Below are 1,140,726 nucleotides of genomic sequence, written 5' to 3' on the forward strand. Positions count from 1 at the left end.
CTTCCCCATGAGTGTGAGCACCCGTTTCTCGATATCAGTGATGTCGCTGATGACTGGTGGCCCCCCACCCGTTCGCCTCTGCACGGACCTCATGGTCGATAGCTCCTTCTGTAAAAGGTAACAAGACGACATGGCATGAGATCATTGCGTGATATCATTGCTAGGTACTGTCACAGAGACTGATACAACACATAACTGATAGATGTAATCATGATTATTATGAAAATGATCATTCTTTACCTGAAGACGTACACCATGAACGCAGGCTTTGAGTCCAACATTCCCGGTAAAAGTGAAAGACCTCACATCTGATTATAGTCACTCATGACTCTTAAAAATCAAATTATATAAATATATAAGTACATGTAAATAAATGTACTACTTACTCTTGTGGATCCAGCAAGGTCGTTTCATTGCTTGCGGCATTGGTTGCCCTCATGCATCAGTTGGTCGCCAACGAGACCACCTCTGCTATCTCGGTCCATATCTTCTGGTAGGCCTTTGGGGTGGGCTTCCCACGCCCTCCCTGGGTCAAATCACCTCAGCGTAACTTAACCTCCTGCAGGAGGGAGGCATTTGCCTCGTCCGAGAACCTCCTCGCTCTTTTGCGCCCTCCAATGTGCTCCTCTCCCACCTCACTGCTCTCGCCAGTGTCAGTCTCCATCGAGTGCTGCGTTACCTCCTCCTCTCCCTTCATTATAGGCACCAAATTCGGGAAAATATCTGACTGGTAACAGCTAATTTTTTTTTCCCCACTTTGCTATAAAGCTCGAAACTCTCCCTCCTTCCTCCCAAAGCAGCCACATCACACACACCTTCACTCCCTCTCACCTACCTCTCTCTCTGTCTTCTCTTATTCGCATGTCATGATGACCCTTAACCTCCTGATTCACTGGAATTGAGTGTTGCCGTGCCGTTGCTAAGGACTGGAACACTTTACGGCAGAAGGTGAGAGAGATTTAATGCTCACGCCCATTTCATATCGCTTGCAGTAACGCCCAATTTCAAAAATGAAGACTAGGGGCTTTTAGAATGGGCGACAAGCCAGCGAGCTGAAAACCCATTTTTACTGCCCACGCCAGAAATAATGCCCATTTTTGGGCGATCTGCACAAAAGTGTAAAATCTAGCCCCCAAACTTCTACCACTCTTTGTATGTAGAAGTGTTTCCTAATTGCACTCCTGAAAGGACTGCCTCTAATTTTTAGACTATACCCCCTAGTCCTAGAATCCCCAACCAGTGGAAATAGTTTCGCTCTATCTCCCCTATCTGTTCCCCTTAATATCTTAAAAACTTCAATCAGATCAACCTTTCTAAATTCTGGGGAATACAACCCTAATTTGCATAATCGCATGGTGGATAAATCCTAATTAGAGCACAAAGATTTTTTTAGCAGCAGCAAATTGAGATATCTACAAATTAATCAGAACATTGTTTAAACTTAAAATGCAGCACCCAAAGCTCCATACAGCTATGTGGACCACAAAAACAAAAGATTATACACCCCTCTTATATTCACCGGGGCTGTCCAGACAACCGAAGCTGTGCTTTATGATGCCTATAAGCTGTTTGGTAATGATGGCCTCTTCACTCTGCTATCTGTGGCTATCTCAATGATGTCATGAAGCAGGACTGAATGTGGCAGCTTTTGTTTCCTAAAAGCCAAGCTATCCTTGCTCTCTGCCATTTCCTTCAAATTGCACAGACATATTAGCAAGACTGACAGTATAGTTTTTGGCCCCTGATTTTCACTCTGCATCCTTGCCACTGATTGCATTCCCTTTACTAGCCACTCACTCAATATGAATCAGGTCATGTGAAAACTTGACATCCTGTTCAACTCACAGTATTTTGGGCTGGATTTTCGGCTAATTTGCGCCTTGGTTAGCGCCCCAGCGGGGCGTTAAATGCTGTTTTTAGGCGTTATGCCGGGCAGCCAGGATTTAGCACCTGGCCATAAGATTCGGTTATTGGTTTGCGACGGTGCAAAAACTTACCGTCCCACCCTCCATATTCAGCGTGATTATGATGTCAATCATCGTGCAAGGCTGCGCTAACGCCCCGGATGGAACTTTCGGTCTTCATGCCTCATTTAATGCCTGAAAAAAACAGGCGGTTCCAGGGTGCAACAGGCGCTATTAGCAGCATATTTAAATGGAGGCTGGAGGATCTTATATCGCAGTTGTCAGTGACTGCTACGATTGCACGCAGAATGTTGCATGAGGCTCCAATTTGCAAACTGCACTTTTATGTGCCATGACACTTTGCTTACAAGGGCAATGAGAGACTTCAAAGGGGGCAGTACTAGTTCACCAGCGTACATGCTCGTTGCTATTGGCAGGCGGCTTCAAGCTGGAAGAAAGATTCTTGGCCATGTTGGGCCACGGATTCGAAGAGGTCGCAGACGTATGGGGAGGAGGTCTTACCCCCCACAGGTTTACAGGGTACATCACTCATACCTTCACATCTCTGAGACACAGTGCGTTAGAAGGCTGCGCTTCCAAAAAGAAGTGCTGACAGAGATATGCCAGCTCCTGCAGACAGACCTACAGACTACCAGCGCCAACAGGACTGCACTGCCTGTCTTTGTGACGATGACTGTGGCGCTGGTAGGCTGTAGCAGGGGACATATGCAGCATCTCTCAGCACGCTGCACATTGCTGCATTGTCAGGTTATAGGGGCACTGTACACATGCAGAATGGACTTCATAAAATTCCCTATGAGCAGGAACAGGCAAAATGAGCGGGCTTTAGGGTTTGGGAGAATTGTAGGCTTCTCCAAAGTTCAAGGAGCCATTGACTGCACACACATCACCTTGTGAGCACCATTACACAAGGCAGAGGTCTTCAGAAACCGAAAGGGTTACCACTCCCTAAAGGTACAGCTGGATTGTGACCACACGCAGCACATCCTCACAGTGCATGCCCGCTATCCAGGAAACGCACATGATGCTTTCATCTTGCGTGAGAGCATTGCCTCGTGCATGTTTCAGTGACAAAGACAAGGGCAGGGTTGGCTGATTGGGGACAAAGGTTAAAGATTAGCCACCTGGCTCAAGACCCCCTTCCGGAATTGCACCACAGAAGCTAAGCAGCGCTACAGTGACAGCCATGCAGCCATCTGCAACATCATCACACAGACAATTGTCGTGCTCAAGCAGCACTTCCGTTGCCTGGACTGCTCTGGACGAAGCCTTCAATACTCCCCTCAACAGGTCTCCGAATTCATTGTGATGTGCTGCATGCTACACAACATAGCCATCATGAGGGGACAGTCATTGCCAGTGGAGATTGCAGGACCACCTCAGGAGGAGGAGGCTGAAGAAGATGAGCCTGGCGAGGAACCCATTGCGGATCCACCATAACCACAGGGCAGGCAGTGTGGAGATGTGGCCGCAACAAGAGCCTTATGGCACCAGCTCATCATTGACCAGTTTGCTTGAATGGGGAAGGTGGGGTTGCAGCTTTGACTCGCGACTCTGTGCCACCATGACGGCTCATCTACACTGAATTCTGCAATGAGACACAAGACACCAATGGCAAAGGTGCAAGAAACATTTTAATAAATATCAATAATGAACAATGCCCCCCCTCCCCCCCACCAACAACCCAAAATGCTACAATCATAAAACAAAACTAAATAAACACAAAACTGCTTCCTGCAGCAAGTCAATGCAAATTAACCCATTTCTTAAGATACAATTATTTACAATGTGAACAATTCCATATGAGCTCAAACTTGTGCCAGGCCTTAATGGCTCTCAGACACACTTCACCCCCACCCCTACCCTTCCCGTCAGCCCCCACCCACATTTGCTGCTTCTCCTCAATGCGTCCTCAGTGCCGATAGCAAAGCTGCTAGAGGGCTGCTGTGTTGGGCGGGTGGGCGGTGGGGCGGGGGGGGGGGAGACAATGCAGACGACGTATGACGATGCCCTGGACCAGCTTTTGGCATGGAAGGCCTGGCTATGGACTGCTGCACCTCATCATCGGCGGAAAGTCACTGGTGGCTGGGGTGTCAACTGTGTATGGTGCATGATTGGCAAGTCACTGATGGGAGCCAGAATGCTGTCATCCTGAGGAAGAACAGCACCTTCCATTTCCTGGGAGCCACTGACTCTCCGACTGGGCTGGGTCTCAGCATCTGGAGCACGATGTGTCTCCACAACTTGCCGATCTGCTTCGGCACTGTCCCTTCCCTGTTGGACAGTGGGGAACGCAGAGAGAATGGCACCAGTCATCGACTGCATCATGTCACCAAGCTGAAGCATAGCTTGTGCCTGCGATTCATGCGATGCTGCAACGTGCTCAAGGGCACCGCCACACACAATGAAACGCTTCTGGAATGCCACTGTCGCTGCTCGAAGCCTGTGTGTGTGGGCAATGATGGTCTCGCTGGAGTCCTGAGTTGCATTGACAATCCGCGACACTGCCTCTGCAACAGTCACAGTAAGCTTGTCGATACTCGCTGGGATCCATCCCAATGCATCCATAACCTCACGGTGCATTCCTGTGTTTTCCCTGGACAGTTCCACCAAATCTAGTTCCATGTCTGCCTGTCGTTGAGCAGACTGACTTCTCCGACTCACCCTCCGGAGACCTAGCCTGTGAGATTGCCCTCTCTCACTGCGGTGCTGTAAGCAACTGGGGCCAGGAGCCTCTGAAGACTCAAACCCCTCAAAGATCTCATTGCCGCCAGATGCCAAATGTACAGAAGGGGCAACTGGTGGGCTTTGCAGCTCAGTTATGTTGGTTTTGTATGCAACCTCATCATCACTGCCATGGCCTGAGGTTGATGCATCCGGGGAAGGCTGCCGCGATTGTGGCTGATCTTCTGCAAGCACAAAAACACATACGGTGGTTAGCAGCAGGGGAGGGGGCAGGGTGACATGAGGAAGGAGGCTTTGTACATGTTCATTTGAAGGCCCACCGCCACTTCATTATACGTCTCAATGCAGTCTCTTCAGGCCCCCTATCCATTTACATACCCTCACGACCTGAAGGGGGCTCCGCATCACCCCCAGCAACTGCCTGAGCTGCTGCTCCAATGAGGGCCGACACCCGTTCCTCGACATCATTCAGCTCCAGTATTTGAGGCGGCCCCTCCCCCGCTCCCCCCACCCCCCGCCTGTGCGCAGCTGCTCCCTCCTGTTGTGGGAGTGCTTCAACTGCAAAGAGAAAACTAGGAAGGGTTCAGAAAGGATTTCTCTCCTGTTGTGGCACATGTGCCTACCATAGTAGAATAGGCAAGACTGTGTGAATGTTCCAGTGGCTTCCATTCAATCTGTTTCGATGTTGCATGAGCTTCATGAGCAATTGCTAGGATTTTAGAGGGATGTAACATAGGGGCTGCAGGTGATCTTTCTGAAAGTCATAGCAGCAGTGGGAGTGTATTGTGAGGAAGGATGTAAATTAGTGAGTTCATGTACATCGATCGTTAGAAGGCAATGGATGCAGAAGTAAGCCTTCATCTTTCTTATGCATTGTGAAACCCACCCCACAGACATCAAGACTTTTGAGAGGGACCATATGCATGAAAGAATTTACATAGTGTATGAGTTTCTTGTTAGAAGGAAAGGAGACATACATAAATGTGTGGTATTCACCCTGACAAACCTGTTAAGGTCGTTGAACTTTTTTCGACATTGTGTCCCAGTTCTGGGCACTGTGTCTGCAGCAGAGACCTCCTGTGTAATCTCCCTCCACAACCTCTTAAACACAGGTGGGAGTGGTCTGGCTCCCCCAGCAAGCTGGAGTGAGGACCACGTCCTCTCCACAGCGTGGACTAAGGCCTCACTCACCTCATTACTGAAGCGCCTGGCACGCTGCCTTCTCTCCTGCTCCTCCATCTCTGCAGAAGTGGCTGAAGTGGGGTGGTTTATATGCGCATGTGCACAGGAAGCTGCCGCACCTTGCATTAGTGTTTGCAACCGGGGGAAAAAAACACTGCGCATGTGCAAAATGGCCACCTCCTTTAACGACACAAGTTTTGGCTCTTGCGCTCAAAATCTGTTGTGCAATGCCTGACTTAACGCCAACACTCCTCCAACTTACTTTTTTGCCAAAACTTGTAGTCAAAGGCACAAACTATTTTCAGGCGCTAACTTTAACACCCCGAATTCCAAAAAGCCCAAAATCCAGCCCTTTACATATTAACTCCAAATCATGCCAATCAGACAAAGTTGCGATTTTAGTTGCTGTCAAGTGTCAAAATCAAAAAGATTAGCAGGCATTTGCATGAAGTCAACAATATTTAGACATCTGGCGGCCGAAATTTGGTCGTGGCCCACTTTGGGACGCTAACTTTTAAAAGTTGGAAAAGTTAGCGCCAGGCGCAAACGATTGTTAACTTCTGCTAAATTGGGCTTTGGCGCCTCAGGTAGGATGGGAGGGGGGGAGGTGGCGGTAAATGAGGCGCTAATGACCTCAGTGGGGCACAGTAGTGGCGCTAATGGTCGAGCACCACCCAATTTCAAGTGACATATATTCAGCAATCATCCTTCAATCCTTCACACTGGCTGTATATGGTCCACGTCGCTGAGCCATACAGGAGGGCGGGTATCACCCAGAGACGTGGACCATATATAGTAGGCACCTCAAATCGCTGGAGAAATACCACCAATGATGTCTCCGCAAGATCCTGCAAATCCCCTGGAATGACAGATGCACCAACGTTAGTATCCTCGATCAGGCCAACATCCCCAGCATCGAAGCACTGACCACACTCGACCAACTCCGTTGAGCAGGCCACATTGTTCGCATGCCTGACACAAGACTCCCAAAGCAAGCACTCTACTCGGAATTCCTACATGGCAAGTGAGCCTCAGGTGGGCAGAGGAAATGTTTCAAGGACCCCCTCAAAGCCTCCCTGATAAAATGCAACATCCCCACCGACACCTGGGAGTCCCTGGCTAAAGACCGCCCTAGGTGGAGGAGGTGCATTCGGTAGGGCGCTGAGCACCTCGAGTCTCGTCGCCGAGAGCATGTAGAAAACAGGCGCAGGCAGCGGAAGAAGTGTGCGGCAAACCAGTCCCACCCACCCTTTCCTTCGACCTATCTGTCCCACATGTGACAGAGACTGTTTTCCGTATTGGACTGTCCAGTCATCTAAGAGCTCACTTTTAGAGTGGAAGCAAGTCTTCTTCAATTTCGATGGACTGCCTATGATGATGATGATACTGGATGATTCCAGCTCTTAAAGGGGAGGTTATATCAAGCTCCACCTGCTCATTTTGAGCATTGCTGCATTTGAGGCAGAGCTGTGAGCTACTGAAACAACATTCTGGAATGGTTGCTGGAAATCTTGCTGCAAGGGAGAGTGCAAAATGATTCAATGATGTAGCATTGGAGGCATTGGTGGGGGCAGTGGAGAGAAGGAGGGATGCGCTACTCCCCGCATCTGGAAGGAAGCCATTGCCAGAGGTCTTCAGGGTCATGTGGAGAGAAGTGGCCGAGGCAGTGTCAGCTAGCACTGTAGTCGATTGAACCTTGATACAGTACCGGAGGAAGTTCAACAACCTCAGTCGGATGGTCAAGGTGAGTACATGCTTTCACACCTCCTACATACCAGCCTCTGAACCTCTGGCTGTGTACACTGAGCAAACCACCACTCCCCCACCACTCAACCACCAAACATGTGCAGCTACTGAAACTCACATCCTCATCTCATGCCTTGCCTACATTCACAGCTATTCAACAGTGGCAGGCAAATCTCCCACATACATAGCTGGACATTTTACTCACACAAGTTTCTTTGCTTTGCAGGCCAAGCTGGCACATAATAAGAGGGAGCAGCAGAGGACTGGCAGGGATGAACCTCAACTGCAGGAGCTGTCTGACCTGGAGGAGCGAGTGCTGCGACTGATTGCCCTGCAGGTGGTGGGCGCTATGGCCGGTGGAGATATCAACCGCGCTGGGGCAACAATGGTATCTTTATCCCCAATCCTTTTCTCATCCCAGTTCCCCATTGACAGGAAAGCTTTTTCACTTTCCAGCTACTGATACTTTCTGCCTTCCTTGCTCCATTCCAGCCCCCCTGACCTCAACTTAACATGAGTCTTGTGCCATTTATGTTTTCAGATCATCAGCAAGCAGATGTCCAGCCTATGCCTGAGCCCCTCCATCACACTGAAAATGTAGAAGAGGAGGAGGACCCAAGCACTGCGACATTGCATCTCTCACCCGTAGGCACCAGCTCAGAGACTGGCAATATGCGGTCCTTAGAGGTTAGCTTAGCAGTGGGGTCTGCACTGGGTGATGCACCAGGGCCTAGGGAGCTGCAGCAAGGTTAAGGGGAAAGGGTACCTTGGGAGCCAGCTCCCTGGAGGGAGAGTTCACACGCTCAGATGAGGACCTGGATGGGGAGGCATTCACAAAAAGGGTGATGGCCATGCACTCCAAGATGATAGGTGCAATGACAAGGGTGCCCAAGAGCCTCTCCGCTATGGTAAGGAGCGTGGAGGAGTCCGCCTCCAACATTGCACTGAGCTCTGCGCACAACATGGAGCCCATCATTTCCAGTCTGCAGACAATGGTGGACTCCCAGAGAGACCGTACTGATCCAGACCTCATGACGCGTGTCATGGGCGATGTGGCAGCTTCTATTGCAGCACAGGCGGAAGCAATGCAAATTCTTAGTGCTGTAATGCAGAAAATAGTTGGTGGCATCGAAGGTCAGACAGCTCTCATGCAGTCTCAGCTCAATGCTGTGCGTGGTCTTTGTGCTATCATGCAGTCAATGACTGTTCTCTTGCGGTCTCAGCTGGATGCTATGCGTGCTCTGATTGCTGTCATCGGCACTGGGTCCACCACGGTCCACCGGTGATCTCACGGTGTCGCAGCCGGCCACCAATCTGTGCTCCAGCAGATTGGTGGGGGTGCTGAGGTGCTGCCCCTGGGGAGTGGCAGTGGGTCAGTGGAGCACGAACCTGCTGTCCTCTCTCATGACAACAGCATTCCTTATCCCAATACTGCCACTGCCATTGCACGTGTCACTGCATGTCACCCAGCCATCCAGACTGCCGCCACCCAATCTGAGGTGGTGCAGTCTACAGCTGGGCCTTCCAGGCCCAGAGCTGGTCGAGAGTGCCTGCAAGGCCATCTGTAGTCTCTGACCCTGACACACAGCAGCCTTCCACCAGCCATGCTGCAGCCACAGGGGACACATTGCGGAGGAACTGTAGAATAGTTCAACCAAGTGTTAAGAGGGAATATAAGGAATTGCACAAGGGTGATTGTTAAATATATTTGTTGTTTATGATACTCTTAAATTTTATGAGATAAACTTTAATTGGAATGTTGCATCTTTGGTGGTGTTTCTCATTTCAATTTTGGGGCTGTTGTATGGAAGGGGAAATAGACGTGATGGGGACGTACAGAGGAACTGGGAAATGGGATGGAATTCTCTGGAACCAAAATCTGATGAGACGGTGTCGGACCGCTTTGCAGAATCGCAATTGAATGGCTGCCTCCTCTATCGCTGGTGTAGATGCTCCGGCTCCTCCTCCGCTTGTTCCTCCTCCTGCTCCTCCTCATCCTCCTCCTCTTCCTGAGGTGGTGGAGCTATGCCTGGTGACAATGGCTACAACCTCATGATGGCCAAGTTGTGCAGCATGCAGCAGATAATGTCAAAAAGGGACACCCGCTCAGCTGAGAATTGGAGGAACCCTCCTGAGCGGTCAAGACAATGGAACCATTGCTAGAGCACTCTGATGGTCTGCTCAATGATGTTCCTGATGGTGGCATGGCTCTCATTATCTGAGTGCGGGGGCAGAAGTGTTGGGGTTGCAGAGGGGACTCATGAGTCAAGTGGAGAGCGGATAGCCCTTAATTCTGACCAGTCAGCCGCGAGTTTGATGTGGTGGCTGGAAGAGAGTTGGCACACTGGTCTGGCACAAGATGAATGCATCATGTCTGCTGCCAGGATTCTGCATGTGTGGTCGCACATCAACTGCACATTTAGTGGTATCCTTTGTGGTTACCGAAGACCTGAGGATTGTTATGAGGTGCCCACAAAGTGACGTGTGTGGAGTCAATGGTGCCCTGCACCATGGGGAAGCCCACCATCCTGGCAAAGCCACATGCACGCTCCAGCTGTTTCTCTCTGGTCATGGGGAAGGAAATGTATTCCCTTCTCCTTCTGTACAGAGCATCCATCACCTTGCGGATGGAGCGATGGACGGCAAACTGGGAAATGTTGGGGATGTCTCCTGTTGCACACTGGATCGTTTGGCATAGAAATTGAGCTGGATTGTGACCTTGACTGAGAGTGCCGTCCTCACCCGGGTCTGAGGCTCGAGGTCTGTTTGTTAAGATGGCAGAGCTCCGTGACCATGTCCTTGCTGAAGTGCAGCCTTTGAATGCACTGTTCCTCAATGAAATTGATGTAGGAGAACTACTGCCCTAATACCATGGAAGGGTAAGGTCTCCTGTTGACAGCCCTGTTGGGCTCCTCCCTCTGGCCACATTTTGCTGCCATTCTCCCTGCCTTTCTCGCTGCCTAAATTGCCTCTGACGGTGAAGTCGGAGCAAGAGTTCGAGTGCCAACATAACCCCCATGAAACAATATAAATGTTGTCATTTCAAATATTTTCTCAATGAAAGACACAAATGTTTAACAGCCAGAAAACTCCTTCAACTGAAAATCGCTGAAATCTGTCAAACAGCCTGTCTGCCTATGTGGTAGTCGGCTGCAAACAGTAATGGCCGACTAAATGTTTTTCCAAAGATGGCATCTTTGAATCATCATCATCAAAGGCAGTTCCTCGAAATCGAGCAAGACTTGCTTCCACTCCAAAAATGAGTTCTCAGGTGACTGTGCAGTCCAAAACGGGAATTACAGTCGTTGAAGGAAAGGGTGTGTGGAGAGTCGGTAAGACCGAATTTAGCTTCTGGGATCTTCACCTGGCACAGCCGAGCGGGGCGCTACCTGTTAGCGCCGCTGCAAAGCCCCGACCCAATTTAGTGGGTGGTGCTGGTTTCGCCGCGCCTGGGTGAAAACTCATTTGCGCCCCTTTATCGCCCCCTGCAGGTGCTAACAGGAGGTGCAAAGATCCCGAATTTCACCCCTCAAAACCCTACCTTGCAAGGTATGAGAGCTGATTTTAAAGGCTTGGCTATAGCATGAACTTCCACGACATAAGTTACTGCACAGATCGCTCATTTCTTTAATTCTAATGGGAGATCAGAACTCATTGGTCAACTAGGCGTTGCATTGTGACAATTAATGAAAGACTATTTCATTCATATTATCAAGCCATGTAAGAGATACATTCTAGGAAGGGAATTATAACCCCTTTTCAATTTTTTATTATAGTATAATATAATCTATGGGTTCCATTTTCCGAGTACGCAATGTACCTATTGAGAAATCATTGACAGACTGCTTGCCAATTCGATATGTGCATTGGCGAGGCAAAGCTTCTTGCCGGCAGCATGTACTTGAAAAATCAGCCCTTATATATCTTGCTTTGTCATATCTTGGTTCTCAACTGATGAACAAATATCACTATTAAGGCTAGAAATTCAATTCATTTGCACCTCCTGTTGGTGAGTTTGTGATCGGGAGTGACGCTGTTAACGACTCCTGCCATATTGGATTGGAGTTCAGTGGCGGCGCTATGGCTTAGAGCCCCAATCTCCTGTGCCCGGAGATTGTGACGCCATCGCCATGCGCATCGCCCCAGACCCGAAATTGACTTTCGTCCCCTGCAGCAGCGCCAGTCGAAAACACCGGTAGCTGCATGAGGCATTGAGTGGGCGGCTGGCCACTACCAGGGCGAAAATTAAAGGCGAGGTGGCTAAGTCAAAAATAAAAAAACTTACCTTCGTTTTCCCGCTCCTTATCTGGTTTCTTCACGGGGTCGTAGCCGCGATCACTCAACCGAGCACTCTGCATGAGTGCCGGGCTGATCGCGTGGCACCACCACTCCCTGGTGGTCCAGGTAGGGCCCTTTTTCTATTGCAGAGCTGGCAGTGTGGGCCCTTCCCTTTAAGAGAGGGAAGGGCCCCTCGGACATGGCAGCGCTGTGTGGCTCAGTGCACAGCGCTGATGACGTGTCCACCCCGTTAGCGCCCCAGGAAGGAAGTGGAGCGCTTGACTTCCAGGCTTCCTTCCGGGCACGTTAACTCGAATTTCTGGAGATAGGCAAGACTTCAGCACCTGGCATGAAGTCTCGCACCTTCTGACTGTTACCGCCCCCAAACGGGGTAATACTGAATTTTTCCCCATTAGTTTTAGCCTGAACACATTCATCTGATGGTGTTTGCTTACTGCATTTCAGAGAATACAGGATGAATTGGAGGGTAATTCATGTGATCTCCACTCTCCAGTGCCCGATATACCATTAGTAGAAAGTAATTTTTTAAGTCTATGGTATACTATCCCACTCGCAGCACATACAAGGATGAAGGTTTAATTTCATAGGAGACTTGCTCTGTTGATGGAAATTGCCTTTTTGCCTGACCACCAAAGAAAAGTGTTGGGAGAAACATAACAATCATATGCCTGCAGCCCTGAAATAATAGAATAGGATAGTTATGAGTGTTATATAGATTCAAAAGCAGCTCTGGGTTGATTTGAACCAGTTTATGCACATTGTTGATGCTACAATTACTGGTAAAAATCCAAAATCAAGAGACATCCTGGACCATCTATTATTTCTAAAATCACATTTCATACAAATTAATTATTTTTCTATTGATAATTTGGACAGAGATTGGGGATAGGATTTTTTTTGCTTGTGGACTTTTAACACCAGTCATCCTTGTGGCCATCCTACATTACATTACAAGAGTGACTACGCTTCAAAAAGTACTTCATTGGCTGTAAAGCGCTTTGGGATGTCCGGTATTCGTGAAAGGCGCTATATAAATGCAAGTCTTTTTTTCTTTTAACCTTAATAAGGCTGCCAAATTTGTGCCAAATTATGGGCAATTCTATTCCGTGAACATTTGTCCACAGAAAGTGGAATGATAGCAGCTGTTAGAAAGAGACTTTCATCTGATCATTTGGAGCAATATTCAAACCCAGTTTTAGAGGCGAAAGGCCTGCAACTCAAAATACCATCATGCGAATTTTCTTTAAACTGTTTTATCCAGCTGGTCAAGATGAGTTCAAAGAGGTAAGTAGGTGATTTGTAATAAAAAAAAGGATTGATACTGGAGCTACAAAAACACAATGAATATATCATAAGTTTAAGCATATTATGCCAATGCCACTATATGCAAGATACAAAGAACAAAATGGCCACGTTGATTTTTCCAATATACATCAGATTCATTGCAGAAATAATTATAATATTTGCTCCAGTTTCAGCCAAGATACTAATTTTACATCCATGGTAACAGCATCATTATTGTTTCAGCTAGAGTGGAGAATTGGACAGCCATATCAAGAGACAATCAATACTTTTTGTGCTGTGCTCTACAATTTCCCTCTAAGCAATGGAATCAAAGGCTGATGATTCGAAAACCAAATGAGAACTGGTATTAGTACAAAATAATGATCACAATAATTTATGAAAAATTGTTTATGCACCTCCACACCATGAAAGAAGTTCAGGTTAATTTTTTTCCCTTAATGTTTTGGATTTTATTTTAGGTCTACAAAACAAATTTTGGTTTTCACCTTTAATTTGCACCAAACATCTAATTTTATATCCATTACAATTGTTGGCACACAGTAAAAGATATGCTTATTTACAGTCAATACTGTTTACATATATTAAAATTAACAGCTGTTACTATGCAGTTAATACAGTTTTGAGCCCGAGCACATGGCATCAACACTTAACCACAGAGCATCTGGTCACCTCGATGGCTGCCCAGATGGGCCCTCCCTGCAGGAGTCTGTGTCATCAGTAATGGCATCTCTCAGAGCTGCACATATTGGGGCCATTGCAGTTCTTGGCTCAACCTTGAACAGGCTGGGAGAGTGAATGGGTAGGGGCTCCAGGATATCCTAGAGTCTGGTTTTTTGCACATCAGTAGGTGTGCTGAGCCACAGCTCAGTCACGGCTACAGTTGTGAAATGGGAATGGAACAAGTTGCTATCTCTCAGGATGACATAACATCTCCACCCCCACAACCACCTCCACCAAAGCCCACACTATTGCTAGAATGCCAGTCTGTCCAGAGTGCCCCAACAACTGCCAAGATGTTGCAGGCTGCAGCTGGGCCTCTCAGGACTGAGTTCCTAGTTGTTGCTGACCATGAGTATCTGCAGCTTTCACCTGAATCACAGTAGCCTTCCATCTCCCATGCTGAAACCATTGAGAAAACATTTTATAGGAGTAGTAAGAGATTACTTCAGAAAGACACTACAGGCTAACACCTGCATGATAATTATTTCGATGGATTTTCCGCTAGCTAGAAAAATTCTAAAGCATTTAGAATTGTGTGTGTGCAGAATGTTCCGATAGTAGCTGACCCTAACCCTGCAACGTTAGTCAACATCTATATCAATGTTAGTCCTCGGATGGAAATAATTTACTGGCGGGTGTAGGAACTACATGAGATGTTGGATGTGATTGTTAATGTGGAGGAGGAACAGGGAGGGTGAAACATAGAAAATGGGAGCAGTAGTAGGCCATTCGGCCCTTCAAGTCTGCACCACCATTCAATATGATCATGGCTGATCCTCTATTTCAACACCATATTCCCGCTTTTTTCCCATACCCGATGCCTTTTATTTCTAGAAATCTATATATCTCCCTCTTAAATATATTCAGTGACTTGGCCTCCACAGCCTTATGTGGTAGAGGTTCACCATCCTCTGAGTGAAAAAATTTCTCCTCATCTCGGTCCTAAATTTCCTACCCCGGAAACAGGGATTGTTCAGCTAAAGTGCTATTCAATGAGCAGTTGCTGAAGAGCTCTGACTGCAGGCTGGTGTTAGTGACTTCCTGCTTCTTCACCATCCTTGACATAATTTGTGTTGACTTTGTCATCTGGTTGAAGGCCTCATTCAATGGCTCCATCTGTTGTCCCCATGGCACAACAAAGTTATGCAGCATACAGCAAACCACAATACAGGGCATTCTGTGGGCTTCTCTTGGGGTAGCCACCAGACTTGTCCAGGCAGCAGAAGTGTTGCTTGAGTATTTTACTGGTCTGCCCTATGATGGCTCTCGATCTGGTTGTAGAGCAGTTGGAATGTGAAAATGGGTTTCTTAGAGGAGTGAAGAGCCAAATATGCAGGGGATAGCCCTTGTCCCCATGCAACCAGCCTCTAACATGCTTTATAGAGTAAAGGAATGGAGGATTGGCGCAATGGAACAGAACTGCATGATGAAAATGATGCCCATCTTTGCCAACTTTTTCTTTTCCCAACAAAAAGAACCCAAAAAGTTTGGTAATTACTTTTTGTCATTAGCACAGTGCCATTTAAGATATATCAGAGTAAGCAGTGAATACATGGCAGCAAAGGTTTCTTTAATAATGGTGGGTCCTTTTTGCTTCCGACCTTCCTGCTCTATTGCAGATAAGTCTCACGCAGCAACTCCCTGAACTCCTGCCAATTGCAGCAACTCTGAGGTGATGTCAGTGAGCTGGACACGATGATCTGATTGGTTGCAGCCAGCGCAGCGGCTGCATCGGCGCGCAGTGCTGCTGTGAGCGCGCGCGCGCGCCGGAGCTTTGCTGGTGCGTGGACGCGCGAGCTCTGACAGTCTCCAGCTGGCACTGAGGGGTGTTGCTCAGAGAAGACAGACTGGCAGAGGCGAGCGGAGCGAACCTAAACCCAGCCAAAATAAGACTCCGCTTTCTGTCGAATGTAGAGCTTAAGCAGTTACCAAACAAACGGGAAAGATGGAAGAGTTTTTGCAGCACACCAAGTCCATTCTGGTAAGACTGTCCTCAGATTCTCAGAGTTTTTACAGTAGTGAGGGGGTGCAGCACAAAGCACCTACCCTATTTGCACTGGCGATCCCAACGAAGTCTCCAAAGTGTTACTCCAGTGAGAAATGTCATTTGCTGAGGATTGGGTGGGTTGCACTGTGGTTTTATGATTTGCCTTTTTGCAATTAAAGTCAATTCAATCCTTCGTGCCTGTCACAGCCGGGCATTGCTGGCTGCATTCACGGGTTGCTGGCCACTTTATGTCACTGTGTATAAAACCAACACCTCTAATTCCACCAAACTATCAGCAACTTAAAAAAAAACTTGCTGATAGAAACCTCCATACAGTGCATTACTGCAACATGTAAAGCTTTTTATTTTTCAGGGTTTTATTGAATTCAGCAAAGTTGACATACTTTCTTGGGTTATGGTATATCACATGTACAGACAGTGATAGTCTTAGAGTTCAATATATTTTGGCACATTAGTTATTGAAGGTTAAGAAGGTCGTTTTTTATTTAATATGAGGGGAGGGGTTTGGGAGAGGCGAGGCAGATTAATTTGGAGGAGGGAGGGAAGAGAGAGGGAGTGAATGCAAGATTTGGGCAGAATGCTGCCTCTTGAGGTATTGGTAATGAATTAACCCGCTGCAGCCTGTAAACTGAGTGGTGAGAAGACCTGACACTGCTACACCCCTGTAATATTTGCCAGTGGACCGTGTGATATGCAGATTATGCACTAAAGTTGGGAAGCACTGAGTGTGGACTTCAGTTCTGTGGGTTTTCCCACAGTCCCTGGACCCCTTCTCAGTAGAAGGGAGTGGATAGTATCATACTATTTTTATTATTGGAATATAGTTTTTTTGATAAATTATTGTTGATATTTTCTTTGTGACTAATGGTTTGATTGGGGGAGAGGGGTAAACCTATTTAAGAATTGTAGGTTGTTGCTTACTGCTGTCTATATTGTGCCGTTAGACTGATTCAATTTGTGAATGCAAAACCATGATCAATATTAAACCTATCAGTATTTAATGAATTTTAAATTCAAAGTTTATTCCTCAGAAGTGTAGGAAAAGTTTCAAATCCCATATTTTACTGTTAAGATTATTTTGAGTCTTACAAAATAATAGAATTAAAAATTAAGATACTGTTGTGGAAGTCAGAAGTGTCAGTTTTAGGTAGATTATTTTCTCACTAAAGTAAATATTTTTACAGTTAGAGAATAACCAGAAGCTTCTGTTAGAATATAGTTGTGAATGTGAAATCTTGCAGTTATACGATACGTTTCTGTGAGCAGACATAATGCATAAACAGCAAGTTTGTTTATTTGGTGCTAGTGCTCATGCTAATAATCAAACTAAGTGTTTTTAGGATGTTGACTTCAGTGTTGTACTAGTAGGGTGAAGATTACCAACTTGTTGTCAGGTTGCACTTTGAACCTCAGTGAGCTGTTGCCTTGCTTGTTTTGTAATAATACAAGTAGGTAAAAGTGACTGTCTCTGTCGTTATTTACTTTTAACAATGTTCCATATGAAATGGGATTGAGCTAATGGGATTTTAATTCAATGTTATGTACCTGTTGTCCAGGCATGAAACAGGCACAATGGTAACCAATTTAGAAGGGCAGAGGCCAGTATCTGATCTGCACAGGCATTCAGGCCACTGCTAAATTAGTCAGGGCCTATTATTAGGTGACCCTGGAAGCTGCCTGAAATGAAGGTAAGCCTAATTTCAATATTGAAATGAGGCTCCTCTGTCCATTTCCGACCCAGATGCCAACATTTGCAAGCTCTGACTGCAGATCTTAAAGGGACCATTGGAGAACGCCGAAAAAGAGACCCCAAAACTTTGAAGTGTCCTTTTTGTGGAATTCGAAGCCCTATCTCCACAAAACAATTTTGGGCTGCGGCTGGCCCACCTTTGACCTCCTTCCCGGACTTATCTATGGGTCTCGGTACTGACCAAAATTGGTTCAGCCCCAACAGATGAGTTGTGTCAGGGTAATAAAAACAGAAAATGCTGGAAAGCTCAGTGGGTCAGGCAGCATCTGTGGAGAGAAGCTGAGTTAATGTTTTTGGTCGATGACCCTTCATCAGAACTGCCGAAGCATCATCGACCCAAAATGTTAACTCTGCTTCTCTCCACAGATGCTGACTGACCCACTGAGGTTTCCAGCATTTTCTTCTTTTATTTCAGATTCCAGCATCTGTTTTATTTTGCTTTTGCATTAGTGGTGTTGGGGTGCCTGATTGGTGCTCTCAGCTGCCTGAACTATGTGAATTATGATGATGAAACCCAAGGAGAAGTTTAGGATGGACCGCAAGCTGCCTTGTTCTAGCAATGGAATTGTTCTTTATGCAGACTATAGATATATTCTCTGTGTAGTCACTGTATCGTTGCATAAGATGGAGACTTGTTACCTGATGTACTGTCAATAAGGTCTACACTGTGTATATACTATGCTGGCACCACTAGAGGGTGCAACTGCTAGAGACTGGGGTTTCCTGCCCCTGTGACAGAGGCTGTCCACCAGAGGGCACTGCAGTGGGAGACCTGAGGGTCACCTGCATAGGTTCGCAGGGCCCAGTATAAAAGGCTGCCCACCATGCTTGTACCTCACTCTGGAGTTAAAGGACCAAGATCACTTCAGTTTGAGTACAACAAATTGCTTTGTGGAGTCATTCATAAGTGCATTACAGACATAACAACTGGCGACGAGAATACAGACTTTCACACAATTTTAGCTACCTTTGGCACACTAAAAGACTTCGCAGAGGGTGATGATTGGAATGCCTTCACGGAAAGGCTTGAGCGATATTTCGTGGCAAACGACCTGGCAGGGGAGACGGACACATTGGCGGAGAAGTGCAAGGCTATACTACTGACCAGTTGTGGGCCTGAGGTCTACCGCCTCGTCAGGGACTTGCTGGCACCCACGAAGGCCAAGGATAAGACATACGATGAGCTGACTGAACTAATTCGTGACCAACTAAAACCAAAACAGAGCATCTTCACAGCCAGGCACAGATTCTACACTCACCGCAGACCTGAGGGCCAGAAGATTGCAAAATATGCTGCTGACCTCAGGAGACTTGCGGCACCATGTGATTTCGGCACACACCTCAACGAAGCTTTGCGAGACATCTTCGTTATAGGAATTGGCCACAAGGGCCTCCTTCACAAGCTATTATCTACCGACACCACAGTCAACCTGCAGAAGGCCATCGACACCAGTCAGACATTCATGACCTCGACCTGCAACACCAAGCAAATTATTCATCCTGTGGACTCAAACCCGGCAAGTACTGTACACAGAATGGTGCCTTTCACAGGCAAGACTGTAGAACATGGTTCTGCCCAGGGCAGAGAGCACAGACCTCAAGGTTCCAGAACTCAGAGTCCGCCGAGGGGTGCTAATCGAGTAGCACCATGCTAGCGTTGTGGAGGAAACCATAGGGCTCAACAATGTCAGTTTGCTGAGTACGTATGCAAAGCCTGTAACACGAAGGATCACCTCCAGCATATATGTAAAAGAAATACAACTCACCGCCTAGCAGAGGAGTCGGTAGATGACTTTGAATCCAGCAGGGAGTATGATGTTTTGGCCAGGGAGACCGCTCAGAAGAAGTGTATGGAGTGTATACCTGCACCACCGATTGTCCTCCAGTGAAGATGGAAGTCGAGATAAACGGCGTTCCAGTCTTCATGGAAGTGGACACAGGAGCGAGCCAGTCAGTGATGAGCCAGGATGCCTTTGAGAGGCTATGGAACGAAAAATGACTCGAGCTGATTCCAGTACAGGAAAAGTTGCACACCTACACCAAGGAGCTGTTCCCAGTCCTTGGTAGTGCAGATGTAAGTGTAATCCATAATGGCGTGGTGCACAAGTTACCTCTGTGGATTGTTGCAGGTGACGGTCCAGCGCTATTCGGAAGAAGGTGGATGGGGAAGATCCAGTGGAAATGGGAAGACCTCTTCACTCCAGCAGTCGATGTCCCTCATGCTCAGAGGCAGAGCAAAACCTCACCTTCGCTTGGGCCAGGCACAAGAGAACAGACCAGCGCAATACCTGAGCCACAGACCGTCCATCATGACTGCATGGCAATGATCTGACCGGAACAACCTAAAAGTACCTTCCCGGCTCCAGTGGCAGGACTCCTGGGGAGGAAGATCGAATTCACTGGCACTGTTTCAGTTTTTGTGGTAGAATTGCAGGAGGAAAGGATCAAGGCAGTCTACTCAAGGACGGAGGCATCCCTGCTGCAGCGAGGTGCAGCGTGGCTGAAAAAAAAGATGGCTGTGGCAAAACCACGAGGTGCAACGCTGAGGGACCAACACGTGGGGTCTAACAAAGGATTTGATTGAGGTAAAGCCAGCAGGGTTTTCTTAAAGGCGACCTGCAACCAACTGAACGTAGAGACATTGTATGCATAGCAATCAATGTAACAAACCGATTAAGATTGTGAACAAAATGTTGTTGCGAGATGTCGGTACTAGTCCTAATGTAAAGAACAAAATATTGTTGCGAGATGTTGGGAATAGCATGTCCCCAAAAGTAGCAAACTAGCGAATTCGGGAGGGTAAAGGCGCTGATCCTGATGCCCTGCCCCAGGTGTCCCCACAAGTTATAGGCCAGTGACATCAGGAGGGTGAAGGCAGTGATCCCGATACCCTGCCCCAGGTCTATCCCATGCTGCAGGCACCCGATGGCACTATTCGCCACGGACCTGGAAACAAAAACGGTGTCAATACGTGCAGTCGTCCGCGGTTGCCCACCACCCGGGTGGATACGGCACAGCCCCCAGACCCAGTCGCTACCTCGGCTATGTCCGGGAGCGAAAGGTCAGAACCAACAAGTTCCCCAAATGGGACTTGGAACAGCCAGGTTCCCAACACCGTTGGAGAGCAGGCAGAAGATTCTGCAGCCCCCAAAGGAGGACAGGGAGGCTACACACATCTGTGGCTCTACCCACCATTAGGCAACAGCAAAGGCCCTGAGTCCTGACTTGGTGAGTGAAGCAAGCCCACCCCACTAGCAGGGAGCGCAGCGCCGCTATCCGACTAGGACCCCGTCTGGTTGCTCTGGAACCTGCGTTCTCGCACACCTGTACTGCTACCTCAGTACTTAACATGACTGAACCATGAATGCAATCTACCCAATCCGGGTGCACGACCACAAAACGTACTGAATGTAAGTCACTGAACCAAGGTGCCATGATACAAACTGTAACTTCCTTTCTTTGTACTTGCACTGTGTCTGATCCTGTATGTTAATGTAACGGGCCTGCTGCATGATCTCACTGTGTGGGGATGGGGGGAGAAAATGGTGTATGTAGCCATGGACACACACATGGATTACACTCAGAACCCACTGGAACCTACACTGCATCATCGAACCACCCAAACTAGTAACCACTACCCAACGTTGTGGCAAAACGACTTGGGGGTTAACAGGGAGAGAGCCAAGCCAAAGCACAGCCACGGTGCAAGGGCTATTTGCACTTAAGTCTGGGGAGAGCTAAGCCAGAGCACATAGTGCAAAGGTAATCGGCACAAAGGACTTGGGGAGAGTGATGTTATATATGCAGACTATGGATGTACTCTGTGTAGTCACTGTGTGATTGCATAAGATGGAGACTTGTTATCTGATGTACTTACAATAAGGTCTACACTGTGTATATACTATGCTGCCACCACTAGAGGGTGCAACTGGTGGAGACCGGGTTTTCCTGCCCCTGTGGCAGAGGCTGTCCACCAGAGGGCACTGTGGTGGGAGACCTGAGGGTTACCTGCATAGGTGCGCAGGGCCCAGTATAAAAGGCTGCCCACCATGCTTGTGCCTCACTCTGGAGTTACGAATATCGGACCAAGGTCACTACAGTTTGAGTACAACACATTGCCTTGTGGAGTCATTCAGAAGTGCACTACAGACATAACAGGAATCGTGCTCGGTTTCAGACACTAATGAATTTAGGCACCAGTGGGACCAAATGGGACTGTTATGTTTTTTGGAGTTTTTTCACTTTCATTTACTTTAGATTTCTTTTTGGGTTCAACACCATCAATTACTCCTAAAGGCGAGCCTTTGCTCCCTGTATACCATAGAGTTCTTTCACTTCCTCAGCTTTCTAAGTAAATTTATAGAATGCCTTGGGATTGAATAACCATCTTTTTTTCACTTTACTGGTTTTATCACGTATCCTCATATGATCTCCCCTGGCTTCAGAAGGTGGCAGAATAACATTCCCATAGACAATGACATTGGCTTTAATTGTTAAATCTATTAAACCGTAAAAGAGAAAGTGAGCAGTAGCAATGACATGACATTGATTTCCCGAGTAATTAATAAATTTAACTGTATTCTCGAGTAAGTAGAAAATAATAAATTTGTATAATTTAGATAACTATGTATTTTAGATAGTGGTCCTTTTTGCTTCCTCGCCATTTACGGATGATATCTGGCCTGACTGTCACACACAAAGATTTCACTCCCAATTTGAACTAGTGAGTGAGCCTGAGAAATACTTTCCAGAAAATAACTAGGCTTAAGCAGATTTAAATAACTCTCTGTTAAAACAAAAAAAAATCTGCCAATAAATGTAATTGGAACTAATCCCAGATATTGTTTGTATTTGAATTAAATGGTTTGACCCCATCTTCAGACAACTGACTAGTCAGTTGTCTGAAGAACAAAATGTCATCTTTTTCTGATCCTGAAGCTGGTTTTTAATCCCTTGTATTTACTGTGATAGAATATTATGCATCTTATACAGAATGCTTCATATTTTCACTGTGCCATTGTACTATTAAAGACAGATTGAATATAATTGAAATTAATTCATCACATGAGTAAAAGACTGTTTAATTTTGAAACTAAATCATATCTAAGTGTTTTCCTCTTACCCCTCATAACTGAAGTGTTGAGGAATGATGATTGACTCCTATAATAGAAAAAGTAATGTTAAGTTTCTCAGTGGCTTACTGGGAAATATACTGCCAAATTTAATATCGAAACATGGATTCTAAATTTGATTCCTGAGTTGGTTAATCTCAACCAGTGCCATAGAAGAGAAATTACAGTTGGCCTTGGACAAGGAGGGAAAATATCAGCCAGATTCTCTGCTCTTTATTGCTATCCAGTAACCCCCTATTGTATAAAATGCACATGTGTGATTGGCTGAGGACAGATTCAGGCACCTGATCCTGCCATGATGCTCCCCTATAAAATAGTCCACCGATACACTTCTGGTCTCATTGTAAAGAGTGGCCATTTTGTTGGCCATTTCTTAAGGTACTGGAGGCTGCCTGGCACCCATGAACCATCATCTTCAGGAGAGAAAAAAAGATTAAGGGGGAAAACAAGAAAAAAGGGCAGAGAAGGTTAAGGGGAAATTTAATACAGGTGTTTAACATTATGAGGGGTTTTGATAGAGTAAATAAGGAGAAACTGTGTCCACTGGCAGGAGGGTTGGTAACCAGAGGACACAAATCTAAAGTAATTGGCAAAAGAACCAGCACTAGGAAATATTCATGTCTGGGAGATAACAACTCCCTGCATAAAAAAAGTTATGACCTGGAATGTATTGGCTGAAAAGTGGATGAAGCAGATTCAATATTAACTTTCAATACTTAGAAATGGAAAAAAATTGCAGGGCTATGGGGAAAGAGCAGGGGAGTGGGACCAATTGAATAGCTCTTTCAAAGAGCCTGCACAGGCACTATGGGCAGAATAGCCTCCTTTGGTGTTGTATCATTCTATGAAAAAAGTAATAAGTAGTAGTTAAATGTGAAGAGTAAAAATCTGTATCTTTATCCAAAATTGGAATATTTCCAAAGACAGAAAATTCTCAATCAGGTGTTTAGAATTTCAGACCATCTGTAATAATTAATAGACATTTATAAATTAACAGACATTAATATTTCCTCGTACTTTTTAATACTTTAAGTGCCTCTTTTATTAAGAAATCTTTTCAAATTATAATTTCCTGTGGGTTATAACACTATTTACCTGAAGTGTATCTTTGTAATTTTGTTTAGTCATTTTATTATTATGATGCCATCCCAGTGGAAATTGGATTTTATTTTCACAAGAGTGAGGCAGACATACCTAGAATTCTCTAAGGTACTGAAATTACAAGTTTTTGTGTAACCCTTAAAGGGGAACATTTCTGCAAGGAGATAGGGTTCAATTTTCCCCAGTACTTGCACTGTTTTTTTTTGGAGTAGGCTACTTTTTCTGGCCGAACTTAAAAATCCCCAGTTTCCCCAATCAATTTGCACCAGTGTAACTCAGTTAGTTACGTTTTTTTTAGGTACTTTTTTTCTCAAAAGGGGGCGTTACCAGCCACCTATGCCAATTCTGGCCATTTAGGCAACTTTGGCTAGCTAATAGTTACTCCATTTCTACTTAGGCCAGCGTATGTGGCCTCTCGAGAAAACCCTTGCAGAGAGTTAAAGAAATCGGCGCAGGTAAGTACATCAGAGGCGGTTTGGCCTGGGCTCGGGGCGGGAAGCGGAGCGGACCTGGACCGGCACCGAAATTGGGGGCCACAGAGTGACAGGAAGGCACCGGAGAGGCTCGGTGGAGGAGGGAGCGAGCTCGAAGTACAACCCCTAGTAAAATGGAGAGTTTACAGACAGGAGAATTGTTCTTGCATAGTAGGACATCACTGTTGCTTCCATTTGCAGTGAAACTCTTTAGACTACAAGGAAATACTTCACTTGCAGCATTAGGTTTGCATCACTGATCTTTGATGGTATTGGGTGGTAGCTATGAGTTCAGTCACTTGAGAGATGCATCAGTTGCCTGGTATTATAATCGTGATGCCGTTCCTCTCTCAAATTTGTTCTATTCGATCTCATATTCTCCCTTTCTCTTCCACTAAACTGTCAGACTTATTTCCTGTAATGCTTTCCTGTGATTGAAATTCTCATCATGCCTGCTTTCCATCATAATTATGCTCCCTATTCATTTTACCTACATCTGACTTGAGTCCTTTAAGCCCGGTCTCAAAACTAGATGGTGATGTTACTTACTTACTGCTGAGCAGTCTTGAAGGAACTAAAATGAGTCCTGTGGCCTGACGCTGACTGTCCATTCCCTGTTGTCACCTCTCATGGCTGCCGTCCACAAGCCAACACTGCCTGCCATTCATCTTTCTCTGAGCTCTACTGCGCATGAGCGGAGCGACGTCAAGAATGTCATATTTTTTCCCCATGCATGCACAGAAGGCCCAGCTCCTTTTTCCAGTGCAGACCGCAGGGTCCACCCCGAGGTGACTGGCCACACTGCGCGGCTGCAGATTAGAGGCCAAACATCGAGGAAACTTCAGAGATTTTTTTGTGGAGCATCTATTTACCTAATTAAGCAGCGCAAGTCAGGCAATACGCCAGAAAACGGGCACGGGGAAAATTGAGCCCATAGTCTGTAACAATATTTATAGTAGTTTATCAGTTTAGAATCAGTTGGCGAAAGTAGACTGGAAACACAGACTAAACGGTGGCACAATTGAGGAACAGTGGAGGACTTTTAAGGAGCTCTTTCATAGTGCTCAACAAAAATATATTCCAATGAAAAAGAAGGGCGGTAAGAGAAGGGATAACTAGCCGTGGATAACCAGGGAAATTAAGGAGAGTATCAAATTAAAAACCAATGCGTATAAAGTGGCCAAGGTTAGTGGGAAAATAGAAGATTGGGAAAATTTTAAACGACAGCAAAGAATGACTAAGAAAGCAATAAAGAAAGGAAAGATAGATTACGAAGGTAAACTTGCGCAAAACATAAAAACGGATAGTAAAAGCTTTTACAGATATATAAAACGGAAAAGAGTGACTAAAGTAAATGTTGGTCCCTTAGAAGATGAGAAGGGGGATTTAATAATGGGAAATGTGGAAATGGCTGAGACCTTAAACAATTATTTTGCTTCGGTCTTCACAGTGGAAGACACAGAAACCATGCCAGAAATTGCTGGTCACAGGAATGTGGGAAGGGAGGACCTTGAGACAATCACTATCACTAAGGGGGTAGTGCTGGACAGGCTAATGGGACTGAAGGTAGACAAGTCTCCTGGTCCTGATGAAATGCATCCCAGGGTATTAAAAGAGATGGTGGAAGTTATAGCAGATGTATTCGTTATAATCTACCAAAATTCTCTGGACTCTGGGGAGGTATCAGCAGATTGGAAAGCAGCTAATGTAACGCCTCTGTTTTAAAAAAAAAAAGGGGGGCAGACAAAAGGCAGGTAACTATAGGCTGGTTAGTTTAACATCTGTAGTGGGGAAAATGCTTGAAGCTATCATTAAGGAAGAAATAGCGGGACATCTAGATAGGAATAGTGCAATCAAGCAGACGCAGCATGGATTCATGAAGGGGAAATCATGTTTAACTAATTTACTGGAATTCTTTGAGGATATAACGAGCATGGTGGATAGAGGTGTACCGATGGATGTGGTATATTTAGATTTTCAAAAGGCATTCGATAAGGTGCCACACAAAAGGTTACTGCAGAAGATAAAGGTACGTGGGGTCAGTGGAAATGTATTAGCATGGATAGAGAATTGGCTGGCTAACAGAAAGCAGAGAGTCGGAATAAATGGGTCCTTTTCGGGTTGGAAATCGGTGGTTAGTGGTGTGCCACAGGGATCGGTGCTGGGACCACAACTGTTTACAATATACATAGATGACCTGGAAGAGGGGACAGAGTGTGGTGTAACAAAATTTGCAGATGACACAAAGATTAGTGGGAAAGCAGGTTGTGTAGAGGACACAGAGAGGCGGCAAAGAGATTTAGATCGGTTAAGCAAACGGGCTAAGGTTTGGCAGATGGAATACAATGTCGGAAAGTGTGAGGTCATCCACTTTGGGAAAAAAAAACAAAAAAAGGGAATACTATTTGAATGGGGAGAAATTACAACATGCTGCGGTGCAGAGGGACCTGGGGGTCCTTGTGCATGAAACTCTTTTGAGTTCACCTGTGAAAACATAAAAAACAATAAACGGTGCCACCCGACCTGGGTGACACTCCAGACATTTTCAAGGCCCTTTTTTTCCCCCCTTTTTTTTTTGTGTTTTTCTTTTTTTTTTGTTTTTTTTTTTTTTGGGCACTAAAATCACAATTTTCCCCAGTGCCCCCTATAAAAGGGAAGGGGGACACTAAAAGCACCGGCAATTAAAACAAATTAAACTTTAAAACGTAAAATCAAATTAAAATTTGGTTGCCGGGCGTGATGATGCACTCCAGTCCCTCCGGTGCCCACCTCTCGCGGAAGGCCGCGAGCGTACCGGTGGACACCGCGTGCTCCATCTCCAAGGACACCCTGGACCGGATATAAGAGCGGAAGAGAGGCAGGCAGTCAGGTTGAACGACCCCCTCGACCGCCCGCTGCCTGGACCGGCTGATGGCACCCTTGGCCGTGCCCAGGAGCAGTCCTACGAGGAGGCCTTCGGACCTACCCGCTCCCCTCCGCACAGGGTGCCCAAAGATCAGGAGAGTGGGACTGAAGTGCAGCCAGAATTTCAGGAGCAGCCCCTTCAAATAGTGGAACAGGGGCTGCAACCTCGTGCATTCAATAAAAACATGGAACACGGACTCCTCCAGACCGCAGAAATTGCAGGCGGCCTGGGAGTCCGTGAACCGGCTTAAAAATTTATTGCACGGCACTGCTCCGTGCACCACCCTCCAGGCCAAGTCCCCGATGAATAGTGGGAGGACCCCTGCGTAGAGTACCCTCCATCGGGGACCCCCGCCTCCTCCGGACGGCAAGATGGTACGCCATGGCGTGTCCGGACGGCCGGCGAGGATGGCAAAGTTGAGGGTGTGCAGGAGCAGCCCGTACAGGAAACCCCTCCGCGCGGAACTGAAAGGCACGGAGGGGATTTCCCCGAGGCGGCTCAAGTTGTGAGGCGCCGGCCCCCGAGGGAGGTTCCGGGGTTTGGCGCCGATGAGGAATTCCGTCCGGACGGGGGTCAGTTCGGACGGGATCTCCCCACGTGCTTGAGCCTCCTCGATACACCTAACGGAGTCAGGGCCCAGAGCTGTTTTTAGCGACTCGATGGCATCGGCCGCGCGGCGGACGTTGGCAGAATTTAGGCGCCGCGCCAGCGTGACTGGCGCCATCCAGCCCGCTCCTCCGCCATCGAGCAGGTCCCTGACCCTGGTCACCTCACCAGCCACAGCCCTCTCTTCCGACCGCCACATAAAACCTCGGCCGTGGAGGTACGGATTCCCGAGCAGCGGCTCCTGCAGGACGGCCGCCACTCCAGCCGGTGGAGAGCTGCGCTTGGTGGAGACTTTGTTCCAGACCCTGATGAGTTCCCTGTAAAAGACAGGCAGCTCCCGGAGGGCGGTCCTGGCACCCCCCAAGTTCACAAACAGGAGCTGCGTGTCATAATTGAGGTCGAGCTGCTGGCGGAAGAAATACCTCGCCAGAGCACACCACCTAGGAGGGGGCTCGACGTAAAGGTATCTCTGCAGGGTCTGAAGACGGAAAGTCGCGAGCTGGGCGCTGACGCACACCAACGACTGACCGCCCTCCTCAAGCGGGAGACTCAAGACCGCGGCAGAGACCCAGTGCTTCCTGTTGTTCCAGAAGAAGTCCACCAGCTTCTTCTGTATCTTGGCGACAAACGCAGGGGGAGGGGTCAAAGTGACCAGCCGGTACCACAGCATTGCGGCCACCAGCTGGTTTATAACTAGCGCTCGACCCCTGTAGGACAGCACTCGGAGCAGTCCTGTCCAGCGCCCTAGGCGAGCGGCGACCTTGGCCTCCAGCTCCTGCCAGTTCGCCGGCCAGGCTCCCTCGTCGGGGCTAAGGTAGACTCCCAGATAGAGGAGATGGGTCGTGCTCCAGGCAAAAGGCCTGAGCTCCTCCGGCAGGGAGTCCACCCGCCACTGACCCACCAGGAGTCCGGAACATTTCTCCCAGTTGATCCTGGCGGAGGACGCGGCCGAGTAAATCTCCTGGCACTCACGCATCCTCCGCAGGTCAGCGGGATCCTCTACCGCGAGGAGCACGTCATCGGCGTAAGCCGAGAGGACGACCTCCACGCCCGGCCCTTGCAGAGCCAGTCCCGTCAACCTCGTCCGCAAGAGGCGCAGGAAAGGCTCCACGCAAACGGCGTATAACTGGCCGGACATGGGGCATCCCTGGCGCACCCCTCTCCTAAAGCGAAGGGGCGCCGTCAAGGACCCGTTAACCTTAATCAGACACTCCGCGGCGGCGTACAAAAGTCGGATCTGGGCGACGAAATGCGTCCCGAACCCGAAAGCGCGCAGAGTTCCGAGCAGATAGTCGTGATCCACCCTGTCGAACGCCTTCTCTTGGTCGAGGGATAGGAAGGCGACCGACAGACCAGCCTCCTGGGAGCAATGGATGAGGTCCCGGACCAGATGGATGTTGTCGTGGATCGTCCGGCCCGGGACCGTGTATGACTGGTCGGGGTGGATCATGTGGTCCAGCACGGCACCAAGGCGAGCAGACATCGCCCTGGCGAAGATTTTGTAGTCCGTGCTGAGGAGGGAGACCGGGCGCCAGTTCTTAAGGAGGCGGAGATCGCCCTTCTTAGGCAGCAGGACGATGACTGCCCTGCGCCAAGAGAGGGGCATCTCCCCGGTCGCCAGACTTTCCCCCAGGACCCGCGCGTAGTCGCTCCCCAGGACGTCCCAGAACGCCCTGTGGAACTCCACGGTCAGCCCGTCCAGCCCCGGGGATTTTCCCCTCGAGAGCCGGGCGAGGGCACCGGTCAGCTCCGCCAGGCTTAGCGGAGCTTCCAGATTTTCGGCGCCCTCCGGGCTGACCTCCTTGTGCATGAATCCCAAAAAAGTTAGTTTGCAGGTGCAGCAGGTAATCAGGAAGGCAAATGGAATGTTGGCCTTCATTGCGAGAGGGATGGAGTACAAAAGCAGGGAGGTCCTTCTGCAACTGTATAGGGTGTTGGTGAGGCCGCACCTGGAGTACTGCGTGCAGTTTTGGTCGCCTTACTTAAGGAAGGATATACTGGCTTTGGAGGGGGTACAGAGACGATTCACTAGGCTGATTCCGGAGATGAGGGGGTTACCTTACGATGATAGATTGAGTAGACTGGGTCTTTACTCGTTGGAGTTCAGAAGGATGAGGGGTGATCTTATCGAAACATTTAAAATAATGAAAGGGATAGACAAGATAGAGGCAGAGAGGTTGTTTCCACTGGTCTGGGAGACTAGAACTAGGGGGCACAGCCTCAAAATACGGGGGAGCCAATTTAAAACCGAGTTGAGAAGGAATTTCTTCTCCCAGAGGGTTGTGAATCTGTGGAATTCTCTTCCGAAGGAAGCAGTTGAGGCTATCTCATTGAATGTATTCAAGTCACAGATATATAGATTTTTAACCAATAAGGGAATTAAGGGTTATGGGGAGCGGGCGGGTAAGTGGAGCTGAGTCCACGGCCAGATCAGCCATGATCTTGTTGAATGGCGGAGCAGGCTCGAGGGGCTAGATGGCCTACTCCTGTTCCCAATTCTTATGTTCTTACGTAGAATAATGTAAAAAAAGCAAATATCAAAAGTGCACAACAGATCAGTTAGCATCTGAAAAAGAAAACTTGGGTTTCACCAAAATGTGAACCTTTCATTCCAATGGTTAACACATCTTCAGAAGCTGACTGACCTGTGCATTTCAAGCAATTTCCGTTTTTACATTTCAGATGGTCAGCTGATTTAAAAAAAAAATCTTTAGAATGATAATTTGTTGAACTCCTTTATAGAATTTGGCAGATATTTCTGGGAAAGTAGATGCACTCTGATAATATCAGACAAGGGTGTCCTCAGAGACCATGGTTGCTGATTGCCATAGTTGCTGAATAATTAATATGTTTAGAGAGTGGCCAGGATGACATGTTTCTTTACTTTGATAGTAGTCCCTGAAAGTTTTTGCTGTGTTCTCAGATAACCCACGGCAAAACTCCAACAAATATTGATTTTAAAAGAAAATGCTGCTCCTCGCCTGAGATTGGTATCTGTACTATTGTCATGTTCAGCTGGCAGAATGTAATTATGTTGCTGCTTGCACTTTACTGTACTTTGCACTTTCCCCAGTCAGGAGAGAGCTCTGCACATGAGTGTTTGATGCATAAATGTGCAGAGCTCTGCTTCCAGGCAGTTAGCGTTTAATGCTATGAGAAGTGGGCGAGAGCAATAGTCATTTAACATTAAAAAGATTTTATAATAATTTTAATGAATAATCAGATGCTCCAATGCACTGCATGGACATTTTATATTCTTCATTTTTTTCTGTACTATACCCATTGTGGAATCGAATTGGTCTGAGACTATTTCTTGCTTGAGTAAAATCAGGATTCAGATTGATGGTCCTGCTCCTGATTTCCATTGATACTTTTGCATTGATGTGTACCTGAAACAGCTTTCCATCAACACAAACATAATAGATTTGTGACACCAAGTGGACATAATGCTTACAAATGTTTTTACCTGAAATCACCGTCCCGCCTGAGCCCCCATACTTGACACCCATTTCACTCTCTCCCCGAGCCCCCATTACCAAAGTCCCATTCCCCAGTGTCTCTCAACTTCATTCAAGCTATATTCCACCAACCGCCAGTCTCTTTCTCTCCACACCGATACTCATTCCCTAGTTTCCCCGCACCTCCAGCTCCCAGTCTGCTGTCACTTTCTTTTTTTCCCTCCCTGCTCAGCCATTCCTACCCCAATCCCCAGTCACTCACTCCTACTCCACCCTCCCCCCAGTCGCTGATTCTCTTCCAACCCAGCTCTGCGCCTCGTTCTGTTGTGTGTCTCTGTATTCCCTGCTGAAGTCGTCATATATTTATTTTTCATCTCCAGACTTGGTTACTCAAATGATCTCCTTGTCGGCCTTCTATCCTCCACCCTCCATAAAGTCTAGCTTTATCTAAAGCTCTGCTGCTCATATCCTAACCTGCATGAAGCCCTGAAAAAAAGAAAGACTTGCATTTATATAGCGCCTTTCACAATTTCAGGTTGTCCCAAAGCACTTTACAGCCAGTGAAGTACCATTGCAATGTAGGAAACGTAGCAGCCATTTAGCGTACAGCAAGCTCCCACAAACAGAAGGGCGATGATGACCAGATAATCTGTTTTTAGTGATGTTGATTGAGGATAAATGTTGGCCAGGACACTCGTATAACACCCCTGTTCTTCAAAATAGTATCATGGGATCTTTTACATCCATTTAAAAGTGCAGACAGGGCCTCAGTTTTATGTCTTATCTGAAAGATGGAACCTCTGACAGTGCAGCACACCTTCATTATTGCACTCGAATGTCAGCTAGATTTTTATGCTCAAGTCTCGAGTGGGACTTGAACCCGCAACCTTATGACTCAGAGGTGAGAGTGCTACCAACTGAGCCACAGATGACCCTGCTCTACCATTACTCCATCTTCGCTGCCCTACATTGGCTCCCAGTTTGTCAACACTAAATTTAAAGTTCTTGCCCTTATCTTTAAATTTCTCCATGGCTTTGTGCCCCTCCCTTTCTCCATAAGCTCCTCTAGCTCTATAACCTCCCCGGACTCTTCATTCTTCTTGCTCTGGCCTCTTGTGCATCCCCTCTTGCTTTGCCCCACATTGACAGCTATGCCTTTACTTACCTAAGCTCCACTCTCTGAAATTTCCTTCCTAAACCCTTCTCCTTCAAGAACCTTTCTAAAACCTGCCTATTTGACCAACCTCTTCATCACTCGCCCCAATCTCTCCTTCTTTGGCTTGGTTTTCCTCATGCCGCTGTGAAGTACCTTGAGGCCTCCTTTTATGTTAAAGGCACTATATAAATGCAAGATGTTGTTATACTGTCGTTCTTGAACATCCTGTATCCTACTCTATTGTATTCACCTCTCATCTTTTGAAATAAGCTACGTTTCAATAATTCCTATCACATCATTTTATCCTACTGCGACAATAGCCTCTAGGATCATAACATCGGAATCATAGAATCCGATGTTATGATCCTAGGTATGTAAAGAGAAAAAGGTTAGTAAAGACAAACGTAGGTCCCCTGCAGTCAGAACTGGGAACAAAGAAATGGCAGACCAATTGAACAAGTACTTTGGTTCGGTATTCACTAAGGAGGACACCAACAACCTTCCGGATATAAAAGGGGTCAGAGGGTCTAGTAAGGAGGAGGAACTGAGGGAAATCTTTATTAGTCGGGAAATTGTGTTGGGGAAATTGATGGGATTGAAGGCCGATAAATCCCCAGGGCCTGATGGACTGCATCCCAGAGTACTTAAGGAGGTGGCTTTGGAAATAGTGGATGCATTGACAGTCATTTTCCAACATTCCATTGACTCTGGATCAGTTCCTATCGAGTGGAGGGTAGCCAATGTAACCCCACTTTTTAAAAAAGGAGGGAGAGAACAAACAGGGAATTATAGACTGGTCAGCCTGACCTCAGTAGTGGGTAAAATGATGGAATCAATTATTAAGGATGTCATAGCAGTGCATTTGGAAAATGGTGACATGATAGGTCCAAGTCAGCATGGATTTGTGAAAGGGAAATCATGCTTGACAAACCTTCTGGAATTTTTTGAGGATGTTTCCAGTAAAGTGGACAAGGGAGAACCAGTTGATGTGGTATATTTGGACTTTCAGAAGGCTTTCGACAAGGTCCCACACAAGAGATTAATGTGCAAAGTTAAAGCACATGGGATTGGGGGTAGTGTGCTGACGTGGATTGAGAACTGGTTGTCAGACAGGAAGCAAAGAGTAGGAGTAAATGGGTACTTTTCAGAATGGCAGGCAGTGACTAGTGGGGTACCGCAAGGTTCTGTGCTGGGGCCCCAGCTGTTTACATTGTACATTAATGATTTAGACGAGGGGATTAAATGTAGTATCTCCAAATTTGTGGATGATACTCAGTTGGGTGGCAGTGTGAGCTGCGAGGAGGATGCTATGAGGCTGCAGAGTGACTTGGATAGGTTAGGTGAGTGGGCAAATGCATGGCAGATGAAGTATAATGTGGATAAATGTGAGGTTATCCACTTTGGTGGTAAAAACAGAGAGACAGACTATTATCTGAATGGTGACAGATTAGGAAAAGGGGAGGTGCAACGAGACCTGGGTGTCATGGTACATCAGTCATTGAAGGTTGGCATGCAGGTACAGCAGGCGGTTAAGAAAGCAAATGGCATGTTGGCCTTCATAGCGAGGGGATTTGAGTACAGGGGCAGGGAGGTGTTGCTACAGTTGTACAGGGCCTTGGTGAGGCCACACCTGGAGTATTGTGTACAGTTTTGATCTCCTAACTTGAGGAAGGACATTCTTGCTATTGAGGGAGTGCAGCGAAGATTCACCAGACTGATTCCCGGGATGGTGGGACTGACCTATCAAGAAAGACTGGATCAACTGGGCTTGTATTCACTGGAGTTCAGAAGAATGAGAGGGGACCTCATAGAAACGTTTAAAATTCTGACGGGTTTAGACAGGTTAGATGCAGGAAGAATGTTCCCAATGTTGGGGAAGTCCAGAACCAGGGGTCACAGTCTAAGGATAAGGAGCAAGCCATTTAGGACCGAGATGAGGAGAAACTTCTTCACCCAGAGAGTGGTGAACCTGTGAAATTCTCTACCACAGAAAGTAGTTGAGGCCAATTCACTAAATATATTCAAAAGGGAGTTAGATGAAGTCCTTACTACTCAGGGGATCAAGGGGTATGGCGAGAAAGCAGGAAGGGGGTACTGAAGTTGCATGTTCAGCCATGAACTCATTGAATGGCGGTGCAGGCTAGAAGGGCTGAATGGCCTACTCCTGCACCTATTTTCTATGTTTCTATGTTTCTATACAGAAGAGAAGAACATAAGAAGTAGGAGCAGGAGTTGGCCGTTCGGCCTTTCAAGCCTGCTCTGCCATTCAATGTCATGGCTGATACTCTACCTCAACCCCACAATCCCAGACTGCCCATATCCTTTGATTCCCTAAATATCCAAAAATCTATCTCTGTCTTGAATATACTACATAAGAAATAGGAGCAGGAGTAGGCCATACTTGCTCTGACTGAGCATCCACAGCTCTCTGGGTTAGAGAATTCCAAAGATTCACAACCCATTCAATGAAGAAATTTCTTCTCATCTCAGTCCTAAATGGCCGACCCCTTATTCTGAGACTGTGACCCTTGGTTCTAGACTCCCCAGCCAGACGAAACATGCTCCCAACATCTATCCTGTCAAGCCCTGTAAGAATTTTATATGTTGCAATGAGATCACATCTCATTCTTCTAAATTCTTGGGAATATAGGCCTAGTATCCTCAATCTCTTCTCGTATAACAATCCTCGAATCCCAGGCAGCAGCAGTTCGTGAGTGGGAAGTCGAGGATCGAGGCCTATAAAAGGACAGCAGCGGCAGTTCAGGAGCAGGAGGTCTAGGATCAAGGCCGATAAAAGGCCAGCAGCGGGAGGTCGAGGATCGAGGCCTATAAAAGGCCAGCAGCAACAGTTCAGGAGTGGCAGTTGGGAGCGGAAGGTCGAGGATCGAGGCCTAGAAAAGGATTGGTGAGTATTTTATCTCCTTTTTCTATTTCTTTTTTTATCAGGAAGAAACCTTTGGCATTGTTGCCAAATTAAGTTAATTTAAGGGTTAAGTCATGGCAGGAGAGCCCAGACCCATGTCATGCAAGTGTCCCTGACTACTGTGTGTGCGGGAAGTGTGTCAAGCTGCAACTCCTGTCAGACCGCATTGCGGCACTGGAGCTGCGCATGGATTCACTCTGGAGCATCCGCGATGCTGAGGATGTTGTGAATAGCACCGTTGGTCACACCGCAGGTAAAGGTTACAAAGGCAGATAGGAAATGGATGACCATCAGGGAGAGCAGGTGTAGGAAGCTAGTGCAGGAGTTCCTTGCGGTCATCTCCCTCCAAAACAGATATACCGCTTTGGATACTGTTGGGGGAGCTGGCTCATCAGTGCAAGGCAGCAGCAGCTAAGTTCATGGCACCATGGGTGGCTCTACTGCACAGGTGGGCAGGAATAAGAGTGGGGATTCTATTGTAAGGGGAATAGATAGGTGTTTCTGTGGCTGCAATCGAGACTCCAGGATGGTATGTTGCCTCCCTGGTGCAAGGGTCAAGGATGTCTCGGAGCGGCTGCGAGAGAACTGCTCCGCAGGTCGAAAAGTATGAGAGCTGGAGCGGCGGGCCCTGGAACATCGTGGCCCCCTGACCTGCGAGAGAACAGCTCCGCAGGTTGGCAAGTAAAGAGCTGGAGCGGCGTATCACTTCAACCTCCAGCGCAAGCTGCTCCAAGTGTGCAATGATTTTGAGATGAGCGACTTGGTGGCATCATCAAAACCTGGTCGCCGTTTTGGAGCATGGGCAGGAACATCGGCAGGGCCCAGGTAGAGGAGTGGGAAGGTCGGGGCGGATGAGTGGAGAGTGTTTGTGGCGAGATGCGGTGAATGTTTATGGCGGAGGAGCGGCGAGAGATCGTGGCAGAGGTGCGGTGAATGAGGGTACGGGGTCCAGAAGAGCTGAGGGCCCAGGGCCAGCCCGCTCTACGATTTGTGCGCGCACTTGGTCCGTGCAGAAGAGTAGGTCTCCAGTCGTCCTAGTTAACCTTTGCCACTGGATAAAGGCCTAGCTTTGTCAAGCCCATGTGGTGGCTGATGTGCAACGGATACCACACATTTAAAAATAATCCACGCACAGGCATCTTCCATCCTTCAATTGGAGTTCAGGATTGGAACATTGGGTCCTTCATGAAAACACCTGTGAACTTGTGGAAGCAAGTCATTCTCATTCGAGGGATCGCCTATGGTGATGATTTGATTTGAGGTACCAACGATGTAGGTAAAAAATGGGATGAGGTCCTACGGGCTGAATTTAGGGAGCTAGGAGTTAAATTAAAAAGTAGGACCAAAGGTCGTAATCTCAGGATTGCTACCAGTGCCACGTGCTAGTCAGAGTAGGAATAGCAGGATAGTTCAGATGAATACCTGGCTGGTGAGTGGTGCAAGGGGGAGGGATTCAAATTCCTGGTACAATGGAACGGGTTCTGAGGGAGGTGGGACCAGTACAAGCCAGACGGTCTGCAACTGGGCAGGACCGGAACCGATATCCAAGGTTGAGTGTTTGCTAGTGCTGTTGGGGAGGGTTTAAACTAATACGGCAGGGGGATGGGAATCTACGCAGGGAGGCAGAGGGAAGTAAAAAGGGGGTAGAAGCAAAAGGTAGGAAGGTGAAAAACAAGAGTGGAAGGCAGAGAAATCCAGGGCAAAAATCAAAAAGGGCCACATTACAACATTATTCTAAAAGGACAAAGAGTGTTTTTAAAAAATAAACAAGCTTGAAGGCTCAGTTTCTCAATGCAAGGAACATTTGTAATAAGGTGGATGAATTAACTGCGCAGACAGCTGTTAATGGATGTGATATAATTGGGATTATGGAGACATGGCTCCAGGGTGACCAAGGCTGGGAACTCAACATCCAGGGGTATTCAATATTCAGGAAGGATAGACAGAAAGGAAAAAGAGGTGGGGTAGCGTTGCTGGTTAAAGAGGAGATTAACGCAATAGTAAGGAAGGACATTAGCTTGGATGATGTGGAATCTGCATGGATAGAGTTGCGGAACACCAAAGGGCAGAAAACGCTAGTGGGACTTGTGTACAGACCACCAAACAGTAGTAGTGAGGTTGGGGATGGCATCAAACAGGAAATTAGGAATGCGTGCAATCAAGGTACAGCAGTTTTCATAGGTGACTTTAATCTACATATAGATTGGGCTAACCAAACTGGTAGCAATACGGTGAAGGAGGATTTCCCGGAGTGTATAAGGGATGGTTTTCTCGACCAATATGTCGAGGAACCAACTAGAGAGCTGGCCATCTAGACTGGGTGTTTTGTAATGAGAGAGGATGAATTAGCAATCTTGTTGTGTGAGGCCCCTTTGGGAAGAGTGACTATAATATGGTAGAATTCTTCATTTAAGATGGAGAGTGACACAGTTAATTCAGATACTAGGGTCCTGAACTTAAAGAAAGGTAACTTTGATGGTATGAGACATGAATTGGCTAGGATAGACTGGCGAATGATACTTAAAGGGTAGACAGTGGATAGGCAATAGCAGACATTTAAAAATCACATGGATGAACTTCAACAATTGTACATCCCTGTCTGGCGTAAACATAAAACGGGGCTAACAATGGAAATTAGGGATAGTGTTAAAGCCAAGGAAGAGGCATATAAATTGGCCAGACAAAGCAGCAAACCTGAGGACTGGGAGAAATTTGGAATTCAGCAGAGGAAGACAAAGTGTTTAATTAGGAAGGGGAAAATAGAGTATGAGAGTAAGCTTGCAGGGAACATAAAAACTGACTGCAAAAGCTACTATGGACACGTGAAGAGAAAAAGATTAGTGAAGACAAATGTAGGTCCCTTCCTGTCAATCAGTTGAATTTATAATGGGGAACAAGGAAATGGCAGACGAATTGAACAAATATTTTGGTTCTGTCTTCACCAAGGAAGACACAAATAACCTTCCGGAAATACTACGGGTCCGAGGGTCTAGTGAGAAGGAGGAACTGAAGGAAATCCTTATTAGTCAGGAAATTGTGTTAGGGAAATTGAAGGGATTGAAGACTCATAAATCCCCAGGGCCTGATAGTCTGCATCGCGGAGTACTTAAGGAAGTGGCCCTAGAAATAGTGGATGCATTGGTGGTCATTTTCCAACATTCTATAGACTCTGGATCAGTTCCTATGGATTGGAGGGTAGCTAAAGTAATCCCCTACTTTTTTAAAAAAAAAGGAGGAAGAGAGAAAACAGGAAATTATAGATCAGTTAGCCTGACATCGATATTGGGGAAAATGTTGGAATCAATTATTAAAGATGTAATAGCAGCGCATTTGGAAAGCAGTGACAGGATCAGTCCAAGTCGGTATGGATTTATGAAAGGGAAATCATGCTTGACAAATCTTCTAGAATTTTTTGAGGATGTAACTAGTAGAGTGAACAAGGGAGAACCAGTGGATGTGGTGTATTTGGACTTTCGAAAGGCTTTTGACAAGGTCCCACGCAAGAGATTAGTGTGCAAAATTAAAGCATATGGTATTGGGGGTAATGTACTGACTTGGATAGAGAACAGGTTGGCAGACAGGAAGCAGAGAGTAGGAATAAACAGGTCCTTTTCAGAATGGCAGGCAGTGACTAGTGGGGCACTGCAAGGTTCAGTGCTGGGACCCCAGATATTTACAATATACGTTAATGATTTAAACGATGGAATAGAATGTAATATCTCCAAGTTTGCAGATGACACTAAGCTGGGTGGCAGTGTTAGCTGTGAGGAGGATACTAAGAGGCTGCAGGGTGACTTGGATAGGTTAGTTGAGTGCGCAAATGCATGGCAGATGCAGTATAATGTAGATAAATGTGAGGTTATCCACTTTGGTGGCAAAAACAGGCAGAATATTATCTGAATGGTGACAGATTAGGAAAAGGGGAGGTCCAACGAGACCTGGGTGTCATGGTACATCAGTCACTAAAAGTTGGCATGCAGGTACAGCCGGCGGTGAAAAAGGCAAATGGATTTTGGCCTTCATAGCGAGAGGATTTGAGTATAGGAGCAGGGAGATCTTACTACAGTTGTACAGGGCCTTGGTGAGGCCACACCTTGAATATTGTGTACAGTTTTGGTCTCCTAATCTGAGGAAGGACATTCTTGCTATTGAGGGAGTGCAGCGAAGGTTCACCAGATTGATTCCTGGGATGGCAGGACTGACATATGAAGAAAGACTGGATCGAGTAGGCTTATAGTCACTGGAATGTCGAAGAGGGGATCTCATAGAAACATATAAAATTCTGACAGGATTGGACAGGTTAGATGCGGGTAGAATGTTCCCGATATTGGGGAAGTCCAGAAGCAGTGGTCACAGTCTGAGGATAAGGGATAAGCCATTTAGGGCCGAGATGAGGAGAAACTTCTTTACTGAGAGAATTGTGAACCTGTGGAATTCTCTACCACAAAAAGTTGTTGAGGCCAGTTCGTTAGATGTGGCCCTTGCGGCTAAAGGGATCAAGGGGTATGGAGAGAAGCAGGAATGGGGTACTGAATTTGCATGATCCGCCTTGATCTTATTGAATGGCGGTGCAGACTTGAAGGGCCGAATGACCTACTCCTGCACCTATTTTCTATGTTTCTATAAATCAGTTTACTGAACTTCTGTGCACTCACTCTAAGGCAAGGGTATCCTTCCTTGGTTAAGGAGACCAAAACTGTTCACACTACTCCAGGTGTAGTCTCACCTGGACCCGAGATAATTGCAGTAAGACGTCTTTACTCTTATACTCCAATCTTTTTGTAATAAAGGCTAACAAACCATTTGCTTTCCTAATTACTTGCTTGCAAGGACCCCCAGGTCTCGCGAATACCAACATTTCCCAATTTGTCACGATTTAAAAAATATTCAGCTTTTCTATTTTTCCTACCAAAGTGGATAACTTCACATTTCTCCACATTATATTCCATTTGCCATGTTCTTGCCCATTCATTTAACCAGACTATATCTATATATTAATCATCATTTAGAAAGGTACAGATTAGTCAAGGACAGTCAGCATGGATTTGTTAAGGGAAGTTCATGTCTGACTAACTTGATTGAATTTTTTGAGGAGGTAACAAGGAGGGTTGATGAGGATAGTGCTTTGATGTAGTCTACATGGATTTTAGCAAGGCTTTTGGCAAGTTAGACTGGTTTGAAAAGTAAAAGCCCCTGGCAACCAAGGGAAAGTGGCAAGTTGGATCCAAAATTGGCTCAGTGACCTGAAGAAAAGGGTAATGGTCGCCGGATGTTTTCGGTGGGTTCAGTGGGGCTCAGTACTAGGTCCCTCGCTTTTTGTCGTATAAATCAATGATTTAGACTTCAATGTAGGGGGCATGATTAAGAAGTTTGCAGATGATATTAAAATTGGCTGTGTGGTTGATCATGAGAAAGAAAGCTGTAGACTGCAGGAGGATATCAACGGACTGGTCAGGTGGGCAGAACAGTGGCGAATGGAATTCAATCCAGAGAAGTGTGAAGTAATGCATTTGGGAAGGGTTAACAAGGCAAGGGAATACACAATAAAAGGTAGGATAATGAGAGGTGTAGAGGAACAGAGGGACCTTGAAGTGCATGTCCACAAATCCCTGAGGGTAACAGGACAGTGAGATAATGTGGTTAAGAAGGCATACAGGATACTTTACTTTATTAGCTAAGGCATAGATTATAAGAGCAGGGAGGTTATGCTTGAGCTGTATAAAAAACGAGATAGGCCACATCTAGAGTACTGCATATAGTTCTGGGGTCACCACATTACAGGAAAGATGTGATTGCACTAGAGAGGGTACAGAGAAGATTTATGAAGATGTTGCCACGACTGGAGAATTTTAGCTATGAGGAGAATTAGATAGGCTAGGTTGTTTTCTTTTGTAACAGAGGAGGCTGAGGGGAGACTTGATTGAGGTGAGAACATTGAGGGTCCCAGATAGAGTGGGTAGGAAGGGTCAATTTCTCTTCGCAGAGAAGTCAATAACTAGGGGGTAATCATCAGCAAGATTAGACGGGAGTTGAGTAGCACTGTTTTTGAAGATGGTAGTGGGGGTCTGGAACTCATTGCCTGAAAGTTTCTGCCTCAACCATCCTATCATCGCATTTAAAAAGTACTTGGATGTGCACTTGAAGTGCTGTAACCTACAAGGTTACAGACCAAGAGCTGGAAAGTGGGATTAGGTGGGATAGCTTTTTTGGCCGACACAGACATGATGGGCTGTAAATTTCTATGAATCTATGGGCTAGAATTTCCTATCCGCCTGCCAGTGCCTGATCACCACCCAAAAGATTAAGACTGGGAAGATTATCACCGGCAAAAACTTTCCCCCTAAAAATAAAAAAATCCGCCGAACGAAAAATATGGGCCATGCACCCCATTCTGAGTGAAAAAGTGCAATTTAGGGTCGATTGGGCGGCTTGTAAACAAAATAGGCGAAAAATTAAAAAACAATACAAATTTACCCCGAGGCCGAACACCAGAAAAACAATAAAAATAATTTTTCAAAAAGCATCAACTAAAAAAATCAAAAAAACATTCCCAAGACACTTCAAAACTAAATCACTACAACACATTTTAAAAATAATTGGTCAAAAAACAATTGCTAATCTTTTTCTTGAAGAGCTACTCGCCTACAACTGGGGACTGCAGGGAGGATGAGCAAACTGAGCACAGCACCGTAGGACAGGGGGCTATTCAAGTGGGGGGAGTAAGAAGCAATGTTGTAGTGGCAGGGGACAATATCATTAGAGGGATAGATAAGGTTCCCTGTAGCCAAGAGCGTGAAGGCTGTGTTGCCTGCCCAATACCAGGGCTAAGGACAGATCTTCGGGGATAAAGAGGGACTTGGAATGGGAGGGGGAAGATCCAGTTGTCGTGGTCCACGTGGGTGCCAATGACATAGATCGGACAAAGAAAAAGGTTCTGCTGAGGGAGTATGAGCAGCTAGGGGCCAAATTAAAAAGCAGAACCACAAAGGTAATAATCTCTGGATTACTACTTGAGCTATAAGCAAATTTGCATAAGGTAAATAAGATCAGAGAGTTAAACACGTGGCTCAAAGACTGGTGTGGGAGAAATGGGTTTTGGTTCGTGGGACACTGGCACCAGTACTGGGGTAAGAGGAAGCTGTTTTGTTCAGATGGGCTCCACTTAGACCATGCTGGGACTAGGGTCCTGGCGAATCAAATAACTAGGACTGTAGAGAGGGCTTTAAACTAATTAGTGGGGGGGGCGGGGGATGCGCGGGGGGGTGGGGGTGGGCGGGGAGGAAGGATTCAGGTGAGTGAAAATTTTTAAAAGTCAAAGAATAAGGACAAGGCAATACAGCAGGGTAGCACTGGGGGAAATGAAAACCAGAGCATGCCAGGAAGGGACGGAATGTATAAACATAAAGGTGAATCAGAAAGTGGGGTCAAAGCAGGAAAAAATGGTAAAAAGCAAATTTAAAAGCTCTTTATCTGAATGCACGTAGCATTCATAACAATAGATGAGTTGACGGCACAAATAGATACAAATGGGTATAATCTGATAGCCATTATAGAGACATGGTTGCAAAGTGACCTGGAATGGGAACTAAATATTCAGGGGTATTTGACAATTTGGAAGGACAGACAGGAAGGAAAAGGAGTGGGGTAGCACTGTTAATAAAGGATGAGGTCAGTGCGTTAGTGAGAAACGATATTGGCTCAAAAGGTTAAGATGTTGAATCAGTTTGGGTGGAGATAAGGAATAATAAGGGGAAAAAGTCGCTGGTGGGCGTAGTCTATAGGCCCCCTAACAGCAGCTACACTGTTGGATGGAGTATAAATCAAGAAATAATGGAGGCTTGTTTAAAAAAAAAAGGAATGGCAATAATCATGGGCGATTTTAACCTTCATATTGATTGGATAAAGCAAATTGCCCAGGGTAGCCTTGAGGAAGAGTTTATCGAGCGTATCCAGGATAGTTTCCTTGAACAGTACATTGTGGAACCAACCAGGGAGCAGACTATCTTTAGATCTGGTACTGTGTAATGAGACAGGATTAATAAATGATGTTCCAGTACAGGATCCTCTAGGAATGAGTGATCATAGCATGGTTGAATTTCAAATTCAGTTGGAGGGTGAGTAAGTTGGATCTCAAACCAGTGTCTTAAGCTTAAATAAAGGAGGCTAGAAAGGTATGAAGGCAGAGTTTGCTAAAGTGGATTGGGAAAATAGATTAAAGAATGGGATGATTGATGAGCAGTGGCAGACATTTAAGGAAAGATTTCATAACTCAACAAAAATATATCCCAATGAGAAGGAAAGACTAAGAGAAGGGATAACCATCCGTGCCTGGCTAACTAAAGAAATAAGGGATGGTATCAAATTGAAAACAATGGCATACAATGTGGCCAAGACTAGTGGGAGGCCAGAGGATTGGGAAACTATTAAAAGCCAGCAAAGAATGACTAAAAAGAATGATAGAGAGGGAAGATAGATTATGAAAGTAAACTAGCATGAAATATAAAAACAGATAGTAAGAGTTTCTACAAGTACATAAAAAGGAAAAGAGTGGCTAAAGTAAATGTTAGTCCCTTGGAGGATGAGACTGGGGAATTAATAATGGAGTAGAGGGAAGTGGCAGAGACATTGAAAAAATATTTTGTATCAGTCTTCCTGGTACAAGACACTAAAAACATCCCAATAGTGGATAATCAAGGGACTAAAGGGAGGGAGGAATTTATACAATCACTATCACTAAAGAAGTAGTACTCGGTAAAATAATGGGACTAAAGGTGGACAAGTCCCCGGGACCTGATTGCTTACATTCTAGGGTCTTAAAAGAAGTGGCTGCAGAGATAGTGGATGCATTGGTTGTAATCTACCACAATTCCCTGGATTCTGGGCTGGTCCCAGCGGATTAGAAAACCGCAAATGTAACACCCTTATTTAAAAAAGGAGGCAGACAAAAAGCAGGAAACTATAAACCAGTTAGCCTAACATCTGTCGCTGGGAAAATGCTGGTGTCCATTGTTAAGGAAGCAGTAATGGGACATTTGGAAAAGCATGATTCAATCCAGCAGAGTCAGCATGGTTTTATGAAGGGGAAATCATGTTTGACAAATTTGCTGGAGTTCTTTGAGGATGTAACGAGCAGGGTGGATAAGGGGGAACCAGTGGATGTGGTGTATTTGGATTTCCAGAAGACATTCGATAAGGTGCCACATAAAAGGTTACGGCACAAGATAAAAGTTCATGGGGTTGGGGGTAATATATTAGCATGGATAGAGGATTGGCTAGCTAACAGAAAACAGAGAGTCGGGATAAATGGGTCATTTTCCAGTTGGCAAACAGTAAGTAGTGGGGTGCCACAGGGATCGGTACAATCTATATTAATGACTTGGATGAAGGAAACAAGTGTAAGGTAGCCAAGTTTGCTGATGACACAAAGATGGGTGGGAAAGCAAATTGTGAGGAGGACACAAAAAATCTGCAAAGGGAAATAGGCAAGCTAAGTGAGTGGGCAAAAATTTGGCAGATGGAATATAATGTGGGAAAATATGACGTTATCCACTTTGGCAGAAAAAATAGAAAAGCAAATTATAATTTTAAATGGAGAAAAATTGTAAAGTGCTTCAGTACAGAGGGACCTGGGGGTCCTTGTGCATGAAACACAAAAAGTGGGAATGCAGGTGCAGCAAGTAATCAGGAAGGCAAATGGAATGTTGGCCTTTATTGCAAGGAAAATAGAGTATAAAAGCAGAGAAGTCCTGCAACAACTGTACAGTGTATTGGCGAGGCCACACCTAGAGTACTGCATACAGTTTTGGTCTCCATATTTAAGGAAGGATATACTTGGAGGCTGTTCAGAGAATTTCATTAGGTTGATTCCAGAGATGAGGGGGTTGACTTATGAAGATAGATTGAGTAAGTTGGGCCTATACACATTGGAGTTCAGAAGAATGAGAGGTGATCTTATTGAAACATATAAGATAATGAGGGGGCTCGACACGGTGGATGTACAGAGGATATTTCCACTCATAGGGGAAATTAAAACGAGGGGACATAGTCTCAGAATAAGGGTCTGCCCCTTTAAAACTGAAATGAGGAAGAATTTCTTCTGAGTGTTGTGAATCTATGAAATTCTCTGCCCAGAGAGCTGTGGAGGCTGGGTCATCGAATATATTTAAGGTGGAGATAGACAGATTTTTGAGCTATAAAGGAATAAAGGGTTATGGGAAGTGGGCAGGGAAATGGAGCTGAGTCCATGATCAGATCAGCCATGATCTTATTGAATGGCAGAGTAGGCTCGAGGGGCCAGGTGGCCTACTTGTGCTCCTATTTCTTATGTTCTTATGTTCTACCGCCCAGTTTCGCTGATCCTCGTGGGCTTTTTTTATTAAACTTACCTACGGGTCACCGCTCAGCCAAATATCGTGCCAGGGCGATCCCAGGACAGTGCACGCTGGCGGTCCGCTCCCCAGACCTACCTCAAAACCGCCAACGTAACTCAGGTAAGGACATTTTTGCTCACCTGATTACCGCCCACAATGGCCAATACTGCTCAGAAACTGGGCGGTAAGCCATTGGAAATTCCAGCCGATAATCTCTTTGCAGCCTCTTTGCATCCTCCTCACAACTTACTTTCCCACCTCGCTTTGTATCATCAGCAAACCTGAATACACTACATTCAGACGCTTCATCTGAGTCATTGATGTAGATTGTAAATAGCTTTGTGTCCAAGCACTGATCCTTGCGGTACCCAATAGTTACAGCCTGCCAACCCGAAAATGGTTTAATTTTTCCTTCTCTATGTTTTCTGTCCTTTAATCAATCCTCAAACCAAATGAATATATTACCCTCATTCTCATGAGTTCTAATTGTGTGTAATAACCTCTTGTGTGGGACCTTACCGAGTGCTTTCTGAAAATCCAATATACAATACATCCACTGGTTTCTCCTTATCTACCCTGCTAGTTACATTCTCAAAAAAACTAATAGATTTGTCAAACACCAGTTCCCTTTCGTAAATCCGTGTTGACTCTGCCCAATCATCATATGATTTTCGAAGTACCCATGTCCAGGGCTAGAATTTCCACTGGGATCGCCGATTACCGCCCAGTTACTGCCCGTTTTTGCTAAAAAGGCAAATTACTGCCCTGTACCACCCGTTTTACTGCCGATTTGATGCCCGTTTTACTCCCGATTATCGCTGGCGGCAATTTTGGCCTTGGATTACCGCCAGCATCGCTGCACATTACCCGCCCACGTTTCCCGCCAATAAATCGAACAAAATTCCTCTGCAGCGATAATTTCCCTAAACATGTCGTTTTTACCGCCCGTTATCGCCCCGGATCGATACCGCCTATTTTTTTAGGTACCTACCTTGCTTTCTCCCAGCATTATGCCTCCATGTTGTTATTTTTTCTCTGGGGCGGGGGTGGGGTGGGGCGGGGCGGGGGGGGGGGGGGGGAGGGGCGGGGGAGGGAAGGCTGCTTTCACTCCCATTAAACCGAATTAGCTGTTCTAACTTTCTATGTCCGCTTCTTGATATTGTCCAGGGCTATATTATGTAAGTACATGTCTCAATATAGATGCTTAACAAAATAATGGTAACAATTTACAACATCAATAGCAATGATATATATTTACAAAATCAGTATAAGACATAGACCAAGCACTCTTCTCCTGCTCCCGCCCGCCCCCCGCCTTTCTATTCTGAAAATATTCAATTTTGCTGGACTATGACACTGCGGGTACAGTGAACCGTCTACTGCCTCAGCTAAGAGGACATTCTCATGTGTAAGCCGAGATAATCAGTGTTTACAGGCTATTTGAGCATTGGTGGGTGGGGAGGAGTTACTGGACACGAGTTGAAGGATAGAGAACAGGTTGGCAGACAGGAAGCAGAGGGTCGGAATAAACGGGTCCTTTTCAGAATGGCAGGCAGTGACCAGTGGGGTGCCGCAGGGTTCGGTGCTGGGACCCCAGCTATTTACAATGTACATTAATGATTTAGATGAAGGAATTGAATGTAATATCTCCAAGTTTGCAGATGACACTAAGCTGGGTGGCGGTGTGAGCTTTGAGGAGGATGCTAAGAGGCTGCAGGGTGACTTGGACAGGTTAGGTGAGTGGGCAAATGCATGGCAGATGCAGTATAATGTGGATAAATGTGAGTTATCCACTTTGGGGGCAAAAACAGGAAGACAGAATATTATCTGAATGGTGACAGATTAGGAAATAGGGAGGTACAATGAGACCTGGGTGTCATGGTACATCAGTTATTGAAGTTTGGCATGCAGGTGCAGCGGGCGGTGAAGAAGACAAATGGCATGTTGGCCTTCATAGCTAGGGGATTTGAGTACAGGAGCAGGGAGGTCTTACTGCAGTTGTACAGAGCCTTGGTGAGGCCACACCTGGAATACTGTGTTCAGTTTTGGTCTCCTAATCTGAGGAAACATAGAAACATAGAAAATAGGTGCAGGAGTAGGTCATTCGGTCCTTCGAGCCTGTACCACCATTGAATAAGATCATGGCTGATCATTCCCTCAGTACCCCTTTCCCGCTTTCTGTCCATACCCCTTGATCCCTTTAGCTGCACGGGCCATATCTAACTCCCTGTTGAATATATCCAATGAACTGGCATCAACAACTCTCAGCGGCAGGGAATTCCACAGGTTAACAACCCTCAGTGAAAGGAGTTTCTCCTCATTTCAAATCGCCTACCCCTTATCCTAAGACTGTGTCCCCTGGTTCTGGACTTCCCCAACATTGGGAACATTCTTCCCGCATCTAACCTGTCCAATCCCGTCAGAATCTTATATGTTTCTATGAGATCCCATTTCATACTTCTAAACTCCAGTGTATAAAGGCCCAGTTGATCCAGTCTCTCCTCATATGTCAGTCCAGCCATCCCTGGAATCAGTCTCGTGAACCTTCGCTGCACTCCCTCAATAGCAAGAACGTCCTTCCTCAGATTAGGAGACCAAAACTGAACACAACATTCCAGGTGAGGTCTCACCAAGGCCCTGTACAACTGCAGTAAGACCTCCCTGCTCCTATACTCAAATCCCCTAGCTATGAAGGCCAACATACCATTTGCCGCCTTCACCGTCTGCTGTATTTGCATGCCAACTTTCAATGACGGATGAACCATGACCCCCAGGTCTCGTTGCACCTCCCCTTTTCCTAATCTGCCGCCATTCAGATAATATTCTGCCTTCGTGTTTTTGCCCCCAAAATGGATAACCTCACATTTATCCACATTATACTGCATCTGCCATGCATTTGCCCAATCACCTAACATGTCCAAATCACCCTGCAGCCTCTTAGCGTCCTCCTCACAGCTCACGCCGCCAGCCAGTTTAGTGTCATCTGCAAACTTGGAGATACTACACTCAATTCCTTCATCTAAATCATTAATGTATATTGTAAAGAGCTGGGGGTCCCAGCACTGAGCCCTGCGGCACTCCACTACTCATTAACTGCCATTCTGAAAAGGACCCGTTTATCCCGACTCTCTGCTTCCGATCTGCCAACCAGTTCTCTATCCATGTCAGTACATTATCACCAATACCATGTGCTTTGATTTTGCACAACAATCTCTTGTGTGAGACCTTGTCAAAAGCCTTTTGATAGTCCAAATACACCATATCCACTGGTTCTCTCTTGTCCACTCTGCTAGTTACATCCTCAAAAAAATTCCAGAAGATTCGTCGAGCATGATTTCCCTTTCATAAATCCATGCTGACTTGGACCGATCCTGTCACTGCTTTCCAAATGCGCTGCTATTTCATCCTTAATGATTGATTCCAACATTTTCCCCACTACTGATGTCAGGCTAACCGGTCTATAATTACCCGTTTTCTCTCTCCCTTTTTTAAAAAGTGGTGTTACATTAGCTACCCTCCAGTCCATAGGAACTGATCCAGAGTCGATAGACTGTTGGAAAATGATCACCAATGCATCCACTATTTCTAGGGCCATTTCCTTAAGTACTCTGGGATGCAGACTATCAGGCCCCAGGGATTTATCGGCCTTCAATCCCATCAATTTCCCTAACACAAATTCCCGCCTAATAAAGATATCCTTCAGTTCCTCCTTCTCACTAGACCCTCAGTCCCCAAGTACATCCGGAAGGTTATTTGTGTCTTCCTTCGTGAAGACATAACCAAAGTATTTGTTCAATTGGTCTGCCATTTCTTTGTTCCCCATTATAAATTCACCTGAATCCGACTATAAGGGAGCTACGTTTGACTTCACTAATCATTTTCTCTCCATATATCTATAGAAGTTTTTGCAGTCAGTTTTTATGTTCCCGGCAAGCTTCCTCTCTCACTCTATTTCCCCCTCATAATTAAACCCTTAGTCGTCCTCCTGCTGAAAGGAAGGACGTTCTTGCTATTGAGGGAGTACAGCGAAGGTTCACCAGATTGATTCCTGGGATGGCAGGACTGACATATGAGGAGAGACTGTATCAACTGGGCTTGTATTCACTGGAGTTTAGAAGAATGAGAGGGGATCTCATAGAAACGTATAAAATTCTGATGGGATTGGACAGGTTAGAGGCAGCAAGAATGTTCCTGTTGCTCTGGAGTTCCAGAACCAGGGGTCACAGTCTAAGAATAAGAGATAAGCCATTTAGGACTGAGATGAGGAGAAACTCCTTCACTCAGAGTAGTTAACCTGTGGAATTCTCTACCGCAGAGAATTGTTGAGGCCAGTTCGTTAGATATATTCAAAAGGGAGTTAGATATGGCCCTTACCGCCAAAGGGATCAAGGGGTATGGAAAGAAAGCAGGAAAAGGGTACTGAGGTTGAATGATCAGCCATGATCTTATTGAATGGTGGTGCAGGCTCAAGGGGCCGAATGGCCTGCACCTGCACCTAATTTCTATGTTTCTATGTTTGTCAAATTGTTAAATCACTGCAAATTTAACAAATGACAATCTGCAGATGATTACCAGAAAACACTACACATTATGAAATAAAGAAAGACTTTTTAACATTTTTCAGTTCCAGTGAAGGGCACACATCCAAAGCATAATAAACTATTTTTTCTCGTTGCAAATTTTCACTGACTATTGTGTTTTTCCCACATTTTCTGTTGTATTTTGGATTTCCCCCTCTCCCCACTGGTGGGTTAGTTTCTAATAGATGCATTAAAAACTTAAGATGTGGCAAACAGTAAAACCTAAAGATTACAGTTACCAGGGACATCAGCAATCACACATTTAAAGTTGTGTTACCTAAAAGTTGTAATATGGGACATATTGTCCCCTGGGAAATGCCTATGTTTAGATTATATCTATACATCAGGAAAATTTAAATTGTAAGACAACGATGGGTCATTGCAGTTACGAGATTCAATTAGTTTGCAGGCAATGTATTTTTTAGTAATTTTTATTGATTTTGAGTGATTTCTGGAAGTAGTTAAGGGATTTTGAATATATTGTGGATAATTGCTTTAAAACAAATGGGGCCTGTAGTTTCAATGCCAATATTGCTGATTGTTACTCATAATTTCCCAGAAGTGAGCGAGACACAGTACAAGAATGGTTTAGTTGAATAATTAAAAAAAATAAAAATTGTGATTTCTATTAAACTTTAACAATGTAATAAAATAAAATAATTCTTCTGAATGAAAATTTTACAAAACACATTATCAACAACAACCAGCAACAACATCAATAGTAAAAACAACACACAAACTACCCCTGCACCCTCCAACAATTCTACCTGCGGCCACCTTTCCCAATGCCTTTCCTCCCCGATTCCCCCCTTACTCTTGGCCCTGACCTCCTCCTCCTCCCGCTATCAATACACCTGGCTCTGCCAATGTCGGGACCAGGACATCGTGTAGCAGAACACCTCGAGCGTGCCTGCTGAGATGGGGGGTGGTGACAATGGCAGCACTTTGTGTGGGGGCTCTGGAGAAGCTGAGGGTGCTGAGGACCCATCTTCAAAGTTGGAAGAAACCAGTTCCTCCCAATGATCAGGTGCTGTCACCATCGGTGGAATGGCACCTTGGGGTGCAGTGCCATATCCCACGACCATCGATTGCCGCATAGCATTGGCATTGACAGCCTGGGTATTCTCCCTCACCGCCGCAATCAGCTCCGCCATGTCCTCCGATTGATGGGCTGCTAAAGCCGCGATGTTTGAGGACAATCCAGCAATGGCCTGGAGAGCTCTCGACTCAAGTCGATGCTCATCCTAGACAGTCCCACCATGTCCAGATTCGCATCTGCCTGTCTCACAGCACTCCCACCTTGCCGGGTCAGCCGCCGTGGATTCAGCATGGGGGTCGGTGTGCATCACTGCATGCCGCTTGGTCCCACTTCCTTGGACCGGAATCCAGGAAAGTTGGGTTCCGACAAGGAACTGGTGGCCGCAGGTAGAAAGGAACCTTCAAGTCCCGTCACCCCTCCCTCCTCCTCCACCACCACCTTGAAAACATTTTGAGGCGTGTTCTCCTGCTCCTCAACCATCTGTTCACCACCATCTCTTCCATCTCTTCCACCACCGTCTCTTCATTACTCATTCCCTCCAATGACTCCTCTCTGTGCGGCTCCACCTGTGCAACTGTAAAAACATAACATTAATGGTTGCGACAGGAGAGGGGAGTGGTCAGAGGTAACATGAGATCAATTCACTTTGCGCAGGCTTATGTGAAGAACAAACATATATTACTGAGAATCATTACATGAAACTATCATAAGCAAAGTAGACAGAAACTACATGACATAACAAAATTTGAGTCCCAAACAGTATGTTGCTTTCCAAGTGGTAGAGTGTGATCAACCAAAAATTCATGTCAGAACTAACAACATTTCATGCTCCCAGCATTACATTACATTCTACATTATGTTGGCCCAGAAATCCCGTTTTTTTTTTCCCACAGGCGTTCGAATGCAATCTAGAGAAAGGATGCGCACCTACCTGAAACTGCTGCAGCCAAGAGGGATCCCGGTCCGGAGACTGCCCCTGACTGCACGTTGCAGCATGTGCACATTGGGACATGCGCAGGCCTGGAGCTGGAGTCACATGACTCTAGGCAGCCAATCAGATAGTATATTTGTAAGTTGGAGTTCCTATTATTATGAATGAGAAACAGCCCCAAAAGACTAATATGCAATAATAAAAGTTAGAAAAAATGCACAACATATTTTTATTAATTTAAATTAGTTATTTATGTATTTTTAAAAAATTATATATTTTCCCGATTTAAAAAAAAAAAAGTTTTTTAAATTATGCTTTAAAATAAACTTACCATACTGGGGAGGGTTTTCAACAAGAAAATGTATTTTTATAACTTTATTTAAAAATTTTTTTGTGTATTTTAAAACTCTTCTGCCTGTAAAAGTAGGCTATGCGCCTGCCTTTATTAGGCGCAAGAGTTTTGAGTACATTTGCTAGGCAAGATATGCGTAAATCCCGCAATCTTGCCCTTGCAAATGGCCTCGCTCCCGATATGCATGAGATCTGTCAAGACAGAAACTTGACAGATCGAAAAGCTGGTTTTCAGCACATGCACATTGTGCGCTGAAAACCGGCTTTTCCGATGTCTTCCCTGGTCCGTAGAAACTTCGTACTGACTCGGGGAGGCCGGAATTTCCATGCCGTTGACCACCATTGAATTACATGACCGCAGTACAGCCCAGGGATTATGCAGACTTGCCCTCCGTGAGAACCGGTTCGGCACCAATACATGTGGCGGCGCGATCATACGCTCCCGTCAGGGCTGCAGTGCGTTCTTCTTGGTCTGTTAATTCCAATGTCTTCGGTGGACCTCTGCCCTATTGCCGGCTAATTTTTTCTGCAAAGATGACAAAAAATATGTGTAAACTAATTTCACAGCAACTAATACGGAACATACATACATACATACACAAATACATATAGGTAGACATTGCCAGTTAACCATCCCGAATCCTTTCGTCAACGAGTGCACCATTTAAGTTCTGTTGGCACGCAAGTGTTGCTTGATGAATACATTAAACTACAGAGGACGAACACAATGAGATCGATGATGGAAAATAAAGAATGTCACCAAGCTTTACAACATAATAAAACGTGGAACTATTTAAGAGTAATTCGTCAGTGCATGATAAAAGTTATTATTTACTCTCGCCAACCCAACGATGTCATTCCACCATTTGCAGCACTGGTTCGGCCCCCGCATCATGGGCGCGATGAATGACACCATCTCAGTGATCTCTCGCCATGACCTCTGGTACACATTTGGTGCAGGTTTTCCTCACCCACCCCGTGTTAATTGGTCTCAGCAGGCCTCCACTTCGTGGACCAACAATTCCTGGGATTCGTCGCAGAAACGAACGGCCCTCCTCCTCACACCTACCTCCCTCTGCACTTCTATAGCTTGTTTTTCCATCTTATTTATAGATTTTTATATTTAAATTTAAATCATTATTTATTAATTATCATTATTTTTTTATGATGTACTATTATCAATAATAATAACTTATATTTTCAATTGATACTGAAAATAATCTTTCAAATCCTTTTATAAACAAATCTTCAATAATTCTTACCTCGCACAATCGATCTCCACCTCTGCACTCTCAAAATGCCCAACACTCACCATTCTCTGTGCAGGGTCACCTTTGACCCCGAAATCGCGGGAGAATGCCCGCACATGTGCAGAGAAAAGAAAAATGTGTGTTTCTAAGGCAAGCAGATTGCTGACTTTTAGGCACTTTGCCATCGCCTGTTCCGGCCCGCTATGCACCACCGAGAATCGACCATCAAAAAAGGCTCAATTCAGTATTTCTCCGAGTTACTAATTTCTTGTTGATCTGTTGGCTATCCTCCATTATTTCCTTAATCTTGCATGGGACTTTTCACCCCAGTCTGCCCTCCATTTATCCTCTAACTTACCATTCAGTTTAAATGTGTTATCATGGCCCTCTGTTCCTCCCAAGTCTCATGGTTTTAGCTCAATTGAGATGCAGTCTTTCTTTTCCAAACCATTTCCTTATATTCAGAAGACAGTCCCAGTTACTTACGAAAATTGTCTCATTATTACACTTTTTTGTTCAATTCATCGCATGTTCGGTTACATCTCAAATTGTTAAATTTCAGTGTCATTCTCACATGTTTGATTTCCTCTATGATTCCGCCCTCTATTGTTAACCCCTGTGCAAACTTCCACTGTCACTGGCAATGCTTCATTGCAATTGACTCTGCTTCTATTTCTTTCAGTAGCCCTTCTATGGGCCATATTTTCGCCACAATTGTGCGCCATTTTTTGGTGTGAAATACTCACTTTCCAACTTTCGGCAAAGTTTGGATGCCGGTGCCGACCATGTGCGCCAGTTTAAAAATTTTAGCCACAGGCACGAATCAAAACGGGATCGGCCGTCGTTTTTCTGGACAATCGATTTTGTCCATCCATGACTTTTTTCAGTGTGGCGCACGCTGCCCAAAAGCCCCGCAAAAAAAACATACGTTAACTTAAGGAATCAGCACAGGGCACAAGATGACAGGAGCGAGGCAATAAGAATACACGATAAAATTCCTTTTTTTTTTCCACAGGGAACTCTATTTGAAGCAAGGAAAGAAGACTTCCGGGTTTTCAGAATGGCAGGGAGTGACTAGTGGGGTACCGCAAGGTTCTGTGCTGGGACCCCAGCTGTTTACATTGTACATTAATGATTTAGACGAGGGGATTAAATGTAGTATCTCCAAATTTGCGGATGACACTAAGTTGGGTGGCAGTGTGAGCTGCGAGGAGGATGCTATGAAGCTGCAGAGTGACTTGGATAGGTTAGGTGAGTGGGCAAATGCATGGCAGATGAAGTATAATGTGGATAAATGTGAGGTTATCCACTTTGGTGGTAAAAACAGAGAGACAGACTATTATCTGAATGGTGACAGATTAGGAAAAGGGGAGGTGCAACGAGACCTGGGTGTCATGGTACATCAGTCATTGAAGGTTGGCATGCAGGTACAGCAGGCGGTTAAGAAAGCAAATGGCATGTTGGCCTTCATAGCGAGGGGATTTGAGTACAGGGGCAGGGAGGTGTTGCTACAGTTGTACAGGGCCTTGGTGAGGCCACACCTGGAGTATTGTGTACAGTTTTGGTCTCCTAACTTGAGGAAGGACATTCTTGCTATTGAGGGAGTGCAGCGAAGATTCACCAGACTGATTCCCGGGATGGTGGGACTGACCTATCAAGAAAGACTGGATCAACTGGGCTTGTATTCACTGGAGTTCAGAAGAATGAGAGGGGACCTCATAGAAACGTTTAAAATTCTGACGGGTTTAGACAGGTTAGATGCAGGAAGAATGTTCCCAATGTTGGGGAAGTCCAGAACCAGGGGTCACAGTCTAAGGATAAGGGGTAAGCCATTTAGGACCGAGATGAGGAGAAACTTCTTCACCCAGAGAGTGGTGAACCTGTGGAATTCTCTACCACAGAAAGTAGTTGAGGCCAATTCACTAAATATATTCAAAAGGGAGTTAGATGAAGTCCTTACTACTCGGGGGATCAAGGGGCATGGCGAGAAAGCAGGAAGCGGGTACTGAAGTGCATGTTCAGCCATGAACTCATTGAATGGCGGTGCAGGCTAGAGGGGCTGAATGGCCTATTTCTGCACCTATTTTCTATGTTTCTATGGAAAGGACTGCCCCCCCCCAATGCAATCCTGGGCTGAAAGGACTGCTCCCTACCAGCTGGACCTGCTGCAATCCTGGGCCGAATGGGTCCCCGCTCAGTCCCGCTCATCCTGCGAGTTGAAGTTCAGGAGTGGGGGAGCCATTCGTCCAGGGATTGCAGTGGATCCAGCCAATAGGGAGCAATCCTTTCGGCCCAGCATTGCAGCAGATCCAACCGGTGGGGAGTAGTCCTTTCGGCCCGTGATTGCAACGGGTCCAGCCAGGGGTGGGAGGGGGGTGTTGGAGCGGTGGCCGTGGGTCCAGCTGGAGGGGGCGCAGTGGCCGCGGGTCCAGCCGGGGGGTACGGTGGCCTTGGGACCAGCGGGGGAGAGGTCTGTCGTGGTCCTTTCAAGTCCTTTTGGGGAGCGGGCTTTAGCTTGCTTCAGCGTCTCTGGTTGCTCTGGCAACTTCAGCTTTTTGGCAAACCCAGAGTTTTTATCGCAGACTTGAAACTCCACCCCCAGACTAACTTCGGAGAGCGCTGCGCCAAATTCAAATATATCTTTGGTGAAAGTCCCGATTTTCTTCTTTGCCGCAAACGTTCACAAAACAATCGTACGTTAACATGCGTGGGCACCAAAAATCCAGCAAGTGGAAAATAGAGGCCGATATTTCTCACAATTTGCAAAGTTTTAATTGCCAACATATTGGCCTGTAGGCTTTATCTTTCTGACACACATGCCTATCCACTTTTCTTGGCAATCTCCGACAGCTACTAACAGAATGGATCGTGTGATATATTCAGAGCACAGCACATACAGCTTTCTATACTGGCGGACAGCATCTCAGAAGTTCCGGAAGCTTCTGGTCAGCTGACTCATTTTTTCACCTTTAGTTGCAGTAACACAATATGTCCACATCCACAGTGTGGAACATAAGATCATAAGAACATAAGAATTAGGAACAGGAGTAGGCCATCTAGCCCCTCGAGCCTGCTCCGCCATTCAATAAGATCATGGCTGATTTGGCCGTGGACTCAGCTCCACTTACCAGCCCGCTCCCCATAACCCTTAATTCCCTTATTGGTTAAAAATCTATCTATCTGTGACTTGAATACATTCAATGAGCTAGCCTCAACTGCTTCCTTGGGCAGAGAATTCCACAGATTCACAACCCTCTGGGAGAAGAAATTCCTTCTCCTCAACTTGGTGGAGCTACAATATTACAAGCTTACAAACATTACACTTCTCCCTCCTTTATGAAGAAATTATTATAACAAACATCATACATATCTTGCATGTTTATATATTACAAAGGATATGGACTTATTTTGGCATATTTACAAATTTAACTTAATCATTTGTTTTCTGTTTCGAAGAGGATACCTTCGCTCTCAAACAGAACCTTCCAAACATGGTCTTGAATTTAAACTCATTTGAGGCTCATCCTGAGGAACCTTTTCCTCCAAGGGATTTCCTTGATTTTCATTTGAACTCGATCTAACTTCAGACTGTTTGTTTCCCTGATTCGGGCTCAGACTTAAATTCTGATTTTCTCTTGGAATTGTTTCCAGTACATTGGATGTAGGATATGCTACTGGTGTATCAAAACTCTGATGAGTCAGAAATAATTGAATAATTCCCTCCTTCAACTCCTTCCATGTCTGTAGGTAAAATATAATTATTGTGAACAAACTTAACCTGTCCATTATCAAACACCTTGACCAAATATGTGCAAGGACCACATATCTTCTCCACTCTTCCTAGTAACCACTTTACCCATTTATAGTGATGGTTCTTCACTCTCACCTGATTTAATTTCACACTACTCTCTTTTACTCTACCTCTATCATGATTCTCTTTCTGTCATAATTGTGTCTCTTCTACAGACTGTGCCAAATTTGGTTTTAACAATGAAAATCTGGTTTGTGACTGTCATTTGAGAAACAACTCTGCTGGTATTCTACCAGTAGTTGTATGAGGAGTATTACGATATGTAATTAGAAAATTAGCCAATTTGTGATCCAATGATAACTGTTGTTTCTTTGGATTTGGATTTAACATTTGTTTTGAGGGCACATTTTACAATTTGCACAGTGCGCTCTGCTGCATCATTCGAAGCAGGGTGGTATGGTGGAACCTTGGTATGTTTCACACCATTTTTGCTCAAACTGTGCAAATTCTTCTGAACGAAATTGTGGTCCATTATCCGAAACAATTTCTTCTGGGAGACCAAATGAAGAAAATAAACTTCGCAAAATGTCTAATGTTTTACTTGTTATTTTCCACATTGGAAACAACCATTCGAAGTGGGTCGAGGTATCAGTCACAATGAACAATTGTTGCCCTTCTAGCTCAGCAAAATCCTATGCAGCCTTTGCCACACCCTGGGAGGCCATTTCCATGGCTGTAATGGTACTGATGATGGTTGCTTGCTTACCGATTGACATGTCGATGTACACTGACTGACTATGTACTCTATATCTTTATCAAGTCCTGGCCTCCATAAGTAACTACGTGCAAAACTCTTGGTCAAGCACATTCCCAGGTGCTGATCATGGAGGTCTCCTAATAATTTGGACCTGAATTTATTTTGTATAATCACTCTTGCACCCCACATGATACAATCTTTATCGACTGATAATTCATTCCTACGAATGAAGAATGGATGAATATCTTTGTCTGTTACATGGTTTGGCCATCCATTTGCAATATAATTATACACCTTTGACATCACTGGGTCACGTTTGGTTGCTCTACCAATCTCTTTAGCTGTGACTGGCAGTTCATCAATGTATGAAAAATAAAACACTTCTTCCCTATCGGGTGTAACTTGTGATGGGGAAGGCAATCTAGACATTGCATCAGCATTACTCTGATCAGCTGATCATCTGTATTCAATATTATATGTATATGCTGACAAAATCAAAGCCCATCTCTGCATTCGGGCTGCAGCTAATGTTGGAACTGGGGACTTTGGATGGAGGATTGCTGTTAGGGGCTTATGGTTCGTAACGATGGTAAACTTATGATCATACAAGTATTTGTGAAACTTCTTGACCCCAAAAATTAATGCCAAAGCTTCCCTTTTGATTTACACATACTTACTCTCACTGGCACTGAGAGTACGAGAAGCAAAAGCAATTGGTCTCTCCTCCCCACTACATAATACATGAGAGATTTGTTATATATGTAAATTTGTATTTACTCTGTACAGTCACCAGAGGGCTCATCCCCTGGAGTCCCAAGGGATTCCATAATCCTTTGGGAGCACAGGTGTTTAAGGAGGCCTCATAGCTTGGAGAGGCACTCTGGAGACCTGCAATAAAAGACTAAGGTCACACTTTACTTAGAGTCAGACTGAACACTGAGCTCTTTCTCCATACATAACATGATTACTGCCCCAACTCCATATGGAGAGGCATCACAAGCTAGGTTGATCTCCTGAGATACTTAATTGTGAACTAACCTGGTGCTCTCTACCAATTTACTTTTACACTCCTTGAATGCTGTATCGCATTCTTTTGACCACTTCCAATGGACCTGTTTTTTCAATAGTTCATTCAGTGGATGTAATACTGTAGCCAAATTTGGTAGGAACCTCCCATAATAGTTCAAAAGTCCCAAGAATGAACAAAATTCAGTTACATTCCTGGGAGTGGGTGCATTTCTAATTGCATCCAGTTTTCCCATGGTTGGATGTAAAGCACCTTTGTATACTCTGTACCCTAAGTACTCTACTGAGTTTTGAAATAACTCACACTTAGGAGCAGACACTCGTACTCGGTGCTTCTCTAGTCATTTGAGGACTTCATTCAATATGTTATGAATTTGTCTATTTGGTGCTGAAATTAACATACTACATTAATATTAAATAACATAGTACCCCTTCAATACCTTGCAAAATCTGGTTCATCACCCCTTGGAATATGGCAGGGGCGGAAGACACTCCAAACAGTAGCCGATTAAATTTATATAGGCCTAGATGAGTATTTATAGTCAAGCATGACTTGAAATTCTCATCTAGTTCAAGCTGTAAATAGGCATTTGTAAGGTCCAGTTTTGAGAAGATCTGACCACCTGTCAGTGTTGTGAAGGAATCTTGTCTATTCGGCAATGTATTGGGGACATTACCCTCTAGAACCTGGTTTACGGTTACTTTATAATCACCACACAATCTTATCTTACCATCGGACTTGGGTACAACAACAATGGGTGTCGCCCAATTACATCAATCTATCTTAGAAATAATATTCTCAGTCTCTAGTCTTTTGAGTTCTTGCTCAACTCTCTCCTTGAAGCATATGGTACAGAATGTGGCTTGTAGTAAACCGATCTCGCATCCTTCTGTACCCTGATACTCGCCTTGAAGCTTTGGATCAGACTGCCTGTTTCGCAGAACACCTTCGGATAACTCTTGATAACATCATCCGTTGATGCAAATCTCGTTTCAACACGCAAAATCTCACTCCAATCCAGCTTCAGTGATCCCAACCAATTTCTTCCTAGTAAGGCAGGCTCGTATCCTTTCACTATTAGAGGCAAGTTCTGAAATTGATCCTGGTATTTCACCGGTACGGTGATACGACCTACCTCAGGAATGTTCTCTCCTGAGTAGCCTTGCCGCTCCATCTTGGATTTCTCTAATCGGAACTCACCCAATTTGTCGGGGTATAGTGACTCCGGTACTGCACTCACGGATGCACCCGTGTCGAATTCCATTGGTATCTTGAATCCCGCAATCTCTCTGGATTTTGATACTTTTCAAATCGCCGTCCATTAACCTCGTGCTCCTGATGATGTGTAACTCTAACATCTCCACATCCTGTTGTTGTTCTTCCATACTATGTAGTCTCTGGGGATTTCTACTCATACATCTTTGAATGTTGGACTCATACCTTTGAAAGCTGGTTTACCCTTCAGTCGGCATGCCCTGTCTCTCTGCAGAAGAAACACTCTGCCTTCACATATGAACAACTTTGATCAATGTGTTGTCCCAGGCACCTATAGCACGACTTTGGTGCTCTGTTGGAATTTCCAATTTCTGAGACTTTGGCCCCCACCGCCTTTTACTTTGAAACTGCAGGCGATTCACCTCAGTTGACTGATGACCGTAATTATTATGAAATTCTCGGGAATATTGATCAGCCATACCCATCGACCTTGCTTTCTGACAAGCAATCTCAAAATTCAAGTCATCTGTTGTCAATAACTTTCTTCTCATCACATCATTTTTCATCCCGCAAACAAAATGGTCCTGCAATGCTCGGTTTTGAAAGTTTCTGAAATTACAATGAATAGATAGCTATTTTAATGCTACAGTGTACTCACTGATAATTTCATCAGTCTTTTGATTTTGTATACGGAAACAATAGCTTTCAGCAATTTCTAACGGTTTGGGGTTGTAGTGCTGCTCCAGCTTCGTTTAAGTCTCTAAACGTTGTGTCCTTTGGCTCGTCAGGCACAAGCAGATTTACCAGGGTTTCATACAATTCAGGACCCGCTTCCGATAAGAAGATAGCTCACTTCCGTTCCAACACAGCCCGGTTCTGATCTGCATTCTCTGGAACTTCGATTATATTATTTGCAGTGAAATACATTTCTAGCTGGTCCACATACGCCTTAGACCTTTGCTGGTTGCATTTATATTCATCTAAATGACCCATTACTGCTATGGATGCCGCCATTTTGTCTCTGCAGTGCAGACAGTGTGGTCGTTCTTTTTTAACCTTGGATTTTGTAGCTATTTCCAAAAACAGAGAAGCTTCCAATGTGTCTTGTCGGCTGGCTGAATCCTTCAACAAAATTTCAGCTTTAAATCATCTGAAAAATCCCATCTCACGCCAAATGTGATATATTCACAGAGCACAGCACACACAGCTTTCTATTTTGGCAGATAGCATCTCAGAAGTTCCAGAAGCTTCTGGTCAGCTCGTCACCTTTATTCATTTATTCACCTTTTAGTTGCAGTAACACAATACGTCCACATCCGCAGTGTGGCGCTACAACATTACAAGCTTACAGACATTACAGATAGCTAGCTGGCTTCAAGACAAAAGCAGAGAGAGGGGCAAAAGATAGCTATTCACAGTGGCAGAAGATGGGTAGTGGTGTTCCACAAGGATCAGTGCTGGGACTGCTGTTCACAATTTATATTAACAATTTCAATTTTGGAATCAAGAACACAATTTCTAAATTTGCAGATTACACCAAATTGGTGGGGGTGGGGTGGAGGGGGCTGGGGGGAGGGAAAGATAGTCAATACTGAGGAGGACTGCAACAAGTTACAGGGGAACATTAATAAACTTGCAGATTGGGCATATAATTGGCAAATAAAGTTCAACATAGATAAATGTGAGGTAGGAAGAATAGGGAGGTCACTTATTACTTGGAGGGTGCGAGTCTAGGTGGGGTAGAGGAACAAAGGGATTTCTGAGTACAAATACACAAATCATTAAAAATTGCCACACAGGTTAGCAAGCCTGTATTTAAAAAAAAACAAGCACTAATGTTTATTTCTAGAGGTATAGAATTGAAAAGTAGGGAAGTTATGCTAAACCTGTATCGAACCTTGGTTAGACCACACATGGAGTACTGCGTGCAGTTCTGGTCATCATATTATAAAAAGGATATAGAGGCATTGGAGAGGGTGCAGAGAAGATTTACAAGGATGATACCAGAAATGCGAGGGTATACATATTGGAAAGGATGAACAGGCTGGGTCTCTTTTCTCTTGGGGAAAAAAGCAAAGGCTGAAGGGTGACCTAATAGAGGTCTTTAAAATTATGAAAGGATTTGATAGAATTGGTACAGAGAGAATGTTTCCACTTGTGGGGAAGAGCATAAGTAGAGGCCATCAATATAAGATAGTCAGCAAGAAATCCAATAGGGAATTCAGAAGAAACTTCTCTACCCAAAGAGTGGTGAGAAAGTGGAAGTTGCTACCACAGGGAGTGGTTGAAGTGAATAGTCTCGATACATTTAAGAGGAAGCTCGACAAGCATATGAGGGAGAAGGGAATAGAGGATTATACTGATAGATTTAGATGAGGAAAGACGGGAGGAGGCTCAAGTGGAGCATAAATGCCAGCATGGAATTGTTGGGCCGAGTGGCCTGTTTCTGTGTCGTGTATATCCTATGTAATCCTATGTAACTCCCTTTTTCCTCACAATTTGCTGCCTTGCCCCTCACTTATTTTCCTCAGACATTTTTTTACTTTCACTTCATTCTGACTTGTACCTACAGTGAAGGCTAGAATTTGATCATGGTAACCTGCCGTGACCTATTGAGTCCAGCACAACCTATATCATCTTCCTCCAAGCTGACTTGTATTGGTTCCCCTGCTGAAACCATTACTAACCATTCCCCATAGAATCATATAATAGTACAGCACAGAAGGAGGCCAGTCGGCCTATACAGTCTGCGCCAGCTCTTTTGAAGAGCAATCCAGTTAGTCCCACTGCCCCCCTCTTTCCCCATGTCCATACAATTTTTTCTCCTTCAAATAATTCAATTTCTTTTTGAAGACTGCTATTGAGTGGTGAATACAGATTCAATCAGGTAGTGCATTCCAAATCCTAACCACTAGTTGCGTAACAAAGTTTGTCCTCGTCACCTCTGGTTCTTTTACCAATCACCTTAAATCTGTGTCCTGTGTTTATCGATCCTTCAATCATTGGAAACAGTTTCTCTATTCTATCTAAACCCTTCATGATTTTAAACACCTCTATCAAATCTTCTATCTGTCTTTTCCCTAATTACCTAAGTGGAGTTGAGGTAGAAGATCAGGCATGATTTTATTGAATGGGGCTGTATGGTCTACCCCTGCTCCTATTTTTTATATTCTAACCTAAATTGGAAGGTTTTGTGAAGTTGTAGATAGCTTTTCAATAAGATTTGTAGGGAGTGGTGTTTTGGTCATGTTTCTCTGAATCCTTGGTGTTTTCGAGGCGTCCCACACCCTGGATTCTAGACTGTGGACTGATTTGGGGGTTGTGAGAAACTGAGACAAAGTCAGTTGGGTAGGATGCAAAACTGGTTTTATTGTGTTCAAACAGAGTAAAAGGGCATGTTTTTAATAATCACAGTAATCATGTACAAATAGGGAGAAATGTTAACTCAAATGCTCTATTTTTTGGAAGAACACATAACACATATAACACATTAAAAGAACACAGTCCTCCCACCTCCCAAAATACTTGTACACAAAACCTGGAAGGGGAAAACACACAAGAACATCAACAGGTAGGAACAGTAAGAAAAAACCCAAACTCCCAGACCCACTATCTAGCTAGGTTAGAACTCTGGGGTTTCAGGGACAATGCTCACCAATTCCATTTTGACAGTTCCAACTTCGGGGTTCGCCTTAGTTGTCCTGGTGCTGTTCCAAACTCTGGGGTTTGCCTTAGTTGTCCAGGTTCTGTAGTCTGTACCCCGAACTTCGTTGGGGACTTCAACCTGCGTCACTTCTTCGGTTGGGCTGAGTCCGCTGATGCGGTAAGGTGCGTATTGGACTTGTGGGGTGAGCATTCAATTTTCCTTAGTCAGGGTAGTCTTAAAAGTTCCGTTAGGTAATGTTTTACCCCTTGGTAGCGTAGGACCAGCTTGTAGAGTGGAAAAATCTTCGGGTTTTCTTTGGTTTTGTTGGGTTGGTTCCAGTTGACTGGTCGCGATGGTCCGAAACTTTCCAATGCTTGTTTGCTGTTGTGGTGCTGTCCTTCTGGGTTTTAGAGATTCCTTTCGCCGATGTTTCGGGGTCCCACTTTTCGAGGCTTGTGTTAAACTTATACAATGAGACTGCTACCTTAATAGTGTCTCTAGAAGCACACCTAACTGCCAGAACAGGCCTTCAATTATACTAAAACAGGCTTCCTTATCTTCGCGCCAAATCAGTTCTTGGGCTTTATTTAAATTGTTCTGTCCATTGATTTTCAAATGACTCCTTTGTCAGTGTTTTTGGTGGGCTAGTCAGTAGTAACTTGATTAGGGTGTGATAATGTGCTATCACTGGTTTTGAATTGTTTTAGGATTGCCCAGTTTCCTGGCCATCTAGTTGGGCCCATGATTTCCATAGTGGTTGATTGGGTAATTGGCTTCTTGCATATTTTGGATGAGTTCTGTAGTTTAGATAATGGCTGGTAATTTGATTATCTCTTAGGAGGTGAGTTGGTGTTGCATAGTTCCCCCCAGACAGCCTGGGATCCTTAATACACGAATTTGCTTCACAGAGGTTAGCTCCACCTCCTGTATTCGGTAACTCTCTTTCGCAGCCAAAATGTTGTAGAATCTTAAAATTGATATGCTCCTTCCCATAGATGTTTAGGGGATCTCAGGCTTCTGTAATTTAGGTCTATTTTGAATTCTCTTTTTTCAAAAAGTCCAAACAGTTGTGGGGGGGGGGGGGGTGGTGGTTCCATGAGGTTGGCCCCATTTTGCCTTTTTCCTTTTAAAACTTAGATCTCCATTTGAAAAATCCAAAGCTCATTTTTAACAGTCCAAGAGGAGCTTTTCTTTAATTTTCAGGGAGAGGGACTCATGGGAATTTTTGGGAACCCTTTAGATTAGAAGTCTAACAGATGAGTTAACTCACTGGCATAAGCTTCAAATCACAGAGAAGCACAGTATAACAACAGCGAATGATACTAGGGTGGTTACATCTGGGAACTGAAAATGATGGGCAAAGAAGGAAAACAATAACCACAGACAATGGCTTGCTGCCAATGTTCCCAGAGGTGGACATAATATCCCAGAAGAAAGCAGAGCTGTTGAACACTACAGTAGCCTACAGGTCAAGAAGACTTTGGGCTAAAATTCGGCAACCTTGCGATTGGTTTTTCAGCGATATTTTGCTGTTTTTGGCGAAAAACAGTGCGGCGGGAAATTCCGAGATGTCTTGCGGCGGTGCTTTTCAAATACTGCTGGAGAGAGGAGCACCACCGTGCAAGACTCGAAATATTGCTTTGTCAAAAATTTGACTGAGCGCACCTGTATTTAGGATGAAAAAAACGTCAAAAAGCTGCGTTGCAGCCCTTGGATCAGCGTTAAATATTAAGACCTGCAAAAAAGCCAAGTTAAAGTTTTTATTTTTTAATTCTTTTGCAGCGATTTGCCAGTTAAGTGTCTTGTGAATGTTTTGTGTTTTTTTTTAATTTTTTGTTTTTGGCAATTTAATTTTTGGTGTTTTTCCCCCTTCCCGAGGCCCAACTCGCAGCGATATCGGCCTTGGACTAAAGTTGGCAAGGATTGTGGTTTGCACCATGAATCTTCATGCAATGTCGATTTTTACTGCTGTGCAAATTGAAGCTCGAATTTAGTGTCTCATAGCCATAGCATTGCCACAACGATAATTTGGGCGAAAAAATACAATTGTTGCTGAGAACCGAATTTCTAGCCCTTTATGTTCATATCACAAAGGGAGAATCTTAAAAGTAGAAACTTACCAGTGATATGTTGAATATAGACTGCAAAGTTAACCTTGCTAAGTCTGTTTTATAACCTTAGTTCTCGAATGTATATTTTGACAGTTATAAAATGAAACCCACCTATGGTTGGTATATATAGTTAGCATTACTGTTGCGCTTATGATTTAGATTGTGTTGATTGATATTAAGGATCAGTTTACTTTTGCTGTAATCATCAATACTCAACCTTCTGATAGTATTAATTGTGTTATCATAGATGTTATTAAATAAAGTAGTGCTGGTCAATATAATTATGTAACTCAGCCATAATTATGTAACTCAGCCATTGGTCAATATAATTATGTAACTCAGCACTTGGGCAGGACTGGAACTGATGTCTTGGGGGTAACATTTGCTAATGCAGTTCGGGAGTGTTTAAACTAATATGGCAGGGGGATGGGAACCTATGCAGCAAGACAGGGCGAAGTAATCTGGAGTCAGAAACAGATAGTAGAAAGGTAAAAAGCAATAGTGGAAGGCCGAGTAAACAAAGGCAAGAAACAAAAAGGGCCACACTACATCATAATTCTAAAAGGACAAAGGGTGTTAAAAAAAACAAGCCCGAAAGCTTTGTGTCTTAATGCAAGGAGTATCCGTAATAAGGTGGATGAATTAACTGTGCAAATAGATGTTTACAGATTTGATGTGATTGGGATTATGGAGACGTGGCTCCAGGATGATCAGGGCTGGGAACTCAACATCCAAGGGTATTCAACATTCAGGAAGGATAGAATAAAAGGAAAAGGAGGTGGGGTAGCATTGCTGGTAAAAGAGGACATTAATGCAATAGTTAGGAAGGACATTAGCTTGGATGATGTGGAATCTATATGGGTAGAGCTGCAGAACACCAAAGGGCAAAAAACATGAGTGGGAGTTGTGTACAGACCTCCAAACAGTAGTCGTGATGTTGGGGAGGGCATCAAACAGGAAATTAGGGGTGCATGCAATAAAGGTGCAGCAGTTATCATGGGTGACTTTAATATGCATATAGATTGGGCTAACCAAACTGGAAGCAATACGGTGGAGGAGGATTTCCTAGAGTGCATAAGGGATGGTTTTCTAGACCAATATGTCAAGGAACCAACTAGGGGGGAGGCCATCTTAGACTGGGTGTTGCGTAATGAGAGAGGATTAATTAGCAACCTCGTTGTGCGAGGCCCCTTGGGAAAGAGTGACCATAATATGGTGGAGTTCTACATTAGGATGGGGAATGAAACAGTTAATTCAGAGACCATGGTCCAGAACTTAAAGAAGGGTAACTTTGAAGGTATGAGGCGTGAATTGGCTAGGATAGATTGGCGAATGATACTTAAGGGGTTGACAGTGGATAGGCAATGGCAGACATTTAGAGACCGCATGGATGAGCTACAACAATTGTACATCCCTGTCTGGCATAAAAATAAAAAAGGGAAGGTGGCTCAACAGTGGCTATCAAAGGAAATCAGGGATAGTATTAAAGCCAAGGAAGTGGCATACAAATTGGCCAGAAATAGCAGCGAACCCGAGGACTGGGAGAAATTTAGAACTCAGCAGAGGAGGACAAAGGGTTTGATTAGGGCAGGGAAAATAGAGTACGAGAGGAAGCTTGCAGGGAACATTAAGACTGACTGCAAAAGCTTCTATAGATAAGTAAAGAGAAAAAGGTTAGTAAAGACAAACGTAGGTCCCCTGCAGTCAGAATCAGGGGAAGTCATAACGGGGAACAAAGAAATGGCAGACCAATTAAACATGTACTTGGGTTCAGTATTCACTAAGGAGGACACAAACAACCATCTGGATATAAAAGGGGTCAAAGGGTCTAGTAAGAAGGAGTTACTGAGGGAAATCCTTATTAGTCGGGAAATTGAGTTGGGAAATTTATGGGATTGAAGGCCGATAAATTCCCAGGGCCTAATGGACTGCATCCCAGAGTACTTAAGGAGGTGGCCTTGGAAATAGCGGATGCATTGACAGTCATTTTCCAACATTCCATAGACTCTGGATCAGTTCCTATGGAGTGGAGGGTAGCCAATGTAACCGCACTTTTTTAAAAAAGGAGGGAGAGAGAAAACGGAATTATAGACCGGTCAGCCTGACATCGGTAGTGGGTAAAATGATGGAATCAATTATTAAGGATGTCATAGCAGCGCATTTGGAAAGAGGTGACATGATAGGTCCAAGTCAGCATGGATTTGTGAAAGGGAAATCATGCTTGACAAATCTTCTGGAATTTTTTGAGGATGTTCCCAGTACAGTGGACAAGGGAGAACCAGTTGATGTGGTATATTTGGACTTTCAGAAGGCTTTCGACAAGGTCCCACACAAGAGATTAATGTGCAAAGTTAAAGCACATGGGATTGGGGGTAGTGTGCTGATGTGGATTGAGAACTGGTTGTCAGACAGGAAGCAAAGAGTAGGAGTAAATGGGTACTTTTCAGAATGGCAGGCAGTGACTAGTGGGGTACCGCAAGGTTCTGTGCTGGGGCCTCAGCTGTTTACATTGTACATTAATGATTTAGACGAGGGGATTAAATGTAGTATCTCCAAAGTTGCGGATGACACTAAGTTGGGTGGCAGTGTGAGCTGCGATGAGGCTGCAGAGTGACTTGGATAAGTTAGGTGAGTGGGCACATGCATGGCAGATGAAGTATAATGTGGATAAATGTAAGGTTATCCACTTTGGTGGTAAAAACAGAGAGACGGACTATTATCTGAAGGGTGACAGATTAAGAAAAGGGGAGGTGCAATGAGACCTGGGTGTTATGGTGCATCAGTCATTGAAGGTTGGCATGCAGGTACAGCAGGCAGTTAAGAAAGCAAATGGCATGTTGGCCTTCAAAGCGAGGGAATTTGAGTACAGGAGCAGGGAGGTGTTACTACAGTTGTACAGGGCCTTGGTGAGGCCACATCTGGAGTATTGTGTACAGTTTTTGATACGTCCTTACTATACAGTATAAATGCACACGAGGCCCATGCTTGAGAGAAGGTCAGTCTGTGACCTGTCCTTTATTCCATAGCACTCAAGTGATGGAAGTGGGTGGAGCTTCCCCTTTTAATATCTGAAGGTCCAGGTTAGCAGTGTCTCCCACAAGTTCACCACCTACTGGTCATTGTTCTCACAGTGTACAACTTAGGTCAGATTATACATGGGTTACAATGCTGGTTGAATACATGACTGTTTTGGCCTCCTAACTTGAGGAAGGACATTCTTGCTATTGAGGGAATTCAGCGAAGATTCACCAGACTGATTCCCGGGATGGCGGGACTGACATATCAAGAAAGACTGGATCAACTTGGCTTGTATTCACTGGAGTTCAGAAGAATGAGAGGGGATCTCATAGAAACGTTTAAAATTCTGACAGGTTTAGACAGGTTAGATGCAGGAAGAATGTTCCCAATGTTGGGGAAGTCCAGAACCAGGGGTCACAGTCTAAGGATAAGGGGTAAGCCATTTAGGACCGAGATGAGGAGAAACTTCTTCACCCAGAGTGTGATGAACCTGTGGAATTCTCTACCACAGAAAGTTGTTGAGGCCAATTCACGAAATATATTCTAAAAGGAGTTAGATGTAGTCTTTACTACTAGGGGAATCAAGGGGTATGGCGAGAAATCAGGAATGGGGTACTGAAGTTGCATGTTCAGCCATGAACTCATTGAATGGCGGTGCAGGCTCGAAGGGCCGAATGGCCTTCTCCTGCACCTATTTTCTATGTTTCTATGTTTCTATGTTTCTATGATGCCTCTGGCAATTAGAGGCTAAGTTATACTTCATTCAATGTTGCACTGCAGTTTTGGTGTGTATAGACCCGATTTGGAGAACTACCAATATTTTTTTTATGTTGGATAGCTTGAAGTGACCTAATTTAGGCATCGTATATTAAACTCTACAAATAAATGATAAATCCCAATACAATTTTCTGATGTTGGAGAAAGGGGGAAGATGCCCATCTTTTAATATAGATAACTAATAATGGAATTTCAAATACAATATTTTTAGATAGTGTTACAATCGAGTCGACAGCACATAAACAGGGCATTTGGCTGAAGTGGTCTATGCTGGTGTTTATGCAACACATGAGCCTCCTCCCACTCCTCTTCATCTAACCCCATCAACATAACCTTCTATTCCTTTCTCCCTCATGTAGCTTCGCCTTTAATCCATCTATGCTATTCATCAAAACTACTCCATGTGGTAGAAAACTCCACATTCTCACCACTTTCTGGGTAATGCCCCGCATTAGCGTTTGCGACCGGGAAAGAAAAGTAAAGAAAAACATGCATGTGCAAAATGGTCGCCTCCTTTAACGACACAAGATTCGCCTTGGGCGCACAAAGTCCGTTGTGCAACACCTGACTTAACGCTAATGCTCTTTCAATTTACATTTTCATGAAAACTTGCATACAAAGGTGCAATCTATTTCCAGACGCTAACTTTAACGCCCCACTGCAATTAATGCCCCAAAATCCAGAAAACCCAAAATCCAACCCTTTGTACCTTGAAAACTTCGTTAGGAATTCAAAATCTGTTAAAAAAGCAGAAATCATTAGTAAAACTGCAATCTTTTTATTTTAACTTTTCGCTTTTTCTTCAAAAACGTTTCCAAACTTAAGATTTTAGAGTGCATTCAAAATGTTTAACAAGCAAAATTACCTCAAATGTCTCAAAATTCCAATTCCAATACCGCCAATTATTTTTTTTTAATGTAAGATCCTCTTGTACGGAACAAGGAACTCTCTCATAATTTAAAATAACCAGATTTTCACTGTGGTTGCAATATAAGTTGGGTTTTTACAATTAATATTTAACCTGAATAAGGTGGGGAGTGGGCATCTCAGACTTGCAATAACCAAATTAAGAAGATAGTGCTTTTTAAATTATTTAATTGATTTAAAACAAGACCAAGCATTTTTAATTTAAATGATATAAGACAATAGCAATTTTTTTTACTGTATTCCAATAAAAAGTACTTTGTAAACGATCAAATTCATTTTTTGTAGCAGACACCATGGCAACTGTAATTGCAAGGCTGAAGCTTACCTTTTGTAAATCAAACTGCCTTTTGTGCATTTCATAGCTACGTAAATCATCGTCAAAATAAATCTGCACCTGCGTCTTTAAATTAAAATGTAATTAAATTCTGGGTACACAATCTTAACTTCCAACATCCAGCCAAGGCTAAAAAAGGGTTAAATGGCTTTTTGCTCTGTGCACAGAGAAGTGGGTGGAACTAAAACAAACATAATGGACACTTTTTTTTTTAAAGACAAATTTTCAAACAAAAAGGAATACAATAACTTCGTAAACATTCATAATCCGAGAAACGTCCACACTTTAACATATACTTTCTCACAAACTGAAATGCCAGCATTTGTTTAAGGTTCTTTTCACTCAGCAAATCTTGTTTTATTTTTCTCGGCACAAAAGCTAAAACTTTGTGTCGGTTTCATTTTATTTTGATTGTCATCTCAGCAACGTATTCTCTAATTCCCAATTTTTTCCCCTTCCATTGCTGAGTTCTCAGATGGGTTAGCATGCAGCTTAGATCTTTCACCTCGTTATGTCCAACTCACTCCTGCTCGTTTCGACTGTTTGTGACTTTTCCTTGATAATAAGCACCGCCATTTTGTGTTGGGTTTCACCTATCTGATATACACCCCATCTCTCTCTCTCTCTCTCTCTCTCTTCTTTCAGGGAGTAAACTACTCAGTCTAAGCCTACAACTCCTAACACTGTGAATCCCACTTCTGACACCACTGCAAGATTAGGACCAAAGGGTCTTGGGAGTTATAAGGCATTTTATTAAGGAGCATAAGTTCAAATATAGTCAAACACAACACACAATCAGGATAGACGCAGTAAACATACGACTGTGACAAATAACTGATATTAGTCCCGATCGGACAGATGGCTGGTGGCACGAACAGCTTTGCTGTGCACTGCTTGCCCTGAAAAGCCCGATAGGTCTTTCTTTTAATCTTTTTAGGGGAGGACTCCATCCCTCTCCCTAGCATCTGTCTGAGGCTGAACCATACTGATCGCAACCTAGGTGTCATGTTTGACCATTGAAATGAGCTCCTGGCCAGACATCCGCAGCATAACTAAAACCGCCTATTTCCACCCCCATAACATTACCCATCTCTGCCCCTGCCTCAGCTCATCTGCTGCTAAAACCCTAATCTATGCCTTTGTTACCTCGAGACTTGACTACTCCAATGCACTTGGTTGGCCTCACACATTCTACCCTATGTAAACTTGAGGTCATCCAAAACTCGGCAGCCCATGTCCTAACTTTTACCAAGTCCCACTCACGCAACACCCCTATGCTTGCTGACCTACATTGGCCCCCGGTTAAGCAATACCTCGATTTCACAATTCTCATCCTTGTTTACACATCCCTCCATGGCCTCACCCCTCCCTATCTCTGTAATTTCCTTCAGCCTCACAACCATTGGCGATGTCTGCGCTCCTCAAATTCTGCCCTCTTGTGCATCCCTGATTATAACTGTTCAACCATTGGAGGCTGTGCCTTCAGCTGCTTGGGCCCTAAGCTCTGAAACTCCCTCCTTATACCTTTCCGCCTCTCTACTGCTCTTTCCTCCTTTAAGACGTTCCTTAAAATCTACCTCTTTGACCAAGCTTTTGGTCATCTGCTGTAATTTCTTCTTGTCTGGCTCGGTGTCAAATTTATTTGTTTTGTCTTATAACAACCTGTGAAGTGCCTTGGGACATTTTACTATGTTAAAGACATTATGTAAATACCAGTTGTTGTTGTAAAGCAGTTTCTCCTGAATTTCCTATTGGATATAATAGTGACTATCTTATATTTATGTCCCCCAGTTCTGGTCTCCCCCCACAAGTGGAAACATCTTCTCTATGTTTACCCTACCGAATCCCTTCATAATTTTAAAGACCTCTGTCAGGTCACAGCTCTGCCTTCTCTGTGCTAGACAAAAGAGCCCGAGCTTGTTTAATCTTTCCTGATGGTTGTAACCTCTTGGTTCTGGTATTTTCCTTGTAAATCTTTTTTGCACATTCTCCAGTGCCTCTATATGATTAATCATTCATATATTCATATAACTTATGTTCAAGAAGAAATTCATGTCAAGAAACGAAGTTAATAGTAACAGTAATGCCAACTCTCTCGATTTATTTACGAAACAGGTGATTTATAATGAAAAAGCACCTCTACTTGCGATCTCATAAGAACATAAGAACATAAGAATTAGGAACAGGAGTAGGCCATCGAGCCCCTCGAGCCTGCTCCGCCATTCAAAAAGATCATGACTGATCTGGCCGTGGACTCAGCTCCACTTACCCGCCCGCTCCCCATAACCCTTAATTCCCTTATTGTTTAAAAATCTATCTATCTGTGATTTGAATACATTCAATGAGCTAGCCTCAAATGCTTCCTTGGGCAGAGAATTCCACAGAGTCACAACCCTCTGGGAGAAGAAATTCCTTCTCAACTCGGTTTTAAATTGGCTCCCCCATATTTTGAGGCTGTGCCCCCTAGTTCTAGTCTCCCTGACCAGTGGAAACAACCTCTCTGCCTCTATCTTGTCTATCCCTTTCATTATTTTAAATGTTTCTATAAGATCACCCCTCATCCTTCTGAACTCCAACGAGTAAAGACCCAGTCTACTCAATCTATCATCATAAGGTAACCCCCTCATCTCCGGAATCAGCCGAGTGAATCGTCTCTGTACCCCCTCCAAAGCCAGTATATCCTTCCTTAAGGTGACCAAAACTGCACACACTACTCCAGGTGCGGCCTCACCAATACCCTATACAGTTGCAGCAGGACCTCCCTGCTTTTGTACTCCATCCCTCTCGCAATGAAGGCCAACATTCCATTTGCCTTCCTGATTACCTGCTGCACCTGCAAACTAACTTTTTGGGATTCATGCACAAGGACCCCCAGGTCCCTCTGCACCGCAGCATGTTGTAATTTCTCCCCATTCAAATAATATTCCCTTTTATTGTTTTTTTTTCCAAGGTGGATGACCTCACATTTTCCGACATTGTATTCCATCTGCCAAACCTCAGCCCATTCGCTTAACCTATCTAAATCTCTTTGCAGCCTCTCTGTGTCCTCTACACAATCCGCTTTCCCACTAATCTTTGTGTCTTCTGCAAATTTTGTTACACTACACTCCGTCCCCTCTTCCAGGTCATCTATGTATATTGTAAACAGTTGTGGTCCCAGCACCGATCCCTGTGGCACACCACTAACCATCGATTTCCAACCCGAAAAGGACCCATTTATCCCGACTCTCTGCTTTCTGTTAGCCAGCCAATTCTCGATCCATGCTAATACATTTCCTCTGACTCCGCGTACCTTTATCTTCTGCAGTAACTTTTTGTGTGGCACCCTATCGAATGCCTTTTGGAAATCTAAATACACCACATCCATCGGTACACCTCCATCCACCATGCTCGTTATATCCTCAAAGAATTCCAGTAAATTAGTTAAACATGATTTCCCCTTCATGAATCCATGTTGCGTCTGCTTGATTGCACTATTCCTATCTAGATGTCCCGCTATTTCTTCCTTAATGATAGCTTCAAGCATTTTCCCCACTACAGATGTTAAACTAACCGGCCTATAGTTACCTGTCTTTTGTCTGCCCCCTTTTTTAAACAGAGGTGTTACATTAGCTGCTTTCCAATCCGCTGGTACCTCCCCAGAATCCAGAGAATTTTGGTAGATTATAACGAATGCATCTGCTATAACTTCCGCCATCTCTTTTAATACCCTGCGATGTATTTCATCAGGACCAGGGGACTTGTCTACCTTGAGTCCCATTAGCCTGTCCAGCACTAACCCCCTAGTGATAGTGATTGTCTCAAGGTCCTCCCTTCCCACATTCCCGTGACCAGCAATTTTTGGCATGGTTTTTGTGTCTTCCACTGTGAAGACCGAAGCAAAATAATTGTTTTAGGTCTCAGCCATTTCCACATTTCCCATTATTAAATCCCCCTTCTCATCTTCTAAGGGACCAACATTTACTTTAGTCACTCTCTTCCGTTTTATATATCGGTAAAAGCTTTTACTATCTGTTTTTATGTTTTGCACAAGTTTACTTTCATAATCTATCTTTCCTTTCTTTATTGCTTTCTTAGTCATTCTTTGCTGTCGTTTAAAATTTTCCCAATCTTCTAGTTTCCCACTAACCTTGGCCACCTTATACGCATTGGTTTTTAATTTGATACTCTCCTTTATTTCCTTGGTTATCCATGGCTGGTTCTCCCTTCTCTTACCGCCCTTCTTTTTCACTGGAATATATTTTTGTTGAGCACTATGAAAAAGCTCCTTAAAATTCCTCCACTGTTCCTCAATTGTGCCACCGTTTAGTCTGTGTTCCCAGTCTACTTTAGCCAACTCTGCCCTCATCCCACTGTAGTCCCCTTTGTTTAAGCATAGTACGCTCGTTTGAGACACTACTTCCTCATCCTCAATCTGTATTACAAATTCAACCATACTGTGATCACTCATTCTGAGAGGATCTTTTACTAGGAGATCGTTTATTATTCCTGACTCATTACATAGGACCTGATCTAAGATAGCTTGCTCCCTTGTAGGTTCTGTAACATACAGTTCTAATAAACAATCCCGTATGCATTCTGTGAATTCCTCCTCCAGGCTACCCTGTGCGATTTGATTTGACCAATCGATATGCAGGTTAAAATCCCCCATGATTACTGACGATCCTTTTTAACATGCCTCCATTATTCCCTTGATTATTGTCCGCCACACCATGAAGTTATTATTTGGGGGCCTATAAACTATGCCCACGAGTGACTTTTTCCCCTTAATATCTCTAATCTCCACCCACAATGATTCAACATTTTGTTCATTAGAGCCAATATCATCTCTCACATCTGCCCTGATATCATCCTTTATTAACAGAGCTACTCCACCTCCTTTCCCTTCTTTTCTATTCTTCCGAATTGTCAGATACCCCTGTATGTTTAATTCCCAGTCTTGGCCACCCTGCAACCACGTTTCTGTAATGGCCAGCAAATCATACCCATTTGTAATGATTTGTGCCGTCAACTCATTTACTTTATTTTGAATGCTGCGTGCGTTTAGGTAGAGTGTTTTAATACTAGTTTTTAAACCATGATTTTTAGTTTTGACCCTTCCTGCAGCCCCCTTATATTCATACATATTGTCCCTTCCTATCACCTTGTGGTTTACCCTTACCCCAGTGCTACTCTGCTCTGTTGCCATCTGCCTTTTGCATTCTTTCTTGGGGTCCTGTTCATCTGAGCTCTCACCCACTCTAACTGGTCAGAGCCCTCTCCTGGATTCCGAATACTCCTCGCATTGAGGCACAGAGCTTTCAGGCTTGCCTTTTTATTACACTTTTGACCCTTTAGAATTTTGCTGTACAGTGGCCCTTTTTGTTTTTTGCCTTGGGTTTCTCTGCCCTCCACTTTTCCTCATCTCCTTTCTGTCTTTTGCCTCTGTCTCCTTTTTGTTTCCCTCTGTCTCCCTGCGTTGGTTCCCATCCCCCTGCCATATTAGTTTAACTCCTCCCCAACAGCACTAGCGAACACTCCCACTAGGACATTGGTTCTGGTCCTCGCGATTTGAACTGCGAAAACTTAGTTTTCTTTCTGCTGTAATATCTTTATCAGTCCTCCTGTGATTGGCTGCTGCTGGTACATGCAAGTTCTCAATCGGGATTTCGAGGCCCCTTAGGGGTCCACGAATTGGTCTGTCCCGTTCGTAGTCTCCCCCGAATGGGTTTTCTCATCAGAAGGCTCTCCTGCTCCCCTTTGTATTTAAGACGATTGGAATAGTCTCAGATACAAAGACACTGCATTCGCACAATTGGGACACCATTTGCAACGTGTTTTAGGCGAGTTCACTGGCTTGAGGATTATCTTGGTAAGATTTTATTTATTTGGGATTTAGAAAGTAAACAGATGAAACACCATTTGTCATTTGCATAATAAAAATTAAATTTTAAAGGTGATATTTTAGGGAGGGAAAGAGCCTGGATGAGGTCACTTTGCTTTTGTTACAATTTGCCACAAGTATAACGATGAAGATTGTTCAATGTGATGCTATTTTAATGATATTGTATTAGCCCTGAATTTGCAGTTGGTGGCCTACCTCCGAAGCCACCTCCGACCCACAAAACATCTACGAACTTATTTCCTGGCTCCAAAACTAGGGGAAAGTTTGGGTCCTAGGCCTGCAGGTGGACGACAGCGTGAAGGCACACGGACCCCAGGGACACAGGCGGTTCAGAAGAGTCCCTGGGATCACATGGGCCAGATCCTCCAATGAGAAAGGAGGATTCCATTGCAGTAATTTCCGAATGGAATCCCCTAATTACATGCACGAGAATCCACAAATAATTAATCAATTTAGACAACTTTAATAAATATAAATGTTGTCATTTTCAAATTTAATTAAAAGTCCCTTAATTACACCAAATACAATAAAAAATTAAATTAAAAAAGAATGTAAACATTTTAATCCGGGCAAATATTTGCATAAACTAATTTTATGGGGCAGAAATCCTGGCCTCCCGGGCCTGTATGAAGTTTCTACAGACCCGGGAAGGCATCAGAAAAGTATCTTTTCCGATCTGTCAAGCTGGAGCTTAACTGATCATCCGCAGTCGGGAGCGAGGACATTTGCTTGGGCAAGATTGTGGGATTTACCTTGTCCAGCAAATGTCCTCAAAGTTCTTGCACCTGATAAAAGCAGGCGCATAGCTTACTTTTACAGGCGCAAGTGTTTTAAAACATACATAAACACAATAAAAATAAATTAAATAAACACATTTTATTGTTAAAAACTCTGCCCACTACGGTAAGTTTATTTAAAACTAAATTTAAAAATCGGGTAAATATTTTTTTATATAAGGCATTAATAACTTTAACTTAAATGAATCTTAAATATATAGTGTATATTTTCTAATTTTATTAGTGTTTTGGGTGTTTGGAGGGTGGGGGGGTCCAACTTACGGACCTCCCAACGTGCACGAGCTGCAACATGCAGGGAGTGAAGGCCTCAGGACCGCGATCTCAAGTGGGTGCAGCAGGAACAGGTAAGTGCGCATTTTTTTTCCTTTTTTCAGTTGTTTGCCCGTGGGAAGACCTCGACCGAGATTTCTAGGCCTTTTTGTTTGTGCATCATTTTTATCTGAAAATGTTTAATTTAAGATTTATATTAACCCTTAAGCTACTGAAAGCAAAAGAAAAAGAAAGACTTGCATTTATATAGCGCATGTCATGACCTCAGGACGTCTCAAAGCGATTTACAGCCAGTGAAGTACTTTTGAACTGTAGTCATTACTGTAACGTATACATAGTCAACGTATTTACTGAGGCATATGAAAGCATGGACCTTACGCTAAACATCCGTAAGAGAAAGGTCCTTCACCAGCCTGTCCTCGCCGCACAGCACTGTCCCCCCCAGTCATCAAGATCCATGGCGCGGCCCTGGACGACGTAGACCATTTCCCACACCTCGGGAGCCTCTTATCAACAAGAGCAGACATTGACAACGAGATTCAACACCGCCTCCAGAGCGCCAGTGCAGCCTTCAGCCGCCTAAGGAAAAGTGTTTGAAGACCAGGCCCTCAAAACTGCCATCAAGCTCATGATCTACAGGGCTGTAGTAATACCCACCCTCCTGTATGTCTGAGACATGGACCATGTATAGTAGACACTGCAAGTTGCTGAAGAAATACCACCAATGATGTCTCCGCAAGATCCTACAAATCCCCTAGGAGGACAGATGCACCAACGTTAGCGTCCTCGACCAGGCCAACATCCCCAGCACTGAAGCACTGACCACACTTGATCAGCTCCGCTAGGCAGGCCACATCGTTCGCATGCCAGACACGAGGCTCCTTCATGGCAAATGAGCCAAAGATGGGCAGAGGAAACGTTACAAGGACACCCTCAACGACTCCCTGATAAAGTGCAACATCCCCACCGACACCTGGGAGACTCTGGCCAAAGACCGCCCTAAGTGGAGGAAGTGCATCTGGGAGGACGCTGAGCACCTTGAGTCTCATCGCCGAGAGTATACGGAAATCAAGCGCAGGCAGCGGAAAGAGCGTGCGGCAAACCTGTCCCTCCCACCCACCCCTTCCCTCAACGACTATCTGTTCCACCTGTGACTGGGACTGTGGTTCTCATATTGGACTGTTCAGTCACCTAAGGACTCATTTTTAAAGTGGAAGCAAGTCTTCCTCGAATCTGCGGGACTGCCTATGATGATGATGCAGGGAATGTGGCAGCCAATTTGTGCACAGCAAGCTCCCACAAACAGCAATGTGATAATGACCAGATAATCTGTTATAGTGATGTTGGTTCAGGGATAAATATTGGCCATGAAAATTGGGGTAACACCTCTGCTCTTCTTTGAAACAGTACCATGGTATTTTTTTATGTCCACCTGAAAGAGCAGAAGAGACCTCGGTTTAAATTATCCTCCGAAAGACGGCACCTCCAACAGTACTGCACTAGAGTATCAGCCTAGATTGTTGTGCTCATGTCTCGAGTGGGAGTTGAACCATCAACCTTCTGACTCGGATGCGAGAGTGCTTCCAACTGAGGCACGGCTGACACTTGGGGGCCCTACGCTTGCTTTTACCAGCAGTAAGAGTTTTATGGGCAGTTGCTGAGCAGTAGTTGGGCAAATAGACTCTACGCCAGTGAAAGTGATTTTTCAGTTGACTCGGTAGCTCATGGTGCACCATGACCAATCGCAAGTTCCAGATTTTCATGCGGAAACCCGGAACTTGTGGGGCCTGAACAGAAGGATAGGACAGAGTGCTCAGCATATGCCATTGAAGATACCATAAATTCTGGCCCATTATGTTTTGATATAGTTACAAAGTTCCGCCAATTTTCCAACAGCAATTATCTGCTTTTAAAAACTTCGTTAAATTATATTGAGGCACAGGTGATTGAAAATTTTTTTTAATATATATCAATGGTTTTAATTTTTCGATAGTTTTAAGCCATTAAATAAAATGTTTTAGCTATTGGTGTTTGGAATTTTTTTTAATGTCACTGAGAAGAGCTGATGTTCATGCTGAAGCCAGAGGGGAATATCTGTGAAACACTGATGCTGAGCTCTGGCATTGTGACGATAATTGCAGTCAGTCAGGCATGGAGCACAGCGAATGATCGCGTGTTCAAGGTGCTGCTCATTGTAAAAGTAATGGTGGGAAAAACCTCCCAGGTATAGTGATGTATCAAAAGAGCTTCAGCAAGAAGTACAAAGCCAGTGTGGGGAGTAAAAGCGTGGAGAAAATAACTTCTACAATTATGCTATGAGAAAAGGAAGGGTTTATAGAGTGAGGAGGGAAGAATAAATAAATAAAATGCTTGTATTTTAAGCAAATATTGGAAACCCATCTTGGGAGTTGGAGCAAAACATTTTGTAATGTAAATAATTAAGTGTAGGTTTTTTTGAAGAACAAAATTACCTGCATTTTAAGAAAAGTTTGTGAAGTGGTAGGTAAATAATAAAAATATAAAATTAAAATATCAGACGCTGTACTTTTCAGAAATCAGTACAGTCTGTAATATTTTTAACTCATGCCAGTCATGTGATATATTACTTCTATTACTTATTTATATTTATTGATTAGCTGTTGCATTTAGGCAGTAGTGGGACTGGTAAACATCAGAAACTGTCAGCTTGGCTGGGCGTGGCACTCTCGCTTCTGAGTCAAGGTCATGGGTTCAAACATTACTACAGGGCTTGAGCATGAAATCAAGCCAAACACACCAGTGCATTACTGAGTGATTGCTGCATTGTCAGAGAGTTTAGGATGAGCCATTAAATGAGGGGCCCGAGAGTCGGGAGGAGCCACAGGAGCGGGAATTCCAGGCCCAGATAAAGGGGCCCGAGAGTGGGGAGGAGCCAGCTGGTGCAGGGACAAAAAGTAAAAAGAAAATCGAAATCTAAGTGTGACGTCACAGCCAAGCGGGTAAGTGATTGTCTGGTGGATTGGTGAGTACTTTTCTTTTTCTATTCAGTAGGAAACCTTTGACATTGTTGTAAGTAGGAACTGCAAGTTAATATACTTGATCTTTATTATCTAAGGAGAGCTAGATAATTAAATCGACTGTTTGCTGAGTAGCGGCTGGGTGTGTTGTGCTAAGGTTTAGAGTTTAGTTCTACTTGATAGTTGCGAGTGTAACTAGAGGGATGGCAGGGCAGCTCAGTCCCATGGATTGCACATCCTGTGGCATGTGGGAAATCCCAGATGCTTTGCGCAGCCAGGGCGACCATGTGTGCAGGAGGTGTCTCCAGCTGCACCAATTTGAGCTCCGTGTTTGTGAGCATGAGCGACAGCTGGGGTCACTGCGGTGCATCCGTGAGACTGAGCAACATGGATAGCACGTTTCTAGAGGCGGTCACCCCGCAGAAGAGTGTGCAGGCAGAGAGGGAGTGAGTGACCGCCAGACAGAAGAGGAGGACTCGGCAGGTAGTCCAGCAGTCCCCTGAGTCCACCTCGCTTTCCAACCGGTACTCTGTTCTGAGTACCGATGAGGGCGATGGTGGCTCTGGGGAGTGCAGCCAGAGCCAAGTCCACGGCATCACAGGTGGCTCAGCTGCACAGTAGGGGAGGAAGAAGAATGGAAGAGCTGTAGGGGATTCGATAGTCGGGAGCAGACAGGTGTTTCTGCGGCCGCAGACGTGACTCCAGGATGGTATGTTGCCTCCCTGGTGCCAGGGTCAAGGATGTCACTGAGCGGCTGCTGGGCATTCTGGGGGGAGAGGGTGAACAGCCAGAGGTCGTGGTCCACATCGGTACCAATGACACAGGTAGGAAGAGGGATGAGGGCAGGTAGAGTTTAGGGAGCTAGGAGAAAGATTAAAAAGCAGGACCTCAAAGGTAGTAATCTCCGGATTACTCCCAGTGCCACGACCGAGTGAGTACAGAAATAGGAGGATAGAGCAGATGAATATATGGCTGGAGAGATGGTGCAGGCAGGAGGGCTTTAGTTTCCTGAGGCATTGGGATCGTTTATGGGGGAGATGGGATCTGTACAAGCTGGACGGGTTGCATCTCAACAGAGCCGTGACCAATATCCTTGCGTGGGGGTGGGGGTGGGGGAGATTTGCTACTGCTGTTGGGGAGGGTTTAAACTAGCTTGGCAGGGGATGGAAATCTGAAAATAGATTCAGTAGGGAGGGGAGTAAAACTGGAAGTGGAAAGCAGAAATAAAGAAAGTGAGTTTGAAGGAGAGAGGAAACAAGCAGGAAAAAAGGGTAAAGAAACAAACTTAAAGGCACTGTGTCTAAATGCACATAGCATTTGTAACAAAATAGATGAGTTGACGGCACAAATTGAGACAAATGGGTATGATCTGATAGCCATTATAGAGACATGGTTGCAAGGTGACCAGGACTGGGAATTAAATATTCAGGGGTACTTGACAATCCGGAAGGACAGACAGAAAGGAAAAGGAGGTGGGATAGCTCTATTGATAAAGGATGGAATCACTAATAGTAAGAAACGATATTGGCTCAAATGATAAGGGTGTTGAAACAGTTTGGGTGGAGATAAGGAACAATAAGGGGAAAAAGTCACTGGTGGGCTCCTCGTAAAAGATCCTCTCGGAATGAGTGATCACAATATGGTTGAATTTGTAATACAGATTGAGGATGAGGAAGTTGTGTCAGAAACGAGTGTACTATGCTTAAACAAAGGGGACTACAGTGGGATGAGGGCAGAGTTGGCTAAAGTAGACTGGAAACAAGGACTAAATGGTGGCACAATTGAGGAACAGTGGAGGACTTTTAAGGAGCTCTTTCAAAATGCGCAACAAAAATATATTCCAGTGAAAAAGAAGGGCGGCAAGAGAAGAGATAACCAGCCATGGATAACCAAGGAAATAAAGGAAAGTATCAAATCAAAGACCAATGCGTATAAGGTGGCCAAGGTTAGTGGGAAACTAGAGGATTGGGAAGATTTTAAGCAACAGCAAAGAATGACTAAAAAACAATAAAGAAAGGGAAGATAGATTACGAAGGTAAACTTGTGCAAAACATAAAAACAGATAGTAAAAGCTTTTACAGATATATAAAACGGAAAAGAGTGACTAAAGTAAATGTTGGTCCCTTAGAAGATGAGAAGGGGGATTTAATAATGGGAAATGTGGAAATGGCTGAGACCTTAAACAATTATTTTGCTTCCGTCTTCACAGTGGAAGACACAAAAACCATGCCAAAAATTGCTGGTCACGGGAATGTGGGAAGGGAGGTCCTTGAGATGATCACTATCACTAGGGAGGTAGTGCTGGACAGACTAATGGGATTGAAGGTAGACAAGTCCCCTGGTCCTGATGAAATGCATCCCAGGGTATTAAAAGAGATGGCGGAAGTTATAGCAGATGCATTTGTTATAATCTACCAAAATTCTCTGGACTCTGGGGAGGTACCAGCGGATTGGAGAGCAGCTAATGTAACGCCTCTGTTTAAAAAAAGGGGGCAGGCAAAAGGCAGGTAACTATAGGCCGGTTAGTTTAACATCTGTAGCGGGGAAAATGCTTGAAGCTATCATTAAGGAAGAAATAGCGGGACATCTGGATAGGAATAGTGCAATCAAGCAGACGCAGCATGGATTCATGAAAGGGAAATCATGTTTAACTAACTTACTGGAATTCTTTGAGGATATAACGAGCATGGTGGATAGAGGTGTACCGATGGATGTGGTATATTTAGATTTCCAAAAGGCATTCAATAAGGTGCCACACAAAAGGTTACTGCAGAAGATAAAGGTACGCGGAGTCAGAGGAAATGTATTAGCATGGATAGAGAATTGGCTGGCGAACAGAAAGCAGAGAGTCGGGATAAATGGGTCCTTTTCCAGTTGGAAATCAGTGGTTAGTGGTGTGCCACAGGGATCAGTGCTGGTACCACAACTGTTTACAATATACATAGATGACCTAGAGGAGGGGACAGAGTGTAGTGCAACAACATTTGCAGATGACACAAAGATTAGTGGGAAAGCGGGTTGTGTAGAGGACTCAGAGAGGCTACAAGGGGATTTGGATAGGTTAAGCGAATGGGCTAAGGTTTGGCAGATGGAATAAAATGTCGGAAAATGTGAGGTCATCCACCTTGGGGAAAAAAAACAGTAAAAGGGAATATTATTTGAATGGCGAGAAATTACAACATGCTGTGGTGCAGAGGGACCTGGGGGTCCTTGTGCATGAATCCCAAAAGGTTGGTTTGCAGGTGCAGCAGGTAATCAGGAAGGCAAATGGAATGTTGGCCTTCATTGTGAAAGGGATGGAGTACAAAAGCAGGGAGGTGTTGCTGCAACTGTATAAGGTATTGGTAAGGCCGCACCTGGAGTACTGCGTGCAGTTTTGGTCACCTTACTTAAGGAAGGATATACTAGCTTTGGAAGGGGTACAGAGACGATTCACTAGGCTGATTCGAGAAATGAGGGGGTTACCTTATGATGATAGATTGATTAGACTGGGTCTTTACTCCTTGGGGTTCAGAAGGATGAGGGGTGATCTTATAGAAACATTTAAAATCATGAAAGGGATAGACAAGATAGAGGCAGAGAGGTTGTTTCCATTGGTGGGGGAAACTAGAACTAGGGGTCACAGCCTCAAAATACGGAGGAGCCAATTTAAAACCGAGTTGAGAAAGAATTTCTTCTCCCAGAGGGTTGTGAATCTGTGGAATTCTCTGCCCAAGGAAGCAGTTGAGGCTAGCTCATTGAATGTTTTCAAGTCAAAGATAGATAGATTTTTAAGCAATAAGGGAATTAAGGATTATGGGGAGAGGGCGGGTAAGTGGAGCTGAGTCCACGACCGAATCAGCCATGATCTTGTTGAATGGCGGAGCAGGCTCGAGGGGCTAGATGGCCTACTCCTGTTCCTAATTCCTATGTTCCTATGGGCGTAGTCTATAGGCCCCCTAACAGTAGCAACTCTGTTGGTTGGAGCATAAACCAGGAAATAGTGGGGGCTTGTAAAAAGGGAACAGCAATAATCATGGGTGATTTTAACCTCCATATTGATTGGACAAATCAAATTGGTCAGGGTAGCCTTGAGGAGGAGTTCATAGAGTGCATAAGGGACGGGTTCCTTGAGCAGTATGTAACAGAACCAACCAGGAGGCAGGCTATCTTAGATCTGGTCCTGTGTAATGAGACAGGATTGATAAACAATCTCCTAGTAAAGGGTCCCCTTGGAATGAGTAATCATAGCATGATTGAATTTCAAAATTCAGATGGAGGGTGAGAAACTTGGATCTCCAACCAGCGTACTGAGCTTAAATAAAGGAGACTATGAAGGTATGAGGGCAGAGTTGGCTAAAGTGGACTGCGAAAATAGATTAAAGTGTAGGACGGTTGATGAACAGTGGTGTACATTTAAGGAGATATTTCACAACTCTCAAGAAAAATATGTTGCAGTGAGGAGGAAAGGGTGCAAGAGAAAAGATAGCCATCCGTGGCTAACTAAAGAAATAAAGGACGGTATCCAATTTAAAAACAAGGGCATGCAAAGTGGCCAAAACTAGTGGGAGGACAGAAGACTGGGAAGCTTTTAAAAGCCAGCAAAGAACGACTAAAAAAAATGATTAAGAAAGGAAAGATAGTCTATGAAAGTAAACTAGCACAAAATATAAAAACACATAGCAAAAGTTTCTATCGGTATATAAAAAGGAAAAGAGTGGCTAAAGTAAATGTTGGTGTTCAGTATGGAAGAACTCCATAAGACTGAGTACTGTGAGCTAAAACTGATGTGACCTTAGGCACTCGAGTTGCATTAAAGAGACTAAGCAGCATGGCAGACAACCTTTTATACTCCCTTACACGAGGTGTGCAGGTGACCCTTGGGCCTCCAACAGTTGCGCCCTCTGGTGGCAAGTCTTACACAACGTCTTTGATACAAATTATTTGCAAGTTGAGATGATCCGGGGCCCTACGCTCCCTGGTTGATCGCCTGAGTTCAATTTCTGGCATTGGTGAGTTGGTCGGACCATTGCTGCACTGCGGCGTGGCTGGTCTGACAGGACTGTTGGGAATGGTCGGTTCATCCTCTTGATTGACAGCGAGGTCGATTGCTGGTTGGGTGTGTGTTGGTGGATTGATGATGGTGATGTCCTCTTCAGGTTGTTCCTGGTTGTCGGTGAACTGCAGTTTAGTCTGATCCAAATTCTTTCTGTACGTTTGTCCATTCAATAGTTTGACTATAAACACTCTATTCTCCTCCTTGGCCAAGATAGTGCAAGCAACCCATTTGGGACCATGACCGTAATTAAGGACAAACACGGGGTCGTTAACATCAATGTCACGTGATACTGCCTCGCGATCGTGGTACATGTTTTGCCGGTGATGCCGGGTTTCCACATGATCATTTACATCCGGGTAGACTAGGGAGAGCCTGGTTTTGAGTGCTCTCTTCATTAACAATTCTGCAGGGTGAATCCCAGTGAGCGAATGGGGCCGCATCCTATAGCCCAGCAGAACCTGAGATAAGCGGGTCTGCAAGGAGCCTTCCGTCACGCGTTTCAAGCTCTGCTTGATAGTTTAGACTGCCCGTTCCGCTTGACCATTGGATGCGGGTTTAAACGGGGCAGACCTGACATGCTTGATGCCATTGCGGGTCATAAACTCGTTGAAATCCGAGCTGGTGAAACACGGTCCATTGTCACTGAAAAGGATGTCGGGCAAGCCATGGGTGGCGAACATAACCCAGAGACTTTCAATGGTGGCAGTGGATGTGCTGGATGACATGATTACGCATTCAATCCATTTAGAGTAAGCATCCACTGCAACTAAAAACATCTTTCCGAGAAAGGGGCCAGCAAAATCTACGTGGATCCTGGACCACGGTTTGGAGAGCTATGACCACAGACTTAATGGAGCCTTCATTGGTGCATTTGCTCAATTGTGAGCACGTGTTGCACTGGTGTACGCATGACTCTAAGTCCGAGTCAGTGCTGGGACATCAAATATGCGACCTGACTATAACCTTCATAATGACTATGCCTGGGTGGGTATTGTGTAGGTCACGTATAAATGTTTCCCTGTCTTTTTTTGGCAAAACCACACACTTACTCCGTAAGTGACAATCTGACTGGATGGACATTTCATCTTAGCGTCGGTGAAATGGCTGAATTTCATCTTGCATTTCCCCGGGAATGGCCGACCAGCTCCCATTGAGAACGCTACTTTTTACAAGTGATAGCACAGGACCAGGTCCTGATCTGGCGAGCAGTGACGGGTGACCCCTCGCTCTCATAAGCATCCATGATTAGAAGCAAGTCTGCGGGCTGCTCCATTTCCACCCCGGTAGTGGGTAATGGTAGCCGACTGAGGACATCAGCACAGTTCTCCGTGCCTGGTCTGTGGCGGATAACATAGTCCTCGGCGGACAATGTTAGTGCCCATCTTTGGATGTGGGATAAAGCATTGGTGTTTATACCTTTGCTTTCTGAAAACAGCGAAATGAGCGGTTTGTGGTTGGTTTCAAGTTCAAACTGAAGTCCAAGTAGGTATTGGTGCCTTTTTCTTAACCACATATACTCATGCTAACGCCTCTTTCTAGACCATACTGTAGGCTCTTTCAGCCTTAGACAGACTTCTAGACGCGTATGCAACCGGTTGAAGTGTGCCTGATACATTGGTTTGCTGTAACACACAGCCGACCCTGTACGAAGATGCATCACAAGCTAGCACTAATCATTTACACGGTCATACAGTACAAGTAACTTATTAGAACAAAATAGGTTTCTGGCCTTCTCAAAGGCTGTCTCTTGAGATTTACCCAAAACCCAGTCGTCACCCTTACGTAGCAACATGTGCAATGGTTCCAGCAAAGTGCTTAACCCGGGTAGAAAGTTACCAAAAAAGTTGAGGAATCCCAGGAACGAATGCAGCTCCGTCACATTCTGTGGTCTGGGTGCATTCTTGATGGCCTCTGTCTTTGAGTCCATGGGTCTGATGCCGTCTGCCGCAATCTTTCTCACCAAAAATTCGACCTCTGGCGCCAGGAAAACAAACTTGGAGCGTTTCAGCCTGAGTCCCACTCTGTCTGTCTAGTTGACTGAGAAACCCTTCCATGATGTGCAGGTGTTTGGTGGTGTCACGACCAGTGATCAGGATGTTGTCTTGAAGCACAATGGTGCGCGGAACCAATTTCAGCAGACTCTCCATGTTCCTCTGGAAGATGGCGGCAGGCGAACGAATCCCAAAAGAATCCCAAATAGTCCTTTGATGCACGTCAATTTTTTCAAAGATTCAGCCAGCTCCTGTGTCATGTAAGCAGAGGTTAGATCCAGCTTGGTGAACGACTTCCCCCCTGCTAACGTTGCGAACAGGTCCTCCGCTTTGGGTAGTGTGTACTGGTCCTGTAACGAGACTTGGTTGATCGTTACCTTGTAGCCTCCGCAGATTCTGACCGTGCCATTGCTTTTCAACATCGAAACAATCAGACTGGCCCACTCATTGAACTCGACTGGCGATATGATTCCTCTCGTTGAAGTCTGTCCAGTTCGATCTCTACTTTCTCCCTCATCATATATGGAACTGCTCGAGCCTTGTGATGAATGGGCCTTGCGTCGGGGACTAGATGGATCTGCACCTTGGTATCTGTGAAGTTGCCGATGCCTGGTTCAAATAGCGACGGAAACTTGCTCAGCACTTGGGCGCACGAGGCATCATCCACTGAAGATAGTGCTTTGATGATGTCCCAGTTCCATCAAGTCTTTCCTAGCCAGCTTCTGCCGAATAGCATTGGGCCATCGCCTGGTACAATCCACAGTGATAAATCATGCACAGCTCCATCGTATAATATCTTAACTACCACGCTGCCAATGACTAGTATGAGCTCTTTGGTGTAGGTGCACAGCTTTGTTTGAATTAGGCTCAGTTTGGGCCTTTGAGCCTTGTTGCCCCACAGTTTCTCAAAAGCCTTCTGGCTCATAATTGATTGACTCGCCCCCGTGTCCAACTCCTTTGATACCGGAATACCGTTCAATTTGACTTTCAGCATGATAGGAGGGTATTTGGTGGGTTCTTCCTCGGGTTGAGTTGCCTCTGTCGTTTGTTCTGCGTGATCCATGCCGGATCGATCATCCTCTGCTGACTCTGCCATGTGGTGAGTTGCAGCACTCTTGCACATTCGCTGGAGATGCCCCATTGTTTCACAGCCTTTGCACACGTAGTGCTTGAATCGACATTGATGGGCTCGATGATTACTCCTGCAGCGCCAACATGGTGCTAATGGATTTTCATTCATGCCCAATGGCGGACTCTGAGTCATCCTAGGTCTTGCAGCTACAGACGTGTAGGCCCTGACATATGCAGTTCTGCCTGCTAGCGATGTTATTTTATGCACAGTACTTACTGGGAAGATATGACTGGTATTACCACTCGTGGATATGAATGCCTGGGCTATCGTGATGGCCTTGCTCAGGTCTAGGTATTTGGCGGACTGCAGCTTGCGAAGAATGACCTCGTGGTCGATGCCAAACACAAAGTCCCGCAGCATTTCCCCCAAAAATCAAGCAAATTCGCAAGTTCCCGCAAGGCGTCTCAGGTCGGCGACATAACTCGCCACGTACTGGCCCTCGGAGTGGTGGTGCGTGTGGAAGCGATACCTGGCCATTAAGATGCTCTCGTTCGGCTTGAGGTGGTTCTGAACCAGCGTACACAACTCTATATGTCTTCTCCGCTGATGCTAGCAGATTCTTGATGAGGCCGTATATTGTGGACCCACACACGGTGAGGAGAATCTGCAAGCGCTTGATTGCTTTATCGTCCCCATCCAGCTCGTTGGCCACGAAGTGCTGGTTGAGATGCTCAATGAAGGCTTCCCGATCATCACCCTCTATAAATCTCTCCAAACTATCAATGGCAGTCATGGCCGCATGAAAGTTCGTAATCTTCTACTCGTCGCCAATTGTTAAGTATGGAAGAACTCCACATGACTGAGTACTGTGAGCTAAAACTGATGTGACCTTAGTCTCTAATTCAACTCCAGAGTGCCAAAGCAGCATGGCAGACAACCTTTTATACTCCCTTACACGAGGTGCAGGTGACCCTTGGGCCTCCAACAGTTCCGCCCTCTGGTGGCAAGTCTTATTCAGTTACAATGTGTACATACATAACAGTTGGTCTGTTAGAGAATGAGACCAGGGAATTAGTAATGGGGAACATGGAGATGGCAGAAACTATGAACAAATATTTTGTATCAGTCTTCACGGTAGAGGACACTAACAATATTCCGACGGTGGATAGTCAAGGGGCTATAGGGGGGAGGAACTTATCACAATCACTAAGGAGGTGGTACTCAGATAATGGGACTAAAGGCAGATAAATCCCCTGGACCTATTGGCTTGCATCCTATAGTTTTAAGAGAAGTAGTGGCAGAGATTGTGGATGCATTGGTTGTAATTTAGCAAAATTCTCTGGATTCTGGGGAGGTCCCAGCAGATTGGAAAACTGCAAATGTAACGCCCCTATTAAAAAAAAAAGGAGGCAGACAAAAAGCATGAAACTATAGACCAGTTAGCCGAGCATCTGTGGTTGGGAAAAGGTTGGAATCCATTATTAAATAAGCAGTAGCAGGACATTTGGAAAAGCAAAATTTGGTCAGGCAGAGTCAGCATGGATTTATGAAGGGGAAGTCATGTTTGACAAATTTGCTGGAGTTCTTTGAGGATGTAACGAGCAGGGTGGATAAAGGGGAACCATTGATGTGGTGTATTTGGACTTCCAGAAGGCATTTGACAAGGTGCCACATAAAAGATTACTGCACAAGCTCAAAGTTCACAGGGTTGGGGGTAATATTAGCATGGATAGAGGATTGGCTAACAGAGAACAGGAGTCGGGATAAATGGTTCATTCTCTGGTTGGCAACCAGTAACTAGTGGGGTGCTGCAGGGATCAGTGCTGGGACCCCAACTATTTACAATCTATATTAACGACTTGGAAGAAGGAACTGAGTGTAACGTAGCTAAGTTTGCTGATACAAAGATGGGAGGAAATGCAATGTGTGAGGAGGACACACAAAATCTGCAAAAGGACACAAAAAGGCTAAGTGAGTGGGCAAACATTTGGCAGATGGAGTATAATGTTGGAAATTGTGAGGTCATAGAAACACAGAAAATAGGTGCAAGAGTAGGCCATTCGGTCCTTCGAGCCTGCACTACCATTCAATAAGATCATGGCTGATCATTACCTCAGTACCCCTTTCGTGCTTTCACTCCATACCCCTTGATCCCTTTAGCCGTAAGGGCCATATCTAACTCCTTCTTGAATATATCCAACAAACTGGCATCAACAACTCTCTGCGGCAGAGAATTCTACAGGTTAACAACTCTCTGAGTGAAGACGTTTCTCCTCATCTCGGTCCTAAATGGCCTGCCCCTTATCCTTAGACTGTGTCCCCTGGTTCTGGACTTCCCAAACATCGGGAACATTCTTCCTGCATCGAACCTGTCCAGTCCCGTCAGTATTTTATATGTTTCTATGAGATCCCCTCTCATTCTTCGAAACTCTAGTGAATACAGGCCCAGTCGATCCAGTCTCTCCTCATATGTCAATCCTGCCATCCCGGGAATCAGTCTGGTGTACCTTGGCTGCACTCCGTCAATAGTAAGAACATCCTTCCTCAGATTAGGAGACCAAAACTGAACACAATATTCCAGGTGAGGTCTCAAAAAGGCCCTGTACAACTGCAGTAAGACCTCTCTGCTCATATACTCAAATCCCCTAGCTATGAAGGCCAACATGCCATTTGCTGCCTTCACAGCCTGCTGTACCCATGCCAGCTTTCAATGACTGATGTACCACGACACCCAGGTCTCGTTGCACCTCCCCTTTTTCTAATCTGCCGCCATTCAGATAATATTCTGTCTTCGTGTTTTTGTTTCCAAAGTGGATAACCTCACATTTATCCACATTATATTGCACCTGCCATGTATTTGCCCACTCACCTAACCTGTCTAAATCACCCTGCAGCCTCTTGGCATCCTCCTCGCAGCTCACACCACCACCCATCTTAGTGTCAGCTGCAAACTTGGAGATATTACACTCAATTCCTTCATTTAAATCATTGGTGTATATTGTAATTATCTGGGGTCCCAGCACTGAACCCTGCGGCACCCCACTAGTCACTGCCTGCCATTCTGAAAAGGACTCGTTTACCCCGACTGTCTAATTCCTGTCTGTCAGCCAGTTTTCTATCCACGTCAAAACATCACCCCGAATACCATGTACTTTAATTTTGCACACCAATCTCTTGTGTGGGACGTTGTCAAAAGCCTTTTGAAAGTCCAAACACACCACATTCACTGGTTCTCCCCTGTCCACTCTACTAGTTAAATCCTCAAAAAATTCCAGAAGATTTGTCAAGCATGATTTCCCTTTCATAAATCCATGCTGACTTGGACCGATCCTGTCACTATTTTCCAAATGCGCTGCTATTTCATCTTTAATAATTGATTCCAACATTTTCCTCACCACTAATGTCAGGCTAACCGGTCTATAATTACCCATTTTCTCTCTCCCTCCTTTCTTAAAAAGTGGGGTTACATTAGGTACCCTCCAGTCCATAGGAACTGATCCAGAGTCAATAGACTGTTGGAAAATGATCACCAATGCATCCACTATTTCTAGGGCCACTTCCTTAAGTACTCAGGATGCAGACTAGCAGGCCCTGGGGATTTATCGGCCTTCAAGTCCATCAATTTCCCGAACATAATTTCCTGACTAATAAGGATATCCTTCAGTTCCAACTTCTCACTAGACCCTCTGACCCCTAGTATTTCCGGAAGGTTATTTGTGTCTTTCTTAGTGAAGACAGAAACAAAGTATTTGTTCAATTATTCTGCCATTTCTTTGTTCCCCATTATAAATTCACCTGATTCTGACTGCAAGGGACCTATGTTTGTCTTCATTAATCTTTTTCTCTTCACATATCTATAGAAGCTTTTGCAGTCAGTTTTTATGTCCCCAGCAAGCTTCCTCTCATACTCTATTTCCCCCCTCCTAATTAAACCCTTTGTCCTCCTCTGCTGAATTCTAAATTTCTCCCAGTCCTCAGGTTTGCTGCTTTTTCTGGCCAATTTATATGCCTCTTCCTTGGATTTACCACGATCCTTAATTTCCCTTGTTAGCCACGGTTGAGCCACCTTCCCCATTGTTAGATCTCTTAATTTTCAATGAAATGCGAACTCCGGTTGTAGTTTTAATGTAATTTTATTCTGGCAGCAGCAACAAGCTTTTGGCTTTAAGCCAGGCCTTTGTTCTTCTGAGACCACATGGCCAAAATGGCTGTACTTATACCTGGCTCAGTTTACAGAAAAGAACGCGCCTTCTTTGACCTGATTGGCTCAATTGATAGTCTGTTAATCTTTAATTGGCTCGCTACCAAAGGTCCTAAAATGTCAAGTTGATTGATGACTTAATGCAACATGCTCCCACTTAAGTAACAACTCTGACGTGGAAGTCTGTGAATTCTCACAGCCTGTCTAAATGCAGCCTGTTTGAATTCTCTATCAACCATTTTATTTTTACTCTAGACCAGGATGTACAATTGTTGAAGTTCACCCATGTGATCTTTAAAGATTTGCCTTTGCCTATTGACCATCAACCCTTTAAGTATCATTTGCCAGTCTATTGTCCCAATTCATGTCTCATACCATTGAGGTTACCTTTCCCTACATTCAGCACCTTAGTCTCTGAATTAACTGTGTCACTCTCCATCTTAATAAGGAATTCTATCTTATTATGGACACTCTTTCCCAAGGGGCCTCGCACAACAAGATTGCTAATTAGTCCTTTCTCATTGCACATCACCCAGTCTAGGATGGACAGCCCTCTAGTTGGTTTCTCAACATATTGGTCTCGAAAACCATCCCTAATACACTCTTGGAAATCCTCCTCCACCGTATTGCTACCAGTTTAGCTCAATGAGAGAAATTAAGGATAGTGTTAAATCCAAGGAAGAGGCATATAAATTGGCCAAAAAAAGCAGCAAATCTGAGGACTGGGACAAATTTAGAATTCAGCAGAGGATGACGAAGGGTTTAATTAAGAGGGGGAAAATAGAATAAGAGAGGAAGCTTTCCGGGAACATAAAAACTGACTGCAAAAGCTTCTGTAGATATATGGAGTGAAAAAGATTAATGAAGACAAATGTAGGTCCCTTGCAGTCGGATTCAAGTGAATTTATAATGGGGAACAAAGAATTGGCAGATCAATTGAACAAATACTTTGGTTCTGTCTTCACGAAGGAAGAAACAAATAACATTCCGGAAGTACTAGGGGACCGAGGGTCTAGTGAGAAGGAGGAACTGAAGGATATCCTTATTAGGCGGGAAATTGTGTTGGGGAAATTGATAGGATTGAAGGCCGATAAATCCCTGGGTCCTGATAGTCTGCATCCCAGAGTACTTAAGGAAGTGGCCCTAGAAATAGTGGATGCATTGGTGATCATTTTCCAACAGTCTTATCGACTCTGGATCAGTTCCTATGGACTGGAGGGTAGCTAATGTAACACCACCTTTTTAAAAAGGGAGGGAGAGAGAAAACTGGTAATTATAGACCGCTTAGCCTGACAGTACTGGGGAAAATGTTGGAATCAATTATTAAGGATGAAGTAGCAGTACATTTGGAAAGCAGTGACAGGATCGGTCCAAGACAGCATGGATTTATGAAGGGGAAATCATGCTCGATGAATCTTCTGGAATTTTTTGAGGATGTAACTAGTAGAGTGGACAAGGGAGAACCAGTGGATGTGGTGTATTTGTGCTTTCAAAAGGCTTTTGACAAGGTCCCACACAAGAGATTGGTGTGCAAAATCAAAGCACATGGTATTGGGGGTAATATACTGACATGGATAGAGAACTGGTTGGCAGACAGGAAGCAGAGAGTTGGGATAAACGGGTCCTTTTCAGAATGGCAGGCAGCAATTAGTGGAGTGCCGCAGGGCTCAGTGCTGGGACCCCAGCTCTTTACTATATACATTAATGATTTAGATGAAGGAATTAAGTGTACTTTCTCCAAGTTTGCAGATGACACTAAACTGGATGGTGGTATGAGCTGTGAGGAGGGCACTAAGAGGCTGCAGGGTGACTTGGACAAGTTAGGTGAGTGGGCAAATGCATGGCAGATGCAGTATAACGTGGATAAATGTGAGGTTATCCACTTTGGGGGCAAAAACACGAAGGCAGAATATTATCTGAATGGTGGCAGATTAGGAAAAGGGGAAGTGCAACGAGACCTGGGTGTCATGATACATCAGTCATTGAAAGTTGGCATGCAGGTACAGCAGGCGGTGAAGAAGGCAAATGATATGTTGGCCTTCATAGCTAGGGGATTTGAGTATAGGAGCAGGGAGGTCTTGCTGTAGTTGTACAGGGCCTTGGTGAGACCTCTAGCGAAGGTTCACTAGACAGACCCGGGATGGCGGGACTGACATATGAGGAGAGACTGGATCAACTGGGACTTTATACACTGGAGTTTGGAAGGATGAGAGGGGGTCTCACCGAAACATATAAGATTCTGACAGGACTGGACAGGTTTGATGCGGGAAGAATGTTCCCGATGTTGGGGAAGTCCAGAACCAGGGGACGCAGTCTTAGGATAAGGGGTAGGCCATTTAGGACTGAGATGAGGAGAAACTTATTCACTCAGAGGGTTGTTAACCTGTGGAATTCCCTGCTGCAGAGAATTGTTGATGCCAATTCATTGGATATATTCAAGAGGGAGTTAAATATGGCCCTTAGGGCTAAAGGGATCAAGGGGTATGGAGAGAAAGCAGAAAAGGGGTACTGAGGGAATGATCAGCCATGATCTTATTGAATGGTGGTGCAGGCTCGAAGGGCCGAACAGCCTACTCCTGTACCTATTTTCTATGTTTCTAGCCCAATCTATATATAGATTAAAGTCGCCCATGATAGCTGCTGTTGTCTTATTGCATGCATCCCTAATTTCTTGTTTGATGCTGTCCCCAAACTCACTACTACTGTTTGGTTGTCTGTACACAAATCCCACGAGCGTTTTCTGCCCTTTGGTATTCCTCAGCTCCACGTTTACAGATTCCACATCATCCAAGCTAATGTCCTTCCTTACTATTGCGTTAATTTCCTCTTTAGCCAGCAACGCTGACCCACCTCCTTTTCCTTTCTGTCTATCCTTCCTGAAAAGATCCGAGCAGAAAAAAATCAAAGACGAGTTATTATTTAAATAGAGAAAGATTGCAAAGTGCTGCAGTACAGGGGACCTGGGGGCACTTGTGCATGGAACACAAAATGATATTATGCAGGTACAGCAAGTGATCGGGAAGGCCAATGGTATCTTGGCCTTTATTGCAAAGGGGATGGAGTATAAAAACAGGTAAGTCTTGCTACAGCTATATAAGGTATTGGTGAGGCCACACCTGGAATACTGCGTGCCGTTTTGGTTTCCATCATTACGAAAGGATATACTTGCTTTGGAGGCAGTTCAGAGAAGGGTCACTAGGTTAATTCTGGGGTTGAGGGGGTTGACTTATGAGGAAAGGTTGAGTAGTTGGGCCTCTACTCATTGGAATTCAGAAGAATGAGAGGTGACCTTATCGAAACGGATAGGATTATGAGGGGGCTTGACAAGGTGAATGCAGAGAGGATGTTTCCACTGATGGGAGAGACTAGAACTCGAGGCCATGATTTTAGAATAAGGGACCGCCCTTTTTAGACAGATGAGAAATTTCTTCTCTCAAAGGTTTGTAAATCTGTGGAATTCTCTGCCTCAGAGAGCCGTGGAAGCTGGGACATTGAATAAATTTAAGACAGAAATAGACAGTTTCTTAAACGATAAAGGGATAAAGGGTTATGGGGAGCGGGCAGGGAAGTGGAGCTGAGTCCATGATCAGATCAGCCATGATCTTATTGAATGGCAGAGCAGGCTCGAGGGGTCGTATGGCCTACTCCAGTTCCTATTTCTTATGTTCTTATTATTAGAAGAGCAAGGAAGTACCCTGGCGTCCTGGCCAACCTGTATTCCTCAACCAACACCACCAAAAGAGAATAGCTGACCATTTCTTCTTGTTGTTTGTGGGACCTTGTGTGCAAATTGACTACCGCATTTCCCTACATTGCAACAGTAACTACACTTCAAAAGTAGTTAGGGATGTTCTGAGGACATGAAAGGCGCTGTATAAGTACAATTTTTTCTTTTTTCCAGGTCCTGGCTTAGTCATGAGCAGTATCACAGGAGATGTACGAGTAAAATGAAAAGTCTCTGTGTGCTCTTTCAATGTATAGAATTTTCATATTGAATGTGATTAATATCTCATGAAAGAAGCACTTTCAGAAGCTATTCTTTTGGTGTAACCTTGTGCTCAGTATTATGCAAATGAAGTTAACTATGTTACCAGAGTAATGCAAGACTAAATGGAGAATTCACTGGAATTATGTGATTTGTCCCATATTTTTTCAAATGTTCATTATCTCTTACGTTTTAAGGATAAATGCCACTGTTATCCTTAAGTGAGCTCATTGGAAAGTGTATTTTTAAATGTTCCCGAGCCTGCATTCTGGGTATCCATCAGCTACATAACTGTATGCGTACACCAGACACACATTGGTTTGTAAAATATGAAACTCCTTTGGAAATGTACTGAACTAATATGAATAATATTTCACAATGTAAATTTTTTCTGATACTATACAGTGGAAAGTGGCACACTTTTGTCATTTTAAAATTTGCAACACATTTTTAGTACAAGTTATATAAAGAATATTTCAGTATTAAAACCATCTGCTGAACAATAACAGTTCAGATGCAGAACAGTGCAGATTTTATTTTGACTGCAGCATATAGTGCAGGTAAATAATATGTGAAATCATAAAATGGCAATAAGCCATATTAATATACTGAAAGGTACAGGTTCTGTTCTGCCTGCTGTGCAAAATATTTTTTTTTCTTTCAATGTGCTGAATTTGAAATTTGGCCAAAGATGGCAATGAAATTGACTTTAGGCACAGGAAGTTAATCATGATTTCTCTGCTGTGCAGTAATAAGTACTGATATCTTCCGAGAGAGCTTCCTGAATTAATGCAGTGCTTTTGCTGAATAATAAAGCAGGCATCATCAGTTATTGCACCAGTCTCTGCAAACTAATTTCCTCTCTAATGGTTGCAATATTCTAAAGTTCATGATCTATTATTGGACAAAGGTATTGACTGGTATGCTGTTGATCCTTTTAACGTAACTATGAAAATAAATGTTTGTTGTGGGGGTGTTTATGGATCAGACGTTGAAACATTGAAAGCCATTGTTTCCAGGAAAGTGTTTGGCAGAATCTTTTTTTGTTTGAAAAATTACAATGTACTAACATAAGCTGTCATTAAATCATTTATGCAAATATTGTCATAAATAAATAAGCTGTTCTTTCTCTCCCTCTGCAAACAAGGATAGGTTTGCATAATATTTGTTTTTGAAGATGATGGCCTTATAAAAGACTACATATCTTTTTGAAATTCGATCAACACGTGTCCTTGTGCAATAATTTAATTTTATCGTGAATATTGTTTTTATCAAGATGCAGGATGTCATTTTTGGGATTTAGAAAACTTTCTTTTTACAATATAGTTTTATAATTAAGTCATCATTGGCTATGTATGGAACAAATTTGATATCCATTGCAGTACTACAACAAAGCTCCTTGCTCCAAAGGTATATAATTAAAAGTGATGCAGACGATTCCACCCTTAGGAGTGTTAAACTCTTCGTCTGAAAGACAGCTGGTTGCCAAATTGTAACAGGGAAATGGAGACAGAATTGATAGTGGGTGGACCCATGGGGTGTTGTTTTCAGCACTGAAAACACCACTGATGAATTTTTCATTCCCAGCTGTAAAGCTTCTGCAACATTGGGACAAGGCTTTCGCCCAACCCTTGGCTGTGCCACTGACCTAGGCTGATTGTCTATGCAATTTCAATAGACTCCAAGCAGTATTCCAGCCTGCACTGCTATCCTTCACATCACAGCAACATTCAACCTAGTATACAACCAGTGAGCCCCAGTAAAACTGAGGTCAAAAGGAGAATTTTCCAGTGTTTGAGTCATTAGTAATACACAGGAAGATGCAACTAGTTGTCAGAAGCCAATTGTTGCACAGTTCCTCAGGGCACTGTCCTTGGAACAACCCTCTCATCTACTTGATCAATGTCCTTCCCTCTGATGTAAGATCGGCAGTGTGTCACTTTTCTGATACTACAGTGTTCCATTCATGACTGCTCTGATAATGAACTAGTCCATGCCAGCTTGCAGTGGGATTTGAGCAAAATCTTGGATAAAAATGGCAGGTAGCAACCCATACCATGAGAAGGACAAGAGCAGCCTGATCATGGGAATATCATTACTGGAAATTTCCCCTCCAAGTCATGCACCATCCTGACTCGAACCTATACCATTGTTCTTTGGTCATATTCCTGCAACTCCTACCAAACATCCTTGTGGGAGTACCATCACCACAAGGACTGCAGTGGTTCAAGAAGGATTCCGTACCATCTCAGGACAACTAGGTATGGATAACGATGGCAAAGATGCCATTTAGGACCGAGATGAGGAGAAATTGCTTCACTCGGAGGGAATGAGATTCAAAAATAAATCAGAGAGCAGAAGGATTACTTCGTCAGTAAGGGATACATTTAGAAGACCTATAGAATATTTATATCGGAGATTATACTTTCGGTTAACATAACTCATGAGTGACCAATTGGCCAGCAGCATGTTTAACTGAGTGGTAAGTTGTCGAGGAGGAGCCGGTGCGGGTGTCCGGGAGCGGCCTATAAAGGCCCAGCGTCCGTGAGTCGTCGGGAGTTTGTTGTCGAGGAGGAGGCGGTGCAGGAGTCCGGGAGCGGCCTATAAAGCCCAGCTGGTGCAGCTGCAGCAGGGAGAGAAGGCAAAAAAGAAGTAGAAAGAAATCAAAAGGTGACGTCACAGCCAAGGGGGTTGGTGATTGGTAAGTAGTTTTTCTTTTTCTTTTCGTTATCAGTAAGTAACCTTTAGCATTGTTGTTGCTAAATTAAGTTTATCTAAGGGTCAAGTCATGGCAGGAGAGATCGGACACGTGTTATGCTCCTCCTGTATTAGGTGGGAAGTCAGGGCGCTTCTGGTGTCCCTGATGACTAAGTGTGCGGGAAATGCATTCGCCTGAGCTCCTGATGGACCGCATTGCGGCACTGGAGCTGTGGGTGGATGAACTCTGGAGCATCCACGATGCTGAGAATGTCGTGAATAGCACGCTTAGTGAGTTGGTCTTACCGCAGGTAAAGGGTACACTACCAGATAGGGAATAGGTGACCAACAGGAAGAGCAGTGCAAGGAAGGTAGTGCAGGGGTCACCTGCGGTCATCCCCCTGCAAAACGGATACACCGCTTTGAGTACTGTTGAGGGGGATGACTCATCAGGGGAGGGCAGCAGCAGCCACGTTCATGGCACCGTGGGTAGCTCTGCTGCACAAGAGGGCAGGAAAAAGAGTGGGAGAGCTATAGTGATAGGGGATTCAATTGTAAGGGGAATAGATAGATGTTTCTGCGGCCGCAACCGAGACTCCAGGATGGTATGTTGCCTCCCTGGTGCAAGGGTCAAAGATGTCTCAGAGCGGGTGCAGGGCATTTTGAAAAGGGAGGGTGAACAGCCAGTTGTCGTGGTGCCCATAGATACCAACGATATAGATAAAAAAACGGGATGAGGTCCTACAAGACGAATTTAGGGAGCGAGGAGCTAAATTTAAAAAGTAGGACCTCAAAAGTAGTAATTTCAGGATTTCTACCAGTGCCATGTGCTAGTCAGAGTAGGAATCGCAGGATAGCTCAGTTAAATATGGGGCTTGAGGAGTAGTGCAGAAGGGAGGGATTCAAATTCCTGGGACATTGGAACCGGTTCTGGGGGAGGTGGGACCAGTACAAACCTGATGGTCTGCACCTGGGCAGGACCGGAACCAATGTCCTAGGGGGAGTGTTTGCTAGTACTGTTGGGGAGGAGTTAAACTAATATGGCAGGGGGATGGGAACCTATGCAGTGAGACAGAGGGAAATAAAATGGAGGCAGAAGCAAAAGTGGAGGGCAGAGAAACCCAAGGCAAAAAACAAAAAGGGCCACGATGCAGCAAAATTCTAAAGGGGCAAAGTGTGTTAAAAAGGCAAGCCTGAAGGGTCTGTGCCTCAATGCGAGGAGTATTCGGAATAAGGTGGACGAATTAATTGCGCAGACAGCAGTTAATGGGTATGATGCAATTGACATCACGGAGACATGGCTCCAGGGTGACCAAGGCTGGGAACTCAACATCCAGGGTATTCAACATTTAGGAAGGATAGACAGAAAGGAAAAGGAAGCGGGGTAAAAGAGGAAATTAATGCAATAGTAAGAAAGGACATTAGCTTGCATGATGGGGAATCTGTATGGGTGGAGCTACGGAATACCAAAGGGCAGAAAACGCTAGTGGAATTGTGTACAGACCACCAAACAATAGTAGTTAGGTTGGGGACAGCATCAAACAGGAAATTAGGGATGCATGCAATAAAGGTACAGCAGTTATCATGGGTGACTTTAATCTACATATTGATTGGGCTAACCAAACTGGTAGCAATGCGGTGGAGGAGGATTTCCTGGAGTGTATTAGGGATGGTTTTCTAGACCAATATGTCAAGGAACCAACTAGGGAGCTGGCCATCCTAGACTGGATGATGTTTAATGAGAAAGGAGTAATTACCAATCTTGTTGTGCAAGGCCACTTGGGGAAGAGTGACCATAACATGATAGAATTCTTTATTAAGATGGGGAGTGAAACAGTTAATTCAGAAACTAAGGTCCTGAACTTAAGGAAAGGTAACTTCGATGGTTTGAGGTGTGAATTGTTTAGAATAGACTGGCGAGTGATACTTCAAGGGTTGACAGTGGATAGGCAATGGCAAACATTTAAAGATCACATGGATGAACTTCAACAATTGTACATCCCTGTCTGGAGTAAAAATAAAACTGGGAAGGTGGCTCAACCGTGGCTAACAAAGGAAATTAAGGAAGAAGTATATAAATTGGCCAGAAAAAGCTGCAAACCTGGGGACTGGGAGAAATTTAGAATTCAGCAGAGGGGGACAAAGGGTTTAATTAAGAGGGGGAAAATAGAGTACGAGAAGAAGCTTGCCGGAAGCATATAAACTGACTGCAAAAGCTTTTATAGATATGTGAAGAGAAAAAGATTAGTGAAGACAAACATAGGTCCCTTGCAGTCAGAATCAGGTGAATTTATAATGGGGAGCAAAGAAATGGCAGACCAATTGAACAAATACTTTGGTTCTGCCTTCATGAAGGAAGACACGAATAACCTTCCAGAAGTACTAGGCGACCGGGGGTCTAGTGAGAAGGAGGGCCTGAAGGACATCCTTATCAGGTGGGAAATTGTGTTAGGGAAATTGATGGGATTGAAGGCCAATAAATCCCCGGGGCCTGATAGTCTGCATCCTAGAGTACTTAAGGAAGTGGCCCTAGAAATAGTGGACGCATTGGTGATCATTTTCCAACAGTGTATCGACTCTGGATCAGTTCCTGTGGATTGGAGGGTAGCTAATGTAACACCACTTTTTAAAAAAAGGAGGGAGAGAGAGGTAATTATAGACCGGTTAGCCTGACATCAGTAGTGGGGAAAATGTTGGAATCAATTATTAAGGATGAAATAGCAGCACACTTCGAAAGCAGTGACAGGATCGATCCAAGTCAGCATGGATTTCTGAAGGGGAAATCATGCTTGACAAATCTTCTGGAATTTTTTGAGGATGTAACTAGTAGAGTGGACAAGGGAGAATCAGTGGATGTGGTGTATTTGGACTTTCAAAAGGCTTTTGACAAGGTCCCACACAAGAGATTGGTGTGCAAAATCAAAGCACATGGTATTGGGGGTAATATACTGACATGGATAGAGAACTGATTGGCAGACAGGAAGCAGAGAGTCGGGATAAACCGGACCTTTTCAGAATGACAGGCAGTGACTAGTTAAGTGCCGCAGGGCTCAGTGATGGGATCCCAGCTCTTTACAATATACATCAATGATTTAGATGAAGGAATTGAGTATAATATCTCCAAGTTTGCACTAAACTGGGTGGCGTTGTGAGCTGTGAGGGGGACGCGAAGAGGCTGCAGGGTGACTTGGACAGGTTTGGTGAGTGGGCAAATGCATGGCAGATGCAGTATAATGTGGATAAATGTGAGGTTGATGCTTTTGAACACCTCTATCAAATCTCCTCTCAATCTTCTCTGCTCTAAGGAGAACAACACCTGCTTCTCCAGTCCATCCATGTAGCTGTAGTCCCTCATTTACTAGAATCATTCTCGTAAATCTTTTCTGCACCTTATCTAAGGCCTTCACATCTTTCCTAAAATGCGGTGCCCAAAATTGGACACGATACTCCATTTGAGGCTGAACCAGTGTTTTATACAGGTGGTTCATCATTTCCACGCTTTTGTACTCTATATCCCTAGTCATAAAGCCCAGGATGCCGGAAGCTTTTCTATCAAAATGTACTACTTTGCAATTTTCTGAATTAAATTTTATGTGCCATGTGTCTGCCCATTCCAACAGTATGTCGATGTCCTCTTGAAGTCTATCACTATCCTCCTCATTGTACACTATACTTCCAAGTTTTGTGTCTGCAAATTTTGAAATTGTGCCCTGTACACCCACATCCAAATAAGAACATAAGAAATAGGAACAGGAGTAGGCCATACAGCCCCTCGAGCCTGCTCTGCCATTCAATAAGCTCATGGCTGATCTGATCATGGACTCGCGTCCACTTCCCTGCCCGCTCCCCATAACCCTTTATCCCTTTATCGTTTAAGAAACTGTCTATTTCTGTCTTAAATTTATTCAGTGTCCCAGCTTCCACAGCTCTCTGAGGCAATGAACTCCATAGATTTACAACCCTCTGAGAAAATAAATTTCTCCTCATCTCAGTTTTAAATGGGCGGCCCCTTATTCTAAGATCATACCCTCTAGTTCTAGTCTCCCCCATCAGTAGAAACATCCTTTCTGCATCCACCTTGTCAAGCCCCCTCATAATCTTATACGTTTCGATAAAATCACCTCTCATTCTTCTGAATTCCAATGAGTAGAGACCCAACCTACTCAGCCTTTCCTCATAAGTCAACCCCCTCATCTCCAGAATCAACTTAGTGAACTTTCTCTGAACTGCCTCCAAAGCAAAGTATACACTTTCGTGAATATAGAAATCATTAATATATTTCAAGAAAAGCATTGGTCCTAGAACTGACCCCTGGGAAACATCATTTTACATCTTCCTCCAGTCCGAAAAACAACCGTTCACCACTATTCTGTTTCCTGTCACTTAGCCAATTTCATATCCACGTTGCCACTGTCCCTTTTATTCCATGGGCTTCAACTTTGCTGGCAAGCCTATTATGTGGCACTTTGTCGAATGCTTTTTGGAAATCCATGTGTACCACATCAACTGCATTGCCCTCATGAACCTTCTCTGTCACTTCATCAAAAAATGCGATCAATTTGGTTAATCACGATTTGCCTTTAGGAAATCCGTACTGGCTTTCCTTAATTAATCCACACTTGTCCAAGCTACTGTTCATTTTGTCTCTGATTATTGTTTCTGAAAGCTTCCCCACTTCTGAGGTTAAACTGACTGGCCTATAGTTGCTGGGTTTATCTTTATACCCTTTTTTCAACAAGGGTGTAACATTTGCAATTCTCCAGTACTCTGGCACCACCCCTATTTCAAGGGAGGATTGGAAGATTATGGCCAGTACCACCACGATTTTTTCCTTCACTTCCCTCCAACGTCCTGGTGACCTATCTACTTTACTTTAAGTACAGCTACCCTTTCTTACTCATCTTTATCAATTTTTATCCCATCCAGTATCTCCTCTACCTCTTCCTTCACTATGTCTATGGCAGCATCTTCTTCCTTGGTGAAGACAGATGCAAAATACTCATTTAGCACCTCAGCCATACCCTCTGGCTCTATGTGTAGCTCTCCTTTTTGGTCCCTAAATGGTCCCACCCCTATTTTTACTACCCATTTACTATTTATATGCCTATAGAAGACTTTTGGATTACCTTTTATGTTAGCTGTCATTCCATTCACATACCCTCTCTTTGCCCCATTGATTTTCTTTGTCACTTCTCCTCTGCCCTTTCTATATTTAGCCTAATTCTCAGATCTGTTCTCAACCTGACATCTGTCATGCACGCTCTTTTTCTGCCTCATCTTACTCTCTATCTCTTGCGTCACCCAGGGAGCTCTGACTTTAGTTGCCCTATCTTTTCCCCTCGTGGAAATGTACCTCGACTGTACCCAAACTATTTCCTCTTTAAAGGTAGCCCATTGTTCCACTACACTTTTGCCTGCTAATCTTTGATTCCAATTTATTTGGGCCAGATCTGTTCTCGACTCACTGAAATTGACCTTCCACCAATTAAGTATTTTTATTCGAGATTGCTCCCTGTCCTTTTCCATAACTAATCTAAACCTATAATACTATGTTCACTGTTCCCTAAATGTTTCCCTACTGACACTTGTTCCACTATGCAGCACCAAGTCTAATTTCTCTTGTTGCAGGAATTTGTTAAATCTTATTCATTGGAATTAATTCTACTACAAATTTATGTTGTACAAAAGCAGTGACACAGGCAAATGTGAAGGTGACCAGGAATAAAAATATTTTGTATTCTATGGACCTTCATATTAATTATGGCAGACTGTACTCTGTCTCCCTGCATTTTTTGGCAAAATTAAAAATATAACTGGCAGACTGTAGACTGAGGCAAAGAAGAAAATTCAGATCTGAAATTCCTGGGCCTCCTCTCATTTTGCGCCTGCTTTATTGTGTTATGTGGCATTTTGTACTACATCTGAAAAGCATTCTAGAGATGTGATAAGGAGCACATACAGTGACAGACTTTTGACCAATATTCAACATATTTGTGCAATTGAATGTGCATCATGCTGCTAGGATGTGTTGAAAATTTAGAGAATCCAAAGTACACCAAACAATGGCGGGAATCTTTACCGAAGCATCGGGTGGGTGCGTGCGAGCTGCATGGCGGGGTACCATTTCGAACTTTTCAACAGTGCGTTTTGCACTGCGCATTTAACTCCATTGCATCAATTGAAAAAGTTACGTGCATTTCCTGGCCCAATTAAATGGAACGGGTCTGATGATGTCATAGTTTTCAGCGTGGATATTTAAAGCAGCTTTGCACACATCTCTTTTGAAGGATGCTGTAGGAGAGATCGAGGTTTTTGGAAGAGCTACAAATTGCTGGACAATACTGAGATTTCTGTGGGTCTTGGAGTCACACAGACCAAAGGCTGTGCCAAGATTCCCAGATGCCTCCCTGGAAGTGCTGGTCCAGGGAGTTCGAGCAGCAGGGAGGTCCTCTTCCCTTTGGATGGCTGAAAAAAAAAAACACCAGCCAAAGAGACTAAGAGGGCATGGCTAGAGATTGCAGAGCAGGTCAGCAGCAAGGATATGTGATGTGGTGAGGTGTACATTGATCTATGGCTAGAGAAGATTCAATGATCTCATGAAGTCAAGAAAGATGAGGGCAATGCCACATTCACCTACATCCTGATGTGTGTGTAACCCCAATGCTATCACTCTGCCTTCCCAAGTCCACACCTGCACATCATTCCCCTCACCAACCTACCTTGCAGGTCCTTCTCTGTCGATGTACCCAGTACACTCACTCAAACTTATCATCTTTCCCTCATTACAAGAGAAGATAGCCTACAACAACAGGTAGAAGCAGAGAACCAGAGGTGGCCCTCCAATAGTCATGAATTTCACTCCAACAGAGGAGGAGGCACTAGAAATTTCTGAATTCGCAGAGCTACTGGCAGTGGGAGATGGAGAGGGGACCTCCCAGCAACTTGGTGACAGAATTAAATCTCATACAGCTACATAGCATACATAGACAGGGGCCGAGAAGAGACGAGGGGCAGCACGGGCCAGCCCACACTGCGATATGTGTGCGCACTAGGTCCTTGCAGCAGAGCTGATCTCCAGTTGTCTTGGTTAATCCTTGCTGCTGGACCAAGACCTAGCTCTGTGAAGCCCGTGTTGTGGCTGGTGTGCAACAGTCACCACACGTTAAAAAAATCCAAGCACAGGCATCTTCCGCACTTCAAGATTTAGTTCTGACCTGGAATTTTAGGTCCTTCATTGAAACACCTGTGAACTTTTTGATGTAGAAGCAAGTCATCCTTGATTCGAGGGACTGCCTATGATGATGATGATGTATCTACTCTCATCCCCATCTGTCTAACCATCACTGACACTTGCCCTCATCCTCATATAATCATATCGAGTAACACCACAGAAGGAGGCTATTTGGCAATGTCACGCCTCTCCCTCAAAGTCACCCTCTACAGATGTAGCCCATCCATTCCTTACACTCATTCCATCACTTGGTAGTCTGTCATATCCAACAAAGACGTTAATGTGCTAATCATAAAGGCATGTGTCTTCAAGTGGCTGTATAGGCCAATTCTGGATGCACATAGTCTCTTGCATGTCGGACAAGGGAAGTTCGATGTGCCTGATGCTGACAGTACTGCCACCTGATGTCGTCTATCTCTAGTGTCCCACAGGCGTTGACATCGGCTTTCTTCGAAGGTCTGGCAGGCAGTCCTTGTGAGGGTTTGCCACTGGATTTTATTAGCTGCTGTATTCTCGAGGTCCTTTGGTCGGATACCACAGTACTGGAGGTTAGCCTTGATGCAATCTTTGTAGTGCTTGCGGGGGCGCCCCTGGTGTCTTCGACCTTCACAGAGCTCGCTGTGAAGAAGCTGACGAGGGATCCTTGACTCATCCATGCGGATGACATGTCCAGCCCACCGGAACTGGGCTCGCATGATCATCACCTCGATGCTAGCTGATTGTGCTCTCTCCAGAACCTCAAAGTTTGACACCCGGTCTTGCCAGCGTATGTGGAGTATAGATCTGAGACTGCGCACATGGAAAGCTTCCAACTTTTTGATGTGACGCCTGTAGGGTGTCCAGGTCTCACATCCATAAAGGAGAGATGAGAGAACGACTGCTCTATACACCAACATTTAGTTGACAGTCGGATGTGGTGGTGACTCAACACCTTAGTGTGCAAGCGACCAAGTGCCTGGCTGGCTTTACAGATCCTTGCATCAATCTCCTTGTCCAAGGACCCATCACTTGATATGGTGCTGCCAGTAAATATTTAATTTACTTAGAAAATGACTTTATCAATGAAACTAGTAAATGGTTTGTTATAATTTTTAATTTTTAAAGTCAATCTCAGAGATTTAAAATCAGATTCTTTCACAGGTGATGGACCAGACATTCTTATTTTTTATGATAAAACCAATTGCAGCTGTATTAATAAAACTGTTCTTAAATACATTAAGGAATATGTTTTAATGCAAGGAAAAAGAACAATTGATTCTCAAATGCTGCTCAATTACACGTGTTCACGGAAGATTTTACTTTTGTGATTATGCAAATGAGTTTAAACAGAAACTTGAACCATAACTTCACTTTGGAAATCTAGCACAATTTGTACGCAGATTGGCGATCGCGCCCAAAGCGAAAACCTTTTTTAAAATTCATTCACGGGATGTGGCAAGGCCAGCATTTACTGCCCATCCCTAATTACCCTCAAGAAGATGGTGGTGAGCCGCCTTATACAACTGAGTGGCTTGTTCGGCCATTTCAGAGGGCAGTTAAGAGTCAACCACATTGCTATGGATCTGGAGGCACATATAGGCCAGACCGGGTAAGGGCACCAGATTTCCTTCCCTAAAGGAGATTCGTGAACCAGATGGATTTTTAACGACAATCTGGTCCTTTCATGGTTACCATTACTGATACTGATACAGATTTATTTAATTAACTGAATTTAAATTCCCCAGCTGCCATGGTGGGATTCATACGCATGTCTCCATATCATTAGTCTCGGCCTCCAGATTACTAGTTCAGTACCATAACCACTGTGCTACTGTACCCTGTCACTCTACCCTGATGTGTTTAAATGCTGGGGTAGTATTTGAACCTGATTTCTGATTTAGAGGTGCGAGTACTACTATTGAAACAACCTAATAATTATTCAATCAAGTTGTGGTTAGTAAATTTGGTGTGGAGGCTGGTTGGCATGTTCAAAAGCTTGTACACACAGAGTAGAATGTTGGAAAATAGCAGCCTAAAATGTTTGGTTTGTAAAAAGACTTGCATTTATATAGCGCCTTTCATGACCACCGGATGTTCCAAAGCACTTTATAGCTAATGAAGTATTTTTAAAGTGTAGTCACTGTTGCAATGTGTGAAAACGGCAGCCAGTTTGATGACAAAAGAGTCATCATTATAATCTGCAAGAAATGGACATTGTACCAAAGATTGACTGATTGTGGATGACTGAAATTGGCATGAAATAGGATAGTTTAAAAGATTTGAATGCAAGGCTCGATTATTGGGGAGTGAAAAAACTGGTGCGGGTTTCAGAAGTAGTTGACTGCTGATATTTAGTCGACTGTATTGCATTATTACTCATACTGCATAGCTGCATTTGCTCTTATTATGCATCTGAAGAACTGGAACATGTAAAGGTCAGTTAGTGATTACTTTTCTCCAGGTAGGACCCATCAAAGCAGTGACCCTTTCTTCCAAGGGTGTCACGAGCTTCAGATTTGGTGGGCCTCCTCCTGTTTGGGTTCTTTCTCGTTTGTTGTGCACCACTTTCCTCTGCAAAGATGAAAACATAACTTTTTCGAGAGGGTGTCTTTCTGCTGGGTGGCACATATACAGCTGGTCACATTTAAAATTACAATTGCAATCAATAAATGAAAATAGTACTTACACTAATTACTTGACCAAGGTCCTGCCACTTCTTATTATACTGGCCTCCAGATCTCGTGGTGGGCAGTAATCTTCTGCAACTTGGTTCCAGTGTTTCTTTTCTTTGGGTGGAACTTTTATGTGACCTCTGTTGATTTCCAGCTCCTGCCATCTGGACAGTAACTAGTGCCTCCACTTCATCCTGTAAGAAATTCTTGGTCCTTGCATCACGTTGCATCCTGTATTGCTGCAGCTCTGATTTTTTTCAGTGTTCCCACACAGCACTCCTTCTCACATACAAAGCTGCCTCTTTAAAAATGGCTGATTGCCAACTCTGAGCTGCACTGCGCATGCGCGTCCATTGCAATGCCGTCAGAAACCTAATTTTTTTCCCGCGCATGCACAGAAGGTGCGGCATCATTTTTCGGCGCAGACAGCAGACTCCACCCCTCAAGGCGACCGGACACGCTGTGTGGCGCCAAATTTGAATTATAGATTGGGGAAACTTTGGCAAATTATTTCGGGTGCATTTCTGGCCTCAAAAAACAGGCGTAACTCTGGCAATATGCCAGAAAACTGGCTTGGGCAAAATTGAACCCTATAATCTTACTGGGTCAATATTCCTTCCACAATCAACATCACAAACAACTGTAACTAGTCATTCATTCCATTTGCTTTTTGTGGGACCTTGCTGCTTGTGACTGGCTGCTGCATTTGATTACATAATCAACAGTGGCTGCACTTCAAAGGTAATTCATTGGTTGTGAAATGCTTTGGGTCATCCTGAAAACATGATAAAGTGCTATGTAAATGCAAGTTATTTCTTTTACTGAGTCAAGAAGTGCATTTGTGTGCCACGTGTTTGTCAGTTTAGCTTACTTTTGGCATGGTATGGGCCTCTTGAATTAAATGTGTGATTTCTAAACAATCCTATTTCATTAAAATTGCAATGCTGCAGCACAGATTTAAAAGTTTTAGTATTTACTTAACATTCTAGTTGAATGAAACTATATCTGCTGTAGTGTACCAATGCAGAAACTGGAAAATGAGAAGGTTAGAATAATTTTCTGGTGCTGTTATAAAAGATTAATGTTAGTACTCTGTCTTGATTGTCTTTCTAAGGCTGTTTTCATGGTTTAAAATAAATGAATAATGTGATTTTTTTTTTGCAGGTAGTGTACTGTTACAAGAAATGTATTGCTCATTAATAACTTGTATCTAGACATAACATAGTTCAAGCACTAACCGCAAGATTCAAGGAAGCAGCAGCTGACATCCATATTCTTAATTGATTTTTTTGATTGCTGTGCTCCTTCCATTTTTCTGCAGTTATCTGGTTAAAATTGACGCTGGATCTTGTTCAGTTGTGGGAAGCATTCAGATTTTAATGGTGAAATTAGTAGTAGATTTCATTTTAGTACAGTTTTGAAATATTTTCTTTAAAATAATTTGCATGTTTAACAAAATAATTTTTAGTTATGGGGAAAGGCAATTCGGCATTACAATCCTTTTTTGGAAAATGTATCGCACTTTCTCACCATATATCTCATTTCCAACGCTCCCCAAAAGTGCACCTAATTGCCTTTTCGGTTGCTTTAATTTTAGCCATCTTAATTTTGATTCCTGGAGACTTAGCAGCAGCATCATCATCATAGGCAGTCCCTCGAAACGAGGATGACTTGCTTCCACGCCAAAAAAAAAGGATGAGTTCACAGGTGTTTCGAATGAAGAACCCGAACAACATCCTGAAAGGTGGAAGATGCCTGTGCGTGGATTTTTTTAAAGTGTGGTGGCCGTTGCACACCAGCCACCACACGGGCTTGACAGAGCTAGGTCTTGGTCCGGTGGCAAGGATTACCCAAGACAACTGGAGACCTGCTCTGCTGCACGGACCTAGTGCGCAGTGTGGGCTGGCCTGTGCTGCCCCTGGGTCCCTGGCCCTGAACTCATGCCTCCCTTGCACCCCGATCACATCCCTCCACATTCGCTCGCCGCTCCTGCTGCATCTGCCCATGCTCCAATCATTGACTTGGATCTTGCTGACATCACTGTTCGCTGCCATTGTCCTCCTGCACCAGCTCGCGCTGGACCTTGTAGTGGCATGCCTCCACGCTGCTCCCTGGGCTGCACGCCGCTCTTTTTATGGTCCTGACCTGCCGCTGATGGTCTCTCGCAGGTCGGGGCCTCCACACTGCACCCTGGGCCGCATGCTGCTCCTTATGCAGGTACAGCAAGTAATTAGGAAGACAAATGGAATGCTGGTCTTTATTGCAAGGGGGATGGAGTATAAAAAGACTTGGCATCCATGAGTTGGCTCCCAATGTTTACATGACTGTTGCCTTATCCTGGGAGGTCTTGTAGATCCACAAAAGATTATGGGTGTAATTTTTACATAACCTGCCTGGGAGGAAATGGATGGGATCAGATCGGCTGCCCCTTTTACACCCAGTCTCCTACTTTCCATAAACTAATGTAAGGGTGGGTGTAATTTGCATTCCTTCAAGAATAGCCAAGGACAGAGGGCCATTTTGCAAATGAGATGTTGTATATGCTTTCCATGTATTACAAAGACTTTTGGGCTGGATTTTCGGTTGTCTAATACCTCAGTTAGCGGCCAGATGGGACGTTAATGGGAGCCTCAGAGGTTATCGACTGAGTGCAGCTTTAAGCACCCTGTCCGAAAATTGATTACAGGCTCATCAGGGACGCAAACCAGTAGCGCCTGCTGATGATCAGTGCGATCCTGACATCAGTCCTGGTGCAACGCCCAAGCTTGCGCCCCAGTCGGTAAATTAGGTGCGGCTGCGACCGCCAAGAACAATGTCTGGAAAAACAGTCAGTACAGGCTTGCAGAGTCGTTAACTGGTGGCTACTTAAAGGGATGAGGAAGCGCTTCCCTTGGAGGTCACAGTCACATTTACACACAGCATGGTGTACGAGCTTCTGAGTTTACAGCGGCAGACAGACATAGCAGTTCAGCTTGAAATAAACTTATTTCTAAAGATTTAATAGGCATTACTAGTTCGCCAACGTCGCATTCTACATGCTCTAGCAAGGCACCGTGAAGAGAGAAGGGCTGTTGGCTATGTCTGCGGCCAAAGGAGGAGAGCCCCTAGACGTCGGGGCAGGAGGCCTTACCCGCCCCCCCCCCCGTGGCTTTACCAGTGGCGACGCTCTTACCTGAACCTGTCCAAGGAGCAATGGGTCAGAAGACTGCACTTCCGAAAGTTGGTTGTTAGGGATATGCCATCTCCTGCAGGAAGATCTGCAGCCTCACATTGGCACCAGCACTGCTCTGCCTGTTGCAGTGAAGGTCACGGTGGCACTCGCCTTCTATGCCTTCAGCTCCTTCCAGGCTGCATCAGCGGACAGATTGCTGCACCTGTTGAATGGATTTCATTACCTTCCCGATGACCAGGGAGAAACAGGATGAATGCATATGTGGGTTTGTCAGGATAGCGGGCTTCCCGATGATGCGAGGAGCAATTGACTGCATGCACATGGCCTTGCAAGCACCATTCCAGAATGCAGAGGGCTTCAGAAGCAGAAAGGGATACCATTCCCTAAATGTGCAGCTGGTGTGCGACCACAGGCAGCACATCCTCGCAGTCAATACTCGCTATCCTTGAAGCACATGATACTTTTATCCTGCAGGAGAGCACTGTGCCTCGACTGTTTCAGCCACCACAGCAAGGCTAAGGCTGGCTGCTTGGAGACATTAGCCTAGACACCTGGCTAATGACCCCCCTCCACAACCCCACCACAGAGCCGGAGGAACGCTACAATGAGAGGCATGCTGACACCCACAATGTCATAGAGCAGACACTAGGGGTGCTGAAGCAATGATTCCGATGCCTGGACCACTCTGGAGGCAGCCTTCAATACTCCCCTCAACAGGTCTCACTATTCATTGCAGTGTGCTATATGCTGCACAACTTGACCATCATGAGAGCCCAGGCCTTACCAGTGGGGATCACAGGCCTCCTCAGGAGGATGAGAAGGAGGGGAGGAAAAGGAGGAGGAGGATCTGGAACCTGCTCACACATCGAATGAACAGCAGCCACTGAGGAGGCAGAATGCCAATGTTGGTGGCGAAAGGGCTATTCGGTGACGGCTCATAAGGGAACACTTCGCTTAAATGGAGCGAGCTGAGGGATGCAGTTAATAATGAGCGTGTTTTATGGCACGATAATGACACCTCTGTTACAAGTGAAGAGTTATACACCAGAGGCTGAACGAAAAGTTCAACGTTACATTTTATTGCAAACACATCCCTCAAACAACCCCAAAAAACGCACCCTCAAAGAAAACACAATGGGGCACCCGTCCCTTCAAGTAATACAACAGATGAATAACATTTACACCTTTTTTTACATAGGGTCCATGGCCACACCTTTCATCAGTGGGTCTTGCGTAGGCATTTTCCACCCCTCTGCCTCACCCCCCTCCCTTGCCTACTGCTCCTCTTCAATGGGTCCTCAGTGCCTGCAGCGAGGCCGCTTGAGGGATGCTGTGTGTCTGAGGGAGACAGGACAGATGGCCTAGCACGACGCCCTGGGCCTGGAAAGCCCGGCTGCTGATAGCCCCGCCTGAGAATGGGCGGAGACTGAATTATGTCCTCGTGAGAGAGGATATCATGTTCCATCTCGTCCGATGACCCACCACTTCCCCGGGGCAGAGACTCAGCATCCGGAGCAATCTGGTGGAGCGCAGTTTGCTGGCCTACATTGGCACCGTTACCATCCCGTTGGACTGATGGGGCCCCAAACACGTTGGCAGCAGTCAGAGCTTGCGTAGCATCAATTTGACCCTGCATCAGAGCAGACAGTGCATTGATGCCAGCATGCACTGACGACATGGCAGAATGCAGGTGTTGTGTGGTTTCGGCCTGCTGTTCAAGGGCTACTGCCACATCAGCCATGGCCCACGCCAAAGTATCTTGGACCCCATGATCACTTGTGGCATCCAGTATCCATTGTAATCGACCAAGGCTGGGCTTGCTGGGCCTCCGAAACGTAAATGCCAAGGTTGAGGCAGCCTCCGCCACATTAAACGCAAGTGCATCGATGCTAGGTGGGATCCTCGCCAATTCACCCAGGAGCTCACGGTGAATCTGCATTAACTCCCTGGACATCGCCTCCAAGTCCAGTTCCTCATCTGCCTGTCTGTGAGCAGGACTCATGGGCCGACTTGCTCCCCGGAGAGCAGACCCCCAAGCATCCCCTTGCACTGGGGGTTGCTGCAGGCCACTGGAGCCAGGTGCCTCCAGTTCAGCCAAACCCGTGAAGATGGCCGCTTCGACCGAGGTGTTCTCCCCACATGCAACTGTGGATGCCTCGTCCTGTCCCAGCACACTGCTCTCTAATTCCTCTTCCTCATCATCTGAAGGCACAGGCTGATGGACAGGCTGGCGCTCTTCTGGCTCATCATCTGTAAGCACAAAGCAACAGAAGTTGGCTATCAGCTGGGAAGGGGGCAGGAAGACAAGAAGGTGGAGGGCATTGTTATTTTGGTTGCAACATCTTGCAAGGCTTGTGGCCTCAAGGCTAAGGGGACTCTCTCTCAAAACGCCCATCTCATTCACTTAGTCACTGTCGAGCGGGGGCTCTGCCTCCCTGCCCTCCACTGCCACGACTGCAGTGCCCATGAGGGCGGACACTCACTCTTCTGTGTTGGTCAGGTCCTGGAGGTAGGACTGGCCCTCTCCCGATGATGCAGCTCGCACATATTGTGCGCGAGTTTGACCTGCAATGGCAAAAATAAAAAGTTGTTAGTGGTTGTGCAGGTGCTGCTGTGCCACATGTGTCTGCAGTAGGTTATTCGTGAGTAATATGGCGAAGATTGTATATCGGCATTTCATCCTGCGTGGCATCGCACAGTGGATGTGTGAAAATGGGTCTGGGGCTCAGGACTCGGACCGCATATGAAGAGTTGCAAGGTGCTGGTAGGTGGACTGAGGCTGAGAAAGGAGCTAGAAGGTGAGAGACACTTGGATGGGCAACGTATGTCTGGTGAGGCAATGGAGAGGTCTCGGGCTGGCTTCAGCAAGGAGGAATATGGCCTGGTAGACATAGAGAAGGAATAGGCACCGCAAAGTGTTTATATTGTGTGAGAGAGTGAGGTTCACATGTAGGCATTGGAAGGTGAATGGAAGGGTACGCACCCTGACGACTGTAATAAGGCCATTGAATCGATTACGACATTGGGTTGCTGATGTGGGCAACACGTTCCGGGCTGTAACGTGCTCAGCCACCTCCCTCCGGAGCCTTCTCAAATCCTGAGGCGCTGGCATTCATCCCCCTCCAGGCTGGAGGGCACTGCCTCCAGCAAAGCATCACGAAGGTAACACTTTACTTTAAACTCAGTGTTCAGTCAGACTCTTTATTCATATACAACAACTGGCGACGAGATACAGATAGCGAACCCAAAGATGCAGAGATCAGTGAGCATTCTGGAGAAATTCTTGGAGGGAGATGATTGGGAAACTTTTGTGGAGTGACTCGACCAATACTTCGTGGCCAACGAGCTCGATGGGGAAGAGAGCGCTGCCAAATGAAGGGCAATCCTCCCCACCGTCTGTGAGGCACCAACGTATGGTCTCATGAAGAATCTGCTCACTAGTGAAACCTACGAAGAAATCGTACGACGATTTGGGCACACTGCTCCGAGAGCATTTGAACCCGAAGGAAAGTGTTCTGATGGCGAGGTACCGGTTCTACACCTACAAAAGGTCTGAAGGCCAGGAAGTGGCAAGTTATGTCGCCGAACTAAGATGCTTTGAAGGACATTTGAAGCACATGCTCAGAGACTTTTTCGTACTTGGCATTGGCCACGAAACAATATTTCGCAAACTTTTGACTGTAGAGACCCCAACTTGAGTAAGGCCATAGCGATAGCCCAGGCGTTCATTGCCACCAGTGACAATACGAAGCAAATCACTCAGCACACAAGTACTGTGAATAAAGTGATGTTGTTTTTGAATCGTAACGTACAGGGCAGGTCACATATACCTGCAGCTACACGTCCGCAGATGTCTGAGTCCACCATCAAGGGTGATGAATGCAAGGCCATTAACACCTTGTTGGCGCTGCGGGAGTGATCATCATTTCCATTCATTCCGATTCAAAGACTACGTTTGCAAGGGCTGTGGAACAATGGGACACCTCCAACGAGTGTGCAGGCGAGCTGCAAAGCCTGTTAAACCTGCAAACCACCATGTTGTAGAGGAGGACAGATCCACGGAGGATCACGACGAACCAGAGTCTCAGATCGAGGAGGCAGAGGTACATGGGGTGCACAAATTCACCACGAATTGTCCCCCGATAATGCTGAATGTTAAACTAAATGGACTCCCGGTGTCAATGGAGCTGGACACAGGCGCGAGCCAGTCCATCATGGGCAAAAAGACTTTCGAAAAGTTGTGGTGCAACAAGGCCACAAGGCCAGTCTTAACTCCAGTTCGCACGAAACTAAGAACTTACACGAAAGAACTGATTCCTGTAATCAGCAGTGTTACCGTAAAGGTCTCCTACGATGGAGCGGTGCACAAGCTACCACTCTGGGTGGTACCGGGAGATGGTTCTCTGCCGCTTGGCAGGAACTGGCTGCGAGAGATACACTGGAACTGGGACGAAGTCCGAGCGCTATTGCCCGCTGACGACACTTCGTGTGCCCAGGTCTTAAACAAATTTCCTTCGCTGTTCGAACCAGGCATCGGAAAATTCCAAAGAGCAAAAGTGCAGATCCACCTAATTCCGAGGGTGCGACCCATCCATCACAAGGCGAGAGCAGTACCGTACATGATAGGGTAGAGATCGAGCGAGACCGGCTGCAAAGAGAGAGCATCATTTCCCCAATCGAGTTCAACGAGTGGGCCAGTCCTATCGCCCCAGTCCTCGAGGGAGACGGCACCGTCAGAATCTGTGGCGATTACAAAGTAACTGTCAATCATTTCTCCCTGCAGGACCAATACGCACTACCAAAAGGCCGACGACCTCTTTGCAACGCTGGCAGGTGGAAAGACATTCACGAAGCTGGATCTGGTTTCAGCCTACATGACGCAGGAACTGGAGGAATCATCGAAGGTCCTCACCTACATCAACACGCACAAAGGTCTTTTTGTTTATAACAGATGCCCGTTTCGAATCCGATCGGCGGCGGCGATATTTCAGAGAAACATGGAAAGCTTACTGAAGTCGGTCCCGCACACCATGGTCTTCCAGGATGACATCTTGGTCACAGGTCGGAACACAGTCGAGCATCTGCAGAACATGGAGGAGGTTCTTAGTCGACTCGACCGCGTGGGGCTCAGGTTAAAATGCTCGAAGTGCGTTTTCCTGGCACCTGAAGTGAAGTTCTTGAGAAGGAGGATTGCGGCGGACGGCATCAGGCTCACCAACACGAAGACTGAAGCAATTGAGAACGCACTGCGGCCACAGAATGTGACGGAGCTGCGGTCATGTCTGCGACTCTTTTGGTAACTTCTACTTTGGTAACTTCTTACCGGATCTCAGCACACTGCTAGAACCACTGCATGTCTTACTACAAAAAGGGGACGAATGAGTTTGGGGAAAAAGCCAAGAAAATGCCTTTAAAAGCGAGAAAATTGTTGTTCTCAAACAAATTGCTTGTGTTTTATGATCCATGTAAGTGTTTAGTACTAGCATGTGATGCATCGTCATATGGCGTCGGATGTGTATTGCAACAAGCTAATGATTTCGGGAAACTGCAACCGGTTGCTTATGCATCTAGGAGTCTGTCTAACGCTGAGAGCGCCTACAGCATGATTGAGAAATGTTAGCGTGTGTCTATGGGGTAAAGAAAATGCATCAATACCTGTTTGGGCTAAAATTCGAATTGGAAACTGACCATAAGCCACATATCCCTGAGAGTAAAGGGATAAATACCAACGCGTCGGACCACATCCAGAGATGGGCGCTCACGTTGTCCACATACAACTACACCATCCGCCACAGGCCAGGCACAGAAAACTGCGGCGATGCTCTCAGGCTGCCATTGCCCACCACGATGGTGGAATTGGCGCAGCTCGCAGATCTAGCCATGGTTATGGAAGCAATTGAGAGTGAGCAATCACCCGTCACTGCCCGGCAGATTAAAACCTGGACGAGCCAGGACCGCTTATTACCTCTGGTCAAAAGCTGTGTGCTTCACGGGAGCTAGTCCAGTGTCCTAGTGGAAATGCAGGAAGAGATAAAGCCGTTCCAGCAGCGCAAAGATGAAATGTCTATACAGGAAGACTGCCTTCTGTGGGGCAATCGAGTAGTGGCCCCCAAGAAGGGCAGCGACACCTTCATCAATGATCTCCACAGTACCCACCCAGGCATCTTAATGATGAAAGCGATAGCCAGATCCCACGTGCGGTGGCCCGGTATCAACGCGGACTTAGAGTCCTGCGTTCACAGATGTAATACATGCTCGCAGTTAAGCAATGTACCCAGGGAGGCGTCGCTAAGTTTATGGTCTTGGCCCTCCAAACTGTGGTCTAGGGTACACGTCGACTATGCAGGCCCGTTCTTGGGTAAAATGTTCCTTGTGATTGTGGAGGCTGACTCCAAGTGGATTGAATGTGAGATAATGTCGGCTAGCATGTCCGCTGCCACGACTGAAAGCCTGCGGGCCATATTTGCCACGCACTGCCTACCCGATGTCCTGGTGAGCGACAACGGGCCATGTTTTACCAGTGCTGAGTTCAAAGAATTCATGACCCGTAACGGGATCAAACATGTCACATCTGCCCCGTTTAAACCAACGGTCAGGCAGAGAGAGCAGTGCAAACCATCAAGCAAGGCTTGAAGAGGGTAACTGAAGGCTCACTGCAGACTCACCTATCTAGAGTCCTGCTTAGCTACCGCACGAGACCCCAGTCACTCACTGGGATCCCACCTGCTGAACTGCTCATGAAAAGAGCACTTAAGACAAGGCTCTCGTTAGTTCACCCGAATCTCCATGAACAGGAGAGCAGACGGCTTCAACAAAGTGCACACCATGATAGCGCAAATGTGTCACGCAAGATTGAAATCAATGATCCTGTATTTGTATTAAATTGTGGACAAGGTCCCAAGTGGCTTCCCGGCACTGTCGTGGCCAAAGAGGGGAGCAGGGTGTTTCGAGTCAAACTTTCAAATGGACTCATTCACTAGAAACACTTGGACCAAATCAAACTCAGATTCACGGATTATCCTGAGCAACCCACTTTGGACCCGACCTTTTTTGATCCCCCAACATACACACCAGTGGCAACCGGCACCACGGTTGACCACGAAGCAGAACCCATCATCCACAACAGTGCAGCAGGGCCCAACACACCAGGCAGCCCAGCAAGGCCAGCTGCACAGCAGCCCAGCGAGGGCCCAACAAATGATTCAACAAAACTAGCATTCACACCGAGACGATCAACCAGAACAAGGGCCCTAGATCGACTCACATTGTAAATCTTTACACTATTGACTTTGGCGGGGGTGGTGGCATGGTGTTATATATGTATACTTGTATTTACTCTGTACAGCCACAAGAGGGCTCATCCCCTGGAGTCCCAAGGGATCCCATAATCCCTTGGGAGCACAGGTATTTAAGGAGGCTTCACAGGTTGGAGAGGCACTCTGGAGACCTGCAATAAAAGACTAAGGTCACACTTTACTTTGAGCTCAGTATCCAGTCAGACTCTTTATTCATATACAACATTATGTAACGTAGTATCATGTACTCTGTCATTTCACAGTTCATTGTAGGAAGTGGAGAATTCAATTGGAGGTAGTGAAGAAGATTTTTGGAGATTGTCAAAGATGGACCCTTTTGCCATTTTGAATAAATACTAGTCCCCTGATACTGCTTGAGAACAGATACTGTGTTACCCTGAAAATGGGATATTCTGTCTCTTTTTCCTGGACATAAGGTTTCTCATTTATTTCCCCAGGTCCAGTAGGTCGTTCAAAAGATACTAGAAGACAAATCACAAGTCACTGTGGTAACCATTGTGAGTCTTGAAAACTATAGTTCTTGGACATCATGGCAGAATATGACTGCTTCCTAGGAGATGTCTCCTTTCACAGTTATGTTTGGGGTCAAATATTGCATCCAACTCTGAAGACATCTGGTTTTCCCCCATTATTGAAAGATGATGTCTGTGAAATTATGGTGTTCTATCCCTGTTGTTGGATACCATGATTAATTCCTACCTGGGATCCACTAATGGACCTTGTAATACAAAATGGAAACAGTTTGTGCGATGGTATGTTGTGAAATTGGTAAGTACTATCTTGTGTGATGTGTATCTTCAGCATCTGTTCAACATTAGTTTAAAACCCTTGTTGTATCTGGATTCATGTTATGGCCACTTCAGTCTTCCATGGCTCATTGATGTCCCATTTAATGCAAGCTGTTTGGAAATTGTCCTAAGTTGGGCCCTTGCTACAATTTGAATCCTAACTGTGACCTCATTTTAGTTTAACACAAGTTAGTGTACCCACCATTCAAACCTTTTTGAATGTGGGAATTAAAGTTTTTTGCAAGGTAGACTGCATTATTGTTAGGCAAAATACTTTGGATGCTGGAAATTTGAATTATAAACAGAAAATGCTGGAAATACTCAGCAGGTCAGGTGGCATCTGTGGAGAGAGAAATAGGGGATGAAATTTGCCTCCTGTGCACCTGCCGTTAGTGCCTCCAGAGGGCGCAAAAGGATTTATTGCCCAGGCACGGCGAGAACAGTGCCCCCTGTGGAATTGGGCAGGGGTTTTGTGGAGGTGCTATGAGGTAGTACCTTGCTCCTGCCAGAAGTGGCCTGCTTGGCTGTGCCCGGCGATGATGATGTCATTACTGTGAGTAGCGCTCCGGAAGTGAAAATCGGCCCCACACCCTCATTTACTGCCTGGCAGTGACAATGACCACTTCAGTTGTCTTGTTGAAGTTGGCAGTCGGCTAAAGGAGTGCATGGGAACACTACCACCTCCAAGCTCCCTTCCAAGTCACCTTGAAAACAATTTTTTGCCGGCCATTACTCTTTGCAGCTTACGAACACGTCGCAGAGTGGCTGGTGGACAGATCACAGCGATTTTGACTTCATGGATTGTTCTGCCTCCTAAATATTACCTTGCATCATTGAGGGCAAATTTGAATTCTTAACATTTATCTCGTTTCATGGGGGCTATGTTGGGACTCGACTTCCCGGTCTGATGTCGCCGTTAGAGGCTTCTTGGGTGAAGACAAAGGTGAGACAAATGCATCGAGAAAGGCATGAAGCGAGGCACAGGGAGAAAGACGAAAAAATGTGGCCAGGGGAAGAAGGACCAATAGGGCCGGCAACAAGGAGACCTTACCCTCTCCGGGTATTCTGGCAGCAATTCTCCCACATTGATTTCACTGAGGAACAATGTTGTTCGAAGGCTGCGCTTCAACAAGGACATGGTCACAGCTATGCCATCTGCTGCAACCAGGCCTCAAGCCTCAGACCAGGGTGAGAATGGCTCTCTCAATGGCAGTCAAGGTCACCATCGCATTCAATTTCTACGCCAATGGATCTTTCCAGGGAGCGACAGGAGACATCTCCAACATCTCCCAATTTGCCATCCATTGCTCCATCCAAGAGGTCATAGATGCTCTGTACAGATGGAGGAGGGACTTTGCGGGCACCGCATCACAATCCTGAGGTCTTCTGTAACCGCAAAGGCGTCCACTCATTGAATGTGCAGCTGGAGTGCGATGACACACACACGCAATCATCACCGTAAATACCCGCTATCCTGGCAGCAGCCACGGTGCCTTCGTTCTGTACTAGACTGGTGTGCCAGCTCTCTTCCATCCACCACATCAAACTTCTGCCTCATGACGCCCACCCGCAACCCCAACACTCCTGCCCAGCACTCATACAATGAGAGCCATGCTACCACCAGGACCATCATTGAGCAGACCATCGGAGTGTTGAAGCAATGGTTCCGCTGCCTTGACCGCTCTGGAGGAGTCCTTCAGTATTCACCTGAGCGGGTGTCCCTATTTGTTGTCATCTGCTGCATGATGCACAACCTGGCCATCATGAGGGCACAGCCATTGCCATCAGGCATAGCCACACCACCTGAGGAGGAGGAGCAGGAGGATGAAGGGCAGGAGCAGCAACAACATCGGCAGAGGAGGTAGCAAATCCATCGCGATTCTGCAAGGGTGGTCCGTGACCATCTCATCAGCATTCGGTTCCAGTGAATTCCATCCCACGTTCCGGGTCCTCTGGATGTCTCCATCACCATGTCAATTTTCTCTTCCATACCAAAGCACCAAAATTGAAATGAGAAATACCAGCAAAGATTAAACATTCCAATCCAAATTTATATCATACCAATGAATGCTTTCATAATGTATTTAATAATCACCCATGTGCATTTCCTTATATCTCCTCTTTGCTTTAACTATTCTAGTACTTCCCCATAGTGTGTCCCCTGTGGCTGCAGCACAGCTGGTGGAAGGCTGCTGTGTATCAGGGCCAGTGACTGCAGATGGCCTTGCAGGACGCCCTTGACCAGCTCCAGGCCTGGAAGGGCTGGTTTTAGACTGCACCACCTCAGGCTGGGCGGCAGCAGTCTAGAGTGGCAGTAGTGGGCTCAGGAATGCTGTCATCGTGAGATAGGACAGCAGGTTCCTGCTCCATTGACCCAGTGCCACTCCCCCGAGCAACACTTCAGCATCTCCACCAATCTGCTGGAGCACAGTTTGGTGGGCTGTTGCGATACCGTGAGATCCCCGGTGGACTGTGGTGGACCCAGCGATGATGGCAGCAGTCAGAGCTCGCATGGCATCAAGCTGAGACTGCATGAGAGCTGTCTGAGCTTCCATGCCACCAACCATTATCTGCATTACTGCACTAAGATGTTAAGTTGCTTCCACCTGTGCTGCAATGGAATTTGCCACATCGTCCATGACACACGTCATGAGGTCCGGATCCATACGGGGTCTCTGGAATCCACCATCGTCTACAGACTGGCAATGTCGGCTCCACGATGTGCGCAGAGCTCCATGCAATGCTGGCGGCAGACTCCTCCATGCTCCTTACCACTGCTGAGAGGCTCTCGGCACCCTCACCATTGCACGTATGATGTCAGAGTGCATGGCCATCACCCTTTGTGTGAATGCCTCCCCATCGAGGTCCTCATCTGAGTCCTGCAGAGCAGAACTTGTGCGTGAACTCGCCCTATGGGGAGATGCCTCCTGAGGTTCCCTTTCCCTTTGGCCCTGCTGCAGCCCGCTAGGCTTTAGTGCATCACCCAATGCAGACCAGCTCTACTAGCCTAATCTCTAACGAATGTTTCGTGCCAGTATCTGAGCTGGTGCCTGCGGATGAGAGAAGCAATGATGCAGTGCTTGGCTCCTCCTTCTCCTGCTCTTCCTCTGCTTTCTCTCCCTCCAGAATCTCGGGGTGGGGGGGGGTGGGGGCGCTCAGGTGCAGGATCAACATCTTCTGCCTGGTTATCTGAAAGCATAAATGGCACAAGACTTGCATCAACATGAGGACAGTGGGGCAGAATTGGAGCAAGGAATGTAGACAGTATTAGGAGTTGGAAAGTGATAAAACCTTCTGGTGTGTGTGGGGTGGGGGGAATAAAGATACCGTTATTGCCCCCAGCAGGGTCAACGTCTCTGCCGGCCATGGTGCCCACCGCCTGCAGGTCAATGAGCCCCAGTCCTCGCTCCTCAAGGTCAGACAGCGGCCCCAGTTCAGGTTCCCCTCCTCCAGTCCTCCTGCTGCTCCTGTCTGTTGTGTGTCATCCTGGCGTGCAAAAGAAAGGGACTCTTGTGAGTAAGAATCTGTCATGTATGTACTTTTGGAATCACTAGCCCCTAGATGGCGTCACTGTTGGAGGCCATTGGGCTGCACGCATGTGTGTGCAACCCAAGTATAAAAGGCTAGCCATTTTGTATATTAGTCGCTTTGGGCCTTAATAAAGCAGAGCCAAGATCATACCTCTTGGAGTTAAACAGTACTCAAACAGTTATTTCATACACAACAGAGTCCATCTATGTATGTGGAAGATAATACTGCTGTGGTTGAATAGCTGTGAATGTAGGCAAGGCGTTAGATGAGGATATGAGTGTGAGTATCTGCAGATGCTTGGTTGAGTGGTGTGGAAGTGCTGGTTTGCACAGTGTGCACAGACAGAGGTTAAGAGGCTGGTTCGGAGGAGGTGTGGAAGCTTGTACTCACCTTCACCCCGCCACATAGGTCGTTGAATTTTTTCCTGCACTGGGTGAGGCTTCTCTGCACCACAGTGCTGGCTGACACCTCCTGGGCCACCTATTCCTACATGGTGTGGAAAACATGCGGAGATGGCCTCCTTCCCAATGCAGGGAACACTGACTTTCTCCTTGTCTCCAGTGCCCCCACCAATGTCTCCAGAGCCACATCGTTAAATCATGTGGCCCTCTCCCTTGAAGGGAGATTAGCAGCAGCCATTTCACAATCTTCCTCAGGTCCAGAGATCACTGACTGAAGTTCAGCAATGCTGAAAATGAGCAGCAACAGGTTCAAATGACTTTCCTTTTAAGAGCCAGATGGAGCTGGAGTCAAGGATTGAAGGCTGATTGCTGAATGGAACTCAGCTGAAATTGGGTAAGTGGCTGTGAGTTTTTTTTTTTGGGCACTAAAATTATAATTTTTTACAAGTGCCCCCTAGTAAGTGGCTGTGAATAGGGCCCCTGCAGTGCCCAGCTGAGCCCATTAACGCCTCACTTACCACCCCCCTTCACTCCTGGGACGAAAAACCGAATTTCACACAATTTGGCAAAGCACCTCGCCGGGCGCTAAATTTTCTAAAAGTAAAAACTTATCGCCACAAACGGGGGACTACCGAATTTTGCCACTATAGAGTTAACATTTCAGGTTGGTGGCCTTTCATCAGACCTGAAAAAAGTTAGATATAACAGACTTTAAGCAAGTATAGCTCTTCTAGACTAGAAACAAGAGATGGGTCTAGAGGAGCTATACTTGCTTAAAACCTGTTACATCTCTAACATTTTTCAGTTCTGATGAAAGGTCGCTGACCTGAAACGTTAACTCTGTTTTTCTCTCCATGGATGCAGCCTGACCTGCTGAGTATTTCCAGCATTTCTGCTTATATTGCATTATTGTTAGCATCAGTTTCAGCTTGTGGAATTAGTGAATTGTAAGGCCTTTTTGTAGATTAGGCATATTTGATCTGGCAACCAGTTATCTGGCGTTTTAAACCTGAAGTTACTCTCCAGTTTCACTTGAGTTAAGAAAATGTTGTTCATTTGTTTTATCTGAAGCCACAAAAGTGAAAACTGGAACATTGGCATAGAAATTTGTTTAGACCTGTTTTCACACCTGAAATGGTTGGTGCGCTAAGAGCATGTGTCAGAAGATGGAGGTCTGAGGCTCACTTGATACTGGGGCTCAGGCCTCATCAACGTAAGCCACTGAAGGTGTGCCATTCATGGACCAGATTTCATGTTTTGTTGCTGAAGGGTAAAAAGATCCTTCATCTGTTGGATGTGTTTGCTGGAATTTTGCATTTCAACTTCCTGCAGGAGATTTGCATAAGAAATGCAGGTCGGGCATATTTGCAACAGGCTGGCACAGATGCAGTGAGAGAATGGTAAATTGCAGTTTGAATTCTTCTACTTTGATCTCCTTCCTTCTTTGAAGAACGCGCTGTTAAATAATGGGCCTGAATTTGCGGTTGGCATCAAAGCTAAAGAGTACGCCTCCAAGATCGCAAGTAAATCCGCACCTACCTCGTGGAATATCCCCCTGCGCGAACTTCCTTTAAAGCGCTGCAGAGTTCCGCACTGTGCACGTCCCCACTGAGCTGAGGAGCACACCGTTGTGTGTATGCAAATCTAGGATCACGTGGGGAGGTGGTTCTTTTACTTCCTGTTTCTTAGCCTGCAAGCTATTCATTCAGGTCTCGCCGGCTTTAATGCCACTTGTAGCTGGTATGTCTGTGCTTAGCTTCAGCTAGCAGCTGACTAATGGCAGAAATAAACCAGCACCATGTCATTCATTTGCTAAGCAAAGTGACTGAAATAATCATTGCCCTAGCCTGTATTGGCACTGTGATAAGCTGACATTTACTAGTGTTTCATACAGCAACATATTCTGCAACAAAGATTTGTCGATGCACTGACCAAACAGCTTTATCTGGAACTGCATTAATCATCATGCTTCACTCTTGAGCTGGGATAGGAAACGAGTTCATGGTCTGACTGGGAGTTAATGTCTGACTCAAGAGCATTCTGTGATGTGGTTATGTTACTGCAGATCGCGAGACAGTCACTGTCTTTGGTGGCATATATTCTACAAAATATCTAGGTCAATTTCCTCCATAATTACAACACTAAACATACCATCTGGTTGCACATGTTCAGGACATCTAAAAATAAAAATGCATCTGTTCTCATGATTTAAGTTAAAATAAAAATGGCAATCTACAATGATTGTTCTAAATTTGCATTTGCTGCATGTAAACCATTTTCTTGCAGGATACACAGCCCAACACTGACAGTTTGCTACCATGCCAACTGCAAATTCAGGGCCAATATGTGACACCTGAGTGTCACTTGTTTTATTTTTATTTTGTTATTTTTTTTCATATTACTTTAGCAAAACACTGGAGTGAGATGCTCTGAACCATTCAGTACTGCACATTATGATTTCTTCTGCAGGTGGCATAATGTATTTTCGACTATTTATTCTAGGCAGCACATCATTGAGTATAAACATCCTATACCGGTAGCATAGTATATAATACCATATCTTGCGTTGGAAACAGTTGAACTTAAAATTATGAAGTGACCACCTTAATTCTGCTCTCATCCATATGTTCAAATCATATTAGTTTCTATGTTAAGTATCCAACATTCTTAAGAGTATAACTCTTTTGGGTTCACTAGGAATATTGGCCCCAAGTTTCCACATGATTTGCTCCTGATTTTTTAGGAGCAACTGATGTAGAACGGAGTATCTTAGAAATCGGAATTCTCACATTTAGTTTTCTGCAGTTCTAGTCAGGTAGAACAGTTTCACTTTGGAACTGAATTTTTTTTCAAAAGGGGGCGTGTCCGGCCACTGACGCCTGATTTGAAAGTTTCCACAGTGAAAACGTACTCCAAACTAACATAGAATGGAGCAAGTGAAGATTTTTGTACGCTTGAAAAAACCTTGTCTACACGTTAAAAAATCAGGCGCAGGTTACAAATTAGGCGTAGGAACGAGGTGGGGGGGGAAGGGAAGTCATTTAATTCTACAATCAATCCTTAGTTCTACTTATACAGATATTATACAAATAAATCCAACCTGAATAAAAATTTATAAGCAAAGAAAAGATTAAATAAACCATGTTCCTACCTGTGTGAAAGTGCTTCAGGCAGGCCTTTCAGGCAGCGGTGTGGCGTCAGTGTCTCTCGACGGCAGGGGCAGGCAGCAAGCAGCCTTCAAGCTGCGGTGCTTGAGGCAGGCCTTCATTCCCCGCGAAGATGCAGCACCCGGACGGACTTGAGGCCATTCAGCCATGGGATTGCAGCGGCGTCAGTGGCTGGTCGGGGGGAGCAGCAGCAGCCTTCGAGCTGTGAGGGGGACTGACTGAGGCCATTTGGACAGGGAGAGGCAGCCACATCGACATCTTTATATTTAAATTTGCAGAATCGGTGCACCACATATTGTGCAATGGTTTGCTTCCTCATGCAAGAAATTCCTTGTTCTTGGTGGAAGTTGATCCATTGCAAAGTTGAATTGCCACTTTTATTTCTCCAAATACACAGTCCTTAATTTGCAGGCACCGGTTCTGCAAGTTTAGCAGTGAAAAGCTGAACTCACTGATTTCAGCAGGTGATTTATTCAGCAGTGCTGCTAAAAGCACTCCCTCACACACAGAAATATCAAGAAAATTAAAATACAAGCCTTTGCAGGGGTCCAAGAAACAAATCTTCACTTTTTCTGCAGCACTTTTAAAAATGGCAGAGTGCCAATGTTTACTTCAGACTGCGCATGCACGAACGCTCCAACGCGCACGCGCAGGGTTGCCGGTGCCAAGAAGCCTCATTTAAATTGTACCCGCCCCCTCCTACTTACAAAATCGGCGCGAGTGGTAGGCTCCGCCCCCTGTGCGCCGCGCCAAGCAGACATCGAGCTCCAAGGAGCTCGAGAATACCGCATTTTTTTTCAGGCGCCGTTTTCGGCGCGAAAAACAGGCGCCCAGCTCTGAGGTGCGCCTTTTTTGCCGCGTGTGGAAACTTGGGGCCAATGTATTCAAGTCTGATACATCTGTGGACATTGAGTGAGGACAGTATCAGGAGTGGAAACACCAGCTCATTTTTTCTCTCCTTCAGGGCACTGAGGCCAGTTGTAGTACCCGTATTGCTATCATGGTTGAGATCAGCTGACAAAATATAAACCAGCATTGAGCATGGGACGTCCTTGGTCTCTACAACTCAGCTACTAACTGAAAATTTAAATACTAATGCAGAATGTTCATTAAATTTACAGATAATGACCATCTCTTTACAACACAGGTTGCAAACTGACAATTTGGGTGCCAAAAATTCAGATTAGAATGATGCAGTGTAGCAGAATATAACAGCCAATTCTGATTGACATGACACAGAAACTTCACCTAACTTGTAAAAATATAAAACTATAGATTTCCTGTCATAAAGTTATGGTAGCACAAGTGAACAAACTTACATTTATATAGTGCATCTTATATCCTCAGGATGTCCAAAGTGCTTCACAGCCAATTAATTACTTTGAATCATAGTCACTGTTATAATATAAACAAATTTGGCAGGGTCCCACAACTGGATGTTCCCTCTGGCTGCGGAGTCTAGAACCAGGGGTCACAGTCTCAGTATAAGGGGCCGACCATTTAGGACTGAGATGAGGAGAAACTTCTTCACTGAGGGTGGTGAATCTTTGTTGTTCTCTACACAGAGGGCTGTGGAGGCTCAGTCTTTGAGTATATTCAAGACACAGATCGATAGATTTTTGGATATTAAGGGAATTTAGGGTTATGGGGATAGTGGGGTTGAGGTAGAAGATCAAGCATGATCTCATTGAATGACTGAATGGACTACTCCTAATTTTTATCATAGAATCATAGAAATTTGCAGCAGGGAAAGAAGGCCATTTTGGCCTATCACGTCCGCGCCGGCCAATCAAGAGCTATCCTACCTAATCCCACTTTCCAGCTCTTGGTCCATAGCCCTGTCGGTTATGACACTTTAAGTGCACATCCAAGTATTTTTTAAATGTGGTGAGGGTTTCTGCCTCTACCACTCTTTCAGGTAGTGAGTTCCAGGCCCCCACCACCCTCTGGATGAAGAACTTTCCCCCTCATATCTCCTCTAAACCTTCCCCCAATTACTTTAAATCTATGCCCCCTGGTTGTTGACCCCTCTCCCAAGGGAAACCGGTCCTTCCTATCCATTCTAACCAGGCCCCTCATCATTTTATGCACCTCAATCAGGTCTCCCTTCAGCCTCCTCTGTTCCAAAGAAAATAGACCCAGCATCTCCAATCTTTCCTCATAGCTGAAATTCTCTAGTCCAGGCAACATTCTTGTAAACCCTTTCCTGTGCAATCACACCTTTCCTGTAATGTGGTGACCAGAAATGCACACAGTACTCCAGCAGTAGTCTAACCAGGGTTTTATACAGTTCACGCGTAACCTCCTTGCTCTTGTATTCCATGCCTCGACTAATAAAGGCAAGTAGTCGATATGCCTTCTTAACCACCTCATTAACCTTGCCCTGCTTCAGGGATCTGTGGACCTGCATTCCAAGGTCCCTTTATTCCTCTGCAGTTCTGTGTCCTGCCATTTAATGTGTATTCCCTTGCCTTGTTAGACCTCCCAAAATGCATTACCTCACACTTCACAGGATTGAATTCCATTTGCCACTGTTCCGCTCACCTGACCAGTTCATTGATATCTTCCTGCAATCCGCAGCGTTCTTCTTCATTATCAACCACATGGACAATTTTAGTGTCATCTGCAAACTTCTTAATGCCATGTGGGACCTCAGCAAAAGCTTTGCTAAAATCCATATATACTACATCATACACACTGCCCTCATCGACCCTCCTGGTTACCTTCTCAAAAAATGCAATCAAGTTAGTCAGACATGACCTTCCCTTAACAAATTATGTTCTTATATAATTGCAATGAGGTAAAAGACTTGTTAGAATTATGAAAGCTTTGGTCTTGATACTAATTGGTTACAGTGAATCTTTTATTAGTACATACAGTAGTTAGCAGTTAGTTACAGTTCTAAATGGTCATTACCCGTTCAGTCACTAGACAGAGTAGCGTGCATCGTCATCTTCTTTAGCTAGTTAGGTGTTAGGCGTTAGCCAGCATTACGTCCACCTACACAAGCTCGACATCCCTCATAGATTTTCTATCACTTTGCTTGAATATTCGCAAACCCTCTTTTATCCCCCAATGTTCTGATCATATTTAGAACATTAAAAAGTCCAATTGTATTTGTCCACATAATAGTTTAAATATTATTTTGAAATTACTTGTCAAGCAATTTCTGCACACCTTGAGTTCAGTTGTAGCAGAATCCCTTAACTGTCCTTCATCTTTGCACAAATAGTTTTAGTTAATAACAGGATGCATTCAAGGTCAAAGCTTATTCTTGCACAAAAATATTGCTCAGCAAATGGCTGTTAACTTACAGACTATATAATCTGTTTTGCTGATATTGGTTGTGCTGGTGTTGGCCAGGACACTGGGGAGAAATCCTTGTTCCTCTAATAGTGCCACAAATTTTTTTTATACCCACGAGAGGATAGATTGGGCCTCTGTTTAACGCCTCACCCGAAAGATAGTGCCTACAACAGCACAGCACTCCCTCAGTACGGTACTGAAGTCCCAACCAAGATTATGTGCTTAAGTCTGGAGTGGGGCGTAAACCCACAACCTTTTGACATGAAAGTGTTTCCACTGAGCCAAGGCCGACACTTAAACCAGTTTTCCCAATAAAGATCAGCTTCCGCTGAAGGGGACAACTTTAACAACTTTAAATGTACTGAGCAAGCACTGCAATGACCAGCTTCTTTTCCTTATTCTATATGGCCATGTTCCAAATTTTCAATATTTTTAATTGGTTCCCTGAAGAACAGCAGTCAATGCACACAGTGAAGGAAAAAGCTTGGCTTGCATTATTTATAGTTTTGTAGCAGTTTTATTATTGTTTTTTTTAAAATAAGTAATTGATTTATCTAGTGATTTTATTCACTCAATCCTTAAGCAGAGGGTATTTATTTTATAGAGATGCTTCCTTTTTTCTCTTGGCCCTTCTAATTTTAAATCTATAAAAGCAATGGGCTCAATTTTCCCAGGTCATTTGCGCCGATTTTTTGGTGCGCGCCGTTTTTTCTGGCATAATTATTTAATTCAAAATTTCCCCCTGGAATCTGCGCCGGCATAACTGATTTAGTTATGATTTTTCTACGTTAGTTTTTTTTTACGTCATGTCTGCGCCAGTTTTCAGCATTTTTCGCAGTTTGTCCAAAATATTTTTATCCTAGGTCGGCGTATCTGGCCACTCATGAAAAACCTTCTGCTGAGTTAACAGAAAGCAGTGCACATTGAAAAATCGGCGCTGAAAGACGCCATTGATTTTATCGAAGTTTTCGAAGGGAGTCTCTAACACTTGAAATATCCATAATAAAGTTCAACTTTTTAAAAATCTTTCAACAGAGTACATGAAGTTTCTTGGATTTCTGAAGTTTTCATTTTTTTTTACTCGCGTGCCACCACCGAACGTCTTCAAGCAGGGCTGGAGGGGGGCTCATAATGTCGACTGTCAGAATTGTCCCCGAGCCCGGACACAGGGGCTTGGGGCTCGGCTGGAAAACAAGCCCGGGGGGGAGGGGGTAGTGGCGGTGGAGGGAGGAAGGGTTCTGCACTGAGCCCAGGGAGGGAGATGCCGATCGGAAGGTGTTGCACTAGGCACAAAAATGCAATGAGTGGTGGAGAAGGGGAGACGTCACAAGACTGCAATGATTTGGGTGGGGGGGGGGGGGGCTAGGGGAGAAGTCACAAGACCTGGATGTGGTCCATCCATACAGACCTTGGGGAGAGAGAACAAAGAACCTGTCCTGCCTGTTGTGTTGGAACAAATAATGAAAATGATTCAGATTTAATGTAAAATATATTTTATTCCAAAGTTTAACAGTTCTTTGTACTTAATAAGTTTACATAACTTACAAAAATCTTTTAATTTGAGACCAATAGTTACAACACTAACAATAACAACAACAACAGCAGCAGCAAAGAAAGGCTGCACTCATCTCTCCTCCACCTTATTCTACGACCGCCCGCCGTGCTTGTTCTTGGTGACTCCACCCCTGCCTGCAGGCAGTGGCGCAGTATTTCTTGGGTTGGCAGGTGGCAATGTGGAGGGCCCAGGTGGCAATGTGGAGGGACCGGGTTGGGGCTCTTCAGAGGCTGGTGTGGGGATTGGAGTGGGGTCTGGGTGTGTTACCTCATTGCAGGAGCTAACTCCAACATACTGTCCCTCATGCACCCTGACAGTATCTCAGCAACCTGCAACATTCCCTCCTTCATGTTGAGCAAAACTGTCTCAACTACCTGTGACATTCCCTCCCTCGTGTTCACTGACAGCGCATCAGCTACCTATGACATTCCCTCACTCATGGTCCCGAACCTCGTTCCCATTTCTCATGAGATTGCTGTTACTTCTCCCAACAGTCTCGCCACCTCATCACCCGCCCCACTGATGGTGTCCAGGAGTGATCGCGTAAGGTCAGTGCTCTCCCCACTCATTGCCATCATCTGAACCACATCTGTTAGATCCTGCACCTTAGGAGAGTGAAGTCGAACTGTCCATCCCCTCCTCCCCAGGGGCGTGGCTCGCACCCCACCCCTCGGATCCACAGTCTCAGAAGGTGGGGCCCCGGGTGTGTCTCGCTTCACCCCACCACTGGGTCCCGCAGCTTCGGACGTTAGGAAGCCATGGAATGTCCCACCAACACTCAAACCACTAGTCACGGAAGGGGCTGGCAGCTCAATGGGCGGCACCTGCACTTCCACCAAAGTCAGTAAAACAGTGGGGGCTTCATCCATCTCCACCCAATCCCCCTCCCCCTTCCCTTCACACCCATGCTCTTGGGGTTCTCCTCTTCAGGCTGGTCCTCTTCTGAATTTTCTTCTACATCATCAGGATCGGCCTCAAGTTCTGCAAAATATAACAGAACACAAACAAATGGTTAGCAGCAGAGGAGGGGGCAGGGTGGGTGGTATGAGTAGGCTCACACAGCGCAGGCAGCAGGCTGATTTGAAGGACCACGATGAATGATAGCACATTGCATCAACCAAAGCGTAGCTGACGGAGACATCCCCATGAACCGAAGCATGGCTAGCCTGCGCAGTACTTAACATTTAGCAAAGCCAGACTCTGGAATTTGCAGGACTTGCCCTTTCCCTCGAGTGTGGGCCCAACTTGTACAGTGGTGATTGCTTTTCTCCAGGCAGGACCCATCAAAGCAGCGACTTTTTCTTCCAATGGTGTCGGTGGCTGCAGATTTGCTGCGCCTCCTCCTGTTCAGGTTCTTTCTGGTTTGTTGTGCGCCACTTTCCTCTGTGAAAATGAAAACATAACTTTTTCGAGAGGGTGTCTTTCTGCTGGGTGGTACATATACAGCTGGTCACATTTACAATTGCAATCAATAAATGAAAATATTACTTACACTAATTACTTGACCAAAGTCCTGCCACTCTTTACACTGGCCTCCAGATCTCGTGGTGGTCATCATTGCGCAGTAATCTTCTGCAACTTTGTTCCAGCATGGTATCCAGCTCCTGCCATCTGTTCTCAATCACAGTAACTCGTGCCTCCACTTTTTCCTGTCAGAAATTCTTGGTCCTTGCACAGTGTTGCATCTCATATTGCTGCAGATCTGATTTTTCCAATGCTCTCACACAGCACTCCATCTCGCATAACTGGCTTTTTGAAAATGGCCAATTGCTGTACTGCGCATGCGCGTCCATTGATATAACGTCAAAAACGTCATTTTTCTTTTTGTCGCACATGCGCAGAAGGTGTGGCATCGTTTTTTCGGCGCAGACAGCAGGCTCCCCCCTCCCCGCCCCCCTCTGAGGCGACTGGACAGGCTACACGGCGCCAAATTTGAATTATACATCGGGGAAACTTTGGCAAAATATTTCTGGCGCATTTCTGGCCCAGAAAACAGGCATAACTCTAGCAATATGCTAGAAAACTGCCTTGGGCCAAATTGAGCCCAATGTTGTCCCTTATCTCAAGAATATTGCTTTTTTTAAATTGTCCCTCTACTGGTTTCAATATGATTCACTAATTAGTTAAATGTATTTACCTAATTGGTGAAATATATTACTGCAATTAAAATCTTTAGAGATCAGCTATGCAAATAAAAAGAGGAAGTTTTTTGTAAAATTGTGAAATTTCTCCTGTAAAGTAGCGAAGTCTAAGTAAGGTAAGGAGAGTTAATAGATTTGGTATATGATGTTTAAATAATAAATTTCCTGCTTATTCACACAGTAACAATTGAAATTATTATCTACAGTACATTACTTGAGACCAATGAACTGGTATCTTTAATGGATGAAGAAAATTAGTAGGATAGAAATGTTTAACGAGATGTAGTGTGTTAATCATCTTTATTGTAATATGTTTCTGTCTCTAGATAGTAGAAAAAATATTTTTCCAATAAAATGCATTGCAGTATCAGTGCTATAGAGAAATCTTTGGATTCATAATTTAAAAAAAATAAACATACAGCAATTATTTATTACGTGTCCTAAAGGCAGTTGCAATCAGGTATATTTACTAATCTTTCGTCGGGGGCCACAATCCTATTAGTTGAAGTGCAGATTGTGGACTACACATAAAGCAGCTCCAGATGGTTATTTTAACTTTTTTGTTTTTGAGAATTTCTCTCACTCTCAATTTCTAATCTCAGCTGCAGGAGGATCCCAGTACTTATGAGCTCTGAATTCAGGTCCACTGAGGGCCACACAGTAGGTGGAGATGGGTCATAAGTGGCCCTGGTAGATTAAGAGTATTACTGCTTTGAATAATTCACTTTAAATTGCATTATCGCTATGCTATCCTAATTGATACTGTAATTTCATGGTCCGGAATCTCTCTCTAACATAGATTACTGGAATAGCTGCTGTCACTGTTTCATATCATTTAAAATGGGATAAAAAGAACATCGTACTTTATCTTTTGACATTTACATGCTTTGCAATAATGTCAGGATGTGCAGATTATTGTCGTCTTGCAATTCTAACATTTGTTCTAATTTTGTTTCCATTCTTTTTCATTACTAATGGTTTCTCACAGCTGCATATACCTACATAAGAAGAATTAGCAGTAGGACATTCGGCCCTTTGCGCCTGCTCTGCCATTCAATAAGATCATGGCTGATCATCATCAACACAACGTTACCTTCCCATAGTCTCCCTTAGTTCCCTTAGTATCTAAAAATCTATCAATATCTGTCTTGGACATAGAAAACAGGTGCAGGAGTAGGCCATTCGGCCCTTTGAGCCTGCACAACCATTCAATAACATCATGGCTGATCATTCACCTCAGTACCCCTTTCCTGCCTTCTCTCCATACCCCTTGATCCCTTTAGCTGTAAGGGCCATATCCAACTCCCTCTTGAATATATCTAACGTACTGGCATCAACAACTCTCCGCGGAAGAGAATTCCACAGGTTACCAACTCTGAGTGAAGAAGTTTCTTCTCATCTCAGTCCTAAATGGCTTACTCCCTTTCCTTAGACTGTGACCCATGGTTCTGGACTCCCCCAACATTGGGAATATTCTTCATGCATCTAAGCTGTCCTGTCCCATCAGAATTTTATGTTGCTATGAGATCCCCTCTCATTCTTCTAAACTGCAGTGAATACAGGCCCAGTCCATCCAGTCTCTCCTCTTATATCAGTCCTGCCATCCCGGGAATCAGTCTGGTGAACCTTTGCTGCACTCCCTCAATAGCAAGAACGTCCTTCCTCCGATTAGGAGACCAAAACTGAACACAATATTCCAGGTGAAGTCTCACCAAGGCCCTGTACAGCTGCAGCAAGACCTCCCTACTCCTATACTCAAATCCCCTAGCTATGAAGGCCAACATACCATTTGCCTTCTTCACCACATGCTGCACGTGCATGACAACTTTCAATGGCTGATGTACCATGACTCGTTGCACCTCCCCTTTTCCTAATCTGCCGCCATTCAGATAATGTTCTGCCTTCATGTTTTTGCCACCAAAGTGGATAACCTCACATTTATTCACATTATACTGCATCTGCCATGCATTTGTCCACTCACCTAACCTGTCCAAGTCACCCTGCAGCCTCTTAGCATCCTCCTCACAGCTCACACTGCCGCTCAGCTTAGTCTCATCTGCAAACTTGGAGATATTACTCTCAATTCCTTCATCTAAATCATTGATGTATATTAAAAATAGCTGAGGTCCGAGCACTGAGCCCCGCGGCACCCCACTAGTCACTGCCTGCCATTCTGAAAAGGACCAGTTTATCCCAACTCTCTGCTTCCTGTCTGCCAACTAGTTCTCTATCCATGTCAATACATTACCCCCAATACCATGTGCTTTAATTTTTCACCAATCCCTTGTGTGGGACCTTGTCAAAAGTCTTTTGAAAGTCCAAATACATCACATCCACTTGTTCTCCCTTGTCCACTCCACCAGTTACATCCTCAAAAAATTCTAGAAGATTTATCAAGCATGATTTCCCTTTCATAAATCCATGCTGACTTGGACCGATCCTGTCACTGCTTCCCAAATGCGCTGCTATTTCATCTTTAATAATTGATTCCAACATTTTCCCCACTACTGATGTCAGGCTAACTGGTCTATAATTTCCCCTTTTCTCTCTCCCTCCTTTTTTAAAAAGTGGTGTTAGATTAGCTACCCTCCAGTCCATAGGAACTGATCCAGAGTCGATCGACTGTTGGAAAATGATCACCAATGCATCCACTATTTCTAGGGCCCCTTCCTTGAGTACTCTGGGATGCAGACTATCAGGTCCTGGGGATTTATCGGCCTTCAATTACAGCAATTTCCCGAACATAATTTCCTGCCTAATAAGGATTTCCTTCAGTTCCTCCTTCTCGCTAGACCCTCGGTCCCCTAGTATTTCCGGAAGGTTATTTGTGTCTTCCTTCGTGAAGACAGAACCAAAGTATTTGTTCAATTGGTCTGCCATTTCTTTGTTCCCCATTAAAAATTCACCTGATTCTGACTGCAAGGGATCTACATTTGTCTTCACTAATCTTTCTCTCTCCACATATCTATAGAAACTTTTGCAATCAGTTTTTATGTTCCCAGCAACCTTCCTCTCCTACTCTATTTTCCCCCTCCTAATTAAACCTTTTGTCCTCTGCTGAATTCTAAATTTCTTCCAGTGCTCAGGTTTGCTGCTTTTTCTGGCCAATATATATGCCTCTTCCTTGGATTTAACACTGTCCCTAATTTCCCTTGTGAGCCACAGTTGAGCCACCTTCCCCATTTTTTTTTAACTCCAGACAGGGATGTACAATTGTTGAGAAGTTCATTTAAATGTTTGCCATGCCTATTCACCGTCAACGCTGTAAGTATCTTTCGCCAGTCTATTCTAGCCAATTCACATCTCATACCATTGAAGTTACCTTTCCTTAAGTTCAGGACTCTAGTCTCTGAATTAACTGTGTCACTCTCCATCTTAATAAAGAATTCTACCATATTATGGTCACTCTTCCCCAAGGGGCCTCGCACAACAAGGTTGCTAACTAGTCATTTCTCGTTACACATCACCCAGTCTAGGATGGCTAGCCCTCTAGTTGGTTCCTCGACATATTGGTCTAGAAAACCATCCCTAATACACTCCAGGAAATCCTCCTCCACCGTACTGCTACCAGTTTGGTTCGCCCAATCTATATGTAGATTAAAGTCGCACATGGTAACTGCTGTACCTTTATTGCACGGATTCCTAATTTCTTGTTTGCTGCTGTCCCCAACTTCTCTTCTACTGTTTGGTGGTCTGTACACAATCCCACAAGAGTTTTCTGCCCTTTGGTATTCCGCAGTTCTATCCATACAGATTCCATATCATCCAAGCTAATGTCCTTCCTGACAATTACATTAATTTCTTCTTCAACCAGCAACGCTACCCCATCTCCTTTTCTTTTCTGTCTATCCTTCCTGAAGATTGAATACCCCTGGATGTTGAGTTCCCAGCCTTGGTCACCCTGGAGCCATGGCTCCATAATCCCAATTATACCATATTCGTTAATAGCTGCCTAAGCAACGACTGAGCATCTACAACCCTCTGGGATAGAGAATTCCAAAGATTTACAACCCTTTGACATAATTTCTCCTCATCTCAGTCCTAAATGGCTGACCCCTCATTCTGAAACGGTGACCCCCAAGTTCTAAACACCCCAGCTACTGGAAACTATCTCCCAGCATCTACTCTGCGAAGCCCCATAAGAATTTTAGACATTTCAATGACATCACCCCTCATTCTTCTAAACTCCAAGGAATACAGACCTAGTCTACACAGTCTCGTCTCATAGGACAATTTCCTCCCTCCAGGAATTAGTCTAGTGAATCTTCGTTGCACTCCCTCTAAGGCAAGTATATCCTTCCTTGGGTAAGGAGACCAAAATTGTACACAATACTCCAGGTGTGGTCTCGCCCAAAGGCCTATATAATTAGAGTAAGACTTCTTTACTGAGGAAGTCGTGAATAGCACATTTAGTGAGTTGGCCACACCGTCGATAAAGGTTACACAGCCAGATAGGGGATGGGTGACCAACAGAAAGAGCAGTGGAAGGAAGGTAGTGCAGGGGTCCCCTGTGGTCATCCCCCTGCAAGATGACTCATCAGGGGAGAGCAGCAGCAGCCAAGTTCATGGCACCGTGGGTGGCTCTGCTGCACAGGAGGGCAGGAAAAAGAGTGGGAGAGCTATAGTGGCAGGGGATTCTATTGTAAGGGGAATAGATAGAAGTTTCCGTGGCCGCAGTGGAGACTCCAGGATGGTATGTTGCCTCCCTGGTGCAAGGGTCTCAAGGATGTCTCGGAGCGGCTGCAGGCCATTTTAAAGGGGGAGGCTGAACTGCCAGTTGTCGTGGTGCGTATAGGTACCAACGATATAGGTAAAAAAACAGGATAAGGTCCTACAAGATGAATTTAGGGAGCTAGGAGCTAAATTTTAAAAGTAGGACCTCAAAGGTAGTAATCTCAGGATTGCTACCAGTGCCACGTGCTAGTCAGAGTAGGACTAGCAGGATAGCTCAGATGAATACGTGGCTTGAGGAGTGGTGCAGAAGGGAGGGATTCAAATTCCTGGGACATTAGAACCGGCTCTGGGGGAGGTGGGACCAGTACAAACCGAACGGTCTGCACCTCGGAAGGACCAGAACCAATGTCTTCGGGAGAGTGTTTGCTAGTGCTGTTGGGGAGGAGTTAAACTAATATGGCAGGGGGATGGGAACCTATGCAGGGAGACAGAGGGAAGTAGAATGGAGGCAGAAGCAAAAGATAGAAAGAAGAAAAGTAAAAGTGGAGGGCAGAGAAACCCAAGACAAAAAGCAAAAAGGGCCACATTGCAGCAAAATTTTAACGGGGCAAAGTGTGTTAAAAAGACAAGCCTGAAGGCTCTGTGCTTCAGTGCGAGGAGTATTCATAATAAGGTGGACGAATTAACTGCTCAGGCAGCAAGTAAAGAATATGATATAATTACATCACGGAGACATGGCTTCAGGATGACCAAGGCTGGGAACTCAACATCCAGGGGTATTCAACATTCAGGAAGGATAGATAGAAAGGAAAAGGAGGTGGGGTGGCATTGCTGGTTAAAGAGGAAATTAACGCAATAGTAAGGAAGGATATTAGCTTGGATGATGTGGAATCAGTATGGGTGGAACTAGGGAATACCAAAGGGCAGAAAATGCTAGTGGGAGTTGTGTACAGACCACCAAACAGTTGTAGTGAGGTTGGGGACAGCATCAAACAAGAAATTAAGGATGCGTGCAATAAAGGTACAGCAGTTATCATGGGCGACTTTAATCTACATATTGATTGGGCTAACAAAACTGGTCGCAATGCAGTGGAGGAGGATTTCCTGGAGTGTATTCAGGATGCTTTTCTAGACCAATATGTCGAGGAACCAACTAGAGGGCTGGCCATCCTAGACTGGGTGTTGTGTAATGAGAAAGGATTAATTAGCAATCTTGTTGTGCGAGGCCCCATTGGGGAAGAGTGACCACAATATGGTAGAATTCTTTATTAATATATAGAGTGACACAGTTAATTCAGAGACTAGGGTTCTGAACTTAAGGAAAGGGAGCTTCGATGGTATGAGACGTGAATTGGCTATTATAGACTGGCGAATGAGAGTTAAAGGGTTAATGGTGATCGGCAATGGCAAACATTTAAATATCACATGGATGAACTTCAACAGTTTTACATCCCAATCTGGATTAAAAATAAAACTGGGAAGATGGCTCAACCGTGGGTAACAAAGGAAATTAAGGATACTGTTAAATCCAAGGAAGAGGTATATAAATTGGCCAGAAAAAGCAGCAAACCTGAGGACTGGGAGAAATTTAGAATTCAGCAGAGGAGGACAAAGGTTTTAATTAAGAGGGGGAAAATAGAGTATGAGAGGAAGCTTGCTGGGAACATAAAAACTGACTGCAAAAGCTTCTACAGATATGTGAAAAGAAAAAGATTAGTGAAGAAAAACGTACGTCCCTTGCAGTCAGATTCAGGTGAATTTATAATGGGGAACAAAGAAATGGCAGATTATTTGAACAAATACTTTTGTTTCTGTCTTCACGAAGGAAGACACAAATAACCTTCCGGAAATACTAGGGGACCGAGGGTCTAGTGAGAAGTAGGAACTGAAGGAAGTCCTTATTAGGTGTGAAATTGTGTTCAGGAAATTGATGGGATTGAAGGCCGATAAATCCCCGGGGCCTTGTAGTCTGCATGCCAGAGTACTTAAGGAAGTGGCCCTAGAAATAGTGGATGCATTTGTGGTCTTTTTCCAGCAGTCTATCGACTCTGCATCAGTTCCTATGGACTGCAGGGTAGCTAATGTAACACCACCTTTTAAGAAAGGAGGGAGAGAGAAAAGGGGTAATTATAGACCGGTTTGCCTGACATCAGTAGTGGGGAAAATGTTGGAATCAATTATTAAAGATGAAATAGCAGCGCATTTGGAAAGCAGTGACAGGATCGGTCCAAGTCAGCATGGATTTATGAAAGGGAAATCATGCTTGACAAATCTTCTAGAATTTTTTGAGGATGTAACTAGTAGAATGGACAAGGAAGAACCAGTGGATGTGGTGTATTTGGACTCTCAAAAGGCTTTTGACAAGGTCCCACACAAGAGATTAGTGTGCAAAATTAAAGCACATGGTATTGGGGATAATGTACTGACGTGGATAGAGAACTGGTTGGCAGATCGGAAGCAGAGAGTCGGCATAAACGGGTCCTTTTCAGAATGGCAGGCAGTGACTAGTGGGGTGCCGCAGAGCTCAGTGCTGGAACCCCAGCTATTTACAATATACATTGATGATTTAGATGAAGGAATTGAGTGTAACATCTCCAGGTTTGCAGATGACACTAAGCTGGGTGGCGGTGTGAGCTGTGAGGAGGACGCTAAGAGGCTGCAGGATGACTTGGCAGGTTAGGTGAATGGGCAAACACATGGCAGATGCAGTATAATGTGGATAAATGTGAGGTTATCCACTTTGGTGTCAAAAATATGAAGGCAGAATATTATCTGAATGGTGGTAGATTAGGAAAAGGGGAAGTGCAACGAGACCTGGGTGTCATGGTACATCAGTCATTGAAAGTTGGCATGCAGTACAGCAGGCGGTGAAGAAGGCAAATGATATGTTGGACTTTATAGCTAGGGGATTTGAGTATAGGAGCAGGGAGATCTTACTGCAGTTGTACAGGGTCTTGGTGAGGCCTCACCTGGAATAGTGTGCTCAGTTTTGGTCTCCTAATCTGAGGAAGAACGTTCTTGCTATTGAGGGAGTGCAGTGAATGTTCACCAGACTGATTCCTGGGATGGCAGGACTGACATATGAAGAGAGACTGGATCGACTGGGCCTGTATTCATTGGAGTTTAGAAGGATGAGAGGGGATCTCATAGAAACATATAAAATTCTGATGGGACTGGACAGGTTAGATGCAGAAAGAATGTTCCAGATGTTGGGGAAGTCCAGAACCAGAGGACACAGTCTAAGGATAAGGGGTAAGCCATTTAGGACTGAGATGAGGAGAAACTTCTTCACTCAACGAGTTGTTAACCTGTGGAATTCCCACCGCAGAGAGTTATTGATGCCTGTTCACTGGATATATTCAAGAGTGAGTTGGATATGGCCCTTACAGCTAAAGGGATCAAGGGGTATGGAGAGAAAGCAGGAAAGGGGCACTGAGGTGAATGATCAGCCATGATCTTATTGAATGGTAGTGCAGGCTTGAAGGGCCGAATGGCCTACTCCTGCACCTATTTTCTATGTGTCTATGTTTACTCTTGTACACCAATCCTTTTGTAATAAAGTCTAACATACTATTTGCTTTCCTAATTGCGAGCTGTACCTGCTTGTTAACTTTCTGTGATCCATGTACAATGACACCCATATCCCTCTGAACACCAACATTTCCCAATCTCTCGCCATTTAAAAAAAAATTCTGCTTTGCTATTTTTCCCTACCAAAGTGGATAACTTCCCATTCTTCACATTATATTCCATCTGTGTTATTGCCCACTCACTTAACCTGTCTATTATCCCTTTGCAGCCTCTTTGCGTCCTCCTCACAGCTTAGTTTCCTGCCTAACTTTGTATTGTCAGAAAACCTGTGTAATAACCTCTTACATGGCACCTTATCGAATGCTTTTTGAAAATACAAATACACTATATTCACTGGTTCTCCCTTATCTACACTGCTAGTTACAATCTCATAAAACTCTAATAGATTTGTCAAACATGATTTAAAAACATAAGGACATAAGAATTAGGTGCAGGAGTAGGACATACAGCCCCTCGAGCTTGCTTCACCATTCAATAAGGTTATGGCTGATCTTCGACCTCAACTCTACTTTCTGCCCTATCAGCATATCCCTTAATTCCTCTGGAATCCAAAAATCTATCTAGCTCAACCTTGAATATAATCAACGACTGAGCATCTACAGCCTTTTGGGGCAGAGAATCACAAAGATTCACATTACTCTGAATGAAGAAATTCCTCCTCATCTCTGTCTTAAATTGCATACCCCTTATCCTGAGACTGTGCCCCCTAGTTCTAGACACTCCAACCAGGGGAAACAACCTATCAGCATCTACCCTGTCAATCCCCTTCAGAATTTTTTATGTTTCTATTAGATCACCTCTCATTCTTTGAAACTCCAGAGAGTATAGGCCCAATCTGTCGGGGGGGAGGGTTCAGGTGAGCAGAAATTTAAAAAGTCAAAGAGCAAGGAGAAGGCAATACAGCAGGGTTGCACTGGGAGAAATGATAACCAGAGTGTGACGGGAAGGCACAGAATGTATAAACATAAAACAGAATGTATCAGAAATTGGGGTCAAAGCAGGGGAAAATGGTAAAAATACTAAATTAAAAGCTCTTTATCTGAATGCATACAGCATTTGTAACAAAATATATGAGTTGACGGCACAAATATACATAAATGGATATGATCTGATAGCCATTACAGAGACGTGGTTGCAAGGTGTCCAAGGCTGGGAATTGAATATTCAGGGGTATGTGACAATTTGGAAGCATAGACAGAAAGGAAAAGGAGGTAGAGTAGCTCTGTTAATAAAGGATGAGATCAGTGCAGTAGTGAGAAATGATATTGGCTCAGAAGTTGAAGATATCGAATTAGTTTGGGTGGAGATAAGTAATAATAAGGGGAAGAAGTCACTGGTGGGCATAGTCTATAGACCCCCACTGTTGGATGGAGTATAAATCAAGATGGAGGTTTGTAAAAAAGCAATGGCAATAATCATGGGCGATTTTAATCTTCATATTGATTGGGCAAATCAAATTGACCACGGTAGCCTTGAGGAAGAGTTCATAGAGCGTATCCGGGATGGTTTCCTTGATCAATACGTGTGGAATTAACCAGGGAGCAGCCTATCTTAGATCTGGTACTGTGTAATGAGGCAGGATTAATAAATGATCTATTAGTAAAGGATCTTCTAGGAAAGAGTGATCATAGCATGCTTGAATTTCAAATTCAGTTGGAGGGTGAATAGGTTGGATCTCAAACCAGTGTCCTGAGCTTAAATAAAGGAGACTACAAGGTATGAAGGTAGAGTTGGCTAAAGTGGACTAGGAAAATAGATTAAAGTGTAAGATGGTTAATAAGCAGTGGTGAACCTTTAAGGGGATATTTCATAAATCAACAAAAATATATTGCATTGAGAAGGAAAGACTTTAAGAGAAGGGAGAACCATCCATGGCTAATTAAGGAAATAAAGGATGGTATCAAATTGAAAACAATGGCATACAAAGTGGCCATTAGTGGGAGGACAGAGGATTGGGAAACTTTAAAAAGGTTTCAGCAAAGCACGACTTAAAAAAAAATAGAGAGAGACAATAGATTATGAGAATATAAAAAATATAAAAACAGATAGTAAGATTTTCTACAGGTATATAAAAATGAAGTGAGGCTAAAGTAAATGTTGGTTCCTTAGAGGATGAGACCAGGGAATAAATAATGGGGAACAGGGAAATAGCAGAGACTTTGAACAAATATTTTGTATCCAGCTTCATGATAGAAGACAGTAAAAACATCTCAATAATGGATAATCATGGGGCTATAGGGAGGAAAGGACTTAAAACAATCACTACCATTAAAGAAAAAGTACTTGGTAAAATAATGGGATTAAAGGTGCACAAGTCCCCTGAACCTGATGGCTTGCATCCTAGGGTCTTAAAATAAGTGGCTGCAGAGATAGTGGATGCTTTGGTTGTAATCTACCAAAATGCCCTGGATACTGGGGAGGTCCCAGCGCATTGGAAAACCTCAAGTGTAACGCCCTGATTTAAAAAAGGAGGCAGACAGAAAGCAGGAAACTACCAACCAGTTAGCCTAACATCTGTCATTGGGAGTTCCTTATTAAGGAAGCAGTAGCAGAACATTTGGAAAAGCATAATAGTCAAGCAGAGGCAGCATGGTTTTGTGAAAGGGAAATCATGTTTGCCAAATTTGCTGGAGTTGTTTAAGGCTGTCGAGAGCAGGGGTGGATAAGTGGGAACCAGTGGATGTGGTGTATTTGGATTTCCAGAAGGCATTAGAAAAGGTGCCACATAAAAGGTTACTGCACAAGGGTTGGATGTAATATATTAGCATGGATAGTGGATTGGCTCACTAATAGAAAACAGAGAGTAAGGTATAAATGGGTAATTTTCCGGTTGGTAAACGGTAACTAGTGGGGTGCCACAGGGATCGGTGCTGAGGCCTCAACTATTTACAATTTATATTAATGACTTGGATGAAGGGACTGAGTGTAATGTAACCAAGTTTGCTGATGATACAAAGATGGGTGGGAAGGCAAGTTGTGAGGAGGACACAACAAATCTTCAAAGGGATATAGATAGGCTAAGTGAGTGGGCAAACATTTGGCAGATAGAGTATAATGTGGGAAAGTGTGAGGTTATCCACTTTGGCAGGACAAATAAAAAAACATTATTATTTAAATGGAGAGAAATTACAAAATGCTGCAGTACAGAGGGACCTGGGGGTCCTTGTGCACGAAACAGAAAAAGTTGGTATGCAGGTATGGCAAGTAATCAGGAAGGCAAATGGAATGTTGGTCTTTATTGCAAAGTGAATGGAGTATAAAAGCAGGGAAGGCCTGCTACACTGTACAGGTTATTGGTGAGACCACACCTAGAGTACTGCATACAGTTTTGATCTCCTTATTTAAGGAGGGATATACTTGCATTGGAAGCTGTTCAGAAAAGTTTCACTGAGTTGATTCCTGAGATGAAGGGGTTGACTTATGAGGAAAGGTTGAGTCGGTTGGGCCTATACTCACGAGAGTTTAGAAGAATGAGAGGTGATCTTATAAGATGCTGAGGGGGCTCGAAAAGATAGATGCAGAGAGGTTGTTTCCTCTCGTGGGGGAATCTTGAAATAGGGGCATAATTTCAGAATAAGTGATAAACATAGAAGCTTAGGGCCCAAGTTTCGAGCCGTGCCTAGAACGGCGCAGCCCTGACCTGGTCGCCCATTTCTCGCACCACAAAGTGCGCCTAAAAAAAACTTCCAGATTCTCCAGCTCCCTGCTGGTCCTCTGGCCCTCGGCGCAGCACAGCAGGAGCTGCAGGGGGCGGAGCCAGGTCCCTGCGCTGAAAACAGTGCCGGGACCTCTGCACATGCGCGCTACAGTGGGCATGCATGTGCAGTAGCTCCAGGCGCCCAAAACTGTGTGGGAGGGGCCGAAGCACGCAGCCCCTAGCCCTGGCCGAATGGCCTCACTGGGGCTGTGTGAATAAGGCTCCTCCCACGGTCAGCTCCTGCTTCCTCCCGACCCGACTCAACTCCCGCTTCCCGCCTCCGGACCGGACCCGATAGCGACCCGACTCCCGCTTCCACCCCCCTGCCCCCGGACCGGACTGTACCCGACCCGCGCTCCCCCCACCCCCCGCGTCCGAACCGGACCTGACACCGACACCGGCCCGACTACCGCTTTCCCCCCCTCCCGGGCCCTTGGACCGGGACCCGACCCCGACCCCGACCCCCCGGACTGGACCCGACCCGACTCCCGCTTCCCCCCCCCCCCCAGCACCTGCCTCCGGACCGGACCCGACACCGAAACCGACCCGACTCCCGCTTTCCCCCCCCCCCCCCCCCGCCTCCGGACTGCCTCCGGACTGGATCCGACCTGACCTCCCTCCCCCCGACCTGACCTCCCTCTCCCTCCCTCCCCTCGACCCGAACCGAATCGACCTCTCTCCCACCACCCCCCCGACCCGCGCTCCCCCCAACCCGACCCACCGCCACCTACCTGTAAATCTGGTGCTGGGGACGGGCCCTGCCCGATGTCTCGGGCCCGGCCAGTTCAGCCTCCCTCCCCCTTCTCCTTCCCCCCCTACAATCTCCTTCTCCCCCCCCCCCACAATCTCCTTCACCCCCCCCACAATCTCCTTCACCCCCCCACAATCTCCTCCCCCCCCCCCACAATCTCCTTTCTCCCCCCCCACAATCTCCTTTCTCCCCCCCCACAATCTCCTTTCTCCCCCCCACAATCTCCTTTCTCCCCCTCCCAATCTCCTTTCCCCCCCAATCTCTTTCCCCCCCCCAATCTCTTTCCCCCCCCCAATCTCTTTTCCCCCCCCAATCTCTTTCCCCCCCCAATCTCTTTTCCCCCCCCAATCTCTTTCCCCCCCCCCAATCTCTTTCCAATCTCTTCCCCCCCAATCTCTTTCCCCCCCCCAATCTCTTTCCCCCCCCAATCTCTTTCCCCCCCCCAATCTCTTCCCCCCCCAATCTCTTTCCCCCCCCCATCTCTTCCCCCCCCCCAATCTCTTTCCCCCCCCAATCTCTTTCCCCCCCCAATCTCTTTCCCCCCCCAATCTCTTTCCCCCCCCAATCTCTTTCCCCCCCCAATCTCTTTCCCCCCCCAATCTCTTTCCCCCCCCAATCTCTTCCCCCCCCAATCTCTTTCCCCCCCAATCTCTTTCCCCCCCAATCTCTTTCCCCCCCCAATCTCTTTCCCCCCCCAATCTCTTCCCCCCCCCAATCTCTTCCCCCCCCCAATCTCTTCCCCCCCCCAATCTCTTCCCCCCCCCAATCTCTTTCCCCCCCCAATCTCTTTCCCCCCCAATCTCTTTCCCCCCCAATCTCTTTCCCCCCCCAATCTCCTTTCCCCCCCCAATCTCCTTTCCCCCCCCCCAATCTCCTTTCCCCCCCCCAATCTCCTTTCCCCCCCCCAATCTCCTTTCCCCCCCCAATCTCCTTTCCCCCCCCAATCTCCTTTCCCCCCCCCAATCTCCTTTCCCCCCCCAATCTCCTTTCCCCCCCCAATCTCCTTTCCCCCCCCAATCTCCTTTCCCCCCCCAATCTCCTTCCCCCCCCCCCAATCTCCTTCCCCCCCCAATCTCCTTTCCCCCCCAATCTCCTTTCCCCCCCAATCTCCTTTCCCCCCCCAATCTCCTTTACCCCCTTCCCCCATCTCCTTTACCCCCATCTCCTTTACCCCCCTTTACCCCCATCTCCTTTCCCCCCTTCACCCCTTCTCCCCCATTCCTCCCCCATTCCTCCCCCATTCCTCCCCCTTCTGCCCCTTCTCCCCCATTTCTCCCCCTCTGCCCCCCTCTCTCTCCCTCTATCCCCCCTCCTCTCCCTCCCCTCGCTGTCAGAAACACAGACACTGACAGACAGAGAATGAGAGACTCACACAGACAGACAGAGATAGAGACACTGACAGAGACACACTGGGGGGGGGGGGGGGGGGGCATCCCAGCACGCTGTTGGAGGGCTCCCGGTGCTGCAGTCGGTAAGTAGAAAATGTTTTATTTATTGATTTAAAAAAATATATATTTCTTAGTAATTTTTTTTGATTGATTTATTGGTTGATTTATTGATGTATTTATCATTTATTATTGATGATGGCTCTTTATTTGTAAAACTGAAGTGTTTAATGTTTGTAAACTTCCCTTTAAACCCCACCCCCCCCCCCATTCCCTATGCCTGATTTGTAACCTACGCCTGATTTTCTAAAGTGTAGACAAGGTTTTTTCGAGCGTACAAAAATCTTCACTTACTCCATTCTAAGTTAGTTTGGAATAAGTTTTCACTGACAAAACTTTGAAAACAGGCGTAAGTGGCCGGACACGCCCCCTTTTGAAAAATAAATTCTGTTCCAAAGTGAAACTGTTCTAACTGACGAGAACTGGAGCAAACTAAATGACGAGAATTCCGATTTCTAAGATACTCCGTTCTACACCAGTTGCTCCTAAAAATCAGGAGCAAATCATGTCGAAACTTGGGGCCATAGAAACATAGAAAATAGGTGCAGGAGTAGGCCATTCGGCCCTTCGAGCCTGCACCACCATTCAATAAGATCATGGCTGATCATTCCCTCAGTATCCCTTTCCTGCTTTCTCTCCAAACCCCTTGATCCCCTTAGCCGTAAGGGCCATATCGAACTCCCTCTTGAATATATTCAATGAACTGGCATCAACAATTCTCTGCAGTAGGGAATTCCACAGGTTAACAACTCTCTGAGTGAAGAAGTTTCTCCTCATCTCAGTCCTAAATGGCCTACCCCTTATCCTAAGACTGTGTCCCCTGGTTCTCGACTTCCCCAACATCGGGAGCAATCTACTCGCATCATACCTGTCCAGTCCCGTCAGAATCTTGTATGTTTCTATGAGATACCCTCTCATCCTTCTAAACTCCAATGTATAAAGGCCCAGTTAATCCAGTCTCTCCTCATATGTCAGTCCAGCCATCCTGGGAATCAGTCTGGTGAAACTCCCTCAATAGTAAGAATGTCCTTCCTCAGATTAGGAGACCAAAACTGAACACAATATTCCAGGTGAGGCCTCACCAAGGCCCTGTACAACTGCAGTAAGACCTCCCTGCTCCTATACTCAAATTCCCTAGCTATGAAGGCCAACATATCATTTGCCTTCTTTACCGCCTGCTGTACCTGTATGCCAACTTTCAATGACTGCTGAACCATGACACCCAGGTCTCGTACCTCCCCTTTTCCTAAACTGCCACCATTCAGATAATATTCTGTCTTTGCGATTTTGCCCCCAAAGTAGATAACATCACATTTATCCACATTATACTGCATTTGCCATGCATTTGCCCACTCACCTAACCTGTCGAAGTCACCCTGCAGCCTCTTCGCGTCGCCCTCACAGCTCACACCGCCACCCAGTTTAGTGTCATCTGCAAACTTGGAGATATTACACTCAATTCCTTCATCCAAATCGTTAATGTATATTGTAAAGAGCTGGGGTCCCAGCACTGAGCCCTGCGGCACCCCACTCGTCACTGCCTGCCATTCTGAAAAGGACCCATTTATCCCGACTCTTTGCTTCCTGTCTGCCAACCAGTTCTCTATCCACGTCAGTATATTACTCCCAATACCATGTGCTTTGATTTTGCACACCAATCTCTTGTGTGGGACCTTGTCAAAAGCCTTTTGAAAGTCCAAATACACCACATCCACTGGTTCTCCCTTGTCCACTCTACTCGTTACATCCTCAAAAAATTCCAGAAGATTTGTCAAGCATGATTTCCCCTTCATAAATCCATGCTGACTTGGACCGATCCTGTCACTGCTTTCCAAATGCGTTGCTATTTCATCTTTAATAATTGATTGCAACATTTTCCCCACCACTGATGTCAGGCTAACCGGTCTATAATTACCCACTTTCTCTCTCCCTCCCTTTATAAAAAGTGGTGTTACATTAGTTATCCTCTAGTCCACAGGAACTGATCCCGAATCGATAGATGTTGGAAAATGATTTCCAATGCATCCACTATTTCTAGGGCCACTTCCTTAAGTACTCTGGGATGCAGACTATCAGGTCCCGGGGATTTATCGGCCTTCAATCCCTCAATTTCCTCAACAAAATTTCCCGCCTAATAAGGATATCCTTCAGTTCCTCCTTCTCACTAGACCCTCGGTCCCCTAGTATTTCCAGAAGGTTATTTGTGTCTTCCTTCGTGAAGACAGAACTAAAGTAGTTGTTCAATTGGTCTGCCATTTCTTTGTTCCCCATTATAAATCCACCTGAATCCGACTGCAAGGGGACCTACATTTGTCTTCACTAATCTTTTTATCTTCACCTATCTATAGAAGCTTTTGCAGTCAGTTTTTATGTTCCCGGCAAGCTTCTTCTCGTACTCTATTTTCCCCCTCTTAATTAAAACCTTTTCCCTCCTCTGCTAAATTCTAAATTTCTCCCAGTCCTCAGGTTTGCTGCTTTTTCTGGACAATTTATATGCCTCTTCCTTGGATTTAACACTGTCCTTAATTTCCCTTGTTGGCCACGGTTGAGCCACCTTCCCCAATTTATTTTTACTCCAGACAGGGATGTACAATTGCTGAAGTTCATCCATGTGATCTTTAAATGTTTACCATTGCCTCTCCACCGTCAACCCTTTAAGTATCATTTGCCAGTCTATTCTATCCAATTCACGTCTCAAACCATCAAAGTTACCTTTCCTTAAATTCAGGACCCTAGTTTCTGAATTCACTGTGTCACTCTCCATCCTAATAAAGAATTCTATCATGTTATGGTCACTCTTCCCCAAGGGGTCTCGCACAACAAGATTGCTAATTAGTCCTTTCTCATTACACATCACTCAGTCTAGGATGGCCAGCTCCCTGGTTGGTTCCTCGGCATATTGGTCTAGAAAACCATCCCTAATACACTCCAGGAAATCCTCCTCCACCGCATTGCTACCAGTTTTGTTTGCCCAATCAATATGTAGATTAAAGTTGCCCATGATAACTGCTGTACCTTTATTGCATGCATCCTTAATTTGTTCTTTGATGCTGTCCCCAACCTTACTACTACTGTTTGGTGGTCTGTACACAACTCCCACTAGCGTTTTCTGCCCCTTGGTATTCCGCAGCTCCACCCATACCGATTCCACATCATCCAGGCTAATGTCCTTTCTTGCTATTGCTTCAATTTCCTCTTCAACCAGCAATGCCACCCCGCCTCCTTTTCCTTTCTGTCTATCCTTCCTAAATGTTGAATACCCCTGGATGTTGAGTTCCCAGCCTTGGTCACCCTGGAGCCATGTCTCCGTGATGCCAATTACATCATACCCGTTAACTGCTATCTGCGCAGTTAATTTGTCCACCTTATTCCGAATACTCCTCGCACTGAGGCACAGAGCCTTCAGGCTTGTCTTTCTAACACACTTTGACCCTTTAGAATTTTGCTGCAATGTGGCCCTTTTTGCTTTTTGCCTTAGGTTTCTCTGCCCTCCACTTTTACTTTTCTTCTTTCTATCTTTTGCTTCTGCCCCCATTCTACTTCCCTCTGTCTCCCTGCATAGGTTCCCATCCCCCTGCCATATTAGTTTAACTCCTCCCCAACAGCACTAGCAAACACTCCCCCTAGGACATTGGTTCAGGTCCTACCCAGGTGCAGACCGTCCGGTTTGTACTGGTCCCACCTCTCCCAGAACCGGTTCCAATGTCCCAGGAATTTGAATCCCTCCCTTCTGCCCCACTCCTCAAGCCACGTATTCATCTGAGCTATCCTGCGATTCCTACTCTGACTAGCACATGGCACTGGTAGCAATCCTGAGATTACTACTTTTGAGGTCCTACTTTTTAATTTAGCTCCAAGCTCCCTAAATTCGTCTCGTAGGACCTCATCCCTTTTTTTAACCTATATCGTTGGTACCTATATGCACCACGACAACTGGCTGTTCACCCTCCCTTTTCAGAATGCCCTTCCCCCGCTCCGGGACATCCTTGACCCTTGCACAAGGGAGGCAACATACCATCCTGGAGTCTCTGTTGTTGCCGCAGAAACGTTTATCTATTCCCCTTACAATTGAATCCCCTATCCCTATAGCTCTCCCACTCTTTTTCCTGCCCTCCTGTGCAGCAGAGCCACCCATGGTGCCATGAACTTGGCTGCTGCTGCCTTCCCCTGATGAGTCATCCCCCCCCCCCCCCCCCCAACAGTACCCAAAGCAGTGTATCTGTTTTGCAGGGGGATGACCGCAGGGGACCCCCGCACTACCTTCCTTGCACAGCTCTTCCTGTTGGTCATCCATTCCCTATCTGGCTGTGTACCTTTTTCCTGCGGTACTGAGATGAGGACGAATTTCTTCTCTGAGGATTGTAAATCTGTAAAATTCTCTGCCCCAGAGAGCTGTGGAGGTTGGGTCACTGAATATATTCAAGGTGGAGATTGACAGATTTTTGAGCAATAATGGCATGAAGGATTATGGGGAGCAGACAGGGAAGTGGAGCTGAGCCCAAGAGAATGGCGGAGCAGGCTCAAGTGGCTAAATGGCCTACTCCTACTCCTCCTATTTCTTATGTTCAGTTTACTCAATCACTCCTCATAGGACAACCTTCTCATCCCAGGGATCATTCCATGACTCCGTTGCACCACCTTTAAGGCAAGTAAATCCTTCCTTTAATAAGGAGACCAATCATATTATGATTTTTGAAATGCCCTGTTACCACGTTCCTAATAATAGATTCTAACATTTTCCCTGCCACTAATTTGGCTAATTTCTTTGTTGTTCCCTGTTTCCTCTTTCCCTCCTTTCTTGAATAGTGGGGTTGCATTTGCTACTTCCAATCTGTGGGGACTGTTCTAGAAACTAGGGAATTCTGGAAGATCTGAACCAATGCATTCACTATCTCTATAGACACCTCTTTTAAAATCCTGGGATGTAGGGCATTAGGTCCAGGGGATTTGTCTGCTTTTTTTGTTCCATTAATTTCTCCAGTACTATTTGTTTACTCACAATAATTGATTTAAGTTCTTCATTCTCACTAGACCATTGGTTCTCCACCAGTTCCAGAATGTCTTTTGTGTCGTCTTCCATGAAGGCAGATAAAAAATATTTGTTTAATGTCTCTGCCATTTCCCTATTCCCCATTATAATTTCTCTTGTCTCTGCCTCTATGGGACCCATGTCTACTTTTGCTCATTTCTTTCTCGTTACATACATATAGAAGCTTTTACAATCTGTTTTTATATCTCTTGCTAATTTTCTCTCATTCTATTTTCGCGCTCCATTTTTTGGTCATCCTTTGCTGAATTCTAAAATCTTCCCAATCCTCTGGCATACTACTTTTTTCGACAATTTTATAAACCTCTTCCTTTAATCTCTTTAATTTCTTTAATTTCTCTTGTTAGCCACGGTTGGACCATTTTCCCCATTTATTTTTTTAATTTAAGGGCATTTATATTCATTGCAAATTATGAATTATTTCTTTCAATGCTTGCCATTGTTTTTCTACTTTCTTACCTTTTAATCTAGTTTCCCAACCTACCTTAGCCAACTCGCCTCTCATAGTGACGTAGTTTGCTTTGTTCAGGTTTCGGACCCTTGTTTCAGACTTGACTAAAGCACTCTCAAACTCAACATAAAATTCCATCACTGTTCCTCAGAGGCTCCTTTACTACAAGGTTATTAATTAACTGTGTCTAATTGCACAGTACTTGATCTAAAATAACCAATTCCTTCGTAGGTTCCTTGACATACTGATCTCAAAAACTATCTTGAATGCATTCAAAAAAAAAACATAGAAAATCGGTGCACGAGTAGGCCATTCGGCCCTTCGAGCCTGCACCACCATTCAATGAGTTCATGGCTGAACATGAAACTTCAATACCCCATTCCTGCTTTCTCACCATACCCCTTGATCCCCCAAGTAGTAAGGACTACATCTAACTCTTTTTTGAATGTATTTAGTGAATTGGCCTCAACTACTTTCTGTGGTAGAGAATTCCACAGGTTCACCACTCTCTGGGTGAAGAAGTTTCTCCTCATCTCGGTCCTAAATGGCTTACCCCTTATCTTTAGACTGTGACCCCTGGTTCTGGACTTCCCCAACATTGGGAACATTCTTCCTGCATCTAACCTGTCTAAACCCATCAGAATTTTAAACGTTTCTATGAGATCCCCTCTCATTCTTCTGAACTCCAGTGAATACAAGCCCAGTTGATCCAGTCTTTCTTGATATGTCAGTCCCGTCATCCCGGGAATCAGTCTGGTGAACCTTCGCTGCACTCCCTCAATAGCAAGAATTTCCTTCCTCAAGTTAGGAGACCAAAACTGTACACAATACTCCAGGTATGGCCTCACCAAGGCCCTGTACAACTGTAGCAACACCTCCCTGCCCCTGTACTCAAATCCCCTTGCTATGAAGGCAACATGCCATTTGCTTTCTTAACCGCCTGCTGTACCTGCATGCCAACCTTCAATGACTGATGTACCATGACACCCAGGTCTCGTTGCACCTCCCCTTTTCTTAATCTGTCACCATTCAGATAATAGTCTGTCTCTCTGTTTTTACCACCAAAGTGGATAACCTCACATTTATCCACATTATACTTCATCTGCCATGCATTTGCCCACTCACCTAACCATGACTCTTCCTCTGCACTATTTCTGCAAATTTGGCATGCCCAGTCAATATGAAGGTTAAAGTTCCCAATGATTACTATATTTCTCTTGTTACATGCATCTCCAATTTCCTGATTTTTCTTCTGCTGACACCACAACCACTGTTAGGGGGCCTATAGACTAGTCCCAGTAATGTTTTCTGCCCTTTGTTGTTACTTGACTCCACCCAAACTATTCCACATTTTGCTTTTCTGAGCCAAAATCCTTTCTACTGTCTTCATTCTCTCCTTTATTATTAGGGCTACCCCTCTTCCTTTTCCATTCTGCCTATCTCTTCTAAAAGTCAAATAGCCTGGAATATTTAGTTCCCAACCTTAGTCGCTCTGCAACCACGTCTCTGTAATGGCTATTAAATCAAACCCATTTGTTGCTATCTGTGCTATTAATTCATCTCGTTTGTTGCAAATGCTTTGTGCATTCAGATATAGTGGGGCCGAAATTGCCTCACTCCTTAAGCTCCATTACCACGGAGCAGATAAGCCTTACCGACTGGGGCTAGATGGATTAGCCGACCTTTCCTATATTGCCCCTGAGCCGCGAGCGGCGAGAATGGGTTTCTGCGCTCCCTGTGCTGCCGCCCCATTGGGCACGCTCCGCCTCCCTCCCGACCGGTGGCGACCCCTGCGGGAAATTGCTCCATGGGAACAGAGCCGTCGCCAGTCAGTACCACTGACAGCTTTCAATCATCACCCTTTGCTTCCTGCCTCTGAGCCAATTTTGGATCCAACTTGCCACTTTGCCCTGGATCTCATGGTCTTTTACTTTCGTGACCAGTCTGCCATGTAGGACCTTATCAAAAGCCGTGCTAAAATCCATATACATTACATCAAATGCACTACCCTCATCGACCCTCCTTGTTACCTCCTCAAAAAATTCAATCAATGTAGTCGGACACGACCTTCCCTTAACAAATCCATTCCCCAACACTAAATACGGAACTGCCCCCCCAGCTCTTGTTGGGCTTGCTGCATATTGGCTAAAAGAGTTCTCCAGAATGCAATTTTGGAATTCTGTGCCTTCTGTACCTTTTACACTGATGGTATTCCACTTAATATTAGGGTAATTGAAATCACTCACTATCCCCCTGTCATTCCTGCCCTTTTTTCAGCCATGTCCCAGTAATGGCTATAATATCATAATCACAATGTTCTCAGGTTCCCATTCCCCTGCCAAGCTAGTTTAAACCCTCCCCAATGGCACTAGCAACCCCCGCCCCCCCCCTCCCCCCCCCCCGTGAGTTTATTGGTCCCAGTTCTTTTGAGATATAACCCGCCTGGCTTGTACAGGTCCCATATACCCCAGAAACCATCCCAATGCCTCAGAATCTAAAGCTCTCCTTCCTGCACCGTCTCTCCAGCTATGCATTCATCCCTTCTATCCTCCTATTTCTGTACTCACTAGCACATGGCACTGGGAGTAATCCGGAGATTACTACCTTTTTTGGTCCTGCTTTTTAATCTCTCTTCTAGCTCCCTAAAGTCTGCCTTCAGGACCTCATCCCTCTTTCTTCCTTTGTCATTGGTGCCAATATGGACCATGACCTCTGGCTGTTCACCCCACCACCCTCCTCAATGTCCTGCAGCCACTCAGTGACATCCTTGACACTGTCACCAGGGAGGCAACATACCATCCTAGAGTCACGTCTGTGACTGCAGAAAAGCCTGTCCGCTGTTAAAAATAACCTCTCTATGGCTATCTCTGGTCACTTTAAATAATCAAGTTCAAGTGCAATATAGTGGGTATATTGTGTTTAATCAGATTTTAAGACAGAATATAACACATTAGTTATACAGCAAAAACATATGACCATGACAAGTGGTACTGATCCGATCGGACAAACGGTTGAATTACGTGAGCAATTCTCTTCCTTTCGTCTAGAGCCTTAGGGGTCAAAATTGTCCCTTTTTTTGAGAGACATTACTGCCTCAGAGGTGGCAATGATGCAGAAACCACTCACTGCTTAGTCGGCACGGAGGGGCCGCCATTTTCTAAATTCACCTCTATTTTTGAAACGGTGTACGGGACTGTCCTGGCCGCCTTCCCGCCCCATCGAGCACCTGCTGACCCCATACTGACCGGTGGCAACCTCCTTTCCGCCCCACGAGGGAAATTGTCCTGTGGGAGCGCCCCTGACAGCTTTCCCCGGCAGGAAGCTTCTTGTGGATATGCGGTGTTTATGCCCTTAAAGGGGTGGGTGCACTGCTGCGACAGCCATTTTATTTTAATTGTCTGCTGACTCAGAAGTTGGTCCGACACTGGCAGCCACGGGTTCAGCCGTGAGCCTCCTTTTCTCTCTCTTCCGTCTGTGTGCCTCTTTCTCTCTCTCTCCCGTCTGTGAGTACAAGCTATCAGAGGTCACTTTTAGTCTATTTTTAGGTGTGGGTCTGAACTTGGATATTGACAAGACCTTTTGGCCTATAGAAGTTTCGCTAAAAACTTGCTATCCAATGCTGTATCAAGTTCTTTGTCTCAATTCTTGTGTCAAAGCCTGCCCTAAAGATAGCACATGATTTTGGCCACATGTTTTGTTATTTATACTTTCCCGAAGATGCTTTCCTGTGGAATTTGTTTTATCTCTTTCTCTCTCGTCCCTATTCTCTTGGGTACAGTCCCTACAAGGCCTCATCCTCTAGCCTTTGCACTATAAGGCCCAAAGCAGAGCTTTCTCATTCCAACTGGTCAGTACCTTCTTTACGACATGTTTGCGTTAGATCCTACCAACTTCCTTCCATTATCTTCGCAAGCAGTTCTGTTAAGGTAGCTTAACATTATACATAAAATACATAAACAAGGTTCATGTATCAACTTAAAAACAACAGATAATCGCTTAGCAACAGGGAGATTGTAGATCCCTCCATAGGAAACCAAAACATTAGCACTTCTAAGCATCTTTCTGGTCCGAGAAGACTTTCTGTTTGTAATTCGAGTATAACCATTTAAACACAGCATTTTTCACGTCATGGTTTTAATTGCATAATCATATCCATTTTTAGGCATCTTTATTTTCTAACACTGCTCCCCTAACTATCGAATCCCCTGCCATTATTGCTCTTCCACTCTTCTTGATGTAGGGTTTTATCAAGAAAAATATTGATATAAAAAGTGTCACAGCATTTTTCATGTCATGGTTTTAATTGCATAATCATATCCATTTTTAGGCATCTTTATTTTCTAACACTGCTCCCCTAACTATCAAATCCCCTACCATTATTGCTCTTCCACTCTTCTTGATGTAGGGTTTTATCAAGAAAAATATTGATATAAAAAGTGTGACCTCAAAATCAAGACAGAAAACATGATTACTATTGACTGGAAGTGCACACCATATCCAGAACATAAACATGCTATATAAACTGTCAGTACCATAGCAACTTGACTACTGATTGAAAATACAGTCTTTTCTGTTTGGATGATATTTCCACTTTTACATTTGAGGACAAAAATGGACAATTTATAACTCTATGATGCTCCAGCACTAATCTGACACAAACAACCAGAGATAATCTTGTGCATGGTTATAACTAATAAATATGTAGATTTGATGAGTTATTGACCAATTACCTTTTAGTATGTTGTCAGACCAGTGGAGCATTCTATATTGAATAACTATATATTGCTTGCAATCTTAGATCAGTCCTGAAACAACGGCTTTCAAAAATTATAATATTAAGGATAGGCAAATTGATTGAAGGCCGCAACTGCAGGTTGTGAAATTCAATTGGCTGCATTTCCTCAATTTTGTGTTACTACAAATGAACAGTGCTGCTGTATCGTGTCAGCTTTTAACTTTTGCTCAGTTTCCAGTTTTTCTGTATTCATTTCTAGAGACTGATGGAAAAATTGAAAAACATGCTTTTGAAAATAATAACGGAGACTGTGATTGAAGAACTATAATGGACTTTGTAATGTAACTGCACATTTTAAGATTGTCCAACTGATTGAAGGACTGAGCTACAATTTCTAAAGATTCCAATACAGAGCAACAGACCACCCATCATTATTTAAACATTTCATTAGGATTGGTAGAAAGTGTAATGCATCTGATGTACTGCTTCAGTAGATTTAGACATGTGTTTTCATCAAATACTAGCTCATGTCAATTTTTTTTAACAAGCTTGAGGCAGTAAAAGATTACATGTGTCAACAAATATATCATTTGGACTTTCATTGAGCTACTGGAAGATGGGTACAAATTTTGTCTAAAACCTGACTACTCAAAAATGTTTTCCCCAACAACCCTGCCTTTGTAGATCATGCTTGCTTGTTAATTATAATCATGTACAAAATCATCTCCAGCTACTAATTTAATTTGATAGTTCAAACGTATCTATTGTAAATTGTTATTGTGCATCAGATTTCCAGTGCTACTTGAAAGTAATTACATTTTATTGAATCTAACATTGCATGACTCAAATATTAATATTTTCAATCAAATTGTTTAGTATGCTGCGCTGCAATACTTTGCATGAAAACATATTTAAAAGACCTTTATCATTACTTTCCTTTATTCCATTTATTTCTGTTATATGATTCACAATTTCCCAAGTAAGATAGTGGAAAGGCAACCTGCTTCTCGGCTCATATCAATACCATTGTAGTAAGCATACAAGAGTGACTATGGTCAACTCACCCTTAAGCTATGTGTTCCCATTTGAAAAAAAGCATTTTTTTTTCTGCATTCAATGCCTCTCTCTAATGGCACTGTAAAGATTGATGAATCAATGATAAAAATATGCTTCCAATCTCTTCAGGACATATTGCATTGGATATGCAGCAGTTTTGAAAGAGTGAGGAAGGAGGTAAAGGGAGATAACAAGAAGCAAGATATTGGAAACTAAGAAGGCAAAGCAAAAATAGGACTAAGATAAGCGAAAGGAAACTTAGAAATGTTAGGGGACAGAAGAGCATGAATTACAGGGAAGAAATAGCAGCAAGGAGATAAAGAAGTGCAAATAGCTGTTGAACAAATGTCAAAGTTGCATGCAAATATCACAAACACTAATGTATCCATTGCTGTAACACATGCTTACCATAGTTAGAGTTATTAAGAACTACTCTACTGTTAAAGACAACTGCAATCATTCGTCTGTATGCTCATTTTTAAGCTTTTCACTGTAGCTGAGGCACTTCTTCGAAAAATGAACATTATTCATGTGCAATGTAGCAAGCTACCAATCTGCATTTACCACTTACTGGCTTTCATGAGTTAGCAATCCAAATTTAAGCAACTTATGTTGAGTTTAATGGATATCTGGCTAAATTTTTTATGTCTGTATGACATGCAAATGATGCATCATATATTACTTTCTTCCGTTTACAGCAGAGTACAAATACTGTATTGTGCTTGTGCTACTAAACCAGGGGTGGAGTGGACTGTTAATCCAATACCTGCAATAATGCCATCAATGTTTAATTTCTAATTTGAGCTATATACGCCTGAGCAGTTAACACATGGTGCATAGCCAAGAATAAGTGTTCAATTTTAAAATAATTGCACTTATCTTAGAACCCAAATGGTTATGGATTTCCACAAGGTCAGAGTGTCTGGAGAATTTATTGTGACTCACTCATCTCAGGAAGGAAATGGCCTCAATACACAATATCCCTGAACTTCCTTGCTACTGTCATCCATTATTATGCTGTTATTGCACTAAAAATAATAGCGCAATAACAGCATAATATTGCTGAGGATGAAAATGGCAGCGCTGGCATCAAATCATCATTGCACGCTGAGTGACGTCACTATCTGCTTGCTCTACATACTCCCGGCGCACGTTCCTAATGCCTGTCCTCGTCAAAATGGCTTTTGGCACAGCCCGCACCAGAAGTGTGTGCGCGCTGGAATGGCGCAATTTTTGACACAAACGGCACCAATACTGCCGAAAAATTGGAGTCGAATTTCTAGCCCACTTTTAACACATGCTGATTATGTGATGTTTATGTGCTAGAAGCGATTTTCCTCGATCTTTCTGACAGTTTTGACAATATGCCTGTCCAAGCCCCATGGGGCTCATTTGCAGAGGAACAGCCCTCACCTGGTGGCACTGTGCCTGAAAATTTCCTGCTTGTATGCCAGCACTGCTGTCAGGGAAAGTTAAACCGATGTAAAACAGGCATAGCTGCTCAGTCACTGATTTGAGCGAAAGTGAGGAGTTTGAGAGCTTTGAAGAGTCCTCAGATTTTGCTTGTTGATTTTTAGCTTCACAGACATTTTCAAACTCATTTTAATTTTGCTCATTGAGAAAGATAGACTTGCATTTATATAGTGCCTTTCATGACCTCAGTCCGTCCCACAGCCAATAAAGTACTTTTGAAATGTAGTCACTATTGTAATGTAGGAACTGCACCTGCCAATTTGTGCACAGCAAGTTCCCACAAACAGTAACGTGATGATAACCAGATAATCTGTTTTGATGTTGATTGAGGGATAAATATTGGCCAGGACACTGAGGATAACTTCCCTGTTCTTCTTCGAAGTAGTGTCATGGGATCTTTTACGTCCACCTGAGAGAGCAGAAGGGTACTTGGTTTAACGTCACCTCTGACAGTGCAGCACTCCTTCAGTACTGCACTGGAGTGACAGCCTAGATTCTTGTGCTCAAGTCTCTGGAGTGGAACTTGAACCCACAACCTTCTGACTCAGACGCAAGTGCTGCCAACTAAGCCACAGCTGTCACTTGCATTTGATCCCTGCCCCCACAGTGATTAGTCTCAGCCCACCCCTACATTTTTTTAACCCCCAACCCATCCAGCCTTGCCCACATCTGTTCTTGCTGGTTCCCATCTTGCTCTGGATTTTATATTCTTGCCGGTGAATGATCTCTGCTTTAATGCTCTCTGCTTGCTTCCTGTGTCCACTGGCCTTGTTATCCCCTGTGGCTTCTACACTCCCATTGTCTCAATCACAGACTGTTCTGATCATTCCGACCACAAGCCATTCCTGATCATCCACACCCCCTACCACTTTCTAATCCTAATTCCTTTTTTGTCCACTCTCGGAGGAAAAAACTCTCCCCTAGTCACTTACAATTGCACTTTCAAACTCCTTTCAAAAGTATTTGACCTTTCACTCACCATTATGCTTTTGCAGCCATTTTAGTTTTGTGGCAAGGGCAGAAACCTGATTCTGCTCAACTACCAGTTCACTTCCAGCTTTGATGCCTCCGTCCCCAGTTAAACCAAAACTCTACCATCCTAAATATTCAACCTGATATGGTTCCTGTCTTTGTTCTTCAAGTCCAAGGACACAGTGTATCAGGTACACATCTATCCCCCCCGGGCATCTTTTCACCACAATCATCCGTCTCCTTAAATCCCTCTCCTCTCTGTGAGGAACTTATGGACTTCATTGTCATAAAGATTGACACCATCTCTTCTTCTGTTTTCCTCCCTTACTCTTGTCTACCAAACCAAACTTGCTCTAGCCCTGATCTCTCATATTTTCCTAATTTCTCTCTTATCTCGCCACTCGTGTCCTTTCCAGGCTCACCTTGTCATACTGTCCTGGTAAACTACCACCCAATCTCCAATCTCCCTTTCCTCTCCAAAATCCTTGAACATGTTGTTACTTCCCTATTCCGTGCCCATCTTTCACGTAGTTTCATGTTTGAATCTTTCCAATCAGGTTTCTGCCCTTGCCACAAAACTAAAATGGCTCTAATCATAGCCACAAATTACATCTTCTGAAACTGACTATGGTGCATTTTTCTTCCTCATCCTGTGCAGTTCTTCTGCAGGCTTGATATGGATGACCACACCAACCTCCTCCAATTCCTCTATGCTTGTCCAGTTTAGTGGAGCTACCCTTGCTTGGTTCCACTCTTACCTCTCACAGCCAGAGCATCACCAACAATGGCTTCTCTCCCTGTCCCCACATTGTTACTTTTGGCATTTCCTTAGGATCTATCTTTGGCTGTTCCCTTTCCTCATCTACAGGCTGCCAGTGCATATCCTCCCCATCACAATGGCTACCTACTTCTACCCCCATAATATCACCCCCCGCCCTGCCTCAGACTATCTGCTCAAAGGAGCACAGACTTGAGTATATTAGGAGCATAACTAAAACACTCAGCCATGCCTTTGTCACCTCCATACTTGACTATTCCAATGCTCTCCAGGCTGGCCTTCCATGCTCTGTAAACATATCCAAAACTCTGCAGCCCATATCCTATCCTGCACCAAGTGCCACTCGCTCATCACACTGTCCTTGCCGACCTACATTGGCTCCTGTTCCCCTCAAATTTTCATCCTTGTGTTTAAATCTTTTCATACCCTTGCTCCTCCCTATCTATGTAACCTCCTCCAGCCAGACAACTCCCCCCCCCGAACTGTTCGTACTTCTGACTCTGGAGTTGTGTGCCCCACTGAGTGGTCATGTCTTTAACAGTCTAGGGCCCACACTCTGAAATTTCTTCCCTAAATCCAACTCTCTTCCCTCCTTTACGTCACAATTTAAAACACACCTTTTGGATCAAGCTTCTGGTCACCTCCACCCAATATCTCCTTTTCTGTGTCAGGATCCATTTTATCCTCTATGAAGCACCGAGGAGATTTTTTTCTATGTTGACATGCTATAGTTGTTGTTCTGCGCATCTGAATTGCTATTCTTTGACATATTGTTGCACTTTTGGACTCCTACTAATAGCAACAAGCAGTTTCTATATAGCACAGCTAGATGCATAGTAAATATTTCTCTACTCTGACCCAATACTTCGATGCTGGGGATATTGGCCTGAGCAAGAACACTAACGTTGGTGCGCCTATCCTGCCAATGGATTTGCAGGCAGCGGAGGCAGCATTGGTGGTAATTCTCCAATATTTTGAGCTGCCTGCTGTACATAGTCCATGTCTCTGAGTCATATAGGAGGGTGGGTATCATTACTGCTCTGTAGACCATGAGCTTTGTGCAGGGTTTGAGGTCCTGGTCTTCAAACACTCTCTTCCGCAGGCGACCGAAGGCTGCACTAACACACCGAAGGTGGTGTTGGACCTCGTCGTCAATATCTGTCCTTGTTGGCAGTCGACTCTTGAAGTATGGAAAATGGTTCACGTTGTCTAAGGCCTTGTGAATTTTGATAACCAGGGGGCAGTGTTGTGTGGCGGTAGGAGAGCGCGGCAGCCCAGGTTCCCCACCCACCCGTTCCTTCAACCATCATCTGCCTTACCTGTGACGGAGACTCTAGATCCCACATTGGACTCTTCAGTTACCTGAGAACTCATTTTTAGTGTGGAAACAAGTCATCCTCGACTCCGAGGGACTGCCGAAGAAGACTCTGCCTCAACAATGTGCCTCAATCCAAGCTTCAAGAGCACACCCTATTGCAGCAGTGTGATGTTTCCCACATAAGTCATCCTGTGGACTTTCAAAGTGAAATTGGCATATTTGTGCTAAAATCCAGGCCGTTTTGTTCTATGGGTCCATGCCCAACTCATTTCAAATTGCACTATTTTAGCCATCAGACTAGAGAGTAATTCATCTCTTCAGTCTAGACTAGATTGAAACCAAGGTCCCAAAAGTGCGACACCAGTCTCTAAACCTCTATGTCACCAATCCCCCAGTCTTCGATAACTCTTGAAAACACAATCCTAATTTCAACCAGTTTAAGAGGTTGAAATTCAAATTGGGATTTTAGAGATAATATCAAGAGTTTATACAATTTTCAGTTTACAAATGCACAAATTTCAGTAATATTATTTGCATGAGAACATGTCATTATGTCAATTTCATTGTAGAGAAAATCAGCAAGCAGCTGTTCGAGTTCTTCTCCCCACTAAACAATAAAAGGTTTGCCAAAAATCTTTTCACAAAAACAGTATCCTCTTTAAAAATGTTCAATTTAATATACTGGTGGACAAAAGTTGACAAATAAATGTCTTAAAACCTACATCTTAACATCATAAACTAGATATGTTTATGAGTAAAATCTATGTGCAACAAGACAATAATAAAATCACAGTATTAGCTGTTTTGCTACACATGTCTAGTTAACACAGTCGTAATTGCACTCATTGGGATTGATGAGCGGGAATTCCCAATGTGTAAATATCTTTAAAAAATTCAGATCTCTTCTCCAGTCCTTTGAACAAAGATGGGTGGAAAAGCAAGTTGTGGGAAGGACACAAAAAATCTGCAAAGGGATATTGATAGGCTAAGTGAGTGGGCAAACATTTGACAGATGGAATATAATGTGGGAAAGTGTGAGGTTATCCACTTTGACAGGAAAAATAAAAAAGCAAATTATTATTTAAATGGAGAGAAATTACAAAATGCTGCAGTTCCGAGGGGGTCCTTGTGCATGAAACACAAAACGTTACAACAAGTAATCAGGAAGGCAAATGGAATGTTGGCCTTTATTGCAAAGGGGATGGAGTATAAAAGCAGGGAAATCCTGTACAACTGTACAGGGTATTGGTGAAGCCATAACTAGAGGTCCAGGTCGGTGAGTGGAGCGTGGACAGATGCAGCAGGAGCGGCGAGATCGGGGCGAAGGAGCTGTAAGAGACTGTGGAGGGATGTGATCGGGGCCCAGGGGAGCTGAGAGTTCGGGGCCAGGGGCCCAGGGGCATCACGGGCCAGCCCACACTGCAATATGTGTGCGCACTAGGTCCGTGCAGCAGAGCAGGTCTCCAGTTGTCTTGGGTAATCCTTGCCACTGGACCAAGACCTAGCTCTGTCAAGCCCCTGTAGTGGCTGGTGTGCAAGGGTCACCACAGGTTAAAAAAAATCTACGCACAGGCATCTTCCACCCTTGAGGATGTAGTTCGGGTTCTTTATTCGAAACACCTGTAAACATAGAAACATAGAAAATAGGTGCAGGAGTCGGCCATTCGGCCCTTCGAGCCTGCACCGCCATTCAATGAGTTCATGGCTGAACATGCAACTTCAGTACCCCATTCCTGCTTTCTCGCCATATCCCTTGATCCCCCTAGTAGTAAGGACTTCATCTAACTCCTTTTTGAATATATTTAATAAACTCATCCCTTTTTTTTTTGGCGTGGAAGCAAGTCATCTTCATTTCGAGGGGCTGCCTATGATGATGATGATGACCGAGAGCACTGCGTATTCTAGGTATGGCTGCCTGAGGAAAAGAGTGTTTGAAGATCAGGCCTTCAAAACTGCCACCAAGCTCATGGTCTACAGAGCTGTAGAAATACCTGCCCTCCTAGACATGGCTCAGAGACATGGACCAAGTACAGCAAACACCTCAAGTTGCTGGAGAAATATCACCAATAATGTCTCTGCAAGATCCTACAAATCCCTGGGAGGACAGGCGCACCATCATCAACGTTCTCGTCCAGGCTAACATCACCAGCATTGAAGCACTAACCACACTCGATCAGCTCCACTGGGCAGGCCACATAGTTCGCATGCCAGACACGAGACTCCCAAACCAAGTGCTCTACTCAGCTCCTTCACGGCAAACGAACCAAAGGTAGGCAGCGGAAACACAACAAGGGCACCCTCAAAGCCTCCCTGATAAAGTGCGACATCCCCACCGACATCTGGGAGTCCCTGGCCCAAGACCACTCAAAGTGGAGGAAATGCATCCAGGAGGGCGCTGAGTACCTCGAGTCTCAACGCCGAGAGCATGCAAAAATCAATCGCAGGCAGCAGAGAGAGCGTGCGGCAAACCAATCCCACCCACCCCTTCCCTCAACGACTATCTGTCCCACCTGTGACAGAGTCTGTGGTTCTCTTATTGAACTGTTCAGCCACCAAAGAACTCACTTCAGGAGTGGAAGCAAGTCTTCCTCGATTCCGAGGAACTGCCTATGATGATGATGATTGTGTACAGTTTTGGTCTCCTTATTTAAGGAGGGATATGCTTGCATTGGAGGCAGTTCAGAGAAGGTTCACTAGGTTGATTCCTGAGTTGGAAGGGGAAGACTTATGAAGAAAGGTTGAGCAGGTTCGACCTGTATTCATTGGAGTTTAAAAGAATGAGGGATGATCTTATTGAAACATATAAGATACTGAGGGGGCTCGACAAGGTCGATGCAGAAAGGATGTTTCCCCTCATGAGGGAACCTAGAACGAGGGGGCATACTTTCAGAATAAGGGGTCGCCCATTTAGAACTGAGATGAGGAGTAATTTCATTTGAGGATCATAAATCTGTGGAATTCTCTGCACCAGAGAGTTGCGTAGGCTGGGACATTGAATATATTTAAGGTGGAGATAGATTTTTGAGCGATAAGGGAGTGAAGGGTTATGGGAAGCAGGCAGGGAAGTGGACTTGAGTCCATGATCAGATCAGCCACAGAAACATAGAAAATAGGTGCAGGAGTAGGCCATTCGGCCTTTCGAACCTGCGCTACCATTCAATAAGATCATGGCTGATCCTCACCTCAGTACCCCTTTCCTGCATTCTTTCCATACCCCTTGATCCCTTTAGCTGTAAGGGCCATATCTAACTCCCTCTTAAATATATCCAATGAACTGGCATCAACAACTTTCTACGGTAGAGAATTCCACAGGTTAACAACTCTCTGAGTGAAGAAGTTTCTCCTCATCGTGGTCCTAAATGGCTTACCCCTTATCCTGAGAATGTGTCCCCTGGTTCTGGACTTCCCCAACATTGGGAACATTTTTCCTGCATCTAACGTGTCTGGTTCCGTCAGAATTTTATGTTTCTATGAGATCCCCTCTCAGCCTTCTAAACCCCAGGCGATCCAGTCTCTCCTCATATGTCAGTCCTGCCATCCCAGAAATCAGTCTGGTGAACCTTCGCTGCACTCCCTCAATAGCAAGAACGTCCTTCCTCAGATTAGGAGACCAAAACTGAACACAATATTCCAGGTGAGGCCTTACCAAGGTCCTGTACAACTGTAGTAAGACTTCCCTGCTTGTATACTTAAATCCCCTAGCAATGAAGGCCAACATGCCATTTGCCTTCTTTACCGCCTGCTGTACCTGCATGCCAACTTTCAATGACTGATGAACCATGACACCCAGGTCTCGTTGCACCTCCCCTTTTCCTAATCTGCCGCCATTCAGATAATATTCTGTCTTCGTGTTTTTGCCACCAAAGTGGATAATCTCACATTTATCCACATTATACTGCATCTGCCATGCATTTGCCCACTCACCTAACCTGTCCAAGTCACCCTGCAGCCTCTTAGCATCATTCTCACAGCTCACACCGCCACCCAGCTTAGTGTCATCTGCAAACTTAGAGATATTACACTCAATTCCTTCATCTAATTCATTGATGTATATTGTAAATAGCTGGGGTCCCAGCACTGAGCCATGTGGCACCCCACTGCCTGCCATTTTGAAAAGGACCCGTTTATCCCCACTCTCTGCTTCCTGTCTGCCAACCATTTCTCTATCCACATCAATATGTTACCCCCAATACCATGTGCTTTAATTTTGCACACCAATCTCTTGTGTGGGACCTTGTCAAAAGCCTTTTGATAGTCCAAATACACCACATCCACTGGTTCTCCCCTGTCCACTCTACTCGTTACATCTTCAAAAAATTCTAGAAGATTTATCAAGCATGATTTCCCTTTCATAAATCCATGCTGATTTGGACCGATCCTGTCACTGCTTTCCAAATGCGCTGCTATTTCATCCTTAATGATTGATTCCAACATTTTCCCCACTACTGATCTCAGCTTAACCGGTCTATAATTACCTGTTTTCTCTCTCCCTCCTTTCTTAAAAAGTGGTGTTACATTAGTTACCCTCCAGTCCATAGGAACTGATCCAGAGTCGATAAACTACTGGAAAATGATTACTAATGCATCCACTATTTCTCGGGCCACTTCCTTAAGTACTCTGGGATGCAGACTATCAGGCCCTGGGGACTTATCTGCCTTCAATCCCATCAATTTCCCTAACACAATTTCCTGACTATTAAGGATTTCCTTCAGTTCCTCCTTCTCACTAGACCCTTGGTCCCCTAATATTTCCGGAAGGTTATTTGTGTCTTGCTTTGTGAAGACAGAACCAAAGTATTTGTTCAATTGGTCTGCCATTTCTTTGTTCCCCATTATAATTTCACCTGATTCTGACTGCAAGGGACCTACGCTTGTCTTCACTAATCTTTTTCTCTTCACATATCTAGAGAAGCTTTTGCAGTCAGTTTTTATGTTCCCAGCAAGCTTCCTCTCATACTCTATTTTTCCCCTCCTAATTAAACCCTTTGTCCTCCTCTGCTGAATTCTAAATTTCTCCCAATCTTCAGGTTTGCTGCGTTTTCTGGCCAAATTATATGCCTCTTCCTTGGTTTTAACATTATCCTTAATTTCCCTTATTAGCCACGGTTGAGCCACATTCCCTGTTTTATTTTTACTCCAGACCGGGATGTACAATTGTTGAAATTCATCCATGTGATCTTTAAATGCTTGTCATTGCCTACCCACCATCATTATTTAAGTATCGTTCGCCAGTCTATTCTAGCCAATTCATGTCTCATATCATCGAAGTTACCTTTCCCTAAGTTCAGGACCCTAGTCTCTGAATTAAATGTGTCACTCTCCACCTTAATGAAGAATTCTACCTTATTATGGTCACTCTATCAAAGCTAATGTCCTTCCTTACTATTGCGTTAATTTGCTCTTTAACCAGCGACGCTACCCCACCTCCTTTTCCTTTCTGTCTATCCTTCCTGAATGTTGAATATCCCTGGATGTTGAGTTCCCAGCCTTGGTCAACCTGGAGCCATGGCTCCGTAATGCCAATTATATCATATTCGTTATAAGCTGCCTGTGCAGTAAATTCATCCACCTTATTACGAATACTCCTCACGTTGAGGCACAGAGCCTTCAGGCTTGTCATTTTAACACACTTTGTCCCTTTAGAATTTTGCTGTAATGTGGCCCTTTTTGATTTTTGCCTTGGATTTCTCTGCCCTCCACTTTTACTTTTCTCCTTCCTATCTTTTGCTTCTGCCCCCATTCTACTTCCCTCTGTCTCCCTGCATAGCTTCCCATCACCCTGCTATATTAGTTTAACCCCTCCCCAACAGCACCAGCAAACACTCCCCCTGGGACATTGGTTCCGTTCCTGCCGATCTGCAGACCGTCCGGTTTGTACTGGTCCCACCTCCCCCAGAACCGGTTCCAATGTCCCAGGAATTTAAATCCCTCCCTCTTGCACCATTCCTCAAGCCACGTATTCATATTGGCTATCCTGCAATTCCTACTCTGACTAGCACATTGCACTGGTAGCAATCCTGTGATTACTACCTTTGAGGTCCTACTTTTTAATTTAACTCCTAGCTCCCTAAATTCAACTTGTAGGACCTCATTCCGTTTTTTTACCTATATCGTTGTTACCTATATGCACCACGACAACTGGCTGTTCACCCTTCCCCTCCAAAATGTCCTGCAGTCGCTCCGAGATATCCTTGACTCTTGCATCAGAGAGGCAACATACCATCGTGGAGTCTAAATTGCGGCCACAGAAACTGTCTATCTATTCCCCTTGCAATAGAATCCCCTATCACTATAGCTCTCCCACTCTTTTTCCTGCCCTCCTGTGCAGCAGAGCCACCCACGGTGCCATGAACTTGGCTGCTCCTGCCCTTCCCTGGTGAGTCACCTCCCCCCCCCCCCCCAACAGCACCCAAGGCGGTGTATCTGTTTTGGAGGGGGATGACCGCAGGGGACCCCTGCACTACCTTCCTTCCACTGCTCTGCCTGATGGTCACCCATTCCCTATCTACCCGAGTAACCTTTAGCTGCGATGTGACCAACTCACTAAATTATCTTATTAAATGGTGGAGCAGGCTCGAGGGGCCAAATGGCCTACTCCTGTTCCTATTATTTTTTATGAACGAAAGAGGAATCTCTATTTTAAATGACAAGCGTAATTTTATTTTACGACCATGTGAATTAATAAATTAATCTAAAACGCATCAAGTATTATCAATTTTATTATGTTTGAATTGTAGAAATAATTAACTCGTACTGAAGAGAGTATGATTAGGCATATATTTTGCTTCCACTAAAACATGCCCTCACTCATACCTGTAACTTTCTACCTTCACGCGCTAAATTTTTTATTTATATCTTAAATTGTGTAAGTAGTAGAAGATCCTTTATCGTGTTTGTTGCAACGCAACAGAAAAAACTGGAAACATTCAGCAGGTCAGGTAGCATCTATGGAGAGACAAGACAAGTTAATGTTTCTAAAACTTCCCAAACAAGACAAAGCCAACATTGAATGTAAGGAGAGAAAAACAGGGTTGATGTTTTAGGTTGCTGACCTTTCCTCAGAACTAACGAAGAGTCATCGACCTGAAACATTAACACTGTTTTTCTCTGTCCACAGATGAGTATTTCCTGAACTTCCTGTTTTTATTTCATATTTCCAGCATCTGCAGTATTTTGCTTTAGTATTGAATTTAATTACAATAACTTTTATTTATATAGCGCCTTTAACGTAGTAAAATGTCCCAAGGCACTTCACAACAGTGTTACAGACAAACAGATGAATTTGACACCGAGTCAGAGAAGAAATTAAGGCAGATGATCAAAAGCTTGTTTAAAGAGGTAGATTTTAATGAGCGTCTTAAAGGAGGAAAGAGAGTTAGAGAGGCATAGAGGTTTAGGGAGAGAGCTCCAGACCTTGGGGCCCAGGCAGCTGAAGGCACATCCACCGATAGTTGAGCAATTATAATGAGTGATGTTCAAAAGGCCAGATTTTGAGGAATGCAAACATCTTGTGGGATTGTGGGGCTGAAAAAGATTACAGAGATAGGGAGGGTCAAGTCCATGGAGTGATTTGTAAACAAGGATGAGCATTTTGAAACCGAGGCGTTGTTTAACTCTGAGCCAATGTAGGTCAGAAAGCACAGGGGTGATGGTGATCTTAATCTTATCAGGTGTTGTAGTTGTCAGCTGGGCAAATAGGATGCATTTGAAGTGTTTCCAACATATTTCTTTTTTGGTTTAGATATCCAGCACATGTTTTTTTTTCCTTTTTATTGACACTGTCTGGTGGGTCTGCCTGTCTTTGGGGAGAGGGGTGATAGCACTGAATAGATATGGAAACAAATGCATCATATGTTAATGATGGACAGAAAGCCAATGATAATATTAAGGAAGGCTATGGCAATGGATTCTTTTGCAACTAAAATAATATACTGATCACCTAAATGGTGAAGCAACTATTCAGATCCATAAAGATATCACAAAAATAGTACTAGAATGATAGAATTTTACAGTACAGAAGGAAGCCATTCTGCCCATTGTGCCTGTGCTGACTATTTGCTAGAGCAACTGAAAACTAATTATACTGCCCGTCTCTCACCATACACCTGTATTTTCCTCTGCTTCAAATATGTATCCATTTTTTCCTTAAAAGATGCAATGATCTTTGTCTCAACCACTTCCTGTAGCAAAGCATTCCATGCTCCAAGAATTCTTACCATACCTCTAAGATGGTAAGTGGAAATTTTAAATTGATAACCCCTCAGCACTGACTTTCCAATTAGAGAAAAGTTCTGTCCCCATTGATCTTATCAAAACTCTTCTTCTTTTTATAACATCTATTAGATCTCATCTTGGGCTTCTCTGCTCCAGAAGTAGTCCCAACATCTGAAGTGTCCTCTCATAAGTAGAGTTTTTCATCCTTGTGAAACTGCACTGTACATCTCTATGAATTTAAAATCCTTTCTATAATGAGTTGCTGAAAACTGCACACAGGCTGTGAAATTCGGTTCCTTAGTGTCGATACTTTTGACCATCTTGACGTCTGCCTAGCTTCCGCTCACTTTTGTTGTTCGCCATCTTGGTGAGGGTGATAGCGTGGATGGTACGTACGTGTGGTGGCAGTATGCAGAATAGGCAAATTTTGATACTGACTTGATGCGCGACTTGCCATTTTGCACATCGCCGTTCCATTCAACGACATCTCCTAAACACGCACAGCTGAATATGCATTTGCACGAGGGACTCCCCACCAGCGCTTCTTAAAGGAATACATCCACCTTGCAGGAAGATGATTATTGCTTTTGTACCGGCTCTTGCAGAGTTTTTACGAGTACTAGGTTGCTGGAAGAGATTTAAAAAGTTGTTAAAGTGTGCAGAGAACGATGCTAGATGTTGGGAAGGCATTGGCTGCTACAGGAAAGCCTCTGAGTATACCACTTGCTCTGGTTGCAGTGTCCCTAGTACAACATGACTGGGAGATGAAGCAGGATCGGTAAAGAAGACGAGCTGCTTGACGAGGGAGGAGTCCTTACCCACCTTGGGTCTTCAGGGAGCACTTCTCCTTCCTGCACCTAAGCCAGGAGCAGTGTATTCAGCTGATCTGGTTCACCAAAGAGGTGGTCACAGAGCTCTGTCACCTCTTGAATCCAGACTTGCAGCCTCAGAGCAGTGAACCTCAAGGTGATCATGGCCCTGAGTTTTTTCAGCAATGGATCCTTCCAGGCTGGAACAGGTGGCATAGCAAACATCTCTCCGTTCGCCATCTATCGCTGTATCCAGGAGGTCACAGAGGCTCTGTACGCTAGGAGAGGGAATTGCATTGTCTTCAGGAGGAGCGCACATGTGACTTTGCCAGGATATCAGGCTTCCCCTTGGTGCAGGATGCCATCGACTGCACACGCATGGCTTTGCAGACGCAGCATCGTAATAGTGAGATGTTCCGTAACTGCAAAGGGTTCCACTCAATTGGTGTGCGCCCACGCCCAGCACATCATAATGCCCGCTATCCTAGCAACCGTCATTATGTCCTTGTCCTGTGCCAGTCCGCTGCGCCAGCAATGTTCTAGCTGCCATGTCAAACCCAAGAGTGGCTGCTTGGCGACCAGTGCTAGACAGTCTGCACCTGGCTGATGACTCCCGTCCGCAACCCCAGCACTTGTGGCCAGCACTCGTATAACGAGAGCCATACTGCCATGAGAAACGGTTCCGCTGCTTTGAGCGCTCATGAGGAGCCCTCCAGTACTTGCCTGAGTGGGTGTCCCAATTCGTGGTCAGCTGCATCTTCCACAACCTGGCCATCATGAGCGTGCAGCCCTTGCCACGGATTCTGCGACCAGCTCAGGAGGAGGAGGAGGAAGGAAGGAGGCAGCCTGCACATCCACGTTCCGAATGGGCTGTCACTGAGTGCATCATCAGACTCCGGTTTCCCTGAATGAAACCCCAGATTCCTATGTATAGAATCATAGAATGTTTCCAGCACGGAAGAAGGCCATTCGTCCCATCGAGACTCAGCTCTCAGCTCGACCCACTCCCCTGCCCTTTCCCCGATGCCCTGCATTTTTTTTCCCTTCAGATACTTATCCAACTACATTTTGAAAGATAAAATTGATTCTGCCTCCACCACCCTTTCAGGCAGTGCATTCCAGATCTTAACCACTCGCTGTTAAAGAAAGTTTTTTCCTATGTCGCCTTTGGTTCTGTGGCCAATCACCTTTAATCATTGTCCTCGGGTTCGCGACCCTTATGCCAATGGGAACAGTTTTTCTCTATCTGCTCTGTCCAGACCCCTCATGATTTTGAACACTTCGATCAAATCTCCTCTCTGCTCCAAGGAAAACAACCCCAGCTTCTTCAGTCTATCAACATAATTGAAGCCCCTCATTCCTGAAATCATTCTCTTAAATCTTTTCTGCACCTTCTCTAAGGCCTTCACATCCTTCCTAAAGTGTGGTGCCCAGAGTTGGAAACGGTACTCCAGTTGGGGCCGAACCAGTGTTTTATTCAGGTTCATCATAATTTTTTACGTCATATCTCTATTTATGAAGCCCAGCATCCCGTAAGCCTTTTTAACTGATTTCTCAACCTGCCCTGCCACCTTCAACAATTTATGTACATATACCTCTGTTCCTGTTCCTGTTCCTGTGACCCTTTAGGATGGTACCATTTTGAAATGTCCTCTCTTCATTTTTTCTACCAAAATGCATCACTTCATACTTTTCTGCATTAAATTTCATGTGCCATTTGTCTGCCCATGTCACCAGCCTGTCTGTCTTCCTGAAGTCTATCACTCTCCTCCTCACTATTCACTATACTTCCAAGTTTTGTATCATCTGCAAAGTTTGAAATTGTGCTTTGTATACCCATATCTAAGTCATTAATATATATCAACAACCGACCCCTGGGGAACACTATACCTTCCTCTAGTCTGAAAAACAACCATTCACCACGACTCTCTTTCCTGGCACTTAGCCAATTTTGTATCCTGCCACTGTCCCTATTATTCCATCGACTTCAATTTTACTGGCAAGCCTATTATGTGGCAGTTTGTCGAACGCCTTTTGGAAATCCATGTACACTACATCAACCGCATTACCCTCATGAACCCTCTCTGTTACCTCATCAGAAAAATCAATCAAGTTGGTTCAACACGATTTGTCTTTAACAAATCCATGCTAGCTTTCGTTAATTAATCCATCCCTATACAAGTGACTGTTTAATTTTGTCCCTGATTACTGTTTCTAAAAGCTTCCCCACTATAGATGTTAAACTGACTGGCCTGTAGTTGCTGGGTTTATCTTTGTACCCTTTTTTGAACAATAGTATAACATTTGCAAATCTCCAGTCCTCTGGCGCTACCCTTATATCTATGGAGGATTGGAATATTATGGCCAGTACCTCTACGATTTCTGCCCTTAATTCCGTCAGCAACCAAGAATGCATCCCATCCACTCCTTGTGATTTATCTACTTTAAGTACAGCCAGCCTTTCTAATACCACTTCATCAATTTTTATCGGATCAAGTATCTCTACTGCCTCCTCCTTCACTATGTCTATGGCAGCATCCTCTTCCTTGGTGAAGACAGAATACTCATTTAGTACCTCAGCCATACCCTCTGCCTCCATGAATAGGTCTCCTTTTTGGTTCCTAATCGGCCCCACCTCTCCTCTTGCTACCCTACATCAGTGTGGCATAAAGGAGCCTTAGTAAAACTGGAGTCAATGGGAATCGGGGAAAACTCTCCACTGGCTGGAGTCATACCTAGCACAAACGAAGTTGGTTGCGGTTGTTGGAGGTCAATCATCCCAGTCTCAGGACATCGTTGCAGGAGTTCCTTAGGGCAGTGTCCTAGGTCCAACCATCTTCAGCTGTTTCATCAATGATCTCCCCTTAATCATAAGTTTAGAAGTGCGGATGATTGTTTCGACTGCAGTGTTCAGTTCCATTCGCAACTCCCTAGATAATGAAGCAGTCCATGCCCGCAGGCAGCAAGACCTGGATGAGATTCAGGCTTGGGCTGATAAATGGCAAGTAACAATCACACCACACAAATCCCAGGCAATGACCATCTCCAACAAACGACAATCTAACCATCTCCCCTTGATATTCAACAGCATTACCATCACTGAATCCCCCACCATCAACATCCTGGGGGTCACCATTGACCAGAAACTTAACTGAACCAGCCACATAAATACTGTGGCAACAAGAGCGGGTAAGAGACTGTGTATTCTGCGGCGAGTGTCTCACCTCCTGACTCCCCAAAGCCTTTCCACCATCTACAAGTCACAAGTCAGAAGTGTAATGGAATACTCTCCACTTGCCTGGATGAGTGCAGCACCAATAACACTCAAGAAGCTCAACACCATCCAGGACAAAGCAGCCCGCTTGATTGACACCCCATCTACCACCTGAAACATTCACTCCCTCCACTATCAGCGCACCGTGGCTATAGTGTGTACCATCTATAAGATGCACTGCAGCAACTTGGCACAGCTTCTTCGGTAGCACCTCCCAAACCTGCGGCATCTACCAGCAAGAAGGACAAGGGCAGCAGGTGCATGGGAACACCATCACCTGCAAGTTCCCCTTCAAGTTGCACATAATCCTGACTTGGAAATATATCGCTATTCCTTAATCATCACTGGGTCAAAGTCCTGGAACTCCCTCCCTAACAGCACTGTGGGAGTACCTTCACCACAGGGACTGAAGCAGTTCAAGAAGGCAGCGCGCCACCACCTAACAAGGACAATTAGGGATGGCAATAAATGCTGGCCTGGCCAGTGATGCCCACATCCCAGAACGAATAAGGAGGAGGATTGTGTATGAGCATACCGTCATCTGAACGTGAATTGGGTCTGTGGTGGATCTGGCTTGCATGTCATCGTGAAGGATGGTGACAAACATTTGGGGGCAGCCGAATTTGAGGAGGACGCTCCATAATCCCTCATGGTTGACAGTGTCGAAGGCCTTTGTGAGGTCAGATAAGGCCATGTACAGGGGTTTGGTGCTGTTCTCTGCATTAAAATCCACGATGAGGCCTTGGACAATGTGGATCATTTGCCATACCTTGGGAGCCTACTGCCAACAAGGGCACCGCTTTCAGTGTGGCAGTGCAGCCTTCGGGCGCCTGAGGAAGAGAGTGTTTGAAGACCAGGATCTCCAATACGGCACCAAGCTCATGGTCTGCAGAGCAGTAGTGATATCCGCCCTCCTATATGCCTCATATATAGACTATGTACAGCAAGCACATCAAAGCACAGGATAAGTACCAACGCTGCCTCCGCAAGATCCTGCAAGTCCATTGGCAGGGATAGGTGCACCAACATCAACGTTCTTATTCAGGCCAAAATCCCCAGCATTGAAGCACTGATTATGCTTGATCAACTCTGGAGGGCCACATCGCCTGCATGCCCGATACCAGACTCCCAAAACAAATGTTCTACTCAGAGCTCCAACATGGCAAGCAAGCCCCAGGTGGGCAGAGGAAACACTTCAAGGACGTACTCAAAGCCTCCTTGAAAAAGTGCAACATCTCCACCGACACCTGGGAATCCCTGACCCAAGACCACTCAAAGTGGAAGGAAAGCATCCGGGAAGGCGGCGAACATCTCGAATCTCTACGCCAAGAGCAAGCTGAAGCCAAGCATAAACAGCGGAAGAAGCGCACGGCAACCCAGGCACCCAACCCACTCATTCCTTCAACCACCGGCTGCCCCACCTGTGACCGAGACTGTAGATCCCGTATAGGACTCGATCAGTCACAAGAGAACTCATTTTTAGTGTGGAAACAAGTCATCCTGGACTCCGAAGGATTGCCTAAGAAGAACCATCATCTTCAATGGTTTCAGCCTTGCTGATCGCCATGACTTCAGTGACAGCCCTCCAATAATGTCAAGGTCGATCTCCTCCAGCAGGCTCACCTGTCCCCTGCCAGTTAGCTGCTGCTGTCTGCTGCTGTGATCCACCTTGCTCTAAAAAGAATGAGAAGTGTGTCTGGTGCAATGTGTTTGGGTGATGTACCTGTCATGGTTGAATAACTGGCAGTGTGTAAAAGAGGTGAGATGTGCGTTGAGACGTGCAGCAGTGATAAGTGTGTGAGGGTAAGGTTAAGCTATGAATGTAAGGTATGTGTCATGATTGCTAGAGATTGTTGGGTAGGTGAGTGATGGGGGTGTGGTGCATTAAACAGTGTATGAGGCTCGTGGTACAGCTGGTGGGAGACCGCTTTCAAAGATACATGCACTGACCTTGACCACTCGTGTGAAGTCATTAAATTTCTTTCGGCAGTGAATCCAGGTGCTTGGGACAATACTGCAGACAGTGACCGCTTCAGCTATCAGCTGTCCCTGCGTTCTCAGAGTCCGTAGGGTCTCCTGGCCCCCTGCCTGTCGAGGACCAGTCTCCTCCATTCTACCCCTTTCACTAAGGCCTCCAGTGCTGCATTGGAGAACTTAGGTGCCCTTTCTCTGCCCTGTTGAGAGCCACAACTGACTGATAGTTGCCTTGACAAGCAGTTCAATGAGCTACTGAATGCAAAATGCACCTCCCCCTTCAAAAGTTGCAGACTGCATTTAAAAGTGGAGGCTAACTTTAAACAGAGCTAGCCTCGCATGAACTTCAGTCCCCTGCTGAGCGCTCAGTCACTCAGCAGCGCTCTCAGTGCTGGGATGCACACACCAATAATGTTAATTACGAGGCAGCATGAATGTCGCATGTTGCCTGCACTACTTTTAATGGGCGCAGGCCGATTGCGCATTGCGATCCCCGCACCCATTTTCAGGCCTAATCGAATTTTTGGTCCATAGTATTTAAACTGTAGCCTAACCATAGCCTTGTACAAATTGATCAAACACTTTTTATTCTTGTAGTCCTTTTATTTATAAAAACCCAAATATTATTGGCATTATTAACCTTCTAGGTAGGTGTATTTTAGAATCCTATACATTAATATGATGATTTGCATGCTCATAGTGTCCCAAAGCATGAATTTCATTCCAGTTTAGATGAATTTATTTGGTGCTGACAAGTATACAGAAGTATACTTGTTTATATAGTATCTTAGCATGTGTTCAGGACATCTCAAAGTACTTTACAACCCATGGATACTTGTGAAGCACAATCACTATTCTGTAAGAAAACACAGCAGCCGATTTGTAGACATCAAGCTCCCACAGACAGTTAATGAATGACAAAATACTGACCAAGAATTTCCACTTTGGGTGCAATCAGCATTCCAGGTGCAAATTGTACACAAAATGTTCTGAATTTAATTTAGTGCTCAAGATACGCCGCTTTGGGTACTGTTGAGGGTATGACTCATCAGGGGAGGGCAGCAGCAGCCAAGTTCATGGCACCGTGGGTGGCTCTGCTGTACAGGAGGGCAGCAAAAAGAATGGGAAAGCTATAGTGGTAGGGGATTCTATTGTAAGGGGAATAGATAGGCGTTTCTGTGGCCGCAATCGAGGATGGTATGTTGCCTCCCTGGTGCAAGGGCCAAGGATGTCCTGGAGCGGCTGCAGGACATTTTGAAGGGGAGGGTGAACAGCCAATTGTCGTGGAGCATATAGGTACCAATGATATAGGTAAAAAACAGGATGAGGTCCTACAAAACGGATTTAGGGAGCTAGGAGCTAAATTAAAAAGTAGGACCTCAAAAGTAGTAATCTCAGGATTGCTACCAGTGCCACGTGCTAGTCAGAGTAGGAATCGCAGGATAGCTCAGATGAATACGTGGCTTGAGGAGTGGTGCAGAAGGGAGGGATTCAAATTCCTGGGGCACCGGAACCGGTTCTGGGGGAGGTGGGACCAGTACAAACTGGGACGGTCTGCACCTGAGCAGGACTGGAACCAATGTTTTAGGGGGAGTGTTTGCTAGTGCTGTTAGGGAGGGGTTAAACCAATATGGCAGAGGGATGGGAACCTTTGCAGGGAGACAGAGGGAAGTAGAATGGGGGCAGAAGCAAAAGATAGAAAGAAGAAAAGTAAATGTGGAGGGCAGAGAAACCCAAGGCAAAAAGCAAAAAGGGCCACATTACAGCAAAATTCTAAAGGGGCAAAGTGTGTTAAAAAGATAAGCCTGAAGGCTCTTGCGAGGAGTATTCGTAATAAGGTGGACAAATTAACTGCGCAGATAGCTGTCAAAGGTTATGATGTAATTGGCATCATGGAGACATGGCTCCAGGGTGACCAAGGCTGGGAACTCAACATCCAGCGGTATTCAACATTCAGGAAGGATAGACAAAGAAAAAGGAGGTGGGGTGGCGTTGCTGATTAAAGAGGAAATTAACGTAATAGTAAGGAAGGACATTAGCTTGGATGATGTGGAATCGGTATGGGTGGAGCTATGGAATACCAAAGGGCAGAAAATGTGAGTGGGAGTTGTGTACAGACCATCAAACAGTTGTAGTGAGGTTGGGGACAGCATCAAACAAGAAATTAGGGATGCATGCAATAAAGGTACAGCAGTTATCATGGGTGACTTTAATCTACATATTGATTGGGCTTACTAAACTGGTCGCAATGCAGTGGAGGAGGATTTCCTGGAGTGTATTGGGGATGGTTTCTAGACTAATATGTCGAGGAACCAACGAGAGGGCTGGCCATCCTAGACTGGGTGATGTGTAATGAGAAAGGACTAATTAGCAATCTTGTTGTGCGAGGCCCCTTGGGGAAGAGTGACCATAATATGGTAGAATTCTTTATTAAGATGGAGAGTGACACAGTTAATTCAGAGACTAGGGTCCTGAACTTAGGGAAAGGTAATTTCAATGGTATGAGATGTGAATTGGCTAGAATAGACTGGCGAATGATACTTAAAGGGTTCACGGTGGATAGGCAATGGCAAACATTTAAAGATCACATGGATGAACTTCAACAATTGTACATCCCGATCTGGAGTAAAAATAAAACGGGAAAGATGGCTCTACTGTGGCTAACGAGGGAAATTAAGGATAGTGTTAAATCCAAGGAAGAGGCATATAAATTGGCCAGAAAAAGCAGCAAACCTGAGGACTGGGAGAATTTTATAATTCAGCAGAGGAGGACAAAGGGTTTAATTAGGAGGGGGAAAATAGAGTATGAGAGGAAGCTTGCTGGGAACATAAAAACTGACTGCAAAAGCTTCGAAAGATTAGTGAAGACAAATGCAGTCAGATTCAGGTGAATTTATAATGGGGAACAAAGAAATGGCGGACCAGTTAAACAAATATTTTGGTTCTGTCTTCATGAAGGAAATACTAGGGGACTGAGGATCTTGAGAAGGAGGAACTGAAGGAAATCCTTATTAGGTGGGAAATTGTGTTAGGGAAATTAATGGGATTGAAGGCCGATAAATCCCTGGGGTTTGATAGTCTGCATCCCAGAGTACTTAAGGAAGTGGCCCTAGAAATAGTGAATGCATTGGTAATCATTTTCCAACAGTCTATCGACTCTGGATCAGTTCCTATGGATTGGAGGGTAACTAATGTAACACCACTTTTTAAGAAAGGAAGGAGAGAGAAAACGGATAATAATAGATCGGTTAGCCTGACATCAGTAGTGGAGAAAATGTTGGAATCAATTAAAGATGAAATAGCAGCGCATTTCGAAAGCAGTGACAGGATCAGTCCAAGTCAGCATGGATTTATGAAAGGGAAATCATGCTTGACAAATCTTCTAGAATTTTTTGAGGATGTAACTGGTAGAGTGGACAAGGGAGAACCAGTGGATGTGGTGTATTTGGAATTTTAAAAGGCTTTTGACAAGGTTCCACACAAGAGATTGGTGTGCAAAATTAAAGCACATGGTATTGGGGGTAATGTACTGACGTGGATAGAGAACTGGTTGGCAGACAGGAAACAGAGAATCGGGATAAACCGGTCCTTTTCAGAATTGCAGGCAGTGACTATTGGAGTGCCGCAGGGCTCAGTGCTGGGACCCCAGCTATTTACAATATACATTAATGATTTAGATGAAGGAATTGAGTGTAATATCTCCAAGTTTGCAGATGACACTAAACTGGGTGGCGGTGTGAGCTGTGAGGAGGACGCTAAGAGGCTGCAGGGTGACTTGGACAGGTTAGGTGAGTGGGCAAATGCATGGCAGATGCAATATAATGTGGATAAATGTGAGGTTATCCACTTTGGTGGCAAAAACACAAAAGAAGAATATTATCTGAATGGTGGCAGATTAGGAAAAGGGGAGGTGCAACGAGACCTGGGTGTCATGGTACATCAGTCAGTGAAAGTTGGCATGCAGATACAACAGACGGTGAAGAAGGCAAATGGTGTGTTGGCCTTCATAGCTTAGGGGATTTGAATATAGGAGCAGGGAGGTCTTACTGTAGTTGTACAGGGCCTTAATGAGGCCTCACCTTGAATATTGTGTTCAGATTTGGTCTACTAATTTGAGAAAGGACGTTCTTGCTATTGAGGGAGTGCAATGATGGTGCACCAGACTGATTCCTGGGATGGCAGGACTGACACATGAGAGACTGGATCGACTGGGCCTGTATTCATTGGAGTTTAGAAGGATGAGAGGGGATCTCATAGAAACACACAAAATTCTGACGGGACTGGACAGGTTCGATGCGGGAAGAATGTTCCCGATGTTGGGGAAGTCCAGAACCAGGGGACATATTCTATGGGTAAGTGGTAATCCATTTAGGACTGAGATGAGAAGAAACTACTTCACTCAGAGTTGTTAACCTGTGCAATTCCCTACCGCAGAGAGTTGTTGATGCCAGTTCATTGGATATATTCAAGAGGGAGTTAGATATGGCCCTTCCGGTTAAAGGTATCAAGGGGTATGGAGAGAAAGCAAGAAAGGGGTACTGAGGTGAATGATCAGCCATGATCTTATTGAATGGTGGTGCAGGCTGGAAGGGCCGAATGGCTTACTCCTGCACCTATTTTCTATGTTTCTGCTCAAATTCATTTGCATATCGCCAAATGAAAATTTTTTCATGAACCAATGCAATTGGGTAGCTTTTTAGATGGTAATTTAAAAAAAAACATTAAAATATATTTGAGTGGTAACCTTGTGCAGTTTTATTAATACCACTGAAAATAGGATTAACCACGACCCCCCCGCCAAATAAGCTTTGCCTTGTCCATTACCTGTGAGTAATTTGATTTTATATTAACTGAAAAAGTCTTCAATAAACCATTTATTTGTTACATTGGTTTACAGTAGGCAGTTTATTAAATTTAAAAAGAACTAAAAGCTTTTAAAACGTGCCTATTATTCCCCTTGCGCACAGAAGAGCTCAATTTTAACATCCTCTTCGAAGGCCCACAAATGCACACAATTACTGGAAACTTGCCATGGTGAATAATTTGATCTGGGAATGTGGCAAGTTTGTGGGCGGGGCCGGCTCCTAGTTTAAGAAAAACTAGCACAACAGATCGCGGAAACTAAGTTTACGTTGGACGTAATTTGCGCTTGAAATTCCTTGATCTGTTGCGCTGGTTTGGCTGGTTTTGGGTGAAATGTGCTGGAAATACCAACTTAACCGAATGGGAACCCAGGCCAATGTGTTTTTTGTGGTATTGGGTAAATAAGGAATGCTGGAAGAGCACTGGGAAAACTTTCAACTTGTTTTTTTGAATAGTGCCATGGGCTACTAACCCAGTTTAACTTCAGGCTACAAAACCAATCTTCGCCCGTCAATGAGGGCCCCAAACGGGATGCTATGCAATTCTGCCCCCTCTAGTGTCCAATTTATCAGAGGGCTATCTGGTGTTCAGTTAACAATATGCAATTACCATACATACCAAATTGTACTGACTTTTTAAATAATTATTACATGGAATCTACAACAAAAAAGCAGGTCAGTCGGTCTAGCTGGCTTTTGCTGTAGTTTATGCTCCATATGAGCCTCCTTCCACTCGTATTGCTTCTTCCTGCACTGTGCCAATATCCCTCTATTCACTTCTCTCTCATGTAAGAACAAAACTTCCTTTAAATATATCAATGCTGTCTGCTATCTGCATTAAACATTGGCCCAGATTTTCCTGCAACGGCAAGGTCGGCGAGCTAGATCATTAATTTCACCATCTGGTCCGCAGATCTTTCAGTTGATAATTTTCTATGTATTTTTCTGCATTTCTAATTAGATCAAAGCTGAGCATGGCAGTAAAAAATAAATGGCAAAGGCAATGACCAAAGTATTAATCCCACACTTAAGGGGCCATTTCTTTATCATGATGGTAAAATTCTATAGTGTAATCCAAATTATTGGAAAAACCCCTGAGCGACAGGGTAAATCTTAATTTGGAAAGACATGGATTAATCAAGGACAGTCAGCATCGATTTGTTGAGAGAAGTTCGTGTCTGACTCAATTGATTGAATTTTTCGAGGAGGTAACCAGGAGGGTCGATGAGAGCAGTGCGTATGATGTAGTGTATGTGGATTTTAGCAAAGCTTTTGATAAGGTCCCACATGGCAGACTGGTCATGAAAGTAATAGCCTACGGGATCCAGGGCAAAATGACAAGTTGAATCCAAAATTGGCTCGGAGGCAAGAAGCAAAGGGTAATGGTTGATGGGTGTTTTTGTGACTGGAAGGCTGTATCCAGTGGGTTCCGCAGGGCTCAGTGCTTTTTGTGGTATATGTCAATGACTTGGACTTAAACTTTTGGAGTATGATTAAGAAGTTTGCAGATGACACTAAAATAGGTTGTGTGGTTGATAATGAAGAAGAAAGCTACGGACTGCAAGAAAATATCAATGTACTGGTCAGGTGGGCAGAATGTACTGGTCAGGTAGGCAGAACAGTGGCAAATGGAATTCAATCCGGATAAGTGTGAGGCAATGCATTTGGGGAGGTCTACCAAGGCAAAGAAATACACATTAAATGGTACGACACTAAAAAGTGCAGATGAACAAAGGGATCTTGGAGTGAAGATCCACAGATCCCTGAAGGTAGCAGGCCAGGTAAATAAGGTGGTTAAGAAGGCATATGGAATACTTGCCTTTATAAGTCAAGGCATGGAATATAAGAGCAAGGAAGTTATGCTTGAACTGTATAAAACACTGGTTAGGCCACAGCTGGAGTACTGGGTGCAGTTCTGGTCACCATATTACAGGAAAGATGTGATTGCACTGGAAAGGGTGCAGAGGAGATTGACAAGAATGTTGCCTGGACTGGAGAATTTTGGCTATGAGGAAAGATTGGAGATGCAGGGTCTCATTTCCTTGGAACTGAGGAGGCTAAAGGGAGACCTGATTGAGGTGTATAAAAATTATGAGCAGCCTGGATAGAGTAGATAGGAAGGACCTGTTCCCCTTGGCAGAACGATCAACAATCAGTGGGCATAGATTTAAAGTAATTCGGGGAGGTGTGGAGGAGATATGAGGGGAGATTTCTTCACCCAGAGGGGGTCTGGAACTCACTGCCTGAAAGGGTGGTAGAGACAGAAACTAATATGTCTCTACTTAGCTGTAGAATTACTCCCCGAGTCCGAGTGCTGTGCTTGAACTGCTGTGACCTTAGTCTCTTTATTGTAACTCCAGAGTGAAGCAGCAACGTGGTGACGAGCCTTTTATACAGCTCCTGCCTGGGCCTTCCACAGTTGCATCCTCGAGTGGTACCAGCATAGTATACACAGAGTATACATATATGACAAAAACCCTCACCACATTTAAAAGATACTTGGATGTGCACTTAAAGTGCCTTAACCTACAGGGTTACAGACCAAGAGCTGGAAAGTGGATTAAGCTGGATAGCTCTTGGTCGGCTGACACGGACATGATGGGCCAAAATGGCCTGCTTGCATGCTATAAATTTTTATGATTCTATGACAACTAAGTTCTGGCAATTTGAGATTACTCGGAATTGTTTTTCCATATTTTTAGATTTTTTTTTAAGTTCATTTTCTGTAAAACAAATAAAATATAGATGTGTCCACATAGAGGCTCTGTCCTTCTGTATAATATTAGTATTAGGCAGTCCCTCGTATTAAGGATGACTCGCTTCCACACCAAAAAGGGATGAGTTTGCAGGTGTTTCGATGAGGGACCTGATATTCCAGGTCCCGAACAACATATTGAAGGGTGGAAGATGCCTGTGCGTGGATTCTTTTAATGTGGGATGGCCATTGCACACCAAGCACCACACGGGCTTGACAGAGCTAGGTCTTGGTCCAGTTGCAAGGGTTAACCAAGATGACTGGAGACCAAGCTCTGATGCATGGATCTGGCATGCACACATGCTCCTACTGTCCATATATCGCAGTGTGGGCTGACCCGTGCTGCCCCTGGGCCCTCGCCTCTTCCAGGCCCTGAACTCTTGCCTTTCCTGGGCCCCGATCATGTCGCTCCTGGGCCCCGATCTCTCCGCCACAATCCCTCGCTGCTCCTCCGCCCTGACCTCGCCACTCCTCTGCTGCTTGCCGCCTCTCCTGCTGTACCTGGGCCCGCTCCGATGGTCCTGCCCATGCTCCAATCGGCGACCTGGATTCTGGTGATATCAACCCAGTCGCCCTCCTCGAAGCCGTCGCCCTCCTGGGACAGCTCGCGCTGCTACCTGCAGTGGCTGGCTCCAGCTCCTTTTATCCCTGACCTGTGGCGATGGTGGTCCCTCGCAGATCGGGGGCTGCTCTAGTTCCTGACTCTGCTCCAGGGATAAAAGGAGTTGTCCTTCTGTATAAGCGATATCTAAACGAAGGGTCTTAGACCTGTTAACTCTTTCTCTCACCACAGATGCTACCTGGCCTGCTGAGTGTTTCCGGCATTTTCTGCTTTTGTTTCGGATTCCAGCATCCGCAGTATTTTGCTATTATATCAAAAATAGCCCCTAGTTCTGATGCGAGGACATTGACTTGAACTGTTAACCCTACCTTCCTCTCTCCACACATTCTGCCTGACCTGCTGACTATTTCCAGCATTTTCTGTTCTGTAAGAGATATGGAACCTGTTTATGAGAGTGTTCAGGTGACTTTAACCTGAATGTATCTGAGGCAGATCATCATCATCATAGGCAATCCCTCGGAAGTGGGTATTACTACAGCCCTGTAGACCATGAGCTTGATGGTAGATTTGAGGGCCTGGACCTTCGAACACTCTTCCTCAGGCAGCCGAAGGTGGTGTTGAATCTCATCATCAATGTCTGCTCTTGTTGATAAAAGGCTCCCAAGGTATGGGAAATGGTCCCCATTGTCCAGGATCGCGCGTGGATCTTGCTGCAGATATAACATTTTTAACAGCGAATAATACATTGAATGTTTTAATCTTTCCGCAGACCACCTGAGCACGTTGTAAACCAAGTTTGTCACCACACTGGGTTTACGCTCCATGCGGTGTCAAACCAAAGAGATCTGAGACTGCTGCCTTCAGGGAATCAAACATCATTCTACTCTGAAGCCAGCTTGGGCCCTCAATATGCATTTATGCTACCAATTTCATATCAAAGTGAAATGAAAATTGCTTCTCTCCAAAGCTAATATTGTGTAAATATGCTCTTACTGTAAAGTAACCTCATTTAAAATTTCCTCACATAATGCCAGTAGGGTAAGTCAGCCTTCGGCAAACTCAGGTTAAAAGCCACTTCTTTCCGTTTCTATAGGTGTCACCACAACGAGGAAGTGTGGTTCCTGCGACACTTTAGTAACACTGGGCTACATTCCCGCCATTTGGAAATTTTAGCAAGAAAGTAGACAGGAATAGAGAGTAAAAACAGGAAATGCTGGAAATCTCAGCGGGTCAGGCAGCATCTGTGGAGAGAAAGCAGAGTTTCAGGTCAACGACCCTTCATCAGAACAGAGTGATGGACACAGTTACATATTTACATCTATTTTCTGTTAAAGTTAAAGAATGTACCCAATTAAACATAGAAACATAGAAAATAGGTGCAGGAGTAGGCCATTCGGCCCTTCGAGCCTGCATCGCCATTCAATAAGATCATGGCTGATCATTCCCTCAGTACCCCTTTCCTGCTTTCTCTCCATACCCCTTGATCTCTTTAGTCGTAAGGGCCATATCTAACTCCCTCTTGAATTTATCCAATGAACTGGCATCAACAACTCTCTGCGGCAGGGAATTCCACAGGTTAACAACTCTCTGAGTGAAGAAGTTTCTCCTCATCTCAGTCCTAAATGGGCTACCCCTTATCCTACGACTATGTCCCCTGGTTCTGGACTTCCCCAACATCTGGAACATTCTTCCTGCATCTAACCTGTCCAGTCCCGTCAGAATCTGATACATTTCTATGAGATCCCCTCTCATCCTTCTAAACTCCAGTGAATAAAGGCCTAATTGATCCAGTCTCTCCTCATATGTCAGTCCAGCCATTCCTGGAATCAGTCTGGTGAACCTTCGCTGCACTCCCTCAATAGCAAGAATGTCTTTCCTCAGACTAGGAGACCAAAACTAACACAATATTCCAGGTGAGTCCTCACCGAGGCCCTGTACAACTGCAGTAAGACCTCCCTGCTCAAAACCACTAGCTATGAAGGCCAACATACCATTTGCCTTCTTCACCGCCTACTGTACCTGCATGCCAACTTTTAATGACTGATGAACCATGACTTCCAGGTCTCGTTGCACCTCCCCTTTTCCTAATCTGCCGCTATTCAGATAATATTCTGCCTTCGTGTTTTTGCCCCCAAAATGGATAACCTCACATTTATCCACATTATACTGCATCTGCCATGCATTTGTCCACTCACCTAGTCACCCTGCAGCCTCTTAGCGTCCTCCTCACAGCTCACACCACCACCCAGTTTAGTGTCATCTGCAAACTTGGAGATATTACACTCAATTCCTTCATCTAAATCTTTAATGCGTATTGTAAAGAGCTGTGGTCCCAGCCCTGAGCCCTGCGGCACTCCACTAATCACTGCCTGCCATTCTGAAAAGGACCCGTTTATCCCAGCTCTCTGCTTCCTGTCTGTCAATCAGTTCTCTATCCACGTCAATACATGACCCCCAATACTATGTGCTTTGATTTTGCACACCAATCTCTTGTGTGGGACCTTGTCAAAAGCCTTTTGAAAGTCCAAATACACCACATCCACTGGTTCTCTCTTATCCACTCTGCTAGTTACATCCTCAAAAAATTCTAGAAGATTCGTCAAGCATGATTTTCCTTTCATAAATCCATGTTGACTTGGACCGATCCTGTCACTGCTTTCGAAATGTGCTGCTATTTCATTCTTAATGATTGATTCCAACATTTTCCCCACTACTGATGTCAGGCTAACCGGTCTATAATTATCCGTTTTCTCTCTCCCTCCCTTTATTAAAAAGTAGTTTACATTAGCTACCCACCAGTCCATAGGAACTGATCCAGAGTCGATAGATTGTTGGAAAATAATCACCAATGCTTCCACTATTTCTAGGGCCACTTCCTTAAGAACTCTGGCATGCAGACTATCAGGCCCTGGGGATTTATCGGCCTTCAATCCCATCAATTTCCCTAACACAATTTCCTGCCTAATAAGGATATCTTTCAGTTCCTCCTTCTCACTGGACCCACTGTCCCCGAGTACATCCGGAAGGTTATTTGTGTCTTCCTTCGTGAAGACAGAACCGAAGTATTTGTTCAATTGGTCTGCCATTTCTTTGTACCCCATTATAAATTCACCTGAATCCTACTGCAAGGGACCTACGTTTGTCTTCACTTATCTTTTTCTCTTTACATATTTATAGAAGCTTTTGCAGTCAGTTTTTATGTTCCCTGCAAGCTTCCTCTCTTACTCTATTTCCCCCCTCTTAATTAAACCCTTAGTCCTCCTCTGTTGAATTCTAAATTTCTCCCAGTCCTCAGGTCTGTTGCTTTTTCTAGCCACTTTATCTGCTTCTTCCTTGGTTTTAACACTATCCTTAATTTCTCTTGTTAGCCAAGGTTGAGCCACCTTCCCCATTTTATTTTTACTCCAGACAGGGATGTACAATTGCTGAAGTTCATCCATGTGATCTTTAAATGTTTGCCATTGCTTATCCACCGTCAACCCTTTAAGTATCCTTTGCCAGTGTATTCTAGCCAATTCACGCCTCATACCTTCGAAGTTACCTTTCCTTAAGTTCAGGACCTTAGTTTCCGAATTAACTGTGTCACTCTCCATCCTAATAAAGAATTCTACCAAATTATGGTCATTCTTCCCCAAGGGGCCTCGCACAACAAGATTGCTAATTAGTCCCTTCTCATTACACATCACCCAGTCTAGGATGGCCAGTTCTCGAGTTGGTTCCTCGACATATTGGTCGAGAAAACCATCCCTAATACACTCCAGGAAATCCTCCTCCACCGCATTGCTACCAGTTTGGTTAGCCCAATCAATATGTAGATTAAAGTCGCCGATGATAACTGCTGTACCTTGTTCTTGTAGAGTATATTAAAAGTGCTCAAAGTTCTAACTGTGCAAGAAAATTAGAATTAGATTTTTAAAATATAAATAGGATTGTATGTGTGCTTAACCTTACAGTTGTAGCGAGTGTGAAGATGTTTTTGTTGAAGTCAAAAGGTGAATACAGATGTTGACGACCTTTTGGTGTATCTTAGTTCATGCATCCTACAATCACCCATCACCCCATCCAACAGACTCTTAAATTCCTCGAAAGTTTTATCCTCCACTATTCTTCCTGGAAGTTTATTGTGCATTTTGATTGCTTTATGTGAAGATATTCTTCCTGACATAAGTCCTAAATTTGCCTTTCCGCAGTTTGAACCTATGTCTCCTAGTCCTATTGTCTTGTTGAACCTGCAGTAATGCTCTGGATAAACCTTTTTGTAATGGCCCAAGTGCTGATACTGCAAATTAGCTTTCACTGAACTGTCTCAAAGGCTTCAATGTTACCAGTGTGTCTTGGTGACCAAACATGGACACAATAAGACTGAAACATTATGCAGTTTTAGCATAACCTTGAAAATAAAGCAAAATACTGCGGATGCTGGATATATTAATTTCTGATGAAAAATCAATGATCTGAAACGTTAATTCTGTTTCTCTCCACAGATGCTGACTGATCTGCTGAGTATTTCCAGCATTTTCTATTTTTATTTTAGAATAACTTCCTCTGACTTGTACTGATTTAGCAAAATAGTTTTAACATTTGTTTTCTTTGTCAGCTTATGCTCCACCATGCCGAGCCTATTAACGTCTCTCGATCTCTTTCAACTCTACCTTTAGCTATTTCTACACCAGTCGCCGAGTATCTACTTCTGCCATTTTCCTTTCAGTACGTAATGTTTAAGATGTCATAATACTCCTATTGCACTGACTTTGCAGTGTCTGATCAGCAGACCCTTTTTAAGATCAAAGAATTAGGAATTACATTACTGGCACCCTTTAGTACTGCTGAGTTCAGCTGTTTTCCTTGGAATAGTTTTGTTTAAAGTGTGAGTACAGATGATATAATTGGGGGCACTGGCTTGGAAGGTTTAATGAGCCTGATAGTATGAAGGAGCTGAATGCACAGTTGACTCTGAATCATCTCTGGGTTTATGACTTCATTTTCACTAATGATAATTCAGTTCTCTCTCCGTCTGCCTCAGTAACTTCTTTGTTCTTCTGTTGCTCTGCTGAATTTAAAAAAATCAAACCTTTACAGAACTGGACAGAACAAAACAAAAGGATCATGATGCTAATCATAATATCTGCGATTTTTTTTAAAGAGAGATTCTAATGATGAACGTCCCCCTGGATCCATCTACATTTGTAAACTTTGATGCTTTTATGTCATAAACCAAAAATGTATTGTCATGCAAGAAAATAATTAATTAAAAAAAGAAAGTTGATAGTTGCATGATTAATGGCACCAAGGCTCATTTGCATCAGCATGAAATTGTAGTCCTGTATAAGTAGAGAAGTCTCCCACTTTGAGAAATTTGCAACATCCTTTAAGGGGTTGGATGCCAGTTTGATTCTTGCATTGTATTACAGTTTAAATCATGTTCTGTTGATAAGCCTGGATCCTAATTATCTTAATTAGGGTTTGCATCATTGAGAGCTGACAAATATTTTAGTTTATTAATATATATAGCACATATTTGTGTGATTACAAACAGTAAAAAAAAAAATCATTTCCACCCTTCCTCTCTTTTCCTACAGTTGTTAACTTGGTGAAGTATGCGTCCATGGGTGCTGCCTGCCATCCAGGATCTCATCCAAATGATTATTCTTTGTGTGAACCTAGATGGTTTGCAAAATACTCAACTGTAAGGGGCATCACTACAGATTCCAGCCCTGTATTTTCTAGAAGTCCACAATCGCAAACTTCTAGTTAAGTTAACTCTGCATCGGCACGAGATCAAACCTCAGTCCTTCCTGTTCTGTATGGCATGGTTACTTTGCTACCTTAATCAGCTCAGACAGTGAAAGCTCACCTTTTTTGTGTAAGTGGCATGTGTTAGTGGTTTCATTACAGTAGCAGCAATTTGCATCTTCGTCAGAGATTCTTGTTTTCATAGAATAAATCCACCTTCATATTTAGAAAAGAACATTTTAAGGAAATTTAATGAAAATATTTTTTTTAATTTTATTTAGTTATTGGGTGGGATAGTGGGTTAGAACATGGTCCTTCTAACTCATTGCACTTTATTGTTTTGAATCATTGGATTGAAGAAAAATATTTTCTCCCTGTTGGCTGTAAGAATCCTTTTTATTTGGGCAGCATCAATTCAGTTCCTCGTGGGTGCACCGCCACAGCACAAAAGCTGTTCCTAATTTGGTACAAATTACTCACCATTTAGTTAGCTACACCATAGAAGGGATTGCTTTATGGTCAAGTTGGATGCCAAAAATGGGGTTTGCCTATCTATTCAGTAGACAGAAAATGAAAAATAGAATATTCAAGGGCAAAGAAAATCAGACTACATAAAAGGACTTATCCCATATAGGGAAACAATCCTCTGAAAATCATGTAAAAACATTTTTAAATACATCTAGTTGTGAGAAGTATTTACAATAGTGAAAGTCCACAGCAGCCTCATGGAGATCCTCTGTGTTGGGCAATGGTTTGGGGGCAGCCTTGTTAGATAAATAGGGTTGTCTGGAATCTCCAGGAATTAAAGATGAATTTCATAGACACTGTTGCAAGAAACGACGAGAAAAATCATAGGTGCATTAAAAATTGTGTGTTTTAAAAATTTTCTTTGAACATTTCTGTTTTATTAGTTATAAAAATATTGGAGATTTTGAAAAAAGGCTGTTTGACAGCCAAGAATTGTCTAGTCGGGCAGCAGAGTCTGTTCACTGCCTGGCAGTGTACCGTGAGGATGGATATGTCAAGCGATCAATGGCAGAAGCGTAGGGGCAGAGCACTTGGAGGTGGGAGGTCATGTGATGGTAAACTCCACAAAAGCCAGGAAGTTATGCTAAACCTATATAAAACACTAGTTCGGTCCCAGTTGGAGTATTGTGTCCAATTCTGGGCACCGCACTTTATGAAGGATGTGAAGACTTTGGAGAGGGTACAGAAGATATTTACTAATGGTTCCAGAGATGAGGGATTACAGTTAAGTGGATAGACTGGAGAAGCTGGGTTTGTTCTCCTTAGAGCAGAGACGGCTAAGAGGAGATTTGATAGAAGCATTTCAAATCATGAAGAATTTGGATAAAGTGAAACTGTTTCCAATGGCTGAAGGGTCAATAACAAGAGGCCACACATTTAAGATGATTGGCAAAAGAACCAGAGGCGACATGAGGCATAACTTTTTTATACAACGAGTGATTAGGATTTGGAACACATTGCCTGATAGGGTGGTCGATAAAGATTCAATAGTGGCCTTTAAAAAGGAATTGGAGAAAAAATTGCAGGGATATGGGGAAAGAGCGGGAGAGTGGGGCTAATCGGATTGCTCTTTGAAAGAGCCAGCACAGACTCGATGGGGCGAATGGCCTCCTCCTGTGCTGTAATAGACTATGATTCTATTCTATGAATATGTCCACCAGAGTTGGCAACCCTTTGTATAAATCATCTGAGTGGATCTTTCCAGCCAGGTATTGTCAAGGCAATTGTCCATGAGGTTGATTGTGGATTTGTAAAAGTAGAAAAATCTGCACCAGAGAAGCAGATCTAATTGCCTATTTTGAATTTTGTTTTTAAGCATCGAAAGTATTATTACCCCATCGTCCAGAGTTACAGCCTCTTTAAAGTAACACATAAAAACTGTTGTGTTTTGTTTATATATACAAAGGACTGGATTTTCTTTGTTGGCAACGACCGTGGGTTTGAAACTTTAACATTGTTTCATGGTTGTGGTGGCCATTCTTCAAATGTAACAGCTCAGAAATGCCCGAATCAAAGCAAACATTGCAGATGGATTTCTCTTTAAAGGAGCCTTTGAGTTCTGTACTATTTATTGATTTGATTTGTTATATGCTGGCTCCAAGAAAGCTGGACAGCAACTGATTTATATTTTAAAAAGTCATTTAATTAATGGAACAAATTCTCTACTGCCCCGCCTACCACCCCCACAACCCACTTAGCCATCACTTTTAACCATTTACACAAAGCAACCCCAAAGCACTGTGGGTAAATGATGTATGTCATTTAAATGCAATGCTTCACCATCCATCTGGTAATGTAAAGATGCAGAAAACATTGCCGTGCCAACTTGCACCACAAAAAATAGCTAAGAAGCAGAAAATTAGTCTGTTAAATAAAGTAGAACCTCAGACTTGAGGATACCTTAGGACTAAAGGTGTCTATGAAATGGGTCATTTAGCTGAATTGTTAGTGCATGTAAAATGAAAATGATGCAAAGCTATTTTACTTATGTAAACAACATGTACAAGCTTATTGATTTTATATAAATATATACACACATATATATTTTTTATATTCGTTCATGGGATGTGGGTGTCACTGGCAAGGCCAGCGTTTATTGCCCATCCCTAATTGCCCTTGAGAAGATGGTGGTGAGCCGTCTTCTTGAACCTCTGCAGTCTGTGTGGTGAAGGTATTCCCACAGTGCTGTGAGGGACGGGGTTCCACGATTTTGATGCAGCGACAATGAAGGAACGGCAATATAAGCTGGTGTGTGACTCGGAGGGGAATGTGAAGGTGGTGGTGCTCCCATGCGCCTGCTGCCCTTGTCCTTCTAGGTGGTAGTGGTCGCGGGTTTGGGAGGTGCTGCTGAAGAAGCCTTGGCGAGTTGTTCTGGTGCATCTTGTAGATGGTACACACTGCAACCATGGTATGCCGGTGGTAGAGGGAGTGAATGTTTAAGGTGTTGAATGGTGTATCAATCAAGCTTTGTCCTGTATGGTGTCGAGCTTCTTGAGTGTTGTTGGAGCTGCACTCATCCAGGCAAGTGGAGAGTATTCTATCACACTTCTGACTTGTGTCTTTAAGATGGTGTAAATGCTTGAGGGAGTCAGGAGGTGAGACGGTCGCTGCAGAATACCCAGCCTCTGACATGCTCTTGTTACCATAGTATTTATATGGCAGGTCCAGTTAAGTTTCTGGTCAATGCTGACCCCCAGGATGTTGATGGTGGAGGATTCAGTGATGGTAATGCCATTGACTATCATGAGGAGGGGGTTAGACTCTTCCTTGCTGGAGATAGTCATTGCCGGTCACTTGTGTGGCGCGAATGTTACTTGCCACTTATCAGCCCAAGCCTGAATCTCATCCAGGTCTTGCTGCATGTGAGCATGGACTGTTTCATTATCTGAGGTGTTGCGAATGGCACTGAACAATGAACATCAGCGAACATCCCCACTTCTGACCTTATGATGGAGGGAAGGTCATTGATGAAGCAACTGAAGATGTTTGGGCCAAGGACACTGCTCTGAGAAAAATCTGCAGCTATGTCCTGGGGCTGTGATGATTTTCCTCCAACCACCACAACCATCTTCCTTTGTGCTCAGTTTGACTCCAACCAGTGGAGAGTTTTCCCACTGATTCCAATTGACTTCAGTTATACTGGGGCTGCTTGATGCAACACTCAGTCAAATGCTACCTTGATGTCAAGGGCAGTCACTCTCACCTCACCTCTGGAATTCAGCTCTTTTGTCCATGTTTAGGCCAAGGCTGTAATGAGGTCTGGAGTCAAACAGTCCTGGTATAACCCAAATCGGGTATCGGTGAGCAGGTTATTGGTGAGCAAGTGCCGCTTGATAGCACTATCGATGACACGTTCCATCACCTTGCTGATGATTGAGAGTAGACTGATGGGGCTGTAATTGGCTGGATTGGATTTGTCTAGCTTTTTGTGGAAGGAACATACCTGGGCAGTTTTCCACATTGTCAGATCGATGCCAGTGTTGTAGCTGTATTGGAACAGGTTGGCTAGAGGCACAGCTAGTTCCAGAACACACATCTTCAGCATGGCAGCCAGGATGTTGTCGGGGCCCATAGCCGTTGCTGTATCCAGTGCGTTCATCTGTTTCTTGATATCATGTGGAGTGAATTGAATTTGCTGAAGACTGGCATCTGTGATTGTGGGGAATTCAGGAGGTGGATCATCTGAGATGGATCATCCACTCAGCACTTCTGGCTGAAGATGGTTGCAAACGTGCTGGGCTCTGCCAGTATTGAGGATGGGGATATTCATGGAGCCTCCTCCTCGCATTAGTTGCTTAATGGTCCACCACATTCACGACTGGATGTTGTAGGACTGTAGCGCTTTGATCTGATCCTTGATTGTGGAATCACTTAGCCCTGTCTATGGCATACTGCTTCCTCTTTATAGCATGCATGCAGTGCTGTGTTGCAGCTTCCCCAGGTTGGCACCTCATTTTTAGGTATACCTGATGGTGCTCTTGGCATGCTCATCTACGCACCCCATTGAACCAGGGTTGGTCTATTGGCTTGATGGTAATGGTAGAGTGAGGGGTAGGCCAGGCCACAAGGTTACAGATTGTGGTAGAATACAATTCTGCTGCTGCTGATGGCCCACAGTGCTTCATAAATGCCCAGTTTTGAGCTGCTAGATCGGTTCTGAATCTATCCCATTTAGCATGGTGGTAGTGCCACATACCTTGAACAGTATGTTGTGGAACCAACCAGTGAGCATGCTATTTTACTTCTGGTACTGTGTAATGAGACAGGATAAATAATCTCGCAATAAAGGACCCTCTAGGAAAGAGTGATCATAGAAACAAAGAAACATAGAAAATAGGTGCAGGAGTCGGCTATTCGGCCCTTCGAGCCTGCACCACCATTCAATAAGATCATGGCTGATCATTCCCTCAATACTCCTTTCCTGCTTTCCCTCCATATCCCTTGATCCCTTTAGCCATAAGGGCCATACCTAACTCCCTCTTGAATATATCCAATGAACTGGCATCAACAACTCTCTGCGGTAAGGAATTCCACAGGTTAACAACTCTGAGTGAAGAGGTTTCTTCTCATCTCAATCCTAAATGGCCTATCCCTTATCCTAAGACTGTGTCTCCTGGTTCTGGACTTCCCCAACATCTGGAACATTCTTCCTGCATCTAACCTGTCCTGTCCCGTCAGTATTTTTTATGTTTCTATGAGATCCCCTCTCATTCTTCTAAACTCCAGTGAATGCAGGCCCAGTCGATCCAGTCTCCTCATATGTCAGTCCTGCCAACCCGGGAATCAGTCTCGTGAACCTTCGCTGCACTCCCTCAATAGCAAGAACGTCCTTCCTCAGATTAGGAGACCAAAACTGAACACAATATTCCAGGTGAGGCCTCACCAAGGCCCTGTACAACTGCAGTAAGACCTCCCTGTTCCTATACTCAAATCCCCTAGCTATGAAGGCCAACATACCATTTGCCGCCTTCACTGCCTTTTGTACCTGCATGCCAGCTTTCAATGACTGATGAACCATGACATCCAGGTTTCATTGCACCTCCCCCTTTCCAAATCTGCCACCGTGCAGATAATATTCTGCCTTCGTGTTTTTGCCCCCAAAGTGGATAACCTCACATTTATCCACATTATACTGCATCTGCCATGCATTTGCCCACTCACCTAACTGTCCAAGTCACCCTGCAGCCTCTTAGCGTCCTCCTCACAGCTCACACCGCCACCCAGTTTAGTGTCATCTGCAAACTTGGAGATATTACACTCAATTCCTTCATCTAACTCATTAATGTATAATGTAAAGAGCTGGGGTCCCAGCACTGAGCCCTGCAGTACTCCACTAGTCACTGCCTGCCATTCTGAAAAGGGCCCGTTTATCCCGACTCTCTGCTTCCTGTCTGCCAACCGGTTCTCTATCCATGTCAGTACATTACCCCCAATACCATATGCTTTAATTTTGCACACCAATCTCTTGTGTGGGACCTTGTCAAAAGCGTTTTGATTGTCCAAATGCACCACATCCACTGGTTCTCCCTTGCCCACTCTACTCGTTACATCCTCAAAAAATTCCAAAAGATTGTCAAGCATGATTTCCCTTTCATAAATCCATGCTGACTTGGACCGATCCTGTCACTGCTTTCCAAATGCGCTGCTATTTCATCCTTAATGATTGATTCCAACATTTTCCCCATTACTGATGTCAGGCTAACCGGTCTATAATTATCCGTTTTCTCTCTCCCTCCTTTTTTAAACAGTGGTGTTACATTAGCTATCCTCCAGTCCATAGGAACTGATCCAGAGTCGATAGACGGTTAGAAAATTATCACCAATGCATCCACTATTTCGATGGCCACTTCCTTAATTACTCTGGGATGCAGACTATCAGGCCCCGGGGATTTATCGGCCTTCAATCCCATCAATTTCCCTAACACAATTTCCTGCTTTATAAGGATATCCTTAAGCTCCTCCATCTCACAAGACCCTCGTTCCCCATTATTTCCCTAATCATCTTTTTCTCTTCACATATCTATAGAAGCTTTTGCAGTCAGTTTTCATGTTCCCAGCAAGCTTCCTCTCATACTCTATTTTCCCCCTCCTAATTAAACCCTTTGTCCTCCCCTGCTGAATTATAAAATTCTCCCAGTCCTCAGGTTTGCTGCTTTTTCTTAATTTCTCTTGTTAGCCACGGTTGAGCCACCTTCCCCATTTTATTTTTACTCCAGACAAGGATGTACAATTGTTCAAGTTCATCCATGTGATCTTTAAATGTTTGCCATTGCCTATCCACAGTCAACCCTTTAAGTATCACTCGCCAGTCTATTCTAGCCAAGTCACATCTCATACCATCGAAGTTACCTTTCCCCAAGTTCAGGACCCTAGTCTCTGAATTAACAGTGTCACTCGCCATCTTAATAAAAAATTCTACCATATTATGGTCACTCTTCCCCAAGGGGCCTCGCACAACAAGATTGTTAATTAGTCCTTTCTCATTACACATCACCCAGTCTCGGATGGCCAGTCCTCTAGTTGGTTCCTCGACACATTGGTCTAGAAAACCATCCTTAATACACTCTAGGAAATCCTCCTCCACCGCATTGCTACCAGTTTGGTTAGCCCAGTCAATATGTAGATTAAAGTCACCCATGATAACTGCTGTACCTTTATTGCATGCATCCCTAATTTCTTGTTTGATGCTGTTCCCATCCTCATTACTACTGTTTGGTGGTCTGTACACAACTCCCACTAGTGTTTTCTGCCCCTTGGTATTCCATAGCTCCACCCACACAGATTCCACATCATCCAAGATAATGTCCTTCCTTAATATTACATTAATTTCCTCTTTAACCAGCAACGCCACCCCACCTCATTTTCCTTTCTGTCTATCCTTCCTAAATGTTGAATACCCCTGCATGTAGAGTTTCCAGATTTGGTCACCCTGGAGCCATGTCTCCGTGATGCCAATTACATCATGTCCGTTAACTGCTATCTGCGCAGTTAATTCATCCACCTTATTCCGAATACTTCTCGCATTGAGGCACAGAGCCTTCAGGCTTGTCTTTTTAACACCCTTTGCTCCTTTAGGATTTTGCTGTAATGTGGCCCTTTTTGCTTTTTGCCTTGGGTTTCTCTGCCCTCCACTTTTACTTTTCTTCTTTCTATCTTTTGCTTCTGCCCCCATTCTACTTCCTTCTGTCTCCTTGCATAGGTTCCCATCCCCCTGCCATATTAGTTTAACGCCTCCCCAGCAGCACTAGCAAACACTCTCCCTAGGACATTGGTTCTGGTCCTGCCCAGGTGCAGGCCGTCCGGTTTGTACTGGTCCCACCTCCCCCAGAACCGGTTCCAATGTCGCAGGAATTTGAATCCCTCCCTTCTGCACCACTCCTCAAGCCACGTATTCATCTGAGCTATCCTGCGATTCCTACTCTGACTAGCACGTGGCACTGGTAGCAATCCTGAGATTACTACTTTTGAGTTTCTACTTTTTAAATTTAGCTCCTCGCTCCCTAAATTCGTCTTGTAGGACCTCATCCCATTTTTTATCGATATCATTGGTACCTATATGCACCACGACAACTGTTTGTTTACCCTCCCCCTTCAAAATGTCCTGCACCCGCTCAGAGACATCTTTGACCCTTGTGCCCGGGAGGCAACATACCATCCTGGAGTCTCGGTTGCGGCCGCAGAAACGTCTGTCTATTCCCCTTACAATAGAATCCCCTTTCACTGTAGCTCTCCCACTCTTTTTCCTGCCCTCCTATGCAGCAGAGCCACCCATGGTACCATGAACTTGGCTGCTGCTGCCTTCCTCTGATGAGTCATCCCCCTCAACCGCACCCAAAGCGGTGTATCTGTTTTGCAGCGGGTTGACCGCAGGGGACCCCTGCACTACCTTCCTTCTACTGCTCTTCCTATTGGTCACCCATTCCCTATCTGGCTGTGTACCCTTTACCTGCAGTAAGACCAACTCACTAAACGTGCTATTCACATGATTCTCAGCATCGTGGATGCTCCAGAGTGAATCCACCCGCAGTTCCAGTGCCACAATGCAGTTTGTCAGGAGCTGCAGCCGGATACACTTCCTGCATATGTAGTCATCAGGGGCACTGGAAGCGTCCCTGACTTCCCACATAGTACAGGAGGAGCATAACATGTGTCTGAGCTCTCCTGCCATGACTTAACCCCTAGGTTAACTTAATTTGGCAACAATAATGCTAAAGATTACTTACTGATAAAGAAGAGAAAAAGAAAAAACTACTCACCAATCACTTACCCCCTTGGCTGTGACATCACATTTCAATTTCTTTCTACTTTTTTGCCTTATCTCCCTGCTGCAGCTGCACCAGTTGGCCTTTATAGGCCTACACATCCCCAAACCTCTTGCTGTGACATCACATTTAGTTTTCTTTTGCTCCCAGGTCAGGGAGTCAGCACTGGTGGAGAAAACAAGACAAAGCAACACCTCCCATTTCCACTTACCAAACTCTTACCTTTGCACTCTGACCTGCCACTGCACTCCGAGCAAGACTGCACTAAGCCGCCTCTTTTTATACTGTTCCTGGCTGACACTCTGGCCTATTTAGGGAACCAGTTTTTACTAGCTGCCCAATTAACTAAGCTAGCTTGCTTGTTTGTCTCTGCTTAAACCTACAAGAATCCTACCTGTTTAATATTGCAGTTTTACTTAAACTTATAATCTTATTTTACCTTTAGAAGCTACTAGAGATTGTCACTAGTAATTTACACCAACCTTGAAATGGTTTAAAAGGGATTAACCCTTAAAGTTCTCCCACTTACCAAACTCTTAACTTTGCACTCTGACCTGCCGCTGCACTCCAATCATAGCATGGTTTAATTTCAAATTCAGTTGGAGGGTGAGAAAGTTGGATCTCAAACTATGTCCTGAGCTTAAATAAAGGAGACTGAAAAGGTATGAAGGTCGAGTTGGCTAAAGTGGACTGGAAAAATAGATTGAAGTGTAAGACAGTTAATGAAAAGTGGCAGACATTTAAGAAGAAGAGAGAACATCCGTGGCTAACTAGGGAAGTAAAGGATTGCATCAAATTGAAAACAATGTTGCCAGGCTTATTGGGATGCCATATAATTGGGAATTTTTTTAAAACCAGCAAAGGACGACAAAACAAGAGAAAATGGATTTTGAGTGTAAACTAGCAAGAAATACAAAAACATATACTAAGACCTTCTTCAGGTCAATAAAAAGGAAGAGAGTATCTAAAGTAAACATTGGTCCCTTGGAGGATGAGACTGGGGAATTAATAATGGGAAACGTAAATGGCAGAGAACCTGAACTAATATATTTTATCGGTCTTCACTGTAGAAGATACTAAAAAAATCCTCAAAATAGATAATCAGGGGGCTATAGGGAGGGGGGAAACTTAAAACAATCATTATCACTAAAGAAAAAGTATTCAGTAAAATAATGGGACTAAAGGCAGACAAGTCCCCTGGACCCGATGACTTGCATCCTAGGGTCTTTAAAGAAGTGGCTGCAGAGATAGTGGATGCATTAGTTGCAATCTACTACAATTCCCTAGATTCTGGAGCAGTCCCAGCGGATTGGAATTCCGCAAATGTAATGCCCCTATTTAAAAAAGGAGGGAGACAAAAAGCAGGAAACTATCGACCAGTTAGCCTAACATCTGTCATTAGGAAAATGCTGGAAGCCAATGATTAAGGAAGCACTAGCAGGACATTTGGAAAAGCATAATACAGTCAAGCAAAGTCAGCATAGTTTTATGAAAGGGAAATCATGTTTGACAAATTTGCTCGAGTTCTTTGAGGATGTAATGAACAGGGTGGATAAGGGGGAACCAGTGGATGTGGTGTATTTGGCTTTCCAGAAGACATTCGATAAGGTGCAGTAATCTTTTATATGGCACAAGATAAGAGCTCATGGGGTTGGGGGTAATATATTAGCATGGATCAAGGATTAGCTAACTAACAGAAAACAGAGAGTCGGGATAGATGGGTCATTTTCCGGTTGGCAAACGGTAACTAGTGGGATGTCGCAGGGATCGGTGCTGGGGCCTCAACTATTTATAATCTGTATTAATGACTTGGATGATGGATCGAGTGTAATGTAACCAAATTTGCTGATGATACAAAGATGGGTGGGAAAGCAAGTTGTGAGGAGGACACAACAAATCTGCAAAGGGATATAGACAGGCTAAGTGAGTGGGCAAACATTTGCGTATAATGTGGGAAAGTGTGATGTTATCCACTTTGGCAGGGCAAATAAAAAAGCAGGTTATAATTTAAATGGAGGGATATTAGAAAATGTTGCAGTAGAGAGGGACCTGGGGATCATTGTGCATGCAACACAAAAAGTTAGTATATAGGTACAACAAATAATCAGGAAAGCAACTGGAATGTTGGCCTTTATTACAAGGGGGATGGAGTATAAGAACATAAGAACATAACAAATAGGAGCAGGAGTAGGCCATACGGCCTCTCGAGCCTGCTCCTCCATTTAATACAATCATGGCTGATCCAATCATGGACTTAGGTCCACTTCCCTGCCCGCTCCCCCATAACTCCTTAATCCTTATCAGTTCAGAAGCTGACTATCTCTGTCTTAAATGTATTCAATGTCCTGGCTTCCACAGCTCTCTGAGGCAGCAAATTCCACAGATTTACAACCCTCTGAGAAGAAATTCCTCCTCATCTCAATTGTAAATGGGTGGCCCCTTATTCTAAGATTATGCCCCCTAGTTCTAGTCTCCCCCATCAGTGGACACATCCTCTGTGCATCCACCCTGTCAAGCCCCTCATAATCTTATACGTTTTGATAAGATCACCTCTCATTCTTCTGAATTCCAATGAGTAGAGGCCCAACCTACTCAACCTTTCCTCATAAGTCAACCCCCTCATCTCCAGAATCAACTTAGTGAGCCTTCTCTGAACTGCCTCTAAAGCAAGTATATCCTTTCATAAATATGGAAACCAAAACTGCATGCAGTTTTCCTGGTGTGGCCTCACCAATACCCTGTATAACTGTAGGAAGACCTCCCTGCTTTTATATTCCATCCTCTTTGTAATAAAGGCCAAGATTCCATTGGCCTCCCTGATCACTTGCTGTACCTGCATACTAACCTTTTGTGATTCCTGCACAAGTACCTCCAGGTCCCGCTGTACTGCAGCACTTTGCAATTTTTCTCCATTTAAATAATAACTTGCTCTTTGATTTTTTTCTGCTAAATTGCATGACCTCACACTTTCCAACATGATACTCTGCCAAATTTTTTGCCCACTCACTTAGCCTATCTATGTCCTTTTGCAGATTTTTTGTGTCCTCCTCACACATTGCTTTTCCTCCCATCTTTGTATCATCAATAAACTTGGCTGCATTACACTCGGTCCCTTCTTCTAAGTCGTTAATATAGATTGTAAATAGTTGGGGTCCCAGCACTGATCCCTGCGGCACCCCACTAGTTACTGATTGCCAACCTGAGAATGAACCATTTATCCCGACTCTCTGTTTACTGTTAGTTAGCCAATCCTCTATCCAGGCTAATATATTACCCCAATCCCGTGAACTTTTATCTTGTGCAGTAACCTGTTATGTGGCACCTTGTGAAATGCCTTCTGGAAGTCCAAATACACCACATCCACTGGTTCCCCTTTATCCACCCTGTTCGTTACATCCTCAAAGAACTCCAGCAAATTTGTCAAACATGATTTCCCCTTCATAAATCCATGCTGACTCTGCCTCACCAAATTTTGCTTTTCTAAATGTCCTGCTACTGCTTCTTTACTGATGGACTGCAACATTTTCCCAACCACAGATGTTAGGCTAATTGATCTATAGTTTCCAGCTTTTTGTCTGCCTCCTTTTTTAAATAGGGGTGTTACATTTGCAGTTTTTCAATCTGCTGGAACCTCCCCAGAATCTAGGTAATTTTGGTAAATGACAACCAATGCATCCATAATTCCTGCCTTTACTTCTCTTAAGACCCTACGATACAAGCCATCAGATTCAGAGGATGTATCTGCCTTTAGTCCCATTATCTTACTGAGTACCACTTCCTTAGTGATTGTGATTGTGTTAAGTTCCTCCCCCCTCTATAGCCCCTTGACTATCTACTGTTGGGATATTGTTTGTGTCCTCTAAAGACTGAAACAAAATATTTGTTCAGAGTTTCTGCCATCTCCATATTCCCCATTACTAATTCCCCGGTCTCATCCTCTAAGGGACCAACATTTATTTTAACCACTCTTTTCCTTTTTATATATCTCGTGTAAGAGCAGGGAAGTCCTGCTACAACTGTACAGGGTATTGGTGAGACCACACCTAGAGTACTGCGTACAGTTTTGGTCTCCTTATTTAAGGAAGCATATACTTGCATTGGAGGCAGTTCAGAGAAGGTTCACTCGGTTAATTCCTGCTATGAAGGCGTTGACTTATGAAAAAAGGTTGAGCAGGTTCGACCTGTACTCATTGGAGTTTAGAAGAATGAGCGATGATCTTATTGAAACATATAAGATACTGGGGGGTCTCGACAAGGCAGATGCAGAAAAGATGTTTCCCCTCATGGGAGAATCTAGAACTAGCGGTCATAGTTTAAGAATAAGGGATCCCCATTTAGAACTGAGATGAGGAGGAATTTATTCTGAGAGTCGTAAATCTGTGGAATACTCTGTGCCAGAGAGCTGTGAAGGCTGGGTCATTTGAATATATTTAAGGTGGAGATAGACAGATTTTTGAGCAATAAGGGAGTGAAGTGTTATGGGGAGCGAGCAGAGCAGAGAAGTGGAGCTGAGCCTAAGATCAGATCAGCCATGATCTTATTAAATGGCGGAGCAAGCTCGAGAGGCCAAATGGCCTACTCCTGTTTCTATTTCTTATATTCTTATGTTCTTAACACGTTGAATGATGTCCTCAGTGTTAAATATATATATAATACACTGTAGCAAATGCTAAACTATAAACTGTTAATTTGAGGAGTTACAACTTTAACAGTCAAAACTCTGAGGTTGTTCTGTAATTGAGAAGTTTATAAATTTTCTACTCCTTATACTCTAATGAGCTTCTTTGCATACAGCACTACACCACTACTCACAATTCCTACATGTACACAACTGTATGAATGCTATTGGCAACTTGTCATAATAAAGTTAATTTCTCTTTGAATATTTCCTGACAAAGTTTCAGAAACTGCTCACTATTAACTATTGAAAGATCCTGGTGAGCAAAAGATTATCAGCTAAGTATCAACTAAATATATTCAAAAAGGAGTTAGATGAAGTCCTTACTACTAGGGGGATCAAGGGGTATGGCGAGAAAGCAGGAATGGGGTACTGAAGTTGCATGTTCAGCCATGAACTCATTGAATGGCGGTGCAGGCTAGAAGGGCCGAATAGCCTACTCCTGCACCTATTTTCTATGTTTCTATGTTACCCTTCTCACAAAAGCAAAATACTGCGGATGCTGGATTCTGAAAGAAAACCAGAAAATGCTGGAAATCTCAGCAGGTTAGGCAGCATCTGTGGAGAGAAACAGAGTTAACGTTTCAGGTTTGTGACCCTTCATCAGAACTGAATAAGTTTGAGATGTAACCGATTCTTAAGGAAGTGCAGGGGCAGTGAAAGGGCAAGGGGTGGAAAGAACAAAGGGGAAGATCTATGATAGGATGGAAGGCAGAAGAGATTTAAGAGACAAAAGGGATGATGAGCAAAAATGAGATGGTAATGGCACAAGTTAAGAAACAGAAGATGAGCCGAGATTGGGTGTGAAAGGCAATATCATCACCAGCTACCATGGGAAAGAGAAAAAATGGGGAGAAGTTTGTAAAAAAAAAAAGGAGGAAAGCGAAAAATATATGGGCAGAGGTTATGGTCTGAAATTGTTGAACTCGATGTGGAGTCCAGAAGGCTATAAAGTGCCTAAACGAAAGATGAAGTGCTGTTCCTTGAGCTTGCGTTGAGTTTCATTGGAACAGTGTAGGAGGCCAAGGACGAAGAGGTCAGAGTGGGAATGGAGCGGAGAATTAAAGTAACAGGAAACCAGAAGCTCGAAGTCATGTTTGTGGATTGACCGAAGGTTTTCTGCAAAGCGATCACCCCAATTTGCATTTGGTCTCCCCAGTGTAAAGGAGACCACATCGTGATTTGCGAATACAATATACTAAATTGAAAGAAGTACAAGTAAATCGCTGTTTCACCTGGAAGGAGTGTTTGGTGCCCTGGACAGTGGAAAGGGAGGAGACAGAAGGACAGGTGTTGCATCTCCTGCGCTTGCACGGGAAGGTGCCGTGGGAAGGGGAAAGGCTGCTGGGGGTGATTGTGGGTTGCACCAGGGTGTCGCGGAGAGAGCGGTCCCTTCGGAACGCTGAGGGGGAAGATGTGATTGGTGGTGGGAAGTACCCATCTTTGTACAACTCCAGTCATTTGCAAAGCAGTTCCAATTTATTGACAATAAACAGGATAATTGGTCAGTTTCAATGCTAAGGTATTAAATAATTCGGATAAGAATGTTTGTGTGTTTTAATATAACTTTAATGTTTCAATACTGACCAGTTAGAAAGGGGGAATTCTTGCCTAGATTTTACGTTTTGATTGTAGATTTTTAAAATTAATTGAGAAACCCAGAGGAGTGTGATATATTCACAGAGCACAGCACACACAGCTTCCGACATGGCAGGCAGCTCTCTCGGAAGCCTCCGGAAATCTGCCTGATTCTGTTTATTATTAACCCTGCACTTGCAGTACACAATATGTCCACATCCACAGTGTGGAGCTACAAACATTACAAGCTTACAGACATTACACTTCTCCCTCCTGAATGAAGAAGTTATTATCACAAACATCATACATAACTTTCATGTTTATACATAACACAGGATATAAACTTTTTTTTCCCATATTTACAAATTTAACTTTACCACTTGTTTTCTGTTTCGAAGAGGATACCTTCACTCTCGAACAGAACCTTCCAAACATGGTGTCGATTTCACACTCATTTGAGGCTCATCCTGAGGAACGTTTTCCTCCACGGCATTTCCTTGATTTTCATTTGAACTCACTCTAACTTCAGGCTCTTTGTTTACCTGACTCGGACTCTGACTTTCATTCTGATTCTCTCCTGGATTTGTTTCCAGTATATTGGATTTAGAATTTGCTATTGGTGTATCAAAACTATCTGATGAGCCAAAAATAATTGAATCATTCCTACCTTCAACTCCTTCCATGTCTGTAGATAAAATATGATCAATATGAACAAATTTAACCTGTCCATTATCAAACATGTTTACCAAATATGTGCGAGGACCACATATCTTTACCACTCTTCATGGACCTCGTGCTCCTGATGACATGTAACTCTAACATCTCCTCATCCTGTTGTTCTTCCATGCTATGTAGTCTCTTGGGATTTCTACTCATAGCTTTGAACGCTGGACTCATAGCTTTGGAAGCTGGTTTACCCTTCAGTTGGCATGTCTTCACAAGATGCCCAGTCTTTCTGCAGAAGAAACACTCTGCCTTCATGTATGGACAACTTTGAGCTATGTGTTGTCCCAGGCACCTATAGCATGACTTTGACGCTCTGTTAGAATTTCTAGTTTCTGAGACTTTAGGCCCCCACCGTTCTTTTTCCTTGAACCTGCAGGTGATTTACCTTGGTTGACTGACGACCGTAATTATTACTTAATTCTCGGGAATATTGTTCAGCCATGCCCATCGCCCTCGCTGTCTGACAAGCAATCTCAAAAGCCAAGTCATCCATCGTCAATAACTTCCTTCTGATCGCATCATTTTTCACCCCACAAACAAAACGTTCCCGTAATGCGCGGTTTTGAAAGTTTCCAAAATTACAGTGCATCGATAGCTTTTTTAATGCTACAATGTAATCACTGATACTTTCATCAGACTTTTGATTCCGAATCCCAAAACGATAGCTTTCAGCAATTTCTAACGGTTTGGGGTTATAGTGCTGCTCCAGCTTCATTAAAATCTCTAAGCATTGTGCCCTCTGGCTCGTCAGGCACAAGCAGATTTACAAGGGTTTCGTACAATGCCGGACCCGCCTCCGATAAGAAGATCGCTTTCTTACGTTCCAACACAGCCCAGTTCTGGACTGCATTGTCTGGAACTTTGATTGTTATTTGCAGTGAAATACATTTCTAGCCGATCCACATATGCTTTAAAACATTCCTGGTCATGTCTATATTCCCCCAAATGTCCGATTACACCTGCCATTTTAATCTCTAGCTGTTCACACCATGTGCTGTATTTTACCTCGGATTTTGTAGCTTTTTTCCAAAGACAGAAACTTCCAAAGTCTCTCTGTCGGCTGGCTGAATCCTTCCCCAACAAAATTTAAGCTTTAAATCATCCGAAAAAATCCCATCTCTTCACCAAAAGTGATATATTCACAGAGCACAGCACACACAGCTTCCTACATGGCAGGCAGCTCTCTCGGAAGCCTCCGGAAATCTGCCTGGTTCTGTTTATTACTAACCTTGCACTTGCAGTACACAATATGTCCACATCCACAGTGTGGGGCTACAAACATTACAAGCTTGCAGACATTACAAGGAGGTAGGAGGGGAAAGATGACTACATATACTGGTGTTGGATTGTGTTCAAACTACAACATTGATTGTGACAGTTTCGAGGAGTACATTACAATATCACCATGTACAGGATTGGTTAGAAGAGGAAGACAAATCATGAAGGATTTGCTGAAGTCGCAGAGACCAGAATTAGTACATCAGTGAAAGACAATGATTTTCAGAAAACAGCTGAACTGCTACCAAACCCTAAAATATAGACTTAAACAGGAATGGCATGATTTCTACATTTTACTTCAATATATAAACTCAAAAGGGATAATTTTGCCAACAATGCACTGTTATTCTCAAAACTGTATATTTTTGAAATGTTGTTTAAGTTGAATCCAACTCAGGCCGTGATACTGGAATTCTGAAATTAATTAATTTATAATTCCTCGGCCAAGTTATTTTATGTGTGGTGATTAAAGTAACAGTCTTCTTATTGTAAGTGTAATAACTTGGTTGTTGGTTGTATGTCAAATTGTGGCATTCTTGTTCAGTCTTTGAAATCTGCAGAAGAGTTAATGGGTTCCTTTAGATGAACTAATTCATGATGTAATGACTCAAGAATTAAATTCTGCATTTTATATAAAAATCCTAAATACAAACCTTAAGCTCCATTATTCTAACACAATCCATTGGATGCAAGGCTTATTTCTCCCAATTACAATCATCAATTTCAGCCTATGTTCTTAGTCCCAAGAGAATTAAGGGTTAAAAAGCAATGAAAACCTCCGAAGAGTAGTGGAAATATGTAGGAGGTTGGTCATAATCTGGAAAGAGAAAGATAGGTTAATATTTTGGGTGTAAATCCTTAGTCAGAACTAGAAATTGGAAGATACAGTACACAAGTCCCTTTATAGGACTGAACAAAATGAAGAAGTATTTTTAATCCTGTCACAGAACAGTAGTTAAAATTAATTTTACTGTGAGATTCAGTATAAAATTGGGCAGCATATCTGTAGAAAATGGCGTAAAGTCAGGCATTAAGGTCTACTACTGCCTCCCCACTCAAGTTCCATTTTCATCCCATTACCCCAGCTCTGACAGTTGCTATCCGCCACTTCCTTTCCACTTCAAATAAATGTAGGTGGATGGTGGGGTACTACGGGCTTTCTAGCCCAACCAACAACCCTCTTACCGCTGCTCACTGGAACTGCCTAGTGAAAGGTTGAAGGTATACCGGGTGTGGTGGCAATAAGTTCCCAGGCTGTGGCCATTTCGTCTTTTACCCCTGTAAATGTTGCAGTGGCGAACTTCTGGTGTTACACCAGGGGTGTCCAATTCCCTCTGTTGCAGCCACTTGGTAATAGGAATCCTGCTAGGAGCTCACCATGCATGTCTGATTAACCCTGACCCAGGAGTCCTGTTCCACCCACTGCTAGAAAGAGGGAAATCCAGCCTAATGTGTTCACTGGCCTGCATTGAAAGGGCTACCTGATTACTTCACAGTAAAAAGTAGTGTCGATACACATAATCTTGTTGATCTTCAAAATGTAAATTTCATTAACCAGATTGCTTAATACCCCATTTAGCTGCACACCATTCATCATACCCATTATTGCACCTTAAATAACTTGTGCATTTTGTCTGAATGGTTGTTGCAATTGATAGCCCCTTGTTGCCCAGGATTTATATAAAGGGGGTGCCTACTCCACCGGTGATATGAGACTTTTACTTTTGTTAGCTTTATAAGTGCTATTTTAAACTATTGATGTAGATGTGTAGAAGTCTTCAGGTGATAAGAAATGAACATGAACAGTATTCTCTCTTCTACTTCCACCTCCCAGACTGGAGCTATCATGTACTGATATATAGCCAGATGGCTGGCAGAAGCATAAGTGACCCTTGCTGGAGATTGCACATGGGTATGGATGTTAGGTGATGATCGGGAATGGCTTTGATGTTTTCAGAAAAGAGGTGAAGAAAACGGCAAAAAACTGAGGATAAGGACACATTTGTTGAAGCTTATCCAAACTTTCCAGATAATGTCAGTTTACCTCAGTTGATAGCAATGTTCCGTTTAATTTCGGGGGGTACATGGCCTCTTTAACAGGCTGCGCGGCCCATTCAAATTTCCGCACGTGCGCTGTTTTTCCATTCATAAGCTGGTGAGCCGGCTGCGTGGGACCACAAGACAGCTGCACGGCTGTGCGGCTTAAAGGGAACATTAGTTGGTTGTATTCTTTTCTGAGACAGAAGGTTGTTGGCTTGAGCCTCATTCTAGGACTCGTACATAATATGAGCTGACACGGATGCAGTATTGAGGGAATGCTACATAGTCACAGGTGTCATCTTTTGGATGAGACATTAAAGTGATGCCCTGTCTGCTTGTTCAGTTAGATGAAAAAGCCCTCACGGCTCTATTTGAAGAAGAATAGGGAGTTTACCCAGTGTCTTGGCCAACATTCCTCCCTCAACCAACAACACCAAGCACTTCAGGACATCCTGAGGACATGAAAGCTGCTATACAAGTGCAAGTTCTTTCTTTATTCATTTATTTGCTTTTAAGAAAGGAACCAGCAGAACATAATGCAATTTAGTAAAAAGAAATAAAGAAAGCTAATTTCTAATTATACTTTGAAATCAGGCAAATAAAGTATAACTTGTTTTGAATAGACTATGTACCATTATGACAAACAAGTTATTAAGAAAACTACTTGTATTATAATTAAATATCAAAAGAGCTGACATCAAGAATACATAAGGACAAAATTGAGTTATACTCAAGATCGGCAAAAGCAACATGGATTACAATCCTATTTAAACGTAGAACTGTTTGGGGCCGAAAATGACCCTTTCAGTAAGAGCGGTGGCCGCCTGAAAGCTGCAACCATGGGTCGGTGTGGACCAACCGCTCAGTCGGCGCGGATTGACCGACGCATGCGGCATTACCCTCAGCGATATTTCCAGTGGTGTACATCACTGCCCCGCTCCCCCCACTTCCGCCCCACTCCTGCATATGCGTTGGTAATGACGTATCAGCCCCATCTCAGGAGCCAAATTGTCCTGAAATCGGCTTCCAGCTGTTTGTCAGGGCCAATGACAGATTTTTGGGTCGGTGCACACTGTGGGATGAAGACCGCCAGTGGCATTTAAAGGCGTGGTGCGACACCCATCATTATTGTCGGTCAATTTTTTTTTAACACTTAGAAGCATTGAGTGTTGTGTTGCTGAGTCCAGATTTGAACATTAGTGAGCCAGCCTCTTCATAGACAGCAATAGAGAATGCTGATTGAGGAGGTTGTGCTTGAATAGGTTTAAACAATGGGCTCAGTGCTGGCAACGGAACACCTACTGCACATTGTGCGTGGCCGGAAGGCACACAAGAGAAGGCAGCGCCAGCTACAATAGCTGGTGAGGCAGCGGCCAAGGGACTCAGCTGACATGGGTGAACAAGATGCTGATGGCCATGGAGATGACGAAAGAGCACAAAACAGAGGGGTGCACCAGGAAGGACCTCCAGAAAGGCCTGCCGTCATGAGGAGGGTCAGGTACACAAACTCTCAGCACCACATAGTGGTCCAGTTGGAGAGGAGGCAGCATCCACAGGAGGCACATGTTTACCAGCACCAGGCTGCAGAGTGTGAGGAGCAACATTAGCAGGAGGGAGAAAGCAATGAGGCAGTCGTCAGAGGAAGACACCTACACAGCCGTGGTGGCAGAAGGCCCTATCGTCAAAGGGTGCACAGACAGCAGTTCTCCTACCAGGAACCTCACTGATGACCAGTGTCTCCAGAGACTGCGATGCCGCAAAGATGCCATCACGGAGTTGTGCAATCTCCTGCAGCCAGGCCTGCAGCCTCGAACAAGGTTGAGGACAACTCTGTCAGCTCTGGCATTAAAGTACGCCATCGCCCCGAATTTCTATACGACTAGATTTTTTTCAAGCTGCAACAACAGACATATCTAACATTTCACAATTTGCCACGCATAGCTCCATCCGTCACGTCACAGATGCTCTGTATAAGAGGATGAGGGACTACATATCCTTTCCTATGAGCAGGGAGAAGCAGTTGGAGCGCCACACTGGATTCGTGAGGATTGCGGGCTTCCCCAGGGTTCAGGGCACCACAGACTGAACTCGCATTAAGGGCGCCGCAGAACAATCCCAAGGTGTTCCATAACCGCAAGGGATTCCACTCCTTCAGTGTTCCTGGGGCATCACCCAGTGCAGACCCCTCTCCGAAAATCTAACTGCGACGAACGCATACTCCCTGTATCTGAACTGGCACGTGTGAGTGTAGGAGGCAGTGATGCGTGCTCACAGCAGTATCCCCTCTCTTCATCACCTTCATCGGACGTGCCGCCAATCTCTGCACTTGGCTCAAGGCTCTCGGTCTGACTCTGGCTCACACTCTGGGTATCATCTGCAATCATAAATGGCACAAAGGTTCCGTGATGTTGAGGTAGTGCATTGCACCATCCAGCAAGCAACGTGTACACATTCATTACCAATCGACTGGTAGGCGTTTGGACTTTTGGGGAGAGCTGGCATTAAAGGAAGGCCTTCACTTACCGATGCTGCCCCCCAGCGGGATCCACACTGCCTGCGGCCACAGGGAAGGCAACATGTGGACCCACTAGCCGATGCACATTCTCCTTGATGTCAGTGAGCTGCTGGATATCGGTCTCGCCCCCACCAGTCCTCTCTTGCTCCAAACAGCTGTGTGACACCTTGGCCTGCAAAGCAAAGAAGAGTTGCTGAGTAGCAGTGTAATGAGGCATTGACAATAAGTGTTGGTCCATTACATGCAAGTGTAACTCTCAAATGAAAGGGACCCTCCATTGTGAGTATGCACACATAGATATAGGATGCCTCAGCAATCAAATGGTGCTTCAGTGACTATATAGTGAAGGTGGGAAATAAGAGTAGGTGAAGGAGAGGCTCAGAGATGGAAGGTCAGAAGTTGGGGAAATCTTGGCCTCTATTGCAAAGGGGATGGAGTATAAAATCAGGGAAGTCTTGCTACAGTTATACAGGGTATTGGTAAGGCCACACCTGGAATACTGCGTGCAGTTTTGGTTTCCATATTTACGCAAGGATATACTTGCTTTGGAGGCAGTTCAGAGAAGGTTCACTAGGTTGTTTCCAGGGATGAGGGGGTTGACTTATGAGGAAAGATTGAGTAGGTTGGGCCTCTACTCATTGGAATTCAGAAGAATGAAAGGTGATCTTATTGCAACGTATAAGATTGAGGGGGCTTGACAAGGTGGATGCAGAGAGGATGTTTCCACTGATAGGGGAGACTAGAACTAGAGGGCATAATCTTAGAATAAGGGGCCGCCCATTTAATACTGAGATGAGGAGAAATTTCTTCTCTTGGTGGGTTGTAAATCTGTGGAATGAGCTGTGGAAGCTGGGACATTGAATAAATTTAAGACAGAGAAATAGACAGTTTCTTAAACGATAAGGGATTATGGGGAGTGGGCAGGGCAGTGGACCTGAGTCCATGATCGGATCAGCCATGATCATATTAAATGGCGGAGCAGGCTCGAGGGGCCGTATGGCCTACGCCTATTTCTTATATTCTTATGTGCTCACTTTCAACATTCGAGTGATGTCGTTAAACCTTTTGTGGCATTGGGTGACGTTGCGGTCACGAATTGAGGTCCCCAACACCTCGACAGTTATCTCTCTCCAGGCATTCACAAACACCGCCTGACTGGATCTTCCTGTGTCCGTATGTGCCTCCTTCCCACCACAGCTTAGACGAGGGTTTCAATTTCAACACCTGAGTAGCAGCTAGCCCTCCTTGAACCTCCTGCACTAGCCATTCTGCCAGAAGCACCAAAGACAAACTCAGTGCTCAGGGCCTAGCTGCAAAATCTGTCTTTTAAGAAGGCCACGGAGCAGCTGCTTCGTCGTCTCTCAATGGGAATCAGCTAAATTTCTAGGCCTTATCGGTCAGTCTGCCTCCACATACTGCAAAGAGCCCATTCCCACCACTAACACCACCACACTTTTTTTTGCTCTAAATCCCAAATTTCACTCTAGTGTCCGTCCCATCTATTGGGGCGGAAATGCACACACAAAATCAGTAGGTGCGTCCCGTTTCGAGCGGAGGGTAATTTCGGCCCCTTTATTTTTAAGGGTCATATTCGTCCAAATATATTGCAGTTATACTATAAATTGAATGATTGTCATCACTGGTGAATGATACTTTGCAGGCCTGAAAATAATCTTGCATCAAAATAATTTCTTCTCCTCACCTCCAACCCAATACTCAAACCTGAAGTAGAACATGAAGTAACATGATCAAGTTTACAGAACCTAGAGGAGTCTGAACCCTTTTTAAACAATTAATAATCGCAAGCCTTTGCAGTTTCCAACAACTGACACAGGAAGCAGCCAGATTGATCTAGAAAGTATAGTATATTGGCCTGCTGCCCAGGTTGCTTGTGAAGCATTCAGCTGAATGATTGCTTTATATTACTGGGGCATCGCTGACTGCAAGTTAACTGATTTTGACAGATGACAATTTTTTAAAAAAGTGATCCTTGTGAACGATCAGTATAAAGTTGTACAGGTTTCTCTGGAGCCTGTACAGTACCTTGTATTATTGATGAAATGGCAATACAAAGATTTGACTGGCACAGGAACATATCTTTGACATGAAATATATGTATATGTTGTGTACATCAAGTATCATCTACATCAAGTTATTGGTCAATTCTCTTCATCCTTGGTTATGTGTTTAAGTACAGGAAACTCTTGTTTATCTGGATACGAATGTAACGGAAAACCCGCCGTAACGGAATTTAAAATAACTGTCACGCACGTGAATATCTCGCTCACTTCAACTATCGCAAATGTGAACAGGTTGCTCAATTACACATAAATTGACGCAGGCATGGACTTCTTTCTCACATTTCAACTGTCACACGCATTGAAAGCAGTTCAAGCAGTCGGGTGTACAATTTAAAATGTCTTGTGACAGCACTAAAAGGAAACAAAAAATATTGAGCATTCAGCAGAAATTAGAAATTATAAAGAAATCTGAAGCTGGCAGAAGTGTGCGAACTTTAATGGATGAATATGAAGTTGGAAGAAGCAATGAAATATGTTGTTGGTTTTTTTGAGGAGAATTCTCATTTTACTTCTCACGAGGTTCTGCAAACTCATATCATCCGCAACATTTTAATTAAGAAAATGAATTCATTTAAACAAGCAGATATAAGATCGCTATTTAAAAAATCAATCTCAGTTTTAACAGAATGAAATAATTTTTAATTTCAAAACGTTATGAATCAATTTTCATTTATTTTATTACGTTCACGTTCAAATAACTTGAACTAAATCTTCGTGGGTGGTTCTATCACCTTTAAAATGTAAATTCGCCCTATCGGAGAATTTGTTTACCCGGAATTGCTGAATCCCGAGCGATCCGGATAAACGAGAATTTCCTGTATTGTTTTTTCTATTTTCTAACAGATTATTTGCTATTTAGTGAATCATATTGCCTAAAATGCCTAAAACTTTTCTCCCCAATGACATTCCACCAAAATAATTCTGAGGGCAGCCGTGCATATTTCTCACATCCTCACCACATTCACCATTAAATTAACGGGGCTGAATTTGCGGTCCCTATGGGCGTATACAAGGTGTGCACGCGGTTGTAGGGACCTGGCAAGTTCTGGGTTTAGGCATGCATTGTGCATGTGCTGAAATCCGTAATTTGCGAGATTCTGGACAGATCGTACGAATCTGACCGAAATGAGCATTTGCTGGCGGAGTTGTGCTATTTGTCCAACTTCTGCCCAGCGACTGCCCTTGAAATTCTTATGCCCGGCAAAAGCGTAAGGCCTGCTTTTACCAGTGTAAGAGTTTTTAAAAAGTAGAATGTTGTGGAAAAATCTCCCTTTCTCTCGAGCGGATCCATTGAACTAATGGATCGATGCTCTTGATAGGTTTGGAACGATTTTTATTACGGCATATGCAGGGGAAGTTCTGTTCTTAGCCACCCAAGACAGAAATTCTTCAAAAATCCAAAGGTTTCACTGATCTTTATACAGATTTCTAGTGGGCCGGCCTATAACAGATCTTTTGAAGTGACCATGATTTAACTGCCACAAATAACACAGATGTAAGACAAAGACAAATTTGTTACAGCATTTGGTTCAGTAAGAAACATTGGGCGAGATTTTTCACTTCACATCGCCCAGTTATGGCCCATATATGGCCCAAAACGGACCTCTATCGCCCATTTTGAGCAAAAAGTGGAAACTAGGCCCAAAATATCGCCCGGAAAACAGGTGCCTAAGTTTCCACTTTGATCGCCAAGAAAATCGTCGAAATTAGAGCCCACACAAGGCCCATCCCAAGTTTCAGCACGGAGCCGGCACTTCGCTGGGCCGATGTAAGGCCCAAAACAGTGCTGAGAAATATCTGCTTTTTCTGGGTCTAAGAGAAGGAAAATGGACACTACGGACGCCATTTTGACTTCACTGGAAGGGTAGAGGATTAATTGTGATTTAATTAGAGAGCTAGTTGTACTCAGAATATTGAGACAGGGAATATAAACAGGTATTATTACGTTATTTTTATTATATAGGTTTTATATAGTATAATTTACTGAGAGCTGTAAGTTTTCATATAGTTGTCATTATGTTTGGTTTTATATAATTAGGTTTTATATAATTGAATTTAATGGGGATGAGAGCAGTAATTTTTATATAGGTATTATTACGTTTTTAGTGAATAGGTTTTATATAGATTTTTAGTGAATAGGTTTTATATAATAGAATTTATTAGAAGGTGTTACTAAAGTACTCGTCATTAATAGAATGCTCAAATATGGAATAACATCTGTATAGTTGATAACTAACTAAGAGAGAAGACACACACAATTTATTGAATTAAAGACATTTTTTTTATTGACAAAAAACACACATAAAAATTGAAAAATTATCCCTCCATACCCCCGCACCCCGCACCAACCCACGATTCACCAAATGGAATTTCAAAATGTATGCATTTCCCTAATGGCTGGCAGCTTGGTTTGTCTGGCATTACTTTATGTTTGATAAATGTTACCAGTTTGATAAGCTGGTGCCTGAAATCAAGGGTGTCCAAATGTATATGGTTATGCGAACAAAACTGTAACGTGAATAATGCTATATTTAAATGGTTGTGGTGAACTGGAGACAAGTCTCCTCAGACTAAATAGATGCTTGGAATGTGCGAATATTTTTGTTTCCTATAGATGATATAGCATTTTTCACTCTGACAACCATTACCTGTTTTCAAGTTAAGACTTCAATTTTGTTTATGTATCTTTAATTTAACCAACTAAGCTCTATATTATTATTATTAACGATCAAGCTATAATGCTACGATAGGAATTGAAGTTAGTTTAACACAACTGCTTGCGAAAATAATGAACAGTTAATGGGGTCGAAATTCTCCTTTGTATAAGGCCTATGGCCGCCTGAAAGCGGCCACGGGTCGGTGCAGACTGGCGACGAGTCGCCGTGGAGGGGCTGCCATTTTGAATATTGCCCTCCTTTACTTTTGGAGAGATGTAGAGGACTGCTCTGCCCGTTTTCCCGCCGCTTCATGCATGTGCCGATCCCTTACCGACTGGCGGTGATCCTTTTCCAAAATTGTCCCACGGGAATTTGCCCTGTTTTTAAATTGCCCCACGGAAACGGCACCGCCACTGGTTGGTGCCACTGACAGCTTTTGCTGTCGGTACCCGCCCTTAAAGGGGTGGTGGCGCTGCCAGCAACTCAATATTTTTTTTTGTTGGCCGACTGGGTGCCAGGCCGCTGGCCCGGCCGAAACCTTCCCTGGTGGCCCAATGTTTGCCACTGAAGTGGCTGCAGAGTTCACAGAGGCCTTCCCCTTTAATTGAAGGGGAGGGATGTTTGATGCACCAGCACGCTGATGACTTGGAGCGTTGGCCACTCCGACCTGCCCCCACTTCTGCCCCGCTAGTGGCGGCTACACCGATCTGACCATACTCCCGCCCCTCTCCCCACACTAACGCCGCTCCGACTGGAAACATCATCGATAAAGCTGAATTTCTCCAGATTGTCTGCCCCATGCATTTCAAGAGTGGCAGGTGCGACCTGTTTCGGGCGGAGAGCAATTTCGGCACCAATGAGTATAGGAAGACTTGGAATGAAGGAAGTTGGACAGTTAACATAAACAAAGCAGCTGGCTCGGTAATAAAGCAGGTAACGACCGATTGAAGTAACACAGTTCTCTGACTTGGGCCTCATGATTGAGAGGGTAGAGGGCTAGGACTTGCGCTGATTATACCTTAGATGATAGGGATGAGAGAGATAAGTCAAATTCCAAAGGAAAAACTTTTAGTAAGTATAAACAGGAAAAAACACGTGGACAAGAACATGAGACATCTTTAGGGAGGGCTTTGATTTGAGAATCAAGACAAAAAACTCAAAGCCCCATTGGGTACTGAGTTTTTAGAGGAACCTCTATAGGTTAAAAGGTCGTGTCACTTCAGGCCCATCCCTAAAAAGAGAATAAAAGGGACACCTAGAGAGCTTTTCAGTGCAGACGGTGGAGGGAAGAACCAAAGTTGGGCTGGTCGAACACTCTGTTCGAGAGTGATCCCATGCTCACGGAAGGAGGCGCTAGACAAAAGGGAGACCGCAAGCCAGAGAACTGCTCATGTGCGCCAGCCATTTGTCCAATGGATTCGCACCAGCTACTTACCATGGTCGTATGTTTTTGCTGTATACCTAATGTGTTATATTCTGTTTTAAACTCTGACTAAACACAATGGCCCTGAAATTCCGTTCGGAGGCTTCTTTCGGACGAACGCCTCTGACCGGAGAATTTTTACGAATTTACCTGGTGGTTCCAGAGGAGTGTGGGATTCTGGTGGGGAGCCTTCTCTTCCCGCGCTGCGAAGCACGCTCCCATCCTCCAGGTTCCCATGCAGAAGATGCAGTCACGTGTGACTGCACAACCAATCAGGTACAGTATTCCACAGCATTCTCATTAATAGCAATGAGAACTCCACATCTACGAGTTCTCATTGCTATTAATGAGAAAATAAACAAACACACTAAACACCATAATAAAAAATAAAAAACACACCTCATATAATTAAAATTAATTGAAATTAAAGTTAATAAATGTCTTGGAGAAAAAAAATTCAGATTTTTTAGAAAATTAAAAAAATTATAGTTTAAAATAAACTTAGCATAGTGGGGGGGGGCGGGTTTAACAATAAAATTAGTTTTTAAAATTTAATTTATCATGTTTTTATATATTTTAAAACTCTTATGCCAGTAAAAGTAGGCTATGCGTCTACTTTTATCAGGCACAAGAGTTTTCAGGACATTTGCTGGGCAAGATATGGGCAAATTCTGCAATCTTGCCCTTGCAACTGTCCTCGCTCCCGAGATACGTCTGTCAAGCTCCAGCTTGACGAATCGGAAAAGCCGGTTTTCAGCGCATGTGCATTGTGCGCTGAAAACCGGCTTTTGCGGTGCTTTCGCGGGTCCAGAGACACTCCGTACAGACCCGGGGAAGCCGGAATTTCCAGGCCAATATACCCGCCATATTGGTTTACAGTCTATCCTGATTATTAAAGTGACCAGAGATCGCCATACATTGGCTATTTCTAACATGTCAAACCTATTAACCTATTATTGTGCTGAATTTTGCTGTTCTACTGTGCCATGACATTGGCTTGTGCATTGGTGTTGAGCTTAAAGTTGACTTTTGGGTCATTGATAATGTTGTTATCAACTCAGTTGTCAATATCTGCCACTGCACCTATTTTCAGCAGAGGGCTAGTTCAATTGGAGATATTTTCTCTTGATCACAATCATTTTCTAAATCCAGATTCATTTTCTTTTGTTATATGTATGCAGTGATGTGCTCAAAATACATACAACTACAAAATGTTTATTTTTTTTATCCCACTTTTGTGATATTTAGCAGCAGCAAAGTTACACAGAGAGATACAGACTTTAATCTGTGAACAATAGGAGCTCAATTAGTTTGTAATACATTTTCTTAGCTTGTAGACAAGCGGTTGATTAGTTTTCCACACTGATAAACTTGGAAATTATTCTACAGTTGTTTAAAGCTCTGGTTGGACCACATCTAGAGTACTGCATTCAGTTGTGGACACTGCAAATCAGGAATGATATATTGGCATTGGAGGGGGTGCAGTGCAGATTCATCAGAATTATACTGGGGTTCACAGAGTTAATTTATGAGGCTCGGTAGCAAAGACAAAGACTAAGCTTGTGTTCCCTTGAGTATAGAAGATTAAGATGTGATCTAATTGAGGTGATTAAGATAATTAAAGGATTGGATAGGGTAGATAGAGAGAAAATATTTCAGTCCAGAACAAGAGGGTATAACCTTATAATTAGTGCTAGACCATTCAGGGGTGCTTTCAGGAAGCAATTCTTCACACAGGGTAGTAGAAATCTGGAACTTTTCCCTCAAAAGGGTGCTGAGGCTAGGTTAATTGAAAATTTCAAAACAGTGATTGATAGAATTTTACGTAAGGGTATGGAACCAAGGCGGGTAAACTGGTTAAGATGCAAATCAGCAATGATCTAATTGTATGGTGCAACAGACTCAAGTGCTGGAATGGCCTATTTCTGTTCCTATGTAAATATCCAACAGTTTAAAAATATAGTCAGTTTGAATTCCATATTTAAAAGGAGCACAACCCACATACAAAAATGGATGTAATTCAAGCCACCATGCCAAATTCTCTCTCTAGGGGCTCAAGTTTCGGCCTGAGTTGCTCCTATTTTTTTTGAGCAACTAGGTTAGAATGGAGCATCTTAGAAATTGCAATTCTCGGCATTTGGTTTGCTCCAGTTCTAGCGAGTTCGAATAGTTTCATTTTAGAACAGATTTTTTTTTTCAAAAGGAGGCGTGTCGAGCCACTTACGCCTGTTTTGCAAGTTTAGGCAGCGAAAACTTACTCCAAATTAACTGAGAATGGAGTAAGTGTAGATGTTTGTACACTCAGAAAAATCTTGCCTACACTTTAGAAATTAGGCGCAGGGAACGAGATGTGTGTGTGGGGGGGGGGGGGGGGGAGCGGGGAGAAGGGAGATTATGGAATTTTACAAGCATTTAACACTTTCACTTCGACAAATAAAGAGCCATCCTGAATAATAAATGATAAATAAAGCAAATAAAAGATACATTGAATTTTCCTACCTGTCTGAAGCAACAGACTTGGGCCGTTTGGCCAGGGGGCCGGGACGGCATCAGGTTGCCCACAGCGACGGCAGCAGCAGCCTCTGAGCCGCATGCGCGGGGCTGCTGGCACGAAATCTGCTGCTGTGAGGTAGTCACACCCCCCTGCCGGCAGATCTTCGGCGCCACGCTTTGGCTCCGCCCCCCCCCCCGCAGATGCTTGTACGCCATGCCAAGCTGGAACGGGCCCGATTCGGAGTGCAGAATACTGAGGTAGGCATTAGGTGCACTTTTTATTCCACGAAACAGGCGTGCCTCTCGGAGGTGTGCCGTTCTGAAGGAGGCCCGAAACTTGCCCCCTAGATTACCAGAGAAAGAGGGAGGGAGGGAGGGAAATGAATTCCAAAACTTGCAATCTTCCATGATGGAAAAAAAGCATTTATAGTAGGAAAGAAAAATAGATGTTGTGCATGCAGAAGTAAATTTCCCCTTTGCAAACAACGAGATAGGTTAAGTGAACTCGAAGTGCCTGAATTGAATAGGCAGTGAATCACTGAGTTTGGATCATTACTTAATCTTAATAGCAATCTTACTCATATGTTTTGGATTGTTTATATAATTGTGTGCTAATCGCACACAGCTAATTTACACAAGAAGAGAACAAAAGACTTTGTACAAAAACTTGTGGTTAAAATGGGTGTGAATTTTTTTTTCTACCTCTCAGTAAATACTCCATTTAGTTTCAGCAAGGTGGAAAATCAAGTTTAGGCAGAAACCTAGCTAGATTCTGTACCGTCATCTATTAGATGAACTGAACCACTTATAAGAGATTTGATCCAGTTTATTTTAGTCTATCCCAGTTGATGAATGTGATTGTTATTTTAGCACGATACCATTTATCCTTTGGGGTACTTACAGCTAAACAGTAAAATGTTTTGTCTGAATTTATTTGTTCTCTCCACTCTTTATTCATTTTCCTCGTAGTTGGTAAATATTTATCTGATCTATTTACCTCTGCAAAATACACGAAGAAATCGATTAATATATATATACGTGCTTTTGACACAGTTGACCACTCCATCCTCCTCCAACGCCTCTCCACCAATGTCCAGCTAGATGTGACTGCACCCGCCTGGTTCCATTCTTATCGAGAAAATCTGCAGCAATGGCTTCTCTTCCCACTCCCGCATTGTTGCCTCTGGTGTCCCCCAAGGATCTGTCCTTGGTACCCTCTTATTTCTCATCTATATGCTGCCCCTTGGCGATATCATCTGAAAACATGGAGTCAGTTTCCACATGTACGCAGACGACACCCAGCTCTACCTCTCCTCCACTTCTGTTGACCCCTGCTTGGTATCTAAATTGTCAGATTGCTTGTCCGACATCCAGTACTGGATGAGCAGAAATTTTCTCCAATTAAATATTGGGAAGACCGAAGCCATTATCTTTGGTCCCTGCCACAAACTGCGTTCCCTAACCACTGACTCCATCCCTTTCGCTAGTATCAAACTGAGGGTGAACAAGACTGTTCGCAACCTAGGTGTCATATTTGACCCCGAAATGTGTTTCCAGCTACATATCCGCGGCATATCTAAAACCGCCTTTTTCCACCTCCGTAACATTGCCCGCCTCCGCCCCTACCTCAGCTCTTCTGCTGCTGAAACCCTCATTCATGCCTTTGTTACCTCTAGATGTGACTACTCCAACTCACTCCTGGCCGGCCTTCCACATTCCACACTACTTGAAGTCATCCAAAACTCAGCAGCCAGTGTACTAACTAGCCTGCACCAAGTCAAGATCATCTATTACCCCTGTGCTTTCTGACCTACATTGGCTCCCAATTAAACAACGCCTCGATTTCAAAATTCTCATCCTTGTTTACAAATCACTCCGTGGATTTAACTCTCACTGTCTCTGTAATCTTTTTCAGCCTCACAATCCCACAAGATGTCTGTGCTCCTCAAATTCTGGCCTCTTGAACATCCCTCATTATAACCGCTCAACCATCAGTGGACGTGCCTTCAGCTGCCTGGGCCCTAAGCTCGAGAACTCCCTCCCTAAACCTCTATGCCTCTCTATCTCTCTTTCCTCCTTTAAGACACTTGTTAAAACCTATCTCTTTAAACAAGCTTTTGATCATCTGCCTTAATTTCTTCTGTGGCTCAGTGTAAAATTTATCTGTTTGACTGTAACACTGTTGTGAAGTGCCTTGGGATGTTTTACTACATTAAAGGCGCAATATAAATATTATTATGTGTATGCAAACATTGGACTTGATTATATCATGTTGACTTGGCAATCTGTCTTTTTCAGATTAAAAAAAATGATCTACCCAGAGTTCATGCTGTACTTGGAGACCGAGAATGCGACCTGGACTCTGCTGTTTCAGCCTTAGCCTATGCTTACTTCCTTTATAAGGTACAGGAATTATATAAAATACAGAGACAGTTTTGTACATGCATTTTCTATAAATCAAAAAGCCATTGTTTGTATGTATATAAAAATATAGGAGATTATGCTGCAAGCAGGAGTGATGGACCACAAAGTAAAGCTAACTGGCTATCTCTTGCACTGTGGTACAAAGATGATAGGTGGATTTTCCAGTGGTGGGAATGTTTGCAGCAGCTAGCTTCTGGCTTCTATTTGAGGCTGGTGTAAAGGGAAATGGTGGTGGTCAGATGTGCCTGGGTGTCCTTGTACACGAATCACTGCAAGTTAACATACAGGTACAGCAAGCAATTAGGAAAGCAAATGGTATGTTGGCCTTTCTTACAAAAGGATTGGAGTACAAGAGTAAAGATGTCTTAATGCAATTATATAGTACATTGGTGAGACCATACCTGCAGTACTCTGTACAGTTTTGGTCTCCTTACCTAAGGAAGGATATACTTGCCTTAGAGGGAATGCAACAAAGGTTCACTCAACTGATTCTTGGGATGGGGAGAGTGGGGGGATTATCCTATGAGGAGAGATTGAGTAGACTAGACCTATATTTCCTGGAGTTTAGAAGAAAAGGAGGTGATCTCATTGAAAGTATAAAATTCTTAAGGGGCATGACAAGGTAGATGCTGAGAAGTTGTTTCCCCAGGCTGGGGAGTCCAGAAATAGGGGTCACGGTCTCAGAATAAGGGTCGGCCATTTAGAATTAGGATGAAGAGAAATTTATTGAATCAAAGGGTTGTGAATCTTTAGAATACTCTACCCCAGAAGGCTGTGAATGCTCAGTCATTGAGTATATTCAAGACAGGGGTTGATAGATTTTTGAATATTAAGAGACCCAAGAGATATTGGGATAATGTTGGAACGTGGAGTTGAGTTTGAAGATAAGCCATGATCTTATTGAATGGTGGAGTAGGCACAAAGGTCCAAATGGTCTACTGCTGTTTCTATTTCTTCTTTTGTATTCTTACAAGCTATATTGAAATTGGTCTTCTAGATCTTTGCATTCTTTTTAATGGGATTGCACATATACAGGGGAGCTCTTAAAGGAGGAAAGCTTTTTCCAGCATATTGTGGGGATCTATTTTTATGCTCTTTTGCCTTTTTTGATTAGAATTTTTAAGAAAGAAAAAACTTGGCATTTATAAAGTGCCTTTCCCAAGTGCTTCACAGCCAATTAAGTACTTTTGAAGTGTAATCAATGTAGTACTGTACGGAAACGCAGCAGTCAATTGTGCGTACTGCAAGGTCCCACAAACACCAATGAGATAAATAACCAAATACAATAAAACCTGTACAAACGGACATGTGCAAAAAACGGGTAGTTATTGACAATCCCAAATAACTTGCATTATAATAGACCCGAGATGCACCTTGAAACCATGGACACGCGCAAGTTACAAACTATGAACAACCTTCAATGCACCAAGTCTGTTTGCAACTGAAAACACCAGGTATGCAGGTAACTGTGAGACAGTTAAGGGTGAAAAATAATGGCATTAATGGAATGAGGATCACTTTACTTAGTGGTAAAGAAACCGCTCCGTCTCTGGGATTGAATGCTGGCACATCTTTATCCCAATATAGAGTGATTTCTCTGTCACTATGGATGCTGGGTAAAGAACTCCCCTTTCCACAAAAGCTGGGAACTGCACGAGCAGGACCGGTATTCTCTCAAATTGGGGCATGGCTATCCAAGGCGGTGCCTCTGGTTTATTTACGTGGTGATCATCGCATTAATTTGCCCCCTCCCGTCCCATGTTCCCTGATGTCACTCGACCACCGCTGCAGAGAGCCATTACAATCTGGTGCGCAATCGGGCGGGGATTATAGTGTCGGGAATCGTGGGTGTCGACGTTCAGGACAGGATCTCATGTGGAGGAGTCTCAGATTTGAGGGCCTGTGAGCTTTAGGAGGGCTTCTCAGCATTTGGAGGGGTCTGATATTCGGAGAGGGTCTCTGAAATCAGGGGGTGTGGGGGTGGGGGGCACATTCAGAAATCGGGGGTAGGTAGAGATGGAAATGGAGGCTTGGGGGATAGATTGGGGAACAATGACTCAGCAGAGAGAGGGGTACTAGGAGTCGGGAGATTGGGACTCAAGCAGAGGAGCTGGGGATGGGCACCATCATTCTCTTCAGAGCAAGGAACAGCAGCAGCACCAACATGGAGGGAGTGGAATCAACACTGAGAGAGGAGCAGCTCGTAAAGTGGAAGATCCAAGGGGGAGGAAGGATCTTAAACTGAGTGCTATTAAATTGTGGGTTTTTTACCACCTGTGGCTATAGAGGTAGAGACTAATGTTTAATATGAAAGGGAAGGGGATAAATATCTGAAAAGGAGCAATATAGAAGGATTTGTGGGTAACAGGAGAGAGCGCCAGCATCCAGGGGCTGAAGGCCTCCTCCTGTGCAGTGATTTCTTGGTTTTCTCTCTTCACCTGCTCACAGGTGGTCTCCTGGTGGTTGGAATTTTTGCCCAAAAATGCAGGCTGCCAATGTAGCAGATCCCAGAATCAGAACATCTCTCCCTCAATGGAAAAGGACCCCAGGATGGAACTGAACTGGGAAACCCAACAATAGAACCCAGAAAATAGAACTCAAATCACATCCCGTTGGCAGGGCTCAAGAATTAGGCACAATCCTAGATGAGAGCAGAAAAAAGAAGGAACGCTGCAGGAGATGTAGCCAATCATGGGATATTTAGCTCATCCTGTTTACTGTACATGCAATGACCATTTTGAAAATAAGGACACATGTAAATAAAGGACACCTGATGCAAGTCCCTCCGGTGACCCTAATTTACAGGTTTCACTGTAATCTTTTTTTAGTGGTTTGGTTGAGGCGTAAATGTTGGCTAGGGCACCGGGAAAACTTCTCTGTTTTTCAAAGAGTGCCACGGAATCATTAAGGGTCATCTGAAAAGACAGACGGCGCCTCGGTTCAACTTTATATCTCAAAGACATTGGGCCAGAATTTGCAGTTGCTACTAATGGCAATTAACAGCGTTAGTCTGAAATAAAAGCAGTCATTACATTACTACACCAATGGGTGTTCATCAGACATAACATAGATCACATAATCTAGGCCAAAACTTCAGTGCAGTACTAAAGGAAGGTGCTGTCTTTTGTATGAGATGTTAAACTAAGACTTTGCTTGCTTGCTGCTGGTGGATGTAAAATATCCTGCCACCATAAAAGATTAGCTAGTCATTTATGCCATTGCAGTTTGTGGGACTTAACTGTGTGGAAATTTGCTGCAGTGCTTGCCTGCATAACAACAGTGCTTAAACTTCAAGTAGTAATTTATTGGCTTTTAAGCAATGAGGAATATACCGAGGATCTGAAAGGTATTATATAAATGCAACTTCCTTTCCATCCCTCCTTCCTCAAGCTCACGAACTGCATCATAAGAACATAAGAACATAAGAAATAGGAACAGGAGTAGGCCATATTGCCCCGCAAGCCTGCTCCGCCATTCAATAAAATCATGGCTGATCCGATCATGGACTCAGCTCCACTTCCCTGCCCGCTCCCCATAACCCCTTATCCCCTTATCGTTTAAGAAACTGTTTATTTCTGTCTTAAATTTATTCAATGTCCCAGCTGCCACAGCTCTCTGAGGCATCGGATTCCACAGATTTACAACCCTCAGAGAAGAAATTTCTCCTCATCTCAGTTTTAAATGGGAAACCCCTTATTCTAAGATCATGCCCTCTAGTTCTAGTCTCCCCCATCAGTGGAAACATCCTCTCAGCATTCAACTTGTCAAGCCCCCTCATAATCTTATATATTTTGATAAGATCACCTCTGATTCTACTGAGTTCCAATGAGTAGAGGCCCAACCTACTCAACCTTTCCTCATAAGTCAACCCCCTCATCTCCGGAATCAACCTAATGAACCTTCTCTGAACTGCCTCCAAAGAAAGTATATCCTTTCGTAAATATGGAAACCAAAACTGCATGCAGTATTCCAGGTGTGGCCTCACCAATACCCTGTATAGCTGTAGCTGTAGCAAGACTTCCCTGCTTTTATATGGTGGTTGTTAGAAACATAGAAAATAGGTGCAGCAGTAGGCCATTCGGCCCTTCGAGCCTGCACCACCATTCAATAAGACCATGGCTGATCATTCCCTCAGTACCACTTTCCTGCTTTCTCTCCATACCCCTTGATCCCTTTAGCTGTAAGGGCCATATCTAACTCCCTCTTGAATACATCCAATGAACTGGCATCAACAACTCTTTGTGGCAGGGAATGCCACAGGTTAACAATTCTAAGTGAAGAAGTTTCTCCTCATCTCAGTCCTAAATGGCCTACCCCTTATCCTAAGACTCTGTCCCCTGGTTCTGGACTTCCCCAACATCGGGAACATTCTTCCCGCATCTAACCTGTCCCGTCCTGTCAGAATCTTGTATGTTTCAATGAGATCCCCTCTCATCCTTCTAAACTCCAAAGTATAAAGGCCCAGTTGATCCAGTCTATCCTCATATGTCAGTCCTGCCATCCCGGGAATCAGTCTGGTGAATCTTCGCTGCACTCCCTCAATAGCAAGAACGGCCTTCCTCAGATTAGGAGATGAAAATTGAACACAATATTCCAGGTGAGGCCTCACCAAGGCTCTGTACAACTGCAGTAAGACCTCCCTGCTCCTATACTCAAATCCCCTAGCTATAAAGGCCAACATACCATTTGCCGCCTTTACCACCTTCTGCACCTGTATGCCAACTTTCAATGAACCATGACACCCAGGTCTCGTTGCACCTCCCCTTTTCCTAATCTGCCACCATTCAGATAATATTCTGCCTTCGTGTTTTTGCCACCAAAGTGGATAACCTCACATTTATCCACATTATACTGCATCTGCATGCATTTGCCCACTCACCTAACCTGTCTAAGCCACCCTGCAGCCTCTTAAGCATCCCCCTCACAGCTCACAATGCCACCCAGTTTAGTGTCATCTGCAAACTTAGAGATATTACACTCAATTCCTTCATCCAAATCATTGATGTATATTGTAAAGAGCTGGGGTCCCAGCACTGAGCCCTGCGGCACTCCACTAGTCACTGCCTGCCATTCTGAAAAGGACCCGACTCTGCTTCCTGTCTGCCAACCAGTTCTCTATCCACGTCAATATATTACCCCCAATACCATGTGCTTTGATTTTGCACACCAATCTCTTGTGTGGGACCTTGTCAAAAGCCTTTTGAAAGTCCAAATACACCACATCCACTGGTTCTCCCTTGTCCACTCTGCCAGTTACATCCCCAAAAAATTCCAGAAGATTTGTCAAGCATGATTTCCCCTTCATAAATCCATGCTGACTTGGACCGATCCTGTCACTGCTTTCCAAATGCTCCACTACGCTGCTGCTGGTTGCAAACATTGGTGAGTGGCGCAGGTGCTGGTTTGTTCTCGGATTATGGGATCCCTTGGGACTCCAGGGGATGAGCCCTCTGGTGGCTGTACAGAGTAAATACAAGTATACATATATAACAACAAAGTCAATAGTGTAACTACTTACAATGTGAGTTGATCTGGGGCCCTTGCCCTGGTTGATCATCTCGGTGTGAAAGCTGGTGTTGTTGAATCATTTGTTGGGCCCTGCTGGGTTGCTGTGGATGATGAGTTCTGCTTTGTGGTCACCCGTGGTGCCGGTTGCCACTGGTAGGGTCCAAGGTGGGTTGTTCAGGATAGTCCATGAATCTGAGTTTGATTTGGTAGTATCCAAGTGTTTCCAGTGAATGAGTCCATTTGAAAGTTTGACCCGAAACACCCTGCTCCCCTCTTTGGCCACGACAGCGTCGGGAAGCCACTTGGGACCTTGTCCATAATTTAGTACAAATACAGGATCATTGATTTCAATCTCGCGTGACGCATTTGCGCTATCATGGTATGCACTTTTTTTAAGCCGCCTGCTCTCTACCTTTTCATGTAGATCAGGGTGAACTAACGAGAGCCTTGTCTTAAGTGCACTTTTCATGAGCAGTTCAGCAGGTGGGATCCCTGTGAGTGAGTGAGGTCTCATGCAGTAGTTAAGCAGGACTCGGGATAGGCGAGTCTGCAGTGAGCCTTCAGTTACCCTCTTCAAACCTTGCTTGATGGTTTGCACTGCTCTCTCTGCCTGACCATTGGACGCTGGTTTAAATGGGGCAGATATGGCATGTTTGATCCTGTTACGGGTCATGAATTCTTTGCACTCAGCACTGGAAAAAAATGGCCCATTGTTGCTTACCAGGACATCGGGTAGGCCGTGTGTGGCAAACATTGTCCGCAGGCTTTTAGTAGCGGCAGCGGACGTGCTAGCCGACATTATCTCACATTCAATCCACTTGGAGTACGTGTCTACAACCACAAAGAACATTTTAGCCAAGAACGGGCCTGCATAGTCAACGTGTACCCTCGACCACGGTTTGGAGAGCCAAGACCATAAACTTAGCGCCGCCTCCCTGAGTGCATTGCTTAACTGCAAGCATGTATTACATCTGTGAACGCAGGACTCTAAGTCCGCATCGATACCCGGCCAACACATGTGGGATCTGGCTATCACTTTCATCATTACGATGCCTGGGTGGGTACTGTGCAGGTCATTGATGAAGGTGTCTCTGCCCTTCTTGGGGACCACTACTCGATTGCCCCACAGAAGGCAGTCTGCATGTATAGACATTTCATCTTTGCGCCGCTGGAATGGTTTTATCTCTTCCTGCATTGCCACTAGGACACTGGACCAGCTCCCATGAAGCGCACAGCTTTTGACAAGAGATAATAAGGGGTCCTGGCTTGTCCAGGTTTTGATCTGCCAGGCAGTGACGGGTGATTGCTCTCTCTCAAATGCTTCCATAACCATGGCTAGATCTGTGGGCTGCGCCATTTCCACCCCCGTGGTGGGCAATGGCAGCCTACTGTGAGCATCGGCGCAGTTTTCTGTGCTTGGCCTGTGGCAGATGGCGTAGTTGTATGAAGACAACGTGAGCGCCCATGTCTGCATGTGGGCCGATGCGTTGGTATTTATCCCTTTACTCTTGCAGAGCAGGGATATAAGTGGCTTATGGTCAGTTTCCAAATCGAATTTTAGCCCAAACAGGTATTGATGCATTTTCTTTACCCCATCGACACACGCTAACTCTTTCTCAATCATGCTATGGCTCTCTCAGCCTTAGACAGACTCCTGGATGCATAAGCAACTGGTTGCAGTTTCCCGAAATCATTAGCGTGTTGGAATAAACACCCGACGCCATATGACGACGCATCACATGCTAGTACCAAATGCTTACATGGATCATACAACATAAGCAATTTGTTTGAGCATAACAATTTTCTCGCTTTTACAAAGGCTTTTTCTTGGCTTTTGCCCCAACCCCATTCGTCCCCTTTTCGTAGTAAGACATGCAGTGGTTCTAACAGTGTGCTGAGACCCGGTAAGAAGTTACCAATGTAGTTCAGGAGTCCCACGAACAACCGCAGCTCTGTCACGTTCTGTGTCCTCGGTACGTTGTCCATTGCCTCCGTCTTCGCGTTGGTGGGCCTGATGCCGTCGTCGCAATCCTCCTTCCCAGGAATTCCATTTCAGGTGCCAGGAAAATGCACTTCAAGCATTTTAATCTGAGCCCCATGCGGTTGAGTCGACTAAGAACCTCCTCCAGGTTCTGCAGATGCTCGACTGTGTTCCGACCTGTGACCAAGATGTCGTCTTGGAAGACCACGGTGTGTGGGACCGAGTTCAGTAAGCTTTCCATGTTTCTCTGGAATATCACCGCCGCCGATCGGATTCCAAACAGGCATTTGTTATGAACAAAATAACCTTTGTGCGTGTTGATGCAGGTGAAGGCCTTTGATGATTCCTCCAGTTCCTGCGTCATGTAGGCTGAAGTCAGATCCAGCTTTATGGATGTCATGTATTCAACTATCATTGTAACCCATGTATAAGCTGACCTAAGTTGTACACCTTGAGAACATTGACCACGAGGGGGTGAACTTGTGGGAGACACTCCTAACCTGGACTTTCAGGTATAAAAGTAGAAACTCCACCCACCTTCATCACTTGAGGTCTTGGTAATAAAGGTAACTGGTCACAGAGTGACCTTCTCTCAAGTATGGGCCTCGTGTGCATTTATATTGTATGGTAAGGACATATCAATGGCGACAAGAAACTGGGATTTAAACCATGCGAGCATGGCCACTAGCAGCACAGAAGAGAGGTACTGTGTTGGTGATGATTGGGACGACTTTATTGAGAGACTACAGCAAAGTTTTGTCACTAAGGAATGGTTGGGATAGGATTCGGCCGACAAACGCAGGGCTCATCTGACGGTTTGTGGATCCAGAACCTACTCCCTGATGAAGGACCTTCTAGTGCCAGAGAAGCCAGCGGACAAGACGTTCGAAGAGCTCAGTAAGTTGATCGGGGAACACCTTAAACCGGCGAGCAGCATGCACATGGCGAGACATCGGTTTTACACGCACCGGCGGCGAGAAGGGCAAAGCGTTCCTGACTTCGTGGCAGATCTCCGGCGACTAGTGAGCCTATGTAAGTTCACCGATGCCTGCAGAGCGGAGATGCTGCGAGACTTTTTTATTGAGGGCATCGAGCACGCTGGGGTTTTCAGGAAACTGATTGAGACCAAAGACTTGACCTTGGAAGCGGTGGCTCTGATAGCCCAGACATTTATCTCATGGGAGGAAGAGACCAGAATGGCGTATGACAAAAATCTTGGCTCAAATGCGGCAAATGACCAGGGAGTCAACATTGTTAACGCGGCACACAGTTCTCTCGGAAGAGAAGGGCAATCGGACATGCCCCAGCATGTAGTCGAACCCAAAGGGGGAATTCAACAGAGAAAATGGCTAGCTGAACGGCAATTCATGCCATCGCAATGGACAATGGGGCCATCAACATCTGTTAATGGTGCGCTTAAGGACAGTTACAGAGACAGTCAGAGACGATCGACTGGTAATGGACCTTTTGTTTCCAACAATGGGGCCTCCAGCTCATGCTGGAGGTGTGGAGGCAAACACCCAGCCAGAGCTTGCAGGTGTGCTGAGAGATTTGCTTCATACTGTCACTGATGGCAATGAACGCCTGGGCTATCGCTATGGCCTTACTCAAGGTTGGGGTCTCTACAGTCAAAAGTTTGCGAAGTATGATTGCGTGGCCAATGCCAAGTCCGAAAAAGTCTCTGAGCATGTGTTCCAAATCTCCTTAAAATTCGCAATGTCCTGCAAGGCGTCTTAGTTCGGCGACATAACTCGCCACATCCTGGCCTTCAGGCCTTTTGTAGGTGTAGAACCGGTACCTTACCATCAGAATGCTTTCCTTCGGGTTCAAATGCTGTATGATTTCTCCATGGGTTTCGCTGGACTGAGCAGATTCTTCATGAGGCCATATGTTGGTGCCCCACAGATGGTGAGGAGGAATGCCATTCATTTGGCAGCGCTCTCTTCCCCATCCAGCTTGTTGGCCACGAAGTATTGGTTGAGTCGCTCCACAAAAGGTTCCCAATCATCTCCCTCTGAAAATTTCTCCAGGATGCCCACTGTTCTCTGCATTTTTGGATTCGCTATCTGTATGTCGTCGCCAGTTGTTGTGTATGGAGAAAGTAAGACTGAACACTGTGAACTCAAAGTAAAGTATGACCTTATTGCAGGTCTCCAGAGTGTCTCTCCAACCTGTGAAGCCTCCTTAAATACCTGTGCTCCCAAGGGATCTGCCAGCTAGTTAGGTCAGCCATACAGCCAAGAAGTGGCAGGAGCACTGCTTTACCTGTGGAAATGAAGGTCACTGCAGCACTTACCTTCTATGCTTCTGGCTCATTTTAAGCAGCAACTGGGGACATGTGCTGCAACTCGTAACATGCCACACATTGCTGCATTAGACAGGTGATTGCTGCACTGTATGCCAAAAGGGACCAGTTCATCAATTTCCCCATGACCATGCTGGCAATGCGAGACAGCGCTATGGGGTTCTTCAGAATTGCTGGCTTCCCAAAGGTACAGGGTGCGATCGACTTTACCCACATTGTCTTGAGGGCACCTTTGGACGACTCAGGTTTATCGCAACAGGAGAGGGTTCCATTCCCTAAATGTGCAGCTCGTCTGTGATGATTTGCATCGGATCATGGCAGTGGATGCCAAATACCCAGGTATCCACAATGCTTTCATGCTCCGCGAGAGCGTTATATCTGCGATGTTTCAGGAGCTGCCAGAAAGGCATAGCTGGTTGCTTGGGCACAAAGGGTACGGGCTCGCCATCTGACGTATGACCCCGCCGACACAATGCCCGCACTGAGCCAGAGTGTCGGTGGTACAAGTTGCACATAATGGCACGGAGCATCATAGAACGGAGAATTGTCATTGTCCTGAACTGAAGCGGCATTTCCGATGTCTGGACCACTCTGGAGGTTGCCTCACCACGTCGGTCAGTTCACTGTCGTGTGCTGCATGCTGCACGACTTGGCCATCATGAGGGGCCAGGCACTGGACATTGAAGATCCTCCTGAGGGGGGCGGGGGGAAAGAGGAGAACGAGGAGGCTGACAATGAGGAGGAGGACGAGGACGAGGAGGACAACCAGTAGCAGGAGGACGACAAACCCATGCCACCAACTCAATCCACAGGACGATGGCGGAGGAGGCAGCCTCGTGCACCTATAGCCAAAGCTAGAGACTTGCGTCAGCGGCTAATCCATGATTGTTTTGCTGCCTGAAGGCTAAACGGCCCGACAGTGTTGACTCTGCACCTGTGATTTGTGAAAAAATAATGTTCATGATTATGTACGTAATATTGTGTTGGTTTATGTTGCTTTAATTCAAAAAAATAACGTGCAGGATTCTGCTTAAATTGAAAAAAATAATTAGGTTTATTAAACATTTATACAGTTTTATTTAACTTTACTAAAACATTTTGTTTCAAACTGTAAACTTTCCAATGAAGAAAACAAGCTGCAGCGAAAAAACAAACTCTAGCTGCAGCCATCTCTCCTCCCCCTTATTCAAAGATCTTAGCGCTGTGCGCCCCTCTTGCCCCTGTTGTTGCCTCTGCCCTATCCATAACCGTTGTTTCAGACTTCTGCTTCCTCACCATGACCCCAAGCTTTTTTCTGCGTTCTGCACGAAGGCGCATTTGTTATTGGTGGGGTTGGACAGGGACAGACCTAGCAGACAGCATTGTGGAAGGCCCTGGTTCCTCTTCGGTCACTTCTTCAGCCTGTCGATCAACCCGCGGCACACTCCCTGAGATTGGTCTGGGGATTGGAAAGTGAGTGTCAGCAGTTGATGCTGCCAATTGCTGCTGGGCAATGACGGCCTGGGTGTGTCCATTTATTGCAGCAGTTATCTCTGACATTCCCTTCCTAATCTGTGCCGACACTGCATTAGCTGCCTCCGACTTTCCCTCCCTAATCTCTGACATTCCCTCCCTAACCTCCGACATCCCCTCCCTAATCTGTCCCGACACTGCTCCCATTTCTACAGTCAGTGTTGCTACTTCTACTGACAGTCCCGCTAATTCTACCCTCATCCATGGTGGCCAGGAGCGATCTGGTTAGCTCAATGCTCTCCCTACTCATTGCCATGATCTGTCCTATGTCCCCTGCATCCTGAATTTCAGGTTGAGCTCTCCTTCCTACCCTCCTCGGCTGTCTCCCAGGTGTGGCTTGCTGCAACCCACTGGGACCCGCAGCCTCAGACTGTCCACCATGAAATGTCGCGTCGGTTGTATCGCTCAGCAAAGGGTTTGGCATCCTCGGGGGGGTTCACTGGCTCCAATTGCAATGTAACCATCTCATTATTGGGGTCTTCCTGCTGCCTTTCATTATCCAGCTCATCCTCGTCCTGAACTTGATGAAGAATATCTGGACTGATGACTTCCTGATTTTCTGCTTCAGCTTCTGTCTCGTCCTGATGCGCAACATCTGCAAAACAACAGAGCAGATGTTTGGTTAGCAGCAGGGGAGGGGGCAGAGGGGGCAGGGTGATGTGAGTACGCGAGACACACAGCACAGGCTCTTTTCAAAGACCATGATGCCAACCCAGACTGTACAATTTGCAGGGCTTATCCTCTGTCAGTAACCTGGGCCCAGCGTCCACATTGGTGGTTGATGTTCATTGTGAGATTTAATCACATCAACGATCCTCTGTTCCAAGGCTATTAGTTGCAGCCTACTTGGCGCATTTCCTCCAGTTTTTGACCTTTCTTGGTTGATCTGTGACACCTTCCTCTGCAAAGATGAAAATATAACTTTTTAAGAGAGGGTCCTTCCGCACCACGCCACCACACACACACACACACACACACACACACACACCCCAACACACACACACACACACACACACACACATCCCATCACACACACACACACACACACACACATCCCATCACACACACACACACACACACACATACACACACATCCCATCACACACACACACACACACACACACACACACCACCCCCATACACACACCCCAAACACCCCCATACACATCTTTTGCAGTAAAAATTTAAATGTCCAGATCCAGCTCTGATCCCAATGTGTTCTCACAACCTCTTGATCCAGTCCAAGAAGTTGACCGTGGATGTGCGGACACACCAGTCACGTGGAAAAAGTTTTTTATTTTGCGGCGCATGCTTACTGACTTTTCGGCGCACACTTGAAGCTCCACCCCCCAGATTTAACTTCGGGTACCGAAGCGCTAAAATTCCATTTTACTTTGGCGAAAGTTTTTTTTTCTGCGCAATTGGGCACAAAAAAATCTGCCTTACATCCTCCTGGGCGCCAAAACTCGACAAGGAGGAAAATAGAGCCCATTGATAGTAGGTGTAAAATATTAACCTCTACTGTGTATTACTGCATGATTGGTTTATAATTTTATGAGGAAATACTTAGCATAAAACTAAGGATTTTAGAGATTTAATTTGGGATTTAATTTGGGAAAGTATATTTATATTGATTCGATTTAATATGTTGCTCCAACTAAATTCTGTTTGTTTTCTCTTTAGACCCATCCAACAGATCATCTTTACGTGCCAGTTCTGAATATACAAAGATCAGAATTTCCTCTTCACACTGAAGTTGTGTTTATTTTACAACAGCTGAATATCTCAGATTCTTCTTTAATATTCAGAGATGAAATTGACCTCCATTTGCTGAATAGAGAAGAGAAACTGACTTTAACACTTGTTGATCATAATATGCTGACAAGGTACAGTGATTCCAAATTGTAATTTCTAAGTAGATGACATTAGCTATATGTTAGAATTTTGGGATAGTTTTTTTTCAGCCCGTTGACTTATAAATGGTTAGAAAATCTAGCCCTTCAACTGAATAAGAAGGCCTGGATTTTTAATGGAACTGGATGACTGAGGATGTGAAGTGGATCTGGGAACTGTTCCTGCTGGCTTTGCCTATTTTTGCAGCTCTCTAATTGCCAGTTAGAAGTCATCATCATAGGCAGTCCCGCGAATCGAGGATGACTTGTTTCCACTTCAAAAAGTTCACAGGTGTTTCAATGAAGGACCTAAAATTCCAGTTCCGAACTAAATCTTGAAGGGTGGAAGATGCCTGTGCTTGGATTTTTTTTAACGTGTGGTGACTGTTGCACACCAGCCACCACACAGGCTTGACAGAGCTAGGTCTTGGTCCAGTAGCAAGGGTTAACCAAGATGACTGGAGACCAGCTCTGCTGCACGGATCTAGTGCGCGCACATATCACAGTGTGGGCTGGCCCGTGCTGCCCCTGGGCCCTCGCCTCTTCTGGGCCCCGAACTCGTGCCTCTCCTGGGCCCCGATCACGTCCCTCTACAGTCTCTCGGTGCTCCTTCGCCCTGACCTCGCAGCTCCTGCAGTACCTGCCCACGTTACAATCACCGACCTGGACCTTGATGACATCCCTTTTCACTGCCGTTGCTCTCCTGCTCCAACACATGCTGTTCCTTCCGCTCCCCGGCCTGCTCCGATGGTACTCACAGGTCGGGGGCCACGCAGATTGCTGGGCTAGGCCACCGTGCTGCTCCTTCCGCTCCCCGGTCTGCTCCGATGGTACTCGCAGGTCGGGGGCCACGCAGATTGCTGGGCTAGGCCACCGTGCTGCTCCTTCCGCTCCCCGACCTGCTCTGATGGTGCTCGCAGGCCGGAGGCTGCGCAGACTGCTGGGCTAGGCCGCCACACTGTTCCTTCCGCTCCCTGGCCTGCTCTGATGGTGCTCGCAGACCGGGGGCCGCACAGATCCAAGTAGATGTAATGGGCAGGTGTATCACAATCAGATTCCAATGATTGAATCATTTGTGCCATTGTAATGATGCTTGTCCATCCAGTGTTGCTATGACAGTGGAGAGGGATAGTTACATTTTAAAGCCTGTGCAATCGATGTATATGAATTTTAAACATTTTCTTCAAAACTTCAACTGGCAGTAGAGATTGAAGTTTTAAAGAAAAATTACATTTTTTAGACTTCATATCCAAGCCTCTGCAATCAATTGCACAGGGTTTAAATTTAAACATGGATTTAATGTAAAAAAAATGTTAAAAGGCACTTCATGGAAGTATAATCAGACAAACATTGACAGTGAGCCAAAGGAGGAGATGTTAAGAGGGGTGATTCAAATCTTGGTCAAAGAGGTGGGTTTTAATGAGCGAGAGAGGTGAAAAGACAGAGTTAAGCAAGCACACACTGTGGGCTGGATATTCTACAATTCTAGAATAGAGGGCATTTTTGATATGGCAAGAAATCCTCCTGCCACAAAGATGTGTCTCTGACCCTGCTGATTTTCCAGCTCTATGCCATTTAAATAATTTTGACAGGTTCTGTCAAGCGATGCAGGAGTGGTGAATATTGCATTGCTCACAGTGAGTCAGAGGATTTATTGTTTTATAATGTAACTCACTAATCCCAATAATTATCATCTCTCCCACTTCCAGCAATCGGAGATGTCTCACACCCTGTAACAGAGCTTCTCTATCTTTTTTCCATTCCGTGTTTCTCTCTTCCTTTCTCTCTCTCTCGCTCTCTCTCTAACTCACTCTTTCTCTGTCCCTACCTCTCTCTTCTAACCCTCTTTTCTTTCCTCTCTATGGGTCCTACTGCCTCTCCTTTGCTTATGGACAATGTCTTAGGCCCCTGTCTTATCTCTGAAGTATGTTCTGTGCCTGGGGTTGGGCGGGGGGTGGGGTGGGGGGGCGGAGGGGGGAATGAAGTTAGGAGGTTTCCCTCCCACAGCCAGCTTGATAGGCTGTCTGTCTATCAGGCAGGAAAACATGCAGCACAGGATGGTGGTCGGGGGGTTCCAATGCGTTTGGGGGGGGGGCGCAGGGAGATGGGCATATGGTGGCCAGGGAGAGGGGCAAATGGTGGGATGGGGTTTGATTGCGGGGTGGGGAGGGGGTGGAGGTGTAACAGACATATCACGGGAGTGGGAAGTTTACTGGCAAGCTTGGGCCTGAAGGAAACACTCCTGTCCTCCTGGCCCACGTGAAATGCTGTAAAGTCAATTACCTCATGGATACAGCCCTTCTCGAGTACCAAGGAAATCCGGCCAGCTGTGATTAAAAATAGAATCATTGTTAAAATTAAGGCACATAGTCTCATTAACATAGGTAAATGACCAACCTACCTCCTGAGAGCAGATTGGTCGGCGCCCCTCATCCCGCTTCTGTTAAAACTAGAAGTGGGCAGATTCAATGCTGGGTTCCTGGTTAAGATTTTAAGCTTTTTAAGTTCTCACCGAAACCAATCCCACCAGTTTTGGGAGGTTAAAATTATCCACTGTATATTTGTCTTTGTACCTTGTTCCCTTAAAGTTACTTTAAATTTGAAAATTATTAAATTTGTAGATATAATGAAGTTCCTTTGATGAAGGAGATACAAACTACCTGTTGGGAGCTTGTCCTTTTCTGGAATTAGCATTTGCAATGGGATTCTTTTCATAGAATCATCATAGAAATTTACAGCATTTCTAATCTTTAGACTTGTGCAACAGAATGAGCTTTTTTATTATTAAAAAAAGAGGACTGGAGGACTGTAAATGTTGTACCTTTGTTTAAAAAGGGAGAAAGGGATAGACCGAGTAATTACAGGTCAGTCGACATGGATTTGTCAAGAGAAGGTCATGTCTGACTAACTTGATTACATTTTTCGAGGAAGTAATCAGAAGGGTCGATGAGGGCAGTGCGTATGATGTAGTGAATGATCAGCCATGATCATATTGAATGGTGGTGCAGGCTCGAAGGGCTGAATGGCCTACTCCTGCACCTATTTTCTGTGTTTCTATGTTTCTTTCCTTCCTTTTTTCCTTCCTTCTTTCCTTCCTTTCCCCTTTCCTTCCTTCCTTCCTTCCCACTTTCCTTCCTTCCTTCCCTCTCTTCCCTGCTACCAAATCCTCTACTGTATCTGGAAAGATCAACCTCATAAATGAGACCCAGCTCCAAAAAAGTATCTTCACTAATCTTACTATGTCGAAAAATGTACAGTAATGTGTCCAACTTAATTATATCAAAAACCCTGCCTTGTGCATTATTTTAAATGTACTGCCATTATCCTTAAGCCTCGACAAGATCTATCTACATTTCTCTAAGCGACAAAATATCACGAGACCTCAATATAGTTTGAATCTATTAAGCAAATGTATTAAATATTGAAAAATCGAGGACATAACTATATTTAATATAAATATATGTATTTAAAGTCTCCCCAACAACATTAGCAACCCCCCCCCGCCCCCCCTCGAGGATATTGGTCGTGGCCCTGTTGAGGTGCAAGCCGTCCCCCAGAAACAGTCCCAATGCCTCAGGAATCTAAAGGCCTCCATCCTGCACCATCTCTCACCACACATTCATCTGCTCTATCATCCTATTTCTATACTCACTAGCTTGTGGCACTGAGTAATCCAGAGATCACTACCTTTGAGATCCTGCTTATTAATTTTCATAGCTCCCTAGAATCTACCTGCAGACCTCATCCCTGTTTCTACCTATGTCATTGCTATCGATATGGACCACGACCTCTACCTGTTCACCCTCCCCCCTCAGAATGTCCTGCAGCCGCTCAGTGACATCCTTGATCCTGGCCCCAGGGAGGCAACATACCATCCTGGAGAGACATCTGAGGCCGCAGAAATGCCTGTCTGTTCCCCTAACACTACTGTTTTCCTGACCTCCCTTCTCTTTCCCCCCACCCACCCATCCCATACAGCTGAGCCACCAATGGCTCTGGTTGTACTCCCTAGAAGAACCATCAGCATCACCAGTATTCAATTCGAGGAAGGGATGCACTCAGGAGACTCCTGCACTACCTACCTGGTCCTCCTTGTCTATCTGGCAGTCATCCATTCCCTCTCTGCCTGCAAACTCTTCAGCTGCAGGGTGACTACCTCCTGAAGCATGCTATCCACATAGCTCCAAGCCTCACAGATGCACTGCAGTGACATCAGCTGCTGCTCAAGCTCCGAAACCCGGAGCTCGAGCTCCTCCAGCTGATGATGCTTCCTGCACATATGGTTATCCAGGACACAAGAAGCATCCTGGACTTCCCACATGGCAGAGGATGTGCATTCAATCAGACTGAGGTGCCCTGCCACGCCACTATTTATTAGGCTACTCACAAAACTTCTTAGTTTAACCCACTGTCCTAACTTAGAGAAATAAAAGACAAAGTTATTTGCTCCAGTTTAACAAGAATCACTGAGATACTAAACACACAACTTAAATATTAGGGGGCCGAAATTGCCCTCCGCCCAAAATGGGGTGCATGTTTTGATATAAATGATTTTTCTCCAGACCAATAGAAGGATTTTGCCCTCTTTTTGTTGGATTTTCAGTCGGGGCAGTGTTTTGGGCATCTGTGGGGCGGAAGGCAAGCGGTGTCATCAGCGTCATGCTGAGCACGTCAGCCATGCCTTTGTTACCTCTGAACTTGACTACTCCAATGCACTCCTGGCTTGCCTCCCACATTCTACCCTACGTAACTTTAAGGTCATCCAAAACTCGGCAGCCCATGTTGTAACTTGCACCAATCCCGATCACCCTTCACCCCTGTGCTCGCAGACCTACATTGGCTCCCGGTTAAGCAATGCCTTGATTTCAAAATTCTCATCCTTATTTACAAATCCCTCCATGGCCTTGCCCCTCCCTATCTCTGGAGTCTCTTTCATCCTCACAATCCCACAAGATGTCTGCATTCCTCAAATTCTGCCCTCTTGAGCATCCCTGACTATAACTGCTCAACCATTTGTGGCCATGCCTTCAGCTGCTTGGGCACTAAGCTCTGGAACTCCCTCCTTAAACCTCTCTGCCTGTCTACCTCTTTCCCTCTTTAAGATACTCCTTAAAACCTATCTCTTTGATCTGTCATAATCTCTTCTTATCTGGTTCGGTGTCAAATTTATCTTATGATGCTGCTGTGAAGCGCCTTGGGATGTTTTACTCCGTTAAAAGCGCTTATATAAATAAAAGTTGTTGTTGTTAAGGATGGCGGCAATTTTGGCCCCTAGATAGCTAGATACTTAAATTAGAGTCCTCGGCATCTGTGACTCCGCTCCTCCAGTTGGGTTGGAAGTGAGAAACTGCCTTCCTCCTCTCCACCAAATTTCTACCAAATGTTTGTCTCGCCTCCCCTTAAATGCTTATACTATTTGCTTCAACCACTCCCTGTGGTAGCGAGATCCACATTCTCACCATTCTTTGGATAAAGAAGTTTCTTCTGAATTACCTATTGTATTTCTTGGTGACTATCTTATATTGATGGCCACTAGTTATGCTCGACCCTACAAGTGGAAACATTCTCTCTCTATCCACTCTATCAAAACCTTTCATAATTTTAAGGACGTCTATTAGGTCACCCCTCGGCTGCCTTTTTTCAAGATAAAAGAGACTCAGCATGTTCATCCTTTTCAGATTATGTATACCCTCGCATTTCTGGTATCAACCTTGTAAATCTTCTCTGCACACTCTCCAATGCCTCTATATCCTTTTTATAATATGGTGACCAGAACTGCATGCAGTATTCCAAGTGTGGTCTAATCAAGGTTCGATCAAGGTTTAGTATAACTTCCCTACTTTTCAATTCTATCCTCTAAAAATAAACCCTAGTGCTTGGTTTGCTTTTTTCATGGCCTTGCTAGCTGTGTCGCAACTTTTAGCTCACTCCCTATTCTTCGTACCAAAATATAATACCTCACATTTATCTTTGTTGAACTCCATTTGCCAATTATGTGCCCATGCAAGTTTATTAATGTCCTCCTGTAATTGGTTGCAGTGCTCCTCAGTTTTGACTAACCCCACCCCCCAATTTGGTGTCATTCACAAATTTAGAAATTGTTTTTTTGATTCCTAAGTATAAATCGTTAATGTAAATTGTGAACAATTGTGGTCCCAGCACTGATCCTTGTGGAATTTGTCAAATTCTGTTGGTTCCATGTGGAGAAGACACTTTTCTAAAATAGCACATGTAAGAATTGCTGCTGTGGTTTTTAGATATATACTTCTGTTTATTTGAATTGTAAGTTGAATTTCAATCTGAAGTCTAAATTTGTCTGGATGTTCATCCATATTGCAAAACCATGCACCATATTTCACATGTCTTGGTAGTTGTGTGGAGTACTGGCTACTCATAAGTCTTGATTACTCTTCAGTTGACCCACCTGGTCATATGGAGTGGTATTGATGGTAATTCTGTGCAAATTGATGCCCGAGACTACCCTGCCCTTTTAAATAAAGGAGAAAATATAGTGGTGGGGGGAACAATATGGGTTATTAAAAAAAATCAAAAGTACCGTATATACTCGCGTATCCTACGATCTCACGTATCATGCGACCCCTAAATTTTCGTCCCCAAAACATGATTTTATCATATATCTCATGTATCATGCGAGTCACTTTTTTGAGATACCAGATGCCACTAGGCTAGGCTTTCAAACAAGTTTAACAAGTACCCAACACGTAACAAGTACCCTAACACATAACAACGATCGAAAACAGACCTTAACAACCGAATCATGAACCATCGAGTGGATTCTGTTGTGAAAGCTGTTCGCGAATCGAACACCGATATAGCAATCATTCCAGCTGGCTTGACTAGCGTCGTTCAGCCACTTGATGAAAGAAATGGAATGACTGGATGATGGAAGGAGAGAAATCATTTACGAAGAGAGGGAATATGAAGACTCCGGATTTGCCTCTACTGTGTTTGCGGGTAAAAGAAGCATGGGCTGAGATAGATGGAGCCTCTAATAATGCAGCAAACTTCAGAGGGAGTTGTGGGTGGCGATCTCTAGACCACAGCAAAGATACAGTACAAGTGACAATAGAGGTTGCAATCCAGCCCAGGAGATACCTGCCGAGATTCAGCGTGGATACGGTCTGCTTAACAGCCTAACAGCCTAATCTTGGCCAGCACTTCACACCCGCAAATTTTGTATCTCACGTATCATGCGACCCCCCAAATTTAGGTTACAATTTAGGTCTTCAAAAGTCGCATGATACGCGAGTATATACGGTACATATCATGAAATGAAAGAGCTTTAAAGGGCTTCTCTTAAATCAATAACTCTCTAGATGTTTAAGCTTCTGTATCTTTGCCATCATATTGATTACGAGGATAGAGGCTGCTGATTTGATGAGCCGAGTGTTGTTTGATTTCTCAAGTATTTCTGTACTTCCGAAGCTTTTAACTGAATAAATGAATGGTCTGTTCTTCTTGGATAAAATTTAGTTTCCTGCTGCATCCTGGTTTCTACGTTATTATTTGCCAAATAAATACTAATGTAGTTATTTAAAGACTTATGGAATAACTACATTTGTGAAATTTACTGAAATCATTAAATTTAAGATTTACACATTAAGGAATCAACTGAGTATGAGTAAATAGGAGTATATTTAATGCAACAATGTTCTTTAGTAAAGTAAAATGCTTAAAGATTCACGAGAAGTACTGACAGAGCATAGAATACCATCTGGGTAATTGTTTACCTGAAGTGTTGTACATTTATAACAATGCCCAGTAATATTTAAAAGGACAACATTTTTGTAATTTGTAATCAAGCATAATAGGAAAACAGTTGATATATTGGTACCACATAATACCAATTTAATTCCCATTGGTGATTTAATTCATTTTCTGTGAATTAAAGGCAGCTAATTTCAACCAATAATATGATATGCCACAAACAATTCTACTGTACGGAAATAATTTGATTGGAATATTTTAATATTTGGATTTAATTTTTTTTTTAAACCACTGATTACAATTATAGGGCAGATTCAGTTAGACAGTGTTCTTGGACCTGGAACCTTGTTCCACTGAAGTGCAATTTGGAGAATTGAGGCTGCAGAATTGTTGTCGTATTTGTGAATTATTTTTTCATCTAGTGAGGCTACACTTGGGGAGCAGAGTTTTGTTGAGTTAGCTCTTATATCCCTAGTATTTTTTTAATTTTCAATTCTTATGGCAATAAAATTAAACAGCAAGTATGTATGGAAGAATATGGACAGTATAAAATTACATCTGGTGCCTTGTTGTCTTTTAGTGATGACAAAGCACTTGAAACCGCTATTGTCAAAATAATTGACCACCATGAACAAGAGCGACTACATTCTGCTCAGTGTGAAATTGTCCTGGAGCCAGTGGGATCCTGCACCACTCTAATAGTTTCAGAGATTCTTCAAAAAGCTCCAGAGTTGCTCAACCAACAACTAACACATCTGTTCAGAGGTAAGAATGTTTATTTTCATTTCGAGTAAAAGGACTCTGCATGTGCATTTGTGCTCTTGATCAAATGTGCACGCACACAAACCCTTAAAGGGCACTTGTGAAAGGAATAGGTACGAACTACTGATACCAGAATTAATCAAAGTATTGTATTGATGAAGTATACATAATGTGCTAAATTATATTTTTGATATGTAGGTCAGTGACCATGAAAATGAACTATACCTTCAAGAACATTTGTCTATTTCACACATGACTTTTAACCAAACCATTGTAATCAGTGTCGGTGCTGCAATTTTATATTCCACAGCATGGATTTAATGGAAAGCTCTATTGGGTTCCTTGGTACATTGATATTGCCAATGTGTAGATCACATATATATACATTTGTTGTTTCTTGATGATGGAAAATTAGCAGTTGAATAATGTTTAAAAACTGGATGAATTTAAAAAAAAACACAATGCTTAAAATAAGGATGCTGTAATTTATCATAACATATTAGTATCACAGAAATAGTGACACAATGGGGTCTAAATTAATATCATTGCACCTAAAACAGCACAACAAGAACAGATCGAGCAGTGTAGAGAACTGCACCCAACTGGCATGGGAATTTGGGTCACTGCTAAATTGGTTGGGGGCTTCTTTTAGGTGGCCCTGGCTCCTACGTTCATTTCAGACTCGGCTCCAACTGACATTTACGGATCTTGATCAGCCTAACCAGCAGTCCTTAAATGGATCAATGGAGACCGCTCAAAAAGGACAAAACTTGTTAAATTGTTAGAAGCCAAAATTCGGTTGTTACCGCCAGCTGATGGCACCCAGGAGAGGTGCAATCTCGGCGCAAACGGCTTGGGGCTGGTGTTCGGTGATATCACTGCCTGCTGCAAACTTTGGTTGAGTTTTTGTAGCGGCACAAAGAATTACCACCTCGCCTACTCCCGCCAGGGAAATCATGACATCAGTACGCGTGCAACGCCTTGCTAGTGCCGGTGACACAATATTCGTTTTTTTTGTGTCTCACTTACCGGCTGGCGGGGAACTCGCCACAAAATGTTGGCATTCACAAGTCAGGGTTACGATGCTGGAATGATGGGAGTAGCAACCAGAGCACAGAGGTCGCAGTGAGTGCTACATATTCTCCTAGCAGAGTGTGTAGGTGTTGGCGTTGTGTGATTGCTGAGCACTTACCTTGACGACGACCATTTCGGCAACATTGACGGGTTCCATTTCGGATCCATGGCCGAGTAGCATCTCGCTGTTACATTAGGCAACTTAATGGGGACAGTGCTGGCAGACCATGTTGTGCTGCGCCGATGAGTTCAACGACGCCGGCTACACAGACAGGATATGGCCAATGTGAGTCCAGGCCAGAGGAGGGGCCACAGTTGTCGGGGCAGGAGGTCTTATCCCCCCCAGGATTTACCGTGCGCATTCTTCGTACCTTGATCTGTCCGAGGAGCAGTGCATAAGAAGGCTGCAGTTCTGCAAGGTGGTGGTGCCGGAGCTCTGCCACCTCCTGCACACAGATCTCGAAGTGAAATCTGCACCAAGACCTGGCTGTCAGTGCCAGTGAAAGTGACAGTAGCGTTCAACTTCAATGCTACCAGGTCCTTCCATGTTCCTGTAGGTGATATATGCAACATCTCGGAGTTTGCAGAATATTGCTGCATTTGCCAGATGTCCGACGCCCTCTACAGCAGATGAATGGACTACATAAAGATCAGCATGTCCGGGTAGAACCAGGATCTGTGCTCCTGTGACTTTGCCAGGATAGCGAGCTTCCCCATGGTTCGGGGGGCCATTGATTGTACGCATGTGGCATTGCGGGCCCTGCCCCACAATGGAGAGGTGTTTCACAATTGCAAGGGCTACCACGCCCTCACCGTCCAGTTTGTGTGCGACCACAGGCAGATGATCCTCGCTCTGAATGGCCGCAATGCTGGCAGCTGCCACGATGACTTCATCCTGTGGGAGAGCAGTGTGCCATGACTGTTCCAGCCACCACATGAAAGGCATGGCTGGCTCATTGGCAACAAAGGATATAGGGCTGGATTTTCCAGTCATTTGCGCTCTGGATTTTGCTCCGATGCAGCGTGAAATGGGGCGGCGAGGTTGTCATGTATCTCACATTACTGTATATAACTGTATCTTACCATGCTATACATGACTGTAACTGGATATGACCTGTAACAATAAGCGTACCTTACCACCAGGGGTGCACTTGCAGGAGACACTCCATACCTGTCCCACTGTGGTATATAAAGGGAGGTCTCAGGCATGTGCAGCACTGGAGAGCTGGAATTAAAGGTGCAGGTCCTGAGTGACCTTGACTTCAGCATGTGTCTCGTGTAAGTCAGTACATTAGAGTCAGGACTTAACAGAGGTCTCCTGCGTCCAATTGCGATCCTCGGGTAGAGTTTTGCATCTCATTGCGACACCGTCCGAGTTTTGACTCAAATCCAATCCGTATGCCTGGAATCGCGCCTCACAATGACCGTCTGGGAAACCAGAGCGGTCCAGCCATACTGGCGGCGGGAGCAAGGTAAAGTGCTGTAAAGATAAGTGCCAGTGTTTGTTCTTTTAAATTTTTTAGCGATTTATGGTGTGGTGGCGTGGGCAATGTTTTGGGAATGTTGTGTTTTTTTTTTAAGGTTTCCCCCCCCCCCCCCACCACCAAGGCGCCTCTCTGAGTGCACATGGCTCGGCGCTTTAGTTCGCAAGTTTTCCATTTTTGCGCCTCCCTTCATGCTGTGCACGCTGGCGCAGGGCCCAGATGCCCAAACTTCCTTTCTAAAGCGTAGCGTATTCCCGGCCGGTAATTTTCCCACCCCGCCTCCGTTTTCACCCTGAAAACAGAAAAGCCCATGGTCTCATCACCTTGCTGATTGCCTCCCCTCCGCAACCTCACCACCCCTGCTGAGCAGCACTTACAACCACAGCCACGGCGCATCCAGGACCATAACAGAGACTGTCGGGGTTCTAAAGCATCATTTCCGGTGCCTTGACCGCTCTGTAGAATGAGAACGATGAGGAGGAAGATCAGGGGCATCAGCCACAGAGTAGGCAGCATGACACTATTGCTGCTGCAAGAGCTACTGGTCAGAGACTCATCGCGCATCAATTCCAGTAAATGACGCAACACCTGCCGTGTGGCCAGCTTATTTACCTGGCGATGTGCTGAAGATATTGCGCCCCACCCTATATAAATCTCGCTACAATAATGTGAAGTCGCAAAATAACTTTATTAACAAGTGTGTGCTGTAAAGAAGCACAACACAGAGCCATTATCAGCAGAAAATTATGAATCAAATAACACCCCTGCAAACATAATCACCCAGAGCCAAGTGCAACGATGTACATGCCTTAATATTCCAATAAGGTCAATGTATATGGCTACGATTCTATCATTGGTTAGTGGGACCTGCACAGTGATTTACCACTCCTTTCCTTTTCCTCCCTCCCACGCCTATTGCTCCTCCTCAATGGGGTCTCAGTGCCTGCAGCAAGGCGAGGTGAAAGTTGCTGTGTCGGCGCCACATCCCCAACCAGCTCAGGCCCTGGAACGCTCAGCTGCGGACTGCACCACTTCAGCATGGGCAGCAGTACTCTTGACTGGATGGGTTGCAGACAGCGACAGGTGCAAAAGCGGATTGATATCCTGAGAGAGGACATCATGTTCCATCTCGACCTACACATTGCCACTCCCTTGGGGCAGAGCCTCAGCATCTGGAGCAATCTGGAGGAGTACAAATTGCTAGCCTGCTTCGGCACTGTTAGCTCCCCATTGGACTGATGGGAACCCAGACACGATGGCAGCAGCCATGCTGCGTGGCATCAAGTTGACTCTGCATCAGGGCGGACTGCATCTGTATCAGAGCACTGAGTGCACTGATGCCATAACGCAATGACGACGTGACAAAATTGCAGGCCTTGCATGGCTTCGGCCTGGTGTTCGATGGCTGCTGCCATGTCAGCCATAGCCTGCGGCATCATGTCTGGGACTCCATGGTGACTTGTAGCTTCCAGCATCCGTTGGTATCTACCAAGGATGGGCTCGATGGGCTGCTGAGATGCAAGTGCAAAGGTTGAGGTGGACTCCTCCATCCTTACAAGTGTATCAAGTCTCGTGGGCACCATTGCCAATGCAACCAATGCAATGAATGTCTTGTGATAACCTCCAGCTCGGCCTCCTCATCAGAGTGCTGCTGAGCATCACTCCGGCCGCAGGCGCCCTCCGGGGAACTGGCTCCCGGGTTTCTCCTCCCCTGTGGCATTGCTGCAGGCCATTGGGTCCCGGAACATCACCCACCTCTAAATCCCCGACTATTCCTTCCTTGACTGAGGTGCTGTCCCCGCTTGCTGATGCCGCTGGCTCCTCAGTAGCTGCAGAGAGATGTCCTCATGAGCTCAGAGCATGGCATGCTAAGGTTAATGTAAAAGGTACTCACCCTCACAAGACTCATCAAGTCATTGAACTTTTTCCTGCACTGTGTGGCTGTCCTGGGCAGCGTGTTACTCGCAGACACGCTCTGCGCAACTTCCCTCCACAATCTTCGGACGTCTGCAGCTTGTGGCCTCCTGCCAGTTTCGCTCCGCAACAATTCATGTTGCCTCTCCATACCTTCCAGAAGTGATACTTAAAGGGTTGACGGTGGATAGGCAATGCCAAACCTTTAAAGATCATATGGCCGAACTTCAACAATTGTACATCCCTGTCTGGAGTAAAAATAAAACGGGGAAGATGGCTCAACTGTGGCTAACAAGGGAAATTAAGGATAGTGTTAAATCCAAGGAAGAGGCATACAAATTCGCTAGAAAAAGTAGCAAGCCGGTGGACTGGGAGAAATTTAGAATACAGCAGAGGAGGACAAAGGGTATAATTAAGAGGGGGAAAATAGAGTACGAGAGGAAGCTTGCTGGAAACACAAAAAATGACTGCAAAAGCTTCTATAGATATGTGAAGAGAAAAAGATTAGTGAAGATAAACGTAGGTCCCTTGCAGTCGGATTCAGGTGAATTTATAATGGGGAACAAAGAAAAGACAGACCAATTGAACAAGTACTTTGGTTCTGTCTTCACAAAGGAAGACACAAATAACCCCGGATGTACTAGGGGTCCGAAGGTCTAGTGAGAAGGAGAAACTGAAGGATATCCTTATTAGGCGGGAAATTGTGTTAGGGAAATTGACGGGATTGAAGGCCGATAAATCCCCAGGGCCTGAGAGTCTACATCCCAGAGTACTTAAGGAAGTGATCCTAGAAATAGTGGATGCATTGGTGATAATTTTCCAACAGTCTATCAACTCTGGATCAGTTCCAATGGACTGGAGGGTTGCTAATGTAACACCACTTTTTAAAAAAGGAGGGAGAGAGAAAATGAGTAATTATAGACCAGTTAGCCTGACATCAGTCGTGGGGGAAATGTTGGAATCAATCATTAAGGATGAAATAGCAGCACATTTGGAAAGCAGTGATAGGATTGGTCCAAATCAGCATGGATTTAAGAAGGGGAAATCAGGCTTGACAAATCTTCTGGAATTTTTTGAGGATGTAACTAGTAGAGTGGACAGGGGAGAACCAGTGGATGTGGTGTATTTGGACTTTCAAAAGGCTTTTGACAAGGTCCCACACAAGAGATTGGTGTGCAAAATCAAAGCGCATGGTATTGGGGGTAATGTACTGACGTGGATAGAGAACTGGTTGGCAGACAGGAAGCAGAGAGTCGGGATCAACGGGTCTTTTTCAGAATGGCAGGCAGTGACTAGTGGAGTGGCGCAGGGCTCAATGCTGGGACACCAGCTCTTTACAATACATATTAATGATTTAGATGATGGAATTGAGTGTAATATCTCCAAGTTTGCAGATGACACTAAACTGGGTGGCGGTGTGAGCTATGAGGAGGATGCTAAGAGGCTGCATCATGATTTGGACAGGTTAGGCGAGTGGGCAAATACATGGCAGATGCAGTATAATGTGGATAAATGTGAGGTTATCCACTTTGGGGGCAAAAACACACAGGCAGAATATTATCTGAATGGTGGCAGATTAGGAAAAGGGGAGGTGAAGCGAGACCTGGGTGTCATGGTTCATCAGTCATTGAAGGTTGGCATGCAGGTACAGCAGGCGGTGAAGAAGGCAGATGGTATGTTGGCCTTCATAGCTAGGGGATTTGAGTATAGGAGCAGGGAAGTCTTACTGCAGTTGTACAGGGCCTTGGTGAGGCCCCACCTGGAATATTGTGTTCAGGTTTGGTCTCCTAATCTGAGGAAGGACATTCTTGCTATTGAGGGAGTGCAGCAAAGGTTCACCAGACTGATTCCCGGGATGGCAGGACTGACATATGAGGAGAGACTGGATGGACTGGGCCTGTATTCACTGGAGTTTAGAAGGATGAGAGGGGATCTCATAGAAACGTATAAGATTCTAACGGGACTGGACAGGTTAGATGCGGGAAGAATGTTCCCGATGTTGGGGAAGTCAAGAACCAGGGGACATAGTCTTAGGATAAGGGGTAGGCCATTTAGGACTGAGATGAGGATAAACTTCTTCACTCAGAGAGTTGTTAACCTGTGGAATTCCCTGCCGCAGAGAGTTGTTGATGCCAGTTCATTGGTTATATTCAAGAGGGAGTTAGATATGGCTCTTATTGCTAAAGGGATCAAGGGGTATGGAGAGAAAGCAGGAACGGTGTACTGAAGGAATGATCAGCCATGATTTTATTGAATGGTGGTGCAAGCTCGAATGGCCAGATGGCCGACTCCTACATCTATTTTCTATGTTTCTATGGCAGCGTCTGAGAACCGGTGAGCACACTGATGTGCTCTTGCCTCTGCCGTCTTTCCCCTCTCAGTAAGAGTGCATAGCCAGTGAAGATAAGCATAGGCGGTGCCTCGTCATATCACCGCCTCAGTTGAATCCAGATGAAGCCAGTATGTCTGTTGTGCAGCTACAAATGCTGATTATCGCTCGGATTTTACCACCGTTTAACACCTCAAGAGTGATGTGTAACGCCTGATTTACCATTCCAGTCCCCTCTTTAGACGGTAAAACTGATTTCGCTGTTGGCGGCGGTAATTACCGCCAGACAGTAAAGTTCCCGACCAGGAGGTGTTGCCACTTCTAAATGGGCGATGCCCGAATTTCCACCCCGTGGTATTTTTATGGTGTCAGAAGGAGCCTTCTAGCTCCACAGGACAACTGCGGGACAATGGTGGTGGGAGGGGTGAAAAAAGAGAGGTGTGCCATCATCAGCGATTAAGAGCAATCTTGATTACCACCACTTCAGTTAAGAATCATAGGGGCTGAAATTGGCTATCTCCTTATAACCTTGGCTATAACCTTTCCGAGACCGGACATTCTGCGCCCGGCGCTGAAAGCCCACCCCGGATGGATGCGAAATTTGGGTTACCATCCCTCACAGGAAGTGGAGCACAATATTGCGTGCTCCACTTCCTCTCTGAACGGACTTGGGGGTGCGACGCTGGTGCATCATGGAGTGCTACGCAGACTCTTCGCCCCACCCCTTCCGTTAAATGGGAGGAACGCTGCAAGCTCTGCAGTCCCTTTGATGGCATCCACTGGGCCACCAGGAAAACGGGGTGCCATGTCTGTATCCCGACACCTAAATGGAGTGCTGTGCTGCACGATTGCGGCCCGGACCTGGTGGTAAGTCGGGTGAAAATTAAAAATTGGGCGCGCACCTCCTCTTTAACTTTCGCCCCACGAGCAGAGTGTGGCCTGGTTCGTGACCAGCTAGGCTTGCACTGACATTGCCCGCTGCCCAACTTCTGCGGTGGGGCAAAAATGGGTCGGGGCGGGACACTACCGGTTTTGAATCTCCACAATCTCGCAGGAGCCGGTAGCTGTGCAGCACTCCCTCAGTACTGCACTTGAGTGTCAGCTTAGATTTATGTGCTCAGGTCTCTGGAGTGTGGACTTGAACCCACAACTTTCTGATTCAGAGATAAGAGTGCTTCCAACTAAGCCACTGGCTCACTACTGCACAGTCATTGTGGAGACAAAGTCCCATCTTCACACTGAGTACACTCTCCATCATGTTGTGTAGCCCTACCACCATGCTAAATGGAATATAATCAAAACAGATCTAGCAGCTCAAAACTGGGCATCCATGAGATGCTGTGGGCCAGCAGCAGAATTCTATCCCACCACAAACTGAAACCTCATGGCCTGGCATATCCCTCACTCTGCCATTACCATCAAGCCAAGGGACCGACCCTGGTTCACTGAGGAGTGCAGAAGAAAGTGCCAGGAGCAGCACCAGACATACCTAAAAATGAAGTGCCAACCTGGGGAAGCTGCAGCACAGGCTACATGCATTCTAAACAGCGGAAGCAGCATGCTATAGACAGAGCTATCTGATGCCACAATCAACAGATTAGATCAAAACTCTGCAGTCCTGCCACATCCAGGCATGAATGGTGGTGCACAATTAAACAACTAATAGGAGGAGGTTCCATGAATACCCCCATCCTTAATGATGGCGGAGCCCAGCTCGTGGCTGAAGCATTTTCAACCAACTTCAGCCAAAAGTGCCGAGTGGATGATCCATATCAGCATCATCACAGAAGCCAGTTTTCATCCAATTTCAGTCACTCCTCGTGATGTCAAAAAATGGCTGACCACATTGGATACAGCAAAGCCTATGGGCCCCAACATCCCAGCTGTCTTGTTGAAGACTTGTGCTCCAGACCTAGCCACGCCTCTAGCCAAGTTGTTCTAGTACAGCTACAACACTGGCATCTATCCGACAATGTGGAAAACTGCCCAGGTATGTCCTCTCTGCAAAAAGCAGGACAAATCCAATTTGGCCAATTACCACCCTGACAGTCTACTCTCAATCATCAGCAAAGTGATGGAAGGTGTCATTGACAATGCTATGAAGCGGCACTTACTCACCAATAACCTGCTCACCGAAGCTCAGTTTGGGTTCCGCCAGGACCACTTGGCTCCAGACCTCATTACAGCCTTGGTCCAAAATATGGAAAAAAGAGCTGAATTCCAGACGTGAGGTGAAAGTAACTGCCCTTGACATCAAGGAAGCATTTAACTGAGTGTGGCACAAGGACTGCAGTGCTTCAAGATGGTGGCTCACCACCACTTTCTGGAGGGCAATTAGGGACGGGCAATAAATGCTGGCCTTGCCAGCAACACCCACATCCCAGCAACAAAACAAAAGTATTTATCCAATTCCCTTTTGAAAGTTACTATTGAATATGCTTCCACCACCCTTTCAAGCAGTGCATTCCAAATCACAACAACTCGCTGTATGAAAAATAAAAAATGCTTCCTCATGTTTACTCTGGCTCTTTTGACAATCATCTGAAATCTGTGTCCTCTGGTTACTGACCCTTTTGGCTCTGGAAACAGTTTCTCCTTATTTACTCTACCAAAACTATTCATGATTTTGAACATCTCTATCAAATCTCCTTTTAACCTTCTCTGCTATAAGGTGAACAACCTCAGTTTCCCTAGTCTCTTCATGTAACTGAAGTTCTACATCCCTCGTACAATTTGAGTAAATCTCCTCTGCAACCTCTTTAAGACCTTGAGTTTTGGATGAGCTTAAGTTTATGGAAGGTGGAAGATAGATGGTCGGTCCAGGAAGGCTAAATCACAGCCTCATATACTCTGTTTATGCATGACTGGTCTGATTGGCTCTTCCTCATGACTGACAAAGTCAGGGACAACATTAGGGCTGTGCTATCTATGCAATTTAACAGTCAGATGTCCTTGTGCAGGTTGAGTCATTAAACCAAGCCTTTGCAAGCCAAACACTGCCCCTGCAGCCTTCAACAACTCCTCACTGAGTGCTGTAAGTTCTGGCAAGGAATACTACTGAAAGTTGGAGTCACATCCAAATGGGAAAATATAAATAATATAATAATTCTTTCATTTGTGTAGCATCTTATCATGTTGAAATATCTTAGTGCTTCATACAGTTAATTATTTTTGAAACGCAATGTCTGTTATTATGTAGGCAATGGTGCAGCCGTTCTGCAACAACCATGTCTTAAATACAGCAATGAGATAAGTTACCAGGAAATCTTTTCTTTTGGTGATATTGGTTGAGGAAAGAATGTTGATCAGGATATCAGGTGAACTCCCTGTTCTTCTTCCAGTAGCATCACCTGAGTAGACAGATGGGACCTCGGTTTAGCATCTTTTCTAAAGGATATATCCCAACAATGGAGCAATTCTGCAGTACCGCATTGGAATGTCAGCCTAGATTAAGTGCTCAAACCCTGATGTGTTTAAAATCCAAAGACGCGAATGCAGTCAACTGAGTCGAACTCACACAAGAAACAGCATCAGCACTAGAAAATGGAATTGTGTCAAGAAAGCTCCATATCTTTGAAGGGGTGATGCTCATCGTCTCCAATGTTATGGAGCAGCCAATTCTCTGCTTTATCTGTAATGTTGTGAATGTGAAGCTGAATATGGCCACTAATCATGGTGGAGCTATTTTAAATGAAATCCCTTACCTTTGCTAAATTTTCTATTGTGCAGCTTGTAATCACTAGTGTCAGACAGCCCTGCTCCTGGAACTGCTACAAAAGATGACCTTATCTCATATTCACAGGCAGAACACTTTAAAGCATTACACCTCCACCGTGATCACAAAAATTCTATTACAATCACCATGTTGGTTAATACCCTTTCTTGGTACACTCATTGTGACAATTACATTATCCAAGACATTAAGGCTTGAATGGTGCCCAGCTTCTTCTGGTGAGTGCAACATTTAAAATATACATCTCTCAGTGATGCTTCCACTGCCATACCTTGAAATTTTGTGCAGTAATCTGTACACTCACCTTATCCTCCATGGATACATCAGGTCTATGATGCATCTGAACCAGGCACTTCAATGCTGATTCATTGTGGCTGGAGTCAGTCAGCCAGTTGGGGTTGGACCAGGGTGAATAACATATTTTAAGACACTGATCACTGGAGACTTGAGAGTGAGAAAAATCTCCCTTGGAAGTGCTAAGCCAATGAGGGCGTCAGCAAGATTATTTAAATGAGAGAACCTCTCACTGAACCTGGAAAGTCTAACTGGAAGTTTCCAGCAGAGTGATTCCTGCCCTTACACCGGGTTCAAAGGCTGCAATTTTTCGGCATCGAAATCTCTCTTTTATTTTTTATTTTTATTTTTTCCTGTTTGTAAATTTTTTGCCTGGTTGTCATGTGACATAGATTGTTGTAGTTTCACAGGAACAGAGCAACTACATCTACCATGGTACATCTCTCTATCATAATCAGAATTTGTCCAGAGGAACTTGAAATCCCCAGTATGCAAGCGTTGAGTGAAATTTCCAACTCTGGGCTTGAAGTAGATTCAAGAGAAAGGGGTTGACCTCCATGGCAAAACTTTTAGCGATTTATAACATTAAATTATTGCTTTATTTTATGGGTCATTTTAAAGCAAATTACTTTGTTTTTATAGTTTTCTTAGGTTCTAAATGCTGTTTATACAATTACCTACTCAGTTGTGTCAGAAATCAAGATGACAGTTAATACCACTTAAAAAAAAAAATGAGCAAAATGGTTGCAAATCACACTTTTTGAATGGAATCTATGATCTTTTGTGATCTATATTGGAGCAAATCAATATGGCAATTGTACGGTTAAGGGCAGCAATGTTAAGTTACTGAATTTGCAAGGTTTCCTGAGTAAGTTGCTCAAAATTATCGCAGGGTTTGTCAGTGGTTAGTGAGCCACTTCGCTCAGACTCGCATTCAGCTGATTAAACAATGCTAACCTGCTACTTAATGGAGGAACCTGCAATATTTCTGTCTTCATGTACTGCACGTGCAGTGCAGTAATCATACCCACTTGAGCTGGGCATTAAGAGGCTAGCTCATGTCTTGCATGTTGGAAACTGATTAATAGCAAAGTTTAATTTGCTTTGCTGGCAGAAACCCCTCAGCTGTGGGATCATCATAGGCAGTCCCTCGGAATCGAGAAAGACTTGTTTCCACTCTTAGCATGAGTCCTTAGGTGGCTGAACAGTCCAATACGAGAGCCACAGTCCCTGCCACAGGTGGGACAGACAGTCATTGAGGGTAAGGGAGGGTGGGACAGGTTTGCCGCACATCCCTTCCCCTGCCTGCGCTTGTTTTCTGCATGCACTCGGCAATGAGACTCGAGACGCTCAGCGCCCTCACGGATGCATTTCCTACACTTAGGGCAGTCTTTGGCCAGGACTCCCTGGTGTCGGTGGGGATGCCGCACTTTATCAGGGAGGCTTTGAGGGTGTCCTTGTAACGTTTCCTCTGCCCACCTTTGGCTCATTTGCCATGAAGGAGTTCCGAGTAGAGCGCTTGCTTTGGGAGTCTCGTGTCTGGCATGCGGACAATGTGGCCTGCCCAGCGGAGCTGATCCAGCATGGTCAGTGCTTCAATGCTGGGGACATGTTGACCTGGTCGAGGACGCTAATGTTAGTGCGTCTGTCCTCCCAGGGGATTTGTAGGATCTTGCAGAGGCATCGTTGATGGTATTTCTCCAGCGACTTGAGGTGTCTACTGTCCATGGTCCACGCCTCTGAGCCATACAGGAGGGCGGACATTACTATAGTCCTGCAGACCATGAGCTTGGTGGTAGATTTGAGGGCCTGGTCTTCGAACGCTCTTTTCCTCAGGCGGCCGAAAGCTGCACTGGCGCACTGGAGGCGGTGTTGAATCTCCTCATCAATGTCTGCTTTTGTTGATAAGAGGGTCCCGAGGTATGGGAAATGGTCCATGTTGTCCAGGGCCACGCCGTGGATCTTGATGACTGGGGACAGTGCTGTGCGGTGAGGACAGGCTGGTGGAGGACCTTTGTCTTAAGGATGTTTAGCATAAGGCCCATGCTTTCGTATGTCTCAGTAAATACGTTGACTATATCCTGGAGTTCAGCCTCTGAATGTGCGCAGACGCAGGCATCGTCCACGTACTGTAGCTCGACAGAGGTTGGGGTGGTCTTGGACCTGGCCTGGAGGCGGCGTAGGTTAAACAGCTTCCCACTGGTTCTGTAGTTTAGTTCCACTCCAGCGAGGAGCTTGTTGACTGTGAGGTGGAGCATGGCAGTGAGGAAGATTGAGAAGAGGGTTGGAGCGATGACGCAGCCCTGTTTGACTCCAGTCCAGATGTGGATTGAGTCTGTAATGGATCTGTTGGTAAGGATTGCGGCCTGCATGTCGTCGTGGAGCAGGCAAAGGATATTGACGAACTTTTTGGGGTATCCGAAACGGAGGAGGACGCTCCTCGCGGTTAACAGTATCAAAGGTCTTTGTAAGGTCGAAGAAGGCCATGTATAAGGGCTGGTGCTGCTCCCTGCATTTCTGTTTTCAGTGCTCTCTTGTCATACTATAAGATTTGCAAAAGTGTAATGGAGGATAACAAACAAAGAAAGGCTGCTCGAGATGGCACCAGAGGTGGACTGTTCCGTACTCATCAATATGCATCTATAGATTCAATCATAGTTACCTGGCAACAACTCCTTGCCCTTGCAGGCTTAGGCTCAGCAGGGAGGCACATCGAGTTCTGTGCTATCTGCTCAAGGTTATCTGCAGCCAACCATCAACATAGGAACAGCATCAAGACAGCATTCTAGGCCCAACCTTCTTCAGTTGTTTCATCAGTTACCTTCTCTCCATCATAAGGTCAAAAGTGAGGCATTTAGCTGATGATTGCACAGTATGCCCCTCGATTCGCAATTCCTCAGATAATGAGACCGTCCGTGCCCATGTGCAGCAAGCCTTGGACAACATCCAGGCTTGGGCTAATAAATAATGACTAAAATTTACGCCACACGTGTGCCAGGCAATGACCATCACCAACAATAGAGAGCTTAACTACCTCCTCATGACATTCAATGGCATTACTGTTGCCAAGTGCCCACCATCAACAGCCTAGGGGGTAACTATTGACCAGAAACTTAGCAACTGGACCAGCTACATAAATACTGCCCGCCTCCCCAAAAACCTCGCTACCACTTTCAAGGCAGAAGTCAGGAATAAGATGGAATACTTTCCACTTGCCTGGATGGGTGCAGCTGCGTGATTTGTAGGTCATTCAATCTGGAAGTGGGTGATTTAGAGGAAACATTAGGGCCTAGAAATTCGGTGCATTTGTGCCTCCCATTAGCGCCCCCGGGGTGCTAACGGGGTAAATGCATTCGCGCTAGTGCACGCTGCTGACAACGGCTCCCGCCATATTGGACGGGAATTTAGCGCCGGCATTATGGTGTTGTGCCACGATCTCCTGCGCCAGGAGATTGTGATGTAATTGCCGTGAGTAGCGCCCGTCCCCTAAATTGACTTTTGCCCTCTGCAGCAGCGCTGGGCAAAAACACCAGCAGCTACAGGAGGTGTGGATCAGGCGATAATTAAAGGAGAGGTGTCGGAGGTAAGTTTAAAAAAAAACTTACCTTTGTTTTCACTGTGTTCCTCCATTTTCTTAGCGGCGTCCTGCCCACGATCGCTCAGCCCAGCACTGCGGGGAGAAATTTTAGCACCTGCTGCCAAGTTTCTCGCCTCTCACAAGTTTACCACCCCCAAATGGTGCGATAATCAATTTCTCCCCCTAAGTGACTAATATGCATTGCTTTATGTTCATGTGGAATTGACATAGACAAAAGGGACATTTCAAAGACAAAAGGGAAATTTTGAGCTTGTGGCATGGAGAGAGAAAGAGTGAACCATGAAAAGAGGAGAATCACATAGTGGTCGAGAATGAAGCAGAACTGTAAGCATGTGCTAGAAAGTTGCAGGCTGGTGGTAGCTAGGACTCTCTATGTTCACTGATTGTCGATTAAAAAGACCTGGTACTTTGTGTTATGTATGTAACCCTTGGCAACCTGTATCACACCACCACCAGAGGGATCCCAGCATCCCTTGGAGGGGACTGTATATAAGCAAGCCTCCCACATTGTAGCAGCACTCTGGAGTTTAATTAAAGGAGCTAAGGTCACACTTACTCATTGCATACAGCACTCAGTTTCATCCTTTATTATGAGCGTAACAATTGGCAACGAGGTAACAAACAACCACGCGAAAATGCAAAGAACTGTTGGTATCCTGGAGAGATTCTCAGAAGGGGACGATTGGGAAGCCTTCGTGGAGCGACACGACCAATACTTCGTGGCCAACGAGCTGGAAGGGGACGAGAACGCTGCCAAACGAAGGTCGATCCTTCTCACCGTCTGTGGGGCAACAAACTATGGCCTCATGAAGAATCTTCTAGCTCCTATGAAGAATTGTGTACGATGGTCCGGGAGCACCTAAATCCGAAGGAAAGAGTTTTGATGGCGAGGTATCTGTTCTACACGTGTCAACGGTCGGAGGGCCAGGAAGTGGCGAGCTACGTCGGTGAACTAAGGTGCCTTGCAGGACATTGCGAATTCGCTGAATTCCTTGAACAAATGCTAGGAGACTTTTTTGTGCTTGGCATTGGCCATGAGGTTATCCTTTGCAAACTATTGACTGTTGAAACACCAAATCAGAGCAAAGCCACAGCGATAGCCCATGCATTTATGTCCATCAGCGATAACACCAAACAAATATCACAGCATAAAGAGGTTTTGGCTAGTATTGTGCAGAAAGTAACGTCATTTTCAAGCAGGAATGCATATGGCAGAATGTACACGCCGGCTGCTGCATGACCTCAGATGACCCAGAGTCCGTCATCAATCGTTAATATGAGGCAGTTAACACCTTTGTTGGCGCTGTGGAGGTGATCATCAGGCCCATTAATGTCGCTTCAAACACTATGTGTGCAAAGGCGCAGAACAATGGGACACCTCCAGCGAATGTGCAGATGAGCTGCAAACCCTGTAAAACACCACGTTGCAGAGGAAGATTGATCCATGGTGGATCAGGCTGAACTAGAGAATCGAACCGAGGAGGCAGAAGCATACGGGGTACATACCTTCACCACGAAATGTCCACCGATCTTGTTAAAAGTTGAACCGAATGGAATTCCAGTATCCATGGAACTGGACACTGGTGTGAGTCAGTCTATAATGAGCAAAAAGGCCTTCAACAGGCTGTGGAGCAACAAGGCACACAGGCCCAAGCTTAGCCCCATTCACACCAAGCTAAGAACTTACACCAAAGAGCTGATCCCTGTAATTGGCAGCGCAGAAGTAAAAGTCTCCTATGATGGAGCAGTGCACGAACTCCCACTATGGATTGTGCCAGGGGATGGCCCCATTCTTCGGCAGAAGCTGGCTGGGAAAAATTTGCTGGAACTGGGACGACATCCGAGTGCTTTCGTCCGTCGACGACGCCTCGTGCCCAGGTTCTGAGCAGGTTCCCATTGTTGTTCGAGCCAGGCTTTGGAAGTTTCTCGGGGGCGAAGGTGCAGATCCACCTGGTTCCTGGTCCACGACCCATCCACCACAAGGCACAGGCGGTACCGTATATGATGCGAGAGAAAGTGGAAATTGAGCTGGACAGGCTGCAGCGAGGAGGCATGATCGTGCTGGTGGAATTCAACGAGTGGGCCAGTCCGATTGTCCCGGTACTCAAAGGCGACGGCACGGTCAGAATTTATAAAGTAACGATTAACTGTTTTTCGTTACAGGACCAGTACCCGCTACCCAAGGCAGGCAACCTATTTGCGACGCTGGCAGGAGGGAGGACATTCACCAAGTTAGACCTGACCTCAGCCTACATGACACAGAAGCTGGAAGAATCTTTGAAAGGCCTCACCTGCATCAACACGCACAAAGATCTGTTCATCTATAACAGAAGCCCGTTTGGGATTCGTTCGGCCGCGGCAATTTTCCAACGGAACATGGAGAGCCTGCTAAAGTCGGTTTCACACACCGTGGTTTTCCAGGACGACATACTGGTCACTGGTCGGGACACCATCGAACACTTGAAGAATCTGGAAGAGGTTCTAAGTCGGCTCGATCGTGTGGGACTCAGGTTGAAATGCTCGAGTTTTTAAGGAAGAAGAATCGCAGCATAAGGCATCAGACCCATCGACGCCAAGACGGAGGCCATCAAAAATGCGCCGAGACCACAGAACGTGACAGAGCTGCGGTCGTTCCTGGAACTCCTCAACTATTTTGGTAATTTCCTACCCGGGTTAAGCACCTTGCTAGAACCCCTACATGTGCTACTGCGCAAGGGAGACGACTGGGTATGGGGGAATTCACAAGAGGCTGCCTTTGAGAAAGCCAGAAATCTGTTATATTCAAACAAACTGCTTGTTCTGTATAACCCATGTAAACGATTAGTGCTAGCTTGCGATGCATCGCCATACGGGGTCGGGTATGTGTTACAACAGGCTAACGAATCGGCAACATTGCAACCGGTTGCCTATGCATCCAGGAGTCTGTCCAAGGCCGAAAAGGCCTACAGCATGATTGAAAAAGAGGCTCTGGTGTGCATTTACGGGGTGAAAAAAATGCACCAGTATCTGTTTGGTCTCAAGTTTGATCTTATAAACTGACCATAAGCCGCTCATATCGCTATTCTCAGAGAGCAAAGGGATTAACACCAATGCCTCTGCCTGCATCCAAAGATGGGCGCTCACACTGTCGGCATACAACTATGTAATCCGCCACAGACCAGGCACAGAGAACTGCGCTGATGCTCTCAGTCGGCTACCGTTGCCCACCACCAAGGAGAAAATGTCACAGCCTGCAGACTTGCTCTTGGTGATGGATGCATTTGAAAACGAAAAGTCACCCGTTACGGCCCGCCAGATCAGGACCTGGACCAGCCAGGATCCTTTACTGTCCCTGGTTTAAAAAAAAAAGCGTCTCCTCCATGGGAGCTAGTCCAGCGTCCCAGCGGAGATGCAGGAAGAGATCAAGCCATTCCAGATTTCAAAATTCTCATCCTTGTTTTCAACTCCCCCCACCGCCCCCCCCCCCCCCACCCCCGAGATATCCGTGCTCCTTTAATTCTGCCCTCTTGAGCATCTCTGATTATAATCGCTCAACGATTGGTGGCCGTGCCTTCTGTTGTCTCGACTAAGTGTTGGAATTCCCTGCCTAAACCTTTCTGCCTCTGTACCTCTTTCCTCCTTTAAGATGCTCCTTAAAACTTACCTCTGTGACCAAGCTTCTCCTTGTGTAGCTCCGTGTCAATTTTTTAATCTCATGATACTCCTGTGAAGCGCCTTGGGACGTTTTACTACGTTAAAGGTACTATATAAATACAAGTTGTTGTTATTTTTGGTTTATATGGGTTGTGAGGTCTGCTTTCAGAAAGTGTATTAAGACATTTTCAAGAGAGAATGGTTCATTTAACTATCCTAAAATTACATCATACTGATGGCAACAAGTTGTAAAAGATACCTGGTTCCATCACAAACACGTCATATCCTTCCTACCAATGGGTGAGTTCCACAGCCATTTTCAATGCCACTATTCCTCCCATATTATGATAATAAGTCTGATCCCAGAAATGCACATGGGTTCAGCATACTAAAAGTTAGGCAAGTGCTCTTCTCACAGCCCCACTTCTGATCAAGTTTGATTGGAAAATCTAGACTATTGTACTAATTATAGTGCTTAAATATTATGAACCGCTTTAAGAGGGTAAATGCAGAAAAATTGCTTCATCTGTTTGGTGAATTGACTCAAGATTATCACTAGAAGAATGATGAGGGAAGTTAAAATATTTTTTTTACTCTGGAGATTATTATAACATGGACTGCTTTACCACAAGTGACTATTCTGTTAGTCAATCTTGTGATTTAAAAGGGAATCGAATAACTATTTTAAAGGAAAAATATAAATGAGCACAGAGAAAGGGCAAGGAAATAGGATTGGGGCAGATAGCTCCAGTTGAAGAATTAGCACTGACATGAATCCAAATAGGCCAAATTCTGTGCTGTAATTTCCACAATTTTATATTTACATATCTATTAAGGGGGGGAGGGGGAAGTAATGGTGATTCCATACAATGATTGGAGATTTTTTCCTGATTGGCTTCTCGGTTTTGCCAGTTGTAATGTACTAAGCTTCATACACATCATCTGTGCTCCTGTAAGTGCACGAACAAAAATGAGAGAAACAAAATAACTCATTTAAGACATAATAGGTGCAAATTAAACCCCTAAGTGATTTAACAGAGAATTAAAGTTGTACTCTGGAATAAAATAGTCTTGTCAATGAGTGGTACTGAGTTTAAATGCAGTGGTGAAGCATGTGATTAATTCTGTGCATTCAGAGTAAGTTCATTCAACCAAGTACTGTTATCACCGTCTGTTTTGTATGTATGTGTGAACAATTGTTGCTGGTACATATAAATAATTAGTTCAGCAATGGTAGAAGTGACTGAGTAACTGACTGGTGGTAACTGTACTAATCTTTACACATTAACATCTTCATCTCTAAGTTTTCACATTGTATTTTATATTCAGTTTTTGCTTCATTGAAAGATTAAAGATTTTTTTATTGATGACGTATTCAATTCTAAAATATGTGATTACTACTTGTTTTGTAACAATGTTTATTTGTTTGTTAGGAGCAATAATCTTAGACTGTGTGAACATGACTTCTGAAGCTGGAAAAGTGACTTTAAAAGATGAAGAAATGATAGCTGCCTTGGAGCAGAGGTTTCCTGACGTTCCTGCACAACGAGAGGTTTTTGATGCTTTGCAGCAAGCAAAATTTGATGTCTCTGGTACTTAACTTATTTTTATTTTTCTCTAAGAGTTAATTTCAAATAGCCAGTAAAGCAATGGGCTCCATTTTATTCCTGTAATTTGCACTGGTGCTGATTGGGATTGCCTTTTAGATTAGCAATTTTTTTTGCGAGACATTAACTATATTTCGAATGTGCTGTAAAACATTGTGATAATCTACCCCACTCTTCCTATCAGGTGGCCGACAGGTGGAGTGTGCTGGCTGGCCGCCCGATTCTGCCATTAAGGGGCTAGTCCATTTTGAGAGCTGGGCCTCGTTACCTCGGAGGTAAAACAGCAGGTGCCAAACAGGACACCCTTCTCTAACCTGTCAGCTTCAGGATAGCACAATATTGGTGAACCAGGCGGCAAGTGGAGGCAAAATGGAGAGAGAGGAATGGGGAAATTAAGTGGAGAGGGAAGAGAGAAAGCGGGAACTAGTGGAGAGAAATGGGGAAATTATCTGGTTGGCTTGTTTAAAAATCCAAATGTCATTTTGTTTTTCTTTTTCTTTAAACTAAATTCATTGTGAAGTATAAAATTAACCAATATGTACCATTTTTAATGCTAAAATTAAAAATATATCCAGGGAGCCCCAGTCACCACATGTACGAGAGAGGGAACTATATTGGAAGGAGTGAACACAGGAACAGGAGTAGGGCATTCAGGCCCTCGAGCCTGTCCTGCCATTCAGTGAGCTCATGGCTGATCAGTATCTTAACTCTCTTCCTTCGCCTTGGCTCCGTATTCTTTTATACCCTTGATAAGTAAAGATTTATCAATCTCAGTTTTAAAATTATTCATTGAGCGAGCATATACTGCTTTTAGTGGGAGAGAGTTACATATTTCTTCCACCCTTTGCCTGAAGAAGTGTTTCCCAACTTCGCTCCTGGATGGCCTGACTCTGGTTTTAAGGTTATGACCCCTTGTCCTAGACTCCACCACCAGCAGAAAAAGTTTTGTTCTATCTACCCTATCAATTCCTCAAAATCCTAAAAACCTCAATCAAATCACCCCTGAATCTTCTTTATTCCAGAGAATGTAAGCTTAATTTGCATGATTTCTCCTCATAATCTAATCCTTGGAGCCCTGGTAACATTCTGGTGAATCTACGCTTCTCTTGCTATACTTGCTGCCTACAGGCCTGGCTAGCGTGATTCTTCGATTATTACTGTCGGAGTTAAATCCACTATATGCTATTGAATTTTTTTAATAAAGAAAATGAAACATTTTTTTCTTCCAGGAATACATAAATGCTGCTACTGCAGGAAAGACATTTTAAAATATGAAGAAAAATAATTTATTCCCAAAAGGAAAATAATGAGTAATTCTCATTAAAATTCAGCAAATGTCCTTTTTTAAGATGTAAAACTGCAAAGCCTGAGTTCAGTACATATTCCAAAATATTGACAAATGTGTCAAATAACATGTCAAAAATCAAAAGTTTCTGGGTTGCATGTCTCCAGAACCCTTGGAAAATAAACATTGTGGCTTCAACATTTTTATTTCCACTTCAGGCTTTCGTGTTTGTTTATTTTTGGCCCATGGCAAGTGAAGGAATATTGGGGCTGTAAACCCGTGGGGATGACATCCCTGTATAAGTGCTAGAATGCACTTACCTGTGACCACCAGTACTGACCCCATCAAAGTTTAAGAGGCAATGGTGAGGTAGCAAAGTTTGAATAAAGTACGTGGGCACCTGTGCCACTTGGGTTGCATCTCTGGTTCGCCTCCAACCCTGAGAAGAAACAAGTGCCCCATTTGCTCCCAGGCCTGGACCCGCTACGGTGAACCTTACACGTGCTATATGCTTCAATGTATGGTGTGCTAATTTTCTTTCATTGGGGCATATGGGAACTCCTGGTCTGGATGTGCCTCCCCATCCCCCATCCTCATCCAGCCCCTCTTCCCTGCCCCCTACCATGTTGCTGGTCTTGTTTGGGGAAGGTGGAGATTCTGACCCCCACCTGCGTAGAAGCGCCCTGCACGTCTGGGATCTGGTATATCTAGGTCCCGGCCTAATTTGTAGTTTTTCTTCTGTGCTCCTGCTGGAAGAGCCATGGGTTCTCAGACCCATTAAGTATATTGATAGCTTAAGTTAGAAGCATATGAAACAATTTGTTTTTAACATGTCATAGGCTTATAATCAGGGCTATTCTTGCGTTGTTAGATTTTTGGAGTCTATAGCTGCTTTTGTGAAGCTGTTGGTCAACTTTTGTTGGTTTTCTACTTGGCATGTATGACTTACAGGTGAAAGTAGCAGCAACTGAGTCATGATGATACTGGATGAGGGCAATGTGGCTGATACCATGGCCCTGGAATTCTACCACAGGATGTTCATCTGACATTATTCTCTCTACTGCTTTAACAGAGATGTTGACCATTTTAACAGAAATGGGTTAATGTCTTCATTAAAATAGTGGACAGAAGAACATGTACATTAGTATCTTTAGTATCACTGCCATTGTATCTTGACTCTTAGAAATGTGTGATCAAAAACATTGGCTGAAATGAAAAACCCTATAAACTGCATAATAGATTAGTGTATAATAGGGAACAAGTGGTAGTTATCAATGATGTGTTCTAATTGGGCAGCTGTGACCCAAGAAGTCCTCCAGGGACCAACCTTGGATTCTTTCTGTTAATAATATTTATTAATGACTTCAATTATGGAATTGTGAATGGAATGTGTGTTTTTATGGATGATACCATATTGTGTGAAAAAGTAATATATACCAAGGGATATTATTCAAAGAGATCTTCAGAGACTTGACAAATGGGCTAATGAGTGACAAGTTCTAATAAATATTGAAAAATGTAAGGGTATAGATACTAAAACTGGCAAATCTAGTTATACATTGAAAAGTACATATTAAATAAGGTGAAAACGATTAGGTAGGATAGTGGTATAATGTTAAAATGTATTGTATTGCATCCTGAAGATGTCCCAAAGTGCTTTACAAGCAGTTAAATTATTTTTGAAATATAGCCATTGTTATGTAAGCAAATGCAATAGCCAATTTATATACAGTACCATCATACAAACGGTAAATTAAGATGAATGAGCATTGAAGCTTTTTGTGGTGGTGTTTGTTGACAGAACATTAATGGCTCGGGCACGAGGAGAACTCTTTTTTATATACAATAATGCCATGGGGTCTTTTATGTCCACTTGAAGAGGCAGAAATGGTCTCAGTTTAACATTTTATCTGAACGGCAGCACATCTGAAAATGCAATACTGCCTTAAGTGCCATCCTAGATTATATACTGAAGTTTCTAAGCAGGGCTTGAACCAATTGATGACACTTGAAATGTTAGGGTTTAAAAATAGATTACTACGATGTAAATCTAAATGGACTTCGTGGATAGATTCTGTGCACTATCTGTAAAACATTAAGAGAATGGTTGGAGCATTGGGAGTGGAAATCCACATCTCTTCCGGGAATTTATCAGAAAGGCCACAAATTAGGCTGGTACATAGCTGCATCTCCCCCTGGCACCCAAAAGATAACACTTGAAATTTTAAAACGTAAATTACTCGAACTTATATCGAAGTAGATTGTTTGGACGCTCTACAAAATATTAGTAAGAGCACACTTGGAGCCAGACCTTCCGGATTATTTAGTGGACAGGCATCATTGATATGCTTCAAGTGGTGCAGGCACCCAGTGTTGTCAAAGTAATCATGATTAGTTGTTGCAGTGCCTCCTGTAGATTGTATAAACTACAGCCTTAATATGTTGGTGTGGTGTGGGGTGAGATGGGGTAGGGGCGGGGAGGAATATTTACCCTGGTGACGAGGACACCAATTAAGCAAACTGCTCTGTCCTGGATGGTATTAAGCTTCTTGAATATTGGGCTGAAAATTGTGGCCTTGCCAGATCCATACGAAGTGTGCACAGACCCGGCGAGGCCTCGTAAAAGCCGGTTCTCGGGACGTGATGCGCACGCGCTGAAAACCGGCTTTTCCGATCGGTTAAAATTTCTTTTAGACAGATCAAGCGCACCCCCGCAGGAAGGACATCCGCGTGGCAGAGATTGGGCTATTTGCCCAACACTTGCCCAGTGAATGTCCTTCAAACTTTTACGCCTGGTAAAAGCAGGCACATAGCTTACTTTTACCAGTGTAACACTTTTAAAACATAGAAAAATTAAATTTAATCATTCATTTTTATGTTAAAAGCCCTGTCCATTCAGGTAAGTTTATTTTTAACCCTACTAAAGCACATTTAAAAAAAAAAAATTCCCCCAATTTATTTTTCTAAAACATTTAATTACCTTTAACTTCAATTCATTTTAAATATGTGAGGTGTTTTTTTAATTTATTGTGATGCATTTCTTGTTTTAGGGGGTTATTCTCATTGATAATAATGGGAAATCGTGCAACGGAATTCTCATTATTATCAATGAGAATACTAGTTAGTGATTGGTGGTCCAGGCCCACGTGATTGCAATATAGATGTCCATATAGATGTCCGCACGTGGAAGACAGATTTCTGTATGGTGTGCAGAGAATGAAGGCCTCAGTCCGGAATCCCACGTTTCTCCTGGTTCAACAGGTAGTTTCGTAGATTTTTTTCGGGTTGGATGCATTCGTACGAAGGAAACCACCGACCGCAATTTTCTCCTCATTATTACAACTGCGTCCATCGGGGCAATTGGTGACTATCCCATCACACTCCTCACTTGATCCTTGTACATGGTGGATTGGCTTTGAGGGGTTAGAAGGTAAAGTGCACGTCATGGCGTGTTGTTGATCGGTCCGTTCAGTTATCCTCCTATTGTTGTACACTGGTTGGCTTGCTGAGCCACTTCACAGGGCAGTGAAAGTCAAACATGTAGTGTGATTTGAGGTCCTATGTAGGCCTTCCTGAAGGACTTGTGTGAACCATTTGGATTTATATAACAATCCATTATATGGTGTAAGCCCACAAGTAACCAGATTTATTGAATTAAATTTTGAAACTTGTGGTGTGATATGAATTTAAATAAAGGAGCTGCCCACTGAGCCTGAGAACCAAATAGAGTTAGCACAGCCCTCCAATGGGGGTATCCAGTCCTTATGATAGAATATGCTCTTTGGGAATTTTTGTGTCAAGTTTAGAGGAATTATAGTTAACAATGGGAATAAGAATGGGAATGAATCTTCAATCAGTTAGCTAACAAGAAGTGTTAACCAATCTAAATGTGTTCTTCTTGGAAATAAAACTAAAGGAAAGATGGGATCCAAGATATTGGGCTCAATTTTGGCCAGGAGTTGCTCCGTTTTTTTTGAGTAGGCTGCTTTTTCTGGCGTAACTTAAAAATCCCCAGTTTTCCCAATCAATTTGCACCAGCGTAACTCACTTAGGTTCGTTTTTTTTTCTCAAAAGGGGGCATTACCAGCCACCCACGCCAGTTTTGGCCATTTAGGCAACTTTAGCCAGCTAATAGTTACTCCATTTTTATTTAGACCAGCGTATATGGCCACTTCAGAAAATCCTTACGGAGGGATAAAGAAATCAGCGCAGGTAGGTACATCGGAAGCCATTCGGCCTGGGATAGGGGCGGGAAGCGAAGAGGACCTGGAGCTAAACCAACCAAGCCTTACCCTTAGCAATGTTTACAAACAAAAACTACTAACAATTCTACAAGCAATAAAAAATTGAAGTTCTACCTTCATCTTCAAACTGCAATTCACCTGTCTGCACTCGGCCTGCGAAGGCAGCGGGCCGGCGTGGGAGGCCACTCGGCCTGGGCTAGGGGTGGAACAACACACCGGGAGGCCACTCGGCCTGGGCTAGCGGCAGGAGCGAGTGAACTGGCTCAACGGAGAGGCTACAAGAAAATCAACGGAGAGGCTGGGGGAGCGAGCAGCGATTGAACTTGCCGGGGGGGCCGAAGGGAGCTGGCAAGCATCGGGGGCCACAGAGAGGGAGAGGCTGCAATTCAACGGAGAGGCTGGGATGAGTGGGAGGGAGAGAGGTCATAAGACCCGGGGTGGGGGTGGGGGAGAGGACAAAAGACCTTTGGGTGTGGTCCATCCATACAGATCTTGGGGGGGGGGGGGTGCGGTGGGGAGGGAGAGAGAGAGAATTACGAACCTGTTCTGCCTACTTTCCTGCCATTTTGACTTTCTTTGAAAGTTTAACTTTAAGTATGGGGGCAATACTGACAATGCCATACCTTTTGCAAGCGTTCTGCATCATTGTGCTACACAGGAGACAACTGATTAGAGCTCATCACATCAGGAACATCAGAGCCCGTAAGCTGCTGGGCAGGAGGTCTTACCCACCTTGGCAATTTCGAGTCAGGCGTTCGCACCTGCACCTGAGTGATGCAGAATGTATTAAAAGGCTGCATTTCCGCAGAGAAGTTGTCCGTGAGATCTGAGAGTTGCTGAGACCAAACCTGCAGCCGAGAAGCGGCAGGTGGACTGCTTTGTCAGTTGAAGTGAAGGTTACAGCTGCACTTTCATTCTATTCCTCCGGATCGTTTCAAGCTACAACTGGAATAGAAAAGGCTTCCACTCCATTAATGTACAGCTCATGTGTGACAACATGCATCGCATCATGTCAGTCGATGCAAGATACCCTGACAGCACCCATGAAGCGTTCATCCTACGCGACAGCATTATATCTGCCATGTTTCAGCAGCAGCCAGAAAGGCACAGCTGGCTACTGGGAGACAAAAGATACAGCCTAGCCACCTGGCTCATGGCGCCCCTACGCATAACCCAGATGGAAGCTGACCGTCAATACAACATGTCGCACATTACGACGCGCAGCATCATACAAAGGACCATTGGCATCTTGAAACAGTGTTTCCAATGCCTGGACCATTCCGGAGGCTACTTGCAATACTCCCCTGAGATTGTCGGTCAGTTCACTGTTGTGTGCTGCATGCTGCATAACTTAGCCAGCATGAGGCAGCAGCACCTGGTAGTGGAAGAAGACCCACCTGCGGTGAGAGTGGCTGATAATGATATGGAAGATGCAGGTAACGAGCAGGAGGAGGTGGAGGAGGAAGAGGAAACCACGGAAGTGCCTGAGGCCGGAGCATGACAGCGCAGGAGGGCGGGCCATCGTGCTACTTTAACGATTGCTCGAGCCTTGCGCCAGCAGCTCATATGTGAATGCTTTACTGATGCCTGAGGGCTCAACGACAACTATTCCACATAGACATGTTTATTTTTTGGAGCTGTTCCGTAATGTTGTGTTGTGTTAATGGAATATGATTCAGTTTTAATGTAAAATATATTTTATTCAAAAGTTTACAATGTACTTAACTTTACTGTAATAAAATTATTCTTGTATCATGGAGACATGGCTCCAGGGTGACCAAGGCTGGGAACTCGACATCCAGGCGTATTCAACATTTAGGAAAGATAGACAGAAAGGAAAAGGAGGTGGAGTGGCGTTGCTGGTTAAAGAGGAAATTAATGCAATAGTAAGGAAGGACATTAGCTTGGATGATGTGGAATCTGTATGGGTGGAGCTGCGGAATACCAAAGTGCAAAAAACGCTAGTGGGAGTTGTGTACAGACCACCAACCAGTAGTAGTGAGGTTGGGGACAGCATGAAACAAGAAGTTAGGGATGCGTGCAATAAAGGTATCATGGGCGACTTTAATCTACATATTGATTAGGCTAACCAAACTGGTAGCAATGCAGTGGAGGAAGATTTCCTGGCGTCTATTAGGAATGATTTTCTAGACCAATATGTTGAGGAACCAACTAGAGAGCTGGCCATCCTGGACTGGGTGATGTGTAATGAGAAAGGACGAATTAACAATCTTCTTCTGCGAGGCCCCTTGGGGAAGAGTGACCATAATATGATAGAATTCTTTATTAAGATGGAGAGTGACACAGTTAATTCAGAGACTAAGGTCCTGAACTTAAGGAAAGGTAACTTCGATGGTATGAGACGTGAATTGGCTAGAGTAGACTGGTGAGTGATACTTAAAGGGTTGACGGTGGATAGGCAATGGCAAACATTTAAAGATCACATGGATGAACTTCAACAATTGTACATCCCTGTCTGGAGTAAAAATAAAACGGGGAAGATGGCTCAACTGTGGCTAACAAGGGAAATTAAGGATAGTGTTAAATCTAAGGAAGAGGCATATAAATTGGCCAGAAAAAGCAGCAAATCTGAGGACTGGGAGAATTTTGTAATACAGCAGAGGAGGACAAAGGGTTTAATTAGGAGGGGGGAAATAGAGTATGAAAGGAAGCTTGCTGGGAACATAAAAACTGACTGCAAAAGCTTTTATAGATATGTGAAGAGAAAAAGATTAGTGAAGACAAATGTAGGTCCCTTGCAGTCAGATTCAGGTGAATTTATAATGGGAAACAAAAAAATGGCCGACCAGTTAAACAAATACTTTCGTTCTGTCTTCACGAAGGAAAACACAAATAACCTTCCGGAAATACTAGGGGACCAAAGGTCTAGTGAGAAGGAGGAACTGAAGGAAATCCTTATTGGGCGGGAAATTGTGTTAGGGAAATTGATGGGATTGAAGGCCAATAAATTCCTGGGGCCTGATAGTCTGCATCCCAGAGTACTTAAGGAAGTAGCCCTAGAAATAGTGGATGCATTGGTGATCATTTTCCAACAGTCTATAGACGCTGGATCAGTTCCTATGGATTGGAGGGTAGCTAATGTAATACCACTTTTTAAAAAAAGGAGTGAGAGAAAACAGGAAATTATAGACTGACATTGATAGTTGGGAAAATGTTGGAATCAGTTATTAAAGGTGTAATAGCAGCGCATTTGGAAAGAAGTGACCGGATCGGTCCAAGTCAGCATGGATTTATGAAAGGGAAATCATGCTTGACAAATCTTCTAGAATTTTTTGAGGATGTAACTGGTAGAGTGGACAAGGGAGAACCAGTGGATGTGGTGTATTTGGACTTTCAAAAGGCTTTTGACAAGGTCCCACAAAAGATTGGTTTGCAAAATTAAAGCACATTGTATTGGGGGTAATGTATTGACGTGGATAGAGAATTGATTGGCAGACAGGAAACAGAGAGTCAGGATAAACAGGTCCTTTTCAGAATGGCAGGCAGTGACTAGTGGGGTGCCGCAGGGCTCTGTGCTGGGTCCCCAGCTATTTACAATATACATTAATGATTTGGATGAGGGAATTCAGTGTAATATCTCCAAGTTTGCAGATAACACTAAGCTGGGTGGTGGTGTGAGCTGAGAGGAGGACACTAAAAGGCTGCAGGGTGACTTGGACAGGTTAGGTGAATGAGCAAACGCGTGGCAGATGCAGTACAATGTGGATAAATGTGAGGTTATCCTCTTTGGAGGCAAAAACAGGAAGGCAGAATATTATCTGAATGGTGACAGATTAGGAAAAGGGGAGGTGCATCGAGACCTGGGTGTCATGGTACATCAGTCATTGAAAGTTGGCATGCAGGTACAGCAGGCGGTGAAGAGGGCAAATGGGACGTTGGCCTTCATAGCTAGAGGATTTGAGTATAGTAGCAGGGAGCTCTCACTACAGGGCCTGAGTGAGGCCTCATCTGGAATATTGTGTTCAGTTTTGGCCTCCTAATCTGAGGAAGGACGTTCTAGCTATTGAGGGAATGCAGCAAAGGTTCACCAGACTGACTCCCGGGATGGTAGGACGGACATATGAGGAGAGACTGGATCGACTGGGCCTGTATTCACTGGAGTTTAGAAGGATGAGAGATAATCTCATAGAAACATATAAAATTCTGACGGGACTGGACAGGTTAGATGCAGGAAGAATGTTCCCGATGTTGGGGAAGTCCAGAACCAGGGGACATAGTCTAAGGATAAGAGGTAAGCCATTTAGGACTGAGTTGAGAAGAAACTTCTTCATTCAGAGAGTTGTTAACCTGTGGAATTCTCTGCCGCAGAGAATTGTTGATGCCAGTTCATTGGATATATTCAAGAGTGAATTAGATATGGCCCTTACAACTAAAAGGATCAAGGAATATGGAGAGAAAGTAGGAAAGGTGTACTGAGGTGAATGATCAGCCATGATCTTATTGAATGGTGGTGCAGGCTCGAAGAGCCGAATGGCCTACTCCTGCGCCTATTTTCTATCTTTCAAACTTTACTTTATTATGACTCTTTAAGATCACTTGTAAAGTTGTAAATTTACATAACTTACAAAAAACTTTCAATGTGACAAAATTTACAACAATAACATCAACAACAACAACAGCAGCAAAGGAAGGCTGCAGCCATCTCTCACCCCCTGAGTCTAACACTGCTCGCTGCGCTTGGTCTTGGACTCTCCACCACCCCTGCCTGATACCAAGATTATCAAGCTTATTCCTTCTAACATCTCGTTTAACGTTCACTTCTTGATGGGTAGGGGGTGGCAGTGTCAGATGTTAATGTGGAGGGCCCGGCTGGTGTGAGGATTGCAGTGGGAGTGGCGGTTGATTCTGTTAATGGGCGCATGGTCTGGGTGTGTTCCCTTATTGCAGCAGCTAACTCACACATGCCCTCCCTCATGCAGCCTGACAGTGTCTCAGTCCCGCTACCTCATCACTCACCCCACTGATGGTGTCCAGGAGTGATCGGGTAAGGTCAGTGCTCTCTGCACTCAATGCCATGGTCTGAACCGCATCTGTTGCATCCTGCATCTCAGGAGAGCATGTTCGATTTCTTCTTCCCCTCGCGGCATCCCAGTGAGAGCTGCAGGCTCGGACAGTGGGGCTCTGGGTGCGCCTCGCGGCATCCCACTGGGACCACATCCTCAGACGGTGGGGCCCTGGTTGTTACTTGCTGCATCCCATTACTGGGACCCGCAACCTCGGATTGTGAGAAACCATGGAATGTCCCACTAGAACTCAAACCACTAGTCATGGAATGGGGGAAACCATGGAATGTCCCACCAGTACTCAAATCACTAGTCATGGAAGGGGTGGCAATTCCGATAACTGCACATGCTCCATTTTCAGTCTATACGTGGTAGCTTCATCCAGCTGACCCAACTCCCCCTCACCCCCATGTTCGTCTGGAGGGTTGGCTTGGAAGATGTTCTCGTCTTCAGGCTCATCCGCGTCCGCGTCTGAATAATCTTCTGCATCTTCAGGATTGGCATCAGGTTCTGCAAAATAAAACACAACAGTCAAACGGTTAGCAGCAGAGAAGAAGGTAGGATGGGTGGCATGAGTTGGATCACACATCGCTGGCCAGCAGCAGGTTGATTTGAAGGGCCATGATGAATTTTCAGGACTTACCCTCTCCTTCGAATGTGGGCCCAGCTTGTGCAGTACTGATTGTTTTTCTCCATGCAGGACCCATCAAAGCAGCGACCCTCGCTTCCAAAGGTGTCAGTGCGTGTAGATTTGGTGGGCCTCCTCCTGTTTGAGTTTTTTCCCCCTTTGTTGTGGGCCAATTTCTTCTGCAAAGATGAAAATGCAACTTTTTAGAGAGGGTGTTGTAAGGGGTTTTCACAGGGTTGTTGTTGTGCCTTGCGTGTCTCTCTCTGGGCTTCTGCCCTCACAGCTTATGCCTGGCCTGTGAGGTACCCTGAGTGCTGCAAGAGCACCCCTGGAGAGACTGTGTCCACAGCTTATGAAGGGGGTTTTGAGACTCGTGCGTCCCCACAGCTTATGCCTAGCCTGTGAGGCACCTGTGAGTGTCAAACACTCCTAACCCCTTCTTCCCTAGCCTGTGACACACAGTTGAGCGTTTTCGAGGCGCTCCTAGCTTCCCTTACACGGTTCTGACATAAGACTCACGATCAGGAGATGTAATACAATAGAACTGAGACAAGGTGATTCCAAGAGGAACTTTAGGCTTCCAATTTATTTGGCAAGGTGTAACTCAACAAACAGCAATACACCAACAAAACAATCCCCCTAAATCCCACTAAACGGACACAACGAAAATCTTTACACCAGTTTAGCAGTACAATGCCCAACCTCCCACCTTTCCTGGCCTAACTGAGTTGGGAGTTCTGGGGACCAGAGGTTATACTCACTACTGTGCCTTCCGCAGTCTGGTGGTTTGTTTCTTCTATCTTTGGTGTCTTCGGACGCTGGTTTTCCTTCAGTGTCGAGAGGCCTGTGGTTGTGGTTGTTGAATCACCAGGGCAGGGAAAATCATCACTCCTCTTTCTCACTACGTCAGAAACCCCTTTTTTATAGCCAGATTATCCAGTCCGCCTCTCCTGCTGAAGTCGATTCTTCTCATTGGTGGACTTTTGATTTTGAAAAATGCAACAGTTTGAGGTTTTTAGGTTTTTTTCCCCCACTGATCTTAACCTACTCAAGGTTTGAGTGGGTGTTGATTGCATTGGCCTCCTGTAGCCATTGTGCTAGTCTGGCCTGAGCCAGATATTTCTATGCCTGATGAAAAAGGTGTTGGAATATGTATGTGGCATTGTTTAAATGCTAATGTTTTCAAGGGGCAAGTTTCGAGGGTATACAGTTCCCAGACAATTTGATTAGTTCCAATGTCCAAACTGGCCCTTTTGATATTGACTCCACCCCTTTTCTTGCAGACCTTAAAAAAAATCTCAAATTCGATTAAAGTTCATAGTTTCTTCCATGTGCACTTTAGGATTTCAAACTTTCTGGTAGATAGTTCCAAATTAAATTCCCTTTCCTATGAGTCCAAACACGGGGGGGGGGTCTCCATTTGTGTCCCAAAGTTTTCCTTCCATCGGTTTCAATTCACAGCACAGACTGATCCCACAGCCCCTTTCCTTCTGGGTAAAATGAGGGGGTTTTCGTCCTCCCCTACAGTGTCTTTTTGCTGGGTGAGACATATACAGCTGGTCACATTTACAATTGCAATTGCATTGAATAAATGAAAATATTACTTACACTAACTACTTGACCAAGGTCCTGCCATTTCTTTTTACACTGGCTTCCAGATCTCTTGTTGTTCACCACTGTGCATTAATCTCCTGCAACATCGTTCCAGCGCTTCTTCATTTCTTTGGGTGGGACTTTTGTGCGACCTCTGCTGGTATCCAGCTCCTGCCATCTGTTCTCAATGACATTAACAATGACATGACTTCTTCCAGCAAGAAATTATTTGTTCTTGGTCCATGTAGCTGCAGCTGGTCTGAGCCACTCACAGCACTTTTCCAATGGTCTTTGACACAGTGATTTTTCCAAACACACAGTACTTATTTTGCATGCAGCAGTGATTTTTCCAAACATAGCACTCCTTCTGGCACTTCTGCTGGCATGCAGCACTGATTTTACCAAACAGAGCACTGCTTCTTGCATTCAGCAGTGATTTTCCTACCACAGCACTCCTTCTGGCACGAAAACATAAGCAGCTAGCTAGCTCTTTAAAAATGGCTGATTGCCAACTCTCAGCGCTATTGCTCATGTGCGGACATCACCATACTCCACTGCGCATGTGCAGACGTCCCGGCACATTTTCCAGCGCAGAACGCAGGCTCCACCCCCCTGAGTCGACTGGCCACGCTGCGCGACTGCAGTGAAGAGGCCAGACAGCGGCCAAATTTGCAACATTTTTTTTCAACGCATCTCGGAACATACATAAGTGGTGCAACTCCGGTAAGTGCACTGAAAAACGGGCTCGGCCAAAATTGAGCCCTCTGAAATCAGGACTAGATTTGCCAGGCTGGTTATGAAGAAGTTCTTTAAACTGAATGCTGACGTAAAAGCCTGGCACGATTGTACAATTTGAATCTGCAAGTTAAATGTAACTTGGGTAGTTCTTGACACTTTAAGAAATAGGGGGGAAATGCAAGGCAGACTAAGATGAGTTTAGAGTTCATGTATATAAAAGCGTGGTAAATAAGCTTGCTGAGCTGCATGGACAAGTAGCCAAATGGGATTATGATGTAGTGTAAAAGAAAGACTTGCATTTAAATAGCGCCTTTCATGACCACCGGACAGCTCACCGCTATACAGGGATTAAAGTACTTTTGGAGTGTAGTCACTGTTGTAATGTGGGAAACGCGGCAACCAATTTGCGCACAGCAAGCTCCCACAAACAGTAATGTGATGATGACCAGATAAACTGTTTCTGTTATGTTGAGTGAGGGATAAATATTGGCCAGACCACCGGCGATAACTCCTCTTCGAAACAGTGCCATGGCATCTTTTACGTCCACCTGAGAGCGCAGACGGGGCCTCGGTTTAACATCTCATCTGAAAGACAGCACCTCCGACAGTGCAGTGCTCCCTCAGCACTGGAGCGTCAGCCTAGATTTTTGTTTTTGTGCTCAAGTCCCTAGAGTGCCATTTGAACCCACAACCTTCTGACTCTGACCCCCTGTGTTTAAATCATTGTGTTGAATTGCAGCCAAAAAGTTTCCTCAGATGAGAGAGGGTGCTTAGAAATGCTAATATCTTGGTTTCCTGTGGATGGTATGGCTTCTTTCTACTATGTATAATCTGCTTGTTGCTAAGCGATTATCTGTTGTTTTTAAGTTAAGACTTGAACCTTGTTTATGTATTTTATGTATAATGTTAAAATAGAGGATTGAAGTTAGTTTAATGGAACACTTGTAGTTCTATAGTAGAAGTTAATGTGTTAAACATTTGCTACGTCATAAAGGAGGTAACACTCGAACAGGTTTCTGGTTTGTCCTTATGAGATCAAAGAGAAGATAGGGATGAAAGAGATCAGACACGAATTTCAAAGGAAGAAACCCTGGGAAAGTATAAACAGAGAAGGACATGTAGCCAAAATCATGAGACATCTTTAGGGTGGGCTTTGACACAAGAATCGAGACAAAGAACTGGAAGCCTCATTGGGTATTGAGTTTTTAGGGGAACTGCTGTAGATCAAAAGGTTTTGTCAATATCCCGTGTCAGGCCCACCCCTAAAAAGAGATAAAAATAGTCTCCTCAAGGTTGTCCTCACAATTATTGTGAGGGGAGAGCAAAACAGAAGCTGGGCTGGTCGAACACTCTGAGTTATCCCATGCTTTACTAAAGGAAGCTCGAGCCGAAGAGAAAAAGGTTGCAAACCAAAGAACTGCTCACGTGCACCAACTGTTTGTCTAATTGGATCGGTACGATAGAAAGGAGATAGTGTGGCAGTATTGATCAAAGATACTGTTATAGCACTAGAAAGAAATGAAGTACTTGAAGGTTCAAAGACAGAATCTATTTGATTAGATATAGGGAACATTGGAGGAGCTATTACACTACTGGGTGAATACTATATGCTACTAAATAGTCGGAAGGAGACAGAGGAGTAAATTTGTAGGCAATTGCAGAAAGATGCAAGAACTTTAGAGTAGTTATAATAGGTGACTTCAATGGGTTGCCTGCTCCACGACGACATGCAAGCTGTGATCCTTACCAACGGATCCATTGCAGACCCAATCCACATCCGGACCGGGATGAAACAGGGCTGCTTCATCACTCCAACCTTCTTCTCAATCTTCCTCGCTGCCATGCTCCACGTCACAGTCAACAAACTCCCCGTTGGAGTGGAACTAAACTACAGAGCGAGTGGGAAGCTGTTTAACCTTTGCTGCCTCCAGGCCAGGTCCAAGACCACCCCAACCTCTGTTGTCGAGCTACAGTATGTGGATGATGCCTGCGCCTGCGCACATTCAGAGGCTGAACTCCAGGATATAGTCGACGTATTTACTGAGGCATATGAAAGCATAGGCCTTGAGCTAAACATCCGTAAGACAAAGGTCCTCCATCAGCCTGTCCTCGCCGCACAGCACTGCCCCCCAGTCAACAAGATCCACGGTGCGACCCTCGACAACGTGGACCACTTCCCATACCTCGGGAGCCTCTTGTCAACAAAAGCAGACATTGATGTGGAGATTCAGCACCGCCTCCAGTGCGCCAGTGCAGCCTTTGGCCGCCTGAGGAAAAGAGTGTTCGAAGACCAGGCCCTCAAATCTACCACCAAGCTCATGGTCTACAGGGCTGTAGTAATACGCGCCCTCCTGTCTGGCTCAGAGGCATGGACGATGTACAGAAAACACTTCAAGTCGCTGGAGATATATCACCAACAATGTCTCCACAAGATCCTGCAAATCCCCTGGGAGGACAGGCGCACCAACATCGGTGTCCTCGTCCAGGCTAACATCCCCAGCATTGAAGCACTGACCACACTTGATCAGCTTCACTAGGCAGGCCACATAGTTCGCATGCCAGACACGAGACTCCCAAAGCAAGTGCTCTATGCGGAGCTCCTTCACGGCAAACGAGTCAAAGGTAGGCAGCGGAAACGTAACAAGGACACCCTCAAAGCCTATCTGATAAAGTGCGACATCACCACTGACACCTGGGAGACCCTGGCCAAAGACTGCCCTAAATGGAGAAAGTGCATCCGGGAGGGCGTTGTGCACTTCGAGTCTCAACGACGAGAGCGTGCAGAGGTCAAGTGCAGGCAGCGAAAGGAGCGTGTGGCAAACCAGTCCCACCCAACCCTTCCCTCAATTACTGTCTGTCCCACCTGTGACAGTCTGTGGCTCTCGTATTGGACTGTTCAGCCACCAAAGAACTCACTTCAGGAGTGGAAACAAGTCTTCCTCAATTCTGAGGGACTGCCTATGGTGATGAGTTATAATGGGTGACTTCAATTATCCTAATATAGCCTGGGAAAATAACAGTGTAAAGGGAAAAGAGGGGAGGAATTTCCCAAGAGGAAGTTCTTGATCAGTATGTATCCAGCTCAACGAGGAAGGATCTAGTTCTGTGGAATGAAGTGGGGGCACATAGAGCATTATTCAGTGGAAGAGCATTTGATAAACATTGATCACAGTATCATTAGATTTAGATTTATTATAGAAAAGGAAATGGGGAAAAAAAATTAAAATATTCAACTGTAAGATGACGAATTTCAGTGAGTTGAAAAGGGATCTTTCCCAGGTGGATTGGAATCAAAAATTGGCGGGTAAAACAGTAAATGAGGAATGGGAGGCCTTCACAGATGAGTTGGGTCAGATAGAGACTAGACACATTCCCAGAGGAGGAAAGGAAGGACATCCAAGCCGAGACAAAATTTATTAGATTAAAAAAAATATGGGATAATAAATGAAAGCCAACATGGATTTGTTAAAACCAAATCGTATTTGACCAACTTGATTGGTGTAATGTATTTGCTTCATGGGTTCTTTGCTTAAGAATTCGTAGCAACACATTGCTATTAAGAACTAGTTGGTTTATTAACCAAGGTCTAACAATCACCCTACACATTACCAGTTCATCCACTAGACTCAACTGCATATCTCATAGTAGATGACATAGACTCGACTCAATTGAATGGGGTTTTATTGGGCTGGATTTTCAGCTAATTTGTGCCTTGGTTAGAGCCCCGCAAGGACGTTAAATGCTGTTTTGGGCCTTATGTCGAGCGTCCAGGATTTAGCGCTTGGCCATAGGATTCAGCTATTGGTTTGCGACAGCGCAAAAACTTACCATCCCGCCCTCCGTTTTCAGCGTGAGTATGACATCAATCATCGTGTAAGGCTGCGCAAGCGCCCCAGATGGAACTTTCGGCCTGAAGGCCTCATTTAACACCCACCCCAGGAAAGCCTAAAAAAAAACAGGCAGCCCCAGGGTGCAGCAGGCACTATCAGCGGCATATTTAAACAGAGGCTGGAGGATCTTGCATCACAGTTGTCATTGACTGCTATGGTTGCGCGCAGAATGCTGCGTGAGGCTCTGAGATGTGAACGGCTCTTTTATGTGCCATGATACTTTGCTTACAAGGTCAGTGAGAGATTTCAGTGGGGGCAATACAATTCGCCAGCGTATGTGCCATGCTGGTTGCTATTGGCAGGTGGCTTCAAGCTGGAAGAAGCTAGAAGGCCATGTTGGGCCACGGATCTGTAGAGATCACAAACATATGGAAAGGAGGCCTTACCCCTCCCCACAGGTTTACGGGAACATCGCTAATACCTCCAGTTCTCTGAGGAGCAGTGTGTTAGAAGGCTTTGCTTTAGAAAAAAAGTGCTGACAGAGATATGCCAGCTCCTACAAGCAGACCTACAGCCTATCAGTGGCGACATGACTGCACTGCCCGTCGAAGTGAAGATGACTGTGGCAATGGCCTTCTATGCCTCCGGCTCCTTCCAGGCAGCAGCAGGGGACAAATGCAGCATCTCTCAGCATTGTGCACATTGCTATATTGGCCAGATTACAAGGGCAACCTGTACGCATGCAGAATGGACTTTATAAAGTTCCCAATGAGCAGGAAGAGCCAGAATGCGAGGGCTTAGGCTTTGGAAAAATCGTAGGCTTCCACAAGTTTCAAGGGGCCATTGACTGCACATATGTCAATGCAAGCATCATTACACAACACAGAGGTCTTCAGAAACCGAAAAGGATACCACTCCCTAAACGTCCAGCTGGTCTGCAACCACATGCAGCACATCCTCACAGTGAATGCCCGCTATCTAGGGAGTGTACATGATGTGTGAGAACAGTGAATCACGAATGTTTTAGCGACAAAGACAAGGGCAGGGCTGGCTGATCGGGGACAAAGGTTATGGCTTGGCCACCTGGCTCATGACCCCCTCTGGGACTCTGCCACAGAAGTTGGTCCTCAGCATCCGGAGCACGATGTATCTCCACAACTTGCTGGTCTGCTTCAGCACCGTCCTTTCCCCGTTGGATAGTGGAGAATTCAGAGAGGATGGCAGCAGTCATCGACCGGATCATATCATCAAGCTGGAAAATGGTCCATGTTATCTAAGGCCTCGTCATGGATTTTGATAATCGGAGGGCAGTGCTGTGTGGCAGAGTAAGGTTGGTAGAGGACCTTTGTCTTACGGATGTTTAGCGTAAAGCCCATGTCCTCGTACGCCTCGGTGAAGGTGTTGACAATGGTTTGGAGTTTGGCATAGTCTGCCTAATGTAGTTCAATGACAGAGGATGGGATGATCTCGGATTTGGCCTGGAGTCGGCGGAGGTTGAACAGATTTCCATTTATTCAATAATTTAGCTCCACTCCAGCAGGGAGCTTGCTAAGGGTGATATGAAACATTGCAGCAAGGAAGATCGAAAAGAGCGTTGATGCGATGACGCAGCCTTGCTTGACCCCGGTCCAGACATGGATTGAGTCTGTGGTGGATCCATTTATCAGGATCAAGGCTTGCATGTCATTGTGGAACAGACACTGGATGGTGACAAACTTTTCTGCATCGACTGCATGCTCGACACGAGACTCCCAAAGCAAGCGGTCTATGCGGAGATTTGACACCCTTAAAGCCTCCTTGATAAAGTGCAACATCCCCACTGACTCCTGGGAATCCCTGGCCTACGACCACCCAAAGTAGAGGAAGTGCATCCGGGAGGGCGCTGAGCACCTCTAGTCCCATCACCAAGAACAAGCAGAAGCCAAGCATAGACAGCGGAAGGAGCGTGCGTCAACCCAGGCTCCCCATCCACCCTTTCCTTCAACCATTGTTTGCCCCATCTGTGACAGAGACGATAGGTCCTGCATTGGGCTCCTTAGTCACCTGAGAACTCACTTCCGAGGGACTGCCTATGATGATGATCATCAAGCTTAAGTGTAGCTTGTGCCTGTGATTTGTGCAATGCTGCAACGTGCTCAAGGACACGCGCCAACACTTCTGGAACGCCGCTATGTGTGTGGGCAGCAATGGCCTCGCTGGAGTCCTGAGTCGCATTGACAATCCACGATGCTGCCTCTGCAACAGTTGCAGTAAGCTTGTCGATGCTCCCTCCGATCCGTCCCAATGCATCCATAACCTCACGGTGCACTCCTGTGTTTTCCCTGGACATTTCCACCAAGTCCAGTTCTATGTCTGCCTGTTGAGCAGACCAACTTTGCTGACTCGCCCTTCGGAGAGCTGGCCTGCAAGATTGCCCTCTCTCACTGCGGTGCTGTAGGCGACTGGGGCCAGGAGCCTATGAGGACTCAAACCCCTCTAAGATCTCATTGCCGCCAGATGCCGAATTAGAGACGGAGCAACTGGTGGGCTTTGCGGCTCAGTGATGTTGGTTGTGTCCGCAGCCTTGTCATCACCGCCATGGCCTGAGGTTGATGCGTCCCGGGAAGGCTGGCGCGATTGTGGCTGATCTTCAGCAAGCACAAAAACACATACGTGTGGTTAGCAGCAGGGGAGGGGGCAGGGTGACATGAATAAGATGGCATTGTACATGTTCATTTGAAGGCCCACCACCACTTCATTATACGTCTCAATGCAGTCTCTTCAGGACCCCTATCCATTTACATACCCTCACTACCTGAAGGGGGCTCAGCATCGCCCCTGGCAACTGCCCGAGCTGCTGCTCCAATGAGGTCTGACACCCGTTCCTCAACATCATTCAGCTCCAGTATTTGAAGCAGCCACCCACCTGTGCGCAGTTGCTCCCTCCTGTTGTGGGAGTGCTTCAACAGCAAAGTGAAAAATAGGAAGGGTTCAGAAAGGGTTTCTCTCCTGTTGTGGCACATATGCCTACCATAGTACAATAGGTGAGACTGTGTGAATGTTCCAGTGGCTTCCGTTCAATCTGTTTCGATGTTGCATGAGTTTCGTGAGCGATTGCTAGGATTTTAGAGGGATGTAACATGGGGGCTGGAGGTGATCTTTCTGAAAGCCATAGCAGCAGTGGGAGTGTGTGGCTGGCCTTTTATACCTGAGCAGCACCATGTGCGTGCTGCTCAGTGGCCTCCAACAATGATGCCGTCTGGGGGCTACAAACAGAATGTACATACATGAAAATACCTGACACAGTTGTGCAACCCTGGTACCCTTGTTGACTTTGTCTTCTGTATTCAACATGATTTATTTAAATCCGAGTGTACCAGAGATAGCTTGGTCTTGAGACCTCTTTTCATCATGAATTCAGAAGACGAGACCCCTGTGAGTGTGTGGGGTCTTGTCCTGTAACTCAGCAGTATGCAGGGCAAACAGGTCTGCAGTGACTCTTGGGTTACTCTCCTCATGCTTTGCTTGATAATTTGTACTGCAAGTTCAGTTTGCCCGTTGGACGCAGGCTTGAATGGTGCTGACCTTACATTTTTATGCCATTAAGTTTTACGAAGTCCTGAAACTCCTGACTAGTGAAGCACGACCCATTGTCGCTCACCACTATGTCAGGCAGACTGTGTGTCGCGAACATGACATTGTGAACCTCTATGGTTGCCGTGGACGTGCTGGATGACATGATTATTCATTCTATCCACTTTGAATAAGCATCCACCACCAGTAAAAACATCTTGCCCAGGAAGGGACCTGCAAAGTCTACATGGATTCTAGACCAAGGTTTGGATGGCCACGACCACAGACTCAGCAGCGATTCCTCTGGTGCTTTGCGGAGCTGCATGCAAGTGTTGCACTGATACACGCATGCTTCCAGCTCAGAATCAATTCCTGGCCACCATACATGGAACCTGGCAATGGCCTTCATAATCACTATACCTGGATGTGTGCTGTGTAACTCACGCACGAACTTCTCTCTCCCTTTCTTGGGCATTACAACGCGATTGCCCCACAATATGCAATTATGCTTGAATAGACAGTTCATCCTTGCGATGAATATACGGTTTGGCCTTCTCGCACATTTGCTTAGGTATGGCAGACCAATCCCCTTTGAGGATGCAACCCTTTACCACCGATAATATCGGGTCCTGGCTGGTTCAGGTCTTAACTTGTTGAGCCGTGACAGGGGTTCCTTCACTCTCAAAAGCATCCATGATTAATATTTGATTTGCCGGTTGTGGCGTTTCCACCTCTGTTGTGGGCAACGGCAACTGGCTCAAAGCATCGGCACAATTCTCTATGCCAGATCTGTGGTGAATGACATTATCATAGGCAGATAATGTCATTCACCTTTGGATGTGGGATAAAGCATTGGTATTGATATCTTTGCTCTCGGAAAGCAATGAAATGAGCGGCTTGTGATCAGTCTCTAATTTGAATCTCAGACCGAACAGGTATTGATGCATCTTTTAACACCGTACACACACGCTAAAGCTTCTTTTTCAACCATGCTATAGATTCTTTCCACTTTAGACAAACTTTTGGATACATACGCGACAGGTTGAAGTTTCCCCGACTCATTGGCTTGGTGGAGTACACAACCAATTCCATATGACGATGCATCACAGGCCAAAACTAAACGTTTACATGGGTCATAATGTACCAGCAGCTTGTTCGAGCAAAGCAGATTGGTGGCTTTCTCGAAAGCTTTGTCTTGCGATGCGCCCCGCACCCAGTTGTCGCCTTTTCTCAATAGCATGTGCAGTGGTTCTAGTAAGGTGCTCAATTTAGCTAGGAAGTTACCAAAGTAGTTGAGTAGACCCAGGAATGAATGCAGCTCCATCACATTCTGCAGCTTGGAGCATTCTTGATGGCCTTGGTTTTCATGTCAGTAGGTCTGATGCCATCAGCGGTGATTTTCCTCCCGAGGAATTCGACCTCCAGTGCCATGAAGACGCACTTGGAGTGTTTCAGTCTGAGTCCCACTCTATCCAAACGCAGTAGAACCTCTTCCAGGTTGTTCAGATGTTCCTTGGAGTCACAACCAGTGATCAGAATGTCATCTTGGAATACGACGGTTCTGGGAATGGACTTCAGTAGACTTTCCATATTCCTCTGGAATATTGCTGCAGCCGAGCGAATTCCGAAAGGTCACTTGTGTTAAATAAACAGTCCTTTGTACTTGTTAATGCACGTAAGTCTCTTCGATGTTTCGACCAAATCCTGTGTCATATAGACCGATGTCAAGTCCAGTTTTGTGAACAACTTCCCTCCGGCTAGCGTCACAAACAAGTCATCAGCGTTCGGTAATGGGTATTGATCCTGTTTCAAAACCCTGTTGATCATAGCCTTATAGTCTCCACAGATTCTGACTGTGCCATCACTTTTCAGCACAGGAACAATGGGGCTGGTCCATTAATTAAATTCGACCGGTCATATGATCCTTTCACGCTGGAGTCTGTCCAGTTCAATTTTGACCACCTCCCTCATCATATATGGACGGCACTGTCCAAGCTTTATGATGAACGGGTCTTGCATCTGAGTCCAACTTGGCTCCCGTGAAGTTGCCGATACCCGGTTCGAACAGCGAGGGGAACTTGCTCAATACTTGGGCACATGCATCTTCCTCTGATGACAACATCTTTGTCGTTCCAGTCACATCTGATTTTCTCCAACCAGCTCCTGCCGAGCAGCTTTGGGCCATTGCCTGCAACAATCCACAGCGGTAACTCGTAAACCGCACCGTGAAAGGACACGTTAATTTGTGCACTGTCAATCACCTTTATCAATTCTTTGGTGTACGTGCGCAGTTTGGCATTAATAGGGCTCAGCCTGGGCCTCACAGTTTTAGTATTCCACAGCTTATAAAATGCCCTCTCGTTCATGATCAATTGACTCACCCCCGTGTCCAGTTCCATCAATGCCGGTATCCCGTTAAACTTCACATTAATCAAAATTGGTTTACTCTTGGTTATGAAAGAGTACAGTCCATACACTTCCTCCTCTGGCATCTCGAATTGCATATCCAGATCCGCGCTAGTCTGACTCTCATCCTCCACGTGGTGTGTCGCAGCTCGCTTGCTCAGCTGTGGACACTTGCGCTGGACCTGCCCCACTCTCAGACAGCCTTTGCAATTATATTGCTTAAATCGGCAATGCTGGAGCCGATGATTTCCCCTCACAATGCCAACACAGAGAAGTCGGATACATTCCCGTTGGCGGACTTTGGGCAGCCACAGGTTTCACGAACGCAGCCGGATAGACCCTGCCATGTGCCGCTCTGCTGAACACCAAATCAATCGCATTTACAGTACTTGCCGAGGTTCGGTTTTTCACTGCTATTTGCTTTAGACTCCTGTCTGTCGTCATGTATGATTGAGCGATCTGGATGGCCCTTTTTAATTCTAACTCCTCCACCGCCAGAAGTTTGCACAGGATCACCTCGTGGTTGATACCGATAACAAAGAAGTCCTGCAGCATGTCTGCCAACACCGTCCCGAACTTGCACGGTCCCACTAGACATCTCAGGTCGGCAACAAATTCCGCCGCGCTCTGGCCCTCCGATCGAACGTGTGTATAAATCCTGTATCTTGAAATGATGATGCCATCGTCTGGCTTGAGGTACTCCCTTACCAATGTATACAACTCCTCGTTTTCTCTGTTGGATCACTAGACATGAGTAGATTCTTTATCATACTGTCGATCTTTGAACCGTACACAGTGAGGAACACAGCCCAGGGCCAATGTGCATTGTCGACCCCCTTCATTTTGTTGGCCACGAAGTACTGGTTCAAACAGCTCACAAAGTCTGCCCAATCTTCTCCCTCCATGAATCGTGCTCATTTTGCATAACAAAGGTTCTTGTATTCTCGTCGCCAAATTTTATGTATGCAATAAAGGTTCAAAGTGAGTGCTGTTTAACTAAGCAAGGTACAACCTTGCTTCTGCTTTATTTAGGCCCAAAGTGTCTGACTCTCAAAATGGCTGGCCTTTTATACCTGAGCAGCACCATGTGCGTATTGCTCAGTGGCCTCCAACAATGACGCCCTCTGGTGGCTACAAACAGAATGTACATACATGACAGTTTTGTTCCTAAGATCTTGATATTACCAGTTATCAATATCCTGTCTAGTTGATTTGCATTTTCTCATTGATCTTCTCAACTAAACCTGAGCTTCAACACCCCACTCGGAAGATAGAGTCACTGTGAGATTGCCCCATACCCGCAGAACCGCCTTCAGTCGGCTGCATCTGAGTTGGTGAGGATATGGGCATTGTGTCCATTGAAGTACTTGGACTTGCCAACTCACTCTGTTCATCATCCAAATCAGACTCATAATCATCTACTCGTGTTACTGAAGGTGCATCACTCGCTAGAAACATTTGATCCACATGAACCTTCCTGATGTATTCACTAATTTTGACTAAGTACTGCTTCGTGTCACATAACCAAATAATTGTACCAATGTCCCATTTGTGTGGACTTGCCCTTTTCGACGGACTTAGAACTCTGACCTGATTACCATTCTGAAAGCACCGCTCTTCAATACCGGAATGATAATTGTTATCTATTTAATCCCTTGCAACCTGTATTGCACTACCACCAGAGGGCCTACCTGTTGGAGTCCCAAGGGATCCCAGCATCCCTTGGGAGCACGGTATATAAACAGGCCACCCACGAGGTACCTGCACTCTGGAGTCTCATTAAAGGAGCTAAGGTCATCCTTGCTCCTTGTACACAGTACTCAGTTTCATCCTTTATTATGAACGCATCAATTGGTGATGAGGTAACAAACAATCGCGCGAAAATGCAAAGAACAGTTGGCATCCTGGAGAAGTTCTCAGAAGGGATGATTGGGAGGCCTTCGTGGCGAGACTCGACCAATACATTGTGGGCAACGAGCTGGAAGGGGACGAGAACGCTGCCAAACGAAGGGCGATCCTCCTAACTCTCTGTGGGGCAACAACCTATGGCCTTATGAAAAATTCCCTAGCTTCGGTAAAGCCAACAACTAAATCCTGTGAAGAGTTGTGTATGCTGGTCCAGGAGCACCTAAATCGTAAGGAAAGCATTTTGATGGCAAGATATCGGTTCTACACATGTCAACGGTCAGAGGGCCAGGAAGTGCCGAGCTATGTCGCCGAACTAAGGCGCCTCGCAGGACATTGCGAACTTGAGGGATTCCTAGAACAAATGCTTAGAGACTTTTTTGTACTGGGCATTGGCCATGAGGCAATCCTTCGCAAACTGTTGACTGTTGAAACTCCGAATCTAAGTAAAGCCATAACGATAGCCTAGGCATTTATGTCCACTAGCGACAACACCAAACAGATCTCGCAGAGTAAAGAAGTTTCGGCCAGTACTGTGCACAAAGTAATGTAGTTTTCGAGCAGGAATATACATGGCAGAATGTACACGCCGGCTGCTGCTGCCCAATCTCAGATGACCCAGAGTCCGCCATCAATCGTTAATGCAAGGCAGTTAGCACATTGTTGCCGCTGTGGAGGTGATCATCGGCCCCATCAATGCCGCTTCAAGCACTATGCGTGCAACGGTTTCAGAACAATGGGACACCTCCAGCGAATGTGCAGGCGAGCTGAAAATCCTGCAAACCACCACATTGCAGAGGAAGCTAGATCCACTGTAGATCAGGCTGAATTGGAGACTCGTACCGAGGAGGCAGAAGTGTACGGGGTACAAACATTCACCACGAAATGTCCACCAATAATGTTGAAAGTTGAACTGAAAGGAATTCTAGTATCTATGGAACTGGACACGGGTGCGAGTCAGTCAATAATGAGTAAAAAGGCCTTTGACAGGCTGCGGGGCAACAAGGCACACAGGCCCAAGCTCAGATCCATTCACACCAAACTAAGGACTTACACCAAGGAACTAATCCCTGTAATTGGCAGTGCAGAAGTCAAAGTCTGCTATGATGGAGCAGTACACGAACTCCCACTGTGGATTGTGCCAGGGGATGGCCCCACATTGTTTGGCAGAAGCTGGTTGGGAAAAATCCGTTGGAACTGGGACAACATCAGAGTGTTTTCGTCTGTCGACGACGCCTCATGTGCCCAGGTTCTGAGCAGGTTTCCGTCGTTGTTCGAGCAAGGCATTGGAAGCTTCTTGGGAGCGAAAGTGCAGATCCATTTGGTTCCCGGTACGGGACCCATCCACCACAAGGCATGGGCGGTACCAACATGGTGCATGAGAAAGTGGAAATTGAGCTGGACAGGCTGCAGCGAGAAGGCATCATCGTGCCGGTGGAATTCAAAGAGTGGGCCAGTCCGATTGTCCCGGTACTTAAAGAGGACGGCACGGTCAGAATTTGTGGGGACTATAAAGTAACGATTAACTGTTTTTCGCTGCAGGACCAGTACCCGCTACCCAAGGCAGACGACCTATTTGCGACCCTGGCTGGAGGGAAGACGTTCACTAAGCTGGACTTGACCTCGGCCTACATGACGCAGGAGCTGGAGGAGTCTTCGAAAGGCCTCACCTGCATCAACAAGCACAAAGGTCTGTTCATCGATAACAGATGCCCGTTCGGCATTCGGTCAGCCGCGGCAATCTTCCAACGGAACATGGAGAGCCTGCTAAAGTCGGTTCCTCGCACCGTGGTTTTCCAGGATGACATACTGGTTACAGGTCGGGACACCATGGAGCAGATGAAGAATCTGGAAGAGGTTCTTAGTCAGTTGGATCGTGTGGGACTCCGGTTGAAATGCTCGGTGTGTTTTCCTGGCGCAGGAGATCGAGTTCTTGGGAAGAAGAATCGCAGCAGACGGCATCAGAGGCACCGACGCCAAGACAGAGGCCATCAAGAACGCGCTGAGACCACAGAACATGACAGAGCTGCGGTCGTTCCTGGGACTCCTTAACTATTTCGGTAATTTCCTACCTGGGTTAAGCAACCTGCTAGAACCCCTGCATGCGCTACTGTGCAAGGGAGACGACTCGGTATGGGGGAATTCACAAGAGGCTGCTTTTAAGAAAGCCAGGAATCTGTGTTCTAACAAACTGCTTGTCCTGTATGACCCTTGTAAACGATTAGTGCTAACTTGCGATGCGTCGTCATACGGGGTCGGGTGTGTGTTATAACAGGCTCGCGAATCGGGGATTTTGCAACCGGTCGCTTATGCATCCAGGAGCTTGTTCAAGGCCGAAAGGGCCTACAGCATGATTGAAAAAGAGGCTCTGGTGTGCGTTTATGGGGTAAAGAAAATGCACTAGTACTTATTTGGCCTCAAGTTTGAGCTTGAAACTGACCACAAGCCACTCATATTGCTGTTAAATCCTTTGCTCTCAAAGGATTTAACACCAATGCCTCTGCCCGCATCCAAAGATGGGCGCTCACGCTGTCAGCATACAACTATGTAATCCGCCACAGACCGGACACAGAGAACTGTGCAGATGCTCTCAGTCAGCTGCCATTGCTCACTGCCGGGGTGTAAATGGCACATCCAGCGGACTTGCTCATGGTAATGGATGCATTCGAAAACGAAAAGTCCCCCGTTACGGCCACCAGATGAGGACCTGGACCATCCAAGATCCATTACTGTCCTTGGTGAAAAACTGTATCCTCTATGGGAGCTGGTCCAGCCTCCGAGCGGAGATGCAGGAGGCAATTAAGCCGTTCCACAGGCGCAAAGACGAAATGTCTCTGCAGGTGGACTGCCTTTTGTGGGGCAATTGCGTGGTCTTGCCCAAGAAAGGCAGAGATACATTCATTTGTGAACTGCACAGCACCCAGCCAGGCATCGTAATGATGAAAGCCATAGTCAGACCCCGTGTGTGATGGCCCGGCATCAACTCAGATTTAGAGTCATGCGTGCGCCAGTGCAACACTTGCTCTCAGATGTGTAATGCTCCGAGAGGCACTGCTAAGTTTGTGGTCGTGGCCCTCCAAACCGTGGTCAAGGATCCACGTGGATTATGCGGGCTCATTTCTAGATGAAATGTTCTTGGTTGTCATGGATGCTTACGCAAAATGGATTGAATGTGCAATAATGTCTGTAAGCACGTCCACGGCCACTATTGAAAACCTACGAGCCATGTTTGCCACGCACGGCCTGCCTGATGTCCTAGTCAGTGACAATGTGTCATGTTTTACCAGTGCTGAATTCAAGGAATTCATGACCCGCAATGGCATCAAGCACGTCACATCTGCCCCGTTCAAGCCCGCATCCAATGGCTGGGCAGAATGGGCAGTTAAGGCTATCAAGCAAAGCTTAAAACCCGTGTCGGAAGGCTCCCAGTAGACCCGGCTATCCCGAGTGCTGCTCAGCTACCGCACCAGACCCCATTCACTCACCGGGGTTCCCCCAGCCGACCTGCTCATGAAAAGGGCACTCAAAACAAGGCTCTCTCTTGTCCACCCTGATCTCCATGATCACGTGGAGCGCAGGCGGCATCAACAAAGTGTGTACCATGACCGCGCAAATTTGTCATGAGATATTGAGGTCAAGGACCCTGTGTTTGTACTCAATTATGGACATGTTCCCAAATGGCTTGCTGGCTTGGTCATAGCCAAAGAGGGGAGTAGGGTGTTTCAGGTCAAATGGGCCAATGGACTAACGTGCAGAAAACATTTGGACCAAATCAAATTGCGGTTCACCAACAGCTATGAACAACCTGAAGAAGACCCCACCAACTTTGACCCTCCCACACACACACACACAAGCGGCAACTGACATCATGGTTGACCACGAAGCCGAACTCGCCATCCCCAGCCGCCCAGTGAAGAACTAACCAACTCACCCACGACCCTGAGATTAAATGTCTCACACTCTACCAACTCACCTACACCCGCATTTGTACCAGAACAATCGACAAGGGAGCGAAAAGCCCCAGATTGTCTCACGTTGTAAATAAGTGTACTATTGACTTTACGGGGAGTGATGTTATGTATTTAACCCCTTGCAACCTGTATTGCACTACCACCAGAGGGCCTACCTGTTGGAGTCCCAAGGGATGAGGGGAGCACGGTATATAAGCAGGCCACCCACGAGCTACCTGCACTCTGGAGTCTCATTAAAGGAGCTAAGGTCACACTTTTTCATTGTACACAGTACTCTGTTTCATCCTTTATTATGAACGTATCAATAATGACGCACTACCTTATCAGACAAGTTCGGTTGCAATAAACTGAGACATGTCCTCAGTTGACGCTTGATCAATAATTCAGCAGGTGTGTACCCTGCTGTAGAATGAGGCGTTGTTTTGTAATGAAAAGAAAATTTGCTAACCTATGCTTTATGCTCACTGATGATCCAGTCTGTAGAACTGGTTTCCGCTAGGCATCTTTGACAATCCTGACTGACCTTTCAGCTGCACCATTCGAAGCTGGATGATATGGTGCTATCAATATTTGATATCGTTGTATCTCACAAAATTCGTAAATTGCATGGACCGAAATTGCGGCCCATTATCTGACACCATTTCTTCGGGCAGGTCACGTTATGCAAAAATTATCCCGTAATTAATTTAATGTATGCTCTGTAGTCGTAGATGACCCCATATGCAGTACTTCCAGCCATTTTGAATGGCTATCGATTAGAACCAGAAAATTATCACTGCCCCTCTCGTAAAAATCAAAGTATTCTTTGGGATGGTCTCGTTGGCCATGTCCATGTTGCCTTCTTAGCTTAATAGCCGTTAATCACGCTCAATAATCTTGAATTGCTTTTCAATTATACCAAATAGCTTTCTCCAAGATCATTTTGTGAGTTCAACACTGTTCACTACTCACAACAGAAAATGGTGCTGCCAGACTCTCATGTTGGAACCACGCTGCCAGTATATCTTCTTGCTGTGCTCCTCTTGCATTTACCTTCAAAAGGAAATCCCACCAAAACTTCTTAATGAAGAAACTCCCATTCTGTTGCCATTTTGTAATCATAGAATCATAGAAAAATTTCGATGCAGAAGGAAGCCATTCAGCTCATCATGTCCGTGCCGATTGAAAAAGAGCTACCCAGCCTAATCTCACCTTCCAGCACTAGGTCTGTAGTGCTGTAGATTGCAGCTCTTTAAGTGCATATTCAAGTATTTTTTTAAATGTGGTTAGGGTTTCTGCCTCTACCATCTTTTCAGGCAGTGAGGTCCAGACTCCCACCACCCTCTGGGTGAAGAAATGGTTCCTGATCTCCCCTCTAATCCTTTGACCAACTACTTTAAATCTATGCCCCCTGATTATTGATCCCTCTGCTAAGGAAAATAGGTCCTTCCTATCCAATCTATCTAGGCCCCTCATAATTTTATACACCTCAATTAAATCCTAAGACTATGTCCCCTGGTTCTGGACTTCCCCAACATCGAGAACATTCTTCCCGCATCTAACCTGTCCAGTCCCGTCAGAATCTTGTATGTTTCTATGAGATCCCCTCGCATCCTTGTAAACGCCAGTGAATAAAGGCCCAGTTGATCCAGTCTCCCCTCATATGTCAGTCCAGCCATCCCTGGAATCAGTCTGGTGAACCTTCGCTGCACTCCCTCAATAGCAAGAACATCCATCCTCAGACTAGGAGACCAAAACTGAACGCAATATTCCAGTATTCCAACTGCAGTAAGACCTCCCTGCTCCTATATTCAAATCCCCTAGCTATGAAGGCCAACATTCCATTTGCCTTCTTTACCACCTGCTGTACCTGCGTGCCCACTTTCAATGACTGATGAACCATGACACCCAGGTCTCGTTGCACCCCCCCTTTTTCTAGTCTGCCGCCATTCAGATAATATTCTGCGTTTGTGTTTTTGCCCCCAAAATGGATATCCTCACATTTATCCACATTATACGACATCTACCATGTATTTGCCCACTCACCTAATCTGTCCAAGTCACCCTGCAGCCTCTTAATGTCCTCCTCACAGCTCACACCGCCACCTAGTAACTGCCTGCCATTCTGAAAAGGACCGTTTATCCCGTCTCTCTGCTTCCTGTCTGCCAACTAGTTCTCTATCCATGTCAGTACTTTACCCCCAATACCACGTGCTTTGATTTTGTACACCAATCTCTTGTGCGGGACCTTGTCAAAAGCCTTTTGAAAGTCCAAATACACTACATCCACTGGTTCTCCCTTGTCCACTCTACTAGTTATATCCTCAAAAAATTCCAGAAGATTCGTCAAGCATGATTTCCCTTTCATAAATCCATGCTGACTGAGTCCGATCCTGTCACTGCTTTCCAAATGGGCTGCTATTTCATCCTTAATGATTGATTCCAACATTTTCCCCACTACTGATGTCAGGCTAAGCGGTCTATAATTACCTGTTTTCTCTCTCCCTCCTTTTTTAAAAAGTGGCGTTACATTAGCTACCCTCCAGTCCATAGGAACTGATCCAGAGTCGATAAGACTGTTGGAAAATGATCACCAATGCATCCACTATTTCTCGGGCCACTTCCTTAAGTACTCTGGGATGCAGACTATCAGGACTCGGGGATTTATCGACCTTCAATCCCATCAATTTTCCTAACACAATTTCCCACCTAATAAGGATATCTTTCAGTTCCTCCTTCTCACTAGACCCACTGTCCCCTAGTACATTCGGAAGGTTATTTGTATCTTCCTTTGTGATGACAGAACTGAAGTATTGATTCAACTGGTCTGTCATTTCTTTGTTCCCCATTATAAATTCACCTGAATCCGACTGCAAGGGACCTACGTTTGTCTTTACTAATCTTTTTCTCTTCACACTTCCTGTGAGGGGACGGTAAGCAAAATCTTGCGACTGGGGCGGGACTTCTGTGCTGGCCGCAGGAAGTCCGGTCCCGAATTGGTTACCGCCCCCAATTAGGAAATTGAATAAAAAAATGTTTTTAAAAAAAGTATTTGAGATATTGCATTGAGGAATAACCTCAGTGCTCTTTGGTTACATTTTTGATGCACTCCGCAATGCAACCATAATCCTACATAAATGTTGTTAAGTTAGATTGATTTAACTTCATTTCACGATAGAAAAATTACTAATTTGAAATGCACCAGCTACATATGTTCAAATGCCACAGCTTTTCATGAATAGGAATTCTGCAAGGGGGACAAATTGCTGTCCGCCACATTTGGGGTGGTTAATTCAAATTAAATGATGATTTTCCGCCGGAATTGATGGGACGGAGAATCGCGCGAAGTTGCCCTTTTTTTCTTCGGGGCAGTGTTTGGGGCGACTGAGGGCCGGTAGTGCGTCGGGAGTCGGGCAGAAGGCGGGCAATGTCTTCAGCGCCGCACTGAGCATGTCAGTGCGGTGCTTATGTCGTCAGGTCGCATTGACACGTCACAATGTCCTTCCCCTTCACTTAAAGGGGAGGCCTGCTGCGAGCTCTGAAGCCACTTTAGTGGCACCCATTGGCCACCAGGGAGGGCTTCCGTCGGGCCAAGAGGAGATGCCGAGTTGCCTGTTGACGGCCCTGTTGAACCCATGGCCACCATTGTTGGGCCGACTTCAGAGTCGGACGACAATTAAAATAAAATGACAGGCCATGCCGGGAAAAGCTGTCGGGGGTACCGACCGGCGACGCTTCTGCTCCCAAGGGGCAATTTCTTTCGAGGGGTGGTAAGTGGTCGGTGCATGCCCGATGGGGCAGGAACACTGGGTGCAGCAGAAACCCATTTTTGCTGCCCCCGACCTGGGGCAATTTTGGATGGGTCAGATCATCCGCCTATCCTGGTCGGAAAGGGCTTACCACCCCATTACCGCCTCATTACTGCCTTGAATGGACCTTAAAGAAAGGGGCAATTTTCTGCCCTCTTTTTATAAATAGATACATCATGTATTAGACATAAATGAAAAGCAAAACAACTGGAGGTGCTGGATATCTGAAACAGAAATGGAAAATGCTGGCAATACTCAGCAGGCCAGTCAGAGTCTGTGGAAAGAACGGATAAGTTAATGTTTGAGGTGTAAACTCTTTGTCAAGTAAAACCTGAAATATTGGACTAGAATTTCCTGGCGACCTGCACCATTGGAAAGAATCATCAAAGACGTTGAGATCATCTAACACCATAGAAGTCCCAGGAAATTATTTAATAAAATGAGCTATGCCATTATTCATACTATAATTTCCTGGGACGTTTGCTCTGCTCTGCCAATACCATTGTGCAAAATTGATTTTCATAACTCTGCTCCTCAGTCAAGTTGATGGTGATCCTTAATTTACTTACATTTTCTCACCACAGCCACTTGGACTGAAAAATAATGGCGTCGGTGAATGTTTGTTTCAAATTCATCAGTTAAAAATAATTGATTAAAGTAAAATAAAACCTTTGCTCTTGATTTTGTCAATTCTTTTCTAAAACCCATCAAAACACTTCTTCTGTCTCATTGTCTATTAGGCTTACTGTATATTTGGCTGGATTTTCGGGTTGTTTGCTACCGGGTTTTCACCGTATTTTGAACCTCCGTGGCGAAAAATGAGGCACTCAGCTGTTTTTTGCCCGGTTGCGATCCTCCGGTCGGGTTTTGTGGCGGCGCTTAGAAGCACCGCCGGCAAGAGCTGCACCAGGTGTGTAACGTTACCGATTAATTGTTTAACTTTCGGCATTTGGGGTCTGTGTCGGGGCCCAGCGCAAAGGGAGGCATTGCACTATTTTTGTGGTGCAAAAACGGGATCCTTGCCAAGAGCCTTGTCCGGAGGCCAGGAGTGCTCCGAGACAGGCCTTGGGAGGGGGAAAAAAAAAAAAAAAAACATTGCCAACACCCTTAACTCACAAATTGCTGCAAAAATATAAAAAAATGTGTCGCATTGCAACACTGTCCGAGTTTTAAGACTCACCTGACCCAAACACCACACCTCGATGACCGCCAGGGAAAACACAACAGTCCTGCCCTGTTGGTGGCGGTAAGTTGGATAAACTGGAAAAAAAGGTAAGTTAAAGTTTTAATTTTTTTATATTTTTGCAGCAATTTGTGAGTTAAGGGTGTTGGCAATGTTTTTTTAAATTTTTTGCACACATCCCTTATTTCTTGTTTGATGCTGTCCCCAACCTCACTACTACTATTTGGTGGTCTATACACAACTCCCACTAGCGTTTTCTGCCCTTTGGAATTCCGTCGCTCCACCCATACCGATTCCACATCATCCAGGCCAATGTCCTTCCTTACTATTGCATTGATTTCCTCTTTAACCAGCAACACCACCCCGCCTCCTTTTCCTTTCTGTCTATCCTTCTAAATGCTGAATACCCTAGATAGATGGTTGGGCTTTCATACGATGACTCTCACTTGAAAGTGAGGAAGAGTAGATGGTGGAGTCAGAGATAGCAGTGGTGAGTCCGGGTCAGAGGGCACTGGACACTCCAAGCTCTCTGCTCAGCTGGACGCAGATGCTGTACCCCAAGGACCGTCGACGAAGAAAATACTTCTTGAGCAGCCGCAGAGAGCTTGCAATGTACTGGCAGACGTTCCAAGCACACCGTGCATGATTGCAGAGAGATTGGAGGAGTCTGTCTCAAGCATGAGTAGCGCAATGTCACAGGCCTTTGCGATGATGTCTTCTTCCGTGGAAAGAGTGGGCAACTGCATGGAGCATCAAGTGCAGCAATCACACGAGTGTATGCAGGCATTCACCAATGGATTGCACAATATGAATGGCACCTTAAATAGGATGAATGGTACCCTATCCTTGGCCTTTCATCACCCCACTGATCTGCAGCAAATTGTTCTCCAGCTCCTTGCTAGCAGGGTAGTGTGGCTGGGCCATGAGAGTGATGATGGTGAAACGGGACATGGAAGTGGCGACTCGGCTCAAAACGCTTCCACTTATCACCTGTTGCCACACCCACCTCTGTCAATCATCATCATAGGCAGTCCCTCGGAATCGAGGAAGACTTGCTTCCACTCCTAAAGTGAGTTCTTTAGTGGCTGAGCAGTCCAACACGAGAGTCACAGACCCTGTCACAGGTGGGACAGATATTCGTCAGGGGAAGGGGGGTGGTGACACTGATTTACCACATGCTCCTTCCGCTGCCTGCGCCTGACCTCTTCACGTTTGCAGCATTGAGATTCGAAGAGCTCACACCCTCCCGGATGCACTTTCTCCATCTTGGGCGGTCTTCGGCCAGGGTCTCCCAGGCGTCAGTGGTGATGTCGCACTTCACCGGGGAGGCTTTGAGGGTGTCCTTGGAACGTTTCCGCTGCCCACCTTTGGCTCATTTGCCATGAAGGAGCTCCGCATAGAGTAGTTGTTTAGGGAGTCTCGTGTCTGGCATGCGAACTAAGTGGCCTGCCCAGCAAAGCTGATCGAGTGTGGTCAGTGCTTCAATGCTGGGGATGTTAGCCTGGATGAGGACACTGATGTTGGTGCGTCTGTCCTCCCAGGGCATTGAAGCACTGACCACACTCGATCAGCTTTGCTTTCATATGCCTCGGTGAATACATTGACTATATCCTGGAGTTCAGCCTCAGAATGTGCACAGACGCAGGCGTCGTCCATGTACTGCAGTTCAACGACAGAGGTTTGGGTGGTCTTGGACCTGGTCTGGAGACGGCGTAGGTTAAACAGCTTCCCACTGGTTCTGTCAATAACCCACATGCTGCCTGGTATCCCAATGGTTGAGTCCGCCCCTGCACAGTCTTTGGCGGGGCCCTCATAGGCTCCAAACCCAGAAGACATCGGCCAAGAGCAACTCAACAGTCAGAGCAGGGATCTGAACAGCCTGCTTCCAACTCTGCTAAAGCCACAAGGGTTTCACCATGTAGAAGTGCCAGGAAAAGGAAGAGTAAAGATTTGTAGTTCTACAAGGCTCTGCACATGGTTGCATTACACAGTGTTAGATTGTTAAGTTCCTGTTGGTTATTTGAAGCACATAAATACTATTCTTTTGCAACACTTTCCCGTTTTACTCTTTCTTGGTTTCTGGCTGGCAAGTGGCCTTTTCATTTGTGTGATGAAGAATGGGAAGACATGAATTAATGCCGAGCACAATGGGGGTGTGAAATAGGATGCATGGTTGTTTGCAGGACTGCTTTGAGGCAGTGGGGGGGGGGCCGGTGGGAGCGAGGGGCAAATGTGGTTGTTAGATGAATGCACTGGTGGATCCTAAGTAAACTTCGTAATAGTGAAGGCATGCCTGGCAGCAATGTATGCCGCTGATGGTACATTGCCTGCATCACCCTCATCAGAATTATTTGAAGAGGCTGTGTGCTCTGTTCCTTGTTCCTCCTGCAGGTCCAAACCTCACTGCTGCGCAATGTTGTGCAGAGTGCAGCACACCATGACCATTCTGGAGACCCAGGCTGGTGCATATTGAAGGGCGCCTCCAGATCTGTCCAGGCACCTGAAGTGCATCTTCAGCATGCCATTGGCTTGTTTCATTGTATCGCTGTATTATTTTAATCTGGAGTAGCTCGTGGGGTTAGGTGCGGGTGAAGGGTTAAATCTGGCAAAAAAGCAAGCGTGTCGGAAGCCAGCTCCAACCCGCCAATTTCCACATTTCACTCCAGCATATTAAGCTGCATGCAGGCAACACCCTTAGGACAACACCTCTCAGCACAAGTACTGTGAACAAAACCTTTCCCACATACAGGTAAGAAATCAGCTGTGAGTACTGATTACTTATTGGCATCTTTACCTGTCATGGCTTCAGCCCCCTTAGTTGCCACTGTGTTCTTACCTTGCTTTCTCAGGCGAGTTACAGGAAGCTTGGGAACCCGTGGACCCAAAGTTAATATGGAAAACACATGTCACTGTCGCTCTAATTGAGCACTTGACATATCTTAATTGACAACCTGCCTCTTCCAGTTGGGTTGTGCACAAGCAGCCTAACACACTGGAGTAAAATGCGGATGTTAGCGGGTTGGAGGCAGTTTCCCGATGGGCTCACCTTTTTGCCAGATTTAACCCCTACCCGCACCCAACCCCACGCGCACCTCCAGGTTAAAATTCCCCCCCACAACTTAAATAATTTTCTTCAAGTGATCAAGGTCAGCATAGTGTAAATATTTTAAATTCAGAATTCTGTGACTTGGGTCATTTCAATATTGACCTTATTTAGTTCATTGTTGTAGATGTGGGCAGCCATTAGTCGACACGGGTTCGATGGCCCGAATAGCCTCCTTTGTGTTGTAACCATTCTATGATTCTAAATGGGTGAAATTGGCACTAGCCAAAATATAGTTACATTTTGGTCCCGATAATTGTGGGAAGGGTGCATACGGGAGGTCCTACCGAAATTAACAGCAGGGCCTCATCATTTTTAGGGATGTGTTTCCTGCTTGGCAGCCGACCAAATTGACAACCTAGCTGGGAACCCCTGGGATGGTCCCAGGCAGTCAAGAGAGAAGGAAGGTCAGCGATTGTGGCTGGGAAGGGGGTAAGGTCAGCTGGGGGGAGAGAGAGAATGGACATCATGGCTGGGGAGAGAAGATGGGGCTGGAAGTCAGTGATCGGGGGAGGGGGTCTTAGAGAGGCTTTGTTCAGCAGAGGCTTTCCTGAGGGGCCGGGGTGAGCAATCCTGCTCCTCCTGGCCTATGAGGATTGCTTACCTTGTGGAGCTGGCAGTTCCCACTTCCTGTTCACTGCTGGGTTTCTCAACCCCATGGAAACCTGCGCACCAGCAGCATATTTTAAATCAGGCTCCCAATTGTACTGTGGGAGCTCGATTTAAATATGTTAATGAAGTGTCTACAGCAGGACACTCGTACACCATGGAACCCGCCGCCATAAAAATGGTCACGTGTCATGGGTTGGGGTTGTTTTTTGTGCATTTAACAGTTTAACCCCGCTCTCCCGCCCGTCTTGCGGGGGTTAATATCGAGGCTTTTATCTTTCTCTAAACCCAAATAGTGTGAAATAGTTAACTTACAATCATTTGAATAATTTTGACCATATCGTAATAAGTTGAATTTCTTTTTATTACAGAATCTTGCAGCAAAGAAAGAGACCATTTGGCCCATCGTGCCCGTGCTCTTTCCCCACAGCCTTGAAAATGTTTCTTTTTCAAGTATATATCCAATTCCATTTCAGGCAGGATATTCCAGATCATCAATGTTGTGTTCCAAACACAGATGAGACTGCACACAGGGAGGTTAAAGTAACAGTGACCTCAGTCTTTATTAAGACACTCCAGAGTGAGTAACAGACCTTAGGGGCCGGCTTATATACAGTGCTCCCAAGGGATGCTGGGATCCCTTGGGACTTCAGGGGATGCGCTCCCTGGTGGCAGAACATGGGAGTGCATGCTTTACAGATACACAACATCACTCCCCCACAAAGTCAAAGTGAAAACTATTTACAAGGTGAGGCAGTCGGGAGCCTTTCTTTCCCTGGTGGACTGCCTCGGTACAAATGTCTGTTCTGGTGTGTTGGCTGTGCCCTCGCTGGGTTGGCGTGGTATTGGCCCTGCAGGGTTTCTGGGTGAGCCTGGCCTTGCTGGGCTGTTGGGCGTGATGGGTTCGATTTCCTGATCTGGCGTGGTGTCGTTGATCCTATGGGTATGAGTTGTGGGCTCAAAAGGTGGTGTCTGCTGTGGTTTGTTCAGGGCAGTCTGTGAACTGCAGCATTGTTTGGTCCAGGTGCTTTCTGCAAATTTGTCCATTGTCTAGTTTGACTACAAACACCCTACTCCCTTCTTTAGCTATCACTGTGCCCGCAATCCACTTGGGCCCATGTCCATAGTTTAGCACATACACAGAGTCATTCAGATCAATTTCCTGTGACACAGTGGCGCGACCATCATTTACATTTTGTTGCTGCCGCCTGCTCTCTACCTGCTCATGCAGGTTGGGGTGAACCAGCGAGAGTCTGGTTTTAAGTGTCCTTTTCATGAGTAGCTCAGCCGGGGGCACCCCTGTGAGCGAGTGGGGTCTCCTGCGGTAGCTGAGCAGGACAGGCGGGTTTGGAGTGAGCCTTCTGTGACTCGTTTAAGGCTCTGATTGTTTGTACTGCCCACTCTACCTGCTCATTGAAGGCTGATTTAAACGGGGCCGAGGTGACATGTTTGATCCCATTGCGGGTCATGAATTCTTTAAATTCGGCAATGGTGAAACACCTGCACCTATTTTCTATTCTATTTTTCTATGTTTCTATGTCACTGACCAGTATGTCAGGCAGGCCGTAGGTGGCAAACATGGTCCTCAGGCTTTCAATGGTGGTGGTGGCAGTGCTTCCCGACATTATTTCACATTCAATCCATTTTGAAAAAGCATCCACCACCACCAGGAACATTTTACCGAGAAACGGGCCCGCATAGTCGACATGGATCCTCGACCATGGTCTGCAGGGCCAAGACCACAAACTTAGTGGTGCCTCTCTGGGTGCGTTGCTCAACTGAGCACACACGCTGCATTGCCGCCGTACACAGGAATCTAAGTCAGAATCGATACCGGGCCACCACAAGTGGGATCTAGCTATCGCTTTCATCATTACTATACCCGGGTGTGTGCTGTGGAGATCCGAGATGAACGCCTCCCTGCCCTTTTTGGGTAGCACTACGCGGTTACCCCACAACAGGCAGTCTGCCTGAATGGACAGCTCATCCTTTCGCCGCTGGAATGGCTTGATTAGCACTTGCATTTCAACGGGGATGCTGGCCCAGCTCCCATGCAGTACACCGTTTTTTACTAGGGACAGCAGAGGATCTTGGCTGGTCCAAGTCCTAATCTGGCGGGCCGCGACAGGTGATTTATCATTTTCAAACGCTTCCATGACCATGAACAAGTTGTGGGCTACGCCACCATCAACAAGTTTGCAGGCTGCGCCATTTCCAACCCCGTGGTGGGCAATGGTAGCCGACTGAGAGCATCCACACAGTTCTCGGTGCCTGGCCTGTGGCGGATGGTATAGTTATACGCTGATAGCGTGAGAGCCTACCTTTGTATGCGGGCTGAGGCATTAGTATTTATCCCCTTGTTTTCAGCGAACAGGGATATGATGCATTTTCTTTACCTCGAACACACACGCTAATGCCTCTTTTTCAATCATGCTGTAGGCCCTCTCGGCCTTAGACAAGCTCCTGGAAGCATAGGCGATGGGTTGCAACTTCCCCGCAACGTTAGCTTGTTGTAATACACACCCGACTCCGTACGACGACGCATCACATGCTAGCACGAGTCTTTTACACGGGTTATACAATACAAGCAGCTTGTTGAAGCATAAAATGTTTCTGGCTTTCTCAAAAGCAATTACTTGGTTTTTTCCCCCATACCCAATTCTCACCTTTACGCAATAACACATGTAGGGGCTCTAAGAGGGTGCTTAACCCCAGTAGGAAGTGACCAAAATAGTTGAGGAGTCCCAGGAACGACCACAGCTCCATGATGTTCTGTGGCCTTTGCGCGTTCCTGATAGCCTCTGTCTTGGCGTCTGTGGGCCGAATGTCATCTGCCGCGATCTTTCTGCCCAAAAACTCCACATCTGTTGCCATGAAGACGCATTTCGACCTCTTCAGTCGCAACCCTACCCGATCCAGTTGCTGGAGGACCTCCTCCAGGTTTTGTAGGTGCTCGACGGTGTCCTGACCCATGACCAATATGTCATCCTGAAAAACCACCATGCGTGGTACCAACTTGAGTAGGCTCTCCATGTTTCTCTGGAAGATCGCTGCAGCCGACCGAATTCCAAACGGGCATCTGTCGTAGATGAACAGTCCCTTGTGCGTGTTGATGCAGGTGAGGCCCTTCGACGACTCTTCCAGCTCCTGCGTCATGTAGGCCGAAGTCAGGTCGAGCTTGGTGAACGTCTTGCCTCCTGCCAGCGTCGCAAATAGGTCGTCTGCCTTAGGTAGCGGGTATTGGTCCTGTAGCGAGAAACGATTAATAGTTACTTTATAATCGCCGCAAATCCTGACCATGCCATCACCTTTGAGTACTGGAATAATCGGGCTGGCCCACTCACTGAATTTCACTGGTGAGATGATGCCCTCGCATTGCAGCCTGTCCAGCTCGATTTCCTCTCTCTCCCTCATCATGTGAGGTACCGCTTGCGCCTTGTGGTGAATGGGTCGTGCCTCTGGGATCAAGTGGATCCGCACCTTCACCCCGAAAAAGTTTCCAATGCCTGGCTCAAAAAGGGAAGGTAATTTATTAAGAACCTGGGTACATGAGGCCTCATCGACATGTGATAGCGCTCGGGATGTCATCCCAGTTCCAGCGGATTTTGCCCAGCCAGCTCCTTCCAAGCAATGTGGGGCCATCGCCCGGGACAATCCAGAGTGGTAGTTCGTGCACCGTGCCATCATAGGTGACCTTGACCATGGCGCTGCCCAGGACAGTGATAAGCTTTTTGGTGTACGTTCTCAGTTTCGTGTGGATGGGGCTAAGGGCTGGTCTGAGTGCCTTGTTGCACCACAGTGTCTCAAATATAATTTTACTCATGATGAATTGACTAACGCCAATGTCCAGTTCCATGGCTACGGGTAAGCCATTCAATTTTACATTTAGCATTATGGTGGGCATTTCGTCGAAAATGTGTGCACCCCATGTACTTCAGCATCTGCCTCCTCTCAGGCTCGAAATTGCTTTGGTCCACCATGGACCGATCTTCCTCTGCCACGTAATGGTTAGCTGGTTTTGCAGAGCTTGCAGCTCATCTGCAAGCTCATTGGAGGTGCCCCATTGCTCCACAGCTCTTGCAACCGTACCCTTTGAAGCGGCACGAATAGGCTGAATGGAAGCCTCCACAACGCCAACAAGGTGTGAATTGCCTTGCATTCATTCTTTGTTGCGGACTCTGATTCATCTGGATCACCTGAGGCCTGCTGGCAGTTGCAGACTCGTGGTTTCTGTCCTGTACATTTCTGCTCGCAAACACAGTTCCAGTTAATTTATGAACATTGCTAGCATTTGTGTGCTGAGAGATTTGTTTGGTGTTGTCACTGGTGGACATAAACGCCTGTGCTATCGCAATGGCCTTACTGAGGGTCGGTGTCTCTACAGTCAAAAGTTTTCGTAGGATGGTCTCGTGGCCAATGCCCAGTACAAAAATGTCTCTGAGCATTTGCTCCAGGTAGCCATCAAACTCACATTGTCCTGCAAGTCGCCTTAGCTCGGCGACGTAGCTCATCACTTCCTGACCTTCAGATCGCTGGTACATTTTGAACCGATACCTCACGATCAGCACGCTCTCCCTCGGGTTAAGATGCTCCCGAACCAGTGTACACAGCTCCTCATACGACTTATCTGTGGGTTTCACCAGAGCCAGAAGGTTCTTCATGAGGCTGTAGGTCGGTGCCCCGCAGACCGTGAGGAGGATCGCTCTCCTTTTTGCAGCGCTTCCTTCTCCATCCAGCTCGTTGGCTACAAAGCACTGGTCTCACCGTTCGACATAGACTTCCCAGTCCTCACCCTCCGAGAACTTCGCCAGGATGTCCACAGTTTGCTGCATCTTTACTTTGGATTCGTGTACTTGTCGCCAGTTGTTATGTTCCAAACACAGATGAGACTGTACACAGGGAGGTTAAAGAAACAATGACCTCAGTCTTTATTAAGACACTCCAGAGTAACAGGCCTTAGGGGCCAGTTTATATACAGTGCTCCCAAAGGATGCTGGGATCCTTTGGGACTTCAGGGGATGCGCTGCCTGGTGGCGGAACATGGGAGTGCATGCTTTACAGATACACAACAATCAACTTGCTTTGTAAAGGTTTCTCCTCATCGTTTTTTTTTGTGCAAACTGTCTTAAATTTAAGTAATTAATGTTTATGTTCCCAAGAAGGGAAATATGGAGCATATCTGTGTTGTACATTTTCACTGAGAAACGTGTTTGCATGCAAAGCTATATTGGTGGATAAATAACCTGATCTATTGAAAGTAACAATGTTAATACGTTGCTTTGAGGGATGCAAGGGTGACAGGTAGTTTGACATTATGATACAAAGGCTTAACACCTTGGTGAATTAAGAATTGTAGCTGATGGATGTCAAGGCACAATATTTCTGTTGTGTGATTGACATTATTGATCGCTACAATTGAATTTCAAGCAACATGGAGAAATTTTAGTTACACTACTTTATCGAGTGATAGCTATAATTTGAGTTGAAATGTTGAAACAATTTTAAATGTTTGCTATGGTGAAGCTTTATAACCCAAAGCAGTAACAAATGATTGCTGCTGTGCCATGTAAGGGAAATATTAAAAAAAATGTATTTCCGCTTCTGTTGTAGGATTAAATACGGAACAGATTTTGCTGAAAGATCTTAAGGAGCTGTCAGAAGGAGATACAAAACTAGCAATTAGTACTGTGTATATGACCCTGGAGGTGAGTGAATTGCTGGTAAAACTAGATACAATTCGACAATAGCAGTGCATAGGGTGGTCCATTCCATCACATCAATATTTACTTTTGATACTGCAAACAGCACTAACAGCACAGTTTGAGTGATGTTACCACCGCTTTACGGATGTAAATGCTTAATTGTAGACTGATTTGCATAATGCATATTAATAACTTTTTTAATGAAGAGTGATTTATCATCATGTTTTAGAACATCACAAATGAAATATTACATTCCTCATTCCAAGAGATGCATGTCATCCTGTGATGGCTCAATAGGGATTCCTTAATATAGAATTGAACAGGATATTTTTCAGTTCTTTTGATGTATGCACTTACTTGTCAGAATCAGAATGCATGTACAAAATTGGATATAAGCACTGAGAGTTATGGTGGTGATTTATTTTCTTTTTTTGCAATTTTTTAAAGTCCACAGTAAGATTTTAAAAAGTCTTTAATGCATTTCATTGTATCACTGGTCGATTATGCATTTTCAGGGAAAAAAAACTCTTGATTAATGCAACTGTGTATTGTTTTTGTCTTTTTGATCCCATAGTTCATTTATTGCAACAAAGAGTTTTATTTTTAAGTTGCATAGTTTACACCAATTAATTCATGCATACTTTATCCGAAGTCTGTTCATCACTTTTTCTGCTGCACCACCTTTTGCTAATTAGGGGTGCCTGGCCGGTAATTTAGTGCAATGAAAAGATAAGTGAAACATCCATTTTTCAAATTGTAATTTGAAATTGTGAGTCATTTGTGGAAATGTGTGACTTTTGAGAATGTAATTTAGTTAGCGGTAACAAAAATATCAGCCAAAAAACACTTCTCAAGCACTTAATAGGTATAAGTGTCAAAAGGTTCATTAATGCAGCTTTGAATAGCACAATGACCATTGTGAAAAGTCCACTTCAATAACACAGCTTTAGGCTCATTCGTAACTATTGTAATAGTATTGCATTAAAGTTTGCTAGCAGTTGTAACTAATGTGTCGCTGAGTACCTCGAGTCTTGTCGCTGAGAGTATACAGAAAACAAGCGCAGGCAGCGGAAGGAGTGTGCGGCAAACCAGTCCCACTCACCCTTTCCTTCAACGACTGTGCCCCACCTGTGACAGAGACTATATTGGACTATTCAGTCACCTAAGAACTCACGGTTAGAGTGGAAGCAAGTCTTTCTTGATTTTGAGGGACTGCCTATGATGATGATGTTTCTCTTAAAGATAGTTGTGCAGTTTGACCTTGAAAAGATCTAAATTATTTGTCCCAAGAACCTCCTTTGTTAAGGTATTCCAAAAGCCAAACTCTCTGAACTAATGGGCTCAATTTTGCCCAAGCCTGTTTTCTGCCGTATTGCCAGAGTTACGCCCATTTTTCTAGGTCAGAAATGCGGCAGAAATATTTTGCCAAAGTTTCCCTGATGTATAATTCAAATTTGGTGCGTGCAGCATGTCCAATTGCCTCGGGGGGTGGAGCCTGCTGTCTGTGCCAAAAAAGCAATGCAGCACCTTCTGCGCATGCGCGGGAAAAAGAAGTGACATTTTAACGTTATTTCAATGGATGCACATGCACAGTACAGCTCCAGATTGGCAATCGGCCATTTTTAAAGAGCCAGTTGTGTGTGTGACAATGTTGAGTGCTGTGTGAGAGCATTGGAATAATCGGAGCTGCAGCAATACAAGATGCAACATGGTGCAAGAACCCCCCAACTCGTTGCAGTCTTGTGACTTCTCCCCTTCTTCCCCCCCCCCCAAACTCATTGCAGTCTTGTGCCTAGTGCAGCAGCCTTCTGAATCGGCACCTCCCTTCCCGTGCTCAGTGCAGTAGCCTTCCGAATCGGCACCTCCCTTCCCGGGCTCAGTATAAAAGTCTTCGGATCGACGCCTCCCTTCCCGGGCTCAGTGCAGAAGCCTTCCGATTGACACCTCCCTTCCCGGGCTCAGTGCGTCTTCCGATTGACACCTCCCTTCCCGGGCTCAGTGCGTCTTCCGATTGACACCTCCCTTCCCGGGCTCAGTGCGTCTCCCGATCGACACCTCCCTTCCCGGGTTCAGTGCGGAAGTCTTCCGATCAGCACCTCCCTCCCTGGGTTCAGTGCAGCAGCCATCTGATTGCTACCTCCCCCCCTCGGCTTGTTTTCGAACCGAGCTCCTGTGTCCGGGCGTGGGGCCGATTCTGACAGTCGCCACTACCACCCTCCAGTCCTGCTTGAAGACGGTGGCATGCGAGTAAAAAATGAAAACGTCAGAAATCCAATAAATTTCCATGTACTCCGTTGAAAAGTAAAAAACAAGTTGAAACTTTATTATGGATATTTCAAGTGTTCTTGACTCCCTCTAAAAACTTGGATGAAAAACAAGGGCCGCTTTCTCAATGTGCGCTGCTTTCTGTGAACTAATCAGAAGGTTTTTTGGGAATGGCCAGATGCGCTGACCTAGGATTAAAACTTTGGGAGCAAACTGCAAAAAATGATGAAAACTGGCACAGATATGAGGGAACGCCCCCCCATGACATCAAAAAAAAATCTAACCTAGAAAAATCGTAACTAAAGCAGTTACGTGGGTGCAAATTCCAGGGGGAAACTTTGAATTAAATACTTACGCCAGAAAGAACAGTGCACACCAAAAAAACGGCGCAAATGACCCGGGAAAATCCTTCCTTTATCTATCTCTTTTCATCTTGTACTCATGTCCCCTTGTTCAAATAAACCTGACTGACCCTCTATATCCCCGAGGTTTATTAATTTGTAAACCTCAATCATGTGTGCTCTCAGTCTTCTTCTCTCCTACAATTAACATCCCATTTCTGAGATTATTCTCATTTGTAGACCCCAAATCATTCTATAGCTCTTCTATGCATCAAACAGGAAATTAGGAGTGCATGCAATAAAGGTGCAGCAGTTATAATGGGTGACTTTAATATGCACATAGATTGGGCTAGCCAAACTGGAAGCAATACGGTGGAGGAGGATTTCCTGGAATGCATAAGGGATGGTTTTCTAGACCAATATGTCGAGGAACCAACTAGGGGGGAGGCCATCTTAGACTGGGTGTTGTGTAATGAGAGAGGATTAATTAGCAATCTCATTGTGCGAGGCCCCTTGGGGAAGAGTGACCATAATATGGTGGAATTCTGCATTAGGATGGAGAATGAAACAGTTAATTCAGAGACCATGGTCCAGAACTTAAAGAAGGGTAACTTTGAAGGTATGAGGCATGAATTGGCTAAGATAGATTGGCTAATGATACTTAAGGGGTTGACTGTGGATGGGCAATGGCAGACATTTAGAGAACGCATGGATGAATTACAACAATTGTACATTCCTGTCTGGCGTAAAAATAAAAAAGGGAAGGTGGCTCAACCGTGGCTATCTAGGGAAATCAGGGATAGTATTAAAGCCAAGGAAGTGGCATACAAATTGGCCAGAAATAGCAGCGAAACTGGGGACTGGGAGAAATTTAGAACTCAGCAGAGGAGGACAAAGGGTTTGATTAGGGTAGGGAAAATGGAGTACGAGAAGAAGCTTGCAGGGAACATTAAGGTGGATTGCAAAAGTTTCTATAGGTATGTAAAGAGAAAGAGGTTAGTAAAGACAAACGTAGGTCCCCTGCAGTCAGAATCAGGGGAAGTCATAACGGGGAACAAAGAAATGGCAGACCAATTGAACAAGTACTTTGGTTCAGTATTCACTAAGGAGGACACAAACAACCTTCCGGATATAAAAGTGGTCAGAGGGTCTATTAAGGAGGAGGAACTGAGGGAAATCTTTATTAGTCGGGAAATTGTGTTGGGGAAATTGATGGGATTGAAGGCCGATAAATCCCCAGGGCCTGATGGACTGCATCCCAGAGTACTTAAGGAGGTGGCCTTGGAAATAGCGGATGCATTGACAGTCATTTTCCAACATTCCATTGACTCTGGATCAGTTCCTATCGAGTGGAGGGTAGCCAATGTAACCCCACTTTTTAAAAAAGGAGGGAGAGAGAAAGCAGGGAATTATAGACCGGTCAGCCTGACCTCAGTAGTGGGTAAAATGATGGAATCAATTATTAAGGATGTCATAGCAGCGCATTTGGAAAATGGTGACATGATAGGTCCAAGTCAGCATGGATTTGTAAAAGGGAGATCATGCTTGACAAATCTTCTGGAATTTTTTGAGGATGTTTCCAATAAAGTGGACAAAGGAGTACCAGTTGATGTGGTATATTTGGACTTTCAGAAGGCTTTCGACAAGGTCCCACACAGGAGATTAATGTGCAAAGTTAAAGCACATGGGATTGGGGGTAGTGTGCTGACGTGGATTGAGAACTGGTTGTCAGACAGGAAGCAAAGAGTAGGAGTAAATGGGTACTTTTCGGAATGGCAGGCAGTGACTAGTGGGGTACCGCAGGGTTCTGTGCTGGGGCCCCAGCTGTTTACATTATACATTAATGATTTAGACGAAGGGATTAAATGTAGTATCTCCAAATTTGCGGATGACACTAAGTTGGGTGGCAGTGTGAGCTGCGAGGAGGATGCTATGAGGCTACAGAGTGACTTAGATAGGTTAGGTGAGTGGGCAAATGCGTGGCAGATGAAGTATAATGTGGATAAATGTGAGGTTATCCACTTTGGTGGTAAAAACAGAGAGACAGACTATTATCTGAATGGTGACAGATTAGGAAAAGGGAAGGTGCAACGAGACCTGGGTGTCATGGTACATCAGTCATTGAAGGTTGGCATGCAGGTACAGCAGGCGGTTAAGAAAGCAAATGGCATGTTGGCCTTCATAGCGAGGGGATTTGAGTACAGGGGCAGGGAGGTGTTGCTACAGTTGTACAGGGCCTTGGTGAGGCCACACCTGGAGTATTGTGTACAGTTTTGGTCTCCTAACTTGAGGAAGGACATACTTGCTGTTGAGGGAGTGCAGCGAAGATTCACTAGACTGATTCCCGGGATGGTGGGACTGACCTATCAAGAAAGACTGAATCAACTGGGCTTGTATTCACTGGAGTTCAGAAGAGTGAGAGGGGACCTCATAGAAACGTTTAAAATTCTGACGGGTTTGGACAGGTTGGATGCAGGAAGAATGTTCCCAATGTTGGGGAAGTCCAGAACCAGGGGTCACAGTCTAAGGATAAGGGGTAAGCCATTTAGGACCGAGATAAGGAGAAACTTCTTCACCCAGAGAGTGGTGAACCTGTGGAATTCTCTACCACGGGAAGTAGTTGAGGCCAATTCACTAAATATATTCAAAAGGGAGTTAGATGAAGTCCTTACGACTCGGGGGATCAAGGGGTATGGCGTGAAAGCAGGAAGTGGGTACTGAAGTTTCATGTTCAGCCATGAACTCGTTGAATGGCGGTGCAGGCTAGAAGGGCTGAATGGCCTGCTCCTGCACCTATTTTCTATGTTTCTATGTTTCTATGTTTCTATGCAACTTTTCCAGCTCCTTCTTGTAGCATGGTTTTCAGATTGCACACAATACTCTAGGAAGGTTTGACTCGTGCTTTATACAAATAGTACAGTAGATTCCTTTGATCTGCACTCTATTACTCTTTTTCTACAATATACTATTAGATTTGCTTTTTGACAGCAGTCAGACTTTGGCTTGATATCTTGACATGAATGCTGGATTCATTTTGATTCTTCTTGTCAGTATTTCTCCACTAATCCTATAATTTCTCTGCTTATTTCAAATGCCCCGTGGCATTACTTTCTACTTATCTACATTAAACTACATCTGTCGATTGTCTGCTGACATATCCCAAACATTGTAAGTCCTCCTGTGGTTAGTATCCCTATCAGCCACCATATTAACCAGCCCTTCTACTTTGGTGTCCTCTGGAAATTTTAAGATGAAGAAGCTACCAACATTCACTCCAGATCACTTATCTTGAAGAGTAATGGTTCCAACATGGAGCCCTGCAGGATTACTCATCAAATCCCTCTACCATTTGTACACACTCTCTGTTTCCTATTGCTCAGTTTATCTCCACATGCTGCCCTCAGTATTGCGTCTGCTTATTTTTTTCCACGGGTTCTATATGAAAAACATTATCAAAAGCTTTGCTACAATTAAGGTAATGCAGCCTATGTTCACCTTTACAGTATGATACAGCACAGAGTGAGGCCATTCAGTCCATTGTGCCTTATTTACATCCTTAGACACTTTTATCAAAATATATTTCTATGGCATGACCTGTGTGGCAATTTATCACCAGTGTGAATATGTGGTTAGTAGTTTTGGAGGACTTTGAAGGAAGCAGAGCATAAAGTTAAGGCAAGAATGTTACTATAAAATAGCAGTGCAGGGTAAACTATGGGCTAGAATTTGCCCAAATAACGATATCACCATTTTTTGACGTTATTTGTGATTATCGACTTTTTTTTTCCTGCTGAAATAATGGCAAAAAATAAATGGCAAAAATTTGGCAAAAGTTTTGTAACGTTTGGTGAAGTTAAAAAAGCGACATTTTTAACGACAAAAATGAACTTTTCTGCGATTTTAAAAAAAAAACAAACACCCGTTCTGTGCATGCACGGGAAAAAAAACATTTGCCCGTTTTCACATGATGGGTGCTCCCGTGCATGCGCAGGACACTTCCAGGTCTGAAACAACTATTTTGAAAGGGGATTTTAAGTTCCAGGAGAGTTCTCCATACTTCAACACAGGTGCTGCAAGAACAAAAATGCAGGATGATTTGGGAAGGAAGAGGGCTAGGAATTTTACTCAAAACGCAAATGAGGCCTGGTAGGGGCTGTAGAAAGAAGATAGGGCCAGATTGGAAAGATTGAAAAGGGAAACTGCACCGATCTACAATGAAAGAAGTGTGGAAACGCATGGCCGAGCAGGTTTCCTCTGTGGACTCCGTCATGAGGACCCATCACCAGTGCAGGAAGAGGTGGCGTGACCTTTGCGGGATAGCTAGAGTAAGTAAATTTTTTATTTATGCACTCCAATTACTTAAATTATGAATGTGATAAATCTTGGTATAGCTAGGCTTCTGATCGGCACATTATAAAAACTGCTTTTTTTCTGCACTGCACTGCACTTCGATGTTTTCGGTGATGAATAACATGCAAGTAAAGGGACATTGTACATTTAATTAAATGCACACAGTATGGTATAAGTGCTTTGATGACTATCTGTGCGTGCCACAACAGCAGAAGGCCCATTTCTTAAAAGTTTCCATTGACATCTTTGCAGAAAACGTTGTCCCATAACCGGCGAAAGCAGTGGAAAACTGGTAGCAGTCCGGCAACATTGGTCCCACTCACTCATCTGGAAAGTCATGTGGCAGGTCTGATTGGTGCATTGCGGAGATCGACTACCCATGCGAATGCTGAGTCCACATTCGAGAGTGACAGTAAGTCCTGCAAAATCCATAGTCTGGGTTGGCTCAATGTTAAGTACTGAATGGGCTAGGCTTTGGTTTATGCGATGTACTGTCCGTCGGCTAGGCTTCGGTTTATGCGATGTACTGTCAGTCGTCATCCTTCAAATGAACCTGCGCTATGTGAGCCTACTCATGTCACTGTGCCCCCTCCCCTGCTACTAACCGGTCATCTGTTCTTTTATATTTTGTAGATAATTCAGAAACATCCAATAATGGAGAAGACCCCGCCAGTTCGCCAGAAGCAGCATTGAAGGACACCGACCTCAGCTGTCCTGACGAACCTCCACAGGAGGATGAGGAACAAATGGATACGGTGGGGGTGCGGTGTTGTTGTTGAGTGTGGAGCAGGGCACGCAGGCACAAAGGGCTTCATCTGCAGCCAGCAGTACGGAGGACGGGGAGGGAACCGGGACATTCCCCGGTTACACATCATCCGAGATTGCAGGTCCCAGTATGTTGCAGCAAAGCACACCGAGGGCAGCAGCAGGCCGTCTGCCATCTGTGTGGAGGCTCAGTCGGCAAGACTGCTCTGCTGAAATGCAGGCTGAACGGGAAGGAGTAGATTTGATGGGAAGGACTGGGAAGAGCGTCCAGCTCACCAAATTGCTCCTCGAGGCCAAGGAAGCATCGCAGCACTATCTGCTGACATTCGAAAGGGCATGTCGGTAAGTATTGCAGAACTATCTACATAGATTATGGCGGTCATGTTGCAGATAGTAGGCTGTCAATGTCCAATGGCAATTGACGGTCTCAACTGATGCCACTCCAATCCCCAGAGCAACCTTACCAGTCAGTGTTCAGGCTGAGCAACAGTATGAACACTTCACAGTCAGGACTTCCACAGCCCCAGCTTCTCGAGGGCTTCCATTGCCGTCTTCTTTGTCTGTCCCACAATAAGCGCAATGCCCTTCCCGCAATACTAATAAAAAACAGCTTCGAGTCACCAAGACTAGAGGTAAGCCTGCGATTACAGGCAAGACTAATGCTAAGGGCAAGGGGGCTGCGGGGGGTTAAATTAGCGGCGAGGAGAGGTGGGTGCAGCTGAAGTTTGTTTGCTGCAGTGGTTGTTTTACTGTTCTTTTGTTCTTTTGTTGTGATTGTGGTTGGTTGTTTGCTTTATTGTTGTTTAAGTGATGTTAATTTAAAAGTTTACTATAGAACAATTTTTTTTAAATTAAAGTTAAGAAATTTGCTTGTAAGTACCAGTACACATGTTTAATAAATTTCAAATTATTTTTTCAACTAAACCAAACTTATGCAGTGTTTCATTCGCAGAATAACAGGGGGAAATAGTCAACATTGTGGGATACAGTGGCCAGTCAATGATGAAATGTGCATTCAGCCTTCATGCAAAGCAAGCTGCTGATGCAAGGCTCTTGCAATGGCGTAAGGTCCACGGGACCTCCCCCCTTGTCATCCTGGGGTTGGTAGTGATGGCATGGGTTCCTCGTCTTCCTCCTCCCCTGCCCCTCCTCCTCCCCCTCTCCTGAGGTGGTTCTGCAATTTCCAGTGGAAAATCCTGTTCCCTCATGATGGCTAAGTTGTGTAGCATGGAGCACACCACAGTGAACTCAGCGACCTGCTGAAGGGAATATTGCAGGGACCTCCAGAGTGGTCCAGGCATCAGAAGCACTGCTTGAGCACTCCAATTGTCTTCTTGACGATGTTGCATGTGACTATATGGCTGGTATTATAGCAATGCTCGCCTTCTGTCTGCGGTTTGTGGAGGGGGGTCAAGAGCCAGGTCGCAAGCCCGTAACCTTTGTCCCCCAGCATCCAGTTTTGTCCTTCTGGCTGATGCTCAAACAGCGGTGAGACAGTACTCTCATGCAAGATGAAAGCATCAAGAGTGCTACCTGGAAATTTTGCATTTATTACCATGATATGCTGAGTATGGTCGCAGACGATCTGTACATTAAGCAAGTGGAATCCCCTTCGGTTTCTGTAAACCTCCGGACCCTCAAAAGTTGCTCGTAGGGCGATGTGCATACAGTCAATGGCAGCCTGTACCTTGGGGAAGCCAGCAAATCGTGCCAAGCCTATAGAAACATAGAAAATAGGTGTAGGAGTAGGCCATTTGGCCCTTCGAGCCTGCACCACCATTCAATAAGATCATGGCTGATCATTCCCTCAGTATCCCTTTCCTGCTTTCTCTCCATACCCCTTGATCCCTTTTCATTTTGTGCCTCCCCAGTCATTGGAAGTTGATGAAATCCTTCCTACATGCAAACAATGCAGGAGTCACCTGCTGAATGCAGCGATGTGTAGCATGCTGTGAGATGCAGCATATGTCCCCTGCTGATGCCTGAAAGGAGCCGGAGGCATAGAAGGCAAGTGCCGCAGTCACCTTGACCTCAACAGTCAGTGCAGTCATGCTTGTAGGCTGTATGGCTGCCTTTATGAGCTAGCATATCTCTGTGACCGCCTCTTTTAGAAAGCGCAGTCTTCTAACACACTATGCCCCAGACAGATGCAGGTATGAGCGCTTCTCCCTATAAACTCATTGGTGGTAAGGCCTCCTCCCCATAAGTCTGCGACCTCTTTGATTACGCTGATAATGCTGTTGAATAAGCTGCCTTCTAGCTCTCTGCTGGATAGCATAAGCAGTCAGCAAATATGGCACAGATAAAATGTCCTTAAATGTCCTAAATGTTCTTAAAAGCAAAGTAAAAACTCACAAAAAGCTCAATCTGTCAAACTCAGCCGTCCCTCCAAAAGCTTTCATTTACTGAACCTGTAGCTCCATTTTCCAAGCTGGCGCCATTATCAACGATTTCGATCCGACTCGACCAGGTAAGACCAGCATTTTGTCTGGTATTTATCACGGTCCTTAAAAATGTCGTTATTGGCCAAATTCACCAAAATGGCGATATCATTATTTTTGAAGGCCGAGTGACGTCACAAAAACCAAAAACGGTTTTGAAAAAAAGACGGTCGTTATTTTTTAACGACGGCATTATGGCCCCAAGTTTCCACACGCGGCAAAACAGGCGCACCTCCGAGCTGGGCGCCCGTTTTTCAGGCCGAAAACAGCGCCTGAAAAAAAACGCGCTATTCTCGAGTGCTTTACAGCTCGATGTCTGCTTGGCGCGGCGCCCAGGGGGTGGAGCCCAACACTCACGCTGATTTTGTAAGTAAGAGGGGGCGGGTACAATTTAAATTAGTTTTTTTCGTGCCGGCAACCCTGCGCGTGCGCGTTGGAGCGTTCGCGCACGCGCAGTCTGAAGTAAACATTGACACTTGGCCATTTTAAAAAGTGCTGCAGAAAAAGTGAAAATTTGTTTATTGAACCCTTGCAAAGGCTTGTATTTTAATTTTCTTGATATTTCTGTGTGTGAGGGTGAGGGAGTGTATTCTGTAATTAAAGATAGACTGTGATAAACGGGACACATGCACTTGTTTGAGACTATTCAAATTCTTTGTAGCTGTTCAACTTTTAACATTTTTTAATAAAACCACATTGCCCTTCCATGATCAGCACTGAGGCTTCTTGCAGCTTTCTCCCCCTGCCGTCCGTCAGGTCCGACGGCAAACGGCTGCCTGAAGCAATGAGGCTTCCTGCAGCCTTCTCCCTGCCTCCCCACCCTGCCGTCGGGAACGGCTGCCTCAAGCAATGAGGCTTCCTGCAGCCTTCCCCTGCCGTCGGGAATGGCTGCCTGAAGCAATGAGGCTTCCTGCAGCCTTCCCCTGCCTCCCACCGCCCCCCCGCCGTCGGGAAACCGCTGCCTGGAAGGCCTGCCTGAAGCACTTTCACACAGGTAGGAACATGGTTTATTTAATCTTTTCTTTGCTTATAAATGTTTATTCAGGTTGGATTTATTTGTATAAGTATAACTAAGGATTTATTGTAGAATGTAATGACTTCCCTTCCCCCCACTCCCCCCGCCCCCCGCCTCGTTCCGGACGCCTAATTTGTAACCTGCGCCTGATTTTTTAAAGTGTAGACAAGGTTTTTTCAAGCCTACAAAAATCTTCACTTGCTCCATTCTAAGTTAGTTTGGAGTACATTTTCACTGTGGAAACTTTCAAATCAGGCGTCAGTGGCCGGACACGCCCTCTTTTGAAAAAAAAAATCTGTTCAAAAGTGAAACTGTTCTACCTGACTAGAACTGCAGAAAACTTAAATGTGGAGAATTACGATTTCTAAGATACTTCGTTCTCCACCAGTTGCTCCTAAAAATCAGGAGCAAATCATGTGGAAACTTGGGGCCTATATCACTGGCCAAATTAGCAAAATGTCATTACATTTTTTTATCGACAAAAAAAAGACTTTTAACGCAAAAAAATGATGTTAAACTGTACATTTTCCTGGCCAAATTCTAGCTCATATATGAAGGCAAAACTACCACATTGGCATTGGGTTAAAAACTTGTTGCACAGTGCTCCCCAAAGAACTTGCTCCATAGTAAATAAAGAATAGTTGATTTATTCAGGAGGGATGAGTCTGGAAGATGTTTGATTTGGACGAATGTGCAGAACTATTAATATGCATCATAGTTGTACATTCTGTTAATTTGCAAGTTTTGTTACATTAGAGTGTCTATTTACACTGATTATAATAGAAGCATGTTATTTACAGTACCCAAATGGATAAGTATGCCATTGTACTTATAGCCCCGATTTTAACTCTGGTGTTAAGTGTGGAATACTGAAGCCGGGGCATGTGCGAAGTGCCTATAAATGGCGTGTGGTTGGGGCCATTTTAACTCCTGGGTCTATGGAGTGGAGTGTAGCCAATGTAACTCCACTTTTTGAAAAAGGAGGGAGAGAGAAAACAGTGAATTATAGACCGGTCAGCCTGACATCGGTAATGAGTAAAATGATGGAATCAATTCTTAAGGATGTCATAGCAGCGCATTTGGAAAGAGGTGACATGATAGGTCCAAGTCAGCATGGATTTGTGAAAGGGAAATCATGCTTGACAAATCTTCTGGAATTTTTTGAGGATGTTTCCAGTAGAGTGGACAAGGGAGAACCAGTTGATGTGGTGTATTTGGACTTTCAGAAGGCTTTCGACAAGGTCCCACACAAGAAATTAATGTGCAAAGTTAAAGCACATGGGATTGGGGGTAGTGTGCTGACGTGGATTGAGAACTGGTTGTCAGACAGGAAGCAAAGAGTAGGAGTAAATGGGGACTTTTCAGAATGGCAGGCAGTGACTAGTGGGGTACCGCAAGGTTCTGTGCTGGGGCCCCAGCTGTTTACATTGTACATTAATGATTTAGACGAGGGGATTAAATGTAGTATCTCCAAATTTGTGGATGACGCTAAGTTGGGTGGCAGTGTGAGCTGCGAGGAGGATGCTATGAGGCTGCAGAGTGACTTGGATAGGTTAGGTGAGTGGACAAATGCATGGCAGATGAAGTATAATGTGGATAAATGTGAGGTTATCCACTTTGGTGGTAAAAACAGAGAGACAGACTATTATTTGAATGGTGACAAGATTAGGAAAAGGGGAGGTGCAACGAGACCTGGGTGTCATGGTACATCAGACATTGAAGGTTGGCATGCAGGTACAGCAGGCGGTTAAGAAAGTAAATGGCATGTTGGCCTTCATAGCAAGGGGATTTGAGTACAGGGGCAGGGAGGTGTTACTACAGTTGTACAGGGCCTTGGTGAGGCCACACCTGGAGTATTGTGTACAGTTTTGGCCTCCTAACTTGAGGAAGGACATTCTTGCTATTGAGGGAGTGCAGCGAAGGTTCACCAGACTGACTCCCGAGTTGGCGGGACTGACATATCAAGAAAGACTGGATCAACTGGGCTTGTATTTACTTGAGTTCAGAAGAATGAGAGGGGACCTCATAGAAACGTTTAAAATTCTGACGGGTTTAGACAGGTTAGATGCAGGAAGAATGTTCCCAATGTTGGGGAAGTCCAGAACCAGGGGTCACAGTCTAAGGATAAGGGGCAAGCCATTTAGGACCGAGATGAGGAGAAACTTCTTCACCCAGAGAGTGGTGAACCTGTGGAATTCTCTACCACAGAAAGTAGTTGAGGCCAATTCACTAAATATATTCAAAAGGGAGTTAGATGAAGTCCTTACTACTCAGGGGATCAAGGGGTATGGCGAGAAAGCAGGAATGGGTTACTGAAGTTGCATGTTCAGCCATGAACTCATTGAATGCCGTTGCAGGCTCGAAGGGCCGAATGGCCTACTCCTGCACTTATTTTCTATGTTTCTATGTTTTCTATGCAAATACCACATTGGAGGAAAGATTTCTGATTAAAAATAGCAGGAATCAATAAGTGGGATCAGGATTTCATGCAGTAGGAGACAACGCCAGGAACCTGAGAGAATGGTCCCTGGCTCTAAAGTAAGTGGCGTTGGGTGAGAGTTTAGAGAGGATCGTGTTCAGTGGACAGGGAAGGAAGCCTGGGGCAAGGGATGCCCAAAGCTTTCTTGTAGGAGCTGGAGGAGCATTCCTGCTTTTCCTGGCCCACAAGGAAACCTTAAATAAAAATGTAAATATTGAAAATTATCTGCACCTCTTCAGGTCAGACTGCTGCTTGCCACCAAGTTTCAGTGGCCAGTTCGGCACAATGCCATACTTGCACAACCCACGGATAAAATTAAATCGGGGTCCGAAGGATGTCTTTGGACACGATTTATACATTTTAATGAGGCCTACGACTTCTTGTGGCCATCTCTTTCCCAACTCCAAAATCAGCACTGTTGAAATGGCGACAGATTTACATAAGTTTTTTAAAAATTTGTTCCTGAGATGTGGGCATCGCTGGCAAGGTCAGCATTTATTGCCCATTCCTAATTGCCTTGAGAAGATGGTGGTAAGCCACCTTCTTGAACTGCTGCAAGCCATGTGGTGAAGATTCTCCCACAGTGCTGTTAGGGAGGGAGTTCCAGGATTTTGACGCAGCAACAATGAAGGAACGGCGATATACTTCCAAGTCAGGATGGTGTGTGACTTGGAGGGGAACTTGCAGGTGGTGGTGTTGCCATCCGCTTGCTGCCCTTGTCCTTCTAGGTGGTAGAGGTTGCAGATTTGGGATGTGCTGCCAAAGAAGCCTTGGTGAGTTGCTACAGTCCATCTTTAGATGTTACACACTGCAGCCATGGTACATCAGTGATGGAGGGAGTGAATGTTTAAGGTGTTCCAGTTGGGAATATACGCGAAATGCCGACTTCCATTTTTAACCACCCCCCTGCTCTGTTGCTGCCAAGCAGGCAGGGATAAAATCAATCCTTTAATGTACCATCTGCTCCTCCTCAATTAGCAAGGGCATGATGTACTCATAAAGCACATCTCGCATCTTGGATTAAACCATTATCACCCCCACTTAAACTAGGCACCAATACAAATGGACACAGTACAAGGCAAGATTGTAAAGACACTCAAGAGGAAGTACATAGTGAACACTAAGTATTGGTGATAAAGAGATAGCAATGGTGGTTGATGAGACATTTGAGCAATCTTAAGTGCCCCTCATGACTGGCATGGGGATCGTCGTAAGTCTGCTTTTGAATAGAGGCTGGTGTAATACCAGGGATTTATTGTTAGGCCATTTTCCTTCATGTACAAAGCACTGGAAGGTGGTATAATTAGGTTAGATCATTCGATCAGCCTATATTGAAGTCTGCAGGAAGGACATTCTTGCTATTGAGGGAGTGCAGTGAAGGTTCACCAGACTGATGCCTGGGATGACAGGACTGACATATGAAGAAAGACTGGATCAACTCAGCTTATATTCACTGAAATTTAAAAGAATGAGAGGGGATCTCTTCGAAACGTATAACTTTCTGACAGGATTGGACAGGTTCGATGCAGGAAGAATGTTCCCGATGTTGGGGAAGTCCAGAATCAGGGGTCACATTCTAAGGATAAGGGGTAAGCCATTTAGGACCGAGATGAGGAGAAACTTCTTCACCAGAGAGTTGTTAACCTGTGGAATTCTCTGCCGTAGTTTGTTAGATATATTCAAAAGGGAGTTAGATGTGACCCTTATGGCTAAAGGGATCAAGAGTTATGGAGAGAAAGCAGGAATGGGGTACTGAAGTTGCATGATCATATTGAATGATGATGCAGGCTTGAAGGGCTGAATGGCCTACTCCTGCACCTATTTTCTATGTTTCTATGTGTGATGAGTGCAGTTACATAGACCCAGTGCACAGTAGTAGCATGTGTCATGAATAATTCTACTGCTGGAAAGGAAGCTTTTGGATCCAGATACCAACATTTAGTTGTGGCCAGCTAAAACTGGCTTGGTGATCAATTACAGGCAACCAGAAGAGAGGGATTTTTAAGATCTCATAGATGCTCATTGTTCTTTGCTTCGATAAGCATGGTGAGGAAATGTGACGTGCATGGAGTAGCACAAGAGCAGTAGGTTGGTAGTCAAGTCAGTAGCAGCTCTGAGCAATCGTATAACCCTGAAAGCTAAGAGCCTGCAGTGACTTCTACAAGAGATTAATGTGAATCAGGTCACCATTAATTGCAGATAAATGCACGAGGCCTTCTGTTGCCCTGCAGATTCACAGGTAGCTATGTAGCCACACTTTGGTGTTACTCTATTAACTAAGGAAATACTTAACAATAGTGTGCATTGAGAAGCAACATTTAGAAGTTCATGCCACAAAACGCATTAAATACAAGCGAAAGTACTGAGAAACATAACATTAATATATCTTACAATCAGCCATCCCTTCAATGTGCAGAAAATAAAGTGTCAGATCTTCAATAGACACAGTGTGGGTGATTGTGGAGATGTCCTTGTTTGATAAAAGTTTAGTTTAGTAATGACCTTCACTGTCACGAGGCGTGATGTGTGAATGGTTGACTGTCCTTTCAGGTCTCTGTCTTGGTCTATCTGGCAAGCTTGAGCCTTTTCAAGCAGGTGGTAGCCCTGCTGTGCAGAATGGTACCCGCTTCAAGTTGTACACTTTCTGTGCCTCTATGCTCCTGGGCTATCCTCTCCTCCAGCTCTACCAGTGGCTCAACACCTATGCTCTTTGGCAGAAAACTCTGTTGCATTATTTAATTCTTATCCTGTTAGTAATATTCTGAAATTGTTTCTTCCTTGAATTTATTGACTCCAAATCTGACCTGGAGCAAAAGATTCATTTTCCAATTTGTATTTCCACCTATGAAATGAGTTTAGCAAGGTCTTAAGAAAAAACAATTGCTTTCCACAACCACACTGCCCCCCCACCCCCTTCCCGCTTTCCCCTTTCGCTGACTTTTTTTAATTTGTGGAGATAGGTATTCTCTGAGCAGAACAGTATTAATGACCACCTTGTTGTCACTTTCTACCATATTACACCATTTTTACTCACACCTACTTTTGTGGCTGCTCATATTTGCTGATTCTGAAGTAAAAGGTGGTTTTGCTTTAAGAAGTCATGGTTCTATAAGGTCCACTATTTCCAGCACATATACTTATTCACTTAACCTGTTAATATAATGTAATTCTCCTGCATGCATGAGTAATTATGAAGGATCAATTTTGTGACGGGTACCATGGAGATGGTTTTCTATTTCTCATTTATTTTTGTCCCCAATCAAATATGTTCTGTTTAATAACTTGCCTGTTTTCAATATAAATAGCAGCTTGCCCTTTATTATATGTATATTTAAGGAATGATTCTATCTTCCTATTGAACTAATAAACCTTTATTGCCATGTATATTTACTGACCAGTTTTTGAAGTGAGATATCAATGCTTTAGATATGCTGCTTAACTTTACTGAACATGCCATTCTCTTAAGATCCTGAGAGAGTGGACTGAGCACAAAAAAAAAATCATGTTTGATGCTGCTAACAAGCTCCCACTGCTGGACAGTCTGTAACACAAGAATTTGTTGCAGCTTGGCTTCTGTTAGATTAAGAATAAATTTCCACCACATTCTGAAAGACTGGACATTTTATTTATTAAAGGAAATGTTAAATACAACTGCAATGTAATTGCAGGTGATATTTCATTTGGTATTGTTTGCCTCAGATATGAGCTACTATAAGAATCTGCTTCACCATTATTAATTGCTTTCTTTACTATAAACAACAATTTTAAAAATTGTAATACTAATTTTGTTGGTCAGTCTAAAGTGAAAGGCTGAACTATTGCAAATCTGCTCCTTAACTCTTGGAGTACTAGAGTTTGCATTGTTGAGGGCAATACCTGAAAAACAGCTCATGAATAGAAAGATGGCAAAGCCCATTCATATTTACTCTATCCATTCAATGGTACAGTCTTGTGTGTCACGTTCCCCAACTGACAGTAATACTGAATCCTGGAGGAGAGGCAAGAAAAAAAACTGTGGCCAATATTGGAGGATTTTGTTTTTGTTTTATGTGTTATATTTACAGTAAGGCATTTATAGTCTTTAATCCAAAACAGTGAAATGAATCTTAGGCTACATTTACACTAAAACTATAGGGGCCAAAATTGCCCCTTTCCGAAAGGCCCGTTAGAGCTTCCGGGAGATGCGAATGGGGTGATAAGTACTTTTCGCCCGGGGGTGGGCGGCGGAAGTGACCTGGCCAGGATTGCCCCCAGGATGCCGTAGACAAAAATGGCTTTGCGCTGTGCCCTGTAGTTTTCATCCCGGGTGATGACACACACAGTGATAATGCCATCGCCATGCGCTGCGACAGCTTATCGCCCCGCGCCGCCCCGCCCCCTTTGTGCCCCGCGGGGAAAATTGCCTTGCGGAAGTGAGGTTGGTGTGGGGCGATGCCACCAACAGCTTTGCAGTCACAAAGCTCTGGTGGCTGGGATACCCCAGCCACCCTTAAAGGGCAGGGCCTTGTGCCACAGCTGCCATACTTTTTTTATTTTCGGACGATTTTGGAGTTGGCCCAACAATGGTGGCCATTGGCCCGGCCAAAATCCTTCTTGGTGGAGCAGTAGGCACCACAAAGCCAGCTCCATGGTTCGCAGTGTCCCTCCCCTTGAAGAGAATGGGAAGGATGTTGCAAAGCATTAGCGTGACGCAGCACGCCCGGATCCCGTTGACTCACAATGCCCCCGCTCCTACCTCCCTCCTGCCCAGAGAGTGTCCAGATGATTTTTTTAAAGTTAAACTGCTCAATTACGGGGCTCTTGCGTCAGCCTAACACCAGGCGAAAAAAAAATCACTTAATTCGAATTAAGCACCCCAGACCGAGCGTGGGGAAATTTCGCCCCATAGTGTTTGAACGAAGTGGTGTTTGATTCGATCTTGACTCCAGGTTTACACTAAACTTGTCATGTATATGCAACTTGTGTTTGAAGTAGTAACACTTTGTGAAATGATCATTTCATTTTTTGACGTAATGAAACCAAACTTTGGTACTAATCTTAAAACATAATGAAAAGAGTACACATATTAAACATTAAATGCATATTTTTCACAGATATAAAAACAGTAAAAGCTGAAAGCTGAAATTACATATTCAAGCCCTGCAGTTGTGCTTGAACCCACAACTTTCTAATATTAAAAAAAAATGAGTTGGATGAACCCTGGACCTGATGGCTTGCATCCTAGGGTCTTAAGCGAAGTAGCGGCAGTGATTGTGGATGCACTGGTTGTAATTTTTCAAAACTCCCTGGATTCTGGGGAGATCCCAGCAGATTGGAAAACTGCAAATGTACTACCCCTATCTAAAAAAAGGAGGCAGACAAAAAGCAGGAAACTATAGACCAGTTAGCTTAACATCTGTGATTGGGAAAATGTTGGAGTCCATTATTAAAGAAGCAGTAGCAGAACATTGGGAAAAGCATAATTCAGTCAGGCAGAGTCAGCATGAAGGGGAAGTCATGTTTGACAAATTTGCTGGAATTTTTTGAGGATGTGACGAACAGGGTGGATAAAGGGGAACCAGTGGATGTGGTGTATTTGGACTTCCAGAAGGCATTTGACAAGGTGCCACATAAAAGGTTACTGCACAAGATAAAAGTTCACGGAGTTGGGGGTAATATATTAGCATGGATAGAGGATTGGCTAACTAACAGAAAACAGAGAGTAGGGATAAATGGTTCATTCTTGGGTTGGCAATCAGTAACTAGTGGGTTGCTGCAGGAATCAGTGCTGGGAATCCAACTAATTACATTCTATATTAACGACGTGGAAGAAGGGACCGAGTGTAACGTAGCCAAGTTTGCTGATGATACAAAGATGGGAGGAAAAGCAACGTGTGAGGAGGACACACAAAATTTGCAAAAGGACATACAGGCTAAGTGAGTGGGCAAAAATTTGGCAGATGGAGTATAATGTTGGAAAGTGTGAGGTCATGCACTTTGACAGGAAAAAAATCAAAGAGCAAGTTATTATTTAAATGGAGAAAGATTGCAAAGTGCTGCAGTACAGCAGGACCTGGGCGTACTTGTGCATGAAACACAAAAGGATAGCATGCAAGTACAGCAAGTGATCAGGAAGGGCAATGGAATTTTGGCCTTTATTGCAAAGGGGATGGAGTATAAAAGCAGAGAAGCCTTGCCACAGTTATACAGAGTATTGGTGAGGCCACACCAGGAATACTGCGTGCAGTTTTGGTTTCCATATTTACGAAAGGATATACTTGCTTTGGAGGCAGTTCAGAGAAGGTTCACAAGGTTGATTCCGCAGATGGGTGGGTTGACTTATGAGGAAAGGTTGAGTAGGTTGGGCCTCTACTCATTGTAATTCAGAAGATTGAGAGGTGATCTTATCTAAACTTATAAGGTGGATGCAGAAAGGATGTTTCCACTGATGGGGTAGACTAGAACTACGGGACATAATCTTAGACTAAGGGGCCGCCCATTTAAAACTGAGATGAGGAATTTCTTTAGAGGGTTGTAAATCTGCGGAATTCGCTGCCTCAGAGAGCTGTGAAAGCTGGGACATTGAATACAATTAAGACAGAAATAGACAGTTTCTTATGCTCTTATATGGGCGCGTTGGCAAGGCCAGCATTTATTGCCCATCCCTAATTGGCCTCGAGAAGAAGGTGGTGAGCCGCCGCCTTGAACCGCTGCAGCCAAAGAAACATAAGAACGTTAAAAAATAGGAGCAGCTCTAGGCCATTCGGTCCCTCGAGCCTGCTCCGCCATTCAATAAGATAATGGCTGATCTGATCTTCGCCTCAACTCCACTTCCTTGTCTGCTCCCCATATGTCCGTGTGGTGAAGGTAATCCCACAGTGCTGTTAGGGAGGGAGTTCCAGGATTCTGACCCACGACGATGAAGGAACGACGATGTACTTCCAAGTCAGGATGGTGTATAACTTGGAGGGGAATGTGAAGTTGGTGGTGTACCCATGCGCCTGCTGCCCTTGTCCTTCTAGGTAGTAGGTTGGGGGTTTGGGAAGTGCTGCTGTAGATGGTACACACTGCAGCTACAGTAAGCCAGTGATGGAGGTAGTGAATGTTGAAGGTGGTGGATGGGGTGCCAATCAAGCACACTGCTTTATCCTGGATGGTATCAAGCTTCTTGAGCGTTGTTGGAGCTGTACTCATCCAGGCAAGTGGAGAGTATTCCATCACACTCCTGATTTGTGCCTTGTATATGGTGGAAAAGCTTTGGGGATTCAGGAGGTGAGGCACTCACCGCAGAATACCCAGCCTCTGACCTGCTCTTGTTGCCACAATATTTTTGTGATTGGTCCAGTTAAGTTTCTGATCAATGGTGACCCCCAGGATGTTGATGTTGGGGGTTTCGGTGATGGTAATATCGTTGAATGTCAAGGGGCGGTCGTTAGAGTAATTGCCTTCCACTTGTGTGGCGCGAATTTTACTGATTTGGAGATGGGAGTGTGACCACCTGAGCTAAAGTTCACAAAAATTGAGCAAGGGTGCCTTGCCCTCCTATTTTGCAACTCTATGGTAAAATACCTAGTCCTTCGCCTGATGGTATAAAACAATTTTGAAACTGGTTTTCCCTTTCTCTTTCTAATGTAAAAATATGCTGAGTTAGGAACAAATATATCAATTAGTTCCTGCAAATCAAAGAATCATAGAATAGTTACAAGCACAGAAGGAGGCCATGTCATCTCTCTGCAAGAGCACTTCAGCTAATCCCACTCCCCCGCCCTTTCCCTGTAGCGCCGCAAATTTTCTTCCTTCAGGTACTTATCCAATTCCCTTTTGAAAGCCACAATTGAGTCTACCTCCACCACCCTTTTAGGCAGTACATTCCAGATCCTAATCACTCGACGCTTAACATTTTTTTCCTCATGTCGCCTTTGGTTCTTCTGCCAATCACCTTAAATCTGTGTCCTCTGGTTCTCGACACTTCTACCAATGGGAACAGTTTCTCTCTATCTATTCTGTCTAGACCCCTCATGATTTTGAACACCCAGCTTCTCCAGTCTAGCCACGTAACTGAAGTTCCTCATCCCTGCAACCATTCTTGTAAATCTTTTCTGCATACTCTCTAAGATCTTCACATCCTTCCGAAAGTGCAGTGCCCAGAACTGGACACAATACTCCTGTTGAGGTCGGACAAGTGTTTTAGACAGGTTCATCATCATTTCCTTGCTTTTGTACTCTATGCCTTTATTTATGAAGCCCAGGATCCCGTATACTTTTTTAACTGCTTTCTCAACCTGCCCTGCCATCTTCAATGAGTTGTGCACATATACCCCCAAATCTCTCTGTTCATGCACTCCCTTTAGAATTGTACCCTTTCGTTTACATTGTCTCTGTTTGTTCTTCCTACCAAAATGTATCAGTTTGCACTTTTCTGCATTAAATTTCATCTGCCGCATGTCCGTCCATTCCACCACCCTGTCTATGTCCTCTTGAAGTCTATCGCTATCCTCCTCACTGTTCACTATACTTCCAAGTTTTGTGTCATCTGCAATTTTGAAATTGTGCCCTGTACTCACAAGACCAAGTCATTATTATACATCAAGAAAAACAGTGGTCCTAGTACCAATCCCTGTAGAACACCACTGTATACCTGCCTCAGGTCCGAAAAACAACCATTCACCACTACTCTCTGTTACCTGTCACTTAGCCAATTTCGTATCCATGCTGCCACTGTCCCTTTTATTCCATAGGCTTCAACTTTGCTGGCAAACCTATTTGTCATGTATTTCACCATCTTGCAATGACTATAAGTATGTAACTGTAACTCATGCATACTGTACCTGTACCCTTGTAATGCACACCCTGACCACAGGGAGTGAGCTCCTCACCTGGGCTTCCAGGTATAAAAGGGGAGGTCCCACCCAGGATCAAGACTCTTCAGTCCTGGAAATAAAGTGAAGGTCACAGAGTGACTGTGTCTGATATATCCATGCCTCGTGTGAGTTTGTAACAAGGTGCAGAGACACTACATCTGGCGACAAGAATCGGGAATCACCGAACCACGAGGATGGCCACCAGTGGCACAGAGGAACGCTACTGTGTGGCTGAGGACTGGGACGACTTTGTGGAAAGATTCCAACAGAGCTTTGCCACAAAGGACTGGCTGGAAGAGGCAGCGGCTGACAAGCAGAGGACGCATCTACTGATCAGCTGTGGTCCACAGACGTATGCGCTGATGAAAGACCTGCTCGCACCCCAAAAGCCAGCGGACAAGTCCTTCGAAGAGCTTAGCCAGCTGATCAGTGAGCATCTCAAGCCGGCAAGTAGCGTACACATGGCCTGGCACCGGTTCTACTCTCACTGGCGTCGGGAGGGTCAAAACATCTCGGACTTCGTGGCGAAACTGCGGCGTTTGGCCAGTCTCTAAGTTCTCCGATGCCTGCAGGGGGGAGATGTTAAGGGACTTTTTCATCGAGGGCATTAATCATGCCAGCATTTTCAGGAAGCTCATAAAGACTAAGGATTTGACTTTAGAAGGGGCGGTGTTGATAGCTCAGACCTTTATGGCGGGGGAAGAGACCACCAAGCTAATCTACGCACACAGCCCTGGTTTTAAAGTTGCGTTGAACCAGGGAATCACTGTTATAAAAATGACACAGAACTCCACAGGCAGGCAAGGACAATTCGACACCGTCCAGGCAGGCAGGCAAGGGCAATTCGACACCAGCCAGGCAGCAACAAGCTCCTGGCAACAGGGACGATGGAAAGGGGATCGGCAATTCACGCCATCACGAGAAACAATGCATCCTATGATGGGACAATTAACATCCCCCATCAGAGTGCTTAGAAACAGCCAAAAGGGCCATCAGAGAGGAATGCCTGGGAATAGTCCTTTTGTTAACTGCAATCTCATCTCATGTTGGAGATGTGGGAGCAGACACACTGCAAAAATCTGCAGGTTCCAACTTTACACCTGTAGGATTTGTAATGTCAAGGGACACCTGGCCAGGACGTGCAAAAAGGCAGTAGCGAGGCTAATCTGCGAGACAGACGAACCAGACGAGGGTCTGAAATGCAGGATGAGGTCTGGGGAACAACCATGGATGCTGAAGTTCAGAGAGTTCATGTGGCCGACGTCCACAACTCATACACCAAAACGCCACCCACGATGATGAAAGTCTTACTGAATGGCATCCCGGTGCACATGGAGCTGGATACCGGAGTTACCATGAGTGCCCAACAATTTGAGAGACTATGGCCACACAGAGCTAGCAGGCCCAAATTGGAACGCATTGAGATGCAGCTACAGACATACACCAAAGAGACCATCCCAGTGCTGGGCATTGCAAACTTGGTGGTAACGCATAATGGATCACAGAACCGGCTGCCACTCTGGATTGTTCCGGGAAATGGCCCCGTGCTCTTGGGGAGGAGTTGGCTAGCTGAGATGAATTGGAAATGGGGGGATGTGCACGCCATTTCATCCGTGGAGTGAAGTTCATGCTCGCAGGTATTGCAAAAATTCGAGTCACTCTTTCAACCCGGTGTCGGAACGTTCAAGGGCACCAAAGTAGTGATACACATCACTCCGGACGCCAGACCAGTGCACCACAAAGCCAGAGCGGTGCCGTACGTGATACGTGAAAAAATTGAAAGTGAACTGGACAGGCTGCTCAGAGAGGGCATAATTTCGGCCAGTGAATTTAGCGACTGGGCAAGTCTCATCGTTCCCGTCCCCAAAGCAGATGGCTCGGTCAGGATTTCTGGTGACTACAAAGCCACCATCAACCGACTGTCGCTGCAAGACCAATACCCGCTCCCGAGAGCGGAGGACCTTTTTGCCACGCTGGCAGGTGGTAAGCTGTTTACAAAGCTGGACCTCACTTCGACCTACATGACTCGAACTGGCTGAAGAATCCAAGTTTCTGACCACCATCACGACACACAAAGGATTATTTGTTTACAATAGGTGCCTGTTTGGCATTCGTTCGGCAGCGGCTATCTTTCAGCGAAACATGGAAAGCTTGCTTAAGTCCATCACTGGAACGATCGTGTTCCAAGACAACATTCTTATAATGGGTCGCGACACTGAGGAACACCTCCGCAACCTGAAGGAGGTGCTACGCCGATTGGAACGGGCAGGCCTGCGGCTGAAAAAGGCCAAGTGCATGTTTTTGGCCCCAGAGGTCGAGTTCCTGGGCAGGAGGGTTGCCGCAGACGGGTTCTGGCCCACTGAATCAAAAACTGAGGCGATTTGCCGAGCGCCCAGGCCAGCAACACATCGGAGTTGCGATCATTCCTGGGACTCTTGAACTATTTTGGGAACTTCCTGCCAAACTTCAGCACATTCTTGGAGCCATTACACATGCTCCTCCGTAAAGGTTGTGAATGGTCTTGGGGAGGGGGATTGTCAAGAACGGGCCTTCAATAAGGTGAGGAACCTGCTGTGTTCCAACAAACTGTTGACTTTATATGACCCCTGTAAAAAAAAAACTGGTTTTAACATGCGATGCATCATCCTATGGGGTTGAGTGTGTTTTGCAGCAGGGTAACGATGACAGCCGACTCCAACCGGTGGCTTACGCCTCCAGGTTGCTCTCCCAGGCAGAGCATGGATACGGCATGGTCGAGAAGGAGGCACTCGTGTGTGTGTACGGTGTGAAAAAGATGCACCAGTACCTTTTTGGTAGACAGTTCGAGCTAGAGACAGACCACAAGCCGTTAACATCCCTGTTGACCAACAGCAAGGCTGTCAACGCTAATGCGTCAGCTCGCATACAGCGATGGGCCCTCACGCTGGCTGCGTATGACTACACCATACGGCACCGGCCAGGCACCAAAAACTGCGCTGACGTGCTCAGCAGGCTCCCACTGGCCACCACCGAGGAGGCGTCGGAGCAGAGTGCCGAGATGGTCATGGCCGTTGAGGTGTTTGACACTGTGGGCTCCCCCATCACAGCCCGCCAGATCAAACTCTGGACCAACAGGGACCTCCTCCTATCCATGATAAAGAAATGTGTCCTGACTGGGGACTGGGAGCCCGTACACAGGGCGTGCCCCGAGGAAGTCAGGCCATTTCAGAGACGGATGGATGAACTCTCCATCCAAGCCGACTGCCGTTATGGGGCAGCCAGGTAGTCATGCCCCAGAAAGGAAGGGAAGCGTTCATCACGGAACTCCACAGCGAGCACTGTGGCATCGTATTCATGAAGGCCACTGCCCGGTCACACGTGTGATGGCCGGGGATTGACTCAGACCTGGAACACTGGGTTCGCAGCTGCACGATGTGTGCCCAGCTGGGCAATGCCCCCAGGGAGGCCCCACTCAGCCCGTGGCCCTGGCCCACGAGACCATGGTCACGTATTCACGTGGACTATGCGGGCCCGATCATGGGAAAAATGTTCCTGATCGTTGTCAATGCATACTCGAAGTGGATCGAGTACATCATATTGAACTCGTGCACGACATCCATCACTGTGGAGAGTCTGTGTATAGTTTTCGCGACCCACGGCTTGCCAGACATCCTGGTCAGCGATAATGGCCCGTGTTTTACCAGCCATGAATTCCAGGAGTTTATGTCGGGCAATGGGATCAAGCATGCTGGCTTTCCTTATTATTCAAATAAAATTTTGTGTTGATGTTAGATATTTGTATTTGCAATGAGTATAATCTTCAGGAAAGTATAGAGAAATGTAGAACTGAAAATATCAATCTCATGCCTCTTTCATATTACATTTAGATTACGGACATCCTATGGCAATTTACTTGTTTTACCCCAGGATACTAGTTAAACAGTTTAAAATTGTGCAAGCAGCATTATGAAGAATATTCGTAATATCTCATTCAAAAAAACAAATCTTCTGTGGTCTTTATCTTTGAAAATGAGCTAACCGATGTGAGCACATTAATATCAGAGATATTTACCATGTTATTACAGAAATTGCCAATTGCCAATTGCTTACCATGGCACTTCATTTGCAATATAAATTAGCTTAATTGTTAAAAATTCTTAAATGTTGATCCATTTTTTGGAACATTCCCCAACTAATCAATACACTTGTATTTAGCTATTCAGAATCTGAAAACTTTGTTCTTTTCATCTGCCCATATTCACACTTCTTTCCAAACTTTTATTTTGTAATTGATATATTTTAATAATGAGTTGAATAATGACGTGACATAAAACTCTAGTTTATGATTTATGGCCTTTTCAAAAATCCTTTTTTGGAGTTGTGATTTTTTTTGAATACCATAATGTCGCAGAATGAACAAAGCTAAGTTTTCATTTAAAAGAGCAAGTAAGGTTAACATTTTGGTTCTGACCCTTCAGAGTTATTTTCATTTTAATCTTTCTCCTTTAGATGCTGACTTTTCCTCTTCTTATTTCTAACATTCAATAATTTTGCTTTTTATTTCTATATAATCAAATTAGTTTTATGTTATTCTTTGCCTTGAAGGACAGATTAGGTTTTAGGAAATAAGAAACAAGCTGGTCCAATACTACTTAATAATAATGCCTTTGTGCTTACTAACAATTCAATAAAGCTAATTTGTTAGGAGTGAATTATATCATGTTAGGTACTTTTCCCTTAACTGTTAATAGCTCCTTTAATTTTTTTATTTAACTTGGTGATAATCAAATGGTGATTATCATTGTATTTTACTCAATTGTGGAGCTTTTTACAAAAAAATAAACATAATCAATAATGATTCATAAAATTAGAATTAGCTAAAATTTAAACTGGACTGTTTATATTTATCTTTAATTTTATTAAATACTCATTTAAGTAAGGTATAATGTCTCAATTTATGACACAATGATATACAGATAAATGAACAAGGGAAATGTAGTAAGTCATTCTCAACAGCACAAAAAGCGTATAAAAAAGGTGTCTCTCATCCCTGACACAACTTGCCGAGAATCTTGCCGAAAACAGGCCTCTGTGCTATAGAGAATCTAGTCACTTATTTTTATATACTTTGGACTTTTGGTGATGTGCTGCATAGCCGAGGGGAGGCCATTAGAGATTAATATTAAATAAATCACCAAGGGGTGCTTTTGCAACCCAAATCCTAAAGCCACATAGTGTGCTACTAATGTGCTTAAATGGGTTGAAATGAATTTGTTTCATGGATGTCATTTACATTATGTATATATTTATTTATGATTTTTTAATTGTGGCTGGAAATAAATGTTAGCAGATACAGTGTTCCCCTTTGCTGAGTACATATTGTATGCTAAATCAATCAGTTCCAATTAATCTTGAGTGTACTATGGCTGTGTGAGACTAATTTTGGTAGTATTTTACATCATGAAAAATAATTCTTTTGTGATGAAAGTGGAATTATTTAGATGCTTCAGAGGCAAGTGCCCTGTCAGTTTAATTATCATTAATGTGCAATGGTATTGCAGCTTTTGTAAGCAATTAATAATATTTTGATACAAGTAATAAACAAAACCTTTTTGTCACAATTTAAAACATTTCTTCACTTTTACTTAATTTTCCTTAATATGCACTATTGAATTTTATTTTTCTAATTGAGTATGTCCCAAACCAAGGAGTCATAAATCCATGTATATCTGATCATAAAGAATTATTCTGAATTACTCCATTAAATGATTTTTCCACAATTGTCAAGAAGCATAATATTGAATCTTGCTTCAGTATGAACACTTTATTGCTATAAATTATATAAGATGCAAAGGATTAACATTGCTCTGTAAAATCCAATTAAATATTTTAGTAAAGAAAAGATCATTTACATTTTCTGACCAGTATTCCTTTTTTTTCAAATCAATCGATATTATGCATTTACACTTGCTTCATAAACATTGTTCCTCAGTGACACTAGGTTCCTTTCTTTATAATAGAGAAAAGGAGTATCTAGCTATAAGTTAGTGAGCAGATTTTGCAAATCAGCTAGATTTAATTCTAGTTTTAAAAAACAAACATCCATTTTCCTTTATCTTTTAAGTAATTTTAGAAGATTCCCACCATATGGAGGTCCCAACATCATATTCACTGCATGCTTATTTTGTACCAGACATTTTTAACCAAAATGGTCTTAAAATGTCCCAACGGACTATTTTTAAGGGAAGAATCTGAGTTCCTGATCTATGAATTTTTCTTAAAAAGTGTGTTCACTAAGGTTTTCTGAGAACAGGTAACTTGAAATTGAAAGTTTTTTGCTCATTCTATCTGTTTTTTGCAATGCCATTATTATCAGTATGTTATTTGTTTCCTTTGAACTGAACATCATCAGACAGCTAAATGACATGACATTAGCTCATAAGCTGCTGTGGGCGTTCCATTGACTGTGAGACTAATGCGTTTGTCTATCTAAAAGTTATGGAAGTTTTATTTATTTCGCATACTGTCAAGAGTAATGTCTTAATACTTTCACTGGGATTTGATGATGTCTTTTTTGCAGTAATTTATTTCATGCCTGATGTTGTACAGATGTTGTACCAGCATGATTTTATTTCTTTACATTTTATCGGCTACTCATTAACCCTTAAAGTGCTAGTCACAGAATTTGATTTGTTTTGTTGAATGTATATTTTCCTATTTATTCAATAGTATTCTAATATAGAATAGCTTTGAACTGATATTAAATGACATTTTAATCTTCACACAGTGGAAATTGAGGAACAGGAGAAAGTTTCAATTGGACATCTAAAACACACTCGGGCTATTTGCATGACATTGCTAACTGTCGATATCTGCTCTAATGTATTAGAATGTCAGTATTTTATTTAGTTTCTCCTGTTTATACATGCTTAAAACAATATGATATTTAAGTTTTTTTTGATATAGCATGTTTATGCAAGGCTGACTTGCTAACATGCCAAATGTTTAAATATTTGCTACTGCATTAGCATAGTCTCATATAATTTGTAGGTTAATTCTCTGGCACAGATGAACTTTATCACAGTTCATAGTTCACTTCTCTCCTCACCCCCACAGGGCATAGTTTCATATACTAACTTCATGACTTGAATTTTGCTGCCAGCTCGATTGAATGGCATGAGCCATTCATTATACTTACACTTGCCTACAGACTGTATATGGGCTTTTGCACTGGAACTTGTGGCAATTAGAAATTTATTTCAGCACAGGGGATCTGGAACCTGTGTGAACAGGGAAACCAACTTTATATCTCCTTAACCAATCAGATTAAAGAATTCTTAATGAGCAGAGCAGAGTCTAAACCAGGAAGTGTGGATATAAACTTAACTTCAAAAAACGGGTGGGTTGGTGTTTTGTCAGAGATTAAAATGCAAAATATCAGGAACAGGAACTGAACCCGCCCACTTTTGGTTTTAACAAGGGGTGGGCAACCAATCAGTTTGTGGGATGCGGGTTGTTCATTTAAATATTATAATGAGGCTACCTACCTTCATTTTAAAAGTTATTCTATTTTTAATCACAGGCGGCCGGGTTTCCTGGGCCTTGAGAAACCCGGCAGCTTAAAGGAGACGAGAAAGGCTGAATCCATAAGGTAAGTGCCTTTACAGGACTGCTGTTGGGCCAGGAGGAGCAGGAGTGTTTCCTCCAGGCCCAACAAGCTAATCAATAAATCCCACCCCCTGCAATCTTTCCTCACCACCGCCCCCCCCCCCCCGTCTGCCTCCTCGACTACCATCTGCCTCTCAGTCCACCAGAGGAACCCTCCTCTGTGATCTGGACCACTCGCCCACAATTTGCATCCCACCACAATCTCTCTCATTCCCCAATACACCTACCTGCTCTCTGTGAAGCAGGCTTCTCGCCCGAAAGGCATCCAGCCTGTCAATCAGACTGCCTGTGGATGAGAACCCCACTTAGAGATTCTGCAGTTAAATTCAGCAGGATATTGGGAAACCCATTCTTCCGGGTTTCACAACAGCTGTCCCCGCTCTCCCACCCCACCACAAACAGAAAACAAAATAAAGAGAGGGAATGAAAGATGTGATTAAGAGAGATAAGAGAGACAGAAAGAAAGTTTAAAAAAAAAACAATTATTTACAATTTAAAAAAATCTCCAACCATTATTAAAATCTGAAAGATTGAGACTCCACAATTAACAAAGTTAATTTTCAGTGCCAGAGTGATTGTTTGGCAGTAATTAAGACTGATCATGCCATTCAAAATCCACTTACCCTAGAATGGACAAGCCCTAAACTTTTCTGGAGAGTTTAGTGGGTATCTAATTCCATATGTTTCAATGGCAAGTCTCTTTGTGAGATATCAGTACAGCAAAGCTTCTGGAGAAGCAGGGCAACTTGGACAGCAATTTCCTGATTGCCACATTGAACTGTGCATGTGCGGTCGACAGAACTTGTTGTTTGATTTACTATTAACGGTGAGGACTGATAGTCTCAATGTTACTGTTACTGCAAAATCAGGCCCTTGTAAATCCAGATGATGTTCCCCTGTGTGTCTGTTCAGTTGTTGATCAAAATTGTTGTTAATTCACGTCATAATCTCAGAATTTCAAAATTATTGTGAAAATTGTCACATACATCACGGGTACTTTGACAAACACATTGATGCCAGATAAATTCATGTCTGGTTATACTCCATGAATATTATAATTAACTGCAATCTGAAATCCGCTTTTACTCCCAACAACTTGCGCTTATATAGCACCTTTAACATAGGAAAACATCACAAGGTGCTTCACAGAAATGTAATCGGTTAAACATCAAGGCTGGATTTGAACTGAATTTCCAGAGAGGGCATGTCTGAGATGTAGGGGAATTCTCAGCTCTGCATTTCCTTGATCCCCATCCCTGATATCCGCTGTGCAATCAATATGCTGAAAGAATGAAGTGGGGTCCACCTGGTCTTCTGGTTTGAGTTGTTATCCGGACCCCTGAATAACTTTGCCTTCATCTGCAGGAAATTTCCCCCATTATATTGTAAAATTTAACTTTTGCCGAGCATGCTGACTGCTCGGCCTCTGCTGATCAGTGATGTTTTACATCGCCCTCGCCTCCAAGGGGTAAACTCATAGTTGATAAGGCAACCATCCGGATTATTAAAATTAGGAACCTTCCCCTGACCCTGGATACTCCAAACACACTGCCCCCACCCCAACACATACACACCAGTTAGTACATCACCATAATGAAATTGATCATTAGGAACAAGTGTTTAGTTTAAGTTTAAGGATAGTATTGCTGCAACTGAGTAGTGCTCTGCGCAGGTCGCATCTTGAATACTGTATTCAATTCTGGTCCGAGAAGTACAAGGGAAACTTCAAGTTCTGGATGTGGTGCAGGAAAGGGATGTGAGACTGACTACTGTGGGAAGACTGAGTTATGAGGAAAGGGTAGAAAAATTTGAACTCGTTGGTCCTGAAAGGAGACAGTTGAGTGGAGATCTTCCAGATGTATGTAAGTTCATAAGTGGAATAGAAATGTTTAGTCCTGAGCACTATTTCTAGTGGATCTATAACTGTAGGGTAAGGTGACATAGGTGACCTAGCTGAAGTGTTTACAACCATCTTCAGCCAGAAGTGCCAAGTGGATGATCCATATCGGCCGCCTCCTGAGGTCCCCACCATCACAAAAGCTAGTCTTCAGCCAATTCGATTCATTCCACGTGATATCAAGAAATGGCTGAGCTCACTGGATACAGCAAAGGCTATGGGCCCCGACAACGCACTGGATATAGCAAAGGCTATGGGCCCCGGCAACATCCTGGCTGTCGTGCTGAAGACTTGTGCTCCAGAACTAGCCGTGCCTCTAGCCAACCTGCTCCAGTACAGCTACAACACTGGCATCTATCTGACATTATGCAAAATTGGCCAGGTATGTCCTGTCTATAAAAAGCAGGACAAATCCAATATGGCCAATTACAGCCCCATCAGTCTACTCTCAATCTTCAGCAAAGTGATGGAAGGTATTATCGACAGTGCCATCAAGTGACACTTGCTCACCAATAACCTGCTCATCGCTGCCAATTTTGGGTTCCGCCAGGACCACTGAGTTCCAGACCTCATTACAGCCTTGTTCCAAACATGGATAAAAGAGCTGAATTCCAGAGGTGAAGTGAGAGTGACTGCCCTTGACATCAAGGAAGCATTTGACTGAATATGGCATCAAGAAGCCGTAGTACAATTGAAGTCAAAGAGAATCGGGGTGGGGGGCAACTCTCCACTGGCCAGAGTCATACCTAGCACAAAGGGAAATGGTTGTGGTGGTTGGAGGTCAATCATTACAGCCCCAAGACATCACTGCAGGAGTTCCTCAGGGCAGTGTCCACAGCCCAACCATCTTCAGCTGCTTCATCAATGACCTTCCCTCCATCATAAGGTCAGAAGTGGGGATATTTGCTGATGACTGCACAGTTCCCAGTGCCATGTGCAACTCCTCAGATAATAGAACAGTCCATGCCCGCTTGCAGCAAGACCTGACAAATTTGCTGGAGTTTTTTGAGGATGTAATGAGCAGGGTGAATAAGCAGAACCAGTGGATGTGTTGTATTTGGATTTTCAGAAGGCATTTGATAAGGTGCCACATAAAAGGTTACCGCACAAGATAAAAGTTCACAAGGTTGGGGATAATATATTAGAATGGATAGTGGATTGGCGAACTAACAAAAAACAGAAAGTTGGGATAAATGGGTCATTTTCCGGTTGGCAAACAACTTGTGGGGTGCCACAGGGATCGGTGCTGGGACCTCAATTATTTACAATCTATATTAATGACTTAGATGAAGGGACCGAGTGTAATGTAGCCAAGTTTGCTGATGATACAAAGATGGGTGGGAAAGCAAATTGTGAGGAGGACACACAAAATCTGCAAAGGGATATAGACAGGCTAAGTGAGTGGGCAAAAGCTTGTCAGATGGAGTATAATGTGGGAAATGTGAGGTTATCCATTTTGGCAGAAAAAGTAGAAAGGCAAATTATCATTTAAATGGAGAAAAATTGCAAAGTGCTGCAGTACAGCAGGACCTGGAGGTCCTTGTGCATGAAACACAAAAAGTTAGTATGCAGGTACAGCAAGTAATCAGGAAGGCAAATGGAATGCTGGCCTTTATTGCAAGGGGGATGGAGTATAAAAGAAGAGAAGTCCAGCTACAACTGTACAGGGTATTGATGAGGCCACACCAAGAGTACTGTGTACAGTTTTGGTCTCCGTATTTAAGGAAGGATATACTTGCATTGGAGGCTGTTCAGAGAAACATAGAAAATAGGAGCAGTAGTAGGCCATTCGGCCCTTCGAGCCTGCACGGCCATTCAATATGATCATGGCTGATCCTCTATCTCAACACCATATTCCCGCTTTTTCCCCATGCCCTTGATGCCTTTTGTTTCTCAAAATCTATCTCCCTCTTAAATATATTCAGTGACTTGGTCTCCACAGCCCTCTGTGGTACAGAATTCCACAGATTCACCACCCTCTGAGTGAAAACATTTCTCCTCATCTCGGTCCTAAATTTCCTACCCCGTATTCTGAGACTGTGACCCCTTGTTCTAACTTCCCAGCCAGGGGAAACATCCTCCCCGCATCCAGTCTATTCAACCCAGTCAGAATGTTATACGTTTCAATGAGATCTCCTCTCATTCTTCTAAACTTGAGTGAATACAGGCCAAGTCGACCCAATCTCTCTTCATACGACAGTCCTGCCATCCCAGGAATCAGTCTGGTGAACCTTCGCTGCACTCCCTCTATGGCAAGTATATCCTTTCTTAGGTAAGGAGACCAAAATTGCACACAATACTCCAGGTGCGGTCTCACCAAGGCCCTGTATAACTGTCGTAAGACACCCTTGCTCCTGTACTCAAATCCTCTTGCAATGAAGGCCAACATACCATTTGCCTTCCTAACTGCTTGATGCACCTGCATGTTTGTTTTCAATGACTGGTGTACAAGGACACCCAGGTCCCTCTGTACATCAACAACTTCCCTCGCCATCACCATTTAGATAATACTTTGTCCTTACGTTTTTCCTACCAAGGTGGATAACTTCACATTTATCCACGTTATACTGCATCTGCCATGTGTTTGCCCACTCACTCAACCTATCTAAATTGCCTTGCAGCATCTTTGCATCCTCCTCACAACTCACAATCACCACTTAGTTTTGTGTTGTTAGCAAACTTGAAAATATTACATTTGGTTCCCTCATCCAAATCACTTACATATATATATATATATATATATATTGTGAATAGCTGGGGCCCAAGCACTGCTCCCTGTGCTACTCCACTAGTCATTGCCCGCCACCCCGAAAAAGACCCGTTTATTCCTACTCTCTGTTTCCTGTCAGTTAACCAATTTTTAATCCATGCTGGTACATTACCCCCAATCCTATATGCTTTATTTTTACACACTAACCTCTTGTGTGGGATTTTATCAAATGCCTTCTGAAAATCCAAATACACTACATCCACTGGTTCTCCCTTATCTATTCTATCAGTACATCCTCAAAAAACTCCAGTAGGTTTGTCAAACATGATTTTCCTTTCATAAATCCATGCTGACTTTGTTTAATCCCATTGATATTATCTAAGTGTGCAGTTATCACATCCTTTATAGCAGATTCCAGCATTTTCCCTACTACTGATGTTAGGCTAACCGGTCTGTAGTTCCCTGTTTTTTTCCCCTCCTTTTTTAAATAGTGGGGTTACATTTCCCACCCTCCAATCTGCAGGAACTATTCCATAATCTATAGAATTTTGGACGATGACAACCAATGCATCTACTATTTCCATGGCTACGTCTTTTAGTACTCTGGGATGCAGATCATCAGGCACTGGGGATTTATCTGCCTTCAGTTCCATTAGTTTCTCCAGCACCATTTTCTTACGAATTATCATTTCCTTTAATTCCTCTTGCTCACTAGACCCATGGTTCCCTAGCATTTCTGGGACGTTATTTGTGTCCTCTTCCGTGAAGACAGAACCAAAGTATTTATTTAATAGTTCTGCCATTTCCTTGTTCCCCATTACAAATTCTCCCATTTCTGTCTGTAAAGGACCACTAATCTTTTTCTTTTTACGTACTTATAGAAACTTTTGCAGTCGGTTTTTATGTTCCTTCAAGTTTACACTCATACTCTATTTTTCCCCTCTTAATCAATCTCTTGGACCTTTTTTGCTGAATTCTAAACTGCTTCCAATCCTCAGGCTTGCTCCTTTTTCTGGCAACTTTGTATAGAAACATAGAAAATAGGTGCAGGAGTAGGCCATTCAGCCCTTCGAGCTTGCACCACCATTCAATATGATCATGGCTGATCATGCAACTTCAGTACCTCATTCCTGCTTTCTCTCCATACCCTTTGATCCCTTTCGCCGTAAGGGCCATATCTAGCTCCCTTTTGAATATATCTAATCAGCTGGCCTCAACAATTTTCTGTGGCAGAGAATTCCACAGGTTCACAATTCTCTGAGTGAAGAAGTTTCTCCTCATCTCGGTCCTAAATGGCTTACCCCTTATCCTTAGACTGTGACCCCTGGTTCTGGGCTTCCCCAACAATGGGAACATTCTTCCTGCATCTAATCCGTCCAATCCCGTCAGAATTTAAAAGTTTCTATGAGATCCCCTCTCATTCTTCTAAATTCCAGTGAATATAAGCCTAGTCGATCCAGTCTTTCTTCATATATCAGTCCTGCCATCCCGGGAATCAGTCTGGTGAACCTTCGCTGTACTCCCTCAATAGCAAGAATGTCCTTCCTCAGATTAGGAGACCAAAACTTACACAATATTCAAGATGTGGCCTCACCAAGGCCCTGTACAACTGCAGTACGATCTCCCTGCTCCTATACTCAAATCCTCTCGCTATGAAGGCCAACATGCCATTTGCCTTCTTCACCACCTGCTGTACCTGCATGCCAACTTTGAAAGACTGATGTACTATGACACCCAGGTCTCGTTGCACCTCCCCTTTTCCAAATCTGTCACCATTCATATAATAATCTGCCTCCCTGTTTTTGCCACCAAAGTGGATAATCTCACATGCGTCTACATTATACTGCATCTGCCATGCATTTGCCCACTCACCTAAACTGTCCAAGTCATCCTGCAGCCTCTTAGTATCCTCCTCACAGCTCACACCGCTACCCAGCTTAGTGTCATCTGCAAACTTGGAGATATTACATTCAATTCCTTCGTCTAAATCATTATTGTATATTGTAAATAGCTGGGGCCCCAGCACTGAACACTGCGGTACCCCACTTGTCACTGCCTGCCATTCTGAAAAGGACCCGTTTATTCCCACTCTTTGCTTCCTGTCTGCCAATCAGTTCTCTATCCACGTCAATACATTACCCCGAATACCATGTGCTTTAATTTTGCACACTAATTTCTCGTGTGAGACCTTGTCAAAAGCCTTTTGAAAGTCCAAATACATCACATCCACTGGTTCTCCCTTGTCCATTCTATGAGTTACATCCTCAAAAAATTCTAGAAGATTTGCCGAGCATGATTTCCCTTTCATAAATCTATGCTGACTTGGACCGATCCTGTCACTGCTTTCCAAATGCACTGCTATTACGTCTTTAATAATTGATTCCAACATTTTCCCCACTACCAATGTCAGGCTAACTGGTCTATAATTCCCTGTTTTCTCTCTCCCCCCTTTTGTAAAAAGTGGGATTACATTAGCTACCCTCCAATCCATGGGGACTGATCCAGAGTCTATAGAATGTTGGAAAATGAACACCAATGCATCTACTATTTCTCGGGCCACTTCCTCAAGTACTCTGGGATGCAGGCTATCAGGCCCTGGGGACTAATAGGCATTCAATCCCATCAATTTCCCGAACACAATTTCCTTACTAATAAGGATTATCTTCAGTTCCTCCTTTCGCTAGACCCTCTGTCCCCTAGTATTTCCGGAAGGTTATTTGTGTCTTCCTCAGTGAAGACAGAACCAAAGTATTTGTTCAATTGGTCTGCCATTTCTTTGTTCCCCATTATAAATTCACCTGATTCTGACTGCAAGGGACCTACATTTTTCTTCACTAATTGTTTTCTCTTCACATACACATAGAAGCTTTTGCAGTCAGTTTTTATGTTCCCTGCAAGCTTACTCTCATACTCTTATTTTCCTCCTCCTACTTAAACCCTTTGTCCTCCTCTGCTGCATTCTAAATTTCTCCCAGTCCTCAGGTTTGTTGCTTTTTATGGCCAATTTATATGCCCCTTCCTTGGATTTAACATGATCCCTAATTTCTCTTATTAGCCACGGATGAGCCACCTTCCCCGTTTAATTTTTAATTGTTGAAGTTCATCCATGTGATCTTTAAATGTGTCATTGCCTATCCACCGTCAACACTTTTAGTATCATTCTCCAGTCTATTCTAGCCAATTCACATCTCATACCATTGAAATTACCTTTCTAAGTTCAGGACCCTAGTCTCTGAATTAACTGTGTCACTCTCCATCTTAATGAAGAATTCTACCATATTATTGTCACTCTTCCCCAAGGGATCTCACACAACAAGATTGCCAATGAATCCCCTCTCATTACACAAGAATCAGTCTAGGATGGCCTGCTCTATAGTTGGTTCCTCGACATATTGGTCTAGAAAACCATTTCTTATACACTCCAGGAAATCCTCCTCCACCATATTGCTACCAGTTTGATTAGCCCAATCTATATGTCGATTAAAATCACCCATGATAACTGCTGTACCTTTATTGCACGCATCCATAATTTCCTGTTTGATGCCATCCCCAACCTCACTAACACTGTTTGGTGGTCTGTACACAAGTCCCACTAGCGTTTTCTGCCCTTTGGTGTTCCGCAGCTCTACCCAAACAGATTCCACATCATCCAAGCTAATGTCCTTCCTTACTATTGCGTTAAGCTCCTCTTTAACCAGCAACACTACCCCACCTCCTTTTCCTTTCTGTCTATCCTTCCTGAATATTGAATACCCCTGGATGTTGAGTTCCCAGCCTTGGTCACCCTGGAGCCATGTCTCCGTAATCCCAATTACATCATATCCGTTAACAGCTATCTGCGCAGTTAATTCATCCACCTTATTACGAATGCTCCTCACATTGAGACACAGAGCCTTCAGGCTTGTTTTTTTTTAACACTATTTCTCCTTTTAGAATTATGATGTAATGTGGCCCTTTTTGATTTGTCCCAGGAATTTGAATCCCTCCCTCTTGCACCATTCCTCAAGCCATGTATTCATCTTAACTATCTTGCTATTTCTACTCTGACTAGCACATGGCACTGGTAGCAATGCTGAGATTACTACCTTTGAGTCCTACTTTTTAATTTAACTCCTACCTCGTTAAATTCAGCTTGTAGGACCTCATCCCATTTTTTACCTAATATCGTTGGTACCTAAATGCACCACGACAACTGGCTGTTCACTCTCCCCATTCAAAATGCCCTGCAGCTGCTCTGAGACATCTTTGACTCTTGCACCAGGGAGGCAACATACCATCCTGGAGTCTCGATTGTGGCCGCACAAACGCCTATCTCTTCCCCTTACAATAGAATCCCTACCACTATAGCTCTCCCACTCTTTTTCCTGCCCTCATGTGCAGCAGAGCCACCCATGGTGCCATGAACTTGGCTGCTGCTGCCTTCCCCTGATGAGTCATCTCCCCCAACAGTACCCAAAATAGTGTATCTGTTTTGGAGGGGGATGACCGCAGGGGACCCCTACGCTACATTCCTACTCTTGCTCTGCCTGATGGTCACCCATTCCCTATCTGCCTGAGTAACCTTTACCTGCGGTGTGACCAACTCACTAAACGTGCTATTCACGACATCCTCAGCATTGCGGATACTCCAGAGTGAATCCATGCGCAGCTCCAGTGCTGCAATGCGGTCTGTCAGGAGCTGCAGCTGGATACACTTCCTGCACATGTAGTTGTCAGGGGCACTGGAAACTTCCCTGACTTCCCACATAGCACAAGAGGAAAACAGGACATGGGTCTGGGCTCTCCTGCCATGACTTAACCCTTAAATTAACTTAATTTGGCAACAATGTCAAAGATTACCTACTGATAAGGAAATAAAAAGAAAAGAAAAAGAAAAAGATTAAATACTCACCAATCCACCAGCAAATCACTTACCCGCTTGGCTGTGACATCACACCTCGATATCTTTTTACTTCTTTGTTTTACCTTCAGCCTCTCGCAATGCTGGCCCCTGAACTGCCGCCGCTCCGACTCGCTGCCGCCGTCCTGTGTAGTCCCACACCGCTCTTCTCGCGATGCTGGCCTCCAAACTCCTCTTTGGATCTAATACTATCCTTAATTTCTTTTGTTAGCCATGGTTGGGCCACTTTTCCTTTTTTTTTACACCAGAAAGGAATGTATAACTGTTGCAATTCATGCATTCGTTCCTTAAATATTAGCTATTGCCTATCCACCGTCATGCCTTTTAATGAATCTTACCAATCTATCATAGCCAATTCATTCCTCATACCTTCGTACTTTCCCTTGTTTAGATTTAGGACCCTCGTTTCGGATTGGAGTACTTCACTTTCCATCTTAATAAGAAATTCAATCATGTTATGGTCACTCTTCCCTAAAGGACCCCGCACAACAAGACTGTTAATTAACCACTTCTCATTACACAATACCCAATCTAGGATAGCCTGTTCCCTAGTAGGCTTCTGAACATACTGGTCTAAAAAAAAAACATCTCGTACACACTCCAGGATATCATCTGCCACAGTATTATTACTAATTTGGTTTGGCCAGTCTATATGTAGATTAAAATTGCCTACGATTACTGTAGTATCCTTGCTACATGCTTCTCTAATTTCCTGTTTGATGCCGTCCCCTACACTGCCACTACTGTTCGGAGGCCTATAGACAATGCCCACCAATGTTTTCTGCCCCTTGGTGCTCCCTAGCTCCACCCAGACTGATTCTACATCTTGATTTTCTGAGCCAATATCCTTTCTCACTATTGCTCTGATTTCATCCTTTACTAACAACGCCACACCACCCCCTCTTCCTTTTTGCCTTCCTTCCTAAATATCGAATATCCTTGGATATTCAGTTCCCAACCCTGGTCACCCTGCAACCATGTCTCCGTAATTGCAACTACATCATATCCATTTACATCTATTTGCGCTGTGAATTCATCTACCCTATTACAAATGCTTTGTGCATTCAGATACAATGCTTTTAAATTTGTCTTTTTAACATTATTAGACATCTTAACATTATTTTGTACTATAGCCCTATTTGTCTTATCGCTATTTTTTCTTACCTGGACCCTATTGTTAGTGCACTCTTTTATTTGTATGCTCTGTCCCTTCCTGACACAATATGTTTATCCTTACTACAATCACTTTCCTGCATTGCTTCCTTTTCTTTTCTCTTAGCATTCTAGATTGCTCTCCACTGCGACCGTCCTCGTTCCCCCGCCTCCCCCCCCCGGCTATTTAGTTTAAAGCCCTATTTACCTCCCTAGTTAGTCAGTTTGCTCGAGCTCTAGTCCCAGCATAGTTCAGGTGTAGTCCATTACCACGGAACAGCTCTCTCTTTCCCAAGTATTGGTGCCAGTGCCCCACGAATCAAAACCCACTTCTCCCACACCAACCTCTGAGCCACACATTCATCTCCCTGATTCTATTGACCCGATACCAATTTGCTCATGGCTCAGGTAATAATTACCTTTCTGATTCTGCTTTTCAATTTAGTCCCTAACTGTTCAAACTCTGTCAGCAGAACCTCCTTCTTAGTCCTACCTATGTCATTGGTACCATGACAACTGGGTCCTCCCCCTCCAAGTTCTTCTCCAGCCCAGAGGAAATGTCCTTTACCTTGGTACTGGGTAGGCAACATAGCCTTCGGGATGCACGAACCAGAAGGTTCACTAGGTTGATTCCAGAAATGAGGGGGTTGACTTATGAAGAAAGGTTGAGTAGGTTGGGCCTATACACATTGGAGTTCAGAAGAATGAGAGGTGATCTTATCGAAACATATAAGATAATAGTCCAGAACTTAAAGAAGGGTAACTTTGAAGGTATGAGGTATGAATTGGCTAGGATAGATTGGCGAATGATACTTAAGGGGTTAACAGTGGATGGGCAATGGCAGACATTTAGAGACCGCATGGATAAACTACAACAATTGTACATCCCTGTCTGGCGTAAAAATAAAAAAGGGAAGGTGGCTCAACTGTGGTTATCAAGGGAAATCAGGGATAGTATTAAAGCCAAGGAAGTGGCATACAAATTGGCCAGAAATAGCAGCAAACCCTGGGACTGGGAGAAATTTAGAACTCAGCAGAGGAGGATAAAGGGTTTGATTCGGGCAAGGAAAATAGAATACGAGAGGAAGCTTGCAGGGAACATTAAGACGGACTGCAAAAGCTTCTATAGATATATAAAGAGAAAAATGTTAGTAAAGACAAACGAAGGTCCCCTGCAGTCAGAATCAGGGGAAGTCAGGGGAACAAAGAAATGGCAGACCAATTGAACAAGTACTTTGGTTCGGTATTCACTAAGGAAGACACAAACAACCTTCCGGATATAAAGGGGGTCAGAGGGTCTAGTAAGAAGGAGGAACTGAGGGAAATCCTTATTAGTCGGGAAATTGTGTTGGGGAAATTGATGGGATTGAAGGCCGATAAATCCCCAGGGCCTGATGGACTGCATCCCAGAGTACTTAAGGAGGTGGCCTTGGAAATAGCGGATGCATTGGCAGTCATTTTCCAACATTCCATAGACTCTGGATCAGTTCCTATGGAGTGGAGAGTAGCCAATGTAACCCCACTTTTTAAAAAAGGAGGGAGAGAGAAAACAGGGAATTATAGACCGGTCAGCCTGACATCGGTAGTGGGTAAAATGATGGAATCAATTATTAAGGATGTCATAGCAGCGCATTTGGAAAGAGGTGACATAATAGGTCCAATCAGCATGGATTTGTGAAAGGGAAATCATGTTTGACAAATCTTCTGGAATTTTTTGAGGATGTTTCCAGTAGAGTGGACAAGGGAGAACCAGTTGATGTGGTGTATTTGGACTTTCAGAAGGCCTGCGACAAGGTCCCACACAAGAGATTAATGTGCAAAGTTAAAGCACATGGGATTGAGAGTAGTGTGCTGATGTGGATTGAGAACTGGTTGGCAGACAGGAAGCAAAGAGTAGGAGTAAATGTTTACTTTTCAGAACGGCAGGCAGTGACTAGTGGGGTACCGCAAGGTTCTGTGCTGGGGACCCAGCTGTTTACATTGTACATTAATGATTTAGACGAGGGGATTAAATATAGTATCTCCAAATTTGCGGATGACACTAAGTTGGGTGGCAGGTGTGAGCTGCGATGCTGCAGAGTGACTTGGACAGGTTTGGTGAGTGGGCAAATGCATGGCAGATGAAGTATAATGTGGATAAATGTGAGGTTATCCACTTTGGTGGTAAAAACAGAGAGACAGACTATTATCTGAATGGTGACAGATTAGGAAAAGGGGAGGTGCAACGAGACCTGGGTGTCATGGTACATCAGTCATTGAAGGTTGACATGCAGGTACAGCAGGCGGTTAAGAAAGCAAATGGCATATTGGCCTTCATAGCGAGGGGATTTGAGTACAGGGGCAGGGAGGTGTTACTACAGTTGTACAGGGCCTTGGTGAGGCCACACCTGGAGTATTGTGTACAGTTTTGGTCTCCTAACTTGAGGAAAGACATTTTTGCTATTGAGGGAGTGCAGCGAAGGTTCACCAGACTGATTCCCGGGATGGCGGGACTGACATATCAAGAAAGACTGGATCAACTGGGCTTGTATTCACTGGAGTTCAGAAGAATGAGAGGGGATCTCATAGAAATGTTTAAAATTCTGACGGGTTTAGACAGGTTAGATGCAGGAAGAATGTTCCCAATGTTGGGGAAGTCCAGAACCAGGGGTCACAGTTCAAGGATAAGGGGTAAGCCATTTAGGACCGAGATGAGGAGAAACTTCTTCACCCAGAGAGTGGTGAACCTGTGGAATTCTCTACCACAGGAAGTTGTTGAGGCCAATTCACTAAATATGTTCAAAAAGGAGTTAGATGTAGTCCTTACTACTAGGGGGATCAAGGGGTATGGCGAGAAAGCAGGAATGGGGTACTGAAGTTGCATGTTCAGCCATGAACTCATTGAATGGCGGTGCAGGCTCGAAGGGCCGGATGGCCTACTCCGGCACCTATTTTCTATGTTTCTATATTTCAATATGAGCGATCTCGACAAGGTGGATGCAGAGAGGATATTTCTACTATAGGTGAAACTAAAACTAGGGGGCATAGTCTCAGAATAAGGGGCCGCCCATTTAAAACTGAGATGAGGAGGAATTTCTTCTCCGAGCTTGTAAATCTGTGGAATTTTCAGCCCTAGAGAGCTGTGGAGGCTGGGTCATTGAATATATTTAAGGTGGAGATAGACAGATTTTTGAGTGATAAGGGAATAAAGGGTTATGGGGAGCAGGCAGGGAGTGGAGCTGAGTCCATGATCAGATCAACCATGATCTTATTAAATAGTGAAGCAGGCTCGAGGGGCCAAATGGCCTATTCCTGTTCCTATTTCTTATGTTCTTTTGGGCGACATTAAGGCTTGGGCTGATAAGTGACGTTTCATTCGCGTCAGGCAAGTGCGCGGCAATGACCATCTCCAACACTCAAGTGTCTAACCACCGCACCTTGACCTTCAGTGGCATTACCATTTCCGAATCCCCCACTATCAACATCCTGGGGGTCACCGTTGACCAGAAACTTAACTGGAGCAGCCACATAAATACTGTGGCAACAAGAGCAGTTCAGAGGTATACTGCAGCGAGTGTCTCACCTCCTGACTCTCTAAAGCCTTTCCACTATCTACAAGGCACACAGCTGGAGTGTGATGGAATACTTTCCACTTGCCTGGATGAGTGCAGTTCCAACAACACTGAAGAAGCTCGACACTATCCAGACAAAGCAGCCAGTTTGATTGGTACCTCATCCACCACCTTAAACATTCACTCCCTCCATCACTGGCGCACCAAAGCTGTAGTGTGTACCATCTACAAGATGCACTTCTTCGGCAGCACCTCCCTAACCCGTGACCTCTACCACCTAGAAGGACGAGCAGCAGGCGCGTGAGAACACCACCACCTCCACATTCTCCTCCACGTCACACACCATCCTGACTTGAAAGTATATTGCTGTTCCTTCATTATCGCTGGGTCAAAATGCTCGAACTTCCTTGCTAACAGCACAGTGGGAGTACCTTCACCACACGACCCGCAGCGGTTCAAGAAGGCAGCTCACTACCATCTGCTCAAGGGCAATTAGGGATGGGCAATAAATGCTGGCCTTGCCACATCACATGAATGAATTTTTAAAAAAAGGTACAAACTGGTATAAATACTAATGTCAGGAAGCACTCCACCGTACAGAATGATTAATACAGAATGTCTAAGACCTCGAATGATCTTCCCCATGTCATGAAGGCAAATGTCAATTTGATACTGTAAAGTGGGGATTAAGGTTTCTATGGAAGTATGAGCTGTATCCCCTCCTAATTTGTATTTAATCTGTTATCTTTGAGGCCATCTGCAAGACAGCATTGTGGAGCAGTTTACACTTTCAATAGACATCACTGTCTTGACGTAGGATCTTGAGATGACAATGAACTTTGCCGTCGCAGTGATCTAAACTAGTCTGACTATGTAAGGGACGATATTAACATTTCCTACTTATGGGACTCACCTATCACCTGGACCGAGCCCGCAGGTTATGAATTTATCTGCTCTTCTGAGCAGGCAAGAAAGGCATCTGCCAGAAACTGGTGGGATCCTTCTTCAAATATAAAAATCGGGCTCTGATGACATGTTGGTTGAGGGACAAATGTTGGCCAAGACACCAGGAGAACTCCCTGATTTTCTTCAAATTGTGCCATGGGATCTTTCACGCCCACTTGAGAGGGTAAACGGGACCTTGGTTTAATGTCTTGAACCCACAACCTTCTGAATCAGGCGAGAGTACTACTCTAGAGCCAAGGCTGACACATGGTACTTAAAATGCCATTTGTTTTAGCTTTTATCGCTGACGTTTCACTTAGAACTGCTAAGGTATTGGAGGAGGGGACTTTCATATATTAGGGTGTCAGGTTTTTCAGGGAGGGATTCAGGGTTAGATGGTTCTTCATGCTTTAAGCTCATTCATACATTGTATCACCTGGAATAGAAATATGGCACTTTGACCTGACATTCTCAATGTTGCTTATTAATGGGTAATAAAAGCAGGTAGTAGGAATGTATAAGGAAAAGGATTTGTAGCCTCTGATGTGATACCAATTTTTCCTGTTTACTACCCAGCATCTGCACTATGTTGCTGGGTGGATGCTGCCAAAGGGCTTGTACATGTCATTGAGATTGTACACGGTCTCTGAAAATACAGATCTTCGAAGCAGAGGCGCTCAATGACAGTTGCATTAAGTGCCCCTGAGATGCTTTAGGACTCTGATATTTGTACACTGTTTTAGCTTGAGGCTTTCTACACAAACTTGATCACCCAGTTAGCTATCCTGTTAACTTTATTGTCATCTGGCTGATATCTAGATCAGATTTCCCAGCCTAGCATGCATTCAAAGTGGAAACAAAATCATCTGTCTGGTTTACCACTGAGAAATGAATATTTTGGACTTTGTGGCATGCAACACCAGCTGAGATTTAATCTTCTTCTTCTGTTCAGAAGAAAGCAAAGCCAAAGACATTCTTTAACCAAATGCATCAAACAGTGAGTATCGAGTGTCAGGGGTCAGATTTATCATTTGTTATAGATAAAACTGCATGTGGTGGCCTTCCCTTTCCAGTCCATTGTGGAGTCAAACTTTTATTTGAACCGTTGTAATATACATCGAAAAAACCATATTACATTGCAGTTATAAATAAAAGATGAATTGATAGGGAATGTGCATCCTTCAGAAGCTGTTTGATGTTTTCATACAAAGGTTTTTTTTTTTAAGAAGAAATATATTGCTCAATAGAATATTAAAATCACACTATACATATATTGAAATGATATTGAAATGTAACCTGTTCCATAATTAAGGACCAGAGTGTATAGAACATTCTCTCAGACTGTACTGCTGAATGCAAAGCTACTTAAATGTTAGCTGCTGAGTATTGTGAGGCAGTATGTTATTTCATTGACTTCAGTTTTTTATTACACATTAAAGAGCATTTATTTTTCAGTTCAGTTTTGTACTACTGTTCGTTGGAGGTGTGCAAAAATAAGCTTGAAAATGTATACATTTTTCTTAAAAAGAATACACTATGAAACGTTGTCAGAAGTGTCATTATTGGAAATGTTTATAAATTATTTATATATGGACATAATTGATCTACATTTTCCATTCAGCTGTTGCACTGGTGGAAGTGCATGAATGGCCCCTGAGTCCAGCTGATTTTCTTGGCTCAGGGTCCCCTTGGGGAAGGATGAGAATTCTGCCTGGGGAAGTGTGAAGAATGACTTTGATATACCATGATCTGTCGTAATGTAGCATTGCCGGTGGTCTCTGCGATACCTGCAGAATTAAAACAAAAAATTGTACCCTATTTTAAGCAACACCTTTACCAATGCAATTGATCATGTTGTGAACAACTGTGCAGGCTTTCAGGCTCTTTAAAATTTCAATGGCCCCTCTGCCAATCATAGCAATGCTGGATGCCAAGGACAGCTGTTCCTTGTGTCCAGCATTGCTAAAGTGCAAATGACAGGAAATACATTTTATGATGTATTTCCACCATTTGCCTATCATTATATTATGCCAATCCATATTTGGATTACTTCCAGAAGAAAATGGCAAAAGTAGTGGGGTGTGTGGAAGCCGTTGGAGTTTCTCTCGAATAAATATTTGCCGTATTCTGCTGGAGGTAAGTCAGCTCCCTGGCATAATTCTAGTGGAAAATCTAGGCTCGTGGCTGCTTCTCAGAATTAAGTAACAGGGAACTATATAAATTGATATAGGAGCTGCAACATTCCCTCACAACTGTCATGAAGTGTAATCTCTGCTCAGCTGGTAGCACTCTTGCCTTTGAGTCAGAAATGTTAAAGATAGTACTAGATCAAAGGAAGAGGCTTATCATGTTGCCAAAAAGGGCAGTAAGCCTGCGGATTAGGAGAATTTTAGAATTTAGCAAAGGAGAACCAAGAAATTGATAAAGAAAGGGAAAATAGAATATGAAAGTAAACTAGCGAGAGACGTAAAAACAGATTGTAAAAGCTTCATTAGGTATGTAAAAAGGAAAAGATTACGAAAAGTAGATGTAACCCTACAGGCTGAGACAGGAGAAATTATAATGGGGAATAAGGAAATGGCAAAGAAATTAAATAAGTACTTTGTGTCTGTCTTCACGGAAGGAGACACAAAATACCTCCCGGCAAAAGTAGAGTACCAAGGGTCTAGCAAGAATGAGGAACTGAAAGAAATTAGTATTAGTAATAAAATAGTAATGGAGTAATTAATGGGATTGAAAGCCGATAAATCCTCTGGACCTGATGGCCTACATCCTCAGGTATTGTAAGAGGTGGCTCTAGAGATAGTGGATGCATTGGTTGTCATCTTCCCAAATTCCATAGAGGAGAGTTGTGTAGAGGACACAGAAAGGCTGCAAAGAGATTTAGATAGGTTAAGCGAATGGGCTAAGGTTTGGCAGATGGAATACAATGTCGGAAAGTGTGAGGTCATCCACCTTGGGGGAAAAAAAACAGTAAAAGGGAATATTATTTGAATGGGGAGAAATTACAACATGCTGTGGTGCAGAGGGACCTGGGGGTCCTTGTGCATGAATCCCAAAAAGTTAGTTTGCAGGTGCAGCAGGTAATCAGGAAGGTGAATGGAATGTTGGCCTTCATTGCGAGAGAGATGGAGTACAAAAGCAGGGAGGTCCTTCTGCAACTGTATAGGGTATTGGTGAGGTCGCACCTGGAGTACTGCGTGCAGTTTTGGTCACCTTACTTAAGGAAGGATATACTAGCTTTGGAAGGGGTACAGAGACGATTCACGAGGCTGATTCCGGAGATGAGGGGGTTACCTTATGATGATAGATTGAGTAGACTGGGTCTTTACTCGTTGGAGTTCAGAAGGATGAGGGGTGATCTTATAGAAACATTTAAAATAATGAAAGGGATAGACAAGATAGAGGCAGAGAGGTTGTTTCCACTGGTCGGGGAGACTAGAACTAGGGGGCACAACCTCAAAATACGGGGGAGCCCATTTAAAACCGAGTTGAGAAGAAATTTCTTCTCCCAGAAGGTTGTGAATCTGTGGAATTCTCTGCCCAAGGAAGCAGTTGAGGCTAGCTCATTGAATGTATTCAAGTCACAGATAGATTTTTAACCAATAAGGGAATTACGGGGAGCGGGCGGGTTAGTGGAGCTGAGTCCACGGCCAGATCAGCCATGATCTTGTTGAATGGCGGAGCAGGCTCGAGGGGCTAGATGGCCTACTCCTGTTCCTAATTCTTATGTTCTTATGTTCATAGATTCTAGAACAGTTCCCACAGATTGGATGGTAGCAAATGTAACCCCACTATTTAAGAAAGGAGGGAGAGAGAAAACGGAGAACTACAGACCAGTTAGCCTGACATCAGTAGTCGGGAAATGCTAGTATCTATTATTAAGGACGTGTTAATAGGGTACTTCGAAAATAATAATAGGACTGGGCAGAGTCAACAGGATTTATGAAACAGAATTCATGTTTGACAAATCTGTTAGAGTTTTTTGAGGTTGTAACTAGCAGAATAGATAAGGGGGAACCAGTGGATGTGGTGTAATTGGATTTTCAGAAGGCATCCGATCAGGTGCTACACAAGAGGTTATAGAACAAAATTAGGGCTCATGGGATTGGGGGTAATATACGAGCATGGATTAACGGACAGAAAACCGAGAGTAGGAATTAACTGGTAATTTTTGGGTTGGCAGGCTGTAACTAGTGGGATACTGCAAGGATCAGTGTTTGGGCCCCAGCTACTCACAATCTACATCAATGTTTTGAATGAGGGGACCAAATGTAATATATCCAAGTTTGCTGCTGATACAAGGCTAGATGGGAATGTAAGTTTTGAGGAGGATGCAAAGAGACTTCAAGGGGATATAGACAGGCTAAGTGAGTAGACAAGAACATGGCAAATGGAATATAATGTGGAGAAATGTGAAGTTATCCACTTTGGTAGGAAAAATAAAAAAGCAGAGTCGTTTTTAAATGGTAAGAGGTTTGGAAATGTTGATGTTCAGAGGAACCTGGATGTCCTTGTATACGAATCACTAAAAGTTAACATGCAGGTACAGCAAGCAATTAAGAAAGCAAATGGTATGTTAGCCTTTATTACAAGAGGATTTGAGTATGAGTAAAGACGTCTTACTGCAATTGTATAGAGCCCTGGTGATTCCGCAACTGCAATATTGTGTACAGTTTTGGTCTCCTTAACTAAAGAAGGATATACTTGCCATAGAGGGAGTGCAACGAAGGTTCACCAAACTGATTCCTGGGATGGGGGGATTGTCCTTTGAGGAGAGATTGAGGCGAGGCCAAAGGGCTAGACTTTCCACTTCACATCGCTGGGCTAGCGACCATATATCGGCCAAAAAGTTCTGATATCGCCCAAAAATGGAAAGTTGGGACACATCGCCGAGCTTATCGTCGACACATCGCCCGACGCAACTTTCGGCTCACATCGCTGAGATGATCGCTGAGGTGATCGCCCACACATCGCCCAGCCCAACTTTCGGCACATCGCCGGCACGTCGCCGGGCTGATCACTCGCCAAGAACATGCTGGAGAATAGTTGCTATTGTCTGGCCTTCCTCACTGAACTGGGCACTACGGATGCCATTTTGAACATCGGAGGAAGACAGAAGGCCTCTTAAACAGGGATTTAGATAGTTTGTGAATTATTTAAGGGCTTTTTAAAGATAGATACACTCACAATTAGACGTTTTTTTATATTTATATAAATAAGTGATGTTTCATACTTACTTGGTCTGGCCTGGACATTGTTTAACAACAGTTGCACTAGTGTTCTATTTTAACTTATGTTTTTAGAAGATACAGCACAATAATTGTTAGTAAAATAAAATGTTTTAATAAAACGACAACCTTTGAATGTAATTTTTAAATTATAAACACCAAAACACCCTCCCACCCCCCAACAGTGAAATGACAACACCAACAATAAATGTGAACAATAGGAATAATATTAAAAAGAGCGCACCGCCCTCACTACCTGCGGCCATGTTTCCCTCCAGATCCTGCATCCCCTCCCCACTGCCCCGTGTCGTTGCCTCACCCACCCGTTTTGGTCCCCGGGTGCTGCTGCGATGCCGGTGTGCAGTGGGCGATGGCAAGACTTCCTGCCGTGGTGGGGGACATGCTGGGATGGTCGCCTGTTGGGGGGCTGTTGGAGGGGGAAGACAAAACAGGGGGAATCGCCTTCTGAGTCTAGAGATGGTGCATCCTCCGGACCCGCCTGTGTGCCGGTGCTTGTGGTCACAGGAGCTCGGGGTGCAGCGCCGTGTACCGCCAAGAACACATGCCGCAATGCATGGTTGGAGGCGGAGAGTTCACGCAACTCCAGGATCATCTGCTCTGTTGCCTCCGCTTGGCTAGCAGACACCCGGGAGAATTCCTGCGTGAACTACACAAACACCTGGAGCTGCTCGCGCTTTATTGCGACAGACTCCTCACACAGTTATGCCAGGAGTTCCACGCAGTGGTCCAGGGTAGGCCTTGCTCAAGCCGCTGACCCGGCCTCCATGGGACCTGTGACAGCACCAATGTGCGCCTTGGCGACGAGAACTGCATGCCGCTTGGGTCCGGTACCTACTCAGTTGGGATCCCCATCGTGGCCGCAGGTTCCCCAGACAGAGGGATGCAAGGGGCATCCTCCTCTGTCTCCAGGTATTTCTCCTCCTCCTCGGGCTCGGTGGTCTCCTCTTCACCACCCGTGGTGAATGACACATGCAATGGGTCAGATGGATGTGAGCGTCTGTCCTCCCATTGCGCCTCTGGAGCTGGTAAAGCTGCAAGACGCAATTGAGATTATTAGAGCAGAAAGCATTGTTGCGCCGCGCTGGCATACGTAGGAGGAACAGCACTAATCCCATGAATGTGACAGAGAAACGTTACATATTAATGCATCATATGGTGGTATCTATGGCAGTACATCTATGTGGAAATCACTGCGCCAGAGAGCTGTGGAGGCTGGATCAGTCGCAGATAGACCGAATGATAAGGGAGTGAGGGTTTATGGGGTGCGGACAGAGAAGGGGACAGATGGTCAGATGGCCTGCCCTTATGTTCTTATGTGGTCAACCTGAGCGTGGCAGAGAGTCGCACAGAGGCTGCATGCATAACATTCGTCTATGTTATGCATGCAAGGAGAATGAAATGATGTCACATAGCTCCTACACTGCTTGACACATTACTCACGTTGGCGCATGCGATGGTCCGGCAACACCATGGGTGGTGACTGCTCGACTGTGGGCCCCCACTAGTGCTGCCCCCACTAGTTCCTCCAGGTCGGTGAGGGTCTGTTACAGCAGGGCCTCTCCCGGTGCACCTCTGCTGAGCCCGATTATGAGATATCTTCATCTGCAAACGTGAATAGAGCATGGCATAAGCTACTTGACGAGGTTATGTCATTTATACACAACAGTTTCAAATGTTATATGCTAATAGGGGCTGTGTCTACAATTCAATGAGAGTAGCTGATGTCCAAAAGTGTCCCAGGCCAGACAGTGAGCAAAGACAGCTCTCTCCCAGTCCATGCTGGGTCCCTGTGTAAGTGACATCAGCTAGAGAGACTTAAAATGGGCACCGGTTCAGGGTCCTGTCCAGTTCTTGGCGGGGATGATATATATGTTATATAAGTTAGAATAACAAGCTTACATTCAATCCAGGAGAATTACCATTATAATGATTATTATATTTAGAATGTGCATCATTAAAATATAAAGTCGTACTTACTTTATACCCCCAACTTGCGGCTGGTATTTGCTTGGAGGTCGGGGTGCCATGCTGGTTCCAGGACTGCTGCTCTTTTTATACCCCCAACCTGCGGCGAAAGATCGTGGTGGAGGTGCGCAAATGATCAGGGCAGAGGAACGGTGAGAGATCGGGTCCCAGGAGAGGTGAGGGCTCGGGGCCCAGAAGAGGCGAGGACCTATTGGCAACCCACACTGCGATCTATGGACAGTAGGAGTATGTGTGTGCACTAGGTCTGTGCAGCAGAGCTTGGTCTCCAGTCATCTTGGTTAAACCTTGCCATTAGATCAAGATCTAGCTCTGTCAAGCCCATGTGGTGGCTGGTGTGCAACGACCACCCCACGTTAAAAGAATCCATGCACAGGCATCTTCCACCTTTCAATATGTAGTTCAGGACCTGGAATGTCAGCTCCCTCATTGAAACACCTGTCAACTCATCCCTTTTTGGTGTGGAAGCGAGCCATCCTCGATATGAGGGACTGCCTAATACTACTACTACTAGTTCCAGAGCTATCTTCTGACCCTACAGAAGGAAGGAACAAGACATCCCATCCCAGCAAGCTCTCTAGGAAACCCTACAGCCAGCCATTTCTCTTCTTCCACTATAGTAGGATGTACAATAAGCACTAGAATAATTTGTAACAGACCCTCACTATACATTGTCAAAAAGGGGAAGCACTGGATAACAGAAACAGCTATACAACACAAAAACCCTCACATATAAATATGGGGAATTTGGAGTTGAACGTTGTGCTGAGCTTTCCTTTCTCTTGTAACACCTTTCTGCTTCATGATATGACTAGATGCAAAGACATAGTGGGAGAGATAGTGTACTGAGCCAAGATTGGTGTGACAGTTCATTGTAGGAATTGTTATGCATGGAGAAAGAGTCAAACTGAGCTCAAAGTAAAGTATGACCTTAGTCTTTTATTGCAGGTCTCCAGAGTGCCTCTCCAACCTGTGAGGCCTCCTTAAATACCTGTGCCCCCCAGGGATTATGGGATCCCTTGGGACTCCAGGGAATGAGCCCGGATGGATGTACAGAGTAAATTATAGTTCACATATATAACAACACTCCCCCACCCCCAAAGTAAATCGTGTGACTATTTAAAATGTGAGTCGATCTGGGGCCCTTCCTGCCCTGGTTGATCATCTCTGTGTGAAAGCTGGTATTATTGAATCATTTGTTGGGTCCTCGCTAGGCTGCTCTGCAGCTGGCCTTGCTGGGCTGCCTGGTGTGCTGGATCCTGCTGGGCTGCAGTGGATGCTGGGTTCTGCTTTGTGGTCAACCGTGGTGCCGGTTGCCACTGGTGTGTATGTTGGGGGATCAAAAAAGGTAGGGTCCAAGGTGGGTTGCTCAGGATAGTCCATAAATCTAAGTTTGATTTGGTCCAAGTGTTTCCGGTGGATGAGTCCATTTGAAAGTTTGACCCGAAACACCCTGCTCCCCTCTTTGGCCACAACAGTGCCAGAAAGCCACTTGGGACCTTGTCCATAATTCAATACAAATACAAATAGGATCATTGATTTCAATCTCGCATGACACATTTGCGCTATCATGGTATGTACTTTATTGAAGCCGCCTGCTCTCTACCTGTTCATGTAGATCAGGGTGAACTAACGAGAGCCTTGTCTTAAGTGCTCTTTTCATGAGCAGTTCAGCAGGTGAGATCCCAGTGAGCGAGTGGGGTCTCATGCGGTTGCTAAGCAGGACTCGAGATAGGCGAGTCTGCAGCGAGCCTTCAGTTACCCTCTTCAGGCCTTGCTTGATGGTTTGCACTGCTCTCTCTGCCTGACCATTGGACGCTGGTTTAAATGGGACAGATGTGACATGTTTGATCCCGTTACGGGTCATGAATTCTTTGAACTCAGCACTGGTAAAATATGGCCCGTTGTCGCTCACCGGGTAAGCCGTGAATGGCAAACATGGCCCGCAGGCTTTCGGTAGTGGCAGCAGATGTACTAGCCGACATTATCTCACATTCAATCCACTTGGAATACGCGTCTACAACCACAAAAAACATTTTACCCACGAACGGGCCTGCATAGTCGACGGTTTGGAGGGCCAAGACCATAAACTTAGTGGAGCCTCCCTGGGTACATTGCTTAACACGAGCATGTATTACATCTGTGAATGCAGGACTCGAAGTCTGCATCGATACCGGGCCACCACACGTGGGATCTGGTTATCGCTTTCATCATTACGATGCCTGGGTGGGTACTGTGGAGGTCATTGATGAAGGTGTCTCTGCCCTTCTTGGGGACCACTACTCGATTGCCCCACAAAAGCAGTCTGCTTGCATAGACATTTCACCTTTGCGCCGCTGGAACGGCTTAATCTCTTCCTGCATTTCCACTGGGACACTGAAGCGCACAGCTTTTGAATCGAGATAATAAAGGGTCCTGGCTTGTCCAGGTCTTGATCTGCCGGGCAGTGACGGGTGATTGCTCACTCTCAAATATTTTCAAAATCATGGCTAGATCTGTGGGCTGCGCCATTTCCACCCCCGTGGTGGGCAATGGCAGCCTACTGAGAGCATCGGCGCAGTTTTCTGTGCCTGGCCTGTGGCGGATGGTGCAGTAGTATGCGGACAACGTAGCACCCATCTCTTGATGCGGGCCAATGGGTTGGTATTTATCCCTTTACTCTCGGAAAACACGGATATAAGTGGCTTATGGTCAGTTTCCAATTCGAATTTTAGCCCAAACAGGTATTGATGCCTTTTCTTTACCCCATAGACACACGCTAACGCTTCTTTCTCAATCATGCTGTAGGCTCTCTCAGCCTTAGACAGACTCCTGGATGCCTAAGCAACCAGTTGCAGTTTTCCAGAATCATTAGCTTGTTGCAATACACACCCGACACCATATGACGATACATCACATGCTAGTACCAAACGCTTACATGGATCATACAACACAAGCAATTTGTTTGAGCACAACAAGACATTTTCTTGGCTTTTGTCGAAAACCCATTCATCCCCTTTTCATAGTAAAATGTGCAGTGGTTCTAACAGTGTGCTGAGACCCGGTAAGAAGTTACCAAAGTAGTTCAAGAATCCCAGAAACAACCGCAGCTGCGTCACGTTCTGTGGCCTCGGTGCGTTCTCGATTGCCTCCGTCGTCACGTTGGTGGGCCTGATGCCATCTGCCGCAATCCTCCTTCCCAGGAACTCCACTTCAGGTGCCAGGAAAAGGCACTTCAAGCATTTTAACCCCACACGGTTGAGTCGACTAAGAACCTCCTCCAGGCGCTGGACTGTGTTCCGACCTGTGACCAAGATGTTGTCCTGGAAGACCACGGTGTGTGGGACTGACTTCAGTAAGCTTTCCATTTCTCTGGAATATCGCCACCGCTGATCGGATTCCAAACAGGCATCTGTTATAAACAAAAAGACCTTTGTGAGTGTTGATGCAGGTAAGGGCCTTCAATGATTCCTCCAGTTCCTGCGTCATGTAGGCTGAAGTCAGATCCAGCTTCGTGAACATCTTTCCTCCTGCCAGCATTGCAAAGAGGTCATCGGCCTTTGGTAGTGTGTATTGGTCCTGCAGGGAGAAACGATTGATAGTTACTTTGTAATCGCCACAGATTCTGGCGGTGCCGTCTCCCTTGAGGACAGGAACAATTGGACTGGCCCACTCATTGAACTCGATCGGTGAAATGATGCCCTCTCTTTGCAGCTGGTCTAGCTTGCTCTCTACCCTTTCTCTCATCATGTATGGTACTGTTCTCGCCTTGTGATGGATGGATCACGCCCCCGGAATTAGATGGACCTGCATTTTTGCTCCTTGGAATTTCCCGATGCCTGGTTCGAACAGCGAAGGAAATTTGTTTAAGACCTGGGCACACGAAGTGTCGTCAGCGGGTGATAGCGCTCGGACATCATCCCAGCTCCAGCGTATCTTTCCCAGCCAGCTCCTACCGAGCAGCATGGGGCCATCGCCCGGTACCACGCAGAGTAGTTGCTTGTGCACCTCTCCATCGTAGGAGACCTTTACGGTAGCACTACCGATTACAGGAATCAGTTCTTTTGTGTTAGTTCTTAGTTTTGTGCGAAATGGAGTTAAGACTGGCCTTGAGGCCTTGTTGCACCACAATCTTTCGAAAGTCTTTTTGCCCATGATGGACTGGCTCGCGCCCGTGTCCAGCTCCATTGACACTGGGAGTCCATTTAGTTCAACATTCAGCATTATCGGGGGACAATTTGTGGTGAATGTGTGTACCCCATGTACCTCTGCCTCCTCGGTCTGAGGCTCTGGTTCGTCGTGATCCTTCATGGATCTGTCCTCCTCTGCAACATGGTGGTTTGCAGGTTTAACAGGATTTGCAGCTCACTTGCACACTCGGAGATGTCCCATTGTTCCACAGTCCTTGCAAATGTACCCTTTGAATCGGCATGGATGGAAACGATGATCACCTCTGCAGCGCCTACAAGGTGTTAATGGCCTCGCATTCATCACCTCGATGGTGGACTCTGAGACATCTGCGGACGTGGAGCTGCAGGTATGTGTGACCTGCCCTGTACATTACAATTCGGAAACAACATCACTTTGTTCACAGTACTTGTAGCAGCATTTGTGTGCTGAGAGATTTGCTTCGTGTTGTCACTGGTGGCAATAAACGCCTGGGCTATCGCAATGGCCTTACTCAAAGTTGGGATCTCTACAGTCAAAAGTTTGCGAAGTATGGTTTCGTGGCCAATGCCAAATACGAAAAAGTATCTGAGTTTGTGCTCCAAATGTCCTTCAAATTCTCAATGTCCTGAAAGGCGTCTTAGCTGAGCGACATAACTCACCACTTGCTAGCCTTCAGAGCTTTTGTAGGTGTAGAACCGGTACCTCGCCATCAGGACGCTTTCCTTCGGGTTCAAATGCTCTCGGACCAGTCTGCAGAAATTGTCGTATGATTTCTCCGTGGGCTTCGCTGGAGTGAGCAGATTCTTCATGAGGCTATACATTGATGCCCCACAGACGGTGAGGAGGATCGCCCTTCGTTTGGCAGCGTTCTCTTCCCCATCTTGCTCGTTGGCTACAAAGTATTGATCGAGTCGCTCCACAAAAGTTTCCCAATCATCTCCCTCTGAGAATTTCTCCAGGATGCCCACTGTTCACTGCATCTTTGGGTTCGCTATCTGTATCTCGTTGCCAGTTGTTATGTGTGGAGAAAGAGTCAGACTGAACACTGTGAGCTCAAAGTAAAGTGTGACCTTAGTCTTTTATTGCAGGTCTCCAGAGCACCTCTCCAACCTGTGAGGCCTCCTTAAATACCTGTGGTCCCAAGGGATTATGGGATCCCTTGGGACTCCAGGGGATGAGCCCTCTGGTGGCTGTACAAAGTAAATACAAGTTCACATATAACATGAAGAGCATTGATTCTCCACTAAATGTCGAAGTCGAGAATTTTGTTACTTCTTCAGTGTGGCTGGCAACTCCTGGCGCTCAACCTCATTATTTCTGTCTTTTTTGTCCCATTCCTGAACCCTCTCTTTCCCCCTACTGCATGATGATTCCTCTCTTGAGAACACAATTGTGCAGGAAAAGATTCACGACTAATTTTGTGCACCATTTAAAAGATGTGTAGTAGCATCCCTTGGATTATTTGAGACAACAAAATCTTTGGCCCCAATATTGACCTGAAGTTGGAAATGCAGCGTGCAATAAAATTGCAGCATCGAGTGATGCGTAAGCCTAGTCGATTTTAATGGTCAGGCATCACGTAAATAAAGATCTGGATTCCTCATTGTCATGATGTGTCTGCAGGTATGTCACCCACCCACATGATACAATTTCCCAGACAATTTTTAAAGCCTCAGTCCATCTGTGCAAGGGAGGCTGAGGGAAATGAGTGAGGTAACATTGAAGAAAAGTTACTAATTGGACATATGGCAGAAAGAGAGGAAAGGTTATCGCTTGCTTCCTTAGAAGTCATTGAGGTTCAGGAGAAATGTGCTGTTCCCCACAAGTGGGAAGAAGTAATCTGCAGCCACTTCCAAGTGGGTGGCTGACTAAGATAACCTCTATGTCCTCCTGACAGCCTGGAAGTATCCAGAGGTTTAAAAGTTGAGGGCGGTGATCACGTTCAGTATTACTGGCATGGCATGGCCGCCCAGTCCAGCAAGCATGAGTTCATCTTCGAGGAGGTTGCAAAGGTCCGCGACTACCTGCCTTGACACTCCGAACATCCTGAAGCATAGCTCCTCATAGGTCAAGGAAGCTGAGCCCTGTAAATGGGTAAACCCTTCTGTGCGCTTACCCCATCTGTTGCTGCCTGTTCTGTGGTCGATCTGCAGCTTCTTCTTCATCATGCCCTTATTGCTGCTGCTCCTCTTCTTCCTTCTTCTCCTCTTCACTCCAATAGAGTGCAGCGAGAGCAGCAACCATAATCAACTTCTCGTATTTTTTTCCAAAGACTCTCAAAAATATAACCTAAAGCAAACAGTAATCACAGAATCACAGCCCACGGTGAGGTGAAAGTGCACCTGGATGTCACAGATTTATTCACATTGTGGTCTCTTTACTTTTAGCGGCCAATCCCCAGCAGCCTTGCTGCATTTGTTAAAATCACATCGGTTCTAATTGCATCATAGGACCCCGATTTACATGTATGCATGACCCTCACTCCTCTCTACAGCAGGAGACTCATGAAACCCGATACTCACTTTGTTAATATAGCGGCATCCGTGAACGCAGCAGGTTGGGGGCTAGATCGCCATTTCTAGGTTTTTAACTCCTCACTTGACCTTTTCCTGCCCATCAAGTATATGAGGAGGTGGGGTGTGGGAAGGGGCAGTTAAAATCGTGGCCTTTGTTTCAGCAATCCTATTGTATGCTCAATTTGCATTCTTATATAGAGACATGTGGTACATTGTATTTTCATTCTGCTGCCATTAGGAATAGTGATAAAGTCCTTGACCTTGGTATGCAATGCTTCAGTGACCAAGATGTAAACAGTTGGTGCTGACTGGCTTTCCTGCAGCGTGCAAAGCCCCGCCAGCATATGAAAAATCAAAAACAGGAGCGCAGAACCACGGCACAGTTTTAAACAGGCGCGGTCCCGGCCTGCAAGACTATCAGCAGGCTGGGGCCATTAGAGGGAGAAGCATACGGCGGCACACCACTGCAGGGAGCAGTGCGTACTGCTGCAGGAGGGCGATGGCTGCGAAGCCAGGTTGCTGAATGCAGTGCGGGCAGGTACAGCAGGAGCGGCGAGGTCGGGGCGACAGAGTGGCAAGAGTTTGTAGAGGGAAGTGATCGGGGCCCAAGAGAGGCGTGAATTCGGGGCCCAGAAGAGACGAGGGCCCAGGGGCAGCACAGGCCAGCCCACACTGCGATATGTGTGCGCACTAGGTCCGTACAGCAGAGCTGGTCTCCAGTCATCCTGGTTGTCATGTATGTAACCAGCATACTACTGTAACCCTTATACAATTGTAATCCTCATGTAACCACTACATACTGTACGTACTTACTAGAAATGCACACCTTGACCACAGGGGGTGTACTTGTGGGAGACACTCCTTACCTGGAGATTCAGGTATATAAGGGGAGGTCCCTCGCAGGACCAGCAATCCTTGGTCCAGGTAATAAAGGTGAAGGTCACAGAGTGACTGTGTCTGCAGTATGTGCCTCGTGTGATTATGTTTAAGAGTTACTATCTTACTACTCGGGGGATCAAGGGGTATGGCGAGAAAGCAGGAAGTGGGTACTGAAGTTCAATGTTCAGCCATGAACTCATTGAATGGCCAGCTCCTGCACCTATTTTCTATGTTTCTATGTTTTTAAGGACTCAGCACCGGTTAACCCTTGCCACTGGACCAAGACCTGGCTCTGTCAAGCCCGTGTGGTGGCTGGGGTGCAATGGTCACCACACGTTAAAAAAAACACGCACAGGCTTCTTCCACCCTTCAACATGTAGTTCGGGATCTGGAATATCAGGTCCTTCATTGAAACACCAATGAACTCATCCCTTTTTGGCGTGGAAGCAAGTCATCCTCATTTCAAGGGACTGCCTATGATGATGACTGGCTTAACAAGCAAACTTTCACCACCATGGGAGGTGCCACCCCCAGTCATAAAGGTTGTTTGATGTTTTGCCTGCTGGAAATGGTAATGTTGCACAGCTGCTTCCCTTGGAAAGTATAAGAAGCAAAGACACTACTCCTTAGACATGTTCAGATAACTGTGGAATAGTCTATACATGCGGCTCTTTGGGTAGGGATGAGTTTTAAAATTTATCTGTATGATAGTTGAAAATTATTGACAAATTGGAGTGATGAGCTGAAAGTGAAGTCTTTTCATTTAAAAATAAACCACAATTATTCCTGACAAGGGAATAAATACATGATACTGCTCAGTGACAATAATACACTTTTGGTTCAAATAATCAATTAATTATTAATGCTATCTGAGGCACTATATTAATAGCGCTCTGCCCCAAGATGGCTTTTACAAGTCATCTGCCATTATAAATGGGTATGATGCATTTTATTATGTTGCTTAGTTATATTTATTCTGAAATGTGACACACGAGCAATTGTGTCACCATACTGCACTCAACCTCATCCTGCTGTGCCACTCATCACATCCCCATCATTCTGCCTTCCATACCCCTGCACAGCCTTACTCACACCAACTTACCTTGCACCTCCACCATCCCTCTCTCTATCTATAATATCACATCCCCATCTTACTAACCACCCCTCACACTCCTCTTCATCCTTGTCCAATCATATCAACTAACAATACACAAGGGGAGGCACTTGGGTCTTTTAGCCAATGTTCATGTAAAGTTTCTGCTAATGTATTGGCAAACATTGAAATCTTTATTTTGAACACTTTGCGTTCTTGGGGCAGATTTGTGTGCATCTTTGGAAGTGGCTTAGTGAGTTGCACTAAATGGTGAGACAGAAGGGTACCCCCCCCCCCCACACACACACACACACAATGGTGGTGAGTGTGAAAGGAATGGCTTGGGCATTGCAGAGATGCTTTATGGTGCTGGTGTGGGGTGGTGCAATCCTGGTGCATCATGTGACAGCTAGGGTGTATAGCATTAAGTGAAGTAAATGTGCCCTGGTGAGGCCATCCCTGGCTTCCTGGGCAGCAATGTGCTCGGATGCTGATGCCCTGTGTCCTGTGCAGCATCAGGTGAATGCGGAGATGGTTGATGTTGGTGATGATCCTGGTATGTTTAGTGATATTTGTGTTGGGGCTAATCGTAATGGGATTCTGAGGACTAAGGTGAGATTTTTTCAAGGGCACCATGCTGATGGAATAGATGGCAGCTGAAGTTGAGATGACAGAAGCGATCTGTCAGTGGTGAGAGAGGTTGCTTCAAGGAGGTGATACTGGATAGAGAGTTCACTGCAAACACTTCAAACCTCCATAAAACTGAAAAGTGTATTCCAAATCCTGAAGGCTCCAGCTTTTTTGATTGGAAATTGAACAACTGTGAAATGGTAGCTTTGATACCACTTCTGCAGCTGTCAACTAGTCAAACCAATCCAGAGTTGTTGAGAACTGAACATACTTACGTTACATGTTCCCTGAGGGATGAGAACTTGGAAAAATCCTTTTGGACCTGGTAAAATGCTGGTTACATAGCTTTAAGCAGCTGCTTAAGTAGCACAATTGCCTGACACACCGCTTAGTGCTTGGTCTGCAATCTGCAGGCAGAGCCAGCACTTTGGAAATTCACAAGGAGGCAGGTTCAGAGCAGACTTCTGCCCCGCTGTCAATCACGACCATTTTGACAGCGGGTCCACCTCCAAACTCTCACTCTCAGGGCTAGTAAGATTCCGACCTAACTGTGGGAGGTGCCTTACTTATAGACCTTTGCAGCTGCTGCTTTTTGCATTGGTCTTAGAAAAATACTAGCACTGCTAGTTCCTGTATACCATGCAACAACATCAATGGTCTTTTGAAATCCAGATGAATCCAGTAAGTTTAAACTGGGGCCAATGCCAGGTGTGCTAACTTGCCTATCTGGAATCAACAGTGTGTAAGCATTTTTTGCAAGATTAATGTAAAAGTAGTTCACAAGGGATGATAAAGTGATCCACTGACTTTTCCTCTGATTTTCCCTCCCTTTATAAGGAGGTGCCAAGCTTCGGATCAGCACCTCTTCTGAGCGAGTACACCTGAAATCAGAAAGTCAGTGTGGCGGACTGGATGGGGAAGCACACACCCCACTACTCTGTGAATCCATTAATAGGTGAGCTACAGTACACGGACGACGCCTGCATCTGTGCACACACACAGGCTGAACTCCAGGACATAGTCAACATATTTACCGAGGCGTATGAAAGCATGGGCCTTACGCTAAACATCAGTAAGACAAAGGTCCTCCACCAGCCTGTCCTCACCACATAGCACTGCCCCCCAGACATCAAGATCCACGGCGTGGCCCTGGACAACGTGGACCACTTCCCTTATCTCGGGAGCCTCCTATCAACAAGAGCAAGCATTGACGACGAGATCCAACACTGCCTCCAGTGCGCAAGTGCAGCCTTCGGCTGCCTGAGAAAAAGAGTATTTGAAGACCAGGCCCTCAAAACTGTCACCAAGCTCATGGTCTACATGAAATACCACCAGCGATGTCTCCGCAAGATCCTACAAATCTCCTGGGGGGACAGATGCACAAACATTAGCATCTTCGTCCAGGCCAACATCCCCACCATTGAAGCACTGACCACACTTGATCAGCTCCGCTGGGCAGGCCACATAGTTCGCATGCCAGACACGAGACTCCCAAAGCAAGCGCTCTACTCGGAACTCATCCATGGCAAACGAGCCAAAGGTGGGCAGAAGAAACGTTACAAGGACACCCTCAAAGCCTCCTTGATAAAGTGCGACATCCCCACTGACACTTGGGAGTCCCTGGCCATAGACTGCCCTAAGTGGAGGAAGTGCATCCGGGAGGACGCTGAGCTCCTCGAGTATCATCGCCGAGAGCATGCAGAAATCAAGCGCTGGCAGCGGAAGGAGCGTGCGGAAAACCAGGCTCCCCGCCCACCCCTTCCCTCAACGACTATCTGTCCCACCTGTGACAGAGACAATGGTTCTCGTATTGGACTATACAGCCACCTAAGAACTCATGCTAAGAGTGGAAGCAAGTCTTCCTCGATCCCGAGGGACTGTCTATGATGATGCTGCAACATGCTGTACTTCCAAGAATGTTGCTTCTTCTTAAAACAAAGTGCATGTAACATATGGTAAAGAAAACAACTGCCTGGCAGTGAGTTTGAGAGTCAATCCCAAGGTTTTGCTGACACTTGTTAATCCTTTGAGCTTAATTTTGTGATTTTTGTCAGCAGAACAGCTCAATTGAATTATTGCATTGTGTCAATCTTCTGTTATCATATATTTTGCCCATTAGCTCAGTATACTCAAGCAGTTTTCTCTTTGAAACTTTTAAGGTGTTGCTTATTGTGGCGCAAGTTTGTAAATTGAGTAAACTTTTAGTAATTTTGATCGTAATTTGTCATTAAATGATTTATTTAAAGGCATCCAGGATTAAAGAGAATAGGTTGTATGCTTAATATTTTACCAGTTGAAATTTGAAGTGCAATCAAACCAGCAATTGGGGATAATGTTGTGAAACGTAAAGGTGAAAGGTTGAAGGAACCATTGTTTGGCAATTAGCAGTGTAAGTGAAACATTCATTATATAGCATGCTGGGAAGTTGATGAACTGTACAGCAAAACTGAGCCTACAGTCACCACTGAGATGAGTCATAACAAAGACTATAAAATATTTATGAGTACAATGAACAGTGAACTGGGGTTTCCTGATGCATGTGTAAAATATTTTGATGAAAAATTGTTACACCATTAGTTCTTAAAGGAATGCTCTTTACATAAAAATGTTACTGTCTAAAACCTCAAAGAACGATGCTAACAAATCCTATAATAAAAGCATAAAGATCTCTAAATGCATTCTCTAATTAGCAGGTAAAATTTTATTTCAAAAATCAGGCTGCATTTAAATACAGTCTGCTTTGCCCTAAAATTCGGTTTGGCATTTTATTCATAATATATATATATACGCAATGAAAATTCTTCAACATCTTACATTACCAATCTTACGAAAGAAAATGAACAAAATTATTTTAAAGCAGCAACCAGAACTGCAATCTCCCTGCAAATTGTTTCTTCGTTATTATAAAGAAACTATGCACGCAACACTAGAGCTGAACACGGAATCAAAAACTACTTGCAGAACGCATTGGCAAGAATTTTTACAACATTTAGGACTTTGTGTAGTTTTGAGCACTCTGCTTTCAAAAACACAATTCATTGGAGAGAATTTAGGCAATAATAATGAGGATGACTGCAGGACTTGGAGCTCTAAGGTAAGGTAAGAAATTCACAGAATTGAACTTGTTCTTGGAGAAAAGAAATTAAAAGGGGCATCATAATGATGAAAGGCATGGATAACATTAACATGAGCAGTCTATTTCATTTAAATTGATTACAAGATTAGAGAACAGAAAATTAATGAGCCTCATGTAAGATTAGGAGGGTGAGAAAGTTGGATCTCTAACCAGCGTACCAAGCTTAAATAAAGGAGACTTTGAAGGTTTGAGGGCAGAGTTGGGTAAAGTGGACTGGGAAAATAGATTAAAGTGTGGGATGGTTGATGAACAGTGGTGTACATTTAAGGAGATTCACAACTCTCAAGAAAAATATATTCCAGTCAGGAGGAAAGGGTGTAAAAGAAAAGATAGCAATCCGTGGCTAACTAAAGAAATAAAGGACGGTATCCAATTAAAAACAAGGGCATTAAAAAGTGTCCAAAACTAGTGGGAGGACAGAAGACTGGGAAGCTTTTAAAAGCCAGCGAAGAACGACTAAACAAATGATTAAAGGGAAGATAGACTATGAAAGTAAACGAGCACAAAATATAAAAACAGATAGCAAGAGTTTCTATAGGTATATAAAAAGGAAAAGAGTGGCTAAAGTAAATGTTGGTCCCTTAGAGGACGTGACCGGGGAATTATTAATGGGGAACATGGAGATGGCAGAAACTCTGAACAATATTTTGTATCAATCTTTACGATAGAGGACACTAACGATATTCCAACAGAGGATAGTCAAGGGGCTATCATTTAAAATCATGAAAGGGATAGACAAGACAGAGGCAGAGAGGCTGTTTCCACTGATAGGGGAGACTAGAACTAGGGGGCACAGCCTCAAAATATGGGGGAGCCAATTTAAAACCGAGTTGAGAAGGAATTTCTTCTCCCAGAGGGTTGTGAATTTGTGGAATTCTCCGCCCAAGGAAGTAGTTGAGGCTAGCTCATTGAATGTATTCAAGTCACAGATAGATAGATTTTTAACCAATAAGGGAATTAAGGGTTACGGGGAGAGGGTGGGTAAGTGGAGCTGAGTCCACGGCCAGATCAGCCATGATCTTATTGAATGGCGGAGCAGGCTCGAGGGGCTAGATGGCCTACTCCTGTTCCTAATTCTTATGTTCTTATGCTCTATAGGGGGGAGGAACTTAACACAATCACAATCACTAAGGAGGTGGTACTCAGTAAGATAATGGGACTAAAGGCAGATAAATCCCCTGGACCTGATGGCTTGCATCCTAGGGTCTTAAGAGAAGTAATGGCAGGGATTGTGGATGCATTGGTTGTAATTTACCAAAATACCCTGGATTCTGGAGAGGTCCCAGCAGATTGGAAAACTGCAAATGTAATGCCCCTATTTAAAAAAGGAGATAAACAAAAAGCAGGAAACTATAGACCAGTTAGCCTAACAATTGTGGTTGGGAAAATGTTGGAGTCCATTATTAAAGAAGCAGTAGCAGGATATTGGGAAAAACACAATGAGGTCAGACAGATTTATGAAGGGGAAGTCATGTTTGACAAATTTGCTGGAGTTCTTCGAGGATGTAGCGAACAGGGTGGATAAAGGGGAACCAGTGGATGTGGTGTACTTGGACTTCCAGAAGGCATTTGACAAACGGCCACATAAAAGATAAAAGTTCACGGGGTTGGGGGTAATATATTAGCATGGATAATGGATTGGCTAACTAACAGAAAACAGAGAGTTGAGATAAATGGTTCATTCTCTGGTTGACAACCAGTAACTAGTGGAGTGCTGCAGGGATCAGTGCTGGGACTCCAACTATTTACAATCTATATTAACGACTTGGAAGAAGGGACTGAGTGTAACATAGCCAAGTTTGCTGATGATACAAAGATGGGAGAAAAAGCAATGTGTGAGGAGGACACAAAAAATCTGCAAAAGGACATAGTCAGGCTAAGTGAGTAGGCAAAAAGTTTGCAGATGGAGTATAATGTTGGAAAATGTAAGTTCATGCACTTTTGCAGAAAAAAATCAAAGAGCAAGTTATTATTTAAATGGAGAAAGATTGCAAAGTGCTACAGCACAGCAGGACCTGGGGGTACTTGTGCATGAAACACAAAAGGATAGTATGCAGCAACAGCAAGTGATCAGGAAGGCCAATGGTATCTTGGCCTTTACTGCTAAGGGGATGGAGTATAAAAGTAGGAAAATCTTGCTACAGCGATATAAGGTATTGGTGAGGCCACACCAATACTGTGGTGCAGTACTGTGGAATACTGTGTGCAGTTTTGGTTACCATATTTACGAAAGGATACACTTGCTTTGGAGGCAGCTCAGAGAAGATTCACAAGGTTGATTCCGAGGATGAGGGGGTTGACGTATGAGGAAAAGTTGAGTAGGTTGGGCCTCTGTTCATTGGAATTCAGAAGAATGAGAAGTGATCTTATCGAAACATATAAGATTATGAGGGGGCTTGACCAGGTGAATGCAGAGAGGCTGTTTCCACTGATGGGGGAGACTAGAACTAGAGGGCGTGATCTTAGAATAAGGGGCCGTCCATTTAATACAGAGATGAGGAGAAATTTCTTCTCTCAAAGGGTTGTAAATCTGTGGAATTCGTTGTCTCAGAGAGCTGTGGAAGCTGGGGCATTGAATAAATTTTAGACAGAAATAGTTTCTTCAACGATAAGGGATTATGGGGAGTAGGCGGGCAAGTGGAGCTGAATCCATGATCCGATCAGCCATGATCTTATTGAATGGCGGAGCAGGCTCGAGGGGCCTTTTGGCCTACTCCTGCTCCTATTTCTTATGTTCTTATGTTCTCATTGTCTTTGTGGATGACTCTTAACGATGTCAGAGACAGCGCTCTCACGTAGGATGCGAGCCTAATCAAAGCTGGACATTTGACATTCACTGCCATGATGATCTGGTTGTGGTCGACAACTAGTTGGACCTTCAGGGAGTGACATTTTTTTCTGTTACGAAAATGCACCGGGACCTGAGAAGGTGGCCGCATGGTGATGTGAGTGCACTGTACCCTGGGGAACTTAACAATGTGGTAGAATGTTCCAGCCCTGTCAATCTGAGCCTCCGTGGTCATGGGGAAGCTGATAAAGTCCATCCTACATGCATACAGGGCCTCCGTGATCTGTCCAATGCAGCGATGTGTGGCATCGTGAGACAGAGAGGAAATCTCGACCACGGAGGCCTGAAAGAAACCGGACGCGTAGAAAGACAGTGCCGCGGTGACCTTGACCTCGACCGACACTGATGCCCTGATGGCAGGCTGCATATGTGGCCTGATGAGCTCACATATTTCATTGATCACCACCTTGTGGAAACGCATTCTCCGAAGGCAGTTGTGGTCGGACACGTCGAGGTAAGATCTCTTTTCCCTGTATCTGCGGGGTATGTATGTTCTGGCCCTCCTCCTCATTCTTGCACGTCTTAAATTGGGGACATAATGATGTGCATCACACATTGAGCCATCTGCACTCTGCAGCATCTGCGTATTAATCGATGCGGGCTTGCCCTATTGCAATGGAAGTATAATAGTGATTGATCAGAAGCAATAATTTCCTCATTAAAATACACCTAGAGTAAACCCCCAATAGTCCAGAGTCCAAAAATATGTCTATTGAGATGGTCACTTCACCCGAGAAGAACTCCAGAGTCAATGCAAATTCCCCCGAAGTTGAAGCAGCCTTTTGAATGAAGCGACCCTCGACTTTAAAAATGGCAGCCACACTGCTGGCTTTAGTTCAGAACAGTTCCACATTTTCTGGGCAGTTTGTTGGGTGAGCGATACTGTGGGCGATATGTGTGTGAGGTGGTGAAAGTGATGGTGGGCGATCTCCTGGGCGTTAGTTTCGCCAAATTTGCTCTTTACGACAAAAAAAATGGGCGGGCAGTATTATTGAATCTCAGCATTAATTCCGTGCGGAAAATAACGCTGGGCGATATTATGGGCGTTGATTTCACCCATTTGGATGATTCTGCCCCAAAAAAGTGGGCGGGCAGTATTATTTTTTTTCCGGCGTTACGCACATGGGCAAAGTAACGCTCGGCGATAAGTGTCCAAAAAATGCCCGTCAGTTTCCATTTTGTGGCTAAATGGGCGATATATAGGCATTATACTTCATTTCAGCGGTAACATGGACGTTAAGTGGGCATTAAGCATGCAAAAGCCGTGGCAAGTCTAGCCCATAATAACAAGTTTAGACATAGGTGATCAAATACTCCATGAGACGTGCGGTTGGGACAATGAAATACCCACTGTGGAGTAAATTTGGTCAGGATTGAATAATATAATAATGGCCCTGAAATTCCGATGTCTCGAGTCCCGAAGTTTCTACGGACCCGGGAAGACATCGGAAAAGCCGGGTTTCAGCGCGCAATGCACATGCGCTGAAAACCGGCTTTTTCGATCTGTCAAGTTTCTGGCTTGACAGATCTCGCGCATATTGGGAGCGAGGACACTTGCAGGGCAAGATTTCCGATATTTACGAATATCTTGCCCTGCAAATGTCCTTTAAAATCTTGTACCTGAAAAAGCAGGCGTATAGCCTACTTTTACAGATGCAAGTGTTTAAAAAATACACAAACATTTTAAAATAAAGTTCTAAAAACACATTTTATTTTTAAAAACCCTCCCCACTACAATAAGTTTATTTTAAGGCTTAATTAAAAAAACTTCTTAAAAAGTCGGGAAAATATTTTTTTTATAAGACCTTTAATGTAAATGAATGTTAAAATATGTAGTTTATTTTCAATTTTTTATTGTGTTTTGGGTGTTTGGGGGTAGGTTTCTTATTCATAGTAATAGGAGTTCCAGACTTATGGAACTCCTATTACTATGAATGAGAAAATATACTAACCTGATTGACTGCTGTCACCAGATCCTGGCCTGTGCACGTCCCTACGTGCACGCGCTGCGACGCACAGTCACCAGAGGCCTCAGGCTCGGAAGTTCCAACGGGCACAGCAACAACAGGTAAGTGCGCATCTTTTTTCCCTATTGTCCGTGGGAAGACCTCAATTGGAATTTCAGGCCCATTAATAATGCAGCACGCTGTCACTTCTGGGATCTTCAGCTGTAGGTGAGGGTGGGCATTGAATATGTTCCCCCAAATATGGGAGGAAGTATTCAAATCCATTGGCAGGAAAGCATTACAAACATATTTCCTGTCATTAACACCATTGAACTTTTGGACATTAGGAACGCTGGTACATAGCTGCCATCCAATGTTGCTGTGGCTGGATAGAGATTTAAAATTTAAATCCTTCTCTAAGCGACTGTAATTATTCCTCAACCCCGGAATTTTGACATTTTTCAAAATAAATAAATACTTTCTTTTCGACTGTGCTGCTACAAGCCCCCAAAGTCTACAGTAGCAATTTTCCTCCCTCCCTCAAAGTGTGCTCCCTAATGCAGGTGGCAATCATGCTGGGAGTCCACCAATATTAAGTAGATAAGGCTAGAATAGGGGCATCAGTGCAGCATAAGGAGGAATAAATCCAACGTTATGGTTAAACTTCATTGGACAAAATTTCCCCCAATAAGTTGGTGAGAGCCGATAATAGTGCAAATTGTGAGTGGTCTATGGAGAGGGGCAGGGTGGTGGTTGGTTTTGGTGGTAAATTTCCGTGATCTGTTCTCCCGCTTGTATGCTGTAACTTTGACAGAACACGCATGTTAACCCTGAAAAAATGGCATAAACTCTGTTTATGTTGATTTTTTTTGCGGGGTGGTGGGGGCGGAGCGGAAATTGGGGTGGGTGGAGGGGGATACTGTGGCTCTTCCATTGAAGATATGGGAACAAAAGTGAGAGAACCCCTGTGAAGATTCAACCTTCTGGAGTTTCACACCTTTTATATTCATATAAACTCCAACTGGTAAGTTTGACCTCTTCTAATATATTTTAAAATATTTGCATTCATTGCTGTTTGATTCAAATGTGAATGCCTATTTACATAAAATGCAGTAAGTTCAAGTGTGGCTTCTATTTGCCCTTATCATAGTTAATTAATAAAAGGCAAAGAGTGGGTACAAGGTAATAACCTATTCATCCTGCTGCTACTTATCCTAATCCACCAGTTTGGAGATAAGCTATCAACCCACTCATTTCGGTGCCATGAGGAAAATAGTTTTATGTGGTGGTTGTTGTCATATCCAGTTGGAAAAAATATACTGTAAAATTAGCTTTTGACAAAAGACACTTAATTGCAGTTACTCTAAGTCTTGTTTATGCCTGAATGACAAAAAACAGGTTTTGGACCGACACAACTGGAAGTGTGCTATTTTGTCCAGTTTTTCTAGCATAATTACACATGGCTCTATATTTAGACATATTAAAGGAGCACATAAATAGTGGGAAGTTGTATGTACGTGGAATTTAAAGTAATGGGGAGAATTAAAGGGGAGTGTCACAATATGATAACATTTTTGAAGGGCTTTAAAAGGCTGAAAAGGCATCTCAACCTGTAGCAGCTTTAGGCTGATATGGTGTGAAGTGACAGGCAAAAAGGAAATGACTAATAACCCGAAGTGCAGCCATGAGACTCCAGACAAATAATGCTAGTAGACAGGTACAAAAAGCAACCAAAAAGGCTAATGGAATGCTGGTCTTTATCTCAAAGGGGCTGGAATACAAATAGGAGTAAATTATATTTCAGTTGTTTAGAGCCTTGGTCAGACCCCATCTGGAGAACTGTGTTCAGTTTTGGGTGACGCACCTCGGGAAGGATATATTGGCCTTGGAGGGGATGCCACGCAGATTCATCAGAATGATAGGCTTAGAGTGTTAAATTATGAGGACAGCTTACATGAACTCGGCTTGTATTCTCTTGAATATAGAAGATTGAGGGGTAATCTGATCAAGGTATTTAAAATGTTAGAAGGATTTGATAGGGTATATATGGAGCAACTATTTCCTCTGGTGGGGGAATCAAAAAGAAGGGAACACAATCTTAATATTAGATCTCGGCCATTCAGGAGTGAATCAAGAAGGGTAGTGGATATCTGGAGCTTGCTCTTCCAAAAGGCTGTGGGATGTTGGGTCAGTTGAGGTTTCAAGACTGAAATGTTTTGTTAGGCAACGGTATCTAGGGATATGAATCAAAAGCAGGTAAATGGAGTTCCGATACAGATCAGCCATGATCTAATAGAATGGCAGAGCAAGATAGAGGGCTACTCTTGTTCATATGCGATAATTTCCTGGGCCATTTGCGTGAGAATAATGGCTTACGCTGTCATCATCATAAGTAGTCCCTTGGAATCGAGGAAGACTTGCTTCCACTCTTAGTGTGAGTTCTTAGGTGGTTGTACAGTCCAATACGAGAACCACAGTCTCTGTCCCAGGTGGGACAGACAGTGGTTGAAGGAAAGGGTCGGCGGGGAGTCAGGTTTGCTGCACGCTCCTTCCGCTGCCTGCGCTTGATTTCTGCATGCTCTCGGCGACGAGACTCGAGGAGCTTAGCGCCCTCCTGGATGCGCTTCCTCCACTTAGGGCAGTCTTTGGCCAGGGATTCCCAGGTGTCAGTGGGGATGTCGCACTTTATCAGGGAGTCTTTGAGAGTGTCCGTGTAATGTTTCCGCTGCCCACCTTTGGCTCGTTTGCCGTGGATAAGTTCCGAGTAGAGCGCTTGCTTTGGGACTCTCGTGTCTGGCATGCGAACTATGTGGCCTGCCCAGCGGAGCTGATCAAGCTCCAAGTAGAAATTTCTCAGGAATTTTCAGCCCTAATGTCATATGCTATAAAATAAACTAGTTTTCGAATGTAACAATGTGTGAGGAAGGGCCTTTTTTATGCAGATCTCTGATATCTTAATCCAGTTTCATCAAATGAATCAATGTAGGCTGATTGAGAGGAGCTGCATCATTTGTGATGCTCCCTCCAGTTAAGACAGCTCCATGGAAGCAACTTTTGTTTGCCTCATTAGCAGTTTCTTTCCTTTAAAGTTTTATAGTGAGCAGAACACAAAACACATGGGGTAGAAATTGGTATGCATTGCACCCATTTTTCAGAATGTAAAACTGGCACAAAGCATAGTAGTTCAGCAGTGGAACAGCCTGCGCCCAATCTGTTGGTATTGGTCCCACTGCCAAATTAGTGGGGCCCAATTTTCAGCAAAAGCTAATTTGTAACCATTTTTTTATAAAACCTTTCCTGTGAACCCAGGAGGAGCAGGGTTCCCCTACTCCCTAGGCATTGTGATTGCATCAGCCCATTTCCTGGGATTTGCCTGTGTCTGTGGAGCACAACTACCACCGGCAGCTCATCCTGAGTACGTAGACAAGGCCCAAGGGACAATTTCTATAGATCTTTAGCCTCTTAATTTGGGTGTACGATACTCATGCAGCAATGAGTCGAAGCTTGAAAAAGGTGATACTTCTGGCAGTTACGGCATCGGGGCAGGACTAGACATGAGCGATTTCCAAACCATATCTTAAAATGGGAGGCAGGGAATGCCTGAGAGCCTGTCAACAGAACATAAGAACATAAGAAATAGGAGCAGGAGTAGGCCATTTGGCCCCTCGAGCCTGCTCCGCCATTTGCTAAGATCATGACTGATCTGATCATGGACTCAGCTCCACTTCCCTGCCCGCTCCCCATAACCCTTTATTCCCTTATCGCTCAAAAATCTGTCTATCTCCGCCTTAAATATATTCAATGATCCAGCCTCCACAGCTCTCTGGTGCAGAGAATTCCACAGACCTACAACCCTCTGAGAGAAGAACCCATCTCAGCCCTAAATGGGCGGCATCCCACTCCGAAACCATGCCCCCTAGTCCCAACCTCCCCCACAATTGGAAGCATCCACCCTGTAGAGCACCCCCATCATCCCACACGTTTAGATAAGATCACTTCCAACCCCTCTGAACCCCAACGAGCATAGGCCCAAACCATCCCCACAAGTCAACCCCCTCATCTCCAGAATCAACGTAGTGAACCGTCTACGAACAGCCTCCAATGCAAGTATATCCTTCCTTAAATACAGAGACTAAAACTGCATGCAGCACTCCAGGTGTGGCCCCACCAACACCCTGTACAACCGTTGTAGCAGGAAGTTTTCCACTTCTATACTCCACCCCCCCCCAACTCCGCCCCCGCAATAAAGGCCAACATTCCATCCACCTTCCCGATTACCTGCTGCATTTGCACACTAGCTCTTTGTGTTTCATACACAAGGACCCCCAGGTCCCTCTGTACTGTAGCACTTTGCAATTTTTCTCCATTTAAATTATAATTTGCTTTTCTATTTTTTTCTGCCCAAGTAGATAAGCTCACATTTTCCCACATTATACTCCATCTGCCAAACTTTTTCCCACTCACTTAGCCTGTTTGCAGATTTCTTGTGTCCTCCACACAATTTGCTCTCACACTCATCTTTGTCTCATCAGCAAACTTGGCCACACTGCACTTGGTGTAACCCCAACCCCGTAATCCTTCATCTTGTGCAGCAACCTTTCATGTGGCACCTTATCGAATGCCTTCTAGAAATCCAAATACACCACATCCACTGGTTTCCCCGGCCCCCCCCCACCCACCCATCCACCTGCTCATTACATCCCCAAAGAACTCCAGCAAATTTGTCAAACATGATTTTCCTTTCATAAAACCATGTTGACTCTGCTTGATTGAATCATGCTTTTCCAACTGTCCTGCTACTGCTTCCCCAATAATGGACTCCAGCATTTTCCCAATGACAGATGCTAGACCAGCTGGTCTATAGCCTCCTGCCCTCTATCTACTTCCTTTTTCAAATAGGGGCGCTACATTTGCGGCTCTCCAACCTGCTGGGACCTCCCCAGATTTCAGGGAACCCTGGTAGACTACAACCAATGCATCCACTATCTCTGCAACCACTTCCCTCAAGACCCTAGGATGTAAGCCATCAGATCCAGGGAACCTGTCCACCATTAGTCCCATTATTTTACCGAGTATTACTACCTTAGTGATAGTGATTGTATTAAGTTCCTCCCTCCCTATAGCCCCTTGATTATCCACTATTGGGATGTTTTTAGTGTTTTAGAAGACAGGCAGCTGTACCTGAAGCTTTGAGCATCAGGTTGGTAGGTATAATGGTGGCAGGAGTATGCTGGAAGGTTTTCACACCAGCAACCGTAGCATGAGAAGTACATCGTTGTGCAGGCGCGAGCGCAAAGTACTTTTTTCTTGGGTTATGAGCAACTGTGGCCAGGAAATCAATCCTGGATTTTGGGAGACTCCTGGACACTCTGGTGGGGTTGGCAACTCTTAAGTGCTCTCCAGGCCCCACAGAAAACTTCCGGCCTGCTGCTGGCTTCTTCCTGTTCCATCCCACCCTTACCTGCCAGCTGGCTGCAAACAGTAGCAGTTTTATAGGTCGTATTCTTTGGAATTTCCTCCATAAACCCCTTTACTTTTCAACCTCCCTCTCCTCTTTTAAGACCCTCAATAAAACCAACTTCTTTGACCAAGTTTTTGGATACCTCCAAAACTCTCCCTTTTGCATGCTGTCCTTTTTCCTCTGAAATATTTTGGGGATTTTTTTTATCTTAAAGGTGCTATATAAATGCAAATTGGTAATGTTGTTGTTAAACAGAATGTTCTTGTTAATTATTATCAAATTTAATGCAATATTTGGTTGCAGAATTAAAAGAAAGCTGCTGATGCCAGAAAATAGTGTGTTCAACAGGATGTGAAGGATAAATAGCAATAATTGGTGGTTTAGGCAAATTATGAAAAACTGAATGGCACTTGATGTAGGTCATTGTGGTATCTATGATAGGAGTGGTTTCGCGTGTTGACTGCTGATGGGTTACAGTACTGTCAACCATCTAGTACCTTGTGTAATTCTTTGTTTAAGTAGTGCATGTATGTTCATCATGGGAGATTCATGCTGCTCTCATCTGAGGTCCACATGTGCCGCTATTCCATAGGGGAGACTGCATCGTGATCAGAAGTGGGACTCCTGCCTATTTCTCTTTCCCTGCCCTCACCACAGCTGAAGTTAGTTATAATCCTCCTAGTGTGACCTCTGAAACGCAGTACAGACCAGGAATAAAAACAGAGGTTTTCTGGTTTGTATGGCTTGGTTATATGTTGCCAACACAGTCATTGGAAGAACTCGAGCTGTTTCTTTTGTTTAAACCACCACTCTGGATGCGTATTCCACTTACACCATTTTTTTTTAGCTCAGATTAAACTCATTTTCAGTTTTCTGTCAATTCTAAGTTTATGTATCTGAAAACATCCCAAAAAAACTAAGAGTAATTTGTCTTTTATTTAATCAATGTGTTCGAATACAAACCTGTCAAAATAGTCATTTTACATATTGGGAGCAGATTTCTGATGACAAATGAAACCATTCTTTCCCCAATAATTTGCAAAAAAGTGGTGCTCTAAATCCATAGTATAAAACAATGCATATTGTATAAAAATAATGAAATCACGATAGAAAATTGGCAATATAATGGCTAGTGGTCAAGGTTAGGGCATCTCTATGGACTTGTAACTTGGGAGTATATGTGATTTATTCTGTTAATTATTCCCTAACACTGTTGCAATGATTTTCAAACTGGTTTCTGAATCTGTTTACAAAGCTCTATGGTGCTCGGGAACATGACATTTTGGTGGCACCCTAACCTTAATTTGGGCAGCGTTGGTTGCCCTATGGCACTGCAACGCAGCTCAAGATGTTGGGCTCCAAAATACACAGACTTGCTCCACTGGTGATCTTCTCTTCTGACCCCATTGAAGTATTTGGGGTTAGAGGGAAGTCACCTCATTATGGTGGGTGATTGCGTCACTCTGGATGCATCTTGGGCACCTGCTAGAGGTGGTGATGGAGTGAGTGTAGTGAGGGGAAATGTGATGTGGGTAAGCTGCTATAGCAGCTACTGGCGCCACCGACTCAGTAAGGACTCTTTGCAGGGAGCTGATCTACCTAACGTGCTGGCAATTTTTTGGGGGTCCACGTGCCCCATTTCCACCACTCATTTTGGTATGCCAGCCTACAGGTCACTCACTCAGCAGTAAGGAGGTTCCCTGTGTGAAAATTCACTCTCCTACCACCCCCATCCCCACCCAATATTATCAGGCCTTTCAATGTCACGAGCCATGTTTTGGGTGGATGGAGGTTCCGCCCCAAATGGACCCTGATGGAAACTGTCAGAGTAGGCAGGGACCTAACAAATCCAGATCCCGGCTGATTTCCTGCCCTTTCCATTGGTGGGTTTGGGTCCTGCAGAAATTCAGGGCCATTATGTTCAAATAACTTTTAAATCAAATCAAAATATAGAATTGCTCAATATAAAAGTAATTACCAATGTTTTAGCTCCACCTAGTGGACTTGATTTAACTAGTTTCTTTTTGAATGCTTAGATGTAGTTAAACTGTAAGTTCTGCTCTGTGTTAATTATCTCACAGAATTTACTCACAACTTTAAGTTTGTCAATGTACTTACAATGTTACAATGGTTTTACTTTTACTTGAATACTTTTGAAATTCTAATAGACCAAATGATTTACTATACAGCTGCAGCAAACAAAAAATACATCTTTGAGGTTCAGATTATTATACTCTGCTACACTGAGTTTGTCAGCCTATAGAAGGTTGTATTAGTAAATTTAATTAGATAAGAATTACAGCATTGATGGGTTTTAATGCTGTTAATGAATTATTCATCTTGAGTTCAATTTTGCACATTGCCTTTCATTCCAACATGCTATTGTGCAAGCATTGTTATTCAGGAAAGTGTAATTTTCTATTGTGGTTTTGTTCTATGACTTGATATTTTTTCCTCCACTATCAGGAAATGAGGGGATCTCATAGAAGCATATAAAATTCTGACGGGATTGAACAGGTTAGATGCAGGAAGAATATTCCCGATGTTGGGGAAGTCCAGAACCAGGGGTCACAGTCTAAGGATAAGGGGTAAGCCATCTAGGACCGAGATGAGGAGAAACTTTTTTACCCCGAGAATTGTGAACCTATGGAATTCACTAACACAGAAAGTTGTTCAGTCCAGTTCGTTAGATATATTCAAAAGGGAGTTAGATGTGGCCCTTACGGCTAAAGGGATCAGGGGGTATGGCGAGAAAGCAGGAAAGGGGTACTGAAGTTGCATGATCAGCCATGATCATATTGAATGGTGGTGCAGGCTCGAAGGGCCGAATGGCCTGCTCCTGCACCTATTTTCTATGTTTCTATAAGGGCAGAATCACTCATTACGACCACAATATATAGCTTTTTCTTTCCCATATCAACTTTAATTATAACATTGAAACAAAAAGCCTGAACTCCAGAAAAATGCCATGTGATTGTTTTGTAGCATGCTTTGAATACAGTATTTCTTTGATCTATAGTTTAATCTTGTAACTTATTTATACATATGTTACATGAATTTTGGACATATCTATATACCATGGATTTTTCAGACCTATCTAGCATTTTGATAACTGTTTAAATCGTTAATATTCTAACTACTGTTGAGATAAGCTTAGTCTTGATAATGAATGAAGACCTTAAAATAACTAAATAGGAATATTACTTTGAAACATAGAAACATAGAAAACAGGCTCTTCGAGCCTGCACCACCATTCAAGAAGATCATGGCTGATCATTCACCTCAATGCCCCTATCCTGCTTTCTCTCAGACCCCTGGATCCCTTTAGCCGTAAGGGCCATACATAAGAACATAAGAATTAGGAACAGGAGTAGGCCATCTAGCCCCTCGAGCCTGCTCCGCCATTCAAAAAGATCATGGCTGATCTGGCCGTGGACTCAGCTCCACTTACCCGCCCGCTCCCCATAACCCTTAATTCCCTTATTGGTTAAAAATTTATCTATCTGTGATTTGAATACATTCAATGAGCTAGCCTCAACTGCTTCCCTGGGCAGAGAATTCCACAGATTCACAACCCTCTGGGAGAAGAAATTCCTTCTCAACTCGGTTTTAAATTGGCTCCCCCGTATTTTGAGGCTGTGCTCCCTAGTTCTCGTCTCCCCGACCAGTGGAAACAACCTCTCTGCCTCTATCTTGTCTATCCCTTTCATTATTTTAAATGTTTCTATAAGATCACCCCTCATCCTTCTGAACTCCCAACGAGTAAAGACCCAGTCTACTCAATCTATCATCATAATCCTCATCTCCGGAATCAGCCTAGTGAATCGTCTCTGTACCCCCTCCAAAGCTAGTATATCCTTCCTTAAGTAAGGTGACCAAAACTGCACGCAGTACTCCAGGTGCGGCCTCACCAATACCCTGTACAGTTGCAGCAGGATCTCCCTGCTTTTGTACTCCATCCCTCTTGCAATGAAGGCCAACATTCCATTCGCCTTCCTGATTACCTGCTGGACCTGCAAACTAACTTTTTGGGATTCATGCACAAGGACCCCCAGGTCCCTCTGCACCGCAGCATGTTGTAATTTCTCCCCATTCAAATAATATTCCCTTTTACTGTTTTTTTTTCCAAGGTGGATGATCTCACATTTTCCGACATTGTATTCCATCTGCCAAACCTTAGCCCATTCGCTTAACCTATCTAAATCTCTTTGCAGCCTCTCTGTGTCCTCTACACAACTCGCTTCCCCACTAATCTTTGTATCATCTGCAAATTTTGTTACGTTACACTCTGTCCCCTCTTCCAGGTCATCTATGTATATTGTAAACAGTTGTGGTCCCAGCACCGATCCCTGTGGTATACCACTAACCACCGATTTCCAACCCGAAAAGGACCCATTTATCGCAACTCCCTGCTTTCTGTTAGCCAGCCAATTCTCTATCCATGCTAATACATTTCCTCTGACTCCGCGTACCTTTATCTTCTGCAGTAACCTTTTGTGTGGCACCTTATCGAATGCCTTTTGGAAATCTAAATATACCACATCCATTGGTACACCTCTATCCACCATGCTCGTTATATCCTCAAAGAATTCCAGTAAATTAGTTAAACATGATTTCCCCTTCATGAATCCATGTTGCGTCTGCTTGATTGCACTATTCCTATCTAGACGTCCCGCTATTTCTTCCTTAATGATAGCTTCAAGCATTTTCCCCACTACAGATGTTAAACTAACCGGCCTATAGTTACCTGCCTTTTGTCTGCCCCCTTTTTTTAAACAGAGGCGTTACATTAGCTGCTTTCCAATCCACTGGTATCTCCCCAGAGTCCAGAGAATTTTGGTCGATTATAACGAATGCATCTGCTATAATTTCCGCCATTTCTTTTAATACCCTGGGATGCATTTCATCAGGACCAGGGGACTTGTCTACCTTGAGTCCCATTAGCCTGTCCAGCACTACCTCCCTAGTGATAGTGATTGTCTCAAGGTCCTCCCTTCCCACATTCCCGTGACCAGCAATTTTTGGCATGGTTTTTCTGTCTTCCACTGTGAAGACCGAAGCAAAATAATTGTTTCAGGTCTCAGTCATTTCCACATTTCCCATTACTAAATCCCCCTTCTCATCTTCTAAAGGACCAACATTTACTTTAGTCACTCTTTTCCTTTTTATATATCGGTAAAAGCTTTTACTATCTGTTTTTATGTTTTGCGCAAGTTTACTTTCGTAATCTATCTTTCCTTTCTTTATTGCTTTCTTCGTCATACTTTGCTGTCGTTTAAAAGTTTCCCAATCTTCTAGTTTCCCACTAACCTTGGCCACCTTGTACGCATTGGTTTTTACCTTATACGCATTGGGCCATATCTAACTCCCTCTTGAATATATCCAATGAACTGGTATCAACAACTCTCTGCGGTAGGGAATTCCACAGGTTAACAACTCTCTGAGTGAAGAAGTTTTTCCTCATCTCAGTCCTAAATGGCTTACCCCTTAACATTAGACTGTGTCCTCTGGTTCTGGACTTCCCCAACATCAGGAACATTCTTCCTGCATCTAACCTGTCCAGTTCCGTCAGAATTTTATATATTTCTATGGGATCCCCTCTCATCCTTCTAAACTCCAGTGAATACAGGCCCAGTCGATCCAGTCTCTCCTCATATGTCAGTCCTGCCATCCCGGGAATCAGTCTGGTGAACCTTCGCTGCACTCCCTCAATAGCAAGAATGTCCTTCCTCAGATTAGGAGACCAAAACTAAACACCCTACTCCAGGTGAGGCCTCACCAAGGCCCTATACAACTGCAGTAAGACCTCCCTGCTCTTCTACTCAAATCCCCTAGCTATGAAGGCCAACATACTATTTGCCTTCTTCACCACCTGCTGTACCTGCATGCCAACTTTCAATGACTGATGTACCATGACACCCAAGTCTCCTTGCACCTCCCCTTTTCCTAATCTGCCACCATTCAGATAATTTGCCTTTGTGTTTTTGCCCCCAAAGTGGATAACCTCACATTTATCCACATTATACTGCATCTGTCATGCATCTGCCCACTCACCTAACCTGTCCAAGTCACCCTGCAGCCTCTTAGAGTCCTCCTCACAGTTCACACCAGCACCCAGCTTAGTGTCATCTGCAAACGTGGAGATATTACACTCAATTCCTTCATCTAAATCATTAATGTATATCGTAAAGAGCTGGGGTCCCAGCACTGAGCCCTGCGGCACACCACTCGTCACTGCCTGCCATTCTGAAAAGGCCCCATTTATCCCTACTCTCTGCTTCTTGTCTGCCAATCAGTTCTCTATTCATGTCAGTACTTTACCCCCAATACTATGTGCTTTGATTTTGCACACCAATCTCTTGTGTGGGACCTTGTCAAAAGTCTTTTGAAAGTCCAAATACACCACATCCACTGGTTCTCCCTTGTCCCACTCTACTAGTTACATCCTCCAAAAAATTTTAGAAGATTTGTCAAACATGATTTCCCTTTCATAAATCCATGCTGACTTGGACCGATCCTATCACTGCTTTGGTGGGATGGGAAAAGGCTACTTGGCTTAAACAGTTTGTCCCTTTTTGATCTCAATCATACCTATCCACTTTCTAACTCTCTTCCTCAACTCTTTTCCTCTTGAAACATCTCTGATTGATTTTTCAAACCATTTATTCCATCTGCTTCATTGATTTTTTGCAAGTCTATTATTCTTTTGACTTTCCTCCCATGTTTGTTTTCCTAATGTCTAACTTATTTCCCCTGTTATTTGATCCCTTTCACCATTGTGAACAGTTTATAGTCCAGTAGAATTAGATTCTGCCAAAATGAGCATATAATTCAAATACGGTAATCTTCCTTTGGTTGGCCCATCAGGAAATGCTGTTGAGTAGTCTGGAATACAAATCTTTTCACTCCCCGTCCCCAATCAGTTTACCCTCCTCCGTTCTAAGGGGACTATTGAAATCTGCTCCTTATGGAGAAATCAAAGGCAAGTAATAGTCAAGACTTTTCAGTGCTCAGTATTTTACTGTTCACCAATCTGATGCAGCTATCCCATTTTAAGATCTGACCAAACTTTGTGCATCTATCTTCTTTGTTATACTCAAGAAAATTAATTAATAAAATGCGAAAAATTATGGTGTATCTGGTGTGCAATGTCATACTTGTTTCTCGCAAGATGCTGCGTTATTGCTGACAGGCATTCCTGCAACCAATCGCAATTTTACACATTAAGCAAAAGTAGCAATATTTTGCACATAGTTTGAGAAGGACTTGACAGCCTTTTCCACTTCTTGACGGTTGGATGATAACATGGGACCTAATTTTAACCCTCTTTGTTATCTTGCGTTTTTCTGGTTTTGTCTTAGGAATATGCTATTTTACAGCATTCATTTGTCTAGTGTCTGAGCTTTGGCATAGCCACAACATAAACTGACTTGTGCTGTATTTCTCGACAAATGGTGCACTGTATATTTCCTGTAGAAATGACCTGTGACTTATATAATATGTGAAATTTGCATGTAATGTATAACAATGTCAAAAAATATTTGCAGGTCAAAGATCAGGTTAATTATTAAAGAGCAAAGGGGTTTGTAAATTGTCCTTCAGAAAAAGGCCCATTAGCACCTGTAAGAGGCAGTAACGGGGCGGCAGGACCTTTCCTACCGGGGGCAGGCGGCGGGGCCGATCCATCCAGAATTGTCTCTGTACCGGAGGTGGGGCGGAAATGGGTTTCTGTTGTGCCCCGTTTTTCTGTGCCACCTGACGCTCCGACCTGTCGGCCGCGCGCTGACCAATTACCGTCCGGCGGTGACCATTTTTCCGCCCCGTGGGGGAAATTGTCCTGTGGGGGCATGGCTGCTGCCGGTCAGTGCCCCCGACAGTTTTGTACGGCCGGAAGATGCCAGTGGTTGGTCAGTGTGGTGGTCCTTAAACGGGAGGGCACACCGTCGTGGCAACCATTTTGTTTTCATTGTCAGCCGACTCCTGAGTCAGCCTTAAAATGTGGCCGCTGGTTCGGCCGGGCCGCCAACAGGCAGCACGGCAACCCTTTTTGGGTGCCGAGCCTCTGGCCCGGCCGAACCCCTCCTTGGTGGCCAGTGGGCTCCACGAAAGCCTCGCAGTGTCCCTCCCCATGGCGGTGATGGACATCACCCCTCCCGACGCAAACCCACCCCTATACTGCCTCCAAATGCATCTGAAAGAGCTGGGAGACAGTGTCAGTTAAAGAGCTGATTTTTCCAGCTCTACCCTCTGACTCCCACTGGGTGCTAAACTTTTGGATAAATCGAAGTGCCCGTCCCAATTTTCCGCTGAGGGAAAATTCAGCCCCCAAGTGTCAAGAAAGACTGGATCAACTGGGCTTGTATTCACTGGAGTTCAGAAGAATGAGAGGGGACCTCATAGAAACATATAAAATTCTGACGGGGTTAGACAGGTTAGATGCAGGAAGAATGTTCCCAATGTTGGGGAAGTCCAGTACCAGGGGTCACAGTCTAAGGATAAGGGGTAAGCCATTTAGGACCGAGATGCGGAGGAACTTCTTCACCCAGAGAGTGGTGAACCTGTGGAATTCTCTACCACAGAAAGTTGTTGAGGCCAATTCACTAAATATATTCAAAAAGGAGTTAGATGAGGTCCTTACTGCTAGGGGGATCAAGGGGTATGGCGAGAAAGCAGGAATGGGGTACTGAAGTTGAATGTTCAGCCATGAACTCATTGAATGGCGGTGCAGGCTAGAAGGGCCGAATGGCCTACTCCTGCACCTATTTTCTATGTTTCTATGTTTCTATGTCTATGTTTCTATGAAGATCTGCTTTAAAAATCAAATGCTGCAAGAAATTTTGAATACATTTGATGTGTTCTTGGGGCTAAATTAAAGCTACAAAGTTTATGCAGAATCATTCCTGGGTTTATGACTGTAATAGTTAAGCTTCCCAATGGTCAGGCTTAGTAACTGTTTTAAGTCAGTGCCATTTCCCTCCAACAACAATGTCAAAAGCACTTACTATGTAAATAAACATATTCAAACATTGCTAACACAAAATAAAAGTGACAACACAAAATAAAAGGACATCATTCTTTGTCACCATTTGTTTTTTAACAGAAATTGTGATAGAGGGATTCTATCCTATCATTGTAGCTTGCAATATTTTTTTATTTAAATCACAGGCCAGCAGGCACTACTCAATTTACAGTATCTTCAATTATTCCAGGAAATGTACTGCACTCGAACAAAAAAAAGTGAAATCTTCTTCCATCAAAATACCATGGACCTATCTAGTCTACACTTAAAGGTCTCATCACCTCTTTGTGTAAAAAATAGTTTGTTGACTTTGAATATTTACAGCATCCTGATATAAACCCCTTTACAAGTGGCCTTATGTAAACTTTCACTTCCATATCCCACGTCAAGCAAAGGGCATTTTCTTCTCATTTATTAGAAAAGTCAATTTTAGTATTATACACTTAAAAAAAACTCCACGACATTTTGCATTGCAGGAAACCCTTTTCAGATATAATCAATGTGCCTTAAACACTGGCTACAGTCATCTAAGAGTTTTATGTTAACCAATTAAAAAATAAAATGACCACTTCAACCTAACCAATAGACTTTACATTATACTTGCTCAATTTTCCCAGTGATTTGCGCTGTTTTTTTGGAGTAGGCTGCTTTTTCTGGCAGAACTTAAAAATCCACAGTTTCCCCAATCAATTTGAAGGTAAGTTTTTTTTTCATCCAAAGGTGGCATAACCAGCCACCTATGGCAATTCTGGCCATTTAGTGAACTTTGGCCAGCTGATAGTTACTCCATTTCTGCTTAGGCCAGCACATGTGGCCTCTCGAGAAAACCCTTGCGGACAGTTAAAGAAATCGCCGCAGATGAGTAAATTGGAGGCCATTTAGCCTGGGATAGGGGCGGGAAACAGAGCGGACTGGGAAGGCACTCACTCGGGGACCAGAGAGGCGCGACAGGGGAGGGAGCGCACTGACCGGCACTCACTCAGGGCCACAGCGGACCTGAACCAGCACTCACTCGGAGCCACAACGGACCGGGACCAGCACTCACTCGGGGCCACAGTGGACCGGGACCTGCACTCACTCGGGGCCACAGTGGACCGGGACCTGCACTCACTCGGGGCCACAGTGGACCGGGACCTGCACTCACTGAGGGCCACAGTGGACCGGGACCTGCACTCACTCGGAGCCACAACGGACCTGGACCAGCACTCACTCAGGGCCACAGTGGACCTGGACCTGCACTCACTCGGAGCCACAGTGGACCGGGACCTGCACTCACTCGGAGCCACAACGGACCGGGACCTGCACTCACTCAGAGCCACAGTGGACCGGGACCTGCACTCACTCGGAGCCACAGTGGACCGGGACCTGCACTCACTCGGAGCCACAACGGACCGGGACCTGCACTCACTCGGAGCCACAGTGGACCGGGACCTGCACTCACTCGGAGCCACAACGGACCGGGACCTGCACTCACTCGGGGCCACAGCAGACCTGGACCAGCACTCACTCGGAGCCACAGCGGACCTGGACCTGCACTCACTCAGGGCCACAGTGGATCGGGACCTGCACTCACTCGGAGCCACAGTGGAACGGGACCGGCACTCACTCAGGGCCACAGTGGACCTGGACCTGCACTCACTCGGGGCCACAGTGGACTGGGACCGGCACTCACTCAGGGCCACAGCGGACCTGGACCTGCACTCACTCGGGGCCACAGTGGACTAGGACCTGCACTCACTTGGAGCCACAGTTGACCGGGACCTGCACTCACTCGGGGCCACAGTGGACCGGGACCTGCACTCACTCGGGGCCACAGTGGACCGGGACCTGCACTCACTCAGGGCCACAGTGGACCGGGACCTGCACTCGCTCGGGGCCACAGTGGACCGGGACCTGCACTCGCTCGGGGCCACAGTGGACCGGGACCTGCACTCACTCGAGGCCACAGTGGACCGGGACCTGCACTCACTCGAGGCCACAGTGGACCTGGACCTGCACTCACTCGGAGCCACAGTGGACTGGGACCAGCACTCACTCGGAGCCACAGCGGACCTGGACCAGCACTCACTTGGAGCCACAGTTGACCGGGACCTGCACTCACTCAGGGCCACAGTGGACTGGGACCAACACTCACTCGGGGCCACAGTGGACCGGGACCTGCACTCACTCGGGGCCACAGTGGACTGGGACCTGCACTCACTCGGGGCCACAGTGGACTGGGACCTGCACTCACTCGGGGCCACAGTGGACCGGGACCTGCACTCACTCGGGGCCACAGTGGACCGGGACCTGCACTCACTCGGGGCCACAGTGGACCGGGACCTGCACTCACTCGGGGCCACAGTGGACTGGGACCTGCACTCACTCGGGGCCACAGTGGACCTGGACCTGCACTCACTCGGAGCCACAGTGGACCTGGACCGGCAGTCACTCGGAGCCACAGCGGACCTGGACCTGCACTCACTCAGGGCCACAGTGGACCGGGACCTGCACTCACTCGGGGCCACAGTGGACTGGGACCGGCAGTCACTCGGAGCCACAGCGGACCTGGACCTGCACTCACTTGGGGCCACAGTGGACCGGGACCTGCACTCACTCGGGGCCACAGTAGACTGGGACCGGCACTCACTCGGGGCCACAGTGGACTGGGACCGGCACTCACTCGGGGCCACAGTGGACCGGGACCTGCACTCACTCGGGGCCACAGTGGACCGGGACCTGCACTCACTCGGGGCCACAGTGGACCGGGACCTGCACTCACTCGAGGCCACAGTGGACCTGGACCAGCACTCACTCGGAGCCACAGCGGACCTGGACCGGCACTCACTCGGAGCCACAGTGGACCTGGACCTGCATTCACTCAGGGCCACAGCGGACTGAGACTGGCACTCACTCAGGGCCACAGCGGACCTGGACCTGCACTCACTCGGGGCCACAGTGGACTGGGACCAGCACTCACTCGGGGCCACAGTGGACCGGGACCTGCACTCACTCGGGGCCACAGTGGACTGGGACCTGCACTCACTCAGGGCCACAGCGGACTGAGACCGGCACTCACTAGGAGCCACAGCGGACCTGGACCTGCACTCACTCGGAGCCACAGTGGACTGGGACCGGCACTCACTCGGGGCCACAGCGGACCTGGACCTGCACTCACTCGAGGCCACAGTGGACCTGGACCTGCACTCACTCGGGGCCACAGTGGACCTGGACCTGCACTCACTCGGAGCCACAGTGGACCTGGACCTGCACTCACTCGAGGCCACAGTGGACCTGGACCTGCACTCACTCGGAGCCACAGTGGACCGGGACCGGCACTCACTCGGGGCCACAGCGGACCTGGACCTGCACTCACTCGAGGCCACAGTGGACCTGGACCTGCACTCACTCGGAGCCACAGTGGACCTCTACCTGCACTCACTCGGAGCCACAGCGGACCTGGACCAGCACTCACTCTGAGCCACAGCAGACCTGAACCAGCATTCACTTGGAGCCACAGTTGACTGGGACCGGCACTCACTCAGGGCCACAGCGGACCTGGACCAGCACTCACTCGGGGACCGGAAAGGGTTGGAGACAGCCTATCAGAAGGCTTGGTGCCTGGGAAGGGGGAAGGGGGAGAGAGGAGAGGAGAGGACACAAGACCTTGTGTGTGGTCCATCCATACAGACCTTGGGGAGAGAGAACTGAGAACCTGTGCTGCCTGCTTTCCTGCCATTTTGAGCTTCTTTGAAAGTTTAACTTCAAGTATGGGGGCAATACTGACAATGCCATACCTTGTGCGAGCCTTCTGCATCATGGTGCTACGTAGGAGACAATTGATTAGAGTTAATCGCATCAGGAACATCAGAGCCCGTAGGGTTGGGCAGGAGGCCTTACCCACCTCGGGTGTATGGAGACAGGCGTTCATACCTGGACCTGAGTGATGCAGACTGTGTCAGAAGGCTGCGTTTCCGCAAAGAAGTTGTCCGTGAGATCTGTGAGTTGGTGAGACCGGACCTGCAGCCGAGAAGCGTCAGGAAGACAGCTTTGTCAGTTGAAGTGAAGGTTACAGCTGCACTTTCATTCTATGCCTCTGGATCGTTTCAAGCTACAACTGGGGATCTGTGCGCCATCTCTCAGCATGCAAGGTCACGGCTGCACTGTATACATGGAGGAATGACTTCATCAAGTTCCCCATGACCGCCCAAGTAATCCATGACAGGGCTGTGGTCTTCTCAAAGATTGCTGGCTTCCCAAAGATACAGGGCTGCATTGATTGTACCCACATCGCCTTGCGAGCACCTTGGGAAGATTCTGAGATGTACAGGAATAGAAAAGGCTTCCACTCCATCAATGTGCAGCTCGTGTGTGATGACATGCATCGCATCGTGTCAGCTGATGCAAGATACCTTGGCAGCCCCCATGAAGCGTTCATCTTATGCGACAGCATTATATCTGCCATGTTTGAGCAGCAGCCAGAAGGGCAGAGCTGACTAGTGGAAGACAAAGGGTACGGCCTTGCCACCTGGCTCATGACGCCCCTATGCGTAACCCAGACGGAAGCTGACAGTCAATACAACATGTCGCACATTGTGACGCGCAGCATCATTGAGAGGACCATTTGCATATTGAAACAGCGTTTCCGATGCCTGGACCATTCCGGAGGCTACTTGCTGTACTCCCCTGAGACTGTCGGTCAGTTCATTGTTGTGTGCTGCATGCTGCATAATTAGCCATCATGAGGCAGCAGCACCTGGTAGTGGAAGACCCACCTGCGGTGAGAGTGGCTAATGATAATGATATGGAAGATGCAGGTGACGGGCAGGAGGAGGTGGGGGAGGATGATGACGCAGATGAGGAAGCCATGCAAGTGCCTGAGGCCGGAGCACGACGGCGGAGGAGGGCGGGCCATCGTGCCTCTTTAACGATTGCTCGAGCCTTGTGCCAGCAGCTCATCTGTGAACGCTTTACTGATGCCTGAGGGCTCAGCGACAACTAATCCACATGGACATGTTTATTGTTTGGAGCTGTTCCGTAATGTTGTGTTGTGCTAATGGAACATGATTTAGTTTTATTGTAAAATATATTTTATTCAAAAGTTTACAATGTACTTAATTTTAATAAAATTATTCTTGTATCAAACTTTACTTTAATCTCACTCTTTAAGAACACTTAAAAACTTTAAGATCACTTATAAACTTGTACATTTACATAACTTACAAAAAAGTTTTAATTTGAGAAGTTACAACAGTAACAATAATAACAACATCAACAACAACAGCAGCAAAGAAAGGCTGCACCCATCTCTCATCCCCCTGAGTCTAAGACCGCCCGCTGCACTTAGTCTTGGACTCTCCACCACCCTTGTCCACAGGTGATGGCGCAGTGATTTTGGGCTTGGTACCAAGCTTATTCCTTCTAACAGCTCGGGTATTGAGCACCTCGATGGTAGGGGGGGCGTCAGGCAGCAAGTTGGAGGGCCCGGCTTGGGGCTCTTCAGAGGCTGGTGTGGGATTGGAGTGGGAGTGGCAGTTGATTCTGTCACTGGGCACAGGGTCTGGGCGTGTTCCCTTATTGCAGCAGCTAACTCCAACATGCCATCCCTCATGCGCCCCAACAGTGTCTCAGTGGCCTGAAACATTCCCTCCCTAATGGCTAGTGATGTGGTTTGCACTATCTCTGACATTCCTTCTCTCATTGCCAGTGTCGTGGTTTTCCCTACCTCTGACATTCCCTCCCTCATGGACATTATTCCCTCACTGATGGTCCCGGCAAATGTTGTTACTTCTTACGACAGTCCCACTACCTCATCACTCACCCCACTGATGGTGTCCAGGAGTGATCGGGTAAGGTCATTGCGCTCCGCATCTGAATCACATCTGTTACATCTCAGGAGAGTGTAGTCGAGCTCTCCTTCCCCTCACCCTGGGTCTGCCTCGCTGCACCCCAACAATGGAACCCATAGCCTGGGATGGTGAGGCCCTAGGTGTGCATTGCTGCACCCCACTGCTGGGACCCACAGTCTTGGAAGGTGGGGCCCTGGGTGTGTCTCGCTGCACCCCAACAATGGAACTCGTAGCCTGGGATGGTGGGGCCCTGGGTGTGCATTGCTGCGCAACCTCGGAAGGTGCGAAATCATGGAAAGTCCCACCAACACTCAAACTACTGGTCACGGAAAGGGCTGTCAACTCCATGAGCGGCACCTCCTCCAAAGTCAGTACAACAGTGGGAGCTTCATCCAGCTCCATTCCCCACTCCCCTCCCCCCCCCCCCCCCCCCCCCGCCATGTTCTTGGTCTGGAGGGTGGGATTGGCAGATGTTCTCCTTTTCAGGCTCGTCCTCTTCTGAATAATCTTCTGCATCTTCAGGATTGGCCTCAAGTTCTGCAAAATATAACAGAACAGTCAAATGGTTAGCAGCAGAGGAGGGGCCAGGATGGGTGGTATGAGTAGGCTCATACATCGCAGGCCAGGCAGCAGGTTGATTTGAAGGACCACAATGAATTTGCAGGACTTATCCTTTCCCTCGCATGTGGGCCCAGCTTATGCAGTGGTGGTTGTTTTTCTCCAGGCAGGACCCATCAAAGCAGCGACCCTCTCTTCCAAGGGTGTCAGTGGATGCAGATTTGGTGGGCTTCCTCCTGTTCGAGTTCTTTTCCTTTTGTTGTGGGCCACTTTCCTCTGCAAAGATGAAAATGCAACTTTTTAGAGAGGGTGCCTTTCTGCTGGGTGGGACATATACAGCTGGTCACATTGACAATTGCATTGAATAAATGAAAATATTGCTTACACTAACTACTTGACCAAGGTTCTGCCATTTATTTTGATACTGGCTTCCAGATCTCTTGGTGTTCACCACTGCACAGTAATTTTCTGCAATTTGGTTCCAGCGTTTCTTTATTTCTTTTGGTGGAACTTTTATGTGACCTCTGCTGGTATCCAGCTCCTGCCATCTGTTCTCAATCATAGTAACTAGTGTCTCCACTTCTTCCAGCAAGAAATTCTTGGTCCTTGGTCCGCGTTGCATCTTGTATTACTGCAGCTGCTCTCAGACACAAACAGCACTTTTTCAAATGCTCTCAGATACATACAGCACTCCTTCTGTATGCAGCTGCGATTTTTCAATGCTGTAACACACACACAGCACTTCTTCTGGCACATGCACAACTGGCTATTTAAAAATGGCCGATTGCCAATTTGGTGCTGTCCTGTGCATGCGCATCCATTTCAGCGACGTCATGTGCCGAAGGCCCGGCTGTGTTTTTCGGCGCAGACAGCAGGTTCCACCCCCCGAGGCGAGTGGCCACGCTGTGCGGGTCCGGATTGCAGTATAAGCATCGGGGAAAGTTTGGACATGATTTTCTGGTGCCTTTCTGGACCTAAAATGCTGGTGTAACTCTGGCAATATGCCATAAAATGGGCTTGGGCAAAATTGAGCCGTATGATAGTGATATTTCCAACATAAAAAGTTTGCATAATGAACACTACACTGGTTGCATTACCCATTTACCTAGAATTTTACATTGGGAGAATTGGATTGGCAATTGGCAAAGAGTCGATAAGTGTAAGGATCACCGCCCTACATAATCCGAGGTTCGCGTGTGCACAACGGTGCGCTCCTGGGCTCCGTGGGGCACTGTGCTGTGCACAACTCTGCAGCGATTGAAAGCAAGTTCTCTCAGAGTATTTCACACAAGGTAAGTGTGGAATTCCTTGTGATATGAAAAGCTAAAATCAGTGGAGGTCAAAGAGACTTGGGGGGTCCAGGTACATAGATCATTAAAATGTCATGAACAGGTACAGAAAATAATCAAAAAGGCTAATGGAATGCTGGCTAGAATACAAGGGATAGAAGTTATGTTGCATCTATACAAAGTCCTGGTTAGACCACACCTGGAGTATTGTGAGCAGTTCTGGACACCTTAGGAAGGTTATATTGGCCTTGGTGGGAGTGCAGCGTAGGTTTACCAGAATGATACCTGAACTCCAAGGGTTAAATTACGATCAGAGATTACACAAAATAGGGTTGTATTCCCTAGAATTTAGAAGGTCAAGGAGTGATTTGATTGAAGTTTTCAAGATATTTTAGGGAACAGATAGGGTAGATAGAGAAAAACTATTTCCACTGGTTGGGGAATCCAGAACTAGGGGGTGTAGTCTAAAAATTAGAGCCAGACTGTTCAGGAGTGAAATTAGGAAACACTTCTGTGTGGCAGAAGTTTGGAACTTTCTTCCGCAACCGACAATTGATGCTAGGTCAATTGTTAATTTTAAATAGGAGATTGGTTAGCAAAAATCTGTCAAAGGTATTAAGCGATATGGGCTAAAGCGGATAAATGGAGTTAGGTCGCACATCAGCCATGATCTTATGAATGGTGGAACAGGTTCAAGGGACTAAATGGCCTACTCCTGTTCCTATGTTCTTATAATGTCGATGGTGTACTCTTTAATACGCCGCCAACCACAAATTCAGGGGCAACGTTTCAGGTTGATGACCTTTTGTCAGATTACAAAGGGAATTATGTCTCAGTAATTAACTGCTTGCTGATTATAGATTTACTGTTGAGCTCAGTGTTGAAGCTTGATATAAATGGTAGGATTAATTTAGCATTTGATTCCTTAGTTAAATGACAAGTTAATAACATTAAATAGGCAGTGTACTGAATAGATTAAAGTCTGTTTGTAGTTAGCAGTTTTTCTCGCATTTATACAACCTTGTTATTTTAAATGGAAGAACTAGTCACCTCATCATCTTCTGGGAGGATGGAGTTAGCCTTCTGAGATGTCAGAATGATGAGTCTCCATCTATAGAGGGGCCATCCATTTCTTTTCAATTTCCCTAGGTATATTCACCTTCCATGCTGGTAGCTGTATCTAGACTAGCTGACTTAAATCTCAACTCACTTGGAAAATTTGTACATCTAAATGACACACTACATGTTCCGTATCTGGCAGCTATAGACTTACAATCTTAACTTCTATACCTTCCTCTCTCTCTCGATTTTATAGAGACAGCCTTCTACATATACAAGGCAAAGAACTCCTACACCTTCTACTACAAAGACAACTAAAAGAACAAGAACTAAACCCAAAACTAAGAACTGAAGAATTTCATGCATCTTAAATTTCCAGAATTCAATTGAGGAATCTGAGTGATATATATGAGAAGAGTTAAGCCCTTCTGGTGTTAATCACCTCTCACAACAATATTTATACCCCTAATAACCTCCAAGTCAATCAGCACTACACCTAGAAATGTCAAGTTAATTGTTTACTTGCTTCTCCATACTTTGCTCATAAAGGATCTTGTATGGATCCAGCTTACTCAGGATATATTTGTGTCCCTTAATGAGCCATCTCTTGGCTTGTGGTATTTATTATATATGTGTACTTGTATTTACTCTGTACAGCCACCAGAGGGCTCATCCCCTGGAGTCCCAAGGGATCCCATAATCCCTTGGGAGCACAGGTATTTAAGGAGGCTTCACAGGTTGGAGAGGCACTCTGGAGACCTGCAATAAAAGACTGAGGTCACACTTTACTTTGAGCTCACAGTGTTCAGTCTGACACTTTCTCCATACACAACAGTATTAATGGCTTTATTTTCTATCCCTGGTAAAGAATATTTTGGTTGTATAAGCCTTCATGATTTATCTAGCATTAGCCTTTTCCTTTCTCAGTATTTAGTCTGATTACTAACTCCTTTAAGGACATATTTAAGGTAATTCTTACGGCATTTTTCCTACAATATCAAGGATGCGAAGTTGAGAGTTAAGATACTGAAACAGGAAGGCCAAGAAGAGACTTAACAGAGGTTTTTAAAATTATGGTTTTTGATAGGGTAACTAGGCAAAGACTATTTCATCTGGTTGGGGAGTAAGTTATGAGGGGTCACCAATTTAAAATTGTCATTGAGAGTAAGGAGAGAGGTTCGGAAAAATCTATTTATGTAGAAGGTTGTTAGAACATTGAATGTTTTTTTTATAGGCAATGGCTAAAGCAGAGACCATTGGGTCTTGCAAGGAAAATTAGATAACTTTATGAAACAGAGGAAGATATAGGGTGGTAGGGATAAAGCAGGGTAGTGGGATTACTTTTAGATTGTTGTAGCAAATAACTGACAGGCATGATGGGTTGAATGTGTTGTAAACTGATACTGTGTGGTTTTATAGTTTTAAGTATGGCACAGAATGGACAGAAAGTGAGTCATGATACCACATAAACATTTCCTATCGGAGTTTACAGAATTTAAAACTGTCCATGGCAAAAAATATATAAACCACCAGAATCAAAAGTGATTTATAGATGGGATGTGAGCAAAATGCTAATGATTGCTTTCTGTTTCAATGGTTTCACAGTGGTTACTATAAAAAGACCTTGGCCTCTATAATCAGGAAGCTGAATTTTGCTGTACCCTGTTCTTGCAGAGTTGTATGATGCTGAGGATTAACAATTACCCTAATTGTAGTAATCTGATTGTATGAAATGTAGCTCCATGCTATGCTGTACACATTTTCTGCATAGGTGGATATTACCCACAAAGTTGTTATAGGCTAAAGCAACTGATGTTATTTATTTTGCTTACATAAGTTACTGCCATTCAAAGTAATTTGATGTGTGTAAAGCATCTTGAAATAGTTTTGAGGTGTGTAATATATTTAAATGCATTTAAATTAAAAGTTTGTTTTTCTAATTGTGAAAATATGAAGTATAAAATAAGTCTGCACATACTTTGAATATTTGTTCTCAATATTAATTATGAGCATAGACATTAATGGGTTTTGACATTTCATCTAATGTCGCCAAAAAAATTGGAGAAAGGAAGCCAGGGGTTATTTTTTCATTCCAGGATAATCCTGGAGGGAAGCGAAGGTGAAAGACTGATTGAGCAGATCAAGAGTTGCAGAAGTAGCATGGTGAATGTGGGGTCAAAGATTAGACAGTTGGAAGTTGGAAAGTATCATCAGTGAATTATGGAGAGTTTTTTCAAGAGATGGACGTAGAGGAGGTGGAGTTGGAAGGGGGATGTGAGTGGTGATGGCCTTGGCCTCGACTTTCCACTTTTGTTGCATCGATACCAGCCACTTAACGTCCATTTTAACGCTGAGATGAGGTATAACGCCCAGATATCGCCCATTTAGCAACAAAATGGAAACTAACGCCCATGTATTGCTCACTTATCGACCAGTGTTACTTTCGGCATGTGGTTAACACCGAGAATGAATAACTGCCCGCCCACTTTTTTTTGCCGTAAAGATCAGAATGGGCGAAACTATCGGCCATAATATCGCCGAGCGTTACTTTCGGCACCTCGGCCACGTAGCGCCGAAAATATTGCTCGCCGAAAAAACCGCTGAGAAAAAGTTGCTCTCACCTGAACTAAACCCAGTGGTATGGACGCCATGTTGTAAATCGGAGTTCGGTTCATATAAAAGGCTGCTTCAAGTTCTGGGGAGTTTTGATGTACTGTGCAGTTCTTTTAAGGTGATTTGAACATCTGAACAAACATTTAATCATACTGTGGACGATTTGAATTTATTTTAGGTGTTTTAGTAGGTAAATTTATTGTTTGTGAACAATAGGTACAATATTGATACTGTAATGGGGCCTTTAATTTCTCAGTCTGTCTTGATGATGACGCACATGCTGCAGACTAGAGATGGCAAAAGGTATATTCAACAGCTTTATGTGCCCAATCAAAGAGGTGGCATACTGAGGAGGAGGATGAGAACTTACATCCCACGCACTGACAGGGAGAAGCGGTCTTAGCTGAGATAATGCGCAACAAGGTTATGTGAAATAAAAAACATTTAATGAGAACATTTGTATAAAATCATAATTATAACTGTAAAAAACACCCCCCACCCCCACCCATAACAAATTGATAACATTTATATCATTCATAAATGTTCACATTTCAAACAAAACTTCATATTCATAGAACACAAATGCAAAAAAACAAGGTACCCCCTTCCCCCAAACCTCCCAACAAAATGGCAACCACAACATAAAAATACTGTAACCAATACAACTCCTGCACCTCACTTTTGTTTCCCCCGCCCCGCTTCTCCTCCCCACCTCTATCCCTTCCCCTTCCCCTCGTGACTCTAAGCCGCCTTGCTGAGGAGCTCCTCAGGCACTACTTCACTGAGGGGGATCTGCTGGTTGGACGGATATGGGAGAGGTCGGTCCCGAGAAAGGGAACGTCCTCCAAGCCAGAAGCAAGACCTTCCTCCTGGCTCTCTGTCGTTGGCATAGGGGGTACAGCACCTTGGGATGCAGTGCTGTGCTCCGGGACCACTGGGAGCCCTCTGCCACCAGTGTTCTTGGCTATCACCTCCAGAGCCTCCGCCACCTGCGGCACGTACTTGGTCATGGTGGCGGACATGTTGGCCCCAATTGTCTGGAGGATCTGCTGACCTATCTCAATACTCCTCCTCCACAAGTGTACCATGCCCCCGCTCAGATCTGCCACTCGTGGAGCAGACCTGCTGCGTCGAACCAACCTCCGCATGGTCAGCGCCGTCATGGAGACACCTCGGTTGCCCTGCGGCAAGATGCTTGGGCCTGCCACCTCCGTGATAGAGGAGGGCATGGCCACAGGAGCACTGGATGTAATCGGTGTCGAATGGATTATGGAGCTTGGCGTTGCAGTCCCCTCGAAGTCGGCACTGTCATCCATGGAAAAAGCACCCTGCAGCCCCACGGGTGATAATTGGGGCTCCTCAACACCAGATGGACAATCCTCTGGCGAGTCCGGCCCCAGATCCCCAGCTTCTTGGTTAGGTGGTGTTGCAAGGGGTCGCGCTGCTGGCTGAGCTACAAAACATAAATGAGGTTATTAGAGGAGAAGGGGGTGCTAGGGTCACAAGGTGATTCCAATGCTACACACAGCATATGCACGACAAAAGCACCACCGCTATCAAAATCATCACAGACATTACATTTCATGACCATGACCAAATTCTGCATTACAATGATTTCATGAGGCCATCATTATTTAGAGAACACTTTTATCAATCATCTATCATATATTATTGTTCAGTTATGAGTGAGTCTGGCATCTGTTGACTTTACACCACGCAATGGTGCATAATTTACTCATGTGGCAGCACACTAGATTCTGCTGCTGCTTGCGTGGCTCCCCAATAGTGCCAGCACCCGCTCCTCAATGTCGGTGAGCTCGCTGATGTCTAGTGGCCCGCCACTTGTTCACCGCTGCTTGGCCCTATTCTTTGAAAGCTCTTCCTTAAAAGGTAACACCAGCACGACATGGCATGAGATCATTGCATGTGATCATTGCTAGGTACTGTCACAGAGACTGATGCAACACATAACCGACAGATGTAATCATGATTAATACGAAAATTATCATTATTTACCTAAAGATGTACACTGTCAACGCAGGTTTTGAGTAAAGCATTCCTGATGTAAGTGCAAGACATCACATCTGATTTTAATCACTCATTACACATACAATTCAAATCATATAAATATATAAGTAATAGACATAGAAACATAGAAAATAGGTGCAGGAGTAGGCCATTCGGCCCTTCGAGCCTGCACCGTCATTCAATAAGATCATGGCTGATCATTTCCTCAGTACCCCTTTCCTGCTTTCTCTCCATACCCCTTGATCCCCTTAGCCATAAGAGCCATATCTAACTCCCTCTTGAATATATCGAATGAACTGGCATCAACAACTCTCTGCGGTAGGGAATTCCACAGGTTAACAACTCTCTGAGTGACGAAGTTCCTCCTCATCTCAGTCCTAAATGGCCTCCCCCTTATCCTAAGACTATGTCCCCTGGTTCTGGACTTCCCCAACATCGGGAACATTCTTCCTGCATCTAACCTGTCCAGTCCCGTCAGAATCTTATACGTTTCTATGAGATCCCCTCTCATCCTTCTAAATTCCAGTGAATAAAGGCCCAGTTGATCCAGTCTCTCCTCATATGACAGTCCAGCCATCCCTGGAATCAGTCTGGTGAACCTTTGCTGCACTCGCTCAATAGCATGAACGTCCTTCCTCAGATTAGAAGACCAAAACTGTACACAACATTCAAGGTGTGGCCTCACCAAGGCCCTGTACAACTGCATCAAGACCTCCCTGCTCCTATATTCAAATCCTCTCGCTATGAAGGCCAACATGCTATTTGCCTTCTTCACCGCCTGCTGTACCTGCATGCCAACATTCAATAAATGATGTACCATGACACCCAGGTCTCATTGCACCTCCCCTTTTCCTAAACTATCACCATTCAAATAATATTCTGCCTCCCTGTTTTTGCCACCAAAATTGATAACCTCACATTTATCTACATTATACTGCATCTGCCATGCATTTGCCCACTCACCTAACCTGTCCAAGTCACCCTTCAGCCTCTTAGCATCCTCCTCACAGCTCACACCACCACCCAGGTGAGTGTCATCTGCAAACTTGGAGATATTACATTCAATTTCTTCGTCCAAATCATGAATGTATATTGCAAATAGCTGGGGGCCCAGCACCGAAACCTGCGGTACACCACTAGTCACTGTCTGCCATTCTGAAAAGGACCCATTTATTCCTATTCTTTGCTTCCTGTCTGCCATCCAGTTCTCTATCCACGTCATTACCCCCAATACCATGTGCTTTAATTTTGCACACTAATCTCTTGTGTGGAACCTTGTCAAAAACCTTTTGAAAGTCCAAATACACCACATCCACTGGTTCTCCCTTGTCCACTCTACAAGTTACATCCTCAAAAAATTCTAGAAGATTTGTCAAGCCTGATTTCCCTTTCATAAATCCATGCTGACTTGGACCGATCCTGTCACTGCTTTCCAAATGCGCTGCTATTACATCTTTAATAATTGATTCCAACATTTTCGCCACTACCGATTACAGGCTAACCAGTCTGTAATTCTCTGTTTTCGCTCTCCCTTTTTTAAGAAGAGGAGTTACATTAACTACCCTCCAATCCATAGGAACTGATCCAGAGTCGATAGAATGTTGGAAAATGACCTCCAATGCATCCACTATTTCTGGAGCCATTTACTTAAGTACTCTGGGATGCAGACTATCAGGCCCCAGGGATTTATTGGCCTTCAATCCCATAAATTTCCCTAACACAATTTCCCTGACTAATAAGGATTTCCTTCAGTTCCTCCTCCTCGCTAGACCCTCGGTTCGCCAGTATTTCTGGAAAGTTATTTGTGTCTTCCTTAGTGAAGATAGAACCAAAGTATTTGTTCAATTGGTTTGCCATTTCTTTGTTCCCCATTATAAATTCACCTGATTCTGACTGCAAGGGACCTACATTTGTCTTCACTAATCCTTTTTTCTTCACATATCTATAGAAGCTTTAGCAGTCAGTTTTTATGTTCCCGGCAAGCATCCTCTCATACTCTATTTCCCCTCTCCTAATTAAACCCTTTGTCCTCCTCTGCTGAATTCTAAATTCTCCCAGTCCTCAGATTTGCTGCTTTTTCTGGCCAATTTACATGCCTCTTGAATTTAACACCATCCCTAATTTCCCTTGTTAGCCACGGTTGAGCCAACTTCCCCGTTTTATTTTTACATCAGACAGGGATGTACAATTGTTGTAGTTCATCCATGTGATCTTTTAAATGTCTGCCATTGCCTATCTACCGTCAACCCTTTAATTATCATTCACCAGTCTATCCTAACCAATTCACGTCTCATACCATCGAAGTTACCTTTCTTTAAGTTCAGGACCCTAGTCTCTGAATTAACTGTGTCACTCTCCATCTTAATAAAGAATTCTACCACATTATGGTCACTCTTCCCCAAGGGGCCTCGCACAACAAGATAGCTAATTAATCCTCTCTCATTACACAAGACCCAGTCGAGGATGGCCTGCTCTCTAGTTGGTTCCTCGACATATTGGTCTAGAAAACCATCCCTTATACACTCCAGGAAATCCGCCTTCACCGTGTTGCTACCAGTTTGGTTAGCCCAATCTATATGTAGATTAAAGTCACCCATGATAACTGCTGTACCTTTATTGCACGCATCCCTAATTTCCTGTTTGATGCCATCACCAACCTCACTACCACTGTTTGGTGGTCTGTACACAAGTCCCACTAGCATTTTCTGCCCTTTGCTGTTCCGCAACTTTATCCATACAGATTCCACATCATCCAAGCTAATGTCCTTCCTTACTATTGCGTTAATCTCCTCTTTAACCAGCAATGTTTCCCCACCTCCTTTTCCTGTCTATCCTACCTGAATATTGAATACCCCTGGATGTTGAGTCCCAGCCTTGGTCACCCTGGAGCCATGTCTCTGTAATCCCAATTACATCATATCCGTTAAGAGCTATCTGCGCAGTTAATTCATCCACTTTATTAAGAATGCTCCTCGCATTGAGACACTGAGCCTTCAGGCTTGTTTTTTTTAACCCTCTTTGTCCTTTTAGAATTATGTTGAAATGTGGCCCTTTTTGATTTTTGCCTTTGGTTTCTCTGCCCTCCACCTTTCCTTCTCTCCTTTGTACCTTTTGCTTCTGCCCCCATTTTACTTCCATCTGTCTCCCTGCATAGATTCCCATCCCCCTGCCATATTAGTTTAAACCCTCTCCAACAGCACTAGCAAACACTCCCCCGAGGACATTGGTTCCGGTCCTGCCCAGATGCAGTCCGTCCGATTTGTACTGGTCCCACCTCCCCCAGAACCTGTTCCAATGTCCCAAGAATTTGAATTCCTCCCTGTTGCACCATTTCTCAAGCCACGTATTCATCTTAACTATCCTGCTATTTCTACTCTGACTAGCATGTGGCACTGATAGCAATCCTGAGATTACTACCTTTGAGATCCTACTTTTTAATGTAACTTTTAGCTCCCTAAATTCAGCTTGTAGGACCTCATCCCATTTTTTACCTATATCGTTGGTACTTTTATGCACCATGACAATTGGCTGTTCACCCTCCCTCTCCAAAATGCCCTGCAGCCGCTCCAAGACATCCTTGACCCTTGCACCAGTAAGTCCTGGAGTCTCGATTGTGGCCGCAGAAATGCCTATCTATTCCCCTTACATTAGAATCCCCTACCACTACAGCCCTTCCACTCTTTTTCTTGCCCTCCTGTGCAGCAGAGCCACCCATGTTCCCATGAACTTGGCTTCTGCTACCTTTCCCTGATGAGTCATCTCCCCCAACAATACCCAAAACGGTGTATCTCTTTTGGAGGGAGATGACCGCAGAGGACCCCTGCACTACCTTCCTTCCACTGCTTTGCCTGATGGTCACCCATTCCCTATCTGCCTGAGTAACCTTTACCTGCGGTGTGACCAACTCACTGAACGTGCTATTCACGACACCCTCAGCATCAAAGATGCTCCAGAATGAATCCATGCGCAGCTCCAGTGCCGCAATGCGATCTGTCAGGAGCTGCAGCTGGATACACTTCCTGCACATGAAGTAGTCAGGGACACTGGAAACATAGAAACATAGAAAATAGGTGCAGGAGGTGGCCATTCGGCCCTTCGAGCCTGCACCATCATTCAATATGATCATGGCTGATCATGCAACTTCAGTACCTCATTCCTGCTTTCTCTCCATACCCCTTGATCCCTTTCGTCTAAGAGCCACATCTAACTCCCTTTTGAATATATCTAATGAACTGGCCTCAACAACTTTCTGTGGTCGAGAATTCCACAGGTTCACAATTCTCTGAGTGAAGAAATTTCTCCTCATCTCAGTCCTAAATGGCTTACTCCTTATCCTCAGACTGTGACCCCTGGTTCTGAACTTCCCCAAGATCGGGAACATTCTTCCTGCATCTAACCTGTCCAATCCCGTCAGAATGTTATATGTTTCTATGAGATCCCCTCTCATTCTTCTAAATTCCAGTGAATATAAGCCTAGTTGATCCAGTCTTTCTTCATATGTCAGTCCTGCTATCCCAGGAATCAGTCTGGTGAACCTTCGCTGCACTCCCTCAATAGCAAGAATGTCCTTCCTCAGATTAGGAGACCAAAACGTACACTATATTCAAGGTGTGGCCTCACCAAGGCCCTGTACAACTGCAGTAAGACCTCCCTGCTCCTATACTCAAATACTCTCGCTCTGACTGCCAACATGCCATTTGCCTTCTTCACCGCCTGCTGTACCTGCATGCCAACTTTCAAAGACTGATGTACCATGACACCCAGGTCCCGTTGCACCTCCCTTTTTCCCAATCTGTCACCATTCAGATAATATTCTGCCTTCCTGTTTTTGCCACCAAAGTGGATAACCTCACATTTGTCTACATTATACTGCATCTGCCATGCATTTGCCCACTCACCTAAACTGTCCAAGTCACCCTGCAGCCTCTTAGTATCCTCCTCACAACTCACACTGCCACCCAGCTTAGTGTCATCTGCAAACTTGGAGATATTACATTCAATTCCTTTGTCTAAATCATTAATGTATAGTGTAAATAGCTGGGGTCCCAGCACTGAACCTTGCGGTACCTCACTAGTCACTGCCTGCCATTCTGAAAAGGACCCGTTTATTCCTACTCTTTGTTTCCTGTCTGCCAACCAGTTCTCTATCCACGTCAATACATTACCCCCAATACTATGTGCTTTAATTTTGCACACTAATCTCTTGTGTGGGACCTTGTCAAAAGCCTTTTTTAAGTCCAAATACACCACATCCATTGGTTTCCCCCTTGTTCACTCTACTAGTTACATCCTCAAAAAATTCTAGAAGATTTGTCAAGCCTGATTTCCCTTTCCTAAATCCCTGCTGACTTGGATCGATCCTGTCACTGCTTTCCAAATGCGTTGCTATTACATCTTTAATAATTGATTTCAACATTTTCCCCACTACCGATGTCAGGCTACCCTGATTTCCCACATAGCACCGGAGGAGCATGACACGGGTCTGGGCTCTCCTGTCATGACTTAACCCTTAAATTAACTTAATTTGGCAACCATGACAAGGTATCTTACTGCTAAGGAAATAAGAAAAAGAAATAGATTAAATACTCCCCATTCCATCAATCAATCATTTACCCGCTTGGCTGTGACATCACAATTCAAATTCTTTTTACTTCTTTGTTTACCTTCTGCCCGTGCACCAGCTGGCCTTCTCTGATCTACCGCCGCTCCCACTCGCTGCCGCTGCCCTTTGTAGTCTTGCGCCCGATCTGCTCTCGCAATGCTGGCTTCCTCCGATCTGCCTTGGTGATAGTAGCCTTGGTGATAAGTCGTGCACACCAACGGATCCACTATACTAGGGGAGAGATAAATGGAGTCAGCGCCAATGGGAATCAAGGGGAAAGCATCAGAGGAATGGTCTTTCAGCCGCACTGTAGCAGAATCCAGAGCAGGACGGGAACCAGCAGGAATAGATCAGAACTAGCTCAACGTAGAGTGAAAAATTCTCAGCAGAGGAGCAGAAAACAGAAGATGTAGGAGCAGGCCAAATACAAAAATTGAGATGGAGCAACAGAAAATATAATCACTGTAGAAAATGGCAGTGCCATTGGCGATCACTGTAAGGTTCATAAGAAGTGGAGAAATGGACTTCAGCTCAGGAAAAAGTGGATTTCTGTCTCGGAACCACACTGCAGCAACAAAAAAAAGAGCTTCCAATACATCGAATTACATAGGATATACGGCACAGAAACAGGCCATTCGGCACAACCAGTTCATGCCAGCATTTATGCTCCACTCGCGCCGCCTCCCGTCTTTCCTCCTCTAACTCTATCAGCATAACCATCTATTCCCTTTACCTTCATGCACTTATCTAGCCTCCTCTTAAATGCATCTATACTATTTGCATCAACTACTCCCTGTGGTAGCAAGTTCCACTTTCTCACTACCCTCTGGGTAAAGAAGTTTTTTCTGAATTTCATATTTGATTTGTTAGTGACTATCTTATATTGATGGTTTCTAGTTATGCTCTTCCCTACAAGTGGAAACACTCTGTTTCTACTCTATCAAAAACCTTTCGTAATTTTAAAGACCTCTTCGGTCACCACTCAGCCTTTTTTCAAATGAATAAAGACCCAGCCTGTTCATCCTTTCCTGATGGGTATACCCTGTATTTCTGGTGTTATTTACAAGTTTTTAAAAGTTATTTAAATGTTACCTTTGTTGGGGAAGAAGATGGGATCATACAGTACTATGTTGTCTTCTTTCAGTGAAAATATTGATTTAAAACCTGTTCTCGTCACTATATTTTAGTTTTCCTCATTTGTGCTTGAGTAGTACAAGAGTAGTAAACATAGGTAAAGTAGACTGAGACAAAAACTTAAATCAAGGAAGCATATCTGCCAATTCCTGCTAATATTTTCCCTGAGGAACTCTGAAGAGCCAAGCTGTAGAAACATTACATAACCAAAAATAAAACAAAATAATTAACTTTATTGTAAGTCTAAGTTAATTTCAAAGCTTTGGTGGTTAATGTACTGTAATGGAGTAACTCTATGAGAAGGATGTTGAAATATTATTCATAATTATATGTTTAATGCATTGTTATGCTACAAATTTGCTGCCAAGTTAACAAATCCAATCCCTTGTCTGGCTGAGAATTGCACTGATCTGTAGATTTAAGCATGTGTTCATGGATGGACTACTTTAAATGGTGCTACTTTCTGCACATTTATGCACATTAGCAATGGCAAACTGTGTTTTGGAGAGACCCAGAGTAGCAGTGCTATAGGCTGCTTTTTCTCTGCTGGATGAGTGAGGTGGCATTTTTTAAGAGTGCTTAATCCCTGAGGTGCCTGTCATATAATATCAGCTCGAGAATCTGGAACAAATCCTGAATTGTGAAAAATAGAAACTGTGTGGCTTGGGAAGAAAACAAAGTAAAATGTTAAATAATAAAGTGCTGACACAATAGTTTCTGATGCGAAAGAGACTGCAAACAAAGCATGAAGTTCCCTGGACCTAGCCAGGAGTCTCAATGACCAGGAATGGTTTTGAAATAACTGAAGACTCCCAGTCATCCCTTTCAGCGTTTCTTTCCTAATGCTGTTATCATGAAACCCTCTCATAGGCTGTGGTTCCAGGAAGCCTTCCCACATATGTTCCATTAGCTGTATTGCCAACAAGCTTTCCAACTCTTCCATTAGCTGTACTTCCAGAAAGATTCATATTTGTAGGGCAATAAGTGCGATGCAGACATACAATTACAAGCCATTGTGAATCGAACTCGGCGGGGGCGGTGGAGGCGGGGGGGGGAGGGTGGGGAAGGGAGAAATTAGGGTCGTTTGCGCCTCCCCTTAGCGCTCCCTGAGTGCAGCGCCGCTAACGACTCCCGCTAAATTTCGTGGCCGTTTAGTGGCGGCGGTAACCGGTAGTGCCCTGCTCCGCTGCGCTGGTGATGACGACGTAATCACCATGTACATCTACCTGTTTTCGACCCGGAGCAAGAATTCTGGAGTGCCCTCTGAAGTGATGACAGCAACAGCTTCAGGGGACGCTGCAGGCCGCTCACGGGGTATCAGTTAAAGGGGAGGTGGTGTACGCGAGAGAAAAAAATTGTCTGACTTGTGTGTCACAGCCCACTGCATTGTTGAACATAAGTCCGTGATGCAATCTAGCACCCCGGCATTCCGCTTGAGTGTAGGGCTTATGACACGGCACCCCACTCCCTGGTGGTCCAGATAGGGACCGGCAGATCCTGCAGCTTGGCCCTCCCCTTTAATGCGACGCGGATGCTGCGCAGAGCGCTGAGTGTTTCAATGTTCCTCCCCTTCGCTTAAAGAGGAGGGTCACTGCGCACTCTGATGGCTTCCACTAGGCCACCAAGGCAACGTGGTACCGAGGCCACAACCCAGCAACCAAAATGGAATGCCGGGTTGCGTGATGGTGGCCTGGACCACGCAACAGAAGAAGTCGTCGAGCTGACCCATGAGTCGGCCAAAAAGGTAAGATGGCAGCGTGGGGCGGTCCCGACCTCCCCTTTAACTTCCGCCCATGAGCGGATGTCAGCCAGTTTCGTGGTTCGCGAGGCTGGCGCTGACACCCACTTGTGCCAGCCTCTCAGAGCGTAGGACTATATTCGGCGGGAGCCGGAATAGGGTCGATGCGCGGCACTAAGGGGTTGGCCCGTGCGGCGATGAAGCCATCGGCCGTTGTGTGGCGGCCTGTGGTGCTATTGGCGAGGCGCTACCATGGCAGCATCTCCGCTAACTCCCACGTAATTTAGCGGGAGCCGGTACCCCCCTCCCCCGCAAATGTCTCGCGCCCCCTGGAAACGCTAACAGGTGTCGCATAGAAACATAGATATAAAAGGGGTCAGAGGGTCTAGTAAGGAGGAGGAACTGAGGGAAATCCTTATTAGTCGGGAAATTGTGTTGGGGAAATTGATGGGATTGAAGGCAGATAAATCCCCAGGGCTTGATGGACTGCATCCCAGAGTACTTAAGGAGGTGGCCTTGGAAATAGCGGATGCATTGACAGTCATTTTCCAATATTCCATTGACTCTGGTTCAGTTCCGATCGAGTGGAGGGTAGCCAATGTAACCTCACTTTTTAAAAAAGGAGGGAGAGAGAAAACAGGGAATTATAGACCGGTCAGCCTGACCTCAGTAGTTTGTAAAATGATGGAATCAATTATTAAGGATGTCATAGCAGTGCATTTGGAAAGAGGTGACATGATAGGTCCAAGTCAGCATGGATTTGTGAAAGGGAAATCATGCTTGACAAATCTTCTGGAATTTTTTGAGGATGTTTCCAGTAATGTGGACAAGGGAGAACCAGTCGATGTGGTATATTTGGACTTTCAGAAGGCTTTCGACAAGGTCCCACACAAGAGATTAATGTGCAAAGTTAAAGCACATGGGATTGGGGGTAGTGTGCTGATGTGGATCGAGAACTGGTTGTCAGACAGGAAGCAAAGAGTAGGAGTAAATGGGTACTTTTCAGAATGGCAGGCAGTGACTAGTGGGGTACCGCAAGGTTCTGTGCTGGGGCCCCAGCTGTTTACATTGTATATTAATGATTTAGACGAGGGGATTAAATGTAGTATCTCCAAATTTGCGGATGACACTAAGTTGGGTGGCAGTGTGAGCTGCGAGGAGGATGCTATGAGGCTGCAGAGTGACTTGGATAGGTTAGGTAAGTGGACAAATGCATGGCAGATGAAGTATAATGTGGATAAATGTGAGGTTATTCACTTTGGTGGTAAAAACAGAGAGACAGACTATTACCTGAATGGTGACAGATTAGGAAAAGGGAAGGTGCAACGAGACCTGGGTGTCATGGTACATCAGTCATTGAAGGTTGGCATGCAGGTACAGCAGGCGGATAAGAAAGCAAATGGCATGTTGGCCTTCATAGAGAGGGGATTTGAGTACAGGGGCAGGGAGGTGTTGCTACAGTTGTACAGGGTCTTGGTGAGGCCACACCTGGAGTATTGTGTACAGTTTTGGTCTCCTAACTTGAGGAAGGACATTCTTGCTATTGAGGGAATGCAGCGAAGGTTCACCAGACTGATTCCCGGGATGGCGGGACTGACCTATCAAGAAAGGCTGGATCAACTGGGCTTGTATTCACTGGAGTTCAGAAGAATGAGAGGGGACCTCATAGAAACGTTTAAAATTCTGATGGGTTCAGACAGGTTAGATGCAGGAAGAATGTTCCCAATGTTGGGGAAGTCCAGAACCAGGGGTTGCAGTCTAAGGATAAGGGATAAGCCATTTAGGACCGAGATGAGGAGAAACTTCTTCACCCAGAGAGTGGTGAACCTGTGGAATTCTCTACCACAGAAAGTTGTTGAGACCAATTCACTAAATATATTCAAAAAGGAGTTAGATGTAGTCCTTACTACTAGGGGGATGAAGGGGTATGGCGAGAAAGCAGGAATGGGGTACTGAAGTTGCATGTTCAGCCATGAACTCATTGAATGGCGGTGCAGGCTAGAAGGCCGAATGGCCTACTCCTGCACCTATGTTTCTATGTTTCTATCCATAGTTGCACTGATACAACTGAATGGCTTGCTAGGTAGGCCACTTCAGAGTACAGTTAAAAGTCAATCATATTGGTGTGGGATTGGAATCACATATAAGTCAGACCAGGTAAGGACAGCAGGTTTCCTTCCCTGAGTTTGGGTTTTTATGACAAACCACGTTCATGGTCACTTTGACTGAGACTAACTTTTTATTGCCAAATTTTAATTGAATTCAAATTCTCAAACTGCATGGTGGGATTTGAACTCGTGTTCTCTGGGTCATTAGTCCAAGATCAGGGGCACCTAGATCAGAAAAAGCATGTTTAATTAAGACAAAAGCAAAATACTGTGGATGCTGGACATCTGTAATAAAAACAGAAAATGCTGGAAACACTCAGCAGGTCAGGGAGCATCTGTGGAGAGAAAAACAGAGTTAACGTTTCAGGCTGATGTCCTTTCATCAGGGTCATTGACCTGAAACGTTATCTCTGTTTCTCTCTCCAAGTTTAATTAGGCCCTTTTTTTCCAGTTGCTGGGCCATTTCAAGTGCATCATGGTGAACAGTTCTACTTTAAATAGGCTTTTGGGCATAAATGAACCAAAAAACGTTTGGCATATAGGCTCGCTACACTTGGATGTGCAAGATGCCCCAGGGCTTTGTGCCTGATAAAATAAGGACCTGGCATCTGATGTACTTCAGGAAAACAGCCGACAATCATATTATTGTTTTTTCTGGTTTTCATACCACATTTATGCTGTGATGGACATAATTTGGCATGGAAGTCCTAGAATAATGAGATCAGTACTGCACTGCTTTGGAGGTTGCTAAGCAATATGATTGAAGTTAAGATTAGGAGGTAATACTGAAGAGAATCTAGTCTCACAGTGAGCTGAAGGCACACTGTAAGATGTCCCATATATCGATTATACTACACCAAATGAGGCGTCTTCTTCAGAGGCTCTGGTTGTTGAGATGGACCTGTAGGAAATAGAAAAAGGAGAATAATTAGGATGGCATTGAGAGGTTGCACAGTTGCAGAAGAAATACATCACAATGTAATTAATGTAGTCAGGCTGGTTATGCATTTTTCGAGTGCTTAATGAAGGGGTACAAGCATTTGTCAGAGACCATGTTCAGTGAAGCCACCAGTCTTGAAATACCTGATGTGCATAGCTCTGGCAGGTCTACAAATTTCCATGGCTTGATGCTAGCTGGTCCTCCCCTGATCTTGCTCCTTTCATGATTATTATGCACCGTTTTGTCCTTCAGAAACAGGGCGAGGCATTAGTGTGTGGCTATTGAAAATGATTGCAGATGTGTGGGGCTTAAGCTGGCACTGCATTTGCTGAGAGGGAGGAGAAGCAAGATGCAAGCAGGATGAGGAGGTATTGAATGGGAAACAAGTGTCTGGAATGAAAAGTGAGGAAGGACACAGAGAAGTTGCTGATTTTGGAAAGGCTACCAAGTGAGAGGAGAATGGTGTTTGTGGCTGCTATGAAAGGGAGCAAGGAAGAGGTGAATCTGTTGGTAATGTGAATAAGAACTAGTTTGTGATAGCTAGCTCTTGTGCTGGGTAGTGAGTAAGTGATGAAGGGCAGGGAATTGCTCAGAGTGCTACGGGAGATGTGGGGGGACTGCTGCCTTGTGTTGTAGAGAAAGGGATAAACAAAGAGCAATACTCACCCGTACTACTCTGGTGAGGTAATGGAAGTGTTTCCTGCACTATATCCAAAAGAAAGAAAGACTTGCATTTATATAGCACCTTTCACGACCACCAGATGTCCCAAAGCGCTCTACAGCCAATGAAGTACTTTTTTAAAAGTGTAGTCACTGTTGTAATGTACGAAACGTAGCAGTCAATTTGCGCACAGTAGGCTCCAACAAACAGCAATGTGATAATGACCAGATAATCGGTTTTAGTGATGTTGATTGAGGGATAAATATTGGCTCGGCCAACAGGGATAACTCCATTGCTCTTCTTCAAAATAGTTCCATGGGATCTTTAGCGTCCACCTGAGAGAGCAGACGGGACCACAGTTTAATGTCTCATCTGAAAGACGGCACCCTCTAGCTGTGCAGCACTCCCTCAGCACTGCACTGGTATGTCAGCCTAGATTTTTATGCTCAAGTCCCTGGAGTGAGACTTGAACTCTCAACCTTCTGACTTAGATGTGAGGGTGCTACCAACTGAGTCACAACTAACATAGATCCAGGTCCTGGGGATGACACTCTGAACTGACGACCTCTGAAATCTTTCTCCATACCTGATGGACAGATTGTCAACTTTCTGGCACTGCTGTGGAACAGGAGCTCCGTCCCGCCCTCACCTCTTCTACAAACATCTCCAGAGAGACTGCTGAGAATGTGGGGCTTGCCTCTGTCTCATTTCATCGAAGATTGATAATGCAATGCCTTACAAAAGGAACAAGCCCCAAGGGAATACAACCTAGCTTTAAAAGGTGAATTCTTGCTTTAAATAGGCCTCTGGCTGATCTGCTGGAAAATGCTCCCCGGAAGTGGGTAGCTTTCCTGTTGGGTCAGCCAATTCGGTGGGAAACTCAACACTAAAATTATAATGTGACCTGGAAGTTATAATACCCCAGGCCTGTTTTTGATTGTAGCGGGTGAGTTTGAAACTGAAACCAAAATTCACCCATCGAAAATTGGCCCATAATTAAAATCGGGGCTACTGTGTTTTTGACACAGTCGTCTGAATGCATTGTTGAAGTGCAAATGAAACAAATGTGTCACCAGGAACCTTCTTGCTGTCATAATGTATTTAACTTGTTCTTTCAGTTCCTCGCCAGCTGTTTTTTCATATGTTTTACCTGACTAGACCAGTCATTTGCTGGGTACTTCATTTTTGAGATATGTATATAAGGTTAGTTGATAACTAGCAGTCAGTCATTGAATGCTAATGATATAATTTTGATAGTGATACGTATTATTATATCACATTGAGCTGAAACACATTTAAATTTTATACTATTTAGGAGAACATGGATAGATAATGATTGAGAAAAGAAAAATATCTTCACAGTTACAATTAAAATATGTATCTATAAAACAAAAATCAGAAAATGTTGATAAGATGCTATTTTTAAAGTTATTTTTGTTGGTAATTCCCAATATCACTAAAAGATTTATCTATCCACATTTAAAGAAAACATAGAAACTATATCATGTAATGGTGCAATGCAGAAATGAGTGCTGTTCATTACATAATTTTTCCCATTGTTTTCTGCTGTTATATATCAATGAATGTTCAATGAAACAGAAGTCCATGATTATTATACTTAAGGTTGATTAGTTGCAAATTTTGTATTTTAAGATTTTTTTACTTTCTGCAGGAACTATTCTCCAGTGTATTTTAAACCTGCTTGATATAAAAGTTGATATAATATTGGTATTGTAAAATGTTTTCTACTTTTATTGCGAACATGTTGACAATTCACACCAAATACATATGTGAATAGTTTTGTGTTTCATTTCTAGTTTAAGTATCTTTACTTCTGGAATCTTCCTCCTAAGCAATCAGCTCTATAACAAATGAGTTGCTGGAGGCATTAGACTTTGCTTGAAAAATACAAGTGTTTACAAATAGACATTTCATTACACCATTAATTGAAGTGAAAATTAAAACAAAACAGTTTAAAAAAAAATCTAATTCCTTAATTTTCTTACTACTTTATTGAGTACTGTCTCTAAATTATTCTATTTAAGACCGGTCAGTTTTTCATGATACAAATGCACATGTTTCAACTGAAGAAGTTGAATGGTAAATAGGATAAATCAGCTGAAAGAGTTAAACCTGTAATGATATTTTGTGTTTACTGAAAAATCTACCAGATTTTTATGCTAGACCAACTTTATCTATACAGCCACACAAATAATTATCTATGATAATTACCAGCCTGAAGATGAATCTCTAAATGTTTTTCTGATGATAGTGCTGGGGTTGGCAGGTGTTAAAAGTGCCTCCTAGGGACAAAGATTGAAGAGGGGATAGTTCCCACTAATCCTTGAGGCAAGGATGTTTTACATTGTATTCTGTCATGTGAAAAGGAGCCTTGTGTGGTGCCCTACTAATGAAATTTAATAGGCAAAGGTCATGTATCTTTATGAGAAAACAGAGGAGCTCTAGCATGATGAATGTACTGTGCAGGGTTCAATGGAGGGTGCTCATGGGTAAAATCCATGTTTAAACAGTGTTCCATGCAACTGATAAGCATTTGACAATTTGAAGGACTGCCTCACATAAATATTTTTTTTCTACCTTGTCACCTTTTATCAAATATAACATATTATGGGTTACGTCAGATTGTATTTCATGGGTTCTTTGCCGTGTTGTTCTTTGTAATACTTCACTGTTTTTGAAGGCTGCAGTTTGTATCCAGTTATGTTTGGTATTTTAACTAGAAAAGATATTCATGTATTAGTGTTTTATTTTAAAAAAATTCTCAAGTGGAAATTTGCACCTTTAAAATTTGTTGATTTATGTGTTGATTACTCATCATATAGTAATTGTATAAAGTGTTTTCATGACAGCTTTTCAACTTGGATGTAGACATTCCAAAGGTACGTATGTTGAAATGCAGGTCTTAGTAAATGATAACTTGCCCCTTTTTGGATAACTAAAATGCATTGAGACCTTATGGGCATGGGGATGGAGGGTGGGGGGGATGGTGGTATGGCGGGGAGAGCTATTTGATGCAGCAGTCAGAAAACCCATGTTTTTATGAAGATGCATAAAACAGTTAAATTTGGAATTGCTGCTGGTTTGTGGTAGAGCAGTGATGATACCAGTTCATTTGCTGAAGTTGTACTGCTGAGTCGGGAGACACTTCAATAAATCAAACAGAGCTTGATGGATTCTCCAATTCATTCAAATGAATGCCTGGAAGAGTGAAGAAATCTTGCAGTATTCCCTATTTGACAAAGGCTGTGCAAAGAGCCTGAATGGATGAATGGTTGATTAATTTTTGCCAGAAATTTTACTGACAGCAGAAAAACTGTATTTTTTGCTTTTACTTTGTTCACATGAAGGGTGATTTTTTTATGAAGGGTGTGAATTACTACATTTTAATGTATATCTACAGCTAAGTTATTTAATCTGCTGTAGGGCAGTTTGGCTCGGAGATAATAATGAGGTCATACTTGCTGTACTTTTCCAAGAGTTGAGTCGTTTTATTTGGTCAAAAGCCACAGCAAATACAAATGCAACCCTGTGGCATTTATGCCTATCTGCCCTAATGACCATGTTAGTGATGTAGCCATATTCTGATTGTTGAAGGTTCCTCTTTGTTTTCCAATCTCTCATTCACATTTTACAAATATTAAGACACTTTGTTAAAGTCCCCTCTGAGCATTTTCACCAGTAGAAATTTTGGAATTTCCTGAACAATTATTATTAACATTAATCTGCTGTCTTTAAACATTGAGATATTTTGTAGAATAATGAATATTTTATAGAAAGAGGGATTTTTTTACATTTCGTGAAGATCAAAATTATTATAAAATTGAGCACCACCTCAACACTTTGCAGCAAGAGACGAGGGAAGAATTAATTATTCAGCGATTCTGGTGACCTGTTCATTCTCCTACCCTGAAAATGTACACATTAATTCTCCTTGTTACATTTCTCACCGCCCTCTTTAATCCTGCATTTAAAAACGTTGAAATAATTCAACCAACTTCTATACCAAGGACATTGCTGACGACGCAGACTCAGAGGCTGCTATAAAACCACATTGCAGATTGGATATATACTTGAAAAGAAAACATTTTCAGGGCTATAGGCAATGTTCCCTTTAAGCCGCATGGCTGTGCAGCGCTCTGCAGCTCTTGTGCAGTGGGCTCAATGGCTTTTAAATAGGGGCTGCGCACCCCCAAAAAATTAAATGGAACATTGGCTATAGGGAAAGAGCAGAAGAGTGGGATAGTGCTTTGAAAGAGCAGACACAGACATTATTGGTCAAATGGCCCCCTTCTGTGCTGCATGATTCTATGACACCAAAATCCCAAATGTGATAAAGATAATGAATTTAATTCCCAACACAATAATTGCCTTTCCTTCATTTCTCACCCAAGTGTTAACCTATGGTGCGTTTCTTATAGGAAGGTTTCCATGACTGTTACTTTTACAAGTTGCTCTCCTACTGGTCTCAGCAAAGCTGGTGGAAAGTTGCTGCTGCTATGTGTTGGGACCCTTGAAATACTCATAGTAATTTCTGGGTGTTTGGGACTGAGGGCCCATTTACAGACCGCTGCTCCTGGAACAGCATAGTCTAGCTGACTTACTGGCATCATGGTGTGCATTGGTTGAGGGAGTGATGCAAGAGCAGATGTGCTGACATCCTAAGAGAGGGCAACACATACTGTTACCATTGCAGGACTACCACTCCCGTGGGGCTGGGGCTCATTACTTTGATTTATCTGTGGGAGAGCAGACTGCAGCAGATCAGTGACTCCTTGAAAGATCCATATCTATTCCGTCAATCAGTCTGTCCAAGGTGGACACGTGTTTCTTGAATGTGGAGCCCAGAGCCAAAATGGCAGTTTTCTGGCTCCATTTCAGTCCCATGCTCCAGACCTTTGACCATCCATTGTGGAGGAGCGCGGGTAAATAGGAAGGCTTGGCCATGGTGGCCATCCACAGGTTTGTGTTGGGCGTGGCCCATTGGGGGTGGTTGCTCTAGTTGTCTTCTTCTCTTCCACGGCCTTGTCCGTGCCCAGGAGGCCCTGGAGAATGATCATGCTTGAGACCTTTCGCGATTGGTGTGCATCACAAGGACTGGAGGGCATGGTGAGTAGTGCAGATAATATTTAAGTTCATAAGTTTCTTTTGTTTTTGCTTACATTCTTTATTAGAATTAAAAAGAAGACTTCTTTTGTTAGGTTTTTTGTTTGATGACACTGTGACAGTAATTTGAGCTTCCACCAAAGCTGCAAAGGCTGTTGACACTGACTCCTGTTCCGAGGGTCTGGCTGCAGTGTCCCTGGAGGTGGCCACACTCTTCAAGGCAGACTGCAGAGTGTTGATGCGAGATGACAGCATACAGGCTGAAAGTGGACCCCTCCATATTTTCAGACATAGCACTGAAATCCATGAGGACCTCCAGAGAGATATCTAAAAACCTGGGGGCTGCCCCCCGACTCATCACTGCAAAGATAATTCTTTCCACATTATTGCAAAGAAATCTGATTTCAGGGAATGTAAGCCCGCTTTAAAAGGCGCCAAGTGGCCCGTCGGAAATTGAGCTACAAAAATGGATGGGCTGCCTATTAGTTAATGTGATTGACTGGGCAGTACGTGAGTCATATTAAAAAGAAGCCCGGGAATTAAAATCAGCCGAGCGTCATGCTAGTGTCCCAGTGGCTTGCCCCAGTAGAGCTGACAGCATCTGAAAAGAGAAATAACAGCTTAATTTTTTGGGTTACATTAGTAACCAAAATGTTTTTACCTGAAACTTTAATTTGCCTTATTTTTTCAGAATTGCTGTACAAAGCTAGGTGGGAAAGTAAGCTGTAACGAGGACACAAAGAGCCTGCAAGAGGATATGGACAGGTTAAGTAAGTGGGCAGTAAGCTGGCAGTTGGAGAATAATGTGGGGAAATGTGAGGTTATTCACTTTGGTAGGATGAATAGACAAACAGAATATTTTTAAATGGTGAGAAACTATTAAATATTGATGTTCAGAGAGATTTAGGTGTCCTCATACAGGAAACACAAAGTTAGCATGCAGGTACAGTAAGCGATTAGGAAGGCAACTGGCATGTTGGCCTTTATTGCAAGGGGGTTGGAGTACAAGAGTAAGGAAGTCTTACTACAATTGTACAGCGCCTTGGTGAGACCACACCTGGAGTACTTTGCACAGTTTTGGTCTCCTATCTGAGGAAGGACATACTTGCCTTGGAGGCGGTACAACAAAGGTTCACTAGATTGATCCCTGGTATTGTGGAGAAATCTTCCTCTCTCCCGAGTGGACCCACTGAAATAGAGGATCAACACCTGATTGATGACAGATTCCAGAGATAGGTTCGAAACAATCTTTTATTTTGCTTGCAAAGGAGAGTCGAGTCTGCAGTCAACCTGTTGCTGAGCTGTCCTCACTTGCTCTCCGCCAACAAAGAAAAACAGTGTTTTTATATAGTTACTCGGCCTATAATGGCCAGACATTCAATACATGAGACATACATTGATTTGAATGGTCAAAACCCTTGTCACTCAAAGCAGAGGTACAATACTATACTATCCAGCTTGTCTCCAGTACTTTTCCACAAACCTCACTGTGTCCCACGAGTGCATTAGTACATTGGAATGTTATCTTATCTCTTGCTCCTCGACCAGAGCGGCCACCCCATCCATCCTGTTAGTGGTGCCTATTTTGTCACCGCAACCCTGAGATAACTCACAGTTGTACTGCTGCTTCACCAACCTGGCTTTTGCACGTTCACATTGAACCCTTTATCCATGTCTCCAGGGACTCCTGGGCACGGACAAGATCGTTGTGAACAAAAGGGCTGTTGCCAGGCATTCCTCTCTGATTGTCTTTTTGATTACTCTTAAGCACTCTGTTAGTGGGTGTCAATGGCCCCATCCTGGGACCTATTGTCCCTTGTGATGGTGTAAATGTCTGTTCAACCTGCCATTATCTGTGTTGAGGACCCACCCTAGAGTCTGTTACTGCCTGGTTGGTGTTGACTTATATATTCAAAAAGGAATTGGATGAAGTCCTTACTACTAGGGGGATCAAGGGGTATGGTGAGAAAGCAGGAATGGGGTACTGAAGTTGCATGTTCAGCCATGAACTCATTGAATGGCGGTGCAGGCTAGAAGGGCCGAATGGCCTACTCCTGCACCTATTTTCTATGTTTCTATGTTTCTATGACTTGCCCTTGCCTGCCTGCGGGGTTCTGAGTCGCGTTTACCATGTTAACTCCCTGCTCCATCGTCAGGTTGGGAGCAGAGTTGCGCGCGTATATGATCTTGGTTTCCTCCTCCCCCGTTATGAAGGTTTGAGCCATCAGCGCCGCTGCTTCCAAGGTCAAGTCCTTGGTCTCAATTAGCTTTCTGAAAATCCCGGCATGACCAATGCCCTCAATAAAGAAATCCCTTAACATCTCCCCCCTGCAGGCGTCTGTGAACTTAAAGGCTGGCCAGTAGCTTGGATTCTTCGGCCAGTTCCTGGGTCGTGTAGGCCGAAGTGAGGTCCAACTTGATGAACAGCTTGCCGCCTGCCAGCGTGACAAAAAGATCCTCCATTCTCGGAAGCGGGTATTGGTCTTGTAGTGACACTCGATTGATGGTGGCCTTGTAGTCGCCACAGATCCTGACCGAGCCATCCATTTTTAGGACAGGGACGATGGGGCTTGCCCAGTCGCTGAATTCAACGGGCGAAATTATGCCCTCTCTTAGCAACCTGTCCAACTCACTCTCAATTTTCTCCCGCATCACATACGGCACAGCTCTGGCTTTGTGGTGCACTGGTGTGGCATCCGGGGTGATGCGCATTCTTACTTTGGTACCTTTGAAAGTCCCGACGCTAGGTTGAAATAACGACTCGAACTTTTGTAGGACCTGTGAGCATGAACTTCGCTCCACTGATGAAATGGCGAGCACATCCTCCCCATTTCCATTTCATCTCGGCTAGCCAGCTCCTCCCCAAAAGTGCGGGACCATTTCCCGGGACAATCCAGAGTGGCAGCCGGTTTTGAGATCCATTATGTGTGACCACGAACATTGCACTGCCTAGCACTGGGATGATCTCTTTGGTGTATGTCCGTAGTTGCGTGTCAATGCGTTCTAGTTTGGGTCTGCCAGCTCTGAGTGGCCACAGTTTCTCGAATTGTTGGACACTCATAAGTGTCCAGCTCCATGCGTACCGGGATGCTGTTTAACAGTACTCATCATCATAGGTGGTGTTTTTGTGTATGAGCTGTGGATGTTTGCCACCTGGACCCGCTGAACTTCAGCATCCATTGCTGTGTCCCAGGCATACCCCTGCCTTGCAGACCCCTCTTATGGTTCATCCACTTCACAAACCAGCCTCGCTGCGGGCTTCCTGCACATCCTGGCTAAATGTCCACTCAAGTTACAATTTCTGCAGATGAATTGTTGAAACCGGCAGGTCTTCGCAGCATGTTTGCCCCTGCACCTCCAGCATGAGCTGAGATTGTTGTGAACAAAAGAGCTGTTACTAGGCATTCCTCTCTGGTTATCTCTTTGATTACTCTTGAGCACTCTGTTTGTGAGTGTCAATGGTCCCATCCCAGGACGTATTGTCCCTTGTGATGGTGTAAATGTCTGTTCAATCTGCCATTGTCTCTGTTGAGGACCCACCCTATAGTCTGTTACTGCCTGGTTGGTGTCGAATTGCCCTTGCCTTCCTGCGGGGTTCTGAGTCGCGTCATGACCAATGCCCTCAATGAAGAAATCCCGTAACATCTCCCCCCTGCAGGTGTCTGTGAACTTAGAGGCTGGCCAAGCGCCGAAGGTCCACAACGAAGTCCGGTATGCTCTGCCCTTCCCGACGTCGGTGCGTATAGAATCGGTGTCGGGCCATGTGTATACTACTCGCCGGTTTGAGGTGCTCACCGATCAGTTTGCTGAGCTCCTTGAAGGTCTTGTCTGCCAGCTTCTCGGGTGCGAGCAGATCTTTCATCAGCGCGTATGTCTTAGGTCCACAGCTGGTCAGTAGATGCGCCCTTCGCTTGTCAGCCGCTGCCACTCCCAGCCAGTCCTTCGTGACAAAGCTCTGCTGGAGCCTCTCAACGAAATCGTCACAGTCCTCACCAACACAGTACCGTTCCTCCATGCTACCGGTGGCCATTCTCTTGAGTCGTTGATTCCTGTTTCTCGTCGCCAAATGTTGTGTCCTTACACACTATAGCAAATCAACACGAGGCACATACTGGAGACAAGGTCACTCTGTGACCTGTACCTTTATTCACAGGACCAAGAAGTGATGACCCTGCGTGGGACCTCCTTTTATATACCTGGATGACCAGGTGAGGAGTGTCTCCCACAAGTTCACCCCCTGTGGTCAAGGTGTGCATTTCTCAGGTGTGTACAGTGTACAGTGTTGTTACAGTTGTGTGAAGGTTACAAGCATGACAGTTCTCATCTTTTTTCAGCTGTTTAATTCCTTCCAGCTTCTTCCTCCTTTGCCTCCCTAGCTGGCATACCCAAGTCCACATTATTCACAGGGGAGCTCAATCCTTTTCTTAAGGACACTATCATTAAAACATGGTGATTGGGTCAAGGAATCCTGATTTATTTGTCTTTCCTAACTTATGGATACTGAGGTCAATTGTAGTACCCCTGCTGCAGCCCAGTTAAGATCAGCTAACTTGGCACAGATACGGATTGAGCCTGCGACATTTCCTCTTCAGAGGAATTCACTACAGTATTTTCAATTTAGAAATAGTCTCAAACAGTGAGACAATCTTGATTTTTTTAAAAAAGTATTTTAATGAAGTTTGTTTGGTTGGAAAATCCTGTTTGAGCCTAGGAAGAAATTATGATGCTTCATCTAATTCAGAAGATAGAATTATTAGTTCGATGGTGTGTGGGAGATATTTAGATATAGACTCCAAAATCAGTGCGCTTGCTTGAAGCTCAGCTGTATAGGTAACCTTGGCCTGTTGTGGTTTAACTGATAATTGCCAGTACTTAAAAAAGAGCTTGGATTTCACAATATCGAGCAGTCTCCTGTAACACTGAAAATCAAGCCCAATCTGCTGCACTGCTACTAGTTCTGTTTTGGGACAGGTGGGAATGTGGCAAATATTTTCACTGGCATCATTTATGCATCCACAAATAAAGATTGTATGCTTTTTACCACTGTATTGGAGAGCCATGCAGATGGGGAGACATGTTGTTGTCACCCTGCTGAGAAAAATTAAGTGAGTCAATTAAAGAGAAGTCTGGAAGTATTGAATAAATAAGCGTTCTGTGCTTAGAACTGAAATCTAAAATACAGGAAGCAATGAAGGTTGAAGTTCATTAATATTTATAAAGGTTGGTATGGGTCTGGGTTAAGTTGATAATTCAAAATTATATTTTCACTTTTCGGGACACAGTGAAGCAACATAGGTGGCTACACAATATAGATAAGCTGGAGTCTTTCTCGTCCTCTATCTGGACATATAATGAGGTTAAAGATTTAAAAGGACAAGGATCTTATTGAAATGTCTGCTCTTGCAAATAGATACATAATGCAACTGCTACAAAATAATTGCTAGGTTTGTACTATATTTCATCTCACCGCATGTAACTGACATTGTTTTGTTGCATAATTTCAATGAAACATTTTATTAAAACAAATATGAATTTTCAAATTTAGGCTAGGCAGGCCCCAAATAAAGTTGCATTTTGTTGGATCAGCTTTCAACTTGAATTCCAGCAGCCCGAGTGCAATAATAATAAAAACAAATTCACATTTTGCTCATTAACTCCATTTATTGTTACATGCATGGATTGCATAAATGAAGGAGAATATAAATCATTACTGTTTTCTTGGATCTGTTTCAGCCTTTGTTAATGTTCAGTAGAAGAAATAATCCTAGTGATAATAGCCTAGACTTTACCCCACCCTCCCCCTTTTGTTGCTTCGCATGCTAAGCGATGAAGCCTTGTTGCAGCAAGCCTCAGAAGCCTGCAGCAGAAGAAAGAACTGGTCAGCAAGCTGTCTATTGAAAAAGAAAACAAGTTACCAAGAATTGTGCCAAATTAGAGCCAATGGTCTAGAAATTTGGCAGGTTTGCGCCCATTTTATTGCTGTGGAGGGGCGGAAAAAGTGATTTTTGGGGGGGGGGGAGGAACGGTAAACGCGGTGCTCAAACTTTAGTGCCCAGGCGGTAAATTCGGCATCAGTTTAGTGCTGGTGGTAAAAATTAGCGCCTGCTTGGTTTTTTTACTGTTTTTATGGCGTCAATCGGCAGGCAATGCTCCGCTTTCACCGTGAGCGGAAAATTCACCAATATTGCCATTTTTACCACCCACCCCCAAAAAATGAAATTTTACCTGCTTGAACCCACGATGCACCCGGCGCTAATGATACCATCTTGAAAAACAGAGCAGAAGTTCAGTGCATAAAATAATTTAAGGGAAGGCTGCGTTTTACACATTGAGGTTTTTGTGAGTTTATAGTTAGTTTTTAACGCTATTTGAGGACATTTAAAAGAATGAGGGCTATAATATCTCTGCCATTATTGCTGGCTGCTTTTTCTATGCAGCATCAACTGGAAGAAGACTTAATCAAGAGCATTTTTGAGCGTAATCAAAGAGCTCGCAGACGTATGGGGAGGAGGCCTTGCCCTCCACGAGTTTACAGGGAACAGCACTCATACCTGCAGCTGTCTGAGGCGCAATGCGTTCGAAGGCTGCGCTTCCGAAAAGAGGTGGTCACAGAGATAAGTCAGCTGATAAAGGCAGACCTGCGGCCTACCAGCAGCATCAGGACTGCACTAGCCGTGGGGTGAAAGTGACTGGCATTTGCCTTCTATGCCTCCAGCTCCTTTCAGGCATCAGCAGGGGGCATATGTTGCATCTTGCAGTTTGCTGCACATAGCTGCATTCGCCAAGTGACTACTGCATTGTACGCATGCAGGATGGACCTTTTAAAGTTCCTAATGAGCAAGGAGGCACAGAATGAGAGGGCTGGGTTTTGCACGAATTGCTGGCTTTCCCAAGGTTCAGGCTATACGCACATCGCCCTGCGAGCATTTTTAGAGGAGCCACAGGTTTACTGAAACCGAAAGGGATTCCACTTCTTGAACATACAGATCGTTTGCGACCATATTCAGCGCATCTTGGCAGTAAATGCCCAGTTTCCAGGGAGCATCCATGATGCTTTCAACTTGCGTGAGAGCAGTGTCTCATACCTGTTTGAGCGTCAGCCACAAGGCCAAAGCTGGATGCTGTGGGACAAAGGTTACAACCTCACCACTTGGTTCATGTCCCCCCTCCGGAACCCTCAGACACAAGCCGAGCATCGCTATATTGAAAGCCATATAGCCACATGCAACATTGTCGAAAAGATAATTATATTGCTCAAGCAGGGCTTCCGATGCCTGGACCAGTCTGGAGGCAGCCTGCAATACTCCCCCCAGCAGGTTGCTGAGTTAATTGTGGTGTGCTGCATGCTACACAACTTAGTCTTCATGAGGGGACAGGATTTGCCACTGGGGACTGCAGGACCACCTCAGGAGAAGGGGGGAGGGGAAGAGAAGTTGGGATGGGAGGAAGAGGAGGACCACGAGAAGGAGGATGAGGAGAAGGACAAGTAGCCTGGCGATTAACTCATGCCACCACCCCTATCACCACAGGGAAGGCCTTGTGGAGCTTTTGCCACTGCAAAAGTCTTACATCAGCAGCTCATAAATAAATGCTTTGCTTGAACAGTGAAAGGCACATTTCACCGTTGCCTGCCCACTCTATCCCACCATGTTGACTATTCCCCCTCTTATTCTACAAATGAGACACTGCACAAGAATGGTTAAGGTGTACAAAAGAATTTATAAAACATTTGTACATTCTTGAAACTTTGCAAAGTTTAATTTTGAAATTTAAATATATTTTTAACGAACACAATTTATAAAACTTTTATAAAATAACAAAAAACAGGAAAACTTCAGCAAAACAGCAAGAAAACAACAACCCCCTGCACTGAACATCTTTTAACTGTAGCCACCTTCACCCCCCCCCCCTTGATCTTAACCCCCCCCTCGCTTTTTTCCCCGACCCATACCCGCGTTGGGACGAAGACGTTGTGCAGAAAGACACGCAGAGCGCTGCTGCTGTTGGGGGGAAACAATTAAGTTGCCATTACTTCCTGGAGAAGCTCGGGGTACGGAAGGCCCGGCTTCTGAATCGGAAGGCTCTTCTTCTGGCTCCCCACTCACAGGTGCTGTTGGTCTGGGTGGTTTGACACTGGGAATTGCAGTGCCTAAAGTCGAGACCATCAATTGCCGCAGGACATTGACAGCCTCGGTGTTCTCCTAAATCGCAGCTACAAATCTGCGTCATGTCCTCCCTCATGTCCGCAGATTGTGTCACAGATTGTGCCGCGATGTTGCTGGAAATGCCACCCAGGGCCTGGAGGAGCTCTCGACTGAGTTCAACACTCTCTCTTGACAGTCCCACCATGTGCAGGTGTGCATCTGCCTGTCTTTCAGCAGACCGGCTTTGCCGACTCAACCTCCGAAGAGACGGCATACGGGGTTCAACCCTGGGGGTGCATTGCTGCACACGACTTGGACTCGCTGCCTCGGATGGGACAAAGTCTGTAAATGTGGCTTCCTCCGAGGAACTTGCAGCCGCAGCTAAAAGATGTGCTGACTGCATCACCCCGTCCACCCCCTCCATCCCCCCAGCACACCTCCACCCCCCACCACCTCCTCCACCACCACCCCCCACAACAGGTTCATCATCTTGTTCCTCCCATGGAGTGTCCTTGGCGTGGCCCCTCATCTTCCTCCTCGACCCACACACGATGGGCTGAGGTGGAGGCTTCTATAGGAGGATGTGGTGCCTTAGAATCTTCATCTGCAAAATAGAAAAAAACAGATGAGTGGTTAGCAGCAGGAAAGGGGGCAGGGTGACATGAGTAAGGTCACATGGCGCACGCTTATTTGAAGGAACACCACTACTGCATTATATGTCGAGAGACACCATCACATTACCCGAACCCAAGTCCACAGATAATATATCACATTGCCCCAACCCTAGTCCACAGACACTGCATCACATTGCCCCAACCCTAGTCCACAAACACTGTCATGTATCCTACATGGCTACTGTTGGTACTATCTTAAGTTGTGCCACCAGAGGGCACAGCAGTGGGAGACTCGTAGGTTACCTGTACAGGTGCGCCTGACCTAGTATAAAAGGCAGGCCACCAGGTGTGATCCTCACTCTGGAGTTAACTAATAAAGGACTAAGGCCACTACAGTTCAAGTACAAAACACTGCCTCATAGAGTAATTGTTAGAGCATCTAAGGACACAACAGACACTGCATCACATTGCTCCAACCCAGCCCGGGGATTTTGCAGGGCTTACCGTCAGTTTGGAACATGGCCTCAGCACCCGCATGGCTGGTTGACCTCCCGGAAGCACACTCTCCTCCAGGTCTGTTAATGGATGCGTTAGGGGCGGACCACCACCTGTGCGTTGCTGCTCGCAACGATTGTGGGACAACTTTTCCTGCAAAAATAACAATAAGAATGCTTACCAGAGTGCTCATCTGCTCTTGTGACACACACAGATAGCCATCAAAGCACCTGTCGCATACTGTGTGCATTTACTACAGCCGTCTGTTTAATGGCCTGGTAGTTACACATGGACCAGTTCCCATATCTCGGGAGCCTTTTATCAACAAGAGCAGGCATCGACGATGAGATACAACACCGCCTCAAGTGCACCAGTGCAGCCTTCGGCCGCCTGAGGAAAAGAGTGTTTGAAGACCAGGCCCTCAAAATTGCCACCAAGCTCATGGTCTACAGGGCCGTAGTAATATCTACCCCCCTGTATGGCTCAGAGATATGGACCATGTACAGCAGACACCTCAAGTTGCTGGAGAAATATCATCAACGATGTCTCCACAAGATCCTACAAATCCCCTGGGAGGACAGGTGCACCAACATCAGCGTCCTCATTCTGGCTAACATCCCCAGCATTGAAGTACTGACCACACTCGATCAGCTCTGCTGGGCGGGCCACATAGTTTGCATGCCAGACACGAGACTCCCAAAGCAAGTGCTCTACTTGGAGCTCCTTCATGGCAAATGAGCCAAAGGTGGGCAGTGGAAGCACTACAAGGACACCCTCAAAGCCTCCCTGATAAAGTGCGAGAGCCCCACTGACACCTGGTATTCCCTGGCCCAAGACCACCCTAAGCAGAGGAAGTACATCCGAGAGGGCGCGGAGCACCTCGAGTTTCACCGCTGAGAGCGTGCAGAAATCAAGCACAGGCAGCGGAAAGAGCGTGCAGCAAACCAGTCCCACCTACCTCTTCCCTCAACGACTATCTGTCCCACCTGTGACAGGGTCTGTGGCGTTCATATTGGACTGTTCAGCCACCAAAGAACTTACTTCAGGAGTGTAAGCAAGTCTTCCTCGATTCCGAGGGACTGGCTTTGATGATTATTATTTAAATGGAGAAAGATTGCAAAGTGCTACAGTACAGCGGGACCTGGGGGTACTTGTGCATGAAACACAAAAGAATAGTATGCAGGTACAGCAAGTGATCAGGAAGGCCAATGGTATCTTGACCTTTATTGCAAAGGGGATGGAGTCTAAAAGCAGGGAAGTCTTGCTACAGCTATATAAGGTATTGGTGAGGCCACACTTGGAATACTGCGTGCAGTTTTGGTTTCCATATTTATGAAAGGATATACTTGCTTTGGAGGCAGTTCAGAGAAGGTTCACTAGGTTGATTCTGGGGATGAGGGGGTTGACTTATGAGGAAAGGTTGAGTAGGTTGGGCCTCTACTCATTGGAATTCAGAAGAATGAGAGGTGATCTTATCGAAATGTATAAGATTATGAGGGGGCTTGACAAGGTGGATGCAGAGAGGATGTTTCCACTGATGGGGGTGACTAGAACTAGAAGGCATGATCTTAGAATAAGGGGCGCTCATTTAAAACTGAGATGAGGAGAAATTTCTTCTCTGAGGGTTGTTAATCTGTGGAATTCACTGCATCAGAGAGCTGTGGAAGCTGGGACATTGAATAAATTTAAGACAAAAATAGACAGTTTCTTAAATGATAAGGGGCTAAGGGGTTATGGGAAGCAGGCGGGGAAGTGGAGCTGAGTTCATGATCGGATCAGCCATGATCTTATTGAATGGAGGAGCAGGCTCGAGGGGCCTACTCCTGTTCCCATTTCTTATGTTCTTATGTTCTTATGATGATGAGTTGCACATGATTCATGAGGAAGACATCGACATGCAGAAACATCTTTTAAGATCTCAAAAAGCAGTCTTAATAAGTTGTAACAAAGTTGAAACAACTTCCTCTTCTTATGCAGTCCCCTGGAGTTGAGGATGACTAGCTTCCACACTAAAATGAATTGTAAGGTGACTGATGAGACCAATGTGGGATCAACATTCTCTGTCACAGGTGGGGTATGTTATGTATGAATAAGGAGTCTGACTAGATACTGTGAGCTCAAAGTCAAGTGTGACCTTAGTCTTTTATTGCACTTCTCCAGAGTCCTCTCCAGGCTGTGAGACCTCCTTAAGTACCAGTGCTCCCAAGGGATTGTGGGATGAGCCCTCTGGTGGCTACACAAGGTATATACAGGTTTACATATATAACAACACTCTCCCCTGCGCGCCACCCCCACCGCCACCCCCCCCCCCTCCCCAAGTCAATAGTGTAACTATTTACCAGGTGAGTCAGTCTGGGGCCACCTTTCCCTGGTTGATCGTCTCGGTGCAAATGCTGGTTTTGGTGAATCGTTTGTTGGGCCCTTGCTGGGCTGTTGTGCAGCTGGCCTTGCTGGGCTGCCTGGTGTGGTGAGTCCTGCTGGGCTGCTGCGGATGATGGATTCTGCTTCGTGGTCAACCACGGTGTCGGTTGCCACTGGTGTGTATGTTGCGGGGGGTCAAAGAAGGTAAGGTCCAATGTGGGTTGCTCTGGATAGTCCGTGAATCTGAGTTTGATTTGGTCCAAGTGTTTCCGGTGGATGAGTCCATTTGAAAGTTTGACCTGAAATACCCTACTCCCCTCTTTGGCCACTTGAGACCTTGTCCATAGTTCAACACAAATACAGGATCATTGATTTCAATTTCGCGTGACACATTTGCGCTATCATGATATGTACTTTGTTGAAGCCGCCTGCTCTCTACCTGTTCATGCAGATCAGGGTGAACTAACGAGAGCCTTGTCTTAAGTGCCCTTTTCATGAGCAGTTCGTGCGGTAGCTAAGCAGGACTCGGGATAGGCGAGTCTGCAGTGAGCCTTCAGTTACCCTGCTTGATGGTTTGCACTGCTCTCTGCCTGACCATTGGATGCTGGTTTGAACAGGGCAGATGTAACATGTTTGATCCCATTATGGGTCATGAACTCATTGAACTCGGCACGGGTGAAACACGGCCCGTTGTCGCTCACTAGGACATCAGGCAGGCCGTGCATGGCAAACATGGCCCGCAGGCTTTCAGTGGTGGCAGCGGACGTGCTAGCCGACATTATCTCACATTCAATCCATTTGGAGAACGCATCTACAACCACTAGGAACATTTTACCCAAGAACGGGCCTGCATAGTCGACATGGACCCTGGACCACGGTTTGGAGGGCCAAGACCATAAACTTAGTGGTGCCTCCCTGTGTGCATTGCTTAACTGCGAGCATGTGTTACATTTGTGCACGCAGGACTCTAAGTCCGTATCAATAGCGGGCCACCACACGTGGGATCTGGCTATTGCTTTCATCATTACAATGCCTGGGTTAGTACTGTGGAGATCACTGATGAAGGTATCCCTGTCCTTCTTGGGGACCACTACCCGATTACCCCACAGAAGGCAGTCTGCCTGTATAGACATTTCATCTTTGCGCCGCTCATACGGCTTTATCTCTTCCTGCATTTCCACTGGGACACTGGACCAGCTCCCGTGAAGCGCACAATTTTTTACGAGGGACAGTAAGGGGTCCTGGCTCGTCCAGATTCTAATCTGTCGGGCTGTGACGGGTGAGTGCTCACTCTCGAATGCTTCCATTACCATGACTAAATCTGCAAGCTGTGGTGGGCAATGGCAGCCTACTGAGAGCATGGGCACAGTTTTCTGTGCCTGGCCTGTGGCGGATGGCGTAGTTGTATACGGACAACGTGAGAGCCCATCTCTGGATGCGGGCCGATGCATTCGTATTTATCCCCTTACTTTCGGAAAAAAGGGATATCAGTGGCTTATGGTCAGTTTCCAATTCAAATTTGAGCCCAAACAGATATTGATGCATTTTCTTTACCTCATAAACACATGCTAATGCTTCTTTTTCAATCCTGCTATAGGCTCTCTCAGCCTTAGACAGGCTTCTGGATGCATAAGCAACCGGCTGCAATTTCCCAGATTCATTAGCTTGTTGCAATACACACCCGACCCCGTAAGACGACGCATCACATGCTAGTACCAAACGCTTACATGAATCATAAAACAAAGGCAATTTGTTTGAGCATAACAATTTTCTAGCTTTTACAAAGGCATTTTCTTGGCTTTTACCTCATACCCATTCGTCTCCTTTACGCAGTAAGGTGTGCAGTGGTTCAAACAGTGTGCTGAGACCTAGTAAGAAGTTACCAAAGTAGTTCAGGAGTCCTAGAAACGACCGCAGCTCTGTCACGTTCTGTGGCCTCGGTGTGTTCTCGATTGCCTCCGTCTTCGAATCGGTGGGCCTGATGCAGTCCGCCGCGATTCTTCTCCCCAGGAACTCCATTTCAGGCGCCAGGAAAACGCACTTCGAGCATTTTAACCTGAGCCCCATGCGGTTGAGTCGACTAAGAACCTCCTCCAGGTTCTGCAGATGCTCAACTGTGTCCCGACCTGTAACCAAGATGTCGTCCTGGAAGACCACCGTGTGCGGGACCGACTTCAGTAAGCTTTCCATGTTTCTCTGGAATATCACCGCAGCTGATCGAATTCCAAACGGGCATCTGTTGTAAATGAAGAGACTTTTGTGCGTGTTGATGCAGATGAGGCCCTTCGATGATTCCTCCAGCTCCTGTGTCATGTAGGCCTAGGTCAAGTCCAACTTCGTGAATGTCTTTCTTCCCGCCAGCGTCGCAAAAAGATCGTCAGCCTTTGGTAGTGGGTATTGATCCTGCAGGGGAAACAATTGATAGTTATTTTGTAATCACCACAGATTCTGACGGTGCTGTCTCCCTTGAGGACTGAAACAATTGGACTGGCCCACTCGTTGAATTCGATCGGCGAAATGATGCCCTCTCGTTGCAGCCAGTCCAGCTCGATCTCCACCCTCTCTCATCATGTACGGTACTGCTCTCGCCTTGTGATGGATGGGTCGCCCCCGGAATTAGGTGGATCTGCACTTTTGCTCCTTGGAACTTCCCGATGCCTGGTTTGAACAGCGAGGGAAACTTGTTTAAGACCTGGGCACGCGAAGTGTCGTCAGCGGATGGGAGCGCTCGGACGTCGTCCCAGTTCCAGCGTATCTTTCCCAGTCATCTCCTGCCGAGCAGCGTGGGACCATCGCCCGGTACCTCCCAGAGTGGTAGCTTGTGCACCGCTCCATCGTAGGAAACCTTTACAGTAGCATTGCTGATTATGGGAATCAGTTCCTCTGTGTAAGTTCTCAGTTTAGTGCGAATGGGAGTCAGGACTGGCCTTGACGCCTTGCTGCACCACAATTTATCAAAAGTCTTTTTGTTCATAATGAACTGGCTCGCGCCTGTGTCTTGGTCCATTGACACCGGGAGTCCATTTAATTCAACCTTCAGCATTATCGGGGGATACTTTGTTGTAAATCTGTGCACCCCATATAACTCTGCCTCCTCGGTCTGAGGCTCTGGTTCGTTGTGATCCGCCATGGATCTGTCCTCTTCTGCAACATGGTGATTTGCAGGATTAGCAGGGTTTGCAGTTCGCCTGCACATATGTTGGAGGTGTCCCATTGTTCCACAGCCCTTGCAAACATACCCTTTGAAGTGGCATGAATGGAAATGATGATCACCCCCGCAGCGCCAACAAGGTGTTAATGGCCTTGCATTCATTACCGTTGATGGTGGACTCTGAGACATCTGCGGACGTGCAGCTGTAGGCATGTGGCGCCTGCCCTGTATGTTGCGATTTGAAAGCAACTTCACTTTGTTCACAGTACTTGTAGCAGCACTCGTATGCTGAGAGATTTGCTTAGTACTGTCACTGGTGGCAGTGAATGCCTGGGCTCGCTATAGCTTTACTCAAGGTTGGAGTCTCTACAGTCAAAAGTTTGCGAAGTATCACTTCATGGCCAATGCCAAGTACAAAGAAGTCCCTGAGCATGTGCACCAAATGTCCTTCAAATTCGCAAGGCGTCTCAGCTCAGCGACATAGCTCGCCACTTCCTGGCCTTCAGACCTTTTGTAGGTACCTCGCCATCAGAACACTTTCCTTTGGGTTCAGATGCTCCCGGACCAGTGTGCACAAATCATCGTACGATTTCTCTGTGGGTTTCGCTGAAGGAAGCAGATTTTTCATGAGGACATACGTTGGTGCCCCACAGACGGTGAGGAGAATCGCGTTTCGTTTGGCACCATTCGCTTCTCCTTCTAGCTCGTTGGCCACGAAGTATTGGTCGAGTCGCTCCATGAAGGTTTCCTAATCATCTCTCTCCGAAAATTTCTCCAGGATGCCCATTGTTAGCTGCATCATTGTGTTCGTCATGTGTATCTCGTTGCCAGTTGTTATGTATGAATAAAGAGTCTGACTAGATACTGTGAGCTCAAAGTAAAGTGTGACCTTAGTCTTTTATTGCAGGTCTCCAGAGTCCTCTCCAGCCTGTGAGGCCTCCTTAAGTACCAGTATTCCCAAGGGATTGTGGGATCCGTTGGGACTCCAGGGGATGAGCCGTCTGATGGCTACACAAGGTATATACAGGTTTACATATATAACAGGGTAAATGGTGGTTTGAGGGACGGGTATGTGGGGTGCTTGATTTGTTGTACGCTCCTTCCGCTGTTTGTATTTAGCTTCGCGTACTCCTGGCAAAGAGACTCGATGTGTTCAGTGCCTTCTTGGAAGCTTCTCCTCCACTTTGAATGGTCTTGAGCCAGGGATTCCCAAGAGTCAGTGGGGATGTTACATTTTTTCAAGGAGGCTTTGAGGGTGTCCTTGAAACGTTTTCTCTGCCCTCCTGGGGCTCGCCAGGTAGCAAAGATGACCTACCTACCCAGATAGGAATGGTGTGATCTGTAACCATGTATTATTGGTTGTAAACTGCAGCAAACACACAGGCTGAGGTGTCTTTGGACTTAAAGGTGTTGTTGTATTCACATGGATTGTCCTCCTTGTCCAAAACATGAAGCTTTATGAGAATAACCAAAGGAATTGCTATCTGTAATGTCTGTAGCTCCACACTGTGGATGTCTGTGTTACTGCAGCAATACTGTTAATAAAGAGCAGGTCAGCTGACCAGCAGGTCAGAAGATTCCGGAACCTGCAGTCATCTTACAGGTTGTGTGTTGTGTGCTCTCCGACAATATGACATTTGGCAACGAGAATGATACGTAATTGGATAATACAAAGCTGAAATTTTTTTTCTGAAGGATTGAGCCAGCTGACAGAGAGACTTTGAGACCTTCTCTGTTTTTGGAAACAGTTACAAATCCGAGGTAAATGACGAGCACACTTGGTTAAACTGCCAGAGTCAAAATAGCTGCCCCTATGGGAGTGATGGGGCATTTGGGAGAATTTCAATGCAACCGTGAAAGTTTGAGAGCATATGTGGATCAGCTAGAAAATTTTTTCACTGCAAATAATATCAAAATACCCGATAATGAAGACAATAACCGGGCGGAATTGGAACGAAAAAGAGCTATATTCTTAACTGAGGCCAGGCCCAAGTTGTATGAAACGCTGATAAATTTGCTTATGCCTGACAAGCCAAAGGATACAACGCTGAAACAGATCCTAACTAAGTTAGTACAACATTACAGCCCCGTTCCGTTAGAAATTGCTGAAAGTTATCGTTTCGGAATACGAAATCAGAAGGCCGAAGAAAATATCAGAGAGTACATTGTAGCATTAAAAAAGCTATCTAGTCACTGTAATTTCGGAGACTTTCAGAACCGAGCATTGTGAGACCGCTTTGTTTGAGGGATGAAAAATGATGTGATCAGAAGACAGTTATTGACAACGCCTAACTTGACTTTTGATTTAGCTTGTCAGACAGCTAGACTGATGAGCATGGTCGACCAATTCAAAGAATTTCATACTAATTTCAGTCATCGGACAACCAAGGTGAATCGCCTGCAGGTTCAAAGTAAAAGGCGGTGGGGCCCCAAAGTCTCAGAAACTGGAAATGATGGGAACAGAGCATTGATGCCCTGCTATCGGTGCCTGGGACAACACATTGCTCAAAATTGTCCATTTTGTGAAGGCAGAGTGTTTCGTCTGCAGTAAAACTGGGCATCTTGCGAAGGCATGCCAACTGAAGGGTAAACCAGCTTTCAAAGCTATAAGTAGAAATCCCCAGAGCATGGAAGAACAACAACAGGATGAGGAGATGTTAGAATTAAAAGTCATCAGGAGCACGAGGTTACTGGACAGTGATTCAAAAAGTATCATAATCCACATAGATGTTGCAGGATTCAAAATACCCATGGAAATCGACACTGATGCATCCGTGACTGTAGTACCGGAGTCGTTATACCTCGACAAATTGCGGGATTTCCCATTGGAGAAAGCCAAGATAGAGCTGCGAGGCTACTCAGGAGCAAACATTCTGGTGGTAGGTCATATCACCGTACCGGTGAAATACAAGGATCAAATTCAGAACTTGCCTCTGATAGTAGTGGCAGGGGACAAGCTTGCCTTACTCGGAAGAAATTGGTTGGGATCACTGAAGCTGGATTGGAGTGAAATTTTTCATATTGAAATGAGATTTATGTCAAAGGATGATGTCATCAAGAATTATCCGAAGGTGTTCTGAGAAACCAGGCAGTCCGATCCAAGGCTTCAAGGTGAGTGTCAGGGTACAGAAGGATGCTAGACCGGTTTACTGTGAGCCACGCCGTACCATATGCACTCATGGAGAAAGTTGGGCAAGAACTCAAAAGACTAGAGACTGAGAACATTGTTTCTAATACAGATCGATGTAATTGGGCTACACCCATTGTTGTTGTACCTAAGTCCGATGGTAAGGTAAGATTGTGTGGTGATTATAAAGTAACCATAAACCAGATTCTAGAAACTAATGTCTCCAATACATTGCCAAATGTAGAAGATTTGTTCACAACACTGACAGGTGATCAGATTTTCTCAAAGTTGGATCTGACGAATGCCGACTTACAGCTTGAACTAGATGAGGAGTCCAAGTCATACTTGACTATAAATACTCATCTAGGCCTATATCAATTTAACAGGCTACCATTTGGAGTGTCTTCCGCCCCTGCCATATTCCAAAGGGTAATGAACCAGATTTTGCAAGGTATTGAAGGGGTAGTATGTTATTTAGATGACATATTAATTTCAGCACCAAATAGGCAAATTCATCATAACATATTGAATGAAGTCCTCAAACGGCTAGAGAAGCACAGAGTACGAGTGGCTGCTCGTAAGTGTGAATTATTTCAAAACTCAGTGGAGTACTTAAGGTAGAGTAGACAAAGATGGTTTACATCCAACCAAGGAAAAACTGGATGCAATCAGAAATGCACCCACTCCCAAGAATGTCACTGAACTTTGGTCATTTTTGTGTCTTTTGAACTATTATGGGAAGTTCCTACCAAATTTGGCTACAGTATTACATCCACTGAAAGACCTCTTGAAAAAACAGGTCCATTGGAAGTGGTCAAAAGAATGCGATACAGCATTCAAGGAGTGTAAAAGCAACATGATAGAGAGCACCATGTTAGTTCACTATGACGTATCTCAGGAGATCAAGCTAGCATGTGATGCCTCTCCGTATGGAGTTGGGGCAGTAATCGCTCATGTATTATGTAGTGAGGAGGAGAGACCAATTGCTTTTGCTCACGCACTCTCAGTGCCAGTGAGCGTACTTATGCGCAAATCAAAAAGGTAGCTTTGGCATTAATTTTTGGTGTCAAGAAGTTCCACAAATACTTGTATGATCGTAATTTTCCCTCGTTACGGACCATAAGCCCCTGACAGCAGTCCTCCATCCAAAGTCTCCAGTTCCAACATTAGCTGCAGCCCGAATGCAGAGATGGGCTTTGATTGTTTTCAGCATATACATATGATATTGAATACAGACGATCAGCTGATCACAGTAATGCTGATGCTATGTCTAGATTGCCTTCCCCATCACAAGTTACACCCGATAGGGAAGAGGTGTTCTATTTTTCATACATTGATGAACTGCCAGTCACAGCTGAAGAGATTGGTAGAGCAACGAAACGTGACTCAGTTATGTCAAAGGTGTATGATTATATTGTAAACGGATGGCCAAACCAGCTAACAGACAAAGATATTCAACCATCCTTCATTCGTAAGAATGAATTATCAGTCGATAAAGATTGTATCATGTGGGGTGCAAGAGTGGTCATACCAAATCAATTCAGGTCCAAATTATTAGGAAACCTCTATGACCAGCACCTGGGAATGTGTTTGACCAAGAGTTTTGCACGCAGTTACTTGATAAAGATATAGAGTACATCGTAAGTCAGTGTACGATATGTCAATCGATAAGCAAGCAACCACCACCAGTACCATTACAGCCATGGAAATGGCCTCCCAGGGTGTGGCAATGGCTACATATCAATTTTGCTGAGCTAGAAGAACAACAATTGTTCACTGTGATTGATAGCCATTCGAAGTGGGTCGAGGTGTTTCCAACGTGAAAAATAACAACAAATAAAACATTAGACATTTTGCGAAGATTATTTTCTTCATTTGGCCTCCCAGAAGAAATTGTTTCGGATAATGGACCACAATTTTGGTCAGAAGAATTTGCACAGTTCACGAGCAAAAATGCTGTGAAACATACCAAGGTTCTACCGTGCCATCCTGCTTCAAATGGTGCAGCAGAGTGCACTGTACAAATTGTAAAACGTGCCCTCATCAAACAAATGTTGGATCCAAATCCAAAGAAATGACAGTTGTCATCGGACCACAAGTTGGCTAATTTTCCAATAACGTATCGTAATACTCCTCACACAACTACTAATAGAACACCAGCAGACTTGTTTCTCAAACGACAGCCACAAACCAGATTCTCGTTGTTAAAACCAAACTTGGCACAGTCCGCAGAAGAGACACAATTATAACAGAAAGAGAATCATAATAGAGGTAGAGTAAAAGAGAGAAGTGTGAAATTAAATTGGAAGGTGATAGTGAAGAACCAGCACCATAAATGGGTAAAATGGTTACCATGAAGAGTGGTGAAGATATGTGGTCCTCGCACATATTTGGTAAAGATGTTTGATAATGGACAGGTTAGGTTTGTTCACATTGATATTTTTCCTACAGACATGGAAGTAGTTGAAGGTGGGAGTGATTCAATTATTTCTGAGTCATCACATAGTTTTGATACACCAGTAGCATATCCTACATCCAATGTACTGGAAACAAATCCAAGCGAAAGTCAGAATTTAAGTCTGAGTCCGAGTCAGGAAAAGAAACAATCTGAAGTTAGAGAGAGTTCAAACCGAAATCAAGGGCATCCCTTGGAGGAAAACTTCCCTCAGAGTCAGCACTCTGTGAAATCAGCCAAATCATTGAAACTGATGAAAAGAAACAATCTGAAGTTAGAGAGAGTTCAAACCGAAATCAAGGGCATCCCTTGGAGGAAAACTTCCCTCAGAGTCAGCACTCTGTGAAATCAGCCAAATCATTGAAACTGATGAAAACTTTGGCTCTTCTGCAGTAATTACGCTGTTAAATTCTCCACTAAAAGTTAGAGCCAATGTGATTAGGGATAACTGGGGTTTTAAACAATATATTGACTTATAAACAAAGGTTAAGGGCCTAGAAAACTAATTTTAATTTTGTGCACTGTGTGAAATTTATCCATTTTCATAAATATTAACATTTTTAAGAAACTTTTCTTTTTAAAGTTAGTTCATCTTTATTTCAGTTGACTTCTCCTCCATATCAAAGCCCCAATCTTTCTTTTGCTCTCTCTAACAATTTAAAAAAAACATTTAAGAGCTTACTCACTTCCTTGTCCTCTGTCCATGAGAATTCTGCCTTTTGATTGGCTGCTGAGGCAGCTTGTTGACGTCACAGCAGCTCGCACGAGGGAATCCCCATGACAGTCGTTGAATTGAATTCCAAGTCAGAAAACCCAAAGTTCTTGACACAAGGAATGCAAGATCCTTATGTGAAGCGTATTTCAGGGCCAACAGTGAATGCCTTCACTTCTTCGCCATCATCAATTTCCATACACCAAATTCCCTTTGTGAAATTAATAACTGTTTAATTTTACTACTCTTCCTACCATATTGCATGAGAAGACATCTTTACAAAGCTATATTGAAGAGTCCTCCTGCTTTGATTAAATATTGGTTTGTATTTGCAAAGAAAGATGTAGTTTAGCAGAGCTCTGCTCACCTTTGCCTCAAACATGAAGTAAGCAGCCGGCTCCTTTCCGCCAAAGAGGTCCAACAAAGAAGAATTGGTCATGGTACATGTAAAATAATGAATGAAGAACAGTAGATTACAACATTTTAGGTGTAATTATCCTCACTTTTGAATTACGTTATCCTCCATGTGCCGTGCAATCATAAGGGAGTATCTATCCCACCATTTAGCTAAGTGTCACTGGCTGAGTAAGCACACCATAGAAAATACGCATTTAAGAAAGATTAGTGAGAAGAGGTAACTGAAGGGCAAAACACACTCTCAAAATAAATGTAAAAAAATAAAGATTTGAAATGGATTCTTGTTTGTTAGCATTAAATAAAACCTATGCTGGTAGTAAAGAATAAAAGATGATCATGTCAGGGTGGGGAGAGGAAATAACATGGGTATTGCGTTCCCTTTGCTACTTTGACAGACTTACCCATAATATGAGGAAGATAACTTTATGTGAGGAAGGGTGAGGACACTGGACTCTTTAAGAAACAGATGTAATGGGAGGATGTTAGGGTTGGTATTTTAAGATGAGATCAAATGGGGATGAAGGATTTTCTTTGCCAAACCTATCTTATGATTGAAAAATAAATCTGATAGCTTAAGATGAATCTTGTGTTGAATTTGAAATTTACCAAATATTCTGGCAATAATATTTGAGTTGACAACGGTATCTAAAACTCAGTATATTATAATCCCTTTTGCATTCCTTTTAAACTGATGACGTGCTTCAGCACTGTGACAGACTATCTATGTTGGGATTCATATCATATTTAAAGAGAAAATACATATCACAAATGAATTGAGTAAACTTGTTAGACAAGCCTAATAAAATAAAAGGCAACGGTATTAGCAAGATAAGACCTAACAAATTCAAGCTGATGAATGAGAATAGTCTAGAACACAAACTACGCCTCTTAATTCAAAGTTGCGTCATTTAAATTATCGAATTTTTAATTTCTTTAGTACTAACGGCTCAATTTCCCCCAGTTATCTATGCCATTTTTTTGGTGTAAATTAAAATATCCAAGTTTCCCCAAAGTTTCTGCACCAGTGTAACTCAGTTACGTACGATTCTTTAGGATAGTATCTTTTTGCGTCATAGGGGCATAACCTGATGTCTGCGCCAGTTTTTCACATTTAAGCAAGTTTGGCCAACTTACATTTTTCCCAGGACGGCGTATGTGACCACTCCCAAAAAACCTTCTGGGCACTTAAGAAAAAGCAACGCACATTAAAAAATCGGCGCAGAAAGACGCCATTGTTTTAGGCAAAGTTTTGGAGGGAGTCAAAAAGACAAAGAATATGCATCATGAAGCTTAATTTTTTCAAAGTCAAAAGGGAGAAAATGGAAGTCTAATGCAATTCTTTAATTTTTGATTTTTTTCAAAGTACCCAAATTTCTTCATTGAATGCCTAGCTTCTAAGCAAACCTATTGCACATGCGCAGACTGGGGTCGACCTTGGGGAGAGAGAGAGAGGAAAGAAGGTTTGAGTGCTTTGTCCTGCTGTTTTTAGCTTCTTGCAAAGCTACAATTTAATTATGGGGATAATATTGACAATGCCATAAATTGTGCAAGCCTTCTGCATGAGAGTGTTGTGGAGGAGAAGATTGATTAGGCATCATCACATGAGGAACCTCCGAGCATGTAGGATGATGGGCAGGAGGCTTTACCAACCGGGTATTTCGAAACAGGCGTTCATATCTGCACATGAGTGATGCAGACTGTGAGATGGCTGAGTTTCCGCAAATAATTTGTAACCGAGATCTGTGAGTTAATAAAAGCAGACCTGCACCTGAGAAGCATCAGGAGGACTGCTTTGTCTGTTGAAGTAAAGGTTACAGTTGCACTTTCATTTTATGTATCTGGATCATTCCAGGCTACAACTGGGGATGTGTGCACCATTTCTCAACCTGCAACTCATATCTGCATTCAGCAGGTGACTGCTGCACTATATGCCGGAGGAATGACTACATAAAGTTCCCCATGACCGTCTAGGCAATGCGTGACAGGGTTGTGGGCTTCTCCAGGATTGCTGGCTTCCCAAAGGTACAGGACTGCATTGATTGTACCCACATTGCCTTGCGAGCACCTTTGGAGGATTCCGAAATGTACAGGAACAGAAAAGGCTTCCACTCCATTAATGTACAGCTCATGTGTGACGACATGCATCACATCATGGCAGTTGATACGAGATACCCTGGGAGTACCCATGATGTGCTCATCCTATGCAAGAGCACTATATCTGCCATGTTTCAGCAGCAGCTAGAAGGGCAGAGCTGACTGCTGGGAGACAAAGCGTATGGCCTCCCCACCTCACTCATGACGCCCCTACATGTAACCCGGACAGAAGCTGACCGGGAATATAACATGTCGCACATTGCGATGCGCAGAAGAATAGGGAGAACCATTGTCATCTTGAAGCAGTGTTTCTGATGCCTGGACCATTCCGGAGGCTGCTTGCAATACTCCCCTGAGATTATCAGTCACTTCACTGTTGTGTGCTGCATGCTGCAGAACTTAGCCATCATCAGGCAGCAGCAGCTAGTAGTAGAAGACCCACCTGAGGTGAGCGTGGCTGATTATGAGGAGGAAGATGCAGATGATGAGGAAGAGGAGGAGGAAGCCATGAACCCGGAGCATGACGCCGGAGGAGGGCGGGCCGTTGTGCCCCTTTAGCAGTTGCTTAAGCCTTGCGCCAGCAGCTCATCCATGAACGCTTTGTTGCCTGAAGGCTCAGCGGCAACGATTCCAAATAGATCATGTTTACTGTTTGGACCTGTTCAGTAATGTTGTGTGTGTTAATGGAACAAATAATGGAAATGATTCAGTTATAATTTAAAATAAATTTTATTCAAAAGTTTAACACTTTATTGTACTTAACTTTAATAAAAATATTCTTGTTCACTTAAGATCACTTGCAAACTTTAAGATAAAAGTCCATATACGAGCATGGATAGAGGATTGGCTAGCTAACAGGAAACAGAGAGTTGGGATAAATGGTTCATTCTCTGGTTGGCAACCAGTAACCAGTGGGATGCCGCAGGGATCAGTGCTGGGACCCCAACTATTTACAATCTATATTAACGACTTGGAAGAAGGGACTGAGTGTAACGTAGCCAATTTTGCTGACAATACACAAATGGGAGGAAAAGCAATGTGTGAGGAGGACACAAAAAATCTGCAAAAGGACATAGACAAGCTAAGTGAGTGGGCAAAAATTTGGCAGATAGAGTATAATGTTGGAAAGTGTGAGGTCATGCACTTCGGCAGAAAAAAAATCAAAGAGCAAGTTATTATTTAAATGGCGAAAGATTGCAAAGTGCTGCAGTACAGCGGGACCTGGAGGTACTTGTGCATGAAACACAAAAGGATCGTATGCAGGTGCATCAAGTGATCAGGAAGGCCAATAGAATCTTGGCCTTTATTGCCAAGAGGATGGAGTATAAAAGCAGGGAAGTCTTGCTACAGTATACAGAGTATTGATGAGGCCACACCTGGAATACTGCGTGCAGTTTTGGTTTCCACATTTACGAAAGGATATACTTGCTTTTGAGGCAGTTCAGAGAAGGTTCGCTAGGTTGATTCCGGAGATGAGGGAGTTGACTTATGAGGAAAGGTTGAGTAGTTTGGGCCTCTACTCATTGGAATTCAGAAGAATGATAGGTGATCTTATTGAAACGTATAAGATTATGAGGGGGCTTGACAAGGTGGATGCAGAGAGGATGTTTCCACTGATGGGGGAGACTAGAACTAGAGGGCATGATCTTACAATAAGGGGCCGTCCATTTAAACCAGAGATGAGGAGAAATTTCTTCTGAGTTGTAAATCTATGGAATTCGCTGCCTCAGGGAGCTGTGGAAGCTGGGACATTGAATGAATTTAAGACAGAAATAGACAGTTTCTTAAATGATAAGGGGTTATGAGTTGCGGGCAGGGAAGTGGAGCTGAGTCCATGATCAGATCAGCCATGATCTTGAGTGGCGGAGCAGACTCGAGGGGCCGTATGGCCTACTCCTGTTCCTATTTCTTATGTTCTTACGTAAACTTTTTAACTTACATCACTTACAAAAATGTTTTATTTTGAGAAGTTACAACAGTAACGACAATAACAACAACAGCAGCAAAGAAAGGCTGCACCCATCTCTCCTCCATATTATTCTAAGACTGTCTGCTGTGCTTGGTCTTGGTGACTTCACCCCTGCCCGCAGACGGTGGCGCAATGTTTCTCGGGTTGCTACCAAGTTTATTCTTTCGAGCATCTCGGGTAATGCGCGCGCACTTGATGTGGGGCGTGTGCAGACGGTAATGTGGAAAGCCCGGCTTGGGCCTCTTCAGAGGATGGTCTGGGGATTGGAGTGGGAGTGGCAGTTGATTCCGTCAAATGCCATGGGATCTGGGCATGTTCCCTTATTGCAGCAGCTGATTCCGACATACCCTTCCTCATGTGCCCTGAAATTGTCTCAACCACCTGCAACATGCCCTCCCTCATGTTCACCGACAGTGTATCAGCTATCTGCGACATTCCCTCCCTCATGTACCCGGACTGTGTTCCCATTTCTCGTGATAGTGTTGTTACTTGTCCCGACAGTCCCAATACCTCATCACCCACCCCACTGATGGTGACCAGAAGTGATTGCATAAGGTTAATGCTCTCCGCACTCGTTGCCATCATCTGAACCACATGTGTTACATCCTGCAACTTAGGAGAGTGCTGTCGAGCTCTCCTTCCCCTCTTCACCCTGGGTGTGGCTCGCTGCATCCCACTGGGACCCGCAGCCTCAGACGGTGGGGCCCTGGGTGTGGCTCACTGCATCGCACTGGAACACGCAGCCTCAGATTGTGCGAAACCATGGAATGTCCCAACACTCGTACCACTCAGGAACAGGGCTGGCACCTCAATGGGCGGTACCTTCCTCCAGAGTGAGTACAACAGTGCGGGAGTCATCCCCCACCACCCCCCACCCCCAATGCTCTTGGTCTGGAAGGTGGGATTGGAAGGTTCAGGCTCGTCCACGTCTGAATAATCTTCTGCATCGGTTTCAGCCTCATCAGGGTTGGCCTCAAGTTCTGCAAAATATAATGTTGGGTATGGGTGTAAACTGCTCCATGATATCAGCAGAAACACTGGGACCCGAAGCATCGGAATCAAAACCATAGTAGATGGAAGCAGAACCTATGCGAGAGGGAGGCGCAGGTTGGGACGGTAATGCACTGACTGTAGAATGCTGCATTATACCAGCAGCACCACTGGGACCCACAACATCGGAAGCGAAACCATGGAAGGTGGAACCAAGACCTATGCTAGGGGTTGAAACTCTGATGCCCCTTGATGGGGGCTCAAAAACATTTAATTGGAAGCTCTCCCCTGCAGACGTTTCACTCATCACTGCCATCATCCAGTCTGGATCGTCCGCAGCTGGTTGTACTGGTTCTTGTTCTGTACCCTCAGGATCCTCAGGGTTGGCAGCAGCAGCATCGTCATCATCATCATCATCATCATGTTCTGCAAAATACATCAGAACAGTCAAATGCTTAACAGCAAGGGAGGGGGCCGGATGGGTGGCATGAGTACTCTCACACATAGCAGGCCAGGCAGCAGGTTGATTTAAAGGGCCACGATGCATTTTCAGGACTTACCCTCTTCCTCGCGTGCGGGCCCAGCTTGTGCTGTACCGATTGCTTTTCTCCATGTCCGACTCATCATAGCAGCTACCCTTTGTTCCAAGGGTGTCAGTGGATGCAGATTGGGCACGCCTCCTCCTGTCCGAGTTGCCTCCCTTTTGTTGTGAGCCAATTTCTTCTGCAAAGAGTAAAATATAACTTTTTACAGAGTGTGTCAGTCTGCAAGGTGGGACATACAGATAGCCAGGTTACATTTACGATTAAATTAAAAATGGGAAATATTACTTACACTAACTACTTGACCAAGGTCGTGCCATTTCTATTTACACTGACTTCCAGATCTCCTGGTATGCACCACTGCGCAGTAATCTTCTGCAACTTGGTTCCAGCGTTTCTTCATTTCTTTAGGTGGCACTTTTATGCGACCTCTGTTGCTGGTATCTAGCTCCTGCCATCTCTGCTCAATTACGTTGACTAATATCTCTACTTCCTCATGCAAGAATTTATTTGTTCTTGGTGGACGTTGATCCATTGCAAAGTTGAATTGGCACTCTTATTTCTCAAAACACACAGTCCTTAATTTGCATGCACCAATGCAGCACCTGTTCTGCAAGTTTAGCAGTGAAAAGCTGAACTCACTGATTTCAGCAGGTGATTTATTCAACAGTGCTGCTAAAAGCACTCCCTCACACACAGAAATATCACAAAAATTAAATTACAAGCCTTTGAAGGGGACCAAGAAACAAATCTGCACTTTTTCTCCAGTCCTTTTAAAAATGGCCGAGTGCTAATGTTTGTTTGATACTGTGCGTGTGCGCACGCTCCAACGCACACGCGCAGGGTTGCCGGCACCACGAAAGCTCATTTAAATTGGACCCGCCCCCCACTACTTACAGAATCGCCGCGAGTGTTTGGCTCCGCCCCCCGCTGAGAAGTGCGGCCGCGCCAAGCAGAGATCGAGCTCCGAGAAGCCGGAGAATATCGGAGTTTTTTTTTAGCGCACTTTTAGGCGCGAAGAACAGGTGTCCAGCTCGGAGGTGCGCCGTTTTCGGCGCGGGCCGAAACTTGGGGCCTTAAAGGGGTCCCAGCTCATCCAGGTTTTGATCTGCCGGGCAGTGACGGGTGATTGCTCACTCTCAAATGCTTCCATAACCATGGCTAGATCTGCGGGCTGCTCCATTTGCATCTCTGTGGTGGGAAATGGCACCCTACTGAGAGCATCGGCACAGTTTTCTGTGCCTGGCCTGTGACGGATGGTGTAGTTGTTTACGGACAACGTGAGCGCCCATCTCTGAATGCGGGCCGATGCGTTGGTATTTATCCCTTTACTCTCGGATAACAGGGACATAAGTGGCTTATGGTCAGTTTCCAATTCGAATTTTAGCCCAAACAGGTATTGGTGCATTTTCTTTACCCCATAGACGCTTCTTTTTCAATCATGTTGTAGGCTCTCTCAGCCTTAGACAGAGTCCTGGATATGCATAAGCAACCGGTTGCAGTTTCCCGAAATCATTAGCTTGTTGCAATACACAAACAACGCCATATGACGACGTATCACATGCTAGTACCAAACGGTTACATGGATCGTACAACACAAGCAATTTGTTTGCAAATAACAATTTTCTCACTTTTACAAAGGCATTTTCTTGGCTTTTGCCCCAAACCCATTCGCCCCCTTTTCGTAATAAGACATGTAGTGGTTCTAACAGTGTGCTGAGACCCAGTAAGAAGTTACCAAAGTAGTTCAAGAGTCCCAGAAACGACCGCAGCTCCATCACGTTCTGTGGCCTCGGTGTGCTCTCGATTGCCTCCACCTTCGCGTTGGTGGGCCTGATGCCATTGCCACAATCCTCCTTCCCAGGAACTCCACTTCAGGCACTAGGAAAACGCACTTCGAGCGTTTTAACCTGAGCCCCACGCAGTTGAGTTGACTAAGAACCTCCTCCGGGTTCTGCAGATGCTCGACTGTGTTCCGACCTGTGACCAAGATGTCGTCCTGAAAGACCACGATATGCAGGACCTACTTCAGTAAACTTTCCATGTTCCTCTGGAATATCGCCGCCGCTGATTGGATTCCAAACAGGCACCTGTTACAAACAAAAAGACCTTTGTGCGTGTTGATGCAGGTGAGGGCCTTCGATGATTCCTCCACTTCCTGCGTCATGTAGGCTGAAGTCAGATCCAGCTTCGTGAACGTCTTTCCTACTGCCAGCTTTGCAAAGAGGTCGCCGGCTTTTGGTAGTGGGTATTGGTCCTGCAGGGAGAAATGATTGATAGTTACTTTGTAATCGCCACAGATTCTGACGGTGCCGTCTCCCTTGAAGACTTGGACAGTAGGACTGGTCCACTCGCTGAACTCGATCGGTGAAATGATACCCTCTTGTTGCAGCCGGTCTAGCTCGATCTCTACCCTTTCTCTCATCATGTACGGTACTGCCCTCGGCTTGTGATGAATGGGTCGCACCCCCGGAATTAGGTGAATCTGCACTTTTGCTCCTTGGAATTTTCCGATACCTGGTGCGAACAGCGAAGGAAATTTGTTTAAGACCTGGGCACATGAAGTATCATCAGCGGGCGATAGCGCTCGGACGTCGTCCCAGTTCCAGCGTATCTTTACCAGCCAGCTCCTGCCGAGCAGCGTGGGACCATCGCCCGGTACCACCTAGAGTGGTAGCTTGTGCACCACTCCATCGTAGGAGATCTTTATGGTAGCATTGCTGATTACAGGAATCAGTTTTTTTGTGTAAGTTCTTAGTTTGTTGCGAATTGGAGTTAAGACTGGCCTTGAGGCCTTGTTGCACCACAACCTTTCAAAAGTCTTTTTGCCTATGATGGACTGACTTGTGCCCGTGTCCAGCTCCATTGACACCGGGAGTCCATTTAGTTCAACATTCAGCATTATCGGGGGACAATTCGTGGTGAATGTGTGCACCCCATGTACCTCTGCCTCCCCTATCTGAGACTCTAATTCATTGTGATCCTCCTCTGCAACATGGTGGTTTGCAGGTTTAACAGGCTTAGCAGCTCGCCTGCTCGTTGGAGGTGTCACATTGTTCCACACCCCTTACAAACGTATCCTTTGAATCGGCATGAATGGAAACGATGATCACCCCCGCAGCACCAACCCTTGATGGTCAATTCTGAGACATCTGCGGACGTGTAGCTGCAGGTATGTGTGACCTGCCCTGTACGTTATGATTCGAAAACAACATTTCTTTGTTCGCAGTACTTGTAGCAGCACTTGTGTGCTGAGAGATTTGCTTAGTATTGTCACTGGTGGCAATGAACGCCTGGGCTATTGCTATGGCCTTACTCAAGGTCAAAAGTTTGCGAAGTATGGTTTTGTGGCCAATGCCAAGTACGAAAAAGTCTCTGAGCATGTGCTCCAAATGTCCTTCAAATTCGCAATGTCCTGCAAGGCGTCTTAGCTCGGCGACATAACTCACAACTTCCTGGCCTTCAGACCTTTTGCCAGTGTAGAACCGGTACCTCACCATCAGAACGCTTTCCTTCGGGTTTAAACGTCCTCGGACCAGTGTGCGCAAATCGTTGCACGATTTCCCCATGGGTTTCGCTGGAGAGAGCAAATTCTTCATGAGGCCATACATTGGTGCCCCACAAACAGTGAGGAGGATCGCCCTTCGTTTGGCAGTGCTCTCTTCCCCATCTAGCTCGTTGGCCACGAAGTATTGGTCGAGTCACTCCACAAAAGTTTTCCAATTATCTCCCTCCAAAAATTTCTCCAGGATGCCCAATGTTCTCTGCATCTTTGGGTTTGCTATCTGTATATCGTCGCCAGTTGTTGTGTATGGAGAAAGAATCAAACTGAATACTGTGAGCTCAAAGTAACGTGTGACCTTAGTCTTTTATTGCAGGTCTCCAGAATGCCTCTCCAACCTGTGAAGCCTTCTTAAATACCTGTGCTCCCAAGGGATTATGGGATCCCTTGGGACTCTGGGGAATGAGCCCTCTGGTGGCTGTGCAGAGTAAATACAAATCCACATATATAACATATAACAGAACAGACAAATGGTTAGCAGCAGAGCAGGGGGCAGGTTGGCATGAGTAGGCTCACACAGCATAGGCAGCAGGTTCATTTGAAGGACCATGATGAATGATAGCACATTGCATCAACTGAAATGTAGCTGATGGAGATATCCCCATGAACTGAAGCATGGCTAGCCTACACAGTACCTGACTTTTCGCAAAGCCAGAATGTGGAATTTGCAGGACTTATCCTCTCCCTCGAATGTAGGCCCAGCTTGTGCAGTGGTGGTTGCTTTTCTCCAGACAGGACCAATCAAAGCAGCGACCCTATCTTCCAAGTGTGTTAGTGGGTGTAGATTTGCCGGGCCTCCTCCTGTTCAAGTTCTCTCTCTCTTGTTGTGTGCCACCTTCCTCTGCAAAGATGAAAATATAACTTTTTAGAGAGGGTGTCTTTCTGCTGGGTGGGACATACAGATGGTCACATTTACAATTGCAATTCCAATGAATAAGTGCAAATATTACTTACATTAACAACTTGACCAAGGTCCTGCCACTTCTTTTTGCACTGGCCTCCAGACCTCGGGGTGGTCACCATTGCACAGTAATCTTCTGCAAGTTGGTTCCAGCATTTCTTCGTTTCCTTTGGTGAAACTTTTGTGTGACCTATGCTGGTGTCCAGCTCGTGCCATCTGGTCTCAATTACAGTAACCAGTGCCTCCACTTTGTCCTGTGAGAAATTCTTGGTCCTTGAGCCACGTTGCATATTATAGCTCCGATTTTTCCACTGAGAATTAAAGTTCTCACACAGCACTCAAAGTTCTCGCACACAACTGGCTCTTTAAAAATGGTCGAATGCGCGCCCATAGCAGTCACGTAAAAAACTTATTTTTTTTTCCGCAGAATGCGCAGAAGGGGGGGCATTTTTTCGGCGCCAACATTAGGCTCCACCCCCCAATGCTGAAGGACAGGCTGCGCAGTGCCGATTTGAAAAAGTATAACGGGAAAACTTGCAAGTTATTCTTTTGGAGAAGTCGGGGCCAAAAAAAAACGGAAATAACTCTTGAAATATGCCAAACAATGGCACTGGGGAAAATTGAGCCCTATATTTCTACTTTATTATATTTATATTGCTTAATTTCAATTACTGGATAATTCAAATCTTTTAGTATATAAAACAGCTTTGAATTACTAGTAGACCATATTGTTGAAGATGCAATTGTCCACAAACTTTGTCAAGTATGTTTTAGTGAAAAACATGCATTAAGTAATAGCACAATTGATATGTTTACATCTGCACTAAATAAGCCATAAGGTAATAAAACTGATGAACAAAACATGCTATAATTATTTCTGTAAAAAGAACAAAGGAATTTTAACTATTCCTGTAGAATTTAAAATATAACCAATACCGTCTAATTGTTCCAAATATATAACCACACTTTACAAAATATGTGGAATTATTTTTTCATTAAGGTTTGTAAAAACATATATTTGCTAGTGATTTAAAAAAAATTATTCTCTAAAAAAGAACTAACTGAAGATTAATTTGTATTTGCAACAAATGGCACACAGGCTGCTGCTCTGCGTGTGTTCACTAATTTTCAGCCTATTATATAGCAATTCAAACACATTACAAACTTGGAGCAAAACTGAACCTCACAAGAAGTCTGAATCAGATTAATGCAGCATAAATGAAGATGTGTTCACCCGGAATTTACTGATTTCTTTTCCTCTTGCTTTCTTTCTAATACACAGCTTGTGTAGGACTAATTATCTAAGTAGTTTATTAACCCTCTTCACCTGATTATTGTTGGGTATTTATAGTAAATGAGTTGTCAGCAGAAAGGCTTCATTAGACACATCAGGATGTCGTCTCCTGAAAAATGATTCCTGCTTCAAACTGACAGTTCCTTCATGTCAGAGTGATAAAGCTGCTCCAACAAATACCATATTGTGCACTCCATGAGTAAAGTAGCAGTAACAAAATAAGTCAGTTTGTTCTCAATTTTGCCAGGTTAATATTGACATAATTTACTTGGAAATGATAAGAATGGCACCAAACAGACAATTCTAATGGTTACTTGGGAGAACTGAGTTTTGAATATTAGATTATTGTCATCAGTTCACAAATTAGAGAAACATAGGGGGTGAAATTGGTCTTTGTCAGTAGTGCAAAATAGCGATAGCTAATCAGTGGCCCATTTTACACTCCTAATTTCCTTTTAAAGAAAATCAGGCGGGGTGTAAAACGTCCCACTAATTAACCATCTCCTGTTTTGCGCTATTGCTGAAGACCACTTTCGTCCCCATAGTTTTTTTTAACTGATTTCAATATTTTTGAAAATGATATTTGGAATTTTTGGATTATAAATGAATTTGAACTGCACAGTTTACTGTTTGTGAAAAGTTTGTATATTTGCATTTCTTCCATCATCTTTTGAAAGTTGTTGTCCTATTCTCTTGTTGTCCTGCTCCCGATCGCAGCACAAACACTACTGACTGTTCAAATACGGATAGGAGGTGGCTTCTTTCTCACCACTCAGATTCTTCAGTCTTCCTTCATAACACAATTCTTTGATAGCAGAGATCAGCCTTATAACTCTTCTTTGCAGTGCCTCCATGGCTTGAATATTTCCCTTATGACCTGGTGACAAATTAAATACAGTATTCAAGGTTGACCAGGTTTTGTTACTGCTCCAAGGTAATTTGACATGTTAAGTGTGGAATCTACTACCACTCCCAAACCCTTAATTCTTTACTTTGGGCTATTTCTACATCATCCATAATATATACTTGCATTGCCCACTTTTCCTTCCCAGGAATTAAAGTGGGCCAGAATGGTGTACAGAAGGGAGAGTCCTGGCTACAAAATGATCTGCAGTATGAATAGTTACCATCAATACACAGTCAGCTAGGCAGAATTGCCAGTTCATGGTTTGATCACAAGACTGATCCAGAATTGTTCTTTCTCAGTTCATTGCTATGTGCATGTTAGCTGGTATAGCAAATAACATAGTGGACAAGATCTTTATAAATTAATAAATTGATTCAAGGAAACCCAAATAACTGTACCCCAATCTACTCTGATTTACTAAGTTGAAATATAGTTGGAAAATTAACTTCAGTCCATTTGCAGGGAGCGTTTTCGCACACTTAATGCTTTTTTCCTGTTTTTTAAATTATCCTTTTATCCTATCTCATCATTCTGTTTTGCTGCTCTTGATCATCTCTTTGCTGGTATTAGTGAGAGTCTTTTGTCGCCAAGTTGACATTTGCCATTCTCTCCAGTAGCTTTCTGTCCTATATAGTCTGTTGTCTTCCCTGAACTGGTGTGTTCACCAACTACCTAATTTCAAAATAAGTGCACCAGAGGCACTTTTGACTTTATTCTCTTTGCCACCTTCAGTGAGATTATTTTAGTTTATTTAGTTTAGATATTTATAAGCGCCTTGGGACATTTTACTGTGTTAAAGGCGCTATATAAATAAAAGTTACTATTATTGGGCCCAAGTTTCGGGTGGAGTTGCTCCTAGTTTTTTGGAGCAACTAGTTTAGTTTGGAGTATGTTTGAAATTGCAATTCTCGGATAATAGTTTGTTCCAGTTATAGCGAGTTAGTTTAGGTTGGCTTTAGGTAAGGTATTTTTTTTCAAAAGGGGGTGTGTCCAGCCACTCAGGCCTGTTTTGCAAGTTTCGGCAGTGAAAACTTACTACAAACTAACTTAGGATGGAGTAAGTATCCACTTTTGTAAGTTCTGAAAAACCTTATCTAGAGTTAAGTTTAGTGCAGGCACAACCAGAGACGGGGTGGGGGGGGGGGGGGTGGGGGGGGGTGGTGGGGGGTGGGTGGGAAGCATTAAACACAAAGGACACATCAACATCACAACAGGGGGGGAGGGAAGTTAGAGGATTTTCCATAAACACCTTCATAACAACATTAAAGAAGCAAAATACATTTAAAGCAGTAAGCACAAAACAAAGCAGTACATTTACGAAGCATAAAAAGTAATAAGCAATTAATTAATAAAAAATAGAAGGAACCCTGCACCTAAAGCTCCAAGACCAAAGTAATAAGCAACCAATCAATAAAAACTAAAAAAATAGAAGTCTTACCTTTATGTGAAGGGAAGGTGTTTCTGTCAGTGTCTCTCTCTCTCTCTCTCTCTCTGTATCTGACAGTGAGGGGGGGGGGGGGAGGGTAGGATGGGGGTGGTGTGGGGGTGTGTGGGGGCGCGGTGTGTGGGGGGGTGGCGGGAGGGTGTGGCTGAACGCGGGGTTGCTGTGGGGGGGGTGTGGGGGGGGAGGCTGGACGGAGGCACCCCTGCTCTCTCCTCCGGCCCTTCAATCATTTTGAGAGCCCCCCAACCCACACTCCTCCATCCCTTGCCTCGCTCCTCCATCCCTTGCCTCGCTCCTCCATCCCTTGCCTCGCTCCTCCATCCCTTGCCTCGCTCCTCCATCCCTTGCCTCGCTCCTCCATCCCTTGCCTCGCTCCTCCATCCCTTCCCATGCTTCTCCAGCCCTTCCCATGTTTCTCCTCCACCGATCACCTCCTCATGTTTCTCTCCCACCGATCACCTTCCCAGTGCCCTCTTTCTACGCTCCTCCATCCCTCCCCGGTACCCACACCATTCTGAAACAGACTGGTGAAAAACAGAATGGCCCTGCTGAGCCATTGCGCAGGCGCGCACGTTGCAACGCACACGCGCAACGAAGCCGGCAGTCTTCAGACACGCAGGGGCTTAGCCCCGCCCACCTGCAGCTTGCTCCGCCCCAGGAAGACTGCGCTGCACTGCAGAATTGCGGCAAAATATTCCGGTGCACCTTCGAGCCCAGGCAGGTCACGTAAGTCTCGGAGGTGCGCCGTTTTCACCTGATGCCGAAACTTGGGCCCATTATTAGTAGTATAACATTAAAAAAATTAAAATAAAGAATTTTCTAATCTCTTCTTCATGTCCTACAATAATAACATATCAGACTCTTAATTTTTGGAGCGGAGGAGGAGAGTGAGAGATCATAACATAGGAGTTAGGAATAAGAACAAACTGAATAATATTTCTTCCAGCTTAAATTTCTTTAAAAGATCACTTATTTTCTGTTTTTTTAATTTTGAAAAAGAATACAGCTTCACCAAATGATCATAGAAGATTCAAATGCATAATACTTAGGAGTGCTAGCTTTCTGCTGAAGGGGATCTCAGACCAGCTTCCAGCGTCACAAGCTTGCTTTTTTGCCACAGGAAGGGAAAATACAAGCAAAGCTCTTTCTGGACCATGCCTGAGGAACTGGTTATATAACGCAATGTGCAGAGGCCTAAGAGTCGGTCACCTGGCTAGACTCTATCTGGCTAAGTATGTAAATTGGAAAGACAATAAACACATTAGAATATAATCTTTTCTCATTCTTGTGCTCTCTCCAGTCTCTGATTTTTATCTTGCTGTCTTTGTTGTCTCTTTCCACATTTGCTTGCTTTCCTATGGTGCTTGATTGTAAATTATCAGTGTGATTAATTAACTGGTCCTACTGAAGTCCTGTACATTTGCAAAATACAGTTCCACTTTGTTTTTATGTTGGTGCTTCAGACTGTTGTGAATATTTTTACTTGTGCATTAATTAACTTAATGCAGAGATATATTTTCATACAATTTTATTAATTATATTTATTAATTATTAACTATATTAATTTAAATTAGGGAATAGCTTTGGGGTGAGAGCAAAGGTTTACACAGAAAGCTCAAATGTTATGAGGTAGGGTCAAGGATCATGCAAGGCAGGGGCTCAACACCCTTTCCACATCAGCGACTGTTCTAATGTGTACTCCCTTGAACTTGTCTGTATTGAAATTCTTCTGTTGCTGATGACTCCTTTTTCAGATTCTCTCTAACTACTTTTGTAGTTCATTTTGAGCCTATGACTTGTGGAGGTTGAAGTCTGTCAATCTATGTACCTGTATATTAATTCCATTAATGCAGGACATGGTCTGGAATGGTAGCATAGTGATTATGTTACTGGTCTAGTAATCCAGAGGCCTGGACTAATGTTCCAGAGCTGGGAGCTGGGAAATTTAAATTCAATTAATTAAAAAAATCTGGAATAAAAAGCTAGTATCAGTAATGATGACCATGAAACTATTGGATTGTCGTAAAAACCCATTTGGTTCATTAATGTCCTTTAGGGAAGGAAATCTGCCGTCCTTATCTAGTCTGGCATAAAGGTGACTCCAGACCCAAAGCAATGTAGTTGACTCTTAACTGCCCTCTGAGATGACCAAACAAGCCAGTTGTAACAAATTGCTACAAAAAACAATAATAGGAACAAACCAGACAAACCATCTGGCATTGACCTAGGCACCGGCTTCGGACATGACAACGGTACACCCAGCCTCTTTGACCTTGTAAAATTCTCCTTACTAACTTCTGGGGAATTGTGTCAAAATTGAGAGAGCTGTCACACAGACTAGTCAAGCAACAAACCGATAATCATATTCACAGAATCATACCTTTCAGCCAATGTCCCAGACTCTTCCATTACCATCCCTGGATATGTCCTGTCCCATCGGCAGGACAGACCCAGCAGAGGTGCAGCATAGAGATGTACAGTTGGGAGGGAGTGAACCTGGGAAGTCCATGAAGTCTCATGGCTTCAGGTCAAGCACGGGCAAGGAACCCTCCTGCTAATTACCACCTACTGCCCTTCCTCAGCTGATGAGTCAGTACTCCTCCATGTTGAACACCACTTGGAAGTAGCACTGAGGGTAGCAAGGCATAGAATGTACTCTGAGTGGCTCGGTAGCACCATTGCTGACCGAGCCCTGAAGGACATAGGTGCCTGACTGGGCCTGCGGCAGGTGGTGAGAGAACCAAGATGAGGGAAAAACCTACTTGATCTCATCTGCACCAATCTACCTGTCGCAGATGCATCTATCCATGACAGCATTGGTAGCAGTGACCACCGCACAGTCCTTTTAGAGATGAAGAATCATCTTCACACTGAGGACGCCCTCCATAATATTGTGTGGCACTACCACCATGCTAAATGGGATGAATTCAGAACAGATCTAGCAGCTCAAAACTGGACATCCATGAGGTGCTGTGGGCCACCCGCAGCAACAGAAATGTACTCCACCTTAATCTGTAACCACATGGCCTGGCATATCCCTCACTCTATTATTCCCATCAAGCCAGGGGACCAACCCTGGGGGTTCAATGAGGAATGCAGAAGAGCAGGCCAGGAGCAGCAAAAGGCATACCTCAAAATTTGGTGCGAACCTGGGGAAGCTGCACCACAGGACTACATGCATGCTAAACAATGGAAGCAGCATGCTATAGACAGAGCTAAGCGATCCCACAATCGATGGATCAGATCAAAGCTCTGCAGTCCTGCCACATCCAATCGCAAATGGTGGTGGACAATTAAAGAACTAATGCGAGGAGGATGCTCAATGAATATCCCCATCCTCAATGATGGCGGAGCCCAGCACGAGAGTGCAAAAGACAAGTCTGAAACGTTTGCAACCATCTTCAGCCAGAAGTGCCGAGTGAATAATCATATTGGCCTCTTCTTGAAGTCCCCACCATCACCGAAGCCAGTCTTCAGCCAATTCAATTCACTCTACATGATATCAAAAATCGGCTGAGCGCACTGGATACAGCAAAGGCTATGGGCCTCGACAACATCCCAGCTGTTGTGCGGAGGACGTTTACACCAGAACCAGCTGCGCCTCTAGCCAAGCTGTTCCAGTACAGCTACAACACTGGCATCTAATGTGAAAAACTGCCCAGGTATGTCCTGTCCACACAAATAAATGGACAAATCCAATCTGGCCAATACCGCCCCATCAGTCTACTCTAAATCATCAGCAAAGTGATGGAAGGTGTCATCGACAGTGCTATCATGTGGAATTACTCACCAATAATCTGCTTACCGATGCTCAGTTTCGGTACCGTCAGAGCTACTTGGCTCCAGATCTCATTACAGCCTTGGGTCAAACATGGACAAAAGAGCTGAATTCCAGAAATGCGGTGAGAGTGACTGCCCTTGACATCAAGGCAGCATTTGACCAAGTGTGGCATCAAGCAGCCTGAGTAAAATCGAAGTAAATGGGAATCGGGGATAACTCTCCATTAACTGGCGTCATACCTAGCACAAATCAAGATGGTTGTGGTTGTTGGAGGTCAATCATCTCAGTCCCAGGACATCGCTGTAGGAGTTCCTCAGGGCAGTGTCCTCGGCCCAACCATCTTCAGCTGTTTCATCAATGAATTTCCCTCTATCATAAGGTCAGAAGTGGGGATGTTCACTGATGATTTCACAGTGGTCAACTCCATTCACAACTCCTCAGATAATGAAGCCATCCATGCCCGCTTGCAGCAAGAACTGGACAACATTCAGGCTTGAGCTGATAAGTGACAAGTAACATTCGCGCCACACAAGTGCCAGGCAATGACTATGTCCAACAAGCGAGAGTCTAACAACCGCCCCTTGACATTCAGTGGCATTACCATTGCCAAATCCCCCACCATCAGCATCCTGGGGGTCTCCATTGACCAGAAACTTAACTAATAGATATTGTGGCAACAAAATCCGGTCAGAGGCTGGGTATTCTGCGGCAAGTGTCTCACCTCCTGACTCCCCAAAGCCTTTCCACCATCTACAGGGCACAAGTCACGGGGGTGATGAATTACTTTCCTCGTGCCTGAATGAGTGCCGCTCCAACAAGCTCAACACCATTCAGGGCAAAGCAGCCCTCTCGATCGGCACCCCATCCACTACCTTAATCATTCACTCCCTCCACCACCAGTCCACCATGTCTGTAGTGTGTACCATCTAGAAGATGCACTGCTGCAACTCGCCAAGGCTTCTTCGATAGCATCTCCTAAACCAGCTACCTCTACCACCTAGAAGGACAAGGGCAGCAGGTGCATGGACACACAATCATCTACATATTTTCCTCCAAGTTACACACCATCCTGACTTAGAAATATATCGGCGTTCCTTCATCATCGCTGGGTCAAAATCCTGGAACTCCCTCCCTAACAGCATTGTGGGATTATCTTCACCACATAGACTGCAGCGGTTCAAAATGGCGGCTCACCACCAGCTTCTCAAGTATAGTTAGGGATGGGCAATAAATGCTCGCCTTGCCAGTGAATCTCGCATTCCATGAACGAATAAAAATAAATGTTAACTATATTCTTCTTCAGAGAGTATTGTAGGTATTTATTCACTGATTACTTCAACTAACTCTGCTCATTCTCTGTCTGATCCCTTTTGGCATTCTTTGAAATTCTCACATGTTCCTTGATTCTTCTCTTGCTGATAAAGTACTGGGAGAATTTCTTACTGTAGAGTTTAGTGTCTGCAGCTAAATTCATTTTCAGTTCCCTCTCTGCACTTCTGATTATGCTTTGAACATGCTTCTGAAGTTACTTGCAATTTTCCCAATATCCCCAAGCATACTGGCCTAGATTAACCACCTTATCCTATCTCCTTGAGGGGAAGTACCTTGCTCTACTAAGTACTGTAGTAATTACCCGGAATTTGCAGTCGATGGCAAAGCGAAGGTGTTCGCTGCTAACCCCGAAGTAAGCTTCACACAAAGATCTCACCATCTGTGTCGAGAAATTCGGGTTTTCCGACGTTCAATTCAAATCAACAGAGTTTAGAAGATTTCAACAAGCTGTCTAAGCAGCCAATCAAAAGGCTGTATTCTCACAGACAGCGAACAAGGAAGTGAGGAAGCTCTTAAAATTCTAACTTTTTAAAAATGTTTGAGCAGAAGAAAGATTGGGGCTCTCACATGGGGAAAAGGCAAACCTGAAAAAAGATGAACAAACTTTTAAAAAAAAAGTAATAAAATGTTTTTTTAAAGTTTCTTAAAAATGTTCATTTTTATTAAAATGGATAAATTTCATACTGCACAAAAATAAAATGATTTTCTCAGGCCCATATCCTTTGTTTAATAGCCAATACGATGTTGCAGCTAATTCTATTGTGTCTCACTTTTAGTGGGGAATTTAACAGCGTAATTACTGCGGAAGTGCCGAACTTTTCGTCAGCTTCCCTGATTTGAGTGATTACACTGATCGCTGGCTCTATGGCAGGGTGGGGGGGGGGGTGGCTGGTGGGGGTGCATGGCGCAGCCTGTGCCGGAGCAGTGAATGACAGACCGCAACTTCAGGATTTCCTCATGCGCCAAATACTGAAGTTGCGGTCAATTTCAAAGGCGGAATGATGGCGAACGCTACTAGTTCGCCATCATCCGGACCGCAAATTCTGGGCCAATATTTCTGAAATCAGGAACTCATCATGTGAGGAATTGCAGATTAGAATATGGGGCCAATTTTCCAAATACGTGCTCCAGGCACAAAGTCGCATTCTTCCAGAGCATTTATCAGGAAATTATGGATTTTCAATCCATTAATAGATGGAAAATTTGCCAGAAGTTTCCACGAAACAAATGATGGAATGTTGTTTATACCGGTCTCTTAAGTTACAATCCGCCACGATCTCTCACCGCTCCTCCGCTCCGATTATTCGCCGCACCTCTCTCCGCTTCTCCACCCCGACCTCACAGCTCCTCTGCTGTACCTGGGCGCCATCGATGATCCTGCCCACACTCCAATCGGCGATCTGGGTTTTGGTGACATCACCCAGTCGCCGCCCTCAAAACTGTCGCCCTACTGGAACGGCCCGCGCTGCATCTTGTAGTGGCATGCTCTTTTTTTTATACCCCCGACCTGCGGCTGGTGTTTGCTCGCAGGTCGGGGCGCCATGCTGGTTCCAGGGCCGCCGCTCTTTTTATACCTCCGACCTGTGGCGAGAGATCATGGTGGAGGTGCGGCGAATCATCAGGGCAGAGGAACGGTGAGAGATCGGGTCCCAGGAGAGGTGAGGGCTCGGGGCCCAGAAGAGGTGAGGACCTATTGGCAGCATGGGCCAGCCCACACTGCGATCTATGGACAGTAGGAATATGTGTCTGCACTAGGTCTGTGCAGCAGAACGTGGTCTCCAGTCATCTTGGTTAACCCTTGCCACTGGATCAAGACCTATCTCTGTCAAGCCTGTGTGGTGGCTGGTGTGCAACGGCCACCCCACGTTAAAAGAATCCATGCATTGCCCACCCTTCAATATGTAGTTTGGGACCTAGAATATCAGGTCCCACATTGAAACACCTGTGAACTCATCCCTTTTTGGTGTGGAAGCGGGTCATCCTCTGTAATGTATTTAAACCTGTGTAACCTGCATGACACCTGACCACCAGAGGGCCCACCTGTTGGAGTCCCAAGGGATCCCAGCATCCCATGGGAGCACAGTACATAAGCAGGCCACCCACGGGGTACCTGCACTCTGGAGTCTTATTAAAGGAGCTAAGGTCAAACTTGCTCATTGTACACAGTACTCAGTCTCATCCTTTATTATGAGTGTACTAATTGGCGATGAGGTAACGAACAACCGCGTGAAAATGCAAAGAACAGTCGGTATCCTGGAGAAGTTCTCAGAAGGGGACGATTGGGAGGCCTTCGTGGAGAGACTCAACCAATACTTCGTGGCCAACGAGCTGGAAGAGGATGAGAATGCTACTAAATGAACGGCGATTCTCCTAACTGTCTGTGGGGCAACAACCTATGGCCTCATGAAGAAACTCCTGGCCCCGGCAAAACCGACAGAGTAATCCTACAAAGAATTGTGTACGCTGGTCTGGGCGCACCTAAATCCTAAGGAAAGCGTTTTGATGGCGAGGTATCAATTCTACACGTGTCAATGAACGGAGGACCAGGAAGTGGCGAGCTATGTCGCCGAACTAAGGCGCCTCGCAGGACATTGTGAGTTTGAGGATTTCCTAGAACAAATGCTCAGAGACTTTTTTGTACTGGGCATTGGACATGAGACAATCCTTTGCAAACTGTTGACTGTAGAAACTCCGAATCTAAGTAAAACAAACCATCACGATAGCCCAGGCATTTATGTCCACCAGCGACAACACCAAACAGATTTCACAGAGTAAAGAAGTTTCGGCCAGTGCTGTGCACAAAGTAACTTTGGTCTCGAGCAAAAATGTACATGGCAGAACATACACGCCGGCTGCTGTGGCCCGACCTCAATTGACCCAGAGTCCGCCATCAGTCGTTAATGTGAGACAGTTAACACCTTGTTGGCACTGCGGAGCCCAATCAATGCCGCTTTAAGCACTATGCGTGCAATGGTTGCAGAACAATGGGACACCTCCAATGAATGTGCAGGTGAGCTGCAAATCCTGCAAACCACCACGTTGCAGAGGAAGATCGATCCACTGTGGATCAGGCAGAATTGGAGACTCGTACGGAGGAGGCAGAAGTGTACGGGGTACACACATTCACTACGAAATGTCCACCAATAATGTTGAAAATTGAACTGAATGGCATTCCAGTATCTATGGAACTGGACACGGGGGCAAGTCAGTTCATAATGAGTAAAAAGGCTTTTGACAGGCTGTGGGGCAAAAAGGCACATAGGCCCAAGCTCAGCCCCATTCAAACCAAACGAAGGACTTACACCAAGGAACTAATCCCTGTAATTGGCAGTGCTGAAGTCAAAGTCTCCTATGACGAAGCAGTACACGAACTTCCGCTGTGGATTGTGCCAGGGAATGGCCCCATGTTGTTTGGCAGAAGCTGGCTGGGAAAAATCCGCTGGAACTGGGATAACATCCAAGCGCTTTCGTCCGTCGAGGATGCCTCATGTATCCAGGTTCTGAGCAAGTTCCCATCATTCGAGCCAGGCAAGCTTCTAGGGGACGAAAGTGCAGATCCATTTGGTTCCCGGTACGCGACCCATCCGCCACAAGCAATGGGCAGTACTGTACATGATGCGTGAAAAAGTGGAAATTGAGCTGGACAGGCTGCAACGTGAAGGCATCATCACGCCGGTGGAATTCAATGACTGGGCTAGTCTGATTGTCCCGGTACTTAAGGAGGACAGCACGATTAGAATTTGTGGTGACTATAAAATAACGATTAATCGTTTTTCGCTGCAGGACCAGTACCCGCTACCCAAGGCAGATGACCTATTTGCGACCCTGGCTGGAGGAAAGACATTCACCAAGCTGGACCTGTGCCGTGACCACAGAATGTGACGGAACTGCAGTCGTTCCTGGGACTCCTTAACTATTTCAGTAATATCCTACCTGGGTTAAGCACCCTGCTTGAACCCCTACATGCACAACTACGCAAGGGAGATGACAGGGTATGGGAGAATTCACAAGAGGCTGCCTTTAAGAAAGCCAGAAATCTGTTGTGTTCAAACAAACTGCTTATCCTGTATAACCCTTGTAAACGATTAGTGCTAGCTTGCGATGCGTCGTCATACGGGGTCGGGTGTGTGTTACAACAGGCTAATGAATCGGGGATTTTGCAACCAGTCGCTTATGAGTCCAGGAGTTTGTCCAAGGCCGAAAGGGCCTACAGCATGGACCTCACAAAGGCTTTTGACTCTTGTCAACCGTAAGGGATTATGGAGTGTCCTTCTCAAATTCGGCTGTCCTCAAAAATTGTCATCTCCGCCTGCTTCACGACGACATGTAAGCCGTGATTCTTACCAACGGATCCACCACAGACCAAGTACAAGTGCAGACCAGGGTCAAGCAAGGATGTGTCATTGCACCAACTCTCTTCTCAATCCTCCTCACTGCAATGCTTCATCTCACCTTTAACAAGCTCCCTGCTCGAGTGGAGCTAATCTACAGGACAAGCGGGAAATTGTTCAACCTCCGTCGCCTCCAATCCAGATCCAAGATAGTTCCAACCTCTGTCATTGAATTACAATATGCAAATAATGCTTGCGTTTGTGCACACTCTGAGTCCGAACTCCAAACCATCATTGACACCTTCACTGAAACATACAAGAGCCTGGGCCTTACATTAAACATCAGTAAGACAAAGGTTCTCTACCAACCTGCCCCTGCCACACAGTACTGCTCCCCGATTATCAAAATCCATGACGATATGGTGGACAATGTGGACCACTTCCCATATCTTGGGAGCCTACTATAAGCAAGGACAAACATTGATGATGAAGTCCAACACCTCCTTCAGTGTGCCAGTACAGCCTTCGGCTGCCTGAGGAAGAGAGTCTTCGAAAACCAGGGCCTCAAACCCGGCACCAAACTCATGGTCAAAAGAGCAGTAGTGATACCCGCCCTCTTATATGATTCAGAGACATGGACTATGTACAGTAGGCACCTCAAAGCACTGGAGGAGTACCACCCATGCTGCCCCTGCAATTCCTGCAAATTCATTGGCAGGATAGCTACACCAACGTCAGCGTTCTCTCTCAGGCCAACATAGAAACAGAAATTTACAGCGTAGAAGAAGGCCATTCCGGCCCATCGTGTCTGCGCGGCCGACAAAGAGCCACACGGCCCTTGGTCAGCAGCCCTAAAGGTTACATATAAACCTATGAACAATGACGGAAAGGCCAATCCGCCTCACACAACTGCGACGCCCCTTATACTCAAACATTCTACACTCCACCCCAACCAGAGCCATGTGATCTCCTGGGAGAGGCAAAAACCAGATTAAAAACCCAGGCCAATTTAGGGAGAAAAAATCTGGGAAGATTCCTCTCCGACTCATGCAGGCGAGCGAAACTAATCCAGGAGATCACCCTGGCCGTATTCTATTCCCTGCAGTACTTACCATTATATCTGCATCGTCCAACAAAAGGTCATCCAGTCTAATCCCAATTACCAGCTCTAGGTCCGTAACCCTGCAGATTATGGCACTTTAAGTGGCCATCCAACCAACTCATAAAAGTGGTGAGGGTTTCTGCACCACCTTTTTTCCAGGCAGCGAGTTCCAGATCCCCACAACCCTCTGCGTAAAGAAACCTCCCCTCAAATCCCCTCTAAACCTTCCACCAACCACCTTAAAACTATGCCCCCTCGTAATAGACCCCTCCACTAATGGAAATAGACTCTTACTATCCACTATGTCCAGGCCCCTCAATATTTTGTACACCTCAATGAGGTCTCTTCTCAACCTCTCCTGTTCCCATGAGAACAAACCCAGCCTATCCAATCTGCCCTCATAACTAAGATTCTCCATTCCAGGCAGCATCCTAATAAATCTCTTCTGCACCCACTCCTGTGCAATCACGTCCTTCCTATAATACAGTGATCAGAACTGCACGCAATACTCCAGCTTTGGCCTAACCAAAGTATTATACAATTTAAACCTAACCTCCCTGCTCTTATATTCTATGCCTCGGCCAATAAAGGCAAGCATTCCGTATGCCGCCTTAACCACCTTATCCCCTGGCCTGCTACTTTCAGGGATCTGTGGACAGGCACTCCAAGGTTCCTTTGTTCATCTACACTATTAAGTGGCCTACCGCTTAATGTGTATACCCTTTCCTTATTAGCCCTCCCAAAGTGCATCATCTCACACTTCTCCGAATTAAATTCCATTTGCAACTGCTCTGCGCACCTGACCAGTAGATTGATATCCTCCTGCAACCCATGACTTTCCTTTTCATTATCAACCACAAAGCCAATTTTAGTGTCATCTGCAAGCTCCCTATATTCAAATCTAAGTCGTCGTTGATATGTACCACAAAAAGCAAGGGTCCCAGTATTGAGCCCTGCGGAACCCCACTGGAAACATCCTTCCAGTCACAAAAACATCCATCAATCATTACCCTTTGCTTCCTACCTCCAAACCAATTTTGGATCCAACTTGACACTTTTCCCTGTATCCCATGGACTTTAACCTTCATGACCAGTCTACCATGTGGGACCTTATCAAAAGCTTTGCTAAAGTCCATATATACTACATTATATGCACTATCCTCATCGATCCTTTTGGTTACCTCCTCAAAAAATTCATTCAGGTTAGTCAGACACGACCTTCCCTTAACAAATCCGGGCTGACTGTCCCTAATTAATCCTTGCCTTTCCAAATGCAGATTTATCCTGGCTTTCAGAGTTTTTTCCATTAATTTTCTCACCATTGAGGTTAGGCTGACAGGACTGTAATTACTCAGCCTATCCCTTTCTCTCTTCTTAAACAAGGATACTCCAGATCCAAAGAGGACTGAAAAATGATGGTCAAGGCCTCTGCTATTTCCTCTTCTACTTCGCTCAACAGCCTAGGATGCATTTCATCTGGGCCTGGGGACTTATCTACTTTCAAAGCTGCTAAACCCCTTAATACTTCCTCTCTCATTATATTTATTTCATCCAGAATATCAGACTCCTCCTCGATAGCAATATCTGCATTTCCCCTTTCCTTTGTGAAAACAGATGCAAAGTATTTGTTAAGAGCTCTCCCAACATCTTCTGCCTCCACATAAAGATTACCCTCAAGGTCTCTAATAGGCCCTGCCCTTTCTTTAGTTACCCTCTTACTCTTAATATATTTATAGAACAACGTAGGGTTTTCCTTCATTTTACTGGCCAAGAATTTCTCGTGCTCTCTCTTAGTATTCCTAATATCCTTTTTAATTTTGCCTCTTAATTTTCTATATTCCTCTAAAGATTCTGTAGTATTTAGCCATTGATACATGACATAAGCGTCCCTTTTTTTCTTAATCCTCCCCTGTAGGTCCCTAGACATCCAGAGGGCTCTAACATCGAGGCATTGTCCGCATGCCCGATGCCAGACTCCCTAAACAAGCACTCTACTACGAGCTACGTCACAGCAGGCAAGCCCCAGGAGGGCAGAGAAAATGCTTCAAGGACACCCTCAAAGGCTCCTTGAAAAAATGTAACATTTCCACCGACTCTTGGGAATCCCTGGCCCAAGACCGCTCAAAGTGAAGGAGAAGCATTCGAGAAGGCACTGAACACTTCGAGTCTCTTCGCCAGGAGCACGCGGAAGCCAAGTATAAAAAGTGGAAGGAGTGTACGCCAAATCAAGCACTGCACCCACCCATCCCTCCAACCACCGTCTGCCCCACCTATGACAGAGAGTGTAGATCCCGCATTGCTCTCATCAGTCATCTTAGAACTAATTTTAGTGTGGAAGCAAGTTATCCTTGACTCCGGGCGACTGCCTAAGAAGAAGAAGAAGTTGTTTCAATTTTTGCTTGTTTTCCAAGTTGTTCTATGTGCAACTTAAAACCTACTATCCAAGTTCAATGCCAAGTATTACGCTTATTAGTTACTAACTGCTCAATTTGGGTTCTCATGCAAAGGGATGTGCTTACTAAAATTGAGATGGCCAACTGGACTTAGTAGGTCCCTCAGGTTCATTTTGTATTTGATACCCTGAGCTTATAGCATTCTTGCAAGGGATAGGACTTTGTCATCCAGTCTGTATAACTCTTGTACTATTTGGAGCTTATTTTAACGGATTGAGTACGGCCGGGATTGATGACGTGTGGTAAGCCCGCTCCCGACTCGGGCCTGCCCGCTGTCCCGATTCTTCCGATGATTGTGTTTGTTAAGTCAGCCCTAAGAGCTTCCTGGCCAATTAATAGGAAGTCGGTCTGATGATGTCATCTAATGACGGATTAACAGCCAGTTTCCTTAAAGGGACCACATTGCTTTTGACAGTTCTGTCTGTATTCTGCAGCATTGAGCTGCTGCAAACACTGAGAAGCACTACACAGCGGTCCACGGCTGCACTCAGGCTCTCCCATGACTCCCACCAGATACTTATGGAGGGAGTCACAGCATGTAGGGAGGTCCTCTTCCCTTCCAATGGGCAAGAAGGGAGCTCCCCAGGACACCAACGCAGCCTGGTTGCACATTGCACAGGAGGGCACAAGCAGGGATGTCGTCAGGAGGACCAGGCTGCAATGGTGCAAACCTTTCAATTATCTCAGTAGATCATGAATCGTTACTGCAAAGCTACACTGAACCTCATCCGGATATGACACTCATCTCATCCCCATCACTGTCTTCCCTACCCTACTCCTGCATGTCCTTACTCACACCAACTGACCTTGCACCTCCACCCTTCCCTCTCTCCGTCTATCTACTTAATCAGTTCCCCATTTCACTAGCCACCCCTCACACTCGCCCTTGTCCAATCATACCACCTAACAACACACAAGGGTAGGCATTTGGGTTATTTAGCTAATGTTCATGTACAGTTAATGTTGATGTGTTGTCAAACATTGAAATCTTTATTTTCAGCACTTTGCTTTCTTGTACAGATTTGTGTGCACCTTTGAACGTGGCTTAGTGAGTTGTACTGAATGGTAAGACATAAGGTTCCCCCTCCCCTCCCCCCCCGGCCCCCCGCTACAATGGTGATGAGTGTGAAAGGAATGGGTTGGACATTGCAGGGATGCTTTATGGAGCTGGTGTGGGGTGGTGCCAACCTGGCGCATCATGTGGCAGTCAGGGTGTACAGCATGAAGTGAAGTAAATGTGGCCATGGTCAGGCCAATCTCTGGCATCCTGGGCACCAATATGGTCAGGTGCTGATGCTCTGTGTCCTGTGTAGCATTAGGTGATTGCGGAGCAGATTTGTGTTCTTGGTGGCGATGCTGGTGTACCTAGTGATGTTGGTGTTGAGGCTGATCGTAGTGGGATTTTAAGGACCAAGGTGAGATTTTTTTCAAAGGCACCGCTGCTGCTATAGACAGCAGGTGAGGTTGAGGTGATAGAAGCGCCCTGTCAATGGTGAGAGAGACTGCTCCAAGAAGGTAACAGTGAATAGAGAATTCACTGCAAACACTTTCATAGTGCATACAGCTCAAAAGTCTCTTCCAAATCCAGAAGGCTTCAGTTTCTGACATTGGAAAGTGAACTGCTGTAAAATGGTGGTTTTAATACCACTTCTGCAGCTGTCAACTAGCCAAAGCAACAGAGAGTCACTGATAACCCTACCTGCCGTGTTCCCCAAGGGACGACAAATCCATCAAAAAGTTGGTAAAATTTTAAGTGCCTGCTTTTAAGCCTCTTAACGAGCATTTAAGTATCTTTTAATGATGTTACCACCACTTACTGTCTGGTCTGCGATCCGAACTCAGATCTCACAGGTCAGAAACTCTCACGGAGGCAGGTTCAGAGCGGGATCCTGACCCGCTGTCAATCAGGGCCATTTTGACAGCGGGCCCGCCTCCAAACCGGCAATCGCAGGACCGGAAAGGTTCCGGGCAGTTGTGAGGGATAATCTTGGATCATTAATATCGACAAGTTGAAACCACCGCTGGGCCGAATCAAACCGAAATCCCATTACCATATCAGCACTGATTTATCTGCCAGAAACTTCTGAAAAAGTTGCGTGATGGAGGGAGCGGGGCTGTTGGAGACCTGGGGCCCATCAGGTTGCCCATCTTTTTTTGGCAGGTCAGGAGAGGAGAGTTCAGGTTCGCGTGTCACTGGCTTGATACGCCAGGGTGCAGACTGGCTGAGAGCTGGAAATGCAAGAACTTGTTCCTGATCTGGGAATGCCTTGACCGCGAAAAGAACAAGTTTGTTTGATGTGGATGTCAGCGGACAGGGGTAAAGCAGATGATCCCAATCATTTAAGTAGTTGTATATTTTGGAGGGTCTTTTTCGTTTTGAGTTCTTTTTAATTTCACTTCTTTAGCTAATTAGCATTGAATTAAAATTGAGGTTTTTGTTAATTTCAAATATTTTTTGAAAAAAGGTTCATAATTAGGGGGCCGAATTTGGTCAAGGCCTCCGCCTGCCCAAGTGCCGCCCAAAGTGCTGCTGATAGCTGCCGAGGTACCGGATGGTACTTTTGGCAGGGTTTTCATCGCCAAAGTCCCTCGAAGGTCGGCGGGCGGCAAATGAATGACGTATGCCAATGGGCGGGAGGTCTCATTCTCCTCGGCAGAGGCGTTTGCCGCCCAAGTTCCGCCGAGGATGGAGTCAGGCGCACAGAGGGTCGAACAGCTGAAAATAAAAATCATCAGGAAAAAATTTTAAAAGTATCAGAAGACCTTCAGGGGACCCCATCCAGGGAAGTTGCTGTGAAAAAAAAATGTTCACTAACCTTTTTTTCAGGATCTTCAGACTTACCGTCGGGGATAAACCAGCCTCCAGTCCACCCCCGTTCTGGTGCCGACTCCCGCCCGCATGAATATGGGAGCTCGGCAGGTGGGAGGTTAGTTGTGCCACTTGGCCGTCCACTGATATCAGCGGGCGGTTCGCGGCGGCTCTCCCCTCCCACCCACTCCAGGCCACGTCGAAAGTGGCACTGGGCGGATCTTGCAGAGGAATGTCGCCGGCAGTGGGCGGTAAGTTGATCAATTTTGGCCCCTAAAATAAATAGATGAGCAGTAGTTTTTAGGACGGCACTTATAATTAATGTAACAAGTAGGAAGTGAACAGCAGGCGCAGCTTTAAATAAATTGTTAAACATTACACCAAGGATAAACAGACTCTGCAATGATAAGCAGGCTCACCCAACTCACTGATATCTGTAAGTAAATATATGTTTTCTTAAAAGAATTATTAAAACATTGTTTACATGCAGCACTTTCATATGAATATTGTATAGTATATTAATTTTGATGGGGTGGGGTGTGCCCATGATTGCTAATCAATTTGAAAAGAGGTCCTTCAACCAAAAAAGTTTGAGAACCATGGATCTAATGAATAGCGATAAGGGAGTTAGTTCAAAGCTAAAATGCAATCTTCTACTTCAAATGTCATAACTTGCTTAGACTTTTGCTTTCCTGAGTTGTAATGTCATTTGAACATCTTAGTTGGATTACACTCTTGTTGTTCATTCTAAAGCAACCATTATTCTATATGTAACTGCATTGTTGCTCATGTCCCCTTGTTGGTTAGTGACAGTGGACATATATACAGTCAGACAACTTTGATGTTATGGCTAGCTACATATCTTCGATAGTATATATGACGAATGCACTACTATAAACTAAATACTCTCTAATTAGGATTTTTTTTTTGTAATATGAACAAGAGTGAAACACATCTTCTACTTAGCCCTTCCTAATTAAAGGACCCTTTGCATATAAACAAACAAAACCTTTAATTAGTGCATTTTCTTACCTTCATAAATCATTTTTTACATGTCACTAGAATTAACATAATTTATGAATCCTGAATAATTCAAGTGCAGTATTATAGTTCAAATAACATAAATCATTTCTATCTTAGCTTGCATTGTAACAAAATGCCCTTCTAAGCTCAAGTAGCTCAAATAGAAATGTTGATTATTTTTGTTTTGTGCACAAGTAAATTCACACACGTGTTTGCATATCTGTATGCATGTTGTAAGTATCAAGAATTGGGAAACAATTTATATAACCAGCCTGGTTGAAGGGATGGAATGAACAAGCTATTTCTAAGAAACTAAATTAATCAAAAGATGAATAAGAAACAAGAACATTAACAAACAATGTTGCTAAAATCACTGAGATGTCACTAGAACATTTTTAAAAACAAAAATAGGCAGGAAATTTTGCAGAACAAAAATGTTTGAGCATGATGATGTCTCCTGAGGTATTGTAAGCACAATAATGCTTTGGCTACACATTCTGAAACGTCTTGTGACAAAAACCGTTTGTCAGCAGCTGTTTGCCACCTTTGTTCAATAAGGGAATGATAGATTGAAATTTGGAATAGATTAACAAATATTACCTGTTACATATATTACAAGTAATTTATCAGCTGGTAGGCAGACAAACAATTTAATGATGAGCAATCTGTATTGTGGCTTTGATAATGAATTGCTGTTTAACATAGGACAGCCCAATCAGACAGTTAGGTAATTTGGTCTATTATGCAGAGTTACCTGACCATCACAAACTCTTATTAAAATTTTATGTAAAGTTAGGTGGACATTGAAGGACATAATGAGCAAAATGCTGAGCTACAAAACTATCTACCTGACAAGGCCACCATGAATATTGTTACAAATATTTATCAAATCCCATTTTAACCAGTGCACTTTCCAACAGGGGTCACTGGTTATTTTAAGGAGGCAACAATGGTGGACCAAATTTTCTTGTATTGCAGGATTACCATTATAAAACAAATAAAGAAATACATTTATTTAGTGCCTTCATGTCATCAAGATCTCCCAAAGCGCATCATAACCAATTAGCTACTTTTTAAAGTGGAGCTGCTGTTATTACATAGGCAAACACAGCAGCCAGTTTGCGTACAGCAAGATCTTGTAAACAACAGTAAGATAAATGACCAGATAATCTGTTCGCTGTACCCGGTCGGTAACCCCTTAGCACCCCGTTACCATCCTCCACAGGCACTAACGGGAGGCGCAAACAGGCGAACTTCTTCCACGTGGAGTCGGGACAAATAGCAGAATGGATAGCAAGCTGGCTTTAAAATAGAAGAGAGAGTAGGGATTCAAAATAGTTACTCAGACTGGCAAACGATGGGAATTGGTGTTCCACAAGAATCGGTGCTGAATCATAGAAATTTATGGCACAAAAGGAGGCCATTTGGTCCATCATGTCTGTGCCGGTCAAAAAAGAGTTATCCAGCCTAATCCCATTTTCCAGTGCCTGGTCCATAGCCTTGTACGTCATAGAACTTCATGTGCATATCCAAGTACTTTTTAAATGTGATGAGGGTTTCTGCCTCTACCACCCTTTCAGGCAGTGCATTCCAGACCCCCACCACCCTCTGGGTGAAAAAATCTATGCCCTCTGGTTATTGACCTCTCTGCTAAGGGAATTAGGTCCTTCCTATCCATTCGATCGGGGCTCCTCATAATTTAATATATATCAATCAAGTCTCCCCTCAGCCTCCTCTGTTCCAAAGAAAACAGCCGCAGCCTATCCAATTTTTCCTCATAGCTAAAATTCTCCGTCCTGGCAACATCCTCATAGGGGGGGACAGTGGCATAGTGGCATAGTGGTAATGTTACTGGACTAGTAATCCAAAGACCTGGATTAATAATCTGGAGATGTGAGTTCAAATCCCACCATGGCAGCTGGGGAATTTAAATTCAGTTAAATAAATCTGATATATAAAAAAAGCTAGTATCAGTAATGACAACCATGAAAGTACCAGATTGTCATTAAAAACCCATCCAGTTCATTAATGTCCTTTAGGGAAGGAAATCTGTTCTTACCTGGTTCGGCCTATATGTGACTCCAGACCCACAGCAATGGGCAATTTGGGATGAACAATAAATGTGGGCCTTGCCAGTGACACCCACATCCCGTGAATGAATTAAAAAAAAATCTGGGTCCACAGTTGTTCACAATTTACATAAATGGTTTTTATTCGGGAATCGGGAGTATAATTTCAAAATTTGCGGATGTCACCAAATTGGGGATGTAGATAATACAGAGGAGGACTGCGACAAAATATAGGAAGCTGTTAATAAATTTTCAGAATAGGCGTGTAATTGGCAAGTGAACTTCAATATAGATAAGTGGTACATTTTGATAGGATGAATAAGGAGGCTATTAATACGCCTTGGAAAATAAGTATCTAAATGGAGTAGAGGAACAGAGGGATCGAGGGATACAAATCACAAAGTAGTGACATCGGTTAATAAGGCCATTTAAAACAAAAAGCAAACAAAGCACTGGGATTCATTTCTAGAGGGATAGGATTGAAACGCAGAGAAGTCACGTTAAATTTGTTTAGAACCTTGGTTAGACCACACTTGGAGTACAGTCAACTGTTCTGGTCTCATTATTAAAAGGACATAGAGGTGCTGGAGAAGGTGCAAAAAAGATTTACAAGAATGATACCAGAACTGTGAGGTTATACCTATCAGGAATTGAACAGGCCGGGGGCAATTTTCTATAGAAAAGAGAAGACTGAGTGGTCACCTGATTGAGGTCATTACGATCATGAAATGGTTTGATAGAGTAGATGTAGAGAAGATGTTTCCACTTGCAGGTGAGACCAGAATTAGGGGCCATAAATATAAGATAATCACTAAGAAATCCAATAGGAAATTCAGGAGAAACTTCTTTATCCAGAGAGTGGTTAAAATGTGGAACTCGTTAACACAAGGAGTAGTTGAGGTGAATGGTATAGATGCATTTAAAGGGAAGCTAGATAAGCACATGAGGAAGAAAGGAATAGAATGAGATGTTGATGGGGTTAGACGAAGAAATGTGGGAGGAGGCTCGTGTGGAGCTTAAACAATGGCATGGACTTTTTGGCTGAATGGCCTATTTCTGTAAATACTATGTCATACTTGTAATATAATGGAAAGGATTTGTTTGTTTCCCTGTTGCTTCTAGTACTTTGTTTGTTTACACCTCTTAATATGAAGATGGGGATGAGTGCTAGGATATGGGCAGCAGAAGAAACTCTGCAGTGTGCTACTTTAAGTGACTGTTCTTTGTAGGTAAGCCAGGAAAAAGTGTGCAATTAGGCTGCTCAATTTTAGGAGCAACCACAGATAAGCCCAATCATGTTTACACATCCATTTTCCAGTAGGGTTAGTGCATAATTAAATGCTCATGAACAGGAACTCTTTTCCTCCCACTAGTCCCAGGATATGGGCAAGCAGGGAATACGAAATGGAACAGAGCCCATGGAAGGAGCATTAGGCCTGGGAAGAGCTGAGATGAGACAAGGGCCAGAAAGCTGCAGGGACCAGCAAGACACAACGTTGGGGTGAAAGGGATTGCGCCACAGATTAGGAAGGTGGGAAGGAGTTCAGTGGAGTACAGGAGTAGGCTGCTAGCAAGGGTAAGAGAAATAGGACAATGTAGAAGATCAGCTGGTCAAGACTGGGGAGCCCAGTGATGTGAAGGAGGATGGCCATTATAAGTGGCACAATTTTTGTGATGTCGAAGTGGGGGAGGCAAGTGTCATTACATTCTCTTTACGCAACCAGAAGCTTAGCCAAGGTAGACATTTGGGAGCTTTGTGCTTACACATCTAAGGGTAGTAATTATGATTGACGGCCTGAACCTCCAATCTCTCTCATTCTCTCTCTCTTATACTCTCTCTCTTTTGCTCTCTCTCTTTTTCTCTCTTTTGCTCTCTTTCTATCTCTCTCTATCTCGCTCTCTCGATTTAGCTTTCTATCCTTTTTCTCCATCTCTCTTTCTCTCTCCCTCCCTTTCTCTCTCTTTTCTCTCTTTTTCTCTTTCTCTTTTTCTCTCTTTCTCTTTCTTTCTCTCTCTCTCCTCTTTCTCTTTCTCTCTTTCTCTCTTTCTCTCCCCTCTCTCTCTCCCTGCCTCTCCTTCTCTCTCCCTGCCTCTCCTTCTCTTCCTCCCTGTCTCTCCTTTCCTCCCTCCTTCCCGCCCCTCTTCCTCCCCTCCCCTTCTCCCTCCCCTCCCACCCCCCCTTCTCCCTCCCTCTTTCTCTTTCGCTCGCTCTCCTTCGCTCTCTCATGCATGTGTTTGCTCTCTCCTTCTATCCATATGTCTTTGTCTGTCTGTCTCTTCCTCTCTCTCTCTCTCAGCCTCAGTGGATGGGTTTTGCAGGAAGTCTGGGTCTATATTTATGGAGTTAGTAAGTTCCATCTTCATTATTTTTCCATACCCTAGGAGAGTAGGAAATTGACTGCTCACTGACAATTTATGTTCATTCATGTGTTTATGAAAAATAACTTTGCTTTGTTTGTGTATTCCTCTTGATACGATGCTTTTTAATTTGATTTTCATAACGAGAGGAGAATGTATGTGACAGCACATGATACTTAGCTGGTATATAAATCAATGGTTCTTGATTATGATCTCGGAGTTATGCCACTGTTTATCTAGATATTGGCCACTAAAGGATGCACTAAAGGATAGAGATATGAGTTATTCCGACAGCATAACTGCTGATGATGACCCTAAGAGAATATCTAGTACAAACAAACTAGAAGTTGTGTCTTTCCAGCTCCTAATTTGAGTTCTTGTTTTTTAAAAAAAAGATCAAATGCATTAATTGTGAAAGCAAACAACGCTTTTAATTATCGCCTGATTATTACCAATGTTTTTATAGTTGGAAATCACTGATACCTGTGAAAGCTAGAAAAATCCAGTAGCATCAAGCCCATGGCCAAGCCCTCCCTGCACTGCTAGCCGGCACGAAGAATCTACAGTGACACATACCACAAACTCCATCACCGGGTTCTGCTAAATACAAAATTCCTATTTCATAGTGACACTGAACCAAAGAACCTTCCCTCCTCCCCCGCCCCCCCCCCCCCCCCCACCCCGCATCCATGCTGCTAAATCCCAGCAAATCCTCTTTGCCAAGATACCCAACCCAGTATATTGTAAATAGTTGGGGTCACAGCACTGAGCTCTGCGGCACTCCACCAGTCACTGCCTGCCATTCTGAAAAGGACCCGTTTATCCCGACTCTCTGCTTCCTGTCTGCCAAGCAGTTCTCTATCCACGTCAGCACATTACCTCCAATACCGTGCGCTTTAATTTTGCACACCAATCTCTTGTGCGGGACCTTGTCAAAAGCCTTTGGAAATCCAAATACACTACATCCACTGTTTCTCCCTTGTGCACTCTGCTAGTTACATCCTCAAAAAATTCCAGAAGATTCATCAAGCATGATTTCCCTTTCATAAATCCATGCTGACTTGGACCGATCCTGTCACTGCTTTCCAAATGTGCTGCTATTTCATCCTTAATGATTGATTCCAACATTTTCCCCACTACTGATGTCAGGCTAACTGGTCTATAATTACCCATTTTTTCTCTCCCTCCCTTTTTAAAAAGTGGTGTTACATTAGCTATCCTCCAGTCTATAGGAACTGATCCAGAGTCGATAGACTGTTGGAAAATGATCACTAATGCATCCACTATTTCTAGGGCCACTACCTGAGGTATTCTGGGATGCAGACTATCAGGCCCCGGCGATTTATCGGCCTTCAATCCCATCAATTTCCCTAACACAATTTCCCGCCTAATAAGGATATCCTTCAGTTCCTCCTTCTCACTAGACCCACTGTCCCCTAGAATATTCGGAAGGATATTTGTGTCTTCCTTTGTGAAGACGGAACCGAAATATTTGTTCAATTGGTCTGCCATTTCTTTGTTCCCCATTATAAATTCACCTGAATCCGACTGCAAGGGACTTACGTCTCACTCTCAAAAGCATCCATAACTAACAGTAGATCTGCCGGCTGTGGCGTCTCCACCTCTGGTGTAGGCAAAGGCAGACAGCTCAGTGCATCGGCATAATTATCGGTGCCAGGTCTATGGCGAATGACATAATCATAGGCAGATAATGTCAGCGCCCACCTCTGAATGCGGGACGATGCATTGGTATTGATACCTTTGTTTTCCGAAAACAATGAAATGAGTGGCTTGTGATCCGTTTTGAGTTCAAAACCAAGACCAAACAGGTACTGATGCATCTTTTTAACTGCATACACGCAGGCTAAAGCTTCTTTTTCAACCATGCTGTAGGCTCTTTCCGGCTTTGACAAACTTTTCGAAGCATACGCAACAGGCTCATTAGCTTGTTGGAGCACGCAGCTAACCCCATGTGATGAAGCATCACAGGCCAATACTAGACACTTACACGGATCATAATGTACCAGCAACTTGTTAAAGCAAAGCAGATTTGTAGCTTTCTTGAAAGCTCTATCTTGAGACACACCCCAAACCTAGTTGTTGACTTTTCTGAGCAGCATGTGCAGTGGCTCTAATAAAGTGCTCAATCTAGTAAGAAATTACCGAAGTAGTTAAGTGGACCGAGGAACGAACGCAGCTCCGTCACATTCTTAGGCCTGGGTGCATTTTTGATGGCCTTGGTTTTTGAGTCTTTGGCCTGATGCTATCAGCAGCAATCTTCCTCTCCAGAAATTCGACTTCCGGTGCCATGAAGACGCACTTCAAACGTTTCAGCCTGAGTCGCACTTTGTCCAGACGATGTAGAACCTCTTCAAGGTTGTTCAGGTGTTCGGCAGTGTCACGACCTGTGACCACAATGTCATCTTGAAACACAATGGTTCTAGGGATGGACTTCAGTAGACTCTCCATGTTCCTCTGCAATATGGCTGCAGCCGAGCGAATTCCAAAAGGACAACTGTTGTATATAAACAGTCATTTATGAGTGTTGATGCACGTAAGTTTCTTCAATGTGCCGCCGAGCTCCTCTGTCATATAAGCCAATGTCAGATCTAGTTTAGTGAATGACTTCCCACCGGCTAACACTACAAACAGGTCATCCGCCTTCGGTAACGGGTACTGATCCTACTTCAAAAATCGGTTGATCGTAACCTTGTATTCTCCACAAATCCTGACAGTACCATCACTCTTCAACACAGGAACAATGGGACTGGCCCATTCGTTAAATTCGACCGGTGATATGACCCTTTCACGTTGGAGTCTGTCCAGCTCAATTTTGACCTTCTCTCTCATCATGTACAGAACAGCCCGAGCTTTGTGATGGACGGATCTTGCACCCAAGTCCAGGTGAATCTACACCTTGGCTCCCGTGAAATTGCCGATTCCCGGTTCAAACAGCGAGGGAAACTTGCTCAGCATTTGAGCACACGAAGTGTCATCCACGATGACAACGCTTCGATATCGTTCCAATTCCATTTGATTTTTTTGAGCCAATTCCTGCCGAACAGCATTGGACCATTTCCTGGAACGATCCATAACGGTAAATCATGAACCAAACCATCATATGACACCTTGACTACTGCACTGCCAATCACCGGTACGAGTTCTTTGGTGTAAGTACGCAACTTGGCCTTGACTGGACTCAGCTTAGGCTTCACAGCCTTAGTGTCCCACAGCTTGTCAAATGTCCTTTGGCTCATTATCGACTGACTTGCATCCGTGTCCAATTCCATCGATACCAGCACGCCATTTAGTTTCACATTAGCCATTATCGATTGGCTCTTTGTCAGGAGTGAATACAGTCCATACACTTCCTCCTCGGGTATCTTGGGTTGCATATCCATGTCCGCGCTGGACTGGTCGTCATCATTCACGTGGTGAGTCGCAGCCTGCTTGCTCAGTTGTGGACACATTAGCTGAAGATGCCCCACTTTTGAACAGCCTTTACAGATGTACTGTTTAAAACGACACTGATGATGCCAATGATTGCCCTCACAACGCCAACAGAGTGAAATCGGATTCGTACCCATTGGCGGACTTTGAGCAGCTACAGGTTTTGCATACGCAGTTGAGTAGGTCCTGCCATAAGCAGCTCTGCCATACAATGACACAATTTTGTTTACAGTACTTGCCGTGGAGCTCCGACTCTTCGATGATATCTGCCTTAAATTATCATCCGTCGTCATGCATGCCTGGGCAATCGCGATGGCCTTGCTCAAATCCAACGTCTCCGCAGCCAATAACTTCCGGAGGATCACCTCGTGGTTGATTCCTAGTATGAAGAAATCTCGCAATATGTCTCCCAATGCGAATTTACATATTTACATGGCCCAGCAAGATGTCTTAGGTCGGCGACGAATTCCAACACATCCTGGCCCTCAGAACAAACGTGCGTGTAGAATCGATAGCGTGAGATGATGATGCTTTCTTTTGGTTTGAGATGGTCACGTACCAGGGCACACATTTCCTCATAGTTCTTATCCATTGGATGTGCAGGCGAGAGGAGATTCTTTATTAGGTCATAGATTTTCGGACCGCAAACAGTGAGGAAAACCGCCCTGCACCTAACTGCGTCAGTAGCTTCCTCAATTTTGTTGGCCACAAAGTACTGGTCCAGGCGATCGATAAAATCCGACGGATCCTCTCCCTCCGCGAATCTCTCCAGAATTCCAAAGGTGCTCATTTTGCATACGAAGCTCCTTGAGTTACCTCATCGCAAATGTTTTGTATGTAATAACTCAATAGACTGAATACTGTAAACTCACTCAGGTGCAAACTTGGCTCAACTTTATTCGGGCCCAAAGTGCCCACATTACATGGTGGCTTGCTTTATATATCTGGCCGACACACACGTGCGTACAATCCAATGACCTCCGACAGTGGCGCCCCCTGATGGCTAGTAACCCCAAGCATACATACATGACAGGAAGTGCGGTGGGTAAATCCTAGTGAGGGGCGGAATTTGGGTGGGACCGAGTCTCCGCCGCTGTCACTCAGCGGCGGAGCAGTGGTGACGTCACTGCACGTGTGCGTCACCACGTCTCTGCCATCATTTAAAGGGGAGAAAATCATTGATTCTGTAGTTTCGGCCACTGGGCCACCAGGGAGGGTTTCGGCTGGGCCAGCGGCCTGGCACCCAAGAGGAGATGCCAGTCAGCCTGTTGGCGGCCCAGCCGAACCCGGGGCAATAATTGGCCGGCCGATCAGGAAGTTGGCCGACAAAATAAAAACAATGTGGCCGCGGCAGTACGCTCTCCCCTTGAAGGGCCGTTGCACTGCTGTGCCACACACACACACAACAGCGGCAGAGCAAAGATTTTTGCAGGTAAATTTGAGGCGGAGTGTTCTGGAGGTGTGGGAGATCGGCGGTGCGCGCTTTGATGACGTGCTTGCGACGGCGGCAGTGGTGGGGCAGAACTGGGGACAGGCCGAAAAATCCTCGAGGTGAATTTCGGTCGTGGCGGCCAATGGACTGTAACGCGGCGGCCACTTGATTCTGCCGCAAAACGGTGATAACGGGCCTTATCCGGACCTTGAATTTCAGCCTCAATATGACTAATGCCACATGAGATTTGCTAGTAGATATTAAATGTCTTATATATGATGTGTACTTCTTTTCCATGCTACCCTTAGTTTCTTGGCACAATTTTTTAGTAATGTTTTTGTATCAGCATTTATAATTGGAAAACTTTGGGGGAAATTTGTGTAGGGTGGAAGGTTAAAATCTTAAAAATCGGAATCCCGACCTGAACCTGCCTCCAACTTGCCCACTTCCGGTTTTAACAGAGGCGGGATGGGAGGCAGGATGGGGGCGGGCAGCCAACCCGCTGTCAGGAAGCGGGCTGCCTATTTAAATATTATAATGAGGCTGGAAGCTACTTTTTAAACCTCCATATTATATGTTTTGCACACTTCGTGAAATTTGGCAGCTGCAGCAAGGTGAGGACTGCTGCATCTAGGAGGTAAGTGGCTTTACACTTACTTCCTGGATCCAGGGTCCCTACCTACAATCCCCCACAATCAGAGACCCCCCATGAGGCCTCCATTCCCCCCCCCCCCCCCCCCAGGGTCTCTGGCCCTCCCTGAGCTACTCCTCAGGCACCCAGTCATCTTTGGATCACCCGCCCACCCCGTGCTTCTCCCAGAACTCGATCCCTCGATCTTCTCCCGACATGATCCTCATGCGATCCCTCCCTCCCTCCTCTGTGCAGCCGAGAGCCACAGGCTTAACCTGCCCAGAGCCAGACAGTTTCTCAATTTGGTTGGCTACTGGTGGGAAACAGAGGATTCCTATTCAAATCAGGCCCTGCCATTAAATTTGGCAGGGCCAACGGGAAACACGTTTCCCAATGCTCGCGGAGACCCCCTGCCCCCAATCAGTCTCCCCATTAAAATTCAACCCTGTCTGTCAACAGCAAGCCCAGAGCTATGTTTCAAACTCTTATTTCCTATAGATCACTAAGACTGCTTATTTTCACCTTCACAACATTGCCCGTCCCATTTGTGCGAAAACTCATCTCCACTTCTAGACTTCTAAACTCACTGAATCATCGGGGAGCCTGTGTTTTAATTGTGTGGTGTGCATCATGAAATATGCACAATTTAGCAACGTTACGTAAATATAAAAAATCAACTCCAAAATAAAACATCAAATATCAAAACTTCTGGGCGGCATGCCTCCCAGATCTCAGCAGAAAATAATGCTTGTGTAAAATGTATAATATACCCATTTCTAAAATTGTCAGTGCACCACTGGGGGCACAGGATGAAGAGTGCCTCTATGATTTGAGTGAAAGGGAAAAAATGATTCTGTTTCACTGATAATTGTAGAAACAATTCAGCAATCAGATTTAGCAACACAGAGTATGTTACATACCCATAATAGCCTGCAATTACTGCACAAAAAATTATCGAAAATCCCCACAGCTTTCCTTTATCACAACTTGTGACAAGCTCATGCCCCATTTTGTGTAATCATCGTGAGTTTTCACATGTACGCTTATGATATCCAGCTCTACCTCTCCTCCATTTCCCTCAAACCCTCCACTGTCTCTATACTGTCAGATTGATTGTCTGACATCCAGCACTGGATGAGCAGAAATTTCCTCCAATTAAATATCAAGAAGACCGAAGCCATTGAGTTCGATCCCCGCCACTAACTCTGTTCCCTGGACACTGTGTGTGTAGTGTCTCTGCACCTTGTTACAAATTCACACGAGGCATGTATATATCAGACACGGTCACTCTGTGACCTTCACTTTATTCCCAGGACCAAGGCGTGCTGACCCTGGTTGGGACCTCCCCATTTATACCTGGAAACCCAGGTGAGGCGTGTCTCCCTCAAGCTCGCCCCCTGTGGTCAGGGTGTGCATTTCAAGGGTACAGGTACAGTGTTCATGAGTTACAGTTACATAACTATTGTCATTGCAAGATGGTGAAATACATGACATCACCTCCCCCCTTGAGTCTTTTAGTTTCAGAGGTTAAGTCTATCGGGTGGTCGACACTCTCTCGTGGAGCGCCGCAGATGTGGCTCTGGTGGCTGAGCCTCAGCACGCGTCTCTGTCATTTGAGATAATTCCGGCCTGTCCGGGCTGGCCGCAGGGACTGTGCATGGTGAGGGGTGTCTTTGTTGCTCGTACGCTGGCAGTGGTGTGAGTGCTATCTCATCATGCTCTTCTTCCGGTTCCTCCGTGTCTATGCTGAACCTTGTCTTTACTTGGTCCAAGTGTTTGCGGCATATCTACCCATTGTTTAGTCTAACCACCATGACCCTGTTTCCTTCTTTGTCAATTACAGTGCCGTCAAGCCATTTGGGTCCTAAAGCATGGTTAAGGACAAATACCGGGTCATCTATTTCTATACACCTCCCCCTTGAGCCGCGAGCATGGAGCTCGGTTTGGGACTGGCGCTTGCCCTCAACAATGTCTACCAGGTCTGGGTAAATGAGGGACAGCCGCGTTTTAAGCGTGCGTTTCATGAGGAGTTCCCCTGTCGGGACTCCCGTGAGCGAGTGCGGCCGGGACCTGTAGGCCAGCAGGAGGCGTGATAGGCAGTACTGAAGGGAGGGTCCTTGGATGCGTAGCATGCCCTGCTTTATGACTTGGACTGCCCATTCCGCCTGGCCATTGGAAGCCGGCTTGAACGGCGCAGTCCGGACGTGCTTGATCCCATTGCCCGACATAAACTCCTGGAATTCATGGCTGGTAAAACACGGGCCATTGTCACTGAGCAGGATGTCTGGCAAGCCGTGGGTCGCGAAAACCATACGCAGACTTTCCACTGTGATGGATGTCGTGCACGAGTTCAATATGATGCACACGATCCACTTCGAGTATGCCTCGACTAGGATCAGTAACATTTTCCCCATGAACGGGCCCGCATAGTCTACATGAATACGTGACCATGGCCTGGTGGGCCAGGGCCACGGGCTGAGTGGAGCCTCCCTGGGGGCATTGCCCAGCTGGGCACACGTCGTGCACCTGCGAACCCAGTGTTCCAGGTCTGAGCCAATCCCCGGCCACCATACCTGTGACCGGGCAATGACCTTCATTAACACGATGTCAGGGTGCTCGCTGTGGAGTTCCCTGATGAACGCTTCCCTTCCTTTCTGGGACATGACTACCCGGCTGCCCCATAACAGGCAGTCGGCTTGGATGGAGAGTTCATCCATCCGTCTCTGAAATGGCCTGACTTCCTCGGGGCACGCCCTGTGTGCGGGCACCCAATTCCCAGTCAGGACACATTTCTTTATCATGGATAGGAGGGGGTCCCTGTTGGTCCAGAGTTTGAAGTGTCGGGCTGTGATGGGGGAATCTGCAGTGTCAAAAGCCTCAACGGCCATGACCATCTTGGCGCTCTGCTCCGACGCCCCCTCGGTGGTGGCCAGTGGGAGCCTGCTGAGTGCTTCAGCGCAATTTTCGGTGCCTGGCCAGTGGCGTATGATGTAGTCATACGCAGCCAGTGTGAGGGCCCATCGCTGTATGCGAGCTGACACGTTAGCGTTGACAGCCGTGCTGTCAGACAACAGGGATGTTAACGGCTTGTGGTCTGTCTCTAGCTCGAACTGGCTACCGAAAAGGTACTGGTGCATCTTTTTCACATCGTCCACACACGCAAGTGCCTCCTTCTCGACCATGCCGTATCCACGCTCTGCCTGGGAGAGTGATCTGGAGGCGTAAGCGACCGGTTGGAGTCGGCCGTCATTGTTACCCTGCTGCAATACACACCCAACCCCCTAGGGTGATGCATCGCATGTTAAAACCAGTTTTTTACAGGGGTCATACAAAGTCAACAGTTTGTTAGAACACAGCAGGTTCCCCGCCTTATTGAAAGCCCATTCTTGACAATCCCCCCACGACCATTCACACCCTTTACGGAGGAACATGTGTAACGGCTTCAACACTGTGCTTAAGTTCGGCAGAAAGTTCCCAAAATAGTTCAAAAGTCCCAGGAATGATTGCAACTCCGACATGTTGCCCGGCCTGGGCGCCCGGCGAATCGCTTCAGTTTTTGATTCAGTGAGCTGGATCCCATCTGCGGCAACCCTCCTGCACAGGAACTCGACCTCTGGGGCCAAAAACATGCACTTGGCCTTTTTCAGCCGCAAGCCTACCCGATCCAATCGGCGTCGCACCTCCTCCAGGTTGTGGAGGTGTTCCTCAGTGTCTCGACCCGTTAAAAGGATATCGTCTTGGAATACGACCGTTCCAGGAATGAACTTGAGCAAGCTTTCCACGTTTCGCTGAAAGATAGCCACTGCCGAATAAATGCCAAACGGGCACCTGTTGTAGACAAATAATCCCTTGTGCGTCGTGATGGTGGTCAGAAGCTTGGAATCTTCCGCCATTTCCTGAGTCATGTAGGCCGAAGTGAGGTCCAACTTCATGAACAGCTTTCCACCTGCCAGCGTGGCAAAGAGGTCCTCCGCTCTCGGAAGCAGGCATTGGTCTTGCAGCGACACTCGGTTGATGGTGGCTTTGTAGTCGCCACAAATCCTAACCGAGCCATCTGCTTTGAGGACGGGAACGATGGGACTTGCCCAGTCGCTGAATTCACTGGCCGAAATTATGCCCTCTCTGAGCAGCCTGTCCAGTTCACTTTCAGTTTTCTCATGCATCACATACGGCACCGCTCTGGCTTTGTGTTGCACTGGTCTGGCGTCCGGAGTGATGCGTATCACTACTTTAGTGCCCTTGAACATTCCAACACCGGGTTGAAAGAGTTGATACGTCCTTGCTATACAGTATAAATGCACACGAGGCCCATGCTTGAGAGAAGGTCAATCTGTGACCTGTCCTTTATTTTCCTTAGCACTCAAGTGATGGAAGTGGGTGGAGCTTCTCCTTTTATATCTGAAGGTCCAGGTTAGGAGTGTCTCCCACAAGTTCACCACCTTGTGGTCATTGTTCTCACAGTGTACAACTTCGGTCAGATTATACATGGGTTACAATGCTGGTTGAATACATGACATCACCTCCCCTCCCAAAGTCTTATTGGGATCACAAGTTGAGATCTCTGGCAGATTTGTCCATTGGTAAGTTTAACTACCAGAATCCTATTTCCCTCTTTGGCAATCACAGTGCCTGCGAGCCATTTGGGCCCTGCAATGTAGTTGAGGACAAAAACAGGGTCATTTACATCAATACATCGTGCCCTCGCATTCCTGTCATGGTAGTCATATTGTGACTGACGCCTGCTCTCGACAATTTCTTTCATGGTGGGGTGTATAAGGGATAACCGGGTTTTGAGCATCCTTTTCATTTGCAGCTCTGCGGGTGGAACCCCTGTGAGTGAGTGTGGTCGGGATCTGTATGCCAACAGGAGGCGTGATAAGCATCTTTGTAGTGAACCACCTTGAATTCTGAGCATCCCCTGTTTGATTATCTGCACTGCTCGTTCTGCCTGGCCGTTTGAGGCCGGCTTGAACAGTGCCGTTCTGACATGGTTAATTCCATTGCTTGCCATGAAGTCCTGGAATTCAGTGTTTGTGAAGCACGGGCCATTGTCGCTGACCACGATGTCTGGCAGATCGTGGGTGGCGAACATTGCCCGTAGACTTTCTACCGTGGCAGAGGATGTGCTTGAATTTAAAATGTCACACGCGATCCCTTTGGAGTAGGCGTCTACTACAACCAAAAACATTTTTCCCATGAAAGGACCTGCGTAGTCCACATGGATGCGTGACCATGGCTTGGCGGGCCAGGACCAGGGGCTAAGGGGGGCTTCCCTGGGCGCATTGCCCAGCTGGGTACACGTGTTGCACCTGCGAACACAAAGTTCCAGATCTGCGTCTATCGCTGGCCACCAAACGTGACCTGGCAATTGCCTTCATCATGACAATGCCCGGGTGCTCATTGTGGAGTTCTCTGATGAACACCTCTCTGCCCATCTGGGGCATGACTATGCGGTTTCCCCACAGTAGGCAATCGCACTGAATCGAGAGTTCATCCCTGCGCCTGTGAAATGGTTTAAATTCCTCAGTGGCTGCCCAGTCCCCATTCAGGACACATTTCTTGACTAGAGACAATAGCGGGTCTCTATTTATCCAGACTTTAATCTGACGGGCTGTCATGGGTGAGCCTTCGCTTCAGAAAGCTTCAACAGCCATAACCATCTCAGTAGCATGCTCGGTAGCCCCCTCAGTGGTGGCTAGTGGGAGCCTGTTGAGCGCATCGGCGCAGTTTTCGGTGCCCGGTCTGTGCCGAATTGTGTAGTCATAGGCGGCTAACGTGAGTGGACACCTCTGTATGCGGGCCGATGCATTTGCATTTATGGCCTTGTTGTCGGCCAAAAGGGACGTTAGGGGTTTGTGTCTGCAGCTCAAATTTCCTGCCAAACAGGTACTGGTGCATTTTATTTACTGCATATACACATGCTAGTGCCTCCTTTTCTACCATCCCATAGCCCCTTTCTGCCTGGGACAGACTTCTGGAGGCATAAGCTACCGACTGTAACTGACCCTTGGCATTGACATGCTGCAACACACACCCGACACCATAGGACGACGCATCGCACGTTAACACAAGTTTCTTACATGGGTCATATAGCATTAACAGATTGTTGGAACATAACAAATTGCATGCTCTATTAAAAGCCCTTTCCTGGCTGTCCCCCCAGACCCATTCGCAACCTTTACGTAGGAGCACGTGTAGCGGCTCTAGCAGCGTGCTCAATTTGGGAAGAAAGTTACCAAAATAGTTCAGGAACCCCAGGAACGAACACAGCTCCGTCGTGTTACGGGGTCTGGGTGCTCTCTGGATCGCTTCTGTATTGGACGCAGTAGGGCTGATTCCGTCTGCTGCTACCCTCATCCCTAGGAATTCTACCTCTGGAGCTAGGAAGACGCACTTCGCCTTTTTCAGTCGCAGCCCTACCCGGTCCAGTCTGCGTAGCACCTCCTCCAGGTTGTGGAGGTGTTCTTCAGTATCGTAACCCGTGATGAGGATGTCGTCCTGAAAAACCACCGTCCCTGGAATCGATTTGAAGAGGCTTTCCATATTTCTTTGGAAGATCGTGGCGGCCGAGCGAATCCCAAACGGACATCTGTTATACTCAAACAACCCCTTGTGTGTCGTGATGGTGGTCAGCTTCTTCGACTCACTCGCCAGCTCCAGGGTCATGTAAGCTGAGGTCAGATCCAATTTTGAAAAAAGTTTGCCACCGGATAGTGTCGCAAAGAGGTCCTCCGCTCTCGGTAGTGGGTACTGGTCTTGGAGTGACACCCGATTGATGGTGGCCTTGTAATCACCACATATCCTGAGCGACCCATCTGCCTTGAGCAGCGGCACAATCGGGCTCGACCAGTCACTGAATTTGACTGGCGAGATGATGCCTTCCCTCAGCAGGCGGTCCAATTCGCCTTCTATCTTTTCCCGCATCACGTACGGCACCGCTCTGGCCTTGTGGTGTACTGGCCTGGCGTCCGGCTTTATGTGAATCACTATCTTGACCCCATGAAAGTGCCAATGCCGGGTTGAAATAATGCATCAAATTTGTCCAGGATCTGTGAGCATGATACTCGCTCCACAGAGGAAATTGCATTGACATCGCCCCATTTCCAGTTCATGACAGCAAGCCAACTCCTCCCCAGTAGTGCAGGACCGTCCCCCGGGACAACCCAGAGTGGCAACCTGTTCTCCGAATCTTTGTGGGTCATGACTACTGTGGTGCTGCCTAGCACCGGAATGATCTCCTTTGTCTATGTCCGTAGCTGTGCGTCAATCGGCGATAATTTTGGCCTCCTGGCCTTGGACGGCCACAACTTTTCGAACTGTTTGATACCCATCAGGAACTGGCTGGCCCCCGTATCTAGCTCCATTGATACTGGGATGCCATTGAGGAGCACTTTCATCATTATCGGTGGCGTCCTGGTGTATGAACTGTATACGTGCTCCACATGAACTCGCTGAACTTCAGTTTCCAGCGATTTCCCCCAGAGTTCATTTCTGCAATTTCTGCAGGTATTTTGCTCATCTCTGCAAACTCCAGCTGAGTGTGTGCCTCCACGCCTCCAACATGAGCTGCTGTTGGAAACAAAAGGTCCCTTGCCAGTCGATCGTCCCTGACTGCCCCTGTGATTGTCCTTGAGTGCGCCATTAACAGGTGTTGATGGCCCCATTACTAGCCGCATTGTCCCTTGCAATGGCGTGAATCGCCGTTCAGCTTGCCATTGTCTCTGTCGAACTCCCCCTCTGGTTTCGACAACATGTTGGGGCATTCCCGACTGCCCTTGTCTGCCTGGAGAACTATGTGCTGCTTTAACAATGTTGAATCTCTGTCCCAACCATTCCTTAACACAGTACCTCTCGTCTGTTCTGCTCGTGGCCGTGCTCGCGTGGTTTAAATCCCAGTTTCTCGTCGCCATTGATAAGTCCTTGCTATACAGTATAAATGCACAGGAGGCCCATGCTTGAGAGAAGGTCAGTCTGTGACCTGTCCTTTATTCCTTAGCACTCACGTGATGGAAGTGGGTGGAGCTTCCCCTTTTATATCTGAATGTCCAGGTTAGGAGTGTCTCCCACAAGTTCACCACCTTGTAGTCATTGTTCTCACAGTGTACAACTTCGGTCAGATTATACATGGGTTACAATGCTGGTTGAATACATGACAAGAGTGACTCGAATTTTTGCAATACCTGCGAGCATGAACTTCGCTCCACGGATGAAATGGCATGCACATCCCCCCATTTCCAATTCATCTCAGCTAGCCAACTCCTCCCCAAAAGCGCGGGGCCATTTCCTGGAACAATCCAGAGTGGCAACCGGTTCTGTAATCCATTATGCGTTAACACCAAGTTTGCGCTGCCCAGCACTGGGATGATCTCTTTGGTGTACGTACGTAGCTGCGTCTCAATGCGTTCCAGTTTGGGCCTGCCAGCTCTGTGTGGCCATAGTCTCTCAAATTGTTGGGCGCTCATAAGTGACTGGCTAGCTCCCGTATCCAGCTCCATGTGCACCGGGATGCCATTCAGTAAGACTTGCATCATCATGGGTGGCGTTTTAGTGTATGAGCTGTGGACGCCAGCCACATGAACTCTCTGAACTTCAGCATCCATGGTTGTTCCCCAGGCCTCATCCTGCATTGAAGACCCCTCGTCTGGTTCCTCTGTCTCGCAGACTAGTCTCGCTACTGCCTTTTTGCACATCCTGGCCAAGTGTCCACTCACTTTACAAATCCTACACGTATAAAGCTGGAAACTGCAGCTTTTAGCAGTGTGTCTACCCCCACACCTCCAGCATGAGCTGAGAGTGCTGTTAACAAAAAGACTATTCCCAGTCATTCCTCTCTGATGGCCCATTTAGCTATTTCTAAGCTCTCTGATGGAGGGTGTTAATAGTCCCATCACGGGATGCATTGTTCCTCATGATGGTGTGAATTGCCGATCCTCTTTCCATTGTCCCTGTCGCGGGCCCACCCTGGAGCTTGTTGCTGCCTGGGCGGTGTCGAATTGCCCTTGCCTGCCTGCCTGGACGGTGTCGAATTGTCCTTGCCTTCCTGCGGGGTTCTGTATCACTTTTACAACATTAACTCCCTGGTTCATCGCAATGTTAAAACCAGGGCTGCGTGCATAAATTAGCTTGGTCTCCTCTTCCCCTGCCATAAAGGTCTGAGCATCAACACCACCCCTTCTAAAATCAGGTCTTTGGTCTTTATGAGCTTCCTGAAAATGCCGGCATGATTAATGCCCTCGATGAAAAAGTCCCTTAACATCTCCCCCCTGCAGGCATTGGAGAACTTAGAGACTGGCCTAACGCCGCAGTTCCGCCACGAAGTCCGAGACGTTTTGACCCTCACGACACCGGTGAGAGCAAAACCGGTGCTGGGCCATGTGTATGCTACTTGCCGGCTTGAGATGCTCACTGATCAGCTAGCTGAGCTCTTCGAAGGACTTGTCCGCTGGCTTTTGGGATGCGAGCAGGTCTTTCATCAGCGCATATGTCTGTGGACCACAGCTGGTCAGTAGATGAGTCCTCCGCTTATCAGCCGCTGTCTCTTCCAGCCAGTCCTTTGTAACAAAGCTCTGCTGGAGTCTTTCCACAAAGTCGTCCCAGTCCTCACCCACACAGTTGCGTTCCTCTGTGCCACCGGTGGCCATCCTCGTGGTTCGATGATTCCCGTTTCTCGGCGCCAAATGTAGTGTCTCTGCACCATGTTACAAATTCACATGAGGCGTGTATATATCAGACACGGTCACTCTGTGACCTTCACTTTATTCCCAGGACCAAGGAGTGCTGAGCCTGGGTCTGACCACCCTTTTATACCTGGAAACCCAGGTGAGGAGTGTCTCCTGCAAGCTCACCCCCTGTGGTCAGGGTGTGCATTTCAAGGGTACATGTACAGTGTGCATGAGTTACAGTTACATAACTATTGTCTTTGCAAGATGGTGAGATACATGACGTGATGCTGAACGAGTGTGTTCGCAACCTTGGTTTCCTATTTGATCACAAGTTGAGCTTCCGACATCACATCTGCTCCATTGCTGATACCGCCCATTTCCACCTCCGTAACATCGCCCATCTCCGCTCCATCGCTAATACTGTCCATTTCCTCCTCCGTAACATCGCCCATCTCTGCTCCATTGCTAATACCGCCCATTTCCACCACCGTAACATCGCCCATCTCCGCTCAATCGCTAAGACCACCCATTTCCACCTCCGTAACATTGCCTATCTTCGCTCCATCGTTAATACCGCCCATTTCCACCTCCGTAACATCGTCCATCTCCGCTCCATCACTAAAACTGCCCATTTCCACCTCCGTAACATCACCCATCTCTACCCCTGCCTCAGCTCATCTGCTGCTCAAACCCTCATCCATGCCTTTGTTACCTCTAGACTTGACTATTCCAATGCATTCTTGGCCGGCCTTCTACATTCTAACATTAAATTGAGGTCATCAAAAACTCTGCTGCCCATGTCCTAACTCGCACCAAGTCACATTCATCCATCACCCTTGTGCTCGCTGACCTACATTGGCTCCCAGTTAAGCAACACCTTGATTTTAAAATTCTCATCCTTGTTTTCAAATCCCTCCATGCCCTTGCCTCTCCCGATCTCTGTAATCTCATCCAGCCCTACAATTCCCTGAGATCTCTGCACTCAACCAATTCTGGCCTCTTGAACTTCCCCGATTTTAATCGCTCAATTATTGGTGGCTGTGCCCTCAGCTGCCTAGGTCCTAAGCTCTGAAATTCCCTCCCTAAACCTCTCGGCATTTCTTTCTTTAAGACAGTCCTTAAAACCTATCTGTATGACCAAGCTCTTGGTTAACTGCCCTAACATACAAGGCTTGGTGTCAAGTTTTGGTAATGCTCCTGTGAAGCGCCTTGGGACGTTTTAATGTAGTAAATGTAAGTTGGTTGCTGCGATGTGTTACTGCTGCTGCGTGTGGGAGCTGGTTGACCCCATTGAGGTCCACTGCGACCACATCTGCAGTAAGTGTCTGCAGCTCAAGGAACTTCAGCTCCGTGTTGATGAGCTGGAGTTCGAGCTGCGCACATTGCGACACATCAGGGAGGGGGAGAGTTACCTGGATGCTGTGTTCCAGGAGGCAGTCACACCCCTTAGATTAATTAATTCGAACTTTGTCCATGATCAGAGACAGGAGGGTGTGACTACGAGCGAGGCAGGTATGGAGACCCAGGACGTAGTGATGGAGGAGCCTCAGCCCTTAGAGATTCTTACTCCCTGCTTGAACGAGGGCAGGGACTGCAGGGAGGTTGAGCAAACTGACCACAGCACCATGGTACAGGGGGCCATTCAAATGGGGGAGTAAAAAGAAATGTAGTGGTAGAGGACAGTATAGTTAGGGGGATAGATACTGTTCTCTGCAGCCAAGAGCGTGAGTCCTGCAGGCTGTGATGCCTGCCTGGTGCCAGGATTAAGGACATCTCCTTGGGGCTGGAGAGGAACTTGGAATGGGAGGGGGAAGATCTAGTTGTCATGGTCCATGTAGGTACCAACAACATAGATAGGACAAAGAAAGAGGTTCTGTTGAGGGAGTACAAGCAGCTAGAGGCTAAATTAAAAAGCAGAACCACAAAGATAATGATCTCTGGATTACTACCTGAGCCATGAGCAAATTTGCATAGGGTAAATAAGATCAGAGAGTTTAACACATGGCTCAAAGACCGGTGTGGGAGAAATGGGTTTCAGTTCATGAGGCACTGGCACCAGTACTGGAGTAAGAGGGAGCTGCTCCGATGGGACGGACTTCACTTGAACCGTATTGGGACTAGGATCCTGGCGAATTGAATAACTCTGGCTGTAGAGAGGGCTTTAACTAATTAGTGGGGGGGAGGGTTCAGGTGAGCGGAAATTTAAAAAGTCAAAGAGCAAGGAGAGGGCAATAGAGCAGGGCAGTGGTGGGAAAAATGAAAACCAGAGTGTGATAGGAAGGGACAGAATATACAAAAATAAGAGTGCATCAGAAAGTGGGGTCAAAACAGGGAGAAATGGTTAAAAAAAACAAAATTAAAAGCTTTTTATCTGAATGTTATAACATTCATAACAAAATAGATGAGTTGACGGCACAAATTGATATAAATGAGTATGGTCTGATAGCCATTACAAAGACGTGGTTGCAAAGTGACCACGACTGGGAACTGAATATTCAGGAGTATTTGACAATTCAGAAGGATAGACAAAAAGGAAAAGGAGGTGGGACAGCTTTGTTAAATGATGAGATCAGTGCAGTAGTGAGAAATGATATTGGCTCAGAAGATCAAGATGTAGAATCAGTTTGGGTGAAGATAAGAAATAATAAGGGGAAGAAGTCACTGGTGGGCATAGTCTATAGGCCCCCTAACAGTAGCTGTTGGACGAAGTATAAATAAAGAAATAATGGAGGCATGTAAGGCAATAATCACGGTTGATTTTAATCTTCACATTGATTGGACAAATCAAATTGGCCAAGGTAGCCTTGAGGAAGAGTTCATAGAGTGTATCCGAGATGGTTTCCTTGAACAGTACATTATGGAACCAACATGGGCGCAGCCTATCTTCGATCTGGTACTGTGTAATGAAACAGGATTAAAAAATTATTTCATCGCAAAGGATCCTCGAAGAAAGAGTGACCATAGCATGGTTGAATTTCAAATTCAGTTGGAGGGTGAGAAAGTTGGATCTCAAACCAGTGTCCTGATATTAAATAAAGGTAATTACAAAGGTATGAAGGCAGAGTTGGCTAAAGTGGACTAAGAAAATAGATTAAAGTGTTAGACGGTTGATAAACAGTGGCAGACATACAAGGAGATATTTCATAACTCTCAACAAAAATATATTCCAGTGAGAAGGAAAGACTTTAAGAGAAGGGAGAAACATCTGTGGTATCAAATTGAAAAAAGTGGCATAAAAAGTTGCCAAGATTAGTGGGAGGCCAGAGGATTGGGAAATTTTTTTAAATCAGCAAAGGACGACTAAATACAAGTATAAAGAGAGGGAAGATAGAGTATGAGAGTAAACTAGCAAGAAATATAAAAACAGATATAAAAAACCTTCTACAGGTATATAAAAAAGGAAGTGAGTAGGTAAAGTGAATGTTGGTCCCTTTGAGGATGAGACTGGGGAATTAACAATGGGAAACAGGGAAATGGCAGAGACTTTGAACAAATATTTTGTATCGGTCTTCATGGTAGAAGAGGCTAAAAACATCCCAATAATAGATAATCAATGGGCTATTGGGAGGGAGGAACTTAAAAACAATCACTATCGCTAAAGAAAAAGTACTCGGTAAAATAATGGGACTAAAGGTGGACAAGTCCCCTGGACCCGATGGCTTGCATCCTAGGGTCTTAAAAGAAGTGGCTGCAGAGATAGTGGATGCATTGGGTGTGATCTACCAAAAATTCCCTGGATTCTGGAGAGGTCCCAGCAGATTGGAAAACCGCAAATGTAACACCCCTATTTAAAAAAGGAAACAGACAGACAGCAGAAAACTATAGACCAGTTAGCCTAACATCTGTCATTGGTAAAATGCTGGAGTCTATTATTAAGGAAGCAGAAGCAGGACATTTGGAAAAGCAGAATTCAATCAAGCAGAGTCAGCATGGTTTTATAAAAGTGAAGTCATGTTTGACAAATTTTCTGGAATTTGCAGGGTGGATAGGGGGAACCAGTGGATGTGGTGTATTTGGATTTCCAGAAGGCATTCGATAAGATGCCACACAAAAGGTTACTGCACAAGAGCTGACTGGGTTGGGGGTAATATATTAGCATGGATGGCGGATTGGCTAACTAACAGAAAACAGAGAGTCGGGATAAATGGGTCATTTTCCGGTTGGCAAACAATAACTAGTGGGGTGCCTCAGAGATCGGTGCTGGACCTCAACTATTTACAACCTATATTAATGACTTGGATAAAGGGACCGAGTGTAATGTAGCCAAATTTGCTGATGATACAAAGATGGGTGGGAAAACAAGTTGTGAGGAGGACACAAATAATCTGCAAAGGGATATAGACAGGCTTAGTGAATGGGCAAACATTTTGAAGATGGACTATAATGTGGGAAAGTGTGAGGTTATCCATTTTTGCAAGAAAAATAAAAAAGCTAATTATTATTTAAACTACAAAATGCTGCAGTGCAGAGGGACTTGAGGGTCCTTGTGCATGAAACACAAAAAGTTAGTATTCAGGTACAGCAAGTAATCAGGAAGGTAAATGGAATGTTAGCCTATATTTCAAGGGGGATGGAGTATAAAAGCAGGGAAGACTTGCTACAACTGTACAGGGTATTGCTGAGGCCACATCCTAGAGTACTGCGTACAGTTTTGGTCTCCTTATTTAAGGAAGGACATCATTGCATTGGAGACAGTTCAGAGAAGGTTCACGAGGTTGATTCCGGAGATGAAGGGATTGACTTATGAAGAAAGGATGAGCAGGTTGGGCCTATACTCATTGGGGTTTAGGAGAATGAGAGATGATCTTATTGAAACATATAAGATACTGAGGAGGCTTGACAAGGTAGATGGAGAGAGGATGTTTCCACTCGTGGGGAAATCTAGAACTAGGGGGCATAGTTTAAAAATAAGGGGTCGTCTATTTAGAACTGAGATGAGGAGGAATTTGTTCTCTGAGAGTCGTAAATCTATGGAATTCTCTGCCCCAGAAAGCTGTGGAGGTGCAGTCATTGAACATATTTAAGGTGGAGATAGACAGATTTTTGAGCGATAAGTGAGTGAAGGGTTATGGAGAAAGGGCAGGGAAGTGGAGCTGAGCCCAAGATCAGATCAGCCATGATCTTATTAAATGATGGTGCAGGCTTGAGGGGCCAAATGGCGTACTCCTGCTCCGAATTCTGATGTTCTTATGTTCGGTAATTGCATGTTGTAGGCCCATATTCTGAGTTGTTTTTACGTTGTCAGCTTTTTTGCAATTTTGATTCGCTTCTGTTACATTGCCATTTGCCATATATGGAAACATGCATAAGCAAGTTACAGGAAGTATTTTGAAATCTCTGCCATGCTAAGGGTTCAAAGATAATGATGTGGGAGGGAAATAGGGTTACAATAGTGCAGGTTAAATAGAAAGTGTCTGCCTTTGCTTTTGCAAATAAAGTCTTCACTTTCTAGTACTGTAAATCTGACTCATACCATTTTTTCTTGACATATTTGAACCAAGAATCTTCGATCCAATCTGGATTAAGCTGAACAGAATTTCACAAATTATACATTTCTTAGAGTATTTGAGATTTGCGAACTGGGTGTCCTAGTCCACTGCCCACACTTTGCATAACCATACTCCAATACTGACAGCAAAGTCCACTTGCCCTATTTAATTGCCTTTGCATTAGGAACAGTTCATTGCTGGAGAAAAAGCAAATATACCATGACAAAGATTGCATAATCCTGTAATTGACCTTTCTTCTGTTTATCTGTAGTATATCTATTTATAAGGGAGACTGAGGAAGAGAGTTGTGAGGAAAGATACTGCAGTGTGGACTGATGAGAGTCAGCTGTTCTTTTAAAATATAGCTAACGTTATTTTCCCACATCTATTTAAATTAGATCAATCTTCTTAAACAAAGATGATTTGAGGTGACCCCAACTTAACCCAGGCTAATTTTCATCAGGCCCCTGTGGAGAGGAACATTTTTACTTCAACTAAAACCAATTTAGAATCAAACATAACAGACCAGCTTCCAGACATTACTGTATGTATGTCTGATATATATAGTAAAATGTGAGTGTGCACCATTCTATCCATATTTTTGCATCTAGAGCTTGCTTTGTTCTTCACATTAAAGGCATTGCATTTGAATGTTTCAGTTTTCAAAATGGAAATGTGACAAACGCGCACCTGACTAGCTCAGATTCCATATTCATTAAATCAGGTACATAAACTTCAATGAATATCTACTAAAGGTGTATTAAAACAACCAATCAACAATGAACTATCTGTAAAAGCTAGCAGTAAAAATAGAAGGGCAACCAATGAAAATGGTTCCAAATATCTTTGGAAAATCCTGTCAGCCTCTATTTTGGACTCTCACTAAACTGAGCAATTCAGGGGTGAAAGTTAAAGACACACAAATCACATTCACAGGAACACATGAATTATCTCTATAGTTGCATTTCATGGCTTTTAATTTCCAGAGTTGCTACTGCCCCAAGGAAATTCTCAGCCCATGTGTTTAAGATTTGTCTAACAAAATTTTCAGTTGCAGGCCTGTGTATCTTGCGAAGCCGACAGCTTCAGTTCACAGGTGTAAGGATAAGGAGTAAGCCATTTAGGACCGAGATGAGGAGAAACTTCTTCACCCAGAGAGTGGTGAACCTGTGGAATTCTCTACCACAGAAAGTTGTTGAGGCCAATTCACTAAATATATTCAAAAATGAGTTAGATGTAGTCCTTACTACTAGGAGGATCAAAGGGTATGGCGAGAAAGCAGGAATGGGGTACTGAAGTTGCATGTTCAGCCATGAACTCATTGAATGATGGTGCAGGCTCGAAGGACCGAATGGCCTACTCCTGCACCTATTTTTTATGTTGCTATGTAACTTTCAACTTCAGTGGAGACAAAAAAGTGGCGGCATTGGATCGGTTGCCTGTTATACACCCCACCCAATTTTCCTTTCCATTGAAGTCAGTAGCAAAGAGAATCTGGTGGGGTTTGTAACAGATGGCAGCTTTCCACACCCACTGAACCTGAACGTTGCCCCCAGATGTTTCCCAGACCTATCACTCTCAGCGAAGAAACTCATCATACTAAAGCTCCCAGTACACATCTGTTTGTGAGTCCCTCTCTCTCCTTGTACAGTGACAGAAAAATATTAGCTGTAGCAAGCCAGAAAGATTTTTTTGTATTCAAAACATCAAAATAACATAAAACATGAACTTTTGAACTACTTGAGATGTCATTTTTAACAGAAAAAAAATATCATCCTTGGCTTAGTATTGCCCCGAGTCAGAAGGCCATGGGTTCAAGTCCTACTCTAGAGATTCAACAAATAATCCAGGTTGATACTTCGGAGGTGCCATCTTTTGGATGTGATCATAAAAGATCTTACAGCGCTATTCAGTGAAGTGCAATGGAATTTTCCCCAGTGTCCTGGCCAATATTTATCCCTCAATCAACAACACGAAACAGATGATCTGGTCATTGATCTCATTACTGTTTGTGGGACCTTGCTGTGCAAGGTATATTACAATGACTTCACTTCAAAAATACTTAATTGGCTGTAATGCGCTTTTGGACATCCTAAGGTTGTGAAAGATGCTACATAAATACAAGTCTTTCCTTTCCTTAATGTAAATTATATATAAATGAAATCGTCCATTTACACAATTCAAGTTTATTAAAGCACCCATGTGCTTATTTATTGGTTGAGTTAGACTCCTACTCCCATTGTCACTCTCTCCACTCCCTTTCAGGAATACTACTTTGCCTTGGTTTATGCTCCCAATGTTCAGTATCTTTGGCCCCTGGGCTCACTTTCAATCTCTCTAACTTGATCAGCAATTGAATACATCTCAACCTTGGAAGTGAGAATGTAGGTGTACTAGAGGAGGGTCTGGAACAATGAGGTGAGGCTGGGTGGAGCGCCTGCACCTACAACAGCAGAGCAGACCTGCAGGAATTTACAGGCCATAAGTCCTAAATGAAACTGGGACTGTGGCTTTTATCAAGAACTGGTAATAGACATCTGCTTCTCATCTTCGTTTCTTCACTGACATACTGATTTTTAGAGTAAGGTTACCATTATTTTCAGTCAGGGTCCTCTGGCCCTCGGCGCGGCGCAGCAGGAGCTGTAGGGGGCGGAGCTAGGACCCTGCGCCGAAAACAGTGCCGGGAGCTCTGCACATGCGCGCTACAGTGGGCACGCAAGTGCAGTAGCTCCAGGCTCCCGTAACTGTGTGGAAGGGGCCCGAAGCACGCAGCCCCTAGCCCTGGCCGAATGGCCTTACTGGGGCTGCGTGAAAAAGGATCCTCCCACGGCCAGCTCCTGCTTCCTGCCAACTCCAGCTCCTGCTTTCCCTCCCCCCCACCTGACTGGACCCGACTCGATCCGCCTGTAGCTGCCGCTGCCGCTCCTGCTTCCCCGCCGCTCCTGCTTCCGCCCCCCCCTCCACTCCGACCGGACCGGACCCGACTCGACCCGTCTGCCGCTGCCACTCCCGCTCCCACCCGACTCGACCCGACTCTACTCTCGCCCCCAGACTGGATCCGACCTGACCTCCCCCTCCCCGACCTGACCTCCCGCTCCCCGACCTGACCTCCCTCCCCGACCTGACCTCCCTCCCCGACCTCCCTCCCCCTCCCTCCCTCCCTCTCTCCCTCCCTCTCCCTCTCTCCCTCCCTCCCTCTCGCTCCCTCCCTCCCCCTCCCTCCCTCCCCCTCTCTCCCTCCCTCCCCCGCCGACCCGAACCGAACCTCTCTCCCCGACCCGACCCAACGCCACCTACCTTTGGTGCTGGGGACGGGCCCTGCCCGAAATCTCGGGCCCGGCCCGTTCAGCCTTCGGTCCCGACGGCAAACCGCTTCCTAAAGGCCTGCCTGAAGAACTTTCACACAGGTAGGAACATGGTTTATTTAATCTTTTCTTTGCTTATAAATGTTTATGCAGGTTGGATTTAATTGTATAATATTTGTAGAAGTATAAATAAGGATTTATTGTAGAATTTAATGACTTCCCTTCCGCCCCCCCTCCCCCCCAGTTCCCTACGCCTAATTTGTAACCTGCGCCTGATTTTTTAATGTGTAGAACAGGTTTTTTCAGTTCTACAAAAATCTTCACTTGCTCCATTCTAAGTTAGTTTGGAGTACGTTTTCACTGTGGAAACTTTGAAATCAGGCGTCAGTGGCCGGACACGCCCCCTTTTGAAGAAAAAATTTTGTTCCAAAGTAGAACTGTTCTACCTGACTAGAATTGCAGAAAAAAAAATGTGGAGAATTACGATTTCTAAGATAGTGCGTTCTCCACCAGTTGCTCCTAAAAATCAGGCGCAAATCATGTGGAAACTTGGGCCCTATATTTCTATATTTATATATGGAATTTGCCTTCCAGAGTAAAAATAATTTAAAATGTAGAATTGTTGGGGCTGTAACAGTGTTCAGAGGAATGTTAAAGGTAAATAATGAAATGTATCGTGTGCTTACAGTAGTTATTAAATAAAGCGGAAATGAAATATTAATTAGATTATTTTAGCATTACTGTCCTATTTTATACCATAATTGCATAAACAAACTACTCAGTGGCAATGTGTAATGTGTCCTGTGGGTGGCTGATAACAGTAGGCCTCACAAGCTAGTAGTTTGGATCCCCAAAATCTTAAGAAAAACTTCATATTCAAAGGCATAAAACATCCTCTATATGGAGAACAATTGTAGTTATTTTATATACAATTCTGAAGCCCTTATTTTTTTAAATAGAATGTATTGGAGTAAATTTGAATCCAATTTTGTATCTATTGTATTCTTTTTCTTTGAAAAAGGCAAAATCTGATTCATTATACATTTACCTTAATGGTTTGGACTGTCCTCAACAATATGCATGGTTGAACACATATTCTACTACATTTTTTACCTAATTTGGATTCCAGTGAACAAAACAGTGCTCATGGAATGCATTTCTTCAAACTCTCAAGAGCTCATTATTGCTATGAGTCAGGATTTTGAGCTTACATAGATCATGTGAAAGGAATGTCAAAACAGGAGATGGGGTTTTATAGCAGTGACTTTACCATTAGCAGCAACCTTTCGAATGATTTTTGTTGTGTGCATCGTTTTGTGACACTGTAGCACCATCTAATGTGTATCTTGTAAAAATATCTGGCTGAGGCTGACACATAATCAACATTTGTTAAGTGTTCAATACTTGAAACTTATCGATGTTGGTAAAAAAAAATTGAATTTGTGAAAATATTTTATCCTCTTGCACCTATAGTGCTTCAAAATCAAATAAACATCAATACTTTCATCATTCAAAACATTTTAATAGGTTTTGAATCTGGTGCCTTTTTATTGTCTAACATTGTTTTTACATAAAGCTGCCCTGTTCTTTTTCAAGAATACTTAATAAACTGTAATTCCGATGAACTCACCTATAATTAAATCAGTGACATTTAATTATCACATTTACCAGCGAACTGAGGTTTAGAACTTTCTGTAGCACCCTGAAATCAATTGCCTACGACTCCTTAGCAACTGTGTTGATTTCCTTCTCCTGTTAAATCATAGCCTGATTATGGCATTTCTTGCATGTGCTTTGATCCATTGTATAGGAATAGATAGGGGATGGGTGACCAACAGGAAGAGCAGTGGAAGGAAGGTAGTGCAAGGGTCTCCTGCGGTCATCCCCCTGCAAAACAGATGCACCGCTTTGGGTACTGTTGAGGGGGATGACTCATCAGGGGAGGGCAGCAGCAGCCAAGTTCATGGCACCGTGGGTGGCTCTGCTGCACAGGAGGGCAGGAAAAAGAGTGGGAGAGCTATAGTGATGGGGGATTCGATTGTAAGGGGAATAGATAGACGTTTCTGCGGCCAAAACCGAGACGCCAGGATGGTATGTTGCCTCCCTGGTGCAAGGGTCAAGGATATCTCGGAGCAGGTGCAGGACATTCTGAAAAGGGAGGGTGAACAGCCAGTTGTCGTGGTGCATATAAGTATCAACGATATAGGTAAAAAAGTGGGATGAGATCCTACGAGACGAATTTAGGGAGCTAGGAAATAAATTAAAAAGTAGGACCTCAAAGGTAGTAATCTCAGGATTGCTACCAGTGCCACTTGCTAGTCAGAGTAGAAATCGCAGGATAGCTCAGATGAATACGTGGCTTGAGGAGTGGTGCAGAAGGGAGGGATTCAAATTCCTGGGGCATTGGAACCAGTTCTGGGGGAGGTGCGACCAGTACAAACAGGACGATCTGCACATGGGCAGGACCGGAACCAATGTCCTAGGGGGGGAGTGCTGTTGGGGAGGAGTTAAACTAACATGGCAGGGGGATGGGAATCTATGCAGGGAGACAGAGGGAAATAAAATGGAGGCAGAAGCAAAAGATAGAAAGGAGAATAGTAAAAGTGGAGGGTAGAGAAACCCAAGGCAAAAAACAAAAAGGGCCACATTACAGCAAAATTCTAAAGGGGCAAAGTGTGTTAAAAAGACAAGCCTGAAGGCTCTGTGCCTCAGTGTGAGGAGTATTCGGAATAAGGTGGACGAATTAACTGCGCAGATAGCAGTTAATGGATATGATGTAATTGGCATCACGGAGACATGGGAACTCAACATCCAGGGGTATTCAACATTTAGGAAGGATAGACAGAGAAGAAAAGGAGGTGGGGTGGCATTGCTGGTTAAAGAGGAAATTAATGCAATAGTAAGGAGGGACATTAGCCTGGATGATGTAGAATCAGTATGGGTGGAGCTGTGGAATACCAAAGGGCAGAAAACGCTAGTGGGAGTTGTGTACAGACCACCAAACAGTAGTAGTGAGGTTGGGGACAGCATCAAACAAGAAATAAGGGATGTGTGCAATAAAGGTACAGCAGTTATCATGCGTGACTTTAATCTACATATAGATTGGGCTAACCAAACTGGTAGCAGTGCAGTGGAGGAGGATTTCCTGGAGTGTATTAGGGATGGTTTTCTAGACCAATATGTCGAGGAACCAACTAGAGAGCTGGCCATGCCAGACTGGGTGATGTGTAATGAGAAGGGACTAATTAGCAATCTTATTGTGTGAGGCCCCTTGGGGAAGAGTGACCATAATATGGTAGAATTCTTTATTAAGATGGAGAGTGACACAGTTAATTCGGAAACTAGGGTCCTGAACTTAAAGAAAGGTAACTTTGACGGTATGAGGCGTGAATTGGCTAGAATAGACTGGCAAAGGATACTTAAAGGGTTGACGGTGGGTAAGCCATGGCAAACATTTCAAAGATCACATGGATGAACTTCAGCAATTGTACATCCCTGTCTGGAGTAAAAATAAAATGGGGAAGGTGGCTCAACCGTGGCTAACAAGGGAAATTAAGGATAGTGTTAAAACCAAGGAAGAGACATATAAATTGGCTAGGAAAAGCAACAAAGCTGAGGACTGGGAGAAATTTAGAATTCATCAGAGGAGGACTAAGGGTTTAATTAAGAGGGGGAAAATAGAATACGAGAGGAAGCTTGCAGGGAACATAAAAACTTACTGCAAAAGCTTTTATAAATATATGAAGAGAAAACGATTAGTGAAGACAAACGTAGGTCCATTGTAGTTGGATTCAGGTGAATTTATAATGGGGAACAAAGAAATGGCAGACCAATTGAACAAATACTTCAGTTCTGTCTTCATGAAGGAAGTCACAAATAACCTTCCGGATGTACTATGGGACAGTGGGTCTAGTGAAAAGGAGGAACTGAAGGATATCCTTATTAGATGGGAAATTGTGTTAGGGAAATTGATGGGATTGAAGGCCGATAAATCCTCTGGGGCCTGATAGTCTGCATCCCAGAATACCTCAGGTAGTGGCCCTAGAAATAGTGGATGCATTGGTGATCATTTTCCAACAGTCTATCGACTCTGGATCAGTTCCTATGGACTGGAGGGTAGCTAATGTAACACCACTTTTTAAAAAAGGAAGGAGAGAGAAAACAGGTAATTATAGACCGGTTAGCCTGACATCAGTAGTGGGGAAAATGTTGGAATCAATCATTAAGGATGAAATACCAGTGCCTTTGGAAAGCAGTGGCAGGATCGGTCCAAGTCAGCATGGATTTATGAAAGGGAAATCATGCTTGACAAATTGTCTGGAATTTTTTTGAGGATGTAACTAGTAGAGTGGACAAGGGAGAACCAGTGGATGTGGTGTATTTGGACTTTCAAAAGGCTTTTGACAAGGTCCCGCACAAGAGATTGGTGTGCAAAATCAAAGCACATGGTATTGGGGGTAATGTACTGACGTGGAAAGAGAACTGGTTGGCACACAGGAAGCAAAGAGTTGGGATAAACGGGTCCTTTTCAGAATGGCAGGCAGTGACTAGTGGAGTGCCGCAGGGCTCAGTGCTGTGACCCCAGCTATTTACAATATACATTTACGATTTAGATGAAGAAATTGAGTGTAATATCTCCAAGTTTGCAGATGACACTAAACTGGGTGGCGGTGTGAGATGTAAGGAGGACGCTAAGAGGCTGCAGGGTGACTTGGACAGGTTAGGTGAATGGGCAAATGCATGGCAGATGCAGTATAATGTGGATAAATGTGAGGTTATCCATTTTGGGGGCAAAAACACGAAGGCAGGATATTATCTGAATGGCGGCAGATTAGGAAAATGGGAGGTGCAACGAGACCCCTGGGTGTCATGGTTCATCAGTCATTGAAAGTTGGCATGCAGGTATAGCTGGCGGTGAAGAAGGCAAATGGTATGTTGGCCTTCATGGCTAGGGGATTTGAGTATCGGAGCAGGGAGGTCTTACTGCAGTTGTACAGGGCCTTAGTGAGGCTTCACCTGGAATATTGTGTTCAGTTTTGGTCCCCCAGTCTGAGGAAGGACATTCTTGCTATTGAGGGAATGCAGCGAAGGTTCACCAGACTGATTCCAGAGATGGCTGGACTGACAAATGAGGAGAGACTGGATCAATTGGCCTTTATTCACTGGAGTTTAGAAGGATGAGAGAGGATCTCATAGAAACGTATAAGATTCTGACGGGACGCGACAGGTTAGATATGGCAAGAATGTTCCCGGGGACGTCCAGAACCAGGGGACTCAGTCTTAGGATAAGGGGTAGGCCATTTAGGACTGAGATGAGGAGAAACTTCTTCACTCAGAGTTGTTAACCTGTGGAATTCCCTGCAGCAGAGAGTTGTTAATGCAAGTTGGTTGGGTATATTCAAGAGGGAGTTAGATATGGCACTTGCAGCTAAAGAGGTCAAGGGGTATGGAGAGAAAGCAGGAAATGGGTACTGAGGGAATGATCAGCCATGATCTTATTGAATGGCAGTGCAGGCTCGAAGGGCTGAATGGCCTACTCCTGCACCTATTTTCTATGTTTCTATGTTTCTAATTGTGCATGCAGGAGAGTTAGGTGCTTTTGCGTTAGTTTGGGAGGAGTAGAAGGATGATGTTGGTAACTTCCACAACCCTATTATTAAAAAAGTAACAGCTCAGCAAGGCTCTAGTGTTTGAAAGTGACTATTCCTCGAAGTCAATAGTATTTTATGCTTTTGCACCTTTAGTGCTGGCAAGAATGAAGTTCATTAAGCAGTGACACTTCAGTCACAGCTGAAGAAAGAAACAAAGAACTTGCATTTATATAGTGTCAGTCATCTTCAGGATATCCCAAGTGCTTTACAATAATTGAATTACAAATGTGGGAAAAATAACAGGGAAAATTTAGCTGCTCCATCAAGCCTGTTTCATCCCGGCATAGTGTAACTTAACCCTTGACCTGTCAGTCATCCTATCTCCTGGATGAAGCAAAAAAAGAAAACATTTGGCCAATTTAGGGGAAAATAATCTCGGAAATTCCTCGACCTACTAAGGTGATCAGGTAAGCGCTAAGAGATATTGAATACTGGCATCACTAGCCTTCAATAACTCATCTACCTTCTATCATCATCATAGGCAGTCCCTCAAAATCGAGGAAGATTTGCTTCCACTCCAAAAGTGAGTTCTCAGGTGACTGTACAGTCCAATACGGGAATTACAGTCTCTGTCACAGGTGGGACAAACAGTCGTTGAAGGAAAGGGTGGGAGGGGAGTCTGATTTTCTGCAATCTCCTTCCGCTGCCTGCGCTTGTCCTCTGCATGCTCTCGACGATGAGACTAGAGGTGCTCAGCGCCTCATACTATATGTAGAAATGTTTACCGCTCGCAGTTCCCTTTGAATGTCTGCAGTGAATCCGCAACACTACACATGTCAGCAACTTATTTCAGAGGTCAGCGACATTCCATGAAAAGAAGCATCCCTAGCATCTAACCTTGTTCTATGCTTTTATAATCTATACTTATGTTTGCTCGTCCTCGCTAACATATCCAGTTCAAATAGTCCATCCACGTGAATAAAAGCAAAAAATCTTTATTTTAAAGACTTCAATCATATATTCGCCGAAGTAAAAAGCTCCAACTCCTTTTAGCCTATCCTGATAAGTAAGGTCCTGATAGCAATTAAACAATTTCAAGGCTCAATATCCTCCACCATTCGAGGAATATCCTCCACCATGTGAAGGGACCAAAACTGGAAACAGTATTCTTGATGCGGCCGGACAAAAGTCTTTTACAGGGAAGGGATAGTACTAATCGTACATTTAATTGTCCTAACAATACATTGTAAAATCCTATTCACTTCTGAACAGCCTTGTGACACTGGTCATGTACCCTCAATGAATCATGCACTGCATCCCCCAAATCCTCCTCCCATTTAATAGCTTTCAATACACAGCACTGTATGGTATGGATATGTTTGGAATTGCCCAATCAAGTGCATCATGCTGCTCTTGTCTATGTTAAAATACATCTGCTAGCCATTGGCACATTTCCCCATTGCATCTACATCCACCTGCAATCTATTTTTACACCTAAGCTATTTACACCTTCACATAGTTTTGTGCTATCCACAAGCATGCAGATATTGCTGATCCCTTCATCCAGATCATTGATAAAGATCGTGCAGTATCTGATGGCCCTAATGCTGATTGCTGCAGGACTCCACTAGTGACTGGCCCCCACACTGAATCATCACCATTAATAACTATCTTCTAAATTACTTTGTTTTGTAAGAAAGAAAGACTTGGATTTATATAGCGTCTTTCACGATCACCGGACGTCTCAAAGCACGTTACAGCCGATGAAACACTTTTGAAGTGTCATCATCATCATAGGCAGTCCCTCAGAATCGAGGAAGACTTGCTTCCATTCCTGAACTGAGTTCTTTGGTTGCTGAACAGTTCAATATGAGAGCCACAGACTCTGTCACAGGCGGGACAGATAGTCGTTGAGGGAAGGGGTGGGTGGGACTGGTTTGCCGCACACTCTTTCCGCTCCCTGCGCTTGATTTCTGCATGCTCTCGGCGCTGAGACTCAAGGTGCTCAGCGCCCTCTCGGATGCACTTCCTCCACTTAGGGCGGTCTTGGGCCAGGGACTCCCAGGTGTCAGTGGGGATGTCGAACTTTATCAGGGAGTCTTTGAGGGTGTCCTTGTAATGTTTCCACTGCCCACCTTTGGCTCATTTGCCATGAAAGAGCTCCGAATAGAGCACTTGCTTTGGGAGTCTCGTGTCTGGCATGCGAACTATGTGGCCTGCCCAGCGGAGCTGATTGAATGTGGTCAGTGCTTCAATGCTGGGGATGTTAGCCTGGATGAGGACGCTGATTTTGGTGTTCCTGTCCTCCCAGGGGATTTGTAGCATCTTGCGGAGACATCGTTGGTGATATTTCGCCAGCGACTTGAGGTGTCTGCTGTACATGGTCCATATCTCTGAGCCATACAGGAGGACAGGTATTACTACAGCCCTGTAGACCATGAGCTTGGTGGCAGTTTTGAGGGCCTGGTCTTCAAACATTCTTTTCCTCAGGCAGCCAAAGGCTGCACTGGCATACTGGAGTTGGTGTTGGATCTCGTCGTCAATGCCTGCTCTTGTTGATAGGAGGCTCCCGAGATATGGGAAGTGGTCCACGGTTTGAAGTGTAGTCACTGTTGTAATGTAGGAAACGCGGCAGCCAATTTGTGCACAAGCATGCTCCCACAAACAGCAATGTGATAATGACCAGATAATCTGTTTTTTGAGAGATAAAGATTGATCAGGACACTGGGGATCACTCCCCTGCTTTTCTCCGAAATAGTGCCATGGGATCTTTTACATCACTTTGAGAAAACAGACGGGACCTCGGTTTAACATCTCATCCGAAAGACAACACCTCCGACAGTGCAATGCTCCCTTCAGCACTGCACTGAAGTGTCGGCCTAGATTTTTTGTGCTCAAGGCCGTGGAGTGGGATTTGAACCCACAACCTTCTGACTCACAGATGAATGTGCTACCCATTGAGCCACAGCTGACACTGAAATGTGCTTTTCCAAAGAAGCTCTGGAAAGAGATGCCGTAGTTTCTGTCGAGGTTCATCACGAGCAGTTCCGTAACACAGGACTCTGTGCTCTACGGACTGTTCCTAGGTTCGCACACCGAGACAGACATCAATTGCTGCTGGAAGGCCATCAACTTGGTGAAAGACGTCCTTTGGTCTGCCCGAAACTTGTTGGTCTTCCAGAGTAAGGGATTGTCCATGACTGAGTGTTGCAGACTGGCGCATTCCAAGGTCCAGGTAAGCAAATATTGGAGCTAATATGCCCACAGTAAGATCACATACACAGCAATGAGCTAAATGACCAGTTCGTCTGTTGATTGAAGTATTGGCCAAAACAGCAGGAGAATTCCTGTACTATTCTTCAAATAGTGTCATAGCAGCTTTTAGATCTATCTGAGAGGGCAGATGGTTTAACGTCTCATCCAAAAGATGGCACCGATAACAAAGCAGAACTCTCTTAGTACTACACTTGAGTGCCAGTCTAGATTATGGGCTCAATTCCTGCAGTGGGGCTTGAACCCACAATCTTCTGACTCCAAGATGAGAGTGCTATCTCTGAGTCTAGGCTGACATCATTAAGGAAGGGTTTTAACTTACTCTAGAGGGCCTCCCCTTCTTCCCGCCAAGTTTTACTGAATGAGTGTCCACAGCAGGCACCCCCACTCGGGCCATTAAAATGCCATTGGGTTCCTATAGATATCGTTGGATTCTGATTATCATACACTAATGAGGCTCCTGACTGGCCGCCTAAAAAAAAGGGTCCCGTTAAGATGACAGCAGTTGGGAATCAAGTTAGAATGGGGCGATAAGTCTTTGCACAGCTATTTTAACTGCATGCCTAACCCGTTCCCACTGGGTGGGGGAAGCGGGTTAAAATTCTCCCTTTTGAGTTTTGATAACTGAAGCACCCAGTGTGTGGAACCTTTAGCTCAGCAATGCATGTGAAATCTACATAACAACCCAAGGGAATTCAGGTTCACGCTGGTAGGTGGTTAGACCTGTGCTTTGTATATCATGACAATGTAATGTTATCAGTTTCTTGTGTGTGATCTATTCCTCCTTCCTGTTATATTGGAGATGAGTTAATTCCTGGATTTGGCAGTCACTTTCTGTCGGTTTGGCTGGCAACAGTCTTGGGCTGTTGATTTGGAAGTCACTGGTTTTATGCTACTAATTTGGCACTTAGTTTAACCCATGTGAATTTGGCCCCGTATTGCAATATCAGTTAGCCCCGTGGTATCTACTAATGAGACATGAAGGAGGGCAGAGCATGGAACTGCAAGTAGTCTCGAACCAAAACTTTAAAACGGAATTGCACAGTCACAGACTTTTGTGACTGAAAAATATGAGCAGAGTGCTCTAAATTGGATATCCTATTACAGGATTTCCTGCAGGTGTCACAAGTTGTTAGAAATGTATTCGAATGTGGATACAATTTACATGGATCTCTCCATAAAGAATGTTAACAGATGACAGAACATAGATTTTAATAAAATATAAATAGATTCTAATAATGTTGTTTTTAGCTATTTACTGAAACACTGAAAATTCGTGCAAGATTATCACAAGGGATTTTTAAAAAAACAGGTTTAACCAAAAGTGGGGAGCTCTATACACAAAATGTTCAGAACCCACATACATTTTAAATATAGATAACCCTGTAGTAATGTATTCACTGCCAAGGTGTACAAGAAACCATGTAAGTAGAGTTTTTTTCCGAACGGAAATAAATGACCCAGTTTACATAGAAATATTCTATTTTGGGAGACACTTAAACATTACACCAAACAGTAGCAGTCAAGCAGGAGGAAGTACTCTTCAGACTGAAAATCTGAGCCTTAACAACAGGCTGGTCAGAATTCAGATACGCATTCATAGTTGCTCAATATGTCATATTGTATTGTTACCTTTAGCTTGCTGCATTTATTCAGCTTTAATCTTATGGTCCAGAGAAACTGTCCAAAACTTTACAGTAATTAGCTTAATTTGGCAGGCAGTAAGAGGGGCCGCAAAAAAGGATCTGTCACTTTGGGAGTTGTGGAAGGGCTGCTTCTTAGAACACAGTAGAAGGAGACTTGCTCTGATTTTGGAACTTGCTGTACTTGACCTATGAGAGTGAGATACTGGTACAGGCAGTAGGTGCAAAAAGAATAATCCATATCCCAGCAGATCCTTCACTAGCTAGAGAAATATATATATATTCTTAAAATACTTAAGAAATGATTGATTTGTATGAACAATGGAAAATTGTTCAATGTCTTGTGGATGTGTAGGTTGATTGCAAAAATCTTGAAGAAAGTCCAGAATAAATAAAAAGCTTACTGCATTGTAGGATTGCTGGGGAGATTTGCTAAATAGATGATCTAAATAGTGGTTTACTGAATTTGGAGCAAAGCTTTAAGTTAATATCTGGCACCATTTTTCTTAACGGGCTCTTAATGATCTAAGAATCAAATTAAGAGCTAATAGTCAATTCTCTTTGTCCTACCCAACTGTCACATAATACAGAATTGTTTATAAATGCAGGTTCTTTCATTTTTTTTCATGATTAGTTTCCAGGACAATCACCAATGTAGCATATTGGTGTGCCAGTCCACTTTACCAAGGATTTGCATGGTATAACTGTTCATCTATGATTTGATTATTCTAGGATTTATTATTTTCAACCAAATCATCTTGCTGAGGCAGATTGCAGAGAGCTGGATGATAAAAGCTTAAGGCCAATAGCATATATTGCTCGTGTGCACCATCTAGTGGTCAGCTAGATTTCACAGACATCTGTGAGTTGGTTGGGAACGATCCAAAAGCTCATATGCTGAAAGTTACAAGTTTTCGCACTTCTTTCCCTCCCCTCTCACCTCCACAACACCGCCCCCGCCCCCCCCAACCTCACCACCATCAATTTTCTAAACACTCCTCATAAAGTTCATACACTTGTAACCTTAAAAAAAAAAAAATAATTTGGACTTCCAAATACAAGTTTTAATTTCAGTTCAGATAAAACAGATATGATTATAGATAGAGAAGTGGTCAAAAAATTGAAAATAGTGTCTGTATGCTTTGGCACGTTTTTTCAACCTCTCCTTTCCCACTACCGGGCGTACCCGAAGGACAGCTTCGTGCCATTTGACTACTCAGATGGGAAAGTATTTTTAGCAGTGGAACTGAGCAGGGGAATTTTTTCCAAACATTTTTCCCAAAAATTTGTTTCTATTAACACTGACTCGTTTTCGCCTCCAAAAAACATTCATCCTTCAGACGAATACTCTTTAAAAATTTTTATGGCTCTTAAAAATCTGTTTAAACTCTTGTGAAGTAATAATGATATAAGGTAATAAAAATCAGATGGGTGGAACTTGTATGGTAATTGGTTAATCTTTGTTTAAAAAGTGAGGTTACCATAAGTCTATTAGACTTTAAATGTCTGAAAAATTGTCTATAGATGTAAAGGTTAATTATTTAATATATGGTAATCGGTAATAGAAACAAGTAATTATCACACCTTGGGAAAATGAGGTGTCTGACTTTTCGCAAGATCATATTGCTATACCTTTTAGACACGATCCGACAATGGTACCTGGGGCATTACAATATGTTCATTATGTTGAAAAATGTTAAGGTTACACGCTTGCAGAGTAAATTAAAAGGCAATGAGATGGTTCTTCTTTAATTTGTGAGTTAATGTAATTAATTTGATGTCCGTTTTTTCCCAAAGGGAAATTGACGCTCAACATTTAGTGTGTTTCAAATTTATCATGGCCCGTCCTGGGGGGCTGTTTAGTGCCCTTTTTGTAAATTTTGCATTTTGCAGAGAACAGCACTTCAAATCTAGCATGTCTACTTTAACACTTAAAGGATACCAACATTTATTACACTTTTTTTTACACAAGTTTGTTAATATTTAGGAGGCGCATACCTTTGTTTTATAAGGTTTTTTATTCAGAGTTTCTATAGTGTTGGGGAATTGAAGAGGTGCCACTGTAAGCTGAGGTACCAGTTAGTACCTCCAATATATTGCAGCATTTATTTTCATAAATTATTTGAATTATACTAAATTGTTCTTTACCAAATGGCCTTATTGAGGCTACAATAGAAAATACGTGAAAAATAGATTGCTGCTACATGCAGTGGCAGATTAGTTGGAAGTAACAATGAGACTTATAATCATTTGTATGCAAAATTGTTTCCCTATTTCTATAGCTGCTACATTATAATATCTTCGTTGCACCATCAATGGGTTGTGACTGTTTCCTGGCTTTGCAAAAAATTATTTACAAAAAATAATTTTGTGACCCAAAATACTTAGGGCTAGAACCCCCACTTTTGTGCTTATCGCCCAAAAATGTGTGTTATTTGCGGTGTGGGCGGTAAAAATTGGTTTTCAGATCGCCGGCTTCTCGTCCATTCTCAAAACACCTAGTTTACATTTTTGAAAATGGGCGTTACCACGAGCGAAATCAAATGGGTGGTAGCGTTAAATTATTCTGACCTTCTGCCATAAAGTGTCGCCGTCCTTAGCAACAGCATGGCAACGCTCGATTCCCGCGATTCTGGAGGTCAAGGTCATCATGACGTGCAGAAGAGAAGACAGAGAGAGAGAAAGCGTGTGTGGCTGTGGTGTGTGCTCGTTTGGCTGTTGAGGGAGGCACGATGGAGATTCACCAGCATCAAAAAGCCCACTAAGTACCAAGAACATAGTTGGCACCGAGTTTTTGTCCAACAAATAACATAAAATGGAAAGGATGGAGGAGACCCTGGAGCTGTAAGCCAGGAACATTGGTGACAGAGGGTTCCCAGTGGTCCCGGATCACCGCATGATTGGATCAGCCATGATCGTATTGAATGGCGGAGCAGGCTCGAGGAGCCGTATGGCCTACTCCTGCTCATATTTCTTATATTCTTATGTTCTTTACCTCAATTCTTGCAACACAATCAATCTCTGCCCTGACCTCATTCCCAATGTTGTTGAAATCCTGAAGCAAGTTTCTGTCATCTCCAGACTTGAGCGCCAATTTTAACCCCACCACCCTCCCATTCCCGATGAGACCATGGCGGTGAGGGGTTGAAATAGAAGCAGCATCCGCCTCCGCAACACCTGCCACCATTTGCCTAATCTTACCAAATCCCAGTAGTCTAAATATAAAGCTCCGGGGTTTAGACTGCAATCTAACTACAACTTCAAGAATGGAAAGCAAAGTTCACTATGCCGTTGACTTGAATAACATAAGAACCAGAAATAACTCTTTATAGATAATACTACTTGTTTAATAAGCTAAATTATTTGGCTGCTTTATTAATAGTAAGAATAAGGAAGTTTTGCTACCATTGTACAAGGCTCTGGTGAGAGGACACTTGGAATACTGTGTACAGTTTTGTTCTCCTTCTCTACAGGAGGATATACTTACCTTAGAGGCAGTACAAGGAAGGTTCACTAGATTGATTCCTCGGATGAGAGGATTGTCAAATGAGGAGAGATTTGAGTAGATTGGGCCTATACTCATAGAAACATAGAAATTTACAGCGCAGAAGGAGGTCATTTCGGCCCATCGTTTCCGCACCGGCCGACAAAGAGCCGCGCGGCCCTCGGTCAGCAGCCCTGAATGTTACATATAAACCTATGAACAATGGCGGAAAGGCAAAGAGCACCCAGCCCAACCAGTTCGCCCCACACAACTGTGACACCCCATATATGTGACCTCCTGAGAGAGGCAAAAATTAGATTAAAAACTCAGGCCAGTTTAGGGAGAAACAAAATCTGGGAAAATTCCTCTCTGACCCATCCAGGCGATCGAAATTAGTCCAAGAGATCACCCTGGCCGTATTCTATTCCCTGCAGTACTTAACCATTATATCTGCGCCGTCCAACTAAAAGTTATCCAGTCTAATCCCAATTACCAGCTCTTGGTCCGTAACCCTGCAGGTTACGACACTTTAAGTGCCCATCCTACCATCTCTTAAAAGTGGTGAGGGTTTCTGCATCCATCACTCTTCCAGGCAGTGAGTTCCAGATCCCAACATCGCTCTGCGTAAAGAAGCCCCCCCTCGAATCCCTTCTAAACCTTCCACCAACCACCTTAAAACTATGCCCCCTCATAATAGACTCCTCCACCAATGGTAAAAGGCTATCCAATATATCCACGCCCCTCAGTATTTTGTACACCTCAATGAGGTCTCCTCTCAACCTCCTCTGTTCCAATGAGAAAAAACCCAGCCTATCCAATCTGTCCTCATAACTAAGATTCTCCATTCCAGGCAGCATCCTAGTAAATCTCCTCTGCACCCTCTCTAGTCCAATCACATCCTTCCTATAATATGCGACCAGAACAGCACGCAGTACTCCAGCTGTGGCCTAACCAAAGTATTGTACAATTTAAGCATAACCTCCCTGCTCTTATATTCTATGTCTTGGCCAATAACGGCAAGCATCCCGTATGCCTTCTTAACCACCTTATCCACCTGGCCAGTAACTTTCAGGGATCTGTGGACAAGCTCGCTCCTCCCCTTTTATAGGGGGCACTTGGAGAAAAAAAAATATGATTTTAGTGCCCAAAAAAAAACTAAAAAAAAAACAAAAACACAAAAAAAACCCAACAAAAAACACAAAAAAAAGGGCCTTGAAAATGTTTTGTGTGTCCCCCAGATCGGGGGGAAACAATTTAATGTTTTAGTTTCCTCCCAAAAAGAGTTCTGTGGACAAGCACTCCAAGGTCCCTTTGTTCATCTACACTATTAAGTGGCCTACCACTTAATGTGTATACCCTTTCCTTATTATCCCTCCCAAAGTGCATCACCTCACACTTCTCTGAATTAAATTCCATTTGTCACTGCTCTGCTCACCTGACCAGTAGATTGATATCCTCCTGCAGCCCATGACTTTCCTCTTCATTATCAATTACACAGCCAATTTAGCAAACTTCTTAATCCTATATTCAAATCTAAATCGTTGATATATACCACAAAAAGCAAGGGACCCAGTACTGAGCTCTGCGGAACCCCGCTGGAAACATCCTTCCAGTAATAAAAACATCCATCAACTATTATCCTTTGTTTCCTACCTCCAAGCCAATTTTGGATCCAATTTGCCACTTTGCCCTGGATCCGATGGGCTTTAACCTTTGTGACCAGTCTACCATGTGGGACCTTATCAAATGCTTTGTTAAAGTCCATATACACCACATCATACGCACAATCCTCATCGACCCTCTTGGTTACCTCCTCAAAAAATTCAATCAGGTTAGCCAAACACGATCTTCCCTTAACAAATCCGTGCTGACTGTCCCTAATTAACCCTTGCCTATCCAAATGCAGGTTTATCCTGTCTTTCAGGATTTTTTCCAATAGTTTTCCCACCACTGAGGTTAGGCTGACAAGCCTGTAATTATTCAGCCTATCCCTTTCTCCCTTCTTAAACATTAGCAGTCCTCCAATCCTCCAGCACCATGCCCAATTCCAAAGAGGACTAGAAAATGATTGTCAAGACCTCTGCTATTTCCTCTTTTACTTCGCTCAACAGCCTGGGATGAATTTCATCCGGGCCTGGGGACTTATCTACTTTCACAGCTGCTAAACCCCTTAATACTTCCCCTCTCACTATATTTATTTCATCCAGAGTATCACACTTCTCCTTGATAGCAGTATCTGCATTGCCCCTTTCTTTTGTGAAAACAAAGTATTCGTTAAGAACATTCCCAACATCTTCCACCTCCGCACAAAGATTACCCTCATGGTCTCTAATGGGCCCTACCTTTTCTTTAGTTACCCTCTTACTCTTAATGTATTTATAGAACATCTTAGGGTTTTCTTTAATTTTACTAGCCAAGAATTTTTCGTGCTCTCTCATAGCATTTCTAATACCCTTTTTAAATTTGCCTCTTAAATTTCTATATTCCTCTATAGTATTTAGCCATTGGTATATGACTTAAGCATCCTTTTTTTTTGGAGTTTAGAAGATTGAGAGGTGATCTCATTGATGCATATAAGAATCTGAGGGGGATTAACAGGGTAGATGCTGCGGTGTTGTTTCCGCGGGCTGGAGCGCCTAGAATTAGGGGGCATAGTCTCAGGATAAGGGTCGGCCATTTAAGACTGAGATGAGGAAGAATTTCTTCACTCAGGGGTTTGTGAATCTTTGGAAATTACTACCCCAAAGGGCTGTGGATGTTGAATCGTTGAGTATGTTCAAGGCTGAGATAGGTTTTTGGACTCGAGGGGAATCGAGGGATATGGAGATCGGGTGAGAAAGTGGAGTTGAGGTCATGATCCTATTGAATGGCGGAGCAGACTTGAGAAGCTGTATGGCCTTCTCCTGCTCCTATTTCTTATGTTCTTAATTGCGATTTTTAACCATCCCATTTATGTGACTATAATGCTAGGTTCCAAGAGTCTCAGGGTCATAATGAACTGACATAAGATGTGTTTGTAGTATTGTGGCAATGGGTTATTTTATTTAATGGTGTTTCTCAAATGTGATAGGCAAAATATTTGAGTGTTATCTCAGCGATTGCAAATCTATTTATGTTCCATTAAATTATGCTATAAAATACATTTTAGGATATTTTATATGCCACTTTTACTGCAAATTCATGATTGTGTGGAACTGAGACACGAGATCATCATTACTATTCAGCAGCTACAAATCTAAGTGTGGGCCTTTATTACTCAGCACTGCCTGTTTCTAATTGTGTCAAAAATGATGTATTTTTTTGCCTAAAGCCACATTTTTACACCAAACATAGCTCAATATAATATTGCAAAGTTTGTTATAGTCTCCCTGGTAATAGTCTTGAGAGTTCTACTGATGTACGATTTACAAACATAGATAGATTCTGTGATTGGTTCAGTTTGTGTTTGAATGACAGTTTTTTGAATTTGAGGGCTAGACTTTCCCCAAAGCCCCTCCCCATCTGATTGTCACCCAGAAACACCACTAAGGTTCTGCAATTAACGCCGGCAAAATTTTCCATAAATAAGGTAAGAAATATTGCCTGGCGAGAAAATGGATCTTGCACCAAGATTCTCAGTGGTTTCTCGCCAGTTAAAGCTAAAACTAGGGAAAACGGGTGGTTCTTACCGGAATGGACAGTAAGGATTGAAAATTTAGTCTGAGGCTGCAGTCGGGCCTAAAGAGGGGGAATAACTCAAAAAATATTTTTTCACTTAAAAAAAAATAAAAAGTTGAAAAACATTCTCAAGATAATTTTTAAAGTAATCATTTTAGATTTTTTTTAAATAATAATAATAAACCTTTAACTTACCTTTCTTTGCAGAGTACTTACCTACTGCCCTGTTTCAGGCTGCTTCTCATGGGCGGTTTCCTCGGCGATCTGTACCTACCTGATTTGAGGCCAAAATTCGATCCTGGCGCTTTTCTCGGCGGTGCACGCAGGTGTATGTGGGTGGTATGCTCCCGGGCGGTCTTTTAGAAATGTGAGCGGTTTTATTTAAAAAGTAAGGGGGAAACTTTCGCCTGGCGGTTTCTCATCCAAAAACAGCTGTACCACCGAGAAAACTGCCGAAAATGAAGGCAAGCGTCTACCCCTGAGAGATCAGGTGTTCAAGAAGACCCTGCAATTTTTTCTGGAACATTGACAAAGCTGTTTTGTTCAAATTTTCAGTTGCATAATCTTATTAGAGAGGACTGTTCAAAAATCTGAGAAACAAAGATGCTATTTGAATTTCCCAGAAGAGCTGGTTTGATATTCCTCAAAGAAAAGACAAATATCGTGGTTGGAATCTGCAGATGCGAGTTTGAAGGCGGGTTTGCTGTCAAAATGGCCATGATTGACAGTGGGGTGGAAATCCACTTTGAACCTGCCTCTTTGTTAATTTCCGAAGGTATTTAAGCAGCATTTAATCAGGTTCTAATGATTTTTCCAAGTTTTTAACGAGGTTCCCGGTGGTCGGGGATCATGTCAGGTAAATGTGTCAGGTTCTCATTGACTCTCCATTGCTGTGAATAGTTGACAGCTGCAAAAGTGGTATAAAAGCTACCATTTCACAGCTGTTCAATTTCCAATCTTAGAAACAAGAGCCTTCAGGATTTCGAATACACTCTTCAGCTTTATGGATGTTTGAAGTGAACTTTCTATCCCGTGTCACCTCCTTGGAGAAAGCTCTTTTACCATTGACAGATCGCTACTGTCATCTCAACCTTATCTGTCATCTATTCCATCAGTATCGGTGCCCTTGAAAAAATCTCACCATGGTCCTCAGAATCCTACCATGATCAGCCCCAACACCAGCAGCATCAGGCACACCAGCATCACCAACAACAGCGCCAACCTTCTCCGCAATCACCTGATGCTGCACAGAACACAGGGCATCAGCACCCGACCACACAGCTGCCCAGGAGGCCAGAGACGGCCTCACCATGGCCAGATTGACTTCACTTGATGCTGTACACCCTGGCTGCCACATGATGCACCAGGTTGGCACCACCCCACACCAGCACCATAAAGCAACCCTACAATGCCCAAGCCATTCCTTCCACACTTATCACCATTGGAGGGCCATCTTCAAGAAAGGTGACAAATCCGACTGTCATCCCATCCTCCGTCATGGAACTACAGTATGCAGACAATGCCTGTGTCTGTGCACACTCGGAGGCCGAACTTCAAGCCATCGTCAACACCTTCACCGAGGTGTACGAGTGCATGGGCCTTACACTAAACATCCATATCCATAAGATAAAGGTCCTCTACCAACCTACCCCCGCCACACAGCACTGCCCTCCAGTTATCAAAATCCACCACCAGGCCTTGGTCAACATGGACCATTTTCTATACCTTGGGAGCCTACTGTCAACAAGGGCAGACATCGACGACAAGGTTCAACACTGCCTCCAGTGCACCAGTGTAACTTTGATCACCTGAGGAAGACCAGGACCTCAAGCCCAGCACCAAGCTCATGGTCTACAGAAAAGTGGTGATATCCACCCTCCTATATGGCTCAGAGACATGGACTATGTACAGCAGGCACCAACGCTGCCTCCACAAGATCCTGCAAGTTGATTGGCAGGATAGGCGCACCAACGTCAGTGTCCTCGTTCAGGCCAACAGCCTCAGCATCGAAGCACTGACCACGCTCGATCAGCTCCGCTGCCTGACACGATACTCCCAAAACAAATGCTCTACTCGGAGCTCCGACATGGCAAGCGAGCCCCAGGTGGGCAGAGGAAATGCTTCAAGTACACCCTCAAAGCCTCCTTGAAAAAATGTAACATTCCCCACCATCACCTGGGAAGTGGAGGAAAAGCATAGAGACATAGAAATCTACAGCTTAGAAGGAGTCCATTTCGGCCTACCGTGTCCGCGCCGGCCGACAAAGAGCCATGGCCCTCGGTCAGCAGCCCTGAAGGTTACATATAAACCTATGAACTATGGCAGAAAGATAAAGAGCACCTGGTCCAACCAGTCCGGCCCACACATCTGTGACACCCCTTGCACCAAAACATTCTACACTCTATCCCAACCGGAGCCATGTGATCTCCTGGGAGAGGCAAAAAACAGATAAAAACCCAGGCCAATTGGAGAAAAAAAATCTGGGAAAATTCCTCTCCGACCTATCCAGGCAATCAAAACGAGTCCAGGAGATCACCCTGGCCGTATTCGATTCCTTACCATCGTATTTGCACCAGCCAACAAGAGATTATCCAGTTTAATCCCACTTACCAGCTTTGAGTCCGTCACCCTGCAGGTTACGGCACTTCAAGTGTCCATCCAAGCACCTTTTAAATATGGTGAGGGTTTCTGCATCCACCACCCTTCTAGGCAATGAGTTCCAGACCCCCACAACCCTCTGCGTGAAGAAGCCTCCCCTCAAATCCCTTCTGAACCTTCCACCAACCACCTTAAACCTATGCCCCCCTTGTAATTGACCCCTCCATCAAGGGAAATAGGCCCTTACTTCCCGTGCCAGGATTTTGTAACACTTGGCTATCATGCTGTTTGTAACATCTAGAAGGTTTTGGGTTTTAGCGCACACCTTGTACGCACCCATGGGGGCAGCAAGTCACAGCCCAATGTTTCATAGCACTGACTCTTGGGAGAAAAGTGTGCATTAGATTTAAGTTTTTACAATCTTTTCTCAACCCCCCCCCCCACCCCAAACAAAAACATACTGACAATATTTCACTCCTCCTAGTCAAGAGAGAAGTATTGCCTTCAAAGTAATAACATTCTGTTGCCTTTATAGCATCTTCTTTGTACTCGTGTCATATTTCTCTTCCAGATCAAATCATCCTTCTCGTTTTTCTGAGTGAGTGGTATCTATTGTATTCTAGTGCCAATTAATACTCAATTAAGTGCACCCATTCAGAATTGGTTTGAGACTGGTTTTGCTAATGTGCTTAGGATCCTCACATGCATCAGAGACAGGGGACACTGTCACGTCATTAGTTTGGACTGGAGATTTAAAAGGGACATATTTTGGACCACTTCACCCAGTATTTCAAAGTTTAAAAAATTTCCAATTAAAATAAATCACATATTTTGTCCGGAAAATGTCAATACTGAAAATAATACTGGCATCTGCAGCACCTGAATATTGTATTGCAATTTGAATGCTGTAAATATTGACATTGCTTTCAGTACAAACATTTCTAACATCTCCAAAGTGTAAGTTTCATTCTGGATTGGAAATGTTCAGATTTTTAAAGTGCTGTTGAATCAAAAGTTAAATCTTTCAACCAACTGTGACCAACCACAAAGCTATTAGTATATTTTCCATTAACAAAGTTGCATTGTCAAGGAAGTTTTCACCCCCGTGTTCTTGCAATTTTGTAATTGTGGCTAGTCGAGGAAGTAGTACCATTACTTGATTTCTAACCTGTATTACATAAGATCCGATTTGTTAATCAGTAGGAGGAATTTAGGAACAAATTATAAAACTTAGCCTTTGGCAAAAAAAATAATGTAGGGATATTTTCATATTAAGCAATTTCTTTGCTGGAAAATATAGCACATTAGCATATTGATATATTAGTATAACAAGGTGCTTAGCTGCCTTTGGAGTAGAAATTTTATTATAACACTAATGGATCTCCCATGGCATTTCTCACAATAAGTTGGCATATGGTCTGCCTCTCTTGTGTGTGTCTCTGTTATCTTTGTGTTGTTGGTTCTCTCTTTATCTTCTTTCTCTGTTAATCTCCTGCTTCCCTCCCTCTTTCTTTTTTTTGGGTAGGAGTAGATGGATGGCATGGAGGGGTAAGGAGAGACACTGAAGGCTGTAAGCCGCATCTTTTGCTGCCCTTTTCTGTTTTTGTATAATTCCTGTCATGCTGTACATTCAAGCTATTTGCCTTAACTTCCTGTTCTTCCAGTGTTGTTCCCGATTTCTTTGCAGCCTTCACTTTTCTGTTTTCTTGCTTCTTTTTCTGTCCTGCAGCCCTCCTACACTCTTTCTATTTTAGCCCTAAAATTTATAGCCTCTGCATACTGGTGTAACCTTCCCCCATCACTCACCAATCCTACCACCTGGCCCCTCAATTCCATCACCTTCGCCCAGCCACAGCTGCTTACCTTCTTCCATTTCACTTCCCTCACTCTTCAACCGTGGAAAATATATTAAAGGTAATGATAATACTTTAAAATGAAAGTGCTAATTTATGAAGCCAGTGAAGATTAGCCAGTGTGCGTGGGTGAAATAGGCAGCAACCCAGGCAGTTAATTCAGGGAAGGCCGTAGCCCTATAAAGGGGATGAAATGCGACTGGAATACGGTGGCCCTAGGAAGGGGTTGAAGCCAGCAAAGGAAGCCCTGGGCCTGGGAGAAAAATGCAGTTGGTCTGGCAGTGGGATAGGCTCAATAGAAACCTAATGAGGTTAAAATAAGGCTTTTTAAAACTTACTTGCCGACATTGTGTCATGTATCCTACATGGCTACTGTTGGTACTATCACAAGGTGTGCCACCAGAGGGCACAGCAGTGGGAGACTCGTAGGTTACCTTTACAGGTGTGCCTGGCCTAATATAAAAGGCAGGCCACCAGGTGTGATCCTCACTCTGGAGTTAACAAATAAAGGACTAAGGTCACTACAGTTCAAGTACAACACATTGCCTCGTGGAGTCATTAATAGAGCATCTAAGGACACAAGAATTGGCGGCGAGATTACGAACTTTCACATGAAAATGGCTACCCTTGGTACGTTGCAGCAGTTCGCCGATGGTGATGATTGGGATGCCTTTGTGGAGAGGCTAGAACATTTCTTCACAGCAAACGACCTGGCAGGAGACGACCCGGCCACACTGGCTGATAAGCAGCGAGCTATCTTGCTAACCAGTTGTGGGCCCACCGTCTATGGCCTCGTCAGGGACTTGCTGGCACCAGCGAAGACAACGACCAAGACGTACAAGGCACTTGTAACCCTGATCCGTGAACAACTCAAGCCCAAGGAGAGCATCCTCACGGCCAGACACCGGTTCTATACCCACCGATGGTCCGAAGGCCCGGAAGTCACGAAATACACAGCAGACCTCAGGAGACTGGCAGCACCGTGCGAGTTCGGCACCCACCTCAACGAAGCGCTGCTGGACATTTTTGTCATTGGAATTTTCCATGAGGGCCTTCTTCACATGCTACTGTCGGTGAATACCACACTCATACTGCAGAAGGCCATCTCTGTGAGCCAGTCATTCATGACCTCGACCTGCGGCTCCAGGTAGATGACTCACCCTCAGGACTCAAACCCTGCACAGAGTAGCGCCATTTAGAGGCTGGACTGTAGAGCGCGAACCCTCTCAGGGAAGAGAGAACAGGCCCCCGAGTCCCCTTAACTCAGAGTCCGCCGAGGGGGGCTAATCGAGTAGCACCATGCTGGCGTTGCGGAGGGAATCACAGAGCTCACCAGTGCCGCTTTAAAGACTATCTATGCAAAGGCTGCAGCACAAAGGGCCACCTCCAGCGAATGTGCAAGAGAAATATGACTCACTGTGTCGATAAAGAGTCTGCAGATGGCCAGGAATCCAGCGCGGATTATGAATCGATAGGCAGAGAGGCAGTCCAGCCCCACGATGAGGTATATAGCATGTTTACCTGCATCACCGAGTGTTCTCCTCTGAAGATGGAAGTCGAGATAGATGGCGTTCCAGTCTTCATGGAAGTGGACACGGGGGCAAGCCAGTCAGTAATGAATCAAGAAGCCTTTGAGAGGCTATGAGACAATCAAGCTGAACGACTCAAGATGATCCCTGTTCAGGCATAGCTGCGAACCTCTTCACCCCTCCAGCGATCGACACTCTCTGCGCTCAGAAGCAAAGTGAGCCCTCACCCTGAGGGTGGACCCGGCACCGGAGAGCAGACCAGCATGGCACCTGAGACACAGACCACTCAGCATGACTGCGTGGAGATGATCCAGCTGAGAAAACCCGAACGCAGCTTCCAGGCTCCAGTGGCAGGACTCCGGAGGAAGAAAATCGGATCCAGAGACGACTTCCCAGCTGCGGAGGCAGAACCCGGGGAGAAGAGGATCACCACAATCGATATCGTGGATGGAGGAAAGATGGCGCCCAAACCACGAGGTGAGGCGCTGAAGAAAAAGATGGCCACGGCCAGACCACGAGGTGCAGCGCTGATGGAGCAACATGTGACATCGAACGGAGAAGCGGATTGGGGTAAAGGAAGCAAGACTCTCTTAAAGGAGGCCAGCAACCCACCACAATTAAAGGGACAGTTCCACACACTTAAGCAATGTAATAGTAATTGTAAGTCAGAGACAAAATGTGTAATTGATCATGTAAAATGTGCAACTGATAATCTGAATTGTATATCCGCAATCAGTGAGGAAAAGTTGCGCAATTATGTAAAATGTGTAATTGATGATCTGAACTGTGCACATATAAGTCGCGTGAAAAAGTCGCGCGATCACAATTGGACCCACAGTGTGTCCAGAATAAGTAATGAAAAGTTGTACGATGCAGGGTTTCAACTGCATGCAGCCAGTGCAGCGGGCAGACACCGATAGGCAGCACACAGGTCCAGCGAGCTACCCAATGTTGTAGCTTGTGTCCCGGGGATCAGAGTCATGCACCATGGAGTGTGGCCACAAGCAGCCGACACACATGAGCTGTAGAGCAAGCGACCTCAGCAGGGCAGTGGCACCGGTATCGATACCCTGCCCCTGATCGGCTCCACTTCTCAGGCACCCAATGGCACCAACTGCTACGAGCCTGAAGGAGCAGACTGTGCTCATGTGCAGTCCCCAGACCCCATCGCCACCAAGGCCATACCCGTAAACGTAGGGTTACCCGCCACAGTTCCCCCAACAGGAACCGGCACCAGCCAGGATCCCAAATCAAATGACGCCCAGGCCAGCGAGTCAGCAGTTCCCTGTGCACTGCTAGACGACAGCTCCTTAGGAAGCAGCAGCGACCCAGGGTGCAAATAAAGGACAGGAAGGTCACAGGCATCTGTGAACCTGCCCGACGCTAGGGACCACGGCAGGCTACTCGAGCCAACCGGGTTCCCACTGCCAGCACTGGGCACTGAGCCACCACCAGACTGCAGGGACTCAATCCAGCAGCCCTGGAACTAGTTTGTCCTCATGCACCGGTCACTGCATCAATAAGGCATCTAATGTACTTCGGAACCACAAAAATAAGGCAAAACCCATTTTCCTGAACTTGAATATACATGAATGCTAGGAGCCCCCGCCATAATCAATGTGGAAGGGGGAGGGGGGGGGGGGGAGGTGAAATGGAGTGGTCAGGGAAACACAGAAACAGCAACCACCAGCACGCTACTGCACCAACCACTCACCCTAGATTGAAGTGACCTGCCAAGGGTCAACCAGACAGAGCCCACATAGAGCAAAGCCCAGAGCACAGTCAATACAAAGGTGATTTGCACTAAAGGCTCAGGGGAGAGTGATGTCATGTATCCTACATGGCTACTGTTGGTACGATCACAAGGTGTGCCACCAGAGGGCACAGCAGTGGGAGACTCACAGGTTACCTGTACAGGTGTGCCCGGCCTAGTATAAAAGGCAGGCCACCAGGTGTGATCCTCACTTTGAAGTTAACAAATAAAGGACTAAGGTCACTACAATTCAAGTACAACACACTGCCTTGTGGAGTCATTATTAGAGCATCTAAGCACACAACACATTGCTACCAAGCTGAACGGACCTGGGAAATAGAACTTGGAGGAGCAGCTTTGCCACCTAGTGAGGTCTGAAAGGTAAGTAGTGGCATATATAGAAAGCTGTTGGAACCTTACAGTTTAATTTAAAAGGAATTCTAGGCATTACAAACAGCATGATAGCCAAGTGCTGCAAAATCCTGGCACGGGAAGTATGGGCGACAACAAACAGGAAGTGCATGTGAAATGCAAAACTTTTAATATATTATTGCTAAATTAGATTTATTTTAATATTACTGGAATTTTTCCATTACAAACTGAGTTTACTATATCAGAGTTCACAATAAGTGTGTCTCACCATAATCTTTTTTCTGAAATTAAACAAAAGGTTAATCTGAAAAGGAACATGGTGGAATTGGAAGTTGCTGTTCTGAACTCCTTTGAGTCTTTGAAGTCAGTCTGTGGTGGTTGTGGGGCCAGCATATGATTTTTTTTTTTGTTTCTGATATGCCACATGTTCCAGCTTGCTAAGCTGTGCAGGATCCCAGAATGTAGGAGCAGGAGTAGGCCGATCAGCCCCTTGAGCCTGGTCCACCATTCCATTAGATCATGGCTGATCTGTACCTTGACTCCATTCACCCATCTTTTCTCCATAGCCCTTGATACCCTTAAGTTCAGCATAATTGGCACTTTTTTTAAAGTTACACAAATTTTACCAGAGCTGTCAGATTTGGAAAAATTAAGTTGTGAGATTTCCAGTGCTAATGTGATATCTCCCCATTTTGTTTCTCCTTATTCTCCCCGCCATCCTGAAATGTTTAGATTTTTGTTTTGGTGTTTGGTCATGATGCAGGTACAACCCATCGAATCATTCTTCATGTGTGAGCCTAGAAATGGAGGGTTGGCAGATTATTTGAATATGGAGAGTATCACTTGTTCAGTTACAATGGACCTAAATCTGTTGCTCCAGTGTGGATCTCAGCTGATGTAGGCAAGTTAAAGGATGGGAGGTGATCCCAGGAGAGGGTCTTGGGATGGTGGGGGTGGGGGGTAGTGATCTTTGTGGGGCCAAAGGGATCATTAATGCTCCACCTGACACCACAAAAATTGATTTAGAATCTTTTTTTTTTGAGTCTCCTGTGGCAGTTCCTTTACTAGGAAATACAGGGGCAAATTTTCATCCCTGCCACCCCCCATCAGGTGGGTTGGTTAGGCTGTTCAATGCCAAATTCCAATGGGTAGTGCATGCATGGAATACGGTCTGCCCATTGATACTTCTAAATTGCATTGGAGTCATATTGTCATAATTGGACCTCCATTTGCAAAGCCAATGAAGCTCTTGCTTGTTTCCTGTGTGCACATTGACCGCCCATTTCAAGTCCCTACAAAAATGTTGCAAGAGAAAGCAAGACAAATGTTGGGAAATATATGTATGCCTTCCACCTGCAGGAGATAACACTAACAATGAGCAGACATATGGCAGAGGAAATTCAACACAGGAAAGTGTGAGGTGATGCCTTTTGGCAGGAAGAATGAGGAGAGACAATATGTGCTTAATGGTACAATTTTAAAGCTGGTACAAGAAGAGAGAATTGTGCATAAATCTTTAAAGGTGGCGGGGAGGGTAACAAAGCAGTTAATAAAGTATATGGGATCCTGAACTTTATAAATAGAGGCATCAAGTCCAAAAGCCAGAAAGTTATGCTAAACCTATATAAAACCTATATATTCGACCCCAGTTGAAGTATTGTGTCCAGTTCTGGGCACCACACTTTAGGAAGTACGTGAGACTTTGAAGAGGGTACAGAAGAGATTTACAATAATGATTCCAGGGATGAGGAATTACGTTTACGTGGATAGACTGGAGAAGCTGGGGTTGTTCTCCTTAGAGCAGAGAAGGCTAAGAGGAGATTTGGGAGAGGTGTTTAATATCATGAATGGTTAAGATAGAATAAATAAAGAGATAAGGTTTACAATGGCTGAAGGGTCAATAATGAGAGGGCACGGATTTAATTTAATTGGCCAAAGAACCAGAGGCGATATGAGGTAAAACTTTTTTATACAACAAGTGGTTAGGATTTGGAATGCACTACTTGATAGGGTGATGGATTCAGATTCAATAGTAGCCTTCAAAAGGGAATTGGATAAATAATTCAAGGAGAAAAAATTGCAGGGATATTGGGAAAGAGCGGTGTAGTGGGACTAACTGGAGTGCTCTTCGAAAGAAGCAGGGCAGACTCAATGGGCCGAATGGCCGCCTTCTGTGCTGTACTACTCTATGATTCTATGATCACCTTTGAGTCTCCTTCTGAATACGGGACTGTTGATAGCATCATAGAAATTTACAGCACGGAAGGAGGCCATTTTGGCCCATCGTGTCTGCGCTGGCCGACAAAGAGCTATCCAGCCTAATCGCACTTTCCAGCTCTTCGCCTGTAGTCTTGTAGGTTATGGCACTTCAAGTGCACATCCAAGTATCTTTTAAATGTGGTGAGGGTTTCTGCCTCTACCACCCTTTCAGGCAGTAAGTTTTAGACCCCACCACTTTCTGGGTGAAAAAGATTCCCCTCCAATCCCCTCTAAACCGCCTACAAATTACTTTAAATCTATTCCCCCTGGTTGTTGACCCCTCTGCTAATAGAAATAGGTCCTTCCTATCCATTCTATCGAGGTCCCTCTTAATTTTATAGACCTCAATAAGGTCTCCCCTCAGCCTCCTCCGTTGCAAAGAAAACAAACCCAGCCTATCCAATCTTTCCTCATAGCTAATATTCTCCAGTCCAGGCAACATCCTCATAAATCTCCTCTGTACCCTCTCTAATCTTTCCTGTAATGTGGTGACCAGAATTGCATGCAGTACTGTAGCTGTGGCCTAACTAGTGTTTTATACAGTTCATGCATAACCTCCCTGCTCTTGTATTCTGTGCCTCGGCTAATAAAGGCAAGTATTCCGTATGCCTTCTTAACCACCTTATCTATCTGGCCTACTACCTTCAGGGATCTGTGAACTTGCGCTCCAAGATCCCTTTGCTCCTCTACACTTTTCAATGTCCAACCATTTAATGTGTATTCCCTTTCATTGTTAGCCCTCACCAAATGCATTACCTCATACTTCACCGGATTGAATTTGATTTGCCATTGTTCTGCCCACCTGAACAGTTCATTGATAACTTCCTGCAGTCTACAGCATTCTTCTTCATTATCAACCACACAGCCAATTTTTGTATTATCTAAAATAGGTGGCTGCAGAGATAGTGAATACATTAGTTTTGATCTTTCAAAATTCCCTAGATCCTAGAATGGTCTCAGCAGATTGGAAGGTAGCAACTGGAACACTGCTATTCAAGAAAGGAGGGAGAGCGAAAACAGAACTATAGGCCAGTTAGCCTGACATCAGTCATCAAAAAAATGCTGGAATCCATTGTTAAGGAAGTGGTATCAGGGCACTTAGATACATGATTATGCAGAGTTTTATGAAACTGAAATCGTGTTTGACAAATTTATTAGAGTTTTTTGAGAATGGAACTAGCAAGGTAGATAAAGGGGAACCGGTGGATGTAGTATATTTGTATTTCCAAAAGACATTCGATAAGGTGCCACATAAAAGGTTATTACACAAGATAAGGGCTCATCAGATTGGAGGTAATGTATTAGCATGGATAGAGGATTGGTTAACGGACAGAAAACATAGAGTAGGGATAAACGGGTTTTTTTCAGGCTGACAAGCTGTAACTAGTGGAGTGCTGCAAGGATCAATGCTGGGGCCTCAGCTATTTACAATCTATATTAATGACCTAGATGAAGGGACCGAGTGTAATGTGTCCAAGTTTGTTGACTATGCAAAGCTAGGTAGGACAGTAAACTGTGAGGAGAACATAAAGTGTCTGCAAAGAGATATAGATAGACTAAGTGAGTGGGCAGTAAGTTGGCAGATGGAGTATAATGTAGGGAAATGTGAGGTTATTCACTTTGGTTGGAAGAATAGAAAAGCAGAACATTTTTTAAATGGTGAGAAACTTTTAAATGTTATTGTTCAGAGAGATTTGGGTGTCCTTGTGCTAGCATGCAGGTACAGCAAGCAATAAGGAGGACAAATGGCATGTTGTCCTTTATTGCAAGGGGGTTGGAGTACAAGAATAAGGTAGTCTTGCTACAATTGTACAGGGCCTTGGGGAGACTACACCTGAAATACTGTGCACAGTATTGGTCTCCTTATCTAAGGAAAGATATACTTGCCTTGGAGACGGTAAAGTGGAGGTTCACAAGATTAATTCCTGGGATGAGAGGGCTGTCTTATGATGAAAGGTTGTGTAGAATGGGTGTACACTCTGTGCTGTTTAGAAGAATGAGAGGTGATCTCATTGAAACATACAAGATCCTGAAGGGGATTGACAGGGTAGATGCTGACAGGTTGTTTCGCCTGGCTGGAGTGTTTAGAAATAATGGAGGCTTGTACTAAAAGAACAGCAATAATCATGAGTGATTTTAACCTTCATATTGATTGGACAAAGCAAATTGGCCAGGGTAGCCTTGAGGAAGAATTCATAGGGTGAAACTGAGATGGTTTCCTTGAACAGTATGTTGCAGAACCAACTACAGAGCAGGCTATCTTAGATCTAGTACTGTGTAATGAGGCAGGATTAATAAATGATCTCGTAGTAAAGGATCCTCTAGGAATGAGTGACCATAACATGGTTGAATTTCAAATTCAGTTGGAGGGTGAGAAATTTGGTTCTCAAACCAGGGTCCTAAGCTTAAATAAAGGAGACGACAAAGGTATGAGGGCAGAGTTGGCTAAATTGAACTGGGAAAGTAGATTAAAGTATGGGACGGTTGATGAGCAGTGGTAGTCATTTAAGGAGAAATTTCATAACTCGCAACAAAAGCATATCCCAATGAGAAGGAAAGACTGCAAGAGAAGGGATAACCATCCATGGCTAACTAAGGAAATAAGGGATGGTATCAAATTGAAAACAAGGGCATACAATGTGGCCAAGACTAGTGGGAGGCCAGAGGATTGGGAAAATTTTAAAAGCCAGCAAAGAACAACTAAAAAAATGATAGAGTGAGCAGATAGATTATGAAAGCAAACTAGCACGAAATATAAAAACAGATGGTAAGAGTTTCTACAGGTACATAAAAAGGAAAGGAGTGGCTAGAACACATGTTGGTCCCCCAGAGGATGAGACTGGGGAATTAATAATGGAGAACAGGGAAATGGCAGAGACATTGAACAAATATTTTATATCGGTCTTCACGCTAGAAGACACTAAAAACATCCCAATAGTGAATAATCAAGGGGCTATAGGGAGGAACTTAATACAATCACTATCACTAATGAAATAGTACTCAGTAAAATAATGGGACTAAAGGTGGACAAATTCCCTGGTCCGCATGGCTGACATCCGAAGGTTTTAAAAGAAGTGGCTGCAGAGATAGTGGATGCATTGGTTGTAATCTATCAAAATTCCCTGGATTCTGTGGCGGTTCCAGCGGATTGGAAAACCCCGCAAATGTAACACCCCTATTTAATAAAAAGGAGGCTGACAAAAAGCAGGAAACTATAGACCAGTTAGCCTAACATTGTCATTGGGAAAATGCTGGAGTCCATTATTAAGGAAGCAGTAGTGGGACATTTGGAAAAACATGATTCAATCAAGCAGAGTCAGCGTGGTTTTATGAAAGGAAAATCATGTTTGACAAATTTGTTGGAGTTCTTTGAGGATGTAACAAGCAGGGTGGATAAGGGGGAACCAGTAGATATGGTGTATTTGGATTTCCAGAAGGCATTCAATAAGGTGCCACCTAAAAGGTTACTGCAGAAGATAAAAGTTCACGAGGTTGGGGGTAATATATTAGCATGGATAGAGGATTGGCTAACTAACACAAAACAGAGAAACGGGATAAATGGCTCATTTTCCGTTGGCAAACAGTGACTAGTGGGGTGCCGCAGGGATCGGTGCTGGCTCCTCAACTATTTACAATCTATATTAATGACTTGAATGAAGGGACCGAGTGTAATGTAGCCAAGTTTGCTGATGATACAAAAATGGGTGGGAAAGCGAATTTTGAGGAGGACACAAAAAACCTGCAAACGGATATAGACAGGCTAAGTGAGCGGGCAAAAATTTGGCAGATGGAGTATAATGTGGGAAAATGTGAGCTTATTCATTTTGGCAGGAAAAATAGAAAAGCAAATTATAATTTAAATGGAAAAAAAATAGAAAAGCAAATTATAATTTAAATGGAAAAAACTGCAAGTGCTACAGTACAGAAAGACCTGGGGGTCCTTGTGCATGAAACACAAAAAGTTAGTATGCAGGTACAGCAAGTAATCAGGGAGGCAAATGGAATGGTGGCCTTTATTGCAAGGGGGGTAGAGTATAAAAGCAGAGAAGTCCTGCTACAACTGTACAGGGTATTGGTGAGGCCACACCTGGAGTGCTGCGTACAGTTTTGGCCTCCGTACTTAAAGATATACTTGCTTTGGAGGCTGCCCACTGTTAACTAGGTTGATTCTAGAGATGAGGGGGTTGACTTATCAAAATAGGTTGAGTAGGTTGGGCCTATATTCATTGGAGTTCAGAAGAATGAGAGGTGATCCTATTGAAACTTATAAGATAATGAGGGGCCTCAACAAGGTGGACGCAGCGAGGATATTTCCACTCATAGGAAAAACTAAAACTAAGTCTCAGAATAAGGGGCCGGCTATTTAAAACTGAGATGAAGAGGAATTTCTTCTCTCAGAAGGTTGTAAATCTATGGAATTCTCTGCCCCAGAGAGCTGTGGAGGCTGGGTCATTACATATATTTAAGGCAGAGATAGATGGATGTTTGAGCAATAATGGAGTAAAGGGTTATGGCGAGCGGGCAGGGAAGTGGAGCTGAGTCCATGATCAGATCAGCCATGATCTTATTGAATGGTGGAGCAGGCTCGAGTGCCAAATAGTCAACTCCTGCTCTTATTTCTTATGTTCTTATGTAGAACTAGAGGCACAATTTCAGGTTAAGGGGTAAGCTATTTACGACAGAGATAAGGAGCAATTTCTTCACTCAGAGCATTGTGAATCTCTCGAATTCTCTGCCCCAGAGGGCTGTAGATGCTGCGTCTCTGAATATATTCAAGGCTGAGATGGATAGATTTTTGGAGTCTAGCGGGAATCAAGGGATATGGAGATCGGGCGGGAAAGTGGAGTTGAGGTCGATGATAAGCCATGATCTTATTGAATGGTGGAGCAGGCTCGAGGGGCCATAGAGCCTACATCTACTCCTATTTTTTATGTTCTTATGTTCTTATAGTCTCTTAACAGCCTGGGATACATTTCATCCAGGCTTGGGGATTTATCCACTTTCAAAGCTGCTAAGCCCCTTAATACTTCCTTTGTCACGATGTTTATTTTATCTAATATTTCACACTCCTCCTCCCTGATTGCAATGTCTGCATCGCCCCTATCTTTTGTAAAAACATAAGAACATAAGAAATTGGAGCATTTGGCCCCTTGAGCCTTCTCCGCCATTTAATAAGATCATGGCTGATCTGATCATGGATTCGGCTCCACCTCCCTGCCTGCTCCCCATTACTCTTTATTCCCTTATCGCTCAAAAATTTGTCTATCTCCGCCTTAAATATATTCAAAATATATTCAATGACCCAGCTTCCGCAGCTCACTGGCGCAGAGAATTCTACAGATTTACAATGCTCTGAGAGAAGAAATTCCTCCTCGTCTCAGTTTTAAACGGGCGGCCCCTTATTCTGAGACTATGTCCCCTAGTTTTAGTTTCTTCTATGAGTGGAAATATCCTCTCTGCATCCATCTTGTCAAGCCCCCTCATTATCGTGTATGTTTCGATAAGATCACCTCTCATTCTTCTGAACTCCAGTGTGTATAGGCCCAACCTACTCAACCTATCTTCATAAGTCAACATCCTCATCCTGGAATCAACCTAGTTAACAGTGGACAGCTCCAATGCAAGTATATCCTTCCTTAAATATGGAGACCAAAACTGTATGCAGTACTCCAGGTGTGGCCTCACTAATAACCTGTACAGTTGTAGCAGGACTTCTCTGCTTTTATACTCCATCCCCCTTGCAATAAAGGCCAACATTCCGTTTGTCCTCCTGATTACTTGCTGTACCTGCATACTAAATTTTTATGTTTCATTCACAAGGACCCCCAGGTCCCTCTGTACTGCAGCACTTTGCAATTTTTCTCTCTTTAAATTATAAAACAGGCGCAAAGTATTCATTAAGAACCATACCCACATCTCCCGACTCCTTTATGGTCTCTAATACGCCCTACTCTTGCTTTATTTATCCTCTTGCTCTTAATGTATTTATAAAACATCTTTTGGTTTTCCTTTATTTTACTTGCCAAAATTTTTTCCTGCTCTCTCTTTGCTTTCCTAATTTTTTTTTTTAATTTCACCCCTGCACTTTCTATATTCCTCGAGAGTTTCTGCTGCATTGAGCCCTCGGTATCTGTCATAATCCTTCCTTTTTTTCTTTATTCTACCCTGTATGCCCCTTGACAACCAGGGGGCTCTAGATTTTTTAGTCCCACACTTTTTCTTTAAGGAGACATACTTGCTCTGAACCCTCAGGATCTCCTCCTTGAATGCCTCCCACTGTTCTGACACTGATTTACCTTCAAGTAGCTGTTTTCTGTCCACTTTGACTAAATCCCATCTCGGCTTAGCAAAATTGATTTTTCTCTAATTGTGAACTTTTATTCCTGGTCTATCTTTGTCCTTTTCCATAACTACCCTAAATATAACAAAATTATGATCACTAGCACCGAAATGGTCTCCCACTGATACCCCTTTCACCTGCCAGTTTCATTCCCTAAAACGAAGCCCAGAACCACCTCCTCCCTTGTCGGGCTTGTTATATACTGGCTAAAATATTTCTCCTGAATGCATTTTAGGAATTCCGCACCTTCTATACCTTTCGCACTAATTCTATCCCAGTTAATATTAGGGTAGTTGAAATCCCCTACTATTACTGCCCTGTAGTTTTTGCACTTCTCAGAAATTTGCCTACATATTTGCTCTTCTATCTCCCTCTGAATGTTTGGGGGTCTATATATACTCCTAGCAATGTGATCACCCCTTTTTTGTTCTTCAATTCAACCCATATGGCCTAATTTGATGATCCTGCTAATATATCAACCCTCCTCAAAGCTGTAATTGTTTCTTTAATCAATACTGAGACCCCCCCTCCTTTTTATCCCCCTCTCTATCCCATCTGATGGGCTTAATAAGAACATAAGAACATAATTTTTACAGAAGTGAATAGGGCAATCTTGTATACCTTTGTAGTTATTTTAAAAAGATGATGACAGGACTACAGCAATTAGATTTATGAAATAACATAATTAGAAGGGATTGTTACTTTATTTTCAGGTGGAAAAATATCCAGCTTAAACACCCCTTGCTGTTCCCACATGCACAGTATCATCATCTGCTCCTCCATATAATTTCTAAATTCTTATTTCAGATATAGATTAGAACCAGCACCCTCCAGGATGCAGTTTTCATAGTTTCTTGAAGAGGCATAAAAACTTAAACTTTCTGAAATATTCTATTACACATGATACTTTTATCCTATTAGTCCCATTAATATATTTACTGCATTTATATAGCTTTCCTCTGTCCACTGTATTAACAGAGGCATTAAACTCTATTAAAATAAACACAGATTCAACTTTTCCCATTTGGAATTTTATTTTGTGTTGTACCTTGGTGTCCACTCAGAATAATTTAGCAATGCAATTTTAGACTTGGTGCCAAGGCAGTGTTGCTGCAAATCATTAATATTGTTTTGTGGTGCATCATATGTGATCAGTAAAGCTTCAACACAAATTTTATATGAAAAATATGATACAAAGAAACAGTAAACAATAACTTAAATGTGTCATAACTAATAAAATCTGGCCGAAGAGTGACATAAGAACATAAGAATTTTTAGAAACGTGAAAGGTCTATTTTCCAAACAAACAAACTTACTGCCTTCTCGCCATATCTCTCAATTCTCTCTCCAGGAATGAATCTTTTTTGAGTCTACTTATGTTGTTTGCTTCAATGGCCTTGCCTAATAACTTATTCCACAATGCTAATATAATTGAGTAAAAAAATTCTGCTTCAATTCCTTTCTTCTTCCTAACTTTCTATTTGTTTTTACGTCTATCCCACAACAATTGAATCTTTTGCCTGATTAATTTTTGTCAATTCTGTTCATAATTTTGAAACCATCAGATATATAATTTGAAAGTCTCCTCTTTTTCAAAGAAAACAAGCCCAATTTCTTTAACCTCTCCTTATAATTTAATATCCTGATACCCAAAAACAACTTTGTTCTTTGCTTACTGAAGGTCAGTAATAATACCTACTCGGGACCTGAACTACCACAATTGTCCTTATTTAGCAGTGGTAGCATAATGAAAAATTAGAAAATAGCAGAATTACTTAAGGAAGCAGTTGCATTTATATAGTGCCTTTTGTGACCACAGGACATTCCAGGTAATCAAATTTTCTAATAATTTGCTTCAGTTAATCTTTTTCTTTCACTAGTGTTAATTTTTTACAACTAAGTTAACCTTTTACTAGAAAATGTGATGTGCATTTCAGCGGTCAAAGTGAATGTCCTCATCTGAAAATGATGTTATAGGATTGTTCAAAAGATGCAGTCTGTCATACAGTAACTTATCACATGATCTTGTATGTCATTATACTGTTTAAAGATGGGGGCATCACATGTGAGCTTGATCTTATCTTCATTCAATAGCCATATGCACACAATTTATAATAGGAGTCAGAAGGTGAACTCTGGTTGACTTTTCCCTTCCCTAACTCAGATTTAATGGGGCAGCCCCCCACTGGTGTCCTAGCTAAGATCAGCCAACTCAGGACAAACTAGGATTCTAAACTGATACCATCCTAATCTCCATGACTCAGGCTCACACCATTTTGTGCATTGGTTCATTGAATCAGGGAACCAAACAAACTTTAGCAGTAAGTATGCTATTTTCTACTTGGCAGTAGACAATATTAAAATGATGGATGTTGGCAAAATAGGATTGAGCAAGGAAAGTATGTCATTTAATTCTCAATAATCGAATTCCATGGTAATTCCAAGGTCATGAATAAAATTGAACTACTGATGTTAAAAATATTTTGTAAATTAAAAATCAGCTTAAAAGTAGTGCTTTTTCTGTCAATCTCTTTGTTTTTCTTTACGATACATTCCTAGTTGAGTTGGTGTTAAATTTTAATATGCTTTATGTCAAAGTTCAATACAAACAGATCGCTCCCATTCTAAAGGCCTGTCATATTTAATTGTCTTTCTTCATTAGAAGATGGGCTGGTTATTTTTTGCTTGGCTGATTTGCATACTGTAATTAAAATTCAGTATTCTATTATTATCCAGTGTGTCATTACATGTAGCAGAAGTCATAAATTACCGCTGTAAAAAATCAGCTGAACATGGACATAGCAGGAAATCTAGCTGACAACTTCTGCTCTGAATATGTAATAGAAAGGAAGTGGCTTTTCCACTAATTTATCCTCTTGTGCAGTGTGTAATGTGTTAGAAGCATAGATTGATGCTGGTTTATAAGCATGTTCCCTCTTTTTACTGCTAATAAGATGCTAAGAATTAACTGTTTGTCAGCTATATGTCAAAATGTAGTGAATATTAGGAACTTCCACTGTAACATCAGTTACCATTTGTCAAACCAAATACTTATATTTTTTCCACAAAAAACAAGCAATCAAAAACTATCTTGTATAAATTAGGATGGTGAAGATAAAATCTTATACTTTGATTCACTCCTGAAAAATCTGGTATTGAATACAATGATCTACACAATGATTCACATTTTTGTTGATTCAAATGTCCCCCTTCCCAAATCACCGATCAAACAGACCAGTGAATGTCGGATCACAGGGAGAGCCATTCCAAACTGCTACAGGAACACCCTTCAAATGGATAGCCTTTTAACATCAGAGAAACAGAGTAATCAATCTGCAACTTCAGCCATGTAAATTATTGCAAAGATCATTGAGACTAATACAGAAATTCATGACAGTTGCATAGCTCACTAGATAGCTAAGGAATGCAAAAATAAATTACTGGACCAGTTTGTAAATTGAATTACGATGACAAGATCATGACACAAATTTCACAGATCAATTATACTTCTAGTATCAATCAATTAGTCAATCTCTCTTGTCTCTTCATTATAGGAGTTGCCTATGGTGAGTCAGAGAGTATGGTGTGTGTGTGTTTGTGGGGGGAGGAGGGCTGCAAGGAGGATGAGGGGGAGGGGGCGCTGGAGGCGATGGGTAGTGGCAGAATTGGTGGAATTGAAGGAGCAGTAAAGATATTTCAAAAGAAGTATCTAAGATTTCTGTCCATAGATACTGAAGCAAGTGTTTTTTGATTGGTTTCTGAAAAATAAACAAATAAACCTGGATTTTCCTCATCGCTAATGCCAGCTTTCAGGTGGAACTGAAGTGGGTATTGTGAGAAATCTGCAAGGAGGGCACTCTGCCCATTCCTTGCCAATTGCTGTTACTTCTGGGATTTTTTTTTACCAGAAGTGAAGTTGGATGTTGAATATGGCAATGTAAATATGGGCAAGTATGCAATCATATGTAAAAGAGTGGGTAATGGTGAAGTAATGTTAAATGTCATATTTTCCATCATTGCTGTCATATTTCGCACATTAAAATTTTGTATTCATAAGCCAGTGATGAATCATAATTAAGCAGGTAGGCACTGTGTCATTTGAATTGAGAATAGTATGTGACTAACTTTCCAAAGAAAAAGGAAGGAATTGAGAAAACAACCAATTTTGTCTCAACCAGACTGTTCACAGGCTTGACATCCTATTCGACCCCGAGCTGAACTCTTTCACAAAGGCCACCTACTTCTATCTCTGTAACATCTCCCACTTCTGCTCCTACCTCAGCCCCTCTGCCGCTGAACCCCTCAACCATGCCTTTATTGGCCTAGGCCCAGTGGTAGCACTGCCGCCTCAGAGTCAGAAGGTTGTTGGTTCAAGTCCTGATCCAGAGACTTGAACACCTAATCTAGGCTGTTACTTCAGTGCAGTACTGAGGTAGTGCTGCACTGTCAGAGGTGTCGTCTTTCGGATAAGATGTTGGGGCCGAAATTCAAGGTCTCAAAGAGACCTGTTAATGCTCGTTTGCGGCGGCCATTCTTAAAAATCAAATGGCCGCTGCTTTGGGGTCAACTGGCCGACATGGCCTAAATTCAGGTCGGGGATTTTTCAGCCGAGACCCGATCCCGCCAATTTTATTAAACAAAAATACTTACCTTCTGATATTCAGCTACTTCCATCGATACCCCGGGTGCAGTGCCCCCAACAACATTTTTCTGTCAGTGTACCCTCTGCAGAGTGAATGTGGCCCGGCAGCGCAGCGGCCCTTAAAGGGAAGGGTTCACTGCTGCGGCCGTAATGTAAACATTTTTGCCGGCCAACTTTCCCATTGGTTGGCAAAATACTGCCCCCGGGTTCAGCCGGGCTGCCAACGGGCAGCCTGGCATCCCCTCTTGGGTGCCAGGCTGCTGGCCCAGCTTAAACCCTTCCTGATGGCCCAGTGGCCAAAGATTTAAAATAACAGAATCTCTCCCCTTTAACAAAGGGGAGAGAGCGTGGTGATACACACGCTGTGACATTACCACTACTCCACTGTTGATTGACAGCGGCAAAGTTCCTGTCCGACCGATTTTCAGCCAGTCAGCCTGGCTTAAAGTCTATGGCCCACCCCCATTACGAGTCATTTCCTTTGGGACTTGGAAAAAATGTCACAGTCCTGAAAATGCCTTCTGACCGCATCGGAGCTCCCAGCAGTAAGTACCACTCTAAAAAAAATCATAGGTGCGCCAGCTTTCTGGCACAACTGAATTTCAGCCCCATTAAATCGAGACTCCATCTGCCTTCTCAAGTAGAAGTAAAAGATCCCATGGCACTAGTCAAATAAGAGTAGGTGAGTTCCAAATGCTAATGCCCCTCCCCTTTTCTCAACTATTCCAATGCTCTCCTGACCAGCCTCTCATGTTTCATCCTCGATAAACTAGCTCATCCAAAACTTGGTTAACTACATCCTGTCCCACACAGAGCCCTGCTTACTATTTGCATTTCCAAAGCCATCATCATATCATCATAGGCAGTCCCTGGGAATCTAGGAAGTCTTGCTTCCACTCTAAAAATACGTTCTTAGGTGACTGAACAGTCCAATACGAGAACCACAGTCCCTGTCACAGTGGGACAGACAGCCGTTGAGGGAAAGGGTGGATGGGACTGGTTTGTCGCATGCTCCTTCCGCTGCCTGCGCTTGGTTTCTGCATTTTCTCGGTGATGAGCCATTAACATATTGAATGTATGTTTCTCATAATTCTTTTTATTATAATTGTAGAATGCATTTTTCATTATTTTTTGTTTATATTTGACGTAGATGTTATCTAAATTAGATTGTTACTTAACAAAAAGTGGCATTTGTCTTTTGTGTATCGTTGCTCATGATTACACAGGATGCTATGTTTAATCTTATATGTTATTGTGAGAGTTATGATAGCTACCCAAAACTTCTCAGTAAATAAATGCAGTCCACTGTGGTACTGAGCCATACATAATGGTAAAATAGTAGAGATCCGCAGTGTTACCCAGCTCCGCCGGGTAACGTTGAGATGCAGAGCAAATAAAAGCCACCAGTGTAATCGGGCGACATTTTCAGCCTACCTGAGAAGCGATGAGCCCGCATCTGGTTGAGGCTCCATTAGTACTGAGAAACCAATTGGCTGCTTGGAGGGTGACTTAAGCAGATAAAAGAACAGTTGTGACCTGCATGCATGAACAGGACCCTGGTCTCAGCCCAGTACAGGGGCAGCACATCCCTGATGACTACTTCAAAAGTAGGGAGTTTGGTTCAGGCAGACTGAGGGCATTGTACAGGTTCGTGAATATTAACAAATGAACTGCTCCGAGGTTGAGGCATTTAACCTGGACAAGGTGTTGGATGGATTTGAGCAGAATGAAGAACCATCAGGAGCCTATGTTCTATGGAGCGTGGGCAGGTGCAGCAGGAGCGGCGAGATTGGGGCGAAGGTGCTGTGAGAGACTGTGGAGGGATGTGACTGGGGAGGCGTGAGTTCGGGGCCAGGGGCCCGGGGCAGCATGGGCCAGCCCACACCGCGATATGTGTGCGCACTAGGTCCGTGGAGCAGAGCAGGTCTCCAATTGTCTTATGTAATCCTTGCCACTGGATCAAGACCTAGCTCTGTCAAGCCTGTGTGGTGGCTGGTGTTTAACGGCCACCACACGTCAAAAAAAAATCCACGTACAGGCATCTTCCACCCTTGAGGATGTAGTTCGGGTTCTTCTTTCGAAACACCTGTGAACTCATCCTTTTTTTGGCGTGAAAGCAAGTCATCCTCGTTTTGAGGGACCGCCTTTGATGGGTAAGTGCAGTGGACAGTGCATTTATTTACTGAGCCATACATAATGGACTTCTGAGCTATGCTGGGTTAGCTGATCCCAACCAGAGTAGTGGTGTGCACTAGAACTAATGTTGATGTCCATAGAGTAGGAAAAGGAAAAATCAGCAAGTTTCCTGTTTCTGATTCAAGAATATGAGCAAGAGATGAGAACAGAATTGGGCTTGGCTGCGATTATCATCTGAAGTCAAATAGCCTGCCAACACTCATGTGAAAATCATGTGAAGAATGGCCACTTGGGGGATATACTAGAGGGCTGTCAGTGCCAGTCGAACTGCACACCAGTATGAGTTACCATTTTCAGGTCAGGCAAAAAAGGGATAAACTAAGGATAGAGGCAAAACAGTGCATGCATATAATTTATATAACATTTGAATATTTATTGTATTTTACTTTACATTAAAAACATTCTCCATAACTCAACCTATATTAGTGGTATAGAAAAGCTGATTAAGTAAAGCTCAAGATTGAGTTCAAGGTGGTGGTGTTTCCTGCTTGTAATAGTATAATGGAGCTCAGTAATCTGTTGACATCACACAATGGGGCTGATGATACAATACATAGCATTTTATTTGCACGGAGCCCTGAACCCTGCGGGTCCACTGTAGTGCTTGGAGTAACATAATGTGGTTGAAGAGCACAAATTGTGCTCAAGGCTCGTTAAGATTCCAAGAAATATAAAAAATGGAGACCTCCCTGATAATGTGCCTGAAACGTCTGAACTGGTCTAACCAAATAAAATGTAAACACTTTTTCTAGACATTATTGTGTTTTGGATTCTGGTGTAATCGGCAAAGGCATTTTTTATATAAGGGTTAAATGCAGCGTAACTTGTTAAAATCCATTTGAAATGTGCCTTCTCATTATGCACTGTCTTTGAAATGCCATCAAGTTGTTATCTTTTACACAGTAGTCAAGTCAGCACAAAACCAAATCTACTATGAGAAATAAAATATTCTCTGTAATAGTATCCTAAGAGAGTATATCCACTCAGGTTGTATCAGTAATTAAGTATCATGAGTATTTCATTGTTAGTTAATTGGGTTCTTTGTTCATCATTGTTTGTTTATTTGTGTTGCAGGACTTTCTATCACGTCCAAACCTTATTGACGATTTCAAAATATTTACTGGAAGGCATGGTTATGATATTCTTGTCTTGATGACTATCTTTCTAAGTGAAGGGGGTGAAACAACTCGGCAAGTTGCCATCTATACTGACAACGATGAGTTATGCAACAGAGTAAGTCATTTAAAATTTACCTCTTCATTTCAGTATATTTACTTGCTGCATTTTATATTTCATGATGTCTATTTTACATCTAAAGCTATTATACTGTTTTTTGTAGGGAGATGATTATTTTGGGATTTATTATTTTAAGAATGTGGGGTGATTGAATATTTTTCAATTTGTCATCCAATATTAGCATCAATAACTCCAGGATACAGGGTACATTTCCTTTTACTATGCCCCAACAAAGTATCTTGGGTCTTGAGATGCTTTTACATTCGTGCTTGGATTGCAGGAGAAAAGTATCCATGTGCCAGCTCTCTGGTTACATTGCAAAAAGCAGCTGCCTTATTCAAACACCATAATTGAGCTAGATTTAGCAGTGTAAATGCAAGGAGCCAGCATACAAATGTGTTCACCTTTGGATTATTTCCTATTGTACCAGACTGAATTTTCCTGTGTTGTCACACAAGCCATGCTCATGGGCTCTCTAAGAGAAATTACAGTTTGTACTAAAATATAGGCAGTTTTGTTCTGTAGCAAAAATGTGCACTTCTAGTACTAGGAAATAATTCACTTCACTTAGGACTTCACAGTCATCTCAGAGATAACGTTGCGGCCAATTTTCCACATTGCCGATTTTTGGCACAGTTGTAGAGGTATGTCCGATTTTTTTTTAGAGGCCGACTGTGCCAAAAAAAATTGCAAGTTTCGCCGGAATAAACTCATTTTGGAGCGGCACAGATTGTCCTTAAGCTCTGTGGGTGGAGCTTAAGGTCTGTGATGAAAAACAGGTTGTCAGGGTAACGAGAGATACACTGAAGGGCTATGGCTGCAAAGTGAAACATACAAGATGCAGCAAGACATAAGCAATTGTAGAGCCCCGGTGCTGCTGCTATTCCGGGCTGAAAGATTCCCCGCCCCCGGTGCCGGTGCTGCTCCTGCTCCTATCCCGGGCCGAAAGGTACCCCGCCCCCGGTTCTGTGTCTTCTTCCCCCCACCGCCCCCCCTCCGTGCCCCCCCCTCCCCAAAAATCTCCGCTAAAACAATGGCGTCTTCTCTGCGCCGATTTTCTTGTTAAGGTGAGGTTTTTCAGAAAGGTGCACGACGCTGTTTTAGAAAAAATACCAGTTGGCCAAACTCGTTTAAATGGCCAGAAATGGCGCTGCCGGCAGCCGGCTCCCCCAGTGATGTCCAAAATATCGGGAACTAAGAAAATTGTCTGTAAGTAGTTTACGCTGGTGCAGAAACTTTGGTGAATCTTGCAGATTTTAGTTTGCTTAAAAAAAAACTAGCGGATGCCAAAAAGACGACGCAGAATGGTGGTGAAAATTCAACCCTATATGCTAATTCTGTTGGTCTGGTGACCCTGCAAAAATCCAAAAGATGGGAAGATAAAGCTCTGATACATTGAGCTACCCAAACTCCTGGTAACATAATATAAAGTTTAAAGAAATACACCAGGGTAAGGTATAAACTATTTTCCCTCTTTCCAGGCATAGTCTACTTTGAAAATCAATGGACATTAATGTATGACAGAGATATGAACACTTAGAAACATAGAAACATAAAAATTTACAGCGCAGAAGGCCATTTCGGTCCATTGTGTCCATGCCGGCCGACAAAGAGCCGCACGGCCCTCGGTCAGCAGCCCTGAAGGTTACATATAAACCTATGAACAATGGCGCAAAGGCAAAGAGCACCCAGCCCAACCAGTCTGCCTCACACAACTGCGACACCCCTTATACTGAAACATTCTACATTCCACCCCAACCGGAGCCATGTGATCTCCTGGGAGAGGCTCTAGATTCGTAACCCTGCAGGTTACGGTACTTTAAGTGCCCATTCAACCATCTCTTAAAAGTGGTGCGGGTTTCTGCATCCACCACTCTTTCAGGCAGCGAGTTCCAGATCCCTACAACCTTCTGCGTAAAGAAGCCCTCCCTCAAATCCCCTCTAAACCTTCCACCAACCTCCACCAATGGAAATAGGCCCTTAAAATCCACTATGTCCAGGCCCCTCAATATTTTGTACACCTCAATGAGGTCTCCTCTCCACCTCCTCTGTTCCAATGAGAACAAACACAACCTATCCAATCTGTGCTCGTATCTAACATTCTTCATTCCAGGCAGCATCCTCGTAAATCTCCTATGCACCCTCTCTAGTGCAATCTCGTCCTTCCTATAATACGGTGATCAGAACTGCACGCAGTACTCTAGCTGTGGCCTAACTAAAGTATTATGCAATTTAAGCATAACCTCCCTGCTCTTATATTCTATGCCTCGGCCAATAAAGGCAAGCATCCCGTATTCTTAACCACCTTATCCACCTGGCCTGCTACTTTCAGGGATCTGTGGACAAGTACTCCAAGGTCCCTTTGTTCATCTACACTATTAAGTGGCCTTCCCAAAGGCATCACCTCACACTTCTCTGAATTAAATTCCATTTGCCACTGCTCTGCCCACCTGACCAGTAGATTGATATCCTCCTGCATCCCATGACTTTCCTCTTCATTATCAACCACACAGCCAATTTTAGTGCCGTCTGCAAACTTCTTAATCATACTCCCTATATTCAAATCTAAATCGTTGATACATACGACAAAAAGCAAGGGACCCAGTTCTGAGCCCTGCAGAACCCCACTGGAAACATCCTTCCAGTCACAAAAACATCCACCAACCATTACTCTTTGCTTCCTACCTCCAAGCTAATTTTGGATCCAAATTGCCACTTTGCCCTGGATCCCATGGGCTTTAACCTTTGTGACCAGTCTACCATGTGGGACCTTATCAAAAGCTTTGCCAAAGTCCATATATACTACATCGTATGCACAACCCTCATCGACCCTCTTGTTTACCTCCTCAAAAAATTCAATCAGATTAGTCAAACACGATCTACCCTTAACAAATCTATGCTGACTGTCCCTAATTAATCCTTGCCTTTCCAAATGTAGATTTATCCTGTCTTTCAGGAATTTTTCCAATAATTTTCCCACCACTGAGGTTAGGCTGACAGGCCTATAATTATTTGGCCTATCCCTTTATCCCTTCTTAAACAAGGGTACTAGATTAGCAGTCCTCCAATTCTCCTGCACCATGTCCAGATCCAAAGAGGACTGGAAAATGATGGTCAAGGCCTCTGCTATTTCCTCGTTTAATTTGCTCAACCTCCTGGGATGCATTTCATCTGGGCATGGGGACTTATCTACTTTCAAAACTGCGAAACCTCTTAATATTTCCTCTCTTACTATATTTATTTCATCCAGAATATCACACTCCCCCTTGATAGCAGTATCTGCATTACCCCTTTCCTTTATGAAAACAGATGCAAAGTATCCGTTAAGATCCTTACCAACATCTTCCGCCTCCACACAAAGATTACCCTTATGGTCTCTAATAGGCACTACCCTTTCTTTAGTTACCCTCTTACTCTTAATATATTTATAAAACATCTTCGGATTTTCCTTAATTTTACTTGCCAAGAATTTATCGTGCTCTCTCTTAGCATTCCTAATATCCTTTTTAATTTTGCCTCTTAACTTTATATATTCCTCTAAAGATTCTATAGTATTTAGCCATTGGTATATGACATAAGCGTCCTTTTTTTGCTTTATCCTCCCCTGTAGGTCCCTAGACATCCAGGGGGCTCTAGAATTATTATTCTCAACCTTTTTTTTTCATGACACATGTTTGGCCTGAGCCTTCCGGATCTCCTCCTTGAATGCCTCTCACTGTTCCGACACTGATATACCCACAAGTACCTGTTTCCAGTCCACTATAGCCAAATCATTCCTTAACTTAGCAAAATTAGCTTTTCCCCAATTTGGGACTTTTATTCCAGGCTTATTCTTGTCCTTATCCATAACCAATTTGAATCTGACTGAATTATGGTCACTGGCACCCAAGTGCTCTCCCACTAATACCCCTTCAACCTGCTCCGCTTCATTCCCCAAAACTAAATCCAAGACCATCCCCTCTCATGTTGGACTTGCTACATACTGACTAAAAATCATTTCAAGAATTCCGCAGCTTCTATACCCCTCACACTATATTTGTCTCAATCAATATTTGGATAGTTAAAATCCCCTAATTACTGCCCTATGGTTTTTGGATTTCACAGCAATGTGCCTACATATTTGCTCCTCTACACTGTTGGGGGTCTATAATACATGCCCAGCAGTGTGATCGCCCCTTTTTTATTTTTCAATTCAACCCATATGGCCTCATTTGATGATCCCTCTAACATATCATCCCTCCTCAACACTGTAATAGTTTCTTTAATCAGTACCGCAACCCCACACCCTTTTTACCCCCCTCTCTATCTTGTCTAAAAATCCTGTAACCAGGAATATTGATCTGCCAAACCTGTCCCTCTTTCAGCCATGTTTCTGTAATGGCTATAATGTCATACTCCCAAATGTCTACCTGTGCTCTTAGCTCATCTGTCTTATTCGCTATACTCCTTGCATTAAAGTATATACCATTTAGCATAGGAAGACCTCCTTGCTTACTACTCAAAAAGCCTTGTTTCCTCTGTCTTACAGATTCTCTTTCTGGATTCTTGCTATCTAATTTCTGCTTTACTTCCTTCCCTATTGAATTTGTTCTCAGGTTCCCATCCCTCTGCCAAGCTAGTTTAAACTCTCCCCAACAGCACTAGCAAAACTCCCCATAAGGATATTGGTCCCGGCGCTGTTGAGGTGCACCAGTAGTAACCCGGAGAACTTAGCATTGATTTGAAAGACCTTCCTCCTCCTACTTTAATGAAGGAGTTAACACTCATCCAAACCTTATCAAGGCTTTGAATGTATTTGCTGGAAAGATTTTATACAAACACATTAAGCATTTGTATGTAATATTTCATGGCTCAATTTTAAAGCCATGTTTACTTAAAAATATATATTTCATTGGTTGGATGAAAGAATGAGAGGAACTAATTATATATTAGAAATCCATTATTCCACATGGAGCCTTTATCACTTTCACACTATAGTTTTAGCTTTGTGCTAAAGTAGTTCAGGCTTTGACCAATGCTAAACTTCTACATAAGAAGATAAGAACTAGGAGCAGGAGTAGGCCACCTGGCCCCTCGGGCCTGCTCCGCCATTTAATAAGATCATGGCTGATCTGATCTTGGGCTCTGTTCCATTTCCCTGGCTGCTCCCCATAACCCTTTATTCCCTTATCACTCAAAAATCTGTCTCTCTCCACCTTAAATATATTCAATGACCCAGCCTCCACAGCTCTCTGGGGCAGAGAATTCCATAGATTTACAATCCTCTGAGAGAAGAAATTCCTCCTCATCTCAGTTTTAAATGGTCAGCATCTTATTCTGAGACTATGTCCCCTTGTTTTAGTTTCCCCTATGAGTGGAAATATCCTCTCTGCATCCTCCTTGTCTAGCCCCCTCCTTATCTTATATGTTTCGATAAGATCAACTCTCATTCTTCAGAACTCCAATGAGTATAGGCCCAACCTACTCAACCTATCTTCAGAAGTCAACCCATTCATCTCCGGAATCAACCTAATGAACCTTCTCTGAACAGTCTCCAATGCAAGTACATCCTTCCTTAAATATGGAGACCAACACTGTACACAGTACTCCAGGTGTGGCCTCACCAATACCCTGTACAATTGTAGCAGGACTTCTCTGCTTTTATACTCTATCCTTCTTGCAATGAAGGCCAACATTCCAGTTGCCTTCCTGATTACTTGCTGTACCTGCATACTCATTGTGCATGAAACACAAAAGTGACCCCCAGGTACCTCTGTACTGCAGCACTTTGCAATTTTTTTTCCATTTAAATTTTATTTGCTTTTCTATTTTTTCTGCCAATATATTGGCGTATATATTGCGGGTTAAAGTCTGAACTAACTCCAGAGTGAAGCGGAGTGAGACCTCCTGCTCCAGAGGGTCTTGCTCCTTTAGTCCTTGGTGTTGGTTGGACCTTGACTCTTGATTCATAGAAATTAGGTGCAGGAGCAGGCCATTTGGCCCTTTGAGCCTTCACCGCCATTCAATAAGATCATGGCTGATCATTCCACCTCAGTACCCCTTTCCTGCTTTCTCTCCATACCCCTTGATCCCTTTGGCCGTAAGGGCCATATCTAAATTCCTTTTGAATATATCTAACGAACTGGCCTCAACAACTTTCTGCTGTAGAGAATTCCACAGGTTAACCACTCTCTGAGTGAAGAAGCTTCTCCTCATCTTGGTCCTAAATGGCTTACCCCTTATTTTTAGACTGTGACCCCTGGTTCTGGAACTCCCCAGCAACGGGAACATTCTTCCTGCATCTAACCTGTCCAATCCCGTCAGAATTTTACATGTTTCTATGAGATCCCCTCTCATTCTTCTAAACTCCAGTGGATACAAGCCCAGTTGATCCAGTCTCTCCTCATATGTCAGTCCTGCCATCCTGGGAATCAGTCTGGTGAACCTTCGCTGTACTCCTTCAATAGCAAGAACGTCCTTCCTCAGATTAGGGGACCAAAACTGAACACAATATTCTAAGTGTGGCCTCACCAAGGCTCTGTACAACTGCAGTAGGACCTCCCTGCTCCTATACTCAAATCCTCTAGCTATGAAGGTCAACATGCCATTTGCCGCCTTCACCGCCTGCTGTACCTGCATGCCAACTTTCAATGACTGATGTACCATGACACCCAGGTCTCGTTGCACCTCCCCTTTTCCTAATCTGTCATCATTCAGATAATATTCTGTCTTCCTATTTTTGCCACCAAAGGTTTATTAAATGGTTCCTTAGTCCTGTGCAAGGCATTGCTGCCTAAGCACTTGCACAGGTTTTAGCTTCTTTCATATTTTCTGGCCCCAGTACTGTTAAACACTGATGTCTCATTTAAACAATGAAAATGGGAGGAAATAGATCAGAGACCATCTTTCCCTAATTTAGAGCCATTATCATGCACCTACCCACATGCTGTGTCTTAACGACCTGACTCCCAGAAAACAGGGAGGAGGTTCACCGAGGAGGCAGCTTTCCATCCTCACATGCCCGAGATCTGAAAAATTGATGGGTTGGGATGGAGGTGGAAAGCTTGAAGCAACATCTATACTTTTACCAATTCATATGACAATGGTGAATATTTATGTGTTTTGTGGTGATATAGAACACCGAGGCCCCAAGTTTCCACATGATTTGCTCCTGATTTTTAAGAGCAACTGGTGGAGAATGGAGTATCTTAGAAATCGCAATTCTCCACATTTAAGTTTTTGCATTTCTAGTCAGGTCGGACAGTTTCACTTTTGAACAGAATTTTCTTTTCAAAAGGGGGCGTGTCCGGCCACTGACGCCTGATTTGAAAGTTTCCACATTGAAAACGTACTCCAAACTAACTTAGAATGGAGCAAGTGAAGATTTTTGTAGGCTTGAAAAAACCTTGTCTACACAGTAAAAAATCAGGCGCAGGTTACAAATTAGGCGTCGGGAACGAGGTGGAGGGGGAGGGGGGCGGGAAGGGAAGTCATTAAATTCTACAATAAATCCTTAGTTATACTTATACAAATATTATACAAATAAATCCAACCTGAATAAAAATTTATAAGCAAAGAAAAGATTAAATAAATCATGTTCGTACCTGTGTGAAAGTGCTTCAGGCAGGCCTTTCAGGCAGTGGTTTGCTGTCGGGACCGACCGACGGCAGGGGGAGGAAGAAAGCTGCAAGAAGCCTGAGTGCTTCAGGCAGCCGTTAGCCGTCGGGACCGACCGACGGCAGGAGGAGGGAGGGAGAAATCTGCAAGAAGCCTCAGTGCTGATCATGGAAGGGCAATGTGGTTTTATTAAAAAATTTTAAAAATTGAACAGCTACAAAAAATTTGAATAGTCTCAAACAAGTGCATGTGTCCCATTTATCACAGACTATCTTTAATTACAGAATGCACTCCCTCACACACAGAAATATCAAGAAAATTAAAATGCAAGCCTTTGCAAGGGTTCAATAAACAAATTTTCACTTTTTCTGCAGCACTTTTTAAAATGGCCGAGTGCCAATGTTTACTTCAGACTGCGCGTGCGCGAATGCTCCAACGCGCACGCGCAGGGTTGCCGGCACCAAAAAAGAACTCATTTAAATTGTACCCGCCGCCTCCTACTTACAAAATCGGCGCAAGTCGTAGGCTCCGCCCCCTGGGCGCCGCGCTAAGAGGACATCGAGCTGCAAGGCGCTCGAAAATACCGCGTTTTTTTTCAGGCGCCGTTTTCGTCGCGAAAAACGGGTGCCCAACTCGGAGGGGCGCCTGTTTTGCCGCGTGTGGAAACTTGGGGCCCAAATGTCTGGTTTAAGGTCCACTATTCCAGCACAAAACATTAGAATACTCACTTACAATGATTGGCAAAGATCATTTCATTGAAACATAGAAACATAGAAAATAGGTGCAGGAGTAGGCCATTCGGCCTTTCGACCCAGCACCACCATTCAATAAGATCATGGCTGATTATTCACCTCACAACCCCCTTCCTGCTTTCTCTCCATATCCCTTGATCCCTTTAGCCGTAAGCGCCATATCTAACTCCCTCTTGAATATATCCAATGAACTAGCATCAACAACTCTTTGCGGTAGGGAATTCCACAGGTTAACAACTCTCTGAGTGAAGAAGTTTCTTCTCATCTCAGTCCTAAATGGCATGCCCCTTATCCTTGGACTGTGTCCCCTGGTTTTGGACTTCCCCAACATCGGGAACATTCTTCTTGCATTTAACCTGTCCAGTGCCGTCAGAATTTTATATGTTTCTGAGATCCCCTCTCATCCTTCTAAACTCCAGTGAATACAGGCCCAGTCGATCCAGTCTCTCCTCATATGTCAGTCCTGCCATCCCGGGAATCAGTCTGGTGAACCTTCGCTGCAATCCCTCAATAGCAAGAATGCCCTACCTCAGATTTGGAGACCAAAACTGAACACAATATTCCAGTGAGGCCTCACCAAGGCCCTGTACAACTGCAGTAAGACCTCCCTGCTCCTATACACAAATCCCCTAGCTATGAAGGCCAACAAGCCATTTGCCTTCTTCACCGCCTGCTGTACCTGCATGCCAACTTTCAATGACTGATGTACCATGACACCCAGGTCTCGTTGCACTTCCCCTTTTCCTAATCTGCCGCAATTCAGATAATATTCTGCCTTCGTGTTTTTGCCACCAAAGTGGATAACCTCACATTTATCCACATTATATTGCATCTGCCATGCATTTGCCCACTCACCTAACCTATTCAAGTCACCCTGCAGCCTCTTAGCGTCCTCCTCACAGCTCACACCGCCACCCAGTTTAGTGTCATCTGCAAACTTGGAGATATTACACTCAATTCCTTCATCTAAATCATTAATGTATATTGTAAATAGCTGGGGTCCCAGCACTGAGCCCTGCGGCACCCCACGAGTCACTGCCTGCCATTCTGAGAAGGACCCGTTTATCCCGACTCGCTGCTTCCTGTCTGCCAAGCAGTTCTCTAATGATTGCCATGTATTAATGGTGACTGTCTTTATCAGTTAAATCACACATTTAATTTATGTTGTAATGTTATAATTTTTATTTTGCAGGAGCTTATTTTTTCCTTCTCAAATTATTAATGATGAAAACATTAATAAAATTCTATAGACTTGCAACAGAAATGAAAATTGAATAGCTTATGCTATTTTTATGTTTTTACTTAACTTTTTTTGACTTGTGCTGAAAATCACATAATCAACAAATTAAACAATCGCAAAACATTATTTTAAGTTGCAGACAACTGAAATATGATGCACTGTAGTAATCTTTTATGCTAACACTTTTTGTTGTTGTAGGTTTTATACTAGCAAAGTTCACTGAAATAAAATAATTCACTAATATTTTCATTGTTTGACAGATCTGTAATACATTAGAAGAGTGTCAGAATCCATGTCTCCAACTGGAGCCCATAGAGTATGGATTCCAGGAAATCAGAGCATTTCAACAAGGGAGCTCTTCAGTTTCATGCAAGCAGATTATTCCCCTGATAAAAGACTGTATCCACAGGCGACAGCAAGGAATGTTGATGAACAGAAGAACTTCCTCTACTGAAGCTGTCAATGGCAGTGCTCCGGTTTCAGAAGGATCATCTGGTGTTCTAGACTTATCTGGTCCTGATGTAGATTCTCAGAACACTGAATATATTGGTGAGAATTTATTGGAAAATTCTCAAAATTTGAACTCTTCCTTACAGGCCCATGGTGATGGCAATTTAGACCTTATGAGTCCAGACAGTGGACTAGCTACTATCCGAAGCAATCGTTCATCCAAAGAAAGCTCAGTTTTTCTCAGTGATGAAAGCCCAATCCGAGAAGCAGTTGTACCACCCTCCAGCATTGCACATGGATATGATCTGTTCAGTTCGCTGCCTGAAGGTGAATTAGTAGAGGAAAAAGTACCATCAGTTGTGAATGTGAATGATAATTTTGATTTGTCTGTCCTCTATCCTTCACATTGCAGTAATTCTAAAGCTGATTTTTCAGGAGATAATGAAGAGTATTTGATGAATGGCAGTTTGTCAAAATTAGATTCCATCCCTCCAAAAAATGATTTTGTGAAAGCAGTTCCATTAAATAGTAACTCGCCTAAGTTTTCTACAAATATTTCAGAGGAAATCAGTGAAATAACTGATCTGGTAAAGGTAGAGGATGTTCATGTTTACAAACAAGAAAATTCTAGAGATGAATCAGGAAAAGATCAAATGATGCAACACTTTGCTCAATCCCATGTGACTGACATTTCTTTAATTTCACAAAATCTTACGAATGATGTGATTGGAGTGGACATTGTAGTTAAGAATGTGCCCCCAACACCCATGAACAGTCTTGTAGAAGGGTCACCTCTTGATGAGGATCCTCATAATATTTTTGCAGAGGATGTCATAGAAAAAATGAATGAAATTGTTATTGTTGACTCTAATCAGTCAGATTCGAAGTATATTGAACAACAGAATGAATTTGAAGTAGGTCCTAAACAGGCTGTGTCAGGCCCAAATGATGTCTGGGATAGAAACCAAAAAGAACTAAATGTATTTGTACAATCTTCTGATTTTTGGGCAGATTTTGATCAGGAATTCAGTCAATCTGATTTTACCCATTGTAACATTTGGAATGAGACTGATATCCAGTCTAAGCAGTCAGTTACAAGAAATGTTGATGATGTATGGAATACACCTGAACAAACCAGTTTCCAATCACTCTCTACTAAACCAGACGTATGTGATGAATTGGACAAGACTCAATTGATCTCAAACAGCCCTAATAACTGGAACAAATCTGGGAAAGAGGCTGATGTGTCTGGTTTCAATAATTTTGATTCACACTATAAATTTGGAAATGAAACATTATTAGCACACGAATCCCTAAATGTGACAAATTTACCAAGGCAAGAGGGCAAACAACAAGGTGCAGATGGTCAGCACATAGGTTTTGAAAATAAACAATATGCATCAGCTGGAGAAAATACATTTATCTGGAGTGAACATACACAAGAAGTTATAAGGCCAGTTGGAAAACTCTCAGAGATATCAAAGGATTCTGAGCAGAAAATTCAACATTCCAACACTGAAAATCTAGATATCAGCACGGAGTCTACACAGGATACTGATCTTCTTTCATCACAAATCCCTACAATATTATGTGATCCTGAACAGGAAGTTAATTTGCCAGTTGTTGTAAATTCAGATATAGGGAGTGAACCAACAAATGAAATTACCCAGCCAACTGATGAAATTTTAGGTGCATGGACTACATTTGACCAGGAAACCAGCAATTCAGCTTCTGAAAGTGAAAAAATACGGATTGTAGAAGACTACCAAACAATTACGCACAAAGATCAAATGGAACTTAGTCCTGAAAATACAGATTTAAGAGATGAGCATTTACAGACATACAGTCAACCATTGGCAAAGAACTTGGAAGCATGGAATATTTCTCAAGATGATTCCAAACAGTCACCATTGGCAAATGCAAATCTATGGAGCAGACAAATAGACAGCATTAATCAGCCAGGTACAAAGATAAGGAGCGAATCTGATCAGGATGTTACTCAGCAAGTGTTTGAAACTACCATTCCAGGGATTGAACACATGCAGGAAGTAAGTCGAGCTAAAATTAGTCAGAGTCAGGTAGCATTTGAAATTGTAGAGACATTGAACACAAAGGAATACAAACCAACATCTCCAAATACTTCTGATATATGGAATGAATTTGAACAGAGCAGCCATTCATCTTCTGATAGTCTAGAGGAAAGTGGTGAATGTATTGAGAAGGTCAGTCAACAAAGTGCAGAAGTTCTGGATAAAGTGAGAAGTTCAGACCAGGAAACCAGATATTCTGCAACTGAAAATCCTTATATAGAGAATAAATATGTACAAGAGAGTAGCCAGCTTTCTACAGGGATACATCATCCATGGAATGTTTTTGAACAGGCTAATAGTGAGTCAACATTTACAAGCCAAGAACTCTGGTTCAATCAAGTACAGGAAATCAGTCAACCAAATGCAAACCACCCTAATTTGAGCCGTGATTATGAGATGGAAGATAGATTGCCAGACTATGTAAGTGATGAATTCTCCAGTTCTGTTGAGATTGAATCGGTAAAAACAGATAACCAGCAAACCTCCACACGTCCTCATGCTTGGAATCCATTACAACAAGGAGTTATTGAACTGAATGCAAAAAAATCAGATTCACAGAACAAATATGAAGAGGAATTTTCAAATTCTGACCTAGAAGAAAAATGGAAAGCATCTACACAGAAAACAAAACAGTCAGTGTTCAACCTTCTTGATATACATTGTGAAGCCGAACAGCACCACCAATTGTCAGCCTCTGAAGCATTACAAGACCACCTGGAAGCCATTGATATCTGCAGCCAACCTTTGGAAGAAGGCAAACCACAAGCCGTGAAGAATCCTGATCCAAAAAATGATTCTGAATATGAGTTTATTCATCCAACTACTGATCTTCATATTTCAAATAAATTTGATCAAGAACGGCCAACTATGCTAGATCCTAACAAACATATAGAAGGTGAGAATAACCAGTCTTTTGCTGAAATTCCTGACACTTGGATAGACCCTGGATATGAATTTCCTGAGTTGCTTTCTATTAGTAGTGATATTTACAGTGGATCTGAACAGGAGTTAACAGATGGAAAAATTCCTGATATCGTGAATGACTATCGCCAAGACAGAAACGAGACTTCTTCAACAAATCCTGATCTGTGGGCTAAATCCGATGAGTTGTTTTTTGGTTCAACTGCTGTAAATCCTGATATTTTGAATGACTACGAATTAGATTCCAGCCACTCAGCCTCAAACAGCCCTGATAAATGGAGTGAATCTGTTGAGGCAGAAAAACAAGATTCTGGAAGTCCAGATATGTGGATTGACTCAGAAGAAAAAACGGATGAACCTATGATCAAACGGCCTGATATAATGGATGTATCTGGACAGCAGTCTCGCCTATCAGTCTCAGACAATGTTGCTTCATGTGAATTAGCTGAACAAGCCTTTGTTTATCCATATCAAAGTGTGCGTAATGAATTAGAACAGAAGGCAAGCCATTCACCCATAGTTGCTGTGGATACAGGGTTTTGTTTAGTACAATTCGACAACTTAAAGGAATCAAAACGTGCTGATGTTTGCATTGAATCAGGACAAGATTTTATTACAGCAGAACAAACATTTGATAAAGATAATAAGTTTGAATCTGTACAAGGAGATGAGCAACAAATTTCTGGAAGTCCTGATGCTTGGATTCAATTAGAAGGAGGAGTTACTGAATCAATCACAAAAGATCCAGATTCACAGGATAAATATAAAGAGGGAATAAATTATTATGATTTAGAAGATCATGAATTTACAGGGCACAGAGACCATGTAGTTAACCCAACAAACTTGGAACATCTTGACGCCTGGAACCCAGTGGGAGAGGTTTCTGTTCCTGTGGATAGTGTATTACCTTGTCCAAAGGATATTTCATTGTCAGAAAGTAAGCAGTTTCAAAGCTCAGATTCTGAAAATAATGTTTTGTACACTATGGAAAAAGAGCAGGAGGGCAGTGTTTCAAAAGAGAAACATTCACATTTATACCTAGACAGTAATTCACACAGTACAAATGACATGGAAAAGGAAAGTGAAACCCTTTTATCAAAATCCGGATTTGCAGATGACTATTTTACTTCTACTACTTCTGACTACAACCTGGATAACCAGGTAGTTGATTTACATAATTCAGAAGTGATGGAATACTTCTCTGTATCAGAAGAAAATCTTTTGCACATGGAATCACTGAAATATTTTTCTCAGGCAGTAATCGAGGACACTCATTTATGTGATACAATTTTATCTGCAAGCATTAGTGATTCCAAAACCACGAGCGATGAGTTTGTCACAACACAGAAAACACCCATAATTAGTGGTGAGGGACCCATGCCAACTAATCCTGAATACCAAGGTTATAATAGAGAAACTAAATCAGACATGTTTCAAGACAAGACAACATTAGTCCATGAAAATGTAGGACTTGTTTCATCAAATGGTGCTTGTGAACCTGCACGGCAGTCAGATTCACTGAAAACTTCAACCAAGGATATTGAAGACAGTAACATATTTCCACCAGCAGATGGTACTATAACACTCTCTAACATTGAAGTATCCAACCAAAGAAATACAGAAACTGAACATGTAATACATAATATTGTGGAAAGTGCATGGGTTTCATTTGAAAATACAGATAGCAGCAGTAACAGTAATGTGACAACCTCTAGCTTATCATCCAGTATCCAGAAATCAGGCTTTTGGGAAGACCTTTGTCCTCAGGATGGTGGTATAATTGATGCTGAAGGGTTTTCTCATGTTTCTGTTTCAGAGAGAATTGCTGTAACAGATGAACATAATGAGAATGTAGGAAGTGAATTAAGAGTGGAATTTGCAGAGCAGTTGAAAGAGTTCTGTAACAAAGGAAGTGGTCCCCTTTTGGAGCAAAGGTTTGATAATCAGTACAGCTTCTTGGTTTCTTCACTCAGCTCTCCAGCTTCCTCTATTGAGATTGCCAACAACTCACCAGAAGTTGAATATGTGGGTAAATGTCAAACCAAGGTGAACCCAAATGAACTTGATAGCAATGATATCAGCCTGACATCAGATAAGGAAATGGACTATATCATTGTATCTGGAAAAGACAGACCTTGTGAAGAAGCCACAGGTAGGCAGGAGAGTGAAGGTTTGGTAGTAGGAGATGCAAATGTACTAATTCTAAAAACAGACTTTCAAGAAGATATACTTTCAACATTTCCTTCAGATACAGTTCAACCAGGGAGCAGTGGAAATGGAACTAGTGCCTTTGAGAGATTTTCCAATTACTCTCTTTCTGCATACAACACCTCAGATAACCAGTTTGTGGAAAATAATGGCAAAGATGAAAAGGAAGTCTATTTAGATGAGAAAACCACTGGAGATCAACAAAGCAGTAAAGCGGTGGATGCAAATGAATTCTTGGACACCTCATCCGAGGAAAGTTCTAGTAGGACTGAAATGAGTGAATCTGGTTCAGAGAATTCAGTTAAAGAGCTAAAGGCACCAAGTCCTCTAGTTGATGAGACTTGTGCAGTTAAATCTGAAGAACCTAAGAATGAGCATGATGTCATATGTCATATGTCTTTAGAAATGAAAAATACAATTCATTCAAATAAGACTCTATTTATAGACGATCTAAGCTACACTGAAACTGTGTCACAGTTCCCCATGAAAGAGGTCAACTTTTCACCTGAAGATGAAAAGGTCGCAGAACAGGTTTATTCAGAACCATCTGTTACTGAATTTTGTGCTTTGAAGGATAAAGGATTAAGAAGGGAAGAGATTATTTTAACTGAAAAGAGAATTTCAACTGAAGTAAGGTAAGCTATGCCATATTCAATTACTTTCAACCTTTATGCCAAGACCAAACTTTTATATATAGCCTAAATTTATATTAGTGCTTTTGAATTAAATAATTTTAAACTTTCATATTAAATAAAATGACAATTATAAAGTATTTTGTGAATGAAATGGATGTACTTCAAAAAAAACTTCAGAAATTTTTTTAAAAGTTAACAAATTCGGGACCAGTACTTCGGTAACCATAGCTTGGAGACTGAAAGTGAGTAAATTCAACAGTTAAAAAGTTATAATTTGTATTTTTACCAACAGGGTTTAGATGTGCAGGGACATCTGATAATCTTGCCCCAAGGCCCACTGTAAACCACACTTCCCTTCCCCCATCTTCCTACCATTCTTGTGCGATAACCTAATTGGACTAAATGCCTGCATAAATTGCTCTTGCACATTCAGTGTTAGTTTTATTTTAGTGTTTAAAACAGTAGAAGATCCATGAAAATCATTTCCCATTGTTTATGATGAGATTGCACTGGACAATTAAGCAACTAACAGGAGGAGGAGGCACCATGAATATCCCCATCCTCAATGATGGCAGAGCCCAGCACGTGAGTGCAAAAGACAAGGCTGAAGCATTTGCAGCCATCTTCAGCCAGACGTGCCAAGTGGATGATCCACATTGGCCTCCTCCTGAGGTCCCCACCATCACAGAAGCCAGTCTTCAGCCAATTCGATTCACTCCATGTGATATCAAGAAATGGCTGAGCGTACTGGGTACGGCAAAGGCTATGGGCCACGACAACATCCCAGCCATCGTGCTGAAGATTCGTTCTCCAGAACTATCTGTGTCTCTAGCCAAAGCTGTTCCAGTACAGCTACAGCACTGGCAAAGTAGAAAACTGCACAGGTATCTCCTGTCCACAAAAAGCAGGACAAATCCATTGTGACCAATTACCGCCGCAGCAGTCTACTCTCAATCATCAGCAAAGTGATGGAAGGTGTCATCGACAGTGTTATCAAACGGCACTTACCAATAACCTGCTCACTGATGCCAAGATTGGGTTCCGTCAGGACCATTCGGTTCCAGACCTCATTACAGCCTTGGTCCAAACATGGACAAAAGAGCTGAATTCCAGAGGTGAGGTGAGAGTGACTGCCCTTGACATCAAGGTAGCATTTAACTGAGTGTGGCATCAAGGAGCCCTAGTAAAACTGAAGTCAATGGGAATCAGGAGGAAAACTCTCCACTGGCTAGAGTCATACCTAGCACAAAGGAAGATGGTTGTGGTTATTGGAGGTTAATCATCTCAGCCCCAGGACATTGCTACAGGAGTTCCTTAGGGTAGTGTTCTAGGCCCAACCATCTTCAGCTGCTTCATCAATGACCTTCCCTCCATCATAAGGTCAGAAATGAGGATGTTCGCAGATGATTGCACAGTGTTCAGTTTCTTTCGTAACTCCTCAGAAAATGAAGCAGTCCATGCCCGCATTCAGCAAGACCTGGACGACATTTGGGCTTGGATTAATAAGTGACAAGTAATATTCATGTCACATAAGTGCCAGGCAATGACTATCCCCAAAAAGTGAGAGTCCAACCACCTCATCTTGACATTCAACAGCATTCAGTGAATTCCTCACCATCAACATCCTGGGGGCCACCATTGTTCAGAAACTTAACTCGACCAGCCACATAAATACTGTAGTAACAAGAGTAGGTCGGAGGCTAGGTATTCTCCGGCAAGTGTCTCGCCTCCTGACTCCGCAAAACCTTTACACCATCTACGAGGCACAAGTCAGGAATGTGATGGAATACTCTCCACTTGCCTAGATGAGTGCAGTTCCAACAACATTCCAGAAGCTCGACACCATCCAGGATAAAGCAGCAACCCGCTTGATTGGCACCCCATCCTCCACTTTAAACATTCACTCCCTCCAACACTGGCACACTGTGCTGTGTGTATCACCTACAAGATGCACTGAAGCAACTTACCAAGGCATCTTTGGCAACACCTCCCAAACCCACGATCTCTACCACTTCGAAGGACAAGGCAGCAGGCACATGGGAACACCATCAACTGTGAATTCCTCTCCAAGTTGCACACCATCCTGACTTGGAAATATATCATCGTTCCTTCATTGTTGCTGGGTCAAAATCCTGAAACTCCCTCCCTAACAGCATTGTGGGAGTACCTTCACCACAAGGAATGCAGTGGTTCAAGAAGGCGGCTCACCACTACCTTCTCGAGGGCAATTAGGGATTGGCAATAAATGCTGTCCTTGTCAGCACTGTCCACATCCAAGAACGAATATAAAAAAATTCAGCCTGTCCATCTGAGTAGGCAGAAAGGGGAGCTCCATGTGTAGATGATCTCTTACAGTTGGCTGAGGCATGCTACACTGCTGTCCTCAAGGGATGGTGTAATGGAGGGCCAAACAAGGTAACCTTCCTCACACCCATTTATACAGCAGAATCTCTGTTCTGCCAGCCATAAAACAAGGGTTTCCAGCACTGCACCTTTCCATCATTCGTCCAGTTTCCTGCTTCTACATTTGTTTTTGTCCACAACTTATTTTTCTCACACACCTCTGAAAAATCCGGCAAAAAATTCAGAGCTTCAGAAAGGCTGACAAATGAAACCTCTCGCCTTTATGTTGCTTTTATACTTTTAAAGTCTCTGCTGTAGCTTTTTAGTGGCTGCTGACTCACTAGATATTTAACATTTCCCTGTCCTTCCCTATTGGCCTGTTCCTAGCACAAGGCCCAATCCAGCCCACGAGCACATTTTGCAAATTAATTTAGGAACTGTTCCAGAATACGTGTTGTGATTGACCTTTTCTAAAGCTCAGCAGTCCCACCAGGATCATAAAGTGAACCCCTACATCCTATGTTTGCTTGCCTTACTACAGAAGTGATCGTCAATACTGTACTCAGAAACACAAATTTGTTCACATGAATGTAATGTGCAATTTATTCTTGAGCATTCCCTGCAATAAAAATGAATGTATAATAGTTAACTTAATGCATCAAACTTGATCTGCACATAATGAAGTGAGTGCATCAACATGGAATTTGTTTTGAAAATATTTTTTTTTTCTGGGCATGGACTTGTGAAACATAGAAACATAAAAGATAGGTGCAGGAGCAGGCCATTCGGCCCTTCCAGCCGGCACCGCCATTCAATATGATCATGGCTGATCATTCAACCTCAATACACCATCCCAGCCTTCTCTCCATACCCCCTGATCCCTTTAGCTGTAAGCGCCACATCTAACTCCCTTTTGAATATATCCAACGAACTGGACTCAACAACTTTCTGTGGCAGAGAATTCCACAGGTTCACAACTCTCGGGGTGAAAAAGTTTCTCCTCATCTTGGTCCTATATGGCTTCCCCCTTATCCTTAGACTGTGACCCCTGCTTCTGGACTTCCCCAACATCGGGAACATTCTTCCTGCATCTAACCTGTCCAGTCCTGTCAGAATTTTATACGTTTCTATAAGATCCCCTCTCATTCTTCTAAATTCCAGTGAGTATAAGCCTAGTCGATCCAGTCTTTCCTCATATGTCAGTCCTGCCATCCTGGGATCTAAGATGATGGGATCGATTTGCATCTTTATTGAATGGACATTAAGCACCCCTGGGCAGAAAAACCTCGAGGAGAGATTCATAGGCCCCAAACAGAACTCGCTGATTTTCCTTCCATTCATTTCAATGAAGCACAATCAGGCGGGTTCTGTTATGATCCTCCCTGCCAAATTTTCCCTTCTGTGCTTCACCCAGATGGTAAAGACCAAAATGTACCCCAATATTTTATTAACTGAATGTTGTTTTATGTGTAATTAGCACGGCCCCAACAGGCGCGTACGAGGTGCCCCACAAGTTCCGGGTTTAGGCATGCACTGCGCAGGCACCTAAACCCAGAACTTGATCTATCAAGAATCCTCTTGACAGATCGCACGCATCCAGAAGAAAAGGGCCTCCGCGGGCGGAGAATTGGGCTATTTGCCCAACTTCTGCCCAGTGACTGCCCATGAAATTCTTAGGACTGATAAAAGCAGGCATAATGCTTGCTTTATCAGTGTAAGACTTTTAAATGACAGAAAGATACAATTTTTAAAATAATTTAAAAATTTAAAAACCTGTCAAATAAGTTTATTTTTGGACCCTTTAAAATATGTAAATTTATTTTTCAAAAAAAGTCATTTTTGTTTTAAATAATTAATTAAATTCCATTCTGATTAATTTTAAATGTGATTTAAAAAAAAAAATATTTTAAATATTTGTGTATTTTTGGGGTATTCTCATTCATACTTATGGTGATTCCGTATATATACAAGTATGAATGGGAATACCCCTACTTTGGTTGGACTGGCCCATGTGATCCCAGGGACATGTGCGAAGTGCCTACGTCTCTGGGATATGTGGGTCTCTACGCAGACCTTCGCGTAGAGACCCAGGACCACAAGTCGCCAAACCTCCCGGACTACTAGGTAAGTTCGTAAAAATTTTCAGGTCGCCCGTGGGAAGCCTCCAACCACAATTTCTGCACCTTTATTAACTCTTCCTAGATTGCATGCATCCATTTAGTTCCACTATATTTTCTGGTGATTATAGGTAACTGCAATTGTTTGAATTTTTGGTTTTATGACCCTGAAAGTGGTTTATTTACTTGATGCTATAATAAGTGGCATTGACCTTTTGATACAAAAGAACTGGCTTGATCCATTTTTGCATTATTGACACAGATTTCCAAAGTGCTTTTATCATTTGAGACATGCATTATTTCACTGTTTCTCTTCCTTGATTAAATTAGTACAAATGATTTTAAAGATAATGAAATGGACTCAGTTAGCCATTTGGAAACAGAACTTTGTTCAATGTTTATCAGAGACCATTAAACCCAGATTTTAAATGAATACTGCCAGATTTTTGCAAAGAGATGTTTCCTGCCCACTTTGGAACTTGCCCAATTTTCTACCATCGGTTTGGATGGATGGTAGATGCCCTAAAGTATATTTAAGTGAGGCAGTAATGAGTTGGTAACATCCTCTGCCATTATTACCACGTCATTTATGCTCACTATTAATAAGGCAGAAGTGGATTTCAATAGCCACCAGATAGTTTACAGATAGACTTATTTATCAGCTACTTTTTGTTATTTAAAATTCTTCTTACTCTATTAACAACTTATTTACCAACTTACTTTGTGAGGCTTTGAGGTTCCTATTTCTCCGCCCCCCCCCCCACACCCCCACCCATTCTAAAGAGTGAACAATGTGTTACTCATTGGGAATGGATACGTTTTCTGAAGGAAGAAAAGAATGATCAGCGTAGGGAAGCCAGGCTTGTAAATGTCAGTTACATAAGCAATATTCCTGGGTCAAATGGAGGTAGGTGTGCCTCGGTCTGTATATTCTGACGTGGGTGCCATTCACAGGATGAATGGTATTTAAAATCAACAAAGATTGGTAATCCCATTGGAGTCTAAATAGTTGCAGTCTCGAGTAGGTTACTCCAGATGTAACAATGGCGTTGACAGGACATTTTAAAAATGGCTGCTGCTGGCACTGGATGAGGCTTGCTGCCATTTTTTCCTGCCTGTATGTAGATTGAAGATGCAGCTATTGCATTTCTGGTCGGTACAGACCTGTGCTGACATTGTGAAAGACATGTGCCCAGAAAAGGAGGTCATATTTTATTCCCAAACTGCATGAGAGAACATAATGCCCTGGATTTTGCATTCAGTGGCGAAGGAACAGTGCTTGCTGTTCACTGCGCTGACAACTGCCCACACAGTTTTCACAGGCTTTTGAGTGTAGACTTGCTGTCATCGGGCGTCTGATCCAGTGTGGTGCCAACTGTGGCATGTATGAGCAGAGAAAGCAACAGTGTGGCTCTTCAACCAATCAGATTGAAGAATCTTCACTGAGCCATGCAGAGTCTAAACCAGGAAGTATAAATTAGATTTAAATCATGTACATAAAGCAAAATAAAGAGAGGGAAAATATTTTGGAATTGAGAGAGATAAAAGAGACAGACAGAACAAGTAAAAAAATAATTAATTTGTTTTAATTCTCCAACGCAAATTAAATTCTGAAAGAATTAGACTCCACAATTGTAAAATGTAAATGTTTAGACTAATGTGCAAGAGAGGTTGTTTGCCAGTAATTATGACTTATCACAAATGTTCTCTTTAAGTCGCACGGCCGGGCAACACTCTGCTGCGCAACTGGCTCATCACCTTTTAAATAGAAAACCGCGCATGCGCAGCATTTTGAATGGGCCATGCAGCCCCTTAAAGGGGCAACACACCCCTCAAGAATTATAGGGAACATTGCTTATCACGCCGTAAAAAAATTCAGTTACTCCTGAATGCACAAGTCTTAAGTTTTTCTGCCATGTTTAGTGAGTAACTAGTGATAAGTACAGCAACTTCACACCATTACATGGATTTCAATGCCGAGTCTATCGGCGAGGTACTGTTATAGCACAGCCTGTGGAGGAGCAGGGTAACTCGGACTGCAACTTCCGGATGTTCACGTTGAACTGCGCCTGTGCAGACTCTGAAATTGCTGTCCGATTTACTCCATACTCAGAGGGCATAAAAAATGGCCAAGACTACTGGGAAGCTGGAGGATTGGGAAACTTCTAAAAACCAGCAAAGGACGACTAAAAAAAAAATAAATAAAGAGTTGGAAGATAGATTATGAAAGCAAACTAGCACAAAATATAAAAACAGATGGTAAAAGTTTCTACAGGTACATAAAAAGGAAAAGAGTGGCTAAAGTAAATGTTGGTCCTTTAGAGTACGAGGCTGGGGAATTAATAATGGGGAACAGGGAAATGGCAGAGACTTTGAACAAATATTTTGTATTGGTCTTCACGGTCGAAGACACTAAAAACATCATCATCATAGGCAGTCCCTCGGAATTGAGGAGGACTTGCTTCCACTCCCAAGATGAGTTCTTTGATGGCTGAACAGTCCGATATGAGAGCCACAGACAGACATTCGTCGAGGGAAGGGGTCGGTGGGGCTGGTTTGCTGCGCACTCCTTTCCTTGCCTGCGCTTGGCCTCTTCATGCTCTTTGCATTGAGACTCGACGAGCTCATCGCCCTCCCGGATGGACTTTCTCCATCTTGGGCGGTCTGCGGCCAGGGTCTCCCAGGTGTCAGTGGTGATGTCGCACTTTACCAGGGAGGCTTTGAGGGTGTCCTTATAACGTTTCCGCTGTACTCCTTTGGCTCGTTTACCATGAAGGAGCTCCACATAAGGCATTTGCTTAGGGAGTCTCGTATCTGGCACGCGTACTATGTGGCCTGCCCAGAGAAGCTGATCGAGTGTGGTCAGTGCTTCAATACAGGGGATGTTAGCCTGGTCGAGGACACTGATGTTGGTGCGCCTGTCCTCCCAGGGGAGACATCGTTGGTGATATATCTCCAGCGACTTGAGGTGCCTTCTATACATCGCCCATGCCTCAGATCCATACAGGAGGGCTGGTATTACTTACAGCCCTGTAGACCATGAGTTTTCTGGTAGATTTGAGGATCTGATCTTCAAACACTCTTTTCCTCAGACGGCCGAAGGCTGCGCTGGCGCACTGGAGGCGATGCTGAATCTCCGCATCAATGTCTGCCTTTGTTGATAAGAGGCTCCCGAGATGTGGGAAATGGTCCATGTTGTCCAGGGCCACGCCGTGGATCTTGATGATTGGAGGGCAGTGCTGTGTGGCGGTGACAGGCTGGTGGAGGACCTTTGTCTTACGGATGTTAAACGTAAGGCCCATGCTTTCATAAGCCTCAGTGAATGCATTGACTATATCCTGGAGTTCAGCCTCTGAATGTGCACAGACGCAGGCGTCATCTGCATACTGCAGCTCAACGACAGAGGCTGGGGTGATCTTGGACCTGGCCTGGAGGCGGCGTAGGTTAAACAGTTTCCCACTGGTTCTGTAGTTTAGTTCCACTCCAGCAGGGAGCTTGTTGATTGTGAGGTGGAGCATGGCGGCGAGGAAAATTGAGAAGAGGGCTGGAGCAATGACGCAGCCCTGTTTGACCCCGGTCCAGACGTGGATTGGGTCTGTAATGGATCCGTTGGTAAGGATCACGGCCTGCATGTGAAGCAGGCGAAGGATGTTGACAAACTTTTAGGGGCATCCGAAACGGAGGAGGACGCTCCATAGACCCTCACGGTTGACAGTGCCAAAGGCCTTTGTAAGATTGAAAAAGGCCATTTATAAAGGCTGGCGCTGCTCCCTGCAATTGGCGCACTGCAAAGATCATGTCTGTTGTTCCCCGTAGGGGACAAAATCAGCATTGTGATTTCAGGAGGAACCCCTCGGCCACAGGGAGAAGACGATTGAGGAGAACTCGAGTGGCAACTTTCCCAGTGGCTGATAGCAGGGAGATTCCCCTGTAGTTGCCACATTCGGACTTGTTCCCTTTTTTAAAAATGGTCACAATCACTGCATCTCTCAGATCTCCCGGCATACTCTCCTGCCTCCAGATGAGAGAGATGAGGTCATGTATCTGCGCCAACAGCGCCTCTCCGCCATATTTTAGCGCCTCAGCAGGGATTCCATCCGCACCCGTAGCCTTGTTATTCTTAAGCTGTTTCATGGCTTTCCCTACCTCATGCAACGTTGGAGTTTCACTGAGTTGGTGGCGGGTCGCATGCTGCGGGATGGAGTCGAGAACTCTCGAGTCAAAGGCAGAATTTCGATTGAGGAGATCTTCAAAGTGCTTCCATAAGGCCCTGACAGCCTCGGTGTCCTTGATGAGTGTTTCCCCATTTGGTCAGGAGTGGGGTGGGGCCTTGGGAGTTTGGACGTAGGTGGCCTTGACTGCAGCAAAGAATCCTCGCATATCGTGGCTGGCTGCCAGTTGTTGTATCTCCTGTGCTTTCTCCATCCACCACCTGTTCTTTAGGTCCTGGGTTTTTTGTTGGACCTGAGCCATGAGCCGTCTGTAATGTTGTTTTGCAGCTTCCGAGTTGCGTTGTTGCTTGAGGCTCAGAAATGCTTTGCGCTTGCGATCTATTAGTTCTTCGATCTCCTGATCATTTTCATCAAACCAGTCCTGATTATGGATAATCAAGGGGCTATAGGGAGGAAGGAATGTAATACAATCACTATCACTAAAGAAGTAATACTCAGTAAAATAATGGGACTAAAGACAGACAAGTCCCCTGGACCTGATGGCTTGCATCCTAGGGTCTTAAAAGAAGGAGGATGTAACAAGTAGGGTGGATAAGGGGGAACCAGTGGATGTGGTGTATTTGGATTTCAGAAGGCATTCGATAAGGTGCCACATAAAAGGTTACTGCAGACGATCAAAGTTCATGGGGTTGGGGGTAATATATTAGCATGGATAGTGGATTGGCTAACTAACAGAAAACAGAGAGTCAGGATAAATGGGTCATTTTCTGGTTGGCAAACAGTAACTAGTGGGGTGCCAAAGGGATCGGTGGTGGGGCCTCAAATATTTACAATCTATATTAATAACTTGGATGAAGGGACCGAGTGTAATGTAGCCAAACTTGCTGATGGTACAGAGATGGGTGGGAGAGCAAATTGTGAGGAGGACACAAGAAATCTGCAAAGGGATATAGACAGGCTAAGTGAGTGTGCAGAAATTTGGCAGATGGAGTATAATATGGGAAAATGTGAGGTTATCCACCTTGGCAGAAAAAATAGTAAAGCAAATTATAATTTAAATGGAGAAAAATTGCAGTGTGCTGCAGTACAGAGGGACCTGGGGGTCCTTGTGCATGAAACACAAAAAGTTAGTATGCAGGTACAGCAAGTAATCAGGAAGGCAAATGGAATGGTGGCCTTTATTGCAAGGGGGAATAGAGTATAAGAGCAGAAAGTTTTGCTACAACTGTACAGGGTATTGGTGAGGCCACACCTAGAGTACCTCATACAGTTTTGGTCTGTATTTAAGGAAGAATATACTTGTATTGGAGGCTGCTCAGAGAAGGTTCACTAGGTTGATTCTGGAGATGAGGGGGTTGACGTAGGAGGATAGGTTGAGTAGGTTGGGCCTTGTTATGTATTTATGCTTGGGGTTACCAGACACCGGGGGCGCCACTGTCGGAGGTCATTGGGCTGTACGCGCACATGCGTGGTCACTGGTATATAAGCGCGGGTACCATGTCATGGGGGTTACTTTGGGAGCAAATAAAGTTGGATCAGGTTTACACTTGAGGCAGTTTACAGTAACAAGTCTTGTGCGTCATTACATTCATTAAAGGCCTATACACATTGGAGTTCAGAAGAATGAGAGGTGATCTTATTGAAACATAAGATAATGAGGGGGCTCAATAAGGTGGATGCAGAGAGGATGTTTCCACTCATAGGAGAAACTAGAACTAGGGGGCATGGTCTCAGAATAACGGGCTGCCCATTTAAAACTGAGATGAGGTGGAATTTCTTCTGAGGTTTGTAAATCTATGGAATTCTCTGCCCCAGTGAGCTGTGAAGGCTGGGTCATTGAATATATTTAAGACAGAGATAGACAGATGTTTGAGCGATAATGAAGTAAAGGGTTATGGGAAGTGGGCAGGGAAGTGGAGCTGAGTCCATGATTGGATCAGCCAAGATCATATAAAATGGCGGAGCTGGATAAAATCCAGGCCTTTATGTTGGAGGTATTACTTTGTGCACTTGCCATCTCCTTTAAAATAAACAAATGCATTATGACAGGACAGCACTAATGCCAGAACAATGAGTACACACAAAATTAATTGTCCAGTGCCCTATCCTTTTTTTTTTAGCAGAAACAGATTAAAAGGCTATGATGAATATTATTATAAGAGCTTATGTAACCAATAAAATGTGAAAACAATTACATATGACCACATGTTTCAATAAAAAATGATCACTGAGTTGTGAAGAGATGGTAACTGAAAGCAGGAAACTAATTGCAAAAATTGGATTGCAACCGTAACAAGTTGGTCAATAAGTTACGTAAAACTAGTGAGCATATTTCCTGTGAGTTTTTGAGCAGAAACCCCAGCTAAATAAATAGTTTTCCACTGCTGCCATCAGTAGAATGTAAGTATATATGTTCTGGATGCAATGCCAAAGTATATTAAGGAGCTTGCTTGAGTAAAAGCTGACTATTTAAACACATCTGCTACTGTATAGATTGTATATCTGTATTAATTTCTGTAGAAGGTTAAAGATACCATCACAGAGGAATTGATAATTTGAGAGCTGCTTTTATACAACGCATTCTTTTGGTGAAGGAATAGACAATATTATTTCTTTGGCACAACCTACATCTCCTGTAGAAACATATCGGGAATGGTAGTTTAAAATGTAAAAAAATAAATGAGTTGTGAAATAGGAGGTTTGAACTTTGCTGGGCGTGTAACCTTTCACTTCCCACGTGCAGTTCTATTGCATGAGATACCATACTCAACACAAAGTTAAGCATCACCAATTGTGTTCATAACCCTTGATGATTGTTCACGTTTTGCAAAAACAAATAAAATGTTATAATTCTTTAACTTTTTTTATGCTCAATGCAATTATAAATTGTAAGAAAATTATGTAAAATATCAATTTCAGAAATCAATGGTGTGTTTTCCACATTTTTTAAATGTGCAGTGCATGTAGAAGAGGGGAAATGATTTGTCGAAAAATTGTAGAATTACATTTGCATTTATATCTAATTGTAATCTGAACAAGAACATTCCAGAACAATTTTAGATAAAAACCTAGGTAATTTTAAATCTATTTTTAGTACTGTGTTGTACTCTTGTCTCCTTTGAGACCCTCCTTACAACTTACCTCTTTGACCAAGCTTTTAGCCACCTGTCCCAATATCTCTTTCTTTGGACCTGTCAATTTTTTCTTGTTATGCTCCTGTGAAGCATCTTGGGTGAAATTTTCTATATTATTGCAAGTTGCTATAGCCATATATCAAGGTAACACACGAGCTGCTTCAATGTGATACACTTCCACAGCTATGTAAAATGGCATGAAAAGTTTCCAGCTGATAAAAGATTTTTAATTATTTTTTTCTTTTAGCCCTGCAATTTCAGGTTATCTATTGGACCAGTAATGAAAGTATTTCCTCTCACCTCCATCCTTTTCCTTTCTTGGGTTAATTTACATCAATACTTCACAATTTTATAAACTGTTTTTAAATCACAGTTTATTTATTTTTGTCTGCCTTTCTTATTTTTATAGTTCCTTGAACTTTGTGCAGGAGCAAGCACCTCAAAGCTCCATAGCAATGGCGCAAGATTCCCTTCAGGGACCCCCTGAGGAAGTAAAGAATAACTGGCTATATGAAGAATATAAAAGGTTAGTTTTAGTAAGCATAGATATTTCATTTATACTTCTGTAAAGGAAAATGTATTCTGAATTGTTTTATTATTGTGCAAATGTTGTGAAGGACAATACATGTACACTTAACTTGAGTGTCTCAGGATTTTTAAAATTCCTGTATTTAATGCTTTAAAACTACTGGACCCTGCTGTAGACTCAACAAGTAAATATAGCAAAAACCTGTGTGGAAACATTGATGCCAATGGGATTGAGGGGGAGGTGTTTTGTGTGAAACCTTTTCTTCAGTAACACCATGAATGGAAATAGATGCTGTTGCAGCACTTCAAACTCACGATTTTAGCAAAGAGATAGTTCTACACACACTGTCCTGACACGAAGTGGGTGGCGCATCTGGAATGCATGTTCATGATGGAAGATCGAAGCTCATTCCAAATTATTTCCATAAAACTGATGAGCTATGGGGACAAATCGGACGTCCTGATGTAGCTTGACAGTCAGGGTCTCCTCAAAGTCATCTGGCTAGCATACAAAGCTTAGTCCACTGGTAGGTTCAGGTTGTGGGGGGAGGTACGCTGGAGGGGGAGTGGCAACTGCGGGCCAGCAGTGGCTGCAGTATAACTCTGTTCCTCCTGGCTTTACATTGAGTTAAGTAAAAAGCAAGAGACTTAGCTGTTCTTTGGCAGCTCCCGCGATCCCTTTAAGGGCTGCTGGTTAGATCGCAGTACACCTGTATTGATGTCACAGGCCACTGATGTATTTATTAATTACATTTTGCATAATTATCTACCAATTTGTCTTCAGTTGTTTGTGATTCGTATCAGAATATTTAGTTCAGCTATATTATAGATTGAATACTTAGGTTTATTTAATTAGATTAATGATCTTGTTAACATCACTTGATGTAAATGAATTAACCAGTGTATTAAAAATACTACACAGAGATATTTTAAGAAGTGATAGCACTTGGTTCTTATTCAGATATGCTCATTGAACACATAATCTAGGTGCTAAACACTTCAGTGCTGTGCACTGATCAACCTTCGCCGTCTCCAGGCCAGGTCCAAGACCATTCCAACCTCTGTCGTCGAGCTACAGTACGCGGATGATGCCTGCATCTGTGCACACACAGAGGCTGAACTCCAGGACATAGTCGACGTATTTACCGAGGCGTATGAAAGCATGGGCCTTACGCTAAACATTAGTAAGACAAAGGTCCTACACCAGCCTGTCCTCGCCGCATAGCACTGCCCCCAAAGCATCAAGATCCACGGCGTGGCCCTAGACAACGTGGACCACTTCCCCTATCTCGGGAGCCTCCTATCAACAAAAGCAGGCATTGATGATGAGATCCAACACGGCCTCCAGCGTGCCAATACAGCCTTCGGCCGCCTGAAGGTCAGTTCCTCAAAACTGTCACCAAGCTCATGGTCTACAGGCTGTAGTAATACCCGCCCTCCTGTATGGCTCAGAGACGTGGACCATGTACAGTAGACACCTCAAGTCGCTGGAGAAATACCACCAGCGATGTCTCCGCAAGATCCTGCAAATCCCCTGGGAGGACAGATGCACAAACATTAACTCGTCCAGGCCAACATCCCCAGCATTGAAGCACTGACCACACTTGATCAGCTTCGCTGGGCAGGCCACATAGTTCGCATGCCAGACACGAGACTCCCAAAGCAAGCGCTCTACTCGTAACTCCTTCTCGGCAAACAAGCCAAAGGTGGGCAGCAGAAACATTACAAGGACACCAGCAAAGCTTCCCTGATAAAGTGCAACATCCCCACTGACACCTGGGAGTGCCTGGCCAAAGACCGCCCTAAGTGGAGGAAGTACATCCGGGAGGGCGCTGAGCACCTCGAGTCTCGTCGCCGAGAGCATGCAGAAATCAAGCGCAAGCAGCGGAAAGAGCGTGCGGCAAACCAGTCCCACCCACCCTTTCCCTCAACGACTATCTGTCCCACCTGTGACCGAGACTGTGGTTCTTGTATTATACTGTACAGGCACCTAAGAACTCAAGCTAAGAGTGGAAGCAAGTTTTCCTCAGTTCCGAGGGACTGCCTATGATGATATGAGTAAGAAACACAGCAGCCATTTGCGCACAGCAAGCTCCCACAAACATTAATGACCAGATAATCTGTTTTCTTTAGTGATGTTGATTGAGGGATAAGTATTGGGCTGGACACTGGGGATAACTCCCCTGTTCCTCTTTGAAATGGTGTCATGGGATCTTTCATGTCCACCTAAGAGAACAGACAGAGTCTTGATTTACTGTCTCATCTGAAAATGGCCCCTCTGATAGTGCAGCACTCCCTCAGTACTGCACTCGATTTTTGTGCTCAAGTCTCTGGAGTGAGACTTGAACCCACAAACTTCTGACTCCGAGGCGTGAATGCTAACCTCTGAACTACGGCTAACGTAAATTGTTCCTTTCAAAAGTATATTGGGACAAGAAATTATTCCTAACTTTTAAGAGGCCATTGTCTTCCTGAATTAGTGCAATGATTAGATGATCATTCATATGTCCGTACACATGCCAGTTGAGGAGCCTACAAGGGAACAGGCTATCCTAGATTGGGTATTGTGTAATGAGATGGGGTCCTTTCCGGAAGAGTGACCTTAATATGATTGAAATCTTTATTAAGGTGGAAAGTGAAGTAGTCCAATCTGAAACTAGGGTCCTAAATCTAAACAAAGGAAACTACGAAGGTATGAGGAATGAATTGGCTATGATAGATTGGGAAGATTCATTTAAAGGCATGATGGTGGATAGGCAATGGCTAACATTTAAGGAATGAATGCATGAATGCAACAGTTATACATTCCTTTCTGGCGTAAAAACAAAAAAGGAAAAGTGGCCCAACCATGGCTAACAAAAGAAATTAAGGATAGTATTATATCCAAAGAGGAGTTATACAAAGTTGCCAGAAAAAGTAGTAAGCGTGAAGATTGGGAGCAGTTTAGAATTCAGCAAAAAAGGACCAAGAGATTGATTAAGAGGGGAAAAATAGAGTATGAGAGTAAACTTGCAAGGAACATAAAAACAAATTGCAAAAGTTTTTACAAGTACGTAAAAAGAAAAAGATTAGTGAAGACAAATGTTAGGTCCTTTACAGATAGAAACGGGATAATTTATAATGGGAAACAAGGAAATGGCAGAACAATTAAATAAATACTTTGGTTCTGTCTTCACAGAAGAGGACACAAATAACGTCCCAGAAATGCTAGGGAACCAAGGGTCTAGTGAGCAAGAGGAATTAAAGGAAATGATGATTAGTAAGAAAATAGTGCTGGACAACTAATGGGACTGAAGGCCAATAAATCCCCAGGGCCTAATGATTTACATCCCAAAGTACTAAAAGAGGTAGCCATGGAAATAGTAGATGCATTGGTTCTCATCTTCCAAAATTCTATAGATTATGGAATAGTTCCTGCAGATTGGAGGGTGGCAAATGTAACCCCACTAATTAAAAATGAGGGAGAGAGAAAACAGGGAACTACAGACCGGTTAGCCTAACATCAGTAGTAGGGAAAATGCTCGAGTCTATTATAAAGGATGTGATAACAGCACACTTAGATAATATCAACAGGATTAGACAATGTCAACATGGATGTATGAAAGGAAAATCATGTTTGACAAATCTACTGGAGTGTTTTGAGAATGTAACTGATAGAATAGATAAGGGAGAACCAGTGGATGTGATGTATTTGGATTTTCAGAAGGCCTTTGATAAAGTCCCACATAAGAGGTTAGTGTGCAAAATAAAGCACATAGTATTGGGGTTAATGTACTGACATGTATTGAAAATTGGTTAACTGACAGGAAATAGAGAGTAGGAATAAACAGATATTTTTTGGGGTGGCGGGCAGTGACTAGTAGGGTACCACAGGGATCAGTGCTTGGGCCCCAGCTATTTACTATATATATATATATATATATATAAATGATTTGGATGAGAGAACCAAATGTAATCTTTCCAAGTTTGCTGACGACACAAAACTAGATGGGATTGTGAGTTGTCAGGAGGATGCAAAGACGCTGCAAGGCGATTTAGATAGGTTGAGTGAGTGGGCAAACACATGGCAGATGCAGTATAATGTGGATAAATGTGAAGTTATCCACTTTGGTAGGAAAAACATAAGGACAAAGTATTACTTAAATTGTGATGGCTTGGGAAGTGTTGATGTACAGAGGGACCTGGGTGTCCTTGTACACTAGTCATTGAAACTAAATATGCAAGTGCAGCAAGCAGTCAGGAAGGCAAATGGTATGTTGGCCTTCATTGCAAGAGGATTTGAGTACAGGAGCGAGGATGTCGTACTAGTTATACAGGGCCTTGGTGAGACCGCACCTGGAGTATTGTGTGCAGTTTTGGTCTCCTTACCTAAGAAAGGATATACTTACCATAGAGGGAGTGCAGCGGAGGTTCATCAGACTGGTTCCTGGGATGGCAGGACTGTCGTATGAGGAGAGATTGGGCCGACTAGGCCTGTATTCACTAGAGTTTAGAAGAATGAGAGGGGATCTCATTGAAACGTATAAAATTCTGACTGGGTTGGATAGACACGATGCGGGGAGAATGTTTCCCCTGGCTGGGAAGTCTAGAACAAGGGGTCATAGTCTCAGGATACGGGGTAGGAAATTTAGGACCAAGATGAGAAGAAATTTTTTCACTCAGAGGGTGGTGAACCTGTGGAATTCTCTACCACAGAGGGCTGTGGAGGCCAAGTCACTGAATATATTTAAGAGGGAGATAGGTAGATTTCTCAAAACAAAAGACATGAAGGGATATGAGGAAAAAGCGGGAATATGGTATTGAGATAGAGGATCAGCCATGATCATATTGAATGGCGGTGCAGACTTGAAGGGCCGAATGGCCTACTATGGCTCCTATTTTCTATGGCCACAGGTCTTGGCCCGCGCCGAAAACGGCGCATCTCCGAGCTGGACGCCTGTTCTTCGCGCCTAAAAGTGTGCTAGAAAAAAACTTCGATATTCTCCGGCTCCTCGGAGCTCGATCTCAGCTTGACGCAGCACGCTCTTCACAGCGGGGAGCGGAGCCAAACACTCGTGCCGATTCTGTAAGTAGTGGGGGGCGGGTCCAATTTAAATGAGCCAACGTGGCGCCGGCAACCCTGCGCGTGCACGTTGGAGCGTGCACACACGCGCAGTGTCAAACAAACATTGGCACTCGGCCATTTTTAAAAGGACTCGGCTGTCGTCGAGCCACTGACGCTGCCCCTTAAGCGTGGCCGAATGGTCTCAACCCCCTTGAAAAGCTGCGTGCATCTGGTGTTGATCCTTCGGCTGCCGGCCAGCCACTAACAGAATGAAGGCCTGCCTGCAGCACAGCAGCTCAGCTCGAAGGCTGCTTGCTGCCGCTGTTGGGGCTGCCATCGAGACACTGACGCCACACCCGTGCCTGTCTCCAACATGAAAGGCCTGCCTGAAGCACAGCAGCTCGAAGGCTGCTGCTGTTTCACACAGGTAGGAACATGGTTTATTTCATCTTTTCTTTGCTTATAAATTTTTATTCAGGTTAGATTTATTTGTATAATATTTGTATAAGTATAACTAAGGATTGATTGTAGAATTTAATGACTTCCCTCCCCCCCCCCCACTTCCCCCCCACCTCGTTCCCTACGCCTAATTTGTAACCTACGCCTGAATTTCTAAAGTGTAGACAAGGTTTTTTCGAGCGTACAAAAATCTTCACTTACTCCATTCTAAGTTAGTTTGGAGTAAGTTTTCACTGCCGAAACTTTGAAAACAGGCGTAAGTGGCCGGACACGCCCCCTTTTGAAAAAAAAATTCTGTTCCAAAGTGAAACTGTTCTAACTGACTAGAACTGGAGCAAACTAAATGCCGAGAATTTAAATTTCTAAGATACTCCGTTCTACACCAGTTGCTCCAAAAAATCAGGGGCAACTGAGGCCGAAACTTGGGCCCTATGTTTCTATGTACCGACCCGGTGAGGCCAGAATTTCAGGCCCAATATCACAAATCATACAAATATATTTAAATTTACCACTGGATGCTGTATGAAATTAAAATTCTGCTTACTCCTACAATTCCATAGACCAGAGAATTCTGATAATTTGTACCACCTGACCCCAGAGTGTTTTTGATGAGTTGAAAATAGAGTAATAGTAGGATGGCATTCACATTGAAAGTATAGAATTATGAAAGTAATTCTATACTTTGGAGTTTATTTGTTATCGCTCTGCCTCCTGATGATTGTGGATCCCATATGAAATAAGGTCAAACAGTCTTGATGTAGTTTCAATTAGACTTCCATTCATGCACAAAGCTAACTCTAATTTAGTACAATTTGAACAATCTCTCTCTGAGAATCCTTAAAGATAAATGATATCAGAAATAGAAACATTATAGTAGTGTTCTCGCACATTATCTTCTGAGATTAGGGCTAAGGTATCACAATTTCAGGATATAGTATCAGAGCTCTACCCTGTATATCTTATATACTACATGAACTAAATATGTTTAATGCCACTGAGCGAAAAGGAGGGATTTTGTGGGGTTTTTTTAAATCAGGAGGAGTTAAAAACCGGGTTGGGGCCGAAACTGCCACTTTAACATAGAAACATAGAAACATAGAAAATAGGTGCAGGAGTAGGCCATTCGAGCCTGCACCACCATTTGATAAGATCATGGCTGATCACCCACCCCAGCACCTCCCCCCCACACACCCTCCACACACCCCTGACCCCCACAGCCGCAAGGATCACATCCAACTCCCTCCCGAACACATCCAATGAACTGGCATCAACAACTCTCCGTGGCAGGGAACCCCACAGGCCAACAACTCCCCGAATGAAGAAGTCTCTCCCAATCCCAGCCCCAAACAGCCCACCCCCCATCCCAAGAGTGTGCCCCTCCCCCCGGCTCCAGACCCACCCAACACCGGGAACACACCCCCCGCACCCAACCCGCCCCGTCCCGTCAGAATCCTTCCCAAATGCCGAACACCCCCGGATGTCTAGCCCCCAGCCCCGGCCACCCCGGAGCCACGCCCCCGCTACGCCAACCACACCACATCCACCAACCGCCATCTGCGCAGTCAACCCGTCCACCCCACTCTGAACACTCCCCACACCGAGGCACAGAGACCCCAGGCCCACCCCTCCAACACACTTCGCCCCCCCCCCCATACCTCCGCTGCAATGTGGCCCCTCCTGTCCCCCGCCCTGTGTTTCACCGCCCCCCACCTCCACCACTCTCCCCTCCATCCCCCACCCCTGTCTCCCCTCATCTTCCCTCTGCCTCCCCGCACAGGCTCCCATCTTGGGGGCGGTAACCTTCTGGGGCCGTGAATTTTATCCCCCAGCGTGGAAGTCCTGTTCCCGCCGCAGAATTGGCCTTACCATGCTAGAGTCTATTATAAAGGATGTGATAACAGCACACTTGGATAATATCAACGGGATTAGACAAAGTCAACATGGATGTATGAAATGAAAATCATGTTTGACAAACCTACTGGAGTGCTTTGAGAATGTAACTGATAGAATAGATAAGGGAGAACCAGTGGATGTAATGTATTTGGATTTTCAGAAGGCCTTTGATAAAGTCCCACATAAGAGGTTAGTGTGCAAAATAAGAGCCATGACTGCCTCAAAAAGTCAGCCACGGGTCAGTAAGGACTCACCGTCTAGTTGGCGCGGAGTCACCGACATTTATGAAATCGGCCTCCATTTGTTTTCCAACAGTGATCGTTACCGGGCTGCCCGTGTTGCCGCCCTGTCGGGCACGCGCAGACCCCCCATGACCGGCGGCGGCCCCTTATCCGCCTCGTGCAGGAAATTGACCACCTGGAGCGGTGCGGCTGCCGCTCGGTGCCCCCATCAGCTTTCCCCAGCGGGAAGCTGTGTGTGGCTGGACGGCGCATCCGCCCTAAAAGGGGAGGGCCCTTAAAGGGGAGGGCACTCTGTTGCGGCCGCCATTTTATTTTAATTGTCGGCCGACTCCAAGATCGGCCCAACAATGGCACCCACGGGTTCGGCCGGGCCTCCAACAAGCAGCCCGGCACCCCTTTTGGGTACCGTGCCACTGGCCCAGCCGAAACCCTCCCTGGTGGTCCAGTCGGCCAAACTAAATTAACAGCAGTTCGCAGCGGCCCTCCCCTTTAACTGAAGGGGACGGACTTTGTGACACATCAGCGCGACGCAGCACGTCTGCATCACGCTGACATCATCAGCAACATGTTGACGCCATCAGCGTGGCGCTGATGACTCCGAGTGACGTCTGCTCCATGGGCACTTCTGCCCTGCAGCTGTCCCAAACACCGCCGCGATCGGAAAAAAAATCAAAGTGCTGAATAATGGTCAACTCTCCGTGCCATGGATTGGGGCGGAGAAAAAACCCAACAAAAACGGTTGGTGCGCCACTTTTTATTCGGGGGGCAATTTCGGACCCGACGTATACTTCATAAATTTCATCTTGGTGGTTGATCGGTGCACAAATAGACTTGGGCCGGAATTTTCTGACATCCGTGTGGGTGCGATTGGAGGCGGCTTGGGAAGGAAATATTAAATAACTTGGAGCAGTTTGGTAACCTGGTGTCATCCCACCCCCACGTGCCTTTCCATCAGGTGCATTTGCTAGCGTGCAGCGACCCGCACGGCAGAGGCAGTCGAAGTAAATTAGATGATCATTTGGTACTTGTCAGATCCTTTTTAACCCTGCCTTTCAAATTTACCTGGATGATCAAGGGAATCATGCAGCTCATGAACCACATCTGTGAACCTGAGGTGGAAGTTCAGTGGCCATTGATCCAGCTCATTAGTGCACTGCATGGAAAGCACAATAAATACTCCCATCTGACACTTGGTCACTTTCCTCAGGCAGATGCTGTTGCTGAGCTCATTGTCAGCACAGATTTAGCTTTCTGGAGGTTGTACGTCTTTTCAGCAAAGTCGGGATTCACTGTCACCTCATTGATAGAACCTATCACACCATTGACAGATTGTATCTCTGATCTCTACTTGGCCTGCCATCTATTACATCAGCATGGGTGCCGTTTATACTGTCTCACCTTGGTCTTTAGAATCAGACCACGATGAGCCCTAATACCAGCAGCACCAGACATAACAGCAGGACCAACAACACCACCAATTTCTCCGATGGTCATGAAAGGTGCTATATAAATGCAAGTCTTTCTTTTCAACCACCTGCGAGCTGCACAGGACAGAGGACATTAGCGCAGGGCTGCACCTTGCTAGAGGCGATACCCCCAACACAGAGTATACAGACAGAGGATGAGCTTCCTCAACATGACTTAGCAGTAGTGCCAAAGAAGGCTCAGGCTATTGCGCCAAGTCGACGTAGACATTTGCAGATTGCTGGTGCAAGACCTGCAGCCCAGAGGAGTGGGTGGTCATGCTTTACCAGTGGTTGCCAAAGTCACAAGTGTCCTCAACTGTTTGGCATCAGACCACTTTTAGGGACCTGCAGCAGAAATTTGCAGCATCTCGCAGTCGGCTGTCGACAGATGCATCACCCAAGACACTGATACCCTCTTTGACAAGTCAGCCAATTATATCAACTTTTCCACTGATGAAGCCAGTGTTACTGAGTGGGCGTTCACCTTTGATACTCTGGCTGGCTTCCCAAGAGTGCAGGGCATCATCGACTGCTCACATGTGACTATTAGAGCACTCCATCATCACCCAGGAGTCTTTGTCAACTGCAAGTGCTTTCACATCCTCAATGTGCAGCTGGTCTCCAACCATAGGAAGATTATCAAGCATGTGTGCACCAAATTGCCATTCATCCTTTGCCAGTCCACCTTCCCTCAGCTCTTCACTCCTCCAAACAGACTTTCCGGCTGGCTGTTTGGAGTCCAGGGCTATCGACTGAAGACATGGCTCATGACAGCCTTGAAGAGAGCAAGCACTGAGGCCCAGGAGAGATATAATGAAAGCCACGCCAGAGCAGACAATAAGCATGCTGAAAATGCGCTTCAGATGTCTTGACAGATTTGGAGGAGCCCTTCAGTATGCACCACCCAGGGTCTCCAGAATCGTCGTGGTCTCCTGCGCTCTGCACAACAATACGCAGCAGCGAGGATTGTCGCTGCATGAGGAGCAAGGCACTGAGTGTGCAGTCTCTTTGGAGGAGGAGGAGGAGCAGGAGCAGCATCAACTGGAAAATGAGGAGGAGCAGGAGGGAAACCTTTGGTCCAGATCCCACCAGCTCCCAAGCTCATTGCTGCTTGGGAGACCAGGGATGGCCCCAGCATGGCTAGATTTACAACTTCAAGCGTTACACCCATATGGCTGCCACATGCTGCACCAGGTTTCCACCACTCCACAGCAACACCATAAAGCATCCTGACAATGACCAAGCCATTACTTTCACACTGACCGCTACTGCTGGAGGAAACGTTTTGTCTTGCCGTTCACTACAACTCACTAAGCCACTTCCAAAGTTGCACACAAACTTGGCCTTGACTCTAACATGGTGAAAATAAATATTTTTATTTGTGGCATCACACTGGCGGAAACTTTACACAAACATTTATTAAAACACCAAGGTCCTTGTACATCTACTTGTGTTTCATATTTCACATATGTGTGCTTCTACGAGTTCTCAAGGCAGCCTGCTCAGTTCCCTGCTATGACTGCATAGACATTATTGGCGGATGTCCTCTAGGTTTTGGAGCTTGTGATGGCCCCGCCAAAGTCTGTTCCTCCTGCAACTGTGCAGGGGCAGACTCTGCAATCGCGATCCGAGGAGGCATCTAAGGCTCTGACTAGGGGGGAGCAATGAGGGAAACGTGTGAGTGCTTTGAGAGGCGTGCTCCCACTACCATGTCCCCTCTCATCATTATCCCTCTCATGGGCTACCCGCGCTTCTCTGCTAGCAAGGAGCTGGAGAGTACCTTGCTGCACAGCAGTGGGGCCATGAGGACCCAAGTCTATGTTGACATCCCTCCTAGATGAAAGGTCCATAAAAACATAAAAGATTGGAGCTGGAGTAGGCTATTTGGCCCTTCAAGCCTTCTCTGGCATTCAACAAGATCATGGATGATCTTCTACCTCAACTCCACCTTCCTGCACTATCCCTATGTCCCTTAATTCCTTTAGTTCCCCAAATTTTAGTGAGCTGTCTTGACTAGACTCAACGATTGAGCATCCACATCTCTCTGGGGGTAGAGAATTCCAAGGATTCACAACCCTTTGAGTGAAGAAATTTCTCCTCATCTCAGTCCTACATCGGCTACCCTTTATTCTCAGACTGTAACTCCGTATTCTAGAGGCCCCAGCTAGGGGAAATATTTTCCCAGCATTAACCTCTGCCACACTCACAGCAAGTGTATCCACGCTCTGCGGCACCCTCCCCAGTGCACCCATAATCTCACGCTGTATCTGCATGGATTCCCTGGACATAGCCTCCCAATCAAGGTCCTTATCTGCCTGTCTCTGAGCAGAACTCCTGGGCCGACTTGCCCTCCGGAGAGCTGGCCCCCGAGCTTCCCCTCGCGCTGCACGTTGCTGCAGGCCACTGGTACCAGGAGCATCAGGATCAACAAACCCCATGGTCTCCCCACTCACTGGCACTGTGGACGGGTTCCGCTCTGTGGCCACACACGTCTCCACGTCCTCCACGTCCTCCTCATCCTCCCCTTCGTGTGATGACAGCAGCTGACGGGCAGACTGCGGATCATCTGTAAGCACAAAGCAACACAAGTGTGAGTAGCAGTTGGGGAGGGGACAGGAAGGTAAGAAGGAGGGAGCATCGTTATTTTGGAGCTACATATTGTAAGGCATCTGAGCTCAAGGTTCAGGGCTCTCACAGAAAATGGACATCTCATTCACAAACATCACCGTCATGTGTGGGCTCTGCCTCGCTGGCCGCCACTGCCCTGCCTGGTGCGCCCATGAGGGCGGACACTCGCTCCTTGGTCGCAGAAAGGTGCTGGAGGTCTGGCTCCCTTCCTCCTGTCCGCTCCTACTCTCGCCTGTTGTGGGCGAGATTGGCCTGCAATGATCAAAACAAGTAGTTGTCAGTGGGTCTGTAGCGACTCGTGTGCCACATGTGACTCGCAGCGCTATATAATTACAAGTCTTTCTTTTCTTTCAAATGTCCCGAGGTGTGAATCTTTGCATCTCAGCCTATGTGGCAGCAATCAGTGGATGTGTCAAAGGTGGAATTTGGGGACAAAGAGCTATGAGTAAGTATGAGGCTGAAGGCCTGTGACTGCATATGAAGAGTTAAAAGGTGTTGATGGGTGTCCTGAGGCTGAGTCGGGAGCGAGAAGGTGAGAGATGCTTGGAGGGGTGGGGCATGTGTGGTGAGGGGATAGAGAGGTTTATGGGTGCCTCCAGCAATGAGGAGCATGGCCTGGTACACATAGAGAAGGGGTGGGCAGTGTAAAGCCTTTATATTTTGTAAGGCTCACATGAACACATTACAAGGTTAATATAAAGGATGCTTACCCTGATGACCCTAGTGAGGTTGTTGTGTTTTTTGCAACATTGAGTCGCTGTCCTGGCCACTATGTCGTGGGCAGAGACGTGCTGGGCCACCTCCCTCCACAGCCTCCTGAACACCCTTGGCGATGGCCTTCGTCCCCCTCCAGGTTGTAGCACATTGTTGCACCTCTCCACAGCTCAAGGAAGGCCTCAAGGGCTGTGGCCAAGAAGTGGTGCGCTCTCTGCCTTTCTCCCTGCTCCTCCATTTTCCCACTCTCAAATCAGTGAGGAGGTGGAGCTGCGCATGCGCATGCGCATGCTTGCCTTGCTGTGCCTTTAATGACTTGGAAGAAGAGACCGAGTATAATGTAGCCAAGTTTGCTGACGATACAAAGATGGGAGGAAAGGCAATGTGTGAGGAGGACACAAAAAACCTGTAAAAGGACATAGACAGGCTAAGTGAGTGGGCAAAAATTTGGCAGATGGAATATAATGTTGGAAAGTGTGAGGTTATGCACTTTGGCATAAAAAATCAAAGAGCAAGTTATTATTTAAATGGAGAAAAATTGCAAAGTGCTGCAGTACAGCGGGACCTGGGGATCCTGGTGCATGAAACACAAAAGGTTAGTATGCAGGTCCAGCAAGTGATTAGGAAGGCAAATGGAATCTTGGCATTTATTGCAAAGGTGATGGAGTATAAAAGCAGGGAAGTCTTGCTACATTTATACAGGGTGTTGTGTCGAAGGCCTTTGTAAGGTCAAAGAAGGCCATGTACAAGGGTTGGTATTGTTCCCTGCATTTCTCTTGCAGTTGTTGGGCCTTAAAGATCATGTCTGTTGTGCCCCGTAGTGGACAGAATCTGCACTGTGACTCCAGGAGGAGCTCATCAACCACAGGGAGAAGGCAATTGAGGAGAATTCTAGCGATGACCTTCCCAGTGGCTGATAACAGGGTTCCTCTAGTTGGGACTATGGAGCGTTCTCCTCCGTTTCGGCTCCCCCCAAAAGTTTGTTGCCATCTTCCGCCTGCTCCATGACGACATACAAGCCGTGATCCTGACCAACGGATCCGTTACAGACCCAATCCACATCCGGACCGGTGTCAAGCAGGGCTGGGTCATCGCGCCAACTCTCTTCTTGATCTTCTTCGCTGCAATGCTCTACCTCGCACTCAACAAGCTTCCCAGGCGAATGGAACTAAACTACAGAACCAATGGAAACATTTCAACCTTTGTCGTCTCCAGGCCAGATCCAAGACCGTCACATCCTCTGTCGTCGAGCTAGAGTACGCGGATGATGCTTGCATCTGCGCACATTCAGAGGCTGAACTCCAAGTTACAGTCAACATCTTCACTGAGGCTTATGAAAGCATGGGCCTTACACTAAACACCCGTAAGACAAAGGTCCTCCACCAACCTGACCCCGCCACACAGCACTGCCCCCAGTCATCAAGATCTACGGCATGGCCCTGGAAAACATGGACCATTTTCTCGACGACGAGGTTCAACACCGCCTCCAGTGTGCCAGCGCAGCCTTCGGCCGCCTGAGGAAGAGAGTTTTCGAAGGTCAGGTCCTCAAATCTTGCACCAAACTCATGGTCTACAGGGCTGCAATGATACCCGCCCTCCTGTATGGGTCAGAGACATGGACCGTATACAGTAGACACCTCAAATCGCTGGAGAAATACCACCAGCGATGTCTCCGCAAGACCCTGAAAATCCTCTGGGAGGACAGACACACCAATGTCAGTGTTCTCAATCAGGCCAACATCCCCAGCATTGAAGCACTGACCACACTCAACCAGCTCCGTTGGGTTGGCGACATTGTTCGCATGCCTGACACAAGACTCCCAAAGCAAGCGCTCTACTCGGAACTCCTGCACGACAAGCGAGCCGCAGGTGGGCAGAGGAAACATTTCAAGGACACCTTCAAAGTCTCCTTGATAAAATGCAACATCCCCACAGACATCTGAGTGTCCCTGGCCAGAGACCGCCCTAAGTGGAGGAAGAGCATCCGGGTGGGATCTGAGCACCTTGAGTCTCGTCGCCGAGAGCTTGCAGAAAGCAAGTGCAGGCAGCGAAAGGAGCGTGCGGCAAACCAGACTCCCCACCCACCCTTTCCTTCAACAACTGTCTGTCCCACCTGTGACAGAGACTGTAATTCCCAGCTTGGACTGTTCCATCACCTAAGCACTCACTTTTCGAGTGGAAGCAAGTCTTCCTTGATTTCGAAGGACTGCCTATGATGATGATGACAGGGTATTGGTGAGGCCACACCTAGAATACTGCGTACAGTTTTGGTTTCCATATTTAAGAAAGAATATACTTGCTTTGGAAGAAGTTCAGAGAAGGCTCACTAGGTTGATTCCGGAGATGGCAGACCAGTTGAACAAATACTTTGGTTCTGTCCTCACAAAGGAAGACACAAATCTGGAAGTACTAGGAGACCGAAGGTCTAGTGAGAAGGAGGAACTGAAAGGTTATCCTTATTAGGCAGGGAATTGTGTTAGGGAAATTGATGGGATTGAAGGCTGATAAATCCCCAGAGTCTGATAGTCTACATCCCAGAGTACTTAGGGAAGTGGCCCTAGAAATAGTGAATGCATTGGTGATCATTTTCCAACAGTCTGTCGACTCTGGATCAGTTCCTATGGACTGGAGGGTAGCTAATGTAACACCACTTTTTAAGAAAGGAGGGAGAGAGAAAACGGGTAATTATAGACCGGTGAGCCTGACATCAGTAGTGGGGAAAATGTTGGAATCAATTCTTTAAGATGAAATATCAGCGCATTTGGAAAGCAGTGACAGGATAGGTCCAAGTCAGCATGGATTTATGAAAGGGAAATCATGCTTGACAAATCTTCTGGAATTTTTTGAGGATGTAACTAGTAGAGTGGACAAGGGAGAACCAGTGGATGTGGTGTATTTGGACTTTCAAAAGGCTTTTGACAAGGTTCCACATAAGAGATTGGTGTGTAAAATAAAAGCAAAATTGGGGGTAATGTACTGACGTGGTTGGCAGACAGGAAGCAGAGAGTTGGGATAAACGGGTCCTTTTCAGAATGGCAGGCAGTGACGAGTGGGATGCCGCAGGACTCAGTGCTGGGACCCCAGCTCTTTACAATATACATTAATGATTTGGATGAAGGAATTGAGTGTAATATCTCCAAGTTTGTAGATGACATTAAACTGGGTGGCGGTGTGAGCTGTGAGGAGGACGCTTAGAGGCTGCAGGGTGACTTGGACAGGTTAGGTGAATGGGCAAATGCATGGCAGGTGCAGTATAATGTGGATAACTGTGAGGTTATCCACTTTGGGGGTAAAAACATGAAGGCAGAATATTATCTGAATGGCGGCAGATTAGGAAAAGGGGAGGTGCGATGAGACCTGGGTGTCATGGTACATCAGTCATTGAAAGTTGGCAAGCAGGTACAGCAGGTGGTGAAGAAGGCAAATGGTATGTTGGCCTTCAAAGCTAGGGGATTTGAGTATAGAAGCAGGGAGATCCTACTGTAGTTGTACAGGGCCTTGGTGAGGCCTCACCTGGAACATTGTGTTCAGTTTTGGTCTCCAAATCTGAGGAAGACATTCTTGCTATTGAGGGAGTGCAGCGAAGGTTCACCAGACTGATTCCAGGGATGGCTGGACTGACATATGAGGAGAGACTGGATCGACTGGGCCTTTATTCACTGGAGTTTAGAAGGATGAGAGGGGATATCATAGAATCATGTAAAATTCTGACGTGACTGAACAGGTTAGATGCAGGAAGAATGTTCCCAATGTTGGGGAAGTACAGAACCAGGGGACACAGTCTAAGGATAAGGGGTATGCCATTTAGGACTGAGATGAGGAGAAACTTCTTCACTCAGAGAGTTGTTAGCCTGTGGAATTCCCTACAGCAGAGAGTTGTTGATGCCAGTTCATTGGATATATTCAAGAGGGAGTTAGATATCGCCCTTACGTCTAAAGGGATCAAGGGGTATGGAGAGAAAGCAGGAAAGGGGTACATGATCTTATTGAATGGTGATGCAGGCTCGAAGGGCCGAATGGCCTAGTCCTGCACCTATTTTCTATGTTTCTGCTTCTATGAGGGGGTTGACTTATGAGGAAAGGTTGAGTAGGTTGGGCCTCCACTCATTGGAATTCAGAAGAATGAGAGGTGATCTTATCGAAACGTATAAGATTATGAGGGGGCTTGACAAGGTGGATGCAGAGAGGATGCTTACACTGATAGGGAAGACTAAACCTAGAGGGCATAATCTTAGAATAAGGGACCGCCCATTTAAAACTGAGATGAGGAGAAATTTCTTCTCTCAGAGGGTTACATAGAAACATAGAAACATAGAAAATAGGTGCAGGAGCAGGCCATTCAGCCCTTTTAGCCTGCACCGCCATTCAATGAGTTCATGGCTGAACATGAAACTTCAGTACCCCCTTCCTGCTTTCTCGCCATAACCCTTGATCCCCCGAGTAGTAAGGACTTCATCTAACTCCCTTTTGAATATATTTAGTGAATTGGCCTCAACTACTTTCTGTGGTAGAGAATTCCACAGGTTCACCACTCTCTGGGTGAAGAAGTTTCTCCTCATCTCGGTCCTAAATGGCTTACCCCTTATCCTTAGACTGTGACCTCTGGTTCTGGACTTCCCCAACATTGGGAACATTCTTCCTGCATCTAACCTGTCTAAACCCGTCAGAATTTTAAATGTTTCTATGAGGTCCCCTCTCATTCTTCTGAACTCCAGTGAATACAAGCCCAGTTGATCCAGTCTTTCTTGATAGGTCAGTCCCGCCATCCCGGGAATCAGTCTGGTGAATCTTCGCTGCACTCCCTCAATAGCAAGAATGTCCTTCCTCAAGTTAGGAGACCAAAACTGTACACAATACTCCAGGTGTGGCCTCACCAAGGCCCTGTACAACTGTAGCAACACCTCCCTGCCCCTGTACTCAAATCCCCTTGCTATGAAGGCCAACATGCCATTTGCTTTCTTAACCGCCTGCTGTACCTGCATGCTAACCTTCAATGACTGATGTACCATGACACCCAGGTCTCGTTGCACCTTCCCTTTTCCTAATCTGTCACCATTCAGATAATAGTCTGTCTCTCTGTTTTTACCACCAAAGTGGATAACCTCACATTTATCCACGTTATACTTCATCTGCCATGCATTTGCCCACTCACCTAACCTATCCAAGTCACTCTGCAGCCTAATAGCATCCTCCTCGCAGCTCACACTGCCACCCAACTTAGTGTCATCCGCAAATCTGGAGATACTGCATTTAATCCCCTCGTCTAAATCATTAATGTACAATGTAAACAGCTGGGGCCCCAGCACAGAACCTTGCGGCACCCCACTAGTCACTGCCTGCCATTCTGAAAAGTACCCGTTTACTCCTACTCTTTGCTTCCTGTCTGACAACCAGTTCTCAATCCACGTCAGCACACTACCCCCAATCCCATGTGCTTTAACTTTGCACATTAATCTCCTGTGTGGGACCTTGTCGAAAGCCTTCTGAAAGTCCAAATATACCACATCAACTGGTACTCCTTTGTCCACTTTATTGGAAACATCCTCAAAAAATTCCAGAAGATTTGTCAAGCATGATCTCCCTTTCACAAATCCATGCTGACTTGGACCTATCATGTCACCATTTTCCAGATGCACTGCTATGACATCCTTAATAATTGATTCCATCATTTTACCCACTACTGAGGTCAGGCTGACCGGTCTATAATTCCCTGTTTTCTCTCTCCCTCCTTTTTTAAAAAGTGGGGTTACATTGGCTACCCTCCACTCCATAGGAACTGATCCAGAGTCAATGGAATGTTGGAAAATGACTGTCAATGCATCTGCTATTTCCAAGGCCACCTCCTTAAGTACTCTGGGATGCAGTCCATCAGGCCCTGGGGATTTATCGGCCTTCAATCCCATCAATTTCCCCAACACAATTTCCCGACTAATAAAGATTTCCCTCAGTTCCCCCTCCTTACTAGACCCTCTGACCCCTTTTATATCCGGAAGGTTGTTTGTATCCTCCTTAGTGAATACCGAACCAAAGTACTTGTTCAATTGGTCTGCCATTTCTTTGTTCCCCGTTATGACTTCCCCTGATTCTGACTGCAGGGGACCTACGTTTGTCTTTACTAACCTTTTTCTCTTTACATACCTATAGAAACTTTTGCAATCCACCTTAATGTTCCCTGCAAGCTTCTTCTCGTACTCCATTTTCCCTGCCCTAATCAAACCCTTTGTCCTCCTCTGCTGAGTTCTAAATTTCTCCCAGTCCCCAGGTTCGCTGCTATTTCTGGCCAATTTGTATGCCACTTCCTTGGCTTTAATACTATCCCTGATTTCCCTAGATAGCCACGGTTGAGCCACCTTCCCTTTTTTATTTTTACGCCAGACAGGAATGTACAATTGTTGTAATTCATCCATGCGGTCTCTAAATGTCTGCCATTGCCCATCCACAGTCAACCCCCTAAGTATCATTCGCCAATCTATCTTAGCCAATTCACGCCTCATACCTTCAAAGTTACCCTTCTTTAAGTTCTGGACCATGGTCTCTGAATTTACTGTTTCATTCTCCATCCTAATGCAGAATTCCACCATATTATGGTCACTCTTCCCCAAGGGGCCTCGCACAATGAGATTGCTAATTAATCCTCTCTCATTACACAACACCCAGTCTAAGATGGCCTCCCCCCTAGTTGGTTCCTCAACATATTGGTCTAGAAAACCATCCCTTATGCACTCCAGGAAATCCTCCTCCACCTTATTGCTTCCAGCTTGGTTAACCCAATCTATGTGCATATTAAAGTCACCCATTATAACTGCTACAACTTTATTGCATGCACCCCTAACTTCCTGTTTGATGCCCTCCCCAACATCCCTATTACTGTTTGGAGGTCTGTACACAACTCCTACTAACGTTTTTTGCCCTTTGGTGTTCTGCAGCTCTACCCATATAGATTCCACATCATCCAAGCTAGGGTTGTGGATCTGTGGAATTTGCTGCTTCACAGAGTTGTCATTGAATAAATTCAAGACAGCGATCGACAGTTTCTTAACCGATAAGGGGTTAGGGGGAGCGGGTAGGGGATTGGAGCTGAATCCATGATCGGATCAGCCATGTTCATATTAAATGGCAGAGCAGGCTCGAGGGGCCGTATGACCTACTCCTGCTCCTATTTCTTATGTTCTTAAGACTCGGCTTTTCCTGGGATCTGAATCGGAGTTCGAAGTATGTGCAATAGTTCGGACAAATTTAGCGCCGGCATTTTCGGTAGCGCCCCTGCCCAGGTCAGGTGTGTAATGGCTGATTTAGCACTTCGTCCAATTCCGACAAATTTGTCGATGGGAGACGCAAACATTTTCAAGGCGCTAAAATTACCGCTTCGCCAGGATTAACGCTCCAACAGAGGCGCGACCGAATTTCAACCCCTATGTTTTTACTCATACCGATTTCTTTAAGTTCCTCATTCTCATTGGACCCTTGGTTCCCCATTATTTCCGGAATGTTTTTTGTGTCTTCTACCATGAAGGCAGCCACAAAGGGGGAGAAATTGGGTGCTTTGCATATTCGGCAGGGAGTTTTGCTGCGCCGCTACGGCGTTGTGTCTCGATCTTCTTCGCCTGGAGATCGTGATGTCATTGCCCCGGTAGCGTCCCGGACCCAAAATTGTGTTCTGCCCCCTGCAGCAGCTCCATCAAAAACACTGCAGGAGGCATGCATTGGGCAGCCGGCTGCTTCGGGGGCGTGATGATGATTTAAGGCGAGGTGGCCAAGTAAAAAAAAAAACTGAGTTTTCTTGGTCCAGATTTTGCTCGGCATGCTGCCTGCGATCGATCAGCGCAGCACTCTGCTTGAGTGCCAGGCTGATCGCCCGGGATCATAGCTGCCTTGGTGGTCTAGGTAGGTATTTTTTTATATTGCAGAGCCTGCAGCGATGGCCCTTCCCTTTAAGTATGCAGCGCTGCTGAAGTCTCCTGCTGCCAATTGCGCTCCACTTCGTTCTTGGAGCACAAATGGCAAGTTCTTTAAAAGTTTGAAATTGTTGGCATCTGGCACTGACTTTTCAAACTTCAAAAGGGACGATAATGAATTTCTCCACCAAAGTATTTATTTAATGTCTTTGCCATTTCCTTATTGTCTCTTATAATTTCTCCTGTCTCTGCCTCTAATTGGCCTGCTTTTACTAATATCTTCCTATTTACATACCTATAGAAACATTTGCAATCTGTTTTTATGTCTCTTGCTAATTTACTCTCATTCGTTTTTCTCTTATTGTATCAATTTCTTGGTCCTCCTTTGCTGCATTCTAAAATCCTCCCTGTCCTCAGAGTTACTACTCTTTTTGGCATCATTAGAAATCTCTTCCTTTCATGTAATATTATGTTTAACTTCTCTTGTTAGCCACAGTTGGACCACTTTTCCTGTGGGGTTTGTGTGCCTTAAAGGAATGTATATTTGTTGTAAATGATATATTAATTCTTTTAATGCTAGCCATTGTTTGTCTACTATCATACCTTTTAATGTAGTTTCCCAATCTACCTTAGCCAACTCGCCCCTTATACATACAAAGTTTGTTTTGTTTAGATTCAAGAACCTAATTTTGGACTTAACTAATTCACTTTCAAACTCAATGTTAAATTCTATCATATTGGCCCAGAAATCGCGGCTTCCCTGGGTCTGTCCGGAGTGTGTATGGACTTGGGAAGGCATCGCAAAAGCCAGTTTTCAGTGCACAATGTGCATGTGCTGAAAACCGATTTTTCCAATCTGTTAAGCTCCAGCTTGACAGATCCTCCGCATCTTGGGAACGAGGATATTTGCATGGGCAAGATTTGCGGTATTTACCCATATCTTGCCCAGAAAATGTCCACAAAACTCTTGCGCCAATAAAAGCAAGCGCATAGCCTACATTTACAGGCGTTTTAAAACATACATAAAAATAATAAAATTAAACTCTAAAAACATATTTTATTGTTAAAAACCCTGCCCACTACAGTAAGTTTATTTTAAACGATAATTTACAAAACATTTTTTAAAAAATAGGAATTTTTTTTCGAAGACATTTATTAATTTTAATTTCAATTAATTTTAATTATGTGAAGTGTGTTTTTTATTTTTTATTATGGTGTTTCGTGTGTTTGGTTTTTTTCTCAGTAACAGCAATGAGAACTCGTACATACGGAGTTCTCATTGCTATTAATGAGAATGCTGTGGAATACTGTACCTGATTGGTTGTGCAGTCACATGTGACGGCACCTTCTGCATCTGAACCTCGAGGACAGGAGTGCGCTTTGCAGCGCGGGAAGAGAAGGCCTCCCCAACAGAATCCCACGCTCCTCTGGGACCACCAGGTAAATTCATAAAAATTCTCCGGTCAGCAGCATTCATAAGAACATAAGAACATAAGAACATAAGAAATAGGAGCAGGAGAAGGCCATACGGCCCCTCGAGCCTGCTTCACCATTTAATACGATCATGGCTGATCTGATCATGGACTAAGGTCCACTTCCCTGCCCGCTTTCCATAACCCCTTATTCCCTGATCGTTTAAGAAACTGTTTATTTCTGCCTTAAAGTTATTCAATGTCCCAGCTGCCACAGCTCTCTGAGACAGCGAATTCCACAGATCCACAACCCTCTGAGAGAAGAAATTTCTCCTCATCTCAATTTTAAATGAGCGGCCCCTTATTCTAAGATTATGCCCTCTAGTTCTAGCTCCCCTATTAGTGGAAACATCCTCTCTGCATCCACCCCGTCAAGCCCCCTCATAATCTTGATAAGATCACCTCTCATTCTTCTGAATTCCAATGAGTAGAGGCCCAACCTACTCAACCTTTCCTTATAAGTCAACCCCTCATCTCCGGAATCAACCTAGTGAACCTTCTCTGAACTGCCTCCAAAGCAAGTATATCATTTTGTAAATATGGAAACCAAAACTGCACGCAGTATTCCAGGTGTGGCCTAACCTATATCCTGTACAACTGCAGCAAGACTTCCCTGCTTTTATACTCCATCCCCTTTGCAATAAAGGCCAAGATTCCATTGGCCTTCCTGATCACTTGCTGTACCTGCATACTAACCTTTTGTATTTCATGCACAAGTACCCCTAGGTCCCGCTGTACTGCAGCACTTTGCAATTTTTCTCCATTTAAATAATAACTTGCTCTTTGATTTTTTTCTGTCAAAATGCATGACCTCACACTTTCCAAAATTATACTCCATCTGCCAAATTTTTGCCCACTCACTTAGCCTGTCTGTCTTTTGCAGATTTTTTGTGTCCTCACACATTGATTTTCCTCCCATCTTTGTATCATCAGCAAACTTGGCTATGTTACACTCAGTCCCTTCTTCCTAGTCGTTTATATAGATTGTAAATAGTTGGGGTCCCAGCACTGATCCCTGTGGCACCCCACTGGTTACTGATTGCCAACCCAAGATTGAACCACTTATCCCTACTCTCTGTTTCTGTTCATTAGCCAATCCTCAATAGATTACCCCCAACCCTGTGAACTTTAATCTTGTGCAGTAACCTTTTATGTGGCACCTTGTCAAATGCCTTCTGGAAGTCCAAATATACCAGCTGCTCAATGCAGGTGCCCATCCTATCCATGGAAGAGCCGACAGTCGCCATTGCCTGCGACACAGTGATGCTCATGTTAGAAATGGACTATTCAATTCTCTGCACATTTGCATATATCTTGGTCGCAAAACCTGTTAAAGCCTCCTGCACTTGCTGCACCTTCAGGATTGCCCTCTTTCTGGATGGCCCCCGAGGCTCATCGTCTGCATGCAGTTAAACAGTGCTGGGAGTGTCCTGCACCGTTCGGCAGGAGTTTCCCCTGCTATCCCTGTCTCCACCATCTGCTCTTGCTCGCTTGTGACTTGTGACACACGAGGTGACAACACTACTCACGTGGAACCCACTGAGGTGTGCGTCTCTGCGCTGGTGCTGTGTGCGCTTATGTCTGGTGGCGGTGCACCTTCAGAGGCTGGAGGCTCCTCTGAGGAGTCATCTTCCTCTTTCTCCTGGACAGTGGGGGCTCTTGATGGACCTGTGGGAGGGTAAAGAGATGAGTTAGATATGTCATATCAAGTATGGTACAGATACCATTATGCATATGATGAACATACACTGGCTGCTGACATAAGTCCCCATATGAGTGACTGCTGTATGCCATGTAGTTGTATGAGATGTAATTCTGTCACCAGTTTGCTGAGATGCCTCACTCTCACCATCTCCCAACTGCTCTGTGACTCTGGACACTTCCAGGAGACCTCCTTTGCTGCTGTAAAGGTGGCCAATGATGGAGGGCCACCTCCGGTTCTCTCCCTCTGCCTCTAATTGTGGGCTTTCTTCTGCAAGGAGGAAAAGAAGAGAAGGTTGAGCGAGAGTGATGGAATGAGTGTAAGGAATGGATGAGTTACACCTTTAGAGGTGACTATGAAGTAGTGCTGTGCCAAATGGCCTTGGGTGTTGTAAGTTGGTATTGCATTAGGATGAGGGTGAGTGTGAGGTAATGTAGATAGAGAGAGGGATAGCTGGACGTGCAAGGCATGTTGGTGTCAGTAATGATGTGGGGTTTGGAAGACAGAATGATGGGGATGTGATGAGATGCACAGGAGGAAGAAGTTGAGTGTGGCATTGCACTCACCTTTCCTGATCTAATGAGAACATTGAAACATTTCCGGTATTGCACCCAGGTTCTCCTGATAACATCCCTGCTGTTAACCTCCTCTACTCCTTTGGTCTGTTGGGAAGGTCTCTTCCACTCATCAGAAGGAAAGAAGACCTCCCTGTGGGCTCTCACTTCCTACACAAGTATATCGGGGGAGTCATCTGAGAATCTGGGTACAGCCCTCTGTCTCTGTGCAGTCATGTTTGCTAGTCTTTCCAACACTCCAACACTCCAATGGTTCAGTGCTGTACCTAGATGAACCTTCAAATGCAATGTGGTCATGGCTCCTTTAAATATTCCAGCTGAAAACTTGTCATCGATGATGTCATCAGACCCGCACCATTTAATAGGGCCGGGTAACATGCAAGGCTGCTTTGATAGGCACCATTAAGGGAAAGTCCATCTCAGGAGTGGAATGAAATGAAGAACGGGGTCATGACCCGCCATGGCAATCGCCTGCACCTGACTCGCCCAGGTACGGAAAATTCCGGCCTTGGTGATATCATATTGGGGTACCACTGGACAAATCATAAATTTCTAGTTTAATGCATTTTACAGTAACCATAGTTCAGCAACTCCTGTGGGGCGGGAGCGGAAATTGCGTAGTACCCTGTTCGGGGGCGGTAACAACCACGAGGTAGGATTTCCTGCGGCAGGCGTGGAGGTCCTGCCCCGCTCGTGATAGTGGGGCTCTGTGGGGCGCAAGCGGGGCAGAAGCAATCCGAGAGGGGCGCATTGCTCCGTGCTGGAACACGTATCTCTATTGCGTAGAAAGGGCCCTCCTCTTCATTAAAGGAGAGGGCCAAGCTTCCGACTCTGCATGTCTCTACCTGGACCACCACGGAGCGGAGTGCTGGGCTGCCAGATTGCAGCACAGACCACGCGAACCAACATGCTACAGGCCACAACTGGTAAGTTGGCCGATATTTTTTTTCTTCCAAGCGCCCCACGAATGGCCTAATGTCCAGTGCTCACCCCCTGTAGCAGTTGCTGGCATCGCTCTGGGGCAAAAACAGGTTGCTGCGCACATTGTCATCGCCGGATCAGGGGAGCGGGGTGCTACCGGTTACCGCCATTGCTAAACTCCCGCGGAATTTAGCTGGAGTCGTGAGCACTGCCACGCCCGAGCGAAAAGTCATTTGCACCCCAACGGGAGGCGCAAACAACCCCAATTTTTCCCCCTATGTTTAACCCGCATACATTGAGATCGATTTTAAAGAGATGATACTTGTTTAGAGGGTATTTCACAAGCAGGAGAAATGCTATGCGAAATATTGCTGCTGATATTTTAGACAGACGTTTTGGTTTGATGTCAATTTTTTATATCTATATTCCTGGCATAAACTGATTTAAGCAGTAAATACTCTTGCCATGCTGTCTAATCATCATAAGCAGTCCCTTGGAATTAAGGAAGACTTGCTTCCACTCTAAAAATGAGTCCTTAGGTGGCTGAACAATCCAATACGAGAACCACAGTCCCTGTCATAGGTGGGACAGATAGTCGTTGAGGGAAAGGGTGGGTGGGACTGGTTTGCCGCACGCTCTTTCCGCTGCTTGCGCTTGATTTCTGCATGCTCTCGCCGATGAGACTCGAGGTGCTCAGCGTCCTCCCGGATGCACTTCCTCCACTTTGGATGGTCTTTGGCCAGGGACTCCCAGGTGTCGGTGGAAATGTTGCACTTTATCAGGGAGGCTTTGAGGGTGTCCTTCTAACGTTTCCTCTGCTCACCTTTGGCTCATTTGCCCTGAAGGAGTTCTGAGTAGAGCGCTTGCTTTGGGAGTCTGGCATGTGAACGATATGGCCTGTCCAGCGGAGTTGATCAAGTGTAGTCAGTGCTTCAATGCTGGGGATGTTGGCCTGGTCGAGGACGCTAACGTTGGTGCATCTGTCCTCCCAGGGGATTTGTAGAATCTTGCGGAGACATCGTTGGTGGTATTTCTCCAGCAACTTGAGGTGTCTACTGTTGTGTATGCACGCCTGTTTACTGTGTGATGTCTGTAACACTGAATGTACCCTTACACTGTACACATCTTACCTGTACACCAAAGGGTGTGCTGCTGGAGACCTAAGGGTTACCTATATAAAAAGGAACTCTCAGCTTGTTGTCCTCACTCAGGAGCTGCAAATAAAGGACTACAGGTCTACACAGTTTAAGTATCATATCCTGCCTCATGGAGTCATTACTAAAGGTGCCTACATACACAACATCTACTGTGCATGGTCCATGTCTCTGAGCCATACAGGAGGGCGGGTATTACTACAGCCCTGTAGACCATGAGCTTGATGGTGGATTTGAGGGCCTGGTCTTCAAACACTCTTTTCCTCAGACGGCCGAAGGCTGTGCTGGTACACTGGAGACAGTGTTGAATCTCATCGTCAATGTCTGTTCTTGTTAAGAGGCTCTCGAGGTATGGGAAATGGTCCACGTTGTCCTTATACGTTTTATACCTTATATTCCTGGCATAAACTGATTTAAGCAGTAAATACTCTTGCAATGCTGCCTAATCATAATCTATAGAATACTGATGGGGATAGCCGGCACGTTTCTCCAATGCTATAGAAACCGATTCTATCATGGAGTAAGCCATCCTCATCAAGTTCGCTAGCCTACATAGTATTGAACTGTTCTGAGTCTAACACCTAACGCGTATTTATTTTTCAAACTACTAAACAAGGCTACATTATGACATGTTAGGGCCGATAGAGGCTTTGTACAACATTGACTTACTTCAGTTCCCAGCAGAGCCATCTCTCCCCTCAATGAAGGAAAAATAGATGTTCGTACAAATTGAAGCAATGTGTATATATTGTTCACAATTTTTCCACTTACACCCTTTGAAAGAAAAGTTGACCCACATTACATAGAATTACATAGACTCGACAGGGCAGAAATAGGCCCAACTGTTCTTAGGCCCAACTGTTCTATGCTGGCGTGTATGCTCCACACGTGTCTCATCCCACCCTGATATGCTTATCGAGCTTCCCCTTAAATGCATCTTAATCTACATTGAAGTCCAGACAGTATTTTAATTATGTACATAGCTTGCTAATGCAGCACCATCATAACCAACAGCGTGTTGGTGAATTTGCAGCGTCTATAAGATGATTAATTGAATATGTTCAATGTTCCTAACATTTTTATATCTAAGATAATTCTCTGTAGCTGCTATAACGGGCTTAAAGCTCACACATGATTGTAATGGTCCTCAAACTCCCAAAATGTAGGGAAAAGAAAGTAGTGACTCCTTTAAATCAATTTAGGAGTAAGATTAAACTGTTTTTTAAATAAAATGTGATGCAACAATGTAGAGCAGTGCATCTTGATCATATTTTCTTTGTAACATAGCAAAAATGTATTTGCTCTGCATTTAGTAGTGCTTGTGCAATTTTATGGCATGAATGTACTTTAATACCCTCCCCCCTTCCCCCTCACCCTTTCCCATGTTGCCATGATACCATAAAGCTGTGATTCACCACTAATGAAGGAGTGGAGGCAGTATCAATGCTGTTCATGCTGCTGAGCACCAACACAGGCAATCTGATTCAATGAGAAATGGAGCATGTGTTAGCACGATGTGTGTGAAATGGCAGTGGACAAAGTTCCAATGCAAATACATTGACAGCCATGCTGGTACAGATTTCACTCCGTTGATGAATTTAAAGATTTAGGGCTCAATTTTCCCCAGTATTTGCGCCGATTTTTTTGAGCAGGCTGCTTTTTCTGGCCTAACTTAAAAATCCCCAGTTCCCCCAATCAATTTGCACCAGCATAACTCAGTTAGTTACGAATTTTTTTAATCAGTTTTTTTTTCAACCAAAGGGGGCATAACCAGCCACCTACGCCACTTCTGGCCATTTAGAGAAGTTTGGCCAGCTGAGAGTTACTCCAGTTCTGATTAGGCCAGCATATGTGGCCTGTCCTGAAAAATCTTCCGTAGAGTTAAGGAAATCCGCGCAGGCAAGGAAAGCGGCGCAGCAGATGCCCGGACACACTGAAAGAATTGAAAAACATATAGCAGCAACCAACCTCGCTCGAAGGCTGCCCGGTCCCATTCTCGGTTCACACACACATTGAGTGAGTGAGTGAGAGCCGAACCGGCGACCAAGAATGTGATCGGACCGCACAGCTTTCGGGCGGGGTTGGAGCTATGTGTTCTTCAATTCTTTTAATGTGTTGCGAGCTGCCTGTATGCTTCACTTTGCAGCCTCAGTTCGCATTGTGTCCCTGGTTACCATGGCAGCCCGATCTTTTTGGCACAGATCAAGGCTCCACTCCCCTCGGGTTAGGCCACGCCAAAATGAAGAGATCCAACGGGGAACATTTTTTTTTGCCGTACTTGGTCCCCCAAAAATCGGGCGTAACTCTTCGAGTACGCCAAAAAAATGCTTTGAGGAAAATTGAGCCCTTAAAGAGGAAGAAATAAAGATGGTCATCTGCCCATTCGAAAGAGGTGGGAAGCAGCAGTTGACCAGCATTTCCAGCATATCCCTAGTTGCCCTGAGAAAACAGTTTGATACAATTGAATGGCTTGATAGGTTACTTGAGAGGGCAATTAAGAGCCAACCACATTGGGGTGGAACTGTAATCACACCAGATCGGGTAACAATATCAAATTTCCTTTCCTAAGGAACATTAATGAACTAGATCATCGTCCCTCTTACTGACATTAGCTTTTAATTGCCATGTTTATTATTAAACAATTCAAATTCTCAAACTTCCATACTGGGATTTGAATTCACATTCACGAGTCCACTATCCTACAATTAGAATACCGAGGGCAGTTTTGGGAATCCTGTTATAGAAAAGACATAAAGCACTTGAAGCAGGGGAAGGTATATGACTATGAAGAGAGAGAAGGGCAGTTGCATTACTCTAGCAAAGAGGCAACACAGATACGATGAATTGAATGGACTCTTTCTGTGCTGTAAACTTCAATAGTTCAATCATTCACTGAGGGCATGAAAACGTTGCGTGTCTCCACAACAATTCATCCATATTCGGAAATCAATGGATTGGTGAATTGAAATTGTGTCCTTCCACTCTGTAGCATCATACATTTGTTAATATTTTAAAAAGCTTTTATAAGCTATTCTTCCTCACCATATGTTTTAAGTACCACTGAAGACGGACTATAGTACAATAATCTTAGATTTCTTGGGCAAGGGAATTCACGTATTTTACAGCAGGCGGGGGCGGGGAGATAAACTATTGCCATTGTAGTATCACAAATGAGAACTGAGACAGTATCTGCATTCTCAAGCGGATGTAAAAGATCCCATGGCATTATTTCGAAGAAGAGCACGGGAGTTACCCCGGTGTCCTGGCCAATATTTATTCCTCAATCATCATAACAAAAACAGATTATCTGGTCACATTGTTGTTTGTGGGAGCTTACTATGCGCAAATTAGCTGCAGCGGTTTCTATATTACAACAATGACTACACTCCAAAAAGTACTTCGTTGGCTGTAAAGCGCTTTGAGAATTCCAGTGGTCATGAAAGGCGCTATATAAATCCAAGTCTTTCTTTTTATTTAAAAGGGGCAGTAATTCCCCCAATCCTAAGAAATGGGGGGGGGGGGAAATGGAGAATCTGCCACAAGTCATTTTTATCCTCGTCACCAAGTGCAGAATTAAATTAATAATGGCACTACTCCTGATTACTGCTGGCAGAAAATGATAAATAACTTCAAGAAATGCATTGCACGTCTATTGTAAAACACTTATTGCAAGTGAACATCTTGCATTGTCACTAGAGGGAGCTATTTGTTAGTGACAGTCAAGATTTTTAAAACGAGGGAATGTTGACTAGATAAGCTTACTTCAAAAGATCGGTCATAGTAATAAAATACATTTTATGCATGTCTTATCCAAGAGTTCCCTGTTTCATTGAAGCAAATTTGACAAAATCAAAACACATTTCATTCCAGGTATTCGGATTCAAACATCTTGACATGAGACATGCAGATGCAGCGTGAAACTGCTTGCACTCTGCGCTAATGGTCTGCCCCAGCCCCAACCTCAGAAAAGAACCCAATGGCACAGTATTGTGACATTTCCATTTCCCACACACCTATCACCTTTCTGAATGAGATTGACAATTAAGAGACACTTTGAGGCTGTGGGTTGTTGCCCACTAAGAACTGGGAGGATATTGCCCATACTAATTTCTGGTCACAAAAGTAAAAGCCCATGGGATCTTGGGCAAAGAGGCAAGTTGGATCCAAAATTGGCTCAGAGGCAGGAAGGAAAGGGTAATGGTTGATGGGTGTTTTTGTGACTGGAAGGCTGTATCCAGTGGGGTTCTGCAGGGCTCAGTGCTGGGCTCCTTGTTTTTGGTGGTATATATCAATGACTTGGACTTGAATGTTGGGGATATGATTAAGAAGTTTGCAGATTACACTAAAATAGGCTGTGTGGTTGATAATGAAGAAGAAAGCTGCAGACTGCAGGAAGATATAAATTTACTGGCCAGCTGGCCAGAACAGTGGCAAATGGAATTCAATCCAGATAAGTGTGAGGTAATGCATTTGGGGAGGTCCAACAAGGCAAGAAAATACACATTAAATGGTACGACACTGAAAAGTGTAGAGGAACAAAGGGACCTTGGAGTGCAGGTCCACAGCTCCCTGAAGGTAGCAGGCCAGGTAGATAAGGTGGTTAAGAAGGCATATGGAATACTTGCCTTTTTTAGTCGAGACATGGAATACAAGAGCAAGGAGGTTATGCTTGAACTGTATAAAACACTGGTTCGGCCGCAGCTGGAGTACTGTGTGCAGTTTTGGTCACCACATTACAGGAAAGATGTGATTGCACTGGAAAGGGTGCAGAGTAGATTTACACAAATGTTGCCTGGACTGGAGAATTTTGGCTATGAGGAAAAATTGGAGATGCTGGGTCTGTTTTCTTTGGAACAGAGGAGGCTGAGGGGAACCTGATTGAGGTGTATAAAAATATGAGGGGCCTGGATAGGAAGGACCTGTTTCCCTTGGCAGAGGGGTCAACAACCGGGGGCATAGATTTAAAGTAAATAGGGGGAGGTTTAGAGGAGATATGAGGGGAAATTTCTTCACCCAGAGGGTGATGGGTGTCTGGAATTCACTGCCTGAAAGGGTGGTAGAGACAGAAACCTTCACCACATTTAAAAAATACTTGGATGTGCTCTTAAAATGCCATCACCTACAGGGCTACAGACCAAGAGCTGGAAAGTGGGATTAGGCTGGATAGCTCTTGGTTGGCTGGCGCGAACACGATGGGCCGAAATGGCCTCCTTCTATGCTGTAAATTTCTATGATTCTATGACAGTCAGAAGACAACTTTCATCCCACGATTTTGGGTTGGATTTTCATCCAGTTTCTAACTACTTTCCAGTATCGCCATTGAAAGGTTGTAGACTAAGAGCTTTCTATATTCAGTTTATATTCTGGATGCAGATGATATTAAATTGTATTGAAAACAAAAAGGCAAGAAAATAAAATTATTAAAATAAATTATATTTATTCCAGCGATGCTTAAATTCATACAAATATTAATGCAACCTCAGCCATTTAAAAAAAACAGTGCGAAGACACTGCACATCAAGTCGTAAATGTTTACATGAATGAGCACAATTTATGCTTGTCCATCAACTTTCATGTTTCATTGTCTGTTCACTATGGAAACATTTTTAACTGTCAGATGAGCACTGGAGTATGAAGTGCTGGACCAGTAATAAAGATTACCACTATCATAAATGCAATCTCTTTATGCAGTTCAGAGAATAGGATTTCTCTCCTCCTAAGAAAATTCCTGACTATAATTTTCTAGACCAATATGTTGAGGAACCAACTAGAGGGCTGTCCATCCTAGACTGGGTGATGTGTAATGAGAAAGGACTAATTAGCAATCTTGCTGTGCGAGGCCCATTGGGGAAGAGCGACCATAATATGGTAGAATTCTTTATTAAGGTGGAGAGTGACACAGCTAATTCAGAGACTAGGGTCCTGAAATTAAGGAAAGGTAATTTTGATGGTATGAGATGTGAATTGGCTAGAATAGACTGGCGAATGATACTTAAAGGATTGATGGTGGATAGGCAATGGCAAAGAGTTAAAGAACACATGGATGAACTTCAACAATTGTACGTCCCTGTCTGGAGTGAAAATAAAACGGGGAAGGTGGCTCAACCGTGACTAACAAGGGAAATTAAGGATAGTGTTAAATCCAAGGAAGTGGCATATAAATTGGCCAGAAAAAGCAGCAAACCTGAGGACTGGGAGAAATTTAGAACTCAGCAGAGGAGGACAAAGAGTCTAATTAGAAAGGGGAAAAAAGAGAATGAGAGGAAGCTTGCTGGGAACATCAAAGCTGACTGCAAAAGCGTCTATAGATATGTGAAGAGAAAAAGATTAGCAAAGACAAATGTAGGTCCCTTGCAGTCAGATTGAGGTGAATTTCTAATGGGGAACAAAGAAATGGCAGACCAGTTGAACAAATACTTTAGTTCTGTATTCATGAAGGAAGACACAATTAACCTTCTGGAAATATTAGGGGACCGAGGGTCTAGAGAGAAGAAGGAACTGAAGGAAATCCTTATTAGTTGGGAAATTATGTTAGGGAAATTGATGGGATTGAAGGCCGATAAATCCCTGGGACCTGATAGTCTGCATCCCAGAGTACTTAAGGAAGAGGCCCTAGAAATAGTGGATGCATTGGTGACCATTTTCCAACAGTCTATCGACTCTGGATCAGTTCCTATGGACTGGAGGGTAGCTAATGTAACACCACTTTTTTAAAAAGGAGGGAGAGAGAAAATGGGTAATTATAGACCGGTTAGCCTGACATCAGTAGTGGGGAAAATGTTGGAATCAATTATTAAAGATGAAATAGCAATGCATTTGGAAAGCAGTGACAGGATCGGTGCAAGTTAACATGGATTTATGAAAAGGAAATCATGTTTAACAAATCTTCTGGAATTTTTTGAAAATGTAACTAGTAGAGTGGATAAGGGAAAACCAGTGGATGTGGTCTATTTTGACTTTCAAAAGGCTTTTAACAAGGTTCCACACAAGAGATTGGTATGCAAAATTAAAGCACATGGTATTAGGGGTGATGTACTGACGTGGTTGGCAGACAGGAAGCAGAGAGTCGGGATAAATGGGTCCTTTTCAGAATGGCAGGCAGTGACTAGTGGGGTGCCGCAGGGCTCAGTGCTGGGACCCCAGCTATTTACAATATACATTAATGATTTAGATGAAGGAATTGAGTGTAATATCTCCAAGTTTGCAGAGGACACTAAATTGGGTGGCGGTGTGAGCTGTGAGGAGGACGCTAAGAGGCTGCAGGGTGACTTGGACAGGTTAGGTGAATGGGCAAATGCATGGCAGATGCAGTATAATGTGGATAAATGTGAGGTTATCCATTTTGGTGGCAAAAACACGAAGGCAGTTTATTATCTGAATGGCGGCAGATTAGGAAAAGGGGAGGTGCAAGAGACCTGGGTGTTATGGTACATCAGTCATTGAAAGTTTGCATGCAGGTACAGCAGGCGGTGAAGAATGCAAATGGTATGTTGGCCTTCATAAGAACATAAGAATTAGGAACAGGAGTAGGCCATCTAGCCCCTCGAGCCTGCCCCGCCATTCAATAAGATCATGGCTGATCTGGTCGTGGACTCAGCTCCACTTACCCGCCCTCTCCCCGTAACCCTTAATTCCCTTATTGGTTAAAAATCTATCTATCTTTGACTTGAAAACATTCAATGAGCTAGCCTCAACTGCTTCCTTGGGCAGAGAATTCCACAGAATAACAACCCTCTGGGAGAAGAAATTTTTTCTCAACTCGGTTTTAAATTGGCTCCTCCGTATTTTGAGGCTGTGCCCCCTAGTTCTAGTCTCCCCCACCAATGGAAACAACCTCTCTGCCTCTATCTTGTCTATCCCTTTCATGATTTTAAATGTTTCTATAAGATCACCCCTCATCCTTCTGAACTCCAAGGAGTAAAGACCCAGTCTACTCAATCTATCATCATAAGGTAACCCCCTCATTTCTGGAATCAGCCTAGTGAATTGTCTCTGTATCCCCTCCAAAGCTACTATATCCTTCCTTAAGTAAGGTGACCAAAACTGCACGCAGTACTCCAGGTGCGGCCTTACAGTTGCAGCAAGACCTCCCTGCTTTTGTACTCCATCCCTTTCGCAATGAAGGCCAATATTCCATTTGCCTTCCTGATTACCTGCTGCACCTGCAAACTAACAGATAAGGACTGGGAAGTTTGGAAGTTGATTTATCAGGGGTACTGGTAAGCAGTAGATTGTGAGCTGGTTGTCCCACATCTTTTGCCTGAGACTAGTCAGATACAAACAATCCAATAGTTTCCTGATGTTTTAGGTGCCTGCAAGATCTCATATCCTACCTCAGAGGGAGGGATAGATTGGATCTGGCTGGAATGATCGGGACATTGTGGCTGACCATTTTAAGTTCTTTAGATTGCTTGTCAGAGCCTTCACCTTGTCTTACGTTCACCATTTTGTTAACTCTAGACTGCATGTTGGATCAGGTAAAGCAATTTAAATTTAGTACTTGGACAGATTGAATTGGGAAGATACCATTTGAACAACTTGTGTGTATTGGCAATGTAATATTGTGTATAAACATCATGCTTCTTGCATTGTTTTAACTCAACATTAGTCGCTATGTTCCCCTGCATTAAAGTCTTGAATCAGATAAAGGGACTCTTTGCAATGGATTTGAATATAATTTGCTAAAGTCCAGCACTATTTCTTAATTATAATTTCATATAGGTAATTAATTTCAGTTTTTGTGCAATGTATTCTTGAAGTTAATTTATTTTATTTGAACAGCTACCTGGTAACCAGAATGTGCTTTGTGGGTGAAAGGTTTTATTCCTCCTCTGCAACCTGAGATTATCAGAGCTGAGGAAACTTTCTCTCTTTAGCAGGCTATAGAAAACATTACTTGGAATCATAGAAACTTACCATATAAAAGGATGCCATTAGGCCCATCGTGTCTATGCAGGCTCTTTAAAAGATCTATCCAATTAGTCCCACTCCCCTGCTCTTTCCCCATAAACGTGCAAATATTTCCTTTCCAAGTATATATCTAATTTCTTTTTGAAAGTTACTATTGAATCTGCTTCCACCACCCTTTTCAGGCAGTGCATTCCAGATCATAACAACTCACTACTTTAAAAAATTCTCATCTGCCCTCTGGTTCTTTTGGCAATTAATTTAAATCTGTGCCCTCTGGTTACTGACCTATCTGCGAGTGGAAACAATTTCTCCTTATTTACTCTATCAAAACCTTTATAAATTGCTGGTTAGGCCTCAGCTGGAGTATTGTGCTAAATTCTGGCCACCACACTTTAGGAAGGATGGCATGGCCTTGGAGAGGGAGCAGAGGAGATTTATTAGAATGGTGCCAGGGATGAGGAACTTCAGTTATATGGAGTGACTAGAGAAGCTGGAATTGTTCTCCTTTGAGTAGAAAAGGTGAGGGCGAGATTTAATCAAGGTGCTCAAAATTCTGATTGAGTTTGATAGAGTAAGTAGGAAGAAACTATTTTCACTGGCAAGAGAGTTGGTAAACAGAGGCACAGATTTAAGATAATTGGCAAAAAAAACCCAGGAAGAAAATGAGTTGTTATGACCTGGAATACAGTGCCTGAAAATGTGGTGGAATCAAATTCAATAGTAACTTTCAAAAGGGCGTTGGATATATACTTGAAAAGGAGAAATTTTCAGAGCTCTGGGGAAAGAGTAGGGAAATGGGACTTTCAAAGAGCTGGCACAGACACGATGGGCTGAATGGCCTTCTTGAGTGCTGTATGATTCCATGAAAACCTCTTATAATTTTGAACACCTCTTAAATCTCATAACCTTCTCTGCTCTAAGGGGAACAATCCCAGCTTCTCCAGCCTCTTCACATAACTAGGGGTCTCATCAGATAAATCTCCTCTGCACCTTCTCCAAGGCCTTGACGTCCTTCCTAAATTGTGGTACCCAAAATTGGACACAGTACTTTCCTGAGATCTAACCAGGGATTTATAAATATTTAGCATAATTTTATTGCTTTTGTACACTCTGCTCCTATTTACAAAGCCAAGGATCCCATCTGCTTTTTTCACAGCTTTATGAATTTGTCCTGCTATCTTCAACGTTTTGTGTATGTGACAAGTAGCAACACGGGTTAATAAGGCCATATAAAAAGCAAACCAAACACTGGGGTTTATTTCTAGAGGGATAGAATTGAAAAGCAAGGAAATCATGATAAAATTATATAGAACCTTGGTTCGACAATACTTGGAGTACTGAGTACAGTTCTGGTCTCTATATTACTAAAAGGCTTTGGAGGCATTGGAGAAGGTGCAAAAAAGATTTGTAATTATGTTGAGGGGTGGTGACACCTTCCCCCTTAATGAAGCTTCCCCACCTGGCTATACTTTCCACCATATTCCATGGCCAAACTGCCGTGGTGGTGGTGGTGTAGCCCTTGTATCTAAATCACACCTGGGTCTGTCTCCCCACTCCTCCGACAACTTTTCCTTCTTTGAGCAAGGAAATCATGATAAAATTTTATAGAACCTTGTTCCACCCCTCATGTCTCTCTTTTAAAATCTTTATTCTGTACTGCCCAACTAAATACTACACCAATTTTCTCAAGAGATTTCTTCACTGCTTTCCTCCCTCTGCCTCTGCATTGATGGCTTCTCATGCTCAGTAATTTCAACCTCTCCTCTCCTCCCTTAATTTCTCCCCTCATGTCAATTCCTGCACTCATATACATGGCCATCCCCTCGGTCTTATCATCTCACATGGCCTCACTATCCCCTCCGTAACCATCAACAATAAGGCAATTTCCGACCATTTCCTTATATCACTCTCTACCCATATTCCCCTCCCACCACCCCCCCCCCCCCCCCGCCCCTAAACCCACTTCTTTTTGTATCTGCCCCTGGAAAAAACCCTCCCTCAAGTCCCTTACCACTGCACTTTCTAATTCCCAACTAACTAGCCTTTGGCCTACTATTCTCCATGACATCTCTGCAGCTACCGACTTAATAAATCACACCCTCTCCACCACCTTTTGATGCCCTTCTCTCCACTAAAATCATTACAGTCTCTCACTCTAGTCATTCCCCCTGGTATACTCTTCTTCTCCGCTCCCTTACGAACAAGGGACGCAGACTTGAACATCTTTGGCGGTCAACTGGTCTAATTATCCATCACAGATTTGGCTAGATCATATAAAAGCACTGCTAGGTCCTGCTCTCCAACACTAAAACCACCATTCTAAGATCAACGAAGATGGCAAAAATAACGCCAGGCTTCTCTGCTCTACCACTAACCGTCTTCTCAAACTACCCTCCCCGCTTCCTGCTCCCTCTCTTCCAACAATAAATGTGAGGAGCTCATGGACTTATTTGTTTAAAAAGATCGACAACATCCATTCAACTGCTTCTGCTTTCAATTCCCTCCCTTCCCCTAGCCCACTGACCTTACTCCCTCTTTGCTTTCCCTCTGCCCGAACCCAAAATGTTCATATTCCACTAATATCTCTCCTATCTCCCCTCCTGCCCTTTCAAAGCTCATCTTATCAATGACACTGACCTCCTGCTCTCTCCACCCTATTCCTCCTAAATGGCTGACAACCCAACTTTCCTTCCTGGTTCCCATGTTAGCAGATATTGTTCATGGTTCTCTCTCTCTCTAGGTATTGCCTGCCTTTCCTTCAAATCTGTCATCATCACCCCTCTCAAAAAAACAACCCTTGACCCCCTCCTTTGTTGCAAACTATTGCCCAATTTCCAACCTCCATTTTTTCTCAAGTTCTTGAATGTGTGGTTGCCTCCGAAATCTGTGCCCATCTTTCCCAAAACTCCTTGTTTGAATCCCTCCAATCAGGCTTCTGCCTCTGCCGCAGTACTGAAACTGCGCTTACCAAGGTCACAAATGACATCCTAATTGACTGCGACAAAGAAAACTATCCCTTCTTGTCTTTCTGGACCTGTCTGCAGCCTTTGACACAGTTGACCACAAAATTCTGCTTGCACGCCTCTCCACCGTCGTCCAGTTGGATAGGACTGCACTCGCCTGGATTCATACCTATCTTTCCAGCCATAACCATCAGATCACCTGCAATGGCTTCTCTTCGTAATCCCGCACTGTCACCTCTGGTGTCCCCTAAGGATCTATCCTTGGCTGCCTCCTATTTTTCAGCTACATGCTGCTCCTAAGTGACCTCATCCAGCAACACAATGTGAGTTTTCACTTATACGCTGATCATACCCAGCTCTACCTCTCCTCCACTTCTCTCGAACCCTCCAGCGTCTCTATACTATCAGACTGCTTGTCTGACATTCAACCAACATCCCCCCCCCCCACCCCCTGTCTGAGGCTGACCAAGTCTGTTTGCAACCTTGGCGTCATATTTGATCACAAATTGAGCTTCCGACCTCACATCCGTTCTCTCGCTAAGACCGTCCATTTCCACCTTCATAATATCGCCCCGTCTCTGCCTGTACCTCATCTTATCTGCTGCTGAAACCCTCATCCAAGCCTTTATCTGCTCCAGACTTGACTATTCTAAAGCTCTCCTGGCTGGCCTCTCTAGTTCTACCCTCCATAAACTTGAGGTCATCCAAAACTCTGCAACCCGTGTGCTAACACGTTCCAAGTCCCGTTCACCCATCTGTCCTATGGTTGCTTACTTACATTGGCTCCCAGATAAGCAATGCCTCGATTTTAAAATGATCATCCTTGTTTTCAAAACCCTCTATGGCCTCGCCCCTCCTTATCTCTGTAATCTCCTCCAGCCCTATAATCCCCCTGGAGCTCTGCGCTCCGCCTAGCCTGGCCTTTTGAACACCCCAATTTTAAATGCTCTACCATGCATTCAGGTCCTAAGCACTGGAATACCCTTCCTAAATCTCTCCGCCTCTTCTCTTTCCTCCATTTAAGATGCTCCATAAAACCTACCTCTTTGACCAAGCTTTTGGTCATCTGCTCTAATCTCTCCTTATGTGGCTCGGTTCAAATTATGTTTGATAATACTCCTGTGAAGCGCCTTGGGACGTTTTACCACAGCAAAGGCACTATATAAATACAAGTTGTTGTTGTAAACTTGGGAGTGCCATGAATAAAGTGCTGATTTCCTTGCTTAATTCTCCAGTCCACACTCACATCAAACATAGGTGTGGAGTCACAGAAAATTTACCCAGGTATTCTTTTTTACAGATAGCTGCACATTGTAGATAGAATTATCATCTGTACTGCCTGAGTATAAAATATCACCCAGGTAGATTCCCAACCTGATCCTGCCTTTAACCCGCCCACTTCTAGTTTTAATGGAGATTGGACGGGTGGGGGTGGGGGTGGGGGGGGCAGGTGACCAACCCGCTCGCAGGTGATGGGATGTCAATTTAATTATTATAATGTGGCAGAAAACCTCTTTTTTTCACATCCATTTTGTTTTTAACTGCATGTAGACGGGTTTCACACAATTCATGAAACCCAGCAGTTAAACCGAGGTGGGGACTGCTACATCCAGGAGATAAGTGGCTTTATACTACCTCCTGGATCCAGGGTCCCTCCCTATCCCACCCCCCATGATCAGAGACCCACTTACAAAGCCTTTAAACCCCTCCCCTCAGGCCCCAATCCCCACCATGAGGCCACCCAACCCCCCCACCCCACAGATGATACTTCAGTGGTCAGCCCCGATTCTCTCTTCCTTCCCCAGCAGACCTCCCCGCCCCCCCGCACCCCCAGCCCGTGATCTCTGATGCCAACCCCACTCCTGTGATTCTGAATGCCAATCCACACCCCCCGAGATCCCTCCCCCCAGACCGACCCCTTGCATCTATAGGCCTACCGCCCGCAGCCAGCCAGCTTCTCAATCTGGCTGGCTGCAGGTGGGAATCTGAGGCCTCAAATGCAAATCAGGCTCTACCGTTAAAGTCGTCAGGGCCTGCAGGAAACCCGTGCTCCTGGGTTTCCCGCCCACCTCGGATACCCCCGACCCCCAACCCGCTTCCCCGAAGAAAATTCCAGCCAAAGGCCCTGAAAGATCTTTTTAAGTTACAGATTCAGCCCACAGGGAACCTACACCGTTGATTTTGTCAGATTATCCAGAGGTGAAGGAAGGTTCCATCATCTACATAAAGCTCACGTGAGCCCACACTACCATGGGCACATCTTGGACCCCAACCTGAGCACTGCGGCTGATTGAAGTAACAGCAGCCAGCCATTCGTTAGTTCTGCACTTTTAAATGACCCATCAGTCCCCTTGTAAAGGGAGTAGTTCAGATATAGAAGGCAACTAGAATTCTTTGGGGGTCCAGACTGACCCAGGTCTTCCAACCTCCCAGACAGGTCCAACATCCATCAGATATAAAGCCAGTGTATGGCTGCTTTCTCATTGTATACCCGCTGTTCAAGAAAGCTGAATAATGGAAACTTTTAGCATGTGAGTTATTTCCAACTCCCACCCCTCGCCCTCTCTTAGCAAACCTGGCTATCCCCCTCTAACATAGCAGAACAAGTTTGGTGCAAAAAGCAGTTCTACTCCAAACCGGCCCCTACCACAAGATGTATACTGTTATATTTAGAATAACTCCACAAGCCTGAGTACTGTAAGCTTAAACTGATGTGACCTTAGCCTCTTTAATAAAACTCCAGAGTGCCAAAGCAGCATGGTGGACAACCTTTTATACTCGCTTGCATGAGGTGTGCAACAACAGGTGCACCCTCTGGTGGCAAGTCTTACACAGTTATAATGTTTACATACATAATATATACGGTAGTGGATTGCCGGGATTTCTGGCTCATATCTGACAGATTTATGTCAGGACTGTGCCAGAAATGTCTACAAGATTTCAGAACATAAGAACATAAGAAATAGGAGCAGGAATAGGCCATTTGGCCCCACGTGCCTGCTCCGCCATTCAATAAGATCATGGCTGATCTGATCATGGACTCAGCTCCACTTCCCTGCCCGCTCCACATAACCCTTCACTCCCTTATCATTCAAAAATCTGTCTATCTCCGCCTTAAATATATTCAATGGCCCAGCCTCCACAGCTCTCTGGGGCATAGATTTACAATCCTCTGAGCGAAGAAATTCCTCCTCATCTCAGTTTTAAATGGGCGGCCCCTTATTCTAAAACTATGTCCCCTAGTTTTAGTTTCCCTTATGAGTGGAAATATCCTCTCTGCATACACCTTGTCGAGCCCCCTCATTATCTTATAAGTTTCAATAAGATCACCTCTTATTCTTCTGAACTCCAATGTGTATAGGCCCGACCGACTCAACCTATCCTCATACATCAACCCCCTTATCTCTGGAATCAACCTAGTGAACCCTCTCTGAACAGCCTCCAATGCAAGTATATCCTTCCTTAAATACCGAGACCAAAACTGGACGCAGTGCTCCAGGTGTGGCCTCACCAATGCCTTGTATAATTGTAGCAGGATTTCTCTGCTTTTATACTCTATCCTCCTTGCAATAAAGGCCAACATTCCATTTATTTTTCTGATTACTTGCTGTATCTGCATACTAACATTTTGTGTTTCATGTACAAGGACCCCCAGGTCTCTCTGTGCTGCAGCACTTTGCAATTTTTCTCCATTTAAATTATAATTTGCTTTTCTATTATTTCTGCCAAAGTGGATAACCTTACATTTTCCCACAATATACTCCATCTGCCAAATTTTTGCCCACTCACTTAGCCTGTCTATATCCCTTTGCAGATTTTTTGTGTTCTCATAATTTGCTTTCCCACCCATCTTTGTATCATCTGCAAACTTGGCTACATTACACTCGGTCCCTTCATCCAATTCATTAATATAGATTGTAAATAGTTGAAGACCCAGCACCGATCCCTGCAGCACTCCACTAGTCACTGTTTGCCAACATTAAAATGAACCATTTATCCCGACTCTCTGTTTTCTGTAAGTTAGCCAATCCTCTATCCATGCTAATATATTACCCCCAACCTCGTGAGCTTTTATCTTGTGCAGTAACCTCTTATGCAGCACAAATTTCAGGGACAATTTTTTTTACACTGAGTTAGACAAATGAGGACAGAATACATCAAGAGTATGTTTCACTTTATTGAACAATTGTCTAGGATATATTGAAAATGTTATGAGAAAGTCTTGCATCAAGCACTGCGATGAGTAAGTGCTTGTGCATTGCAATTAGCAAATATTCAATTTTTCTTTGCTGATTTGTTACATGCACAGCCCTTTGTGATAGCTCTGTGGTTCACAAATATTATGTTTCAGAAATACTACATTACAAACCCCTGGGATTGTAAAGCGGTTGCCAGCCCTTGATGAATTCTTACTGTTCTGAAGGGCTATCAGGAAGCAGGTGATCATCTGTGTTTTGATGTGTCATCAGTCACGTGAGCAGCAGTGTAAAATGGAAGATCTGTTTTGGGAATAAACTGCACATAGGGATGCTGAGGGTAAACTAAAGATTATTGTGATATTTTAGTGACGAGATTGTCTAAGTCTTTAACAGGTAAGGCATTCAAAAGAATGCATTTTTAAAAATTGGTATTTGAATAAATGAAGCTGAAGAAATCCCTGTTTATGTGTGACTGTTCACAAAGAACTGGATACGGCTATCAGTGCTGGTGCTTGAATGAAACACAGCTGCTTTCCCACTGTTAAATATTTATTTTATTTTTAAAGATATAATGTTAATTCTTCTAATGACTCAAATTTACCTTCTATACTAAATCTTACACAAGCAGTAGTGCATTGAAGATAAATTACTTTTGATCTGGAACAGATGTCAATAATATTTTTGCACTATATTTTTAAATTGTGATTTGTGTAGCTTTATGTGCTGGACTATAGTAAGTCGTCCAAGACTTAATGAGATAAAATTGTGTCCTTTGCATGTCAACAATAGAATTCCTGATGAGGTATCCTTCTGATGAGTATTTGGCTGATATAACATCAGTAGAGATTGTCTTGTGCATATAATAATATGGATTTCAGAAGTAAAGCTTGGTCCGTTGTGCAAATAATTTTCAAATCAATTTAAAAAAAATATATATAATGAAGAAAATTGAAGACTGAATGAGAAAACAGAAAGGTACCAATATTTATTTAATGCCTTATGCAAATCACATATTTGAATCAACTATGCAAAACCATTCCATGTGAGAGTGGTAATACATATGTGTTAGTTTATTGCTCAGTGTGTGCTCGCAGTTGGTCAGATACCAGCTGCACAGTTCTATTGTGACCCATTGTCTATAGCTGTAGCCTCTATCTTTCCCTCATTCATTTAATCCTGAAAGCTGATTGGCCACAGATAGTCTTTTCTCTCCTCCCACCCCCACAGAAACTGTCTGCTACAGTGTCATGAATTGTTTGCTTTCATTTCCTGTAATTTGAAACTCTTTGCTGTTCACTTGAAAGACCGGTTTGTTGTTGGAAACGAAAGGTAATTTAAAACATCATGAGATTTTTCTTTTAAATCTTAGTTCACTGTAAGTATGAAGGTTGCCATGGGAAGTATATTTGCATGATTAGAAATGATTTCTGGCAAAGATCACGTTTTCATTTTGTGAACTGAAGCTGCTTAGAGGATAAGTACTGTACTTTAATTACTTTAGAAACGTAGTTATTATGTGAGCAACGTCTTTGGATAACTGCGCTTTATTCTGTATTGCAGTTTAAGTAAAAGTCTTAAAATGTTCAATCTACATAGATAACCACATTAATGGCCTTTATTCTCCAACAATTGATTCATATCAGCATAGAAACAGAGAGATACATGCACTGTGTTCTCTATGTCCTTGCAAGGAGGATAATTAAATAGAATTGATGATCTGTACTGTATTTGATATCCATATGATTCATTATTAAAATAAGAGTTGCTGTTTGTGGTCCAGAGCCTGTTGAAGTTTTTTCAATAGGAAATTTTACAATTTCATTATAAAATGAAATATTGATTTTCCAGTAATCTCCGTGGTGGAGTGCTGAGCACAATTTCTGATGCTTTGAGTTCTGGTAGGATGAAGATTTGAATATACCCTCCTCCAATCTCAACAGGGAAGGAAGGGTCATCGAAACATAGATTTCATATGTTTCTTGATGGCTAGTACATTGGAGGTTGGTGGGCAGATAACACATTCACTTACTAGACAGTAGTGATTGTCACCCAGGGCACAGATACAGTAGAGAGTACACTAGTCTATACATTGTATATCCAGTATTTTTTAGAGGCAAGAATATGTCCACTTTTTGGCAGCATGCAATTGATGGTATACTGAGCATATTCACTTTTTATTTCTGGAGGCTGAAATCCAAAAACACAAGATGGCAAGGTGAAAATCAGTAGTCATTTTCTGATAAAGATTGTGAAGCTCTGTGGCAGTTATTGCAATGAAGAGTTATTTTTATACAATACTATTATGTTATCAAAGATGAATTTTGAAATAAAAGCCCAGAAAAATTACTACAGAATTGGTGATATTAGCAGACGAACGTGTGTTCAACTGTTTTCATCTACTATTTTGCCCATTTAAAATCAATGGGTCGAGGCCAATATTAAAATAGTGGAGAGAGAGACCTAACCTATAAATTCATTAAACATTAGATTGCTAATATTGCAACAGTAATTTCTGGACTGAAAAAGTATAGTTGTGGAGCAAAAAACATGTATATTAATGTTAATAGATTATCACAAAATGATGCTTTTGCACTGTTTAAAAACAAAATTGTTATAAATCAGCCTTTATGCTTTTATAGCATGAAATGTATTTTAGCTCTCAAGTTCTGCAGCTGTCATTTCAAAACTTGCATGCATCGGATGTCACATAGAGCTTTAAGCAATTACTGTGATTATGGAAGGAGAATAATTGTAGAATATTACTCTGTATTTTAAGAATAATGTTCTTAGTAACTGATTAATAAAACTGCAAGTTAAACCTGAAATAATTAATTTAGTCCTAGATTTTATATTATTTTGCTGAGCAGTAAATGGTGCATTCACGCTACAAAGGTAGCATTAGCATGAAGGGGTATTTACCTTGCACTGATCCGAAAGGGAGAATTACAGCCCTGTTCTCATTGGAGTCCCACTGGCCACCATTTTAACTGCTTACTGCAGTTCAGTGGCTGGGACTCCCGCCAGAAACAGCCTCATAAATTCATGCAAATTGGGGCCAATGAGATTCCAATTGGATTTTAACTCTGAGCGGGAAAGCCACTATGACTTTTCCATCAGGCTGAAACAGGTCAACTGTCGAGAGGACAAAGGCAAATCACAAACTTTACTTTGTAAGGCCAAGACCAGGCCCCCCCAAAAAAGCAATGGCCTCGCCTGCCTGACTTGCCTGTTTGACAGTGAATCCTCCTTTGTTGCCAGCGGCTGGTTAGCCAAACCTCTACCCTTGCTCTCCAGCCAGCTGCCGTATTCTGCCCATTGTGTGCAGACGAGGCCCAGGATTTAAAATACCCCGGGTCTGAACTCTAGGCCAACAAGTGTGTTGTGCACTTGCCCCATCCCTCTGCTCACCCGAAACTCACTGGGAATTAAAATAGACCACTAAGTCTCTCAATGCTTTTGTACTGCACTTTGAAAAAAAATGACAACAATCCGTAATCCATCAAATCTAGTTCAATCTTTGACCATGTTTTATGTAGTTTTCACAGTGCTTCTTTGATATTGATATAAAATGGTTACTTTCAATTTCAGGTGCTAGTAATTCTAAAACTAAAGTAGACTTAAAGGCCACATGATTACATAGTTTGCGACATTGGTTATAGTATATATTTTTACATTGATACAGAAATTCTACCTTGATCAATTTTTAAAAATTCTATCAAAATTAAATGATCTATTTAGACAATAGTATCTTTTTGTTAATTTTTCCATGCAGGAAAAATAGGTAACATATTCGTCCAATGAAAGATGAAGAAATAGCTAATGGATTATGGGGTGCTAAAAGTGTGCAGTGATTTGGTCAGACAGTGCCTTGTGATCAGTTTTAGTTCCTAAGGCATTCAGGAAATACTCAAACTACAGAGACAAAACAAAGAAAATGTTACAAGGCTGATCCCTTGCAGCAGAAGATTTAGTTATGAAGAAAGATGGGAAACTGGGCTCTGTAGTCCTGAAACAAGGCAATTGAGTGGGAACCTTGCAGAAGTACATATTAAAATATATAGATGAGGTAAATCCAAAGCATTATTTCAAGGTAAGCCAAATCATTGTAATAAGGTGGCATAGGTTAAAACTAATGGAAGGCTACCCTGCATTCAGGTTTGTTAAATGACATAGGGAGCACTGTTTTTGTTTTCCTAGATGAATAATCTAAGAAAGGATAAATGGCTTTCTTGAACTGCATTTATCTTATGAAAGTGATATGCTGCTAAAATGAACTATACTATTAACACATGATTGAACATTTTCTTCAATTCATGTAGAACTGTTTATTAAGACTAAAGATTGATGAAAGAATGTTGAGTGGATTTGAGTTTTTTTTTTAAGATTTCAGACATTCAGCAGGTAGTTTGAGGAGGGGAATTTATACAAAGAGTAAGGAAGGCTTAAAAATTTTAATGGTAGTGACATTTAATTTTTAAGGTTTTGCTAAGGATTGGAATAGGCTAGGTATTACAGATAATTATTTCTATTTATATCCTGTATACTGTAACAGTAATGAATATGATTCTAACCTCCTGTATCAGTCATCAGTATGATAACTAACCTCCACCCCTGCTGTGGCGTTAAAATCGAATTCTGGTTGTGAATGCAGTGTGAGACACTGAAAGTTAAAGTGAGAAATGAACAGAGAAAGTGATGATGCTGGCAGGGAAAGAAGTGTGAAATATGTGCAGAAGTTTTGAACGATTCCAGAAGCATGAATACTGAAATGTACTGAAATCTATATTTTAACTTCCCTATTTTCTAAAGTAATATTGCAGCTTAAATTTAGACTTCGGTTAATTAAATAAAAATGCTCAGTACCTGCTGAAATACTGTAGTGGTTATGGAGATTATAGCCAACAAATTACTGTTTGCAATACAGGGTATTGGCATACGGAGGCATTGTATAACTGTGCCTGCTATTTTAATTGATGCTTTAACTCTTATTTTAAACGGGCCAACAACTATTTAAATAGTGGACAGAGCAGTGTTACGTGTATATGTTAAATATTCATAAGCTAATGTCACAAACTAAGCTTTTGATTTTTATCCACAGAGTAACTCTTAGATTTGTATTTCCTTAAAAAATGAAAACAGCTTATATTCAAATTGTTGTTGTGCATTTTTGGTGTTGGGTATTAGTGCTGTTTGCCATTCAGAAATTGGTATAAACAGGGCATCAAGCATCATAAGAACATAAGAACATAAGAAATAGGAGCAGGAGTAGGCCTTACGGCCCCTCGAGCCTGCTCCGCCATTTAATACGATCATGGCTGATCCGATCATGTACTCAGGTCCACTTCCCTGCCCGCTCCCCATAACTCCTGATCCCCTTATCGTTTAAGAAACTGTCTATTTCGGTCTTAAGTTTATTCAATGTCCCAGCTACCACAGCTCTCTCAGGCAGCGAATTCCACAGATTTACAACCCTCTGAGAGAAGAAATTTCTCCTCATCTCAGTGGAAACATCCTCTCTGCATCCACCCTGTCAAGCCCCCTCATAATCTTATACATTTCAATAAGATCACCTCTCATTCTTCTGAATTCTAATGAGTAGAGGCCCAATCTACTCAAACTTTCCTCATAAGTCAACGCCTTCATCTCCGGAATCAACCTAGTGAACCTTCTCTGAACTGCCTCCAAAGCAAGTATACCCTTTCGTAAATATGGAAACTGCACACAGTACTCCAGGTGTGGCCTCATCAATACCCTGTATAGCTGTAGCAAGACTTCCCTGCTTTTATACTCCATCCCCTTTGCAATAAAGGCCAAGATTCCATTGGCCTTCCTGATCACTTGCTGTACCTGCATACTATCCTTTTGTGTTTCATGCGCAAGCACTAGCAGATTTGCATAAAAATGCTCACATTGCATAGGTCTTTGGCTAGAAATACTATTGGACACACCAAGATGATGACATTGGGCACTGGTGAAAGAAGTTGAGTTCTTTATGGGATCGCATCTAAACGATCTTTTAAATATGGAGGATGACTTGGATTTAACTTGCCGAGCAATAACAACACATAAACTTAGTATGTCAACAGGCTGTACTTATCCCATATGTTAGCATTACCCATACCTTAATCTTCATATTAATTCTGAAATGAATCATTTTGGAGTGCTATATTAATGATGATCAAATACCATCAAAATTAACTTTCTATATTAACTACAGTTAAACTGAATTTGAGTTTGAGGGTGAGTAGCTGTTATTTGTATCTCTGCTTGACTGCACCAGCACTGTAATTAATTTCTTCACATTTAAAATGGCTGCTAAATTAACAAAAAATGGGATTAAGGTACACATCTTGGGTGATAGGGATCCTTAAAGGTTAAAGACTTTTGACCAGTCTCACTAGTGGCGCACTTAAAGTTCAATTGTCTACAAATTAAAAAGCAGTACCAGGACTAGACAACTCTGTTATTTGTACAACCTGCAGCCAGCCTGTTCCCTTCTATGCTTCTGTCTCCTAGAATTAATTCTGTGGACGCTGAAATTACTTCAGTGCCTTGGCAACCCATTCTTGAAATAACTCCAGCTCAATGGGTAAGCATAATGTACCATAGTTGATTTCTCTAAAGAGCAGGAGAAAACAGCAGCGATTTTACTGATCAGTAATCAAGAAGGCCTTAATTAGCGTCAATGACCGGCAAGCTGAATTCTTCAAGACATTTCCTAAAGTATTTTAGCCAATCTTTTTAAAGGGTAAAAAAACTGGAAATAGTGAAACCAAGATTGCAGGGCCTGAAATCTGTTTGCAAAACACTTATTTTTGGGTGGGTTGGTGGTAGTAACCGAAGGTAATAAAGACAGTGTAAGGACTGCTGCAATCCCACCCCAAAAGATCACCTTAAATATTTTCCTCCAGATTACCTGCTAGACAGCAGTACCATCTGCCCTGAGCCCACCCTACTGCATGTAAAAGAATATGGGGTGGGTGGGCTCATTTATCCCTCCGATTTTCCATTGTTACTGCTTCTAACCAGGCCACTGATAACCACATCACTATTGTAAGGAGCAGTATCAGGAAGGGTGCTCCAGATGCATTCATCATCAGATGGTCCCTCGTATCGAGGATGACTTGCTTCCATGCCGAAAAGGGATGAGTTCACATGTCTTTCAATGGAGGATCTAATATTCCAGGTCCTGAACTACATGTTGAAGGGTGGAAGATGCCTGTGGGCCCTCGCCTCTTCTGGGCCCCGAACTCACGCCTCTCCTGGGCCCCGATTACGCCACTCCACGATCACTCGCCGCTCCTGCACCCCAACCTCGCCGCTCGTGCTCTACCTGCCCACGCTCCAATCAGCGACCTGGACCTTGGTGACGTCCAATCCTGTTGCCCCTTCACAGCCATCGCTCTCCTACACTAGCACGCGCTGCACCTTGAAGTGGTATGCCTCCGCATGCCGCTCCATTGACCCTGACCTGCTGATGGTCCTTGCAGGTTGGGGCCGCCTCGCCGAATACCGGCATTTCTGCAAGGTGGAAGCCATATTGGCTAAAGTTCTTGTGGCTCTCTCAGACTTAGTCAAGACAAAGATTATTGGACTTTTGCATGCAAACATCACTGAAAGGTTCTCCTGTTATTTAAAGCGAGTACCTGAAAAGTTTGAAAATTTGGGGCCAGAAAGTGGTTTCCCAATGGGAATCTCTCTCTCTCCCTGTATTATGCAGAGGGGGTGATGAGAATATGGAAGAGGCTAGAATGGTGGATGCAAGAGTGTGACATCACTAACGATGGTTAAATCACCGCTGATTATATCCAACCCATTGATACTCAATTCACAAGAATTTATAGATTTGCAAATTTTATCTAGATTTCCTGTCCATCCATTTATCAGAAGACTGTGCTCTACCTTCCAGATGTTGCTAGATACTGACAGAAGATTTGCAACATGCATTATTTAAAATTCACAGAATTAATTATGGTTATGTAACAACCAGGTCACAAATGTCAAGCAGCAAACCACTGCATAAAGAAGGCCACCCATATTCTCTTTATTAATTTCAATTTATTAATTTCTCTACGGAGCTTGCAAAACAACTCTAATTCTATACTGGAATCCCACTGGTGCAGCGTACAGTTTTCGGCATATATCTGACCTGGAAGGTCCCAATGACAACTCCTTAGTTTTGTCTGTAGGAAGGGCTTCCATTCAATGAACATCCAGCTAGTGTGTGATGCAAATCACCTAATCTTGCATGTCAAAGCCCCCTCATCATCATAGGCAGTCCCTCAAAATCGAGGAAGACTTGCTTCCACTCCAAAAGTGAGTTGTCAGGTGACTGAACAGTCCAATATGGGAATTACAGTCTCTGTCACAGATGGGACAGTCGTTGGAGGAAAGGGTAGGTGGGGAGTCTGGTGTGCCGCACGCTCCTTCCATTATCTGAGCTTGCTTTCTGCTTGCTCTCGGAGCCGAGACTCGAGGTGCTCAGCATCCTCCCGGATGCTCTTCCTCCACTTAGGGCGGTCTTTGGCCAGGGACTCCCAGGTGTCGGTGAAGATGTTGCATCTTATCAAAGAGGCTTTGAGGATGTCCTTGAAACGTTTCCTCTACCCACCTGGGGCTCGCTTGCCGTGTAGGAGTTCCGAGTAGAGCGCTTGCTTTGGGAGTCTTGTATCGGGCATGCGAACAATGTGGCCCGCCCAAAGGAGCTGGTCGAGTGTGGTCCGTGCTTCGATGATGGGGATGTTGGCCTGATCGAGAACACTAACGTTGGTGTGTCTATTCTCCCATGGGATTTGCAGGATCTTGCAGAGACATCGTTGGTGGTATTTCTCCAGCGATTTGAGGTGTCGACTGTAAATGGTCCATGTCTCTGAGCCATACAGGAGCCCTGTAGACCATGAGCTTGGTGCCAGATTTGAGGTCGTGGTCTTCAAACACTCTATTCCTCAAGCGGCTGAAGGCTGCGCTGGCACACTGGAGGCGGTGTTGAACCTCATCGTCGATGTCTGCCCTTGCTGATAATAGACTCCCGAGGTATGGAAAGTGGTCCACATTGTCCAGGGCCATGCCGTGGATCTTGATGACTGGGGGGCAGTGCTGTGTGGCGGGGTCAGGTTGGTGGAGGACCTTTGTCTTACAGATGTTTAGTACTCAGTAGCTATCATGAGTCCTTTATTCTTTGCCAATTTACCATCCCAGCTTTGATGAGGCAATACAGTATACTGAGGCGGTTGATTGGTTATGTGATATCCCCAATAATAATTGCTAAAGAATCCTATTAGGCATGTGCATTCAGGTGAAAGCAGGTATAATAGTTGTGGGCAACCTTTTCTTCTGCAAGGGGAATACAGTTTGAAAAATGCACCTGATTAGCAGAACATTTAATTTCACAGATGTCTGCAAACATTCCATGTTGACAATGCTTTTAGGTGCAGACTATGCATCAATCTGATTTCAATCTAATACTACCTCTCTTGGTCTTGGGCAAGGGAATAAGGCACCATAGAATGGTAGGAGAGGAATGTGATTTGGGGAGTGTGTAGTGCCTTGTGAATACTCATCCACCTCTTCAGTTATACTGCAAGGCCATGGTAGATATGGAGATGAGTTATTCTTCTAGCTTTACTTTAAAATGTGCATGGCTACTTGTGACTTCACTTGTCTTGGCCAACTACATGAGGTCATCAAACCATTTTTGGCACTATCATGGGGTGATTGAGCTGGTACTTCACTACCTGTTCTACCTTCCTCCATACTTGCCGTGTTCATATTGCATGGCTGGTAACGTTGGGGCAAGGGATGGGGATGCACAAAGTCAGAGCCAAAACTGGAGAGTTCAAGGTGTTTGTAGGGCTGGAGGGATTTATAGAGCGAGGGAGGGGTGTGGTCATGAAGGAATTTTCACACGATGATGAGAATTTAAAATTTAGCCAATGTAGGTCAGCAACGAGTAGGTGAAAGGTGACCGGGACTTAATGCGGAATAAGATACTATGGGAGAGCTGTACTTTGAGATGTTGTCCCTCAGGCAAGACTTTCAACAGAAGACTTTCTGCCTATTGTAGTGTTTTAGATGAAAATAGTTCCATGACACTATTTAAAGAAAAGCAGAACACTCTTCCAGTATTCCTGCCTGGCTAATGCTGCATAGAACAGATGAACTGGTTATTCATCTCATTATTAATTGTGGAATCTTGCTGTGCAAATATTGGCTGCTGCATTTGGCAAAATATTTGAACTTCAAAGCAATTCAAACAATTATTTTGAGAAATGTGATATGGTGCTGTGTAAATGCAAGTCATTTTTTCTTTAACCTTTCCTTCATTTTTCATTTTTTTCAAATATAACATTTGTTTGTTCCAAGCTAGAACTGGAAAATATACATCAAAATTGTATTTTGTTTGTTTCGGTCATTATTCCTAACAAATAAGAATTGGTTGAACCATGACATGAAGCAGTTCTAATTTGCATGTGAATCTTGCACATACTGAGAGGGGGTACATTTTATAACTAGGCAAAAGTTGGATCCATCCTTGCCTATTTCAGTAACTACAGCCTCCATACCTCCTTCTTCCCCTTTGGTTTCCAAAGCCAAAGTTTGGTTAGAATACAGCTTTCGACCATTTGAAGAACAACCAAACTAAAGGGTTGGATCCTAATTATTATTTGAAACCTTGTTTTGTATTTGTACATTGCAGTCATGGAGAAAATTGACTTTTGTAAGTTCTTGAAGTGATGATTTTGAAGTTAATAAACTTTAATGTTAATGTGTAAAATCATTAATTTAATTTAACAAGCTAATCTTTAAATTGATGTGACCTACATACATTGTTCAAAAACAAATTCAGTCTTAAATTACCTTTGTAACATCTATTTTTAATCACACATTTTAAATAGATATCGGAATGAACCTTGTTATTTGCAATAGATTAGCATAGCTAAAAATATTACCTTAGAAATTTAAGCACAGATGGAGACTATTTGGCCCATCATGCATCTGCCATGCTGCGAAACTTGCCTTCAGGAGTTCTGCATGTTACTGGAATCAAAACTTGAGAACAGTGCCCACTTAACAGGAGTGTCAATGTATCAGCGTTACATACACAGCATTCACAGTAATTACTTTGGTGGTGTGCTTGTGCTTGACAGATCAGTGCCAGAGGATGTGGGAATGGACATTCCCTTTGATGAGGGTGCGCTAAGTCCCTTAGCTGAAGAAAGCAGACCTGGTAGGAACAGTTTGATTAATTCATTCTGTAACTAACCGTGTTAAATTATGTGCTGAGAATCAAAGTTGCAATAATTATGACTCATCATTTTCTTTGAGATAAAAGTATAACTTAAAGACACTTTACCACAACTGGCAGACATGATGAGGATGAACTGTTCAACATAAAATGAATCCATTACATTTTCTTTAATGAAGTCCATTTTGTCTTTGTTAACTAACAATACAGTCTGTATTTAAAACCTGGAATCACTTTTTAGAAGTTGATATTTAAAGCATGAATATTATGTGCAATCATTGTTGGGATTTGAGTTTGTGTATTAGGTCGTTTATTGTATACAGTACCTTATATTTTAATCTGTTGAGCATTGACAAATAACCTTGGAGCTATTTTATTCCATCCCAGTTAAAAGACATCATCACAATCTGTACATGCACAGTGCCATCTTGCTAAATTTCTCTGTAGATATTTTCTTTGTTGCATTGAACAATAACTGTAATTGCTTACAACAACAACTTGCATTTATATAGCACCTTTAATGTAGTAAGACCTCTCCAGGGGCTTCACAGGAGCGTTATCAGACAACATTTGACACCGAGTTACATAAGATATTAGGACAGGTGACCAAAAGCTGGGTCAAAGAGGTAGGTTTTAAGGAGCATCTTAAAAGAAGAGAGAGGTAGAGAGATTTAGGGAGTAAATTCTACAGCTTGGGGCCTAGACAACTGAAGAAGCGGCTGCCAATGGTAGGACAAAGGAAATTAAGGATGCACAATGGGCTGGAAAACAGAGTTCTTGGAAGGTTGGAGGAGATTACAGCGATGGGGTGGCGCGAGGCTATGGAGGGATTTGAACACAAGGTTGAGAATTTTAAATTTGAGGTGTTGCTGGATTAAGAGCCAATCTAGGTCAGCGAGCACAGTATGATGGGAAAACGGGACTTGATGTGAGTTAGATTAAGGGCTGTAGAGTTATGGATGAGCTCATGTTTACGGAAGATTAAAGTCAGAGTGGGCGCCTAAAACAGGAGTTAGTCCTCTTAAATATGCAAATAAGCAGCCTAATGCTCGTTTTCGTACACCTCTGCTAAAATGGACGCGCTGAGTGAAGCATGTTTGCTCCGCCTAGGAATATTCAGTGTTTGCTGCGGCTGAGCCGACCAAGGAATTAGTATTTTTTTTAAATATAATGTGGAGCAGAAGTGCTCATTCCATCTCCACAGCATACCTTAGGGCCACTGCTATGCCCCCTCCCTCCCCTCCTCGGGACGTTACCGAGGGCCGCTGCCAGCAAAGCAAACCACCTGAAATTCATCCCCTTCAAATGGACACACTGCCTCTGCAAACATGACAGGAACTGGCAGCTCACTCAAATAATTGAAATGAGTCCCGAGACTCAATTTCAAATGAGCCTTGGGCCTCCCAGTTTTAACGCACACTGCCTTCATTCGAAAACAGAGCACTATCAATTTCCAGCCCGCTAAGTCAGGGTGTCTTTCTTTCCTGTTCTGCTGTTGTGCTGCTGGCTTTTATTTTCTCTGCCTCTCCTCCTCTGGTTCTGTCACTCGTTCAACTGTGAATCAGGCGGACTTCCAGGTGGGGAATCTGTCAAACAAAATCTACACACACTGTGAAGTCAAAACTCCACAGCATGCGGGGAAACCCAAACTTCCGGATATTCTGACAGAAACTCTGCCGGCACCACAGCCCCAGATAGGTCGCCTGCTTCTGCTAGTGAGCACGTGGGGTAGTTCCGATCCCTGACCCCGGTAGGGGGAGGGTGGAGGGGGGGGCGGAATCTGATCTTCAACACTAATGGGGGGTGGTCAATGAGGCTGAATCAGAAGCTGCCAGCCTCATTAAAATGCTGCCCGCCCCTTGTCCAACCCCTGTTAAAACCCGGAAGTAGGCAGGTTAGGATTGGGTTTGAGATTTTTAAAGCTTTAACATCTCACCCGACCCCAACCCACCCATTTTTGGGAGTTAAGTTTCAGCCGTCTGTAGCTGTCTCTCCCTTCACCTCCGATGTACTAGAAATTAGAATCTCTTGTGATCACTTTAACCTAACCCACCTGGCGGGAAACTGACATGGTCAGGTTGGCAGCTCGTTTCACACGCTGCCTGATTTTACTTTCCGTAGAAGTTGTTGTAAAACCAGGTGGCTAATTTGACCTTGTCTGTTTCCTACCAGGCGCGTTAGGTTAAAATTAAACCCCACAGCATTTCCTCCCCCCTTCCCACCACTCATCTCACAGGTGCAAACTAATAGCATTGACTTTTCCATCCGTCAACAACACAGGTGAGATCATTTGAATATTGCAAAGAGAGACACTTTCTATCCCTCACCACCTTTTTTCACTTTCTAAAGTATTTAGAATGCAAGACAGAGGCCACAACAGGAGTTTAATCAGAAGTCAATTTCTTTTTAAAACACACACAGAATAACACTTTTTTTTAAAGCATGAGTTTTATCTCCGTAAAGCTTTTGAAATTTGCCCACCAGCTTTTCTTCAGATTCTTTTTTAAGCTTTTGAGCAGAAACTGCTGGAAGCTAAAGCAAAAATCTTCCTCAGTATTAATTGACTGGACAGTAGTGGTGTATCCTGGGAAATCAGGTATTCTACAAACGCTTAGACTGCACAATCCAAATTTAGCGCTCAACATTACAACTCGGGGCAAAAATATATACTCTAGGTTAAGGCTTGTTTGGAAGAGGCAACTTTAATGAAGGTATTAAAAGACAATTCAACGAATAAATGTAATCATGTAATAAAGTGTGACAGCAAAGTGTGAAGTCAAATGGTGCAGATGTAAGATTTTTAATACGTTATCAAGAATACTTTACCTATGTCTTTAATTTTTATCTTAGTACTACCAGTTTTAAAACTGAAAATATTCAGTAAGGTAAGATGCAAGATGTGCCAGTTGGAGTTAGCTATCTGATATTTAGCAGTACTATCTAATGGGAATAGGGTTTGCTGCACTGGATGCCGTCCTGTACTTTAATAGCACCGGGGAATGGTCCTGGGCTTTGACAGAACTGGGTTGATGGTTCTGGAGTATGGAAGCTCTTTAGTTGGGCTGCTGGGATTTGGCAGCAAGGGGGAAGGGAATCTTTTGGACTCCCATCATGACGGAGGGGGGCCTGAGGTCTGGCAGAACTGGGGCTGGAATGTGGGGGTTGGTTTAGAGGTGGATTTCTGGTGCCAGTCAGCGGTTAGGGGAGGGGAGTGCATGGACCTTACACACGAGTTAGGGATGTTTCAGATTCTGCAGCACTGGTTTGTATTTTTTTTAAAGAGATCCCTGCAAACATTTCTGATTGTTTCCTAGAAATCGCTCTCTGTTTGCTGCCCTTTCCTCACTCACTCAACACATGTCGTCTCTGCATAAACCTTTTGAAATTTGTCCTGTAGCTTTTCTTCAAGTAATCTTGAAAAACAACAAATTCTATTCAAGACAGAAAGTGAAGCATTCTATTTTTTGTCTATCTTAAGGGCTGCTAATGTATCCTAGGGAATGGTGCACACTGCATATACTCAGACTGCAGGATTTACCTCCAGATACCAGTGTCGCCACTCTGGGCAAAAATATTAAGTGTAAGCACAAGCTTTTAGGAGAGTGAGGCTTTCAAGTGAAAATTTGCTGAAGGTATTAATAGACAAAAATGTAAATATATCATCGTGCAATATGCCATTTTTGGTGTGAGGCTTGCAGCAGTGGTAAGTATGTGAGGGTGTTAGATCTCTTAATTTTCAATGAGATGCAAACTCCGGTGATAGTTTAACATAACTTTATTCTGGCAGCTGCAACAAACTTGCTGGCTTTATGCCAGGTCCTTTGTCCTTCTGAAACACATGGCAAAAAATGGCTGTACTTATCCTGGATCAAATTACAATCGTGACCTCGCCCCCTTTGACCTTATTGGCTCAATTGATATGTTGTTAGCCCATAATTGGCTTGCTGCCAAAAGTCCTGAAATGTCAAGTTGATTGATATCTTAATGCAATGTGCTTGCTCTCACATAGGCAAGGGTCTGTGTTTTCTCAACTTTGCAGCCTGTTTGAATTCTCTATCAGAGGGTAAGGTGAAGCTATGAATGTAAGGTTTCAATCATATATGGTAGAGATGTTTGGTAGGTGAGTGATGTGTGCTGTGTATGGAGAAAGAGTCAGACTGAACACTGTGAGCTCAAAGTAAAGTGTGACCTTTCATTGCAGATCTCCAGAGTGCCTCTCCAACCTGTGAAGCCTCCTTTAAATACCTGTACTCCCAAGGATTATGGGATCCCTTGGGATTCCAGGGGATGAGCATACTGGTGGCTGTAGTGGGCAATGGGCAGCCTACTAAGAACATGGGCGCAGTTTTCTGTGCCTGGCCTGTGGCGGATGGCGTAGTTGTATGTGGGTGAACGCGTTGGTATTTATCCCTTTACTCTCGGAAAACAGGGATATAAGTGGCTTATGGTCAGCTTCCAATTCGAGTTTTAGCCCAAACAGGTATTGATGCATTTTCTTTACTCCATAGACACATGCTAACGCTTCTTTTTCAATCATGCTGTAGGCTCTCTCAGCCTTAGACAGACTCCTGGATGCATAAGCAACCGGTTGCAGTTTCCCAAAATCATTAGCTTGTTGCAATACACACCCGACGCCATATGATGACGCATCACATGCTAGTACCAAACGCTTACATGGATCATACAACACAAGCAATTTGTTTGAGCATAACAATTTTCTCACTTTTACAAAGGCATTTTCTTGGTTTTTGCCCCAAACCCATTCGCCCCCTTTTTGTAGTAAGATATGTAGTGGTTCAAGCAGTGTGCTGAGACCCGATAAGAAGTTACCAAAGTAGTTCAAGAGTCCCAGAAACGACCGCAGCTCCGTAACATTCTGTGGCCTCGGTGCGTTCTCGATTGCCTCCATCTTCACGTTGATGGGCCTGATGCCATCCGCCGCAATCCTCTTTCCCAGGAACTCCACTTCAGGTGCCAGGAAAACGCACTTCGAACGCTTTAACCTGAACCCCGCACGGTTGAGTCGACTAAGAACCTCCTCCAGGTTCTGCAGGTGCTCGACTGTCTTCCGACCTGTGACCAAGATGTCGTTCTGGAAGACCATGGTGTGCGGGACTGACTTCAATAAGCTTTCCATGTTTCTCTGAAATATCGCCGCCGCTGATTGGATTCCAAACGGGCATCTGTTATAAACAAAAAGACCTTTGTGCGTATTGATGCAGGTGAGGGCCTTTGATGATTCCTCCAGTTCCTGTAGGCTGAAGTTAGATCCAGCTTCATGAACATCTTTCCTCCCGCCAGAGTTGCAAAGAGGTCGTTGGCCTTTGGTAGTGGGTATTGGTCCTGCAGGGAGAAACGATTTATAGTTACTTTGTAATCGCCACAGATTCTGATGGTGTCGTCACCCTTGAGGACTGGGACAATGGGACTGGCCCACTCGCTGAACTCGATCGATGAAATGATGCCCTCTCTTTGCAGCCGGTCTAGCTCGATCTCTACCCTTTCTCTCATCATGTATGGTACTGCTCTCGCCTTGTGATGGATGGGTTGTGCCCCCGGAATTAGGTGGATCTGCACTTTTGCTCCTTGGAATTTCCCGATGCCTGGCGAAGGAAATTTGTTTAAGACCTGGGCACACGAAGTATCGTCAGCGGGCGATAGCGCTCGGACGTCGTCCCAGTTCCAGCGTATCTTTCCCAGCCAGCTCCTGCCGAGCAGCGTGGGACCATCGCCTGGTACCTCCAGAGTGGTCGCTTGTGCACCATTCCATCATAGGAGACCTTTACGGGAGCACTGCCGATTACAGGAATCAGTTCTTTTGTGTGAGTTCTTAGTTTCGTGTGAACTGGAGCGAAGACTGGCCTTGAGGCCTTGTTGCACCACAATCTTTCGAAAGTCTTTTTGCCCATGATGGACTGGCTCACGCCCGTGTCCAGCTACATTGACACCGGGAGTCCATTTAGTTGAACATTCAGCATTATCGGGGGACAATTCGTGGTGAATGTGTGCACCCCGTGTACCTCTGACTCCTCGATCCGAGGCTCTGGTTCATCGTGATCCTCCATGGATCTGTCCTCCTCTGCAACATGGTGGTTTGCAGGTTTAACAGGCTTTGCAGCTTGCCTGCACGCTTGTTGGAGGTGTCCCATTGTTCCACAGCCCTTGCAAATGTACTCTTTGAATCGGCATGAATGGAAACGATGGTCACCCCCGCAGCGCCAACAAGGTGTTAATGGCTTTGCATTCGTCACCCTTGATGGTGGTCTCTGAGTCATCTGCGGACGTGCAGCTGCAGGTATGTGTGACCTGCTCTGTACGTTACGATTCGAAAACAACATCACTTTGTTCACAGTATTTGTAGCAGCACCCGTGTGCTGAGAGATTTGCTGCGTATTGTCACTGGCAGCAATGAACACCTGGGCTATCGCTATGGCCTTGCTCAAGGTTGTGGTCTCTACAGTCAAAAGTTTGCCAAGTATGGTTTCGTGGCCAATGCCAAGTATGAAAAAGTCTCTGAGCATGTGCTCCAAATGTCCTTCAAATTCGTAATGTCCTGCAAGGTGTCTTAGCTTGGCGACATAACTCGCCACTTCCTGGCCTTCAGACCTTTTATAGGTATAGAACCGATACCTCGCCATCAGAACGCTTTCCTTCGGGTTCAAATGCTCTCAGACCAGTGTGCACAAATCGTCGTACGATTTCTCAGTGGGTTTCGCTGGAGTGAGCAGATTCTTCTTGAGGCCATACGTTGGTGCCCCACAGACGGTGAGGAGGATCGCCCTTCGTTTGGCAGCATTCTCTTCCCCATCGAGCTCGTTGGTCGAGTCGCTCCACAAAAGTTTCCCAATTATCTCCCTCCAAAAATTTCTCCAGGATGCTCACTGTTCTCTGCATTTTTGGGTTCGCTATCTGTATCTCGTCGCCAGTTGTTGTGTATGGAGAAAGTGTCAGACTGAACACTGTGAGCTCGAAGTAAAGTGTGACAGTCTTTTATTGGAGATCTCTCGAGTGCCTCTCCAACATGTGAAGCCTCCTTAAATACCTGTGCTCCCAAGGGATTATGGAATCCCTTGGAACTCCAGGGGATGAGCCCTCTAGTGGCTATACAGAGTAAATACAGTCCACATACATACCAATATGGGTGTGGTGCAGGTTTTTTAAAAATCCATTCATGGTGTATGAGCATTGCTGGCAAGGCCAGCATTTATTGCCCATCCCTAATTGCCCTTGAGAAAGTGGTGGTGAGCTGCCTTCTTGAATCGCTACAGTCCGATTGGTGAAGGTGTTCCCATAGTGCTGTTAGGGAGGCAGTTCCAAGATTTTGACCCAGCGATGATGAAGGAACAGCGATATATTTCCAAGTCAGGATGGTGTGTAACTTGGAGGATAACTTTCAGGTGGTGATGTTCCCATGCCCCTACTGCCCTTGTCCTTCTAGGTGGTAGAGGTTGCGGATTTGGGAGATGCTGCCGAAGAAGCAGTGGCGAGTTGCTGCAGTGCATCTTGTAGATGGTAGACACTGCAGCCACAGTGTGGCGGAGGGAGTGAATGTTTAAGGTGGTAGCTGGGGTGTCAGTCAAGTGGGCTGGTTTGTTCTGGATGGTGTCGAGCTTCTTGAGTGTTGTTGGAGCTGTACTCATTCAGGGAAGTGGAGAGTATTCCATCACACTCCTGACTTGTGCCTTATAGATGGTGAAAAGACTTTGGGCAGTCAGCAGGCAAGACACTCACCGCAGAAACCCAGCCTCTGATCTGACCTGCTCTTGTTGCCACAGTGTTTATGTGGCTGGTCCAGTTAAGTTTCTGGTCAATGGTGACCCCCAGGATGTTGATGGTAGGGGATTCAGCAATTGTAATGCTGTTGAATGTCAAAGGGTGGTGATTAGACTCTCGCTTGTTCGAGATAGTCATTGCCTGGCACCAGTGTGGCACGAGTGTTACTTACCACTTATCAGCTCAAGCCTGAATATCGTCTAGGTCTTGCTGCATTTGGGCATGGACTGTTTCATTATCTGAGGAGTTGCGAATGGAGCTGATCACGGTGCAATCATCAGCCAACATCCCCACTTCTGACCTTATGATGGAGGGAAGGTCATTGATGAAGCAGCTGAAGATGGTTGGGCCTAGGACACTGCCCTGAGGAACTCCTGCAGCGATGTCCTGGGGCTGAGAAGATTGACCTCCAACAACCACAACCATCTTCCTTTGTGCTAGGTTTGACTCCAGCCAGTGGAGAGTTTTCCCCCGATACACATTGACTTCAATTTTACTCAGGCTCCTTGGTGCCACACTCAGTCAAATGCTTCCTTGATGTCAAGGGAAGTCACTTTCACCTCACCTCTGGAATTCAGCTCCTTTGTCCATGTTTGGACTGAGGCTATAATTAGGTCTGGAGCCAAGTGGTCCTGGCGGAACTCAAACTGAGCATCGCTGAGCAGGTTATTGGTGAGTAAGTGCCACTTGATAGCACTGTTGGCAACACCTTCCATCACTTTTCTGATGATTGAGAATATGCTGATGGGGCGGTAATTGGCCAGATTGGATTTGTCCTACTTTTTATGGACAAGAAATATCGGGCAGTTTTCCACATTGTCTGGTAGATGTCAGTGTTGTAGCTGTGCTGGAACAGCTTGGCTAGAGGCACGGCTAGTTCTGGAGCACAAGTCTTCAGCATGACAGCTGGGAAGTTGTCTACTCCATCAGTCTACTCTCAATCATCAACAAAGTGATGGAAGGTGTCATCAACAGTGCTGTCAAGCGACACTTACTCCCCAATAAACTGCTCACCGATGCCGAGTTTGGGTTCCGCCAGGACCACTCGGCTTCAAACCTCATTACAGCCTCGGTCCAAACATGGACAAAATAGGTGAATTCCAGAGGTGAAGTGAGAATGACTGCCTTTGACGCATCAAGGCAGCATTTGGCCAAGCGTGGCATCAAGGAGCCCTCGTAAAACTGAAGTCAATGGGAATCGGGGAGAACCTGCATGACTATTTCAATTGATGTAATTGAGTTAAATGTGGAATGCAGAACTCACTGTTGAAAACTTCGGGATGGTGACTCGCTACATGGCCCGCATGCACCCACCCCGACTCCAGAAAGTAAAGATTCCAGCTAAACAGACCAGAAAAAGTTAGGGCTTATCCTTTCTAGTGTAGTAAATTTGATGTGATAAGTCTTAATTTAAAAACATTTAATTACTGCCAAACAACCTCTCTGGCACTGAAATTTCACTTTTATAAGTATGGCGTCTCGGACATTTAAAAAAAATTTATAATTTTTTTCTATTTTTCTTTCTGTCTCTTTTTTTCCTCTCTCAATCCCATCTTTCTTTCCCTGTCTTTATTTTGCTTTCTGTACATGGCTTGGCATTGAATTGAAACTTCCTGGTTTTGACTCTGTGCTGCTCATTAAGAATTCTTCCAGTCTGATTGGTTAAGGAGATACACAGTTGCTTGCACTGTTCACACAAGTCCCAGATCCATTGTAAAGAGTGCTGCACCAAAATGGATTTCTAATTACCGCAGGTACCAGTGCAAAAGCCCATAGAAAGTCTGTTGGTAAGTGTAATGAATGGCTGGCCCCGTTCTTTTTGCTGCTGACTGCAAAATCTGGGCTATTGTCTCTGCCTCAGAATATTGTCCAATTATTTCTACTTTGTCTGGATTGCAATTCAAAAATGATTCTGATAAAAATGACAGTGAACTTTGCATTATTAATTTGTGATAACAATTTATTTATTTTCTGACATTTAAAAAAAATTATTTTTATTAGTCATCGGATAACCATTTTTTGCCTTGGTTGATGGGAGCAGGAGTAGGCCATACAGCCCCTCGAGCCTGCTCCGCCATTTTATACGAGCTTTGCTGATCCGATCATGGACTCAGGTCGACTTTGTTGCCCGCTCCCCATAACCCCTTATCCCCTTATCGTTTAAGAAACTGTCTATTTCTGTCTTAAATTTATTCAATGTCCCAGCTTCCACAGCTCTCTGAGACAGCGAATTCCACAGATTTACAACCCTCTGAGAAAAGAAATTCCTCCTCGTCTCAGTTTTAAATAGGCGGCCCCTTATTCTAAGATTATGCCCTCTAGTTCTAGTCTCCCCCATCAGTGAAACATTTTCTCTGCATCCACCTTGTCAAGCCCCCTCATAATCTTATACATTTCAATAAGATCACCTCTCAATCTTCTGAATTCCAATGATTAGAGGCCCAACCTACTCAACCTTTCCTCATAGGTCAACCCCCTCATCTCTGGAATCAACTGATTGAATTTTCTCTGAACTGCCTTTTTAGATCCTTTCGTAAATATGGAAACCAAAACTGCAAGCAGTATTCCAGGTGTGGCCTCACCAATACCCTGTATAACGGTAGCAAGACTTCCCTGCTATTATACACCATCCTCTTGGCAATAAAGGCCAAGATTCCATTGGACTTCCTGATCACTTGTTGTACCTGCATACTAACCTTTTGTGTTTCATGCACAAGTACCCCCAGGTCCCGGTGTATGCAACACTTTGCAATCTTTCTCCATTTAAATAATAACTTGCTCTTAGATTTTTTTCTGCCAAAGTGCATGACCTCACACTTTTCCAACGTTATACTCCATCTGCCAAATTTTTGCCCACTCACTTAGCCTGTCTATGTCCTTTTGCAGATTTTCTGTGTCCTCCTCACACATTGCTTTTCCTCCCATTTTTGTATCGTCAGCAAACTTGGCTACGTTATATTCGGTCCCTTCTTCCAAGTCGTTAATATAGATTGTAAATAGTTCAGGTCCCAGTACTTATTCCTGCGGCACCCCACTAGTTACTGATTGCCAACCCGAGAATGAACCATTTATCCCAACTCTCTGTTTTCTGTTCATTAGCCAATCCTCTATCCATGGTAATATATTACCCCCAACACTGTGAACTTTTATCTGGTGCAGTAGCCTTTTATGTGGCACCTTGTCAAATGCCTTCTGGAAGTCCAAATACACCACATCCACTGGTTCCCTTGTAGCCACCTGTTCATTACATCCTCAAAGAATTCCAGCAAATTTGTCAAACATGACTTCCCCTTCATAAATCCATGTTGACTCTGCCTGACCAAATTTTGCTTTTCCAAGTGTCCTGCTACTACTTCTTTAATAATGGACTCCAACATTTTCCCAACCACAGATGTTAGGCTAACTGCTCTATAGTTTCCTGCTTTTCGTCGGCCACCTTTTTAAAAAAGGGGCATTACATTTGCAGTTTTCCAATCTGCTGGCACCTCCCCAGAATCCAGGGAATTGTGGTAAATTAAAACCAGTGCATCCACAATCCCTGCCACTACTTCAATTAAGACCCTAGGATGCAAGCCATCAGGTCCAAGGGATTTATCTACCTTTAGTCCCATTATCTTACTGAGTACCACCTCCTTAGTGATTGTGATTGTGTTAAGTTCCTCCCCCCCTATAGCCCCTTGACTATCCACTGTTGGGATATTATTAGTGTCCTCTACTGTAAAGACTGATGCAAAATATTTGTTCAGAGTTTCTGCAATCTCCATGTTCCCCATTACTAATTCCCCGGTCTCGTCCTCGACGGGACCAACATTTATTTTAGCCACTCTTTTCCTTTTTATATACCTATAGAAACTCTTGCTATCTGTTTTTATTTTTTGTGCTAGTTTACTTTCATTGTTGTGTTCAGAATAACTCCACAAGACTGTATTGTAAGCTCAAACTGTTGTGACCTTGGTCTCTTTAATGTGACTCCAGAGTGAGGAAGCAGCATGGTAGGTTCCTTTTTATACCTGCTTACCCAGTGTGCACAGGTGACCCTTAGGCCTCCCACAGGTTTGCCCCTGGTGGCAAGTCTTACATATTGGTGGGGTTTACATGCATACATAACATCACTTCCCCCCCCCCCCCCCGCAAAAGTCTTATGTACAAGTTATTTACAAGTTGAGGCGATTTGGCGCTCTGCGTTCCCGGGTCGATCGCCTGAGTTGAAGTCCTGGCATGGGTGAGTCGGTCGGATCATTGTTGCACGGCTGGTCTGATCGGACTATCGGGCATGGTGGGTTCATCCTCGTGGTTGACAGTGAAGTCGATTGTGTTAGTGGGTCGCTGGAGGCCAGGTCCTTTCACAGTGGTTCCTGGTTATCTGTAGTTCGCAGTTTGGTCTGGTCCAAATGCTTTCTGTGTTTGTCCATTACATGGTTTCACAACAAACACTCCATTTTCATCACAAACACTCCATTCCCCTCTTTGGCTAATACAGTGCTAGCAGCCCATTTGGGGCCATGAGAATGTACCATGATTGCATGGCTCCTCCACGCGACATCATTTATTCTGATGTCGCATGGAGGAGCCGTGCGATCATGGTACGTTCTCTGCTGATAGCATACGGAAGGCTCGGCTCTGAGTGACTCTGTCCGGTGACTGCATAGCACCCGGGATAGCCGGGTCTGTAGGGAGTCTACCGTGACATGTATGGTGTTTGACTTTATGATTTGGACTGCCCCTTCCGGACTATTGTCGCTGACCCTAAGGTGTGTAGCCTCGCTGCCTTTCTTTGCAACAGAGGGGGCAATCTGATGGGATGAACATTTCGTCTTTGTGACAGATAAGCTGCAACATCCCGTCTAGCGGTTCGCCGTTAGCAGGCGGTAACGTGGGATCTTGGCTAGTCCAGATCCTAAACTGTGGAACCGTTACGGTTGACCCCTCGCTCTCAAGCACTTCCATAACAACGAGCAGGTCTGAGGGCTGCTCCGTTTCCACCCCAGTGGTGAGCAACGGTAGCCAACTGAGGGCATCAGTGCCTGGTTCGTGGCGGATCATGTTACAGTGCTCAGGCAGTGTTAGGCATATTCGAAACAAAGCATTGATAATAGTGCCTCTGCTCTCCAAAAACAGAGAGATTGACAGCTTGTCTGACTCGAGCAAATATTGGGACACTCTTTGGTATGTCTCTTTTGTCCTGTGAACGCAGGCTACTGCCTTAGTTAACTTATAGGATACATGTGCAACCAGGTGGGGCTCGCCCACTACTTTGGCTTGCTGTACAACACGCCCGACCCCGTGTGATAACACATCACATGCTACAAGTACTTTGTCAGTTACATATATGACCGGTTGGTGTTCGCTACTTTGGCTTGTTGTAAGGTACCACCGACCCCATATGATAATACATCATTAGCCTCGAAAGAGCGCTCACATGGGTTACACAGTGTAAACAACTTATTGGAACGTAGTGGGTTCCTGGCCTTCTCAGCGGCCGCCCCTTTACCTTTGCCCCAAGCCCAGTTGTCTTCCTTGCTGGGCAACACATGCCTCTGTTTCATTGCGGCGACATTCCGTGGTCTGGACGCACTCTCGTCCCGTGGTCTGGACGCACTCTCGTCCCGTGCTCTGGACGCTCTCGCGTCCCGTGGTCTGGACGCACTCTCGTCCGTGTCCATGATGCCGACTGCCGCGATCTTTCTCCCCAGGATTTTGCCTCTGGTGTCGGGCAGATCGTTTCGGCCGGAGTCCCACTCTGCTTGGTCGACCTGGAGCCTCTTCCATCGTCGCAAAGAGGTTGTCGGCTTTGGGTGGTGGGTACCGCGTCTGTACTGCTGCTCGGTTAATCGTCAACTCCTCGTGGTCGTGATGAGCGGCCTGTGCCTCGGGGATCTGCAAATGGATCTGCACTTCGATGCCTGGTTCAGGTGAAGGTGGGGGCTTGCTCAGCCTTTGAGCAAAAGAGACGTCTTTCACTGGAGAAGGTACACAGAGGTCTTCCCAGTTCCATCGAATCTTCCCCATCCACTTTCTACCAAGCAGCGTTGGCCCATCACCTGAAACAATCCATAGTGGTAAATCGTGCACCGCTCCCTCATGGGATACTCTTATGTTCTTACTACCAATAACTGATATCAGTTCCTTGGTGTAGGTGCACAGCTTTGCCTGAATCGGGATCAGCTTGGATCGTTGTGCTTTGTCGCCCCACAGCCTCTCAAATGTCTTCTGGCTCATTATTGATCGACTCGCCCCATGTCCAATTCCATGGAGACTGGAGTGCCGTTGAGTTTACCTTTTAACATTATCGGAGGGCTTCTGGTGGTGAAGGTGTGTCTCCCATATACTTCCTCTTCATCCTCAGGTTGAGTTGCCTCTCCTGCTCGTTCATCGTGATCCTCGCTGGATCGGTCGTCCTCTCCTGACTCTGCCACGTGGTGAGACACAGGTCATTTGCACATTCGCTGGAGATGCCCCATTGTTCCACAGCCCTTGCACACATAGTGCTTGAATCGACATTGATGGGCTCTATGTCTGCCCCCGCAGCCCCAATATGATAATGGATATGCATTCACGCCCCACGGCGGACTCTGAGTCACCCTCGGCCTAGGTCTGGCCTCTGCGGTCGTGTAGGCCCTGCCATGTACAATTCTGCCTGCTGAAAGCATTATTTTATGCACAGTACTTGCCAGTGATCTTCGATTCTGTGAAGATATCTATTTCGTGTTGTCGCTCGTGGATATGAAAGGCTGGGCTATCGTAATGGCCTTGCTCAGATCTAGGGATTCGGCAGACAGCAGTTTGCGAAGAATGACCTCGTGGCCGATTCCAAGCACGAAAACGTCCTGCAACATTTCCCCCAAAGATCCGGCAAATTCGCACTGTCTCGCAAGGCGTCTTAGGTCGGCAACAAAGCTCGCCACATTCTGGCCCTCGGAGAGATGGTGCGTGTAAAAGCGATACCTGGCCATTAAGATGCTCTCCTTCAGCTTGAGGTGTTCCTGAACCAGCGTGCACAACTATATGTAAGTCTTGTCCATTGGTTTGTCCGGTGCCAGCAGATTTTTGAGGAGGCCCACATACGGTAAGGAGAATCGTCCTGTGCTTGACTGCCTTCTCGGCCTTGTCCAGTTCGTTGGCCACAAAGTACTGGTCAAGACACTCAATGAAGGCTTCCCAATCATGACCCTAAACAAATCTCTCAAGAATACCAATGGCAGCCTTACCGCGTGAAAGTTCATGATTCGTTACTCGGCGTCAATTGTTGTGTTCAGAATAACTCCACAAGACTGTATTGTAAGTTCAAACTGTTGTGACCTTGGTCTCTTTAATGTGACTCCAGAGTGAGGAAGTAGCATGGTAGATTCCCTTTTATACCTGCTTTCCCAGGGTGCACAGGTGACCCTTAGGTCTCCCACAGGTGTGCCCCTTGGTGGCAAGTCTTACATATTGGTGAGGTTTACATACATACATAACGTTCATAGTCTATCTTCCCTTTCTTAATAATTTTTTTTAAGTCATTCTTTGCTGGCTTTTAAAAGCTTCCCAATCTTCTGTCCTCCCGCTAGTTTTGGTCACTTTGTTTTTAATTGGATACCGTCCTTTATTTCTTTAGTTAGTCACGGATGGCTATATTTTCTCTTACACCCTTTTCTCCTCACCGGAATATATTTTTCTTGAGAATTGTGAAATATCTCCTTAAATGTACACCACTGTTCATCAACAGTCCTACACTTTAATCTATTTTCCCAGTCCACTTTAGCCAACTCTGCCCTCATACCTTCATAGTCTCCTTTATTTAAGCTTAGTATGCTGGTTAGAGATCCAACTTTCTCACCCTCCATCTGAATTTGAAATTCAATCATGCTATGATCACTCATTCCAAGGGGATCCTTCACTATTTCACTCGGACACTACTATTGCAGTCTATAAAGTGGCAGTTGAATCCCATGTTCCTAAATGATGATGAAGCAATGCTAAAAAGTTTACAGAGCAGTTTCAGCTACATAAGAGATAATTGCCTGTGGATGCCATCTAAACCAAAAGCAAAATACTGCGGATGCTGGAAATCTGAAATCTGGAAATATTCAACAGATCAGGCAGCATATGTGAAGAGAGAAACAGAATTAACATTTCAGGTCAATGAGCTAGTTATAGAAAGGGAGATATGAAAGAAAGGAAAGTGCTGATGGACATAAAGCATACCATAGATGTATGAGGAGGTACAATTTTTGATAAAATAATTACATAGGACAGTGAGACCTGTTACCAGAATGCAGTCTTCATTATGGAGGTCTCCATAGCTGCCATCTAGTGCAGCCTTCAGCCGCCTGAGGAAAAGACCAGGCCCTCAAATCTATCACCAAGCTCATGGTCTACAGGGCTGTAGTAATATCCGCCCTCCTGTATGGATCAGAGGCATGGACGATGTACAGAAGACACCTTAAGTCGCTGGAGATATATCACCAACGGTGTCTCCGCAAGATCCTGCAAATCCCCTGGGAGGACAGGCGCACCAACATCAGTGTCCTCGTCCAGGCTAGCATTGAAGCACTGACCACACTCGATCAGCTTCGCTGAGCAGGCCACATAGTTCGCATGCCAGACACGAGACTCCCTAAGCAAATGCTCTATGCAGAGCTCCATCACGGCAAACGAGCCAAAGGTGGGCAGTGGGAATGATACAAGGACACCCTCAAAGCCTCCCTGATAAAGTGCAACATCACCACTGACACCTGGAAGTCCCTGGCCAAAGACCACTCGAGGTGGAGAAAGTGCATCCGGGAGGGCATTGAGATCTTCGAATCTCAATGCCGAGAGCATGACGAGGCTAAGCGCAGGCAGCAGAAGGAGCGTGCGGCAAACTAGTCCCACCCACCCCTTCCCTCAACAAATGTCTGTCCCACCTGTGACAGGGTCTGTGGCTTGCGTATTGGACTGTTCAGCCACCAAAGAACTCACTTCAGGAGTGGAAGCAAGTCTTCCTCGATTCCGAGGGACTGCCTATGAATGACTGAATCTAGTCTCTGCTCCGTCACCAACCAACTAAAGTTATAATTCTGTAAAGTGAGAGAGTGAGAGAGATTTTGTCAGATTTTACTCCCTGCTGAGATAAAGCAGTCCACTAGTACTGGTTGATCCCAATCAGATGAATGGCAGTCTGCTGAAAATAGTGCCTCCACATAATGAGTATCTGAAATGTACTTTTCCGCTTGATAGAATCCACCTTCAGGGCATAGACTTTGGATCATGTTTTTTAATGCAGTATTTATGGGGAAAGGACTTTAATTTGAAATTGCTAACTTTCCTCCCATGTTAATGTTAGCAATTAAACAATAAGGGGTCGAAATTGGGTTGTGGACGCCGCCCGTTACCGCCGGCGGTAGACGGCAAAAACCCACCATCGTCATTAAGTGGCATCCACACCCCGGCTGAAATTGAGTTGGCTCTTTGGCAGAGGCGCCAAGAAGCAACGCTGCGCCAGCTAACGCCATCCACATGGTGACATCATCCAGCATACAATGCCTCTTTGACGCCTCTGTTGCGATATTTGCTTTGTGCGTCTGCCATACAGCTTGAAAAAAGTAGTGGTTAAAGAGCGGTTCTTGGGCGGAATCACCCAGAAAGGAAGATAAGTTTTTCTCTTTAGTTATTGCTGCATGTTTTCATTAGTTTTAAGAATGGGGAAGTGTTTGTGTGGATCGGAGAAGTTTTAGTTATTTTTTTCTTCCCTTTTCTTCTCGTTTTATTTCCTAGCACGGCTGCAGCCTCCCGTTGCGAAATTGAGTAGGCCTCCTGAGCTTCCGCCCTGTTGGTGCCAAGGATGAGTGTGTGCTCTCATCTTCGGGAGTTAAAATGGAATTTAGCAATTTGAGGCTGCACCTGATGCCCGGCGCTAAAGTCAGCACTCAGGTGGTGACACCGCCTCAAAAACGGCCATAACCAATTTCAACCCCATAGTGTTGATGCTGCCATCAGGAGCACGAGCTTGGATAGAATATTGACTCGAATAGTGTGAAGGAGATGAATTAACATGATGTTGATCTGGGGATTCATGACTATGATAGTTTATCTCACTAACACTTGTCTTCAGTAATTCCTTCAGACCAGTGTTCCATTGTCCTCACTATAATGACAGTTTTAAGAGATCCTGATGGTGAGACTTCCTATTCAAATAAACCTCCTGGAATATTTGGGCCTTTAATCTGTATCTAAGCAAATGTACCTGCTATATACTATTATTGGTGATTGTATGTGTACATTAATTTATTGTCAAAGATTGTGATTAGAAATTGCACAATGATTGGCTGTACTTAAATACTGTTCTCGCCAATGCTGTTTTAATTTAAATTACAAAAGCACAGTAAATTGAGATTTTTTAAAAAGGTATGTGCATGCTGTGATTTAATCTTGTTTTCCTTTTCCATTGTTTTTAATCAGCACCACCTAATTCCCTTGACCTCAATGGAATCCACCCTGGGAAGAAAAAGCTTACAGCTCCTGATATCAGCCTTTCACTCGATCAGAGTGAAGGCTCAATCCTATCTGATGATAACCTCGATACCCCGGATGACCTTGACATCAATGTAGATGACCTTGAAACCCCTGATGAGGCAGATTCTCTTGAATACTCAGGGCACGGCAATGAACTGGAGTGGGAAGGTAAAAAAAAAATTAGCCATCATTGAACATGCGTTTCTGACCATCCTTTTGATATTTTTTCACATTGCACCGTACTATTTTTTAAGCTAATATTATTTCATCTTTAGGGATAGGCTTTTTGCTGTTGTTTAAGTACAAGGATGGCAGCTGGAAATAAAAAATGATAAATAACTTAGTCATGCTGAAAAAGCCAGTTTTTTCATTTTTGGTGCTGCTGCCTATTTTATGCTCTCTTCTTCAAAAAGATAATGCAATAGATGGATCTTTTCTCAGTTACATTGTAATATTATTAACTGCATCATATTTGTTTTAATCCCTGCTCTTTTAGTTGTAGATTAATCTATATATAAACTGAGATATAACTGCTGTCACCTACATTTATTTTGCGTGAAAGGGAAATTATTTTGCGTGAGAGGGAAATTATTTTGCGTCAGAGGGGAAGGAAGAGGAACAGTAATTGCAAACAGAATTTACTCAAGACTGATTCAAAAGAAGGGTCTCCCCAACATTCCTGTGTGGTAATGTGCTATCAGCAGTAGCTTGTACTCTCCGTAGTAACTTACATTAAATTGCGCTCATTTATTACTTTAATAACTGTTTACTGAACCAGTTGAACTTGATCAGCAGCACTGCCTCAGTTTCCATTGGCAGCAAAGAACGCTAAGCTGACATGGGAAGCCAAAGTCACCAGAAAACCAGTTCTGATGGGAAAGGAATTAAAATACTTGGTGAAAGGTTCATGATTGTATCCATGGGGTGAGGGGAGGTTCTGTGCCACTCCAGATCCACCTCTTAAAAAGCTTCTTCCAGAAATTTCGCCCCGGAATGACAAACTGCCCATATCATCAGATTTTTGTAATGCCTATTGAAACTGCCTTTTTGTGAACGCAAGTTAAAAGGCATCAATTTTAATCCCCTCAACCAGCTAGAATGGTGCAGGGTAGAGTTTAAAGTTAGGCCAAGATCACTTGCCAGCCTGAGGTCAATTCCTGCCCAGTGCCAATTCACCTTCGCAGGCGAGGGCCGAATTTAAATTCAAAAGTTGCAGTCCGGTGAGGTCATCAGAAGCATAGAAAATAGGTGCAGGAGTAGGCCATTCGAGCCTGCACCGCCATTCAATATGATCATAGCTGATCATGCAACTTCAGTACCCCATTCCTGCTTTCTCTCCAAACCCTTTGATCCCTTTAGCCGTAAGGGCCACATCTAACTCCGTTTTGAATATATCTCACGAACTGGCCTCAACAACTTTCTGTCGTAGAGAATTCCACAGGTTCATAATTCTCTGAGTGAAGAAGTTTCTCCTCATCTCGGTCCTAAATGGCTTACCCCTTATCCTTAGACTGTGAACCCTGGTTCTGGACTTCCCCAACATTGGGAACATTCTTCCTGCATTAAACCTGTCCAATCCTGTCAGAATTTTATATGTTTCTATGAGATCCTCTCTCATTCTTCTAAATTCCAGTGAATATAAGCCTAGTCAATCCAGTCTTTCTTCATATGTCAGTCCTGCTATCCCAGGAATCAGTCTGGTGAACCTTCGCTGCACTCCCTCAATAGCAAGAATGTCCTTCCTCAGATTAGGAGACCAAAACTTACACAATATTCAAGATGTGGCCTCACCAAGGCCCTATACAACTGCAGTAAGACCTCCCTGCTACTACACTCAAATCCTCTCGCTATGAAGGCCAACATGCCATTTGCCGCCTTCACCGCCTGCTGTACCTGCATGCCAACTTTCAATGACTGATGTACCATGACACCCAGGTTTCGTTGCACCTCCCCTTTTCCTAATCTGTCACCATTCAGATAATATTCTGCCTCCCTGTTTTTGCCACCAAAGTGGATAACCTCACCTTTATCTACATTATACTGCATCTGCCATGCATTTGCCCACTCACCTAACCTGTCCAAGTCACCCTGCAGCCTCCTCACAGCTCACACTGCCACCCAACTTAGTGTCATCTGCAAACTTGGAGATATTACATTCAATTCCTTCGTCCAAATCATTAATGTATATTGTAAATAGCTGGGGGCCCAGCACTGAATCTTGCGGTACCCCACCAGTCACTGCCTGTCATTCTGAAAAGGACCCGTTTATTCCTACTCTTTGCTTTCTGTCTGCCAACCAGTTCTCTATCCACGTCAATACATTACCCCCAATACCATGTGCTTTAATTTTGCACACTAATCTCTTGTGTGGGACCTTGTCAAAAACCTTTTGAAAGTCCAAATACACCACATCCACGGATTCTCCCTTGTCCACTCTACTAGTTGCATCCTCAAAAATTCTAGAAGATTTGTCAAGCATGATTTCTCTTTCATACATCCATGCTGACTTGAACCGATCCTGTCACTGCTTTCCAAAAGTGCTGCTATTACGTCGTTAATAATTGATTCCAACATTTTCCTCAGTACCAATGTCAGGCTAACCGGTCTGTAATTCCCTGTTTTCTCTCCCCCTCCTTTTTTTTTTTAAAAGTGGGGTTACATTAGCTACCCTCCAATCCATAGGAACTGATCCAGAGTCTATAGAATGTTGGAAAATGAGCACCAGTGCATCCACTATTTATAGGGCCACTTCCTTAAGTACTTTGGGATGCAGACTATCAGGCCCAGGGGACTTATCGGCCTTCAATCCCATCAATTTCCTGAACACAATTTCCTGACTAATAAGGATTTCCTTCAGTTCCTCCTTTTCACTAGACCCTCGGTCCCCTAGTATTTCAGGAAGTTTATTTGTGTCTTCCTTAGTGAAGACAGAGCCAAAGTATTTGTTCAATTGGTCTGCCATTTCTTTGTTCCGCATTATAAATTCAACTGATTCTGACTGCAAGGGACCTACATTTGCCTTCACTAATCGTTTTCTCTTCACATATCGATTGAAGCTTTTGCAGTCAGTTTTTATGTTCCCTACAAGCCAACTCTCATACTCTATTTTCCTCCTCCTAATTAAACCCTTTGTCCTCCTCTGCTGAATTCTAAATTTCAACCAGTCCTCAGGTTTGCTGCTTTTTCTGGCCAATTTATATGCCTCTTCCTTGGAATTAACACTATCCCTAATTTCCCTTGTTAGCCACAGTTGAGCCATCTTCCCCGTTTTATTTTTACGCCAGGCAGGGATGTACAATTGTTGAAGTTCATCCATGTGATCTTTAAATGTCTGCCATTGCCTATCCACCATCAACCCTTTTAGTATAATTCTCCAGTCTATCCTAGCCAATTCACGTCTCATACCATCAAAGTTACCTTTCTTTAAGTTCAGGACCCTAGTCTCTGAATTAACTGTGTCACTCTCCATCTTAATGAACAATTCTAACATATTATGGTCACTCTTCCCCAAGGGGCCTCGCACAACAAGATTGCCAATTAATCCGCGTTACACAACACCCAGTCTAGGATGGCCAGCTCTCTAGTTAACCCCCTAAGGCTCCCGACCCGATTTCCTGCTCCCGCCACCGGCACTGACGTCAGTCGTGCAGATTTCAGTGTTGGTAGAAAGTCCAAATTATAACACTTATTTTAGTTGCTTTATTTTACAGGCAGAAAGTGAACGTACAGGCTGCGATTTCGCTGTCTGAGGCGAGTCCGGGACAGACGAGGTCTGGAACGAGGTGCCGGCCTGCTCCTGCCTGCAGCCCGTTCCCTCCAAGTGATTTTACTTTGATGGGGGTTGTTCAGCCTGCCAAGCGAGGTTCCAGGCCAATTAAAAGGAAACGGATCATTTGTCATCATTTGATGAGGCATCAACAACTCGTTTCCTTAAAGGGATAATGTCCAAATTGAATGTGCTGTCAGTGTTTTGCAGCATTGAGGTGCTGCACACACTGACAAGCACTGCACAAAGGTGCACGGCTGCACCCAGTCTCTCCCATGACTCCCTCCATATGCTTATGGAGGGACCCGCAGCACACCAGGAGATTCTCAACCCTTCCAGTGGCCGGATGAGACCTCCCCAGGACACCAACACAGCCTGGTTGCACATTGCACAGGAGGGCACAAGCAGGGATGTTGTCAGGAGGACCTGGCTGCAGTGGCGCAAACCTTTCAATTATCTCAGTCGATCATGAAACATTACTGCAAAGCAACATTCAACCTCATCCTGATGTGCTACTCATCACATCCCCATCATTCTGCTGTCACTACCCTACTCCTGCACATCCTTACTCATACCAACTTACCTTGCACCACCACCCAGCCCTCTCTCTCTATCTATATTATCACTTCCACATCTCACTAGCCACCCCTCACACTCCCCCTCATCCTTGCTCAATCATACCAACTAACAACACATAAGGGTAGCGCTTGGGGGTTTTCGCCAATGTATATCAAGAAATAATGGAGGCTTGTAAAAAAGGAATGGCAATAATCATGGGCGATTTTAACCTTCATATTGATTGGACAAAGCAAATTGGCCAAGGTAGCCTTAAGGAAGAGTTCATGGAGTGTATCTGGGATAGTTTCCTTGAACAGTACATTGTGAACCAACCAGGGAGCAGGCTATCGTTAGATCTGGTACTTTGTCATGAGACAGGATTAACAAACAATCTCCAAGTAAAGGATCCTTTAGGAATGAGTGACCATAACATGGTTAAATTTCAAATTCAGTTGGAGGGTGAGAAAGTTGGATCTCAAACCAGGATCTCAAACCAGTGTCCTAAGCTTAAATAAAGGAGACTACAAAGGTCTGAAGGCAGAGTTGGCTCAAGTGAACTGGGAAAATAGATTAAAGAATGGGATGATTGATGAGCAGTGGCAGACATTTAAGGAGATATTTCATAATTCTCAACAAAAATATATCCCAATGAGGAGTAAAGACTATAAGAGAAGGCATAACCATCCGTGACTAACTAAGGAAATAAGGGATGGTATCAAATTGAAAACAAGGGCACACAATGTGGCTAAGACTAGTAGGAGGCCAGAGGATTGGGAAAATTTTAAAAGCCAGCAAAGAACAACTAAAAAAATAATAGAGAGGGAAGATAGATTATGAAAGTAAACGAGCACGGGATATAAAAGCAGATAGTAAGCATTTCTACAGGTACATAAAAAGGAAAAGAGTGGCTAAAGTAAATGTTGATCCCCTAGAAGATGAGACTGGGGAATTAATAATGGGGAACAGGGAAATAGCAGAGACTTTGAACAAATATTTTGTCTCGGCCTTTGCGGTAGAAGACATTAAAAACATCCCAATAATGGATAATCAAGGGGCTTTGGGTGGGAGGAACTTAATACAATCACTATCATTAAAAAAGTAGTACTCAGTAAAATAATGGGACTAAAGGCGGACAAGTCCCCTGGACCCGATGGCTTGCATCCTAGGGTCCTAAAAGAAGTGTCTGCAGAGATAGTGGATGCATTGGTTGTAATCCACCAAAATTCCCTGAATTCTGGGGAGGTCCCAGCGGATTGTAAAACTGCAAATCTAATACCCCTATTTAAAACAGGAGCCAGACAGAAAGCAGCAAACTACAGACTGGTTAGCCTAACATCTGTCATTGGGAAAATGCTGGAGTCCATTATTAAGGACACAATAGCAGGACGTTTGTAAATGCAAAATTCAATCAAGCAAAGTCAGCATCGTTTTATGAAAGGGAAATTGTGTTTGACAAATTTGCTGGAATTCTTTGAGGATGTAACGTGTAGGGTCGATAAGGGGAAACCAGTGGATGTGGTGTATTTGGATTTCCAGAAGGCATTCGATAAGCTACCATATAAAAGGTTACTGCACAAGATAAAATTCACGGGGTTGGGGGTAATATATTAGCATGGCTAGAGGATTGGCTAATAAACAGAAATCAGAGAGTCGGGATAAACGGTAATTTTCCAGTTGGAAAACCGTAACTGGTGGGGTGCCACAGGGATCAGTGCTGGTGCCTCACCTATTTACAATCTATATTAATGACTTGGATGAAGGGACCGAGTGTAATATAGCCAAGTTTTCTGATGATACAAAGATGGGTGGGAAAGCAAATTGTGAGGTGGACACCCAAAATCTGCAAATGATTATAGACAAGCGAAGTGAGTGGGCAAAAATTTGGCTGATGGAGTATAATGTAGGAAAATGTGAGGTTATCCGCTTTGGCAGAAAAAATAGAAAAGCAAATTATAATTTAAATGGAGAAAAATTGCAAAGTGCTGCAGTAAAGAGAAACCTTGGGGTCCTTCCTTGTGCATGAAACACAAAATGTTAGTATGCAGGTACAGCAAGTAATCAGGAAGGCAAATAGAAAGTTGGCCTTTATTGCAAGGGGGATAGAGTATAAAAGCAGGGAAGTCTTGCTCAACTGTACAGGGTATTGGTGAGGCCACACCTGGAGTACTGCGTACAGTTTTGGTCTCCTTATTTAAGGAGGGATATACTTGCATTGGAGGCAGTTCAAGGAAGGTTCACTAGGTTGATTCTGGAGATGAAGGGGTTGACTTATGAAGAAAGGTTGAGCAGGTTGGGCCTATACTCATTGGACTTTAGAAGAATGAGAGGTGATCTTATTTAAACATATGATATTGAGGGGGCTCGACAAGCTAGATGCAGACAGGATGTTTCCACTCGTGGTGTAATCTAGAAGTGTACGCAGTTCCCTTGCAATAAAGGCCAACATTCCATTTGCCTTCCTGATTACTTGCTGTACTTGCATACTAATTTTTTGTGTTTCATGCAAAAGGACCCCCAGGTCCCTCTGTACTGTAGCATTTTGTATCTCTTATCTGGAAAGAGGACAGCATGCCAGGAGATAGAAACATAGAAAATAGGTGCAGGAGTAGGCCGTTTGGCCCTTCGAGCCTGCACCACCATTCAATAAGATCATGGCTGATCATTCGCTCAGTCCCCCTTTCCTGCTTTCTCTCCATACCCCTTGATCCCTTTAGCCGTAAGGGCCATATCTACCTCCCTCTTGAATATATCCAATGAACTGGCATCAACAACTCTCTGCGGCAGGGAATTCCACAGGTTAACAACTCTCTGAGTGAAGAAGTTTCTCCTCATCTCAATCCTAAATGGCCTACCCCTTATCCTAAGACTGCATCCCCTGGTTCTGGATTTCCCCAACATCGGGAACATTCTTCCTGCATCTAACCTGTCCAGTCCCGTCAGAATCTTACATGTTTCTATGAGATCCCCTATCATCCTTCTAAACTCCAGTGTATAAAAGCCCAGTTGATCCAGTCTCTCCTCATATGTCAGACCAGCCATCCCGGGAATCAGTCTGGTGAACCTTCGCTGCACTCCCTCAATAGCAAGAACGTCCTTCCTCAGATTAGGAGACCAAAACTGAACACAATATTCCAGGTGAGGCCTCACCAAGGCCCTGTACAACTGCAGTAAGACATCCCTGCTCCTATACTCAAATCTCCTAGCTATGAATGCCAACAAGCCATTTGCCTTCCTCACCGCCTGCTGTACCTGCATGCCAACTTTCAAAGACTGATGTACCATGACACCCAGGTCTCATTGCACCTCCCCTTTTCCTAATCTGCCACCATTCAGATAATAATCGGTCTTCGTTTTTTTGCCCCCAAAGTGGATAACCTCACATTTATCCACATTATATTGTATCTGCCATGCAATTGCACACTCACGTAGTCACCCTGCAGCCTCTTAGCATCCTCCTCACAGCTCACACTGCCACCCACTTTAGTGTCATCTGCAAACTTGGAGATATTACACTCAATTCCTTCATCTAAATCATGAATGCATATTGTAAAGAGCTGGGGTTCCAGCATTGATCCCTGCGGTACCCCACGAGTCACTGCCTGCCATTCTGAAAATGACCCTTTTATTCCGACTCTTTGCTTCCTGTCTGCCAACCAGTTCTCTATCCATGTCAGTACATTACCCCCAATACGATGTGCTTTAATTTTCACACCAATCTCTTGTGTGGGACCTTGACAAAAGCCTTTTGAAAGTCCAAATGCACCACATCCACTGGTTCTCCCTTGTCCACTCTACTAGTTACATCCTCAAAAAATTCCAGAAGATTTGTCAAGCATGATTTCCCTTTCATAAATCCATGCTGACTTGGACTGATCCTGTCACTGCTTTCCAAATGTGCTGCTATTCAGAGATCTTAGAGATGCTGTAATCGTGACCGTCTACAATAAAAGGGGACAAGTCCGACTGAGGAAATCTCCCTGTTGTCGGCCACCGGGAAAGTTCTTACATAAGAACATAAGAACATAAAAATTAGGAACAGGAGTAGGCCATCTAGCCCCTCGAGCCTGCTCCGCCATTCAACAAGATCATGGCTGATCTGGCCGTGGACTCAGCTCCACTTACCCGCCTGCTCCCCATAACCCTTAATTCCTTTATTGGTTAAAAATCTATCTATCTGTGATTTGAATACATTCAATGAGCTAGCCTCAACTGCTTCCTTGGGCAGAGAATTCCACATATTCACAACCCTCTGGGAGAAGAAATTCCTTCTCAACTTGGTTTTAAATTGGCTCCCCCATATTTTGAGGCTGTGCCCCCTAGTTCTAGTTTCCCTGACCAGTGGAAACAACCTCTCTGCCTCTATTTTGTCTATCCCTTTCATTATTTTAAATGTTTCTTTAAGATCACCCATCATCCTTCTGAACTCCAACGAGTAAAGACCCAGTCTACTCAATCTATCATCATAAGGTAACCCCCTCATCTCCGGAATCAGCCTAGTGAATCGTCTCTGTACCCCCTCCAAAGCTAGTATATCCTTCCTGAAGAAAGGTGACCAAAACTGCACGCAGTACTCCAGGTGCAGCCTCACCAATACCCTGTACAGTTGCAGCAGGACTTCCCTGCTTTTGTACTCCGTCCCTCTCGCAATGAAGGCCAACATTCCATTCGCCTTCCTGATTACCTGCTGCACCTGCAAATTAACTTTTTGGGATTCATGCACAAGGACCCCCAGATCCCTCTGCACCGCAGCATGTTGTAATTTCTCCCCATTCAAATAATATTCCCTTTTACTGTTTTTTTTTCCCAAGGTGGATGAACTCACATTTTCCATCTGCCAAACCTTAGCCCATTCGCTTAACCTATCTAAATCTCTTTGCAGCCTCTCTGTGTCCTCTACACAACCCACTTTCCCATTAATCTTTGTGTCATCTGCAAATTTTGTTACACTACACTCTGTCCCCTCTTCCAGTTCATCTATGTATATTGTAAACAGTTGTGGTCCCAGCACCGATCCCTGTGGCACACCACTAGCCACCGATTTCCAACCCGAAAAGGATCCATTTATCCCGACGCTCTGCTTTCTGTCAGCTAGCCAATTCTCTATCCATGCTAATACATTTCCTCTGACTCTGCATACCTTTATCTTCTGCAGTAACCTTTTGTGTGGCACCTTATCGAATGCCTTTTGGAAATCTAAATACACCACATCCATCGGTACACCTCTATCCACCATGCTCGTTATATCCTCAAAGAATTCCAGTAAATCCCCTTCATGAATCCATGTTGCGTCTGCTTGATTGCACTATTCCTATCTAGATGTCCCGCTATTTCTTCCTTAATGATAGCTTCAAGCATTTTCCCCACTACAGATGTTAAACTAACCGGCCTATAGTTACTTGCCTTTTGTCTGCCCCCTTTTTTAAACAGAGGCGTTACATTAGCTGCTTTCCAATCCGCTGGTACCTCCCCAGAGTCCAGAGAATTTTGGTAGATTATAACGAATACATCTGCTATAACTTCCGCCATCTCTTTTAATACCCTGGGATGCATTTCATCAGGACCAGGGGACTTGTCTACCTTGAGTCCCATTAGCCTGTCTAGCACTACCCCCCTAGTGATAGTGATTATCTCAAGGTCCTCCCTTCCCACATTCCCGTGACCAGCAATTTTTGGCATGGTTTTTGTGTCTTCCACTGTGAAGACCGAAACAAAATAATTGTTTAAGGTCTCAGCCATTTCCACATTTCCCATTATTAAATTCCCCTTCTCATCTTCTAAGGGACCAACATTTACTTTAGTCACTCTTTTCCGTTTTATATATCGGTAAAAGCTTTTACTATCTGTTTTTATGTTTCGCGCAAGTTTACCTTCGTAATCTATCTTCCCTTTCTTTATTGCTTTCTTAGTCATTCCTTGCTGTCGTTTAAAATTTTCCCAATCTGCTAGTTTCCCAATAACCTTGGCCACCTTATACGCATTGGTTTTTAATTTGATACTCTCCTTTATTTCCTTGGTTATCCCTTCTCTTACCACCCTTCTTTTTCACTGGAATATATTTTTGTTGAGCACTTTGAAAGAACTAAAAGTCCTCCACTGTTCCTCAATTGTGCCACCGTTTAATCTGTGTTTCCAGTCTACTTTAGCCAACTCTGCCCTCATCCCACTGTAGTCCCCTTTGTTTAAGCATAGTACGCTCGTTTGAGAAGCTACTTCCTCACCCTCAATCTGTATTACAAATTCAACCATACTGTGATCACTCATTCCGAGAGGATCTTTTACTAGGAGATCGTTTATTATTCCTGTCTCATTACACAGGACCAGATCTAAGATAGCTTGCTCCCTTTTAGATTCAATAACATACTGTTCTAAGAAACAATCCCGTATGCATTCTATGAATTCCTCCTCAAGGCTACCCCGTGCGAGGAATCCTCCTCAACTCTCTTCTGCCTGTGGCCGAAGAGCTCCTCCCAGAATCACAATGCGGATTCCGTGCACTAAGCGGTGCAACGGACATGATCTTCACCGCGTGACAAGTACAAGAGAACTGCAGGGAACACCACCAATCCTTGTACGTGGCCTTCTTTGACCTCACAAAGACCTTTGACACTCTCAACGCGAGGGACCTTGGAGTGGCCTCCTCCATTTCGGCTGCCCCCAAAAGTTTGTCACCATCCTCCACCTGCTCCACAATGATACGCAAGCTGTGATCCTGGCCAACAATCCACATCCGGACCGGGGTCAAGTAGGGCTGTGTCATCGTACCAACGCTCTTCTCAATCTTCTTTGCTGCAATGCCCCATCTCACTATCAACAAGCTCCCCACTGGAGAGGAACTAAGCTATAGAACCAATGGGCATCTGTTCAACATTCGCTGCTTCCAGGCTAGATCCAAGGTCATTCCATTCTCTGTCATCAAACTATAGTACGCCGACGACGCTTGCATCTGCGGACACTCAGAAGCCGAACTCCAAGCCATTGTCAACACCGTCACCGAGGCATACGAAAACATGGGCCTTACACTAAACATCCGTAAGACAAAGGTCCTCCACCACCTGACCCCGCCACACAGCACTGCCCCCCTGGACAACGTGGACCATTTTCCATACCTCGGGAGCCTATTATCAGCAAGGACAGACATCGATGACGAGGTCCAACACCACTTCCAGTTTGCCAGCACAGCCTTCGGTTGTCTGAGGAAGAGAGTGTTTCAAGACCAGGACCTCAAATCTGGCACAAAGCTTATTGTCTACAGGGCCATGGTGATACCCACCCTCCTATATGGCTGAGAGACATGGCTATGTGCAGCAGACACCTCAAACATTGGAGAAGTACCACCAGCACTGCTGCCGCAAGATCCTGCAAATCCACTGGGAGGACAGACACACCAAAATCAGTGTTCTCGCTCAGGCCAATATCCCCAGCCTCGAAGCACTGACCACACTCGACCAGCTCCGTTGGGTGGGCTACATCGTCCGCATGCCCGACACGAGACTCCCTAAGCAAACGCTCTACTCGGAACTCCTACATGGCAAGCGGGCCCCAGGTGGTCAGAGGAAACACTTCAAGGACACACTCAAAACCTCCTTGATGATAAAGTGTAACATTCCCACAGGCACTTGGGAATCCCTGGCCCACTTCCGCCTAAAGTGGAGGAAGTGCATCCGGGAGGGCGCTGAGCACCTCAAGTCTTGTCGCTGAAAGCATGCAGAAACCAAGCGCAGACAGCGGAAAGAGCGTGTGGCAAACCAAGCTCCCCACCCACCCTTTCCTTCAACCACTGTCTGTCCCAACTATTACAGACACTGTAATTCCCGCATTGGATTGTACAGCCACCTGAGAACTCACTTTTAGAGTGGAAGCAAGTCTTCCTCGATTTCGAGGGACTGCCTGTGATGATGAATCTAGAACCAGAGGGCATAGTTTTAGAATAAGGGGTCGCCCATTTAAAACTGAGATGAGGAGGAATTTCTTCTCTGAGGGTCATAAATCTGTGGCATTCTCTGCCCAGAGAGCTGTGGAGGCTGGGTCATTGAATATAGTTAAGGTGGAGATAGACAGTTTTTTGAGTGATAAGGGAGTGAAGGTTATGGGGAAGTGGAGCTGAACCCAAGATCAGATCAGCCATGATCTTATTAAATGGTGGAACGGTCTCGAGGGGCCAAATGGCCTACTCCTGCTCCTATTTCTTATGTTCTTATCATCAAAGATAATTGCTTTCACTCTGTAACGACATTGTCAATGTTTTGCTCATTAATATATAAATTCACCTTTGACTGACCAGCTGCACCTTATGATTGTAAGGGGAATTTTAAACCTGTGTGAATCCACTTTAAATTTAAATGTAATTAATTTCCAAATCCTTATTTGGATAAATGGTTAATAACATTTCAAATTTTGACAGTGTTCCTGGCTATTTGCTTAAGCTAAACTTTATCATGTGCAACCAAGTTCTGTCAGCTAAGCTTTCTATCCACCTAAATGATCTTCTGGAATGTCATCTGCTTGCACCACACCCTAATTTTTTGCTGCCAAGACTCTCATCGATACCTTTATCACCGGAGGGATTGATTAATTAATGTTTTGCTTGCTGGCCTAATCATCATCTAATCCTGAACTCTACTGCCCTTGTCCTCTTCCTCGAAAAAAAACTCACGCCCATCAGCCTGGTCCTCGCTAATATCAACTAGCTCCCTGTGTCCATCTCTACTGCTCCACTATCAGAGGCTGATATTTCAGTAATTAAGCCCCTTTCCTCTGGAAGTCTCTCAATTGGGTCAATAATCTCTTCCTACAAACATCTTGCTTGGTGTCCACATCTCTCCCCTTGTAGAGTACTCGGAGATGTTTATTTATTTGAGAAGCACTATATAAATGTTAGTTTTGCTGATATTTACATTTGGCATTTTTTTTAACATAAGCCTAATATATCTAACAAGTCTTTGTCCTGTGGGAGAATCCCATTTTATGTGTATCTGTTCATCATTGGTTATGCTGCAGGTTTAAAGCATTTTGGGTACTTTGTTGAATGTTCAGAAATGTTTTACAAACGTTATAAAAGGGCCTCAAATTTGGCTTGCAAACTACATTGGAAATTTATCATGTGAAATCAAATAAATTTATGTGTGTTTACTGAGTGCACAAAGGAGCCTTTTATTCAGTGAGAGCTCACAGCATAAAATGGGTCAGTGCTTCTCATGCAGAAAATAACAGGAATGACGAATCTACATTAATAATTATGTACATCTGTCAATAGTGAAAAAAAATTAATATGCAGCTCTGTTGGTGAATTCTATTTATGTCATAATACATTGTTCAAAATATTCGGACATATTTTTGTTATTGTCCTGAAGGGACCGGAGATATCAATCTGAGGGGGAGAGAAGAGTATGTACATGAATAAGTTAGATCTGTCTCTGTCACATCATTCCACATTACTTTTCTAGTTCATCAATCACTGTTTGGATCCCCTTTTGAGTTATACAGATGACGGCCTCTGTGTCTACAGCTGATTTTCTCCCCCACTGTGAATCTTGTTCTCTTTGTGTGTGTGTGTGTGTGTGTGTGTGTGTGTTTCTCAAATAAATGTTTTATTAGAAATATTTCTAAAGCTGCAAAACTTTCTTCACCCTGCCAAGATTGCATTCCATTGATGCTGTGGATCCTGAGTGTTTCTAAGATGTTTGTGAATCTAAGTAAACATCGCTTCACATAGCTTGAATGAAACTCTGCTTCACAGGGTTTCAAGGGCCAGTTTGCCTGCTATAGATCCTATGGAATAATGCATTACAAGCGACCTACATGTAAGTTAGCCACATCTTGAACTGTGTTGGCTGATTGCAACTGTCTGTTTTTTGCCACTTCCTCCAATTCCTGGTGTATAAAAGCCTCCTAATTACAGTTCATGGCTGATTTAAGAGCACTAATACTTCTGTCTGTTTACTTGCTGGCTGTCTGGTGCGAGATATAGTCCACAGACTGAAAACAGCAAAATTGTGTGTAAAAGAGCAGAATTATTTGTGACTCCCAATATTTTCTTATAACCCACGGTTAAACCGAGAGAAATGCACCAACAGGATTATTGGCCAATGGATTAATTTGCCTGCTTTTTGATAGACTCTCATTGTAATTACTGGTAGGAGTCCTTGTTTAATTTTTTTTGTTTTGAGATTTCACAAATGTCAAAATAGTTGAGTACAGAGGAAGCTTATGTCAACAATTTTTTACCCACATGCGTGCATGCTGCGTGCAGTTCTGGTCACCACATTACAGGAAAGATGTGATTGCACTAGAGAGGGTACAGAGGAGATTTGCAATGATGTTGCCTGGACTGGAGAATTTTGGCTGTTAGGAAAGATTGGATAGGCTGGCTTTGTTTTCTTTGTAACAGTGGAGGCTGAGATGAGACCTTATTGAGGTGTATAAAATTATGAGGGGCCTAGATGGAATGGATGGGAAGGACCTATTTCGTTTAGCAGAAGGGTCAACAACCAGAGGACATAGATTTAAAGTAATTGGTAGAAGGTTTAGAGGAGATATGAGGGGAAATTTCTTCACCCAGAGGGTGGTGGGGGTCTAGAACTCTGCCTGAAAGGGTGGCAGAGGCAGAAATCCTCACCGCATTTAAAAAGTGCTTGGATATGCATTTGAAGTGGCGTAATCCACAGGACTACGCACCAGGAATTGGAAAGTGGGATTAGGCTGGATAGCTCTTTGTCTGCCGGCACGGATAAGATGAACCGAAATGGCCTCTTTCCATATTGTAAATTTCTATGATTCTATGTTCATTTGGAATGGCTAAGCAGAAGAAATTGCCCTGCAGGGTCCTTACCTTATGTTATAGTTTTGTCTGTCTCCTACCAGGAAACTTGACACTAATGCAAAGGGGCAGGTAGAAGGACCGGAGTGGGGGCCGGAGGGTGGCAAAAATGTTATGCATGTCAGAAGACAGGTTTTTGTGCTTTTTCTGAAGCAGACGACATTCCTTCCACCTCCCTTCACCCACAGGCAAATATGACTGACCCCAATACATCAGAGGGAAATGGAGCCTTTATTCACAACAATGTGTTATTGATGCAATCTATGAAAATGTCTAGTAATATATTTAGGGGCCGAAATTCCCTTGTTGTGCACCTCTGGGGGCGCAAATGGCATGTAAAACTGTTTTTGCCCAGGGCGGGGGGTGCCTGTGGCCGTGCTACCGGCTCCCGCAAAATTGCGCAGGAGTTTGCAGAGGCGCAAATGCCGTGGGCTGCTGCGCCTCTGGCAATGACATCATCGCCATGCGTGGCGGCCCCTTCTCGTCCTGTGGTGGCCCCTTTCTGCCCCGCGGTGTAAATTGGCCAGCGCCCCGTGAGACCGCCAGACTCACAGGTCACAAACCAAGCTAGGCATCCATCGCAGGGCAAAATTTAAAGGGGAGCTGCGCTATGCTGTGCGCCGCCTTTTTTTTTTGCCCCTTACCGTGCGAGCTGCTGTACAACATTGTCGTGGGGTTCAGTCCATGATCATTTTGGTGCCGGGCTGCGGCACGGCACCCTTAGCCCTGGTGGCCCAGGGGAGGCTATCAAAGGGCCTGCAGAGCTCGCAGCGTTCCTCCCCTTTAACAGAAGGGGAGGGGTGTTGAAACGCATCAGTGCTATGTGGAGAGGCCGCATAGTGCTCCAATGTCACCCGGGTAGCGCCCCCGATCCTACCCCGAGAGGAAGTGAAGTGTACGACATAGCACTCCACTTTCTGCGAGGGACGTTAACTAGAATTTCACTTCCGGAGCGCAGCACGTCTGGCCCCAGAGAGGTTTCTGCCCCAACTGGGGCAATAGGTAATTTCAGCCCCTTACAGTCATTTGCATTTTCTGTCACAGTAGCATGTATAAAAAGGTCTTTAATTGTGTTTTTTTAAAAGATTCCTTGAATTTAGCACAAAAATTACTTTTAAAGTATTGCTCTGTAATCTTTACTTTTTGTGCAAATAATTTGTTTTTCTCCTTTATTTCCTTCTCACTGTCTCCTTGGCCATTTATTTTTCTTGAATGATACAACATTTTGGAGATCAGCTCCCAGAATATTTCTAGGGCTGATGATAGATGCTTAAGCGCAGGATCATGCTAAGCCACTTCCCAACATAGTTGTGATTTATAATTCAAAGTAGTGAGCTGTAGGCGGTGTTGTGCATCCCAGTATTTATCGATATAACACACAGGACCATTTTCATATTTTTTATTTATTCATTGTTCATTCAATGCATTTTCTGACGGCATTTGATTATAAAAGTGCTGACATGTTTCTTCTTTCATAAATTTTTGATATTGTTTCAGATTGTCCCATTCTCTTTAATTGTCTCTGTTACGTGTGGTAGTGGTCATTGTGGGATATGATTCCGTAGGTACTGGCTGTCTTCCGATGCCTCACCCAAGTGGCCAGATTTCATGTGTGAGCCTCGACAATAAAGTGACAACACTAACTGCCCAGGCTCAACATAAAGAATGATTACACTGCTAAAGTATCTCAGATTAACAGGTTCCTCCTGTGTCATAATCCAACATAGAGGAATGAAAAAAAATTAAAACAAAGAAAATAATGCTGGATTCTTCTGGCCTCCACGCCCCCCTTCCCCACCCTCCAATACCCTCAGCAAAATAATTGTTTTAATTAGACATGATTTCTTTAAAGTATAAATAAAAATCAATGACGGCCCTGAGATCCCAGTCCTCTGCTTCCTGCGGGCGCTCGACAGAAATGGTAAAAAAGATGCGCACCTACCTTATCCTGCTGCGCCCACCAGTGATCCCAGTCCTGAGGCCTCCTCTCCCTGCGCATCAGAGCACGTGCACGTCGGCATGTCCGTATGTTGGAGCTGGAGTCACATGGCAAACACAAATTAAAAAATAGAAAAAATACATCACATATTTAAGATTAATTTAAATTAAAGTTAATAAATGTCTTCGAAAAAATATATATTTTCCCGATTTTTTAAAAAGTTTTAAAATTATGATTTAAAATAAACTTACCTTAGTGGGCAGGGTTTTTTTAACATTAAAATGTGTTTTTTAAATTTTATTTTACTATGTTTATGTATGTTTTAAAACTCTTACGCCGGTAAAAGTAGGCTATGCGCCTGCTTTTACCAGATGCAAGAGTTTTCAGGACATTCGCAGGGCAAGATATGGGTAAATACCTGGCTGTGGGGATATGGAGGAGAGTTTGGCAGATCCGAAAAGCCGGTATTCGACTTGGGGAGGCTGGGATTTCTGCCCCAATAGATTGTGTTCCTACAGTAGAAGGTGAGTGAAGGACAATTCTATTGGATCAAGTCCTTCAATCCAGAGACAGATCCTCCACTCCAATCTGCTGGGCCCCTGAACATCTATTGTAACCTAATTGGATTACATTTCAATCAATACCATTTAAATTGAATCCTTCAGGTTATTTTGGGATTTAATCCTTGCCCTTAAATGAATTGTGCCAAGAGCGTTCAATTTATTATTGACCAATTAAACACTAATTATTAACGAAGAATCGATAGGCCTTATTTTAAACTTTGTTAGGCTCCATAAGTAAGTGCAGTTAGGACCTAATTGGGTAGAAATTCGTCTCAGGCAGTGGGGCAAAACGGTCGGTATCGGATCGACCACCCGTTATACGCAGTGCCTGATATTCAATTCCATTGACTGCAATTAGACATCTTCGCAATCCTGGTGACTTATAGAAAACAGACATCCACAATGTTTTTATTAGAAGCAAATCTCATTTAAATGGACACATTGGTACTTTATAATAATTATTGGCACTTGTTGGCATTTTTGAAGACTTTCTGGATTTAAAAAAAAAGCGATTTTTGAGACTTGTGACTGATAATGTTTGTACCATAAGTTTTGGAACTGCTATTTTTTGGTTTGGTCCTAGAAATTGAGACACTGGGTTTTCCAATGAGAATCCAACTATGTAGGATGAAGAGAAGGGGGCAAAAGAGGGATGTTAGGCAGGTGACGCTGCACCGCAAGAGGACTGTGCCCACCTGCCATTACCCTGCCACACACAACAGCTGCACAGTAATCTTTAACTGGGTTTGTCTGAGGAACTTTGTCTACGTAGGCTGCAGTTCACTATAGCGACAATAGCAGAGACAGGCCTACAATCGAAGTCCACCACAGGCAAAGCACTACCAGTTGCTATGCAGCTCACCTAAGCTGTTACATTGGGCTCAATTTTTCTGTGATTTGCGCCATTTTTTTTTTGAGTTGGCTGCTTTTTCTGGCCTAACTTAAAAACCGCAGTTACCCGAATCAATTTGCACCAGCGTAACTCATTTAGTTACGTTTTGTTTAGGTAAGTTTTTTTTTCATCCAAAGGGGGAACCTATGCCCATTCTGGCCATTTAGTGAACTTTGGCCAGCTGATAGTTACTTCATTTCTGCTTAGATCAGCGTATGTGGTCTCTCGAGAAAACCCTTGCAGAGAGTTAAAGAAATCGGCGCAGGTAAGTAAATCGGAGGCCATTCGGCCTGGGCTAGGGGCGGGAAGTGGAGCGAACCTGGACCGACACTCACTCGGGACTGGAGCGGCTCGACAGGGGAGGGTGCAAACTGACTGGCACTCACTCGGGGCCACAGCAGACTGGGAACGCACGCACTCGGGGGGCCACAGCGGATCGGGAAGGCACGCACTCATGGGCCACAGTGGATTGGGAAGGCACGCCATCGGGGGCCACAGCAGACCGGGAAGGCACGCACTCGGGGGCCACAGCAGACCAGGAAGGCACACACTCGGAGGCCACAGCAGACCGGGAAGGCAAGCCATCGGGGGCCACAGCAGACCGGGAAGGCACGCACTCGGGGGCCACAGCAGACCAGGAAGGCACACACTCGGGGGCCACAGCAGACCGGGAAGGCACGCACTCGGGGGCCACAGCAGACCGGGAAGGCACGCACTCGGGGGCCACAGCAGACCAGGAAGGCACACACTCGGGGGCCACAGCGGACACGGAAGGCACGCACTCAGGGGCCACAGCAGACCAGGAAGGCACACACTCGGGGGCCACAGCAGACCGGGAAGGCACGCACTCGGGGGCCACAGCAGACTGGGAAGGCACGCACTCGGGGGCCACAGCAGACCGGGAAGGCACGCACTCGGGGGCCACAGCAGACCAGGAAGGCACACACTCGGGGGCCACAGCGAACACGGAAGGCACGCACTCGGGGGCCACAGCGGACCAGGAAGTTGCCTTACTCGGGGACCGGAGAGACTTGGCGGGGGAGGGATCGCACTGACCGGCACTCACATGGAGCCGCCGCGGACCAGGAAGGTACTCACTCAGGGCCACAGTGGACCAGGAAAGGCACCTCACTTGAGCCGATTGCCAACGTAGAACTCTACTGCGCATGTGGAGCCATTTCAGCAACATCAAGGACGTGTTTTTTTCCCCGCACATGCGCAGAAGGCCCGGCTGAGTTTTTCAGCGCAAACCGCAGGCTCCATCCCCCGAGGCTGCATGTAAAGTCCTGTCCCTCAGTATAGATTCACAAGAGGCATGTAGTGAAGTCAAGGTCACTCTGGACCTGCATCTTTATTTCACAGCTCTGGAATGCTGCACTTGCCTGAGACCTGTCCTTACATACCTGTCTCTTGCAAGTGCACCCCTGGTGGTAAGGTATGCTGGTGGTTACAGGTCATATCTTATTACAGTCATGTATAGCATGTTAGGATACACTTATATATAATAATGTAAAATACATGACATCACTCTCCCCCAAGGTCTTATTGTCTTTATAGGGTCAGTCTCTCAGGTGGTCTACGCTCTCGTGTGGAGCGCCTGAGTTGTGGTTCAGTTGTTTGCCTTGGTGTCTGTTTTTCTTTGGGTGTGGTTGCTGGTATCTCGCCTGGGCTGTCTGTTTCGATTGGTGTGATTGTTGTTGACTCGCCTGGGCTGTCTGTTGGGATTGCCCTTTCCTCAGGTTGTTCCCTCTGTCTGTCCACCAGGTGTGGTGCGAGTTCCACATTGTAGTCTGCCTCTGGTTCCGCAGTGTTGTTGGTAAATCTGCTTTTGACTTGGTCTACATGCCTCCGGCAGGTTTTGCCATTGTCCATTTGTACTACCAGTAGCCTATTTCCTTCCTTGCCCGTTACTGTCCCTGCAAGCCATTTGGGACCCCTGCCATAGTTTAGTACAAACACTTTGTCCCCTATCTCATTCCATCTCCCCCTCGAATTTCTGTCATGGTACTCAGTCAGCTTACGGCATTTTGCCTCAACGATTTCGTACATGTCTGAGAGGAATAATGAGAGCCTTGTTTTTAAAGTCCTTTTCATCAACAGTTGCGCAGGGGGGATCTCAGTCAGTGAGTGCGGAAGAGATCTGTATGCCAGCAGCAGTCGCGACAGGCGACCCTGCAGCGTGGGACCTTGGATTTTAAGCATGCCTTGTTTAATGATTTGCACTGCTCTCTCCACCTGGCCATTGGAGGCCGGCTTGAACAGTGCCGTCTTGACGTAATTTATGCTGTGGTCAATTATAAAGTCTTGGAATTCTGTGCTAGTGAAGCACGGACCATTGTCACTGACCAATATGTCAGGGATTCTGTGCGTTGCAAACATGGTTGCGAGGCTCTCCACAGTGGTGGAGGTTGTGCTCGAGTTTAAAATGGTGCATTCGAACCACTTTGAAAATGCATCCACAGCTACGAGGAACATTTTGCCCATGAATGGGCCCGCATAGTCTACGTGCACCCGCGACCACGGTTTGGTAGGCCAGGGCCACGGGCTCAGTGGAGCCTCCCTGCAGGCATTGCTGAGTTGGGCACAAATGGTGCACCTTCGGATGCAGAGCTCCAAGTCCGCGTCAATACCAGGCCACCAGACGTGGGATCTGGCTATGGCATTCATGAGAACGATCCGCGGGTGCTCACGGTGGAGCTCCCGGACAAATGCCTCTGCCTCGCAGAGGCATGAATACTCGGCTGCCCCACATCAGGCACTCTGCTTGTAGTGATAGCTCATGCATGCGCCTGTGAAAGGGTTTTAATTCCTCGGGGCAGGCATCGTGAGCCTCTGCCCAGTCACCGGTTAGGACACATCTTTTTACTAAGGATAACGTGGGGTCGCTGGCCTTCCAGACTCTGATTTGGTGAGCCGTCATGGGCGAACCTGTGGACTCAAAGGCATTGATTGCCATGACTATTTCACAGTCCTGTTCGTCAGACCCTTCCGTGGTCGCCAGGGGTAGTCTGCTGAGTGCGTCAGCACAGTTGTCTGTGCCTGGTCTGTGCCTTATGGTATAGTCGTAGGACGCCAGCATGAATGCCCACCGTTGAATTCGCGCCTAGGCGTTGGCGTTTATCGCCTTGCTCTTGGATAGGAGGGACGTGAGGGGCTTGTGGTCGGTTTCTAACGTGAACTTGGCCCCGAAAAGGTATTGGTGCATCTTTTTGACACCATACACGCATGCGAGCGCCTCCTTCTCTACCATTCCGTACCCGCGCTCCGCCCGCGAAAGTGACCTGGAGGCATAAGCTATAGGTTGTAATTTGCCTGCACTATTGACATGTTGCAAAACGCACCCGACCCCATACACTGACGCATCACATGTGAGAACTAGCTTTTTACCTGGATCAAAGAAAGTCAAAACACTGTTGGAACACAGAAGGTTGTGTGCCTTATTGAAGGTGCGTTCCTGGGCGTCCCCCCAAAACCAATTGCACCCCTTCCTGAGTAGCACGTGGAGAGGCTCTAGCAGCGTGCTTAAGTTCTGCATAAAGTTCCCAAAGTAATTGAGTAGCTCGAGAAAGGCGCGCAGTTCAGAGACATTCCGGGGCCTGGGTGCCAAGCGAATTGCTTCTGTTTTGGACTCTGTTGGGCGGATTCCATCAGCGGCAATCCTTCTGCCCAAAAATTCAACCTCGGGTGCGAGAAACAGGCACTTGGATTTCTTGACTCGTAGGCCTACCCGATCCAACCGCTTTAGTACTTCCTCCAAATTACGGAGATGGGAGTCGGTGTCCCTGCCCGTGATAAGTATGTCGTCTTGAAATACAACCGTCCCCGGGATGGACTTGAGCAGACTCTCCATGCTGTGCTGGAATATGGCAGCTGCCAACCTGATGCCGAATGGGCATCGATTGTACATGAAAAGGCCTCGATGTGTATTGATGGTGGTGAGTAGCTTGGATTCCTCGGTCAATTCTTGCGTCATATACGCAGATGTGAGGTCTAATTTTGAGAAAAGTTTACCTCCAGCCAATGTATTAAATAAGTCCTCCGCTCTGTGCAGCAGGTACTGGTCCTGTATGGAGACTCTGTTTATGGTAGATTTGTAGTCCCCACAGATTCGTACGGATCCATCAGGCTTCATGACTGGGACGATGGGACTTGCCCAGTCGCTAAATTCCACAGGTGATATAATGCCTTCCCGCAGAAGCCTGTCTAGTTCATGTTCAATCTTTTTCCTCATCACATAGGGTATGGTCTGGCCTTGTGATGGACCGGTCTAGCATCCTGTGCGATGTAGATTTTGACTTTGGCCCCTTTGAAAGTGCCCACACCTGGCTGAAAGAGATGTTCAAATCGCTTTATAACTGTTGAGCAGGAGGTCCGTTCCTCTAATAACATGGCATGGACATCATCCCATTTCCAGTTTAGTTTTGCCAGCCAGCTTCTCCCCAGCAGTGCGGGGGGGGCGGGGGGTTCTCTGGGGACAATCCACAGGGGAAGTCGGTTCACTGTCCCTTTGTGTGTGACAGAGAGCATGGTGCTGCCGAGGACTGGTACGATTTCTTTGGTATAGGTCCTTAGTGTGGTGTCGACCCTTGTGAGTTTTGATCTGCCTCTTTTATGCGGCCGCAGTTGTTCAAATTGTTGAGCGCCCATGAGAGATTGACTCACTCCCGTATCCAGCTCCATGTTGACAGATATCCTGTTGAGTAGGACCCTCATCATAGGAGGCGTCCTATTGTAGGAGCAGCGGCCATCGATCGTGTTGACCCGCTGTACATCGGTGTCCCGGGTACTGTCCCCACCATCTTCTGGTCCGCTTTCCGACCCATCCGATTCGTATACTAGCCGAGCTGCCGTTTTTTGCACATACAGGCCAAATGCCCTGTATATTCACAATTTCTGCAAACAGCCTGCTGAAATCGACATTCCCTTGACGAGTGCCCACCCCCACACCTCTAGCACAGACCTTTTCCATTGTTCAAAGTGTTTCCCAAGAATGAGCTGCGTCTGGCTGATCTCTCTTGAGCTTCTCTCAGTTTGTAGTTGATTGCTCACATTGTGGGTTGATGAGGTGTGAACTGCCGTTCCTGTGGCCCTTGATGGCTTCTGCCTGCTGTCGAGAGCTTGTTCTCCCAGTTTTGTCTGTGTGTGGGGGTAGCAGCTTGTTTAGTGCTGTGAACTTCTTGTTCCAATATTTCGTTAATTGTCGTACCTGCATTGTAAATCAATCTCGTTTCTTCTTCCCCTACCAAGAATGTCTGTGCAACCAGTGCTGTTGCCTCTAAGGTCAGGTTCTTGGTCTCTATGAGCTTTCGGAATATGCCTGCGTGGCCTATTCCTTCAATTAAAAAGTCTCTCAGCATTTCTCTCCTCAGTTCATCGGAGAACTCACATAAACTAGCCAACCTCCGAAGTTCCGCCACGAAGTCGGGTATGCTCTGGCCTACACAGCGTCTGTAGTTGTAGAACCTGTGCCTGGCCATGTGTAGGCTGCTCGCTGGCTTCAGGTGGTCTCTTACCAGTGTGCTCAATTCTTCAAACGACTTGCTTGCTGGTTTCTCAGGTGCCAACAGATCTTTCATTAAAGCATATGTTTTCGAGCCACAGCTGGTCGAGAGATGGGCTCTTCTCTTGTCTGCCGTATCATCGCCTAACCAGTCTTTGGTTACAAAGCTTTGCTGCAGGCTTTTTATAAAGTCCTCCCAATTGTCTCCCGCATTGTACTTTTCATCTGATCCATTGTTCGCCATTCTGTGGATTCTGTAATCCCGTAACTCGTCGCTACTGTAAAGTCCTGTCCCCTCAGTACAGATTCACATGAGGCATGTAGTGAAGTCAAGGTCACTCTGGACCTGCACCTTTATTTCACAGCTCTGCACTTGCCTGAGACCTGTCCTTATATACCTGTCTCTTGCAAGTGCACCCCTGGTGGTAAGGTATGCTTGTGGTTACAGGTCATATCTTATTACAGTCATGTATAGCATGTTAGGATACAGTTATATATAATAATGTAAGATACATGACAAATGCAAGTTTGGCCAACTACGATTTTTCTTAAGATGGCGTATATGTCTGCTCTGAAAAGCCTTCTGGGCAGTTAACAAAATCAGTGCAGATAAGCGAATCAGTGCAGAAGATCCAGTTCCACGGCCCGGGCAGCAGCAGCAGCAGAGAGGGAGAGAGAGTGGGTAATTATAACCTCTTTTACTTATGGGTTCTGAAGTACAACTCCATTACTGTAACAATCTCCTTTTTGTCTTTAATCTTGAATTAACTTTAATCTGAGGCTTTTGGTCTGGTCTGTCCACCCTTTCGGCCTGGGCTAGGAGAGGCACTGGCTCCACGGGGGAGGGAGGCAGGTCTTTTGGCCTGGGCTAGAAGCGTCATCGGGCACCGGCGATAGGGGTTGGGGGCCTTTCCAATTCAGTTTACTTTTGGCACAAAGACTCGTTAATATTTTCATGTTGGTAAGCTGCAGTGTGCTTGTGCAGGTTGCTGTGAGCTGGCCAGAACGTCTTGTATGTTTCACTTTCCAGCCTCAGCCCACAGTTACCCTGGCAACCTGATTTTTGGCACACATCTTAGGCTCCACTCACAGAGCATAAGGACAATGTGCGCCGGGCCACATACACAAGTTAAAACGGGGAAACTTTCAATTTTTTTGCGTAGTCGGGCCCAAAAAACTCTTCAAATACGCCAGAAAATGGCATTGGGGAAATTGAGCCCTATACCTCTCTTTTATTTAGCCCAGGATCCCGTAAGCCTTTTTAACCACTTTCTCAACCTGCCCTGCCACCTTCAACGATTTATGCACACATTCCCCCAGGCCTCTCTGTTAATACACCTCCTTTCGGATTGTACCATTTAGTTTATACGTTCTCTCCTCAGTCTTTCTACTAAAATGCATCATGTTTTTCTGCGGTAAATTTCATCTGCCACGTGTCCGCCGTTTCACTATGTCTTCCTGAAGTCTATCATTCTCCTCCTGACTGTTCACTATATTTCCAAGTTTTGTGCCATCTGCAAATTTTTAGATTGTGCCCTGTACACCCATTCAAGTTATTAATATTTATTAAGAGAAATACTGGTCGTAGAACTGATGCCTGGGGGACACCACTGTATAACTTCCTCCAGTCTGAAAAACAACCATTCACCAATGCTCTCTGTTTCTGTATCCAGCCAATTTTGTATCCAGGCTGCCACTATCCCTTTTAATTCCATGGGTTTCAATTTTTCTGGCAAGCCTATTAAGTGCCACTTTATCGAACGCCTTTGGAAATCCATGTACACTACATCAACTGCATTACCCTCATCACCCTCTGTTATTTCATCACACTAGTTGGTTCAACACAATTTGCCTTTAACAAAGCCATGCCGGCTTTCCTTAATTTATCCACCCCTATCCAAGTGACTGTTAATTATGTCCCTGATTACTATTCCTAAAAGCTTCTCCACTACCGAGGTTAAGCTGACTGGCCTGTAGTTGCTGTGTATATCTTTACACCCTTTTTTGAACAATGGTTTAATATTTGCAATTTTCCAGTCCTTTGGCACCACCCTCGTATCTATGGAGGATTGTAAAATCATGGCCAGTACATCTGCGATTTCTGCCCTCAATTCCCTCAGCATCCGAGGATGCATCCCATCTGCTCCTGGTGATTTATCTACTTTAAGTACAGGCAGCCTTTCTAATACTTCTTTATCAATTTCTATCCTATCAAGTGTCTCCACTACCTCCTCCTTCACTATCTCTATGGCAGTATCCTCTTTCTTGATGAAGACAGATGCAAAGTACTCGTTTAGCACCTCAGCCATACCCTCTGCTTCCATGCATAAGTCTCCCTTTTGGTCCCTAATCTGCCGCCGGTCCCTAATGGGCAGGCCACATAGTTCACATGCCAGACACGAGACTCCTAAAGCAAGTGCTCTATGCGGAGCTCCTTCACGGCAAATTAGCTAAAGGTGGGCAGCGGAAACGTTACAAGGACACCCTCAAAGCCTCCCTGGTAAAGTGCAATATCCCCACTGACACCTGGGAGTCCCTGGCCAAAGACCGCCCTCAGTGGAGAAAGTGCATCCGGGAGGGCGCTGAGCACTTCGAGTCTCAACGTCGAGAGCGTTTAGAAATCAAGTGTAGGCAGCAGAAAGAGCGTACGGCAAACCAGTCCCACCTAGCCACCAAAGAACTCATTTCAGGAGTGGAAGCAAGTCTTCCTCGATACCGAGGAACTGCCTATGATGATGATGAATCATCCGCACCCCACCTCTTACTACCTTTTTACTATTTATATGCTTATAGAATACTTTTGGATTTGCTTTTATGTTGGCTGCCATTCTATTCTGATATCCTCTCTTTGCCCCTCTTATTTTTCTTTTCATATCTCTTCTGACCTTTCTATATATAGCCTGATTCTCAGATGTATTTTCAACCTGACATCTGTCATATGCGCTCTTTTTCTGCTTCATCATATTCTCAATCTGTTTCATTATCCAGGGAGTTCTGGCTTTTGTTTCCCTACCATTACCCCTCACAGGAATGTACCTTGACTGTACTCAAACTATTTTCTCTTTAAAGGCAACTCATTGTTCCACTACAGTTTACCCGCGCTAGATCCCACTGAAATTGGCCTTCCGCCAGTTAAACATTTTTATTCTAGATTGCTCCCTGTCCTTTTCTATAGCTAATCTAAACCTTATAATACCATGATCACCATTCCCTAAATGTTCACCTATCAGAGTATAATGTGGGAAAATGTGAGCAGACTTTGGCAGAAAAAATAGAAAAGCAAATTATAATTTAAATGGAGAAAAATTGCAAAGTGCTGCAGTACAGAGGGACTTGGGGGTCCTTGTGCCTGAAACACAAAAAGTTAGTATGCACGTATAGCAAGTAATCAGGAAGGCAAATGGAATGCTGTCCTTTATTGAAAGGGGGATACAGTATAAAAGCAGAGAAGGTCTGCTCCAACTGTACAGGGTATTGGTGAGGCCACACCTAGAGTACTGCGTACAGTTTTGGCTTCCGTATTTAAGGAAGGATATACTTGCATTAGAGGTTGTTCAGAGAAGGTTCACTAGGTTGATTCCGGATATGAGAGGGTTGACTTATGAAGATAGGTTGAGTAGGTTGGACCTCTACTGATTGGAGTTCAGAAGAATGAGAGGTGATCTTATCGAAACATGTAAGATAATGAGGAGACTCGACAAGGCGGATGCAGAGAGGATATTTCCACTCACAGGGGAAACTAAAACTAGGGAACATAGGGCTAGACTTTCCACTAGGTGGCTAAGACTGAAAAAAATGGGCCTTGATCCAGCGATGTGGGATGTTTCGGCCTTGTTGATCACTGGTACAAGGCGCATTTTTTCTTTTGCGATTTTCCACTTGGCCTTAACCCAGCATTGTCAAATGGGCGATATGATTTTTTGGCGATCTCACGATCTATCTCACGATCGGCCACCAAAAACGGAAGTTAAAAAAAAAACTTCCCAAGCAATGCTATTCTGCGCATGTGTGGGATTTTGTTTTAGGCTGACTTTCTTTGCTGCGTTTTGAGAGGTCAGGGGTCATCACACATGCTCAGAATGCACAGGGAGGGTCAGAGAGAGAGAGAGAGAGAGTGGAGATAGAGTGAAGGAAGGCAGAGAAGAATTTAGGAGTTGGTTGTATTTGTTTTTATCAAAGAAAGTTATTTTTAGTTATAAAAATTTATATTGTTAGTGTTGTTATTGTTCAAGAGGCTGGACATTGAAAAAATTTAGATTAAACTTGAATATTAAAATTAGTCTCAGAATAAGGAGCTGCTGATTTAAAAATGAGATGAGGAGGAATTTCTTCTGAGGGTTGTAAATCTATGGAATTCTCTGCCCCAGAGAACTGTGGAGGCTGGACTATTGAATATATTTAAGGCGGACACAGACAGATTTTTGAGCGATAAGGAAATAAAGGGTTATGCGGAACCGACAGGGAAGTTAAACTGAGTCCATGATCAGCTCAGCCATTATCTTATAGAGAATAAAGCAGGCTCGAGGGGCCAAGTGGTCTACTCCTGCTCCTATTTCTTATGTTCTTATGACACTTGTTCCACTTGACCCATCTTATTCTCCAGATCCAGCAATGCCTCCTCCCTCTTCGGGCCGGAAACAGTGATCAAGAAAGTGCTCCTGAACACACTTCAGAAATTCTTCCCCTTCTCTGCCCTTTACGCTATTACAATCCCAGTCTATATTAGGGTAGTTGAAGTCTCCCATTATTACTACCCTATTATTCTTGCACCTCTGTTATTTTTCTGCAAATTTGCTCTTCCATATCTTTCCCACAACTTGGTGGTCTATAGAATAGACATAGTAATATAATGGCATCTCTCTGCCTCCCTCAATCCGAAGCCCTCTCTCCTGCACTAACTTGCCAGCCACGCATTCATCTGCTCTATCCTCCTATTTCTATAGCCACTTGTGCGTGGCACCGGGAATAATCCGGAGATTACTATCTTTGAGGTCCTGCTTTTTAATGTCTTTCCTAGCTCCCTAAAATCTGCCTGAAGGACCTCATCCCTCTATCTCCCCACGTCGTTGGTACCAATATGGACCACAACTTCTGGTTGTTCACACTCCCCTCTCAGAATGCTCTGCCGCTACTCAATGACTTCCTTGATACTGCACCAGGATTCTAACATACCATGCTGGAGTCACATCGACATAGAAACATAGAAAATAGGTGCAGGAGTAGGCCATTCGGTCCTTCGGGTTTGCACCACCATTCAATAAGATCATGGCTGATCATTTACCTCAGTACCCCTTTCCTGCTTTCTCCATACCCCTTGATCCCTTTAGCTGTAAGGGCCATATCTAACTCCCTCTTGAATATTTCCAAACAACTGGCATCAACGACTCTCTGCGGTGGGAATTCCACAGGTTAACAACTCTCTGAGTGAAGAAGTTTCTCCTCATCTCGGTCCTAAATGGCTTACCCCTTATCCTTAGACTGTGTCTTCTGGTTCTGGACTTCCCCAACATCGGGAACATTCTTCCTGCATCTAACCTGTCCAGTACCGTCACAATTTTATATTTCTATGAGATCCCCTCTCATCCTTCTAAACTCCAGTGAATACAGGCACAGTCGATCCAGACTCTCCTCATAGGTCAGTCCTGCCATCCCGGGAGTCAGTCTGGTGAACCTTCGCTGCACTCCCTCAATAGCAAGAATGTCCTTCCTCAGATTAGGAGACCAAAACTAAACACAATATTCCAGGTGAGGCCTCACCAAGACATACAACTGCAGTAAGACCTCCCTGCTGCTATACTCAAATCCCCTAGCTATGAAGGCCAACATACCATTTGTCTTCTTCACCGTCTGTTGTACTTGCATGCCAACTTTCAATGACTGATGTACCATGACACCCAGGTATCGTTGCACCTCCCCTTTTCCTAATCTGCTGCCATTCAGATAATATTCTGCCATCGCGTTTTTTCCCCCAAAGTGGATAACCACACATTTATCAAGATTATATTGCATTTGCCCACTCACTAACCTGTCCAAGTCACCCTGCAGCCTCTTAGCATCCTCCTCAAAGCTCACATTGCCACCCAGCTTAGTGTCATCTGCAAACTTGGAGCTATTACACTCAATTCCTTCATCTAAATCATTAATGTATATTGTAAAGAGCTGAGGTCCCAGAACTGAGCCCTGCGGCACCCCACTAGTCACTGCCTGCCATTCTGAAAAGGACCCGTTTATCCCGACTCTCTGCTTCCTGTCAGCCAACCAGTTCTCTATCGACGTCAGTACATTACCCCCAATAACGTGCTTTAATTTTGCACACCAATCTCTTGTGTGGGACCTTGTCAAAAGCCTTTTGAAAGTCAAAATACACCACATCCACTGGTTCTCCCTTGTCCACTCTACTAGTTACATCCTCAAAAAATTCCAGAAGATTTGTCAAGCATGATTTCCCTTTCATAAATCCATGCTGACTTGGACTGATCCTGTCACTGCTTTCCAATTGATTTCTACATTTTCCCCACTACTGATGTCAGGCTAACCGGTCTACAATTACCCATTTTCTCTCTCCCTCCTTTTTTAAAAAGTAGTGTTACATTAGCTACCCTCCAGTCCATAGGAACTGATCCCGAGTCGATAGACTGTTGGAAAATGATCACCAATGCATCCACTATTTCTAGGGCCACTTCCTTAAGTACTTTGGCATGCAGACTATCAGGCCCCGGGGATTTATCGGCCTTCAATCCCATCAATTTCCCTAACACAATTTCCCGCCTAATAAGGATTTCCTTCAGTTCCTCCTTCTCACTAGCCCCTCGGTCCCCTAGTATTTCCGGAAGGTTATTTGTGTCTTCCTTCGTGAAGACAGAACCAATGTATTTCTTCAACTGGTTTGCCATTTCTTTGTTCTCCATTATAAATTCACCTGATTCCGACTGCAAGGGATCTACGTTTGTCTTCACTAATCTTTTTCTCTTCACATATCTATAGAAGCTTTTGCAGTCAGTTTTTATGTTCCCGGCAAGCTTACCGCCATACTCTTATTTTCCCCCTCCTAATTAAACCCTTTCTCCTACTCTGCTGAATTCTAAATTTGCCCCAGTACTCAAATTTGCTGCTTTTTCTGGCCAATTTATATGCCTCTTGCTTGGATTTAACACTATCCTTAATTTCCCTTGTTAGCCATGGTTGAGCCACCTTCCCCGTTTTATTTTTACTCCAGACAGGGATGTACAATTGTTGAAGTTCATCCATGTGATCTTTAAATGTTTGCCATTGCCTTTCCACCATTAACCCTTTTAGTATCATTTGCCAGTCAATTCTAGCCAACTCACGTCTCATACCATCGAAGTTACCTTTCCTTAAGTTCAGGACGCTAGTCTCTGAATTAACTGTGTCGCTCTCCATTTTAATAAAGAATTCTACCATATTATGGTCACTCTTCCCCAAGGGGCCTCGCACAACAAGATTTCTAATTAGTCCTCTCTCATTACATATCACCCAGTCTAGGATGGCCAGCCCTCTAGTTGGTTCCTCGACATATTGTTCTAGAAAACCATCCCTAATACACTCCAGGAAATCCTTTTCCACCGTATTGCTACCAGTTTGGTTAGCCCAATCTATATGTAGATTAAAGTCGCCCATGATAACTCCTGTACCTTTATTGCACGAATCTCTAATTTCTTGTTTGATGCTGTCCCCAACCTCACTACTACTGTTTGGTGGTCTGTACACAACTCGCACTAGCGTTTTCTGCCCTTTGATATTCCGCAGCTCCACCCATACAGGTTCCACATTATCCAAGCTAATGTCCTCCTTAACTATTGCATTAATTTCCTCTTTAACCAGCAACACCACCCCACCTCCTTTTCCTTTCTGTCTATCCTTCCTGAATTTTGAATACCAATGTATGTTCTGTTCCTAGCCTTGGTCACCCTGGAGCCATGTCTCCGTGATGCCAATTATATCACATTCATTAATTGCTGCCTGTGCAATTAATTCATCCACCTTATTATGAATAATCCTTGCATTGAGGCACAGACCCATCAGGCTTGTCTTTTTAACACACTTTGCCCCTTTAGAATTTTGCTGTAATGTGGCCCTTTTTGATTTTTGCCTTGGCTTTCTCTGCCCTCCACTTTTACTTTTCTTCTTTCTATCTTTTGCTTCTGTCCCCATTCTACTTCCCTCTGTCTCCCTGCATAGGCTCCCATCCCCCTGCCATATTAGTTTAACCCCTCCCCAACAGCACTAGCAAACACTCCCCCTGGGACATTGGTTCCGGTCCTGCCCAGGAGCAGACCGTCCGGTTTGTACTGGTCCCACCTCTCCCAGAACCGGTTCCAATGTCCCAGGAATTTGAATCCCTCTCTTCTACACCACTCCTCAAGCCACATATTCATCTGAGCTATCCTGCTATTCCTACTCTGACTAGCACATGGCACTGGTAGCAATCTTGAGAGTACTACCTTTGAGGTCCTACTTTTTAATTTAACTCCTAACTCACTAAATTCACCTTGTAGGACCACATCCCGATCTTTACCTATATCGTTGGTACCTATAGCCACCACGACAACTGGCTGTTCACCCTCCCCCTCCAAAATGTCCAGCAACTGCTCCGAGACATCCTTGACCCTTGCACCAGGGAGGCATCATACCATCCTGGAGTCTCAATTGCGGCTGCAGTAACGTTTATCTATTCCCCTTACAATAGAATTCCCTACCACTATGGCTCTCCCACTCTTTTTCCTGCCCTCCTGTGCAGCAGAGCCACCCACGGTGCCATGGACTTAGCTGCTGCTGCCCTCCCCAGGTGAGTCATTCCCCCCAGCAAGACCCAAAATGGTGTATCTGTTTTGGAGGGTAATGACCGCAGAGGACTTATGCACTTACCTTCCTTCCACTGCTCTTCCTGTTGGTCACCCATCCCCTATCTGTGTAACCTTTACCTGCGGTATGACCAACTCACTAAATGTGCTATTCACGGCATCCTCAGCATCGTGGATGCTCCAGAGTGAATCCACCCACAGCTCCAGTGCCGCAATGCAGTCTGTCAGGAGCTGCAGCAGGATACACTTCCCGCACATATAGTCGTCAGGAACACTGGAAGCGTCCCTGAGTTCCTACATAGCACAGGAGATTAAGTTAATCTAGGGGTTACGTCATGGCAGGAGCTCTCCTGCCATGACTTAACCCCTAGATTAACTTAATTTGGCAACAACAATGATAAAGGTTACCTACTGATAAAGGAAAAGAAAAACTACTCACCAATCACTTGGCTGTGATGTCACCTTTCAATTTCTTTCTACTTCTTTGTTTATCTTTGCCCCTGAATCAGCTAGCTGCCCGAGCTCCCAACTGCCGCCAATCCCCGGCCTCCTCGATGCTGCCTGAACTCCCGACTGCCACCGATCCCCGGGCTCCCGCTGGGCCTTTTATAGGCCTCCTCGACGCTGCCTGAACTTCCGACTGCTGCCGATCCCCGGACTCCTGCTGGACCTTTTATAGGCCTCCTCGACGCTGCCCAAACTCCTGATTGCCGCCTAGCCCTGGACTCCTGCTGGGCCTTTTATAGGCCTCCTCGATGCTGCCCAAACTCCTGACTGCTGCTGATCCCCGGACTCCTGCTGGACCTTTTATTGGCCTCCTCGACCCTGCCTGAACTCCCGACTGCCGCCAATCCCCGAACTCCCGACTGCAAAAGAATGCAAACTATGAGAATTACTTTTTGCTGCCATGACGGCAGCTGTATGTGACCTTAATAGGTGTGATCACAGGTACATACAACATGCAGTTAGATTCCATGTGAGAGTTTTGTGAGTGAATGCATGTAAATGAAGGAAGACTTCCAAGTGGAAGCTGGAGATATCAAGACACTTCACTGCCTCATGGACATGTGAGGTGGAGGGTGGTGGGGGAGGGGGCGGGGTGGGGGAAGTGCACTGACAGTAGCTGACATGCATATTACTGTGTACTCCTGGAAGATCTGGCTGACATTTTTATCTTCCCTGATAAGATTGTTGCATTTATTTCTGTTCCGCCTGGTTGTGCTTAGGGTGGCTAACTTGGCATTGACTGCCCAGACCACCTCTTTTCATTCTCTCTGGGCAGCTGTCCTTAGGGCCCTGTCACTCCATGCTGAAGAGCACATCCAATATGTTATAAGGAACCTGACCCTGAAATTACAGTGGATTCAGCACTCATGACATCAGGTAAGTGCAAATTGTGCTCTGTTCCATTTCTAGTTGGGCTGCACGATCAGAAACCCAGGCTTTACAGCGTTATTGGCACGTGTGTCACCAAATTCTGCATTGGTTTGTTCAATTACAATAATGGGAGTGTAAAAAGTGATTATCTGAAATGAGTCATACTTGATTCCATCATGACCTGTGCTCCTGACCTGTCTAATTATCCATGTAATTTACATACTTCTGGTGGGCACGACAGCATGACTACACCTTGGGTCCCCAAAGTTGGAGGAGCTTAGAATGCGGTGCTGGGAAGCAGCATTAAATTCATATTTGCCAGGACCAGCTATGAGGGTTCTGAACATCTTTGAACTGCCCCATCAGTTCAGATTGCAATGCTCTCTTTATTTTTCTCTTTATCCCTTTCTTTCTTGCTCTCATGCTCGCTTTCTCTTCTCACTCTCCACTTGTTTGCTCTCCCTTTCTCTTTGCTACCCCCATCACTTTCTCCTTAATGTTCATATGCAAGCTTTCTCTATTAATCCCCCAGCTGTCCTCCCCAGTCAGAAGTTAAGCAGGATCTACCCGTCCGAACTGACCCCTGTCCGGACGGAATTCCTCATCGGCGCCAAACCCCGGAACCTCCCTCGGGGGCCGGCGCCTCACAACTTGAGCCGCCTCGGGGAAATCCCCTCCGTGCCTTTCAGTTCCGCGCGGAGGGGTTTCCTGTACGGGCTGCTCCTGCACACCCTCAACTTTGCCATCCTCGCCGGCCGTCCGGACACGCCATGGCGTACCATCTTGCCGTCCGGAGGAGGCGGGGGTCCCCGATGGAGGGCACTCTACGCAGGGGTCCTCCCACTATTCATCGGGGACTTGGCCTGGAGGGTGGTGCACGGAGCAGTGCCGTGCAACAAATTTTTAAGCCGGTTCACGGACTCCGAGGCCGCCTGCAATTTCTGCGGTCTGGAAGAGTCCGTGTTCCATGTTTTTATGGAATGCACAAGGTTGCAGCCCCTGTTTTATTATTTGAAGGGGCTGCTCCTGAAATTCTGGCTGCACTTCAGTCCCACTCTCCTGATCTTTGGGCACCCTGTGCGGAGGGGAGCGGGTAGGTCCGAAGGCCTCCTCGTAGGACTGCTCCTGGGCACGGCCAAGGGTGCCATCAGCCGGTCCAGGCAGCGGGCGGTCGAGGGGGTCGTTCAACCTGACTGCCTGCCTCTCTTCCGCTCTTACATCCGGTCCAGGGTGTCCTTGGAGATGGAGCACGCGGTGTCCACCGGTACGCTCGCGGCCTTCCGCGAGAGGTGGGCACCGGAGGGACTGGAGTGCATCATCACGCCCGGCAACCAAATTTTAATTTGATTTTACGTTTTAAAGTTTAATTTGTTTTAATTGCCGGTGCTTTTAGTGTCCCCCTCCCCTTTTATAGGGGGCACTGGAAAAAATTTGATTTTAGCGCCCCAAAAAAAAACAAAAAAAAAGGAAAAAAAAAAAGGGGCCTTGAAAATGTCTGCTGTGTCACCCAGACGGGTGGCACGGTTTAATGTTTATGTTTATTTTCAGGTAAACTCAAAAGAGTTAAGCAGGATCTATTTGGAGTTGAGTTGGCTCCACCTAGTGGTGGAATATTGAAACCTATGTTAATCTTCTGTGTCAGCCTTAATAATCTAATACCATTACAGCTGGGTCTGCAGTACTCCAGGGCAGTCATTGATGAGTCCTGGGGAGGTGTAGCTGTCACTGGGAGCTGTGATTCTTTCTATTCAGCTTTAGATAACCATGCAGGCTAGGGTGTTTGTAACCAGGCAAACAGTGGGAAGCTTAGTGGTGTACTGTGCTGATAGGCTGCATAATTTAAGCTTGTTGAACTACAGCAGCTCCACCTTCCACACTTTAGCATCCTGAATCTTTGACTCTTGTCAACTTGGACCTAAGTTCTTTGAGTTTTTTAGGTAAGTGGAGTGTATTCCTGCAGCAACCTGAAACTTTAAGGGTTAGAAATTGCCCTCCGCTGGAAATGGGGCACAATTACCCGTTTTGAAGTGTTCCATTGCGGCAGCCGATCTGGTGAAATTCAGCTCCTCGGGGTTTTTTTCCCAGCAGGGCGGAAGTGGATCATCATGGGGGAAGAAGTGGGAGCAGAGCACAGTCACTAGTAGGGCGAAAGTGGGAGTGGGACAGAGTATCCATAGCTGTCTATCATCAGCGTCACAACGTCTCTTCCCTTCAGTTAAAGGGGAGGGCTGCTGCAAACTCTGCAGAGTTTTCAGTTAGGTTCACTGGTCCACCAGGGAGGGTTTCGGCTGGGCCAGCGGCCTGGCACCCAAGTGGGGGTGCCAGACTGCCTGTTGGCAGCCCAGCCGAACATGGGGCATAATTGTTGGGCCTACCTGGCAATCAGCCAAAAACAAAAATATGGCAGCCATGGCAGTGCGCCCTCTTTTTTGAGGGTGGCCATGCCACCATTTCACACACAGTGCACCGACAGCAGTGGGGCTGCTCCCGCGGGGCAATTTTGCGAGGGGATCCCTGCCAGGCGTTAAGGGGTTGACACATGCACGCCGTAGCACGGAAACGGGCGGAGCGGTCCCGGACACCACTTCGCTCCTGAGGAAGGGCAATTTCTAAAATGGCGGCCCCTCCATGGAGTGTCAGCGGCCATTCCGTGCTGCCCCATGGCCACCACTTTCTGGCGGTGAGAGGCCTTATTGAAAGAGACAATTTTGGCCCCTACATCTTAGATATTTGGTGTGGAGACTCTTGAGTGTACATTTTCTTTTCCAGATGTGTTAAACAGCTGCCTGACCAAAACAAATATATATATGTATATCTCTCATGCATAAAGTACAGAAGGAAATAAATAAAGTTGTAGTATATTACCTTTGCTAATGCTTTATTTGTCTCCTACCTCATTTGAGATATCCCCTCATCCTCTTTGTCTCCAAGACTGCCCACCTATATTGTGCTTAAGAAATTCTCTCGTGTCTGGCTTTTGACTCCCTGCATATAATTCTGTATCAAACCCAATCTCCTCTCTCCAAAAGCAAAATACTGCAGGTGCTGGAATCTGAAATAAAAACAGAAAATGCTGGAAATGTCAGTGGATCATGCAGCATCTGTGGAGAGAGAAACAGAGTTAACATTTCAGAACTGATGAAGGGTCATTGACCTGAAATGTTAACTCTGTTTCTCTCTCCACAGATGCTGCCTGACTGACTCTCCTCTCTATTGAGCCACCGCTATAAATCCCTGTGTTTATCGACAAGACAGAGTGCTGAAGCAGCAAAGCTATCCAGCATTTTCAACACTAGTGAAATGTGTCTCCTGTCTTTCAAAATGTGGGCTATCTCTGTCTTGCTGATGTGAGAAAGAGTTGTTGTGTGAGTGGTAGTGTCGTGACCATGCAAAGAAAGGTGAAAGTGTCATGCCAGGAGGACAATGTTTGAGGTTTGTTCTATGTGGGTGCAAGTTAGGTATATCTGGCAAACATAAGTAAAGCTTGTAATGCATATTGGACAGATGAAGGTTAAACACTTCTCCCACATTTGACAGGATGTTCAGCCTGCAATGTGCCAGTAAATCCCATCTGTTTGCATCCATTTTGCTCTCTCTCACTTAGAAGGAAGAAAAATCGAACAAAACTATGGTGATGGAGATATCCCAGAATCCATAAAGCACTTTCAATTAATGTTATGTAAGGTAATCTATCTATGTCAAAATACTTAAAGAAGGTGAGAAAAGAATACAGCAAAATAGTTGTGGATTTCATGGTGACGTTACAGGAAATGCAAAAGGAAAGTGGGAGTTATCCTTCATGGGTATCTTAGCCTGAAGCAGCCTTCTGACCTTGTCTAACTGGCCGTGTCGTCTGTGATTTCACATTGACCAACCAATGCTTCCATATTTATATGCCAAATTCGAGGCAGATTTACAAAATCAGTAAGTCTGTATGGCTTTGCCTGTAGCAGTGTAATTTAATGGCAGGATTCAATTTCCATGGTACCGCTGTTCAGTCCAAAACAGGAGTCATTTTCGAGCCCGCTCTGTTCATTTTTATCAGTCAGATCATCACTACTCTGGTGAATCAAGCTCGTCTTTAAATCTGCTTCCTGTGACAAGAGCAAACACAATCATTTAAAAGGGAAAAGTTATAGTTTTTTGGTGAAATAAAAAAGGACTGTCTGTGCCTGTAGACCTTTTACTTCATAACAAGGGTCAGCACTTCGAGAAGAAAGGAGAAAAATGGAGAAAATAATACACCGAATATAAAATGCTGAACTACATTTTGCTGTGAAATATTCACAGTGACAGCTGTTTCTATCAATAGTTTTAACATTCACAAGTGAAATGAAGAATCAGTGACCAAAAGAAAAAAGCTATTTTTGCACTAGAGTTACATTAAATAGTGTCTGACAGATGGCAAGGCCAATACACACAAACCGCTAAAACGACTGGAAGCTACATTTCTGTATAACTACCAAAACAATGATGGACGGACGGACTGACATAGAAAAGTTACCATGATCTTGGGTTCACATTGTGACCTGTGTCCCTAAAGTTGCCTCATAAGAGTTGTGGCTCCTTGGTCAATTTAACTAGACAATTTAATTTTTAAAAATACCTGCTGACTCCTGGGCTTTGGAGTCTTCCAGTCCTGGGCCTGCAGGCCTGCGTAAAGGCCCACAGATCCCAGGGACGCAGGTGGTTCGGAAGCTTCCCTGGGAACATGTGGGCCAGGTCAACCAATTGGAAAGCGGGATTCTTTACAAGCTTATGGGGATTCCATTTGGAATTACATAAGAACATAAGAATTAGGAACAGGAGTAGGCCATCTATCCCTTTGAGCCTGCTCCACCATTCAACAAGATCATGGCTGATCTGGCTGTGGACTCAGCTCCACTTACCCGCCCGCTCCCCGTAACCCTTAATTCCCTTATTGGTTAAAAATCTATCTATCTGTGATTTGAATACATTCAATGAGCTAGCCTCAACTGCTTCCTTAGGCAGAGAATTCCACAGATTCACAACCCTCTGGGAGAAGAAATTCCTTCTCAACTCGGTTTTAAATTGGCTCCCCCGTATTTTGAGCCTGTGCCCCCTAGTTCTAGTCTCCCCGACCAGTGGAAACAACCTCTCTGCCTCTATCTTGTCTATCCCTTTCATTATTTTAAATGTTTCTATAAGATCACCCCTCATCCTTCTGAACTCCATTGAGTATAGACCCAGTCTACTTAATCTATCATCATAAGGTAACCCCCTCATCTCTGGAATCAGCCGAGTGAATCGTCTCTGTACCCCCTCCAAAGCTAGTATATCCTTCCTTAAGTAAGGTGACCAAAACTGCACACAGTACTCCAGGTGCGGCCTCACCAATACCCTGTACAGTTGCAGCAGGACCTCCCTGCTTTTGTACTCCGTCTCTCTCACAATGAAGGCCAACATTCCATTTGCCTTCCTGATTACCTGCTGCACCTGCAAACTAACTTTTTGGGATTCATGCACAAGGACCCCCAGGTCCCTCTGCACCGCAGCATGTTGTAATTTCTCCCCATTCAAATAATATTCCCTTTTACTGTTTTTTTTCCAAGGTGCATGACCTCACATTTTCCGACATTGTATTCCATCTGCCAAACTTTAGCCCATTCACTTAACCTATCTAAATCGCTTTGCAGCCTCTCTGTGTCCTCTACACAACCCGCTTTCCCACTAATCTTTGTGTCATCTGCAAATTTTGTTACACTACACTCTGTCACCTCTTCCAGGTCATCTATGTATATTGTAAACAGTTGTGGTCCCAGCACCGATCCCTGTGGCACACCACTAACCACCGATTTCCAACCCGAAAAGGACCCATTTATCCCGACTCTCTGCTTTCTGTTAGCCAGCCAATTCTCTATCCATGCTAATACATTTCCTCTGACTCCGTGTACCTTTATCTTCTGCAGTAACCTTTTGTGTGGCACCTTATCGAATGCCTTTTGGAAATCTAAATACACCACATCCATCGGTACACCTCTATCCACCATGCTTGTTATATCCTCAAAGAATTCCAGGAAATTAATTAAACATGATTTCCCCTTCATGAATCCATGCTGCGTCTGCTTGATTGCACTATTCCTATCTAGATGTCCCGCTATTTCTTCCTTAATGATAGCTTCAAGCATTTTCCCCACTACAGATGTTAAACTAACCGGCCTATAGTTACCTGCCTTTTGTCTGCTCCCTTTTTTAAACAGAGGCGTTACATTAACTGCTTTCCAATCCGCTGGTACCTCCCCAGAGTCCAGAGAATTTTGGTAGATTATAACGAATGCATCTGCTATAACTTCCGCCATCTCTTTTAATACCCTGGGATGCATTTCATTAGGACATGGGGACTTGTCTACCTTGAGTCCCATTAGCCTGTCCAGCACTACCCCCCTAGTGATAGTGATTGTCTCAAGGTCCTCCCTTCCCACATTCCCATGACCAGCAATTTTTGGCATGGTTTTTGTGTCTTCCACTGTGAAGACCGAAGCAAAATAATTGTTTAAGGTCTCAGCCATTTCCACATTTCCCATTATTAAATCCCCCTTCTCATCTTCTAAGGGACCAATATTTACTTCCGTCACTCTCTTCCGTTTTATATATCGGTAAAAGCTTTTACTATCTCTTTTTATGTTTTGCGCAAGTTTACTTTCATAATCTATCTTTCCTTTCTTTATTGCTTTCTTAGTCATTCTTTGCTGTCGTTTAAAATTTTCCAGTCTTCTAGTTTCCCACTAACCTTGGCCACCTTATACGCATTGGTTTTTAATTTGATACTCTCCTTTATTTCCTTGGTTATCCACGGCTGGTTATCCCTTCTCTTACCGCCCTTCTTTTTCACTGGAATATATTTTTGTTGAGCACTATGAAAGAGCTCCTTAAAAGTCCTCCACTTTTCCTCAATTGTGCCACCGTTTAGTCTGTATTTCCAGTCTACTTTCACCAACTCTGCCCTCATCCCACTGTAGTCCCCTTTGTTTAAGCATAGTATGCTCGTTTGAGACAATACTTCCTCACCCTCAATCTGTATTACAAATTCAACCATACTGTGATCACTCATTCCGAGAGGATCTTTTACTAGGAGATCGTTTATTATTCCTGTCTCATTACACAGGGCCAGATCTAAGATAGCTTGCTCCCTTGTAGGTTCTGTAACATACTGTTCTAAGAAACAATCCCGTATGTATTCGATGAATTCCTCCTCCAGGCTACCCCGTGCGATTTGATTTGACCAATCGATATGTAGGTTAAAATCCCCCATGTTCACTGCCATTCCTTTTTCACATGCCTCCATTATTCCCTTGATTATTGCCCGCCCCACCGTGAAGTTATTATTTGGGGGCCTATAAACTACACCCACCAGTGACTTTTTCCCCTTAATATCTCTAATCTTCACCCACAATGATTCAATATTTTGTTCATTAGAGCCAATATCGTCTCTCACAACTGCCCTGATATCTTCCTTTATTAACAGAGCTACCCCACCTCCTTTTCCTCCTTGTCTATCTTTCCGAATTGTCAGATACCCCTGTATGTTTAATTCCCAGTCTTGGCCACCCTGCAGCCACGTTTCTGTAATGGCCACCAAATCATACCCATTTGTAATGATTTGTGCCGTCAACTCATTTACTTTATTTCGAATGCTGCGTGCATTTAGGTAGAGTGTTTTAATACTAGTTTTTAAACCATGATTTTTAGTTTTGACCCCTCCTGCAGCCCCTTTTTTTTCATACATATTGTCCCTTCCTATCACCTTGTGGTTTACACTTACCCCAGTGCTACTCTGCTCTGTTGCCTCCTGCCTTTTGCATTCTTTCTTGGGGTCCTGTTCATCTGCGCTCCCACCCACTCTAACTAGCTGAGAGCCCTCTCCACAGGCTTTTGAGAAATCCCCGAATAAATAAATAATTAACACAACTCTCGGCCAAACTTTACATAAATGAATTTTAAATGTTTTTGTATGTTTTAATCATTTAAAACATTTTAATTTAACATTTATTTTAACCCTAAGACCTATGCCTGCTTTTACCAGGCGTAGGTGTTTAGTCGGCATTTGCTGGGCAGTATTTGGGCAAATAGCCCAACTCTGCACCAGAGAAAATGTTTTTGGATCGCAGGCAGAAGATCTGTCAAGACAAACCTTGAAAGATCGCAAGTTAAGGGTTTTCGCGCATGCGCAGTGTATTGCAGGAGCATTCCCAAGGACTTACAATGGCATACGTTGTACATAGACCGTCATCGGTTCTACAAAATCCAGGCCATCATCTTTCAGTTCTGAGGAAGGGTGTATACCTGAAATGTCAACTAAATTGTATTTTCTTAACTGACCTGCTGAGTATTTTCTGTTTATGTTTTCAGATTTCCAGCATCTGCAGTATTTTGCTTTTTGTGTCTTTACAGTAAATTCAATCATACCTTGTAACTGTATAACAATATTGCACATATGCTGAAGTATATTTATATATTTTGAAACAAAATGTTCCTGATTATTCTTTTTAATGTTGAAATATTTATTAAAAGTTTTCACTTTTTAGATGAAACACCCAGTGCCACCAACACTGGAAGAGAAGTAGTAGAACCTATACCAGAATACACTGCTGAAGAGGAACGCACAGATAATCGGTTATGGAGAACTGTTGTCATTGGGGAACAAGAACACAGGATTGACATGAAGGCTATTGAACCTTACAGAAAAGTTGTGTCTCATGGGGGTAAGTCAATTGACCAAACCATTTCTTTATACTGTACAGAAAAACACAGTGATTATATATCAAGCAATAACACTGGTGTCATTTATTATGAAGTGAAATTAGGAAATGTTGTCATAGGTGCAGTCAGGTGACTTTCTGTTTTACTTTGTATAATTCTGCTGCAAAATAAAATTGTTTCTGTTCAGTAGAATAAAATTTCATTACAATATGATATTTGAGAGCCAGCCGAAAGATGCATTGTATAAAAGGGCACATTAAACTTCAGGGGCCCGAAGTTGATGCACTCACCACCCACTGCCACAGGCTGCTACCCACTGCCGCCAATATTCCTCCTCGGGTTCCGCCCAGTGCCAGTTTCAATCTGGTCTGGAGTGGGCGGGGGGGAAGAGAGCCACCAGGAACAGCCCGTTGACGTCAGTGAACGGCCGAGTGGCGTGAGTGGACTCCTGCCCGCCGAGATGCCAGATTGGTGCAGGCAGGAGTTGGCACCAGAACAGCGGTGGACCACTGAGGAGGCTGGTCTGTCCCCAACGGTAGGTATGAAGAGCTGAAAAAAAAGGTGAGTAAACATTTTTAAATTTTTTTCTTTACAGGGACTTACCTGTATGGGGTATGGGGTCTCCTGAAGGTGTTCTGATGTTTTTACATTTTTTTTAATGCTTTTCTTTTGCAGGTCTTCGACCCTCCGTGGGCCCAACTCCATCCTCGGCGGCACTTGGGCGACAAGCACCTTTGCTGCCGAGATTGGGAGCTCCCGTCGGTTGCTGCCCAGATTGGCGGCAGAAATCCCTCATTTGCCACCCGCCATCCTTTGAAGAACCTTTTTGATGAAAATGCCGCCCAAAGTACCGTCAGGTACCTTGGCGGCCATCGGCGGCAGTTGTGCGGGCGGGGGCCTTCACCAAATTTGGGCCCCAGGTTTCCAGTTTTAGGTGCTTATTTTTAGCTTTTTTTTATTGCACCAAATTTGGTGTGTTATCAGTGCTTCTAAATCTGTCAACAATTTGTTGTTCACTTATTATTTGTCCCACAGTACTTTAAGATTTCCAACAGCTTATTTTAAAGCAGGACTTCTCCACCATAATCAATCCCAACGGACATAACAGACATTTTAAACACTAAGAAATCTCCTGCGTTCTTACTCAATTAGTCAGCGGAAATGGTATGTCTTTCAGCTGTATATGTTATAAATAGCCTAAATGGCAGGTGTACCAGTAAGCTATTGCCAGTAGTTGGCACACTACTACTACTTCTTAGGCAGTTCCTCGAATCGAGGATGACTTGCCTCCATGCCAAAAAGGAATGAGTTCATAGGTGTTTCAATGAAGGACCTAATATTCCAGGTCCCATACTGCATTTTGAAGGGTGGAAGATGCCTGTGCATGGAATTTTTTAACGTGTGGTGGCCATTGCACACCAGCTACCACACGGACTTGATAGAGCTTGGTCTTGGTCCAGTGGCAAGGGTTAACTAAGACGATTGGAGACCAGCTCTGCTGCACGGATCAAGTGCACAGACATATCTTAGTGTGGGCTGGCCCATGCTGCCCCTGGGCCCATGTCTCTTCTGGCCCTGAACTCACGCCTCTCCTGGGCCCCGATCACATCGCTCTGCAATCTCTCGCCACTCCTTTGCCCCGACCTCGCCACTCTTGCTGTACCTGCCCATGCTCCAATCACTGACCTGGATTATGCTGATGTCCAATCCAGTAGCCCTCGCCACTGCCGTCGCCCTCTTACACCAGCTCGCGCTGTACCCTGTAGTGGTACGCCATCACGCTGCTCCAGGCCGCTGCTCGCGCTCCTTTTAAAGCCCCGACCTGCAGCAGATGTTCCTTCGCAGGTTGGGGCCGCCATGCTGCTCCCAGGCCGCTGCTCATCACTCTTTTTAAGGCTTATTAATTTGTTCTTTGCGTTGAAATAGTGCATCTTCTATAATGGATATAATCTCTGACACAGTGTGACAATATTGCTTCAACCAACTTTCTCTGGAAGATTAGTTTTCCACTACAGACAAAGCAGAAGTCTACCTTACAGAAAATAGGCAGCATAGTGTTACTTAGAAGCAGGTATTACAATTACACTTGGGTGTTATTTCTAGGTTTTATCAACGTAACAAATGTGTTACTAAATTGTGTCAATAGGAAATAGGTGTGAATTTTATATGTATAAAGTAGATTTTTTTTTAAATGCGAGTGATACAGAGTGATGATCTACTTGTAAAATAGTTAAACTGCATCCCACTTAAAATGATTTGTTTCTCATAAATTGGCCCAAAAGCTACATGCCATTTCTGGCACATCATTTCAAAATTTTCATCCTTGTTTTCAAATACCTCCATGGCCTCTCCCCTTCCTATCTCTGTCATCTCCAACAGCCCCACAACCTCAGAGCTATCTGCGCTCCTCTAATTCTGCGCTCTTGAGCATCCCTAATTATAATCGCTCAACCATTGCTGGCAGTGCCTTCAGTTGTCCAGGCCCTAAGCTCTGAAATTCCCTCCCTAAACCTCTCTGCATCTATACCTGTCTCTCCTCCTTTAAGATGCTTCTTAAAATCTAACTCTTTGACCAAGCTTTTGATCATCTGTCCTAATTTCTCTTTGGCTCAATGTCAAATTTTTGTCTTATCATACGCCTGCGAAGGGCTTTGTGACGTTTTACTACGTTGTTGATGGTATATAAATACAAGTTGTTGTTATCCTCGGCACAATAGGATTTTCAGACCTGCAAATTTGGATGGTTTTCATTTCCACCGGTTTCTGCACCAAAATTGATGTGCCCTGTTTCTGCTGCTTTTCAGGCCTTCTCCACTGACCTACCCACCTAGGTATTTTTTTTATTTGTTCTCTGTATGTAGGCAACACTAGCAAGGGTGCTCCCTGTTATGTATTTAACCTTTTGTAACTTGCATTACACCTGACCACCAGAGGGCCCACCTGTTGGAGTCCCAAGGGATCCCAGCATTCCTTGGGAGCACAGTATATAAGCAGGTCACCCACGAGGTACCTGCACTCTGGAACCTTAATAAAGGAGCTAAGGTCACACTTGCTCATTACACACAGTACTCAGTCTCACCATTTATTATGAGTGTAACACTCCCCATTCATAGTTATACTGAGGGGGTGGTAGTGGGCTTTGTCCTTGAAGCTCACCTTGTGGTGATGGTGCTCCCATAATGTTGTTAGGTAATGATTTCCAGGATAATGACACACTGGCGATAAAGGAGTGGTGATATATGTTCAACTCGGTATGGTATGTAACATGGAAAGGAACATGGAGGTGATGATGTGCCCACATTGTTGTTTTTCTCCTTACATAGAAACATAGAAAATAGGTGCAGGAGTAGGCCATTCGGCCCTTCGAGCCTGCACCGCCATTCAATGAGTTCATGGCTGAACATGCAACTTCAGTACCACTTTCTCGTCATACCCCTTGATCCTCCTAGTAGTAAGGACTACATCTAACTTCTTTTGAATATATTTAGTGAATTGGCCTCAAAAACTTTCTGTGGTAGAGAATTCCACATGTTCACCACTCTCTGGGTGAAGACGTTTCTCCTCATCTTGGTCCTAAATGGCTTACCCCGTATCCTTAGACTGTGACCCCTGGTTCTGGACTTCCCCAACATTGGGAACATTCTTCCTGCTTCTAACCTGTCTAAACCCGTCAGAATTTTAAACGTTTCTATGAGATCCCCTCTCATTCTTCTGAACTCCAGTGAATACAAGCCCAGTTGATCCAGTCTTTCTTGATATGTCAGTCCCGCCATCCCGGGAATCAGTCTGGTGAACCTTCGCTGCACTCCCTCAATAGCAAGAATGTCCTTCCTCAAGTTAGGAGACCAAAACTGTACACAATACTCCAGGTGTGGCCTCACCAAGGCCCTGTACAACTGTAGCAACACCTCCCTGCCCCCCTGTACTCAAATCCCCTCGCTATGAAGGCCAACATGCCATTTGCTTTCTTAACCGCCTGCTGTACCTGCATGCCAACCTTCAATGACTGATGTACCATGACACCCAGGTCTCGTTGCACCTCCCCTTTTCCTAATCTGTCACCATTCAGATAATAGCCTGTCTCTCTATGTTTTTACTACCAAAGTGGATAACCTCACATTTATCCACATTATACTTCATCTGCCATGCATTTGCCCACTCACCTAACTTATCCAAGTCACTCTGCAGCCTCATAGCATCCTCCTCGCAGCTCACACTGCCACCCAACTTAGTGTTATCCGCAAATTTGGAGATACTACATTTAATCCCCTCGTCTAAATCATTAATGTACAATGTAAACAGCTGGGGCCCCAGCACAGAACCTTGCGGTACCCCACTAGTCACTGCCTGCCATTCTGAAAAGTACCCATTTACTCCTACTATTTGCTTCCTGTCTGCCAACCAGTTCTCAATCCATATCAGCACACTGCCCCCAATCCCATGTGCTTTAACTTTTCACATTAATCTCTTGTGTGGGACCTTGTCGAAAGCCTTCTGAAAGTCCAAATATATCACATCAACTGGTTCTCCCTTGTCCACTCTACTGGAAACATCCTCAAAAAATTCCAGAAGATTTGTCAAGCATGATTTCCCTTTCACAAATCCATGCGGACTTGGACCTATCATGTCACCTCTTTCCAAATGCGCTGCTATGACATCCTTAATAATTGATTTCATCATTTTACCCACTACTGATGTCAGGCTGACCGGTCTATAATTCACTGTTTTCTCCACCCCTCCTTTTTTTAAAAAGTGGGGTTACATTGGCTAACCTCCACTCCATAGGAACTGATCCAGAGTCTATGAAATGTTGGAAAATGACTGTCAATGCATCAGCTATTTCCAAGGCCACCTCCTTAAATACTCTGGGATGCAGTCCATCAGGCCTTGGGGATTTATCGGCCTTCAATCCCATAAATTTCCCCAACACAATTTCCCGACTAATAAGGATTTCCCTCAGTTCCTCCTTCTTACTAGACCCTCTGACCCCTTTTACATCCGGAAGGTTGTTTGTGTCCTCCTTAGTGAATACCGAACCAAAGTACTTGTTCAATTGGTCTGCCATTTCTTTATTCCATGTTATGATTTCCCCTGATTCTGACTACAGGGGACCTACGTTTGTCTTTACTAACCTTTTTCTCTTTACATATCTATAGAAACTTTTGCAGTCCGTCTTAATGTTCCCTGCAAGCTTCCTCTCGTACTCTATTTTCCCTGCCCTAATCAAACCCTTTGTCCTCCTCTGCTGAGTTCTAAATTTCTCCCAGTCCCCAGGTTCACTGCTATTTCTGGCCAATTTGTATGCCACTTCCATGGCTTTAATACTACCCCTGATTTCCCTTGATAGCCACGGTTGAGCCACCTTCCCTTTTTTATTTTTACGCCAGTCAGGGATGTACAGTTGTTGTAGTTCATCCATGCTAAATGTCTGCCATTGCCCATCCACAGTCAACCCCTTAAGTATCATTCGCCAATCTATCCTAGCCAATTCACGCCTCATACCTTCAAAGTTACCCTTCTTTAAGTTCTCGACCATGGTCTCTGAATTAACTGTTTCATTCTCCATCCTAATGTAGAATTCCATCATATTATGGTCACTCTTACCCAAGGGGCCTCGCACAACGAGATTGCTAATTAATCCTCTCTCATTACACAACACCCAGTCTAAGATGGCCTCCCCCCTAGTTGGTTCCTCGACATATTGGTCTAGAAAACCATCCCTTATGCACTCCAGGAAATCCTCCTTCACCGTATTGCTTCCAGTTTGGTTAGCCCAATCTATATGCATATTAAAGTCACCCATTATAACTGCTGCACCTTTATTGCATGCACCCCTAATTTCCTGTTTGATGCCCTCCCCAACATCACTACTACTGTTTGGAGGTCTGTACACAACTCCCACTAACGTTTTTTGCCCTTTGGTGTTCTGCAGCTCTACCCATATAGATTCCACATCATCCATGCTAATGTCCTTCCTAACTATTGCATTCATCTCCTCTTTAACCAGCAATGCTACCCCACCTCCTTTTCCTTTTATTCTATCCTTCCTGAATGTTGAATACCCCTGGATGTTGAGTTCCCAGGCCTGATCATCCTGGAGCCACGTCTCTGTCATCCCAATCACATCATATCCGTTAATATTTATTTGCACAGTTAATTAATCCACCTTATTACGGATACTTCTTGCATTAAGACACAAAGCCTTCAGGCTTGTTTTTTTAACACCCTTTGTCCTTTTAGAATTATGATGTAGTGTGGCCCTTTTTGTTTCTTGCCTTTGTTTACTCGGCCTTCCACTATTGCTTTTTACCTTTCTACCATCTGTTTCTGACTCCATATTACGTCACCCTATCTCACTGCATAGGTTCCCATCCCCCTGCCATATTAGTTTAAACACTCCCGAACTGCATTAGCAAATGTCACCCCTCGGACATCAGTTCCAGTCCTGCCCAAGTGCAGACCGTCCCTTTTGTACAGGTCCCACTTCCCCCAGAACTGGTTCCAATGTCCCAGTAATTTGAATCCCTCCCTCTTGCACCACTGCTCAAGCCACGTATTTATTCTAACTATCCTGCTCCCTCTACTCTGATTAGCACATGGCACTGGTAGCAATCCAGAGATTACTACCTTTGAGGTCCTACTCTACCTTGGTGGTAGAGGTCACAGGGAAGGGAGGTTTTGTTCAAGTAACGCTGGTAAATTGCTTCAGTGAGTCTTGTAGATTGTACAGACTGCTGCCACATTGCATTGCTGATAAAAGGGGTGGATATTGAGTCCAGTCTCGGGTCACTGATCAAGCAAACTGCTCTGTGCTGGATGGTATTAAGCTTGTTGCGACATTACCCATCCAGGTGAGTGGTGAGCATCCCGTCACACTCCTATTTTGAGCTTTGTAGATCATGCAAAGACTTTGAAGAGTCAAGATATTTGACACTCATCAGAGTACCCAGCTTCTGCCCTGCTCTTGTAGTTACGGTGTTGATGTAGCTGTTCCAGTTCAGCTTCTGATGACTGATGACCCTCAAGTTGTTGATGGTTGGAGACCTAATGATGGCAGTGCCCTTGATGGTCAAGCAGTGATGGCTGGACTTTCTCTTGGTGACACCTGGCACTTATGTGGTGTAAATGGTACCATCAAATTGTTAGCCAAGTTTGGATGTTATCCATGTCCTGCAGTACGTTGCCATGGGATGCTTCATTATCAGAGGAAATGTTATTTGAGCTGACTACTATGGAATTGTCAGGGAACAGTCAGGCAGAGTCAGCATGGATTTATGAAGGGGAAATCATGTTTGACAAATTTGCTGGAATTTTTTGAGGATGTAACGAACAGGGTGGATAAAGGGGAACCAGTGGATGTGGTGTATTTGGACTTCCAGAAGGCATTTGACAAGGTGCCATATAAAAGGTTACTGCACAAGATAAAAGCTCACGGGGTTGGGGTAATATATTAGCATGGATAGAGGATTGGCTAACTAACAGAAAACAGAGAGTCGGGATAAATGATTAATTCTCTGGTTGCCAATCAGTAACTAGTGGGGTGCTGCAGGGATCAGAGCTGAGACCCCAACTATTTACAATCTATATTAACGACTTGGATGAAGGGACCGCCATTCAATAAGATCATGGCTGATCTGATCATGGACTCAGCTCCACTTCCACGCCCGCTCCCCATAACCCCTTATCATTGAAGAAACTCTCTGTTTCTGTCTTGAATTTATTCAATGTTCCAACTTCCACAGCTGTCTGAGGCAGCGAATTCCACACATTTACAATCCTCTGAGAGAAGAAAGTTCTCCTCATCTCAGTTTATCAGGGCCTGTTGTTTTTTTTCTGCATGCAATGCTTTGTAATGTCAAAACAGTATGTGCACTCCATAAAGAAGAACATGAGTAACTGAAATCTATTTTTTGGACTTGTGTTATATGTACCATTATTTGTTTCATTTTGTGCTTGAGACTCACCGCCTCTTAGCCTTTCAAATCAACTCATTTTCTCCTTAAGATTCTGAGGAATGTACGTTAATCACATAGTGGCATTTTATTCCATAAATTTAAAATTGTCTTAATTGACATCTGGTTCATACTTTCATGAATTTATAATTAATCGTGATCTCACCTTCTTAGCTGTTAGCTCTGCTCAAAGAACTTGATATTTTTAACTGCTTGAGTCATATGTCCTCAATGTTTTGTGAATTATGACAAATTGAGATCAAAGTCATGGAAACGTTCTAGTTGCCTGTCTTGACAGTACAGTAATCTTTATTTCAAGCTCATTTTCATCGTCAGGATTTCTGAGAAAATCTTATGAGACTAAGCTGATTGGACTGAGACTGCTTTATGGATCAAGTTAAACCCTTCAGATGTGTCAGCAAAATGGACTCGGATAATGAGAATAGAATATCCTGAATGTTATTTCTATTGGAATGGATGTGTAGGTAGAGCCTAACCACAGGACCAAGAGGCTAAATAAGGCAATATTCTAGAGAAGCACAACTTACCTTATGCTCTTCTCCATACCAAAAATGAAATAAAATGATGGCCCAGGTTTTCCTGCAACAGCGATATCACAGTAAATGTTATGATGCAGCACTTTGATCTCGTTGTCGATAACTTCCTCCATATTTTCCTGTCTTTCCAATTAGAATACGTCGCAATGATATTGGCATGAATTAGAATGTGTGCAACCAAGGACCATTCAGCAGTGACAGTACTGAATCTTTGTCATGTATGTACATTCTGTTTGCAGCCACTAGATGGCATCATTGTTGGAGGCCACTGAGCAGCACGCACATGGTGCAGCTCAGGTGTACAAGGCCAGCCATTTTGAGAGTCATACACTTTGGGTCTAAATAAAGCAGAGCCAAGATTGTACCTTGCATAGTTAAACAGTACTCAGTTTGAATCTTTATTGCATACATAATATTTGGCAACGAGAATACAAGAATCTTTGTTTGCAAAATGAGCACGATTGGATTTTTAGAGTGATTCGTGGAAGGAGAAGATTGGGCAGACTTTGTGAACCATTTGAACCAGTACTTTGTGGCCAACAAAATGAAGGGGGTCAATGATGCAGATCAGCGCCGGGCCGTGTTTCTCACTGTGTGCGGTTCAAAGATCGACGGTCTGATAAAGAATCTACTCATGCCAGTGATCCAACAGAGAAAACGTACGAGGAGTTATGTACATTTGGTACGGGAGCACCTCAAGCCAGATGACAGCATCATCATCATCTCGAGATACAGGTTTTATATGCACGTTCGATCGGCGGGTCAGAGCGCGGTGGAATTCGTATCCGACCTGAGACATCTAGCGGAACTGTGCAAGTTCGGGACGGTGTTGGCAGACATGCTGCGGGATTTCTTTGTTATCGGTAGCAACCACGAGGTGATCCTGCGCAAACTTCTGGCGGTGGAGGAGTTGGATTTAAAAAGAATCATCCAGATCGCTCAATCATGTATGACGACTGACAGGAGTCTAAAGCAAATAGCAGTGAAGAACCGAACCTCGGCAAGTACTGTAAATGCGATTGATTCAGCGTTCGGCAGAGCGGCACATGGCAGGGTCTTTCCGGCTGCGTTCGCGAAAGCTGTGGCTGCCCAACGTCCGCCAATGGGAATGTATCCGACTTCTCCGTGTTGGTGGGGGAAATCATCGGCACCAGCATTGCCGATTTAAGCAATATAGTTACAAAGAGTGGGGCATCTCCAGCACAAGCGTCTGCAGATGAGCAAGTGAGCTGTGACACATCACATGGAAGATGAGAGTCAGACTAGCGCGAATGCGGATACGCAATCCAAGATGCCAGAGGAGGAAGTGTATGGACTATACTCCTTCATAACCAAGAGTAAACCAATTTTGATTAATGTGAAGTTTAACGGGATACCGATATCAATGGAACTGGACAAGGGGGCGAATCAATAGATCATGAACGAGAGGGCATTTAACAAGCTGTGGGATACATAGAAACATAGAAAATAGTTGCAGGAGTAGGCCATTTGGCCCTTCGAGCCTGCACCACCATTCAATAAGACCATGGCTGATCATTCCCTCAGTATCACTTTCCTGCTTTCTCTCCATACCCCTTCATCCCTTTAGCCGTAAGGGCCATATCTAACTCCCTCTTGAATATATCCAATGAACTGGCATCAAAAACTCTCTGCGGGAGGGAATTCCAAAGATTAAGAACTCTGAGTGAAGAAGTTTCTCCTCATCTCAGTCCTAAATGGCCTACCCCTTATCCTAAGTCTGTGTCCCCTGGTTCTGGACTTCCCCAACATTGGGAAAATTCTTCCCACATCTAACCTGTCCAATACCATCAGAATCTTATATGTTTCTGAGATCCCCCCTCATCCTTCTAAACTCTAGTGTATAAAGGCCCAGTCGATCCAGTCTCTCCTCATATATCAGTCCAGCCATCCCGGGAATCAGTCTGGTGAACCTTCGCTGCATTCCTTCAATAGCAAAAATGTCCTTCCTCAGATTAGGAAACCAAAACTGAACACAATATTCCAGATGAGGCCTCACCAAGGCCCTGTACAACTACAGTAAGACCTCCCTGCTCCTATACTCAAATGCCCTAGCTATGAAGGCCAACACATACCATTTGCATTCTTCACCGCCTGCTGTACCTGCATGCCAACTTTCAATGACTGATGAACCATGACACCCAGGTCTCGTTGCACCTCCCCTTTTCCTAATCTGCCGCCATTCAGATAATATTCTGCCTTTGTGTTTTTGCCCCCAAAGTGGATAACCTCACATTTATGCATATTATACTGCATCTGCCATGCATTGTACACTCACCTAACCTGTCCAAGTCATCCTGCAGCCTCTTAGCATCCTCCTCATAGCTCATACCGCCACCCAGTTTAGCGTCATCTGCAAACTTGGAGATATTACACTCAATTCCTTCATCTAAATTATTAATGTATATTGTAAAGAGCTGAGGTCCCAGCACTGAGCCCTGCAGCACCCAACTAGTCGCTGCCTGCCATTCTGAAAAGGACCCGTTTATCCCGACTCTCTGCTTCCTGTCTGCCAACCAGTTCTCTATCCACGTCAGTACATTACCCCGAATACCATGTGCTTTGATTTTGCACACCATTCTCTTGTGTGGGACCTTGTCAAAAGCCTTTTGAAAGTCCAAATACAACACATCCACTGGTTCTCCCTTGTCCACTCTACTAGTTACATCCTCAAAAAATTCCAGAAGATTTGTCGAGCATGATTTCCCTTTCATAATTCCATGCTGACTTGGACCGATCCTGTCACTGCTTTTCAAAATGCGCTGCTATTTCATCTTTAATAATTGATTCCAACATTTTCCCCACTACTGATGCCAGGCTAACCAGTCTATAATTACCCATTTTCTTTCTCCCTCCTTTTTTAAAAAGTGGGGTTACATTAGCTAGCCTCCAGTCCATAGGAACTGATCCAGAATCGATAGACTGTTGGAAAATGATCACCAATGCATCCACTATTTCTAGGGCCACTTCCGTTAGTACTCTGGGATACAGACTATCAGGCCCCGGGGATTTATCTGCCTTCAAGTCCATCAATTTCCCCAACACAATTTCCCGCCTAATAAGGTTATTCTTCAGTTCCTCCTTTTCACTTGACCCTCGGTCCCCTAGTACTTCCGGAAGGTTATTTGTGTCTTCCTTCGTGAAGACAGAACCAAAATATTTGTTCAACTGGTTTGCCATTTCTTTGTTCCCCATTATAAATTCATCTGAATCTGACTGCAAGGGACTTGCATTTGTCTTCACTAATCTTTTTTTTCTTCACATATCTATAGAAGCTTTTTCAGTCAGTTTTTATGTCCCTGGCAAGCTTCCTCTCATACTCTATTTTCCCCCTCCTAATTAAACCCTTTGTCCTCCTCTGCTGAATTCTAAATTTCTCCCAGTCCTCAGGTTTGCTGCTTTTTCTGGCCAATTTATATGCCTCTTCCTTGGATTTAACACTATCCTTAATTTCCCTTGTTAGCCACGGTTGAGCCACCTTCCCCGTTTAATTTTTACTCCAGACAGGGATGTACAATTGTTGAAGTTCATCCATGTGATCTTGAAATGTTTGCCATTGCCTATCCACCGTCAAATCTTTAAGTATCATTTGCCAGTCTATTCCAGCCTATTCACGTCTCATATCATCGAAGTTACCTTTCCTTAAGTTCAGGACCCTAGTCTCTGAATTAACTAATACTAAGACAATGAGGTCTCTGAATTAACTAATACTAAGACTATGAGGCCGAGGCTGAGACCTGTTAAGTGCCAAGCTGCACACGTACACCAAAGAACTGATAAAGGTGATTGGCAGTGCACAAATTAATGTGTCCTATAATGGTGCGGTTCACGAGTTACCGCTGTGGATTATTCCAGGCAATGGCCCAACGCTGCTCGGCAGGAGCTGATTGGAGAAAATCAGATGCGACTGGAATGACATAAAGGCGTTGTCATTGGAGGAAGATACATGTGCCCAAGTATTGAGAAGTTCCCCTCGCTGTTCGAACCGGGTATCGGCAATTTCACGGGAGCCATCGTGCAGACCCACGTGGACTCAGATGCAAGACCCATCCATCATAAAGCTCGGGCTGTGCGTATATGATGAGGGAGAAGGTCGAAATTGAACTGGACAGACCCCAGCGTGAAGGGATCATATCACCGGTCGAATTTAATGAATGGGCCAGCCCCATTGTTCCTGTGCTGAAAAGTGATGGCACAGTCAGAATCTGTGGAGACTACAAGGCTGTGATCAACAGAGTTTCGAAACAAGATCAGTACCCGTTACCGAAGGCTGATAACTTGTTTGCGATGCTAGCCGGAGGGAAATTGTTATCAAAACTGGACTTGACGTCGGCCTATATGACACAGGAGTTGGTCGAGACGTCGAAGAGACTTACGTGCATTAACATGCACAAAGGACTGTTTATTTACCACAGGTGCCTTTTCGGAATTCGCTCGGCTGCAGCAATATTCCAGAGAAATATGGAAAGTCTACTGAAGTCTGTTCCCAGAACCGTCGTGTTCCAAGATGACATCCTGATCATTGGTCGTGACTCCAAGGAACATCTGAACAATCTGGAGGAGGTTCTACTGCGTTTGGATAGAGTGGGACTCAGACTGAAACGCCCGAAGTGAGTCTTCATGGCACCGGAGATCGAATTCCTCAGGAGGAAAATCGCCGCTGATGGCATCAAACCTACTGACGTGAAAACTAAGGACATCAAGAATGCACCCAAGCTGCAGAATGTGACGGAGCTGCATTTGTTCCTGGGTCTACTCAACTACTTTGGTAACTTCCTACCTAAATTGAGCACCTTACTAGAACCACTGCACATGCTATTGAGAAAAGGCGACTACTGGTTGTGGGGCGCATTGCAAGACAGAGCTTTCGAGAAAGCCACCAATCTGCTTTGCTTGAACAAGCTGCTGGTACATTATGACCCATGTAAGTGTTTAGTTTTGGCCTGTGACGCATCATCATATGGAACTGGTTGTGTACTCCCAACAAGAAAATTAGTCGGGGAAACTCCAACTTGTCACGTATGCATCCAAAAGTTTGTCTAAAGCAGAAAGAGCCGACAGCATGGTACGTCGCAATGATCATGGCATGAATTAGAATGTGTGCAACCAAGGACCATTCAGCAGTGACAGTACTGAATCTTTGTCATGTATGTACATTCTGTTTGCAGCCACTAGATGGCATCATTGTTGGAGGTCACTGAGCACACGCACATGGTGCAGCTTAGGTGTACAAGGCCAGCCATTTTGAGAGTCATACACTTTGGGTCTAAATAAAGCAGAGCCAAGATTGTACCTTGCTTAGTTAAACAGAACTCACTTTGAACCTTTATTGCATACATAACAATCTTCTTTGTAGTTTTTAAGTAAAACCGTGATCAAAACTAAGGGACCTAAATTGGCTATCGCCCCAGTTGAGGCCGGTAACCTTTCCAAGGCTGGACATTCTGCGCCCGGCACAGAAGTTCCGATCGGAAGCGAAATTGGGGTTACCGCCCCTCACGGGAAGCATGCTCCACTTCCTCTTGGGGCGGGATCGGGAGCACATTGTGAAGTGCGACGTAACCTCTGCGTGTAGCGCTGATGCGATTCAACGCCCCTCTGCTTCTGTTAAAGGGGAGGGATGCTACGAGCTCTGCAGGCCTTTTAATGGACCTCCACTGGATCCCAGGGATGCGGGGTACCGTGGCCGCAGCCCGATACCGAAACAGAGTGCCAGGCTGCACGATCATGGGTCCGGACCGCGCGACATCGATGGACAACAGCTTGACTGTTGAGTTGGAGAAAAAAAAAAATGGAGACACACGTGCAGCGCACCTCCACTTTTATCTTTCACCCCACGATTGGTGTGCAACCCAGTTCGCGACACCGCTCGTGGCAGCTTCATGGGGCACTGCCCAATTTCCACAACGGAGCGGAAACAGGCTGCCGCAGGGTGAAATGAGGTCGCCGTGCACGCCGATGACTTCATCGCCAGAGGTGCAGCAGCCCGGGGCGGTACCAGCGGTGCGCAGGGTTACTGGATTCGCACCTCTGCTAACTCCCGCGCAATTTTGTGGGAGCCGGTAGCGACCCCCGGGCGAAAACATCGCCGTGCCCTGGAAGCACAACAGGGGAATTTTGCCCCCGAAATCTCTGTCTGACTTCCAGCCTCCAAAGTCAATCCATGTTATTAGGACAATTTTAAATCATTTGATGAAGCAATAAACTGGAAAATAAAAGGCAATGAAATTGACAAAAGTTGCTCTCAGTTGAATTATGGACGTGCTTATTTGTACTGCAAAAATGGCCACCATGCTCTACCCGTTGTTTTTGATTGGTCCCCTTGGAGGATAAGACACACCCTGATGTTATACAGGAATGTGTCACTGGAACCGCCCATCCCAACGTCTCACTGACGTTGCAAATTGTAACTCGATCCACTTTGACTTCCTGAAGCGACAGAGGATAGAGCTCCCCAGAAGAAAGCAAGAGCCAGTCGAAGTGCCTAACCCCAGTCCAAGTGCATCCCTGCCCCAGCCGAAGTGCCTTACCCCATTCCAAGTGCATTGCGTACAGATTGTTAACAGTCTTATTGGATATGAAGTGAATAATGACAATGTCGTGACATCTGGATATCATCCACTCCAACGATGTCCCTTGTAGGGGGTTGGAAGAACGTGATCCGTCTTACCCCCACCCGTGTCTCTCATTCCCTCCCCCCCAGTGCCTCACCCCTCCCAGGCCCCTCTCCCCTCCCAGGCCCTTCTCCCCTCCCAGGCCCTTCTCCCCTCCCAGGCCCTTCTCCCCTCCCAGGCCCTTCTCCCCTCCCAGGCCCTTCTCTCCCCCCAGCCTCTCTTTCCCCCCCCAGCCTCTCTTCCCCTCCCCCCCAGCCTCTCTTTCCCGCCCCTCACAGCCTCTCTTTCCCGCCCCCCACAGCCTCTCTTCTCTGCCCCCCCCAGCCTCTCTTTTCCGCCCCCCCAGCCTCTCTCTCTCCCCCGCCCCAGCCTCTCTCTCTCCCCCCGCCCCAGCCTCTCTCTCTCTCCCCCCGCCAGCCTATCCCTCTCTTCCCTCCGCCAGCCTCTCTCTCTCTCCCCCCGCCAGCCTCTCTCTCTCTCCCCCCGCCAGCCTCTCTCTCTCTCGCCCGCAGCCTTTCTCTGTCATGTATCTCACATTACTCTATATAACTGTATCTTACCATGCTATACATGACTGTAACTGGATATGACCTGTAACAATAAGCATACCGTACCACCAGGGGTGCACTTGCAGGAGACACTCCATACCTGTCCCACTGAGGTATATAAAGGGAGGTCTCAGGCAAGTGCAGCACTGGAGAGCTGGAATTAAAGGTGCAGGTCCTGAGTGACCTTGACTTCAGCATGTGTCTCGTGTAAGTCAGTACATTAGAATCAGGACTTAACAGTGATGAAGAGTTACGGGATCACAGAATCCACAGAATGGCAACCAACAGCTCAGATGAGAAATACAATGCTGGAGACAATTGGGATGACTTTATAGAAAGGCTCCAGCAAAGCTTTGTGACCAAAGACTGGCTGGGCGACGATAAGGCAGACAAGAGAAGAGCCCATCTCTTGACCAGCTGTGACTCGAAAACATACGCTTTAATGAAAGACCTGCTGGCACCCGAGAAACCAGCAAGCAAGTCGTTGAGCACACTGGTGAGAGACCACCTGAAGCCAGCGAGCAGCCGTCACATGGCCAGACACAGGTTCTACAACTACAGACGCTGTGTGGGCCAAAGCATACCCGACTTCGTGGCGGAACTTCGGAGGCTGGCTAGTTCATGTGAGTTCCCCGATGAACTAAGGAGAGAGGTACTGAGAGACTTTTTTTTATTGAAGGAATAGGCCACGCAGGCATATTCCGAAAGCTTATAGAGACTAAGAACTTGACTCTAGAGGCAGCAGCACTGGTCGCACAGACGTTCTTGGCAGGCGAAGAAGAAACGAGGCTGATCTATAATTCGGGTACAACAACCAACGAGGCATCGGAACAAGGGGTTCACATTGTGAAACAAACTGCTACCTCCACACACAGACAAAGGCAGGAGAGCAGACCTTCAACAGCAGACAGTGGCACCAGAAGCCATCAAAATCAAGGGCCACATGAACAGCCGATCACACCTCATCAACCCACAATGCGAGCAATCAACAACAGATTGAGAGAAGCTCAAGGGAGATCAGCCAGGCGCAGCTCATCCTTCGGAAACAATGGAAACGGTCCGTGTTGGAGATGTGGGGGAAGGCACTCAACCAGGGTGTGTCGATTTCAGCATGTCGTTTGCAGAAACTGCAACTACATAGGGCATCTGGCTCGCATGTGCAGAAAAACAGCAGCTCGGCTGGTATACGAATCGGAAGGGTCGGAAAGCGGACCAGAAGATGGTTGGAACAGTGCACGGGACGCCGAGGTACAGCGGGTTAACACGATCAATGTCCACTGTTCTTACACCAAGATGCCTCCAATTATGATGAGGGTTCTACTCAATGGGATACCCGTCAACATGGAACTGGATACGGGGGCCAGTCAATCCCTCATGAGCGTTCACCAATTTGAACAGCTGTGGCCGCACAAAAGCAACAGACCAAAACTCACAAAAATCGACACCAAACTAAGGACTTATACTAAAGAAATCGTTCCAGTCCTTGGCAGCGACATGCTCTCAGTCACACACAAAGGGATGGTGCACTGACTTTCCCTGTGGATTGTCCCCGGGGATCTCCCAGCCCTGTTGGAGAGAAGCTGGCTAGCAGAACTTAATTGGAAATGGGATGATGTTCACGCCATGTCGTCAGAGGAACAGACTTCCTGCTCAACAGTTCTAAGTCGTTTTGAACATCTCTTTCAGCCAGGTGTGGGCACCTTCAAAGGGGCTAAAGTTAGAATCTACATCACACAGAATGCCAGACCGTTCCATCACAAGGCTAGAGCTGTGCCTTATGTGATGAGGGAAAAGATTGAAAACGAACTGGACCGGCTTCTGCAGGAAGACATAATTTCTCCCGTGGAATTCAGCGACTGGGGGCAAGCCCCATCGTCCCCGTCATGAAGCCTGATGGATCCGTGCGAATCTGTGGGGATTACAAGTCTACCATAAACAGAATCTCCCGACAGGACCAATACTCACTGCCCAGAGCGGAGGACCTTTTTGCCACATTGGCTGGAGGTAAACTTTTCTCGCAACTTGATCTCACATCTACGTATATGACGCAAGAACTGACCGAAGAGTCTAAGCTACTCACCACCATCAACACACATCGAGGCCTTTTTGTGTACAATCGATGCCCATTCGGCATCAGGTGAGCAGCTGCTATATTCCAGCGCAACATGGAGAGTCTGCTCAAGTCCATCCCGGGGACGGTTGTGTTTCAAGATGACATACTCATCATGGGCAGGGACACCGACTCTCATCTCCGCAATCTTGAGGAAGTACAAAGTCGATTGGATCGGGTAGGCCTAAGAGTTAAGAAATCCAAGTGTCTGTTTCTCGCGCCTGAGGTTGAATTTTTGGACAGAAGGATTGCCACTGATGGAATCCGCCCAACCGGATCCAAAACTGAAGCGATTCGCCTGGTACCCAGGCCTCGGAATGTCTCGGAACTGCGCGCCTTTCTCGGACGACTCAATTACTTTGGGAACTTTATGCAGAACTTGAGAACGCTGCTGGAACCTCTCCACGTGCTACTCAGAAAGGGGTGCGATTGGTTTTGGGGGGACGCCCAAGAATGCGCCTTCAATAAGGCACGCAACCTGCTATGTTCCAAGAGTGTTTTAGCCTTTTTTGACCCAGGTAAAAAGTTAGTCCTTACGTGTGATGTGTCAGCATACGGGGTAGGATGCGTTTTACAGCACGTAAATTGCAGCCCGTTGCTTATGCCTCCAGGTCACTTTTGCGGGCGGAGCGCGAGTACGGTATGGTTGAGAAGGAGGCGCTCGCGTGCGTGTATAGTGTCAAAAAGATGCACCAATACCTTTTCGGGGCCAAGTTCGCGTTAGAAACCGACCACAAACCCCTCACTTCCCTACTATTCGAGTGCAAGGCAATCAACGCCTCGGCGCGCATTCAGCGGTGGGCACTCATGCTGGCGGCTTACAACTACACGATAAGGCACAGACAACTGTGTCGACGTGCTTAGCAGGCTACCCCTGGCAACCACAGAAGGGTCTGATGAACAGGACTGTGAGATGGTCATGGCAATCAATGCCTTTGAATCCACAGGTTCGCCCATGACGGCTTGCCAAATCAGAGCCTGTACGACCAGCGACCCCACGTTATCTCTAGTTAAAAGATGCGTTTTAACCGGTGACTGGGCAGAGGCTCGCGATGCCTGCCCCGAGGAGGTCAAACCCTTCCATAGGCGCATGCATGAACTCTCACTACAGGTAGACTGTCTGATGTGGGGCAGCCGAGTAGTTATGCCCTTACGAGGCAGGGAGGCGTTTGTCCGGGAGCTCCATCGCGAGCACCCGGGGATCGTCCTTATGAAGGCCATAGCCAGATCTCATGTCTGGTGGCCTGGCATTGATGCGGACTTGGAGCTCTGCGTCCGTCGGTGCACCATTTGTGCCCAACTCAGTAATGCCCCCAGGGAGGCCCCCCTAAGCCCCTGGCCCTGGCCCACCAAGCCGTGGTCACGGGTGCATGTAGACTATGCGGGCCCATTGATGGGCAAAATGTTCCTTGTAGTCGTTGATGCATTTTCAAAATGGATCGAGTGCACCATTTTAAACTCGAGCACCACCTCCACCACTGTGGAGAGCCTTAGAACCATGTTTGCAACGCACGGCATTTCTGACATATCGGTCAGCTTCACCAGTGCAGAATTTCACGATTTTATAGTTGACCACGGTATAAATCACGTTAAGACGGCACCTTTCAAGCCAGCCTCCAATGGCCAGGCGGAGCGAGCAGTGCAGATCATTAAACAAGGCATGCTCAGAATCCAAGGTCCCACACTGCAGAACCGCCTGTCGCGACTGCTGCTGGCATACAGATCTCATCCGCATTCGTTGACTGGGGTTCCCCCGGCGCAACTATTGATGAAACAAACCTTAAAGACCAGGCTCTCGTTAATCCTCCCAGACATGCATGAAATTGTTGAGGCTAAGCGTCAAAAGCTAACTGAGTACCATGACCGAAATTCGAGAGGGAGCTGGAATGAGATAGGGGACAAAGTGCTTGTACTAAACTATGGCCGGGGTCCCAAATGGCTTGCAGGGACAGTAACAGACAGAGAGAAACAGGCTACTGGTTGTACAAATGGACAATGGCCAAACTTGCCGGAGGCATGTAGACCAAGTAAAAAGTAGATTCACTGATAACACTGAAGAACCAGAGGCAGACTACAATGTGGAACTCACACCACACCTGGTGGACAGACAGGTGGAACAGACAGCCCAGGCGAGATACCAGCAATCACACCGAACGAAACAGACAGCCCAGGCGAGATACCAGCAATCACACCGAACGAAAAACAGGTACCAAGGCAAACAACTGAAATACAACTAAGACGCTCCATGCGAGAGCGCAGACCACCTGAGAGACTGAATCTTTCAAGGCAATAAGACCTTGGGGGAGGGTGATGTCATGTATCTCACATTACTATATATAACTGTATCTTACCATGCTACACATGACTGTAACTGGATATGATCTGTAACAATAAGCATACCTTACCACCAGGGGTGCACTTGCAGGAGACACTCCATACCTGTCCCACTGAGGTATATAAAGGGAGGTCTCAGGCAAGTGCAGCACTGGAGAGCTGGAATTAAAGGTGCAGGTCCTGAGTGACCTTGACTTCAGCATGTGTCTCGTGTAAGTCAGTACATTAGAGTCAGGACTTAACACTCTCTCTCGGCCCCAACCTCTCTCTCTCTCTCTCTTCCCAGCCTCTCTCTCTCTCTCTCTTCCCAGCCTCTCTCTCTCTCCCCCCAGCCTCTCTCTCTCTCCCCCCAGCCTCTCTCTCCCTCCCCCCAGCCTCTCTCTCTCTCTCCCCCCAGCCTCTCTCTCTCTCCCCCCAGCCTCTCTCTCTCTCCCCCCAGCCTCTCTCTCTCTCCCCCCAGCCTCTCTCTCTCTCCCCCCAGCCTCTCTCTCTCTCCCCCCAGCCTCTCTCTCTCTCCCCCCAGCCTCTCTCTCTCTCCCCCCAGCCTCTCTCTCTCTCCCCCCAGCCTCTCTCTCTCTACCCCCAGCCTCTCTCTCTTCCCCCCAGCCTTTCTCTTCCCCCCAGCCTTTCTCTTCCCCGCCAGCCTCTCTCTTCCCCCCCAGCCTCTCTCTTCCCCCCCAGCCTCTCTCTCCCCCCCAGCCTCTCTCTCTCTCCTCCCGCCAGCCCCTCTCTCTCTCCCCCCAGCCTCTCTCTCTCTCTCCCCCCAGCCTCTCTCTCTCTCTCTCCCCAGCCTCTCTCTCTCTCTCCCCCCAGCCTCTCTCTCTCTCTCTCTCCCCCCAGCCTCTCTCTCTCTCCCCCCAGCCTCTCTCTCCCCCGCAGCCTCTCTCTTCCCCCCCAGCCTGTCTCTCTCTCCCCCCAGCCTCACTCTCTCTCTCTCCCCCCAGCCTCACTCTCTCTCTCTCCCCCCTAGCCTCTCTCTCTCTCTCTTCCCCCAGCCTCTCTCTCTCTCTCCCCCCTAGCCTCTCTCTCTCTCTCTCCCCCCAGCCTCTCTCTCTCTCGCCCCCAGCCTCTCTCTCTCGCCCCCAGCCTCTCTCTCTCGCCCCCAGCCTCTCTCTCTCTCGCCCTAGCCTCTCTCTCTTTCCCCCCAGCCTCTCTCTTCCCCACCAGCCCCTCTCTCTCCTCCCCACCAGCCCTTCCCCACCAGCCCCTCTCTCTCCTCCCCAGCCGGTCTCTCTCCTCCCCATCCTCTCTTTCTTTCCCCCCCCCCCCTCAGCCTCTATCGCCTCCAGCCTCTCTCTCCCCTCCAGCCTCTCTCTCTCCTGCTGCCAGCCTCTCTCTCTCCCCTCCAGCCTCTCTCCCCGCCAGCCTCTCTCTCCCCGCCAGCCTCTCTCTCCCCGCCAGCCTCTCTCCCTCCCCCCAGCCTCTCTCTCTCTCCCCCCAGCCTCTCTCTCTCTCCCCCCAGCCTCTCTCTCTCTCCCCCCAGCCTCTCTCTCTCTCCCCCCAGCCTCTCTCTCTCTCCCCCCAGCCTCTCTCTCTCTCCCCCCAGCCTCTCTCTCTCTCCCCCCAGCCTCTCTCTCTCTCCCCCCAGCCTCTCTCTCTCTCCCCCCAGCCTCTCTCTCTCTACCCCCAGCCTCTCTCTCTTCCCCCCAGCCTTTCTCTTCCCCCCAGCCTTTCTCTTCCCCCCAGCCTTTCTCTTCCCCGCCAGCCTCTCTCTTCCCCCCCAGCCTCTCTCTCCCCCCCAGCCTCTCTCTCTCTCCTCCCGCCAGCCCCTCTCTCTCTCCCCCCCAGCCTCTCTCTCTCTCCTCCCGCCAGCCCCTCTCTCTCTCCCCCCAGCCTCTCTCTCTCTCTCCCCCCAGCCTCTCTCTCTCTCTCTCCCCCCAGCCTCTCTCTCTCTCCCCCCAGCCTGTCTCTCTCTCCCCCCCAGCCTCTCTCTCTCTCCTCCCGCCAGCCCCTCTCTCTCTCCCCCCAGCCTCTCTCTCTCCCCCCAGCCTCTCTCTCTCTCTCTCCCCCCAGCCTCTCTCTCTCTCCCCCCAGCCTCTCTCTCCCCGCCAGCCTCTCTCTCCCCGCCAGCCTCTCTCTCCCCGCCAGCCTCTCTCTCTCCCCCCGCCAGCCTCTCTCTCTCCCCCCGCCAGCCTCTCTCTCTCCCCCCGCCAGCCTCTCTCGCTCCCCCCGCCAGCCTCTCTCTCTCCCCCCGCCAGCCTCTCTCTCTCCCCCCGCCAGCCTCTCTCTCTCCCCCCGCCAGCCTCTCTCTCTCCCCCCGCCAGCCTCTCTCTCTCCCCCCGCCAGCCTCTCTCTCTCCCCCCGCCAGCCTCTCTCTCTCCCCCCGCCAGCCTCTCTCGCTCCCCCCGTCAGCCTCTCTCGCTCCCCCCGCCAGCCTCTCTCTCTCTCCCCCCAGCCTCTCTCACTCTCTCTCCCCCCAGCCTCTCTCTCTCTCTCTCCCCCCAGCCTCTCTCTCTCTCTCTCTCTCTCTCTCCCCCCAGCCTCTCTCTCTCTCTCTCTCCCCCCAGCCTCTCTCTCTCTCTCTCTCTCTCTCTCTCTCCCCCCAGCCTCTCTCTCTCTCTCTCCCCCCAGCCTCTCTCTCTCTCTCTCTCTCTCCCCCCAGCCTCTCTCTCTCTCTCTCCCCCCAGCCTCTCTCTCTCTCCCCCCAGCCTCTCTCTCTCCCCCCCCCCAGCCTCTCTCTCTTCCCCCCCCCCCAGCCTCTCTCTCTCTCCCCCCCCCCAGCCTCTCGCCCCCAGCCGCTCTCTCTCGCCACCAGCCTCTCTCTCTCTCCTCCCCAGCCCCTCTCTCTCCCCCCCGCAGCCTCTCTCTCTTCCCCACCCCCCCCCAGCCTCTATCCCTCCCCCTGCCAGCCTCTCTCTCTCCCCCTGCCAGCCTCTCTCTCTCCCCCTGCCAGCCTCTCTCTCTCCCCCTGCCAGCCTCTCTCTCTCCCCCTGCCAGCCTCTCTCTCTCCCCCTGCCAGCCTCTCTCTCTCCCCCTGCCAGCCTTTCTCTCCCCCTGCCAGCCTTTCTCTCCCCCTGCCAGCCTTTCTCTCCCCCTGCCAGCCTCTCTCTCTCCCCCTGCCAGCCTTTCTCTCCCCCTGCCAGCCTTTCTCTCCCCCTGCCAGCCTTTCTCTCCCCCTGCCAGCCTCTCTCTCTCCCCCTGCCAGCCTCTCTCTCTCTCCCCCTGCCAGCCTCTCTCTCTCCCCCTGCCAGCCTCTCTCTCTCCCCCCTGCCAGCCTCTCTCTCTCCCCCCCTGCCAGCCTCTCTCTCTCTCCCCCCTGCCAGCCTCTCTCTCTCTCTCCCCCCTGCCAGCCTCTCTCTCTCTCCCCCCTGCCAGCCTCTCTCTCTCTTCCCCCCCCCAGCCTCTCTCTCTCGCCCCCCCCCCCCAGCCTCTCTCTCTCTCTCTCTCCCCCCCCCAGACTCTCTCTCTCCCCGCCCCCCAGCCTCTCTCTCTCTCTCTCTCTCCCCCCCAGCCTCTCTCTCTCCCCCCCAGCCTCTCTCTCCCCCCCCCACAGCCTCCCTCTCTCTCTCTCTCCCCCCCCAGCCCCTCTCTCTCCCCCCCAGCCTCTCTCTCTCTCTTCGCCCCCCACCAGCATCCATCTCTTCCTCCCCCCCACTCTCTCCCCCACCCCCCTCTCTCTCCCCCCCCCCACTCTCTCCCCTCCAGCCTCTCTCTCTCCCTGCCAGCACTCTCTCCCCCTGCCAGCACTCTCTCCCCCTGCCAGCCTCTCTCTCCCCCTGCCAGCACCTCTCTCCCCCCTGCCAGCCTCTCTCCCCCCTGCCAGCCTCTCTTCCCCCCCGCAGCCTCTCTCTCCCCCCCAGCCTCTCTCTCTCTTTTCCCCCCCCCCAGCATCTCTCTCTTTCCCCCCCCCACTCTATCCCCTCCAGCCTCTCTCTCTCTCTCCCCCCCCAGCCTCTCTCTCTCCCCCCCCAGCCTCTCTCTTTCCCCCCCACCCCCCGTTTCTCTTCACGCCCCCTGCCCCCAGCCCCTCTCTCTTCCCGCACCCTCCCCCCCCCAGCCTCCCTCTCCCCCCACCCCCAGCCTCCCTCTCTCCCCCCCCCCCCCCCAGCCTCCCTCTCCCCCCACCCCCAGCCTCCCTCTCCTTCTCCCCCCCAGCCTCCCCCTCCCTCCTCTAGCCTCCTCCTCCCTCCCCTAGCCTCCTTCTCCCTCCCCTAGCCTCCTTCTCCACCCCCCCCAGCCTCCCTCACTCATGGCCCCCCGCCGGCCGCTTTGGGACCAGGACCGTCACTATCGCCCCCCCCCCCCGGCCGGCCGCTCTCAGGGCCCAGGCTGACCAGGGGGCGGGGAGGGAAGGGGAGAAGATTCGGAACCTCAGGTTCTGCTTCTCGACACCGCATGCGTGAATCATTTGGTCCGGGGGGGGGGCGGAGCTTGATGGGGTGGTGCTTGTCACCTGTCTGTCAAAAAAGTGCACAATGGGCAGAGGGGGTGGGGCGGGGCTTGACAGACACCTGTCATTTGATCCCCTCGATCTCCTCTCCTCACCTCCCTTCCACATCCAATCCCCAACCTTCTCAGCACGGAGCCGAGGAAAGCGTAGCACTGCAGGCTGCAGCCGCCGCACCTTTTGGTAATGCGCATGCGTGACCGAATCGAGTGTACATGCGCAGTAACAAACAACGCACATGCGCAGAAGGACTCAAAAACGTCATGCAAATAATCACTCCAAAAAATAGGCATCCATTCAGGAAAGTAGCTATTGCCATTGGATTTTAATGAATGGGGGTAAAGCTATGAAAATTAATTTAAACACTGTTTCGGCGAGTGTAACACCGGAGCTGCGCAAATTGCCCAGGAAATTTTGTTGTGGTGTAAGTCATGATGCACAAGATGGCACACAGACCATCATTTACACCATAATTTCCTGGAAAATCTGCTCTCGAATAATGGCGTAAGCTATGCACGATTACTATGGTGCAAGTATGCAGGAAAATCTGGGCCAATATTTGCTGCAGCTTTGTCGTAGGTTGCTCTGAGGGTACATTTACTGTTATTTTTACATTGTATTAAGTTAAAAAAATGAAATCTGAAAGCATAAGTGTGTCCAGCACAACTGATATAGGGTTAGAAATTTCCCATGCATTACTTTTATCTCATGAACAAAGTGAGGGTTAAGGTGAAGGAAATTCTTGTGCACTGCACCACCTATATTTTCTGCATCTCCTAAAATTATGGCCTAGTGTTTAAGAGTACTAAATAGTGACCCTATGAATAACTGCAATTGAGCTTGTTAATTCCTTGTTAAACAGCAAAGACAAGTCCATTAGAGATGTGTGCCTGCCAGTTCCCAAGATGCACTGGGAGCACCAGATGGAAAATCACAGCCTGCGCATTTACTTTTTCCGAGACGTATCCTCTGGGAGCATCAAATTATGAATCATTCCTCATTCCTTGTATTTGAACCAATGCCAATATCTACGGAGTGAGCTGGAAGCATCCAGAATGAAACAGCTGTATCAGACCACTAAAGGATTCTTCATTTTATGTTCATGGTGCTACATACAGTGACCCCATTGGTCAATTATTTGAGGAAGTAGAGAAAGAGCAACCTGGAAGGTCTGAAGGCATGGAAGGAGGACGTGTAGAACCCGGTGGCACCCTAGACAATCTCTGTACCATCTTGTGCATCATCCGAGGCTCTGTTACCTGGACTTTATCAAGGACAAATGGGCATCTCTGACCACTTCCTTGTATCTCTCAGCACCCACATCCTCCTTAGCCTTTTCCAATCCCCACTTCTTTTCACCCCTAGAAAAAACTCTCTCCCAAATCACTTACAACTGCATTTTCAAACTAAGATCCAAGATACTTCTGCAGCTATTGGTTTGCTTAGCTACTTCCTTACTTCATCTTTAATTCTATTTGGCTGTGTTGCACAAACTGAACATTATGGAACAAATCTGGACAATGGACTCCTACTTTAACATCCCCAATGCCACTTTAGGATTTCTCGGCTTAATAATCAAGCTATTATGACAAGCATTGAAATTACCCTATTTACTTACCACCATAAGTTATGATTTAAGTCGTGATCATTAGATGTGTAAATATATTTGGCACCTTTACAGTTGGATGAAATGACCTTGCACATGGAAAACAGCCTGCAAACAGTATAATTTGCCTAGAGCAATAGCCCCACTGACTAAGCTTGTTTTTAAATTTGGATTCAAATACTGCACTATTTCCATGGTGTTGTTTAGAGACCTTGTTCAGTCTATTTGAATTCCCAAATCAAGTAGTTGTAAATAGAATTTCAGAATTCACAGTACATTCACATTCATTGATGTTTTGTAAACTTTTTTTTACAGGTGCAGACAATGAAATAACTTATAAAACTGAAACAGTACAGATGCAGAATTCTTTAATAGTGTTTCCATTATGGTGCACCCTGCAATTGACACTTTAATGCTTGCTCTTCTGAGTGAGAAAGAAAGAAGCTTGAGCTGCTGTTACAGTTACTAGATTTCCTGTTTCCTTGCAATGCTAAAAGATTCTAGGTAATTCTTTTATCAGTGCACAATATTAAACAATTTTTTTCTTGTTTTCCTTAGGATACTATAGTGATGGACTCAATGCTATCATTGTGTTTGCTGCATGTTTCCTGCCAGAGAGCAGTGGACCTGACTATAATTATATTATGGAGAATCTCTTTTTGTGAGTAGAATATCAATATGTGTCTTAAAATAGCTCTTCTGAGTTGTTGAATCTGTATAATATATGTCCTAACTTGTGAACAGATAACTACATTGGACTGTTAAAAGTTAAGTCATGTTATATAAAAGGGAATATTATTTGAATGGGGAGAAATTACAACATGCTGAGGTGCAGAGGGACCTGGGGGTCCTTGTGCATGAATCCCAAAAAGTTAGTTTGCAGGTGCAGCAGGTAATCAGGAAGGCAAATGGAACATTGGCCTTCATTGCGAGAGGGATGGAGTACAAAAGCAGGGAGGTCTTGCTGCAACTGTACAGGGTATTGATGAGGCCGCACCTGGAGTACTGCGTGCAGTTTTGGTCACCTTACTTAAGGAAGGATATACTGGCCTTGGAGGGGGTACCGAGATGATTCACTAGGCAGATTCCGGAGATGAGGGGGTTACCTTATGATGATAGATTGAGTAGACTGGGTCTTTACTTGTTGGAGTTCAGAAGGATGAGGGGTGATCTTATAGAAACATTCAAAATAATGAAAGGGATAGACAAGATAGAGGCAGAGAGGTTGTTTCCACTGGTCGCGGAGACTAGAACTACGGGGATGTGGTGTATTTAGATTTCCAAAAGGCATTCGATAAGGTGCCACATAAAAGGTTACTGTAGAAGATAAAGGTACGCGGAGTCAGAGGAAATGTATTAGCATGGATAGAGAATTGGCTGGCTAACAGAAAGCAGAGAGTCGGGATAAATGGGTCCTTTTCAGGTTGGAAATCGGTGGTTAGTGGTGTGCCACAGGGATCGGTGCTGGGACCACAACTGTTTACAATATACATAGATGACCTGGAAGAGGGGACAGAGTGTGGTGTAACAAAATTTGCAGATGACACAAAGATTAGTGGGAAAGCGGGTTGTGTAGAGGACACAGAGAGCTGCAAAGAGATTTAGATAGGTTAAGCGAATGGGCTAAGGTTTGGCAGATGGAATACAATGTTGGAAAGTGAGAGGTCATCCACCTTGGGGAAAAAAAACAAAAAAAGGGAATACTATTTGAATGGAGAGAAATTACAACATGCTGCGGTGCAGAGGGACCTGGGGGTCCTTGTGCATGAATCCCAAAAAGTTAGTTTGCAGGTGCAGCAGGTAATCAGGAAGGCAAATGGAATGTTGGCCTTCATTGCAAGAGGAATGGAGTACAAAAGCAGGGAGGTCCTTCTGCAACTGTATAGTGTATTGGTGAGGCCGCACCTGGAGTACTGCGTGCAGTTTTGGTCACCTTACTTAAGGAAGAATATACTGGCTTTGGAACGGGTACAGAGACGATTCACTAGGCTGATTCCGGAGATGAGGGGGTTACTTTATGATGATAGATTGAGTAGACTGGGTCTTTACTCGTTGGAGTTCAGAAGGATGAGGGGTGATCTTATAAAAACATTTAAAATAATGAAAGGGATAGACAAGATAGAGGCGGAGAGGTTGTTTCCACTGGTCGGGGAGACTAGAACTAGGGGGCACAGCCTCAAAATACAGGGGAGCCAATTTAAAACCGAGTTGAGAAGGAATTTCTTCTCCCAGAGGGTTGTGAATCTGTGGAATTCTCTGCCCAAGGAAGCAGTTGAGGCTAGCTCATTGAATGTATTCAAATCACAGATAGATAGATTTTTAACCAATAAGGGAATTAAGGGTTATGGGGAGTGGGCGGGTAATTGGAGCTGAGTCCATGGCCAGATCAGCCATGATCTTTTTGAATGGCGGAGCAGGCTCGAGGGGCTAGATGGCCGACTCCTGTTCCTAATTCTTATGTTCTTATGTAAGAAGTACGGGTAATTATTGCTCTATGCTTTCTTTATTCAGAGTAACTATTTGTACTAACTGCTTTCTGTGCATGCGCCTCCCGACTCCACCGCCCCACAAGTGAAATTTGTACGAACGCTTTTCTGCACATGTGTCCTCCCAATAACCGGAACCAGAAGTGGAACCTTGAACATGTTAATTCCCGAGCCTCCGACTCAGCCGCAAGCCCCCGAGCCTCCGACCAGGCCCCAGCAAGGAGGGAGAGCAGCAGCGGGTGGGGGGAGGAAGGAAGAGAGAGAATGAGAGCCTGGGAGGGGTGAAGAGAGGGAATGAGAGCCTGGGAGGGGTGAAGAGAGGGAGGGAGAGCCTGGGGGGGGGGGGAGGGGAGGGGGAAGAGAGAGACATGGGGGGGGGGAAGAGAGACAAGAGGGGGAGGGAGAGAGAGAGCTTTGGGGGGGGGGAAGGGGGAGGTGGAGAGAGACATGGGGGGGGAGGGGGACAGACACTGGGAGGGAGGGGGAGAGAGAGAGTCTTCGGGGGGGGGAGAGAAGAGAGAGACGGGGTTGGGGATCAGAGGGGAGAGAGGGAACTCGGGGGAGACGGATCATGTTCTTCCAACCCCCTTTACACCCACACCCGTTTTCTCTGAAAGCTCGATGCGTGTGTTACAAGGGACATCGTTGGAGTGGATGAAATCCAGAAGTCACGACACTATTCATTTCATACCCAATAAACCTGTTCACAATCTGCACACTGCCCCATCTATGGGGAGCGGGGGGGGCGTTGTGTAAGGTCATGCGCTTGGGATAAGGGACTTTGGTTGGGGGAGGAATGCACTTGTGCTGGGGTGAGGGACTTTGGCTGGGGGAGCGATGTGTCCTCTGCTCGAGATGTGTCCTTTCTGACTTCTGAAACAAAATGGATCATGTTACAATGTGTTAAGTTAGGCTGGGTGGTTCTATTTACACATTCCAGAGAATCTTCAGGGTGTGGCTTATCCTCCAAGGGGACCAATCAGCAATAGGTCATGTGATAATGGAGAGCCAATCAGAGAAACGGCTGCCATTAAGTTAGCAAAATAAACACATCCTTCTTTATTATAAAGTATAAAAACATGTGGATTTCCAAAACTTCTGTTTGTTCTAAATTTTTTTTAAGACATTGCATTTATATGTACTTTACGATGTCTCTCAGAATGTCCCAAAACATTTCACTTCCAATAAAGTATTGGATGCGTTTATTTGTAACACCTAAAACTCTGATTGGGCCCCTTTGATGACCAGTCCTGATTGCTGATTGGAGGATAAGACACCCAGCAGTTGCTCTTTGCAAAGTGTAATTTGAGCCATTCTGACTGCCAACACCAAACAAAACAGAGCTCACTTGGACAGGCACAGCTCATTTTCATGGGTTAAGACCCTCTCCCACCTGCCAAGGAAGTTCCTGCCCCCAACCAACCCACCACCCAAGTTCCTGACCTTCCCCCCCCCTCCCCCCCAACAAGTTCTTGACCTCCTCCTTTCCTCCCCCTTCACGCACCATAGATGGGGCATTGTGTGTGGGTCACGGATTGTTAACAGGTTTATTTGTTATGAAGTAAATATTGATAGTGTTATGACTCCGGATTTCATCCAGTCTGGATCACGTTCTCACTATCAACCCCCCCTTTAGAATTGGATCACGTTCTTCTGACATCCCTGCCGTATTCTCTGTACACTTTACCCCCCCACCCCCACCACCAATCGAGTTCCTGACCCCTCTCCACCCTATCCGATCTCCCCTTCGCTCCACCCTATCCGATCTCCCCTTCTCTACACCCCCTCCACCCTATCTGATCTCCCCCTCCACCCCCCCTTCGATCTCTCTCTCTTTCCTTCCCTTTGATCTTCACCCTGTCTCTCTCCCTGTGATCTCCCCCTTTCTCTCTCTCCCCCTCTCTCTCCCCCGGTAAACTCCCTTTCCCTCCAATCTCCTCCTCTCTCCCCAGTCGTTCTCCCCCTCTCTCTCTCTCTCCCCCAGTCTCCCTCTCTCTCTCTTCCCCCTGTCTCCAACTCTCTCTCTCCCGTCTCCCCCTCTTACTCCGATCCCCCTCGCTCTCCCCTTCTCCCCTATCTCTCTTCCCCCTCTCTCCCCATCTCCCCCTCTCTCTCGCTCTGTCCCATAAATAGAAAATCAGCTAATCTGGTATCGGTTGGGGGATGAATATTGGCCAGAACATCAGAGAAACTCCACGATCCTCTTCAAAAGTACCATGGGGTCTTTTATGTTCATCTGAACAGGCAGACAGGGCTTCAATTTAACAGCCTAGATTTTAACCCATGGGTAATGTCGCTGTTAAAATAACGTCCATCTGAAAATCTAGGCTAATGTCTCATCTGACGGGCAGTAAATCTGAAAAACAGCATTCCCTCAATAATGCGTCAAGTGCTCAAGGTTATGTGCTTAGGCATGACGTGGAGCCACAACCTGCTAGTAGAGGTGACGATGTTACAATTGAGCCAAGTTGACACGTCTGACTGGTCCAAAATTCAGCTTTTTAGCCAATCAAAAGCACAAAGACTGAACCAAAAACAGAAAATGCTGGAAACACTTAGCAGGTCAGGCAGCATCTGTGGAGAGAGGAAAAACATTTCAAGCATATAATTTTGGCAGAACTAGGAGATATTACAGATGAAGAGCTTGTAAGTATGGAACGGAGCAAAGGAAAGAGTGGGAAAGAGAGAAAATAAAAGACTGCATGCACAAGAAAAGAAAAAGAATGACCAGCAAAGTGATTAGGTGGCGAGCAGGAGATGGTTAAATGATAGAAATGATAACGTAAGATAAAAGGAGGCATGACGAGAGAAATTAGAGAAATAAAAGTAGGAACTATTCATACAATCTCTGGGTCTCGTATATCTTTTACTTCTCTAAATGTTATTTTTTGTACAAAGAGTGAGGGCATTTTTTGGGGGGCAGGCACCGCTTTTCTGGGCTTAAATTTAAATATCCAAGTTTCCCCAAAGTTTGTGCGCCAGCGTAACTCAGTTAGTTACGATTTTTTTAGGTTTGTTTTTTTTTTGCGTCATAGGGGACGTAACCTGATGTCTGCACCAGTTTTCCAACTTACATTTTTCCTAGGACGGCGTATGTGACCACTCCCAAAAAACCTTCTGGGCACTTAAGAAAAACCAGCGCACATTAAAAAATCTGCACAGAAAGACGCCATTGTGTTCATGTGAATTTTTAGAGGGAGTCAAGAACACATTAAATTGCATCATGAAGCTTAATTTTTTCAAACTTAAAACGCAGAAAATGGAAGACTAATGCAATTCTTTAATTTTGGATTTTTTTCAAAGTGCCACACCACCACCGAACGGAGCGTCAGCCGGCAGAATCGATCCCTCGACCGGACACGGGCTCGGCTTCAAAAGAAGCCTGGGGGGGCGGGAGTGATTCTGCCAGCCCACCCTCGAGCCCGGTGAGGAGACGTTCGGTCGGTGGCGGGGTGATCTTTTGAAAAAAAATCTAAAATTAAGGAATTGCATGAGACTTCGTTGCCCCAACTGTCCTCATTTGAATGTCTAGCGTCCCGTTCTAAGCAAGCCTATTGCGCATGTGCAGACCTGGGTGTGGTCCATACCAGGGCGTCAATCTTGAGGAGAGAGAGAGAGAACAAAGAAGCTTTAACTCCCCTGTCGTGCTGTTTTGAGCTTCTTGCAAAGGTACAATTTAATTATGGGGGCAATACTGACAATGCCACACCTCGTTCAAGCCTTCTGCATGATGTTGCTGCGGAGGAGACGATTGATTCGACGTCATTGCATGAGGAACCTCAGAACACGTAGGATGATGGGCAGGAGGCCTTGCCCACGTCGGGTATATCAAGGCAGGCGTTCATATCTGCATCTGAGTGATGCAGACTGTGTGAGAAGGCTGCGTTTCCACAAAGAAGTTGTAACCGAGATCTGTGAGTTAGTAAAAGCAGACCTGCAACCTAGAAGCATCACGAGGACTGCTTTGTCAGTTGAAGTGAAGGTTACAGCTGCACTTTCATTCTATGCATCTGGATCATTCCAGGCCACAACTGGGGATCTGTGCGGCATTTCTCAATATGCATTTGGCAGGTGACTTGCACTATATGCCCGGAGGAATGACTACATAAAGTTCCCCATGACCGCCCAGGCAATGTGTGACAGGGCTGTGGGCTTCTCCAGGATTGCTAGCTTCCCAAAGGAACAGGGCTGCATTGATTGTACCCACATCGCCTTGCGAGCACCTTTGGAGGATTCCGAGATGTACAGGAACAGAAAAGGCTTCCACTCCATGAATGTGCAGCTCATGTGTGACGGCATGCATCACATCATGGCAGTTGATGTGAGGTACCTTGGGAGCACCCATCATGTGTTCATCCTACGTAAGAGCGCTTTATTTGCCACGTTTCAGCAGCAGCCAGAAGGGCAGAGCTGACTGATGGGAGACAAAGGGTACGGTCTCCCCACCCGGCTCATGACGCCCCCATGCATAAGCTGGATAGAAGCTGACCAGGAATACAGCATGTTGCACATTGTAACATGCAGCATAATATACAGGAGCATTGGCATCTTGAAACAGTGTTTCTGATGCCTGGGACATTCTGGAGGCTACTTGCAATACTCCCCTGAGATTGTCGGTCAGTTCACTGTTGTGTGCTGCATGCTGCATAACTTAGCCATTATGAGGCAGCAGCTAAGGTGAGAGTGGCTGATGATGAGGAGGAAGATGCACATGACGAGTCGGAGGTTGAGGAGGACGAGGAAACCATGCAACAACCTGAACCCGGAGCACGACATCTGAGGAGGGCAGGCCGTCGTGCCCCTTTAAAGATTGCTCGAGCCTTGCGCCAGCAGCTCATCCGTGAACACTTTACTGCCTGAAGGCTCAGCGACAACTATTCCAAGTGGACCAAGTTTACTGTTTGGACCTGTTCTGTAATGTTGTGTTGTGTTAATGGAACACATAATGGAAATAACTCTTCTTTACTTCAAAAAGTTGTGTAAATAATGGAACAAATAATGGAAATTATTCTGTTATAATTTAAAATATATTTTACTCAAAAGTTTAATAACACTTGTTTACTTAAATTAACTTTAATGAAAATATTCTCGTTCCAAACTTTATAGTTAAGATCACTTACAAACTTTAAGATCACTTACAAACTTTAAGATCACTTACAAATACTAAGATAACTTAAAAACTCTAAAATTACTTGCAAACTTTAAAACTTGTAAATTTACATAACTTACTAAATACTTTTAATTTGGGAATAGTTACAACAGTAACAAGAATAATAACAACAACAACAGCAACAGCAAAGAATGGCTGCATCCATCTCTGCTCCACCTTATTCTAAGACCGCCCGCTGCACTTGGTCTTGTTGACTCCGCCCCTGCCTGCAGGCAGTGCCGCAGCATTTCTCTGGTTGGTACCAAGTTTATTCTTTCGAACATCTCGGTTAATGTGCAGTTCTTGATTGGGGGTGGGGCAGGCGGTAATGTGGAAGGCGCGGCTTGAACCTCTTCAAAGGCTGGTCTGGGGATTGGATTGGGAGTGACATTTGATTCTGTCAATGGCCGCGGGGTCTGGGTGTGTTTGCTTATTGCAGCAGCTAACTCCGACATTCCTTCCCTCATGTGCCCTGACAGTGTCTCAACTACCTCCAACATTCAATCCCTCATGTTCACCAACAGTGTGTCAATTACCTGCAACATTCCTTTCCTCATGCCCGGATCGTGTTCCCATTTCTCGTGAGAGTGTTGTTACTTCTCCTGTCAGTCCTGATACCCCATCACCTACCCCACGGATGGTGTCCAGGAGTGATCGCCTAAGGTCAATGCTCTCCGTACTCATTACCATCATCTAAACCACGTCTGTTCGATCTTGTACCTCGAGAGCACTGTTGAGCTCTCCTTCCCCTCCTCACCTTTGGTGTGATTCGCTGCATCCCACTGGGAGCTGCAGCCTCGGACTGTGAGAAACCATGGAATGTCCCAACACTCATACCACGCAGGAAAGGGCTTGGCACCTCAATGGGTGGCACCTGCACCTCCTCCAGAGTGAGTACAACAGTGTGGGCTTCATCCATCACCTCCCTCTCACCCCCATGCTCTTGGTCTAGAAGGTGGGATTGGAAGATGTTCTCCTCTTCAGGCTCATCTGCGTCTGAATCATCTTCTGCATCGGCTTCAGCCTCGTCAGGGTTGGCTTCAAGTTCTGCAAAATATACCAGAACAGACAAATGGTTAGTAGCAGAGGAGGGGGCAGGGTGGCATGAGTAGGCTCACACAGCGCAGGCAGCAGGCTCATTTGAAGGATCACGATGAATCATAGCACATTGCATCAACTGAAGCGTAGCTGACGGAGTCATCCCCATGAACCGAAGCATGGCTAGCCCGCGCAGTACTTAACATTCAGGAGAGCCAGACTGTGAAATTTGCAGGACTTGCCCTCTCCCTCGAGTGTGGGCCCAGCTTGTCCGGCTAGTGAATTTCTGCAGGCAGCACCCATCAAAGCAGCAACCCTGTCTTCCAAGGGTGTCAGTGGGTGCAGATTTGCCTGGCCTCCTCCTGTTTGAGTTCTTTCCTTTTTCTTGTGTGCCACCTTCCTCTGCAAAGATGAAAATATAACTTTTTAGAGAGGGTGTCTTTCTGCTGGGTGGGACATGTACAGATGGTCTCATTTACAATTGTAATTCCATTGAATATATGAAAATATTACTTAAACTAACTACTTGACCAAGGTCTTGCTACTTCTTTTTGCACTGGCCTCCAGACCTCGGGGTGGTCACCATTGCACAGTAAACTTCTGCAAATTGGTTCCAGCGTTTCTTCATTTCTTTTGGTGAAAATTTCATGTGACCGCTGCTAGTGTCCAGCTCGTGCCATCTGGCCTCAATTACAGTAACCAGTGCCTCCACTTCATCCTGTAAGAAATTCTTGGTCCTTGAGCCACGTTGCATCTTGTATTGCAGCTCCGATTTTTCCAATTTCCAAGTTCTCAGACACAACTGGCTCTTTAAAAATGGCCGAATGCAAACGGGGAGGTGTACTGGGCATGCACGCCCACAGCAGTCACATCAAAAATGTCCTTTTTTTTTGCGCATGCGCAGAAGGGGGGGGGCGGCATCGTTTCTTCGGCGCAGACATTAGGCTCCACCCCCCAAAGCTAAAAGACAGATTGCGTGGCGCCAATTAAAAAAATTAGAACTGGGAAATTTACTAGTTTTTTTTGGGGTAGTCGGGGCCAAAAAAAAGGGCGTAACTCTTGCATTACGCCAAAAAACAACATTGGGCTCTGAATATTGTCATGATTATGTTTAGAACGTAAACCGATCAATCATTGATGTGTGAAAATGTGTAAAACCTGAAAGGGCTACCAACACATATGTAAATGCATCCAGGTCCAACAAAGCTTGATTATGCCCAGAAAAGTAAGTCTGTTTGTGCTGTGTTAAGTGTTAAAGGGGAATTGTCATCTTAATAAGGTCCTAGGATTAATCCTTGGCTTTTGTTTGGACAGAAAGAACCCAAAGATCCAACCATTGCTTTTGTTAGAATGATGATCGATGCAAGATATCTTGGATACATTTTAATGTGATTAAGCCAGTGTATTTATATTTTTATGGTGAAGATTTTGAACTCATCAACAGGAAGTAAGCCAATGCTACATCAACCATTGTTATTGCATCTCTGAGTGACCTTGCCAGTTTATTGATAATTTAGCATTTGGACTGGTTTGTTTATGTGACTGTTCCTGCTAAAAATTGGGTTGAGGCTGTGCATACTCATTTCATGATGAATACTGCAGCCGATAGAAAATATTTTTCTATTAATCTGGGCTTGGAGTCAATTTTTTGGTGATATGTCATAATTGGATTTATCCTTTCAGTAAGATATATATAACAAAATCTAGTTGCAAATGGTATGAATTATGATAGCTATAATTCCCTGAAGTATTAATCATTCCCAGACGTATTTAATTTGACTGTAAGCAAAAAGTGAACTTCTTCCATTTATAATTGGTCTAAAGGATTATTGTGCATCCAGCTAAACTTTGATTCTTTAGCTATATCTTGTTTTTTCTCTGAATAATTTTCTACCCTCCCTAAAAAAGAAGCGCACTTACCTGAAACTGCTGTGCCCACGTGAGTTCCCGGTCCTGAGGCCTCCACTGACTGCACATCAGGACGTGTGCAGGGTTGGAGCCACAGTCACATGGCTCTGGACAGCCAATCACGTAAAGTATGTTCTCATCGATAATAATGCGAATTCCATAAGTTGGAGTTCCCATTATTATGAATGAGAACCTCCCCCCCCAACACAAAATATATCAATAAAAAAATAGAAAAAATACATATTTAACACTAATTTAAATTAGTTACTTTTGTATTATTAAAAAAATATATTCCGATTTAAAAAAAAAAAGTTTTTAAAATTATGCTTTAAAATAAATTTAACGTAGTGGGCAGGTTTTTTTTAAAAATAAAGTGTTTTTTTAATTTTATTTTTTATGTTTTAAGTGTGTTTTAAAACTCTAATGCCTGTTAAAGTCGGCTATGCGCCTGCTTTTATCAGGCGTAAGAGTTTTCAGGACATTTGCTGGGCAAGATATGGTAAATACTACAATCTTGCCCTTACACATGTATCTGGCTACCGTGATACGGAAGAGAATGACTTGGATGAAGGGACTGAGTGTAATGTAGCCAAGTTTGCTGATGATACAAAGATGGGCGGGAAAGCAAATTGTGAGGAGGACACACAAAATCTGCAAAGGGATATAGACAGGCTAAGTGAGTGGACAAAAATTTGGCAGATGGAGTATAATGTGGGAAAATGTGAGGTTATCCACTTTGGAAGAAATAATAGAAAAGTAAATTATAATTTAAATGGAGAAAAATTGCAAAATGCTGCAGTACAGAGGGACCTGGGGATCCTTGTGTATGAAACACAAAAAGTTAGTATGCCGGTACAGCAAGTAATCAGGAAGGCAAATGGAATGTTAGTCTTTATTGCAAGGGGGATAGAGTATAAAAGCAGAGACGTCCTGCTACAACTGTACAGGGTATTGGTAAGGCCATACCTGGAGTACTGCATACAGTTTTGGTCTCCGTATTTAAGGAAGGATATACTTGCATTGGAGGTCATTCAGAGAAGATTCATTCTGTTGATTCTAGAGATGAGGGGGTTGATTTATGAGGATAGGTTGAGTAGGTTGGGCCTATACACATTGTTCAGAAGAATGAGAGGTGATCTTATTGAAACTTATAAGATAATGAGGGGGCTCGACAAGGTGGATGCGGAGAGGATATTTCCAGTCATAGGGGAAACTAAAACTAGGGGAGTTTGGGCTCAATTTTCCCCAGTGATTTGTGCTGTTTTTTTGGAGTAGGCTGCTTTTTTTGGCTTATTGAGTCAAATTTTTGGCGTATTTATATTTTTCCAAGTTTCCCCCTGTGATCTGCACCGGAGTAACTGACTTAGTTATGATTTTTCGAAGCCATTTTTTTTTACATCATGGGGGGGTTCCCTCATGTCTGAGCCAGTTTTTTCAATTGTTCGCAGTTTGGCCAACATTTTTTTCTATTACATTGGCGTACCTGGCCACTCATGAAAAACCTTCTGGTGAGTTAAGAAAACCAGCGCACCTTCACAAATCTGTGCTGAAAGCATTGTTTTTAAATCAAAGATTTTGGAGGGAGTCAAGAACACTGTCAAAATCAATAATAAAGTTCAACTTTTTTTACCTGTCAACGTAAAACTGTAAATTTGTTTGATTTCACAAGTTTTCTCATTTTTTTACACTCACACACCACCAGCGAACGACTTGAAGAAGGCCTGGAGGGTTGTAGGTTTGGCCGGCAGAATCGGCCTCGCGTCCGGACACACTGGCTCAGGGTTCGGCGACAAAACAAGCTGTGGGGGACGGGGGAGGCGAGGAGGCGAGGAGGGAGAGATAGCTGATCTTACGGCTTTTGGCCCGGGGAGGGAGAGAGAGAGACGATCTTACGGCTTGTAGCCAGGGGAGGGAGGGAGAGAGAGAGACGATCTTCTGGCTTGTAGCCCGGGGAGGGAGAGAGAGGCCACAAGACTCAAGGGGGGCAATGGGGGGGGCGGGGGGGGGAGAGAGGAGACCCTGAGGGCTTAGCGCCAACTATTCCACATGGACATGTTTGCTGTTTGGAGTTGTTCCGTAATGTGTTAATGGAACATAGTTCAGTTTTAATGTCAAATATATTTTATTCAACAGTTTACAATAACTTAACTTTAAAATTATTCTTGTATCAAACTTCAATTTAAGGTCACTCTTTAAGATCACTTATAAACTTGTAAATTTACATAAATTACCCAAAAATTTTAATTTGAGAACAGTTCCAAAAGTAACAATAATAATAACAACAACAACAGCAGCAAAGAAAGGCTGCACCCATCTCTGCTCCCCCTTATTCTAAGACCACCCGCTGCGCTTGGTCTTGGACATTCCCCACCCCTGCCTGCAGGCGGTGGCGCAGTGTTTCTGGGCTTGGTACCAAGCTTATTCCTTCTAACATCTCGGGTACTGCACACCTCTTGAGGGTGGGGGGCGTCAGCGTCAGGCGGCAAGTTGGAGGGCCCGGCTTTGGGCTCTTCAGAGGCTGGTGTGGGCGTGGCACTTGATTCTGTCAATGGGCGCGGGGTCTGGGCGTGTTCCCTTATTGCAGCAGCTAACTCCAACATGCCGTCCCTCATGCACCCCGACAGTGTCTCAGCGGCCTGCAACATTCCCTCCCTCATGTTGAGCAAAACTGTCTGAACTACCTTCAACATTCCCTCCCTCATGGCCAGTGACGTGGCTTGCACTACCTCTGACATTCCCTCCCTCATGGCCACTATTCCCTCACTGATGGTCCCGGATATCATTCCCATGTCTCGAGACTGTTGTTACTTCTCCCGACAGTCCCGCTACCTCATCACTCACCCCACTGATGGTGTCTAGGAGTGATCAGGTAAGGTCAATGCTCTCCGCACTCAATGACATCATCTGAATCACATCTGTTACATCCTGCATCTCAGGAGAGTGTGGTCAAGCTCTCCTTCCCCTCCTCCTCATGGATGTGGCTCGCACCACACCACTGGGACCCGCAGCCTGGGATGGTGGGGCCCTGGATGTGCCTCGCTGCACCACACCACTGGGACCCGCAGCCTGGGATGGTGGGGCCCTGGATGTGCCTCGCTGCACCACACCACTGGGACCCGCAGCCTGGGATGGTGGGGCCCTGGACGTACCTCGCTGCACCACACCACTGGAACCTGCAGCCTGGGATGGTGGGGCCCTGGACGTACCTCGCTGCACCACACCATTGGAACCTGCAGCCTGGGATGGTGGGGCCCTGGACGTGCCTCGCACCACACCACTGGAACCCGCAGCCTGGGATGGTGGGGCCCTGCATGTGCCTCGCTGCACCACACCACTGGGACCCGCAGCCTGGGATGGTGGGGCCCTGCATGTGCCTCGCTGCACCACACCACTGGGACCCGCAGCCTGGGATGGTGGGGCCCTGGATGTGCCTCGCTGCACCACACCACTGGAACCTGCAGCCTGGGATGGTGGGGCCCTGGACGTGCCTCGCTGCACCACACCACTGGAACCTGCAGCCTGGGATGGTGGGGCCCTGGACGTGCCTCGCAGCACCACACCACTGGGACCTGCAGCCTGGGATGGTGGGGCCCTGGACGTGCCTCGCTGCACCACACCACTGGGACCCGCAGCCTGGGATGGTGGGGCCCTGGACGTGCCTCGCTGCACCACACCACTGGAACCTGCAGCCTGGGATGGTGGGGCCCTGGACGTGCCTCGCTGCACCACACCACTGGGACGCGCAACCTCGGAAGGTGGGAAACCATGGAATGTCCCACCAACACTCAAACCACTAGTCACAGAAGGGGCTGGCACCTCCATGAGCGGCACCTCCTCCATATTCAGTACAACAGTGGGAGCTTCATCCAGCTCCATCCCTTTCCCCCCATGGTCTGGAGGGTAGGATTGGAAGATGTTCTCCTCTTCAGGCTCATCCTCGTCTGAATCTTCTTCTGCATTGCCAGGGTTAGCCTCAAGGTCTGCAAAATATAACAGAACAGTCAAATGATTAGCAGCAGAGAAGGGGTCAGGATGGGTGGCATGAGTAGGCTCATACATCGCAGGCCAGGCAGCAGGTTGATTTGAAGCACCATGATGAATTTTCAGGACTTACCCTCTCCCTCGAGTGTGGGCCCAGCTTGTGCTGTGGTGGTTGCTTTTCTCCAGGCAGGACCCATCAAAGCAGCGACCCTGTCTTCCAAGGGTGTCAGTGGGTGCAGATTTGCCTGGCCTCCTCCTGTTCGAGTTCTTGCCCTTTTGTTGTGTGCCACCTTCCTCTGCAAAGATGAAAATGCAACTTTTTAGAGAGGGTGTCTTTCTGCTGGGTGGGACATATGCAGCTGGTCACATTTATAATTGCATTGAATAAATTAAAATATTACTTACAATAACTACTTGACCAAGGTCCTGCCATTTCTTTTTACACTGGCTTCCAGATTTCATGGTGTTCACCACTGCGCAGTAATCTTCTGCGACTTGGTTCCAGCGTTTCTTCATTTCTTTTGGTGGAACTTTTATGTGACCTTTGCTGATATCCAGCTCCTGCCATCTGTTCTCAATCACAGTAACTGTTGCCTCCACTTCTTCCAATAAGAAATTCTTGGTCCTTGCTCCTCGTTGCATCTTGTATTACTCCAGCTGTGATTTTTCCACTGCTCTCTCACAGCACGCCTTCTCACACACACACACACACACACAACTGGTTCTTTAAAAAGGGCCAATTGCCAAATCCGAACTGTACTGAGCATGCGTGTCCCCTGGAACGATGTCAAAAACGTAACTTTTTTCCCCGCGCATGTGCAGAAGGTATAGCATTGTTTTTTGGTGCAGACTGCTGGCTCTGCCCCCCGAGGCGACTGGACATGCTGCGCAGCGCCAAATTCGAATTATAGATCGGGAAAACTTTGGCAAAATATTTCTGGCCGAGAAAACCTGGCGTAACTCTGGCAATACGCCAGAAAACGGGTTTGGGCAAAATTGAGCCCAGAGTCTCAGAATAAGGGGCCACCCATTTAAAACTGAGATGAGGAGAAATTTCTTCTCAGAGGGTTGTAAATCTGTGGAATTCTCTGTCCCAGAAAGCTGTGGAAGCTGGGACATTGAATATATTTAAGGCGGTGATCGACAGATTTTCGAGAGATAAGGGAGTAAAGGGTTATGGGGAGTGGGCAGGGAAGTGGAGCTGAGTCCATGATCAAATCAGCCATCCATTATCATCATCATCATCATAGGCAGTTCCTCAGAATCGAGGAAGACTTGCTTCCACTCCTGAAGTGAGTTCTTTGATGGCTGAACAGTCCAATACGAGAGCCACAGACTCTCTCACTGGTGGGACAGATAGTCTTTGAGGGAAGCGGTGAGTGGGACTAGTTTGCCGCACTTGCTTTCCGCTGCCTGCGCTTGATTTCTGCATGCTCTTGGTATTGAGACTCAAGGTGCACTTCGTCCACTTAGGGCGATCTTGGGCCAGGGCCTCCCAGATGTTAGTGGGGATGTCGCATTTTATCAGGGAGGCTTTGAGGGTGTCCTTGTCGCATTTCCGCATCCCACCTTTGGCTCATTTGCCGTGAAGGAGCTCAGAGTAGAGCACTTGCTTTGGGAGTCTCGTGTCTGGCATGCGAACGATGTGGCCTGCCCAGCGGAGCTGATCGAGTGTGGTCAGTGCTTCAATGCTGGGGATGTTAGCCTGAACGAGGACACTGATGTTGGTGAGCCTGTCTTCCCAGGGGATTTGTAGGATCTTGTGGAGACATCGTTGGTGATATTTCTCCAGCAACTTGAAGTGTCTGCTGTACATGGTCCATGTCTCTGAGCCATACAGGAGGGCAGGTATTACTACAGCCCTGTGGACCATGAGCTTGCTGGCAGTTTTGATGGCTAGATCAGCCATGATCTTATTGAATGGCGGAGCAGGCTCTAGGAGCCAAATGGCCTAATCCTGTTCCTACTTCTTATGTTCTTATCATTGTGCGCTGAAAACCAGCTTTTGCAATGCCTTTCCGGGTCCGTGCACACTCAGTACGGACCCGGGAGGCCGGAATTTCTGCCCCATTAATTCCTTGCTTTGGGGTATGGTTCCACAGGTGCCAAGCACCCTCCAACACCTCACTGGACAATGCTGGGCATTATTTATTTATTAGCCATATTAAAGTTAATCAATGAAAAATTGTGGGCCACATGTCTGCTGTGCCCTGTCATCAGTAAGGTTCTAAACCAGGCACACAAATTTATAAAATTACTCAAGTGTCAAAAAGTTATTTAATGATTGATGGTAGTATGGAGAAGAGGAATTTACAAACAGCATAATCCTGTTTTCACCTTACAACCACAAATGTCCACTCACTATATTGCAATCAGGACCAACAATACTCGCCCAATTTCATGTCCTTGACCAAGAGGTGCTGATGCTCACTGTAGCACCTCTACTGACACCCAGCTGAGATCTGCTAATTCAACAAAGATTGGGCTGCAACTTTCCTCGTCTCTGTGGCACAGCTATTCACCAGATAATGTTAATCAAACATTGGGAAAGCCTATTTCAGCTACTTCTAATGTTGTCTGCTTAAAGATTTATTTTAAAGAAAAGTTTGGGAAATGTAGCTCACATTAAATATGCTTCTAAGTTTGAGTCTACAACCAGACATACCTTAACCAGATATCCCCTTGGGGAAACAAAAAGCTGATGTAGCATTATGTTTCTTCATTGCTGTTTGAAAGGCAATATCTAACTCGTGTTTAAAAAAAAAAATCTATTTTCTGTGCATTTGAATTTCTTTGCCAGGTACATTTTTTATAGAATTAAACAGCATTATTTTGTCCATGCTTTAAACTATAATCATGTCTTTTAGTTTAATGATTGTTTTCAGTTAAAAGTAAACTCCAGCATATACTTGGCAGCAACTGATAGTGCATTAAAAAGTCATTGATTCTGTGAATCCCAACGTTGCTAGTGCAGTTCGGGAGTGTTTAAACTAATATGGCAGGGGGATGGGAACCTATGCAGCGAGATAGGGCAAAGTAATATGGAGTCAGAAAAAGATGGTAGAAAGGTAAAAAGCAATAGTGGAAGGCTGAGTAAACAAAGGCAAGAAACAAAAAGGGCCACACTACATCATAATTCTAAAAGGACAAAGGGTGTTAAAAAAAAAACAAGCCTGAAGGCTTTGTGTCTTAATGCAAGGAGTATCCGTAATAAGGTGGATGAATTAACTGTGCAGATAGATGTTAACAGATATGATGTGATTGGGATTACAGAGACGTGGCTCCAGGATGATCAGGGCTGGGAACTCAACATCCATGGGTATTCAACATTCAGGAAGGATAGAATAAAAGGAAAAGGAGTTGGGGTAGCATTGCTGGTTAAAGAGGAGATTAATGCAATAGTTAGGAAGGACATTAGCTTGGATGATGTGGAATCTATGGGCCCAAGTTTCCACAAGAAAAAAAATGGGCGCCCCTCCGAGCTGGGCGCCCATTTTTCGCGCCTAAAAAAATCCTCGGTATTCTCCACCTACTTACAGGTCCTCTGGCCCTCGGCGCAGCCAGCACGAGCTGTGGGGGGGGGGCGCGGAGCCAGGTCCCGGCGCTGAAAACAGTGCCGGGACCTCTGCACATGCGCGCTACAGTCGGCACGCAAGTGCAGTAGCTCCAGGCGCCGAACTGTGTGGGAGGGGCCCGAAGCACGCAGCCCCTAGCCCTGGCTGAATGGCCTCACTGGGGCTGCGTGAATAAGGCTCCTCCCACGGCCAGCTCCTGCTTCCCGCGGCAGACAAGACCCGACACCCGCTCCCCAGCCCCCGCCCCCCGCCGACCAGACCCAACCCGACACCCGCTCCCCCCCCCCACCCCCCAGCCGACCAGACCCAACCCGACACCCGCTCCCCCCCCTCCGCCGACCAGACAGCCGCTCCCCCCCCCGCCCCGACCCCCGCTCCACCCCCCCCGACGAACAGACACCCGCTCCCCTCCCCCCCGCCGACCAGACCCGACCCGACACCCACTCCCTCCCCCCCCCCCCCGCCCCGACCCGACACCCGCTCCCCCCCCCCGCCCCGACACCCGCTCCCCCCCTCTCTCTTCCCCCCCCCGCTCTCTCTCTCTCCCTCTCCTTTCTCACTCTCTCCCTCCCCTTTCTCTCTCTCTCCCTCCCCTCCCTCCCTCCCTCCCTCCCCTCTCTCTCTCTCTCTCTCTCTCTCTCTCTCTCTCTCTCTCTCTCTCCCTCTCGCTCTCTCTCCCCCCCTCCCTCCCCCCCCCTCTCTCTCCCTCCCTCCCTCCCTCCCTCCCCTCTCTCTCCCTCCCCCCCCATCTCTCTCTCCCTCCCCCCCCCCTCTCTCTCTCTCCCTCCCTCCCCCCCCATCTCTCCCTCCCTCCCCTCCCATCTCTCTCTCTCCCTCCCCCCCCATCTCTCTCTCCCTCCCCCCCCCCTCTCTCTCCCTCCCTCTCTCTCTCTCCCCCTCCCGCTCAGCGGCACGAACGGCTGCAGAATTCTCCCTGGCTGAAGCACTTTCACACAGGTAGGAAGATGGTTTATTTAATCTTTTCTTGGCTTATAAATGTTTATTCAAGTTGGATTTATTTGTATAATATTTGTAGAAGTATAAATAAGGATTTATTGTCGAATTTAATGAGTTCCCTTCCCCCCACCTCGTTCTGGACGCCTAATTTGTAACCTGCGCCTGATTTTTTAATGTGTAGAACAGGTTTTTTCAGTTCTACAAAAATCTTCACTGGCTCAATTCTACTTTAGTTTGGAGTAAATTTTCACTGTGGAAACTTTCAAATCAGGCGTCAGTGGCCAGACACGCCCCCTTTTGAAGAAAAAATTCTGTTCTAAACTAGAACTGTTCTACCTGACTAGAACTGCAAAAAAAAAAATGTGGAGAATTGCGATTTCTAAAATAGTCCGTTCTCCACCAGTTGCTCCTAAAAATCAGGCGCGAATCATGTGGAAACTTGGGCCCTCTATGGGTAGAGCTGCAGAACACCAAAGGGCAAAAAACGTTAGTGGGAGTTGTGTACAGACCTCCAAAAACAGTAGTAGTGATGTTGGGGAGGGCATCGAACAGGAAATTAGGGGTGCATGCAATAAAGGTGCAGCAGTTATAATGGGTGACTTTAATATGCATATAGATTGGGCTAACCAAACTGGAAGCAATACGGTGGAGGAGAATTTCCTGGAGTGCATAAGGGATGGTTTTCTAGACCAATATGTCGAGGAACCAACTAGGGGGGAGGCCATCTTAGACTGGGTGTTGTGTAATGAGAGAGGATTAATTAGCAATCTCATTGTGCGAGGCCCCTTGGGTATGAATGACCATAATATGGTGGAATTCTATATTAGGATGGAGAATGAAACAGTTAATTCAGAGACCATGGTCCAGAACTTAAAGAAGGGTAACTTTGAAGGTATGAGGCGTGAATTGGTTAGGATAGATTGGAGAATGATACTTAAGGGGTTGACTGTGGATGGGCAATGGCAAACATTTAGAGACCGCATGGATGAACTACAACAATTGTACATCCCTGTCTGGCGTAAAAATAAAAAAGGGAAGATGGCTCAACCGTGGCTATCAAGGGAAATCAGGGATGGTATTAAAGCCAAGGAAGTGGCATACAAATTGGCCAGAAATAGCAGTGAACCCGGGGACTGGGAGAAATTTAGAACTCTGCAGAGGAGGACAAAGGGTTTGATTAGGGCAGGGAAAATAGAGTACGAGAGGAAGCTTGCAGGGAACATTAAGATGGACTGCAAAAGTTTCTATAGATATGTAAAGAGAAAAAGGTTAGTAAATACAAACGTAGGTTCCCTGCAGTCAGAATCAGGGGAAGTCATAACAAAGAAATGGCAGACCAATTGAACAAGTACTTTGGTTTGGTATTCACGAAGGAGGACACAAACAACCTTCTGGATTTCAAAGGGGTCAGAGGGTCTAGTAAGTAGGAGGAACTGAGGGAAATCCTTTTGTCGGGAAATTGTGTTGGGGAAATTGATGGGATTGAAGGCCGATAAATCCCCAGGGCCTGATGGACTGCATCCCAGAGTACTTAAGGAGGTGGCCTTAGATATAGCGGATGCATTGACAGTCATTTTCCAACATTCCATAGATTCTGGATCAGTTCCTATGGAGTGGAGGGTAGCCAATGTAACCCCACTTTATAAAAAAGGAGGGAGAGAGAAAACAGGAAATTATAGACCGGTCAGCCTGACATCGGTAGTGGATAAAATGATGGAATCACTTACTAAGGATGTCATATCAGCACATTTGGAAAGAGGTGACATGATTGGTCCAAGTCAGCATGAATTTGCGAAAGGGAAATCATGCTTGACAAATCTTCTGGAATTTTTTGAGGCTGTTTCCAGTAGAGTAGACAAGGGAGAACCAGTTGATGTGGTGTATTTGGACTTTCAGAAGGCTTTCGACAAGGTCCCACACAAGAGATTAATGTGCAAAGTTAAAGCACCATGGGATTGGGGGTAGTGTGCTGACGTGGATTGAGAACTGGTTGTCAGACAGGAAGCAAAGAGTAGGAATAAATGGGTACTTTTCAGAATGGCAGGCAGTGACTAGTGGGGTACCGCAAGATTCTGTGCTGGGGCCCCAGCTGTTTACATTGTACATTAATGATTTAGACAAGGGGATTAAATGTAGTATCTCCAAATTTGCAGATGACACGAAGTTGGGCGGCAGTGTGAGCTGCGAGGAGGATGCTATGAGGCTGCAGAGTGACTTGGATAGGTTAGGTGAGTGGGAAAATGCATGGCAGATGAAATATAATGTGGATAAATGTGAGGTTGGTGGTAAAAACAGAGAGACAGACTATTATCTGAATGGTGACGGATTAGGAAAAGGGGAGGTGCAACGAGACCTGGGTGTCATGGTACATCAGTCATTGAAGGTTGGCATGCAGGTACAGCAGGCGGTTAAGAAAGCAAATGGCATGTTGGCCTTCATAGCGAGGGGATTTGAGTACAGGGGCAGGGAGGTGTTACTACAGTTGTACAGGGCCTTGGTGAGGCCACACCTGGAGTATTGTGTACAGTTTTGGTCTCCTAACTTGAGGAAGGACATTCTTGCTATTGAGGGAGTGCAGCGAAGGTTCACCAGACTGATTCCAGGGATGGCAGGACTGACATATCAAGAAAGACTGGATCAACTGGGCTTGTATTCACTGGAGTTCAGAAGAATGAGAGGGGATCTCATAGAAATGTTTAAAATTCTGATGGGTTTAGACAGGTTAGATGCAGGAAGAATGTTCCCAATGTTGGGAAAGTCCAGAACCAGGTGTCACAGTCTGAGGATAAGGGGTAAGCCATTTAGGACCGAGATGAGGAGAAACTTCTTCACCCAGAGAGTGGTGAACCTGTGGAATTCTCTACCACAGAAAGTAGTTGAGGCCAATTCACTAAATATATTCAAAAAGGAGTTAGATGTAGTCCTTACTACTAGGGGGATCAAGGGGTATGGCGAGAAAGCAGGAATGGGGTACTGAAGTTGCATGTTCAGCCATGAACTCATTGAATGGCGGTGCAGGCCCGAAGGGCCGAATGGCCTACTCCTGCACCTATTTTCTATGTTTCTATGTTACCTGCTCCACGATAAGGTTTCATCCAAGTATCAAATGCAATAGACAGTCATGTGCTTGTAGTTAAGTGCTAATTCAGAGCTGGCTAACCTTATAGGAAGGGAAGTATGACAATTTATATCAGTCGCAGTATAACTGCCTAATTCTAACAATTTTTGAAACTACTCCATACTTTTTCTTAGAGATAAAATTGCTGCAACATCCATGAAATCTAAAGTGTATTGTGTTCATTTAACATTTTGCAATCCCTACATTCACATTTATCTTTAGAATATTATTTACAAATATAAATCCTGATTACTTACGCTGCATACTGCAAACATCATATCATGAATGGCAAGGTTGGACTCTAAAGGAGAATAACAGTGACCCAATTTCTTTTTTCTCTTTTCTTTACTTATTTTCAGTTATCTTTTAGACAGTATATGGCCCTCTAATTTCCCAGATGATGATTCTTCTATTCTGGTCTTGCTAGGCCATGCATGTCTTACAGTGAGAGACCAGGCAGGGCATGGGGAGAGGAGGTACAACCCATTAACAGAATCCTGCCGTAACCACATTAGAGACGGCCACTATGAGGCATACAGCAGCATAACAAGACTCCATCTAATTTTCCCGCTCTACAAAGGATGCCAAATGACCCCCACTTGTCATTTCTCCATGCAGCACAGCTAAGCTTCGGAACTTGGCAGCATACAGTACCAAATCTCCCTTCCACCTTGCACTAACACCATGAGTTAATGGATACACATGCCTATTCCTGTGCCTCTGAGAATTTATAATTTGAGACTCAGAATTCTCAACAACAGTTTGTCTACTTGTGATGCTGGTACATGATTTAATGATATGCATTTAAGATAACTGATTTGGTCTAGTATGAATATACAAACAGTGACAGACAGGTAAAGGCAGACAGACCCTCTGGGCCATCCAGTCAGTCCCATACAATTGTGATACCTCCACCCCACCCAAAATCATATGATCTCCTTGGAGAGGTGAAAAAACAGATAAAAACACAGGCCAATTTGGGAGGGAAAAACTCTGGGAAATTCCTCTCTGACCCATCTAGGCGATTGAAACTAGTCCATGAGATCACTCTGGCCCTGAATTCCCAGAAGTACCTACCATTTATAAGATGTGATGTCCGCCTCAATCAGAAGCAGTTCTAGCTCTCGCTTGAAGGAATTCAGTGAATCAGCGTCCACCACATGAGATGGCAGCCTGTTCCCGAGCTCCACTATTCTCTGGGAAGAACCAACTCCTGACATCTAACCTCGATCTGGCTTTGTACAGCTTAAAATTGTGACCTCTGTTCTTCCCTAACTTTTTTAATTGGAACAAACTGTCAACTGAAACACAATCTATTCCCTTCATCATCTTATAAACTTCAATCGCTTCTCTAAAGTGCAGAATCCCAACTCTTCAAGCCTATCCTGATAATTAAGATGCTTCGTACTGGGAATTAGTCTTGTGGCCCTCCTCTGCACCCACTCCAAAGCCTAAATATCACCCACCATATGAGGAGACCATAACTGGACATAGTCAGGCCACACTTGGAATACTAAGATCTTACACAAGGACAAAATAATATGCCTCATCTTGTAATCAATTGTCCTATGAATGCATCCCGACACCCCATTTGCTCTAGCTATTGCTTCATGGCATTGCTCATGTACCTTTAGAGTTCAATGCACTAGATCGCCCAGGTCACTTTCTTTCTCTGCCTTCTTTAATGCTTTTTCCTGAAGGGTGTGTGAATGTTGAGCATTTGTCCTGACCACATGCATAACACTGCACTTATCTAAATTAACATTATTTGCCAGTCAAGAGCCCAATCTCCCAACACATTAAGATCCACCTGAAGCAGTGGAGCATCGTCTACAGGTCCTAACACTCACACAGATCCTGGTATCATCTGCAAATTTGCAGATCATGTCCCTGACACCTACATCCAGATCATTAATAAAAATAGTAAAAAGCAGCGATCCCAACACCGATCCCTGGGGGACACCACTGGTGACTGGTCTCCAAACAGATCCAAATCCATCTATAACTACTTTTTGCCTGCATCCTGCCAGACAGTTCTCAATGCAGCTCAATAAAGTACCACTAATACCAGAGGCTTTAATCTTGTAGAGAAGCCTCTTGTGCGGTACCTTATCAAAAGCTTTTTGGAAGTCTAAGTAGACAGTGTCTCCTCATCCACCATCTTCATAAACCTTTCAAAAAATACAATTATATTTGTAAGACATAACTTCCTTTTTATGAAGCTATGTTGGGTGTCCCTAATATGTCCCTCTCTATGGGGTAGATTTTGGCTGAGCCCACTTTTCAGCACACTTATCCGAGTTGCGCCGCTTAAGTAGGTCCGGAGATGCTCCGGAAAAAAATGTTGCAACTTTGGCCGCTGTCCGCCCTCTTCACTGAAATCGCGCAGTGTGGTCAGTCGACTCGCTCGGCGGGGGGGGGGGGGAATGGAGCCTGCGTTCTGCGCTGGAAAATGTGCCGGGACGTCTGTACATGCGCAGTAGAGATTCGTGATGTTCGCGCATGCGCAGTAGCGCTGCGGGTTGGCAATCGGCCATTACAGATTGGGCACTGTTTTGAAAACAATAGCCAGCTCCTCCAATGAGGAAGGTTACTGAGGCACAGCACTAAACAGAGATAGATAAATACTTTTAATAAGGAGAGGTCGGATGAAATGAGTTTTGTCTTTACCCAGCAATTTTTCCACTGCCATGTGACATCAAGGTATATTCTATTTAACTTTGCTAATTCTCATCTGGCAGTGCTTCTTTCTGACACTGGATGCCCAAAATGTAGAAGTTTTGTTCCCTCTCCCAGCACCAAGCTGTAAATAAGGTCGATTTTACTGATAACATTTTGAAGGCTTGATACTGCCCCGATGTCGGCCAGTTCGTTCTCCCGCCCCTAGCCCAGGCCAAGTGGCCTGCAGGTGAGTTCTGTGAGTTCTCTTGCCTGCTGGTGAGTTTTTCCGCCCCTAGCCCTGGCCGAGTGGCCTCCCGGTGCGATCTGTGAGTTCTCCTGCCTGCTGATGAGTTCTGTGAATTCTCCTGCATGTGTTCTGTGAGTCCCGGGCCGAGTGCTGAAGGTAGGACATCAATTTTTTATTTATTATTTTAATTGTGTGAAGGAAGGATGGTTTTGTAAGTCTGTTCCCTAAAGGCTTGGTTGGTTCAGTCCAGGTCCTCTCCGCTTCCCGCCCCTATCCCAGGCTGAATCACCTGCAATGTACTTACCTACGCCGATTTCTTTAACTCTCCACAAGGGTTTTCTCAAGTGGCCACATACACCGATGTAAGTAGAAATGGCGTAACTATTAGCTGGCCAAAGTTGCCTAAATGGCCAAAACTGGCGTAGGTGGCTGGCAACGCCCCCTTTTGAGAAAAAAAACAAACCTAAAAAAAAGTAACTAAGTGAGTTACGCTGGTGCAAATTGATTGGGGAATTGGGGATTTTTAACTAAGGCCAGAAAAAGCAGCCTACTCCAAAAAGAATGGAGCAACTCCTGGCCAAAATTGAGCCCAATGCAAGCAATCATAAATTGCATCCCTTCTAAGGATTCCTTCAAGCATCTTTCCTATTGCTGATGTCAAACTAATAGACCCATAATTACCCGGGTCAATCTTGTTAACATTTTTAAAGATTGGAACTACATTAGCCTCCTTCCAGTCTACGGAAACCATCCCAGAGTACAGTAAATTACTAAAAATACGGGCTAGGGTCCCACATAGCAAGTGTTCCATCTCCCTGAGGACCCTAGTGTGGATATCATCCGGCCTGGCTGATTTATCTATTTTCAAGTTTTTAATTCTATCCAAAACAATATGTTCATCTAATTTAATATTACTAGTTTTATTAGTATAATCATTCAATTCTAATAGATGAGCATCATCTTCAAGAGTGAAGACAGATACAAAGTACTCATTTAATATTTTCACCATACCCAGCGAGTCCATTGTCGCCTGTCCTTGGACATTCTTCAATGGCCCAATAGTTATTGACAATTTTTTGACTTTTCACAAATAACTAAAAAAGTTTTTTCCACAATTGTCAATGATCCTCTTTTGCATTAACCTTTTAGCTGATCTAATAGCAACCTTCATCTTCTTTAGCCATTCCTTATACTCAACTCTGTTTAGTTGAGTATTAGATGCCTTTAATTTATAGAAACACTTCTATTTATATATTATTTGTCTTTATACATAACCAGTCAGCCACCTGGGCTTTTTCTCATCACACTCCCTTCTTTTGACTTTGTCCCCCACATTTTTTATCTTGTTAAAAACTTTCCATTTGTATTTTACATCGGTCTCATCACCTCCCAGAAGGATTAGCCAATTTACCCATTTCAAACCGTCTGTCATTTTAGTGAAGTTTCCTCTTCTGAACTCTGGTACAAGTTGCAGGTTCTCAGCATCTTTAGTTCTACCAGCCAATTGAAACCGTATAGTGTTGTGGTCACTGTTGGCCAGATGGAAGCCTGATAGGAGGTCAGGCTCATTACTAAACACTAGGAAGGCAAAATTGCCCTCCGCCCCAAATGGGTCGCACTTACCAATTTAAAAAAAAATTTTCTCTGCCCAATCCATGGGGTGGAGATTTGAGCGATATTGAGGTCTTGTTTTTTTTTTGGTGTTGGTGCAGTGTTCTGAGAGGTGGTGGAGCAGAAGTGCCGTTGTCGGATCGACCGCTGCTCTGATTCATCAGCGCCGCGCTGATGCGTCATAACGTCCCTCCCCTTCAATTAAAGGGGAGGGCCGCTGTGAACTACATTTATTTCAGTTAGGTCCACTGGGCCACCAGGGAGGGTTTCAGCCGGGCTAGCGGCCTGGCACCCAAGAGAGCGTGCCGGGCTGCCTGTTGGCGGCCCGGCCGAACCCATGATCAACATTGTCGGGCCGATCTCGGAGTCGGCCGATAGTTAAAATAAATGGCGGCCGCAGCAGAGTGCCCTCCCCTTTGAGGACGGACGCGCCGCCCAGTCACAAGAAGCTTCCTGCCAGGGAAAGCTGTCGGGGGCACTGAGCGGTGGACCATCTGCTCCCGCGGGGCAATTTCACACGCGGGGCGGAAAGGGGGTCACCTCCGGTCGATAAGGAGTCGCCTCAAGCCCGACACAGCGGGAAGACGGCCGGGGTGGTCCTGTACACCACTCCAAAAATAAATGAGGGTAATTTACAAATTGCCGGCCCCTCCGCGCCAACCGAGTGGTGATTGCTTTCTGCTCTTTTTAAAAAGAAAAAGGGGCAATTTTGGCCCCTTGATCTAATATATGATTATCCCTAGTTACTTCATTAACATGCTGAGCCAGGAAACAGTCTTGTATGTTTTCAATAAATGTTTCAGCTGTACTTCCCACCACAACAGAGGGTAAAGCATCATGCCACGAAATTCCAGGAAAATTAAAATCATCCATCAAACAAAGGTGGCATTTTATATAAAAACCGTTTACAATCTGTTTCCATAATAATTCATCATGTTCAGGTGTCTGACTATGGGGGGTCAATAAAATTACCAATAATTAGTCCCTGCCCATGAGCTTAGTCCACTTGAACCCAGATAGTTTCCGCTGTACCAAATGAGCATAATCAAGTATATCTCTAGCTGTTAGAGGACATAACAACCCCACCTCCTCTAATAGCTAGATCTTGTTGCCACGGATATGGATGAGGGAATATTTATATGAGAAGTAGCTGTTTTTCTCCGCATGGGTTATGATAAGCATGTGTCGTTTTTGAAATGAATCTGCCCCTGAATACTATTTTAAATATCCAGTAAAAAAAAGAACTGAATACATGAATAATGCAAGAGTGTATATAATTACTGTTATATATGTGGACTTATATTTACTCTGACCAGCCACCAGAGGGCTCATCCCCTGGAGTCCCAAGGGATCCCATAATCCCTTGGGAGCACAGGTATTTAAGGAGGCTTCACAGGTTGGAGAGACACTCTGAAGACCTGCAATAAAAGACTACGGTCATATTTTACTTTGAGCTCACAGTGTTCAGTCTGACTCTTTCTCCATACACAACAACTGGTGACGAGATACAGATAGCGAATCCAAAGATGCAGAGAACAGTGGGCATCCTGGAGAAATTCTCAGAGGGAGATGATTGGGAAACTTTTGTGGAGCGACTCGACCAATACTTTGTGGCCAATGAGCTAGATGGGGAAGAGAACGCTGCCAAATGCGATCCTCCTCACCGTCTGAGGGGCACCAAGGTATGGCCTCATGAAGAATCTGCTCACTTCAGCGAAACCCATGGAGAAATCGTACGACGATTTGTGCACACTGGTCCGAGAGCATTTGAACCCGAAGGAAAGCGTTCTGATGGCGAGGTACCGGTTCTACACCTACAAAAGTCTGAAGGCCAGGAAGTGGCGTGTTATGTCGCCAAGCTAAGGTGCCTTGCAGGACATTGTGAATTTGAAGGACATTTGGAGCACATGCTCAGAGACTTTTTCGTACTTGACATTGGCCACGAAACCATACTTCGCAAACTTTTGGCTGTAGATACCCCAACCTTGAGTAAGGCCATAGCGATAGACCAGGCGTTCATTGCCACCAGTGACAATACAAAGCAAATCTCTCAGCACACAACTGCTGCTACAAGTACTGTGAGCAAAGTTATGTTCTTTTTGAATCGTAACATACAGGGCAGGTCACACATACCTGCAGCTGCACGTCCGCATATCTCTGAGTCCACCATCAAGGGTGATGAATGCAAGGCCATTAACTCCTTGCTGTGGAGTTGATCATCGTTTCCATTCATGCCGATTCAAAGAGTATGTTTGCAAGGGCTGTGGAACAGTGGGACACCTCCAAAGAGTGTGCAGGTGCACTGCAAAACTTGTTAAACCTGCAAACCACCACGTTGCAGAGGAGGACAGATCCACAGAGGATCACGATGAACCAGAGCCTCGGATCAAGGAGGTAGAGGTACATGGGGTGCACACATTCACCATGAATTGTCCCCCGATAATGCTGAATGTTGAACTAAATGGACTCCCGGTGTCAATGGAGCTGGACATTGGCACGAACCAGTCCATCATGGGCAAAAAAACTTTCAAAAGGTTGTGGTGCAACGAGGCCTCAAGGCCAGTCTTAACTCCAGTTCGCACGAAACTAAGAACTTACGCAAAATAACTGATTCCTGAGATCAGCAGTGCTACCGTAAGGTCACCTATGATGGAGTGGTGCACAAACTACCACTCTGGGTGGTACCGGGCAATAGTCCCACGCTGCTCGGCAGGAGCTGGCTGGGAAAAATACGCTGGAACTGGGATGACGTCCGAGTGCTATCGCCTGCTGGCGACACTTCGTGTGCCCAGGTCTTAAAAAAATTTTCTTCACTGTTCGAACCAGGCATCGGCAAATTCCAAGGAGCAAAAGTGCAGCTCCACCAATTCCGGGGGCGCGACCCATCCATCACAAGGCGAGAGAAGTACCGTGCTTGATGAGAGAAAGTATAGAGATTGAGCTAGACCGGCTGTAAAGAGAGGGCATCATTTCACCGATGGAATTCAGCGAGTGGGCCAGTCCAATTGTCCCAGTCCTCAAGGGAGATGGCACCGTCAGTTACTATGTAATCACCACAGATTCCATCAATCGTTTCTCCCTGCAGGATCAATGCCCACTACCAAAGGCTGACGACCACTTTGCAATGCTGGCGGGAGGAAAGACATTCACGAAGCTGGATCTGACTTCAGCCTACATGACGCAGGAACTGGAGGAATCATCGAAGGCCCTCACCTGCATCAACACTCACAAAGGTCTTTGTTTATAACAGATGCCCATTTGGAATCCGATCAGCAGCGGCGATATTCCAGAGAAACATGGAAAGTTTACTGACATTGGTCCCGCACACTGTGGTCTTCCAGGACGACATCTTGGTCACAGGTCGGAACACAGTCGAGCACCTGCAGAACCTGGAGGAGGTTCTTTAATTGACTCAACCGCGTGGGGCTCAGGTTAAAACGCTCGATGTGCGTTTCCCTGAAGTGGAGTTCTTGGGAAGGAGGATTGCAGCGGACGGCATCAGGCCCACCAACGCCAAGATGGAGTCAATCGAGAATGCACCGAGTCCACAGAATGTGACGGAGCTGCGGTCGTTTCTGGGACTCTTGAACTACTTTGGTAACTTCTTACCGGGTCTCAGCACACTGCTAGAACCACTACATGTCTTACTATGAAAAGGAGCCGAATGGGTTTGGGGCAAAAGCCAAGAAAATGCCTTTGTAAAAGCGAAAAAATTGTTATGCTCAAACAAATTGCTTGTGTTGTATGATCCATGTAAGCGTTTGGTACTAGCATGTGATGCATCGTCATATGGCGTCGGGTGTGTATTGCCACAAGCTAATGATTTTGGGAAACTGCAACCGGTTGCTTATGCATCCAGGAGTCTGTCTAAGCATGATTGAAAAAGAAGCGTTAGCATGTGTCTGAGGTAAAGAAAATGCATCAATACATGTTTGGGCTAAAATTCAAATTGGAAACTGACCATAAGCCACTTATATACCTGTTTTCTGAGAGTAAAGGGATAAATACCAACGCATCAGCCCGCATCCAGAGATGGGCGCTAACGTTGTCCGCATACAACAACGCCATCTGCCACAGGCCGGGCACGGAAAACTGCGCCGATGCTCTCAGTAGGCCGCCATTGCCCACCATGGGGGTGGAAATGGCGCAGCCCACAGATCTAGCCATGGTTATGGAACCATTTGAGAGTGAGCAATCACCCGTCACTGCCTGGCAGATCAAAACCTGGACAAGCCAGGACCCCATATTATCTCTAGTCAAACGTTGTGTGCTTCATGGGAGTTGGTCCAGTGTCCCAGTGGAAATGCAGGAAGTGATAAAGCTGTTCCAGTGGCGTAAAGATGAAATGTATACACAGGCAGACTGCCTTCTGTGGGACAATCGAGTAGTGGTCCCCCCAAGAAGTGCAGACACCTTCATCAATGGCCTCCACAGTACCCACCCAGGCATCGTAATGATGAAAGCGATAGCTAGATCCCACGTGTGGTGACCCAGTATCGATGCGGACTTAGAGTCCTACGTTCACAGATGTAATACATGCTCAGAGTTAAGCAATGCACACAGGGAGGCAAGGCTAAGTTTATGGTCTTGGCCCTCCAAACTGTGGTCGAGGGTACACGTCGACTATGCAGGCCCGTTCTTGGGTAAAATGTTCCTTGTGGTTGTAGACGCGTTCTCCAAGTGGATTGAATGTGAGATAATGTCGGCTAGCATGTCCGCTGCCACTACTGAAAGCCTGCGGGCCATGTTTGCCACACACGGCCTACCCGATGTCTTGGTGAGCGACAACGGGCCATGTTTTTCCAGTGCTGAGTTCAAAGAATTTATGACCCGTAACGGGATCAAACATGTCACATCTGCCCCGTTTAAACCAGCGTCCAATGATCAGAGAGAGTAATGCAAACCATCAAGCAAGGCTTGAAGAGAGTAACTGAAGGCTCACTGCAGACTCGCCTATCCCGAGTCCTGCTTAGCTACCGCACGAGACCCCACTCACTCACTGGGATCCCACCTGCTGAACTGCTCATGAAAAGAGCACTTAAGACAAGGCTTTCGTTAGTTCACCCTAATCTACATCAACAGGTAGAGAGCAGGCGGCTTCAACAAAGTGCATCCCATGATAGCGCAAATGTGTCACATGAAATTGAAATCAATGATCCTGTATTTGTATTAAATTATGGACAAGGTCCCAAGTGGCTTCCCGGCACTGTCGTGGCCAAAGAGGGAAGCAGCGTGTTTCGGGTCAAACTTTCAAACGGACTCATTCACCGGAAACACTTGGACCAAATCAAACTCAGATTCATGGACTATCCTGAGCAACCCATCTTGGACCCTACCTTTTTTGATCCCCCAACATACACATCAGTGGCAATCGGCACCACGGTTGACCACGAAGCAGAACCCATCATCCACAGCAGCCCTGCAGGGCCCAACACACCAGGCAGCCCAGCAAGGCCAGCTGCACAGCAGCCCAGCGAGGGCCCAACAAATGATTCAACAACACTAGCTTTCACACCGAGACGATCAACCAGGGCAAGAAGGGCCCCAGATCAACTCACATTGTAAATAGTTACATTATTGACTTTGGGGCGGGGAGTGTTGTTATATATGTAAACTTGCATTTACTCTGTACAGCCACCAGAAGGCTCATCCCCTGGAGTCCCAAAGGATCCCATAATCCCTTGGGAGCACAGGTATCTAAGGAGGCTTCACAGATTGGAGAGGCACTCTGGAGACCTGCAATAAAAGACTAAGGTCACACTTTACTTTGAGCTCACAGTGTTCACTCTGACTATTTCTCCATACACAACAATTACTAAATATTACAAACCAACAATGAAAATGGTAAATAAAAACAGAAAATGCTGGAAATACTCAACAAGTCAGGCAGCATCTGTGGAGAGAGAAACAGAGTTAATGTTTCAGGTCTCCTTAAAGGGCAGGGTTTGCAGCTAGGCCCCGAGCAGGGAATCTGTTTGATTCGAAGGCATAGCGAATCCAGGAGGAGCAAGGAGGGCTAGCAGAATTTTGGACGCGGAACTCAAGACCCTCATCGAGGCAGACCGACTCACACGGTGTTCATTAATGCCTGGAGAGAGATTGCTGTGGAGGTCTCGGGGGGCCTCCATTCATGACCCAATACCGCAAAAAGCTGAACGACATAATTGCCTGATGAAAGTGAGTACATGTTCCCCCAACTCCTCACCTTCCACCGACATAAGAACATAAGAAATAGGAGCAGGAATAGGCCATTTGGCCTGTCGAGCCTGCTCTGCCATTTAATAAGATCATGGCTAATGTAATCATGGACTCAGCTCCAATTCCCTGCCCACTCCACATAACCCTTTATTCCCTTATCGCTCAAAAATCTATCTCCGCCTTAAATATATTCAATGACCCAGGCTCTACTGCTCTCTGGGGCAGAGAATTCCACAGATTTACAACCCTCTGAGAGAAGAAATTCTTCCTCATCTCAGTTTTAAATGGGTGGCTCCTTATTCTGAGACTATGTCCCCTAGTTTTAATTTTCCCTATGAGTGGAAATATCCTCTCTGCATCCACCTTGTCGAGCCCCCTCATTATCTTATATGTTTTGATAAGATCACCTCTCATTCTTCAGAATTCCAATGAGTATAGGCCCAACCTGCTCAGCCTATCTTCATAAGTCAACCCCCTCATCTCCGGAATCAACCCTCTCTGAACAGCCTCCAATGTAAGTATATCCTTCCTTAAATACGGAGACCAAAATTGAGTGCAGTACACCATGTGTGGCCTCACCAATACCCTGTACAGTTGTAGCAGAACTTCTCTGCTTTTATATTCTATCACCTTTGCAATAAAGGCCAACATTCCATTTGCCTTCCTGATTACATCTGTGAGCCTCCCCTTCAGTTTCTCTTATTTCCAACCTTCACTATATAGTCACTGAAGCAACATTTGATTGTTCAGGCCTGTTCTCGCAATGGAGGCTCCCTTTCACGTCAGAGTTACAGCTACATGTAATGGACCCACACTTGCACTCATTGCTGAGGCCTCATGACATTGCTACTCAGCAAGCCTTATTTGCTTTGCAGGCAAAGGTTTCTCACAATAATATTGAGCAACAAAAGACTTGAAGTGGTGAGCCAGAGATCCAGCAGCTCACTCACCTGGAAGAAAGGGTTCAGAGACAAGTGGGCCCACATGTTGCCTTCCCTGTGGCTGCCGGTTGTGCCGATCCCACTGGGGGCAGCATTGGTAAGTGAAGGCCTTCCTTTAATGCCATCTCTCCCTGAAAATGCCAGCAGCTACTGCACGTTTGCTTATGATGGTGTGCAAGTTGCAGGCTGCATGGTGCTGTGACCTCACCGTCACAGGAACCCTTGTGCCCTTGTGCCATTTATGATTGCAGTTGAGACCCCATGTGTGAGCCAAAGCTAGGATGACAGCCTTGATGCCACTGGCAGTCAAAGCCATGACAAGACCCTAGAGGCCATTGGGAGCGAAAGCCACGACAACACCCAAGAGTCCACTCCATCTATTGGCGCCATGTCCGATGAGGACGAGGAAGAGGGGGACACCGCTGGCAGCACCGCGTCACCACTTCCTACACTCGCAAGTGCCAGCTCAGATACTGGGAGTACGTGGTCGGGAATGTTAGATGTAGCAGACGGGTCTGCACTGGGTGATGCACTGGGGACTAACAGGCTGCATCATGGTCAAGGGCCAAGGCAAGCTTGGGTGCCATCTTTCTGCGGGGGGGGCGAGTTCGCACGCAAGTTCTGCTGAAGAGCACTCAGATGAGCCCATCGATGTTGGGGCTTATGAAAGAAGGATGGAGGCCATGCATTCCCAGATGTTGTGGGCAATGGCAAGGGTGCCGGAGAGCCTGTCGCAAGTGGCCAGGAGCGTGGAGGAGTCTGCCTCCTGCATTGTGGACAGCTCTGCGCACACCATAGAGCACGTCATTGCCAGTGCATAGACAATGGTAGACTCCAGAGTGACCAAGCGGATCCAGCTGTGATGCCGCGTCTCGTTGGGAGATGTGGCAGCTGCCATTACAGCACAGGCGCAAATGAATGAGCGTCTGAGTGCTACTTTGGAGAGGATGGCCGTGGCCCTGGAAGCTCACGGAGCGTTTTACTGCTGTCTTCTCTGGTGGCGTCGAGACTGTGTCTGCTGTCATGTAGTCTCAGCTGGATCCCAGGCAAGATCTGGCAGTTGCCATCATGACTGGGTCCACGGGGGAACCTATGGGTGTTGCGCCACCGACCTGTGCTCCCTCAAATTGGTGGCAATGATGAAGTGCTGCCCCAGGGGAGTGGCGCAGGCTCCTCGGACCAGGATGATGATGTGCTCTCTCAGGATCACAGCAGTCCTGACCTCAGACCTGTCACTCTGCCATTGCCGAGAAACATGGACTCGCTCGAGCCAAGGCTGACAACGCACCGAGGAGGGTGCTGCTCAGTCTGCAGTCGGCTCTTTCAGGGCCAGAGCTGGTCGAGAGGGTCCTAGAGGGATATCTGTAGTTTTGACACCTTATACACAGCTGCCTTTCCAGATGCATGAGGCAGCCACAGGGGAGACACTGCAGCGTAGTTCCAGAATAGGGTTGCATAAGAGAGTTATAAGGAAATGCACAAGGGTGATAAATGAATGTAGATGGGTTTTTGCACCTTCCTTGTGTAATAAATCTTTATTTGGGTTCCCATATCTGTGCAGGTCTCTCATTTCACTGAGGGCAATGATGTGTGAAAGGGCTCTTTGGGATGGCCATGGAGATGCAAAGATGAAGGTTGCATGAACTCATTGGACATGAGCAGCAATGAGACGATTTAGGACTTCCCTTACAAGGTTTGGATGGCGACGCCGCCTCCTATGTGGCCGGCGACCCGCATCCTCCTCTTTATCCTCCTGTGCGTCGTGCTCCTGTGCCTCCTCCTCCTGGTCCTTCTCAGGTGCTATTGCTGGCTCGTCCTCCAATGGTTGTGCCCTCATGATTGCCAGGTTGTGAAGCATGTAGCAGATGACCACGAATGGGGAGACCTGCTCAGGTGAGTACTGCAACACGCCACCAGACCGGTCCAGGCAACAAACCTCTGCTTAAGGATTCTGATGGTCTGCTCAATTAAGCACCTGGTGGCTGAATGAGAGAGTCATTGTAGGCTTGCTGTGCAGCAGTCCTGAGGTTGCGGAGGGGAGTCAGCAGTCAAGTGCACAGTGGGTAGCCCTTGTCTCCAAGGAGCTAGCCGCAATCTTGGATGGGCCAGCAAACACGCCGGGCACACTGGTTAGCGCAGGATGAAAGCATCGTGGCTGCTGCTAGGATACTGGGCATCAACTGCCATGATTTTGTGGTGGTGGTCGCACACCAGCTGCACATTGAGGGAGTGGAATCCCTTGCGGTTTCTGAACATCTCCGGATTGTTTTGTGGCGCCCTCAATGTGATGTGGGTGCAGTCTGTGGCGCCCTGAACCCTAGGGAAAGCTTGCAGTTTGCACAAATCCGGTCTGCCGCTCCAACTGCTTCTCGCTGCTCATTGGGAATGAAATGTAGTCATTCCTTCTCTTACAGAGAGCGTCTGTCACTTGACGGATGGAGCAATGCGTGGCGAACTGAAAAATGTTCGCTATGTCTGGTGTAGCAGCTTGGAAAGAGTGGCATAGAAATTGAGAGTGCTATGGTCACTTTGGTTGCGACGGTCAGAGCTGTCCTCAGCCTTGTCTTAGGCTGGAGATCTTGCTGCAGAATATTGCACAGCTCTCTGATGACGTCCTTCCAGAATCGGTCTACGAAAACATTGGTCATCCGTCAGGTCCATAAACAAAAACTGATGCCTGTCGACCCTTGCACGATAGGGCCTTCTCCCACCACATCTATGCTTCCTATGGGCAGCTGCCTCATTGCCTTCTCTCTCATGCTCTTGCTGCTGCTCACCCTCTGCAGCCTACTGCTGGCAAGCATCTGCCTCCTGTGCATCATTCCTCCTTTCAATTTTGTCCACTATCTGGTGTGGGGGGGGTCAGCATACCTGACCTTCCTCCTGATGCCAGGTCCTTCCTGTGCCACATCTCTGGGTTGAGGTCTGTCGCCATTTCCATGGCCTTCTGCATGTTGGCCAGCCATGTCTGCTGTCACCCTTGCCTGCTGCCTCCGGAGCCGGTGGAGATGGTGCCGTCTTCTCCTGTGTGCCTTCCTGCTGCACATAATTTGCAGGAGGCATTCCGCTGCCAGCACTGAGCCCATTGCCTCCGCAAGCACAACCTCCACAATGAGGCCTCTGTGTTGTTGAGATTGAGGAACCTAGCCCACTAACACTCACTGCCTCTCTGAACAAGGCAACAGACAAACTTGAGAGATGTCCAAAAAAATGGAGATATACGCAACACGCCTTTAAAGTCCGCTGGCGGTCTTGAACCGGCATTGTGTACTGACCCAAAAACTGTCGGGGGCACCGACAGGCGGTCAGAAGACTTTTTCACCTGAAATTACCTTCCCGGGCGGAGTGGCTGTGGTGCACGCTCTGATAATGTTGTTAAGGATGCATCTGCAGGAGTGGGGCAGAAGTGGGGGGAGTGGGGCGGATCTTCATACCACAGCAAAAACCCGAGGGCAATTCCGTGAACGTCGGCTAGTCTGCTGCAAGCCGGCGGCAATTCCGCGCTGCCCCATGGCCGTCGCTTTCAGCCAGCCAGAGGCTTTATCGGGAGGGGCAATTTTGACCCCAAGGTATTTATACACGGCCTCAAATCTTCTTTCAGCTTTGCTTCTTCTTCTAGAAACAAACATTAGCATATGTTTCCAGCATTTCCTGTTTTATTTCAGATTTTTAACATTTGCAAGTTTTTGCTTTTTATGCATGTTATTTTAAAAGGCTGAATGTACTTGTCTCTATTAGCCTTCGACAGTACTTTTCCAGTATTTACTTACAATTACGATCACTTGCATTATGTAACCTATTATATTCACCGGGGTCATTTAATAACGAAAAATGAAAAATCCTCCATCCATCAGAGCAAATAAGACCGATGTGATGGGTGAAATTAGTCTTCATCAGCAGTATGACATGGGCTCATAGTGAATCAGAAACCATTTTAGTGATGGAAAAGAAAATTGTGCATGGTGTAAAACAGGCTACCAATTTACCATTGGTTTTGTGCTACCATTGGTATCGACCAATTTCACCCCACTGTCTTGCGGGGAGACCGGCAAATGTCCAGCAGTGAATTATATAAGCTTCTGAACAGAAAGCTCATTTATTATTGTCTGTAAAAATAACTTGCGTTTTAAAAATGATCTCTTAGCAGTAATTTTGTATACTATGACCGAATTAATTTTAACCTTTGTTCCTCGTAGAGTCACTACAGATTCATCATTCTCTTGACAGCCTTTACCTTTGTAATTTTTGCCATATTTAGTGTAGATCTCATTTCATTAGAGTCATTTATTTCAAACAGAAATGCATGTTGAGCACACAATCAGCATCAATTTGGAAGATTGATTTAATCATAGGAACCCTAAATCATTTTCCATGTAGTTTTGATATCCAAGGAACGGGTGTGAAGATCAAAACAAAAATTTAAATACTGTAACATTGTAGGATATTTATAAAACCCAACTCTCAAATCAGCAATAAGTCTTAATGTGGAAATTCAATGCAACATCCACGATAACACATTATTCATTCCCTAAAGTCTGGCGGGGCTGGGTTATGAAACTGCCTGATTTACTACTTGCAGGAAATGAAATAGCCAAATCATGATTTGTATACTAGATTCATAAGAACATAAGAAATAGGAGCAGGAGTAGGCCAATCGGCCCCTTGAGCCTGCTCCACCATTCAATATCATGGCTGATCTTCTACCTCAACTCCACTTTTCCTGTACTATCCCCATATCCCATGATTCCCTTAATATCCAAAAATCTATTGATCTCTGTCTTGAATATACTCAACGACTGACCCTGCACAGCTCTCTGGGATAGAGAATTCCAAAGATTCACCATCCTCTGAGTGAAGAAATGTCTTCTCCTTTCAGTCCTAAATGGCCGACCCCATATTCTGAGACTGTGACCCCTGGATCTAGACTCCCCAGCCAGAGGAAACATCTTCCCTGCAACTTTGCTAAGAATTTTATATGTTTCATTGAGATCACCTCTCATTCTTCTAAATTCTAGAGAATATAGGTTAGTCTACTCAATCTCTCCTCATAGGATAATCCCCCCATCCCAGAAATCAGTATGGTGAATCTTCGTTGCACTCCCCCTATGGCAAGTATATCCTTCTTTAGGTAAGAAGACCAAAACTGTACACAATACTCCTGGGGGCCGAAAATTTCCCCTTCCAATAAGGCCTCCAGGCACCTGAAAACAGTGGCCACGGGGCGGGTCTCTGCGGAGGGGCCGCCATTTTTTAAATTGCTGTTTCCCAGGGTCGGAGCGTTGTAGGGGACCTCTCCGCCCCTTTTTCCGCTGCAGCATGCATGTGCCGACCCCTTACCGACTGGCGCCAACCCCTTCACGCAATTGCCCCGCGGGAAATATCCCTTTTGCGGAATTGCCCTGCGGGAGCAGCGTCGCTGCTAACCGGCGCCCTCGACAGCTTTTTCTGTCAGTGCACTTGTTGGTCGGTGGCGTGGCCACCCTTAAAGGGGAGGTAGCGCTGCTGGTGACACCATTTTATTTTTTGTCAGGTCAGGCTGACAATTATGCTCCCCGGTTTTCGACCCCTCTTGGGTGCCAGGCCATTGGCTTGGCCGAAACCCTCCCAGTGAACCTATGTAAGAAAGATGCAGAGTTTACAGCGGCTTTCCCCTTTACCTGAAGGGGAGCAATATTGTTATGCATCATCGTAATTCTAATGCGGTGCTAATGACTGGTCGGAGTGGCCGAGCCGCTGCAAGGGCACCTATGTCCCGCAGCCACCACAACATCCGTCCCAACCGGAAAAAAACTTCAAAGTGCCGAATATTGAGGGCATCGCTGCCGTATGGGTTGCGGTGGTGAAAAACATTTTACAAAAACTTTTTTAAAATGGAGAGTGCGCCCCGTTTTGGGCAATTTCGGCCCCCAAGTGTGGTCTCACCAGGGCCTTATATAATTGCAGTAAGACATCTTTACTTTTATACTCTCATACTATTTGCTTTCTTAATTGCTTGCTGTACCTGCATATTAACTTTCATGTACAAGGACACCTAGATCCCTCTGAACATCAACATTTCCCAATCTCTCACCGTTTAAAGAAAAATACACTGCTTTTCTGTTTTCTCACCAAAGGGAATAACTTCCTCCACACTATATTCCATTTGCCGTGTTCTTGCCCACTCACTTAGCCTGTCTATATCCTCTTCAAGCCTCTTGCATCCTCCTCACAACTTTCATTCCCACCTAGCTTTGTATCATCAGCAAACTTGGAGATATTACATTTGGTCCCCTCATCTAAATCATTGATATAGATTGTGAATAGCTGAGGGCCAAGCACTGATCCTTGCAGTACACCAATAGTTACAGCCTACCAATCAGAAAATGACCCGTTTATTCCTATTCTCTGTTTTCTGTCCATTAACAATCCTTCCATGCTAATATATTACCCCCAATGCCGTGAGCCCTCATTTTATTTAATAACCTCTTGTGTGGCACCTTATTGAATGCCTTTGAAAATTCAGATGCAGCACATCCACTTGTTCCCCTTTATATATTCAACTAGTTTACAACCTCAAGAAACAGATTTGTCAAACACGATTTCCTTTTCATAAATCCATGTTGACTCTGCCCAAGCCTATTATTATTTTCTAAGTGCCCTGTTAGCACGTCCTTAATAATAGATTCTAACATTTTCCCTGCTGATGTCAGGCTAACTGGTCTGTAGTTCCCTGTTTTCTCTCTCCCTCCTTTCTTAAATAGTGGGGTTACATTTGCTACCTTCCAATCCGTGGCAACCGTTCTAGAATCTATGGAATTTTGAAGATGGCAAACAATGCATCCACTATAGCCATCTCTTTTAAAACCCTAGGATGTAGGCCATCAGGTCCCTGGGATTTATCAGCTTTCAGTCCCATTAATTTCTCTAGTACTAATTTTTTACTAATACTAATTTCTTTCAGTTCCTCATTCTCGCTAGACCCTTGGTTCTCCACTATTTCCGAGAGGATTTTTGCATTTTCTTCCGTGGACAGACACAAAGTATTTGTTTAATTTCTCTGCCATTTCCTTATTCCCCATTATAATTTCTCCTGTCTCAGCCTGTAAGGGACCCACATTTACTTTCGCTAATCGTTTCCTTTTTACATACCTATGGAAGCTGTTACAGCCTGTTTCTATGTCTCTCGCTAGTTACTCTGATATTCTATTTTCCCTTTCTTTATCAATTTCTTGGTCCTCTTTTGCTGAATTCTAAATTCTCCCAATCCTCAGGCTTGCTGTTCTTTTTGGCAACATTATAAGCCTTTTACTTTGATCTAATACTATCTTTAATTTTTCGTTAGCCACAGTTGGACCACTTTTCCTGTGGGGCTTTTGTGTCTTAAACAAAAGTATATTTATTTTAAATTATATATTAATTCCTGTTGGGAGGAGATAGAAAAACTTATTTATGAACAATATTCACCCAATGTTTGACTTTGTAGGATATACAGAGCTGATCAGACTGCTTGCTCGGCATCCAGTTCTGGATGAGCATAAATTTTCTCCAGTTGAATATTGGAAAGACCAAAGCCATTGTTTTCGGTACCCGCTACAAACTCCGTTCCCTGGCCACTGACTCCATCTCTCGACCCAACTTCTGTCTGAACCAGACTGTTCGCAACCTTGGTGTCATATTTGACCCAGAAATGAGCTTTTGACCATATATCCGCAATATAACTAAGACCGCCTATTTCCACGTCTGTAACATTGCCCGTCTCCGCCCTTGCCTCAGCTCATCTTCTGCTGAAGCCCTCAGCCAATACCTTTGTTACCTTTAGACTTGACTATTCCAACACACTCCTGGCTGCCCTCCCACATTGTACCCTACGTAAACTAGAGGTGATCGAAAACTCAGCTGCCCATGGCCTAACTCGCACCAAGTCCCGCTCACCCATCACCCCTGTGCTCGCTGACCTACATTGTCTTCCGGTTAAGCAACTCCTCGATTTCAAAATTCTCATCCTTATTTTCAAATCCTTCCATGGTCTCGCTCCTCCCTATCTCTCTAATCTCCTCCAGCCCCAGAACCCCCCCAAGATGTCTGCGGTCCTCTAATTCTGCCGTCTTGAGCGTCCCTGATTATAATCGCTAAACCATTGGTGGCCATGCCTTCTGTTGCCTCGGCCCCAAGCTTTGGAACTTCCTGCCTAAACCTCGCTGCCTCTCCACCTCTTTTCTCCTTCAAGACACTCTTTAAAACATACCTCTTTTTGGTCACCTGCGCTAATTTCTACTTATGCGGCTCAGTGGCAAAATCTTTATCTCGTAATGCACCTGTGAAGTGCCTTGGAACGTTTCACTATGTTAAATGTGCTATATACATGCAAGTTGTTGTTGATCATGTGACATCATTTCAATATTATCATTATACAACTTTGAGTAATTGATGCATGCATATTTTCAAAAATATTTAATTAAACCAAGCCTGATTTTAAAGTTTGGCAGGTCATCTATCCTGTTTGACTCAATTTTATCTACAATTGTGTGTGTCTATTATGCAAAATAATTTATTGCTTTGATTTTATTTTTGGTTAATTTTGAAAATAAGATTGGAGTTTGATTTTAATATTTTCATGTATATCTAGATATTGCATGTCCTGTTAAACTAAAAATCATGGATTAAAAACTAGTATTAAAACACTCTACCTAAATGCACTCAGCATTCGAAATAAAGTAAATGAGTTGATGGCACAAATCATTACAAATGGTTGCAGGGTGGCCAAGACTGGGAATTAAACATACAGGGGTATCTGACGATTCGGAAAGATAGACAAGAAGGGAAAGGAGGTGGGGTAGCTCTGTTAATAAAGGATGATATCAGGGCAGTTGTGAGAGACGATATTGGCTCTAATGAACAAAATGTTGAATTATTGTGGGTGGAGATTAGCGATAGTAAGGGGAAAAAGTCACTGGTGGGAATAGTTTATAGGCCCCCAAATAATAACTTCACGGTGGGTCGGGCAATAATCAAGGAAATAATGGAGGCATGTGAAAAAGGAACAGCAGTAATCATGGGGGATTTTAACCTACATATCGATTGATCAACTCAAATCGCACTGGGTAGCCTGGAGGAGGAATTCAAAGAATACATACGGGATTGTTTCTTAGAACAGTATGTTACAGAACCTACAAGGGAGCAAGCTATCTTAGATCTGGTCCTGTGTAATGAGACAGGAATAATAAACGATCTCCTTGTAAAAGATCCTCTCGGAATGAGTGATCACAGTATGGTTGAATTTGTAATACAGATTGAGGGTGAGGAAGTAGTGTCTCAAACGAGCATACTATGCTTAAACAAAGGGGACTACAGTAGGATGAGGGCAGAGTTGGCTAAAGTAGACTGGAAACGCAGACTAAACAGTGGCACAATTGAGGAACAGTGGAGGACTTTTAAGGAGCTCTTTCATAATGCTCAACAAAAATATATTCCAATGAAAAAGAAGGGCGGTAAGAGAAGGGATAACTAGCCGTGGATAACCAGGGAAATTAAGGAGAGTATCAAATTAAAAACCAATGCGTATAAGGTGGCCAAGGTTAGTGGCAAAATAGAAGATTGGGAAAATTTTAAACGACAGCAAAGAATGACTAAGAAAGCAATAAAGAAAGGAAAGATCGATTACGAAGGTAAACTTACGCAAAACATAAAAACGGATAGTAAAAGCTTTTACAGATATATAAAACGGAAAAGAGTGACTAAAGTAAATGTTGGTCCCTTCGAAGATGAGAAGGGGGATTTAATAATGGAAAATGTGGAAATGGCTGAGACCTTAAACAATTATTTTGCTTCGGTCTTCAGAGTGGAAGACACAGAAACCATGCCAGAAATTGCTGGTCACAGGAATGTGGGAAGGGAGGACCTTGAGACAATCATTATCACTAAGGGGGTAGTGCTGGACAGGCTAATGGGACTCAAGGTAGACAAGTCCCCTGGCCCTGATGAAATGCATCCCAGGGTATTAAAAGAGATGGCGGAAGTTATGGCAGATGCATTCGTTATAATCTACCAAAATTCTCTGGACTCTGGGGAGGTACCAGCGGATTGGAAAACAGCTAATGTAACGCCTTAGTTTAAAAAAGGGGGCAGACAAAAGGCAGGTAACTATAGGCCGGTTAGTTTAACATCTGTAGTGGGGAAAATGCTTGAAACTATCATTAAGGAAGAAATAGTGGGACATCTAGATAGGAATAGTGCAATCAAGCAGACACAGCATGGATTCATGAAGGGGAAATCATGTTTAACTAATGTACTGGAATTCTTTGAGGATATAACGAGCATAGCAGATAGAGGTTTACCGATGGATGTGGTGTATTTAGATTTTCAAAAGGCATTCGATAAGGTGCCACACAAAAGGTTACTGCAGAAGATAAAGGTACGCGGAGTCAGTGGAAATGTATTAGCATGGATAGAGAATTGGCTGGCTAACAGAAAGCAGAGAGTCGGGATAAATGGGTCCTTTTCAGGTTGGAAACCGGTGGTTAGTGGTGTGCCACAGGGATTGGTGCTGGGACCACAACTGTTTACAATATACATAGATGACCTGGAAGAGGGGACAGAGTGTAGTGTAACAAAATTTGCAGATGACACAAAGATTAGTGGGAAAGCGGGTTGTGTAGAGGACACAGAGAGCTGCAAAGAGATTTAGATAGGTTAAGCGAATGGGCTAAGGTTTGGCAGATGGAATACAATGTCGGAAAGTGAGAGGTCATCCACCTTGGGGGAAAAAAAACAAAAAAAGGGAATACTATTTGAATGGAGAGAAATTACAACATGCTGCGGTGCAGAGGGACCTGGGGGTCCTTGTGCATGAATCCCAAAAAGTTAGTTTGCAGGTGCAGCAGGTAATCAGGAAGGCGAATGGAATGTTGGCCTTCATTGCGAGAGGAATGGAGTACAAAAGCAGGGAGGTCCTTCTGCAACTGTATAGGGTATTGGTAAGGCCGCACCTGGAGTACTGCGTGCAGTTTTGGTCGCCTTACTTAAGGAAGGATATACTGGCTTTGGAGGGGGTACAGAGACGATTCACTAGGTTGATTCCAGAGATGAGGGGGTTACCTTATGATGATAGATTGAGTAGACTGGGTCTTTACTCGTTGGAGTTCAGAAGGACGAGAGGTGATCTTATAGAAACATTTAAAATAATGAAAGGGATAGGCAAAATAGAGACAGAGAGGTTGTTTCCATTGGTGGGGGAGACTAGAACTAGGGGTCACAGCCTCAAAATACAGGGGAGCCAATTTAAAACCGAGTTGAGAAGGAATTTCTTCTCCCAGAGTGTTGTGAATCTGTGGAATTCTCTGCCCAAGGAAGCAGTTGAGGCTAGGTCATTGAATGTATTCAAGTCACAGATATGTAGATTTTTAACTAATAAGGGAATTAAGGGTTACGGGGAGCGGGCGGGTAAGTGGAGCTGAGTCCACAGCCAGATCAGCCATGACCTTGTTGAATGGCGGAGCAGGCTCGAGGGGCTAGATGGCCTACTCCTGTTCCTAATTCTTATGTTCTATGTTCTTATGTTTGACCATGACATAATGGATCCAATTAAATAGGTCCATATTACACATGCCATACTTGCGAGTAAATTTGGTTTGAAAAGTCCAATTAGATTGAATCAAATATAATTTATTTTGTTTTAAGCAGTTCTACTTGAAAAAAAATCTTTCCCTCATATGCATTTCTGATCCCGTCTTTAATGAGCATATTAAGAATACCAGCTTGGAATAAAAGCTGAAATTGTAATAAAGCTACAAAGATTTTTTTTTAAATGTCAATTTAATTTTCCCATTGATTTTGTTGCAACAAATGGCAGGTGATTTTACAGACTAAAATAACGTGTGAAGCAGACACAATTAAAATTGAAGATCATTCAATTTGCATAAAATATTTTAAACATCAATTTTACTGGAAATTCATGGAATCCTGCAGAGTCAGATTAAAGAAAATCTCTTTGGCGCTTCTATTTGAATTCCATCAGTCTCAATCCATTGCCATTGAAAATGAGTTCAGTACCGCTCAAAACACATCTCAGATTTTTCACAATATTTCACCAGCTTGAGAATCGTACTCGAGGAGATGGAAATGAAACTGCACTGAGATGTAATTTCTCAGACTGGAGTTTAGGTATATTGGATCAATATTACAAGAGAAATGCTGCAATGTATTTGATGGCTGTCACACTAGAATCATAGAGAAAAAATTCTGTTGCGCCCCATTTGGGTCAGGCGCAAGAAGTCTCGCCTCTCGCGAGAAATTGGGGTTACCACCCCCGAAAGGAAGTGGAGCGCAAAGTAAGTGGAGCGTACGTGTCGGAAACAGGGTTGCAGCGCTACGCACTGGGCCGCGTAGCACTGCCACGGAGGAGGGGCTCTTCCCTTATTTATAGGGAAGGGCCCTAGCTGCAAACCCTGCAGTAATGAAAGGATCCTACCTGGACCACCCGGGAGGGAAAGTGCCATGCCAACAGCCCGGCACTCAAGCAGAGGGTCGGGCTGACCAATCGCGACATGGACCCTGCGATCATAGCACCATCAAAACAGGACAAATTCGGCAAAAAAATGTTTTTTTTTTAAAAAAAGGTCCACACCTCCCCTTTAACTTGTGTCCCGCAAACAGCCGGCCACCCGGTTCACATCTCCTGACATCGCCCAGCGCACAACAGGAGGCCATAGAATCATAGAATGGTTACAGCACAGAAGGAGGCCATTCAGCCCGTCGAGCCCATGCTGTCTCTCTGCAAGAGCACTTCAGCTAGTCCCACTCCCCCGCCCTTTCCTGTAGCCCTGCAAATGTTTTTCCTTCAGATACTTATTCAATTCCCTTTTGAAAGCCACAATAGTATCTGCCTCCACCATCCTTTCAGGCAATGCATTCCAGATCCTAACCACTCGCTGCGTAAAACATTTTTCCTCATGTCGCCTTTGGTTCTTCTGCTAATCACCTTAAATCTGTGTCCTCTGGTTCTCGACCCTCCTGCTAATGTCTCTATTATGTCTAGACCCCTCATGAATACCTCTATCAAATCTCCTCTCAACCTTGTCTGTTCTAAGGAGAACAATGCCAGCTTCTCCAGTCTATCTAAGTAATTGAAGTCCCTCATCTTTTAGTCACAATGTCTTTCTCCAAACCTGAAATAGAAAATAACTAAATAAAAACACATTCAACATAATGAAGTCTGAGGGCTACAAAGGCTAAATGTGGGTGCTAAATAAATGTCCTAGAAAATGTACCCAATCATACATGCATGGTTGTAATAAGTGAATTTGCAGTCTTGTTAAATTAATTGGAAGGATATTAATTTATAACTCAGTCTCTTAAATAAACATAAGGAGGTTGAAAATCCTCAGCTCTTTTGACACATTTTTATTTTAGCTCTGGCAGAAGAACTGAAAAATAGGCTGAGACCCACATATACCTATGTTGGTACTTGCAATGGAGCTGTGTAAAAGGTACAGCCTCTATTTCATGGGATAAAAACAGAAAATGCTGGAAATCTCAGCGGGTCAGGCAGCATCTATGAAGAGAAAGCAGAGTTAACGTTTCGGATCGATGACCCTTTGTCAGACTATCCAAGACTATCCACCTTATGGGGCTATGTAAGGGGTGTAACCTGCATCTGCTCCTTACAATGTCAGTGGTGCACAGAAGGGGCTGGTCCAGGGTCCGGGAGCTCTTTACTTTGGGAATCCCCACAACTTCAACCTCTCAGAGGCTTGGTTGAACTATGATGGCCAATGCACCCTGTGAGATGAGTAGTACTCGTCTTTGATTCTCAGCTAAACAACTAAATGTATTAATAGGGTTTGCTTGACACCTTAAGTTATGTAAATCACTCATTATTCTTGAGCTTTATAGATTTAAATTCAAACCTCTTTCTTTGACTAGTTGGTGTTTTTCTTGGCATGTTTCTGGCACCTCTGAAGGCAGTGGCTGAATGCAGATTTTAAAGTTCTGTAATATAAAATCCTTTTTCTTTTGGGACAGGTATGTGATTAGTACTTTAGAACTCTTGGTAGCTGAGGACTACATGATTATTTATCTGAATGGAGCGACTCCACGAAGAAAGATGCCAGGTTTTAGCTGGATGAAGAAGTGCTATCAAATGATTGATAGAAGGCAAGTATTCTATTTTGTTTGCTGTACAATCAACCTCTCTAGAACAGAGTAAGACTCTTGCCCTGCCCCCTCATCCCCAACCAACAACTTCAGGGGTTTCATTTCAGTATACTTTTTGTAATCAGAGCACCAAAACGCAAGCTCCAATCAAAAATGATAGCTTCTCACTCTTATGCATCACTTCAACCTGGAGACCAGGTGAGTAGAACTGTGAATACTCGTATGATTGATTATGATTGGCAAAAAATGGGCACAGGTTTGTTATCTCCCTTTCTTGGGCCGTAATCTCTCCATTGGTTGTAGGTTGCACAATGGAGAATTAGCTAATTTGATTAAATTCAATTGTGAACCCAAACTGGAGAAAAACCTGAAACTATATTATCCTTGGAAGAAGCATTCGATCAGTGTGCAGCTTATTTAAATATTTTTGATCTAGGTCTGAGATCAACTAAAGGGAATCTGATTGGAAACAGTCTATTTCCTTGACTAAGATTACTAAAGTTGATGAGGAAAAAACTTCTTACATCCACTCACCCCAAAAAAATGTATCTCTCCACTAATTTATTTTGAATAAACCAAATGTTTTTGCTTCTATTACATTACTGAAAGGCTTCCCACAATGAGACAAACAGTAACCTAGTGTTAAATGTCAGAAATAACAACTGAAAAGTAATTTATTACACTGCTGATCTTTGCTATTCTTCACTTCACTGACTGAGTGCAGAATATAAATTTGAAGGTTTCATCAGTTTCTGATTTGTTCACAGTGATAATTTTCCGTGATTTTTTTGAATTCACAATCCATCTGTAAGTATTTTTGTTAAACCAATGAAATAAAACTGTCAGATCACCAATATTGTGAATATAATTTTTTCAAAGTAGTTAAGTTGATAATAAAAACGGCAATTTATCTGTATGTTAGCAATTAGAAAACACAGCAATAGTTTTTGTGTGTCATTAAGAAGTGTGACTGTTGCTAAGAGATTTGTTTTCAATGCAGGTTGAGGAAGAATTTGAAATCGTTTATAATTGTGCATCCGTCGTGGTTTATCAGGACAATCCTCGCTATCACTCGGCCTTTCATTAGGTAGGTGTTACTGTTCTACTATATGATATTCAGAGGGTTAAGCTAAGAATGCTGGGTGTTCATTATTATTCATCATTATGGAATTACTTAAAGGTCAGGCAGATTTTATCTGCACTGTAAATTAAACTGTAATAATTTTAATGAATTCATGAAACAATAATTTTACAGAAGCAAAATTAAAGTCTCAAACACTGGGCTGGATTTTCCGCTCTTGGCCGCCTCTGTTTTTGCCCCAGAGGGACGGCAATGACAGTGGTGAGTACTTCTGGGCGGGTGGCCAACTTCTAGTGCCCAGCCGGGGTTTTCGAGGCCAGTTTCGGCGGGGCGCGGAGCATTGCCACCCGGAAGAGGTGAACCGGTGTGCAACGCCCCTGGTTATGACACCGGCTCAATTTTTTACTCCCATCCGACTCCTAGCGCTCCATAGAACGCCCTGCTGGGAACGCCTGTAGCGGCTGCAGTGAGGTAAGTAATGTCCACCTTGGGTAAGTATGATTGTTTTTTATTTTAGTTTTTTGCGATTTATGTTGTGGTGGCATGGGCTATGTATTGAGAATGTTTTTGGTGGTGTTTTTTTCCCCCCCAGGCATCTCTTAAAGCAATGCCAGGCCAGCTGTTTAGCTCGGGATTTTCACATGCTCAGCTGGCCTAGCGCCCTAAGAGAGGTGTGCAACGCCTCCTTTACCACTCCGTCCCACATTCAGGGCCCAGCTGCCCAATTCTGACTGAGACGCAAACTTTTTCCAGGCGTATCAGGACCACCCCGTCGTCATTAACGCCCCGAAATCCTAAAAGCTAAAAATCCAACCCTGGGATTGTTTTGGTAAATTATAGTCTATTAGAGAAAAATATTAGTTTGATTTTTCACTAATTTCCTACCATGAAAATGGTAACAATTACACCCTAGAGACTTAGGATATTCAGTTATCTAAAGGCAAATATTACAGTGAGCCAAAAGACAATACAATACAAAACCAGAGGCAGAGATTTTCAGCAGTCCAGTCAAAATCAGTATGGAGACTAAATTTTGTGAAAAGGGAGATTGATGTTGTGGCGGGGGAAGTGTTGAACTAGAATGTCAATAATTTAAACTAGGCCTAAACACCATAATCTGGCCAAAGTGTCTAAGCACTCATAAGAAACAGGCATTGCAATGGAGGGCCACAAAAAATATTTTCATGTCGGTGGATCTATCTTTTCAGTAGCACAACCCAACCTATCTGTATGTTGAATGTTGGACCTTAAAATAACAATTTTAATTGTACACTACCTTCTTTCCTTCCCCTCTCCATTTACATATTACTGCTGCTGGAAATCTCACCCCCTCCGGCCTTGTTAGATATGCATTATCTCATGAGCTATGCATTAGGTGCAGTGTGAAACTATGTAATGACCTGACGTCATATTAGTTCAGTTCATTTGGATGCAGGCACAGCCAGTGCCTCAGGAGTTATGGTTGCTATTGTGTCTATTCTAAGCACTTGCAGATCCCAGATAGGCATTGCACATGGTTGTGTTTATCAGAGATTGGAGTTGTCTTGTGCAGTAGTATCAACTAGCTGGTCTCTTTGTGCAGCTGACAGCCACAATGGAACTAAGCATGGGAATTTGGAGGCGGGATAAACCCACCCCTGTTAATGATTCGTCTCTGGTGATGTTACTTTGGGTATTATAATCCTCAGATGAATATAGAGATATAGAAACATAAAAATGTACAGCGCAGAAGGAGGCCATTTCGGCCCATTGTGTCCGCGCCGGCCGACAAAGAGCCACACGGCCCTCGGTCAGGAGCCCTGAAGGTTACATATAAACCTATGAACAATGAACAATGATCGTCAGGTGAAGAGCATCCAGCCCAACCTGTCCGCCCCACACAACTACGATACTCCATGCATTGCAACATTTTACACTCCACCTCAGCCGGAGCCATGCGATCTCCTGGGAGAGGCAAAAAAACAGATTAAAAACCCAGGCCGATTGGGGAAAAAAAAATCTGGGAAAATTCCTCTCCAACCCATCCAGGCGATCAAAATTAGTCCAGGAGATCACTCTGGTCGTAGTAGATTCCCTGAAGTACTTACCATCATGTCTGCGCCAACCAACAAGAGCTTATCCAGTCTAATCCCACTTACCAGCTCTAGGTCCGTATCCCTGCAGGTTACGGCACTTCAAGTACACATCAAAGCACCTTTTAAATGTGGTGAAGGTTTCTGCCTCCACCACCCTTCCAGGCAGCGAGTTCCAGACCCCCACAACCCTCTGCGTGAAGAAGCTTCTCCTCAAATCTCCTCTAAACCTTCCACCAACCAGCCTAAACCTATGCCCCCTCGTAATTGACCCCTCCACCAAGGGAAATAGGCCCTTGCTATTCACTATATCCAGGCCCCTCAAAATTTTATACACCTCAATGAGGTCTCCCCTCAGCCTCCTCTGTTCCAAGGAGAACAAACCCAACCTATCCAATCTGTCTTCATAGCTAAGATTCTCCATTCCAGGCAGCATCCTCATAAATCTCCTCTGCACCCTCTCCAGTGCAAATCATGTTCTGCCTATAATACGGCGACCAGAACTGCACGCAGTATTCCAGCTGTGGTCTAAGCAGTGTATTATACAATTTAAGCATAATCTCCCTACTCTTGTATTCTATGCCGCGGCCAATAAAGGCAAGCATTCCGTATGCCTTCTTAACCACGTTATCCACCTGGGCTGCTACTTTCAGGGATCTGTGGACAAGCACTTTGTTCATCTACACTTCTATGTGGCCTGCCGTTTAATGTATAATCCCTCTCCTTATAACCCTCACTAAGTGCATTACCTCACACTTCTCCAAATTAAATTCCATTTGCCATTGTTCTGTCCACCTGGCCAGTAGATTGACATCCTCCTGCAGTACATTATTTTCCTCTTCATTATTAACCACAAAGCCAATTTTAGTGTCATCTGTAAACTTCTTAATCATACCCCCTATATTCAAATCTAGATCATTAATGTATACCACAAAAAGCAAAGGAGCCAGTACTGAGCCCTGTGAAACCCCACTGGAAACATCCTTCTAGTCACAAAAACTCCCATCAACCATTACCCTTTGCTTCCTATCTCTAAACCAATTTTGGATCCAACTTGCCACTTTGTCCTGGATCCCATGGGCTTTTACTTTCATGACCAGTCTGCCATGTGGACCTTATCAAAAGCTTTGTTAATGTCCATATACACTACTTCGTACACACTACCCTCATCGACCCTCCTGGTTACCTCCTTGAAAAATTAAATCAGGTTAATCAAACACGATCTTCCCTTAACAAATCTGTGCTGACTGTCCGTGATTAATTCTTGACTTTCTAAATGTAGATTTATCCTGTCCTTCAGGATTCTTTCCAATAATTTTCCCACCACTGAGGTTAGGCTGACAGGCCTATAATTACTCGGCCTATCCCTCTCTCCCTTCTTAAACAAGGGTACCACATTAGCAATCCTCCAGTCCTCCGGCATCATGCCTGAATCCAAAGAGGACTGGAAAATTATGGTCAAAGCCTCTGCTATTTCCTCTTTTGCTTCGCTCAACAGCCTGGGATGCATTTCATCCAGGCCTGGGGACTTGGCTACTTTCAAAGCTGCGAAACCCCTTAATACCTCCTGTCTCACTATGTTTATTTCATTCAGATTTTCACACTCCTCCTCAACAATAGTATCTACATTTCCCCTTTCCTTTGTGAAAACAGACACAAAGTATTCATTAAGCATACCCACATCTTCTGCCTCCGCACACAGATTACCCTTATTGTCCCTAATAGGCCCTACCCTTTCTTTAGTTATCCTCTTGCTCTTAATATATTTATAGAACATCTTTGTGTTTTCCTTGATTTTACTTGCCAAGAATTTTTCATGCTCTCTCTTAGCATTCCTAATATCCTTTTTAATTTCATCTCTGAATTTCCTATATTCCTCCAGAGATTCTACAGTATTTAGCCATTGGTGGATGACATAAGCTTCCCTTTTTTTCTTTATCCTCCCTTTTAGGTCCCTTGACATCCCGCGGGCTCTAGAATTGTTATTCCCACCTTTTTTTCTTTAAGGGCACATGTTTGGCCTGAGCCCTCCAGATCTTCTCCTTGACTACCTCCCACTGTTCCGACACTGATTTACCTTCAAGTAGCTGTTTCCAGTCCACTGTGGCCAAATCACTTCTCAACTTAGCAAAGTTAGCTTTTCCCCAATTTGGGACTTTTATTCCTGGTCTATCCTTGTCCTTATCCATAACTACCTTGAATCTGACTGAAGTGATATCCCTTCCACTCGCCCAGCTTCAGTCCCCAAAACTAAATCCAGAACCGTTCCCTCCCGTGTTGGGCTTCTTACATACGGACTAAAAAAATTCTTTTGAATGCATTTTAGGAATTTTGCATCCTCTATACCCTTCACACTATATTTGTCTCAATCAATATTAGGATAGTTGAAATCCCCTACTATTACTGCCCTATTGTTTTTGGACTTCACAGAAATTTGCCTACATATTTGCTCTCCTATCTCCCTCCCACTGTTTGGGGCTCTATAATGCACGCCCAACGGTGTGATCGCCCCTTTTTTACTTTTTCAGTTTGACCCATATGACCTCATTTGATGATCCCTCTAACATATCATCCCTCCTCACAGCTGTAATAGTTTCTTTAATCAGTACTGCGACACCCCCGCTCTCTCTATCCTGTCTAAAACTCCTGTAACAACGAATATTGAGCTGCCAAACCTGACCCTCTTTTAGCCATATGAAGTTAAATATTAGAGCCTCCAAAAACTAATCATAGAATTATAGAAATTTATGGCACAGAAGGAGGCCATTCGGGCCATCATGTCTGTGCCAGCCAAAAAAGAATTATCCAGCCAAATCCCATTTTCCAGCTCTTGGTTATGGCACTTCAAAAACAAAGGAAAAAAGTGCATATCCAAGTACTTTTTAAATGTGATGAGGGTTTCTGCCCCTACCACCCTTTCAGGCAGTGAGTGCCAGACCCCCACCACCCTCTGGGTGAAAAAAGTTCTCCTCAACTCTAATCTGTCTACCAGTTTCATTAAATCTGTGACTGCTGGTTGTTGACACCTCTGCTAAGGGAAATAGTTCCATCCTATTCACTCTATCTGGCCCCCTCATAATGTTATACATCTCAATTAAATCTCCTCTCAGCCTCCTCTGTTCCACAGCAAACATCCTATCCAATCTTTCCTCATAGCTAAAATTCTCCAGTACTGGTAACGTCCCTGTAAATTTCCTCTGTACCCTCCCTAATGCATTCACATCTTTCCTGTAATATGATAACCAGAACTGTACGCTATACTCTAGTTGTGGCTTTCCTCGTGTTTTATACAGTGTCCCGCAGTATGCTACCTGCCACCACCTCAGTAAAACCCCAACATTGCACGAGGTAGAAAAAGCCATAAGACAGCTTAAAAACAAGAAGGCTACGGGAGCGGATGGAATCCCTGCTGAGGCACTGAAGTCCGGTGGAGAGGCGCTGTTGGCGCGAATACATGACCTCCTCTCTCACCTGAAGGGAGGAGAGCATGCCGGGAGATCTCAGAAATGCAGTGATCGTGACCATCTTTAAAAAGTCCGACTGCGGCAACTACAGAGGAATCTCCCTATCAGCCACTGGGAAAGTTGTCGGTAGAGTCCTCATCAACCGTCTTCTCCTTGTGGCCGCGGACCTCCTCCCGGAGTCACAGTGTGGATTTCGTCCCCTACGGGGTACAACAGTCATGATTTTTGCAGCGCGACATCTGCAGGAAAAATGCAGGGAACAGCACCAGCCCTTATACATGGCCTTCTTCGACCTTACAATGGCCTTTGACACTGTCAACCGCGAGGATCTATGGAGCGTCCTCCTCCGTTTCCGATGCCCCCAAAAGTTTATCACCATACTCCACCTGCTCCATGACGACATGCAGGCTGTGATCCTTACCAACGGGTCCATTACAGACCCAATCCACATCCGGACTGGGGTCAAACAAGGCTGCGTCATCGCCCCAACCCTCTTCTCAATCTTCCTCACTGCCATGCTCCACCTCACAATCAACAAGCTCCCCGCTGGAGTGGAACTAAACTACAGAACCAGTGGGAACCTGCTCAACCTTCGCCGTCTCCAGGCCAGGTCCAAGACCACCCCGAGCTCTGTCGTCGGGCTACAATAGGCAGACAACACCTGCATCTGTGCACACACAGAGACTGAACTCCAGGACATATTTACTGAGGCGAACGAAAGCACGGAACTTATGCTAAACATCCGTAAGACAAATCTCCTCCACCAGCCTGTCCTCACCGCACAGCACTGCCCCCCAGTCATCAACATCCACGCTGCGGCCCTGGAAACGTGGACCATTTCCCTTACCTTGGGAGCCTACTATCAACAAGAGCAGACATTGATGACGAGATTCAACACCGCCTCCAGTGCGCCAGTGCAGCCTTCGGCTGGCTGAGGAAAAGAGTGTTAGAAGACCAGGCCCTCAAATCTGCCACTAAGCTCATGGTCTACAGGGCTGTAGTAATACCTGCCCTCCTGTATGGCCCAGAAACATGGACCATATACAGTAGACACCTCAAGTCGCTGGAGAAATACCACCAATGATGTATCTGTAAGATCCTACAAATCCCCTGGGAGGACAGACGCACCAACATTAGCGTCCCCGACCAAGCCAACATCCCCAGCATTGAAGCACTGACCACACTTGATCAACTCCACTGGGCAGGCCACATTGTCCGCATGCTAGACACTGAACTCCCAAAGCAAGCGCTCTACTCGGACTCCTTCACGGCAAACAAGCCAAAGGTGGGCAGAGGAAACGTTACAAGGATACCCTCAAAGCCTCCCTGATAAAGTGCAACATCCCCACCGACACCTGAGAGTCTCTGGCGAAAGACTGCCTTAAGTGGAGAAAGTGCATCCGGGAGGGCGCTGAGCACCTCGAGTCTCATCGCTGAAAGCATGCAGAAATCAAGCGCAGGCAGCGGAAAGAGCATGCAGCAAATCTATCCCACCCTCGCTTACCCTAAACGACTATCTGTCCCACCTGTGACAGGGACTGTGGCTCTCATATTGGACCGTTCAGCCACCTAAGAACTTATTTTAAGAGTGGAAGCAAGTCTTCCTCGATTCTGAGAGACTGCCTATGATGATGATGCCGTTCAAGCATAACCTTTCTGCTCTTGTATTCTATGCCTAAGCTAATAAAGGAAAGTATCCCATATGCCTTCTTAATCACCTTATCTACCTGTCCTGCTACCTTCAGGGATCTGTGAACATGCACTATAAGGAACCTCTGTTCCTCTATGATTTATTGTGTATTCCTTTGCCTTGTTAGCCCTCCCCAATTTCATTACCTCACTAATTTTCATTTGAATTAATTAATTAATACTAACTGCTTCCACCGTCTCTATAGGGAGCCTTTTCCATAGATTGTCTACTCACTCACGACGGTCAAGAGTTAAACCCCAAAAACAGGGAACTCGTCCCTAACCTGCCACATATGTGCCCGTTGCAGTTTTTAACAGCAGAGGGGAATGAGGCATGCATGTGTCCCATCTTGGAGAGGCAGGACACTTTGTTATCATATTTAAATCAGGCTCCCACAGTGCACTTGGAAGCCTAATTTAAATTTAGCAGCTGCCGGCCGGGTATCTCTGGCAGTGAAAGAGAGGCGAGAGCTGCAGGTTCAAGAAGCTAAGTGCTTTTTATAGCACTCCTTTTGGTCCAAAAGGAGCAGGCGTGCTCCCCCTGACCCCTCAAGTAAACTTTCAGACTTGCTTCTGCCGATTGCGGCCTCTCTCCCTGCCGGCCATGATTGGCAACTTCCAACCCCCGCTCCGGCCACTCCACTTCCAGCTTGCCATCCTCATCTGCTCCACAATCGAACTATGCAGGGACTTTCCCCACATGTCCCCAGCTGAGGCCTCCTGCCGCTAGCTTTTCTGCTCGGCAACCGGCCAAGCTATTAATCTGGCCGATGCGGGTGGGAAACGGAAGAAAAAGGTTATAAATTGGGTCTTGCTATTAAATTTGGCAGGACCTTAGCATCCCCAGCCTTGCCGGTGATGGTGCTCCCATGCGCCTGCTGCCCTTGTCCTTCTAGGTGGTAGAGGTCATGTGTTTGGGAGGTGCTGCCGAAGAAATCTTGGCGAGTTGCTGCAGTGCATCTTGTAGATGATACACTTTGCAGCCATGGTACGCCGGTGGTGGAGGGAGTGAATGTTGAAGGTGGTGGATGGGGTGCCAATCAAGTGGGCTGCTTTGTCCTGGATGGTGTCGAGCTTCTTCAGTGTTGTTGGAGCTGCACTCATCCAGGCAAGTGGAGAGTATTCCATCACACTCCTGATTGGTAGATGGTAGAAAGACTTTGGGGAGTCAGTAGGTGAGACATTCGCTGCAGAATGCACAGCCTCTGATGTGCTCGATCAGTAATGATACTACCGAGCCATTCTTGGTGATGGACAATGAAGTCCCCCACCCAGAGTACATTCAGTGCTTTTGCTCAGTGCTTCTTCCAAGTGGTATTCAACATGGAGGAGTACTGATTCATCAGTTGAGGGAGGGCAGTAGGTGGTAATCAGCAGGGAATTTCCTTGCCCACGCTTGATCTGAAGCCATGAGACTTTATGAGGTCCAGAGTCAATGTTGAGGACTCCCAGAGCCACTCCTTCCCAACTGCCGGTAGGACAGGACATTCGCAGGGATGGTGATGGAGGAGTCTGGGACATTGGCTGAAAGGTATGATTCTGTGAGTATGACTATGTCAGGCTGTTGCTTGATGAGTCTGTGGGACAGCTCTCCCAATTTTGGCACATGTCCCCAGATGTTAGTGAGGAGGACTTTGCAGGGTCGACTGGGCTTGGTGTACAGTTGTCGTGTCCAAAGCTGGTGCCGAGGTCAATGCCGAGTGGTCTGTCCGGTTTTATTCTTATTCTTATTTTCTATAACGGCTTGTTACAACTGAATGGCTTACTAGCCCATTTCAGAGGGCAGTTAAGTGTCAACCACATTGCTGTGGGTCTGGAGTCACATATAGGTTAGACCAGGTAAGGGCGACAGATTTCCTTCCCTTAAGGACATCAGTGAATCAGATGGGTTTTTACAACAATCCGGTAGTTTCATGGTTACCATTACTGACACTAGCTTTTTATTCCAGATTTAAAAAACATTTTAACTGAATTTAATTCCATAACTGCGGAGGTAGGATTTGAACTCATGTCTCTGAATTATTAGTCCAGGCCTCTGGATTACTAGTCTCATAATTTGACCATTATGATACCGTTCCCATTATACAACTGTTTTCAATATACATATTGGTAGAATTATCAGTCAGATCAAATGTTTGCATGTATCTGAAATGTGTGTCTTGTCTATCAAGCAGAGAATCCATCCTGAGATGTTATAAATTGAAGGAGGATGTACAGTGGCAGGCATGTGCCCAAGCTGCAATCCATCCTGTGTAACTGGTCCAGATCAGAAAACTGATCAACTACATCCTATCAGCAAATGCCCTAAATAGGCACAATCTGAGGTTTTTTTTTAATGTACAGGTTCTTACATTGAACTTGCATCAATATGGGCAAAAATGAAAGGTGTGAAAAATTCCTCAGATGGTCCTCAAATACTTTAGAATGACATGGAACAAATGTTCCATTTAGGGCACTTGGGACATTGACCCACTTGCAGTAAATGTAAACTTATTTTAGAAAACTTTTGAGAAGAGATTGCTCAGTAATATTGTGTTTATCTTTATGCTTTGAAAGATATAAAAATATTTTTTAAATAATTTATTTTCATCAGTTCGAAGTTCAGCAGTAAGATAAGATACGTCAGTAGCCTGGCTGAGCTGGAGGAGCTGATTCCCATGCAGCATGTTCAGATTCCAGAGACTATAATAAAGTGAGTAATGTATTTCACATTCAGATAGAGTTGATGTGTACATACTCTAATAACATTTGCGCTGAAGTCCTTAAAATTATATTAAGTTAATTATTTCCTCTTTACAATGTTTGGTAATTATATATTTTAAGTGTACTATAAATGCTTTAGTTTGTGATGCCTTCTAATGTGTATATTTATTTTATATACTCTTCTAAATTAATGTAAAAGTGAATTTGAACACAAGGAGTATTACCATATCTCCTATACCATGATACCTGTGGTGAACTATGCATATTTTACCTTTATTAATCTTGAAAGGCTTATATTCACTGAAATTTTGAAGAATGAGAGGGGATCTCACAGAAACATATAAAATTCTGACGGGATTGGACAGGTTAGATGCAGGAAGAATGTTCCCGATGTTGGGGAAGTTCAGAACCAGCGGTCACAGTCTAAGGATAAGGGGTAAGCCATTTAGGACCGAGATGAGGAGAAACTTCTTCACTCAGAGAATTGTGAACCTGTGGAATTCTCTACCGCAGAAAGTTGTTGAGGCCAGTTTGTTAGATATATTCAAAAGGGAGTTAGATGTGGCCCTTATGGCTAAAGGGATCAAGGGGTATGGAGAGAAAGCAGGAATGGGGTACTGAAGTTGCATGATCAGCCATGATCATATTGAATGGTGATGCAGGCTTGAAGGGCCGAATGGCCTACTCCTGCACCTATTTTCTATGTTTCTATGGGGAGCGGGCAGGGAAGTGGACCTGAGTCCATGATCGGATCAGCCATGATCGTATTAAATGGCGGAGCAGGCTCGAGGGGCCGTATGACCTACTCCTGCTTCTATTTCTTATGTTCTTATGTAATCTGCCAAATTTTTACCTGCTCACTTAGCCTGTCCAAATCCCTTTTCATGCACAAAGACCCCTGGGGGGTCTTTCTGCATGAAACACAGAAAGTTAGTATGCAGGTACAGCAAGTAATCAGGAAGACAAATGGAATATTGGCCTTTATTGCAAGAGGGATGAAGTATAAACGCAAAGAAGTCCTGCTACAACTGTACAGAGTATTGGTGAGGCTACACCTGGAGTACTGCGTGCAGTTTTGGTCTCCTCATTTAAGGAAAGATATACTTGCATTGGAGGCCGTTCAGAGAAGGTTCACTAGGTTGATTCCAGAGATGAGGGGGTTCACTTATGAAGGTAGGTTGAGTAGGTTGGGCCTATACTCATTGGAGTTCAGAAGAATGAGAGGTGATCTTATCGAAGCATATAAGATAATGAGGGGACTTGACAAGGTGGATGCAGAGAGGATATTTCCACTCATAGGGGAAACTAAAACTAGGGGCCATCGTCTCAGAATAAGGGACCACCCATTTAAAACTGAGATGGAGGAATTTCTTCTGTGGATTGTAAATCTGTGGAATTCTCTACCCCAGAGAGCTGTGGAGGCTGAGTCATTGAAAATATTTAAGGCGAAGATGGACAGATTTTTGAGCGATAAGGGAATAAAGAGTTATGAAGATCGGGCAGGGAAGTGGAGCTGTGTTCATGATCAGATCAGCCATGATATTAAATGGTGGAGCAGGCTCGAGGGGCCAAATGGCCTACTCCTGCTCCTATTTCTTATGTTCTTATGATTGACCCACATGCTGCAGTTTGTGTTGGTTTAATTCACTACTGTGGACAACTTTATCCTGAGACTCCAGCCCCTTCCTGTCTAGTGCCCTTGGCTTTACATTGCTCAAGGATCACAGTTACTACTTTAGTTTGCTATCATTATTACCACCATCTTAACTCAAGACGTCTCTTGTTAAGGTTTGCTTCACTGGCATCTACAATTTATCTCAGAACCACTGAGAGTCCTTGACCTCAGAGTTAGCACCATTCTATAATCATGAACAATGCAGTGCAACCTTCGTCAGTAGAGATCTTTTTAATCAGCTGCCTTCCCAATTATTCAGTAGAATTTTTATGGGACAAAGGGAGTGAAATTCGATTAAGCTCAAAAACAGGCCCAGGGAGCGCGAAGCATGATCTGTCGTGCTCGTTCAAAGTGGTGCAGGCAACACGCAAAATTCGTGCCACCTGCTTATTATAGTGATTGGAGCGCTCAACTAAACGTGCTGCTCTTTGGCTTAGCGCTCAAGAGGGAAGCCAATATCAAGTGCAGTTCAATGGCCAATAAAATTTTGCCTCGGCTCTCTGCACCACTTAAAGGGGAGGTGCTTTGTTGCAGAACCACCTCATTGTCACTCTGAAGCCATGGCTCAAAAGGGAAGAGAGAGGGCAAGGAAGTTCTCAGATGCAGCACTGGAGGCCTTGTTCCATTCCGGCGAGGGTGGCAGGGAGTGGCGGTGCAGGAGGCCTTCCAGGCAGCACACCAGAAGGCAGTGGGAGGAGATAGGAGAAGCTGTCAGTGTGTTGCCCAGTGCTGTAAGAAATTTAATGATTGACCTCACACGAGGTGATTGCGGAACCCGTGGTGGCAAGGGCTATGCCCTAATAATGGCCAAGTTGTGGAGGATGCATGTGAACAAAACCAAATGGGACACCCACTCTAGCATGTACTGGAGGGCTTGTTCCGAATGGTTAAGGCAGTAGTACCGTTGCTTCAGCACTCCGATGGTCTGCTCGATGAGGTTCCTCAAGGCAGCATGTCTTTCATTATTTGAGTGCCGGCCATGAGTGGTGGGGTTGTGGAGGGGAGTCATCAGCCAGCTGTAGAGTGAATAGCCCTTGTGTCTGAACAGCCCCCCCTTGTATTCGACATGGCGGCTAGAAGACTGCAGGCACTGCAGACTGGCACAGGATGAAGGCATCATGACTGCTGCACTATACCGGGCATTCACCATCATGATGTGCTGGGTGTGATCGCACACCAACTGAACATTAAGTGACTGGTAGCCGTTGCGGTTGTGGTACAGTTCAGGATTGATATACAGTGCCCGCAAAGCCACGTGCATGCAGTTGATGGCACCTTGCACTATGGGGAAGCCTGATAGCCTGTCAAAGCCACATGCACGCTCCTCCAGAGAGAAGATAAAGAAGTCCCTTCCCTGGTGTTCAGAACCTCTGGGACCACCCGGCTGCAGCGATGGATGTTGAATTAGCTATGTCTCCTGCTCCAGATTTGAAAGACTCGGTGGCAAAAAAAATGAGGGCCCCAGTGACCTTGAGGGCCACTGGGAGAGCCATCATTACCCTGTTCTGAGTCTGCAGGTCTGATTCCATGAGGTGGCCGAGTCTGTGATCACCTCCTTGGTGAAGCGGAGCCCCCTAATTCACTGCTCCAGCCTTAAGTGCAGGTAGGAGAAGTACTCTCGGAAGACCCGAGGTGGGTAAGGCCTACATCAGACAGTCCTCCTCCTCCTCCCTCTGCGAGTAGCTTGTCCTCTATTTTTGCTGCCTCTCTTTCATCTCCCTTTCATACTCGAGTTTGCGAGGGGTACTTCAAGTAGAGCCCCCATGACTGAGAGTAAATGGTCTGAGCAGAACCTTTGAAATCAGAAGCAATGCGTTCTTGCAGCACCACTCCCTGCCACCTCACAAGTTTAAATTACTGTAGAAAGCTCCAAACAGTTACACAAACTTACACAGAACCAGTAGAAATCAAAAAACAAGTCACCTGCAGGTTGTTGATGATCCCTTTAAATAGCACTGGTGGGTTCCTCATGCAGCTGAATGTACATTCAGCTGTTCATGTTTTGGTGTGGCGTTGAATGGAGCGGTGACATCCAAAATGGCAGGTCGTGCGTCAAATCAACGTTGCACATTCATTGACGTCTGCCTCATTACCATTTTTCTAGTGGGAGTAGGCAACTGCAGTACTGCCAAAATGGCAGCTGTCGTGGGACGCGCTGGAAGTAGGTGGATGCCAGGCTTCCATTTTTTTTCCTGAAACTGGCCTTAACAATCGGCACTAAGGTGCCAGATTTCATGGCCAAAGTCTTTCTGATGTGTCTTTCATTGTGCAATGCATTAACAACATCCTCCTGACTGATGAAGACTAAATGTTATTTTATTTGTAATTTGTATTGTACTTAATTTTTTCCTGTGCCTAGGGTATTACTGTACCATACATGAAAGATCAAACTTTAAAGATTTGTGATTATCTGCCAATTTCCACTATTCACCTGAAGCGGATGATGGAGATTCCACTGTAAAATAGAATTATTGACTAGATTCTTGAAGGCTTAATGTACTGACTGACAACATTAAAAGGAAGAATAAACAATTGAATCACTAACTAAAGTGATGAATTAATAATGGATTGAAAATAAAATTCTAGTTTAGTGGAATAAATAAATCTATGATTGAGCCTTTTGAGTATGTAGTCAGGTTTCTTCATTGGAATAAATTATTACAAAACTGTAGGCCTTTGCAGGGAACTTCTAAGAAATATTTCAATTTTACAAAGTTTTAAACACTGCAATAAATTCCATGTAAAACTTCCAGTCTTAATCATTTGGCAAATACAAAACAAGTTAATTTAATGATGAGATAGTAAATGATTGATTTACTTCAAGCACTGGAGTAATTGCTGATTCTCGCTAAATGGAAGAAATAAACACCTGATTGTTTTAAATAAGTAAATTACAGGATTCAATACCAGAATAATTCATCTTATTTCTGATGATCTCTACCTTAATATGCCAGTCTACACTTCTAGATGCTAGCTCATTTTAGTAGACAGTTCCCCAGCTCAGGTTGCTTAGCTTCGGCCGAGATACTATTTGTCAGATAGCTCAGATTGGTGTTCTGCCAAGCTGCTTTTGATTTTCTCTCCAACTAAGGCCCTATTACAGCTAGAAGAGTGGTTTGCTCTCCTGAACTGCCTCACCACCAGTTGCCATCAAACTTTCCAAAGACAGTTCAGCATTGCTTTAACAATCAGTTTACATTAAGAATTGTATTCCAAAGCACTAGGACAACAAGGAACAAATTACATGTGTAAGCTTGTAATGTATCTGTTGAATTCTTTTTATAAGAGAGAGGCATCCTTAAGAAGCTCATTCTGTACAACTGACTGCTGCCTGTTACCTGTTACCCCTCAGCCCCAGTTAAAATCCTTCAACATCCTCATTTATTTTCTCTCTATATCTGTTTTGGAATATATTTTATTACTTTGTGGGCTATAACCTGCTTTTAGTTTTCTTCCCTTATTGCCCTTTCTCAGGCTGCACGAGTCATCCAGATGAGAGTTTTAAAAACCACCAATTCCAGTTGCTTGAAATACTCATTTAAATAGTTTTCACTGGCTGTATTTTTTGTTCAGTACGTCCATATGGTTATGTAGTTGAGATAAGGAACTCAGTAGAAGGGGTGATGGAATCTGAAAGCCATGTAAGAACATAAGAACATAAGAAATAGGAGCAGGAGTAGGCCATTTGGCTCAGCTCCACTTCCCTGCCCTGTTCCTTATAAACCTTTACTCACTTAATCGCTCAAAAATCTGTCTATCTCTGCCTTAAATATATTCAATGACCCAGCCTCCACAGCTCTCTGGCACAGAGAATTCCACAGATTTACAACCCTCTGAGAGAAGAAATTCCTCTTCATTTCAGCTTTAAATAGGCGACCCTTTATTCTGAAACTATGGCCCCTAATTCTAAATTCCTCCATGAGTGGAAATATCCTCTCTGCATCTACCTTGTCGAGCCCCCTCAGTATCTTATATGTTTCAATAAGATCACCGCTCATTCTTCTGAACTCCAATGAGTATAGGCCCAACCTGTTCAACCTTTTTTCATAAGTCAACCCCTTCATCTCAGGAAGCAACCTAGTGAACCTTCTCCAATGCAAATATATCCTTCCTTAAATAAGGATACCAAAACTGTACTCAGTACTCTAGGTGTGGCCTCACCAATACCCTGTACAGTTGTAGCAGGACTTCTCTACTTTTATACACCAACCCCTTGCAATAAAGGCCAACATTCCATTTGCCTTCCTGATTACTTGCATACTAACTTTTTGTGTTTCGTGCACAAGGACCCCCAGGCCTCTCTACTGCAGCATTTTGTAATTTCTCTCCATTTAAATAATAATTTGCTTTTGTATTTTTTCTGCCAAAGTGGATAACCTCACACTTTCCCACATTATATTCTATCTGCCAAATTTTTGCCCGCTCACCTAGCCTGTCTATAATCCCTTTGCAGATTTTTTTTGTGTCCTCCTCAAAACTTGCTTTCCCACCTATCTTTGTATCATCAGCAAAATTGGCTACATTACACTCGGTCCCTTCATCCAAATCATTAATATAAATTGTAAATAGTTGAGGCCCCAGCACCGATCCCTGTGGCACCCCACTAGTTACCGTTTGCCATCCGGAAAATGACCCATCTGTTTTCTGTTAGTTAGCCAAACCTCGGTCCATGCTAATATATTACTCCCAACCCTGTGAACTTTTATCTTGTGCAGTAACCTTTTATGTGGCACCTTATCAAATGCCTTCTGGAAATCCAAATACACCATGTCCACTGGTTCCCCCTTATCCACCCTGCTCGTTACATCATGAAAGAACTCCAGCAAATTTGCCAAACATGATTCCCCTTTCATAAAACCATGTTGACTCTGCTTGACTGAACTATGCTTTTCCAAATGTCCTGCTACTGCTTCCTTAATAATGGACTCTAATATTTTCCCAATGACCTCCCCAGAATCCAGGGAATTTTGGTAGATTGCAACCAATGCATCCACTATCTCTGCAGCCACTTCTTTTAAGACCCTAGGATGCAAGCCATCCGGTCCAGGGCACTTGTCCACATTTAGTCCCATTATTTTACTGAGTACAATTTCTTTAGTGATTGTGATTGTTTTAAGTTCCTCCCCACTATAGCCCCCTTGATTATCCATTATTGGGATGTTTTTAGTGTCTTCTACCATGAAGACCGATACAAAATATTTGTTCAAAATCTCTGCCATTTCCATGTTCCCCAACATTAATTCACCAGTCTCAACCTCTAAGGGACCAACATTTACTTTAGCCACTCTCTTCCTTTTTATATACCTGTAGAAACTCTTATATGTTTTTATATTCCTTGCTAGTTTACTTTCATAATCTATCTTCTCTCTTTTTTTTAGTCATTCTTTGCTTTTTTTTAAAAAAGTTTCCTCTGGCCTCCCACTAATCTTGGCCACTTTGTATGCCATTGTTTTCAATTTGATACAATCCTTCATTTCCTTAGTTAACCACAGATGATTATCCCTTCTCTTAAAGTCTTTCCTTCTCATTGGGATATATTTTTGTTGTGAGATATAAAATATCTCCTTAAATGTCTGCCACTGCTCATCAACCGTCTTACACTTTAATCTATTTTCCCAGTCCACTTTAGCCAACTCTGCCTTCATACCTTTGTAGTCTCCTTTATTTAAGCTTAGGACACTGGTTTGAGATCCCACTTTCTCACCCTCCAACTGAATTTGAAAACCATGCTATGATCACTCTTTCCTCGAGGATCCTTTACTAGGAGATCATTTATTAATCCTGTCACGTTACACAGTACCAGATCTAAGATAGCCAGCTCCCTCGTTGGTTCCGCAATGTGCTCTTCAAGGAAACTATCACCGATACACTCTACGAACTCTTCCTCAAGGCTACCCTGGCCAATTTGATTTGCCCAATCAATATGAAGATTAAAATTGCCCATGATTATTGCCGTTTCTTTTTTACAAGCCTCCATTATTTCCAGATTTATACTCCGTCCAACAGTACAGCTACAGTTAGAGGGCCTATAGACTATGCCCACCAGTGACTTCTTCCCTTTATTATTCCTTCTCTCCACCCAAAATGATTCTATATCTTGATCTTCTGAGCCAATATCATTTCTCACTATTGCACTGATCGCATCCTTTATTACCGAGCTACCCCACCTCCTTTTCCTTTCTGTCTGTCCTTCCGAATTTTCAAATACCCCTGAATATTTAGTTCCTAGCTGTGGTCACCTTGCAACCACGTCTCTGTAATGACTATCAGATCATACCCATTTATATCTATTTGTGCTGTCAACTCATCTATTTTGTTACGAATGCTGCATGTATTCAGATAAACAGCTTTTAGTTTTTTTTTTTACCATTTTTCCCTGCTTTGACCCTACTTTCTGATGATGTTTATACATTCTGTCCCTTCCTGTCACGCTCTGGTTATAATTTCCCACACTGCTACCCTGCTCTATTCCCTTCTCCTTGCTCTTTGACTTTTAAAATTTCTGCTCACCTGAACCCTCCCCCTCACTAATTAGTTTAAAGCTCTCTCTACAGCTCTAGTTATTTGATTCGCTAGAACACTAATCCCAGTACGGTTCAAGTGAAGTCTGTCTCGACGGAACAGCTCCCTCTTAGCCCAGTACTGGTGCCAGTGCCCCAGCAACCAAAACCCATTTCTTCCACACCAGTCTTTGAGCCACATGTTTAACTCTCTGATCTTATTTACCCTATGCAAATTTGCTCATGGCTCAGGTAGAAATCCAGAGATTATTACCTTTGTGGTTCTGCTTTTTAATTTGGACCCTAGCTGCTCATACTCTCTCAATAGAACCTCTTTCTTTGTCCTACCTATGTCGTTGGTACCCAGGTGGACTATAACAACTGGATCTTTCCGTTCCCACTCCAAGTTCCTCTCCAGCCCCGAGGAAATATCCTTAACCCTGGCACGGGGCAGACATCACAGCCTTCGGGACTCATGTTCTCGGCTACAGAGAACAGTATCTATCCCCCTAATGATACTGTTGCCTACCACTACAATGTTTCTTTTTATTCCCCCCACTTGAATGACCCCTTGTACCACGGTGCTGTGGTCAGTTTGCTCATCCTCCCTGCAGTCTCTGCCATCGTCCAAACAGGGAGCAAGTATCTCATACCTATTGGATAAGAGTACGGGCTGAGGCTCCTCCATCGCTACCTCCTGGGTTCCCATACCTGCCTCGCTCGTAGTCACACCCTCCTGTCCCTGTCCTTGGACCAAATTTTAATGAATTAATCTAAGGGGTGTGACTGCCTTCTGGAACACAGTGTCCAGGTAACTCTCTCCCTCCCTGATGTGTCGCGGTGTTTGCAGCTCGGATTTCGGCTCATCAACACGGAGCCAAAGTTCCTCGAGCTGCAGACACTTGCTGCAGATGTGGTCACTGTGGACCTCAATGGGGTCAACCTGCTTCCACATGCAACAGCAGTGACACATCGCCTGCCCTGCCAACACTAATGTATTTAATTAATTAAGTTTTCAAGTTTTGTTTTTAATCCCAGCTCTTAATTTAAACCAATGCCCACAAAAAGAGAGAAAAACTCACCAATCAATCACTTCCCTGCTTTCCTGTGACAGCATACTTTGATTTTGATTCTTTTGACTTCTTATCTTCCCAGGTCCCTTGGTGCTGTTTGGGCTGGCTATTTTGTAGGCTGCCATTAGGGTCGGGTCTTGTGCTCATTTGTAGGCTGCCGCTGGGGTCGGGTCTCGAGCTGTTTTGAAGGCTGCCGCTGGGTACCTCAGTTTAGGTGTTTTATATCAGAAAGTAAATACTGAAGATGTTGCTGGAACTATATTAGAGCAGTAACTAAGCCCAACAGTCTGAGAGAGCAAAATTAACATCAGTAAAAATTCAATTGTTAACAAGGATGTTTCAGCAATCTTGTTAGTTCAACTGCATATATGTTAATTGAGGTGCTCTTGCACTGTTACACCGAGGTGATGATGTGCTCCTGCTGCAATTAGAACAGAGATAAAAATAAAAGTTGCAAATATGAAACACTCAGATTTAAAAAAAGCAAATGTTGAAATGACAAACATCACTCGACTGTGAATTAGTCAAGCTCATCCTTTAATTGCTATAAATCTTAATTAGCTGCAGTGTGGGACTTGGCCTGGGACTGCGGTATGAATCATTTGGCTGGCAGTGCAAACTGCTAGTAAAATAAATGTCAATTGCCATGATTGATTAAATTTGATCAATTTGTTTCACTTAATTAGTTACAAATGATTATAATAAGCAGTTAGACAAGCACATAGAATCATAGAAATTTACAGCATAGAAGGAGGCCATTTCGGCCCATTGTGTCCATGCCAGCCAACAAGAGGCTATCTAGCCTACATCTCCAGTGACTTGAGGTGTCTTCTGTACATCGTCCATGCCTCTGGTCCATATAGGAGGGTGGGTATTACTACAGCCTTGTAAACCATGAGCTAGGTGGTAGATTTGAGGGCCTGGTCTTTGAACACTCTTTTCCTCAGGCGGCCAAAGGCTGCACTAGCGCACTGGAGGCAGTGTTGATATATATCAGCATTGAAGCACTGACTACACTCGATCAGCTTCGTTGGGCAGGCCACATAGTTCGCATGCCAGACACGAGACTCCCGAAGCAAATGCTTTATGTGGAGCTCCTTCACGGCAAACGAGCCAAAGGTGGGCAGCGGAAATGTTACAAGGACACCCTCAAAGCCTCCCTGGCAAAGTGCAACATCACTACTGACACCTGGGAGTTCCTGGCCGAAGACCACCCTTGGTGGAGAAAGTGCTCTTCGAATCTCAACACCGAGGGCGTGAACAGGTCAAGCGCAGGCAGCGGAAGAAGCATGTGGCAAACCAGTCCCACCCAACCCTTCCCTCGGCGAATGTCTGTCCCACCTGTGACAGAGTCTGTGGCTCTCGTATTGGACTGTTCAGCCACCAAAGAACTCACTTCAGGAGTGGAAGCAAGTCTTCCTCGATTCCAAGGGATTGCCTATGATGATGATGATCCAGCCTAATCCCACTTTCCAGCTCTAGGTCCATAGCCCTGCAGTCAACCCTCCTTGTTACCTCCTCAAAAAATTCAATCAAGTTAGTCAGACACGACCTTCCCTTAACAAATCCGTGCTGACTGTCCTTGATTAATCCGTGTCTTTCTAAATGAAGATTTATCCTGTCCTTCAGGATTTTTTCCAATAATTTTCCCACCACCGTATGGAGAAAAAAATTAACATTTCAGGTATAACCCCTTCAACAAAAGACACACATACTCAGTGTTAGCGTGAAGGGCATTGTTATGCAAAACCTTTGAAAGATAGATGCATAATATGGTAAAATTCTTCATTAACATGGAGAGTGACACCGTTAATTCAGCGATTGGGTCCTGAACTTAAAGAAAGGTAACTTCGATGGTATGAGACGTGAATTGGCTAGGATAGACTTAAAGGGTGAATGATACTTAAAGGGTTGATGGTGGATAGGCAATGGCAGACTTTTAAAAATCACACATATGAACTTCAACAATTGTACTACATCCCTGTCTGGTGTAAAAATAAAACTGAGAAGGTGGCTCAACTGTGGCTAACAAGGGAAATTAGGGATAGTGTTAAATCCAAGGAAGAGGCATATAAATTGCCCAGAAAAAACAGCAAACCTGAGGACTGGGAGAAATTTAGAACTCAGCAGAGGAGAACAAAGGCTTTAATTAGGAGGGGGAAAATAGAGTACGAGAGTAAGCTTGCAGAGAACATAAAAACTGACTGCAAAAGCTTTTATAGATATGTGAAGAGCAAACGATTAGTGAAGGCAAATGTAGGTCCCTTGCAGTCAAAATCAGGTGAATTTATAATAGGGAACAAAAAAATGGCAGACCAGTTGAACAAATACTTTGTTTCTGTCTTAACTAAGGAAAACATGAATAACCTTCCAGAAGTACTCGGGGACCGAGGGTCTAGCGAGAAGGAGGAACTGAATGAAATCCTTATTAGTCAGGAAATTGTGTCAGGGAAATTGATGGGATTGAAGGCCGATAAATCCCCAGGGCCTGATAGTCTGCATCCCAGAGTACTTAAGGAAGTGGCCTTAGAAATAGTGGATGCATTGGTGATCATTTTCCAACATTCTATAGACTCTGGATTAGTTCCTATGGATTGGAGGGTAGCTAATGTAATCCCACTTTTAAAAAAGGGGAATTATAGACCGGTTAGCTTGACATCGGTAGTGGGGAAAATGTTGGAATCAATTATTAAAGATGTAATAGCAGCACATTTGGAAAGCAGTGACAGGATCGGTCCATGTCAGCATGAATTTATGAAAGGGAAATCATGCTTGACAAATCTTCGAGAATTTTTTGAGGATGTAACTAGTAGAGTGGACAAGGGAGAACCAGTGGATGTGGTGTATTTGGACTTTCAAAAGGCTTTTGAGAAGGTCCCACACGAGATTGGTGTGCAAAATTAAAGCACATGGTATTGGGGGTAATGTATTGATGTGGCTAGAGAACTGGTTGGCAGACAGGAAGCAAAGAGTAGGAATAAACGGGTGCTTTTCAGATTGGCAGGCAGTGACTAGTGGGGTACCGCAAGGTTCAATGCTGGGACCTCAGCTCTTTATGATTTATATACATTAATGATTTAGACAAAGGAATTGAATGTAATATCTCCAAGTTTGCAGATGACAATAAGCTGGATGGCAGTGTGAGCTGTGAGGAGGATGCTAAGAGGCTGCAGGGTGACTTGGACAGGTGAGGTGAGTGGGCAAATGCATGGCAGATGCAGTATAATATAGATAAATGTGAGGTTATCCACTTTGGTGGCAAAAACAGGAAGGCGGAATATTATCTAATGATGACAGATTAGGAAAAGGGGAGGTGCAACGAGACCTGGGTGTCATGGTACATCAGTCATTGAAAGTTGGCATGCAGGTACAGCAGGCGGTGAAGAAGGCAAATGGCATGTTGGCCTTCATAGCTAGGGGATTTTAGTATAGGAACAGGGAGGTCTTACTGCAGTTGTACAGGGCCTTGGTGAGGCCACACCTTGAATATTGTGTACAGTTTTGGTCTCCTAACCCGAGGAAGGACATTCTTGCTATTGAGGGAGTGCAGTGAAGGTTCACCAGACTGATTCCTGGAATGGCAGGACTGACATATGAAGAAAGACTGGATCGACTAGGCTTATATTCACTGGAATTTAGAAGAATGAAAGGGGATCTCATATAAATTTATGAAATTCTGATGGGATTCGACAGGTTAGATGCAGGAAGAATGTTCCCAATGTTGGGGAAGTCCAGAATCAGCAGTCACAGTCTAAGGATAAGTGGTAAGCCATTTAGGACCGAGATGAGGAGAAACTTCTTCACTGAGAGAATTGTGAACCTGTGGAATTCTCTACCACAGAAAGTTGTTGAGACCAGTTCGTTAGATATATTCAAAAGGGAGTTAGATGTGGCTCTTACGGCTAAAGAGATCAAGGGGTATGGAGAGAAAGCAGAAATGGGGTACTAAAGTTGCATGATCAGCCATGATCATATTGAATGGTGGTGCAGGCTCGAAGGGCCGAATGGCCTACTCCTGCACCTATTTTCTATATTTCAATGTTTCAGACCATCTTCTATTTGGAGTACTGTGTGCAAGTGATCTATCTTTTTCCCTGGCAAACACCTTCAGAAGTATATTTTTGTTAGAATAGTTGCTGCTTTTGGCCACTGCTACAAAAGATCACTCAAACTATGAAACCTTAAATTAAACTTGTTGTGTAAATATTTATATAAATGAAATGATCTTCTAAAAGAGAGATTCCAGGTTCTCAATAAGGCGTGTTTAAGTGACTGTCGATAATATATCATTGAGGGGCTGTAACATACTTGTTCTCAGCAGTTGCTGGGAGGACACATTAATAGTGTTGAATTCCTGCAAGAACATGATGGGTTCCTATATGTTAGGACCTGGTGAACTTCCCATGTTACTCTAACCAATCCTGAAATATCACAAGGAAATGATGCATGGAAAAGTACTTTCTCGCAGGGTGAGGATGAAAGTGGAAGAACAGGCCATTCTTGAGTTGTTCCGAGTGCTGTATTGGTCAAAGACTGGAAGTAGAACTCCAGCCCGTTTTCTCAGCCAGAAAAAAAGGCACCTGCCACAATTCAACTTCAGAAGGAAAAATAGCTGAGAGAACAGGGGTGCACAATTCTCGATCTGTCTTTTTTTTAAATTGGACTTCAATAGGATCTGGTGCATTGAACCATTTGATGTTTAAAGTGGTATATTTACTGTTTACTGGAACATTTCATTTATGTATGTCAGCTTTGGCTATCAGAAAATCTTATGCAGCAAATTGTTTCTTAAATATATATTTCCATTACAACACTCTGTATTCCTTTGTGATTCCCTTGTGATAATGTATTGCTGACTAGTTGTGTAGAGCTATTTTAAGCATCCCCCTGACCTTACCAAAACTTAATTCTACATTTTTGCACTAGAATATAAGGTTTGAAAGCATCATGCATAGTATGAAGTCTTATTTTAAATTTTGAAATATAAGAATACATCATGCCTACTTTGAAATCTTAATTCAAATCCTGAAGTATAAGAATACATAATTGTTATGGTGTAGCGAAGGTAGAAGAAATTGTGGGTGAGAGGCCCATAAATTTGAAATAATGGGTGAGAAATTCACATGGTTTGCGACTGCCGTTAGCGCCTCCAGGGGGCGGTAATGGGTTGCAAACCATTTCTCGAATGGGGGGGGACAGGGGCGCTACCGGCTCCTGCGAAATTGCACAGGAGTTAGTGGAGGCGCAAAACCAGAAGTGCCCCACTCCCGTCGGTAGCACCCCAGGCCACTGCACCTCCGGCGATGATGTCATCGCTGTTGTGTATGTAAACCTCACCAATATGTAGACTTGCCACCAGGGGACACACCTGTGGGAGACCTAAGGGTCACCTGTGCACCCTGGGCAAGCAGGTATAAAAGGTCATCTACCATGCTGCTTCCTCACTCTGGAGTCACATTAAAGAAACCAAGGTCACAACAGTTTGAGCTTACAGTACAGTCTTGTGGAATTATTCTGAACATAACAATTGCCATGTACAGCATCCGTTTTTGCCACGGGCGATGTCAGCGCCAGTCTCATGGGCCATGAACCGGACCACACACCGCTAGCAGGGTGACATTTAAAGGGGAGGTGTCCTCCGACTTACTGGTTCAGCCTCCGTGTTATTTTCCGCGGTGTCTGTTGTGCAATGGTGCAGCCCTGCACTCCGCTTTGGGGCCGGGCTGCGGCCACAGCACCTCACATCCCCAATGCCCTTGTGTAGGGCCCTGAAACCCATGCAGAGCTTGCAGCATGCCCTCCTATTTAATGCTTAGCGCCCCAGAACCGCCCCTGAGAGGAGGTGAAGTGCCTGACATTGCGTGCCACTTCCTCTCGGGGCGGTAACTCCAATTTAGGTCGTGGGGCGGGACTTCTGCACCAGGTGCAGGATGTCCCGTCTCATGAAGGTTACCGCCCCCAAATGGGGCGATATGCAATTTTGCCCCCAACACGTCATACTTGTGGTTGATTAAAATTCTAAGGAAATATAGGGCTTTGTAGCAACAGGGATAATTTATTTGTTCCCAAACAGAGGGATCCAGAGTACAGAGATATTCAGGATTTGTCAAGAAAAAGATTGAAGGTTACAAATGTTAAGAAACTTGTGGGTCTGTCATGGTATTACAGAGGGGGAATCTAGACCAAATGCAGTACTCTGGTCAAGCAGGGATGGAGGAAAGAAGGCTATTTGGACCCGGATTGGGTAAAGATAGTAAGAAGTGGAGGGTGGAAGTAGGCAGCGATGAGCGGAGGAGAGAGGAGAAGTGAAGGAGAAAAGGGATAAATTAGGGTTGGGGACAGGAAGAGGGAGAATGGAATGGGACAGGAGGGTGTAGTGAAGAGAGAGAGAATGGAGGATGGGATTGAATTCAGAAGATTGAGAGGTGATCTTATCGAAACTTATAAGATTATGAGGGGGCTTGACAAGGTGGATGCAGAGAGGATGTTTCCACTGATGGGGGAGACTAGAACTAGAGGGCATTATCTTAGTATAAGGGGCCGCCCATTTAAAACAGAGATGAAGAGAAATTTCTTCTCTGAGGGTTGTAAATCTGTGGAATTCACTGCCTCAGAGAGCTGTGGAAGCTGGGACATTGAATAAATTTAAGACAGAAATAGACAGTTTCTTAAACGATAAGGGGATAAGGGGTTATGGGGAGCGGGAAAGAAAGTGGACCTGAGTCCATAATCAGATGAGCCATGTTCTTGAATGACAGAGCAGGTTCGAGGGGCCGTATGGCTTACTCCTGTTCCTATTTTTTATGTTCTTATATTCTATGCGATGAACAGAGGAAAGGTGGGGATTGCAAACTCTTCCAAGATGTGAGACAGTTGTATTGAGCTATCCGTTCTCTTCAGGTCTCGATTCTTTCTCTTTCCCTTCCCCCATCCTGACTTTCTACTCTGTATGAGGGGCAGTCTTTATTTGCTCAATACTAGGGAAACTAGGGGAAGATATTTTCTTGTAATCAATGGCCCTTAAAGTTTGCCTAGTAGGGATGAAATGTGGGGATCATGCACCAAGGCATCTGATTACTGGCCAATAGCAAAGGTTGCCATCCTCTCAGGCTGGAGATTGAGAGAGTGGGGGATTCTTTGCTTGCAGGCTAGAATTTTTCCTCTGTGGGTGGGCTGTTGTGAGGATTTTTCCTACTCATGAGGGGCGGGAAAGCTTGCAATGAGCTGCTTTTCAGTCAGGTTTCATGTTTGGCTTCAGGGGCAGTTTTGCTGGTCTCAGTGGGTGCAGGGTGATAGAAAGGTGCTGGGGAATCGAAACGCTCCCAAGGGTCCTGTTTACCCATAGATTAACAGAAATTTATTCATAGGACAGAATATGGCAGAAGTTATTTGAGAGAGAGGAGTGAGATTACATTTGTGCTAGGAGATGGTGGCAATTGTACAGTTTTGCAAGCATCAGCTCATGCACATAAATGGTTATTCTGAGAATAATGCCAAGAGTTCCTACTCGGCGAGCTAAGAAGCATGAGTCTTCTACTATAGTTTAGACTAATTTAAATGAAATAATTGAAAAACAACTTTTATGATGCAGCATAATCTCAAAATTCAGGACCCGCCTTAAAATTTATCTCTTTGACCAAACTTTCTGAATCTCTCCCTTGGCTCATGCCCAGTTTTTCCTTGTGAAGCACCTTGGGAAAATTTATATTTTAAGTGTTGTATGCAATGGTTTACATAGCTGAAAAGTCTTCATAGGAAATGAAAACATTTCTATAGAGATCTAATAATGATGCAATCAGAGTAGATGCTCCAGTTGAAGAGCTGGAAGCCAACATAAGCACAGTGGCTCAAATGGCCTCTTTCTGTGCTGCATTTTTTATGATTCAGTGAATTTCAGTTGGATTAATTGATTGCCTAAAAGCACTAATACCGTGAGGGCACCATGCACATACTACTTTCCCCACAAGACCAGCAAGAATTGGACAGGTGTATAAAAGCCATAAAGTGAGTGAATAATACACGACACTGCAAGATATTGTATCATCATCATAGGCAGTCCCTCGAAATTGAGGAAGACTTGCTTCCACTCTAAAAGTGAGTTCTTAGGTGACTGAACAGTCCAATATGGGAATTACAGTCTCTGTCACAGGTGGGACAGACAGTCATTGAAGGAAAGGGTGGGTGGGACTGGTTTGCCACATGCTCCTTCTGCTGCCTGCGCTTGTATTCTGCATTCTGTTGGCGACGAGACTCGAGGTGCTCAGCGCCCTGCTGGATGCTCTTCCTCCACTTAAGGCAGTCTTTGGCCAGGGACTCCCAGGTGTCCGTGGGGATGTTGCATTTTATCAAGGAGGCTTTGAGGGTGTCCTTGAAACATTTCCTCTGCCCACCTGGGGCTCGCTTGCAAGATATTGTATGGACAACGTGTCACAGTCCACAACATTTCCTAGTCCTGTTTCAAGGAATACAACCTGTAGCTGTACCATTGCAAACTTGGCTCTGCACATCATTTTCTCAATAATGATAATTACAATTTTGTTTAAAAGTCATGAGATCGCCTAATAAAATCTAGTCACTGTTGATTGTGAACACTGTTGGTAATTGCTTTGCAAATAAAAATCTTTCCATTGAGCCCCAGTGCTTCATGTTTAAGTATCAATTTAAAAAAATCTCCATCAGATACTAAAGAAATTTACTCTGAAAGAAACATTTATTATTGAGTGCTTGAATTTTCACTTTTAAGATCTAAAGCCTAGACAATTCTTGTAGAACTGCAATGCAGAACAATTATTAGTGCGCACTTCAATATGTTGGACTAATGGTTGTCTTATACTCTAGTAGGATTTTCTGCGATAACTTCACTTTTCAAAAGTTCTTATCAATGTTCAAACCAGCACGTCTTGTTGACTTTTAATATGCTGTCATTCATTTGTACTGATGTCCTAGAGGTGATTTCTTCTGCCTGCATATCTATTTTGTGACAGAGTTTCTTTTTATTTCCTAACTCTGGTTTAATGACTTATTTCCTATAAGGTATGAAGAGGAAAAGTGTATAAAAAGAAGGATGAGGTAAATTATGGTATTTCAAGCCATGTCACAGGCTGTAGCATTGCCCTCCTTTGCAGAAAACTAACCTATTGCTGTTGGGTGATCTCAACAGTAGCTATATTTGCTTGAATGTGCTGATCTTCTGTCTTTCTCCTGTCACCTTACCTCTATTCTCATTAAAGTGTGAGTAATACTGGAACATAGCTTCTCAGTCACTGACAGACAACATCAACAGGTTTGGAGAGGGATTTCCAGACCTTAGGGCCTAGACGGCTGAAGGCATGGGTGATATTATGGAGGTGGAAGCTCATCTCAGGGTCAGATAGGACATCGCGGTTGCTAACAGTCTGGTTCAGCCCGAGACAGTGGCCAGAGAGGGTATGGAATCGGTGGCTAGGGAATGGAGTTTGTGGAGGGGGCCAAAGACAATGGCCGGAATTTTGAGGAGGAAGGCTGGATGGAGGGGGCTTTGAGGCATTTAGGAAACCCGGGAGGCCGGGTTTATCACAGGCCCTGCTAAATTTAATGGCAGGGCCTGATTTGCATGTGAAACCTAGGTTTCCCGCGCACAGCCAGGGGTAGAGAGGATCGGGGACCAAGCATATGACTGGGGATTGGGGGGCTGGGTCGTGGGGAGATGGGGCACAGACGATCGGTGGGGGGAGTAGGTGATGGGGTGGGGGTTGAGGTTAGACAATCGGGGGGCTGGGCAGACGATCGGGGGGCTGGCTGGGGATTGGGGCAGGGGGTGTAGATGATCAGGGGCTGGGCAGACGATCGGCGCGGGGAGGTGGGGGGGGTTAGATGATCGGGGGCTGGGCAGATGATCGGGTAGCGGTGGAAGAGAGAGGACTGGGGATCAGACTGGGGAAATTATCATGGTGGGGGGGGCGGGGCTACGAGAGGATTGGGGATCGGGCCGGAAAAGGGATCGCGGGGGAAGGGAGTGGAGAGAGGGGGAAATAAGATGATCGGATATCGGGCCAGGGAAAGGATTGGCGCCGGGGTTGGGGCAGGGGGGGGCGGAGAGAGGATCGGGCCGGCGAAAGAATCTGGGGGGGGGTGGTGGGAATGGTTTGAGAGAAGGCTGGGGGCGGGGGGGGATGAGGATTAGGGATCGGGCCAGGCAGACGATCGGGGTGGGGGTGTGGATCAGGGATCAGGTCGGGCAACGATCAGGAGTCGGGCCATTTAAAAGATTGGGGTGAGTGAAGAGAAGATTGGGGCCAACCACCAGAGGAATGTGGCTGGGGAGGCATGGGGGGCGGTGGGGGTCTCTGACCCTTGATCCAATGGGCAGGTATAAAACCACTTACCTCTTGGATCCAGCAGTCCCCATCTTGCTTTTACTGCCAGGTTTTTTGAATTTTGTCCACATGCAGTTAAAAACAAAAGAGAGGTTTAAAAAAAAGGTTAATATTTAATAATAATTTTTTAAAATGTTAATATTTATATAGACTACCCGCTCCCATCCCATCTGCTGTCCCACAAGAACACAAGAAATAGGTGCATGAGTAGACCATTTGACCCCTTTTGGGTGGAGATAAGGAATAATAAGGGGAAGTGGACGGGTTGGAGGCAGGTTCAGGTTGGGAATCCCATTTTTAACAGTTTAACAATCTCCCCACCCATTTTTTTTAGGTTAAAATTCCCCCCTTTGGCTTTGGTCTTCCCAATGTTTTATTGGAGGAATTTTCGGCTCGTCTCAGACTGGGTGTCAGACAAGCAGTCTGACAACACAGAGGCAGTGGAGGGGTTCAGAGAGGTGGTGCTGAAGTAGAACGATATCATCAGTGTACATGGGAAACCTGACCTTGTGTCTTCGGATGATGTCGCTGAGGGCCAACGTGTATCAAAGGCTGGAGACAAGTCCAGAAGGATGAGGAGGGATAATGCATAATCGCACAGAATGTCATTGATGAGGACCATTTCAGTGCTGTAGCAGGGTGCAAACCTGATTGAAGGGGTTAAAAAACAGAGTTGTGAGAAAGGTAGGCATAGATTTTGGAGGGGACAACATGTTTAAGGACTTTGGAGAGGAAGTGGAGGTTGGACATGGTGCGGTTGCTTGCAAGGACAGGTTTTTTGATCAGCTTGGATAGGGCATGAGGGGAGATAGGAGAGAAACGAGAGAGATACGAGTTCAGGTCTATGGCAGGGGGAGCCTTGACGGAAGCTTGGCTTGGTGGGCATGGAGAAAGGAGGCATGAACAGAGGCAGCTGAATGGATAGTCATAATCTTATTAACAAAGATGTCCATGACTTCCTTGCACTTGTTGCTGGAATGGAGTGGGCAGAGAAGAAGGGTTTACGTGGTTGGTAGTGGCGAAAAGAAGCGAGGAGTTACCTTTGCATTGCATGATGATCCTTGAGTAGTGAACAGTTTTGGCAGAGGAGAGTTGAGCCAATAGTGCTCGACATTGTGCAGCCAGATCTGCTGATGAATGACTAAATCAGTTGTACTCCATAAATGTTCAAGTTTACTTCCCTTGGACCTAAGGGAGCGAATATTGGGCCGTACCAAGGGGAACGACCAGACTGGGAGAGAGTAATGGTTTTGCTTGGAACAAGGACATCAAAGGTGGAGGTGAGAATGTGATCTGCAGAAGTGTGGTGGGGAATGGAAGGCCACAGGCTCGATATTTGAGAGTTTGAAAGTGCTGTTGTAAGCGACTTTGGGGAGAAGTATTTTCCAGGAGAGGATAAAGAATGAAGTGGAGGTGGAAGGGAGTTGTGAGTGTTAATGGATACAAGGAAGTGATCAGAGACCATGGGAATGGAAAGGCCACGTGCGATGGCAAGGTTGAGGATCTGCCAGTAAATATGGGTGGGACAGTTTATATGGAGGGAGAGGTTAAAGGAGGACAGGATTGTGGTGAACACAGAGGAGAGGGGCCAAGATGAGTTGAGATGAAGGTTGAAATTACCACGGATGAGATGCCGCTCAGTGCAGAGGTTGATGGAGAAACTTAGTGACGATATATCAGTGACAATACCTCAGTAAGAAATTTGGCGTGGTTCTTGGGTGGGCAGTAGAAAACCTGGATTTTGAAGGTGGTCTATAAAGAACTGCCACAAGCCCATCCAAGACATACTTTTCATCACTTCTGAATTTGAGCCAGGATCAAATGAAGTCAAATATATATTGACCTCTGATGGTTTGCCCAAGTGGCCATGTTTAAGCCCAGGCAGTGATGGTCAGATCCTATTCCAACATAGGGGACATCACACCCAAATCTAAAACTATGTTCGATGTAGGCACTTGTTAGCAGGGGTCACTGAATGCTGATCAGGAGTGGAAACTTTGTTTGACATTTTTTCTTCTCGAGTCCAGGGATATGGAGGGGAATTTTTGGGCCACTACTGAGACCCCTGCTAACATCAGATATGTACTGGCTTTTTTCTCTTTATCGAGCCAGGACTATTGAGATCAACTTTTTGGATCTGTTTAAATAACAGGTTTTCCTTCTTTAACCCAGAATGAATGTCTTTCGCTTTGCCAGGTTACTGAATGCTGAATATTAACGGCTGCACTTTCAGCTTTCTATAATAAGCATGTGATTTTTGAAAAACTGTCTCGCTGTCATGTATAGTTCTGCTGTGAAGATATGTGTGTTCCCATGTACTGAATATTGTCAAACAATGACAGGTGAAAGCTTTTGAGGGCATTGAGTTGGAAACAGTAGTTACAATGTAAAAGAGCTCAAAATCTCTTCATTTTGAGACTTGCATCAGGCTTAGCAGCATGTTAAAGAAAACATTGTTTTGCTTTGCAGTTATCTCAAACTGTTTTCTTTTTAATTATTATTATTCATACTTTTTTTCTGCAGATTGGATGAAGAACTAAGAGACGCATCAGACACAGCAAAGTAAGGCAGAGTGCAATGCCATTATACAAGTTTTTAAAAATATAGTTTGGGTTTTACTCTCATTTCTCTGAAGCTGTGCACCAAACATCACTTCCATAAGCAAGCCCCTGCTCCCTGCAAACTGGAATGTAGCTTTATCCACAATTATATCTGGTAATATAAATGCCCAGGAGTTGAACATAAATCGTTGTTACTGTATATGTATACTGTATGTAACTTACTGGATATGTCACAAGGCCTCTCATGGCCTCTGGACTTTGGAGAGAGTTAGAATAAACATTAAAAAAGGAGGGAGAGAGAAAACAGGGAATTATAGACCGGTCAGCCTGACATCGGTAGTGGGTAAAATGATGGAATCAATTATTAAGGATGTTATAGCAGCGCATTTGGAAAGAGGTAATATGGTAGGTCCAAGTCAGCATGGATTTGTGAAAGGGAAATCAGGCTTGACAGATCTTCTGGAATTTTTTGAGGATGCTTTCAGTAGAGTGGACAAGGGAGAACCAGTTGATGTGGTGTATTTGGACTTTCAGAAGGCTTTCGACAAGGTCCCACACGAGAGATTAATGTGCAAAGTTAAAGCACATGGGATTGGGGGTAGTGTGCTGATGTGGATTGAGAACTGGTTGGCAGACAGGAAGCAAAGAGTAGGAGTAAATGGGTACTTTTCAGAATGGCAGGCAGTGACTAGTGGGGTACCGCAAAGTTCTGTGCTGGGGCCCCAGCTGTTTACATTGTACTGTTGGGGGAGAGAGGGAAGGCTTCTTTTCCCACGAGTGGGCCCACTGATATAGAGGGTCGACGCTCGCCCCAGCCCACGTAGCAATTCTCGAAGTTAGCAGACAGAGACGGATGGCAAAGTATAACGATCTTTATTACGAACGTCCGGGAACAACCCGCATCACAGCCGCCTGTGAGTGGGGATGCTCCCCGAACAGCACAATCATACAACTTTTATACATTTCAAAAACCCCTCTGTTCCCGGACAAGACCTCCCTAGATCTTTAATTGGACTACTTTATCAGTGCTGCTTCTCTAATTGGACTACCTTATCAGTACTACTCCGGATTGACAAGTCATGAGCTCTGACTGACAGGCCATGATCTCATGACCATCTTAGACCGTTCCCAGAATGGTATCATTACGTTGGGATTTGTTATACATTTCCTTTGGTGCCATGAAGTCCCTCTCTGGTCTCTTCTCACCGCCTTATCAGCGGTCTGTTTTGGTTCTCTCCTATTGACATTCCATGTTGGAATACTATCTGGTATCCCAACCCATAACTGTACCTTCTGGAGCCTTGGAGCTGGAATGTACAAGGCGTGAGAAGAGATACAAGGCGTGAGAAGAGATACAAGGCATGAAAAGAAAGGCCTTTACCTCCTTATGCAGGAACCAGCACTTTAACCCTTGTCCCGCTGGTACCCCCAATGCCAAATTTCTCTTACAATTCCCCCCCTTTTGGCCCTTGGCTATACGCCAAGCTGGCCATAATACCCGACAACTATCTCCCTGCAGGCAAGTTCCAGATAGGTTCGTTCACCTGGGTGGCCATCTCCCAAGCTTCGGGACCCCCTGAAACCTTCCCACAGATTATATAAGGTAAGTCCTTCCAGTAGGACTGCTTAAATTTTCATCCCTTATGGCCTTAATCATAGTGCGTGCCCTGACGTGTCGTTTGGCCTGTTTTATTTGTGCACATGTTAATCCAATCATGACCAACAGAACAAGGCCCTGTATTACTACAAGTACATGTTATATTATTCTTATCCATGGGTGAATTTGAATATTAAGTCCAATGTCCTACAGCTTTGAGTACCAGGGCTGATCAGCCAGCATTGCATTAGTGTGTCTCTGTAAATTATCTATTTCTTCCATCAGCTGGATATACTGTCATCTTTGATTTTGGATTCCTTGCACCAGACGTAATTGTTCCTCATTTAATTCCGGTATCTGTTTGCCTTGCGGTTCCCATACCGCCTCTTCGTACCCTTCTCGGAGGGTATCCGTGATTGTTCCATGGATGATTTCCGTTGCCTCGGGATGAATATGATATCCGTCTATGTCTATTTCACCGTTCGGTCTGAAGCAGAAGTTAGGACTAATGAGGACACAGGGGGTGACTCCTCCCCTGGTCTTAATGGTTAGGTTGGCTGCCCCCGTGCTCACGCACCACTCTCCGTTCCCTTGCGGGGCAGCAATGGTCTCCAGGTCGTGTTCAAGAGGAGTGATACTCAGCATACATCCATTTATCTGGTGGAATCCGCACTCAAAATTCGTCATTCGTGGCATACCTCGACATAAAACCACTTGGTTATTTTTATAGCAGTCGGTTATGGCAATGCCCCTGGTACTATTGTTAACTTTAATCGCCCATCTGGCAGGCTGATGCTATCGCAACCGAGTTTGGTTTCTCACTTCACCGATATTATCAATCTGGTATAAGGGGTCTCCCTTTGTTACATCATACTGTGGTATGGACAACACAAATCCAATCATATTCACTTGCCCAGTAATACATCTGAATTTTGGCACCCATGCGTGACTATTCCTTCGTACCTCGCATGTGTTATTCACCTTTTTATCTAGAGTCCAATTGTTAAGTATACTGTTTGGGATCCAATCTGGTATGTCCCCATTTTGGAGTTGCTCCAAGTTATGTTCTACCTCACTTAATATCCAGGCCCCATACCCAGAGCAAACTATCTCAGCTTGTAATCGTTTACTTATATCGTTCCCCATTGCGTGGATCAAATTTATTGTCTTGGCATGTTTCTGCAAGGTATGGGCCACCTGCAACAGTTCCCCTTCCGCGCCATCTCCCAACCGCGCTTGTAGGACTTGGTTATCCATGTCCCTTCCCAGCACACCCCTCAAGATTTGCGTCACGGTATTGACGCTGTCGTCTATTGCATACAGGTCTGTGGTATTCACTGTTGCAAGGCCCGCAGCGTAACCTGTGCCCAGCATTTCCAGTATATCCCTTTCGTTCGACCTCGTTCTATCCCTTTTCTGGTATTGAATCTCATGATTGTGGATTCCGGGCCTTCAAGGATTCTCTGAGTCAGATTCTGGTACAGACTTATAGTCTCATTCCCACAGAAGCTAGGAAGGATGATATCCGTTAGGTTTAGGACCACCGTAAGTAGCCGTTGTCGCACCCCAAAATGTATCTTCTTCTTAGATTTCCTTATTACTAATCCCCCTGTGACTCCCGTCTTTATGGACGGGCATGTGGGAGGGGGATGTGTGGTGGTACTATAAAGAGTTGTAGTTCCCAGAGTGGTTGTTGGAGCAACGGTGGTGGATCTATTCCAGACTCGAATGTCCCAACACCACTGATCTGTACCCACACACGGGGAGGCCGGGCATATTCTCCAACTGGTATCCCCTGGTTGAGGTCTCCCTGAGAATTGGGCAAAGACAGGCGTGCACCTTATTTGTGCCGCCTCCCTGTGAGTACAACTTCCCCGTTTCTTCTCTAGCACGAAGCACACTGCGGTCTCGTTTACTATTACTGTTATGCCCTGGTTATTGGTCCATCCCTAATGTCGATTGACATCCGTGTTGAATTGAGTTATGCCAGTTAGTCCAATGCTACAATTTAAATCTACAGTTGTACCGGCTACCACCACTAAGGCTCTCGAATCACAGTTAATGGTTTCAGATGTTCTATAGTATAGGCCTTGGGGTCTGTAGCTTCCTTCGTCGGATGACGTCCCGGCTCCAAGGAGGAATAGGATCCTGTAAAACACAACATGTTCACCGGTCGATCCAAATCATTTCAACTGGGTCCAGTGCTTCCATCTACCAATATTCCCATATCTATGCAAGCGCATGTGTCGCTGATCATGATCACTTGGTGGGGACCGGTCCATTTTGGTGAGAGTCCGGGTCTCTCGGGATTCAACCTCACCATGACCTGGCTCCCTATGGTGGGTACCTGAACCCTTTGTTCCTTCGTATCCCTTTCTAAATCTTTAATGGCTTGTTGGTCCCTAGCTTGTGCTCGTAATCCATGCAGCTGTTTACATAGCTCCATGACGAACCTTCGTATCTTGTCCTTGTAGGGTCCCACGTGCTCACTCCCAGATACTAATACTTCTGGCAATCTCATAGCTCTGCCTGTCATTAGCTCAAAGGGGGTCAGTCCGGTGGTTCGGTTCGGGGTGGCTCTTAATTTCATTAGGATTCGTGGAAGTAACTTCACCCACCCCTTCCCGGTCTCCTCGATTGCCTTGGCCAATGCAGTTTTTAGGGTCCTATTCATCCGCTCTACTAATCCGGACGATTCCGGATGGTACGGGATGTGGAATTTTTGTTTAATCCCTAGCAGGGCACAGGCTTGTTTCATGACTTTCCCTGTAAAATGTGTACCTTGATCTGAGTCCAACTGCAGTGGCATCCCCCACCTGGGTATTATTTTCCCAGCCAGGATTTTAGCCACTGTATCGGCGGTGCAATTCCTGGTAGCAAAGGCTTCTACCCACTTTGTAAATTGATCTATTACTACCAGGCAGTACATTTTTTCCCCCTGGCTGGGCAGTGGCCCGGTAAAATCTAGCAATTATAGCATCGAAACGTCCCCTTTCTGGCATCCTTTCGTGGGCATTCTTTGCTGGTGTGTCCGCCCTGATGGCACGTGTAACATGTCAAGGGGGCGGCGCGGAGGTCCCCATCCCCTTCCTTTCCTTCTGTTGCTAATGCTGTTGCCACCATCTTTGACACTTTCTCCTTCTGCTCAGCCTTTAGCTCCTCTACATTCTGTGCCCACTCTAAGATCTCATCATAGTCATCCCCTATCTTAAATCCTAGTTTAATTACCTTTTGATGCGCCTCCCCCAGCCCATCCTTAAACATTTCTAGAAATGCCTCGTCATCCTTCTCGGGGTCATTTACACACGAGTGGTCCTTATACTCAAGCCATTTCTGCTCCCCATACTCGCCTGCAGTTTCGTTTGGCTTCTGAGTTATCTTTAATATTCTGCTCCAGTTAGTTCTTATAGGTCCCCAACATCCATCCATCCCGTGTTTTAGGTCTAGCAACCGCTGTGGCTTGGTCCAGTTCCCTATCGTCATCCAGCCACCATTTTGCACATTTAGGGTAGCCCTCTGCCAATTTACACTACCGGTTTTGGCCTTTACCAAACTGTGTATGTCACCTAAGGTTAAGTTATGCGCATCGAACATTTCCTCAACCTTTTGCCAGAAGTCTGTATTTCTGCTATTGGGTTTGGGTGTGGATAGATCCTTTAATAGTGTCTGTCTCTCATGCGGGGTAAGGGGAACTTCTTGTATAGTGACGTGAGCGGGTTGCTGTCCGTGTGCAGGGGTGGCAGTCGTGCGTACAGGAGTTGCCTGTATGTATTCATTATATGCCGGGGGCTCTCTCTGTGTTCCATCATCTGGAGGCTTTCCTACTGATATTTCCTCCAGGGAGGGGTACAGTGGAGCGGCTATCGGGGCTGCCTTTGGGTTGGATATTGCTGGTGCACACTGTAGGGGTTTACCGTTCTCCTTTACGCCCCTTTCTAAGGTTGCTATTTTCGTGTTTAATTTCTGAATCAGCTCAACATGGGTATCTATTTCCTTTACTAGTTCCCGGTAGCAGGTGAGGATAATTGCCTGGGCCATTCTAACCTTGTTTTTGGTCTGACTATCCCACCATTTTTTCTACCTATCGGGGGCATCCGTGGGCTGCCACCCTCTCCACTTCATCCCTTCCATTAAGGTTGCATATTTGTTACTTAGTAATTCTAATAGAGACCCTTCGGGTCCCAGGTTACCCTCTCCCCTTTTCCCTTGTTTAATGGCCTGGGTCCCCATTCCCTCACCAGTTCCATTTGTTCCTTTATTTGCCGAGTTACCCATCTTCTTCGGTCTATGAGGGTCGTGGGTACTCCCTTAAATTCGTGTCAGGTATGCGGGACGCTATTTATATGTCTTCCCTTGGCGCCGTGCACTCGTACCACTGCACACTTTGGATCAATATATCCCGTCACTGCTCAGGGACGTTGTCTCTATTCCCTCTCTCTCTCGTCCCAGCACCGTGCGCTCGTACCGCTTCGGGTCAACAGGCCTCCCTCTCCCTTTATATCTTCCCTTGCATCGTACCCTGATCGCACTGCCGTGCTACCTCCATGCGCGAGTTTTAGGATGCACCTTTTGACCCCCCTTTCACCCCTAGATCGTCCTTGTCCTCCGTCTCCGTCCCTCCGGGACTCACTACAGATGGTTCTTTTGTACGGATGTCCTTCCCTTGCGGTTTACAATGCCACAGTTCTAACTTGAAGGTGGTAAATTAAAACATACTCGCCCAAACAGCTGGGTCATTGTTCCGTTCGGGAAGTCTGTACACTGCTCGCAGCGCCAAATGTTGGGGGAGAGAGGGAAGGCTTCTTTTCCCACGAGCGGGCCCACTGATATAGAGGGTCGACGCTCGCCCCAGCCCACGTAGCAATTCTCGAAGTTAGCAGACAGAGACGGATGGCAAAGTATAACGATCTTTATTACGAACGTCCGGGAACAACCCGCATTACAGCCGCCTGTGAGTGGGGATGCTCCCCGAACAGCACAATCATACAACTTTTATACATTTCAAAAACCCCTCTGTTCCCGGACAAGACCTCCCTAGATCTCTAATTGGACTACCTTATCAGTGCTACTTCTCTAATTGGACTACCTTATCAGTACTACTCCGGATTGACAGGTCATGAGCTCTGACTGACAGGCCATGATCTCATGACCATCTTAGACCGTTCCCAGAATGGTATCATTACGTTGGGATTTGTTATACATTTCCTTTGGTGCCATGAAGTCTCTCTCTGGTCTCTTCTCTCCGCCTTATCAGCGATCTGTTTAGGTTCTCTCCTATTGATATTCCATGTTGGAATACTATCTGGTATCCCAGCCCATAACAGTACCTTCTGGAGCCTTGGAGCTGGAATGTACAAGGCGTGAGAAGAGATACAAGGCGTGAGAAGAAAGGCCTTTACCTCCTTATGCAGGAACCAGCACTTTAACCCTTGTCCCGCTGGTACCCCTAATGCCAAATTTCTCTTACAATTCATTGATGATTTAGACGAGGGGATTAAATGTAGTATCTCCAAATTTGCGGATGACACTAAGTTGGGTGGCAGTGTGAGCTGCGAGGAGGATGCTATGAGGCTGCAGAGTGACTTGGATAGGTTAGGTGAGTGGGCAAATGCATGGCAGATGAAGTATAATGTGGATAAATGTGAGGTTATCCACTTTGGTGGTAAAAGCAGAGAGACAGACTATTATCTGAATGGTGACAGATTAGGAAAAGGGGAGGTGCAACAAGACCTGGGTGTCATGGTACATCAGTCATTGAAGGTTGGCATGCAAATACAGCAGGCGGTTAAGAAAGCAAATGGCTGTTGGCCTTCATAGCGAGGGGATTTGAGTACAGGGGCAGGGAGGTGTTACTACAGTTGTACAAAGCCTTTGTGAGGCCACATCTGGAGTATTGTGTACAGTTTTGGTCTCCTAACTTGAGGAAGGACATTCTTGTTATTGAGGGAGTGCAGCAAAGGTTCGCCAGACTCAGTGAGCCCAAGTTTCCACATGATTTGCGCCTGATTTTTAGGAGCAACTGGTGGAGAACGGACTATCTTAGAAATCGCAATTCTCCACATTTTGTTTTCTGCAGTTCTAGTCAGGTAGAACAGTTCTACTTTGGAACAGAATTTTTTCTTCAAAAGGGGGCGTGTCCGGCCACTGACGCCTGATTTCAAAGTTTCCACAGTGAAAACGTACTCCAAACTAAAGTAGAATGGAGCAAGTGAAGATTTTTGTAGAACTGAAAAAACCTGTTCTACACATTAAAAAATCAGGCGCAGGTTACAAATTAGGCGTCCAGAACGAAGTGAGGGGGGGGAAGGGAACTCATTAAATTCTACAATAAATCCTTATTTATACTTCTACAAATAAATCCAACCTGAATAAACATTTATAAGCAAAGAAAAGATTAAATAAACGATCTTCCTACCTGTGTGAAAGTGCTTCAGGCACGGAGAATTCTGCAGTCAGCCTGAGGCACCCGTTCTGCCCGCGGGGGGGGGGGGGGGAGGAGGGGAGAGGAGGCGCCCTTTCTTTCCTGCGGGGGTGGGGGGAGGCGCCCGTTCTGTCCGCGGGGGGGGGAGGGGAGAGGAGGCACCCGTTCTTCCCTCGGGTGGGGTAGGAGGCACCCTTTCTTCCCGCGGGGTGGGTAGGAGGTGCCCGTTCTTCCCTCGGGGGGGGGGGTAGGAGGTGCCCGTTCTTTCCCGCGGGGGGGGGTGGCGCCCGTTCTTCCAGCGGGGGGGGGGGGGAGGGGAGAGGAGGCGCCCCTTCTTTCCGCGGGAGGGTAGGAGGCGCCCGTTCTTTCCCGCGGAGGGGTAGGAGGCGCCCGTTCTTCCCGCGGGGCATGTAGGAGGCGCCCATTCTTCCCGCGGGGGTGGGGAGGGGAGAGGAGGCGCCCGTTCTTTCCCACGGGGGGGGGGGAGGCACCCGTTCTTTCCGCGGGGGGGGTAGGAGGCGCCCATTCTTCCCGCGGGGGGGAGAGGAGGCGCCCGTTATTCCCGCGGTGGGGGGGGAGGCGCCCGTTCTTCCCGCGGGGGGGGTAGGAGGCGCCCATTCTTCCCGCGGGGGGGAGAGGAGGCGCCCGTTATTCCCGCGGTGGGGGGGGAGGCGCCCGTTCTTCCCGCGGGGGGGGTAGGAGGCGCCCGTTATTCCCACGGGGGGGGGGGGGAGGCGCCCGTTCTTCCCGCGGGGGGGGTAGGAGGCGCCCGTTATTCCCACGGGGGGGGGGGGAGGCGCCCGTTCTTCCCGCGGGGGGGGTAGGAGGCGCCCATTCTTCCCGCGGGGGGAGAGGAGGCGCCCGTTATTCCCGCGGTGGGGGGGAGGCGCCCGTTCTTCCCGCGGGGGGGGTAGGAGGCGCCCGTTCTTCCCGCGGGGGGGTAGGAGGCGCCCGTTCTTCCCGCGGGGGGGAGAGGAGGCGCCAGTTCTTCCCGCGGGGGGGTGGGGGGAAGGAGACGGTGAGAAGGCTGCAGTGAGATGTGCTGATGGCAATGTGCTTTTATTTAAAAAATGTTCAAAAATTAAACAGCTACAAAGAACTACAAAAATGGCCGAGTGCCAATGTTTTTTTCACACTGAGCATGTGCGAACGTTCCAACGCGCACACGCAGCGTTGCCAGCAGGAAAAAAACGAATTTAAATAGTACCCGCCCCCTCCCACTTACAAAATCGGCGCGAGTGTAGGCTCCGCCCCCCTGGGCGCCGCGCCAGGCAGACAAGGAGCTGCAGAACGCTCCAGAATCGCGATTTTTTTTTTAGGCGCCGTTTTAGGCACGAAAAACGGGCGCCCAGCTCGGAGGGGCGCCCGTTTTTTTATCGTGTGGAAACTTGGGCCCAGTGAGTGGGCAAAAATTTGGCAGATGGACGAAAATGTGGGAAAATGTTAGGTTATCCACTTTGGGAGGAAAAATAAAAAAGCAAGTTATTATTTAAATGGAGAGAGATTACAAAATGCTGTAGTACAGAGGGTTCTTGTGCATAAAATGCAAAAGGTTAGCATGCAGGTACAGCAATTTATGAGGAAGGCATGAAGAATGCTGGCCTTTATTGCAAGGGGGATGGAGTATTAATGTAGGGAAGTCCTGCTCCAACTGTACAGGGCATTGGTAAGACCACACCTGCAGTACTGCGTACAGTTTTGGTCTCCTTATTTAAGGGAGGATATACTTGCATTGGAGGCAGCTCAGAGAAGGTTTACGAGGTTAATTCCTGAGATGAAGGGGTTGTCATATGGGCTTATAATCCTTGGAGTTTAGAAGAATGAGAGGTGATCTTATTGAAACATAAAATTCTGAGGTTGCTTGACAGGGTAGATGCAGAGCAGATGTTTCCCCTCATGTGGGAATCTAGAACTAGGGGACATAGTTTCAGAATAAGGGGTTGCCCATTTAAAACAGAAATGAGGAGGAATTTTGTGTCTCAGTGGGCTGTGAATTTCTGGAATTCTCTACCCCAGAGAACTGTGGAGGCTGGGTCATTGAATATATTTAAGGTGGAAATAGACAGACTTTTGAATGATAAGGAAGTCAAGGGTTATGGGGAGCAGGAGGGGAAGTGCAGTTGAGGCCAGGATCAGATCAACCATGATCTTATTGAATGGTGGAGCAGGCTCGAGGGGCCAAATGGCCTACTCCTGCACCTTTTTCTTATGTTATAAAGCCAACTGGTTTCATGCCAGCTGTTTTGTCTTTGGGAATGGATACAATGGCATAAAATACACAGTTCATGATGGGTTATTTCTTTAATTAAAATTAATTTTAACTGAAAATACTATAAAGACAGAACAAAAATACACATGGACAAGTGTGTCATGTCTGACCCATTCAGCATACTTGTAGAAGTGATAATCGATATGGACAATGTAGGGCAGCTCAGGCAGTTAGTGTATCTTGTATGAGCACCATTAAGTCTACAATTTTCGGAACACATTACAGAAATTCTGCCTCTCATAATGAGAAATTGAACATGAAATCAATTATGTAGCTTGCCACAATATTAAACCATTCGAGTTGAAAACAGATCATTTGTTTGCATTTCAGAATTATAATATATTTATTATTATAATTAATTGTTCTGCAGTGTTCTTTAGTGTCAATGAATCATTAGATCTAAAAATTGTGTTATTTGCATGCCATAGGATCTCATGGATCATTGTCAACTCCTGTTAAATATACTTGAAAACGTTACTTAGCACTGACAGCTGTTTTTTCCCTAAATTATTGAACAGTAAAGTGAAGGACCAAGGCAGGAGGTCACCAAAGATTAGGAAAAAAATGGGTGAATCAAGAAGTAGTGATTAGGTGACCTGAAGTTTGGATCGCACTAGTTTTGGCACTTCGTATATTCTTGTTTTTAATTGGATACCATCCTTTATTTCTTTAGTTAGCCATAGATGGTTATCTTTTCTTTTACACCCTTTCCTCCTCACTGGAATATATTTTTCTTGAGAGTTATGAAATATCTCCTTAATTGTATGCCACTGTTCATCAACCGTCCTACACTTGAATCTATTCCGCAGTCCACTTTAGCCAACTCTGCCCTCATACGTTTGTAGTCTCCTTTATTTAAGCTTAGTACGCTGGTTTGAGATCCAATTTTCTCGCCCTCCATCTGAATTTGAAATTCAATCATGCTATGGTCACTCATTCCAAGGAGATCCTTTACTAGGAGATTGTTTATTAATCCTGTCTCATTACACAGGACCAGATTTAAGATAGCCTGCCCCCTGGTTGGTTTCGGTACATACTGCTCAAGGAACCCATCCCTTATGCACTCTATGAACTCTTCCTCAAGGCTATCCTGACTGATTTGATTTGTCCAATCAATATGGAGGTTAAAATCACCCATGATTATTGCTGTTCCCTTTTTACAAGTCCCCACTATTTCTTGGTTTACACTCCGACCAACAGAGTTGCTACTGTGAGGGGGCCTGTAGACTATGCCCACCAGTGACTTTTTCCCCTTATTATTCCTTATCTCCACCCAAACTGTTTCAACATCCTGATCATTTGAGCCAATATCGTTTCTCAGTATTGCAGTGATTCCATCCTTTATTGACAGAACTACCCCACCTCCTTTTACTTCCTGTCTGTCCTTCCGAATTGTCAAATACCCCTGAATATTTAGTTCCCAGTCCTGGTCACTTTGCAACCACGTCTCTGTAATGGCTATCAGATCATACCCATTCATATGTTTGTGCCGTCAACTCATCTATTTTGTGACAAATGTTACGTGCATTTAGACAAAGAGCCTTTAAATTTGTTTTTTTACCCTTTTTTCCTGTTTGTTTCCTCTGTCCTTCAAACTCACTTTCTTTAATATTGCTTTCAAATTCCAGCTTTACTCCCCTCCCTACTGAATTTATTCTCAGGTTCCCATCTCCCTGCCAAGCTAGTTTAAACCTTCCCCAACAGCACTAACAAAACACCCCGGCGAAGATATTGGTGCCGGCTCTGTTGAGATGCAACCCATCCAGCTTGTACAGATCCCACCTCCCCCAGAAGCGGTCCCAATGCCTCAGGAATCTAAAACCCTCCCTCCTGCATCAACTCTCCAGCCACGCATTCATCTGCTCTATCTTCCTATCTCTGTACACACTAGCTCATGGCACCGGGAGTAATCCAGAGATTACTACCTTTGAGGTCCTGCTTTTTAATCTCTCTCCTAGCTCCCTAAACTCTGCCTGCAGGTCCCCATGGGAAATAGCACATGTGATCATACACAGAATTCAGTGCTTACCATGTCTGGGTTGCAGAGGGTCAATCAACATAAGAACTTAATACAACAGGAGTAGATCATTCGGCCCTTCAAGCCTGATCTGTCTTTCAATCTTCTTTGAGGCTGATCTTCCATCTCAACTCCACCTTCCTGTCCTATCCCTATATTCCTTGATTCGCTTAGTATCCAACAATGTATCGATCTTTGTCTTGAATATACTCAACAACTGAATGTCCATAGCCCTCTGGGGTAGAGAATTCTAAAGATTCAGAACCTCAATCCAAATTGGCAACCCCTTATTCTGAGATTCTGGCCCCTCGTTCTAGACTCCCCAGGCAGGGGAATCATCCTCCTAGCATCTACCCTGTCAAGCCCCTGATGAATTTTATATGTTGCAATGAAATCACCTCTCAGTCTTCTAAACTCTAGGGAATATAGGCCTCGTCTACTCAATTTCTCTTCAGAGAACAATCCCCTCATTCCAGTAATCAGGCTAGTGAATCTTTTGTTGCACTCCCTCTAAGGTGAGCAAATCCTTCCTTGGGTAAGGAGACCAAAATTATACACAGTACTCTAGGTGTGATCTCACCAAGGTCCTGTATAATTGCAGTAAGACCTCCATACTCTTATACTCCAATCCATTTGTAATAAAGACGAACATACGATTTGCTTTCCTAATTGCTTGCTGTCCCTGCATGTTAACTGTCTGTGATTAGTGTATAATGACAGCCTCAGTCCCTCGGAATAACAACTTTTCCTAGTCCCTCCCTCACCTTTTAAAAAGTATTCTGCTTTTCTATTTTTTCTGCCAAAGTGGATAACTTCACATTTCAGCACATTTATATTCCATCTGCCACATTCTTGCCCACTTACTTAACCTGTCTATATCTCTTTGTATTCCATGAACTCATCCTCCACACTATTACTGCAAATTAGATTTACCCAGTCTATATGAAGATTAAAGTCCCCTATGATTACTGTATTAACTTTGTTACATGCACCTCTAATTTCTTGATTTATACTCTGCCCGACACTACAACTACTGTTAGGGAGCTTATAGACTACTCCCACCAGTGTTTTCTGCCCCTTGTTGTTTCTTAGCTCCACCCAAACTGATTCTACATCTTGATTTTCTGAGCTAAGATCCTTTCACTCTACTTTCTTTATCCGATCCTTTATTATCAAGGCTGCGCCTCTGCCCCTTCCCACCTTTTCCATTTTGCCGCCTACTTCTAAAAGTCAGTATTCTGGAATATTTAATTTCCAACCTTGGTCATTGAGCAACCACGTCTCCGAAATGACTATTAGATCAAACCCATTTATTTCTATTTATACTATTAATACATCTATTTTGTTGTAACTGCTTCGTGCATTTAGATATAGTGCCTGTAGCTTCAACTTTTTTCTATTTTTTCGATTTTTCTCTGATGTTACCTTCGTCACTGATGACGTATTACCTTTGTTAAGCTCTCTATCCCTTCCTGGCCCACTCTGCTTATTTTTACCCAAATCGCTATTCTGCTCTACAGCCTTGACTTTTCTTTTACTGCTTTTGAATTTACCCTTTCCTGAATCTTCCCACTTCCCTCCCCCTCCCCTCTTTATAGCTCCCTCTTTCCCCCGAACTGGTGCCAGTGCCCCATCAAACTAAATCCCTGCCTCCCACACCATTCTTTCAGCCATTCATTTAACCTTCTAATTTGCACGTGGCTCAGGGACTATTACCTGTGAAATTCTGCGTTTTAATTGGGATCCTAGCTCTTTAAACACTCTCAGCAGAACTTCATTCCTAATCTACCTATTTAATTGGTCTCTACAAGAACCATGCCAACTGGATCCTCTCCACTCTAGCCACAAGGAGATGTCCTTAACCCTAGCACCGGGCAGGCAACACAGCCTTCAGAACTCCTGGTTGCGGCTGCAGAGAAAAGTTTCTAAGGGCTCAAGTTTTGGCACTCCTTTAGAACTGCGCACCTCCGAGAGGCACGCCTGTTTCCTGGAATGAAAAGTGCGCCTAAAGCCTACCTCGGTATTCTGCAATCTTTCTCGGGCCCATTCCAGGTCGGTGCAGCATACTAGCAGCTGCGGGGGGTGGGGCCAAAGCGTGGCACCAAAGATCTGTCAGAAGGGGGGCCGGGCTAGCTCACAGCAGTACATTTAGTGTCGGCAGCCCTGCGCATGCGTGCTGGAGTGTGCGCGTATGTGCAGTAGCTCCTCGCCCCCAAATCTGTGCAGGCTGTGTGGGAGGGGCCCGAAGCACGGCATACCTCGCCCTGGCCGAATGGGCTCCCCGCCGCGACCTGCGGGAACAGTGCCTGCCGCGTTCAGCCGGGAGTACTATAAAGAACATAAAGTCTGGAATGAGAAAGGGCCATTTGAATCATCAAGCTTGCACCATCCCGAATCCATGCCTTATTATTGTATCATAGAACAAGGAGGGAATCAGTGAGCATTTATTTACACAAAGAGTAATGGTGTTGTGGAAAAATTGCTCAAGAGAGCGAGCGAGCAATAGAGAGTAATAATATAAATGAGTATAAGGTATGTTTCTGGAGAGAAAATGATTGAAGGGTATGGGGAAAAGCTGGGTTTCTGGGGTTGAGATTATTTAAAACAGGATGGGCTTGTTCCTAAACAAGTGTCTGTTCTCCCCCACCCCATGGAGTTGTGTGTTTTTGCATTAATTTCTGAAGAAGCAATTACAATGAGCTTTCTCACAGTGGCTCAGCCATTTGGTGGTTTACAATGACAAAGCTAAAAATGTATTTGTTGTGTATCTATAAAGCATGCACTCCCATGTTCCGCCACCAGGGAGCGCATCCCCTGAAGTCCCAAGGGATCCCAGCATCCCTTGGGAGCACTGTATATAAGCCGGCCCCTAAGGCCTGTTCCTCACTCTGGAGTGTCTTAATAAAGACTGAGGTCACTGTTACTTTAACCTCCCTGTGTGTAGCCTCATCTGTGTGAGGAACACAATAGTATTGTTGTGCAGACAGCTTTAAATAATTTGATAAACTATACAAAAATCACTTGAGGGTGTAAAGATCCTGTGTTACTGGATGCTTTAAAGTACTTTATGCAGCTTTTATCTCCATCTACCTGTTGCGTGTAGATTTGTGTTAGTTTACCTAGGATTCTGTAAAAGCAATCAATAAGGTAAAGGAGGGGCAGTTCTGAAACACTGATTTATCAATGCATGAAGCAGTAAGCTTGTAATCCAAGACTTGCGTTCGGAGGAACTGGCTGAGAGAGTCGGTTGTGATTAGGCATGTCAACAGTTAATTAGCAAATTTACTACGTCAAAAAATAGTTATGGTGTGGGATGGTGTAATCATTTTCAAAACATTATAGTGATTGATTTATTGGTTGATTTATTGATTTATTTATCATTTATTATTGATGATGGCTATTTATTTGTAACAGTGAAGTGTTTAATGCTTGTAAACTTCCCTCCCCGCTCCCCCCACCCCCCGCCACATTTCTCGTTCCCTGTGCCTAATTTCTAAAGTGTAGGCAAGGTTTTTCTGAGCGTACAAAAATCTACACTTACTCCGTTCTAAGTTAGTTTGGAGTAAGTTTTCGCTGCCTAAACTTGTAAAACAGGCGTAAGTGGCTGGACACGCCCCCTTTTGGAGAAAAAAAACTGTTCTAAAATGAAACTATTCTAGCTCACTAGAACTGGAGCAAATTAAATGCTGAGAATTGCAATTTCTAAGATGCTCCATTCTAAACTAGTTGCTCCATTCTAAACTAGTTGCTCCAAAAAAATAGGAGCAACTCAGGCCGAAACTTGTATCTCCCTGACTATACTTTCATTTACCACTACCACATTCATTTTCACTCCCCCCCCCTTGAATGACCTCCTGTACCATGGAGCCATGGTCAGTTTGGTCATCCACACAGGCAGCAACGACCTCGTACCTTGGATAAGGACAAAGGCCGAGGCTCCTCCAGCACTGCAGCTGGGGTCCCCTTACTTGTTTGACTTGCAGTCACACCCTCCTATCCCTGACCATTAGCCAGACCTGCACCACTACCTAACCCTAAGGGATGTGACTGCCTCCTGGAAGTGTCCAGGTAACTCTTCTCCCTCCCTAATGCCCCGCAATGTTTGCACCTCGGACTCCAGCTCAACAACTCTGAGCTGAGGTTACTTGAGATGCATGCACCAACTACAGATATGGTTGTCCGGGATCGTGATGCTCTCCACAGTTGCAGTTGTGGTATACCTCATGGGTTGCCATCCCTATCTAACCTTGTTTTATTTATTTAATTAATTAACGTTTATGTATTTAATCAACTTAGCTTATGTTTTTTTAACTTATTACTTCATCTAGTTTAAGTTATAGGTACATCAAATTAAAATATTTACCTATATCTTCCCCCACCACCTTTCCTTGTGCTGTGATATCACTAGGCAGTTTTACTCCCATGCCGCTGACAGACTCACGAACCATCCTTTTTCTCCCGCTCCACTCTTGGCCTCGTCATTTTCTACCATTCCACTCTCGACCTTTCACTTTTCTAGTGCTCCACTCTCGACCTCGACCTTTTCTCAAGTACCGCTGAAACTTTCCACCCCCATTAGGGGGACCACCATTTGCTGGAAGGTAGTGTGTATCCAAGCTGTGGGCAGGAGAAAGGTAACAATGGATTATATTTTATGGTGAATGATGCTGTCCAGGAGGAGCCCTGGTACCTGCTGTCCACCTATCTAGGGCTCAAACCTGCACCTGTCAGTTGTCTATGGAAACAAGCGATTATCCATCTGAAGGGGGAGAAAGAAGTAACAGGAATATTTATGATGTCAATATAGCACCAAGATGACACCCATGGCAATGAAAACTTGGAATCAAGTCAACCCTCTGGCAGAATCCTAAGCTGGGCAAGTCCAGCACACTGCTAATAATTGCCCAACCAGCCTGGCTCATTACGAGGATCTGGGGGGATAGCCTTATCACTGGGGCTAGGATTCTACCCATACAATTCCAGATAATTCTGCAAATCATTGCTCTGACAGATAAGGTCAGCACTATCAGTGGGAAGCTGTGCTAATAGGCTGTGCAATTTTAGCTAGTTAAATTCCACTGGTATTCCGGTGCACACCTGGGATTCCCAATGCATTAGCTCTGTCATACTACTATTAAGTTCTTTAAAATGAGATAAATGGGGTGTACCCTTGTAGGGAGGGAATATACACTCCATACTGGGCAAACAGAAATTCCATTTGTGTGGAATTCTTAGTAGCTTGTTTTGGTGACTCTTAAACACAGTGATAGGTTTCTATGTATGCAACACTTGCCCCATGGTGCTTAATAATAAGTATCAAACATTAATTTCTCACTATGACGGGCACGAAACCTTGCCTCTCCTCTGAAGAAAATAGAAACATATCAACTTTGTCATTTTTTTTTAATCAATTGGCTGACCTGACAACACATACACAATTGGATTATTCATGTGTTGATTGATTCCATCTGTCAGATACATTTTATATCCTCTGTTTCAAAATTGTTCAGGATTGGCTAATTGAACTGTAGTGTCTCTGGCATGCTAACAAACTAATCTTGCTTATTATTCCCTTTGTTTTTGTTGTTTTTTTCAACTATCATTACCATAGAACTAGCAGACTATCGATTGAATCAGAAGCACCTTCAGGGGAACAGGAGTAAGGATAAATATTATGATTGCAATAAATCATCTGTAGTGTTTTGTGGTCATTCTGCATGGCTGTCTAGCTCTACCTAGTGTTTTGATCAATTCTATGTTGGGTTGTGTTGTGCCGTACAGTAATCTCTTGTATTGTGTTTTGTGGATTAATTGGCATAGACTTCCTGGATGATTTCTAGATCATAATATTCCCTCCCATTTTTTTTCAAACAATGATATAGCTCTTTTCTCAGAAAAGGAAAATACTTCTTCAAACGATTGAGAAAAGTCTATGCAATATTTTCATGCTAAACAATTCAGAGTAGCCCTGCAGACTGTATTAGCAATAGTCTTGTCATCATTATGTGCAACGGTGCTTCATCAATAGTCTTCCTTTTTTTCGGTGGATAGATGTAAATGCTGTTGAACACTCAGTTTAACCAATTTGAAAAGTAAACCATTATACTGGGATGGACATCACAGTCAATACAATACTGCCCTCCAATTCATACAGAAGCACTTCCAGCAGGGGTTTCTGGACAGTAATTGAGATTGGGAGCCCTGGTGTATTTTTCTCTCCCTAACCCAGGGGCACTGAAACTGTAGCCCAGGGATGGACCTGGTTTGTGTGGATCAGCTATTCAACTGTCTTAAGCTAAGTTATCAGTGAAGCTTTATTCATCTTTCTCAATTTGACAAACTAGCATATTAAAGATTGTGAAGAATACATATATTGCACTTGTATAAGTGTTCTGCTGTTGAGTTGTTAATTTAGAAGGAACTATGTTGTGCCTGTTTCAAAATGCTTAATGCTGACGTTTGTTGCAAAGCACTACCATTCCTCATATTAATATTTTTAGCTTCTCGGATGTTTTGGTGAGTTTATCCAGAGAGTAACTGAGCTATTCAGACTAAGAAGGCACCAGATTTGATCTGTACTGATTTAGCTTATTTCAGTTCGGGTGGCAGCAGTGGCACTGTAATTGGTTTTTGCACCCCTTGTTTAGGGAAGGAAGATAAGCCTACATTCCTGATCATTAACCGTTACAAATGCAAATGTGAACAAAGGCAAGGATAGGTTCAAACTCAGTTCTGATGCTTCTCGTCATCAAATAACCTGTTGACCTTCACTGTCCAGGTTCATTCATGAATAATGGCCACTTGGGTGAGGTACCAGAGCGCAAACAACATCCATGGAATGGTACCCCAGCCAGGAGTCGAAATTTTCAGCAGAAAAAGAGGGCATGCCCAAATTCCTGACATGATCTGGTCCAGGAGTCTGTATTTGTTAAATTAAAAACAAGGAGAATGTATATACTTAGAGAAACTTACACTGCTCCAAGTTGATACCACTCTTAACATTTCTCTAACCACAGTCAATGCAGTAATTATTGAACTTGCTATGTCCTTCACCCCAATTTTGAAAAAAAAAACTACATATACAAAATAAATGCTGTTTGCGGACTTCCTTCTTGTGTTGTTTAATTTAATGTTATTACTGCAAGTATGTTGTAATCTATTTCTCTTTTTTCTATTTTTACCCAGAGCTGAAACAACACAATAAACACATGGAGTAACCAGCTGAGCATGTACTCCCAACTACCGCATACGATTTTTGTTTCTGACTCGTAACAGTACCATTTAACTTCCTTCATTAATTCCTGACTTATCTGTTTACATGTTGGTTGTTCATGTTTATTTTATGAAGTGTTATTCTGTGAGTCATAAATTAGGACTAACAGTTGTGCCTGTGAATAAAATGTCATAAAGAATATTGTGATAAGTGGCAATAATATACATCTGCTGAAAGAACTTTTATTTCAAAGTAATTGTCTTTTTAAAAAAAAACTGCATTAGCATTGCCATATTTAAAGGGAATCTCCACGTGTCAAATTAAATAACTCCCCACTTTCCCAGTGAGCAGTAAAATGAGCACCACCTTTTGAAATGAGATTTTTTGCAAAAGATTGCTGACTGGAGAGAGCCTATGATGTGCGTTTTATTTACAGATTGTTTCAAAATAATAATAAAGGAGAAGGGGCAAAGAAGATCTGTTTATTTGAAACTTCAAAACACTTACTGAACTTTTCAAAAGGCAAATGAGACTTTTCATTTGATTATCTCTTTTTGGCATAGCTAAACTATGTAAGAAAGGCTTTAGAAGTTTTTTCATGCTGTGTCTTAAACATATTTTCTCAAAAATGTAATAGCTGAGTGCAGGTGAATTATTTTCAATTAATTCTATTGTGGCAAACTAGAAATTTACACTCATCAAAACAATTATTTTTTACAATATAGTGAATTATAAATCATATAGGGGAGAAATTCAGCATGTTAGCACCCCAATTAGCCCCTGGCGGGGCCGCTAACGGGGCAAATTTGACGGCCCCATAGCACCGGTGATAACAATTAGTGCCTCAGTAGAGAGCGCAGGATGTATCTGCAGCCAAATACAGGCTGCTTAGCCTCTAGAGTATTGCGGGTCGCCAAAGGACTTTGCATTTCATCCCACAGCATATCGCCGTTCTGTACTCTCCAAATCATTGGGGGCTGGTGTGAAAACTCCAGTAACCCTCCTCTTTAATGGCTGGAAGGTGCCTTCGCCAATGCTCACTCCCGATTACACAACACCTCATATTCATTATCGCTTGGAGCCTAACGCCACTCACCTATGCCATTAGCGCCTGATTTATTGCTCTCCTGCATTCTTTGAGCATTGAGACTGAATTTAGCGGGCAGCGAGATTGATTAGCGCCTGGTGCTAAACTTCCAACTTCTCAAAGTTAGTGCCCCAACCGGGGAGATTCTGAATTTCTAGCCCTAATAATTTTCTAAATTTGTTTCAAGGTTATTTACTGTTGCCAACTTCATTTGAAAGGTTGAAGTCATTTGTATTATCTGTACCATTTCTGGATCACTTGTAGGAGATCCAGATCTGGCCCTAGGTATTCCACATCTGTGCAATGTGAGCTGGTGAACTAGAACTTTAATCAAGGGTAGAATTACAAAGACAACTTTAGCTTAGGAGTGCTAACCCTCACCAAGCCAGCAACTCCAGAGAATTATGTTTGCTCTGAACTAGTCATTTTTCAAATACATCAGCTCATGCACTGTCACACTAGAAATCCCTTCTTAATGCTGCGGAGCTATCAAAGTAGCTTTTATATGATTAAATACATATTCTTAAATAATTGTAGTTAAAAACAGCTTTATAAAGTTACTTTCTTCACTATCTGTCTTTTTTGTTCATCTTTTTTCTTCTCTATTTCAATTTATTTCCTAAAAGCCAAAATTATATTTGCTTTCTTTTTCAAGTTCCCCTCCAAGTCATTCACCATTCTGACTTGGTCATATATTACTGTTCCTTCATCATTGCTGGGTCAAAATCCTGGAACTCCATACCTAAATGTACTATGGGAATACCTTCACCGCATGGACTGCAACAGTTTAAGGAGAAGACCTACACCTTCTCAAGGACAGCTAAGGAATGGCAATAAATGCTGGACTTGCCAGTGATGCCCACATCCAGAGAATGAATTAAAAAAATAATGAACTTGCTTGGTTTGTTTAGCTTCACCATTCTGCTCTTCCTTTTGAGCTTGAGACTTGTTAGTTAGTTGGGAGACTGAAATATGTTGGAGTGTGCCGACCCAACTTTAACATGATTTTGTGCCGATGTTCAGAAGCCCAAAGCCACCTGATTGCCCAGCAAATAACTTGTTGGGACAGGTGATTGAGCATTGCTAAACTGAACTATTTCATCCTGAAATATTAGTACTAATGCGAGAGCTATTGGGCTGCCTTTAATTTATTTTAATAAGGGGAAATTGTACAATAACTAAAAGTAAAAACAAGAACGATATGGTTAACTGATCAAGTTTAAGTAGGCATAAATGACATTGGTGGGTTTTTTCTTAAAGGAAAATTATCAACAAGTATATGAAGTTATTAATGCAGCAAGATAAGATATTAGATAAGAAAAACAAAAGCATTTTAATTGTATCACCTATAAAATACCAGCATGATTTGTGAATTAGGACCACATATTCATCAGTAAAACTATGAGAGTCATTTACTGTGACGCACAGTGGTTGAATGGACTTTTGGAAAAGATTCTTTCCTCTCCTGTTCAATAGTCAATTTGTGGGATTAAAAAAAAAATTATATGGATTCATTTTTTTCCCATATTTTAAACATTTCATGTGTATCAGATTGACATTAAATAATAAAATGCTATTGCTCTTTAGGTATTTAGATTTTGTTACTTTCTGTGAGGGTGGTGGGCTGCTATTAATGTAATTTGTCAACATGCAGCAAGGAAAAGGGGAGTCTTGGAAATCATACTGAGTTTAGAACAGACTCCATGAGTATTTTATCTTGTGTAGATTTTTTTTAGGAATATTTTGTCAAGGTACAAATCCCACTTCCTAAACTTCCATCAATGTCATTTAGAAATCAGTTGGTAGGACGCACACCACAGTAGTCTTTCCCTTTCCAAAGCAATACGACTGAGATTGACAACTCACCCACCCAAATCTCTTCTTAAATTGATGGTTTATTTCAGTTACTGTCATTCTATTTTGTTCTCTCTTTGAAATATTTATTTATTCTTAAACTTGTTACTGTTTAAAAAATATATATTATCATTCTTTTATCTCAAAATCAAAATCTTCTTGTTTAGATATTTTTAACTTTCTATGAATCTGCTAACTGCAATGTAACATGGAGATTTCCTTTTACAAATAACCATCTACAGTGATGGTTGCCAAGATAAATGAATGGTTTTTAAAATTTTACTTTTGAAAACAAGTCTTATTTCCTGAGTGTTTTTTTAATAAATTAGAAAAGTTTAGAACCAATACTCTGTTAGCATAATTGGTAATTTAGTGAGCTTGTGATACGTAGTTTAAAAAAATAATTACATGATTTAATAAAGCTATATCTGACTTTCATGAGTCATTTAACCATGAGTGTTCTTTAGCTTATTAATACAACAGTGCTTTCAAAAAGATTATTACAGATTTCTGGGGGAAATTTTAACCCAAAGAAAATGGTTGGGTTGCAGGCATGGGGGTTGTTAAAGTGTTAAAAATCGGAATCACACCTGAACCCTCCTCCAACCCGCCCACTTCCGATTTTAACGGAGACCGTTAAACAGACTGCTAGGAGGTGAGTCATCTATTTAAATATTATAATGAGGCTAGAAACCTCTATTTAACTTCCATTTTGAATTATATTTAGCTGGTCAGGGTTTGCACACCAATTGAAACCCGCCAGCTAAAGCAAGACGAGGGCTGCTGGATCCAGGAGTTAAGTGCTTTTACACTTACCGCCTGGTTCAAGGGTCCCTGCCTAGCCCACCCTTCTGTGATCAATGATCCTCCCTCCCCCGCAGGCCTCTGATTTACCCACCCTCAGGTCTCCGATCCCCCCACCCACACCACTCCTTTGACCCTCTTCGTGTTGCTCCTTCAGCCCCCAATCCCTTCAGACCATCCCCCATGCTGCTCCTCTGGCCCCCCTGATCTTCCCGACTTCCCCCCCGATCTTCTTCCCGGCCCCCCGATCTTCTTCCCGACCCCCGATCTTCTTCCCACTCCCCGGGCCCCACGTGATCCTTCTCTCCCTCCTCTCTGCAGCCTAGTGCCGCAGGCCTGCCCGCCCAGAGCCAGCCAGCCTCTCATGATGCACCGTGCCTTGGGAAGGGTTACAATCACATACAGAGTTGGATTTATTGTTATCAGTGAGAGAAGACCTAACTTAATCCACTTCCATGACCGAATCACTTGTTCAATGAGTGTTCTGAGCCCTTTCCCCAAAATAATGTGTTTCCTCGCTCTCGCGTCTCGCTCTCGTCCCATAGGCTATCTGCACAATCCCTTCAACAGCTGTTTTTAAAAAGTCATTAGTCACTGAGGTATTTGTGCAGTTCAGCAGATCATAGGTGAGCTTCCAGCACTTTTTCCCTTTAGCTTGGTGGCAAAGCTGCATCCCAGTCAATAAACTATTACTGGTAACTTACAAAACTTGCAACTAATATGTGTTGGAATATTATGCATGTTCTGAAAAGCGTAATGGAAATTCAGTCTTCACTAGGTAAATTCTAAATACTCTCAATTTTTGCATTCATAAGTTCATGGCCAGTAGATTATTGTAAATGAAAACCACCAGAAATGCTTTTTATTGATACATGTCTGTAATTTTCTCTCTTTAAATATTGTTAGAAATGCAATGTAGTTAATAGCACCATGCAAGTCAGATATTACTCCCTACATTTTCAATAGTATTTTGTTTATATTAAAGTGTAGTTTATGTCAGTGAGTTACACTGCCATACAGTATAATTAAATGGGCCACTTTAATGGATAAATTCTCTCTTTATTAGGATTTAAAAATAAACTACCTAAAGTGATTGCAAGAAAGACAAAGTTGTTTCTAAAAGGGCACATTTTTCCCATGTGACAAGTGACTTAACATTTTCCTCCTTTCTGTGCCATATTAGCTGCACGGAATTTAGAAAAGTTCGAATTAGGATCACGGTAATTGAGCAAGGCTATCTTAATGTAGATTTCTGCACTATCTCTTTTGACATAGAGACTTCTGAATCTAAGAAAAATGCTGTTTATATATATATTATGTTATGGAATTAAAGATGCCAAACAGTTAGAGAACATGTGCACACTTGGGCAGAAGGTGCAGCACCACTAAAGGAAAATAAATAAATAAAAACTTGCATTTATATAGCGCCTTTCATGACCACTGAACGTCTCAAAGCGCTTTAGAGCCAATTAAGTACTTTTGGAATGTAGTCACTGCTGAAATGTGGGAAACCTTACTAGTAGCTATACTTGCTGCTCTGTCTGCCTGCCATGGTAAAGCAATGCCCTCTGCTACTGTATCCCTTAAGGCATTACTACTTTGAAAAATTGCTGGTGATCCTTCTTTATGTAAAATATGATGTGAAACTTTACATATCCTTAAAAAAAAAATGATAATTTGCACTATTAAATGCTGTGCTGTCCTTTATATTGTGTTGCTTTTTTATTTGAACTATAGAACACTAGAAAAGTAAAGAGATATGTGTTGGGAAAGGAGTTGGTATTAGGACCTCAGCTCTTTTTGATAAATAGTAATGATCTGTGCTTGGTTATAAAGGCCATAGTTTCAACATTTGCAGATGACACAAAACTCGGAAATGTAGTAAACTGTGAGGAGAATAGTAACAAACTTCAGGAGGACAGAGACAGACTGGTGAAATGGGCAGACACGTTTAATGCAGACGAGTGCGAAGAGTGGTGCACTTTGGAAGGAAGAATGAGGCGAGGCAATATAAATTAAATGGTACAATTTTAAAGGGTCTTCAGGAGCAGAGAGACCTAAATAGTTTAAGCTGACAGGATAAGTTGATAAGGCTGTTTTTAAAAAAAAACATATGGGAACTGAGTTTTATAAATACAGACATCGAGTACAAAAGCAAGACAGTTTCTCCAAAACTTTTACAAATCACTAGTAAGGCCTCAGCTGGAGTATTGTATTGAATTCTGGGAACCACACTTTATGAAAGATGTCAAGGCCTTAGAGAAGGTATAGAGGAGATTTACTTGAATTATACCAGGAATGAGGGTGTTCAGTTATCTGGAGAGACTAGAGAAGCTGGCATTGTTCTCCTAAGAGCAGAGAAGGTTAAGAGGAGATTTAATAGAGGTGTTCAAAATTATGAAGAATTTTGATAAGAGCAAATAAGGAGAGACTGTTTACACTGGCAGGAGGGTCAATAACCAGAGGACACATATTCGTGAAATCTGGCAAAGGGGAGATGAGATTTTTTTAATGCAACGAGTTATGATCAGAAATACACTACCTGTGAGGGTGGTGGAAGCAAATTCAATAGTAATTCAAAAGTTAATTGGACATATACTTTAAATGGAAACATTTGAAGGGTTATAGGGAAAGAGCAGGGGAGTGGGACAAATAGCTCTTTCAAAAATCCGGCACAGGCACAGTGGACCAAATGACCTCTTTCTGAGCAGTATCATTCTATGACACATTGCAGCTTTTTTGGAATGCCCTACAAGGTCAAATAGAAAGTTAACAGTCATTCATTCTGATCTCTGTAATTGAAAATTATGGGACCACTTCTAGACATCTCTATATTGGGCTATTTAATGGAGCAGATTAAAATTCATCATATTGTAAAGAAAGTACAACTCTGAAGAAATCTGTACTGAAGCAGAAAATGGAATTAGCAATGTCCAGCTAGCAATTTGCTTTTTCAAAGAAAAAGATTTTTGCAAGTATAAAATGCCCTGGAAATATAAAGTGGGATTTATTATTAAATGTTGCTTGCTTTCAAACTAAGGCCATGGCAATACTCCAGTGGGCATACAAAGCTTACTCGTGCCAGCAAAGTCGCTACTTTGTTAAAAATCATGATAATTGTTAGAAATAGCCAAGTTTAAGGCTATCTCTGGTAACTTTAATAATCAGGATAGACTGTAAAATCAATATATTCTGTTTAATCAGAGTTTAAGATGGAAGATAATACATTAATTATAAATCAAAAACATACAACCATAACAGGTAGATAATACCAATTTCAGTCGGACAAATGGCTGGCACACGTGAATAGTTCTCTGGATTGCAGTCTCTTTGTCTAGAGCTTCCTTCGGTAAAGCATGGGACCACTCAATGGAAGCGTGTTCGACCAACTCAACTTCTGTTCCGCTCTCCCTTCACACCATCTATGAGAGCAACCTTGAGGAGGCTACCTTTATTCTATTTTTAGGCGTGGCCTGACCTGGGATATTGACAAGACCTTTTGACCTATAGAGGTTTCCCTAAAAACTTAATATCTAATAAGGCTTCTAGTTCTTTGTCTCGATTCTATAAACAAAGTCCTCCCTAAAGATGTCTTATGATTTTGACCACATGTCACTCTGTTTACACTAACCCATCTCTCTTGTTCCTATTCTCTCGGGTACAATCAATACAAAGCCTTAGCTCTACCCTTTGAATTACGAGGCCCATACCAGAAAACAGCTCGTTATCTCCTTTACGACGTAGCAACATGTTTTCGTTAACTTTCTCAACTTCCATTCATTCTAAGTCTTTCTGAAACAAATTGTCTTAAAGATACATGAACAAAACTAAAGCTTTAACTTGAAAACCACAGATAATGGTTGTCATAGTGCAAAATGCTATGATATCTCAAGGGGGTACCAAGACATTAACATTTCTAAGCATCCTGAATAGACAATTCATCTCCAGTTCAAAACAATGATTTAAAAAACAGCATTCATATCAGTTTTCTACATTCATTTTATACATTTTTCGGCATCCCTAATTTTTAACATATTCCACACCTTCATTGGATATATTCAAGAGGGAGTTAGATACGGCCCTTACAGCTAAAGGGATCAAGGGGTATGGAGAGAAAGCGGGAAAGGGGTACTGAGGTGAATGATCAGCCATGATCATATTGAATGCTGGTGCAGGCTCGAAGGGCCGAATGGCCTACTCCTGCACCTATTTTCTATATTTCTATGTTTGATATTTCGATCTCTCATTTTCGTGCCGACTCTAGATTATTGGTTCGATGGTTCAATTGGTGTGTCAAGCATCTCAAGTAACATGATATAATTAGAAGTATTGGGATCAGGCATTGATCAATTGCTAGGGTTGCTGATACCATTTATGCCCAGGGATGCTAACTGGCATTATAGGCTACTTCCCACCACTTGTGGTCCCCTAAGCTACTCATTGCTTTCTCAATTTGGGCATTATCTTGCTGCATTTTAACCAAGTGTTTGTGGGAGGAACTACTTCTTTCAATAATAGACTTTAAACTGAGAGATAGTAGTGGAACTGGAGATCCGCATTTTACCACCACCTCTAGGGCCTCCTGCTTACAGGTGCAACGTCCCGAATCCGGAACTCTGAAAACCGGAATTGTCTGAAAACCGGACATTTTGTGCATAGTTGATGGAGTCCTCCAGAATCCGGAATTATTATCTGAAAACCGGACATTTTAGAGGCAAAATCCAAAATCCGGCACGGATTAGGTCGAAGGTTCCGGATTTCAGACAAGAAAATCACGCCGGAAATAACGCCCATTTTTGGGCGATCTGAACAAAATCTAGCCCTATGTCTGTTCGATTTCATGCTGCAGTTGCTGGTGTGGCTCCGATTCCTATCCATTTTCGCAACCTTCGCCTATTTCTCGACTTGCTCGTACCATTTCCTCCCCCAACCACTGGTTCCTAACATTGTCCATCAATCAGGGACCAAGATTCATTACTGTCTTTTCCCGCATTCCTTTCAACAAAATCCTTAACTATTCGCCTCATCAGATAACTAAAATAGCTCATGTGTGTGGTTGCAGAGGCCCTTTGGCATTTGGACTGCTGAAAGATTAAATCTAACTGGGACAATCTCATATCTAACATCATTATACAGGCTCTCATGAGTGCGAGTTACTACTAAACCATTATTGGGACCTTCTGTTATTTAAGGACAGTTTCCTTTCCTATTATTGGTTTAATTTACCTTAGTTTAATTGACTTCAGAAGCCAGAGAGGACAGATCTTTACCCCAGCGCAAGTGCATCCCTCCCCCAGCTGAAGTCCCTTACCCCAGCGCAAGTACCCTTACCCCCCTAACCTTACCCCCCCCCCCCACTATAGATGGGGCATTGCGTGTGGGTCACGGATTGTTTATTAGGTATGAAGTGAATAGTGACAGTGCCGTGACTTCTGGATTTCATCCATTCCAACAATATCCCTGATAACACAAGCACCGAGCTTTCCGAGAAATTGGGTGTAGGTGTAAAGTGGGTTGGAAGAACGTGATCTGTGTTTCATCTTACCCCCGCCGCCCCCCCATCCTCTCTCTCCCCCACCCTCCCCCCACCGTGTCCCTTTCTCTCTCTCCCAGCACACACCACCCCCACTCCCCCGCCCCGTCTTTCTCTCCACCGCCTCTCCCCGCCGCCGACAGGCTCTCTCTCTGCCACCCAAAGGCTCTCTCCCCGCCGCCCCTCTCTGCCGCCCGCCACCCGCAGCTTCTCTCCTTGCCACCCATAGAGTTCGCAGCGGCTCTCCCCTTTAACTGAATTTTGCAAGGTAGGCCACCTCATCCATTGCGGCAGCCAAAACACACAAAAAAACGATAGGTGCGCCCCGTTTCCGGCGGAGGTGAATTTCAGTCCCTAAGTGTCTGCAAAGGGATATAGATAGATTAAGTGACTGGCCAGTAAGGTGGCAGATGGAGTATAATGTAGGGAAATGTGAGGTTATTCACTTTGGTAAGAATAGTAGAAAAACAGAATATTTTTAAAATGGTGTGAAACTTTTAATTGTTGGTGTTCAGAGAGATTTGGGTGTCCTCGTGCAAGAAACATGGAAAGCAAGTACAGCAAGCAATAAGGAAGGCAAGTGGCTTGTTGACATTTATTGAAAGGGATTTGGAATATTAACGTAATTAAGTCTTGCTACAATGAGACCACACCTGGAAAACTGTGCATAGTTTTGGTCGTCTTATCTAAGGAAGGATATACCTGCCTTGTAGAAGTTCACTATATTGATTCCTGGGGTAAGAGGGCTGGCTTATGATGCTAGATTGTATAGAATGGGCCTATACTCTCTGGAGTTTAGAAGAATGAGAGGTGATTTCATTGAAACATACAAGATTCTGAAGAGGATTGACAGGGTAGATGCTGAGAGGTTGTTTCCCTTGGCTGGAGTATCTAGACTAGGGGGCACAGTCTGAGGATAAGGAGATGAGGAGGAATTTCTTCACTCGGAGGGTTGTGAATCTTTGGAATTCTCTGCCCCAGAGGGCTGTGAATGCAAAGTCTCTGAATATATTCAAGGCTAAGATAGATAGATTTTTGGAGTCTTGGCGAAATCAAGGGATATGGAGATCGGATGGGACAGTGGAGTTGAGGTCAATGATCAGCCATGATCTTATTGAATGGCGGAGCAGGCTTGAGGGGCAGTATGGTCTATTCCTGCTCCTACTTCTTATGTTCTTATGCTCATATAGAGTTCCCTGCAAACATTTCAAATCTCCATATAGCTGAAAAGTGTATTCCAAATCCTGAAGGCTCCAGCTGTTTTGATTCTGCAACTGTCAACTAGTCAAACCAATCCAGAGTTGTTGAGAACTCGACGTGATACTCGAGGAATGTGAACCTCATGAAAAAGTTGGAAAAATCCTTTGAACCTGGTAAAATGTTGCTTAAATAGCTTTAAGCAGCTTGTTAATTAGCACAATTGCCTGGCACGCACTTAGTGCCAGGTCGGCAAACTGCAGCCTGAGCCGGCACTTTGGAAATTAAAAGGAGGTGGGTTGAGAGCGGACAGCGGACCCACCTCCAAACTCACACTCAAGGCTGGTAAGATTCCGGCCTGAGGGTCACCTTTTTTAAAACAGAAAGCTTTTAGCGTGGGCTTTCATACAAACTCAGAAGATTAAGATGTAGGTGAGTGATAGGAAGTAATTTTATTTAAGTTAAGCAAGATGTCCCACTAATGTAGGAAAGTATAATGTTTTATTAATTTGTATCTTAAGCTGTAATTATGGAATTAAGTGAGTCCGATCATAACTCTTGCTCTTTATGTTCAGTTGCTGTCTATGAACAATTTAACAATTAAGCATTTTAACAATTCATAACTGAGTTCATGTTACCAAATGATTTCTCAGTCCACTTTCAAAAAGAATGGAGAAGCACATGTGTCAATACATGTGAAAGACAGAGCATCCAGTTCAGATCACAAGGGGGTTCTATTGTTACACCCATGGGTAGACTCATCATCATCATCAGGGCAGTCCCTTGGAATTGAGGAAGACTTGCTTCCACTCTTAACATGAGTTCTTAGGTGGCTGTACAGTCCAATACGAGAACCATAGACTCTGGCACAGGTGGGACGAATAGTCGTTGAGGGAAGGGGTGGGTGGGACTGCCTTGCCGCACGCTCTTTCCGCTGCCTGCGTTTGATTTTTGCATGCTCTCGGCAATGAGGTGCTCAGTGCCCTCCCGGATGCACCTTGCACTTAGGGCAGTCTTTGGCCAGGGACTCCCAGGTGTCAGTGGGGATGTTGCACTTTATCAGGGTGTCCTTGTAACGTTTGCGCTGCCTACCTTTGGCTCGTTTGCCGTGAAAGAGTTCCAAGTAGAGCGCTTGCTTTGGGAGTCTCGTGTCTGGCATGCGAACTATGTGGCCTGCCCAGCGGAGCTGATCAAGTGTGGTCAGTGCTTCAATGCTGGGGATGTTGGCCCGGTCGAGGACACTAACGTTAGGGATTTGTAGGATCTTGTGGCGACATCGTTGATGGTATTTGTCCAGCGACTTGAGGTGTCTACTGTACATGGTCCATACAGGAGGGCGGGTATTACTACAGCCCTGTAGACCTTGAGCTTGGTGGTAGTTTTGAGGGTCTGGTCTTCAAACACTCTTTTCCTCAGGCGGCCGAAGGCTGCACTGGCGCACTGGAGGCGGTGTTCGATCTCGTCGTCAATGCCTGCTCTTGTTGATAGGAGTCTTCCGAGATCAGGGAAGTGGTCCACACTGTCCAGGGCCGTGCCTTGGATTTGGTGACTGGGGGGCAGAGGACAGACTGGTGGAGGACCTTTGTCTTACTGATGTTTAGCATAAGGCCCATGCTTTTGTATGCCTCAGTAAAAATGTCGACTATATCCTGGAGTTCAGCCTCTGTATGTGCGCACTCACAGTCGTTGTCCGTGTACTGTAGCTCGACAACAGAGGTTGGGGTGGTCTTGGATCTGGCCTGGAGATGGCAAAAGTTGAACAGGTTCCCACTGGTTCTGTAGTTTAGTTCCACTCCAGCGGGGAGCTTGTTGACTTTGAGGTGGAGCATGGCAGCGAGGAAGATTGAGAAGAGGGTTGGGGCAATGACGCAGCCCTGTTTGACCCCGGTCCGGACGTGGATTGGGTCTGTGATGGATCCGTTAGTAAGGATCACGGCCTGCATGTCGTTGTGGAGCAGGCGAAGGATGGCCCTTATACATGGCCTTCTTCGACCTTACAAAGATCTTTGACACTGTCAACCATGAGAGTCTATGGAGCGTCCTCCTCCGTTTCGGATGGCCCCAAAAGTTCATCACCATCCATGGGTCATACTATTCTATAAAGAAAGGAAGAACTTGTATTTATGTAGCACCTTTCATGACTTCAGGACATTCCAAAGCACTTGACAGCCAAGTAAGTAATATTTGAATTGTCTCTGAACCATTTTCCATACTTCGGGAGTCTACTGTCAACAAGGGCAGACATCGACGATGAGGTCTGACACCACGGTCAGTGTGCCAGTGCAGCCTTCAGTCGCCTGAGGAAGAGAGTGTCTGAAGACCAGGACCTCAAATCCGACACCAAACTCATGGTCTACAGAGCAGTGGTGATACCCACCCTCCTATATGGCTCAGAGACATGGATTATGTACAACAGGCACTTCAAAACACTGGAGAAGTACCACCAACGTTGCCTCCGCAAGATCCTGCAAATCCACCGGCAGGATAGGCGCAACAATGTTAGTGTTCTCGCCCAGGCCAACATCCCCAGCATCGAAGCACTGACCATGCTCGATCAGCTCCGCTGGACGGGCCACATCATCTACATGCCTGACATGAGACTCCCAAAATAAGCGCTCTATTCTGAGCTCCGACATGGCAAGCGAGCCCCAGGTGGACAGAGGAAACGCTTCAAGGACATCCTCAAACCCTCCTTGAAAAAGTGCAACATCTCCAATGACACCTGGGAATCCCTGGCCCAAGACCGCCCAAAGTGGAAGAAAAGCATCCGGGAAGGCGCTGAGCACCTCGAGTCTCTTCGCCGAGAGCAAACTGAAGCCAAGCGTCGACAGCGAAAGGAGCGCTCGGCAACCCAGGTACCCCACCCACCCATTCCTTCAACTACTGTTTGCCCCACCTGTGACCGAGACTGTAGGTCCCGCATTGGACACTTCAGTCATCTGAGAATTCATTTTTAGTGTGGAAGCAAGTCATCGTCGACTCCAAGGGACTGCCTATGAAGATGAAGATGATTTGAATTGCAGTCACTGTTGTAATGTGGGAAAATGCAGCAGCTAATTTGTTCACTGCAAGGTGACACAAACAGCAATAAGATAAATGACCATAAAATTTGTTGTGGTATTGGTTGAGGGATAAATGTTAGCTGAATCACTAGGAGAACTCCTCTGCACTTCTTCAAATAGTGCTATGGAATTGTTTACTTTCACGTGAGAGGGCAGACAAGGTCTCAGTTTGATGTCTCATCCAAGTATATTGGGCAGGAATGAGCATGTTCCTAAATGTTAGACACTCAGATAACTTTCAGGGGTTGCAGCACCCCACTCCAAAAATATAAAAAATTAACATCAGCATGAACTTCCTTTCTGCATAACTTCACTTCCTGTTGTCACATTTTTCTCATACTTTAGCACCTAGAAATTGGAGTAGGCCGGAAACCTGCTGGTACCACCATGGGCTGAAGTTATTGGCCGCCCAAAATAATAGCAAGGCAGCTGTTATTTTGGTGCTGCCTGCTAATTTAAATTAGCGCAGCGCAAAACCTTCTGTGGAAGAGTGGTTTTCCGGTGGTACTCTCAGCAGGAAGCATAATTTTAAATGTTACACCTTTGTTCAAAAAAGGGTGTAAGGATAAACCTAGCAACTACAAGCCAGTCAGTTTAACCTCAGTAGTGGAGAAGCTTTTAGAAACGGTAATCCGGGATAAAGTTAATCATCACTTGTACAAGTATGGATTAATTAAGAAAAGCCAGCACGGATTTGTTAAAGGCAAATCGTGTTTAACTAATGTGATTGAGTTTTTTAATGAGGTAACAGAGAGGGTTGATGAGGGCAATACGATTTTGTGGTGGACTTCTAAAAGGTATTTAATAAAGTGCCACATTTGAGGCTTGCCAGCAAAGTTAAAGCCCATGGAATAAAAGGGACAGTGGCAGCATGAATATGAAATTGGCTAAGTGACAAGAAACAGAGAGTAGTGGTGGACGGTTGTTTTTTGGACTGGAAGTGGTGTTCCCCATGGGTCGATACTAGGACCACTGCTTTTCTTGACTTAGACTTGGGTGTATAGGGCACAATTTCAAAATTTGCAGATGACACAAAACTTGGAAGCATAGTGAACAGTGAGGAGGATAGTGATAGACTTCAAGAAGACATAGACAGACTGGTGGAATGGGCGGACACGTGGCAGATAAAATTCAACGCAGAAATGTATGAAATGATACATTTTGGTAAGAAGAACAAGAAGAGGTAATATAAACTAAAGGGTACAATTCTAAAGGGGTTGCAGGAACAGAGAGACCTGGGGTTTTATGTGCACAAATTGTTGAAAGTGGCAGGACAGGTTAAGAAAGCAGTTAAAAAAAGCATACACGATCCTGGGCTTCATGAATAGAGGCATACAAGCAAAGAAGTTATGATGAATCTTTATTATACACTGGTTCAGCCTCAACTGGAGTATTGTGTCCAATTCTGGGCATCACACTTTAGGAAGGATATGAAGGCCTTAGAGTGTGTGCAGAAAAGATTTACAAGAATGGTTCCAGGGATGAGGGACTTCAGTTATGTGGGTAGGGAGAAACTCGGGTTGTCTTCCTTGGAGCAGAGAAGGTTGAGAGGAGATTTGATAGAGGTGTTCAAAATCATGAGGGCTCTGGACAGAGTACATAGAGAGAAACTGTTCCCATTGGCAGAAGGGTCGAGAACCAGAGGACACAGATTTAAGATGATTGGCAGAAGAACCAAAGGCGATATGAAGAAAAGCTTTTTTACACAGCGAGTGGTTAGGATCTAGAATGCACTGCCTGAAGGAGTGGTGGAGGCAGATTAAGTTGTGGCTTTCAAAAGGGAATTGGATAAGTACTCGAAGGAAAAAGATTTGCTGGGCTATGGGGAAAGGGCGAGGGAGTGGTACTAGCTGAAGTGCTCTTGCAGAGAGTTAGCACAGGCTCAAAGGGCCGAATGGCCGCCTTCTCTGCTGTAACCATTCAATGATTCTATGTAGAATGGGCGTAGTGTCATTGGAGCAAGGGCAGTGCTGTCTTAAAGCAAGGCTGTCATTTTGGAAAGCAGTGTCGATCCCTTAATGGGGACCTGCCATCTAAAATGACAAAAATATAAATCATTTAAAGATAGGCAATCTTTAGCTCTTAGAGCTCAACTGCCTTCTGAAATAAAAACATTAAAAATAATTCCCAAATGGCTGTCTTCAGCTCTTAAAGCTAAACTGCCTACTGCACGTTAAAAAATAGCAGAAATCCTTTAGCATGAACACACATGGCTCAACAAGCCAGAGAAAGGGCATAGGGACAGGATTAGAACATTTAGCCCCTCGCGCCTGCTCCACCATTCAATGAGATTATGGCTGATCTGCGATCTAACTCCATATACCCGCCTTTGGCCATATCCCTTAATACCTTTGGTTAACAAAAAGATATCAATCTCTGATTTAAAATTCACAATTGATCTAGCATCAATTGTCATTTGCCGAAGAGAGTTCCAAATTTCTACCACCCTTTATGTGTAGAAGTGTTTCCTAATTTCACTCCTGAAAGGCCTGGCTCTAATTTTTAAACTATGCCCCCTAGTCCGAGGATCCCCAACCAGCAGAAATAATTTCTCTTTATCTACCCTATCTGTTCCCCTTAATATCCTGAAAACTTCGATCAGATCACCCCTTAACTTTCTAAATTCTAAGGAATACAATGCTAATTTACGTATTCTCTCCTTGTGACTTAGCCCTTGAAATATGGCCACTCAGGGTCTCACACGCGCACGACAGCTTTGAGGCCCTCGACCCACAAGGACCAGGAGGCCCACAAGAAAGAACGATGTTCGAGCAGATCACCGAAGCTGTCACTTCCAGCAGTGTCGCCCCAGGACCTGGCTTCAGTGTCCAAAGAAGCTTTATGACCTCAGACCAGTGTTCAAGGTCAGTGAATGCATCTTCAAAAGCCATCTCCTACCAACTGCACCACTAGCAGCCGAGCACACTGCTCATTGCACGACTGCGCCCTCCCCATCCCCACATCATTCACCTACCAACAATCTGTAACAAACATGAGACACACCTCACATTTTTAGCTTCAGTCATCCCTTGGAGGAAACAGTGCAGGCCATTCTTGGCAGGGGCATGGCTGAGGCCTTCAGGCCAGCAGCAGGGCTGAAAGGGATACAAGATCCTCATACATTATCATCCTCCTCACATCTCACTTCCCCCTCATCCCACGATAACTTCTGATTTACAAAGTGTGCATGGTGTAAGCATGCAGCTCTTGCTTTCCTTCCCTCTCCTCACTACAAATCCACACTTGTGCCTTCCTCATTTCACACACCAAAGAAATCCAGCCTGCACAGCCAGTGGTTGACCAAGAAGAGGGAGAGGAGAGTGAAGAAGAAGAAGAAACAATGTCACTCAATTTTAAACTGCCAGCCACCAGCTCCTTGAGGTTGCCCTGCAAGGCAATCTGCAGTGCCCATCACTAAAGGTTGTCTCTAAGATTGAGACCATTCATTCAGCTGCTTCTACTGCTTCCCTTCCTTCCCCTCGCCCACCGGGCCAAACTTCCTCTAAAGTTCCCCCTTACCCTAGCCCTGAACTCAAATCTTTCTCCAGTTTCTCTCCAGTTTCCACTTATGACCTCTCCGGTTCATCTTGTCCACGAGACCCACTTACTGCACCTTCGACCCTATTCCCAACAAACTGCTGACAACCCAGCTTCCTTTTCTGACTCCCATGTTAGCTGACATTGTTAACAGTTCCATCTGCTCAGGTACTGTCACCCTCTCCCTCAAATCTGCCGTCATCACCCCTCTCCTCATTAAAACAACCCTTGACCCCTCCGTCCTTGAAAACTACCACCCCATCTCCAACCTTCCTTTCCTCTCAAGTCCTTGAATGTGTTGTCGCCTCCAAAATCCGTGCCCATCTTTCATGCAACGTTTGAATCCCTCCAATCAGATTTCCGCCCTTGCCACGGTACTGAAATGGATCTCATCAAAGTCACAAATTACATCCTTTGTGACTGTGACAAAGGTAAACTATTACTCCTCGTCCTTCTTGACTTGTCTGCAGCCTTTCAAATGGCCGACCACTCCATCCTTTTCCAACACCTCTCCAACGTCGTCCAGCTGGGTGGGACTGCATTCGCCTGGTTCCATTCTTATCTATCTAATCATAGCCAGAGAATCACCTGCAATGGATTCTCTTCTCACTCCCGTATCATTACCTCTGGTGTCCCCCAAGAATCTATCCTTGGACCCCTCCTATTTCTCATCTACATGTTGCCCCTGGGCAACATCATCCGAAAACACAACGTCAGTTTCCACAGGTAAGCTGATGACACTGAGCTCTACCTCACCACCACTTCTCTTGACCGTTCCATGGTTTCTAAATTGACTGCTTGTCCAACATTCAATTCTGGATGAGCAAAAATGTTCTCCAATTAAATATTGGAAAGACCGAAGCCATTATTTTCAGTCCCCGCTACAAACTCCATTCCCTAGCCACTGTTTCCATCCCTCTCCCTAACATGTCTGAGGCTGAACCACACTGTTCACAACCTTGGTGTCATATTTGACCCTGAAATGAGCTTCCGACCACATATCCATGGCATAATTAAGATCATCTATTTCCACCTCCGTAACATGCAGGTCGTGATCCTTACCAACGGATCCATTACAGACCCAATCCACATCCAGACCGGGGTCAAACAGGGCTGTGTCATTGCCCCAACCCTCTTCTCAATCGTCCTCACTGTCATGTTCCACCTCACAGTCAACAAGCTCCCTGCTGGAGTGGAACTAAACCACAGAACCGGTAGGAACCTGTTCAACCTTCGTCATCTCCAGGCCAGGTCCAAGACCACCCCAACCTCTGTCGTCAAGCTACAGGATGCGGACACGCCTGTGTCTGCGCACATACAGAGGCTGAACTCCAAGTCATAGTCAACGTATTTACTGAGGCATATGAAAGCATAGGCCTTACGCTAAACATCAGTAAGACAAAGGTCCTCCACCAGCTTGTCCTCACCGCACAGCACTGCCCCCCAGTCATCAAGATCGGCCCGGCCCTGGACAACGTGGACCATTTCCCATATCTCGGGAGCCTCTTATCAACAAGAATAGACATTGACGACGAGATTCAACACCGCCTCCAGTGTGCCAGTGCAGCTTTCGGCTGCCTGAGGAAAAGAGTATTTGAAGACCAGGCCCTCAAATCTGACACCAAGCTCATGATCTACAGGGCTGTTGTAATACCTGCCCTGTATGGCTCAGAGACATGGACCATGTACAGTAGACACCTCAAGTCGCTGGAGGAATACCACCAACGATGTCTCCGCAAGATCCTACAAATCCCCTGGGAGGACAGACGCACCAACATTAGCGTCCTCGATCAGGTCAACATCCCCATCATTGACCACACTTGATCAGCTCCGCTGGGCAGGCCACATTGTTCGCATGGCAGACACGAGATTCCCAAAGCAAGCGCTCTACTCGAAACTCCTTCATGGCAAATGAGCCAAAGGTGGACAGAGGAAACGTCACAAGGACACCCTCAAATCCTCCTTGATAAAATGCAACATCCCCACCGACACCTGGGAGTCCCTGGCCAAAGACCGCCCTAAGTGGAGGAAGTGCATCCGGGAGGGCGCTGAGCACCTCGAATCTCATTGCCGAGAGCATGCAGAAATCAAGCGCAGGCAGCGGAAAGAGCGTGCGGCAAATCTGTCCCAACCTCCCTTACCCTCAACGATTATCTGTCCCACCTGTGACAGGGACTGTGGCTCTCGTATTGGACTGTTCAACCACCTAATGACTCATTTTAAGGATGGAAGCAAGTCTTCCTCAATTCCGAGGGACTGCCTATGATGATGATGATGATGAACATTGCCAGTCTCCACCCTTGCCTTAGCTCATCCGCTGCTGAAGCCCTCATCCATGTCTTTGTTATATCTAGACATGACTATTCCAACACACTCCTGGCTGGCCTCCCACATTTTACCCTACGTAAACTTGAGGTCATCCAAAACTCAGCTGCCCGTGTCCTATCTCGCAACAAGTCCTGTTCACCCATCACCCCTGTGCTCGCTGACCTATATTGGCTCCCGGTTAAGCAACGCCTCGATTTCAAAATGCTCATCCTTGTTTTCAAATCCCTCCATAGCCTCACCCCTCCCTATCTCTGGAGTCTCTTTCAGCCTCACAACCCCACGAGATGTCTGAGCTCCTCAACCTGGCCCCACCCCCCACCCGCCCCCACGATATTTGCGCTCCTTTAATTCTCCCCTTTAGAGCATCCCTTATTATAATCACTCAACGATTGGTGGCCGAGCCTTCTTTCGCCTAGGCCCCAAGCTCTGGAATTCCCTGCCTAAACCCCTCCCCGCCACCCCCCCGCCTCTCTTCCTCTCTTTCCTCCTTTAAGACACTCCTTGAAATTTACCTCTTCGACCAAGCTTTTAGTCATCTGCCATGATTTCTCCTTATATGGCTCGATATCAAAAAAATTTTGTCTTATAATACTCCTGTGAAGCACCTTGGGACTGTTATGTATGTTAACTGGGTTTTACCTGCCACCAGAGGGCGCGACTGTCAGAGTCCTAATGGTCACTGGCAGACACAGGCAAGCCGTGTATGTAATGTTGGCCGCCACGTTAATCCTCATTTTGAGAGTAAATAAATTGGAGTAAGGTCATGCCTGAACTAACTCACCATACTTAGTCTCGTGGAATTATTCGATACTTAACAATTGGCGATGAGTTAAAAATACGAACTTTCACGCAACCATGTCTGTTGGAATTTTGGAGAGATTCATGGAAGGGGAAGACTGGGAGGACTTCACTCATCACCTCGATCAGTACTTCGTAGCCAATGGATTGGAAGGAACCGATAACGCAATTAAGCGCAGGGCGGTTCTCCTCATCGTTTGTGGATCAAAAATTTATGACCTTATCAAAAATCTACTCTCACTGACTCAACCAATGGATAAGACTGACGATGAATTGTGTACGCTGGTTCGGAACCACTTTAAACTGAAGAAAAGCATCATCATGGCGAATTATCATTTCTATACGCACAATCGCTCCGACGGCCAGGACGTGGTGGAATTTGTCACCGACCTGAGACATCTCACTGGGCCGTGCAACTTCGGAGCTGTGTTGGAGGAAATATTGCGGGACTTTTTTGTGCTTGGCATTGGCCACGAGGTCATCCTTCGAAAGCTGCTGGCTGCTGAATCTCTAGGCCTAAGCAGGGCCATCACGATCGACCAGGCATGGTTGTCCACGGACGAAAACTCATAACAGATATCTTCCCAGCATCGAAACTCTCTGGCAAATACTGTGCATAAAATAATATCATCGGCAGGCAGAGCTGCACATGGCAGGGCCTACTCATCCGCGTTCGTACGACCTGTAACTGCTCAACGTCCGCCATCGGGGGTGAATCAAATCTCGCCTTGTTGACGTTGCGGGGGCTATCATCGAGCCCATCAATGCTGATTCAAGCAATACGTGTGCAAAGGCTGTGCAACAATGGGGCACCTTCGGCGAATGTGTCCGCAACCGAGCAAGCATGCTGCGACACACCACGTGGCTGAGGATGATCAATCCAGCGTGGATCAAGCGGCATAAGCAACTCGACCTGAGGTACAGGATGAAGACGTGTATGGGGTACATTCTTTTATCAAAAGTCCTCCGATAATGCTGGAAGTTAAATTAAATGGGGTTCCAGTATCCATGGAATTGGACATGGGTGCGAATCAGTCAATAATGAGCCAGAGGGCTTTCAAAAAGCTGTGGGACACTAAGGCAAAAAGATCCAAACTGAGTCCAATGAATGCGAAGCTGCGTACCTACACCAAAGAGCTCATACCGGTCATTGGCAGCGAGGCAGTAAAGGTATCATACGATGGAGGTGTGCATGATTTATCGTTGTGGATCGCTCCAGGCAATGGCCCAATGCTGTTCGGCAGGAGTTGGCTTGAGAAAATTAAATGGAATTGGAACGATATTAAAGCCTTATTATCAGTGGATGACGCTTCGTGTGCTCAAGTGCTGAGCAAGTTTCCCTTGTTGTTTGAACCAGGCATTGGCAACTTCATGGGAGCCAAGGTGCAGATCCACCTAGGCGTGGATGCAAGACCCGTCCATCAAAAGGCTCGGGCGGTTCTGTACCTGATGAGGGAGAAGTTCGAGATCAAACTGGACAGACTTCAACGAGAAGGAATCATGTCATCAGTCGAGTTCAGCGAATGGGCCAGTCCAATTGTCCCGGTGTTGAAAAGTGATGGCACGGTCAGGATCTGCGGCGACTACAAGGTAACGATCAACTGAGTCTCAATACAGGATCAAGGCTGACGACCTGTTTGCAACGCTCCACTTACATGACACAGGAGCTGGTCGAATCTTCGAAACAACTGACGTGCATCAACACGCACAAAGGACTGTTTGTATAACACAGATGGCCTTTCGGAATTCGCTCAGCGGCAGCCATATTTCAGAGAAACATGAAGAGTTTGCTGAAGTCCATCCCAAGAACCATCGTGTTCCAAGACGACATCCTGATCACCGGTCGCGACACCACCGAACACCTGCGCAACCTGGAAGAGGTTCTACATCATCTGGACAGAGTGGGACTCAGGCTCAAACGCTACAAGTGCGTTTTCATGGCACCAGAAGTTGAATTCCTGGGGAAAAATATTGCAGCAGATTCAGGCCTACGGACTCGAAGACAGAGGCCGTCAAGAATGCACCCAGACCCCAGAGTGTGACGGAGCTCCATTCGTTCCTGGGTCGTCTCAAGTATTTCGGTAACTTTCTACCTAGTTTGAGAACATTGCTAGAACCCTTGCACATGTTGCTGAGAAAGGGTAACAACTGGATTTGGGGCAAATCTCAAGACAGAGCCTTTGAGAAGGCCAGGAACCTGCTATGGTCCAATAAATTACTGGTACACTATCACCCATGTAAACAGTTAGTGCTAGCTTGCAACGCCTCATCATATGGGTCGGTTGTGTGCTCCAGCAAGTCAATGTATCAGGCAAACTCCAGCCAGTTGCAAACGCGTCCAGAAGCCTGTCGAAGGCTGAAAAAGCCTATAATATGGTAGAGAAAGAGGCTTTAGCATGCGTATATGGGGTTAGAAAAATGCACCAATACCTATTTGGGCTTCGGTTTGAGCTTGAAACAGATCACGAGCCGCTCATTTCGCTGTTTTCAGAGAGCAAAGGTATAAACACCAATGCTTCGTCCCGCATCCAAAGATGGGCACTAACATTATCCGCTTATGATTATGTCATTTGCCACAGACCAGGCACTGGAAACTGTGCTGATGTGCTTAGCCGGCTACCATTGCCCACAATGGGGGGTGGAAATGCCGCAGCCTGCAGACTTATCTCTGGTCATGGATGCCCACGAGAGCGAGGGGCCACCCGTCACGGCTCACTAAATTAGGACATGGACCAGCCAGGATCCTGTACTGTCAAGCGTAAAAAGCTATGTCCTAAATAGAAATTGGTCTGCCATTCCCAGGGATGAAATTAAGCCTTATAGCCGCCGCAAAGATAAATTGTCTATTCAGTCTGATTGTCTGTTATGGGGTAATCATGTTGTTATGCCAAAAAAAGGCAGGGAAACTTTTGTGCGAGATTTATACAGTACCCACTCAGGCATTTTCATGATGAAGGCCATTGCCAGGTTTCATGTTTGGTGGCCTGGCATTGACTTGGACTTGGAGTCATGGGTGCATCAGTGCAACACTTGCATGCAACTGAGTAACGCACCCGTGGAGGCTCCGCTGAGTCTGTGGTCATGGCCATCCAAACCATGGTCAAGGATCCACATAGACTTTGCCGGTCCCTTTCTCAGCAAAATGTTTTTAGTGATAGTGGACGCTTACTCCAAATGGATTGAATGCATAATCATGTAATTCAGCACGTCCACAGCCACTATTGAAAGCCTCCAGGCCATGTTCGCCACCCATGGCCTGCCCGACATCCTTGTCAGCGACAATGGACTGTGTTTCACCAGTTCGGAGTTCCACGAGTTTATGACCTGTAATGGCATCAAGCATGTCAGGTCTGTCCCTTTCAAACTCGCGTCTAACGGTCAAGCGGAGCGGGCTGTCCAAACCATTAAGCAGAGCATAAAACGCGTGACTCACGGCTCCCTACAGACCCGCTTGTTCCGCATTCTGCTCAGTTACCGAACGAGACCCCACTCGCTCACCGGGATCCTTCCTGCCGAGCTGTTAATGAAGAGAGGCCTCAAAACCAGGCTCTCCCTTGTATACCTGGATCTCAATGATCATGTCGAAACCAGAAGGCAACGGCAGCTATGGTACCAGATCGCACGGTCATATCACATGACCCTGTGTTTGTCCTGAGTTATAGTCATGGTCCAAAGTGGGTTGCTGGCATGGATTTGGCCAAGGAGGGGAACAGGGTGTTTGTAGTCAAACTGTTAAATGGCCAAACGTGCAAGAGGCACATCGACCAAACCAAACTACGATTCACAGACAACCCAGAACAAATTGAAGATGACATCATCGACCAACCAACACACATACCCTTGACCCTTGTGTCATTCACGAAGATGAACCTATCATCCGCAACAGTCCTGTCAGACTGACTGCTCCGCAATGCAGCAATAGTCCTATTAACTCACCCAAGCTTGGGTTTGAACTGAGAAGATCAACCAGGGAGTGGAAGGCCCTGGACCGTCTCAACTTGTAAATACAACCTGTACCAAGGACTTTGGGGGGAATGATGTTATGTATGTTAACTGTTTACCTGCCACCAGAGGGCGCAACTGTCGGAGTCCTAATGGTCACTGGCAGAAACGGGCAAGCTGTGTATATAATGTTGGCAGCCATGTTGAATCCTCACTTTGAGAGTAAATAAACTGGAGTAAGGTCATGCCTGAACTAACTCACCGTAATTAGCCTCGTGGAGTTATTCGATACTTAACAGGGACATTTTACTACATTAAAGGCACTATATAAATGCAAGTTGTTTTTGTTATTGAAATCAGCAGCCTTCCACCAGCCATGCTGCTACCACTGGGGTAGCACTGCGTGACATCACTAGTATAGGCAAAAGCACATGCAGGACAGTTACTAAGTGAATACATTAGGGTGATTAGTTAATTTCTTGATGTCATATTGGATGGATATATGGATAAAGTTGGATTGGAAATTTTGCTTTGTGATGGCTTTTATTTCATCATTGTGGCCAAAAGGGCACTGTGATCAGTAACAGAGGGAAGGTAAGGTTTTGGATGAATTTTGAATTGGTGTTGTGGTCACTGGTACCGCAGGTAAATGATTCCATCCCAGATATCCTGGTCAGAAAGGGGTTGTCTGGGTTACATCCTTCCTTCCATTTCCTCCTTTTCTGCATCTTACTCTTCCCTCTGCGAGCGGGGCATTGAAATCTGAAATAAAAGCAGAAAATGCTAGAAATACTCAACAGGTCAGGCAGCATCTCAATGTGAGATGTTAACTCTGTTTCTCTCTCCACAGATGCTGCCTGACTTGCTAAGTATTTCCAGCATGTTCTGTCTTCTCGGAGACCTTTCTTTATGATCTGAAACCTTGCAAGTGTCTTGCAGCACTCCCTGCAATCCTCAATTGCATCAGGCCATTACTTCAATAAACATTTTTAAAAGTCCAAAGTCTTAAATGCAAACTTACCTGAAAGATGTGTGTGTTCATATAAGTGTTGACAGCATCTCAGCAGGGCTGCTTCACGCACGCTTTTCTGAGCATGCTTAGGACCTAGCATTAAACAGATTGAAACGGTCGAAGTTTGTACATATAGTGTCATGCACATCATGCTCTGCTCATTTACATTTCAGTGGCAATGTGGTGTAATTATAGCATGACAAATTTACATCGCCAAGGTAAGGGCTAGGGCCCTTATCAAAATGGTGGCTGATGTGTCCCATTCAGGAGGCGGGCGAAAGTGAGATGGCCGTCATTTTTTTCTGAAACGGGTCATAATGGCCAGTGCAAATTTCTAGGCCTAGGTTTCTACTTTTCCTCCATCATAAATATATGTTTATAATGAAAACTGTATATGTAAATTTGTCATGCTATAATTACACCCCATTGCCAGTGGTGGTGCTGTAGGATCTCAGTTTTGTGTAATCTCCCACCAGGTTCCCACAAATTGTTCAAAATGATTTCTGAAATTGTTCTCATCTGCTATTTTTTCGCAGTCACTGAAATTCCTATATCCAAAACAAGGGTTTAAGCAAAATTAAAAATTAAGAGCTATTTGGTACAACATTGAGATTGGTACTACCCTTCTTTGGGCGCTACGGTGTCATTTGGGTACCAAAATGACGTCTGATGTTCGCGCGCACACTTGTGTGGTGAATCGCACTGGATGTCATATTGGTGACGGCATTACTGCGTGCGCAGCTAACGTCCCCGCAAGTATGCAGAGCAGGCAGATCATGACGTCACACACTGATTTAACGCCAGCTCTGCACCAAACACTTGCAGAATAGTTGCAATATTCAGAAGAAATCAACCAGCAAATAATCTGAAAGTAGTTGATGATCCCTTTAAATAGCGCTGGTGAGGGTCCTTCCTGCAACTGTACGAGCTTAAGAGAGGGCATCGGCTGGAGTGTTGAGCTTCGAAATGGCAGAGCTAGCGTTAAATCAGCGTGTGACATATACAGTTTCCATTATAAACATATATTTATGATGGAGGAAAAATAGAAACCATGAAGAACTCAGCTTTGTGCGATACCAGTAACTGCTATCCAAATTTCTCATTCACCAAATGTATGTAAACTTTATAATAGTGTAAGACTTGCCACCAGGGGGAGCACCTGTTGGAGACCAAAAGGGTCACCTGCACACCTCGTGCAAGCAAGTATAAAAGGTTGTCTGCCATGCTGATTCTTCACTTTGGAGTTAGATTAATGAGACTAAGGTCACATCAGTTTGAACTTACAGCACACAGTCTTGTGGAGTTATTCTGAATGTAACAATTGGCAACGAGTAACAGATCACGAACTTTCACGCAGTTATGGCTGCCATTGGTATTCTTGAGAGACTTATTGAGGGTGATGATTGGGAAGCCTTCGTTGAGCATCTTGACCAGTACTTCGTAGCCAACGAGCTGGATACGGAGAGTAACGTGGTCAATCACAGGGCGATTCTCCTCGCCGTTTGTGGATCCACGATATATGGCGTCATCAAAAATCTGCTAGCACTGACGAAACCAACGGAGAAGACATATGCAGAGTTGTGTATGCTGGTTCGGGAACACCTCAAGCCGAAAGAGAGCATCTTAGTGGCCAGGTACCGCTTTTATACGCAACATTGCTCCGAGGGCCAGGACGTGGCGAGCTATGTCGCCGACCTAAGATGCGTTGTGGGGCCGTGCGAATTTGCTGGATTTTGGGGGGAAATGTTGTGGGACTTTTTCGTGCTTGGAATCGGCCTGGAGGTCATTCTTCCCAAACTGCTGTGTGCTGAATCTCTAGATCTGAGCAAGGCAATGCTGATAGCCCAGGCTTTCATGTCCATGAGTGATAACACTAAGCAGATATCTTTTCAACACTGAAGCTCACCAGCAAGTACTATACATAAAATAATGCCTTCAGCACGCAGAAGTGCACATGGCAGGGCCTACACGCCTGCAGAGACCAGACCTAGGATGACTCAGAATCCACCGTGGGGCGTGAATGCGAATCCATGAACACCATGTTGGCGCTGCGGGGGGTAATCATCGAGCTCATCAATGTCGATTCAAGCACTACGTGTGCAAAGGCTACAGAACAATGGGGCACCTCCAGCGAATGTGCAAATGTGCTGCGACTCACCATGTGGCAGGGTCGGCAGAAGATGACTGATCTAGCGCGGATCACGCTGAACGAGTAAGAGAGGCAACTCAACCCAAGGCTGAAGAGGAAGTGTATGGGGTACACAACTTCACCACCAAAAGCCCTCCGATAATGTTGACGGTCAAATTAAATGGCATTCCAGTTTCAATGGAATTGGACATGGGGTGAGTCAGTCGATTATGAGCCAGAAGGCTTTTGAGAAATTGTGGGGCAACAAGGCACAAAGGCCAAAACTAAGCCCGATCCACACCAAGCTGCGCACTTACACCAAAGAGCTCATACCAGTCATTGGAAGTGCGGCAGTGAAGGTATCGTATGATGGAGCTGTGCATGATTTATCACTATGGATTGTACCAGGCGATGGCCCAACGCTGTTCGGCAGAAGCTGGCTAGGAAAGATCCGATGGAACTGGGACGACATCAAAGCGCTGTCTTCGGTGGATGATGCCTCGTGCGATCAAGTGCTAAACAAATTCCTGTCGATATTTGAGCCAGACATCGGCAACTTCACTGGCGCCAAAGTACAGATCCATCTAGTCCCTGATGCACGGCCCGTTCATCACAAGGCCCAAGTGGTTCTATATATGATGCGGGAGAAAGTTGAGTTCGAACTGGACAGACTTCAATGAGAAGGAATTATATCGCCAGTCGAGTTCAACGAGTGGGCCAGTCCAATTGTTCCAGTGTTGAAAAGCGATGGCATGGTCAGAATCTGCGGAGACTACAAAGTAACGATCAACCGAGTCTTGTTACAGGACCAGTACCCACTATCCAAAGCGGATGACCTGTTCGCAACATTAGCAGGGGGGAAGTCGTTCACCAAGCTGGATCTAACCTCTGCTTACATGACACAGGAGCTGGCTGAATCTTCGAAAAGATTGACGTGCATCAACACGCACAAAGGACCGTTCATATACCACAGATGCCCTTTTGGGATTCGCTTGGCCGCTGCCATCTTCCAGAGGAACATGGAGAGTTTGCTGAAATCGGTTCCGCGCACCGTTGTGTTCCAAGACGACATTCTGGTCACTGGTCGTGACACCACCGAACACCTGCACAACCTGGAAGAGGTTCTAAAGCGACTGGACAAAGTGGGACTCGGGCTGAAATGCTCCAAGTGTCTTTTCCTGGTGCCAGAGGTCGAATTTTTGGGGAGAAATATTGCGGCAGGCGGCATCAGACCCACAGACTCTAAGACGGAGGCCATCAAGAATACACTGAGACCACAGAATGTGACGGAGCTGCATTAGTTCCTGGGACTCCTCAACTATTTCGGTAACTTTCTATCTGGGTTGAGCACTTTACTGGAACCTTTGCATTTATTGCTACGTAAGGGTGACTACTGGGTTTGGGGCAAATCTCAAGAGACAGCCTTTGAGAAGGCCAGAAACCTGGTATGTTCTAACAAGTTACTTGTATTGTATGACCCATGTAAACATTTAGTACTAACTTGTGATGCATCGTCGTACGGGGTCGGTTGTGTGTTACAGCAAGCCAATGTGTCAGGCAAACTGCAACCGGCTGCATATGTGTCCAGAAGTTTATCTAAGGCTGAAAGAGCCTACAGTATGGTTGAGAAAGAAGCATTAGCGTGTACAGGGTTAAGAAACTTCACCAATACCTATTTGGACTCCGGTTCGAGCTCGAAACTGACCACAAACCGCTCACTTCGCTGTTTTCAGAAGGCAAAGGTATTAACACCAATGCTTTGTCCCGCATCCAAAGATGGGCACTAACATTATCTGTGTATGATTATGTAATCCACCACAGACCAGGCACTGAGAACTGTGCTGATGCCCTCAGTCGGCTACCATTGCCCACCACCGGGGTGGAAATGGCACAACCCGCAGACTTGTTTCTTGTAATGGATGAGCGAGTGGTCACCCGTCACAGCTTGCCAGATCAGGACGTGGACTAGCCAGGACCCTGTGCTATCACTATTAAAAAAAACTGCATCCTTAATGGGAGCTAGTCGACTGTTCCCGGGGAAATGCAAGACGAAATTAAGCTCTTTTACCGACGCAACGATGAAATGTCCATCCAATCGGATTGTCTCCTGTGGGGGAATTGCGTGGTTTTGCCAAAAAAAGGCAGGGAAATGTTTATACATGACCTACACAGTACCCACCTAGGCATAGTCATGATGAAAGCTATAGCCAGGTCGCATGTTTGGTGGCCCGGAATTGACTCGGAATTGGAGTCATGCGTACACCAATGTAACACTTGCTCAAGGTTGAGCAATGCACCAAGGGAGGCCCCACTGAGTCTGTGGTCATGGCCCTCCAAACCGTGGTCCAGGGTCCACGTAGATTTCGCTGGCCCCTTTCTAGGAAAAATGTTCCTAGTAGCAGTGGACGCTTACTCTAAATGGATTGAATGTGTAATAATGTCATCATGTCCGTCCATTGCCACCATTAAAAGCCTCCGGGCCATGTTCGCCACCAATGGTTTGCCCGACGTCCTCGTTAGTGACTGGACCATGTTTCACCAGCTTGGAATTCAACGACTTCATGACCCGCAATGGCATCAAATATGTCAGGTCTGCCCTGTTTAAGCCTGCATCCAATGGTCAAGCGGAACGGGCAGTCCAAACCATCAAGCAGAACTTGAAACACGTGATGGATGGTTCCTTGCAGACCCGGTTATCTCGGGTTCTGCTCAGCTACCGGACCCGACTACACTCGCTTACCGGGGTTCCCCCGGCAGAATTATTAATGAAGAGAGCACTCAAAACCAGGCTCTCCTTAGTCCACCTGGATCTCAATGATCATGTAGAAACCCGGTGTCACCAGCATAACATGTAGCACGATTGTGCAGCAGTATTGCGTAACGTTAGAAACATAGAAACATAGAAAATAGGTGCAGGAGTAGGCCATTCGGCCCTTCTAGCCTGCACCGCCATTCAATGAGTTCATGGCTGAACATGCAACTTCAGTACCCCATTCCTGCTTTCTCACCATACCCCTTGATTCCCCTAGTAGTAAGGACTTCATCTAACTCCTTTTTGAATATATTTAGTGAATTGGCCTCAACAACTTTCTGTGGTAGAGAATTTCACAGGTTCACCACTCTCTGGGTGAAGAAATTCCTCCTCATCTCGGTCCTAAATGGCTTCCCCCTTATCCTTAGACTGTGTCCCCTGGTTCTGGACTTCACCAACATTGGGAACATTCTTCCTGCATCTAACCTGTCTAACCCCGTCAGAATTTTAAACGTTTCTATGAGGTCCCCTCTCATTCTTCTGAACTCCAGTGAATACAAGCCCAGTTGATCCAGTCTTTCTTGATAGGTCAGTCCCGCCATCCCGGGAATCAGCCTGGTGAACCTTCGCTGCACTCCCTCAATAGCAAGAATGTCCTTCCTCAGGTTAGGAGACCAAAACTGTACACAATACTCCAGGTGTGGCCTCACCAAGGCCCTGTACAATTGTAGCAACACCTCCCTGCCCTTGTACTCAAATCCCCTCGCTATGAAGGCCAACATGCCATTTGCTTTCTTAACCGCCTGCTGTACCTGCATGCCAACCTTCAATGACTGATGTACCATGACACCCAGGTCTCTTTGCACCTGCCCTTTTCCTAATCTGTCACCATTCAGATAATAGTCTGTCTCTCTGTTTTTACCACCAAAGTGGATAACCTCACATTTATCCACATTATACTTCATCTGCCATGCATTTGCCCACTCACCTAACCTATCCAAGTCGCTCTGCAGCCTCATAGAATCCTCCTTGCAGCTCACACTGCCACCCAACTTAGTGTCATCCGCAAATTTGGAGATACTACATTTAATCCCCTCGTCTAAATCATTAATGTACAGTGTAAACAGCTGGGGCCCCAGCACAGAACCTTGTGGTACCCCACTAGTCACTGCCTGCCATTCTGAAAAGTCCCCATTTACTCCTACTCTTTGCTTCCTGTCTGACAACCAGTTCTCAATCCATGTCAGCACACTACCCCCAATCCCATGTGCTTTAACTTTGCACATTAATCTCTTGTGTGGGACCTTGTCGAAAGCCTTCTGAAAGTCCAAATATACCACATCAACTGGTTCTCCCTTGTCCACTCTACTGGAAACATCCTCAAAAAATTCCAGAAGATTTGTCAAGCATGATTTCCCTTTCACAAATCCATGCTGACTTGGACCTATCATATTACCTCTTTCCAAATGCACTGCGATGACATCCTTAATAATTGATTCCATCATTTTACCCACTACCGATGTCAGGCTGACCGGTCTGTAATTCCGTGTTTTCTCTCTCCCTCCTTTTTTAAAAAGTGGTGTTACATTGGCTACCCTCCACTCCATTAATGACCCTGTATTTGTTCTTAATTACGGTCATGGTCCCAAATGGGTTGCTGGCACTGTTTTAGCCAAGGAGGGGAATAGAGTGTTTGATGTCAATATTCTTAATGGACAAACATGCAGAAAGCATTTGGATCAGATCAAACTGCGATTCACTGACAACCAAGGACAGTTTGAAGAGGACATTACCATCATTGATCCACCAACACGCCCAACCAGCAACCGACCTCGCTGTCAATCTCGAGGATGAACCCACCATGCCTGACAGTCCAATCAGACCAGCTGCGCTGCAGTGCTGCAATGATCCGCTCAACTCACCCATACCAGGACTTCAACTCAGACGATCAACCCGGGAACGAAGAGCCCCTGATCGCCTCAACTTGTAAATAACTTGTATCTAAGACTTTATGTGATGTTATGTATGTAAACTTTATAATAGTGTAAGACTTGCCACCAAGAAGAGCACCTGTTGGAGACCCAAGGGTCACCTTCACACCTCGTGCAAGCAAGTATAAAAGGTTGTCTGCCATGCTGATTCTTCACTCTGGAGTTAGATTAAAGAGACTAAGGTCACATCAGTTTGAGCTTGCAGCACACAGTTTTGTGGAGTTATTCTGAACGTAACACCAACAGTTCCACATCTTACCTTCCTTCTGTCACTGACCATCACAGCGTCCACTTGGCCACAATGCAAAAGTAAAAGCTTCCACAAAATAAACATTTCAAACCAAATTTTAAATCAAATCATCCAATATTATGCACAAAAGTTAATTAATCACCCTTGTGCATTACCTTAGTGCTTGTCTTCCGTGTGCATTTGCCGGTCCTAGTTCTCCTACGCAGTGCTACCAGAGTGGCTGCAGCATAACTGGTGGCAGGCTGCTGAACTACAGTGCAGGAGACTGCAAATGGCCTTGGAGTATGACCTCGAGCAGCTCCTAGAAGGCTGGCTGCAGACTGTCAAGATTTGTGGTGGTCTGCTGCATGCTGCGCAAACTCACCACGAGTCACATGCATCTTGACACTGCCTGCAGGCTTTCTGGCAGGCTTCCCAATGCACTAAGCATTTCATTGTGCATAACCTTCAGCCTTCTTCTGTAGCCTGCCTCAACTCGCCCTCCAGCAAGCTGGCACCCGCGCTATCCCTGTCCCCTGCTCTGGCTCATACCTGTTGTCTCACCACATAGCCTCTATGCTATCCTCTAAATTACATGGAGTGTCAGTATCTGAGCTGGTGGCTGTGAGTGTTAAATCGAGTGATGGTGTGTCTTCATCACCACTGTCTTCTTGATGCTCCTCCACTGCTTGGCTAGGTTGCATTTCTTGGGTATCTGAAAGGAGAAAGGCACAATGGTAAGATTGTGGTGAGGGTAGGTGGGTGAAGTAAGAGGTGCTGCTTACACCATCTGCAGCTTGTAAATCAGAAGAGATTATGGGATGAGGGGGAAGTGAGATGTGAGAAGGAAAATTAGGTATGAGGATATTGTCATCATCAATGGTTTCAACCCCACCGAAGACCACGGCCTTAGCAATGGCCATTTCCATAATGTTCAACACCATCTCCTCCATGGGGGTTAGGACATGCAGACACACCTGTCCCCTGCCTGTTAGCTCCGGCTACCTCCGGTTGTGCGCGGCCTTGTTCTCCAAGAGAGAGGGAAGTGTGTCAGTGAGTGTTGTGCAGTCTGTATGGGAAATGTGGCTATCATGGTTGAATAGCTGGCAGCGTGTGCAAGCTGTGAGATGTAGATGTGACACTTGCAGAGTGCTAAGTGTGTGAGGGTGAAGTGAAGCTATGGATATTAAGTACGAGGCCTGATTGTTAGAGAGTGATGGGGGTGTGGTGAATTGAGCTATGGCTTAGACTAGTGGTGCAGTTGGTAGGATATAGCATTTGAAGATGCATTCACTGATTTTGACCGCTTAGGTGAGGTTATTAAACTTCTTGTGGCGCTGCATCTAGGTTCTTGGGGCTTGACACCTGGCATTGACCCTCCACAGCTATCTGCTCCCACTACCTTCTGAGTGTGTGTCTGGAGGACCTCCTGGCCTTCTGCGGGCGGATGCAAGACATCGCTCCTCCTCTCCAACTCCTCCACTAAGGCCTCCAGTGCAATGTCCAAAATCCTTGAAGCCTGCTCTGTCCCATGTTATGCCATTCTTCACTCTTTCCCAGGTCATAATCTCTTCAACCACGACTACCAGCAACTGCTCCAGCCACATTGCACCTACCCTTTAAGAGGTGCAGGCTAGCTTTAAGCAGTGCAGGCTAGCTTTAACTGGTTTTAGCCTCTCACGATATTGGTCCCCTGCTGATGCTACCAGCCAATGAACAATGTGGTTAGCACTGGCTGAATGCAGAGATCATTTAAATGAACATGCAGCACAATGTTGGTGTGCTGTCTGCATTGCAATCAACAGGCACGATCCCCGTGCCCGTTTTCGGGGGCTATCCAATTTAGCTACCTTTATGTTGCAGAATAACATGATTAAATGTATTCTTTTAATGCCTTCGTTAAAATTTTTATTCGATGGCCTCAGCCGCTCCCAAAAGTCTGGACATAGATTTGATATTTTGCCAGAGCAGTGAATCTGTGAGCTGAATTTGGATGTGCAATCTGAGCATGTGCAGTGCATCTAATTTCCCAGAATGCATCAATATCATTCAGCCCGCAGTACTGATGGAATTTTTTTAAAGCTTGTAACATTTTCTGCATTGTAGCTTTCCGAGAAATAATTTTGAAAAACAAGAGGACTAATTTCAAAATTTAAGATAAACTTATATTGAATGCTTTTTAAAGATAGGCTGTGTGTGTGAGAGAGTGAGTAAACAATGACACTGATGTAGTTATTTATCTGTTGTAGCTTTAGTGTTGTGTTCCATAAACTTCAGAAACTATATTAAGCTGAGGGAGAGAAAGAAAATATCTTCATTTAATGTTTAATTTTCAAAAAAACACAAGTTGTATTTTGGAGCCTGCTAATTATCTCACCTATGTCTTATTGACAGCTGGAAAAAGACTTTGCTATTTACTTACAACTGCAAGAAAGAGGTTATTATTTCTAATACCCATGAACCAGAAAGACACAAATAGAGAGTAAGGCAGACCTTTCAGTCCTCATTCTTGCTTGATTTGTTTAAAAAAACAAGTTGAATTTTAAAAGCAAACAAAACCCCAATGAGAATAACAGATAGGAATTGAAGGTAGGAGGGGAAGATGAGAAGGTCAACAGGTTGAGGCCTCAGACCTCTCGTCACCCAACCTTGGGGCATCAATGTGGAGTAGTGGTTAAGGGTGAGGTGATGACAGTGCAGCAAAGGCGAAGGCAAGATCCAGGGATTAAGTATCTCAAAAGGGAAGAAGTTGGGGTAATGATGGAATGAATGTCCACACCTGTTGCCTGTTAACATATTTGGAAATTGCCCTTTTAACTGGCATGTGCAGGACTGAGTCGCTCAATGCGGATTTCTCATTTTTTGTTGAGACATTATCCAGAAATATTGCACACTGTGGAGATGTATTATCAAATTTCACAATTCTATAATGGTTAAGTGCTTGAGTGTTGTTTTAATGGATCTTTATTATACAGGTCTCATGATTAGCTACTATTGTTTCATTAACACTTTGAAACTATATTCTCTGTAATCCAAAATGTAAAAACTGCACATTTCTGTAATTTTGTTTTAACAACAAGACAAAGGTTCTCCCATTCTTCATTAAAAAGAGTACATTTTAACCCATGCTGGGGGGAGGGGGGAGTGGGGGGGGAGATTTCTCTGTGCATTCAGTGTAGATTTTTCTACCTCTCGTACATAGAGGAAATCTTTCCTTGCTGCTCAATCCTATGAAAAACAATATAAAATTGTTCAAGCTGTGGACTAGTGGATAGCATTACAAAAAGTGCAATGAGAATTTATCAATAGCTCCAAATAACTACTACAGCTTCCTGGAAATTCATACTGTAGCTTCATAATCTGTTTCATTATCAAAACACTATAATGATGTGGTTCACAGTAGTTCTTTATGTTCTCCACACAGGAACATGTTTCATGAGACTTGTTGAAGTGGAACAAGGTCAATGTTTTTTCAGGCACACTTCCTCAATACTTGTCTTGCAGATCTGTCAAGAAATCTAGAGACTTGGTTTTGGAGCCGGTAATCTGTTTCCTATGACACTGGAGAAAATTTATAATATAAGAATAGTCCAAGAGTCTTGATTTTTAAGGCCCCCGTCAGTAGTGAGGGGCCTTGGAGGCAGTGGGTACGGGCCAGAAAATAGGGCGCACGGCTGATTTCTGAACTGCTGTATTTTCTGACAGGGCAAATATTTAATCAAAATGCGACTCTGTATTTTATTTCTTTGGGTCAGATCCATGGGCACATGGGAATTTTTTTATTCGTTGCTGGCAAGGCATGCATTTATTGCCCATTCCTTCTTGATCTGTCGCAGTCCGTGCGGTGAAGTTATTCCCACAGTGCTGTTCGGGAGGAGTGCCAGGAATTTGACCCAGTGATGATGAAGTAACGGTGATATATTGGAGGGGAACTTGAAGGTGATGGTGTTCCCTTGCACCTGCTGCCCCTGTCCTTCTAGGTGCTAGAGGTCGCAGGTATGGGAATAGCTGCCAAAGAAGCTTTGGCGAGTTGCTGCAGTGCCTCTTGTAAATGGCTGCAACAACGGTGCACCAGTGGTGTAGGGAGTGAATGTTTAAGTAGTGCCAATCAAGTGGGCTGCTTTGTCCTGGATCATGTCGAGCTTCTTGAGTGTTGTTGGAGCTGCACTCATCCAGGCAAGTGGCGAGTATTCCATCACACTCCTGACTTGTGCCTTGTAGATGGTGGAAATGCTTTGAGGAGTCAGGAGTTGAGACACTCGCCACAGAAAACCCAGTCTCTGACTTGCTCTTGTTGCCACATTATTTATGTGACTGATCCAGTTAAGTTTCTGATCAATGGTGACCCCCAGTACGGTGATGGGGGATTCGGCAATGATAATGGGGTTGAATGTCAACGCTTACTTGTTGGAGATAGTAATTGCTTGGCACTTGTGCGGCATGAATGTTACTTGCCATTTATTAGCCCAAGCCTGAATGTCGTCCAGGTCTTGCTGCATGCAGGCATGGAGTGCTTCAATAACTGAGGAGTTGTGAATGAACATAAGAAAAAGGAGCAGGAGTAACCATTTGGCCCCTCGAGCCTGCTCCGCCATTCAATAAGATCATGGCTAATCTGATCCTGGCCTCAACTCCACTTCCCCACCGACTCCCCATAACCCTTGACTCCCTTATCTGTCAAAAATCTGTCTATCTCCACCTTAAATACTTTCAATGACCCAGCCGCCACAGCTCACTGAGGTAGAGAATTCCAAAGATTCACAACCCTCTGAGAGAAGAAATTCCTCCTCATTTCTGTTTTAAATGGGTAAACCCTTATTCTGAAACTATGCCCCCTAGTTCTAGATTCCCCCACGAGGGGAAACATCCTCTTTGCATCTACCCTGTCAAGCCCCCTCAGAATCTTATACATTTCAATAAGATCACTTCTAAGTTTTCTCAACTCCAGTGAGTATACGCTTAACCTTTCTTCATATGACAACCCCTTCAGAAATCAACCTCGCGAACCTTCTCTGAACTGCCTCCAATGCAAGTTTATCCTTCCTTAAATAAGGAGATCAAAACTGTACGCAGTACTCCAGGTAGGGTCTTACCAACACCCTGTACAGTTGTAGCAAGACTTCCCTACTTTTATACTCCATCCCCCTTGCAATAAAGGCAAACATTCCATTTGCCTTCCTAATTACTTGCTGTACCTGCTTGCTAACTTTTTGTGTTTCATGTACAAGGACCCCCGGATCTGTCTGTATCACGTATTTTTTAATCTCTCCCCATTTAAATAATAATTTGCTTTTTTATTTTTCCTACCAAAATAGATAACCTCACATTTTCCCACATTATTCTCCATCTGCCAAATTTTTGCCCACTCACTTATCCCTTTGTAGATTCTTTGCATCCTCCTCACAACTTGCTATCTTTGCATCATCAGCAAATTTGGCTTTATTATACTCGGTGCCTTCATCCAAGTCATTAATATAAATTGTAAATAGTTGAGGCCCCAGCACTGATCCCTGTGGTACCCCACTAGTTACAGTTTGCCAACCTGAAAATGACCCATTTATCCCTACTCTCTGCTTTCTGTTAGTTAACCAATCCTCTATCCACGCTAATATATTACCCCCAACCACGTGAACTTTTATCTTGTGCAGTAACCTTTTATGTGGCACCATTATTGAATGCTTTTTGGAAATCCAAATACACCACATCTACTGGTTCCCCTTTATCCACCCTGCTAGTTACATCCTCAAAAAAACTGCAGCAAATTTGTCAAACATGATTTCCCTTTCATAAAACCATGCTGATTCTGCTTGACTGCATTATGATTTTCTAAATGTCCTGCTACTACGTCCTTAATGATGGACTTCAGCATTTTCCCAATGGCAGATGTTAGGCTCACTGGTCTATAGTTTCTTGCTTTCTGTCTCCCTCCTTTCTTAAATAGGGATGAATAGAACTGAATATTGTGCAATCATCAGCGGACTTCCCTGTTCTGACCCTCTGGCTGCTGTTTCACCAGCCCCGGCGAGTCCAGCAGTGGTCAGAGTAGACAGCAGCCTCAAACTCCACTCCCATCTTCATCCCACCTCCTCCAAGTGATTTTGCCCTGATTGGGCCCATCCTGCGAGGTTCCCGGCCAATTAAAAGGAAGCGGGTCTGATGACGCCATGTGATGACATGTCATCAGCCGGTTTCCTTAAAAGAGCCATGTCCACATTCAATTGGACAGTTGTGCTGTCCATGTTCTACAGCATTGAGCTGCTGCAAACACCAACAAGCACTGCACAAAAGTGCACGGCTGCACCCAGGCTCTCCCATGACTCCCTCCATAGGCTAATGGAGCGAGTCACAGCACGCAGGGAGGTTTGTTTCTCTGCATATGGGTGGAAGAAACCTCCCCAGAAGATCAACACAGCCTGGTTGCACATTGCACAGGAAGGCACGAGCAGGGATGTCGTCACGAGGAACTGGCTGCAGTGGTATAAACCTTGCAATGATTACAGTAGATCACAAAATGTTACTGCAAAGCCACACTCAACCTCATCCTCCTGTGCCACTCATCACATCCCCATCACTCTGCTTTCCCTATCCTACTCCTGCACATCTATACTAACACCTACGTACCTTACACCTCCACCCATCTCTCTCTATCTAAGCTAACACTTCCCCATCTTACTCACCACCCCTCACACTCACCCTAATCCTTGTCCAATTATTCAAACAACATACAAGGATAGACACTTGAGTGCTTTAGTGAATGTTCATGTAGTTTCTGTTAATGTGTTGTTATGCATTGAAATCTTTATTTTCACCATTTTGCCTTATTGGACAGATTTGTGTGCACCTTTGAAAGAGTCTTAGTGAGTTCCAGTGAAAGGTAAGACATAACGCCCCCACCTCCCCCACCACCAAATATAAAGCTTCATGGCAACACCCTCACTCTAAGCACTGGCATCTGCTAGACTATGTCATCGTCCAATGGAGGGACCGCAAAGATGTGCGCATCACTCGCGTCATGATAGGAGCTGACAACTGCTGGATGGACCACCGCCTAATTTGCTCTGTCATTGTCATGTATTCAACTGTCATTGTAATCCATGTATAAACTGACCTAAGTTGTACACCGTGAGAATACTGACCACTAGGTGGTGAACTTGTGAGAGATACCCCTAACCTGGACTTTCAGGTATAAAAGGGGAAGCTCCACCCACCTTCATCACTTCAGTGCTGGCAAATAAAGGTTACTGGTCACAGAGTGACATTCACTCTAGTATGGGCCTCATGTGCATTTGTACTGTATGGTAAGGACATATTATTGGCGACAAGGATAGGATTTAAACCACACGAGCATGGCCACTAGCAGCACAGACGAGCGGTACTGTGTTGGTGAAGATTGGGACGATTTTATTGAGAGACTACAGCAAAGTTTCGTCACTAAGGAATGACTGGGCTCTCCTGGAGGAGGTGCTACGCAGACTGGACCGGGTAGGTCTGCGACTGAAAAAGGCGATGTGCGTCTTCCTAGCTCCAGAGGTAGAATTCCTGGGGATGAGAGTAGCAGCAGACGGGATCAGACCTATTGCGTCCAAAACAGAGCAATCCAGAGAGCACCCAGACTCCGTAACACGACGGAGCTGCGTTCGTTCCTGGGGCTCCTAAACTATTTTGGTAACTTTCTTCCCAAATTGAGCACACTGTTAAAGCCGCTACACGTGCTCCTACGCAAAGATTGCAAATGGGTCTGGGGGGACAGCCAGGAAAGGGCTTTTGATAGAGCACGCAATTTGTTATGCTCCAACAATCTGTTAACGCTATATGACCCATGTAAGAAACTTGTGTTAACTTGCGACGCATCGTCCTATAGCGTCGGGTGTGTGTTGCAGCATGTTAATGCCAAGGGTCAGTTACAGCCGGTAGCTTATGCCTCCAGAAATCTGTCCCAGGCAGAAAGGGGCTACGGGATGCTAGAAAAGGAAGCGCTTGCATGTGTATATGCAGTAAAAAAAATGCACCAGTACCTGTTTGGCAGGAAATTTGAGCTGGAGATAGATGTCAAACCCCTAACGTTCCTTTTGGCCGACAACAAGGCCATAAATGCAAATGCGTACAGAGGTGGGCACTCACGTTAGCCGCCTGTGACTATACAATTCGGCACAGACCGGGCACTGAAAACTGCGCCGATGCACTCAGCAGGCTCCCACTAGCCACCACCGAGGGGGCAACCGAGCATGCTGCTGAGATGGTCATGGCTGTGGAAGCGTTCAAATGCGAAGGCTCACCCGTGACAGCCCGTCAGATCAAAATCTGGACAAATAGAGACCCGCTATTGTCTTTAGTCAAGAAACGTGTCCTGAATGGGGACTGGGCAGCCACGTACAGGGCATGCCCTGAGGAATTTAAACCATTTCACAGGCGCAAGGATGAACTCTTGATTCAGGCCGATTGCCTACTATGGGAAAATCGAGTAGTCATGCCCCAGATGGGCAGAGAGGTATTCATCAGAGAACTCCACAATGAGCACCCGGGCATTGTCATGATGAAGGCAATTGTCAGGTCACACGTTTGGTGGCCAGGGATAGGTGCAGACCTAGAACTTTGTGTTCGCAGGTGCAACACCTGTGCCCAGCTGGGCAATGCACCCAGGGAAGCCCCCCTTAGTCCCAGGGAAGTACCCCGGCGCCAAGCCATGGTTACGCATCCATGTGGACTACGCAGGTCCTTTCATGGGAAAAATGTTTTTGGTTGTAGTAGATGCCTACTCCAAATGGATCGAGTGTGACATTCTCAATTCAAGCACATCCTCTGTCATGGTAGAAAGTCTATAGGCAATGTTCGCCGCCCATGGTCTACCGGACGTCTTGGTCAGCGACAATGGCCCGTGCTTTACAAGCATTGAGTCCCAGGACTTCATGGCAGGAAATGGTATCAACCATGTCAGAACGGCACCGTTCAAGTCGGCCTCAAACGGCCAGGCAGAACGAGCAGTGCAGATAATCATACAGGAGAAGCTCAGAATCCAAGGGGGTTCCCTACAAAGCCGCTTGTCATGCCTCTTGTTGGCCAATAGAGCTCGACCACACTCACTCACAGGGGTTCCACCCACAGAGCTGCTAATGAAAAGGACGCTCAAAACCAGGTTATCCCTCATAACCCCACCATGAAAGAAATTGTTGAGAGCAGGCGCCAGTCACAATGTGACTACCATGACGGGAATGCGAGGGCGTGATGTATTGATGTCAATGACCCTGTTTTTGTCCTCAACTACGCTGCAGGGCCCAAATGGCTCACAGGCCGAACTCCAAGCCATCATCAACAGCTTCACCGAGGCATACGAGAGCATGGGCCTTACACTAAACATCCATAAGACAACCTGTCCCCGCCACATAGCACTGCCTCCCAGTTATCAAAATCCATGGACAACGTGGACCATTTTCCATACCTCCGGAGCCTACTGTCAACAAGGGCAGACATCGACGACGAGGTCAAACACCGCCTTCAGTGTGCCAGTGCAGCCTTCAGTCACCTGAGGATGAGAGTATTTGAAGACCAGGACCTGAAACCCGGCACCAAGCTCATGGTGTACAGAGCTGTGATGATACCCGCCCTCCTATATGGCTCAGAGACATGGACTATAGGCACTTCAAAACACTGCAGAAGTGCCAGCAACGCTGCCTCCGCAAGATCCTGCAAATCCATTGGCAGGCTAGGCGCACCAACGTCAGTGTCCTCATTCAGGCCAATATCCCCAACATCGAAGCATTGACCACGCTCGATCAGCTCTGCCTGATGTCACATGCCTGACACGAGGCTCCCAAAACAAGCGCTCTACTTGGAGCTCCAACACAGCAAGCAAGCCCCACCTGGGCTGAAGAAATGCTTCAAGGACACCCTCAAAGCCTCCTTGAAAAAATGTAACATCTGCCCAACACCTGGGAATCCCTGGCCCAAGACCACGCAAAGTGGAGGAAAAGCATCCGGGAAGGCGCTGAACACCTCGTGTCTCTTCGCCAAGAGCAAGCTGAAGCCAAGCATTGATAGCGGAAGGAGCGGGTGGCAACCCAGGCACCCCAACCACCATTTGCCCCATCTGTGACAGAGACTGTCGGTCCCGCATTGGTCTCTTCAGTCACCTGAGAACTCATTTCTAGTGTTGAAACAAATGAACCTCGAAGCCAAAGGACTGCCTATGATGATGATGATGATGATGAAAGGAATGGCTTGGAAATTGTAGGGATGCATTATGGTGCTGGTATGGGGTACTGCCAACCTGGCGTATCATGCGGCAGCCAGGATGTACAGTATTAACTGAAGCAAATCTGGACACGGTGAGGCCATCGCTGGGGTCCCGGGCAGCAATGTGCTCAGGTAAGGATGCCCTTTGTCCAGTGCAACATCAGCTGATTGCGGAGAAGTTGGTGTAAATGTTAGTGCTGCTAGTCTGCCCGGTGATGCTGGTTTTGGAGCTGATCATGTTGGGAATCTGAGGACCAAGCTGAGATTTCTTCAAGGGCACTGATGCTGATGGAATAGATGGTAGGTGAGGTTGAGATGACAGAAGTGATCTGTCAATGGTGAGAGAGGTTGCTCCAATGAGGTGACACTGAATAGAGAGTTTTCTCCAAACACTTGCTAGCTGCATAAAGGTCAATCTATCTTTTAAATGCAGTAAGTGTTAGATCTCTTAATTTTCAATGAAATGCAAATTCCGGTGATAGTTTAACATAACTTTATTCTGGCAGCAGCAAAAAGCTTCTGGCTGATTGCCAGTTCCTTTGTCCTTCTGAGAACACATGGCAAAACATGGCTGTTCTTATACCTGACTCAATTTACAGAAAAGAACGCGTCTTCTTTGACTTTATTGGCTCAATTGATATTCTGTTAACCTTCAATTGGCTCGCTGCCAAAGGTCCTAAAATGTCAAGTTGATTGATGACTTAATGCAACATGCTCCCACTCACGTAGCAGCTCTGACTGGGAGGGAGAGGGGGGGGGGTGTGGTCTGTGCTTTCTCACAGACTGCTTGTTTGAATTCTCTATCAATCCCCCCTTTGATTCTTTCACAAACTGAATCATAAAACATCAGGTATCACTGGTTAAACATTCTACAAAATAATTTCATACATGTTAATAGAGTTTCCTTCTAAAATATGTTGATGTGTTTCACCACATGTCCGGACTAGTAGCTTCCACACAAATTTACATCAACCCGAATTCCATCGTGGCCACAATGGAAGTCTGGTTTTAGGAGGTTAATTAACCTTATTCCAATTTAATCCAAATCAATATCTTAATTCAACCAGTAAACAATCTTCCCTTAAGCATAACATACCCCTGTGCCACTTACAGACAGTCTGCTGGGACCTGCAAGGTGTCTCACCTGCGGGACAGCAGCTACAGCTGCCTGGTTGCAACAACATTTAATCAACATAAACAAACAATATAAAAGTTAAATAATTACAACGAATAGAATTAAATCTTTCACCAATGAAGTTCCTATTGAACCTAGCCATTCAGTGGCTCCGCTCCACAAAGTGAATGATGGGGGTTGCTTAAGTTTTTCTACCTCCTTTTGCATATGCTCCGCTAAGTGGGTAATTTCTTCGGAGCTATCTGGGATATACGTGCAACACTCAGTTCCGAGTAGAGCGCAAGTACCTCCCTTTTCAGCCAGGTTGTAGTCAAGGACCAGTCTATTCTGTAGGACTACTATGCGGATTGCTACCATTTCTGCATTGATTTTAACTAGGGTCTCTGAGGTATCATTGGCTACCCGTTCCAGAACAGATGCCATGTTAATGGATTCCCTTGCCAGTCTGGCGGTCCCATACCTGGGGATCAGAATGGCAAAGAACCTCTCTGTTTCTGTGATAGCTCTCTTAGGACGGTGTAAATGTTCCGACAGTGACTTTATATGATACATATATGGCACAATATAGACTAAATAGCAGGAATGTTAGCTGTTTCTTTGTCAGCAACACTCCAGGGCCTGTCCAGGCTTTTCCATCTGTTTTATTCAGAATCCCCGTTACGTTAAAACTCCCACATTGGCCCAGTTTGGACAGTTCCGTGGCTTGATTATATTATAATTCCGGGAGCAGTTACTATACCCCATATTTTGGCCTCCTTTGATGTTTGTAATCAGATGGACCGATTCCCCCGGTCTTCCTATTCCTGTTGTATTAGTGATAACAAAAAATGGGGGCCGTTTGGAATTATTGCAGCACGGTTGGTATCCCCCTTCAAAGGTAGTCAGATTGTAACCTGCTGACTTCCATTTACGTGCCCAGTTTTCCGTATCCTGAAACGCATTGCCTGTTTTGTTTTGATTAATCATCCACTCAGCCATTTCCGAGATATTCAAGGGAACTGGCCTCAAGGGAATCCCTCCCTTTGAGTGAATAGGAATATGCGCACACACCCAACAACTAGAAATGTTACCTTGTTTGGCATAAATATATGACATATATAAAAAGGTATTTACATGTCATTCCCTTGCTACCCTACTATTTCCCTTTGGTGCAGAGGGTCGGCTAGTAAGAAGTAGGCAAATGCCTAGAATACCTACAGTCAGTAATACAGTAAATTTATACATTTTGGCAAAAAGTAATTGTCCTTATTAGATTTCAGCTTCAGTTACAGGTGCTCGTTTAACGTGTGAGGCGTGGATCCAGGCTTTCTTTCCTTGGACTTTAACAGCTGCCTGGGTGGTCAATAACACTTAGTAAGGTCCCTCCCACTTGGCACCCAAAGGTTCTTTATGCAACTTTTTCACATAGAATCAGACTCCCGGGATTATGTCATGTCCTCCTTCAGGTGGATTACCCCAAGCTGCCGATACCTGTCAGGAAACAGAACTAATAGCATTGGTTAGATTCTGACAGTATGATAACAAAGTGTCACTCATTAAGTGAACATCAGCTTTCTGTAAATCGATAGTTCCTGGCAGCGACATGGATCTTCCTGTTATAATTTCAAATGGGCTTAGACCTGTAGTTCTGTTCGGGGTTGCCCTAATGCTACATAGCACTATTGGTAGTGCCTGGGGCCATGGTGTTCCTTCTTGGTGATATTTGGCAAGCCGTTGTTTCAGAGTTCGATTCATTCGCTCTACTTGTCCTGATGATTGTGGATGATAAGGACAGTGTAAATCCCACGTAATGTTCAGTAACCTACAGACTTCTTGGCAGGCAGCACCTGTGAAGTGTGTTCCCTGATCTGAGTCAATGCTACTCCGGACTCCCCATCGGGGAATGTAATCCTTACACAAGACCTTTGCAGTGTGATTGGCTGTGGCTCTTTTAGTTGGGACAGCTTCTACCCATCTAGAGAATCTGTCGACCATGACTAGAATGTTAGTGTATCCTTGGCATGGAGGAAGAGATATATAATCAACCTGCAGATGCTGGAATGGTCCGACAGGGGCAGGGGGCCTCAGTTGGGGCATTACCGTGATGGGTCCAGAATTATTTTTCTGACAGACCACACAGCGGTCTGCTACCAACTGGGCATGTTTTTTAAATCCCCGACCCCACCAGCTTTTCTGGAACCGTGTCCCCACGAGTGGATCTGTTGGGCTAAAAAAGGCATAAGCGCTTGTGGCGCGACTGGCTTGTCGGTAACTCTTTGTCTCCAGACACCATCTTCGCATAGCTTAATTCCTGCCTCAATCCATGTCCATTTTTCCTCTCAGGAGCACTCACCTTGCATTGTTTGAAGGTTTCGTGTCAGAGTCCTGAGTGCTTTCAAACTGCACATTTGTGTTGGTTCTTCTGGGGGAGCGCCCTGTGAGGCGGCATCTTTAGCTGCCTGGTCGGCTAGGGCATTTCCCTGTGCTTCCATGGTATTTTCCTTGGTATGGGTCTTACACTTCAGGATGGGCACTGCCTGAGGTAATTGTATGACCTCTAGTAAGTCTCGGACTTCTTTTCCATTTCGGATAGGTGTACTAGCAGCAGTGAGGAATCCTCTTTTCCGCCATAACAGACCAAAGTCGTGAACGACTCCAAAAGCATAACGCGAATCTGTTTCGACATTAGCTGTCTGTCCTTCTGCTATTCGACATGCTTCTGATAGGGCCCGTAACTCGGCCTGTTGTGCTGACGTTCCTGAAGGTAAACATCCTTTTGCCGCTACCTCATATAAGGTTGTAACTACCCATCCTGCTTTTCTGGTACCATTGTCAATAAAGAAGGAACCATTTGTAAACAGGATGAGGTCTGGGTTGTGTAGAGGCTCCTCTGCTGCTAAGGCTGCTTCTCCTGTTTCTTTTAAAATCTCCACGCAGTCATGCTCTTCACATTCTCCCCCCCTTGCTCCCTCGATTCTGACATCGGGAGCATGGTTGTGGGATTAACCGGGCTGGCCTGGACGATATGGAGATTAGGAGCTTCCAAAACTGCTGTCCAGCGGGTCCATCTAGCTGCCGTCACCTGAGACATTCTATTCATAGACAGCAAAGCGTGTACGGTGTGGGGACACTTGACAATCAGCTTTTGGTCGAGGACTAGACCCGCAGTGATCATTACCGCTCGACATGTAGCTTCCATGGCCCTTAGGCAACTTCCCCATCCGAGGGCTACCGCATCCAGTTTTGCCGAATAATAGCCAATAGGTCTTTGCCGATCCCCATGTTCTTGTGTCAGTATAGCTGTCATATATCCTTCTTTCTCATGGACAAACATGGTAAATGGCTTACCAGTGTCGGGGATTCCCAGAGCCGGTGCCGAACACAAAGCCTTTTTCAAACTCAGGAAGGCCTCTTGCTGTTCCTTAGTGAGGGTGATGGTTTCTTTAGAGGCACGTTTCTCCTTTAAGATATTATTCAATGGCTGAGCAAGCTGTGTGAAGGAGTCAATCCAATTTCTGTTAAAGTTACACAATCCCAAAAAAGACCTTAGTTCCTGAATAGTGGTGGGTTTTTTAGCAGCCCGAATGGCTGCAGTTCTATCCTGGGTAAGTTCTCTCTTTCCTTGTGAAATTTTTTGTCCCAGGTATACATCCTCTTCTTGGGATATTTGTGCTTTGTCGATGCTGGCTTTATGTCCTTTCAGCCAAAGGTGGTCCAGCAAAGCTCGTAAATCTTGTTCATGCTGTTCTTCCATGTTTGAAGCTAGCAGGATATCGTCTATATATTGGATGACTGTGGATGACAGGGGAGGTAATTCTCGCAAATGGCTTTGTAAAGCCATGTGGAATACCGTAGGGCTGTTGTGGAAACCCTGCGGTAACTGGGTCCAAGTATACTGTTGTCCTTGGACCATGAAAGCAAACCATTGTCGAACCTCCGATGCCAGAGGCACCGACCAAAATCCGTTGGCCATATCTTTTACCGAGAAATATTTATGTTCCAGTTTGAGGGCATTAAAAATGGTGGAGGGATCGGCGACCAAAGGAGCTTTTTGATCAATACACTGGTTAGCTTTCCTATAATCGACAGTCAAATGCCAAGTCTCATTAGATTTCTGTACCGGCCAAACGGGGCTATTGGAGGAGCTATGCGTTTTAATAAGCACCCCTTGTTTCTCCAATTGCTGAATAACCGGTAAGATTCCCGCGATGGCAGTTGGACTGATGGGATACTGTTTAGTGCATGGAGGCTTGGTCCCGGTAAATGACGCAGGCTCCATCTGGAGTAGGCCACAATCGTTCTTATCTTTAGCCCATATCGGGTGTTCCTTCAATTCTTCTTTCTTCGAAGTTCTAATTGACCATGTCACCCGACCATCCAACGGCAAAAAGTCTCCATATTGTAGGGGTAAGCATGTTAATTCCGCCCCTGTGTCTAAAAGACAGTCCACATCCTTATTACCCACCCTCACAGTTATATATAGCCCATCTCCCCTCTGATGTATTAGTGCAAGGAGAAGGGCCAGGGCGGGCTCTAATTGTTTTTTGCTACCCCAAGTAACTCCTTCTGTTGTTGTATTGTCAGTCGCTTAAATGCTTCTATGAGGTCGTTATCTTGTGACAAGCCTGGTTTTTTTGGCTGAGTTGTATCCCTGGCTGCGTCCTCTTCCCCGGCCGCGACCTTACTGTTTTGCCCTGCACGTCTTGGCCCAGTGACCTTCTTTCCCACAATAATGACATTTTCCGGGTAATTTTCCTAATAACTGTTTATCGGAATCCTGGGATTTCCATCCCACAGCCTGCAGGGCTCGGACTTTAGCTCCCATATCCCGATCTAATTGGTTACATCGATCCACCAATGCTGCAAAGGTAGTTCCTCTACCTTCCCAGTCCGGTAACACTACCTTAAGCATTTTGGACAGTTCTGGCTTTAGACCTGCCACGAAAGCTGCTTTCATCCATTTCCTCATCCGTATTATTCATACCCAAATGTTCTAGCCACATGCATCTAAACCGCTCGTCATACTCTAGGACCTCCTCTGTTCCTTTCTGTTGGCAGGCTGCAATTTTTCCCTAGTCTGTCTTAGCTGGACTGAAGGCTTGCAGCCAATGTTTAACCGCCTCCCACCCTGCGTTTAATTCTTGCTCATCCTGCCGCAAAGCTTCTTTTACCTTGTCGTACAATTTTCTTCCCTCTGTTTTTGGCACCATTATGGTCAAAATTTGCACTCCGTCCCAGGGATGAAGTTGATATATATTTCTTAAGCGGTCCAATTGGTCCCACGTTTTCACTCCCCCTTTCTTTGGATTGGGCAACTCCTTGGACCATTTATCAATTTTCTCTGGGTCTGCCGGATCATGAACTAAATATTTTGCATGCACCCTTTTCTTCATTGTTTTGGTTCCGTCCTCATCCGCAGTCTCTTCTGATCTGATTACAATTCGTCTTTTTTTAAAAGGGGCAAAGCGCACCCCTAATTCTTCATCCTCCGGCCCTGTATCGTCGCAGGATTCTGAATCCGTATCTATTCCTTGGTCGTGTCTTTGGGTTTGCGCTTTTAATTTATCCAAACATGGGTACCCTGGGAATTGACCAATACATTTTCCTTTTCCTATTACTGTCTCTTGACCGAATGATTTTTTCCATTCTTTAATTTCACCTTTAAGATCTTTAACTTCCGCTTCCGACTTTTCAAGTTCAAGCTTTTTCTGTCGCAGTTGTTCACAAACAGCTTGCAATTGGTCCTTTGTACTGGTCAGGTGCGTATCATGTTGGGAACGCGTTATAATTTCATTCCGCTGTCGGATCTGTCTCATAACAGCTAGGGACCATCTGATTCGCTCTTTATTTTTCATACGGATCGTTTTTCCCCAGACCCTTTTGTTCTCGTGCAAGGACCATTGTCCTTTGGAGATTCCGTACTTTTGTTCGATCTTAATACAGGTTTTAGATAAATCGAATTGTTGCTCTATGTATTCTTTCAACTGTTCGAGGATTTCATCTATCGAAACCTCAGGTGGTGCCCGCCCGCCTTTAACAGTTGTAGGCAATTCTTTGTTCTTATCTCCTGCTGCCATAATACTTATTTCTTTACTGGGGTCTTGAGTCGAAGGCTTTCCAGATGTTCAGTGGAGCGGTGATTAATTAACTAACACACCGCCGAAGTTATACGTCTATGGGACCTCGAGCCGACGACCAACCGGAGGGTTCGCAAACCGGAGGCTTTCAGAATCGCGTAGAAGGAGTGGCGAATTTAGACTTTTGACCGAGGACTTTTATAAAGAGGAGTCCTTACCTCAGTATGTAGGTCCGATGTCCAAAATTCAGTTTCTTCCCTCAGCGATCCTGTTCATGATGCCAAAATTGTTAGATCTCTTAATTTTCAATGAAATGCGAACTCCGGTGATAGTTTAACATAACTTTATTTTGGCAGCAGCAACAAGCTTCTGGCTGATTGCCAGTTCCTTTGTCCTTCTGAGAACACATGGCAAAACATGGCTGTTCTTATACCTGACTCAATTTACAGAAAAAAACACGCCTTCTTTAACCTTATTGGCTCAATTGATATTCTGTTAACCTTTAATTGGCTCGCTGCCAAAGGTCCTAAAATGTCAAGTTGCTTGATGACTTAATGCAACATGCTCCCACTCATGTAGCAGCTCTGACGGGGAGGGTCTGTGCTTTCTCACAGACTGCTTGTTTGAATTCTCTATCAGTAAGCAACTGCTCCTAACCTTGGAATGTGAAGACCTATGAAATGCGAACTTTCACTGACCATTTGCAGCTGTCAGGTTAGTGAATCATTTGATGCCAACACCACACCTGACCTACTTACCTGATGTGATAACCACGCTCTGGAAAACTCATTAAAAACCTGGTAAAATGATAAGTACATGGTAAAATCCTACTCAACTACCATTTAACAAGCTTTTAGCTATCTAAATTAGTTGACCCGCCGCTTGGTGTTGGGTCTGTTCAGGAATGACAGACCCAACACTTGGGAAACTGACAAGGAGATGGGATTACAGCGGGATACTGACCCAGTGTCAATCTTTTTGATTTTGACAGTGGACCTGCATCCAAACCCGCACTCTGAATGCCGGCAAAATTCTGACCTGTGATGGAGGGAAGGTCATTGATAAAACAGCTGAAGATGGTTAGACCTAGGAGACTGCCCGGAGGAACTCTTGCAGCGATGTCCTGGGGCTGAGATGATTGACCTCCAACAACCACAAACACAACCATCTTCATTTGTGCCAGTGGGGAGTTTCCCCCTGATTCCCATTGACTTCAATTTTACTGGGGCTCCTTGATGCCGCACTCGGTCAAATGCTGCCTTGATGTCAACAGCAGTTACTCTCACCACACCTCTGGAATTCAGCTCTTTTGTCCATGTTTGGACCAAGGCTGTAATGAGGTCTGGAGCCGAGTGGTCCTTGCGGAACCCAAACTGAGCATCAGTGAGCAGTTTATTGGTGAGTAAGTGCCACTTGATAGAATTCTCTACAACATCTCCCATCACTTTGCTGATGATTGAGAGTAGACTGATGGGGCGGTAATTGGCCAGATTGGATTTGTCCTGCTTTTTATGGACAGGGCAAACATGGCCAGTTTTCCACAATGTCGGGTAAATAGCAGTTGTAACTGTACTGGAACAGCTTAGTTAGAGGCGTGGCTAGTTCTGGAGCACAAGTCTTCAGCACGACAACCGGGATGTTGCCAAGGCCCAAAGCCTTTGCTGGATCCAGTGGGCTCAGCTGTTTCTTGATATCACGTGGAGTGAATCAAATTGGCTGAAGATTCTGTGATGGTGGGGACCTCGGAAGGAGGCCGATATGGATCATCCACTCAGCACTTCTGGCTGAAGATGGTTGTAAACACTTCTGGGATTTAGATGGCTGAAGCAGGGAGAACATGTTTGATGAAGTTATTTCTTGTTTGCATTTTATGTTCCTTTTGATAGCGTAGAAATATTACAAAAATTCAATAGGGTTGCTACAGAGAAACTATTTTCTCTGTTGGGAATTTCTGTCACTCGGGTGAATACCATCTGCCAGTTTCCAGTAAACACCCTAATGACTGGCACAGACAATGCAAGAAACATAGTAAAAAGATCACTTGGCAGAAATTCTAATATTTAAATGTGATTTTAACTGCAACTGGGTAAAATTTGCATTTTGGACAGAAATAGAATTACTGTCAATAAATACTCCGGGAAATTTTCCATTTCATTTAATGAGAATCATGTTCCTTGATCTTAAATATAATCATTAGTTCTTATTCTAAAACAATGTGTTTTGTAACATTTGCCACAAGGTGTCACCGTTCAGTGCAAATCTGAGTACACTTAAAGTCTTGAAGGTAAATGGCAGCGAGTTTCTCTGGGGGTGAAATTCATTATGGCCCCGTTTGGGGTTGGTAACATCCCCAAGGTGCGAGACTTACTGCCAGGCTTGGAAGCCCCGCCCCTCTCGGGAAATTCGGGTTAACGTCCCTGGATGGAAGTGGAGCACTAAATCAAGCGCTCAATATTGCGGGAGTCCTTGCCAGCGTCATGCCCGGGTGGTAAGGCATTTGCATCCCGTTAGTACCCCCGCTAACAGGCGGCACAAATGCACTGAATTTCTCGCCCTCTGTGTTACATATGCTTAGTCAAGAGACCAATTTGTGGTAAAGTTGATCCTGTCACGTGACTAATATTTATGAGTAGAAATTTTAGATGAGCTACTTATAGAAATAAACTAGGGTGTTGGCACCAGCTATTTCCGAAGAGGTGTTTACTTAATTGTGTTAAATTATTGTTATTGTGGTCAGGTTAACTAATGACACCCAGCTTTGCATTCCACCACCTCTCTTGATCCTTTCACTGTCTCTGTTACCAGACTACTTGTCTGACATCCAGTCTTGAATGACTGCAATTTCTTCCAGCTAAATATTTATTGACTAAAGTTAGTGGGGCCGAAATTCAGACACGCCAGAAAGCTGGCGCACCTACGATTTTTTATCTGGTTTTACCGCCGGGTGCGATGAGGCGGCCTTCCGATCGATGTTCTGCACTTGTAACTTTTTTCCACGTCAGACCGGAACTCGGAGTGGAAGTGCGACGATAAGTGCTGGTGAGGGGCGGGGGTTGGGGCACGATCGAGTCTCCGCCGCTGTCACTCAGCGACGGAGCGGTGGTGATGTCACTGCGCGTGTGCGTCACCACGTCTCTCCTATCATTTAAAGGGGAGAGAATTGGCGATTCTGCAGCTTCGGCCACTGGGCCATCAGGGAGGGTTTTGGCTGGGCCAGGCCGAAAAATCTCCAAGCTGAATTTGGGTTGGGGTGGCCAATGGACTGCAACAGCGGCCACTCGATTCTGCCACATAGCTGCTGCAAAACTGTGATAACGGGCCTTATCCGGACCCTGAATTTCGGCCCCAGCATCTTCTACCCCACCACAAACTCTTTCCCCTTATCATCAACTCCATCCCCGTCTCTGGCCACTGTCTAAAGCTGAACCAGACTGTTTGCAACTTAGTCCTTTTCAACCTCAAGCTGAGCTTACGATCCCATAATTTCTTCATCAAAAATACTGCCTGGTTCCACCTCCGTAACAACATCTGACTCTGACCCAACTCATCAGTCGCTGAAACCCTCATCCATGCCTTTGTCACCTCCAGACTCAACTATTCTAATGCTCTTATAACCAGCATTCTATCTTCACCCAGAGAGTGGTGAGTGGTGAACCTGTGGAATTCTCTACCACAGGAAGTTGTTGAGGCCAATTCACTAAATATATTCAAAAAGGAGTTAGATGTAGTCCTTACTACTAGGGGGATCAAGGGGTCTGGCGAGAAAGCAGGAATGGGGTGCTGAAGTTGCATGTTCAGCCATGAACTCATTGAATGGCGGTGCAGGCTCGAAGGGCCGAATGGCCTACTCCTGCACCTATTTTCTATGTTTCTATGTTTCCACCCTCCGCAAAATGCAGTTTATTTGAAACTCTGCTGCCTGTATCCTGTTCTACACCAAGTCCCACTTGCCCATTGAACCTTCCCTCACTTACCTACATTGCCTCCTGGTCCTCCAATACCTCAAATTTAAAATTTAAATTCTCATATTTAAATCCCTTCATGGCCTTGTCCTCTCCATCTCTAACCTCTTCCAGCCCTACAATTCCCCTGAAACCATCATTTCTCTGACTCTGGCCCCTCCCTTCACCACACTGTTGGTGGCCGTGTCATCAGTCGTAATCTGGAATTCGTTCTCAAAACTGCTTCTTTTTTCTACCTTTTTGACCAAGCTTTTGAGCACCACTCCGATTAACTCCTTCTTTGGCTCAGTATTCATTTATTTGGTTGTACCTGTATGAAGCACTCTGGGCAATTTTTCTATGTTAAAGGTGCTGCATGGATGCAAGTAATTGTTGTTTCTGTTGTTTTAATTTAGAGAGTGAAGTGTGTGCTGGTGCCCAGGGTGCCAAGGGAAAAAAGGGCAGTGTGATTGGCATGTTACTTTGCTTGCCCTGTTCAGGCCACTGAACTACTTGCGGTACTGGTCTGAAATCCTGGGAATGAGAGAGTTGGCTTGAGACACATTTTTGGAGGCTTCATCCCATGAACAACCAACACTCTGTCTTTCCTCTGCTCTCTTTTTTGCAGCTCTGACTCATTGAAGTTGTGGGCTCCTTTTTTGCCTCTGTGCCTTGTCTTTCTCTGGCCGCCTCTGCCAACTCTTCCTACAGTAGACATTATCGAAGAATGGCACAAAATCACTCATCAGGCATCTAGTCAAGGTATCTGACAATGAGCAGAGTGAGGCTGGAACTTTGCTAGTTATCTGCTACTCCACCCCCACCTTCTCCCCACCTCCAGCCTGCTGCTGCAATCTGCAGCCAGAAATGTTTTTTTGAAGCACCCCAGCACATTACTTCCATTTTATATGAGAATTAAATTGACGACTTCTTCCAATGCAAGCAGCTGTCCAGACCACACTCAACATTCTCAGTGGAGCAAATGTGGTGCACCTCACTGAGTGGAATTTTGGGGCCAGGGTCAATATTGAATAGTCACTTGCTTTCATGCATACAGCAGTGAAAGATGCTATTGCTCAGTTGGGAACAGATAACCTGAGACCTTTCTGGTCTGTAAGGCTCAGTAATGCACTGATTGCTGCAGTAGTCACTGAACTTAGGATACAGTTTATACAAGAATAAAAATAAAACCTTACACACTTAAATTGGGAGCAGAGCAAATTGGTTGTGCTAATCTCTGTGTCTGATTTCCCAATGCTCTGTGCCATTGAGTGAAAAAGAAAGAACTTGCATTTATATGGCGTCTTTCATGACCTCAGGAGTTCCCAAAGTGCTTCACAGCCAAATAAGTTTTTTTCTTGGACCTCGGCCTTCAGTTTTCTGCAGATCTGTTTTCTTTCCCTCAAGTTTTGATGATGTTTCCAATTCAAGAATGACTTGCGTTTACGATTTATTAGCTCCTGGATCTCCTGACTATTCTCATCAAACCAGTCTTGATGTTTTCTGGTAGAGTAACCAAGAGTCTCTTCACAGGTGCTAATTATGGTGGACTTGAGGGCAGACCAGGCACTATGGGCATTCCGCGGCTCCAGTTCATTGGGAATCGTCAGGTTGGCAGTGAGGGGTTTACTGAATAGGGCTTTCTTTGCAGGGTCTTTGAGTCCTTCAGCGTTGATTTTTCTGTGGCAGCATTTCTGTTGCCGCTGCCATTTTGAGGTTAGGTTGATGGAAATAACAGACCGGATTAGGCGGTGGTCAGTCCAGCAGTCGTCAGCTCCTGTCATGGCGCAGGTGATGCGTACATCCTTGTGGTCGCTGTGCAGTAGATCCTGTGTCGCAGGTAGTGCCTCCTGCGAGCTGCACCCCTCTGCTGCTGCCCTCTCTGCCCCTACCCCTCTCTGCCCCTCCTCCTCTCTGCCCCTCCCCCTCTCTGCCACTCCCCTTCTCTGCTGCTGCCCTCTCTGCTCCTTCCCCTCTCTGCCGCTCCCCTCTCTGATGCTGCCCTCTGATGTCCAGCTACACGTCTCTCAAGAGTAGACTGCTGCTGCTGGTGCTGCCATTCATATGGATCCTTGTCTCAGGTCCAATCGAAGTCAACAGGTTACAGCCAGCTTCCCGACATGCTAGGATTTTTGCAGGTTTTAACCCCTCACACACACACAAACCAATGCCTTGCTCCAGATTAAAATTCTCCCCATAGACTTTGACAGTTAAAGATACTAACGAGATATTTATAGCCAACACAACATTGATAAATTAGCAAATTCATTATTTTAAGGTAACTGAAATGTACAAATTAAATTGGTGAAGTCTGCATTAAAGGAGCCCTTTACCAAAAGAATTTAGAGATTCAGCTCACTGCATGGATCAGTGTCCACTGCAAAAGTCAATAATAGCCGCTGCGGAAAAGTTCATGTTGCAGTCTACTGCTTGTCTCTCACAGTTTATCCTTATCTCAACTTCAGGATGTGTTACATCCTTGAACTACACTCTACCCTGTTCTATATAACTTCCTAAAATTGAGTTGGTGGATGTTGTGCTGATTCCATTCGTAGCATGTTGTTTTTTGGCCATTTTCAGATGTCATGGCAGACAGCAATGGAGGACATGCTCCTATCAGATTTTATTTAAGTATGTTTCCCCGTATGTATCAACATTTACTATCCAATATGCTTGTAAAATTTTGTGATTATATCATGTGCACTTGTATTAATCATATGCTGTAAACTGCATATACAGCATTGTTAACTAATGGTGTAAAACTAATGCCCTTTAATCACCATCTACAGTAAGTGACAATTATATTAAATAAATCTTGGATTTAACACCCAAAGTGATCCATCACTTGTTTTGTCTAATGATCAGGAATAAGCTGTTCTCACCAGTAGCAATAAACCCAGTAATGTATCACTGCCATTGCAATCTGTACCCTTTATTTACCATCCATCTTGCCCATACAGACATCATTTTAATTTACCTTGCCCCTTCTCTTTACAGTGCAACATTTCCTGGATGAGTGGGACAGCTGGTGATATATTCCATCATCTCTGCCAACTGTTCTGCTAACTTTTTGGAGTTAGGAACTGACTTAAGTGATTTAGTCTGGACCCCTTCCCCCCGCCCACTGACCGACCAGCCAAGAGTGGGAACTACCCACTTGTTTGCACATTCCCACAACTCGATAGAACATATACAGGCACTACTACCAATAGCTGAACAAAATGGAATGTATAACATTTATTGAAGTCTCTCCTATAGAAAGTGTCTGCAGTTTGTAACTAACATGGATGATGATGCCTTATCATTGTTGGTTGCTCTCCTGGGTTACTGAAGCTGACATTTCAGGCATATGTAGTGTACACACAGTAAAAAGGAATGCCCATCATAATGCATTTCTGTACTACAAACAATTAATTGTATCTTAATTTATGAGAAAGTGACTTGAGTAAAACCATTTGTGTTGTTGAAACATTTCAAAACCCATGTGAGCTAATCATTGACTAAGAACTGTTTCTGGCACAAGGTGTGTCAGATAGGAATAACAGTCCCAGCTTTTATACATTGTAAAATAAATTCCTGTTGACTTAAAATGTAGTGGTTCCTGCTATAATATTCACAAAATATTGGAAACATTAACATATGGCAAATATAATCGTTTAACACCCTGAAATTGGTCTGTATGATTTTATTTCACTCTATTTGCTGAGCAGCAGGAATGAGAGGAGCAATCCGCTCCCTATTTGTTGCAGTTGTACAAATAGTACAGCAACACAGTACAGCTCCGGGTTGTGAAACATCTCCATCAGATAAGAATGAGAATGGAATGGGCAAAGTGCACTGCTGGAACTGTTGCGGGGATGGTAAAATTTATTGCTGATAACATTTTTTCCCCAAGCTTAAAATCTGAAATAGACAGAACTCCCGGCTGCTCCCAATTTTTTAATGGTATATGTGAACGAGACTGCCAGAGGTGATGTAAAGTGTAATAAAATCAATAATTTTCGCGCTTGCAGCAGTAATGGAGGTATTTAGCACCTATCTACCATTTTCTTCCTACCTGTACTACAAAATGCAGATGAAGGCACTTGTACCTCCAGGTGATCCAGAGAGTATGTCTTTCGGGGCTATGCTTCTCAGGAGAGCAATACCTGTGCTACATGTTGGCCCCTGATCAACAGACAACCTCCACCATAAGAACTTTGTTGTTAATGGCTGTGGAAATCACAATGGCTCTGAATTTTTAACCAACAAAGCCACTTCAGGATGCATCTGGGGACATCTGCAACATTAGCAAGTCAGCTGAACATTTCTGGATTGAACAAATGACTGATGGCCTGATAGAGCTTGCCCATTCTCCATCTGCCTCAGCACCAGCATGAGATGGCACTCCAACTTTACAGAGGTACAGGATTCCCAACAGTACAGAGGGCCATTGACTGCACACACATGGATCTACATACAGATTATATGTGAAAGACTTGGATCAAATGGCACAAGAAACATATTACACAGAGACTTATGAGGATGTGGAATTCATTTTCAAGTTTGGGTTAGTGTTTGAGGCAGAAGCTATGGCAACATTCAAGATAAGATTGGATCGGGGGATGAAGGAGAAGGGATTGAAGGGTGGGCAAATGTGATTGGAACTATTCTTAACATCTCAGATTGGTTGGGGAGGCTCCAGGATGGTATTTTGCCTCCCTGGTGCAAGGGTCAACGATGCCTCGGAGCGGCTGCAGGGCATTTTGGAGGGGGAGAGTGAATTATCAGTTGTTGTGGTGCATAAAGGTACCAGTGATATAGGTAAAAAATGGGATGAGGTCCTACAAGCTGAATTAGGGAGCTTGGTGTTAAATTAAAAAGTAGGACCTCAAAGGTAATAATCTCAGCATTGCTACCAGTGACATGTGCTAGTCAGAGTAGAAATAGCAGGATAGTTAAGATGAATAGGTGGCTTGAGGAATGGTGCAAGAGGGAGGGATTCAAATTCCTGGGACATTGGAACCGGTTCTGGGGGAGGTGGGACCAGTACTAACCGGACGGTCTGCACCTGGGCAGCACCGGAACCAATGTCCTAGGGGGAGTGCTTGCTAGTGCTGTTGGGGAGGGTTTAAACCATTATGTCAGGGGGATGGGAAACTATGCAGGGAGACAGAGTGAAGTAAAATGGGGGCAGAAGCAAAAGGTAGAAAGGAGATCAGTAAAAGTGGAGGGCAGAGAAATCAAAGGCCAAATCAAAAAGGGCCACATTACAACATAATTCTAAAAGGACAAAGAGTGTTAAAAAAAAAACAAGCCTGAAGGCTCAGTGTCTCAATGCGAGGAGCATTCGTAATAAGGTGGATGAATTAACAGCGCAGATAGCTGTTAACGAATATGAAATAATTGGGATTACGGAGATATATAGCCAGGGTGACCAAGGCTGGGAACTCAATATCAAGAGGTATTCAAGATTCAGGAAGGATAGACAGAAAGGAAAAGGAGGTGGGGTAGCGTTGCTGGTTAAAGAGGAGATTATCACAATAGTAAGAAAGGACATTAGCTTCAATGATGTGGAATCTGTATGGGTAGAGCTGCAGAACACCAAAGGGCAGAAAATGCTAGTGGGAGCTGTGTGCAGACCAATAAACACTGGTAGAGAGGTTGGGGATGGCATCAAACAGGAAATTAGGGATGCATGCAATCAAAGTACAGCAGTTATCATGGGTGACTTTAATCTACATATAAATTGGGCTAACCAAACTGGTAGAAATATGGTGGAGGAGGATTTCCTGGAGTGTATAAGGGATGGTTTTCTAGACCAATATGTCGAGGAACCAACTAGAGAGCAGGCTGGGTCTTGTGTAATGAGAGAGAATTCATTGGCAATCTTGTTGTGCGAGGCCCCTTGGGGAAGAGTGACCATAATATGGTAGAATTCTTCATTAAGATGGAGAGTGACACAGTTAATTCAGAGACTAGGGTCCAGAACTTAAAGAAAGGTAACTTCGATGGTATGAGACGTGAATTGGTTCGGATAGACTGGAGAATGATATTTAAAGGGTTGACGGTGGATAGGCAATGGCAGACATTTAAAGATCACATGGATGAACTTCAACAATTGTACATCCCTTTCTGGCGTAAAAATAAAACAGGGAAGGTGGCTCAACCTTGGCTAACAAAAGGAAATTAGAGATAGTATTAAATCCAAGGAAGAGGCATATAACTTGGCCAGAAAAAGCAGCAAACCTGAGGACTGGGAGAAATTTAGAATTCAGCAGAGGAGGACAAAGGATTTAATTAGGAGGGGAGAAATAGAATATGAGAGTAAGCTTGCAGGGAACATAAAAACTGACTGCAATAGCTTCTATAGATATGTAAAGAGAAAACGATTAGTGAAGACAAACGTAGGTTCCTTGCAGTCAGAATCAGGTGAATTTATAATGAGGAACAAAGAAATGGCAGACCAATTGAACAAGTACTTTGGTTCTGTCTTCACGAAGGAAGACACAAATAACCTTCCGGAAATACTAGGGGACCGATGGTCTAGCGAGAAGGAGGAACTGAAGGAAATCCGTATTAGTCAGGAAATTGTGTTAGGGAAATTGATGGGATTGAAGGCCGATAAATCTCCAGGGCCTGATAGTCTGCATCCCAGAGTACTTAAGGAAGTGACCCTAGAAATAGTAGACGCATTGGTGGTCATTTTCCAACATTCTATTGTACTCTGGATCAGTTCCTATGGATTGGAGGATAGATAATATAACCCCACTTTTTAAAAAAGGAGGGAGAGAGCAAACAGGGAATTATAGACCAGTTAGTCTGACATCAGTAGTGGGGAAAATGTTGGAATCAATTATTAAAGACGTAATAGCAGCGCATTTGGAAAGCAGTGACAGAATTGGTCCAAGTCAGCATGGATTTATGAAAGGGAAATCATGCTTGACAAATCTTCTAAAAATTTTTGAGGATGTATCTAGTAGAGTGGACAAGGGAGAACCAGTGGATGTGGTGTATTTGGACTTTCAAAAGGCTTTTGACAAGGTCCTACACAAAAGATTAGTGTGCAAAATTAAAGCACATGGTATTGGGGGTAATGTATTGATGTGGATAGAGAACTGGTTGGCAGACAGAAAGCAAAGAGTAGGAATAAATGGGTCCTTTTCAGAATGGCAGGCAATGACTTGTAGGCTACCGCAAGGTTCAGTGCTGGGTCCTCAACTATTTACAATATACATTAATGATTTGGACGAAGGAATTGAATGTAATATCTCCAAGTTTGCAGATGACACTAAACTGGGTGGCAGTATGAGCTGTGAGGATGATGCTAAGAGGCTGCAGGGTGACTTGGACAGGTTAGGTGAATGGGCAAATGCATGGCAGCTGAAGTATAATGTAGATAAATGTGAGGTTATCCACTTTGGTGGCAAAAACAGGGAGGCAGAATATTATCTGAATGGTGATAGATTGGGAAAAGGGGAGGTGCAACAAGACCAGGGTGTCATGGTACATCAGTCATTGAAAGTTGGCATGCAGGTACAGCAGGCGGTGAAGAAGGCAAATGGCATGTTGGCCTTCATAGCGAGAGGATTTAAGTATAGGAGCAGGGAGGTCTTACTGCAGTTGTACAAGGCCTTGGTGAGGCCACACCTTGAATATTGTGTTCAGTTTTGGTCTCCTATCTGAGGAAGGACATTCTTCTGTTGAGGGAGTGCAGCAAAGGTTCACCAGACTGATTTCCGGGATGGCAGGACTGAAATGTGAAGAAAGACTGGATCGACTAAGCTTATAATCACTGGAATTTAGAAGAATGAGAGGGGATCTCATAGAAACATATAAAATTCTGACGGGATTGGACAGGTTAGATGCAGGAAGAATGTTCCTGATGTTGGGAAAGTCCAGAACCAGGGGTCACAGTCTAAGGATAAGGGGTAAGCCATTTAGGACCGAGATGAGGAGAAACTTCTTCAGTCAGAGAATTGTGAACCTGTGGAATTCTCTACCACAGAAAGTTGTTGAGGCCAGTTCGTTAGATATATTCAAAAGGGAGTTAGATGTGGCCCTTATGGCTAAAGGGATCAAGGGGTTTGGAGAGAAAGCAGGAATGGGGTACTGTAGTTGCATGATCAACCATGATCATATTGAAAGGTGGTGCAGGCTCAAAGGGCCGAATAGCCTACTCCTGCACCTTTTTCCTATGTTTCTATGTTTCTATGATGGAGACATCCACTGGAGCTGCCACATCCAGGATATACTCATATCCATCATAGGATCATAGAATCATAGAAATTTACAGCATGGAAGGAGGCTATTTCGGCCCATCATGCCCACGCCAACCGACCAAGACCTATCCAGCCTAATCTCACTTTCCAACTCTTGTAGGTTACGGCACTTTAAGAGCACATCCAAGTATTTTTCAATTGTGGTGAGCCTTTCTGCTTCTACAACCCTTTCAGGAAGTGGGTTCCAGACCCCCACTACCCTCTGGGTGAAGACATTTCCCCTCATGGCTCCTCTAAACCTCCCCCCAATTACTTTAAATCTATGTCACCTGGTTGTTGACCCCTCTGCCAAGGGAAACAGGTCCTTCCTATCCATTCTATCCAGGCCTCTCATAATTTTATACACCTCAATCAGGTCTTTCCTCAGCCTCCAAAGAACACAGACCCGGCATCTCCAATCTTTCCTCATAGGCAAAATTCTCCAGTCCAGACAACATTCTTGTAAATCTCCTCCGCACCCTTTCCAGTGCAATCACATTTTTCCTGTAATATGATGACCAGAACTGCACTCAGTACTCTAGCTGCGCCCTAACAAGTGTTTTATACTTTTCAAACATAAACTCCTTGCTCTTGTATTCCATGCCTTGACTAATAAAGATAAGTATACCATATGCCTTCTTAACCACTTTATTTACCTGGCCTGCTACCTTCAGGGACCTGTGGACCTGCACGCTAAGGTCCCTTTGTTCCTCTATATTTTTCAGTGTCGTACCATTTAATGTGTATTCCCTTGCCTTGTTAGACCTCTCCAAATGCATTACCTCATACTTATCCGGATTGAATTCATTTACCACTGTACTGCCCACCTGACCAGTACATTGATACCTTCCTGCAGTTCGCAGCTTTCTTCTTCATTATCAACCACCAAGTCTCTTTTAGTGTCATCTGCAAACTTCTTAATCATACCCCCAACATTCAAGTCCAAGTCATTGATATATACCACAAAAAGCCAGGGACCCAGCACTGAGCCCTGCGGAACCCCACTAGATACAGTCACAAAAACACACATCAACCATTACCCTTTGCTTCCTGCCTCTGAGACAATTTTGGATCCAACTTGCCACTTTGCCCTAGATCCCATGGGCATTTACTTTTGTGACCAGTCTGCCACTTGAGACCTTATCAAAAGCTTTGCTAAAATCCATATATACTGCCCTCATCGACTCTCCTGGTTACCTCCTCCAAAAATTCAATCAAGTTAGTCAGACACGACCTTCCCTTAACAAATCCATGCTGACTGTCCTTGATTAATCCATGTCTTTCCAAATGAAGATTTATCCTGTTCCTCAGAAATTTTCCAATAGTTTTCCCACCACTGAGGTTAGATTGACTGGCCTGTAATTATTCGGTCTATCCCTTTCTCTCTTTTTAAACAAAAGTACAACATTAGCAGTCCTCCAGTCTTCTGGCACCACACCTGTAGCCAGAGAGGTCTGGAAAATGATAGTTAGAGCCTATGCTATTTCCTCTTTTGCTTCTCAATAGCCTGGGATACATTTCATCCAGGCCTGGGGATTTATCCACTTTCAAAGCTCCTATGCCCCTTAATACCTCTCTCACTATGTTTATCTCGTTTAATATTTCACACTCCTCCTCCCTCATTTCAAAGTCTGCATTGCTCCTCTCTTTTGTGAAAGCAGATGCAAATTGTTCATTAAGAATCATACCCATATCTTCTGTCTCCACACACAGATTTCCTTTTTGGTCTCTAATAGGCCCCACTCTTTCTCTAGTTATCCTCTTGCTCTTAATGTATTTATAAAACATCTTTGTTAGTAGTCCTCTACCCATAAAACATCTATGGGTAGAAGACTTCTCCAGTGGCCCTGCCACCCTGCACATATTTTGCAAGACTATCCTTAGTGCCTTCACACAGCTTCAATGTTCGAGAAACATAGAAAATCGGAGCAGTAGTAGGCCATTCGGCCCTTCGAGCCTGCACCGTCATTCAATATGATCATGGCTGATCCTCTATCACAGCACCATATTCCCGCTTTTCCCCCATACCTCTTGCTTCCTTTTGTGTCTTGAAATCTATCTATCGCCTTCTTAAATATATTCAGTGACTTGGCCTCCGCAGCCTTTTGTGATAAAGAATTCCACAGGTTCACCACCCTCTGAGTGAGAAATTTCAACTCATCTCGCTCCTAAATTTCCTACCCCGTATCCTGAGACTGTGACACCTTGTTTTTGACTTCCCAGCCAGGGGAAACATCCTCCCCTCATCCAGTCTATCCAATCCAGTCAGAATTTTATATTTTTCAATGAGATCCCCTCTCATTCTTCTAAACTCTAGTGAATACAGGCCTAGTCGACCCAATCTCTCCTCATATGACAGTCCTGCCATCCCAGGAATCAGTCTGGTGAACCTTCATTGCACACCCTCAATGGCAAGTATATCCTTTCTTAGGTAAGGAGAACAAAACTGCACATAATACTCCAGGTGTGGTCTCACCAAGGCCCTGTATAACTCTAGGAAGACACCCTTGCTCCTGTACTCAAATCCTCTTGCAATGAAGGCCAACATAACATTTGCCTTCCGAACTGCTTGCTGCACCTGCATGTTTGCTTTCAATGACTGGTGTACAAGGACGCCCAGGTCCCTTTGTACATCGACATTTCCCAAGCTATCTCCATTTAAATAATACTTTGTGTAATGTATGTACATATGGTCTGCCCACCACCAGGGGGCACTACCAGCGGAGGTCCTAGGGTCAGAGGTACACTCGTGCTGGGCCCGGTATATAACCTGAACTTCACCTTTGTATCTGCACTTCTGGAAGCCATTAAAGACTGACCAGGTTACACCTAGTCACTGGCTCATAGAAACATAGAAAATAGGTGCAGGAGTAGGTCATTCGGCCCTTCAAGCCTGCACCATCATTCAATAAGATCATGGCTGATCATTCACCTCAGTACCACTTTCCTGCTTTCTCTCCATACCCCCTGATCCCTTTAGCCATAACAGCCACATCTAACTCCATTTTGAATATGTCCAAAGAACTGGCCTCAACAACTTTCTGTGGCAGAGAATTCCACAGGTTCACAACTCTCTGGGTGAAAAAGTTTCTCCTCATCTCGGTCCTATTTGGCTTACCCCTTATCTTTAGACTGTGACCCCTGGTTCTGGACTTCCCCAACATCGGGAACGTTCTACCTGCATCTAACTTGTCCAGTCCCGTCAGAATTTTATATGTTTCTATGAGATCCCCTCTCATTCTTCTAAATTCCAGTGAGTATAAGCCTAGCCAATCCAGTCTTTCCTCATATGTCAGTCCTGCCATCCCAGGAATCAGTCTGGTGAACCTTCGCTGCACTCCCTCAATAGCAAGAATGTTCTTCCTCACATTAGGAGACCAAAACTGCACACAATACTCAAGGTGTGATCTCACCAAGGCCATGTACAACTGCAGTAAGACCTCCCTGCTCCTATACTCAAATCCCCTCGCTATGAAGACCAGTATACCATTTGCTTTCTTTACTGCCTGCTGTACCTGCATGCCTACCTTCAATGACTGATATACTATGACACCCAGGTTTCTTTGCACCTCCCCTTTTACTAATCTTTCACCATTCAGATAATAATCTGTCTTCCTGTTTTTGCCACCAATGTGGATAACCTCACATTTATCCACATTATACTGCATCTGCCATGCATTTGCCCATTCACCTAACCTGTCCAATTCCCCTTGCAGCCTCTTAGCATCCTCCTCACACCTCGCACTGCCACCCAGCATAGTATCATCTGCAAACTTGGAGATATTACCTTCAATTCCTTCGTCTAAATCATTGATGTATATTGTAAATAGCTGGGGTCCCAGCACTGAACCCTGCGGCACCCCACTAGTCACTGTCTGCCATTCTGAAAAGGACCCGTTTATTCCCACTCTTTGCTTCCTGTCTGCCAACCAGTTCTCTATCCATGTCAGTACATTACCCCCAAAACCATGTGCTTTAATTTTGCACACCAATCTCTTGTGTGGGACCTTGTCAAATGCTTTTTGTAAGTCCAAATACACCACATCCACTGGTTCTCCCTTGTCCACTCTACTAGTTACATCCTCAAAAAATTCTAGAAAATTTGTCAAGCATGATTTCCCTTTCATAAATCTATGCTGACTTGGACCAATCCTCTCACTGCTTTGAAAATGCGCTGCTATTTCATCTTTAATAATTGATTCCAACATTTTCCCCACCACTGATGTCAGGCTAACCGATCTATAATTGCCCATTTTCTCACTCTCTCCTTTTTTAAAAAGTGGTGTTACATCAGCTACCCTCCAGTCCATAGGAACTGATCAAGAGTCGATCGACTGTTGGAGTAAAGAGTTCATTGTATCATTTCATACAGCACAATTGGTGATGAGGCAAATACGAACCCCGCAAAAGTATGGCGAACACAGCACGATCGAGTACTGTTGGAATTTTCGAGAGATTCAATGAGGGAGAGAATTGGGAAGATTTCATGGATCATCTTGACCAGTATTTCATGGCAAATGACCTAAACAAAGACGAGGATGCAGAGAAGCGCAGGGCAGTTCTTCTCACCGTCTGTGACCCCACGATCTATGCACTCATCAAGAATCTGCTCTTACCCATTCTTCCTACAGAAAAAGATTACAAAGAACTCTGTGCTCTAGTTTGGGAACACCTTAAACCCACAGAAGGAATCCTCTTATCTAGATATCGCTTCTATACGCACGTTCGTCCAGAAGGCCAGGATGTAGCAGCATTTGTTGCTGACCTGCGATGTCTTGCAGGGCCTTGCAAATTTGGGCCTGCGTTGGAAGATATGCTGTGTGTCTTTTTCGTGATCGGGGTCAACCACAAGATGATCTTAAGTAAGCTGCTAGCTGCGGAGCCGCCGGACCTCAGCAAGGCCATCACCATCGCCCAGGCTTGCATGTCCACGCAGAAAAGTACGAAGCAGATATCGCGATAAAACAGGACCTCCACGGCAAGTACTGTGTACAAATTGCACATGGCAAGGGTGTACTCGACTGCGTCTGCAAGACCGGGAGCCGCTCAAAGTTCGCCATCGAGGGCCTACTCGACTGTGCATGCGAGAACGGGAGCCGCTCAAAGTTCGTCATCGAGGGCCTACTCGACTGTGCATGCGAGAACGGGAGCCGCTCAAAGTTCGCCATCGAGGGCCTACTCGACTGTGCATGCGAGAACGGGAGCCACTCAAAACCCGCCATCGGGCACAAATCCGAGCTCAACGTGTTGGCGTTGCGGGGGCAAACATTGACCCCATCAGTGCCACTTCAGGCAGTATGTATGCAGAGGGTGTGCGAAGACGGGGCATCTTTAGTGGACGTGTCCACAGCAGAGCAAGCGAGCTGCGACACACCACGTGGATGATGATCAATTCAGTGTAGATCTGGCGATGTAGCCCGAGGCATTTGAGAGCTCCGAGGAGGAAGTGTATAGCGTACATGCATTCCTAACAAAGAGCCAACCAATAATGATGGAGGTAAAATTAAATGGCGTGCCGGTATCCATGGAATTAGACACGGGTGCGAGTCAATCGATAATGAGCCAGAGGACTTTCGAAAAGCTGTGGGAGACCAAGGCAGAGAAACCCAAGCTGAGTCAGATAAATATGAAGTTGCATACCTACACCAAAGAGCTCATATCAGTGATTGGTAGTGCAGCAGTAAGAGTGTCACACGAGGGAGTGGTTCATGATCTACCATTATGGATTATCCCGGGCAACGGCCCATCGTTATTCGGCAGAAGTTGGCTCAAGAAGATAAAATGGAAATGGTACGATATCAAAGCTTTGTCATCAGCGGATGATGATTTGTGTGCTCAAGTGCTGAGCAAATTTCCCTCACTGTTTGAACCGGGAATTGGCAGCTTCAAGGGAGCCAAGGTGCAGATTCACCTAAGCCCAGACACAAGGCCCATCCACCACAAAGCCAGGGCGGTCCCGCACATGATGAGAGAAAAAGTCGAGTTCAAATTGGACAGGCTACAACGCGAGGGGGTCATCCCACCAGTCGAATTTAATGAATGGGCCAGTCCCATTGTTCCGGTGTTAAAGAGCGACAACATGGTCAGGATTTGTGGAGACTACAAGCTCACGATCAACCGAGTTTCAAAATAAGATCAGTACCCGCTACCGAAAGCTGATGACCTGTTTGCAATGCTAGCCAGGGGAAAATCATTCATCAAATTGGATCTACCGTCAGCCTACATGACACAGGAACTGGTTGAATCATCAAAGAAATGTGCATCAACACGGACAAAGGACTGTTTATTTACAACAGGTGCCCTTTTGACATTCATTCGATAGCAGCCATATTTCAGAGAAACATGGAGAGCCTGTTGAAATCCGTCCCCAGGACCGTGGTATTTCAAGACAACATCCTAGTCACAGGTCGTGATACCACCGAGCACCTGCACAATCTGGAAGAGGTTCTGCGTCGTCTGGACAAAGTGGCACTCAGGCTGAAACGTTTGAAGTGTGTTTTCATGACACCAGAGGTCGAATTCCTTGGATGAAAGATTGCTGCAGGCGGAATCAGGCCTACAGACATGAAAACAGAGGCCATCAAAAATGCGCCCAGGGCCCAGAATGTGACAGAGCTGCGTTTGTTCCTGGGTCTTCTCAACTACTTCGGTATCTTCTTACCCAAATTGAGCACAGTATTAGAGCCTTTGCACAAGCTGCTCATGAAAAGAGGTGAACTTCAAGACAGAGCCTTTGAGAAGGCTAGGAATCTGTTGTGTTCCCACAAGCTACTGGTACTGTATGACCCATGCAAGCGTTTAGTTTTGACCTGTGATGCATCGTCCTATGGGGTCGGCTGCATACTCCAGCAAGCCAGTGAGTCAGGCAAACTACAACCAGTTGCATATGCATCTCGAAGCCTGTCCAAGGCGGAAAGAGCCTATGGCATGGTAGAGAAAGAGGCTTTAGCATGTGTTTATGGGGTAAAAAAAAATGCATCAGTACCTGTTGGGGCTTCGCTTTGAGCTGGAAACCGATCACAAGCCGCTTATATCGTTGTTCTCGGAACATAAAGGTATCAATACCAATGCGTCGTTCCGCATCCAGAGGTGGACGCTGACATTATCTGCCTATGATTATGTCATTCGCCATAGACCAGGCACCGACAACTGCACTGATGCATTGAGCCGGTTACCGTTATCCACACTGGAGGTGGAAACGCCAATACCCGCAGAGCTACTCATGGCATGGATGCCTTTGAGAGTGAAGGGTCACCTGTCACTGCTCAACAAGTTAAGACCTGGACCAGCCAGGATCCGACCCTATCGGTTGTAAAATGTTCTGTTCTTAACGGGGACTGGTCGACCATCCCCAAAGAAATGGGTGATGAAACCAAACCATACAGCCATCGCAAAGATGAGCTTTCCAGCCAGTCCAACTGTTTACTGTGGGGTAATCGTGTTATAATGCCCAAGAAAGGCAGGGCGAGATTTGTACGGGAGTTACATAGTATGCATCCCGGTATTGTCATGATGAAGATCATTGCCAGGTCCCATGTTTGGTGGCCTGGCATTGACTCGGACTTAGAGTCATGTGTGCATCAGTGCAGCACTTGCATGCAGTTAAGCAATGCCCCAAAGGAAGCTCCGCTCAGTCTGTGGTCATGGCCCTCCAAACCGTGGTCCAGAATCCACATCGACATTGCGGGCCCCTTCCTCGGTAAAATGTTTTTTGTGGTGGTGGATGCATACTCCAAATGGATAGAATGTGTGATCATGTCATCCAGCACTTCCACTGCCACCATTGAGAACCTGAGAGCCATGTTTGTCACACATGGTCTGCCAGACATCATTGTCAGCGACAACAGACTGTGTTTCACGAGCCTGGAGTTTCAAGAGTTCATGAAACGCAACGGCTAAAACACGTGAGGTCAGCCCCGTTCAAACCTGCATCCAATGGTCAAGCGGAGCGGGCAGTTCAAACCATCAAGCAGAGCCTGAAACGTGTAACTCCCGATTCCTTGCAGACACGCCTATCACGCATACTGTTCAGTTACAGGACAAAGCCAAACATGCTCACCGGGGTCCCGCCTGCAGAACTATTGATGAAGAGAGGCCTCAAAATCAGGCTCTCTCTAGTCCATCCTGACCTTAACGATCATGTCAAAACCCGACGTCAACGGCAGCAGTGGTATCACAACCGCGCTGCAGTTTTACGCGACATATCTGTAAATGACCCAGTGTATGTACTTAACCATGGCCAAGGGCCCAAGTGGCTCCCGGGCAATGTTACAGATAAGGAGGGTAACTGGGTGTATACGGTTAAGCTCAAAAATAGGCAGATGTGCAGGAAACACATTGATCAAATAAAGCTAAGACACACTGATGAACCGGAACAGTTGGAAGAAGACACTGTGAGCTTAGACGACCAACCAACTCATGTCCAGCCATCAGAAGAACCCACTGTGGTCAACATCCAGTCCCAAGTAGTGAGAGACTCGGAAGTACTGGGATTGTACTGAGACGGTCAACCAGGGAGCGAAGGGCTCCAGACCATCTGAACTTGTAATATGGACTTATGCCCAAGAACTCGGGGGGGGGGGGGGATGATTTAATGTATGTACATAAGGTCTGCCCACCACCAGGGGGTACTACCGTCGGAGGTCCTAGGGTCATAGGTACACTCGTGCTGGGCCCGGTATATAACCAGAACTTCACCTTTGTATCTTCACTTCTAGAAGCCATTAAAGACTGACCAGGGGTACACCTAGTCACTGGCTCACAGTACGGAGTTCATTGTATCATTTCATACACCACACTTTGTCTTTATGTTTTTCCTACCAAAGTGGATAATTTCCACATTTATCCACATTATACTGCATCGGCATCTTCTGATGGCATCCTTCTTTTAAATTGAGATCTGGGTTCCAAGACTCCTCAGCCACATCCAGATATTGTGTAATCCCCCCTGGACATCAGGATCTCATTCCCATGTTTAACTCCCAATTTCTCTTGTTCACTCCATGCTTTGTGTACCACCCTATGAAATCACTATCTAATAACCCCTGGGTGGGTCTCAAGGCTAGTGTTTGGAAGGTAAAGAATCTTTGGCAGCATGCATGCAGAAATGGTGACAGCTTATGAAAGAGAGGCTCGAGACTCCTCTTCCTATACCTCCCCTATTTCTTACTGCAAAATCTATAGGACAGGAAAAGGAGAATATAGATAAGTTAGGCAATTCCCATTTGATTGCCAGTACAAGGAATAACATGAGGGTTTATTTATTTATTGGGATGACCAAGCCCCAGCTGACACCTGCCATCTACTTTCATTCTCCCAATCCCTCAGCCATCTGTCTGCCCAGTAGTTCGAGGGCTTTCTCCCCCTGAGGTGAGACTGCATCAACTTCACATCTCATAAGACTCTTAAATCCAGCAGAGAGTGGGGATTTCCATCACATCTGCCTGGCCTGGATTCAAGCCCAATTTCAGATGAAAAGATGGTGTACAAACTGCCTTACTGCCTACTCTGCAGCTAACTCCTTCCAACTTTAGATCAACAGATACACTAGCAGCAGTAGATTATTGCTGCAGAATAAATATTCTGAAGTCAGCACTCTTGACTTGGGTTAGGAGATTTACAGTGGAACAATAGTCAAATACATCATGGATATTATTCAACGGTAAGCTAATTGTATGTATTATGCAAGACTAACAATGTAATTTTTGAAACAATGCACCCAATCAAAATCTTTCCAGTTATAAGCTGTAATACAGTCTTGGGAGTCAGATGGCTTTAGAGATGACTCTTATCCAACTGCTATGGTTTGTAACACTGACTTAAACCATCAGTTGTATGACAGCCATCTGCTGTTCTGTAAGTCCATGACAGCACATTAAATGTACAAGGTCTGTGTTCCAGGATGACTAATGCTGATAATGTTCATCACATAATTTTAGCAGCAAGCAAGGTATGCTAAATATTTTAATTTCTGAAATACTGTCGAGAAAAGTACAGCAAAGTTGATTTCAGTGGAATTATACAGGCTTGGATACCTCGTCGCACTATTCACTGTACATTACAGCTATAGGGCCCATATGGTTAGACTACTGCTAAGCTTTTCTGTGGTTAAGTTAGAAAGGAAAAACAAATACACCAGTCACCAGAGACAAGTTGGTGCAGTGATCTAAGAGCAGGCTTGATGAACTTTACCCTCGAGACTCAATTTTCCATTTGCAGAGAGTCCTGATTAATTGTGCTTATGACAGTCTGCTCCCACCAACAGTTTTCTACATACAGACTAAAAAAATGAGGAATCAAGTGAATTAAAGCATGACCTCATGTTAAAATGAAATAATGTAAACCAAGCATTGAAACACTGACAGGCTGGGTGGACCAGTATGTCATTTCCTGTTCGTCAGAATTCATATGTTCATAGGAATGAACAAGCTAAGAAAAAAAAATCAAAAAAGAAACACCATTTATAACACAGAAGCTAATGAATAAATGTTATTACCATGGCACCTTATACAAAACCAATGTATACTCTTACTGGCAAATGAATTTCTGCAATATGTTATTCCCAAGATTTTTACATGCAGTTAAACACCTCTGATGATTCACTGGTAAATGTTCTGCGCAGAGTGGTACTGAGCCATGTAAATCCAGAAAGGTCCCAAATTTGATCCTATACAACCAACTTGATGACTTCCAGTGAACCAGAGACACAGAGTATCCACAGTGCTTGGTCTGCCCTCAATACCTCCATAATTAGCACCTGTGAAGAGAGGCTTGGTCACTCCACCAGGGAACATCAAGACTGGTTCGACGAGAATGACCAGGAGATCCAGGAGTTAATAAGCGGCAAGCATAAGGCATTCATGAACTGGAAACAGCAACACAACTCAAGAGCAAGAAAGCAGTTCTATAGATGTCTGAAGGCCGAGATCCAACATAAAACTTGCGACCTAAAGAAAAGATGGTGTGTGGAAAAAGCACAGAGATCCAGCAACTAGCCAACAACCACAATGTGCGTGGATTCTTTAGTGCAGTCAAGACCACCTTCCACCCAAGCACAAGGTCCTACCCCACTGAGGGTCAAGAATGGAGAGGTACTCATCAAGGACAGAGAGGCAGTCAGTGTCCGCTGGAAGGAGCACTTCGAAGATCTCCTGAACCGAGACCCTGTTTTGGATGTGAGTGTCCTCGACTCCATCCCGCAACATGCTACCCACCACCACCTAAGCACAACCGCAGCCCAGCATGAGGTTGAAAAGGCCATCCGACAACTGAAGGGCAACAAGGCCTCAGGAGCAGATGGAATCCCCGCCGAAGCACTAAAGCATGGCGGAGAAGTACTATTGGCGCAAATCCATGACCTAATTTCTCTTATTTGGAAGGAGGCAAGCATGCCAGGGGATCTCAGAGACGCTGTAATCGTGAGCATCTTCAAGAAAGGTGACAAGTCCACTTGCGGTAATTACAGAAGAGTTTTTCCTGCTGTCTGCCAAAGTGAACGTCATCACAAGAATCCTCAATTGCCTTCTCCCAGTGGCTGAAGAGCTCCTCCCAGAGTCACAATGCGGATTCCGCCCACTAAGGGGCACAATGGGCATAATCTTCACCGTACGTCAAATTAAAGAAAAATGCTGGGAGCAGCACCAGCTTTCTTTGACCTCACAAAGGCATTCGACACGGTCAACCGGGACGGATTATGGAGAGTCCTCCTCAAATTCGGCTGCCCTCAAAATATCATCACGATCTTCTGCCTGTTTCACGATGACATGCAAGCTGTGATCCTGACCAACGGATCCACCACAGACCCAAAACACATGCGGACTGAGATTAAGCAAGGCTGTGTCATCGCACCAACGCTCTTCTTGATCTTCCTTGCTGCAATGCTCCATCTCACGTTCAATAAGCTCCCCGCTGGAGTGGAGCTAATCTACAGAACAAACGGGAAACTGTTCAACCTCTGTCCTTATCCAGTGCAGATCCAAGATCATCCATCCTCTGTCATTGAATTATAGGCCCCAAGTTTCCACACGATAAAAAACGGGCGCCCCTCCGAGTTGGGCGCCCGTTTTACGCGCCGAAAACGGCGCCGGTAAAAAAAACGCGCGATTCTGGAGCGCCCTGCAGCTCCATGTCTGCTTGGCGCGGTGCCCAGGGTGGCGGAGCCTACCACTCGCACCAATTTTGTAAGTGGGAGGGGGCGGGTACCATTTAAATTAGTTTTTTTCCTGCCGGCAACCCTGCGCGTGCGCGTTGGAACGTTCGCGCACGCGCAGGGTGGAGGAAACATTGGCACTCGGCCATTTTTGTAGTTCTTTGTAGCTGTTTAATTTTTGAACATTTTTTAATAAAAGCACATTGCCATCAGCACATCAGCACTGAGGCTTCTTGCAGCAGTGAGAAGGCTGCAGGAAGCCTCTGAAAGTTGAGGCAGCCGTTTCCCTCCCCCTCCACCGCCCACCGTCGGGAACGGCTTCCTCCTCCCCCCCCGCGGGGAACGAACGGCTTCCTCCTCCCCCCCCCCCACCGCGGGGAACGAACGGCTTCCTCCATCCCTCCCCCCCCCCGCGGGGAACGAACGGCTTCCTCCATCCCTCCCTCCCCCCGCGGGGAACGAACGGCTTCCTCCTCCCCCCCCCCGACCGCGGGGAACGAACGGCTGCCTCCTCCTCCCCCGCGGGAACGAACGGCTTCCTCCTCCCCCCCCCCGACCGCGGGGAACGAACGGCTGCCTCCTCCTCCCCCGCGGGAACGAACGGCTTCCTCCTCCCCCCCCCCGACCGCGGGGAACGAACGGCTTCCTCCTCCCCCCACCCCACCGCGGGGAACGAACGGCTTCCTCCATCCCCCCCCCCCGCGGGAACGAACGGCTTCCTCCATCCCCCCCCCCCCGCGGGGAACGAACGGCTTCCTCCATCCCTCCCCCCCCCCCCCGCGGGGAACGAACGGCTTCCTCCTCCCCCCACCCCACCGCGGGGAACGAACGGCTTCCTCCATCCCCCCCCCCCCGCGGGGAACGAACGGGTTCCTCCATCCCCCCCCCCCACGGGAACGAACGGCTTCCTCCATCCCCCCCCCCCCGCGGGGAACGAACGGCTTCCTCCCTCCCCCCCCCACCGCGGGGAACGAACGGCTTCCTCCTCCCCCACCCCCACCCCCCCCCCGCGGGAACGAACGGCTGCCTCAACTTGTGAGGCTTCCTGCAGCATTCTCCCTGGCTGAAGCACTTTCACACAGGTAGGAAGATGGTTTATTTTGCTTATAAATTTTTAATCAGGTTGGATTTATTTGTATAATATTTGTATAAGTATAAATAAGGATTTATTATAGAATTTAATGACTTCCCTTCCCTCCCCTCCCCCTCCACCCCCACCTCGTTCTGGACACCTAATTTGTAACCTGCGCCTGATTTTTTAATGTGCAGACAAGGTTTTTTCAGTTCTACAAAAATCTTCACTTGCTCCATTCTAAGTTAGTTTGGAGTACGTTTTCACTGTGGAAACTTTGAAATCAGGCGTCAGTGGCCGGACACGCCCCCTTTTGAAGAAAAAATTCTGTTCCAAAGTGAAACTGTTCTAACTGACTAGAACTGCAGAAAAAAAAATGTGGTGAATTGCGATTTCTAAGATAGACCGTTCTCCACCAGTTGCTCCTAAAAATCAGGTGCAAATCATGTGGAAACTTGGGCCCATAGTGTGCAGACAATGCTTGCGTTTGCGCACGCTCGGAGGTCGGACTCCAAACCATCTTCAACACCTTCACCAAAGTGTATGCATGTATGGGCCTTACACTAAACATCCGTAAGACATAGAAACATAGAAACATAGAAAATAGGTGCAGGAGTAGGCCATTCGGCCCTTCGAGCCTGCACCGTTATTCAATGAGTTCATGGCTGAACATGCAACTTCAGTACCCCATTCCTGCTTTCTCGCCATACCCCTTGATCCCCCTAGTAGTAAGGACTTCATCTAACTGCTTTTTGAATATATTTAGTGAATTGGCCTCAACAACTTTGTGTGGTAGAGAATTCCACAGGTTCACCACTCTCTGGGTGAAGAAGTTTCTCCTCATCTCGGTCCTAAATGGCTTACCCCTTATCCTTAGACTGTGACCCCTGGTTCTGGACTTCCCCAACATTGGGAACATTCTTCCTGCATTTAACCTGTCTGAACCCGTCAAAATTTTAAACGTTTCTATGAGGTCCCCTCTCATTCTTCTGAACTCCAGTGAATACAAGCCCAGTTGATCCAATCTTTCTTGATAGGTCAGTCCTGCCATCCCGGGAATCAGTCTGGTGAACCTTCGCTGCACTCCCTCAATAGCAAGAATGTCCTTCCTCAAGTTAGGAGACCAAAACTGTACACAATATTCCAGGTGTGGTCTCACCAAGGCCCTGTACAACTGTAGCAACACCTCCCTGCCCCTGTACTCAAATCCCCTCGCTATGAAGGCCAACATGTCATTTGCTTTCTTAACCGCCTGCTGTACCTGCATGCCAACCTTCAATGACTGATGTACCATGACACCCAGGTCTCGTTGCACCTCCCCTTTTCCTAATCTGTCACCATTCAGATAATAGTCTGTCTCTCTGTTTTTACCACCAAAGTGGATAACCTCACATTTATCCACATTATACTTCATCTGCCATGCATTTGCCCACTCACCTAACCTATCCAAGTCACTCTGCAGCCTCATAGCATCCTCCTCGCAGCTTACACTGCCACCCAACTTAGTGTCATCCGCAAATTTGGAGATACTACATTTAATCCCCTCATCTAAATCATTAATGTACAGTGTAAACAGCTGGGGCCCCAGCACAGAACCTTGCGGTACCCCACTAGTCACTGCCTGCCATTCTGAAACGTACCCATTTACTCCTACTCTTTGCTTCCTGTCTGACAACCAGTTCTCAATCCACGTCAGCACACTACCCCCAATCCCATGTGCTTTAACTTTGCACATTAATTTCTTGTGTGGGACCTTGTCGAAAGCCTTCTGAAAGTCCAAATATACCACATCAACTGGTTCTCCCTTGTCCACTCTACTGGAAACATCCTCAAAAAATTCCAGAAGATTTGTCAAGCATGATTTCCCTTTCACAAATCCATGCTGACTTGGACCTATCATGTCACCTCTTTCCAAATGCGCTGCTATGACATCCTTAATAATTGATTCCATAATTTTACCCACTACTGAGGTCAGGCTGACCGGTCTATAATTCCCTGTTTTCTCTCTCCCTCCTTTTTTAAAAAGTGGGGTTACATTGGCTACCCTCCACTCGATAGGAACTGATCCAGAGTCAATGGAATGTTGGAAAATGACTGTCAATGCATCCGCTATTTCCAAGGCCACCTCCTTAAGTACTCTGGGATGCAGTCCATCAGGCCCTGGGGATTTATCGGCCTTCAATCCCATCAATTTCCCCAACACAATTTCCCAACTAATAAGGATTTCCCTCAGTTCCTCCTCCTTACTAGACCCTCTGACCCCTTTTATATCCGGAAGGTTGTTTGTGTCCTTCTTCGTGAATACCGAACCAAAGTACTTGTTCAATTCTTTGTTCCCTGTTATGACTGCTCCTGATTCTGACTGCAGGTTCTCTACCAACCAGCCCCCGCCACACAGTACTGCCTCCCAATTATCAAGGTTCATGGCGAGGCCTTGGACAACATAAACCATTTTCCATACCTCGGGAGCCTACTGTTATCGATGACGAAGTCCAACACCACCTTCAGTGTGCCAGTGCAGCCTTCGGTTGCCTGTGGAAGAGGATGTTTGAAGACCAGGACCTCAAACCCGGCACCAAGCTCATGGTCTACAGAGCAGTAGTGATACCTGCCCTCCTATCAACATCCAGGTGTATTCAATATTCAGGAAGGATAGACAGGAAGGAAAAGGAGGTGGGGTGACGTTACTGGTTAAAGAGGACATTAATGCAATAGCAAGGAAGGACATTAGCGTGGTTGATGTGGAATCTATATGGGTAGAGCTGCGAAACACCAAAGGGCAGAAAACGTTAGTGGAAGTTGTGTACAGACCACCAAACAGTAGTAGGGAGATTGGGGATGGCATCAAACAGGAAATTAGGGATGTGTGCAATAAGGGTACAGCAGTTATCATGAGTGACTTTAATCTACATATTCATTGGGCTAACCAAACTGGTAGCAATATGGTGGAGGAGGATTTCCTGGAGTGTATAAGGGATGGTTTTCTAGACCAATACGTCGAGGAACCAACTAGAGAGCAGGCAATCCTAGACTGGGTCTCGTGTAAAGCGAGAGGATTAATTAGTAATCTGGTCATGCGGGGCCCCTTGGGAAAGAGTGACCATAATATGGTGGAATTCTTCATTAAGATGGAGAGTGACACAATTAATTCAGAGACTAGGGTCCTGAACTTCAAGAAAGGAAACTTCGAAGGTATGAGACATGAATTAGCTAGGATAGACTGGAGAATGATACTTAAAGGGTTAATGGTGGATAGGCAATGGCAGACATTTAAAGATCACATGGATGAACTTCAACAATTGCACATCCCTATGTGGCATAAGAATAAAAAAGGGAAGGTGGCTCAACCGTGGCTAACAAGGGAAATTAGGAAAGTGTTAAGTCCAAGGAAGAGCCATATAAATCGGCCTGAGGACTGGGAGAAATTTAGAATTCAGCAGAGGGGGACTAAGGGTTTAATTAGAAGGGGGAAAATAAAGTATGAGAGTAAGCTTGCAGGGAACAGAAAAACTGACTGCAATAGCTTCTATAGATATGTGAAGAGAAAACGATTAGTGAAGACAAACGTAGGTCCCTTGCAGTCAGAATCAGGTGAATTCATAATGGGGAACAAGGAAATGGCAGACAAATTGAAGAAATACTTGGGTTCTGTCTTCACTAAGGAAGACACGAATAACCGGCCAAAAATACTAGGGGACCGAGGGTCTAGCGAGAAAGGGGAACTGAGGGAAATCCGTATTAGTCAGGAAATGGTGTTAGGGAAATTGAAGGGATTGAAGGCTGATAAATCCCCAGGGCCTGATAGTCTGCATCCCAGAGTACTGAAGGAAGTGGCCCTAGAAATAGTAGATGCATTGGTGGTCATTTTCCAACATTCCATTGACTCTGGATCAGTTTCTATGGATTGGAGGATAGCTAATGTATCCCCACTTTTTAAAAAAGGAAGGAGAGAGAAAACAAGGAATTATAGACTGGTTAGCCTGACATCGGTGATGGGGAAAATGCTGGAATCAATTATTAAAGATGTAATAGCAGCGCATCTGGAAAGCAGTGGCAGGATCGGTCCAAGTCAACGTGGATTTATGAAAGGGAAATCATGCTTGACAAATCTTCTAGAGTTTTTTGAGGATGTAACTAGTAGAGTGGATAAGGGAGAACCTGTGAATGCAGTATATTTGGACTTTCAAAAGACTTTTGACAAGGTCCCACACAAGGGATTAGTGTGCAAAATTAAGGCACATGGTATTGGGGGTAATGTATTGATATGGATAGAGAACTGGTTGGCAGACAGGAAGCAAAGAGTAGAACGGGTCCTTTTCAGAATGGTAGGCAGTGATTAGTGGGGTGCTGCAGGGTTCAGTGCTGGGACCCCAGCTATTTACAATATACATTAATGATTTAGACGAAGGAATTGAATGTAATATCTCCAAGTTTGCAAATGACACTAAGCTGGGTGGCAGTGCGAGCTGCGAGGAGAATGCTAAGAGGCTGCACGGGGACTTGGGCAAATGCATGGCAGATGCAGTATAATGTGGATAAATGTGAGGTTATCCACTTTGGTGGCAAAAACAGGAAGGCAGATTATTATCTGAATGGTGACAGATTAGTAAAAGGGTAGGTGCAAAGAGACCTGGGTGTCATGGTACATCAGTCATTGAAGGTAGGCATGCACATACAGTAGGCATTAAAGAAAGCAAATGGCATGCTGGCCTTCATAGCGAGGGGATTTGAATATAGGAACAGGAGGTCTTGCTGAAGTTGTACAGGACCTTAGTGAGACCACACCTTGAGTATTGTGTGCAATTTTGGTCTCCTAATCTGAGGAAGGATGTGCTTGCTATTGAGGGAGTGCAGCAAAGGTTCACCAGACTGATTCCCGGGATGGCATAGAAACATAGAAACATAGAAAATAGGTGCAGGAGTAGGCCATTCGGCCCTTCTAGCCTGCACCGCCATTCAATGAGTTCATGGCTGAACATGCAACTTCAGTACCCCATTCCTGCTTTATCACCATACCCCATGACTGACATATGAGGAAAGACTGGATCGGCTAGGCTTATATTCACTGGAATTTAGAAGAATGAGAGGGGATCTCATAGAAACTTATAAAATTCTGACGGGACTGGACAGGTTAAATGCAGGTAGGATGTTCCCGATGTTGGGGAAGTCCAGAACCGGGGTTACAGTCTAAAGATAAGGGATAAGCCATATAGGACCGAGATGAGGAGAAACCTTTTCACCCAGAGAGTTGTGAACCTGTGGAATTCTCTGCCACAGAAAGTTGTTGAGTCCAGTTTGTTAGATATATTCAAAAGGGAGTGAGATGTGGCCCTTACAGCTAAAGGGATCAGGGGGTACGGAGAGAAGGCAGGGATGGGGTACAGAGGTTGCATGATCAGCCATGATCATATTGAATGGCGATGCAGGCTCGAAGGGCCTAATGGCCTGCTCCTGCACCTATTTTCTATGTTTCTATGTTTCCTATCTGCTTCAGAGACATGGACTATGTACAGCAGGCATCTCAAAGCATTGGAGAAGTACCACCAATGCTGCCTCTGCAAAATCCTGCAAATCCATTGGCAGAATAGGCGCACCAACATCAGTGTTATCGCTCAGACCAACATCCCCAGCATCGAAGCATTGACCACGCTCGATCAGTTCTGATGGGCGGGTCACATCGTCCGCATGCCCGATACTAGACTCCCAAAACAAGCGCTCTACTCAGAGCTCCGACACGGAAAGCGAGCCCCAGGTAGGCAGAAGAAATGCTTCAAAGACCCCCTCAAAGCTTCCTTGAAAAAGTGCAATAGCTTCACCGACATCTGGGAATCCCTGGCCCAAGACTGCTCAAAATGGCGAAGTATCCGGGAAGGCATCGAACACCTCGAGTCTCTTCGCGGGCGCACGCAGAAGCCAAGCACAAACTGCGGAAGGAGCGCACAACAACCCAAGCATCCCACCCACCCATCCCTCCAATTACCATCTTTCCTGCCTGTGACAGAGACTGTAGGTGTCGCCTTGGACTCATCAGTCACCTGAGAACTCATATTAGGTGTGGAAGCAAGTCATCCTCGAATCCAAGGGATTGCCTAAGAAGGATATTGTGTTGAATTAGCTGATCTCAATAAATGCAGCAGAAGATATGTATCACCTAAAATCAGCAGTCACTTTATGTGAATCTCTGAACATGCAACATCAGGCTGCCTTCTGTTGACTTGTGCTTGCTGTTTATAGATTGCTAAATTTAATAGATCACTGCCCTAACACATTGTTATGGCAACAATACCTCTCAATCCTTGTCAGCTACCTTGCACAAATGACTCCAGTTATGTCAGATAGTGAGCAGATGCAGGTAGCCTTTGCATTAAAGTCAATGGTGCCTGAGGTTGCACTGCTATCTACAGACCCAGCATAAGGTGGTTGTATTGGACCACTCCCATCTCTTGAGGCAGATATTGATGTCCAGCGGACATCTCATTTTTTCCTTCAACTGGTGATACATTTGCAGCTCATGGTATGGAGGCAGAGGATTTGTGCCACACACTTTCACAAAAGGGAAGCACTGAGGTAAAACATAATGAATAACTTGCGCCTTATACTTTTAGGGTCATCAAAAGGTGTTTTTTTTAATCCTGTCCCGGGATAACAGCGTTCAAATTCCCATCACTGTCACTCTGCCTGTCAGCCAGGGAGTCCGGGAGGGTGATCATAGGCGTCATGGGGGTTAGCGGAGGCCTCATGGGGGGTGGATGAGGTAGCGACGCTGGTTCCAGGAGGCAAGTGCAAAAGCACCCACCTCCTGGATCTAGCAGTCCTCGCCTTACTTTAGCTGGCAGACTCTCTGAGGCCTGAGAAATCCGACCAGTCACAGATAAATTTGAAATACTGGTTAAATCTGAAGCATGCCAGCCTCATTATAATGCTTAAATAGGCGACTCACCTTCTGGGAGAGGGTTGGCTGCCTGGTCCCCATCATCCCGTCCCCGTTAAACCATTTTTGGTGGTTCTAATTCCCCCCAGTGATTCACAACCAACAAGAAGTAGGCACTACTGTTGTAAAACAGCAGAACATTTATCTTAATAAGTGCACACAAAATAAAACATAAGAACATAAGAAATAGGAGCAGGAGTAAGCCATACAGCCCCTCGAGCCTGCTCCACCATTCAATAAGATCATGGCTGATCATCAACTTCAACTCCACTTTCTTGCCCGATCACCATGGGGCGGAAATTGCCCCGCTGAGAAAGGCTTGTTTGCACCTCAACCCGGCGGCAATGTTGCGGAGTGCAGTGACCGCCAAGGTTTCGTGAAATGGCCGCCGCATAGGTATTCCCCTGACGCTGCTTAGCCGCTGTGTACAGCATTGCACCTTTTCTCCCCACTTCTGCGGCGGTGATTGACAGCACTCTTAAGTGCATCATCATGACACGCACCACCGAGGTCCCGGACCGGAAACACAATTCCTCTTGAAAAGTCGTCCAGCTGCTCGGCAGTGCAAAACTTTGGATTCTTCATCGTTGCAGATTCAGACCGCCGGAGTGGATTAAAGGGTTGGTGCTTTAGTTAGTTTTATCTACGGCGACTTTGTTGCATTCTTTAAGTAGCAGTGCATGGCCACTTCGAGGAGACTGAGCTTGTGGAGGCCCTGGAGATGGGGGCAGTGCTAGCAGGCCAACGTCTCCTGCGCATTGTGCGTGCCGCCGAGACACGGAGCAGAAGACGGCGCCGGGGCAACGGCTGGAGAGGCAGCGGGCAAGGGCGACAGACATCATAGCAGACCAGTGTGGAGAGGGCCAGGGAGATGGCCACAGAGGGCAAGCAAGGGAGGTGCCACACGAAAGCCCTTAGTAATGGCCTCCACCAAGGAGGAGAGTCCAGTACACTGATCCCCTCCAGCAGATAATGGGCGAGCAGCCCAGGAGGCAGCCTGCAGAGGAGCCAGATGCTGGGCAGCAGCAGCCTGCCTTCTGTTGGAGGAGGCAGAACAGCAGCAGCGAGCAGCGATTGAGCCACCTCGAATAGAAAGATAGCCACACAGAAGTGGGGGGTGAGAGGGCATATCGCAGAAGGGTCTTCCGGCAAGCAATTTGGATATACACGTGAGTGATGATCAGACTGAGATTACGGAAGGATGTTGTCACTGAGATCTGTAATCTCCTGCAGCCGGAATTGGAGCCACAGACACGGGTGAGGACAGCCCTGAGCATGGCAGCGAAGGTCACTATAGCCCTCAACTTCTATGCCACAGGTTCGTTCCAAGTTGCCACTGTGGACATCTGCAACATTTCCCAGTTTTCAGCCCACACAGCCATACGTGAGGTCACAGATGCTCTTTATGGGAGGAGGGTCGACTACATCTCCTTCTCCCTGACCAGGGAGAAGCAATTGGAACGCCAGACTGGATTCATGCGCATTGTGTGCTTCTCCAGGGTCCAGGGGGTGATTGACTGCACCCCATGTAGGTCTCAGGGCACCCCGCCAGGCTGCAGAGCAATTCAGGAACCGCAAGTACTTCCTGTCCCTCAATGTACAACCAGTTTGTGACCACAACCACAAGTTAATGCATGTGGATGCCCGGTACCCTGGCAGCACCCACTACTCATTCATACTGTGTCAGAACGGTGTGCCATGCTTCTTCACTGGTCCCAATGAACATTGCAGCTGGCTCCTGGGTGACAAGGGCTACCGCTAAGTACTTGGTTCATGACTTCTCTGTGCAACCCGAGAACTGATGGGCAGGTGGTCTACAATGAGAGTCTGACAGCCATCAGGGTAATAATCGAACACACTATAGGCATTCTGAAGCAGAGGTTCCGTTGCCTCGACTACTCAGGGGGTGTGCTGCAGTACTCGCCTGAGCATGTCTCCAGATTTGTGGTGGTGTGCTGCATGCTCCACAACCTTGCCATCATGAAGATGCAGCCATTGGAGGACGACGCAGCAGTGGCACCTGTGCAGGAGGAGGAGGAGGCCCATGAGGAGGAGGAGGAGGAGGAGGAGGAGGAGGAGGAGGCCCATGAGGAGGACCATGATGAGGAGGAGGAGGAGGAGGAGTCTCAGGAGGAGGAACAGGATGCGGGTGGGCAGCCACACAGGAGGCGGCGTCCCCATCCTAACCCTGCAAAGGAAGCACAACACTGTCTCACAGCTGCCCGCTTCACATAGGTCAATGCTCACTTAAGCCTACATCTCCATGTCCATGGGCCTACCTGTGAGCCCTCTCACACATCATTCCCGCACAATGAAATGACAGACCTAGTCACAAATTCAAAGCCCTAAATAAAGATTTATTGCAACCCAAACAATGGGTCTCAAAAACACTCACATGATCAATTATCACCCTTGTCCAACTCCTTATTACCCCTCTTATGCAGACCTATCCTGACAGTATGCCGCAGGGTCTCCCCTGTGACTGCCTCATGGTTTGGGAAGGTGGCTGTTGTGGGTAGAGGAAGCTGCAGATGTCCTTCTCGGACGCCCTCAACCAGCTGTGTCCCTGGAAGGGCCGGCTGAAGACTGGGCTGCATCCTCTTGTGCACCTTCAATCGGAAGTGGCTGGGGCATGGTTGACAGCAATTGCGCAGTGACAGCTCTTGGCTCAGGGCTGCTATGAACCAGAGAGGCAACATCAGTCTCCTGCTCCGAGGAGCCAGCACCACTTCCCCAGGCTAGCACACCACCTCCTCCACCAAGCTACTGGAGCACAGGTCGGCGGGTTGTGGTGGCTCTGTTAGGCTCCCGGGGGACCCAGCCACAATGGCAGCAGTCACTTAGCCTCCAGCTGACATTGTATGATGGCAGCCACACTCTGGAAGCCAGTGCATGAGAGCATTCTGAGCTTCCAGGGCAGCGGCCATCCTGTGCAAAGAAAGGTCAAGGTGAATTGAGAAAACAGCTGCAAAACCTGCCCTTTAAGAAGGCCAGGGAGCTGCTGCATCGTTAGCATGATGGTTTGCATCAAGTGGATGAGGGGAATTTCTCAGTGCAAACACCACATCACTGACAACGGCCATTACCACCAGGAATTAAGATTCCGCTCCGTTTATGAAAAAAAAAGGGCAATTTCGATCTTATTACCACAGCAATCATATCGGTGGTAATGGCCGGCCAACGGTGGTACGACTGCCTCGTTTCAGGTGGAGGGCAATTTCGGCCCCCATATCCCTTAATCTGCCTAAGCTCAAAGGGCCCGAAATTGCCCCAGGAAAGATGTGATTGCACTGGAAAGGGTGCAGAGGAGATTTACAAGAATGTTGTCTGGACTGGAGAATTTTGGCTTTGAGGAAAGATTGGAGATGCTGGGTCTGTTTTCTTTGGAACAGAGGAGGCTGAGGGGAGACCTGATTGAGGTGTATAAAATTATGAGGGGCCTGGATAGAATGGATAGGAAGGACCTGTTTCCCTTGGCAGAGGGGTCAACAACCAGGGGACATAGATTTAAAGTAATTAGGGGGAAGGTTTAGAGGAGATTATGAGGGGAAATGTCTTCACCCAGAGGGCAGTGGGGGTCTGGAACTCACTACCTGAAAGGGTGATAGAGGCAGAAACCCTCACCACATTTAAAAAATACTTGGATGTGCACTTGAAGTTCCGTAGCCTGCAGGGTTTTGGACCAAGAGCTGAAAAGTGAAATTAGGCTGGATAATCTTGGTCGGCCAGTGTGGACACGATGGACTGAAATGTCCTCCTTCTGTGCTGTAAATTTCTATGATTCTATGAAGAAATTCCTCCTCATCTCTGTCTATAGTGGCCTACCTCTTATCCTGAGACTGTGTCCCCTAGTTCTAGACTCTCCAGCCAGGGAAAGCAACCTGTCAGAATCTACCGTGTCAATCCCCTTCAAATCTTGTATGTTTCGATGAGATCACCTCTCATTCTTCTAAACTCCAGAGAGTGTAGGCCGATTCTACATAATCTCTCATCATAAGACAGCTCTCTCATATCAGGAATCAATCGAGTGAATCTTCATTGCAACACCTCCAAGGCAAGTATATCCTTCCTTAGATAAGGAGACCAAAACGATGCAGAGCATTCCAGGTGTGGTCTCACCAAGGCCTTGTACAATTGCAGCAAGATTTCCTTACTCTTATACTCCAACCCCCTTGTAATAAAAGACAACATGCCATTTGCCTTCCTTATTGCTTGCTGTACCTGTATGCTAGCTTCCTGTGTTTCTTGTACAAAGACACCAAAATCTCTCTGAACAGCAACATTGAAAAGTTTCTCATCATTTAAAAAATATTGTTTTTTTATTCTTCCTGCCATAGTGAATAACCTCACACTTCCCCACATTATACTCTATCTGCCCACTCATTTAATCTATCTTTATCCCTTTGCAGACGCTTTCGGCTAGACTTTCGGTACATCATCGCCCATTTATCGCCCATTTAGCACCCATATAAGCGCTGAGATGTGGGTTATCGCCCATATTTGCTGAAAAGTGGAAACTAGCGCCCGATTTTAGCCCATTTATCGCCGACGCAACTTTCAGCATGCATGAATGAGCTGCATCGCCCAGCCTATTTTTTAAAAATGATGACGTCATCCTTGTCCAAGGCCGAGAATAGTGTTTATAATGGAAACTTGCGCCCGATTATGTCCCAGATTATCACCGAGCGCTACTTTTGACATTTCGCCCACAATTCGCCCAAATGATCGCTGGCCCAAAAAGACGCTGAAAAAAAGCTGCAATCACCTGACCTTAACTCGACACTACTCGACACTACGGACACCATTTTCTAACTCGGAGGACCGGTAGTAAAAGGCTGCTTGAAATGCTTGTCAGGAGAATCAATTTGTGAGTGATTTAAAGGGCCTTTTTGACTCTTGCCAATCATCTCATCACATTTGTATTTGTTGAGGACAAATTAAGGGCATTTATAGTGATGGGGCCTGTAATTTCGCAACCAGTATTGATCACTAATCACATGCTGCAGAATAGAGATAGGAAAAGGTATATTGAAGGGCGTTATGTGCCCAATCAAAGAGGTGGCAGATTGCTGAGGAGAAGGCGACATTACACCCAATGCATTTAGAGATAAGCGATCATACCTGGACTTGACCGATAACACGTGCGTTAGAAAGGAGGTCATCAGTGAGATATGCCAGCTAATTAAGGGAGATCTGCAGCCTACCAGCACCAGCAGGACTGCACTGCCCGTTGAGGTTGAAGTTACTGTGGCACTTTCCTTCTATGAATCGGGCTCTTTCAGGCCTCAGCTGGCGACATTTGCGGTATCTCTCAGCACGCCACACATTGCTGCATGCAACAGGTACTGATGCCCTTTACGCATGTTGGATGGACTTTATAAGTTTCCCTATGACCAGGGAGGCACAGACTGAGGGCTTTGGGTTTCTTGCGAATAGCAAACTTCCCCAAGGTGCAGGGAGCAATAGATTGTACGCGCATTGCTCTGTGAGCACCTTTACAGGATGCAGAGGTATTTCGGAACTGAAAGGGATTCCACTCCCTGAATGTGCAGCTCATTGTTGACCACAAGCCAATAATCTTGGCAGTAAATGCAAATTTTCCAGGGAGCATTCATGATGTGCACATCTTGCGTGAGAGCACTGTCTCTGACCTGTTTAACAATCAGCCACAAGGTCACAGATGGTTGCTGGGGGATAAAGGATATTGCCTTGCCAGCCGGCTCAGGAACCCCTGCGTAATACCCAGATGGAAGCCAAGAAGCGCGACAATGAAAGCCATATAGCTATAGGTAATATTGTCGAAAAGATAATTGGAGTGCTTAAGCAGTGCTTCAGACGCCTGGACCACTCAGGAGGGAACCGACAATACCACCCTGAGCAGGTCACTGAGTTCACTGTGGTGTGCTGCATGTTGCATAACCTAGCTATCAGGAGAGGATAACAATTGCCAGATGGGACCGCCGGTCCACCTCAGGAGAGCGGGGAGGCGGAAGAGGAGGAAGACAAGTAGGAGAACGAGGACCTCAAAAGAACATAAGAATTAGGAACAGGAGTAGGCCATCTAGCCCCTCGAGCCTGCTCCGCCATTCAAGAAGAACATGGCTGATCTGGCCGTGGACTCAGCTCCACTTACCCGCCCGCTCCCCATAACCCTTAATTCCCTTATTGGTTAAAAATCTATCTATTTGTGACTTGAATACATTCAATGAGCTTGTCTCAACTGCTTCCTTGGGCAGAGAATTCCACAGATTCACAACACTCTGGGAGAAGAAATTCCTTCTCAACTCAGTTTTAAATTGACTCCCCCGTATTTTGAGGCTGTGCCCCCTAGTTCTAGTCTCCCCGACCAGTGGAAACTACCTCTCTGCCTCTATCTTGTCTATCCCTTTCATTATTTTAAATATTTCTATAAGATCACCCCTCATCCTTCTGAACTCCAACGAGTAAAGACCCAGTCTACTCAATCTATCATCATAAGGTAACCCCCTCATCTCCGGAATCAGCCTAGTGAATCGTCTCTGTACCCCCTCCAAAGCCAGTATATCCTTCCTTAAGTAAGGTGACCAAAACTGCACGCAGTACTCCAGGTGCGGCCTCACCAATACCCTGTACAGTTGCAGAAGGACCTCCCTGCTTTTGTACTCCATCCCTCTAGCAATGAAGGCCAACATTCCATTCGCCTTCCTGATTACCTGCTGCACTTGCAAACTAACTTTTTGGGATTCATGCACAAGGACCCCCAGGTCCCTCTGCACCGCAGCATGTTGTAATTTCTCCCCATTCAAATAATATTCCCTTTTACTGTTTTTTTTCCCCAAGGTGGATGACCTCACACTTTCCGGCATTGTATTCCATCTGCCAAACCTTAGCCCATTCGCTTAACCTATCTAAATCTCTTTGCAGCCTCTCTGTGTCCTCTACACAACCTGCTTTCCCACTAATCTTTGTGTCATCTGCAAATTTTGTTACACTACACTCTGGTTACCTCTTCCAGGTCAACTATGTAAATTGTAAACAGTTGTGGTCCCAGCACCGATCCCTGTGGCACACCACTAACCACCGATTTCTAACCCAAAAAGGACCCATTTATCCCGACTCTCTGCTTTCTGTCAGCCAGCCAATTCTCTATCCATGCTAATACACTTCCACTGACTCCGCGTACCTTTATCTTCTGCAGTAACCTTTTGTGTGGCACCTTATCGAATGCCTTATGAAAATCTAAATACACCACATCCATCGGTACACCTCTATCCACCATGCTCGTTATATCCTCAAAGAATTCCAGTAAATGAATTAAACATGATCTCCCCTTCATGAATCCATGCTGCGTCTGCTTGATTGCACTATTCCTATCGAGATGTCCCGCTATTTCTTCCTTAATGATAGTTTCAGGATTTTTCCCCACTACAGATGTTAAACTAACCGGCCTATAGTTACCTGCCTTTTGTCTGCCCCCTTTTTTAAACAGAGGCGTTGCATTAGCTGCTTTCCAATCCGCTGGTACCTCCCCAGAGTCCAGAGGATTTTGGTAGATTATAACGAATGCATCTGCTATAACTTCCGCCATCTCTTTTAATACCCTGGGATGCATTTCATCAGGACCAGGGGACTTGTCGACCTTGAGTCCCATTAGCCTGTCCAGCACTACCCCCCAATGATAGTGATTGTCTCAAGGTCCTCCCTTCCCACATTCCTGTGACCAGCAATTTCTGGCATGGTTTCTGTGTCTTCCACTCTGAAGACCGAAGCAAAATAATTGTTTAAGGTCTCAGCCATTTCCACATTTCCCATTATTAAATCCCCCTTCTCATCTTCTAAGGGACCAACATTTACTTTAGTCACTCTTTTCCGTTTTATATATCTGTAAAAGCTTTTACTATCCGTTTTTATTTTTTGCGCAAGTTTACCTTCGTAATCTATCTTTCCTTTCTTTATTGCTTTCTTAGTCATTCTTTGCTGTCGCTTAAAATGTTCCCAATCTTCTATTTTCCCACTAGCCTTGGCCACCTTATACGCATTGGTTTTTAATTTGATACTCTCCTTTATTTCCTTGGTTATCCACGGCTGGTTATCCCTTCTCTTACCGCCCTCCTTTTTCACTGGAATATATTTTTGTTGAGCACTATGAAAGAGCTCCTTCAAAGTCCTCCACTGTTCCTCAATTGTGCCAGTGTTTAGTCTGTGTTTCCAGTCTACTTTAGCCAACTCTGCCCTCATCCCACTGTAGTCCCCTTTGTTTAAGCATAGTACGCTCGTTTGAGACACTACTTCCTCAGCCTCAATCTGTATTACAAATTCAACCATACTGTGATCACTCATTCCGAGAGGATCTTTTACTAGGAGATCATTTATTATTCCTGTCTCATTACACAGGACCAGATCTAAGATAGCTTGCACCCTTGTAGGTTCTGTAACATACTGTTCTAAGAAACAATCCCGTATGCATTCTATGAATTCCTCCTCCAGGCTACCCTGTGCGATTTGATTTGACCAATCGATATGTAGGTTAAAATCCCCCATGATTACTGCCATTCCTTTTTCACATGCCTCCATTATTCCCTTGATTATTGCCCGCCCCACCGTGAAGTTATTATTTGGGGGCCTATAAACTACGCCCACCAGTGACTTTTTCCCCTTACTATCTCTAATCTCCACCCACAATGATTCAACATTTTGTTCATTTGTGCCAATATCGTCTCTCACAACTGCCCTGATATCATCCTTTATTAACAGAGCTACCCCACCTCCTTTCCCTTCTTGTCTATCTTTCCGAATCGTCAGATACCCCTGTATGTTTAATTCCCAGTCTTGGCCACCCTGCAACCACGTTTCTGCAATGGCCACCAAATCATACCCATTTGTAATGATTTGTGCCGTCAACTCATTTACTTTATTTCAAATGCTGCGTGCGTTTAGGTAGAGTGTTTTAATTCTAGTTGTTAAACCATGATTTTTAGTTTTGACCCCTCCTGCAGCCCCTTTACATTCAGTGGCCCTTTTTGTTTTTTGCCTTGGGTTTCTCTGCCCTCCACTTTTACTCATCTCCTTTCTGTCTTTTGCTTTTGTCTCCTTTTTGTTTCCCTCTGTCTCCCTGCATTGGTTCCCATCCCCCTGCTATATTAGTTTAACTCCTCCCCAACAGCACTAGCAAACACTCCCCCTAGGACATTGGTTCCGGTCCTGCCTCAGTGCAGACCATCCGGTTTGTACTGGTCCCACCTCCCCCAGAACCGGTTCCAATGCCCCAGGAATTTGAATCCCTCCCTGCTGCACCACTGCTCAAGCCACGTATTCATCTGAGCTATTCTGCGATTCCTACTCTGACTAGCACGTGGCACTGGTAGCAATCCTGAGATTATTACTTTTGAGGTCCTACGTTTTAATTTAGCTCCTAGCTCCTTAAATTCGTCTCGTAGGACCTCATCCCTTTTTTTACCTATATCATTGGTACCAATGTGCACCACGACAACTGGCTGTTCACCCTTCCTTTTCAGAATGTCCTGCACCCGCTCTGAGGCATCCTTGACCCTTGCACCAGGGAGGCAACATAACATCCTGGAGTCTTGGTTGCGGCCGCAGAAACGCCTATCTATTCCCCTTACAATCGAATCCCCTATCACTATCGCTCTCCCACTCTTTTTCCTGCCCTCCTGTGCAGCAGAGCCAGCCACGGTGCCATGAACTTGGCTGCTGCTGCCCTCCCCTGATGAGTCATCCCCCTCAACAGTACTCAAAACGGTGTATCTGTTTTGCAGGGGGATGACCGCAGGGGACCCCTGCACTACCTTCCTTGCACTGCTCTTCCTGCTGGTTTTCCATTCCCTAGCTGGCTGTGGACCCTTCACCTCGGAGAGGACAATCAGCCTGGCGATGAACCCATGCCCACCCCGCACCACTGGAAATAGTTAACACCCCGTGATAGTTAAGCAGCTGCAAAACTCTTGCATCAGCAGCCTGTAAATGAACACTTTGCATGAACTTACATTGGTGACAGTTACAGTTGCATTACGTTTCATCCTTGCTTGGCCTGGCCATTAAACCAAGCATTGTATTGATGTTTTACATTACGTTATTAAAATACACTTCACGACAATTGTAACGTTAAATAAAAATGTTTAATAATTGAAGACATAATTTTTATTTTTAACAAACATGTATAACACCACTCCCCCCCCCAACCCCCAACAGTCAACAACATTTGTAACACAATATAACAACACCCTCCCACCATCCCCAACAGCAAACATTCAACAATTTTTTTTTTAATAACAACAATATACAGCACCTCTCCTCCCTACCTGCCGCCACGCTTCCCTCCTGCAACTTGACCCCCGCTTGTAGTTACCCCCCATTTCCCACTAACTCCCCGAGTAGTGAGACTAAGACGTCTTGCAGCAGAGCACCTCAAGGCCTGCTGCTGTGGGGGATGGATGGGTGGGGTTTGACATCGGTAGAATGACCTCAGTGGCTGGAGGGTAAGACGTTTCCAAAGAAACGTCTTCGGAGTCAGAAGGAAGTTCTTCCTCCTGTCTCGCATCTGTCGTGGTGCTTGGTCGGACGGCACCTTGAGGTGCAGTGTCGTCTCCCGAAACTATCGCAAGCCGCAAGGCATCGACAGAGTTGGTCGTTCGCCCCATTGCCACAGCTATTTGCTCCTTGCCCTCAGTTATTCGTGCGGACAGTGTGGCAATGTTGCAGGTCAACCCACCAAGTGCCTGGAGGAGCTCGCGACCTATGAGGTCCTACAGGCTGAATTTAGGGAGCTGGAGTTAAATTAAAAAGTAGGACCTCAAATAATCTCTCGATTGCTACCAGTGCCACGTACTAGTCAGGATAGAAATAGCAGGATAGTTAAGATGAATACGTGGCTTGAGGAATGATGCAAGAGGAAGGGATTCAAATTCATGGGACATTGGAACCGGTTCTGGGGAGGTGGGACCAGTACAAACCGAATGGTCTGCACCTGGGCAGGACCGTAACCAATGTCCGAGGGGGAATGTTTGTTAGTGCTATTGGGGAGGGTTTAAACTAATATGGCAGAGGGATGGGAATCTATGCAGCGAGACAGAGGGAAGTAAAATGGGGGCAGAAGCAAAAGGTAGAAAGGACATAAGTAAAAGTGGAGGGCAGAGAAATCAAAGGCAAAAATCAAAAAGGGCCACATTACAACATAATTCTAAAAGGACAAAGAGTGTTAAAAAAACAAGCCTGAAGGCTCTGTGTCTCAATGCGAGGAACATTCTTAATAAGGTGGATGAATTAACTGCGCAAACAGCTGTTAATGGATATGATGTAATTGGGATTACGGAGACATGGCTCCAGGGTGACCAAGGCTGGGAACTCAACATCCAGGGATATTCAATATTCGGGAAGGATTGACAGAAAGGAAAAGGAGGTGGGGTAGCGTTGCTGGTTAAAGAGGATAATTAATGCAATAGTAAGGAAGGACATTAACTTGGATGATGTGGAATCTGTATGGGTAGAGCTACGGAACACCAAAGGGCAGAAAATGCTAGTGGGAGTTGTGTACAGACCACCAAACAGTCGTAGTGGGGATGGCAACAAACAGGAAATTAGGGATGCGTGCAATAAAGGTACAGCAGTTATCATGGTTGACTTTAATCTACATATAGATTGGGCTAACCAAACTGGTAGCAATACAGTGGAGGAGGATTTCCTGGAGTGTATAAGAGATGGTTTTCCAGACCAATATGTCGAGGAACTAACTAGAGAGCTGGCCATCCTAGACTGGGTGTTGTGTAATGAGAGAGGATTAATTAGCAATCTTATTGTGCGAGGCCCCTTGGTGAAGAGTGACCATAATATGGTAGAATTCTTCATTAAGATGGAAAGTGACACAGTTAATTCAGAGACTTAAAGAAAGGTAACTTCGATGGTATGAGATGTGAATTGGTGAATGATACTTAAAGAGTTGACGGTGGATAGGCAATAGCAGAATTTTAAAGTTCACATGGATGAACTTCAACAATTGTACATCCCTGTCTGGCGTAAAAATAAAACGGGGAAGGTGGCTCAACCGTGGCTAACAAGGGAGATTAGGGATAGTGTTAAATCCAAGGAAGAGGCATATAAATTGGCCAGAAAAAGCAGCAAACCTGAGGACTGGGAGAAATTTAGAATTCAGCAGAGGAGGACAAAGGGTTTAATAAGGAGGGGGAAAATAGACAATGAGAATAAGCTTGCAGGGAACATAAAAACTGACTGCAAAAGCTTCTATAGATATGTGAAGAGAAAAAGCTTAGTGAAGATTAAGGTAGGTCCCGTGTAGTCAGAATCAGATGCATTTATAATGGGGAACAAAGAAATGGCAGACCAATTGAACTAATGCTTTGGTTCTGTCTTCGCTAAGGAAGACACAAATAACCTTCTGGAAATACTAGGGGATCGAGGGTCTAGCGAGAAGGAGGAACCGAAGGAAATCCTTATTAGTTAGGAAATTGTGTTAGGGAAATTGATGGGATTGAAGGCTGATAAATCCCCAAGGCCTGAAAGTCTGCATCTCAGAGTACTGAAGGAAGTGGCTGTAGAAATAGTGGATGCATTGGTGATCATTTTCCAACATTCTATAGACTCTGGATCAGTTTGTTTGGATTGGAGGGTAGCTAATGTAACCCCACTTTTTAAAAAAGGAGGGAGAGAGAAAACAGGGAATTAGCCTGACATCGGTAGTGGGAAAATTTTGGAATCAATTATTAAAGATGTAATAGCAGCGCATTTGGAAAGCAGTGACAGGATCGGTCCAAGTCAGCATGGATTTATGAAAGGGAAATCATGCTTCACAAGTTTTCTAGAATTTTTTAAGGATGTAACTAGTAGGGTGGACAAGGGAGAACCAGTGGATGTGGTGTATTTGGACTTTCAAAAGGCTTTTGACAAGGTCTCACACAAGAGATTAGTATGCAAAATTAAAGCGTGGATAGAGAACTGGTTGGCAGACAGGAAGCAAAGAGTAGGAATAAACGGGTCCTCTTCATAATGGCAGGCAGTGACTAGTGAGGTACCGCAAGGTTCAGTGCGAGCTGTGAGGAGGATGCTAAGAGGTTGCAGGTTGACTTGGACAGGTTAGGTGAGTGGGCAAATGTGTGGCAGATGCAGTATAATGTAGATAAATGTGAGGTTATCCACTTTGGTGGCAAAAACAGGGAGGCAGAATATTATCTGAATGGTGACAGATTAGGAAAAGGGGAGGTGCAACGAGACCTGGGTGCCATGGTACATCAGTCATTGAAAGTTGGCATGCAGGTACAGCAGGCGGTGAAGAAGGCAAATGCCATGTTGGCCTTCATAGTGAGAGGAATTGAGTACAAGAGCATAGAGGTCTTACTGCAGTTGTACAGGGCCTTGCTGAGGCCACACCTTGAATATTGTGTTCAGTTTTGGTCTCCTAATCTGAGGAAGGACATTCTTGCTATTGAGGGAGTGCAGCGAAGGTTCACCAGACAGATTCCCGGGATGGCAGGACTGACATATGAAGAAAGACTGGATCGACTTATAGTCACTGGAATTTAGAAGAATGAGAGGGGATCTCATAGAAACATATAAAATTCTGACGGAATTGGACAGTTTAAATGCAGGAAGAATGTTCCCGATGTTGGGGAAGTCCAGAACCAGGGGACACGGTCTAAGGATAAGGGGTAAGCCATTTAGGACCAAGATAAGGAGAAACTTCTTCACTCAGAGAATTGTGAATCTGTGGAATTATCTACCACAGAAAGTTGTTAAGGCTAATTCGTTAGATATAGTCAAAAGGGAGTTAGATGTGGCCCTTACGGCTAAAGGGATCAAGGTGTATGGAGAGAAAGCAGGAATGGGGTACTGAAGTTGCACGATCAGCCATGATCATATTGAATGGTGGTGCAGGCTCGAAGGGCCGAAAGGCCTACTCCTGCATCTATTTTCTATGTTTCTATGTTTCAATGTCAAAGCTTGCCCTTGACTGTGACACCATGTCCTCATTGACATCTGCCCATCGCAGCGCATGCCTACCTCGCCGACTCAACCTCCGCGGGGTTGGTGTGGGCACTGGACGCCTTGGAGTGGCCTGCTGCAAGCCGCTTGGTCCTGCTACTTCATCTGTTGACGATGATGTGGCCGCAGGTATCACAGATGAAAACTCTGAGTCATCTTCCTCTTCTTCAGATTCTTGTTCCTCACCCATGGTGATGACCCCCTGCAGCGGCAAAGGGGTTGGTGCAGGGGCCTCATTTTGTGCCCGGGGAGTCGGGATAGCTGCAAAACATAATTGAGGTTAGTAGAAGAGAAGGGTAGACATGAGAATGCTTGCGCTACTGACGTATGTACGAGGAGCAACACTGCTGCAATAAATGTGAATGAGAGACGTTACATATGTTTAACCTGAGAGTACAGAAGCTGCATGCATAACATTACATCATTCATATATTATAATGAAATGCCATTAAATTACTTAAAATTACCACTGGTTTACCACTGCTTTACACATTACTCACATGGTGCAACAACAGGTTCTGCACCACCACGGGTGGCAGAACGATTGTGGTTTCCCACTAGTGCTGCAGAATGTCCCTCCAAGTCCGTGAGCGGGTGGAGCTCAGCAGGCCCTCCTCTAGTCTGACTCTGCTCCGCATGATTCTTAGATACTTGACACCAAACATCTCACGTACAATCGCCAGGAAAGGCCCCATCCACGGGCCGTGCCATTCGGCACCTGAGGGGTGTAGGCAGTTTTGTTGAATCGATGGAGGTCCCCCAGGGGGGAGAATCAGGATCGCTGGTGAGTTCGACAATGACAGGAATGTAATGGGAGGGGGCACTGTGTCCATGGGCTGTGCTCGGAGACCTCCGTGTGGCCGGAGCTAAAGTCCCAAAGTGTTCCAGGGCAGACTGTGAGCCAGGGCAGCTCTTCCCCAGTCCAGGCTGGGTCACTGTGTGACTGACAGCAGCTGGAGAGACTCACACAGTCTGGGCAAAAGTGACCAGACCCCTCCGTGCTCAGTCGTGCCCCATCCACCAACATAACCCAAAAGGAACCATGCATCCATTGTGGATACAAACCGTGTTAGCATATAAAGTTAAAGTTATAGATGAATAGAATATGGGGTGACTAATTGTGGATTAGAATATCTGTTGTGTTTCCGTAATAGTACCTAATCAATTAGCTTATGCCACAGACTTGCTCACAGCACACAAAAATTCTCCTTCTAAACTAACGTGGTAGAAATGCCGAATGTTGGCGGTTTGTCTGTTGCCAGTCATTCCTTTAAATAATAATAATTAATACTGTTGATTAAATGTAAGGCATCGCAGCAAAATTAGACTTAAAGGATGGAGGTTCCGACCCCAGTCCAAATCTTAGCAGGGAAGCTGCCCAAGATTACCCAGCTTAATTACAATCCGGCAGATTTACATTCTAATTAAATCAGTGAATCATTACAATTTAAAATATAATAATTTAATACTTACTCTTGCCGAAGCAAGCAAGCTGTTCCACATCTTGGGGCACTGGTCTGCCTCATGCCTATCATGTGCCACAGAAGAAATAATGGCAGTAATATCGCCCCATATATTTTGTTAGGTCCAGGGGGCGGGTGTCCCACGCCCACCCCAGGTTAATTGTCCCCACCTATTTTCCACCTCATTTATGAGGGCCTCATCCGATAAGGCTTTCGCCCTCCTTCTCGCTGACAGCTTCTCCTGCTGCAAACTCATATCATTAGACATCGTTCAAGATATTTGACTGCTTGGTTTCTCTCTCCTTCTCTCTCTCTCTCTCCCTTTCACTCTTCTGAGCATGCGCAGATGACCCCTGAACTCCCAAATCATAGGAAAACTTCTTTGCTAAAGAAAGAAAAAACGCGCATGTGCAGAACGCCAGTTGCTATGGACGCCAGCCTTGCACGACTGAATACATCATTAAAGGCCCATTTCACATCGCCAAGGCTATCGCCCAAATTAAAAAGGCGAAACTAGTGCTTTTTAAAATGGCCGATATTTCAGCGTTCATGATAAATAAAAAAAACGCTAAGGTCGGAAATATCGGCCTTTTTTGGGTGAAAGCGATCATAATGGAAAATCTAACCCTTTGCGTTCTCCTCACAGCTTACTGTTCCACCTAGCTTTGTATCATCAGCAAACTTGGTTACATTACACTCGGTCCCTTCATCTAGGTCATTAATATAGATTGTAAATAGCTGAGGCCCCAGCACTGATCGTTGTGACAGCCTACTAGTTACAGCCTGTCAACCTGATAAAGACCTGTTTATCTGTTTATCCCTACTCTCTGTTTTCTGTCCATTCGCCAATGCTCTATCCATACTAATACATTACCTCTAATCCCTTATCTTGTATAATAATCTTTTATGTTGTACTTTATCGAATGCCTTTTGGAAATCCAAATGTACTGCATCCACTGGTTCCCTTTTATCTACCCTGCTAGTTACATCCTCAAAAAACTCTAATAAATTTGCCAGGCACGATTTCCCTTTCATAAAACCATGTCGGCTCTGCCTAATCATGTTTTGATTTTCTAAGTGCCCTGGTATCACTTCCTTAACAATGAATTCCAGTATTTTCCCAATGACTGATGTCAGGCTAAGTGATCTGTAGTTCCCTGTTTTCTCTCTCCCTCCTTTCTTGAATAGTGGTGTTACATTTGCTACCTTCAAATCCGCTGGGATCGTTCAAGAATCTAGGGAGTTTTGAAAGATTAAAACCAATGCATCAACCATTTCTGCAGCCACCTCTTTTCGAACTCTAGGCTGATAGCCGTCAGGTCCAGGGGATTTGTCGGCTTTTAGTCCCATTAGTTTCTCTAGTACTTTTTCTCTACTTATATGAATTAGATTAAGTTCCTCGCCCTCATTAGTCCCTTGGTTTCCCACCATTTTAGGAATGTTTTTAGCATCTTCAACTGTGAAGACAGATACAAAATATTTGTTTAACGTTTCTGCCATTTCCTTATTCCCCATAATAATTTGATAGAATCATAGAATCATAGAAATTTACAGCATGAAAGGAAGCCATTTTGGCCCATCACGAGCACCAAAATGCTCTCCCACTGATACCCCTTCCACCTGTCCCTCTTCATTCCCCAAAACCAAGTCCAGAACTGTCCCCTCCCTTGTTGGGCTTGTTAAAAACTGTTTAAAGAAGTTCTCCTGAATGCATTTTAGGAATTCCGCACCCTCTGTACCATTCATACTACCTTTTTCCCAGTTAATATTAGGGTAGTTGAAATCCTCCACTATTACAGCTCTATAGTTTTTTGCACTTTGCAGCAATTTGCCCACATATTTGTTCTATACAGTACACTTCAAGTAGTGTGATCGCTCCTTTTAATTCAACCCATATTGCTTTGTTTGATGATCCCCTCTAACATATCTTCTCTTCTCACAGCTGTAATTGTTTCTTTAATCAATACTGCGACCCTCCTTCCTTTTTTACCCCTCTCTGAAAATCCTGTAACCAGGAATGTTGATCTGCCATACCTGCCCATTCAGCCATGTCTCAGTAATAGCTATAATATTGTACTCCCAAGTGTCAATCTGTGCTCCCAGCTCATCTGCCTTATTTCTTATATTCCTTGCATTGAAGTATATACCATTTAGTATTACCAAACTCCCCTGCTACCTATTTTCCAGCCCTTGTTTTGTCTGTCTTCCAAATTCACTTTCTACATCTACTTCTCTGTTGCCCAATTCCAGCTTTGCTTCTCTCCCCACTGAATCTATTCTCCAGTTCCCATCCCCCTGCTAGATTAAACCCTCCCCAACAGCGTTGGTGAAACCTCCCGTGAGGATACTGGTCCCGGCTCTGTTGAGGTGCAACTCGTCCGGCTTGTACAGGTCCCACCTCCCCCAGGAACGGTCCCTTTGACTCAAGAATCTAAAGCTCTCCCGCCTGCCCCATCTCATCAGCCACACATTCATCTTCTCTATCCTCCTATTTCTGTATTCACTAACACGTGGCACCAGCAGTAACCCGGAGATTACTACCTTTGAGGTCCGCTTTTTAATCTCTCTCCCAGCTCCCTAAACTCTGCCTGCAGGAACTCATCCCTCTATCTACCAATATGGACTACAACCTCTGGCTGTCCTTCTCCCCCCAGAATGTCTTGCAGCCGCTCGGTGACATCCTTGACCCTGGCACTAGGGAGGCAACATATCATCCTGGAGTCACGTCTGCGGCCACAGAAACGCCTGTCTGCTTCCCTGACTGTTGAATCCCCTACCACTATTGCTCTTCCATTCTTCTTCCTCCCCCTATGTGCTGCCGTGGACATGGCTCTGGCTGCACTCCCCAGAGGCACCATCGCCCTCACCAGTGCTCAGAACAGAATACTGGTTGGAGAGCGAGATGGACTCAGGGGACTCCTGCACTATCTGCCTGGTGATCACAAACTTCCTCTCTGCCTGCACACTCTTAAGCTGTGGGGTGACCACCTCCTGAAACGTGCTATTCACAAAATTCTCAGTCTGGTGGATTCATCGCAGTGACTCCAGCCGCTGCTCAAGCTCCGAAACGTGGAGCTTGAGGTGCTGCAGCTGGAGACACCTCTTGCACACGTGGTCGTCCAGGCTGCGTGAAGTATCCAGGGGTTCCCACAAGCCACAGGATGTGCACTGCACAGGACTGAGTTGCCCTGCCATCTAGTTAATAGACTCGGAACTATCGAGCAGAAATAAACTCTAAAACTTAGCAAACCTAGCAAAACACACCCAGCAACTACTCAGCAATTAACTGATTTAATTAATGAGGTTTTTTAGATTAGAAATATCACTTATCATTTCTCCTGCCTCATCCTCTATGTTTACTTTTGCTACACTCTTCCTTTTTACACTTTTGTAGAAGCTCTTAAAGGCTGTTTTAATATTTCTTGCTAGTTTTCTTTCATAATCTATTTTTTCCCTTTTAATCAATATTTTGGTCATCCTTTGCTGATTTCTGAAACTCGCCCTATCCTGAGGCTTACTACTATTCTTTGCAACATTATAAGCTTCTTCTTTCAATCTAATGCTTTCCTTAACTTCTTTAGTTAGCCACGGATGGATCACTTTTCCTGTGCAGTTTTTGTTTCTCAATGGAATGTATTTTTGTTGAGAATTATGAAATATCTCTTTAAAAGCTAGCCACTTCTTATCTAGTGCCATACCTTTTAATTTATTTTTCCAATCCGCCTTAGCCAACTCACCCTTCACACCTATGTAATTGGCTTTATTTAAGTTCAATACTCTAGTTTTGGACTGAGGCAAGTCACTCTCAAACGTAACGTGAAAATCTATTGTATTATGATCACTCTGCCCCAGAGGATCCTTCACTATAAGATTGCTAATTAACCCTGTCTCATTACACAATACAAGATTTTAAAAAGCCTGTTCCCTGGTTGGTTCTATGAGGTATTGTTCGAGGATACTGTCCCGAATGCATTCCATTTTGTAACCAAACCAACCCCACAAATGACAAATGACAAAGCCATTTCCAATTCACCTAAGTTATACAAATCACAAAGTCCCCTCTGTGATTCATGGAAGCACACATTTCCAAACAGGAGATGCAAATATGTTTTTGAATCATATCCTTAGGTACATGTAACCTTTATTGATTCACTTGCTTATTCACAGCTAGGGAATGGAAGACCAGCAGGAAGAGCAGTGCAAGGAAGGTAGTGCAGTCATCCCCTGCAAAACAGATACACCGTTTTGAGTACTATTGAGGGGGATGACTCATCAGGAGAGGGCAGCAGCAGCCAAGTTCATGCTGCACAGGATGGCAGGAAAAAGAGTGGGAGAGCGATAGTGATTGGGGATTCGATTGTAAGGGGAATAGATAGGCGTTTCTGCGGCCGCAACCGAGACTCCAGGATGGTATGTTGCCTCCCTGGTGCAAGGGTCAAGGATGTCTCAGAGCGGGTGCAGGACATTCTGAAAAGGGAGGGTGAACAGCCAGTTGTCGTGGTGCACATTGGTACCAACGATATAGGTAAAAAAAAGGGATGAGGTCCTACGAGACGAATTTAAGGAGCAAGGAGCTAAAGTAGTAATCTCAGGATTGCTACCAGTGCCACGTGCTAGTCAGAGTAGGAATCGCAGGATAGCTCAGATGAATACATGGCTTGAGCAGTGGTGCAGCAGGGAGGGATTCAAATTCCTGGGGCATTGGAACCAGTTCTGGGGGAGGTGGGACCAGTACAAACCGGACGGCCTGCACCTAGGCAGGACCAGAACCAATGTCCTAGGGGGAGTGTTTGCTAGTGCTGTTGGGGAGGAGTTAAACTAATATGGCAGGGGGATGGGAACCAATGCAGGGAGACAGAGGGAAACAAAAAGGAGACAAAAGCAAAAGACAGAAAGGAGATGAGTAAAAGTGGAGGGCAGAGAAACCCAAGGCAAAAAACAAAAAGGGTCACTGAATGTAAAGGGACTGCAAGAGGGGTCAAAACTAAAAATCATGGTTTAAAAACTAGTATTAAAACACTCTACCTAAACGCACGCAGCATTCAAAATAAAGTAAATGAGTTGACGGCACAAATCATTACAAATGGGTATGATTTGGTGGCCATTACAGAAACGTGGTTGCAGGGTGGCCAAGACTGGGAATTAAACATAAAGGGGTATCTAACGATTCGGAAAGATAGACAAGAAGGGAAAGGAGGTGGGGTAGCTCTGTTAATAAAGGATGATATCAGGGCAGTTGTGAGAGACGACATTTGCTCGAATGAAAAAAATGTTGAATCATTGTGGGTGGAGATTAGAGATAGTAAGGGGAAAAAGTCACTGCTGGGCGTAGTTTATAGGCCCCCAAATAATAACTTCATGGTGGGGTGGGCAATAATCAAGGGAATAATGGAGGCATGTGAAAAAGGAACGGCAGTAATCATGGGGGATTTTAACCTACATATCGATTGGTCAAATCAAATCGCACAGGGTAGCCTGGAGGAGGAATTCATAGAATGCATACGGGATTGTTTCTTAGAACAGTATGTTACAGAACCTACAAGGGAGCAAGCTATCTTAGATCTGGTCCTGTGTAATGAGACAGGAATAATAAACGATCTCCTAGTAAAAGATCCTCTCGGAATGAGTGATCACAGTATGGTTGAATTTGTAATACAGATTGAGGGTGAGGAAGTAGTGTCTCAAACAAGCGTACTTTGCTTAAACAAAGGGGACTACAGTGGGATGAGGGCAGAGTTGGCTAAAGTAGACTGGAAACACAGACTAAACGCTGGCACAATTGAGGAACAGTGGAGGAATTTTAAGGAGCTATTTCATAGTGCTCAACAAAAATATATTCCAGTGAAAAAGAAGGGCGGTAAGAGAAGGGATAACCAGCTATGGATAACCCAGGAAATAAAGGAGAGTATCAAATTAAAAACCAATGCGTATAAGGTGGCCAAGGTTAGTGGCAAAATAGAAGATTGGGAAAATTTTAAACGACAGCAAAGAATGACGAAGAAAGCAATAAAGAAAGGAAAGATAGATTACGAAGATAAACTTGCGCAAAACATAAAAACGGATAGTAAAAGCTTTTACAGATATATAAAACGGAAAAGAGTGACGAAAGTAAATGTTGGTCCCTTAGAAGATGAGAAAGGAGATTTAATAATGGAAAATGTGGAAATGGCTGAGACCTTAAACAATTATTTTGCTTCGGTCTTCACAGTGGAAGACACAGAAACCATGCCAGAAATTGCTGGTCACAGGAATGTGGGAAGGGAGGACCTTGAGTGCTGGTAGTGCTGGACAGACTAATGGGACTCAAGGTAGGCAAGTCCCCTGGTCCTGATGAAATGCATCCCAGGGTATTAAAAGAGATGGCGAAAGTTATAGCAGATGCATTCGTTATAATCTACCAAAATTCTCTGGACTCTGGGGAGGTACCAGCGGATTGGAAAGCAGCTAATGTAATGCCTCTGTTTAAAAAAGGGGGCAGACAAAAGGCAGGTAACTATAGGCCAGTTAGTTTAACATCTGTAGTGGGGAAAATGCTTAAAACTATCATTAAGGAAGAAATAGCAGGACATCTCGATATGAATAGTGCAATCAAGCAGACACAGCATGGATACATGAAGGGGAAATCATGTTTAACTAATTTACTGGAATTCTTTGAGGATATAACGAGTATGGTGGATAGAGGTGTACCGATGGATGTGGTGTATTTAGATTTTCATAAGGCATTCGATAAGGTGCCACACAAAAGGTTACTGCAGAAGATAAAGATACGCAGAGTCAGTGGAAGTGTATTAGCATGGATCGAGAATTGGCTGGCTAACAGAAAGCAGAGAGTCGGGATAAATGGGTACTTTTCGGGTTGGAAATCGGTGGTTAGTGATGTGCCACAGGGATCGGTGCTGGGACTACAACTGTTTACAATATACATAGATGACCTGGAAGAGGGGACAGAGTGTAGTGTAACAAAATTTGCAGATGACACAAAGATTAGTGGGAAAGCGGGTTGTGTAGAGGACACAGAGAGGTTGCAAAGAGATTTAGATAGGTTAAGCGAATGGGCTAAGGTTTGGCAGATGGAATATAATGTCAGAAAGTGTGAGGTCATCCACCTTGGGAAAAAAACAGTAAAAGGGAATATTATTTGAATGGGGAGAAATTACAACATGCTGCGGTGCAGAGGGACCTGGGGGTCCTTGTGCATGAATCCCAAAAAGTTAGTTGCAGGTGCAACAGGTAATCAGGAAGGCGAATGGAATGTTGGCCTTCATTGCGAGAGGGATGGAGTACAAAAGCAGGGAGGTCCTTCTGCAACTGTATAGGGTATTGGTGAGGCTGCACCTGGAGTACTGCGTGCAGTTTTGGTCACCTTACTTAAGGAAGGATATACTAGCTTTGGAGGGGGTACAGAGATGATTCACTAGGCTGATTCCGGAGATGAGGAGGTTACCTTATGATGATAGATTGAGTAGACTGGGTCTTTACTCGTTGGAGTTCAGAAGGATGAGGGGTGATCTTATAGAAACATTTAAAATAATGAAAGGGATAGACAAGATAGAGGCAGAGAGGATGTTTCCAATTCGGGGAGACTAGAACTAGGGGGCACAGCCTCAAAATGCGTGGGAGCCAATTTAAAACAGAGTTGAGAAGGAATTTCTTCTCCCAGAGGGTTGTGAATCTGTGGAATTCTCTGCCCAAGGAAGCAGTTGAGGCTAGCTCATTGAATGTATTCAAGTCACAGATAGATAGATTTTTAACCAATAAGGGAATTAAGTTATGGGGAGCGGGCAGGTAAGTGGAGCTGAGTCCACGGCCAGATCAGCCATGATCTTGTTGAATGGCGGAGCAGGCTCGAGGTGCTAGATGTTCTACTCCTGTTCCTAATTCTTATGTTCTTATGTTCTTTTGTTCTTATGATTGAATCTGAACTATTTGCTCACACCTTGAAGTTTAACTATGCTGCAAGGTTTTGTAACTTGGGACAGATTATCTTCCAAATAACTGTAACTGTATACTGCATTTTTTATTCAATCTAATTATTGGTCGAAGAAAAATTATCTATTGCAACATAAAATAATTTTACAAATCATTTTTGTTAACATGCTGAATAAAAGTGGTTTCAAATCAATCATTTTGATGGTCTTTATTGGCTAATTTTAAAATTAATTCGTCTGACAGAGATTGTGCTCAGCTACTTTGCAACAAGGAAATTGTATTCTCTTACCTGAATGTTTGAATCACATTGAGTAGTCCATTTTGAATCATTTTTTTTACATGTTCGCCGAATGTATTTCTTAGTCCAGTTCCATCATTGCTTTGATCTGAATAAATCTTTAATGTGTTTTCCTGCAAGCCATCAGGTCCAGGGGATTTATTCGCCTTTAGTCCCATTATCTCACTGAATACCACCTGCTTAGTGATTGTGTTGAGTTGCTCCCCTCATAGCTCTTTGACTATCCACTGTTGGGATATGTTTAGTGTCTTCTACCGTAAAGACTGATGCAAAATATTTGGTCAGAGTTTCTGCCATCTCCATGTTCCCCCATCACTAATTCCCCGGTCTCGTCCTCGAAAGGACCAACATTTACTTTAGCCACTCTTTTCCTTTTTATATACCGGTAGAAACCCTTGCTATTTGTTTTTATATTTCATGCTAGTTTACTTTCATAGTCTATCTTCCTTTTCTTAAGCATTTTTTTCGTCATTCTTTGCTGGCTTTTAAAAGCTTCCCAATCTTCTGTCCTCCCAGTAGTTTTGGCCACTTTGTATGCCCTTGTTTTTAATTGGATACCATCCTTTATTTCTTTAGTTAGCCACGGATGGTTATCTTTTCTTTTACACCCTTTCCTCCTCAGTGGAATATATTTTTCTTGAGAGTTATGAAATATCTCCTTAAATATACGCCACTGTTCATCAACCGTCCTACACTTTAATCTATTTTCCCAGTCCACTTTAGCCAACTCTGCCCTCATACCTTTGTAATCTCCTTTATTTAAGCTTAGTACGCTGGTTTGAGATTCAAATTTCTTGCCCTCCATCTGAATTTGAAATTCAATCATGCTATGGTCACTCATTCCAAGGGGATCCTTTACTAGGAGATTGCTTATTAATCCTGTCTCATTACACAGGATCAAATCTAAGATAGCCTGCCCCCTGGTTGGTTCTGTTACATACTAGTCAAGGAACCGGTCCTTTATGCACTCGATGAACTCTTCCTCAAGGCTACCTTGACTAATTTTGATTTGTCCAATCAATATGGAGGTTAAAATCACCCATGATTATTGCTGTTCCCTTTTTACAAGCCCCACTATTTTTTGGTTTATACTCTGACCAATAGAGTTTCTACTGTTAGGGGGCCTATAAATTACGCCCACCAGTGACTTTTTCCGCTTATTATTCCTTATCTCCACCCAAACTGTTTCAACATCCTGATCATTTGAGCCGATATTGTTTCTCACTATTGCAGTGATTCCTTTATCAACAGAGCTACCCCACCTCCTTTTCCTCGCATCGGCGTCAGAGCATCGGGAGTTGGGAAGCATCGGCACTGGAGCATCGGGAGTTGGGAAGCATCGACGCCGGAGCATCGGGAAGAGGGAAGCATCGGTGCTGGAGCATTGAGTGGTGGGGTGTCCAGGAAGGCAATTGGAGGCCTCAGGTGGAAGATTGGAGGCCTCTTGGAGGGATAGGAGACTTATTGGAGTCCAATCATCTCATCCCCGGATATCGTTGCAGGAATTCCTCAGGGCAGTGTCCTAGGCCCAACCATCTTCAGCAGCTTCATTAACGATCTGCCCAGCATCATAATGTCAGAAGTCAGGATGCTTGCTGATGATTGCACAGTGTTCAGTTCCATTCACAACTCCTCAGATAATGAAGTAGTCTGTGTCCACATGCAGCAAGATATGGATAACATTCAGGCTTGGGTTGATAAGTGGCAAGTAACATTTGAGTCTCCCCTTGACATTCAATGGTATTACCATCGTCAAATCCCCTATTATCAACATCCTGGGCATCACAATTGACCAGAATCTTAACTGGACCAGCCACATAAGAACTGTGGCTACAAGAGCATGTCAGAACACCACCACCTCCAAGTTCCCCTCCAAGTCACACACCATCCTTCATTGGAAATATATCAGTGCTCCTTCATTCTGCAGCAAGTGTCACACCTCCTGACTCCCCAAAGCCTTTCCACCATCTACAAGGCACATGTCAAGAGTGTGATGGAATACTCTCTATGTGTCTGGATGAGTGCAGCTTCAACAATACTGAAGAAGTTCGACACCATCCAGGACAAAGCAGCCCACTTGATTGGCACCACATCCGCCACCCTAAACATTCATTCCCTCCACCACTGGCACACCGTGCCTACAGTGTGTACCATCTATAAGATGCACTGCAGCAACTCACCAAAGCTTCTTCACCAGCACCTCCCAAACCCGCGACTTCTACCACCTAGAAGGACAAGGGCAGCAGGTGCATGGGAAGATCACCACTTCCAGCACACATCATCCTGACTTGGAAATATATTACTGCTCCTTCATTGTCTTTGGGTCAAAATTCCTGGAACTCCCTCCCTAACAGCAGTGTGGGAGTACCTTCTCCACATGGATTGTAATGATTCAAGAATGCAGCTCACCATCAATTTCTCAAGAGCAATTAGGAATGGGCAATAAATGCTGCCCTTGCCAGAAACACCCACATCCCACAAAGGAATTTAAAAAACCTTGAATTTGAACAATGTTGCACTGTGTTGCAGCTTTGGAAAAATATTTTCCAAATAACTAACCGTGTGCTACATTTTTGATACATTCTAACTATTGGTCTAAGAAAATGATCTATTGAAATATATAATTATTTTACAAATCATGAGTTTGTTAGCATGCTGAATAAAAGTAGGATTCAAAATCAATCATTTAAAGATATTTATTGTCTCATTTTAAAATCTATTCGTCTGACAGGATTGTGCTCAGCTACTTTGCAACAAGATTTTATTCTCTTACCTGAATGTTTGAATCATATCGAGTAGCTCATTTTGAATAATTTTTGGTTATTTTCGTCTAATGAGAGTATTTCTTAGACCGATAATTCCATCATTGCTTCAATCGGAATAAAACTTTAATATGTTTTCCTGCAAAAGTATTGCTTGTTTTCATGTTCAAATTTGTTACATTCATCTCAGATCAGAATGGTTAATTGATCATAATAACTTTCAAATAAATTATATTATGTAAGGGTTTATTAATTGATGCTTGCTTCTTGAGAGTGAACATTAATTCTGTGATATAACAATAAGTTTGGTTAATCAGCAATTTAGATTAACTTGGACATGTCTATTGGAGGTCTATTGAAACATATAATTATTTTACAAATCATGAGTTTGTTAACATGCCGAATAAAAATGGGATTCAAAATCAATCATTTTAAGATATTTATTGTCTAATTTTAAAATCCATTTATCTGACAGGGATTGTGCTCAGCTACTTTGCAACAAGATTTTATTCTCTTACCTGAATGTTTGAATCACATCGAGTAGCTCGTTTTGAATACACCTCCATGATTCAAGTGATGATACATTTTCAAGCAGGATTATAAGATATGAAAATATTTCTGGGAATTGTATCCTTAGTAACAATTCACTGGCTTATTAAATTAATCTAAACTATTTGCTCACACCTGAGGAAGACACAGTGGAACTCAGTCATGAGGAGAACACAGAGGAATTTGGACATGAGGAGTACAACTGCTAGGAGAGAGCCGTGAGACAAACCAAGGTTAGTGGGAAACTAGAAGATTGGGAAAATTTTAAATGACAGCAAAGAATGACTAAGAAAGCAATAAAGAAGGGGAAGATAGATTACGAATGTAAACTTGCGCAAAACATAAAAACAGATAGTAAAAGCTTCTACCGATATATAAAATGGAAAAGAGTGACTAAAGTAAATGTTGGTCCCTTAGAAGATGAGAAAGGGGATTTAATAATGGGAAATGTGAAATGGCTGAGACCTTAAACAATTATTTTGCTTCGGTCTTCACAGTGGAAGACACAAAAAGTTGCCAAAAATTGCTGGTCACAGGAATGTGGGAAGGGAGGACCTTGAGACAATTACTATCACTAGGGGGGGTAGTGCTGGACATGCTAATGGGACTCAAGGTAGACAAGTTCCCTGGTCCTGATGAAATGCATCCCAGGGTATTAAAAGAGATGGTGGAAGTTATAGCAGATGCATTCGTTATAATCTGCCAAAATTCTCTGGACTCTGGGGAGGTACCAGCGGATTGTAAAGCAGCGAATGTAACGACTCTGTTTAAAAAAGGGGGCAGGCAAAAGGCAGGTAACTATAGGCCAGTTAGTTTAACATCTGTAGTGGGGAAAATGCTTGAAACTATCATTAAGGAAGAAATAGCGGGACATCTAGATAGGAATAGTGCGATCAAGCAGACGCAACATGGATTCATGAAGGGGAAATCATGTTTAACTAATTTACTGGAATTCTTTGAGGATATAACGAGCATGGTGGATAGAGGTGTACCGATGGATGTGGTGTATTTAGATTTCCAAAAGACATTCGATAAGATGCCACACAAAAGGTTACTGCAGAAGATAAAGGTACGCGGAGTCAGAGGAAATGAATTAGCATGGATCGAGAATTGGCTGGCTAACAGAAAGCAGAGAGTCGGGATAAATGGGTACTTGTCGGGTTGGAAATCGGTGGTTAGTGGTGTGCCACAGGGATCGGTGCTGGGACCACAATTACATAGATGTTTACAATATACATAGATGACCTGGAAAAGGGGACGGAGTGTAGTGTAACAAAATTTGCAGATGACACAAAGATTAGTGGGAAAGCGGGTTGTGTAGAGGACAGAGAGAGGCTGCAAAGAGATTTAGATGGGTTAAGCGAATGGGCTAAGGTTTGGCAGATGGAATACAATGCCGGAAAGTGTGAGGTCATCCATCTTGGGAAAAAAAACAGTAAAAGAATATTATTTGAATGGGGAGAAATTACAACATGCTGCAGTGCAGAGGGACCTGGGGGTCCTTGTGCATGAATCCCAAAAAGTTAGTTTGCAGGTGCAGCAGGTAATCAGGAAGGCGAATGGAATGTTGGCCTTCATTGCAAGAGGGATGGAGTACAAAAGCAGGGAGGTCCTGCTGCAAATGTACAGGGTATTGGTGAGGCTGCACCTGGAGTACTGCGTGCAGTTTTGGGCACCTTACTTAAGGAAGGATATACTGGCTTTGGAAGGGGTACAGAGACGATTCACTAGGCTGATTCCGGAGATGAGGGGGTTACCTTATGATAATAGATTGAGTAGACTGGGTCTTTACTCGTTGGAGTTCAGAAGGATGAGGGGTGATCTTATAGAAACATTTAAAATAATGAAAGGGATAGACAGGATAGAGGCAGAGACATTGTTTCCACTGGTCGGGGAGACTAGAACTCGGGAGCACAGCCTCAAAATACGGGGGAGCCAATTTAAAACTGAGTTGAGAAGGAATTTCTTCTCCCAGAGGGTTGTGAATCTTTGGAATTCTCTGCCCAAGGAAGCAGTTGAGGCTAGCTCATTGAATATATTCAAATCACAGATTGGTAGATTTTTAACCAATAAGGGAATTAAGGGTTATGGAGAACGGGCGGGTAAGTGGAGCTGAATCCACGGCCAGATCAGCTGTGATCTTGTTGGGTGGCGGAGCAGGCTCGAGGGGCTAAATGGCCTACTCCTGTTCCTAATTCTTATGTTCTTATGTTCTTATCTTCTTATTAATGTTGGGGAAGTCCAGAACCAGGGATCACAGTCTAGGATAAGGGGTAAGCCATTTAGGACCGAGTTGAGGAGAAACTTCCTCACCCAGAGAGTGGTGAACCTGTGGAATTCTCTACCACAGAAAGTGTTGAGGCCAATTCACTAAATATATTCAAAAATGAGTTAGATGTAGTCCTTACTACTCGGGGGATCAAGGGGTATGGCGAGAAAGCAGGAATGGGGTACTGAAGTTGCATATTCAGCCATGAACTCATTGAATGGCGGTGCAGGCTCGAATGGCCGAATGGCCTACTCCTGCACCTATTTTCTATGTTTCTATGTTTCTAAACTCACCAGAGAATTTCAGTAATATAGGTTGAACCTCCCTTATCCGGCACCTTCGGGACTTGGCCTGTCCCGAAGGGGGGATTTTGCCGGATGAAGGGAGGTCACATTTGGGTGGACTGTGCCTTTCAGTGTTTTTGCTGGGGTAAGTGTGTGTGTGTGCCGATTGGCTGGACCTACTGTCAGTCAGTCAGCCAGCCAATCAGTGTGCAGGGGGCTGAGAAGAGTCGGCCCGCCCCAAAGAGTTGGTGGGCCACTGCGGGCCTCAAAGTCGGCGGGCTGGCAGGCCCAGAAGAGCCAGAGGGCTCCAAAGAGTCAGCGGGCCCAGAAGAGTTGGCCCAACCCCCTGGAGAGAGTGCTATGGGGAGTAGCAGCCGGCCCGAGGACTGTGGCTGCAGGAGTTCCAGCAGGGCGAGGAGGAGGAGGCAGCCGATCGAGGAGAAAGATTATATTGGTGAGTAGGATTTTGACGGGTCGCGTTCTGTGCATGCGCCACCCTGCAGCCAGGAATGGTTCTGGACGAGGGGTGGTGCCAGATAAGGGAGTCCTGGATAAGAAAGGTTCAACCTGTATCTGATCATATTTTAGTCATGCAACATTTGTGATAACCATGCGCTCCACCTAATTTACATCTCCGACCCTTCAAAAACCTCCGGGGATGAAATTCGGTTGCTAACCCCTGCTGATAACGCCAGTGACAGGTGTTAACTGGGAGTTAGGCGGTTGGGAGTGGCGCTGGGTGCAGTTCACGCCTGACGCTAAATTCGGTGGTAAATTTTTAAGGGTATTAAAACATTACATATTGCCGGCTAACGCCATGGAAATCATGACGTCAGTACGTGTGGAATGCCACCTTGGCGCCCTTCTCACTACATTCATTTTTGCCGCCTCGTCTAATGGCTGGCATCGATGAGGTCTGAAAAAGTTGGACTGCACAAGGCAGAGAAACTAATCCGGGGCGTTATGTAAAGGGAGTTGTAGCCGGATTCAGAGGTCTCGGTCAGTGCTGCGTTTGATGCTCGCACAAACAGTAGGGTGTTGGCGTCATACTGCCGTTGACTCATCAGATTGACTACTAGTATCTGGGACACATTGGCTTCCATATTGGATAAATTTGAAATCTCCATTTCGCTGTGACCTGTGCCAACTTATGGGAGCAGTGATTGCACACCATCTCATCCTGCGGCGCCAACTTGAAAGGTGCCGGCTGCAGACAGCTCAGGGCAAATGTGGATGCTCCCCAGAGGAGACACCCCAGATGGCGGGCAGGAGGCCGTTCACATGCAGGGTTTACCGTGCACATTACTCTTATCTTGAGATGACCGAGGAGCAGTGCTTAAGAAGGCTGAGGTTCCGCAAGGAGGTGGTCAAAGAGCTTTGCAACCTTCTGCAGACATACCTGGCAGCTGACATCAACACCAGGACTTCGTTATCAGTGGCAGTGAAAGTGACAATAGCCCTCAACTTCTATGCTACCGGCTACTTCCAGTCTCTTGTAGGCGAAAAATGCAACATCTCGCAGTTTGCAGTACATTGCTGCATTTGCCAGGTGACCGACGCTCTCTATGACAAACGAGTGGAATACCTTAAGTTCAGCATGTCAAGGGAAGACCAGGTGAGCGGGCTTTCCCAGGGTTCAAGGAGCCATTGATTGTACGCATTGAGGGCCCCACCCCACAATGTAGAGATCTTTTGGAATTGCAAGGATTCCACTCCCTCAATGGACAGCAGGTCTGTGATCACAGGCGGATGATCCTCGCTGTCAATGCCCGATATCCTGGCAGCTGCCACGATGCCTTCATCCTGCCACGACTCTTCAAGCCACCGCATGAAGGCTGTGGATGGCTCCTGAGTGACAAAGGATATGGAGTGGCCCCCTGGCTGATAACACCCCTCTGCAATCCCACCACACCTGCCGAGCAGTGCTACAACACCAGCCATACCACAACCCGGGCCATTATCGAGCAAGCTATCGTGGTTCTGAAGCAGCGTTTCTGCTGCCTTGACTGCTCTGGAGGGGCATTCCAGTACTCACCTGATGGGGTCTCCATGATCACCGTTGTTTGCTGCACGCTGCACCACTTGGCTATTATGAGAGGCCAGCCATTACCAGCAGGGATGGATGATCCACCTCAGGAGGAGGATGACGATGAGGAGGAAGATGAGGAGCCTCAGTCAAGGAGGAGCAGCATGACACTGCTGCGGCTGGAAAGGCTGCTCATCAGAGACTCATCGCTCATTGATTCCAGTGAGTGACTGTTGACGTGCCGAATGGCCAGCCTATACACCTGGGCATCAACTCAACACATCACTACATACCTTGCAGCCCTCCGTACTTAATAATCACTGCATCATCATGTGAACAATCCAAACGTGGTTTATTGCAAACATAAATCATATGTGCTGAAAACAAGCACAAGACAACAACTTCATCCCCAACACATCAACAAAACCCCATCAAACATTCTCAGAGACATCCAAGTGAACCGACTGACATAAGTTCATTTTGTAACAAGGTAGCCATCTCTGATGAGTACCAAACAATTGTTGCATCGTTCATCCAAATGCAACAATTTACATGAGCTCACATTGCAACCACCTAGCCAGCTCTGTTCACTATCAAGCAAGTGTTTACATGAAGAACATAAGAAATAGGAGCAGGAGTAGGCCATTTGGCCCCTTGAGATTGTGGCTGATCTAATCCTGGCCTCAACTCCACTTCAGCGCCCGCTCCCCATAACCCTTGACTCCCTTATCATTCAAAAATCTGTCTATCTTCACCTTAAATATATTCAATGACCAGCCTCCACAGCTCTCTGGGGTAGAGAATTCCAAAGATTCACGACCCTCAGTGAAGAAATTCCTCCTCATTTCTGTTTTAAATGGGCGACCCCTTATTCTGAAACGATGCCCTCCAGTTATAGGTTCCCCCATGAGGGGAAACATCCTCTCTGCATCTACCCTGTCAAGCAACAACAAAATCTTATATGTTTCAATAAGATCACCTCTCGTTCTTCTAAACTCCAAGGAGCATAGGCCCAAACCTGCTCAACCTTTCTTCATATGACAACCCCTTCATAGAAATATAGAAACATAGAATAGTAGGTGCAGGAGTCGGCCATTCGACCATTCAAGCCTGCACCACCATTCAATATGATCATGGCTGATCATGCAACTTCAGTATCCCATTCCTGCTTTCTCTCCATACCGCTTGATCCCTTTAGCTGTAAAGGCCACATCTAACTCCCTTTTGAATATATCTAACAAACTGGCCTCAACAACTTTCTGTGGTAGAGAATTCCACAGGTTCACAATTCTCTGAGTGAAGAAGTTTCCCCTCATCTCGATCCTAAATGGCTTACCCCTTATCCTTAGACTGTGGCCCCTGGTTCTGGACTTCCTCAACATCGGGAACATTCTTCCTGCATTTAACCTGTCCAGTCCCGTCAAAATTTTATATGTTTCTATGAGATCCCCTCTTATTCTTCTAAATTCTTCATCTCAGGAATCAACCGAGTGAACCTTCTCTGAACAGCATCCAATGCAAATATATCTTTCCTTAAATAAGGAGACCAAAATTGCATGCAGTACTCTAGGTGTGGTCTTACCAACGCCCTGTACAGTTGGAGCAGGACTTCCCTACTTTTATACTCCATCCCCCTTGCAATAAAGGCCAGCATTCCATTTGCCTTTCTGATTACTTGCTGTACCTGCATGCTAACTTTTTGCATTTCATGCACAAGAACCCTCCCGATCCCTCTGTACTGCAGCCTTTTGAAATCACTCCCCATTTAAATAATAATTAGCTTTTTTATTTTTCCTACCAATATGGATAACCTCACATTTTCCCACATTATAATCCATCTGCCAAATTTTTGCCCACTGACTGAGCCAATCTATATCCCTTTGTAGTTTCTTTCCGTCCTCCTCACAACTTTCTTTCCCACCTATTTTTGTTTCATCAGCAAATATGGCTAATTTACCCTCGGTCCCTTCATCCAAGTCATTGGTGCGTCATACAAGTACAACTAGTTTTAAAAGCTCATGGGCTAGATTTTAAATTTTGGTGCAGATTGCCCAAAAATGGGCGTTATTTCTGGCGTGGGCAGTAAAAAGGGTTTTCAGATCACCAGCTCGTCACCCATTCTCAAAGCCCCTAGTCTCAATTTTTAAAATTGGGTGCTACCGCGAGCGATATGAAATGGGTGTTAGTGTTAAATCTCCCTGACCTTCTGCCGTAAAGTGTCGTGGTACTTAGCAATGGCATTGCAACGCTCGTTTCACATGATTCAGAAGGTTAAGGGTCATCATGACATATGCATAAGAGGAGACAGAGAGAGTGCGAGCTGAGAGGGACTGAAGGCATGTCTGGGGTGGTGTGGCTGCTTTGGGAGGAAGGAGGGAGAGTTTCGAGCTTTATAGCAAATTGGGAAAAAAAATCTGTTACCAGCCAGATAATTTCCCGAATTTGGTGCCTATAATGAAGGGAGAGGAGGAGGCGACACAGCCCACTGTAGAGACTGACGCTGGCGAGAGTAGTGAGCTGGGAGAGAAGCACATTGGAGGACCCAAAAGAGCAAGGAGGTTCTCGGACGAGGCTAATGCCTCCCTCATGCAGGAGGTCAAGTCACGCTGGGGTGATTTGACACAGGGAGGGCGTGGGAAGCCCAGCTCAAAGGCCTACCAGAAGATATGGGCCGAGATAACAGAGGTGGTCTCGTCGGCGACCAACGAGGTGCTTGAGGGCAACCAATGCTGCAAGCGATGGAACAACCTTGTCGGATCTGCAAGAGTAAGTATTATGTTTATTTATATGTACTTATATATTTACATAATTTGATTTGTAAGAGTCATGAGTGACTATCATCAGATGTGAGATGTTTCACTTTTACCAGGAATATTGTACACAAAGCCTGTGGTCACGGTGCACGTCTTTAGGAAAGGAATGATAATTATCATAATAATCATGATTACATCTATCAGTTATGTGTTGTATCAGTCTCTGTGACCGTACCTAGCAATGATATCATGCAATGATCTTGTTATGGCTGGAATAAATCAATGTGACTCAGTACTGGAATGTGAGTAAGTGCGACCTTAGTCTCTTTATTCTAACTCCAGAGTACTGGTACAGCATGGGAGGCCGGATTATATACAATACTCCCAAGGGATGCTGGGATCCCTTGGTACTCCAACAGATGCACCCTCTGGTGGCGGTAGAATGCTCGTTACATAGTGTTGCATACATAACATCACTCCCTCCCAAATAGTACACTTATTTACAGGGTGAGACGACCTGGGGCTTTCCGCTCCCGAGTCAATCGTCTCGGTACAAATGCAGGTGTAGGTGAGTCGGTTGGTTCTTCGCTGGGCGGCTGCACAGCTGGCCTTGCTGGGCTGCAGAGGATGATGAGTTCAGCTTTGTGGTCAACCGTGATGTCGGTTGCCACTTGTGTGTGTGTCGGAGGGTCGAAGTTGGTGGTGTCCTCTTCAGGTTGCTCGTGGCCGTCTGTGAATCGCAGTTTGGTTTGGTCCAAATGTTTTCTGCGAGTTAGTCCATTTGCGAGTTTGACCTCAAACACCCTACTCCCTTCTTTGGCTATGACAGTGCCAGCAATCCATTTGGGACCATGTCCATAGTTGAGTACAAATACAGGGTCATTGACTTCAATATCGTGTGACAAATTTGTGCAATCATGGTACATGCTTTGTTGCTGCCGCCTGCCCTCGACATGACCATGGAGATCAGGGTGGACTAGAGAGAGCCTTGTTTTGAGTGCCTTTTTCATAAGCTGCTCGGCTGGGGGAACCCCGGTGAGCGAGTGGAGTCTAGTGCGCTAGCTGAGCAGGACTCGGGACAGGCGGGTCTGCAGGGAACCTTCCGATACGCGTTTCAAGCTTTGCTTGATGGTTTGGACTGCCAGTTCTGCCTGGCCGTTGGATGCGGGCTTGAATGGGGCAGATGTGATGTACTTGATCCCATTGTGGGTCACGAATTCCTTGAATTCAGCGCTGGTGAAGCACAGCCCGTTGTCGCTGACAAGGACATCAGGCAGGCCGTGCGTGGCAAAAATGGCGCGTAGGTTTTTGATGGTGGCAGTGGACGTGCTTACAGACATTATTACACAATCAATCCATTTTGAATAAGCAGCCACAGCAACCAAGAATATTTTGCCCAGAAACGGGCCAACGAAGTCAACATGAATCCTAGACCACGGTTTGGAGGGGCATGACCACAAACTTTAGCGGTGCCATCCTAGGTGCATTGCTCAGTTGAGAGCAAGTGTTGCATTGGCTCATGCAGGACTCCAAATCTGAGTCGATGCCAGGCCACCACACATGGGATCTGGCTATAGTTTCCATCATTACTATGCCTGGGTGGGTACTGTGTAGGTCGCGTATGAACGTTGTCCTGCGTTTCTTGGGCAAAACGACGCAATTTACCCACAAAAGACCTGTATGGACATTTCGTCTACGCCGCTGGAACGGCTTGATCTCTTCATGCATCTCCGCTGAGACGCTGGACCAGATCCCATGAAGGACACAGTTTTTTACAAGGGACAGTAAGGGATCCTGGCTGGTCCAGGTCCTAATCTGGCAGGCCGTAACGGGTGACTTTTCGTTTTCAAATGCATCCATCACCAAGAGCAAGTCTGCAGGCTGTGCCATTTCCACCCTGGTGGTGGGCAATGGTAGCCAACTGAGGGCATCAGTACAGTTATCTGTGCCTGGCCTGGCCTGTGGCAAATTAAATAGTTATATGCAGACAGCGTGAGCGCCCATCTTTGGATGCGAGCAGAGGCAATGGTATTGATACCTTTGCTCTCTGAGAATAGTGATATGAGCGGCTTATGGTCGGATTCTAACTCGAACTTAAGCCCAAACAGATACTGATGCATTTTTTTTACCTCGTAAATGCATGCCAGAGCTTCTTTTTCATCATGATGTAGGCCCTTTCGGCCTTGGACAAGCTCCTGGATAAGCCACCAGTTGCAATGTTCCCGATTCGTTTGCTTGTAGTAACACACACCTGACCCCGTATGTAGATGCATCGCAAGCTAGCACTAAACATTTACACGGATCATACAGGACAAGCAGTTTGTTGGAACATAACAGATTTCAGGCTTTCTCAAAAGCCGTCTCTTGTGATTTCCCCCATACCCAGTCATCTCCCTTGCGTAGCAACACATGTAGAGGTTCTAGCAAGGTGCTTAACCCGGGTAGGAAATTACCAAAATAATTGAGGAGTCCCAGGAACGACCACAACTCCATCACATTCTGTGGTCTCGGTGCGTTCTTGATGGCCTCCGTCTTGGCGTCGGTGTGTCTGTTGCTGTCTGCCGCGATTCTTCTCCCTAAGAACTCGACCTCTGGCACCAGGAAAACACACTTCGAGCATTTCAACCTGAGTCCCACACGCTCTAGCCGACTTAGAACCTCTTCCAGGTTCTGCAAGTGTTCGATGGTGTCCCGACCTGTGATCAATATGTCATCCTGGAAAACCACAGTGCGTGGAACCGACTTTAGCAGATTCTCCATGTTCCTTTCCGATTGAATCCCAAACGGGCATCTATTGTAGATGAACAGACCTTTGTGCGTGTTGATGCAGGTGAGGCCTTTCGAAGATTCCGCCAGCTCCTGTGTCATGTAGGCTGAGGTCAGGTCCAACTTGGTGAACGTCTTTCCTCCTGCCAGGGTCGCAAATAGGTCGTCTTCCTTGGGTAGCGGGTACTGGTCCCGTAGCGAAAAACAGTTAATTGCTACTTTATAGTCCCCACAAATTCTGACCGTGCCATCGCCCTTGAGAACCGGAACAATCGGACTGGCCCACTTGTTGAATTCCATCGGCGCGATGATGCCCTCTCATTGCAGCCTGTCTAGCTCGATCTCCACTTTCTCTCGCATCATATATGGCACCGCCCGTGCCTTGTGGTGGATGGATCATGTACTGGGAATCAAGTGGATCTGCACCTTCGCTCCCGAGAAACATCCGATGCCTGGCTCAAACAACGACGGAAATTTGCTCAGAACCTGGGCACATGAGGCGTCGTCGATGGACGAAAGCGCTCAGATGTCGTCCCAGTTCCAACGGATTTTTCCCAGCCAGCTTCTGCCGAACAGTGTGGGGCTATCTCCTGGTACTATCCATAGTGGTAGTTCGTGCACCGCTCCATCATAGGAGACTTTTACTGCTGCACTGCCAATTACAGGGATCAGCTCTTTAGTGTAAGTTCTCAGCTTGGTATGAATAGGGCTCAGCTTGGGTCTGTGTGCCTTGTTGCTCCACAGCCTGTCGAAGGCCTTTTTGCTCATGATGGACTGATTCGCACCCGTGTCCAATTCCATCGATACTGGAATTCCGTTCAGTTCAACTTTTAACATGATCGGTGGACATTTCGTGGTGAAGGTGTGTACCCTGTACACTTCTGCCTCCTCGGTTCGAGTCTCTAGTTCAGTTTGATCCGCCATGGATCGGTCTTCCTCTGCAACGTGGTGGTTTGCAGGGTTTGCAGCTCATCTGCACATTCGCTGGAGGTGACCATTTACACGCATAGCGTTTGAAGCGGCATTGATGGGCTCGATGATCACCTCCGCAGCGCCAACAAGGTGTCAATTGCCTCGCATTCTGCTCTTCTGTCATATGCATTCATGTCTGAAAACGACATTACTTTGTGTACAGTACTTGCCAAAACATCTTTATGCTGTGAAATTTGTTTGGTGTTATCGCTGGTGGACATAAATGCCTGGGCTATCGTTATGGCTTTGCTCAGGTTCGGTGTTTCAACAGTCAATAGTTTGTGAAGGATAACCTCATGACCAATGCCAAGCACAAAAAGGTCTCTTAGCATTTGCTCCAGGAATCCATCGAATTCACAATGTCCTGCAAGGTGATTTACTTCGGCGATGTAGCTTGCCCCTTCCTGGCCTTCAGACCGTTGACGTGTAAAATCGATACCTTGCCATCAGAACGCTCTCCTTTGGATTTAGGTGTTCCCGGACCAGTGTACACAGTTCTTCATATGATTTGGTTGTTGGTTTCACCGGAGCAAGAAGATTCTTAATGAGGCCATAGGTTGTTGCCCCGCAGATGGATTGCCCTTCGTTTGGCAGCGGTCACATTCCCTTCCAGCTTGTTGGCCGCAAAGTATTGGTCGAGTCGCTCCACGAAGGCCTCCCAATCAGCCCCTCCTGAGAATTTATCCAGGAGACCAACAGTTCTCTGCATTTTTGCGTGATGGTTCATTATCTCGTCGCCAGTTGTTATGTCTTGAATAAAGCAACGTGACTGAATACTGTAGACATGAAGTGTGACCTTAGTCTCTTTATTCTAACTCCAGAGTACTGGCACAGCATGAGAGGCCTGCTTATATACAGTGCACCCAAGGGATGCTGGGATCCCTTGGGACTCCAACAGATGCGCCCTCTGGTGGCGGTAGAATGCTGGTTACATAGTGCTGCATACATAACAGATCTCATGCCATGTCGTCCTGTTACCTTTTAGAGAAGAAGCTATCGAGGAATAGGGCCGAGCAGAGGCGAACGGGTCGGGGGCCACCAATCACCAGCGACATCACTGAGATGGAGGAGCGGGTGCTCACACTTGTGGGGAGGCACCCCCGGATGGCCACACAAGCAGCTGCAAACCCTGAAGTGATGCCACGTGAGTAAAGTATACACCATTGCATGATCTAAATTCAATTGACGCCACACCCACTCATATCCGAACAATAATATATGATAGATGGTTTCTAAAATTATCCTATAAATAATGCTGGCCTAATGAAAATCATTGCAATGCAGCATGTGTTGACGGTCATGAAATGTGACGTCTGTGATGATTTTGATAGCGGTGGTGCTTTTGTCGTGCATATGCTGTGTGTAGCGCTGGACTCACCTTGTGACCCTAGCACCCCCTTCTCCTCTAATAACCTCATTTGCTCAGCCAGCAGCCGTGTCCCAAGGCAAGACCACAGAGGCCAGAAGGTGGGGGCGCGGGGCCGGACCCAGTGGACGAACCTACATCTGGTGCTGAGGAGCTCCGATTCTCGCCCGTCAATCCGCTGGGTTTGTTCTCTACGGATGAGAGCGCGGACTTTGAGGAATCTGCATCGTCAGGCTCCAGAAGCCATTCCATCCCAAGGCCATCTAGTGTTCCTCTGGCCATTCCTGCCTCCACTCTGGAGGTACCGGGCCCAAGCATCTCGCCACAGGGCACTCCATTTGTCCCCAGGATGGCACCGACCCCACGGAGGTTTCATGGACGAGGCAGGTCTGGTCCATGAGTGCCAGATGAGAGCGGAGAGATGGTAAAGTTGTCCAGGAGAACTGTAGACATCGGTGACCAGATCCTCACTGCATAGGGGGGCATATCCCGACAGCTGGCCAGCATCTCTAGCACCATGATGGAGTATGTTCCACGGATGGCGGAGGCCCTGGAAGCGATAGCCAGGAACACTGCTGGCACAGGTCTCCCAGTGGTCCCGGAGCACGACACTCCACCCCTAGGTTCCGCACCATCACTGCCAATGAGAGATGAGAGATAGGACCAAGGTCCTGCTTCTGGATCTGAAAATGTTCCCACCTCAGCACCTCCCGCTCCCGTACCCGTGCAACCACCGGCTCTGCCTTAATCTTCTCCAATGAGGCACCGCCTGAGGAGCTCCTCGGCCAGGCGGCGTGGAGCGAGGTGGAGAAGGGGTAGAGGTGGGGAGAAGAAGGGGAGGGGGGAAAGGAAAGTGAGGTGCATGTCCACAGGTGATGGCTTTGTTATATCTCCATGAGCTTCTGTCGGTTGTGTGCGAGCTTCACCTGTAACATTAAACAGAAAGTTGGAGTTAAAGGCCTTCTCTCAGTGTGTCCCAAGTGCCTTACATACTATACTACATTTACTCTATGAGAGTCTTCACAGCTCGATGTTTCGTACATTTTACTCTATGACAGGACCTAACAGTGACAGGGAGGCTACTGCCTTCGAGACGCATATGAAGAGTGAGGCAACAACATGAGGGATGGGTCTGCAGAACCAAGTAGCAAAGTTAACAGCACATGCAGGCCCTTGCAGTGGGTGAGGCTGCAAATGAGAACCTTGACTGTGTCCTCACCCACTTAGAGCATGGTTTTGGAAGCATTACATTGAGCAGAGTGTGTACATTGAGGTCAGAGCACAGCATGTTGAAGTTTAAAATTAAAGATACTTACCCTCACTAGCCGCAGAAGGTCGGTTTTCAACATTGCATAACTGTCCTTGGCATCGTGTCACTCGCAGACACTCGCTTTGCTATTTCCCTCCATAGCCTTTGGTATATTTGTGGTTGGGGATCTCCTCCCAGCCTCTATCCTTAGCACCTGCCGATGCCTCTCCAGGGCATCAAGGAGTGCATCCAGTGTGGAGTCCGTGAATCGATGGGCACACTGATAGCTGCTGCTGCAAGGTCTACCACGCTGACAGTCTGAGTGAGTGTGTAGGAAGTTAATATACCCACTAGGCATTGAGGCGCCCAATCATCACCTCAGTTCAATTCAGGTGCTGCCACTATGCTGTGCCGCAGCTCCAAATGCTGCCTATGTCCTGGATGTTGAGCCCATGCTTAACGGCCCACTTAGCGCATCTAGGTAAGTGTACAACGCCATGATTTTATGCTGCTGTCAATTCTTTAGGCGTCTACACTGAATTTCGCGTTTGGGGACCGCGTCTGAAGCGAGGCATTAAAAATTTCTCTCATGCAGTGACAAAGCCTCAAAAATGGCGGTTCCAAATTTTGACCCCTCCATTTCTCATTAAAAGCAGATATCCCAGAACTAGCCACGCCTCTAGCCAAGCTCTTCCAGTACAGCTACAACGCTGGCATCTAACCGACAATGTGGAAAACCGCCCAGGTATGCCCTGTCCACAAAAAGCAGGACAAATCTAATCTGGCAAATTACCGCCCCAGCAGTCTACTCTCAATCATTAGCAAAGTGATGGAAGGTGGGGTAGACAGTGCTATCAAGTGGCACTTACTCACCAATAATCTGCTCACCGATGCTCAGTTTGGGATCCGCCAGGATCACTCGGCTCCAGACCTCATTACAGCCTTGGTCCAAACAGGGACAAAATAACTGAATTCCAGAGGTGAGGTGAGAGTGACTGTCCTTGACACCAAGACAGCATTTGACTGAGTGTACCGTCAAGGAGCCCTAGTAAAATTGAAGTCAATGGGAATCAGGGGAAAAACTCTCCACTGGCTGGAGTCACATTCAAAGGCATTACCATCGCTGAATCCCCCACCATCAACATTCTGGGGGTCACCGTTGACCAGAAACTTAACTGGACCAGCCACATAAATACTGTGGCAACATGAGTAGGTCAGAGGTTGGGTATTCTGTGGCGAGTGTCTCACCTCCTGACTCATAAGAACATAAGAATTAGGAACAGGAGTAGGCCATCTAGCCCCTCGAGCCTGCTCCGCCATTCAATAAGATCATGGCTGATCTGGCCGTGAACTCAGCTCCACTCACCCGCCCGCTCCCCGTAACCCTTAATTCCCTTATTGGTTAAAAATCTATCTATCTGTGACTTGAATACATTCAATGAGCTAGCCTCAACTGCTTCCTTGGGCAGAGAATTCCACAGATTCACAACCCTCTGGGAGAAGAAATTCCTTCTCAACTCGGTTTTAAATTCGCTCCCCCGTATTTTGAGGCTGTGCGCCCTAGTTCTAGTCTCCCCGACCAGTGGAAACAACCTCTCCGCCTCTATCTTGTCTATCCCTTTCATTATTTTAAATGTTTCTATAAGATCACCCCTCATCCTTCTGAACTCCAACGAGTAAAGACCCAGTCTACTCAATCTATCATCAGAAGGTATCCCCCTCATCTCCAGAATCAGCCGAGTGAATCGTTTCTGTATCCCCTCCAAAGCCAGTATATCCTTCCTGAAGAAAGGTGACCAAAACTGCACGCAGTACTCCAGGTGCGGCCTTACCAATACCCTATACAGTTGCAGCAGGACCTCCCTGCTTTTGTACTCCATCCCTCTCGAATTGAAGGCCAACATTCCATTCGCCTTCCTGATTACCTGCTGCACCTGCAAACTAACTTTTTGGGATTCATGCACAAGGACCCCCAGGTCCCTCTGCACCGCAGCATGTTGTAATTTCTCCCCATTCAAATAATATTCCCTTTTACTGTTTTTTTTCCCAAGGTGGATGACCTCACACTTTCCGACATTGTATTCCATCTGCCAAACCTTAGCCCATTCACTTAACCTATCCAAATCTCTTTGCAACCTCTCTGTGTCCTCTACACAACCCGCTTTCCCACTAATCTTTGTGTCATCTGCAAATTTTGTTACACTACACTCTGTCACCTCTTCCAGGTCATCTATGTAAATTGTAAACAGTTGTGGTCCCAGCACCGATCCCTGTGGCACACCACTAACCACCGATTTCCAACCCGAAAAGGACCCATTTATCCCGACACTCTGCTTTCTGTTCGCCAGCCAATTCTCTATCCATGCTAATACATTTCCTCTGACTCCGCGTACCTCTATCTTCTGCAGTAAACTTTTGTGTGGCACCTTATCGAATGCCTTTTGGAAATCTAAATACACCACATCCATCGGTACACCTCTATCCACCATGCTCGTTATATCCTCAAAGAATTCCAGTAAATTAGTTAAACATGATTTCCCCTTCATGAATCCCCAAAGCCTTTCCACCATCTACAAGGCACAAGTCAGAAGTGTGATAGAATAGATGGGTGAGTGTAGCTCCAACAACACTCAAGAAGCTCAACATCATCGAGGACAAAATAACCCACTTGAATGGCACACCATCCACCACCTTCAACATTCACTCCCTCCACCACCGGCGCACTATGACTGCAGTGTGTACAATCTAGAAGATGCACTGCAGCAACTCATCAAGGCTTCTTTGGTAGCACCTCCAAACCCACGACCTCTACCACCTAGAAGGACAAGGACAACAGGAGCATGGGAACACCATCACCTCCACGTTCCCCTCCAAGCTACACACCATCCTGACTTGAAAGTATATCGTTGTTCCTTCATCGTCGCTGGGTCAAAATCCTTGAACTCCCTCCCTAACAGAACTCTGGGAATACCATCACAACAAGGACTGCAGCAGTTCAAGAAGGCAGTTCACCAACACCTTTTCAAGGGCAATTAAGGATGGTAAATAAATTCTGGCCTTGCCAGCGACACCCACATCCCAGAACAAATAAAAAAATTCCCATGGCGGTCCCAATTCCACAGCTTCATTTTCAGTTCCAGTGTACATTTATGTTCTCAACAAAAAAAATGATGATCAAAACAATATTGCTGAGAACAGAAATCAGACAAGGATTGTATAACTGAGAACTCAATGAGACTCACCACTCTCCTTGTCATTTTTCACATTGTTCTCAGTTCTATTCTAACACATCTTCAAAGTGCCATTTCTGTATCTAACTGCTTACTGGTTCTGCTTTAAGTGCAGTCCAGCTTTAAATCCTGCAGCTGTGCTCTCAGCATGATTTCTCCAGATCCCCCATGAATTTTCTGGGCCTCCCAGGCGCAGTGAACAATTGCTGGTTCTGCACAGCAATATTATCATTAGCTGAACTCACAATTTTTGGTATGGCTATTTGGTGGACAGAAGTTCCACTTCACCACGCTGCGGCCACAGATTGTGGTACTTGAATACCAGGGCCCATATATTTTGTGATGTAAATTATGAAGTACATTATTGTATATTATTTTTGATGCTAGTTTTGATCTTTATGAATAAATGGGAAAAATGAAGTACTGTTCCTTGTGCTCTCTCTCTCTCTTCTCCTAAACTCCTTAACCACCCCCCGCCCCCAGCTTCTTGTAATCACTATTGTGTCCTGATAATATTTAATTTCACACAATATAACTTTAGTTCTCCAATAATAACTGTGTTTTCTCAATCTATACTTGCTTCTTCAACTACGAACAAATAAGATTTTTGGGACATTATTGCCCAAGGCCAGCCTTCCCTTCTTCAGCAATGCTAATAGCCACTTTTCAAGTATTAACATTTGCGCTCAACACTAACCAGCAAGCTGCAAGTAATGGCTGCTAACAAACAAATGTTATCCGTACCAACTCAGAAAAAAAGTAGCATTTTTATATCTGTAATGCATGTCTCACATATTCACCAACACTGTTTTCTTATTATTGCACAGCGAGTCCTAGTTAGACCCGTTCCTTCCTTTTTAATGGAAAACAGATGTTGACTCTCACTGTTGGCAAACAGTACCATTATGTAACTGAAAGTGAATGAGCCTCATTCATGGTCAATACTTTTGAAGTTAATGGTTAATTATGTATAATGCTGATAAGCCAGTGTTCAGCTTTACACTATCCTGAGTTTTAAATTAATTCCCCTGGACTTGGATGGCACAGATATCATAAAGGTTTTATTTTGGAATATTTTCTTTTACCTGGCATGTTGAATCATCCACCATAATGACATAAACATTTTGCAAGCAGCACAACAATTGATTAGCCAATCAAAATGTGGCTATAATGATTAATTACCTTCCTAAATGCTAGAAATAAGTCATTTGATCCAAACAAATTACTTTTTTTTCCCCCACTCTGCACAGGCAGTGAATATACAAAAGTGGCATCTGCAGTACACCATAGAACCAACACTCACAACTTTGGTTTTATAGGTATTTGCAAAACAATTATAGGCTAAAAAAACAAAACACTTCTCATCAATGATAGATACAAACAACCTGCATTTATATGAAATCTTTCAAATCCTCAGGATATTACAAAGTACTTCACAACTAATTATTTTTGAAGGGTAGTTACTCTTATTTTTTAGGCAGTTTGACAGTCAATTTTCACATAGAGCAAAAGTGATGAATAGCCAGTTTGACTGTTTTAGTGATGCCTGCTGATGGATGAATGTTGGCCAGGTCACTGGGAGAACTCCCAAGAGATCAAAATGGCTAGAACAATATGGCCTCAAAAGTCAACAATGCTTCCAAAGTAGTTTAAGTCCTGGAGGATTGTTGAAAGTAAGTCAATTATTTACTATGGGCTTGGTAAAACATTAAAACAAAGGCCGAGAAATTGGCCTCCTTAGCGCCTCCCATGATCACCTCTGGGGAGTGATAACGGGGCACTAACCACTTACCGAGCAGAGCAGATGAGATGAATTACTACCGCTAACTTCAGCGGGAGGTTTGCGGCGACGGTAAGACATTGCTCCCCAATCTCCTTCGCCCGGAGATCGTGACATCATTGCTGTGCGCATCACCCCAGTAGCGCCCCAGACCCGAACTTGGGTTTCACCCCCTGCAGCATCGCCAGGTGAAAACACAGACAGTTGCAGGAGGCTTGTACGGTAGGCCGGGAGCTTCGGGGGGGTGAAAGTTAAAGGGAAGGTGGCCGAGATAAATACAAAAATTTCTGCAATGCTGTTTTTCAGTTTTGTTCAATCCTCTTCGGCCATAATCGATGATCGATCAGCTTGGCACTCTGCAGCAGTACATCGGGTTAATCGGGCTGGATCGGGGCTGTTGTCAGGGACCAGCTATCTGGTCCCAATGCAGAGCCTGCAATGATGGCCCTTTCCTTTAAGATAGGGAAGGAGCCTCAGAATGTGACAGCACTGCACGGCCCACTCTGCGGAGCTGCACATCTACCCCACCTGCGTCCTGTAGTGCTCCAGGCAGGAAGTGGAGTGCTTGATTTAGCATTCCACTTCTTTCCTGGAGCGCAAACACCGAATTTGTTAAAATTTGGGAATTATTAGTGCCTGGCGTTAATGATTCCCAGCTTTTAAAAGTTAGCTCCTGAATTTTTCTCCCAAAATAATTACAAAAGAAAAAGCAAAAATCCAACATATGTATATGCCAAAGGAGAAAATCCCAGTGTGGCAAAATAAAGCAATAATTCATTCAGAAATACAAAGAGAGCTGCCCAGCCTAATCCCACTTTCCAGCTCTTGGTCTGTAACCCTGCAGGTTATGCCACTTCAAGTGTATATCCAAGTACTTTTTAAATGCTATGAGAGTTTCGGTCTCTACCACCCTTTCAGGCAGTGAGTTCTAGACCCCCAACTCCTTCTGGGTGAAAAGATTTCTCCTCCCAAATCCCCTCTAAACCTCCTACCACTTACTTGAAATCTATGCCCCCTGGTTATTGACCCCTCTGCTAAGGGAAATAGATCCTCGCTATCCACTCTATCGAGGCCCCTCATAATTTTATACACCTCAATGAGGTCTCCCCTCAGCCTCTTCTATTCCAAAGAAAACAAACTCAGCCTATCCAATCTGTCCTCATAGCTAAAATTCTCCAGTCCAGGCAACATCCTCGTAAATCTCCTCTGTACCCTCTTGTCATGTATTCAACTGTCATTGTAACCCATGTATAAGCTGAGCTAAGTTGTACACCTTAAGAACACTGACCACAGGGGGCGAACTTGTGGGAGACACTCCTAACCTGTCCTTTCAGGTATAAAAGGGGAAGCTCCACCCACCGTCTGCCTCTTGAGGTCTTGGTAATAAAGGTAACTGATCATACAGTGATCTTCTCTCAAGTATGGGCCTCGTGTGCATTTATACTGTATAGTAAAGACATATTATTGGCGACGAGAAACTGAGATTTAAACCACACGAGCATGGCCACTAGCAGCACAGAAGAGAGGTACTGTGTTGGTGAGGATTGGGTCGACTTTATTGAGAAACTACAGCAAAGTTTTGTCACTAAGGAATGGTTGGGACAGGATTCGGCCGACAAACACAGGGCTCATCTCCTGACGGTTTGTGGATCCAGAACGTACTCCCTGATGAAGGACCTTCTAGCGCCAGAGAAGCTGGCGGACAAGAAGTACGAAGAGCTCAGTAAGTTGAACGGGGAACACGTTAAACCGGCGAGCAGCATGCACATGACGAGACACCGGTTTTACACGCACCGGCGGCGAGAAGGGCAAAGTGTTCCAGACTTCGTGGCAGATCTCTGGCGACTGGCGAACCTATGTAAGTTCCCAGATGCATGCAGAACGGAAATGCTGTGAGACTTTTTTATTGAGGGCATCGGGCACGCTGGGATTTTCAGGGAACTGATTGAGACCAAAGATTTGACCTTGGAAGTGGCGGCTATGATAGCCCAGACAATTATCTCAGGGGAGGAAGAGACCAGAATGATTTATGGCAAAAATCTTGGCTCAAATGCGGCAAACGACCAGGGAGTCAACATTGTTAACGCAGCACACAGTTCTCTAGGCAGACAAGGGCAGTCGGACATGCGCCAGCATGCAGTCGAACCCAAAGGGGGAATTCAACAGAGACAATGGCTAGCTGAACGGCGATTCATGCCATCGCAATGTACAATGCGGCCAGTAATGGGGCCATCAACAGCTGTTACTGGTGTGCTTAAGGACAGTTACAGAGACAATCAGAGACGATAGACTGGTAATAGACCTTTTGTTTCCAACAATGGGGTCTCTAGCTCATGCTGGAGGTGTGGAGGCAAACACCCAGCCAGAGCTTGCAAGTATCAGCAATATACCTGCAGAAACTGCAACGTCAGCGGTTATTTGGCGCGTATGTGCAGGAAGCCTGCAGCCAGGTTGATGTACGAAGAGGACGGGCCCGATGTAAGCCCTACGAGGCCAAAAGAATACTGGGGGAAATCGCTGGAAGCTGAAGTTCAGCGAGTTCATGTGGAGCACATATACAGTTCATATACCAGGACGCCACCGATAATGATGAAAGTGCTCCTCAGTGGCATCCCAGTATTAATGGAGCTGAACACGGGGGCCAGCCAGTCCCTGATGAATATCAAACAATTCGAAAGGTTGTGGGTGTCCAAGGCCAGGAGGTCAAAATTATTGCTGATTGACGCACTGCTACGGACATATACAAAGGAGATCATTCCGGTGCTAGGCAGCGCCATGGTAGTCGTGACCCACAAAGATTCGGAGAACAGGTTGCCACTCTGGATTGTCCCAGGGGACGGTCCCGCACTACTGGGGAGGAATTGGCTTGCTGTCATGAACTGGAAATGGCGCGATGTCAATGCAATTTCTTCTGGCGAGCGAGTATCATGCTCACAGGTCCAGGACAAATTTGGCTCATTATTTCAACCCGGCATTGGCACTTTCATGGGGACCAAGGTTCACATAAACCCAGACGCCAGGCCAGTACACCACAAGGCCAGAGCGGTGCCGTACGTGATGCGGAAAAAGATAGAATGCGAATTGGACCGCCTGCTGAGGGAAGGCATCATCTCGAGGAAGGAAGGAAGGAAGGAAGGAAGGAAGGAAGGAAGGAGAGGGATAAACCTGGTAACTACAGGCCAATCAGTCTAACATCAGTGGTGGCAAAACTACTAGTGACCTTTGTCAAGAACAAAATTAATTCTCACTTGGAGAAGCATGGGTTAATAAGACACAGCCAGCAAAGATTTGTTAAAGATCATCATCGTCATAGGCAGTCCCTCGAAATCGAGGAAGACTTGCTTCCACTCTAAAAGTGAGTTCTTAGGTGGCTGAACAGTCCAATACGGGAATTACAGTCTCTGTCACAGGTGGGACAGACAGTCGTTGAAGGAAAGGGTGGGTGGGACTGGTTTGCCGCATGCTCCTTCCGCTGCCTGCACTTGTTTTCTGCATGCTCTCGGCGATGAGACTCGAGGTGCTCAGCGCCCTCCCGGATGCACTTCCTCCACTTAGGGCGGTCTTTGGCCAGGGACTCTCAGGTGTCGGTGGGGATGTTGCATTTTATCAAGGAGGCTTTGAGGGTGTCCTTGAAACGTTTCCTCTGCCCACCTTGGTAAATGGTAAAGGTAAATCGTGACTCACTAACCTGATTGGATTCTTTGATGAAGTAATAGAGGGGCTGATAAAGTTAATGCTGTAGATGTTGTTTTTATGGGCTTTCAAAAGGCATTTGATAAGGTACTACCTAACAGACATTCTGAAAATAGAAACCCACACCACATTTAAAAAATACTTGGATGTGCACTTGAAGTGCTGTAACTTGCAGGGTTACAGATCTAGAGCTGGAAAGTGGGATTAGGCTGGATAGCCTCTTGTTGGCTGGCACGGACACCATGGGTCGAAATGGCTTCCTTCCATGCTGTAAACGTCTATGATTCTATGATTCTAAGCACATGGGATTAAAGGGATGGTGGTAACTTGGGTAAAAAATTAGCTTAGGTATAGGAGGCAGAGAGTAGTGGTGAACAGATGTTTTTCTGACTGGGGAGACATATGCAGTGGGGTCCCCCAGGGCCTTTTCTTTTTATATATAAATGACCTGGACTTGAGTATTGTTATATATGTGGACTTGAATTTACTCTGTACAACCACCAGAGGGCTCATCCCCTGGAGTCCCAAGGGATCCAATAATCCCTTGGGAGCACAGGTACTTAAGAAAGCTTCACAGGTTGGAGAGGCACTCTGGAGACCTGCAATAAAAGACTAAGGTCACACTTTACTTTGAGCTCGCAGTGTTCAATCTGGCTCTTTCTCCATACACAACAGGTATAGGGAGTACAATTCCAAAGTTTGCAGATGATACATAACTTGGCAATGTAGTAAATAGTGAGCATGATAGACATAGACTTTAGGAGGACGTAGACAGACTTGTGAAATGGGCAGACACATTGGCCCTGAATTTGCGGTTCACATGACAGCGAACTGGCAGTGTTTGCTATCATTCTGCAGGCTCGAAGGGCCGAATGGCCTACTCCTGCACCTATTTTCTATGTTTCTATATAAAACTGATCGCAACTTTGGGATTTGGCGCAGGCGCATGCAGAAATCCTGTAGTTGCGGTTTTTCATTAATTGCTCCGATACAGGCTAGACTGTTTCCCCTCACCCCCCACACAGAGCCGGCAATCGGTGTAATCTCTCAAATCAGGGAAACTAATGAAAACTTTGGCACTTCTGCAGTAATTACGCTGTTAAATTCCCCACTACAAGTTGGAGCCAAAGGGATTAGGTGTAACTGGGGTTTTAACATCGTATTGACTGCTGAACAAAGGTTATGGGCCTGAAAAACTAATTTTAATTTTGTGCAGTGTGAAATTTATCCACCTTAATAAAAAATAAAATTTTAAGAAACTTAAAAAAAATATATATTTTTTTTAAGTTTGTTCGCCTTTATTTCAGGTTTGCCTTTTCCCCATGTGAGAGCCCGAGTCTTTGTTTTGCTCTCTCTAATATTTTTTAAAAGTTAAAATTTTCTCGCTTCCTTGTTCGCTGTCTGAGAATTTTGATTGGCTGTTCGACAGCTTGTTGACGTCACAGCAGTTCGCACAAGGGGATCACCATTATACTCCGTTGATTTGAATTGAACGTTGGAAAAAACAAACTTCTTGACACAGAGATGGCGAGATCTTATTGCGAAGCTTACTTCGGGTTAGGTGGCAGATGCCTTTGTTTCGCGCTGACCACAAATTGCAGGCCATTTAATGCAGATAAGTGTGAAGTGATGCTCTTCAGGAGAAACAACATGGAGATGCAGTATAATATAAATAGTACTATTTTGAAGGGGTACAGAGCAGAGGGACCAGGGGATGTATGTCCAGAAATCTTAGAAGGTGGCTGGGCAAGCTGATAAGTTAGTCACAAAAGCATATGAGATACTTGGCTTTGTAAATATCCATCACTGTGACAATGGTAGAGCAAGGCTTCTGGCCAATGGAAAGGGGCGTTTCTAAGCCTGTCTAAACTCTCTGGTTATGAGACCGTTGTATAAAATGGATGAGCGTCCGCACCATTTGGAATGCAGCTGGTGTCCTCATTTGCTGTGGTGCTCTTTGGAGTGCTTTGCTGTGCAAAAGTTTAAAAAATTGTAATTTCCAAATAGATTGGTTTCAAGTAAACAGACCATTAAGATTGCTGTAGCCCCACTTTTGCCAGGTGCTGACATGCCAGTATGTCTGCTTCATGCTTTATGGGAGCATAGGGGAGCAATGGAGGCAAAACTGGTGGACATTCTGCAGGATGACACCATATGACCAGTCTTCGCTCATTGATGATAGCACAAGAAGTGCCCAACCCCATTTCCAGCAGAAAAGATGACATTTGCCAAAACCCTCCATGTCTGCCCCAAATACCATATGATTACACTGAAAAAGCCACTGACCTTCAGGACCTTCCTTTCTATTATCATATATGAAGAATGGTCATTTGGAAATGTTTCTGGAGGACGATCACACTTGTGGAACCATGCCTCAGTATTAGTCACTGCCTTCAAGAGAAAAGTGCAGACAAATTAGGAAAACATTAACTTTGAAGACATAAAATTTTGGAAAACTTCAAAAATGAGGTAGACGATGCCACCGATAGTAAGATCCCATAAGGCTGCACATAGTCCAACGTGCAGCTGCACAGGGTGGAGGGACGAAGAGCAAAAAAGCCCTAGTGATAGGGGATTCTATAGTCAGGGGAACAGGCAGGCGTTTCTGCAGCCATAGACGTGACTCCCGAATGGTTTTGTGCCTCCCTGGTGCCAGGGTCAAGGATGTCACAGAGTGGATGCAGGGCATCCTGGGGGGGAGAGGGTGAACAGCTAGAGGTCGTGGTCCATATTGGGACCAACGACATAGGTCAAATGAGGGATGAGGTCCTACAGGAAGAATTTAGGGAGCTAGGAAGAAAATTAAAGGGTAGGACATCAAAGGTAGTAATTTCCAGGTTACTACCGGTGTCACATGCTAATGAGTATAAGAATAGAATGATAGAGAGGATGAACACATGGCTGGAAAATTGATGTAGGAGGGAGGGCTTTAAACTCTTGAGGCATTGGGACCGCTTCTGGGGGAGATGGGAACTGTACAAACCGGACGAGTTGCACCTCAACAGTGCCGGGACCAATATCCTCGCGGAGAGTTTTGCTAGTGCTGTTGGGGAAAGGTTAAACTCGCTTGGCAGGGGGATGGGAACCTGAGAATGAATTCAAAAGGGAGGGAAGTAAAGCAGAAATTGGATAGCAAGAATCTAGAAAGCGAATCTGTAAGACAGATAAAAAGGGCTTAGTGTGTAGTAAGCAAGGAGGTCTTCCTGTGCTGAATGGTATATACTTTAATGCAAGGAGTATAGCAAATAAAGCGGATGAGCTAAAAGCACAGGTAGACACTTGGGAGTATGACATTATAGTCATTACAGAAACATGGCTGAAAGAGGGGCAGGTTTGACAGATCAACATTCCTGGCTACAAGATTTTTAGAGAGGGGGGTAAAAAGGGGTGTGGGGTTGCGGTACTGATTAAAGAAACTATTACAGTGTTGAGGAGGGATGATATGTTAGAGGGATCATCAAATGAGGCCATATGGGTCGAATTAAAAAATAAAAAAGGGACGATCACACTACTGGGTGTGTATTATAGACCCCCAAACAGTGGGAGGGAGATAGAGGAGCAAATATGTAGGCAAATTGCCGTGAAGTCTAAGAATCATAGGGTAGTAATAGTAGGGGATTTTAACTATCCAAATATTGATTGGGACAAATTTAGTGTGAAAGGTATAGAGGGTACAAAATTCTTGAGATGCATTCAAGAGAATTTTTTTAGTCAGTATGTAGTACGCCCAACACGAGAGGGGGCGGTCTTGGATTTAGTTTTGGGAATGAAGCTGGGCAGGTTGAAGGGGTATTAGTGAGGGAGCACTTGGATGCCAGTGACCATAATTCAGTCAGATTCAAGTTGGTTATGGATAAGGACAAGAATAGGCCTGGAATAAAAGTTCCGAATTGGGGAAAAGCTAATTTTGCTAACTTATGGAACGATTTGGCCATAGTGGACTGGAAACAGCGACTTGTGGGTAAATCAGTGTCGGAACAGTGGGAGTCATTCAAGGAGGAGATCCGGAATGCTCAGGCCAAACATGTGCCCTTAAATAAAAAGGCTGGGAAAAATAATTCTAGAGCCCCCTGGATGTCTAGGGACTTACAGGAGAGGATTAAGAAAAAAAGGGACGCTTATGTCATATATCAATGGCTAAATACTTTAGAATCTTTAGAGGAATATAGAAAGTTAAGAGGCAAAATTAAAAAGGATATTAGGAATGCTAAGAGAGAGCACAAGAAATTCTTGGTCAGTAAAATTAAGGACAACCCTAAGATGTTCCATAAATATATTAAGAGTAAGAGGGTAACTAAAGAAAGGGCCTTTAGAGACAATAAGGGTAATCGTTGTGTGGAAGTGGAAGATGTTGGCAGGGTTCTTAACGAATACTTTGCATCTGTTTTCACAATGGAAAGAGGTAAAGCAGATATTGCTATAGAGGAGAACTGCGATATTCTGGATGAAATAAATATAGTGAGAGAGGAAGTATTAAGGGGTTCAGCAGCTTTGAAAGTAGACAAGTCCCCAGGCCCCGATGCAATGCATCCCAGACTGTTGAGCGAATAAAAAGAGGAAATAGCAGAGGCCTTGACCATCATTTTCCAGTCCTCTCTGGATATGAGCATGGTGCTGGAGGATTGGAGGACTGCTAATGTAGTACCCTTGTTTAAGAAGGGAAAAAGGGACAGGCCTGTCAGTCTAACCTCTGTGGTGGGAAAATTATTGGAAAAAGTCCTGAAAGACAGGATGAATCTGCATTTGGAGAGACAAGGATTAATTAGGAATAGTCAGCATGGATTTTTTAAGGGAAGATCGTGCTTGAATTTTTTAAGGAGGTAACCAAGAGGGTCGATGAGGGTAGTGCGTACGATGTAGTAGATATGGACTTTAGCAAGGCTTTTGATAAGGTCCCACATGGTAGACTGGTCATGAAGGTTAAAGCCCATGGGATCCAGGGCAAAGTGATAAATTAGATCCAAAATTGGCTCGGAGGTAGGAAGCAAAGGGTAATGCTTGATGGATGTTTTTGTGACTGGAAGGATATTTCCAGTGGGGATCCGCAGGGCTCAGTATTGGGTCTCGTGCTTTTTGTGGTATATATCAATGATTTAGATTTGAATATAGGGATATAGAGAGCATGATTAAGAAGTTTGCAGACGACACTAAAATTGGCTGTGTGGTTGATAATGAAGAGGAAAGTCATGGACTGCAGGAGGATATCAATCTACTGGTCGGGTGGGCAGAGCAGTGGCAAATGGAATTTAATTCAGGGAAGTGTGAGGTAGAAACATAGAAACATAGAAAATAGGTGCAGGAGCAGGCCATTCAGCCCTTCTAGCCTGCACCGCCATTCAATGAGTTCATGGCTGAACATGAAACTTCAGTACCCCATTCCTGCTTTCACGCCATACCCCTTGATCCCCCGAGTAGTAAGGACTTCATCTAACTCCCTTTTGAATATATTTAGTGAATTGGCCTCAACTACTTTCTGTGGTAGAGAATTCAACAGGTTCACCACTCTCTGGGTGAAGAAGTTTCTCCTCATCTCGGTCCTAAATGGCTTACCCCTTATCCTTAGACTATGACCCCTGGTTCTGGACTTCCCCAACACTGGGAACATTCTTCCTGCATCCAACCTGTCCAAATCCGTCAGAATTTTAAACGTTTCTATGAGGTCCCCTCTCACTCTTCTGAACTCCAGTGAATACAAGCCCAGTTGATCCAGTCTTTCTTGATAGGTCAGTCCCACCATCCCGGGAATCAGTCTGGTGAATCTTCGCTGCACTCCCTCAATAGCAAGAATGTCCTTCCTCAAGTTAGGAGACCAAAACTGTACACAATACTCCAGGTGTGGCCTCACCAAGGCCCTGTACAACTGTAGCAACACCTCCCTGCCCCTGTACTCAAATCCCCTCGCTATGAAGGCCAACATGCCATTTGCTTTCTTAACCGCCTTCTGTACCTGCATGCCAACCTTCAATGACTGATGTACCATGACACCCAGGTCTCGTTGCACCTTCCCTTTTCCTAATCTGTCACCATTCAGATAATAGTCTGTCTCTCTGTTTTTACCACCAAAGTGGATAACCTCACATTTATCCACATTATACTTCATCTGCCACGCATTGCCCACTCACCTAACCTATCCAAGTCACTCTGCAGCCTCATAGCATCCTCCTCGCAGCTCACACTGCCACCCAACTTAGTGTCATCCGCAAATTTGGAGATACTACATTTAATCCCCTCGTCTAAATCATTAATGTACAATGTAAACATAGAAACATAGAAACATAGAAACATAGAAAATAGGTGCAGGAGCAGGCCATTCAGCCCTTCTAGCCTGCACCGCCATTCAATGAGTTCATGGCTGAACATGAAACTTCAGTACCCCCTTCCTGCTTTCTCGCCATAACCCTTGATCCCCCGAGTAGTAAGGACTTCATCTAACTCCCTTTTGAATATATTTAGTGAATTGGCCTCAACTACTTTCTGTGGTAGAGAATTCCACAGGTTCACCACTCTCTGGGTGAAGAAGTTTCTCCTCATCTCGGTCCTAAATGGCTTACCCCTTATCCTCAGACTGTGACCCCTGGTTCTGGACTTCCCCAACATTGGGAACATTCTTTCTGCATCTAACCTGTCTAAACCCGTCAGAATTTTAAACGTTTCTATGAGGTCCCCTCTCATTCTTCTGAACTCCAGTGAATACAATCCCAATTGATCCAATCTTTCTTGATAGGTCAGTCCCGCCATCCCGGGAATCAGTCTGGTGAACCTTCGCTGCACTCCCTCAATAGCAAGAATGTCCTTCCTCAAGTTAGGAGACCAAAACTGTACACAATACTCCAGGTGTGGCCTCACCAAGGCCCTGTACAACTGTAGCAACACCTCCCTGCCCCTGTATTCAAATCCCCTCGCTATGAAGGCCAACATGCCATTTGCTTTCTTAACCGCCTGCTGTACCTGCATGCCAACCTTCAATGACTGATGTACCATGACACCCAGGTCTCGTTGCACCTTCCCTTTTCCTAATCTGTCACCATTCAGATAATAGTCTGTCTCTCTGTTTTTACCACCAAAGTGGATAACCTCACATTTATCCACATTATACTTCATCTGCCATGCATTTGCCCACTCACCTAACCTATCCAAGTCACTCTGCAGCCTAATAGCATCCTCCTCGCAGCTCACACTGCCACCCAACTTAGTATCATCCGCAAATTTGGAGATACTGCATTTAATCCCCTCGTCTAAATCATTAATGTACAATGTAAACAGCTGGGGCCCCAGCACAGAACCTTGCGGCACTCCACTAGTCACTGCCTGCCATTCTGAAAAGTACCCGTTTACTCCTACTCTTTGCTTCCTGTCTGACAACCAGTTCTCAATCCACGTCAGCACACTACCCCCAATCCCATGTGCTTTAACTTTGCACATTAATCTCTTGTGTGGGACCTTGTCGAAAGCCTTCTGAAAGTCCAAATATACCACATCAACTGGTTCTCCTTTGTCCACTTTACTGGAAACATCCTCAAAAAATTCCAGAAGATTTGTCAAGCATGATTTCCCTTTCACAAATCCATGCTGACTTGGACCTATCATGTCACCTTTTTCCAGATGCACTGCTATGACATCCTTAATAATTGATTCCATCATTTTACCCACTACTGAGGTCAGGCTGACCGGTCTATAATTCCCTGTTTTCTCTCTCCCTCCTTTTTTAAAAAGTGGGGTTACATTGGCTACCCTCCACTCCATAGGAACTGATCCAGAGTCAATGGAATGTTGGAAAATGACTGTCAATGCATCCGCTATTTCCAAGGCCACCTCCTTAAGTACTCTAGGATGCAGTCCATCAGGCCCTGGGGATTTATCGGCCTTCAATCCCATCAATTTCCCCAACACAATTTCCCGATTAATAAAGATTTCCCTCAGTTCCTCTTCCTTACTATACCCTCTGACCCCTTTTATATCCGGAAGGTTGTTTGTATCCTCCTTAGTGAATACCGAACCAAAGTACTTGTTCAATTGATCCGCCATTTCTTTGTTCCCCGTTATGACTTCCCCTGATTCTGACTGCAGGGGACCTACGTTTGTCTTCACCAACCTTTTTCTCTTTACATACCTATAGAAACTTTTGCAATCCGCCTTAATGTTCCCTGCAAGCTTCTTCTCGTACTCCATTTTCCCTGTCCTAATCAAACCCTTTGTCCTCCTCTGCTGAGTTCTAAATTTCTCCCAGTCCCCAGGTTCGCTGCCATTTCTGGCCAATTTGTATGCCACTTCCTTGGCTTTAATACTATCCCTGATTTCCCTAGATAGCCACGGTTGAGCCACCTTCCCCTTTTTATTTTTACGCCAGACAGGAATGTACAATTGTTGTACTTCATCCATGCGGTCTCTAAATGTCTGCCATTGCCCATCCACAGTCAACCCCCTAGGGGACCTCATAGAAACGTTTAAAATTCTGACGGGTTTAGACAGGTTAGATGCAGAAAGAATGTTCCCAATGTTGGGGAAGTCCAGAACCAGGGGTCACAGTCTGAGGATAAGGGGTAAGCCATTTAGGACCGAGATGAGGAGAAACTTCTTCACCCAGAGAGTGGTGAACCTGTGGAATTCTCTACCACAGAAAGTAGTTGAGGCCAATTCACTAAATATATTCAAAAGGGAGTTAGATGAAGTCCTTACTACTCGGGGGATCAAGGGTTATGGCGAGAAAGCAGGAAGGGGGTACTGAAGTTTCATGTTCAGCCATGAACTCATTGAATGGCGGTGCAGGCTAGAAGGGCTGAATGGCCTGCTCCTGCACCTATTTTCTATGTTTCTATGTTTCTATGTTTCTATCATTCGCCAATCTATCCTAGCCAATTCACGCCTCATACCTTCAAAGTGACCCTTCTTTAAGTTCTGGACCATGGTCTCTGAAATTACTGTTTCATTCTCCATCCTAATGCAGAATTCCACCATATTATGGTCACTCTTCCCCAAGGGGCCTCGCACAATGAGATTGCTAATTAATCCTCTCTCATTACACAACACCCAGTCTAAGATGGCCTCCCCCCTAGTTGGTTCCTCAACATATTGGTCTAGAAAACCATCCCTTATGCACTCCAGGAAATCCTCCTCCACCGTATTGCTTCCAGTTTGGCTAGCCCAATCTATGTGCATATTAAAGTCACCCATTATAACTGCTACACCTTTATTGCATGCATCCCTAATTTCCTGTTTGATGCCCTCCCCAACATCCCTATTACTGTTTGGAGGTCTGTACACAACTCCTACTAACGTTTTTTGCCCTTTGGTGTTCTGCAGCTCTACCCATATAGATTCCACATCATCCAAGCTAATGTCTTTCCTAACTATTGCATTAATCTCCTCTTTAACCAGCAATGCTACCCCACCTCCTTTTCCTTTTATTCTATCCTTCCTGAATGTTGAATACCCCTGAATGTTGAGTTCCCAGCCCTGATCATCCTGGAGCCACGTCTCCGTAATCCCAATCACATCATATTTGTTAACATCTATTTGCACAATTAATTCATCCACCTTATTGCGGATACTCCTTGCATTAAGACACAAAGCCTTCAGGCTTGTTTTATTAACACCCTTTGTCCTTTTAGAATTTTGCTGTACAGTGGCCCTTTTTGTTCTTTGCCTTGGGTTTCTCTGCCCTCCACTTTTCCTCATCTCCTTTCTGTCTTTTGCTTTTGGCTCCTTTTTGTTTCCCTCTGTCTCCCTGCATTGGTTCCCATCCCCCTGCCATATTAGTTTAAATCCTCCCCAACAACACTAGCAAACACTCCCCCTAGGACATTGGTTCCAGTCCTGCCCAGGTGCAGACCGTCCGGTTTGTACTGGTCCCACCTCCCCCAGAACCGGTCCCAATGCCCCAGGAATTTGAATCCCTCCCTGCTGCACCACTGCTCAAGCCACGTATTCATCTGCGCTATCCTGCGATTCCTACTCTGACTATCACGTGGCACTGGTAGCAATCCCGAGATTACTACTTTTGAGGTCCTACTTTTTAATTTAGCTCCTAGCTCCTTAAATTCGTTTCGTAGGACCTCATCCCTTTTTTTGCCTATGTCGTTGGTACCAATGTGCACCACGACAACTGGCTGTTCTCCCTCCCATTTCAGAATGTCCTGCACCCGCTCCGAGACATCCTTGACCCTTGCACCAGGGAGGCAACATACCATCCTGGAGTCTCGGTTGCGGCCGCAGAAACGCCTATCTATTCCCCTCACAATTGAATCCCCTATCACTATCGCTCTCCCACTCTTTTTCTTGCCCTCCTGTGCAGCAGAGCCAGCCACGGTGCCATGAACTTGGCTGCTGCTGCCCTCCCCTGATGAGTCATTCCCCTCAACAGTACCCAAAGCGGTGTATCTGTTTTGCAGGGGGATGACCGCAGGGGACCCCTGCACTACCTTCCTTGCTCTACTCTTCCTGCTGGTCTTCCATTCCCTATCTGGCTGTGGACCCTTTCCCTGCGGTAAGACCAACTCACTACACGTGATACTCACGTCATTCTCAGCATCGTGGATGCTCCAGAGTAAATCCACCCTCAGCTCCAATTCCGTAACGCGATCCGTCAGGAGCTGGAGGCGGATACACTTCCCGCACACATAGTCGTCAGGGACACCGGAAGCGTCCCTGAGTTCCCACATGGTACAGGAGGAGCATAACACCCGACCGAGCTCTCCTGCCATGTCTTAACCCTTAGATACACTTAAACTGGTAATAACAATGTTAAAAGTTACTGACCAATATAAGAAGAAAAAGAAAAACTACTCACCAATCACCAGCCAATCACTTACCCCCTAGGCTGTGACGTCACCTTTGTTTTTTTGCCTTCTCGCTGTAGCTGCACCGGTACGCCTCTCGCCGACCCCGGACTCACGCTGCTCCGAGCTCCCGCCTCCTCGACTGACTGCTCGAACTGCCCGACTCCCGCTGGCCTTTATAGGCCTCTTGCCGACCCCGGACTCGCGCTGCTCCGAGCCCGCGCCTCCTCGACTGACTGCTCGACTCCCGCTGGCCTTTATAGGCCTCTCGCCGACCCCGGACTCGCGCTGCTCCGAGCTCCCGCCTCCTCGACTGACTGCTCGAACTGCCTGACTCCCGCTGGCCTTTATAGGCCTCTCGCCGACCCCGGACTCGCGCTGCTCCGAGCTCCCGCCTCCTCGACTGACAGCTGGGGCCCCAGCACAGAACCTTGCGGCACCCCACTAGTCACTGCCTGCCATTCTGAAAAGTACCCATTTACTCCTACTCTTTGCTTCCTGTCTGACAACCAGTTCTCAATCCACGTCAGCACACTACCCCCAATCCCATGTGCTTTAACTTTGCACATTAATCTCCTGTGTGGGACCTTGTCGAAAGCCTTCTGAAAGTCCAAATATACCACATCAACTGGTTCTCCTTTGTCCACTTTACTGGAAACATCCTCAAAAAATTTCAGAAGATTTGTCAAGCATGATCTCCTTTCACAAATCCATGCTGACTTGGACCTATCATGTCACCATTTTCCAAATGCGCTGCTATGACATCCTTAATAATTGATTCCATCATTTTACCCACTACTGAGGTCAGGCTGACCAGTCTATAATTTCCTGCTTTCTCTCTCCCTCCTTTTTTAAAAAGTGGGGTTACATTGGCTACCCTCCACTCGATAGGAACTGATCCAGAGTCAATGGAATGTTGGAAAATGACTGTCAATGCATCCGCTATTTCCAAGGCCACCTCCTTAAGTACTCTGGGATGCAGTCCATCAGGCCCTGGGGATTTATCGGCCTTCAATCCCATCAATTTCCCCAACACAATTTCCCGACTAATAAAGATTTCCCTCAGTTCCTCCTCCTTGCTAGACCCTCTGACCCCTTTTATATCTGGAAGGTTGTTTGTGTCCTCCTTAGTGAATACTGAACCAAAGTACTTGTTCAATTGGTCTGCCATTTCTTTGTTCCCCGTTATGACTTCCCCTGATTCTGACTGCAGGGGACCTACGTTTGTCTTTACTAACCTTTTTCTCTTTACATACCTATAGAAACTTTTGCAATCCGCCTTAATGTTCCCTGCAAGCTTCTTCTCGTACTCTATTTTCCCTGCCCTAATCAAACCCTTTGTCCTCCTCTGCTGAGTTCTAAATTTCTCCCAGTCCCCAGGTTCGCTGCTATTTCTGGCCAATTTGTATGCCACTTCCTTGGCTTTAATACTATCCCTGATTTCCCTACATAGCCACCTTCCCTTTTTTATTTTTACGCCAGACAGGAATGTACAATTGTTGTAATTCATCCATGCGGTCTCTAAATGTCTGCCATTGCCCATCCACAGTCAACCCCTTAAGTAACATTTGCCAATCTATCTTAGCCAATTCACGCCTCATACCTTCAAAGTTACCCTTCTTTAAGTTCTGGACCATGGTCTCTGAATTAACTGTTTCATTCTCTATCCTAATGCAGAATTCCACCATATTATGGTCACTCTTCCCCAAGGGGCCTCGCACAATGAGATTGTTAATTAATCCTCTCTCATTACACAACACCCAGTCTAAGATGGCCTCCCCCCTAGTTGGTTCCTCGACATATTGGTCTAGAAAATCATCCCTTATGCACTCCAGGAAATCCTCCTCCACCGTATTGCTTCCAGTTTGGCTAGCCCAATCTATGTGCATATTAAAGTCACCCATTATAACTGCTGCACCTTTATTGCATGCACTCCTAATTTCCTGTTTGATGCCCTCCCCAACATCACTACTACTGTTTGGAGGTCTGTACACAACTCCCACTAACGTTTTTTGCCCTTTAGTGTTCTGCAGCTCTACCCATATAGATTCCACATCATCCAAGCTAATGTCTTTCCTAACTATTGCATTAATCTCCTCTTTAACCAGCAATGCTACCCCACCTCCTTTTCCTTTTATTCTATCCTTCCTGAATGTTGAATACCCCTGGATGTTGAGTTCCCAGCCCTGATCATCCTGGAGCCACATCTCCGTAATCCCAATCACATCATATTTGTTAACATCTATTTGCACAGTTAATTCATCCATTTTATTGCGGATACTCCTTGCATTAAGACACAAAGCCATCAGGCTTGCTTTTTTAACACCCTTTGTCCTTTTAGAATTTTGCTGTACAGTGGCCCTTTTTGTTCTTTGCCTTGGGTTTCTCTGCCCTCCACTTTTCCTCATCTCCTTTCTGTCTTTTGCTTTTGCCTCATTTTTGTCTCCCTCTGTCTCCCTGCATAGGTTCTCATCCCCCTGCAATATTAGTTTAACTCCTCCCCAAAGCACTAGCAAACACTCCCCCTAGGACATTGGTTCCGGTCCTGCCCAGGTGCAGACCGTCCGGTTTGTACTGGTCCCACCTCCCCCAGAACCGGTTCCAATGCCCCAGGAATTTGAATCCCTCCCTGCTGCACCACTGCTCAAGCCACGTATTCATCTGCGCTATCCTGCGATTCCTACTCTGACTAGCACGTGGCACTGGTAGCAATCCCGAGATTACTACTTTTGAGGTCCTACTTTTTAATTTAGCTCCTAGCTCCTTAAATTCTTTTCGTAGGACCTCATCCCTTTTTTTACCTATGTCGTTGGTACCAATGTGCACCACGACAACTGGCTGTTCTCCCTCCCATTTCAGAATGTCCTGCACCCGCTCCGAGACATCCTTGACCCTTGCACCAGGGAGGCAACATACCATCCTGGAGTCTCGGTTGCGGCCGCAGAAACGCCTATCTATTCCCCTCACCATCGAATCCCCTATCACTATCGCGCTCCCAATCTTTTTCCTGCCCTCCTGTGCAGCAGAGCCAGCCACTGTGCCATGAACTTGGCTGCTGCTGCCCTCCCCTGATGAGTCATCCCCCCCAACAGTACTCAAAGTAGTGTATCTGTTTTGCAGGGGGATGACCACAGGGGACCCCTGCACTATCTTTCTTGCACTGCTCTTCCTGCTGGTCTTCCATTCCCTATCTGGCTGTGGACCCTTTCCCTGCGGTAAGACCAACTCACTACACGTGATACTCACGTCATTCTCAGCATCGTGGATGCTCCAGAGTGAATCCACCCTCAGCTCCAATTCCGCAACGCGGACCATCAAGAGCTCGAGGCGGATACACTTCCCACACACGTAGCGCCCAGGGACACCGGAAGTGTCCCCGAGTTCCCACATGGTACAGGAGGAGCATATCATGTGACCGAGCTCTCCTGCCATGTCTTAACCCTTAGATACCCTTAAATTTGTAGTAACAATGCTAAAGTTCACTTACTGATATAAAAAAGAAAAAGAAAAGCTACTCACCAATCACCAGCCAATCACTTACCCCATTGGCTGTGACGTCACTTTTTGATTCCTTTCTACTTCTATTTTGCTTTCTCTCCCGCTGTAGCTGCACCGGTACGCTTTTGATAGGTCGCTCCCCTCTCACCAACTGCCGCTGGCTCTGAATCTCCCGCTGGGCTTTTGATAGGTCGCTCCCCTCTCACCAACTGCCGCTGGCTCTCGATCTCCCGCTGGGTGATGCACTTTGGGAGGGCTAACAAGGAAAGGGTATACACATTAAGCAGTCGGCCACTTAATAGTGTAGATGAACAAAGGAACCTTGGAGTGCTTGTCCACAGATCCCTGAAAGTAGCAGGCCAGGTGGATAAGGTGGTTAAGAAGGCATACAGAATGCGTGCCTTTATTGGCTGAGGCATAGAATATAAAAGCAGGGAGGTTATGCTTAAATTGTATAATACTTTGGTTAGGCCACAGTTGGAGTACTGCGTGCAGTTCTGGTCGACGTATTATAGGAAGGACGTGATTGCACTAGAGAGAGTGCAGAGGAGATTTACTAGGATGCTGCCTGGAATGGAGAATCTTAGTTATGAGGACAGATTGAATAGACTGGGTTTGTTCTCATTGGAACAGAGGAGGTTGAGAGGAGACCTCATTGAGGTGTACAAAATATTGAGGGGCCTGGACATAGTGGATATTAAGGGTCTATTGCTATTGGTGGAGGGGTCTATTACGAGGGGGCATAGTGTTAAAGTGGTTGGTGGAAGGTTTAGAGCGGATTTGAGGGGGGGTCTCCTTTACGCAGAGGATTGTGGGGATCTGGAACTCACTGCCTGGAAGAGTAGTGGATGCAGAAACGCTCACCACTTTTAAGAGATGGTTGAATGGGCACTTGAAGTGCCGTAACGTGCAGGGTTATGGACCTAGAGCTGGTATTTGGAATTAGACTGGACGACCTTTTGTTGGACGGCGCAGATATAATGGTAAGTACTGCAGGGAATAGAATACAGCCAGGGTGATCACCTGGACTAGTTTCGATTGTCTGGATGGGTTAGAGAGGAATTTTCCCAGAATTGTTTCTCCTTAAATTGATCTGGGTTTTTATCTGGCTTTTGCCTCTCCCAGGAGATCACATGGCTCCGGTTGGGGTGGAGTGTAGATGTTTTCAGTATAAGGGGTGTCACAGTTGTGTGAGGCGGACTGGTTGGGCTGGGTGCTCTTTGCCTTTCCATCATTGTTCATAGGTTTATATGTAACCTTCAGGGCTGCTGATTAAGGGCCATGCAGCTCTTTGTTGGCCAGCGCCGACACGATGAGCTGAAATGGCCTCCTTCTGCACTGTAAACTTCCATATATCTTTGTTCTATGTTTCTAATCACTTCTTTACACCTCATGGATTGTTCTGTCCCAGATATCCAAGCAAAATGGTACACTCTACCACAAGAAAGCAATCCCTCAGCTGAACTGCTAGGCTTCAGATTCTGCATAAAAACATAATTTTAAATATGCACTTTTGTTGTTGTGCTAGTTCCAGCAGCCTACATGTAGCATGATAGCGAAAAATAATCCAATGATATTGCCCAAATATATGGGCAACACTTTAGGCAAATTAACCTATTCTGAATATTCACAAATTAACCTAAAATGTCAAAATTTGTGTCACTTAAGGTTCAGGAACTAAATTCCTATGCAGAAAAATAATTTCTCTAATGTTAATAATAGAAGAGGGATGATTACCTTTTGCAGTTCAACTAATATTCAGCTTTCTTCCAATTGCAGCATAACATGTAACAACATAAGCCTTCTGTCCCTAGTCAGCGATCCTACCCAAGTCATAACCGAGTCAATCAACCCTTGATTGTATGTGCTGTCATGAGTACAACTATTGATGAAGGACAGCATTGTCCACACACAAGTCTGTTTCATTCATGAAATGAAGAAAGTGAAATTTTGTTTAGAATTTACAGTTGGCTGATTATAATATAACCTGGAGAAGGTTTGCAATTACTTTGTTTCCTGTTGCACCCTGCTCCAATTGGCAACACCAATGTATTTTATAGTCTCTTGAACACTTTTGAACACTCTTAGTTCAACTTAACTCTATTTATTTGAGAGATCTCAGACAGCCATGTGGAGCTTAAGATGGCATTCCTTCACAGACCCTCTCTCTCAATACAGCTCCCTATACCTCCTAGCTAGAGAGCGCTATACATTAGATCGATTCCTCCAGCTAGAGAGCGCCATACATTATCTCGTTACACCTTTCCTTTCATTAGATACAGAAATGAATTAAAGTTAGCTTCAATATAAATTGGTAGTTAACTTCTTATGAAAAATGTATTAAACAACTACAAGTTTAACAAACAACAACAAAACTCTTGTCTTATTAATTATTTATCCAATTGTCCATTGTCCATGATTTCTTATTTCTGTACATAGTGCTCTGGGTATTTTGGTGTGTGGATTCTGTTGCTTCGCCTCAAACTGGTTGTTTCAGTGGTGTTCTGTGCACTGATCACTCTAGTCCCTATATCAGTGCTCTGAGGGGAAATATCAGGCAACATTTCCCTGTTTTCACCTGTTCTCGTTGAAGTGCTGTTTCGCGTGTTCGTTGGCTATGTTGGCAGTGAATTGTCTGTTGGTGTCACTGAGATCTCTGGAGTTTCGATGAATGTCTCAGCGCTCTTTAACAGATGTTTCCTATGTCTGTGATAATCACGGCCATCTTCTATCATGCTCTGATATGAGCAAATGCCAACTTATTTCTGAACCTGAGCTTTTTGCCACTCTTTGCTTTCTCGGGTTTGTTTGAGCCTTACTGTTTGTCCTTCCTGCACTGTAGGAAATGCTGTAGCAGCTCTGTTGCAGTAGTGTGCTTGTTTGGCATGGTTCTTTTCTATGTTGACGATGATGTTGTATATGATTCTTGGTTTGAGTAGTTCATTTGCGATTGGGATGTTTGTCTTTGTGCGGCGACCGAGTAAGCGTTGTGCTGGCGATCTATCAAGGCCTTCAGTTGGTGTGTTTCGCCCAATGAGAAGGTTCATGTAGAAGTCACCACAGTCTTTCTTTGTCTTCTTGATTAACCGCTTTGCGAGCTTAACTGTGTTCTCAACCTTTCCGTTGCTTTGTGACTATTCTGGTGAGCTTGTTGCGTGATCGAATTCATATTCTGTGGCAAAGTTTGTGAACTGTTGTGAGTTGAAGGGAGGTCCATTGTCGGATTGAACCTTGTCTGGAATACCGTGATTAGAGAAGTGTTTCTTGAGGTGTTTGATGATGACAATGGCATCTTTCTTTCCATGCAGATTGTCGATCTCGAAATAGTCCGAGTAGTAGTGCACTGTGCATAAGTAATCTTTGCCATCGAGTGTGAATATGTCACAACCAATCTTTTCCCACGGTCTCTGAGGGAGGTTGTGACTTATCAGTGGTTCTTTTGGTTGGCTCGATTGATAGGTGTTACATGTTTCACACTTTGAAACATAGTCTTTTATGTCACTGTTCAGTCCTGGATTCTCTGGCACATTGAAGAGTGCACTCGACGCCAGTGTGAGCAGCATGAAGTCGCTGATGAATGTCGGATCTTAGGGATTTTGGTATGACACAATGATAGCCTTTGAAGACTATGCCATCCTGTGTTGTGAGTTCGTCACGAACTTTGAAGTATGCATGCGTTTCAGGCGGGCATTCGTGTGTCGTTTCAGGCCATCCTGTTGTGATTTGTTGTATAACCCGTTGTAGTGTGGAGTCACTTGCAGTTGCGTGTTGTATGGTAGTCAGTCCTTGTTTGGAGACTGGGAGAAAGTCCACCATGTGGATGCATTCTACTGCAATTTCTGTTGGTGGTCTCTCCACATTTTCGAGGTATGCGTGCATGAGGGTGTCTGCTAGGTACATTTCTTTGCCAGACTAATACTTTATTTTGACATCATAATGGTTGAGCCAAATGAGCAGATGCTGCAAATAACGGTTTGTGTCGTATAGCAACCAAAGGCTTATAAGAAATAAGAACATAAGAAATAGGAACAGGAGTAGGCCATACGGCCCCTCGAGCCTGCTCCGCCACTCAATAAGATCATGGCTGATCTGATAATGGACTCAGCTTCACTTCCCCACCCGCTCCCCATAACTCCTTATCCCCTTATCGTTCAAGGAACTGTCTATTTCTGTATTAAATTTATTCAATGTCCCAGCTTCCACATCTCTCTGAGGCAGCAAATTCCACAGATTTACAACCCTCTGAGAAGAAATTCCTCCTCATCTCTGTTTTAAATGGGTGGCCCCTTATTCTAAGATCATGCCCTCTAGTCCTAGTCTCCCCTGTTGTGTATGTGTAATGTATGTACTGTAACACTAGACACGGAATGTATCTTCACACTGTATACACCATACCTGTACCACCAAAGATTGCTACTGGTGGAGACCTAAGGGTCACCTGCACACTGCAGGTAACCAAGTATAAAAGGGAACTCACCTCATTGTGTCTGCACTCAAGGAGCTGCAATAAACCGACTAAGGCCACTAAGTTCAAGTACAATACCCTTACCTCATGGAGTCATTATTAGAGTGCTTGCATATACTACAACTGGCGACGAGATTACGAATTTCCACGCGCAACATGTCTAACCTAAGCAACTATCAACAATTCGCTGATGGGGAAGATTGAGATGCCTTTGTGGAAAGGCTCGAACACTTCTTCATTGCAAATGACCTACCAGGAGACGACCCTGGCTGATAAGCGCAGAGCTATCCTGCTCAGCAGTTGTGGGCCCACTGTCCATGGCCTCATCAGGGACCTGCTGGCCCCAGCGAAGACAACAACCAAAACATACGCAGAGCTCATAACAATAATACAGGAACAGGTCAAACCTAAAGAGAGCATCCTCACAGCCAGACACCGGTTCTACACCCACCAGCAGCCCGAAGGCCAAGAAATTACAAAATATGCTGCAGACCTGAGACGATTGGCTGCACCGTGCGATTTTGGCGACCACCTCACCGAAGCAGTAAGGGGCATCTTTTTCATTGGAATTGGCCAGGAGGGCCTCCTCCACAAGCTGCTCTCTGCGGAAACTACGGTCACCCTGCAGAAGGCAATTAAAGTGAGCGAGGCAATCATGATTTCGGTCTGTGATTCCAAGAGAATGATGACTCACCCCCAGGAGTCTAACCCGGTGAGGACAGTAAACCGAATGGCGCCTTTCAGAGGCAAGGCTGCTGCCCCTAGTCCCGCAAGCCTGAGTCCGCCACATTGGACCAACCGGCTAGCCCAGTGCTGGCGCTGTGGAGGAAATCACAGGGCCCACCAGTGCCGATACAAAGACTATACTTGCAAAGGCTGTAACACTAAAGGTCATCTCCAGTGAATGTATAGAAGAAATTTTACTCATCAAGTCGCTGAACTGTTGGCCGTTCACCCGGGCTTCAGCGCTGATGAAGATGAAGAGAGAGTCTATGAAGCGGCTCAGCCCCTGGAAGTGGTGTACGGAGTATATACCTGCTCCACTGAGAGTTCCCTGTGGAAAATGGAAGTAGAATTCAACGGTGTTCCAGTCTCGATGGAGGTCGACACAGGGACGAGCCAATCGCTGATGAATCAGACGGCCTTCGAAAAACTCTGGGACAATTTCGCCGAACGACCCAAAATGCCCCCAATCCAGGCGAAGCTACTCACTTACACAAATCCCAGTCGTTGGCAGCGTGGATGTCCAGGTGTCCCATGGCGGCGCGATGCACAAGCTACCTTTGTGGATCGTAGCTGGTGATCGTCCAACGCTGCTGGGAAGAAGATGGATGAAGCAAATCCAAATCTGTTGGAGCTGGGAAGGCCTCCAGGCCCCGGCAATCGACATCTTATGTGGTCCCAAATTTGGATCCATCACAGCACCTGGAAATCCTATCGTCCAACTTGACTGCATGGTGATGACACAGACTGCACAACTCAACAGTGGGATGATCCAACCTGAACGACCAGCGCTCACCTTCCGGGCTACAGTGGTAGGACTCCGAGGGAAGAAGATCGGCGCAGAAGGTAGATTCCCGGCTTCCCTGGCAGAACCTGGGGAGAAAAGATCACCACAGCCTACCTCGTGGAGAGAAAGAAGATGGCGCCCGTACCATGAGGTGAAGCACCTGAAATCAAGGTGGCCGCGACCAGACCATGAGGGGCAGTGTTGAGGGAGCAACACGTGATGCCGAGCAGCGAACCGGATTGTGGTAAAGATTGTAAGGCCCTTTTAAAGGAGGCTGGCAACCCAGAACAATTAAAGGGACAGTTCCACTCTTTGTACAGCGATGCTGCTGACACTAATGATAAAGATGCAATCAACAAATGCAAGTATATAAATGTATGTTGAACAGTGATGCTGGTAATACAAATGAAAAAAATGTAACTAACAAATGCAGGTATCTAAATTTAACCTCGCAGAGATGCTGACAGTACACAGGAAAGTGATGTAATTGACAAATGCGAAAGTGTAAAGACAAATAACAATGTCGAGTCAGCTGATTACAGTTAGAGCTAATGTATCATGAATACTAATGATGAAATGAGATATGATGCCGGGTACTACATGGATGCTGACAAAGCCAAAGGCAACCTCCCGTGGGAAGCACCGAGGTCCAGCGGGCTACCCGATCATGTAGCCTGCGCCTCCGGGACCAGTGTGATGCCTCAGGGAGGGTGGCCACACGCACACAGTGGGAGCATACCCACTGTAGGGCCAGCGATCAATGGATGGCACAGGCACCACCACTGGCACCCTGCCCCAGATCGTCCCTACCCCCTCTGGCCACCAGGGCCAGCACGGGGAGCAAGAGGCCAGCACCCTCCAGCCCTTCCAGCGGGACCTGGGATGACCAGACTTCCACCACCGCTGAACGGCAGCAGGGAGACCCTGCAGCCCTCAAAGGAGGACAGGGAGGCCACACAATCCTGTGGCTCTGCCCACCACTAAACGTCTTCACCCACCTGCACCCACGCCTCCAGTTGGAGACCGCAATACCACGTATGTACCTTACCTGTAATATGTACTTGCTCCACCACTGCTGAACTCAAAAACAGTGACATAACCAATCCGATTCTTTATTCTCTGTATATGTATGCCAATGCAGGTGTTGAGCCACACACATAGTCTATATATGGGGTGGGAGGGGAAGAAATGGATGTATGTAGCCATGGACAAATGGATCACACCCAGAACCCACACAACTCTCACTACAACCTCCAACCGTCCACTGCTGACCATTTCCCAATGTAATGGCAATAAGAACTTGGGGGTCCACAGGGAGAGCGCCATTCCCAAGCAAAGACAAAGTGCAAGGGCTTTGGGCACTCAAGTCGAGGGCCAGAGCACACAGTGCAAAAGCCTGTGGCACAAGACTAAGGAGGGAGTGTTGTTGTTTATGTATAATGTATGTACTAGACACTAGACACTGTAACACTAGACCACTGAATGTATCTTCACACTGTATACACCATACCTCTACCAGCAGAGAGTGCTACTGGTGGAGACCTAAGGGTCACCTGCACACAGCAGGTAACCACGTATAAAAGGGAGCTCACCTCATTGTGTCTGTACTCAAGGAGCTGCAATAAACGGACTAAGGTCACAACAGTTCAAGTACAATACCCTTATCTAGTGGAGTCATTATTAGAGTGCTTGCATATACTACATCCCCCATCAGTGGAAACATCCTCTCTGCATCCACCTTGTCAAGCCCCCTCATAATCTTATATGTTTCGATAAGATTGCCTCTCATTCTTCTGAATTCCAGTGAGTAGAGGCCTAACCTACTCAACCTTTCCTCATAAGTGAACCCCCTCATCCCCGGAATCAACCCAGTGAACCTTCTCTGAACTGCCTCCAAAGCAAATATATCCTTTCGTAAATATGGAAACCAAAACTGCATGCAGAATTCCAGGTGTGGCCTCACCAATACCTTGTATAACTGTAGCAAGACTTCCCTGCTTTTATACTCCATCCCCTTTGCAATAAAGGCCAAGATACCATTGGCCTTCCTGATCACTTGCTGTACCTGCATACTATCCTTTTGTGTTTCATGCACAATACCCCCAGGTCCCGCTGTACTGCGGCACATTGCAATCTTTCTCCACTTAAATAATAACTTGCTCTTTGATTTTTTCTGCCAAAGTGCATGACCTCACACTTTCCAACATTATACTCCATCTGCCAAATTTTTGCCCACTCACTTAGCCTTTTTCTGTCCTTTTGCAGATTTTTCTGTCCTCCTCACACATTGCTTTTCCTCCCATCTTTGTTTCGTCAGCAAACTTGGCTACATTATACTCAGTCCCTTCTTCCAAGTTGGTAATATAGATTGTAAATAGTTGGGGTCCCAACTATGGTCTGTCCATAGTGTGATCTTGCGACCGTATACATATTGATGGTTTCGTTCCATTCCAAAGACTTGAGCAATAGCTCCTTTTTGATTTGAGAGTATCACGTTTCTACTGGAGTGAGTGCTCAGCTCACATATTCAATTGGTTGTCCCTGTTGCAAAAGGACGAACCCAAGACCATTGCTCAAAGCATCTCCTTGACCTTCGGTTGCAAGTTTGTGGTCAAAGTACCTGAGTACCGGAGAATCTGTCACGCATTGTTTGAGAGAATCATAGAAGTTTACAGCACGGAAGGAGGCCATTTCGGCCCATCGTGTCCATGCCAGCCAACAAGAGGCTATCCAACCGAATCCAACTTTACAGCTCTAGTTCCGTAACCCTGCAGGTCATGGCACTTCAAGTGCACATCCAAGTACTTTTTAAATGTGATGAGGGTTTCTGCCTCTACCACCCTTTCAGGTAGTGAGTTTCAGACCCCCACAAACATCTGTGTGAATAAATTTCCCCTCAAATCCCCCTCTGTCCCCTCGTTGTTGACCCCTCTACTAAGGGAAATAGGCCCTTTCTATCCACTATATCTAGGCCCCTCATAACTTTATACACCTCAATTAGGTCACCCCTCAGCCTCCTCTGTTCCAAGAAAAACAAACCCAGCTTATCCAATCTGTCCTCACAGCTAAGATTCTCCACTCCCGGCAACATCCTCGTAAAACTCCTCTGTGCCCTCTCCCGTGCAATCACGTCCTTCCTATAATGTGGTGACCAGAATTGCATGCAGTACTCTAGCTGTGGCCCAACCAGCGTTTTTTACAATTCAAGCATAACCCCCCTACTCTTATATTCTATGTCTCGGCTAATAAAGGCAAGCATTCTGTATGCCTTCTTAACCACCATATCAACCTGGCCTGCTACCTTCAGGGATCTGTGGACATGCACTCCCAGGTCCCTTTGTTCAAACGCTTTTTCTTGTTCTTCAGTCCATTTTCAAACCGTGTCTATATGAGTAAGCCATCGCAGAGACTCGCTGAGGTCTGAAAGATCTAGCAAGAATTTTGCGAAGTAATTTGTCATGCCAACAAATTGTTGTACACCTGCGACTTCCTGCGGGTTTCTGCATTTAGTTGACTTTGCTTGGGTCGGCTTTGAGTCCATCACTAGACAGTATGTGTCCCATGTATTTCAATTGGGAGCTCTTGTATTCAAATTTATCGAAGTTTAGTTTGATGTTTCGCTCTCTGCACCTCTGCATGAATTTGCATAAGTTTACGTCATGGTCGTGATCGTGTGTCTCTTTAAGTGTCTCACCACGTCCAGTGATCAAGATATCATCTGCAATCATGTAGACTCCATCTAGACCCTCAAGGTTCTGGTCTAGCTTCTGCTGGAAGATTTTCGGGGCAGGACTGATGCTGAATGGCATTCTATTATATCGATATCGTCCCCATGGAGTCTGGAAGGTCGTGAGGTAGGAGGACTCTGTGTCTAGTTCACATTGCAAGAAACCCTCCTTGCAGTCTGCTTTAGTGAGGACCTTTACATTTGACATCTGTGGCAAGATGTCATCGATCACAAGAAGTGGATAGTGTCCACGTTTCAGGGCATTAATCAGATGTTGAAGGTCGATACATATTTGTATCTTTCCATTTGGTTTTTATACAGTCACTAGACTGGATACCCAGTCCATCGGTTCAACCACTTTCGTGATGATTTGTCGACTTTCCAAACGATCGAGTTCCTCTTTTAGCGTTTGTTTGATTGCTATTGGCATCCGTCTGGGTGGCATTACAGCTGGTGTCACTGATTCATTAAATTTAAGGTGGACTGTCCCTGGCATGTGTCCAAGTCCATTAAACACATCCGGATAAACATTGTTGACATCAGTTTTTGATGCTAACGAGACGTTTGCCTTGTTCATATTTTGCGATTCGCGTGGTTCATTTACCAGCGCAATATTCTGATGTTGCACTTTTATCAGTTGTAGCTGTTGAGCAGTGTGTGAGCCAATCAGTGGTGCACTTTGGCCCTCAATGGTCACAAAGGGCACAATGTACTTTTTCTTGTTCTTTGTATTTTCCAGTGGCACATTACAAGTCCCTACCATCATCATCATAGGCAGTCTCTCGGAATCGAGGAAGACTTGCTTCCACTCTTAAAATGAGTCCTTAGGTGGCTGAACAGTCCAATACAAGAGCCACAGTCCCTGTCACAGGTGAGATAGATAATCGTTGAGGGTAAGGGAGGGTGGGACAAATTTGCCTCATGCTTCTTCCGCTGCCTGCGCTTGGTTTCTGCATGCTTTCGACGATGAGACTCAAGCTGCTCAGCGCCCTCCCGGATGTACTTCCTCCACTTAGGACAGTCTTTGGTGGGGATGTTGCACTTTGTCAGGGAGGCTTTGAGGGTGCTCTTGTAACATTTCCTCTGCCACCTTTGGCTCATTTGCTGTGAAGGAGTTCCAAATAGAGCGCTTGCTTTGGGAGCCTCGTGTCTAGCATGCGGACAATGTGGCCTGCCCAGTGGAGCTGATCAAGTGTGGTCAGTGCTTCAATGCTGGGGATGTTGGCCTGGTCGACGACGCTAATATTGGTGTGTCTGTCCTCCCAGGGGATCTGTTGGATCTTGCGGAGACATCGGTGGTGGTATTTCTCCAGCGACTTGAGGTGTCTACTGTACATTGTCCATGTCTCTGAGCCAAACAGGAGGGCGGGTATTACTACAGCCCTGTAGACCTTGGTGGCAGATTTGAGGGCCTGGCCTTTAAACACTCTTTTCCTCAGTCAGCCAAAGGCTGCACTGGTGCACTGGAGGCGGTTTTGAATCTCGTCATCAATGACTTCTCTTGTTGATAAGAGGCTCCCGAGGTATGGGAAATGGTCCACGTTGTTGAGGGCTGCACTGTGGATCTTGATGACTGGGGAGCAGTGCTGTGCGGCGAGGACAGGCTGGTGGAGGACCTTTGTCTTATGGATGTTTAGCTTAAGGTGCATGCTTTCGTACACCTCAGTAAATACGTTGACTATGTTCTGGAGATCAGCCTCTGTATGTACGCAGATGCAGGCGTCGTCTGCGTACTGTAGATTGATGACAGAGGTTGGGGTGGTCTTGGACCTGGCCTGGAGACGGCGAAGATTCCCACTAGGTCTGTAGTTTAGTTCCACTCCAGGAGGGAGCTTGTTGACTGTGAGGTGGAGCATGGCAGCGAGGAAGATTGAGAGGAGTCCCTACCACTGGAATGGTTGCATGGTTGTCATATAGTGACAGTGTTGTCTTAGATTTTTTTTTACCTTTAAGCGTTTAGGTAAGTATCGAAGAGATAGCACATTGCATGTGGCCCCACAATCTATTTGCATTTTTACCATTTAACCGTTAATGGAGAAGGTAGCCATTATCTTGTTAGGATACTTTCTGTCAGCTTCGTCCTTGATTTTGCAATCAATTTTACCAAACATCTTTACAGTCATGACTTCAAAATCGGAATCATAACTCGCTTCATATAGTACATGAACTTTTGGCTTGCTCCATTTATATTTAGGGTTATGTGTAGACTTCTGCCTCAATCCACTCTGTCTACACTTTTGAGAAAAGTGATTTAGTTTGCCGCAACTTGTGCAGGTCTTCCCATATGCCGGGCATTTAGTTTTTGACAGCTCATGTCTTTTGCCACAACATCTGCAATTGTTCATGATCTCTTTGTCTGTGAATTCTTTCTTTGTGGGTCAGGGTTTCTGTCTGACAGCTTTGACATCTTGGAGAGTCTGTTTTAGTAGTCTGCTTCATGGATTTCATTTGCACAATTGTGGCCTCTGTAGCTTTATAGAGCATCACACATTTATTGAGTGTTAGGCTCGATTCTTGCAACAGCCTCTTATGCAGAGTTTTATCAGATATTTTGCAGAGTATGCGGTCTCTGATGAAATCATCCTTCAAATTGCCGAAATCACATGCTCTCCCACTTTCACGCGTTATCTGTCAAACTGCTCATCCCCTTGTACACAGTTGTTAAACTGGTACCATTCATGGTTGATGTTGGTTTTACCTTTACAGTGCTCTTCCCAGAGCTTCAAAATAATCTCAGTTTCCTGCTTGTCTCCCTCTGATTTGTAGGGAAGATTATTGTAACTGTATCGAGGGCATCACTGCCAATTGCAGTGATAAATGTTGCAACCCTATCTGGTTTTTCCACAATATTCATGATAAGTTCATAACTGTCACACAGTTGGCTTTCAAATTGCCAGTCACCTGCAATGGAGGTGGGAGAGGAATGTGTACGGGAGTTGGCGCGTGGTAGTCATGATAGCTCGCTACAGTTTAGGACTTAGAGTTTGTCACATACAAATATACAGTTCAAATACCCTCAGGACTAGAACAATCAATAGTAAAATATTATGGCCATGTAATTGTAGAAATACTTTTTCAATCGAAGCTCTACAATAACGTATGCCACTTTAAGTTTACTTTACTAATGCCTCTAGCTTATTTTTACAAACTTATGACTATTTATTGCCCATTATGAATCCACGCGTGACGTGTAAGAAGCATGCTCTGCACTGCACTGCTTAACGTCAATTTCGATCGACTCGAAAAAGTCTTATAGTTCCAATATTTCAGAGGTAAATGCGTTCGACGAAAGATCGGAAGTCTCCGCTTCTGACACCATGTGTTTTATAGTCTCTTGAACACTCTTATTTCAAGTTAACTCTATTTATTTGGGAGATCTCAGTCAGCCATGTGGAGCTCTCAATACAACTCCCTATACCTCCTAGCTAGAGGTTGCTATACATTATCTAGTTACAACCAAGTGCCAGACTGCCAATAGTAGATTTTACAGAGAACATAAGAACATAAGAAATAGGAACAGGAGTAGGCCATACGGCCCCTCGAGCCTGCTCTGCCATTCAATAAGATCTGTTCATGGACTCAGCTTCACTTCCCCGCCCGCTCCCCATAACCCCTTATTCCCTTATCGTTTAAGAAACTGTCTATTGCTGTCTTAAATTTATTCAATGTTCCAGTTTCCACAGCTCTCTGAGGCAGCAAATTCCACAGATTTACAACCTTCTGAGAGAAGAAATTTCCCCTCATCTCTGTTTTAAATGGACGGCCCCTGATTCTAAGATCATGCCCACTAGTTCTAGTCGCCCCCATCAGTGGAAACATCCTCTCTGCATCCATCTTGTCAAGCCCCCCCCATAATCTTATACGTTTCGATAAGATCACCTCTCATTCTTCTGAATTCCAATGAGTGGAGGCCCAACCTACTCAACCTTTCCTCATAAGTCAACCCCTTCATCCCCGGAATCAACCTAGTGAACCTTCTCTGAACTGCCTCCAAAGCAAGTATATCCTTTCGTAAATATGGAAACCAAAACTGCATGCAATATTCCAGGTGTGGCCTCACCAATACCTTATATAGCTGTAGCAAAACTGCTCTGCTTTTATACTCCATCCCCTTTGCAATAAAGGCCAATATACCATTGGCCTTCCTGATCACTTGCTGAACCTGCATACTATCCTTTTGTGTTTCATGCACAAGTACCCCCAGGTCCCGCTGTACTGCAGCACTTTGCAATCTTTCTCCATTTAAATAACAACTTGCCCTTTGATTTTTTCTGCCAAAGTATATGACCTCACACTTTCCAACATTATACTCCATCTGCCAAATTCATGCCCACTGACTTAGTCTGTCTATGTCCTCTTGCAGATTTTTTGTGTCCTCCTCACACATTGCTTTTCCTCCCATCTTTGTATCGTCAGCAAACTTGGCAACGTTACACTCAGTCCCTTCTTGCAAGTCGTTAATATAAATTGTAAATAGTTGGGGTCCCAGCACTGATCCCTGCGGCACCCCACTAATTACTGGTTTCCAACCAGAGAATGAACCATTTGTCCTGACTCTCTGTTCTCTGTTAGTTAGCCAATCCTCTATCCATGTTAATATATTATCCCCAATCCCACGAACTTTTATTGTGTGCAGTGTCATGTATTCAACCAGCATTGTAACCCATGTATAAACTGACCTAAGTTGTACACCATGAGAACACTGACCACTAGGTGGAGACACTCCTAACCTGGACCTTCAGGTATAAAAGGGGAAGCTCCACCCACTTTCATCACTTGAGTCTAAGGAATAAAGGACAGGTCACAGACTGACCTTCTCTCAAGCATGGGCCTCGTGTGCATTTATACTGTGTAGTAAGGACGTATCAATGGCGACAAGAAACTGGGATTTAAACCACGCGAGCATGGCCACTAGCAGAACAGACGAGAGGTACTGTGTTAAGGAATGGTTGGGACAGAGATTCAACATTGTTAAAGCAGCACACAGTTCTCCAGGCAGACAAGGGCAGTCAGGCATGCCCGAACATGTAGTCGAACCCAGAGGGGGAGTTCGACAGAGACAATGGCAAGCTGAACAGCGATTCACGCCATTGCAAGGGACAATGCGGCCAGTAATGGGGCCATCAACACCTGTTAATGGTGCACTCAAGGACAATAACAGGGGCAGTCAGGGACGATCGACTGGCAAGGGACCTTTTGTTTCAAACCACAACTCATGCTGGAGGCGTGGAGGCATACATTCAGCCGGAGTTTGCAGAGATGAGCAAAATATCTGCAGAAATTGCAGAAATGGACACTTGGGGAAATCGCTGGAAGCTGAAGTTCAGCGAGTGCATGTGGAGCACGTATACAGTTCAGACACCAGTACGCCACCGATAATGATGAAAATGCTCCTCAATGGCATCCCAGTATCAATGGAGTTAGACACGGGTGCCAGCCAGTCCCTGATGGGTATCAAACAGTTCGAAAAGTTGTGGGCATCCAAGGCCAGGAGGCTAAAATTATCGCCGATTGACGCACAGCTACGGACTTACACAAAGCAGATCATTCCGGTGCTAGGCAGCGCCACGGTAGTCGTGACCCACAAAGATTCGGAGAACAGGTTGCCACTCTGGATTGTCCCAGGGGACGGTCCCGCACTACTGGGGAGGAGTTGGCTTGCTGTCATGAACTGGAAATGGGGCGATGTCAATGCAATTTCCTCTGTGGAGCGAGTATCATGCTCACAGATCCTGGACAAATTTGACTCATTATTTCAACCCGGCATTGGCCAAGGTAGTGATTCACATAAACCCGGACGCCAGACCAGTACACCACAAGGCCAGAGCGGTGCCGTACGTGATGCGGGAAAAGATAGAAGGCGAATTGGACCGCCTGTTGAGGGAAGGCATCATCTCGCCAGTCGAATTCAGTGACTGGGCGAGCCCGATTGTGCCGGTGCTCAAGGCGGATGGGTCGGTCAGGATATGTGGCGATTACGAGGCCACCATCAATCGGGTGTCACTCCAAGACCAGTACCCGTTACCGAGAGCGGAGGACCTCTTTGCGACACTATCCGGTGGCAAACTTTTTACAAAATTGGACCTGACCTCAGCTTACATGACCCAGGAGCTGGCGAGTGAGTTGAAGAAGCTGACCACCATCACGACACACCAAACTGGAAGCAATACGGTAGAGGAGGATTTCCTGGAGTGCATAAGGGATGGTTTTTTAGACCAATATGTCGAGGAACCAACTAGGGGGGAGGCCATCTTAGACTGGGTGTTGTGTAATGAGAGAGGATTAATTAGCAATCTTGTTGTGCGAGGCCCCTTGGGGAAGAGTGACCATAATATGGTGGAATTCTGCATTAGGATGGAGAATGAAACAGTTAATTCAGAGACCATAGTCCAGAACTTAAAGAAGGGTAACTTTGAAGGTATGAGGGGTGAATTGGCTAGGATAGATTGGCGAATGATACTGAAGGGGTTGACTGTGGATGGGTAATGGCAGACATTTAGAGACCGCATGGATGAACTACAACAATTGTACATTCCTGTCTGTCGTAAAAATAAAAAAGGGAAGGTGGCTCAACCGTGGCTATCAAGGGAAATCAGGGATAGCATTAAAGCCAAGGAAGTGGCATACAAATTGGCCAGAAATAGCAGCGAACCCGGGGACTGGGAGAAATTTAGAACTCAGCAGAGGAGGACAAAGGGTTTGATTAGGGCAGGGAAAATGGAGTACGAGAAGAAGCTTGCAGGGAACATTAAGACGGATTGCAAAAGTTTCTATAGATATGTAAAGAGAAAAAGGTTGGTGAAGACAAACGTAGGTCCCCTGCAGTCAGAATCAGGGGAAGTCATAACGGGGAACAAAGAAATGGAGGACCAATTGAACAAGTACTTTGGTTTGGTATTCACTGAGGAGGACACAAACAACCTTCCGGATATAAAAGGGGTTGGAGGGTCTAGTAAGGAGGAGGAACTGAGGGAAATCCTTATTAGTCGGAAAATTGTGTTGGGGAAATTGATGGGATTGAAGGCCGATAAATCCCCAGGGCCTGATGGACTGCATCCCAGAGTACTTAAGGAGGTGGCCTTGGAAATAGTGGATGCATTGACAGTTATTTTCCAACATTCCATTGACTCTGGATCAGTTCCTGTGGAGTGGAGGGTAGCCAATGTAACCCCACTTTTTAAAAAAGGAGGGAGAGAGAAAACAGGGAATTGCAGACCGGTCAGCCTGACATCGGTAGTGGGTAAAATGATGGAATCAATTATTAAGGATGTCATAGCAGTGCATTTGGAAAGAGGTAATATGATAGGTCCAAGTCAGCATGGATTTGTGAAAGGGAAATCATGCTTGACAAATCTTCTGGAATTTTTTGAGGATGTTTCCAGTAGAGTGGACAAGGGAGAACCAGTTGATGTGGTATATTTGGACTTTCAGAAGACTTTCGACAAGGTCCCACACAAGAGATTAATGTGCAAAGTTAAAGCACATGGGATTGGGGGTAGTGTGCTGACATGGATTGAGAACTGGTTGTCAGACAGGAAGCAAAGAGTAGGAGTAAATGGGGACTTTTCAGAATGGCAGGCAGTGACTAGTGGGGTACCGCAAGGTTCTGTGCTGGGGCCCCAGCTGTTTACACTGTACATTAATGATTTAGACGAGGGGATTAAATGTAGTATCTCCAAATTTGCGGATGACACTAAGTTGGGTGGCAGTGTGAGCTGCAAGGAGGATTCTATGAGGTTGCAGAGCGACTTGGATAGGTTAGGTGAGTGGGCAAATGCATGGCAGATGAAGTATAATGTGGATAAATGTGAGGTTATCCACTTTGGTGGTAAAAACAGAGAGACAGACTATTATCTGAAAGGTGACAGATTAGGAAAAGGGGAGGTGCAAAGAGACCTGGGTGTCATGGTACATCAGTCATTGAAGGTTGGCATGCAGGTACAGCAGGCGGTTAAGAAAGCAAATGGCATGTTGGCCTTCTTAGCGAGGGGATTTGAGTACAGGGGCAGGGAGGTGTTGCTACAATTGTACAGGGCCTTGGTGAGGCCACACCTGGAGTATTGTGTACAGTTTTGGTCTCCTAACCTGAGGAAGGACATTCTTGCTATTGAGGGAGTGCAGCGAAGGTTCACCAGACTGATTCCCGGGATGGCGGGACTGACCTATCAAGAAAGACTGGATCAACTGGGCTTGTATTCACTGGAGTTCAGAAGAATGAGAGGGGACCTCATAGAAACGTTTAAAATTCTGACGGGGTTAGACAGGTTAGATGCAGGAAGAATGTTCCCAATGTTGGGGAAGTCCAGAACCAGGGGACACAGTCTAAGGATAAGGGGGATGCCATTTAGGACCGAGATGAGGAGGAATTTCTTCACCCAGAGAGTGGTGAACCTGTGGAATTCTCTACCACAGAAAGTTGTTGAGGCCAATTCACTAAATATATTCAAAAAGGAGTTAGATGAAGTCCTTACTACTAGGGGAATCAAGGGGTATGGTGAGAAAGCAGGAATGGGGTACTGAAGTTGCATGTTCAGCCATGAACTCATTAAATGGCGGTGCAGGCTAGAAGGGCCGAATGGCCTGCTCCTGCACCTATTTTCTCTGTTTCTATGTTTCTACAAGGGGTTGTTTGAGTACAACAGATGTCCGTTCGGGATTCGCTCGCCCGCCGCGATCTTCCAACGAAATATGGAAAGCCTCCTCAAGTCGATTCCAGGGACGGTGGTTTTTCAGGACGACATCCTCATTACGGGTTACGATACTGAAGAACACCACCACAACCTGGAGGAGGTGCTACGCAGACTGGACCGGGTAGGTCTGCGACTGAAAAAGGCGAAGTGCGTCTTGCTAGCTCCAGAAGTAGAATTCCTAGGGATTAGGGTAGCAGCAGACGGGATCAGCCCTACTGCATCCAAGACGGAAGCGATCCAGAGAGCACCCAGACCCCGTAACACGATGGAGCTGCGTTCGTTCCTGGGGCTCCTGAACTATTTTGGTAACTTTCTTCCCAAATTGAGCACGCTGCTAGAGCCGCTACACGTGCTCCTACGCAAAGGTTGCGAATGGGTCTGGGGGGACAGCCAGGAAAGGGCTTTTAATAGAGCTCGCAATTTGTTATGTTCCAACAATCTGTTAACGCTATATGACCCATGTAAGAAACTTGTGTTAACGTGCGATGCATCGTCCTATGGTGTCGGGTGTGTGTTGCAGCATGTCAATGCCAAGGGTAGCTTATGCCTCCAGGAGTCTGTCCCAGGCAGAAAGGGGCTACGGGATGGTAGAAAAGGAGGCGCTCGCATGTGTATATGCGGTAAAGAAAATGCACCAGTGCCTGTTTGGCAGGAAATTTGAGCTGGAGACAGATCACAAACCCCTAACGTCCCTCTTGGCCGACAACAAGGCCATAAATGCAAACGCATCGGCCCGCATACAGAGGTGGGCATTCACGTTAGCTGCCTATGACTACACAATTCTGCACAGACCGGGCACCGAAAACTGCGCCGATGCACTCAGCAGGCTCCCACTAGCCACCACTGAGGGGGCTACCGAGCATGGTGCTGAGATGGTCATGGATGTTGAAGCTTTCGGAAGCGAAGGCTCACCCGTGACAGCCCGTCAGATTAAAGTCTGGACAAATAGAGACCTGCTATTGTCTCTAGTCAAGAAATGTGTCCTGAATGGGGACTGGGCAGCCACGTACAGGGCATGCCCTGAGAAATTTAAACCATTTCACAGGCGCAAGGATGAACTCTCGATTCAGGCCGATTGCCTACTGTGGGGAAACCGCGTAGTCATGCCCCAGATGGGCAGAGAGGTGTTTATCAGAGAACTCCACAATGGGCACCCGGGCATTGTCACGATGAAGGCAATTGCCAGGTCACACATTTGGTGGCCAGTGATAGACGCAGATCTGGAACTTTGTGTTCGCAGGTGCAACACGTGTGCCCAGCTGGGCCATGCGCCCAGGGAAGCCCCCCTTAGCCCCTGGCCATGGCCCGCCAAGCCTTGGTCACGCATCCATGTGGACTACGCAGGTCCTTTCATGGGGAAAATGTTTTTGGTTGTAGTAGACGCCTACTCCAAATGGATCGAGTGTGACATTTTAAATTCAAGCACATCCTCTGCCACAGTAGAAAGTCTACGGGCAATGTTCGCCGCCCACGGTCTACCGGACATCTTGGTCAGCGACAATGGCCCGTGCTTCACAACCACTGAATTCCAGGACTTCATGGCAGGCAATGGAATTAACCATGTTAGAACGGCACCGTTCAAGCCGGCCTCAAACGGCCAGGCAGAACGAGCAGTGCAGATAATCAAACAGGGGATGCTCAGATTCCAAGGGGGTTCCCTACAAACCCGCTTATCACGCCTCCTGTTGGCCTATAGATCCCGACCACACTCACTCACAGGGGTTCCACCCGCAGAGCTACTAATGAAAAGGACGCTCAAAACCCGATTATCCCTTATACACCCCACCATGAAAGAAATTGTCGAGAGCAGGCGCCAGTCACAATATCACTACCATGACAGGAATGCGAGGGCGCGATGTATTGATGTAAATGATCCTGTTTTTGTCCTCAACTACGCTGCAGGGCCCAAATGGCTCGCAGGCACTGTGGTTGCCAAAGAGGGAAATAGGATTCTGGTAGTTAAACTTACCAATGGACAAATCTGCCGCAAACATGTGGATCAAACAAAAAGGAGGTTCAGCAACCCCATAGAAGAAGCAGAGGAAGAACACGATATAGAGTTCACTCCACCACAGGTGACCGAACACCGGAACCAAAGGGAGGAGAGCCCAGTCACTGTGGGCAGTCTGGACAGGCCTGAGGCACTGAAAACAGCAGACACTCAGCCAGCACCCAACAACCGGAGCCCCGACTCAGACGCTCTACAAGGGAGCGTAAACCACCAGAGAGACTCAACCTGTGATCCCAATAAGACTTTGGTGGGGGAGGTGATGTCATGTATTCAACCAGCATTGTAACCCATGTATAAACTGACCTAAGTTGTACACCGTGAGAACACTGACCACTAGGTGGGAGACACTCCTAACCTGGACCTTCAGGTATAAAAGGGGAAGCTCCACCCACCTTCATCACTTGAGTGCTAAGGAATAAAGGACAGGTCACAGACTGACCTTCTCTCAAGCATGGGCCTCCTGTGCATTTATACTGTGTAATAAGGACGTATCAGTGCAGTAACCTTTTATGTGGCACCTTGTCAAATGCCTTCTGGAAGTCCAAATACACCACATCCACTGGTTCCCCTTTATCCACCCTGTTCGTTATATCCTCAAAGAACTCCAGCAAATTTGTCAAACATGATGGAAAGCGGGAGAAGCAGATAATTCAGGTCATCGGCGAAGGTAACTGTCATTGTGATTAATGAATGCCATTGTACATATTGTATTTCTTTTAAGATCATGAGGTTAATTCTAACCTAACCTACTGACAGGATTGGGTCAAACATCAGTTTTACACCACACCAGTTTTAATCTCCATTGAAGTCAGATGGTGAAACTTTTTAACTCATGCTCCTAAGCATAGGTAAAAGCATTCTATAAACATATATATTAATTGTACCTATCTAAAGAACATGAATATGGACCAATGGAGGCTCAGGCAATGGCACCAGGTCATCGCAAACATTTTTAGCTTTCTGGAGTAAGACCTGCAGCCCAAAGGACCTGGTGGACACACCTTACCAGTGGCTGCAAAGTCACCAGCGCCCTCAACTTCTTCACCGCAGGCTCCATCCAGAGATCTGCAGCAGACATTTGCAGCATCGTGCAGTCAGCTGGCCACAGATGCATTACCCAGGTAAGCGATGCCCTCTTTGACAATCAGCTAATTATATCAACTTTGCCACTGATGAAGCCAATGTTACTCGGCGGGCGCTCAGCTTTGCCACATTGGCTGGCTTCCCACGGGTGCAGGGCATCATTGACTGCACACATGTAGCTATCAGCGCACCTCCACATCACCCAGGAGTGTTTGTGAATCACAAGTGCTTCCACTCCCTCAATGTGCAGCATCATCATGTATGCGTGCATCAAATTTCCTGCCAGCTGTCATGATTCTTTCGTGCTGCGCCAGTCCACCATCCCTCACTTCTTTGCACTGCCAAACAGACTTCCCAGCATGCTGCTTGGAGACATAAGAACATAAGAACATAAGAAATAGGAACAGGAGTAGGCCATCTGGCCCCTTGAGCCTGCTCCGCCATTTAATGAGATCATGGCTGATCTGATCATGGACTCAGCTCCACTTCCCTGCCCGCTCCCCATAACCCTTTATTCCCTTATCGCACAAAAATCTGCCTATCTCTAACTTAAATATATTCAATGACCCAGCCTCCACAGCTCTCTGGGGCAGAGAATTCCATAGATTTACAAACCTCTGAGAGAAGAAATTCCTCCTCATCTCAGTTTTAAATAGGAAGCCCTTTATTCTGAGACTATGTGCTAGATTTTCCTCTTTTTTTGCATGCTTAACGCCCACTTAACATCCATTTTACCGCTGAAATGACGTATAAAGCCCATATATCGCCCATTTAGCCACAAAATGGAAACTGACGGGCATTACTTTCCCCATGTGCATAACGCCGGGAAAAAATAATGCTGCCCGCCCACTTTTTTTGGCCGGAATCATCAAAATGGGGAAAATCAACGGCGATAATATCGCCCAGCGTTAGCTTCCGAGATTCAATAATACCACCCGCCCACTTTTTTTTGTCGTAAAGATCACATTTTCCAAAACTAATGGCCATGAGATCGTCCAGCATCACTTTCACCACCTCGCACATATATCGCCCACAATATTGCTCGCCCAAAAAAACGCGCAGAAAAAGTGGAACTAACCGGAACTAATCACAGCGTTATGGACGTCATGTTCTTCATCACATGTCGCATCCTTTAAAAGGCTGCTCTACTTCAACCTCGGGGGAGTTCGGATTTACTCTGGAGGTCTTTGGAGGTGATGTGAACATCTATACAAACATCTTGACCATACTGTGACTGATTGCAATTGAATAGATGTCTTCATCGGGACATTCATTCTTTGTGACCAATCGGTGGAATACAGAGAGCTATTGCAATGGGACCTGTCCTTTCTCACCCTCTCTTGATGACCAATTACATGCTGCAGACTCGAGATGGCAGAAGGTACACTCCACAGCATTATGTGCCCAATGTAAGATGTGCCAGACTGATGAGGAGGACCAGACATTACACCCCCCGCAAGTACAGGGACAAGTGGTCTTACCTCGACTTGCTCGACACACCTGCTTTCGGAGACTGTGCTTCCACAAAGAAGTTATCACTGAGGTATGCCAACTCATAAGGGGAGATCTGCAGCCTGCCAGCACCATCAGGACTGCACTGTCCTTCGAGGTCAAAGTCACCGCGGCATTGTCATTCTACGCGTCGGATTCTTTTCAGGCCTCAGCTGCCGACATTTGCAGTCTTTCTCAGCATGCCACACATTGCTGCATTAGACAGGTCACTGAAGCCATGTACGCTTGCAGGCGGTACTTGATCAGCTTCCCTATGAACAGGGAGGCACAGACTGAGAGGGCTCTAGGATTTTCCAGAATTGCAAACTTCCCCAAGGTGCAGGGAGCAATGGACTGTATGCACATCGCGATGTCGCACCTTTTCAGGATGCAGAGGTTTTCAGGAACCACAAGCGATTCCACTGCCTGAATGTCCAACTCGTTGACGACCACCAGCAAATTATACTGGCAGTGAATGCTCAATTTCTGGGCAGCATCCATGTTGCTCACATCCTGCGTGAGAGCACTGTATCTGACTTGTTGAACAATCAGCCACAAGTTCAATGCTGGATGCTTGGTGACAAAGGATATGGCCTCGCCACATAGCTGATGACCCCCATGTGTGACACCTACACCAAAGCCAAGAGGCGATACAACGAGAGCCACAGAGCCACTCGCAATATCGTGGAGAAAACCATTGAAATGCTTAAGCAGCGCTTTAGATGCTTGGAGCACTCAGGAGGTGACCTCCAATACCACCCTGAGCAGGTAGCTCAATTCATGGTGGTGTGCTCCATGCTGCACAACATGGCTATCAGGAGGAGACAAGAATTGCCTGAAGAGTCTGACAGTCCACCTCACCACAGAGAAGAAAAGGAGGTCGAGGAGGGGGACGCTGACATCGGCCCAGACAATCAGGCTGATGCTGAAGTCATGCCCCCGCCCCTCTGTAGAGCGCATGAAAGGGCATGTGGTGGCATGATAGCTGCAACAGCCTTACGTCACGAGCTCATCAATGAGCGCTTTTCCTGAAAGAACGTTGGTGTTATTTACAAGGTGTGCAGGTCAGACATCAATGGTGGGCATCACCTTGGTGACAGTTAAAGTTTAAGTTGATTGAAGTTAAGTGTAATTATACCCTTTGATGTTAAGGAATCACCGGCGTGTAATGGCGCAGCTATCTGAGCCAATGCGCAACAAGGTTTTGTTAAATAAAAAACATTTAAACTGAACATTAGTCTGAAATCATCAGTATTTCTGTAAAAACCAACCTTCCCCGCTGCCCCCCCGACCCCCCACCTCCTCCCCACCTCTACCCCTTCCCATTCCCCTCTTGACTCCAAGCAGCCTGGCTGAGGAGCTCCTCGGGCAATGCTTCACTGGGGGGGGAGGGGGATGACATCCTTCTTGGACGGATACGGGAGAGGATGGTCCCGAGGTGGGAACGTGCTCCGAGCCAGAAGCAAGATGTTGCTCCTGGCTCTCGTGTGCCATTGGCAATAGTGGTGCTGCACCTTGGGGTGCAGTGCCACGCTTCGGGATCACTGGGAGCCCTCTGCCACCAGTGTTCCTGGCTACTAGCTCCAGGACCTCCACCATCCCTTTCATGTTATATCTTATTTGTCGGACAAAAACTCAGTGCCAACTATGTTCTTGATGCTTAGTAGGCTTTTTGCTGCTGGTAAATCTCCTCGTGCCTCCCACAATAGCCAAACAAGCACACACCACAGCCACACACGCTTTCAGTCCATCTGAGCTCCCTCTCTCTCTGTCTCCTCTTTTGCGCATGTCATGATGACCCTTGACCTCCAGAATTGCGGGAATTGAGCATTGCCATGCCATTGCTAAGGATGGCGACACTTTACAGCAGAAGGTCAAAGAGATTTAACACTACCGCCTATTTCATATCGCTTGTGGTAACGCCCAATTTCAAAAATGGAGATTAGGTGTTTTGAGAATGGGCGAGAAGCCGACTATCTGAAAACCCATTTTTACCGTCCACGCTGGAAATAACGCCAATTTTTGGGCGATATGCACAAAAGTGTAAAATCTAGCCCCAAGTTCCCTAGTTTTAGTTTCCCCTATGAGAGGAAATATCTTCTCTGCATCCACCTTGTATTTCAATAAGATCACCTCTCATTCTTCTGAACTCCAATGAGTATAAGCCCAACCTACTCAACCTATCTTCATAAGTCAACCCCCTCATCTCCGGAATCAACCTAGTGAACCTTTTCTGAACAGCCTCCAATGCAAGTATACCCTTCCGTAATTATTGTACGCAGTACTCTAGGTTTGGTCTCACCAATACTCTGTACAGTTGTAGCAGGACTTCTCTGTTTTTATATTCTATCCCCCTTGCATTAAAGGCCAACTTTCTATTTGCCATCCTGTTTACTTGCTGTACCTGCATACTCATTTTTTGTGTTTCATGCACAAGGACCCCCAGGTCCTCTGTACTGCAGCACTTTGCAATTTTTCTTCATTTCATTATAATTTGCTTTTCTATTTTTTTCTGCCAAAGTGGATGACCTCACATTTTCCCGCGTTATACTCCAGCTGACAAATTTTTGCCCACTCACTTTGCAGATTTATTGTGTCCTCCTCACAATTTGCTTTCCCACCCATCTTTGTATCATCAGCAGACTTGGCTACATTACACTCGGCCCCTTCATCCAAGTCATTAATATAGATTGTAAATAGTTGAGGACCCAGCATCAATCCCTGCGGCAACCCTCTAGTTATTGTTTGCCAACTAGAAAATGACCTGTTCATTCCGACTCTGTTTTCTGTTAGTTAGTCAATGCTCAATCCATGCTAATATATTACCCCCAACCTTGTGAACTTTTATCTTGTGCAGTTATCTTTTATGTGGCACCTTATCGAATGCCTACTGGAAATCCAAATACACCACAAGCACTGGTTCCCCCTTATCCATCCTGCTCATTACATCCTCAAAGAGCTTCAGCAAATTTGTCAAACTTTATTCCCCTTTCATAAAACCATGCTGACTCTGCTTGATTGAATTATGCTTTTCCAAATGGCCCACTACTGCTTCCTTAATAATGGACTTCAGCATTTTCCCAACGACAGATGTTAAGCTATCTGGTCTATAGTTTCCTGCTTTTTGTCAGCCTCCTTTTTTAGATAGGGGCGTTACATTTGTGGTTTTCCAATCTGCTGGGACCGCCCCATAATCCAGGGAATTTTGGTAGATTACAACCAATGCTTCCGCTATCTCTGCAGCCACTTCTTTTAGGACCCTAGGATCTAAGCCATCAGGTCCAGGGGACTTGTCCGCCATTAGACCCATTATTTTACCGAGTACTACTTCATTAGTGATCGTGATTGTATTAAGTTCTTCCCTCCCTATAACCCCTTGATTATCCACTATTGGGATGTTTTTAGTGTCTTCTACCAATACAAAATATTTGTTCAACATCTCTGCCATTTCCCTGTTCTCCATTATTAATTCCCCAGTCTCATCCTCTCGGGGACCAACATTTACTTTAGTCACTCTTTTCCTTTTTATGTACCTTTAGAAACTTTTACTATCTGTTTTTATATTTCGTGTTAGTTTACTTTCACAATCTATCTACCTCTATTTATCGTTTCTTTTGTCGTAATTTGCTGGCTTTTAAAAGTTTCCCAATCTATCACTTGTTCCAGCCACTGGGAACTACATGTTTTCATTTTCAGGGGACTCAACCCTGTTAGTGTTAGCTGGCTTGGTGTTCTCATGAGCCTCCCCATCATGGCCTGATATGGGGAGACCCCTGTTGTTCTATGAGGTGTGGACCTCATTGCCATTAAGCACATTGGTAGCATGTTAGCCCATTGAGTGGGGTGGTCCACGCACAATTTTTTTAACATTAACTTGAGGGTCCTGTTCCCCCTTTCGACCCCTGCACTAACTGAGCCTTGCTTCAAAGCGCACCCCCACCTCAAGGGCCATGGACTCACCTCCAGATAGACTTCATTGGGCCACTTCCACAGGCACAAGGCAATTTTCAGCATGCCCTAGTGGTGGTGGATCAATTCACTAAATGGAATGAAGCATTCCCCTGCTGCTCCAACACCGCATTCACAGCAAAAACACTATTGAATCATGTGTTTTGTAGGTGGGGAGTACCAGTACAAGTGGACAGCGATCAAGGTTTACATTTTACCAGTAAAATTTTTACCCACCTGCAGGAAATGTTGGGGATAAAACACAAATTACATATTGCTCACCACCCTGTCGGTTGCCAGTAGTAGGTCGTCTACGTACTGCAGCAAGCAGGTAAGGTGGGAAAAGTCTTTTAAAATTGCAACCATTCTTTTGTGGAATATCGTGGAGGCATTGTGGAACCCCTGAGGCAAGCATGTCCAGGTGTAGCTCTGGTCCTCAAATTTGTACTGGCCTTCCCCTTTAGCAGGGATACTCCACAATCCATTGGCGATGTCGAGGGTCGAGAAATACGTGGAACCAGCAGGAATTTGAGATAATATGGTAGGAGTTTCTCTTACTACCGATGAGCAGGCTGGTGTTACAGAATTTAATTTTCTGCAATCAATAGTCAGTCGCCAGCTGCTATCAGGGTTTTTAACCAGCCATGTGGGTGAATTGGTCGTGAAAGTGCCTGTCCTAAGATCACTCTGCTTGAATAGGGATTTTATGGTGTCTTGGATGTAAGGATAACTCTCCCTTAGGATGGGGTACTGTTTAGTGAATGAGTGGGGGGAGTCCCTCAATAGATTCTTCGCCTGCCATTTTTCCACAACGCCGCTCGGTGTTCCTGAATTAGTTTTGCCACAGTTTCATTTTCGCTCCCCGGAGCGTCATACTCAGATGGCTTTTTAATAGCAAAAACTGAGTGAGCATCTGAAATTTCTATCACTTCTGCCTTATCTCCCAATCCCATCGAAACACAGTCCTGATTATAATCTATCACTGCATCATACTGATCCAAAACATCAGTCCCTAAAATTCCCCCTCCGTCGGGGGTGGTCATCAGCATCGGTGCTGGGACCTTACAGGTGAGGTCTCCCAACTGAAGTTCAATGGCCTTCCCTGTATATGCGTTGGTTGTATCACCGTTAAACCCTTTAAGGGTCATATAACCCTTGCCGGCCGCCGCATGGCGTTCAGGGTATGGGGTGTGGATGATGGTAATGGCTGAGCCAGTATCGATAAGCATAATCTGTTGCCTGCCCCTTTTAAGAAAACAAGGACTACTGGTCTCCCGCTACCATCATGTCGGAACCCCACTTCCGGCCAATCTTTGGGGGCGGAACCCTGTCATAGGGTCGATCCTTGAATGGGTCCCTCCAATGAGTGTGCATCGGCGATTGCATGCACCAGTAAATGATTTTGTATCCTCCCTGTGGCAATTTGGGTTTGTATAAGGGTTATCAATTGATCCAATCGTTGATCTGTCCCAGAGGGCTTGGATTCATCCCTCGGTAGGTATCTATGCGTTGCAACATGGTTCGGTGTTGGTCTGCTGCAGCCTTTTGCTAGGTGGCCTACCTTCTTACAATTAAAGCACTGTCCCTTAAAGGGGTAGTTTCGAGATCCCTCCACCATTGACACTGGTTTATTTGCAGTGGGTGGTGACTTCACCTTTAACTGATCTTTTACCATCTCCCAGGCTCTTTGAGCGCTGGTCTCTATATTTGTCCATTGATTGGTGGGCCTCATGGCTATTCCCAGGATGGTTTTAATTAAAGGGTGGAGTTGGGTCAGGAACATCGATTTAAATTGTTCCTGATTCTTTCCTACTGTAGCATTTGCAAGTGTCTGGTTCTGCGTACGTTGATAGATATCGTACAGGCGATTACTGAAGGCTCTAGGGGTCTCTTCTGGGTGCTGCTTTGTCTGATTAAGCAGAGCCACTAAGTTCAAGTTTTGAATCCTTAAGTGGTTTAGGATCTCGGTCATGAGTGCATCGGCCGCTGTGCCAGGCTGGAGGACTGATTCTGGCAGATTATGTTTTAGGGAAGTGGAACAGGTCAAGAAGAGGACTCGTATTAAGTCTCTCTCTTCTAACTCAGGGTGACCCCTCCTGAAATTTGCCCACCTCCTATTAACTTCCAGTGGGTCGTCCCCATCATTAATGGGCTACAGCTCGTGGCTACACGCCGTGGCGTCAGCACCAGATATGGGCCGTGAGTCGGTATGGTAACTGGTGATGTGGCCGTGTGCATTCCGTCGTGAAGAAGTGGTTACTATGGCTACGATTGGCTCTTGTGTCTCCAAGGTATCCCATTCTACACCACTCTTCTGGGGATTATACTGACTTCCTTCCTCTTCCCAATCTGTCTCCCCATTGTCCCCTTCTGCTGTCTCTGTTATGGCACCCCGTGTTACTGTGGATACCAGGGTCTGCTGTTCTCCTAACTTACTTTTTAGCCTCGCTATTTCTAGTTGGCATTGGGAGTGATCTGCCTCCCTATGTGGCTTCTTAATTACTTCTCTTAATGCTCCCCTAGCATCTTCTATCTCTTGCTGGAGCCTCAAGTTTTCCAATTTACATTTTTTTAACTTTAATTTATTTGCATTTGCTTCAACAACGGCTGCTATGGCATTTAAGTTTGAGAGACTTTGTTGTTGTAGCAATGAAGCTGCCTGTTCAGCCCCTCTTATAATTGCTTAATACTGTGGTTTAATTGGCCAATTTCTTGACTTAAATGCTGTATTTCTCCCTCTTTTAACTGCTTCACAAGTTGGAGGCCTTCTTCCTTTTGTTGTTTTATACCTTCACTCTCTCTTTCTTTTAGTTGGATCTCTTTTACTTGCAATTCTTTCAAATCTTGTATCACTTTGGCGTCCTGTCTCATTAATTCCTCATCTCTCTGGGCACAATAAAATGCACTTGAATGCCATGACACTGTTTGCCCATTTTGGCATTAGCTCTCCTTTATCTACTCTCTCCTGGATAAGTTTCACCATTTCCCCAAATGACGCAGGTTGACCCTCGTGGATGTACCGTGCCTGTGCCTGTAACTCTTCTATGTCTTGTATCGGGAACTTTTTGGACAACTTCTCCTGATAAACTAGCTCAACATTTCTTTTTATTGTGGCTTTCTGTCCATGACCAATCACTTCATCCTGTGTCTTTTGAATATAACTACTGGTGGGTCCCCACTTAAACAATTACAACCCACCACACTTAAACAGTTATAACTATCGAGATGACCGCACCTTAAGACGCAATTTCTCCCGATCCATTTAATCGTTCAAGCTTGTACTTCGCAACACAGTTTAGAATCGCAACTCCTGAGATTTCCAATTGTTCAAAAGAATCATCAAAAAGCTATCTCGCCAGTTGCCTGCATTCTCCACCAATTGTAAGTTTGACAGTGAGATGATTTTTCTAAATAATTGGAACAGTTCATTAAAAAAAACACACACACACATGCACATCCACCTTAGTTACAACAGATACAATGAGGTTATAATAAAGAGTGATATATGTTACTTTCCTTTGGCTGGCTGGTTCAGGAGAGAGAGGAAAGTCTTTGGCTGAGTTCTTTATACCTTCCAAAGCCATTGTCCCTCTGAAAGCTTCGGGATTGGACCTTGGTTCCAGGGCAGTTGCTTATTGGCTCCTCTCACACATGTGCCTGTCTGGCCTGGCTCCGCCATCTCTTGATTAATTTAAATGGCTTTACAATACACAAAGTCCATGCGGCAGCTCTGTGGGCTTCCATTTTGTTTTTTCAAAACTCAGCCCATGCTAACAAACTATGGGCTTTCATTTTGTTTCAACACAAACAGGCCTTTCTGTATAACCTACACTTTTATCATTTATACATACACAGAATCAATTTTAATCATTAATAAACACTTTTATTCTTACACCAGGAGCGCTATAATGAAAGCCACATGTCCACCTGGTGTCATAAAGCAAACAATAGGCATGCTGAAGATGCGCGTCAGATGCCTTGACAGATCTGGAGGAGCTCTTCAGTACACACAAGCCAGGGTTTCCAGAATCATTGTCATCTGCTGCGCACTGCAAAACATAGCGCAGTAACGAGGAGCACACTGCACAAGAAGCAAGGTGCAGAGTGCACAGCCTATTCAGAGAAGGAGGAGGATGGTTTTTTAGACCAATATGTCGAGGAACCAACTAGGGGGGAGGCCATCTTAGACTGGGTGTTATGTAATGAGAGAGGATTAATTAGCAATCTCGTTGTGCGAGGCCCCTTGGGGAAGAGTGACCATAATATGGTGGAATTCTGCATTAGGATGGAGAATGAAACAGTTAATTCAGAGACCATGGTCCAGAACTTCAAGAAGGCTAACTTTGAAGGTATGAGGCGTGAATTGGCTGGGATGGATTGGCGAATGATACTGAAGGGGTTGACTGTGGATGGGCAATGGCAGACATTTAGAGACCGTATGGATGAACTACAACAATTGTACATTCCTGTCTGGCATAAAAATAAAAAAGGGAAGGTGGCTCAACCGTGGCTATCAAGGGAAATCAGGGATAGTATTAAAGCCAAGGAAGTGGCATACAAATTGGCCAGAAATAGCAGCGAACCTGGGGACTGGGAGAAATTTAGAACTCAGCAGAGGAGGACAAAGGGTTTGATTAGGGCAGGGAAAATGGAGTATGAGAAGAAGCTTGCAGGGAACATTAAGACGGATTGCAAAAGTTTCTATAGATATGTAAAGAGAAAAAGGTTAGTAAAGACAAATGTAGGTCCCCTGCAGTCAGAATCAGGGGAAGTCATAACGGGGAACAAAGAAATGGCGGACCAATTGAACAAGTACTTTGGTTCGGTATTCACGAAGGAGGACACAAACAACCTTCCAATTATAAAAGGGGTCGGAGGGTCTAGTAAGGAGGAGGAACTGAGGGAAATCCTTATTAGCCGGGAAATTGTGTTGGGGAAATTTATGGGATTGAAGGCTGATAAATCCCCAGGGCCTGATGGACTGCATCCCAGAGTACTTAAGGAGGTGGCCTTGGAAATAGTGGATGCGTTGACAGTCATTTTCCAACATTCCATTGACTCTGGATCAGTTTCTATAGAGTGGAGGGTAGCCAATGTAACCCCACTTTTTAAAAAAGGAGGGAGAGAGAAAACAGGGAATTATAGACCGGTCAGCCTGACATCGGTCGTGCGTAAAATGATGGAATCAATTATTAAGGATGTCATAGCAGTGCATTTGGAAAGAGGTGACATGATAGGTCCAAGTCAGCATGGATTTGTGAAAGGGAAATCATGCTTGACAAATCTTCTGGAATTTTTTGAGGATGTTTCCAGTAGAGTGGACAAGGGAGAACCAGTTGATGTGGTATATTTGGACTTTCAGAAGGCGTTTGACAAGGTCCCACACAAGAGATTGATGTGCAAAGTTAGAGCACATGGGATTGTGGGTAGTGTGCTGACATGGATTGAGAACTGGTTGTCAGACAGGAAGCAAAGAGTAGGAGTAAATGGGTACTTTTCAAAATGGCAGGCAGTGACTAGTGGGGTACCGCAAGGTTCTGTGCTGGGGCCCCAGCTATTTACACTGTACATTAATGATTTAGATGAGGGGATTAAATGTAGTATCTCCAAATTTGCGGATGACACTAAGTTGGGTGGCAGTGTGAGCTGCGAGGAGGATGCTGTGAGGCTGCAGAGCGACTTGGATAGGTTAGGTGAGTGGGCAAATGCATGGCAGATGAAGTATAATGTGGATAAATGTGAGGTTATCCACTTTGGTGGTAAAAACAGAGAGACAGACTATTATCGGAATGGTGACAGATTAGGAAAAGGGGTGGTGCAAAGAGACCTGGGTGTCGTGGTACATCAGTCATTGAAGGTTGGCATGCAGGTGCAGCAGGCGGTTAAGAAAGCAAATGGCATGTTGGCCTTCATAGCAAGGGGATTTGAGTACAGGGGCAGGGAGGTGTTGCTACAGTTGTACAGGGCATTGGTGAGGCCACACCTGGAGTATTGTGTACAGTTTTGGTCTCCTAACCTGAGGAAGGACATTCTTGCTATTGAGGGAGTGCAGCGAAGGTTCACCAGACTGATTCCCGGGATGGCGGGACTGACCTATCAAGAAAGACTGGATCAACTGGGCTTGTATTCACTGGAGTTCAGAAGAATGAGAGGGGACCTCATAGAAACATTTAAAATTCTGACGGGTTTAGACAGGTTAGATGCAGGAAGAATGTTCCCAATGTTGGGGAAGTCCAGAACCAGAGGTCACAGTCTAAGGATAAGGGGTAAGCCATTTAGGACCGAGATGCGGAGGAACTTCTTCACCCAGAGAGTGGTGAACCTGTGGAATTCTCTACCACAGAAAGTTGTTGAGGCCAATTCACTAAATATATTCAAAAAGGAGTTAGATGAGGTCCTTACTACTAGGGGGATCAAGGGGTATGGCGAGAAAGCAGGAATGGGGTACTGAAGTTGAATGTTCAGCCATGAACTCATTGAATGGCGGTGCAGGCTAGAAGGGCCGAATGGCCTACTCCTGCACCTATTTTCTATGTTTCTATGTTTCTATGACTAGGAGCATCAGCTGGAAGATGAGGAGGAAGAGTATGAGGAACCTGAGGACCAGATGCCAACAGTACTGCAGCACATTGCTGTCCAGGAGGCCAGGGATGGCCTTATCATGGCCAGATTTACTAAACTTCCTGCATTATACCCATATAACTGCCACAAGCTGTGCCCCCCTAACCAAACAACACCATGAAGCATCCCTACAATGACCAAGCCATATTTTCCGACTGAGCATCTTTTCTGGAGGTAACGTTGTGTCTCACCATTCACTCCAACTCACTAACCCACTTCCAAAGTAACATATAAAAATGGGCATGACCAGTAGGTGGAGAAAATAAATTGTTTTATATGGGTCATAATGTTAGCGGAACCTTAACAATAACACTTCTATAAACAGCCATGTGCTTACCATTGCACACCTACTTCAGTGTAATTTTTCATTACACATGCTTCTACAAAGTGCAACACCTGCGGTGTTATATATGTGGACTTGTATTTACTCTGCACAGCCACCAGAGGGCTCTTCCCCTGGAGCCCCAAGAAGTCCCATAATCCCTTGGGAGCACAGTTATTTAAGGAGGCTTCACAGGTTGGAGAGGCACTCTGGAGACCTGCAATAAAAGACTAAGATCACACTTTACTTTGAGCTCACAGTGTTCAGTCTGACTCTTTCTCCATACACACAAAAACTGGCTACAGATACAGATAGCAAACCCAAAGATGCAGAGAACATTGGGCAACCTGGAGAAATTTTCAGAGGGAGATGATTGGGAAACTTTTGTGGAACGACTCGACCAATACTTCGTGGCCAACGAGCTAGATGGGGAAGAGAATGCTGCCAAACGAAGGGTGATCCTCCTCACCATCTGTGGGGTACCAACGTATGGCCTCAAGAAGAATTGGCTCACTCCAGCGAAACCCACGGAGAAATCGTACGACGATTTGTGCACACTGAGAGCATTTGAACCCAAGGGAAAGCGTTCTGATGGCGAGGTACCGGTTCTACACCTATAAAAGGTCTGAAGGCCAGGAAGTGGTGAGTTATGTCGCCGAGCTAAGACGCCTTGCAGGACATTGCGAATTTGAAGGATATTTGGAGCACATGCTCAGAGACGTTTTCGTACTCGGCATTGGCCAGGAAACCATACTTCGCAAACTTTTGACCGTATAGACCCCAACCTTGAGTAAGGCCATAGCGATAGCCCAGGCGTTCATTGTCACCAGTGACAATATGAAGCACATATCTCAGCAGACAAGTGCTGCTACAAGTACTGTGAACAAAGTGATGTTGTTTTTGAATCGTAACGTACAGGGTAGGTCACACATACCTGCAGATGCACGACCGCAGATGACTCAGAGTCCACCATCAAGGGTGATGAATGCAAGGCCATCAACTCCTTGTTGGTGCTGCGGGGGTGATCATCGTTTCCATTCTTGCCGATTCAAAGACTACGTTTGCAAGGGCTGTGGAACAATGGGACACCTCCAACGTGTGTGCAGTTGAGCTGCAAAGCCTGTTAAACCTGAAAACCACCACGTTGCAGAGGAGGACAGATCCACGGAGGATCGCAACAAACCAGAGCCTCGGATCGAGGAGGCAGAGGTACATGGGGTGCACACATTCACCACGTATTGTCCCCCGATAATGCTGAATATTAAACTAAATGGACTCCCGGTGTCAATGGAGCTGGACACAGGTGTGAGCAAGTCCATCATGGGCAAAAAGATTTTTGAACGGTTGTGCTGCAACAACCGCCTCAAGGCCCGTCTTAACTCCAGTTCGCACAAAACTAAGAAATTACACAAAAGAACTAATTCCTGTAACTGGCAGTGCTACTGTAAAGGTCCCGTACGATGGAGTGATGCATAAGCTACCACTCTGGGTGGTACCGGGTGATGGTCTCATGCTGCTCGGCAGGAGCTGGCTGGGAAAGATATGCTGGAACTGGGACGACGTCCGAGCGCTATCACCCGCTGATGACGCTACGTGTGCCCAGATCTTAAACAAATTTCCTTCGCTGTTCGAACCAGGCATCGGGAAATTCCAAGGAGCAAAAGTGCAAATGCACCTAATTCCGGGGCGTGACCATCCATCACGAAGCGAGAGCAGTACCGTACATGATGAGAGAAAGTGAAGAGATCGGGCTAGACCGGCTGCAAAGAGAGGGCATCATTTCACCGATCGAGTTCAACAAGTGGGCCAGTCCTATTGTCCCAGTCCTCAAGGGAGACGGCACCATCACAATCTGTGGTGATTACAAAGTAACTATCAATCGTTTCTCCCTGCAGGACCAATACCTACTACCAAAGGCTGACGACCTCTTTGCAACGCTGGCGGGAAGAAAGACATCACGAAGCTGGATCTGATTTTAGCCTACATGAAGCAGGAATTGGAGGAATCATCAAAGGCCCTCACCTGCATCAACACGCACAAGGATCTTTTTGTTTATAACAGATTCGCATTTGGAATCCGATCAGCAGCGCATCGTTCCAGAGAAACATGGAAAGTTTACTGAAGTTGGTCCCGCACACCGTGGTCTTCCAGGATGACATCTGGGTCACAGGTCAGAACACAGTCGAGCACCTGCAGCACCTGGAGGAGGTTCTTAGTCGACTCAACCGTGTGGGGCTCAGGTTAAAATGCTCGAAGTGAATTTCCTTGGCGCCTGAAGTAGAATTCTTAGAAAGGAGGATTGCGGCAGATGGCATCAGGACCACCAAGCGAAGATGGAGGCAATTGAGAACGCACCAAGGCCACAGAACGTGACGGAGCTACGGTCGTTTCTGGGACTCTTGAACTACTTTGGTAACTTCTTACCGGGTCTCAGCACACTGCTAGAACGACTACATGTCTTACTACGAAAAGGGGATGAATGGGTTTGGGGCAAAAGCCAAGAAAATGCCTTTGTAAAAGCGAGAAAATTATTATGCTCAAACAAATTGCTTGTGTTGTATGATCCATGTTAGCGTTTGGTACTAGCATGTGATGCATCGTCATATGGCGTCGGGTGTGTATTACAACAAGTTAATGATTTCGGGAAACTGCAACCTGTTGCTTATGCATCCAGGAGTCTGTCTAAGGCTGAGAGAGCCTACAGCCTGATTGAAAAAGAAGCATTAGCGTGCACCTAAGGGGAAAAGAAAATGCATCAATACCTGTTTGGGCTAAAATTCGAATTGGAAACTGACCATAAGGCTGTTTTCCGAGAGTAAAGGGATAAATACCAGTGCAGCAGCCCATATCCAGAGATGGGCGCTCACGTTGTCCGCATACAACTACGCCATCCGCCACAGGCCAGGCACAAAAGACTGTGCCAATGCTCTCAGTAGGCTGCCATTGCGCACCATGGGGTGGAAATGGCGCAGCCCGCAGATCTAGCCATGGTTATGGAAGCATTTGAGAGTGAGCAATCACCCGTCACTGCCCGGCAGATCAAAACCTGGACAAGCCAGGACCCCTTTATGGGCCCAAGTTTCAGGTGGAGTTGCTCCTAGTTTTTTGGAGCAACTAGTTTAGTTTGGAGAATGTTAGAAATTGCAATTCTCGGATATTAGTTTGCTCCAGTTATAGTGAGTTAGTTGAGGTTGGCTTCAGGTAAGGTATTTTTTTTTCAAAAGCGGGTGTGTCCAGCCACTCAGGCCTGTTTTGCAAGTTTCGGCAGTGAAAACTTACTACAAACTAACTTAGGTTGCAGTATGTGCCCACTTTTGTAAGTTCAGAACAACCTTACCTGGAGGTAAGCTCAGTGCAGGCACAGCTGGAGAGGGGAGTGGGGGGAATTAAACACAAAAAGGACTGAAGCATTAAACACATCACTTAAAATGTCCAAAAACCTCTTTTGATGATGTCTTGCCTTATCTCTGCTGAATGAGGATAGTTGCTTCTCTTTTTATAAATAAACAAGTGTAGCCTCCCGGCTGAGGCAGGCATATCAACACCTAATTATGGCTAATTTGATCCTTTGGAAACCATCATACCCCATTAGTCCAACCTATTACTTGAATGACTCACCTCATTTGTAAAACTAACTGTTTGGCAATGTGCCTCCGTCAGGGACAGACTGTTAGAGTAACGTGTTGTAAGCCACCCTAACCCACCATTGTCTCCCACACCCCCAGCAGCACTCTTCCCCCCCCCCACCGCCCCCCCCCCCCCACGTCCCAACTCTTCGCTCTGTGTGTCCCTCCTCACTCCTGCACTCCCAACAGCACTCTTTCCCTCCCCGCTCCACCCCCCAGCCCCCAACCCAACTCCTTGCAGCCAGCAGCAGGACCGATCTGTGTGTTTCAGATACTGTAGTGCAATTAGTCGCTGGCTTCCTCAGGCCACGGACACCCATCCCACTGCAGCAGGAGAGATCTCCGAGCCACGACACACCACACCAGCATACCCCTCGGTCATGGCTAGGTGCAGGAGGCACGCATGACTGAAGGGATGAGGGATGTATATCTTTTGTAGGTATTCCTTAAAGATTGTGTTAAGTAATAATAAGTTCATTACTTAACATTACAACTGATTCCTGTTAATGTACCAGGAATCAGTTGTAATGTTAAGTAATGAACTTTATTGATATGCTTACAATGTACTTTACTTTAGTGCAATAATAATAAAACCATTCTTGTCATGATTCTGTCTCAATGTACAATACATTTCATTGAAATCTTTACAATGTACTTTACTGCAATAAAATCACTGCTGTATCAATTTTGATTTGACTCTTTCCGATCACTTAACAACCCCAAACATTTATATAGTTCTAAAGTTAGAAAACGTAGTAAACAATTTCAATCTGTAAACAGAATTGCTGAACAACCATAAGATAACTTTAACACAGTAAATGTAAACAACTTACTAAGATCACTTAAAAACTCTATGATCACTTACAGTTACAAAACTTAGTACACAATTTCAATTTGTAAACATTTCCAACAGTGGCATCAAATCTACTACATCAACACCAGCAGCAAAGAAAGGCTGCACCCAGCTCTCATCCACATCTCGGTGCATGTGCACTGCCTCATGGGGGAGGGGGGTGTAGGGGAAGAGATGGGGTGGTGGGGGGAAGAGAGGGTGGATAGGGGAAGAGAGAGGGTGGGGGGTGGGGGGGGAGAGAGGGGGGGTCCCTGCTTGGATCTCTACAGAGGCTGATACTGGGATTGCAGTGGGAGGGGCATTTGATTGGTAGGGAGGTGTGCGCTTATTGCAGCAGCTAACTTTTCGATGGCCTCTGCCAGCATTTGCACTGGCCGTGCCATTCCCGCACTCAGTTCACGTGGCATAACTGCTATTTGCCCACACAGCGCTGTCAACTTATCACCAACCCCTCTGATGGTGCCCTCGAGTGAACGGGTAAGGTCATTGCCCTCCACACCCAATGCAGTAACGTCAAGCCCATTTGTTGAATGCTGCATCTCAGGAGAGCCTACTCGGGTTCTCCTTACTCTCCCCCTGGCTCTGCCTCGTGGCACCACTCCAGTGCGAGGTGTGGGGTGGGACGGTGGGGCCCTGGGTGTTCCACACTGCATTCCACCACCACCACCACCACCACCACTGGGACCCGCTTCCTCTGACACTGGGGCCCTGGGTGTTGCACACTGCGTTCTACCACCACCACTGTGCCCCTCCACCTCTGATAATGGGGCCCTGGGTGCTACAAGCTGCATTCTACCACCACCACCACCACCACTGGGACCCACTTCTTCTGACACTGGGGCCCTGGGTGTTCCACACTGCATTCTACCTCCACCACCGTGACCCTCTACCTCTGCGAGTGGGGTCCTGGGTGCTACAAGCTGCATTCTACCTCCACCACTGGGATCCTCTACCTCTGACACTGGGGCCCTGGGTGTTCCACACTGCGTTCTACCTCCACCACCGTGACCCTCTACCTCGGATAATGGGGCCCTGGGTGCTACAAGCTGCATTCCACCACCACCACCACTGTGACTCTCAACCTCAAAGGATGTGAAACCATGGAATGTCTTACCAGAACTTGCATCACTAAGCGCGGATGGGTACGCGAGGAGACGATGACATGCCGCATCAGAACTTAAAGCACCACGGAAGGATGGGGGGTGGATGAAGGAGTGGAATGTTGGAGGAGAATTCATGGTATTCTCTGGGATAGTGAGGCCCTGCACGATGAACTGATCCATATTACGATCGACATTCTTCCCTGAACACATCTCCAGTCGCCCCTCCTCCCCGTCACCACCTTGGTCTTGATCGCATGCATCCGACTCTTCCTCTGAATCTTCTGGATTGGCATCATGTTCTGCAAAATATAACCGAACAGTTAAATGGTTAGCAGCATAGGAGTGGGCAGGATGGGTGATATGGATAGTCTCGCACATAGCAGGCTAGGTAGCAGGTTGATTTGAAGGGTCATGATGCATTTTCAGGACTTACCCTCTCCCAAGCGTGTGGGCCCAGCTTGTGCATCACTGATTGCCTTTCTCCAGGCATGACTCATCATGGCAGCGACCCTCTGTTCCAAGGGTGTCAGTGGGTGCAGATTTGACGGGCCTCCTCCTGTTCGTGTTCTTTCCCTTTGGTTGTGAGCCAATTTCTTCTGCAATGATGAAAATATAACTTTTTAGAGAGGGTGCCTTTCTGCCGGGTGGGACATATATAGCTGGTTACATTTAGAATTGCAATTCCATTGAGAAAATTAAGATATTACTTACACTAACGACTTGACCAAGGTCCTGCCATTTCTTTTTACACTGGGCTCCAGATCTCCTGGTATTCACCACTGCGCAGTATTCATCTGCAAGCAGGTCCCAGCATTTCTTGATTTCTTTGGGTGCCAATTTTGTGCGGCCTCTGTTGCTGGTGTCCAGCTCCTGCCATCTACCCTCAATGACCATTAACTAGTGTCTCGACTTCGTCATGCAAGAAGTTCTTCGTTCTCGCTGCACGTTCTTGCATTGCTGTACAGGTACTGGATTTCCACTCAGTGATTATTAAAAACACAGTCCTTTTCTTGCATGCACGTGTGCAGCACCCCTTTGCACTCCAAGAATCACTTAAGACTTTTCACTCCTTCCCTTCCTGCACCCATAAATCACACAGCTCGCTGTAACAGAGTGCCACGTTTTCCCTTTAAATGTCCTTGCTTGCACCTATGTGGCACCTTTGCACAAGAAGCAATAAAATAATGTTCAATCCTTTTCCTACCTGCAACCAAAAATCCCAGCTAGCTTTAAATGAGTGTCTGCCACGTTTTCCCTTTAAATGTCCTTGCTTGCACCTATGCAGCAACTTTTCAGCACTCCTCTGCACAAGAATCAATAAAATAATGTTCAATCCTTTTCCTACCTGCAACCAAAAATCCCAGCCAGCTTTAAATGTGTGCCACGTTCTCACTTTAAATAGCCGATTGCCAAGGTCGAGGTTCCATTGCGCATGCGCGCACGTTGCAACGCGCACGCGCAACGATGCCGGCTGTATTTAGACACGCAGGGGCTTAGCCCCGCCCACCTGCAGAGTACTATAGGCTTGCTCCACCCCAGAAAGACAACGCTGCACCACGCCATGCCACGCCACGCCACGGTCTAGGAGGACCGGAGAATTGCAGTAATTTATTCCGGCACACCTTCGAGCCCAGGCAGGTCACGTAAGTCTTGGATGTGCGCTGTATTCAACAGATGCCGAAACTTGGGCTCATTATCTCTAGTCAAAAGCTGTGTGCTTCACGAGAGCTGGTCCAGTGTCCCAGTGGAAATGCAGGAAGAGATAAAGCCGTTCCAGCGACGCAAAGATGAAATGTCTATACAGACAGACTGCCTTCAGTGGGGCAATCGAGTAGTGGTCCCCAAGAAGGGCAGAGACACCTTCATCAATGACCTCCAAAGTACCCACCCAGGCATCGTAATGATGAAAGTGACAGCCAGATCCCACGTGTGGTGGCCCGGTATTGATGCGGACTTAGAGTCCTGCGTTCACAGATGTAATACATGCTCGCAGTTAAGCAATGTACCCAGGGAGGCACCGCTAAGTTTATGGTCTTGGCCCTCCAAACCGTGGTCTAGGGTACACGTCGACTATGCAGGCCCGTTCTTGGGTAAAATATTCCTTATGGTTGTAGACGCATACTCCAAGTGGATTGAATGTGAGATAATGTCGGCTAGCACATCCGCTGCCACTACTGAAAGACTGCGGGCCATGTTTGCCACTCATGGCTTACCCGATGTCCTGGTGAGCGACAACGGGCCATGTTTTACCAGTGCTGAGTTCAAAGAATTCATGACCCGTAATGGGATCAAACATGTCACATCTGACCCGTTTTAACCAGCGTCCAATGGTCATGCAGAGAGAGCAGTGCAAACCATCAAGCAAGGCTTGAAGAGGGTAACTGAAGGCTGACCGCAGACTCGCCTATCCCGAGTCCTGCTTAGCTACCGCACAAGACCACACTCACTCACTGGGAACCCACCTGCTGAACTGCTCATGAAAAGAGCATTTAAGACAAGGTTCTCGTTAGTTCACCCTGATCTACATGAACAGGTAGAGAGCAGGCGGCTTTAACAAAGTGCATACCATAATAGCGCAAATGTGTCACGCGAGATTAAAATCAATGATCTTGTATTTGTATTAAATTATGGACAAGTTCCCAAGTGGCTTCCCAGCAGTGTTGTGGCCAAAGAGGGGAGCAGGGTGTTTCGGGTCAAACTTTTAAATGGACTCATTCACCGGAACCACTTGGACCAAATCAAACTCAGATTCACGGACTATCCTGAGCAACCCATCTTGGACCCGACCTTTTTTGATCCCCCAACATACACACCAGTGAGCACGAAGCAGAATCCATCATCCACAGCAGCCCTGCAGGGCCCAATACACCAGACAGCCCAGCAAGGCCAACTGCACAGCAGCCCAGCGAGGGCCCAACAAATGATTCAACAACACCAGCTTTCACACCGAGATGATCAACCAGGGCAAGGAGGGCCCGAGATCGGCTCACATTGTAAATAGTTACACTATTGACTTTGGGGCAGGGGAGTGTTGTTATTTATGTGGACTCTGTACAGCCACCAGAGGGCTCTTCTCCTGGAGTCCCAAGGGATCCGATAATCCCTTGGGAGCACAGGTATTTAAGGTGGTTTCACAGGTTGGAGAGGCATTCTGGAGACCTGCAATGAAAGACTAAGGTCACACTTTACTTTGAGCTCACAGTGTTCAGTCTGACTCTTTCTCCATACACAACATGTGGCTTCAGCAGAGGAAGAGGCAGGCTGCTCACTTCTCTGCTATGACTGCGTAGACATTTTTCGCAGACATCCTCTGGGTTTTGGAGCAAGCTGATGGCCCCACCAACGTCTACTCCTCCTGCGACTGTGCAGGGTCAGACTTGGCCATCGCGATCCGAGGAAGCATCTGGGGCTCTGACTGGGTGCCGGGGGTGGAGGGTGGGGGGGGGGGAGGGGTGAAGTATGAGGGTTTGAGAAGAGGCCTCACTTCCATGTCCCCTCTCACTATCATCCCTCTCATGGGCCAGTCACACTTCCCTACTAGCAAGGAGCTGGAGAGCACCTTGCTGCACAGCAGTGGGGCGATGAAGATCCAAGCCGACGTTTACGTCGCTCCTTGAGAAGAGGTCTATGAGCCTCTGTCATCTGTTATCTATAGATAGCTTGTGCTCATGTGAGTGGTGCATTAGCTGCTCCATGTAGGTGGCCATCCTTTCCATGGAAGAGCACATCGTCGTCATTGCCTGCGACACGGTGGTGCTCATATTGGAGATGGACATTTGCAGACATCGCGGCCGCAAATCCTGTCAGAGCCTCCTGCACCTCCAGGATTACCCTCTTTCTCAATAGCCCCTGAGGCTCAGCACCTACATGCAGCTCAGCAGAGCTGGGAGCGTCCTGCACACTCCGGCGAGGAGTCTCCATTGCTATCCCTGTCTTCATCATCACGTCTTGTTCACTTGTGATTTGTGAGACACCAGATGACAGCACTATATCTCATGTAGGTCCCACCGAGGTGTGTGTATCTGCGCTGGTGCTGGGTGCACTTAGGTCTGGTGACGGTGCACCCTCAGTGGCTAGAGACTCCTCTGAGGAGTCGTCTTCCTCCTCCAGCTGGACAGTGCAGGGAGCGCTCTTGATGAATCTGTGGGTGAGTATAGAGATGATTCAGAAATGTTATATTAAGAATGGGTAACGATACTATTATGAACATGATGAACATTCACCGGCTGCTGACACCAGTCCCCATATGAGTGACTGCTGTATGCCATGTGACTGTATGAGATGTAATTCTGTTATTAGGTTGCTGAGTGGTCCCCCTCTCTATGTCTCCCAATGCCAGCTGCTCCCCAACTCCTGAGACATCCAGGGTGACCTCCTGTGTTGCAGTCAAATTGGCGAAGGAAGGACGACTATCTCCGGTTCTCTCCATCTCCGCTGTTGTGTGCTCATTTCTCCTGCAAGGAGGGAAAGAAGAGAAGTTTGAATGAAAATGATGGCATGAGTGTAAGGAATGCAAGGGTTACATCTGTAGAGGGTGACTATGAGCGAATGTGGTGCCAATGCCAAAGTGACAATGCCAAATGGCCTCCTTATGTGGTGTTACTTGGCATGATTGCATTAGAATGAGGGTGAGTGTAAGGGATGATTAGTCACATGAGGATGTAAGTATGTACATAGAGAGAGGTGAACGTGCAAGGTATTTGGTATGAGGAATGAGGTGCAGGAGAGGCTTGGGAAGGCAGAGTGATGGGGATGTTGTGACAGGCACAGCAGGATGAAGGTGATTGTGGCTTTGCACTCATCTTTCCTGATCTCATGAGCACTTCCAGCACTGCCCCCCGGTCCGCCTCACCATATCCCTGCTGTTCACCTCCACTGCAATTTGGAGCCAGACTCTTTTTGTCTCCTGGAGTGGTCACTTGTGCCCATCAGCAGGGAAGAGGACATCCCTGCATGTTCTGACTCCCTCCACAGGTATATGTAGGAAGTCAGCTGAAAACCTGGATGCAGCCCTCTGTCTTTCTGAAGCCATGTTTTGAAGTCTGAGCAATAAGCAGATTATGCAATATCCTCCCTGCACACTTTAGATTCACCTTTAAATGTGATGTGGCCAAGACTACCTTAAATATCCACGCTGGAAATGAGTCATCGATGTCATCATCAGACCCGCACCATTTAATAGGGCGGGGTAATGCGTGGGTCTACCTAAACAGGCAGCATTGACTGAACATTGCTCTGAGGAATGGGATGATCAGAACAACGCGTCTCCGACCTGACAGGTGGCCCACACGCGCCCGACCTGACTTGGTGAGCAAAATTCATGCCCATGTGTTCATAATAATCAATAAAAGAGTTTCATCTCTGCTAAGGAAGTTGGGGAATGGATTATGTCCAAAACCACTGATCTACTTCCTACTAGATTACCAAAGATAGATTAGGTAAAACAAAAATAAACACCTTCCTTCTGGTAACACATGCTATTCGTGTGAGCACTATTTCATTCACAAAAAATGGCACTCAAATCTCAAATAGGTCAAATTTGAATTTTTCTGTGTTACCTTTATTACTTATGATGCAACTTTTCAAACTTAAATTTTTTTCAGATGATTTCCATTTCAATCTAATATATAGAAAACAAGACAAAGTAAGCCAATCAAATTCCGTCGTACAATTCAATCAGAACTGTAATATTCCTCTTATGAGACCAATACAATCTCATTATATATAAGAAACTGAATTTTTCCTGGTAGCACACCAGCAAACTTGGACAGGTGAGGGAATATTAGGTATGGAGAATGGATGCCTGCATACTGGAACAACTCAACAAGTTTTGGTGGGGACTAGAACTTTCGACTAACCTGGAAGCAAATCGGGAGCCTCCTGACCTTGGGGGGAACAACACCATTGCCTCTATACTCAGTCAATAATAGGTTTGCTTGATAAAATGGCTCCAAATGATCTTCCAGGCCAACTTGAACATCAGCCCACTTGTCATGAATGAAGCCACTGCAAGACGCAGATAGCACCTCTGCCTTAACTGATATCACCAGTTTATGGACATAAAAAAATAGGGCCTGGAAATGATCAGTTAATCCATTAAGTTTGTCCTATAATGCTAAGTTTGTGGTCATGGCCCTCCAAACCGTGGTCTAGGATCCACGTTGACTTCGCTGGCCCGTTTCTAGGCAAAATGTTTTTGATTGTTGTGGATGCTTATTTAAAATGGATTGAGTGTGTAATAATGTCTATAAGCACGTCCACTGCCACCATCGAAAGCCTACGAACCATGTTTGCCATGCACGGCCTGCCTGATGTCCTTGTCAGCGATAATGAGCCGTGCTTCACCAGCGCTGAATTCAAGGAATTCGTGTCCCGCAATGGGATCAAGCACGTCATATCTGCCCCATTCAAGTCCGCATCTAACGGCCAGGCAGAACGGGTAGTCCAAGCCATCAAGCAAAGCTTGAAATGTGTGTCGGAAGGCTCCCTGCAGACCCACCTGTCCCGAGTCCTGCTCAGCTACTGCACAAGACCCCACTCGCTCACCGGGGTTCCCCCTGCCAAACTGCTCATGAAAATGGCACTCAAAACAAGGCTCTCTCTAGTCCACCCTGATCTCCATGATCATGTCGAGGGCAGGCGGCATCAACAAAGCAGGTACCATGATCGCGCAAATTTGTCACGCGATATTGAAGTCAATGACCCTGTATTTGTACTCAACTATGGACATGATCCCAAATGGCTTGCTGGCATTGTCGTAGCCAAAGAGGTCAAACTTGCTAATGGACTAACTTGTAGAAAGCATTTGGACCAAACCAAACTGCGATTCACAGACAGCCACGAGCAACCTGAAGAGGACACCACCAACTTCGACCCTCCAATACACACAAGTGGCAACCGACATCACGGTTGACCAGGAAGCTGAACTCATCATCCCCAGCAGCCCAGCAAGGCCAGCTGCACAGCAGCCTAGCGAAGGCCCAACCAACTCACCTGAACCTGTGTTTGTACCGAGATGATCGACTAGGGAGCAGAAAGCCCCAGATCGTCTCACCCTGTAAATAAGTGTACTATTGACTTTGGGTGGGGGATGCGGGGAGTGATGTTATGTATGCAACACCTTGTAACCAGCATTCTACTGCCACCAGAGGGTGCATCTGTTGGAGTCCCAAGGGATCCCAGCATCCCTTGGGAACATTGCATATAAGCAGGCCTCCCATGCTGTGCCGGCACTCTGGAGTCAGAATAAAGAGACTAAGGTCATACTTACTCAAGTCTACAGTACTCAGTCACATTGCTTTATTTGAGACACAACAGATACCACTCCCTAAATGTGCAATTGGTGTCCGACCACACATACTGCATCCTCGCAGTCAATGCTCGGTATCCTGGGAGCGCACATGATGCCTTTATTTTGCAGCAGAGCACTGTGCTTCGACTGTTTCAGCCCTCATGGCAAGACCGAGGCTGGCTGCTGAGGGACAAGGGGTATAGCTTGTCCACCTGGCTAACGACCCTTCTCTGTAACCCCACCACAGAACCGGAGGAACGCTACAACGAGAGCCATGCCGCCACCCACAACATCATAGAGCAGACAATAGGGCTGCTGATGCAACGATTCCGATGCCTGGACCACTCTGGAGGCAGCCTTCAATACTCCCCTCAACTGGTCTCACTATTCATTGTGGTGCGCTGCATGCTGCACAACTTGGCCATCATAAGGGCCCAAACCTTGACAGTGGGGATCGCAGGCCCACCTCAAGAGGATGAGGAGGAGGGGGAGGAGGAGGAGGTGGAGGAATGGGAGTCTGCCGAAGTCCCGAATGTCCAATAAGATGGCGACGACCAGCATCATCCACGGAGGAGGCAGCGTTCCAATGTTGGCAGCGGCAGGGCTATTCAGTGACGGCTCATAAGGAAACTCTTTGCATAAGTGGAGTGAGCTGAGGGATGCAGTTAATAATGAGTGCATATTGTGGCATGATAATTATACCTCTCCATTACAAGTCAACAGTCATACACCAGAGGCTGAAGGGTGCAATGAAGATTTACAAGAAATGCGAGGGTTATACATATCAGGAAAGTATGAACAGGCTGGGTCTTTTTTCTTTTGAATAAAGAAGGCTGAGGGCTGACCTAATAGAGGTCTTTAAAATTATGAAAGTTTTTGATAGAGTGGATACAGAGAGAATGTTTCCACTTGTGGGGAAGAGCATAATTAAAGGCCATCAATAAGATAGTCACCAAGAATTCCAACAGGGAATTCAGAAGAAACTTATTTACCCAAAGAGTGGTGAAAATGTGGAACTCACTACCTACCACAGGGAGTAGTTGAAGCGTATGGTAAGGGGAGGCTAGACAAGCATATGAAGGAGAAGGGAATAGAGGGTAATCCTGAAAGATTTAGATGAGGAAGGAGGCTTGAGTGGAGCACAAATGCTGGCATGGTCTGGTTGGGCTGAATGGCCTGTTTCTGTCTCGTATATCCTATGTAATCCTATGTATTTAGAGAATTCTGATGGAACCATTAATTTTAAATAAAATTCGAACGGTGAGATTATTTTTTAAAGTTGCTGTTTGTCTGTTAGAACCATTAATTTAAAAAAACATTCAAACTGAGTTTATTTTTTAAAGTTGTTTTTCCTTTGAGACAGCAGTTTTTAAACTGGAAAAATCACCAATAACATTAACCCAAACTAGTAACATTAATTAAACTTCTGCGCAGCTTCCCGTAGCTTCCGGTTTGTTGGCAGGAGTCACTCCATTTCTGAATTGGTTAAAAATCTGATGCAAGATATAATAAATAAAAGGAAAATATTAGTGAAGTTAGTTAACTAAAGGACCTGATGGGATATAACTGAGTTTCCTGAGGGAAATTGGGGAAGAAATAGCAGAAGCCCTAGAAATGCTATTTTAGGATTATATTGTGAGTGGGTTTGTGGCCAAAAAGGGAGACAAAGCTAACCCTGGGTAATAATAGGACATCAGTGGTAGTGAAAATGTTAGAATCTTGAAATTACTGCATATCCAGATGAAGAAAAAATTAGGAAAAAGTCAGAGAGTAGCAGTTAAGGAGAGTTCCTCAGAATAGTTGCAAGAGGGTAGCACTGTCCCACAGAGTTCTTATTAGGGAGCACGTCTGTTTACAGCAATGATTTAGCTATTTGCCTAGAGTGATTCGTGTCCAAATTTGCAAACAATACTAAAATAGGAGGCATAGTAAGTAACCGAGGCTGTTACGGATTTCGTGTATTTCCGGATTTCAGAACGTCTTAAAAGAAATGGCTGCAGAGGTAGTGGGTGAATTGGTTGTAATCTACAAAAATTCCCTGGATTCTGGGGCGGTCCCAGCAGATTGGAAAACCGCAAATGTAACATCCCTATTTAAAAAAGAAGGCAGACAAAAAGCAGGAAACTATAGACCAATTAGTCTAACATCTGTCATTGGGAAAATGCTGGAGTCCATTACTAAGGAAGCACTAGCGGGACGTTTGGAAAAGCATAATTCAATCAAGCAGAGTCAGCATGGTTTTATGAAAGGGAAGTCATGTTTGACAAATTTGCTGGAGTTCTTTGAGGATGTAAGGGGGAACCAGTGGATGTGGTGTATTTGGGTTTCCAGAAGGCATTCCATAAGGTGCCACATAAAAGGTTACTGCACAAGATATGGGGTTGGGGGTAATATATTAGCATGGATAGAGGACTGGCTAACTAACAGAAAATAGAGAGTGGGGATAAATGGGTCATTTTCCGGTTGGCAAACAGTTACGAGTGGGGTGCAGCAGGGATCGGCGCTGGGTCTTCAATTATTTACAATCTATATTAATGAATTGGATGAAGGGGCCGAGTGTAATGTAGCCAAGTTTGCTGATGATGCAAAGATGGGTGAGAAAGCAAATTGTGAGGAGGACACACAAAATCTACAAAGGGATATTGAGAGGCTAAGTGAGTGGGCAAACATTTTGCAGATGGAGTATAATGTGGGAAAATGTGAGATTATCCACTTTGGCAGAAATAATAGAAAAGCAAATTATAATTAAATGGAGAAAAATTGCAAAGTGCTGCAATACAGAGAGACCTGGGGGTCCTTGTGCATAAAACACAAAAGGTTAATATGCAGTTCAGCAATTAATCAGGAAGGCAAATGGAATGTTGACTTTTATTGCAAGAGAGATAGAGTATAAAAGCAGAGAAGTCCTGCTACAACTGTACAGGGTATTGGTAAGGCCAGACCTGGAGTACTGCGTACAGATTTGGTCTCTGTATTTAAGGAAAGAAAAACTTGCATTGGAGGTTGTTCAGAGAAGGTTCATGTTGTGTATGCAATAACTCAATAGACTGAACACTGTAAACTCTGAACAGGTACAAACCTGGCTCTACTTTATTAGGGCCCAAAGTGATTACATTACAAGATGGCTGGCCTTTTATACCTGGGCAGCACACATGTGTGCACAGCCCAATGACCTCTGACAGTGGCGCCACCTGGTGGCTAGTAAAACCAAGCATACATACATGACAATATTTCCCTTTAAGATATTAGTAATGGTCTTTTTACAAATTGAGACGGTCCGGGGCTTTCCACTCCTGAGTTGAACTTCTTAGTTCAACTCCAGCCTTGGGCGAACGTTCTGAGTCTGTTATGACTAGGGGCTGGGTAGCCGATCTGATGGGAGTGGCAATGACCACGTCAGGGATTGAAAGTCCAGATTCATTAATGACAGCGGAGTCCTCTGATGACTGAGGGCAGGTTGGTTGGTCTTCCTCAGACTGATTGTGTCTTCCTCAGACTGTTCCGGTTCATCCGCGTGCCACAGCTTTATCTGATCGACATGTTTCCTGCATGTCTGCCCATTCTTGAGATTAACGATAAACACTCTGTTACCTTCCTTGGCCGTAACAGTACCAGCGATCCTTTTGGGACCTTGACCATAATTCAGTACATACACAGGATCATTGATAAAAATGTCTCGTGACACAGTCGCGACCATGATACCCTTGGCTGACTTTGACGTCTGTATTTGACACAATTATTCAAGTCAGGGTGGACAAGCGAGAGCCTGGTCTTGAGACCTCTCGTCATCAATAGTTCAGCAGGGGAGACCCCGGTAAGCGAATGGGGTCTTGTCCTGTAACTAAGCAATATGCGTGACAAGCAATTTTGCAGTGAACCTTGAGTTACACGTTTCATACTCTGCTTGATGGTTTGGACCGCCGCTCTGCCTGCCCATTGGATGTGGGTTTGAATGGTGCTAACCTCACATGTTTGATACCATTGAGTTTCACGAACTCTTGAAACTCCATACTGGTGAAGCAAGATCCGTCGTCACTTACAACGATGTCAGGCAGACCATGAGTGGCAAACATGACACGAAGGCTCGCAATGGTAGCTGTGGATGTGCTGGAAGACATGATTGTACACTCTATCCACTTGGAAGAAGCATCCACCATAACGAAGGACATCTTTCCCAGGAAGGGACCTGCAAAGTCGATGTGGATCCTAGACCATGGTTTAGATGCCACGACCACAGACTCAGCGGCGATTCCGCTGGTGCTTTACTAAGCTGCATGCAGGTGTTGCATTGATGCACACATGATTCCAGATCAGAGTCAATTCCAGGCCAGCATGCATGAGACCTGGCAATGGCTTTCATCATGACAATACCGGGATGCGTGCTATGTAGATCATGCACAAATTTCTCGCTGCGTTTCTTGGGCATAACAATACGATTATCCCACAGTATACAATCTGATTGAATGGATAGTTCGTATTTGCGACGAATGTAAAGTTTGGTCTCCTCACACATTTGCTTGGGTATGTCAGACCAATCACCACTAAGGATACAATGTTTCACAACCGATAATATCGGGTCCTGGCTAATCCAGGTCTTAACTTGTTGGGCCGTGACAGGGGTTCCTTCACTTTCAAAAGCATCCATGACTAACAGTAGGTCTGCCAATTGTGGCGTTTCCACTTCCGGTGTGGGCAACGGCAGATGGCTCAATGCATCGGCACAATTCTCAGTGCCAGGCCTATGGCGAATGACATAATCATAGGCAGATAATGTCAGCACCCACCTCTGGATGCGGGACAATGCATTGGTATTGATACCTTTGTTTTCCAAAAACAATGAAATGAGTGGCTTGTGATCTGTTTCCATTTCAAACCGAAGACTAAACAGGTATTGATGCATCTTTTTAACCCCATACACACAGGCTAATGCTTCTTTCTCTACCATGCTGTACGCTCTTTCCGCCTGACAGTACCATCACTTTTCAACACAGGAACAATGGGGCTGGCCCATTTGTTAAATTCGACCGGTAATATGATCCCTTCACGTTGGAGTCTGTCCAGTTCGATTTCGCCCTTCTCCCCCATCATGTACGGAACTGCCCGAGCTTTATGATTGACGGGTCTTGCATCCGAGTCCACGTGGATCTGCACCTTGGCTCCCGTGAAATTGCCGATGCCTGGTTCAAACAGCGAGGGGAACTTGCTCAGCACTTGAGCACATGGAGTATCCTCCTCCGACGACTTTGATCTCGTTCCAGTTCCATTTTATTTTTTTCAAACCAGTTCCTGCCGAACAGCTTTGGACCATTGCCTGGAACAGTCCATAACGGTAAATCATGAACCGCACCATCATACGACACCTTGATTACTGCACTGCCAATACCGTTATGAGTTCTTTAGCATACGTACGCAACTTGGCATTGACTGAACTCAGCTTAGGCCTCACAGACTTAGTATCCCGCAGCCTGTCAAATGTCCTCTGGCTCATTATTGATTGACTCGCACCCATGTCCAATTCCATTGATACCGGCACACCATTAAGTTTTACATTAATCATTCTCGGTTGGCTCTTTGTTAGGAATGAATTAAGTCCATACACTTCCTCCTCTGGTATCTCAGATTGCATATCCGGATTCGCGCTAGACTGGTCATCATCCTCCACGTGGTGTGTCGCAGCACGCTTGCTCAGTTGCAGACACATGGGCTGGAGATGCCCCACTCTCGAACAGCCTTTACAAATATCCTGTTAACCAACACTGATGATGCCGATGATTTCCCCACAATGCCAACACAGTGATATCAGATTCATTCCTGTTGGCAGACTTTGAGCAGCCACAGGTTTCACGTACGCAGTCGGGCAGGCCCTGTCATATGCAGCTCTGCCAAACGATGATACTATCTTGTTTACAGTACTTGCCGAGTTCTGATTTTTCAATGATATCTGCTTTAAGCTTTTGTCCGTCGTCATGCATGATTAGGCAATCGTGATGGCCTTGCTCAAATCCAGCATCTCTGCCGCCAGTAGCTTACACAGGATCACCTCGTGGTTGATGCCGATTACAAAGAAGTCCCGCAGCATGTCTGCCAATGCAATTTCGAACTTACATGGTCCAGCTAGATGTCTTAGGTCGGCAACGGATTCCGATACATCCTGGCCCTCAGAACGAACGTGTGTATAGAATCGATATCTTGAGATGATGATGCCTTCATCTGGTTTGAGATGGTCACGTACCACAGCAAACAATGTTTCATAGTCCTTGTCCGTTGGACTTAAGGGCGAGAGGAGATTCTTTATGAGTCCATAGATTTTCGGACCACAAACCGTAAGGAGCACCACCCGGCACTGAACTGCATCTGCCTCTTCCTTCATTTTGTACTGGTTCAAGCGGGCTACAAAGTCTGCCCAATCTTCTCCCTCCACAAATCGCTCCAGAATTCAAATTGTGCTCATTTTTGCATGTGAAGGTTCTTCTTACCTCGTCGCCAAATGTTGTGTAAGCAATAACTCAATAGACTGAATATTGTAAACTCCGAACAGGTACAAACCTGGCTCTACTTTATTAGGGCCCAAAGTGATTACATTACAAAATGTCTGGCCTTTTCTACCTGGGCTGCACACACCTGCACACAGCCCAATGACCTCCGACAGTGGCGCCACCTGATGGCTAGTACACCAAAGCATACATACATGACAGTTCACTAGGTTGATTCAGGAGATGAGGGGTTGACTTATGAGGATAGATTGAGTAGGTTGGGCCTATACACATTGAAGTTCAGAAGACTGAGAGGTGATCTTATTGAATCTTATAAGATAATGAGGGGACTCGACAAGGTGGATACAGAGAGGATATTTCCACTCATAGGGGAAACTAAAACTAGGGGACATAGTCTCAGAATAAGGGGCTGCCTATTGAAAACTGAGATGAGGAGAAATTTCTTCTCTCAGAAGGTTGCAAATCTATGGAATTCTCTGCTCCAGATAGCTGTGGAGGCTGGGTCATTTAATATATTTAAGATGGAGATGGACAGATTTTTGAGCAAGGGAGTGAAGGTGTTATGTATGTATGTAAACCTCACCACAGCTTGCAATACAGTCCTGTGAATTTATTCTGAACACAACAAATTGGCGACGAGTAACGGATCACGAACCGTCACACGATAATGGCTGCCGTTGGTATTCTTGAGAGATTTGTTGAGGGTGATAATTGGAAAGCTTTCGTTGAGCGCCTCGACCAGTACTTCGTGGGCAACAAACTGAACAAGGCTGAGATGGCGATCATGCGCAGGGTGATTCTCCTCACCGTATGTGGGTCTTCGATATATGGCCTCCTCAAAAATTTGCTGGCACCGGTCAAACCAACGGACAAGTCTTACACAGAACTGTGTATGCTGGTTAGGGTTCACCTCAAGCCAAAGGAGAGCATCTTGATGGCCAGGTATCGCTTTTACACGCACCATCGCTCCGAGGGCCAGAACATGGCGAGCTTTGTCGCCAACCTAAGATGCCTTGCGGGACAGTGTAAATTTGCTAGATTTTTGGTGGAAATGTTGCAGGACATTTTTGTGCTTGGAATCAGCCATGAGGTCATTCTTCGCAAACTGCTCTCTGCCAAATCCCTAGATCTGAGTAAGGCCATCGCGATAGCCCAGGCTTTCATATCCACACGTGGCAACACGAAACAGATACCTTCACAGCATCGAAGCTCACAGGCAAGTACTGTGCATAAAATAATGCTTTCAGCTGGCAGAACTTCACAGGGCAGGGCCCACATGACTGCAGAGGCCAGACCTAGGCCTAGAGTGACTCAGAGTCCGCCGTGGGGTGTGAATACATATCCATTAGCACCATGTCGACGCTGCGGAGGCTGTCATAGAGCTCATCAATGTCGATTCAAGCACTATGTGTGCAAGGGCTGTGGAAAAATGGGGCCCCTCCAGCGAATGTGCAAATGACCTCTGACTCACCACGTGGCAGAGTCAGGAGAGGACGACCGATCCAGCGAGGATCACGTTGAACAAGCAGGAGAGGCAACTCAACCTGAGGTAAAGAGGAAGTATATGGGAGACACACCTTCACCACCAAAAGCCCTACGATAATGTTAAAAATTAAACTTAACGGCACTCCAGTCTCCATGGAATTAGACACGGCGGCGTCAATCAGTTATGAGCCAGAAGGCATTCGAGAGACTGTGGGGCGACGAAGCACAGCGACCCAAGCTGATCCCGATTCAGGCAAAGCTGCGCATCTACAGCAAGAAACTGATACCAGTTATTGGTAGTGCGGACATAAGAGTATCCCATGAGGGAGCGGTGCACAATTTACCACTGTGGATTGTTTCAGGTGATGGGCCAACGCTGCTTGGTAGAATGTGGATGGGGAAGGTTTGATGGAACTGGGAAGACCTCTGCAGTGAATGTCTCCCCCATTCAAAGGCTGAGCAAACCCCCACATTCAGCTGAACCAGGCATCGAAGTGCAGATCCATTTGCAGATCCCCGAGGCACAGGCCGCTCATCACAACCACGAGGAGGTGAAGATCAACCGAGCAGTGATACAGGCACGGTACCCACCACCCTAAGCCGACGACATCTTCGCGACAATGGAAGAGGCTCCAGGTCGAGCATGCAGAGTGGGACTCTGGCTGAAACAATCTGAATGCACCTTCCCGATGCCAGAGGCCAAATCCCTGGGGAGGAAGATCGCGGCAGTCGGCATCACGAACACGGACGAGAGTGCATCCAGACCATGGGACGAGAGTGCATCCAGACCACGGGATGAAAGTGTGTCCAGACCACGGGACGAAGGTGCGTCCAGACCATGGGACGTCACCGCAATGGAACAGAGGAATGTGTTGCCCAGCAAGGAAGATGACTGGGTTTGGGGCAAAGGTAAAGGGGCGGCCACTGAGAAGGCCAGGAACCCACTACGTTCCAATAAGTTGTTTGCACTGTGTAACCCATGTAAACGTTCTTTTGCAGCCAATGATGTACTATCATATGGGGTCGAGGGCACCTTACAACAAGCCAAAGTAGCGGGCGAACAGCAACCGGTCGTATATGTATCTGACCAAGTACTTGTAACAAATGATGTGTTATCACACGGGGTCGGGCGTGTTGTTGCAAAGTAGCGGGAGAATCCCAACCAGTTGCACATATATCTAACGAAGTATTTGTAGCAAGTGATGCGTTTCCGCATGGGGTCGGACGTGTTGTGCAGCAAGCCAAAGTAGCAGCCTGAACCGTATGTACATGCATCCAATAAGTTAACCAAGGCAGCAGCTTGGGCTCACGAGGCAAAAGAGACGTATCAAAGAGGGCCCCAATATTTGCTCGAGTCAGACAAGCTGCCCATCCCACAGTTTTGGGAGAGCAGAGGCACCACTATCCATACATTGTTTCGAGAATGTCTGACACTGTCTGTGCACTGTAACATCAGAATAAGTGATGTAGACCATGTTCAGGGCCTCAGTTGGGCCGCTAGCACTGTATTACCCAAAGGGGGGCAATGGAGTGTGTGTGGTGAACGTTTGATTGTGAAACCATGTATTGAGCAAACACAGAAAGTGTTTGGACCAGACCAAACTGCAAACTACAGATAACCAGGAATCACTGTGAAAGGACCTGGCCCCCAGTGACCCACTAACACAATCGACCTCGCTGTCAACCACAAGAATGAACTCACTACGTCAGGATTTCAACCCAGGCTATCAACCCGGGGATGCAGGGTGCCAGATCGCCTCAACTTATAAATAACTTGTACATAAGACTTTGGGGGGAATGATGTTATGTATGTATGTAAACCTCACCAAAATATAAGACTTGCCACTAGGGGGCACACCTGTGGGAGACCTAAGGGTCACCTGTGCACCCTGGGGGCAAGCAGGTATAAAAGGTGATTCACCATGCTGCTTCTCCACTCTGGAGTTTGAATAAAGAGACTTAGGTCACAACAGTTTGAGCTTGCAACACAGTCCTGTGAATTTATTCTGAACACAACAGAAGGGTTATGGGGAGCGGGCAGGAAAGTGGAGCTGAGCCCAAGATCAGATCAGCCATTATCTTATAGAATGGTGGAACAGGCTCGAGGGGTCGAATGGCCTACTCCTGCTCCTATTTCCTATGTTCCTATGTTCCTATGAACTTTGTATTTTGTTTAGTGACGAACACACAAGGAAAATTATTTGACTAAGATATTAATCGTGTTTCAAATTAGAACAAAAAGCAAGGAGTCCTTGTGCACTGTAAGATGATATGATTCTTTGATGTAATTCTTACATAGATTAATGTTAGTAACCCGCTCAAAATTGTTTGAAAAGATATACAGAATAAGAATTAAACCCACTCAGTCGTCTTGGTTAACCCTTGCCACTGGACCAAGACCTAACTCTGTCAAGACCATGTGTACAATGGCCACCTCACATTAAAAGAGTCCACGCACAGGCATCTTCCACCCTCAAAATGTAGTTCGGGACCTAGAATGTCAGGTCCCTCATTGCAACACCTGTGAACCTTTTTGGTGTGGAAGTGGGTCATCCTCGATACAAGGGACTGCCTAATACTATTCTCTCACGTGTAGAAGCCCGCTCCTGCGGGTCTGACAATATTGCAAGTGCCTGCGCGGCCTGTTTTGTTTACTACGTGGCGCCTCCAAGCTTACCTCGTGCCCATGCAGCTTAGCGGGAACATGGACAATGACCCCTAGATATTATGATTAACTTTGATGGGTTACCTGACAGAAAATTCGAACATGAGGCATGTGTAATATAGTTTTTATAAGAGCTGTGACCTGTTAAAGATTAAATAAAGGCACTAATGAGGTTTAGAAACAAAAAAAACAACTAATTTCAAGATTTTTATGCAACATGGCATTATTATATATATATATGCTTTTAAGTGGTTGCTGTTGCTGTCATTGTAAAAATTGTTGTTGTTGTAAAATTTTCCCACGGATAAAAAGGTTGTGCTCAAAGGAGTTTGTGGCTAACTCAGTACAAAGAAAATTAAAGGGAACATTGCACCCTGGTGTCCCTGCAGCTGCAGGGCCCTCTCCTCATGTGGTGCCAAATGTTTCAAAAAGACTCCTCTGCCAGTCTTCGCACTATCTCGCATGTTATGCGCCAACTGCAGGGTAAAAACAAGGAAAGGGTGAGAAGGGATGCTCTGTGTGAGGTAGAGGTTTTGATCTGACCGGCTTCTTTTCAGGCATTGGAATACTTTCTTTGGCAGAGACTGAAGTTGTCAAATCCATCAACTGGGCACTCTGAGAGGGCTGTCTCCGACGGCAACAGACTTTATGACTCACTTGACTTTGGATTCTGCTTTGAGCACACAAAAAAATCCAGCTTTGAAGGTTTGAAGGTACCTGGTCAGCCCTCACTCTGAAAATAGATCAGAAGGGCATTTCCTTTGCATCTCAAGCCATTCTTTAAAAAAACAGGTTGACTAATTGTTTACAATGGCACAGTGGAGACAAGTGGACAGCACTCTTATTTTTGAGGCTGAAGTTCACTCTCCAGTAAAAGCACAAGTGCAAGCTACAAATTGGGAGGTCACTGTGTCAGCTGTGTACCCAACTGCTGCGTACCTGGGCCCAAACGAGGACAAGGCTTGCAGGTACCAGGATGGCAATAGAGGGAATTGGTATTATTACTCACTTTTCTTGCGAATCTCACTAACTAACTCTGGTAAGTACTATTAGAAGCATTACACACACCATTGTCTTTTGGCATACACTTTTTCTGTGGTCGAATACCGCACAGTAATTGAATACAAAACTTTTCTATTCATGTGGGAAATGAGGTTCAGGTGAAGAGCTCCCATGCTCACATGGTTGTCATCTTTGATGCCTTGAACTCGAGGAAACCCTGCCACCTGTTGAAAGGTCTGTGCCCTGTCAATCTAATGCCACCTTCTCACAGGAAAATTGATTTCCACTTGAAAACATAGCCATTTTCATTTGCCTGATACACTTGTGCACTGCAGACTGCCTAGCTATCCTCTGAGACGGCTTGAATGGATATGATAGCATGAAAGCTTGATGCTGTGGACATCTTTACTCCTATGGGAACAAGCATCTATGTTCCATATGTTGTCCTTAGATCATCCTGCAGCTAATGGAACAACTCTGTCACAGCCTGTCCTGTGAAGTGAAAACAGTAAAGACGGGTCTTCTCTGATACATCCAGATACATGTGAAAGCATCTATAAATAGGATTTCTGGGGTAAGCACGGATGCAGACAAAACTCCTCGAGTGTCAGTGCACCTGCAGTGGTTCCTCATGAATCGTGGTGTCTCCTGTCAATCCTGCAGCACATTCATAAAAACATAGAAGAAACATAGAAATTTACAGCGCAGAAGGAGGCCATTTCGGCCCATCGTGTCCATGTCGGCCGACATAGAGCCGCATGGCCTTCGGTCAGCAGCCCTAAAGGTTACATGTAAACCTATGAACAATGACGGAAAAGCAAAGAGAACCCAGCCCAACCAGTCTACCTCACACAACTGCGACACCCCTTATACTGAAACATTCTGCACTCCACCCCAACCGGAGCCATGTGATCTCCTGGACAAAAACCAGATAAAAACCCAGGCCAATTTAGGGAGAGAAAATCTGGGAAAATTCCTCTCTGACACATCCAGGCAATGGAAGCTAGTCCAGGAGATCACCCTGGCCATATTCTATTCCCTGCAGTACTTACCATTATATCTGCGCCGTCCAACAAAAGGTCATCCGATCTAATCCCAATTATCAGCTCTAGGTCCGTAATTGTTATGTATGCAATAAAGGTACAAAGTGAGAACTGTTTAACTGAACAAGGTACAACTTTGGTTCAGCTTTATTACGACACAAAGTGCCTGACTCACAAAATGGCTGGCCTTTTATACCAGAGCAGCACTATGTTAGTGCTTACGCTCCCAGGTTGACTGTCTCAGTTCGATTCCAGCCTTGGGTGAATGTGCGGTGTCTGTTGTGGCTGGTGGCTGGGAGACTGACTTGTTGGGGGTGGCAGTGGCATGTCAGGAATTGCAAGTCCATTTTATTGAACAAGTCCGTGATGGAAATTCCAGGTTCACTGATGACCCTTGAGTCCACTGACGGCTGCTGGTAGGTTGGTTGGTCGTCGACGGTTTCGTCGTCCGACTGCTCTGGCTTGTCTGTGTGCCTCAGCTTTGTTTGATCCTGCAAGCTTGCCCATTCTTGAGCTTAATAACAAATACTCTGTTGCCCTCCTTGGCCATGACCGTACCAGCGATCCATTTAGGACCCTGACCATAATTCAACACATATACAGGGTCATTAACAGAAATCTCGTGTGACACAGTTGCGCGATCATGGTAACCTTGTTAACTCTGTCTTCTGTATTCAACATGATTACTTAAATCAGGGTGTACAAGAGATAACTTGGCCTTAAGACATCTTTTCATCATGAGTTCAGCAGGTGAGACCCCTGTGAATGTGTGTGGTCTTGTCCTGAAACTCAGCAGTATGCAAGACAAGCCAATCTGCAGTGACCCTTAGGTTACTCTCCTCATGCTTTGCTTGATAATTTGTATTGCACATTCTGCTTGCCCGTTGGACACAGGCTTGAACGGTGCTTACATGTTTTATGCCGTTAAGTTTCACAGACTCCTGAAACTCCTGACTGGTGAAGCATGACCCATTGTCGCTCACCACTATGACAGGCAGACCATGTGTCACGAACATGACATTGAAATTTCTATGTCCAGCTGTGGACATGCTGGATGACATGATTATGCATTCTATCCACTTCGAATAAGCATCCACTACCACTAAAAACATCTTGCCCAGGAAGGGACCTGCAAAATCTAGATGAATCCTGGACCAAGATTTGGATGGCCACGACCACAGACTCAGCGACGATTACGCTGGTGCTTTGCTGAGCTGCTTGCAGGTATTGCACTGATGCACGTATGCTTCCAGCTCAGAATCAATTCCTGGCCACCATACGTGGGACCTGGCGATGGCCTTCATCATCACTATACCAGGATGTGTGCTGTGTAACTCACGCACAAACTTCTCTCTTCCTTTATTAGGCATTACAACTCGATTGCCCCACAATATGCAATCTGCTTGAATAGACAGTTCATCCTTGTGATGAATGTACGGTTTGGCCTCCTCGCACATTTGCTTAGGTAGATCAATCCCCTTTGAGGATGCAATTCTTTACCACCGATAATATCGGGTCCTGGCTGGTTCAGGTCTTAACTTGTTGAGCTGTGACAGGGGTAGCTTCATTCTCAAAAGCATCCAGGATTAACATTAAATCTGCCAGTTGTGGCGTTTCCACCTCCGGTGTGGGCAACGGCAACCGGCTCAAAGCAGCAGCACAATTCTCTGTGCCAGGTCTGTGGCGAATGACATTATCATAGGCAGATAATATCAGCGCCCACCTTTGGATGTGGGATGAAGCGTTGATATTGATAACTTTGCTTTTGGAAAACAACAAAATGAGTGGCTTATGATCGGTCTCTAATTCAAACCTCAAACCGAACAGGTATTTATGCATCTTTTTAACACTGTACATGTTGTGCATGGAGAAAGAGTCAGACTGAACACTGTGAGCACAAAGTAAAGTGTGACCGTAGTCTTTTATTGCAGGTCTCCAGAATGCCTTTCCAACCTGTGAAGCCTCCTTAAATACCTGTGCTCCCAAGGGATTATGGGATCCCTTGGGACTCCAGTGGATGCGCCCTCTGGTGGCTGTACAGAGTAAATACAAGTATACATATAAAACAACACTACTCCCTCCCACCCGAAGTCCATAGTGTAACTATTTACAATGTGAATCGATCCGGGGCCCTACTTGCCCTGGTTAATCGTCTCAGTGTGAAAGCAGGTGTTCAGCTCACAGTGTTCAGTCTGACCCTTTCTCCATACACAACAACTGGCGACGAGATACAGATAGCAACCCAAAGATGCAGAGAACAGTGGGCATCCTGGAGAAATTCTCAGAGGGTGATGATTGGGAAATTTTTGTGGAGCGACTTGACCAATACTTCATGGCTAATGTGTTAGATTGGGAAGAGAGTGCTGCCAAACGAAGGGCGATCCTCCTCACTCTCTGTGGGGCACCAACGTGTGGCCTCATGAGGAATCTGCTCACTTCAGCGAAACCCACGGAGAAATCATACGACGATTTGTGCACACTGGTCCGAGAGCATTTGAACCCGAAGGAAAGCGTTCTGATGGCGAGGTACTGGTTCTACACCTACAAAAGGTCCGAAGGCCAGGAAGTGGCGAGTTATGTCGCTGAACTAAGACACCTTGCAGGACATTGCGAATTTGAAGGACGTTTGGAGCACATGTTCAGAGACTTTTTCGTACTTGGCATTGGCCACGAAATCATACTTTGCAAACTTTTGACTGTAGACACCCCAACCTCGAGTAAGGCCATAGCGATAGCCCAAGCGTTCATTGCCACCAGTAACAATATGAAGCAAACCTCTCAGCACACAAGTGCTGCTACAAGTATGGTGAACAAAGTGACGTTGTTTTCGAATCGTAATGTACAGGGTATGTCACACAGTCCTGCAGGTACACATCCGCAGATGTCTCAGAGTTCACCATCAAGGGTGATGAATGCAAGGTCATTAACATCTTGTTGGCGCTGCAGGGGTGATCATCGTTTCCATTCATGCCGATTCAAAGAGTACATTTGCAAGGGCTGTGGAACAATGGGACACCTCCAACGAGTGTGCAGGTGAGCTGCAAAGCCTGTTAAACCTGCAAACCACCATGTTGCATAGGAGGACAGATCCACGGAGGATCACGACGAACCAGAGCCTCAGATCGAGGAGGCAGAGGTAAATGGGGTGCACACATTCACTACGAATTACCCCCCGATAAAGCTGAATGTTGAACTAAATGGACTCCCAGTGTCAATGGAGCTGGACACGGGCGCGAGCCAGTCCATCATGGGCAAAAAGACTTTCGAAAGGTTGTGGTGCAACAAGGCCTCAAGGCCAGTCTTAACTCCAATTCGCATGAAACTAAGAACTTACACGAAAGAACTGATTCCTGTAATCGGCAGTGCTACCGTAAAGGTCTCCTACGATGGAGCGGTGCACAAGCTACCACTCTGGGTGGTACAGGGCGATGGTCTCACGTTGTCGGCAGGATCTGGCTGGGAAAGATACGCTGGAACTGGGACAACGTCCGACCGCTATCGCCCGCTGACGACACTTCATGTGCCCAGGTCTTAAACAAATTTCCTTCGCTGTTCGAACCAGGCATTGGGAAATTCCAAGGAGCAAAAGTGCAGATCCACCTAATTCTGGGGCGCGACCCATCCATCACAAGGCGAGAGCAGTACCGTACATGATAAAAGAAAGGATAGAGATCGAGCTAGACCGGCTGCAAAGAGAGGGCATCATTTCCCCGATCGAGTTCAACGAGTGGGCCATTCCTATTGTCCCAGTCCTCAAGGGAGACGGCACCGTCAGAATCTGTGGTGATTACAAAGTAACTATCAATCGTTTCTCCCTGCAGGACCAATACCCACTACCAAAGGCCGATGGCCTCTTTGCAATGCTGGCGGGAGGAAAGACGTTCACGAAGCTGGATCTGACTTCAGCCTACATGACGCAGGAACTGGAGGAATCATCGAAGGCCCTCAGCTGCATCAACACGCACAAGGATCTTTTTGTTTATAACAGATACCCGTTTGGAATCCAATCAGCGGCGGCAATATTCCAGAGAAACATGGAAAGTTTACTGAAGTTGGTCCTGCACACCGTGGTCTTCCAGGACGACATCTTGGTCACACACAGGTCGGAACACAGTCGAGCATCTGCAGAACCTGGAGGAGGTTCTTAGTCAACTCAACAGCATGGGGCTCAGGTTAAAACGTTCAAAGTACATTTTCCTGGCGCCTGAAGTGGAGTTCCTGGGAAGGAGGATTGCGGCGACGGCATCAGGCCCACCAACGTGAAGACGGAGGCAATCAAGAACGCACTGAGGCCACAGAATGTGATGGAGCCGCGGTCGTTTCTGGGATGCCTGAACTACTTTGGTAACTTCTTACTGGGTCTCAGCACACTGTTAGAACCACTGCATGTCTTACTACGAAAAGGGGATGAATGGGTTTGGGGCAAATGCCAAGAAAATGCCTTTGTAAAAACGAAAAAATTGTTATGCTCAAACAAATTGCTTGTGTTGTATGATGCATGTAACCGTTTGGTACTAGCATGTGATGCATCGTCATATGGCGTCGTTTGTGTATTGCAACAAGCTAATGATTTCGGGAAACTGCAACCAGTTGCTTATGCATCCAGGAGTCTGTCTAAGGTTGAGAGAGAAGTATTAGCGTCTGTCTATGGGGTAAAGAAAATGCATCAATACCTGTTTGGGCTAAAATTCGAATTGAAAACTGATTATAAGCCACTTATGTCCCTGTTCTCCGAGAGAAATGGGATAAATACCAACATATCGGCCCGAATCCAGAGATGGGCACTCACGTTGTCTGCATACAATTATGCCATCCGCCACAGGCCAGGCACAGAAAACTGCGCTGATGCTCTCAGTAGGCCCACCACGGGGGTGGAAATGGCGCAGCCCGTAGATCTAGCCATGGTTATGGAAGCATTTGAGAGTGAGCAATCACCTGTCACTGCCCGGCAGATCAAAACCTGGATAAGCCAGAACCCCTTATTATCTCTAGTCAAAAGCTGTGTGTTTCACGGTAGCTGGTCCACTGTCCCGGGAAGAAATGCAGGAAGAGATAAAGCCGTTCAAGCGACACAAAGATGAAATATCTATACAGGCAGATTGCCTTCCTTGCGGCAATCGAGTAGTGTTCCCCAAGAAGAGCAGAGACACCTTCATCAATGACCTCCACAGTATCCACCCAGGCAGCGTAATGATGAAAACAATAGCCAGATCCCACGTGTAGTGGCCCGGTATCGATGCGGACTTATAGTCCTGCATTCATAGACGTAATACATGCTCGCAGTTAAGCAATGTACCCAGGGAGGTGCCGCTAAGTTTATGGTCTTGGCACTCCAAACCACGGTCTAGGGTACACATCGACTATGCAGGCCCACTCTTGGGTAAAATGTTCTTTGTGGTTGTAGATGCGTATTCCAAGTGGATTGAATGTGAGATAATGTCGGCTAGTACATCCACTGCCACTACTGAAAGCCTGTGGGCCATGTTTGCCATACACGGCCTACCCAATGTCCTGATGAGCAACAACAGGCCATGTTTTACCAGTGCTGAGTTCAAAGAATTCATGACCTGCAACGGGATCAAACATGTCACATCTGCCCCGTTTAAACCAGCGTCCAATGGTCAGGTAGAGAGAGCAGTGCAAACCATCAAGCAAGGCTTGAAGAGGATAACTGAAGGCTCACTGTAGACTTGCCTATCCTGAGTCCTGCTGAGCTACCGCACGAGACCCTACTCACTCAATGGGATCCCACCTGCTGAACTGCTCATGAAAAGAGCACTTAAGACAAGGCTCTCGTTAGTTCACTTTGATCTACATGAACAGGTAGAGAGCAGGCGGCTTCAACAAAGTGCATACCATGATAACGCAAATGTGTCACGCGAGATTGAAATCAATGATCCTGTATTTGTATTAAATTATGAACAAGTTTCCAAGTGGCTTCCCGGCACTGTCGTGGTCAAAGAGGGGAGCAGGGTGTTTCGGGTCAAACTTTCAAATGGACTCATTCACCGGAAACACTTGGACCAAATCAAACTCAGATTCACAGACTATCCTGAGCAACCCACCTTGGACCCTACCTTTTTTGATCCCCCAACATATACACCAGTGGCAACCGGCACCACGGTTGGCCATGAAGCAAAACCCATCATCCACGGCAGCCCAGCAGGGCCCAACACACCAGGCAGCCCAGCAAGGCCAGCTGCATAGCAGCCCAGCAAGGGCTCAACAAATGATTCAACAACATCAGCTTTCACACCGAGACGATCAACCAGGGCAAGAAGGGCCCCAGATCGACTCACATTGTAAATAGTTACATTATTGAATTTGCGGGGGGGAGTGTTGTTATATATGTGGACTTGTATTTACCCTGTACAGCCACCAGAGGGCTCATCCCCTGGAGTCCCAAGGGATCCCATCCTTGTCACCAGTTGTTGTGTGTGGAGAAAGAGTCAGACTGAACACTGTGAGCTCAAAGTAAAGTGTGACCTTAGTCTTTTATTGCAGGTCTCCAGAGTGCCTCTCCAACCTGTGCTCACAAGGGATTATGGGATCACTTGGGACTCCAGGGGGTGAGCCCTCTGGTGGCTGTACAGAGTAAATACAAGTATACATATATAACAGTACACACATGCTGAATCTTCTTTTTCTATCATACTGTAGGCTCTTTCTGCTTTAGACATACTTTTGGATACACTCGCGACAGATTGAAGTTTCCCCGATTCATTGGCTTGTTGTAACACGCAACCAATTCCATATGACGATGCAACATAGGCCAAAACTAAACGTTTACATGGGTCATAATGTACCAGCAATTTGTTCAAGCTAAGCAGATTGGTGGCTTTCTCAAAAGCTCTGTCTTGTAATGCACCCTACACCCAGTTGTCGCTTTTTCTCAGTAGCATGTGCAGTAGTTCAATCAAGGTGCGCAATTTAGGTAGGAAGTTACCAAAGTAGTTGAGTAGACCTAGGAACGAACGCAGCTCCATCACGTTCTGCGGCTTGGGTGCATTTTTGATGGCTTTGGTTTTCACGTCAATTGGTCTGATGCCATCAGCGGCGATTTTCCTCCCGAGGAATTCAACCTCCGGTGCCAGGAAGACACACTTCGAGCGTTTAAGTCTGAGTTCCACTCTGTCCAAATGCAGTAGAACCTCTTCCAGGTTGTTCAGATGTTCCTTGGAGTCACGACCGGTGATCAGGCTGTCATCTTGGAACATGACGGTTCTGGGAACGGACTTCGGTAGACGTTCCATATTCCTCTGGAATATTGCTGCAGCCGAGCGAATTCCAAACGGGCACCTGTGGTATATAAACAGTCCTTTGTGTGTGTTAATGCACGTAAGTCTCTTCGACATCTCGACCAACTCCTGACTCCTGCGTCATATAGGCTGACGTAAATCCAGTTTTGTGAACGACTTCCCTCCGGCTAGCATCACAAACAAGTCATCAGCCTTTGGTAACGGGTATTGATCCTGTTTCAAACCCTGTTGATCGTGAGCTCTGTTTTTCTGGAGCACGACAGCGAGCAGGAGGCACTCTGGGATATCGTGAGTAATAACATAACGGAACAAAAATGCGAGATATACGACGAGCTCCCTGAAGAGGAGTCCGAAAGTATTACAAGCAAGAAGTCACCTCCCAAAGATGAAAAGACAAACCAGGTAAAAATGTATATTAGCTGTGTGGCTCGTACCCTCCAGACCCTCCTCATGCCACCTCCACCATTACAACATCGGGGAAAATGTATCAGATGTGTAAAGGGCAATGTTCCCTCTATTTTTTTGCACTGAGTGGGCCACAAACTCCTTTGAGCACGACCTTTTTGTCAATAGGTATATCTTACAACAACAACTTTTACCACAACAACTTTTACTACAACAACAACTTTTACCACATCAGCAACTATGAAAAAGCGTGACGAGGCAAGAATGCTGCTAATGAACCAAGCTGGTACTTATTTGCCAACTGTGGAGGTGATGTAGCTATTTAGCAGCAGGATACTTAGCACACCCCAACCTGCGTGAGAACACCAGCGGCAGGTCGGGGCCATAAAAGGAGCGGAGGTGCAGTGACCTCAGGAACAGCGTGGAAGCGTACTACTCCAGGGAGCAGCGCGAGCTGGTGCAGCATGGTGATGGCAGTGAAGAGTGACATCATCAAGGTCCAGGTCTGTGATTAGAGCGTGGGCAGGTATAGCAGGAGCGGCAGTAGACTGTGAAGGGATGTGATCGGGGCCCAGGGGAGGCGCGAGTTCGGGGCCAGGGACCCAGGGGCAGCATGGGCCAGCTCACACTGCGATATGTGTGTGCACTGGGTCCGTGCAGCAGAGCAGGTCTCCAGTCGTCTTGGGTAATCCTTGCCACTGGACCAAGACCTAGCTCTGTCAGGCCCGTGTGATGGCTGGTGTGCAACGGTCACCACATGTTAAAAAAATCCACGCACAGGCATCTTCCACCCTTGAGGCTGTAGTTCTGGTCCTTCATTGAAACACCTGAGAACTCATCCGTGGAAGCAAGTCATCCTCGTTTCGAGGGACTGCCTATGATAATGATGATGAGTCTCCACAGATTCTGAGATTCTGACTGTGCCATCACTTTTCAGCACATTAGCAATGGGGCTGGCCCATTCATTAAATTCGATCGGTGATATGATCCCATCATGCTGGAATCTGTCCAGTTCAATTTCAACTTTCTCCCTCATCATACACGGCACTGCCCGAGCTTTATGATGGACGTGTCTTGCATCTGAGTCCACGTGGATCTGCACCTTGGCTCCCGTGAAGTTGCCGATACCCGGTTTGAACAGCGAGGGGAACTTGCTCAATGCTTGGACACATATATCTTCCTCTGACGACAACGCCTTTATGTCGTTCCAGTTGCATCTGATTTTCTCCAGCCAGCTCCTGCCGAGTAGTGTTGGGCCATTGGCTGGAACAGTCCACAGCGATAACTCGTGAACCACATCGTTATACGACACGCTAATTTGTGCACTGCCAATCACCTTTATCAGTTCTTTGGTCTACGTGCGCAGCTTGGCGTTAACAGGGCTCAGCCTGGGCCTCACAGTCTTAGTATCCCACAGCTTATTAAATGCCCTCTCGTTCATGATCGATTGACTCGCCCCGGTGTCCAGTTCCATTGATACCGGTATCCCATTAAACTTCACGTCAATCAAAATTGGTTTAATCTTGGTTATGAAAGAGTACAGTTCATACACTTCCTCCTCTGGTATCTCAGATTGCGTATCCCGATCCGCGCTAGTCTGACTCTCATCCTTCACGTGGTGTGTCGCAGCTCGCTTGCTCATTTGCGGACACTTGCGCTGCAGATGCCCCACTCTGAGACAGACTTTGCAACTATATTGCTTAAATCGGCAGTGCTGGTGCCGATGATTTCCCCCACAACGCCAACACGGAGAAGTCGGATACATTCCCGCTGGCAGACTTTGGGCAGCAACAGGTTTCACGAATGCAGCCGGATAGGCCCTGCCATGTGCCGCTTTGCCGAGTGCCGAATCATTCGCGAATGCAGCCGGATAGGCCCTGCCATGTGCTGCTCTGCCGAGTGCCGAATCATTCGCGAATGCAGCCGGATAGGCCCTGCCATGTGCTGCTCTGCCGAACGCCGAATCAATCGCATTTATAGTACTTGCCGAGGTTCGGTTCTTCACTGCTATTTGCTTTGGATTCCTGTCCGTCGTCATACATGATTGAGTGATCTGGATGGCCCTTTTTAAATCCAACTCCTCCACCGCCAGAAGTTTGCGCAGGATCACCTCGTGGTTGATACCGATAACAAAGAAGTCCCGCAGCATGTCTGCCAACACCGACCCGAACTTGCACGGTCCTGCGAGACATCTCAGGTCGACAATGAATACCGCCGCGCTCTGGCCCTCCATGTGTATAAAACCTGTATCTCGAGATGATGAAGCAGTCGTCTGGCTTGAGGTGCTCCCGTTCCAATGTACACAACTCCTCGTACGTTTTCCCTGTTCACAGAGCACAAACACACACAGCTTCCTACATGGCAGGCAGCTCTCTCAGAAACCTCCGGAATCTGCCTGGTTCTGTTTATTATTAACTCTGCAGTTGCAATACACAATACGTCCACATCCACAGTGTGGAGCTACAAACATTACAAGCTTACAGACATTACAGATCACAAAGCATGAGTAGATTCTTTATCAGACCGTAGATCTTTGAACCACACACACTGAGGAACACGGCCCGGTGTCGATCTGCATCGTCAACCCCCTTCATTTTGTTGGCCACGAAGTACTGGTTCAAATGGCTCACAAAGTCTGCCCAATCTTCTCCCTCTATGAATCGCTCTAAAAATCCAATCGTGCTCATTTTGCAAACAAAGGTTCTTGTATTCTCATTGCCAAATGTTATGTATGCAGTAAAGGACAAACTGAGTACTGTTTAACTGAACAAGGAACAACCTTGGCTCTGTTTTATTCCAGCCCAAAGTGCCTGACTCACAATATGGCTGGTCTTTTATACCAGAGCAGCACCATGTCAGTGCTGCTCAGTGGCCTCCAACAATGACACAATCTGGTTGCTACAAACAGCAGGTTACTGCACTTTAAGTGCCCATCCAACCATCTCTTAAAAGTGGTGAGGGTTTCTGCATCCACCACTCTTCCAGGCAGCGAGTTCCAGAGCCTCACAACCCTCTGCGAAACACTTAAAATTATATTTTGCTTAGTGCCCATTTAAATGGCGGAAGCAATAGAGAATAATGAAAGCAAGTATTGGGAGCAAAAAGACCCAAAATATTCAAAAATGCTGGTTTACCCCTTCTTCAACCTCTATATTGGCATTCAAGATGATATCATGAATCTATAGAGCAACATGGAGCAAGGTGCCTTGTGGGGAGGCTCTCAGGTTCAAGGAGTTAAGTATCGAATAACTCCATGAGGCTAAGTACAGTGAGCTAGTTCAGGCATGACCTTACTCCAGTTTATTTACTCTCAAAGTGAGGATTCAACATGGCTGCCAACATTATATACACGGCTTGCATGTGTCTGCCAGTGACCATTAGGACTCCGACAGTCGCACCCTCCAGTGGCAGGTAAAACCCAGTTAACATACATAACATCATTCCCCCCAAAGTCCTTGGTACAGGTTGTATTTACAAGTTGAGATGGTCCGGGGCCTTCTGCTCCCTGGTTGAACTTCTCAGTTCGATCCCAAGCTTGGGTGAGTTAGTAGGACTATTGCTGCATTGCGGAGCAGTCGGTCTGACAGGATTGTCGGGGATGATAGGTTCGTCTTCATGATTGACACAAGGGTCAACTGATGGTTGGATGTGTGTTGGTTGGTCAATGATGATGTCATCTTCAATTTGTTCTGGGTTGTCTGTGAATCGCAGTTTGGTTTGGTCAATGTGCCTCTTGCACGTTTGGCTATTTAACAATTTGACTACAAACACCATAGAAACATAGAAACATAGAAACATAGAAAATAGGTGCAGGAGCAGGCCATTCAGCCCTTCTAGCCTGCACCGCCATTCAATGAGTTCATGGCTGAACATGAAACTTCAGTACCCCCTTCCTGCTTTCTCGCCATAACCCTTGATCCCCCGAGTAGTAAGGACTTCATCTAACTCCCTATTGAATATATTTAGTGAATTGGCCTCAACTACTTTCTGTGGTAGAGAATGTTCCTCTCCTTGGCTAAAACCGTGCCAGCAACCCACTTTGGACCATTACCATAATTCAGGACAAACACAGGGTCATGAACAGCAATGTCACTTGATATGACCGAGCGATCGTGGTACTATTGCTGCCGTTGCCTTCTAGTTTCGACATGATCATTGAGATCCAGGTGTACAAGGGAGAACCTGGTTTTGAGGCCTCTCTTTATTAACAGCTCGACAGGAGGGACCCCGGTGAGCGAGTGGGGTCTCGTCCGGTAACTGAGCAGAATGCGGGACAAGCGGGTCTGTAGGGAGCCGTGAGTGACGCGTTTTAGGCTCTGCTTAATGGTTTGGCCGCTAGACGCAGGTTTGAAAGGGGCAAACCTGACATGCTTGATGCCATTACGGGTCATAAACTCGTGGAACTCCGAACTGGTGAAACACGGTCCGTTGTCACTGACAAGGACGTCGGGCAGGCCATGGGTGACGAACATCGCCCGGAGGCTTTCAATAGTGGCTGTGGATGTGCTGAATGACATGATTCCGCATTCAATCCATTTGGAGTAAGCGTCCACTACCACTAAAAACATTTTGCCGAGAAAGGGGCCGGTAAAGTCTATGTGGATCCTTGACCATGGTTTGGATGGCCATGACCACAGACTCAGTGGAGCCTCCACAGGTGCGTTACTCAGTTGCATGCAAGTGTTGCACTGATGCACGCATGACTACAAATCCGAGTCAATGCCGGGCCACCAAACGTGAGACCTGGCAATGGCCTTCATCATGAAAATGCCTGGGTGGGTACTGTGTAAATCTTGCACAAAAGTTTCTGTTATGTATGTAACAATGTAAACTTGCCATCAGAGGGCGCGACTGTTGGAGTCCTAATGGTCGCATGCACATACGTACAGGGCCAGTATAAAAGGTTGGCTGCCATGTTGTTTAGGCACTCTGGAGTTGTAATAAAGAAGACTAAGGTCACACTAAGTTTAGCTCACAGTACTCAGCTCGTAGAGTTCTTCTATACAATTGGCAACGAATAACAGAATACAAACCTTCACGCAACCATGGCTCCCATTTAAATATTAGAGAGATCATAGAGGGTGATGATTGGGAAGCCTCCGTCGAGCGTCTTGATCAGTACTTCGTGGCCAATGAGCTGGAAGGAGACACTAACGTGGCCAAGCACAGGGCGGTTCTCCTCACCGTCTGTGGGCCTAAAATATACGGCCTCATCAAGAATCTGCTCGCACCGACAAAACCAACGGAGAAGGAATATACAGAGTTGTGCACGCTGGTTCAGGACCACCTCAAGCCGAAGGAGAGTATCCTCATGGCCAGATATCATTTTTACACTCACCTTCACTCCAGGAGCCAGGACATGGCGGATTATGTCGCCGACCTGAGACGCCTCGTGGGACCTTGCGATTTTGGAGCTGCGTTGGGGCAAATGCTGTGGGACTTTTTCGTGCTGGGCATCAGCCACGAGGTCATTCTTTGAAAGCTGCTGACTATCGAAACCCGAGACCTGAGCAGGGCCATCGCGATCACCCAGGCATGCGTGGCCACGGACGATAACACCAAACAGATATCTTCTCAACATCGAAGTTCACCGGAAAGTATTGTACATAAAATGACGTCGCTAGCAGGCTGAACTGCATATGGCAGGGCCAATACGTCTGCGGCTGCAAGACCTGTGATGACTCAGAGTCCGCCATTGGGAGTGAATGTGAATCCATTAGCACCGTGTTGGCGCTGCGGGGGTAATCATCGGGCCCATCAATGTTGACTCAAACACTACGTGTGCAAAGGCTGCGCAACAATGGGACACCTCCAGCAAATGTGCAAACGTACTGCGACATACCACGTGGCAGAGGATGATCGATCCAGCGTTGAGAAGGAATTTCTTCTCCCAGAAGGTTGTGAATCTGTGGAATTCTCTGCCCAAGGAAGCAGTTGAGGCTAGCTCATTGAATGTATTCAAGTCACGGATAGATAGATTTTTAACCAATAAGGGAATTAAGGGTTACGGGGAGCGGGCGGGTAAGTGGAGCTGAGCCCACGGCCAGATCAACCATGATCTTGTTGAATGGCGGAACAGGCTCGAGGGGCTAGATGACCTACTCCTGTTCTTAATTCTTATGTTCTTATGTTCTTATGGATCACGTAGCACAAGCAACTCGACCCGAGGAAGAAGTGTATGGGGTACATACTTTCACCACCAAGAGCCCTCCCATAATGCTGAATGTCAAATTCAGTGAAGTTCCAGTATCGATGGAATTGGACACGGTTGCGAGTCAGTCAATAATGAGCCAGAAGGCTTTCGAGAAACTGTGGGGCAATAAGGCACAAAGGCCCAAACTGAGCCCGATTAATGCAAAGTTGCGTACCTCCACCAAAGAGCTCATACCAGTCATTGGAAGTGTGGCAGTGAAGGTATTGTATGATGGAGCTGTGCATGACCTATCATTTTGGATCGTTCCAGGCAATGGCCCAACGCTGTTCGGCAGAAGCTGGCTACAAAAGATTAGATGGAATTGGAACGACATCAAAGCACTATCTTCAGTGGATAACGCCTCGTGTGCTCAAGTGCTGAGCAAGTTTCCCTCGCTATTCGAACCAGGCATCGGCAACTTCACAGGTGCCAAGGTACAGATCCATCTAGGCACGGCCCATCCATCACAAGGCTCGGGCAGTTCCGTACATGATGAGGAAGAAAGTCGAGATCGAACTGGACAGACTCCAACGCAAAGGAATCATATCACCAGTCGAGTTCGAGTGGGCCAGTCCAATGGTTCCGGTGTTGAAAAGCGATGGCACGGTCAGAATCTGCGAAGACTAGAAGGTAATGATTAACCGAGTCGCACTCCAGGATCGGTACCTGCTGCCCAAGGCGGATGACCTGTTCGTAACGTTAGCGGGGGGAAGTCGTTCACCAAGTTGGACCTAACCTCCACCTACATGACACAGGAACTGGCTGAATCTTCAAAAAGACTGACGTGCAGCAACACACACAAAGGGCTGTTTATATATCACAGGTGCCCTTTCGGGATTTACTCGGCTGCAATTATTTTACAGAGAAATACGGAGAGTTTGCTGAAATCTGTTCCGCGCACTATTGTATTTCAAGACGACATCCTGATCACCAGTCGTGACACCATCGAACACCTACACAACCTGGACGAGGTTCTAAATCACCTAGATAGAGTGGGACTCAGGCTGAAACGCTCCAAGTGTGTTTTCCTGGCGCCAGAAGTCAAATTTTTGGGGAGAAAGATTGCAGCAGACAGCAGCAGGCCCACGGACTCAAAGACAGAGGCTATCAAGAATGCACCCAGACCCCGAATGCGATGGAGCTGTGTTCGTTCCTGGGACTCCTCAACTATTTCGATAACTTTGTACCCAGGTTGAGCACATTGTTAGAGCCTTTGCATATGTTGCTACGTAAGGGTGATGACTGGTTTGGGGCATATCTCAAGACACAGCCTTTGAGAAGACCAGGAACCTGCTATGTTCAAAAAAGTTACTTGTACACTATGACCCATGTAAACGTTTAGTGCTAGCTTTTGACGCCTCATCGTATGGGATCGGCTGTTTGTTACTGCAAGCCAATGTATCGGGCAACCTCCAACCGGTTGCATACGCGTCTAGAAGTCTGTCTAAGGCTGAGAGAGCCTATAGTATGGTCGAGAAAAAGGCATTAGCATGTGTATATGGGGTTAAGAAAATGCACCAATACCTATTTGGACCGGTTTGAGCTTGAAACTGACCACAAGCCACTCATTTCGCTGTTTTCAGAGAGCAAAGGTATAAATACCAATGCTTCGTCCCGCATCCAAAAATGGGCACTAACATTATCCGCTTACGATTATGTTATCCGCCACAGACCAGGCACTGAAACCTGTGCCGATACTCTCAGCCGGCTACCAATCCCCACCACTGGGGTTGAAATGGCGCAGCCCGCAGACTTGCTACTGGTCATGGATGCTTTTGAGAGCAAGGGGTCACCCGTCACGGCTCACCAGATCAGAACCTGGACCAGCCAGGATCCTGTGCTATCATTAGTAAAGAGTTGCGTCCTAAATGGGAACTGGTCAGCCGTTCCCAGGGAAATGCAAGATGAAATTAAGCCGCTTCACCGACGCAAAGATGAAATGTCCAACCAGTCGGATTGTCCCTTAAGGGGTAATCGCGTGGATTTGCCAAAAAAAGGCAGGGAAACATTTATACGCGACCTACTCAGTACCCATCCAGGCATTGTCATGATGAAGGAAATTGCCAGGTCGCATGTTTGGTGGCCCGGCATTGACTCGGACTTGGAGTCATGCGTGCACCTGTGCAACACTTGCTCGCAACTGAGCAATGCAACAAGGGAGGCTCCACTGAGTCTGTGGTCATGGCCCTCCAAACCTTGGTCCAGGATCCACGTAGATTTTGCCAGCCCCTTTCTAGGAAAGATGTTTTTAGTAGTAGCGGATGCTTATTCCAAATGGACTGAATGCGTAATCATGTCATCCAGCCTGTCCACAACCACCATTGAAAGCCTCCGGGCCATGTTCGCCACCCATGGTTTGCCCAACATCCTTGTCAGTGACAATGGACCGTGTTTCACCAGCTCGGAATTCAAAGAGTTTATGACCCGCAATGATATCAAGCATGTCAGGTCTGCTCCATTTAAGCTCGCATCTTATGGTCATGCAGAGCGGGCAGTCCAAACAATCAAGCAGAGCATGAAAGGCGTGATGGACGGCTCCCTGCAGACCCGCTTGTCTTGCATTCTGCTCAGTTACCGAACACAACCCCACTCGCTCACCGGGGTGCCCTCGGCAGAATTGTTAATGAAGAGAGCCCTCAAAACCAGGCTCTCCCTAGTCCAGCTGGATCTTAATGATCATATGGAAACCCGGCGACACCGGCAGAACAAGTACCACAATCACGCGGCTGTTTCATGTGACATTGATGTTAACGACCCTATGTTTGTCCTGAATTACGGTCATGGTCCCAATTGGGTTGCTAGCACTGTTTTGGCCAAGAAAGAGAATAGGGTGTTTAAAATCAAAGTATTAAATGGCCAAACGTGCAGAAAGCATTTAGATCAGACCAAATTGCGATTTACTGACAACCAGGAACAACTTGAATAGGACATCACCATCGACGATCCACCAACACACACCCAACCAGCAATCGACCTTGCTGCCAATCACGAGGATGAACCCACCGATCCTGACAATCCGGTCAGACCAGCCGTGGTGCAGTGCAGCAATGGTCCAACGAACTCACACATGCCAGGATTTGAACTTAGACGATCGACCAGGGAGTGAAGGGCTCCGGATCGCCTCAACTTGTAAATAACTTGTACCGAAGACGGTGGCGAGAGTGATGTTATACATGTAACTCTATAATACTTGCCACCAGAGGGCGCGACTGTTGGAGTCCTAATGGTCACCTGCACACACGTGCAGGGCCAGTATAAAAGGTTGGCTGCCATGTTGTTTAGGCGCACTCTGGAGTTGTAATAAAGAAGACGAAGGTCACACTAAGTTTAGCTCACAGTACTCAGCCTTGTGGAGTTCTTCTATACACAACAGCTTTCCTGTCTTTTTTTGACATAACAACACAATTACCCCATAACAGATAATCAGACTGAATAGACAATTCATCTTTGCGGTGGTGAAAAGGCTTAATTTCATCCTGCATTTCCCTGGGAATGGCAGACCAATTTCCATTCAGTACACACTTTTTTACTCTTGACAATACAGGATCCTGGCTGGTCCAGGTCCTAATTTGGTGAGCCGTGATGGGTGACCCCTCGCTTTCAAAGACATCCATGACCAGCAGCAAGTCTGCGGGCTATGGCATTTCCACCCTCCGTTGTGGGCAATGGTAGCCGGCTAAGCGAATCAGCACAGTTTTCAGTGCCTGGTCTATGGCGGATGACATAATCATAAGCGGATAATGTCAGTGCCCATCTTTGGATGCGGGACGAGATATTGGTGTTTATACCTTTGCTCTCAGAAAACAATGAAATGAGCGGCTTGTGGTCTGTTTCACGTTCAAACCGAAGCCCAAACAGGTATTTGGTGCATTTTCCTAACCCCATATACGCATGCTAAAGCCTCTTTCTCTACCATACTATAGGCTCTTTCAGTCTTAGACAGACTTCTGGATGTGTATGCAACTGGTTGGAGTTTGCCTGATACATTGGCTTGCTGGAGCACACAACCGACCCCATATGATGAGGCGTCGCAGGCCAGCACTAACCGCTTACATGGGTCATAGTGTACCAGTAATTTATTGGAATAAAGCAGGTTCCTGGCCTTCTCAAAGGCTCTGTCTTGAGATTTGCCCCCAAACCCAGTCGTTACCCTTTCTCAACAACATGTGCAAGGACTCTAGCAATGTGCTCAAACTAGGTAGAAAGTTACCGAAATAGTTGAGAAGACCCAGGAACGAACGCAGCTCTGTCACACTCTGGGGTCTGGGTGCATTCTTGATGGCCTCTGTCTTCGAGTCCGTAGGCCTGATGCCGTCTGCTGCAATCTTTCTCCCCAGGAATTCGACTTTTGGTGCCATGAAAACGCACTTGTAGCGTTTTAGCCTGAGTCCCACTCTGTCCAGATGACGTAGAACCTCTTCCAGGTTGTGCAGGTGTTCGGTGGCATCGCGACCGGTGATCAGGATGTCATCTTGGAACATGACGCTTCTCGGGATGAACTTTAGTAAACTCTCCATGTTTCTCTGAAATATGGCTGCCGCTGAGCGAGTTCCGTTTTTTTGTTTTTTCGAAGATTTGACCAGCTCCAGTGTCATGTAAGCGGAGGTCAGGTCCAATTTGGTGAAAAACTTCCCCCACCCCCCGCTAGCGTTGCAAACAGGTAATCAGCCTTGGGTAACGGGTACTGATCCTGTATCGAGACTCAGTTGATCATTACCTTGTAGTGCCGCAGATCCTGACCGTGCCATCACTTTTCAACACCAGGACAATTGGACTGGCCCATTCGCTGAACTCGACTGGTGACATGATTCCTTCCTGTTGAAGTCTGTCCAGTTCGATCTCGACCTTCTCCCTCATCATGTACGGAACCGCCCGAGCCTTGTGATGGACAGATCTTGCATCCGGGCTTAGGTGGATCTGCACCTTGGCTCCCGTGAAGTTGCCGATGCCTGGTTCGAACAACGATGGAAACTCGCTCAGCACTTGAACACATGAAGCATCATCCACTGCTGATAACGCTTTAATATTGTTCCAGTTCCATTTAATTTTCTCAAGCCAACTCTTGCCGAACAGCGTTGGGCCACTGCCTGGAACGATCCACAACAATAAATCATGCACAGCTCCATCGTACGATACCTTTACTGCCGCGCTGCCAATGATTGGTGTGAGCTCTTTGGTGTAGGTACGCAGCTTCGTATTGATTGGGCTCAGTTTGGGTCTCTTTGCCTTAGTGTCCCACAGCTTTGTGAAAGCCCTCTGGCTCATTATTGACTGGCTTATACCTTGTCTAATTCCATGGATACTGGAACCCCATTTAATTTAACTTCCAGCATTATCAGAGGACTTTTGGTAAAATAATGTACCCCATACACTTCTTCATCCTGTACCTCGGGTTGAATTGCCTGTGCCGCTTGATCCACGCTGGATCGATCATCCTCAGCCACGTGGTGTGTTGCAGCACGCTTGCTCGGTTGCAGACACATTCGCTGAAGGTGCCCCATTGTTGCACAGCCTTTGCACACGTATTGCTTGAATCAGCATTGATGGGCCCGATGAGATTTGATTCATACCCAATGGAGGACTTTGAGCAGTTACAGGTCGTACGAATGCGGACGAGTAGGCCCTGCCATGTGCAGCTCTGCCTGCCGATGATATTATATTATGCACATTACTTGCTGGTGAGTTTCAATGCTGGGAAGATATCTGTTTTGAGTTTTCGTCCGTGACATGCATGCCTGGGCGATTGTGATGGCCCTGCTCGGGTCTAGAGATTCAGCAACCAGCAGCATTCGAAGGATGACCTCGTCGCCAATGTCAGGCATGAAAATGTCTCGCAGCATTTCCTCCAATGCAGCTCCAAAATTGCACTGCCCAGCAGATGTCTCAGGTCAGCGACAAATTCCGCTATGTCCTGGCCCTCGGAGCGATTGTGCGTATAGAAACGATACCTCGCCATGATGATGTTTTCCTTCGGTTTAAAGTGGTTCCGAACCAGCGTACAAAATTAATTGTAAGTCTTATCCATTGGTCGAGTCGGTGAGAGTAGATTCTTGATAAGGCCATAAATGTTTGACCCACAACGGTGAGGAGAACCGCCCTGTGCTTAATTGCGTTATCGGTTCCTTCCAATCCGTTGGCTACAAAGTACTGGTTGAGGCGATCAGTGAAATCCTCCCAGCCTTCTCCTTCCATGAATCTCTCCAAAATTACAACAGACATGGTTGTGTGAAAGTTCATATTTTTAACTCGTCACCAATTGTTAAGTATCAACTAACTCCACGAGGCTAAGTACGATGAGCTACTCCAATTTATTTATTCTCAAAGTGAGGATTCAACATGGCTGCCAACATTATATACCCAGCTTGCCAATGTCTGCCAGTGACCATTAGGACTCCGACAGTCGCGCCCTCCAGTGGCAGGTAAAACCCAGTTAACATACATAAGTCAAGGATTCAAGTGCAGATGTAGTTTTGCTGACCATTATTGCTTGTGCCTACTATTGAGACTTTAGGGGGCTGTTTTCAGGGGGCTGTTACTTCTGGTTTCCAGAGGCTCGAGGTTTGCTTGCAATCATATTGATGGCGGCCCAGGGTCTGCCGCATTTAGAGCCCTGGTCATTCACAAGAGGCAGCCAACAGCTAGAGTATGTCTGGGAGAGAGATGGATAAGGACCTAACCTCCCAGTCGACCCCCTCGGAGGACTACAGAACAGGCAGGAAGAGGAGAGGAGTGATCAGCAAACACAGACACCGAGGTGCTGACAGTAGTGGCAGGACCATCTTGTGACCTTGCAGAAACAGTGCATTTGCCATAGGCAGGTCAATGGGCCCCCTAGGTGTCCCAGGCATTAGGACACTTAAATATATAAATGAGAGTCTTAATGCCTGTTGAAGTGCTCCATCAAGAAGTTTGTTGCTCGCTTATTTGTTAGATGTTAACAGATATGATGTGATTGGGATTACAGAGACGTGGCTCCAGGATGATCAGGGCTGGGAACTCAACATCCAATGGTATTCAACATTCAGGAAGGAAAGAATAAAAGGAAAAGGAGGTGGGGTAGCATTGCTGGTTAAAGAGGAGATTAATGCAATAGTTAGGTAGGACATTAGCTTGGATGATGTGGAATCTATATGGGTAGAGCTGCAGAACACCAAAGGGCAAAAAACGTTAGTGGGAGTTGTGTACAGTCCTCCAAACAGTAGTAGTGATGTTGGGGAGGGCATCAAACAGGAAATTAGGGGTGCATGCAATAAAGGTGCAGCAGTTATCATGGGTGACTTTAATATGCACATAGATTGGGCTAACCAAACTGGAAGCAATATGGTAGAGGAGGATTTCCTGGCATGCATAAGGGATGGTTTTCTAGATCAATATGTCGAGGAACCAACTAGGGGGGAGGCCATCTTAGACTGGGTGTTATATAATGAGAGAGGATTAATTAGCAATCTCATTGTGCGAGGCCCCTTGGGGAAGAGTGACCATAATATGGTGGAATTCTACATTAGGATGGAGAATGAAACAGTTAATTCAGAGACCATGGTCGAGAACTTAAAGAAGGGAAACTTTGAAGGTATGAGGCGTGAATTGGCTAGGATAGATTGGCGAATGATACTTAAGGGGTTGACAGTGGATGGGCAATGGCAGACATTTAGAGACCGCATGGATGAACTACAACAATTGTACATCTCTTTCTGGCGTAAAAATAAAAAAGGGAAGGTGGCTCAACCGTGGCTATCAAGGGAAATCAGGGATAGTATTAAAGCCAAGGAAGTGGCATACAAATTGGCCAGAAATAGCAGCGAGCCCAGGGACTGGGAGAAATTTAGAACTCAGCAGAGGAGGACAAAGAGTTTGATTAGGGCAGGGAAAATAGAGTACGAGAGGAAGCTTGCAGGGAACATTAAAACGGACTGCAAAAGCTTCTATAGATATGTAAAGATAAAAAGGTTAGTAAAGACAAACGTAGGTCCCCTGCAGTCAGAATCAGGGGAAGTCATAATGGGGAATAAGGAAATGGCAGACTAATTGAACAAGTACTTTGGTTCGGTATTCACTAAGGAGAACACAAACAACCTTCCGGATATAAAAGGGGTGAGAAGGTCTAGTAAGAAGGAGGAACTGAGGGAAATCCTTATTAGTCGGGAAATTGTGTTGGGGAAATTGATGGGATTGAAGGCCGATAAATCCCCAGGGCCTGATGGACTGCATCACAGAGTACTTAAGGAGCTGGCCTTGGAAATAGCGGATGCATTGACAGTCATTTTCCAAAATTCCATAGACTCTGGATCAGTTCCTATGGAGTGGAGGGTAGCCAATATAACCCCACTTTTTAAAAAAGGAGGGAGAGAGAAAACAGGGAATTATAGACCGGTCAGCCTGACATCGGTAGTGGGCAAAATGATGGAATCAATTATTAAGGATGTCATAGCAGCGCATTTGGAAAGGGGTGACATGATAGGTCCAAGTCAGCATGGATTTGTGAAAGGGAAATCATGCTTGACAAATCTTCTGGAATTTTTTGAGGATGTTTCCAGTAGAGTGGACAAGGGAGAACCAGTTGATGTGGTGTATTTGGACTTTCAGAAGGCTTTCGACAAGAGATTAATGTGCAAAGTTAAAGCACATGGGATTGGGGGTAGTATGCTGACGTGGATTGAGAACTGGTTGGCAGACAGGAAGCAAAGAGTAGGAGTAAATGGGTACTTTTCAGAATGGCAGGCAATGACTAGTGGGGTACCGCAAGGTTCTGTGCTGGGGCCCCAGCTGTTTACATTGTACATTAATGATTTAGACGAGGGGATTAAATGTAGTATCTCCAAATTTGCGGATGACACTAAGTTGGGTGGCAGTGTGAGCTGCGAGGAGGATGCTATGAGGCTGCAGAGTGACTTGGATAGGTTAGGTGAGTAGGCAAATGCATGGCAGATGAAGTAAGATAAATGTGAGGTTATCCACTTTTGTGGTAAAAACAGAGAGACAGACTATTATCTGAATGGTGACAGATTAGGAAAAGGAGAGGTGCAACGAGACCTGGGTGTCATGGTACATCAGTCATTGAAGGTTGGCATGCAGGTACAGCAGGCAGTTAAGAAAGCAAATGGCATGTTGGCCTTCATAGCGAGGGGATTTGAGTACAGGGGCAGGGAGGTGTTGCTACAGTTGTACAGGGCCTTGGTGAGGCCACACCTGGAGTATTGTGTACAGTTTTGATCTCCTAACTTGAGGAAGGACATTCTTGCTATTGAGAGAGTGCAGCAAAGGTTCACCAGACTGATTCCCAGGATGGTGGGACTGACATATCAAGAAAGACTGGATCAACTGGGCTTGTATTCACTGGATTTCAGAAGAATAAGAGGGGATCTCATAGAAACGTTTAAAACTCTGACACGTTTAGACAGGTTAGATGCAGGAAGAATGTTTCCAATGTTGGGAGGTCCAGAACCAGGGGTCACAGTCTAAGGATAAGGGGTAAAACATTTAGGACCGAGATGAGGAGAAACTTCTTCACCCAGAGAGTGGTGAACCTGTGGAATTCTCTACCACAGAAAGTTGTTGAGGCCAATTCACTAAATATATTCAGAAAGGAGTTGGATGTCGTCCTTACCACTAGGGGGATCAAGGGGTATGGCGAGAAAGCAGGAATGGGGTGCTGAAGTTGCATGTTCAGCCATGAACTCATTGAATGGCGGTGCAGGCTCGAAGGGCCGAATGGCCTACTCCTGCACCTATTTTCTATGTTTCTATGTTAACAGCCTCGCAGCCACCAACATATAGCAAGTAATTTAGAAAAACACCTTCCTGTGGAGCCAGGAGAAGCAGGAATGTTGACCCGACTGCATAAGCATCGCGATCAGCCACCCACTCTAGCCTGCTCCTGCCTCCCCCCACCCTTTTCCAGGGACCTACCTGAGCCTCGAGGACCAAATTCTATCGATCTTCAGGCCTCTTGCTTCAGGCACACACTGCCGATGCAGCGCTGAGTCTGCGCCTGAAACAATCCTTTTGTTCCTCTGATAGAATTAGGACCACCGAATACACTGAGGCCTATTCACCCAATTCCATAGTGTGCTAGTGGTGAGGTGCCACTCGCCAAGCAGACTGTCTCAGAATTGGCCCTATTATTCTTTAAGTTGTCCTGGCTTGATGTTTGTGATAGGCTTGTCATGATATATTGATTTAGTGCTCCTACAGGCTTAAATTTACATTGATTATATGATTTCAGGAGCACCCATTCTTTATACAGATACTACACTACCCACAGCATGATGCAATAATATCTTATCGAAATGTATCCTATAAGTGTCATGTATGTAATCTTCATGTAACTGTAACCTTCATAACAACACTGCATACTGTATACACCTAAGAAATGCACACCTTGACCACAGGGGGTGAACTTGTGGGAGACACTCCTCACCTGGTCATCCAGGAATATAAAGGGAGGTTCCACGCAGGGCCATCACTTCTTGGTCCTGTGAATAAAGGTTCAGGTCACAGAGTGACCTTATCTGCAGAATGTGCCTCGTGTGAATTTATAGTAGTGTGTAAGGACATTATATTTGGCGACGAGAAACAGGAATCAACGACTCAAGAGAATGGTCACCGATAGCACAGAGGAATGGTACTGTGTTGGTGAGGACTGGGACGACTTCATTGAGAGGCTCCAGCAGAGCTTTGTCACGAAGGACTGGCTGGGAGATGCAGCGGCTGACAAGCGAAGGGCGCATCTATTGACCAGCTGTGGACCTAAGACGTATGCGCTGATGAAAGACCTGCTCGCACCCGAGAAGCCGGCGGACAAAACTTTTGAAGACCTCAGCAAACTGATCGGTGAGCACCTCAAACTGGCAAGTATTATACACATGGCCCGACACCGATTCTATACACACTGACGTCGGGAAGGACAGAGCATACCGGACTTCGTTGCGGACCTTTGGCGCTTGGCCAGCCTCTTTAAGTTCACAGACGCCTGCAGGGGGGAGATGTTAAGGGATTTCTTTATTGAGGACATTGGTCATGCCGGGATTTTCAGAAAGCTAATTGAGACCAAGGACTTGACCTTGGAAGCGGCGGCATTGATGGCTCAGACCTTCATGGCAGGGGAGGAGGAAGCCAAGATAACATACGCGCGGAACTCTGCTTCCAACGTAGCGATGGATCAGGGAGTTAACATTGTAAATGCGACTCAGAACCCCGCAGGCAGGCAAGGGCAATTCAACACCACCCAGGCAGCAATAGACTCTAGAGTGGATCCTAAACAGAGACAATGGCAGATTGAACAGACATTTACGCCATCACAAGGGACAATGCGTCCCGGGATGGGGCCATTGACACCCATTAACAGAGTGCTCAAGAGTAATCAAAGAGACAATCAGAGAGGAATGCCTGGTAACAGCCCTTTTGTTCACAACGATCTCAGCTCATGCTGGAGGTGCGGTGGTATACATGCTGCAAAAACCTGTAGGTTTCAACAATTTACCTGTAGAAATTGTAACTTCAGTGGACACATAGCCAGAATGTGCAGGAAGCCCGCAGTGAGACTAATTTACGAGGCAGATGAACCAGAAGAGGGGTCTGCAAGGCAGGTTGATGCTTGGGACAAAGCAATGGATGCTGAAGTTCAGCGGGTTCATGTGGCAAACATCCACAGCTTATATACCAAAACGCCACCTATGATGATGAAAGTCCTATTAAATGGCATACCGGTACGCATGGGGCTGGACACAGGAGCCAGCCAGTCACTTATGAGTGTCCAACAATTCGAGAAACTATGACCAGTCAGAGCTAGCAGACCCAAACTAAAACGCATTGACACGCACCTACGGACGTACACCAAAGAGATCATCCCAGTGCTAGATAGTGCAATGTTGATGGTCACACATAATGGATTAGAGAACCGGCTGCCACTCTGGATTGTCCTGGGAAATGGTCTCGCGCTTTTGGGGAGGAACTGGCTAGCCGAGATGAACTGGAAATGGGGGATGTGCTCGCCATTTCATCTGTGGAGCGAAGTTCATGCTCACAGGTCCTACAGAAATTTGAGTCACTATTTCAACCTGGTGTCGGGACTTTCAAAGGTACCAAAGTAGTGATACGCATCACCCTGGCACCAGACCAGTGCACCACAAAGCCAGAGCTGTGCCATATCTCATGCAGGAGAAAATTGAGAGTGAGTTGGACAGGTTGCTAAGAGAGGGCATAATTTTGCCCATTGAATTCAGTGACTGGGCAAGCCCCATCGTCCCTGTCCTAAAAACGATGGCTCGGTCAGCATCTGTGGTGACTACAAGACCACTATCAACCGAATGTCACTACAAGACCAATACCCGCTTCCGAGAGCAGAGGATCATTTTGCCACGCTGGCAGGCAGCAAGCTGTTCACCAAGTTGGACCTCACTTCGGCCTACATGACCCAGGAACTGGCCAAAGAATCCAAGCTACTGACCACCATCACCACGCACAAGGAGCTGTTTGTCTACAACAGGTATCCATTTCGCATTCGATGAGCGGCAGCTATCTTTCAAAGGAACATGGAAAGCCTGCTCAAATCCATCCCTGGAATAATCGTACTTCAGGACGACATCCTTATCACGGGTCGAGACACCGAGGAACACCTCCACAACCTGGAGGAGGTGCTATGCTGACTGGACCGGGTAGACCTGCGACTAAAGAAGTCCAAGTGTGTGTTTTTGGCCCCAGAGGTTGAGTTTTTGGACAGGAGGGTTGCCGCAGATGGGATTCGGCCTACCGATTCCAAAACAGAGGTGATTCATCGTGCGCCTAGGCCCGGCAACACATCGGAGTTGCGTTCATTTCTGGGACTCTTGAACTAGTTCGGGAACTTTCTGCCAAACTTAAGCACATTGTTGGAGCCGCTACACGTGCTCCTGCATAAGGGTTGCGATTGGTTTTGGGGGGACTGTCAGGAACGCGCTTTCAATCGGGCGCAAAACCTGCTTTGTTCTAATAAGCTGTTGACTCTGTACAACCCCTGTAAGAAATTGGTTTTGACATGTGATGCATCATCCTATGGGGTTGGGTGCGTGTTGCAGCAGAGTAATGATGTGGGCCAGCTCCAATCTGTGGCTTATGCCTCCAGGTCGCTCTCCCAAGCAGAACGGGGATATGGGATGGTTGAAAAGGAAGCACTCGCATGTGTCTATGGGGTGAAAAAGATGCACCAGTACCTTTTTGGCAGAAGGTTCGACTTAGAAACGAACCACAAGCCACTAACATCCCTGTTGTCAGACAGCAAAGCTGCCATTGCCAATGCGTCAGCTCGCATACAGCGATGGGCTCTCACACTGGCTGCGTATGACTACACCAAACGGCACCGGCCAGGCACCGAAAATTGCGCTGACCTGCTCAGCAGGCTTCCACTGGCCACCACTGAGGGGGCAGCAGAGCAAAGCGCTGAGATGGTCATGACCGTTGAAGCCTTTGACAGCGCAGGCTCCCCCATCACAACCCGCCAGATCAAAATCTGGACCAACAGAGATCCCCTCCTATCCTTGATTAAGAAATGTGTCCTGACTGGAGATTGGGCACCCGCACACGGAGCATGCCCCGAGGAGGTCAGACCGTTTCACTGACGGATGGATGAGCTCTCCATCCAAGCCGACTGCCTACTATGGGGCAGCCGGGTAGTCATGCCCCAGAAGGGAAGGGAAGCATTCATCAGGGAACTCCACAGCGAGCACCCAGGCATTGTGCTAATGAAGGCCATTGCCCGGTCACATGTATGGTGGCCGGGAATTGACTCAGACCTGGAACACTTTGTTCGCAGGTGCACAACGTGTGCCCAGCTGGGCAATGCCCCCAGGGAGACCCCACTCAGTCCGTGGCCCTGGCCTGTTCCTCATTGTTGTTGATGCGTACTCGAAATGGATCGAGTGCATCATGTTGAATTTGTGCACGACATCCACCACTGTGGAGAGTCTAGATGCGGTCTTTACGAGCCATGGCTTGCCGGACATCCTGGTTAGTGACAACGGTCCGTGTTTCACTAGCTATGAATTCCGAGTTCATATCGGGTAATGGCATCAAACATGTCAGGACAGCACCGTTCAAGCCGGCTTCCAATGGCCCGGCAGAACTTGCGGTCCAAATCATAAAACAGGGCATGCTTCAGATTCAAGGACCCTCCCTTCAATGCCGCTTATCGCGCCTCCTGCTGGCCTATAGATCCTGACCGCATTCGCTCACGGGAGTCCCGTCCGCGGAACTGCTCATGAAATGCACACTTAAAACTCGGCTGTCCCTCATTCATCCTGTCCTGTCAGACATTGGTGAGGGCAAGCGCCAGTCCCAAAATGAGTGCCATGACCTTAACTCAAAGGGGAGATGTATAGAAATCGATGACCCTGTATTTGTTCTTAATCACGCTTTGGGGCCCAAATGGCTTGAGGGTACTGTAATTGGCAAAGAGGGGAATAGGGTCATAGTGGTCAGACTTAACAACAGACAGATATGCCGAAAGCATCTGGACCAAGTAAAAAAAGGTACAGCATGGATACTGAGGAACCTGAGGAAGATCATGCGATGTTGCCCACTCCATCGCCAGTGAACGAGCAGCAAGAACATTCAGCAGCATGCACAGTCCCTGCGTCCAGCCCAGACAAGCCGGAATCATCACAGGTGACAGAGATGCATGCCAAGGCTCAACAACCAGAGCCCCAACTGCGGCGCTCCACGAGAGAGTGTCGCCCGCCTGAAAGACTTAATCTTTGACCCCGTAAGACGTTGGGGGGGGGGGGGAGGTGATGTCATGTATGTAACCTTCATGTAACTGTAACCTTCATAACAACACTGCATACTGTATACACCTTGACCACAGGGGGTGAAATTGTGCGAGACACTCCTCACCTGGCCATCCAGGTATTTAAAGGGAGGTCCCATGCAGGGCCATCACTTCTTGGTCCTGTGAATAAAGGTTCAGGTCACAGAGTGACCTTGTCTGCAGAATGTGCCTCGTGTGAATTTATAGTAGTGTGTAAGGACATTACAATAAGTACCCAAACAACTGAAGCCATGAACTCATTTCTAGTCATAGTCATTATATTAGAGGATGTAAACTACACCTAATCAGCTCCTCTGGACTCGGCCTGTTGCTTAGCAATAGCATGAGATTACAAGGAGTCTCAGTTGCGTTAGCTATATTTTTTTTTGGGTGGAAACTTAATCGGCATTCATCACAAAGGGTCATAGTACTCTGTAATCCGTTCTAATAAAAGATGTAGAGGAACAGAGGTACCTTGGAATGCAAGTCCACAGATCCCTGAAGATAGCAGGATAGGTGGTTAAGAAGGCATACGGGATACTTTCCTTTATTAGCCGAGACATAGAATTTCAGAGTTAGGAGGTTAACAAGAACTGTATAGAATACTAGTTAGGCCATAGCTAGGGTACTATGGGCCCAAGTTTCAACTGGATTTGCTCCTATTTTTTTGGAGCAACTAGTTTTTTTTGGAGTATCATAGAAATTTCAATTCTCCACATTTAGTTTGCTCCAGTTTCAGTGAGTTAGTTTAGTTTTGTTTCAGTTCAGTTTTTTTTCAAAAGGGGGTGCGTTAAGCCACTTCGGCCTGTTTTGCAAGTTTGAACTGCGAAAAATTACTCCAAACTAACTTAGAACGGAGTAAGTGTCCACTTTTGTAAGTTCTGAAAAACCTTACCTAGAGTTAAGTTCAGTGCAGGCACAGCCAGTGACAGGGGGTGGGAAGCATTAAACACAAAGGACTAAAGCATTAAACACATCACTTAAAATGGCCGAAAAGCCCTTGTGATGATATTTTGCCTATATCTGCTGAGTGAGGACAGTTGTTTCTCTTTTTATAAATTATCATCATCATCATCATCATAGGCAGTCCCTTGGAATCGAGGAAGACTTGCTTCCACTCCTGAAATGAGTTCTTTGGTGGCTGAACAGTCCAATACGAGAGCCACAGACTCTCACAGGTGGGACAGATAGTCGTTGAGGGAAGGGGTGAGTGGGACTGGTTTGCCGCACATTCTTTCCGCTGTTTGCGCTTGATTTCTGCATGCTCTCGGCATTGAGACTTGAGGTGCTCAGCGCCCTCTCGGATGCACTTCCTCCACTGAGGGTGGTCTTGGGCCAGGGACTCCCAGGTGTCAGTGGGAATGTTGCACTTTATCAGGGAGTCTTTGAGGGTGTCCTTGTAGCGTTTCCGCTGCCCATCTTTGGCTTGTTTGCCGTGAAGGAGCTCCAAGTAGAGCATTTGCTTTGGGAGTCTCGTGCCTGGCATGCAAACCATGTGGCCTGCCCAGCGGAGCTGATCGAGTGTGGGCAATGCTTCAATGCTGGGGATGTTAGCCTGAATGAAGACGCTGATGTTGGTGCGCCTGTCCTCCCAGAAGATTTGTAGGATCTTGAGGAGACAGCGTTGGTGATATTTCTCCAGCAACTTGAGATGTCTACTGTACATGGTCCATGTCTACGAATCACACAGGAGGGGAGGTATTACTACAGCCCTGTAGACCATGAGCTTGGTGGCAGTTTTGAGGGCCTGGTCTTCAAACACTCTTTTCCTCAGGCGGCCGAAGGCTGCACTGGCGCACTGGAGGCGGTGTTGGATCTCGTCATCGATGCCAGCTCTTGTTGATTGGAGGCTCCCGAGAAATTTGAAGTGGTCCACGGTGTCCAGGGCCACGCTAATAACCAAGTGTAGGCTCCTGGCTGAGGCAGACACATCAACACCTAATTGTGGCGAAGTTGATCCTTCGGAAAACATCATACCCTATTAGTCCAACCTATTACTTGAATAACTCAAGTCGGACTAGATTATCTCTCATTTGTAAGAACTAACTGTTTGGCATTAACGTGCCTCTGTCACGGATTGACTGTTAGAGTAATGTGGTGTAACCCACCCTAACCCACCACTGTCTCCCTCACCCCTAGCAGCACTCTTCCTCCCCCCAACACAACCCCCAACCCTTCGTTCCATGTGTCCCTCCTTGTCATGTATCTTACATTATTATATATAACTGTATCCTAACATGCTATACATGACTGTAATAAGATATTACCTGTAACCACCAGCATACCTTACCACCAGGGGTGCACTTGCAAGAGACAGGTATATAAGGACAGGTCTCAGGCAAGTGCAGCATTCCAGAGCTGTGAAATAAAGGTGCAGGTCTAGAGTGACCTTGACTTCACTAAATGCCTCGTGTGAATCTGTACTGAGGGGACAGGACTTTACAGTGGCGACGAGTTACGGGATTACAGAATCCACAGAATGGCGAACAACGGATCAGATGAAAAGTACAATGCGGGAGACAATTTGGAAGACTTTATAGAAAGGCTCCAGCAAAGCTTTGTAACCAAAGACTGGTTAGGCGACGATAAGGCAGACAAGAGAAGAGCCCATCTCTTGACCAGCTGTGGCTCGAAAACATACGCTTTAATGAAGGATCTGTTGGCACCCGAGAAACCAGCAAGCAAGTTGTTTGAAGAATTGAGCACACTGGTAAGAGACCACCTGAAGTCAGCGAGCAGCCTACACATGGCCAGACACAGGTTCTACAACTACAGATGCTGTGTGGGCCAGAGCATACCCGACTTTGTGGCGGAACTTCGGAGGTTGGCTAGTTTATGTGAGTTCTCCGATGAACTGAAGAGAGAAATGCTGAGAAACTTTTTCATTGAAGGAATAGGCCACGCAGGAATATTCCGAAAGCTCATAGAGACCAAGAACCTGAACTTAGAGGCAGCAGCACTGGTTGCACAGACATTCTTGGTAGGGGAAGAAGAAACGAGGTTGATTTACAATGCAGGTACGACAACTAACGAAATATCGGAACAAGAAGTTCACAGCACTAAACAAGCTGCTACCCCCACACACAGACAAAACTGGGAGAACAGGCTCTCGACAGCAGGCAGAAGCCATCAAGGGCCACAGGAATGGCCGTTCACATCTCATCAACCCACAATGCGAGCAATCAACTACAAACTGAGAGAAGCTCAAGAGAGATCAGCCAGACGCAGCTCATTCTTTGGAAACACTTTGAACAATGGAACAGGTCTGTGCTGGAGGTGTGGGGGTGGGCACTCATCAAGGGGATGTCGATTTCAGCAGGCTGTTTGCAGAAATTGTGAATATACAAGGCATTTGGCCCGCATGTGCAAAAAAACGGCAGCTCGGCTGATATACGAATCGGATGGGTCGGAAAGCGGACCAGAAGATGGTGGGGACAGTACCCGGGACACCGATGTACAGCGGGTCAACACGATCAATGGCCGCTGCTCCTACAACAGGATGCCTCCTATAATGATGAGGGTCCTACTCAACGGGATATCTGTCAACATGGAGCTGGATACGGGAGCGAGTCAATCTCTCATGGGCGCTCAACAATTTGAACAACTGTGGCCGCATAAAAGAGACAGACCAAAACTCACAAGGGTTGACACCAAACTAAGGACCTATACCAAAGAAATCATACCAGTCCTCGGCAGCGCCATGCTCTCTGTCACACACAAAGGGACAGTGAACTGACTTCCCCTGTGGATTGTCCCCGGAGACCACCCCCCGCACTGCTGGGGAGAAGCTGGCTGGCAAAACTAAACTGGAAATGGGATGATGTCCATGCCATGTCATTAGAGGAACGGACCTCCTGCTCAACAGTTATAAAGCGATTTGAACATCGCTTTCAGCCAGGTGTGGGCACTTTCAATGGGGCCAAAGTCAAAATCTACATCACACAGGATGCTAGACCAGTCCATCACAAGACCAGAGCTGTACGCTATGTGATGAGGGAAAAGATTGAACATGAACTAGACAGGCTTCTGCGGGAAGGCATTATAGCACCTGTGGAATTTAGCGACTGGGCAAGTCCCATCGTCCCAGTCATGAAGCCTGATGGATCCGTACGAATCTGTGGGGACTACAAATCTACCATAAACAGAATCTCCCTACAGGACCAGTACCCGCTGCCCAGAGCGGAGGACTTATTTGCCACATTGGCTGGAGGTAAACTTTTCTCAAAATTAGACCTCACATCTGCATATATGACACAAGAATTGACCGAGGAATCCAAGCTACTCACCACCATCAACACACATCGAGGCCTTTTCATGTACAATCAATGCCCATTCGGCATCAGGTCGGCAGCTGCCATGTTCCAGCGCAACATGGAGAGTCTGCTCAAGTCCATCCCGGGAACGGTTGTATTTCAAGATGACATACTTATCACGGGCAGGGACACCGACTCCCATCTCCGTAATTTGGAGGAAGTATTAAAGCGGTTGGATCGGGTAGGCCTACAAGTCAAGAAATCCAAGTGCCTGTTTCTTGCACCCGAGGTTGAATTTTTGGGCAGAAGGGTTGCCGCTGATGGAATCCGCCCAACAGAGTCCAAAACAGAAGCAATTTGCCTGGCACCCAGGCCCCAGAATATCTCAGAACTGCGCGCTTTTCTCGGGCGACTCAATTACTTTGGGAACTTTATGCAGAACTTAAGCACGCTGCTGGAGCCTCTCCATGTGCTACCCAGGAAGGGGTGCAATTGGTTTTGGGGGGACGCCCAGCAACGCGCCTTCAATAAGGCACGCAACCTTCTGTGCTCCAACAATGTTTTGACTTTCTTTGACCCAGGTAAAAAGCTTGTTCTCACATGCGATGCATCAACATATGGGGTCGGGTACGTTTTGCAACATGTCAATAGTGCGGGCAAATTACAACCCATAGCTTATCCTCCAGGTCACTTTCGCGGGCAGAGCGCGGGTATGGAATGGTAGAGAAGGAGGCGCTCGAGTGCGTGTACGGTGTCAAAAAGATGCACCAATACCTTTTCGGGGCCAAGTTCGCGTTAGAAACCGACCACAAGCCCCTCACATCCCTCCTATCCGAGAGCAAGGCAATAAACGCCAACGCCTCGGCGTGAATTCAATGGTGGGCACTCATGCTGGCGTCCTACGACTATACCATAAGGCACAGACCAGGCACAGACAACTGTGCTGACGTGCTCAGCAGGCTACCCCTGGCGACCACGGAAGGGTCTGACGAACAGAACCGTGAGATAGTCATGGCAATCAATGCCTTTGAGTCCACAGGTTCGCCCATGACGGCTGGCCAAATCAGAGCCTGGACGGCCAGCGACCCCACATTATCCTTAGTAAAAAGATGTGTCTGAACCGGTGACTGGGCAGAGGCTCGCGATGCCTGCCCCGAGGAATTAAAACCCTTTCACAGATGCATGCATGAGCTATCACTACAAGCAGACGGCCTGATGTGGGGCAGCCGAGTAGTCATGCCTCTGCGAGGCAGAGAAGCATTTGTCCGGGAGCTCCACCGCGAGCACCCGGGGATCGTTCTCATGAAGGCCATAGCCAGATCCCACGTCTGGTGGCCTGGTATTGACGCGGACTTGGAGCTCTGCATCCGAAGGTGCACCATTTGTGCCCAACTCAGCAATGCCCCCAGGGAGGCTCCACTGAGCCCCTGGCCCTGGCCTACCAAACCGTGGTCGCGGATGCACGTAGACTATGCGGGCCCATTCATGGGCAAAATGTTCCTCGTAGTTGTAGATGCATTTTCAAAGTGGATCGAATGCACCATTTTAAACTCGAGCACAACCTCCACCACTGTGGAGAGCCTCGCAACCATGTTTGCAACGCACGGAATCCCTGACTTATTGGTCAGTGACAATGGTCCATGCTTCACCAGCGCAGAATTCCAAGACTTTATAATTGACCACGGCATAAATCACGTCAAGACGGCACCATTCAAGCCGGCCTCCAACGGCCAGGCGGAGAGAGCAGTGCAAATCATTAAACAAGGCATGCTTAAAATCCAAGGTCCCACGCTGCAGGGTCGCCTGTCGCGACTGCTGCTGGCATACAGATCTCGTCCGCACTCACTGACTGGGATCCCCCCCTGCGCAACTGTTGATGAAAAGGACTTTAAAAACAAGGCTCTCATTAATCCTCCCAGACATGCACAAAATCGTTGAGGCAAAGCGCCGTAAGCTGACTGAGTACCATGACAGAAATTCGAGGGGGAGATGGAATGAGATAGGGGACAAAGTGTTTGTACTAAACTATGGCAGGGGTCCCAAATGGCTTGCAGGGTCAGTAACGGGCAAGGAAGGAAACAGGCTACTGGTAGTACAAATGGACAATGGCAACACCTGCCGGAGGCATGTAGACCAAGTCAAAAGCAGATTTACCAACAACACTGCGGAACCAGAGGCAGACTACAATGTGGAACTCGCACCACACCTGGTGGACAGACAGAGGGAACAACCTGAGGAAAGGGCAATCCCAACAGACAGCCCAGGCGAGTCAACAACAATCACACCAATCTAAACAGACAGCTCAGGTGAGATACCAGCAACCACACCCAAAGAAAAACAGACACCAAGGCAAACAACTGAACCACAACTCAGACGCTCCACGCGAGAGCATAGACCACCTGAGAGACTGAACCTATAAAGACAATAAGACCTTGGGGGAGAGTGATGTCATGTATCTTACATTATTATATATAACTGTATTCGAACATGCTATACATGACTGTAATAAGATATGACCTGTAACCACCAGCATACCTTACCACCAGGGGTGCACTTGCAAGAGACAGGTATATAAGGACAGGTCTCAGGCAAGTGCAGCATTCCAGAGCTGTGAAATAAAGGTGCAGGTCCAGAGTGATCTTGACTTCACTATATGCCTCGTGTGAATCTGTACTGAAGGGACAGGACTTTACACTCCTCACTCCTACACCCCCAACACCACTCTTCCCATCCACAACCCACCCCCAACCCAACACTTCGCAGCCAGCAGTGGGACCGATCTGTGCATCTCAGACACTGTAGGGCAATCAGTCATTGGCTTCCTCGGCCCACAGACATCCATTCCACTGCAGCAGGAGAGAACTCCGAGCCACGACACGCCATACCAGCACGCCCCTCGGTCATGGCTAGGTCCGGGAGGCAGGCATGACTGAAGGGGTGAGGGATGTCTATCTTTTGCAGGTGTTCCTAAATGCTGTGTGGTGATATGATAATGGACCATGATTCAGTTTTAATGTATAATAAACTTTATTGAAACGTTTGCAATGTATTTTACTTGAGTGCAATAATAAAAGCATTCTTGTCATGATTCAGTTTCAATGTACAATATATTTAATTGAAATCTTTACAATGTACTTTACTTTACTGCAATAAAATCATTCTTGTATCAAAATTTAATTTGATATGACTCTTTAAGATCACTTAAAAACTCCAAATGCTTATAAAGTTTTAAAGTTACAAAACTTAGAAAACAATTTCAATTTGTGAACAAGATCACTGAAAAACCTTAAGATAACTTTTAACGCAGTAAATTTAAACAACTTATTAAATGTGAGAACATTTACACTCTAAGATCACTTAAAAACTCTAAGATCACTTATATACTTGTAAAGTTACAAAACTTAGTAAACAATTTCAATTTGAAAACAGTTACAACAGTGGCATCAACAACTACTACAACAACAACAGCAAAGAAAGGCTGCACCCAGCTCTCATCCACATCTCGGTGAATGTGCACTGCCTCATGGGGGGGGGTTGGTGGTGATGCGGGGGGAGGAGGGGGTGTGGGGAGAGAGAAGGGGGCCCAGCTTCAGTCTCTACAGAGGCTGATATGGGGATTGCAGTGGGAGTAGCATTTGATTGGCTGGGATGTGTGTCCTTATTGCAGCAGCTAACTCCCTGATGGCCTCCTGACATTCCCGCACTTGGTTCACGTGGCATAACTGCTATTTCTCCAGACAGTGCTGTTAACTCATCACCTACCTCTCTGATGGTGCCCTCGAGTGATCAGGTAAGGCTATTGCTTTCCATACTCAATGCAATAACTTCAAGCGTATCTGTTCAACGCTGCATCTCAGGAGAGCCTATTTGGATTCTCCTTCCTCTCGCCCCGGCTCTGCCTCACGGCACATCTCCAGTGCGAGGAGCAGGGTGGGACGATGGGGCCCTGGGTGTTCCACACCGCATCCCACCTCCAGCACTGGGTCCCGCTTCCTCTGACAGTGGGGCCCATGGTGTTCCAAGCTGCATTCCACCACCACCACTGGGACCCGCAACGTTGGAAGATGTGAAACCATGGAACGTCAGACCAGAACTTACATCACTAAATGCGGATGGGTACGTGAGGAGACGATGGCATGCCGCATCAGAATTTAAAGCACCACGCAAGGATGGGGGTTGGATGAAAGAGTGGAATGTTGGACGAGAACTCATGGTATTGTCTGGGAGAGTGAGGCCCTGCACTCTGGACTGATCCATATTACGATCAACATTCTCCCCTGAACACATATCCATACCCACCTCCTCCCCCCCACTCTGCCCCCACCGCCTTGGTCTTGATCGTACGCATCTGAATCTTCTTCTGAATCTTGATTGGCATCATGTTCTGCAAAATATAACTGAACAGTCAAATAGTTAGCAGCACAGGAGTGGGCAGGTTGGGTGACATGAATAGTCTCACATGTTGCAGGCCAGGCAGCAGATTGATTTGAAGGGTCACGATGCATTTTCAGGACTTACCCTCTCCCATGCCTGTGGGCTCAGCTTGTGCTGTACTGATTGCTTTTCTCCAGGCATGACTCATCAGGGCAGCGACCCTCTGTTCCAAGGGTGTCAGTGGGTGCAGATTTGGCGGGCCTCCTCCTGTTCGTGTTCTTTCCCTTTTGTTGTGGGCCAATTTCATCTGCAAGGATGAAAATATGACTTTTTAGAGAGGGTGCCTTTCTGCTAGGTGGGACATATGCAGCTGGTCACATTTACAATTGCAATTCCATTGAGAAAAGGAAGATATTACTTACACTAACGACTTGACCAAGGTCCTTCCATTTCTTTTTACACTGGCTCCCAGATCTCATGATAGTCACCACTCTGCAGTATTCGACTGCAACTAGGTCCCAGTGTTTCTTGATTTCTTTGGGTCCCACCCTTGTGCGGCCTCTGTTGCTGGTGTCTAGCTCCTGCCATCTCCCCTCAATGACATTAACTAGTATCTCCAAATCTTCATGCAAGAAGTTCTTCATTCTCACTGCACGTTCTTGCATTGCTATACTGGATTTACACTCAGTGATTTTTAAAAACCCATAGTCCTTACCTTGCATGCACCTATATAGCACCTTTACAGCACTCCTTTACACTCCAAGAATCACTTAAAGACTTTTCACTCCTTCCCTTCCTGCATCCAAAAATCACACAGCTCGCTTTAACAGACTGCCACGTTCTCCCTTTAAATGGCCGATTGCCAAGGTCAAAGACCCATTGCGCATGCGCACACGCTACAACGCGCATGTGCAACGCTGCTGACAATGCAAACCATGCTGGGCCTTAGCCCTGCCCCCCTGCCAGCTGCGTGGACACAGCACGGTACTTGCTGCGCCCTCCTCAGCTTCGGATGCGTCACACTACTATCCTACAACGTTGGAGGAGCAACGAGAATTCCAAGGTAGGTTTTTGCCGTGCTTTTTTCCTAAACAGCTGATGTAACTGACGGAGGTGCGCCGTTCTAAACATCAGCTGAAACTTGGGCCCCAAGTGTCTGATGCGGGGCTTGAACACAACAAAATTCCGAGGCGAAAGTGCTACCCGCTGAGACACAGCTGACAGCTGCCAACTTAACTCACAGTTCTATTGCCTTTGGGTGAAACAATTCCACTCGAAGAGCAGGAAAAAGCAGCGAGTCATCCTCCCCTTGACTAAAATATAACATCACTCAGAACATTAACTTTGGTCGGTTTCCTTATTGCAAATATGTCGCGCCCATTCCTGCTTTCTTTCTTGATCAAACGCATCACAATCATCATCATCATAGGCAGTCCCTCGAAAGTGAGGAAGACTTGCTTCCATCTTAAAAGTGAGGTCTTCGGTGACTGAACAGTCCAATACGGGAACCACAGTCTCTGTCACAGGTGGGACAGTCGTTGAAGGAAAGGGTAGGTGGGACTGGTTTGCCGCACGCTCCTTCCGCTGCCTGCAGCTGTTTCCTGCATGCTCTCGGCGACGAGACTCAAGGTGCTCAGCTCCCTCCCGGATGCATATCCTCCACCTAGGGTGGTACTTGTCCAGGGACTCCCCAGGTTGGGATGTTGCATTTTATCAAGGAGGTTTTGAGGGTGCCCTTGAAATGTTTCCTCTGCCCACCTTGGGCATGTTTGCCGTGTAGGAGTTCCGAGTAGAGCGCTTGCTTTGGGAGTCTTGTGTCGGGCATGCGGACAATGTGGCCTGCCCAACGGGACTGGTCGAGTGTGGTCAGTGCTTCGATGCTGGGGATGTTGGCCTGATCGAGGATGCTAACGTTGGTGCATCTGTCCTCCCAGGGGATTTGCAGGACCTTGCGGAGACATCGTTGGTGATATTTCTCTAGCAACTTGAGTTGTCTACTGTATTTGTATACAGCACAATGCTAAACTTCAGAAATGTCCCCCTCTCCCTCTGTCCCTCTGTCCCTCCTCCCCCCCTGCGCAAACTGCAATTCGAGTCTCTCAAAGCAGCAAGTGCCTTGGATTCATTCTCGGGCAGATAAAATAGACTGCAATAATTATGTCAATTAATTGTCAGATATTCAAATGCAGTCCATGAATAATGCATCGAATAATTGCAATCTTTGCACTCCAGATGCCTGGAGTGTGAAAGGTACCATCCAAAGGCTCATTATGTGAAGGAAACGCTCTTTGTTCCCCTCTCTGACACTAATATGAATTCAGGCTCAGTATTGTGCGTTGGTTGGTGGTGGGCTGAAGGCCAATCGGTATTCGATTCCAGCCAAGGATTCAATGTGTTGGCTGACATCAGTTTTGTCTCCCCAGCAGATCTGTCCTGTTTGCAGAAACAACGTCGCAGGTTCTTCCTTAACCCTTTGTCGCTTGTTGCAAGGCTCCACATCCTCACTGGTCAATGCTGCATTGCGCTTGGTTGTCTTGCTGCTCTGTCCGTTCTTTTGTTGCTTTCAGTTGACCTTGAAGGCAGCGGGCCAGTGCAGGGTCCGTTCGGCCCAGGATAGGTGCGGGCCAGTGCGGGGTCCTTTCGGCCCGGGATAGGTGCGGGCCAGTGCGGGGTCCTTTCGACCCGGGATGGCAGCGCTTTCAGTTCCCAGCCCAGCCTCATCCCTTTGTTTCTAACCTCAGCCCTTCCGATCGTCCCTCGTTACCCTAGCAACATCAGTTTTTGGCACAGGCCTTAAGTTTCACCCACAAAACTTAAGGCCAACCTGCGCTGCTCCAAATTCAAAATTAATTCTGGCGAAACTTGGATTTTTTTTTGCCGCATTTGTGCCACTAAAAAATCGTTCGTACCTCTTCAACTGTGCCAAAAATCACCCATGTGGAAAATTGAGCCCTATGTCACCACCTTACAGGAAAGATGTGATTGCACTAGGGAAGGTACAAAGGAGATTCATGAGGATGTTACCACGACTAGAGAATTTTAACTATGAGGAATGATTGGATAGGCTGGGTTGTTTTCTTTGGAACAGAGGAGACTTAGTGGGAGATTTAATTGAGACTCTGCCTTTGACACGAGTGTCCTCGACTCCATCCTGCAATATGCTACCCGCCACCATCTCAGCAAAACCCCAGCCCTGCACAAGGTAGAAAAGGCCATCCGTCAGCTCAAGAACAACAAGGCAACGGGAGCGGATGGAATCCCCGCTGAGGCACTAAAGTACGTTGGAGAGGCACTATTGGCACAAATGCATGATCTCATTTCTCTCATCTGGAAGGAAGAGAGCATGCCGGGAAATATCAGATGCAGTAATCGTGACCATCTTTAAAAAAGGGAACAAGTCCAACTGCGGCAACTCAGAGGAATCTCTCTGTTGTCAGCCACTGGGAAAGTCATCGCTAGAATCCTCCTCAACCGTCTTCTCCCTGTGGCTGAAGAGCTCCTCCCGGAGTCACAGTACAGATTCCATCCACTACGGGGTACAACGGACATGATCTTTGCGGCAACTGCAATAGAAATGCAGGGAACAGCACCAACCCTTGTACATGGCCTTCTTTGACCTTACGAAGGCCTTTGACACTGTTAACCGCGAGGGACTATGGAGCGTCCTCCTCTGTTTCGGCTGCTCCCAAAAATTTGTCCCCATCCTCCACCTGCTCCACGACAACATTCAAGCCATGATCCTGACCAACGGATCCACCACAGACCCAATCAACATCTGGATGGGGGTCAGGTAGGGCTGCGTCATCGTGCCAACCCTCTTCTCGATCTTCCTTGCTGCAATGCTCCACCTCACACTCAACAAGCTCTCCGCAGGAGTGAACTAAACGATAGAACCAGTGGGAACCTGTTCAACCTTCGTCACCTCCAGGCCAGATCCAAGACCGTTTCAACCTCTGTTGTCAAGCTACAATACTCAGACGATGCTTACGTCTGCGTGCATTCAGAGGCTGAACTCCAAGTCATCGTCAATATCTTCACCGACGCATACGAAAGTATGGGCCTTACATTAAAAATCCGTAAGATAAAGGTCCTCCACCAACCTGACCTGCCACACAGCACTGCCCCCCTGTCATCAAGATCCACGGCGTGGCCCTGGACAATGTGGACCACTTTCCATACCTCGGGAGCCTATTATCAGCAAGGGCAGACATCGACGATGAGGTCCAATACCACCTCCAGTGCGCCAGAGCAGCCTTCGGTTGCCTGAGGAAGAGAGTGTTCGAAGATTAGGCCCTCAGACATGGCACCAAACTTATGGTCTACAGGGCTGTAGTGATACCCGCCCTCCTGTATGGCTCAGAGATATGGACCATATGCAGTCGACACCTCAAATCACTGGAGAAATACCATCAAATGATGTCTCTGCAAGAGACAACATCAGTGTTCTCGATCAGGCCAACATCCCCAGCATCGAAGCACTGACCACACTCGGCCAGCTTCGATGGGCAGGCCACATTGTTCGCATGCCCGACAAAAGACTCCCAAAGCAAGCACTCTACTCGGAACTCCTATATGGCAAGCGAGCCCAAGGTGGGCAGAGTAAATGTTTCAAGAACACCCTCAAATCCTCCTTGATTAAGTACAACATCCCCACCGACACCTGGAAGTCCCCGGCCGAAGACCGCCCTAAGTGGAGGAAGAGCATCCAGGAAGGCACTGAGCACCTCGAGTTTCGTTGCCAAGAGCATGCAGAAAACAAGTGTAGGTAGTGGAAGGAGCGTGCGGCAAACCAGATGCTCCACCCACCCTTTCATTTAACGACTGTCTGTCCCACCTGTGACAGAGACTATAGTTCCCTTATTGAGAATTCATTTTTAGAGTGGAAGGAAGTCTTCCTCGATTTCAAGAGACTGCTTATGATTATAATGATAAAATGATGAGGGCCTAGATGGAGCGGATAGGAAGGGCCTATTTCCCTTAGCAGTGGGGTCAATAACCAGCTGCATAGTTTTAAAGTAATTGGTAGAAGGTTAGAGAGGAGTTGAGGAAAAATGTCTTCACCCAGAGGGTGGTGGGGGTCTGGAACTCACTGCCTGAAAGGATGGTAGACGCAGAAACCCTCACCACATTTATAAAGTACTTGGATGTGCACTTGAAGTTCCGTAACCTACAGGGCTACGGACCAGGTGCTGAAAAGTGGAATTAGGCTGGATAGTTCTTTTTCAGCCAGCACAGACACGATGGGCCAAATGGCCTCCTTCTGTGCCGTAAATTTCTAAAATTCTATGACTAATGCTATGGTATGCTATAAAACATCTGAATCTGTTGTAAAAGCAACAGAGATGGAAGGCATTTCACATGATGTGTAGGCTACTGACAAGCTTGCTATTAGCATAGTTGCTTGGAAGGTTTATTTGAAAATGCCAACTTTTCATATTATCATAAATCCTGATGCCATTTTGGACTGATTGGTAGTGACTTTTACTGTTGAGAGAGGTCTGTGTATTGATCCTGACAGCTGAAATTCGAATGCAGCTGTATTCTATCATTAACCCCATCTCGCAGAATAATCCATGGACGTGGCAGGGGCAATAAGATTTCACACAAATTTAATACTGCTTTCATAATTTTTAATTTATAAAATCTGTTAATTTAATCATAAAGCTATGAGATTAAATTCTCCAAAATTATCGAAATAGAAGTTAAAACTAACACACAGACTTAATTTACCTATATATTTTTTCAGGAAATGTATTGCTGCTTGCTCCCAGGCCACACACTATCTATATGTGTAGGATGGTCAGATAGTACAGTGCTCCAATATGTTGTGTTTAGCTTAACTGCAGAGCTGCAGTGTGTTTAATAAAGCACAGCTGGAGCGGTCCAATGGGCTAGAAACTGTATTGCGATACCTTTTGGGGAAGCACAAAAGTATCGGCGGGCACTACACAAGTGAAGCTGACGCGAACTTTCGGTTTAGCTCTCCAGGAAGGAAGTGGAGCGCTAAATCAAGCGCTACCACTTCCCTTGGAGCGCTAAAGCTGGCAAGAGTGGTGGTGACGATACAGTGCTGCCCAATGTCAAGTGCAGCGCTGTATTGTCACCACCGGGAATGGAGGCTTCTTTCCTCCCGTAAAGCGACGGGCCATTGCTGCAGATTCTGCATTAAATCGGTTTCATTCGTTGCCGACGGCAGCCGCGATCTGCGATGATCAGCCACAAGCACTCTAACAGCATGTAGGGCTGATCAATCGCGGCCAAAGAAAAGGAAAATAAATGCACAGAAGGCGCCAGAAAAATGTTACACTTGCCTCACCATCAATCCCCTTAAATACCATTCCCCAAGCAGCCGGCCTACCTTACAATGCCGGCAATGCTGCAGGGGGCGGAACTGAAGTTCGCAGCCGGGGTGGGACTGGGGCGCTGCACACCGGATAACGTCACGATCTCCGAAGCACAGGAGATCGTGGCATTAGGGGTTACTGCCATTGCAAACCTCCGAGGCAAGTTGGTCGGTGTCAGTCCTCTCGCCACGCCTGCTCCCTGAGGCACTAACGGGAGGCGCAAAGGAGGCAAATTTCTCCCCCAAAGTGTTTTATTCAGAACAACTATGGAGTCTAGTGTGTTTAATATAGTTTAATTGCAGAATTGCAATGTTTTTAATACAGCACAACTATGTAACTCGAATTGCCCTGAAATTCGTTGGGTCATAATCCCAGTGGTTGTGTCTGATGCTGTCTCCAGTGACCTGCTGACCTGCCAAAGTTTATGGGGTTAGCGGGAGGTCATCCAAGAGCCACTTCGGGCACATCTTCAGTGTTTGCTTGCCCAGTGACTCCCCTCTGTTGGGAAGGCCAGTTTTATTTTATACAGCATAACTACAAAATTGTGCTCATGTGATGTAGCTCATTTACAAAACTCCAATTATCCAGGCGTGAAAAAAATTGTCTGAGAAAAAAAATGAAACTTACTATCGCTGGAATGGTATAGAATTTTTGTACGAAGTTTTCTGTAATAACACATTTTAGTTTACCCAGACTGAAATTTAACCTCAAAACACAGCTGTGTTCGGATCAGGTAGGAGGTTAAAGAGTAAAAAAAAAGAATCCTGACCCCAACCTGCCCCCAAACCACCTGCCCCCAAGTATATGCAAGCACTCTAATAATGACTCCACGAGGTAAGGGTATTGTACTTGAACTGTTGTGACCTTAGTTCGTTTATTGCAGCTCCTTGAGTCAGGACGCAATGAGGTGAGCTCCCTTTTATACTTGGTTACCTGTAGTGTGCAGGTGACCCTTAGGTCTCCACCAGTAGCACCCTCTGGTGGTACAGGTATGGTGTATACAGTGTGAAGATATATTCAGTTGTCTAATGTTACAGTACATACATCATAAATACATAACAACATTCCCCCTAAGCCTTGTGCCACAGCTTTTGCACTGTGTGCTCTGGCCCTCGAATTGAGTGCCCAAAGTTTTTGCTTGGGAATGGCTCTCTCTCTGTGGACCCCCAAGTCCTTATTGTCACTGCATTGGGAAGTGGTCGGCAGTGGACGGTTGGAGGTTGTAGTGAGGTTTGTGTGGGTTCTGGGTGTGATCCATGTGTCCATGGCTACATACATCCATTTCGCCCCCCCATACATATGGGGGGGCGAAATGATTCAGCACCTCCATTGGCATACATGTACAGAGAATAAAGAATCGGATTGGTTATTTCACTGTTTTAGAGCTCAGCAGTGATGGAGCAAGTACATATTGCAGATAGGGTACATACGTGGTATTGCAATCTGACCCTTGGGGTGTGGGTGCAGGTGGGTGAGGACGTTTAGTGATGGGCAGAGCCACAGGAACGTGTGGCCTCCCTGTCCTCTTTTGAGGGCTGTGGGGTCTCCCTGCTGCCCTTCAGCGGTGGTGGAAGTCTGGTCATTCCAGGTCCCGCCGGGGGGACTGGAGGGTGCTGGCCTCTTGCTCCTGGTATTGGCCCTGGTGGCCAGTGGGGTAGGGCCAATCTGGGGCAGGGTGCTTGTGCCGTCCATTGATCGCTGGCCCTACAGTGGGTATGCTCCCACTGTATGTGTGGCCACCCTCCTTGGGGTATCACATTGGTCTCGGAGGCGCAGGTTACATGATCGGGTAGCCCGCTGGACCTGGGTGCTTCCCACGGGGAGTTACCTTTGGCTTCGTCAGCGTGCATGTAGAACCTGGCATCATATCTCATTTCATCATTAGCATTCATGATATATTGGCTCCAACTGCAATCAGCTGACTCAACATTGTTATTTGTCTTTACACTTTCGCATTTACTATCACTTTCCCGTGTACTATCAGCATCTCTGTGCGAGGTTACATTTAGATACCTGCCTTTGTTAGTTACCTTTTTTACATTAATATTACCAACATCATTGTTCAACAGTACATTTATATGCTTGCATTTGTTGATTGCATCTTTTACATTAGTGTCACCAGCATCATTATTTAACAGTAAATTTATATACTTGCATTTGTTAATTACATCTTTATCATTAGTGTCACCGGCATCGCTGTACATAGAGTGGAACTGTCCCTTTAATTGTTTTGGGTTGCCGGTCTCCTTTAAAAGGGCCTTGCACTCTTTACCCCAACCCGGTTCGCTGCTCGGCATCACGTGTTGCTCCCTCAACGTTGCCCCTCATGGTCTGGTTGCGGCCATCTTGATTTCAGGTGCTTCACCTTGTGGTGCGGGTGCCATCTTCTTTCTCTCCACGAGGTAGGCTGCGATGATCTTTTTCTCCCTAGGTTCTGCCACGGAAGCCGGGAATCTATCTTCAGCGCCAATCTTCTTCCCTCGGAGTCCTGCCACTGGAGCCTGGAAGGTGAGGTCTGGTCATTCGGGTTGGATCATCTCGCCGTTGAGTTGTGCGGTCTGTGTCGTCGCCACGCAGTCGAGTTGGATGATAGGATTTCCAGGTGCTGCAATGGATCCAAGTTTGGGGCCATGTAGGACGTCAATTGCCGGAGCCTGAAGGTTTTCCCAGCTTCAACAGATTTGGATTTGCTTCATCCATCTTCTTCCCAACAGCGTTGGGCCATCACCGGCAACGATCCACAGAGGTAGCTTGTGCATCATGCCGCCATGGGACACCTGGACATCCAATGACTGGGATGGTGTCTTTTGTGTAAGTGAGCAGCTTCGCCTGGATTGGGAACATTTTGGATCGTTTGGCAGGATTGTCCCAGAGTTTCTCGAAGGCCGTCTGATTCATCAGCGATTAACTCGCCCCTGTGTTGACGTCCATCAAGACTGGAACACCGTTGATTTCTACTTCCATTTTCCATGGGGAACTCTCAGTGGAGCAGGTATACACTCCATCCACCACTTCCAGGGGCTGAGCCGCTTCATAGACTCTCTCTTCATCTTCATCAGCGCTGAAGCCCGGGTGATCAGCCAACTCTTCAGCGACTCGGTGAGTAAAATTTCTTCTACACATTCGCTGGAGATGAACTTTAGTGTTGCAGCCTTTGCAAGTATAATCTTTGTATCGGTACTGGTGGGCCCTGTGATTTCCTCCACAGCGCCAGCACAGGGCTAGCCAGTTGGCCCCATGTGGCGGACTCAGGGTTGTGGGATTCTGGGCAGCAGCCTTGCCTCTGAAAAGCGGCAGTAGGTTCACTGTACACGTCGGTTGGGTGAGTCATCATCCTCTTGGAATCACAGGCCGAGAGCATGACTGCCTCGTTCACTTTAATTGCCTTCTGCAGGGTGACCGTAGTTTCCACAGAGAGCAGCTTGTAGAGGAGGCCCTCGTGGCTGATTCCAATAACAAAGATGTCCCTTAGTGCTTCGGTGAGATGGTCACCAAAATCGCACGGTGCAGCCAATCGTCTCAGGTCTGCAGCATATTTTGCAATTTCTTGGTCTTTGGGTCACCGGTGTCTGTTTGTGAGGATGCTCTCTTTAGGTTTGAGCTGTTCCTGTATTATTGTTATAAGCTCCGCGTAAGTTTTGGTTGTCATCTTTGCTGGGGCTAGCAGGTCCCTGATGAGGCCATGGACAGTGGGCCCACAACTGCTGAGCAGGACAGCTCTGCGCTTATTAGCCAGTGAGGTCAGGTCGTCTACTGCTAGGTCATTTACAATGAAGAAGTGTTTGAGCCTTTCCACAAAGGCATCACAATCTTCCCCTTCAGCGAATAGTTGAAAGTTGCTTAGGTTAGACATGTTGCGCGTGGAAATGTGTAACCTTGTCGCCAGTTGTAGTATATGCAAGCACTCTAATAATGACTCCACGAGGTAAGGGTATTGTACTTGAACTGTAGTGACATTAGTCTGTTTATTGCAGCTCCTTGAGTCAGGACACAATGAGGTGAGCTCCCTTTTATACTTGGTTACCTGCAGTGTGCAGGTGACCCTTAAGTCTCCACCAGTTGCACTTTCTGGTGGTACAGTTATGGTGTATACGGTGTGAAGATACATTCAGTGGTCTAGTATTACAGTACAGATATTATACATACATAACACCACCCGCTTCCAGATTTAATGGAGGCAGGATGGGAGGCGGGCAGCCAACCCACTCTCAGGAGACGTGTCGCCCATTTAAATATTCTAATGAAGCTGCATGGCTCATGGTGATCCACATTTCAGATTTTGCTGTGGGCGGGCGGGTTTCCCTGGCCTCGGAGAACCCACCAGCTAAAGGAAGACGCAGACTGCTGTATCCAGGAGCTAATTGCCTTTCCACTTGCCTGCTGGATTCAGCGTCCCAGCCTCACACAACTCTTGCGATCAGACAACTTCCTGAACCTTCCGATCTCCCCATGACCTCCCCCTTAAGAGCTCCGATTGCCCCTCTGGCCCACAATCCTCCCTCCACACCTTGATTGCGATCCCGGCCTCGCCCCTCCAGCCCCGATCCTCCTCCAGCCTCTGACCAGCACTATCCCAATCTTCCTCCAGCCCCAATCCTCCGGCCCAGATCCTCCTCCAGACCCCAACCACCTCTTCCAGTCCTTCCCTTCCTCCTCTCTGCAGCCTAAACTGCAGGCCCACCTCCCCGACAGACAGCCAACCTCTCCATTTGGTAGAGAATTTTATTGAAAAATATTGTAGTATCTCGGGTAAAGATCCTTCTGAGTCTGGTCCAGTCCTGACCCAAAAGCCATGCATACATATTTTGGAGAAGGAGGTTGTTAGATAACCATCAAGAAGGTTCTTGACTGATTTTTTTCCCTCCTCAGCTCAGTGATGTTATGACTAATTGACTAACTAACAAGCACAGACTAGAAATTGAACCAGGCTCTTTCTGATCTGTAAGCTCACGAGGGCACGTTTTCTGATGGGTAGGCTCAATCCACTGCTGCAGGCTGTGGAAACGGGAGTGAGGATCCCTTCCACTGGACCTCCACCCAATTCATGCAGTTTACCTTTATGAGAGCTTTATTTTAATATTATAATGGATTCGAATAAGGTCACAATGAGTGTTGGTGTGATTTCTGATGTTCTCACTGAAAAGGTGCTGTATGTTCAGAATGCCTGTATCAAAAGAGTATTGAGGGTTAGGCATGTTGTAGTCTCAGAGGACCCATTAGATTTTTGATAGGAGCAATTTTGTTTCAAACTTTAACTCTGGATTTTTGAAAGCTGGATTTCTAATAGTTTTGGCAAAACTTTTGTTAGCAAACCTTTTGATTGCTACAATTGCAAATCTGGATATGGGAATCCCTTCCATTTTTGAATTATTTGGATGTGGATAAAAAGAATGCTATAAGGCAGGCTAGCTAGACTGCCAAACTCTCTTTTACCCACACAGTCATCTATGTAGACCCAGGTTCACCTACCTGGAAATGCCCATGGAAAACTGCCTCACTACGAGACAGTGACAGAATTGTGTCATCTGTTTTAAGTTACCTCACCACAGGGTCAGGGCCACCACAGACTCAGGCTCATTCCAACTAACTCAGAGAACATCAGTCAATTTGCAAGGCTACCTTCTTCAGCCCTGGTTCGTGCTGCTATTTATACAATCTTGAACAACAAGGAGGAGGAAGCCCACCTACAGCTAAAGTACAGCAAGACTGGCAATGAGCAAAATACCTTTGCAGTCAGCAAATGTCACACACAAAGCTCTCATACACAAGACCTTCAGCTAAGTGCCCCTCCACCCAACAGCCCCCTCCAGCTGAGCACGATGCCATGGTTCAAAACCACTTCAGCAACATTGGCCTCTACCAACTACCATGGATGTCATTTGTGTCATTTGCTAATACCTTAGTCAACACCATCTCTTTGGGCATAGTTAAAATAAAGTGCAATGACATTTTATTTCCTCAAAGCGATGAATGTATGCATCTAGTGTGTAGTACCCCTGGTCCTTTCCAATGGTTACAATGTATGGGACATGTTCTCAAACTGAACCTAATGCCCCTTCTCTGTGCTCATCCAATGGTGACTGGCTGCTAGACTGGTGCCTCACATTGAGAGCCTCCTTGGATTGAAATGATGTCTGCCTCCTTGTGCTGAAATAAATACTCTGCATTTGTCATGCCTGATGTTTCTGTCCGACACATTTATTGTCATTTAAGTGGGATGGGGAGCTAGTCACCCTGAGATACAACGGCCTCATTCCTGCTTATTCCAAGCATGAGCCTGCTGTTGGGCGCTCTTTCATCATATCCAGTGATTTGCCTTTGAGCAGATCTCTGAGCAACAATGAAGAAATGGAGTCCTGTGTAATAACTCTCCCTATCCAAGTCCCAGTATGTTGAAGTTGGACAAGAGAGACTCTTGGAGATTGAAGCCCTAGATCTGTACCAGCAACATAACCATTCGAGCGGTACTATTGCTGAGTAATTAAACTTTGTTAGTAGAGGTTATACTGGCAATGCCAGGCACTCTATGGTGAGTGCAGCTAAGCAGTCATGCACAATCACACTGGTAGTAGGCTCTTCCACAATTTTTCTCAAAAGTCAATAGAAATGAAAATTGGGTGAAATGTAGGGCCCAAGTTTCCACACGATAAAAAACGGGGGCCCCTCCGAGCTGGGCGCCCGTTTTTCGCGCCTAAAACGGCGCTGGAAAAAAAACGCGCGATTCTGGAGCACCCTGCAGCTCCTTGTCTGTTTGGCGCGGCGCCCAGGGGGGGGCGGAGCCTACACTCGCGCCGATTTTGTAAGTGGGAGGGGGCGGGTACCATTTAAATTAGTTTTTTTTCTGCCGGCAACGCTGCGCGTGCGCGTTGGAGCTTTCGCGCACGCGCAGTGTGAAGAAAACATTGGCACTCGGCCATTTTTGTAGTTCTTTGTAGCTGTTTAATTTTTGAACATTTTTTAATAAAAGCACATTGCCATCAGCACATCAGCACTGAGGCTTCTTGCAGCCTTCTCACTGTATCCTTCCCCCACCCCCCCCGCTCCGCGGGAACGAACGGCTGTCTCCTCCCCCCCCCCCCCCTCCCGCTCCGCGGGAACGAACGGCTGTCTCCTCCCCCCCCCCCCCTCCCGCTCCGCAGGAACTAACGGCTGACTCCTCCTCCCCCCCCCCCCGCTCCGCGGGAACTAACGGCTGTTTCCTTCCCCACCCCCCGCGGGAACGAACGCCTGCAACATTCTCCGTGGCTGAAGCACTTTCACACAGGTAGGAAGATGGTTTATTTAATCTTTTCTTTGCTTATAAATGTTTATTCAGGTTGGATTTATTTTATAATATTTGTAGAAGTATAAATAAGGATTTATTATAGAATTTAATGACTTCCCTTCCCCCCCTCCCCCCCTCGTTCTGGACGCCTAATTTGTAACCTGCGCCTGATTTTTTAATGTGTAGAACAGGTTTTTTCAGTTCTACAAAAATCTTCACTTGCTCCATTCTAAGTTAGTTTGGAGTACGTTTTCACTGTGGAAACTTTGAAATCAGGCGTCAGTGGCCGGAGACGCCCCCTTTTGAAGAAAAAATTCTGTTCCAAAGTGGAACTGTTCTACCTGACTAGAACTGCAGAAAAAAAAATGTGGAGAATTGCGATTTCTAAGATAGTCCGTTCTCCACCTAAAAATCAGACGCAAATCATGTGGAAAATTGGGCCCGTAAAGTGGGCTGTCAATTTCCTATTGCTCATTTTATACTACTGGAAAAAGTCAAAATTACACCCCTCATGCTAATTTATATGTGTTTGATTGGTACTCAGTGTAAATGAGGTGGCAATGACAGAAAAATGGGATATATAGGATTAGAAATTTGGGTGCATCCATTTCTGTGACTGATTGGTGTGACCCGAGGCTGCCCCAATACTGCGTCTCAGGCCTCACTTCCATGTAGTCAGCAAACTGCACAGTGCTGTCAGTGAGGCATGATGGAAGATCAAGCCATTGCAGCAGCCCTTAAGTAAGGGTGTGGGGGGGGGGGGGGGATTCGGCCTCAGGCCAAAGGGACGATCGGACCTCAGGCCAAAGGGGTGATCAGGCCTCAGGCTAGGGGGGTGGCGGGGGAGCAATTGGGTCAAAGAGGCAATCGGGCCTCAAGCCAAAGGGCTGGTCGGACCTCGGGCTGGGAATGGGGAGGTGATCTGGACTCGGGTGAAGCGGGTGGTCACCGGTGGCCGGGGGTGGTGGGGGGGATTAGCAGTGAGCGATCGGTCTATTTTTGGTGTGTAGGGGTTGTGAAGGTGGGGTGGAGGCAATCGATGGTCATGGAGGAAGCGATCCATGTTCTTTCAATGTGATGTCTGGAGGAGCAGTCCTGCTCCTTGCAGCTCCACATTCAGGTGAGAATGGGGACCTTCCTGCCTGTGAGTGCCATGTTGTGCTGTGTGCATTCAGCAGAATGAAGCGCTGGGGCATTCAAAAATCAAAAATGGGTCATTTAAGACATGCAGCACCCTAATTTGAATGAACGGTTTTAACCTTTAAATGTTCCCAACATGCGTTCCTGCCGCCTGCACTTCTACATGACCCAATATATCACTTCTGGCTTCCTGTTCCAATTGGGAGCTTGCTAGGCTGAAAATGGGCGCTGCGCAGCTGAATTTCGAGGCCATAACATCACCATGTCATTATTGCCTATTTTATGATAGAAATGCCACCATCCACTGAAGTGACAGTGGAAAATTCAGGCAGTTGAAAAAATGGGCCCGGATTAATTGTAATAGATCCCTGCCCATTTCGTGCCCCTTCCTACCGAATGGTATTCTTTGGAAAATCTCGGCTTTGAATCCTTCTGTAGATCTGTGCCAAGAGATTTCTAAAGAATTCAAATAACATTTATTTTTCTGTGAATGAGATTCCATTTTGAGTCCCTGAAAGGTTCAGATTTACAACATCCCACTGTTCAGTAAAGTAAAAGATAGCAATAATAGAACATGGTCTTCACTTTGCACTCAAAGAAAGACACTCACAGTGCACTGTTTACACTTTTGGTCAAATTCAGTGTGGGATTCTTTTTCAATTATCCTAACTATGCATCTAAATCAGAGGCTTAGAAAACACATCCTCCTGTACTAATGTAACACTTCTGTTTCCCATCCTGTGATACGTCAGAGTCACATTCCTAAATTGGCTCCAACAATAATACAATCAGGTTGGTTTTACATTGTAGGATCACATCCAATCAAAGCTAGATTAAATTCATGTCATTTGGGACCCTTCACAATCACTGTACAAAAAGGAGGCATTTACTTTTTGGCTGTGTTGGATTTAAATCTGGGTCCCAGAGGCACATGTTGTAATGCAGTACACTATTCAGTCCTTATCGAGGAAATATTTATACAAAGCATTTTTAAAAGCCTTATTGTAAAACTACAACAAAAGGGGATACTGCAGTGTTAACTTCAGCAACCAGTTCTAAAATCAAACAAACTACTGGTTCTTTTGCTTTAGCAGAATAAAATGGACACTGCTGCCAATCTCGGATTTAAGAACACTTTGGCCAGGATGTGTAGACCAGCTGCTGGTGTGGGTCTATCTAATTACAGACTGAGTATGTTATAATGGGTAGAATGACAGATTGAATGGAAAAGGCTCTTTCACCATATACATCTCCAGCTAGCCGCCTAGAAGGGTGAGTACACAGAAAAAGAAAAAGATGTTGACATTTCCCATAGTCGAGGGAAATCAGAGCTAGCACAAGAGATGTATGAATGGATGGTAGTCATACAAAATAGAGCAAGTCATTTATTAATACAGCATAGGCTACTTTGTGCTAAAATTTTACTTCTTGGAGCTTTACAAAGTGTGAATTGATACCTGCTGAATGAACATTTTGCCCACAATGCATTTGAAGACAGTATTCAATACTTTTAGCCAAGCCACAACATTTAAAAAAGTACAGCAATATATTTAAACATAGTGACCAATCCAAACTTCAAATATTTAATACATTTCAGCTTTTATTCTTGACATCTGTGTACTAAGACTGTTTACTATGACGAAGTTTGAGCACTTGCATTAGGGCTATTGTAACTAGCTTCAACATTCACTATTAGCAGCTGTTAGAGAGAAGGGCCAATTTTAACCCTGTTTTTGGCAATCAATAAATCGCCCCATTCCTGATGGGCATGCTGGGTTAAAATCGTGGCTTTAGTGTGGGAATAAAAAGGGTCATTATTAAACCAGTGCAGAGCTCCAGATTTTGTAATTGTTCAATCAAATTACTTAAAAATCCAGTTTTGCACATTACTGTGGGAACAGAAACATGTTTGTACAGTGCTATTTAATACTGTGCAACAATTTGTACGTTTTTTTAAAGCATGCACATACAAAAACTATAATCTGTGGAAATCAATTAAATCTGCAGAGCAGGGAGTGAACAGCTAGTCTGCAGCTGCAGCAGATCCTGAAGTTTGCAGAGATGGGATTACAACAGAAACGGCTCTATATTACTAAGTAGTGTTTGTTTTGGAAAAGCCAGAAGTGAACATGGGGCTGATAATGCAGTCCTGCTGCAGTGGAATTACTTCCCTTGGGTGAAACATACACCTGCGCTTACCTCACGCTATAACGTGAAGTCAACTCATTTAAATAAATAGCCTTTTCCATTCTATCAGCATGACAGGCTGGGAATGTACGAGGTCAGAAACAGCTCTTAAAGGGATGATGGTAACTCCTTAAAGAGGAACTGTCTACAAATTAAAACATGGCAGAAATAAGGCACAGAGAACAACAGCATTGCAAAATGCTGCTTTGGAGGTGCGTCTGTAGGAAGTGTCTGAGAGAAGGGTGGACCTTGTTGGAGCAGGTGATCCCCTCCAGTCAAGAGTATTGTCAGAGCAGCCTGAAGGGAAATGACAGAAAAAAATGGTGCTGTCTCTCTCACCTGCAGCTCAAACCTAGAAATAGACGAGGAGAGAATTTTCTGGGCTATTTGTGTCATTGTGTAAATCCTAGTGTCAAGATGCAAGGCAAAGCCTTGGAGTGTCATGTAAATATGAAAGAACGCTGCAGATAGCATAGAATCACAGAATGATACAGCACAGCAGGAGGCCATTCGGCCAACATGTCTATGCCGATTCTTTGAAAGAGCTATCCAAGTAGTGCCACTCCTCTGCTCTTTCCGCATTGCCCTGCAAAATTTTCCATTTCAATTATTTATCCAATTCCCTTTTGAAAGTTATTATTGAAACTGCTTCAACCACTCTTTCAGGCAGTGCATTCCAGATCACAACAACTCGCTGTGTGAAAAAAAATAATCTTATGTCGCCTTTGGTTCTTTTGTCAGAATACAATTTCTCCTTATTTACTCTATGAAAACTCTTCACGATTTTGAACACCTCTATCAAATCTCAGCTATACTTCTCTGCTCTAAGAGAACAATCCCAGTTTCTCTGGTCTCTCCATGTAACTGAAGTCTTTCATTACTGGTACCATTCCAGTAAATCTCCTCTGCATCCTCTCTAAGGCCTTGACATCCTTCCTAAAGTGTGAATTCAAAATTGACCACAATACTGCAGCTGGGGCCAAATCAGTGTTTTATAAAGGTTTAGCATAACTTGTTTTTATACTCTATGCCTCTATTTATAAAGCCAAGGATCCCGTATGCCTTGTTAATAGCCTTCTCAACTTGTCCTGCCACCTTCAAAGCCCATTTCACCAATCTGTCTATGTCCACCTGAAGTCTGTTACTATCCTCCTCACTATTTACTACATTTTCAAGTTTTGTGCCATCTGCAAACTTTGAATTATGCCCTAGATTTCCAAGTCCAGGTCATTATATATCAAAAGAGGAATGGTCTTAACACCTACACCTGGGGAACACCACTCTATACTTACCTCCAGTCTGAAAAAATAAACCGCTCAGTACAACGCTCTGCTTTCTGACTCTTAGTCAATTTTGTATCCGTGCAGCCACTGCCCCTTTAATTCCATGGGCTTCAAGTTTGCTAACAAGTCTATCATGTGGTACTTTATCAAATGTCTTTGAAAAGGCCATGTACACATCGATCACACTACTCTCATCAACCCTCTCCGTCACTTCATCAAAGAGCATAAGCAAGTTAGTCAAACATGATTTGCCTTTAACAAATCTGTGCTGGCTTTCATTTATTAACCCATATTTTTCCCAGTGCCAATTAATTTTGTCCCGTATTAATGTCTCTAAAAGTTTTCCCACCACTGATTAGCCTGTGATTGCTGGGTTTCATCCTTTCCCCTTTTGTGACAGGGATGTAACACTTGCAATCTTGCAGTCCTTTGACACCACTCCTATATCCAAGGAGAACTGGAAGACTGTGGCCAGAGCAATTTCTACTCTTACTTCTCGCATCCCATCGGGACCGGGTGACGTTTCTACTTTGAGTACTCCCAACCTTTTAAGCACCCCAACTTCATTTTTAAAACTTCGTTCTGGGATGTGGGTGTCGCTGGCAAGGCCAGCAGTTATTGCCCATTCCAAATTGCCCTTGAGAATGTGGTGGTGAGCCGTCTTCTTGAACCGCTGCAGTCCGTGTGGTGAAGGTATTCCCACAGTGCTGTTATGGAGGGAGTTCCAGGATTTTGACCCAGCGATGATAAAGCAGTGGCGATATGTTTCTAAGTCAGGATGGTGTGTAACTTGGAGGGGAACTTGCAGGTGATGGTGTTCCCATGTGCCTGCTGCCCTTGTCCTTCTAGCTGGTAGAGGTCGCGTTTGGGAGGTGCTGCCGAAGAAGCCTTGGCGAGTTGCGGCAGCGCATTTTGTAGATGGTACACACTGCAGCCGGTGGTGGAGGGAGTGAATGTTTATGAAGTAGTGGATGGGGGGTCAATGAAGTGGGCTGCATTGTCCTAGCTGGTGTCGAGCTTCTTCAGTGTTATTGGAGCTGCACTCATCTAGGCAAGTGGAGAGTATTCCATCCCACTCCTGACTTGTGCATCGTAGGTGGTGGAAAGGCTTTAGGGAGTCGGGAGGCGAGACACTCATGACAGAATACCCAGCCTCTGAGCCACTCTTGTTGCCACAGTATTTATATGGCTGGTCCAGTTATGTTTCTAGTCAATGGTGACCCCCAGAATGTTGATGATGGGGGATCCGGCGATGGTAATGCCATTATCAAGGGAAGTGGTTGAACTCTCGCTTTTTGGAGATGGTCATTGCGTGGCACTTGTGTGTTGTGAACTTTACTTGCCACTTATCATCGCAAGCCTGAATGTCGTCCAGGTCTTGCTGCATGTGGGCATAGACTGCTTAATTTTCTGAGGAGTTGCGAATGAAACTGAAAACTGTGCAATCATCAGCGAACATCCCCATTTCTGACCTTATGATGGAGGGAAGGTCGTTGATGAAGCAGTTGAAGATGGTTGGGCCGAGGACACTGCCCTGAGGAACTCCTGCAGCGATGTCCTGGAGATGATGATTGACCTCCATCAACCACAACCATCTTCCATTGTGCTAAGTATGACTGCAACCAGTGGAGAGTTTTTCCCCTGATTCCTATTGACTTCAGTTTTACTAGGGCCCCTTGTTGCCACACTCGGTCAAATGCTGCCTTGATTTCAAGGGCAGTTACTCTCACCTCACCTCTGGAATTCAGCTCTTTTGTCCATTATTTGACCAAGGCTGTAATGAGGTCTGGAGCCAAGTGGTCCCAATGGAACCCAAACAGAGCATCGGTGAGAGGTTTATTGGTGAGTAAGTGCCGCTTGATAGCACTGTCGACGACACTTTCTATCACTTTGCTGATGATTGAGAGTAGACTGATGGGCGGCAATTGGCCGGATTGAATTTGTCCTGCTTTTTGTGGACAGGCCAAACTTGCCAGTTTTCCACATTGTCGGATAGATGCCAGTGTTGTAGCTGTACTGGAACAGCTTGACAAGAGGCGCGGCTAGTTCTGGAGCACAGGTCTTCAGCCACAACAGCCGGGATGTTGTCAGGTCCCGTAGCCTTTGCTATATCCAGTGCGCTCAGCCATTTCTTGATATCATGTGGAATGAATCGAATTAGCTGAAAACTGACTTCTGTGATGGTGGGGATGTCAAGAAGAGGCCAATTGAGGATGGGGATACGCCTGGAGCCTCCTCCTCCCATTATGTTGTTTAATTGTCCACCATCATTCACGACTGGATGTGGCAAGACTGCAGATCTTTGATCTGATCTGTTGATTGTGGGATCACTTAGCTCTGTTCATAACATGCTGCTTCTGCTGTTTAGCATGCATGTAGTCCTATGTTTCAGTTTCCCCAGGTTGATACCTAATTTTTAGGTTTGCCTGGTGCTGCTCTTGGCATGCTCTTCTGCACTCCTCAATGAACCAGGATTGGTCCCCTGGCTTGATGGTAATGGTGGAGTGAGGGATATGCAGAGCCATGAGGTTGCAGATTAGAAACATAGAAACATAGAAAATAGGTGCAGGAGTAGGCCATTCGGCCCTTCTAGCCTGCACCGCCATTCAATGAGTTCATGGCTGAACATTCAACTTCAGTACCCCATTCCTGCTTTCTCGCCATACCCCTTGATCCCCCTAGTAGTAAGGACCTCATCTAACTCCTTTATTTAGTGAATTGGCCTCAACAACTTTCTGTGGTAGAGAATTCCACAGGTTCACCACTCTCTGGGTGAAGAAGTTCCTCCGCATCTCGGTCCTAAATGGCTTACCCCTTATCCTTAGACTGTGACCTCTGGTTCTGGACTTCCCCAACATTGGGAACATTCTTCCTGCATCTAACCTGTCTAACCCCGTCAGAATTTTAAACGTTTCTATGAGGTCCCCTCTCATTCTTCTGAACTCCAGTGAATACAAGCCCAGTTGATCCAGTCTTTCTTGATAGGTCAGTTCCGCCATCCCGGGAATCAGTCTGTGAACCTTCGCTGCACTCCCTCAATAGCAAGAATGTCCTTCCTCAGGTTAGGAGACCAAAACTGTACACAATACTCCAGGTGTGGCCTCACCAATGCCCTGTACAACTGTAGCAACACCTCCCTGCCCCTGTACTCAAATCCCCTTGCTATGAAGGCCAACATGCCATTTGCTTTCTTAACCGCCTGCTGCACCTGCATGCCAACCTTCAATGACTGATGTACCATGACACCCAGGTCTCTTTGCACCTCCCCGTTTCCTAATCTGTCACCATTCAGATAATAGTCTGTCTCTCTGTTTTTACCACCAAAGTGGATAACCTCACATTTATCCACATTATACTTCATCTGCCATGCATTTGCCCACTCACCTAACCTATCCAAGTCGCTCTGCAGCCTCACAGCATCCTCCTCGCAGCTCACACTGCCACCCAACTTAGTGTCATCCGCAAATTTGGAGATACTACATTTAATCCCCTCATCTAAATCATTAATGTACAGTGTAAACAGCTGGGGCCCCAGCACAGATTGTAGTGGAATACAATTCTGCTGCTGCTGATGACCCACAGTGCCTCATGGATGCCCAGTTTTGAGCTACTAGATCTGTTCTGAATCTATCCCATTTACCACGGTGGTAGTGCCATGCAACACGATGGAGGGTCCCATCAGTGTGAAGATGGGATTTCGTCTGCACAAGTACAATGTGGTGATCACTGCTACCAATACTGCCATGCACAGATGCATCTGCGACAGGTCAAGTGGGTTTTCCCCTTGTGTCGGTTCTCTCATCAACAGCCGCAGGCCCAGTCTGGCAGCTATGTCCTTCAGGACTCGGCCAGCTCAGTCAGTAGTGATGCTCCCAAGCCATCTTGGTGATTGATTTTGTGTCCTTGCCACCCTCAGTGCTTCTTCCAAGTGGTGTTCAACATGGAGGAGTACTGATTCATGAGCTGAAGGAAACCGGTTGGTGGTAATCAGCAGGAGGCTTCCTTGCTCATTTTTAATCTGAAGCCATGGAGTCCAGAGTCAATGTTGAGGACTCCCAGGGCCACTCCCTCCCGACTGTGCCGCCAACCTTGGTGGGTCTGTCCTGCTGGTGGGACAGGACATATCCAGGGATGGTGATGGAGGAGTCTGGGACATTGGTGGATAGGTATGATTCTGTGAATATGACTAATCTGTGCGACAGCTCTCCCAATTTTGGCACAGGTCCCCAGATGTTAATGAGGAGGACTTTGTAGGATCGACTGAGCTGGGTATGCTGTTGTCATGTCCAAAGCCAGTGCCAAGGTCGATGCCGGGTTGTCCATCCAGTTTTATTCTTATTATTCTTTCTTGTAGCGGTTTGTTACAATTAAAAGGCTTGCTCGGCCATTTCAAAAGACAGTTAAGAGTCAACCACATTGCTGTGGGTCTGGAGTCACATTTAGGCCAGGCCAGGTAAGGATGGCAGATTTCCTTCCCTGAAGGACATTAGTGAATGAGATGGGTTTTTACGACAATCATTTCATCAGCTTCATGGTCACCATTACTGACACGAGGGGCCAAATATGCCCACTGCTGGAGTCGCACCTATTGTTTCTGAAGTGTTGCGTCTGCGCCAATGCATGGGGCGGGCAATCGGGAGAAATTCAGCACTTCGTGCTTTTTTTTGAAGCGGGACGGAAGTGGCTTCATCATCAGGGCAGAATTGGGGGTGAGTCGGAGTAGCCATCACCAGCGGGGCGGAAGTCGGGGCAGCGCGGAGTGTCCGATGCTGCAAGTCATCAGCGCCGGGCTGATGACGTCATCACGCTGGCGCGTCACAACGTCTCTCCCCTTCAGTTAAAGGGGAGAGCCACTGCGAACTCTGCAGCCACTTTAGTGGCAAACACTGAGCCACCAGGGAGGGTTTCGGCGGGCCAGCAGCCTGGCATCCAAAAGGGGATGCCAGGCTGCCTGTTGGCAGCCCAGCCGAACCCGTGGTCATAATTTTCAGCCCGACCTGGCAGTCGGCAGAAAGAAAAAATAACATGGCGTCACCGGCAGCACCATCTCCCCTGAACAGAAAAGGCACCGACAGCAATAGTAAACATTGGTCCCTTAGAGGATGAGGCAGGAGAAATTATCATGGGGAATAAGGAAATGGCAGGAATGTTAAACAAATATTTTTGGATCTATCCACAGTAAAAGATACAAAGAGCATACCTAAAATGGTGAGGAACCAAGCGTCTAAAGAGGGTGAAGAACTGTATAAGTAGAGAAAAAATACAAGAGAAATTAATGTGACTAAAAGCCAACAAATCCCCTGGACCTGGCGGCCTACATCACAGGGTTCTAAAAGAGGTGACTGCAGATATACTGGTTTTGATCTTCCAAAATTCCCTAGATTCTAGAAAGATCCCAGTGGATTGGAAGGTAGCAAATGTAACACTACTATCCAAGAAAGGAGGGAGAGAGAAAACAGGGAACTACAGACCAGTAAGTCTGACATCAGTCATCGAGAAAATGCTGGAATCCATTGTTAAGGAAGTGGTATCAGGGCACTTAGAAAATCATAACATGATTAGGCAGAGTCAACATGGTTTTATGAAAGGGAAATCGTGCTTGACAAATTTATAACAACGTTTTTTGAGGATGTAACAAGCGGGGTAGGTAAAGGGGAACTGGTGCATGTAGAATATTTGGATTTCCTAAAGGCATTCGATAAGGTGCCACATAAAAGATTATTATACAAGATAAGGGATCATGGGATTGGAGGTAATGTATTAGCATGGATAGAGGATTGGTTAACGGACAGGATACAGAGAGTAGGGATAAACGGGTCTTTTTCAGGTTAGCAGGCTGTAACTAGTGGGGTGCCGCAAGGATCAGTGCCGGGGCTTCAGCTATTTACAATCTATATTAATTACCTAGATAAAGGGACCGAGTGCAATGTATCCAAATTTGCTGATGATACAAAGCTAGGTGGGACAGTGAGCTGTGAGGAGAACACAAAGTGTCTGCGAAGGGATATTGATAGACTAAGTGAGTGGGCAGTAAGATGGCAGATGGAGTATAATGTAGGGAAATGTGAGTTTATTCACTACGGTAGGAAGAATAGAAAAACAGAATATTTTTTAAATGGTGAGAAACATAGAAACATAGGGCCCAAGTTTCCACATGATTCGCGCCTGATTTTTAGGAGCAACTGGTGGAGAACAGACTATTTTAGAAATCGCAATTCTCCACATTTTTTTTTCTGCAGTTCTAGTCAGGTAGAACAGTTCTAGTTTAGAACAGAATTTTTTCTTCAAAAGGGGGCGTGTCCGGCCACTGACGCCTGATTTGAAAGTTTCCACAGTGAAAATGTACTCCAAACTAAAGTAGAATGGCGCCAGTGAAGATTTTTGTCGAACTGAAAAAACCTGTTCTACACATTAAAAAATCAGGCGCAGGTTACAAATTAGGCGTCCAGAACGAGGTGGGGGGGAAGGGAACTCATTAAATTTGACAATAAATCCTTATTTATACTTCTACAAATATTATACAAATAAATCCAACCTGAATAAACATTTATAAGCCAAGAAAAGATTAAATAAACCATCTTCCTACCTGTGTGAAAGTGCTTCAGCCAGGGAGAATTCTGCAGCTGTTCGTGCTGCTGAGCGAGGGAGGGAGAGAGAAAGAGGGGAGGGAGGGAGAGAGAGAGAGAGGGGAGGGAGGGAGAGAGAGAGAGGGGAAGGGAGGGAGGGAGAGAGGGGAGGGGAGGGGGGGTCGGGGGAGCGGGTGTCGGGTCGGGGGGTGGGGAGAGCAGGTCTCGGGTCTCTGTCGGGGCGGGGGGGAGCGGGTCTCGGGTGTCGGGTCGGGGCGGGGAGGGGGGGAGAGCGGGTGTCGGGTCGGGGCGGGGAGGGAGCGGGTGTCGGGTCGGGTAGGGTCTGGTCGGCGGGGGGAGCGAGTGTCGGGTCTGGTCGGCGGGGGGAGCGGGTGTCGGGTCTCGGTCGGGGCGGGGAGGGAGCGGGTGTCGGGTCGGGTAGGGTCTGGTCGGCGGGGGGAGCGGGTGTCGGGTCTCGGTCGGGGCGGGGAGGGAGCGGGTGTCGGGTCGGGTAGGGTCTGGTCGGCGGGGGGAGCGGGTGTCGGGTCTGGTCGGCGGGGGGAGCGAGTGTCGGGTCTGGTCGGGCGGGGAGCAGGAGCTGGCCGTGGGAGGAGCCTCATTCAGGCAGCCCCAGTGAGGCCATTCAGCCAGGGCTAGGGGCTGCGTGCTTCGGGCCCCTCCCACACAGTTCGGCGCCTGGAGCTACTGCACTTGCGTGCCGACTGTAGCGTGCATGTGCAGAGGTCCCGGCACTGTTTTCAGCGCCGGCACCTGGCTCCGCCCCCCCACAGCTCGTGCCGGCTGCGCCGAGTGCCACAGGACCTGTAAGTTGGTGGAGACTATCGAGGATTTTTTTAGGCGCCGTTTTAGGCGCGAAAAACGGGCGCCCAGCTCGGAGGGGCGCCTGTTTTTTTTCTTGTGGAAACTTGGGCCCATAGAAACATAGAAAATAGATGTAGGAGTAGGCCATTTGGCCCTTCGAGCCTGCACCACCATTCAATAAGATCATGGCTGATCATTCACCTCAGCAACCCTTTCCTGCTTTCTCTCCATACTCCTTGATCCCTTTAGCCGTAATGTTGCTGTTCAGAGAGATTTGGGTGTCCTCGTACAAGAAACACAGAAAGTTAACGTACAGGTATAGCAAGTAATAAGGAAGACAAATGGCATGTTGTCCATTATTGCAAGGGGGTTGGAAAGGGCGTCTTGCTACAATTATACAGGGCCTTGGTGAGACCACACCTGAAGTACTATGCACAGTTTTGGTCTCTTTTTTTAAGGAAGGATATATTTGCCTTGGAGGTGGTGCAACGAAGGTTCACTAGATTGTTTCCTTGGATGAGAGGGCTGTCTTAAGATGAGATATTATGTAGAATGGGCCTATACTCTCTGGAATTTAGAAGAATGAGAGGTGATTTCATTGAAACATACAAGATTTAAAGGGGATTGACAGGGTAGATGCTGAGAGGTTGTTTCCACTGACTGGAGTGTCGAGAACTAGGGGGCATAGTCTCAGGATATGGGGTAGGCCATTTAAGATAGAGATGAGGAGGAATTTCTTCACTCAGAGGGTTGTGATTCTTTGGAGTTCTCTGCCCAGAGGGCTGTGGATGCTACGTCTCTGAATATATTCAAGGCTGAGCTAGATTTTTGGAGTCTAAGGGGAATCGAGGGATATGGAGATTGTTTGGGAAAGTGGAGTTGAGATCGATGATCAGCCATGATCTCATTGAATCGCAGAGCAGGCTTGAGGGGCAGCATGGCCTACTCCTGCTCCTATTTCTTATGTTCTTATTTTTTACTTCCTCCTTTATTGTAACTTTGGCAGCATCCTCTTTTTTAGTGAAGACAGATGCAGTGTACTCATTTAGTACCTTTGCCATGCCTTCTGCCTCCACAAGAAGATTCCACTTTTGGTCATAATCAGCCCTCGCCTTCCTTTGACTACTCTTTTACTATTTATATGTTTGTAAAAGATTTTTGTGTTATCTTTAATGTTACAATCTTATCTATTCTCATAAACTCTCGTTGCCCCTCTTATTTCCTTTTTCAGTTTTTCTGGGAACGGGCAGTCTGGCTAAGTGCAGTTGTCTCTATTGAATTATGAACCCAACATTCATGATAAGCCTCCTTTTTCTTTTTCATTTTAATTTCTATGGGGCCGAAATTGCCCCCCCACCCCTCGTCCCAAATGGGACGCACTTATCGTGTTTTAAGAATCTGGCGATATTCATCTAATTAATTATTTTTTTGTGTTGGGGCGGATGTCGGGTGGGGTGCGGGGTGGAAGTGCCGTTCTGTCGGGTCAGCCGCCACTCCGAGTCAGCAGCGCCATGCTGATGATGTTAGCGCGTCGCTGATGACGTCACAACGTCTCTCCCCTTCAGTTAAAGGGGACGGCTGCTGAGAGCTCTGCAGCCACTTTAGTGGCACCTAAGAGGGGGTGCCGGGCCGACTTTGGAGTCGGCCAACACGCCACCCAGCCACAAGAAGCTTCCCGCCGGTGAAAGCTGTCGGTGACCCTGAATGGTGGACGATCCACTCCTGCGGGATAATTTCCCGCGGGGCTATTTCCCACACAGGGCGGAAAAGGGGTCGCTGCTGGTCGGTAATGGGTCGGCATGTGCCCGACGGAGCGGGAAGACTGCCGGGGCGGTCCCGTACACAGCTGCAAAAATAAAGGAGGGCAATTTAGAAAATGTAGGCCCCTCCGTACCGACCGGTCATGGCTCTTATAGAAAGGAATATCTTCAGTCATCCAGGAAGGTCTAGGTTTGGAGCTCTTTCTTTCCCCATCATGGGAATATGTCTAGTCTGTATTAAACTATCTCCTCTTTGAAGGCCTCCCATTGCTCATTTACTGTTTTATCTAGCAATCTTTGATTCCAATCCATCTGGGCCTGATTCCTTTTCTACTCAGTGAAATTAGCCCTCCTCCAGTTGGTTGCTCCTTGACTTTTTCCATAACAATTTCTAAACCTAATGATATTGTATTCACTATTTCCCAAATGCTCTTTTCACTGAACAATGTTCCACTATTTTTTAATCATCCAGGAATGTGGGCATTGCTGGCAAGACCAGCAGTTATTGCCCATTCCTAATTGCCCTTGAGAAGGTGATGGTGAATCTCCTTCTTGAACCGCTACAGTCCGTGTGGTGAAGGTACTCCTACAGTGCTGTTATAAGAACATAAGAACATAAGAATTAGGAACAGGAGTAGGCCATCTAGCCCCTCGAGCCTGCTCCGCCATTCAATAAGATCATGACTGATCTGGCCGTGGACTCAGCTCCACTTACCCGCCCGCTCCCCATAACCCTTAATTCCCTTATTGGTTAAAAATCTATCTATCTGTGACTTGAATACATTCAATGAGCTAGCCTCAACTGCTTCCTTGGGCAGAGAATTCCACAGATTCACAACCCTCTGGGAGAAGAAATTCCTTCTCAACTCGGTTTTAAATTGGCTCCCCCGTATTTTGAGGCTGTGCCACCTAGTTCTAGTCTCCCCGACCAGTGGAAACAACCTCTCCGCCTCTATCTTGTCTATCCCTTTCATTATTTTAAATGTTTCTATAAGATCACCCCTCATCCTTCTGAACTCCAACGAGTAAAGACCCAGTCTACTCAATCTATCATCATAAGGTAACCCCCTCATCTCCGGAATCAGTATGGAGGGAGTTGCAGGACTTTGACCCAGCAACGATTAAGGAAAGGTGATATATTTCCAAATCAGGATGGTGCGTAACTTGGAGGGGAACTTGCATGTGATGATGTTCCCATGCGCCTGCTGCCCTTATCATTCTAGGTGGTAGAGGTGCGGTTTTGGGAGGTGCTGTCAAAGAAGCCTTGATGAGTTGCTGCAGTGCATCTTATAGATGGTACACACTGCAGTCACGGTGCGCCGGTGGTGCAGAGAGTGAATGTTTAAGGTGATGGATGGGGCGCCAATCAAGCGGGGTGCTTTGTCCTGGAAGGTGTTGAGCTTCTTGAGTGTTGTTAGAGCTGCACTCATCCAGGCATGTAGAAAGTATTTCATCACACTCCTGACTTGTGCCTTGTAGATGGTGGAAAGGCTTTGGGGAGTCGGGATGTGAAACACTTGCCACAGAATATCCAGCCTCTGACCTGCTCTTGTTGCCACAGCATTTATGAGTCTGGTCCAGTTAAGTTTCTGGTCAATGGTGACCTCCAGAATGTTGGAGATTCGGTGATGGTAATGCTGTTGAATGTCATGGGGTGGTGGTTAGACTCTCTCTTATTGGAGATTGACATTGCCTGGTGCTTGTGTGGCACGAATGTTAGTTGCCACTATTCAGCCCAAGCCTGAATGTCATCTATGTCTTGCTGAATGCAGGCATAGACTGCTTTATTAGCTGAGGAGGAGTGTGGCAGAGAAAGCAATTACCGTATATACTCGCGTATCCTACGATCTCACGTATCATGCGACCCCTAAATTTTCGTCCCCAAAACATGATTTTATCATATATCTCATGTATCATGCGAGTCACTTTTTTGAGATACCAGATGACACTAGGCTAGGCTTTCAAACAAGTTTAACAAGTACCCAACACGTAACAAGCGGAACAAAGCAACAACGTTAAAGCTGCAAAGCTGTTTGGTGTCGGAGAAAGCTGTGTCCGAAACTGGAGAAAACAAAAAGAAAAATTGAAGGAAACTCCTTCCTATAAAGGCGCAAATCGCGGGTCACGATCTAAAATAAGACTTTATGCTTTACGAGAAGCAAGAAGTGTTAAGAAGAAAAACAAAAATTGCACAGAAACTCCCAAAAGAATTAGAAGAAAAAGTGACTAGTTTTCAAACATTTGTAATCAAACATCGCAAAGCTAACAGCTATAAGTTATCGTGCATTGGAAACATGGATGAGACACCCGTGAATTTTGATATGCCATCAAACTCAACCGTTAATAAAGTCGGCGAGAAAAGTATTTTTATCAAAACTACAGGGCATGAAAAGACACATTTTACGGTTGTTTGGAAAGCTGATTTGGAAAGCGTAAACATTACGTGTGTATCAGCAAGTAAAACAGCAGTTTTATCAAAATCATCTTTACTTGATATACATATGTACTATTTGACTTACCGTAAATGGATACGGTCTGCTTAACAGCCTAACAGCCTAATCTTGGCCAGCACTTCACACCCGCAAATTTTGTATCTCGCGTATCATGCTACCCCCCAAATTTAGGTTACAATTTAGGTCTTCAAAAGTCGCATGATACGCGAGTATATACGGTATGTTCTTCCTGATTTCCAAACATTGCCAGAAGAATGTTTTCTGATGCTTGCAATGATCCCTTTTTGGGACACTAGTTCTGGTCACTTTCTGTGCTGTGTAGTGGGGAAGTCCAGCACTCAAGTCCAGCGCCACACTACATTGTACTGAAATGGCATCATAGGACCCCATTTTAAAATAGCAACAGGTGGGATTTGGGCAGGAAGCCAGTGGAAATTTTTGTTTTTTAATGTTAATCTTTTTACTGGTCTGCCTCGCCCTGTACACCCAAAACAGGATTGTAGGGAGATCAAAATTGCCACTACTGTTTCAAAAAATGTTTGGAAATTTATGTTTAGTCTCTCCATTATTTTGTCCCTAAGCTCCACAAGTATTCGTCTGATGCATGCATAACTGCCTAGTGACTTTTTTTTAACTTCCAGTACGATTGACTTTATAAATATGGTTACGCCGTTTCAGGCCATTTTTGGAAAACATGCCCCAATCGACAGGCTCGAGGCTGGCACAACATTGAGCTTTGAAAGAAAGAAAGAAAGAAAGATTTGGATTTATATAGCGCCTTTCACGACCAGCGGACGTCTTAAAGCACTTTACAGCCAATGAAGAACTTTTGAAATGTAGTCACTGTTGTAATGTGGGAAATGCAGCAGCCAATTTGCACACAAGCAAACTCCCCAAAACAGCAATGTGATAATGACTTCTTTGTTATGTTGATTGAGGGACTAATATTGGCCAGGACACTGAGGATAACCCTCCTGCTCTTCTTCGAAATAGTGTCTTTTACATCCACTTGAGAGAGCAGATGGGGCCTCAGTTTAATGTCTCATCCAAAAGACAGTACCTCCAGCTGGAGTGTCAGCCAAGATTTGTTTGTGTTCAAGTTCCTGGAGTGGGACTTGAGCCCATAACCTTCTGACTCAGAGGTGAGAGTGCTACCTACTGAGCCACAGCTGACACTTTGGGTTTTATTAATATTATTTGGATGAGCTGACAGTGCCGCCACAGGCAGCCCGCCATTTTAAATTGATGAACTTCGGACCACTTAACTCGCCAGCAGCAACCTGAAAATATGACTATGGAAGGGGAGAGGAACGACAATGGAAGGGATGATGGAGCATTCCTGCTCCTCCTAGATCCACAGGAAAGTCTTTAAAAAAAAATGATATGACCTTTTGGTGGCAGCCACTGAAGAATCCTCAGCAGAGCCAGCCTTCTCTGCTCTGCACGGCACTGCCCAATTTGACCGAGACGTCCTAAACAGGCATTAGGCCCCGTTAAATGCCTTTTTAGCTTTAGAAATTGCCAATCACTTTGGTCCTGCGACTCTGGCCTAGATTATGCTTACCTGCTCCCTCCACTCCATCATTCAAAACAGAGCTTTCAACAAACGCACCCCTACTATCGGGTTCCTCTTACTAAACCCTTCAACTTTTAACATCTCTCCGCACCTTTAAAAGCATTTGCAAAATCTGTCTTTTCAACCAAACTTTAAGTCATCTCATTTAACTCCACAAAAGCTCGGTGTCTGTTCTTTTCTTCCTCTGTGAAGTGCCTTAGGACATTTTTCTACAGTTAACACAAAGTTTCTTTATTATTGGTGACAACAGGTCCCTGTGCAGCTGGGTGTGGTCAGTTATTATAGTACCAGGTACATTTTCAATATGTGGGAAAGATTTCTTCTTGTTGCGTGGAGGCACTAGGACCAATTTTAATCTTGTCCAAACGATGTTAACAAGGCGCTAACCACATCAAAATGGGTTTGGTAGACATTGCTCCAGCACTCACCATTTTTATATGGGCCTACTGCTGACCGATTGAAGCACCTGATTGTTTCAGATGGTAGTCCTTGTTAATATGCAAAGCAGGGTTCTATGATGTATATAGGACCCTCTCTATCTCTGTCACTTCCTCCAACCCTATAACCCTCCGAGAGCTCTACATTCCTCCTGTTACATTTAGAATAACTCCACAGACTGTATATCTTAAGCTCAAACTGTTGTGACCTTGGTCTCTTTATTGTAACTCCAGAGTGGGGAGGCAGTGTGGTAGGCTGCCTTTTATACCTGCTTGATCCAGGGTGTGCAGGTGCCCCTTGGGTCTCCCACAGGTGTGCCCCCTTGTGGCAAGTCTTAAACATTGGTAATGTTTACATACATAACATCATTCCCCCCTAAAGTCTTATGTACAAGTTATTTACAAGTTGAGGCGATTTGGGGTTCTGCGTTCCAGAGTTGATTGCCTGAGTTGAAGTCCTGGTATGGGTGAGTTGGTCGGATCATTGCTGCGCTGCGCTGTGGCTGGTCTGATCGGACTGCCGGGCATGCTGGGTTCATCCTCATGTTGACCGCGAGATCGATTGCTGGTTGGGTGTGTGTGTGTGAATCAATGATGGTAATGTCCTCTTCAAACTGTTCTTGGTTTCCAGTGAACCACAGTTTGGTCTGATCCAAGTGTTTTCTGCACATTTGTCCGTTCAAAAGTTTGACAACAAACACTCTATTCCCCTCCTTGGCTAACACAGTGCCAGCAACCCATTTGGGACCATGACCATAATTAAGAACAAACACAGGGTCATTAATTTCAATGTCGCATAATACAGCCACGCGATCGTGGTACACGTTATGCCGGTGACGTCAGGTTTCCACGTGATCATTGAGATCCGGGTGGACCAAGGAGAGCCTGGTTTTAAGTGCTCTCTTCATTAGCAATTCTGCAGGGGGAACCCCGGTAAGCGAGTGTGGTTGCATGCGGTAGCTGAGCAGAATCCGAGATAACGGGTCTGCAGGGAACCGTCCATCACGCATTTCAAGCTCTGCTTGATGGTTTGGACTGTCCGTTCCGCTTGACCATTGGATGCGAGCTTAAACACCACTGATCTGACATGCTTGATGCCATTGCGAGTCATGAAGTCGTTGAATTCCAAGCTGGTGAAGAATGATCCATTGTCACCAACAAGGACGTCGGGCAAACCATGGGTGGCGAACATGGCCCGGAGGCTTTCAATGGTGGCAGTGGACGTACATGACGACATTATTGTACATTCAATTCATTTGGATTAATCGTCTACTGCTACTAGGAACATCTTTCCTCGAAAGGGGCCAGCGAGATCTACGTGGACCCTTGACCACAGTTTGGAGGGCCATGACCACAGACTCAGTGGGGCCTCCCTTGGTGCATTGCTCAACTGTGAGCAAGTGTTGCATTGGTGTACGCATGACTCCAATTCTGAGTCAATGTCGGACCACCAAACGTGCAACCTGGCAATAGCCTTCATCATGATTATGCCTGGGTGGGTACTGTGAAAGTCGCGTATAAACGTTTCCCTGTCTTTTTTTGGCAAAATTACATGATTCCCCCATAGGAGGCAGTCCGAATAGATGGACATTTTGTCCTTGCATCGGTGGAACAGCTTAATTTCATCTTGCATTTCCCCTGGGACCGCCAACCAGCTCCCATTGAGGACACAGCTTTTTACTAGTGATAGTACCGGATCCTGGCTAGTCCAGGTCCTGATCTGGCGAGCCGTGACGGATGACCCCTCGCTCTCAAAAGCATCCATTACCCGGAGCAAGTCTGCGGGTTGCACCATTTCCACCCTAGTGGTGAGCAATGGTAGTCAACTGAGGGCATCTGTACAGTTCTCCGTGTCTGGTTTGTGGCGGATTACATAACCATACGCAGATAACGTTAGTGCCCATCTTTGGATGCGGGACGAAGCATTGGTGTTAATACCTTTGCTTTCTGAAAACAATGAAATGAGCGGCTTATGGTCAGTTTGGAGCTCGAACCGGAGTCCAAATAGGTATTGGTGCATTTTCTTAACCCAGTATATGCATGCTAATGCTTATTTTTCAACCATGCTGTAGGTTCTTTCAGCCTTAGATAAGCTTCTGGACGCATATGAAACCGGTTGCAGTTTGCCTGACACATTGGCTTGCTGTAACACACAACCGACCCCATACGAAGATGCATCACAAGCTAGTATTAAACGTTTACACGGATCATACATTACAAATAACTTGTTGGAACATAGCAGGTTTCTGGCCTTGTTAAAGGCTGTCTCTTGAGCTTTACCCCAAACCCAGACATCACCCTTGCGTAGCAATAAATGCAGTGGTTCCAGCAAAGTGCTCAACCCCGGTAGAAAGTTACCAAAATAGTTGAGGAGTCCCAGGAACAAACGCTGCTCCATCATATTCTGTGGTCTGGGTGCATTCTTGATGGCCTCCGTCTTGGAATCCGTGGGTCTGATACTGTCCGCCGCAATCTTTGTCCCCAGAAATTTGACCTCTGGTGCCAGGAACACACACTTGGAGCGTTTCAACCTGAGTCTCACTCTGTTCAGTCGCTTGAGAACCTCTTCCAGGTTGTGCAGGTGTTCGGTGGTGATGCGGCCAGTGATCAAGATGTCATCTTGGAACACCACAATGCGCGGAACCGATTTCAGCAGACTCTCCATGTTCCTCTGGAAGATGGCCGCTGCCGAACGCATCTGTGGTATATGAACAGTCCTCTGTGCGTGTTGATGTATGTCAATTTTTTCAAAGGTTCAGCCAGCTCCTGTGTCATGTAAGCAGAGGCTAGATCCAGCTTGGTGAACGACATTCCCTCGCTAGCATTGCAGACAGGTCATCCGCTTTGGGTAGTGGGTACTGGTCCTGTAACGAGACCAGTTCGTTACCTTGTAGTCCCCACAGACTCTGACCGTCCCATCGCTCTTCAACACCGGAACAATTGGACTGGCCCACTTATTGAACTTGACTGGCGATATGATCCCCTCTCGTTGAACTCTGTCCAGCTCGATCTCAACTTTCGCTCGCATCATGTATGGAACCACTCGGGCCTTGTGATGAACGGGTCATGCATCAGGGACTAGATGGATCTGCACTTTGGCGCCTGTGAAGTTGCCGATGCCTGGCTCGAATAATGATGGGAATTTGTTTAGCACTTGGACGGACAAGGTGTCATCCTCCGAAGACAGTGCTTTAGTACCGTCCCAGTTCCATCGGATCTTTCCCAGCCAGCTTCTGCCGAACAGTGTTGGGCCATCGCCTGGTACAATCCATAGTGGTAAATCATGCACAGCATCATTGTACGATACCTTCACGGCCACACTGCCAATGACTTGTATGAGCTCTTTGGTGTAAGTGTGCAGCTTGGTGTGGATCAGACTTAGTTTTGGCCTTTTGCCTTGTTGATCCACAGTTTCTCAAAAGCCTTCTGGCTCATAATTGACTGACTCGCCCCCGTGTCCAATTCCATGGAAACTGGAATGCTGTTTAATTTGACTTTTAACATTATCGGAGGGCTTTTGTGGTGAAGGCGAGTACCCCATACACTTCCTCTTCAGCTTCGGGTTGAGTTGCGTCTCTTACTCGTTAACGTGATCCACGCCGGATCGGTCATCTGTCACGTAGTGAGTCACAGCATGTCTGCACATTCGCTGGAGGTGCGCTATTGTTCCACAGCGCTTGCACACGTAGTGCTTGAATCGACATTGATGGTTACACCCGCAGCGTCAACATGGTGTTAATGGATTCACATTCACGTCTCACAGCGGAATCTGAGTCATCCTAGGTCTGGCCTCTGCGGGCGTGTAGGCTCTGCCATGTACAGTTCTGCCTGCTGAAGGCATTATTTTATGCAGTGCTTGCCGGTGAGTTCCGATGCTGCAATGATATCTGTTTAGTGTTATCATTCGTGGACATAAAAGCCTGGGCTATCGTGATGGCCTTGCTCAGATCTAGGGACTCAGCAGACAGCAGTTTGCGAAGAATGACCTCATGACCGATTCCAAGCTCAAAAAAGACCCGCAGTACTTACCCCAAAAATCCAGCAAATACGCACGGTCCCGCAAGGCGTCTTAGGTCGGCGACATAGCTCGCCACGTCCTGGGGCCCTCGGAGCGGTGGTGCGTATAAAAGCGATACCTGACCATCAAGATGCTCTCCTTCGGCTTGAGGTGTTCCCGAACCTGTGTGCACAACTCTTCATAGGTCTTGTCCATTGGTTTCGTCGGTGCTAGCAGATTTTTGATGAGGCCACATATCGTGGACCCACAAACGGTGAGGATAATTGCCCTGCACTTGATCGCGGTTTCTGCCTTTACCAACTCGTTGGCCACAAAGTACTGGTCAAGACAATTAACGAAGGCTTCCCAATCATCACCCTCAACAAATCTCTCAAGAATACCAACGGCAGCCATAACTGCGTGAAAGTTTGTGATCTGTTACTCGTCGCCAATTGTTACATTTAGAATAACTCCACAAGATTGTATATCTTAAGCTCAAACTGTTGGGACCTTGGTCTCTTTATTGTAACTCCAGAGTGGGGAGGCAGCATGGTAGACTGCCTTTTATACCTGCTTGCCCAGAGTGTGCAAGTGACCCTTGGGTCTCCCACAGGTGCGCCCCCTTGTGGCAAGTCTTACACATTGGTAATGTTTACATACATAATACCTCCAATTCTGGCCTTTAGCGCATCCCCGAATTCCTTTGCTGGGAAGTTTTACTTCTTTGACAGTGATACGTAAATGCCATCATCATCATAGGCAATCCCTCGGAATCGAGGAAGACGTGCTTCCACTCTAAAAATGAATTCTTAGGTGACTGAACAGTCCAATACAAAAACCACAGTCCCTGTCACAGGTGGGACAGGCAGTCGTTGAGGGAAAGGGTGGGTGGGACTGGTTTGCTGCATGCTCTTTCTGCTGCCTGCACTTGGTTTCTGCATGCTCTCGGCGATGAGACTCAAGTTGCTCAGTGCCCTCCCGGATGCACTTAACATAGAAACATAGAAAATAGGTGCAGGAGTAGGCCATTCGGCCCTTCAAGCCTGCACCGCCATTCAATGAGTTCATGGCTGAACATGCAACTTCAGTACCCCATTCTTGCTTTCTCACCATACCCCTTGATCCCCCTAGTAGTAAGGATAATATCTAACTCATTTTTGAATATATTTAGTGACTTGGCCTCAACAACTTTCTGTGGTAGAGAATTCCACAGGTTCACCACTCTCTGGGTGAAGTCGTTTCTCCTCATCTCGGTCCTAAATGGCTTACCCCTTATCCTTAGACTGTGACCCCTGGTTCTGGACTTCCCCAACACTGGAAACATTCTTCCTGCATCTAACCTGTCGAAACCCGTCAGAATTTTAAACGTTTCTATGAGGTCCCCTCTCATTCTTCTGAACTCCAGTGAATACAAGCCCAGTTGATCCAGTCTTTCTTGATATGTCAGTCCCGCCATCCCGGGAATCAGTCTGGTGAACCTTTGCTGCATTCCCTCAATAGCAAGAATGTCCTTCCTCAAGTTAGGAGACCAAAACTGTACACAATACTCCAGGTGTGGCCTCACCAAGGCCCTGTACAACTGTAGCAACACCTCCCTGCCCCTGTACTGAAATCCCCTCGCTATGAAGGCCAACATGCCATTTGCTTTCTTACCCGCCTGCTGTAGCTGCATGCCAACCTTCAATGACTGATGTAGCATGACACCCAGGTCTTGTTGCACCTCTCCTTTTCCTAATCTGTCACCATTCAGATAATAGTCTGTCTCTCTGTTTTTACCACCAAAGTGGATAACCTCACATTTATCCACATTATACTTCATCTGCCATGCATTTGCCCTCTCACCTAACCTATCCAAGTCACTCTGCAGCCTCATAGCATCCTCCTCGCAGCTCACACTGCCACCCAACTTAGTGTCATCCGCAAATTTGGAGATACTACATTTAATCCCTCATCTAAATCATTAATGTACAATGTAAACAGATGGGGCCCCAGCACAGAACCTAGCGGTACCCCACTAGTCACTGCCTGCCATTCTGAAAAGTACCCACTTACTCCTACTCTTTGCTTCCTGTCTGACAACCAGTTCTCAATCCATGTCAGCACACTACCGCCAATCCCATGTGCTTTAACTTTGCACATTAATCTCTTGTATGGGACCTTGTCGAAAGCCTTCTGAAAGTCCAAATATACCACATCAACTGGTTCTCCCTTGTCCACTCTACTGGAAACATCCGCAAAAAATTCCAGAAGATTTGTCAAGAATGATTTCCCTTTCACAAATCCATGCTGACTTGGACCTATCATGTCACCTCTTTCCAAATGCGCTGCTATGACATCCTTAATAATTGATTCCATCATTTTATCCACTACTGATGTCAGGCTGACCGGTCTATAATTTCCTGTTTTCTCTCTCCCTCCTTTTTTAAAAAGTGGGGTTACATTGGCTACCCTCCACTCCATAGGAACTGATCCAGAGTCTATGGAATGTTGGAAAATGACTGTCAATGCATCTGTTATTTCCAAGGCCACCTCCTTAAGTACTCTGGAATGCAGTCCATCAGGCCCTGGGGATTTATCGGCCTTCAATCCCATCAATTTCCCCAACCCAATTTCCCGACTAATAAGGATTTCCCTCAGTTCCTCCTTCTTACTCGACCCTCTGACCCCTTTTATATGCGGAAGGTTGTTTGTGTCCTCCTTCATGAATACCGAACCAAAGTACTTGTTCAATTGGTCTGCCATTTCTTTGTTCCCCATTATGACTTCCCCTGATTCTGACTGCAGGGGACCTACGTTTGTCTTTACTAACCTTTTTCTCTTTACATATCTATAGAAACTTTTGCAATCCGTCTTAATGTTCCCTGCAAGCTTCCTCTCATACTCTATTTTCCCTGCCCTAATCAAACCCTTTGTCCTCCTCTGCTGAGTTCTAAATTTCGCCCAGTCCCCAGGTTCACTGCTATTTCTGGCCAATTTGTATGCCACTTCCTTGGCTTTAATACTATCCCTGATTTCCCTTGATAGCCATGGTTGAGCCACCTTCCCTTTTTTATTTTTACGGCAGACAGGGATGTACAATTGTTGTAATTCATCCATGTCTCTAAATGTCTGCCATTGCCCATCCACAGTCAACCCCTTAAGTATCATTCGCCAATCTATCCTAGCCAATTCACGCCTCATACCTTCAAAGTTACCCTTCTTTAAGTTCTGGACCATTGTCTCTGAATTAACTGTTTCATTCTCCATCCTAATGTAGAATTCCATCATATTATGGTCACTCTTTCCCAAGGGGCCTCGCACAACGAGATTGCTAATTAATCCTCTCTCATTACACAACACCCAGTCTAAGATGGCCTCCCCCCTAGTTGGTTCCTCGACATATTGGTCTAGAAAACCATCTCTTATGCACTCCAGGAAATCCTCCTCCACCGATTGCTTCCAGTTTGGTTAGCCCAGTCTATATGCATATTAAAGTCACCCATGAAAACAGCTGCACCTTTATTGCATGCACCCCTAATTTCCTGTTTGATGCCCTCCCCAACATCACTACTACTGTTTGGAGGTCTGTACACAACTCCCACTAACGTTTTTTGCCCTTTGGTGTTCTACAGCTCTACCCATATAGATTCCACATCATCCAAGCTAATGTCCTTCCTAACTATTGCATTAATCTCCTCTTTAACCAGCAATGCTACCCCACCTCCTTTTCCTTTTATTCTATCCTTCCTGAATGTTGAATACCCCTGGATGTTGAGTTCCCAGCCCTGATCATCCTGGAGCCGTGTCTCTGTAATCCCAATCACATCATATCCGTTAACATTTATCCGCCCTAACTTCCTCCACTTAGGGCGTTTTTTGGCCAGGGACTCCCAGGTTTTGGTGGGGATGTTGCAGTTTATCCAGGAAGCTTCCTCTGCCCACCTTTGGCTCGTTTGCCTTAAAGAGATCCGAGTAAAGCACTTGCTTTGGGAGTCTTGTGTCAGGCATGCGAACAATGTGCCCTGTCCAGCAGTGTGATCAGTGCTTCAATGCTGGGGATCTTAGCCTGGTCAAGGACGCTAACGTTGGTGCGTCTATCCTCCCAGGGGATTTGCAGGATCTTGCGGAGACATCGTTGGTGGTATTTCTCCGGCAATTTGAGGTGTCTACTTTATATGATCCACGTCGCTGAGCCATACAGGAGAGCGGGTATTACTACAGCCCATGAGCTTGGTGGCAGATTTGAGGACCTGATCTTCGAACACTCTTTTCCTCAGACGGCTGAAGGCTACACTGGCGCACTGGAGGTGGTGTTGAATCTCGTCGTCAATGTCTGCCCTTGTTGATAAGAGGCTCCTGAGGTATGGGAAATGCTCCACGTTGTCCAGGGCCACGGCATGGATCTTGATGAATGGGGGGCAGTGCTGTGCGGCAGGGACAGGCTTTTGGAGGATCTTTGTCTTATGGATGTTGAGTGTAAGGCCCATGCTTTCGTACTGTCGAGGAAATTTAGCTTAAATGAACTCAGGCGGAGACTTTCAGAATTTGCTTCGAGAGAAGTTTATTACTAAAGCTAACAAGATATCTTGGAGAGCTTGCTTGGACCGTACCAAGGCAAAAACTCTGCCGTACAGGCAAATTGTCCCTATCTTTATACAGAAATTGAATACAGAAATATAAAAGGAATCTTATTCATTAGTCCCGCGAGTACAAAGGTCGTCTCGGGAGGTATACACTCTATCTTTCCTTGCATAGTTTCTCTCTGTTCACAGTCTGATAAGAAAAGGCAAAAGGAGACTCCCTTTTAATACCAGATGGTCACCTAATTGCATCTCTAAGTTTCAAGGCTAAAAAAGCGTGGCTATTTTTCTAGTCCTATTATTTCTTTAAGCATAGCAAAAACAGAATTTAACCCTTCCCTTTTCCATAAGCCATAGATTCATAGATTCTTTCTTCCACAATTCCCTCCTTGTTGATCTTTTTATTTTTTAGATCAACACAATTTCCTATATTCTCTTCTTGAGCAAAAGGGGGTTTATTACTTGACTAATTAAATGTAAAAATGTTTTTTATCCACATTCCGCAAAGGATTATTAATAATACAAACATAACCACACCTACGATTACTATGGGGTGTATAGCAAGCTTCAGTACTGCTGTAGCTTTTGGGGACCATCCGGTAAGCACATCCCACCAGTGGTGTACTGTCAAAGAGGTGACTTCGTCTGCGATTCTTACTAGTTGCCCCTTCTTGTAACTCATTTCGACTCTAAATTGGTGGATGTCTCTGCCTTGCTTTGACAGAGCTTCCTCAATTTTCTTGTCATTCCGTATCAAATTGTGCAGTCTGGTCAAATTAATTACAGGGGATCAGGGTTCAATCTTGTGCATAGACAGATATTTTTCTACATTTTTCCACTGCCCAAAGGTATAAGTTCTTTTTACTTCAGGATCATACAGGGTGTAGACTCTTCTCACGCATTTATTACTGGGGGGTTTATACAAAATTTGTTAGCTTTAATTCCCATTTACATACTCCAATGGAGTGCTGCAGTGAGCATGGTTCATGTTTGGCGGTCTGATAGGGACATACCATTCCGAATGGCCACCTAGCACATCCCCTCTGGTGATGTGTCATATTCTTCTCATCGACCCAATCTCCTTTAAATTTTGGGCAATATTTTCAAGTCCAAATATTTAATACAAGAGCAGGTACAGTTCTTCAGCTAGAAGATGGCTGTTTTCTTAGTCGGGCGACCGTAGTACGTCCTGGTTCAATGCCTTTTCCTTCGGCTGTAATTCGTCGGGGAAATAATATTTACAGCGGGTTACATGCACCCAGTTCGGGTGCTTTTCTAACTTCAAAGCGGTTCGTGTTGTGAGAATTATCTGATACGGTCCTTTCCACCTAGGAGAAAAGGATTCTTTATTTAATGTTTTTACTAACACTTGATCTCCAGGTCTGAAAGGTGCATTTCCTTCCGACAGGGGCACCTGTGTCTGCTTTATTTGTTCATGCAGACTTCTTGCTATTTCATCATTCCAAATTAATGCTATTTTTTCATCTGCCAGTGGTGGTTTTACGCCAGTAGGCATTGGTCTTCCCAATAAGGCTTCATGTGGTGTTAAATCAGTGTTTCGGTTTTTCTGGTTTCTCATTGTATACAATACTAATGGTAAAGCTTCTGGCCACTTCAGTCCAGTCTCCTGACATACCTTGGTAAGGGTAGATTTTATTGTCCCATTTACTCTTTCTACCATTCCCGAGGACTGTGGTTGATATGGTATATGTAACTTCCACTGGAACCCTAACGCTTCTGCAAGGTTTTGCACTATTTTTCCGGTGAAGTGGGTTCCCCTGTCACTGTTGATTCCCATAGGTATCCCATATCTTGGTACTATTTCTTTAAATAGAATTTTTACTACTGTTCGGGCATCGTCTTTTCTAGTGGCGTACGCTTCTACCCACCTTGTGAACATATCTACTATGACTAATAGATACTTAAGACCTGATACTGGAGGCATGTGGACAAAGTCAATTTGCAAATTTTCAAAGGGCATACTTGGTTGGGGTAGATGATCATATCCAGCAGGTGTTTTACCTCTGTTATTTTGTTGACAAATTTGGCATGTTCGAGCAACTTTCTCAATTACTACTGTTATTCCTGGTGCATACCACTGTGCATTAATAGCATGTATCATCCCTCCTTTGCCCATGTGAGCCTGACTGTGTGCTAGGCGAGACAGGGGCAAAAATAGAGATCTAGGGCAAACAGTTCGCCCATCAGGGTGATACCAAATGTCGTTTTTTTTAAAAACAACCCTGGTTTTCCCAAGTTCTTCCTTCCTGCATGGTAACTTGTTGTTGGGCTGTTTTAAGTTGTTGGATGTCAAGTACCTGTGGAGGGGAAACTGAGACTGCTTGAAGGCAGCCTGCCTGTGCCGAAGCGGCCTGTTTGGCTGCTTCGTCAGCCCTCCTATTTCCTACTGATACTTCATCCTCACCGGTTGTGTGAGCTGCACATTTGATAACGGCTACCTTACTTGGCAACTGAATGGCGTCTAATAGATTAAGCACCAGTTGAGAGTGCTTAATATGCTTTCCACCAGAGGTGATAAAGCCTCTGTTATTTCCACAGTTGTCCAAAATCATGGGCCACACCGAATGCATATCTAGAATCAGTATAGATATTAGCAGTATGATCTTTAGCTATTATACAAGCTCTAGTGAGGGCAAACAATTCAGCAGCCTGAGCCGAGGTTCCGGGAGGCAGGGCGAATGCTTCAACAGTTTCGTAGGGATTTACAATAGCATAGCCTGCCAAAAACAAATCATCCGATGGCCTATGTGATGATCCATCCGTATAGAGACTAAGATCAGGATTGTCCATGGGCTCTGTGAGCAAATCTGGTCTTGGTAAAGTGGCTACTTCCACCGTTAACAGACAATCATGCTGGTCTGGATCCTCTACTTCTTTAGTAGGAAGAAAGATGGCTGGGTTCACTGCGCGTCGAAAGGTGTAGTTAGGGTGTGACAGCAGTAATACTTCATAACCTGTTCTTCGAGACGCTGTAAAGTGTTGTGTGGCAGCTAAATTCAAAAGTAATAACACAGCATGGGCTGTAATGACAGTACATGGATGATCCAAAACAATGGCTTTCTTTAACTGTTTAAATGCCTCCTCTCTCTCTGGGCACCACTCCACCTTGGGTGGGGCATTATTCAGGGCAGCTGATCTTAGGACCGCATCCCATTCTCGATTGTCTGAATTCTTTCTGGTCCTAGCTGCCTTTGCCCTTGAGATATGTGAAAACCCAGGTACTGGACTTGAGTCTGACAAAATTGTAACTTTTGTAACGACACTCGGTGCCCTCTTTCACATAGGTGCTGTAACAGTTTTAGGGAGTCTTGCATGCACCTGTATCCGTGGCTAGAAGCCACAAGAAAATCGTCCGCATACTGCAGCAGTACAGACTGGTCTGATAATGAACAGTCTTCAAGGTCTCTTTTTACTGCTGCTGCATATACTGCGGGGCTTTCGGTGTATCCTTGGGGCAACCTGGTCCATGTGTACTGCTGCTTCTTGTGGGTGAAAGCAAACAGATACTGACTCTCTTGATTTAACGGGATAGAGAAAAAAACTGAACACAGGTCTATTACAGTAAAGACAGTTGCTGTTGGTGGTATAGCAGATAGTATAATGTTGGTGTCCGGTACCACAGGGGTGATAGCGACTACTATCTTATTAATAGCTCTCAGATCTTGCACAAATCTCCATTCATTCGGCCTATTAACCTTTGGTATGGGCAGTATCGGAGTGTTACACGGGCTCTGTGTCTTTTCTAAAACTCCTTGTTCCAACAATGCAGAAATGACTGGCTCTATCCCATTTTCTGCCTCTGGAGGCAGTCTGTACTGCCTAATGCTTGGTAACACGGCATTCTTTATCAATTGTACCCGATGGGGTACTGCAGAATGTACTTGCCCAACATGATTCTTATGCTTTGCCCAAAGTTCAGAAGATACTTGATTCAATGCCATTGGCAGCTTAGGGCTTGGTTGTTCTGGGGGTTGCTGTTTTTCAAAAGTGGAGGCATGATTTTTACCTTTCCACTGGAGAATCCCCCTGTTGTGGGTGATAAAGTCTATCTGAACATTTTGCAATTTTATTACTGCCCAAGGTTGATAGCCGTGTTGCTGTTTTTCTCTTTCTATTCCTACAATCATCGGACCCATATCTTTAGGTTTCGCTGGCGGTTTTACAGCCAAGGTCAGATGGGGTGTCGAGTTCGCTTCTCTAAACCGCTGTTGCTGTAAGGGTGTCAAATCGATGGCTACCCCCAATTCTTCTGGTCCAAAATAAATGCGGGGCGTAGCTTCTACTATTTCTTCTCTATTTAAAAAGGATTGTACCAAACACTGGTAAGTTTCAGCTTTTTGACGAATGTACCAGGCTGTACAGTGAAGCTGAACTGCCTCAAAGCTTGTCAAAATTATATACGTCAATTCTTCAGTATTAGAGTCAAATTTAGCTTTTAAGTTTTGTATAACTTCATGTATCAAGGGGGAATAGAAGTTGCCAATCAATTGCCAACAATAGAGGGCAGCCTTTTCTTTGTTATCCTCCCTTTTCTCTTTTTTAATCCCATTAAAGAACTGATGAATATTATTTGGAGGGAGCTCCATGTACATTCCTTCCTTTGTGCAATAAATTGTGGCTCCTAGTTTGCACAAAGTCTGTCTTCCCAATAAAGGGAGCGGTGTTGTTTTAGAGATTTTCAAAGTCTCATCATTAACTGATTGTCCTTCAATTATCAATTTGGTAGGTTCAGATAAAAATTCTTTCATGGGGATACCGGCCACACCCATACTTAAGACGGTGGTGTTGCTTACAGATAATCCCACAGAGGATGGTACAGAAGACATAGTAGCACCGGTATCCACCAGGAACTTCACATAAGTGTCTCCTACTTTTACTACTGCCAGAGGGTTTTCTTCTATGTCTGCCGATAAGTGAAGGTCTGCCGCCTGTACCACTAAGCCTCCGGGGCATCCCTATGCTGATTATTCTGTGCCTGTCCTCGTTCCTTTTGCTGATTTACTGACCTGCTGTTTTAGCCTTATTTTCCTTATAGGTAAATAGTCCCTCTCTATCCATGTTAGCCAGTACTGTAACTGTCTCTTTCCAACTTTTTCCTTGCCAGTCCAAAACCCTTATTTTGTATGTTCTTGCTTGTTGTGGCAACATACAATTTAACAAGGTTTGCACTGCCAAAGGTTCATTTTGATCCATTGGTATTCCTGCATGCTCGTCCCAACTATTTTTCCATCTGCCTGCAAAATTTATTCTTCTGCTTTCTGCAAGCAGCGGGTGACTTCCCCTATATCTCCATGCTTTTTAGCTCCCTTTAATAAATGGTACAGGTTTGCTCAAGCCAGTTGTGAAAGGCTACTGGCTTCTTAACAGGATTAGGGGCAGCTGATATCATATCCCGAGCTTCCCCCGGTGTCCAGGGCTTTAGGACAGCCGTTGGTCTGATCATTACACGGGGGCTTGTGTCGTGGGGGTAGTGGAGGAATCGGCCTGTCTTATCCAGCTGAGCGGCCACTATTTCTATAATCTCCTGCCAATCATCCGGCTTGGTGGTTGGAAGACGGGGGTATAAGCCGACAGGGGAAGCGGTCAAAACCGGGGCACTCGGGGGGCTGTAAGAGAGAGGGGGCTTCTCCTTACCCTCCTCCTCTTTCTTTTTATTTTTAGGGGCTGGTGCCTCTTTGCCACCTCTGTCCATTTTTTAAAACAATTCTCCATATAATCTTTATCCCAACTGGGGTCCCCTGTCCCATTTTTGGTGGTCTGTCTCCATTCCTCAATTAAGGACAATTTAAAACTTCCTCCATATGGCCAATCCCCATCAGACCAACCGTACAAATCGCTAGTAAACGTTACCGCGTATCTGTCGTCTGCTGTTTCTTTAATTACAGTGTCCGCCGGCGAGCCGGGCGGCACAATGGGATCTCCTACCTTCTCTCGTTGCTTTACTACCTTACGGATTCTTTTCTCAGTCTTAGGATGTACTTTCATTCTTTCAGTTGAGAGGTCGTCCTTCTTTCCTTTTCTAGGAACTGGGCGCGAGCGCCCTGCTCGACTAGAGCCGTTTCCCATTCTACCGGGTGCAATGTCTCGCGATCTTTTCTGAAATGAGAGTTAGGACAATCCTACAAAATATACAATAATTTACAAAGCGCTCACCGGTGTTCTCTTTTCCGCTCAGCTTGGGGTCTCCTTTTGCCTTTTTGTTATTTTAGCTTCTTGGCGGTAGCTACCTTATACCTCACCCTCTCGGGGATCTCGGCGGCCCGTCCCCCTTTCAGCTAGGACGGCCTAGGCACCTTCCTCCTTTCAGCTAGGAAGGTCCTTAAAAATTCCTCTTTTCTTTAGAATCTGTCGAGGAAATATTCCTCTTTTCTCTTTAAAAGTTAAATTTAGTTCTTTTGGATCTCGTTTTTTTTAGAGATCCTGCCGGACTACGCCAGAATCTGTCGAGGAAATTTAGCTTAAATGAACTCAGGCGGAGACTTTCAGAATTTGCTTCGAGAGAAGTTTATTACTAAAGCTAACAAGATATCTTGGAGAGCTTGCTTGGACCGTACCAAGGCAAAAACTCTGCCGTACAGGCAAATTGTCCCTATCTTTATACAGAAATTGAATACAGAAATATAAAAGGAATCTTATTCATTAGTCCCGCGAGTACAAAGGTCGTCTCGGGAGGTATACACTCTATCTTTCCTTGCATAGTTTCTCTCTGTTCACAGTCTGATAAGAAAAGGCAAAAGGAGACTCTCTTTTAATACCAGATGGTCACCTAATTGCATCTCTAAGTTTCAAGGCTAGAAAAGCGTGGCTATTTTTCTAGTCCTATTATTTCTTTAAGCATAGCAAAAACAGAATTTAACCCTTCCCTTTTCCATAAGCCATAGATTCATAGATTCTTTCTTCCACACGTACGCCTTAGTAAAGATGTTGACTATGACTTGGAGTTCAGCCTCTTGAATGTGCGCAGACGCGGGCGTCCTCCGCGTATTGTAGCTTGACAAGAGGTTGGGACGGTCTTGGATCTGGCTTGGAGACAACGAAGTTTGAACAGGTTCCCACTGGTTCTGTAGTTTAGTTCCACTCCAGTGAGGAGTTTGTTGACTGTGAGTTGGAGCATGGCGGCGAGGAAGATTGAGAAGAGGGTTGGCGCGATGATGCAGCCCTGTTTGACCCCGGTCCGGACATGGATTGGGGCTGTAATGGATCCGTTGGTAAGGATCACAGCCTGCATGTTGTCATGGAGCAGGTAGAGGATGGTGACAAACTTTTGGGGCCAGCCGAAATGGAGGAGAACGCTCCATAGACCCTTACGGTTGACAGTGTCAAAGGCCTTTGTAAGGTCGATAAAGGCCATGTTTTAGGGCTGACACTGCTCCCTGCATTTTTCCTGCAGCTGTCGCGCTGCAAAAGTCATGTCCTTTGTGCCCCTTAGGGGATGAAATCCGCATTGTGATTCCAGGAGGAGTTCCTCAGCCACAGGGAAAAGACGGTTGAAGAGGACTCTGTATTTGCTGCAGTCGGATTTGTCCTCTTTTTTAAAGATGGTCACGATCACTTCATCTCTGAGATCTCCCGGCATGCTCTCCTCCCTCCAGATGAGAGAGATGAGGTCATGTATTCGCGCCAACAGTGCTTCTCCGCCATATTTCAGTGCCTTAGCGGGGACTCCATTCGCTCCCATTGCCTTGTTGTTCTTAAGCTGCCTTATGGCTTTTTCTACCTCGTGCAGTGTTGGGGTTTTACTGAGGTGGTAGTGGGTAGCTTGCTGCGGGATGGAGTCGAGGACACTCGAGTCAAAGGCAGAGTCTCGGTTGAGGAGATCCACCCAGTTGTCTCCTTCCAGTGAGCCCTGACTGCCTCGGTGTCCTTGATGAGTATCTCCCCTTTCTTGGCCACCAGTGCGGTGGGGCCTTGGGTGTTTGGGCCGTAGGTGGCCTTGACCTACGGCAAGTTGTTGTTGATTGCTATTTTAGGAGACAACTGGGTGGAGCGGCACCATACACGCTCATCATCATAGGCAATCCCTCAGGATTGAGGAAGACTTGCTTCCACTCAGCATGAGTTCTTAGGTGGCTGTGCAGTCCAATACGAGAACTACAGTCTCTGTCACAGGTGGGACAGACAGTGGTTGAAGGAGTGTGGGGGGGGCGGCATGTGGGGAGTCTGGTTTGCCGCACGCTCCTTCCGCTGCCTGTGCTTGATTTCTGCACGCTCAACGCCCTCCCGGATGCACTTCCTCCACTTAGGGCGGTCTTTGGCCAGGGGCTCCCAGGTGTCAGTTGGGATGTCGCACTTCATCAGGGAGGCTTTGAGGGTGTCCTTGTAATGTTTCCTCTGCCCACCTTAGGCTTGTCTGCCGTGGACGAGTTCCGAGTAGAGCTCTTACTTTGGGATGTGACTAGTTTAATTGGCGGCACAGCCAAAGGGGACCAAAAAGGTACGTTTTAAATTATTTTTGTGGGGACAGGAATTGTTCCTTCAGGACCTACAAAAATAATCGGAGCTGCTCCTGACCCAGGCTCCTCTCCTGCTGCTGCAATTACAATCCCCCACCCAATACTTAGCTTGTAGCCAGCAAATTTAACGCATGGCTGTCCATTTAATCATGCTCCTCCTTCTGCTTCTGATCCTCTTCTGATAGATCTTCACCTTGTAGGAAGGCCACAGTGGTTTCCTCACTCAGGCCGGAGTTAAAATTGCAGTCAGGGCCCAATGACATCATCGAACCCTGATCTGCATAATTAAAGAAGTACCCCACCAGTCCTGAACTGGCAGTAAAAATTGAAACCTGCGGGGTCCAGCGAGGACTTCAGCGGGTAAGTCACGCGATGGATTTTAACTGCTCATCAACCCATTCTTAGGGCTAAAATCCACCCTCGGTCTTTCAGATTTGGCTGTTCCTTTCCTTTTAAATAAAATAGGTGATGCACCAGCATCATGACCATTGCTAATTGTCTGTAGTCATAGGTCAAAGAAAAGTATTTAAAAACATTTTGTTAAAAAAAGTCCCCAAAATTTAAGAGAATTCTAAACATTCTCTGCTACTCGCAATCTCAAAAGGCTTCAATTAAGTCTTGATCCCTTTCCAAAAAAAGGAACATGTACGTAAGAAGGAAGGAAAAATAGGTTTTTGTTTCAGCCTAGAATTCTTCAAGTAAGCAGGAAACTTTACCCTTCTCAGATTGTCACACCTACAGTTCAATGAATTGTATGTCGAAATGGAGATGTGGTGGTACCTAATTATCTGTGAGGTCTTATTACATGACATTTTCTAAAGTGGTTTTCTTATGTGAGCTATTTTGCCCAGGTATCCCATTTCTTCCAGGTGGCAGTTACACTAATCTGACAGCCATCAAGCTGTTGGGATATTTCCTTTTAAAAGAAAAATATATAATGATGACTCAGTTCTAAAAAGCACACCATGACAAAAGCTACATAATTCTTAGCCCAACTAGTGACATGGGGCCTCGTACGCAGCACACGCTGGTCAGAAAATTGGATGCCGAACTTTATGTGACTTGTTTGTCGGGTGCCCGATTTACTGACATGTGTCTTGGGTTAAAATTGCAGATATGCATAACCTCACTTAAGTATTAAAATCCTGTTTTGGTCCCATGCCAAATATTACACCACCAGGCAAAGTTGCACCCATAACACAAACCTTGCACACAAATTGTGAATACATCGGTAGTTCCAGGAAATCAGGAGAATTCCTGCTCTTTTTCCAATAGTGCCATGAAATCTTTTAGTCCACTTGAGCAGGTAGATGGGGCCTTGGAATTAAGTTTAATTCGAAAGATGGCACCTCCAACACTGGAGCACTCCCTTATTACTGCTGTTCAAAGGTCCAGGAACATAATCTGGGCTGATACTGTCATCAACCCAAATTTTAAACACATAGGCTGGGGTTTTTCACATCTGTGTTCACCATCTCATGATTTTCTGCTCGTTCATTGTAATACAGGTTGGACCACTCTGGTCCGGCACCCACGGGACCTGACTGGTGTCGAAAGAGAGAATTTTCCGAACCACGGGAGGTCATTCTGCAGGTGTTTAAAATGCCAATTGATTTTTTTTCTTTTGTTCTCTTCCGCTTCGCCGGTTTCTCAGTTTTTGTTTGCCCCGGAACTCTGAAAGGTGTTGTGGAGTCGGTCTATGTAACCGAGGCTGAGCAACAGTCTGGGGCCTGGTGTAAAGACCCGCTCCAGGGTCAAGATCTATTACATGCCGTGGACACCGTACCGCACTGACATCTTAATGGAGTACGCGTCGCTGGACGACTTCACCTCCGGCCGCCAAAGCACCACCTACAAGCTGCCCCACCACGTCGACGGCACCGGCTTCGCGGTGTATGACGGAGCGATCTTCTTCAACAAGGAGCGCACGAGGAACATTAAGTACGACCTGAGGACTCACATCAAAAGTGGTGAGACCATCATCGCCAACACCAACTACTATGACACTTCCCCCTACAGGTAGGGGGGCAAGTCGGACATCGACCTGGCTGTGGATGAGAATGGGCTGCCGATCATCTACACGACCGAGCAGAACATTGGCATGATGGTCGTCAGCCAGTTGAACCCTTACCTGATGACACCGCCCGGGCTTCTGAATGCCTCCACCACGCTCTGGCTGCAAAACTCGGGCCTCGCTCCCTCTCCACGCTGACCCGACCTCGGAGGGAACACCGGAGACAGCGGGGATAAGAGGAGCAGCCTTACCTCCATGAACAGTGTGGGACACTACCCCACAGCAGGTATGATGCCGGACCAGGGATATTTCCGGACTAATGAGTCCTGGACTAGAGAGGTACAACTGTAGGTGGAAAATCACAGGCTGGCGGGTGCTGATGCAGAAAACCCTGGCATAAACCGAGTTCATTCCCATATTGTCCTATATTGTCTTTGCTGCCTTGGCTTCACATAACAGGCTGGAACAGCACTATGAGTTTGAATCCATAATCATGTGACTCATACATAGGTGAGAGTGCTACAAAAACAACTTGTATTTATATAGCGCCTTTAACATAGTAAAACATCCCAAGGCGCTTCACAGGAGTATTATAAAACAAAAAATTTGACACCGAGCCACATAAGGAGAAATTAGGGAAGGTGACCAAAAGCTTGGTGAAAGAGGTAAGTTTTAAGGAGCATCTTAAAGGAGGAAAGGGAGGTAGATGGGCAGCGAGGCTGAGGCTACCTATAGCTATCTATAGCTACCTATTGACCCAGGGTAAACTTTGCTCCATGTTGGTCTGCCCACCATTTTGATTTTTCTCCATCTTTGCACTTTTATCTTTTTCCCTCCTTGTACATTCCTTCATTGTTCTTGTTTACTGCTGCCTTTGACATTACACCTTACAAAGAGATGAAGATGGATATTTCTTTAGTGTTGTGAAAGTGCTGCATAATAGTAATGAACAAGAGGAGTTACTGAAAGGCCAAGAAATGCATCCTCAGATATTTTGGCACAGCAACAACAGCCACAATTTGTATTTATATAACATCTTTCACATAGTAAAACGTCTCAAGGCACTTCACAGGAGCATTATAAAACAAAATTTGACATCATGCCACATAACGAGCAATTAGGGCAGATGGAAGTAGGTTTTAAGGAGTGCCTCAAATGGGAAAGAGAAGTAAAGAGGCAGAGGTTTAGGGAGGGAATTCCAGAGCTTATGGCTTTGGCAGCTGAATGCACGGCCACCGATGGTGGAGCGATTAAAAGCGGGGATACTCAAGAAGCCCAGAATTAGAGGAGCGTCGATATCTCGGAGGGTTGTGGGGCTGGAAGAAATACTGAGATAGTGAGGGGCGAGGCCATGGAGGGATTTGAAAACAAGGATGAGAATTTTAAAATTGAGGCATTGCTTAACCAGGAGCCAATGTAGGTCAGTAAGCACTTAGTGCAAGCAATTCAAGCAATGGGACTTAGTGCGAGTTATGACATGGACAGCAGTGTTTTGGACCAGTGTTATGGAGAGTGGAATGTGGGAAGCTGGCCAGAAGTGCATTGGAATAGTCAAGTCTCGAGGTAACACAGGCATGAATGAGGGTTTCAGCAGCCGATGAGCTGAGGCAGGGGCGAAGTCCGGCAATGTTACGGAGATGTAAATAGGAGGTCTTAGTGATGGCGCAGATGTGTGGTCGGAAGGTCAACTCAGGGTCAAATATGACACCAAAGTTGTGAACAGTCTGGTTCAGTCTCAAACAGTTGTCAGAGAGAGGGTTGGAGTTGATGGCTAGGTAACAGAGTGTGTGGCAGGGACCGAAGACAATGGGCAAATTGGGTGCTCCGGAGCACCCAATATTTTGGCGACGTTTTGTGCCAAAAATGGCATCTGCGCCGTGCGTGCACAGTTCTGCTGCAGGCTGAGCTGGACGCCTTCTTGGTGAGGCTAGGAACATGTGCTGGAAGTATGCAGAGTACGCAAATTGTAGCGGCAGGGATTGTGGATGCATCGGTTGTAATTTACCAAAATTCCCTGGTTTCTGGGGAGGTCCCAGCAGATTGGAAAACTGAAAATGTAATGCCACTTTAAAAAGGAGGCAGACAAAAAGCAGGAAACTACAGACCAGTTAGCTTAACATCTGTGGTTGAGAAAATGTTGGAGTCCATTATTAAAGAAGCAGTAGCAGGACATTTGGAAAAGCAAAATTCGGTCAGGCAGAGTCAGCATGGATTTATGAAGAGGAAGTCATGTTTGACAAATTTGTTGGAATTCTTTGAGGATGTAATGAACAGGGTGGATGTATTTGGACTTCCAGAAGGCATTTGACAAAGTGCCACATAAAAGGTTACTGCACAAGATAAAAGTTCACGGGGTTGGGGTAATATATTATAGCATGGATAGAGGATTGGCTAACTAACAGAAAACAGAGAGTCGGGATAAATGGCAACCAGTAACTAGTGGAGTGCCGCAGGGATCAGTACTGGGACCCCAACTATTTACAATCTATATTAATGACTTGGAAAAAGGGACTGAGTGTAACATAGCCAAGTTTGCTGACGATACAAAGATGAGAGGAAAAGCAATGTGTGAGGAGGACACAAAAAATCTGCAAAACGACATAGACAAGCTAAGTGAGTGGGCAAAAATTTGGCACATGGAGTATAATGTTGTAAAGTGTGAGGTCATGCACTTTGGCAGAAAAAAATCAAAGAGCAAGTTATTATTTAAATGGAGAAAGATTGCAAAGTGCTGCAGTACAGCGGGACCTGGGGGTACTTGTGCATGAAACACAAAAGGTTAGTATGCAGGTACAGCAAGTGATCAGGAAGGCCAATGGAATCTTGGCTTTTATTGCAAAGGGAATTGAGTATAAAAGCAGGGAAATCTTGCTACAGCTATACAGGGTATTGGTGAGGCCACACCTGGAATATTGCGTACAGTTTTAGTTTCCATATTTACGAAAGGATATATTTGCTTTGGAGGCAGTTCAGAGAAGGTTCACTAGGTTGATTCTGGAAATGAGAGGGTTGACTTATGAGGAAAGATTGAGTAGTTTGAGCCTCTACTCATTGGAATTCAGAAGAATGAGAGGTGATCTTATCGAAATGTATAAGAGGAAGGCAGAATATTATCTGAATGGTGACAGATTAGGAAAAGGGGAGGTGCAACGAGACCTGGGTATTATGGTACATCAGTTATTGAAATTTGGCATGCAGGTACAGCAGGCAGTGAAGAAGGCAAATGACATGTTGGCCTTCATAGCGAGAGGATTTGAGTACAGGAGCAGGGAGGTCTAACTGCAGTTGTACAGGGCCTCGGTGAGGCCACACCTTGAATATTGTGTACAGTTTTTGGTACACTCGTAATAAAGGATGAAACTGAGTACTGTGTACAACGAGCAAGTGTAACTTTAGTTCCTTTAATAAGACTCCAGAGTGCAGGTACCTCATGGGTGACCTGCTTATATATTGTGCTCCCAAGGGATGCTGGGATCTCTTGGGACTCCAACAGGTGGGCCCTCTGGTGGTCAGGTGTCATGCAGGTTAGACAGGGTTAACTACATTACATCACTCCCCCGTGAAGTCAACAGTACACTTATTTACAAGGTGAGACAATCTGGGGCTTTACGCTCCCTTGTCGATCATCTCGGTACAAATGCAGGTGTGGGTGGGTTGGTCAGTTCTTCACTGGGCTGTTGGGCAGCCGGCCATGCCGGGCTGCTGGGGATGATGAGTGCGTCATCGTGATCAACCGTGTTGTCAGTTGCCACTTGTGTGTGTGTTGGAGGATCAAAGTTGGTGGTTCGTAGCTGTTGGTGAACCGCAATTTGATTTGGTCCAAGTGTTTTCTGTGCGTTTGTCCATTGGCCAATTTGACCTGAAACATCCTATTCCCTTCTTTGGCTGTGACCGTGCCAGTGAGCCATTTGGAACCATGTCCATAATTGAGCACAAATACGGGATCATTAATCTCAATATTGCGTGACAAATTTGCGCGGTCATGGTACACACTTTGTTGATGCCTCTTGCCCTCCACGTGATCATGAAGATCAGGATGGACAAGAGAGAGCCTTGTTTTGAGCACCCTTTTCATGAGCAGCTTGGCTGGAGGAACCCCGGTGAGTGAGTGGGGTCTGGTGCGGTAGCTGAGCAGCACTCGGTACAGCCAGGTCTGCAGGGAGCCTTCCGACACACGTTTCAAGCTTTGCTTGATGGTCTGAACTGCCCGTTCTGTGCCGTTGGATGCGGGCTTGAACAGAGCAGATGTGACGTGTTTAATCCCATTGCGGGTCATGAATTCCTTGAATTCAGCGATGGTGAAGCACAGCCCATTGTCGCTGACTAGGACATCAGGCAAGCCGTGCGTGGCAAACATGGCTCGTAGGCTTTCAATAGTGGCCGTAGATTTGCTTACTGACATTATTGCACATTCAATCCATTTTGAGTAAGCGTCCACGACAACCAAAAACATTTTGCCTAGAAATGGGCCCGCATAGTCTACATGGATCCTCGACCACAGATCCATGACCACAAACTTAGCGATGCCTCTCTGAGTGCATTGCTCAGCTGAGACCAAGTGTTGCACTGGCGCACGCATGACTCTAAATCTGAGTCGATGCCGGGCCACCACCCATGGTATCTGGCCATGGCTTTCATCATTATGATGCTGTGCAGTTCACATATGAACATATCTCTGCCTTTCTTGGGCAAGACCACGCAATTGCCCCACAATAGACAGTCCGCCTGCAGGGACAACTCGTCTTTGCATCTGGGGAACGGCTTAATTGCCTCCTGCATCTCCACTGGGACACCGGACCAGCTCCCATGGAGGACACAGTTTTTTTTTATCAAAGACAGTAAAGGACCCTGGCTGGTCCAGGTCCTGATCTGGTGGGCCATAACGGGAGACTTCTCGTTCTCGAATGCCTCCATGACCATGAGCAAGTCTGCTGGCTGTGCCATTTCCACCCTGGTGGTGGGCAATGGCAGCCGACTGAGAGCATCAGTGCAGTTCTCTGTGCCCGGTCTATGGCAGATTACATAGTTATTGGCATTGATGGGGCCGATGATCACCTCCGCAGTGCCAACAAGGTGTTAACTGTCTCGCATTAACGACTGATGGCGGACTCTGGGTCCAATTGAGGTCAGGCCACAGCAGCCGGCGTGTACATTCTGCCATGTATATTTCTGCTTGAGACCGACATTACTTTATGCACAGTACTGGCTGAAACTTCTTTCTCTGTGAAATCTGTTTGGTGTTGTCACTGGTGGACATAAATGCCTGGGCTATCATTATGGCTTTACTTAGATTCGGAGTTTCTACAGTCAATAGTTTGCGAAGGATTGTCTCATGTCCAATGCCCAGTACAAAAAGATCTCTGAGCATTTGTTCTAGGAATCCGTCAAACTCACAATGTCCTGCAAGGCGCCTTAGTTCGGCGACATAGCTCGCCACTTTCTGGCCCTCCGATCGTTGACATGCATAGAACCGATACCTCGCCATCAAAATGCTTTCCTTACGATTTAGGTGCTCCCGGACCAGCGTACACAATTCTTCGTAGGATTTCTCTGTTGGTTTTGCCGAGGTCAGGAGATTCTTCATGAGGCCATAGGTTGTTGCCCCACAGACAGTTAGGAGGATCGCCCTTCGTTTGATAGCGTTCTCGCCCCCTTCCAGCTCGTTGGCCATGAAGTATTGGTCGAGTCTCTCCACAAAGGCCTCCCAATCGTCCCCTTCTGAGAACTTCCCCAGGATACCGACGGTTCTTTGCATTTTTGCACGGTTGTTCTTTATCTCATCGTCAATTGGTACACTCATAATAAAAGGTGAAACAGAGTACTGTGTACAATGAGCAAGTGTGACCTTAGCTCCGTTAATAAGACTCCAGAGGGCAGGTACCTTGTGGGTGGCCTGCTTATACACTGTGCTCCCAAGGGATGCTAGGATCCCTTGGGACTCCAACAGGTGGGCCCTCTGGTGGTCAGATGTCATGCAGGTTACACAGGGTTAATACATTACAGTTTTGGTCTCCTAATCTGAGGAAGGACATTCTTGCTATTGGGGGAGTGCAGCGAAGGTTCACCAGATTGATTCCCGGGATGGCAGGACTGACATATGAAGAAAGACTAGATCGACTAGGCTTATATTCACTGGAATTTAGAAGAATGAGAGGGGATCTCATAGAACCATATAAAATTCTGACGAGATTGGACAGGTTAGATGCAGGAAGAATGTTCCCAATGTTGGGGAAGTCCAGAACCAGGGGTCACAGTCGAAGGGTAAGGGGTAAGCCATTTAGGACTGAGATGAGGAGAAACTTCTTTACTCAGAGAATTGTGAACCTGTGGAATTCTCTACCACAGAAAGTTGTTGAGGCCAGTTCGTTAGATATATTCAAAAGGAGTTAGATGTGGCCCTTACGGCTAAAGGGATCAAAGAGTATGGAGAGAAAGCAGGAATGGGGTACTAAAGTTGCAAAACTGATCAGCCATGATCATATTGAATAGTGGTGAGTTCGGCGAGAGGCGGGAGTTCCGGGGATTGGAGAGGCCTACAAAAGGCCAGCGAGACCAGGAGCAGCGCGAGTTCAGCGAGAGGGGGGAGTCCCGGGGATCGGAGAGGCCTACAAAAGGCCAGTGAGACCGGAAGCAGCGCGAGTTCGGCGAGAGGCTTGTGCAGCTACAGGGGGAAGGCAAAAAAGAAGTAGAAAGAAACAGAAAGGGACATCACAGCCAAGGGGGTAAGTGATTGGCTGGTGATTGGTGAGTAGTTTTTCTTTTTTCTCTTCTATAACAGCGAGTAAACTTTAACATTGTTGTTGCCAATTTAAGTGTATCTAAGGGTTAAGTCATGGCAGGAGAGCTCGATCACGTGATATGCTCCTCCTGTACCATGTGGGAACTCAGGGACACTTCCAGTGTCCCTGACGACTACGTGTGCGGGAAGTGTATCCGCCTCCAGCTCCTGACGGTCAGCATTGCGGAATTGGAGCTGAGGGTGGATTTACTCTGGAGCATCCACAATGCTGAGAATGACATGAGTAGCACTTGTAGCGAGTTGGTCTTACAGCAGGCGAAGGGTCCACAGCCAGATAGGGAATGGAAGACCAGCAGGAAGAGCAGTGCAAGGAAGGTAGTGCAGGGGTCCCCTGCGGTCATCCCCTTGCAAAACAGATACACCGTTTTGAGTACTATTGAGGGGGATGACTCATCAGGGGAGGGCTGCAGCAGCCAAGTTCATGGCGCTGTGGCTGGCTCTGCTGCACAGGAGGGCAGGAAAAAGAGTGGGAGAGCGATAGTGATAGGGGATTCAATTGTAAGGGGAATAGATAGGCGTTTCTGCGGCCGCAACCGAGACTCCAGGATGGTATGTTGCCTCCCTGGTGCAAGGGTCAAGGATGTCTCGGAGCGGGTGCAGGACATTCTGAAAAGGGAGCGTGAACAGCCAGTTGTCGTGGTGCACATTGGTACCAACGATATAGGTAAAAAAAAGGGATGAGGTCCTATGAGACAAATTTAAGGAGCTAGGAGCTAAATTAAAACGTAGGACCTCAAAAGTAGCAATCTCGGGATTGCTACCAGTGCCACGTGCTAGTCAGAGTAGGAATCGCAGGGTAGCTCAAATGAATATGTGGCTTGAGCAGTGGTGCAGCAGGGAGGGATTCAAATTCCTGGGGCATTGGAACCGGTTCTGGGGGAGGTGGGACCAGTACAAACCGGACGGTCTGCATCGGGGCAGGACCGGAACCAATGTCCTAGGGGGAGTGTTTGCTAGTGCTGTTGGGGAGGAGTTAAACTAATATGGCAGGGGGATGGGAACCAATGCAGGGAGACAGAGGGAAACAAAAAGGAGACAAAAGCAAAAGACAGAAAGGAAATGAGTAAAAGTGGAGGGCAGAGAAACCGAAGGCAAAAAACAAAAAGGGCCACTGTACAGCAACATTCGAAAGGGTCAAAGTGTAATAAAAAGGCAAGCATGAAAGCTCAGTGCCTCAATGCAAGGAGTATTCGGAACACAGGAGAGGGCTCTGAGCTAGTTAGAATGGGTGAGAGCTCAGATGAACAGGATCCCAAGAAAGAATGCAAAAGGCAGGAGGCAACAGAGCAGAGTAGCACTGGGGTAAGTGTAAACCACAAGGTGATAGGAAGGGACAATATGTATGAATTTAAAGGGGCTGCAGGAGGGGTCAAAACTAAAAATCATGGTCTAAAAACTAGTATTAAAACACTCCACCTAAACGCATTGCAGAAACGTGGTTGCAGGGTGGCCAAGACTGGGAATTAAACATACAGGGGTATCTGACAATTCTGAAAGATAGACAAGAAGGGAAAGGAGGTGGGGTAGCTCTGTTAATAAAGGAAGATATCAGGGCAGTTGGGAGAGACAATATTGGCTCTAATAAACAAAATGTTGAATCATTGTGGGTGGAGATTAGAGATAGTAAGGGGAAAAAGTCACTGGTGGGCGTAGTTTATAGGCCCCCAAATAACAACTTCACAGTGGGGCGGGCAATAATCAAGGGAATAACGGAGGCATGTGAAAAAAGAACGGCAATAATCATGGGGGATTTTAACCTACATATTGATTGGTCAAATCAAATCGCACGGGGTAGCCTGGAGGAGGAATTCATAGAATGCATACGGGATTGTTTCTTAGAACAGTATGTTACAGAACCTACAAGGGAGCAAGCGATCTTAGATCTGGTCCTGTGTAATGAGACAGGAATAATAAACAATCTCCTCGGAAAAGATCCTCTCGGAATGAGTGATCACAGTGTGGTTGAATTTGTAATACAGATTGAGGGTGAGGAAGTAGTGTCTCAAACGAGCATACTATGCTTAAACAAAGTGGAGTACAGTGGGATGAGGGCAGAGTTGGCTAAAGTAGACTGGAAACACAGACTAAACGGTGGCACAATTGAGGAACAGTGGAGGACTTTTAAGGAACTCTTTCATAGTGCTCAACAAAAATATATTCCAGTGAAAAAGAAGGGCGGGAAGAGAAGGGATAATCAGCCGTGGATAACCAAGGAAATAAAGGAGAGTATCAAATTAAAAACCAATGCATATAAGGTGGCCAAGGTTAGTGGGAAACTAGAAGATTGGGAAAATTTTAAATGACAGCAAAGAATGACTAAGAAAGCAATAAAGAAAGGAAAGATAGATTACGAAAGTAAACTTGTGCAAAACATAAAAACAGATAGTAAAAGCTTTTACAGATATATAAAATGAAAGAGAGTGACTAAAATAAATGTTGGTCCCTTCGAAGATGAGAAGGGGGATTTAATAATGGGAAATGTGGAAATGGCTGAGACCTTAAACAATTATCTTGCTTCGGTCTTCACAGTGGAAGACACAAAAACCATACCAAAAATTGCTGGTCACAGGAATGTGGGAAGGGAGGACCTTGAGACAATCACTATCACTAGGGGGGTAGTGCTGGACAGCCTAATGGGACTCAAGGTAGACAAGTCCCCTGGTCCTGATGAAATGCATCCCAGGGTATTAAAAGAGATGGCGGAAGTTATAGCAGATGCATTCGTTATAATCTACCAAAATTCTCTGGACTCTGGGGAGGTACCAGCGAATTGGAAAGCAGCTAATGTAACGCCTCTGTTTAAAAAAGGGGGCAGACAAAAGGCAGGTAACTATAGGCCGGTTAGTTTAACATCTGTAGTGGGGAAAATGTTTGAAGCTATCATTAAGGAAGAAATAGCGGGACATCTAGATAGGAATAGTACAATCAAGCAAACGCAGCATGGATTCATGAAGGGGAAATCATGTTTAACTAATTTACTGGAATTCTTTGAGGATATAACGAGCATGGTGGATAGAGGTGTACCGATGGATGTGGTGTATTTAGATTTCCAAAAGGCATTCGATAAGGTGCCACACAAAAGGTTACTACAGAAGATAATGGTATGCAGAGTCAGAGGAAATGTATTAGCATGGATAGAGAATTGGCTGGCTAACAGAAAGCAGAGAGTTGGGATAAATGGGCCCTTTTCAGGTTGGAAATCGGTGGTTAGTGGTGTGCCACAGGGATCGGTGCTGGGACCACAACTGTTTATAATATACATAGATGACCTGGAAGAGGGGATAGAGTGTAGTGTAACAAAATTTGCAGATGACACAAAAATTAGTGGGAAAGCGGGTTGTGTAGAGGACACAGAGAGGCTGCAAAGAGATTTAGATAGGTTAAGCGAATGGGCTAAGGTTTAGCAGATGGAATACAATGTCAGAAAGTGTGAGGTCATCCACCTTGGAAAAAAAAACAGTAAAAGGGAATATTATTTGAATGGGGTGAAATTACAACATGCTGCGGTGCACAGGGGCCTGGGGGTCCTTGTGCATGAATCCCAAAAAGTTAGTTTGCAGGTGCAGCAGGTAATCAGGAAGGCGAATGTAATGTTGGCCTTCATTGCGAGAGGGATGGAGTACAAAAGCAGGGAAGTCCTGCTGCAACTGTATAGGGTATTGGTGAGGTCGCACCTGGATTACTGCGTGCAGTTTTGGTCACCTTACTTAAGGAAGGGTATACTAGCTTTGGAGGGGGTACAGAGACGATTCACTAGGCTGATTCCGGAGATGAGGGGGTTACCTTATGATGATAGATTGAGTAGACTGGGTCTTTCCTTGTTGGAATTCAGAAGGATGAGGGGTGATCTTTTAGAAACATTTAAAATAATGAAAGGGATAGACAAGATAGAGGCAGAGAGGTTGTTTCCACTGGTCAGAGAGACTAGAACTATGGGGCACAACCTCAAAATATGGGGGAGCCAATTTAAAACTGAGTTGAGAAGGAATTTCTTCTCCCAGAGGGTTGTGAATCTGTGGATTTCTCTGCCCAAGGAAGCAGTTGGGGCTAGCTCATTGAATGTATTCAATTAAAGATAGATAGATTTTTAACCAATAAGGGAATTAAGGGTTACGGGGAGCGGGCAGGTAACTGGAGCTGAGTCCACGGCCAGATCAGCCATGATCTTGTTGCATGGCGGAGCAGGCTCGAGGGGCTAGATGGCCTACTCCTGTTCCTAATTCTTATGTTCTTATGTTCTTATGCTTGACAAATCTTCTGGAATTTTTTGAGGATGTTTCCAGTAAAGTGGACAAGGGAGAACCAGTTGATGTGGTATATTTGGACTTTCAGAAGGCTTTCGACAAGGTCCCACACAAGAGATTAATGTGCAAAGTTAAAGCACATGGGAATGGGGTTAGTGTGCTGACATGGATTGAGAACTGGTTGTCAGACAGGAAGCAAAGAGTAGGAGTAAATGGGTACTTTTCAGAATGGCAGGCAGTGACTAGTGGGGTACCGCAAGGTTCTGTGCTGGGGCCTCAGCTGTTTACATTGTACATTAATGATTTAGACGAGGGGATTATATGTAGTATCTCCAAATTTGCAGATGACACTAAGTTGGGTGGCAGTGTGAGCTGTGAGGAGGATGCTATGAGGCTGCAGAGTGACTTGGATAGGTTAGGTGAGTGGGCAAATGCATGGCAGATGAAGTATAATGTGGATAAATGTGAGGTTATCCACTTTGGTGGTAAAAACAGAGAGACAGACTATTATCTGAATGGTGACAGATTAGGAAAAGGAGAGGTGCAACGAGACCTGGGTGTCATGGTACATCAGTCATTGAAGGTTGGCACGCAGGTACAACAGGCGGTTAAGAAAGCAAATGGCATGTTGGCCTTCATAGCGAGGGGATTTGAATACAGGGGCAGGGAGGTGTTACTACAGTTGTACATGGCCTTGGTGTGGCCACACCTGGAATATTGTGTACAGTTTTGGTCTCCTAACTTGAGGAAGGACATTCTTGCTATTGAGGGAGTGCAGCGAAGGTTCACCAAACTGATTCTCGGGATGGCGGGACTGACATATCAAGAAAGACTGGATCAACTGAGCTTGTATTCACTGGAGTTCAGAAGAATGAGAGGGGACCTCATAGAAACGTTTAAAATTCTGACGGGTTTAGACAGGTTGGATGCAGGAAGAATGTTCCCAATGTTGGGGAAGTCCAGAACCAGGGGTCACAGTCTAAGGATAGGGGTAAGCCATTTAGGACCGAGATGAGGAGAAACTTCTTCACCCAGAGAGTGGTGAACCTGTGGAATTCTCTACCACAGAAAGTAGTTGAGGCCAATTCACTAAGTATATTCAAAAGGGAGTTAGATGAAGTCCTTACTACTAGGGGGATCAAGGGGTATGGCGAGAAAGCAGGAAGGGGGTACTGAATGTGCATGTTCAGCCATGAACTCATTGAATGGCGGTGCAGGCTAGAAGGGCCGAATGGCCTACTCCTGCACCTATTTTCTATTTTCTATGTTTATGTTTCTCTGAGGGGGCTTGACAAGGTGGATGCAGAGAGGATGTTTCCACTGATGCGGGAGACTAGAACTAGAGAGCATGATAGAATAAGGGGCCACCCATTTAAAACAGAGATGAGGAGAAATTCTTTCTCTCAGTGGGTTGTAAATCTGTGTAATTCGCTGCCTCAGAGAGCTGTGGAAGCTGGGACATTGAATAGATTTAAGACAGAAAAAGACAGTTTCTTAAACTATAAGGGGATAAGGGGTTATGGGGAGCGGGCAGGGAAGTGGAGCTGAGTCCATGATCAGATCAGCCATGATCTTATTGAATGGCGGAGTAGGCTCGAGGGGCCGTATGGCCTACTCCTGCTCCTATTTTTTATGTACTTATGTTCTTATTAGTCACTGATTAATTTCTACTGGCTCTGTGTAAGTTTGTGGAAGTGTTTGGAGGTTTCCAGAATTGTTTGAAGTTGGTGAGTTGGCAGGGTGTGGTGCTGCAAATGGAGAAGGCCTCGCTTCTGACTTCAAGGGTTCAGGTCAGACCACTTGCTCCCAGTCCTGGGTGCAATAGTTGTCATCTCCTTGGCCTGCAGCATAACAGGGAGATGGAGCCGAGGCAGCGAAGAAGAGGACAAGCTGCTCACAGAGGGAGGACGAGAAGCCTTTCAGCAGGAAGCCTTATCCCCCCCACCCACATCCAGGGTCTTCCGAGAGCAAATCTCTTACCTGAGCCAGGAGCAGTGTGTGAGGCGTCTGCACGTTACAAAGGTGCTCACAGAACTCTGCCACCTCCTGCAACCAGGCCTGCAGCCTCACTCCAGGGCAAGAACAGCACTGCCAGTGGATGTGAAGGTGACCGTGGCCCTGAATTTCTTCATGTTGTGATCCTTCCAGGCCAGAGCAGGTGCCATCTGTAACATCGCCCAGTCTGCCGTCTACTGCTGCATAAGAGAACATAAGTACATAAGAAATAGGAACAGGAGTAGGCCATACGGCCCCTCGAGCCTGCTCCGCCATTCAATAAAATCATGGCTGATCTGATCATGGACTCAGCTCCACTTCCCTGCCCACTCCCCATAACCCTTTATACCCTTATCGATTAAGAAACTGTCTATTTCTGTCTTAAATTTATTCAATGTCCCAGCATCCACAGCTCTCTGAGGCAGCAAATTCTACAGATTTACAACCCTCTGGGAGGAAATTTCTCCTCATCTCTGTTTTAAATGGGCGGCCCTTTATTCTAAGATTATGCTCTCTAGTTCTAGTCTCCCCCATCAGTGGAAACATCCTCTTTGCATCCACCTTGTCAAGCCCCCTCATAATCTTATACGTTTCGATAAGATCACCTCTCATTCGTCTGAATTCCAATGTGTCGAGACCCAAACTACTCCACCTTTCCTCATAAGTCAACCCCCTCATCCCTGGAATCAACCTAGTGAACCTTCTCTGAACTGCCTCCAAAGCAAGTATATCCTTTTGTAAATATGGAAGCCAAAACTGCACGCAGTATTCCAGGTGTGGCCTCACCAATACCTTATATAGCTGTAGCGAGACTTCCCTGCTTTTATACTCCATCCCCACGATACCATTGGCCTTCCTGATCACTTGCTGTACCTGCATACCATCCTTTTGTGACAAATGCTCTTTATGCCAGGAGAGGGGACTTCTTTGTCCTCTCTCTCTGATCAGAGAGAAGCAGGTAAAGCATGCACATGGCTTTGCCAGTATAGCGAGCTTCCTCATGGTGCAGGGTGCCATCGACTGCACGCATATGGCTTTATGGGTGCTGCATCTAAGTGTTGAAATCTACCGCAACCGCAAATGTTTCTACTCACTGAATGTGCAGTTGGTCTGCGACCATGCTCAGAATATCATGATGGTGAATGCCCGATATCTTGGCAGCAGTCAAAAAAAAATTAATTTTGTGCCAGCCTGCTGTTTCCTCAGTATTTGAGCCATCACATCAAACCAGTGGCTTGGTGCTGGGCAACAAGGGCTTTCCCTTGACCACCTGGCTCATGACTCTGCTCCGCAACCCAACCACATGTGGCCAGCATGTGTACAATGAGAGCCATGCTGCCACATGAAACATGATAGAGCAGACCATTGAGGTGCTAAAGTATTTGGTACCACTGCATTGACTACTCTGGAGGAGCCCTATAGTACTCACCAGGGGGCGTCTCAAGATTCATCATGGTCTGCTGCATGCTCCACAACTTCGCCATCATGAGGGCACAGCCCTTGCCACAGGGCATGCAGCGACCAGTTGAGGAGGAGGAGGAGGAAGAGGATCAGGAGGAGGAGGAGGAGGAAGTGAGAAAGTAGGAGGAGGAAGCGGAAGAAGAGGAAGCGGAAGGGAGCAGGCAACAGTGACAGCCCCTTTCTGTCCGGGCTGTCTGTGATTAACTAATCCAACTGCAGTTCCAGTGAACACAACTGCAATTCCACATTCATCAAGTCCTACTCCTTACCATCCCTCTGATAGGAGCCCTCACAGCATCCTCTAGGCCACGATGTTGAAATGAAAGCCAACACAAAACAAACATTCCAATCCAAATTTGTACATCAAGCCATCCAATATTACATAAAAAGTCAACTAGTCACCCTTGTGCATTCCCATAGTGCCTGTCTTCCATGTGTCCTTGCCTGTCCCAGTGCTCCTTCAAACTGCTACCCCAGTGATTGTAGCATGGCTGGTGGAAGGCTCAGTGAGGGAGACTGCCCATGGCCTTGCAGGACAACATCAAGCAGTTCTGGGCCTAGAAGGCTCGGCTGTAGACTGTAACTCCTCGGCATAGGTGGCAGCAGTCTGGGCTTGTTGGATGACAATAACAGCTAGGACACTGGCGGAGTGGCAGTGGTGAGAGTACAAATGCTGTCAACCTGAGAATGGACAGCAGGGTGGTGCTCTACGGAGCCAATGTCACTCCTCGAGGGCAGCGCCTCAGTAATTCTAGTAATCTGTTGGAGAATCGACTGCTGACCTATTATGCCATTCTGCAAGCTGCACTGGTAAACACAACCATGATGGGAACAGTCTGAGCTTGCGAGGCAGCAAGCTGAGCCTGCATGAGAGCAGTCTGAGCTTCCACTGCAGCACTCAGATGTTGGGACGCTTCCACCTGTGCTGCAATGGAAGCTGAGATACTGTCCATCAGATCATGCATCATAATTGGGTCCACAAGTGCGCTAATGGAGTTCACCATCAATTCCATGCTGTAAATCATGGGCTCCAAGCTTGGCACAAAGCCCTGTGCAAGGTTGGTGATGGACTCCTCCATGCTCTGTGACATTGTACTCAGGCTTTCTGGCAGGCTTGCCAATGCACTAAGCAGTTTTTTTTATTCGTTCCTGGGATGAGGGCATTGCTGTCAAGGCCAGCATTTATTGCCAATCCCTAATTGATCTTGAGATGGTGGTGGTGCGCCACCTTCTTGAACTGCTGCAGTCCTGGTGGTGAAGGTATTCCTACAGTGCTGTCACACCAGCAGCAGGTCAGCACCATAAAAGGCGAGCGATGAGTGGCTGTGGAAACCAGCATGGTGCCGTACCACTTCAGGGAGCAGTGCGAACTGATGCAAGAGGGCGACAGCAGTGAAGAGGGCGACTGGATTGGACGTCACCATAATCCAGGTCGCAGATGGGAGCGTGGGCAGGTACAGCAGGAGCAGCGAGGTCGGGGCGAAGGAGTGACGCGAGATTGTAGAGCAATGTTATTGGGGCCCAGGGGGGGCGTGAGTTTGGGACTCAGCAGAGGCGAGGGCCCTGGGGCTGCATGGACCAGCCCACACTGCAATATGTGTGTGTACTAGGTCCATGCAGCAGAGCTGGTCTCCAGTCATCTTGGTTAATCCTTGCCACTGGACCAAGACCTAGCCCTATCAAGCCCATGTAGTGACTGGTGTGCAATGGCCACCACATGTTAAAATTCCACGCACAGGCATCTTCCACCCTTCAACATTTAGTTCGGGACCTGGAATATCAGGTCCTTCATTGAAACACCTATGATCCCTTTTTAGTGTGGAAGCAAGTCATCCTCGATACGAGGGACCACCTAAGAAGAAGAACAGTGCTGTTAGGGAGTCCCAGGATTTTGATTCAGCGACAATGAAGGAATGGCACAATATTTCCAAGTCAGAATTATGTGTAACTTGGAGGAGCATTTGGAAGCGATGTTGTTCCCATGTGCCTGCTGCTCTTGTCCTTCTCGGTGGTAGAGGTCGCGGGTTTGGGAGGTGCTGCCGAAGAAACCTTGGCGAGTTGCTGCAGTGCATCTTGTAGATGATACACACTGCAGCCAAGGTGTGCCAGTGGTGGAGGGTGTGAAAGTTGAGGTGGTGGATAGGGTGCCAATGAAGCAGGCTGTTTTGTTCTTGATGGTGTTGCCCCTCTTAAGTGCTGTTGGAGCTGCACTCATCCAGGCAAGTGGAGAGCATTCCATCACACTCCTGACTTGTGCCTTGCAGATGGTGGAAAGGCTTTGGGGAGTCAGGAGGTGAGACACTCGCCACAGAATACACAGCCTCTGACCTGCTCTTGTAGCCATAGTATTTATGTGGCTGCTCCAGTTAGATTTCTGGTCACTGGTTGATGCTGGGGGATTCAGCAATGGTAATGCCATTGAATGCCAAGAAGCGGTGATTAGACTCTCGCTTGTTGGACATAGTCATTACCTGGCACTTGTGTGGTGCAAAGGTTACTTGCCACTAATCAGCCCAAGCCTGAATATATTCGGGCATGGACTGCTTCTATATCTGAGGAGTTGCGAATTGAACTGAATACTGGGCATTCATTACTTTGCTGATGATTGAGAGTAGACTGATGGGGCGGTAATTGGCTGGATTGGAATTGTACTGCTTTTTGTGGACAGGACATACATGGGTAGTTTTCCACATTGTTGGGTAGATGTCGTTTTGTAGCTGTACTGGAACAACTTGACTAAAAGCGCGGCTAGTTCTGGAGCACAAGTCTTCAACACGACAGCTGGGATGTTGTCAGGGCCTATAGCCTTTGCTGTATCCAGTGCGCTCAGCCATTTCTTGATATCACATGGAGTGGGGAACTCAGGAGGAGGCCGATATGGATCAGCCACTTGGCACTTCTGGCTGAAGATGGTTGCAAACGCTTCAGCCTTGACTTTTGAACTCACGTGCTGGGCTCCATCATGATTGAGGATAGAGATATTCCTGGAGTGTCCTCCTCCCGTTAGTTGTATAATTGTCCACCACCATTCACGACTGCATGTGGCAGGACTGTAGAGCTTTGATCTGATCCGTTAATTGTGGGATCACTTAGCTCTGTCTATAGCATGCTGCTTCCACTGTTTAGCATGCATGTAGTCCTTTGCTGCAGCCTCCCCAGCTTGGCAAATAATTTTAACAGCCTGGTGCTGTTCCTGGCATGTTCTTCTGCACTCCTCATTGAACGAGGGTTAGTCCCCTGGCTTGATGGTAATGGTAGAGTGAGGGATATACTGGGCCATGTGGTTACAGATTGTGGTGGAATACAATTCTGCTGCTGCTGATGGCCCACAGCGCCTCATGGATGCCCAGTATTGAGCTGCTAGATTTGTTCTGAATCTATCCCATTTCATCATCAACATAGGCAGTCCCTCGGAGTCGAGGATGACTTGCTGCCACACTAAAAATGAGTTCTCAGGTGATTGAAGAGTCCGATGCAGGACCTATAGTCTCTGTCACAGGTGGGGCAAATGGTGGTTGAAGGAACGGGTAGGTGGGGCCAACATCCCCAGCATTGAAGCACTGACCACACTTGATCAGCTCCACTGGGCAGGCCACATAGTTCGCATGCCAGACACGAGACTCCCAAAGCAAGTGCTCTACTTGGAACTCATCTATGGCAAACGAGCCAAAGGTGGGCAGTGGAAACTTTACAGGGACACCCTCAAAGCCTCCCTGATAAAGTGCAACATCCCCACTGACACCTGGGAGTCCCTGGCTAAAGACCATCCTAAGTGGAGGAAGTGCATCCGGGAGGGCGCTGAGCTCCTCGAGTCTCGTCGCCGAGAGCATTTAGAAATCAAGCACAGGCAGCGGAAAGAGCGTGTGGCAGACCAGACTCCCCTCCCACCCTTTCCTTGAATGACTATCTGTCCTATCTATGATAGAGACTGTGGTTCTCGTACTGAACTGTACAGCCACCTAAGAACTCATGCTAAGAGTGGAAGCAAGTCTTCCTCAATTCCGAGGGACTGCCTATGATGATGATGAAGGATGAGGTGGGATGCCTCGGTTGTCACGCGCTCCTTTCGCTGTCGACGCTTGGCTTCAGCTTGCTCTAGGTGAAGTGACTCAAGGTGTTCAGCACCTTCCCGGATGCTTTTCCTCCACTTTGGGCTGTCTTGGACGAGGGATTCACAGGTGTCGGTGGGGATGTTAAATTTTTTCAAGGAGGCTTTGAGGAGGTCCTTGATGCGTTTCATCTGCCCACCTGGGGCTCATTTGCCCTGTCGGAGCTCTTACTTTGGGTGTCTCGTGTCAGGCATATGGACGATGTGACCCATCCAGCGGAGCTGATCGAGCGCGGTCAGTGCTTTGATGCTGGGGAAGTTGGTCTGATTGAGGACACTGATGTTGGTGCACCTATCCTGCCTGTGGATTTGCAGGATCTTGCAGAGGCAGCTTTAGTGGTGCTTCTCCAGTGTTTTGAGATGTCTGTTGTATATAGTCCATGTCTCTGAGCCATACAGGAGAGCGGGTATCACCATTGCTCTATAGACCATGAGCTTAGTGCCGGTTTGAGATCCTGGTCTTCACTCTCTTCCTCAGGCGACCGAAGGTTGCACTGGTGCACAGAAGGTGGTGTTGGACCTTGTCGTCGATGTCTGCCCTTGTTGACAGTAGACTCCTGAGGTATGGAAAATGATCCACGTTGTCCAGGGCCTCGTCGTCGATTTTGATAACCGGGGGGCAGTGCTGTGTGGCGGGGGCAGGTTAATAGAAAACCTTTCTCTTATGAATGTTTAGTGTAAAGCCCATGCTCTCATTTGCCTCAGTGAAGGTGTTGACGAAGGCTTGGAGTTCGGCCTCCGAGTGTGCGCAGCCTATCCCATTTAGCACGGTAATAGTGCAACACGTCACGAAGGAGGGTGTCCTCAGTGTGAAAACGAGCTTTCGTCTCCACAAGAACTGTGGATTGGTCACTGCCTCCAATGCTGTTATGGACAGATGCATCTGCGACAGGTAGATTGGTGAGGACGAGGTCAAGTAGGTTTTTCCCTCGTGTTGGTTCTCTCACCACCTGCCGCAGTCCTAGTCTGGCAGCTGTGTCCCAGCTGGAGCCCACTGCTGACTGTTCAGCCACTCAGCAGCACGTTCATCACTGGGCTGAATGCCACAATCATGTTAATGAGCAGGCAGCATGAAGTTCATGTGCTGCTTGCATTCCTTTCAACGCATGCAGGGTGATCACGCATCGTGATCCCTGCTTCCGTTTTCGGGGGCAAACCAATTTCGAGGCCAATGGCTTTGGTTTTCCCAATATTTAGTTGGAAGAAACTGTAAATAACCAAAGGCCTGCACTTGGATAGGTCAGAGGAGGTCTGTCTTTGCCACTTCTGTTTTCCAATACAAGCTGCTACAGATTTGTGCTGAGCATTGCCAGTAGATTTGCAGGATCTTGCTGAAGCAGCATTGGTGGTACTTCTCCAGTGTTTTGAGGTGCCTGCTGTATATAGTCCATGTCTCTGAGCCATATAGAAGGGCGGGTGTCACCACTTCTTTGTAGACCATGAGCTTGGTGCCGGTTTGTGGTCTTGGTCTTCAAACACTCTCTTCCTCAGGCGACTGAAGGCAGCGCTGGTGCTCCATGCAACATTTGGATTGGGGCAGCTCATTCTGTAGGGGTGAAGGTATCACAGCAGAGATCAGGCATTGTGCAGTGCATTCAGCTGTTGGGAATATGAAAACTACTATATTGGCAAGTGGCAACACCGTCATCATTTTCCCTGTTGAAAGGAGGCATCAGTTGGACATTGTGTACAGCTTTCACCTTATGGCAGGGTTCTCTCAAATGCAAAGCACCTCACTTGGCACCAATGTGGGCATCAGGGCTCTTTATATCAACCCTAAGATTTGCATTCAATTAATATTCAGGTAATATCTCTGCACATTAGAATTTATTTTCTTATGGTTTCATTGTGTGGCAGTCCACATTCTCTGAATTATTTTAAGGAGAATGTCAGCAGCCACGACTTTTAGGAGACCAGGGCCATCCAAGGTGGCTGACCCCACTTAGAAAGCTATAAAAAACAAAAAAACAACTCAATCTTCAAGAAGATTGTGCCATGCAGATTAGGCACAACAAGTGTATACAATGGGTAATGCTTCTGTACAACCAAGATGGAGCAACTGTTCCCAAAATAGTTTTGTGCCATCATTGATGTGTCGGACAAGAAATTAATAATGGAGAACAGGGAAATGACAGAGATGTTGAACAAATATTTTGTATCGGTCTTCATGGTAGAAGACACTAAAAACATCCCAATAGTGGATAATCAAGGGGCTAAAGGGAGGGAGGAACTTAATACAATCACTATCACTAATGAAGTAGTACTAGGTAAAATAATGGGACGAAAGGTGGACAAGTCCCCTGAACCTGATGGCTTACATCCTAGGGTCTTAAGAGGCTGCAGAGATAGTGGATGCATTGATTGTAATCTACCAAAATTACCTGGATTCTAGGGCGGTCCCATTGGATTGGAAAACTGCAAATGTAGCACCCCTTTTTAAAAAAGGAGGCAGAAAAAAGCAGGAAACTATAGACCAGTTAGCCTAATATCTGTCGCTGGGAAAATGCTGGAGTCCATTATTAAGAAAGCAGTAACGGGACATTTGGAAAAGCACAATTCAATCAAGCAGAGTCAGCATGGTTTTATGAAAGGGAAATCATGTTTGACAAATTTGTTGGAGTTCTTTGAGGATGTAACGCGCAGGGTGGGTAAGTGGGAACCAGTGGATGTGGTGTATTTGGATTTCCAGAAGGCATTCAATAAGTTGCCACATAAAAGCTTACTGCACAAGATAAAAGCTCATGGGGTTGGGAGTAATATATTAGCATGGATACAGGATTGGTTAACTAACAGAAAACAGAGTCAGGATAAATGGGTCATTTTCTGGTTGGCAAACAGTGACTAGTGGAGTGCCACAGGGATCGGTGCTGGGTCCTCAACTATTTACAATCTATATTAATGACTTGGATGAAGGGACCAAGTGTAATGTAGCCAAGTTTGCTGATGATACAAAGATGGAAAAGAAAATTGTGAGGAGGACACAAAAAATCTGCAAAGAAATATAGACAGGCTAAGTGATGGGCAAAAATTTGGCAGATGGAGTATAATGTGGGAAAATGTGAGATTATCCATTTTGGCAGAAAAAATAGAAAAGCAAATTATAAATGAAATGGAGAAAAATTGCAAAGTGCTACAGTACAGAGAGACCTGCGGGTCCTTGTGCATGAAACACAAAAGTTTAGTATGCAGGTACAGCAAGTAATCAGGAAGGCAAATGGAATGTTGGCCTTTATTGCAAGGGGGATAGAGAAAATCCTGCTACAACTGTACAGGGTATTGGTGAGGCCACACCTGGAGTACTGCGTACAGTTTTGGTCTCCATATTTAAGGAAGGAAAAACTTGCATTGGAGGCTGTTCAGAGAAGGTTCACTAGGTTGATTCCGGAGATGAGGGGGTTGACTTATGAGGATAGTTTAAGTCGGTTGGGTCTATACACATTGGAGTTCAGAAGAATGAGAGGTGATCTTATTGAAACTTATAAGATAATGAGGGGGCTCGACAAGGTGGATGCAGAGAGGATATTTCCACTCATAGGGGAAACTAAAACTAGGGGACATAGTCTCAGAATAAGGGGCTGCCCATTTAAAACTGAGATGAGAAGAAATTTCTTCTCTGAGGGTTGTAAATCTGTAGAATTCTCTGCCCAGAGAGCTGTGGAGGCTGGGTCATTGAATATATTGAAGGCGGAGATAGACAGATTTTTGAGCGATAAGGGTGATGGGGAGTGGGCAGGGAAGTGGAGCCAAGTCCATGATCAGAGCAGCCATGATCATATTGAATGGCAGAGCGAGCTCGAGGGGCCAAATGGCCTACTCCTATTCCTATTTCTTATGTTCTTAAATGTGCATGAAACATTCCACATTTCTTCCTCATTTGCAGCCAGGTTCAAGATGGCTGGGTGATTGCATTGCCTTGGTTGGTAAATTCCCTCCATGCAACTAGCACTTTTACTTTCACAGGAGGGCTTCCTTCAAACCAAATGTGGCCACTCTCCTAAATCAGGAGCTCCAAATCATCAGCATTAAAGGCAGCAGTGTTGCCACAATGTGTCCATTGTGCCACTGAACTCCTCAGCCAAGTAAGCTACAAGCCAAGCTGTCTGGAGAAACTTTTCTTGTGCCTGTAGCCTGATGAAATTAGGGGGTAGGATTAGATTGCAGAATTTGCTGGGCCCACTCCCTGAGCTATTTTCTGTTATAATCCTAAGGACATGATTGTCATCATGATAGTCAGGCATATTCACATTAAGAACATATTCCATGATACATTTGTCTTATTCACACCCAAACACATATACACTTTGTGGTTGATTTCCTCAGTGCATATAGGTAAAAACAGGAGAATCAGCCTCCATGTGTGTGGTAGGATGTCTGATGGCTTATTTCTTTCCCCGGAGCCTCTTGTTTTCTATTTCAGCTGTTGACAAACTTTTTGTGCTGTCAAAACCTAGGTTTCCTTATATCATACCTGTGTTTAGAAATCAAAACAACTTGTTTTAGGAGAAACATAAAACTCACAGAGGATTAGGGAATCCAGATTGAGAGGAGTGGCATTTTAATTAAAGGAAAGTCCGCACTGAGGATGGGGCCAATCTAATAAAAAACATAATAGAAAAAGGTTGGCAGTGTAGGAGCCTTTCATATCACTTTCTGCTGAGGCTACTCCAGTGTGCCTATAGAACATTTGTATCACTGCACAGGAAAGGGAAGATTTCCTCCCTTTGGTATTTGTAACAGAATCATAAATACAAGTATAAAGGAAACATTTACCATTTTGTTACAAATAGTGAACAGAAAGTCTTCCCCATATTTTTTAGGGTCCAATTACTTGAAGGCAAATTATGTTTTTGAAGTGAGACATTGCGTCCTTCAGGAATTAAGGGGTTAACAATGTAACTTGCACACTAGCAGCTGCTGAGACGGCACGTATGCATAAATCGCAGACACGCTTTAGCTAAAGTAAATCCCCTGAAATAACATCTGAAGCGCAAGCACGGGATGTGGTTTGTGGTGTCCAACTTGCAAATTAACACATGTCCCCAAGCAGCTACTGAGGAACATTTGTGTTACACCCATCTCACGGCAGAAGTATGTGTTTGTGTTGCATTTGTAAAACAATAATGCTTTTCTGTGTGAAAAATATTTTCAGCAGCAGGGCTGTTTTATGACACACCATGAAGAAATCAGAAGTTGTCTTAGTGCAGGATCCAAGTACTGTGAAACTTATTATATTGCTTTAAAGCCACTACACCTTCTTAGCCAGACCCTCGTATCGAGGATGACTTGCTTCCACACCAAAAAGGATGAGTTCACAGGTGTTTCAATGAAGGATCTGATATTCCAGGTCCCGAACTATATGTTGAAGGGTGGAAGATGCCGGTGCATGGATTTTTTTTAACGTGTGGTGGCCGTTGCACAACAGCCACCACACGGGCTTAGCAGAGCTAGGTCTTGGTCCAGTGGCAAGGATTAACCAAGACGACTGGAGACCAGCTCTGCTGCACGGACCTAGTGCGCACACATATCGCAATGTGGGCTTGCCCGTAATGCCCCAGGGCCCTTGCCTCAACTGGGCACCATCGGGCATACGAAACCATTCCTTCATTGTGGCTGGATCAAAATCCTGGAACTCCCTACCTAACAGCACTGTGGAAGTGCCTTCTTCTTCTTCTTAGGCAGTCTCTCGGAGTTGATGATGACTTGCTTCCACACTAAAGATGAGTCCTCAGATGACTGAAGAGTCCAATACGGGACCGACAGTCTCTGTCACAGGTGGGGCAAACGGTGGTTGGAGGAACAGGTAGGTGAGAGGCCTGGTTTGCCATGTGCTCCTTCTGCTATCGACACTTGCCTTCAGCTTGCTCTCGGCGAAGAGACCCGAGGTGTTCAGCGCCTTCCTGGATACTTTTCTTCCACTTTGGGTGGTCTTGGGCCAGGAATTCCCAGGTGTCGATGGGGATGTTGCACTTTTTCAAGGAGGCTTTGAGGGTGTCCTTGAAGCATTTCCTCTGCCCACCTGGGCCTCGCTTGCCGTGTCAGAGCTCCGATTAGAGCGCTTGTTTTGGGAGTCTCGTGTCAGGCAGGCGGACGATGTGGCCCATCCAACGGAGCTGATCAAGTGTGGTCAGTGCTTCGATGCTGGGGATGTTTTTAATCATTTATATTAATGGAATTGTGCTGTCCTAACAAATCAAGGGTGTGAGGGATATTGGTGCTGATTAAGCCAGCTGCACTTTTTGTACAATAATTTTGAATAGTTTCAAAGGAGCAACCCAGATAATGTCTTAAACTATTGAAAAGCAGAATCATTATGAAATGTATGGTAAATACAATGACCACCACTATGTTAATTTTGACACATTTTCAATTTGGAAGGCAATTTTTTGCAAGATATCCTGGCCCTGTAAATCCATAAGGATTCTACCAGTTATCCACTACAATTCTAGCAAGAGACCATTGGAAACCAATTATTTATACCATTTGCCTGGATAGTTTGTGACTGAATTCCTACCCTGACTTTGTAAAGAGTGCAAGAGATAAAAAAGAAAATGTATCTGGCAAGGTGCTGCAAGCATTCAGGGCATTTTATGCTACTGGAATCAAGAGACATTTTTGGACACCTAAATATAGGATGGTGGAGTTGAGCTAGAAGATTAGCCATAACATTCTTGAATGGCAGAGCAGGGTCGAGAGGCCATATGGCCTACTCCTGCTCCTATTTCTTATGTTCGTATGTTCTCAGACCCAAACAGTATGATGCAATAAAGTTATTCTCTGCTGCCACGACTCGACAAAGACCAGGTCATTTCTGTTCAGGAATGCTGCTGAGAGCTTGGGAATCATGGATCTGCAGTGCATCACAAAAACGTCTTAAATTAATTTATGTCTATAGATATTTTCAGTGCTACACTTTGTTCAATAGATTTGTTAGTCATCATTTTTGAATTGAAGGTTATTATTTTTCAACAAAAAAATACTTGCATTGCACAAGGAATAGGCAGACTTTTGGCGTGCTTTGTTTTTGTGCTCTTTCGTGAAATAATCTGGTTGCGCAGAAATTTAACAACCCAAACTAAGTATATAATAACAGATCTGTACTTTGATTTTACTAATCAAAGAGTAGGAAAGAAATTGGAACACAGAAGTGGAACCTAATATGGAAATCAAATGAAGAGCAGCAGTCTTTGTGTTTGAATACCCTCAAGTTCAAATATTCTCCCTTTTAGAACGGACTTCAATCTATTGCTTCATGCAGTGCAGTCATTTCCAACTGAAAAACTGCTTCATGGAAACATAGAAAATAGGTGCAGGAGTAGGCCATTCAGCCCTTCTAGCCTGCACCGCCATTCAATGAGTTCATGACTGAACATGCAACTTCAGTACCCCCTTCCAGCTTTCTCGCCATACCCCTTGATCCCCCTAGTAGTAAGGGCTTCATCTAACTCCCTTTTGAATATATTTAGTGAATTGGCCTCAACTACTTTCTGTGGTAGAGAATTCCACAGGTTCACCACTCTCTGGGTGAAGAAGTTTCTCCTCATCTCGGTCCTAAATGGCTTACCCCTTATCCTTAGACTGTGACCCCTGGTTCTGGACTTCCCCAACATTGGGAACATTCTTCCTGCATCTAACCTGTCTAAACCCGTCAGAATTTTAAACGTTTCTATGAGGTCCCCTCTCATTCTTCTGAACTCCAGTGAATACAAGCCCAGTTGATCCAGTCTTTCTTGATAGGTCAGTCCCACCATCCCGGGAATCAGTCTGGTGAATCTTCGCTGCACTCCCTCAATAGCAAGAATGTCCTTCCTCAAGTTAGGAGACCAAAACTGTACACAATACTCCAGGTGTGGCCTCACCAAGGCCACGTACAACTGTAGCAACACCTCCCTGCCCCTGTACTTAAATCTCCTCGCTATGAAGGCCAACATGCCATTTGCTTTCTTAACCGCCTGCTGTACCTGCATGCCAACCTTCAATGACTGATGTACCATGACACCCAGGTCTCATTGCACCTCCCCTTTTCCTAATCTGTCACCATTCAGATAATAGTCTGTCTCTCTGTTTTTACCACCAAAGTGGATAACCTTACATTTATCCACATTATACTTCATCTGCCATGCATTTGCCCACTCACTTAACCTATCCAAGTCACTCTGCAGCCTCATAGCATCCTCCTCGCAGCTCACACTGCCACCCAACTTAGTGTCATCCGCAAATTTGGAGATACGACATTTAATCCCCTCGTCTAAATCATTAATGTACAATGTAAACAGCTGGGGCCCCAGCACAGAACCTTGCGGTACCCCACTAGTCACTGCCTGCCATTCTGAAAAGTACCCATTTACTCCTACTCTTTGCTTCCTGTCTGACAATTCTCAATCCACGTTAGCACACTACCCCAAATCCCATGTGCTTTAACTTTGCACATTAATCTCTTGTGTGGAACCTCATCGAAAGCCTTCTGAAAGTCTAAATATACCACATCAACTGGTTCTCCCTTGTCCACTTTACTGGAAACATCCTCAAAAAATTCCAGAAGATTTGTCAAGCATGATTTCCCTTTCACAAATCCATGCTGACTTGGACCTATCATGTCACCTCTTTCCAAATGCGCTGCTATGACATCCTTAATAATTGATTCCATCATTTTACCCACTACTGAGGTCAGGCTGACCGGTCTATAATTCCCTGTTTTCTCTCTCCCTCCTTTTTTAAAAAGTGGGGTTACATTGGCTACCCTCCACTCCATAGGAACTGATCCAGAGTCAATGGAATGTTGGAAAATGACTGTCAATGCATCCGCTATTTCCAAGGCCACCTCCTTAAGTACTCTGGGATGCAGTCCATCAGCCCCTGGGGATTTATCGGCCTTCAATCCCATCAATTTCCCCAACACAATTTCCCGACTAATAAAGATTTCTCTCAGTTCCTCCTCCTTACTAGACCCTCTGACCCCTTTTATATCCGGAAGGTTGTTTGTGTCCTCCTTAGTGAATACCGAACCAAAGTACTTGTTCAATTGGTCTGCCCGTTATGACTTCCCCTGATTCTGACTGCAGGGGACCTACATTTGTCTTTACTAACCTTTTTCTCTTTACATATCTATAGAAACTTTTGCAATCTGCCTTAATGTTCCCTGCAAGCTTCTTCTCGTACTCCATTTTCCCTGCCCTAATCAAACCCTTTGTCCTCCTCTGCTGAGTTTTAAATTTCTCCAGTCCCCGGGTTTGCTGCTATTTCTGGCCAATTTGTATGCCACTTCCTTGGCTTTAATACTATCCCTGATTTCCCTTGATAGCCATGGTTGAGCCACCTTCCCTTTTTTATTTTTACACCAGACAGGAATGTATAATTGTTGTAGTTCATCCATGCGGTCTCTAAATGTCTGCCATTGCCCATCCACAGTCAACCCCTTCAGTATCATTCGCCAATCTATCCTAGCCAATTCACACCTCATACCTTCAAAGTTACCCTTCTTTAAGTTCTGGACCATGGTCTCTGAATTAATTGTTTCATTCTCCATCCTAATGCAGAATTCCACCATATTATGGTCACTCTTCCCCAAGGGGCCTCGCACAATGAGATTGCTAATTAATCCTCCCTCATTACACAACACCCAGTCTAAGATGGCCTCCCCCCTAGTTGGTTCCTCGACATATTGGTCTAGAAAACCATCCCTTATGCACTCCAGGAAATCCTCCTCCACCGTATTGCTTCCAGTTTGGCTAGCCCAATCTATGTGCATATTAAAGTCACCCATTATAACTGCTGCACCTTTATTGCATGCACCCCTAATTTCCTGTTTGATGCCCTCCCCAACATCACTACTACTGTTTGGAGATCTGTACACAACTCCCACTAACGTTTTTTTGCCCTTTGGTGTTCTGCAGCTCTACCCATATAGATTCCACATCATCCAAGCTAATGTCTTTCCTAACTATTGCATTAATCTCCTCTTTAACCAGCAATGCTACCCCACCTCCTTTTCCTTTTATTCTATCCTTCCTGAATGTTGAATAACCCTGGATGTTGAGTTCCCAACCCTGATCATCCTGGAGCCACGTC

General features: G+C 45.3%; 1 protein-coding gene and 2 long non-coding RNA genes across 5 annotated transcripts; 2 read left to right on the forward strand and 1 right to left on the reverse strand.

Moving 5' to 3' along the window:
- Positions 1-15,698: 15,698 nt before the first annotated feature.
- On the forward strand, positions 15,699-824,279 carry LOC139265594 (protein prune homolog 2-like). 3 transcript variants are annotated; one of them, XM_070882707.1, is made up of 19 exons: positions 15,699-15,843; positions 226,376-226,480; positions 239,491-239,693; positions 248,008-248,192; positions 267,682-267,840; positions 311,325-311,419; positions 548,979-549,137; positions 558,989-565,032; positions 577,208-577,324; positions 630,711-630,790; positions 649,004-649,225; positions 691,837-692,013; positions 718,696-718,798; positions 766,006-766,137; positions 767,138-767,224; positions 777,037-777,135; positions 795,428-795,463; positions 799,273-799,311; positions 818,800-824,279. In XM_070882707.1, the coding sequence occupies exons 1-19, from the start codon at positions 15,808-15,810 to the stop codon at positions 818,816-818,818; spliced, it is 8,097 nt and encodes a 2,698-aa protein (XP_070738808.1). In that variant the 5' UTR covers positions 15,699-15,807; the 3' UTR covers positions 818,819-824,279. The 3 variants fall into 3 exon arrangements, with proteins under 3 accessions (XP_070738808.1, XP_070738816.1, XP_070738825.1); XM_070882715.1 differs by lacking the exon at positions 795,428-795,463; XM_070882724.1 differs by lacking the exons at positions 15,699-15,843; positions 226,376-226,480; positions 239,491-239,693; ... (3 more) ...; positions 548,979-549,137; positions 558,989-565,032 and adding an exon at positions 576,017-576,064.
- Positions 317,957-319,422, forward strand: LOC139230478 (uncharacterized). Its single transcript, XR_011587944.1, has 3 exons — positions 317,957-318,347; positions 318,625-318,784; positions 319,006-319,422. It is a non-coding gene; the product is annotated as an uncharacterized lncRNA (long non-coding RNA).
- Positions 824,280-1,101,530: 277,251 nt separating the features above from the next.
- LOC139265607 (uncharacterized) lies at positions 1,101,531-1,108,323 on the reverse strand. Its single transcript, XR_011593591.1, has 2 exons — positions 1,107,741-1,108,323; positions 1,101,531-1,102,894 (listed from the first exon to the last, which is right to left on the reverse strand). It is a non-coding gene; the product is annotated as an uncharacterized lncRNA (long non-coding RNA).
- Between the last annotated feature and the right edge of the window lie 32,403 nt (positions 1,108,324-1,140,726).

This window comes from Pristiophorus japonicus, chromosome 1, assembly GCF_044704955.1.
Source record: "Pristiophorus japonicus isolate sPriJap1 chromosome 1, sPriJap1.hap1, whole genome shotgun sequence".
Taxonomy (NCBI): Eukaryota; Metazoa; Chordata; class Chondrichthyes; family Pristiophoridae; genus Pristiophorus; species Pristiophorus japonicus.

Coding starts and splice junctions, on each gene's coding strand:
- LOC139265594 (XM_070882707.1), top strand. CDS start 15,808: ATGGAAGAGTTTTTGCAGCACACCAAGTCCATTCTG. Junction 248,193..267,681: donor ACTAACACATCTGTTCAGAG/GTAAGAATGTTT, acceptor TTTGTTTGTTAG/GAGCAATAATCTTAGACTGT. Junction 649,226..691,836: donor CAATGAACTGGAGTGGGAAG/GTAAAAAAAAAA, acceptor TTCACTTTTTAG/ATGAAACACCCAGTGCCACC.